Below are 1,095,295 nucleotides of genomic sequence, written 5' to 3'. Positions count from 1 at the left end.
TCTCCCAGCTGTGGCTCTGAGACCCCCGGGCACGGCCCCTCCTGGCAGGGAGCAGGCTCTTGGCAGCGACAGCCGTTCCCTGGCAGCCCCCCGCAGCCCCGTGCCAGCCCGAGACAAAGCGCGGAGCTGCAGCTGGCGGGGGCTGCAGGGGCTGCCAGAGGAACGGCAAAGCTGCCTGGGGGCTGCCTCCCCCCCGGGAGCTCCTCGGGGCCGTGCTTGGGTCCCTTACCTCGGCCACTGCCTGGTGTGTGGGGAGAGACGGAGCCTGGAGCTGCAGGGAGGGCAGGGGAGGCTGCCCCAAGGCTTGTCAGCTGGCACGAGCCTTGCCGTGCCCGTGGCTTTGTCTCCATTCAGCTTTCCCAACTCAGAGTCCTGTTTGTGAAGGCTTCGTGCTCCTGCTCCCTCCCTGCGCCTGACTGCAAGCCCAGATCGGCAGCAGCACTTCCAGAATGACCCCTCCCTGCTCCCCTTTTCCCATCACAAGTGTAAAATGATCAGGGTTCGTGTAAGGCAATCGATATCAGCTATTTTAATCTGGGAAGGAAATCAAAAGTATCTATTTCTATTGCGCTTCCTTGTGTACAGAAAACAAAGGCAACTCTGGCTGTTTACAACCACACTCGCTTTCTGGCCGTTTCCCATGGAAAATCTCTGCTCATTTCTGCATCTCTTCCCTCTTGGCATCTCCCAGCCCTGCCGTGCTCCCGCTGTTTGTATTTTTGATGTGCTCTTTGTTAAGCTGCTCTCCATGTGGCTGCCTCTGCCTCCTGCTATTCAGGGGAACCAGGCCTGTGACAACGAGCTGCACTTGGGCAATGGGCTTGTTCAGCATGGAGAGGAGGAGGCTCAGGGGCGACCTTATTGTGCTCCACGGGTACCTTAAAGGAGGCTGCAGCGAGGTGGGGCTGGTCTGTTGTCCTGTGTACCTGGTGAGGGTGTGCATTAGGTGGTGAGGGTGGATGTTGGGTGGTGAGGGTGGACATTAGGTGGTCAGGGTGGACATTAAATGATGAGGTTGGACTGTTAGGTTAGGTGGTGAGGGTGGATGTTGGGTGGTCAGGGTGGATGTTGGGTGGTGAGGGTGGTCAGGTTGGACATTAAATGGTGAGGTTGAACTGTTAGGTGGTGAGGGTGGATGTTGGATGGTGAAGGTGGATGTGAGGTGGTGAGGTTGGACGTTAGGTGGTGAGGTTGGGCATTAGGTGGTCAGGTTGGACATTAAATGGTGAGGTTGAACTGTTAGGTGGTGAGGGTGGATGTTGGATGGTGAAGGTGGATGTTAGGTGGTGAGGGTGGGCATTAGGTGGTCAGGTTGGACATTAGGTGGTGAGGTTGGACGTTAGGTGGTGAGTTTGGACATTAGAGGTCAGGTTGGATGTTGGGTGTTCAGGTTGGACATCAGGAGGAACATTTTTATGGAAAGGCTCGTTGGGCATTGGGATGGGCTGTGCAGTGCAGTGGAGGTCTTTACACCTGGAAGTCTTTAAAAGACCTTTAGCTGTAGGGCTCAGTGACAGGGTTCAGTGTCAGACTGGTTGGTGCTGGGCCAGAGGCTGGCCTGGGGGCTCCTGAGGCGCCCTGCAGCCTATCTAACCGTGACTCCATCCCTGTGTCTCCGTGAGGCGCCCCCCGCGCAGGCCGTGCCCGCGGCCGCGCCGTCTCCTAGCAACCGCCATCCCCCCCGTTCCCCCCCCGCTCGGTGACGCGGCGCGGGCGGGCGGGCACCATTGGCGGCGGGCGGCGGTGACGCGGGGGGCGGGGCGCGGGGGTGACACGTCGGACGGCGGCGCCGGCAGCGCCCGCGGGAGCCGCCCCCGGTCCCGGTCCCCGTCCCCCGTCCCTGTCCCCGTCCCGGTCCCGTCCCCGCCATGCGCCTGTCCCTGCTGCTGTCGCTGCTGCGCCCCGCGGGCCCGGTGGCCATCGGCGTGTCGCTGGGCTTCACGCTCAGCCTGCTCAGCGGCACCTGGGTGGAGGAGCCCTGCGGGGCCCCGCCGCGCACCGACGCCCGCCCGCGCTCCGCCGCCTCCGCCTCAGCCTCAGCGTCCTCCTCAGCCGCCGCCGGCTCGCCGCTGGGCCCCGTGGGCGGCCCGCAGGACGGCGGGAGGCACAACGGCAACGCGGCCCGCAGGCCCAACGCCGTGCCCGCGGGGCTGGGCGCAGAGAGCTGGGAGCCGCGCGTCGTGCCATACAGGCCGCCCAGCCCCGGCAGGGCCGCCAAGAAGGCCGTCAGGTGCGGGGAGCGAGGGGAAATGGGAATGGGAATGGGAATAGGGGGTGCTGGGGGGGAGCTGCAGCTGCCGGGGGGCTGCTGCCCTCGGGTCGTCCCCCTGTGGGCTGCTGGGGGGCTCCCCAGGGGACCTGAGCTACAGCAGTGCCCCGGGACCCCTCCCTGTGGCCCCTTCCCTGTGGCCCCCTCCCCATGACCCTTCCTTGTGACCCTTTCCCCGTGGCCCTTTTCCCTATGACCTTTCCCCATGAACCTTTTCCATAACCCTTCCCCATGGCCACTTCCCCCCAGCCTTTCTGCATGACCCTTCCCTGTGTCCCCCTCCCTATGACCCTTCCTTGTGACCCTTCCCTGTAGCTCCTTCCCCATAACCTTTCTTTGTGGCCCCTTCCCCATGACACCTTTCCCCGTGACCCTTCTCCATAACCCTTCCCCATGGCCCCTTTCCTATGACCCTTCCTCATTACCTCTCCCTGTGTCCCTTTCCCCATGCCCCCTTCCCCATAACCCTTTCCCCGTGACCCTTCCCCATAACTTCTCCCCATACCCTCCTCCTCATGCCCCCTTGCCCATAACCCTTTCCTATGACCCTTGCCCGTAACCCTTTCCTCACAACCTCTCCTCTTCTCCCCCCCCCCCGTGACCCCTTCCCCGTGACCCCTTCCCCGTGACCCCTTCCCCGTGACCCCTTCCCCGTGACCCCTTCCCCGTGACCCCTTCCCCGTGACCGCCTCCCGCTGCCTCCCCCTGCCCACCACCGCTGGAGAACTTCATCCCCACAGTGCAAAGGTTGTGGGGCCGGGCACAGCACGCTCTGCACGACGCCCAGCCCTTGTAGGGCCGCGTCCCTGCGGTGGCGTGTCCCCAGCCCTCACCCTGCCGATGGCACGGCGCGGGCGGTGAAAGGGCCTCCTTGTCCCTGCCGGGGGGTGGGCGGACGGGGGGGGGGAGCCGTGGGGCTGAATGGGGCCAGTGTGTGAGCCGAGGCAGCGTGGGAGCCGGGGGGGGGGTCGCTTCCTGCCTCGGGGCCGGCTGGAAGAATTAAACCTGGAAGTCATTGTGAGCGCGGCAGCTGGGGGCGGCTGCGCCCTCCCGGTGCCAGCAGCTGGGCTGCGGCCACGCTCCCCCGTCGGAGCCTCACGCCCGGCGCCGCGGGGGCTCAGGGGTGCTGTCCCTCCCGCAGGACCCGGTACATCAGCACGGAGCTGGGGATGCGGCAGCGGCTGTTGGTGGGCGTGCTGACCTCCAAGAGCACGCTGGGCACGCTGGCGGTGGCCGTGAACCGCACGCTGGCCCACCGCCTGGAGCGCCTGGTGTACTTCACGGGCACGCGGGGCCGCAAGGTGCCCCACGGCATGACGGTGGTGACCCACGGCGACGAGCGGCCCATCTGGAACATGTACCAGACCGTCAGGTACCTGCTGGAGCACTACGTCAACGACTTCGACTGGTTCTTCCTGGTGCAGGACGACACCTACACCGAGGCGCACCGCATCAACCGCCTGGTCGCACACCTCAGCATCGACACCCTCCTCTACCTGGGCCGCCCCGAGGAGTTCATCGGTGGGGACACCGACGGGCGCTACTGCTACGGGGGCTTTGGGTTCCTGCTGTCCCGCAGCCTCCTCCTGCGCCTGCAGCCCCACCTGGAGTCCTGCCGCAACGACATCCTCAGCTCCCGGCCCGACGAGTGGCTGGGGCGCTGCATCATCGACCACACGGCCGTCAGCTGCACCGAGGAGCACGAGGTGGGTCCTGTGACAGAGCTGGGCTCCGAGAGCCTGATCGCTGCCTGCTCAGCCTGGCACGGGCTGCCGCTCTCCCTTTCCTTGCTGTCACGGAGCAGAGCCCCTTGGCAGCGTCTCCCTGGTGCTGCCTGCTCCCCATGGGCTCCCAGGGCCATGGGACCAGCCTTCGTGTGCTGCTTTATTTGGGGCTTGCCATGCTTGCTTGTGGCGGGGTGGGGTTGTGGGTCTGGGTCGGCCGTAACCTCTCTCCCCATGCTGACACAGGGCCTGCTTTACCAATACTTTGAGCTGGGGAAGAACGTGAACCCCGAGCACGAGACCGACCTCCGTTTCCAGAGCGCCTTCACCGTCCACCCTGTGCTGGATCCTGTCCAGATGTACCGGCTGCACAAGTACTTTGCCCAGGTGGAGCTGGAGAGGACATACCTGGAGATTGAGCAGCTCCAGGTGAGATGGGGCTTGGCTGCGAGGATCTGGGCTCTTCCTGCTATCACTTTCTAGCATCACCCAGCTTTCTGCTCTAGTGTGAGGGTTTTCTGACCTGCAGCTGCTCTGGGGTGCGATCAGCTCAGCTTCTGTGGCTGCAGTGGTGTCAGGAGAGCAGCTTTGGGTCCGGATGGGTCCTGGGGCTGGGGTGACTGAGGGTGCTGGAGCTGGCAGGGTGCTGTCTGCCAGCAGAGGTGGCACGGGCTGGGACAAGGTGCAGATCCTGCTGCTGAAGGTGGTGTGCTGTGTGCTAACTCTCTGCACAATTCACTCTTAACTCCTCCACATCTCTCCTTGCAGCTGGAAATCCAGAACGCCAGCAGCCTGTCTGCTGACGGGGACCACAGCGCCACGTGGCCCGTGGGCATCCCTCCCCCGTTCCAGCCCAAAACCCGCTTCGAGGTCCTGCGCTGGGACTACTTCACGGAGGATCAGGTCTACGCCTGTGTGGACGGCTCCCCCAAGTGTGAGCTGCAGGGCGTGGACCTGGCGGACGTGGCCGACGTGGTGGCCACGGCCATGGAGGAGCTGAACCGCAAGTACCAGCCGGTGCTGCACGTCCGCAAGCAGCAGCTGGTGAACGGGTACCGGCGCTTCGACCCCACGCGCGGCATGGAGTACACGCTGGACCTGCAGGTGGAGGTGGTCACACAGAAGGGGCACAGCCGCTCCGTCACCAAGCGCGTGCACCTGGTGCGGCCCCTCAGCGAGGTGGAGATCATCCCCATGCCCTACGTGACGGAGGCCAGCCGCATCAACGTCATCCTGCCGCTCACGGCGCACGACCGCGATCACGCCGCGCGCTTCCTGGAGACCTACGCCGCAGCCGCCTTCGAGAGCAACGAGAACGCCGTGCTCACCTTCCTCTTCATCTACGACCCCTTCGAGGCCCAGCAGGTGACCCAGAATGACATCTTTGCCCCCGTGAAGGCGCAGATCACCGAGTACGAGCGCAAGTACGCCGGGGTGAAGATCCCCTGGATCAGCGTGAAGACGGACGCCCCCTCCCAGATCAAGGTGATGGACATCATCTCCAAGAAGCACCCCGTGGACACGCTGTTCTTCGTGGCGGGTGTGGGCACGGAGGTCACCGTCGACTTCCTGAACCGCTGCCGGATGAACACCATCAACAACTGGCAGGTCTTCTTCCCCATCCACTTCCAGGGCTACAACCCCGCCGTCGCCTACCACAACCAGGCGCCTCCCCCCACGCTGGACCTGCTGCGGGACGCGGGGCGCTTCGACCGCGACGTCTTCCACGAGGCCTGCTTCTACAACGCCGACTACATGGCGGCGCGCACCCGCATGGCCGGCGACGTGCAGGAGAACGAGGACATCCTGGAGACCCTGGACATCTACGACATGTTCATCAAGTACTCCAACCTGCACGTCTTCCGCGCCGTGGAGCCTGCCCTGCTGCAGCGCTACCGGCACCAGGCCTGCAACCCGCGGCTCAGCGAGGAGATCTACCACCGCTGCGTGCAGAGCAGCCTGGAGGGCGTTGGGTCCCGCTCCCAGCTCGCCATGGTGCTCTTCGAGCAGGAGCAGGGGAACAGCACCTGAGCCTGGGGCACGGAGGGGCTGGTCCTGCCCAGCCTGCCTGCCCGCCCCGCCTGACCTGCTGCCCAAAATCTGTCTTCCTTCTTCCGCTGCGGCTGTGGAGAGCGGTCTCGATGCTGCCCGGGCAGGGCTGGGGTTTGCCAGCATGGGGTGAGCCGAGCTGAGCTCTGGGACCCCCGCGTCCTCACCCCAAGCAGTGCCGGCCGCTGCCTCGCTCGCTGCTGGCCCGGCGGGGAGGAGCGGAGCCGCGCTGCCCCTTGCTTTGCCCTGCAAACTGCTCCACCTCCGGCTGCTGCAGGACACTGAGACCCCACAGCGGGGCTGTGGCTGCCACCGGGGACCAGCCGGGGCTGGGGCAGATCCCACACACGTCTCCCCTTTCCCCCCCCAGTGCAGGGCTGTTCCTGGTGCTCATTTGGCTCTCCTGGCACCCTCTGGAAGAAGGGACTGGAGCGTCGGCCCTGTGCTGCGGGGAGGGCTGCCTCCCTGTGCCCGTGCAGCCCTGAACAGTGGGACCGGCCCCCAAAAAAAGCAATAACGAGGTTGGTTTTAGCGTATGCCACTTGGCAGGGAGACAGCTGCCTGAGCGCCCCTGGCTGCTGGGGCTGGGAGGAGCTGCAGCCCCCGGGGGCGCAGGGAGTGCTCCTGCCGTGTTCGTGTACCGTGAGCTGCTCCCCATGGGAACCCTGACCCGGGCCGCCTCGGCCTTCGCAGTATCTGTAGGACAAAGGAGGTCGCAGCCCTCCGACAGGAGCCGTCCCTGCCCGTGGGACGTGCCCCCAGGCCGTGCTGCCCCCCTGCCGCCCCTCGGGCCCCCGCTGTGCTCCCCGGGCTGAGGGGCTCCAGGGGCGGTTCGGCTGCGCATCTCCTAAGGAGAAAGCGACTGAGGAGCTGCTCTGTGCTCCTGGTTTGTATTTAATAGTGGGGAGAGGGGGGGGGGGTGTTTACACTAATAAAATGGAGAGATGAACACATGCCTCCGCCTGGTTCTTCTCTGGGGCGCTGTTGCTGAGTGTGTGAGGGGCTCGGGCACACCCTGCGGGGTGAGGGGTTGTTTCGTTCTGGGGCTGTACCCAGGGGTGCAGAGCTCAGGCTGTGCTGTGCCATTCCTGGTGCCCTAAATTCCCGCAGGACTGGCTTGCAGGCCTTCATGAAACAGCATTATAAAGGAGTTTAATTGTTCCTGTGTGCTCTGTTCCCGCGGGAGGGCTGGCTGCTTAGCGCAGGACCCGCAGCCCACCTTGTGGCAGCAGCCAGGCGTGCGGAGATGTGCAGGGGGTGCACAGCGTGGTGCAGCCCTGCTCTGCCCTCCCGGGACCAGCTTTGACAGAGCTCCTGGGCCAAAATCCCCGTCTGAGAGCTGTTGTGAATCAGCGCTGCTGGGTCTGCCCTCTCCACCCCTTTTTGCTCCCCAACATCTCATGGGGTGGGGAGTGGGGTTGCTCATTGTCCCCAGCATGGGCACGCTCACTGCAGCAAATGCACCTTATGGGGCAGCTGCTTTCAGCACTTGGTCACGAAATTCCCATATCAAAGAGAAATCCCCCAGAAAATTAACTAAACCTGCTTACTTTTAGCTAACAAGTGCTCAGCAACCCCTCTGGAAATCCCCAGGGCTGTGTGGCAGTCCTTGCCCGAGGAAAGATCTCTCAGCTCTGCAGGTGTCCCTGCTCCCTTCCCCGTAACCAGGCGTAGGAACGCATGTGTTTAATGCACGGTTGTTACGGCTCGGATGCTAACCGTTAGCTCGCCCCAAATATTTCTATTTCTGATCTTCCCCGAGCACATCCTTAATTCCCTTTAAATGCGAATCTGGGACAGAAGGGACGAGGCGGATGCAGGTGCGTTACAGATACATTTATTCTCCCGAGAGCAGACCCAGGAGCCTCGTTTGATCACACGCTGGAGGAGTATCTGATGCTAATGTAAAGCAAACTAGCGTCAGAGGAAGTTGGCTGCGAAAAGAAACCCTGGGCTGTCATTTAGTCGTGGCAAGGCGGTCTGCATGGAGCTGCTGTCTCCTCGCTGTTTACCCACACCAAGGTAGAGCTGTTGGCATACTTAGAGCCATGCACTACCCAAGCCCCGAACCACCCCCTGCTCGGGTGAGCTAAGAGCAAATTATACCTCTTGTGGCACTTCTGGAAGGGTTTTTTGGCAGCCTGGCCCGTGGATGGGGCTGCTGGGACCACGGCACCGGGTTTGGGGCCGGCCGTGGGAGCAGGATAGGGGCAGGTGAGAACAGCTCGCGCTGGGCTCCGTGCTGGGTCACACACCACACTCTCAGAGGGCTCCTGGGGCGCATCCCATTGCCTCGCTGGCAGCCTTCCCAGAGCAGCCAGGCGTGAGGCTCGGCCTTTCCTTGCGCCCGGCCTCACTCCTGCTCCTCCAGAATGAGGTTTATTTTCTGGCAGAACTCGTCGATGACGCCGAAGTCCCTCTCCAGCACGCCTGCCGCCGCGCGGATGCTCCCCGCCAGCTCTGCCCGCGCGCCGCGGGACAGGTGAGCCGAGTCCTTGGTGACAAAAAAGATGTCCAGGGCCAAGGAGAGGCCGAGGAGGAGCTGCGCGGCCGTCCCAGCGAGGCTCACGGCACGGCTGGCCCCAGCCAGCGCCGCGCTGGCCCTGGCCACACTGCTGCCGTTGAGGACGCTGCGCCCCAGCCCCGTCACCACCCTGAACACCCCCAGGATGACGTCCAGGCTCTCGTCCTTCCCCAGCACCTCCAGCAGCCTCCGCGCCCTCTCCACGTGCTCCCGGCTGCCCGTGAACACCTCCTCCTGCGCCCCGAACTCCTCCAGCAGCGCCTCCGCCCCGTCCTTCCTCGCCAGGCACCCCAGGCTGTCGCTGACGGTGGCGGTGGCACCGACGAGGCTCCCGAGCAGCGAGACGCCGAAGCCCACGGCCGACAGCAGCAGCGCCGTGCCCAGCGCCGTGGGGGCCAGCAGCAGCCCCGCGATGGCCGTGGCCCCCCCCGTCACCCCCAGCACCCCGCCGGTGACATTGGCCACCGCCGCCGCCCGGTGGCACCGCTCCGTGGCCTCCGCCGCGCGCCGCATGTCCTGCAGGCAGCTCCGCATGGCGTCCCGGGCGGGCAGCAGGGACAGCCGCACCGTGTCCCCGATGGTGCTCCGGCTGGCTGCGGGGCTGGGGCGACAGCGGGGGGGTGAGTATGGGGTGGCATCAGCAGGACCTGCCCAGGGTGTGAGGTCCCAGGGGAGCAAAACCCACAGGATATAGGGACCCAGCCCCTGGTTGGGGTGGGATGTGGGGCTGGGGGTGCCCAGGATGCATTTCCCACCCCGCCACCCCGTTGTCCCCCCCCGCCGCTGGCAGCGCCCACCCCTAGGGCCGTGCTCACCTCTCGGGGGCCCCGCAGGAGAGCCCCCCGTGGGGCAGGGCGTTCTCGCAGACGGAGTTCCTGGCCGTCTCCCCGCAGCAGGCGTAGCGCCCGGCCCGGTAGGGCTGCCGGTGCCTCAGCACGATCTCGAACTCGTACTCGATGCTGTTGGCGTTGAGCAGCGCCTTCCGCAGGGCCTCGAAGAGGGGCACGCGCCGCTCGGTCCAGATGGCCGCGCCGCCGCCCCCAGCCCGAAAGCTGGCCGTGGCGTAGGTGATGTCGTGCAAGCCCAGGAAGTGCGATGCCTCGTGGATGAGCGTCCCGGGCTGCGAGTCCTTCTCCAGCTCGCTGGGGGCCTGCCAGAAGAGGGGGCAGAGGTAGATGGTGCGGTCGCAGGCGTTCTTCTTGACGTAGGCGTAGGAGCCGGCGCGGCGGGGGTTCTTGCGGAAAGCCGCCTGCTGCAGCTGCGAGACGAGGCTGCGCAGCAGCTTCTTGGTGAGCATGGCGTAGCGCTCCACCCAGCCCTCGCCCCCCTGGCCCTCCCCGGCCAGCACCACCACGTCCTTCAGGTTCCTCATCAGCACCCGCTCCTTCCTCAGCGCGTCCTCCAGCACCTCCAGCGCCGCGCGCTGGGCTCTCTGCGCGATGCCGCTCTCCTCCTCGCTCAGCTCCTCCGACACGTCCTCGCTGCAGGGCAGGGCGCAGCACGAGCTGCCCGTCACCGCCTTGGTGTGGATGAGGGTGGCCATCCGGGGGGACATCCTGCAGGGGCAGCTGGCTCAGGGCACGGTGGCGGAGGGACCCAAAGCCCCCGAGGGGACCTCTACCGGTGCTGGCAGCCTCCGCCACGGGGGGACAGAGCAGGGCCTGGAGGAGGCAGGAGGGCCCCGTTCCCTGCAGCACCAGGGCTGTTCCTGCTTTGCCCCCTTTTCCAGCCCAGACCCCATCCTCCTCCTCCCACCTCTGGGCTCCACCAGCACCCCCAGGGCCCCACCGTGGTGCCCCCGACCTCACCTGCGCCGTGCCCCCAGCCGGGGGATGGGTGACGGAGGATCAGGCAGCCGTCAGCCCCGTGAGAGTGCAGTGCCGGGGAAAGCAGCGGCCTCTCATTGATAGGGGCCGTGCCTGGAGCTGATAACACGCCCAGGAGCCGAGGGGCAGCCAGCACCACTGCTGGGGGCACCCCAATGCCCAGCACCTTCCAGCAGAGCCCTGGCAACGGGCAGGGCTGCAGGATTGCAGCCCCGCTGTGGGGAGCACCCACCGCAGCCCCTCTGCCCTCCCCAGCTCCCCAGGGAGCTTTTGGCAGCCCCCGGGGTGGGCAGAGCCTGATTCCCCTCCCCAGCACTGCCTGCATGGGGCTGATAGAGCCCAGCAGGGTGCTGCCGGGGCGCCCGCCCTGCCACGGCACACCCCTTGCGCTCCGGCCCGTGGAGACGACGTGAGAGCTCCTGGTGCTGGTGTGCAGCCAGAGCACAGCTTTTTTGGGGAAGGCGTGAGGATCCCCACCCCTCTGTGTCCCCCCAGCCACGCAGGCAGCTCTGGACCTACTTGTGCCTCTTTATTAGGGAGCTTTTGTACATCTATAAAACAGTGGCGCACGCCTCCGACGGCCACCTCCCGCCGCCCTGCCCGTGCCCACCCTGCCCAGGGCTCGCTCCCGCTGCCAGGGAGGGGGCCACATCCTGCACCCCGTGCCCAGGCACCCTCCTTCCCCCTGTGGTGCTGGTGAGGGGCCTGGCATCGCTGCGGGGATGCTTCTGCTTGCACCCAGCTGCTGGTGCAGGAGCACGGGGTGGGCACAGGGTGGCCGTTCCCTGGGGCTGGGGTCCCACGCCACGCGTGCCACCGCCCCACGGGGACCTGGGCACCCTCCCGGGCACACGCGGTGGTGGAGGGGCTCCTCCTGCAGCTATGGCTTTGGCCACGGCATGGCTGTGCCCTTTTGGGTCTTGGGGCACTGGGAGTGTAGCCAGGCTAGGTCCCATCCCATCTCTCCCCCGATGTCACCAATTCCTGCCGCGGGTCCCCCTCTCTGCCGTGTGTGCGTGTCGAGGGGGGCTTTGCCAGCCGGCCCCCCCCTCCTGAGATATTTTGGGGCTGTTTGCCCTGCGCTGGTGTCTGCTACAGTGGAGGGGGAGGAGGAGATGTCCTACGGGAAGGGGTCACCAGGGGGGGTCCTGATGGGGTCCTGCCACCCCCCCGGGGCTGTGCTGGGCACGGGGCACCCTCCTGACCCCATCCAGGCTGGGGGAGGCACAGCGGGCGCTCAGCACCCGGGGGAGGGGGGACATGGCAGGGGTGGGGACGTGCACGGTGCGGAAGAGCTGTGACAGCCAGGGGAGCGAGGACGGGTGCCCCCGTGCTGTGCCGGGTGGCTGTGCCTGAGGACAGCCTGCTCAGGGTGACGCACGGGAGCGGGGAGGCTGGAGGGGGCTGTGGGGCACTGGGAGGAGAGGGTTTGGGGCAGGAGAGCGGGGAGAAGTCCACGGGGCTGGGGGCTAACACTGGAGTGTGGGGGGGTCACAGTGCAGGGGTCTGGCTGGGGGTGGCTACGGGGCGGGGGGCTGCAGCCCCGGGGGGCTGCGTGGGGCTGGGGAAGGAGGGGAGGTGTCCGGGGGTGTCACAGTGGTGGTGGTGCTGGGGGCCGGAGGGGTGGCAGGGAGGTGCCATGCAGGTGTGACTGCAGGTGGGAGCCCCCCACCCTGCCACATGCCCTGGGAGGGGGCCAGGGGGCTGGGCACGGCCCTCCCCTGGGGGATGGGGCAGGGCAGAGACCCCCCAGGAGGGGCCAGCAGGGAAGGGCCTGGGGGGGCTCGCGGGAAACCCAGACCCCCCCTCGCATGCTCTGCATCGCGGGGACCCCTCCGCTGCCCCGAAGCCCCCCTGGCATGCAGTTTTGGGCCCAGGGCTGCTCTTGCTGCCGGACGGGGGGCGGCCCCCCCATCCCGTGTGCTTGAGACAGGGCTGACCCCGCACGCTGGGGGCAAGCGGAGGGGCTGGGCGGGGGGGCTGGGGGCCGCGGCGGTGCCGGTGGCACGGCCGGGGGCGAGCGGCGCGGCTGTTCCCTGTGCCGCGGTGCCTCTCCGTGAGGACGGCGGGGAGGGGACAGCGCGGGGTGGGGGCTGGCCGCCCCCTGTCCCCAGCTGGCCTAGCAGGCGAAGTCCTCGAAGACGCCCTGGTGCGGGTAGTGGTGGCGGTGGTGGTGGTTGGGCAGGATGCCCGCGTTGTAGGCGCCCTCCACGTGCCGGCCCAGCGTCTCGCAGGGGCTCTGCGGGGACGGCAGCGTCAGGGGGGCGCCCTCCTGCCCCCCGGCCCTTCCCCTATATCCATCCCACAGCTTGCCAGCCTGGCCCTGGGGAGCCACGTCCCGTCCCCATGGGGCTGGGGAGACCCTGCCCAGGTCCCTGCCCTCGCAGCCCACCCCGTGGGGTACCTGGTCCTTGAGCTCCTCCAGCCCCAGCGTGGCGATGCTGCCCGAGGGCTTCTTCAGGGGCGGCTTGGAGCGGCGCAGGACGCGGCTCACCCTGTCGCGGATCACCTGGGGGCAGAGGGGTCAGCCCCAGAGCCCCACACACGCACACAGCACCCCATGGGAGCACCCCGCTCCGCACTGCCACCCCCTCCCCGGGGAGCCCGGCCCCTGCTCAGCTCCCAGCGCACCTCGTAGATGTAGTCCAGGATCTCCAGGATGGTGAGGATGCTGGCGCCGATGAACAGGCCCATCTGTCCCCCGATGTCCCCTGGGGAGGAGAGGGGAGAGAGGGTCACCGGGAGCTGCTGCACAGCCCCTTTGGGCTAGGGAGGGACGGCAGTGCCAGGGCTAAAGGATGGGGGGGGACAGCGAGGTGACAGGGACAAAGGATGGAGGGGAACGAGGTGGTAATGGGGTTTGGGGCTGCAGGACAGGGGGAGCTGGGGGTCCTGCGGGAAGGCTGGGGAGTCACCGAGCAGCCCGGCAAGGTCGTAGGCTTTCTTCTGCTCAATGGCCTCGTAGTTGAGCGCCTCGAAGAAGATGTCCAGCACCAGGAAGTTCTCCCTGCGGGGACACCGTGGGGCCGGTCACCACCCACATTGCCCCCAGCCTCCCCCAGCTCCCATCCACCCCGCCCCAGGGTGCTCCCGGCGCCCTTGTGAGTTACACAGGCTGGGTTCACGGGGCCCTGGGTGTGGAGGGGACACAGAAGGGACACGTCATGGCCCCGGTGGGACTGCGGGGTGGGGACGTGCAGGCTGGGAGGACACCAAGGAGACGGTGCCCCCCCTCTAAACACAGTCCCCCCAGGGAGAGGATGCTGCAGGGACCGTGTGTGCCAGGACCCGGTCTCCACACACTGCCAGCAGCAGGGGGGGACCCCCAGATTCCCAGTGTCCCCCCCCAGCCCCCTGCCAGCCCCAGCCCCTTGGGGCTCACCGAATGTAGGTCTCGTTCTTGTTGTACTTGCGGGCCAGGTAGCGCGCTGAGCCCTTGTTGGGGATGCGCACCATGGAGATCTCCTTGCCGTAGCGGGTCAGGTTGCACGGTGTGGGGCAGCTGCAGCGCTCCTGGCTGTCCTCCACCGCCGCGTCTGGGGGCACGCACCGCTGGGCACGGCTGCACACACCCCCCCGCCCCCAAAATCCCTCCCTCCCGGCCCCGCACCTACCCAGCGTGTGGTCAGCACACTCGATGTAGACGTTGGGAGAGCAGATGGACTCGTTGCCTGCGGGGAAGCTGCAGGTCAGGGGGTGGGAGCCTCACACACCCCACCCCGCGCTCGCTCCCCTCTAGGGGGTGGCAGGGGCCGAGCGATGGGGTGGGGGTGACCCCTGGGTGCAGGGACGGACAGGACCCTCACCTGGCATGTGGACCATGCGGCAGTGGCAGCTGCGCACCACGGCCTCCTTCTCGCACTGCAGGCGGCAGGCGGCGATGCTGTAGGTGTCGTAGCCGGGCAGGGTCTGCTCCCCCTGCACGCTGGCCCGGCAGTTGCCCCAGGGCTGCGGCAGGTAGGTGAGCTGCCGGGGAGGGAGGGCATCGCTGCAGGGACGCACGGGGCTGGGACATCCCCGGGGCTGTGGGGTATCACCACCGCCCGGCAGAGGTTGGGGCCGCGTGGGGCGAAGCGGCACCCCTGGGAACGGCACCACCCCGCTGTCCCCACGGCTTGGCCCCATATGGCCAGCCCCTGAGCCGGCCTTACCCGCTGCTCCTGGCAGGACACAAAGGTCTGGAAGCCAGGCGAGACGCCGAAGCCCAGCTGATGGATGTAGGGCGGCTCGTCCTGGCTGTGGATCTGGACTCGGATGCCAGCTTCGAACGATGTCTCGTCTGCAGGGGATGGAAGGGGGTGTGGGCAGCTGGTCCCACGGGACAGCCCTCAGCCCCTGTACCCCGTGCCCTGCCCGCAGCCCCACTCACTGGTCTCCCTCCAGATGGGCAGGTATTCCTCCTGCTGGATGTCCAGCATGATCTCCAGCCCGTTGCCCATGCCGCCCTGGCGGGTGACCCGCGGGTTCCTCCGGTCCCCGTTGAAGGTGTAGCATTTGCCGTAGCGCGTATAGACCTGGGGATGGAGAGAGGGAGGGGGAGGATGGGGAAGGGCTCAGGCAGGGCGCTCTGCAAGCAGGATAAGGTCCGGGCCCCCCTTTACAGTCCCGCAGGGCCCCTGGGGCTGGCGCTGGGCACCCGAGGCGGGGACTCACGGGGACGAAGTGCTGGGGGCCGCAGCGCTCGCCCTGGAAGCGGCACTCCACCAGCATGTCCTCAATCTGGTGGCCCAGGCGGTGGAAGAAGCTCTGCATGGTGCGCTCGGAGCGGCGGGGCGGCAGGAAGCGCGAGTAGTTGGCCAGGCGCTCGAGCCAGCGGCGCCGCTCGTCCCCCAGCACGGCCAGCAGCTCGGGCACCAGCGAGCGGTCCTCCCGCGCCAGCCCCAGCCACTGCCCCACCGAGTAGAGGTCGGGCTTGGTGAGCTGCAGGAAGCGCGCCCGGTTGGGGTTGCAGAGGGTGACGGCCGGGAAGCGCAGCTGGGGCGCCCGGGCCAGGCGTGCCCGCGTGTGCACGGGGCGCGAGAGCAGGTGGCGCAGGCGGTCGGTGGCCCCGGTGGCCAGCAGCCCGGCGGAGGCCAGGAAGGCCAGGCTCCAGAGCAGGCGGCGCAGGCGGGACTGGGGCCGGGTGCCCATGTAGTGCAGCCCGGGGATGCGGGTGGCGCGCAGGAAGCCGCCCTGTGCCGCGGCCAGGGCCTCTCCGTCGGGGCAGCAGGAGAGGGGCAGCGGCATCGCTGCACTGGGGGTGGGCTCCTGCCTGCTCCCTGCTCCCCGTCTCCTTCCCGGGAGGTTTTTTTGGTTCCGCACCTTCCCGGAGCTGGATGTGGCAGGCGCCTTCCCGAGCTGTGACGGGCGAGGGGAGGGAGAGGAGGGGGCTGGTGCAAGCGCACGCCTTCCCCCAACCTCGATTCGGGAATGGAAAATTCCTCCCCGAGCCGGGCCGGGGGTGTGTAGAGGGGTGCTGTGCTACCCCAGGCAGGGGGTCCCCGCAGCCCCGGCACAGGGATGCCCTGACCCAGCAGTGCCCTGTGAGCCCCTCACCCAGGGGTGCCACACCCCGGAGCATCCCTGCCCATTGCTCTGGCCCCACAGCCCCCCCAGAGCCCTGCGTGCCCCCCAAAACCTCACCCAACGTGGGGCAAAGCATCTGTGGGGCTGGGGGCCCTGCCCCACACGGTGCCAAGCCTGGAGGGGGGGCGGTCACCTCCCACGTCCCCCACTCCCCGGTGCCGTACCCCAAATCCCCGCAGCCTGGGGGCCCCCACCCCGTCCCCGGGGGCTGCTGCTGCGTGGGAGCCCGGCGGGCGCTTTGAAGTGACGGCTGCGGCTCTGATCACAGCGGGGACGTGAGGGGGGGGGACAGCGACGACGGCGCCGAGGACGGCATCTGCGCACCCCCAGCGGCTCCTCAAAGGCTCGGGGCTGGCGGCGGGGGCCCGGCTGCCCGTCAGGGGCGCTTCAAAGCGCAGGGAAAGGGAGCGGGGGGGGCCCCGCGGGGCCGGGATCCGGCAGGGGGCAGCAGGGCCCCGCTTTTGGGCAGCCGGCCCCGCCGCGCTCCGGCCGGCCCCGAACCCCCCGAGCCCCCCGCCGGGCTCCCGGTGCCCGGTGCCCCCTGGGGAGCGCAGCCCCAGCTCCCCGGGCTGCGGGAGGTTGCGGGGGGGCTGCTGGAGCCGCTGGCCGGGGATTTATTGCGGCTCGGAGAGCCCGAGCCCGCCGGCCTGATAGCATCAGCGCCTGGCGCGCCGGGGCGGCTTTGATATTAGTTTTTCTGCAAAGGGAGGATGAGCTCCCCCGGCCGCAGGAAATGTCAGCGCGCTGCTCGCTGCCAGCTCCCGGCGGCTCGCACAGCGCCGGGTGGCAGCGGGAGAGGGATGGGGACAGGGCGCACAGGAGAGGGCACCTGGGGACACGGGCAGGGGCTGGCAGCGAGGGAGAGGTCCCAGGGCGGTGGTGGTGGCAGCGGTGGCCTCGTCCCTGTCCCCATCGCCGTCCCCTGCGGCCCCAGGCGGGCAGCAGGGCGCAGGGGGCGTGGGGGGCATGGGGAGGGCAGGGGTGCCCGCGGCGCCCCGCTGAGTTACTGACTCGTGGGCTGCCAGGGTGCCGAGGACAGCTGTGAGAGCTCGCCGGAGAGAGCACGGCACAGGCCTGAAGGGCTTCGGCTTTCCAGTATGCCAAACCCAATTAGATAACGGGGAGCGCGGGAGCAGAGCGAGGAGGAGGAGGAGGAAGGGCAGAGCAGGGGCTGCCTGCTCTGGGAGATGGTTCCTTCCCCACAGATGACCCAAAAAAGTGCCTCGCGGGGGGGAACGGAGAACACGTGTCCTGCCGGGCACGGCTGGGGGCACGGCCCCTGGGCACCCTGCTCCCCTCGCGGGGCACCCAAGGGTGCTGTGTGCCTCAGGGCTGGGCGGCAGCGCTCCCGCACCGCCTGCAGGCCTCCCCACTCAGCTGCCACACACCGGCATCCCCGCGCAGGGGAGACCCCATTAGGGAGGTAATTTCTCGACACGATTCCTCATTTCCCTGCTCTGTGCCGTGGAGACACTTTGACCTTGACAGAAATAGCTGCCGGCGCCTCGCCAGGCGGATCCCAGCCGGGGATCGCTGCCACTGGGGGGCTGAAGGATCCCCCTTCCCGCCCCATACAGCCCCATGACCCAGCTGCCCCCACCCCACGGGGCTCCCCCTCTTGCCCCCTATGTGTGGGCACCCCACGGGTGCTGGTTCCCGGCATCCTGACCACATCCCATCCACCAGCACCGAGGTTTCCCATGGCAGGGGTCCCCGGGGCCGGCCCCACACATGCCCGAGCCCCCCCATGCTCGTCGCTACAAGCCCATTGTGCCTGCCTGCGGCTGATCCCGGCTCACGCAGGTATTTCCGCGGCTTACACGGCTCCCCACGGTATTTAGCCTCTGGAAGACGACGTTAAACAGCGCAAGCAGCGACAAATCCTGATTGCTCTGCAGAGACAAGAGGCCGCGCTAAGCTGCCAGCCGCATGCCTGCATGCAAAGGAGACGGAGCTGCAGCACGCGTGGGGGCCCTGCACGCCGGGGACGTGTGCTCCTGCCCCGTGTCCCCCCCGGGACATGCAGCCAGCAGGGCATGGGCACAACACGCAGGAGCGGGCACCCCCCGGTGACAAATGTCCCTGGGCACAGCAACCCAGCAGCAGCCGGGCCACGGGCTGCAGCCCCCGGATTGCAAAGGGTGCTCCCCGAGCGGGCACACGGAGCTGGGGGCACGGGGTGCTGCTTGTCCCGGGGTGACACGGGCACAGCCAGGTAATGCCATGCCCACAGACGCTGCCCCTGCTGCAGCCAGCACAGCCCAGGCTCTGCTGGAGCCCCCCCAAATCCCCGGCCGTGTCCCCGGTGTCCCGCTCCCCCCCAGTGGTGCTGACAGCCCCCGCCTGGGTGCCCATGGAGGGAAGCCGCAGCGCTGACGCCAGCACTGCAACTGCCCGGGATATGAGATCCGCTTGGATTCAGCAATTTCAACTCATTTCAAGCCCGATTCTGCAGCAATTTTCTGAGCCAGTGGGATGTTTTCGCCTCTGCAAACGTCCCTCTCATGCACGGTCGCACCATTTCCCTTCCCCGCTCCCCGGAGGGGCGAGCACCGGAGCCAGTTTGGCTTCACCCCAGCTCCAGCACCGGTGCCATCGCCCCCCCAAACCCACAGCCCCCCCTGTACCCTGTCCTTGCCCCACACAGGGCTGCTGCTGGCACCGGGCACAGCTCCTGCACCGGGGCTGCCACCCCCATGAGGTCCCCAGGACGCCTTTGTCCCCAGGCAGGGCCCTCCAGCACCGCGGTGGGCTCCGCTATGGGATGTTCCTCATCCCCCCCCCAGCATCCCAGCCCACCTCCCAAATCCCTAAGCCTTGGGCACGCCCTGGGGGGCTGCGCCCCTCCTGCCACCTCCCCGCGCAGATGTGCTGGGCCAGCCCGTGCCAGCTGAGCCCCGCGGACGTGTCCCCAGAGCCAGCAGGGAGACGTGGGAGCCCCGGCGGTGCCAAGCGGGCTCGCGGCTGGAATACCAAGTGCTCAGCTGTGCTGCGGGCTGTGCTGCCAGCGGGGCAGAGCTGGGGCACCCGCACTCGTGCGGACCCCCAGGGCCAGCACACGGCCGCCCCCGGCAGCACGGCGAGCTCAGCGCTGTGCCTTCCCCTCCTGGGGGGCGGCCGGCCCGGGACCTCGCTGGTCTCCTGCTTTCCAAGCCCAATTTCTGCAGGGCCGCTTTGTACCATTTGTTCTCGCGCCAGCATTGTCCCCGAGCTGAAATAGCTCTCTTCCCTCCGTTGTGTTTACTCCCTTGATGTATTTATAAACAGCAATCCCAGCCCCTCGCAGCGTTCCTCCTGCCAGCCCGCACGTGCCAATTGCTCCCATTTCCTCTCCCAATTTGGGCTCAGCCCTCCTGCCCTGCGCAGCAGCTGCTCCAGCGCCGTGCCGCGCTCAGCCCCGGCTGCCCAGGGCTCGCACGCTGCCCCTGCCAGCTCCCCGGCCACACAGACCCGGGGACGTGCCCTCTCCGTCCCACAACATCCCACCTGGGGCCCGGAGGGAGCATTGAGGATGCCCAGGGGGGCACCGGGGTCTGTGGGGCCTGACGCAGACCAGCCCCGCTCTCTGGCTGCTGTCACCCTGCGTGCCCCATGACATTGCTCCCCCGGCCACCCCAAAAGCTGGGGGCTTTTGGCTGAGAGGCAGCACCAGAGCCGAGCGCCACCAGCCCCTTTGTGTGCAGCCCCACGGGGACCACGGGGCCAGCACCGGGCAGCGGGACACTGGGATGGGGACGGAGCAGGGAGGTCCCATGGCCCCACTGCTCTGCCCACCCCGCTCTGCAGCCAGCAGCATCCCCGGGGAAGGCTCCTCTTTGAAAGCAGCCGTGCAGGCAGCCCCGCGCCCGTCCCCAACGGGTTAACAAGCAATTTCCTTTGCTGACAGCTCCGAGACCGTTCACTATCGACTGCGGGAGAATAAGAGGGGAGAAGCAGCGAGATAAAAAGGCAGCAGAGCTGGCACCGCCTGCTTAATCCCAGCGTTTAATCTGCTGGGGCAGCGCAGGCAGCCTTATCTCGCCGTCCTTCTGCTGCTCCATCTCATTACGGCTCCCACGGCTGCGCGGCCGCACCGCCAGCCAACGCGGGAGCCCAGGCGGGGCGGCCAGCCCGGGGCAGCAGCTCCTGCCAGCACACCTCGCCGCCCCCCCGGCAGCATCCGCGCCGCCTGGCACCGCCACGCTGCTGGCACCCGCGGCTGGCACCGGCCCCACGCCTGGCCCAAGCGGGGCGAGGGCACGGGGGATGCGCTGCCGGCATCACGCGTGGCTTTGTCCCCACGCACACGCTCTGGTGGCAGGGGTGGCCGCGGGGTGCCCCCGGGCAGGTGCCGGCACAGGCCCGGTCCCTCCAGCTTTGTTGTTATTTATCTGTAAATCCGCAGCGTGGCTGAGGCTGGGTTGTCACAGGGGTTATCCCGCTGCCTGCGGATGGGTTTACGCTGATAAGATTTATCATCACCCCGGCTGAGCGAGGGCAAGGCTGTGCCACCGCCCGGGGACGCTGTCAGAGCCACCGGAGGCACCGAGCCCCAGCCCAAACCTCTCCCTGCGCTGGTCCTCCTGAGCATCCCGCCGTGCAGAGGGGTGCTGCGGGGTGGATGCTGCCCCCCCGAGCTGGAGCAGGCACATGGGGGCTGGAAGTGCTGTGCTGGCACCGGGCAGTGGTGCGTGCCTCTCCGCCAGGGTCCCGGGTGCGCAGTGCCCCGGCGCTGGCAGCCCATCTGTGCTGCCCGAGATCTGCTGACGGTGCTGGCAGCTCAGCTCCTGTCACAGCTCGACGGCTTCATGGCTTCCAGCGTGCTGGGGCTGTGCTGGGAGCCCCCATCCTGCAGCTGGCCTCAGCACTGCGCAGGAGCCGGGCAGGAATACCCCAGAAAGGGGAACACGGCCCCAGGGGCCCTGCCCAAGCACTGCGCCTGCCCCCACTCCACATCCCCAGCGCTGATTTCCCTGGGGCCCACAGGGATTGACCTGAGCCACCTGGTGCAGCCACACCAGGGCTAAATCCGTGAGCAGAGGGAAGGAAACCACCCGGCAGCACCTCCCCCTGCGCCCAAAGTCTCCGCGCGAACCCTGTACGGCCCTCACCACCCCAGCCCCTGCCCCTTTCCCTTCTTGCCCCCTCTGCCCGCTGACCAGCGGCTCCCCGGGGCTTTGCTCTCTGCACCAGCACAAATCTGACAGCAGCACGTCAGAGCCGCAGGCAGCAAGGCACAAACAAACAGCCCGGGTCCCCTCTGTGCCTTCATCCCCAGGGTCAGCGCGGGGGCCAGGGGCACGGCACAACGCGCCCCGCATCGGGACAGGAGTGAAGTGGGGTGATCACAGCCCAGCGGGAAAGGGCTCGTTAATAGCTGAGCCCTTTTAGTAGAGATTAGGGAGCTGCACGGCTTTGATCTTTGATTGCCAATTTGCATCTTGAAGGCGCTGGGACCTCATCCAGCCTCAGCGCAACCCTTTGTGGTTATCTCGTGGCTAATGGATTTGTTCTTAATGCTGGAGCGTGCAGGCTAAAGGCTGATTAAACCCTCTCCACGGCACTAAATCAATGGAACAAACATGATAGGGGCTGGCTTTCCCCAGCCCGCGCGCTCCTGGGTGCGGGGGCCGATGGATGGAGGCTCCTGGCTGGGTGCTGGGGGTGGGGGACACCCCTCTTGGGGCTGTAGGGTGCCCCCAAAGAGCCCAGGTGGCCACCAGGGCCCACACGGAGAAGCTGCCCAAGCAGGGGAGCTGGGTGCAGGCTCCAGGACGAGAAGAGATGCTCCAGGTGGTGCCCACACCTGGGGAAGCTCAGCCCCACCATGCCGGGGGCTGCGTGGGGCTGAGCAGGGTCCTGGCACGGTGCGCACGTGTATGCCGGTGCTGTGGGGTGGGATGGGAGCTGCAGGGAAGCTGGGACCAGTGCCTTGCTGGGTACCAGCACAGGGGAAAGCCCCCAGGATGCTGCCCAGGGCCCTGTCCTGTCCCCATGGAGCTCAGGCCCATGGAGCTGAGGCTGTTCCGGAGCAGGCGAGCTGCGGCACGGAGCCTGTGGGATCACACGCCGTGATTCCCATCTGCAAACTTTGCTATTGAATAATCTCCCCTCCGCCAATATTTGCCCAGCTTGGGAGATAACGTGGCTACAGAAGTTGTCGGTGCCAGCATTTCAATCCACCAGTGCTGCCTGCCCTGCGCAGCCCTCTGTGCCCTGCTCCCGCTGCCTGTGCCGAGGTCCTGCAGCGGGTGAGGCAGGGCACGGTGCTGAGATCCAGCTCCTGGAGGAGAAGCCCGGAGCGCCGTCAGCCTGGGGAGTAAATTAAGGTCATGTCAGGTGATAAGGAAACAGGATGTCAGAGCAGCAGCAGCGCCGGGGGGGCAGAGCCTGAAAAACTCCCTCTGCAAGGCAGCTCCACCACGATAAGATCAGGCAGGCACCTGGGGACGGAGCGGCTGTCACTGCTGCGTGCTCCGGGGCTCCAGGGGTGGCACTGTGCACACTGCTGGGAGGGGAGGGGATGGATGGGATGGGATGGGATGGGATGGGATGGGATGGGATGGGATGGGATGGGATGGGATGGGGACGGACAGGGGGCCATGGAGAGGCAGGGCAGGGACAGCCTGCGAACCTCTGCCCCTAACTAGCACATAGATGTGCAGATGCTCTCTGATGAGTGGGATCTCAGAGCCACGCTGCTCAACAGTGCTCACACCGCTCCTGCCTCCTGCTCCTCCTGCCATTCACCTCCTGGGGCCGGGCAGAGCAGGGCTGGCCGGCACGGCACGGCACAGCGTGGGGCGCAGTGGGGTGACAGCCAGCACATGCCACCGGTGTAACCGGTGCACGAGCAGCCACGGCGGTGGCCGAGCAGCCGGGACATAATTAATGCTTGCATCCACCTTGGATTTGCAGTGTCCTCAGTCCCCAGGGAGGTGGCTGCTCCCTGCCCTGCCCCGAGCAGCCGCAGATGCCGTGCCAGCCCTGCCTCCTGCGCAGAGGTGGCCTGGGGACAGCCCCACTCGGGGACCACCTTGGCCTCTCCAGCCGCTGAGCGCTGCAGACAGATGGAGACGCTTCCCTGCTCCCACCGGGGCCCCGGCTCTGCGCGGCCCCCTCCCTCCTCCAGCTGGGCAGAAACAGCACAGATTGCAGCTCCAGAGCCAGGGCAGGGTTTGGGCTGCTCCCATCAAAACCCCTCCTGGCAGCTGGGCCGCGAGGCCGTGCCCACCCCTGTGCGCCCAGGGCTGCCCTGCTGGGGCACCCGGCTCCTGCCTGCCCCTGCCCGCTCTGCTGGCCCTGGTGGGCAGCCCCAGCCCGTCCCAGCGGCTCAATCAGGGCCGTGCGGCCCTCCAGCGCGATGGGCACCAGGAATTAAACCACTAATGAGCTGCAGGCTGGAGGGCTGGCAGCTAGTGATTAATCAGGGCTCTGGCTGATGAGGCTGGTGCCAGCTCTCTCCTCCCACCCTGGGCCCCGGCCCCGCACACCCCATGGGCTCGCGGCCGGCAGTGTCTCCGAGCTCCCTGACACAGACAGGGCACCCGCAGCTCTCCCGGCCTCTGGCTTTCCTGCCCTCGCTTTTCACCTCTGCCTGTGCTCCCGGCTCTGCAATCAAGCAGGTAACCTTTTGTTCCGCTGGAGGAAAACCTGTTGACTCCATCAAAGCTCAGCCGGCGCTTAATGGCTGTTCAGCACCCAGCTGCTCCCAGGGAGGGAGCGGAGAGCTCGGGGTGCCCAGGACCCTCCCCACCCGTGTGTGCTGCCCGGGGGGGACCGGCCGTGCGGGCACAGAGCCCAGGTGTGCCCCAGCTTGGCCCCGTGACCCCGCTCCTCCTCTCCCTGCTGCAAGCAGGCAGCACGCAGAGGGGGCAGGCAGTGCCGTGCCCGCAGCCACGCTGGCGCAGCACACCGAGGGCACGGCTCAGTGCACAGAGGGAAGGTTTTGCAGCGTAAGCAAGGGACAGCCTCGGACATCAGCCCGCAGCAATGTGCAGGGAGCTGCGAGAAGGCAGCTCAAGCACCAGCCTGACTGCTCTCCTGCTGTGAAGCCCTGCCTGCCTTCCCTCCCCTCGCAGGGTCAGGAGGGCAGCGAGGGCTGTTCCAGCACCTCCTGCCCTCGCCGCGCACCACCAAGCTCGCCGCTCGCTGCCCGGGCAGCCCCAGGGTTGTGCAGCACAGCGTGCCCTGGGGAAGAGCTCGCCCCCTTCTCCCCAGCTGCGCTTGCAGCGAGGAAGAAAAGGGCAGCGATCAGCAAGGAGCAGGTTAGAGAGCTGCGTGTTCTCCCCTGTTGCGCAATTAATCATGAGAAGTTTTTCCTCCTTTCGTGCATGAAACGAAATTTGGCAGGGCGCTCTGACCACAGGGATGTGCTGCTCGCTCGCCAGCAAGAACCCGGCCACATCTGGCCAAGAAATAACCTCAGCACATCCCCCTGCGTGCGGGCGGGGAGGTGCTGGCAGGGAAACCCAGCCAGCAGGGCTTTGTCTGCAGCCACCGCGCACAGAGCATCCTCAGCCCCACGCCGTGCCTGCCTGCGCCCTGGGGACAGTGAGCACGGGGCAGGGAGGGGACACGGTGCCCTGGGGAGATGTCCGGCTCTGCCGGAGCCCCACGGCCCCAGCGTGCCCCCCCCTTCTCCAGTGCCCCCCTCCTGGCCGTGCCGCAGCCTCAGCCGGCTCTGTGCAGGCGCTGAGCGAGCCCAAGCCTCCCCAGCAGCGCTTCAGCTATTTGTTATTGGAAAAAGGGGGAAATACGGTTTTCGACAATTATTGTTTTTTCCACCTGACTGGCTGCAAACTTGTTAATTTTTTTCTTTAATGTGTGAACAGTGTCGACGGCAGCTGCATGTGAAATGACTCGACGCCCTATCCGCGGGTCCCTGGCTGGCGTTCAGCCCTCGCACCGCAAACATTGCCTTCTATAAATAAAGGCCTATATCTCATCAATGGCAGAACAGCAGAGCTTTATATAGTCGTCTTACATAAAACCGTCTCTCTTTATGGGCTTCAAACCATTTGCGTCACTTAGTGCAGCCCCGTAAACCTCCCCGTTCCAGCGCGGGGAGACCCGGCCCCGCGCCCCGGGGCTGCCCGCGGGGTGCCCGGGAACCCCTCTCCTGGGGACTGCCGCCCCAGGCAGGGCCAGGTGGCAGCTGCGTCCCCCCCACGTCACCGCCTTGGCACGCGGCTCCCCGCAGCCCGCCCGGCCTTGGCACCGTGCTCTGGCACGGCAGCCGGCACCGCCAGGCAGCACGGGGATGGCCAGCTGCGCGCCAGCGCTGCGCCCTCGCCCTCCGCACCCTGCCGGTCCCCGTCCTGGCTGTGGGGAGCCGTGTGGGGCAGGGCTGGGGGGGTGCTGGGAGCCCGGCTGGTGGCTTTGTCACCCCTGCTGTGGTTGTGGGGTGCTGTGAGCCCCCTCGGACCCACAGGTCCCTCACCTTGCCCCTATCCAGCCCCATGGCACCGTGCCCCCCAGCCCCATGGTCCCCCAGCCCCTGCGCCAAGCCCCCAGGGGTGCCCTGTCCCCAGGGGACAGCGGTGTCCCCCGATCCACCCAGCCCTCCACGTGGGGCCAGCTGCACGGCACGTCCCGCGTCCCCAGGGAGCCACACCAGGCGCGGGCGTCGCGGCCGCTGGCTCCCCCCCGTATCGGAGACAGGCTTATTAAGTGTGTGATATTAAATTACCCAGATAAGAGTGTAAGAGCTTTTAAAGTCAATTCATTAAATATAATTATGAAGAGAGCTTTTTTATGCTCGCGGTGATCCGATCTCAATCAGGGATGCGGTGGGAAAGCCGCCGGCTCCTCCAGCATCTCCGCTCCCCCGCCGCGCCGCCCCCGCGCCCCTGCTCCCCCCCCCGGGCTCCCGCAGCTCTCGCAGCCCACCCGCTGCCCTGGGGACCCGTCCCCACGCTGCCACCAGGGCTGGTGCCACCCCATGTGGATGGGCATCAGAATGGGCTTGTCCTCTCTGCTGCTTCCCAGCAGGATCCCTCCCTCTCCCCGTCCCCTGCGTGCTCAGGGAGGTAGGGCTGCATCCAGGCAGCCCAGGCAGATGGGGTATGGGCTTCCCCACGCTCCCACAGAAATGAAAGGTGCCTTACAACGTATCCACGTCTACCAGCCATGCAGGGGCTGTCCTGACCCGTGGCCGGACCCAGCACACACGGCTCGGGTGTCCCCGTGCCAGCCCCTGGCACCGGGCACCTCTTTGGCACCAGGGCGCTGGCCTTGAGTGCTGTTGGCTGCAGCTGCACACCGGGCCAGGCTGCCCTCCCTGGGGAAAGCCCCGGGAACTGGGCCTCAAAGACAGCTCGGGGGCCCTGCACGCCTCCCACCTCCCAGTCCATCCCAAAAGGCAGCCAAAGCACCGTGACACCCCGCATCTCCTTGCCACGGAGCCCCGAGACCCGCTGCAATGAGGGGCTCTGCGGTGACACCCATGGGACCAGCCAGCCCCTCGCTGCCCTGCCGTGGCACCCCATAACCCCATCACCCCACAGCTGCCGGCCCCGGGGCTGCACCCCAAGGCCTGGGCACCGCGGGGGTGCGCCCCGGGCTGGGGTCCCCCACACGAGGCTCCAACGGGGGCTCGGGGGAGCAGCTACCCACTGCTGGGAGCTGCTGGACTGACATTTATTTTTAGACGTGAATTGTATAAATTAGCATTTCTCAGCGGATTAAGCAGCAGGAATTGTGTAAAATTAAATGGCAACGAATTGCATTAAAGTCCCCCGGTTTCTGGCACAAGCAGCGCCTCGAGCCGTGCCCGGGCGGCTCATGTGTAACCGTGCCAGAGCTGCCACCGCTCCGGACAGGAGCACGAGGAACCAGAGCCCATCTGCGCCACCAGAGACACAGATCTGGGGACGTGCCAGCACGGCACGGCACGGTGACACATCCTGCCCGGTCCTCAGCTCTACCCGGGGGCTGCAGAGAGCAGGAAGCTCGCAGGGCCTTGCAGGGCCAGCGTGGAAGGGAAATGTGTGCCCCCAGCCCCCTGCTCCCCGTGGTGAACAGACCACAAAGAGGCAAAATGGGGTGGCTGAACGCCTCGGTGGGTGAGCAGCAGCACCAGGTGGGGCAGGGGCAGGGGGAGAGGAACGAGCCCAGCTTTTTCCAGGTGTACAAACAGGTTGAAAATGCGACATGTATTAAATATGGTTCTGGCAGAAAGGTCAGAGAGAGTCCCTGCGTCGGGAGCGGCGCTGATTGCAGGGGGGAAGGAGGCAGCTGGGTACGTGCCCTCCCTGCTGGGGGGCTGCAGGGCTCGGCCCCACACGGCGCTTTGCAGCCCCCCACCAGCCGGCAGCACGCAGCCAACGCTGCCCACCCGTGTGGGGTTTTCTCCTGGGGGTCAGCACGAGGCGCAGAGAGCCCCGCACAGCCCACGGCCCGGGGGGGCCCTGCCAGGAGAGCCAGGGCCGCTGCCAGCTCCGAGGCCGCTGCCAGCTCTGCGCTCCCCCAGCCCCAGCCCTCGCAGGAGCGGCCTCGGCAGCAGCAGCGGCTCACAAACAAAAGGCTTTTGATGGGGGAACGTGGTTTTGAGAGAGGCTCCAGCACAACCACCAGCACAGCCTGCGAGGAGCCAGGGCGAGCTGGCCTGGCCACCACCTGCCCTGCCCTGCCCAAAGCCACCTCCACCGTCCCCAGCGCCGCCGTGCACCCAGGGGTGGCCAGCATGGCCCCGGGGCTGGGTGCCAGCGGGCTACCGTGCGGCCACGGGCCACCAGCCGCAGCTGAGCCCCGGCCCCGCGGGGACGCCTCCCGCTTAATGGCGCGGAAAGCGAGCTATTGATTCCCTGCAGCACCGCCGCACGCCTCGCCTCGCACCCTCGGTGCCGCAGCTGCGCCCACCCGGCCAGGCTCGGCACCCAGCGCCCTGCCCTGGGCAGCGGGCAGCGTGCCCGTGGCACGGGGCTGTGCGCCCCAGGGGACGGGGCTGCCCCCCAGTAAGGGGTGCAGAGGGGTAGGAAAAGGCTCAGCCCGGGGTTCCCGGCAGCCTGCGCACGGGGCACATTTGTCAGCAGGCTGCAGGGGAGCCTCGCTGCGGCTCGGTGCTGTCCCTGCCGCCTGGGGAGATTTACAGCCCAGCCGGGCTTTATTACACGGAAGATGCTTACGCTGGGGATTTTTCTCCCCATAGTTTCTTAATTTGCTATCCCATAAAGAATGAGGATTTGTGACGTTAAATAGGGGAAGATCATTTACCACTCGCGGCGCCTACTTAAAGGACCCGCGCGAGCTGTTTATCGTGTGCTCACCGGCTGCGAGCTCCGTGCTCCGGCTCGGCAGCGCTGCTGGCCCGGCGGGCAGGCTGCCCACGGCCACCCAGGGGCCGTCACGCTTCTGGCCTCTGGGTGAAGCCCCCCGTGCGCACAGAGCAGAGGATCGACGCCAGCACCCCTGCAAGCGCAGCCCCGGGGAACTGCAAGGGAAAACTTCCCTTCCCTGCCTCCCCTGGGGACACAGCCTCTGCTCCGGGTGCTGCGAGCCCTGCGAGCCCTCCTTCCCTGCAGGGACACCCGCAGAGCACCCGCTGTGGTGGGCTCACAGGAGCCCTGTGAGCAGAAAGGCACGCGGGGCACCCAGGGCCGGGAGCTCGGTGTGACAGCGGGGTGCGGCGCAGCACAGGGTGCTCCTGCACCGGGGCCACAGCTGGCAGGCACGGCGGCTCCCAAGCCCACACGTGGCGGCTGGGACTCACCCGTGCCTGCCAAGCTGCTCGCACCGTGCTTCAATCATCCCCAGGAGGAGGCACAGGGGACAGATTCGGCTCAGGGAACAGGAGCAGCAGGCTCCAGCTGCAAATGGTGCGCTGCCTCGGCAGGTCCCGCCGCTGCCTGGCACAGCTCTGGGACGTGCTGCGTGGCACAGAGAGGCTGCCGAATCCCTCCCCTCTGCTCCTGCCTTCCCCTCCCCTTCCCAAGCCTGTGCCTTGCACCTTCTTCTGCCCCAAGATCGCCCCTTGGCTCCAGGTGCATCGGGAAAGTGGCCAGCGAGAGATGGCAGAGACAGCCCTGCCTGCTGACCACTCCGGGTGCCTCCGGCTCTGGGCTCCCCGTCCTGACCCCGCTGCCTGGAGCCTGCTCCAGCGCACGGAGACGGCACACCGGACAGTCCCGGTGGCTGTCCCTATGTCTGTCTGTGCTCTAGGAAGCTGGTACCCAGCCCAAATCCCACTGCCATGCCGTGCTGCTACCCGGCACGATGCTGGGCTCCCCACCTTCCCACCAGCCAGCGTGGCTGAGCCCCACATGCCACGTGCAGGATTGCCCAGCACCAGGGCTCCCTGCGCTCTCCCCGCAGGATCTCACTTCTCCCCGGCACCCAAACTCGGGCAGCTCGGCTACAGCAGGCACAGAGCCCAGCAAAACCCCAGGAGGAGGAGGGTCCCCCCCTGCTGCCCCCCGCTCCTCCCCACCCCACTGCAGGCAAACGCTCCCCACGGCAGCCCCCCTGTAACACCCCCCAAACGGCGCTTTGCCTAGGACGGCAGCACCCCGCACTAGAAAGGCTTCGCAGCGATGGGCACGAAGTGAAGCAGGACGTGCTGCATCAGCCATTTCCAGCCCCATGGAGCCTCCTCTCCCCTCAGCAGGCTGCGCAGCCCCCGGTATCGCACCCCCCTCCCCAGCACGGAGCGGGCTCCGGCTGGCAGCGCTGCTCCGGGGAGCGCAGCGAGCAAGCAGAGCAGCAGCCCCTGGCAGCCGGAGCAGAGAGGCGGCTCATTTCCAGAGTCATTACGGGCTGAAAGGGGTCCCATCAGGTATTCCGCCCGTTCAGCACATTTATTTCCCCAAACCACAGCGGGGATTTGTGATTCCAGGCTCAACATTAGCGAGAGCCGCACAGTCGCGGTGCCCGGCTGGGAGCTCGCTGCCTGGGTGGGCACGGTGCTGCTGGGGTCCGGGGACCCCCAGCTGTGGGGGTGGCCCCCAGGGCACCCGGATGTGGCCATGCCCCGAAGCAGACCCTCTGGGGGTGCTGGGCACGTGCATTTGCACACACACACACACACACACACACACACGAGTGTGCAATGCTGACAGCCTCCCGCATTCACACACATCCCAGTGCCCACCCCCGAAGGCAGGGGGGCTCTCCTACGTGCAAAGGGGTCCCGGCCCCCCCATTGCACTCTTGCTGTGCAAAATGCCCTGCGATGGAGCAGCTCAACCCGTGGTGAGGAGAGGCTGGAGCAGGGCTCCGTGCCACCGCTTTCCCCTTCCTGCTGCTCGCCCACCCCGGGGACGGCTGCGCCCCGCTCCCCCATCCGCCCCCGCTCCTGCCCACGACCCCCTCCTGCAGCCCCGGAGCTGCCGGCAGCGCGGTCCTGCAGCAGAGAGCTCCCACGGAGGATCCTCTCTCTCTCTCCATGTGAAACTTGGAGGGAAACTCGAACACGGAGAGATGCAAAACTTCAGCAGCCGGAGCGAGCCGGGGAGCCCCGCTGCGGCGAGGACACGGCGGGGTCAGAGCCCCCCCAGCGCCGGCGGCGTCCCCGGGGCTGCGCACTCACCACAGTGAAATCCCGGGAGGAGCAGTTCTCGCCGCTGAAGTTGCAGCTCTTGAGCATGTCGTCGAGCTGGTGGCCGGTGCGGTTGACGATGTCGGCCATGTCGGGGTCGGGGTAGAGCAGGTCCGTGGCCTTGTGGCCGTCGCGGTCCTTGGGGGGCAGCCCGGTCATGTTGGCCAGGTGGAAGATGTCGGCGTCGGTGAGCGCCGAGTGGCGGTAGCGGTTGATGTTGCAGATGGTGATGGCGGGGAAGACCATCTCGCGGATGGCCTCCTCGTCCAGGGCCATGACGTGGGGGTGCTCCAGGTAGAGCAGCGCCGACTTGGCCGCCTGGTAGAGGAAGAAGGCGAGCGAGGCCAGGAAGGCGAGCGCCCAGAGGGTCTGGCGCACGCCCAGCCGCCCCGAGCGGCAGATGTGCCCCAGGCCGTGCAGCGTGCTGGCGCTGGCGAAGGCGGCCAGGTCCCGGGAGCGGGGCCGCGCGGGCTCCTCGATCAGGCTCTCCTTGTCCCCTTCTTCTTTCTCCTTCTGCTTCTCATCCTCCTCGGCAAATTTGATTTTACACACGATCTCAATCGGCATCTGCCCCGCGCGGCCGGCGTGCCCAGCCAGCGGGCTGCCCCCCGGCACGGGCAGCGGCCGAGAGCCCGGCCAGGCGCTGGGAGGGGGCTCGGGTCCCCCCCAAGCCCCAGCACGGCGCCGGGAGGGCCGAGCCGTCTCGGGAGGGAAGCGCAGCCCCTCTCAGCAGCTCCGAGCCGCCGCTTCCCTCTTGTCTCACTAGTCGATCGTCTCCTTGTGCCTTCGCTTATCAGCACAAATACAGCTGTCAAAAACCCCTCTCTCTCCTCTCCCTCGCTCTGTGTCTCTGCCTCTCTCCTTCGCTCCTCTCTGGTTAAGACCCCGGCAGATACAGGCAGCATTTAGGCATCATGTGCTAATAAAATCCAGGGAATACTTAATAATTCAAGACATGTCAACATTATTTCATCGTCAAATAAAGAGCGAGCGCCAGAGAAGGAGGCAGTGTGAAGGGCCCCGCGCCTCCGGGGCAGGGGGAGCCGCTCCGCGCCCTCTCTCCAGCCCCGGCTCCCAAGTGCTGCGGGAGCCACTTGTTTGAATGGCTCGGGACCTGCCGGAGCCGAGCCGAGCCGTGCCGAGCCGTGCCGAGCCGCGCCGAGCCGAGCGGAACCGATGCGCGCCGAGCGGTGCCGAGCCGTGCCGCGCCGCGCCGAGCCAAGCCGTGCGATGCCGCGCTGAGCCGAGCCGTGCCGAGCCGTGCCCTGTGATGCTGTGGCCGTGCCGAGCCGTGCCGAGCCGTGCCGTGCCGTGCCGTGCCGTGCCGAGCCGTGCCGAGGCGGGCGGGGCACGGTGCCTGCCCCCCGCCGCCGCCGCCGCCGCCGCCGCCGCGCTGTGCGCCTCGCCCCGGCCCGTGCGCCCCGGGGCAGCGCGGCTCGGCACGGCACGGCGCGGCTCGGGGCGGCTCGGCACGGCTCGGGGCGGCTCGGCGGGGGCGGGCAGCCTGCGGGCAGCTCGCCCGGCGGCCCCCTCCTGCTCGCCCGCCCGCGGACTCCTCCTGCCTCGGCGGCTCCCTGGCCGTTAACCGCCTCCCTGCCGCGGCACGCTGCGCCCCGACCCGGCGGGCGCCGAGCCCCGGGACGGGGAGAGCCGCGGGGCTTCCCCGCAGCACCCCCGGCACCCCCTCCTGCTGCCCCGTCCTGCCCGCAGCTGGGGGGGCTCTGCCTGCTCTGCTCGCTGGGCTGGGGGCCGGGGTGAGGGTGGGGGGCACCGGCACCCGGGGCCAGCCGCTCCCCTGCGCGGCACCGTGGTGTCCCTGCCTCAGTTTCCCCACCGCTTCCCTGCCTCCACCAAGCAGCCCCCAGGAGATGCGGCTCTCCCTGGGGGTTCCGTGCCCCATGGGGAGGCCGGGGTCCGGCAGCACAGGGCGTGAGACCCCCCACACACACCCCCAGCAGCTCGGCAGCGGCCTCGCCTCTCCCCGGGGAGCGCGCCGCAGGTCAGCGTGACCTTCACTGCGCTGCCGGTGCCAACGGCAAAGCTTCCCCCAGCCGTCCGGCAAGCGCACACGCATCTTCAATCTTCCCATCGATCCGTGCATGGCACACATGTTCCTGCCTCCAGTGCGGGTCAATACGGCATGATAGGCTGCCTCCGGCGGGGAGCACGCACGGCCCCGGCCGCCTGCTTCCCCCTGCCCCAGGGATGCGGCGTGCACGTGCCAACCCCGTGCCCCCGGCCCACCGAAGCGTGGCAGGGAGCGCTGCCACTGTGAGAGGCCCCAGCCACGCAGCGACAAGCCCCAGGCTGCAGGGACCCCTGCCTGTGTCTCCCAGGGGCACGGTGGAAGGGGTGTGAGGACAACGAGGGGCTGCCAGGCGGTTCCATGCTGGCAGCCAGCCCCTGCTGTGTCCGTGGTGTAGGGGCAGGGTCCGTGCCCCAGATCCTTTGGGCAAACCACGCTGTGTGACTACAGGACATCCTCATAAACCCTCCACTCTGCTCAGGGACATGTCCTCTCCCCGCGCCTCTCATCCCTCTCCTACCCTGCTGTGCCCTGTTCCTGCCTGGCCACCAGGCCCACTGGACCCCAGAAATAGTCTGAAGTGTGGCTGGGCTGAGATTGGGATCAAGCTGTACCCAAACAAGCAGCACCCAGGACACAAGCCCCATCCTGTGGCTGTGGGCAGCGCTCTGCAGGGCAGGGCAATGAGCAGGACCATGGGCTGTGCACCACGGGTGGAGCTGGCAGGGAGGCTGGGAGCTGCTGGAGATGCCCGCTGCCCAAATGGGGACAAACCCAGCCGGGAAACCCAATTCCCAGTGCAGCACAGGCAGCTAACGCTGGGGTGGGAGGGCCAGGGAGAGGGGTGGCAGCAAGGCTCAGGGGCTGCTTTTCCTTGGGAGCAGACAAGGCAGCGAGGAAAGCACCAGCTGGGAACAGCCCTCGCTGCCACTTGGCAGCATCTCGCGTCTCGCTGTTCTGCACCGGAGCCCCCCACCTGCGGCTGAGCACGGCACGCGTGCACGGGGGGAGAGAGGCAGCGAGGGAGGATGCTGCAGGGCTGCCACCCTGCAAGTGAGCAGGCAGGTTGGGGAACTGGGGTCCCCCTCACTTGCCCTGCACCCCCAGGCTCGGGTGGGTGAGCGGCGAGGTCCTGGTGTGCCGTGCTTGGATGGCGGGGGGGGGAGCCGTGAGGGCTGGAGAAAACAGGGCTGGAATCTGAAATGATGTTGACAAATCGGAGAAATGGCCTGAAAACAATCAGATCCGATTCGAAAGGACAAGCGCAAAGATCTGGGCTGGGTCGGGGAGCACAGCAGCCCCGGCAGCGGGCAGCGGTGGTGTCAGCTACTCCGAATGTGACACCCAGCACGGCTCCAGCTGGGTGCGCACCGCGTGCGGGGGGCTGAACCCCCAGGCAGGAGGAGCCGTGCAGGTGCGGGTGTCTGCGCAGGCAGAAGCCAGGTTCCCAGCTGCCCAGCTGTTTGGAGAAGCAGCCAGGAGCTAGGGAAGGAGGGAAGAAGCCTTGCTTTTTGGGGGGGGATGTGCCCCTGTCACAGGGGATGAGCGGCTGCCCTGCAGCTGTGGGAAGGAGGACGGCGCTGGGGGCTGCATGAGGAGGGGCAGCATGCACCAGGCAGCTGAAGCTCTTGCTGCTGGCGAGGCCTCGGCGGGCGCCCTGTGCCTGGTCCAGGACCAGACGTCAAGAAAAATCCAGACTAATTGGAAAGAGTGCAGAGGATGGCAATAACAGATAGCAGTGACGGAGACCGGCTGGAGGCACTGGGGGTTTGGGCGAGAGCAGAGGCTGCAACCTCAGACAAAATAACTGCTGTGAGCACAGAAGAAGGGGGGGGGGGGGGGAGCTCTGGTGTATCAGGGCTCCTCCATGCTGCAAGAGGCAGCAGGGGTTAGGTGGAGGCCCCACACAGGGGAAGGTGCCCCCCATTTGGAGGGGTGCACATGGGACTGATCCTGCCCCGGTGCCCTGCAGCACGCTCACAATGATTCATCCCCTCCGAGACACAGCCACTGCTCTCCTCTATTCTCAGGCCAGTCTGGAAGAGGATTTGTTTGTGGTTTCTTGCCTTGCCACCGAGAGGAGAGATCGATTATTTGCTGTGCGCCCTCCCCTGGAGGGGCCACGCACACACAGACCCCAGTGAGGGTCCCCCTGCCCCCTTCCCAGCCACCAGCACCAGCCCTGGGCACAGGAGGCAGCAGGACGGGGGACAGGGGGACCTGCTGGAGGGACGAGCCCCAGCAGCATCCCCATCACCCCCCTGGTCCCAGCTGGCCCCCGACCTGCCTGCTCGGTGCCACCACCCCAAGCCCACAGAGCTGGGCTGTGCAGAGGGACCCGACTGCTGCGCCCCCCTCGCCAGCCCCGTGTGCTGCGGATCCGGATGCAGCCCCGTGCCTGCCGGGGAGCGGATCTGGGGCAATCATTAATTTTGATCTAATTGGAGGAAACGTGGCTGCGGAGCCCAGCTGGCCGCAGCACTCCTATCTACTCGGAAGCTCCCAGAGCCCTGCGAAGGCAGCAGCTTTACCAAGCTGGGCGGCGTGCTCGCGGCTCGTGTGCGTGCCGCGGCTCCGGGGAGATGCGGGGTGACAGGGTGTCCGCTCCCATTAGGGGAGAGCGGGGCTGCTGCGGGGGGCACGGCTGTGCCACGGTGCTGGGGAGACATCCGAGGGGCACCAGGGGCAGTGGTGCTGCCAGCAGGATGCACCCAGGGGGGCACCCAGGGGGGCACCCAGGGGGGCTGGGTGGTGCAGGCAGGGCTGCAGGCTGGGATGGGGAGCGCAGCAGCAGTTCCTCTGCAGCCCTGCCCTGCTCCCATCCCTTGGGACGTGGCAGGGCTGTGCTGGACCCCTCAAGTGGGGACCTGTCCCCTGGTTGGCACCACAGCCACAGGTGAGAGCTGAGGGCCAGCAGACACACCTGCGGTGCCACACCCCCGTTAACACGCCCCGCTCACATCAATACCTGATTAAATGCAGTTCCTTATTAAACGCCTTACCCCAACGAAGTGCAATACCTTAATTAATGCAACACCCCAATTAAGGACAACACTCCCATTCAATTTATTCCTTCATTAAGCGCAAAACCTCAATTACGAAGTCCCTATTGTGAGCTATGTGCACGAGCTCTCGCAAGGTGCCCTGCGCACCTTCTGCTGTTGCCTGAAATACATCGCCGGGTGCCTGTGGCTTTGGGGCTGTTCCTGCGGGAATTTAGGGGGTGGTTTTCAGTAGGGTCTGGGTGTCAGGCTGCCCGTCACGGCTGGGAGGAAGATGTCAGCCCTGTGTGTGGCTTGCTGCGGGGTGCTGCTGGTTTGCAGTGCCCGTGAAAGCACCACCATGGGGGCAAACCAAACCCTGCACCCCGCTGGGGCAGCCCCCAGCACCATCCCCGCACAGCCCCCTGCCCGCTGCTTGGGTCCCCCCTGCCACTTGTCACCTGCCTGGTGGTTTATAAAACTTTAAAGCTAATGGTGTAATAAACGCCAATAATGATATTGCAGCTGCACCGGGGCACCCTGGGATGAATACATTATGGGAGCTGCAGCGCTTGTGTGGGGAGGGCAGCGCTGGGGCCGGGGGTGCTCCAGCCACACCGCTGCGCATGGGGATGCCATCCTTCCCCTGGCCCCACAGCCAGCAGGACATCCCCTAGCTTGGCTCCCTCGTGGGTGACCAGCGAGCAAAGGCAACCAGAGGGCAGCCCAGTTGGCCCAAAGCCCTGCCTGATGGTGAGCCAGGGCAGGAGGCTTCCAGATAAAAGGAGCTGGGGGAGCGTGAGCCCCTAACGCAGCCTGCTGGGGCTCTGAGCCACGGGCAGGGGGTGCTCTGCTGGGGGACCAGCATGCCCCCAGCACTGGGAGGCAGCCACGGCACTGGGTGTTCCCCAGCAGGGCTGGTACCCGCAGGATGCGTCTCCTCGGACTGACCCCCTGCCCCGGGGACGTGAGGAGCTGGGAGGGAGCGTGCCCAGCCAGCAGAGCGTGAGGATCGGCTCTTCATGCTCCGCGAGACATTGCTCAGCTGCTCCCTCGCGCTCGGCTGCACCCGCGGGCCCCGTCCTGTCCCCTGCAGCCACCAGGACTGTGTCATTGCCGTGGGGATGGTGCATGGGGCAGTGCCTGCCTGCTCCTCCTGCCCTCGGCCCCGGGATGCCGACCCCAAGCCCTCCTGCCCGGACCGCTCCTCCTGCCTCACCGGCAGGGCTCAGCCCGGGCAGCTCCTGCCTCCCGTTTGCCTTCCCTAAAACAACAGAGCCATAAAGTGCCAGCAGAGCTGCCTCGGCACGGCATTAAGGCTGAGGTTTTAAATGCACCCAAGTCAGGAAATTCAAAGTTATGGGTCCCCGAGCAGCCGTAGCTCAGCCACATGGTGCCCATTACGGCCCCGCGCGCACACAGCCGCCGCGCCACGGGCAAGGGGCAGAGTTAGCGTTACCATGGGAACCATCGCTCCTGATTTCCTGACATCTGTGTGATTAAAACCTCAACCTTCATGCCACGTCCCCACCAACGGCGTGAGCACCCCGTCTGCCCTCTGGGCTGCTGGGCAGAGTGGCCGGGAGCAGTGTGCTCTTATCTCTCCTCACCCAGAGCAGTGCCTGCGGGAGCAGTGCCCTGAGGACACACGGCCCTCTCCCTGTCCCTCTGTCCCCCCCATGGCAGGGACCCAGGGCTGGGGCCACATGCTGCCACCCTGCACCCCGATCCTCTGCTGTGAGCAAGCTGTAGGGCTGCACGTCCCCGCAGCACCTGCTGGTGGCTGGGCAGGGTCTGCAGGGGGGGCGCAGGGATTCGGAGGAGCCCCCGGCACGTCCCGGGGCTGCGCACGCTGCCGGCACGGCGCCCAGCTGGGCACCGAGCACGCGGCATCAATCAGCCCCAGCATGGGCTGCGAGCGCTGCCGGCACGGATCCTGCCTGCTGCTGAGCACGTGGCACGCAGCAAACAGCGCGCGTGCCAGGCTGGGTGCTGCGGAGATGGGCACCCTCAGGGACCCTGCTGCAAAGCCTGGGCACCGAGCACCGAGCACGGTGCAGACACCCTGCTGGGCTTCGTCCTGAGCCTGCTGTGAGTGGAGAAAGCCTCCAGGTGCCCAGCATCCTGGAAGGGGCAGCCACAAATGTGTGCTGGGATATCACAAATGTAGAGCTTCAGGCATCGGCTCCCTGAAAGCACACGGCTGATGCTGAGCACTGAGGGCACTGTCCGTGCCATGTGTGCCACGGGCACTGAAATCCGAGCTGTGAGTGCAGGATGCACCAGAAATGGTGTGCAGCAAGCTTTGTAAGTAGCAAAACATCGGGAAGCTGGGAAAAGCCTCACTGTGGGCAGCAGTTGCAAAGCACACAGCGAGAGGGCCGTGCACCGCAGGTCCAGAGGGCTGAGGGCACAGCAAGCAGCCAGCACGCCCCAGGGAGCAAGCAGGGAGTGCACGGTCAGCGGGATCACACCGAGGGCTCCACAGGCTGAGCCCACTGCAAACATCAGCGGTGGCCTTGGCACCGAGAGCCGGACACGGCGCCAGCAGCCTGCTGCGAGCACTGATCACACCACGGGGAGCACAGCGCCAGGCAGCGAGCACGGCGCAGACAGCAGGCCAGTGCAAGCGCCGGCTGCGCTGCAAATGCCAAATATAACAGGCGCTGGGCACACCTGGAAAATACAAAACCCTGCCTGCGGAGATCACCGAGCGCTTGGCAAATAGGAAACCACAGCTGACACCGAGCGCTGAAGGCGCTGAAGCATCAGACACCGCGGGTCCCGCTCTCTGAGCACACTGCATGCGCTGAGCACTTTAGACACAGGGTGAGCGCTGTGCAAATAACAAACATGCCACAGGTATTAAGTGCTGAGCACTCTGCAATTACCAAGCAAACCCTGGGCATCAAGCGCTGCGCACACCATGAGCGCAAACACGCTGCAGGCACCAATTTGACAAATACACGCCTGATAACAAGTGTGCTGCGGGTGCTGAGCGCCGAGCGCGCTGAAAGCAGCCGTGCGGCTGTGGGTACCGAGTGCCACGGGCTACTGCAAACACCAAACGTGGCGTGGGCTCTGGGGATGCTGCATACATCAAACCCAGCTCAGGCACCGTGTGTGTGCTCCAAAGCCCCAGCGCGGCACGGGCACTGTGAATACCAAGCAAACCCTCGCTCCTCGCTGTGTGCCTTGCTGTCAGCAGGACCCACGGCCGGGCACCGAGCTCTGAGTGTGTTGCAGACACCAAAGAGGGGCAGAGCCCCCACGCTGACCACCCAGAGCCGTGCAGGCTGCGGTACCAGCCCTCTTCCGACACCCGCCTCAATGCCTGCTGCAGGCACTGTGTGCTCTGCAAACCCCAAACCCCAGGCACTGGGCACGCTGCATGCAGCAAACACACCACAGGTGCCCAGCAGTGACCTGGGGCTCAGGGGGCAGCCCCAGGGCTCCCCCACCCATGGGTGCTCGGGGCCCTGCCCGTCTCTGCGGGAGCGAGAGCCGTGCAGCAGGGCTGCTGCTGCGGCGCGTGCCGGTGTGCTCAGGGCCTGTTATTTCATTTTCACTTGTCCCATCCCATTAGCACAGCTGTCTGCCACCAGAGAAGGGAAAATTGATGCTAAACGGGATATCAATTTATCATGGAGTGTGTCACCCGCCGCACGGCTCTGCCAGCCGAGCAGCAGAGACGCGCTGCAGCAGCCAAGCAGCACCTGTAATTAACAGCTCGTCAGCCTCCCCCGCGCACGCAGCCCGGGCACCCTCCGGCGGGCGCAGCGAGGGGAATCCCGGCTGCGGTGACACCCCCGGGGGCAGCGTCACCCTTGGGTGCCACCTGTGCTCACCGCGCTGCCAGGGATGGGGGTGTCGGGCACGCTGGGGTGCCTGTGATGCCCGCAGGGATGGGTTTGTCCCCGTCCCAATGCCACGTCCCCTCGCCCCGACCCCCTGCGGGTGACGTGTCCCCGGCTGTGCCCGCTGTAACTCACGGGGTGTCGGTGCCCGGTGAGTAACGAGCTGGGAGCCCGGCTCCCGGGCGTGAGTTATGGCCTCTGCCTGCGTGCAGTGAGACATCAATCCTGCCAGGCGGCTGGGATAAAAACGTAGCATGGGGACAGGCCATCAGTCCTGGGCAGCGGGGTGGCACGCTGGCACGGCACGGAGCGGGCACGGCTGGGGGGCACCGCTGGGGACAGCCCCATGTGTCAGCCTCCTCTCAGCCCCCACACACCCTGAGAGCAGCAGGACCAAAAGCCAGGAGCCCGCAGAGCCGCGGCTGGTTGCTGCTTTGATGTTAAACACCCCGAGATGAAATGAGTGCCCCGGGGCTGGGTCCCTCGCAGCCAGCCGGCCGGCCAGCCTCTGGCTGCGGAGCCGTGCCAGCGCTGGGGCCGATAATTGGATGCATGTTTCTTCCAATGAGTTTGTATCATTTTTATGTAAATTTGACATTTTCCTGATGTTCTGTAATGTGCACAAAGCAAGTGCCGCTCCTGCCGTCGGCAAAGCCTATTTCCTTCCTGTCTGAAGTGCTGTGTTGATTTAAGGGCCTGCTAATACGCGCAGCCGGGCCCCCCCCGTGCACATGCACGCGGCCGCACGTGTCTCTCCAGCGCCGATCCCTCTCCATCAGCCTGCTGGGCAGCCCCGCCGCCCGCTGCCCTGACCGACAGCCCGTTGGGGTTGGCAATAGGGCCCCCGGGTGGCGGGGCACCTTCTCCATCCCCGTACCTCCTGCCGGCCTCGCCAAGACAAGCCCAGGGATCCCTCCTGTGCTCCTCTGAATAAGGTTTGAGGGCAGGAGCAGGGGGTGCTCATCCTTGTGCCCCCCTGTGTGTGTCCTGCAGCCCCTCAAAGCGCTCCCAGCCCCATCCTGAGAGCCTTGCACCAGGGGCTGCCCTGGTACCCTGCCCGTGCCAGTGCTCAGCCCCGGCAGCTCCGCACACCCCTCGGGGAGGCACCAGCACCACACCAGTGCTTCCAAACCCGCTTCTGGGGCCCTGTCCCCCATCCGGCCTGGGGCACGATGCTCCAGACATGAGGCACATTTATCCTGGGCTCAAAAGACGAGATCAGGGCCTGGAAAATGAGAGGCGGGTGCTGCCCTGCCATTCAGCTCATCCTCGCAGAGGTGCCCCCGCCACCCCGCGCGGGGGGGGCTGGCGAGCCGGCGGCTCTTTCATCTCCTGGATAAAGGCAGGAGGAGATCAGAGCCCTGCGGCCAGAGTGAGAGAAAACGAGACGGGACCAAGGGGCACCTTCCTGGCAGCGCAAGGAATTGCTGCTAATTAACCGCGTGCCCAGGGCTGCGGGGATTGTGCGGCGGGGAGCTTTGAACTCGGCTGCTCCGGGAGCTGCCGGGGTGCAGCCCTCTGCAGCGGGACATCCTGGTGGCCTCCGCGTGTCCTGGCCCGGCACCGCCTGCCACGCCGTGCCACCCCGCAGATTCCGGGCATGGGGACACTCCCTGGGGCCGGCGTGTCCCCCTCCCGCATCCTTCTGCTCCTCCTTGCGCCGTGGAATTTTCCCGGGCTCCATCTCTGGCGCAGGCGAGCGGGTTTCAAAGGCAGCGCTGCTATTTAAAGCCCTTATTGTTCGCGTCCTTGACACCGGCAGCTACATCCTGCCGTCGCCTGATGCGAGCGCATCCTGGCCCGGCCAGCCAGAGGAAGGCAGCTAATGAAGAGCAAGCGCGAAGCCGCCTCTTCTTTGTCCTGATCACAAAGCGGCTTCCAAGCAGTCCCAGCGCCCCGCTCCGGGCGGTTATTTATAGCTGCCTTCCCCGGGGCACGCCGGGACTTTCCTCCAGACAGCGGCACCCCTGGCACCCCGCTGGGGGCCGGCAGGGATGGAGGCTGGCCGGGCTGCAGCCAGACGGGCGCTTTGCTCCGGGTGAGACAGGGAGAGGGACGGCATCTCCGCGGGGCTGCATGGCACGGGGATGGCTTCTCCAAGCCTGAGGGAGCTTCTCCATCTGGGCAGCCTCGCTGCCTCCCTCCTCTTCCTCCCCACTGTGTGGGCCTGCATCTGGTGCCAAACCTCCCGTGGTGCAGCTGCAGTCTGGGTCACCTCCCCGCAGCGACCCGGCTGGCCACCATGGTAGCGCCCGGCACACCAAGCAAGTAGCAGGACACCTGCAGGGCTTCACCCCTCACCCCCAGAGGGGAGCACACTCAGCCTAGCTCTGACAGCCACTGGGTCAGGGTGGCAGTGTCCCCACACCCTTCTGTCCCCACGCCCTTCTGTCCCCAAGGATGTGCCCGTTCTTCCACCGCATGCCCTGCGCTCGCACCCGCTGCGACCACAGGTCTCTCCTCCGCTTCCACGGGAGCACCCCTGGGTGTGCGGGGCCATGGTTTTGTGAAATATGGCCCCTATAAATCCCGCCGGGTGTGAGCTGTAATTCTCAATATATTTTCAAATATAGTTCAATTATTTTTCCCATATATCACGGGGAAATTGCATTGGCGAGTGGCGGCGCTAAGCAGGGAGCGCGTGGCGGGGCGGCGTTAATAGGATTGTGCATGGTATTATGCATGAGGTCGTTCAGGACACAGTGGGGAACCTCGCGTGCTCCGGAGAGACGGGAAGGAATAAATCAGGCTATTAGCCCAACACCTTGGTCAGGTTTGCAGGGGATTAATCTTCACAGCATGCGGGGATCCGTGGGGGAGCACAGCGGGGACCCCAGCACCTGAGAGCGCCAGGGTCACCAAAGCAGTCCCCAAAACGTCCTGAGCACCACGGCATGGCACCGCAGGGACCCAGCATTTTGGGACCTCCCCTGGAGAAGCCTCACCTTTGGCGTGGGCTGTGGAGGGGCTGAGGACCAGCGCTGTCCCCAGCCCGGAGCCCGGATCCTGCTGTGTGCGGGGTGCCACGGCTGTGCCGGGGCAGGCTGGTGCTGCGGGGAGCCCTCGCTGTGGTTTGCCACATGGTGAGAGCTCGGCCAGCAGCACCCGGGGAGCAGCCGCAGCCTTCAGGACGGGTGCGTGTAATCAGCCGGGACAGGCACATTTCTCTGTGTTCACCATGAATATTTATGCAATTTGTGCAGAGCTGCTGCGCCTGGTGCAGGGATGGAGCCCAGCATGCAGGGAGCAGGAGGACCCGGTAGCGCCTCCCCATGATATCACTAATTTTGAAGCACCTGGAATTGCTCCAGGACCCACCAGCACGTGCCCACGTGTGCTTGCAGCCTGCTCTGGGCACGGGCAGGGGAGGAGGGACAGCTCTGGGACAGCACTGCCCAGAGACGTGCCCCTGCACGGCCTGGAGGACAAGTCCTGGAGGAGATGCTCTGAGCAGAGCTGGAGTGAGTGGCTGGGGAAGGGGACAGCAGGCTTGCAGTGGGGAGGTTGGTGAAGATGGACAGAGAAATCCTAGCAGAATGGTGTGGAGGCTGAACCCACGGGGTGCCTGTGGGCTGCAGCCCCCTCTGGGATGGTGGCCACAAGGTGCTGGGGCTGCTTTGCAGAGCCTGGGCAGATGGTTGCTCAGTGTTTGGTCCCAGCCCACTCAGAGCAACAAACAGGCTCCCTGGTGCTTGGCAGGGTGTGATACGGCCACGATTTGGTGGCAAACCACTGCACGCCCAGTGAGCAGCAGGAATCCCTGATCCACATCTGCCTGCCCACCCTTCCTCTCCCAGCTCCCAGCCCCATGCCCACCACAAGCTGGGGCAGGCGGGGCCGTGCATTTACCCCGGGGTACATGGGCTGGGTCCCGAGCTGGAGGGGAGCTGCTCTGCACCCCTGCCCCTGGCACCGCTGTCCCCACACCCCGGCTGTGCCCTGGGGGTGTCCCAGGGCTGGGGCGGAGGTGACGGACCCGCTGGTGGGGACGTGGGTGCTCCCAGCAGCAGCGGGGCTGGAGCAAGCAGCGAGTGCAGGTGAGGTTTACAGTAACGGGAAAAACAAATTATTAATCATGAGAGCAGCCCCAGCCGGGCTGTCAGGGCCGCATGGGCTCATGAATATTCAGCGTCGGGCTGAGCACTAAATCTCATTTAAATGTCAGGGACCATTAGGCAGACAGGGAGGGGGCTGGGACAGCAGCTCCCCACTGGTGCTGAGCCCCGCGCCAGCCGGCTGGACGGTCCTGCTGGGGCACGGCCGCCTGGGGACCTGGTGGCACCCCAGGGCGCAGCTGGGTAGGGGCTCTGCTGGCATTTGGGGTGCCCTGAGCCCAGCGCCCGGATGCCCTTGGGGTGTCTGAGACCCCATGGAGCACCTCCAGGCACCCAAAACCTCTTCTGATTGCTGACGGCCACCAAGAAGTGCCCAGGAGATGCTGACGCCACCAGCCGTGCCTCCGTCACCGTGGGGCCTGCCTCGTGTGGTGGCAGCGGGGGGGCTGGTGCTGCCTCCCCGCGCTGGCACTTGTGCACTCTCCAGCTCAGCAGGGGCCTGGCAATTACACGGATACGTTTAAGCTCTTAATCCTACTGAAGATTATTCCAAGGTCGGGGTGCGAGGCAGGTCCCCCCGCGCTGCCGGGCTGCGACGCGTCCCTGCTGCCATCTGCCGGGACAGGGTGGCCGAGGGGACATGGGCACCATCGTGCACAGCGGCTGTCCCCACGCCTGGGCCACCAGCACCCCTCTGCTCATGGCACAGCCACGGCCACGAGCCCACCAGCACCTCCTGAAGGGGCTCGTGGTGTGGGAGGCCAGGTAAGGGCCAGCCCGACCCCACCAGCTCCCCGCAGGTTGTCCCACATCGCTCCATGGGGAGCACGAGGGTGGCCTGAGCCCTGCTGCGAGGGTGGCACAGAAGGACAAGGTGACTTTGAGGAGGACACTGTCTCACGCAGTGGGGACATCATGGACTTGTCGTGGATGTGGCTGGGGTCCAGGGCTGCTGTGAGCACGTCCTGGAGGATGCTGAAGCTTGAGGTGCAGTCGAGTGTCTGAGCCAGGTCTGAGGGACGCTGGGGATGCTTGCCCAAAGGAGCCGACGTGCCCAGGGGATGGAGGAGGAGGCACCAGCCTGGCTGGGGCACCCAGGATTCCCCTTCCCTGCCCTCGTCAGAAGCTGGCACCTGCTCCCGGCATGGCCATGGTCCCCTTGTCCCCACACTGCCCAGCCACCACACCAGGGGGCCCAGACAAAGGCACACCACCGGCACCCCTCCGCACCCCCCGCAAGCCCCGCGGCGCTGCCTGCGCCCCAAAGCGCTGCACCCCCTCCTGCGACTGGTTGGGAAGGTAGAAAAAAAAATATTAATGATTATTACAAAGAGCTAAAGCGGAATTGCAAATGTTATTTCTCCTGTAGATGGATGATAGCGGGGTGGATGATAGATAGCTGGATGGATGGATCGCTCTCCCTCCAAGCTGTAACCCCCTTCCAATCGCTCCCTCCGGAGCGCTGCTGTCACCTTGTCTCTGCTCAGAAGGGCTTTTACTGGCTCACTGGGGGATGCACGAGAACAGGTTATTAATACACGGAGAGGGGGATGGAATCCATTTGACTTGAAAATAGCTGAGAAACTGAGCTGCACTTTTAAAATCTGCTTTTAATCAGAAGGAAAAGAAGAGAAGTTTGAACAATTAGGGAGTAATGAAGAGCTTCGGAAAAAAAAAAAAAAAAAAAGCTCTCTGAAGATTAGCTAAGATTTTTACAGCACTTTGAGAATTTAAAGAGCTATGCCGGCATCAAGCAAAATGATACAAATATTCCCTGTGAAAAGCGCACGCGGTGGTGCCGGCAGCGAGTGCCGGAGCCTGGATGTCCACGCGGAGAGGAGAGCGAGCCCTGGCTGGCACCACTGGAGCCCCCCTGGAGGCTTGCAGCAGGGAGAACACACAGCCACCACCACGGGCAGGAGGCCAGGCTGGCGGATTTGGGTGTAGGGTGGAGCAGAAAGGTGCTGCAGATGGCACATCCTTGGAGAAAGGAACATAGAAAAGCATCCCTGCTGCTCGGGTGCGCCATGGGAACGGCAGCCTGGATGCTGGCACCTCCATCCCTGAGCTTGTCGGCACAGCCCCATCCTGCTGCCAGCCCCCAAAAAATCCCCGGCACGGCACGGCACAGCCCAGCCTGCACCCGGTGCAGTGGCAGGGCACGGGAAAGCCCTGGGCTGGCACGGCCGCCCGCAGCGTGCCGGCGGCTGCGCCCCACGGGTGGATGCCAGGGCCCCGTCACGGGAGCGGAGCGCGGGGGCTGCACAGCCGCTCGCAGCAGCAGCTGGGTAATTTTCATGCTAAGTGAAAAGTAAAGTGCACAGACTCTTTATTAGAGTGAGCACGGTGCGGGGAACAATGAAGGCAGTGATGATCGTTAACTTTCTAATCGGAGGAGAAAAGTCCTCAATGCAATTTTTATGGTAATAACATCGACACTAAAGATAATTGCTCCCCGCGTTGCGCTTAGCGCCGGGAAACTGTTTGGGAAAAAAACATTAATTTGCAGGAACTGAGCCAAAGTTTCCTTAAGGCAGCTGTTCCTGGTGCCACCCTGCCCCCAGCCTGCGCCGGCCATGCCCGCCGGCCGACCTCGTGCCCGTGCCCAGGCTGGGTCTGCGCTGCGCTGCCATCGGGAGGTGCTGGGAGCTCAGCACCCACCACTGCGGTGGTGGAAATGGGCCAGGAACCATTTGGGTGACGTGCAGGCGCTGCGGCAAGGGGACGGTTGGGGCTGCCCCGCGCGCCGGCACCGCTGCGGGCAGAGAGGGATGGGAGCTCGCGCTCCCCAGGGAATAATAAGCGCAGGAGGAATTACAGCCAGGTGACATTTTAACGAGCTGGCGTCCTGCGTGGCATTAATATTCCAGGGGCTGCAATTCCCCGGCGGGCGTTTGAGAGATGAGAAAAAAAAAAAAAATCCCCGAGCCCAGTAAAATCAAATAAATAAATCTCTGCCTGAGCGCGGCGTCTCCCCCGCCCCCTGCGCGGGCGCGCGGTGTGATTTCCCCTGTGATCCCGTGCCGCCGAGCAAGCAATCGGCTCTGCTCCGAGCGCGGCGGCAGGATGATTTATCCCGGCTCCGGGCACCCCGGCCGGGGCGAGCGCGGGGGCTCGGGGATGATGCATGGGGCAGGAGCAGAGGTGGCGGCGGGGGGGAGGCGGGGGAGCGCGGCGCGCGCACAGGCCACCGCTCAATCCTAAATTAATTTTAATATTTGACAAATCAAATCTACTTAGGTGAGCCATGGGCCATGCGAGGGAGATTTATGAGGGTTTGGGGCTGTCAGCTGCTCGTGCAGCCCGTGTTCTCCACTGCCCGGCGTGGCTCCGGCATCGCAGCCTCGCTGCTCCCCCCTCCCCAGGCACAGTTGTCCGTGCGGCTGGTCGGAGTGACAGCAGCAAGAAAAATGCCCCTGCTTGTATGTCCTGGCTCGTTGGGCTGGCAGGAGTGGTGACACTTTGCCTGCCCTCGCTCTGCCGGGGGAGCCCCTCATCCCTCACACCATGGGTTTGGCAGTGCCGGGGTCCCCCCTCTCCATGTCCCCTTCATGGGGCGGTGGCAGTGGTGCTGCCCTGGTGGTGGCACCCGGTGGCCAGGTTGTCCCCACGGCCGAGGCAGTGAGGAGCAGCATCTTCACTGCGCACACAGCTCTCTGGGGGCTGCCGGAGCCGTTCCCGTGGTGCCAGGACAACGATAAATCCGCAGGCTGACAAGTCGTGCTGGGAGATGGAGGTGCTCCCTCTTCGGGGTGCGCAGAGCCATTCCCCTGCAGGGTCATTTCGGTAACGGCTCTGCCAGCCAGCACCGAGATTCATGGGCCCCGGGAGGTGACAGGAAACCTGATAGGTTTTAAGACAGCAACATGCCCTGAATCTGCAAGGTGGCTGAGCAGGCAGAGCAGGGAATCCAAAGCGTTTACAGCCTCAGGGGATGCGGCGGCCGCAGCGCTGGGCCACCAGGGATGGAGGAACCACCAGCATCCCTGACGTGCCTTTGGGATGCCCTCCTGCATGCTGTGCATCTCTGCGGGACCAGCGGGACAGGCTCTGGGATGCCACGAGCCCCCACACCGAGCCTGTCCCTGCATCAAGGCTCTGATTTGGGGGCAGCCCTGGGCTGCGGGGACACCCCTGGGGTGCCAGCGAGGGGTCTTCAAGCCATGTGCCTTCAAAGCCCATCAGCAGGCTGACATTCACACCTACACCCAGCTCTTCCCGCGGTGTAAAACAGGGGTCTCAAAGGTCTCAGGGGGTTTTAAGAGATGTCTACAAGTTGTCTGGGCCAGCGGGGACTGGCTGTGAGAGGTGATGGATGTGAGCAGAGGGCAGTTTGCAGCCCTCGCACCTTGTCCGCCCTGCCCCTGGTGCTTGGCCGGACCCCGCCGGGTGCTGGTGCCAGCCCTGCTGTCCCACGGGCACTCAGCCCATGGCAGCACCCTGTCCCCGAGAGCCCCCCTCAGCTCCTAGCGGCTCTCTGCAGCCCAGCTCCAGCTCCCCAGGTGCATTTCTCCTTCCCCACCCCCAGCAGAGCCACCCCGTGCCAGCAGTGACAAACGGTACGGGGGAGGTGGGGAGGCCGGGCGGTGGGTGCTGTGCTCCAGCTCCAGCTTTGGGCAGGAGCGTATGCCGTAGTAAAACAGCTCCATTTGGATGAGGAGATTTCCAGGGATCTGAGAACGCTGTGCTGATAATTAAACATCTGCTCTGCATTTGTCTGCCTTCCTGCCGCTGCCGTGCTCCAGCTCCAGCTGTGGGCACGCAGCCTCGCTCCCCCTGCCCGTCCCCAGGTGCCGTCCCCTGCTCACCACCCCCCGGCCCCCAAAATGCACAGCTTGGCCATGGGTGCTGGAGGAGGGCAGCGGGGCAGCTCCGGGCAGCCTTTGCTGGTGCACGTGGGGTCAGAAGCTGTGCAGTGATGGTGACAGAGTGCCCTGCACAGCCATGAGGCTGGATGGGGCCAGCACGCTGCCCAGCCTCAGCCCCAGGGCTTGTCCTCACCCTGCCCATCACGCCTGGAGGCAGGTGCCCACCGGGGCATCCCCCAGCCCCGCAGCCTTGGCAGGGCTGCAGAGCCAAGAGCCTGCCCTGTGGCTCCTGTAATCCCCGGGCAGCTTCTCCAGGGCTCTCCATGCATGGCTGGCCAGCGCTCGTCCGTGCACGGTCCCTTGGGCAGAGCCAGCAGCTGCCACGGCCAACCTGCAGCCAGGAGAGCATCAAAACAACCTCCAAATTGATCCCGGAGACTCCTCTGCAAGCCCCAGTCACGTCCTGCTAGGAGCGAGCGTCCGCTCTAGTTACTGTCTCCTAGGAGAGCACCGAGGACTTCAGCCTGTCACAGGAGGAGCGGACCCAAGCATGACATCTCCATGGAGCCCAGGGGATGGCAGGCAGGGACACGGTGCCACCGAGCAGATGGCACCCGGCCCGGATCGATGGGAGCCGTGCCGCTGCCTGGGGGAGCCATCCCGGCCCTGTGGGGCTCCAATAAACCACGGGGAGGTCACGAGCCGGGGATGGGGACCGGCCACCTGCCCTCCTGCAGCCCCCCTGCCCACAGCCCGGCGGGTGGGAGCCCCGAGGTGCCCCGTGTCAGCGGGACAGCCCCGTGCCTCGTCCCCCTCCTGCTCGCTGGCCTGGCGTCGGGGTGTTTGTCACACCTGTCACCGTGACAAGGGAGAGATTAGACCGTCCTCTCCCGCCCGGAGCCGCTGATTCATATTCATGAGACTTCAAAGCATCTCGCCCAGCTCTCCCTGCACCAAACCTAATCCTCCGCCGCAGCACCCTGCCAGCAGCCCCGGCTGCCAGCGGGGCCTGGCGGGTTGGGAGCGCTGCTGCTGGCAGCCACACAGCTCCCGGAGGGGCGAGCTGCGTCCCCGTGCTGTGCCACGGGGGTGGGAGGTGGGCTGGGTGTCCTCCTGTGCACCCACCCACCCACCCACCCACCCACCCACCCATCCGAAGGATCTGTGAAGCCACCAACATCCCTTTGGGGGGCTCACGGTCCCCCCATCCCCTTGCCACGACCAAAAGCAGCAGGTTTCAGGCAGGAGCTGTGCAGGGATGTGCAAAACGTGGGCAGCCCGCCTGCTCCTGCCAGGGACGGATCCTCAAAGCAGGGAGCATGCCAGAGGTGCGGGCAGCACCAGCGCGAAAACCCAGCCCTGTGCAGAGGATCCCCATGTGTCAGGGGCACCCATGGGTGCAGGGTGCCCCAGGGGGTGCCAGAGCAGGCACAGGACCCGTGGCTGTGCTGGCCGGGAGCACGGGTCCTGGCGGAGGGCGGGCGGCGGGGCCCCCACGGAGCCGTCTCCTCCAGATGGCGAAGGCCATTAGAGCCGCTCTCGCGCGCACGGAGCCATAAAGTTTATGGGCCTCATCATTTAGCTGTAATGGAAATAGTTAAATCTGTCTCTGTTTAAGCAAACTGTGCCCTCGCGGGAGCGCTTGGTGCCACGCAGCCCGGGGCCGTGCGCGGGAGGGAGGCTGCGGGCTGCAGCCAGGGGGTACCTCCGCTGCCAACACGGGAGGGTGCCCCTCGCCTTCATCCTGCCCCTCGCCTTCATCCTGCCCCTCATCATCCTCCTGCCCCTCTCCATCCTCCTGCCCCTCATCATCCTCCTGCCCCCTCCTTCATTCTGCCCCTCTCCTTCCTCCTGCCCCACGCCACGCACCCACAGCTGCGCAGGGACAAGGCATTCCCATCCCGGAGCCTGCCTGAGCGCACGGCACAGGGCAGAAGAGGATGCGATGCCTTGCAAGCCCCTTTTCACCCCCTTGCAGGCTCCCCAGCTGCAGGGCATGGGGTGGGGGCACTGACCCAGGCTGCCCCCAGCCCCCAGCCCAGCCCCGTGGGGTCAGCACCCTGCAGTGCCTCGCAGCATCCCCGAGCGCAGCCCTGGTGATGCCCACCTCACCTTCTCCAGCTCCTGGGGAGGGAATTTTCAGCATTTACAGAGGGTCAGCGAGTTCCTCCCCGTCATCACAGTGGGGTGCTGACCCCATGCAGCCCCCTCAGGCCCCACATCTCACCCAGGGTGGGGAGAGCCCCCCCGTCCCAGTGGCCTCCCCACCCACCATGCTCCGTCACGGTGTCGGTGGGAGCTGCCCCCTCCCCAGCAAGCAAAGCGTGATTAATTACAGAGTAAGTCATTAATATTCACAGCTAATTAAAGATCCTTATCATGAATAATGAAGCTCAGGCTCCAAATTATGGGACACGGATGGGGGGGGGGGGGGGAATGTGGGGAGAGGGGGTTGCAGAGGTGGAAAGCGGTGGGGCAGGGGCACAAGGGGTGCAGAGGTAACCTCATTTTGGGGTTTGGGGAGTGGTGGGGGGCAGGGGGTGTAGGGGGGCACCTGGATCTGGCTGTGCCCTGCCAGGGGATGCAGGGGCTGGGCAGTGGGTATGGGGCACATCGGGACCCCATCAGGGGCTGGGCTGGGGCTGCGTGGCCCCTGCAGAGCATCCGGAGGGGAGGGCAGCGGCACTTTGCCTGGGCTCCTGTTATACAAATGAAAGGTTTTTAGTGGGAAAGACTCTGGGAGAGTAATACATCTCCCATATTGATCGCAGGCCAGGGACCAAGGCACGGCTTAAACAGTAATTGATTTCTAGCCGCCGAGATGTGTTGGGGAGCATTGATTTAACAGCACTGCAGACACACTGCTACTAATCTGATTAAAGTATTTAGCAGAAATGTTATTCTTTAAAAAAAAAACACAGGGAGGTGATGGCGCTGCCTGGGGGCAGGGGGGCTTGCGCCGGGGTGGTGCAGCCGGGGCACAGGGTCCTGGTGCATCCCCGCACCCCGCCGGGGGTGGCTGTGCGCCCGTGCCCCCCGTGCTGGTGGCGGTGCCTGTGGCACACATCTGGAGCCAGCTGTGCTCCCAGCCACCGCCGTGGGAGCTGTCAAGGCCGCGTGCAGACGGAGCAGGCAGCACGTGTGCGAGCGCTCAGCCAGCTGCCACGGGGCCTGGACGTGCCCGGCAGGGCCACCCGCTGCCCTGGGGACAGCGCGGATCCCACGAGGAGCCGGGCACGAGGAGGGGACCCCCAGCACGGGGACCACGGCGCTGCTCCTGGCCACCCGGTGTCCCCGTGCACGGCCTCAGGTGGTCGGTGTGTTGTGGGAGCTCTCACACCATGCCCAGCCCGGCCCCTGGCACGGTGAGGGTGGGGATGGGCGCTGCCCAGGTGGGGACAGGGCTCTGCAACACCGCTCCCAGCCCCGATGAGAGGTGCTGGCTGAGCATGGAGGGGCCGCTCTCCCCCGTGCCATTCCCATCACACACATCAGCCCAGTTAATTAACACGCGATATCAAACAAATAAATTATTCCTGCTTCCTATTGATTCTAATTTACTGGCCCCTGGAGAGCCCGGGCTCGTTTATCCCACCTGTCACCCCTGCTTAGCAGCTGCGCTAACATCTGCCCGCTCCCCTCACCTCTCCCGCTCCTCCGCCTCGGGGCAGAGCCCTGCACGGCCCTGGGGCTGCCCCAAATCCCTGCCCCTCCTGGGGACCCATCCCGTGCTGTGTGGCCTCCCAGGCTGGGACGCAGCCCCGGGGCATCCCTGCCTCCCTGGTAGGACGGCAGCCGGATTTCCCCTCCGTGTCCTGGGGAGATCCATCACTGCCTCGCACCGGCCTCTGATGGCTGATGTCTGCCTCTTCTGTGCCAGCCTGATCAAAGCCAGGGCTCCTCCCAGCTCCCTCCCCGTATTGATGCCGGATCGATGCATTGATCCTGCCCAGCTGCTGACTGCACAGCTCTCTGCTCCCAGCCGGGCTTGTCTGGGGGATCCCGCAAGGCACAGGACCCCAGCACACCGAGCACTGCGGGGCTCGGCTCACGGCTGGTGCTGGGCTCCTGGGCACGATGGGTCCAGCTGCCAGCCCCCTGTGGCCAGAACCACCTCCTGCCCGGGTCTGGGCACTGCCCAGCCATGGCTCCTGGTCCTGCAGGGCTCCCCTGCTCGGCACTGCTCGCACAGTTTGCCCTTTGGCTGGCAGCACCCGGGCTTGCACACAGCAGGGCAGGGCGCAGGGTGCACGTAGCCTGTCCGTGGGATGCTCTGGGAAGCAGCTTGCAAGCAGGGGATGGATGTGCCCAGCCCAGCTCGGGATTGCTCCCAGACATGCCGTGACAGGAGGAGCTGGAGGCTGGCCAGGGACACAGGACAGGGTCACCAGCCCAGCGTGCGTGCCTGCTGCTCTGCGCTCCGGCGCTCTCCAGCACTGGCTCTCCTCTGGTTGGAAGCTTAAATCAGCCAGGCCAGCAGCCAGCGGCAGGCTGCTTGCTGGCCTCAGCTGAGCCTGCCCAAAGCATCTAAAGCTGGGGCAGGCACAGCCAGCACCTGGCTGGGGGACCCCACGGCCGCTCCCCGGCCCCATTTTGAGCTGCCAGCCTCCCCCTGAGGATGCTGCAGGGCGCTCACCATGGGGAGCGCATCGCAGGGTGCGCATCGCAGGGTGCCCATCACAGGGTGCTCATTGCAGGGTGCCCATCATGGGGTGCCCATCGCGGGGTGCCCATGGTGGGGTGCCGATGATGGGGTGCCCATGGTGGGGTGCCCGTGGTGGGGTGCCCATGGCAGGGTGCCGTCCTGGCACGGTCCCGCTGGCAGCAGAAGCGGGTGCGCGTGGGAGGAGCGGCTGGCAGCGCGGCAGCCAGGAGATAAGCTCCCCTCTCATCCTCATTGTGTGTGACGGGAGGGAGATTTATGGCTCCAAGCTGCGATTTGTGCGCGGCTCAAGCACACGGTATTGATCACTCCTGGTTGCTCCCGCTGCTCCCTCGCCTCGCAGCCCCTCCTGCCTCAGCCCTGCCTGTTAACTCTTCCTGACCTGGGGGCTGGGGACGGGCTCCCCTCTGCTCTGCTGCAGCCAGGGCACCCGGACACAGCCTGATTCTCCCTCCCCAAGCTCCCTCACAGCTCTCTGCTGAGAAAGCCCCATGGAAAAGGGGTGCCAGGGCCCTTCTCCCAGGAGAAGAACAGGGTTCCGGGCGGTGAAGGCAGGGGCAATTTGGTGGCGCTGGCCAAGGGGACGTCCCTTGGCAAGGGGCGAGGCTGGAGGAGCAGGGCTGGTGCCAAAGGGTTGGGGAGCCAAAGGGCTGAGGATGGTGGGCAGCGATAAGGGCACAGCACGCAGGGGATGGTCATGGTGCCAGGGAGCGGTGCTGAGCACACAGGGGTGGCAGGTGGTGACAAAGGGACAGCACCCGGGGACGGGGCGCGATGGCCAGCAGTGGCCAAGGGTGCACGGACAGCAGGGAGCACGGAGCAGCCCCTGGGGGGCAGGCGCTGAGGGGATGGGGCTGGGGGCAGCCGGGGGGGCTGGGAGGGGTGGGGATGGGGACTGCGGGTGCCTCTGCAGCAGCAGCAGCAGGAAACGATGTGTGAAATGAAGAGTTCCTGCCCAGTGCCCAGAGGGAGCGAGCAGCATACTGAGCAGGGGCTGGGGAGGGGGGAGCCGCAGCGGGGTGCACCGTGAGGGGGTCCCCAGCACGGCACGGGGACCCTGCCTGGAGGGGGGGTGCTCCACGAGACGAGGCCGTGCCCCTGCTGGAAGGGAGGCAGGACGGGGGCTCCTGGCAGTGGGCGGCTGCTGTGGGGGCCCCCAGGATGGAGGTCTGGGGGGGCAGAGCCCTGCTAAATAAAGCCCTCGCCCCCCCCTCCTCTGCGTGATGCCCCAGCGCCGACCGCCCGCACCCCCTCCCCGCTTGCTGGTTTCCTGCTGCTCCGCGGAGATAATTAAATCCGCTATTTCGGCAGGTTCCGCATCCCCTGCCAGGCGGATCCGCAATCAGCGCCGAGTGCCCGGGGCTCCCCCCCACCTGCGTCCCCCCCCAACCTCCTCACTCCCCCCCCAACCAGCCCCCGCTCCGGGCACCTTGTCCATTCTCCCTCCTGCCTCAGCCCCCGGCCCTCTCCTTGCCTGGCAGCACCCTTGGGGACACCCATGGGTGCCCACAGGGGGACAACAGGCTCCTCTCCAGCTCCATCCACATCCCCCCCAGCTCTGGGTGCCCTGGGGGCCACAGCCCCCGCTGGCTCCTCTGCAGGGCTTGGCACCGGGGCCGGAGGGATCAGCCCCTGCTCCCCATCCATCCCCCTGTCCGAATTTATCATCTCCCCGCAGCACAGGGGGAAGCTTTAAGAGGCTGCCACAGGGCGCACGGAGCCAGGCGGTGCCTGGGTGGCAGAGATAGCGGTGCCAGCCCCCCCAGCACCCTGCCTTGTGCCAACCCCAGTGCTGCCCCGAGCCTGCTGGCACCTCCGTCTGGGAAGGAAAGGGGTCGGTGTTCACAGAGCATCAGCCCAGCAGAGGTGGGAGGTGAGCAGGGTGCCTGGGGACCCCTCACCCAGCCCCATGCCGTGCCCTCGCCCTGCTGCTTTCCCCCCAGCCTCCTGCACAGGATCCGGCCCAGGATTGATTCCTGAGGAGGCCCGTTGTTAAGCTGGCAGCCCTGGCTGTAAATTCAGATCAATAATTTAAGGGGGCAAAACTATTCATAGAGCATTCAAATACCCACTGCTGTCTGAGGCAGGGAGGTTGGAGTGACCCTCACCGACCCGATGCCCCAAAGCCCTCCTGCAGCCCTCGCCATCCTCCGCACCCTGCTTCTGCTGCCTGGATCTCAGCTCTGTGCAGGACCGGGCTCCCCCCGTGCCGTGCCGTGGGGCTCGCAGGAGCCATCGCGCTGCCACAGGGAGAGCTGCTGCAGCCTGGCTCATTTCGGAAGGATTAGTGCCCATCCCATGCTGCCCAGCCCCGGGAGGGCCCCCCCAGGACGCAGGGAAGGGTAATTTTGGGGAGATTAACCCTGTGCCACAGCAGGATGGGAAACAGAGGGAACACTGCTCAGCCAGATGGAAGGAACAACAGCCCCAGGAGGGGAAGGGATAAAAATAGGCTGACATTTACCTGCCAGCCCCGAGCGGGGCGGGCACGGTGGCCGGGCCATACCTGCAGAGGGCTGCAGGGGTCCTGCCTGGGCTGTGGGGGACACCATGTGCCCTGCCCAGGGCGCAGGGTTGGCTGCCCCAGCTCCCTGTCTGCCCCTGGGCAGAGCTGAGCATCCTCCTGCCATGGCACGGGCACCTCCTGCATCCATCCCACCACCCATCGCTGCCGGCCTCGCTGCTGGCCCTCGCCACCCAAAAACCAGACGGCGGTTGGGAAGGGTTAACGGCTCTGAAAGTGGAGCCTCCCCATCCTCCCCCTCCGCTGTGTTTTACAGGCCGGAGCTATTAACAGGAAATGTTCCTATCAGCACCATTGATCCCCTTGTTTACAGCCCCGTAATCCTCACTCTGTTGACTCAGGAGCCGGGAGGAGAAGGGGAGGAGGTGGCTGGCTCCGGGCATCGCCTCTGCCCTGCCTGCCCCCCAGGACATGTGCCCAAGCCCTGCAGCTCCCGTCTGGGCACCGGTGACCCTGGTGGGGAGGCAGAGCGGGGTGAACGATGGTGGCACCATGGTGTGAGCCCGGCCGTGTCCCCGCGGTGGCCTCCTGGCCCCCTCCAGCTGCGTGACACCTGGCCGTGGGCCCCGCGCGGCAGCAGCGCTTTGTTCTCATTAGCGCGGTGAGCGGAGCCGTCACGGTTAATTAGGGACCCCCCCGCCACGCAGCGCTGCAGCTGCCAGCCCGGGGAGCGCAGCACGGCGGTAGCAGGCACCCCAGTGGAGGAAGCACAGGATGGAGAGGTCCCGTCCCATCCCGTCCCTGCTGGGGTCTGACCCCGGGGGAGCCATCCCGGGGCTGTGCTCCCCGACCCAGCCTCTCCCCGCAGCTCCCAGCCCTGCCCGAGCATCCCCAGCCCGGCTCTGCACAGCCCCACCAAGCCACACACCAGGGCTGTGCCTGCAAAACCCACCCCTTGCCTTCCATCTCCATCCCCAAATCCAGCCCACCACCACCCGGGGTGCCCCGTGCCCACCCCTCCCTGTCCCCCCAAGCCCCCCGCCACCACTCACGGTCTGGAAGTCGCTGCTGGTGCACTCCTTGCCCCCGAAGGTGCAGCACACCAGCATCTCGCCCAGCTCCAGCTGGTGGCCCACGCGCCCGTAAAACTCCTCCAGGTGGAAGGGGCGGCTCTGCTCCTCCTCGCTCAGGTCCAGCTTCCCCTGCAGGGCCGCCAGCGTGCTCCTCTCCGTGCCCTCGGGGGCCAGGGGCCGGCCGGCCCCGTCCAGGAGCCCCAGCAGCTCCCCGGCCCAGTACAGGTCGTGGCCGGAGAGGCGCGAGAAGCGGGCAGGGTTGAGGTTGCAGAAGGTGACGGCGGGGAAGGTCTTGTTGCACGCCGTCTCCTCCTCCAGCTGGGTGCTGTGGGGGTACTGGAAGTACAAGCCCACGCACTTGGCGTAGACGTGCAGGAGGAGGCCGAGCGAGCCCAGGAAGGCCAGCAGCCAGAGCAGGTTGCGGGCGGTGTAGCGCCGGTGCCGCAGGACGTGCTGGATGCCGTGCAGCGTGCAGCGCCGGGCGAACTCCTCCAGGCTGCACGGACGCTGCCGCGGGGCCGCGGGCTCGGCCGCCGGCTCGGCGAGGTGGGCACGGCACACGGGGCGCCCCGCGGGCACCCAAGGGTGCGGGGAGAGCCCGCGGGGTTCCTCCGGCCACATGCTGCGTGTGAGCGCGGGGTGGTGGTGGGGGAGGTCTGAGCGCCGTGCGGGCGGCGTGGTGCTGCGCCCTGCCCGAGTGGGGAGAGCAGGAAGCTGGCTAAGTGCTGAGACCACAGCCGTATTTAGCCAGCCGGAGCCAGAGAATGAAGCATCCCTGGAAAGCTCGGGGCACTCTCAGCCCGCATCCCCCAGGGGCCTGGGCAATTAGCTGCAGGCCTGCTTGCTGCCTCCATCTCCGGGCACTTAGTGTGGGATCCCCGGGGGGAGAAGTGGGCAAATGCCACGAGTGTCCCTGCCAGGACGTGGAGAAGGTGCCCAGGCAGGGCTGCACTGGGGTTGGGAGAGGTGTGTGGGTGTGCATGGGGGTAACACCCCCGTGGGGAGGTGGCCGTGGGCACACGGGGTCCCCAGGAGCCCCAGCTCTGCGGGAGCACAGTGCCATGACACTGGGCTGACACCGAGGAGCTGCAGTGCCTGGTGTCACCCGTGTCACATCTGCGCCTTTGGGCTCACCCACAACCTCCCCAAAACCTGCAGTGGGGTCACGCTACCGTGAGCCCAGGGCTGCGAGGGTGGCACCACCGCCGTGTCGCTGGGTGCAGGAAGGGCAGACAGGGAAAGGAGAGAGTGAGGATGCCCTGGGCTCTCTCCCGTGGGTGCTCAGCCCTGGCCGGGCACCGAGCCGTGTCCCGGAGCAGAGCACAGAGCTCTGCGAGCGCCGGGGTTCATGGACCTGCACTGCTGGTCCTGCCCAGCTGTGTTCCCGTGGCCTGTGCTCCCCAGCACAGCTCTAAATCCATTAGCTTTGCATAATTAGATTTTTCTCAATTACCAGATTATGATAATTAACAGCTCATTTGTAGGAGGCAGTGCCTAATCCCAGCATCACGCCTGGCTCGGCGCCAGCCTGGCTCGCGAGGCTGTGGGCGCTGGGGGCAGGCAGCCTGGGGGATGCTCCAGCACCCTGCGTGCCCGGGACCCCCCGAAAACTCCCCAGCAGCACGGACCGGCCTGCCCACACCGCCCCTGCGCTGCCCGGCCAGCACAGCTTGGACGGAGGGGTCAGAGCTGCGGGGATGGACCCAAAATTGGGGCTGTGACAGCCCTTGCAGGGCCAGCGTCCATCAGCAAGGGCATCGGCGGGGACTCAGAAGTGGCTCAGCACCCACGTGGCCCCAGAGATGCAGAAAGCATCCTGCAGCATCTCCTGCTGCCAGCCACCGAGGGAAACCACAGGAGAGGTTCGCTTCATGGGCTGGGCCGGAGTGGCCGCAGTCATTAAGGGGGTTGCTAATGAACTTTCCCAGTCAATAACGCTGCCGAGGAAGGACAGGAGAGCAGGGGAGGGGGAGGCGGCAGGCAGTAAGGTACCAATCTTCATCACGGGGAGGCAGGGCAGTCCAGGCAATTACTGCCCATCAACAGAGCTTCATCCCTAGTGAAATAATAGAACAAATATTAAGAGAAAAATGCTTCTGAGGACCTGGAGGGCAGGGGAATGGGGAGCAATAAAGATGTGCGCGGAGATCACAAAGAATAAATCTGCCCAGTCCAACTTGATTGCCTTTTTTGGGTAAAATTGCTAAATGAATCGATGGAGAGGAGACAAGAGGTGTGATATATCTGGCTTTTATTAAAGCGTTTGATGTAGTATCTGGTGGAATTAGTTCCCGTTGGCGGGGACAGGCAGCCCTCGCAGGGGGACGGGGCCGCCCTGGCGCACACGGGGAGCGCGGTGGCATTGCGCCGCTGCTGTCACCTGGGGACCCGGCCCCATGGCCCCCAGCAGGGGGCTGGTGGCCAGAGCCACTGCAGCCCCCTGGGGGCCACCACCACCTCCACGTGCCCAGTGCCACCCTGTGGCTCCGGGGCTGTGTCCTTGGAGCATCAGCAGCTTCCCCCAGTGCCCCTCATTTTGGGGCTGCAGATGAAGCTGTGCAGCGAGGCACATCCGCAGCAGTGCCAGGAGCAGCATCTCCCCATCCTGCTGTCTCCTCTCCCCCCGCAGCCTGGCTTCTCCCCGCACCAGCCTCCCTCCACCTCCTGCTGCCCGTGCTAATCCCCTAATCTGCACGCAGCAACGATTTCCTGCGTGGCACGGTGGCTGCTCCTCGCAGGCCCAGACAGCTGCAATCTGCATTCCTCCTCTTCCAAATCCCGGCTCCCTTATCAGCAGCAGGTATCAGGTGAGCCAGGCACCACCTACCTCCGATAAACCCATGTTTCGTTTCGTCCTATTTCCATTTTATCTCCGAGCCTGCAATTATCGCTCATCTCACCGCACGCCGGGCTGCCTCGCGCGTGCGGCAGCGGAGCGGGCGCCTGCCTGGCGGGCAGCCCCGGAGCACAGCACCTTGCCAGAGGCACCGGGGCGGCCGGGGGCAGCGGGGGATGCCCCGGGGTGAAGCCTGCCCTGCGCTCGCTGCCATCCCATCCCCAGCTGCCTCCCCTCCAACCTCGCGCAGCGGCGGCGATGGGTTCCCTCCCTGCGAGCCAGATGTGTTGCGCGGAGCATAAACACCCGCGACAGTTGTTGTGCTTCTCGGCGTGAAGGCATCAGATGTCTGCGTTAAAACAAAGCTCTCCACTTAATTACTCAGGCTGATAATTCAGCGCGTGGAGGCGGCTCTGGCTGAGAGCAGAGGGCTGGATCACAGCTGGGACTGGAGAGCCTTGGAGTGCACATTAATCCCGGCTCTCACAGCCCTGATTAACGGTGCTGGAAACCTGCCCACCCCGCTCGCTCCTGGAGGAAGGGTCCAGCCATAGCACCCCCCGGAGGGGCCTCTGTGCCCCCTCGGGCTGGCATCTGCTGGGCCAAAGCATCTCAGCACCTTCAAGGTGAGGTGGCCCAGGGCCTGGGGGACCTTGGCTGCCTGGGCGCACCCATCCGTGGCACCGGGAGGCGCGGATTGGGGTCAGCCTGGGCAGGGAGCTGGAGCAGGCAGAGCACCCATGGGTGCAGGCCCTGCGGTCTGAGCTTCCAGCTCTTGGTGCCTGCATTTCTGGCTCCCCAGCACCATCCCCGCGGGGCCCCAAGGGTTAAGCTGTCATGTATTCAGGGCCACGCGCTGGCCAGGAATTACACTTTTATCGGCACGCGGTGCTGCCGCCGCTTGAATTGGGACTGGGAACTCTATTTCCGAGCTCACCCAAATTATTCTCGAAGAGATAAAGCGCGGTGCAGAGCAGCGCCGGCGCTTCATTAACATTCCCCAGCCCATTCAGCTTTAAACGAAGATTGCCTGCCTCGGAAAATGATAAAATTGAACATGTGAAGCAGGGCATTATGTTCCATCAGCCGATATTATTTCCCACGCAGGGGCCGAGCGGAGACACAAACAGCTATTTATGCAGCGCCTGGCCGAGCCGGGAAGCAGGCAGGCGGGTGCAGGGGGTGGGGGGTGCCCCCTGCCCGTCCGTGGGCATGTGAAGGGCTCCCCACAGTGTCCCTTGTCCCCAGAGCTGGGTGTCCCCAGGGCCACGACCCTGCCCTGTGCGTTGAGGTGGGGAAGGGGCTGGTTGGTGTGTGGGGTCCCAGCAACCCAGCGTGCGAGGCTGGGGGCTTCCCAGCTCCCTGCCCCGTGTGGTGGCCACAGCAAAGCCCCCCAGGGGAACAAACACCCCCGTGTCCCCTGCTAGGGATGAGTGTGAAGGGTGCTGGGGTGCCTGGATGGATGCTGGGGTGCACGGGATGGGTACCATGCGGGGCCGGGCATGGGGAGGTAGGTGTCGGGGAGCCAGGCAGCAGAGGGCTGAGCAGGAAGGCTCCTGGGGCTGGGATTGGATTTTGCTTGGCCGTGCCAAGCCTATCGATCCAGCGGTAATTAAAGTCGCTCCAAAACCTGACTCATATTCAACCTTGGGAGGAAGGAGCTTCTCGGAGAAACGGCCTCCGCTCCCCGTGCGCCTCCCCAGCACAGGGTGGCCATCCTGGGGCTGCCCTGGGACAGCTCTGTCCCCACGCTGCCTGCTCCCAGGGCAGCAGCACCCCGTCGAGCAATGCCCTGGCTGGTGTCCCCAGCACCGTGCAGCCCCAGAGTGACCCTGACAAGCGTCAGCCCTTGGAGAGGGGGGGTCTGTTTTAAGCCCTGGATTTTCCAGCCTAGGATTAGCCCAAGCTAGTGGTTTTGGGGACATCCCTGGGACGGGGGGGTGCTCCCTGCCCTCTCCCCACTGTCTTTTTCAGTTCCTGGGTCCCGGGGTGCTGGGGCTGCACATAAGGGAATCTGAGTGTGTGTGAGTGTGTGTGTGCATGTTTGTGTGTGTGTGCAGGGCTCCCTGCACGCCCAGCCCTGCCGCCAGCCCCGCTGCTATTCCCGGTATTTCAGCAGGTTGGGACAGGCGCTGAGGAGGGGCGGCTGCCATTCAGCGGGGCCCCACCAACCCACCCGGAGCCCCGCGGGGGCTCAGGGCCGGGGGGGACCCGGGGGCTGTGCCAGGGAGGGTGTGGGGACCCTCTTGGCTGGGGTCCTGGGGGGCACAGCTTCCCTTCAGGGCCTGGAAGGGCAGCAGCCTGGCTTTGCAGCAGGGAGGTGGCTCCATCTGCAGGACATGGCCCTGGCCAGGAGCCCCGCAGGCTGGGGGCTCCGGGTGCCCCTCGCCAGCACAGCGGGAGGTGACGGCAGGCCCAGCCGTGCCCAGAGGTCCGGTGGGCTTCTCTGCTCATGGGGGGGGCTCAGACACCCCCCAACCAAGACGTGGAGAGGTGGCACGGTGGCAGGAGGATGTACTGGGTGCTGGGTGCCGGGGTGACCCCGATGTCCCCAGCAGCCACTTAGCATGTGTGGGGACAGCGGGCTGGGGACGCGCCATGTGCCAGCACGCAGCGGCACCGCGAGGCAGCCAAGGACACCCGCTCCTGCGCCCCCACCAAGGGCATCGCCTGCGCTCTCCCCGCAGCACCCACACCGCCAGCAGCACCCACCCTGGCAAACGTGGGGCCGCCCCCCCGGGACACCCCACACCTCTTTTCTCCAACCTCCATCTCGCCCGGCACCCCCAGCCCGCACCCAGCGCGCACCCCCCTGCTCCCCGCTCCCGGGGGGCCCGGGGCACCCCCAGCCCCGCTGCTCCGGGAGCCGTCGGAGCCGGGGGAGGCGGAGCCGGGCCGGGCTCCACCCCGACCCCCGGCCCACATAGGCCGGCCGGGAGGGGCCCCCGGCCCCCTACAGCCCGCGCCAGCCCGGGGGCGCACGGCGGAGCGCGGCGGCCGCTGCTCGGAGCCTGCGACCCGCGGGGCTGGGGACCCCCCCGGTGCGCCCCGTCCCGTGCCGCGGTGCGGGGATGCTGCGGCAGCGCTGCGGGCGGCTGCTGGCCCAGCTGGAGCGGGCGCTGCAGCTGCTGGAGCTGGGTGGCAGCCTGGAGGAAGGTGGGAGCGCGCGGCCCCCGGGTGTGGGCTCCCCATGGCACGCGGGGTGTGGGTGTGGGGTCGCTCAGCGTGCCGCGCGGTGTTGCCCCCAGACTACATCCGCATCGTGCGCTGCTTCGAGGCGACGCGCCAGAAATGCCGCCGGCTGGAGCAGGACGGGCGGCGAGCCCGCGAGCAGCTGGCCCGCGCCGAGGCCGAGCGGGCGGCGCTGGAGGTGAAGCTGAAGCACGCCCGCAACCAGGTGGAGGTGGAGATGAAGAAGCGGCACCGAGCCGAGGCTGAGCTGGAGAAGCAGGTCGGTGGGGCTGGCAGCTGGTGAACTGGGGTACCGGGGGGTGCCGGCCTCACCGCTGCCCCATTTCGGCTCGCAGGAGCGCAAACTCCAGCTGGTCTTCGAGTCGCTGATGCAGGAGCCATGGGGAAACGGGGAGCAGTGCTCCGTCCTCAGAGCCCTGGCTGGCCGGCGCCTCGGGGCGGCCCTGGCACCGGGCAGGAGGTGAGCGAAGCTGGTGGCCCTGCGTCCCCTGACCCTCTCCTCTGAGAGCATGCTCAGGCTCTGTGGAGGTGCCCCAGGTGCTGGCTGGGGTCTGGGGGTACCCCGGCTGTGCTGAGCCCCAGCTCTTCCTGCAGGTCATCTGCGGTGGACGACTCGTGCCAGTCTCTCCTGTCCCACTCGGACATCAGCTACGACCGCACTGAGGACGACGTGGTAAGGAGCAACCCCACTCCCTGTCCTGCTTGTGGCAGAGCACAAATACGGGGGTGCTGCTTGCCCCACATGGCCCAGCCAGCCCCCAGCACCCCCTCTGCCTTCCAGGACGTCGAGGTGACGGTGGCACGGGCCCTGAAGCGCAAAGCCCAGGAGAGGCAGGTAGGAGGGGAGCGCGGGGCTGGCAGGGGGGGTAATTTATTGGCGCTGGGCTGGGAGCGTCATCTCGCAGCAAACCTCCTGGATCAATAGAAACTCCATTACCCTGCGCCGCGGCCCAGCTGGGCTCCTCAATAATTCATCCCCACGTGCGGGCATCCTGCGCGCAGCTCCGCTTGCACCTCTGCATTGCAGGCCTGGCCTGCACGGCCCCCACGGTACCTGCTGTGGGGCAGGTGCTGCAAGGGCACGGGATGCGCCCTGTGGTGCTGAGAGCACTCGTTTGGGGCTCTTGGTGTGTGGATGTTGGGGGCCTCAAGGGTCAGAGTCAGGCTCCCTGCCCACCCTTCACCCTCTCCCTCTCTCTGTCCCCAGCGTGTGTCCCTGGCCCCGCAGATCGGCCCCGTGGTGGTGGCAAAGCGGCACCGCTCCTCTGTGGCACCCCCGAGCAGTGTGAGTAGGGACCCCAGCACCCTGGGCAGGGCTGGGGGGCGGTGGGGGTGCAGGGCCCGGTGCCAGAAGGACAGGAGGACGCATCCTTTGGTCCTGCAGGGCTGCGAGGGCTTGGGGTGCACCTCGGTCCCCGCAGCCCCTGTCCCCCTGTCCTGGGTGACAGCACCCCTGGCTGTGCGGGACCACAGAGCTCATGGGGAGCGCTGTGGGGCTGCAGCCAGGCATGTCCTCACTGCCCCCCTAAATCAGCAGGTGACCGTGCCCCCTGCACCCCCTCCTGCTGAGGTCCCGGAGCCTGCTGGCAGCCTCCCGCCTGCTGTGCTGGTGCCACCCCGCCGCTCTCGCCAGGGACACCGCGTCTCCACGCGTGCAGGTCGTGGATGGGGGGCATGGGCGGGGGGGTGAGATGCTTATGGGGGTGTGGGACCAGCCTGGGGGTGCTGCCATCACGGGGGAGGGAAGATATCTGCTGGGGAATGCTTGCTCCCACTGTGGTGGGACTGTGGCCCCCTGCCTATGGGGTCCCCTCCACTGCCTCCTCTCTCTGCAGAGCCGGCCACAGCGTGGGGTACCAGTGAGGATTCGGGAGGCCGTGCCCCAGGGCAGGACAGCCACACCGAGGGTGGCTCTGTGGGGCAGCCAGCACCAGCCCCCTTCACCTCCCCTCCACCCAGCCTCCTGCAGCCCCAGCACCAGTTCACCTCCAAAACGGTGCGTGCCTCCTCCCCACCTCTGACCCCGGGGCACGCAGGAGGGATGCAGGGGGGTGCTGACCAAATTCCCCCCCACCAGGTCATCCGCCCCGAGCCCTGCGGTGCCTGCGGCTCCCGCCTCCGTTTTGGGAAGGCTGCCCTGAAGTGCCGGCGCTGCCAGCTGCTGCTGCACGCCAAGTGCCGCCTGTGCTGCCCCGGGCCCTGCGGACCCCGGGCTCGCCAGCACGCCTGGCCCCGCGAGGTGAGGGCGGCACGGGGTCCCCGTGGGCTGGGGCATGATGTAGGGCTGGGGAACTGGGGCTGTGTGGGTTCAGCACTGCCCTCCCCTCTCCTTGTCATCCCCAGGGTGTCCTGGCTGACTTTGCGCCCCTGACACCCCCGCTGGTGCCGGCGCTGGTGGTGCACTGTGTGACCGAGGTGGAGACGCGCGGCTTGGCCGAGGTAGGGGACGGGGTGGTGACAACAGGGGGGCACGGTGAGGCCGTGCTCCCCACGGGGCTGAGCCCCTCTGCGCCCCCAGGCAGGGCTGTACCGGGTGCCGGGCGCCGAGCCGCTGGTGCGGGAGTGGAAGCAGCGGCTGCTGCGTGCCGGCGGCGCACTGCCCAGCCTGGGTGACGTGTCCGACATCCACGTGGTGTGCGGGGTGCTCAAGGACTTCCTGCGGGGCCTCAAGGAGCCGCTGGTCACCTTCAGCCTGCACCCGGCCTTCCTGCGGGCTGCCGGTGAGCGGGGGGACGAGCAGGGGCTCGGGGTGGGGTTTGGGGCCGATCCTCGGCTAAAACCCCGCTGCCACCGCAGACATCCCCGACGAGACCGCCTGCAGCACGGCGCTGCGGCACGTGGTCGGCAAGCTGCCCCCGGCCAACAGGGACACGCTGGCCTTCCTCATGCTACACCTGCTCAGGTGAGGGGCTCCGGGGGCTCTGCGCCCACCCCCCTGTGCCCTGGGGCGATGGGATCCCCTGGGGATGGGCTTGCTGGGCTGGGCGGCACGCTCCCCCCGTCCCCTCTTGCAGGGTGTCGCGCAGCTCCGACTGCAAGATGGACATCCTCAACCTGTCCCGTGTCTTCGGCCCCACGCTGGTGGGGCACAGCTCGGCCACCCCCACGCCGCTGGCCATCATGGAGGACACGCCGCGGCAGAGCAAGGTGAGGGGGGCCCCGGGTGCCGGCGGTGCCCCCGGTGCCACCAGCAGCCCCGGGCTCTATCCCTCTGTGCCCAGGTGGTGGCTCGGCTCCTCGCCCTGCCGCCCGACTTCTGGAGAGGCTTCGTGGGGACGGAGCAGGAGAACCTGGTGCCAACGCCTGCCAGCGCCCCGGACCCAGGGGGTGAACGTGGTGAGCCCCCAGGACCCCCACCCTTTTGCTCACAGCAGGGTTGGGGTGTGACACCCTAACCCCAAATCTGCATTCTGTCCCACAGAGCCCCTCTGCCACCCCATCACCTCCCCGGAGCCCCACGGGGGGCAGCTGAGCCCCCCCGGGACCTGCTGCCTCCCCGGCGCCCTGCGGAGCTGCGTGGGCACGGCTCCACGGCCCCCGTGAGTGCTGCTGGAGAGGGCTGGGGGGAACCAAGGGGGCAGGACTGGTGCTCCTGACTCATCTCCTCTCCCCCAGGAAGGTGGGGCGGTTCTTCCCCTCCCCGGTGTAGCTGTGCTCCCCAGGGATGGAGCTGGCAGCGAGGAGGAGGAGGAGGAGGAGGGAAGCCTGTGGCACGGAGCAGCGTGGGACTGCGGCGCTGAGCTCAGGGCTCAGGGGCTGGTTCGTGTTAAGTGTTGGTATGAAATGCTTCAATTAAACGTTTTGCAGCAAAACCAGCCGGGCTGGGACTGGTGTGCATCCCTCCCTGGCAGGGTTGCGCCGGGGTTTTTGGGGAGGTGAGCGGCCCTCCCTGCCTGCCCGGCACCACCACGCGCCTGGGTGGGCAGGGGGAGGACAGGCAGGGTCCCCCTGCAGCGAGGGGCCCCTGTCAGCCCAGATGTTGGCCTCCAAGTAATCAGAGCTGCTGGGGCAGGACGACCCTAAGCGCTTCCAGACTTCCTGGCACCTCGGCTGGGGCCCCCTTAACTCCTTCCTCCCCTCCGGCACGGAGCTGGAGCGCAGCGGAGGTGTGCGGGGGGGAGCTGGATGGAGCAAGGGCTTGTCTGCCCCGCAGCAGGGCTGGAAACTAACCCGAAAACTGTACCGAAAAAAAAACCAGGGCAGCTGTGGGAGCCGGAGGAGAGAGAATTCAAGTATGGTCCTGACAGCGAGCAGCGCTGCTGGCCCAGTTTCCCTCCGCGCAGGGGTGCGCACCAGAGGGCACGGAAATTAGCACATCCAAGGCAGAGGCAAAACTGAGGGAGTTTTAATGTGCTTAAAGTCAGGGAACAGCTAATCCCCGCCCAGGACCACAGCAGAGCTGGCACGGGAATGCACAGGGCTGGGAGCGAGGATTTGCTGCAAATCCGCCGAGCTGGGGGGGTGCGGGATGGATGGAGAATCCCTAATGCTGTGCCTGCTGCAGAGCGGGGGCCCTGAGGGGCTCGGGGCAGGAGCACAGAGCACAGGGAAGGGATGGGGGGGGGGGAAAAGGAAAGGGAAAGGTCTTGCCTGCCCCGTGCCCTGGGAGCAGCCTGGCGCTGCTGTCCCTGCCCCAGGAGGCAGGAGCCCAGCTCAGGCTGTTGCAATCCCGCTGCTGACAGCGGGACTCTCGCAATGGGCTGGTGCTGGGGGGGTGCGGAGGCACAGCAGGCACAGAGCTCCCCTGCCTCTTAGAGAGGTCAAAACTCCTACTTAGGAGTCGGACTCGATGATCCTTATGGGTCCCTTCCAGCTGGGGCGATCCCATGACTCTAAGACCTTCCCAAAAACTGGAGACACGGGCTGGGGGGCAGCCTGGCACGGGGTGCCAAGCCCCTGTGGGTAGTGCCCCTCGGTACAGAGGCACCCAAAAAAAGCTCAGGGCCAGAGACCCTGCAGGCAGCAGGAGCTCCCCTGGCAGCAGCTGGCCTGGCGCCTGAGCCACGTGCTGCCCCCACATTTCCCCCAAATCCCTGTGCTCCCAGAGAAGCAGCAAGCGAGGCCGATGCTCACCAGCTTTAATGTCTGTCCGGAGCAGGAGCCAGGCACTGGCAGGGGGCTCCTCACCCGCCCCCAGGGCGCTGGGACCCCCCAGGAGGTGACAGAGGTGGCCGAGGCCACCCCAGCCCAGCAGGCAGCGACCTCAGAGGATGATCTGGTTCTTGCAGCTGCGGCTCAGCTCCTTGTGGGGGAGCACGATGGAGTTGAGGATAACCACCTCGGCGGGGATGGTGACGCTGCAGCCTGCGGGGACAGCGCCGGGGGGGCGATAAGAGGGGAGCAGAGCCTGCCCCGTCCTCCAGAAATGGGGCTGCAGCCGGGACTCACCCAGGATGGTGATGGACGGCGTGAGGCGGCCGTCCCTGAAGAGGCTCTCGCTGTCGATTTTGGCATAGGGGTCGTTGGGGTTGGGGTCGCTGGGCGTCCCTTCCACGCGCGCCCAGCGCCCGATGGTGCTGTCCCAGCCCACGATGGTGTTGAGGACGCAGGTGTGGTCCTGGGGGGGGGCAGCAGGGAGCAGTGATGGGGTGAGAGAGGGGCAGCGAGGTGCCGGGGGGGACACCCTGACCCTCCCCGGGGTGAGCCCTACTTACATGCAGCGCGGCCCCATGCAGCACGATGGAATCGCGCACACGCACGCCGGCTCCCACCGTCACCCCCTCCCCGATGGAGACGTTGGGGCCCAGCTGCGGGGGCAGAGGGAGGCGATGAGCTCAGGAAAGGGGGTCCTCGGCCCCGTGGGGCCCCCTGGCACTCACCACTGCCGTGCTGTCGATGGAGGCCGTGGGGTGGATGTAGACGTTCCCTGCAACACGGGGAGGGGTCGGGGCTGGGTGAGCGGGGCAGGACGCGCCCCTTGGTCCCCTTCCTGCATGGGGCAGCTCCCAGGGCCCCTGGGGGGGGGGGATGTCAGGGGGGTACCTCGGATGATGGGGCCTCCAGGTTTGTTCTGGGCCAGCCTCTCGGGGTGGGTTTTGCTGTACTGGTTGAGGTAGAGGCGGCTGGCGTAGATAGCAGAGCTGGGGGACAGAGAGCGAGGCTGTTGGTGTGGCTGCGGGGGCTGAGGGGGGTCCAAACGCAGCCCCCGCCCGTACCCGGCCGATTTGATCTGGCTCCAGAAGCCCTCGGTTTGGTAGACGTAGAGCTTGCCCCTGCCGGCCAGCGCGGTGAAGACGTCCTGCTCCAGCCGGATCACCTCGGCGCGCTGCCAGCCGTTGGAGCTCTCCTCTCTGCGGGCGAGAGCACCGTCAGCCCCCCGCCCCAGCCAGGGACCCCAAACACCCCAAACCGAGGGGCTCCTTCCTGGCCGTGCACTTTGTCCCAAAGGCAGGGCTGGAGTTGCTCTGCCAGCCAAAACAAGCTTGGGGCCAGAAGCGGGTGGTGCAAGAGCTGCACCTGGCCCGGGTAGGAGGAAACGTGCGGGGTCCTGCCCTCGCTGCACAGCCGGCTGTGTGCGGGGTGAGGGGGATGGAGGGGAGGCAGGACGCTCCCTGCTGAACGGCCCCCTCGGCCCCCTGTACAGCGCTGCATGAGGATGGGGTGGGAGGACAGGGAGGGAGAGGGGAAGCCTCAGGCTGGCCGGGAGGACACACAGAGGGGGCAGCCTGGCAGGGCTGCAGCGGGAGCAGGAGGAAAGCAGGGCGCAGGGCAGCACAGCCAGCAGCCAGCGCAGGCACAGAGGGACAGGACGGCACAGGACGGACTTACCCAAGGTAAGGACAGCTGGTGCAGGACCAGGAAACAAGTGAGTGATGGCAGAGAGGAGAGAAGATAGAGAAAGAATGGAGGATGAGCGTGCCGCTGCAGCCCCGGGGAGCGGGGGGGTGGGAGGGACGCGGGGCAGGGGCAGGGGCAGGGGTGGGGGGGCTCTCACAGCGCGAGCTCCTGCTGCTGCCGCTGGAAAACCTCGCCGATGTGCTGGAAGATGGCAGGCGTGAACAGGTAGATGCCGCAGTTAATCACCTCGCTGACGAATGTGCTGGGCTTCTCCACGTAGTGCTGCACCTGGCAATGGGGAGAGGTGAGGGCTGGGGCGCAGCACCGCGTGGCCCCCCCCGCCCACCCCCTGCCCCTCGCCCACCTCCTGCGTGTCAGCGTTGGCCACGATGCAGCCGTAGTTCAGCGCCTGCGTCCTGTTGGCCTGCGGGGCGAGGCTGGCTGAGCGCTGGAGTTTGCACCCAGGGCAGAGCCGTGCGGCCCCAGCCCCGCTCCCGGCTCACCGTGGTGCCCAGGATGACGAAGCCGTGCGCGGCCCCGTGCCGCTGCCCGAAGCCCAGCATCTCCTGCAAGGGGAACTCGGAGCACACGTCCGCGTTCAGCACGAAGAAAGCCTCGGTGCCCCCCGACAGGATCTGGTCTCGGAAGTGGTAGATGCCCCCCGCCGTGCCCAGCGCCGCGTACTCCTGGAGGTACCTGCGGGCAGGGGGGCGAGGGGAAGGGGCTGAGAGGGGGAAGGTGGCGGGGGGGTGGCAGGGAGCAGGGCAGGCGGGCACCCACCTGATGGGGATCTTGAACTCCTGCTGCGCCGCCACCAGGAAGCGGCTGAGGGCCTCGTGGGGCTGGTAGAAGCCCAGCAGCAGGATCTCCTTCATGCCCGGCACCTGGGCACAGCGGGGACGGCAGCGCTGGGACCCGACACCCCCTTACCCCCCGGGTCCCCAATTTCCCCCGACACCCCCATTTTCTCCCCAGCGTCCTCATTTCTCCCTGACACCCTGTTACCCCCCAGGTCCCCCATTTCCACCAACACCCCCAATTTGCCCCCAGCCTCCCCTTTCCCCCCGATCCTCCCTTACCCCCCAGGTCCCCCATTTTCCCTGACACCACCCTTTTCCCCCAACCCCACTCCTTTCCCCCTGACACCCCCTTACCCCCCAGCTCCCCCCTTTCCCCCTGAACCCCCCATTTCCTCCTGAGCCTCCCCCCTTCCCTTTCACCCCCCGTACCCTGGCGCACGCCTCGATGTGGTGCTGCACCATGGGCACCCCGGCCACGGGGAACAGCGGCTTGGGCACCTCGAACGACAGCGGCCGGAACCGGGTGCCTGCGGGCAGGGCCGGGCAGGGCGCTCAGCGGGGCCGGGCCGGGCCCCTACCCCCCCCCCACCCCCCCCCCGCAGCCCCCCGGCACTCACCCTTCTGCGGGCCCCCGATGAGGATCACGGCCTTGAGCGGCATCGCGGCCCGGCACTGCCCGGCCCGGCCCCCCCGCTGCCGCCCGGGGCTTCCGCACACGTGTCCGGGCCGCGTCACCCGGAGCCCGCCGGCGCGCCGCGGGGGGCGGGGCTTAGGGGGGTGGGCGGGGCTTGGGGCGCGCCACGCCTGCAGGGCGCGCCCGGCTTGGCGGGAACGCGCGCGCGTGTGCGTGTGGGTGTGGGTGTGCAAACACACGTCTGGGGATGGGATGGTGCTGAGGGCATGGGGTGGTGCCCGGGCACAAGCCCTTGTTTGCACACACACCCAGGTACGCAGCTGCGCGTGCACATTTGCACGAGCATCTCTTTATCTGTGCCCTTGCACACGCGTGTGTGTTACGGTGCACGCCTCAGGGCTGTGGGTGCAGCCAGGTGCATGGGGCCACCCCCCTCACCACTGATTCTACCCCTGTCCTCAGCCCAGCCCACCCCATCCCCACCTCCCACACTCCTCTCACCCTGCACACCTCGCACACCCACGCCTCGCCCCCCCAGTAACACCACGGAGCCAGGATCCGGCTGCTCAGGGCCTTTATTGCTGCTCTGGCACCTCGCTTGCTCCAGGCCACGGGGACGGTGGCGACACCGGAGCCCGGCGGAGAGGCGGGGGCAGGCGCGGGGACGGGGGCAGAGCCGGGGCAGCAGCCTTCTCCCCCAGGTCAATAAATAAAGCCCGAGCGCTACAGCAGCAGCTGGAAGGCGGTGCCCAAACGCTGCCCCCGACCCGCAGCGGGGCACCCAGGGGAGGCGAAGGGGGGCCGGGCAGGGAGGGGCGCGGAGCACGGAGCACCCCGCACGGCCCCGGTGCGGGTGGCGCGTGTGCATGTGCAAGGGCACGCGTGTGCAAGGGGGTGCGTGGCTCAGCAAGGCACGTGTGGGGCCGTGCGTGAGCGCACTGCGGGGCGGGAGGTGCTGCAGGGGGTGCCGGGGGGGCTTTGCAGGAGCAGGCGCGTGGGTGAGCATCTCCACCCGCTCGGGGTGCCCCCAAGGAGCACGAGCAGCGTGGGCCTGAGCAGGCGCAGGAGTGTGCGTGGCACGGGGCTGCCGGGGGTGGCACGCAGCCCCGGGGAAGGCACCGGCGTGGGTCCCGGGCTGCAGCCCCACAGGGCCGTGCTGGTGGCTGGCCCCTCTCCGCACAGCCCCCCTCCTCGGGCACTGCCGGGCACCCTCAGTCTGTGCCGGGGGGCTTGTGCCCCTCGCCCCCTGTGCTTGTGGCCGGTGGGAGCCGCGGGTTGTGGTGTAAGGCACACGGCTGAGCTGCGGCAGGACCCGTGTTGTGGGGCCAGACCCCACCGACTGCATGGCCCAGGCTGGCCGGCGTGCTGGCGGCTCTCCGAGCTCCTCATCCGCATCCCGTCCCCATGTGTCCTCCCCCAACCCTCTGACACATTCTCCATCCATCCATCCATCCCGGCATCGCTGCCCGGCCCCTGCTGGGGCTCCGTTTTCCCTCTCCATCGTCTCCACATAAAGAGTCGCCGCCTGTCCCCGTCCCCTTCCCCGTCCTGCCCCGCCAGCGTCCCCGGCACGTGGGGTCCGTGGGCTCCTCCCGGCTCCTCGGCCGCCCCGTCCCGCGGCCCCTGGAATGTTCCTCTGGCTCCTCGCCCCTCGCGGCTACTGCGGCCCTGGCGGCTGGCCGCCCTGGTAGGAGCGGAGTAAGACCTTGTGCTTGGTGACGGCCTCGCCGCGGCGCCGCTGGTGCTCCACCAGGAACTCCTTCAGGCGGTTGGTGGTGAAGGTGAGGGTCTGGCGGCGCAGCTTCATCAGGTAGGCGTCCTGGAGCCAGGCGTTGGCGAAGCAGTCCTTCACCGTGGGGCGGCTCCTGGAGCAGGGGTGGTGCACGGTCAAGAGCCACGGGGTGCCCACCACCACCTCGGTGCCCCACAGCATCCCAAAACCGAATGCCAGCGCTCCATCCCTGGCCCCAGGGGGTCCCAGCCCTCTCCAGCAGCAGGCACTCACCAGGGGTGGACGGTGAGGACCTTGCGGATGAAGAGGGCAGCGCTCTGCGAGACGTTGGGGTACAGCTTGAAGGCGTCAAAGCGCCCCGCCAGGATGCGGTTCTCCGTCTCGATGGGGTCCAGCTCGAAGAACGGTGACCGCCCGCTCAGCCTGCGAGGGAGGGAGGGAGGGAGGAGGTGGCACGGGACGGGGTGCAGCTGAGAGAGGGCACCCCGCACCCACACACCCCCATAGGGGGTCCGGCTGGGGTGGGTCTGCAGGGCTGCAGCGTCCCCCCAGCCCGGTGTCCCCTGTGGCACCGAGCCCTGCTCGGCACACCCCAGGTGCAGCCCTTCTCTTACATGATGTAGGTGAGGACGCCGACACCCCAGACATCCGCAGCAGAGCCCACCGGGTCGCCCTTCACCACCTCTGGTGCTGCAAGGGAGCAAACCTGGCACGTATATGGGGTGGCCAGCCCAGCACCCCCTACCCACAGCACCCCCAGCACCCCCCCCTTCTGCCTTCCAGCACCCCCATACCCCAACAGAGCCCAGAAACCCTAAAAATAAAAAAAAAAAACAGGCACCCCCAGCTCCCCAAAGACCCCCCAGCCTCCCCAAAGCCCCCTGGGCTGCGCCCCGTCCCCCTGCCCCACTCACACATGTACTCCAGCGTGCCCACGCGCCGGCCCAGCTGCCGCAGCACCAGGGGGTTGTAGGTCTGGGCGCTGCCAAAATCGATGATCTTGAGGGCGTTCATGCCCGAGACGACGACGTTGTCGGGCTTGATGTCGAGGTGCACGATGCGGCGGCCGTGCAGGTACTCGAGGCCCTGCAGCAGCTGCAGCACGTAGCTCACCACGTCGTCCTCCGAGTAGCGAAACCTGCGGGTTTCGGGGACGTGAGCGGGGTCCCCACGCCGGTCCCCAGACCCCGGTGCCCCCCCTGCCCGCCCGCCAGGACCTGTCCACGATGCTGTAGAGGATTTCCTTGCCGGCGCAGTTCTCGCAGATGAGCACCAGGTAGCGGGGGGTGATGTACGCCTCGTGCAGGGCCATGATGCGCTCGTGGTGCAGCGCCTTCAGGATCTCGTACTCCTGCAGCACGCTCTGCTTCCTCTCCGCCTCGTAGGGCACGATCTTGGCTATGAAGTGCTTCCCCGTGGCGTTCTCCTTGCACAGCCGGATCACCCCGAAGCGGCCCCTGCAGCACCGGGCAATGCTCAGCCCCCCGGCTGGGATGTTTTGGGGTCACCCCGTCCCAGCACCCCGTCCCACCCATCCTCACCTCGCCTTCTCGTCCAGGAAGGTGTACGGCTTCTGGGGGACGCCCTGCCGCAGCGCCGTGCCGTCGGGGGCCCCGCTGTCAGCTGGGGGCTCCTTGGAGGATGGGGCAGAGGCGGGGGCCTCCTGGGCAGGGGGCGAGGTGGGGGGCATGGAGACGAAGGAGGTGACCATGTAGGGGGGCATCTTCCTGGGGGGAGCAGCGTTGGAGGTGGTCGACGCCGGGGGAGCCGGGGAGGATTTGGATGGGGAGGGTGCCCGGGGCTGGGGGGAGCCCTGGGTGGGCGAGGCGGGGGTGGACGTGTCCGTGGGGGAGCCCCGGGCTGGGGAGCTGGCCTGGGGCACGGCGGCAGTCCGAGGGGGGGTGAACACCAGCTCTGGGGGCTCGCAGACGGTGATGTTGGGCGGCAGCTCGGGGTCTGGCCGCGGCCCCCCGGGGACGCCAGCCTGCGGTGGGCGCTCGGGCTGCTGCAGAGCTGCCTTGTGCTTGCGGGGCGGCGTGGTGGGGGGCAGCCCCGTGGCAGGGGGCTCCAGCTGTGCCTGGGGGGTTTGGGTCGAGCGGCTGGAGGCCACCTTGTCGGGGACGGGGACGGCGACGTCCTTGGCCGGGGCAGCTCGGGAATCTGCGGGGAGGAAGGGGAGCCGTGAGCCAGGAGCGGGGTGCAGGCAGCAGGGGCTGCAGCCCCACAGCCAGCCCCACATCCCTGAGCTCGCTGTGGGTGCTGCCCCATGGAAGGGCTTCTGCTCACCTACTGCCTCCAGGTGCACCTTGCCCGACGGGGTGCTGAAGGGCCCCTGCCCGGCCTTGTTGACACAGGCCACCCGAAATTTGGGGGTGCTGCCGGGGGGCAGCTCCGTCACGTTGAAGTAGCAGTCGGTGATGCCGGTGCTGACCAGCTTCCACTCGTGCTCCCCTGCCGGCACAGAGGCACGGTGAGGCTCAGGGAGCTGGTGAGGCAGGGCGCAGCCTCCTGTCCCCACCCCCAAGGACACTTCCCCAGGCCCCCAGCACCCATCCATGCAAGGGCAAGGCTTGTAGCCCAGCCAGGGGGTGTCCCCAAGCAGCGTGTGGCCACTTTTACTGGCCACGTACCCTCCAGCCGGCGCTCCAGCGTGTAGGTGCAGGGGGCTTTGCTCTCTGCGGGCTTCCACAGCACCAGCACCGTGTTCTTGTACTTCTGGGCGATCTCCGGGGTGCCCGGCCGCCCGGGGAGCCCTGCCGGGGGACAGACAGGGCAGGCTGGGACCCACGGGGAGACGCCTGTGCAACAGCAGCGTGGCCCCCTCGAAAACCCCGGGTGGAGAGCAGAGACCGAGTGCCCTGCCCTGGTGCGTCCCCAGCCCCGGGGCTGTGCCACTAGGCGAGCAGCAGTGCCCAAGCGTGTTCCTCCTGCCAGAGCCAGCCCCCAGCAGGCGATCCCCAGTGCCTGGTGCATGCCCTGTCCCCCAAGGTCTCCCCCCACATCCTTACGTGCCACCGCCAGCGTGCAGGAGCTGATGGCTGTGCCCAGGGTGTTGGCAGCTGCGCACTCATACAGCCCCGCATCCTTCCTGGAGACCTTGGCGATGGTGAGCATCTGGCGGCCATCCTTGCAGGAGACGATGTTCAGCGCGCTGTCCGGCTGCAGCGAGCGCTTGTCTGCCGGGGGAGCAGAGGAGAGCGATGCCACCGCGGCCCCCCCGGCACCCAGCGGCCCGGCAGCCCCGGCAGCAGCCCCCCACCTTTCATCCAGATGATCCTGGGGGTCGGGCTGCCGGCGGGCAGGCAGCAGAGGGTGAGCGCATCGCCCTCCAGCAGCACCTGGTCCTTCAGCTTGATGTGGAAAACAGGGGGGAAGTCTGCGGGGCGGGGGGACAGGGTAAGGACCGTGGGGTGCCAGCAGGGAGCCCCCCACACCCTGCGCCCCGGCCGTGCCTACCCGACTCGCTGGGTGCGTGCTGCCGGCCGGCCGCCGAGCCCTCCTCCCGCAGCAGGCTGGAGGGGATGCTGGGCTGCGAGGACATCTTCTCCTTCTTAGCCCGGGACAGCCCCCAGCGCTCCCAGCGCGACCGCTTCTGCCCCTCGCCTGCGGGGACGAGGACAGGGGGCGGCTCAGACAGGGGCTTGGGGACAGCCCCGGCCACCCCGGCGGTGCCGTTGTCCCCCAGCTCACCTTTGTTGGAGGCGGAGGAGCGGGTGCTGCCCTCCGAGCGCAGGGACTCGGAGGAGGGTGCCGGTGCCGGGGGGGGACCCACCTGGTCCTGCGCCGCGACGCCCACCCTCCGCAGGCTGTCGCCCTCGGAAATGGAGCGGCGCAGCAGGGAGGGCCGCCGCTGCCCGGGCTCCCCCGGCTCCTCGTCCTCCGGCCGCTCGTCCGACAGGCTGCGGAGCCGCGAGGACACACGCTCCATGGTGGCGCTGATCTTCCTGCGCACCGCCACCACTGGCGACTCGCTCTCCCCGCCACCCCCCGGCTCCGAGCGGAGGCTCTCTGAGTCCCTGCGCTCCTTGGAGCTGCCCAGGCCCAGGCTCCAGGAGAAGCGGCGCCCGCGGGTCGGGGTCTCGCCGCCCCCTTCCTCCCCTTTGCTCTTCCTCCTCTCAGCAGGTGGCGTGCGCTTGAGGAGCACGGACATCCTGCGGAGGAAGCCGCTGTCCTTCTGCACCTCATGCAGGTCCTGCACCGACTTGGACTTCGCCGCCAAGCCGCCGGGCTGGGACTTCTCCGCCAAGCCATCGGGCTGGCTCCTGCGCAGCTCCAGGGGCACGCCAGCTGGGGTGGGCCGGTAGATGCCCTCGTCGTGCGCCGCGGGGCTGGCCAAGTGCCGGTCCTCGGAGCGCGAGCGGGTGAGGAGCTTCAGCCCGCGGCTGAGCGACGACTCGCGGCTCCGCTTGAACTTGGCCTCGAACACCTCCTCCGAGTCAATGTCCTCGATGAGCAGGGAGCTGGAGGAGCCGCTGGCCTTCGGCTCCTTCTTCTCCGCTGGTGCTGGCGCGGGGGGCTCATCAGGGGCAGGGGCAGGGGCAGGGGCAGGGGCAGCAGCTGGGGGCTGCGGGGTCTCCTCGGTGGCCGCCTCCCTACCCCGTGTGGCTCCCATGGCTTGCATGACCTCGGCGTAGGAGGATGCCTTGGGGGCCCGGGTGCCAGGGCCTGCGGGCTGCTTTGGGGTGGCTGCTCTCACCCTGGCAGCCCCCTCCCCACTGGCTCTGGTGGCTTCAGCCTTGGTGGTTGCCTTCTCCTCCTGCCTTGCAGCTGCTGGCTTCTTCCCTGCAGCGGTGGTGGATGCTTTGGCAGGGGGCTGGCCCTGCTCCTCAGGGACTCGCCTCTTCTCTTGGGCAGCCTTGGCTGCAGGGGGCCGGGGTAAGGTGGCCTCTGGTGCCTGGGGCCGGGCGTCAGAGAGCGCCGAGAGCGACGGGGACTCCTTGAGCCGCTGGGCCTCCGCGTGGGCCACCGGGATCTCCAGGGGCGCGCCGGAGCGGCGGTGCCGGACGACGGGCTCGGCATCACCCTGGCTGAAGGAGCTGCTCTTCTGCAGGACGCGCTCCGCAGGCAGATGCTGCGACGAGGCGGCCTCGCTGGAGGCTGCCCTCACCAGCCGCGGCCCCGCTGGCGCCAGCTGCTCCATGCGGGGTGGCCGCAGCCCCTTCTTGTCGGGGCTGACCCCCAGCGTCTCCAGGAGGGGACCCCGCAAGCCGCTGACCTTGCCGTCGGTGGGGCCGCCCCGCAGCAGGCGCTGGCGCATCAGCTCCAGGCGCTGGGCGTGCTCCTCCTCGCCCCCCCGGCGCCGCGGCAGCTCCATGGAGGCCGCCTTGGCCAGGGCTCGGCGGGGCTCCCGGCCCACCTCGGCCCCCTCCTCGGCCCCTGGGGGCTGCCCCAGCAGCAGGGCGCTGTCGGCCGAGCTGCCCCGCTTCAGCTCGCCCCTGCGGGCGCTCTCCGGGGACTCCAGGCTGGAGCCCTTCCTCATGGCCTTGCGGGGGTACTCTGTCCGCTTCTGGGCCTCGGGGGCTTCCTCGTCGGAGGAGCCGGGTGCCTCTGCCTCCGCGCACGGCCGCCGTGGCCCTGCGGCCCTCGGCCTCTTCCCCAGGGCCACCCCGGGCTTCCCCGCGCCCTCGCTCTGCCACTCCATGGCGGAGCCGTCCCCTGGCACGGCCACCTCCTGCCTCGGGCCCTCGGGCGGCCCCGGTGCCTCGTCGTCCGTGGGGATCTCGTTGAGGGACATGCGGGAGCCAGAGAACTCCACCTGGTGCGGCATGGGGATGAAAGGCAGCTCATCCAGGTCGTCCGAGTCCGAGGAGGACGACAGCGCCGGGGACTCCTTGAGGTGCCGCGGCACGGCGATGGAGAGGTGGTTGGAGGTGTCCTCCAGCAGCTCCGGGATGGGACGCAGCACCATGTTGCACTTGTAGCTGATCTGCGAGCGCTGCAGCACGGGGACAGGGCTGGATCAGGCCCCGCTGGGCGGCACGGCACCCTACAGCCTGGCGCACAGCCCCCCGCCCCAGCCCCTGCCTTCACCTGCCATTTCCGACGGGAGAGGAAGAGCTTCAGGTGGTCGGTGCTGATGACCTTCCCCTTGGCCAGCGTCTGCGGGGAGAGGGGACAGCAGCATCACACGGACCCCTCACCGAGCCCTGAGGGACCCCGCTGCCCCCCGGTGCTGCTCCGTGCCCAGACTCACCTTGAACCAGGGGTGCTCCAGGGTCTGCTCCGCGTTGGGTCTCCTGTGAAGCAGCACCACCAAATGAGGGCCGCCCTGCCCAGGGTGTTTTGGCGTCCCCTGCTGCCCCCTCACCCCAGCACCTTGGGGTGCAGAGCCGTGCGCCCAGCCTGCCTGTATCCAGCTGTGCACCCACCCTCCCTGGAGCACCAGGCTCATGCCATGGGGCAGCAGGATGGAGAGGGAGGGCATCACCCTTAGTGGGGACACAGGGACTTTGTCCAGCCCCAGCAGGACCCATCTGGGGTGTCCTGAAGCCCCAAGCACCCGTCACCACCCAGGAACACGGGTAGGGGGCACACAGCCGGTGCCGGGCCCCCAGGAGGACCCCGTGGCACTCACAGCCTGTCGTTGACCAGCACTTTGATGACAAAGCCCTTGGCCTCCCGGGTGAGCCCCTGGAACATCCTCTCCTCGAAGGCCACGTTGTAGTTGCGGATGTTCATCAGCGTTGTCTTGTCGTTCTCGCCCACGAAGGGGGAGATCCCCGTGAGGCTGCGAGGAGGGGACACGGTCACCGGGACACGGGGGAGCCACACGGCCAGCCCTGGGGACTGAGGGACAGACCCCAGCCCCAGTGCCACGGGGCAGGAGCAGCTGGGGAGGAGGCAAGCGTGGCCCCAGCTGGAAACGGGGCAGAAATGGGGTCCCTTACGTGGGGCCACAGCTGGGTACTTACCACAGGTAGGCGATGACCCCCACAGGCCTGCGGAGAGGAGAGGGGGGTCACTGCACAGCACGAGCCCCCCAGCACAGTGGGGATGCCGGGGTGCAGCCCGGCAGGGGGCTGCCCTTACCAGATGTCGGTGACACTGGAGACAGGGCTCTGGTTGACGATCTCGGGGCCCACGAACTCGGGGGTGCCGTACTTGCAGTACTGCGGCTCGTCGGGCGTCAGCTCCTGCGCGTTGCCGAAGTCGCAGATGCGCACCTGCTCGCTGCTCGAATCCGCCATCAGGAGGTTTTCTGGCTACAGGACACGTGGGGCGGCTGGGAGCTTGGCGGGAGGCTCCCGGGGCGGGGAGGGGCAGGGCAGGACACGGGGGCTGCCCCCCGAGCTGGGGGCCGTGGGGAGAGCACTCACTTTGATGTCCAGGTGCAGCACGTGGTGCTGGTGCAGGTAGCAGATCCCCTCCAGGATCTGCCGCATGTAGGAGCGGACCTGCCAGAGCAGAGGCGGGGTGGGGATGGCACCCAGGGGACCATCACGGTCCCCTCAGCCCCTCGTGGGACCAGGCAGGGGATGGAGAGGCCTGTCACCTCCCTTTGGGCATGGCGCAATGTCCCTGGGCGGGGACAGCCCCCCATGTCCCCAGCCGCCCTCTCCACCCCATGGCTTTGCCCTGCCAGGGCTCACCCACCTCGGACTCGCACACCGAGGGCTTCCTCGCCATCCTGTCCAGCAGCTCGTCCTCGGCACAGCTGGGAGCTGGTCAAGGAGCACAGGAACGCCGTGCCCCCCTCGGCACCCCGCTGCCACGCACCCACCCTGCCCACCCGTGTTCCCCCAGCCACGCAGTCCCGGAGGATACAGCTCCATCACCATGATGACGGCGTTCTTCTTCTCGAAGGCATCGTGGAAGAAGACGATGCGCTCGTGGTCCAGCTGCGAGAGGATGTGCAGCTCCCGGCGCGCCGACTGCTTGGCCTTGGTCCTGCCGGGGACAAACTTGGCGGCGAAGTCCAGCCGGCTGCTCTTCTCCGTCACCCTCCGCAGGTAGGAGAAAGCCCCCCTGCGATGTGGGGAGGGATGGGAAGGGGCTGGCAGGGCAGCTGGAGGCACCCCCGTCCCTGCAGGCACTGGGGTCTGCAGGGAGCTGCCCCAGGAGGACCAGGACCGCCCTTAGGGGACCTGGTGGCCCCGTACCTCCCGATCTCCTCGTGCACGTCGTAGTAGTCGGTCAGGCGCCGCGCCTTGTGCAGTGCATCCTCCTCCATGCTGGCATCGGCCGCGGGCTGGGCTGGGGGAAGGAGAGGGGCTGGGGGGCGGCGATCAGGGGGCTGGGGGCTGCCCCGTGGGGCCGGGCAGGGTGGGAGCCAGGTGGCCGTACCTGAGCGCACCACCAGCTCCGCCTTGCAGGACACCTCCCCGGCCAGGTTCCTGGCTGTGCAGGTGTAGACCCCGCTGTCGGGCTCTGCGGCGCCCAGCACCACCAGGGAGCACTCGTTGTCCTCGTAGACGAAGCTCAGGTGGCTGCTCTCCTCCAGCAGCTCCCCGTCCTGGGGGCACAGCGGGCATCAGGGGGTCCCCTGTTGCCCCCCACCAGCTCCCCACACCGGCACGGATGCAGCACCCTGCACCAGTTGGGGTGGCACAAAGCCAAAGCCCCCACCCAGGGACCCCAAGGCAGCGGAGGGGAGCAGGGAGCGTGGGTCTGGGGGTCGGGGGGAGGTGGTGGGCCCCACCCCACCTTGTACCACATGATGTCCGGCAGCGGCTTCCCCTCCACCACCACGGCGAAGCGTGGCGTCTCCCCTTCCTGAGCATCGATGTCCTCCATGATGGACTCAAAGCGCGGTGCCTCTGCCGAGAAATGGGGCGTGGGGCACCATGGGGCAGTGCCAGCCCCCTGCCGCGGGCACGGGGAGCTGGGGGGCACTGAGAGCAAGTGCCAGCCCGTGGCACGGGGACGTGGAGTGCCGCAGGGCTGGGACAATGCGGTGGGAACAGGGCACCGTGGGGCAGTGCCACTCACCAGATGTGGGCATGGGGCAGAGTGGGGCTGCATCTCCCCGTTACACATGGGTGTGGGGTACCGGGGGCAGCGCCACCTCATTACACGTGGTTATGGGGCACCCTGCAGCAGTGCCACCCATGGCACGTGGCCAAGGGGCGCGATAGCGCAGTGCACACACGGCACAGTGCCACCCACGGCGCAGTGCCACCCCCCGCACACACTCATGGGGCACACAGGACACCTCTGCCCAAGTCAGACAGAGGAGCAGGACACCAGGCAGCACTACCAGGCAGTACCAAAGGTAGGTGCCACGGTTTGAGGGCCTTCAGCCCTACAGGGTGACATACACGCAGGGCGCACGGATGAGCAACGCCGCGCTGTGGGGCAGTGCCCCCATGGCACACGGCCACAGCTCACCGTGGGGGCAGTGCCACCCCGTGGGGCCATGCCACCCCCACGGCACACGGCCTCGGGGCACCATAGGGCGATGCCCCCCATGGCAGAGGGGCACGGCCCCCCGGCGCGGGGGCACCTACCTGCGAGGCGGAGGCGGAGGGTGCAGCGGGCAGAGCCGTGGCGGTTGCTCACCTCGCAGGCCAGCGGCCCCGCGGCCCCCCGGCCCACGCGCAGCAGCCGCAGGCAGTGCTGGTCGTCATCCGGCATCGTCACCTCGCACGTGCCGTCCTGCTCCCCCAGCACCTGCCCGCCCCTGTGGGCACACGCCGTCAGCCTGTGGCCACCCCACAAGCTCTGCACGTCGCCCTCGGGTGCGTGCCCGGCCCCAGGGGTGGGCACCACGCCACGCCGCGTCCCACCTACCTCCTCCAGGTGACGGTGGCCTCCACGTGGTTGATGGTGATGGTGACGGAGGCCGGCTGGCCCTCCACCACGTACACCACGTCTGGCTTGTCCAGGATGACCGGGGCCTCCTCCAGGTAGGGACCTGCCACGCACATTGTCACCACCACCTCTGCGCCGTGCGTCGCCCAGCCCCGGGCAGCTCGCCACGCCGCCGGGCACGCAGACCCCCCACGTCCCACCCCAGCACCCCTCCCTCGCCCCGCTGCCCCTCTCACCCCGATCCAGGAGCTGCACGGGCCCCACGAGCGGGGAGGGCTTGCTGTTGGTCTTGGGGGTGGCGGTGATGACGCGGAAGAGGTACTGGGCCCCCTTGGTGAGCCCGTGCACCGTGTAGGTGGTGTCCCGCACGCCGCTCACCAGCACCACCCACTGCGTCGTGCCCAGCACTTGCATTTGCACCACGTAGGTCACCGAGCTGGGGTCTGCGTGGGGACAGGGTCAGCACGGAGCCCCCGGCACCCCACCAGGCTGCTGCCCACCCCCAGCCCCCTCACCTATGGCAGTGTCCAGCCACTTGGGCTTGTTCCACGTCAGCGTGATGGCCCGGCCGGTCACCAAGGCCACCGTGGGGGGCCCGTCAGGTGGTGTGGGCACCACGTCTGCATGGGAGAGGTGGGCAGAGGTGTGAGCCCCCCACTGAACTTCCCTGTGGTGCCGTCCCCTGCCACCCCAGCACCGTGCTGCGGGGACGCCGAGCCCCACCTGTCACCTACCCGTGACGTAGAGGTGCGCGTAGCATGTGGCCTTCCCCACTTTGTTGGCAATGACGCTTTTGTAGACGCCAGCGTGCGCGTGGCTGACGGCCGTGAACACCAGGCGATGGATGTCCTTGTCTGGGGGGACAGAGGAAAGAGCCCGTCAGCAGCACGGTGCCGAGCTCCCCTCCCGGAGCCCCCGGTGCCGCGGGGAGGGCGGGGGGCCCTACACTGCATCATCTTGCGGTCGTCCGTGCTGTCGATGCGGGTGCCGTTGTGGAACCAGGTGATGGAGGGGTAGGGCAGCCCAGCCACCTGGCACTCCAGCACCGCCTCCTTCGACTCCACCACCTCCAGGTTGTGCAGAGGCTTCAGGAAGTCGGGCATGGTGAAGCACTCCGCCTCCGTCTCCGCCTGCTCCGGTTCCTCCGGGATGGACGGCATCTTCTCCAGCTTGGAGCTGCGACCACCCACACGTGCTCACCACGGGAGCCCGGCCCCAGGGGAGGGACCCCCCCAAAAATCCCAGGGGGCAGCAAGCAGGGGGACACCCGTCTTACATCTGGGAGGCAGCAGATGGCCGTGGCTCCTCCACGTAGAGCTCGGCAGAGCACTCCACGTGGCCGTGGGCGTTCCTGGCGGTCACCACGTAGTGCCCCTCGTCCTCACTGCCCACGTGCACGATGACCAGGGAGTGCAGCCCCCCGTCCCGCTGGATCCGCACGTTCTCCCCTTCCTGCACTGGCTGGCCTGCGCGGAGAGATGGCCCTCAGCATCCCCAGCCATGTGCCATGGGGTCTCCAAGGGGCCGTGGGCGTGGGGGTTACCGAAGTGGGTCCAGGTGACGGCCGGCGGGGGCGTCCCGCTGACCATGCAGTCGAAGCGCGCCGTCCGCCCTTCCACCACGTCCACGTCCTCCAGCTTGCGGGTGAAGAGCGGCTGCACCGAGGGCTTCACCGTCAGCCGGGCGCTGCACGTCAGCTCGTCTGCAAGGACAGCGGGCAGGGCTGGGCCCCGGGTGGGCAGGGGGAGGGACAGCCACGCACCGGGGGTGTCACCCCAGGGTGCCCATGCACAGGGATGGTGCTCTGCTGGCAGGGGGTGCCTCTTCCCTCCCCTCGAACAAGAGAGATGCTGGGGATGCAGGGGGGTGGGAGGGTGCCCTGTCCTCTCCTGGGCAGGGGGGCGCAGCCCTGGGGACAGGGCGGTGACGCTGAAGCAGGCAGTGCCAGCACGGTGCCACGGGGCTTGGTGCAGGTGCAGTGCTCCAGGTTGTTGCAGGGATCGCTTTGCACTGACCTTCAGCCACCCCAGGAGGGGAACGGGACAGGGATGTCCCTGCCCGATGAAGGGCACACAGGGCTGTTGGAGGCACAGGTCAGCATGCAGCAGGCTGGATCCTGCTGCCCCTCCGCAGCTGCCAGCTTGTGGGGAGAGGGCAGCTGCCCTGCTCCCTGCCCATTGCCCCTGCCAGGCCAGCAGGGACACGCTGGTAACCAGAGCTGGGCGCACGGGGGCTCTGGAGCCAGCTGGGCTGAGAACAGCTGGGCTGAAGGCAGGCAGCTCGGGGTGCGTGGCACAGCCGCGGTGCAAACACAGCTCCCTGGGTACCAGAGCTCCCACAGGGAGCGGCACACACCAGCTACAGGGAGCAGACATCCTTCTCTTATCCCCACACCCCCTCCGGCACTCACAGCCACGCTGGGGGGACCCTGAAGCCCCAAACCCCGGGGGTTACAGCCTCATCGACCACCACGCCGGGGCCGTCCCCCAGGTGAGACCCCCGGTGCCCGCCGCTTACCTTTGGCCGTGCTGAGCTTGCAGGTGTAGACGCCGCTGTCGTCCTCGTGCACGGAGGTGAGCAGCAGCTTGCACTTGCGCCCGTCAAAGTGCATCTTGCATTTGAGCAGGGCGGGCTGGAGCAGCCGGCCCCGCGACAACCAGTCCACGTCCATGTCTGGCGGGCCAGCCACCAGGCACTCAAAGAGCGCCAGCTCCCCCGCCCCGACCACCACGTCCTGCAGGGGAACCACCACGGCCAGGGACTGGCACTCGGGGCGAGCTGCCCGGGAAGGGGGGAGAAAGAGAGAGAAAGAGAGAGAGAGAGAGAGAGACGCGTCTCAGCAACTGAAAAGCAACCATGGGAGGTGGCGGGGAGGGGGCCGTGCGGGGCAGGGGCATGCGGGGAGGGGGCCCGGCGCCAAGGGCGAGGGCGCAGGGCGCAGGCAGGGGGTGCAGCGGGGAGGAGGTGGGGGCGAGATGTGGAAAGCGGAGCTGAGCCGGGGCGGGGGGCCGGGGGTGTGGGGGTGAGGGGAGGTGTCCGTGCCAGGAACACACCACACAGCGCTTTACCAAACAGATTTTATTAGAGCTACAAAAAGGGTCACGGCCTCGCAGCCCACCCCCCACCGAGCCCCCCCCCCCGGGGAGAAGAGACCCAAGCTGGGGCTGCCTCTGTGGCCAGGAGCCGGGTGGACCCTGGGGACGCGGCCGGGCTGCGAGGGACTTCTGTGCCACCAGCCCCCGCCCCGGCACGGGGGTCCCCGTGTCCCTCGTCCCCCACGCTCCCAGGTGACCTCTGCGGAGCCGCCACCACGCCGCGTCCCCTTCCCTATGGAAGCTGAGCCAACGGCGGGGCCGGGCTCCCCGCTCCCCGTCCCCTGGGCGGCGAGGAGAGGAGCAGCAGGACACACAGACACGGACAGACGGACGGAGCGAGAGACAAGACAGCACCGTGCGGCCGCCCTGGCCCGGCTGAGGGGGTGCCTGGCGCCACCCCACCGCCGTCCTCCCCCCGCTCCCCCCGGCCTCGGTGCCGCCTCCCCCGGCCACCCGACGCGCCCGCGCCCGCCGTCGAGGCCCCGCGCGTCCCCGCGGTGCGTCCAGGACGAGGCGGCGGATGGAGCAGAAGGTAATAACACAAGGTGAGGTCCACTGCCTAAGAGGTGTCCAACTAAGAGCCCCGCGGCCGCGGCTCTGAGAGATGCACCCCCTTATCGTACTCCCCCTGCGTACAGACAAAAACCGCAGTCAGCAAGCGGAAGGGTTAGTGCGGCGGGGACGGGGACGGCGCGCACACAAGGGGCGTGCACACGCGGGGGGTGTGAGCGCACGCCGGCACGCAGCACCACGTGCCCCGGGGCACGGAGGTGGGCCACGCTGAGCCCGGTGCCCGTCCATCCATCGGGCACGTGCCCGGCTCCCGCGGCCGCCCCCGCGCCGCTGCGCTGTGCCGGAGGCTGGAGCGGGGTCTGGCAGGACGCAAGCGGTGCAGCGAAGGCTGGGGCGGGGGGGGACAGCCCGGGGGGCTCAGGCAGCTGTCAGCAGGGAGGGCTGGGGGGAGCAGGGCACACAAAGCAAAGGGCAAGAGAAAGGAGGCAGCATCGCTCGTCCCCGCGGGCTCCTTCCTTCCTGGCACGTGGTCCCCAGCCACCCGTCCCGTTTGCGCGCGCGTTTCGGGGGACCTAGGGGGATGCTGAGCCCACAGCAGGGCTGGGGAGGCACAGCCCAGCCCCGGGCACCTGGGCTAATGTGGGAACTGCTCTGAGCAGGGAAGAAGCAGGGAGGAGACCTCTCCAAGCTGCCCGCTGGCTGGGCACAGCTTGCAGGCAGGGAGGGAGGGAGCTGTGGGTGTGCTGGGGGGAGATGTCCCCTGCAGGACCACCGAGGGCATAAGCCCTCCCTGCGCAGCCAGAGCCAGCACCCGGCCCCAGCACGGGTGCCTGTGGGGTCAGGGGGATATAGGGTGAAGCTGGGCTGGGGGAGCAGCAGGCTCTGGGTCAGGCCGGGGACCCCTGGCACAGCTGGGCAGCGGGACCCATGCTGTGGGGCCGCACATCTGGCTGGGGCAGGAGGACAGCCTGCCTCCTGCTGCGGGGACGGCCAAGCCATGGCTGCTCCGTGTCCCCTCCCTGCCACCTTCTGCAGGGCCAGGCATGCAGGTCCACGGCCCTGCTGGGCCCTTCCTGCTCTGGGGCAGGAAGGGGTGAGAAGCAGCGCCGCCGAGAAGGGGTCTGCAGCGGCCCCTTCCCTGCCCAGCTCATGCAGGGTGCCGGAGCCGGCCAGTCCCATGGGGGCGCGCTCAGGGAGCTTTACCTCTGACCTCCAGCTTGGCCTCGCACTGCTTGGTGCCGTACTCGTTGACAGCCTTGCAGGTGTAGAAGCCGGTGTCGGTGCGCTCGGCCGCCAGGATGTGCAGCGTGAAGAGCCCCCGCGCCCCCTCTGCCTCCTCCGCGTGGTGCCGCCGGCCGTACTTCACTGGCTGCCGGTTCCGCAGCCTGCCCGGGGACACGAGGGGAGCAGCACGGTCACGCCCGGCCCCACAGCAAGACCCCTCTCCTCTACCCCAACCCCCTCAGAAGCAGAGCTCCGCGCCTTGGTGCCGCTCCGAGCCGGCAGACCCCAAATGGGGAGGTCCCTCCCCATGCCCATCCCCTCCTTCCCTACCCTGCTGCGACCCAGCGAGCTCCGGACTCACCAGTAAATGATGGGCTTGGGCTCCCCGCGGACACGGACGCTCATGCTGACATCCTGCCCCTCCAGCACCGACTGGTCCGACAGGGCCACCTGGGGGAGCAGGGGTCAGGGGGCAGCCGGCACCCGCCACCCCAGGGCCACGCGGCCCCCAAAACCAGGGCAGCCCCTCAGGGCTGCGGCCACGGGTCACGGCTCCCCCTCTGCCAGCTCACCTCAAAGGTGGGCGCAGCCTTGAAGCTGCTCTCCGGGGAGCCGTGGGCAGCCCCGTGCTCCGCTCGAGGCTGCAGCTTCATGGCCGGTCGGTGCTGGGGCGTCCCGGCCTCGGGGAACTCCTCCAGCGGGCTCAGGTACTCCTCGTCCGACGTGATGGGGCTGGCCTGGCCCAGGGGGGGGGCCAGGTTCCCATGCCGCTCCACAGCAGGGGCTAGCGCAGGAGAGGCCGGGTAAGGAGCTGGCAGCAGCCAGAGCCGAGCAGGGGGCTCGGAGCCCCCTCCCCACCACCCTGCGCCCCCGGGGTGCCCGGGGACACCCACCCCACTGCGCATCCCACAAGGCAGAGGCACAGCGGCCGGCAGCGAAGGGGTGCCAGGCTGTGCAGGGGGAGGGGGTGCGAAGCACGCCACGGGGCCGATAAGGGGACGCGATATCCCGCAAGGCGACAGCAGGGCTCAAGTGGCTCTTACGCAGCAGGCCACGCTCCCATCCTTAAGCCGCCCGGATTCCCGGAATGGCTGCCCCTGCCCCGAGCCGGCGGAGGGCTGAAGGTGACATTGCAGCTGCGCTCCCCTCCCAGCCCGGCCTGGGGGGCCCGCACCTGGCACCGCAGCGAGCCCCCGCGGGTGGCAGGGGGACCCTGGGGCCACGGCGAGGGGAGGAAAAGCGGGGAGGGGGGCGAGATGCGCGCGGAGCCGGGTGCGAGCGGCTGGGGGTGCGCGTGCGGAGCCCTGCCCGAGGTGGGGGGGCTGCCCCCCCTCCAGCCCGGGTGCTCCATTCCTCCCCGTGCCCCCCCCAGCCAGCAGCGGATCCCCTTACGGCGCTGCCCAAGCGGGGAGGCGGGCGGGCTGCCCGGCGCACGGGGAGGTCTCGCCCCCCCCCGGCCCCCGCGGTGCCCCCGGGCAGCAGCAGGGCGGACAGCTGGGGGATGAGGGGGGGGCACCCCCCGGATCCCTCCCCGTGCCCCCCCCAGGCGGCGCCGGGCGCCCCGCCGCCCCTCCGCCCGCAGCCCCCCGGTGCCCCCCGCACTCACCGGGGGATGGGGACGGAGGGGGGGCGACCCCGGCGACCCCCGCCCCGAGCCGGAGCGAAGCGCACCGCGGAACGGCCGCCGCCGTTGCCGGGACCGGGGCCGCTGCGGCGCCGGGCGCGCGTCCAGCCCGGAGCCGCTGCGCCCTCCCCGGCCGAGCGCCGCCCCGGGCCCGCTGCCGCCACCGCCCGGCCCCCGGGGCTGGGCCAGCAGCGCGGGGGAGGGCTCAGAGCCGGGCCGGGGGCTGCCGGCCCCTTCCCTCCCGGGGGCAGGGGCGCGAAGCCCCGGCGGCGGGCAGGGGGCTCCGGGGCGCAGGGCGCGGCACCGGGGCGCACGGGGCTCCGCCGGCCCCCGGGGCAGCTGGGGGGGCTCTGCGCGCTCCCCCCGGGGGATATGGGGCGGGGAGAGCCCTGGGGATGCGTGGGAAGCGTGTCCGCGGGTGGAGGGGTGCGGGGTGCACCGGGCGTCCCCTGGGGTGGGAGGAAAGGGTGACCCCACAAATGGCAAGCTGGGGTGTCCCCGCAGCCGGGGCAGGCTTGTTGGGGTGGGCTGGGGGTTGGGGGGCGTCCAGCCGCCGGGCTGCTTGCTGGGCGCCCAGGGATGCTCAGAGCCTGACCCCGCTCCCCCCACGGCAGGATCCCGGCAGCGCGTCAGCTGCTTTGGTTCAGACCGAGCCTTGTAGGGTAAGGAAGCCGGTTTCTTCCCAGCGACAGCAGCGGCCGAGCTGGCAGCCAGCCTGCCTGCCTGCCCGCCTGCCTGCCCGCCTGCCTGCCCTCCCACCGCCCCCCGCTGCCTCCGGGCCGGCCGCCGGCACTCACCGGGCCGCACGCTGAGGATGGCACTGCAGCACGTGGCGCCCACCTCGTTGGCTGCCGTCACCGTGTAGAGCCCGGCGTCGGCCACCCGCGCGCTGCGCACCAGCAAGGTGTGCCGCTCGCCCTCCGCCTTGATGGGCCGCGCCGTGCTGCTCCGCAGCGGCACCCCGTCCTTCCTCCAGGACACTGCGGGCACACGCGGGGTCACTCCGGACTGTCCCGGGGCACGAGAGCCCCCCGCTGACCCCCTCATCCCTGCCCGGCCTGGGAACCCCTTTGCCCCACATCCCCAAGGCCCCTGGTGAGAGCAGGGCTGGCGCCTCTCTGGTTCCTGGCATCCTCCTGCCCTCCAGTGGAGGATGGAGGAGGGAACCAGAGCCACTTAGCTCGTTCCCTCTCTCTGCTGGCTGTGCCGTGCCTGCTGCCTTCTCCCTCTCTCCCCACAGCCCAGCCCCATGCAGGGGGATCGCCCTCACCCTGCCCTCCACACCCCACCCTGGCATGTGGTGCCACCTTGGGTTGCTCCCAAGGTGGGCACAGCATCCCCCTGAAGAGCACAGCCACAGCCCTGCCAGCCCCAAGCCACCCAGCTCGGGTGGCCCCAAGGGACAAGGACACGCCGGGGGGTGGTAGTGCCAGAGCCCATCATGCTCCCGAGCCGCGGGGTCGCTCACCTTCTGGCTGGGGGTTGGCCGTGACGATGCACTTGAGCAGCACCTCCGCCCCCACGGCCACCGCCGTGTCCTGGATGGGGATCTCAAAGACGGGTGCTTCCAGGGGGTCCTCGCCCGCCGAGACGTAGGAGTCGTCAGAGGACTCTGCACAGGGAGAGACGGCCCCGTGGCTGTGAGGGGGCGCAGTAGGCACGGCCCGTGCCACACAGCCCTCTGCCCGTCCCCGGGGTGTGGGAGCAGGAGGGTTACAGAGCCCCCCCCCGGGCACCTTCCCCTGCTGGGTAGGAGGGACAGAGGCGTCAGCAAGCATCGCGACCCCAAGGCTCATTTTGTTGCCAAAACCCCCAGCCCCCAGATCACGCTGCATCCCCTCATCCCATCTCGGTGCTCCCCAGGGGCAGGCTGGGGTCCCGCACCCCGCTCAGGGACATCGCTGTGCCCGCAGGAGGTGGCAAGCCATGCAAGCCATGCCCTACCTAGCTCCGGAGAGGTGGGCCGGGCTCGGCGCCCCTTCCCCTTGCTCCTCGTGCTCCTGCCCTCCTGAGCCGCTGTCCGAACGCTTTCTTTCTTCTCCATCACTTTCGTCTGCCTTCTCTCCGCCTCCCTGCCTGTGCCGTGCTGTCCTGCCCAGCTCCTCTCCAGCCGGGCCTCCTGCTCCATCCCCGGCTTTGCCCAGGGCAGGAACCGCACCTCCGTGGGTGCCTCCGGCCTCCGGTACAGCCCGTGGGGCACGGCCAGCCTGGCGGCCAGGCCCTCGCTCACCGCCCCGGGGGCCCTGGCTGCACCGGGAGGGCCCCCATCCGGGCACGGGGTCCCTTCAGCAGCCCCCCCTTGGGGCAGGGCTGTCCGCCCCTGCGGGGTGGCTTGTGCCAACGGCCACTGCTCCTTCTTCCTCACTTCCCCAACGCTTTCTTGCTGCGCACTCTTCCTCACCTCCTCCACCGCCGTGCCGCCCCGCACCGGGGCTTTGCGCCCCCGCTGCCCTCCCGGCTCCGGCTCCCCGTTGGGCCCCACCAGCGCCACGCTGGAGAGGGCCAGGTGCTGGATGACGTGCGTGCTCTCCGCCGGCGCAGAAACCTTGGGCGGCTGCACCTTGCGCCCGCCGGTGCTCGGCAAGGAGGGGGTGCGGGGGGCGCGGGGGGCGGGGGGCTCGCTGGCCGGCTGGGGCGAGGGCGCCCGGGCTTTGCCCAGCTCCTGGGAGCGCCGCAGCTGCTGCTTGGACACCGTCCTCTTGATGCGGGTCAGCTCCTCCGAGAACTTGTGCTCGATGTCCTGCACGCGCCCGGCGAATTTGCCCCGCTCATCAAAGGAGGCGGCTTTCTGCCGGAAGGCCAGGCGCCGGCTCGCCGCGCTGCTGCCCCCCGCCTCGTCCCGCCAGCCCCCCGGCGTGCCCGGCCGCCGCGCCTCCGAGCCGGGCTGGTCGAAGGAGCGTGTCTTGCGCAGGGGCAGCCAGGGCCGTGCGGGGAAGGGGCTGTCCGCCTGCTCCAGGCTCCTGCGGCGCTCCTCGAAGTACTGCAGCCGCTCGAAGATCCTGGAGCCCGCGCGCACCAGCTTGGGCGATGCCCGCACGGAGACGCGGCCGGACGCGTCGCTCATGGGCGTGGGGGGCCGGGAGTCCTGTGTGCTGCCCTGTGAGTACCCCGAGGATTTGGGCTTCTTGATCTTCTCCTCGTACTCCTCGGGGACGGTGTCCTGGTACTCGGTCGGCACCGAGGATTTCTTGCGGGGGGTGACGGGCGTGCAGGAGGGGACGCCGGGGCTGCGGGCGGCCGGCTGGGGGGCGGCTCCGGAGGGAGGCAGCGGGCACGCGCCGGGCCGAGGCGATGGTGAGCGGATGATGGGCGGCTTGGTGGTCAGCGGCAGGGCAGCGGGGGACCGCGGGGGCTCGGCGCCGGGCTTCGGAGACACGGGGCCGCTGTGGGGGTCATCCCTCCGGTAGCCCCCCTGGGGGATGCTGCTGCAAGGGGAGAGGACAGGGGAGAGCGGGTCAGAGCCCGTCCTCGTCTCCGTGCTGCATCAGGGCTCCCAGCCCAGTCCACGGCACCCTGTGGGCCAGGGCAGCCCCAAAACCCCTGAGGGGCCATGGTAGGGGGATCCAGCCACCCTAAGACCCCCGGGAGCTGGCTGGCTGATGTAACCCAGCCGTGCCTTCATTGCTGGGGATTCCCTTCCCCTGGGACACCCAAGTGGGACAGCGACACTTGGGGCTGTGACGCCAGGACACCCAGCCAGCCCCCTTCCCAGGGCTGCCACGCAGACAGGACTGGGGCACAGGGCAGGGGGGTACGCCCCAGTTTGCCTGTGGTGTCCCAGCATGCTGGAACCACGCAGTGCACTCCCACTCTTCTGCAAGGCAGAGAGGTCCCCGAGGCCACGAGCCATCCCCCCGTGCACATGCTGCTGCGAGCAAGTCCCCCCGACCCCCCCGAGACCCCCACCCGCCCCCACGGGCAGCGCAGCCGAGTGGCACCGCCCCGCTCAGTGTGCACGGTGCAGAAATCAGAGGGTGGAGATGAGGGTCTGGTGGAACAAGCAGCCTCGAACACAAAGGGGAAGATGGAGGTCGAAGGAGAAGGCCTGCAGGGGTGGGGACCAAAGGCGGTGGGGAGGGACGGGGGCTCTGAGCATGTCAGCGGGCCCTGGGGAGGGAGCACGTCCCTCGTCCCTGCTGCCACCCGTGGGTGGTGGGGACGGGTTGCTGCAGGTGCCCCAGGCTCCTGTGCACCCCTGTATCCATGTGTAGAGCCCCCCGGACAGGCAGGAGGAGGGTCCAGGTTGGAGGTGCATTGCCCCCAAACCCATACTGGCCACGGCACAAGGTGTCCGTGCTCCCACCCCACAGAAAGCGTGCCCTGTATCCAGTCCCAGGGCCTGTCCCCACCTCACCGGGGCCGGGCTGCCGACCGCTCAGAGCCTCCGTTCCTCATCCGGCCGTGGAGAAGGCAAAGGGAGCCCGGGCGGAGGGGAGGAGATGGCAGCGGGGAGGAGATGGCCCCAGCGCGATGTCCCCTCCGCGCACTTCCCCGGGCTACTTACACGTGGAGCGAGAGCGCCCGTCCTCGGTACAGGCTGAAGGCGCTGCCGTACGGGTCGCTGGCCACCGAGAGGCTATCCTCCGACCCCCAGCTTGTGCCCACCAGATTAGCCCGTGATGCCCGCACCAGCGGCTCCACGCCCAGGTGCCGGACCTCGGCGCCGCGCGGGGCCGGCGCGTTTGCTTGCCTTGGGGTTCCCTGCGGCTGCCAGGCACTGGGGCGCAGGTAGGGTCCCCGTGCGGGGAGGCTGGCATCCGGCTCCTTCTCCACCACGGTCTGCTGGCTGCCCGACCAGCTGGAGCGCTCCTCCGCCTGCGACAGGGCCAGCACCGAGGTCGGCGTCGTGTTCATGGAGGCATCCACCAGGGTGTCGGAGCCACCTGGAAGGAGAGGGGTGAGCCGCCAATGGGTGCCCCTGGGGGTCCCCAGCAGCACCCCGCTGACCCTCACCGCACGGGGACCCCCAGGGCTGGGCTGGAAGAGCTCTCAGTGCCACCTGTGGTGTCCAAGCCCCCGGTGCCACCCATGTCTGAGCCCCTGGTGCCACCCGTGTCCCCACGGCTCACCCGTGGGGGTGCTGAAGGCCGTCTCATCCTGCAGCTCGCTGCGCTGCGTCACCTGGGGGTCACTGGGCTCATCCTCGCCGGTCTCCGAGTCTGGGGAGGGAGAGCAGGGGGTGAGGGGACACGGGGATGGCAGGGCAGGCTGGCACTGCTCCTCGCAGAGCCACCAGCTCAGGCGGCAGACGAGCAGTGCCCGGGCAGCTCCAGGCAGCAGAAGGCTGAGGCGGTGGGAGAGGCATGACTGTGACACTGGGGACAAGGAAGGGACAAGATGCCAGCGGGGAAAGGCAGAACCAAGGCTGGAAAGTCCGGCGGGGCCAAGGGCAGGAGCAGCAGTAAATGGTCAGCTGTGGGGTGGAGGCAGGAGGGGAGGTGGTGCTGGGGTTGCAATGCGGGGGAAGGCGGCTGAAATTGGGGTGGCGGAGACGAGGAGGCAGCACAGGGGGACAGAGGGGGCATCGCGACAGGGAGGGGGCCCAGGGCCCGTTCTGGGAGCAGGGCTGGCAGGAGGCGGGCGTCTTCCTACCGTAGCTTTGTTTCCTGCAGGAGCGGAAAACTTCGCTTCCATAGGGGCAGCAAGAGAGAGAGAGACATCAACACCCGGTTATCGGCCCGGCCTGCGGAGACGCGTGGGGCGCTGGGGGGGGCCTTGTCCCCAGCACGTCCCCGCGCTGCCGCGGGGCACTGACCTGCCAGGGCAGCAGTCGGGTGGCCGTACGGCTCGGGGAGCCTGGCACCGTGTGCTGGCCTCGGGGGCCAGGGCTGGGGCTGGGGCTGGGGCTGGGGCTGGGGCTGGGCGTTTTCCCCACCCAGGACCCACGCTGGGCACCCCACGCCCTGCCCTTCGCTATGGCAGGGGGCAGGCACCCACGGGGCATGGAGACAGGTCTGGCACCCCCAGCCTTCCCCACCACGCCTGCTGTATGCCCACGGCCACCACACACCTCTCCAGCACTGAACGGTGCCTTCCCCCCCCCCCTCCATGCAGCATCCCCCCTGCGGAGCACATGGCATCACCCCTCCCCTCCCCTCCCCTCGGTCACATCCTGCCCGCACTGCAGCCAGCTCCTGCCCCTGCTGCTCCTCCTGCTGCCCCGGGCTGGCTTTGTGCTGCAGCACCTGCACCTCCCGTGCTCTGCAGGGCACCGCAGCCCAGGGCTCTGCTGGGCACTCCTGGAGGTGCCAGTGCACAGGGACGTGTGTGTCCAGGGGTGCACGCACTGCGTCAGGAGCTGGTGTGCAAACACACGTGCACATCCATCCCCGAGGCAGAAAGTGCTGCGAGGCGTTGCCATGCCCTGCAGCGTGGCTCTGGCATCATCGCTGCTCTCAGGTTCAGGCTGTGTGCTGCTGTGTGCCCCTGGGCATCAGTGGCAGCCCCCAGAGGCAGGATGAGGCCGTGCCAGCTCAGAGCCACCGCCATGTCCCAGCCCAGGAGCGCAGGGTTGGTGTTTCCTCCACGCCACCACCTGAGCCCCCACAAGCTGCCAAACAGAGCCCTCTGGCAAGGGACACGTCCCCTGCCCTGCCACAGCTCTCAGCGTGGGGGCCCACGCTGCTCCCCCCGCCTGCACCCAGCACACCCCCAGCTGCCCTGGCACTGCCTCTGCAGCAGGCTGCCTGCCACCGGCTCGCATCCCCAGCATGTGTCCGGACACCAGCAGGCTGACAGAGGGGACACCAGGAGCCCCCAGCCCCATTTTGGGGGCCATGCCCAGCCCCGCACAGCCTCTGCTTGCCGCCCCCTCCCCGGCAGGGCGGCGGGGCCAGCTCCTGGTAACTCAACGCACCATGCGTGAAGCGCCCGAAGCGCCGCGAGTGGCCGGTCTTCTGCAAAGGAAAAGAGAAGAGAGCGTTACCCACGGCGCAGCCCCCCGCGCACGCCCGCGGGCACACGCGGCACCGCTCGCACGCCGCACGCCCCCGGGCTACCTGCAGCGCACGCCCCCGGGCGCACGCCCCCCGCACGCAGCCCTGCACGGGTGTAGGTGGGCACGTGCGGCGCATGCCCGGCTGTGCACGCAGCCACACAACCCCCCCACGGTGCTGCTCCCCTCCTGGCACACACCTGGGCACCCTCAGGGCACACACACAGCCCCTGACACGGCCCTGCTGCCCACCCGAAGCCCACCCTATAGCCTGTCCTGTGCCCCAGGGGTGCCCGGCAGCCCCCACACGCTGCCCATGCCCAGGGGTGACAGCGTGCCCCGGGTGCCCAAACGCCCCGCAGCCCCTTCGAAGCCACTGCCTGCGCCAGCGCGGGGCCCAAGCCAGCCAAGCACCTTCCAGGCGCTGGCCCAGACTCAGCCCCGGGCATGGGCCCAGCACGGGGACAGCGTCCCCAGCCTGGCGGTGGCCGTGCCAGCCGTGAGAGGCCGCCTGGCACAAGTGGCACGGGACGGCCAGCCCGCGAGGGGCGGAGGCGTGGGAGCCACGCTCGCCTGCGCTGTCTGGGCAGGAGGGATGGGAGCACGGGGCTGAGGTGCCAGCAGCTCCCTGCCAGCTCCCTGCCAGCTCCCTGCCCTCCTCTGCACCACGGCTCGGGGCTGGCCACACGCTGCCAAGGAGAGACCAGCCCCGGCCACCCTCTGCCGTGCCCGGCGAGCTCGCGGCAGGCAGGGCAGGGGATGTGCAGACAGGCAGGGCTGCCAGCAGCAGTCTGGGCAGCGGGGTCCCCCTGGGACACTAACACCCCGTGCCCTTGTTTCCCTGCCTGGAGCTCTGCGAGGCTCTCCTGCCTCTCCACAGCTCGCAAGCAAGCTCACAAACAGCCAGCCCCAGGGACAGACAGATATCCCCAGGGACAGGCGCCCCCGGGGACAGGCAGCCAGGCACGGCCAGCACTCAGTTGTCCTTGCAAGGGCAGCAGGCTCGTTTTGCAAGCCCCCGGGCTGCCACCACTGCAGCGGCAGCCCCTGGTGGTGGGCAGCCCAAGGGGTCTCCCCCGGCCCCCTCCCTGCCTGCGGCGCTGGCCGGAGGGCAGCAGCTGCACGAGACACATTTGTATTCAGGCTGAGCCAGGCTTCACCTCCCCTCCTCGGCTGACTGTGCCGGTGCTGGCTGGCAGCCCGTCCTCCAGGCCAGGGAAAGACAGATGAGTGATTAACTGCACCATCGGCGGATAATTCCCCCATTAAAAAATGAAAATGCAATTGAGTGCCATTATCGGGTGCTCTCCTGGCTTCCCCGGGGACTGGCGCCACCGGCTCCCCAGCGGGTCTGGTGGCTGCACCCAGCGGGGCCGGGCTGGGCTCCCCACCCCAGGGCTGTGGGGTGCCCCCCTCCGCCCTGCAACAGGTCCCCCCCGCCCGGAGCCCCCCTGGGTGCAGCAGCCCCGCGTGGCTCGGCAGGGAGCAGCACCCAGCCCCGCTCCGGGTGACGCAGGGTCACCTCCCTGCTGCTTTCGAGGAGGGGAGCAGCCCCGGGAAGGAGGTGGAAAGGGGGCAGGAGCAGCTCGGGACAAACCCCACGGGGCCAGGATCTGGGCGAATGGGCCAGCGGTGAGCGGGGGCTGTGCGCCCTGACGGGGATTTTCGTTTGCAGCCCGCACAAAGGGGTGGGGGAGCCCCCCCGGAGCCCGCTCTGTGCCCACAGAGAGGGGGAAAGGAGCCAGCAGGATCAGCACCCGGCTGCAGCCCTGCCCTGCTGCGCGGGGGGGTGAGACCTGGCCCTGCCTCACTTCTCCCCACATCCTGCACAGACCCCCCCTGCCCACACGGGGGGCCTGGAGGGGGGCTTCTCCATCCCTAGCTATGGCCATGGGGTTATGAGGAATGGAGGGGGAGAAGGGGCACTTGGGGCCATGGAGCACGGCCCTCGGAGCCTGCCAGAGCTGGGCACGTGGAGCCCAGCACCGTGCGGTGCCGGTGCCACGGTTGTGGGACAGACGGGGCAGGGGCCGAGGTGAGGCATTGGGTGGCCCTCCTGGTGTCCCCAGCGCACAGCCAGGACCCTGCCCTGCCACGCAGGTGGCCCTGGGCTCGCTGCCCTCTAGGGCAGACGGGGCAGCCAGGCGGTGCCCCAGGGGGAAGGATGCCCCCTTTGGGGCAGGGCTACCACATCCCTGCCGCAGCACGAGGCATCCACGTCCCCAAACACATCCTGCGCCCCTCGGAGGGGGCTGCGGTGACATCCCCTCCCCAGCCCCTGCGGGGACACCGGGCGGGCTGACAGCAGGGTGGCTGCGTGCCCCACACCGGGCGGATGAGCGGGGTGGTCCGGCGTGCCCCACGGGGGGCTCCCTGGAAGGATGCCCCCCATCCTCTCCCCCCGCCGAGGCCGAGTGACGTCCTTGCTCCTTGCTCAGCGGCGGAGCGTGCGGCGAGGCCGCGGAGGAGCTCTGCCTGTGCCAGGCATGCTCCTGACGCGGAGGGGATGACGCATGCAAAGCCTCGGCTCCAGCTCCGTGACCACCGGCGGCGGGGCCGGGGGGGGCACCGAGCCGCCCCCGTTGGCTCCGGAGGGCGCGGAGGGGAGCGGCCGGCCGGGGGGGACCCCACCTCGGGGGGGCACGGCCGTGCTGCCGGGCCCGGGGCCGTGCCCAGCGCGGTGCCGAGCACCTGCCCTGCGCTCCTCCGGGCCACCGCCGGCGTGGCCCCGTTCCCCGGCGGCTCTGCAGGCGGGGCGGGGGCCGGCGATGCCCCGGGGGCCGGGGACCCCCCGTGCGCCGGGCGCGCTCCCTCTCCCCGCCGGCGCCGCCTCCTGCTGCGGGCGCCCGGCGGCGCGGCAGCCCGGAGCCCTTACCTGGAAGCGCTTCTTCACCCAGATCTTCTTCATGCTTCTGCAGAGCCCCGGCGGCCCGGCCCCGGCGGCTCAGGCCCGGCAGGACGCCCGCCCGCTGCCGGCGGGGGGCCGGGGCTCAGCGCGGCGCGGGGCCGGGGCCCCTCCGAGCATCCTCCCCGGCGGCAGCCGGGCACGGCCGAGGGAGAGGAAGGGGCTCGCCGGGTCGGGCTCTCGGGAGGGCTGGGGCTGTGAGCATGAAGCATCACTCGAGCGCTCCTCCCTCCATCCTTCCCCCGCCTGCCTCCGCCTCCGCCTCCCCGCCAGCCCTGGCACGCAGCGGCGGCGGCGGGGGCCGGGCGGGGCGCAGGTGGCGGGGGGCGAGGGGCTCCCGGCCCCCGCTCAGCCCCCTGCCCTGCTCCGTGCCCTGCCGTGCCCTGCGCCCTGCCCCACCGCCCGGGGCACGGGCTCCCCTCCTGCCCCCCTGCGCCCAGCACCCTGGGGCGCAGCCCACGCCGGGGCTCCCACGCGCACCCCAACGCAGATAATGTCCCCAGTGTGCCCACAGACAGGCCAGCTCTGGTGCCCAGTCCAGACCCGCTCAGCACCCCCCAAGCCCTCCACCCACGGGTGACAGCACCAGGCCCCTCTCCGCGCTGTGGGTTTGGGTCCCGGCACTGCTGAGCGTCCCCAGGGTGCCCACACCACCCCTGCCCTGCCCGCCAGGTTCCCGCAGAGGCTGCCAAATTCCCAGCCCAGCAGCCAGCCACACTGCTTCCTCCCACCGCGGGACCCCCGTGGGGACACAGCTGGAGCCTCCCTGTCCCCGTGCTGCTCACCTGTCCCCCGGGGAGGAGCCCCCCCGTGCCGCGCTGCAGGCGGGCATCACGCACACCGGGGCGCACGGCAGCTCTCCTCCCAGCCCCTGCCTCCCAACGTGAAGCTTTTCATGGCTTCATAATAACTTGCAAATTAGCCAGCACAAAGGGAGCTGTTTATACAACATTTCTGACAGCCCCAGGATCCCAGTGATGCTGCGGGGTTTCCACGGAGACCCCGCACGTCAGGCGAGTCACGCGAACGCCAGAGCTGGCACAAAGGGAACCTCCTGCCAGAGCTGGGGGACGCTGCTGTCCCCCGCAGCCTGGCACCCCTGAGCTGAAGCCCCCAGGTACGGGGGCTGGCCGCACATCTGGGTGTCACCCTGCTGCCGCACAGCCCCCCAGCACCTGCTGCCCCATCGGTTCCCTGGGCACGGAGCCCTTCCTGCTGCTGACGATCTGCTGCCCGGCCATCCCCAAGGAATGGAGCCCCTGGGAGAAGCTGGGTCCCCAAAATCCCCTTTCCAGAGGCAGCAGCACCCTGCAAACCCCTCTCCTTGCTGGGTCTCCCCTGCGCTCCCCAGCACGGATCCTGTCCCCACCACACGCTGCATCACCAACCGGCCACCGGCTGTGGCCACCAGCACCATGGGCTCGGTGGCACTGGGTGCTTGAGTAATTGGTGGCTGTGGGTGCACGCAGCTGGCTGGGATGCGAGGAGGGGGTGAGATTTATTTTTTTCCCAGGGGGAAATAGTCACAGCAGGCTCCTGCACGGGGCTGCTCATGGCCTGTGAGAGGGGAATCCTGCAGGCTGGGGCCAGCACGGGATGTGAAGGCGTTGTGCAGGTAAGATCTGCATGGGGACAGACCTTTGGGAACGGGTGTCACCACGCCTGGTACGAGCAGTGCCCATGTTCCCAGCAGCAGGGAGCAGGTCCTGAGTGTGCCACATACTCCCCCAGTCTACAACCTGTCACCATCGTCCCCCTGCCCTTGTCACTGCTCTGCTGGCTGTCCCCTCGCCATGGAGCACAGCATGGCACAGCCTGGCTGCGGGGACACCCCAACTCCCCAGCATCCCCTCCCCTCGCTGCCACTAGAAGGATGCCGAGCGCACGGTGCCCGCTGCAGGCAGAGGACACGGGGACGCAGGACAACAATGTGACCTTGGCTGCGGGTGCTGGGAATGGGGTGGGATGGGAGGGGACATCTCCTCCCCGCCCTGCCGGCACCCAGTGGCCGGGGGACAGGGCGCAGAGGGCACAGGGGGCAGCGGACACGGTGCCGGAGGGGCACGGGCTGTGGGGCAGGAGGAGCAAAGCCCTTCCCAGTGCCACCAGCGCAGGGAGCAGTGGGAGCCGGGGGGCAGCCCCGGGAGGAGGAAGGGGCCGCGGTCCCACACGCAGCCCCGAGCGGCGGTGCTATATTTACTGCATGCGGGCCTGGGTCTCGGCCTCTCGTGTGTAACACAAGCCCTGCAGCCCGCGAGAATCCGAGGGGACGGCACATTCCTCAGCAAAAATAACCCCCCGGCAGCGGGAGAGAGGGCAGGGGTGGAGGTGACTGACTGGACAGCTGCACACGCTGCTCCCCTGCCCGGTCCCCACAGCCCCAGGAGGGGACCCGGCCCCGGGGGGCACCGTGCGAGCCCCATGCCCAGGTGGCTGCAGGCAGAGCCACCTCGGGGAGGTCCCCAAGGCCCCGTCCCCCCTGCACGGCCCAGCCTGGGGACCTGTCCCTGAAACCAAGGTGGCACCAGCTGTGCCAGGCTCAGGTGGGACGTGGCAGCCCCCACAAACACGGTGCACACCCCACGGTGGGGCCAGGGTGGGCACAGTGGGGAGATGGGGCAGAGCTCCGAGGGGAAACTGAGGCAGCCCCGGAGAGAGCCACGGGAAGGAGCTGAAGGCAGAGGGAGGCGTGGGGCTGCGTGCGGCCCCAAAACGCTCTGCAGGGCTGGCAGGGGCTCCAGAGGGAAGGGGCACCTGGCACGAGGCGCAGACACAGCTCTGCGAAGTAAGGGCCTAAAATTAGGCACTGAGATAAACGGCCAGAGGTGCCGAGCCACCGGGGACACTGTCAGCATGGCCGTCCCCACCAGGCTACCACCACCGCACAGCACCAGCCGCAGAGGCCCCACTGCTGGGGAAAAAAACAGGGGGCTAGGGGGGCACTGTGCCAAAACGCACGGAGCCCCCAGAGCGTCCCCCACGCTGCAGGAAGGCTTCACCCCCAGCACCGACAGAGGGATGAGGCCGTGCGGGGCCACCGCACACGGACAGCCCCGTGTGCCTCCGCTGCCCCTGCGCCCAGCCTCTCTGCTCCCCGAGGAGGAAAGGTTACAGGGCGCCGTGATTGCTGAGTGCAGGTGGAGGCGAGCGGAGAGACCCTGCGCTGGGGCCGGGACGGGCAAAGCCAACCTTGAAATAAGATGCAGACCCAGAGCTGGCACGGCGAGGGAGGGCTCGGCTCTTTAAAAGGAGATTAGCTGGAGTTTTTGAGAGGTGATTTAATCCGGCTTACGGGGAAAAATTCAGGAAATGCAGCCGAGAAGTGATACAGGCATTAGCGGGCCTGGAAATGATGGAATTACAGTGGGGACCTGGGAAGGATCTGGGGTCTGCAGACCCCTGAGACCCCAGAGCAGCCTGGTGTTGGTGGCAGTGGGAGAGGGGACACCCCACCCCACCCCACCCCACCTGCACCCACAGGGCCAGGAAATGAGGGAGAACCTGCACTGGTGGTGCAGGGGCAAAAAGGTGGGGCACAGGGGGGGCAGCCCACCCCGGGGACCCCTCCTGGCCAGCCCCACGCGTGTGCTCCCCGATCCCCACGCCAGGCACTGACACACGCAGGGAGAAGAGCAGGAGAAAATCATTAGTGGGGTGGAGCGACAGATTCAGGGCAAGGGATTAGAAGAGCTAAATCGGGCTCGTGCGAGCAAGGGGGAATGCAGAGCCACTGCAGGAGGACCTGCCGGGGCTGAGCGCGGAGCCGGGCAGCACAGAGCCCCCCCACCCCTCCAGCCGTGACCTGAGCCACCTTGGGAGAGCCGGCGTCAGCCCCACGGAGAGCTGCAGCTCAGGGGGAGGAGGAGGAGGCGGAGGACAGGGCTCTGCACCCACCGGAGACCTCTGCACCCCCCAGACACCGGGGACAGGGCCCCTGAGCCCAGAGCAGCACCCTGTCCTGCTGGGGCACCTTGCGCCCATCTGGCCATAGCCTGACCCACAGAGCACCCAGGGAACAAGGACAGGGTGTCCCTGCCCGGCCCTGCCACCAGTGGGACACCCACGGCCCCTGGAGAGCCAGGGGAGCCCCCCGAGCAGCCGGAGCCTCGGTGCTGGGTGCCGGCGAGCCCATGCGCCGGGGCCTGGCAGGGTGTCAGGGCAGGGCTGCAGGGCCATGGCACGGCTCCTCCATTTCACATGACGCCCCGTCTCACCGCACAGCTCCCGGCACGGACAAAATGGACTCAGGGGAACAGCACGCCGAGCCCCACGGCCTGGCCTGCTGCCTCCTGGGGGTGCTGCGCCTGCAAACCCCCACCAAACCCCTCAGCACGGCCTCCCCAGCCTCTCCAGCACGGGTCCCTCTGCACCTGGGCATTAAGCTCCGTCCCACTCCCTCCTGAAGCCTCCCCAGCAAAGGGCTGGGGATGTGGCACTCACGGCACAGAGAGTGCAGTGCCCTGGGGCAGGGCTCAGCCACCTCTCTGCCCCCAGGGTGGCTTTTTGGAGGCTGTTTGCTCCAGGCACAGCATGCCCGCAGCCCCAGCGCTGGCTCGGAGGAGCGCCCGGGGCAGGGTGACATTAACCCAGCTCGCAGCCCCGGCTGCTCCAGAAACGTGGCCGCCAGGGCCGGAGGCTGGGAATCGGGAGCAGGGAGACGTGCGTCAGCACAACGGGAACGGGCACCGGGGGAATCAGGCGGTGCCCAAGGCAGAGGCAGGGCTCGGGCTGGTGGCACCAGGCAGAGACACGCTGCTTGTCAGAGCACCAGAGCAGGGTGAAGCCCACGGTGCAGAGAGCCTCGGGCACCCCACACACACAGCACCATGCTCCGTGTCCCCCCAGCAGCACCATCCCCAAAGTGGTGCAGCGTGCAGTGACCCCACAGCTCCCTGTGCACCTCTGTCCCCACAGCACGCTCCATGGCAGCAGGAGCACCTTCCTCTGCCCTGCAGGGATGCTCCCCACGGCAAAACCCCTGCACCCTCCTCGCCCACAGCCCCAAGGCTCACACGGCCGCCCTCTCACAGCAGGGGACAGTGGCATGTGGGGACAGTGCCATCGCAGTCCCCACACCAACACATCTCAGGGCAGCACCACCACGTGCTCCCCAACAGCGCTGCCTCCCCACACCCCAGGGATTCGGCATCTGTCCCCAGGCAGCAGGGGCTGCATCTACGAGCACAAGGTAGCCATGGGGCTCTGAAAACTCATCAATGACTGGCTCCTCCCACTGCTAATTAACCACCAGGCCCTGCCCACTGCACTGCACAGGCTCCTCCCTCCTTCATCAGCCCCCTCCCCCAGCTCCCCACACCTCGTGTCCCAGTCCCCCCAGTTCCCCCAGTGACACCACGGCCACCTGTGCCCACGGGGGTGGCTCGGGTGGGTGACAGGGGCCACGGGAGGTGGCACTGCCGGTGCCGTGCACCCATGCCGGGGGGTCTCTGTCTCTCTGTCTCTCTCTCCTGCTGCCCCACGCAGGCCCACCACCACGTGCCCCTGCCACCCGCATGCCCGGCGCTGGCACCCTGCCTGTCCTGGCAGTGGGTGCTGCAGCCACATGCTCGCTCCCAGCCCGCTGAGCTGCCCTGCTGCCACCGGCACCACCACACCAGCCTGCGGCGGGGTGGGCACAGCGGAGCCCAGCCCCGGCTGGCTCCCGGGCATGCAGTACGGGGGAACTGCAAAGCACAGCCACCACACTCGGCACAGGGCTGCCGGTGTCCGCAGGGAAGCCGGAGCAGCGATGCCGGGACAGCGCAGCCCTTACCTTCCATGTCAATGATGGCCAGCACGGCGCTGGTCATGGCCTCTCCGCGCTCGTTCTCGGCGATGCACGTGTAGACGCCGGCGTCCTCCTTCTTGCTGTCGCGGATCCACAGCGTGCCGTACTCCTCCTCGCGCGGGGCGAGCTGCTCCTCGTTCCTGTACCAGCGCAGGCTGGGCCGGGGGTTCCCCACCGCCACCACCCGCAGCCGGATGTCACAGCCCGTGCCGATGGCCGCGTTCTTCAGCTTCCGCACGAAGGCCGGCGCCGCCAGGCGAGCGGGGCCCCCCTCGGCCGCCCCCTGCTCCGCCGTGACCTTGGCTCTCTTCGGGGGGATGCCGGGGCTCGGCGGGGCCGCCCCTGCTCTCCCCATCGGCCGCCCGGGCTCCCCGCCGGCCCCGCTCGTGCCGCCGCGTGCCCGCGCTCGGTGCATGGCGCACGGCTCCCCGGTGCGCTCTGGCAGCCCTGCAGCCCCGACCCCACAGCCCCGCGCCCCTCTTCTCTTCTCGGGCCGCTGGGTGCCTGCCAAGGGGTGCCGGCGGTGAGGCGGCTCCCCGCTCCAGGTGCCGTCCGCTTCGGTGCCTCCCCCCGGCCGGCCACAGCCCCGAAGGTCGCAGTGCCGTGGGCAAGCTGGGGGCTATTTTTAGGCCGGGGGCTCAGGTTGCTGCTCGCTGCGTCGCCGGTCACCGAGCACCCTGGGTGGTGCCGCACCCCCGCCCCATGCTCTGCCGCGACCCCGGCCCTCCCCGCGCCTCGGCACCTGCTCCGCCGCCTGCCCCGGTGCGGGTCCCGCGGGTGCCGGCGCTGCCCCGGTGCTGGGGCCGTGGTGTCCCCCCCTCGCCCGTCCCGCGCGGCCCCCGCAGAGCTGCGCTCCCTCTGCCCCCTCTCCTCAAGTGGCAGCTGCCTCTGATATGTCACATTCCTTGGCCGGGCTCCCCCTCTCCGCGCCCGCCACGCCGGCCCTGCCGCACAGCTCCGCTTGCAAAGATAGAAAGGGGCCAGCGCCTTGCCATATTAGCAGCGAGGCCGGGGGGGAGGGAAGCAGCCTTCCCCATCGCCGGCTGTGTCACCGGATCAGGACAGAGAGACCCTGGTGGCATGCGGAGGGAAAGGACACCCTAATGCTTCCTGCAACGCGAGACCCCGCGCAGGAGCCGGGGGCCGGCTGGCGGTGAGGCCGGGCAGGATCCGGCCCCGCAGGGCTCTCGAGGGGGCCGTGGGCACGGGGAGCAAAGGGATGATGGCTGGGGGTCCCCATGTCCCTTTTGGCCCCAAACCAGCCCTGTGCATGCAGCAAAACCCCTTCTCTCTGCGCCCTGCCTCTCTGCCCCAGCTCGCAGCAGGCAGGGCGTGCCAGGAGCAGCAGCACCCCGCTGTCGGGATTTTGGGGTGCCCCCGGGGATCCCAAAAGCTGGGTTCCCTACAGCCAGCAGCCACGCGTGGCACCTCGCCACCCCCTGGCAAGGCAGGGCTTCCCCGGCTGGTGGATTTATGGCACCCGCCTCGTCACCTGGCCCCAGCCACCCTCGCCAGGGGCTGTAAATCTGGGCGAGAGGACGGGAGCAGCGCGGCACAGCGCTTCCCCTGGCTGGCTGCGCCACAGCCCGCGGCCACCAGCCCAAGGGCACCGTCATTAGTGGCACAGCCCCAGGGCTGGCGTGCCGACTGCCAGGGGGGCTGGCGGGCAGCCGGGATGCCCCGGGACGTGCCGGGGTGGGGGTCCCTGCTACCCACACCCAGGCCTCCATGGGGCTGGGGGCTGGAGGAAAAGCCAGGAGCCTTGGGGCACCTCTTGGAGAGCCTTGGGGCACTGCTGGCCGGGCAGGGACAGGGCTGCCCGGTGTCATCCCTCCCCGGGACAGTGCCCGATGCCACAGGGCCACCTGCTGGACGCAGCCCTTGAGGTCTGACCCCCTCCAGCCCTCGCTGGCTGGCCCCATGGCCAAATCTGGGGATCCCCACGCTGGCACCAGGCTGGGGGCTGCGCTGCCTCTCTGGTGGCAGCCCCACCCTCGCTGCTGGTGGCAGCACCCCGCAGCTGGCTGGTCCCCACGGGGACCCCAGAGCCCCTGAGAACCTGCGCAGGGCTCAGCACCCTTGGGACACCCCCAGGAGTGGGGCTGGGGACCCCACAACCACAGGCGGTGAGATGTTTTGGGGTGCCTGCAGTGTGAGCGACCCACTTTTTGGGGAGATCCTGGATGATGACGCAGGGGGATGTGCGAGGCCGGCCCTCGTCCCTTCTGCTTCAGCAAGGGGGGACCCAGTGATGCCCCCCGGGTGCCGCCACCCCCCCACCCCCCCGTCCAACCCCCCAGAGCAGCACTCGGAGGCCGGGCAATGCTCCGCTGTTTATTTCAGCCGCCTGAAGAGTCACGTACACGCGGTGGGGTGGGGGTGCAGTGGGGCGAGGGGTGGGGGCGCCTGCCCTGGCCCCCGGGCCTCTCTCCGGCTCCTCTCTTCCTCTCCCCCCTCTCTCCCACTCACTCACTCCTCCTCTCTCCCGTGTCCACCTACGGGTTTCCTCTCGGCTCACCCAGCCCGGCCGTCCCTGCGCAGCCTCCTGCTGCCGGGGACCCCCTGCATGGGGTGGGGGCCGGGCGCTGCCCTCAGCCCCTCGGGGCTGCCTCTGGGGCAGGGGGGCGGCAACATGGGCTGGGTGCACCCCAGCCTCTCCCCATCCCCGGCACCGCTGCGGCCCCCCCAGGAGAAACGCCAGCTCCGGGGCGGGCGGCGGTGCCGGCACGGGGAGACGGGTCCTGCTCCTGCGGGACCGACCCCGAGCCTGTGCCCGGTTTGGGAGGGGGCTGCGGGGCGCGGGGGGATCCAGAACCCGCTGCTGGGACCCTCCGGCTCTCCGGCGAGCTGGCCGAGGCCACCACCTGCTCCCCCCACCCCGTCCTGCCTGTCCCCTCCGTCCCTTGCTGCCGCCCCCCGGCCCGGCCCTGATCCTGACGCTGGCTGCCAAGCTGCAAAGCGCTGCGAAGCCGAAGGAGAGAGCCCGGGGGTGTAGGGGGGAGCCCGGGCCGTGCCCGGGGGGCTGGGGAGGGGGGGGGATAGGACTGGGGAGATGGGGGTCAGGACAGGGGCTGGGCGCCGGGGCGGCGGGACGGAGGAAGGGACAGAAGGTGCCGCTGGGCAGCGTCGTCTACAGCACCTCGTGCTGCTGCTGGGTCGCCTCGCTCACCACCTGCGGGGAGAGGCGGCGTCAGGAGCTGCGGTGGCCCCCCCGGCGCCAGCCCCCAGCCCCACGAGGGGGCCAGGCACCGAGCGCGGCCCCCGCCTCGCCTCCGGCCCCGTGCTCACCTCCCCATCCCGGGTCTCGATGGTCTTGATCATCACGGTCTTCTTGGTGTGCACTTCGGAGCCGCGCTGCTCCGGGCTGGTCTCTGCGGGCAGGGGACAAGGGGGTGGCACCAGGGTGGTGGCGGCCACCGTGGGGAATGTGTGGCACGGGGGGGGTGGTTGGGTTGGGGGCAGTGGGGCCGTTCTCCACGTGCCCTGCTACCGACAGGGTCTCCAGGAGCCCAGGGTCACCCCCGGCTCATGGCAAGCACCCACGGGACCCCCGAGGACCTGCCCAAAGCCACCCGAGTGCGTCCCCAAGGGGGGGCCGAGCCCCCTCCCCAACTCACCTCTGAAATTGAGCGCGGAGGCGAAGGCCTGGTGCATGGGGATGCTGATCCTGCAGGGACACAGACCCAGGGACAGCTCAGCGCCAGCCCTCGCAGCGGGGTGGCAGCCCCCCAGGCACCACAACCCCACCGCTGCCCCCCTCATCCTGCCCCCCTGCACCCCTCACCGGTTTTCCTCTCCCTCCAGCAGCTTGCGGTACGTGGCGATCTCCACGTCCAGGGCCATCTTGACGTTGAGCAGGTCCTGGTACTCGCGCAGGTGCCGGGCCATCTCGTCCTTCAGGTGCCGGATCTCCTCCTCCAGCCGCGCGATGGTGTCCTGGTAGCCGCCCGCCTCCCCTGCAAAGCGCTCCTCCATCTCCCGCATCTGGCGCATCAGCGAGTCGTTCTGGGGGGACAGCGGGGTCAGCGGGCTGCTGGGGGGCTGGGGGGCACCTGGGGTAGGAGCTGGGCTGGGTGCCAGGGCTATGGGCATTGAATCTTTGGGGTTTTTGGGGTACCCCAAGCAGTGGGGACCCCGGGTCAAGCTGATGTGGGGTTATCACCCTCAGCAGGCTGGGCAGGGGGCGGGTGAGAGTCCCACCCAGCATGTCCCAGGGTGCCAAAATAACCCCTCGCAGGGCTCCAAGGAGGGAGGAGAGCCCAGCGCCCCGGCAAGGCCACCCTTGGTGGGTGGGGAGCGGTGCAGGAGCACAGGACAGCTGCCGGGGGGGGGGCACTGCCACCCTGGTGGCTCCTGGCCGGCTCCTGTGCCCGTGCCCGTGCCAGACCGGGACCGCTGCGCCCTGTTTGTTTGTAATTCCCACCCTGCAACCAGACACCCCGTGCCCTGCTCCGGTCTGCCTGGAGCCTCCCGGGCTGGGGCACCTTCTGCAGTGCGCACAGACACCAGGGCTGTGCCAAAACCCGTTGCAGAGCCAGGTGAGGCGCTGCTGCCCCAAATTTCGGGAATGTCCCCCCACAGCAGCAGCCCTGAGGGCTGTGAGGAGCCCCGAGGTCCCCGGGCACCCTGGAGCCACGTTCCCCTCCCGGGAGGCAGGCTTCGCTCCGCGCTGCCCGCGGCTCACCGTGCCCTTCAGGGCGTCGATCTCGCAGGTGTAGGACTGGATCTGGTGCCGGTACTCCAGCATCTCCTGCTTGGCCTGCCGCAGCGCGTCGTTGTTCTTGTTGGCCGCCTGCGTCAGGTCGTTCACCTGGGGAGATTCGGGGCTCAGCGGGTGCGCTCAGCGGGCAGGATGCCACCCGCCACCCGCGGCCACCCACGCGCGCACCTTGGACTTGTACCACTCCTCAGCCTCGGCGATGTTCTTGGCGGCGATGCTCTCGTACTGTGCGCGGATGTCCCGCAGCGCAGCCGTCAGGTCGGGCTTGGAGATGTCCATCTCCACCTGGATGTGCTGCTCCTGCAGCTGGGCCTGCAGCTCCCGGATTTCCTGGGGGCACACGGGGAGAGGCGTCAGGGCACCTGCTCCGTGTCCCCAGCCCCGGGGGTGCCCGCGGGAAGCGGGGCTGTGCGGGACCTACCTCTTCGTGCACCTTCTTGAGGAAGGCGATCTCCTCCTGCAGGGACTCGATGCGTCTCTCCAGGTCGATGCGTGCCAGCGTGGCCGCGTCCACGTCCTGGGGGGCACGGAGAGGTTGTGGTGACAAGTGCCAGCGGGGGGACGGGGAGGGCGGGGGTCCCAGCCGTGCCGAGTGGCCGGGCATTTAGGGGTGCAGGTACTCACAGCTCTGAAAGCGGCCAGGTTGTTCTCAGCCTCCTCCTTCAGCTGGATCTCCTCTTGCAGCCTGGGGGCAGAGAGGGGGGCATTAGGGGGATCCGGATGGAACCCCGTCACCCCCGTGCCACTGTCCCCGCTTGCTGTCCCCGAGCTCAGCGAGGCCTGGTGGGAACAGGGCGAATTGTCCTGCGCTCCCGGCAGGCAGAGGGAGGGCTGGCGGGGGGCCAGGGGCTCTTCCTCCCATTCCCTATTATAGTCATCGGCAGCGGGAGCACAAAGGCATGAGGTCAGCTCGGTGCCACGCTCACTGCCCCGGCCCTTATAGGGACGAGTGGCCGGCAGCCGGGGGCACGGGGGGCCTGAGGGACGGCCACCAGCTGAGCCCGTCGTGGGGACGGCAGCAGAGTGAGCTGGGCACGCAGCTCGGGGTACGGGGCAGCGGGGGGAGGCACAGCGGGTCACTGGGTTTGGGGATCTCCTCAGTGCTGTGGGGGCAGCTCTGGGATGTGCCCGGGGAGGGGTGCAGGTGCCCCAGGACGTGGCTCTCGGAGCCTCAGGGGGATGGCGATGCCCAACCATGCTGGCACAGAGGGCAGCAGGAACCTGACACCCGTTTGCCCTGCGCCCTGCTCCTCCCCTGAGATTTGGGGTCGTCCTTCCAGGAGCTGGGACAGCAGGGTGGCAGGAGAGCCCCGCGGCCCCCAGCCTCACCGCAACAGGGGTCCCAGCTCCCACTGCTGCTCCTGCCTGTCTGGGGCAGGGGCTGCTGCTCTGGGTGGGGGGCAGCAGGCTGGGTCACCCAGGAGATGGGTACACCAGCCCCCTCGCCCATGTCCCCCCAGAGACACAGCAGCCAGGGGGAAGCTGCACCCAGCATCAGGGGTGCTGCCTGGTGCCATGGGGACCCATGGGGGTCCCTCAGCACAGCCGTCCCTCTGGCTGTCCCCCCCAGCCCCAGCAGGGCCTGCAACATCCCCGGGGAGGCCGGGGGGTCCCTGCAGCTCCCCTGGCACCACGGGCACCCACGGCAGACCTGGCACCCCTGGCCTGCGGAAGCACGGCTGCTTCCTCCGCTCCCTCCTTCGCATCCGGAGCCGGTGGAGCACCCCCACACCCATCTTGCTTCCGCCTGCCCGGCTGCCCCTGTCCGTCTGTCCATCTCTCTCTCTATCTGTCCATCCCCCAGAGCTCAGCACACTCACGGGCTGGCTGCCCCTTCCTGGTGGGAGCAGGGCAGGGCTCCCTGATCCCACAGCTCTGGGGGTCCCGTGCCATCGCAGCGCGGTTCCCTGGGAAGGGAGGGCGCAGGGGACACCCCCAGCTGCTGGGGACGTCCTCCCCGCTGGGTGCTCCCTGGGCACCTCACAAGGGTTGGTCAGCACCGGCACAGGGGGTGCTGGTGCCCTCCTCCCTCCCAGGACTCGCAGGACCATGGTGCAGACCCAGCAGGTGGCCAGCCAGCGAGGGCCGTGGCCAGGGAGATGGGGCAAGGACACGGGGATGGAGAAGGGGCCACGACGGCAGCGAGCACCCAAGGGGGTGCCGGGGAGCCGTACCCAGGGCTGGAGCCGTCCCCAGGGACGGAGCCACGGGGCGGAGAGGCAAGGGCCCCCCTCACCTCTGCTTGAGCTTCTGCAGGTCATCCAGCAGGTTGTCGCGCTCCACCTCCACGCGTGCCCGCTGGCCGGTCAGCGCGTCCACCTGGCGCCGGAGCTCCCGCAGCTCCTCCTCGTACATCTCGGCCACGCGGGTGGGCTCCTTGCCCCGCAGGCGGTTCACCTCGGCCACCATCAGGGCGTTCTGCTGCTCCAGGAAGCGCACCTTCTCGATGTAGTTGGCGAAGCGGTCATTGAGCTCCTGCAGCTCCACCTTCTCGTTGGTGCGGGTCTGGAGGAACTCCTGGTTCATGGCATCGGCCAGGCTGAAGTCCAGCAGCTCGCCGGCACCTTGGTAGGCGCTCTGGTAGGTGCGCAGGGGCGTCACGCGGGTGGTGCGGAAGGTGGAGTAGCTGGGCACGGCCGAGGTGCGCGACACCTGGTAGACGCGGGAGGTGACGGAGCTGCCGCTGCCCTTGCTCCCGAAGGAGGCGCGGGGGAAGACCGGGGAGGTGCCGCCGAAGGTGCGGCGGTAGGAAGAGACCCGCTGGCTGGAGGAGTAGGACTGGCTCATGGTGGCGGCGGTGGAGGCGGCAGTGGAGGCGGCGAGGCTGGAGCAGGGAGCAGGGAGCAGGAGCAGGAGCAGGGCTGGCGAGCGGCCGGAGCTCGGCGAGGCGTCGGGAAGGGACCCGCGCCGCCGCTATTTGTATCCTGCTGACATCACCGGCCCCTCCTGCTCCGGGACAGCTGGGGGATGCTGGGGGGGACGGCCGACAGCCCCCGCCCCCCAGTGCTCACCTGCGGGCACCGCTGGGCCACGGCCCCCCCATGGCCCCCTCGTGGCTCACAGCCCCTCCTGGGCACCCCCAGGCACCCCAAAACCTCCCGCTGGTGTGACTGCCCCCCGTGTCCCCCTCTGCTCTGCCCCACCCTGGGCAATGTCCCCAGGGGAACAAGGAGAGGATCGGGGGGCAGCGGATGGTGACCCCCCCAGATCCCCCATGGGGTGCAGTGCCCCCCCACAGGGGTGCCCATGCAGACAGATGATGTGGGGGGGAAGGAAGGGGGCTCAGCCATTCGCACCATCACTTGCCCCTCCTGGAGCCCAGACCCCATGTCCCGGTGGGCACACTCCCCAAATTGGCCTTGGGCACCCCAAAATGTCCCCGGCACCCCAAAATGTCCCCATTAGCACCCTGACCTGCCCCATGGCAAGAGGCCCAGGCTCGGCTCCCTGCTTGGGGCCGGATAACAGTGTCCCCCCTCGAGGACCTGCCCCACAGAGAGGGGGACACAGGGGTCCCTTTGGAGGGGGCAACGTGGGGGGCCCTGCCCTGAGTGTGCTTGGGCCGACCCCCCCGGGCAGACCCCCCCTTTCTGACACAGAGGGGTCCGGGGTGGGGCCGGGCACCCGCGGGGAGGTGCTGAGTGACCCCGAGCAGGTGCCGGGGTGCGGAGCGCTCGGTGGCGGTGACATCAGCGGGTCCCGGCCCCGGCACATTCCCGAAGCAGCAGGCACCCAACCAAAATAGCCTCCCTGCTCATCCGCGTGGGACATGCGTGGTATTTATAGCCGGGGGAGGCACCCTCTTAACCCTGCTTGTGCCGGGAGCATGGACGGGGACCCTGCCCGGGGCAGCCCCAACACCCTGGTCCCCGTCACCCCACGAGCAGGGCGAGGTCCCCGGGAGCAGCAGGCTCTGCCCTGTCTCCTCAGCCTTCCCCTTGACCCTGCAGTGCTTTGGGGAGCAGAACGCCCAGCCTAACTCCCCAAAACGTCCCAGGGTGGGGCTGTGCTGGGGGCACCCCCTCCTCTCCAAGCCCTGCTGACCCCCTGCCCTGCCCACCCCAGGCTGCTTTGTCCAGCAGCAGCTGGCACGGCCCCAGTGCCACCGTCCCCAGGGTGTCCTGGGGGTGGACACGGCGGTGCCACCGGGCGCGTGGTGACTCAGCAGCAGGAGCAGCGCTCAGCCTCGCACGCCGCGCACCTCCTGGCCCTCTGCGCCAGCTGCAGCGCGGGCACCGAGCCGTGCCAGGGCCTGGAGGCTGCATCCTGCACTGCCCCGGCTCCCTGCCAGCCTGGGGGGCAGCGAGGGTCTGGGTGCCATGGCTGTAAGGTGGGCAGAAGCTGGAGGCCCCAAATCTAGGCTGTGCCCCCCCTTCAAGCCCTCCCAAGCTCTGGAGCCCCTCCAGGCTGCTTAGACACAGCGTAATGCCGTGGCTTCCCGGACGGTGCACGCTGCCTGGCGGAGCCTGCCTTTAAAAGGGAAGGTATTTCCAGATGGGGCTGTTTCATCCCAGCACGGGGTGAGTGGGGGGGGGTGGGGGAAGATGGAAAAACATACAGCATCCTTCCTCCTCCTGGCCCTGCTCCCGGAGTGCCCGGCGCATCCCTGACCCCGCACGTGCGCCCTGCCCGCCCCACGGCGCCTCGGGCAGGCAGGGTGGGACGCCAGCCCCTGGCTCGGGCGCAGAGGGGCACAGGGGACCCCACGCTGGCACGGGGAGCCTGCCCCACTGCTCTGCTGCCCCTTCCCCTCACCCCATCTGCAGGGTTGGGGTGCTCCTGGGTGCTGCTGGGCGCAGGGGAAGCAGCTCCAAGGGGTTAAGGAGCTGCGTGGCGCTGATCCTGCTGTGGGAGAAGCTTTCTGAAGTGGCCTTTCCTCAGCCGCCCCGACAGCCTTCCGGGACATCTCCGCGAGGGCAGAGGCCCCGCAGCTGGCGTGGACAGGCGGACGCCTCTTAGGAAATCCCCTTCCCCGAGGAGCAGGCACAGGAAAGGGGCGGGGAGGAGCAGGAAGGAGGGGTAGGGGTGCACTGGCACCCCCAGAGAGGGACCCTCCGCCGCACCGGGGGGCTAACTCCTCTCTGCACCCCAGGGGCATGGCAGGGGCTTGTGGGGTCCCTCCTGTTGGGGAGGATGCCCAGCATCACCCAGCGGCCGTGCAGCTCCAGCCCGGGCCAGGCTGACCCAGCCCGAGCCTGGGAACGGGGCCCCAAGCCCCACTGCTGGCTTGGCCCCAGCTCCCTTAGGGCCCTGGGATGGGGCCGTAGCGGGAAGACGTCGGGAGCTGGAACGTCAAACAAGGCCCGTGAGCCAAGCCAGCTGCATCCCGCAGCCGCCCCTCCTCCCCGGCCCTCCTCCCCGCTGCTCCCCCAGGATTTAAGGAGCGCGGGGAGCCGGGCACAGCCTCCCCGGGGCTGCGGGCACCGGGGGCCTGGAGCCGGGCAGGGTGCGGGGTCGGGGCGCCGGCTCCATCCCGGTGCCCGAGCACAGCTCCGCGTGCCACCGGGGCCACCCGGCTGCGCGTGCCCCTGGCGAGCAGGGGTGACCGGGTGGATGGGAATGAAGCACCAGGGCGGCGTCCACCCCCTCCTTGCTGGCCCCCGGCCCTCTCCCTGCGTCCCGCTCCTTTTACAGCCACGAGCCTCCCCGGCGCCTTTACCCTAAGAGGGAAGGACCGTGCGCCCATTCCCCGGCGCTGACAGGCCCGGGGCGCGTGCTATTGTCTAAATAGGAGATCGCGCTCCTTCCCCGCCTGGACCACGGCCCAGGCAGCGTGCCGGGGTCCCCGGAGGTTGTGGGGGCACCGCAGGCTGCAGCCCACCGCCCGCTGCTCCCCTCGGCTGCCCCCGGGGTTGGGGATGCTGGGGGTCACTGCCGGTACCCAAGCACCATGGGGATGCTGGGGGTACCTGGCTGACCCCACAGCACGTGTGGATGCTGGGGATGGCCAGCTATCCCCCATAATTTACAGGGATGCTGGGGCATGTTTACTTGCCCCCTGTGGTCCACGTAGATACCTGAGGCCAGTTGTTGCCTCTGTGGCCCATGAGGATGCTGGGGGAGGCCCTGTTGCCCCCAGGGCCCGTGCGGATGCCTGCACTGATCCCGGCCACCCTCATGATCCGCACGGGTACTGGTGATGCTCACTCGACCCTCATCCCGTGGGGATACCCCACTGTCCCCACAGCCCTCGGGGGTGGTCCCCTCCCCTCGTGGCCATGGGGACGCAGCCCAGCTGCCCTCAGTCCGCACAGCCCCACGATAACTGGCCGCCCTGGTGCTCCAGGAGGATGCTGGGGGTGCCTGCACAGCCCCGCTGGCACCAGCCGTGCCAGTGAGATGAGGTAGTGCCTGCAGCCCGGCACGCCACGTGGCTGGAGGCTCACGTAAGGCAGAGGCCGTGCGCTCAGCCCGCAGCAATGCCGGGCGGTGACAACACTTCCCCATGCTCGGGCACGTGGCCGGGGCTGCGTGGGTGCCGTCCCTGCCCCAGTCCTGGCAGAGCAGGGGTCCGGGCTGCAGAAGCAGGGGCAGCCCTTCCCCTTCCCCTTCCCCTTCCCAGGGCTCCCGCTGTGTTTACACACCCCTCCCGGGCCATCTCTCCCTTAACTCTTTCCTGTGGGCTCAGCTCTGCCTGCCCGATCCCAGAGCCACCAGCCAGCCCAGGGAAGGCTTCCCAGTGCCCAGCCCACACCCTGCTGGTCCCTGCACTGCTCAGCACCCTGCTCGCCGCCAGCCACCCCTGGGGATGTGCATGAGCCCTGCAAGCACCCCAAGGAGGAGCTGGAGCTGGCTCCGTGGGGCTGGTGGGGCTGCCTGGGGCTCCTGCAGCACCGGGGGGGCTGTGGGACACGGCTGTTCAGGAGCAGGAGCAGATCCTCCTGATGGGGTGGGGGGTGGCTGCGGCAGGTGCGGCACAGACCCCAGCACCCAGCCAGGGGTGAGTCAGAGAGTGCCCAGAAATAGACTCCCAGAGCTTTTTCGGGAAGCCCCCGTGGCTCCGGGAATAGCTGCCGCATGCCAAGGCGCTGCCCTTTGCTCGCCGCTCCTGGGGCTGGGCAGGGGCCACACCCGGCCCTGCCACTCACCCACGCCCCCATCCTGGGCACCCCCACCCCCGGGACCCCCACTCTGGGGACCCTAACCCCAAGGCACCCCCCGATCCCACACCCAGCCACTGGGTGGGGACACATCCATCCGGGGCACCCGCACCCTACAGGCACCCCCATCCCGGGATCCCCATGGGTTCCGGGGTCACACCTGATCCGGGCACCCTCTTCGGAAATGTCCCCAGAGCTGGGCCCCAAGCAGCCGGGTGCCCGTAGCAGTGGGGGTGATGGTGGCAGGAGGAGCAGGGGGTGGTGGCACAGGGTGCCCTCGGCAGGAGGGTGAAGGGCAAGGTGCCGGGCGCCCAGCCCTGCCCTGGGGCAGCGTTGGGCCCCGTGTTTTGCTGTGGTGGCTGCGGTTGACATGGAGACCCCCCAGCTGTCTGCTCGCGGGGTGCCAGGAGGTGGGGGCACTTGTTCCCCTCCGGGGGGGGGAGAGGCAGGTGCTGGGGGCTGGGAGCATAAATCCGGAGCTGTCGTGAGCTGCCGGCACGGCAGGTCCTGGGGTCAGGGGCAGCAGCACCGCCAGTTTCCAGTCCCCCAGACACGGACGACGTCTCAGGCTAACGGTGCCCGTGCTGGTGACTCAGGAGCTGGGAATCCGGCTGGCACCCAGCTCCTAGCCCCTGCGTGCCACTCGCAGGCTGCCATGTGTGTCCCACCCTGGGCCACGCAGCTTTCAGGGAAAACAGAGCCCTGCTGGGAACTGAGGGCTGTGCTGGGGGGAGCCCTCATGCTGCTGACCCCGACCCGTGCCGGGGGATGAGGTGAGGGCAGGAGCCACCCTGACTGGTCCCATTCCGGGCTGCCCCAGCTGGCACAGCACGGCGGGCAGCACCGCCACGGTCCCCTGCTGGATGTGGCACCGAGGGGCAGCGCTGAAGCAGCGCCACGGGGAGCAGTGCCCCCAGTCACCGACCCCAGAGCAACGCAGCGTGCACAGGATGGGCACAGGGGTGTCAGCGAGGGCATCCCCTGCTCGCACGCTGCCGGGAGCTGCAGCACCCTTGGGTATCACATCCCGAGGGGGGGCCCCACCCCACCCCTGCCCCGTGGCTCCCACCGCAGGGCGCAGGGCGCAGGGCGCAGGGCGCAGGGCGCACGGTGCAAGGTGCACGGGGAGGGTGCCCGGCGCCCGGTGCCCGGTGCAAGGTGCAGGGAGCAGGGTGCAGGAGGCACGGCGCTGCCCGGGAGCTGGGGGGGGGCCGGGGGAGGGCTGCCCGCTGTCTCCGCTCCTCCGCGGCACCGGGGGGCGCACGGGCGCGGGGCGGAACGAGCCGGGTGGCGGCGGCCATGCAGGTACCGGGCGGGAGGGAGCTGCGGGGACGGGGTCCCCCCCCCCGGGAGGGGGGCTGGAGGGCTCCAGCCGCCGTCGGGGCGCGGCTGGGGGGGGTCTGGGGGTGTCCGAGCCCCGGGGTGACCCCGCTGCCGCTCCCCGCAGGCGGCGACCCAAGCCCCGAAGCAGGCCGTGCAGGCGGCGGCGCAGGAGCTGGTGAGGTTCGTGAACCGGAGCCCCTCGCCCTACCATGGTAAGGAACCCTAAACCCCCCCCTCTTCCCGCATCCCCCTCCCCAAAACCCCCCCGGTAACGGCGCCTTTTCCCCCCGCAGCCGTGGCCGAGTGCCGCAGCCGGCTGCTGCAGGCTGGCTTCCAGGAGCTGAAGGAGACGGAGCACTGGGACATCCGCCCCGCCAGCAAGGTGGGCTGGGGGCTCGCAGCCCCCGGGGGAGCCGTGGAGGTGGCGGCGAGGTGGGGAGCCCCCCCGCCTGCCTCTGCCCGCAGTACTTTGTCACCAGGAACCACTCGACGCTCATCGCCTTCGCCGTGGGGGGACGCTTCCAGCCGGGGAACGGCTTCAGCCTGCTCGGGGCGCACACCGACAGCCCCTGCCTCAGGGTGAGTGAGCACCGGCAGTGCCCGGACACGTTTGGTGGGCGAAAGGGGAGCTCTCCCCGAGGTCCCCGGGGTGTCGCGGTGCCGCTGATATCTCTGCCCTCGCCCAGGTGAAGCGGCGCTCCAAGCGGGGCCAGGTGGGCACGGTGCAGGTCGGGGTGGAGACCTATGGAGGGGGCATCTGGAACACTTGGTTCGACCGCGACCTCACGGTGGCAGGCAGGGTGATCGTGAAGGTGAGCCCTGGCGCAGGGGTGGTGGCTGGGGTGCGTGCCCTCGCCCCCAGCGGGCTCTGCTGCCGCCCCCGTGGCCCCGCAGGGCGGCCCAGCAGCGCTCAGTGTGTTCCAGGAGCCGAGCACGGGGCGCCTGGAGCAGCGCCTGGTGCACGTGGAGCGCCCCGTCCTGCGCATCCCCCACCTGGCCATCCACCTGCAGCGCAGCGTCAATGAGAGCTTCGGGCCCAACACCGAGCACCACCTGTAAGTCCTGGGCTCAGCACCCTCCTCTCTGCCCTCGGTGAGGCAGCGACTCCCTGGGAGCAGGGCAGGCACACCGGGAGGGCACACTCGTGTGTGACCTGGGCAGGGGGGCCGAGCAAAGCCCCGTTTGCTGATGGCACCATCTCCCCGCAGGGTCCCCATTCTGGCCACTGCTGTGCAGGAGGAGCTGGAAAAGGAGGTGCTGATGGAGGGCACGCCGTGCAGCGCTGCCGCCCAGGTGAGCCAGGCATCCAGGACAGGAGGAGGCTCGTGCCAGCACCTCCATGTGCCACCTTTTGGTCACCAGCCCTCAAGTTCCCCTTCTCCCCATTCCCTGCTGGTTACCCCGAGCTTCACCACGTACACTGCACACCTGCTCCACTCCGTTCCCAGCCATCAAAAAAAAAGGGGGGCGGCCCCCAAAAAGCTCTCACGGGTGGCTTCCCTGTGCTCCCTGGGGAGATGGCACGGTGGGGAGGCTTCCCGGCAGCCTGCCCACAGCCCTGCTTCCTCCCCAGACAGAGCGGCACAGCCCTGTGCTGCTTTCCCTGCTCTGCTCCCAGCTGGGGGTGAAACCGGAGCAGATCGTGGAGCTGGAGCTGTGCCTGGCGGACACGCAGCCAGCGGTGAGTCGGGGCAGGAGCCTCCCTGCCCGCACGCAGCGTGCCTGCACAGGCTGTGCTGGGAGCAGAGCCCGCTGCGAGGAGGTGGCTCGCGAGGGGCCGGGTTTGGGACGCATCCAGCGTTCTCCTGGTGACCCCAAGCTCCTGCCTTGCCTCATGTCCTGCTCCTCGCTCTCTGCCGGCAGACTCTCGGTGGTGCCTTTGACGAGTTCATCTTCTCCCCGCGCCTGGACAATCTGCACAGCTGCTTCTGTGCCCTGCAGGTGAGCGGAGCAGGAAGGGAGCCTTGGGACTGCAACGTGGCCCCCGTGGGACTCGGTTTGGCTTCACAGGGCCATGAGCTGGTTCCCAGAGGGGTTTTGCACATCAGAGGACCCAGGGCTGGATGGGAGCTGCGCTGTGTGCGAGGTGTTCCCAGCAGCTCCCGAGCGTGCCAGCTTCCCAGCCCCTCTCCCTGCTGCTTTGTGCTCTCCTGGGGAAATCCCCACCAGCTCCGTGTTGAGTTTCCCAGGATGGGGCAGCACTCAGGCTGGTGCCCTTTCTCCTCCTCCATCCCTCCAGGCCTTGATCGACTCGTGCACAGCTCCCTCCTCCCTCTCCCAGGAGCCCAACGTGCGTCTCATTGCGCTCTACGACAACGAGGAGGTGAGGGCACGGCCGGGGGGGCTGGCACACAGAGGGACTCCGTCCTCTTTGCTCTCCCTTACCAGGGTCTGAGGGACAAGACGGGCTTTGCTCACCCCACCACAACGCCCTGTCCCCTGGGTGCATTGTGCTGACGCTGTCCTGGCAGGTGGGCTCGGAGAGCGCGCAGGGCGCGGAGTCCCTGCTGACCGAGCTGGTGCTGCGCCGGATCTCGGCGACGCCGCAAAACCTCACGGCCTTCGAGGAGGCTGTGGCCAAGTCCTACATGATCAGCGCGGACATGGCCCACGCCGTGCACCCCAACTACGTGTGAGTATGCGGGAGCCCTGCCCCTCGCCGGGGGGCACCTCTCTCCCCGCGGCAGGAGGGAGGGCTGCAGCGTGAAGCTCTTTTGCAGAGACAAGCACGAGGAGAATCACCGGCCAGCCTTCCACAAGGTGAGCACAGCCTCTGCTTCGTGCCAGCCCCGCTGCTGTCCTGCAGCAGCGCGAGGCACCCGGCCGCTCCCCAGAGTGCAGCCCTGGGGTCCAATTCCGGTGTTTGTACTTTGTCCTGCCGCACAGCCCGGCTGTGCCATTTATCCTGAGTTATCCTGAGCTGCCTGGAAATGCAGCCCTCGCCCTGGAGCCCTTCCTGGCTCAGAGCTGGGGCTGTCCTGGGGAGGAGTGAACAGTGTAGTGGCATGGGTTTGGGCATCTCTCCGGGGCACTCCTAAGCCTGGATGCATGGCATATTCCTGGTTGGAGCCCAGACCTCACCGTGCCTTCCCTTGCTCAGGGCCCCGTGATCAAAGTGAACAGCAACCAGCGCTACGCCTCCACGGCCGTCACCGAGGCGATCATCCGGGACATCGCCGCCCGCGTGGGCGTCCCCCTGCAGGTGAGTGGCCCTGCCGAGCCCCCCGAGGGAGGCTGCGGGGCGCCGGGGGCAGCTGCCGAGGCCGTGTCCCCCCGCAGGAGTTCATGGTGCGCAACGACACGCCCTGCGGCACCACCATCGGCCCCATCCTGGCGTCCCGCCTGGGGCTGCGCGTGCTGGACATGGGCTGCCCGCAGCTGGCCATGCACTCCATCCGCGAGATGTGCTGCACCTCGGGGGTGCTGCAGAGCATCACCCTCTTCAAGGTGAGCCCGGTGCCCCCCACACACACCCCTTACCCCCACAAAGCCCTATCCCCGCTGCTCCACGTCCCCGTGTTCCTGCATCCCCATCTACCCCCCACCTCGGGTCCCACCTTGCCGTGCTCCCCCCTTCCAGCGGTGCCCCCTCTCCCCCCCCTCCATCCCAGCCTCCCCGCTGCCTGCCATCCCCAAATGGTTCCTATGGCAACCGGCGCTGCCTTGACTCAGCGCTGGGTTTCCATGGCGACGCGGTCCTGCTCCGTGCGTGGCGGGGGCTGCGCTGCCACCGTGCCCCCCCCGTGGCAGGGGGGCTCCCCCTGATGGGCTGCCTCCTTCCAGGCCTTCTTCGAGCTCCTGCCATCGGTCGGCGGCAGCCTGCTGGGGGACTGAGGGCAGCGCGGGGGCTGCCCGGGGGGGCTCAGCCCCGATTAAAGCTCCTCTGGTCTCAGCAGCGTGTCCCTGCCTGTGGCTGCGGTGCGAAAGGAGGGCTGGGGGGGTACGGGGGGGGGTCAGCAGTGGGGGTGCAGGGTGGGAGGTGACAGGGGGAGGGGACGGGGGGAGGGGACGGGGGGAGGGGGCAGGGGGGGCACAGGGCAGGGGGTTCCCGCCCCCCCCGTGCCGCGTTCCCGCGCTGCGGCCCCGGGCGCGCCACGCCGGCTTTCCCGCGGGACCGGGGTGTGAGGGCGTGGCCCGGCGCTCGCCGCCCATTGGCCCGGCCCAGGGGGGCGTGTCCCGGAGGGAGCCAATCGCGGCGCGGCGCGCGGACACACCCCCGGGGAGGGGGCGTGGCTCGCCCCGGGGGCCGCAGCGATTGGCAGCGGCGCGGGGCGGGACGGATTTGGCGCCGCTCCGCCGGGCGGGAGGGGAAGGGAGGGGAGGGGGGGAGAGAAATAAGTCGCGGGCTCCCATTGGCCGAGGCGCGGCGGCGGGCCGGCCGTGATTGGCTGGGCGGCGCTGGGGGGCGTGTCCGGCGGCGCGGCGCGGCGGGGCGCGGGTTGGCGGCGGGGGCGCGTGCTGGCGGCGGGCGCGCCATGGTGCGGCCGTGAGCGGAGCATGGGGCGGCGGCGGCTGCTCCCCGCGCTGCTCTGCGCCCTGCTGCTGGCCGCGCCGAGCCTCCTGCGGGCACGCGGCGCCACCGCCACCGCCGCGCACGGTGAGGACGGGGCACACCGGGACGGGACGGGACGGGACGGGATGCACCGGGACGGGGGGAGCCCGCCCGCCGGGGGTGCCCCTGCGCGGCGGGACCGGCACCGGGACAGCCCCGCGGCTGCGGCCGGTCGGGCCCCGGGGTGCCGCCGGGATGGGGCCCGGGCAGCGGTACCGAGCGGCGGTTCCCCGGTTCCCCCCCCCTCCCCTCCTTACCGGGACCCCGGTGCCCCCCCCGGTCCCCCTGCACGCCCCCCCCCCCGCCCGGGGCTCCGTGGCACCGGGTGCCGTTACCGGCAGCGCGGCAGCCGCTGACTCACCGCCGGTGCCGGGCCCCGGGGCCGCCCCGCGGGGTCCCGCCAGCCCCGGGAGCAACCGGGGACGGCTCCGGAGCGGCCTCGGCCGAGCCCTGCCGTGCCCGGGGCGGCCTCCCGGGGCCGGTGCCTCCCCCGGCGGGACGCGGCGCCGCCGCTTCAGCACCGCGGACAGCGCCCGGCCGGCCCCGCAGCCCCGGCACCGCCACCCCCGGGGACCCCCCCCCGGGAACCCCCCCCAGACACCCCCCTCACAGCCCCCCCCACCCCTCCGGGACCACAGCCCCTCGCCCCCCGCCGCCCCCTCCCCGCTCCTTGCCCCGTCCCCCCGTTTGTGTCCCCCCCCCCCCCCCCGGGGAGCTGGCGCGGTGCAGCCGGCGGGTGCCGGGGTTTGGGGTATTTTTGGGGTCCCCCCTTACACCTGCACCCCCCCTCGCCCCCGTCCCCCCCGCGGCGGGCTCGGCGGGCCCCTCCCTCCCCTCCCCCCGGTTGTTTTCTCGTTCCTTCCTCGCCATCCGGGGCTGAGTCATCGCCTGCTGCCGTCTCGCTGCTGACGGTCTTGGACCGAGATGCGGGGGGGAGGAAGGGGGAAGCCGCCCCCCGCCCCAGCGCTGCCCCCCGAAACCAGCGTGGACCCCCCCCCGCCCCATATGCGTGTGCCTGGGGTCCCCCCGCGCAGGCAGAGCGGGTCCCCGCCTCGTAGTGCCACGTGTGGGTGGGCGACAGACGGGGTCTCGCAGCTCCCAGCCGTCCCTTCCCAACCGTTGTGGGCACCCCAAAGCCTTCCAGGCTTCCCCCAATCCCCAGAGCCAGACCCAGAGCTCCCCTCGTGGCTTTGGGGACGGGGAAGCCATGCGCTGAGGCCCGGTGCCACCAGGCTTTGCCCCCCCCCCAGACACCCCTGTGGCGCTTAGGCGGCGAGCAGGGGTCCCCAGGCAGGTGTCCGTCCCGCTGCTGCTGAGCAAACCCCATTGGGACCCCCCCTCCTGACTGCCCTGCCCCTGTCTGTCTGTCTGTCCGCCCAGGCTGCCTGTTTGACCGGAGGCTCTGCGCCCCCCAGGAGGTGTGTGTGCAGGGTAAGTGCCTGGAGGTGCCGGGGGGGGGCCGTGTCCCTGCCCTTTCCAAGGCGCTGGGGAGGATGCAGGGCGACTCGGGGGGGCACGGCAGGAGAAAGGAGCCCCCTTTCTCCGCCCCGGGGTGTTTGTTTGCCCCCCCGTGCCCCATTGCCCCCGCTGTGTTGCAGATGGGCTGTTTGGGCAGTGCCAGGCGGGCTCGGCGCAGGACAGGCCCTACTTCCAGGTCACCTCCCCGGTGCTGCAGCGCCTGCAGGATGTCCTGCGGCACCTCATGGCACAAGGTGAGGGGGCAGCGCCGCGGGGACGGGGCATCGGGCCACGTTTGCAGTGGCACTGTGGGGTGTGGGAGCGTTTGGGGTCCTGCCGGCCTGACCTTGGGGGGAACGGGGCCGAAGGCAGGGCCGGCTGGATCCCAGGGCAGCCTCGTGGTGCCTCACGGCCCCCTCCGTGCTCAGGGCTGTCGTGGCAGGACGGCGTCACCCAGTACGTGATCTCGCAGGAGATGGAGCGCATCCCCCGCCTCCGCCCGCCGCCCTCGCTGGAGCCCGCGGCCAGGGACAGGTAGGGCAGGGCCAGCCTCCAGCCTCCCCCCCGCTGGTGCTGGGGGCGCCCCATAACTGAATGGACCACCGGTGCCGTTCCCTCCCAGGTTCCTGCCCCTGCGCGGCTCCCCCCGCCGAGCCCTGCTGCCCCCGGAGCCCGGCGTGCCCGCGGGGCTGCCCGCCGCCCTGCTGCAGCGCTACCTGGAGCACCTCCTGCTGCCCCCCCCGCCCCAGCTGGGCTACGAGGAGGCCGTGCTGCACCCCTACTCCTACCACAAGGTGTGCGGCCCCTCTGCTGTCCCCCTGCTGTGCCCCCGGTGCTGGGGACGGGGTGGTGGGAGCGCAGCGGGCTCTGACCCTTGGGCACGGCTCTGGTTGCAGTTTGGCTACCAGGACGGCGCGCACCAGCTCCCCGGCAGCACGGCCAGGCAGAGCCCCGAAACCGCCTCGCTGCTGGGCCGGGTGCCTGCCCAGGCCCTTTTTGGGGCCGGCCCCGTGCCCTCCTATGGCGGGCAGCCGGGGGCAGATGGGGGGCATCTCTTCCAGGACCTGGCCGTGCTCTCCCTGCCCCGGGAGAAGAACGGCCGCACGGACCCCGCCGGCACCCGGCTCCCGCACGGCTTGCGGCTCCCTGGAGACCTCAGGGACGTGGAGGAGCGGGAGCAGCCGGCACCCCTGGCTGCCCAGCCACCCCCTGCGCAGACAGGTACGGCTCCATCCCGTTTGCCTTCACGCCTGGTGCAGCATATCCCACCCCAAACCCCTGCCTCCTGCTTCCCAAGCCCTTGGGTGCTGCAGGGCTCTGACCCGACGCTGTGCCCTCTTGCAGACGCCTCCCTGAAGAGGCTGGCCTCCCTCCTGGCCAGCTACGGGCTGGGGCTGCCCGAGCTGAGCCCCCAGCAGCTGAGCAGCCTCTCCGCCCTGCTCCAGCTGCTCCAGAGCTCTGGTGAGTAGGGCGTGGGGTCTCTGGGCGTGGGGTGCTGCCTCTCCTCTCAGGATCTCCATTTCTCTCCTTCCCAGGTGCTGCCAGCCCCGAAGCGCCCACAGCGAAACGTGTCAGCCTGCAGCAGGGTGCTGCCGTGCCCCAGGTGGGGTGTGCGTGCGTGGGGAGGGGGCGCAGCCCCCCCAGAGCCCTCCTCAGGGGTCCCAGCGCCTCCCTTCCCCCCCTGCAGGTGACAGAAGGGGACATGCAGCACGGAGAGGAGCTGGTGCCCCCTTCCTCCACCCCACCGCCCCTCAAAACCACCAGCAGCTCCCCCGTGGAGGTGCCCAGGGGCCGGGGAGGCTACTCGCCAGCCCCCCCAGCAGAGCCACAGCGGGGGCACGGGGGGGATACGCTCGGCCCTGGGATGCTGGTGGCGGTGGAGAAGAAGAGCTACACGGAGGCGAAGGGCAGCGGTGGGGCGCAGCGTGGCACACGGCCACCAGATGAGTACGGCTACATCGTCACAGACCAGAAGTGAGAGCCACAGCAGGGCTCCCCGAGCCTGTGCGGACCCCAACCCTGGTGTAGGGGCCGTGTACCCCCCCGCAGCCCCCTCCTCACCCTGCCTCTGCTCCCCGCAGGCCACTGGGGCTGGCCGCTGGTGTGCGGCTGCTGGAGCTCCTCGCCAAGCGCGTGCACCTCTCCACCGCCAGCTTCATCAACATCAGGTGAGGGAGCGGGGCGTTGTGTGGCCACCCGGGGAGGAGAGGGGATGGGGATGGGGTCTGCACGCCCCGGTCTCACCCTGTGTCCCCTGGCAGCGTCGTGGGTCCTGCGCTCACCTTCCGTGTCCGGCAGAACGCCCAGAACCTCTCGCTGGCCGACGTGGCCAGCAGGGCGGGTGAGTGGGATCGGGGATGGGGTTCCCCTGCTCCTGACCCCCCTCCCCTTTTTTCTCTTTCCCCTCTATCTGAGCATCTTCCATCCACAGAGCAAATGAAGGCAGAGCTGGAGGCAGAGCTGGGCCTGAAGATCGTGCAGACGGGAGTGGGAGAGGTAGGGGCACGGCGCGGGCGTCCCTCGGGGCCGGGGTGGGCAACGGGGAGCGTGGGGCTCTGGGGGTCCCCGGGGAGCAGGGGGCAGCATCCTCTAAGGTCAGGGGGGCTACAGGCTGTGCCCCCAGGGCTGATCTCATACCCTCATTTCCCTACAGCCTGCACACCCTACTCCAGCAAGGGCTGGGCATCCTAGCCCTGTGCTGTGCCCCGAGCACCCTGGGGACCAGGCAGGGAAAATGCCATCCCCCAGGGAACAGCGGGGGGCAGGCACGGAGCAGCAGCCATCTGCTGGGAGGGGGGCACCCCCTCCCCGTGCTCCTCTGGGGCCTCGGGAGCCATCTCCTGGGACAGGGGAGTGGGGCCAGAGGTGGGGGACAGCCAGCCCCGGGTCCCCATTTCCCACCCTCCTGCCCCATGGGTAGGGTGGGGGGGATTTGGGGACCATGGAGGGGGGCCCTGGGCACCGAGGCAGCATCTCCATCAGCATCGCTATGGCAACGCCACTGGATGTGACAATGATGAGGGAGATGAGGCAGCGGCGCTCGCAGGAGGCTGGAGCAGCTTTTGCTGCGGGGACCCCCCCCGTTCCGGGCGAGCTCGGGCCCCATCTCAGTCCCCTGCCCCGCTGTGGGCTTGGGGAGGGGGCAGGATGAGAGGTGGGGGCCTCCCTTGGGGCTGCAGGCACCGTGCTCGCCACAGCCTTGGGGAGGGGGTGGCAAAAAGCTGGGCCCCCCCGGGGCCTCCCCTGGTGTGGGGGCATCCCCGGCAGCGTGCGGGATGCCATGGGGATGGTGAGGATGAGGGTGGTGGTGGCGGTGACGCCGCATCCCCCTGCTAACCCGGCGGTACGTGGCCAATGGCAGCCTGAGGCAGTGAGGTAATGCCGGGCTGCAGCGCCGCATTGGGTGTCCGGGGTTTGTTTTTTGGGGGGGGACACGGCAGGAGGGGGGCTTGGCCTTGGGGGGCTCACCCAGCCAGGGCTCGGCACCCTGCTGGCACAGCATGTGGGATGAGGAGGGGCAGCCTCATGGGGTGGGTGGGCAGGAGCTGGGGGAGAAGGGCCAGGAATGGGGCAGCCTGGGCTGGGGGTGCCCGGGGAGCAGCCCCCAGGGGCTGGGAGCAGTAGGAAGCAGGCTGCACCCCCCGGGACACGAGTGTGAGGTGGGCGCACAGTGCCACACGCATCCCCATGGGGCCACCGGCTCTGCCCTAGCCGTGTGCTGGGAGCAGCAGCGCAGCCCCAGCCACCTTCGCTCCGTTTTTAGCCCCCAAAATGTTGCAGGACGGGGTCTGCCCCCGTGCTGATGCCCCCTCCGCTAACCCCTGCTCGGCTCTGCCCCCAGCGAAACGAGGCGGCCGCCTACCCGCACCCCTCCCGCTTCGGGGACGGCTTCCACTCGGTGCTGCTCACCTTCATCGCCCTGGCCTGCGTGGCCGGCGTCTCCATCGCGGCCGCCGCCGCCTTCTGCCTGCGGCAGCACGCCAGGCAGCGCGAGAAGGAGCGCCTGGCCGCCCTGGGGCCCGAGGGGGCCGCCGACAGCACCCTCGAGTACCAGGTAGGGGAGCTGGGCGCATCGGGAGGCGGCCGAACCGCAGCGGGGGCACCCCGGGTTGGGGTGTGGGGGTGCCCCGCAGCTGAGGGCCGTGGTCCTGGCCGGTGTCCCCAGGAGCTGTGCCGCCAGCACATGGCCACCAAGTCGCTGTTTGGCCGTGCCGAGGCCCCCGCGGCGGCGGCGGAGACGTCGCGGGTGAGCAGCGTCTCGTCGCAGTTCAGCGACGCCCCGCAGCACAGCCCCAGCTCGCACAGCAGCACGCCCTCCTGGTGCGAGGAGCCCGTGCAGTCCAACATGGACATCTCCACCGGGCACATGATCCTGGTGAGACCCCCGACACCCCTCCAGCGGGGACGTGACCCCTCGGGGACCCCCCTGGCACCGCGCTGACCCTCGCCCCCCCCCCTCCCTGTGCCAGGCGTACATGGAGGACCACCTGCGCAACCGGGACCGGCTGGCCAAGGAGTGGCAGGCTCTGTGCGCGTACCAGGCTGAGCCCAGCGTCTGCTCCATCGCCCAGAGCGAAGCCAACCTGAAGAAGAACCGCAACCCGGACTACGTGCCCTGTGAGCAGCCCGGGGATGTGCTGCCGGGGGGGGCAGTGGGATGCTGGGGGGCCGAGGCAGGCTGTGCTGCGCCCCGCGGAGCTGGCGGGTGCTGCCCCGCGTGCTGACGGCCTCCCCGGCTCCTTCTCCGCAGATGACCACGTGCGGATCAAGCTGAAAGCCGAGAGCAACCCCTCCCGCAGTGACTTCATCAACGCCAGCCCCATCGTGAGTGAGATGGGGGGTCCCGGGGGGGCTATCCCACAACACAGCCATCCCGGCACCTGGGATGCAGAGCGTGACCCCGCTGTCCCCTGCAGATCGAGCACGACCCGCGGATGCCGGCGTACATCGCCACGCAGGGCCCCCTGTCCCACACCATCGCCGACTTCTGGCAGGTGAGCGTCCCCCAGCAGCCTGGGGGCTGCCCAAAACACGGCCGGGGCTCCTCCATCCTGCTCCCGGTGCTGCTCGCCGTGGTCCAGCTGTGTCCCAGGACCTTGGCCACGGTGCCTGGGCTGTCCCCGCGCGGTGACGGGCACGGTGCCGTGCACACAGATGGTGTGGGAGCACGGCTGCACCGTCATCGTCATGCTGAGCCCCCTGGCCGAGGACAGCGTGAAGCAGTGTGACCGCTACTGGCCGGACGAAGGCTCCTCCCTGTACCACATCTACGAGGCAAGCGGGGGCCAGGGGCTCCCGGGGGCACCGCTTTTTACCCACGCTTTTTACCCAGCGCGGGGCCGTGCGGTGCGAGGAACCCCCTCCACATCCCCTGTCCCCCCTCCCCGTGTCCCCCCCACCCCGGGCAGGTGAACCTGGTGTCGGAGCACATCTGGTGCGAGGACTTCTTGGTGCGCAGCTTCTACCTGAAGAACGTGCAGTCACAGGAGACCCGCACCCTCACCCAGTTCCACTTCCTCAGCTGGCCGGCCGACGGCATCCCCGCCACCACCCGGCCCCTGCTCGACTTCCGCAGGTGAGCTGAGAGCCCCCGGGGTGCGGGGGGGACACACGGCACCGCTCAGGGTGCCCGGGGGGGGGTGTCCTGTCTGTCTGTCTGTGTGTCCGTGTGTCTGTGTGTCCGTCCCTCTCTCGCAGCTGCCGGCGTCATTTTTGTGATTTGCAGCTAGTAATCTGGCTCCAGTTGCATAGTCACAAAAGTGATCGTTGGCAGCCGTGCCTGCCGCAGGGAGCGTGCCGGGAGCGCAGCGGGGACGGAGCCGCCCCCCCACCCCATTGCCACCACCGCCGGCTCCATCCCATACTGGGGGGGATGGAGGGCACCGAGGGCAGGACCCCCCACCCCGTGCCGTGCCGCTGCCCCCCGGCAGGGCAGGGCAGGGCGCTGACGTGCTGCCGCCTCTTGTCCTTGCAGGAAGGTGAACAAGTGCTACCGGGGCCGCTCCTGCCCCATCATCGTGCACTGCAGGTACCCCAGGGATGGGGACGGGGATGGGGGGGTTGAGGTGGGGGTGGGCACCCCCCCGGAGCTGCCCACCCCGTAACGAGCACCTGCCTCTTGCAGTGACGGCGCGGGCAGGACCGGGACCTACATCCTGGTGGACATGGTCCTGAACCGCATGGCCAAAGGTAGGGCGGTGCCACGGGGGGGCTGGGGGTGCTGGGGGGCTCAGCCCTGACCCCCCCCCCCCTCCTCCTGCCTCTCCCCCAGGCGTGAAGGAGATCGACATCGCCGCCACGCTGGAGCACATCCGCGACCAGCGGCCCGGCATGGTGCAAACCAAGGTACCCCAAAACCCTCCCTGGTTTCCCTGAGAGGGGGGGGCCACCCTCAGGCTCACCCCCCTCCCCTGCTCACCCCCTCCCCTGCTCCCCCAGGACCAGTTTGAGTTCGCGCTGACGGCGGTGGCCGAGGAGGTGAACGCCATCCTGAAGGCACTGCCGCAGTGACGGCCACCAGACCCCCCCTTCCCTCTCGTCTCCTCTGCCCCCCCCACCCCGTGCCCCCTGCCCACGGCTTCCAGCGCTCTCCCTGCCCTGTAGGATGCTGTCTGTGCTGCTCGCTGTCCCCCCACCCCGCTGCCTGCCCCACAGCCCCCAGCCCCACAGCACAGGGGACATGGGGACGATGCTGGGATGGTGCCATGGGGACCTATGTGTGTCCCCCCTACAGCCAAAGGGGGGGTGTCCCGGTCCTGCCCCCCCCACCCCGCTCCCCTCCGTGTGGTTCCCCCCTCGTCACTCGAGCAGAAAGAGAAATTTCTAGAGAAATATAATTTTGTATCTGGCTGTGAATAAAGTTCTCGTGTCGCGTTGGTGCAGCTGCAGCCCGGCCTGGCCTCCCTCTGTGTGGGCACTGGGGGGGGGTACGGGCCCCAAAGCACCCCCAGCAGCACAGCCGGTACCACAGAGCCCAGAGCTGCCCCCAGCAGGGCCGGGGGGGTACCATGCACCCCTTTTTTGGGGCTGCCCCCATGCCAGAGACACCCCACAGGCGGCTCCTGCAAACAGCTTTATTGACTGCTGCGGGCAGATGGGGGCTGGGGGGGCCACGGGGGCACAGCCCAGTGCTGCTGCCTTGCTGCCCATCACTGCCTGCCCCCCCCCAGCCTCCCATAACCCCCCCATAACCCCTTTGGGTGCACCCCACCAGCAGCCAGCTGGGGCTAAGCTACAGCCCCCCCTGCTCCAGCCCCCCCCGGCAGCCCCCTCGCTGCCTCCCCAGGGCACCCTCGAGGTCCCCCCCAAAAAAAATGCCGCAGGTATTGCTTGGCCATAGCCCCCCCAAACCCTGCGGGGGCAGGGGGTGCCGGGGAAGGGGGTGGCAGGGGGTGGCCGTGCAGGGGCAAAGCGGAGTCCTGGCTCGGGGAGCCTCCTGGCTGGGTGTGCGCGGGTCCCCCGGGCGCAGCAGCCTCAGAACACACCTGGGGAGACAAGCGGAGGGGGGGGGACACAACACGACCCGTGAAACCCAGTGCTGGGGGCGTGGGGGACACGGGGACGGAGGGAGGAAGGTCTGAGGATGAGGAGGATGAGGAGAGCCAAGGCACAGAACAGCCGAGCTGGCACCCACCTCCCCGTGGGTGCACGGCCGGGGGGGGTGCAGCTTTGGGGTGCCCCCCCCCACAAAAGGCCAAGGCAGGGGGGTGGCAGTGCCCCGTGGGGGTGGGAGGAGGGGGGTGCGTGGTGGGGAGGCAGCGGGGGGCAGGCAGGGGCAGCAGCAGGAGGAGGTGCAGGGGGGGGAGCGGTGGCATCCAGCCGGACACAAGGCACCAAGCAGAGTCCACGCACGCACACACCCTTCCCTGGGAGACCCCCGAAGCCCCCTCCCCAGCCCCCCCCCCCCAAGGCCAGGCCGGGGGGGCGGCAGCAGGGGGGCACTGTCCCAGCCCCTGCCCGGCTGCAGGCAGCAGGAGGCACTCACCTCACCCGTCCTACTGCGACCCCGCCGAGGACCCAGCAGCCAGGCCAACCCTGGCGGCCCCCCCAGCCCCCTCCCCGCCCCAAAAAAAGAGTGAGGAGGCAGGGCGCAGCCCCCCAGCCCTTGCTGGGGGAGGCAAGAGCTGAGCCACGGGTAACCCCACTGTAACGGGGCCGCGCTGGACCCCGGCACCCCTTTCCCCTCCGTGCCCTACAGAGGGCCCTGCTCCTGAACGGGGGGGCGCAGCCCCCAGCCCCACGCTCACAGGAGGCGGCAGTGCCACTGCTTCGCTTTGGGGACGGGCTCGTGCCCCACTGCCGAGGGGCTGCCAGCCCCGGGGGGCTCCCGCGCGGGTCCCCCCCGGTTCCTGCGGGCCGTGCCGGCGGCAGGGGGGCCGGGGCTGCCCCCCGGGGCCGGGGGGGCGCTGGGGCCGTGCCCACCTGCTGGGTGGTGCCCCGCGGCCTCCATCTCGGACAGGCTGTAGGCCATGGCCAGCTGCAAGTCCTCGTCCTCGTCCTCGCTGTCCGTGTAGAGGCAGACGGGCGAGGAGCTGTGGGGCCGCTGCGGGGCGGGCGGCGGGGGCGAGGGGGGGCGCGGGCTGGGGAAGGCTCGCTGCTCCCGCCGGCTCAGCTCCAGCCCCAGCGCCATGTCGTCCGGGACACCTGCGGGGCGGGAGGGAAGGGGGGTTACTGGCAGCGGGTCCCAACCTCCCCAAATCCCGGTGTCCCCCCCCTGCTGGATGTGCCCCAGCGTGGAGCTGCATCGCGTCCACGCCTGCCCCAAAAATCCCAAACCTGCCCGAATCCAAGCCCTGAGGCAGCACCCCGCAGCCCCCCCCCAAAAGGAGGAGGGGGTCCCCAAAAAGGAGAGGGTGCAGGCGGCACGGCCAGCCCCGAGGCGGCCTCTCACCGTCAATGTGGATCGACTTCAGCTCCCCGTCCTCCTCCACTTCCACGCGCTCCCGCCCGTTCTCGATGATCCTGCAGCCAGACGGACGGACAGACAGATGGACAGATGGACAGACAGACAGTCAGCCGGCAGCCCCGGCACCCCGGCAGCCAGCCGCAGGGTGCGAGCAGCACCCAGCACCTCACCGCTTGGTGGTGATGCGCCGGCCGTTGACGAAGGTGGTGGAGGTGGAGACGGAGCGGAAACCCAGCCCCGCGTCGGCGCCGGAGCTGAAGGACGAGGCGAAGAAATCTGCCAAAAGGAGCCACGGCGTCAGCGCCCGGGGGGGCTCGGGGCACACGGGGACAAACCGGGCGCTGCCCAGGCGTGAGCAGCACCAGGAGCCGGTGATTCCCCTACCTGAGGAGCCAGGGAACGCGGAGAAGAAGTGGCCCCCTCCGTGGTGCCGGTGGCCGGCTCCTCGCAGCTCGGAGAAGGGCAGCATCTCATCTGCAAGGCAGGGAGCCCCCCGTCAGCAGCAGCCCCCTGACCCCACAGCATCCAACCGTCCCCGAGCTCCACAGCCGCCCCAGGACCCCAGCCCCGGCCCCTGTTCCCCTCCCACCCCACACGCACCAAAGAAGTCAGCGAAGGGGTCTCGCCCGCCGAAAAACTCCCGGAAAACGTCGTGGGCACTGCGGAAGGTGAAGGTGAACTCGGGGGCCCCGGCGTCGGCCCTGGAGCCCCCCGGTCCTGCTGCAGGGAAGAGGCACAGGGTTAAGTGGGGACCCCCAGGAGGGTGGGAGCTCCAGGGGGTGCAGTAGCCCCCTGTAGCCCTCATTGCCCCCACTCACCTGCCCCCATGAGGCCCTCTTTGCCATAGCGGTCGTAGATATCGCGCTTCTGCTCTGGAAGGAGAAGAGAGGGAGGCTGGGGGGGAGCCGGGAGCCAGGCATGGCCCCAAAAGCAGCAGCACGGGCACAGAGCGGTGATGCTCCCACAGCCAAAGGGGGTGCAGAGCAGTGGGGAGCGAGGGAATGGGGGTGGCACCAGCCCCCGCTGCTCCCCCTGAGCCACCAGCACCACTCAAGGCTGCGCCAGCCCCAGCGGGGAGACCTCCCCCTGGGCACCATCGCTCACGAGAGCCTTTTTTTGAGCAGGCAGCCCAGCCCCGCAGGCTGCAGGAGAGCCCTGCTGCCTCCTGGGGACGGGGGCATTCACACAGCCCGGGGGTGCCCACCAGGTGAGCCCAGCAGGGCACACGGGGTGTCGGGGTAAGCAGCCCCAAGGGCAGGGGGGGACATGCGGCACAGCATCGTGGCCTCTTACTGTCCGACAGCACTTCGTAGGCCTCGGCGATTTCTTTGAACTTCTGCTCGGCGTATTCCTTGTTGTCTGGGTTTTTATCCGGGTGCCATTTCAGCGCTGCCTTCCTGTACCTGCACAGGGGACAGTCAGCAGTGGGCACGCCACAGCCTCTGGGCCAGCCCAGCCCCTCTGAGCATCCCCGAGGTTTACACCAGCCCCTGGTGCCCTTCTGACTCACAGCCTCTCCCTTCAGCCCTTTGCCCCAGCTCTGTCCCAGGCCCCGTGCACACAGGGATGGCCTCGCTGCTCCTGCCTTCCCTGCAATGTCACCCGCACTGCCACAAACCCTCCCGCAGCTGTTTCCTATCCCCACCCCCTCATTTGGCCCCGGGCATCCCGCTCCCCCCCCCCCCCACTGGCAGGGCAGGACAAGCGGGTCGATGGCGCACGCCAGCTCGGGCATCGGTCCCCACGCTGTCCCTTCCTGGGGGCTAATGGGTCCCCGGAGCCGTGCTGGGCTCTGCTCCCTGCAGGGCGCCTGGGCACGCAGCCATGGCAGTGCCGGGGGCACGGCTGGGCTCTGCAAGCTCTCCCAGCACCCAGCCACACGGCTTCACATCGACTTTTCTCCCTCTCCCCCTTTCAGCTGGCTCGGGGCTCTGGGACAAGGAGACCCTCATGAACACCAGCAGGACCCCGCGCCCACCCTGAGCCCCGTGCCGAGAGCGGGCACAGCGGCACCAGCCCCCAACAAGGACAGCCTTTGTGCTGCACGGCCGGGCAGCGCCAACCCGCGCCGGGACACGGATGGAGACTGAGGCCAGGGGCCGTGCCGGGGTTCGGCACACGCCTGGCACAGGCTTACGCCTTCTTGATGTCGTCGGCGGTGGCGGTGCGGCTCACGCCCAGCGCCTCGTAGTAGTCCACCATGGTGCGCGGCCGTCCCGCGGGGACGCTGGGGAGGAACGGCAGCGTCAGGCAGCACACAGCACTGAGAGCACTGCCCGCCCCAGGTCCCATACGGACCCTCCCCACCGCCCCTGTCACCCCCTAACCCAGCAGCATCCCTATTAGCTCCGGTGGCACGCCGCTCCCAGCAGCTGCGTCACCTCTGTCCCCAGCTGTGCCCTCCCCAAACCCTCCTGCCCCCCACCGGGTGCCCCCCCCAGCCCCGCAGCTCACCCAGGCAAGGGATGCCGGTGCACTGCACCCCGACTGGGGGTGGTATGGAGGCTGCCCTCTTCCCCCCCCCCGCTATAAGGCGCTTAGTGCCTATTAGGCCTTAGCGGATCAGGGGCTCAGCAGGGCGGCAAGATCGGCACGGCAGTAGCCGGTGCCCCCCCGCCCCGGCACAGCCACAACCGGGGCCGGCGGCTCCGTCTCGCCCTGCCCGGCGCTGGCCCCGGCACCGGGCTGTAAACACGGCGCCCTGCCCGCTAGCCGCGGGGGGAGCGGCCCGGCCCGGTGCGACGGGCGCTGCGCAGCTGCTGGAAGTTTCCGTCTCTCCCCCCGCCACCGGCGGGCAGCCCTGGGCTGCGGCCAGCGGATCTAGGCCACCGGCAGGGGAAGGACCGCCGCACCGGCTGCACGGGAAGGGCCCGGACCCGTGCGTCCCCGCTCCCCACCGTGCGCCCCGGTGCCCGCCGTGCGCCCCGCTCCCCGTGCGCCCTGGTGCCCGTGCGCCCCGCTCCCCGTGCGCCCCTGTTCCAAGTGCGTCCCCGCTTCCCGTGCGCCCCGGTGCCCCCGTGCGCCCCCGGCCCCCCGTTTCCCTGCCGCACCCCGATCCCCCCGTCCCCGTGCCCACCTCGCTGCCGCAGCCGAGCCCTCCCCGCCCGTACCGGGCCGCCCGCGCCCCGCGTCCCGCGTCCCCCGGCCCGGGCCGCAGCGGGGGCTGGAGGCGGGTCCTGCTGCTTGACGAGCAGCGGCCGCAGCCAACCCAAGCGCCGCCGCCCTGTGGCGTCATGGGGCCGCCTTTCACGTCGGTGAGGTCATGGGGAAGAATTGGTGCGGGAGAGGGTTCGGGGTGTTACGTCGTACCGTCCCCGTCCCCATGTCCCCACGTCCCCATGTCCCCGCGCCCCCGGGGCGGCACCGGGCACGGCTCCGGCTCCGGCCCCGTCTCTCCCCGCTGTACGGGAGGACCGGAGGATGGAGGATGGAGGACGGGGCTCCTCGGTGCTGCTGTCCCAGCCTTGTCCCGCAGCAGGGTCGCGGCCGCCCCGCCGGGGCGCACACCCCCCGTGGTACCCCCGCGGCCCGTAGTGCCGAGCCACCGCCCGGCGCAGCCCCTGCTGGCACCGGCAGGAGGTGACAGCGTTGGGGACAGCTGCGGTGACTCAGCGCCGGCACCGGGCCGGCCTGGGCACCAGGGGGAGCCGCAGGATGGGAGCCCGGGGTGCCGGGACCCGGCCGCCGCCGTGCGCCCCGCTGCGGCCGCAGCACCCTGCCTGCCCTCGCGAAAAGGAGAGGGGAGGGAGGGCTGGGGGGCAGTGGGGCCTGACCCCAACGGAACTTTTTTGTGTAGTCCCGGGCGCCCCTTATCTCAGGAAGTCAGCTGAATTGCATCAGAGAGTTTGCTATAATAATTGTGCAAGCCACACGGTAAGAGACTTTTTTTTTTTCAGCGCTGCACAACGTTTCAGCTTTTGATTGCCTCAGAACACAACCCTTTCCACAGCCTCCTCAAAACTGGCAGTTATGTGCTACATCACAGTGTTATTGCAGGCTGCAAAGCAGCATTCGTAGTCGGGGGTTTGAACTGCACAGGGAGCTGCATGCCCAGGGTCCCACATCGCATCCAGCCATCTCCCTTCCCTTCTGCCAGCTCCACATGCAATGCACTGGGAAGCACAGCCACAGCAGTTTAGTGGGCTCCAGGAGAGGAGAAAAGCCATCTCAGGAGGCAGTGCCACCCATCCTGATGGCAGCACCCTAAGCCAGCTGTGTCCATGCTTCCCAGCGCCCTGATCTCCCCAGCAGCCTGCCCAAACCTAGGAGGGAAAAGTCATCCTGGTGCTTTCAGCAGGAGCAAGTGCAGAAGGATGGAGAAGCAAGAAACAGCCGCGGCAGGGCAACTTTTGTTCAAGCAGGGCCCTGCTTTGGGCTGGCTTCAGCACCCCGACAGACCCAGGCTGTGTACGCGAGGCACCACCCCGCGGGGCTGCTCGTGCGCGCTGACGCCAGGGCTGCTGCCCAAGCCAAGCCCAGGCAAAACTGAGGTGTTTGCAGATTTTAAATCAGCAGAGTCTGCGGCAGGCGGAGGTGGCAGGAGCGCGTGATTAAGTAGGTTATCTGCCATGAGCGCACACATGTGCCCAGGCAGCACCGCAGCTGATTTCATGCACACACCAACATGCTCGTGCCCACATGCTCCCAAGCCCCTTCAAATCCTTAAATCCCTAAAGGGCCAGGAGAGGTGAGGGGGATTTTCAGCATTCTGCTGTTTTCCGTAGCCATTGGTGCCTAAACAGCAGTGCAATGCTGTGGGTGCGATGGAGAAGGCTGTAGTTCTGATAGCACCCATCACAAAACGGCAAGTGAAGCATCACCTGCCAAAATTAATGTTTCCAATTCATCAGCACCACACTGGGATTATTAATGGACCTGACTGAGGATCTTGGAGAGCTGTTAGTAAATCAGAAAGTAAATCTGACATCACTGCAAGAGTTAGGAAAATAAGCCAGTCAAACCAGAAAACTCTAGATTACTGATAAAGCCAGAGGGGAAAAAATAGCAGAAGAATTAGTTTGGATTGTGTCAGCAAAGAATTAAAGACTGAAGAAATGTGTTTAATACTGAGCAGTCTTGTCCCGGGGAGGGCAGGTATTGCGATGCAGATGTGTTGTCTTTTTCCAGCACGATTACACGTCTGGCTGATGCAGATCTGCACTGCTGGCACAACACCCTTACTTGGGAGCTGGCAGGAGGTGATGGTGACAGAGTTCAAATAAATCCCAACGTTGCTGCAAAGAGGACTAGAATAATCTGTTTTCCTGTCCCACAGAAGAAGCAAAGGACAACGTTGCAGCGGGAGAGGCTCCTCAAGGAGATGCTTTCGGACGGTGCAGGTAGCAGAGGAGCACAGCAGCTTGCTGGAGGCATCATCCTCGCCTTCCAGAGCAGGTTTCTGTGTTTTACCAGAGGATTTACTGGACATGCCAAGCCAGCCTGTTTATTATCCTGCACTGCTAAGGAGGCACCAGGTGCATCAATAGCAAATCTGTGCTTGTCAGGCAGAAGATGTACTGCTGGGGCCTTTGTAGTGGGCAGTCCCCAGGGTTCACAGCCCACAGTGAAAGGAAGTGGCTGCTAAGAAAATCACGGGATAGCACAGCTTGGTGAGGTGGTGGCAGCATATCCCGAGCTGGGAGGAACCACAAGGATCACGGGGTCCAGCCCCTGGCTCCACACAGACCCAGTCGGACACCCCGGGCTGGAGCCGTGCTGGAGAGGGGAGCGCCCCGGGAGCCATTGCCTGCCCCGGTTATTAAATGCATCTTTTATCTCCTTAACTGTTTCCCTCTGAAATCCTCTGGTGTCTGGCCAGCCGCCAGCACCATCCTTCCGCTTTTAACGACTCTGCAGCAATCCCCGGGACTCCAGGCTGCTTTCGCAGCGTGCCCGCTGGCTGACAAGCTGCTTGCATTGCACACAGCGTGGAAAACCCCTTACACACGGCTGTCCAAACCCCTTTCAGTGAGCCCCTCCAGGGGTTCTAGCATCACCTGGCCATGCAGGATTCATTGCCCTCCTATTCCCAGTGGTGAGAGGGCAGGGGAAAGCAGCGCTGACTCCTCCTTGCCGCCCGTACCCATGAGCGCAGGGCACCTGGGCGGGCTCAGCCCCTCCATCACCTGCCTGGGGGCAGCCGGTTCACGCCAGGCATGCTCAGAGCCCCAACATGAAGTCACTGCAATTAGCCAGCCTGGGTTTTGTTTCACTCCCGTGGGTGTGTAGCCGCTTTTCCCAGGAGGTGAGGCAAGGCGGTGACACGCAGCCAGCCTCTGAGCGAGGGAGGCTGCTCACGCAGGGCTGGGGCACCCCGGGGACGGCCAGTCCCGACTCGTCCGCCCGGCCCTCGTAGCCTTGCAGGCTGGGGACAAGCACGGGTGAGAGGCTGCGGCCCTGGGAGCGCCTCCCTGCCCTGGCTGCCGCCCGGTGAGTCAGGGCTTAGGACTGCGGCGAGATCTGGAATTAGCTTTATTGTTCCTGTAACGCGGCGCGCGCTGCGGGCCATGCAGCAGGCATTTCACAACTGGCTTCATTTGATCTGAACCAGCAATTACGCTGCTCCAGCTCAGCCCCAGCAGAGATAGCTCCTGCCGGATCAGTTCGGTGCTCTGCAGCCCATCCGCTCCTCTGCAGCAGAAGCCACCCCTGGTTATTGAGGACACCCACAAAGGAAGGCTCCTTGGCCCCGGGGGTGACAGTGCTTTGATACCCTTACAGCCAGCAGGTCTTAGACATCTGTCTTCTCACCTGAGCAGATCCCTTCCTATCTGCATCTGCCTTAAAGATACTTTAAGGCCTTTGCTGAGTCTCAGCTTGGTCCACTTGGACCAGCTAACAGGGTTCTGGAAGAGGTTTGGTGCTGGGGCCGGCCAGCCCTGCTGGCAGCAGTTCCTCTACTGCAGCAGCACTTCTCCTCTGGTGAGAAGGGTGTTTTCACACCAAGAGACAACCTTTCACAATAACTCGCAACAAAGGGCTGTTTGGCATAAATCAGGAACTAAGAAATACGTCCACTCTCTAAATGTAGTGCCATAAACAACGGGGGGCTGTTGCAAGGACTGGAGGCACTTGTGAGTGGCAAGTCCCTGGCAGTGTCTGCCCTTGTTGGAGGCATTGCAGACCTGCAAAATGTTACGTGTGTGCTGCCTCCCCTTCTCCTCCTCCTCCTCCTCCTCCTCCTGCTCCTCACATAGCTGTGTCCAGGCTCTGCGGGCAGCAGCAAGCAGGGGCTCTGCCACCTGCGCTACCTCCAACCTGGTTTTCTCATTCTTCCATCAAGGGCTTGCTGAATTCTGACTCACTGATGAAAGAAAAAAATTTCCACTGCTGGATCTCGCTCCTTGAAAATACATCCTTGGGATAAATACACGTTAGCCTTTTGTTGGGCTTGTCATTACACCTTCTGCTTGTTTCCCAGTCAAACACGACGTCAGTTGGGTGACTTTCCACAGCCCCGATGATCCGGCTGATCGCTGCTGCCCGGCTTTATCCAGCTGCTCTGCAGCGTTTCCAAAAGGCTCAGACATCTGTTCGGTGCTCTCAGATGGGAGGTGCGTGGCTCGGAATCGCTCATGGCTCCCTCGTCACTCGCTGCCAGCCTGCTCCTAGCAGAACAGCAGCTGAATGATATTTTTTCACCACGAGCACGCATTCACAGCGATGATGAATCAGTGCAGTCTCACCCCTAGCTCCCTACCAGCAGCAGATCCCGGCACCTCTCGGAGACGTATCGCATCATTTAGCACCCCGAGGTGCCAGGGGATTATCAAACAAATCTTCCGAGGCTGGGTGAACTGCCCAAGCCCTGTTGCTCTCCTGAAAGGCCGCTCGCTGCCTAGCTCTGCTGCCTGTGTCCCAACCTGTGCCGCGAAGACTCACGCTATGAACGCCCCAGATTTAATTGGCAAAAGTCGGGACGGTGCCAGGAGACACCCAGCCAGCACCGACGCACTGGCACAGCCTGCACAGCCGCACCGCTGCCGTCAGCCACTCGGCACCTCTCCAGCAGCGAAGGTGACACCGTGCAGGTGACTCAGGCACACAGAAGGACCCTTGTGAGCGGGGGATTTACGTCCAGCTTTCGGCTTTCCGCCTGAGCTGCGAGATGACAGCGCCTTTCAGTGACAACTCATTAAGGCAGAGGCGGGGCTGGCTCTGCAGCACGGTGGATGCTGCAAATATTTGGCAGGGGGTAGGATGGAGCAGACATCACTGAGTCCCAGCAAAGAAAATACCCAGTAAATAACCCCCCCGTGAGGTTCCTGGAAGCCCCCCTGCCAGGAGCAGCCCGGATGGGTGCAGGGGCAGCCTCGCAGCCCTCCCGTGTCCCCTCCGCAGGGGGGGAGCTGGGGATGCTGCCCCTCGGCGGCCCTGCCTCTGCGCCCAGCCTCACCTATGCAAACCGAGGAGAAATACGGGCGATGCACACGAATTTATGCAAAGGCTGCGGGCGGGGCCGCCCGCCCCGAGCCCAGGGTGCCGCCCCCGGTATAAGGCGGCGGCGCGGCCGGGCCGGGCGTGCGGAGCTGCGGCAGCCCCGGGAGAGGCGGTGCGGAGCGGTGCGGAGCAGAGCGGCAGCATGGTGAGTGCTGGGGCGCCCCGAGGAGCCGGGCAGCCCGGGCAGGGCTCCCCCGGGGTGTCCGGGCAGTGGCCGGGGGGGTCCCGCACCCGGCGCGCCCCCCCTGCCCTTGCCGGGGTTCATCCTGTCCCCAGCTCCTGCGCGCACCCAGGCGCGCCCCAGCTCCTCCGAGCACCCCCTGCAGCCCTGGGAGCTGCTGGGCAAGGTGCGGGGAGCCCCGAGTTTTGGCTGAACCCCTCACCGCGCCTCCTCCTCCATCCTCTGACAGCCCCTGGTCCCACGGCGTGCTGGCTTTGCGCCCGGGCTGCCGGGCTCAGGCTGCAACCCCACAGCTGAGCTCTGGGATCCAGCCCCGGCTTCACCCCCTGCCCTGCCGCTGTGGTGCCAGCGTAGGGCGTGCGGAGTGCCCCGGTGCCCTGCCTGCTGCCCCAGGCTTTTTGGGGAGGGAAGGCAGAGCAAGGAGCCTTGTCCTGTGTCTTCTTTCTCGTGGCCACCCCAGGGTGCTTACAGCAGTGTTGGTGTTGGCTGCACGCTTCTGTTGGGGTCCTGGAGTTTCCTCCCCGTTGGCTCGTTGTGATACCAAACCTTTATGGACCTGCTGGGGGGAGGACAGGGGAACTCCTCGTTCCTCTCAGCTTTGGGAAGGAAGGAGAGATGGATTCTGGTCCTCACCAAGGGTACCAACGCTTATCCCTGCCACTGCAGCCTCGGGAGAGCAGCTCCGACAGCTCCCCAGATGCTCAGAGCCAGGGTGTGCGTGCCGTGACCCACACTGCCTCCCGGGGCGGCCGTCGGTGCCGTACCCCTGTGCACAAAATGGCTCCAGCGCCTTCCTGCCAGCTGACTCACAGCGGGGCACTGGCTGCTCTGGAAATCCGGTCTGGTTTGGATGCTCCTCTGCCTCGGCTGTGCCTGATGACGCATCCAACCCTTGGCAACAACAGGACCGAGGCACCGAGTGTTTTGGTGCGCATCGAGAGGGCTGCAGCCTCCGCGGTGCCTCACCTGGAGGGAAGGAGGGGAGGAAGGAGGCTGTAGGACTGACCTCGGCTGCACTTTCCCCAAGGCACCGAGCTGTAGGGGACCCTCCCACATCAGCCCTTCAGCTCAGCTGCAAAGTGAGCTAACGCCTCCCACTCCAGAGCTAATTTAGGGAAGCGGAGCCTCCAAGCATGGCAACCATTCATTGCTGCAAATTCCCCCTGTGCCGGGCTCCTTTCCCAACGCTGCCACCCCCCAGCTCTGGGGTTCAGGCAGTGCTGTGCCACCTCGGCCCGCAGCCCTGCTGTAGGAGCAGCAGATGGCTGGGGGCATGCCAGCTGCTGCGGGACCCCAGCCTCAGCTGCATGAGCGCTCGTGCAGTGGAGAAGGTGCTCCCTGGGTGCTTCCAGGGCTTTGGGAAATGGGTCTCCATCCCCTTGAGGTGGGCAGTGCAGTGATGGGAGACAGAGCACGGGGTTTTGGTCAGGTCAGCAGGCAGGGATGAAGGCACCGTGCTGTAGGGTGGTGTGATATGAACAGGCTTGTGGGGCTCGGGCACCTCAACGCCTGCATTCATGGTCCCTGCTGACCTCTGTCCCATGCTTCCCCCTCCCCAGCGCGAGTGCATCTCCGTCCACGTCGGCCAGGCCGGCGTCCAGATGGGCAACACGTGCTGGGAGCTGTACTGCCTGGAGCACGGCATCCAGCCCGACGGGCAGATGCCCAGCGACAAGACCATCGGCGGGGGGGACGACTCCTTCACCACCTTCTTCTGCGAGACCGGCGCCGGGAAGCACGTCCCGCGGGCCATCTTCGTGGACCTGGAGCCCACCGTGATCGGTGCGTGCCGGGGCTGGGCTGTGTGGCACGGGGGGGCCCCCACTGCCTGCTCTCCTGCTCCATTCTGCGCACCCCAGGTGGGCAGTGATGGTGGTCACTAGTGCTAGGAGCACCCCAGCGTGTCTCCTGCCACCTTCCCCCATGGTGTCTGATATTGTGCTAACCTCTCCTAGATGAGATTCGGGGAGGAGTGTACCGGCAGCTCTTCCACCCCGAGCAGATGATCACCGGCAAGGAGGATGCTGCCAACAACTACGCCCGCGGGCACTACACCATCGGCAAGGAGATCATCGACCAAGTGCTGGACAGGATCCGGAAGCTGGTGGGTAACTGCTGCTGGCGGGGACGTGTCCCCGGGGCTGGGATCCTTCACTGTGATGGAGGTGGGAGCATGCAGCAAGCCCTGCTGTGTGCTGGGAGGGGTCAGCATTAGCCCAAGCAAAACTATGAAACTTCCCTCTAGCAATAGCAGTGCGTGGAAGACTCTCCCTTGTCTCTCCCTGCAGGCTGACCAGTGCACAGGCCTCCAGGGCTTCCTCGTGTTTCGCAGTTTCGGAGGTGGCACCGGCTCCGGATTCACCTCGCTGCTGATGGAGCGACTCTCCGTTGACTACGGCAAGAAGTCCAAGCTCGAGTTCTCCATCTACCCTGCCCCTCAAGTCTCCACTGCTGTGGTGGAGCCCTACAACTCCATCCTCACCACGCACAGTACTTTAGAGCACTCGGACTGTGCCTTCATGGTGGATAATGAAGCCATCTACGACATCTGCCGCAGGAACCTGGACATCGAGCGCCCCACCTACACCAACCTCAACCGCCTCATCAGCCAGGTTGTTTCGTCCATCACCGCCTCCTTGAGGTTTGATGGAGCCCTGAATGTCGACCTGACCGAGTTCCAGACCAATCTGGTGCCCTATCCTCGCATCCACTTCCCCCTGGCCACCTACGCCCCGGTTGTTTCGGCCGAGAGGGCGTATCACGAGCAGCTGTCGGTGGCCGAGATCACCAACTCGTGCTTCGAGCCGGCCAACCAGATGGTGAAGTGCGACCCCCGGCACGGCAAGTACATGGCGTGCTGCCTGCTGTACCGCGGGGACGTGGTGCCCAAGGACGTCAACGCCGCCATCGCCACCATCAAGACCAAGCGCAGCATCCAGTTCGTGGACTGGTGCCCCACGGGCTTCAAGGTGGGCATCAACTACCAGCCGCCCACCGTGGTGCCGGGGGGGGACCTGGCCAAGGTGCAGCGCGCCGTCTGCATGCTGAGCAACACCACGGCCATCGCCGAGGCCTGGGCTCGCCTCGACCACAAGTTCGACCTGATGTACGCCAAGCGCGCCTTCGTGCACTGGTACGTGGGCGAGGGTATGGAGGAGGGCGAGTTCTCCGAGGCGCGCGAGGACATGGCTGCCCTGGAGAAGGACTACGAGGAGGTGGGCCTGGACTCCTACGAGGACGAAGAGGAGGGCGAGGAGTAGAGGCGCCGCAGCCCGACAGGACCTTGCTCCTTTCCGCGGGCCTCCCTTTGCGGGAGCCCTTTGCAATAAACCGTTTGAGAGCCTCCGTGTCTGCCAGTAACCCCCCGGCTGCAGTGGTTTCTTGCCAGGTCAGGCGTGTGCTGAGCGCTGCTGCTGCTGCTGCTGCTGCTGCTATGCTTGCTCCCCATGCTCTGCTCCTGCTCCAGCTCGCTCCCCACGCAGCTCAGAGCCCCGTAGCTGGGGGATGAGGATAGGACACTCAGCATGTTCTGGTTAAAAAACCCAGCCATGTCCAGCAAAGGGATCAGGAGGAAACCTGATGCTCTGATGGGAAAGAAACCTAGCTCTGGTCCTGCATCCAAAGGGCGAGGAAGAAGAGGGAAATGTCTCCCCTTGGAGCAGCCTGCAATAGTTTTGAGTCTTCTCAGTGCGCTCTTGGTCTCTGTGAGCAGGGATTTGGGAAGGCACCCCAGGAGGCTGAACTCAGCTGGAAAGAAGGATTAAAGTAGGAACAGCCTGGCCTTGTTCTTGTGCTGGAGCTGATGCCAGAGGGTTTCAAAGGAGCCCCCCTGACTTTCGGTTCCATTTTATGCCTCTCCTATGGTAGTTTCTGGGGGTGCCATAGGCACATCCTGATGGAGCAGCTCCCTTCTTCCCTCCTTGTCAGCACAGGGCAGTGCTGCTGCCAGCCTTTTCCTCGCACCCACGGGCTCTGGCTCTCCATCACGCAGTGCCTCTGCCTGCCCCCAGCCTGGCTCTGCCACTGCCCTCACGCTGAGACCTCTCCCTGTGCTGCCTGGTGCCCAAACATCCAAGCGTCGTCTCCTTCCTCCAGCTGCAAACGGGAGATTTGTGTTACCCATTATCCAGCACGCTGGGATTAATTTTCCCTGCTTATCGCTTACGCTCCAGCTACGCTGACCCCCGGGGGCTGTCCTCCGCTGCTCTCCTCCTCCCGGCATGCACCCGTGTCCGCTGGAGGGGAAAGTGTGAGCCAGCAGCGGGCCGCACCGATTCCTGGAGCGGGGCCAGGCGCACGTCCCAATGCGCAGGACAGCCCCGTGGCTCCTGGCGCTGTGCCCCCTGTCCGGAGCGCCAGGCTCAGACCGAGGGGTGCCAGCCGCTGCGCCAGGGCAGGAGCTGCTGCCCCTCGTGCTGGGCTCTGCTCCCCACGGCTCCTTGCCAAGGTCTGGGTGTGGGGCGAGGAAGGACCCTGCTTCCCCAGGAGTGATCCCACTGCATCGGTAACTTCTCCCCGTGCCTTCAGAGAGACCTGACTGCTGCCAGAAGCGCAAAAGACACAACCACAGCTCCTCTTCCTTTTATTTTTATTTCCTTTTTCTGAAGGCCAGCCTGCACCTCTGCCTTAGACCCCGCTGCAGGGGGTACCCAGCAGTTTCTCCTGGCACATTCCCAGGTAGCAGAGCCCCTGTCCCCAAGGGCAGGGAGTGCTGTGTGAGACCGTGTCCTGGCGGCAAGGACAGAGCCCTCTCCCTGCCCTGCTCAGTGCACAAGGCTGCAGTGCTGGGCTCTGCTTTTCCCCAGCCAGCCGGGCTGGCAGTGGCTCACCCATCCCCAGCAGCAGCACCAGCCCTGGCCCCGGGGGGGCTGCACTCCCCCCGAGGGGTTTCTCTGTGTGCGGGCACAAGGAGTCACTCTGATAACCCTCAGGGAAGGGCAGCCCCTGGCCAGAGGACCCCCAAGTGCTGAGATGGCCACGGGCTGTTTTGGGGCACCCCGGTCTCCAAACCCAGTCCTCATCTCTCACTTGTTTCTCTTCTTTTCTCCTGCTCTGGGGACCCAGGTGCCACAGCCCTGGAGTTCTGGGGGTGGGGGGTGAGCTCCCAGCAGAGCTTGGGGTGAGGGGGGCTGGTGGCCGAGCAGTTATGGGGCTGCTGCACCTGCCCCGTGGCCGAGCCCTGCCTGCTGATGCCCACAGCCCCGGCACCCTGAGATCCCCCCCATGGGTGCGCAGGGACCCAGGCGGGCTCCCGCTGCCCCGGGGGAGCTCCCTCCCTCCCTCCCTCCCCACACGCAAATGTACCCAAATGAGGGGGGCGTGGCGGCACCAGACCCCTCCCCGCTATAAGAAGTTCCCTGCGGCGGGGATTGCAGCAGCCGCAGCTCCGCACCGAGCCCCGCCGCACCGAGCCGCCGGGACAGCCCGGGTCCCCCCCCAGCAGCATGGTGAGTGCGCACCGGGCACCGGGCACGACAGGAGGGGCGCCCCGGGAGCGGCGGGGGCGCACGGCGGAGCCCCCGCCACGCGTCCCCTCCTTCCCTACCGTGACCTTGGGCAGCCCCACCGGGACCTGCCCGGGGGCAGCCGCCCCCCGCCGCTCCGGGGTTCCCCCCGGGGTCCCCCCGGTGTCCCCCAGGTCCCGTCCCCGCTGCCCTCGCGGAGGGGGCTCCTGTTTGGAGGGGGCGGCCGCGACCCCTCCGGTGGCGCCCGGTGCGCGGTGGCGGCGGACGGACGGGGACAGGTGCCGGGGGGAGGCGACAGCCGGGCACCGGGGCGGGGGGCAAGGCTCGGTCCCCCCCGCTGCCCCGGGGGGTTCCCGTCGGGGCTGGGAGCGGGGGGCTCGCCCCGTCCCGTCCCGTCCCGTCCCGTCCCGTCCCAGGGGGCTGTGGCGGTGGCGGTGCGGGCAGGGGCCGCTGGCCAAAGCGGGCGACCGCCTGCGCCCTGTCCCGGGGGCCCGGGGCTATATTTAGAGTCCCGGCGGGGGCCGGGGCCGTGCCAGCAGCCGCAGCGCCCTGCCCCGGGCCGGCCCCGCTGCCCTTTGGCCCCGGCCCCCCCCGGCACCGTGCCCCAGGGCTGGAGCCCTTCGCCCTCCCCAGGGTGCCCGCGGCGGTGCCGCACCGTCCCCGGCCCCAAAACTGTGCCAGAGCCGGGGCAGGGGTGCCAGGGAGCCACCAGCATGGCCCCTGCCCGCTGCCCACCCCAGGGCTTTGCAGCTTGGGGACAGGGCTGTGTGACCCCAGGGGAGTCCCCTTGCTGCCCCAATACCCCAAAGCCCCCTGCCCAGCCCCAGAGCAGAGATATTTTGGGGTTGCCCTGTGCTGGCTGTGTCTCTGGGACAGGAATGTGCCCACGTCAGCTCGTCGGGCTGCCACGGTGTGGGGAAGGGACTGGGGCTGCCGGGGCAGCGTGAGCGTGGCTGGCGGCACGCAGCGGTGCTGGGGCCACCGGGAGGAACGCCAGGTCCCAACCCGAGGGCAGAGTGGGGCCACTCGGCGGCACGTAGCTTGTGCAAGAGGAAGAGGTGCTCCCCGGCGGGTGGCCGTGGGGCTCCGGCACCGTGCAGGGCCCCCCGTGGGGTGGGTTGGAGGGCGCCGTGCCAGGCTCTGACCCTGCCTCCCCTCCCCAGCGCGAGTGCATCTCCGTCCACGTCGGCCAGGCCGGCGTCCAGATGGGCAACACGTGCTGGGAGCTGTACTGCCTGGAGCACGGCATCCAGCCCGACGGGCAGATGCCCAGCGACAAGACCATCGGCGGGGGGGACGACTCCTTCACCACCTTCTTCTGCGAGACAGGCGCCGGGAAGCACGTCCCGCGGGCCATCTTCGTGGACCTGGAGCCCACCGTGATCGGTGCGTGCCGGGGCTGGGCTGTGTGGCACGGGGCTGGGGGAGCAACCAGAGGCAACCCCGCAACCCCAGGAGAAGCCCCAAAGCTCCACGCAGGCTTTATTACCGAAATGTCCTGCAGGCAGTGGTGCTGGGAGCCTCTGCTCTGCACGTGCGTGCGGAGAGAAACCAGCCCAACCGGCACTGCAGCTCCCATGGGTGGGAGAAGCCGAGCTCCTGCTCGGGGAGGTGGCAGCCACCTCCATCTGGAGCACAAACCCGCTGCCTGCGGTGGCCCCGGGTCCTGGGCTGTGCCCCAGGCAGGTGGAGCAGGGAGGAGGATGAGGGAGCAGCAGCCTGCACCAGGCTCAGCTCTCCCCAATCTCTCCTAGACGAGGTGCGGGCTGGGATCTACCGGCAGCTCTTCCACCCCGAGCAGCTCATCACTGGCAAGGAGGACGCTGCCAACAACTATGCCCGTGGGCACTACACCATCGGCAAGGAGATCATCGACCAAGTGCTGGACAGGATCCGGAAGCTGGTGGGTAACTGCTGCTGGTGGGGACGTGTCCCCAGGGCTGGGCTGTGCCGTCCTGCTGGGGGTCAGAGCCCCCTGTGCCCTGGGAGGGGTCTGCAGCTGCTCGTGGCAGGGGTGGAGCAGGGCCTGAAGGACTTCTGGGCAGTCAGGTGTTGACAGGGAGATCAGTGCCAGAGCGATCTCATGCTTCTCTCTCTCCCTGCAGGCTGACCAGTGCACGGGCCTCCAGGGCTTCCTGGTTTTTCATAGCTTTGGAGGCGGCACTGGCTCCGGATTCACCTCGCTGCTGATGGAGCGGCTCTCTGTTGACTACGGCAAGAAGTCCAAGCTTGAGTTCTCCATCTACCCTGCCCCACAGGTCTCCACCGCCGTGGTGGAGCCCTACAACTCCATCCTCACCACCCACACCACCCTGGAGCACTCGGACTGTGCCTTCATGGTGGACAACGAGGCCATCTACGACATCTGCCGCAGGAACCTGGACATCGAGCGCCCCACCTACACCAACCTCAACCGCCTCATCAGCCAGATTGTCTCCTCCATCACCGCCTCGTTGAGGTTTGACGGGGCCCTGAATGTTGACCTGACCGAGTTCCAGACCAACCTGGTGCCCTATCCTCGCATCCACTTCCCCCTGGCCACCTACGCCCCCGTCATCTCCGCGGAGAAGGCCTACCACGAGCAGCTGTCGGTGGCCGAGATCACCAACTCGTGCTTCGAGCCGGCCAACCAGATGGTGAAGTGCGACCCTCGGCACGGCAAGTACATGGCGTGCTGCCTGCTGTACCGCGGGGACGTGGTGCCCAAGGACGTCAACGCCGCCATCGCCACCATCAAGACCAAGCGCAGCATCCAGTTCGTGGACTGGTGCCCCACGGGCTTCAAGGTGGGCATCAACTACCAGCCGCCCACCGTGGTGCCGGGGGGGGACCTGGCCAAGGTGCAGCGCGCCGTCTGCATGCTGAGCAACACCACGGCCATCGCCGAGGCCTGGGCTCGCCTCGACCACAAGTTCGACCTGATGTACGCCAAGCGCGCCTTCGTGCACTGGTACGTGGGCGAGGGCATGGAGGAGGGCGAGTTCTCCGAGGCGCGCGAGGACATGGCTGCCCTGGAGAAGGACTACGAGGAGGTGGGCCTGGACTCCTACGAGGACGAGGAGGAGGGCGAGGAGTAGAGGCGCCGCGGCCCGACAGGACCTTGCTCCTTTCCGCGGGCCTCCCTTTGCGGGAGCCCTTTGCAATAAACCCTTTGAGAGCCTCCGTGTCTGCCAGTAACCCCCCGGCTGCAGTGGTTTCTTGCCAGGTCAGCTGTGTGCTGAGCGCTGCTGCTGCTGCTGCTGCTGCTATGCTTGCTCCCCATGCTCTGCTCCTGCTCCAGCTCGCTCCCCACGCAGGTAAGTGTCCCCAGGGCTGCACTGCACATCCCGTACCGCTCCCTGGTCCGGGCAGGGTGGGTACCGCTTCCCCCTGTGGATGGCCCTGCATCGTACCTCGAGCCCAGAGGAGCAGATTCAGCCTGAGAGGACAACATCTGCGGCTGCTGGGACATCCCCCACGTGCAGCCAGAGGGGTGGGTGGGCTGGGCTGGAAGGAGGGAGCAGCCCTGTGCCCCTGCAGCCACAGCAGAGGGCGAGGGCCGTGCCCAAGCTCTGCGGTGCATCAGGCGCACACTGTGAGGGCATCCAGCCTGTCAGTCCCTGTGGCTGTGTTACTGCCGTGTTGTGGTGGAGGATTAAAGGAGGGGAATGCTCCCTGTGAAACCACTTGGCTGCACTGTTTATTTTTTTTTCCCCCCTGCCTGTGGGCATTGCACCTGCCATGTGTCCCGGTGAGCCCTCCCAGCTGCTCGGCTGCGGGTGCTCGTAGCGCTGGGGTGTTTGCAGAGCAGGCCCTGCTGTCCCAGGGCTGTCCTTGCCCCATAAAGCTGGGCTGCTGCTCCTTCTGCCCATTCCCTGCCCCCTTCCCCTGCTGGTGCTGCCTCGGAGGGCCTGCACAGCAGTGCCCAGCCCCAGCTGTGGACGGGAGCTTTGTGTTAACTCTCATCCAGCAGGCACGCTGCGGCTGGAGATTAATTTTCCCTGCTTAATGCTAATGCTGTGGCTGCGCCGACCTGCCAGGGCTGTCCTCACGTGCCCTTCCCCTCCAGCAGCGCCTGCGGGCTCTGGCTGCCTGCTCAACCCAGAACTCACATCCCAATCACCCCATGCCCCGGCAGGAACAGGGACACCATCCACACCTCTGCAATAAAGAACATCCTTTACTCAAAACACAAGGCAACGTAGGCGCTGAGGGCGGCGGTGGAGCAGGCGCCGTGTCTCGCCTGCCCCCTGCCTCGCTCCAGCACCAGGCTGGGCCCCGACCACGGCTCTGCCCTGGGCAGGAGTGCCCCCTCGGGGTGCCATGCTGAACACCCTGCTCCTCCGGAAGCGCCTGTGTTTAGCAGCAGGTCGTGTGTACCAGTCCTGGGGCTCGGCCCTGGGCTGTGTGAGCCCCCAGCAGCAGCGTTTGGGGCGCACACCCCCAGCACACCGCCAAAGGCCACGCTTCAAGTCCAACACACCTCCAGCACGGAGCAGCTCTCCCCTGGGTGCAGAAATCCCTCTGAAACAAGCCCTGCAGGGAAGCAGGGCTGAGGGCAGCTGCTCCTCTCCTGGCTCGGCCTGTGCCGCCGCGGGGTGGGCTGTGCTCAGATGCACGTGGTGACCTGGCCGGCCGGCACGGGCTGCAGCTCCTCCAGCTGCTGCAGGACCTCGTCGATGCTGGGCCGCTCCTGGGGGTTCACTGCCATCATGGAGCACAGCAGGCGGTGCAGGGCGGCCGAGTACCTGCGGGGAGAGAGGGAGAGGGCTCAGCATGGCCCTGCCGTGGGGAGCGGGACCTGCCCCCCCCCACCCCGCTGCCTCACCTGGAAGATGGGGGCACGGCGATGGGGTTCTGCACCGCCAGAGCCACGCTGTCGCCCTTCTGGAAGACCATGTCGTAGGGGCCCTCCCCGAACATCATGCAGTACAGCACACAGCCTAGGGACTGCAGCGTGTCGGGGTCAGGGCAGCCCCACACCGCACGGCATGGGGATGGGGCTGGGGGCCAGACCCTTACCCAAATATCCGTGCGCTCGTCTATGACGCACTGGCTGGGCACTGTGAAGAGCTCCGGGGCTCGGTAGGAGATGGTGCAGCGCTGGGCAGCCCAGTCCTGCGGAGAGGCAGAGGGGAGTGAAGGGATGAAGGGCTCGGGGCAGGGCTGCTCCCCCCATATGGGGCACCCACCTGCACGGCCATGGCCTCCCGAGAGCTGTTGACTTCGATGCGGGCCCGGTTCATGGAACCAAGGTCCATCAGCACGGGCCGGTCGTCCTCATCCAGCAGCACGTTGGTGGGCTTGAGGTCCCTGCGGGGAGGGGGGGGAAAGTCACCGGGTGCCCTCCAGCCCCCCAGCTGTTGGCAGGGCAGGGCTGTGGGCCCCTACCTGTGCGCGTAGCCCTTGCTGTGGATGGCCTGCAGCCCGCAGCAGATGCCGTGGAGGATGTGGAGGACGCGCTGCTCCGGCATGGAGACCCCTTTCTCTCGCAGCGCCTCCACCTCACCCCAGAGGGTCCCCCCCTGCCAAAAGCAAGCAGCCGCTCGCCCCCACCGCCCCGCCGTGCGCCCAGGGGCCGGGGGCGGCGGCAGCACCCTGCTCACCTGCACGTAGGGCAGCAGCAGCCAGGCCTCGTGCTTGGCACCCTTCTCCAGCAGGCAGTGCGCCTCCAGCCGCAGGACGTTGGGGTGCCGCAGCAGCCCGTGCATCTCCGCCTCGCGCAGGGCGGCCTGCCGGTCCTCGGCGTCGTGGCAGGCGATGCGCTTCAGGGCGTACAGCCGCCCGTCGCGCAGCCCCTCCACCAGGTCCACGCAGCTGAAGCCCCTGCGGGGGGGAACCGAGCACCGTTTGGGGTGGGCAACCCCCAGGGCAGGGGAGCAGGGGGTGCCCTTTTTGGGGTGCCCTTCATGGGATGCCCTTTATAGGGTGCCTTTTATGGGGTGCCCTTTATGGGGTACCCCCCTCCCCGCAGCCCTCCCCGGCCCCCTGCGGGCTCGGGACCCCCCCAAACGCAGCCCCCCCCCCCCCCCGGTGCGCACCCCTCGGCCAGGCGGTGCAGCAGCAGGTAGCGCGCGCCCCCGATGCTGACGGTGCCGCGCGCGCACACGCACAGCGCCTGCCCCATCGTCCGTGCGCGTCATCGCCGCGGGCCGCGCGTCACCGGCGCGCCACCGCCTGCGGGGGGCGGGGCCAGTTGGGAAAGGGGGCGGGGTTTGGGGAAATGGGCGGGGTTTGGGGGGAAAGGGGGCGGGGTTTGGGAGGAGGGGGCGGGGCCAAGGGGGTGGGCGCGCCATTGTGAGCCCCCCGCGGGGAACGGGGAGAGCGGGGCCCGGCTCCGCACCGCGCCCTGCCCGGTGCTATGGGGCTGCCGGGCATCGTCCTGCTGCTGCTGGCTGCGGGGCTGCTGCGTGCCCAGGTCGGTGCAGGACCCCAAAACCCCCAGACCCCAAAGCCCCTCGATCCCCACACTCCTGCACCTAAATCCCATAGACCCCCAACCCCTACACCCTAATCCCATAGACCCCCAACCCCCTGCACCCTAATCCCGTAGACCCCAATCCCCCTGCACCCCAACTCCCTGCACCCCAACCCCTTTAGATTCCCAGTCCCATAGACCCCCAACCCCCTGCACCACAAACCCCTGCACCACAAACCCCCTAGACTCCCAATCCCATAGACCCCCAACCCCTGCACCCTAATCCCATAGACCCCCAACCCCTACACCCTAATCCCATAGACCCCAATCCCCCTACACCCCAAACCCTTTAGACTCCCAGTCCCCTAGACCCCCACCCCCTGCACCCTAATCCCATAGACCCCCAACCCCCTGCACCCTAATCCCGTAGACCCCAATCCCCCTGCACCCCAACTCCCTGCACCCCAACCCCTTTAGATTCCCAGTCCCCTAGACCCCCAACCCCTGCACCCTAATCCCATAGACCCCAATCCCTCTGCACACCAACTCCCTGCACCCCAACCCCTTTAGATTCCCAGTCCCCTAGACCCCCAACCCCTGCACCCTAATCCTATAGACCCCCAACCCCCTGCACCCCAACCCCCTGCACCCCAACCCCTTTAGACTCCCAGTCCCCTAGATCCCCAGCCCCTGCACCCTAATCCCATAGACTCCCAACCCCTGCACCCTAATACCATAGACCCCTGACCCCCTGCACCCCACCCCCCTGCACCCCAACCCCTAACCATCTCCTCCCATATGGCCCTGCCACTCACCCCGTGTTGAGGAAGGGTCCTCGGGGTCCGTGCAGGGGGTTTTGGGGTTGCCCAGCCCTGCCTCTCCTCGCAGCCCACCGCCCCGGCGCGCTCCTTCCAGCTGGACTACGAGCACGACTGCTTCCTTAGGGACGGCGTCCCTTTCCGCTACGTCTCGGGCAGCATCCACTATGCCCGCGTCCCGCGCCCCGCCTGGCGCGACCGGCTGCTCAAGATGTACATGAGCGGGCTCAACGCCCTGCAGGTGTAAGTGCCGGGGCGACTCCTCACCCCAAAACCGGGTTACCCGGTCACCAGGAGGGGGATCAGCCCGTACGCTGAGCTCTGGGACCCCTGGGATTCCCCTGCCTGGCCCCGTCTCCCCCAGCTACGTGCCCTGGAACTACCACGAGCCGCTGCCGGGGGTGTATGACTTCGCTGGGGACCGGGACGTGGAAGCCTTCCTGGACCTGACGGCGGAGCTGGGGCTCCTGGTGATCCTGCGCCCGGGGCCCTACATCTGTGCCGAGTGGGAGATGGTGAGCCCTGGCCCCATGGCCCCGTGCTGGGGGTGAGGGGTGGTCGGGGGGGTTCAGCGGGGGTCGCCCACTTTTGGGGCTCTCCGAGCAGTTTGTCTGTCTCTCCTTCTGTCATGCGTGTTCCCCTAGGGCGGCCTGCCTGCATGGCTGCTGTGGCAATCAGACATCGTCCTGCGCTCCTCCGACCCCGGTGAGCCTCAGTGTGGGGCTGGAGCAGCAGTGCTGCCCCCCCCTCCCAGTGCCCCCCCCCGATTATTTCCATCTGCTGGGCCAGGGGGGCTGCAGTTGGGCTGAGCTGCGCCCTGTCCCCCCAGCCTTCCTGGCAGCCGTCGACTCCTGGCTCCACGTCCTGCTCCCCAAAATCAAGCCTCGGCTCTACCAGAACGGAGGGAACATCATCAGCGTGCAGGTGGGGTGCTGCGGGGCTGCCCCCAGGATGGGGGGGAGCTGGGTGCCCATCGGGGCCTGGCTGCATGGTGCCTGGCTCACAGGTGGAGAACGAATACGGGAGCTACTACGCCTGCGACTACAACTACCTGCGGCACCTGCTGGGCTCCTTCCGAGCGCTGCTGGGCAGCGAGGTGCTGCTCTTCACCACCGACGGTGCGCAGGCGGAGGAGCTGCGCTGCGGCACCCTGCAGGGGCTCTACGCCACCGTCGACTTCGGGCCAGGTGCCTCCGGGGTGGAGGAGAGGGGGCAGCGGGGTCCCGTACCCCTCCTGCTCCAACCTCCCTTCTTCTTCCCCGTGCAGGCTCCAATTTGACGGAGGCGTTCGGTGCGCAGCGCGGCGTCGAGCCGAGGGGCCCCTTGGTGAGGCACCACGGGAGGGGGCGAGCTGGGGGACTGGGCTGCCTGGGGAGGGGGTCCCCAGGCCTGGTGACAGCCCCGTGCCCCCCAGGTGAACTCCGAGTACTACACGGGCTGGCTGGACTACTGGGGGGGCACGCACGCCAGCACCAGCGCCACGCAGGTGGCCCGGGGACTCGCCGACATGCTGCGGCTGGGGGCCAACGTCAACATGTAAGTAGCCAGCTGGGGTGGGGGGCACAGCATGGGCCCCGGGGGGCTGTGGGGGGGGTCTGGGTCAGTGTGTGTGCTGAGCACACTCGTTTGGTGTCCCGCAGGTACATGTTCCACGGGGGCACCAACTTCGCCTACTGGAGCGGTGAGTGGGGGCACAGTGGTACTGGGGTGGGGGGCTTTCCTTGGCAGGTGACCCCTGTGGGGTTGGCTGGCCCCCAGCCCCAGCTTGTCCCCCTGGGGACTCCTTTTGTCCCTGGGCAGGGACCCTGAGCCCCCCAGTGCTGGGTCGTGCCCCCACTGTGTTGCAGCCAGCCCGGGGCTGGGGGCCAGGCTGTGCTGGAGAGCCCCTTCCTGCAGCGCCCATCGCTTCCCTGGCCAGGTGCTGACTTAAAGGCCCAGTACAAACCAGTGACCACCAGTTACGACTATGATGCGCCGCTCTCGGAGGCCGGCGACCCCACAGAGAAGCTGTTTGCCATCCGCACGGTCATCAGCCAGGTGCTGAGCAGGGCAGAAGGGGGAAGCAGCGGGCACGGGAGGACCTGGCGGGGCAGGGACATCTCCCTGCTGGTCCCAGGGCCACCTCAGCCCCACGGGCCCCCTGACAGCCCGCCCTTCAGTTCCAGCCCCTGCCCGCGGGCCCCATGCCCCCCGCCACCCCCAAGTATGCCTACGGCCAGGTGGATCTGCGCAAGGTGAGTGTGGGCTCTGGGGGCTGTGTGGCCCCTGCCCGGCGCTGCCCGGCTGCCCAGCTGCCCTCCCTCCCTGCAGTACGCTGATCTCCTGGATGTCCTGGATGTCCTGTCCCCCTCTGGGCCCATCCGCAGCCAGTTCCCCCTCACCTTCGAGGCCATAAAGCAGGTGAGGGGCTGGGTGCGCTGGGGCGCATCGAGGGAGACCCTGGGGTGGGGGAAAGGGGCTCACAGCAGCCCCCTTCCCCTGTCTGTGCTGCCCTGCAGACCCACGGCTTCGTGCTGTACCACACGCAGCTGCCCCACAACGTCCCGGCCCCAACCCCACTGAGCGCTCCTCCCCACGGTGTCTGCGACCGCGGCTACGTGATGCTGCAGAAGGTGGGGTGCCTTGGGGAGGGACGTGCTGGGCCAGGACCTCGGGGACAGGCAGGGTGCTGAGAGCCCCACTGAGCCCCCGAGGGGCACCCCAATGTCCCATTTATGTCCCCTTGGGGGCAGCCTTGTGCTGGCTCTGGGGGGAGAAGGCAGCGGGACGGTGTGCTGGCAGCGTGTGGGGTGGTGGGGCTGGGGTGCAGCGCTGACCCTGTGCCTGCAGGAGTACCAGGGGACGCTGGAGCGGGACGGGCAGAGCACGCTGCCTGTGACCGGCAGGGCAGGGGACGCGCTGGACGTGCTCCTGGAGAACATGGGCAGGCTCAGCTTCGGGGCCAACTTCAGCGACTTCAAGGTGAGGGGGAACAGCCAAACCCCACACAGACCCCATCCGGGCACCCTGAGCCCTGCTCCCTGCTTAACCTTGCACTATCTCCCCCTTCCTCCGCACCCACCCCATGGTGCCAGGATCGTGCAGCCCCTCCCATGGGATCCTATCCCATTCCCAGGGCAAACCCCACTGCCTCATTTTCCCTCCTCCACCTCAGGGCTTGCTGGGGAACCTCTCCTTGGACTCCAGCCCGCTCAGCAACTGGCTCATCTACCCCCTGGCCATAGACGCTGCCATCCAGCAGGGCTGGCCCCACGCTGCCCTGCCACAACCAAGCAATAGGGGCAGATCGGGGCCAGCCTTCTACACCGGCACCTTTGAGACCCCTGGCATTGCCTGGGACACCTTTGTGAAGTTCCCAGGTTGGAGCAAGGTAAGGTCGAGGAGGGCGGATGAGGGGGTGGAGAGGGGCAGGGCTCAGCCCCGTCTCCCTCTTGCAGGGCCAGCTGTGGATAAACGGCTTCAACCTGGGCCGCTACTGGCCCCGCCGCGGGCCCCAGCAGACCCTCTTTGTGCCTGGCTCAGTCCTGTGTGTCGGCTGCCCCAACAACATCACGGTGCTGGAGCTGGAGGGAGCTCCTCCCAGCCCCTTCCTGCTCTTCCTCGACCAGCCCCTTCTCAACAGCACCCTCAGCCCCAGCACCTGGACTGCGGGATAAATGCGGGGCTGCCGGGCGCTGTCACGTTCCTGGTGTGTGTCTCGTGCACACCATGGTGCGTGGGCGAGGGACGCGAGGACATGGCTGCCCTGGAGAAGGACTACGAGGAGGTGGGCCTGGACTCCTATGAGGACGAAGAGGAGGGCGAGGAGTAGAGGCGCCGCGGCCCGACAGGACCTTGCTCCTTTCCGCGGGCCTCCCTTTGCGGGAGCCCTTTGCAATAAACCCTTTGAGAGCCTCCGTGTCTGCCAGTAACCCCCCGGCTGCAGTGGTTTCTTGCCAGGTCAGGCGTGTGCTGAGCGCTGCTGCTGCTGCTGCAATGCTTCCTCCCTGCTTCCTCAATGCCATGCAGGTGTAAGTGTCAGGACGATTCCTCACCCCAAAACTGGGTAGCCCGGTCACCAGGAGGGGGATCAGCCCATACGCTGAGCTCCCTCATCAGGAGCAACGCTCTACCTGCAACTTTCCTCTGCCCTGAGGGAGAAAATACATGTTTACTGCATGTAGTAAACATGCAGTAGAGCGGTAGTAGAGCAACCCGCTACCATATCCTCTGTGTGACCGAGGGAAAAATGGTGAATTTGTGTTCTTGCCTCAGAAGAGGCATTTATTTGTAGACCACGTTCAGCTGGTGAACAGCAAACCCAGTGAATGGAGAGTAAGGATGAAAAAGTACGTGGTCTGAAAGCCTGCAAAACAAGGCAAATAGGAAAGAGTCTGGTGTGAAGGTCCACTCAGAAGACATGTGCCCGTTCAGGAACATCGACTGCCAGAGCAATGACAACCTGGAAGCAGAAACACCTTGCTCCTTTGGTTGGCTGGTTTTAAAAGAAGTACTCTGGGGTGACAAAAGCCAGCAGGCACTAGTGATAAGCTTTTCATAGGGGGTTGTGGCAGAGCGTGTTTCTCTTTAGGCAGGGGATTTGAGTAACTGATTGTGTTTCTCCTGAAGATCAAGAAGCCACAGTGCTCCCTGAAATGTGGGAGGCTATGCAAACCCAGCAACTCCAGGTGGTGGAACTAAAACCAGAAACAAAGGACTACAGAGAGGCGGCAGAAAGGTTTCTGATGACCACTCGGCTTCTAAAACATGAAAAGGTAAAAGTATAGTATCGTTTCTAAGCATAAATACTTTGATAACAACTCATGAATAACGACTAGTAAATAGTGGAAAAATAAATCCTGTTAGGACTTGTGGGACAAGACTATGAGAAAAGAAGCAGTTTTATCTGCTTTCCTAATTAACTTATGATATGTTTATAATTAATTGTCTGAAGAGGATGCACAAAACTTTCAATACCTGCACAGGTATTTCATGTGATGCTTATGACCTTCAAACCTGTTGCAAAATATCTCCACTCTCAAGAAGAAGCTGCTTGCTTCTGACACCAAGACTTAGGATGCTGAAAACATGCCAGGTAAGGTGATTTTAATGGAAGTGCCTGCGTGTATGGTCTCTGTTCAGGTAGCTACTATGCATTTTTCTCTTCTGCTTATTCCAGTGTCAAAACTCAGCAAGCAGTGGGGATTCCCTATCCAGAAACAAGGGAAAAGCAATTTGCTAATGAAGGCTGCTATTGCTTAGGTCTACACAAATACTCTTTCTAAAAAACTTTCTGTTTGAGCACTACTGACTGTTTGCTTCTGGTAGCGTAGAAGCATGTGCCAGACTGCTTGCCAGTGTGTTAATCCTCAAGAGGGTACCCCTGATTTGAGATGGCTTGATGATGTGAAGCCAGTTTTGACATTATGTTGGTATCCACTAATTTTTTTGCAGTCAAGCTATTAGCTTCAAGCATTAACTACTCCTGAAGTGACAAGGCTACGTACCTCTGCATGTAAGTGTCACTTTTGCATAGGCATCAACTACTGAGCAGTCAAGTTACATGAGAGGTTATTCGGGACGTTTCCCCAAAGAATAAGAGATCAGAGGCAGTAATGCCATCTGTTTTACCAATTTTAATCAGCATCAATTTGATTCTGCATCAAGTTCAGGTATCTGGAGCAAGTCTTAAGCAATTGCTTCTAAAGTTTCATTAGATCACTTTTGCTACAGTAGAGCAGAGCATCTGCTGCCTTAACCCATATGTGCTTGGCAGGTGGGTGTTTTGCAGGTTGCTGGGTCATACACAAAACTATCCCACATCATTTCCCTGTTGCATTTTGGGTTGGGTAATGCTGTCTGTCGTGCTGAAGTCTGGAGTGATGTGCCTAACTTATTTTATAAGGTAGCCTACACGTGCTGTAGCTAGGAGTAGAATCTTGGAACATTGAATTGTTGATACACTGATGCTTTTTATGACAACAAGCTAAAAAAAAAAAAGTCAAAAAAAAAGTCAAAAAAATTTCAAACTCTGCAGATTGAAAGGGTACAGAACCCATTTTTGTGGAAGACCTAAAAAAAAAAAAAAAAAAAAAAGGCATCAAATGGCTGAGAAAAATGTCAGTGGAGATAATGAGAAGCTTTTGTGTCATGGGACAAGTCATTAACCTTAATTAACAACTCTGGATTTAATCAGAGCTATGCTGGAATGCATAATAATGTGAATTTCAACACTGCTCGTTTCGTTGAATAGGGCTAGGAATAACTCATGTCCTTTGTGTAGTCTTGCCTTGTATGCAAAATGTTCTATTTTGTTAAATCTCTCTATTGCCATCATTAGAGCCTGTGAAGCTCTTGGCAGATAAGTGATTGTTATTAATGAAATACACTTTTTTCTTTTTTTTTTTTTTTTCTGACTATAGCTGCAAACTTTGGAAATGGAATGAACTTTGCTGTTAATGCCAGCTATTCTGCCCACTACGTCCATTATAAACCAGATGTGGATGGAAAGAAATACATGCACATGGCTCGAGTACTTGTTGGAGAATGTTCTCAAGAGACAAGAGGATCAGTTACTCCAGCAGCAAAAAGTGCTAGCAATTCCATGGATCTGTTTGATAGCTCAACTGATAACGTAAACAATCCATCCATGTTTATCATATTTAATGATATTCAAGCTTACCCAGAATACCTTATCACTTCTACTAGATGAGCATTTTGATTGCAGCCAAGTTTGCATGTCTCTTCATTTTATAAATCTGTCCTGCACATTAATACATATATAAATATATACACATAATGTGTATGTGTGTGTATATATATATATATAAAATCAGTGAAAACAAATAGTTTTATCAAATTAATTTTTTAAAGCTTCTTTATATTTAAGCAACCTTTGGCAATTTTTGATAGCACTGCCATAGACTACTTTTTTCCACTTGGAGCAGTCGAACCTATCTAACAGGAGTTCAATTTGACATGTAACCTAACTGTAGTTTTCAGTAGAAATTCTACACCTGTCCACCCCCTTTATAATATCTTGGCCTTTCCATGCAGCATCCCGGCCATCCTAGTTGCAACAAAGAGTGGGTAGTGCTGTTGGGGGATTGAAAGACATTCTCTCAACCACTGACTGCATGGTGTTGCATTTCTGATGAGTATGAGAAGCTATCATAAATTATAATGCTGACTGTCATTTACTGTGGGTTTCAATAAATGAACTAATTGTAGTTAATGGCTTGTGTTTATCTAAAACAATCTCTCGAGATATTTAGCATTGGTTTTCAAAAGTTTACTTACAGGCAGCTACCTGGGGAATGAATTCTCTAATAGGGTGTTGCTTAATTTTGATACGATGGCCCTCCCGGGCACGTCAGTAAGAGGATTTGTAAACCTCACCCAACCTTCTGCAATTAGTTAATACCCAAATTAATAAGGTATAGCCTAAGAGAGACATGAAAATAAGTGTAAGGAAGGTGTTCCTGCTCTTGTACGCTGTAGTGCCCTTCCTGTGATCTTAAGGAGAAAAGAACAGGGCAAAGAAAGGCAAGGGGTGCGTGTGTTGGAAAAGGGGGGGGGAAGTTTGTTTGTGTGTTTGTTTGGTTGGGCTAAGGACTTTTTGACAAGGCTTGAGGAAATAGTTTATTTCAAAGAGGTAATCATTAACCAAGCCAAAGTTCAGAGTTTCATTGGAACTGGGGGGAGAATCAGAGCAATATAATTTCTGTAGCATATTGACAATAAAAGAAATACTTTGAACAGCATCAGGTATCATGAGGTCGACTGAGAAAGCAGAGTGCTGCAGCACCTCCAACTTTTTAGCAGTTCTTGGCTCTGCTGAATTTATCAGGTTTGTCTTGTTATTCGTTTGGATGATTAGGAGACAATTATCAATTACTTCTTTTTAATAGGTTGCTACTAGTTGAAAGTTTTTGCTAATATATTTTTCATATGTCCCCAGCAGTCATTCAAAAATGAAGCTTCATGTGGGGTTCTGAAAGCGACTAGCTTTCCTCCAGTGTTATTAAGGGCTTATTAAGATTTTATTAAGAATTAATACTGTTTTGCAGGTTGAAAGGATATGTATTTATCTCTGGTTAAAAAGAGTAATGCAGTTAACTAAACAGTGCTCAAAAAACCCTCAAGTGAGTGCAGCTTACAACACCAGCACTCGCAGCCTGTCTTGGCTATGATATAAACTCTTTTCACGTTGTAATTTTTCTTCAGCCTTTCAAACTTGCACATTTTATACTCGCAGAGGTGGGGACACTTACTGCACTTCAGAAGACTGGAAAAACTTTGCCCATTACTGGATGTGCAATGACTCAGCAGCTCTTAACTGGAAAACACTCCTTTTCAAGGCCCAAGTGCGGGACCTTGAAGAAGATAACTCCAGCTGTAGCTATGCGAGGGAGGTTATGGCATTAGTGAAGAAAAATAAGTCCGGGTGAAGGAAAAGCCTTGCAAGCGTAGCAGCGAGGAGCAGTGTGCCCCTTTCTCAGGGGGAAGCTGTGGAGGGTTGTACAGGTGCAGGCTCAGGAGCTCCCTGTGAGCAGTCACCAAGGGCAAAGTGCCAGGGGCCCAAATGCCTGAAGTTTCCCTTTCAGTGCGAAGAGACTTAAAGAAAGATCTCTCAGAAATGCAGGCAGTCGCTGTCTCAGCAGCGTGACAGGTGCCAGGGTTAGCAGCCCTGGAGCAACTCGTTTATGGTGGAGAAACACAAGTTTTGTGATTCTGACCACGCCTGAGGCGCGCTGTGGGTGAAGGCGCAGGGTCGCTGAGGGGCTGAGCTCCATGGTGGTCCCTGCCCAGCTGCTGCCCACCTCAGGCCTCGCCCGGATGGACAACAGCGGCGGCTCCGCTGCGTGCCGGGAAATGTTTGGGGCCCGCCCTGAGGAGAAACGAAAGTGAAAGGCAGGGGGCCGGGGCCGGGGCCGGGGCCGTGAGGTGGCCATGGCGGGGCCGCAGGTGGCCACCTTTCCGCTGCTGGTGCGTGGCGACTGGGGCGAGGGCGAGCCGCCAGCTGCCCTGCGCAAGAAGCTGCTCCTCTACTTCCAGAGCCACAAGCGCTCGGGTGGCGGCGAGTGCGAGCTGCAGGGGGGGCCCGGCCACCTCCTCGTCTGCTTCGCTCACCCCGACGGTGAGGGTTTGCTCTGAGGGGGCCCGGGGGCGAGCGAGGGGACTGGGAGGTGAGGGGTAGTTCAGGAGCGGTGGCTTTCTGCAGGGTTTTTAGGGACGTGCACGCTCCGAGCTGTGCTGTAGGTTGTACTGTAAGCTGTGGGGCACTGCCCAGAGAGGCTGGGAGTGCCCCGTCCCTGGGGGTGCCTGAGGCCAGGCAGAATGGGGTTTGGGCAGCCTGGGCTGCTGGGGGGCTAAGGGGGCTTTAAGGTCCCTGCCAACCGAGCCACTCCGTGATTCACCATCTCATATGTACTACAGAGATATATATTGTATAATGCATAATATGGACCCTATAATGTAATATAGAATATACAATATATGGATTTACATAAATCCATACGTCTAAATTCAGTGCTTAGTACTATCCTCTAGGTGGCTTCTTGGTTAATGCTTAGTAGCCTGCAAATTAATAAATCCAAGGAATTACAGGCCTGTCAGTTGAACCTTGATGCCAGGGAAAGTCGTGGATCAGATCACCTTGAGTGCTGTTACTTGGCACGTACGGGACAACCAGGCGATCAAACACAGTCAGCACAGCTTTACAAAAGGCAGGTCCTGCCTGACCAACCTGGTCTCCTGCTATGATAAGATGACCCGCTTAGTGGATGACAGAAAGGCTGGGGGTGTCATGGTCTTGGACTTAGCATTTGTACAGTTTCCCACAGCCTTCTGGAGAAACCGGCCACTTGTGGCTTGGATGGATGTAGTGTTTGCTGGTAAAAAAGTGGCCAGGCCCAAAGAGTTGTTGTGGATGGAGTTAAATCCGTTGGTGGTGTTCCGCAGGGCTTGGTATTGGGGCTGTTTTTGCGTAACGTTTTTATCAATAATCTGTATGAGGGGATTGAGTGCCCCCTGGGTAAGGTTGCAGATGACACCAGGCTGGGCAGGAGCGTTGACCTGCTTGAGGGGAGGGAGGCTCTGCAGAGGCACCTGCGTAGGCTGGACTGATGGGCCACGTCCAGCTGCACGGCCTTCAACAAGGCTGGGGGCTGGGTGCACTTGGGGCTCATCACCCCATGCAGCGACACAGGCTCGGGAAAGAGTGGCTGGGAAGCTGCCCAGCAGAAAAGGACCTGGGGAAGCTGCTCGGCCGCAGGCTGGACATGGGCCAGCCATGTGCCAGGTGGCCTACAAGGCCGATGCCATGCGGGCCTGCATCAGAAACAACATGGCCAGCAGGACCAGGGAAAGGATTGTCCCTCTTTACTTGGCCCCGGTGAGGCAACTTTGCCTGGAGGCTCAAGTTGCCTCAGGCAAAGTTTAGGTTGGATGTCAGGAGGAATTTCGTCACAGAGTGGTTAGGCATTGGCACAAGCTGGGAAGTGGTGGTATCACCATTCCTGGAGGTACTTAACAGACACGTGGAGCTTTGGACCATAGTTTAGTGATAGACTTGGTAGCACTAGGTGATGGTTGGACTTGATGATCTTGAGGGTCTTTTCCAACTGCAATGATTCTGTGGTTCTGTGAATCTTCTATATAGATCCATAGATACACGTTTATTAAATTTGATGCACAGTAATATTCCCTGAATTGTAGTTGGAATAAAAAAAATTATTAATAGAAGTTAACATATGATTACAGATATATATTAGAAATATGAAATATAAAACATAAACATGCAGCAGTGTGCCACATTATTTAAAGTGTAAAATTGTATTTTTATTCACATTGTCACTGTTTTATTTGATTTTCCTTAGTGAAGCAACGTGTTCTTGAGAGACAGACTCATGAGCTGGATTTGGGAACACAAGGAAAATTGAAGTTGATAGTCACGGAGCTTGAAACAGCAGTAGCTACCAAAGAGGAAGCATACGAAGAAAAAATAGTTCACAAAAAGGTGAATAAAAATTGTTATCCTAACTAGAGTTTTGAAACAATGATGAGAGTGCCAAATCAGTCATTCATAATTTGCTTTAATTTTATTTTAGGCTCCGGATGCCATGAGCAACCTTCAAAGAAAAGGTAAAATGTTATCCATCACTTTGTGTGATGATTCTTTGTAAAACAAAAACAATGCTTTTCTTCACACAGATCTCCCGTTCTGTGGGGAGTTGTGCTGAAATGTTCTCTCTGAGTTTGGCAACCTGGCCCAGGCCCTGTGTGTTGTGGTTTAACCTGGCAGGCAGCTGAGCACCACACAGCACTCAAGTCACTCCTCCCCAGTGGCAGGGGGGGGAGAATCAGAAATGTAAAAGTGAGGACTTGTGGGTTTTTATACAGTTTAATAAGAAAGGGAACAAAGAAAAGAGGAATAGAAAGAAAAAAGCAACTGTTAAACAACATTATTGTTCCCCACCAGCTGACCAATGCCCAGCCAGTCCTTGAGCAATGCTAGCCCCCCTGCCCAACTCCCTTAGTTTTATTGCTGAGCACAGCATCATGTAGTATGGAATATCCCTTTGGTGCATTTTGGTCAGCTCTCCTGGCTGTGTCCCCCCCAACTTCTCACACACCCCGAGCCTCCTCGCTGAGAAGCAAAAAAGCCCTTGACTCAGTGTAAGCACTGCACAGTAACAACTAAAACATTGATGTGTTATCAACATTATTCTCATCCTAAATCCAAAACACAGCACCATACCAGCTACTGGGAAGAAAATTAACTCTATTACAGCCAGAACTGGGGCAGGAATTGTGCTGATATTTATTTCTGAGTTTGGCAACCTGGCTTATGTGATACAAGGAAGCATAACTAGCCAGGCATGTTCACCAAGGATGGAGTTCACCTTGCCAGGCTTAGCCATTTTCACCAGAGGAGCATCTTCAGAGAGGTATTTAGTCCTCATATCCTGTACACCTGCTCTAAAATGAGACATGCATGTAAGCACCTATATGGAAGGTCTTAATCCCAGACCTGGTGTCTTTGCACTCCCTGCAGTTAGGAGGCTTTGTAAAATGGAGTATCTCACCAGTACCTCAGTGAGCTTGGCTAGATCCTCTTTCAGCAATATCCGAGCAAGTTTTATGACTCAAGAAGCAGTCGTGCTTCTAGAAAACAGTACTGCACATCAAAATACACCTGCACTGGTGAAAAGTAAGTGCTCGGCCACCAAGAAAGACGAGTTCATCAGAAAGTTTTTCAGTGCTTATGCTCGTACATTTTGCTTCCTGTTCAAAGCTGCTTTGTATGTTTCTCCTCTTTTCAATGTCAAAGTTGACATCTGCTATTTTTTTTTAAGGTTATACCATAAAGGACCTTTAAAGTCGGTATGAGTGTTACAAAAACACTCCAGATGCTGCATTTAATTCTTTGGTTGCATCAGCCTAATTTTCGTTTTCGACTTTTTTCGCACTTCCTCGCACTGGTCCTGGTGGCACGGTTGGTTCCTGTCAGTGACCAAATCACAGTAGCATGCACAGAGCTGTGGCTTCTGCAGCTGTGCCTTTTGTTTTCCTCTTGTCAGAGTTATGCTGGTAAGCCTTTGAAGGAGACTATCTTCTGTAAATGTTATGGCTGTGCTATCAGTTGTTGTTGTACGTCAGGGTCACGAATAAAACCGCCCAGCCAGCAGGGCGCAGCCTCTTGGCGCGTCCGCCAGCTGCAGTCCCATCACGCTGGATTTCTCCCTCTTGCCTGGGGCCTGCTGCCACTGCCAGCACCAAGGACCCCCGAGGGGACCGCGGGGTGAAGATGTCTGCCCCCACAGCGGGTGCAGGGGCAGAAGACTCTGAGGGGCCGGGACTTGTGCTGGGTGAGGCGAGGGAGAAGCTGTAGGGGTGGCTCTGAGGGGTGGGGGTGCTGGGGGCCTGGGTGGGCCTGCGGCAGTGGTGGTGCGGGGCTCTGGTCAGCCCCTGGAGCCATCTGTCAGGCACTGCCCCGGGGTTTAGGATGGTTTTTGGATGCTTTTGAGCATAAGCAAAGCAGCTCTTGTTTGTCGGGACGGTGAGAGGAAAGCTGCCTCCATTTTCATGGGTGGTGGCCCCAGGGGTGCTTGCTGGGTGGAAGCATCTTCTGGTGGGTCCTGTTGAGCCCTCTTTGGTTCTTTAGGGCCGACTGCTGGAATTGGGAGTGTGTCAGCAACCTGAAAAGCCCCTCTGCCCCCTGTAGGCTCGTGGGGCAACTTTTCTCCCTCAGTTCCTGTTTGCTGTTGCTGATAGCCCTGGCAAACAGAACGGTGGGGTGCATGCCCCATAACATCAAGCAGCCCCAGAAAGAGCTGCTGAGGCGAATCTGCCCCCCCCCGTCATTTCTTCTCTGCAAAATTTTGTTGTGGCTGCACCAGCTGATGCTTTTTTTTTTTAATTTCTGTGTGTCGGGTGATGGTTGGTGATCCTTTGACTGTGCAGGCTGGGGCGGGGAATACTTCGGAGGACCTGCAGGAAAAGGATGTTTGGGTGTGCTGCGATGAGCAGCTGTACGTCCCTGCTAAATGCTGTGCCCACAGGTCCTTCAGTGCTGTTGTGCTGTGCTGACAGCGGGGCATGGTGCTCACCGGGAGGCTTTGCATCCAGTCACACAGAGCTGCCTGTAGTGCACGCGCACACACTGAGCTATGTTGGGGCTTGTTATGTCTGCACCTGGGCCAAGAGAGCGATGCAGAACCTGCAGGGTCTCTTACAGCCCTCACCAATGCTTGAGGGGCTGTGGCAAATTATTGCATTAGATTTTAGACTTGCGTCCATCCTGGGGGCACACAGCAGTGCTTGTGTCAGTGGACTCATTTACTCGTGGATCTTTTTGCTCCACTAAGGAGGTTGCCTGCAGCCCCTCAGATGGTGCAGTGTCTCCGTTGGTATTTCAGTTACCACCACAATGACTGGGTACCCCTGCTACGGTTGGTGAAATTTGCCCGTACTAGCAGTGTTCCCTCTTCCCCACAGTGGTCCCTTTTTTATGTGCAGTGTGGTTTTCTTCTCTGTGATCACCCACCTACTGTGGTGACTCTCCAGGGTTTTCCTGAGGACTCCTGTGAGCAGCTGCAGTGTAGACTTTTTTTTTTTCCCCCTTTGGGAGCAGATGGAAAAAGCAAAGGCTGCTCACAAGCACTCCACAGCTAGATGTCAGCAGATGCTGAGGACTCTGTTTGCTTGTCTGGTGTACGCGTTCATTTGATGCAACCTTCTTCTAAGCTGAACTGCTATTACCTGACCCATATAAAATTGTGACCCATATAAAAATGTAGGTGGGTGATCTGGTTATGTTAACCAGACTAAATCGTTAGTCTGGTTATGTTTCATTTACAGCTTCTGTGTACTTTCCAGATCCACTCTGTTTTTCGTGTATCCCTGTTAAAATCTGTTCACTCAGATCCCTTTCAGCAGCAACCTTGACCTCCATTTATGACTGGGGCTAGAGAGAACGTCACCTCTAGGCTATTTTAGATCCCAAAACGTCCCAGGGTGCCCTGCAGTATATGTTTGGTTAGACAATATCTCTTCATGGGAAGGAGAGAAAGTAACATATATTTATTCCTGGAAATGTGTACTGATATGTAATATGGCTTATTTCTCTTTCTGTTAAAAAAGATGTAGAAGTCTTGCAGAAGACGGAGAGTTCTCTTCCAGACAGGGACCTTCAGGAGAGACCTCACTCTGTGGAGCACACTGCAGAAAAGTCTGCAGAGATGTCGTCTTTGGTGGTACTTGAAAATGTGCAAGAATGCACTGAAAAATACATAAATATGCTGTTGGAGAACATCAGTGGCTTAGCTGTAGATGATGAGTTCATTGTGGAAATGATACCTGAATTAAATGTTGCTGTAACTACTTTTCTAAAAAATATTGGTAAGTCACTGTGAATTCTGTTAATTATTTCCATGTATATGTATGGATAGTAGATTTAAGAGCCTAATTCCTATCCTGTTAGAGATTCAAACAGTTTCAAAAACAAATGTGGGCTGTAGTCTCTCAAGGAAGATGGAAGTTTTATATACAGCTCCATGAAAATGTCTGTGCTCCAAATGTTACAAAGAAAAGACTACGACAATTTCATAAACTGAATCTGGAAGAGAATGTTTCACTGTTTTTGTCTTACTTTTCAGTCCTTGTCTCAGTTCCAGTGGACAATGAAACAGTGAGAAGTACTTTGTATAGGCAAGAGACGAGTAAGAGTAGACCAGAGACATAGCAGTAATTGATAGCAGAAAGTAATGTGACTGTGTCCATTTCCCCTTTTTTATTGCAACACAGAGTTATTTGGCACCAAAGGCAGTTCTGTTTCACATACCAGGAGAAGTAGACTCAGCTCATTCCCATGCCAGAAGTGATAGCTGGGACTGATATGGTTCAGGAAAACACGTTCAGTTAATACTGCTTTTTCTGGCTACAGACACTCAAGAATTTGTCAACAAGTGTGAAAAGAACAAAAGATTCAAAAAATTAAACATGACTGCCAGGCTTCTTGAAGTGACCTGCAGCATCAAGGCTGAAAACATACCAGATAACATTTCCACGGACTATATCACAGTTTATTTCGAGAGTGCACGAAGCGGAGGTGGGCCTGTGTCAGACATCCAGCTCCTCCCCGAGGAGAACGCAGCTATCATTACTTTCTGTGATCACAAAGGTAATGGCTGTCTCTGTCTCTTAACTAAGCTGAGGAAGCTGACTCCTGATTTAGTAAATTCCTTTAGCATTAACTAAATGCCAGGCGATTGCTTTTCTTCTGACATTCTGTATTTGTATATGAATATTTTGTACATTAAGTTAATATGTAATTAGCTTGTGGTAATGTGGTTTTAATTCCCTGTCAACCTTATAATTCCTTTTCTTTATCTGTTCCAACTGGGGAAAAAAAAAAAAAAAGAAGTACTGGGACAATGAGTTTTATTTTTGACTGAAAGTAAGGTACGTTTCGTAGTAATAACTTTAGTTGCCCTGCTCTGTTCTGGGATTTCCTTAGAAAATGAATGCCAGGCACAGCTATACAGGAAAATAAAGGCATAACCATATTTACTACATTACTTGGAGCCACACTTACAGAGTGGTTGGGAATTAGAAAGACATAAAAACAGCTTTTTCTAATGCAAAGAACCCATGAGTTATTTTATTTAACTTTTAGATGTCAAGACTGTTTTGGAAAAGCAGCATTTACTTGAACAGATGCCAGTTTCTGTGCATCCATATTACCACTCCCTGGGAACAGCTCTGTATGGAGAAGAAAGACCAGTTATCAAGATGCCAGACCCTGTCGTGGTACCACTAGATGCCTACGTCTGGCAATTTTTACAACGGCAAGATAGACTGATACAAGACATAAACCAGGAAATGGCAATTTGCCATTGTTGTATAAAATGGCCCCAGCCAGACTGCGTGAACCCGGAAATTATGTTGTGTCCATCATCATCTATGTCTGAGCAGAAGAAGCTAATGGTTAAATTGATTAAGACATGGAAGCAAGATGCTACCACTGAATTCTCACGTATCATGTCACATTACACAGCTATAAAGTGTAAAGTAAATTCAGCGGACTGGAAAGAATTGAAAAACAAATTGGTGGAAGGCAGTGTTTTGATCAAAACTGATATTTCTGATGAGATGGTGGTGATAGCAGGCACCAGAGCAGCAGTGGACAGTGCAGAGAAAGAAGTGAGAAAATGCATGGAAAAAGCAATGAAGGAAAGTGAAAGGAAAAAACAAAGTATAGAAATTTCTGTGTCAGTGATCCCAGGGAAATACGCACTTTTGCGCAATGCTGGGCTAGAAAAGAATATTCACAAAGAATATCCGCACTTAAAGATCTTCTATGACAACACAAAAAAAACTGTTCAGTTGTGTGGATTACCTGCAGAAGTATATAAAATCAAAGCTGACTTACTGGAAAGGGTGTTGAATATGCCATGCACATCAATTAACATCGACCGCTATGTCTTCCTGTATCTACAGCGTGAAAATAATAAAGCAATGTCAGAGACATTATTTACTGTGAAAAATATTAATGCTTTTTATGAGCTTGAGGATAATGCTGTGGTGCTATATGGGGACTCTCCTAAAGATCTTTTAGAAGCAGAAAAGCAAATAAAGACAGGCTTAGCATATAAAAGCATTGACATGGAAGACCCTGCAGTCATGAAAAAGAAGGAGTGGAGTAGTCTTCTTGCCTCCTTGCGTAAGAAGTACAATTCTTCCCAGGAAACTGTAGTCATTGATGAACCTGTTGGAAAAGAAAATAAAGTGATTATTATTGGCTTTTCTAAGACCGTAGAAAAAGTCTATCAGAATCTTTATGATTTTATAGATAGAAACACACACGTGGAAAAAGTAATCCCAACTAAGTCACTGGCAGTACTGCGGTTTGTAGAGAAGGAAAAATCTGGTGTTTATCAAGAACTGGGAAAAAAAGGTGTGACAGTGCACTTTCACGGCGAGACACTGTGTATTTCCCTGAGTGGACCAAAAGGAGAAGTGCCAAAAGCAGCCACCCTATTTGAAAAAATTCTCTCATCCCTCTACTGGAAAGATGTGCCGATTGATAAACCAGGAGCCAAAGAGTTCTTCACTGAGAGGGAAGATTCATTCATTTTAGAGGCAAAGCAGAAATTTAACTGTTTGATTACTCTGAAAGAAAAAGAACATCAACAAGAGAGTGAAAAAGTTGATGATAATAAAGAGGAGAGAAAGCTCCACTACAAGCAAACCCTGCCAGATGGAGTTGAAGTAGCAGTGTATAAAGGTAACTTGTGCAATTATCCAGTTGATGTTGTGGTGAATGCATCAAACGAAGACTTGAAACACATCAGTGGCCTTGCTGAGGCACTGCTACAAGCGGCTGGTCCAGAGCTGCAAATGGAGTATGACGAGCTGGTGAGGAAGAATAAGGGATTGCAGCCTGGGCGTGCGGTTATCACAGGTGCTGGGAAACTCCCCTGCAAAAACATCATTCATGCTGTTGTGTGCAGGTGGAGGACGGATGAAGCAGGAAAGTGCATGCATGTGTTGAAAGAAGCGGTTAAAAAGAGCCTAGAACTAGCTGAAACATATAATCATCGTTCTATAGCTTTCCCTTCTGTAAGTGGAGGGATCCTTGGCTTCCCGCTGCAGATGTCTGCAAATTCAATTGTGTCATCCATCAAGGAAACCTTGGAAGAAGCCAGGGGGAAAAGCAGCTTGAAGGAGATTCATCTTGTGGATATCACAGAGGATAAGGTACAGGTTCTGAGTATGATTGTAAGAAAAATATTTACAACTAAGTCATCCTCCGTGTTCCTGCTGCCAACACAGTCTACAAGTCCTAGACTGCCGGAAGGCCAGAAGGAGAAGGGAAAAGAGGCTCTTCAGGAGGCTAGAGACAATGAGCAGGTGGTTACAACAAACGAAGGACTGCTCATTAGAGTGGAGAAGAAAAACATTAAGGATGCCACGGTAGGTCTTTAATTTTCCACTTCTCTAACTTCATGTGAAGATTTTCTTGAAATGTTAGTAGAAGAGGAAGTACATTAGGTTATATTGTTTTACACAATAATTGCTATGTAGAGAAACAGAGACCACGTGCCTGCCAAATGAGGAATCAAGATTGCAGAATTGACAGGTTTCAGACTCTGAAGACATTTCTAGAGGGCAGCCATGAATTTCAGAATGTTAAGTTTCTAGCCAGGTGTTATTTGTTCTCCAGATATAGGATCAACATGTAAAACAGATGATTGATTTTTTCCTAAAAGGGAAATACTATAATACTTTCTTGGAGTATTTATGTGACCTGTAGCTAGCTAGGCTAGATATTAAGGGAAATCAGAAAAGCAGTCCCATAGAAGGGTCCACGCTTAGCTTGTTTGCCAAAGTCTAGACTTTTTTTTCTTTCCAATATTGGTTGCTTCTCCTGTCATTTTGGTGTCTGTAAAAGCCTGTTCCAACAGAAGAGCAATACTAGATGTAAAAAAAAAATCTCAATGTGACATAAATTTTAAATAACTTGTAAATAAAACACCTCCAGTGGAACTGCAAAGCAAACAACAGACTTTGGAGATCTGTCTATTTTTCTTCACGAAGGCACAGCAACCTTCTTTCACCTTTTTTTGGTGTGTGAGATGCTGCTTTTCTGACCAGGACTATGCAATCCCACTTCAGTGAAAGGGAGGAAAGATGCATTAAAGTTTATATGCTACATGTGCTTTATACGATACGTACATCTTGTGGTGATGCTGCAGAAGGAGCAGTGCAGCCGCAGTTCATCAACAAGGAAATGTCAGAAAGACTTGGCTCTGGGGAGAGGGGATAAGGCAGAGTGCAGGGGTTGTGTTTGTTTCACCTGCCCTGACACAGGCACCTGCTCGAGATGAGGTGAGTCACAGCCTAACCTCTGCTCAGCGTTTGATGGCTCGGCATATACTGGCAATGGACGACCTGATCTCTCCTGGTTATAGATATTTTTGTTGTGATTTTGTTGCAGACGGATGTTATCGTCAACAGCGTTGGCACAGATTTGCAGTTTGGTGTAGGGCCTCTTTGCAAAGCCTTGCTGGAAAAGGCTGGACCAAAACTCCATGCACAGTTTGACAAGGAAATACAAGGAAATACATCTGGGCAAGTGAATGTGCTCTGCACCAGTGGATATGCTCTGGCTTGCAAGTTTGTGCTTCATGCTGTACTTCCTGGGTGGGACAGAGGAAAAGGAAAGTCTCTGAAGGTACAGTTTAATTATTTTTACAATATTTGATTTAGAAAACAGATTCACTTGGCACCCCATCCTGAAGTTTCAGTATTTAAAAGTTATTTTAGGCAAACTGACTCCATTTACTTCCTTTTCAGTGAACCTAAAGATGCCCTAATGGACTAAAAACATTTTCTTACACCAGCATAGTTTCTAAAGATCTAATAACACATTAAACAAGTTTGTTTGTTTCCTAAAAAATAAAAAAAAATGATCTTTGCTGTGTTTTACAGATCCTAGAAGACACAATCAATTACTGCTTGAGGAAAACTGAAGAACTTGGACTGAATTCAGTTGCTTTCCCAGCTATTGGAACTGGAGGATTTGGATTTCCTAAAACGATTGTTTCTAAGTTAATGTTTAATGAGGTATTCAAGTTCAGTAGCAGTCACACTCTAAAGACACTGCAGGAAGTTCATTTTGTCTTGCACCCAGATGATACGGATAACGTTCAGGTAGGTCTTCTCAGGGCAAAGCCATCTGTGTTACACACTGTTCTAGTCCAACCTTAACAAGGTATTTTAGTTATATATTGCTTTCTTAAGGTAATAACTTAGCACTTTCTTACTACTCGGGGCCAATGAAAAGGGGATGGCACTCCAGTGTCTCATTCTGCATCTCTGAACTGTAAACTCTCAGCAAGCACAAGCTGCAGATAAAATTTGCCTCACTGTTGGCGCTTTAAATACCTGAAGATGCTCACTAATCTCTTCATAGAGCAATTGCCAGTTCTGGCAATGCAAAGACCGTATCTGTTATCACGCTGTCCACACTGAAGCTTCCACTATTGCTAATGATACCTAACGATTAATAATAAGAGTAGTGTTTACTACTGTAAAATGCAACAAGAGCTACGTACTGTTAATGTTAATTTTAGAAATATTTGGTATATAAACCCTGAAATACTATCTTTAGTAACTTTTTTTCTCTTCCTAGGCTTTTACCAGAGAACTAGAACATAGGGCAACTGAGAACTGCAGTAATGCAGCACCACAGCCAAGTAAGTTTTGTAGGGACAGGAGGTGGGACACAGGGGAGAATGTAAATACTGCAAAGTGCTTTTATTCTTAGTAGGAAACAGACAAAATGTCATCAAAAGTAGAGCATTTTTTTCCTCCTAATGGACCATCATTCTTAAATTCTAATTGTTAAAATATTGAAGAGGAATTTCTTTTGTTGAGGGCATGCTCATCCCTTAGTGAGACCAGTCTTATTACATGGAAGAGTATATCCTGGTAGGAGAACAAATAATACTCCAATTCAAAGGGTAAGAGAACTTGGCATCACATTGCCAAGTAAGACATAAATAACATGTATTTCTGTACCTTTTCTCTCCTGTATAGGGATAATACAGAATGGATAATTTCCTTTCCATTCATTAATTGACAGTAGCATGACACAGTAGCAAAATCATAGGAGTGAACTGCATCAACACCAGACAATTATTCTTAAGAATATATAACTCTTTTTTCCTTGCTTACTGGGAATATCAGAGAGATAATGTTAAGAGTGTGCAGATAAAATATGAATTGGATAAGTTCAGACTAGAAATAAGGAATGGTATTCTTTCTGTAAGGGTAAAGATGAAATAATGTAGAAAAGTGGTGTGGTAGGATCTCCACTGCTGGTAATGCTTAAGTTGGATGCTCTGTGTCATTTAGGAGTTCATGCAGGGAAGTCTCTTACAGAGCTGGTCTGATCAGATAACCCCAACAGTCCTTTCTGAATTGATATTGCATGAACTTACAGGAATCAAACTGGTTTTGCTTTCACAGTATTTAAGTGGGAAGCATACTGCACCTTCCTGCTTTCAGAAACTGAATAAAGAGAAGTAGGCAGTAAACTCCTCAAAAGGATAAGTTAAAGTTTCCATAAATGAATGAGAATAATGCCCCAAACTAGAATTGAAATGTTTTAAGATATTCTTCTTTTCCTTGCAGGTTTCATTAAGTCTGTTTCAACTGAAGAATTGGGAGTTTATGAAATGCAGATTGGTCCCATTATGCTCCAAGTAAATAGTGGAGATATTACAAAGGAAAACACAGAGGTTATTGTAAATATATCAAATCCAACATTTGATGCCACATCAGGTATTGCACTGAATATGTATTTATTTAGTGGTTAAATTTGTGGTAGCTTTTAGGAGGGGGAAAGGGAAAGAATTGTCCATATGTGAAACATTTATGAAGTATTTTTCAGATGTGAAATAGAAAGTGGTGATTTGTCAGGAAATAGATACTAAAATGTTTTATCATATTCTGAATATTCCATGTAAGTTCCAAACTACACAGAAGAGGTCTGTGGAGATTTTTCTCGTTAAAACTAAAAATGGTTAAAAAAAAAAAAAAAAAAGAGAGAGATTCTTGAGATCAGATATAATTCTGCAAAAATGCTCTTGTTCTAATATGTTTCATTATAAGCCAAAGCTCTGCTTTAGTAAATCCACTTGTAAAAAGCAGAAAATTCTTTGGTGACATTGTGAATTGTGAGAATGAAGGACACCAAATGATACAATTCAAAGCAATTGGAGGGCTTGGTGAAGGGCATACTGTTGTCTGGTAGAACAGTGAAATGAGTCATTTTTAATGATTTCTTATTAATAATGAAGGCAGTGTTCTCTTTGCATTCAGTACAGTGTGTCATAGAGGAAACTCAGAGGAACTGACAAGCTTTTACACTTTGGTAGATCTTGAACCATGAGAATTTGGGAGTTCATAGAATACAGAATTTGGCTAGAGTTTGAGTAGAATTAGCTCAGTTAATGAATGTATATGTTTTTTTTCTGGTATAATTTAAGGGGTTTTCAAAGCAGTTATGGATGCTGCTGGTTCCCAGGTGAAAGAAGAATGTGCTCAGTATGGTATGTTAAATGTGTTTTTATTTAATTAAATTTGTATATTCTCTCCAAAGACTAAATGTTGTTGCTATAACTCTGTACTGATAGCATAATTATTTTGTCTTAAAAAGATAAGTTTGCACTTCTAGGAATTTTCAAAAGTCCTGTTGCCCTTACACATACTTTGAGAATTTCTGTTTTCACAACTAAACAGAAGTTCAATACAGTTTTCTGATGCTAATAAATGCTTGGAAAAGAACACAATGTAAGTTTTTGTCCTCTTAAATTACTTGGGCATGTTCCTAACTTAAGAACAGAAAGAGTCCCCTTGACAATCAGGTGCCGGACTTGCTCTTTAAGAGTTAATAGCAAATCTGGTTTTATATTCACAAATACACAGTTACTTTTAATTGAAATAATGATCGCGAAACTGTGTTCTGCTTGCAAAAACAAAATGTTCCTGTTGTGAGTCTAGAAGATAACTTTCAGGATGGAGTTTCTTGGATATTTTTCCCCACTTTTGACTCTGCAGACTCTCCCTGTTCGTCAGTCTGATCTCAGTACATGCAGAGCATCTTACAATCAGTCATTACCTTTGTGACCAGTGAAGTGGTACGTAACTCGGTGATCATGGGTCCATTCAACCTCATAATATGATGCCATTTGTAGGTGTTCATAACCAAATTTATCGCTCTCAAAAACACAAAAGTCTTTTAAAGATTCCGTACCATGACTCTTAAGTCAGTTGGTCATTATTTTAATGACAGTATTTAAACATTCAGCTCTTCTGCAGAATAACAGTTTGAGCTTTCAAGGAATAAGTGACACAAGAAAAAGTTCCACCTATAAATGAACTGTGAACATTTCCATTGGTATGCTTTTAAATAAAAGTAAGCTGTATTTAAATTGAACGTGAATTGTTAAGTCATACTTAATAGAAAACTACTCTGTAGGAAAGAACCCAGGATATTGCAGTCAAACAGAAAACACACAATCACTTGAATTACTGTCTGAAGAAAATCTGAAAACAGAATATTTACAGAGAAAACTTGAAGCAACTAAAACCAGGATAATAAAGCACACAGTGGATTTCTTTCTACTCTTTCCACTCCTAGTATTTATTACTCCACTGTACACTAGCATCAGCATAAACAGTTGTCTTATCAGAAAATAGCCTTTGAAAATGTTGTGTCTCCTTCTTTATCTTCTCTCATCCAGCTGGACAGGTTCAAAATGGTTTTATTACTACAAATTCTGGCAAACTGTCGTGCAGTAAAATCATCCACTTGATTCACAATAACAATGTGAAGAATCAGGTCTCCAAAGTGCTTAATGAGTGTGAGCTAAGGATGTACACATCTGTTGCCTTCCCAGCAATTGGAACAGGTTTGTATTTTCTTGAGAAACTGATCAGGGCTGTGTTGGGGGGTATTTCAGAAATGGGATGAAATTAACACCTCTGATAGAGGTGTTATGTAGACTTTTGCAAGACTTTTACAACTGTGTAAACTGTTATTTTGTGAAAGTTCGTTGTGGTCAGTTCAAACTTCACCAGCACATTTAAAAACTGCTGCTTTTTTAAAAAAATGAACACGCAAAGAAAAGATGCTGCTTCAGAAAAGACATTCTGCCCCCTAAAGAGACTGTGTGCCTCAGCTGGCTACCTTCCTCAAACTTCCCATAGAGATTTGGGATTTCAGCCCCACAGAATGTCTGGGGCTGGTGGTTGTATATGAAGAGAGATGGAGTTCTGAGACCAGAACCCTCCCTGACTGACTACAGAAACAGTGGGTTGGGTACAGAATACCTGCAGGCTCTGTTTCAGCCTACCTACTCCACCAGAGGGCTAAAGGCAGGCTAGCTTATTGGCCTTATGCTTGTGGTTAGTTTAGGAAGCAGGCCTTGAAGAAAGTAGGGTGTCTTTCTCAGCCCAAAGTTCCTCTTGACTGGAAAAAGAAATTTTGACTTGTTCCTTGCTCAGTGTTCTAGTGTAGGGTAGGAGCTTGGTCTGTGGGTCAGTGTTTGGACTCCACAGTAATGGTTACAGCAGGTCTGCTGGCCTCCCAACATCATTTGTGTGCTGGTGCCACAGCAGCTCTCCAAGGAATGTTGTGGCTGAAATTTGCAAGGATCCCAGCAATGTTTCAGGGTAAGCTTTAGGTTGCATTTCAGGTTTGGTGTATGGGAGTGAGAGGGAAAGTTGCGATCTTAATGTTCCCATTTCTACGTTGAAATAGGCTGCAGGCTTGTGCCAAAATCCTCCACTGAATTTAATATGGCTTGGCTTTGGTACCCAGTTTAAAGATGCAGACAGAGATAGTGATGAAGGAGATGAAGGTGGGGCTTAGAAATCTAGGGGATGCTAGGGCTGAAGTGCTCATTGAAGCTTCAGAGCAAACTGAGGGAGAGTCCCAGAATGTCTTCCCAAGTGTGCGATGGGTGTCAGCTCTTGGAGCTCCCAGACTTAGATGTAATGCTGAGGTCAGGCACTGGGCTTTAGTCAGAAAGCATAGTGGGAGAGCAGTGACAGCGATCTGTGTGAGCTGGGGACGTGATCTGTTTTCCAAGTGCTGCCGTGATTTAAATATCGCTCACTGTCTGACATGTGTCTTTTATTTTTGTTTAGGTCAGGCAGGACAGAGTCCAGCCAAGGTAGCTGATGAGATGTTGGATGCTATAGTGGAATTTGCAAGCAGAGGAACAGTACAGCACTTGAAAGAAATTAAAATAGTCATCTTCCAGACAAATATGCTCAAGGACTTTTATGAAAGCATGAAGAAAAGAGAAGATTCAAATTCATCCACACCAGAATCACTGATCTCTTTGTTAAAATGTAAGTAGGTGGGTTTTCCATGTGCCTGGGCTCACAAAACTAAAGATCTTTTAAATGAAACTAATAATTAACATGTATTTCATTGCAGCATTTTTCTGGGGCAGAAAAACATCAGTTGAGAAGAAAAAGCCCTTGGTTTTGGAGAATAAAGTTGATATTGTTACATTTCAAATTTGTGGAGAAAGCCAAGAAGATGTGAATGCAACTGAGTCTTGGATAATAAAATTAATTTTAAAGGAGCAATTTGAAAACTGTATTTCAGATGAGCTAATCGAAAGTTTTAATGATCAACAAGTTGAGGCTTTGACAGATCTCCAGAGAAGAAAACATGTTACCATTCATCTTGAGAAGAATTGTTCTCCCCCTTGCATTAAAATTTCTGGTCTTAGCAGGGATGTCTTTGCTGTTTCTGTGGAAATTCAGAAAATGATCAAAAAAATAAAGGATACTCAAGAAGAACAGTCCAAGTCAGAACTTGTTTATAATCTAGTAGAATGGAAGTATCAAAGAAACAATGATAAATTTGTTGCTTTTGATAAACTGACAAATATGCAGCTGGAGGATGCCAAAATAGCTAAAAAAACACATCTTACTGTCAGAATTATCAAGAAGAACTACGTGGTGGATCTGAATACTCTACAGGCTAGTGATGACCAAGGAAATACTATAAACATTCAACGTGTGCCAAAGAATGAAGGTAACTTACAGCTTTGTTGATCAGGAAAACCTTTAATAGAGATTATTGAATGATAATTCTGATAATTACAAATGTAGGTATTCCAAAGAAGTAGGCTACTCCCTATTTATTTATTTATTCAGCTATTATTTATTTATTTTGCTGGGCATGCCATAGCCAGCAGTTCTACTTTCGTAATTCGTAGGGGTACGTATGATCCAAATCAGAACTTTTATTTTAAATACAAAAATCATCCACATGTATGTGACTGGTGAGCATAGTTTTCATGCTAAGTTTGACGAAGGAGGTAGAGTGTGAAGAATTAGTCTAATTCTTCTATGGTTCTCAAACTTGTTCTAGTTATGTATTGGTATGGAGATAATTAGACTAGAAAAATGTAATCTTAATGGTACCAATGATATACTGAAGAGAGAAAACATTTTCGGAACGAAGTATTGCATAATGTACTGCCCTCTCAGCTCCTTGCAAGCAATCGAGTTTGTAAAACACCTACTAAACCAAGCTAGGTATTTCTGATAATAATTCAAGTCCTGTTTTGCAGATGCGCAGGCAATAGAGCTCCCTTCAAAGTGGGAAGACATGCAAGATGAACGGGTCAAACTCGTTACCCTGAAGCCATCATGTCAGGAATATATGGATGTTCAGACCAGGTTTCAGAGAACCTGTCACAACCTTGTCATAGAGAAGGTGAAATCCTTTGGGGGAAAAAAAAAGTGAACTTTGGGGCTAAAAACATCTATATGCTTTCTAAATGTCTGTTTGTAAAGCGTCTGCAACCTAAACCACCTTTCATGTCAGTCTCCTCGACACTGTACAGTGTGGATATAAATCAAATGAAATTTCCTAAGAGTTGCACAGCCATTTCTGCCTTCCTAGTAATGCAAAACGAGTGACCCTCAGTCTTCAAGCTGACTCTCAGACTAATGTGGTGTTTGCTAGTTAATGTGGTACGTCCACTTAGGTGCATCCAAATGGAAGCATGAACAAATATTTTGTCCTTTTAATTCTGAAAGTTCCATTATAGATAAGAAATACAATTTAAGAGATAAAAAGCTTTATGTCTTTCAGCTATGCATTGGATTAAATTTTGCCTCCTCTTCTGCAGTTCATGTCATTGCCAGAAGTTGACAAGATTTAATCACCAAATGCAGAACATATGTCTGTCAATCTGTAGGGTGGGAATCTGTCCTGTGGGAGATCTGGGAAACATTTGGGGCTGCAGAGAGGTCATTCTTCAGGTCTTCTTCCTAATGGGAGAGTCTGCTGCCCAGTTAGCTCTCTGCAGCACTGTCCTTGCAGGCTGGTCATAAAGTTTTTCACTATTTTACTGCTGGAGGAATGGACTTCTTCCCTGTCGGTCCCAGACAGAGCCTTTCAAGCTAGGGTGCTGGTTTAAACTGAAGTGTTTTTCATCAGTACAGATGACTAGGATGTATAGGATGCATCTCACATCAAAGCCCTGTTTCCTCTCGTGGAGGTAAAGCATCCTATTCTAAAAATACCAGTGCACAGCTACCATACATAACAAATGTATGCCAAAAATTACCAAGCTCAAAGCCATTCTGTAAGCTACTTCCCTTTCTTCTTTCCTGGCTCATATATTCAGTCCCCTAACCCAAATGGCACTAAGGGGGTATAGTGAAAATTACTGTTGTTCTTTCAGTTTGGTTTGCTTTTACTGTTTTGCTGTCATGATAAATATTGATACCTACTAGCATAAATATAGCTCCTTTTTTTTTTTTTTTGAACTTTGCAGATTGAAAGAATACAAAATCCCTTCCTCTGGCAGAGCTACCAAATCAAAAAAAAATCTCTGTGTTCAAAGAACAAAAAGGAAGATAATGAGAAGTTGCTGTTCCATGGGACAGCTGTATCCTCATTGAGCACAATCAACTACAATGGATTTAATCGTGGTTTTGCTGGATTGAATGGTGAGTCATTATCCAAAGCAGTTAATTTCCTAAATTTGTATGCAGTGCTAGTTATAGTGCTGTCAGCATGACATGAAAACCAAATAAAGTTGGAGAGCAAAATAAACAACACCAGAGCACAGTCTGCATGGACAGAGGAAATAACCTGTTCAATTAACCCCTTGTTTGTGAATTTAATTGTTTACAGGGTATCAGAGAAGGCTTTCCCATGCTGAAATCAACCCTAGGCAGCTTTTGAGATATCTTTTGTATTATCTACCTGCAGAGAGGAATGGGGACTGTTGTCTTGCATCCTTGGATAAGATACCAACTAGCTGCTGGTACCTCCTTTCATCTTAGACAAATCCAGCTAGCAAAGCAGAGATGCAGATACTTCTGTTGCTTCCAAAGATGACAGCACAAGCAGACGGAAGATCATATTCCCCTACCTTTTCTATGCAAATTAAATCAATCGAAATTAATGAATTAATTAGTCCCCTTTAATAGTTGCTGGGGGCAACTGTTAAACCTTTAGCTGAAAGACTGTCTGCATCAGTTTAAAGATTGTCTTGTCCAGTTCCTCTAGTACAGTCATGTAATGTTTCTAATCTGGTGGCATTCAAAGATGAAGGATGGGACCCAAGGAAGTGGAACTTGGCCTGCAAGGTGCCAGTTGCTCTTAAAGGTTCTGCAACCTTACTTCCAAAGTCCTTACTTTTTGTCTGTAATGCTTTCTGCCTTAAGACATAGGGAGAAACTAGTTAGAAAGCCTTAAGACTAGACTTTCAGCCTAAGAGATACCTAGGGCTGACTTGATCTTGAGAGACCTGGACAGCTTAACTCAGATCTGATGGACTCAGACCAGGCTGAAGTGTTAAAAAGTAGCTAATTCTCTTTCTGGATCCTTTAGGCTGAAATTTTCTTGAGAAAATGAAGCCTGATATGCACACAATGAGTAACAAAAATAGCTGCCACCATTTCTTTTCAAAACACAACCAGAGGAAACACAGTTTTGTTTTCCTGCTTTTTAGTGCCAGGAACTTAGATTAACTCAGGATGTGAGACCTAGATTCATGTCCTCCCTCTGCCTGCAAGTATTGACATCTACCTCTCCATCTCAGCCATGACCTGCAATAGGAAAGGCATGCTTTCCTTCTTCTGTCAGACTGGGTAGCCATCTAAAATTACCAAAGATTAGAGCACCCAGATAGGACGGACCTACCTAGCTTAAACAGCTTTCTATCAATGTCAGAAAAAATGAAATCCAGATCAGACAAAGCAACATGATTCCTCTCTCTTCCTGCTGTGAAGTGTAACTAGAAAACCGTAATTACAATTATATAGTCACTTTAAGTTGAAAAGACTCTGAAGAATTGTAATTTGGTTGGCTTGTACTAGGCTAAACAAACAGAAGAACTCTTCAACCTTTAGGAAAAGACAGTGAAAACCTGGTTATTGATAGCTCTGTTGATATTTACCTGATATCTAAGGGGCTTCATGTTTGATTCTGATAAAAAGGATTATTACTAGACCTGTATTGGTAAACTGTAGCCAATGCATAACTTCTACAGAATAAAAAAGAAAATAGGGGAGAGATTCTTATAGGAATAAGAATACTAACTGTGTTTGAAAATGTCTTTTCAAACAGCTGCAAGCATTGGGAAGGGAACCTACTTTGCTGTTGATGCAAGTTACTCTGCTCAGGATACTTATTCAAGACCAGATACGAATGGCAAAAAATACATGTACCAGGCTCGGGTCCTCACTGGAGAATATTGTCTTGGGAGTGGAGGACTAATCATTCCACCGCCAAAAAGTACAGCAGATCCTACCAACCTCTATGACAGCGTGGTTGATAACATCAATTCACCAAAGATGTTTGTCATATTTAATGACATTCAGGCATATCCAGAATACCTTATTACTTTCAGGAGATAGAATATTCTTAATAGTCTGGAATATTGTGGTGCCTTTTATGTGTAGAAAGTAACAGGGCCATTCTCGATTGTTCTTTACATTTATTTTTTTTGAAATGTTTGTTTATCTATCCATGTGTTTAATTAAGTCTTCAAATGATCAGTGCAACGAGGCCAGGGCAAGCAAATATTTTAGAATGCATTATTTCAGTACTCACATTTGAAATTCAGTTCTGCAGAGGTGTAGGCAAGAGCAGTGACACCAGCCCAGACTTCTTCCGAGGCAAGGCAGATGGGAACTGGTGGGAAGGGCAGCTGCTCTGCCTCACCTATGGCCTGAAGTAGGTGATGCATCTACGCACACCCTCACTTCTGCTATTCACCAGAAAGCACCAAGTGGCTGCCTGTGAAGATTTATTGAAAACTCTTGGTGTCGGTGGGAATAACCTTGTCCTCCAGCAGAATTTTCAGTCATTCTTGGGGATGCACTGACCGTGGGTGCTAAAAGTCATGAAAACAAAAATCCAAGGTGGAACTCTGAATTTGCACTCATTGTTTCACTGCTGCCTTATCTTGTCATGGCATACTTTGTGATTCCCTAGGTAGAACTTCCTGAATTCATACCTGTTTCTTAGCGGCATTATGGACATTACGTATTCTCTGCATTACGTACAACCACTTACAAAGTCATTGCTCCTGGAATCTTCGAGGTAGTAAAGAGAGACTCTAATTTGTTTGGGACAGTATTGCAACGTTAACCCCACTGTAGAACCACTCTGCACTTTCACCTGTAGGGATGTACTACTTAGTTGCCCCGCTCAAACTGTAGGGAAATTTTTAAAGCTCTGTAAAGCAAGTAAGTAGGGATCTTTGCACACCTGAACTCTTCGCAACCTGCACTTTTCCAGCTCTAACCTTACAGCTGCCAACCACCCCCCTTGCATACGCGGTTTTAATAAAGGTAGATACAAATAGCTGATGTGGCGGGTCGTGCTTTACATGAGGGGACGCGCTTCGGGTAGAAGTGCTGCGTTACTTTGGAATATGTTGATGGTGTATATATATAGCGGTGCTATACTTAGTAAGAAGCTTAAGACAGAAATTTTCAGCAATTTGCGTGGCAGCCCCGAGCACAGCCCCCCCGTCCCAACCCCTCCACCACAGCCCTGAGGCGGCCGCCGCCGCCCAATCACAGCCCGCCTCCCGCCTCCGCCCCGCCCTCCCGGCCGCTCGGCGCTCTCCGATTGGCGGCCGGCGCCGCCTCCATGGCGACGCGGCGGAGGGGCAGCCAACATGGCGGCCGGCGGGCGCTGCGGGGCCGCGGGCAGGGCGCTGCCGGCCGCCCTCCTCCTCCTGCTGTTGCTGCTGGGCGCCGCCGCCTCGCCCCGCTCCTCGTCCTGCCACCACCGGCCGCCCGGCCGCGGGGAGGTGAGGCCAGGCCGGGAGGGGGCAGCTGGGGGGCTGGGGCTGGGAGGAGGAGGACGGGCGGGGAGGGAAGGAGGGTGAGGCGGCGCCCACAGGCTGTGCTCCCCGCGGCAGGTGGTGTACGGCGTGCCCCTGGCCGAGGATCGCCTCGTCAGGAGGGACGTGGGGCAGCGGCTGCGGATTAAGATCGTGTACGACAGGAGCGTGGAGGAGTGAGTATGGTGTGCTGTGCTGTGGCGGTGACCCCTTTTTGTCCTCATCCCGCAATGCAAACCCTAGTGGCTAACGCTCTTTCTTTTCTTTCTTTCTTTTTAAACAGTTTGCTGCCAGAGAAAAGGCACCTTATAAAGGTATGGGTTCATTCTCTTTATTATTTCTATGTATGTGGGTGAAGTCAAGGCTTTACTGATGTGTTTAAGGCGCTTCCATATCCTCTGGTCAGGGAAGCGAGGCTTTGGGTACAGACTGTTTCTCCCAAATCCTCCCACTGCTACGTTAAATATTATTTAACAGGTGCTTGCTATATCCCAGCACACAAAGCTGTCGATGAGCAGGACCTACATACCTTCTAACAGTACCAAAAAATGATGAAAATTCTTTAGGAGTACTTTAAATATGCCTACTGGCGTCTTTTGATTTATTGTGCAAGTAGGCAGTAAAAGAGAGGGCAGCAGCCAGGCTTGGAGGTCGCAGAGACAAGCTGCAGGGAATCTGTGATGGACAGTTCCCAGTGACCTGTAAGATCGGGGCTGAAATGAAGTCAGCCTCTTTGAAGCTGTATGTTCAAATTAATACTGACTTCCATCTTGCTTTGTCATTCCAATAACAAAATATGGAAATATTGGAACTAAATATTTCGAAACTTGGAAGTCTGGATCTCTGCTATTCTGCTATGCCACAGCATTAGCAAGTTTCATGTACCTAGGCAGTTAGTGGTTGTAAGTTATGTCTGCACTACCACTGGGTGACTTTTATTTTTGTTCTGTTTAGAACAAACTTTTTCCACAAGCTATATCTTACTTGGAGAAGACTTTCCAAGTGCGCAAATCAGCAGGTACTATATTGCTAAGCAGGTATGTGAAAGTTTGTTGAAAATCACTTACTGCGTTCAATATTTAACATTGCATTGTGTAGACATTAAAGTAAGAATAGAATAAGAGCATAAGAAATGCTCTCCTGGGTCAGACCAGCAATCCATCTGGCCCAGTGGTGGGAGATGACCATGGAAGGTCAGCAAACTTGTGCTTTCTCCTTCAATAGCAACACCTATTTTTGTGGTATCAGAGATGTTAAAGAGTGTCACACTGCTTATTTCCTTTTGTGTGTACGCCCCTTTATGAACCTGTTCCAAATCTTTTTTTTTTTTTGCACCTGTAGATACTCTGTTAACAACTGAAGTATTGTATTCCAGAGTAGTGTAACATTTTTCAGCATGGAAGTTACAACATTGCTATATTAAAAGCATATTACAGTGTTGCTGGGTGCTGTAAGATTATGCTAATTTCATTTTAATTCTAAAACAATGCTAACTGTCTTTCATGTTTGATTGAAGGCAGTGTGCAACAAACCAATATCTAAGGAGGAAAGCTGATCCTCACAGATACTGCCGAGTGGCCTGTGCAAACCATACGAGGTGTGGACCAGTTATAGTTCCTGAAAAACACCTCCAGGTAAGCTGAACCATCCAGGTGCTTCCTAACCTTTGGAGGAGTGCAGTTTGTGGAAACTACTTAAAATGTTAGTACTGCTAGTACACTCACAAGTGATTCAGCCCGGAGAAGAGAAGGCTCTGGGGAGACCTTATGACAACCTTCTGCTACCTAAAGGTATACTAAAGGTATACTCTGTTGAGGAGTATAGTGAGAGGACAAGGAGTAGTGGTTTTAAACTGAAAGAGGATAGGTTTAGATTAGATATAAGGAAGAAATTCTTCACTGTGAGGGTGGTGAGACACTGAACAGGCTGCCCCGAGAAGCTGTGGCTGTACCGTCACTGCAAGTGCTCAAGGTCAGGTTGAATGGGGCTTTAAGCAGCCTGGTGTGGTGGGAGGTGTCTCTGCTCATGGCAGGGGGTTGGAATTAGATGAGCTTTAAGGTCACTTCCAACCCAAACTGTTCTGTGATTCTACAATTCATTTTGCAGGAGATAGCTTAAGTTGTTCTATTCTGTCACTCAAATTTAGTTAGTGTCTTTAGTTTATGATGTTCATAGAATCATAGAATCATAGAATATCCTGAGTTGGAAGGGACCCTTAAGGATCATCAAGTCCAACTCTTGACAGCGCACAGGTCTACCCAAGTTCAGACCATGTGACTAAGTGCACAGTCCAATCTCTTCTTAAATTCAGTCAGGCTCGGTGCAGTGACCACTTCCCTGGGGAGCCTGTTCCAGTGTGCAACCACTCTCTCTGTGAAGAACCCCTTCCTGATGTCCAGCCTAAACTTCCCCTGCCTCAGCTTAACTCCATTCCCGCGGGTCCTGTCGCTGGTGTTAATGGAGAAAAGGTCTCCTGCCTCTCGACACCCCCTTACGAGGAAGTTGTAGACTGCGATGAGGTCTCCCCTCAGCCTCCTCTTCTCCAGGCTGAACTAAAGTTGAACTAAAAGTCATGGAAAACTGGAATGTTTACTGTTCTTTAAGTCTGTGATATAGAAAACTATACACATAATGAGATTCAAAGCGTATGAAATGGCATCTGGTTGCTTCATTATTCTCCTCGGTCAGTGAGTCAGATTTTCACAGAATTAATCATAAATTTTGAATCAAAACAGTGGTTTTCGATGAACAAGGAGCACGGTGCAGAAAGTGCTTGTAACTTGTTTTCTTGCGTGAATTTTTGAATCGACTACAGTATGTGATCACCAGATTTCTTTTAGCTTGACATTTCAACTGCAGCATTAAAAATATATTGCATTAAATGTGAAATGCAATGTCTGCTTATGTATATACTATTTCTGTGAGCCAAAACTTTTCAATTAATCTAGCTTGGCAAGCACCTTTTTTTCAACAGCTGCCACCTTCCTAGCTTTTAAACAAAATGGCTAGTCTTTTAAAAGTTGTTCCCTGGCTCTGGGTTTGTTTACTCTTGTCACAGGGAATTTTCTCATCTTCCACTGTCATAGGCTGGGGTTTATTCTTGGCTTCCAGCTAGTTGTGTTTTGTTCTACAAAACTTCTATCATAGCTGATGTATTTTAACTGTTTCCTTTGAACATTGTCAAAGCAATGCAGGGTGTACAATCAGAACGAACGGCACTTTGGCTTACCTGATCAAGAAGGGGTTCGAGATGCTGACTTTGTGCTTTATGTCAGTGCTCTCACTACTGAAAGGTGTGGCCATGAAAACATCATTGCATATGCAGCCTACTGCCAACTGGAAGCTGAAATGGACAGGCAAGTATTCTGTCTGGTACAAACTTTCTTTAGTTAAACTTTCAATTGTATATGTGGAGTTAAACTGTCTGCCTGTGTTGTGTATAGGCTAACACAGAAATCATTGAAATAATGCCAAATACTGTATTCGCGTAAAAGCACAGAACAATGGAATAACGCTTAACCCATAAAACAGACATCTAAGTCAAAAATAATCTTCTGCTGTCACTGCCTGAATTTTATCTCACAATCCTGCTTCTGTTGAAGGAAAGGTCATACTTTCAAAAACTTAAAGAAAAAGGCAAATAGCCCCTGCTTACGTGGCTTTTGTTTCTCATTTGGCTGTAGTCACTTCAACAGACATGTTGTACCTTTGTAATGACTACACCTGAAATTCAGATCTCCTGTACTGTTGTCAGTAACATCTGTGCTGCATGTTGGTATACAGACTGATCCCATCCCTCTTCCCCTTTTGTAGCAATAAAGTCACAGGATTGTTAACAAACTAGTTATAATTAGTTAAGGGAAGTTATCTAGAAGCTCTTACATTTACATTAGTCTTTAGTTTCCAGTGTTGCTTTCTGCCTCTTCAAGTGAATACGAATTGAATTTACTAGTATTTTACTGAAAACAATATAATTTTAAAACTGTCTTCCAGGCCAATAGCAGGATATGCTAACTTGTGTCCAAACATGATCTCAACGCAGGCTCAGGAATTTGTTGGCATGTTGTCTACAGTGAAACACGAGATTATCCATGCACTGGTAAGGGTTGGTATTATAGAACACATTTCCCTGCCCTGAAATTTGTGCCTTCCCCCTCACATCTCTCCTGCTTGTTGCAAGAGAAGCGTGTCTGGTGAGGGTAAAGCTCTTGCATTGCCTCTCAACTCGTGTGTTAATAGTCTACCTGCTGCGTACGAGAACTTTTCATGGCATTTGACTTGGTGTGTAAATGTCTTACTGAAGGTTTCTGTTTGATTTTGAACTTGCAGGGTTTCTCTGCTGGACTGTTTGCATTTTATCGTGATGATGATGGAAAACCTTTAACAACAAGATATGCAGATGGACTCCCTCCTTTTAATGAAAGGTATTTCATATTTTTGGACCTCTCAGTACTCTCAGTGCTGAAGGGATGTCTTCAGGTTGCCTTTTTAGATATATTCTTGCTGTTAGCCTGTTGAAAATCCAACTTGATAGCTTTATTAGAATTCTTTGTATTTGTTATGTTCAAACGCTGTTCTATTTTTATTGTAGTCTTCCTTTACATTGGCATTAAACATTTACCTTGTAATGCATGGGGATGATTTAAGAAACAATTTTAGTCAGGAAGCCTGAAGTTAAGCATTGCAACAACCGTTGCTTAAATTTAGAGGTTTTCTGAGCACCGCACTCAACTGGCACTTATATTTTCTGTAGTCTGTCTAATATCAGCGGAGGTAGGTTTTTTTCAGGCACATATCATTTGAGGTCTATAATTGTGCAGAAATGGCAATGCCTGTAGTCTGCTGCTTGATTTTTCTCCCTTGTTACTGAATAAACAATTTGCAGTACATTTTTGATAACTGTAGAAAATATGTCTTGAGTCTACAGACATCTTTTTAGTAATCTTACTTTAGCATGTTAGATCAGAGCTGGCTATGTAATAAATCTTACAAAGATTATAATGTATCTTACAAAGGAGAAGTGTTGCACAATTTAAAAGAAAGAGAAATGGAAATTCTTAATTCTAGTTTTTAATGGAAATAAAGCTTTGTACAGTAGCGTGTGTTTATCAAAACATCCATAACTAACACATTCTTCTTACAGTCTAGGTTTGTATCAGTGGAGCGATAAGGTTGTTCATAAAGCAGTGAGGTTATGGGATGTACGTGGTGGCCAAATGCTTCGCCATACTGTTCACCTTCTGGTAACACCTCGTGTAGTTGTAAGTGTTGATTAACTTAGCTGTGCACTATGTATGTCATAACATTCTTGAGTCACAATTATTTCTCACTCTTTTTAAGCAGTAATAAGTTAACTTTAAATAGTGTTGTGTTATTATTTTTTTTTTTTTTAATGTATGGCCCATAGACTATATAATTATGATGATCTAATTAGTTGAGAAGGGGCTATCCAAGGTGAAAAAGAAGTGAAGGAAAATGTCTGGCAGTATGAAATAAATAACTCAATAAAAGAGACAATGAAGGGATTGGGAAGTAAATTGTAAACGGTTGAGCAAAATTGATATTGTTGCCTTAATCTTACTCTTCAGAGGCTTTCCTGCAGACTTAGGCACCTCGTATTCCAGTTGCCTTAACAGATAGTGCTGTTACTGTTTTTCTAGTTTAATTTCATCCAATTTAATATTTTTCTTTTAAAACTTTTCTTTTTTTTCCTTTGTAGTTTTATGCATTACCAAATAATGCATTGAACATTTTGTAATGTTTAAAAAGGGAGTACTTTAAATATTTTTGGAAAACCTTCTCTTCAAATCCTTCCCACACCTCTTTTTTTTTTTTTTTTTTACCCCAACTAAACATATACTAAGTGTAATATATTTGGTATTGAAAATAACTTCTAATCATATTTGTCCATGAATACTTATGAGTTGTGTTGAAATGTTTTCTTTCTAGGAAGAAGCTCGTAAACATTTTAATTGTCCAATCCTAGAGGGAATGGAGCTTGAAAATCAAGGTGGCATGGGTACTGAGCTCAATCATTGGGAGAAGAGGTTGTTGGAGGTTGGTGCTAATATTAGGAATGGAGGGGGATTTGGAAAAGCCTGCTCCCCCTGTCTTTATTTTTAGGTTTATAGCGGTATTCACCAGAGCCTTGAAAACATAGGTATGAGAAATACCTCACTGAAATATATCACATACAGTGCTAAACTGGAAACACTTAAATGTCCAATTGCTAGATAAATTTTATTTTACTTCCTTGCTAAATCTCAGAATATGAGTTTCGGATAAGATGACTGCTGGAAAATGAAATCTCTTGATTTTTGAAAAAAATGAAAAGTCAATTAAGTTTTGTCATGCTTCTTGATTGTTCTGTCTGTTCACTATCTGGATTTCATCTTTTGACATGTCTCCTTAGGGTTAGGTTTTGCCATCCCTATTCCAGAACCTCATCTGATCAAGGAAACACTTATTTTCCTCCTGATGCTTAAGCTTATTTTTATTTATAACATTATGTGATATTTTGGGCAGAAGTATAGTTTATAATTATTGTATGAAGTGAGGTAAACCATAAGGTAAATGCATCAGGACAGACCTTTTCATGGAAGTAAACGTGAAAAAATACATATTTCAGGAGACCAAAACAGCTGATTTTTCCTGCTTTTTGGTAATGTTTCTTGTAGAAACATTTGGTAATGTTTCTTGTTCAAGGTCAGCTAGAAGGGCTGCCATTAAAGTAAGGATAATCTAAAGGATTTAATAAGATCAGCCCAAGGGACACTATTAGCAGTCTTGTTTCCAGAGAAAGTTTGTATCTGGAAAGTAACCCATATGGTTTGATTTTGGTCTTGATCCTTCTCTCATTAAATATTCTAGTGATAGTACCAAATTTGCTGTCTGCAGATGGTAACTATTCCCAGCCATGCTAGTGGAGAGGGAAGGCTGGAAGACTACACTCTGAAGAAATAGTAAGTGAGAAAAGTTTGGTAATAGGAATCCCAGAGCTGTGTAATTAAGGGTGAGCAACTTTTGTTGTAAGCCAGAAGCTTATTAGCTGGAAATGACTGAGCTGAAAGAAGACACATGGGTGTTAAAACTGTCAGTTGATGATTAGGAAACTCAGAAGTGTCCAGAGTTACTCTTTGAGGATGTTGTGAGCTTTTAAAGTAAGATGGAAAATATCACTACTGGACTACTAAAGCTTCATGTAGAGTTCTGTGTTCCTTTAGTCCTGTGTTCTTCTCTCCTGAAAAGGACCTCTAGAAATACTGGGAAAATTGAAAGTCAGTCTTACCCCCCAAAAAAACACACCACTACATGAGCTTGACTTTCAACTTACCCAAAAAAGGACAGAAAAGGGGGCATGATTGCTATAAATAAATATGCAAGGAGGAGTTTAATTTACCTAAAGAAAAAATAAGTACAGATTGGCCATGAATAAGGTTCAGCTGGAATTTGGCATAAGGTTTCTGACTCATGAGACTTTGTAGGGCAGACTGGGAAGGGCGTTATACCTTTTGATCCGTGTTATGAAAGAGGTTGGAAATGGAATGTCTATAATAAGAAGGGACTGGAACTTCTATGCCCTTGAATGCGTGGCTCTAAAATAAAATGCTTTTCCAAAGCAGGCGTTTTCTTACAATACTGATTTTTCAGGAGCTTACTAATAGTAACTTGTAACTTTCAGAATGAAGCTATGACTGGATCCCATACGCAGAACCGAGTCTTTTCCAGGATTACCTTAGCATTAATGGAAGACACGGGGTAAGTGTTAATAGGAATAATAATGGTGTGGTGTTTTTTTTTTGTTTGTTCAAGTGTGTTTGTTGCACTTGATGTTATTTGGAATTGATGCACTTGTGTTTATTCATCTGCCACACAGTAAATAATTGGCATAACCAGCATGACATTAAACAAGTAATTATACCTTGTATGTTAATTTTTCTTCACGTATATTAAAAAATCCACTCTTAATATAGCCATAAAAGCATGCGCGGCAATGCATAGTTCTGTTTGCAGAGTCTGTTTTCTATTTTCTCTTAATGTAAGTCTTTTGTCAGTTCCACGTAGCACTTTTTTTTGTCTTTTTTATAGACAGGAAGCATATATGGAAGAAAAGCAAAATTGCCTAAAATTTTATCTTTCTGTATGCATTAGTCCTTCGTAGACCAACATGCATTGCTGTCAAACAAATAGACAATGAAGTTTTCATTTAGCTCATTGTGAGTTGAAAAATAGTGAAATTATCATACTTTATTATTAGGTAGCAAGGAGTTATTTCCCTGTTTTATCATTTGAAAACCTTTAGGCATCGTATAAACTATTTTGAACTGCTCTTTTATTAATTATAACTCTAATTTTTAAATTGTATTCTCATTTTAAAATACCTTTGCAGTTGGTATAAAGCAAATTATAGCATGGCGGAGAAATTAGACTGGGGACGTAATAAAGGCTGTGACTTTGTAATGAAGAGCTGTAAGTTCTGGATTGACCAAAAGAAACAAAAGTAAGCCATTGTTTTATTTAAGAAGGTGGAAGACTGATGCTTGTTTACACTTGTCCTTTTTTCAAATGCAACTCAGTAAAAAGTAATACACAAGGAATGCTCTCGTAAGAATCTTCAGAGTGCACCCAAGAAGGAGCACACCGAATGTATTGAGAACAGTACTATTTTACCCAATAAATACAAAGACAAGCATCTTAGGAATGTATTTGCTCTTTAAGAGAATTGTGTTTTGGAGTTGGGTGGAAGGACTTTGTCTAAGTGTTGCTTTCTTATTTTGTCCTTTTTAATTGTAAAACGTTATTGGCTGCATTTACATTACTGGATTTTACCCAAAGCTCCAGAAATAGGCTTTGTTTTGGCTATCATACTTCTTGTTCATTTCAGTACTTGTAAACTTGCTCCATTGCAGCCCTGTTTTGTTTGTAATTTTTTCTTTAAAGTTTACAAAACAATGTTATTGAAACTATATAACTAAGCACGTTGTTACTTTGTTTGCTGATCTGATATTCTTTAAACTAGGAAGTTTATAACCAAATAACAATAATTAGTCTACAGACAAGATATTGCTGCTTCTTTATGTGCTTCAAGTATTAGGAAGAGCAGGGATAGTCAGAAAAACTGCATAGTTTAGATTAACTGCTTTTTGTAAACTTATGTTACTTTTTTTTTTTTTTTGAGGAGGCAATTAATCAGTCCATACTGTGACACTTTGAGAAGTAATCCTTTGCAGTTAACCTGCAGACAGGACCAAAGAGCAGTAGCAGTGTGCAACTTACAGAAGTTTCCAAAGCAGTTACCTCAGGAATATCAGGTATAATGAGTCGTAATTTACTAAATAACTAAGTATTTGCATTACTGTGTTTTGCAGCCAGGATGTGTGTTTGTTTTTTTTCTTCTGAACTAGTTGATGAGAGTAGATATTGTGAAAAATGTCTGCTTACTCTATTATAAGAAGCCTGGAGGCTTAAAAAAAAAAAAAAGCCTTGTGATTGTTAATAAAACAATAGGGATGTTGCTTGACTGTCTAAGCACGTTTCAGTTGAAAATGTTGCTGTGTAACAGAAGTCCCCCATAATGTTTTGTCTGAGGTATTTCTTCAGCTAATCTGTGCCCTCGTGTCACTGCACACTGAAACATTCTTCCCAGAGATGACTGTGATTGCAAGAGGAGACAGGGGGCAGTGCAGGGCTAGGGAGTGATACATGCAAATATGGATCTCTGTGCATTACTTGTGTATTCTTAAATAGTCTATGCTCATCTGTTCAGGGTATTCTGAGTTGCTGTTAAAAGCGCTCCTGAGAAGTAATGGATGTTCTTACAGCTTTAGTGATTGTTTCTATTAAAAATTTAAATAAATAAAAGCAATAAAAGCAACAACGACAAAGTGACAGCTGTACGCTTTTCTCTGCACCAGCTGTCTCACTGCCTATTTTGTTTTTGCAGTATTTTGACAATCTTAACGGAGTACCAGCAGAAGACTTGCCTTATTATGGTGGCTCAGTAGAAATTGCTGACTATTGTCCCTTCAGTCAAGAATTCAGTTGGCATTTAAGTGGTGAATTTCAACGCAGCTCAGACTGCAGAATAATTGAAAACCAACCAGGTAAGCTTCCAGAATTTAGTGTTGTATTTAAGGGCCTGTATTTGTTTATCTGGATTACCTTGTGAGCGTTTGCTTCCTAGGTGTAAATGAAATACAAAATTGCATAAGAGTTGAACAGAAATTATCCTCAAATGATCCAAATACAAGACAGAGGTTACAGGGGGAGTGTTGTTCAGTTGCTTTTGAGTCTCTCTGGAAACAACTCTACTTTTCACCTTTGTAGTCTTCTATCCAAAGCAGGGAGCCTGACAAATTACCAGAGCATGGCCCTGCCTCCTGGAATAGCACATGAACTCTCAATATAGCAGAGCTCCAGGACACTGCAGGATATTACCTGTGTGTGCAATTCTCTCAAAGCCAAATGAACAAACACGCTCTCCCCTGAAGCCAGCAACCACAGCTGGCACTCCCTGGGAGCAAACATTTCTGTAGAAGCGTGTGGATAGTGTATTTTTAAAACCTTGGTTTTCTTCATGCTTTACTCTGTCTGAGAATTATTGTCTTGAATATAATGATTAATGGTGTGAAACATCCCAAAAGTAAACCTGGAATTGCCTGTAGAGACTGACTAATTATGGCAAATTAATTTAAATTTAATTAAAATTTAATTTTAAACTTCCTTTTCGCCTGGTAAACTGAGGTTCAGTATATTCTTTCCACCTTAGATCCTACAAAAAACTATGGTGCAGAAGAATATGGACCAAACTCTGTATGTCTTATTCAGAAGTCAGCTTTTGTCATGGAACAATGCAGGAGGAAACTCAGTTACCCCGACTGGGGTAGTGGGTGTTACCAAGTAAGTACATGTGCTGTGTGGGTTCTTTGCTTGCTTCACTTTTGTAGTAACACCAAAGAGAGAAATCTGATATAAAATGCAGGCTATGGCTGTTAAAACTATGCACCTGGACACCGTACATGATATTATCTTCCTGAAAGTCACTAGATTATGACATGCTTTGGAAATAAGTATTTTCCAACTGTGAATCTGTAGTTCAGATCATGTGTGCATCAAGTCAAGCACATGGCCACTGGGCAGACTTGTGTGTTACTTCCAGTCTTGCTAGGACTTACCTGTCTTACCTGAGGACTAAGTGTCACAGGGATAAGTGAGAATACTTTGGAATCTTCTGTTGAAGTTTTACATTAGTTAAATGACTCTGATTTTCCTGCTGTAGAAAGCACTGTGCACGTGTCACTTTTCATTATCCTTCCTCTCAGGGCTATCTCACTTACAGCTGTTTCTTTCAAAGGCAGCACAACTCTAAAAGCATGCTCATTAGCAGAAACAGAATTTTACTCAGTCTCAGTTGATTATCTATATAATCGCATGAAAAGGGTACAGTCAGTGCTTTAAAGCATTTTTAAACGAATAGCTGCTCTTAGTGCATTAAAATAGCTGCACTTAATCTATGCTGTATGCAGGCTGTTTACTGAATATTTTATTTCCTTATTGAAAGAACTTCCAACTCCCCAAGCATATTTCCAATAAATCATAATACAGACCTTACGTTTATTCCTTTCTTTTAAGGTTTCTTGTTCTCCACAAGGACTGCACGTTTGGGTCAAGGACACTGTGTACTTGTGCAGCCGCTCAGGTCAAGTATTAACAGTGAGCATTCAGATGAATGGCTGGATCCACGTTGGAAATCTGGTTTGTCCAGCCTGTTGGGACTTCTGTGACTCCTGTCCCCCAGAGCGGGATCCTCCAGCTTCTAACTTATCAAGAGTTGCACCAATTGGTAGGTTGGCTCCTGATTTCCTGTTCTGGAAAACATATCATTTTAATAACCTTCAGAATCATCACCTTGGTGCAAAATGAGTACTCGCTTATATAAGTTCCTATTGGCAATATTAACACAGTAATCCAGGACACAAATGACAGGTGTCACTTTGCTTTTTGAAGGAAGAAAAGAACCTTAAGTTGCTGACTACCAGTTACTGTTTTGTCTAGAGTTGACTGTGTAAAAAGCCACTTAGTGAAAGAGAACAGTCCTTACAGTATTTTTCTCTAGAGGCTAATTTCTAAGCCTTTAATCAATTTTGTAATTGTTGATGTGCTGTCTCTACTGCAGGTTTTGAGGAAAAAATAAACCTGTATAGGTAACCTGTACATTTAATTCTTTTTTCAACATGTTCTGGGGTTTGTGTGTACCATTTCAAGTCTTTGAAATGGGAACGTTTCAGGGGTTGGTGGAATGACTCCTACAGATCAGATTTTAGCATGAGAAAGCTGTAATATAGGAGACTGACATCTCCCTCTCCCAGAGAGACAGCAAGTGTGAATTCAAACAGATTCACATCCTAGGAGATGGGGGGTATTTTTAAAATATATTAATATATATGCTTATATATGTGCATACATATAATACACTTATATAACATAACATATAAAATGCTTATGTATCTAGTCTTTTGAGTCTGTGATTTTGAAATGCTGCTTATCCCCAGTCATGCATTAGTAAACTTCCTGTCCTTTTCTTGCCATACTGATACATTCAGCTCATTTGTTCTCCTAACTATTATTAGTTATTGCAGAAATTAATTTAATTTTAAAGGGAATAAATCATGTTATTCAGCTTTTATGAATTGCTGTCCTTGAAAACTAAAAGTAAATCAGTTCAGATTACTACAAATATGTTTTTGCTCTCTGGTTATTTTCTCTTAAATATGAAATATAAGCTTCATGCTGTCTTGTTTTTTATTTTAGATTTGTGCTCCTGCTCATCTAACCTGGTTGTAACCCTTTGGCTGTTGATGGCTAACTTAATTCCCCTGCTAACGGGATTATTTCTCTGCGCATAGTTTCAGCAGGGAGCAAGAAGATGTTCCAAGATGGTATACCACAGTGTTGTACTTCTTACTGTGGAGCACTGAGTTTTTTTTGTCTCTGCAGGCAGCTGTCTTCTCCTGAACCTCATCTCTCCCGGCAAGTATCAGTGCAGACAGTAGTCGGGGAGTTACTGACAAAAGCAGCCAGAGTTTGAGAGGAGGAAAATTTACCTTGTCATCTCAATAAGTGCCAGTATTTTCCTGAATTGCAACCTTTGGTTTTGTCACAGTAATGAGATCCACTGTGCCAGCTCTGTTAGACTACCTGGCAACTTGATCAAGATTTGAAATGAGAACTCTTCTGTAGTAGAACTTGGGTTGTTTTTTTGTTATGTTCTCTGTGTGACCGGTAGCAAAGCATCCTCAAACTGGAAATATACCTCAGTGGTTTAGTCAAAAGCCATGTGAAAATCAGTTACTGTTACTGCGAATAACTCAGACCCAAACAGGTGTGGGAGGTTTTTGTTTGGGTTTTGTCCATTCTTACAATGTATACAATGTATATTACATTGTATATGAGTAAATTACAAATCTTACAATTATTATTATTATTATTTAACATATTACAATGTATATGAGTAAAATTAATTTAATGGAATAGACTGGTTGTTGGGAGTTGTTTCCACAACTGGATTCTGTAGCTTTGAGACTTCTCAGAATTCATGTTAGTTTGCAGTAAGTTATTTACTTCTTGAGGTTCATGTAAACCTTAGTGAATGCACAAAGTAGACTTTCAGACTGATAACCATGACAACTGTCTAGAAATCACATTTTCATTTAGCATGTGCCAGTTCTACTGTACAGTGTAATAACATTACTCTGAGGATATTCAGAAATTCAATTTGCTAGGCAAATGCATTTTATTACTGATGCCAGTCTGTAAAATTGGGGTAGGTTTTATTTTATTTTTCTTAATAATGGCATTATTTCTTTAATAATATGATCATAAATACATTTGTTTCACTTTTTGCTGAAGGCCAAGCCAGTAGCTATGGCAGCTATAATGTTATAGAACTATACTGACTCCTCTAGGCCAAAAATGAGTACGTAAAGAAATGTCTAATCTGTCTTTTTTTCCCCTTTTCTTGGACATACAGTTGATTATTTCAAATAATTCATAGTATTTGGATTATGTTAGAGAATCAGACACTTTGAACCACACAAGGGCACACCTTGGTACAAAATTCATCTTTTGGAGGATAAAATCTACCTGAGGTAGGAAATGAGCAAAATCTGTCTTGCGGAGGACAGCTGCTCTCTACAACACTTGTGAAGGTGTTTTTCTTTGTTTCTGACCCTAGATGACATGTTACAAATAATCCTGCTTAGCATAAAAGAAAGTTATGTGGTCCAATCCATTGTCTGTCCTGTTTGTCCAATTTCATTCTTGAGAAGGTACTAAACCTGAGGGAGCAGATGGGCCACGTGCACTGAAAATACAAAGGTGAGGAGAAGGATGATGATACACAACTTGTTTAAGGCTTGATCCCCTTCTAATACGGAAGGGGCAGGGAGTAAAATTTCTTTAGCTACAATTAAGCTTGTTTAATAAGAACTTCCATTGTAATCATAAGGACACTGAAGAAAATCTTTGTGCCTACCAGATTTTTTTTAAAGATGCTTTTATGACACTGCTGAGGTGAATAAGCTGCAACCTAAAACTGTCTGAGGGCATCATGGTTGAGAGAGTACCTTGCACTGGGCTAGTTCCCCTTCTTAACTGCAGGTTATGCACAGTTTGCTTTGCATTAAACAAGGCCTAGCTTAGCCTTAAATAGGTGTTTCTGAGAAGCAATACAAATTAGGGATCAAATGCTTTAAACGTGTACAAGTTTGAATTAAGAAACACTCAGATTAGTAGGTGAACACTGATAATTTTAATATATGCACAATCAACAGTCAGTATAAATGGATTCATTGAAAGCGTAAAGGTTTGAGAATATATATTAGGTCCCAGAGGTTGTGATTGTCTCTTGTCTGGTGTGCAATAATACAGGTTAAATGGTATCACTCAACAACAACACTTTTTATACTTGAAAAGAAATTACTGGTTATTTTTTCTTACTGTGGAATATTTGCACTGTCTGAATTTTCTGGTTAAATTTATAACTGTTAAACGTTTTTAAATGGTGTTTATTTATTGCGCTTGGTATTTGATATGCTAGTCTGTGTAAGTGAAGTGTTATATTTAAGTGAATTTTTTTTTATCTTCTACGCAGTTGTTTATCTTGAGGGCTTTTCTTCTCTCTTCCTGAGAATTAACTGAAAACTGAAAGATGGCTTGAAACATTGATGCTTACCTACTTCTGAATTGTATACATTCAATTAAAGAAAGAGGCTGTAATGCGTTGTACCTACAGGGAAAATCTGTCTGGCTGTCAGTGTCCGTGTAGTCAGCTTCACCGGTACCTACCTGCTGAATAGCTGCATTAGTGAGTCCAGCGAAGTAAAACTACTAAAGCCTTAATAATCTGAGATTTCAGTTGTAATTTCTTTGACATGCAGTCCTTAAACTGGCTGTGAACTACAGAATTGGAAGTGACTTTAGGGGACTGGGGAGGGAAGGTTAAGGTTTGCAAAAGCCAGCGGGTTACCTTCTGTCAGTAAGCTAGCAGCTGTAGCCTTGTGGGAACTGCCAAGAAATGTGTCACGTTCACTTTCAGGTACGAATGAATTCGTGACTGTCAAACGAGTTCGAGTAAAGCTGCCTACCTCAGTTCTGTTTGTCTTTCACTTAAGCTTCTAACCCGCTGTTGTGAACTTCCAAGTCTTAAGATGAATTAAGGAAAAACATGTCTCAGGTTTTTAAGAGCAAAACAGTAGGGAGCATAAGCCATTTTTTGAGTGTAGAGCACAGCTAAAATTGTAGCTTAAAGCAACCATTTGTATAGCCTTAAGCACGGTTTCCCCAGTAAAAGTGAATACCAGTTTTAAATAAAAACAAAGTTTGCAGGCAGCTACTTTCAGTTTCCTGAACATATAGGGGTAAGTCCATCATATTGAACCTCTTACATGTGAAATCTTTTAAATAAAGCCCAAATAGTCTTTTGTGTGTTCACCAGACTAGCTAGCATTATTCCCAGGACTTTTGCTGCCCTAAGAAATAAACAAATCGTTTATCTGCAGCCAAACCATGCCCACTGCTTTAATGTGAAAACACGTTCCATGTTTCTCTATGGTAGTAAATTAGTCTTGCAGCCTTTTTTTGTCCCCCCCCCCAGCAGTTCACGTTTCTAATATTTCAATTAGAAGTCAAGGCTATTAACACTTCAGGAAAAAGTTTTCTAGTGCTTCAAACAATTACAAAGAGGAAGGATTGCTTTCGGCTGGAGTATGCAGTGAGTAAATAACACAGAAAAGCAGGCAATTCATTTCTTTTTGAAATGAGGTCTTGGGAGACTGTTAAGGCCTCAGATATAGGTGAACTACCAAAACGGAACTTTGACTCCTCCCATTAATTAACTGCTGGTGCAACACAACTCGTTATTTTTGTTGTGCTCTAGTAAATTAGGAAGGTTGATGTCACCTGAGAGCAGACACACCAACAATCCCTTGCTTGCAAGGGCCAGTTGTTTTTAAATCTTCCTGTCCTGCGAATCTTTCTGCTTTCAGTAGAGAGGAATGCGTGTGTCCTTTCTTCCCCACGCTTCCTGTGAATGACTTTCAGCCGAGCAGGTCAACATCTTTCCCATGCAAGATCTAACAACCAGCTTTTGCTTGGCTGAGTGCTTGGGTGAACACTTGCACATATCGCTCTCTGGGACTGGGGTCTATTTTGTATATTAAATGATGTGATCTTACGCCACCAGGGTTCCAAGTGCAAATGTTACCCTTTTAATGTGAAGCTTACCTTGGAGATAAAACAACTGTTTTGAGAGAACTGGCTGACTTTGAATATGCTTCCTATTTTGGTACAGAATGTAAATATAGAACAAACTATTTTACTTAGATTTTGACTGGATTGAGATATAAGGGCTAATTTTGTTATTTATGAAGTAAAAGTTGTCTTATTTTACTGTGTAAAAGTATGTCATACAAAAGAAAAAAATATGTCAATCAATAAAAATGTCTGTAGAAAACTGACTCTTCTTGTCCTTTTCTTTGAGAGCTGTATGAATGAGCACAATAACGGACCACTATTAGAACAGTAATTTATTTTGGGAGAACTTTGAAAATGAAATTACATCAAACCTGCATTTGTTGACCACTTTATTAAACTGTTTGATACCTTTAATGTAAAATGTTCTGTATTAATAGCTCTTGAATCACTTTTGAGAATTTCAGCCTGCCTGGGAAGCAAGGGGGTTTCTGAATTCTCTATCCCATCCGGATATATTTGATATGTAATTCTTAAATATCAGGCTTTCTTACTTGAAATGAAAGGTCATGACTTTTGTTTTCTTTTTTTCCCCTAATTCTGCATAAAGGATTTGGCCATGTGATTCCCATTTCAGCTGAAGGAATGTTTCCGTTGCGCTGCAGAGCCCTGAGCTGTTAGCCACGAACAGGCAGTTCTCTTCCTCCAGCCGAGTCTTCACGTGCGCTCCCTTCCTGATCTCCGCTGAAGAGCAGTGGATGCTACAGCCACTGTTTCTGGTACCAGAGCTAGACTTGCTAGCTTGAAAACTGAGATTTTAAAAATTATTTATTTTTATAAGTAATATTTTTATACATATATATATGTATATATAACTGATAAATGTGAAAGACAACAACGTTCCTCTTAACATATAGAGTGGAGAGGATTTTATAATGTAGGTGTTTCTTTTTTCTAAACAATGTCAGTGAATACAGAGAGGTTAAAAAAAACACTTGCTGTTTTGGAAAATCAGATGAAACAAAAGTAGCTTACTCTTCCTGTTTGCTTGCCTTCTCTCTAAATATGAGTATTTTCAATAGGGTATTAAAGCTTAGAAAATGTGACGCTGTTTATTTCATAGATGGCTTTCACTCTGAAAAACATTAGGTATGTAAAATTACCCAATATAGTTAGCTTAAAAACTTTTATGTTTCTAAAATTAATGCCATTGGTAGCAAAATTAAACTGGTCTAGGAACCAGTTTGTGTGTAAAATTCAGACGTAGTTAGAGGTATCTCCCTTCAGGAGTGCAGCGTGTAAGATAAATTGCTTAAGCGACAGCAGGATCAGGGAATTAGTCTGTTTGTTGTGGTCTGTGGAAAGATGCTTGGAGTTGCACTGATGTCAGTCCAGTGGAGCTTCCTGGTAGCGCTGAAATGTAGCCAGGTTTCAAATACAATTTTATAGGAATTCTGTGCGTCTGTAGCGGTCATTTTCATGTACGTATAAAAAGTCAAGTAATGCAGAGGGTGTTTCACTGCTGCTTCTCACATCCTTAAGTGTGATACAAGATGCAAGCTGAGCTGTGTGTGCATACTAGTCATCAATTTCTTCTTCAGTTTTCCCCTAAGCTAGTATAAATACTAGTGGGTTATGTTTGCTCAGAAATCCTAACGCTCACAAAAATGTATTTGGTTATTCCATTTTTTTCTGTGTATTTCAACAGAATACAGTAAGTACAATGAAAGTCAGATCACTACTGAAAATCCCTAGTGTCCTGAATAATAATAATTTAAAAAGCCCTTCTTTCCTTTCCCACCATAACCCCTTAAACTGCTTTATTTATACATCTGCTAAACGTTCACATATGTCTGAGCACAGTAACAATACCTATTTTTCCAAAGTGGCTTACACTTTGGAACAAAAACAAGGAAGGACTAAATGTCACCAAATACAAAATGTTATGCTATTTGTGTTTGAGGGGAATTATGAAAACCCATATTTGCCTATGTGACTGCATCTTACTGCTATAAGAACTTTATCTGTAATTCTTTTGATCTTCAACTTTTCAGCGTCTTGTGCTGTTCTGTAACTAGCATCGGTAGGCACAATGCTGAGGTTCATGTGCGTTAATTAACTCCTGGTACGAAAATTACGATGGGCACTGTTTGAAATCAACATGAAAGTAACTGTAGGCAAATGCTTAAATTGCTAACTCAAATCAAAGTCTGTTACACTTTTACATTCAATTCCTGTTCTCGGATATGATGCTGAAAGGCAGATTTTCACCCCCAGAAAGAGGATACTGAAATACATTCTGTGTTGCTTTTACAGCAAGCATTGCCACACAACCTATTTGTCTACTTTATTTGCTGTGGAGTGGATAGAAGTCCTGAAAAGATGAGAGCACAACCAGATGAGGAGAGCAAACTTCTAAATGTGTTCTGGGTGTTCTTGCAGACATGAGATGAAATCCTGGATCGATCTACCCTCGTAGCAGATCTTGTAGATGGTTGTAAATAATGGAAACCTAAAAGAAGCACGTAAAAATAGTTTTTCAAGTTTACATAAACGTCCATTTTGTTTATAGTGGGGGGAAAAATAGTTCTTTTTTGTTGTTTGCATTGACTGAAAGACTGTAAATTGTAGATGGAAAAAAAAACAAAGCAGTAGGAATGAAGTTAGGACAATGAAGAAGAGCTTAAGGGCAATCTGGGGGGGAGGGGCGTGGAGAGGGTGACAACAGAAAATCTGTTTTGGAGACAAAATTGTTATCTAGTGTTTTCATTCACTGAAAAAATCTCGAGGTGGATATCACCCTTTCCCTTCTGTGTGCAAAATGCATGCATTATTTGCATTCATAACTGATATCTAAAAGGCTAAAAAGGACTTGAAACAATGGAAATGTCTTAATGATTTTCCTTTTCCTGGCTTGAAGGTGTTTTTTTTTTTAAAAAAAAAAAAAAAGCACACTTGTAAGCTGTCATACCATTATTATGTGGTATAAATGATACCACTGAATGACGTGGAGCTGAGTCTGTAATTGGCAGTAATTACAGGGATACTCATTAGATTAAGTTTTGACATAGGTGTACATCCTGTCAAAATAAGCTTTTTTTTTCTTTTTATCTTCTGCTTTATTTATTAATATTCTAACATTTTTTAAAGTATTTGTTTAGCAGTGTTTGACCTCTGTATATTACTAACATAGATCAGGCTACAAGATGGAAGGAAAGTTTAATCTTTCCTTTGTATAACTTGAGACAAAGGCTTCAAATTATGAATAATCTTATTACCTCTCTCCCCAAACAATTAGTTTATTTCAGCTTCTTTTGTGGAACCAGAGCAGTGAATATATAATATGTGCTGACATCAATTTGTATACAGTTTTTTTGATTGTAAGCATACTCCTGAATTTTATACTGAGATGATCTAGTTCGTATTTGCACTGAGAGCAGTATTGCTGCAAGCTGCAGTGCTGACATACTGAGAATGAGAAACCCTTTGATCATGTTCCTAAACTTACTCTGTAAGCGTGCATCAATCTTGTTCAGGGTGGACCAGTGATATCTAGGTAGCTCCCTTGGACTTTTTTGGTGTCTTATGTCTGTGGCTTGTTTCTTTTAACACTGTTCTGCCTTCATCCCATTCTACTGATCACAGTAATGAGGAGTCTTGCTAAGTTTAATGGTGGCCCAGGATGTAGCAACCAGTTGTTGTGGAAATGATGGGGTAGTTAACCTCAATGGGACTCGTGTTTATGAATCACTCGTAATTCTTGGTGATGCCTGTTGAGTCAGGTGTTTCCCTTGTTTGTCTTTTTAAATCGAAACACTTACTTATCGAGCAGACTTTTCTGTTTCAGAATCTTGTAGACTTCAGCCGAAGTCTGAGGACCTTGTAGTTTTTGTCCGTTCAGCATCTCATTCTCCAATTGCTCTATGGACTAAAAGAGAGGAGACTTATTACTTGCATCAGAGGAAATCCTGCTGCAATACCAGCAGTTACTGAGAAGGTAAAAAGCTAATGATGCCTTTGTATCGTTACACAGGATTTTTCTTTTTTTTTTCTTTTTTTTTTTTAGTTTAAAACACAGGAATTCATTTTTTTTTAGTTTAAAATATTTAAAAATCCTCCTTACTTTTCCTGTGCGTGCAAAGGCTTCCGCTACTTTTCTGTTGCGTCCTCCGTAGCAGGTAGTGATTAGGTCAGCAACTCCACAGCTTTCCAGAAAAGTGGCTATTGATACTGGTCCCCTGCAGAACATCTTGGCAAAGGCCACCATTTCCATGAGGCCTAAACGTATAACTGCTGCCTTTGTGTTATCACCATAACTCAGTCCATCGCAGAACCCAGCTCCTACTGCTACAATGTTCTAAAAACAGTTTAGAGCATAGAGAACGAAAGGAAATCGTCAGATAAGACATGCAATTCATCATTGTACATCAAACTTTAAGAAAATTCCACCAATCTGTCTGCACTTGGTTCACTGGCATAAGGTTCAATTCGCAGAGGCTATGAGTTTGTTATGAAGAAGGTAGATGTCTCATTACAGTTGAAGAAAAATTGCTAGACTATAAAAGACTTTATAAAGTATCCACTTTACAAAGTTATTCCAGTGGGCAAAAGGCAAAGCAGCTTGTTTAATATTGTAACATTGCAATCATGTAGCAATTAATGTTTTGTTTTTCTGCTAGTTCCAACTTGGAGCTTGCTGACCTTTCTGTTTTAACTGTTTAAACCATTCTCAGTGAGGACATGCCTCTATCTTTTTTCTGTTGGCCTGTAGCTTAAACAGTTATTGGTTCCACATACTGATGCTGTAATAGGTCAAACCTTGTTTTTGCCTGCAAGAGTGGTCAGTAGAATTGACGTTTTCTACAGATCTAAACAACTGTCTTCAGATCCTAAACATCCTCGTGTTGCCCTGCATACGTCCCTCCTCATCCCTCAGCTTGCAGTCCCTTGAAGAAGCATAGCTCATTTCATTTGAGTTATAGGTTGGTAGTACTGCCATTGAAATATTTACTCCCAGACATGCATGTGCCCCAGTGCAGGTTTGTTTTGTTTGTTTGTTTTAGCAAAAGGAATGATTTCAGGAAGAACAAACGTTTTCCACAAAACAAAACCAACTTCTCGCCTCTCTATGCCCTCCACTACTCCCAGTTCCAGTCTGTAGATGAAAGCAAAGTCTTTGGTTATTTCTATGTAAATAATCTGTTCATATCTGGGTTAAACGGGACCCATTCTTTACTAGCTTGTAATCCCTCCTCCAAAGAAAGGTGAATCATTAAAGTATAAATGGCTGAATTTATGCAAACTACAAAGATTGTAGCCTGGAGACACTTTTGACACATTTAAGAAAAGCAACCCCTAAATCTTAAAGTGCCCCTGCCATGGAAACTTGATGATTTTGGTATTTCTTTTGACCTAGTCTGGGATCTGTATGTGGACGTGGCTAAACACTGTACAGGTGTGCTTCCAACACTGAATGGTGCTTCTGACGCAAACTTGCTAGTGGGTTGCTACTTGAACCGTGAAAATAAGTTATTAGCTGGAATTACTGTACATAGTAAAAGACTTTGTTCCATGCATGTACGACATAAGAAAATATAGGGGACTAAATTATGCTGTCAGAAGCAGGGGTGACCAATAAGTTAAAATATGGCTATTTTGAAATGTTTTGCCAGCAATTGTATTTTTTTTTTTTCCAGATTGGAAAGCTGGCCTGTGAACTACGTGTCTTGTCCGTGCTCACTCAATCCTACAATGGTAGGACTAACATTAGACCAGATGGCTTACAGAAGACTCAGGTAAGGGTAGAATTTAGCCCTAATAAAAACAAAATAGTTTGAAATTACTGACTTTTAAGGCTCCACAGATCTCCACTGTATCAACGTCAGGCACCACGGTAATCCTGAAATTGGGGGTCTGCATTAATTCTTTAAAGATCTGCCCTTGGTTTTCATTTTTGCACCCTGCAGGAAGGAAAGATGAAAGTTAGAGCATTTGTAAAGTTTAAGTGACATTAGTATGCACAACTAACTGAAACCCGAAGTAAGGTCCCAGGGACCACTTATGTTTTGTGGTGCCAGTAACTGGAAATAACACTGCTGCTGGAAGCCAGGGTGAATATATACAAGTCCTAGTACATGGACTGAGTATTGCTTACTAATATTTTGAAGAGCTTAAAAGTAGACAGCCCCTAGCGCAGATGTCTGCCTGAGGGAGCTTGTATAACCACAAACCTTGCAAGTGATTAAACTGAGGCGGACCTAATTAAAAATGAGACTCCTCAGGGTTTTTGCTGCAACCAGTGTTCAACTCGCCCTGCCCTGCCCTGGAGCCACAGGGGCTACTGCGACTCGCACTTTGAGCATGAGCTGGTCACCACAATCGTTGCACCACCCTACTGCAGGTTTAACAGGATAATATTTACAGACTGCTCTGTACAGCACCCCAGTATAATTGTTCCTTTGAAAATGTAAAAAGCTGTAATTGCTAAGTACTGTCGTGGGGTGAAAATGATTAATGCCAAATTAATTCCCAGTTACAAGGAGATCCACTGATAATGAAGTTGAACGTTTGCTCTGCTGGAGCAATTTTGTTACCAATTCTACCAGGGTCATGTATCATGTCATCACAGCGCTAGCCCTAGGTAGTGAGAGGAAGGGTAGAAAGCCCTGACTGATGAAGTGGTTAAGGTTGACTTTATCCAGAGAGCCCTTGGCCAACAGGCAAAGATTTTTGAATGGAGTTTCGCTTGCTTGTATGCAAGGCAGTCTAGTTTCTTTCAGAGAAAGCTCAGCAGCGAGGCTCTGTAGCTTTTTCCAGTTGTTGCTCCTGGAGGGGTTCTGGGGTAACACCACTGTGATGGCTCTGGGGTTTCTGCCCCACCTCATGAGAAACTTTGTGTTTGTTTCTCATCTTTTAAAAATAACTAATGGTAGGGTTTTCTTTGAGGTGACTGTTTCTGGGCTATGTTGCTTTCCAAATGCAGAAATGCTTTGAGGCCCCACAAGCCAAGGGGCAAGCATGCCTCTTTCCAAAGTCATCATCATGGCATGGGTTAAAACTGGGCCAGCAGAAACTGAACCATCCCCAAGAAAATGAATATTGCTCAACTCCCCTAACCATGTCTAGTCCTATCTGTGTCTAGTTTCTCTGCCAGCAGCAAATGGTGTGTTTTTCCCTATAACCTCTGGACGGCAATGGAGCAGTATTGCAATAACAACCTTTATCTTTGCTGGCTATTGAAGAATGTAACTTTAATATCTGCCGACTTCAAAAAGCAAGTCAAAAATCAAGTGGATTTTAAAAGCTGCTGGCCGAACTTTCCAAGTCAGGTCAGACCCAGTTCCGGGAGCATCTGAGGCTGTGCCTTGGCAAGCAGCCCGAATGAGAGGGAAGAACAGAATGTTACTGCTGCTTTTTGAAACAAGGAAATTTGAAGATGGAGAAATACACCTCAGGGGGTGTGAGCACATAGGAGCTTCTGATTATGCATTTCTAGCTAAACTACATAGTGTATCACTGCCTAGTTACTCAGCGTTGGGCTGTGCAGACAGGTGGCTTTTGATAACTCCTAAAGGAATAGGAGTAAGCTGCAATTTTTTAATGGATGAAATTAGTGAACGGTTCTCAGTACTGAAACCTGCTCTGTTTTGCAATCTGACCCTGCCAGCACCAAACTCCCTGGAAGTTGTGCTGCCTCCCTGAATGAGTCCAGCATGCAGTGTGGTCCCTTGGCTACCTCTAGGCCCTATTGTGTTTCCCAGCCCCAGGTGAAGCCAAACTGAAGATAGCGGCTATAATTTGCCCTTTGCAATACTTACCAATGGTGGTTTCACAGAACTTTTCATCAGCCACTTCTTTGGCTATGTTGGCCCCCATAAGCACGCTAATTTCTATTTTCAGTTTCTCTCGAATGTGGTCAGATATGAGCTTCAAGCCTTCAGGACCCTCATCAATCCCCTGAATAAAAGACGATAGTCAAAGTTATTAGAACAGGAAAATAACAGCAGCAAAGGACTGATAAAGCAGAAGGTGTCCTATTGCCTGCAGGTCTCCCTGGTTTTAATTGGAAGAATTCAGGTCTTGTATTCACTAGCGTTAGCCATTAGTACAAATGTTCTGCAAACTCAAAGTTCAGGGAGAAGGTGCAGTTGAGTTAACCCTGCCACAGGCCTCACACCCAACACTACTGCCCTGAGGGTTTTTTTTAAGCTGCATTTTTCCTTTGTGTTAAGCACCAGTGGTACAGAACCATACTTTTAAATTAAGCTTACAAGCAGTGGCTTTTTAGCAAGATCTTAAGTATTAATCTGAGTTCTTCATTGGTGTTAAAAGGTATACTGAACTGTCACTTTTTTTTGGAGCTTAAGAAAGAAGTAAATTTCCATGAATTTCTTTCCTTTCCCCTCCCCCCCTCTGCATACTGCTGCATGCAAGATAATTTCTGTGGGGGGGAAAAAAAAAAAAGAGGAGCCAATATTCCAATCTGAAAACTTGAATTAAATTTATTTCATTCCTATTTTAAATAGGATGCTTCCTGTAACACAATCAACAGAAGAAGCAGTAGACTATATTGCTACACTTTGCCTCCAGCTTTTAGTTTGAGATTCTCTTAAAATATTAATTCCTTTTAAGGTTATGATAACCTGACATCTCTAACCTTCAAAAACAGATTGCTCATTTCATTACAAATTGAAATTGCTTCAGTTCTGCAAAACTGTTGATGATACGGTGCAGTTTTATTGTTGCCATGAACAGCTTTGCATGTACTCAGGCTGGTTGCTCAGACCCAGTGCTCTGCCCAGGTAAGAGTTAACTGAGGCTGTAGTTGGAATATTTTTTTCTGGCAGCTGCGCCAGTTTATGCAGCCCTCTCTCTGTGCATTTTCACCCCTGTGCTGGTCCAAGTGGGAACTGATCCAGGCTAAAGATGGGTGACAAGAATGGTTACTCTTAACCCAGTGGGGTTGCCCAATCCTCTCCCCTCCAGTCACATGAATGGCAGAAGGACTGTTGGAGGCTTGGAGGCTTTAACTCTTGCAGATAAAAATGCTCATACTCACACAGAGCATGCAGTGAGGGCTGGAGTTCCTATCCTTAAACTGAACATATTTATTTACCCTACACATTGATTCTTGTGGAGAAGACAACTTACCTTAATCAGTGAAATCCCAAATGTTCCAGGTTTTATCTGGTCTGCAATCTGTTCACAGACCCGTCCGATGAATTGATGAGGTAGAACAAATACTAAGATGTCTGCCCCCTTTGCTGCTTCAGCCACGTCTGGTACCGCCACCTGGGACAAGTGGAACAATGGAAATGAGCCCCTCACACCAGGCAACAACTCTCACACCTTGCAGGATTACACCATTCCTGCGACATCCTTAATAACCAGCAAGCTGTAGCTTCCTCTCAATGCTAGTGTGACTCAGAACAATTAAAGCCAGGTTACAAAGGAAACGGCAGGTGAATTTAAGTTTGCTATTAAAATCAGATAAAATATTGCCCTTAGTCTCAGCCTTAGAGCAAGTGTGATTCCTTACAGAAGAATCAGTGCTGCTACCAGCAAGGCTGCTTCTAAAGGCAAATAGCAAAGCAAGGCCAGGACCGCGCCCATAGCACTGTACAGACAGCCTTTCTGTCTCTCCAAAATGTAGAAAAACAATACGAGGAAAAATATTTTTTTTCCTCGGAGCTGAAGATGTGAGGGGCCCTCCCTCCAGGCTTACTGCAACCAGCTGATTTCTGCTGGTAAAGTCTCAGAGGCTTTGTTATAGGTAGGATGAGGCTGCTCTCAAGTGAGGAAAACAAGCTTGTTGATCTGTTACAGGACTGTGAAAATAACAACGGCAATTCAGTTTGAACCCAGGAGAGCTGCATGCCAAGTTCAAGCCATGGGAGTGCAAAACTGCAATCCCAGCACTAAATGTGGTTCTAAATATAACCACTCTCCAAGCAAGGAGACCCACCACGTGCGGCATCTGAACTTCCTTTTACAACTACGGCTATTCTAGAAATGCAGTGCTACTTTCTTTAATTCACAGAGCGCTGTCGTTTGGCAAAGTCTTGAACAGCCCAAAAGCCTCACTTTGCTTGCTTCAGTAGCTCTAAATGATCTAAGCTGATTAAATAGTGAGGTATAATTTGGTATTTCAAATGTAAATGAAAATTAAATACCCTATATTTTGATGGAACTTGCAGCATTATTATTTAGTAACGTGTTGCTATCCTGACATCACCCAAAAACCGATAGCTCACTGTTCATCTCCTTGTTAGCCATGCTGTTGATTCCCTTTTTTAGAAGAAGGGAGAGCAGTAGCCTCCCCTCTTTATCCAGAGGATGCTGTGGGTTTAAAAATCTCTCTGCTCTGTGTATACACAGCCCTGGAAATAGCAAACAGAGAGATGCTGATTTATGCTGGGGAGGAGGATGGCATATTATGTATCAGTATTTGACACAGTTGGCTGTTTGAAATTGCATGACAAGAGATGAGCTGAAGTCCCAGAAGTAAGTTATATTTAATACTTAAAATACTGGAGTGAGTTAGGTGGCAAACTACAACAAGGCGGTGAATTACTTCCTAGTTTAAAGATTGCCAGTTGTTGCCTTCCTTGTCAAAAATTAAAATAAATAAAATCAGTGATTTTTTTCCAACTTACCACATTTTTAGGTATCTTGTATCCAGGAAGATACTTAACATTTTCATGTTCCTGGTTGATTATTTCTGAGAGTTTTCTTCCATTGATCATCTCTTCAAATACCCACATCTTGACAGTAGGATCAAATCTGTTGGACATCTGGACATTTTGGCCAACGATTCTTGCTATGGCTGAACCCCTTTTTAAAAAGAAAGAAAGAAAGAACTGATAGGACACAAACTTTCCTTGCCAATTGGAAACACAAGTTACTTTCAACATAATAACTCATAAAAGGCCTGTGCTACAAAGCTTCATCTGCCTACTAAATTTATCAGAAAGCTTTATCCACTACCCTCCATCAAAAACAAACATCAACAAAAAAAAGCCTTGGCTTAATATCACAAAAAGTAGAACCAGATAAAACATTACAGTTATAAGGAATCTGAAGTCATACGAAAGATTACAGAGTGGAAGTGTGATACGCCCTCAACAGCACTAAAAATATACTCTGAGGCTAATTGAATATCTCTTGATCCTGAGATTTTCTTTTTCTGAAAACCAACTCCAAAATAATCCAGGCAGTGAAGTACTCCTGAATGATCTCGCTGTGCCAGTCTTTGTGCATGTCATCTAAAACAAATGGATGCCAATTTCCTACCAATAACCAAACGGTTGCAGTAAGGATTTTATGTAGTATATAAAAACTAAGAAATTATCTTTAGGAAAAAAAAATCAACCTGGTGGTTTCTCTTTGGATGTGGTTCTAATTATCAGTGTAACAAGATCCAGAATATCTGAAGATATTTGAACCATCCCGTTTACTCTTGGTCATGCTGAGCATTTTTTATCTCAGTTTAGGCAATAACTTTATTATACCATCCAGCACTGCAGCCTTGTGAACTTTCACTTATTCTCTTAACAAGAGGAAAATTAAAAATCTGGAAAAAATACTGAGAATATCGCTTGATGCCCTTTAAATTATTTTGGGGGTAGAAAAGCGTGATTTTTATTTTCTCTCTTCTTTCTTTTTGCTTTAATACTACCTTAAAGTACTGGCTGTTTTGCTAACATAACTGAAAGAGGGGTTCCAGTTATGACGTTCTTGTTCTCTGACTCACTTGTGATATACCTGCAATTAGGAGCGTGAACAGGATTTAGTTGTTTTCTGTAACTGATAAAAGTCTTAAGTGCATCCAAGACGAAGTCCAGTGAGGTCTGTGCTGTGAATGGTTCAAAGGGAAGCCATGTTGTAACTGGCTTTCCTTGGCTCAACTCGATTTTTGATGCAACAGGTTTGCACAAGGCTAATTGCTCAATAGATAATTAAAGAATAAGGGTTTCATCTTAATCTTTAACTACAAAGAAATCCTACTGAGATCAATTTTCACTTTCCCAGCGTTGACTGCTTGCTATATCCTGAGCTGTTGTAATGCTTTCTTTCAAATTGAAAAAGGCAAAAAAAAAGGGGGGGGGGGGGAATAATTTGTTCTGGTCCTTTTTAAGTGTAAAATATGTAAGTATCTCCAGGGTAAACCTTTATTATTATTTTTTGAAAGGTATACAATTGCATCATATGTTTGTATTATCTGTAAAATTTCTTATGTTCTGGTTCTCTTCCCCTGTTCTCCAACAGTGAGCACAATCAAGGCCTGAGCTGAGGAAGAATTATGGCTTGCTATCATAAATATAATAAGAAAAGTTTTTTTACACATAAACGCTAAGACTTGAGATCTAAATACATTTTCCAGATTGTGCTGTAGTCTTCTTTTGTGAGAGGTGAGTTTTACCTGCTTATTATCTACAAAATGGTAACAACTTTCCCTGCTTACACCCAGCATCACCTATCCATTTTTCTTTCTTTCCTTAGACTAGAACTTCTTGAAAGCAGAGACTTTTTTTTTGCTATTTATTTACAGGGCACTTAGGAGAGTAAAAAGCGGCTTCAGTCTCAGTGGAGCCCCAACATTCTCTTTCACTCTGAAAAGCTGAAGACAAACCTAAAAAGACTGCAATGTAGAAATGTTTAGAAGGTGTATAGAATGTGAATCAAGGTGACTTTTTGGGGGTGGTGGTTTATAGCTTGTGACTGTACCAAATCTTTGTGGTCTTCTGTTGAAAGATGCAGGTTCCAGCTCTAACTTCTGAAATCCTGACTGGGACTTGCAACTTTCAGTAGGTAAAGCTTGTCTTCCTGCAGAGCTGTCATTACCAATGCGCTTGGATGTTTCTGTCCAAGCATCCTCCCATTGACAAGATACCCATGAAGGTATCTCAGGCATAAAGATAGCTTCATAAATCACCTTGTTTTTTGATCGTTTTCCTTTGGAATCTTGGGGAGACAAGGTGTAATGTTTAAAAGGCGTTCACTGGTCATTAATTGTTTCATTCTCTCTATGAAACAATTAAGCAGTTCAAAAGTTGACATACTGTCTCATTTGGTCCATTTAAAATTTGCAGTCACCGCTAATCAGCCTTGGAAAGAAGAATTGCTTTGTCTGTGAAGCCAGTGCTCAGCAGACTACACAGGCTTGGCAGAGAAGCTCTGCTTATGCAAACAAAACCAAGGACACACATGAAGACTTCGCCATTCTATTTTATTTCTCCGAAACTCTCTTTAGTGAAGATTAATAGATGGCCGAGAACTCCACTTGGATCATTTTTAAACGTAAGTGCAAACTGCCAATCATTCTTCTTCTCCAATTACATTGAATCAGGGTGGAAGTGATTTACATATTACTAAGAAAAAAAGCTCTCTTATGTGGAGGTTTCCTATTGGTACAATGGGATTTTTTTTTTAGGGGGTGAAGGTGTGAAGAGTAATTTAAATAAGACCCATTGTTTTATATATGCAAATATGAAAGTATTTGTGGCATACATTGGAATTGGTGAAAGACAGCTGAAAGCCTCCATGAAACCAGCTAATCCCTGTCAACTGCCCCTTGCATAGGAAATGTACTTATGCCATTCCTAACAGGAGCTGTTCCAAGGAGGCCTTACAGAGCTCAGGTACTGCTGATACTTTCCCTTCCCTCAAAAGCCTCCTAGGGCTTTGCTGTCCTTCTCCTTGGCATTAGAAAGACTGTCCTTACATCTAACCTAAATCTTACCGCAGTTTAAGAATTTCTGTTCTAAGAGGGAGGGATATTGTTTCTCTCCTTTAGATACTTGAAGAGGATCATATCTTTCTTCAGTCTCTCTTAGCCAGCCACCTCTTTTTTTTTTTTTTTTTTTTTTTTAAATTGTAGTATCGCTTAGGTTGGAATGGATCCCAAGAGGTCTCGAAAGTGGGAACAACACTGAATTCAGATCAGTTTGCTCAGGGCTTTGTTCACTTGAGTCTTAAAAACTCCCCAAGGACCAGCTCCTCTCTAGGTAACCTGTCCCACTGCTTTATCATCCTCATAGATTTCCACCCCCCTCTGTATATCCATTTGGAACCTCCCCAGTTCAATTTATGACCATTGACTCATTTTCCTTCCATGCACCTCAGTAAAAAGCCTGGCCATCTGTGCAGGGTAAGGACATATGCCTAGTTCAAGCTGAATCTTCACTGAGGAGAGTCCAAATGAATCTAATTAGATTAGAAGAGCTTTTCGGTTCTGAAGAGTCAGGCAGTGAAATAAACCCGTATTTTTAAAACCAGATAACTGAACCGTGATTAACAAACGCAAAGCCTCCTGTACCTGGCTGACAACTACAAGATGCAATGTGGCACTTGCTTTACTTAACCACATCAGTCATGAGTTTCCTGACAGTGTTGACTTAGTAAGCCAGTGTGACCTGCTGAACTTCTGCAGCTGACATTAGCTATTGCAAAATGTTGTGTCACATGTTGGCCACGTTTCTGAGCTGCAGGAAAGCCTCACGTGCAGTTATCTGAGCTGTCGCACAAATATTCGGGAGGAATATAAGGAGACAATGTTTGCCAAAGAAAAACATATTTCTGTGTTGTGCTAAGATTACCTGTACTGCCATAGAGGCTATGAATAGATGTAATTTAAACACTAGAGAACAACATTTATCTACTTCACAAAGATTTTACAGTCTGTCCATATGGTAGGAAGTAAGAGATGAACCCAGGCAGACAGGTAGTACAAGTAAGCAGATAGTACTAAGCGATCTGCTGGGCTGGAGTCTCGGTATCTCCAGGGCATAGTTCTTTTCAGTTTTGTAGATACACATTGTGAAAAAAAGAAGAAAAAAAAAAAAGAAAAAAGAAACAACTAACTGGCTTTTGAGAATGTTGTATGGAAAGGGAACAGCTTGGGAAAAGGCAGGAGATGCTTGCTTGAGGATGAGAGCAAGAGAGTAACTGAGTCTTTAATTGTTGGCGGATCAAAGGTAAAAGCTGACTCCCAGATGTTCAGCTGTGGCTCTTGAGGGGCTTGGAAGCAATAACGAGCAGCTTGTGCAGGCTGTGTTTAAGGCGAGGAAGAGGAGCGTGGCAAGGGAGGGAAGCAGGCGCTGGAATGACTCGGGAACAGCGGCAGTCAGGGGAGCAGGGTGCAGGAGCGATGGGTCCATTAGGGCCAAGGAAAGGGATGCTGCAGTGAGCCAGCTGTGTGATGGTGGCTTCCCAGGAAGGCCTGGCTGTAGGGTTGTTTGTGAAAGACCATATGTTAGAGACGTGCACGGGGAACCCATGCTTTGGAAGCATGTCACACGTGCGGGGACTCAAAAAGCTGTGGGCTGGTTTTGCAAGGCAGGAGGGTGCAGAGCCGCACCGTAACTACGCTGTGTTCTCAGCAGCTCGCAACCAACCACTCCCTCACCTATTGACTTTTTTGGTATTTGCTTCCACATAGCTGTCAGGTATTTAAAAAATCTTAAAGAACTTGCCCTCCTTGTAGAAAAACAATCAAAGAACTACCCAGAGGCTGGGTTTGCCAATCACAAGCACATGCATATACATGTTGTTCGGTTTGGTTGGGCTTAGGTTATATAAACTGTAAGATGCGAAGTCCATTCAGCCAGGGTTACTGACTTCACTGAAGTCTGCCAGAGCCAAGGAGCTTCTGCAAGCAGTGCTTTTGTCCAGGCTAGAAAGAACCGAGCAGTAGCAGGTATATTCTTATAAAGGGGGGCAGGGATAAGCCGGGGACTTGATGCTTTTATAATGCTGCAGAAGGATGCAAAACTACATACTGAAGATGACAGAAGTGAAGGGTAGGTTTAAGTCACGGTTTTTAATGAAACCCGTGTCCTGGTTCTTTCAAAGGAGTGCGAGCAGCATCACCGCTCTGCTCCATGCCTGTCTGAGAGGTGCCTGGGCTCTGCCACAAACACAACCACAGAGGCACAGCTCGGGTCCTCTCTGGGCTCTCGCTGTCCTGGTGCCAGGCTGGGCATGCTTGCTACACTTAAATCAAGCTGTGATACACTTAAATCAAGCTGTGATACACTTAAATCAAGCTGTGATACACTTAAATCGAACTGTAGCCTCGTGCTTGTGCAGCTCCCATTGGCTCAGGCAGCTCTTTGTTACTGGCATTTACTGGATGCGAGCATCCCGACCATTCCCGTTTAGCTTACAAAACAAAGAGCCCCCCGGTCCCAAAAGCAAGAGGAGCTTTTGCCCTGGCTCCCAATCTTCTCTTCCCGCAGGGTTATGGCTTTTAACGGAGCGGGGGAGGGCCGAGGTGCAGGCGGGACCCCAGCGGGCAGGGCCGGGTTTCAGGACCATGGAGACCCCCGGGCACCTGTTGCGGAGCCCCCCGGGCACCGAGGGGACACCCTGCCGGGCTCAAGCGGGGAGCAGGGCACGGAAGGAAGGGGAAAAAGGGAAGAAAAAAGGCGATAGATAAAGGGAGGGAGGGAGGAAGGAAGGGAGGGGGGTCCCGCGCTGCGGCACTCACCAGTTCCCCGAGCCCACGATGCAGACGCGGAGCGGCGACATGCTGCTGTGCCCGCGGCTCGGCTCGGCTCGGCACAGCCCGGCACGGCTCGGCACGGCTCGGCAGGGCTGCCAGCACCGCCCCCGGCCCGGCCCCTGCGGGAGAAGACGGGCGTCAGGCAGCTGCCAGGGCCCGGCCCGGCGCTGCGCCCCGCCGGCTCCGGGGGCTGGGCTGCGGCACCCCCGGGTGGGCACCCGGAGAGCCCTGGGCGCCGTGAGGAGCTCACGGGTCCCTCACTGGGTCCCTCACGCCAGGGGCTGGCTCTCAAAGCCCTGGAGCGCCTTCCCAGAGCCAAACCCAGCCGACAGCACGGCTCTCAGGGTGGCCCAGCAAATCCAAGTCCTCAGGACGAAGCAGAGCGTTGTTTTTTTCCCTACATGGTCTAACCATCCATCACTCCCTGCTGATTGTCTCCTCTCTGCCCTCCAAAGCAGCCCTCTCTCCCATTTTCAAGCCCAAGAGCACTCCCACCCTGCCAAGCCTCTGTGCCCTGCGCCCACCGGGCCCGACTTGGCGGCACCTGGCTCCACGACGAGGGGTTTGGAGAGGCAGGCGGGCTGCCAAAGCCTGAGAAGAGCCTGTGGGTGGTTTATGGAGGGAGGCATCGGCTCAGCCCGCCTGCTGCTCTCAGCTGCAGCAGCTCAGCTGCTCGCCTGGTGCATCCTGCTGGTGGGCAGAGTGCCTGGGGGCTCACAGAAAATACCCCAAATTGATGCACTGGGGGTACAACCTCCTGAAGGTGAAGGTAAAGCCCACCCTGGGCACGTGTGGGGCCTGCAGGGGGTTCTGTGAGGTTCTAGGTGCACCTTCCTTCACTCTCCTGCCTGCTCACCACGGTTAGCTCTTTCCCTGGCTGGATAGCTCCTCTGTGCCTCGTGGCTTTCTTCTCCCTTTAGGTTATCCCCTCCCTGTGAAGATCTCATGTGGAGGCGAGGAGGAGCCACCAACCCTCCTGACACTTCTCTGTCATAACCTCTTCAGTCCTAGTGAGTCCTCAAGGCCTGGGGTATGGGCACAATCAGCAGAGTGCTGTCTTCTGGATCTAATCCATGTAACTGAAGGTCACAGAATTATAAAGTGGTTTGGGTTGGAAGGGGCCTTAAAGACCATCTAATTCCACCCCCCTGCCATGGGCAGGGACACCTCCCACCACACCAGGTTGCCCAAAGCCCCATCCAGCCTGGCCTTGGACACCTCCAGGGATGGGGCATCCACAGCTTCTCTGGCAGCCTGTGCCAGGGCCTCACCACCCTCACAATAATATATTCTGGATATCTAATCTAAATCTACCCAACCGTTACTCTGTGTCTTATCACTACTCCCTGATAAAGAGTCACTCCCTGTAAGATGTCCCTGGTCTATGGAGTATTTGAGTACTGCAAACTGTAATGTTTTCATCTAAATTAAGATTTGTAATTACAAAATGCTGCCGTATCAGTTCAGTAGCCTCTCAATCAATTGATTTGTGAGGCCTTCACGTGGGGTTTGCACTGACCAGGGGTGAGATTGACAGCGGGCAAGCAGTTTTAACCAGGGACACAGAACTGCCATGAGAAATGGGGCCTTTCTCAGATTCGAGCCCTGGAGCCATGGAGCACCGGTGGATGTTGATGACTTGTTTCCTCAGGCGAGATGAAGGATCTGTGCTTGCCAACATAGGCACAGTGTTTGTTTTCCACATAAGCCCAGGAGAGCCCTGGAGTGTGAGTCATTAGTACATAGCAGACATAAAAGCTTGGGCCGCTTAGCAGGGAGGACGGAGACAACCCTCCCGAAGGCACCCCCTCCCACGCTCACCTGGTCTGGTTCAGCACCTAACAGGCTGTGCACATGTCAACACTGAGAGTTTACAAAGCCAGAGGGTTTTCATCAGCCGAACAGCTGCTGCAAACAAAAAAGAAAAAAACAGACTTACTGTCAGTGGTGCACTCTTTCCGTGGGGATGACGTGGTCTTTGAACATCCCTAGAGATGTGACTGAGAAATGCCAAACGTGGCAGGCACCAGGCAGGAGGTGGGGAGGGAGGAGATGTGGGGCTGGCTGCTCTGTGGGGAGCGAACCGAGGGCAGGGTAAAGTGCAGAACCCACCGGTGCTTTTCCTCCGTCTCTGCCCACCCCAAACATGTTTACAGGGAGGAATCATATCCCTTCCCAGCACTCGTTCTGCTAAGCTCATGCCCTCTCATCACCTCTTTGCTGTTTCTCTGTTTATTCAGGTGATGCTTCTCTGTACCTGTTCCAGCACGAACCCTGGCTTGCTGAGCACTGGTAGCCTGGATGATGCCCTAAAATCTCAGTGGAATTTCACCCAGTGCCTTGTATGTATTTACTTATTGTTCCTGGAAATACTTGCTTTGCTACATGTAAGACTGCATTTATTATTTTAATAACTACATCGGGCATGTGGCTTTTCCTCTTCTGTTCACAGCTGATGAATTTTAATTTTTACAGAAAGGTTATTAGTCTCTCAGTGCGTGTGCTTGCATTTTATATGGTTACATTTCGTCCCATGTCTGTTCCCAGGGCATAGCAACCATATAGTTCTCCCTGTAAGACTTCTCCATTGAAAACATCTCCCAACTTCGTTATTACCAAACTTCGTTACCCCACTTGTCATTTTTTGCACCAAGCTGACTTAATGCCATTATTCAGTAAGACAGATTCCTCCAGACCCGTAACTTTGCTATCAGCACCATCAGCAGTTTTCACCCCTGTACTAGATTCCTTCAGCATTTTATAGTGTTTATGTTACTCCTCATCTTCTTGAGTTTAACTAATAAGTTTCCCAGTAATACTAAATCAAATGTTTTACCAAAGTCCACACTGATAAGATTTTACCAGTTTTCCTTTGGCCACAAAAGCAATTATCTTATCAAAGACAGATATTGGGTTGGTCTGCACATAACATGCCTATCTTGCACTTTAACCCATTTTCTCCTGCCCTCCATGACTTTTGTTACTCATTTGCCCTGCAGCCCTTGTGCTAAAAAGCCTATAGACTTTGTGCTAAGCAGCCTATAGATTTTGCTGATGGCGATTATTCAGCCTTCAGAACTGAAGGGTGAGGGAGGAGCTTTGAGTTCTGTGGCTGTGTTACACGTGGCAATTTCCATGCCCATGCCCTCGAGCCTGTTGACAGTGCTGCCTCTGCCTTCCAGGGTTGCATTATCTTCTGTATGGAACTGAAGCAGCACATCCCTTTAGCTTCTAGCTATCCAGCTCTCTACCCTGCTGTCATTGCTGGTGATCCTTTCCTTTGCTTTGTAGTGATGTAGCTAAAAACCTTTTCCTCTTGATCTTCCTTTTGATTTGCTTCGATTTTGAGCAGTTCTAAGTTTGTGCCTTTAACTGTTGATGTTTGAAGGATAGGTTTCTCTGTATATCATTCCCTTCTTCTCTCTCTCTTTTTATTTTTATTTTTTGAAACTAGACTTCCTGTATTTTTCTGAGATGTCCAGCTCTGTCTGCACTGCAGTTCGTATCCTAGCTGGGTATATGGAGCTCGAGCTAATACTCTGCCTCTACCCTAACTGCAAGCACCACACCTGCCCCACGCCTTGAATCAGACAGCCTGCTGGCTGGCATTAGCATCAAAATTACAAATATAACACGGGCCTCTTTGTTTTCCAGTGGAAAAATTGTGGGCACAGGTTTTCCCTGAATTATATTTTAAATGGAAGGTTTGCAGAATTTAAAATGTATGTATAAACACTAGATTATTGTACACATAACTGCTATTAATTGTGGGCATTATGTAGTAGCCATTTATACTGAGGCAGCCTGTAGCTCGGTGTAGCTCCTCCAGGGTGTTGGATACAAACAAACACTGCCAGTTCATGTCCTTAAGAACTCACAGTCCAAGTCACTTCCAGCTTCCACATGGATTTCTTGCAGTCTGGCTTTACCAGCTCACGGGATACAGAAAATAAATCAACAGTGAAGTTTTTACTCCGCTCATTTTATTCAGTTGAGTTCTCTGCTGCACCTCCTGGTTAGATTAGATAGCAAGAATGTTTGTTTGTTTGTTTGTTTTTCCACACTTCAATAAGTTCTCCAAAAAGGTACTTAGCAGAAAATTAGACTGAATTTTAGCCGTATAGAAATCTTAAGTCAACTCCAAGCAATTTTCATAATCCAAGCAGAATGGACCAAGAAGCCAGCTGTAAACAGTCCGTATTGTTTAGGGCTTTCTGCAATCCAATGGATGAGGTTTTCAGGAGAAGTAAAATGTTACAGGACTGTAACAGAAGTGAAAAATGCTTCTGCTGCAAGGAAAACCGTACTGGTAACTTATTGTTAGTTGTCTTCAAAACAGACATCAAACCCCAGACAGCAGACCTACAGAGACTTTCCAGAATCCAAATATACCTCCTCTGTAGGCAGCAGAGGCTGCAATCAGAAGGGAGGATGTCATCTGGAAATTATGAAGTGGATGCAGAATTGATTAGAGGAGCATGCAGGTACAAGTAGGACAACTGGTAGCAAGAAGAGCTCAGTACCAGTCTCCCATCTGCAGATCTTATATATAGTGATGGAGCAGTCAGATTACAAAGGACGGTTTTGCGTACCAAAATTACTGAGTGCTTTGGCTTGGTTTCCAAACTGATCTTGTTATCATGATGCACCTGGAAATAGCATTTGACTGAGATAACAAGAAGCAAACCATGATAATGGAGACCTACAGCAGATGGAGAGAGACACAGGTTGCCATAGAAACCATGCAGAAAAAGCGTGTAGGAGTGGAGCAAGGCACAGAAAGAGAAGGGGTTAGAGACTGAAGAACTGAACTCGCTCAGCTTTTCGAGACATTAACAAAAACATATTAGTTTTACAGGGGACTGAGAGCCATGGAGGGCAGGAATCCTAACGGTGAGCTGCAGAAGGCAGCGATGCCATGTTGTGCCATAGGGGAGGGCAGAAAAAGCCTCTGGAAAAAGGCCAGAGGTGAATGAGGTGGCTGAAATGGGTGGGAAGCCCTGGAGCACAGCCACAGCCCTTGCTCCCTTGTGCCTGGTGAGCACGCTGGTGAGAAGGGGATGTGCTTGGCCTCCTCCCTCCCCACACGGAGGCTGTAGGTGTGCAAGAGGTCACCCTGCTTCCAGCAGTGCCTGCTTCCAGAGTCAGAATCAGGGCCCCTCAGTCCTGTCCTCCCTGAGCTCCCAGGGCACAATCCTTTCCTCAGAGGGTGCCCTGCTGGGATTACACAATATTCCAGCCCGGGTTCCCGGCTTCCAGCCAGCCTGAGCCCCAGTTTGCGTTTCCAAGTCTGGGCTGTGCTGCATGATGTAACGCGGGAGGCTGGAGCATGACTCAATGCAAAGTCACACTGCATGGAACTGGAAATGGTGCCAAATGTGACTGTGGGGGATGCAGGCGGCGAGGGAAACTTTGTGGGCAGCCTGAGCTGCTGCCGTCTGTGACTCTGGTCCTTTCAGCTGGACATCTGAGATTCAGTGGAGCTGTGGTACAGCAGAATACGACGCACAGTGACGGATGGAGAAGGGGAAGGAAATTATGAGATGATTGATGGTGACTGAAAAGCCCAAACAAATAAAGGTTTTGACTCATTAAGTCTACAGGAGTGATGAATAGCTATTAAAAGCAAGCACCAGTGATTCTGCACATCAAACAGTTCAGCATTTCACATGCATGCTCACTTACAGCAAAGCCACGGATCCAGTAACACAGCGATATCTGTAAAGCTCCAGAATCGAGACTCTCTCAAAACGTCTCAACAGTATAAAACACTCCAGAGGCTGACGTAAATTGTATTACCTTTACCTAACCTCCCTGGCCGTGGTCAGAAAATTAGAGCTGTGAACCCAGTCTGCTATAGGAGAAAGGCTGGTCTTGGAACTGTGTTCCTTTCCATGGTCTCGCGTCATGTTAGCTACTGCTGTAGTGGGTTTTTTATTCTTTTATTCTTGATAAAAGTAGGTTTTCTTTTCTTTTCTTTCCTTTTTTTTTTTTTTTTTTTTTTTTTTTTTTTTAATGTTCACTATCTAGAAGAGTCTGGAAAAACACAAGATGTTTCTCAGACTATTAACAAACTCAAGTATCAGCTGCCTTGAGCAAGAATCTAACCCTAAGAAGCATTGACTGTACAATTAACGAGATGCGAAGCACTATTAGAAACAGTATCTTTGGGGGCTTTTTCTCAATAGTCTGAAGCTTTTCCAGTTCAGCAATGATTATGAGAAATAGCACTCCTCGAGCAAGAAAGGCAGGCAGTACTCTCCAGGATTTCTGTTATTTCTCTATGTGCCTGTAGGGGATGTAGTTCCCCTAGCAGATAGAAGCAGTGATTGCTTATCTTCAGTGCACCGCCTACCGGCTAAGATACAGGTTTAAAATTATGTTAAGCTTATGTTAAACTATCCAAATATAGTTTTTAGGACAGGATAAAGTCCTAACCAACTAATGAGGGAGTGATAGAAAGCTCTTTTCATTTCTATTTGGAAAATAAATATATATACACACATATATTTAGGAATACAAGTGATGAGAAAATATGTTGGGTTTTAGAGCTTTAGTCTTTGAACATGGATAGATTTTGCTACTCTGAAGAAATGATTCTGATGTGAAGAGAGGTGGAGCACATATAGCCAGACTATAAGCTTTGGAAGAAATCTGCAGGAGCGGTACATGGTTTTCATCAGATCCTGGACAATTTTCTAAGAGTATCAGAATGATAAAGTATGGAAAATATGGCAAATTTTCTTAACATGAATTACGATAAAATACTATTCACTTCAGTTTGTAGCCATCATCAGGCCTACAAAGGCAAATACTGCTAAACACGTATTATCCTTTTCATGCTTTCCTCCCCCAGAGCTGCAACTCTTTCTGAGTTCTTCCAGGAAAGAAACTGGCAGCACCAGAAATCACAGTGATGGGTAAGGGCCAGGCATCCTCGTGACAGGGTGCTCGGCAGTGATTTTGGTCATTTTGAGCCACTACATTACAAGTGCGGAAGGAGACTAAGAGCAGTGAACCTGACCACAGGTTATAACTAGTAACAAACGTAAACTGAAGGTAAAGGACACCTTTAACAGTGCCTTCTTAGCAAAACTGGTTATGCAGTTGTTAAGCATTTTGTCAATGCCACCTTACGATAATCTCTGGTATTGCAAGTGCAGCACTTTTTTTTAAAAGAAAAATGCAAATGCATGGGGTTTGCCATCAGAGTTTACTCTCTGTACTCTCGGGTTAGATCCTGAGAGACTGCAGAAACACACAGTAAAAACATGAACCTGTCTGCTGTGTTGGGGAGGTTGTAGGTGGTGTAATATCCTGCTGCCTGTCTGACAGCAACAGAAGGTCTGGCACAGGTAAAGTATATTTCTGCTGGGACCAGTAGTCATCAAGCAAGGGGAAATAAAAGACACACATGGGACTCTTGCCTGAGTTGCTTTTGCTTCACATTTTCCCAGGAACATTTCAGTGGCGTTGGCATGCATTATGATACAATACAATGGTATTATATTTCCAGTTATGGTTGCAAGTGATCAGCAGGAGAGGAACTAACATGTTTAGAGGGCAAGAGGAATGCAGTTCTGGCCCAAATGTTCTTCAATGGACAATCTGACTCTGTTGATCTGTTCTCTTTTGGTTCCACGGGAGAAACATGCAGCTGAAAAAGCCTTTATTTTCCTGCAGTGATGAGTGTGCTTGTAAAAAGGCAGAAGTGGGGGATTTTATGCCTGTGCAGTGGTAATATATTATGTCTCTGTAAGACATATTATAGCTGTAGGTGCAACAGGCAGTCCTCACTGCCTCACTGTGGTCTGTTAGTCAGATTTTGTGTGCGTGCTTGGCAAGGAGGAACAATATGGGCTAACTTAAAGCTGGCTTGGTATTTATAAATACATTTTAAAGACATGATACTTGTCAAATCCTATCCTCATCTGATGGCCAAAGGCAAAAATGTTTTGAATGTTGCTGGGAAATCTGGAATGTGCTGATGGGAGAGACCAAGAGAGCCTCTAGGGTTATGAAGCTGCTGTCAGGGAAGGATGTTCTCTGTGTTGAAGGGATGCAACTGGCCAAATGAACTGTTTGAAATAACTTTGCATTTTTGTTTCTGTTTGACCTACATGTATTCTCATATAGGGAGGGCACTTTTAGCATCTTTTGTGTAACAGTTGTTTACTGTAATATAGCAGTGCTGAAAGTGAGACCACAAAAAGGTAGGTGGCTGTGTGTCCAAGCACCCTGCCTGTGAGCTGGAGAGGATGAAGAAGTGATGGGGTGAAATGGGATGTGGAGCAGCTAACCAAGGGAAGTATCCTTCAACCCTGATTTTAAGAAGTAGTACAGCCACAATCAACTGTATTTTGCTTTTGCAAAAGTGATGCCTGACCTGAAAGACTACACAAACCGAAAACTATTTTTCCCAGTTAGCTTTGTGTCATTCTGTGAAGGAAAAAAAATGCTTAACTGTTGCCCACATGCAGTATCTAGTGGCAAAATAGAAAGAAGTGTGTATTTCCTCTCAAGGTCAGGCTTTGCTTGGTGAATAAAGCTCTGGGAACTTCTGAGTTTGGCCCTGTTGTATGGGTCTCTGCAGAAATTGAACTGGAGGACAGATGTGGGTTTCTCTGAATATTTGGTATCAAACTTGGCATCAAGTCTGGTGCTTGATTTGAAATGAAATATTTTTCCACGAGGACTGCCGAAATCTTTCACTAGAGGGCATCAGCCGGCCGGGAGAACCGCTCCCACTGGCAGAAAACCTTTTCCTGAAAAGAAATGCTGGTGCCTGAGCGGTGTCTGAGCCTGCTCACCGGCTCTTTGACAGAAGCTTGTTTGGCAGGCTACCTAAAACGTCCTTTAAACCGAGATATCCTGAACAGCCCTAAACTCTTTGTGCCAGTAATGACCAAATAGGTCGGCTTTGCCCAGTTGGGAGGGATTCCCTCTCTTCTGTTTGCAGTGGATGCCCACAGAGGAGGGCTGCATTCCTCCTGGGTAACCCGCCTGGAGGAGCAGTATGGGGGCTGTCTGTCACGGTGCTGCCTGTAACAACCCTCCCACATCCCCGGGGGCGGGCGGGCGCACTTCGGTGTTTGTTTAAACTCCTTTATTTTCGTCCAGGCGTGCTCGCCCTCTCCTGAGGGACGCCAGGTCTACCCAGCGCCCGTGAGGGAGCTGGGAGATGGCGGCCACCGCCCCCGCCGGGCGCTGCCCGCACCAAAGATGGCGGCGGCGCTGAGGCGGAAGGGGCGGCCGGGCGGAGCGGGGCGGAGCGGGGCGGTCCGGAGCAGAGCGGAGCGCTCCGGCCTTCCCCGGCCGTGCGGGGAGCCGAGCCGGGCCGAGCGGGGCTCCGGGGGGGCGCGGGCAGCCGCCGCCGCTGCCATCTCCCAGCTCAGCCCGCATGGGGCCGGCTTGAGCGGGGCCGGGAGGCGCGGCGCCATGCAGTGCGCCGACCCCGCGGCCGCCATGAAGGGGCCGGAGGGCGAGGGCAAGGCGGAGCCGCCGGCGGCGGCGGGGCAGAGCGGCGGCAAGAGCGGCGGGGGCCGCGGAGCCAAGGGCTGGCACTACAGGTGGGCACGGCGGGGCCGGGGAGGTGGGGGGGGGCTGCGGGAGCCGCCGGTGCTCGGAGAGCCCGGGGCGGGTGGCGGTGCCCTCCGCCGGGACAGCTCGGGCAGCGCCCCGGGGGTGGCTGCTGGCTGCCAGCTGCAAGCCGCCGCGTGGTTTAGTTCTTAATTTGTATTATTTTTAGTTATTTTTTTGGTTAGATTGCTTCGGGGGGGTGTGCGCCGTCGCTTGGAGGCGGCTGTCGTGTGGCCGGGGGTGCTGGGGGGACGCGCCCTGCTGGCTGCTGCTGCCCCCTGCCAGGCTACGGGCACACGCTCCGAGTTGTCGGGGATGTGCCTCCCTCCCTCCGGCACTTATAAAATAATAAACTTTGTGCTGAACTCTAGCGTGGCCTGCCTGCGTTGGGACCGTAACCTCGATGTTTGGTGTGTTTCGGTGCCTGCCAGAAGCTCCCCGAGCTTTGCCTGGTGTGCTGTGGTGGCCGCTCACCGCCAGCCTGCCTAGGGTGAGGGGAGCGTGGGGAAAGCTGGCCCCACAGGGTTCATTAGAAACAGATTCAAATTAAAACGCTTCCTGTGAGTGAGCGTTTTCTGGTTCAAGGAGTTGCTGCTCCCATCCAGATCAAGGACGTCTAAGGTTCGAGGGGCTTGTGACTGCTTTAGGGCTTTCATCCTCCACTGGAGTTGAGCTGTGTTGCCATTGAAATTAGCACAATTCTGTGAAGTTTGCGCATTTTTCCTGCTAATGGAGACCCTCCCGAGCAGTCAGTGGACACTGCTGTGTCCTGCTCCTGGGGGCAGAAGGGGCGCCTTGTGCTTCTGCACGGGATGTTGGGGGGTCACCCACTTGCCTTGTAGAAACAAACACCTAGGCCCAGCTGGCAAGGGTGCTTCGTGCCTAATGATTTTAACAGGGAGTGGGCAGTGCAGGCGTCTCTGAGCACCTAGGTCGTAAGTAACTTCCTTCTGAAAGCCCCCTTTTCAGGATCACCCACCCGGCTCTTCTGTTGCTCATGCTCACTGTTGTGGCTCGCAGGGCAGAGGCTGTGCTGAGCCCACCAACCTCACTGCAGCCAGCGAGATACGCCTTGCGACTACCACTACGTGGCTGAAATTGCTCTAGTGGAAACTTGTTATTTTGTAGGTCTTTGGGACGAGTTTAATATATTAATTGTGTTATGATGGACACTGAGGTACCTTGCTGTTAATCTCCGCTCTGTTGGGAATCTATTTACAGCTCTGTTTGACTTTTTATGTTTAATCAGGGACAAAACATCACGTTTTCCCCCTGCCTCCCTACGATGGTTTCCTGTCAGGATGCTGCAGTTTAGTTTTTGCATGCTTACTTTTATTACGGAACGTTGTCGAGTAAAGAAAGATCTCTCTAGTAATAAATGGGTCAGTACCTAAAATAGTGGGTTTAGAAACATTTCTGGTGGTGGAAGTTCTCTCTTTTTAACTTTCCTGGCACAGGGCGTGGGCAGTGCGTGGTCGTGCAGTGTAGCAGAAGTAAGGTCCTGAAGCACTGTGTCAGCACAGACTGTGTGGTGCAGAAGCGTAACTCTGTACTTGGTGAAGTGTCTTTTCAAAGCATGGTTGTAAGACAAATGGGGCCAGTACTTCATACTTCACTGCTATGAATGGGGAATCACGATGGTGTGTGTGTGGGGGGGGAAGGGGACAGAAATCTTTAGCATTACTGGAACCTGAAATAATGACAACTGAATCTCAGAGAGTTGGAAAGTCACGCTTCCTTGTTGTACGGTGCGTGTCCAGAGAATATTAAAAAATGGAGCAGAAAGTCTAACTTTACGGTTTTGTAGGGAAGTAGTAGGGAGGTTTTTTAAAGAGCTGTAGTAAAGGGTTAGGCCTAATGTTTTTCAGTGGAGAAGAAACCACCAGAGGCAGCTGAATGCTTCAGGTTATGTAGAAGTACAGATAAATCTCTTTGCAGACATGCTCTACTCAGAGCCTGTGTGTGATGAGTTTGGGCAGCCCACACAGCGGTGCCTCCTGCGGCTTGTATAGCTCAGTTTCTTTGGAGTGAAGGAAGGTACTCTTTTATTTTTATTTTTTTGACTTAGTTGTTGAGTATGGGAGTCTGGAGAAACTGCGCTTCTAGACATCTGACAGGAAATTATCTTGCTTACTTATGGATGTGTGATGAGTCTCAGAGTGTGTCTGAGAGCAGCCAATGCTGAGCTGCCTTTTCTTGACTGATAGCAGTAACAGCGTGAACATTACGTTACAGTGAAGTAGATAAGAAAGAGCCTGAGAGGCTGTGCTTCATGCACAGTTATCAAGTTAGGAAGTGGCATTGCCCATTTGCATTCAGCTATTCTACTTTTAGTCTTGATCATCTTCATTAATTTTTGCACTGCTCTAGATTGAGTGAACAGAGTAGCTTGGAAGCAGTGAGAGAAAGGCGACAGCCTTGGCAGGTACTCGTATGATGTGTGAATCATAGTCATTCAAATAACAAAAATTTCACAAGCAGAATCTGTATCTGTGAGCTAAATAGAAAGCTGGTCAGAGTACTTGCCAAGGAAATATAACAAATCCTCTCAGCCTGCCTTGAGGGAATTTCAGATAATTTTGAGAGAAATGACTTGCAATAACTGGTTCTCGTTTATCTCCGAAGATAAAAGTTCAAGGCACTGCAGTTGACTAGAGAAATGAGATTGTCTTTCCCCGTTGGAGATGTGCTAATGTGCTGTCCTCTCACATTTTTCTTCATGGTTCTGTTCTCAAATGCATAAATCAAATCAGTTTCTTTTAAAAGGGCTCACAGCACTTCTTCCCTTGCTGGTAGAAATATATGTACATGCTCATTAATTTCCTAGTGATAGCTGATTTTAAGATTACAAGTTATATTTCAAAACTTATTTGCTTTTTAGTTCCTCATGTCTTCTTTTTGGTAACTATCTTTGTTCCTTATTTCTTAAACAGCTTAAGCATCTGTTCACTATGGATGTTGCCACAGATGTCTGTGAAGTGTTACAGGTCAGATGTCTTTTGCTGTTTTTCAAGGAAGCAAGTTAACTTTATCTGTTCTTGAAAGTTTACTAAATGCTGCCGGGCTGTGAATTAATATATCAGAACGTTTCAGTGGAGGCAGTTTCTAAGGCAGGGAGTCAGTTTCCTAGACTTTTTCCTCTAGGGGTGGCAACGACAGGAAAGCGAGTTCCTCATGCTGGATGCATTCTGTGCACTTAGTTTATCAGCTTAAGATGGTTTCTCTTGTTACATTACTCCACAGGCCTTTGGGCCAGAGTAAAAAAGGCTGAGAGTGAGTAAACAGCAATGCAAACAAACAGCGGAGAGGGCTTTGGCAAAAAGAGCAGCGTTATAGCATCATAACTCTTTTAAAAGTCAAATTCAAAAATCTAAGAAATTGAATGCTGGGTGACAGTTGTCTTTGAAAGGCTTTGTTTTGCAGTTGACACTGACTGCTCTTCATAAATGAACACACACCAAAAAAAAAACAACACACCAACAACAAAGGCTCTCCCCTGAAAACAATCAACCAAAACAATGTGAAGAGTTACTGACCTTAAATCAGTCTTCTATTGGAGCAGATGAGCATGCAGTAGTGCAGCAGAACAGGCAGCTGAAACACATGGGTATATTTTTAATTCTGTGTTTCAAGATGATTGTGGACCCTTCCCATAAAATAATACCATGGGAAACGTGTTTTAAAGGGGGGGGGTGGTTGCACTTGTGAGTTTGATCTCAGTTGACTTGGGGTGACAATCTGCTGCACTTCAGATGAGTGGAAGCAAAGTGTGTGAGACTGAGCTAGGCTGTGGAAGTGCTTAATTACTATTATTTTTTTCATGCTGTCTTGTGAAATGAATTAATTAGCTCCAACAAAGGGAAGTGTCTTGAAACTGATACCATCGTCTTGAGCAGATGTTGATAAGAGCCCTTTTTATTGAGGGTGGAGTTAATGTCGGTCTTAGTTGTGAGGATAATATGTAGAGTTTTTCTAGTTTCTGTGTTTTTCTGTTCAAGATTAAGCATTCTTGGAATGTGGAGGATAAATTTCATGCATTTCGCCCTTTAAAGCTGAAAGCAGCTTGGCAGAAGCAGATAAACTGGGTAACGGCAACGCGATATCTAACAGCGCTTCCTACAGTGAGCCTCTCCCTTGCTGATCCTTCACTCCTGTCTCTGACCAGCATTTCTCATTATAGCATTAATGTAAGCATCTAATTCTTGCTTAGGCTGCCATACGGTGTATTAGCTGGCCTAATTAACTTTGGACTCCTGAGAACAGGCTGGAATTTAAGTCCCTATCACTTGAAAAGTATAAAAAAAGAAACGTTATGCAAATGTCATGCTGGGACAGCTCCCAGTAAGGAAGTACCGGGAGCTCAAGCACTTTTATTTCCCATCTCCCACGTCCTGGGGTTCCTCCCTGTGCTGTCTGGAGCTAATTATTTGGGGTCACGCGTGGGGTTTTGGTGCTGGGTGTCCCCAAGCCCCCTCCAGGCCATAACATGGTGTTACCTCAGCTTCCTCAGCTGGTGCGGCGTTACCTCAGGTTCCCGCAGCCGCCCGGCTCTGTGACATCAGGGCAACGCCCACCGCTTCCATTTATTACTTATTACGTTTCTATGGAGGGTTTTGCTGATTGTATGATGGCTCTGATGTCACGCTTGTGTCACGGTGACCTCAGCCTGTTTCTGGAGGCCTGTGATGGCGCCCAGGCCATCTGGTGGTGGAAGGCCCCGGCTGCCGGGGATCTCACGGTGCCGGTGGTTGTGCGAGTTGCCCTCTGTTCTGGTACCAGCAGTCAGACGCGGATGGATGTCACGTTCATTCACCATGATGGTGGGAAGTGGCTGAAAAGCCCCATGCCTGGATTTATTTATCCTCATCTGAGTCCTTCCTTAATGAGTATACCGTACTCGTAGCACTGACTGAGAAACACTGCGCTCGATGTAGTTGTCTCTTCACAACACAAGAAGGCCGTGTTTAAAATGCTCAGCTGCTTATATCACCCCCCCAATCTGTTCATTGTTAATAAAATGTTAAGATCATTATTTATCGCACTTATTTTTGTCCTTGATAAAGCTCCAAGCACTTCTCAAAAGGCAGGTGAGCGTTGGTGCTCACAGACTGAAAGAAAGGAGATGGAGCAGATGACAGCCCAGATTCATTGTGAATTGAGAGAAGTGTGTAATAAGTGGGTAGAGTTGGAGAAACAGGTTTGGGCAACTTAAATAGGTCGTGGTGATGGCTGGTGTTCTAGCAGAGACCTGAACTGGGGCGGCAAGCTCTGAGTTTGTCTCCAGCCCTGTGGCTGCTCCATGAGCAGCTCTCAAGAGCCGTATCCCTCTCCTGCTTCCCAGAGCAGGCTGTAAAAGCTGCTGGGGCAGGAGCAACAAACATGGGAGTTGGTTCTGACATGCAGGATACTTTTCTTAATACTGGAATATTCGTTCAGAGTTAAAAATTAAGCTGAACTGAAGAAGCAGAAACTTCTAAATAGCTTTTAACCATCCAACAATTTGTGCTTTCCCTAGAACAGATCTCTCCAGGAGCTAATGGCCATTACAAGCGCCAATCCTGGAAGTGCGAAGGGTACTTTCTCAACTTGCCTTTTCTAACATAATCGTGTAGCAGCATGTTAATTAAAATTGCCTACAATATTAACATCCTCCTCTGCCACACACGCTCTCTCCCTAGAGAGAAGATGAAAAACAAACTGCGTGTGACCTAATCACACTGCTTAATGTACAAGCAGAAAGTGCCAGCTGCTGCTGGTAGATTGTCCTAGGTTGGTTCTTATGCTGTACTCACAGTACCATGAAAACCACAGCACCCTGTTTACTTAGGGATGTTGCCTTGACACACATGCCCATCATCAGCTGGTGTGATGTGTTTTTATTGTAGGGATCACTGCTTGCTGATAACGCTGTCTGACAACTTTCATTTTAGGGTGCTTGCAAAGCTGATGTGGTTTCAGGTTTTCTGTGTGGCACATCTAATGATGAAATGCAACAGGCTGAAATGGGGGGGGAGAAGTGCTGGTATTTTGTGTGTTAAGCTGGCAACATCATGTTTGATAACCTGGGATGCCTCTCTGCTTTGGAGCAGGAACGTCAGTGTCACGGGGAAGGCTTTTTGCCTCGGATGTGCCTTTTTGTCTTTCATGTGTAAATTTCTAAGTTTTTGAGTCTGAAAATCTTTAAAAATGTGCTTAGTGTTTAGGCACCGATGTTAATTTCCAACAGAGCTCAGTTTGCCGAAGTTGACTTCATTTGCAGTGGAGCTGCGATGCCCGAGTGGTCTGCAACTGAAAGCCAAAAGTCTTCGAGGTAGAGCTGCAGGACGCTGTGTTCATGTGCTCGTTTCTCACCCTGGCTCTGACCTCCTCTGTGCTAACAGTCACGCTCTTTAAACTGTTCTTCCTCTGTAATCACTAATTGTATGTTCCTCTTTCTCAGAGGCCTAGTTTGGAACAGTTGGCTTTGATTTTGCAGAACTGTTGCAGGGTCACAGCTGCAGCTGAAATCACCAGAAGCTGTGATTTGAAAATATCAACTGCAAAAATATGGTAGGGAAAAAAATGGGCCGCAGCAAGCTCATAGCTAGAAAGGCTGAAAATTCACTGTACATCCGTTCAGTAAAATGGGATGACAGTATCCTCTTTCTTTATTGTTTGGTGCATCACTCCTTCATAAACATCGCTAACAAGCACAGGAGAAGAAACTCATAGGAAAGCTTTTTGTGGGAGTATGAATATCAAATGAATAACGCCTGATGTTCACTGTGCGATGAACAGGAAAGGTTTTGAGTAATTTCTTGTGTGGGGATTAGCGTCCACTTAAAGCACTGACCAAGAAAGTAGTCCTGATATTTTTGTTTGTTGTGATGACCATGAGTGGTTAAACTAACACAGATGCTTTCTTAATTAGCGCTTAAACCTGCTGAGTACCTCATGCCTCAAGTTTAATGTAGGAATATTTTGGGTTCATTTCTGTATATCTAAAAGCTATAGGATAGTTTGGGTTGGGATATCTCTAGTCCAGCCTCATGCACAGAGCAGGGCCAGCTTCACAGTTATAACAGGTCATTTAGGGCCTTCTCCAATTGAGTTTTGAGCATATCCAAGGATGGATATATTTTTGCTTGTTTGGAAATAGTAATTTTTATCCTGTTTAACCTGAAATGTCTCAAAGATTGTTCAAAAAATAAATGTCTCTACTTTTTATCTGGATAACTAATCAGTGTCCATACCTATGTTTTAAGAGCTCCTAGGTTAGAAGAGGTTAGAAGCAGACCAAAATGCCTGAGGGAAAAATATGCATAGCAGTTAATGAGCTAAAACACGCTGGAGGGTGCTTAGAGTAACTAACTGGTTTTAGCACCAGTGTCTGTGACTAGTACTTGCCAGTGTCTGCCACTTTCTGAAGGGCTGTAGACAGCAGATATTGCAGCATTTCAGAGGTGCTCATCCATCAGTGTGTTTGCCCAGCTTGCGTTACGTTGTTATGTTACGTTGCTGCTGTTTGCTGAGCAGAGCAGCTTTAACTGTCAGCTGCCTGAGCTTGATGAAACTGGACTGGAAGGGAAAGGTTTGGTTTCTGGTAACAATAATACGTGAAGCTGCGCGTTATGGTGTGCAGCCATAAACTGGCAACGTGAATGCTGTTAGTTACAGGAAGCAATAGCTGTGCTCCAAGGGCGTAAGGTGGAGAGTTCATACCTCCTGAGCTGCCTGGTTTTTGTACCTTTCACCTCTAAGATATTGCTGTGAGTTAAATCCGCAGTTACTTGTTCAGCAGTAGCTTGAGTACTGGTTATCCTTGCAGAATAATCTGCAGGGCTGGCTGCTGACTCTCAGGTCCAGCTTCTTTTGTGTTATGCTGATGCAAACCCACAAATAAATTGTGTGTGGGTAGAGTTCATGCTGACTCGAGCTCTTTACATACATGCAAGAGAAATTGCTTAGCTGAAACTCACTGCAGTTTTTTTTTACAGGCAGATGAGAGCTAAAGAGCTCCTTAAATGATAACGTAGTTAAATATTACCAGCTTTACAGTAGTCCAGTGAGAGCAGTATTTTGCTTCTCATTCATTAAATGGTCTCTCTCCTTTTCTTTTTCCCATTGCTACCCTGCAGAAGTGTTACAGTATTGTTTCATTTGTGTATAATTGATCCGTGGCCTTTAACGCAGAAAAAAAATTGAAAGTCTAATTAGTATGCCTTAAAAGAACAAAACAACAACAGCAGAAAATGTTGTAAGCTAGATTTGTCATGTTCCCCTGGAGAACTTAGTGCCAGGAGAAAATTTAGGTGCAAATGCAACTGCCTCGTCGATAACTTGGGCTTGCAGGGCTTGGGCTCATTTTGGGTCCTCTTTAGTGCTTCTCTTCCAGTTCATGTGCACTCCTAAAGGTTTACAGGAACATGCAGAGAAGTTCTTACATTTAACAAACATGTGTGTTGCTAGCATGTTTTCATGCTTGCAGCCAGCAGTTCTGTTCACAGGGTTTACAGTCAGTGTTGTCATGTTGTTGGACATTTCTTCTTTGCACTTGTTGTTTGGTTTCTAACTCACAGTCGAACACAGTGGAAACAGATGAGCTGACGAACAGGAGCTCTTGCGGCTACTTTACAGCTGACTGCATGGTCTTGGTGGTGAGTTGCATGGCCAGGCCAGCTTTTTATTTCTTCCAAAATCATTTGGAAAAGCAGAACTAATGTGTTGCTGCTAGCTGGATGAAGGCTTCTGCCTTGCCCTGCTGGGTGTGCCGGCAAGATCTCTGCAGTCACAGAAGATAATTTGCACAGTTTCCACTGCTGACATAGCTTTTTCCTCCCCCCCTTTATCTTCTCTTCCTTCTCCCCACCTCCTTTTAACGAAAAGGGGAATTAATACCTTGTAGACAAGCACATTGCAGTGGTGTATGAGGAATAAGCAAGCTGTTACAGACCAAGTTCAGTAAAAATGGTTCCTGCTGTTTTTTCAAACTGTGTAGTCAGAGCCATTCATTGGTTTGTATTGTTCTGACTGTGCTTTCTTCAGATCCACGTGCAGCCAGCAGCTGCTTGGAGCTTACGGAAATCCGCAGGGAAGCCTTTGGCTGCTGCTCTGCTCCTCAAGCAGCTGCAGGACCTGCAGAAGCCTGGCTGCTTTTAGTCTCCTCCATGGTGCTGCCTGGGCCCCATCAAAGTTAAAATTGGCAGAGGGACAGCCTCGAAGTGTGCTGCGAGCTCTGTCCTGGTGGGTAGGTGAATTTTTGTGCTGCTGTTGGCAATGCCCTGCTTGAGAAGAGGTGGGGAGGTGCCTGCGCAGAGCCTGCCTCTTGGTGAAGATGTTGGCCCTGTGCCCATCAGGTGCAGGTTGGCTTGGCTGGAGCTCCTGCAGGACGTCACCATGGGGCTGCTGTGCCTCAGCATCTGTGTTCGAGACTTGGGTGCTGCATGTAAACAGGATACAGGAGGAATTTGGCCCTGCCATCACCCGCTCTCCTTTTTCCTCCGAGGAGGAAACCAGCCTGCAAGGCACTGACAGCTGCTGCAGCTGAAGGGGCGTAGCAGAAAAGGACAAGTAAGGGGAGAAAGGATACATAAACCAACAGTAATCCTTGGTGAATATTTTATTCCTCTCGTCTTTGAGTGGTGCTTGGGTATCTAAAAATATGGCTTGTGGGAGACATCACTGGAGATGGGGCGGGCTTGTCCTCTGAGAAGAGTACAGACCATTCTGTAATTTCTCATCAACTTTAATCACTCACAGGGACAATTTTACTTTATAAATGTTGTTGAGTGGGCTGAAAAAAGTGAGATAGGTGGGCAGCAAAGTTCAGTAGTGCTCAGCCTTCAGGGAAAAAACACAACAACCAAAAACATTTATCTATTGAGGGGTAGATGTGCTGGGCTGAGGTTCAGGTGCTATACCACAAGTTCCTGCATAACTTTTTCTTGGATTATGATTTGCAAGGAGTCATTACTTAAAGCAGTACAGTAAGTGTCAACTTTATTTTTTTTTAACATGCCTAACTGGTGCAACACTTGCACTCATTTTTTGCCTCCACTTCAAAGAAGGACACAAATTTTTATGAAGCTGTTGACTCATTGTGGCTGAACTGTTCCTGTTCCTCTGACAATCTGAAACTGTTGGGAGCATTTTGAGTAGCAGCAGCAGCAAGTTGGCTACTGAAAGATACACTACCCATAGGTACATGTGCATGCACATAGCTAGCAGCAGGTTTTGCTAAAAGGGAGGAAAATCCCAGCGCAGCCAGGCCTTGCTGTGAGCGTTGTGCAACACTGCTCAGTGGTTTTGGTCACTTCCAAAACCTGTTTTCTAAAAGTCAGAAACCCCAAAGTGGGGTATGATAGGGGCTTCCGAAGTTCTGCAGACAACTTTAAAACAAGTTTCACTATTGTTTCCTTGGAATAAATGCTGGCAAGTAACTTCTAAGGAAGTTACTAATTTTAGCACTGCTGGTGCTGTGGTTATCTGAGCAGAGCCAGCACCCAGACCACTTGCTCTCAAAATCTGCCATCTCAGAAGCTTTCCGTAGCTCCCAGAAGAGCCCTACTTATTCCATTCTTGTGTAATATTCTTTTTTTTTTTTTTTTTTTAAACAGGGTTTTATCTGCCTTATGACACTGCTTTAGCTAATGCTACAACATTTAATTTTGCTCTGGAGGCGCTTACCTTAACATTACTGAAGGGAATGCCCTGGTTACAATTCTGTGGCTTTGCTATTAATAACGTTGAGCATGTTTTGCTGTATTCACAGGGAAGTACTCGTGTTTACACAAAAGGAGATTAGGAGGTTAGCTCTGCTCCTGGAAGAGGGGTGGACGCTTACAAGATAGTAACCATCTCTCTTTTGTGAATTATGATTTGCAGTCTGGATTTGAAGTTTTGTTTTTTTTTTCTTTTTCTCCAGTGTATAAAAATGTTACTGATTTTGAAATAAGCCTTACTTCAAGTGTTGAAAACTCCGAGGCCCATGGTGTGTGAATTTGTGCTGGGAGAGTGTGATGGATGCCTACAAGGGCTGTGTTCTTGCTCTTCTGCTAGTTTGTTTGCTTCCAGGCTCTTACACTGTCAAGGAAATGTTTTAAATACCGGCCGAGTTTCTCATGCCCTTTGGGCAGGTTAATCTGTGGCATGCGTGGCTGCTCAAAGTTTGCTCGGCCTTTGGCGGGGTGAAACCTCAGCATAGGGCCAATAATTTTCACAGCTCTGTTGGAGGGACACAGTTAAGGTGGAAAACAACGTGACCAATATTGCCTAGTCTGACAGAAAATCAGCTTTGCATTGAGTTAAGCACTTACTGCTGAGCGTGCCACTGCTTGGGGTCCCTCAGCGGGACGGGGCAGCAGCTCTTCCTCTTCCCTGAGCTCTGCGGGCTGTGATTGCAGAGCATGGGTGAAGCTTGGACGGCTAGGCAAAATGGAAAGCAATTAGCTGTGACTAGAGATGATTTTCAGAACATTAAAGACAAGTTCGTGCACTTTTATGACTGCAATCTCACAGTTCTCGGCATAATTGTGACGATGAATAAGTCTAAACTGCGCTTCACTTGTGCGCAGTAACAACCGATGGGGATGTGTTTGGTCATGTCTCCTTAGCATTTTTATGAGTTTAAGATGCTGTCTGCTCTCCTGGGGTTTGTTTTTGTCTGCATAGTACTGCTTAATGAGCTATTCCTAATTAAATTCCTAGCTAGTCCCACTGGCTGCTTCCCATTGCAGGGCAGTACTGTCATACTGACAGCTAGTGGATGCGTTTTGCTGTTTTTAAATGTAATGTGAAAAATCAGCTACTTGGTTTTTCTTCAAAAACCTGACAACTCAGTAAGTGTACTCTGGAGAAACTGCCTCTGTTTCGAAATGAAGCATGGGCAGCAGCTTCAGCTGTTCTGTAACACATCCACCGATACTTAGTCCAACTGTGTTGGGACCAAAATCCATGAATGGAGGTGTTCCCCTGGCTCTAGCAGTCCCGTGTGTCCCCACATTTCCACCCTTGCTGATAGGGGGGCACTTTGACCACCTAATGACTGGCACAGGCTGCTGCTCCTATGGACTCGGAATAATTTTCCCTTAATCTTCAATATACTGCAAGCTACAGAACATTTAAAATCTAATAAGATAGCTTAAATGTAAGATTCTTTTAAAAAACAAATGGTTAGAGTCTGATGTTTGGGTTGTTGTTTCAGTTCTTTGTTGGGATAAAATAGGAACTTCTCACATTGTACCTGTCTCAGAGTGCTCATTTTGCTATAGGACTGTGCTCCGCTGTACCAGTTGGGTTCATTACAGCAGCATTTCTACAGTTACGGGAATGTGCTCTATAAAGTTGAGTTTCAAGCTGTGGTTTTAAGGAGATTAGTTTGTTGCCGTAAGACTTGTAAACCTTTCTTTGGACAATGGATTTTAAGAAGCACTAATGTATGTTGTCTGTAGCGATGTTAAGTCTCCACACTACATGCCCCTTGTGGGTTCTTAGTTCTGGTGGGTGTTGCAAGTTCAGGCTTCGAAACAACTGGATTTTCCTGCCAGGCCAGAGAAGGAGACATTTCAGGCTTGCTTTATATTTCAGAATATCTTGATATGGCCTGTACATGCATGTTGTCTTCTGCACAGCACCTGTACGGTCTGTAAGGATTCTGGAAATTAAGGACGAGCAGAACCATGCATAGGAGTACCCAGCAGCAGGTTTTGGCTAGTGACCATGATTGAGGTTCTCTTAATAAGCTAAAGAAAATTAATTTTGTTTACAAAGCTTACTTAAATGGGGGAACACAAAACAAGTATGTGTCTATAGTTACCTGAAACTACGCCAGAGTGACTGTTGAATGAATCTTAAGTGTTGATGAAACTAATTATGCCTGGAAATTGTTTGGAGTTCAGTAAGTCCATTTAAACTGTCTTATGAAATAATCTCAGAAATGAGATTCAAATCTGTTAAGTATTGGTAGTTGTTTTTTTGTTTTTTTGTTTTTTTGTTTTTTTTTTTTCTTTTAAAGATAGCGCCGCTCTAAAAAATGAAGGTGAAAATTAGTTTTCAGGGAATAGATAATGATGCTTAGAAACTGACGCTTTACTACTTGATATCATCTGATTGCTTTTCTTTTTCTTTTTGTGATAGTGATCACATGGAAAATATTTATGGCTACTTAATGAAATACACCAATCTTGTCACTGGTTGGCAATATCGGTAAGTTTTCTGTTTTTTTTTTTCCTGGTGGTTTTTAGTAACAAAGACTCTTGGCAGTGCCTAAATGAGTGTATTTCAGTCTTTTTAAGTAGAAAATGGGAAAATCCAATGTTATTAGGCAAACTTGATGAAAGTGTCTTAATCCTTTTCTCTATATAGGTTGAGCTGTCATGCAGATGAATAATATTTGTATTAAAGTATGATTAAGAAGTTAAAAAATGATTTAAAAAATGCTCTTTTAAGTCTCAAAATCTTGCAGTAGTATTCTTCTGCGAGCACAGTTGTTCTCTTGTTCTATAGAAATCCATCCCAATCTTTGAGAAAAATTTAGTACAAACTTAATTTGTCTGCAGACATGTTGGGAAAATATTTCATGTGTTTGGGGTTGTACTGACACAAGTCTTTTAAGTCTCAGTCCAGTCTCTTGTGAACTTGTGAGAAATCAAGACTTTCATTATATCTGTTCTCACCTTCCCTTCTTAAAAGAAGAGGAAAATGCTGACTTTGTTTTGTGTGTTTGCTTTATCACCATTGCAGATTTTTTGTTTTAAACAATGATGCTGGCCTACTGGAGTACTTTGTGAATGAGCAGTCAAGACATCTGAAGCCCAGGGGTACCTTGCAGCTGGCAGGAGCTGTAATTTCGCCCAGTGATGAAGACTCTCACACCTTTACGGTCAATGCTGCCAGTGGGGAGCAGTATAAACTAAGAGGTAGGACCTCTGTTCTTGGCTAGGGGACTCTTCCACTAGAGGCACTCCTGGCTCTCACCTGTGGTTGCCGCTCTGGGCTTGGCTGCCTGTCCAAAAGCAAAAGAATTTGTTTGACTGACTGCTGTAATGAGTGTTGTGTGTGAAACTTTCAGCCTGCTCTTCAGTTAGTTAAGAGCTGTCCTTCTGTACGGATGGTTCCATACTCTTTGGGCTTGATGATGCCCAGAAGACCACAAATTTGAGATGTGTAGGGTGGGGGGGGTTTAATCTTCGTGTATAGTGTCCTTTAAATTGTACTGATGCAGAGTTTTCTAATTCATTGCAGGTAACATTACTGAGTTTAAACTTGTAAAGGATTATGTTATTCCTAATGTTCTGTATGTTAGTTTTCTTGTGGCAGTTGGTGAAGCCCGTTCTCTGATTTTGTAGGCTGTTGAAATCCGGGCTAATATCTTTTAGTACTTCTTTCTTTGAAGATACGCTGTCTTTTTTTAAATTCAGGGCACCTTATTCTGCTTCCAGGAAAATATGGCACGTTGTTAAATTAAAATGTGTGTAGGGAGTAATTGTTGAAGTTATTTTAGTTTTATATACAGAAGTTATTTCTGTGTTACAGTTTTTTCTGTGTTACAAAAATAAAAAAAAAAGTACCTGCTAATTCTGTTGAATGTGATTTAATGTCATAGCTAATTACAGATCAGCTGGGCAAATTTTAGAACAAAAAAAGTTTTGTACTGTTAATGTCTGTGTCTATTTTGAAGTATCGAGCAGTTTTTTGCACATACTTTAAAATGTCTTCATGTAGGTAATTTTTTTTGGTTTGCTTTTTTCAGCTACTGATGCTAAAGAACGGCAACACTGGGTTAGCAGGCTACAAATATGCACACAGCATCACACAGAAGCTATTGGAAAGGTATTGTATGATTGATATTTTCTTGGGCAAAAATAATTTAGGGTGGTGGTAGAGGTAGTTGCAAACGAACTGTTCTGTTATCTAAGACAAATACTAGAAAAAGGGTGTGTGGTTTTGCTTGAAACTCATGACAAGAAAAAATCCTCTGAGTAATAGCTAACTTGTAATAGAAGTATGCTTTAGGAATGAGACAAAGTGAAGTCACTTTGCACTGAAGCGCTGACTAACCCTCCCTGACCAGGTACTGGTCAGCTGGTGTTTGATAAAGAAGCGGAGCTTAAAGGTCAGAGGACTAGACTAGACTTTGAAACTCTTGGTAACCACAAAACCTATATTGTAGCTGTATAAAATCATGCTTTTAAGATAGAACAAGCTACAAGAGGTTGACCCTGAGTTGATGTTTACTTCAATTAATAGTTGTGAATGAAATTCCGTTCTCTCAAATGTGAACTCTATCCTTGCAGAATCCATTAGCTGTCAGTTTCTAGAACTGTTGCAGATCAAGGGCTAATTTTCCAGTCAGAAGTGAAAAGTATCGATCCATCTCATTTCACTGATTGTTTATAATTAGACTGTAAAACAGGGCAACTGTCAACAGATGATTCAAAATACTCTACTTAGAGATTGCTGCCAGTACATTACTATGACTTTGTCATCTGTCCTTGCTCTATACAAATTTAGAATTAAATGTTCTGCTGTACAGCTCAAATCAGAATATTTGCTGATTATTAGGAAGTAACTCTTTCTTCATATGCTTATTTATTCACTAGAACAACCCTCCTCTGAAATCTCGCAGCTTCTCTCTTGCATCTCAAGGAAGTGGCAGCTCTCCTGGTGTGCAAAGAAGACCCAGTCAAAATGCAGTTTCTTTTTTCAATGTTGGACATCACAGATTGTCAACTGGAAAAAGAGTTCCTATTCTGCAGCCAGATCACCTTGTAGATGTTCGAGAGGTTTGTCTTCTAAATTACCTAATGATCTTTTGAAGGAATTATCATCTTATATTTAGGATTGTGGAGAAGCCTGCTATTCTTATTTGGACATTTACATTGTCAGTTGTATGTCCCAAACTATTACTGCATAGCTGTGTGAGGTTAACTTGCCGTGGCTTGTAGTGGTATGTGGTGTATGGTCTGTGACTTTCACGCTCTGCAATAGTATCCTTGTGCTCAAAATGGACTTGTGTATTCTGATTTTTGCAAGTCCTAGCAGGGTAGGTAATGAGGGTTTAACTGTTACGTCACTTACTGAGCTCTTCCTTGGAGTTACAGAAGAATTGGCTATGCTGTTCTTGTGCTTTGTATGGCTAAAGAGAAATTGGTCATGACTGGTGCTTAAGAATACTAGTACTGCTATCTGGTATGCTAATTCATGTCCAGGGATGGATGTGATTTGAAAAAGAGCAAAAGAAAATGAGCAATTTAGAAATACACATTTTTCCACACTTCACATTCAGATGTAATATCTCTTGGGGATTATTACCTGATTATTATCATTCCTCCTGGAATGGAGGTTACCTGTCTATCTTGTCTGACAGAATGGACTGACTGTTGGTTGATTTAACTCATGAGTATTGATAGTGTACAAATATAAAGCTCCTTCTAAAACAGTTAGTTGCTGAATTGTGGACCTGTGTGATTTTGTAGCAGTTTTGCTATTAATGCATATTTTAATGTTAGCAGAGTAATTAGCATAGCATGATGCATTCCTTGGTAAAACAAAAAGTCTCTAATGGCAGGCTTTTTAATTTAGCGAGGAAGTGTCTGGCAAGCATGGATAATTAGAAGGGTGAGGACTTGCTTCAGAAATACATTTTTCACTTTTCAGATGGCAATACAGCTTTCTAAATTCGAGGGAGGAGAGTGTGTGAGTTGGAGCACTGAAGCAGTGCCTTGTGTCCTGTAATTGGGATTCTCACCATGGAGGTTTTCTCAGAGTAAAGTGGAGTGAATTTTCTTAACATTGAAGAGTGCGGAACACTTTGTTACTGAGTTTAGTGACACAATATCATTATGTATCAGTTTTAATTTCTGACCTGTACAGACAAGGCTCAGTAATGATACCCCTTGTAAATGTCAGTTAGTTTGCTTACCATTTTGAAGATAAAATGCTTGGATACAACACCCACGATTTTTTTTTAGATGCAGTTAAAATACTTGAAATTACAAAGGGCAGGTGCGTGCCTGTTACACTTGAGCATCATACAGCACAAATACTGCAAGTGCAGTTTGAGAAGCTATGGGAAGAACCCTTCTCTTTCAAGTTACCTGCTGCGGGGTGATTCTTTAATTTGCCCATGAGTTGCACTGTAGCTGGTTCTTCTGTCAGTTCCTTTCCCTTGTTCTTGACTGAGTACATGTCATGCTGCTGACTTGAAAAGAACACCTTGCAAAACAGGAGTTTTGAGAGGATCTTTGTGCTGACTTTGAGTAAATACAGGTGCATGCATTTGCAAAATGAGAGCTATAGCTTGCATGCTTCTGACATCCAGTTTTCAATAGCCGTGCTTCTCTCTCCCACTCCCAGCACCATTTCTTTTTTTATACAGATCTGATCGAATAAGCAGGAAGGATTTGGGATTGCTTGAAGTATGCTCTGTGAAAGGGGAGATGTGTCTGTTTGGATGTTAGTGCTGAATATGGCATGGGTTGTCCTGTTGTGTGACCTGAACCTAGAATGAGGCACTTGGGCAATACTGCATGGTGAATGACTTAAGAGCAAAGGTCACCAAAAGGGCTGTGGTTGTTTGTCAATCAATTTTGTGTCCTTTTCTTAACCCAGCAGAAGTTTTTAAAACATTAGAAAAAAAGACAAAGACTTGAATTGCATTTATGACTGGAAAAAAAGGCAAGTATTGTGCTAGTTACACAGCCTTGTCCATGCAAAACATCACTGTTTTGCTAGCTTTCTGCACTGTGACAGTTGGGACAGGCTCAGTCTGAATGTGCACAGTGAACTCCACTTCCTAAGAGCCAAGTGATATGCAAATTCACGCCATAGCGTGCTCTGTAGCCAAGCCCATAAATTTTCCAAATACCACATACCGTGAAGTTGGATGAATACCTATTGCTTGAGTAGTGTAAAACCTTAAAAGCATAAAAGCAGTTCCTGGAGGAGATTGCAGGCAATAGTACAGCAAAAATAGTGAAATACTGCCAGAATTGCTAAATTAAAAACCTAAATAGTACCGTAGCAGTTAAATGCATGAATGCATCTTGGAATCTTTCAAGAAATCCTTCTTCTGCTCTGCTTAATCAAATCTGTTTTTATGTTTAACTTGCCTGCCAGAATGCATAATGGTCACAGGGGTAGCGGTATCCAGTTGCATTAATGCTGTTTGTTGTTCCTCCTCAGAAGAGTGACTAGCAGGTAGAGGAGTCTGCTTTCATCCCTATGATTCAAAGTCAGGCAATCTTCTGCTTCTGTAAGCTCAAAGAGGAATTCAAATAATATATTTTCTTCTGAAGACTAATGTTTGGTAGCTGGTGTGCGTTACAGATCTACCTCTTGCAGGCAAATGTGCTGTTGCAGGTTCTGTGATGTTCCAGAGGAAGCAGGAAAGGGACTGAAGGGAGAACAAGGGCAAAAATGACAACAGGAAAGTTGTAATTTCAACATGTAATTAAGGTGACAATTCTGCCACTCTTTTTACTCCCTCTGCAGAGTAAACAGTGAGATAGTGGTCCTATAAGCATAATGGCAGTGCTGCTGATAAAGGAGAATCCTGTGCAGTTTGAACTGAACTGAGTGGTAGAGCTCTTTTTCTTTAGAAGGCTGGATCCATTCTTGTAGGGAAGGAAAAGATCTGGGTACCCATGGAAAGGATCTAAGGTTCTCTTGCAGGCTGAGCAGGTCACAGAGCTTAATTATTCTTCACATGGTGTGTGTGAAGTGTTGTTTTTTTTCACGTGTGTGTCCCTACCAGCCAAGCCTGACAGTATTTGCTGTTTACTGTAGCAAGTACTGTGTTCCGATTCCGCTTCACTTACATATGTTACCAAAGAATCTGTAATACTCTTTTGCTCGTTAACAAGGTGCCACGTATTTTAGTGCTTATTTTATCATGTATTTAATGATGTTTTAGTGGCTTCAAGAAGAAACAAAATATGGTTAAATTTATATACACCTATTACCTGGTAGTTTTATCATTTTAAAATCATTTGGGTTCCTCTGTGTGCATCTGCCACATCACACAGCACGCTTCCAGCACCTTCTGATAAATACCTGCTTTGTTTGGTAGATGATGTCTCAGGCTGAGGGCCAACAGAGAGACTTGATCAGGAGCATAGAATGCCTTCCTGTCTCCGGTCACCTTACGTCCTTGGATCAAGACCTATTAATGCTCAAAGCAACTTCCATGGCAACCATGAACTGCTTAAATGACTGCTTCCATATTCTCCAGTTACAACATGCTTCACAACAAAAGGGATCCTTACCAGCAGGTGGGTATAGATGTTCACGGAGAGCTGGACCCTATCACAGACAAGAAGCCGTTCCTTCTTCAGTTGTGAAAAATGCTTGCTCCACTAAATCCAGTTTCCTATGGGCAGATAAAACTGCTGCCTGCCTCATTTCTTCTGAGCTTTTGTAGAGTTTGACTTACTGGTATTGTTTAGAACTCTTGTGAATATTTTCCTTTTTTTTTTCTCTGGATTTCTTTAGTTCTAATTGCTGTGGATCATCTCACAACAGAAAGAAGTACATAAGGCACAACAAAAAGGTGGCTGCCTTTGGGATGTAACTGGCAGCTTGGGAACAGTAATAGTGGAGGGGGAACTTCATGGGATTGCAGACTCCAAGGATATGTGTTGTCCAGCAGAGCTCTGCTGAATCTCATGCTCTTCTGACTTTTTTTGCATACTTAGTGCCTATTTTAAGCATTTACATGTGTGTAGCTTTCATTTCTAGTTAGGCATTCAAATACAAAGCTCTGAATTTGCATGGGATATTACTAATACTGTTTAGGTATCAATATTCATATTTTGGCTTAACATACTTGTCTAAGACGCGAACTAAAATATTGAATTCCTTTCTGAGGCGTGGACAGCCCTGTAGGCAAATGCAAATTGGCTAAAGTTTAAAACAACAACAAAAAAAACTACCACCTACAAAAGGAACACACTACAACTAACAAATGACAAAAAACAAAACAAACAAACAAAAAAACCAAACAACACCACAAAACCCAAAGCCTAGTATGTTGCTATGCCTGCACGGTCAATTAGCTTAAAGCGAATAGGTGCTTACTAGAATTGTGCCACCAAATTTCTGTGCAGCATACAGAACTGAGCGTCTGCTTTTCTATTTGAAAAATCGCAATAAGATGCAAAGAATTTACAAGAGCTTACTCAGTGCCTTTTTGTAAACAAGAAGCTTTGTGGATACTCATGCTTGTATTATACAACAGATATGTCAGACATGGTAAGTATGCCAAAAAGTACACTCATGATTAGTCTCTTACCTTTCCCATATTCTTACCATATTTGTAGTACTTGCTTTGCCAATGCATATTCGTTCAAAGGTGTAATTAATTTAGCTTTTATCATGAAATAAAGGATTTATATTGTTAAATAGTCAAAGCTAAAGTTATAGCTAAATCCTAGAGATGGGTGGAGTGGGGAGGACCAGCAAATAGGATGATGCATAATTGAGGCTGGAGTTAAAAAGTGAACATAAAAGCATGTGTACTGTTTTTCTGCAGAATTCCACTCTGTCACTGGTGTGGCGTTTCTAGAGATACACCATAATGCATTTTGTCCCCTTTAACAATTGCAAAACAACTTAATTTTTTTTCTCCACTCTTGTTGTTGTCCATTTTAGCTTAGATTTACCCTTCCTCCTTCCCCTTCCTACCCCCCAAAAGTCAGAAGAGGTACTTATCCTTCTGGTTTGAGAAGTGGAGTCCTCAGAAGTTCATATAGAAAGGAAAAGAACTGTGGCTTAATTCAAATGCTCATTTATGTTAATTCAAAGCACTTTTATATTAATGTGTAGGAAAAAATATTGAATGTAGACTGTACTATCTAATAAAATATATACATGCACTATTTAATCTTCCTAGGATCAGAAAGCATGCTGCACTAGATGTGAGTGCGATGCAGCAAGGAGCGATGATGAAGAGGGAACTTGTGTAACAGAGCATACTTTTTTCCACTTCAAGTTTAAATTTATTTCCAGGTCTGATAAAATGGTACTTGACTGCTAGGAATGTGTTGGGCAAGTGCTTGTTAAGCTTAAAACACAAGGATTAGAAGTTATGTAAGAGTGTTGGTTTGCAGAAATTTTAGAAGGAAAAAAAAATTAAAACCAGCATTAGCCCAACTGCATCAAGGTGTACCAAAAATCAGACATAAAGAAGAATGGCAAGGCTGACTTGAATGTAGAAGTTAAATGATCGAAATGTATAGGATTTTAAAAAAAAAAATTATCATAAATGTGAATGGCAATAACAATTTGCAACTCAAATAAAAATATTGAAAGAGAAGACTGCTATAAGCTTCATAATGTCCATCTTGTAGCAGAGGGGACATGCTGAGAAATGCTTAAAAAAAAGGGGGGGGGGAGGGTGGAGAGTTGTAGGGAATGAGGAAATCACAAGAAAAGAGAAGAGCTTGTGCTACCTGCAGTAGTTGAGAACAGATTTGAATATGGTCTTCCAGTGGCAGAGTTGTTAGTGTGATATCTTGTCTGTTTACATCACTGAAGCACAATTAGTATCTCAAGTCACTTTTAAATTCTGTGAGTTTTTTTTTTTTTTACAGTGAAATTAAACAAAACTTAATAACAAAGAAGGTCGTTTTAGAAGAAGCTGATAGGGAGCATAAAAGGAGGAACACTTGTTAAATTCAAGCTAATATATAGTCACTGAGTGTGCATTAAATGCAGGTTAGAACATGCATTTAGAGATTCTTACATTGAAAGTGATGGTTCTGAGCAGGGGTTCTTCATGAAGGGATTTTAAAATGAATAAAGCCTTTTCAAAAAGGTGTCAGTGTCATTCTGAACATCTCTTTCCTTGACTTCTTTGAAACTTGTGTTCAGGCTAAAACTTAAACCGAGGGTTTCTCACTTCTGATAGTGAATTCATTGGTGGAAATAAGCTCCCTTGCTGAGGAGAAGTCTGCTGGTACCATTAGCAAAGCTGTACTTTTTCTGTCCCAGTACTTTCCTGGTGGAACTGCTGCTGTTTATCTGGTTTTACTCAGTGGTGGTTGAGGATCTGACCTAGTTGCAGGCAACAGAGTTCTGGAAAGGACGGACTGTGGATAACATAGGAAGGGACAGCAGCCTTCCTGGTGGTGGTTCCTAAGCCCAGGGAGCTGCTCTATTGGTGCTACAAGTTCTGGCTTCCTAATAACTTCTGTGTTTGCAACCTAACCGAGATGGCTTGTCACAGTTTGTTTTTCTTCATCAAACCCTACTGGAGTCACCTGGACACTTATTAGCCTTTGAAAAAGAATGGAACATTTGCATTATTGATGAGGAACTTGATCCATTGTGATAAATTAGCTGGGAGTAACTAGAGACGTTGGAATCATTGAGTGGGTAATAGCTTTCCAAGCCCTGCAGCTTTTTTTAAGCACCTATTATTTATTCAACAGCGTGTTCCTGCCTCCTTTGCAGCCAAGAAAAGGCGACTGCCCTCTCCAGAGAAAACATTGGCAGTGAAACTTTTCCTGCTCCAGCTTTTTTTAGTCTAGAATCGAGCTGGGTTTGAGAAGGTACAAAAAAGTGCACCGCTTACTTCCAGTTCAAGAAAACTGTCAGGGTTACGTTCGGGTGATATTGGGTTCTTCCTGAAGTGTCTGATTACACCTTGCCTGACACCAACTAGTTCCTCCAGTACAAGTTGCACATATTACAGCTCGCCAATCGCAGGGTTTGTGCTAATGATCACTGGAGGTGGTGTCTCATTGCACCACCTTTGTTCGGTGGCTGCTGAAGGGATTGGCTGCAGAAGGAACGATCTGCTTTCAGCTTTTTCTTCAAAAAGCTGTTTTGTGAAAACTGCTGTTTGTTGACCTTCCGGAGGATGAACAAGTTTCAGCGCAAACTTTCTTTTGCTTCAGGAACAACGATCAATTGGCTGGAACCAAAGATACCTCTTTCAAACCACTTCAAAAATGGAGCAGCTCAGAATTTCCCAGCAGAGATAAACAAGCCAGCATCTGTCAGAGAAGAGCAGTGCATCGCAGAGCCCTGCCAGCTAACAAGGGTAAGGTAATGTGAAAATCCTCTTTCTGTGGGGAATTATTTTGAGGAATATCTGTAAATGTTTTGATCATATTATGTGAATATGATTTAAATACAGTTCTTCTTATGCTTTTCAATTAGTTGGTTTAGAGGACGAGTGAGTGGAGTTGCAGTAAATTAAAGTTGCATACCTTGCTTTTTCAATACATTTTGCTGCTTTCTGGAACAAGCTGTCAAAAAGAGGGAGCCAATTGGGAGGGTAATGTAAGGGGTTGAAATAGGCACTATTCCTTCGCATTTTGATCTAAAACAACTGGAAATTGAAGTGCAAAAAAAACTAATTGGAATTCATGATGCTCTCAAAATAAACCCAAGAAGAGCTGCCTAAGTAGATGAGAGACAAAATTGCCAGTCTCCAGCTATTAAATCTCCCTGTCCTTCTTTTCCAGTTCTTACTGCATCTGTTTTTTTTAATCTGAGCAACTCTCATCACTTGACTTCAGGATGGCTTACTGTTTTGAAATACAGCTATAGCCTATATCATTATAACTGTCAAAAAGAATATGAAGTGCAAAATACTAAAGTAAAAGAACAGGATTATTTAAAAAGAACATGATTTCCCAACTGAGGTAGAAAATCACAATTACGTTATTTCTATACCAGTTGTTTTCACACAGTTCTTTGCATAAGACTGTATCATTATGAAAAGGCAATGCGCTGTTGTATGCCCCTGCAGCAGCATGTTTCACTTTGCTATCTTTTAGCAATATAAAACCTGAAGATTTTTCAGTTGCCATAGTTTATATGTTTTTAAATAATTCAGACCAGTTGTCATGAAATATAAAAAAAAACAAACAAAAAAAAACAAAAAACAACACCCACAAACAAAAAGCAAACAAACGAAGAGCTTTCAAATTTATCACTTTGATTCCTTCCTTCTTATAATAATGAAGGGAGTTCATACCAGGCTGGATGGGGCCTTGGCCAACCTGATCTAGTGGATGGCATCCCTTCCTATGGCAGAGGGGTTGGAGTTAGATGATTCTTAAGGTCCCTTCCAACCCGAACCGTTCTATAAGGCCAAGTGCTGAATGTGTGCTCCTGTCTGTAGTTGGGATATGCCTAGTATTATCACACTCCATATTTTCAGCTCTGTTATTTATGATAGCAGAATGGTGTTGTATCCTTGAAAAGGACTCACCTGTGTGATACTGCGTCTTCCATCAGGTTATGGGCTCTGCACGATGTTGTGGACCCTGGTGTTTTCTGTCATGGTTGGGTGTGACAACAAATTGCCTTGAGCTGATGGCAGCTGACCAAGGGAGGCCTGCCTTTAGGCAGATGCATATCACTGCCCTCTGGTGGCATTCAGTGCATCTCCCCTCTGCATCTGCCTTCTTCCAGCTGTTTGTCCTAAGACCTACTCTGTAGGTCTTTGCAGGGATTTGGTTAGTCTCTTTTATCATGCAGGGATAATTACAATATGGAATCCTTTTTCAGATACTGTGTGGACAGCCCCATCTCTGAGCTGATGTTTATGGCTCTTATTGCAGGAACCTGAAGAAATAAATCCAGATGAGGAGCTGGAGGATATCGGTGATGATAAAGAAGATAACGTGGGAGCAGTGGAGGAGCAGCGCAGTGTTATCTTGCATCTCTTGTCTCAGCTGAAACTTGGCATGGACTTAACAAGAGTAAGTAACTGAAGTGTGAAGACACCTCTTTGAATGAAGCTGATTTAAATGGACTGTTGGATCTCATGGTTGAGACACCCTGTCTTGCTCGTTACAACAGAGTAAATGACATGAGGTTAGTTGCCACTACGGGGAAGGAAAAGACTGATATAGCCTCTTTCTTTAAAATATTTTCATGGCCCAGCAAGAGATATCACTTCTTTTTTGTCGTGGTGGATAAATTTGAGGAAGTTATAAGATCCTCTGCTCAAAGGTAAAGGATTAATTTAAAGTTAATTTCTGATTGATGGTTGTCCTATTTTCTATGGTGAGAGACTCTGCAGGCTGTCAAGCATATTGGCATAGCTTGCATGCTTTTCTCTCCATTAGGCAAAACCTTTCATAACTTCTATTCTGAACCTTCCTTGGTATAGTTTGAGCTCCTTCCTGCTTGTTTTCTCCTCTGCAGACATGTGGAACACATTATCTCTTTCTTTGCAGTTGATTTATTTATGCTAGGGGTGCTCAGTCCCTTTCAAACACTTCTGTCCTAATTGTACCTATTATGTTCTTTTTTCCTTGTAAATTAATTTAGAGACCTCAGATCAGCTCTGTTTCCCTCATACCTTTGAAGAGGGACAATAAGGTTCAGTCTGAAAGTGCAGTGTCCAAAGCAAGACGGAATGAAAACTGACACCTGAAAACTTCCCTTATAAAAATGCCTGCCTCTTCATTTCACTTACGAGGTGTTCTGGGGTTTTGTTTTATTTCAGGTGGTTCTTCCTACTTTTATTTTAGAGAAGCGATCGTTGTTGGAGATGTATGCGGACTTCATGTCCCACCCGGATCTCTTCATTGCAATCACAAACGGCACCACCCCCGAGGAGAGGATGATCCGCTTTGTTGAGTATTATCTAACTTCGTTTCACGAAGGTCGCAAAGGAGCTATCGCCAAGAAACCGTACAATCCCATCATCGGGGAAACGTTTCACTGCTCTTGGAGGATGCCGAAGAGTGAAGTAGCTGCTGACACTGGCAGTAACTTACCTGCTCACTCCCCCTCAGAGCAAGTAACTCTGTCTAAAGATCTGGAAGGCCAAACAGAGTCGGACTACTATACAGTAAAATTTGTGGCTGAGCAAGTGTCCCACCATCCTCCCGTCTCAGGGTTTTATGCTGAGTGTGTGGAGAGGAAGATGTGTGTCAATGCTCACGTCTGGACAAAAAGTAAATTCTTAGGAATGTCAATAGGAGTGACAATGGTTGGTGAGGGTAAGCGTAATGTTTTTCCTTTTCACTTTAGAATGTTGTTAAAAATGCTAATTTGAGAGAAAAACTTGATGTACTTTTGCCAGAGGCACAAAACAAGTGAATGCTGCTTGGTAGTTTTGTTTCAAAGACTTTTCAGAAAAATCTGTTTGCGGAGGTGTCAGTTGCTGTTGTGGGTATTCATTTTTTCTTGTACTTCTGGTTCTCCTTTAATCTCAGATCTGAGAGCCTTAATGTACAGCCGTTTGGTGATTTAGTACTTTACAAAGCACAGAAGATGCCACAAGCTCTCATTATAAGCAGCAGGTTTTCATACTGTGGGAGAGGGGGGATGACACACTACGTAAGTTTACTCTTTGCCAAAAATCAGGATTGTATATGGAAATAAAATTTTGAATTTTGAACCAAAGGGCAGTTACTGCAAATCGGTGTTTGTGAATGTTCCCAAGCATTGGATGAATTAACTTCCATCAGATATTTATTAAATAGGAGTGTTATTCATTTGCAAGTATTGCTCTTATGTATCTTACTATTTAAGTTTTAATTGGATCTGTTAGGGACAGAGGAGGGTAACTCTAATTTCCATTTAGTGGTAGTAATTCCTGCAAGAGATGAGACATCACTGCCCACTCTGTGCTCCTCGTGTATATTGCCCAGCCACTGGGGGGGAGTTGGGGGTGAGGAGGCAGGCACTTAATTGCAAACTGCCTACCTGACAAGAGAGTGAGCACGGCAGGAGATGTGGAAAGCACATCTCGATGCTTTACCTGTAGCAGGTAACTTCACAAGCTCATGTCTCCTCTAGGGTATTTCTCAAATCATGTCACGAATATGAAAAACAAGAGAAACTCAGAAAAGTAATGTCAGAGATGCACAGAGATGGCATGCTGCAGAGGCATGGTCGATGCAGACAGCAGTCAGTTGTTATGCTATGAGTTTGTAATGCTGAGAGGTAGATTTTGTATGGTGTCTTTTTTTTTTTTTTTTTTTTTTGGTAGGACTCAAACAAAACCATGTATCTTAAAGCCCAAAGAAAAATTCTAGTTTTTATGAGATTCTTGACATTTATTGCAAAAGCTACTGTCAGGAAAGAGTTGAGTTTATCTTGGCAGGTAAGTGTAGCAGGGAAGATTCTCTGCTACCTGCCTTCAGATAGGGTAGGATCTATTAAGTAGAGAGGAAATGGAACAGGAATATTACCCTCCCTCAAGAACTGCAGCTCAGGGTACTCACTCATTATTTCCTTTTGGCAGCGTAAATCTTGTGTTGCTGTGTTCTGGAACTGCTCTTAAGACAGCAACAGCCCTTTCACATATGACTGAAGAGTATGTTGTACAGCACAGTATTGTACTTTATAGATCAATATTGTTAGGATGAATGCATTTTTCTTTTTTGAAATGCTGTAGTACTCAGGTTAGTACTTTCTATCTACATGTATAAACATTTTCCTGAATCTGTAATAAATGTCATTTGTGTGAGGGGTCTGTGAGGAAATGTAGTCAGATGCAGTATTGGATATATTTCAATCATTAACTCGATCATTTCTAAAATGGTGCTAATTTAAGGTGTCCTAAATTTCTTCACACAGGTCTCTTAAGTCTCTTGGAACATGAGGAGGAATATACTTTCTCTCTGCCCTGTGCATACGCTCGATCAATTTTAACCGTTCCCTGGGTAGAACTGGGAGGAAAAGTCAACATCAACTGTGCAAAGACTGGCTATTCTGCAAGTATCAACTTCCACACCAAGCCCTTGTATGGTGGCAAATTGCATCGGTGAGGACGCTTCTTTTTTTTTTTTTTCCCTATTTTTCTACATAGTTTTGTGCTCTAGAACTCTGGTAGCTATGCAACTGCCCTGTTCTGGGTGCTGAGTAACAGTGTTTTGATAGTCTGAGAGTTAGCTGGTTTTGCTGCTCATGAATACTTTGAGGTATCACTGTGGTCTTAAATAATATCCCTGCTTCTTGTGGTCCTCAAGGAAAAGTTAGGTTGTATGTAGAGGCAGTAAGGGAATTCCATGTTTGTCTGACTCTTGGGAAAACAGGGCTCCTGGCTTTTCTTCCTGGCTGCTGCAGATTTCTTAATACTGACATACGTTGCTTAGTATTTCTTGGTTTTCCATTTGCATGTTGTTTGAAATGAGGTTGATCCTAGTATCATAAAGGGTTATGTGTTTGTGATGTGCTTTGTAGTTGTATTGCCTTGTATTTCCTCACTGAATACCTCAGCAGTGTTACTTGTCATATGGAACGAGTCTCCAGGTGGCATTTAATGAAAAGGTAAAAATACCACAGAAAATGTTAGTAAATAGTCTTCTGTTAGTTAATGGTCTTTCTCTTATGCTTCTTACGCTTAAATCCTATCAAATTTAAGCAACATAAGGAGAACTTCTAGGTAGAAATACCTGTTGTTTTTTTTCTGTTTTGTTTTCAAAGACCAGAATGATAGCTCTTGTAACAGGAATTCTTCATTCTTCATGTATGGCCATGTTTAAAGACTAACTGGTGAAAGAAGGATTTGACTTGAATTGCTTTGCCCTTTAGACTCCGATACATGTTTTGAATTCAGCTTGCAGCCATAGCTCCCTATCCCAGTGGCATCTGGAGAACTGAAGCTTGTGTGATGAAAAAGCATCATGTTTGAAACAGAGTAAAAATGTATCATTTGGGATCCTTATTTCCACTGTTTAGCCTATGCCTTCCACCTTTCAATAGCTTCTGTTATGCCATAAAAGTGAGCCATGAATTTTACTTCAATGACTTGGCTTTGGAAAATGTTTTGTTATTTGTGTTGATGAAATGATTCGTGGATATAGAGGCTTTCTTGGCCAGATCTGTTCAAGGTGCTGTAACTACTGGAAATGTGACATGGCTATGAGTGGACATTTCCAAAAGGAACCTCTTGATGGGGAGGCAGCAGCGTTGTCATGGTTATGCAGAACGTGAGTGAGTTGCCATGGCAATGTTACAGATTTTTGTAGTGACCCTTGTTAGAGCTCAGCTAGGTATCGGCTCCTTGGTCCTGCACCCCTTTAGCTTGCTGAAACTGAAGATTTAGTAATAACTAGGCATATAGCAATCATGCCAAGTTATCCAATAAACGCTACCAGGTTTTTAATCACCATTAGTTCAGGCAGATAATCATGATCTGCAATGCTGGGAATGGCTGTATGCCATAGAGTAACACAACGGGAGGAAATAGAGGTCACAATAAGTTTCATTTAGCTGCTCAGCGCTGCACCTTGTAATGCTGCACGAGTGATAAAACCTTATTTGCTTTAAGCTAAGTAGAGGCAGCAATTTTATGACTGCTAATAAAGTACTGGGTTGTCAGTGTCACCACACAGCACTTGGAAAGATGAAAAGCTCAGTCCTGGGGAGATATAAGTGCAAAGCCTGGACGTGCAGGTCTCTGCCGTGCTGTGGATGCAGCCTATTTGCAGATCTTCAGGAAGGAGGACAAGGGGCTTCAGTGAGGGGTGAGAGCCCCAGGGTGAGAAAGCAAGACAAAATGAAGGCTGCTGGCTTGTGGCCTGCTCCTTCAGTTATTTTCAGAAACTGTTACCATTTGTTAACTTCAGGAAAAAAAAAAACAGCTGAATGTAAACGTGCTCTTATTGCCCATGCTCCGTCCTCTTTTCATGAATGAATCTTAAATTTTTGTAATAGGAAACTGTGCTTGAGCACTAGGGGATGGGTAGATACAGATGGAGGTGACCAGTGCATATGAAAGATGGAACGTGGCACAGCTGTGTGCTGCTCTCCTCCTTCCTCGGAGCTTCTGGTGCTGTTGTGCGGGCAAGGTGGGAGCACAGAGGAGCTGCTTTCCGCTCCTCTACGTGCGGCTGCTCAGGGTAAGTGAGAGCAGACCAGTGCTGTGGAGTTAGGTATGATTATAGAAGCTGTGAAAAGGTAATTGGAGTTTAGCTGAAGCTGAAGATAGTGTCCTTTGAAACTTGCAGCACCTGACAAGTGAGAGCATGTCTAAAGCATTGTTTGCACAGTTTGCAAACACCATAGTTTGCTCTTTCTGGGAGGAAGAATCACAACTTCTGCTTGAACGTGGCAATTTGCAATATGCTCTGTAAGTTTCTGCTCTTCAGTTCATGATGAAATGGGTGTCAGGTGGCCTTTGGACAGGTCTTGATGTTGAAAAGAAAAATGTGTGTGTGTGCTTATGGCAATACTTGAACTTCATCTGAGCGAGACTTTGGATGAGATGTTGGATATTAGAAAGACATTTTTAATACCTTGTTACCCTGGTTCATCTGGTAGTGTGGAATTTCCTACCTTGCCTTCTGCCTTTGTGTGTGTGATGCTTATATGAGCAACATAGATATGAGACCACTTACATATGGAGAACAGTGGCATAAAATAAAGTGCCAGCAGGTAGTACGATAGACCCGGTAGAAAGCTGCATTTTTATTTGTACTTTTAAAATTTGAACTATATACCTGATGTGGTATTTCAAGTGGAAATGATCAATTCCTTGTTACATGTGATATACTTTGTGTTAGTTCCTTTTTCACTTCAAATCCCATTAAAAGGTTTGAAACAAGTCTAAGCTGAAGCCAAAAACTGAGTTTCCTGAGTAACATGAAGAGAACTGGAGCAATGAGTGAAAGTCACTTTGTTCTTTGAGCTTCTCCATGCAAATGCAATTCAAGTAACTGACATTTGTAAAGGCAGTGTGACAAGTGTACAAACTCATTCAGAATGGAGCTGTGATTAATGCAATGAATAGTCTTAAGGTGGCTTTAGCCATGGCGTTTTAAGAATAAAAACTAACGTTCCCTAGAGTCACGGGTGAAGTGAAGCAGAACACGACAAACACAGTGGTGTGCAGAGTGCAAGGAGAGTGGAACAGCATGCTCGAGTTCACCTACAGCAACGGGGAGACAAAACACGTGGACTTGACAAAACTGTTGGTGACAAGAAAACGAGTCCGGCCCATTGAGAAGCAAGGACCATTTGAATCTAGGTAAAATATCTGGTTATTGCCATCTGACCCTTTTTGTCCTGAGCAGTCTGGTGAATACCCTGGGAAGACCTACAAATGGAGATATTATTTGTGAATAATGCTTAGCAGCACTGATCTTTATTTGCTTTTAAAAAACAAAACAACAATGAAGCCCCCCAAATTAAGCGCATAATGGTGGTGAGAAATCAGTGCGCGCAGGCATGTGGTTGTTTACCTTGTCCCTTTTGTTCATGGACAGAGTCCTATGAGTTGAAGTGCTGCTAGAGCAAAGCCTCATTATCTGCTTTGTTTTTAACCATCAGCTATGCATCTGAGCAGTTCCTGCCAAGGGAGGTCCTCCCAAGAAACTGCCTGTTGAATTCCACTTCCACATCAGCTTCTAAAGGCAAACAGATGTTAGACTGGCACAGCCAAAGCCTCAGAGCCATTCTATCTGTTCCAAACTGCTGCTGCAGATGTAAGGCTTGGCCACAAGCCCTTCCATCTGTGCTGCACCATTACATTTTGTCCTGCGTCAGTTTGTCCTGTATAAGTGGAGGGGAGTGTGCAGTGATCTTGCTCTGCAGTGTGAGGCTGCAGACTGAGAAAACTTCTGAAAACTAAAGTTACAAACTTCGTTTGTAGGAGGCTGTGGCAACACGTAACAGAGTCTCTGCGGGATGGAGACATCGATAAAGCTACAGAGCACAAGCGAGCCCTTGAAGAGCGACAGAGGAACGAAGAGAGGCTTCGTGCTGAAACAGAAACACCTTGGTGTACTAAATACTTTCTCAAAGAAGTAAGTCCCGAAGTAGATAGCTGTTGATGAAGGTAAAGGCAAAGCAAGTGAATGTGTGGGTATGTGTCCTGTCAGAGCAGAGTATTTGGCCTTGAGTCCCACAGACTAGCTCCGTGGGATCCAGAGGAGTAAGGTGACATACCAGCTGCCAAGTGTGACTTTACCTTTCATTTCCCAAATGCTCTTGTTTTGTAATACTGTGCAATGAGATACTTGCCTGTTCTGTGATTCCCCCTTTTACTGAGCTCTTCCCCATGGCATGTGGAAAATGGCTTTACATATATGCGCTGTACAAGCAGACTGCCACAGTAAATACCTGAGGAAAAGAATCAGCCGTACTAATTGTGCTTATGTCGCATCCATGTAAATGCAAAATACTATTTTTAGGAAGGAGGAGGAATTTATTCTGTATTTTGAACTTCCTGTTCCTGCACGTTATGTTTTGGATGGAGCTTATTCGTTCAGTGGCTTATCCTGCATTGCAGTAATGGTAGTAATAATAATATAGTAGGACTTAAGCTATGTTAGCACGATCAGCTCAGATTTAGATGTTTATGTTGTTAGTATCTAGATTTAGATGAGGTCGACTTCTGTCACTAATATGACAGAGATTTAGCCAGAAAACTTTACATGTAGTCCAGAGCCACTTATTTCCCAGAAAACGGGCTGTATTAGAGTTAATAATCACTGGATAGCTGCCCCTCTGCTGGTGCCTTATTTTGCCTTTTTAAAGAAATCTGGATCGTGGAGTTGAGAAGAATGGCTTTCTATCTGGGTTAATTGCGAGTGCAGCCAGTTCCCAGAGTGCGCTGTAGCTCAGTGGGAGTCGTGCATGTTCTGAAGCAGTCTCAGAAGCCTGCAGAGTTGATCTGTCTTAGTCTGTAGGAGTTAAAGTTAGAAGCTATGTCCCTTTAGTTTTCACAGCTATCAGTCTACCAGTTCTGTGAAGAGACTTCTACCGAGGCAGTGTCTGTATTATGACTGTGTTTTCTCTTTAAATTGCAGGGAGATGGCTGGGTTTATCATAAACCCCTTTGGAAAGCAGTCTCTGCTGTGCAAGCTCAGCAAACGGACACTAACTAGAAAAGCTGCTTACAGATGAGTTTCCTGTTTCTGATATTCTCTCTTTCCCTGTCTCTCGAAACACAGTAATCACACTGAGTGTCCCCTTTTTATGTAATAGTGAAAGCTTAAATGAGCATAAAGAAATAAACTAGGGCACTTTAAAGCTATTCAAAACGAGGTGGTAGAGACAAACTTGCCAGATGCATCCAACCAACTTGTTTTTTGTATGATCCAGAAGATTTTATCCGACTTCTATAAGATTCTTCTAAATAGGTGTGATTGCAAAAGCTGCCTAAGAGAAGGAACTGTTTGGTTTTTGGAGTGACGTGGGAACTCTTTTCTACATCAAGCTCTAATAACTGAAACATGCTCAGTACCCGTGTAGACAACAGCAACAACAAATTGCTGCTTTTATGCCCGGCGTTAAACCTTTTTTGGCAAAAACTGGAGAGGTGTTTGGAAGACACGCCTGAAATCAGTGTTAAACAACTGGATTGTGACAACTTTTTTCTTCAGAGAGAATGCGTGCATGCTTTGGAGGAATATGGAATATACGTAGAGACTACCTTTCTTTTTTATGGATTTATAAAAGCAATTAGAATTGTAACCATGGAGAAATTTTTCCTCTGAAACATTTTAATATACTTGAAATAATTGACTTGAATTGGAAAAGTAATTTGAACACTTTTCAACTCCTAATTTTATTAAATCTTTGAGTGACTTTGATTTTTTTTCTCATGTTGTAATGTACTGAGGTTTGGCCTTTTCTCCTCCACCTTCCCCTTCTAAGGACTAAGGCTTTCAAACAGAACAGAAACTACACAATTTTGTATTTAAACTTCTCTACCCATCAAATCATCGCAAAGGTGAAGTATCAGTGTTACAAACTATCCTTTGGATTGTTTTGGTTTTTCTCCTGTGGTGTTATTCAGAACAAAGCAGTGAAATGTGACCTGTGAATACATGGACTGTAGGCTTTGGTTTTTCATCTTACCATAAAAAAAAAAAAAAGCAAAAAGCTGATTATGCTGAAGACTGGGTATTGATTTGAAACACAATCAGATATCAGGAAACTGTATTCAGGTACAAACATCCTTTGTTTTTTATAACTATTTTATTGAGGTCTAAAAATTGCTGGCAATTAAGAATAGTACCTATTATGGCTTTCGTTATTGTTGTAACTACAAGCTACCTTAATTTTTCCAACAGTGGTGCCTTACTCTGTTTTTTCTTCTGATGTAGTCTTCCAGTCAGTGTATATAACATTATCTGCCACTTCCCAGCCATGGCAATGGCTGCACCTGATCCATCCTCATGAGAACTCACATCTTTGTGATCTGGTAAGATGTTTTCTGCGGAGAAGATACAAGTGTAAGAATGCATCAGAAGGTTTAAATAACCATGTTAACTTTCAACACAAACTGTAAATTGTGCAAAAGAAAAAGTTGGATTTATGCACAACTATTTTGATTTTTCTTTTTTTTTTTTTTTTTGCTGTGAAATGCACTGAGATCTCCATGCGAGTCATCATCCCTTTGTGAGAGGTGGGGGTGGGGGTAATAAAACGACAAAATAAATAATTTGTTCTGTTTGCTTTCCTAGAGATCAGGTGGCCAGGAAGAATTGATTGGTGTCTTTTATGCTGGAGATCTGTCTGTTGGGGCTTTCACTGGCCCTTAAAGCGAGATATTTTGGCACTGTGCACTTCAGTAGTAACTCTATTCTCCAGCAGAAGAATGTGTTTGAGACCCTGCTGTCTTGTTTGTGATATTCTATACAACTACCCTGTCTTCTTAGTTTTGGTTATCTATTGGGCATTTTCATGTTCAACCAGGAATAAAAATAAAAATGAAAACAATGGGATTAGTTCCTCCTTGTTTCTGGTTCTGCAGCACGTCTGGGACATGCTTCTCAGGCAAGTCAAGGATTTGGGGTAGGAATCATGGTGGCAGCATGTGGGCTTCCTCTGCCTAGGAGTTCCTCAGTACCTGTACCAAACTGGGGGTGGGCAGAGGGGAAGAACATAGATTGACAATGCTTTGTATGTTTCCTAGGTGTTTTATCTCTGTCACACAGTGGATGCTCTTTAAATAAACAGCAAGGGCTCTGGTGCAAGGTCCAAACCTATTCCCCTGGTGTATGCTCAGCTGATAAACTTGTGCTTATTAAAATATAGATCCATGACTCAGTTGCTGAGCTCTGGTTGAAACTTTGATTTGTGAGTGCGTCAAGGTGATAGCTGTGAGGCAGACTGAAAAGCTCACGTATTGACCCTAAACCCATTTGCATTCCTTATATAATGTAAGTCAAGTTGTTTCTCTTCTACCCTTGTCTGGGGTTTCACATTGAGAAAGCTGTTACTAATTTTGTTATGTAAAAAAACACACCAATGCTGAAGTAGTAATCTTAAAACATGAGGTGAATCCTTTTAATGTGTGAGTGCTGCTAGGGGGGGAAAAGGAAAAATCTTCCTTTGTTCAGATGATCACAAGAACTGGAATGGCTTCATGGTGTGAATTTAGTAATGATGCAGATTTCTTGTTATTTCTGGAAACAGTTTAGCTGAAAACAGTTTTTTTTGTTTTTTTTTTTTAATGTAGACACCTAATATCCAGCATAAATTATGTGACATTCATTTGATTCTTCTAAGAGTTGCACGTACTCAGCAGACTGCCATGTATTTTCACACTGCCCAGATTTGATTCTCTTGCATAACTACTGTTGTTCCCATCTTGCGATTTCTGGAGTGAAGGGAAGGGATTGCTGCTGCTTGCTGTATAGGAATTGTGTAGAACCACAGCGTGTTAAATGGGGAGCATGGCAAAATTTAGGATTTTGGCTTTTTCCCCTCCCCCCCCTTTTTTTTGGCTACTGAATTTAAGAGCAAGATTCTTACTGATCTTAGTGGTTTTGGGCTCCTGGAGATGTAAGTAGATCCTGGAGGTTAACTGGCCCTCTTCAGAGGTGCTGGGTGTCCTGCTGCTCATGGAGAGCTGAGTGTGGTGTGTCACTGTTCAATGTGGGAATGCGAGTGTATGACCCTGAAAGCTTGGTTATTGGATTGTTTTTCATTGGGGGGTGGAGGAATGAATGTGTAAATGGAAGAATTTGTTTTCAGGCGTGGGGAGGGGAATAGATTAGGAGACATTTCTTAAAATACTCTTTTGAGTGGAGTATCTACAGTGTAAGCTATCAAGCCTAGGGCAAATTCTGTCTCCCTGGGAGAATTTCCAGCCCTCACTCAGAATGGGAGCTGCAGCCTTCAGCTTTCAGTTCACACAGGCTGATCCCCTCTGGGTCCTGGTCACCTCTGGAGGAAGACCAGGTCAGAGTGCATTTTAAAGCCTCTTGAACTGAACTTGGAAGAAAAAGTGAATATATTTACCAGTGTTATATCCAAACAGCTTGATGAAAACATCAGTGGGAAACTTTGCACTGAATATTGCAGGAAGGAAGGATTTGACAGCGTAGAGGGAGTTTGGTGTGTTCTCAGTTTCTGTCACTATTAGAAAAGCTGCATCATGCCCTCTGTTCCTCCTGGGCATACAGACAGAGCAGTGATTAATGCATTAAATAAATCAGACTGAAGTTGGGTGGGCGGAAAGGGTGGTGTTTGTGGTGAACCAGAAAAGATCTGCTTCAAGAGAAAGGATTGACTTGGAGATTGTAAGGTGACAGAGGCAGCAACCAGGTGGGTGACTGCTGAGAATGACAGGGAGCGTAACAGTTGCGGGTGGAAACTTGTACATCACAGCTGATACAGCTTTTTGTTATTTATGTTTGATGCAACCTAATTCATTCCCCTTCTGAGGGAATTAGAGACCTTTTTGTGCTACCTTTAATTCAGGGGCTGTGGAAATGGCCCAAAAAGGCGGAACAACAGTGAGATGAGAAGAGCTTTTTGTATGGGCTGGTGCTGTCATAGCTGTGTGTTTTGAGAAACCAAAGCAGCCCTGCAGATCTGCTTTGCTGCTCCACATCAGGGAGCCTCAGCTGGAGGCTGCTCATGGCCTTTACATGCTTTAGTCCCTTCCCCCTGCGTCTGGAGGCTGATCCATGCCGTGCTGGCAAGCAAACTGCTCCTCTTTCCTGCTCTCCTGGGAGAACCTCTGTGTAGGTGTGCGTCAGGTATGGGCTTGCAGGGCTTCTTGGTAGCAGCTGAGGTTTTTATTGCCTTTTGCTTGCAAGGATTAAGATTTGCAATGCCAGGGTTCATTGGGGAGTGACTTACCTTTCGCGTTGGGTTAATTGCCGTTCCACGGCAGAGTCCGTCTGGCTTGGTCCGGTGGTTACGGGAAGGAAAGGTCCCAGCTCTGCCTGATCATGTTTCTTCAGGTTGAGTAACGCGGTGGGGCGTGTGTGAAAGAGCTGCAAGAATTGGCCAAGGTGCCCGTGTTGGCAGGATTGCTGTAGTACCAACCTGCTGCTTGGAGGTGGCTGGAAACCGGACTGGGTACCGGCGGGTGGGAGGGGTGGTGGTGGTGCACAGAACCCTCCTGACATCCTGCATGGAGGCTTCTGAGGCTGGAGCATGCACATTTTTCTTCTATTGAAGAAACTTCACGTGGCCACCTGAATCATTAAGGACACCCAGGAATTCCCCATTTGAAAAGACAAAAAAGTGTGTGGGAGTTGCAGCAAATCAGGCTTTGATGAACTGGATTATCGGGTACCCTCACAATGTGTTAAGGACTGCCCCAATAACTGAACTACTTCTTGGGTGCTGGCTTTTGTTCCACTGAGAATCATTTCAAGTCACTACCTCATCTTTTTACTGCTTCTACAACAGTTTTGTTTTGGTTTGGTTTGTTTTTTTTTGGGGGGAAGGGGCATTAAAAGCAGTCAAAATGTTTTGACTTCTGTGGAATAAACAGTTAGAGGAGAAACTCTGATGACTGCACAAAAGGACTTCAAAAGATGAACCTGGAGTTCAGGTGCTTATTAATAAAAGATTATTATTTTAAAAAATAATAAAAGAAATGCTTTGCATCATTATACATTTAAAGTAAGTACAAAATCAGTTCATATACACTGTTGCACTTTAACCACAGTATTGATTCCACAGTTCACTGTATCTGTGGGAGGAAACAGATCTTATAAATAAGTTATGTACTAGATCTTAGTTCCGTTTGGAAAAACAAAGGGAGGCTTTTTCCCGGTGAGCTAAACGCTCCTGGCGCATCCTCCTGTTTCCAGAGGCTTCTTGCCTGCTGGGTCACTGCACGTTTCTGCTCCCGTCGCTGTCCTGGTGCTCCCCGCCCGGGGAGGCCGTTTTGTCGGCCTCGCTGTCCGTGTTGTTGTTGAGGATGTCGTCGCAATCCATTTGTGCCATCAGGTTGAAGCGCTCGGCCACGCAGTGGGCGGTGAGGCGAGCCTCGGGGTCGTGGTCCCAGCACTCGGTGATGGTGTCGCACAGAAAACGCATCCCCTGCGGGTGGAAGGGCTGAAATTAAGGGCTGAAGGCAGGAGGGAGAGAAGCTAAAAGCTCAGTAAAGCAGTGTTTTAATGGGCTTTTGACAGCTTCCTGCGGAAATACTTTTTTTTTTTTTTCTGCTAAGCTTAAGCACAGGAGGAAAAAGCGTTGGAAATCTGTGGCAAGTGCCAATATTTGTACTGGTACTGGCACTGCTTGGGTCGCAGGAGCATCCTCTGCTGACATGGGGTCTGGTCCCAAGCATTTTTCACCCTGCCAGGAAATCCTCCCTGAAAGCTGGAGTGCAATCACTGCGGGGCTTAACCAGGGCCCCAAGGGACTTACGCCCTCCATCTGCTCTCAGTGTTGGCCAAGCACCCGAAAACCAGGAGGGCGAGGGGAGGTGCAGGTGGTGACCCGCAAAGCTGGGCGGAGGGGATGGGCAGGGGCAGCTTGAAGGCAAGTTTGGAATTAAAAGTTCAGAATTAAACTTCCTCAAACTGACTTCTTGTTTCGGCGGCTTCCTCAGAGGGCCAGCCATGCCAAATACTCCTCGTAGCGTGCAGCTGAACTTTTTTCTCACCACAAAACAGCGTCTTACGTGGGGCTGGGGGCTTTTCTGCGTGCTTCAGAACACGTTCAGTTCCTTTTGGCTGCAGTGGTTACAACCCCTGGTAATGTGTGTTTTTTTTTTTGTTTTTTTTTTTTTACCTCCATTGGTGTAGTGATGTGAAGAGTCCCACTATTTTTAATTAAACAGCAGTGTTCTGCTGGTATTTCCCCTTTTTTAGCCAGTAGTGCAGCTGCACCAGGAGCTGTGCTGCACCTCCCTTTGACTGTGTGACTCCTATCATGTGCTGTTGCTTTTCTCATTATTGTCAACCGAGGCTGCACCACAGTGGAAAAATCATTATTCTAAATAAAGCGTCATGTTTTTCAGTGGCTTTGTGCATTTCTTAATTTGCAATTAAGAGAACAACGAAGAAAATCACATGAAGATGAAAGAAAAACCGCGGGTCTCCCAGCAGTGTGCCGCAAGTGGCATCTGTCCTGCACCTTCCTCTGAACCCGCTGCTCTGTGCCAAGGTTTGTTGTACTAAATGTTGTACTAAATCTTCCCTAATGGACCCAGATTAGAGGGAGCGGGCTCGTGCACTAAAACTGACAGATGGTGCATTTCAGTGCACCTGACATCATTCATTTGCTAGCCTAATTGGGAGGATTTGAAGATAATTGATTAACATGCGAAAATGAGCTAGTTTAGCTGAAGCTTAAAAACAAGCCTTTCCTCAGCTAGAAGATGGCACTGTTAGATTGCTCAGTCACCAGCTCTCCCTGTGCTTGCTTTACCCTGGAATCAGGACATTTATTTGCAGCTTGCCTCATAATGTGGTGATGCTCTTTTGACTGCTGCATTTTGTACTGCTCGCAAAGCGGGCTTAGTTTGGGTTTGGTGCTTGATACCCTGGGTTTCTGAGGGATGCTGCTTGCTCTGTCTGGCTATAGTTAGTTTTACAAGCGTATTTTTAGCAGCAATATTGACTTAAGCTCCCAGTGCTCCTTCCTGCCCTGCACCAGCCCTTCAGCAGTGACAGTACAGCAGGCTGTTCAGCTGCCTCGTGACCCAGCCCTGGGAATTTACCTGGCCTAAATAATCACTCTTTTTAATGGCAAAATGAAGTAGAAGCATGGGTGTTTACAAATTGTCTGGGATACTTCAGGGATAACTTTCTTTAATGGGCTTTGTTGTGCAGCCTTGCAAGCTGTTGTGCGGCATGCTGGGCGAGTCAGCTCTCGGGGAAATTAGTGCTGTGACCCCAATGTCAGCTGAAAATCCTAACCCATGGCTGGCAGTCACTTGAGGGAGCCCTATGCTGACATGCAGAAGCAGCCTTTGGAGCAATGTAACAAACTGGTTTTCTTTGATGGGACGATCTGCGGGTGCCTCCCCTGCAGATGAGCTCCTCGTCTCCCCAGTGTTGGTGTCACCTTGGAGGCAGCAGCGGGGGCTGGAGGCACGGAGCGGCATGAACTGGTGGAACTGGTGGACTTCTGCTGTTTCCCAGCAGATGGTGCTGCCCTGTGCTGCATCCTGGGGAGGCTGGTTGGGAAAGGCTGGGAGTCTTTCTTAAAGCCGGGCTTGTAGGGAGATGTTTATTAGACCAGTTAATATTAGTCAGAGGCAAACTTTCAGGAACACAACGTGGCTTTTCTGTTCCTCTTCCCCAGTGGCTATTAGGTGGTCTAATAAAAGTCACTGACTTATAAACCTCGCTCTGTTTACGTGCTAGACCGACCCAACTACAGCGGCATTATTTCTCGGAGGTAATTGCAGTCAGCCCTTCTCCAGCTCCGCAAACAGCACAGTTATGGTTAGGCTCTATCAGAGTGTGATTTTTGACAACCCAAGCCTCTGTATGTTTTTCTTGTGGTTTCAGAGTTTATCAGAGACCCTGGGAGGTGAATGTTTGAGATGAATACTCAAAGGCTTCAAACATGCAGCACTGCTGATTTAAGGTCGCGTATTTTTACTACTTCAAGGGGAAAGGCTGGGTGAACTTCAGCTGTGAACTTGCTGACTGATAAACTCACCGATGGTCCAACAGAAACCACGGATTCATTTGATGCTGGCTGCAGCTTTGGTCAGCCAGGGACCTTGGGGCTTTGGACAAACACCTTTTTGAGAGAGATGTAGGGAACACGCGGCCTTATAAAATCATGAAACTGTATCTTTCCTCTCAAAAATCTGGCTTTGTGTGCTGTGCAGCCAGTGGAAGCAGTGTGCTTTAGGGGTAGATGGTGCAAAACGATCTGCAATGATCAATGACCGAGCGCTGTGGGGCTTTGTGAGCCAGCAGTCCCAACGCTTCAGCTTGTTTTGCAGATGAGCCGAAATGTTGATGAGTTTATGGTGTTTTTCTATAAGACGTGAAATTTAGGAAGTGCTGATTTGGCCAAGATTTGAAAATGGTGCTCAGCGTGCCTGTTACCCCTCGTGTCCTCAACGCAGGGAAAGAGAGTACCGGGTGTGGGGAAGAGGACACCGTGTCAGGGCCAGGAGGGGGCCGTGTGGGAGCAATATTTCTGGAGCTGCTTGTTCTGGGTGTGTTTGTGGATGGCTTTAACAGCTTATCTCGTTATTGCTGAAGTGTGTGTTTTCCTGTGCTAAAATGCTGTGCTCTCAGACCCTCTGAGGGCAGAGGCCTGGATGCACCTTCCTCCCCGCCCTGCCTGCTGTGGGAAGGCTTGATGAGAGGGATGGCATGTTCCCTGAGCCACGGGTTTCTGGATGCAGTGGCAATGGCAGAACTGGAGCAGACTCACAGGAGTGACTGTTTCAGGAGACTTGTGCTGAAGTGCTCTGTTTTGCTGCACTACAGCATCCACGGGATAGCTGAATGCCATCACTTGGTGTTCCTAGTTCCTGATTGTGGCCATTTATTCACCAATTAATGTTTCTCTACCCCTTGTTGATGGTTTGAAGTGGGTCTAGGGGGCTTATCTGAGCTCAGGCAGCCGTGCTGATTTGACTGCAGCTTTACTGATTTTCAGGCTGGGTCAGTGAGGTGGGGCAAGGTGGGTTGCTCCTGCCTTACCTGATGTACCAGCCAGCTGCTAGGGATCTCAGGCCGCCCTCTGCCGTGCAGCACGATGTCTCTCATGGTGTCCACGCAGGGCTGCTCCTGGACTTTTGACCCAAAAGGCAGCTCGTAATTCTTTACCTCTGCAAGGAAGTGACAGCAGTGTAATAGCACGGTTTTTGCACACTGACTGCCTTACTTTGGTGTGGCCTACTGGATGGGAATAAATGTGTTTTTATCAGTCTGCAGAAACCTATCTGGAAACAATCTAGGATTTGAACACACAGGTATAGTGCCAGGCTTTAAAGGTGGTTTTCAGACAGGTTGGTCGATCTGCCTGGCCACTTTTCTGAACGTAGGAGTACTGCAAAGGACTTGGTCTTCCTTTGGGTAAAGCGTGTTTTCAGCAGGTAAGATGTGTCATGGGGGTGAAAGACAGGAGAGGCAACCCCTGTTGGGCTCCTGTTGGGCTGTGGGCAGAGGTTGGGCAAGAGGAGAAATGGCCCCTGCAGAAGAGCAGCCCCAGGTCATGGCAGACCACTGAGGAGCCCTGCACTGCAGAGGTGAGAGGCCACCCTTTGTCTTTTTCCAACCCCAATAGCTTTAATTAGCTTTAATTTTCTGGCCACTCACCAGCACCATGTGGGCCAAGCAAAGATGCTCAGTTGCTTACATTGCTGCAGCTGCACAATGCAGCTGCACAGGGGGTGTGTTTATACTCTAAAGACAGCAGCTGTAGCCTGATTTGGGGGCTTTCTGATCCCCCAAGTGAAATTTTGGGTTCTGGATTTGCATTTGCTGAATTTACCCCCCTTGTTCCCATTCTCTTTGCTTTGTAACACTTCATTACCAGGAGATGCTGGGCCCTGGGACAACCACCCCCTCGTCCTGAAGACCTGAGTTGGAGACCTCCCTGAGCCGTCCACCCCTGCTAAGCCTTTCTGCAGCTGCAGCCGGAGGTGTTGGGGTCCCCTCTGCTGCTCTTTGACCACGGTGCCATCCCCTTTGAGCCACAACACATGCAGTGAGTGCCTGGGCAAATGCCAGCCCTTGGTGGTCATCAAAGCTGGTGGCAGATCCCACCTGAAACCACATCCTGTGCCTACAGCCCTGCGTCAAGGTGGAGCAGTGTCACCAGCAGGGTCATGGGGGCTAGGATGGTCGCTGTATGTGTGGGAAGGGGGCTACGATGTACAAGACAAGCCTACCTCCCACCACTTCACATCTGGAGGCCATCTCCCACAGAACGAGGGCCATGGAGTAGACGTCCATCTGCTTGAAGGACTCCAGGTCTTCCAGGTTCACCCTGGACTCCAGCACCTCAGGAGCCATGTACCTGGCGGTGCCCACCTGCCCGCAAAGAAGAGAAGGGTTAGCAGGGGCAGGGGAGCACGCGGGTGAGGTCTCCTGGTGTGGATGGACTGGTGTAGAGACCCCTGCTCTGCCTCCACCTGCCTGCTGTGGCTGTGGGGCTGCCCTCGCTGTGGGCTCTGGAGGTGAGGGCTCCCTTAATGGACCCGAAAGCAGCACCTGGCAGAGCTGCCCTGTGCAATGGGGCTCATCCCATAGGTTTAAGCTTTGACGACCCCCGTCTGTAAAGGCCACATCTCCCACCCGGTGCTATGTGTCTGATGGCATGTGTGGCTTGCAACGGGGGTGCCGAGGGGTCGTACTCGCCTGCCCGCTGTTGGCAAAGTCATCTACTGTCAGGGAAGGGTCGAGGCGTATGGCGATGCCGAAGTCGCAGAGCACGCACTCCTGCTCGTTCTTCACGAGGACGTTGGTGCTTTTGATGTCCCGGTGGGCGATGGGGATTTTCGGCCGGCCGCAGGCGGTGTAGTCGCTGTGGAGGTGGGCCACCCCGTTGACCAGCGACCCCGCCATCTTCTGCAGGTCCATCCAGCTGAGGACGTGGCTGGACAGGTAGTCCTTGAGGTTGCCCCGGCTGTGGTAGGCCGTGATGAGCCAGTACTCCCTGCGGGGCCCCGAGCCCCGGTCCTCGGCTGTGAGGAACTGCAGGACGCTGTCATGCTTGAGGCTGGCGTCTGTGAAGATCTGGCTCTCGTTCTTCCAGGAGGAGTACTCCTCACAGGGGAAGATCTTCACCGCCACCGTCTCGTACTGCCCCGAGCTGCTGTGGTTCAGCTTGGCCCTCCACACCTCGGCGAACTGCCCTTTGCCCACCATCTCGTCCAGCTCGATGGGCAGCAGCTCGGTGTTGTGGTTCAGGCTGTTGGCGCAGGTTGGGCTCAAGCCGGCAGGGCCATCGTCCATCATCACGGACAGCTTCTCGTCCCGCTCCGCCGCCCTGCCCGGCTCCGGCAGCGCCGGGGGCTGCCCCTGCTTCCCACCCCACGCCTTGGCCCTCTTGCGGCGCTTCTGCGTGCGGCAGAGGTAGAAGATGACGGTGATCATCACCGCCACCAGCAGCGGCGGCAGGAGGCTGATGGCGGCCACCGGGATGACCTCCTTGCTCTGCAGCATGGAGTAGCCTGCGGGGAGGGAAGCGGAGAGGAAGGCGCTGCCGTGAGGGGCCCGCGACATCTTGTTTTGATCGCGGGTAGGAGGAAAATATGTGGAGCGGTTAATAAGGCGCAGCCGTTCGCGGGGCGGTAATGCAGGCTGCACACAAATCCCATCTGAGCAAAGGGTAAGAACCCAGATGTATGCAATTATTGCGAGGGCTGTTCATTTTAGGTCTCGAATTCAGGGCTGTTTGTCAAGCAAGGGCCCGGGAGGCCGGCCTGCGCTCAATGGGCTGGGGGCGCCGGACCCCGCTGCAGCCACGGCCTCTCTGTGCCGGGGCAGAAATAATGGTGGTAAAGCTGAAGCAAGGCTTGAACATACCAAATATCTGAAATTGTTAGGTTTTTAGGTTTTTTTTCTGGAGCCCTTCTGTGCACGGAGGGTGAGGAGGGATGCCAGAGGGGAGGACAGGATGGCATGGAGGACCACGAGCGATGCTGCCGTGAATGAGCATTGCTTAAGTGCTGTCTGTGTGGTGTTTATCATCACGTTGCAGCACTGGCACCCATCGACCGACCCTGGGCACGCTCGCTTTTGTTTTATGTCTTCTAAGCCCCTGTCTGCCTTCAGCTCATTGGAGTGTGGGGGGAAAAACCCTAACCCTCGCGCAACGTGTAATTGTCTGATGCTTTGATGTTCGCAATTCCTGGAATAAACATGCTGACTTCAGTAGAGATATTCAAGTAAAATCTTACTCAGAGGTTTTTCTGCCAAGTATAATAACCCAGGGGAAGAGGGATAAGAATCATTCCATAAGCAAAACTCTTGCTGCTTGACCTCAGTGTGTGCAGATCATAATTCAGGTTCTGGAAAAACAGAGCGTTTCGCTATTTTACTTGGCAAATTTCAAAAAACGTGCTGCAGCTAATTTCTGCAAGGCTGTGAAAGCGTTTCTAAAATAGGCATCAGGTTCAAACCACAAGATCAACCTAAACTGATATAAATCAATAACTAACTGAGGAATATGTTTATTTTGGAAAGCGCGAGGCCTGGATATCACCTACTGCTTTAATGGCTTTTCCCGATGCTTAAGATCCCATCTCTGAAACGCTGAAGAAAGAGGAGATATTTTTAAGGGCGTCGCGTGCATGAGTCCCAAAAGCAGTGAGTTACCACAGCTTCAGCAAATTCCTTCGTGAGGATGCCCCTTCCCAACACAAACCCCTTGTGATGAGGGGGCTGCAGCACGGCTCCCACCCCTGCCACCAAGAGCAGAGGCAGCGGCTCTGCTTTCTCTGCAAAATACCCTGGGTCTCAGCCCACGCATTGCCCAGCTCTGGGTTTCAGCGTTTTACGTGCTGGTTGGCAAAAGGAGGCTGTTTGTGAAAGTCCTGGCTGGGGGCGGCATTTCCAATGAGCCAGTTGTCATTTTGGTGTGAAATTATATATCCCAGCATCAGCTCTGGGATTTGACTATCTCTCTTTAGAAGTGTGTGTACCTGTTATGTTTGGCTCAGCGAGCAGCAAAGGACTGCCAAATTTAGCATCATTTACTTTCATTAAAAGTGGCTTGTTTGTTCTGAGAATTTGCATTTTATATGCTTTTTTTTCCCCCCTCTAGCATTGTGGGAGAAGCTGTGCTGCTGGATCGTAGGTTATACTTAGTATCATTTTCAGCATCTCATGAATTATGGAAAATTAGAGGGGATTTGCTTTGCCTCTATTATGGGTCAGATGCCTGATGGGCGCTTGGATAGACCTGGTCCAGTTGGAGATCTGGAGGTCTGGACAAGGCTCCAGAGGCTGACGATCTAGCTGGTAGCTTTTCCAAAGCACACCTCCCTCCAGAGGAACAGACACGAGCTGCCTCTTTGTTTTCCCTAGCGTGGATTTAAAGCTGCTTTAGGGCCTGCAGCTGTGTGCAGGGAGAATGCTGCTGCAGAAGCCCCAGGAGAGGTGGGGAAGGTGATGCCCAGCACCACCGCCTGCTGAGCCCCATCTCCCCGGCACCACCACGCTGCTGGGCAGCAGTCTGGTGCAGGATCTGAGCTGGTGTGATTTTCTCAAAGCTTTTAGACTGACTCACTCCGAGTTACATCAGCTCTTGGGTTCCCTGGCTGATTTGCCTCATGTCAAAGGGCGCAGCCTACTGAAGGACACGGTGCATTTTCCATCTGGTGTTCTCAGGAGGAATTTCTTGGAGGGATGGCTGAGCCACTGGCAAACTGCTGGGCTCAGTGAGGGGGTACAAACTTTACCTACCTCACATAGAAGTTCAAAGAAGACATTGCATCTGCTACCCCATTTCTTGGAAATGCAAAGGCCCAACACATGGCTTATTTATCGTTAGCTTTGAGTGCTCCTACCCACTTTACATAACACTAGCAAAGCTACTCACCGTTGGTGTGGTTTTCAAATATAAGCTTGTCATTGCACTCCTGCTCGTCCACGCAGCCACAGATGTAGATGATCCCCTCCTCGCTGGGCTGGTGGGTCATGATGCAGCGCGAGGTGTTGTAGTTCGGGACCATGAGGTTTTCTATGGGACGGTGTGGGTTGTGGCAGAGCGTGCTGATCCTGATGCTGTCGTTGTCCTGTCTCCTGCGGGTGCCAAATGAACCGACAAAGCGTTAGCCTAGTGGTGCAGCCTTCAGAGAGCAGGCAGCACAGGGTTTCCAGCCCAACATCACCCGAGCATCAGTTTTAAATTGTGTATTGAATGACCTGTTTGTGGTGACTCTGGTATAATTCTTATTATATGTGCCTGTGGGGGGCTTTGTTAAATCTCTTTATCTCTTCCAAATGGTGGAAGAGAAATTTGTAATGCATGCCAAGAGTAGGATCTGAGCCAGGGACTCTGTTGTTTCCTGTAGATAATTCACAAGTTAATAGGTGTTGGATCAGGTAGTGCCAGCCCTAAGGCTCAGTGCCCTGCGTGGGATCTGGGGCAAAATCCCTCCTTTCCCAGCGCCAGCAGCCAGGCCAGGTGCGGGTGGAATTATTCCCTCCACGTTGCTGCTGCACGGTCCAAAGGAAACCTCCAAAGCAAGGACAGCCTTTTCCCAACTAGCGCATTATTCTGCTGCAATCCCTGCCTCGGCAGGGCTCCAAACCCCCACCACCTGTGCAGGAGAGGCAGGGGACACAGTGACTGTGATGCCTGCCCTTGAGCAATGGCTTGGCTGTGTGCTCCCCTCAGCGAACATGTGTTGGCGGAGCTGGTTGGCCCCATATCATCGATGAATTCCTGGGCTAAATGCTGGTTTTCAAGCACTGTCCTTAGGTGACCACTTATGCCCACCTGCAGTAGTAGGGCCATCGGGTAGCTGGTGGGGACTATAATTTAGCAGCTCCAAAGGTCAGAACTTTTATAGAAATAACGTGATGATGATACGGCTCCTGGGCACGTAGGAACTGTAGGGCTGTGTCTGTTTCTAAGCTGTGGAAAGCTGCCACATGTATAGGGAAATGTATAACATGTATATTCCTGCTCATTTGCTGCAGATCCCCCATTCTCCCTGTCACTGCATTGGCTTAATGAGAGGGTCCAACCCAACTGTGTCCTGGCGCACGGGAGCCCCTTATTTCAGAGCACGGTGAAGCCATCCTTGCTGGTTAGCAGCCCAGAAAAGCCATCAGGGAAGTGCTTTGCTGTGAGGTCTCCTACGCTCCCCATGCCCCGAGTGGGTTTTGGCAGTGGGGCAGCACACGGGGCAGGCAGCTCGCTTCGGGTGTGAGGGTCGTGGGGATGCGTGCCTCTGACGGCCAAGATGGGGTAAGGTACAGAGCACATGTTATTTTTAATAATGTTGTATTGGGCCTGTGGTATTTGGCCTCTGCATTAGTTTATGGGGAGATAAGCCCAAGCTAGAATCACACTTGTGAAACTCCCACCACAGATCCAGAAAAATGCAGATCACCATCCAAACCCCAGGCGTGAGCTCATCTCCACCCCTCGGTTAAGGTCATGGAGACCACCAGCAGCCATCACCATGGGCAGCACAGACAACGGGGTGACGGAGAGAAGAGCCAGCTGGGCAGGGAAGGAGCATGTTCAAACTGCACGGCTCTTTGGGCACCTTGAGGCCAGTCCTGTTGGCAGCCTGGGGGACAATTTTCCCCCAACAGCCGAGTATATTCCCTCCAGAGCTTTTGGTGGCAGCCGTGAGGAGCTGGAGCCAGGAGGTGGGATGAGCTGCCATGGAGAGCTGGAGCAGAGCTAACCCAGGTGGTCTGCATGGTGAGCAAGGGGTGGCAGCTGCACTGCGCCCAGCAGACCTTCACCTAAGGAGGATCATTGGGTACTCCTCTAGAGCCAGTGTGTAATTAAGGGCTAATGAGGAGCTAAAAGCAGCTGCCAAGGCAGAACACCAGGGTGTGACCCTTGTTTCTGGAGAAAAATGGAGGAACGGAGAGATTTCACAATGCCTTGCAGGTCAGCTGGGAAACTGGAAATAAAACTGAAGAACCCAGATTTGTCATCCTTGTCCCACTGAAGTGAGTGAAACAACATTTGCCTTAGTGCTTCTGGCATTTTCTTGGGAAGCCCAGGTAATTTGAAAGACATTAGCTCATCTATGCAGGGTTTAAGGTCTGCTCCCCATCTGTGTGCAGGGGTAGTTGGGGCAGAGTGTCAGATTTTTCTAGTTTTGGGGGTGGGGGTGGTAAGGGGCACATTTTGTTTGTTTGTTTGGGTTTCTCGCTGGTCTTGTGTTTTTGTTATTTTTTTTCAGTCCATAATGCAACAATTACGTTGAGGCAAAACCCTGTTGAAAGTGGGGCAGTCCAGTGATCACACTAATTAGCAGGTTGAGATAAAGCCCAGTGATATGTGCTTAGCTGGCTCTCACTCTGGCAGCCAAATTAAAAGGGACAGAGAAGAAAATCACTTTGGGTAGACCCAAAATGGACTTTTGTTTTAGTTTTGCTCATGGGGACCAAAAAGCTGTGGGAGGCGCTCATCCGGGTGTACGTTTGACCCAAATGCTGGATCGTGTTTCCTTTCCAGGCATTTCCAGGAAAAGCAAAAAAGGGTTTTCCCTGGGGATGATACCAGCAGCTTGGTACCAGCTCCAATTCCCAATTCGCTGGATGGGGACAGATCTTCGGATGCAGATGAGGATTTGCAGCCCCAAACCGGGCTTTTCCCAGCCTGATGCAGGAGGACATCACGGCTTCTGGGGTCAGGTCTGCCCAACAGGCTCAGCCTGCAAAGCTCAATTCAGGTTTGCGTGTGTGCAGAGGTCCTGACTGCAGCAGCACTGCATCAGGCATTTATACGCGTAATTTATTTAGAAAATAAACTAGTACTAATTATAGGAAACACCAAATCACATTGCAGTTGTGATTACAACAGAGTCAACGGGGGAGAAATAGAAAGCCCTGAATGATTTTGATGCCCAACAGCTCAAGCATGAGCATCCCCATGAGCACATTCCCACAACCCCTTTTTCCCCACATCCCCCTGTTCCCTGGGGCTGCAGCTCACCATATGGCCACGCAGATCTCGTAGGGGTCCTCGCAGTAGGAGTTGAGGTTGCAGTTGCTGTAGCACACCTCCTGCTCGCAGGCCGGCGGCGTGGAGTCGCACCACTTGCACAGGTTGGTCTTCAGGCTGCGGCGGGCACCGGCACACCAGGCTGCGGGGCACAGAGGACAGCATCCAGCTGGTTTCAGCAATTCACACGTTGTTGGGGAAGCTGCCCAAAATGACTATTTCTACGTGGATTTGTAGCTTTTGTTTTGCCCAGCTGCTCAGTCCAACGTGCTCTAGCTGGTGGCAAAGCTCACAGCGAGCAGATGCTGCTCTGTTGGCCCCGCGGTGGCAGCTCCCACCGGACGGGAGCAAGTTATCTCTATTTTTATAGGAACTATTCTCAGTTAAGGAATAAATCCCAGCTAAATTTAAACTTCCTGTTAAGGCTGCTAAATGTCTTTTTTTTTTTTTTTCCCACTAAAAAAAGAAAAATGAAGCCACTAAATGGCTTATGTAGAAGTACACACTAATAAACATTTAGTCTAAGAAATACACGCAGGAGCGCACAGGTGGGAACCTGAACTACAGCAGCTCTTTTTCAGAGGTGTGGGCTACCTGTACTCCTCATGGAGAATTTTTATTGCATGCAGAGAAGGATTGCATGGGAAGTTTTAACCACAAACAGGGCTTAAAAATAGTCATTTCTATAGAAAGTCTGCCCAGCTTTAGGTTGCTGCTTCATAAATCTTGTTGGTCCAGGGGAAAAAAGTATTTTCCATCTGGATTTGTCCAGAAAGACAACTTCTGGTGCCCAGTCATTGTATGCAGAGATGGAGCCCAGCACCTCTGCTCTCTGCAGGGCTTCCTTCATGCAGTGCCCCAGGAAAAATGGGCTGCTCCCCACTGGCCTTGCTGCTGGGGTTTATTTTGGACTACCAAGGCGTGAAGGTTTGGTGGCATAATTGGGGATGGCTGTGGCTAAATCCATGCCCGCTGGTGAGTCCCTTCCTCCTCTGCCTGCAATGCCCTTATTGCTTGATGCCCATTCAGGTTTTGCTATTCATTTATTCACACCCATGGGGCTGTCATTTACCCGTTAACACCCCATGTGAGGCTTTGTTGGAGGGCTCAGGGTGTGAGCACAATGCCTGGCATGCGGTGAGGATCCGGGTTTGCGATCACCTGCACTGCAAGGAGCAAGGGCTGATGAAAGAGTTAAATGTGGAAACGAGAGCCAGAAATACAGCAGTAACTGGACAAAATTCTTCGGAGACAAATTGTTCTAAACGAGCTCAGCCTGCGATGCTGTTATCTGCTCTGCAAGAAAGGTCAGAGCAGGAATATCTTTTCTTTTTTTTTTTTTTTTTTCCCCCTCCTTATTCTCCTCAACAGAAGTGCACAAAGCCCACTGTGAGTTTCCTCAGAACTTCGTGTCCTTGAACCACGAGCTCGTAGGTACAATTTAGCTGCCACATCACTCGTCTTGGCCCTGATTAGACCCAGATGAACACTTTCAATATTAATACGTGGATGATTTAATAAAGCTGCACGAGCAGTAAAAGTAACAATACGCTTCCATAAAGGGGTTCCAGATGTTGCCAAGGCAAATGCTAAACATCAAAATATAAACTTCAAAAAAAAAAAAAAAAAGAGCTGGATAAGCAAAACTTGGAACAAACTATAAACTAATTAAATGTGGGTTGAGTTTTCCAAAAATAAATTGAAGCCATAAGGATGTGATGTGAGCCAATAAATAGTACAGTTAGTCAAAGTTATTGTGGAACAACGGTTGGAAAGACGGTTTGAAGTCACCGATGAGGTGGGCTCACAGTGAGTTTGGCTTCTTATCAATAGGAAGGCTTGTTCTCCTGTGCACGAGAACGGCATCAAATCTCCTGCTATCTATAACCAGGACCCTGGAGAGGCGACGGGGGGAATACAAGACAATTTTCAAGCAGGCATAAGAAGGGAAAAACTACACCAAAAGTGCCCGCGAGAGCTGCAGGGCTGATACCACCATCCAAGCATGTCAGGACGTCTTTCCTCCTGCCTGCTGCTGCCCACAGGGCATCCACGCGCTCCTGGAGGGCCAGTTGAAGCATGGATGCTGGGATGTGAGTGGTATTGGCGAGGAGCAAGCCTGAGTGTGAGGAGGTGGAAGCACGGCGTGTTCGTTACGGGGAAGGAGATGGCACTTTGTAGCCAAAGTGATGGCATGCTCAGGCAATTCGCTTCACAGCAGAGTGGAATGAGTGGTTTTCATTCTCAAATTGTGTCTGCTGAGCTGTTTTGTGGCAACCCAACAGCAGAGGGGTGTAAGCCAAGGCACTCGGTGCGAGATGCTGAGGCACACACTGTCCATCTTCTTCCTGAGGTAGAAGAGACCAAGGCTTCTGCCAGGCAGGACCTGCTCAGGTCTCCTCCTTATGCCCATTACGCTCCATCTTTCAGTACTAAATTGCACTTAAATTGCACTTAATATTCAAGGACAAAGAACAACTGATGGTTTTGGGTCATAAGCGCTTCACAGTGAGGTTGGCCTCCTCCTTTCTGCGTGTCTGCGTGCATCGGGGCACAGCTGGTGCTCAGCCAGCAGTTGCACAAGGTTTCCTAGTTGCACAAGGCTTTCTCACTGCTCCAGGAGCTCTCTGCATCCTCTTTCCCCAGCAGGTCAGCCCCGAGTCCCAGACTTTGTGCCGGGGGGAGACAAATCCCACTCTAACCAGTGGGATTTTGGAGCTCTGGCATCTCAGCTGGCACCACAGCTGGAGGGCTGGGCACAGAGGGTGCACCCAGTGGGAATGCCCACTGTTTTGGGGGTTCATATCAGGGCTGGGGTGGGGCAGGGACCCCTGGGCAGGTCGGCGGGTGCAGTTGGAGGTGTGGGTGCAGCACGGGATACCGGGCTCAGCCACGAGTCCTCCATCCACTCCCAGCTCAGGACGAGGCTTTTTGCCGGGCCGTCGTCCACAGCTAATGACATGACTGCATAATAACAGAGCCGCTCATAAAATTATTATGAGAACAAACAAATTCCTTCCCTATTATATACAGTACTTGTTTTCAAGATTAGAACAGCAGCGGGGCTGATGTGCTGTGGTTGCTCGCTGACCCACACGTGAGACCTCCAGGATCTGCCCCCATTACTTCCGAGCTGCCACGAGCAGGATGCAGCAGGGCAGTTCCTACATCCCTGATTTCCAGGGGATCCCTACAGGGCCAGATGTCCCTGTTGCAATTGTCTGGTGTGATCTGCCTAGCAGGGACCCTGGGTTTCCTCGTTTGGGGAGCCCAAATTGAGCGGAGAGAACTCAACACCCCTCTCTCTGCACATGAGGCTCTGCGGGGACAGCGGCAGCGCACACACTGGGCTCGGGGGAGCAGCTCTGCCCTCAGGTCTGTGGTCCTGCACAGTCCCACAGAACAAATACTGTACTTGGCAGCGGACGTGTGGAGCGAGGAGCGAGCCAGTAACGTTTCCTGGTGAATAAAAAGGGGCTGATTTTGATTGCATTAGACATCAGTGCTTCCCCGTGCCAAAAAGACACACAGTATACATTTCTGGTTTATTTGGACCTTCTTCAAACAGGCTGGTAACTGACTTATTCTACCACTTATTTTTTTCTTTGTAAAAATAACCCCTTAAATTAAGTGTTTAGCAAATAATGCTTAGTCCTATTACAAAGTAAATTGGGTATGGACTGTACCAGCTGACCTCTCAAATCTCTTTCAGATGCTTGAATTACATCATGATCAAACTTCTCCCCAGGGACAGACGAGCTCTGCCGATTATTGTCTGTCCTTCTGCTGGGGCAGTCTCTGGTGTTGCTGGGGTACCTTTTGTGAACCAGCTATGTGTTGGCACAGCGACCTCGTATTGTTTTGGGATGCTGGGTCACTTCATGGCGAGGTACCTGGAGCCAGTGAGGAGAGGTTTCTCTTCAATTTTGGTCAGCCAGTGTCTTGCCTGTGGGTGAGGACAGGGCGAGCGGTTCTCCATCTGCTCGTGGAGTTGCTCATCTCCTCTGGCCACCTCCACATCCATCTTGTTCCTGCCCAAGGCACCGAGCTGGGCAGGGCACGTTCCCTGCGGGGGACCTCGAGCTCCCTGCCCCAGACCCCGTTCTCCACCCCTGGGGCTGCTGGAGCTGGGTTTGGGGCCGGCCAGGAGGGCTGCGCGGGCGATCGTCGCCCATATTGTGCTCTCGCTCGTGTTTAAAAACAACAACAGCTCAACTGACTCATAGATCCTACGGCCTCTGAGTCATTTCTTATTTCTGGATTTCACTGCTCTGCCCTTTGCAATGAGGGGAGTTGCATGCACACTCACACACACACACATCAAGTTCACATTTGTTTTTCCCCTATAAAAACAAAACGATTTCCATACCATTAATGAAACAGAAATGACTTGCCTTCGCATACCCTGGCTTTTATTTTCCATTGTATAAACTGTGCAGATGAAATAACGATGGCTGTAAAGTAAACCTTCTCTCTCTCTTTTTTCTTTCTTTTTTTTTTTTTTTTTTCCTTTCCCTTTCCAGGCAGCCTCTTTTCGAAATAGCAAAGGGAGTCACTTACAGACTTGGCCCCAGCGCTGCGCCTGCTGGGATTAACCCCTGCGTCCCCAGCTCTGCTCTCTTTGCTGCGAAACCACCGCAGGGCAGAGGCAACGCCAGCCCCGGCACCTTGCAGGGTGATGTCCAGGGTGCAAAGGTGGCAGCAGGCAGGAGGCAGAGCAGGGCACAGAACGGGCAGGGAAGCTCGGGGAAGGCAGAGGAGACCAGTGCTGACACCTTGGCCAAATGTCCCCTCTTCTCCACACCACCCTGCGGCCACAGCCTGCACTATCCAACCACCAAATCCCACTCTTGCTGCTTACAGGGCTGTTACACCCTTTACAAAGCACCCTGAGGACAATCAGTGGGGGCAGTGCTGCTGCTTACAGGGGCAGCAGATGCAGCTGGAGCTGGGCATGCAAGCACGTGCTTGGAAGAGCAGGACGGGTGAGCAGCACGGGGATGCCTCCTGAGCATTGCCTGCAGTCTGTGCGTCCCCAAGGCTCCCAAGCCCAGCACAGCCCCTTTTCCTGCTCGTACAGCTCGTGGCCCCCAGCACCAGGTCAGGCCTTTTGCCAAAAGCCAGCAGCCGGGCGGGCTGGTGACACAGCTGAGATACCGTTACTCTTCCCGGACTGGGCGATGTGTTTTATATTATTTCTCTTGGATTTATTAAGCATTATGTAACCAGCTAACCGATCCCGCATGCTACAAAATCGCTGCTGATTTCATGTCAGTGGAAAGTAAACAAAAAGCGTTCTGAAGTGGCGGGGCTGAAATTCATTTCCACGTTCAAAGCAACCCGTGGAGGATTTTCCCCATCTCCTCACCACCAGTTTGCATCCTGGCTCTGCTGCAACCCATCAGAAAAGAGTTATGGAAGGTTTGCATGTTGCACACAACAGGGTGTTATAAACAAATCCTCTCTGGTCACTCTCTGCACGAAGTGATTAAGATAAAGGTTATTTCAGTTAATTATTTTTAAGCATCTTTGTGGATTTTCTGATACTCCTTGAAATGGGTTGTGCTGGCGTGTTGTTTGTCTTTCAGCTGGGCGATTCCTTTGAATATGAAAATCACTCACCAAAGAAGGTTTAGCATTAAAGTTTTAAAAAGAAACAAACAAATGAAGTCCTCAGGTCCTGGAGCTCAGCAGGACCCCATCCAAAGTGGCAGGGAGGACACTCTGCATCGCTCAGCTTTGGAAGGATTAGAAGCAGCAGGTGAGGCAATAACGATGCCTCCAAAAGCATCAGGTGAGGCAAAAACATTGCTGGTACTGGCAAGTATCTGCATGGAGCTCTTCCAGGGGCTCTTCTTGCTGCTGTTAGAGACCACAGACATCGTCCCTGCCACTAAAGCCAGTTTGCATGCAGAGAAGTGGAATGGGTAAAATGGGTCTGTGCTTTTTTTTTTCTCCTCTGTGTTTTTGAAACATTAAACAATGCCCAAAAATATATATATTTTTTGTATTTCTGCACTTAACCATCAGTAAGTCGATGGCTGGGGGATGGCCCCATTGCTTGCTATTTGCACCATTTGTCAGTAACCTCACACACCACCTGCTTCACCCAGCCCCACGTGGCCACCACGACTGCGTGCAGCCTTGCACGGTCCCACAAGGAGGACAAAGCTGTCCTAAAACCAGGAGGCAGCCCCAAGCTGGGGCTTGTTCCCTGTCCTGGGGCTCACTTATATGGGACCCAGGGGAGGGCTGAGGAGCCGCACAGGATGATAACTACGCTGTTTTGCTTGCCCCCTAAATGCTGAGTGAGTGCTGGCTGTTGCTGTGTAATTACAGTCACTACCTCCAGAGCTGCTACCATGCCAAGCAGCCCTGCCTTGGCAGACAAAAACAACTGTGAGCAGGTCCAGCAATAACGGTACTTATCCCATTAAGCACTTGGTTAATTGCCAGGCTGAGAAAGGGAATGGTGAGGAGATGGGGGAACCCAGCTTTCGGACAAGCAGCAAGGCCCTCCTGTGCCTGAGGGTGCCACTGGCACCTCACTGGGCACTGAAGCCCCTTCTCACCCACCAGAGGCAGGTCAGGACAAGAAGGTGCCTCTCCGGGGCAGGTGGAAGCAGATTTTTCAGGACAAGAAGGTGCCTCCCGGCACAGCCTGGCCACGCAGGGCTGGTTTGGGCTCATCATGTTGCCAGACACTGCAGAGGCCACTGAGGACACAAGAGCATTTGCTTGGGAGCCGGGTGGCGGAAGGTAAGAGCCAACCAACTGCATGACGTTGTTGTCATCACTTTTGTTGTTCTTGTTTCTCCCGGGCCATCAACAGCATAGCTTGCCTGCTTTATTTAACTGCAGCTTCTGCACCCCTCCCTCAGGAAGATGGAGCAAAGAGTCCCTGCTCTACACAGAAAAAGCAGCAGCGACAAAGCCGACAGCAAAATAAATCTGTGAGTCTGTTGCAGACATTGCTTGGCCTTTGACTATGGCTATCCAAGAAAAAGCACAGCTTTTTTTTTTTTTTTCTTTTTTTTTTTCTTTTTTTTTTACAATTATCATCATATTATGCCTTAAAATTTAGTTCTGTGTATGTTTTACAGGCTCTGCAGGAACCTGGATCTCCATGAGCAGATCAAAGCCCAATTTAAAGATATCATCCAAATAGGTAAATGTGTCAGAAACATTATCTGGGTCACATTTGGGCGACAGGGTTCACTCTGTTTTAAGTGCAAATGGTTTGCTGATGGTTTAGCTGAACTTCCTGAGGAGTGTTTGAAATTCCTGGCACACGTTCGATTTGCCATCTGTTAGGAGGACTTTGATGAGCCCACAAAGAGACATTTGACCAGAGCTGCACTTCATATCTCGTGTGGGCTCCTGTGACTGACCAGTTTGCATTTTTTGTGTTTGCATTATTCTGATTCCCCGAGTGCTTGGAGGGAGCGGGGCGTGCAGGGGGCTGGGTGCTGAGCAGAGATGTGCTGCTCGTTCTCCGCCAGTGTGCTGTCATCATCTTGTTCCAGCACTGCCTGTTCTTTATGTCTGCTAATATTATAATGTATAGTCAAGTTGTGCCCTCATTTAGACCGGATCTGACAGTAATTAAGTAATTTGTACTGTCAGAGGGAACTTGAACTTGAGGGTAGCCTGGATACAGATGCTAAAATCTTCCTCGCTTTTCTGAAGGCATCTCCTCTTTAGCATGTAGGTACGTAAATTGGTCTGGTCTCCTCTTTCATCTCTTTCCTGAAGACTTAAAATAATCTCTTTTATGACAACAGTATTATAATCTCTTGAAAAACACTGTCCAATAAGGTTGATTGTAACCTGAATATTTTTCCGAAATAGAAGAGACCACTCACAACCTGGTCAGAGGGCAGGGGATGCGGTTTGGGCTGAACGCAAACTATTGAGGATTTTTGCAGGAGTGGGACCAGGGCTTTGCAGGAGAGCTGTTGATGAGGCCTGAGGTGCATTTTTCCTGCACGTGAAAGCAGTGGGAGCTCATGCATATATGCAGTGCCTCAGGAGAGAGCCAAGAGCAGTCAGAAAATGTATCAAACCAGGGTGACTGTGTGCTGTGGGGTGAGCCCAGCCCCCCCAAAATTCTCTGTGCCTCTGGTGGGAATGTCTGCCACCATTTTCTACCAGCACCACCAAGTGCCTTTTGACATATTAAAGACACGACAGGAACTGGGCTCCCGAGGGATCCATTGGTCTGATTTCTGTGGATGCCCATACCCTGGGTATATGTGGAGCAGAATGATTCATTCGGCTGCTCGTTGCTTAGGGCTCTGTGTCACTTCCCACTGTAGGGCGAGGGGTCTTGTCTGCTATCGTGGACTGGCTGGGGCTAATTTTGGGATAGATCTAGCATGGAAAAAAATAGTTTATGCAGCAAGGCAGCAGCTGATTAAGCCTCTTCCACTTTGGATGCTCCCAGGCAGTGAGAGTTACCCAGTGACATCAGGCAGATGTCCCACGTCGTGTCCCAGCTGCTCCAAGCAGCGATCCATTGCATCAGACCCTTGTCAAAGGGGACACGGGGGTTGGCTCTGCATGGGCACAGGAAAGCCATCTGGTTTGGGATGGCTGAAGCTGAGGGGACCAATGCTCAGTGTTTGCATTTTTACTTGTAGGAAAAAGCCCCACAGGACTGTAATAACCAGCAGGCCAGGAACTTCAGCAAATACCTCTGGGCTTCCCAGAAGAAGAGGTGTAAGAAAAGATTCTTGTTCCCAAAAGGAGTTTTGGAACCGTGGAGTTAAAGGGACCACCTCCATCCCCACCGTGGCAAGGTGAAAGGCACAGCAGCAGGGCCAGCATGTCCAGCATGACGCTGCTCCAACCACTTTGGGGGTCCTGGCCAAGGTGTGGGTCAAGCTGGGGCTCTGCAGAGTGGCTCCCACAGCTCTCCTCTGCAGCTCCTTTCTGCTGATAGCTGCAAATTGCACACCGGAAATGTCAAAAAGGTTGGTGTGTTTTTTTTCTTTTTCCTTTTAAATCTTGAATCCAGCTGTAAATAATCCCATCTAATGAAGGGTAAGACTTGGGTTAAGATATATTCCCAGAGCTTCTCGAGCCCGTGTGGGCAGTAGCCCTGTGTTCAGTGCAGATGGAAGGTTGCAGGGCACAGCTGGATGAATTAATTGCCCCACAGATGAGATGCATTTGCTGTGGTATAAATCAGCTGTCGCTTGTCAGGCATGTTCCCGGCTTATCAATGGGAAGCAAAACATTGCGGCGTAGCAGCTCCATGAAAGGCCATGTCCTGGAGCGGCACAATTGGTGGGAGCACGGGCTGCAGAGGGGATTACAAGATAAGCAGGCTCTCCCACTTCTCCTAAAAGCTTGACAGCTACCAGCAGCTGGCAGGAGAATTCCAGCCCTACATGGGCTGTAATAAGAAGACGAACCAACTGGAGAACAAGAAATACGACTCTGATGGACCTTACAGAGCCCTTCTGGAAGCAGGATCGCAGTGGTCTTCTCCGAATCCAGGGATGTGCATGTGGGACGAGGCAGCTTGCAGCCACCCCTTCGTTTCCCCTGAAGGTCCCTAAGGAAATGCTATCCCACAGCTGGGGGCCAGCATTGAGGAGATGTCGCTCCACCCTCCAGGGCTGATAAGGTAGGCAGCTGGCCATGGTGTTACCTTGTGTGCCAACAGAGCCTCTTCCCACCTGAGGCTTCCACTTGGCATAGAGCATTAAGTGCGAGATGTGGAAAGAGCAAAGTGTGGGGGAGCTGCTGGTTTCATCGCTTTGGTGGGGCTCTTGGTGGTTCTTTTGTTTTTTTTTCATAGTGAGATCAGATGTGGCACTTCCCTAAAAACATGGCAATCCACGGGAGAGTTCATTAGTTTGTGGCAAGTTGCAGCACTGAGGAAGCTGGCGGAAAGCAAATGTTATTGCAAAGAGTTATCACTAAGGGGAGAGGAAAACATGTCCCAAGGAAATAAACTCGATGGAGCAAAAAGTGGAACAATATAAAGCTATGGAGGACAGGCAACAGAGTTGAATACTTCCTCAGAGTGAAAGCCCCCAGTCATCTGTTTTTAATGCCAATGATTGCTCTCTGCCTATTCAGTGAATACGTGGGACACATCTGTTCAGGACTCCGCCTCTAATAGGACAGCAAATATCATGACTGCAGCTGGCTGAACTTTTTTTTTACCACCATTATACAAAAATGTCTTTGTGCTCATCATCCAATATTGATAACAGCACCAAGAGCAAAAATCAGTTTTGCATTTTTTTTAAAGAGTGTGTTTTAATTCCAAGTGCCATGGGATTATATCTCAGAAAGGACTTTCCCCTGAAAACAAATAAACAGACAAGCAAAAAAAAAAATAATACACACTAAAATGTAGATTTGAGCAGCTCTAATGACGACCAGCCTGCCTCAAGTCTGAGAAAAGTTTAAGAAGCAAGGAGAAAGGAGATGCCCACTTTCCTAAGTTTGATACAGCTGTACACTGCCAACTTTCTTGGCCTTGAGTCTCCATCCAACTTGTACCAGCAACCGAAAAAGCAGCATCAGGCTTGGAGAAGTGTTAAAGTGGATGAATCACGTTCTTGCTGAGTCTCATGCCAGTTAAAACATTGCAGAGGACTTTGGTTTGGGATTGTCAGGGTTTTCCTTGTGCTTTCCCCTTTATTTACTGGAAAATATATTGCTAGCAAGTCAAAGCAGAACACAGTGCTTCTTGAGAAGGACTGGTGTAGCCAGACCTGCCACTGAGGTGGGCAGCGCCCATGTTTACACACTGCATGGCCTGGGAGAAGAGCCTTGGGCCACAAAGACCCTCTCTGCATATGAATGAATCTGCTTGTGAGGCAGCAGGTGACTTCTTCTCCTTTCCCTTATCTTCTCACCCAGGTTTCTGCCTCTGAGTTATTGTGTGTTGCTGTTGGGGTGTAATCCTGGTAGGTCTCCTGCCTGAGGACCAGGCTGGTCTTTTGGTGGCAGTGCAGCCCCTAGTTTTAGCACTGGTGATCTTAGAAATAAGAGACCAACTTCTTCAACAAGCTGCTTGAGGAGCATGGGATAGGTCAGAGAATTCTCGGGCAGATCAAAAGGCAGAGATGTTTTTCTGACAGCCCTGGGGCTCCCTGTCATGATTTATGAATTATATATGCTCCATGTCTTTAACCAAAGAGACTCAGAGGGAGAACATGGGTTGTTTATTCAAGCAGGAATGAGTGTGTGGCTTCAGAGAGCCACCATCCACCAAGAAGTACCATCTCCACATCTGCAGAGCCATTGCAGTGCAGAAGTGTTCATCCAGAAGTGTTCATCCATCACTGTGCTCCTCACCACAGATCTGAGGTACGACCGCAGGTCCTGAGCGAACGTACTTGCTGAAATTCCTGGGCAGATGTTCTCCTCGGAGCTCTAGCATATCCCACGAGGCACAGCTCTCCTTTGGCGAGTGCTACGTGCCTTGGCAGGCTTTGAGTTTCATGTCCTCCTTTGGAGGCTGGATGCCCAAAGGCGAGCTGCTGGGTTCCTTGAGCTGTCGTCACAGTGGTGACGAGGGAGGCTTTCCAGATTCTGATGCAAAACAGGACAGGAAAACTCCTAATTATGAGGCCAGAGTGTTTCTGTGTGCTCAGTACAGTAATCTCCGTATCCAGTCTGTGACTTCTGGATGGGTCGTAGTCCATCTAGCAGATAGTCTTGCAGTCACTGAAGGCTTTGAGCAACAAAACCCCACCACATCCTGAGTCTGAGTAATTACCTGCTGGAACAACTTTGCTGTTTTGTGATCTAACACAAAAGCACCCGGTTTCAGCTTCCAGCATGTAAATCTTGCTTTTCCTTTGTCCGACAGAAGAGGAAACCCTCTGCCAGAAAGCATCTCTCTGGGAATTTTTTGTGAGCGATGACTACCTCACCTCTGAGCTCCCTCCTGCAACAACTAAAGGCACTGAAAGCTTTCAGTCCCTACTGTAGGACAGGTTTTCCCATCCTGAACGATCTTTGTATTATTTTGTTGCAGGTCCCTCTGCTAGGTAAATCCAGAGCCACTTGCTGGAGGTGACTGGGGGAGTCAGGGAAATCCAGCAGCTGAAATTTCAGTGGTCAGGCTATAGCCCTTTTTTCCACCACGTATGGACCAAAGCGGTTGGAGACGCTGCTTGATGACCGCTCAACCCTGCTGGTGATTGAAAGGATAGAGACAGGCAGCACAGAGCCCACCTTGTCTCAGCCATCCTGGTGTGACCCCTTAGAGAGAACAACAAGGTCCCTGAGGACACCCAGCTGGTGCTGAGGGAGCAATTCTGGGGTAGCTAGGACACCATCACAGCCATTTTCTCTGCAGTAATTCCTAAATCTGTGCTAGGACGAGTGACTTTGCTGCTGTCACCAACCCACCGCTGCCACCAACCCACCGCTGCCACTCTTTGCGGAGAGGCTGAATGACTGGTGGGATTTGTTGCGTGAAGAACAACCAAATGTGCATTTTCTGCCATTTTGGGAAACTTGCTGTTTCCTCTTCTCTTAATGCCAATGCAAAGTGGGCCCCCCAGGCACTTCTATTGTCTCAGAGTCACTGTAGGGTTGATACTAACACTATATGTGATGGATGGGAGGTAACCCCAGTAAACATTTATCACGGTTGAGCTGAATCAGAGAGCGAGAGAGTGCGCCTTGGCTTATTTTTTTTCCCCGTACTGAGACAAATGTTGTCATCGTATCATTCACGTAACCTTTCAGATGAACTTAGTAATCATGATATGTTTTGGTTTGGCTTCTTTCAGATTAAAACCCTGCCTTTCAGAAAAAGGAAACCATAAGTTAAATAACTCCAAAATTAGGTATTTCTGAAGGATAATTAGTGGTCTTCTTTCTTACCAAAAACAACCCAAGACTGTGCTTTAAATAATGCGTTGTAGTAATTCCTTCAGTGCTGTTCCAAATGTGATTAATTTAGCAGGATGTTATCAGTACAGCATCCTACATTTCAACCCATACTTTAGGGTATTATCTACAGTAATGACTACTACATATTTCTGCAACTCTTTGGAAAGTCAGCCTCAGCTTATGTTGTAAATCCCCCCATCTGGGTCTCCCTGCTTCTGCAGGCTCACCAAGGATCGTATTTAATACATGCAAATTACTGACTGACCCTATTCCTTGATTCCCTATTTCAGTAGATAGGGGGACCCGTGGAAAGTGGATGTAGATACAGATCCCTGCCCCCAGTTATTTCAATTGCATGCAAATATACGGGCACTATAATCCTAGCACTTCATTGCTTTGACCAAAAAGCTATTTTATTTGCATCAAAAGTTCTGTAGTGAGGAGAACGGGTCTGTGTTCGTAAAAGAGCTCACTGCAAAAAGTGCCATTGTCCGTGCAAATACATAAATACATACTATATAGGGATATATGTGTGTATACACATACATCGGCATTGTATATACAGAAAGACACACACACATACTTAGGAGATGTGTATATAACACTCACTTATATACAAATCTATTCCCTGTTATGAAACAATCATCGAGATATAAACAAGAGAATTTAAGCCATGGATGGGCACATTTTCAAGTGCTGCTGGAGGGTTTTATCTACAGTCCTGAAGAAGTGCTATCAAAACCTAAACAGGGCACTTATTACAAAGAAGTCTTTACGTAAGTGCTGGAAAGGTTTGCCGAATAGCCAGATGTTGTTGCAGAGACAGTTCTCCTCCCCCTCTCCCCGCTTCTTTCTGACTTTAACAGTTCGATTAACTTTGCACATAAACTGGGGCTGATAAAGCTGCAAACTCCACTGCATCTGGACACCGTTGAAGCCAGATCATTCAACGGTGCACGTTAATCGCCTTTAATGTCCCTTGAGAAAGTAAAAACTTCCACCAAGTCGTGCTGACCTACGCATATACTCCTGCGCTGTAAACACTGACATCTGGGAGCTGCTCTCGGCGAGCACGCAGCGATCTCCACCAAGCCAAGCGCTCGCCCTTCGCTGTACGACAAACCCGCAGCTGATGCCATCGGAGCAGGGCTATGACCAGCTCGCTACAAAATTCCCCTTTATTTCCAACCCTCCAGCTAACTGGCGTCAGGGGACAAATCAAAGGTTTGCTATTTTTCTGGGGGAAGGAAAAATAAACGACTTCTTTGCGTACGCTGGTTAACGACGCCTAAGCAGAAACATTTCTCTACTCACAGAAGGACAGCAGCAGCAAGGAAAGCAGACCCGGTCTCCTCCAGCAACCCATTTTCTGGATCCCGCCAGCGACCAGGAGCCCGGCTTCACGGTGTTGACCCGTTCATCTTCCCGTGCTCTCCTGCCTCGCTGCTGTCAACTCGGCAGCCCCGAATTTGCGAGGCTGCTGGCTGGGCTGGCTGGGAAGGCGGACCCAGGCGCAGCAAACCCAGCTGTGCGTGGGGTCCGCCCAGGAACTGCAGCTCATGAAGAAACTCAGCCCCGTTCTCCTCATGAAATATATACAGATATGGGAGGGGGGGAGCTGGGGGGAAGAGCTCCGGCTCCGGGAAAAGGGTTTGATTTCTCCAACGACGGCACTGAGCTGCTCCGAGCAGCCCAGGGAGCTTCGGAGGGGACCTGATGCCTACTGCCCGCATCTAATCAGAGCAGCATGGGCACAGCTGCACACCTCTTTCATCTGAATAAAACACGGAGGGGAATGCTTCTGTATCTTGACCTGTCATTAATTTGCTGATTTTTCCCCTTTTAGACATAAACTCTGTCTTTTAAGTAAGCTTCAACGGGCTCTGCTTTTCATAGGGATAACTGGAAGGTTTAGGGCAACTTCTTCAGAAAGACCACATCACTACGAGCTTAGCCTAAAGTAGGTGCTTTCAACCCATTAAAGCAGCAGGATTTAAACATATCCTTATATGTTTTCCTGAATCAGGGCCTAAAATAATAACTTGGAGCCTTTAAATAGCTGCTTTCTCCCCAAGATCTCAAACTGCTGTACAAAAACTTGTGAGAAATATTATCCCCACTTACAAAAGGGAAACTGTGAAACATGGCAGAAATCTGACTGGCCTTGGTTGTTAACACAATCAATCAGCAGCAAAAGTAAGAGTAAAATCCTCAAACTCTTGCCCTATGATCTATCCCCATCCTTCAGAGCATGTTAAGATAATGATCAATGTAATCGAGTGGGGCAGAGAGAGAGATGATGTTACTAAGATTTTTTGCAGCCGAAAGCCTGCCCTAGGATAAGGCTAATTTTTTACAGCTATTGATAAATACAGCTATCGTTCAGCATTCTGTGTCAGTGAGTCTCCGGCTTTCTATTTGTCCATTTCACATTTCATTTTTTAGTTCATTAATCAGTGTGTGGTGTATACGTGATGTGGATACACATACGCTTGCGTGTATGTGGATGCGTGACCCGTGAGCATTTTGCTCAGTTGGAATTGGAGTGCCGGGATTTGTATGGTCCTTTCTTTGTATGAATCGTTCCAATAAACTGTTTTGTGTATTATTTAAGTAAATTGTGCTCTTAGGGAGTTAAGTTACAGTATCTTTTCCCTTCATCTGTACTTATAACAAAAGGGGAGGTGTTAGATGGGGTATAGATATGGCCAATAAATACATGGCTATGCCATGGCCACAGAAGCACATCTCTGCAGAGAACAGCTTAGCCTGTCCTTCATGCATGCCTTCTGCCCTTACCGTCGGCTCATGTCCCGGGAAAAGTCCAAAATTGTTCTCCATCACTTGGTTGTCTTTAAATCAAGCTGGACATCTTTGTATGCACTAAGTAGTATTAATGTAGAAGGGATGGGTTGGCCTGAGTTACGACAGCTGAGGTAGGGTTGTTTAGGAAGAAAGGACAAGCAAATGTTTAGTCAACTTTCAGAAAGACATTATTTTCCAATCAGCGTATTGAAATTGCAGTTTGCACGGTGGTTTTATTTGGGTGACCTGCCAGCTCTCTTTCTGGCTTACAGCGTTTCAGCATGCCCAGAGCTCACTCGGGCTGCCAGCTGGATTTTTCAAATGGGAGCCCTTCTGCGCGTTATGAGGAAGCTGGACGAGGCCTTTGCTGGGAACACCACAGATTATTCATGATCAATGGGAGCCTCTTTAAAACCAGGAAGGATCCCCTGCTGCACCGGGAAACTTGGAGAGAAATAATGTCCTCAGCAGGAGCCCAGAGGGGTTTAAACAATGGTGGACATTGAGAAAACACGCTGTACAGCTTGGAAGTGTGAGTGCAGGAAGGCTGAAGTGCTGGATATTATTTGTCGAGCCGCAGGACCTGGGAAGCCAGCAGGAAGCCTGAGCAGCATCCCTGCAGCCAGGTGCCTGAGCCACGGGCAGCAGGGAGATTTCCAGGCGACCAGTGCATCCCAGACAGCTTCTGGGCCAACCCAAATGCTCTGTGATGCTTCTCCATTTACGCAAAATAATCTTAGGGAAAGATCTGTGGCCTGAGCCCACTGAAATGAGAGGAAAGGCAACAGCTGCCCCACGTGGTGGTATCTTTACAATTTACAGTTGGGTTTCTATGGGAAGCTCTGCGGGGGAAGCTCTTGATGATGATGTTTGTCCTGCTCTTCCTAAACAGCTATACCCACTCTCCAATAAGGTTCATTTTCAATCTGCTTAGCTGAGGTTATTGTAAGCAAACCTCAACTGCAAAATAGGAAGAAGATGGGGCTGGGAGCTTGTTTCTTTCCTAACGCTGTGGTGTCACCCAGGGTTGGGTGGGAGCCCCCCCAGCATGTGCCCCACCAAACAGGGCCTTTCTCTGGCCAACAGCTCCTCTCCAGAGCACCTGCCTATTTCTCAGACCTTACCCAAGGAAAGACTGCAAACTAAAAATCCACCAGAATTACTTGGAGCAAAGTTAGCAAAAACCCTGGGATTTAGCCTGAAGTGTCTAAACTCACGTTATAGAGCTTTGCTTCAACGAGAGAACACAGTGACCTTTGGAATAAGGCACTGGGGAGGAAGAAGAGATAAATGGTTATTTTTATTGTTGACTTGTTTATGCCTTTTGGTGTAAATTCCCCTGCTCCTCTATTAGTGATCTGGACAACCTCATAACTCAAGACGTACTGAACGCTGGATTTAAGCTGAGCAATGTAAGGTTTCTGCAGGGTGGTTTTTAAGTTGCATTGTGGGAGCAGTTTTCCCTAAGTTCTCGTTTAGGAGCTGGAAGATATTTACTGGAGAAGTAAAATAAAACTGTGGCCACCTGAAACAATACAGCATATATTTAAACAAAGGTTTCAAACTGCCTGGGTTTCCACTGCAGGAGGCAAGGGTCTGCAATCCATCAATGGGTTGGAAGCTCTCAACGTGGACACTGAACTCCCCTGTGCAGGGCACCATCATGGGGGACTTTGCCAGACCCCCAAAAAGATGCTGGGTTTACTTCTGCATCAGAAGGTGTTCCTTCAGCCCTTTTGGTTGTTTGCATGTTGTGTGACCGGACTAATATCTGTTGAATTTTCTCCTATATATATATATTTTTTTTTTTAATCTGTTGATATCAGTAGAAATCAGTGGTGATGCTGAGTCCCAAGGCTTTGGATAAGGTCCATGAGTATTTTTGGTTTGAGAGGTTTGTTCTATACTTCAAAAATTTTAAAGGCAGGCCTAAGCACAATGGCAACCTGACTGGATCAGGGACTTTGTTTCTATTAGTGAGCACAAATCCATGCACATACTCTTAATTTATGTGCACATATTGTGTGGTTGTATTGAAACATCACAACTACTCAGTTGTGTTACAGATAATGAAACCCGGGAATTTCAGTGTCATCACTCCTCAATCTTATAAGCATGGCATTAGTTTTACCATGCCACCAGCAGCAGCCACCTGAGGAGGATGTGCACCCTGAAATGCAGATCTGATTCAGCAGGCATCCCCATCCTGTGTTTGTAAGGACACTGGCTCCAACTCTCAAGGGTTTAATAAATTGAGATGCCATTGCCTGGTGGGAGCTGAAGGTATTTATCATAGAATCGTTGGATCATAGAATCACAGAACCATAGAATGGTTTGGGTTGGAAGGGACCTTCTAGATCATCCAATCCAACCCCCTGCCATAGGCAGCGACACCTCCAGAGGTGACCTAACTTCTCCTAGGCTGCATACAACAGGCTTCTTGACCAAAGGAGCATCAAGATTAAGTAAATGCCTAATTTACTTATCTCTACTGTTTACAACATTAGTACCTTGTTGTTGTTGTTACTCTTGTTCAGTTCTGAACCAAATTGTGTATTTGTTCCTGTGAAGTTTCAGGTTTTTCTCCCTGCTTTCTTTTTGCTGTTTTTGGAGCTACATTCGGTAATTTTTGATTTATACTGCTGATGTTCTTGTCCAGGTTCCTTCAAAAATGTGGATTAGTTTTGGCTTTTTATCTTGTATGCATGGATGCAGTTCTGCCATTGGTAAAGTTAATGGAAAACACTGCTACCAATTTCAATTGCTTCATGATGATACTTTCTCCATTTCCCCTCTGTGTTTTCTTGGGAAACCTACACAAACACTTTTTTCTGCTCCATCCATACCAGTGACACCACTTGCAGACAGACATCAGCGTCTTCAGTGAGAATCAGGCTTTGGAGACCAAAAGAACAAGCTGTCATCGTATCAGCTGGAGGCCTCTGGTTAGCAAGCACCTTCAGCTCTGAGGGAATAACTAGCAGAGGGAGGCATGAACAGTTTGATAGCCTGAATCATGATCTTTGTACTGTGAAATTGTCATAGGATCCAGGAGCCTGAAGCACAGATCAGAAATGTGCCTCTGAAGGCAAACTCCTGACCATCCTGCTTTGGCTCAGGGCAGGCACGGACTGGGGTTATTTCAGCGGCAGCTGAACTGGGAGGTGCAAAGGGTGCCCAGTCCCAGGGACCAGGCTGGGGGAACCCTAAAAAACATCCCCTAAAATAGATATGGAATTGGTGCCAGGTCTAAAGAGAGCCTGACTGCAAGAGTGGTTGTGTCTAGCTTTGAGGGAAATAGTAAAGCTTATTTTGACCAAATAGAAGTCTTGGAAGTACTCTTAAAAGCACTACTGTGCTGAAACCAGAGCTGGCTAAGGTTTGGGTGCCCTGCCATGACACTGCACTGAAAAAATACCTTCCCAACCTGAACACTGGTGATAAATTCTGACCAACTCTCAGCCTTTCAGGTCCTTCAGGAAAAGTTGTGCGATCAGCTTGTTAGACCTAGAGACATTCTTAACCGTTGAGTTTTATTCACAGGTCTGATGATCACCCGGATGGAGAGACCTATCACTTTGTCCCAGTTTATCTGTAAGAAAAGACTGTTAGCCCACTTTGCAGGCTGTGTGTGGGGGAAACGTGGCTCAGGAGGAGCACCCTGTACAGCTGTGGGGCCTTTGATGCTTACCAAAGAGCTCTTTGTTGCATGCTAGTTTGTCATAAGGACATCTCACACTTCCCTCTAATGCTCCCCAGGATATAATGTACATGAGGGTTTCCCAGGCAGTAGGTCAGCTTGATTTGGTTACTCTTTCTTGTACCCTTTTCCAACTTATGTAGTGTATTCATTCTTGTCCAAATCTGTACTATGCCACGTCTCTACTTTTTAGGAGTAATAAGAAAAATCAAAGCCGAAAATAGTTTTTGAAATGACTGGATGTTATAACTGCAAAATATTACTGTACGTTATTGATAATGTTGTTTCCATAATAAAAATATTTAATGCAAAGTATGATATCCTGTATGAGCTTCACATAAATATTTCCATTACGTTGCTGATATGGATCTGAAAAATTTCAGTATGCACATCCTGCAAATGCGAGTGTAATTGATACAAGGTATGTATCTTAATGTACATCTTGAGTAAACATAAGAAGACCATACCCTAATGGAAAACAGACTTTGTCTTACAATGTGCAATCATGCTTTTACATCTAAACTGGACTTTGGGTCTAGAAAACAAATCTTAAATCAATCCTATTCAAAGGACAAACCAGAGTTCACATATTTGTAAAAAACTTTTGTTCTAGGCAAGCCTTTTGTGAAAAAGCTTGGGAAACTCCATCCAGCTACAGTGGTGGAGGGGTGGGAAAGGAGGTATCAGTTCAAACAATCTGAGGAAAAAGTTGAATAAACACTGAAGACAACAGAATAGAAACCAGACGCCAAATATTCATTCATGGGATCTTCAAAGGGGATTTTGTGATTTATTTTAATTGTTGTTGAAAGAGAAAGATTAATTTTTGGATGAAAAATGTATGCAGATTCAGCCCTGGTCAATACTTAAAAAAAAAATGGTTCCTGCTCAAAGCACAAGAAAGCAAAATAAAGAAACTCATAGTATCAGTTCTTCAGTCCCCTGAAGTGGCCTTTAACCTGGGTTTGAAAAGGGCAGGTAGGGAAAAAAAAAAAAAAAGCTAAATAAGTATATAAAAAATGTGCCTGAATCAAGGCACAAATCCGGTGCAAAAATGGAAAACCTTAGGGGAATGACGAGGCATCTCCTGAGAGTCTGAAATGAAGTTTGAAGTACAAGGGACAGATGGGAAGAACCTCTCTGTCCAGCTGGACAAGGACTGTGTGGGCACCATGGGGTTCTGAGGGAGTAAACCCAAAGGCTGCGATAATGGTATGGATCTGTCAAACCCAAAGGCTGAGATAATGGTGTGGTATGTTCAGGAGGAGCTGCTGAGCATCCCTCTGAAAAGATGGAATCACATGAAAGCACAGTGAGGGCTTGTTCCTGACCAATGAGAAGAAAGGAGATAGCTGAAACTTTTATTAAATAACAGCAGAGACTTCCCAAAAGGTGAACTCAGGGAATTTTAACTACTCAGGTAACTCTCGGGCAACTGTGGTGGCAGCCTGTCCATGACGGGACAGGCTTCAGGCACAATGGGAAGGGAAAATAATGCCTGGCTGGATTTCACTGCACCGCCTGGAAGGAGCCCATGGAGAACATAGGGCAGAAGAAGTAAAAGCTAACAGAGCATGGAGGAGTCCTTTGGTGCCTGTTAAGGGGTGATGTAAAGGAGTAAGAGCAGAAAAATAACCGGCTGGTGGGTTTTACAAAAACGAAAATAGAATCGAGCTGCCAACTGGTAACAAACATCTCATGGGAAAGTTGACAGCTAGTGAAAGTCTGTAAAGCAAAGAGGCGAGTTGTCTTGCTACAGGGGTCAGCTAGGATGGATGCTGCGTGGGTAACCCGTGTACGTGCATCAGAAACTCCTCGATGACCTGAGCACCAGGAGAGGCAGGCAAGCAGCCCCTCCGTGGTACCAACATGTAACTGGATGAGGACGAGCGCAGACACGACCACCCCAGGGGACAGCTCCAGGCTTGTCCCCGCGGAGGGGAGGCACCAAGCAGCTTCAGGGCGAAGCGGCTGAAGCCTCTCGGTGCCCGGCCGGGCCCTCCACGAGGGGACTTGAGCAGGCGGCCGCGAAGCCGGGGCAGGGACCCCGAGGCCGCACCGAGCCCGGCGCTGGAGCCCCGAGCTCCGGCACCCGGGGCGGGCCGGGGCAGCGGCGCCACCTTCCCCCGGTGCCACCGTGAGCCCGCCCCGGCCGCTCTCTCTAGGACCTGCGATGAGTTTGCCCGCCGGAGCCGGCCTCAGCGCCTGCGCGGAGGGAGGCGGCCGAGCCCCTTATCCCCATGGAGAGCTCCGAGGCCGAGCCGAGCGAGAGCCGCCCGGAGGAGGACGGCGCCGCGCCCGGCAGCGAGCCCCAGCCCCCGGACACGGTGAGGGTGCGGGGGTGGCGGCCTCAGCCCGGCTGCCCCCCGCCGCGGGGCCTCCGGCCTCGGCGCGGCCTAGCCCGGGGGGCCGAGCACCGGCCTTTCCTGAGCGCGCTGCCCGGCCGCCTGCGCCGCCGGCCCGGGGAGGGGGCGCGGGGCTCGGGCGGAGCGGGGAGGCCGGGCCCGGGGGGGAGGTGAGGCCCGGGGGCTGTGCGTTGCTCGCCGCGGGGCTACAGGTGGGAAGAGCCCTGCTCGGCTGCTGCTCCGAGCAAGGGGTGCCAGTTTTCCGTGGTGTTAATTGTAATTATTATTTTTGGCTTCTCGGCCTGCGCCCCCACGCCACGGATTGCACAAAGGGATCCGTCTCCTGGCTGGGTTCCCCTAGAGGTTCTTGGAGCTCTCTGCTTGCCCGGGGGGCATGCGGTCCAAACCGACTCCTGCCTGGTTGTGTGGGAGATAACCATCGTCCTCGCTGAGATTTAAAAAATAACAGGAAAAAAAACAGGGAAATCTCATGCAGGATGTCCTCTCCTCCCCGTGGAAGGGGAGTAGTAGCTGTGTGCATCTCAGGTGTCCGGAGGAGGAATTCACTGGTGGTAGGGAAGTGACTGAGTAGGAAGTACTGAGAACTATTTGCATTAAAAAACTAAAAAAAAAAAATAAAAATAATAAAAAAAAAGAAGTTACTTTGTTACTTGTAGGAAAAATATTTATTCATTCTCTGCCTTCCCAGCTCCTGATGACTGAAGGTGTTCAAAGCTGTTTGTTGACTTAGTTTCATCCCCAAAGTGGGTTTTCTGTGTTCATTTGCACATGTGGCACAAAACATAGGTATAAAACAAAACACTGCCGGAGCCTTTATTCTACAGAAACCTGCCACTTAATGATAGGGGTGTGGGGGAAGGGGAGGTAGGGTTGGTAGCTTTTGTTTTGTGTGGCTAATGTTACATGAATCTGTATTTTCCTCCCCTAAAAAGATGGAAGACTGTTTAGCAAAAAAAATGGAAATCACTGTTTCGGAAGCAGAAAAGCGGACTGGGAGAAATGCCATGAACATGCAAGAAACATACACTGCTTACCTCATTGAGACAAGGTGGGTGATGAGAACTTGCTGGCAATTGACCTGGATGTGCCATTCCAAACCAGTTCTCCCTCCTTACCCCATGAAAACATTCAGGTACAGCTGATGAGGGGGTTTAGTTGGTTTATGATTTGTTATGTGATAACAATGTTCTCTGGAGGAGTTTTTCCTGCAGAAACTTGGCATCTGGTCTGCAGTTCAGTACTAACACTGGTTTTGCCTAACTCTGCACTGTAACTCTACATCTGAAGCTAGGCGGAAAAATGTGTGCTGGGAAGGTATTGCTTTAACACAGTGTCAACAACTGGGTCGGATAAATTTATATCTGTATATATAAGGTTGTATATGCAGCTTGCGTGTGAGAGAGGTTGTGCTTTGTGGTCTAAAGTAATGGTTAGACTTGTTTGGGATCACAAGGAAATAAAGAAGTCTCTTGACTTAGGTCATGTGGTCAGAATTTACTGCTCCACTAGTGTTTGAAGTGTATGTGGTGATCAGATCAAGCAGAACTCCTTGTAAATGTTCTAGGGTAAGGGTTAATTATTTCCTTCCTTCATACTAGTTTGAACTTTCACTGGAGAATTTACTGCTTTCAGTCCTCTTCTGTTAGTAAGATTAATAATACCAAGTATGGTTAACACACCCAGTACCCAAATACAACTCACAATTTTAAGTATTGAGTAGTGAACAAAGCTTAAAAATCTTTCTTATAGATCCTTACCAAACAGTCACAGATGATCCTGCACAACAGGAGTCATGTTATTCAGCTGAAGCAAGGATTTCAAATTTGACTTTATTAGGAGTTTTGTATCTGTCTTCCTTACGTTAACAGTTTTAACTGTTGGGCCTTGCCTCAGGACTGATGGGCTGTATGGATAATACTCTCTGAAATAAAAAAGTTTGAACTCTTCACAGCCTTAGCAAAATGCAGCCTGAGTTTTCTAGTTGCTAGCTCAAGGGCTTCTCAATTTGTTTAGCTGATGAAGTGTCATAGCAGCCGTACCGACCGTGGTGCAGACCTGCAGGGATACACTTACTGTATTTTGCTGAACTTCATACTGTACTTCTGCTTTGGATTTTAGTCGTGTTTTTAGAATACTGTAGCTCTTTGATGCTCGTTGAGATGTTTTTAAAATACTTTTACAGTGTATTGATATCAAAGACCGAATCTTCTCACGTAGCTAATGCTATTTTTCCTTTACTGGTATTTGTAAGTGAGAAGGGAAGGAAATTGGAATCACTGGTATCTAACTGTGATATGGAGTATACTCTGGGGGCATCTTTATGCAGCCCTAGAACATGCTGACTGCATCTCCTTTCTCAATCATCCTTACATTACTTTAAACTCTCTCCTGCTGGTCTTTCCCAGTGGTTCCTTCCTAGTGGCAAAACTGTGTTTTGCTGCCCAGGTTGCCTTCTTTCATTACGATTTATTTTGTTCTGTGGTCAGCAAATACCAAGACCAATTACGTGTTTGTCACAGCACTATTGAAAATGTGGGTTTGTCACATCTCTAATAAAATAGGTACTCTATTCCTTTTGCTGAGAAGGCAAAATTTCTTGCATAAATATAATTGCTGGCTATTAAATGTGCTTCCTGCTGAGCCTGTAGCTGTAGGTGGGCTTCACAGCAATTTGTCTGTGGGTAATAGGATATTTTGGAGCTGAAGAATAAAACTCAGTTTATAGGAATATAAAAGGACGACCGCTTAATAGTTGTGTTACACTCGTGTGAACTGGGGTTCCGCTGTTACTGCTATCTAGGATTTAACTCTGATTTGAATCGAAGAGTTGTGTGCGTCTTGGTGAATGAGGCACAAGACGGGTGCAATTAAAGCCACCATATATTTGTTACAGAACAGGAGCTGACTACTTCAACTTTTAACACGTTAGTTTTGCTAGCTCAGACAAAGCTGTTTTCAGAATATAATTGATGATGTTGCTTCCTTTTTCTTTTCAAAATGAGAAGATTTATTACTACTCTCACATTTTCATGTGATTTGTTGATTTTTTTTTTTTGGTAAGTGATAGTGCACCTCGATGTAGGTTTTTTTTTTCTTATGAGACAAAACAAACTTCACTGCTGTAGACCACCAGAGTCTCGGCAAATTCCAAGGGTCATGCTTCCTGAAAGCATCTCCTTCAGTCTTGGTTTACACCTTTCTGCATTAGCTTAGTGGATTTTTGTGGTGAGCTATTTCCGTTCAATTAGTCTTGAAGTCAGTTTGTTTCCCAGCTTCCGTTAAACTATACAGTTATTTAAAAATAACTCAGCTCTTACATTCTCCCTGTGAGAACAGATGAACACTTCCACCTCTTTGTGTGAAATGGCATTAAGGGAAATACAAATTCTTATAATTAAGATGTGTAACTAAATATTCCTTCTTGCAATGCAGGTGCTCAGTGTATCATTCCATTCCTATAAGGGAAGATGCAAATATCCAGGCCCTCTAAATTCACAATTGTTTGCTTATTAGAAATTTAGGCATCTGTGTCTCATACCAGAATCTTCTTCAGGCTGCAAGAACTGAGGTGGTATAAAACTGAGCATTTGTCTCCCTGGCTTGTACATTCTTGTTCTTTGTGACGGGGCTGAAAATTAACCAGGATATAAAGGACCTCTAAATGCTCTGTGTTGATAAACTGCAATTTGTTTTATTTAATTATAGTCCACACAGGGATGCCTTTCTTTCCCCATACTCCATAAACAGCTTCTCCTGTAGTAGTAGGGCACTTCATCACGCTAACTCTGCTTCCGTCCTTGCTGGCTTTCAGATCTCTAGCCTTGTCCTTGGGGTGAAGATAGTGAATGTAATTGTTTTTTCTTTTGTATGTGTGGCTTTAGGAAAAAGTAACACAACTTTGTGCAGCCTGGTAGCTGACTACATGAAGACTACTCTGAGAGAAATGGGCTTGGAAACCAGTAGCCAGCTAGGTCAGAGTTCAATGGCACTGATGTAGCACCATGGGACTTCAAGAATTTATCCCTTGCTATGCTTTCTTGGAGTTCCTTTCCCAAAGTCTCCTGTTGCACGTTGCCCAGCGTGTGTTTCCTGGGGGTAGCACAGAACAAATGCCCAAAGGGGCATGCTGTCTTCTAGTATAACTGCAAAAATGCAGCTTTCTGCTCACTGAGAGCCGGGAAGATTGTTTGCTCCATCCAAAGGAAGTGTTGGGGGGGGGAAAAAAAGTCTGAATTCAGTATGAGGCTTAAACAGGGGAGAGTCGGGAAGCTGAAAAAAGATGGAAGAGTTGAAAACTCAGTTTACTGCTGGTTTTTAACCAATTGATGTTATGAATCATTAGCCTGCCTAGAAGATGTGTATTTTAATTAAAAACAGCACTCTTTAGCTGATGATATTCATGATGAGGTAACTTGTTTTTTGGTCACCTTCTGACAGGAGAACTGCCTCTTTGCCTTACAGCTTGCCAGGTACCTTTGGGTGACTCACAAAGTACAGAGTCGACCTGTAACGATCCTTTTTCTGTTTGTTGAGAGGTTGAAATGCATAGACCGTTTTTAGATATCGAATGGAAAAGGCGTCCTTGGATGGTATTCGTCTTCACAGAGCGTGAACGTTGTCCACTGCAGGGGAGTGGAAGTAGCTGGAAGGTCAAAGGCTGAAAGCTCAGGTGTTGCCTCCCCAACTGAAGCAGTGATTAGCTTTACAGGGAAATAAACTAATGTATTTCCTTCTCTTCTGATTCAATATTTTGCAGCCATTCCTCCTTTTATTGCATTAGGAATTGTTTAATGGCTCATTTAAGATAATTAGTTTTAAATGGCAAATGGGAAGAGGTTAATTAGATGGACTGAAGTTTTCACATTGGCACGTCAAATTAAGGCAAATGAACAGGGCTTTTGGAGTAATGTAATTTTCTAATCGCTTACGATAACATCAGTTATGAATGTAAAAGCTGGAGGTTTCAATTTTGTCTTTTAATTTTTTTTTCAGGCAGGTTGGTTCATTCAATGAATAACGTGCATTGTTAAAACTGTACTTAGAGGGGAAACATATGGTTTTCCTGCCTGAAGACTGTACAAGTATTATATTGTGTTTTTAAAACCAAAACAAATTGAGAAGTTTGACTGAACGTCAACAAGTGATTATAATCTTAATTGAAACTGGTCTGCAGTACTTGTATTTAATGGTAGAGTTCATAATGTGGTCTAAAAAATTAGATGGTAATGAAGGTATTAAGTGTAACGAGTACTTTTGTGGATTTCCACTTCCTTTCTGGAGCGGTGTTCCTGGGGAGAAACACTCTTGTAATTGGTGATATTTTATGGTCTCATAACGTAGCCAGGTGGGGACATTTTTTGGTGCAATTAAAAAAAAAAGGGGGATTTCTCTTATTGTGCTTGCCTGTCCCAAATCCATCCTTGCAGTTTCAAACTCCTTTTTTTTATTTAAACCTTGTTTAAAAGGCAGTTGTGTGGATGTAGGCTTATAATTGAGGGCTGTCCAGTACTTTCCTGCTGCAGCTTTCCAAAGAACTGCTGCTCCTGTCCTTTACTCAGCTCTGCAGTCTTGTGCAAAATCTGGTTGCTTTTACTTTGTCAAAGCTTGGGTGGAAGGGGGACTTTGAGCTAGTATTAATAACTTTAAAATGCATCTTAAATGTATTCAGATGGGTGAATTGGAGAAGCATAGCTGCTTTTTTTGGATGTTGCACAGCTGTCCTGTTGTCTTCCCACTGCAGCTGCTACCAGGGAAGTTTCACTGCCTCTTGGAGAACAACTGGGGTGGGTGCTGCCAGGGCGGAGGCAGCAGCAATCCCCATCGTGCAGAGAAGGCAAGGAGTGTAGTATGTGCATGGAAGACTTGCTGAGGTGTACTTTTTACTGAGATGTTGCTTTTTGCAATGGGAATTCAGGCAAAGAAGTACTGCAAAAGAACTGCAAAAAAGAGCAAACTACCCAGGCAAGTTTGGCCTTCAAGATTCTCTAGTAGTCATCTAAACTGCAATTTAATCTATTTCTGCAGGGTGCAAAATGAGGCTTGTGTACCCCTAATAAAAGCTGTAAAGCTTGACTAACTTCAGTTTAGGGTAGCCTAGCCTCCTGTACACGGATCCATTTCCTCAAAACAAACTGGGGCTGGGCTTTTAACTGACCAGACTTCAGTGTGGACAGGGAAGATGTGGTGAGCAGCGTGATCTGTGTGGCATCATCAGTCTGCTTCCTTCCTCCTCGAGTTCTCAAGGCCTCTCTTGAATAAGAAACTCAAGTAGCAGGGTCCCTGTGTCACTGCTGCAGTGGTACGAGTTGGCTGTGACTTAGGGCTAGGTATCTACAGAGCTGTGGTCTTTCCCTGCTGAAGCCCTGCACTTCTGGACAGCTTTTCAGAAGAAAATTAATTCCTATTTAATCTCTTGATTCTTTTTTCTTTTGGTGGGTAGGCTGAGATGTTACTACTGATTACTGTGTTATTTTTTTTCCTTTTTAGATAACAAATGTGTTGTTAATTCTGACAGGTAGAAAGCTGGTGTAACAGGCTGCTTGAAAAAGCAAAAAGCATGTTTAAGACTCCAAATGGTTTGTCTCTGTGGCTTCTAGTGTATAGTTAACTCTGCAAAGCAGCCATGAAGCATTAAGGGCATAATTTACACCGGAGCATTCTCCTGTCAGAAGGCTGCTCTCTCTTGCAGTGACAGCTTACTGATGGTGTGTTGACCTGAGCCATTGCAAGTGATAAATGAAGTGCTATGCTATTAAAATATGCGATGATCCTATTGATGTGTTTGCCTTCCTTCAGTATTTGTAGGAATGGATGGGAACCTGGAATATAAGTGCGTTCTCTTCTGACCTGCAGTCTGTGTCACAGATGTAGAGGACACGCTCTTCATCAAGTAGACCCGAGTCTATGAAGGAACTTTAAATTTTATAAATAGATTATTCGTGATTTCATTTCTCTTTCTTCTGTTTGTAGCAGAGTGCTTTTTTTAGTTCTTTTTCTAGACTTGTGGTGCTAGAATTAATGACAAGAAATGATGATATGACTCTTAAGTGTGGAAATTGAGAGTTTTAAGGAAAACACAGGTCAAATTCTTCATGATAAAGCTGACTTGGCAAAGATGGCTCTGGGGAGGAATGGCAAGCCTGAGCTGGGTAAGTGAAGGCAGATCAGGTACGGAAAACAAGTGACTTATTTATGTTATTATATTGGTATGAGAGTGCTATATTGAGACCGCTTCCAAATGCATGCTACCAGAATTCTGGATAGGTCTTTTCTAACATCTTGTGAAGCTGTACTTCTAAAGAAGTGCACTTGAAAATGGAGTAGGAATGTCTGGACCAGAAACTTCAGGCAAGTCTCTGCTGGACGCTGCTGCCCTAGCAGTAGGATGCATCTGCAACGTGGATGAACCCTTCTGCAACACAGTTGTGTTCTCAGAGCTGGCCTGGCCTGCATTTTTATTCTCTTCCTATTCCTGTTTGCTTGTGCAGTGTGTTCTCAGGCAGGGTCTACGTAATCCTGTGGTGTATTGATGGTGGCAGTCTTGCTTAAGTGTCAGCAATGACCCATACAGAAGTGGTGCTCTTGAAGCCTCTGTTGCAAGTCTGTGCAACTGAGTCACAGCTGCTGAAGTTGGAGATTTGAAGGTTCCCTAATTCTGAAATACTTCAGTGTGAGTGTCTCCAATGGTCAAATTATTTACCAAATCCTGCTGGGAGTTTCTCTTCTAGGAAAGGCAGGTTTGCATCTTCAGCCTTCAGCCAAGCAACTAATCTACTGGGGCCTGATAGCTTAATTCCTTATCTGCATAAATTAACCTCCAGCCCAGCACTAGTACAATCAGCAAATAGGTGCTTTTCAAGAATTGGCTAACTGAAATGTTTGAATAATGCAATGTTTGTGTAGCGAGGAATGCCGTGCAGCCTGTCAGCCCAGTGCTGAGCTAAGTGTATTCTCCCCAAAATATCATGGTTGTAGTAACGATTTTGAGTCAAAATACTCAGTAATAAGGAAATTCTTCCTACAAACATGCAGTAGGCTGTTTGCAGTGTGACTTAGTGGCTGTCAGCAGTGTGCTGGCCTTTTTTCCTAAGTCAATCTGAAACTGTTTGAATCTGCAGCAGTTTAGCTGAGCTGTTTTTTTATGAGTACAGCCTTGTTCTTTATTCTTTCTCCCAGCGAATTTTCTTCCTACAACTTCAGTTACCTTACTCATGACCCTACTCATTTTTAAAAACTCCTGTTGCGTAATTCTGTATTATATTACTTCGATCTCAAAGTGGAACCATAATTTATTTTTCAAAGCAAGAGGATATAGAAGTGCTGTTCCTCTCTAATAAGAGTTCAGAAGGATGACAAAGATTACCTCTATTTTTTTAGGTGTATCAAATACATGGGGCTGCTCTGGGGCAGGGTTGTTTGTTTTTCAGTAAGGTCACTAGAAAACCAACCTTGTAGATTTAAGAATAGCTTTAAGATACCAAATGATACGTGATCTCTTTAGATATCTTTAAAACTTTAGTCCATAAAATTTGTAAGAATTCAAGAGCTGCATAGTGCGAAAGAGAAGCTGTGGCCACAAATCCAAATACAGGAAATCCCATTTAAATGAGAACTTTACTATGCAGGTCTTCATAGCAAAGAAGTCCATGGGGAATGGGTTGCCCAGAATGGTCGCAGAGTCTCTGCGCTTGAAGATATTCAAAACCCAAATGGAAATGGCTTTGAGCAACCTGCTTTGAGCAGGGGAGTTAGACTACATACCTGCAGATTCCCTTTCAACTTCAATTACTCTGTGATAAGCTCATAACACAGTTAATATTCTTCCATACAGGGTTTTGCCAGGGCTTCATACATTAAGGAGTCATTTAATGTAAGAACTAAGGTAGGTATAGGCATTGCTGGTTTCTGTGAAGTGCCGTGTCTGAAGGCTCTCTGTCTATTCTAGCATATGCTAACTGCCAAGAGGTGATCCATCTGATGCTTATTTTAGGATATTGCAAAGAATTTTGGTTGCTTTATCTGTCTTGTATGAAGAATTATTTTTTTCAGGTTTTTAGTTACTCTTCAATCCTATAAGATTCCACAATTTCTTCTTTTATAGTAACACACAATTCTTTAATCCCTTGCTGGATGATGTTGGTTTTGTGTTCAACGAAATGTTCAGATGCGTCAATTTTGTACCCACATACTGTATCTTGAGCTAGGTTATTAGACTACACATCCTTCCTTAATCCTTACATGTGAAAAGAACAAAAGATTGGAAGTGCTTTGAAATTTGCTACTTTTTCTTGAAAACAAACAAGCCAACAAAACTTTAAAATTTCACGCTATTTCTCTTTTGATTTATTCTGGCTGTTACAGATGATCTAACTTTTGTCTTACGTGGAGACTCTCCCAATGAATAGTAAATTTCTTCTTGCAATGCACTGTATCCTTCAGCGACTCATGAAGTCATGCTGGCTCGGAGCCTAACACTGTTCCAAGACAAATATATCTAATTCTATAGTGCTGTGAACTAAGTCACTTGTATAACTGGACTGTGACCTACCTGTTTGTGGTGTGATGAAAATGCATCGACTTTTCCTGTGCTCCTGGCATGTGCAGATGTTTTGAGTGCTATCAGGCAGATATCAAAATGATTTTTCTTTTAAATTGAGTTTGTAGACACAAAATTAAGATTAGATTATGAGCAAGTTATGTGGTAATCGTCACTGTGAAACTATTTTTAGGTTCATTGCTGATGGTGTGAGGAAGAAGGCGGTAGCTTACTAATGTTCAAACATGCTGTTTTATTTTTCAGGGCTGTTGAGTCCCAGAATGAGGGACAGTGCTCCCCAGTGGACTCCCTGTGGCGACGTTACAGTGAATTTGAGTTGCTGAGGAATTATTTGTTAGTTACCTATCCACATATTGTCGTTCCACCTTTGCCAGAGAAAAGGGTAAGGAAGCTGTGACTGCAGCCTGCTCTGTATTGTTTCTTATTTATTTGCCATTAACACTCTTCTTTTCAAATAGGCTGACTTTGTTTGGCACAAACTCTCAGCAGATAATATGGATCCAGATTTTGTGGAAAGAAGAAGAATCGGTTTGGAAAACTTTTTGTTACGTGTGGCTTCTCATCCTGTTCTTTGCCAAGACAAAATCTTTTACTCGTTCTTAACACAGGTACTGGAAAATGATGTACTTTCTAAATATATATTTGTAGCGATCATTTATTTAAGATAATGCCATTTTCCTCTTCCCTCCCACTGTCCAGTGGCTTGTTCTGTGTCTAGGATAGACAACATTAATACACTTAAGATGCTTTTAGCCAGATGACCCTTTTCCACCGTAATAGCCTGTTGCAGTTGTACAGTTGGCCTTCTAATGTACCTTACGGCTTTATTCTAGTCCAATTTTAAGGCTTCTAAGAGAGAATTTTCACCTCTTTTGAACAGCATATTGAGAAGCTAACGTGTTGGCTGAGAACTACTTCAGGGTTAGTCCTAGGAAAGCTAGCTTGCTATACTGCTGGCTGCAGAGGGTGTACTGGCATCTGATTTGCCTTTTGGTTGTGTGTGGTTTCTTCTGCATTGCGTTTTAAATTGTGATCCTCTCATAAATTATCCCAAAAGTTGTGATCTGATTGTTAGCCAAAGCACTTAATTCTGTGATTTTCAACTTTGGGCATTTTTGGTCTGTGCTCTGTGAGCAGAGGTTCCCAAATAGTGGGCTGAACAGAGATGCTTACAGTAGCACAATACAGTATGCAGATGAAGTAGTACAGGTAGCAGTATGGAAGCAGTGGAGGAACAGCCATTACACATGAGCAAGATGACTGCATGCACAGTAAACAGGTGACTTCAGTTGCTGCCCACACGTTTTCTCTGTGCTGTGTCTCAAGCTGCAAAGGTCCTTGGTGCAACTGATGGTCTAATAGCCAGCAGATAACTACCCTTCTTTCTAAAGAGTTGAATTTTAAGTCTCTAGACAAAGCTGGGTAGGCTTCTCCCTCACCCCCAGTTGATAGAACGTGGTAATGGAACACCCTTACATGATGAGGGGGGAGGTTAGTGTGTAAGCAAAACATAAGGACATGTTAACCTGGGTTCTTGAATTGAGATGGGGAGGGTGCCCAAGGCAGGCCCCAAATCCACTGGGAGACTCTTCTTTCAGCTCTGATATGGGCTTGATACAGGGAGTTGGGAAAGCTGTGGCACACCTAAGTCACTTTAACAGTACCTTCTTTTCTTGTGTATTATTTTCTTTTAGGAAGGTGGATGGAAGGAAATGGTGAATGAGACTGGATTTCAGTTAAAGGTAATTACTGTAGACATTTCTTTTGTGATATGTGACACACAAATAAATGCTTCAGCAAACATTGTAGGCTATCTACAAAAGGCTATTTGCTGTTAGAATTAGTTAAAGGCATTGCTTTAAGTATATTTTTCACTACAAAAAGTGGTGTTCTTGGCATGTAGTAGGTTAAGGCTAAAATTGTCAAGTTCTGTAGGAAGTTTGTTAAAACATGCCTGTATTTGATGCCCAGCCTTGTAATTCTGCTAGTAATGTGAATTATGCTACTCAGAAGCTTTAAAACTAAGGACCATGAGATCGTAGCAGTGCTTTTGTATGTTGTCAATTTAGCTTAGTATCAATTTAAAGGTTGGTGTCAGATTTTACCTGGTAAGAGATGCAAGTTGTCTTTGCTTAAAAAAAAATAAAAGCAAGCAAGAGGAGTGTGAATTTTAAGTTTCTGTTAAGACGGACTAAGACGGATGAGGTGCCCCTTAACTGTTTAAGAGGAGCACATCTTGAAGTAGTACTATCCACGTTGACATCAGTGAGTTCATGACTTGGTAATCTGGTGGAGGACTAGCAGGAATAAATGATCAAAGATCTCCTGGCTGGACAGGATACGAATCAGTGAGAAGCTAGCAGATTGCAGGGCTGTGCATGGAAATGTTACTGTATGGGTACAAATACTAAGCTTTTGTTTCGCTGTAACGTGATCAGCTCTTAGGAAATCACAACTGGGAACTAGTTGGAGAAAGCCCATTTTTTCTGAATAGTGAGAACTGAAGAAAATCACTGGTGCTTATCCTCGGTGTCCAAACAACTTTGTTACTGACACTTAATGTTGATAACTTCACTTGACAGTAACTCCCTCCTGTCATGGCAGGGCATGCATTTTGCTAGTCTTTGTAACGCAACAATGTCAAGCTATTTTGCTAGTCCACACGCTTTTATTTCAGCTGTACTCAAACTTCAGAAAGTTTGGATTGGCAGTGTGTGTTCAGGAGCCCATGTGGTGGAAAAGAAAACTCGTAGAGGAGTGCTGAGAATATTTGAGTACCAGAAACCATATTGCAGATCTAACAAAAGATGAGTGGTCTCATTTTCCTGTTGGATTGGATTGTGGATATAGTTTTCTTTTTCCAGTTCTTGTTTCCTTAAAGAAAAGTAAATTTGCAAAATTCTGGGGAGAATCTTCTTTCCTTTATTCATGTGCAAAGTGTAAACCCCTCAGATTGCCTGGTTATTTAGCATTACACTGGAGGACAGAAATCTACAAATGATTCACTGCATGTCTAGGACTAGAGTCAGACCACTAGCTTAAGCACTGCTGCTGTCTCTGCTGCTGCTGCATTAAAGCAGGATATGTGTTTGGTCCCAAAAGGTTTGAACCAGGCTAACTTGACTTTAAATTAGGCATTAATGCAGTGTCGTTGGGCATGTTACAGTTGAATGTCAGTGTTGGAGGCTTTGTTTACTCTGCTAGCCATATCATTAAATCATGCCTTGCCTCCCTTCCCCCCACACCGAATTTTGTTCTTTAGGAGATTTGTCACTTGGACCCTTCCTGTAGGAATGAAAAAATAGTGGCAACTATTCTTCCCTCCCTCTTTAGTTTACTTAAACGATTATGGCATCACAGTAGGAATTAACTGTCTGAAACCTCCTTGCTTGTACTTCATTTGGTGGGGTATTACCTCTAAAATGCTTGTGCATATTGATCTTAAATCAAATTTAAGACTGGACAGATGTTTTTCTAACTGCATAACTGCGTGGTGCAAATGCTCCAAAGTGGTGTGTGGGAGTTACCGTGCTGTTAATGGCAAGAAGGAAATAATCCAGCATAGTGTTGTGCACTGGCAAGGTCTTGGTTCCTGCCTGACAGTGCTTTTATACTTGCTGAACTCTTCCTTCAGAGCATTGCATGTCTGTAACAAAAGGCAGCAACCTGCCCTGTAATTGTCATGTAGGTAGTGATTCTCTTCAGGTATAAGTCTGTTGAATGTGTACTCTGTCCTTACAAATATGAATGGCTTTGGTGCCTGCCATTTGAACATAAATACAGCATTTTGTGAAAGCTACCTACAGGAAAGGGCTCTGATTAATGACAGCATAACGAGGTAGTGTTTGTACTGCAAGAGATCATGTAAAGAGGACATATAGGCGCATCTGCACTGTCTGAAATCTAGCTGGCATGTATATTGTCTTGTGGGAGCAGAGCAGTGAAGGCATAAGGCTGTACAGGCATGTGGAGCACTCTGAATAAATACAAAGCCTGGGCTGGAGCTGGAGATACTGCAGGGCTTTGTGTTCCTTGTGCAGTCTTCGTTGTGCTTCTCAGCGCTGCCTTTCTCTTCACTTTGCAAGGTATTTTTAGAGGAGTGCTGCATTCAGCAGTGATAACGAGCCTGTTTTTTTCCAATATCAGTCAGTCGCAGTCTTACAGATTTCATTTATTTACTGTTCAGTTTGTGGATTTTTTATTTTCTGATTGCTTGCTGGGAGAAGCAATCTGCCATCCTGATACAGGACTGTGGTGTAGAAGACTTCCTTCAGTAGCTGTCAGCCCAGTTGCTTCTCCCGCAGCTTAGATGCTGTCCTAAGTGCCTCTGAATATGGAGGTGGTTCCAGGTGGAAAGAACTTGCAGTGATACTCAAATACAGGTATTTTCTGCTCAGGCTCCATGCAGTGGGAGGTGGAACAGTCTCAAGCAGTACTTGCCTCCTCAGGAGAAGTTGCTGAGAGAGCCCTAAAGGAAGGACTTCCCCTAGTTTGAGAGGACGCTGTGTTCTGTATGCTGTAAAATTCACAACAGCTCTCCAAGATCTGAGTTGGCTAAACCAGTGCACAAAATATTCCCATGCCGTATACTGGCACTAACAAGTACTGTTGGAGTAGCTCACTGCTAGCAGTTGTGACACAGTGCACTATAGGAGATCTTGAACACCTCATAAGGTATATTCTTTTTGTCCTTGCACTGGAAGGAAGGTTGTTTTGATCAACAGTAAACTTCAGCCATTTTACATGCACTGTGGTTTTTATGTGGTATAACTGAGCCTTGGTGAAGCTGTATGTGAAGTGCCAGAAATGTTGTAATGTGGGACCTCAGTGGATGAGGCTGAGATGTGTCATCTGGATTTATATATATTTTTAAGAGGAAATAACCATTGCACGCTTATTAATGCTCAATTAAACTTAAAAAGCCAACAACCAAACAAACAAAAACCTACCTTCTTAGAGATATTTCCTACTGCTGTTGCAGTCACTAGTAAAATGACATCTCAAAAAGTAGCCAATTAACATTATAATTAGGTATGTACTTTCTTCTGTAGATACCTATATATGCTATATTATAGAAAAGAATGTTGCATTAAAACAGTTCTATACAGATATACAAATCACATTTTCTCTAAAACGACTCATAAAAATAAGAGAGCACCATATATAAGGTTTTGATTTCACCGGGGAACTGTTCCTAGTAATAAAGAACATACAGAGGTCACTCTACCACTGGTTTTATTTGGTTTGAAAAATATAAAATAGTTTGTCCATATGGTCTTATGTTACCTAATTGCTTCATCTAAGAAGAATGTAAGGTTGTGTATCTTAACTCCATGATTTGTGTAGCATTTTTAAGAAGGGACTGTTTTTGTGGGATTTAGGATTATACCGGCTTAATATTAGTGGATACTGTTTACATCCTACTTCACAAAAATATCTTAGTTTTCTACTTTTTATTAAAAAAAAAATCTGACATGCAGGGCAGCTAGTGTCAACTTGTTCAATGTCTGAAGATTAAAATATGCCAGGAAGGCAGGACTTTTTTCTAATGGTGCTGCCAGAAGGCTGAGATTTTTGTCACTGGAATTTAATTGCATTAAATTAACAAAGCTTTTTTTTCCCCTTTTTTCAGGCAGATTCCAGATTAAAAGCTCTTAATGCAACATTCAGAGTGAAAAACCCAGACAAGTAAGATTCCACATCCTTCCTCCCTCCCTTTCCCCTTTTCAGTTACAACTGTAACTTCAAATGACAGAATATTCTATCTCCTTAGAATAAATTCAGAAAAGAAAAATGATCTTTCTGCATTTTAATTCTTAACAGAAGCCCAATAAGGAGGCAGTGTGAAAAGACTTGATAAATCCTATTTCTAGAAGCAGGAAACTTTCAGAAAAATGCCATTACTTCATGTAAAATGAGTCTTTCCTTTTAGCTAGAATAAAAGGAAGGGTTAAAAAAGACCCAGAAAAATAACCTCTTAATATTTGTTTGCAATGAAACCTTTCCAAACATGAACAGAGTACAGATTGATAGTAGGTCTTTCCAAAAGTGTACAATAGCGTACAATTCTGGATGCACGCACACTGGTGTTGTAGTTCATAGCTGTCTTCAAGCTGCCAAATTTCACAGATGCTCTTGGAAGTCTTGAGGTCAGTTGGGCTCTGCTGCAGTTTAGGAAGCTCAGAGACAGGCGTTAGAGGTATCTGCTGGATCAAAACCTGGAAGTACAAGGGGAGGATCATCCAACCCTAGGTGATGTGAGGGGTGTAAAACGTGAGTTTCTATGCCTGCAGGTGTTGGAAACATCAGGATGCAGCAATAGGATCAGGAGATCTTGCTGTTAGCCCTCTATATACATAAGACATGCATGCAGCGCCCTTTTGGGTTCATCTGCTGTCCAGTAGTGGCAGTAGGACACGCTGTTTAGGGAGAGGATGTGCCTGACTGCTCTCTGCTGTTCTGTTCCTTTTGTACTTCCCCGGTGCCCATGGGTGTGATATGAGGGATGTCAGAGGGCACACACCTAGATGTCAGTTAGTAGACTTGTCTGTGAACTGGTCCAGTCCCTCTCTTTTGGAATTTGTTGATAGTGTTTGTTTCTGCAGCCTTCTGTGGCAGCAAGGAAGCTTTTAGCAAGCATTTAATATGTATGAATGCTCATGAATGAGATAAAAGACGGTAATTCTCTTGGTATTTGCAGGTGAAATTGCCCCCTTTTTGAATGTTTCACCCAATATCTTTGTTTGTGACCAGCGGGAGTTTGCTTTTCCTGCTTTCGTGGCAGGGAACCTGCCAGTAGTCTGCTCATAGATAGGAAGGGCTGGTTAATGCCGAGATGAGAAACTTGCTGTTATCTTTCAAGGTAACTTAATGTTGCAGAAAGCAAAGCTCTTGTGAGAAGCGGCTTGGTAAAAAGCAGGAAAAGAATTAATACAAGGAAAATAGGAGGAAGGGCTTGTAACAAAAGCAGTCTCTGAGTATCTAACTCAACAGGGACTTCACAGTACTTGAGGGATATGGCGTGTGCTTTCTGTTGTATTCTGCCAGCTACAAAACTTCCAAACTGAACTTTCGGTTACAACAGCAAACAGTTTTAAGAGTTGCTGAATAACTGATGAGCATAACTTGTATTTGTTTATTCAGGGAGAGCCTGTTAATACAGCCTGTGTGGCTGTGACAGGAGGCGCAGTGCCTTGCTCTGCCTAGCATAGCTGTGCTCGAGCTGCCTGCAGCCTGACTCCTTACCCTTCTCCATTACCTTTGGTTATATGAGTGTGTGGTAAAGTGGGTTCAACAACCTCACCTAGCCCAAACAGAAGACGTCCCTGCTGTGTGGAGTGGAGGCTTTCTGGGTACAATCAGATTCCTGAGCCGGGAAGGGTCCCGGTGAAAAATTGCTGCAACTCCCAGTCCAGATTGTCTTGCGGTGCCGTGGAGCTGTGCTCCTTAGCTTAAAGCGATGTAAGGAACTTTAAACAGCTGAAACGATGCTGCTCCAGGTGATCAAATGCAAACCTCCTCCTGTGGGAAGCAATTAAGATCTTTTCTGATGGAATTGTATGGTGATAAAAACGTGATATTCTGGTACTTGGAGGTAAATTTGTAGTTTCTCTCCTACAGACCGCTTAATTCGGTCTCATGGCACCCATCCTCTTGTTCTCCTTCTGTGCTTTGAATCAAAACAATAGCTCTCTTCTTGGTGAAAGATTTCTTTAGAAAACACTAAATCCTTTCCTAAGGCAGAATTAAGAAGGCAAACAAAAAACCCTGCTGAGTAAAATGCCTTCTACTGTAAGTGAAAGATTCTTCTTTCTCTTTACCATAAAATACTTTTGAGATGAAACTCACAGAAACACAACATGATTTGTTCATCATTTTTATCTGAAGTTCTACTTAATTACTCAAACTTCTTTAACATTTAGGCTGTTGGTAATCTTGCAGAACTAGGAAAACCAAGGGAAGAGGGTCAGGCTTGCTAGGCAGGTTCTGAGTGCCAAAACCAGGTCTTGGTTCACAATGCAAAAACTGGTATTTGTAACACTTGGCCTTCAGGGAACACTGGGCAAAAAATAGCATCACTTTGGTTTATGTTGTTATGAGACAACAAAAAGAAGACAGCTTGATTCTAAGGTGACTTTTTTTAATGTACTGGCATTAGAGACAATGTACGGCTGCTAGAGCCCAGGATACTGAGAGTCCTCTCGGGTTCCTGACCCTTGCCTTCAAGGGAGTACAGCATTCCTGAAAGCTTTCTTGCCACAAAACAGGATAAATAACACTTTTCGTTATACATTTCTGGAGTGGAAAAGGGAGTCTTCCTGAGCTGAAGGCATGCTTTTTAATCTTTTGTTCTTAGTTCAATTATTTCAAATATCTTCACTGTTTGTGTCTGCAGCTGTCTGACATGCTGCCCTGGTGCATATTTTATAAAGTGTAAACTGAAAAGATTGCTCTCTAAACCCCACTGTGCAGATCAATGACTATATTTATTTTTCCCATACAGCTTCTCTGCTGGCTTTTAAATCTTTTTATGTACTTTAACCCTGTATGTGTCATAATCCTATAAAAGATGCTCCTTGGAGATCAGAAATACTAGAAATGGCAATAAAGCTTCTACTTCCTGAATGTAGGGAGGAGAATATTTTAGGGGAAGACTTCCTGGCAGGGGAAGAAGAGGTGTTAAATGAAAAACCCTGGAATTTCATACTTGGTCACCCAAAGCAAGTGACCTGACTCATTTCAGTAAGACCTCTTGGGTACAAACTATTCTGAAATACAAAGCCTGGCTGTGTGCGTGCAGTGGGTGGAGGAGTTCAGGTGTGTTTTTTATGGTTGAACATCAGCTTTAGAAGGTTAATTTTAGTATCTTATTCTTTCATTCTAGTTACATTCTTCATTGTTTGTTTATTTTCAGATCATTGTGTAGTAACTTAGGAAGCCAGAAACAACCTTACCTATCTAAAAGAAGCATGTTCTTGTGTACCATGTGCTTTCAGAGTGAGTTGTGAGTTAGACTTCAGTGTAACAGGGAGGGTTTATGCATGAGTGGTGGCTGCTGTGGCTTAACTGGTCACCTGTGACTAGCAAAGATGTGGTGACTGACTCAGCTTTCTAATTAGGATGAGCCAAATTGTATCAACTGAAACTACCACCAAGGCTTGATTGGGGTGGCTGATAAATGCCTGTTGCTTTCAGCAATGTGCACGTGAGCACTCCCAACGAGCTGCTGGACTGGTACCTTGTAAGGCTGTGGTAGCCTGCTTGCTTTTAGCTACAAGCAGCTTCAGTTCTCAGTAGGGTTTCGTGCACAGCTAGTTACTGTACACCTTAGCCTTAGAGGCATTGTGATAACTATAAAAGCTTCCTTGAATTTCTCAGAGGCTGTACTGAAAACTGGCTAGATGGCAGCTTGAAAGCAAATACCTTTGTCAGGTCAGAAATACTGAACCATATTACTTCATAAAAACACGTTCACAAATTTCGGCTTTGTACTTACTTTAAGCTTTCCTATTCACTAACACTTGCTCTTATAAACCCCATAAAAAATAAATTAGTAATTTCAGTTCACTACCTATTTCATAAAATGTCTCTTAAATTGATCTGAACCTTCAGCATTTGCATTTCAAAAACAGTAGTCAGCCAAGTGTTGGGATTGTTTGTTTTAGGGAAACTAAACTCTGCAGTCACTTCAGGAGTCTTCAGCGTAACCTGGGCTCTGTCTCGCTGGCTGTAGCGTTGTGGCTCTATCTTGCATTCTGTGAAAGCTTGCTTTCATGATGGCTAATGATGTACTATCTGTTTCCTGCTCCCAGGAGATTTACTGAGCTAAAACACTATAGCGATGAACTGCAGTCTGTCATATCACACCTTCTGCGAGTCAGAGCTGTAAGTATTTCCCATGTGTGTCGTGACAAACAGGGTAATTTATTTATAAGGCAGCATTTCTTGTTTAGTCAAGAGAACTGGTATACGTGTTGTAGAAGAAGGGCAGTTCTGCCTCAGAGAGCCCAACTCTCAAGTGTGGGGCAGGAGATGGGAAGGGGAGTACTGGCTTCGTGCAGATTTTGGGGAGCTGGGGTAGAGGTGTGTGGGGGAGAGTTCCACATAGGACAGTTTAGGTTGATTTTTACTGCTAATCTGCCCACCCTCCCGCTGGTCACATATCAGGAAGAGGTGTTTTAAAGGGGACCAAGATGTCCACTCAGCTGGCAAGTGGCTTTTGCTGGATGTCTGCATTAGGAAGGGACCCAAAACACAATTTTCTGGTCAGAAATATAAAACTTTGTTTTCCAGAACTTGTAGTATGAATTATGCATGCTTCCCGGCACAGTTTTTTTGGCTTGTTCTTCAGTCTCTGAAGAATAATGTTCTTTTTAATGATGAGAACAACTATGTCATGCATAATATACTGTGGGTTGACAATGGAAGATTTAAAATTAAAAAAAAAAAAATACACAAAAAGTAAACAGGAAATAACAATTCCAATAAAGAGGAGCATGATACTGCCTTTTTAGTATGCTTCACGGAGATTTAATTTTTGATGGAAACTGTGCTGTGGGGAAGGTTGGTAATTGATTGTCCTGTTGAACTGAGGTACATGAGAGGATTAATCACTGGTATTGTACTAACAGTGCCTTTTTCTCAGGACTCTGTGTGTGAGATCTATTAGGTGACTTGCTTACATTTCCTTTGTACTGCTTTAACAAGTTCTGTAATTCTTACAGAACTTCAGTCTCATTCCTTGGTGCATCACAATTACAAGGGCATTATCTGGATTACAAGTCACAGCTCAAATTGTACATGTGGTCTCTTTCTGATGTTGTCGCCAGCATTGTAGTACTGGCTGCAGTAGGTACTAACTCTCCAAACAGCTGAAATGACATATCTAGCTCTAGCAATAAGCTCTGCAATGGATAGCTCATTTCCTTTCCTTGGTTTCACTGAGCTAGATGGAAAAATCAAGTCACTTGTTAGAGTGCTAGCGAAGCTTTCCCTGCGGTCTTGATGTCAGGATAGATTTTTGTCTTGCCATATTTATGTTAAATAAGCAAGTGTGCATATAAATTTAGCATTATGCAGGCAAAGGAGGATATGTCTTACATCCTTCTATCAAAAACTGAATTAACTGATTATTTGTGGACTCCATTGATATACCCTGTACACAAGTGCTTCCAAAGAAATACTTCAAATGTTACTCTTCATTACAGCCTTGACTGTGACTTCAGTCTTCAAAGATTTTATGCTGTTGATCTTCTCCTTCAGTAGTAGCTTAGACTAGACTTAGGGCCTATCTTATTTACCTGTGTAAAAATATTAAGACTTGGATTTTGTACGTCGATTTTCACAATGCAAGTTCTCTGATGTCGATGACCAAAAAATAACTTTTAAATGTTTTAGAGGGTGGCAGACCGGCTATATGGTGTCTATAAAGTCCACGGCAACTATGGAAGAGTATTCAGGTAAGATTTTTAGTTTTTAAATGTGCTTACAGGTATATGTAGAGAGAGCAGTGAATTTGTTTTGGTTCCGCTTTGCAAACATATAACAGCGTCTGCAATATTCAAATGTCTGGCTTGAAAAATTTTGTCTTGCAGAACTAATGAGATTTGTATGTTGGATACAGTGATCTCTCTCCGGATTTGCTGTGCTTAGTTTTAAGTACTTTTGTTTTTTTTTGTTTTGTATTCCAGAACTTTGGGACTTGTGTTGTGTCATTTGCATTCTGTTTCTTCAGGATGTAACTTACTGCCTGGTTTCATGGTGTTGTCTGAAAAACCTCGAGGTCTTTTAAATAGTTAAAGCCCAACAACTGTATCTATCCAATTTTAGTACCTTTTTTAAAGTGAATTTGCCTATCGTTTTTGATTTATATAAGTGAATTGCATGCTCAAGTTTTCCATCTCACTGGAGAATTGAAGAATCTAAACTTCTGGTTAAGGGAAACCTCCTGCTTCTACACACTGTTCAAGTGCTAAATTTAATTCTCAGGGTTAATGGATAGCAGATGTCTTTCTCATTGGGGGTTTTAAAGTGAAATTAGGTGTAGTTCTGTAATAACACAAAGACAAACAAATGTCAACATTAACGGAGTGGAATGTTTATGAAAAAGTGAAGGACAAAATAGACACATTAGGCACAAATTATGTGAAATAGAAGGGACTGCCCCTCTGCTTTTTTCTTGCATGAAGAATTGTCGACGTAATTCTTATAACTAATAAGTCTCATAAAGTTTCACAAAGCTGAGAACACAATTAAATTTGCGGTGTACATGGGTGTCCTGAACAAGTATCTTACTTTCTTTACTGTTGCTCTGTTTCCTACTTTATCCAAATGGTCTCCCCAGTGTGAACAGGGAGTTGCGGTAATGAGGCGGGAGGCAGTTATGAGTTGATATTTTTTTTAATGAATGGAACTAAACAGCCACCTACCATAAAAATAGAAAACAACATACAGCAAACCATTTCGGAAGAGGTAAAAGGCTTGCAAATGTCCAATCCCACCTTCTGTTTTTTTTGTAATGAGAGGCTTCTACCTGACGTGTTGCAAGTGTGGAGGGCTCAGTTTCTCCTCGGCAAATGAGGTGGACCAAATTCTGTTTTAGAAAGTTCACTCTCTCTCCTTTAAGTTCTAGTCTCTCTCTGATTTAGTTTTAGCTATTTAAACAAGACCCTCTTGGCTGAAAACCAACTTAAGCTCTGCATGTTTGTGAGGATGAGTTTAGGCAGCAGGGACAGTTGTTTAACAGAGCCTTAAATAGCCTTGCAGTTACACTGTCAGTTACGCTGCCTGCTTAGAGGAGGAAAACAGTTTGGCCAAGTCCAACTTGAAGGCAGTTTCCATTCAGGTGTCACCTGGAAAGAAACTATATACAGGATGCAGCTTATTAACTTCCCTTACCCTTCACGTGTGATGTTGTTTCTCGTTTGTTTTTCGTACAGTGAGTGGAGTGCAATTGAAAAGGAGATGGGGGATGGGTTGCAGAGTGCTGGCCACCACATGGATGTGTAAGTACTGACTGAATATCTGATAGCTTGATGGAAGCCAGATGTAGAACTCTCCCTCTTTCCTCTCTTTTCCCTCAACCCCAAAGAGCATACAAGTAGTGCACCGAGAAAGTTGGGGGCGCGTTGTTTTTAGGTGCGCAGCGTTTCTGTGACTTGGATGCAGGCACAATTTTAGCATCCATGTACTGTATTAAGTAGCTCAAAAGGTCTCAGGAGAACCAGAGGGGTTTCTTTTTTATTATTATTTTGAAATTGTAGAAGTGCTTGGAATTCTTCCAGCTTTTCTTTTAAGCTACTATGCCAGAAACTGGTGGAATACAACTTTAATGTACTGCAGACCTGATGAGTTCCATTTGTTTTTGATAGTGGTATTTTGTACCATGCAGTAGATGGTACATAGATTTGGACTTAATTACACAAAGCTAAGAAATTTAATTATTCAGCACCAAAACGTTAATGGATTCTTGAAACAAATGCTGTCTGGATGTAATAAAGTAGAGAATCCTCCCTTTTTTGCATCTCTAGAGTCAGTTGGCAGAGTACGTGAAACACTGCCTTCAAAATAAGAGTCTAACACTTCAGAGTGCTCACAGAAGTACTATTCTAGGTTCATGCTTCTTGCTTTCCAGGTAGTTGTGTCCTGTTACTGTGTTTCAGTTATGGTATAACTTCTTGTGACTCCGATTCCTCTTTTGTAATCAGGTGCTACTGTAAAGTAACAACTTCAACAACAGAGGAAAGCTGTTTGATACTTATACTCTATAAGTTATATATATACATATAATTTGGGTAGAAGTAAAGCTATCAGTTTACAGTGCAGATCTACGAATGTGGTGCTACTGCTTGGTTGTGTTTGATATTATGCCTCGTCAAATGGAAGGGTTTGAAGAGCCATACCAAACTGCTCTTGGTTTCTTCAGAAGAACCCTGTTTTAATTAGATCTTCAAGAATTTGGGCTCTTCTGAATGTGTTCATGCTTCTGTGTTTTGTTCATGTGATGGTTTACATCCAAAAAAATCTATTATGTCTTTCTAAATGGAAAGCTCTGGTGAGAACAAATAAATGGAAAATGTGTTTTGCTTTCAGAAGAAAATAATTGTACTCTACTTCAATGTTCAGCACCTACTGCAATATGCAAAAATTGAAGACATTATGAAAACATGCTGTAATGCAGAGAAGCTGGGTAGGCACAAGTAGGTTCTCAGTGGTTGAGATGCATCACACTAAGTGTCAACACCTAGAAAAAGCTTGATCAACTAAAGTGGGTCTGACCTCTCAGTCAGGAGGCTGAACCTTCTCCGCACATCAGAGAGGTTTTTCTGAGACATGGTTAGGATTAAAGATCCGGAGTAACGGTGTGGTGGTGACTCTGGCTAACTCTTTTTGCACGATGTCTGAGGTAGCTTTCATTGTCTGTCATCTCTTCTGCTCAGACGTTCTTGTACAACGGTAATCTTTTTTTTTTTTAGTGGCAGTCAAGAAATGGCAGCAGTAAGATTCGTGTAGTCTCCTACCAGCAAGGACCACATTGATGATCTCTTGAAAGTGTAACTTACCAATGCAGCTACTCTTCCCATAACATTAGACCGAGCAGTTTTGTTGCAACAGAAAGCTACTGCAGGAAGGTTGCCTGATAGACAGTAATTAAATTTGTTTTGGAAGTATATCTACCCCATGTGCTGTAGTCTTTAGTATTTATTTATTTAAACTTTTGAGATGTTATTGTTTAGGATGATACAAAACTGCTTAATATATGGAGAAGACATCCCAAAGTACCTCTGGGTGCATGTTGTATAACAGGATGAGGCTTGCTGAAGTGATTAATAAAAACAACTGAATATGCTGAGAAAGCTCAAATGACTGACTGTAATCCTGGCATTTAAAATATGAAAGATGTCTGACCTTTGACTTCTGTCCTTTATATGATTAATGAATGACCCTTTATCTCTTTATCAACTGGACTGTCAATACAGGTGGAATCAGTCTAAATTAAAACAGGGTTTTAGTTGAAGATTCCCATGAAGAGTGGGAACATGTTGGGTACCTTTAGTACTTACTACAGTGTTTCTCCATAATTCTTTTTCCCTGGACAAACCAGTGTCTAAATTTCAGCTTAGGCAGTCAGGAATATAGTTTGTCTTACTACTACTTTGAAAGCAAACTTAAGTGTCTTGAAAGTCTGGTCTAGGTAAGGTGTTTTTTTTTGCATGTTTATTTATTTTGGGAGAGTTGTTCTGCCGCATACAAGCTCTAACAGTTCTACAAACTTAGAATTTAGTTGAAACTGACATGTGGTCCATCTGCTGCCCTGGGAAATCTAACCACTGTACTAAAATTATTGCACTTCAGAACTTAAGAATAGAGAGGGTGAGACACATATGACCTGTGTGGCTGTAGGATTTTTCAGAATGTGCATGTTTTTCAACAATTTGGACTTCTTCCTTGCTTTGATTCACAATGTAAATTCTTGTTCTCTCTGTTCTTTTACTCCTTCTACTTGAACTGTTCCACTGTTGCTGATCACCTTGGGTATTGTGCTTATTTATCCCAAGTAGACTTGGTAGGGCTTGTCCTGGGTATGCCATGTCTTTGATTTCACAGAGCATCAGAGGAACCTACCTTGCTTGTAAACTTCAAAATTAAATAAAAATAAATAAAATCATACTTACACAGATGAGCACGTCTACCACTTTTCCTCAAGCTCCTCGTTCTTCCAGTTCTTCGGCAAGTACATGAAGAACCTATGCAGTTCTTCTGAGCAGGGCAGTGGGTCTGATGATGGTAAATTCACTACTTATGTCTCCATCATATACCTCCCTTAGATTCCTGGTATCTAAGTGACGTTACTGTTTCTTCTAGAACTTGCAGGAAGAATGTTCTGTTCTCTACCGAGTCATATTAACAGTTACCTTTCAGCTTGATTCTGCCACTTCTTTCTTGGAGATAATTAGTAGAGAGGCACCAGAAGAAACTGAGGGACTCAAAGACTTTGCACAAACTTTAAAGGCAAGAGGTGCAGTAACTAACGTTTGGTTGCATTGTGCTGGTCACTGGACAGACATGGACACATGCTTATTTCAGGGAGCCCGTAGATGTGGAAATACTTCTTCTGTGCCAGGGATCGCCATGGACTCAAGAACCCAAACTGAATTGGTAGTGTTTGTGATAAGCTCTCATTCATTCTGTTTATCGGTAATGGTACGCACTCTGTATTGCTGACTAAAGCAGCATCCTATTTTTGTCACTGTGCCAGGTGGGATGTGCACATCTCTTAGCTGTGAGCCTGTTCCTGCAGATGTGTCTGAGCACAGTCATGTTGGTTAGTGAGAACCTATTAAATACTGTTCAGTCAGCAATATAAATTAGAAAAACGAAGTGCTTTTTGCCATTTCTAGTAGACGTCAGCCTAAATGATGAAACTTACTGAGTTTAAGAGCTGTGGAGTTAATTAAAACCCTTATGCTTCTGAGGATTTTTCCCTAAAAGGCAGGTTTAAACTTCTTGTTGCTCTGAACTGATATGCCTGACTTTCACAGCAGGCAAAGCAATACATTTTCAAGGAGCCGAAGGACTTTGTGTTTTGGCGTTCAGAGCAGCCACTATGAGTTTTGCTCTCAGGCTTATGGGTTGGCTGAATAACAAACAATAAAAGAAGCCTTTTAAGTAGTGCCCCTTTGCTTTTCAGAAGGTATGATGTTCACGTTTCTAAGCTGTAGTGCTTTCAGCCTTGCAGGATTTCTTCTGCATCATATCTTTCCTTTTTGCCTTGGTGCTGCCTGTTGACAATCCACTGAAGACAAGGAATAAATTGTGTTCCTTTCCTGTAATAAAAACTGCCTCATCTTCAGCAGGAAACTTATGATAAATCTTGTACTCATCAAAAGATTTATTGTAGTAACAACCAAAGAAACAGGCCTGCAGGAATGTTTATATTAGCTGACTCAGAGTTTAATTAAAAACAAAGGACAAAGGAAAACCCCTTTCAGAAGCGTGTTTCACTGTTTTACTTTGTGACTGGCCTTTCTGTCAAACAGGTGTCCTCCTGTGTTACTGTATGTGCAGTCCATAAAGGTTAAATTAATGAATTCCTATTTGACTGTGCCCATTTTTTCACCAGATATGCAGCTTCTATTGATGACATCCTGGAAGAAGAGGAACATTATGCAGATCAGCTGAAAGAGTATCTCTTCTATGCAGAAGCACTACGGTAAGAAACGGAAATATAGAGATCAAGTAAAAATTGTGATTTCCTCTAATATTGTGTTGGTGTTGAATTTTGGTATCTTCTGATCTCTAAGAAGTAGAAATTTCAGTGTTAAGGAATCTTCACATTCTTACCTCCTGTTTTGCTTACTTGTATTTGATTGCCATATGGGTGGTAATAAAAATTTAAAACTGAGCTAGCTGGTCAGTAAGTGAAATGATGGAAATATTAAGATCTGGATACTGTGGAAGATAATGCTGTTTCCTTGGCTAGTTGTGCCCCAATGTGCTGAAAGCTTTGTCTTTTAAAAGACAGGCCAAATAGAGCTGCTACAGCTGTTATAAGTCCCAGCAGATTTCAAAGTGCCCCATGTAACTTTTATCCTGTACGTTACTGTGCAGCTAAACACAGATTTTTTTTATTTTTTAAAATTGTTTTAGACTAGACTTCACAGGGCTGTCTCCCTTACAAGCGTGGATGTGAAAGCAAATTTCTTCACTCTGTAAGATTGCACCTAGTGCTATTATGCTCTCTCTGGGTTGGCTCTGAACTTTTCAGAGAGGTCCAGTAATACTGTAGAGAATCAAGTTGGCGAGTGTGATGGCTGCTGTCAGGGAACCCAGAGCACAAGTAGCCTCTCCTGGGAGATGAACATGCATCCGGCAGTGGAGTACGGATGTAGCCTCATCAGCCCACACAGGACTGGGACTTGCTGCAGGTGGTCAGAGGAAACTTGCCTCTTTTCCAGATGAAAGGCACTATGCGAGTCTAGGAGCACTGTTTCTTGTTTTGTTTAAAAACTAAAACATGAAGAATTTTGTGATTGACTGATGCATTGCTGCTGTGACATGTTCTGTCTCCGTTTACCTTTTGTCATAGTTGTGATTTTTCTCTGATGTATTTTGAATAAAATTATTTTACAGTGGTATACTTAAGTGGGTGGCAGGGCTCACATTGCTGAGTATGTCTTGAAATGAGTCTAAAAAGAAGAGCAGAATGCTGCTGGAATAAGAACTTTCTTTATACCTTGATCCAAGCTACAGTAATTGCAGAGTTAAGCATTCTGTGATAGGGCTGTTGAATTCGAGCTAGATAAATAACTGAATATGTTGCCTGCCAAACAAAGCATTTTGCCATTTGTAAAGTTTAAATGGAGGGAAACGTAGCAAAACAAAGTAGTACGTGACAGATCTTTCATTACTTACTTTTCAGGGCAGTTTGCAGGAAACATGAATTAATGCAATATGACTTGGAAATGGCGGCACAGGACCTAACATCTAAGAAACAGCAGTGTGAGGAGCTGGCAACAGGAGTGAGTCTTTTTCCACTTTCTTCTCCAAGATGCCTTTTTTTTTTGTGTGTGTGTGTGAGCCAAGTTACTTAGAATGACATTTAAATGGCACTAACATGCTGGCCCCTGGTTATGAGGAGCAGTATCCTATGAGCTGTAGGCCTCTGAGGTTTAAAAGTAACTTGGTTCTTGGTGACGTAAGCTGTTAGTGTTCAATAAGAGAATTTGATAGAGAGCAAGTACAAGGTTACAGGAAATAGGAACTGGGCAGAATAATAACAATAACTACCCTAGAGGTCAAAATGGTAGGATTTCTGGAAGGCTTCCTCTGCCTTTTGGAACATGGACGCTACTGATACATGGCGTTAGTTCCTCTTATATGGAAGACAATGGCTAAGAAACTACTACTAGTAACATGTATTTAAATTTTTTAATATTGCTGTTGAATCTATTGACATCCTGTGGAGAAATAATTCATAGTTTTTCTTTACCATACAAAGTGCAAGGCTTTAAGTTCTTTCCTACCTCAGTCTGAGGAAAAACTTGTCTGGAAGCTTACCCATGCCAGTGGAATGACTTGCTTATGGTCTAATCCACAGACAAGCTGTAAGAGTTTGAACATCAAATTACTTAAAGGTGTCTGAAGGGTCCGGAGTTCCTGGGAATAAAAGTTGAGATACAAGTTTCTGTTTCTTTCTCCATCCTCACTTGTCTCTCTATAATGTGAGCTGCCATACTTTCAATTGCTACCTATATATGGGACGTTCAAGAAATTAAATATGCCACTTTCTGGTAGTTAAAGGCAAAAATGAACTGAATAATAAGCCCTAATGCTGGTAAAAGTCATGTGATGTATCATGGCTCTGCTCAAGAATTTCGAAATCTAGAATGTCTTTTGTTTTTCATAGACTATGAGAACATTCTCCCTGAAAGGGATGACCAGCAAGCTGTTCGGACAGGAAACCCCTGAGCAGAGGGAAGCCAAGATAAAGGTTCTAGAAGAGCAGATACAGGAAGGAGAAGAACAACTAAAATCTAAAAATCTGGAAGGCAGGTAAACAGGCTTGATTTGTTCAAAGGAGATGGGGCTTGTCTTAGCATAAGTCATCGACTGGATGCTCTTGAAGGTGTTTGCATTTTATAAGTGTTTTTAATATATTCTTGGTGTTTATGAGCTGTCTATAAAAGCTCCTGTCAGCTGCAAGTTGTGAAATAAAGTACAGTACATGCAGTTAGCTTCTGGTCTGAGTGTATGGCTTATGTAAAACCTGATGACTTTCCCAGTTACTGAGCCCACTCTAATGGCTGACTTGCTTGCTTTTATGTTCAGCTAGTAATATGTTTAGCAGGTGGGCTTGTAGGTCTGCAGCTGAATAGCCTAAGACTCAAAAGCTGATTTGCTTCAAATACAGTATTTAGTTTGGTTTATATGCATGGGTCCTAAGTTAATATTCTACAGCTCCTCATATGGGGGATAACTGACTCCTGTGTGAAAGAGATTAGAAGTTCTGGCAAGCTGTGTTTGAGTAACTGCTTCTCAATGCTGTAATGAAATTTTCTTCAGGAATGCAAATATGAAAAATAGGAACTAACATTCCTGAAGCAATGTGTTTGTGTCAAAACATGTTCATCGTATAATAGAAGGGGTAAATGTGGTATCTCCTGGTATGTTAGGATTAAAGCTGAGAAGATAAGACTAGTTCATGAGCAGTTCAAAACAACACGACATTCAGTAAACCCAATTTCTTAATCATTTTGACAGAAGTACTGGAGATCTGCTTTTGTAGCTCTGGAAGCAATTTTCAAGTGAATACTTGCCTTGTGTGTACAGTCCAGCACAAATGAAAAGCCATGAATTAAAGAAATCTTCTTCCATTTTGGTTAAAGAGACCTGAAGACAAATCCCCAAACCAACAAAATTAATTCCTGAAGTGAATTGTCCAAGTCAAATTTGCATTGTAAATGTTGTTACACTTTACTGTCTCAAATCCTGTTGACAACTGAGTTTTCACATTGGAAAGACCAAGATTCAGACTTGACAATTGAAACAGAAACATGGAATGTTGTGTGCTGAGTGTTAGCATAAAGATATTTTGTCACTGAGAAAATCTGAAGAGAAAAGTGTATTCTGAATTATGCTGGTTCTACAGCAGTGATGCTTACTATATTTTAAAAAAATAAAATAAAATCCTGTGAAACTGGTTCTGGTTTAAAAATCTTAAGAAGTAGATGGAGAATTAAGCAGTAGTGCCAATTACAAAATGAGAACACTGCGGGATGCATAATAAATACAGAACTTGGTTTGCTGACTGAAACAAAGTGCTTTATCGTACATAAAACTTCCTTGTTGTGGGGTTCAGAAGAAGGAAGATGAGCTGAGGTTGTAACTTGTAAAACACTAACAGAAATATTGCTTTTAATTCCAGAGACTTTGTGAAAAGTGCCTGGGCTGATATTGAACGGTTTAAAGAGCAAAAGAATCGCGATTTGAAGGAGGCTCTTATAAGCTATGCTGTTATGCAGATTAGCATGTGCAAAAAGGTATGTGTAGCTTGTGAAAGGCTAGGGTAGTGTATATATCATGTCAGCAGGGGATCAGATGCAAACTTTCAGCATCTAGGAGCGTTGCAGTCACAGAAGGTTGGAAGTCACTAGCGTAAAACCTCCCACATGTTCCATCCTACTCTAACTCTGTGACATGTTAATGTTGATATATATATAATAGGCAGTGTGGTCCAATCCCAGTGTGGTCTCTGCCTTGTTCTTGTGTGGAGTTTTGTGGGGTTTTCTATAGAGTCTTCCATGGAAAAAAAAGTCTGAGGTTTGCAAGCAAATTATATTTCCGTCTATTTTTTGCCTTTTTAATTTATTATTATTATTTTTAAAGGGAATTCAAGTTTGGACAAATGCAAAGGAATGCTTCAGCAAGATGTGATTATCTGGAAATGAATTCCTCCTCCAAGTGCCAGAGAATGGAAGCACAAACGTTTAACACCAATGTTAAGTTGTTACATGACCTACATATAAATCATGAAATAAATGAGTTGAGTGAATAGTTTTTCTTTCTGCTGATTGTAATTGTTAATAAAGGACAAAAAGGTTATGTTATTAAATGTTTAGCTCTGACTGCCACTACTGTGGCATGTTTTATATGTGGTAGCAAATAATTCAGGGGTAAGAGTTACTGAAAACTACAACTCTGTACTTGGGCAAAGGTGTAGGGAAAGTTATCCCAGAAAGTATGAACCGAGCTGTTCTCTCTGAGACTTGTGAAACACCATGCTCCGTAATGTATAGATCACTTCCAGATGCCCTTTTTTTTCAGCTCTTGCTGTTTAGAATTTGTAATGCTCAAGGGTGCTTTGGTTTTATAATAGGACACACAGTTGTGTTCTTGAGGTTTACACCACAGGAGGGACAAAAAAATGAAATTGTAATGCCAAGGGTTCATATTTAAATGCCTTTGCATGTCCATAAAGAAATGTGCTTTTCCAAAGGTCAGGTTAAGCAGCTCCTGAGATGTTTGAAACTCTCTACAGTAGAGGTGTTGTACAATGGTTTGATACAATATTCTGCATTTACTGGTTCCCACCTGAGTTTTGATATGGGCATTGATTTCTTATCAAACTTCTTCCTGCAAGTTAAGGAAACTGGTGATCCAGCTGAGCAGCAAAACCAAAAACAAGGCTGGTTAAGAAGCAGATGCAACTTCTGCAACTTCTGTTTGGTTGTTTGGAACCTGTTTACATTAGATGTGAATCTGGTTTGTGGTACCTCTTCTTGTAACTGAAGTGGTTTGGCTCGTAAACGAGTAGTCCTTAGTGGAGATGCTGAAATATAAAGTCTGGTGTGATTTTTGTAGTAATGAAGAGCAGTGATGTACAGAATCCGCAATGAACTAAGGTATCTGTCTAGCTCTTTTAAGGATGTTTCTGTGTTTAACGTTTATAACATGATATCACCAGTATAACATGATTTGCAGTTACAGGTACTTGCATTAAATGTTGCCAGTTATGAAAAACATTTACCACTGTCTAATATGGGGCTTTTTCTACGTATTTAAAGTTCCTGAAGTCTTGTGGAATTCATCAGACTTGATTGCTAATCCTACAGGAAGCTTCGTAACATTCTCTTGGAGAGTGTATTTAATTTTTCCAGATTATAACACTACTCAGATCCTTTTTTTTTTTCTTTTGAGATATTCCAGGAAGTCTTTAGAAGTTGTTTTGGTAATTTATCAGTAATATCATTACTTGACATGTCCCATGTCACTTTTGTCTCTGTGGCATTTTTTCTATAAAATCATTGTGAAGAATTCATAGACCTGGTGTACACTACAACTCAAACTGGAAGTAATGTACTGGTCGCTTTGATAGCGTATGTTAGCTTTCTCAAAGCATTTGACAATGACACTTCTGAGAAATGATATGGACAGAAGGAGGTCTCCATTTAATATTTGCAAGGAGAAGTGTTCTCTTCAGAGGATTGCAGTATCCAATTCCGATACAGGTGGAAGGACTTTTACATTCCAAACCAAGAAGTTGCACACTTGACATATTCAGTAAGCCTTCTAAAGGAGTGGTGCCTTAATACAATACCATGAGGCGCTCAGAGTAGGTATTTTTCATGCACTTTGATTTTTGGTAGATCTTTCTGGTGCCTCTTTCCATAATTCACTTGCTGTACAGCTTACTATAAATGTATTAGTATGCCTTTTTTCCCTTGCTAGTTGTACTAAGTTTAAGAAGGGAACAACACAGTTCTTGTAAGTTTTGTGCCAATAAGCTAAATAAAATTGCTCTTTGATATTTTTGTTATGCTGTTTTTGTAAAAATGCTATATTTTCCCAATGCTGACAAATGTTGCTCGCTGTATTGAGTTCAGTTCTTGGCCATCTCAAACAATCTCCGAAATTTGGTTTTAAAATTTAAGAGGTAAGTTGTGCACAACTAGTTGATTCACCTTTTAGGTGAAGAATATAGCATCTAAATCCAAAACAAGATCCTTGTTATAATCCAGTTTTGATCCCTTTATAATCCAGTTTTGATCCCTGCTTTGTTTTTGCCCAAACAGAACTAGCTGTCTGAATTGCATGGATGTCATCTGGATAAGAGAAGATGCAGTTCAAAAGGGTTTGTGATGTTTGGCAGAACTTGGGTGAAAGCTTAGTTAAGGGTAATTTGAAATAGCTTAATTCCCTTTACTTTTGCTGTTTCCAGATTTGCATTGCATGCAGTCTTGCATGCATTTACTTGTGGATCTTAGCAAACGCTAAGGGTTCCTCCCCCTCTTTTCATTTTTTGTCTTTTGAAGAGGAAATCATCTAGTTAATGTCTGTTTCCATTTGGTTAATAGAGTCCACATGACAGTGCACGCTCACAAAGTGTGCATTTTTCCAGCACAGATTTAGCTTCTGTAACTCAAGCCCCTCTGCCTTGGCTTGCTTCCTTCTCTGATCCAGTAAACATCAAAAACTGGTGGAGGGCCTTGAAAATAACAGCGCCCAGGTAGACCACTTCAACTTCATGTCACCCAAATGCTCATATGTACAACACCTTACCTATGTGGACTATCTGACTTACTGACAGAGCTGTCACTTCTGCCACAGGCAGGGATTATCAGTGGTGGTGCTGCCTCGACCTTCGCTGCTATTAGCAGGACCTTGATTTGTCAGTGCATTTTACTGGCTACTGTTGCTTGTGAAATGCAGCTAGGGTGAGGGAACCAGGTGAAACTGAAAGGTAAGATGTTTTTTCTGAAGGGTCTTATCTCTTTTAAAATGTTCTACTTAAATACCTGACTTCTTCACAAAGCAGAATTAATTTAGCAGCTCCTGGAGTGAGGCTGGGCTGGGCTGCGAGTGCTGCCTCCTAGGAGAGACTTTGTTGTCCTGTGTGCTTCTCCCTGCTACTGAAATTCCCGTGTATTTGTTGAAGAAACAAGAAACATACTTGAATGTTCCCTAAAGGATTACAGAGAAGGCATTTGCCTTATTTTCTCTCCCTTTGCCCCCAACTTGTCTTGCAATGGCAGGGCAATGGTCTAATTCATGTTTTTGTTCTCATGGTCTGTGCATTCCTGGAGCTTCTCTTGTGTTTGCTCCTAGTGCCTCCCCATGGAGCTTTATCTGTTCAATGAAAATCCTACTACGGGGCTGCCATAGAAATAAGGCAAACAAAGGAAACAACTGGAATGAGGGCTGCTAAATGGGAGTAGCAGCTGCAGTGCCAAAATCAAGTACAGCATGCTTGTGTACCACCAGCAAATGCAGCCTCCCCACCCCACACACACACTAACACACTTCTCCCTTGATTCTTCCTCTGCTGTTTTCTGACACTTACTGGTAAAACACAGCGTCACTGAAAGGATTTTGCCATAATGACTTACACTGCAGTGTCAGGTGCAGAGGCAAAACATTGCTGACTTTTGGTTGCTATTGAATGGCTTCTGTAGGCTGATAATGTGTTTTCTTTCCAGAAGTTTTTTGTTTTTTTTTTTTTTTGACTGATTGATACCTTCTACAATCTCCTATTTATTTATTTTAGCCAAATTAGAAATTCTCGGATGTGGAGGAGAAGGATTCCAGGTAGTGGTGGTGCAGCGTTTAAAGATGAGGTGAGATGGCACCATGCTGGGAGAGGAAGGGAGGTTAAACTGTATAAAAGCAAAGAAAGGTTTTGGGACGAGATGCACAGAGAGGGTAAGGAGGAGACTGAAAGTGAAGAGGTAAGATGCAGGGCAGACATGGGGATGGTGGAAGAGCTGGGGAGGAGAACAGAAGGAAAGCATCCGTAGCTGGGATGTGCCTTGTGCGGGGGGGGAAGCAGCACTGCATCGCCCTTGTTTGGGAGAGAGGGCAAAATGAGGACAGGAGATAAGGACATTTTGAGAGCTGTCAAAGACATGAATGGACTGCCTGTAATACTGATGATGGCCAGCCCAGGTCTGAATTACACTTGTGTTCTCAAAGCTGAGTTGAACACCAGTAACGGTGTAACATCTATTATAACATCTCTTCCACTTGGAAGGAGAGATTTAATTTTCAGCCTGATGCTATATTTAATTTTAATATCTCTTTGGTTTTTAGTATTATTATTATTTTTGAACGTATAAGATAGGAGAAGATGCTTCTGCCTTTGAAAGCCTAACATAAACTCGGTGGAGACCCGGTCCTGCAACCACCAGCACAATCACGCACACCGATGCGACCCAAGCAGGCTGCCCCATGGAAATCCCAGGACCAGCGGGCATTAAACAGCTCGCCCATCGTCAGCAAGCGCTGTCTGTGCTCGGGCCATCTCGTGGCATGCGAGGAGCCCAGCTCTGGCTGTGCACCCACAGACCCCTTAAGCGGGCCGGGAGCGGCTCTGCGCGCTGAGCGCCTCGCCGGGAGCCGGGGGAAGGATGCTGCGGAGAGGAAAACGCAACCCCGACCGCCCTCTTGTGGGTCTCAGGCGCCGCTTCGCAGGGGCCGGGGGTGTAGCCGGAGAGGTTTCGGTGCAGGATTGCACGAGGAGTGCGCTCGTTCCCGCAGGGTGCCGCTACCCAGGCGCGGTGACTTGCAGGAGCTTCACAAGCTCGTGGCCAGGTTCCTCGGTCGCCGTCGCACCGGGGGCAAACGCTGCCGTGATTTGGGCTTAAAGGTGGGTTTCTGGGCTAGCGGCACGCTTCTGATCCTCGGAACTGCTTGGAAGGGGTGCTGGCGGCACGGTCAGCAGGAGCAAGCTGTGATCGTTCATGCAATTTGCTCTGCAAACGCTGGGAAGGTTGCCCTCGCCCAACGCTGGTTTAAATTAGGGTTTTCTTGAAGCGTGTGCTCTCTGATCCCAGCCTTGAAACTCTCCGGTGACACTGGCCAAATCTTACGCTGGTTGTTCCAGAGGCTAAAAGCATACGCTTTCTTTCCAGGCTCATTTGTCTGTTTTAACTTCCAGGCTGTGTTGGGAGGCTTTCGTCTGCTCCCCTCCCAGGGTGTTTCTGCCTGCAGGAGGCAGTCGGGAAGAGCTCCTCGTGCGTGGCTGCTACATCCATGCTATTGCTCTGTCAAGGAAACTATGAGCTGTTAACACCAGAATCAACCCGACACGGTCTGTTTTCCATGAACATCACGATTGGCATTGATCCCTTTTAATTCAGCATCAACTATTGTTTTCCCAGGGATTGCTTTCAGACTGACAGGCCTATAATAATCCAATCTCTCTAATGATATATTTTTATAAATAGGCAAAATATTAGTCGTCTTCCAATTTTGTGGGATTTCTCCTCAAATTCAAACCTTGCTGAAAATCAGTACCAGTGGTTCAGAGATCTCTCACGTCAGGACTTCTGTAAGGCTTGAGAAGAAACTGTAGAGACCTGAGAGGCATTAATGCAAGAAGCTGATCCCTAGTGCTGCACCCTGGATGCGACTAGGGAGAAATGACCTCCTTGTGGTACAGATAACGCACAGATATGGTTGAGCAAGGCTGCGCACACAGCATGATTTATTTTAAGCATCCCCGTAGAATGAAATTAAAAGAATATCCTTAGATGTTGCATATCTAAACTGAATTATTAGGGGTGAGGAATTCTCCTTTCTAAAATCCTTCTCAGTGTTAAATCTTCCCTGAGCACATCTTGTGATGACTGCCAAATAACAGGGCAAGTTGGTCTGGAGGGCTGCTAGGAGAGAGCCTTCTCCAGACGCCCTGGCTGCTCCCCGGGAGCTCCTGCTGGGGGAGAGCTGCAGAGAAGCTCCGGGTGTGACTCTGCTGTGCTGCCGCCTTCGTACGTCCTCGAGTTCCTCCTGCCGGCATGCCGAGTCCTGCGGCTGTAAGCAGTGTTTGTCCAAATGTTTTCCCAAACCTTCAGCGTTTATTGGGCAGGTGACAGCTAAAGGAACTGACTGTTAACGGGGTCGATGGCTGTGTCTCACCTGCTTTTTGGTCCAGTTTTTGGAATTGAAATGTTTTTTAATACTCTGTATTTGATTTCTCTGCATTGTTGTTAACAACTCTTTTGTTTCTGGGGTGTGCTGGGCCTGTGCTGGGAACGCTTTTGTTCTTTTTTTGTTCTTTTTACTACTTAAGAAGCTTATTCTCACTGCTAGTTCTGCTGGCCATTGGTTTCTCTTTGCTGCCTTATAGATAACTGATCGTTCCTAGCCTCTAATTCCTACCTGTGGCTGGATTTACTATTCCTTCCCCCTCCATAATACTTTACCTGTTTCTATTTCTCCTCAGAGACACGATGGGGATTTGAATGGGTGTTGCCTTTTCCAATTTCAGGGCACTCTAAAATACTCTCAGATAATTTCTGGTGATAGTTTCCGTTCTGCTCAAATTCCTTCTTCCAGCTGATTTGGTCACTGCTATTTTTAGCTTCAAAATGCTAAATATGTGGTGCTTAGCTGGGCCTTTTTCTGTTTCCTTCTAACAAATACAATGATTGTGATTACAAGGCAACTCACTGGCTGCTCAGTTTCATGTTACTTTTAAATTTGAAAACATTTCCTTTTGCCATCCAGCATAGAACTTCCCGCACTGGAGATAAATAAAAATGCATCTCTGCAGCTTTTGAAAGTGTAAAGCGTTTGCTCAGGAGGTGTCTCCGGGATCGGCATCAGACACGGTATCACTTTCCCATGCCACATGGATAGGGGGTTAACTCGCCTCACGTCCCATTTCCTGAGCTCCTGGAGGTGCCAGCCAGCCTCCCTTTGCGTAGCTGTCCTTCGCTCTCCTGTCTCCAGCCAGTGGTACTTTGCCCTTTTGTCTCATGTTTAGAAAACTACAGAAACTCTTGCTTAGGTTTGATATGAACCATATTGCTCACAGACACTTTTCTTTTTCCCCACATTCCTTAAAGATGGAGTGACAAGCCTCCTCCAGCTCAGTGGTCCAAGAATTCCTCAATTGCTTGCCAGCATTTGTCTTCCACTCCACTGATGTCTTGGTGGCACGGTGACCAGTGTTGGCTTCTCACAGAGGAAAATCCTTCTGCCTCAGGTAGGAGACGTGGCACGCGGCAGCAGGTAGGAGGTGCATTTCCATGACTGTCCATATCAGTGCAATATAATGCGCTTCTCTCAGAAGCTGTTCTGGATCCAATGAGCGGAAAAGCAAATGGTTGTGTGGCTGTATCTGAACTTTAAATCTAGATAGTAGACTGCCTTAATCTGGGAAAGAAGGGAGAAAATAAAGTGCTGGTAAAATGAAGCCGATGGTCTCTGAGGTCAGCGTGCACCAAGGACATTCCTTTACCTCAAAGTGTCTGAAGGGGCTGATGCTCAGAAGCATAACCTCTTCTTACCTTCTGCCAAGGGGCAATCTGACCCCCATGTCACCAAAGAGGGGATCTGGAGTCATTTCTGTGCAGTTTTCCTGTCTGTCCAAGGGCGCTGGTTGCGAGACGGATTCAGTCACGTCCCAAGGTAAGGGCTTCAGGTGGGCTCAACGGCTGGCTCCCTGCGGACCCCTCTGTCTGCATCGACTGCTCAGGGAGTTGCAGAGAGATAATTAGATCTTGGATGTAGTCTGCCCTAAATGAGGAACAAAAGCTGTGGTAGATTGTTTTGGTTCTGCTTTTGAAGATTTTTGACCCTCTTGTGTCTGTGAAAATCAGAAACTGGGACTTTTAAAGATCCGTTTTGGAAGTGGTCTGGAAATATCCACTTAGGGCTTCCTTTTGCTAAAGAAGAGCAGTCTTGAAGATATTTTTTCCTTTGTAAAAGAGAAAGAAGCGCAGGTCCATGTGCAGCTGTTCTCTGTGCTTGAGGCACGCAGATCCCAGAGATGCAAGGCTCCAGCTGGAGAGCTCGGTGCTGCGTGCTGGGGTAGGTATCGTCTGCATCTTGCCTAATGGCAGCGGTGCAGGCTTGCAGAGCCCTCTGGCAAAGAAGGGTTAACTCACGTCTGTTTGCACCGGGCAGCCGCTAATCCACAAAAGAACGTGTTCCAACAGCAGAAATAAATCTTGTCTGTACCTGTGCTTGCTGGCTCCTACTGGAGCCAAATCGCAGCAGTCGCGGTTCTTACCTGGCTCCTGCTCAGCGCTGCTGCTGGGTTTGCAGCATTGCATGCAAGCGGACTGGGGCTCAGAGCACCCACGCCAAGCACGGGGAAGGCTCTGGTGGAAGGTGACAGCCTGTGTGTGGTCTTGCAACATGATCTCCCCCTGCTTGTGCCTTCGTGGGAGCTGACTCGCCTGCCCTGTGCACTGTGTGCCAGTCGCTGCTCTCCAGATGTCGTCGCAAACGTGAGTGTGTGGTTCCTGGTGACTCACAGCCCTGCGGTGGTTTGTTTGTCTCTGGGCACTGGCAGGAGCACCTGTGAAGCCTCAGATTTCAGGGTTTCATCACAAAAGCTCATGGGTGCAGCATGCCCAGGCAACAGGTGGCACAATGGCAGCGGCCGCACACAGCGAGCCCACGCCACGCAGTGTTAAAAGTGGTGTGGTTTGGTTCAGAAGCCTGCAGCAGAGAAAATCAAAACTAGACTTAAAAATGAAGAAAATAGAAAGGATTTAGGGCGTGATCTTTAAAAGCTGAACAGTTGCTGCAGGGTTTCTTCTTCATTAGCTTTCCATATTAGCCCTTAGCTTTGCTCTGAAAATCAGATCATTCATCATGAATTTTGAGAAGATACTCTGGAAACCTTCACCTGCTGTGCAGTAGCCATCACCGCAGTATCTGCGGTTGCCAGTAGTTTGTATGAGTTCTTCAGAATATTCCCTGTGTTAGGGAAATGAAGGCAAGTTTCCACCTGAGATGCCATGGTGGGAAAAGTGCTTGTGGTGGCTGCATCACAGCCAGGTGTGATGGGGAGGGTGGTGGAGGAGAAGCTGCCTCTGACACTGACAGCACTCACAGTAAAGGGACAACGTGCCAGGCAAGCTGGGTTTTGAAAGAAATGCAAAGCAACATCAAAAGTCATTTAATGCATGCTTTTTGTAAGCCCTGACGTGTTGTCTCTGCTATAACCATGAAAGCAAAACCCTTCAGTTCAAGATTTTCCTACTGCACAATGTCTCTGAGAGAGAAACTCATTTTGATTGTGGGCCCAGGGAATTAAAACAATAGAAATTACTTTTTTTTCTTTTTCTTACCTGTCAGAGGAGGGAGAAATCTTGGCCATCGCACTTACATCTTAATCCAAACTTCCTCAATGCTTGGAGCAGACAGATTGGAGCTGTTCTGGCTTACACAGCTCCAGATGCAAAGCTTTGTTCCAGCTGCTTCGAGAGGTTTCTTTGGATTTCACGCTTGGCTGGGGACCATCCCTGACAGGAACTTTATGAGCAGAGCCTGAACTTGTATCTTCTGCTTAGAAAAATACAAAGTACCCTGGGGCAGAGAACCAACCATCAGGGTGCTTCTCTGTGCAGCTTCATCCAGGCTGGTTGGAGATGCTGCTTCCCTCCTCTTCATCAGCAAAAGCCAGGTCCTTGTTTTCTTCGCTTTGGTATTTTTTTTTCTATTACTTGATAATCTAAAACTCTTTTTTCCTTGTGGCATGCTTTTGGCCTTGTTCCTATTATTTCTGCCATGCTTCAGAGCAGCTGGCGGTGAGTTCCTGCCATCCTGGCCATAGCACTGACATCGTGCGTGCCACCATAGAACCCAAAATTCCGATGGAGCCAGTCTGATGACAGGGAGTCCAAAGGAAGAGGTTCCTTTTGGGGACCATGGGAAGGGTGGCAGCAGCTGCCGGAGATGTGGGACACCCTGGTTCGTCCTGACCTCTCCTCCTCCCTGGCATTGGCTCAGCCTTTCCAAAGACCCTGGAGTTGTCTGCCCACCCTTGCCTTGGTCCCCCCACCCTGTGCAAACCTGCCTGAAGCTGCTGGGTGGCTTCAGAAGTGGAGGAGGAAGGGGAAATGGAAAGATGAACCGCCTGGTGGCAGGGCCCTTTCAGCTTCCCCACAGTAGGAAATAAGCTGAAGGCAAGTTCCTTCTTTGGGCCACAGTCCCCTATGCTTGTGTTTCAAGCTTGTGCCTGATGCTGTGAATTAGGGGAAAAACTGCCATGGGATGCTACTTTGAGTAGTGCAGCTAAGCATGCCGCCAGCATACCGCTAATGTGGCGGTGGGTAGGGATCCTCTGGACTGAGACCCATCTGTATTTAGCTGTCTGTGTTGATTGCCCTGCTTGCAGCTTTTTATGAATAGCTGCTGCCTGCAGCACAGCAAAGCCCTCCTCACAGAGACCCCCCCAGCAGTCAGCCAGTGCTCTGAAGTAGCAGATAGGGCTACTCCCAGTTTATTACATCTTTTCCCCTGAAAAACCACTGTCTCCACAGCACGTGCCTTGCTCCTGCAGGTAGAGCTGCTGGCTGAAGCTGCCTCTTAATGCTCTGCTCCAGAAATCTTTTGTTTCACACAACAAAGAGGGTGTTGCAGCTGGTGTGGCCCCATGCCCCGGTGCCATGTTTGCAGTGTCCTTGCTATTTGTACTCTTCACTAATTGGGAAGCCAGGGAATCTTACAACCCAGCCACAAGTTCTGCTCGAGCAGGGGGGGCTGCAGCAGGTGATCACCAGGGGTCCCTTCCAACCTCACCCTCTGTTAGCACCAGCCAGCATCTTGTCCCAGGATGGAAGATCTCCCTGGGGAATAACACTTTTATTTTTGTGCTAAACCTGGGCTGCTGGTAGCTTCTGGTAGGCTGAGATGTGCCCTCAGCCCTCCATGTGCAAGGGGGCATTTTAAGGAGCAGAGTTTTAATGCGTTAAGGTGCTTAGAAGGGGCTGAGGCCTGGCTGAACCTGCAGCCCTCTGCGTGAGGGGACGTGGCCACAGGGGAGCAAAGCACTCGATGGGATGGGGTCCCAGCTAATGGTGGGGGGCACAGGGGCACGGTATGGGGGGCTCTTCCCCAGGGAAGGCATGGTCTGGGAGCAGAAGGCAGTGTGCTGGGGAGACCCGGCCTGCTCAGGGCGTGCCACTGCGCAGCCAGGCTGTGTAAGTGCCTTCTGGGCCCCAGCTGCTGCTCCAGTGTTACTGTGGTTAAATGGGCGCATGTTGTGTGTTTTGAGTGTTTTGTGAACAATTAAACTGCAATTTGTGCCAGCGTGACGGCTCTTCCTCGCAACGTGATAACAATTAAGTGAAGTGCAGTATTTAATGACCAGGATCTCATTTTCTAGAGGGTGATTGAGATTTCTTTTCCCACACTACAATGCTTTTTTTATTTTTTTATTTTTTTATATATAACCTGAAGAACCACCAAGAGGAAAAGGGAACGGTTTGTCTAAGAGAAAGCACAAAAGCTTTCACTTAGACATATGTGTGCTGCGTTCCTGCTATCTCTTTTGCTGCTACAGGCTTTGCTGTGGGCCTGAAAAACTTCCACCTTTCTTCTGAGACATCTGAAGCGATGACCCTCACTGGAAGCTATGCAGCTACGGAGGAGTGCCTGCTGCTGCAAGGTGCTGCTTTCAGGCAAGCTGGTGAGCAGGGTCAGGTATGTCACTCGAGAACATCACTGCAGCTCACTTCTCTTCTGCCCAAGTTCCCTTTCTGCAGTGGATGATTTAAGGTTAGCGTTCCTTTATTCGTGAGTTTAGTCGTAGCTATAAATAATACACAACTTACAGGGACTGCTAAGAGGATGTGCAAATTCAGCAACGAGAGACTGAGAACGCTGTACTCGTGTTGGTGGCTGTGCCTTTGCATGTTGTAACAGACGGAAGGACTAGCAGACATCTCTGTCTTCTGAGGACAAACGTCCAGCACAAGCAGCTCTTTGGTTCCAGCAGGACCCCTCAAGTGATATACCACAATACCAACTAGGAATGATCTGATATATATTAAAAGATTTCCTAAGTTTAGATGATTAAACATTTCCAATAATAAAAAGCATCCGTTGGGTTTTGTTTTGTGTTGTAAAGGGCTGTGCCTGTCCTTACCACCTGCAAGAACATCAGTCTGACAGAACAGAGAGGGGCTGGTGCTCCCCATCAGCTTCAGTTCGCTGGTCTTTGCAAAATCAGGTGAAATTGCTGTGTTTGTCTGTTCTATTTCAAGTTCAGAGGACTCCTTTTTATTGTTCAAGTTACTATGAAAAACATCTTTTGGTAGCCTTAACTTTGAGACTGCAATATTTCACATGTCTACGATCAGCCTTTCTGTGGTAAAGATGCAGCAACATCCTCTTTCTGTTTTGGCCCAGCCCACCTGCTGGTTTTGCATTCACTATTTTTGGTATTTTTGTCGTGTCATACTATACTACTCCCTACTCTTCTGTTTCTTTTCCTTACTTGTGACTCAGGTAACGTTTGTATCATCAAGATAATTTACTCTGAAAACACATTCAGTTTAAGAGAAAAATGCCGTTTTGAGCTTGCTTTGTGTTTCTTTCCAACCTCCCTCTCTCCCCCCTGCCTCCAATGATATTATTTCTCTGTGACTCTTTGGCACTAAATCAGACCTGTTTTTATTTCTTTTTACTGATGTACTGATCCCTACATGAAAAAATCACCAGCATTAACATTACTCATTGGTATGCATAGTTATAGCACAGGATGTTTTATTTTTTGACAGCTTCAGCTTTGTAAACTTCTCTGTAAACTGTGGGGAAAAAGCAGCCATTTTAGTACATAAGTGGGCTGAACTACAAACAGATACATTTCCCAGGCAGGAACTGATCTCTAAAATATTGCCGCTTTGCATGCAGTCGGGAATAAGATTGACTATTACATCTTTAATTAAATATGCCAAGTGAGTTGATCAAAAATGGCCAAGCTGAAAAAATGAAAGAATCCTTGATCTACATCTAAATATTCATTTTTCAAAGGAAGTAGCTTTTTGTGGTGCCTTCCAATAGCTGACATTGATTTCAGCCTGTCAGCTTGCATCTACTGGTGATAATAAGGAGTCTCTGATAACATGTTGGTTTTTAATAAAGCTGTTTTTCCTCCAGAGATGCATGGATTTGGGGTCACCTTCTTGGGTTTTCCCTTTTGTACTCAATGAATGATTCAGAATCTCCACCATTTATTTATTTATGCCAACTGGTGAAGTTAATGGCTAGATACTTCAACACAGTATTTTACCAGGGTATATTCTCACCATGTCACTGGCTTCTGAAAACAGAATCAGCTTTGTGTCACAGGTAGGGACAGCAACACAGCCACCAGAAACTCTGCAATGCTCAGCTCACTGGAGGGGAAGAGCCTTCTCTCTTGGGATAAGGCTTTACCCACAGCTTTGACCCAGGCTAGAAAAAAATCAGTGTGTTACCTCAGTCTGCTGAGAACATTTGTCCTCTCCGACTATGAGTTGTTACACTCTGCTCTCACCCTCTCACCACCTCCTTTTCCACCTGACCTTTGAAGCACTGATGGGATGTTTTCTTCCACCCTTTGCTGCAGCTCCTCACAGGCTGGGCAAGACTCTTTGCTTCCACCCAGGGAGTGTTTTTACTTCATCTGCTTGTCTGGTTTGGTGTGGGCACGTACAGCCAGCAAACAAGGCCAGTTCGCTTTACAAAGAAACATGGTTTTATTTATTACATGTAATTTTTAATCATACATTTGACTTTTAAATTATCCTCGGCAGTGAACCCTCATCTGTTTTGCAGATGGAAGGCAGCACTTACTAACCAGCCTTTGTTGTCTGGGATATCCCCAGCCCCCAGTCAAACCATTCTGATGTTCTTCTGACCGCTTTCATCTTAACACTGTCCCTAAGGCTCAGGCTCCCTGGATTTCCCAAGCAGGTGGTAACTCGTATTCTGGATGCTTTCTGAGCTAGCACCCTTTGGGCTATCTGACCAACCTCCGAGGCAGGCTTTCTGAATCTGCCTGGGCATGAAATGCAAGGGTATTTTCATCTCCAGAGGCTCTCCTGCCTTGTTCCCAGCTTGTTCCCAGCTGAGGCCTTCTGGAGGGTTACAACAGCATGGAAGGGGCTTCATGGAGGCTGTGCTGGGTGTGATGCTCCAGAGGCTGCAGGCTGACATGCACAGCGCTAGCAGAGGGTCTTGCTGTTCTGCCAGCTGTGATGAGCAGAGGTGGTGCTCTTCTCTCAGGCCAGCTGGAAGTCCGGTGTAGTTTGAAAACTGCATCAATGCTGTTAGCCGAAAATAATATGTAGTTGCAACATCTCTAGCTTCAATGGTAAAAAAAAAAAAAAAAAAAAAAAAAAAAAACTAACAACAAACCGAAAGACCAACAAAAAAAAAAAAAACAACTGCTACTACTGAGATCACCTACAGAGAGACCACGCCATGTGCAGCATCCCTTCCTTACCCAGGTAGAGCCACAGAGAGAAGCTGAGGAGGGCTCTGTTTCCAGGTATAAAATGTGATGTATTTAGCATTTCAAAGGTCAAGTTTTTCTTAACGTGCACATGCAGCACCACATTCCTTCCAGAAATTGCTGGCCTCTTGACATTTGTGTTTTAAACAAATTTCTGGCTAAACTGCTGGCATGTCTCTGATGTGTCCTTGAACTGTTGGCTCTTGTTCTGGGATCCCCCTTCAAGTTCAGTTCTTCATAGGCGCTAGCTGAAATGTATAACATTGGAAGCTAGTGGTTGGAGTTACTCAGTAATAAGTAGATTTGTTTGTTAAGTTAACTTTGGATAAGACTTTGCAGTGAAGACCTTTGCCCCTCTGTTTATAGATACTGTCAGTGCTGTCATCCGGGTTGGAGATCGTTTGTCACTGCTCATTATTGGCTAAACAAGACACACAACCAGCTAGATACACCTCCTTGATACACACACATTCTGTTTTCTTAGGATGATAACAAGGCCATGATTTTGCAAAGGCTGTTCAAGTTACTGCTTTGGGACAGAGCACTTTTTTGGGCTCAGGACACGTACAGCTTAGGGCTTGGGTCAGAGCTGTCTCTGTTCTTTCAACCATGGCCAGTCCTCAGCCTACTGGGGTGGATGGTGTCCTCTTAAAAACAAGCATTCCCTCTGGTTTGGGGGGTGGGTGGCAGCTGGGCTGGGTTTGGTGGCTCCTGACCCAGTCCTTCTGCTCTTGGGAGCACAATGGATGGTTTCTCCTGGACTGAGGTTGGTAACACATTTTCTTTCTGAACCCTTTTGTTTTCAGCATTGATGCTTTGGATGTACCACAGCAGTGAAGCTCCGTATTTTAATCCCTTTTTGTGCATTTTATTTTTATTTTTATTGTTCTTTTTTATTATTATTTTATTTTTTAGTTTGGACTAACCCACCTTCAGTTTGATAGTTTGGAGAACGTCCCTTTATTTGGTAGTATGAGAGAAGAAGAACAGAAGTCACTGATCAGTCTGTACCAGACATTACTTCATGTACTTTTATTCTGTCTCCATTGTTTTTTCTCTGAAGATAATAATCCCAATCTTCTCCATCTTTCATGAATTGCCATGCCCTTGCTCCTGCTTGCTGTTCTTTGAATCTTCTGAAGTTTCCAGTCTCTTTGAGATGGCTGGTCCACAGCAGTCTGCCTGAGATTGTACCACGTTTTTTCATTGCTCTTCATCCTATTTTATCTGCTTATAATCTGCTCACTTATTTTACCTGCACACTGAAGGGATGAAGTTATAAAGGTTTCTGTTGCACAGTGGAAAACAAAGCTAGGTGGCACTTCAGGGTAAAGGTGATGAACTAGGTTACTTCGTAAAGCATTCCCTGTATGTTTATCCAATCTGTTCCTAAAGACCATTCACAGCCCTCTAGGCTCTCCCAGTGTTTTGTGACCTTTGCTATTAGAAAGACAGAAAAATACCTGACCTAAAGAAAGCTTCCTTGCTACGATTTACCTGTACAGCTCCCATGGGCAGGGAAAACAGCTTTTTCCACTTGTCTGTGCAATGGCCTCTTACATATTTGAAGACTCCTATCATGTTTCCCCTCTAGCATTCTGCTTGGGAACAAGTGCAGTTCATTTATTTTTTTTTTAGTCATGTTTTCTTCATCTCTTTTCATTTTCACTGTCCCCTCTCTGACTGGGACTTGTATTTCCTTAGCTTCATGCCCCAAACCAGCCACAATACTTACAGCTGACATTTCAACAGCACAGTGTAGACTGAATGGGAACAAATTCTTTGAGTCTTGCACACTTGCCAGTTTGTATGTAACAGCATAAGGTGAACTTTTTTGGTGACTGCATAACATCAGTTCATGTCCAGCTTGTAAGCGACCATACTGCCCATCTTCTGAAACATCGCTGTCCTTCAGCTCCTCAGCTGATCCAGGCCTTTCCTTCCATCCTTACTGAGTGGAGCTCCAGCTTCTCCAGCTCACTCCTAGCTTATCCGAGGAGGTTGAAGTTGAACCTGGACACCAGTCGTTGTCATGGCCATCTCCAGCTTGGTGCAATCTGAAAATTTAGCAGTGTTCATTCTCTAGTTGAAACATTGAATAATCTGGTCCAAACCTTGAGCAGTTTCATTCAATGCACCCTTATCCTTTGAAAGAAAATCAGTAGTAACTACTTTCAAGAAAGGTTTGCTAATTAGAGAAAATTCATCTAGTCCATTTCCCATATTTTATGAGAAGGGCACATGACAAAATTGCTTACTGACAGTAACAATTTACCTTCTAGCTTTTACCTGCCAAAAAGAAACCCCACCGGAAGCCATAGCTCAACTATTTTTTATTTGTAAGGTGTGTTAGCAGGTTGCCTGTTCTCCCAAATGTGCAGCTTCATACAGATGCCATGAACTTTTTTGATTGTTGTATTGATCGTTCACCCAGCTTTTTTGAAACTCCCTCAAGTCTCCTTCACTCCCCTCGGGCCTGGTTAACTTGGTAACTTCAAATCTCTGTTTTCTGTTTATATCTATCAAATCCCAGTTTACAATGCATCACTTCCCAATCTGTATTATAACAAACAACATGAGATGGATTTAGGATGGAAGACTGATACCCTGATCAAAAATGACCGTCTAACCCTACTTTCCACTTTCTGTCTCCTGGACAAATTCTGGCATCAAAAAATGTCAAATGTCTTTTGAAAGACAAAGTAAACTTTTTATTTTCCTTTTTTCTTACCCTTTTCCTTACTTTTCTGATACAATTGATAATTCTAAGAGCTTCATTCATAAAACTTTTACTTGTCATAACATGATCTTCCAAATATTTTGAAAGATAATTCTGACTGGTTTGTCAGATAGGGATGTGTGGCTGCGTATTTTTGCTGGCAGACCAGCTATTTCAGCTTCTGACAGCCACTAGGTATGCTGTGATTTGAAGAATTGCTAATAGACTCTTTTGTTAAAATATTTCTATATTATTAAGATGCAATTTTGAGAGCATTACCAGAAAAGACCAATAAAAGGAGGGCAACTCTGATGTTTTTGATTATGAAACTGCAAAACCCTAAGGTTTTCAAAGCCCTTTCATGCCTTTCTCATTTTCCTCCTCTTCACTGCCAACTGAAGTTTGAAATTTTCCTTTCTACTGGCTTTTGTAGATTCAGATTTCCATACTCTGTTGGCTTTCCTATTGGCTCAAATAACATGGAAACTTCCCATTTAGCATAATGGCTTGATCCTTGTCCCTGGTGGGAATGTACATCATCTTGGACTTCATGGCTTTCAGCAGTATCCATGTCATCTCCACATGGTGATTTTTTTTTTTTTTTTGGTAAGTTTTAACTTTGAATGTCTGGTTAATAAATATCAGTATCTCCCAGCATTATCCCAGTGCAATGAAGTAGTAATGCAAATGTCCCCCACCTGCTCTTTCAATCTTTGAGTTTTGCTTTAAATTGGGTTAGACTCTGAATTTTAAAGTATAGTAGTTCCTTGTGTGAGCTCTCAGTGCATGTTAGTTGGTTTGATGCAACCTACAAGACCTTGTATCAGTGAGTATACATTAAAGTAGATATGAAGTAGCTGCTGTATCTTGTCTCACATCTACACCAAATAACCTTCCCTTACGGACAAGCCTTTAGCTAATGCTATCTTTTGAATTAGATTCACTGTAATAGTTCAAACTAAAGAACTCAGCTGCAGTGGGACACTTGGGAAAGATTAAGATGAATTAAGTAAAGGTGTGACATTAAATTGCATTAGTTAAAGCCCACCAAATCCCTGTGTGGATGCTCTCCCTTTAACACATAAAATACACGTAGTTTCCTTTGCATTTAATTCTGAAAGGCTTAATCCTAAAATGTTCACACAGGGGTTTAAGGCCCTTTTCCTTTTCCAACTTCAGTTAATTCAACTTAAATGTCCTAAGTAGACAGGGGATTTCAGTTAAGAGCAGGTGGGTTTCTGCTCTGCTTATGATTTGTGTTTTAAGGCAGAGAAATTGGTTCTCTAAATTCTGCCACGTTGTGTCATTTGGACAATTTATGTTAGGCAGAGTACTACATTATCATCATTTTTGTTGCTTTTTCTGTCTGTTAGGCATCTCGGCATGGGACATTAAACATCCTCTCTTCTTTTAATCTGGAGATTTATAATGTTAATTTTATAGGAATGCCATGTGGGACCAAGTCAAATATATTACAGATATGTGAATGTCTTATGTCTACATAAAACTGTCTTGACTGACGCTGACTTGCTATCTTTCTTTGTTTCAGACAGGTACATCTCATATCAAACTATTACTTTTCATTTTATTTGGGATTTTTATGATATCTTTGGATCAAGTTTTAAAGCACTTCAAGATACTGCATTTCTGTAAAATAAATGAATAAGTTGAGTCAGGCATGTTTGTGGCATTAGAAACTAATCCGATATTAAGATTTCTTCAGGGCTTTAGTACCAGTGTTCCCCTCTAAAGAGATTTAGGAGCAGAGAAGACTTTGGAAATGAGGAAAAGGGCTAAGTCACTTTCCTTCTGACCAATATTTTCTGTAATGCATTTTTTGTTTGCAGGCATCAGATGCACAGGTATTTTCAGACATACCATAACACATTTATTCATGTCAGGACAACCATGTGACTGATAGCAATGTGATTGATTCCAGATCTGCTAGGAATATAGTGTAATGTAGCTTCAATTGAGTCAGGCTTCTGTAGGATCACGAGCTGAAAGCCTGCTCTTAAAAAATGATTAAAACGCAAATTCAATCAGGGCTGTTGAAATAAATAGGAGCAATTTACAGACAATGTGAGTGGATACTCAGACAATAGACACATTTAATTTTCTGCATTGAGTATTTGTGCTAGTTAAATTCCCAGTGAAATGACTGAATTGAAAAAATGGATGGAAGATTTTCTACCTTTAAATAGCAATTGTTCCCTGATTACATCTACTGCTGAAATGTCAGGTGTTCATCTAGGCATTTCTGAAGCACTGTTCCTTGTATCAGTTGCACAAACTAGTATTAACTATGTCTACAGCACTTATAATGGTCCAAGGAAGAAGGAGAGAAATTGAAGAAGGCATTTAGTTTTATTTCTGATTCAATCTCTGGTACCTCCACTTAATTAAATGGGATATTTGCATTTTTGAAGCTAGACATGCTTGGCTCTTTTGCTGAATGGGGAACAAGGCATAAAATCAAGGACCAAACTGTGTTCATCTTCACTGTTGCGGTGACAACCCAGTCGCAATAAATGTGTTTATACTTGCTTCGCTGTCCATTCTGTATTTACTACTAATTATGATTACCATTTCTTTATTACAGTCACTGTCTGATCCGGTGCTCATTTTTGTCAAAGGGGTTCCAGGCAAAATTGTAGGTCATAGCTAGCATGAAGACTGGTGAGACCGAAGTAGACCATGAACATCTTTCAGCTAGTGTTTGCCATCTACAAGTTATGGGTATGAACATTGATAACCTCAAAAGTTTTCTTCTTTTGAGATTTCACATGGTTACAAAATACCCAGGAAGATATTGATACTTGATATGAAGACTGCTTTTCAGATTTCCTTTGACCCTATCCTGTAGCCATGTAGAGACATGAATAGTTGGACAGAATTTTTTCCACTCAAGGAAAGGCAGTTGTTTGTGTTTGAAGGAATGGGACTATAGCTGAATAGCATCATCTGCATGGGGAAGGGAAGAAGACAGATGTGTTTTATCCTTGTTTTACACCAAGAAGGACAGAAATGAAGCAAGGAGCTTTCATCCCAGCCAGAGTCAGTAGGACAAACCACATCACTAGGTTTTGTACACCACGCCAAAGCCACAGATAAGCTATGTGGACATTTACATCAGGCACAAAGAAAACCAACACCCTACCCTTGACGTTAGTTGATTCACCTCTCTCTGTGTGCTACACCATCAGAGCAGAAGGCCCACACTAATGACATTTTCAAGCAAACAAAAATATTTTTTGAAAAACTGTATTTTAAAAAAGAGTTACAATGGTAAAGCAAGACTTGGAAAACATAATTAAGAATTCTGATAGTTTTAGATACTGGATTTTTCAGACTGTCTAACGATTAGAAGCTCAGGCTTGATGAAGTCAGACAAATATAAAGGCGTAACTTTGTTAGGCTAAGCAGTCATCTCAATAGCATACCTAACTCGTAGACTTCTCACTCCAATTCAGAGTGGACCTGTCCAGGTTAGCTTTTGCTTCACTAGAAGTTCCTATCCTGATGCAGAAATTCTCGAGTGCAATCCTTCAGTTCATCAATAAATGAGGTTAAACGAGGTGGTTCTTCTTGCTCTGCACAGTTATTTCTGAAGTCCCTTCCTGTTTAAGACCTTTCAAAACACACACTCTCCAAAGATTCCTGGTAGCCATTCTTTTTAATATGTAATTTACGTGTGGTTCTTATTCCTCTTGGTTTCTGGGTTTATACAGAAAAGGGAAATGTTATTCTTTTTATTATATCCATTATTTTGCACCCCTAAATAAAATAAAAGAAACTGAAATGCACCCTACTCAATGAGGTATGCACGCTGCCTTTTGGAGGGCTTTTCATGGGTGGGCAACTTCTGGATTTCAGAAAGGAGAGGGAAGACTACGAAATTTTTCCCTAGGAAAAAGTAGTCTGTTATTTCTGGAGTCACAAGAAAAAAAAAAAAAGTCAAAGTGCCCCTTTAAACTTGTCAAGCTCCAGACTTTTACATCTTTGTTATGTCTGAACATCAATATTAATAAACACTACAATATTAAATGTGCATCAAAACACTAGTACAAACAACTTCAGTGTAACAGCTGTGTGACTTGGTGAGAAATTACCATCATTTGAAAATATGGGTGGCAGGCAAGGGTAAAGGCCCAAGGTCTGCAATGCCCTGTAACCATACCTGCCTCGGCATGGGGGACTTTCAGGTGAAGAAATCACCGTCAGATTCTCCCAGATGTAGGTGCTCAGTTCCTCTTAAAACAACAACAGAAAACTCCACCCTAACCCAAACCGACATTTGAAAATTGGAGCATGTCTTGATTAAAGTCGGAGAAGATTGGTAATGAACAGAAACTAAATATGCTGAGTCTTACTTCTTTGCTTTAAATACAAGACAGTCTTCTTATTATATTGTTAATTGCCAAACAAAATTTTTGAAAAGCAGGCTCCAGTTGATGTGTCCTTGGAGAAAGACTTGTGCTCACCCTGCAGAAAGCTTTAATTCCTCAGTGTATTTTAAAACAAGGTTTTAGTGCTGAGCTTCCTGACTCAGACCTAATGAAATTCAAAAGATTTTTTGACAGGTAAAAATGAATAGTTACTAAATTAATTGTCTTTGAAGGAAAAAAAAAATATATCAAAGCTGCATAAATGTACAGTTTCTAAACTCTATTTCTGGAGATTAAAAAGTTTCCCATTTTATTCAGCAAGCAAGTTAACAACGCTTCTTGTGTGTATGTAAAGCTGTAAACGGCTGCGTGAGATGTAGGCACGTTTTATTAACTCCTTCCTCTGTTCATAGAGTGAGTAGTCGGCGCAATTATTTTGAAATATAGCTATTGCATAAAGGCAGGGCAGACCTTCAAACTGGGTCTTCATGTCATTAATACTTTCTTAACGCAATTTATTACAGGGCAACGAAGTGGCACAATCTCTGACCGGCGTGAGGGTGCAGAACCTTATGAAGGCGTCTCGTTAAAGGGAGGTGGGAGCCCTACGTGGGGTCTTTTGGTGCTGTTGGCTCCCCAAAAAAGATGCACCTTCATCCTAACAGGGCCTGCATGAGGGCTGCGAGCCTCGTGGCGGGGACAGGGCGATCCTGGAGGGCAACCTGGGCACAGCCAAAGTGTGGCAAAAAGCTTTGTGCTGCAGTTGGGTGGCTGCCTCACTGAGCCCTGCAGAGCTGTTGAGCGTCACCCAACAGCACCATTAGGGTTGGGAGCGACCTCCAAGAGGCCAACCGTGCCCTTAGGGCCAGCGTCACCCACTCAGTGCGTCCCCAAGGAGCAGCTCCAGCCTCCCCTTGGCCACCCCCAGGGACGGTGACCCTGCCACCTCCACGGACAACCCCTGCACGAAGGGGTCCCGCACAGCGCGGCGCCCCCCTCTCAGCGCCCAGAAGCGACACCCGGCGATGCAGCGGGGCTGGGGGCTTCGCCTGGAGGACGCTGCGAGCGCCCAGCTCCGGCTGAGGAGGCAGCGAGGCGGCTGAGGCCGTGCACCCCCCCCCCCCCCCCTCCTCCCTCTCCCCTCAGGCGCTGCAGGGCCGCCATGTCACCCCGCCGCCCGGCACCGCCCGGCACCGCCCCGGGCTCGGCGGCTCGGGGCCGGCCCCCGCGGGCAGGCGGCCTCCGCCCGGGCCCCGCTGCTGCTGGCGGTGGCGGCGGCGGTCCTCCGGGCGCCTTTCCCATGCTGCACCGCGGCGCGGCGGCGCTCTGTCGCTGTCACCGCCAGCAGGAGGCTGAGGGGAAGGCGCCGATCGCGCCGCCGGAGCCGGAGCGGGAGCAGGAAGGGGCCGGAGCCGCCGCCGCCGCCAACTTCCCCTCGGCCTCCCCGCGCCCCGCCATGCCCGGGGCCTCCGCGCGGCCGCTCTGAGCCGCCCCCTGCAGCCGCCGCCGCTGCCGCCGCCTCGGCCCCGGCCCCGGCTCCGGCCCCGGCCCCGGCCCCGGCCCCGGCCCCGGCCCCGGCCCCGGCCCCGGCCCCGGCCCGCCTTCTCCTCGCAGCCCCGCGGCCGGTAAGTGCCGGGCAGGGGGGAGCCGGGCCCGGCCGGCGGGGAGGGACGGGAGGAAGGGAGGCAGGGGCCGCGGGGAAGGCAGGGGCAGCGCCGCGTCCCGCCCGCCCGCATGGGCCGCGCTTGGCCCCGCCGGCGGCTGAGGAGCGGGGGGGAGGCGGCGGGAGCCCCCGGGACCCCCCCCCGCGGCTCGCTCGGGGTGCGGGGGGCTCCCCGCGGGCCCTCCGGCTCCCCCCGCGTCTCTCCCGGTTCCCCCCCCTTCGCCGCTCCCCCCCGGCCCAGCCGGCCCCCAGCGCGCCGGGCCCCGCTGCAGGCCGCGGTGGGGCCGGCTGACAGGCAGACAGACCGACCGACAGACAAAGAGCCGGGGCAGCCGCCGACAGACCGACGGACAGCGTGTGTGTGTGTGTGTGTGTGTGTGTGTGTGGCCCCGCAGCCCGGCCCCATCCCCGTGCCCCCACACCCCTCGTGGCCCTATCCCCCCCCCCTCCTGCCCGCCCCCATTGTTCCCGGTGTAAGGCAGGTGAAGCGCGCGGAGTTGTGGAGGGTGATTTATTTTTTATTTATTTATTTATCTCCCCCCCCCACCTTCTTAAATAACCTTTCCCGAGTCGCTGCTCGGAGGGAGCTTTTGGAAGTGGCCTTTCTGCGGTGCTGGGAGCCTCTAACAAGTGCCAGGCGGGAAGGGCAGGGAGCACGGGGAGTCCAGCAGGAACGAGCCGGGCTCCGAAAGCTTGCACTCAGCTCCCCTGCCCTGGTCCCTGCCAAATCTCCGCTGGGATGAGCACAGCAAAGGCTTGATTAAGCTGGCTCGTAAAAAGGGAAGGCATTTGTGTCGCGGCCGTAAATCACCTCTCTGATGGCTTCATCTTCGCAAAGTGTGCGGAGCAGCTCGGAGATGCTTTGCGCAGTGGTCGGAGACAAGTGTGTGGATCCCAGCAGTCGTGGCTTTGGTTTTGCTTTGAAAGTCTGCCGGCAGCGTGACCTGTGCACATGTGACAGTCCGGCCCAGGAAGTTTTAGGTGGGAGAGATGTTGTGCTGCTACTCAGCAGCATCTTTGCCTTTGGTATCAGGAAGAAAAATTACAGAGAGCTGTTGTTTTGTCTCCACTGGGATCTTGGTTGCCTTGTTTATTTGCTGTACTTACAGATTTCAGCGAGGCTTTTCAGGCTTGCTGGCAGTATGTACCTGTGCCTGTCACGCTTACATATTTTGGAGTGCCCATATCAGATTTCTTTGTAAGCGAGACAGCTTTTGCGCTCGTTCTCCGTGCATTTGGTGATGCGTGCCTTGTGAAGAAAAGAGGTGGAGAGGTAGTGCTAACCTACATCATTTTTTACAGGCGTTCTTAAGCTGTAATCAGAATTAGAGCAGGCAGTGGTCGAACCCAGACTTGAAGTCTCTCCTGCCGCAAGGAAAGTTGCACACCTGCAGACAGGGTTGGTTTCCCAGTGCCCCGCTGGGGATTGGGGCGCTGCTGCTGACAGCTGTCATCTGCAGGAGCTGGGGCTGGGCTGGGCAGCTCCGGAGCTCCTGAGGCCTGATCACACGTGGATCCAGTGGGATCTGCAGGCTCCCGATGCGGGGTGCAGTCAGGTTGATAGCGGGGGCAGGCAGCCTTGCTCTTGTTGCAGTGACAAAGGGGAATTCCACAAAAGTTAGTTCTTCAGTTGTACTGTTTCCCTGAAAGCAATTCTTACGGCCTTTCCTCCTGAATATTCAGCTGAATGTATGCGCGTATTCAGTTTCCAGAAGTGTTTTCTTTCTCGTTTCTGTATGTCTGCATGCTCTTCTTCCCCAAACGTGTGTAGGCAGTGAGCTCATAGAGCTGAATTAAGCTCAAAAGGACGAGGCTGACCTCTTGCATGCAGCTGGTACGTTTTCTGTCTTTGCTCCTCAGGCTAGGGCCTGAGATAACAGATGCACTTATAACCGATGTTTCTGTTATTGTTTTCCTTGCCCACGTGCGTTTAATTGCTGCTGTACTGCAAACATATTCTACTTATGGAAAATCCCTAATATAATGGATTATGAAAGGAAATCTTAAGTGGGTAAGTAGCTGCGTGAACACCACAGTGGTTAAAAAAGTACTGTCTGGAAGAAAAACTGCTCAGACATTAAAGGTTACGTTGCAGGCTAAATTGTTCACCTGACAGAACCTCCTGTAATGCTATTGTGTAGTTTCTTAAAGGACAATTTTCACTCTTCAGTTCAGTGTATTTAAGTTTATTGGTATTAGGATTTAAAGCTTTGTAGAGCAGGCGTTTATTCTAGAGAGAGTTGGTGTGGTAAAGCCACTGGGGGTGGAAATTTGTACTTCCAGTCGAGAACTTCTGTGTACCAGTAGTGGTAGAGTTGAATTACCAGAATATTAAGAATATATTACTCGAGTGAAATATAATAACAGTACATCTAAAAGAGCTTAGCTCGCTTCTAGCTGGGTTCTTTGCACTACAGGTTTGATGATGTAAAACTGGAAATGGTGAAGATCAGCATATTAGGTGTTAGGCTGTTGATTTAGGTAAAATATTTTAAATTTACCAACGGGGAGGAAAGGTTTAGCTGCTTTCTAGTATCGTGGGGAAAAGCAGAGTGGGATTGTCTTTTCTATCTGCTGGTAGAATTAGCAATGTTTTTTTGTGACTAGGATCTCTGTGGAGTCTTCCTCCTGTGAGGACTGTTATGTGCTGCTGTCCCACTGTAAATACTACAAGGGGAGACCTGTCTGTGGCGAGCAGCTTGATGGAGTGAGTGGGCCTTAATCTATCTAAAAAGGCTTTAATTGTTTAGCATAGTTTGGGATTAAGCTTGATTTAATTTTGGCTCTAATATGAAATAGATTTTTGTGTGAAGTAACTAAAGTTAAATACAAAACAGCGACATATAAATCTTTGACAAATAAACTTACTGGTATTGTTCTGGAGTTCTTGAACATGAATCCAAAGTGTCTGATTTTGTTTTCCGAACTTAAAAATCTTTTCCACTGAGTGAATGTGAGAAGGAATGAAAAGTAAATGCCACTGGAAATATTTTAAAGACTCCTCTAAGTGGATCCAGCAGAGAATAGCATCACAGAATCATAGGTATGTTTTATTTAAAATAAGCACTCTTTCTGCCTCTGTCTGGCATTTCAATGATATCTACCTTTCAAATCAACATAATTTACGATGAAATAGATTCAAGCCTTTAGCTCTCAGTCTGATCTGCAGAGCTGAGTGCCTAAAGACAAATGAAGTCCCACAAAGCCTCCACGGATGTAAGTAGACGTGTGTGTCTGCTTCTAACAAGTTACAAGGCTCATATGAAGCATCACTACAGTGATTAACTCATATTTTAATTTAATTTGATTTTTGGGGACAGAAATATGTTTTTGAAAAATTAAATTTCCTGGAATACTGAGATTCATGAGAATATTTTTTTGCTCTTCTGTGTATTGGAATCTGCAGAAACCCTTGAACTAACAGTGAAGTTTAACTTAACTTTAACACACACGCAACTTACTAGCTTTTGGGAGCTGAGACAGCGCTTGACAGGACGTGTCAGAAAGCAGCAGCCATTGGCTGTAACATATGTAGGTGTATGCCAAGCACAAACTTCCCCCTAACAAAAGAAAACCCATTCAGACTTTCATGAGGTTTATTTTCAGTTGCACAAATGCTTTTAGTTACTTCATTCCAGTTACTGTTCAGTGCAGTTAAAAGCACAGTTCCATCTGTTTAGTTCATTAGTGCACTATATGTTTTTCAATATACATTTTTTATCATCTCATTAGAATATTTTATACACCAGCAATAATATCATAAACTACACAAGTGACATAGGTTAAACCTATTTAACTTACAAATTATCACACAAATTAAAAAACTAACATATGTGAGTGTTCCAGTGTTATTTCTGATTAAAATGCCTGCCCCTGCCCGCATATAGGGATTTTTTTCATATGTTATTCTGATATTCAGCATTTTGGATAAAATATCAGGAAAAATCCATAATAAGTTCTCACAGGACTTGATTATAAGTGTGTCCTAAAGGGGAAATTCAGCATCTTTTAGAAAGATGGCAGAAAGTTCAACATGCAGAAAGGTTGAACCTCTTGATAACTTCTTCCACGCCGTCAGAATTTTACACTGGGAGGTGATACAGAGACTGTTATCACAGTTGCTCAGAAATAATTATTAGTGTACTTTTATGATATTGTCAGTGTGTTAATGTATTAACTGCCTGATACTGCGAGGCAGCTTTTTCACAAATAAGGCGATACAGTTAATGTATTACTAATTTGTGTTACTTCATGATTTCATTCCCTTTTGTGGAACCAGCAAGGCACAGCTCTTCAGCTGGCTCTGCACGCTGGCCTTAGCCTGCCACTGATGCGCTCTGTGGGCATATTAGTAGTGGAGTACCTGCGTCTCGTCACAGTCTGTGCAGAAAACTCTAAGGCAGTACTGTCTGATTCTCTCCTTATGACTAGGCTGACGTTTTTGTAAGTGCAGAATTAAACAGTCTGATGATAAAACGAAATCTGTGTGGGAAGACGTTCCAACCTGCAAACAGCACCAGGGTATAATTTATGAGCAGCCTATTGAACATAAACTGTCTAGGTCTCTAGCATGGCAAAAAAAATACCACAAGGTGCCTGTGAAGTAGCTGTGAAGCAAAATCGTTTCTTGATGCAACACGTGATACTACCATTGCATAAAGCCATTGTGGTATCTGTGTAAATAAACTCAGATATGGGAGTGATAAACAATTTTACAAAAGACTTCAAACGGCAGTCGTGTCCGTAAGCTAAAAAGATGCCCATTCATAAGCATTTCAACAAGTATCATAGTGGTGTTGTAATCATTTCCCATAAAGTCCATGCAAACTTTTACTACATATGTAGCCCAGCACGGATGTAAAAACCGCTGTTAGCAGTGTTTACAGTGCCAGTAACATCGTGACCAGGTCATGCCACCTCAGTGCAAGAGGTGCAGTGACAAATAGTGATGCTGGGCAGGTTTGACACAGCCATATGTTCGCTGGCAGTGGTTAAGACAGAAAGGGGAGACAAATGTGTTGTACACTCCCTGAATTTTAACTTCTACGTGATTGCCTGGAAAATGAGTCAAATTTATTTCTTTTTTTTGCTTTCATTGGGATTAGGTTTGAATGAAGGAGTTAGCGTTTTATTCCTAAAAAGTATGGGTGAACGTATAAAACACTTCTGGCATCTGTTTGTGATGATCTCTGGCCTAAGGCTTTAGTCAACTGAGCTTGAGAAATGCTCAGCGTAAACTGGCGAGAGTTTTGCCAACCCCAGCAGCACGCTGCCTGCCTGGCATGCAGCTGGAAGCCGTAGCTGTTTCCTGGGAAGGGGCAGAGCACATGGGCAATTTCTGCCTTCGCCAGCTTTCTGCAGGCTTCCTTTGGTGATGCAAGCTATTTAGCTGGGCTTTCACCAAGCAAATCTGAAATATTACATCGCTGACATTCTTCAGTTTCGTAAAGGGGAGGAAGAGGGAGCAGAATGGATGTGAAAGCCAAGAAATGAGTGCATTGCACTGGGCTTGATGTCTGTGGATGATGTTTTAGTCTGTAAGCATTATAACAGCATTTCCAGATGCAGCCGATGATTTCAGAGTTTTTCAAATGAAAGCGCTCGGAAGCAAATTACCATCTCTGCTGCTGACCTCCTGAAATGCAATTCTCCCCTGGTTTTGACCACATACACACTGAGTCCCGACACAGGTCACTGCTATGCGAGTCTGTCAGATGAAATATGCCTGAGGTGGATGACAACTGTCAGGCTTTTACGTTGGGTCATCTGTAGTGCTGCGCAGTTCTGGACACAACAGGAGCTATAAATAAATTTAAAAAGTCTTCGCATGTTGTGTCCTAAGTTTCTTTTATCAAAGGGGTTCTAGGCTAAAGATTGCTAAGCTCAAGCAGCCCCTTTTTTTGCTGAAATAATCTTAACATGTCAGGGGAATTTTTGTGATGAGCAGTGCAGACAGGGTAGGTCAATCCTGAGGACACCACAGTGTGGTGTAACTGATGTTAGAGATGATGTCTTCAAGAAGAGGCTGTAGAATATGGGTTTTCAGCTTCTCCTGTGACCTTATAACCACTTTATTTTTTGGGGGGTAAAATCTAGAGGAAAGGTGCTGTGTTGGAATACAACAATAGCAAACAAAAATGAGTAAGTTGTATGGGAGGAAGCCTGCTGTCATCCCTCAAGGAGAGCTTTATCAGGCTGCTGTCCTCAGGACCTCCCTCTGGCTCTGGTGAACTCGACAGGTAGACGCTGCTGAGTTTTCGTGTGGGCCAGCAAGAAGATGTGGAAAGTTGTATGGTTGTCTGCTGGGGACCTGGGGAGTTTGGATTGTTTGGGGATATAAGGGAGTCATGGAAAGCTGCTTGGCTTTAGTTTTGCTTTTTCCTTTTAGAGATTATGAAGTTTGCCAGTAATATCTTTTAAAATGACTCATAGCAAATAATTTTGATGTATTTAAAATATTTATTTTTGTGAGCACAGGTTATTTATACTTGACATGAAATTAAGGGATTGGGAGGGAATAAACCAGTTTGTAGGAAAGGAGCATGCAGAGGATGATCATCCAGTTGTCATAATACATCACTTGAATACGTAGACTAGGCGGCAATTTGTAGACAAACCCAGGGAGCTTGTGTTCTTAATCCGACAGGTAAAAGCAGATCAGGCCAACCAGACATGCTCGGGCTTTTCTGGTGCCTGGTAGGAGCCCCTGCTCAGCGCTGTATCCTCCGTATCGGGTCAAATATAAGGAAGCTTCAAGCAGGAGTTGACTGCGCTGTAGGAGGGGAAATTGGCACGAAACCTAATCTCTCAATCCTTTGCGTGACCCTGCAGTTTGCTGCCTAGGGAGCCTTTGTGTTGTCCCCAGCTCGCATTCCTTCTGGGCCACGGGGCAGTGTGGAGCTTCCCACAGCTGTGGTGATCCTGTGCGTATGGCCGCGTGTCCAGAAAGCGCGGGACCGCTTGCACTTACACATGCCAGGTGCCTGGAATTTGCCCCTAAGTCAGGCAGCTCTTCTGTTTCCATCTGTGGTTAGGCACGAGTTGGCTTGGGCTTCTCCTGGTGCTGTCACCCAGTGGGAGCCAGTGGGTGCAGGACTGGAGCCTCTTAGCAGGGTTGGACAATAAAAGTGTCTGGAAAGCAGTCTGTAAACGCAGGGCATGCTGGATTTCTCTTTTCCCCAAGTCTTGTAGGAATATTTTCCTTCTTTACAGGTTGGTTTCCTGCTTGTGCAGTAATACGGGATTGTATTGCATGTATCCTACTAAGACTTGGCTTCCCCGTGGAATTGCTCGACCAGGGCTTCTTGGAAGTTTCAGACCTGCTGGGGATGGCAGCTCTGAATTGTTGGCCTGGGAATTAATGGCATCAAGGACCTTCAAGATTTTTGTTCCTAATAGTCATAGGAGTATGATAGAAATCAGTGGGGTTCCCTGTGCATGCAATTTTGGGGGCACTGAAGTGGCGTTACCTGGAAGTTTTCTTTGGGGTTGTGGCTGGTCTTGAGAAGCAGACGTGCTGCAGAAGCACAGCACATTTAGGAGTTACCTGATTTGACTTTTTTTTTTTCCTTTGGAGTGAGGATCAGCCAGACTGAAAAAAGGCTGACTTACAGCTCTGGTATTTGGTGTAAGCGGGGTGGGAATAGTTCTTAGTTGATTCAGTCTGACCACAAATGTTGGTTATCAGGAGGGAGGTGATGGATTTGTTGCAGCAACATGGAAAAAAAAGCCCAGACTGTACAGAAGCATGCTCTTCCAAAACTTCTTTGTTGTCCTGGCAACTTTACGTGGTCTGTCACTTGCTATTGTACCAGCTGTGGGTTTTAGGAAAGTGCCCTAGTTGCTGCTCACTTTCCTTAATTATGAATTTGTTTCTATGGCTTCCCCTCTGGCCGATTTGCTCTGTCTTTAAACACAGACATGTGTTGGTTTGTGTACTGACTGCTCCCCTTCCCCTTGCTGAAGATGCTTGGTACTCTGCGTACACTGTTGTAGCAGGGTGTGGGTTAGGCCACGGTCCCCAATTCCTGGGACAGAAATTGCTCCTTGGTGATGGTACCGAGACCGTTGCCCCTTTGCTATTTTCATATCCTGATCCCGCTGACACCTCGGAGGGGTCTGACCACCTTATGGAAACGTCTCCTGTGTTAGGATGAGCAGCTGCCACCTGTGGTTCTCTCCTGCTTTTTGCGGGGATTATTATGTGGGTTTATTTTTTATACCAGGTTGTGTGTGTTGCCTTGTGCTCACATTAACAGAAATGAGGTAGGTTAGCTCCTTGAGCTTGAACTATTTTTTCTATGTTTTATGTTTTGTTTAGTACCTTGCAGTTGCTGAATCTTGTGGAATGGGTCCCTGAAAGAACCTGAATTTCTTGGGGGGAGTGGGGCTGTCAACCCAGGTGTGTCTCTGAGCTTTCGGGAGGCCTCTGTCCGATATTCTGGCCCGCAGTGATGGCCTTGAGATATGCCCACTGAAGGTAGCACAATGGTGTCTGAAAAACAATAAAAGAGAGCAGAGGATTCGCCTGGTCTGCCCGCAGTGCCTCTTTCTGTAAAGGAGGGATTCACCCTCTCATGCTCTTGGCTAATTGGATTTCTGAGGTTACTGTTCCGTGTGCGGGTGAAAGGTATGGTTAAAAAGCAGCCCAAATGCAATAAATATACATTAAAAACAGTTACACTGGCATATTGCACAGCCTCCTCAGCAGGCTTAAATGAGAAAATGCTCCTTGCTGGTGCCGCTGTGTGAAAAGCCAGGCTGCAGAGAGTGCAGCATCCCTCACGAGTCCTTCCGAGACCTTACACAGAATGCAGCCTTCCCCTGAATAAGTCTACTGTAATGAAGTTAAGGAAAAAATGTGTACTTAGCTCCTGCCAATATCCTAGAACTGAAATTGCAGCTTAGGAGAATGATTCCTGTATTCCAAAACATTTTCCTTGCCCTCACAGTCTGAAAGCCAGTGTTTAAATCATGCCTTCAACCACTCAAGTAAGATGTAGAAATAAATATTGTCTGAGCTCCATGAGATGCTTTGTGTCTGTTATTTGTGTCCTTCTCACCTGTGGTTTAGGTTACTGTTGGTATTTTCCTAAAAGTTTTCCTTATGCTGTTGTGTATGTACATGAGGGATGTCCTCCAGGTTCTCTTGAGACAGCTTTCCCTGGTAACTTCAAGGTTTTGGGACCAAATCCTTCCTGATTATACTTCCATTAGCATATTGCCCAATGTTATTTAGTCTATGTGGACTTAGCAGGGAACTGGCTTGATTTTTTTCTGTAATTATAATTTTTCTTGAATGCCTGTGGATGACCTTTTAGAAGGGAATGAGAAGATGAAGTAAAATCATTTCAGGCACGAAAATGGTGCACTTAGAACGTTTCTAGCTATAAGTCAAGCACACAAATGTTAAAATTGCAGTGTTCACCTATGCCACCGTAAGTTTATCATCTGAAGTGTAGGTACACTGACCCAGGACTAATATTATCTGGTGGTCTTTAGTGGTACATGAGCACAGCGTTTCCCCCGCAGCCCCCTACCTTTCTGAATGTACAGGATCCATAGCTCATTGGCTAAGCAGCTGCTCGCTAATTTGTGTTCTGCTCATTGCATAATGCCTCCTCTTACTGTGCTCCGCTTAATCCTGCTCGGAAGGCAGACTGAATATATTTCTTTGTGAAGGAGAGGTTTGTGAGGCCCTCAGAAATAGCTCCTACTGCTCTCTTCGCACCCAGATCCTAGGTAGGTCAGTGCCCCCGCTGCAGCGCTGAGGAAGTGGCAGTGCGGGAGGGGAAGGTGATGTGCCAAGACGACAGATTTGCCCAACAGCAGCGGCACGGCTGAGAAACGGAGCCAAGCTCTGTTACAACATCGTGCTTGTAACCCGTCGTGCCGTTGTGCTCACCTTTTCTTGATGGTCCTGTGTCTGTGCTCCCAAATTCCTCAGCTTATTCTCCACCGAAGCGGCTTGTCTGGATGAGCTGGAAACACGCTGGCTGTGCCCTCCGAGCAGTGCCTCGGTCCCAGGGGAGGCCAAACCCCTGCGGTCTGCCTTCTCGCAGTAGTTACCTAAGCCACTAAGGCGTGGGCTCAGCTGTCCCTCTTGCATATGCCACCTTCTTCCGCCAGGAGCTGTGTTGGCTGCAGGAATGAGAGCACCACGAAGTGATCAGTTCACCCTGCTGACCTATATTGAACGCTGCTTATTCTTACAAGTATTTCAGCATGCCTCAGGGAAATGAAACGGGTACCTCCATTCTTATTTTATGGTTGGGGAATTGATGCCGGGGAGTTAGATTGAGATTTGCGTGTGGTGTGGCTCCCCCTGGGCTCTGGGAGCTGTAGAATTGCAGAAGGAGCAAGGATAGGACCCTGTTTTGCAAGGCAGTGTTGAGTGGTCATGACTTTCTTTTCCTGCTATCCATGCCTTGTTTGCACACGTTTCAGCCATCGCAGCAAATGGAGCAAGAGTATTATAAACATTCTCACTACTTCACCTGCTTATATGGAGCAGATTCATCCAGTGTGCTGAACAAAATGATGCTTTATAGGAAAATAAAAACGATCTTTAATTAAAAAGAAGAAAAGATGTGGAAATCTATCATATTTTCATATGATAGATATGAAAATAAGCTAGAGAGGCAAATGATGATGAACCTAATGATGAAAAGTACCTGAAGTGTGGCTGTCCCTGGCTTATGTAAGTTTGCATGCAACTTCTTGTATTCTCCCAGGGCTTGTTGTGTAAAATGTTTGAAGGATTTTTAAAAATCAATCTGGAAAGAAACAGCAGAAGTGCTGTTGTACATACATACATATGCAGAGACCTCTGCCATTTGAGCCAGGAGGGTAACTGATAGCAACAGCAGGTTGTCATCTTCTGTAAAATAACACTAGCATGGTGCTAGTGACAAGAAGAGATGCTTCACAGATACTTGCAGATAGTAGAGGGGTGGTGAAACCCAGGAATTTCTCCAAGGAACTCAAGGGCTTGTCAAAAAAAAAAAAATCACAGTTTTTAAAAAGCAACATATTTTCCTTTTCCGTTTGTTTTCAAGGTGAAATTATACGGGAAGGGCTGAGCCAGTTAGCCTCTGAATGCTGTATGGGGAAGGACCCACTCCTACGCTATTTCGAGCTGCTTCTGACAGATTCTGTACAGTACACCAACTCAGTGAGTTAACCTGGCAGAAAATTAGTAACTTTTTTTTTCTTGCCAGCCTGAAGGGCTTTTAAACGACCATGTATTTGTAGGAGCATTGGGGTAGGCACAAAAGATAGGGTGGAGTGTTCCGGGAGGAGGGAGCAGAGCTGTCCCTTTCAGTGACAGCTAGCTGCTAGGTTGGCTCAGCTATGTCATACAACTGCACTGTAAAAAAAAAAACAAAAAACAAAAAACAACGAAAACAAGGCACGATACATTATCTGAAATAATTCTACAAAAATTCAGCTTTAGAGGTATGCTTGCAATATATCAAATTTTACAAAATTCTAACAAGTTGGTGTGAAGTTATAAATCAGCACAAGTACTTACAAGGTGCTGGCTAGCCTTTGTTTTGTGTAGGGCTTTCTTTCCCGTCTACAAATTCATCTGAGGATTGAGTTTCATAACGTAAGGGCAGAAATTCTGCTCTTTTGGGTTAGCTGTGCAGTGGTAGAGATTCAAATATACATTCTCAAAACTACCTGTTTTCTAGCAGGTTGGGATTAAGTGCCACCAAATCAGTGGCAAACCAGCTTTTTCTCTAGATAAAAAGCAACACTGCCTGTGACTTCTGTAATAGGGAAAGTGTGTTTGCTCCACTGGTAACATCCCTGTGGGTGTTGCAGTGCAACTGGGCTTTGCTGACACGGTCTGGAGAGCTTCTGATGTGCCTGCTTGATGTTAAACCGTGCTTGTGCTGGGCGTGATCAAATACTGCATTTAGAGTAAGCAAGGTGGCAAGGATTTTCATGCACGGATAATTTTATGCACAATAAGTAGATTTTCGGTGAGTAATCCTGTTGATTGTAAGAGGACTATTCACAGCTCAGCGCGAGCGTAAGTCTGGGTGGGATCAGGCCCTGCGCTGGCACGTGTTCAGCAACATGGGGCGTTTGGAAATAGCTGTGCAACAAGTCTTAGGAGTGTTTGTATCGTATGTTGCATTTCAGGATGCATTATTTTTATGATCTGTGAACCCGTGCACAATGATTTATGTTTGATCACTTTTTCTGTTCTACAAGCCATCGTTTTAATTCATCCTTTCAAATGCTTGCGTGTTGATTTCAAAATGTGTTTTGAAAAACTGTGTTTCCCTTTCCATTTGACTGCATCCGTACCTTAATAATGCCGCTAAGTATCTTTTCTGAGGTGGGAATCCTCAACATGTTTCGTGAGCTGATAAGGTTTTGAAATTGCTAGTAGGAACCTGTGGAATTGCGATTTTTTCCTTCTTTTGGAGAGCGTTGCATTGAGGGCAGTTTTATTAATAGGAATGCGTCACCATAAAACGTGACCTAGGCACGTGTAGTTTTTAATGTGCTATTAAGCCATGTTGCTATTTCTTTCTTCTTTTGCATTAGGAATTGCAGAATTATGTGGGTTTTTTGCACTGCCTTGAGGATATAGATACACATTGCACCTCTAAATTTAGCATAGCCTGTAGGTACGTCTGCGTGGCAGCTGTACCTCCTTCATTTGCATGTGTACATCACACTCGGGCTGCAGGTTCCCCATACACCCATCTCTAATCTATGCACTGCCTGCAGCAGAAAGAAGCAGCCCCTTTCCCTTCTCCCTGCCTCTTCCCTTGCCCATCTCCTGTGCTCGCTTCCTGCCTGCCCCTGTGACCCGGAGGACAGCCGGTGGCTTTGCTGGTGGCCTTTTGTCCAGCTCCACTCGTGGTGGCACGGTGACAGTCGCGCTGCTCAACCTCTGCATTCGGGTTGCTGAAGCCAGAAAAACATGGTCAGAGGGAGTCGGTGTCGGTATGTGGTGTTGGGATTTCTCTCTCGAGTCTTTGTTAGGAGCCTTCAGAAGGAGCTACAGTTCAATCCAGAAAAATAATTGAATTTTACCGATTTCTTGTCTCCTTCAATCTTTCATTCTAGTTTGCTTTGGAAGTATGGGAAGAAGTTAATAAAGGAAAGAAGCAGAGAGGGATATATACCAAATCTTGCTTTGTAGTGCTTGAAGATATACAAGTCTTAAAACAGCAGAGATTTTCATGGGAAATTGTTTACAAATAGAAAAAATCCATCTTAATGCTTTTGCATTTTTTTTAAGTAGCTCCTATAGCTCTATACAAATAGACATTTAAATGCACACTATTTTCTCTATCTTGTCTCTCAGTTTTTAATTGTCCAGTGTACTTTTTTTTCTCTCTCAATCTTTTAAATCCTACCCATAGAAACTTCATCCAGTACTGCACATAAAGATGCATTTCAGAGGTGAACCGCAGCAGTATCTCGAGGTGCTTGCTATCATTAAGTAATCCTTTGCTGCCTGCTTCAGAAAAGAAGGGAAAAAGGCGGAGTGGAAAGAAGTGGAGAAAAAGAAGTGGAAAGAGCAGGAGAGTGCATGGCACTCCGGTGGCTAACAAGTTGGAGCACTTGCCTTCAGGGGTGCTGCTCAACCTTAGTGCAGAGCAGCCACCATCCCACCAGCCTTTTTATTTTTGTTTTTTACCTATTAATGTTTTCTTTTGACAGTATTGCAACTTTTGATTCTGAATTGGAAAGGTTGTCACGCTTCTCATTTGCCCTGATGTGGTTTAGGTGACTGTTTCTATGATAGGAATGTTGTCTTTCCCACTCAGCTCTCCAACTTGCTGCACCAGGGATCACTGGAAAAACTGATGTCAGGGGTACTGAAACGAACAGTTCTGAAGGACTGCCGTAGGCTTTGGCACGGCAGCACCTTTTGAAAAGGAGCACGTTCACTGGCTGTAGATGTTCTGCGAGCAGCTGCTGAGCACTGTGTGAAGAGAGAAGATGCTGAGATGATCTGATGAGACCTTTTCTATGCAGTCCCTCCCCAGCCTCTTTTTTTCTTTTTTCCTCAAAATGGGAGCTATATATTCAAAGAAAATGCTAAAATTATGCGATTATTTGGTGGAGCTTAATAAAAGTTCTGCAATTTCATTGAAAATGTCTCTGCAATAAGGATAACAATGTTTGATGCCAAGGGAAGTACTTGTGTATGTTCATGTATGCTTTGTGTTATTGTAACTTTGCTCAAGATAATCTCAAAATGAGTTGATCTTTATCTCACAGATGCATCTTGCACTTGAAATATTTATTTAATCTTTGCAGGCTTGGTAAAGTGAGCTGCTTTGAATGCTTTTAACTTAAATTTTCTTTATCCCACTGTCATTCTTCCAAGAACACTTCTCCTCATCTTCAATGTAAATGATAGGATTCCTTTTATGTGAGCCAAAAGGTGTCAGATGACAAATTACCCTTGTTTCACTGAGATGGTGGCAATTGGGATACTTCTCATTTGAATTAGTAGCTTATTTGTGTTTGTAGTTCTTCTTTTTCAAGCAGTACCTGATGTCATATGACTTACACCGTGCTTCATCGCTTAGAGTACGCAGCCTAAGAATACGCTACGAGTTCTCGTTATTTCTCTCTGAAAAGCCAGATGTTTGAAAGCCTGATTCAATAAGCAGCACGCTCACTGTACCAGCAGCTGATATGACTCAAGATCATGATTGGAAAACAACCGAGTGCTTGCAGTTGCATGACTCTGCTAAGTCTACTTGGCAGGGTGAGAACGAAATAGTTTCCCTTCCCCTGGCAATTCAGAGCTCTAGTGAGACCAGGACATGCCATCTAGTGCCCGACTGTCTTCTGGGCAGCTGCTCTGTCTTGCCAGCTCCCCTATGAATCTGCCCGTCTCTGTTGGCGAGAGCAGCAGCTCTTCTGCAGCCTGAAATGCTCAGGTCTCTCTATTTTCATTTGTCTGCCTATCTTCCTGCCAGGAAATAGCTTTGTATCCAGGATTTCCTCAATTCATACCTAACTTCGGGGTGAGATGGCAGTATGCTCCATGTGGAGCAACCGTTTCCGTGAGTGGCTTGAGCAGAGTGATCAGGGCCACTGTGTTCTCAGACTTGATGCTGTTTTTTTTTCCTTAAATCAACTTGAGTTCTTGTATCCCAGTACCTGCACATACCATTCCTCTAAAGACTGTTCTGAGCTTACACTGTTGCATTTCTGTAGCATGGAACAAAAGTGCAGCAGATGATGATCTATGTAAGATGTATGCTGAGAGTGGATAATCTTGGGATAAAGGCTGAAATGAATAAATATATCTGCTCATTTTCCTTGGAGTCTATCTTTCATTCTACATATTTAACATGCCCTACCAAGAAACCTTAGCTCCTTTGCACCATCCTTTATCAAATAGTGACTCCATGGGAGACAGATTCTCAAGACCTTGAGTTCCTTCTCACATTTCTTACTTGACACAGGATCCTCTGCACTGATAAAATGATAAATTCACCCTTATGTTCTTTTAGGATCACTAAGGTCTGTTGCGCGATCTCTCTGGGAGACCTGCACTGGTAGAAAAAATGCAGCCTTTGTGCTATGCCAGGGTTTTTTTTTTGCTTCTATTACTGCTGAGAAACTATCAGTATGATTTCCCAGTTACCTCCCCAAAATACTTTATGGATTATATAATGTCTCTAGGTGGCTGTGTGGCATGCCAGACATCCGTTTTCTCTTGAAGATGTGAAATCCCATTCTCTTCCTATAAAGTGGATTAACTGGGAGTAAGCTTGTCACCTAGCACTACCTGAGCTCGCTTACGACATTAAGGAGTTGTCAGTACTTGAAGACAGATGCTTTGAAAATCAAGAGAAAGACTCCAAACTTCCTTGTGTTAAAATTGCAGAAGAACAGAAAAAGGACAGATAACAAGCAAAAATGCTCTTAACAGAATTTTTCCTCTTCTGCTTCCATCACAGGCTTTTTTGGGTCTCTAAAATGTTTTTGTTTTTTGCATAGGAAGGGAGATTATTAAAATTGTTGATGACATTGTCATATATAAACAGATTTAGCTTGGTGACTGCGTCCTTCTGACTTGTGGCAGCAGAAGGCTTATTAAAAAGACCTGTAATTGTCTGAAAAGCTTCTTTCTTTGGTGTGCCACTTAAATAGCTGAAACTCGGAGAAGTCAGCCCGTGCTGGCTATCAGCTTTTCAGTGATACAGTCAGAAATTTGGAACATCTCCTGGTAGGGCATGGGAACAAATGTTATTCCAGTTCTGTGCTATATGACATGAGCTGTAACTAGAAGGTGTTAATGTGGAATTTCTAAATTTTGTTTTTTAGAAAAAATGAGTGAATTTTACTTTAGGAAGAAGATTAAGAGCTAATAGTAGTATTGGAAGCAAAGTATAATGTAGCAGAACTTCCAGATCATTTTCAGCTGGTTCTCTGGTAGCTTGTGTTCCTACCCAGTACGCTAGGATCTCACCTGCAGAAAGGCTGCTCCGTGCTTTGTAAGCTCCCTGTAGTTCGGCACAAACAAAGCTTCGCAAAGGTTTCAGGTGCATCAAGAATTTTCAGAAGATATTCCTGGTGAAGAAAGTGCTTTGGAAAGCGATCAAACAAGGCTGGTAATTTAAATAGTTGATGTACACTCGTTTGATCCAATCGTTTGGCGAGCTGGCAGTGGGTTTGCAAGGAGCTGGCAGTGGGTTTGCAGGGGGCTGCACTGCCATCCCGTTCATATTGTGATTCTGAATGCGACAAAATCCAAGGGGCTGGTGTAGCTGTCCCCAAGATACGCTCCTGTTTGTGCTTCACCCCACGCTTCCCGGCCCCACTGTGCCTCTGCTCCCACCCCGTGCTGTTGTGTAGCCATTGCCGCCAGCTGTGGGACGAGGCAGGGGTGCAGGAGGGATGTCTGTCTGTCTGTGGGTCTGTCTGGAGCAGTGCACTGTGCAGCAGGTAGGAGTTCAGGGCCTGGGGACTAGCACGGAGGAGGATGGCTCCTGGGACCCATGCAGGACACCCAGAAGTTTTAGCCCTGCCATGCCGCACATCCCGCGGTGTGTAGGGAGGTCCAGAGGGCTGTGTCCTGTCCTAGCAAAGTCACATCACCTGAGAAACAAGGAGGGGACAAGCTGATGCTGCCACCGCCAGCCACAAAAGCCTGCTGCCCTGTGTTAGACAACAGAGGAGAAAGCCATGCCACTTGTTGGAATATTCCACTTGGTATCTGTGCATCACGAATCAGTGTAACTACCGGTATTGCTCTTCACGACTGGAATTAATGTTTCCTGACTAATGCGCCAGCTTAGCGGGTGTGAAAATGACTGCCCTTTTCATAAACAAATTGTACCTCGCTGTAGTCCTTCCTTGACGTGCACGCTTAGCCAGAAAGTTCTCTTTTCTCTCACTCGGGGATATTAAAGGTGTTCCTGCAGCTATAGCATGCCCCGGGGTAGCTGTAACAAAAAAGCATGTAAAGAACAAGGAAATAGAGGGAGCTGGACCAGTAAAACATTGGCATTTCTCAGACAATCAAAGCAGAAAAAGAGAAAAAGGGGAAGAAAAAAACAACATTTTTTGAAAAAATAAGGAGTTAGGTCTCATTTAATCTTAGGCTTTTGCCAGCAATCGGAGGGCACCTTGTTATAAACCTTTTGTCTGAAAGTCTTCGTTGGTGTGCACATGCATGTGTGTGAAAGGAGAATCGTTCCGTGTTGAAGCAAGGTATCCAACTCCCCGCTTCTGGTCGGGTATCGGTGTTAGGAGGGGAGTGCATGTTCGTATGCTGAGTACTGACTGGGGCCTTATAAATGTTTTTAAGTGAAAACTTGAAGCAAGAGCACGGATTGTAGATGTTTACTATTAAAACTTTCTTTGTAGGTTATTGCACTTAAGAATGAACATTGAAGACAAGCTGGGAGGATTATTTCTTAAATGTGGTGGCATAGACCAAATGCAGTCATCCAGGGCTATGGTAGGGATGGGTGCAGTATCTGACCAGTCCGGAGTATCGGGAGACCGGCAAGAGGCAGTGCTTCAAGATCGGACTATGGCGCACCAAGAAATTCTTGCGGCAGACGAAGTGTTACAGGAAAGTGAACTTCGACAGCAAGAGATGATTTCACATGATGAACTCATGGTCCATGAGGAGACGGTAAAAAATGATGATGACATGGATGCGCAAGATAGACTTCCTCAAGGGCTGCAGTATGCTGTTAATGTCCCTGTAAGCAATTTCTTTGTGAAATATTGGAGAAATTACTAGGGAGCTTGATCCGATAGTCTTATCCTACTCTGGCAAGAATCTATTAATTGCTTGTTTGGATTTTGATTATCAAAATATTTATGAATAGATGCTGTTTATGAAAATGTCGTTTGCCTCTGGCTGTGGACAAATTTTTCCAATTAAGTATAATCTTTAAGTATCTGTTTTATAAATATTTTATAATCAGGCTGTTGCCATAAAATTAACGAGTTAAATTGTGCTCTTTTAAATACATTTAATGTTCGAGGGTAACTACAAACCAGAATAAATAGCGTTATGAAAAGTTGCATACTGTTTATGCTGTTGATAGTGCTGTTTAGTTTCTTTTGACGCAGGAAGCATCTTCTTATATGTTTTCAAGCTATGTGGACGCTTAGCAATTGCATTCACGCTGCAGGTTGGACTGTGACACTTCATACATGACCATAAATATGCCCCTCCTTGAGATCTAATAGAAAGTTTTCCTCATCTTGCCCAGAGAGAATACAGATGACTTCCTTTTGAAAGCAGAACGTCTGTCTGTAAAGCAGCACACCATCACTGATAGCTGTCAAACATAAAGGATAATTACAAGGATCTTAAAAGCAGCTAGCCTTATATATAAAGAATAATCCTCGGAAAGGTAGCGTTGTGAAAACACTACTCTGTTAGCTGTAGATCAGGCAGTTCAGCTGTTAGAAAAATGTAAGAGTATCTTGCTCTTCATTGAAGTGCACAATAGGTGAAGAAATATTTTTGGAAAAAAAAATCCCATCATTAGCAATATTTTTGTTTTCTTTAAAAGTACTTCTGTCTTAAATATATACTAAACTATTCCGTTAAATCTTGCATTGACAATACACGGACTAAAGTAAAGTAGGTGTGAAAAGCTGAATGGTTTTACAGATGGAAGTGATTTTAATATAAGAACTGATCTCAAAATCACCACAGATCAGAAGGAAGAAAGACTTTGGGAGATGAATGAAAGGATACATCAAAATGTCACTGTAAAAATTAACTATGCCCTTTTTACTTAAGATTCTTATTATTCCTTTCACTTAAATTTCTGAAAGAATGAAGCCACACGATAATTCCCTTAGAAAAAGGTTTTTTGTTTCAGCAGTTTGTCATCTTCTAAAATTGAAAAATTGCTTTTCTGTAGTGAGAACCTTACCTGAAACTGGCACTTGGTATCTTAACAGATCAGTGTAAAGCAAGAAATTACCTTTACTGATGCATCTGAACAACAGAAACGAGACAAAAAACAAATACGAGAGCCAGTAGATTTGCAGAAAAAGAAGAAAAGAAAACAGCGTTCACCAGCAAAAGTAAGACATTGATTTGGCAAAACCAAGATTAAAAGAACCTGAAGATTGGGTTGACTATGACTAATTTCATTAGCATTTGAAGTAGTTAGGCTGGAAATTGTTTGTTTGCTCAGTGAAGATGCAGTTCTGAAGTTTACCAGAGACCCAAATCAAAACCTGATATAACAGTGTTTTTCTTTGAACTCTTTTTAGCAACATGAACCCTTGACATATTTTAACATCTGTCTCTCCAGGGAGTTCTCTCCAAATATTTTTTTTAAATTATGAGTCAGTAGCTTTGTAGACAACCTATAAATCATTACTCTGTATCAGTCTAATAATAGTTGTGCTTTTCTGTGAGCCTGACAATTTTATATGCTTTATGCATAGTGAAAAGTTTTTAAAAAGAAATCTAAAACGGTAGTTTGGAAAAGTCTAAAAAGTTACTAATATATATAAAATAATCTACCAGTAGGGAATATTCCTGTGGTCATAATCATCTTCATATATGTATTTATTGATATCAAAAGATTCTTATGATAGCTGCTGGTTTGTTACTTCAAAAATTGTTTTGTAGATCCATTCATGAAGAGTATGTATCCCTATATGTCTGAAAATTTAGATTTTCTTCTGTTGAGAGCCACTTCAGATAAAAACAGAATCATTTCACCTCATGAGGTAGCAGTGTTATACCTTCTAGCAACTCTCCAAATCCATCTTCAGATTTAAAATAGAACATATGCTGGAAGCTCTGATAGGTAAAAACCAGTTATATATCATCACACAGAAGCCCTAAAATAAGCCTACTCTGAAACCAACCTAGACTGTGTATGCATTGAAGGAAAACTCAGCCTAACACCACGAAGAATTCCAAAAACTCCTGCTTGTTGTCCTGGGATTGGGACCCTTCAACCCTCCTCAAAGCACTGTCGTATTCTTGGAAAGTTGACAAATTATATCAAATTGGGTGTGGAAGCAAGTTCCAAATCCTTTGCATCAAGGTATTTGTCCTTTTGATAGAGAAAGGCGATGTAGGTCGAGTACCCTCCACAGATCACTTCCATGGAAACATTGCAAGGTAGGAGAGGCATGTGTCCCTCTTTCTACAGACATATACTTGCATGCTTCCTTTTTATCTTCCAGTCTGTCAGTGCCATTCTTTTGAGATAACAAAAGATTGAAAAATGATCAGGAGAATTGTTAAACAGGTTCTTTTTCAGTCTCTCTTCCCCTTTTTTCAAGCTTGTCAGAGTAGAATGGCAGGATGAAGCTGAAGGGCTGACATAGGTGAGAGCCTTCTGCAGTTTGAGTTAGTGTTCCCAGAGCAACAGGGTTGATTTTTCCATCCAAACAGCAGCTGGGACTTTTACAAATGGAAGTCAATTAATATACTGAAACGTCTGAAATTTGTTCTATTAATCTAGTCCTCATATACATAAAAAGTCAGTAGCTCTTATGAATCCTATCTACTTTTCCCCTTCCATGCACACACACATGCACAAGAACACAAATGCATGCATGTACACACACACACACGCTTTTGTTACTTTTATTATGAAAACTGCCAAAGTTTTCTTGATTTAAGACATGGTGCAATGAATGGATGCAGTGGAAGAGCTCAGGGTTAGTTTGCACAATTATTTAAAAAAATCAATATATGAAAAAAATCATAGCAGGTATTTAAATTTATTTTAAATAACCATTTTCATTAGCTGAATGCTGTTACAGTACCTAATTATTATAGTTGTCTGTATCAGAGACTTACTGGAGCTGTAACATACCAACCCTACAAACGTATGAATGTGCTTGTCCTTCAGAGTGAATGCGCAAGAATTTGCTAGCTGAGATTTTTCACTCTTGCTGATTTTTTGATGCAGCAAAATTAAAAATTGTTAAGTAGATCCTATAGTTTTTGCTACTGTGCAGAGATACTTCATTTATTCTGACTCCCTTTCTCATCGCTATCATTATCATAAAACTTTAAACATCATAGCTAATCAAAATGCAGATGTGTTTCCCTAGCAGATTTTTATTTTATATTTTTTAATAACAAGGGACTAAATGTTTTATGTAAGGTTATTTAAGCGCTTCTTTATAGCTCTGTTTTCAGTTAAGTAAGACTTCTGGAAATGTAATTTATTCACTGGTTTTCTTACGCTCTTGCCAGAGATGATAGCGAGTTTGGGTGTGGGTTTTTTCTTTCTTTTTTTTTTGCCAAATTAGAGCAAACCTGTAATGAGCTTTATTGAATAAGATATGGTGTATTTTTTTTTCAGTTAATTTTTTCAGCTTTATATTAAAACAGCTGCTTTGACATCAAAGCAGTTGAGTGTAGAACGTTGAATTGGTCAAGGAGATGCTCTAACATGTAAATTGAGTGAGCAATATTTTATTGAGTGAAAACCTTGGGAGAATAATGATACTATTTTCTTAGTTGTTTGGCTCTGGGGTTTTAGTTTTTAAAATATAATGTTGTCTCCAAGATTGCTGGTATTACGTAGATGTAGGTAATTTGTATGACTATCCTGGATAATTTGTTACTTTGAAAATTGCAATAATGATTTGAAAAAAAGAACATAACTTTTCACTTTTACTTTAAAATGTGATTATCCATGGTTCAGTGCCCAGAGGTGGTTTGGTTACTTCGCGTCCTTTCCAACAGACGGACAAAGTAAACAGTAGCATATAAAATGACTCAGCTGTGAGTAGGGAAGCTCTAAGTTGATTTTCTGAGATGCTTTTGCCTCCGTCCTGTTGAAATACTTCTTAACGTACAATGAGACCCAAGTTGGATTGGACTGCAATTGGAAATGTAAGCTAAAAGCCTAAGAAGTAGCTTTATAGAAATTAGCATTGTTTTACCTGAAATATTTAAATTTTCTGCATCGAAAAAATGTTTTTTTGTTTTTTTTTTGTAGTTAATAAGACATCTTTAGAGGGTAGTGTGAGAACAAATTTTACTCTTTTTAAAATAGATCCTTACAATAAATGAGGATGGATCACTTGGTCTGAAAACCCACAAATCTCATGTTTGTGAGCATTGCAATGCTGCCTTTAGAACCAACTACCATTTACAGAGACATGTCTTCATTCATACAGGTACTGCTTGACTTCAAATTTGTCTTTTCTGCTATATAAAGGGTTGTTTACTTATGTTAAAATGTTTTCAGCTATATGCGGATTTCAGTTTTAAGACTGTAGCAAACTTGGCATCTAAGCTTAGAGATTCCATGCACCAAAGTGTCAAAAGAATACCAGGAAAAAAAAAATCAACGTATGTTTAATCAACTTAAGACCTAACTGTTTACAAGGTTTCTTTTCTTTCTTTATCAGAAAGTAATGGGTTGACTTGTAGCCTAAGTGCCAAAATTGACCCCTTTGTAAAATGTGCTCCGGCTGCTTATTTGCCTGATGAGGTATCTCTCTGGTTCGGAGAAGTGAAAAAGGTACTTACCATTATAATAGCTTGCCAGTATCCTGAATGCAGTCTTATGCCAGCATCATGATTGATCTTGTTCATGAGGATGTTACAGCCATTTCAGATCACTCTTCCATGCTAGTCTCAATGTGATTCTTAGGATCATGGAAACAATTCTGGAGTTCATATACTTAGTAAGGCTAATGTTTTTTGGTACTACAGTATTTTTGGAATTTGCTCAGATGCTGGTTTCTTATAAAGATTTTAATAATCCTCAAAAGTAGTTATCAGAAACAACACTGTGTAGTTATTAACTTATGGATGTGGAATTATATTGTTCAAGGTGAAAAACCATTTCAGTGCAGTCAGTGCGACATGCGTTTCATACAGAAGTACCTGCTACAGAGGCATGAGAAGATTCATACTGGTGAGTATAGTGCCTTGAGTATCTTTACTAGCGTGCTTAAAAACTGTTTCCCCACTCAGGCAAGGTTTTGGATAAGAAGTATGCAGCCTAAGACCCTGTTGTAGTTTGTTTTGACTTAACAAATGTTGTAAGACTTTAAGAAACAAATTACCTTTGTGCTTTCAATGTGTTCCACTTTTCTGTGGCTGTAAAGTGAGTATAAACTGTAATAAGCGAGTTTGAAAGTAGTCTCTGTAAATAATCCCAGAGTGACAAATTTTGAAGTTTGTGCGTTCCTTAAAAACAAGGTTTATTAAGCAGTTCTATCTTTTGTAGTATCAATGTAATGTAGACAACAGGGATTTCCAAATCATATTTTGGTAGATTTTTCTTTTTTTATTAATTTCTTTTGGAATTTGATGGATAAGTGCCAGGACTAAAATGGCCAAAATGCCGAACCCCAAAGGTATTAGTATCAGCTTTACTTCTCGCCTTTTTTTTTTTTTTTGAAAGGTTTAATTCAGAACTGTTCTAAAAATAAGAGTTTTAGTTTAAAAATATCATAGGTCAAGTAAGGCCTGAATTTTTAAGCCAAAGAGAGTTAAAGTTTACACATGTTTATTTTTTATCTTGTTGCACCGCACAAAACCACATTCTTTAACAGGTTTGGCTTCATTGGGTTTTTGGCATTTTGGTGCATGGCCTTTCAATCCCTCTTTAAATATTTTGTAATATGGTCCCTTTGGACTAGATGCCAACTTCTCAGCCTCTTTTACAGAAAAGCAGAGCTGGTGAATGCGCACAGTGTTTCTTGGCTCTAGCATTTAAGTGGATATGAAAGCTACTAACACGCAGTGCAGTGTGTGCATGTGTAAGAGTCGAGAGGGAGAAAAATCTTTGCAAAATTAATTTTCAGAGCAGTGTACAGGGAGTTGCATGCACAAGTGCCCTGTTGTTTATGGGATTTTTGTATCCGAGGTTGCCATGAGTCCAGACTAAGTAGGTTTCCTTCAGCCAGTCAGCCACAGAAGAGTCCTCCATTCTTCTGTCCCAAGTCTTTGTTCTGTTCATAGTCTTTCCTCTGGCCCTGAATTGGTGAACCATGCAGCCTTCACTTTGTGAAGATATTATTCTTGAAAAGAACGCTCATTTACTCTCGTTTGTCTGTATATCTGCCCCTGACTCCCAAAAGAAAAGGCAATTTTTTTCCACATTTTTCAGAAGTGTTTTTTTTTTTTTGTTTTGTTTTGTTTTTTGTTTTTTCCATGATGATTATTCCCTGTACGTGGCTTTGAAAATGAGAGTCTGGGCAATGTAGTTAATTAACACTTGACTGAAAATATTTTTTTAACTGCATTTGATTATCTTTTAAAATTCAGTTTCTAGCTCAAATGACAATTCTGCTGCATTGATTGTAAGCTTTGGAGGCAGGGTTGGGTCTGGTGTTGGTGGGACTTTTATTTTTCAGCTCTTATATACTTAAGTCTTTGTCTAGCAGAGAAAGATCTGCCATTTAACAATTTAACTGTATTGTTATCTGAATTTTTAGATAGCTATGTTTTCCTCCTTTCCTTAGCACCCTGAGGCATAGACTGGTTGTTTCCCAAAAAATTAAAATCAGTGATTGTGATTAAATTGCTGAATTGTGTATGTTTCCCTAGATGACAGCTAGTAAATGTTTAGGAGGAATCATTTAAGACCCAGCTTCCAGGAGAGTAATTCCTACTTTATTTAGCTAGTTTCCAGTAGACAAACATCTTTCATCTTTAGTGAGATTGTAGTTACTGTCTGTAACTAAATACGACTTATTCTGAAAAAAAAAAGAAAAACATGGATTTTATTTGTTTAACTCCCCAAACAGACCAAAACAAATCAAAACAAAACAAAAAGCAACAACAAAGCCACAACAAACAAAACAAACAAAAAACACAAACAAACAAAACCAACCAAACAAAAAACAACAAACAAACAATCAAAAGAAAAAAAAAAACACTTTTTTTGAAGTTCACTTGGTTAGTAAGTATTTGACTAGAGCTCTGTTTTAGGGCCTGGCCCCGTATAGCTAATTGTCATTCTGTGTGCCCATCTGTGCTTTCACTTCGATGTGACAATATACTCACTCCTGGGCCATAGCTGTTTGCTTAGTGGTATTCTGTTCTGCAGAACTGCATGTTTGAACCCACCCAGAAAAGGGGAATTTTCAGTTTGCTTCTCTGACATGGATGTGAACACTGGGTCCATGGTTTTTGCTTTGATGGAAGTAAAGGAAAGCTCTCTTTGTATTACTCATACTCTAAGAAATATTCCTTATAAATTCTGCTGTATTTTTTGTTTTTATTTTGCATTTTTAATCTCTGCCTGGTTTTAGCAACAGTTTTTGTACATTGTTCAAAATACCAATGAATAACATATGCTTCTTATTTTTTAAAGATGTTTATCAAATTTTCAAGTTCATTATTTTAAGAGAATCAAAGATGGCAGTTATACATAGAAGCCCTATTTTATGCCTCTCACAAGCCCTAAATTTAGAGGTGCTCCAGCTAGTTCCAGTCTGATTTGAATTCGGTTCTTTGAACCACTCTGTCGAATGAAGTGTACGATGGAGGTAGGAAGCAATCAATGAACAGCCTTATTCTGTGTAAATAATTAAATAGTTGCATCTAAAAGCAGACATTACATTAATACAAAATTCACTTTCTAGAAACAATTGTATATAGAGGAGGGCAGCAGCGCTTAGATCCTTGCTGCCGAACTTGTCACTAATGATACGGAAAATTGCCATTTCAGTTGTGAGAAAATGAACAGTCATTGGCACACAAATAATTTCATATGTTGAGTTTACTAGGCTCATGAAGATAGCAGATTTTTTTTCATGTATATCTGCTTTATTATTGCTTATAAATTTATCCATAGATGTTACCCACTCATGCATTCATGTGTCCTAATTCTGTAAGCCACCCTACTTTCCATTTTAAACACACACAAAAAAAAGAGATTCCATTTTAAAAAGACAAACAAGAAAACAGCATTAGTGGCTAAACATTCAAGTGCCTTAATATTCTGTCATGCTGCTTTTTATTGTCTTATTTTATATTTTATCGTTTGTATTTTGTCTGTTTAGATTTTAAACTGCCTTGGAGATTTGCTGCTATAATTGTTAAAGACTTCATACACACAGTAGTTGCAGCCATGCTTTATAAATAGTTCTACTGCTCACTTGTAACATATTTCCAGTCTAGACGCAAAACATAGGCTGCTTTTGTAAATAATGTATATAATTATTTTATTATATTTTAAATTTTTTATGTTTTTTTTTCCCTGCAACTGATTTTTTCCTATGTCACCAATGCATTTCAGAAAAATATATTTTGGATTCTCCCTGTGTTACCAGAAGGTTTTCAATAATGAGCTCTATTTGCAATATATCCTGTTCTAAAAGTACAACAAAATTTCAGAATGCACCTGAAGTTTCAGGCTTCTGCTAGGAAGAAAGTATTACAGGATGCATATCTTCATATTAATTTTTAATCTTTTTCTAACACTATCTTCCTTATGAAGATTAAAACAAGAATTAAGCATGGTATCAGTTTCACAAAATATGTCTTAATTTTACTTCCAGTGTTCTGGAATTCTCCTGGAAAGTATGATTTGCTGTCTGGTACTAGTTAGTAGAGGGGAGTGTTCCCAAACTTTTCTTCCTATTGAGGCATGGCCAGCAACGTCCTGATAATGTCCCCATAAGGTCTCCAAAACAGCAGTCGCAGCCTGCTCCTGTCCCACCCCCGGGGTTTGGAAGCTGTTTAGCAGTGGTGCAGGGTTTGGCACAGACGCTGCTGCAGCCAGAGGTACGCCTCTGCCATCTCGCCATCACTGGTGGGAATACGCTGCAGGGAAAAAAATGTTTAAGCCCAGTTAAGCCTAGGAAAGGGAATAGATAGCAGTTAGGCTTTTGCCAGTAAATAGCCAGCTTGTTAAGGACTCTGGGACCGTTGGCTTACAGAGATGGGTGTGAGGCTGAAGGTAAGTGTACCCCCAAAGCAGAATGCATTCGGGCCTCCCTGGGATACAGGAGAGCTCCATGGAAGGCTGCTCTGCACTGCAGCAGGACTGAGCTGTCTCGCTTCTCTGGCTTGGTTCAGCTTCTGTGGAGGCTCAGGACAGTCTGCATCCCAACCAGCATTGTGCTGCTCTGAGAAGAGTTTAAGAGACTGAAAACAGACTTCCAGACAAAATAACAAGAGTTGTTCCAAGGGGGTGATTGAATGAAGCACCAAGTGGAATAGTGGAGAAAAGGAAAATAAAACAAAAAGTAAAAAGGATTTAGGAATAGTCTGTGGGAATGGAAGGGATTGGTGTAGAACAGCAAGACCTAAAACTCTTGCCTCATCTTTCTTAAAAGTGCAAACAGGGAATTGAATTTGACTGACAAAGTGTGAAGAGGCTTGGTGCAAGTAAAACACCATAGTAGTAGGTATGCCTAACTAATAAAGAGAACATGGCAAGACTGAAACTGGAATTTGAAAGTAAAGGATTAGGCCAGAGAGAAGGATTTACTTGTAGACAGTATGAGCAAGGATTAAATGGTAGGTGCTACAATTTATAGAGGGTGCTGAAAAGATCAAAATTTTATCGTGGTTATTAGTAAGTAAGATATGGTAAAGTTGGTCTTGGACCAAAAGTGAAAGAAGAGAGAGGATGCTGAGGTTGTGAGACTGCAGAAAAACAATGGATGGTAGCTGTGAAAGATTTTAGGAGGGGAGATAATTTGATCTAGGAGAGAATAAATTGGAATTATTTTATCCAAGAAAAGGTTTGGTTGACAAGCCACACGGAGAGGCAAGAACTAATAACTGAAAATTGGGCATAGGCTTACAGAAAGAGAGGTTTAGAAGTTGCTTGGAATTAAGAATTGAAACTCTGGGCATTAATGAACTGACAAGGAGCAAACGTGTGGGTGAGGCATCTCTTTTCCATTCTAGTTTCTATAAGTACTGACATCTTATTTTAAGGTGTAGTCATATCAATAGTATTTCCATTTATAAAAGGATTTGGCTAAACTTATCCACTCTAAACAGAAAATAATAATGAAATAAAATTAATATTTTATTTATCATTAATAATTTGGCAATGCTATTTAGTAAATTATTTTTTAAGGAAAAAAAAAAAACTACCTTAGAAAAAATAAGTCTGCATACTCCTGGAAACAAAAGATAGATATTTTATATCCCAAAAATCTGCAGTACAACATCCAGAACAAAGGATGTTGACTGATTTTGCCAAGATATTTCCTTATGACTGCATCAATTCAGAAGACTTTTTAGTAAATATTAAGGGGAAAGATGACTGTTTTTCAGGATGAGTTCTGATAAATAATAGCGAACTTTTGTAAAATCAAAACTGACTTTTCAACACATTTGGAATTGCTCAGTTTTGTTGGAGAAACCTAGAAAGTAAATGAATCATAAGGAAAATGTAAGGCAAAAGTTAAAGGAAGTAAAACCAGTTACTGCATGTTCTGAAAGGATCAAAACCCTATTTGCCTGTGTTAGTTCAGCTACAGAGGTTTTCCTTTTTCTTTCTTTTTTTTTTTTTATTAATTGCAATTTTAAAATGAATTTTGGTTCCAACCAAAATAGTTAATTGGTTTCAGAGCAGTTATTTCAATTTCACAAACAGATAAGGGGAAAGAAACAACTGAAAATACAGAGTATCCTACAAAAATCTAAATCAACAGCTTGAAAACACACAATTATCTTCTAGATGGGATAGGATTGAGTTAAATGAGTTGGTGAGAGAATTAAGGTATTTTTTAGATAGTCCTCTGCCCTGAAAATTATTTAGGAAGGTTATTTTTGTGGTTCTTCATTTGTTAGGTTTAAGGCAGATATTTGCACCTGCATTAGAAAGAAGGGAGAAATCATTTTAAAGGTGGATTTTTAAATTTTTTTAGTGTAAAGATTTACAGTAATTTGGAAGCATCAGTTCCTGAGTGCTGGGAGAACTGTGATATGAGCAAGCCATAATTTGTTTTTCAGTAGCAACAATCTAAATCTTCTTTATTACTTCTATTAGAGAATGTAATATTTGACCTGGTAATTGTGTGGAAGAACATTGATGGTTTTTTAGATTAATATTGCTACGTGTTTTTTATCAGGTGAGAAGCCATTTCGTTGTGATGAATGTGGTATGAGGTTTATTCAGAAGTATCACATGGAAAGGCACAAAAGAACTCACAGTGGAGAGAAGCCTTACCAGTGTGAATATTGTTTGCAGGTAAGATGTTGTAGTGAAGTCTTTCACAATTAGAAAGCAAAATACCAGTCAGTTCCCAAGCAGTACACAGGGAAATTTCTCCAGATATAGTAGCTTTGCATATACAAATAAACATATAAAAGAATCGTGTTTGTTTTTTTTTCAGTTACAGTGAGCTGTCTGTATGCACAGGAGTCGCAGCTGTCTGCAGTTGATTTTATTGATATACGCTATCATTAGGAGTCAGTAAAGTGGACAGACTGTCAAGTAAATTTGCTAGAATTAGTTTCCTTTCTTAGTGTTAATGTTTTTTTTTTCTCTAATTAAATATATATGTGTATTCTGCAGTATTTCTCCAGAACTGATCGTGTGCTGAAACATAAACGTATGTGCCATGAGAACCGTGACAAGAAACCGAACAGAAGTGCCACCAAAGTTGGCTTTTTGCCATCGGAGGAAGATTCTGGTTTCTCTACGCCTATGAAAGACAGCTCCTTGCCAAAGAAGAAAAGGCAGAAAACAGAGAAAACAAAATCTGGAGATAAGGACGGTATAGATAAATCCGAACAGAAGAAGGACAAAAATGACTACTTGCCTTTGTACTCTGCTAGTACAAAAGTAAAAGATGAATATATGGTAGCGGAATATGCTGTTGAGATGCCCCATTCTTCTGTCAGCGGGACGCACTTAGAAGAAGCAAATTCTGGAGAAATACACCCACCCAAGCTTGTTCTCAAAAAAGTTAACAGCAAAAGGAGTCTGAAACAGCCACTTGAGCAAAGTCAAACCATTTCACCTTTATCTACATATGAAGACAGCAAGGTTTCAAAGTATGCCTTTGATCTTGTGGACAAACAGAGTTTACTGGACTCTGAAGGTAATGCTGACATTGATCAAGTTGACACATTACAAGAAGGGCCCAGTAAACCTGTACACAGCAGCACTAACTACGATGATGCAATGCAGTTTTTAAAGAAAAAAAGGTATCTACATGCAGCTAGTAACAACAGTAGAGAATATGCCTTGAATGTAAGTACCATAGCATCTCAGCCTTCGGTTACGCAGGCGGCTGTGGCAAGCGTCATTGATGAAACTGCTACAGCCTCCATATTAGACACACAGGCACTGAATGTTGAAATTAAAGGTAGCCATGACAAAAATGTCATTCCAGACGAGGTACTGCAAACTCTGTTAGATCATTATTCACACAAGGCTAACGGACAGCATGAGATATCCTTCAGTGTGGCTGACACTGAGGTGACCTCCAGTATATCAATCAATTCGTCTGAAGTGTCTGAGGTCACCCAATCTGAGACAGTTGGAACAAGCTCTCAGGCTTCCTCATCAGATAAAGCTAGTATGTTACAGGAATATTCAAAGTTTTTACAACAAGCTTTGGACAGAACTAGCCAAAATGATGCCTATTTGAACAACCCGAGCCTTAATTTTGTGACTGATAACCAGACTCTTACAACCCAGCCAGCATTTCCTTCCATAGAGAAGCAGGTCTACACGTCTATCCCCGTCAATAGCTTTCGATCGGGAATGAACTCTCCATTAAGAACAACTCCAGACAAGTCTCATTTTGGACTAATGGTTGGTGATTCGCAGCACCCTTTTCCCTTTTCAGGTGATGAGGCAAATCATTCTTCTTCCTCCTCTACCCAGGACTTCTTGGATCAAGTAACTTCTCAGAAGAAAGCAGAGGCACAGCCTGTTCATCAAGCATATCAAATTAGCTCCTTTGAGCAGCCCTTCAGAGCTCAGTACCATGGGGCAAGAGCTGGAATATCATCTCAGTTTAGCACTGCCAATGGACAGGTGAACCTTCGGGGACCAGGGACAAGTGCTGATTTCCCAGAATTTCCCTTGGTGAATGTAAATGATACCAGAGCTGGGATGACTTCTTCACCTGATGCCACAACAGGCCAGACTTTTGGCTAAGAAATCTTTGTAAATAATACTGGCACTTTAGAACACATTTGTCAAAAGGGGGTTGCTCTGTATAAGATGGAGTTCTGTACAGCTTTTAAGAGCGCTATGTTAAAACAAAAGTAAGCTGATATTAGCAAGACCAATAACTGCTTTCTTTTTCTTTTCTTTCCTTTTTTTTTTTTTTTTTTAAATGGTTAGTCACCAGTCATTGGTCTGCCTGATGTTGTTGCCCCTATCAAAGGCAGGTTATTATTCACTTGTTTGAATCCAGTAATTATTTTACCTTCTATGAAAATTAAAATAAACAAAATCTCCAGGTAAGACTTTCCCCCATGATTGCTTCCTTACTGGTTTCCTTGTATGCTTTGGGAGGACAGTTTATTGTCTGATACTATTCATATTGTCATTTTTAAGCTTGTCAGTGTAGTCATTGCTCTTCAGCAGGGAATCAACATGTATTAAACACACAGAATAAACTATAAGTTTCAAAGTCAAGTAAATAAGGCTTTAAAAGATGGCATTTTCTAGGAAAATAATCTTTCTTCCAACTCTCTTAAAAAATAATTTTAGACCATATGCCCTATGTTTCTGCTTTGCATTACCCAAGTTGTTTGGAGGAAAAAAAAAAAACAACAAAAATTCTGGTAGACTAACTCTACTATTTAAAAGTCTAATTAATTTAAAATTGTTTAAACACTTTTTTAAGCAAAATACATAACTGCTAATGCCTTTACTTCATTCCTGAAGTAATGTGTATTTCTTTGTACAGCTGAATCTAGATGTAACTTTTTAATGACTTTTTCATATGCAGATACCAAGATTTTGAAGTTTTAGTTAAAATACTCTGTAGATGACATTCCCAATTACGTAATGCTTACACGAACGGTGTGTTCCAAGATTTCAAAGTTTAATTGTACCTTACCCTACATGTTCACAATGATTAACATAGAGCACTTAGTTTATTTGATAGATTTGATTTCTCAAAAAATAAAACCATTCTAGATTTTTAGGTTTGATATGGTTGCATCATTTTCATCTCATACAACTCCAACGATTACTTTCAGCATACATTGAAATCAATTATTCTGAGCTTCTGTAAAAACTGTTTTAATTCTTTGTCTAGAATTTTGACAATTCAGCTCATTAAATTTATCAAAGTATCCCCAAAAGCTGAAGAAGTGGGCATTCAGATTCCATATGTCTTTTTCGAGTTTGCTTGGTGAAAGTCATTACAATTTTGCCAACCAAAACCATTGGATAATGTTAGTGGAAAGGATTTCTTTTCAGCATAGATGAGTGATCAGAAGTTTTCATTGCATTTCACAATATAAATAAACTACAAAGTTTATCCCTGTACCATGAATATGTTTTTTTGAATAGTACTTTGTCTTGATGTATGCAGTATGGTACGATAAGTAGTTCTGTGTGCATTTTAAGGTGGTAAGATTTGAGTAGCATAACTATTGTGTAGTTTAAGTTAACAATTTACAGATTTTTGAACTGTATGTTCATTATATTGCACCTTCCCTAAAGGGACACTGTCTGGTAGTTTAAGGCAGTTTAAGCCTAATGTAGGCTGATTAACCAGGGAAAAACGCACTCACACACAACACACGTGTGTGTGTGTGTGTATATATATATGTATGTATGTATATGTATTTTTTATAGGATTGCATACATTCTTTTACAGCACTATTGCTAGCTGATATTTCTCAGATGAAGCCATCAGCTGCGAGAAAAGGCTGCACCTCAAGGGGCTAAGATATACGCTGTCTTTTAAAGGGACTTGAGCAGGACACACGAGAGTCCCCACCTCTTCCCAAAACAGTAGCAACATTTTTCTTGACTTTTATTACTAGGAAGCCGATTTCCCTCTCTCTCGTTTCCCTTATGGTCTCGCTCTTAAAGCACTAACTTTGCTTGGTACAGTTCAGGGAGAAGGCCTGTTTGTAACCCACAGCTTGCTTCATATGTGGACAGGAAATACAATTTATGTAAACTTCTCACTTAGTACTTTTGTATAAGGAAACAGATTATGTTGTGATTCATTGACCCTGTGGATATGATATAAGGAAGGTGTTTCTGCATGTTACCACTTACCAGTAATTTGGTCTGAATATCTGGCCCAGAGTTAAGAATTGAGCATCAAGGGAGAATAGTTAATTCCTTCTGGATTATTAATGATACATGTAAAGAAATTTATTTGAAAGAATATTTTCAATTTGTTCCATGTCTCTGTTTTTCTTCCTTTATGATCAGTTTGGGTTTTTTGACTTTCCGTTCTACTTTGCATAGACACAATAAATATGGCCCCTATTCCCCAGGAAGCCACCTCTTGTTACGCATGTTTCGTTTTCATTGTTTCATTTCCATGACATCTTAGCTTGTGCTGCCTGAATAATAATACTGTGTCGACATCTTTGTTCTAGTGCCCTGTTGTTGCAAGTAGGTGACCATTAATAGTACTATTTGTTAAATATAACAAGCAGCAAATGCCAAAAGAAGAAAAAGAAAAAAAAAAAGCAGGATTATTACTGTACTAGTCTGTTCCAACAGAGAGGTAAAAGGAATATAAAGCCTGCTTCTCCCTAAGCAGATCGATTCAGCTTTATTTAAAGAAAAAAAATAGTTATTGCATTGATCCTCTGCTGTGAAAAAGTGATTGAGGAGTAGGAGGGAGTAATTCTCGCTCCATGCCATCTTCACACTTATGGATTGCTGCTTGGGTACATGAGTAAGCTCTTGTATGGAGGGAAGGAACTTGCTCTTCCCTGGAATCGTTGGAGAAAAGATTACTCCTTATGTCGCAGTTCATTCTCTAGTCTGCTGCTGAGCCATTACAGCTATCCTCTGTGCCTTAGGACAGATTGTGAAGTCCCAGCCTAGCCCACAGGGACTATCTTGTAGGATTCTCGCACATGCACAATTAAAGAGGTGGTGTGAATACTTGATCCGCTGATGCTTGAAGCTTTCTGTGATGGAGGAGCTAACCAAAAATACTGCTATAATTTCCTGAGTACATGGCCTTTTATTCTGGAAAAACTCTATATGTAGTTCTGGAAGGTTTCTCTGTGTGAAAAGCTCTTGCTTTTTTAATAATTACATTATTTAATAACATTTTCTACTGCTCTTATTTTGCTGCTTCTAATCTGCTACAGATGCACATTCTCTGTTTTGACCTGGTCAGTGTTTGTTTTTGTTAGTTTTCCATGTATGTCCAAAAGAGCCGGGGAAAAAAAAAAATAATTCTTTGGTTTTCTGTTCTGTTCTTGTACTGATATTGTTCAGTCGGTCAGCATGAGTTTGGGGTTAGCATTTATATTGCACAGAGCTAACAATACAGGTTCTTTCTTAAAGGTCATGCAGGCACCGTGTGTGTGTGCACAATGGAATTTTTTGTGGCTATCTCCTAGTGATAGAGCGATGATGATTTCAAAAAAGGAAAAAAAAAAAAAAAGAGGAAATTCATAATGTTTACTATCAAACTATATATATACATATATGTCTATATATATAGACACATACTAATAGGCCATATTTTGGACCTAAATTACTTGACAGTGTCCCTTTTAGCATGAGTCCTTTGGTATGTTTTACCATTAATGTAACAGACAATGAAGGAATCAGCTTGTGATGGTATACTAATAACCAGTTACGTTTTCTGCTTTTGATTTGAGAATGAATTAACCATAAACGACAAGGTCTAGGGAGAAGGATTAACAATGTGTATCCCTGTATGTTGGTTTACAAATAACAGCATAATTTAAATTGGATGATAAAGGAATTATGTTTTATGATCTTGTGTCTCCTAGTATGTCTTTAGGAAAAAGGTGTTTGAGGACGAAAATAGGACAACAAACTCTTCACATGAATTAACACTTGCATTATTTTTATATCGTACTTGTCAGTTTTTTTGCGTGAAGGGAGCTTTTCATTGTTGATTGAGAAGTACAGTAAAATCTTGCTAATTCGCTGACTGCTAATCCGATCAGTTTATACATCCCCCATGGTCTGTCCCCACCTCTCTGCAACGTTCCAAAAAGTACTGGAGCGAGGTCTCGTCTCAGTAGCACTGTACTGCTTCACCCGAGTATACTGTACATATCAGTATACTGGGAGGTACAATGAACACTGAAAACTAAATTACAGTTGTCAAAATAAATGAACAAAGTACCTTTTGTGACGTGACATCCTTGCTTTCATTGCCTGCTTCTTCGCTCTTCTCAAAATTGTCATTTGTGAAGGGTTTCTAAGTCACTGCTGCGAATTATTGGGGTTCTACTGTAACTTTTGGAGTTTATTCTAAAGTATTCATGTTCTCCTATGGAAACTTTCCACCTGGACATATACATTATATTCCATGCTTGTTCAGACTATTTTTATGGTGTTTGTATCATATGTAGTAACTATTTGAAATGAACCAGAATATTTGGATGAATTCGCTCTGCATTTTGCAGCATTGGATTACTTTATGTATGCATATTTGCTAACTAAATTTTCTTGGTTTTTGAGAGCTTTGAATTTTATTCTTCTTTGTTTGTTTGTTTTAATACCATTACAAATTGCAGGGAAAATCCTAATACTCCTGGGAATACGTTTGGAAGTTTTATTAGGCAGAAATACGCCATCGGTACCAGTATACATGTGAACTTTCAAATTACATGGTTGGTACCGAAGCAAGCTAATGATGTTACACGTCCCTAGTTTTAAATGTTCTCCTGAGATGAAGCCTTGTAACTTTGAAAGTTCATGCAACTTGCAGTAATGCATGTTTATGTTAGGCATGTGATGCATTTAGCTAAAACTCACTTTGCAAAGGGCAAGTACTAAAAAGTATTACTTCTAATGAAAGGAAATGTCGTTAAGTTAAAATTTAAACCTTTGTTCAATTTTAAATTGCTTTGTGTCAGGGAAATACATTTATAGTCGCTTTTGCTCTACTCTGCTAAAGAACCTTATGTTTCCTTTTTAAAATTGTACCTTTTGGTAGGAAACACAAACTGAGGCAAGCAACATTTCTAAGAGCTGTTTCTTGCTTTCCTTAATCCAATGGATGGAAAGGTAATATTGTGTAAACAACATTATTTTATTTTTTTATGCAATATCATGCTGTAAATATGATTTATCAAATAAGGATGTACCTATGATTGAATCTTTGATTCTGCACAGTTAGAGTTTATATATAAATATAAATGTGTCTTGACAATCAAGGACTTATGTCAGTCTTCCTTTATGATGTTTATTATTGTTATGCATTCCATTTGTTTGAATTGAGTACCAATGTGGAAATTTGTATTGTCTGTAAAGTATGTAATGTTTTTTATAGCTTGTTTAAAGAAGAAAGAAAAAACCCTGTTGTAAATACAAACGAACTGAACACAGTACCGCTCTGTTAGAAGGCATACGATGTTGTACTGTTTGTAAGCAATAATACATGACAGTGCTAACTTTACAAGTAGCATAAGGATAAGTTCCAAAAATACCTTTGGGAGTTATTAGCCTTGAGTTAATGAATATTCTTAATCATTTTTTATAAATAAATTCAAATGTCCTCCTGCTGGAGTATATAACATTGTTTACACAGCACAATTTCAGACACAGAGGGGACAGTCTTTAGATCTATGGCTTCATCCGTGCACACTTTGAGTAAGAAATGAATGGCTTGGCTGCACTTCTGCAAGAGGAGGAAGACTGCAAAAGTTGAATAGCTGTGTCTCTAAAGGATGAGAGATACTATTCTGCTTCTGTGCTGATTCCTGACAAGTCCTCTACTTAAATTTGGAGTCTTTAAGTCCTGATATTGAACTGATGAGACTTGGGCCTCCAGTAGAAAGGAGTAGCTCTCTTTGTATTTCATATGCAGATAAGCAGTGAACTTACAAGTCACACGTTCATTTGAGTTGCATATTTTTCAAATTATGAGCTACAAGATGAGTTTATTCTGATAAATCAACATCAAACTTATAGTTTGAATTGAATAGGTATTAGACTGTACAGAGCAGCGAAACTATTTGAACACAGTCATCACTGCTTTAGAACCCCCCCATCCCCAATTTATAAATGTATATGACCTACATTTTATAGAAAAAAAAAATGTTTTTAAATGCTAGTCATTTATATAATATGTGCTTTGAAGGATTTGCTAGTCCACTTCTGTCACTTTTAGTACACTGGTATCTTTTATATGTAATGTATGCTTTTTATTATTATTGTAGTAAAGCATTTCAGTAGGAGGAATTTTGCAACAGTATGAGGGGTTGAAATTTTCATTGTCAGAAATGAATTATACTGGACTTTGTCTGTGTAGTCTTGTCTTTCTTTTAATGCTGTCTGGAAGGCAACTTGGAATATTCAATAAAGCAAGTGACCTCCTTTTCTTTTGAAGGCATACTATGTAGTGCTGAATTGGATCTGGAAACACGATGAATTTGAAGACAGAAATTAATACAAAATCTAGTGTACAGAAGAAATTGTGTTATGAAAAACCTGATGATATATATAGTGGAACACTGTTACAGTGCATTTTCTGATATAGTGTTATTTTGCTGAAGTCCATATGCCTTCTTTGTATTTCAACTATTAAAAAAAAATCCGTATGGATAAATTTAGGATAATAGGTTTATATTAATAACTATACAATATTTCTTTATCCTACAACATCTATTCCGTCCCTTTATTATTAGGCAAAAGATCGTAACCTGAGTTCCGTCAGTAAAAGTATGTACATAAATAAGAGATGGTTTTGTAGGAACCTGAAGAGTGTGAAAGTTGTATATTCCTTATGTTTCTGACAGAAATCAGTACAGGAGTCTGTCTTTATACCTGTGAAATGAGGAATTCCCTGATAAAATGTGTGTGTGTCTGCGTGTGTGTGTGTGTACGTACGTGAAAGATGCTTGGGTCTCATGGCAAAAATGATACAAGGTATAAAAGGATTTAATGTAGCTCAACATCTGACATTTAATATGTAAAAGAAACATATAAATTTCATAATTCAGAAAGACAATAGTTTTGCAGGAAACAAAACTATTTGGATAGCAGGCTTGACCAAATGAATTTTTTGGTTAAACTTGATATATTTTAAATGATTCTATTTCTGCCTTTATTTCTGCCCTAAAAGCAACTTAAAAATATTTTGGGAGTTATTCTATCTGTTCCTTTGACTGTGAGTGTAATTTATATCATGGTTTACAAAACGTGGCATGAAGGATTGGATTGTTTTATCTGTATAATACAATGAAAGATTGCTTTTTTACATAATCATGGTGAATGGTATTGTATTATTAGGATTGATTTATTCATTCAGTGACTTAATGAGTTCCATCACTTTTGACATTACTGTTTTCTTATGATTAACTTAGTCATTTGGGGTTCATAATACCCTCCTATGTATTGTGATACTAAGGGAAGTTATGTTTTTGCTTTATTTTTAATTAAACTAATAGTTTGATAATTTATATTTGCAAATGATGCATTTTAAATGTGGTCACTTGCTGTTTGAAAAATAAAAATATAGAATACTGTTTTATGAATAGACTTAGCAGTATTTTTCATGTTAGATGATTTCAGATCTTTCTTAACGAGACCGATGAAGGCATGTGAGGATACATGTCGCTGTGTAAGCACTGAAGTGGATGCTTTCAACGATTAAATATTTAAGTACTCGATTTGAGATGTACCAAATTTATTTGGGTTTCCTTCCTCTGTGGATCTCCATCTTGCCACATTTGGTTAAACCTCATATCTGACCTTAATTTTAATCCCGGACTTTGCATGATGGTAGCAGTGGAGTCACTTGCACAGAACCACGTAGCGTTAGGCTAGCTTGCCTCTTGTGCTTCTTTTGTCCCCAGAGAGGCATTACTACACAGTGCCAGCAACTCCTCGTGTAAATGAGGATCAGGACTTTGTCTGTCTTAATCTCAGTTGTAAGAAAGGTGAATTTTATTTAACTTTATTGCCTACTGGATACAAATACGCCATGTGTGCGCTACATCATTTTGTAGTCTGTGTAGTATACAACCTATTTAACATGCAGTGTATTTTTGTACCATTGAAGCAAATATGTGAGAAATACTGATGATAGCATTTATGCACTTACAAAACCAGAAATGTGCCCCTTAGCATTAATTACTGGTCATTTAGTTTTCCTTACCTCTATTTATTCAAGTGTTAAAGGTATCATTTGAACCTTTGGGTAAGGTCATTTCTGATAAAGATTTGATTTTTGTGAAATACATGGCTGTCTGGATTTTACTTTGTGTAAGAACAAGTTTTATGTTGGACAATGTTAAAACTTGCACATCACCTTTTAAAGAGAAAAAAAAAAAAGAGTTAAATTGTGTTCAAACTTGAGCCATGATCAGATGATCACTGCAGAAACAGCTGTGTTGGTTTAGATCCCCTCCGGTCTGTTACAGCACTGGTCCTGGAGCCCGCAGAGGGGTGACTTTCAGCAGGAACCTCAGGGAACCTCCTCTGGGCAGCACAGATTGCGGGTGAGGAGTTTTTTGTCTGGCCTAAGCCACTTCTGAGGCCGTTTAAGCCAAGGTGACTGAATTCGCATCGCAGCAGAGAAAGAGCGCTCCTGAGATTTGCTTTAATGCCTCAGCCAGCAGGGTGGTAACTCTAACAGATGAAGGAGCACACAGCCAGAAATACATGAAATCAGCACAGACATTTCTGCAGGAACTATCTGAAATTGGCCTTAGTAGGGCTGCCCTTAGTCCAGCCCCTGTTAGTTGTGTCAGGCTATAATCCTTGCTGCCTTGTAGTCCCTTTGCATATGTCTGAGACATGGAATGAGTACAGCAGTATTATTTTATATGACTTTGTTTCAGTATTATTCCAGTATGCGTGTTCTGGTATTGTTTTCAAAATAACCTATAAAGAACTTAATGTTGTATGTTGACATCCATCTAGTATAGTTATTAGTTTTGTTTTATGTTCAATAGTCTTAAATTGTGGGTGAATTATGCAATATACCTTAGTAAGTAGCGTCTGCTTACTCAGCCACCCTGCTTGTCTTTGTTTTTGTTAGTTTTGCTTACATTAGTCACAATGATTTTTATTTGTTTCAATTATGTGGTGAGAATAAGGAATCAGAACTGATAGTTTCTGCTTTTTGACTGTCATAATTAGATTTTAAAATGTTTTGATGCTGGAAAGAATTGCCAGGACCTACGTTTTGTGTTGAATGAGAAAAATAACCCATGTAGCTTTATTTTTCCTTGTACCGCACAGGATAATCTGTTTTGTAGCTCCAAGTAGGACAGCAGGCAGTTCACAACAGCAGAGATTTGGAGGTGGTTGGTTTAGGGAGACGGGGTGGAAGTGTCCAGTTTGTTGGTTATCCTGTGCGTTGCACCTGCCACATCAACAGAGGGCAGTTTCATCTAGAATATTGTATGCTCTTTTGTCTGCTTTAGCTGTCAAGATATGAAGTGCAAAGAAACAAGCTTTCTACTGGAGCCGTACTCGGTCACAGGGGGTTAAAACGGAGCCCATATGTGTTGTCCTCCCTGAAGTCCTGCAAGCAGTCCTGCAGCGGTCACTCAGGTAAGCTGCCTCCTCCTCAGCGCCCTTCCACGTCAGGCTGAGCTTCGGGTCCACAACGTCCCTACTGCAGCATCTGCTCTAGCTTTTGAATTTCAAAGGCAGTCTCGTGGACACGAGTCGCTGGCAGAAATTAAAACATGACAATTAGGTGAGGTGTCTGCCATCTTTTGAGGTGCCACTGTGGGGTGGTGGTGGCGATCTGCAGCCTGGCCAGCTAAGTTGCTGTTAGCTGTGTCAGCAGCCCTGCGTGTCATGCAAAAGAGCACGGGATCCGGTTCCTTCCTCCATTATTTGTACTTCTGGATGTTCGCTGGGTGCACAAGAAGCTGTGTTTTTGTGCTTGGAGTCACTTCGGGCAGTTCCGCCTGCCTGACACGGGAGAGCCGAAGGTTTCTGCGTGGTGACTGAACACTGCTGCCTTCTGGTAGCACGGAGGCTTTTGTCTGCCCAGCAGCTGCACCTTGCAAGCCTCCCTCCTGGAAATCCGGCTGCCTAGTCCCAAATCAAACATTGTGCTGGCACCTTCTGGCTTAGGTCGGCGTGCTGGCAGCGCACAGATTGGACGTAGCTGCCTGTGTTTGGAGGAGGCAGTACTTTCTCCACGGCATTGCCCCAGAGAGGTATGCTGGCACAGCAAGCTGGGCCACTGAACACGGTGGTTTTCACTTCTATTTCTGTATATATCTGTATTTTTTTCCTGGCTGGATGCAATAATTAGTGCCATTTCAGAGAGGCAGCCGTTCTGTTAGACCAAAGCAGGAGTCTGGCCTAAGTGGAACCAAGAGGAATCGCTATTTTTGCACTGCAATTAAAAATATTTCCGTGCTTTGATACAAATAACAACTGTTCAAAACGTATTATTTTAATACTAGGGAGGCTCTTTGGTAGCAGCACTTCCTTGTTCTTATCAAAGAGATACCCGTCTTGTCAAAAGATAAACTAGGTGGTGGGAGATGATAAAATAACAGCCGCTGGGGATACGTCCACGTGGTTGCAAGGTAATCTTTGCCATGGAGTAGTGTGTGAGAACAACGCAGAGGATGCCATCAGAAGCTGAAAGGATGACCTGTGAGTTTGCTCTCAAGACATGCATTTGCTTTGCTAGTTCCTGAAAGCTTCTTTATGATAAGGCTAATTACGGACAGCCTAAGAACACTACAGCTCCAAAAGAAGGAAAAGCAAGTGCAAAGTAAGCAATGTGCCAAAGTGATCTGTCTCCAAACCTCTAGTTGGAAGGGAGGATTTTCAGGGATTTTCATTTCTTCAAGGCTGTATTTGTTAGCTTACAGAGCAGTCGGTCAGCTAGTCGAACCCGCAAGTGGACTTTTGGATGCGGCAGCTTCTGGAAGGGAGCCGCGACGGGAGCAGGAGTCCCTCTGATGTCAGCCGTGGCAAAATGCTCTGGCAGTGTGAGCCCTCTGTCAGCCGTCCTGTGCTGCCCGAAGTTCTGTTTTAAGGAGCTGAAACAAGAACGTCGTTTGTGGTGGTGCCTGGATACTGTGCCAATAACTGCTGTATGTGCGCTCTGAATGACATTAGGTAAAATGCAATTTAAAAGCAAGGTTTGCACTCCAACAGAAAAACCCTGGCTCTTCGTGTACAGAGCTCTGTTTAACTGTTGGTCTAGGGCTGGTATGTAGAGCGACTGGTTAAATCATGCGACTAGTTAAATCGTGAAGTTTATTCACAGCTCTGTCCTCATGAAAGGAGCGGGCTGTGTGTGTACCTGGAACTCAGCTTGCACACCGCTGCGGCAGGCCATGCAGGTGGGTCGAGCAGCTGAAGCAGGCGGTGCTGAGGTACGTGCTGGTTAACATCCATTCCACTAAGAATCAGCCTTTTCTACAATTCATGTCATCTCTCAGACCTGTGGACAAAAATACACATTTTGTCTTGCCGACTGACCTAAGCCCTGCTGCTTTCCCACTCCCTGAGGGCTGCTTGTGTGTAGTTTTCCCTTCCCTGTTTTCTCTCATAGCATTTGCCACCTCCTGTCATTTAAGGAAAAAACACTTTGCACATGACTGCAACTCAGTTACGCTCGGAGAAGCGATGTCAGTCCATGTTTCTGCTAATGTGCTAGGCATGGAAAAGCAGCGTGCTCAGCAGGAACGCACGCAGACCCATCGAAGGCGTGCTGTGGGTTGGATTTGCTTGCCCAGAAGGAAAATGTTGTAATCTGCCATGACTTAAATACAAGCAGACAGAGAGCGACACCAAGCACTCCTGGAAGTGTTTTTAGCATCGGTGCTTCGTGATTTTAGCTTGGAGGGAAGCAGGATGTCTTTAAGGACTGTTCAGCAGTGGGAGATGGCAGCAGTAACTGCCCCAAGGAGTTTTTAATCTGCACATGTGAATGTAGAGGCAGAGGTGCCTGCAGGCAAGCCACAGGGCTCAGCTGGTTACTGAATTAGCAAGTCTTCAGCAAGTTTGCAACAAATCACATACTTCAGATTTTGCCCTGGCCCGCAAGGTGAGGGAATCTGGCTGAGCCTGTTCCCTGGCAGGGGTAAAACTGGCCTCTGAAGGCAAACGGGGAGAGTTTCGGAAACATCCCAGGAATGGGAGATCTCTGAGGGAGGAACCTGCTGCTTTCCCCCATCAGGCTTCGTCCTCCTGCGAGAAGTCTCCTCTCCTCTTTGGACTCCTGCTTTCCTGTTCTGCCACTCCATCCCTGCTGTTTCTGTCCAAGAATACGGCTGGTTCATGCTTTATCTCTGTGGAAAATCAGAGCGGGCCAGCTGCATTGAACAGGTGTCCTGTACGGATACTTCAGTGAATGGTAGAAGGGCCCTGGCTTACTCTAGCTTATTTCATTTTGGAAGCAAATTAAGTCAATGACAAGTGTTCAAATGCTGAGGAAGGGCACCTAGCTTTAAAATTAATCCCATTTCCAGAAAGACCACCCCAGATCATGCCTTTAATCCATCCAGAGCATCGTCCCCACAGGACACGGCATTTTTGGCAGCCCCGAATGAGGAAGCTGGGAGGTAAGTGAGGGCTGCGAGCAGGTGGCGGCTGCTCCAGGGTGGAACAGGAACCCCATTCCCTTCGGGGGGCACCGAGGAGCCCCATTTCCCTTTGGGGGGGGCACCGAGCCCCTTGGCATTTATCAATCTCTTTAACTATCCCTTTGCTTCCTCAGCCTCCTGACGATTCGGGGTTCGGGAGAAGCCTGCAAAAAAAACCCTGCACGGCTCTGCCCCGCTGCCTGCCGTCGTCTGAGGGGCCGGATTGTGGCAGTCCCTCGCTGCCGAAGCGGTAGGGGAGCGCTCCCCGACCTGCCCGGCCGCGCAGGAGGGCCCCGGGCACACGTGGCAGCGCCGGGACGGCCCCCAGCGGGGAGGCGCCGCCGGGCAGCGCCGGGCCGGGGGCAGCGGAGCGGCACCGCCAGTGAGTGGGGGACGGGGAAAAAAAGGGGGGGGGGACAGAAAGGGTAAAAAAGTCCTCGTAAAGGGTCCCCTAAGAGCTAGAGAAGGCAGAAAAGGCAAAAGAAGGCAGGAAGGGAGAAGGAAAAAAAGAGGGCAAAGGAAGGCAAGAGGGAAAAAAAAAAAGGGGGGGGGAGCAAAAGAAGGCAAAATGGAGTTAAAACGGGCAAAAGGGAATAAAAGAGCTAAAAAGCAAAAAAAAAAGCAAGAAAAGGGCAAAAGAAGAAGAAGGAAAAAAGCTAAAGCAGGAAAAAAAGCAAAAAAGAGGGGCAAAATAAAAGGGCAAAAGAAGGAAAAAAAAGAGCTAAAACCAAAAAAAAGGCAAAAAAGAGGGCAAAATAAAAGGGCAAAAAAGAGGGGCAAAGAGGAAAAGAAGGGCACTGAGGAAAAGGGAGGGAGGAAGAAGAAAAAGTGAGAGGGGGAGGAAGGCAGAGCCGGCCAGGTGAGAGGTTCTGGCTGGGCTGGTGGCTTCAGGTGGCTCAGTGCCACCCCGGCACCACCACTGCGGGGTTGTGGCAGGGACATGCTGGCACCCCTGGCACTGCTGGCACCCGAGGCACTTCTGGCACTGCCGTCACCGCTGGCACTGCCACCGCCTCGGTGCAACCCCAGTGTGCTGACCGTGCCACAGAGGTAGCACTGCTCTGGTGAGCCCAGGCTTGCTTTTTGCCTCTCACGTTCCACATGTTATTTGTGCTGAATATATGTGGAAAAAATAAAAGAGCTGGGTAATTGTTGTGGCTGTTACGGTAAATGAGTAACAGGGAGGGCGAGGGCAGGGCGAGCACTGCTATGTGTGCTGTTACATTCGTGGTGCTGGCAGCTGCTTCATTTCCCTTTAATCCATCCCTTCCTCAGGGTCCTCTAAATCAGGTGTTTTTAAGAACTTGACCAGGAGAGGAGTGGAGGGGATTTAAGAAACCCGAAGTGCTGCCCGGTCCTTTGGTGGAGCGAGGCCTTGGAAATGCCTCCTCTGGCAGCAGCAGAGCAGGACCACACGCAGTCATGTTTGTAAAACCAGCCCTCTGTTGGAGAGCTCGCAGCTCTGAGACGCCTTTAATGGGACTATTAATAAAACATCGCTGCTTTGATAAGGTGTGAAGGCCACAGAAAATTCATCTGCAGGAATATGCTTTTGTAATTAAGCAGGGAAGTGTCTCGGTAAAAGGAGACGAGGCTTTTCACCACCCCGCAAGGGGGTTTCTAATGTGCTAGCTTGAAATGTGTTGGAAAGATTAAAACAAGCATTCTCCCTTAATTTATAGACTGGTTAGTGTCTTTGGCAGAAACCTGAGGAAAAGTAGTATCAATTAACTTTGGGATTAGATGCTCGCTTATATGAGAGGAAAATGACGGCCGTTTGGTGGTTTTGGCAGACTCGCCTGTATAGCTCAACACTGAGCTTCCGCCCAGTCAGCGACGCAGATAGATAATACTGCCACAAAATACGTGTGTTTTGCAGTCACTTAGAAACCATAGTGTGCTCATGGTGAGAGGAAGGCTCCTGCCTGGAGGATTCCCATTTCCAAAGCCTGAGTTTCCACGGACGTGTGCCCGGCATCGCGTGCCGGGTCCTGGCGCGCTCCTTCAGCGATGTTTGCTTCGGTTACCTTTAGTCTAAATGGATGTGTACATCTGTGCGTGTAAACAGTTGCCGAATTAAATAATAGGCGAGGGGAAGGTATTAGGAGGCTTGAAACGCTACTGAGGAGCAATGCTGGAGAGGCAATTTCCTGTAATTGCGGAGGAGAAAGTGCTTGTGGCAACGCCTCTGGGAGCGCGTCGAAGCGGAAAGAGCACCGGGAGCCGTGCGCGGGGCGAGGGAGCGGAATAGGAGAGAGCTTGTAACACTGAGGAAAAGGAAGGAAACCCTCAGATGTGGGGCTTTAAATATCTAAGAGGGTAATGTTTCCTACAAGGTCAGCTCCAGGGATGAAACCCATGGATCTCCTCTCTGCGTCGCTCAAATTTTGGCCCCGTAATACCGGTGCATCCAACTTCCCTGTGCTGTCGTACACAGGATGTGCTTCCAGCTGTCCCTACCTGCTGCAAAGGGCTGGGGCCAGCCACTTGTGGGCTCCCTTAGGGGAATGTATCAAGAGACCAAGATCAAGAGAAGGCTGCCTGTAGCCTTCCTCACCTCCATGCATACAGCTGGAACTGCTGCAAAAGACAGGAGCTTGTGTGACCACAGGGAATCCTTTACTGAATAAAATTGCTGGCTTGGAAGGGCTGCACTGGGGAATCTTAGGAGAATGTGTCTATTCAGTTGTAATTGTGGTTTATGTTGCGTGTTTTTTTCCTCAGAAAAAAAACAGAAACACCTCCCATGCAGCCCATTGTGCCCGGTTCTGCAGGAGACTTGCGGCCACCTGAAGGAGCAGTGGTGGTTATTGATTTCACAGGGTCATGGAGGCAGGGTGGTGAAAGCTCTGATAAAAGCTGGGATTCACACCCTGCTGCCAAAATCCTGACGGACCTAAAGTGATTTTCACTCTGATTCTCTGTGTCTCTGTCCCTGTGAAACAGGAGCAGCACATTTCTGTCGTTTGCCTTGTCTCGTTAGCTCGTGAGTGTGACAAGTCAGAGATTTCTGCACTGTGCCTGTGGTAAAGCGGGTAAATTGGTGTGGGTGATCATGTTTGGTTCTTGTAAACCTGTGAACTCAGCTGGCCAGGAGCTGAATCAGCCCTGGGAGAGTGGAGGAGGCAGGTGGGCTATGCTCCCCAGGTGCTGTGTAGCTGTGCTGAGAAGTGGCAACTGGGGGGATGTGGCCACTGCAGGGCCACGTGGGGAAGGTTAAGGCTTGTGGCCAGCTGGAGGGAGGGGTATAAAAGCAGCTCTCTGTACTTAGGAGCATAGAAAACAGACTGACAAAGAGAGGAATGTCAAGGTAGAGAAGTGCTTATGCTAGCTTTTCCCCTTCTGTTAAGCAGTGTTAAGTTATCCTTGAGAGGAAACCTGCTGCTACCCTTTTGGGAACACAGAAGGTGTTGAATTAAGGCTGGCCCTCTGGTGGAGCCTGCCTCTGGCAGTTATTGAAGCCAGGCCACTGCAGACAAGAAGAGTGTACCTGCAGGGGTGGGTGTGACCACGGTTAAGGCAGTGTAATCATTAGTGGTGCTGGGAAGTAAATACTTCATGTGTCTTGTGCCATAAGAGTGCAGGAGCGTGGAATAAAATTATCAGGTGCCAGAATTAAAAGCAGTGAAAGGAAATACTTTTCCCAGGCAGTGCATAATGAAGCTCTGGAGCTTGTGCTGCAGGATGCTGAGGGTGCCAGGAGTATGAGCAGGCTCAGCAAAGCCCGTCAAGGGCCATTAAGTGTCAGGCTGCTGATACTGCCCCTGCCATGGGTGGGAGTGTCGCTGAGGGAGCGCTGCTCTCTGCTGTGCTGTTCAGTGTCGGCTGCCAGCCTCTGTTGGCTCTGGCCTTGTGCCTCTGCAGGCTCAGAAAGCAGCACTGGTGTCTTCTGTCTTTCTTTCTTCCAAAGCAAGTGCAACAAAACCATGATTCTCCCACCACGGGGGACCCAGCGCTGCAGGGGTCTGAGGGAGGAGAAGAGCTGACCTGCTCGGGTCGGCCCTGCCCGCCGTGAGGGCCGCAGCCGCGCCTGGGGCAGGCAGAGGAGACACGAGGGGTGCCATGTCCGGCCTGCGAGCTGCCAGAAGCGAGGGCTACGTGCAGGAGCTGTTCCACGAGGAGGCACAGCAGGTATGTCGGAGAGCCGTCTCCCTGCACAGCCCGGGTTTCTGTCTCTGGTGGTCTGCTCCTGTTGCCCTCTGTGGCAGGTTAACAGGACTGAACAGAGCTGCCCCCCATTCTGCTACCTAAACCTGAGGTGCTCCCTTTAGGAAGTCCAGCTTTTCACAAGCAAAGAGCAGCAGCAGGTTTTGGTCCGTAGAAAGGGTGTGAAATAATGTCCTGCCCAGGCAGCAGGGGCAGGATGAGGGCAGCTGCAATGGGAAAAGCTGCAGTTCCCTAGAGCTTTAGCTCTTGGCTCCAGCAGCTCTTAAATGTACAGGTGCCCTGAGTACCAGAGTCCTGTGTCTCCTCTCAAAATGCAGTGTCCTCATCCCCAGCTCTTTTGGAGATGTCTCTGTGTGATGGGGAAGTCATCTTAACCTACTCTTCCAGTCCCACTCTGTCCAGCCTGCTTTGTCATCTCCTCTGAGAGACTTCTCCAGTGCAGAGAGGACCCTGCTCATCTTGGTGGGGACAGAAAGAGAGGCATGACGTAAGACATGGCAATAAATAGCTGCAGTCTCTGTAAAGAACCCCTCAAGTGACATTTTTCGTTCATGTAACATCATGGACCAGGTTAATTTGCTGAGGCTGAGTAGGATTCTGTTGCTGCTTTTCCTAGAATAATATACATTCAGTGTTGCAGGGAGCCCTCTCTTCTATGGATCCCAACAACTGCAGCCCCTTAATTTTGGACAACTCACAGCAAAGTCATGTCTTGGCACCTGTTGGTGGCCACCCCTGTTTCAGTAATGCTGGTCGGCTGTTGCACCACTTCTGCAGCCTGCCCATAGAGCATGAGAGGTAAAACTGAAGGCTTTGCTTTCCTCTAGGTGTCTCAAACGCAGACCAGGCCCTGGTGGAAGATTCAGCTGTTTGTGTGGGAGCCGGTGCTTTTTGGAACATGGGACGGCGTCTTCACCTCCTGCATGATCAACATTTTTGGAGTGGTTCTTTTCCTGAGGACGGGATGGCTTGTGGTGAGTGCTGATTTGCTTGAATGTGTGACTAGGTAACCTCCTCCTCGCCACTTGTCTCCATCACCACCCTTTCTAGTTCTGTAATGCTTGTAGGCACTTTCTTGGTTCAGTCCTCTGGTTATTGCTTAGCTTTTCAGGAGGTTCTACTAAAATCGGAAGCTTAAGTGGTTTCTTCAGGCATTCCTATTTTAGCTTTCAGAAAAGAAAAAACAGCACATCAACCAACCTGGAAAATAAACAGGAACAGCCTTGTCTTGCACTGTTGAGGCAAAATAACCACTTTACCTGAAAAATGTAGTTAGAGCTACTCTGCTGTCTTCCCAGTGCCACCAAAGGAGGTTTCTTCCAAACACATCTGTATTGTTTGGAGTCCCCATTGTGTCTGAAATGGAGAGTCCTCAGTCAGGTGAAATTGTCATCCCTGCCAAAGGGACTTGCACTTGGGGATCCAGAGCAGTATCTCACTCAGGGTCAGTGCCCGTCTCTGCTCTCTTGCAGTGCGATGCAGGACTCTTCCTGATACAATATGTTGTACTGTCCCTTAAAACTTCCCCTCAATAAAAGGCAAGTATCTCTAGGGAATGGTGGAATCTGAGCTTCAGGCAGAATTTGCGTCACAGGGACAAGTTCATGTCACAGGCACGGTGGCCATCTTCCAAAAGGAGCAGGAAGCAACTTGCACTCTATATTGGAAATTGCTTCACTGAGGGCCAGAAAACCAGAGGGAATATCGGGATCCACACTGAAGGAAGAGCCGTAGAAACTCTGTAGGACAACTGAGATGAAATAGGGCTGCTCCCTCGTTGATGGCAGGGTGCAAATTGCATCCCACGAGTCCCCCACGAGTGGGTACAGATCAGTGTGTGGAGTGCTACCACGATTTGTGCTTGCTTTGCCTTTGCTAGCAGAAGCATGGCTTGCAAGTTTTGAGGAGAACCGCGGTCTGTTCTGGTGAAGAAGTCAGGATGATTTTCCTAGCTCCCTCTTCCTCTTGATCTGATTTCCTCCATGTCTCCTCTGAAAGCGAGTTAACTGCTGGAACAAGCACAAATAAAAATAAAGTAAGTAAATAAAAGAAAAAATGTAACAGCTGGAAGCTAGCATGACGGGGAAGGGAGGAGAAGTCAGGGCTGGCAGAGTTCACGTGGCAGAGCACGGTCAGATGTTGATCCATGCGCAGTCAGGCTTTTGCTATGAATTTCCAGAGGTAAAGGTTGCTATTGCAGGGGACTCTAACCTTACAGGCATGTTCAGCACTCACTGCCTTGCTACACTACCCTATCATGCTCCATCTTAACACCTTCCAGCGTGCATGCATAAATAAGTGTTGCTGTTTAATTTGGACTTTTTTTCCCCTACTTTCTCGGCTTGCTATTGTTGCCACAAGACAACTCCGTCCTTCCTCCCTGCTGGTGATCTGCAAGGAAGAGTTACAGCACTCCTGGTCCTGGTGTTAACCCATTCTTCTGCAGCAACCACTAGCATTAACTAGCTGCCACGTAGCCTGGTGCCTCCAGCAGGGTTCTGGGAAAGCCCAAGGCCACGTGTATGTTTGCATGAGTGCTTTTTTTTTTTTTTTTAACTGAAGCGTGTCTTATTTATTAACCATTTTAACCTGAGGGTAAGCGGGCAAGCTGCGGAAGAAAAAGAACAATTGTTCTTTTAAAAAGGAGTGTCAGATCCTAGTGGACTGTGGTGCTGACCCAGCCAGCAGCTGCATTTATGACAAACCTTGGCTCCGTTCCCTACTGACCAGATAAAGCCCTGTCAAAGGCAGCGGGACACTGAACCAAAATAGGATTTTATGATGATAGCAACATCCTGGATATGTTTCTGTTGTTTCACAAAAAGCAGAAAAGAGGAAAGGAAGGGAAAAAAAAAAAAAGGATCTGGGATTTCAACCAACCCCAAAGCTGAGAAGCAGCCTTTTAGTGCTGGTAATAAACAAACCCGTATCAAGGCTAGCGTGACCTCAGAAACTGCTGGAGTGGGAGGAGAGGGAGCGAGGTTGGAAAGGAGCGATGGGGACACGGCCTGTAATACGAGTCAAGGCAGAGGAGAGGAAGCCAGACGTTAACGAAGCGCTGGGCACTGGAAGAGATTTCTGACAATGAGTTGGAGTCAACCGTGCACTGGACTAAGCGATTTGCCAGGAGGGAAGGTGGGCTGGAGGACGAAGAAAAACTTTTGACCCTGGAAAATAAATTACAGCCATGTGAGAGAGAGGAGCGGAGGGTCCTGAGCGCAGAAGAGGCGCTTGAATGCTTTTGGAGGCACCCAGCACCTTCTCTTTGGTCCTGCAGAAGGCAGCCTTCCCCTCTACTTGGAAAATCCATAGATAGCAAACTGAGTGCCCCGAAGCAGGGGTTTGTGCTGGCCTCTGTGAGACCCACACCTGGCATTGCTCAGAGGCTTTTGCTCCTCGTCCTGCAGCAGCTCCTCCCTGGCGCTTCCTCTGCCTGGAGCAGGAAGGAAATTTTTGTCAGCAGGGCGAAATCCTCCACACAAAACTACGTGCGAGTAAATTGAGAGCGAGAACCACCTGCTACTTTGCATATATTGTGCAGATAAGGCCCAGCATGAGGCAGTTTATGACTGTATTATTTATCTTCCACGCAGTGTTTCCTTTGGGGTTTTGTTCTTTGTTATCTCATCGTTTGGGAGGATTAGAGCTTTCAAAGGTAAATGTTCTGATAAATTAAAATGCTGGCTTGATGCTTTTAATAAATCAGTTGTCACAGATCCCAAATGTTCAGTTTTGAAACTGTTTTTTTTTTTTTTTTTCTGAAAGCTTTTTTTAAAAAAACGAAACAAAACATTTCATTCTAAAACATGATGAAACATGGCAATAGGCAGTGACCTCCCTGTGGTCATTGAGTCATTGTTTGACATCATTCTCTCTGAACCAGAGGACAAAATCAGTGATTCATGCAGGAGCCCAGTGATGGAGCAGGACCTTATCATGCAAAGGTCTGTCTGGCCACACAGCGAGGCAAGTCTTCTGCAAAAGGGTATTAATGGGAACTTCAGGTTTGGCAATCAGTTACGTTAATTAGATAATTAGAGTGGCAATGTGTTGTTTTTGTTTTTTAACCTGTAGTGACTCCATAGTCATTGATCACAAGGAACTAGAAGCAGATGGGTCTTTTTCTTTTTTTGTCTCAATTGATCTGTGTTGTGTGACTTGGGATTTTTTAATTGTTGTTTTGTGTCTTTTTGTTTCATTGCAGGGAAACACTGGAGTTGTGATGGGCATGTTTCTGGTGTCCTTTGTGGTCCTGGTTGCCCTGGTGACAGTCTTATCTGGAATTGGGGTTTGTGAGAGGTGCAGCATTGGAAGTGGAGGTGTCTACTCCATGATTTCTACTGTCCTCGGAGGTCAAGTTGGGGGGACCGTTGGCTTCCTTTATATTTTTGGCCAGGTAAATAAGAAAAAAATAAATAAAAACTTTGCAATGTTTCTAAATATGCCCATAAGAGCAGGTCTGTGCATGGCAATCCACCACCTGGCACGGTCAAAATGGAGGAGCTGGGTGTCTGAGCAGGTGAACTGTGCAGGACATCCCTTCCGATCCCAAATTACTCCAGGTGCCAAGACAACCCCTTGCTGGCTTAATGAAACTGAAGAGGGAGAGGCCAGGGTGGCCACCTAAAGCAGAATGAGCAGTCTGGGCTACCAGGTTGGCCTCAGCACACTCACCGTGTGCTTGGGGGGAGCACTTGGACCAGGCGAGCCTTGGCTGCTTCCCCACGGGAGCCAAAGAGAGCAGAAATAAAGCTGGTATGGGAGGGGAGCTGGGCAGAGGTGAGGACCACAGCTAAGTGACTTCTTGAGATCAGGAGTCACAACTTTCTCTATTCTCTGAAGGGCCCCAAGCAGCCAGCGGTGAAGCGCTGAAATGCAAGTGCAGTAAACATAAGGAATGGAAAGTAATCTCTTAAATCTGTAGTAACTTAACCCCCTCCCCCCCATAAAGATGTTATGAACCGTCTAAAATGTGGAGAGCCAGGAAGAATTTTTATTGAGGTTTGTTTTTAAACGACTGGCTTGCAGCAATCTCTGAAAACCCTTAAAAAACACAACCCAAAAATAATCCCCTCTTCTCCTTTCACTCCAGATTAAAAGCAAGTGTCCATAAAATACAAATTGAATGCAGTTACAAGCCAAGATATGGAAATGGGCCACACATGAGAATCCTTCCTGTAATATTTTCCACTCTCGCTCTCCGAGCGGACCCTGTCTGGGAAAGCAATCAGGTTGCAGCCTGTCCCCAGGGTCGTAAAAGCTGGGCTCTGGCAGCCCCAGCCCATAGCGAGGCATCCAGCATGCATGGGGGGCTGTGGGGTGGGAATTGGCAGCTCGCAGAGAAACTCTTTGCGTGCTCCCGAAAGCTGATGTGTTTCCCTTCTCTCTGGCTGTACTCAGCAGACTTTCTGCCCGATGTGCTTTGCACCAGCTCTGAGCTGCATCCCCACTGCAAGCTGTGTAGGGAGTGCTGTGACCGGTCAGAAATGGGGCAGTAACTGGCCATGTACTGCTGATGCCCTCAGTGATGAGGAATTGCTCAGCATCCTGCTGTAATTCTGCCTGCTGGGGCTGCCTCAGCCAAGCCGAGCTGGGACGCAGCTTGGGGTCCTCCTGCGGTGCTCCAGAGGAGAGGTTTAGTTGGATCCAGCACACCTATACCAGGTCCTACAGAAACCAACATGTGCTTGGTCACAGTGGCCCTGACTGCAGGGTTGGGGTTTGGTGCTTTTCTCTGCAGTCTCCTTGTCTGGAGTGGCTCACAGTGAGAACTGTTTGTGCAAGGAAACATTTTCTAGCCCTAAGATCGCTTCGTGCTAAAAGCTAAGATGAGGCAGCACTTGTCTGGGTGTGGAAAACCCACTATGTTCTTCACCCAGCAAAATGTGTGGCTTGCAAACGCAAGCTGACTGCTTCAAGCATTCAGTGTAGTTCACTTCTGATTTCAAGATGGGTAGTTCAAACCCTGAGAAAGAAGCCTTTCTTGCAGTGCTGCTGCGGTGATGGCCACTGCTGTGCAAGGTGCAGGGGGGGGCTTTGCAGCACCCGACCACCTGGTCTGCTGGTGATGCTCGTGTTTTATCGAGGGGAAGGTTTCAAGAACATTTGTCATGTTGAGGCTATCACAAGTTCTCTCCTGGCCTACTTCCTTCCAAGTGTCCTCCTAACACGGAGAAGTGGCACATTGCAGTTGGTGTTAGGGAAGTAAAGCAATCTTATTTAACTCCTTCAAAAAATGGTGTTGGTCAGAACTGGGAGTGCAACCATCCTGCTTGCTGCCTGTGGTGCTTTTCTTCGTGTGAGACACAGCCACCACACCTTGTTTTAATACATTTATTGGAGTTAGAATCTGGTGGTTTTTTTTTGTTTTTTTTTTTTTATGGTTTTGTCTTTACTTCAAATCTGAAGTGCAGTGTTTGTGTGCCCCCTTGGAGCTGTGTGGGCTCAGGGTTCAACCTCAGCCAGCTCAGCAGAGAGCCTGTTTTGAGAAGAGTGTGTGTGGGCAGTACATGTGTTGTCCTCTTAGTGGTGGCACATAGGCTGTGCCAAACACAAGAAGAGAAAATCCACTTATTTGGGGATATAGAATGAGCCTAAACAAACAGATTTTTATGTATTGGTGCTAAAGCAAGGCATTCACTTTGCAGGGCCTGAGATGTCTTTGGTGGAGATGTTTATGGTGGGGCTATCAGCAAGAAAAAGACTATTTCAGGGTGTAGTTCACCTGACTTGTGCGAGGTCTGTTCTGCTAGAACTGTCGCATAAATCTGGTTTCTCCAAGAAGTACAGCTATTGCAGGCATTGAAATCATGAGGCTTAAATGTATTCTGTGGAGACTAGCTCATTTTCACACTCGAAAAACCAGCGTATATAGGCCGATCTAATCACTTTCCTGGACAATTAACTTTCTTGTCTAGACTATCTGGATAATGACATTTATGAGAAGAAAAATAATAATGTTATGTCTTAACCGCTTGCAAGCATTTAAGCTGACATCAGAGTAAATGATAGGAACATAGTTTAGGACGTGTGTGCCCCCTGTTTTTTTTTTTAATGAGATGTCTGCCTGTGGTGGAAATGAATCCTTCTGCAGCTTGGTGGTCCTGGAGGTGTCTGAGCCCAAACAGGTGAATCCCATGTATGTTGTTTGCCTAAAACAGTGCACGAGCATGCACTGATCAGAAACTTTTTCCAGGTGCATGATGAAGCTCATCTCTTCCCTGTCACCTGGCTGCTGTCACCTAAGCAAAAGAGCAGGCTGGTGGGTCAGGAGGCTCAGATCCCCGAAGGCATGATGCTCTCCCAAGAGAGGAATTACCCTGCCCTGCAGGGTGATCTGAGGCCTGAACCTGCAGTGGTTTTCCTGCACTGCAGCTGTCCTGTCCTGCAGCCTGCCAGCCACCCTGGGAAGGGTGCTCATCCTGCTCTGCAGCAAGAAAAACAAACGGCTTTCCCAAGTGCTCAGGGGGCATGGGCTGCACAGTGTGCTCTCCTCAAGTGTGCAGGCTGCCTTCCAGTAGCAAGATGGGGAGCCGGTGAAACATCAGGCTTTGCATCCAAACGAAATACTGAGTTAAAAATAAACCTTAGGAGGCAGTGAAGGGGGAGGCATGCAGCCATTCTTCAGGCAGGTGTTTGACCAAGAGCCTTTCTTTGAGAGAAATAGGAGAAGGGAAGAAGCTTACAGAGCTTGACCCATCCTTTTCTTCCTTGGATATGTCAGGGGGGTTTCTCTTGGGAAGTTAATTGAGGGTAAATTTTAAAGCCAGTGGGAAGTTGCTGGTTGCTGCTGTGTTTACCCAAGCAGAACATGTGCTGCCTTCCCCATACTGCCCTGACAGCGGGCTCTGTTGTAGTAATAAGGTTCAGTCCCTGTGGGTCAGAGTTGCCTTAAATATTGTCGTGTGATAACAAATGCCTGCCTGCTGTGGGTACTAAACCCACGGGATGCTCACAGACTGCTGTCCTTCAGTGTGTTGCAGGTGCCATGTACATCACGGGCTTTGCGGAGTCCATCGCGGATGTGCTGAGCCTCAGCAACATCTGGGCAGTGCGGGGCATTTCCCTGGCCGTCCTGCTGGGGCTGCTCGGCATCAACCTGGCAGGAGTGAAGTGGATCATCCGCCTCCAGCTCCTGCTGCTCTTGCTGCTGGCTGTCTCGACGCTGGACTTTGTCATCGGGTCCTTTTCGCACCTTGATCCAGGTAAAGCCGGGGGTCCTGAGCTTTGGGATCAGTGCACCTTGGTTGTATGTTTGTGTTTTTTTTTTTCTATAGGGGTCTTTGTGAAGGTGTACATCCAGACAGAGGTAGAGCTCAGGGCTGCCAGATGTGGCTTTCCTGTGCTTTGGTACCAAGTCTGTAAGAGATGACCCCTAATTTTGCAAGGAATAAGTTTTTCCAGAGCATTACCTGAAGATAAGTCATTAATTTGGCAATTAACCTGAGGAATCCAGCTTTTAACATGTGCTTTTGTTATACTTGTATTGCCCTTGAAGGTTTTCTAGCAACTGAGAGCTGCTGTGCTTGTGATTGAGGTTTGTAACCTGCTTGCTGTTTGACTTTGCATTAAGTATTGTGCTGGGGAAAACGTAAGATTACAGAATCACAGAACGGCTGAGGTTGGAAGGGGCCACTGGAGGTCATCTCTTCCAACCCCCTGCTCATACAGGGCCACCCAGAGCAGGTTGCCCAGCACCGTGACTATTGCAGCTCCAACTTGGCATGGAGATTTTCTCACAGGAGGTGTGTGGCATCCCTTAAGCCCTGGCATTGCGGTGTGTGGTCAGTGCTGGCCCCAGGCTTCCCAGCTGAGGAAGCATCATCTATGTGCTGCTCAGGACAGGGACAGGTGAGGTGGGGAAGAGAGTTGCTGGGGTTCCGAAGAGTTTCCCCCATTAACCTTCCCCTGCCTGTTTGCAGCCTGCAGTGGGGTCTTCAGCATGGGGCAGCTGGGCATTGGCAAGGCAGAGGGATGGGGCTCCCCAAATCCTCTTTCCCTTCCTTGCATCCTCATCCTGAGAGAGGTGTTATGGGGAAACCTGCTGCAGGCTGCGGGGAGTTGAGGAGCACTGCAGCCAGCACTCCAGCAATCACCGAGTGCAATTAGCTGAGTAAACAGAAGGTGTCACCTTTTTCTTGGGTTCCCCTGCATCCGAAAGGATCTTAGGCAGGGGTTCAGGAAACCTGCTGAAATAGCTTGAGGGGGAAGATCTCCAGTTGTGACAAGCTTCTTACAGCTAGAATTCAGCTGGAGGGGCTTAGATTCCAGCTGTGCACCGAGGAGACCTTTCATGTAGCCCCAGAGACCTTTCTGATAAGGGGCAGAAGGGGAATGCTCAGGGTGGGGGATGACGATAGGGAAGCAAAGGTGGGACCAGGAGGAGAGAGAGGAGTACATGCGTCAGCAGGAGGCACGGCCGAGCTGAGGTCAGCGTTAGCTGTCTTTGATTTCATCCACTGGTGATGGCTGAGCCATTTTCTTCTGACAGAAAATAGAGAAAGGAGCAGGAATGAGGTGGCTGAGCCGTGGCGGGTGGCAGAGGAGGGTGTGGGACCCGAGGAAGGGCCAGATTCTGCCCAGCTGCTCTGTGCCTACATGGCCGGGTCTGTGGCCTGGCTGGGAAGAGCTGCGCTGTCTTGTCTTATTTTTAGACAGCTTCTGTTTGAGGGAATGATCCCGAGCTCAGGCTGGATGCCCGGCACGGCGCTGCATTTCCCCAGCAGGCCTCTGAGTGGTGTGTCAGCACCGATGGTGAGCCCCAGCCTCCACCAGCCTCATCCTCCCCAGCTGGCCAGGTCAGGGTCAGCCTCCTGCCTCTGTTGCACCCCTTGGCAAAACGCCTCTCCTGCCAGCACCCCACAAATGGCTGGGATGTACTGGGGTCGGTACCCATCACACCATCCCTTGTCCGCAGGTAGCGGGGTGCAGCGTGTCTGAGTGCCACCCTGGGGGAGGCACTGGGAACCATACGGCTCAGGGGACAGAAATTATTACCTTTGGCCTTCAGTGACAGCAAGAAGTCCTTTTGTTTGTGGGCAGCAGTTAGCTGCAGCCTTTCCCTCCTTGAGCACCTGTGATCAGCTGTCTGCAGGCTTCACACGTGTACGGTTGTTTCAGGTCTGGTTAATTGGCTACAGCAGCATCCATAAATGCAAGGGAAAGCATTACACACACACTGAAGGGGTAATTTTGGAGGAAGGACCTGTGAGCTGCAAAGGTTTGGGTTGCTTCCTTGTTTATGGCAGGTTTCCACAGTTCTGCTGGCAGCTTTGGGTCTCAGTTTCCCCAGCTGTGCACTGGGCACACAGCAGCCCTCCCACCGCTGTGCTGGGAGCATTTCCCCTTGCTCCAAGTGCTCGGTGAACACTGAAGACCCGTGCCTCTGCCAAGCAGTGATTGTTTGGATTGCAGTGATCTGCAGGAATGCCTGTCCATGCTGAAGGCCTGAAGCCCGTGCCTGTGTGTGGTTGCACTGGATGGGGGCCCCTCACTTGTCTCCCCCGTTCCCCAATCTCACACCCAGGCGCACACAACGTGGGATGTGGGCCAAGCACTCACTCCCTTCCTGTGGTTTGCCTTTATTTTTAGTCGGAGGACAGGCAGTATTTACACAAAAGGGGCTTCTCAGCAGGGCTTCCCGCTGCTATTTCTCCTTTCTCTCTCTCTCTCGCTGTGGCTTGTCCTGCAGCCAGCCCGGGCAGTGCCGGTCCCTTCTCCAGATGCTCCTGTCCCATGCGGAGACTGCAGGGCTCGGCCTCCGAGGGGAGCCAGGAACCTCGAAAAGCTGCAGTGGCACATGGAGGAGAAGCTGTAAAGAGCGAGGGCAGGAAAAACGAGTGTTTGTGTATTTTAAACACAAGGGGGAAAACTAACAAAAGGGAAGAAGAAAGGTGAGGATCGCTGTTGTTTTTAAGCAAACCTACCTGAGCACTGTGACCACCAGCTGCAGTGTCCCTGCTCCTGGCCCCAAGGACTTTGGCTCCTCTCTGCATGCTGGTGTGGTCCCAAGCCCAGGATCCTCCTTTAGGTGCTGAACCCCAGGCAGGGACTTTGGCCTGAAGCACCATGGAGCGTGATGCTGGGTGCCTGGTGGGCACAGGAGGTGTCCTCCTGACCCATCTCCAGGGCAGGAGGTGGATGCTGGGGGGTTGGATATGACCCAAGGGTGTGCTGGGGTGCTGCAGGTCAGGCTGCAGGAAGAGTGAGGTTGGACTGTCTGGTTTTGGAGTTGATCCTAAATCCCCACCTTGGACCCAGCCAGTGCTTCCCCCAGTGATGGGTCATAGTCCCACACTGGGATCCCTGCGAAGGGCAGTGTTGAGGAGAGGGGCTCTTGTGCTAGCTAAAATCCAGGCTCTGAGCTGTCTCCAGCCTCTCACCTTAAAACTCAGTCTTACCTCCAGAAATGGAGTCCCCGTGTTACCTTCCTGCCTTGCTTTCTTGCCAAACCTAATGCAGGTGAATTAAGATCAGTGTTCAGCTTGTTGGCCCACAGCTGGGACCTTGTGCTTGCTACACTGCCGAATAACAGGTTCCAGGCAGAGCAGCAGTGCTGGGGTTTCTTGGCCTGTTTGTTTTAATTCTGTAGGTGCAGACCTCAGAATCAGCCCGAGTCATTTTGGGGGAAGCAGTGAACATAAAAGAGAGGACACTGTCCGTGAGCAGCTCCTCAGAACAGCATGTGAAGCTTTTTGGCCTCTTCACGTACTGAACATTAGAGTCATGGAAAAAGAAGATAAGACTGCTGTTAATGCCCACACTTTTATTTTCCTAGCATATCTCTGCTAATTTTTGTGTAGGGTGACTCCCAAATACTCCCTTCAATTAGGCGCCTGCTTTCCTGTTTTGGCAGTTGCTCGCAGGTACCCCGCTAAAGCAAATCGGCCGTGGGATTAAATTGGGTGGGGTGGGGTTATTTTGGGGGAGATCTGGTGTTAATTTGGTCCTGCTTTGTTTTGTTGGTGAGATGAAAGGAGTCGCAATACAAGGAAAAGTGCCCCAGCTACAGCCTCTTAAATGCCTGGAATGTTCCTGGGGAAAAAAAAAAATAAGGATTTTGTTGTGGCAGGGAGTTAAATAATGGGAAGGCGAGGGTCTGGCTGAGGAACTGAGGCCTGGGCACTGCTTGGGCTGGGACCCCCATTCTGCAGCTCACTTAGGGTGAGCACAGAGCTGTCCAAGTGGGGCTGAGCCCCTCTCCTTGCAGGAACCCGGGCAGTTCATCTCCCAGGGATGTGGGGAGGCTTTGAAGCCTGCCGAGGCCCCCAGCACAGCCCCTGCCTGCATCCAGCCCGCTGCAGCCCCTAGGCTGTTGCTGCTGGAGCGCTTCTGGTTGGGATCATTCCCCCGCACAAACCACATCCTCCGTGTCACCCGCTTCTGTTTTAGCTTTCTGACGCTGTTCTCACAGAGCCTAGGAAAGAAACGTTTGTCCTCACGTCTTCCTCCGACGGCGAGGCCTGTGAAGGATTTCTTCCCTTGGCTGTCCTGTGACTGGGATAGCCGGTGCTCTCCTGGGGGTACTGCTGGTGAGGAGCCGTGGGGAGGAGACGGGGGATGTCTGCATGGGGCTGCTCCAGCAGAAAGGGGACCTGCAGTTGTTCAGATGATGTGTACATATAAACGCTCCGGAGCTGTAAAGATCCTTAAAATGATGCCTCAGGGGCTTTGGTGGATTGAATTAATGAAATGCATTCACATCTTCTATTTAACGTGAAACTGATCAAAGCGTCCTAATCAGAGGCCTCTGCTTGGCCTGGGCTGTTCTATTGTATTTTTGGGCACGAGGGGTGTGCCCCAGTTCTCTAAGAGAGGGTGCAGGAAGGATGTGTGTGTCAGAAGATGATCTGCAGTTAATCCCAGAGGCTTTATCCAGGCTGATTGCTGACTTCCTGGCTTGAAACACATCTGGAAACTGGCATCGAATTCCAAGTAGAAATCACTGAGCGAGCGGCAGCAGAAAATCCCACTTTGCTACTGAACAAGGTAGACCCGGTGGTGAATAAAAGCAGGAGGCTGCTAATGCGATCTTTATTTATTAAAAAACACGCAATCGCTTTCCCCAGGTTTTTCCAATTATAGCACATTGAATTGGCGTGACATCACCTTTGAGCCGGGGCCAGCCTATTCAACAGTCTGGCGAAGAAATTTATTAACTGGTTACCTGCCAATTGTCTGGGCTAGGAGCTGCAGCACAGATGTGTTTTGAAAAGTGATAACATTGTTAGGGGCCTTGTTTAGATACAGACAGGAAAGCTACACCAGTCTCTCTGAAGTAGGTATTTTAAGGCAGTTGGTTTTCTAAAAGACGTAAAAATTCAGCCCACCAGCCTGAGGCATCTCCCCGGGGGTGGTGAGGAAGGGATGAGAGCTCGGGGTCCTGTGGGTCCCTGCCCTCCTGCACCCACTGGGTCACGCTGGGGATGCTGCAAAACATCATGCTTCATCGATGCTGGCAGCATCCCTGGGAAGGGAGCAAGTTTTTAGCATCTCCCCATGGACGCCCTCATTTTTCCCATGCTGGCTGCTCAAGCTTGGGGAAAATGTCCCATCAGAGCTCCCAGGCTGCTGCTCTTTCCTCTTGTTTGGCTTTTCTTCAAAACCTGTGACCACCTTGCCCACCATCCTCCCTGCAGTCCTCTGGCCTCAAGCAGCCTGGCTGGAAAGAGGGTTATGAGGGGATTTGAGAGCTGGCTTGCTCTGTCCCCACCCTGTTACTGCTCCTGGGATGTGCATGTCTCTAACAGGCTCTTAAAAATTGCCAGTGATGGATTCTCCACTGCATTCCCAGGGACACAGCTCTGGTCACAGCTGTCCCAGGCTGTCTCCCTTCCTGCAGCCACAGCCCATTGCTTTGGGTCTCCCGAGGGCTTGGGGATCAGCTTTTATCCTCCTATTCTGCATTAAGTCCTCCTGCTCCCCTTCAGTCTTCTCTGCTCTGGGCTATGCTGTGTGAACGGCTGTGCGGGAGCAAGCATCATCCTTGGAGCTTGCAGTGGTGGGGATGTCATCAGTCAATGCCCTGAAACGTGCTGCTGCCCTCAGGAGAGGGCCAGGAGGCAGGGCTGGGGCAGCAGAGGGTTTGCTTTTATCTTGTGGGTGTTAGTTTTTAACTCATTTAATAGGTGTATAGTAGGAATTAGGCTTTCAATTCAGCTTGTGATAGTATTAGCATGGAAAAAAAACACTTCCTAGCCCCATAGTGAAGGGGAGATGATATCCCTCCCAATTAATAAAGGAGATTTCATTTGTGGTTGGTTTAACCTTTAAATTCTTCACTGTTTCCCTGCGAGATGCTGCTAAGCTTATCTTCCTAGAGCTTGTAAGTAAATCCTGAAACACCTCTGTGGCTCAGGTGGTGGTCAGCCCGTGCTGCCCCCCAGCAGGATGCTGTTCAGGGTGCAGAAGCAGAAAGCTGATCCATGCCCCCATGTGTTTGGGACAGGTCAGCTGCTGCATGGTACCCTGGGCTTTGTCCCCTGCTAGATATTGCCTTCACATGGGCTTTCCCCGATAAAACCTCCTGCTCTCAGGTCTAGCAGCCACTTGTTTAATGCTAGGGGCCTCACAAAACGGGCTGGCTCGGGAATGATGTATATCAGCCCGTAATCCCTCCATCTCTCCCTGTTGCTGTGTTTTAACTGGACAGTTTTATTGAATTGCATTGATTTTTGTGTGTGTGTGCCGCTACACGATTGTTTTCAAACGATGGAGATTTGATACCGTCTCTTATTTCATCCCCCCAGAGTTTAATTCCAGTCACAGTTCGGCTGTGCCCTGAATCAGCTTTCCTTATTAAGGGATTTGACTCTAGGAAGGTAATTTCTGGGTATTGGAGTCTTTCTGCAGCCACTTCACTTCTAATTTGCATTCGTGTCCTAGGCTAAAGAGGAAACTGTGCAGGATATGGGTTCTTATCTACTGCTCATCATCTTCCCTGCTGGCTTGTCTGAACAGTTTTTGGCCTTTTTTGGTTGTAGGTGAAAGATTTCGGCTTGGTTGTATCTGCACTGCCCTGGAGGATGGCCTGGTGGTGGTTCTTGGTTTTCTTTTATACTCAAAGAAGAAATGTATTCATTGAAAAACGTGGTTTTAGCAGGGGAAATGTGTTCTCTGATTTAAACTGAATTCAGTGAATGGTTTCAAACAAAACAAAACAAAAAGATCCTTTTATGTGGCAATGTCTTGTTCAGCTTTTCCAAAATCAAACGCTGCTTGATTCCCAGTTCTGAAGCTAGGCTTCAAGCTGTAGCTGCGTGTGCTGAGCAAAGGGTAATGAAAACCTCCCCAAAATAAAATCAAACTATTGTTTTGGACACAAAGAATCAACAAATGGACTGGCTTTCTTTTTAAATATTGTTACCATCCAGATAACATATCCATAGCTTGAAGGTATGGGATGCTCTAGCCATGAGTATGGCAGAGGAGCATGTAGAGCACTGAGGCTGCTGCTGCCTCTCGGAAGCTGGGGAGCCGATCCCCATGGGTTGGGCTTTGTCCCAAGCAATACACAGAGCAGCTCTCGGAGCGAGCTAGCCCAAAGGATGTGTGTCACCGCTGCTGCAGCTCCAGTGCTGCTCATTTTCCTCCAATTGTTGTGCCTTGACTCAGCCTAAATTCTGGGTTCTTAAGGCTGGGAGTTTTCATCTGAGAAGCTCTGCGGAGCCTCCCGCAACAGGGACTTTGGGCATGGCTTCCAAGAAATACCACTCTAATTAATAAAAATATCCCATTTATGCAAAATGTTTTCCTAGAAAAAGGGCGAAGCAAGGGATGTTTTATTTCTCATGTGACTTGTAATGAGTAAAACCATTTCTGCTGGCAGGTTTGAATAGTGCTGAACAGCCAGGTAGTGGATACCACATCAAGAAATAAAATAGTAAAGGAAGTATTTTATATATTATGGCAAGACTATACTTAGTATTAAGTAATATAAAGCATAAGTGGACTTTATAAAGTTGAAATACCTGTGTTAAAACCTTTTCCTTTTTTTTTTTCCTCCTAACCAAAATTCCAGATTTTCTACCTGTAGAAAATGCTCTTTCATTATTTTATTTTTCGTGGCTTTTTTTTTTTTTTTTTTTTTTGCCGGAAAATAGTTAGAAAACACCAGCCTGCATGGCCAGTATAGAGGCCAAACAGCTCTGAGTTACTTCCATAAGGCTTACATTGTTGTTTTTCCAGGTCTCCATCCCCCAGAAGCTGGGGTGGGGATGGAGCAGGGAGTGCTTGTCCCTGGGCCACCAAGCCCTGCATCATGCAGAGCTGAGCTCTCCCTCCTGGTGGCTGCCCAGGGCTGGGGGGAGCACAGGCTCCTGCGTTGGCTGCGAGGGTGTCCCAAGGATGAAATGTGCTCGATCAGCTAAATCCAACCACTGGGGCCTGATTTAAGCAGCTCCTTTTGTTTATTACGGCTTTTGTGCTATTTTTAGCTGCTGGCCAGCACTCATTGTTGCAGGTCTGTTGGATTTAGGGGAAGGAGGATGCCTGCGACCTGCTGGCTGTTGTGGCCAGGATGCCCCAAGGTCCCTGCACCACGAGGAGATCAGGGGTGGTACCCATGGAGTGAGTGACAGGGAGCGAGTGCATCTACTGGGGGTCACCCACACCTGGGCCTCTGTCCCCCTTCTTGGGGTCTCTGGGCAGAAGAGAAGGATGCAAATATTTGGGTTTGCCATGCATGCAAAGGTAACTGATAATCCCTGTGTGTTTTTGTTTGTATTTGCTTTTCTCCAAAACCACCCCACAGCACTTCTGCTCTAGGCTTTCCTTCTTGCTCACAGTTTTCAGCACACAAACCCTGTCCTCCCCCATGCCCGTCATAACAGAGCACAATATTGTAGCGTTGCAAGTCCAGCCTTTTTCAGAGCATCCTGGAACGGGCAGCAGGATGCTCTGCCGAAGCCCTGAGCAACCCGAGAAGAGGCCACCTTGGAGAAGAGCAAGCCGTTTGGTGAGACAGAAAGCAGGCAAGGAGTGCTTCCCCGTGCAAATGTTGTCACACCGCATGCTGGTTTGTTTGTCTGCTCGACACAGCAATATTTATGCAATGGGGCTGATTCATCGCCCTGCAGCAGCCGTGCTGGCAGCCGCCGGCGTGATGCCTGTCCCTGTGCTGGGTGCACAGCAGCTGGAGCCGGACCCAAATATCCTGTGATGCTCCCCAGCAGGTGCAGCCGAGGGCGGTTTTGGGGAGAGGGTTAAGGCTGGGATCGCTCGGGGCCCGCCGCCGCAGGAAGCCGCATTGTGTGCTGGCTTTAAACAGGAGGTTTGGGAGATCAGTGCTGGATCAGAAAACAGGGACTTGGGAGGAACAAACACTCGCTGCTTCAGAAGGGCGGTGATTTCCTTTTGGGTAAACACGTCATTAATCTAAGGGAGCACATTCTTTTCCATCAAAAGATAAGGGATTCGGATTGCATTTCTCAGGGCTTGGTCTTTTCAGATTGTTTTAACTGTGGCTTTCACTCCTTCAATTACAGACTTTATATAATCTCTCATTTTGGGTTTGCCGGCCTTATTATGGGTGCAGAGAAGGTCTCGGACAAGGGAACTCCTTTCCTCCTTCCTTTAAAAATACTCTGATCCTTCTCCCCATCTACTTCTTGCCAATTTTTTTATTTTTTTTTGAAGTAAAACCTTTCTGCTTCTTGTTCCTTGCAACTCTGACGCATTTGAAGTGCGTTTTTGTTACTTATCCTAATTTCCTAATTTATGAAGCTGGCTTTCCAAGAAGCCGGGGATAAAAGGAGCTGATTTGTGCACCAGGAGCAGCAAACCTGCTATGGCCCCGCTGCTCGCATTGCTGAGCTGCTCGTGCTCTGGGGATGCCCCTTGCCATGGCCTGGGGAGATGCCAACTGTGGCATCCAGCTTAATTTTCAGCTGATGCCATCCCAAAGTGTGGTGGGACCCCTCTTTTTTCACTCACACTGTCCCTAGGGCTGTGTGGTTGCTTCGAGCTGGGATTTTTGTTCATAGAGCCCAGTTTCACAGGAGCAGCAGGGTGAAAGAAACTCTTCTGATGGCAGGTGTGTCAAACAGGAACTTAGAGATGGAATTACAGTGTTAAGGCCTTAATAGCCATGCTTTTATCTCAATATAATCATTGACCTGCAAGCATCCAAAGCTGCCTGCCCCAAATCCCCCAAGTTTGGGGAGAGGCAGAGTTGGGGCTAAGAGACTGGGGGCTCTGGGACAGACAGACATGACTGCCATCGTCCCACCAGGCCAGGTGGGACCCGTGGGAGATGCGGAAAAGGGGTACCCAAATTTGGTGCATTTGGGCCCGTGGGTACATCAGTCTACTGGTACCAGTCAGGAGGTAGGGCCACTGATCTCTTTCCCATCTACCTCCAGCTCACCCCACTGCAGCTCTTCTCTTCTGTTTCTTCTGGTCTTTCAGCTGAAACTTGTATATCCAAAAGTGAAGCAGGAGATGTCCTGAAAAAATGTTGCAGCGTTTTTGTATCTCAGTGTGAGTTCGGAGAAGTTCTGTTCATTCTCTGAATCTGCCAGCACAGTTCTGCCTCTTACAGTGCTCTGCTTTCCTGACTCGCCAGCTCCACATCTCCTAGAGGGCTGGGGATAATCTGGTGAAAATCTGTTCCTGCATCTCACCAGCTTGAGTTTCAGCCCACAGCAAGTTGTTGAAGTGAACTGTTAGCATGGAAAAAACTACTGTTTCTGTCCTCTGTCCACCTGCAGTGCTGCTTCCCTGTCGCTGTTTTCCTTCCCAACCTTTCCGCATTTCCCCCATGCCTCTTTGCCTCCATCTGTCCTGCGCCAGGCTGGCAGCAGCAGGGCAGTGCCTGGGGGTACAGATGGTGGCGTTGGACTTACTGGGGAAAAAAGATGGTGTGGTTTCTGCTTACTTGGCAGGTTGCTTGGTGTCGGCATGCGGTGGACCTCAGGAGCTGGAAATGGAGCTCAGTGGCTGCAAAGGCTTTGGAAGGGAGTCTGGGATCTGATTGTTAATGCAGTTGTTAAAAAAGCCCAAACACAGGAAGCCAAATGTGTGCACAGAGGGATGCGGAGAGGTGGGGCTTGGTGCTGCGCCGCTTTGATTTTTATTATTTCTTCATTCTGTTGGGAAAGGTAATTAAAGCATTACTCATCACCCCTGTGCCCTCTTCATGCCTTGTCGATGATATGGCAAAAACATTCAGAGCTGGTGCCACTGAGGATCCTGAGCTGCTTGTTGCCTCAGGCAAATTACATTTTTGTGTACTCATAGCACAGGACTTGGGTGAGGTTTATGGGTTTGCATTCATCTCTTCACATCTGCCATTTCTAGGTGTGTGGCTGATCCTGTGTGTCTTGCAACTGCGCTTGGAGGTGCTGAAAATCCTGGTGGTGGTGGTTTGATGCCCAAGTGTTAAAGGACATGCCTGAGTTACCCTTGGTTCTTGTGTGACTGGCAGTGGGTAGTGAGTGTGGTTTGGTGACCACCAGACCACGCAGGGACAAACTTCTTCTACAGGCAGGGAAGAATTAGTGCTGCAAAGGAGAGAATTTCAGTCCTCTGAAGGTCTGTGTTCAGCTGCAAGGCTGGGCTGTGGGGTCAGCCCCTGCCTCCTCCATGCTGACATGCCCAGGTATCTCCAGCAGCCACACCAGGACCTCGCTCTGGGAGGATGCTTGGGCTGGGGCCACCTCAGTGTTGACCCAAGGGAATGGCTGGACTTTGGAGCTTGTGCCTAAAGGTTTTAGAGATGGAAGGAGAAGACACTCCCTGTGGCTTTTCAGGTGGGAACGCGTGGGCCTACTTATTTAGGAAAAGAAAAAATACCCCAGCACTTCAAGCCTTCAGCATCCACCTTCATAATTAAACCCCTAATCACAAGCAGAGCGCAGTATGTGACTCTTCTTGGAGCTGTTTCTTAAGGTAGCTTTCCATTTTGCATTATTTCGCTCCATGCTCAGGCCTGCCTACGTGCCAGGGTTTACTTAACCTTAAGCTGGTGAACAGGCTTATTGAATTTGGCCAGGACTTGACTAATCCGTAACGAGCTGCAGGTTGCCTGAGGCTTGATGTCAAGGCAGTCCTGTGTGTATTTGTGTAAGGGGCTGGCCCAGTATTGTCACCCCTGCACCATCAGCATCCTTGTGCCCTGCTCCTTCTCCAGCCTCTTGACATCCTGCTCTGAAGCCTGGGGCTTTGTGGAGAGAGTAGTGGGGAGAGAGGCAGTGGGGAGGGAAAATGCAGCAAGAAAAGCCCAAAACCCAGCTGGGGTGGAGGGAGGATGCAGCTGTCTCCATGCAGGACTCCCTGATGGCTTCATGGAGCTTGGGGGGTGGAGGACATTCATCCTGGAAAATCTCCCATCTGGAATGTCCTGGGTGTGTTTTTTTCTCTTGTTTCCTTTTTTTTTTTTTTTCCTCCTCTGGTTTACTATCTCATTTTAATAAGGGCAACGGGAAGGACTCTAGGTGAGGTCCTTACTACAAAGCGTGCCAGAAATGGATAACTTAGCAAATATAGTATATTGTAAGGAGATCCAAAGAATGTGCTTAAATTTGGATTGTGTTGGCTGGAAAGGGTTGTGTCTGTGAAGGTTTTTGTCTAAAGATATGAAAAAAGAAATCAAAAAATGATGGAACTTCTTACATTGACCTTGCAATGAAGCATTGTGCCTTGGAAATGCTGAAATGTTTCATCTAGATTCAAAATCTGACTACTTTTTTTTTCTTTACCGTGCAGTGATATTTTTCATTTAAAATAGACCTGAGATATCATCATTTTTTTTTTCTTTTAGAAAAAAAAGAAAAGAGGAAGATAAAAATCAAAGAAAAATTAGAATTCCAGAATGAAAACAAATGTTTTGGGATTGAGCAAAGTAATTTGACTTGAACCGAAACAAAGCTTTTTAGTGTCTTAATTTGTCAAAGGTCGCAGAAATAATTCAGATGTTGGTTTAAGTCAATTTTTTCCCCTTTGTTTATTTACTTCAGCTCAGCCACTTGAGAAATCCATTATTTGCCTGCTTCTTATTGAGTATCTAATGATGAAAATAAATTGTTACCACTCTTTACTACTCTTTTCCCATAAGGCTGACACAGCACAGAAGAGGAACCAGATTCTTTTCCTTCTAGCATGACACTGGGAAGATTGTTTATAGCACTTCAGCTCCATCCCTCCACAAACCAGCAGGGATCAGGCTCATTAAGGGCAGGATTTAGAGTCTGTGGGGTCGCATAAATTAACTGAGAGCAAAACTTGTTAGACACAAATTTTGTCCTGAGTGATGCAGGAGGAATCTGGCTCGGATCTCGCATACCCAGCAGCTAGGTGGAGGGAAAAGATCCCCTTGCAGGAATTAAAAAACGCTCGTGCCTTGTTCGAGATCAGAGAGCCAAATATAGACCCTATCGCGCTTCCTTCCCTCCTCCTTCCGAAGCGCGGCCTTTTGAAGTGCACTTTAAATGGGATGTGGATAATTGACTCCATGAACACCCGAGTGAGTGCTCTGTTGGTTTAACCGATTGGTCTCAGTTGCTGATTCCTGCTTTGTTTTGGATGATTTTCAGCCCAATTGCCCCGTCAGCTACAATTAGGACCATTGATGGGACAGCCGAAAGGTCACCCATGGCTCACAGCAGCAGCCAGGAGCTATTCCCCCTGTGGTGTTCTCAGCTCCGAGGTCGTGTGTGTCGACGGTCGGCTCAAATTGATGGTCATTGCCAGCCGGGGCATAAAACTGATCAAAAGGGACATAGGGGGACTGTTTTACAGGAGGATAATTGACTGAGAAATGAGGTCGTTGTGAGATGTAACATTTGGATGAACTTTTCTTTAATGAGATGAGAAAGCTCCTGATTCTGTATAAAGGGGAAATTTTGAACTGCTGGGCTTCCTCCATCCCGCCAAAGCCACGAGAAAAGGAAATAGAAGTGGGACAGAGCAGTGTGTGTATCCTGTGACTTCTGCAATAAATCTCTTGCTGTCATGGTCGAGTAACATCTGCCATTGTTTGGGGCTTTGTGCATATAAACAGACAGTCTCTGCCATCCAAGACTTACACTTGGAGGAATAAAATATATATGGAATTATATAGACCCCAAAACCACTTGGAAGACCCCAGTCGGAGACGGTCCACTTGCAAAGGAGGAGGTTGTGTGTGGTGAGGTGGTGCAAGGTTTTGGTTTGGTGGTGTTTGGTATTCTCCTTAACTGCTTGGATGAGGGAAAAGAGAATATACTGATGAAATGGGCAGGTGACTGCAAGCTGGGAAGGGCTTGCAAGCAGCCGGGCTGATAGGATCAGACTTCCAGGTGACCTCGCACAAATTGTGGGAGTGGTGTGAAAAGAAACATTTGTGGTTTGGTCAAGGCAAACAAGGCTTTGCAGCCTGGCAGAAACGATGGAGCGTGCCAGCGTGGGATGGGGACTGTTCCAAGTAGGTGAAAGGGCACTACAAAGAAAATGCAGGTAACTTGTGGGCCAGGCAAGAAACAGAGCATGAACTTCAAACAGGGTGATTTTGGCTAGACTCTCTGGTTAGAGTCCGGACTCCTGTCTTCACAGGGGATTTTTAAGACTGTTGGGCAAATTTTTATGAAGAGGGACATGGTGACAGTCAGTGCTGCTCTGAAGCATGGGTTGGAGGTCTGCCTATATCCCTGATTCCTCAGGGTGAGATGAATATTTTCCCTACCCCTTTTATTCTAATAACAAAACGTTACCGTTGCTGTGAGGATTGCGTGAAGAATTGTTTGATCGAAGACCAACATTTTCCTCAAGCAGCTTGATGGAAGTTCTGCAGCTGTGGACACAGATTCCAGGGAAGTCTGTAGGAACATCATCTGAAAAAGGGAGTTTGGGTCTGGTCTTGCAGGAATGTACAACATGCACAAATTCCCCCTTTATTTCTACAGAAGCTGCACTTTATGCAGACTTCCACAAGGCCCAGAGGTCAGGGTGATGCACCGAGTGTATTCCTTTTAAATCTTGTCTGTGGCTTGTTCTTGTGAAGATTGCTGGTGCTGTTAAAAAGCTGAGCAGCAGGAGACCTTTTCTATCAGTGTGTTTCCATCCATGTTTGGGTAACACAATGAATGCAGATGTAGGAAACTTTTGATTATCTATAGGATTTTTCTGTGGCAACTTCAAAGCTCTGCGGTTAGTTATATTCTGAGGCTTTAAATGGATATGTAGTGTGTTCAGAAATCTTATTTAATTTTCCGGTTTAATCTATTGTCCAAACATCGTTAATGTTGTCTTTGAGGCATGGGACAGCTTTGATGGAGTCATTTTTTTAATTTCTGGCTGTCACCCCGCACAGCCATAAACAACATCCTGCCTGCTAATGAGAAAATTCAAGTTAATGCAGTCACATGTCTTGTGGAAATAGATTGGGGTGGCTGGAATTAAAAAGAAACCAGCTCTGCTCACCTCCCCCTGCAGCTAGCACTAGCATTTGGAGCTCTGACAGGGAGGAGAAATTTCCACAAATGAAGATACGCCATTGCAAAGCAGCATTACCAGCTGAAAATGAAAGCATTTCATAGATGTATCTTTAATTCTTCAATCTCCTCTTGTGAGTTATCTTTTCTACTTATAAACATCTAAAACCTTTCCCATTAAATACTGTGTTGGGCTCAAGTGTTCCTGGCAAATTCAGGCTTCTGGAAGCACTTAACTCGTTAAAGCAAGGGAGCGGGGTACGCCATTAAATACATGTGAAGCAGTTCCACGACGTTGCTGTCCTCTCTGTTGCTTCCCCCGCCCTCCCATCTCCTGAAAACGTTTCTGTTTAGGAAGTAAAACCTGCGTGTGTGTGTATGACCTTGGAAAAACTTGGTGGAAGTTTGGCGGGGGGCACAGCCAAAGGCAGGCTGGCTTGGTGTTTGCTCTGTGTTGGGCCACATCCCCATGTGCCATGCTAAACATCCATTTGGAAGTGAAGGATTAAAGCGGCATGGGCAAATGAAAATAGATGTTAGCTGATCTCTACAGCAAGTTTTCCTCCGTGGAGACGTTTCACAGGCAGGTGTCCTGCTAGCTTGCAGGCAGGGCTCGATATGGGGCAGCAGTGCCCACATTGAGTAGCACCAACCACTGTGCTCACCATCAGCTATGGCCTTCCCTGGCACTTGCACCCATTTAACCACGTTTACCTCTTCCCCCCAGTAAAAAAAAAGTTGACATTTGCCATTTCAAACTACCACTGAAAGCAGGTAGTGTGGCCACGCAGGGGCAGGCCTGGTGGCTCTGCCACATCCATGTCATGTCTGAGGCTTTCCTCTCTCCCTCCCTGTGTCTGCAGAGCACGGCTTCGTTGGCTACTCTGAAGAGCTTTTGTTCAACAACACGCTGCCGGACTACAGCCAGGGGGAGTCCTTCTTCACTGTTTTTGGAGTGTTCTTCCCAGCTGCCACAGGTACTGTGAGCTTTATCCTCCCCTTTTCCTCCACAGGCACATCTCCAGATGAGCAGAAACCAGGGGGGTTTCTGCAGCCCCTTTCAGTGAGCACTCAGCCAGAGCAGACTCATGCAGCCGATTCAAAATGTACAGCCTTTCCTGCAAAGCCTCAAATTTTGCACAGTCCTGTCTGGTTTGCTTGAATGTGCTCTGCTTTCTCTCTGTGGCCAGAAACTGTTTCTCAGTTCTGTGGGTCGATCTGATGGTATCACTCCTTCGTTGCCAAGGATTAGGCACTGATCTTGACCGTGCTTCCAGGCCACAGGATACCAAGCCTTTTTAGTAGTGTCAATCATGATTTATCTTGTTCAATAAGCCTTGTGATTAGATTGTGCTGGACAGGTGGGAAGGGGACAGGAGGGCTTTTCCTCCAGCCTCGCAGCTTGGTTGGTGCTATCACTCAGGATGCTGACTCTCTGCACTGCCTGCTCAGCAGAGCTCACGTTCATTAAGTTTAATTGGATGCTTTTGTGTTATTCCTTCCTTTAAATTAAGAGGAAGATCGATGTCCCCTCTCCACAGCTGGCACTGTGAAGTGGGAATGAAATAGCTATCAGTTGGAGTTACAATACCTTTTGTTGATGCTGGTTTTTAAGCTATAAAAAGTACTGATTATAAGCAGTTTCCATAGTGATGAATCCTTGGATTATAGGATGAATTTGCAGAGGATTAGCTCTAAGCAACTAGCTAAAAGTTGTTAGCAGAATTGCTGCAGTACAGAGAGACAAACTAAAAGGTTTTGTGAAACAGATGAGCTGGAGGAACAATCTGCTACCAGACAAAGTCAGGTATACCTAGAGCAGGATCTCAGATTTTCCTTTGAAATCCTCTCTCTCGATTTACCTGGCTGGCTGTTGCCTCCAGGTAGGCTTTCTCCTGGAAAAAGAGCCTGCATGAACTGTTGGCACCGTGGAGAAGTTGGTTGCTGCCCTCTTCCTCATCGTTTTGTCTGGCCCACACGAGTCCCCCAGCCACAGAAAGAAACCTTCCTCGTGAGCCCTACCACTGATGCAGGAAAATGTTTTTTTCCAGTTCTCTGATTACAGAAGAAGGAATAGTTATGACAAAGCAGAAAATTGTGATGGTTAACCATATTAAATGGTTCTCCGTCACTGCTAATGCTTGGCTGCTAGGAAGAAGGCCAAAGCTAATGGATATAATTTATTTAAAGTCCTGACAGCCTGTTAATTTGTTAGTTAGTGGTAGTAACACCAGTAATACTGTTAAATATTCTCCCAAAATACAGTTTGGGCTGATGTGTAATTACTTTGGTTGCTGCAGAGCTTTTTCTTGTGTTCTTTTTAATTGCTTGGTTATTTAGAGGATTTAAATTGTTCTTTGGAGCAGTGGTGCCATATAACACCACCATTGTTTCTGGCGTTGCTGTTCATAGCGCTGCAGTGTTCAGGAGCCTCGTGAAAGAAAACACAGTGCTGTGTTAGGTGCTCTACGTGGGAGAACTTGTGATCTGATTAAGAAAGATTAAAAAGGCAGGAGATGGGAGTCGTGACTTCTCTGCTCCAGATCACAGCTGGGATCCTAGTGCAACTTCAGAGGTACTGAGAGTAAAGCTCACATCTCCAAGAGCTGGTGCAATGCCTTATCTTGCATCCTTACCTACGCTGGGGCTGCAGAGGGGACAGCAGCTTTCTCAGTGTCCCATGTGCTGCAGCACAGCTGCTTCCCACGACATTGTTGGCGAGAGGATGATGCTCCCTGCCTGGAGGCAGCCTCAGCCCCCCAGCAGGACAGGCTGTCTGCAGGGCTCCGGGTGACGTGTCAGGGAGGGTTTGGGCAGTGGCATTAAGAGCAGGCTAGATAGATGCAATGCAATCTCCAGGCCTCTCCTGCAGGGCAGAAAGAAAAGGAGTGGCAGGGATATGTGAGCATTGCTGCCTGGCTACACCTCTGGTTTGTGCTCCTGCACCATCCCAAAGTGGTTTCCACATCTGTTGGGACTCCCTTGGTGATGGGGATGCAGCAGCAGCAAAATCGTATGCACTAAGCAAGGTGCAACCAAAATTCAGGGAGAGTTTCAGCAGAACAATATGCTGTTTGGGGGTTTCCTTTGAATGTTTGCTTTGGGTCAAAGTGATTTTTCAATGTTGTGTTTACCTTTTATTATTAAATGTTTTGTTTGCTTTTTTTTTTTTTTAATTTCTAGCATATGCTAGTTTGCAATCTAAGATGCTGTTTTGTTTTGTTTTTAAAGAATGTAGGAAATTGTGAAACAAGATGTTTAGGTCTTTCTGTGATGAAATGCTTCTCTTTGAAGTGAAACTATTTTGATGTCTTCAGGATAAGCTCTTTAGTCTTCCCTGGAAATTGTTATCTGAATTCAGCTGGTTTAAGTTTGGTCTCTGGGACACACTGAAAAGTGTTTTATAGTTGTCTATTTCCACCCAAAATAGCTCAAGAAACTATTGAAGAAGATGGCTCGGATTTGCTGGCTTAAATTGGAGACTAACACACTTGCTATGGAGGATGTGAATATATGTTATGGAGATGCTGTGTGTTAACCAGATGTTTTTTTTGAGTGTTTGTAAACACCTTAACGTGCATGTTTTGCTGCTGTGTTGTGAAAGGCAGCTCAGCTACCTGTCTAAGCAGGGGTTTTTGTGGGGAAGGAGGCTCAGGAGCTGCCTGCCCACACCACGCATGCGGTTGCTCAGCAGCCACGCAGCTGTCAGTGCAGCAACAAAATGAAGTTAAACATTGCTGTGGTGCAGCGAATCGTTTTCTTTTCTACTAAACCCCCAAGGTGTACCATTTAATGAAAGAAGTGTGTTGTCATGAGATGCGAGAAAGTAAGATGATGTTTGAAGTGGCGTTAGTGGAAAATGTAGTTGTACTGACACCAGTTCTGAAAAATCCCATACTTGGCACTCACAAAATGACAGCATTTAGAAGATTTAGATTTAGAAGTTTTGGGCTAAGTTATCAGATGATGTAAACTGGCGCAACTCCACTGGAGCCTATGGAGGGGTGCCAGCTTACATCAGTGGAGAATTTGGCCCTTTAAAAAAAAAAAACTAGCTGCAATTCCTATCTCAGATTTTCCATTCTTCATCTCTTGGTGAAGGAAAAAAAACAGAACACAACGCTTTTACGCTTTATAGTGAGTTTGCTGAAAAATGCCATGGGTGTTTGCAGGCAGTTGTATCTGCAGTTGTGAGCCATAGCTGGTAGAGCTGTGTGCCAGAGCTGGTGGAGCTGACGACTGCATCTAACCTACAACGTAGGTGGTCCCCTCGTGCACGTATCCACTGCCTGGATGACTCCCAGGACAGGATTATGCTGGGAATAGCAGCAATGTACAGACTGTCTCGGCCATAATTTCCTGGCTGAGCTGACCGTGTTTTCATGCTCCCTTGTCCAGAAGCTTTGTCGTTATCTGCTGCTCTCCGAGATAATAGCCAGTGTGGAAAATCCAGCCTGCTATCTCATTGGAACAGAGAGGTGGGTAATTTTCTCCATGGACAATCCACAGATAGGATTGCTTGAGTTCAGACAGGATTGGCCGTTTCCTTGGGGGTAGGTCTGTGTCTGGAGAATGAAATGTCCCAGCTTCTTCACTTCATTGAATTTGTAGGGTTTTTGCTTCTCTTGAGTAGCTGAAGTCTCTGGAAACCCTGTTTTTGGCTACTTGCAAGGCAGGACTGGTTTGCTGTTTGGCAGGGGTGACCAAAGCTAGTGCAAGTGGAATTTGTTCGGTTCCTTTTGTCTTTTCACTGAAGAGTGTGGTCATTAGTCTGCTGCTCACAACGATCTTCTCAGCACTGCTCCTTGGCAGCTGACACCCTGTCTGGAAAGTTACTTTTTGGGTGGTGGTGGCGGTGGAAAGGTGGCTTTCCACCAGGGCAGGGGTCAATCACCAATCTCAAGATCCCACTTATGTGGGTTCTGGAGGTCATCTCCTGGCTGCTCCTCAGTATGTGTGGGTCTGTGGGAGGGAGGCAACGAGGTGAACGGGGCTGTGCAGTCATCACTGTACGGGTGACTCACGTGGCTTCAACTTTTTTCGTACTTGGTCCAGAAAACGCCATTTTGGTGTTTCCCCAGTGCTTTGCTGAGCTAAGAGCTTGGATGAGGAAGAGGTGAGTCAAGCTCAAGCTGGAAGATAGAGAAGCGGTGCCAGATGTTTGGGAAACTTGGCCAAGAGGTACATTAGATAAACAGCTGTCCTTCTGACCACAGCTTGCTCCCTTTGGAAGAAAAATTCAGGGCATTCTGCGTTCTCTGCTTTGCCCTTGAAATGCAAAGTAGCTTGTCACCAAACAGTGCTTTATAGATGCTCCATGTAGCCTGATGTTTTTGACTGTTTCCATGGACTTCTGCCTTCCTAACTTGTCTCACCTCCAGCTAAGCTCATTGTATAACTCTCAGAAAAGGAGCAGTGCTTGAGCAGCGCTTGGAAGCTTTATCCGGGGAAAAGCTCACCAGCTGATGGGCTTTTAGCAGCACTACTCAGATCTATGTCCATGGAGTAGTCTTCCAGGAGAAAATTAACAACTCGTTTTGATTTTTAAAGCCTTCAGTATGGTCCCAGGGATTCAAATCTGGTCTAAATCTGGAAGACAGCTCCTCTGGGAGCAGAGAAGTGCCAGGGGCCCGCAGGGGCTGAGAGCGGCTGCTGGGGCTCTGGCCCTGGGGTGGAGAGGATGACAGAAAGGAATGGCTGCTGGGTGGGCCTGGGATGATCAAGGGGAAGAGAAAAAAAAAATAAAAGAAACAAAGCTCTGGATCTTTAGCTTGATGTGTTTGGCAACATGTGAGTGCCTTGTGCTCATTAGTGTGCTGTCCTCACAGCAGCACAGCGAGCAGAGGAAGTGTTATGATTCCCATTTAGCACAGATGGGGACATGGGGCTGTGAAAATGCACAGGAAAGCCTGGGATGGAGCAGGCAGTTGAGCCTCTGGTCCCTGATTAGCAACCAAATGTTTGCTCCCCGGTGGCCATCAATCCGTGGCTGTGCAAGGTCTTTAGAGAAGACGCCCATCGGCTGAGCTGGGTTTGTCCCCTCTGCTGTGGGATGTGTTCCACGGCTCCTGTCCACCCTTTGCTGAGAAAATCCTCCCAAGCAGCAGTCAGTGTTTGAGCTTTAATATGCAATTGTTAAATTGACCAGTTGTCCTGGTTTGGAGCTGCAGCCGCTTGCATTTGCAGCCTCAGAGGCTGACTTGATCGCTCCTGTGCCCGGTGAATGGCTGCTGGCGTTGGCAGCCGAGTGACAGCCCTACGTGCTCCCTGCTTTCTGCCTGCGAGTGCCATGCTGTTGGCATCCTCATCCTCATTGCTCTTTGTTACTGGTCTCACCTGAGCTCCCAGCAGGGTCCCATGGGTGCTGTGGACTGGCACCTGGCCCACGCAGCCTAGTGATGTTCATCCAACATCCGAGGGATGGGACAGAGGTGGGCAGGAATTAATATGTCAAGGAGGCTCTTAGCCTGCCTTCAGATTGTCCATATTTTCATCAGGAATCCAAATCACAGATTCTCTTTATTTATAGCAGGTATCTGAAATATTCTAACAAATTTTGTGGGATAATTTGATGAGGAAAGGTGTGCTTTCTTGCCAAGTCTGTCGTGACTCCCTCTTCAAATGTGGGTAAAGTCTCTTAACCCTTTTGTAGCTTGGGTTCCCAGCCTGAATGCAGAGGTTTTAATCCTTTGCTTCATCCTGTTTCCTTTTCCTTTGTTGTTGGTTGCTAATTTGTTAGGCTGAGGTCTGTCCCTTGTCATACAGTACTGTCTACTCTGGCCTAAAATAACATCTCAGCACTTTATTCTTAGCTCTACCGTGTGCTTTCTGTGACGCTGGGACAATCACTTACCCGCTCAGAGCTCCTATTCTCCTATCTGCAAAGCAGAGATAATGCCAGCCTCCCGGAGCCGTGAGCGATGCCTGCGACACACAGCCCTTGGATGGAAGGTGCCACCTACGTGCAGAGCCTCTCATTCTGCCCTCTAAATGTGCCTGTGAAAGCCATTAACAAGCACAAGCTGCTCTGCAATCGCGGCTGTCCCTTGTGAATGTGGGCACCTGTAATAGATCTGGTCAAAGCGGCAGGGTCTGGGCAGGGTAGGACAACCTGCTGAATGTCCTGCAGTGATGAACGGTGGCGTTTTTCTTTTCAACACTCAGATGGCACTGTTCTCTGCTATGGTTGCATTAAGATAAGATGGGTTTTGTTTGGATTTCTGCTTTTTCACTCCCCATTCTCCCCCAGCATTGTTCAAACTGGACAAAGGGTTCTTTGTAGACATGTTAGCGGTAGCTCCTTTCTGTTAAAGACAAGAGCAGTTACTTACCAAGCAGTTGATGGGAGCCAGTAACCCTGTCCATGGCAGTGCAATGAAATGATATAGTTACTGTTCTGAAGTAATCGATTAAGTGACTGATTAAATTATATTGCGTATTATAATGTATGTCATGTATGCTATAACTTAAATTAACTCTAAATTGTATTTATGTCTACAAAACATAGGTGTGATGGCTGGGTTCAATATGAGTGGAGATCTCCAGAAGCCTGCTACCAACATCCCCCTAGGGTCTCTGGCTGCTATTGGCACCTCGTAAGTAATAGATTGGGGAGAATTTACTGTCTAGAGTCTGCCCTGGATGTGACCAACCCATTTCGTACTCCCATCAACCTTTTATTACTCAGCCATCTGGAAAATTAAAGTCTGGCTCTCATTCAAATCCTCATCCATTACCACCACCTACTCTGGCTGGGTTGGAGAGGAGATTCGTTAATGTGGATACAATCAGTCCTTCCTCATGCTTCAGCCTTCCTCTGCCGGATGGGATGTGTGTTGGTGCTAGAGCAGTTGTGCTGCTGCAGCCAGGCTGTTCCCAAGCAGCATGCAAAGTGCTGGAAGGCTTGGAACATGTGGTTTTGTCACTTCTCGCAGCTGGTCTCAAAGTGTTCTCGTTGCAAAAGAGGAAAATGCAGTTGTTATTATTGGAGAAAATGGTACGGGAGGTAAAATGACCTGCCTGCCTGCAAGGCCAGGGCAGCACAGGTGCCCTGCATCCCTGGGCAGAGCAGTCCCCCTGGGAAAAGCTGTTTTCCAGGAGTAATAGGATGTTGTGTGTTCAAAAGAACTTCGGTAGGTTCCTGCCTGCTTTCATAGCCAGCTAAACTACTTATGAAAATATTACATATATTTGCATACCCAGGTTCAGATGGAAAAGAGGGACCTTCTGAATTTAGTGGGATTCTTGCTGAAAACTGGTGCTCATTTTCTTTTGAGTCAGGGGATTCACATCTCTGCTATCCAGACTTTGCAGACAGCTTAGCTTATCCCTCCAACTGAGTGCTGGAAAAGCCAGAGATACCAAGGAGGATCATGGCTGAGGCAGTAAATTTGGCACATTCAACGCTGCCACCAGATGAGGGGACCTGCATACGGGCAGGATGGGGTTATTCCCCCTGTGTGCACATCAAGAGTGAGGGTTTCCTCACCTCAGGGTACCATGCCATCACTCTTTGTCTCTCCCCACTGCACTGCAGTGGGCAAAGTGATATGTGTGGGTGTTACACCAAGCCTCGAGGCTGCCGTGCAGGAGCAGCCAGGACAGAGCGGCTGAAGACCCAGTTTACAGCTTCTTGGCCTTCTTCTGGCTCTGCTGGTGGGCACCGTTCTCAGTGGTCATGTCTGGTTGGTGAAAATAGTTTGTTTTTGTTGCTTGCAGGTGGTTTCTGTACATGGTCTTTGTCTTCTTGCTGGGAGCCATTTGCACCCGCCAGTCCCTTCGCTACGACTTCATGATAGCAGAGAAGGTAACTTGTTCAACAGACTCAGTGTAGTGTTATATAACGGGGCTTTCAGATTTCCTTCAGCATTGTTGAACGCTTGAACTTTTCCCAAATCCTGAGCAATTTGGGTGCCCATCTCTCATTGATATTCAGTGGATTTTCCCATTGCAAATCCCAGCGTACAATTGATTTGAATAGCTTTGCATTCACCAGCATATCCAATAATGCTGAATCTTGGCATAATCACCCGGCAATAGCTTGAAGAGCTAAAATATGCTAATGTTGTCCGGTGATAAATGCTGTATCTTATTCAAAGTATCCTGTCTCATTGGTGAAAGCTCAGACCAAATTGAAATCTCTAAAGAGCCGCACCACTTATCTTTACTAAGTCAAGCGAAGCTTACGTTTTCATATCGAGTGGACTGTAATTTCAGTGTGAGCAGTAAGATTATCGAACTCGAGATGTTCCACGTTGGTGTATATAAATGAAGGAGGGTTGTAGTGTTACAGACAAGGAACGTTACCATTACAGGCCTTTCAAAAGAGAGTAAAGATTTTGTTGTGTTGCTGTCTTTAAATTGGATACGTAAGAGCTAATTTTACAATATTCAGCATTACATAAAAGCATGGCCTTACAATATATAACTATTTTATAACTATTTTCCCAATTAATTGGAGATGTTTTCCATTGATTTAATTTATAATATGATTTTAATTTAAAATGTCAGTTTGAGACTCAGACTTCGTTTTCTCTCAAAGTAATTGTAGCCCTACACTTCCTCCAGTCCCCAAAATAAGCTACAGGTTATTGGTGGGCTCCTATGACTTCCTGCTAAGGTAAAAAAAATAAATAAATCTGTTTCAGGGAACAAAAAGAATGAGTCTACGTTCTTTAAGGCAACGCCTTTGTTATGCAAATGAGACAGTTAATGGATGGAAAGTACAGTAATGAAATGGTACTTATAACTGAACCAGCTGAAGAGAGATTATTGAAGCTATGTTTTAATTTAAAAACCCTCTGTAGGGAAAAAAAAAAAAAAAAAAAAGAAAAATCTCCCAGTAAATGAATCCGGAGATATTTAGTTATGTTAAACAGCAAACAAACAACAAAAAAGCAAAATCAGTTTTCTCTTCCCTTTTTATGGTACAATCCGTATACTCATGTGGTTTCTTTATATTTTATACAAGTTGCTTTATATTTTAATGACTGTGTGGACAGAGAGAAGGAGAGAGGGGTCATTATACATTGAGCATGCAAACTCCCCGTTTTCATCAGTCACAGGTGAACGAGTGTTTAGTTGCTTTTCTGCCTCACAATACTTGTTTGGCTTTTTAAACACAGAAATGAGATTCAGTAATTTCCCTTCTTAATGAGCCAGAAGTGCCAATTTCTTACGAAGTATTCATACTCTCTGTGCTTAAAACCAACAGCAAAACCTTTCATCAGCCTCAGTGAAAGGGACTCTTCCCCTCTAACCCTGATTTGAATGTCAAGTAGAACATTTAAATGCAAGCATTTTTGGCAGCTAAACTAATATATGATGTCTGGCACAATTGATTGTTTCGGTCAAGTATTTTTCAAATCAGGCCTGTACTGTAGGAGAGGGAAGGGAAGTTCTGCTCATAAGACTGCTGCGTCCAAGGTCTGTCCATTTGTCTGATGGAAGCTGATAGCTGCTAATCTTTCCCTCAAGTTTCTTCTGTCCCACAAGATAAAACTCCCAAGGCAAGTGGATTTTTATGGTGAAAGAAGTGTATATTTGAGTGGCAGGAGGTTGGTACGGTTCTGAAACACCACATTAATTTTACGTGCCTTCCCTGAGCAGCAAGTGTTTTTTTGTCTCTACCCAGTCTCCTTTTTGCCACATGCTGATTTCATAGATAAGAAAAACGCAGATGTATCTTCAATCATCTTAAGACATGTAAATTTGTCTAATTGCTACTAATAAAGCATATGCCATCAGACTTCAACAGCAGCAGATGCTCGGAGGATGCAGAAAATGGCAGCAGGTCCGTTTAGATGTCATTTTCCATGAGGAGAAGGGCAGGAGTGGAGGTCATGAAGTGAGTGAAGGTTGAAGGACCTGCACCGGGTGCTGTCCTCTGGCACCATGTTGTGTGCACCTCCACCTCTGCTTGCAGCAGTCGACACTGGGGACCCATGCAGGGATACACCAGTCCTCACTCCTGCTTGACAGACCCTGAGAGCATTTTGTGTCCCCAGGGGGAGAGGAGGGATGCTTTCAACTCCATCTGTACTTGGCATTTCCCCTCCAGCTTGCCTCTCCCTGCAGCCTGATGAAGGCTGATGTCAGCTCAGGGCTCCCCCAGGAGATGGCTGCTCCCCCTCCCATCTCTCTGCTTGTGTGACATTTGTAAGAACTTCCTGCACTCAGACCTGTGTCAGACTGAGCTGAGATCAAGGAGTGTGTTCAAAAATCGTCTGGAAACATCTGGCAAACATGGTGAAAACACATCTTCCCGTGGAAAAATGAGCTAAAAACCTGTTATTAGCAAACCAAGAGAACAACCCTGAAGTCTCTGTATAGACAACTTTTGTTTTGGCCTGTCGAAGTTGCCCATAACTACAGGGTTCATGAGGACCTCCCTTTGCTCTCCTTGAGAAAGGTCAGAGCTATCAGGCTTCAGCTGAACTTTGCAGTCTGTAGGTGCTGGTGGCCATGCCCAGCTCACAGCTTGCTGCTGCAGCACCGCCAGGTTTCCACGCCTGCACGAGGTGCTACGCAGTCACACTGGCAGCTCGAGGTGATGCTCAATACAAACTGGTAATAAAACCAGCCTTGGAGCACTGTGGCTTTAAAGAGTTTGAAGTTTCACATTGGCTGAAGGAAATTCTTTACTCATTGAAGACAGGAAAATAAGGTCATTGTATTATATCCCTTGGAGCATATTTTTTTAAGATGCCATTTGTTTAAGTGGCAAGTTTGGTTTGGTTTTACTGCAGATTTTCTTTCAGGATTGGTTTTCCCCTCTGGGACACAGGGGTTTGTCTTCCTGTTTTTGATGGTTGGAAGCCTGGGTAGCTTTTCCTGTACGATGTGCTCTGTATATAAGCGATCTCTCCTGAAATAAACTCACTTCCAGTTACTTAAGTGGAATCTAATAGCTGCTGCTTTGCTGCAGTTGCTCCGAGTGACAAAGAATTTCTTGGATATGAGCTTGTCAAATGGCTCTGTTGGTACAGGATGTTTGGTATTAATTTACTTCTATGGGGTAATTTTCCCGTATTAATTGCTTGTACATTATACCACAGACCAGTTAAATTGCTGCTTTCCCAGAGCTCGCTCAGTTCATTATGCAATGTTACAAAATGCAGGGGGTTTCTGAATATATGCGTGTTTAAAATCACTCACAGGTCTTCGAAGAATGAAGTAATCAACTTTGCATCCTCTCTGCTTCCTCCAGGTATCCTTGGTGGGTTTCTTGTTTTTATTAGGGCTGTACATCTCGTCCCTGGCCTCCTGCATGGGAGGGCTCTACGGAGCGCCCAGAATCCTGCAGTGCATCGCCCAGGAGAACGTGGTCCCCATGCTCGCCTTTCTTGGACGCGGGGTTAGTGATCCTTTCTCTGAAACTACTGACAAAACCCAACCTGAGGGAAGACTGCTGATATAAGGAAGCAGTATTTCTGTGTGTCTGTGAGGCAGGATGGGATCTGTGCACCCCATCTCAGCCATGCCCTGCCCCAGAGCTGTCAGTCCTGTCGCTGTACCAGGACAGCCCTTCCTGGGCTGTGGGACCTCCTCCTTTTGGTCCCTTTCTTTTGAGATGTCTCCAGGAAAACAGCCACTTATGATACAACTTTGCCTGTGATTTGTTTTTTGCAAACACCTGATCTAAGCCCGTGCCAGTCGTAATCGTGACCAAGGTACTTAGCTCTTCTGTGCCCACCCTTTCAGGGCAGAGGCCTGAAGCTTTTGTCTAACCACTCTGGTCAGATGGATGCTAGCTGCCTCTTTATCTTTTTGTTCTTTTCTTCTTCTTTCCTTCACTTTCTCTTTTGAAATCTTCCTACCTTCTTTGGTGACCTCAGAGCTGAGTACAGCGCTAGTCCCAGTGCAGTGGATTCAGTTTGTGCATACTGGAGAAGAGGACACTTCTTTATAGGGTGAGGTGCCTTTTGGGCTCAATAAAAATAATAAGAGAGTAGATTTGAAAGGTTAATTTAGGGGGCTGCTAAGCTTTAGATATACTTCGAAACAAAGCCTTGCTTTGAATATGACAAGAGGCTTTTTCCTTGTCCTAGTCACTAATCCTCATTCACATGAGTTGTTCCCCTCAGAACAGTCAAAGTCCCAGTCACTAAGGATTGTGTAGTCTTGGGCTATACATTTAGAACAAAGTATTTCTTATGGATTTCCCTTTTTTTAACAGGGAGGAAAAAAATTCCATTGCTCTAAATAACCTGCAGCATCTAACTGTCTGTACTGAGCAGCTGGGAAAATCTTAAGACGTTTTACTCCTTCAGAGTAGCTTATAAATACAGAAAAATATTTCACAATAGTAATATTTAAGATTGTTTTATAAGCATGATTATCTCCTCTGTCATTTTATATTTCTCAAAGCAATTCTTGAAACTGAAAGTCAAGATAATAGTCATAAATATAGGAGAATCAGGAATGGTAAGAACAACAAAAACTTCCAGCTACTGAGGATAGTTGTCAGGCAATCCCGGAACAGACTGTTCTCCATGTGGTGACGCTTGCCAAATTGTCAGTGATTTAGCCCTAGGACTGCAAAATTGATTCCCTTTCTTCTCTGATGGTTTTCTGTCTTTCTGTAATATTTTCTGCTCTGAACTCTGTCTAGGCAGAGTGCCACAGTGGAAGTGCTGAGAAAGAGGTGAGACGTTAAAGGCAGATCACTTTACCCGTTCCTTCTCTCTGCCACCTTGAAAAATGTCTAGATTTGGTTCATGGAGAGTTAATAAACGTAGTTTGCCCTTAACAATCTGTTCCACATCAGTTCGTCTTTTCCATGGTTTAGGAAAGTGTTGTAGTCAACATAACCCCAGCTAATGTGAAGGACACTATTGTTTTCTGTAGTGCTAAACCTAAGCCAGAGGCATCCTGAGATCGTACCATCTGTTCCCTATCTCACTAAGTCTTTCTAATACCTAAGATGTTTTCTGAGAACCATGCTCACTTATCCCTGAGACATATTTCTCATTTCATTGTGAAAAGGCGTAAGGTCCAGAACCGGTCCCCTTTTCTATTAATAAGTTGGAGGAAACAGAAATAGTTTCCATTTGAGCTGTGTGTTTATTGAAGAAGCACATGCAGTAAATGAAAATGTAGAATGGAAAATGTTCCCCGTCTTGTGCTGGTGTTGGTGTGAGGGGGCTGTAAGAGCACCTTCCCAGCCCATTGCTGAAGTGCATCCCTCAGCTGCTGTGCTGCTGGCAGAACTCCGTGTTGTGCCAAGATAACTTAAAGCATTTCCTTTTGATCCTTTTCAGAACTGAAGCTTGTCCTTAAGGGACATTGCCATGGTTTCAATTTCTACCTGTCTTTAGAAAGTCCTTGGAGGTGAGGAGTACAGGACAAACCCTGATCCCAAAAGGGCCTTGGCAGGGGCTCTGATGGACACTTAGCATCATTTCATCTGACTCTAGCAATGACTGAGAAAGGGCATTTTAGACCTAGGGTTAAAATTTGTGAGCAGATGGCTGTCTCCCCACTTCCTGATGTGCTTTGCTTTGTCTCTCTCTCATAGTCTCCCTAGCCTAACCCTGCCCCAAAGGAGAAGAACAAGCTGTGTTTCTCCTGGTTGCCTGCCTTCCTGACTGATGCCTGGCATTGCTGGTGCCCCCAGTGTCCTTTAGCTGCTAAACCTTTCTGCTGCTTTCCTCCTGGTGCTGGGCTGATGCAGCTTTCGCAGAAGGAAGGGGAAAATGCCAAGTACAGAGTCCCAGCAGATCATGGATTTAGCTCAGCCTTGAGTCAGGGCAGGGCCTGAAGCTACTGATACAAAAATGGCACAAAAATACAGAAATTAGAAATGAATAGTTAACTCTAATTAACACGTTTTGTTGCCAGAACACAGCCCAGACTTCCCATAGGCCCCACGTGTCTCTCTGAAAGTTTATTGCTGTTGTAATGCCATACTCTGAGATACAGAGGAGAGTTGATGAGTTTTTCCAAGACAAAGATTGAGTGAGGATCAGAGGTGAGGTGGGAACTCATCAGCTTTTGGCTTCCAGTCTGTTCTTTAATTTATTAAGCCAATGGGCCTCTGCTTGTGCGCATGGAGGTGTGTACATGTATTTCATGACTATGCATGTACCTGCAGACTGCTGGGGTAACCATTCCTTACAGCTGAGCCACCAGAGACCCTCACGGCAAAGCTCACGAGTATTAATTTAAATATGTTTCTTTTATTTATGTAATAGAAAGGACCCAACAGGACTCCAGTGGCTGCGATTTGCTTAACAAGTCTTATCACCATGGCTTTTGTCTTCATTGGGCAAGTGAACGTTCTTGCTCCGATAGTGACCATCAACTTCATGTTGACATACATTGCTGTTGACTATTCCTATTTCTCGATCTCCTTGTGCTATGATGATCAGCAAAAAGCTGGCAGGACACAGGTGGAAAACACTAAGCCTCCAACCTCTTCCCAGCCTTTGATTTTCAACAAGCCCTCCAGCCATGCATCAGATGGAGTAATTCAAAGCAGATCGAATGGCACCTTGCTGGAATTCACAAAAGACATGGACCAGCTTTTTAAACCATTTCGTAACGAGCCAAGTGCTAGCAAAAAAGGAGCTGAGAGTGTAACCCAAAAGGTCAAACAGAAAAAGGTGAAGAAGCCAGCCAAGCAAACGTTACAAGACAGCTTCCTTCTGGATCTTGATCACGATGCTCCTCCAGCTCAGTGTGGCTGGGATGAGACTGCAGAGTCCCACCACGAAAGCTGGCAGGACCTCACTGAGCAGGGCCACCAGCTGGAGGTGGGTCCGTGCTGGTCGCCTGCTGCGGACACCCAGGGGACACCTGAGCTGCTGGGGCAGGGGGAGCAGCTCTGCAGTCAGGTGCCAGCACTCTGCAGCCAGAAGGTGGAAGGTGAGTGTGTAGGAGATGTGCATCTCCATGCTTGCAGGGAATTATCTACAGTCTTAGTCCTCCTGGTGCTTTGCTGGAGGCAGGCGAGAAACTAGCTTTATACAGGGCTGTCATTCAGTGATTCATAGTAATAATATCTTTTATTACAGGTGAGGGTAGAGTTCATCGTAATGAATCACAGGAGAAGTTCCAATGTAATTTCCCATGGAAGATTAATCACAGGAAGGCAGGCAGGTCTCTATGTAGTGTAGGGCTGTTTACTGCATACTCATTATTCTACAAATGGGATCTTAACACCATACATTAAAAACATTTTGAGTGTTATCTTGGGCCTTATTTCACCATGATGTGGAGTAGGAGGGATGGAGCCTTGAGAGACTAAAACTCTGGCTGTGGAAATGAGATGATCCCCGTGCTGCAGGTGGAGGCTGTAATTTGTCATCCACAGCTAGGAATCTGAATTTATTTCGTTGGCAATATGGGTGTTTTGCCACAGAGGTTGTTGTCTCAGATCTATCAGCATTAGTCAATTAAGCTTCATAAACCCATGTGAGGGAGAAAAGAATTTTTGTTTCTTTTACAAACATGGGAACTGTGCCTCAGTTTCCATCGCAGGCAATGACATCTGTGAGTCCTAAAGATAGACTTAGTACCGTAGTTGTAATTTTTTTTTTCTTGATCATCTTTCATGCTTTCATTTTAGAAATTTTGGTTAAACTGTGCCACACTCAACTGTCACCTAGAATTTCTGGTTTGGCTTTTGGCAAAGTAGAAAGAGACCAACTCTTCAGCTCATTTTTAACATTTCTTTTTTTTTTTTTTTTTTTCCTTTGCTCCTCTAGAATCATCGGTAAGGCAACAAAATCTAGAACTGGGAATTCAGCAAATTCCAGAATCATTCTACTCCAGATTCTGCAATCACTGGGTGTCCTTTGCTGGTGTAAGTAATTTTCTTTTATTTTGAGCACTGGTTTATCATATGGAAAGAAATTCATCACTTAGTGTAAATACACTCCAGTACTTTCAAATGGCTTTTGTTTCTGGTATCCCAGGAGGTCACCTGAACTAAATACTTAAGAGACCATAGACCCAGCGGTTCAAATTAAGAGAAAGGTAGATGGTGTTATTTAAAACAACAACAGCAATAAATAAACAAACTCCAACATCTTAGGACTTTTCTAGAGTTAAACATACATGGCTTGCTGGGAAAAAAATCACCATGTCCCTCTTTTCACTATGAACCAAAGAGCCTGCTTTTGCTTGCTGTGGAATGGATTGAGACATCAGATTCAAAGCTGTGTTATTTTTATTTATGAAACAGATTCTGCAAGCTTGGGGTGGGGTTTCAGCAGCACTGAACTCCTGATCAGAGCTGCCTGGCTGTGAAATTCCACATTTTGAGGGAGGAAAGCGGAGCATTCCTCTAGCATGTTACTTTAAAGAATAAATGACTTTTAAATTGCTTGTTCCTGAAGCCACGGAAGAGTTTAGGACATTTAAATTCTTCTTGGGAAGACGGATTAATGGGCAGATAACAGGAAAAGGGTCAGATATGGATAATGAGTGAACCATCTGGCTTTGCTGTATGGATGGGGATTTTTAATAGCTGTACGTAAAACATAACAAACACCCTTGAACAACATACTGAACCCTTCTAATTTAATCCTCAGAGTTTGACACCTACTTTTCAGATTTGCTGCTCTGGCTGCTAGCAGCCAACTACTGGAGAAAGGTCTTGCCAGACCCTGGCGCAGTGGGTGGGATGGATGCTGGAGGCTCCTCTCTAGCGATGACATCTCTAGGAGGTTGCACGCTAATGCTCTCTCTGGGCTCAGTAACTAACGGGGCCCCCAAGTGTTTGTTATCGTGGGGTTCAGAGTGGTCAGCTCTGCCTTCGTGGGGGAATTGGCTTAAAGAGATGACTGATGTGCTCATTAAAGCAGATTTGGTTTCCTGTCAATAGTCAGACTTGAGAGGAGTTTGCAACAGAGCTAAGAGATCAACACAAAATAAAATCACTGAAATAAAATCAGATGCACTTATTCATCCAAGCTCCTTTCCCCTCTGCCTCATCTTCAGGCTTCACCAGCCATGTCAGCCGTGACTGCTTTAGCTCTTACGTGCTGTCCCTTGCTTTGCCTAGCCTGATCTGTGAAGATGCTGCGATGCTGCTTCTGCCCCACTCATATACCCCTTGAGCCACTTCTACCCTGCGAGCTGGTGAGGCTCCAGATACAGCTTCATGCTCCTAAATAGTGACCTGTTGGCTGCTGCAGCTTGGAGCTCCCTGTGGGCTAGCCAACACTTCCATGACCTACAGCTGGTGTATGTTTGAGTAGCCCAAGCAAAAACTCTGCCTCTAGGACCCGAGGTAGCTCACTAAAAGCTACCTGCATGCTGCTAAAGGTGACAGTGCAAGCCTGTGCTGTCCCTCATTATGAGTGAGACCAAATGAAGCTCTGTATAGCATGGGGAACTCCTTGCTGAGAAACCTCAGCCATACCATACCCAAATCTTTTCTGATAATACTGGATAGAAATGCTTTATGTGTGGCCAAAAGCCACTCGCCATGGAGTGCTCTGGAAGCAGGAGATGACGTGGTTCCTCCAGGGACCTGCACCACAGCCCTCAGCTGCTGATGCCCGTAAGGTCCATCCACCCACGGTTGTGGCTGCTGTCATTCCTCCCATGGGCAGGGTGCGGGCTGTGCAGTAGATCTCGTGCAAGGAGAACCTTGGCTCTGTCCCCATCACAGGGTGTTATTAAGAGGCAGACACCTCAACAGAAACACTCATCAGGGTAAAGCTGAATGTCTGAATCCTAAGTTTAGATGGTGCACATCTCTCACGCAGTATTCCTGAGAGGGCCTGAGAAAGACAGATGCAGAGGTGCCATCAAAGCACTGTTTTTACATGAATTTGAAACACAAGGTTCAGCATTTCTAGCAATAAATAAATAAAAATGCAGTTACTGATGCTTTCATAACAGCTTGAGAACCCCAGCACTGCCTCACTTATTAACAAGGTTTTATTGGAGTTGTAAACCATGCTCAGATTGCAAGATTAAAGAATAAATTTCTGAAACCATGTGAAGCTGTGTGTGAAGGTGGGTAGTCCTCCTCGGGCACGTGCTGCCAGCTCTCCCATGGGCCAGAGCAAGAGATGGTCAGAGCTTCCCTGGACTTTGCAGAACAGCTGTCAGATTGACAGCAGTATGCTACCTCGCTCTGGAGCAACCCTAAATCTTGTCTTTCCAACAGGCAATCGTGTCCCTCATCATAATGTTTGTCATTCAGTGGATCTACACCCTTGTCAGCCTGGGAGCAGCAGTTATTCTGTACTTCTACATTGGCCAAGTGAGTCCAGGACTCCCCCTGGGTGAGTAATTTTTTTCTGTATTATTAAATCTGCTTAAAAATTCATTAAGCTTTAATTTAACTTAATTAGGAATTGAGATGCTTGTGTTTAATATGCAGGTGGCACAGTGAGTGATGAGATTTAATTTCTTTGGTAGTTTCAATGCAGTTTATGTCTGGCTCTTTAATATTTGATTCCAACTGTAACTAGCATTAGCCTGATAGTTTGCACATTGCGCTTGCTTTTCGACTGTACTGTACTTTAAATGGCAAAAGCAGATTCTGAGACTTAACAGGGATGGCAGATTGCAAACGTATCGTGGCAATGAGAAAAATCTGTTTTAAAAAATCTGTTGTAAATACATTTTAATAAATTTAATTAATCGGTCTAAAACCACCTGAGAAAACTTTAATGAAAACGGGAATTATGACAAGTATCTCATTAAATCTCAGCATTCGTAACTGCAAAACAAGAGAGCCTTTTGATTCCAGATCTAAACAGGTTGAATATGTTAGGAACGTAATCTGGGAAAATACTCTTAGGCAAAGGGCTTTAAAAAGGTCTGTGCATGTGATGGGCTTAAACAAGTTCAAAATTAAATATTGAAGCACGTTGAAAAAGCAGCTCATAATTGCATAGTCCTTGGCACGGAGGCAGGAGAGGTTTGCGTTGGTCTGCTTCTGAAGGGAGAGGGTGATACACACACAGTCGGTGCTTGCTCACGTCCATATGCATACATATATATGTAGGGGTATAATGCGTACGTACCTGCATGCATGGATGTGCAATGTTTTGTTTGGCACCTGGCTGAGAGAAGTCAAAAAACCTGAGTTTGTGTCTTTTAAACAATGCAGAGGTAGCCACCTGTGTTTATTTAGATAAAAGGTTATTTGGCATTCGGTGAGTAGACACCAGATTTCAGAAACCCGTGCTGTGAGAAAGCAAAAATGAGTAGTCGTTCAGGAACTATCAATATATCACTCACCAATCTTTCTACTACAGCTGATTTCTTTTTTATTTATCTGTATGGGGTGGAAAAGAGTTGCTGTGAGCAATCTGAGCTAGCACAAGCTACCCCTGCTCTCGGCAGGGAAGTTGGACCAGATGATCTTTACAAGTCCCTTCCAACCCACACAGTTCTGTGACTCTGTGAATTAGTTCTTCCTACTTGCAGCTTTGTATCTTTGGAAATACATAAATTTTACTTTAACAAACTTTTTGTACTGCCCCCAAATACTGAACAAAACACAAGTAGTGTCTTCAGGCCTTAGGGTTTTCTTTGCCTTTGTTTACTCACTGTTACATCTTTGTTATTTTCTTTTTAAATATTTCCAAAAATGACTCTAAAAAGAATTTCTCAGTGTGTAGAGGATTATGGAAAGTGATTTGAGAAATGACAGCATAATTAAACATTTTTGTCCTGGTTTGTTTTGCACTTGTGTTCCCATGCATGCTGTAAAAAAGCACATGGCAAAGAAGTTAAAAATGAACACACAAAGTTCAGCCTGATTTTTATTTGGTTGTGAGTGAAAATTATTTTTGCAGTTGCACCACATCAAATGACCCATTTTGTTCTTCAAAAGACTGCATGACCATTCTATACAGAGAAGTTGTGGCACACTGTCTTGAGAGATGCTCTGAAGTAAGGACTAGATGAAAACCTCAGGAGCAGTGGCTCTGCCACAAGAATGCTCCATGATTTTGATGGGTCCCTCCTCCTCTCTCTTTCCCTCCAACAGCCTAAAAAAAAAAATCCAGCAGTTGTTGCTGGGTCTCTGCTCTCCTCCCTATCCCTCACCACAGACTTCGGGGGCTGCTTTTGCTGCCAGCTCCAGAACTTATCTGCCCCTGCAGTTAGCCAGTGCAGGAAATTAGTTCTACAGAAAAAATCCCAAAATAAACCTTGGTGTTGATCAAATAAGTTAAACCAGCTCTCTGTGGGGACAGCCAAGAGGGAGCAGTGAGACCACGGCCACCGTGGCTTAGCAGCTCTTTCAGTCTCCCCATCCCTGCAGTGGGAATGGTCTTTGCAGCCTAAGGAGGAGAAGGTGCTGCAGCTGGTATCTTTGCTTTGGCCACCGCTTTGCTGGTATTTTAACAAGCTGTCAGTCTGGGAAGGAATAGCTGTTCTCCATATGAACTTTGGGTTAGATTCTCAGCAATCGTTTAAAAGCCACAGCGAGTGGGAAGACTTCAGAATTGTTCTCACAGTTGCTAAATCTTTGTGTACTGAAAGCTAGTAACAAACATGTCAGTTTGGGATTTTATGCAAAAAAAATTAAATGGTGAAATGCTATTATGAGGGAATTAGCAACATACTGACTTTTCATGTCTTTTCTCTGTAGGAGCAGCAGCGAATTTCAGTTTGTTCAGCTGGATTAAGTCAGCTTTGATCACCTCATGCAGGTTGGTACCAGTCACTTGGCAGAGATCGAGGCGGTGCTTCTTGTTCCCACTAATGTGCATGGGAAGAGTTGACCTGCTTCTTACCTCAAGCAGTCTGCCTGGCCCTTCCTGGGGACTTGAAGTTCTTAGTTAAAGGCAAACAGGGCTGTTGGCTTCAGTTAGTCCAGTGCTGATGTATCCCAGTGGCTGAAGCTTTCTTGGTCTTACTCTCCAAACCCCAAAGGTCTGTGCTCAACCTTGGAGGAACAGCTTGAACCCAAAAACACAGTAGTAAATGAGGAGTGGGAGACTCCAGCTCTTCCACCCATGGCAGGTGGTGAACTGCTGTGGTGGTGGAACAGGTACACAGGTGCCAGCTGGGCTCAAGTGACAGAGGGGAGATTTAGGGGGAAACAGCAATAGCTGCAGAAGCAAATACAATAAACAAGGTCTTCAGTGAAGGAACCATTCAGTATCAAGTTTGTATGGGATTGCAGCAGAAAATATCTTGGTGTTTTTCTTCTCAGAAGGCCTCAGAGCTTTTATTTGGTTGGATAGTAACTGGTTTTGTTAATTTATTTTGATCCTATTAATTATTAATTCTGTCATGTTTGGGTTTCCCATGGGGGTAATGACCATCTCTGCTGCTGTACAGAGCAGTGGGATTTGGGGTTCCTAATCTGTTTGGCTGTTCTACTATTGCAGTGGGGGAGCACTGTAATAAAGACCATATAACATGAGCTGCCAGGCATTAGGTGTGCAAATTTGGTGGCTTGTTTAAAATAAATGAAGGTCCAGGCACTTAGGCATGTTGGCACGTGTGTATGCCTGTCTTGCCAGCTCCTGTCTCTGCCCACTGTCCCTATAACATGGCTACATGCCTTTGGTGGCAGAGGTGGCTCAGGAGAGTGGCCAGAGGTGATGGGACCTCTCTTAGATCCCCATGAAAGGTCTATGGCATGGCTGAGAACAGACACGTCGGGTCTCCTGCATCACCATCCATAGCTGCCTCTACCAGACCAGTGGATCTCCCCAGGTGTGGGGCTGCCCTGAAGACCCAGCTGTCCTGCAAACCTCTTTTGCTGTGAATAGCTTCATTTATGCAGCTGCAGCTGCCTCTCATGGCAGTTGCATAAAGCCACACACTTCCCTGTTAGCGGGATGGGAGCCCAAGTCAGACAAGCTACAGGAGGAGCGAGGGGGTGTCAAGGGTGTGCACTGTGCTTTGTGCGTGTCTCATTTGGAACAAGGGGTTGCCCCCTCCTTTCTCCCTCTCACTCACCATGTCTGCTGCACTCCTAACACGAGCCAAAGCCAGGGGTGAAGAGGTGAGGAGGAGAACAGGGCGCACGGGGCTGTGCTGGAAGCGCTGCCAGAATTACTCATTGCAGGGTGAGTCAGACCCCGCTGCTTTGTGTCCCAGGCATTTAACTGTCCTGTTCCGCCTCGGTGTACAGCCGCATCCACTGCCTGTAATTTTGCCGTGCTGCAGCTATGATGATGGAGCAGTTTTTCCTCCTGCTTGTCCCTCGGCACTTCTCAACCCTGCCTGTTGTCAGATGCTCCCTGTGGGAGGCTGGTTAACTTCACGGACAGCTGCCGTATGTGGCTGGGAGTAGGAAAGATGAAGCTAGCCCTTCCGGAGAGGCAGCCCTCGTGCTCCTTGTGGGCAGAGGTGTCACTGGTGCCGGGTGTTTTGCCCTGCAGGTTATCTGGCTGGCACAGGCCTCAGCGCTTTGATCAGTGCAATCGATGAGGAGAGGCTCTGTCAGGGAAGATGGAGTGAGGAACTGGCAGCAGCCCAAGACAGAGACTGATCTTTCTTCTCTCCCCCCTAAGACTGCAATCTCTGAGCCAGCCAGCTTGGTAACCTCATCCTAATGCCAGGGATCCTGCTCGAGCTGGTATGGACACAGTTTTAGCTCTGCTTGGGGGCCGGGTAGGTTGTTTTGAAGCCCACCTTTGCTACGCTGCAAGAAATTGCATTGAAATCACTTGCACATTTTTCCTCAGCCACAATTTCTTGAAATCCAAGCAAGACACATTAAAAAAATTGAGGTAAAGAAGTCACTGCATTAGAGTGCAAGAGCACTGAAAGCAACCAAGGATCCTTGGCACCTCAAAGAGGGCTGAGTCAGTGTTATAAGGTCCCCCAGTTTTGATTTGCAGGTGTGCAGTAAGGTTTTCTTAAAGTTGGCCTCTGGGAAAAAGAAACTGCAGGAAGGTCTCCTCTTATATTTAAAAGAGGAAAAGAGTTTCCAGCCTACATGGTCTCAAAAGTAATTGAAATGTACACGAAAGCTTAGGAAACTATAAGAAGGATATTTTTCATTAGCAATAGTTCGTGCTCCTTCTTTTCCTGCACCGTCTGGAAACTGGCAGAGCCAACGTTTGGAGCAATTCCAAAGAGGAAATGTATTTGCTAAGAAAATGTATATTTTCCAGTGTTTATGAGGGAGGAGGTTGAAGTATAGTTTTTGCATGTCTTCTAGGAAACTGTTTGCAGATTAACTCTCTGCCTTCCGAGGGCAATGCAGCCCCTTCTCCAAGTGCCCTGCCATGGCACAGCCGGGTGCGTGGCTGCTAACGGGTCGTGCCTCTGCTTCTGTGTTTGCAGGAGAAGGCCATCTCCAAAGGAGCAGATCGTTGTGACACCGGCCTTTGCGACAGTTGGCATGGAGACCACGCAGCTCACCGAGGAGAACGCAGACTTTGCCTCTCGAGACCGCTATCACCAGTCCTCCCTTATCAGCAGAGAAGAGTTTGTGAATCAGTTTCAGTAAAGGGGGAGGACAGAAAAAATACCGAGCTGTTGCTTCTGAAAGGGCTGATAAGTGCTAGTCCCTGCCACGGGGCCTTGTGAAATACTTGAATGTATATGGAAAGGATGTGAATAGTTATTTACATATTCAAGACTTGTTTGTTTATGCAAACTACAGCAAGCCCAGGTTTCAAACCGTATCCAAAAGGGAGGAGGATAAAACCAACACGCAAATGAAAGGGCCGATCCAGTGAAGTGATGAGTTACTGAGAATGATATAATCCTTTAAAAAAAAAATCAATTATAAGCACTACTGAGCTCTGAATACTGCCGCTGCTGTAAGAGCTAACAACACCCGATTTCAGATGTCCTCTGGGGGAGCAGGGCAGCAGTGTGCATTGTATTTGCGAGTGGTGACCTCAGATGCAGGAGCCGAGTGCCCGGTCCCAGCTGTGCCACCGATGGATGCGACCTTCCAGGTCAATTCACTTCTCCTCCCGGCGTGAATTTGCCTGCTTGTGATACAGCAATTTTCTACCTCAGTGTTTCAATTACCAAGGTCTTAGAAAGTACTTTGAGGCATTAGACAATAGGCCAGAACCAGTGGCAAGTGCAAGAGGATTATGAAATATATTCGTAACTGGAATCGAACCTGCGCGTTTCTATGCAGTAATGCAGTATAATGAACTCTTCTCTACTGTGAAACCACGAACTGATGCCTTAGCATCTTTTCATAGTGGCTTCCCACATCCTTTCTGAAACAAGAACCAAGACGTAAAATCAAAGCTATCTCCAAATACAGCATCTCTTGGATAAAAGGAGAGATGATTCAGAAGTGCCTTAACAAAATGCATTTTGCTAATTCTGCTTCAAGCTCATCCTGTGCTGAGCTTTATAGATGTATGCACCTAAGTAAGAGGGGGAAATCGCTGCCTCTCGCTTCCTGTAATCTCTGATCATTTCAGCCATTAAATTATTTATTTCTTCTGTGCAATAAAAAAACTTCAGACAGCAGAAATGCCTCTCTGTGCTAGCTGTGGGCGGGTTCAGTGCCTCTGAACACTGGAGCTGTTCAGGGCTGTGCCCCAATGTTGGGGACCCTCTGTCCCACCACGTGGTCTGATCTGCTGTGGCTTTGGCTCTCCAGGTTTCTTAGAAAGGGGACCAAGGGAGACTTTCAGCTGAGATGAAGAAGAGAACAATCCTGCAACGCTGCAGAAAGCATTCATTTTTCTAGGTTGCAGGTATTTCATTAAATATCTGTAACCTTGTCTTTACTATGTCAATAGAAGCAAGCGAAAAACGGTGGCCAATGCTGAACTACCTCACGTCATTCTCTGTTGGGAGCTGTCCTGTCAGGATTTCTTGCTTTTTGTGTTGGATTTCCAAACGGTGTGGATCTGCTGTTTGGATGTGTTGAAGCTTCCTCCAGGTCCTCTGGGGCCACCTGCGTGCTCAGGAGACCCCTTCCTGTGCTCACAGCATCAGGACACATCTCGCAGTGCTGAATTAAGAGAAAAAATGAATAGCAAAGGCACAGGGCTGAGTTTGGGGATGTCTGTGCTGGTACACGGTAGGCAGAATTACACGGATTCTTCTCTGAAGACAACTCTGAGAAACTTTGCTGGTGCTTTGCTCTTATCAGTTCAAAGCGTGGCAAGATAACAGTCAATTTTTATTGTCAGCTATTAAGATCAAATTAACTTATCTTTGAGCTTGGCAGTTGCTGCTGTTGTGCAAGCTTTCAGACTCTGCTTGGAGCTGATCCACCTCGCTGACAAGCCGCATGGTGCTGTGCTGTCTCCTGCTAGAGTTTGATACGCGACCGCAGCACCGGGGCTCTGAGCCCTCGGGTTTCAAAGAGAGCCCCTGTGTGAGCACTGCGGGGTGCCTGCCCTCCCCAGCATGAGCTTGCCCAGCCCTGCAGCCTCAGGAGCACAGCTTAAACTCAAGGAAACCCCAGAGCCCAGCATGAAGTGATTAATGAGTGGAAATCCCTGTGTTAACCTTGTTAGCTCCCACACAATTTAGTTCCCTTCTTAAAGCCAGGCAGCACTCAGGGGATCCTGGGGAGGGAAGAGAGCAGGTACTGTGCTCACCAGACCCCACAGGGGAGCCGTGCTTCCTGCTCTTCCCCAAAACCAGCAATACAAACAGCTCCTCCCTTTGGCTACCAGGATTTCGGCCAGCTCTCTCAGGACAGTGCTCACAGCTTTGCTTGTGGCCACAGCCCTGTGAGTGCTCCAGGTGCAGCAAAACACCTTTTGCCTGGGTTTTCTGCGCTTTGGGCTCTACGTGCTGCTTCTGGAGAAGCTTTCCCCAAAGCATCCACCCCTCCTGGCATCACCAGCACTGCAGGTACCAGGTCCTGCACCACGATGTAAGGCTGGCATTTGGTCTTTTCCTCCCATCAGGCCTGCAAGAGGAGTGCATCATGTGGGGCTGGTTTCCTCACCACCACTGTGTTGTAAGTAGAGCAACTTTCCTTTTCAGTGCTCAAGAAGGGGTGTGCTCATCTTTCTCAGGGCATTAGCTTTGATGTAGTTAACAGTGACGGTGGAGGGAAGGCTTGTTTCAGGAGCCACCACCTCCGAAGGGATGGGGACAGTGGTGTTAGGAGCAGTCTGACCTGCTTCCTCATGCATCCTGTGCTTTTGAAAAGCCAATGCCAGTCGAAAATCAAGCCTGTGCTTTATTTTCTTCCCAACCACTGACTTAATCCTGACAAGGCCTGTGGTTTGGGGTACCCTGATCAACCTCAGAGCAACCATATTTGGGGTTTCTGGCTGGTCTCCCCTCCTGTAACCCCACAGACTCGTCCACTTGTGAGGCTGGATGAGTTCTGACCCCACTGGCATGCAGGCCTTTGTGTATCAAGGAAGCTTCTTTAGGAAGAGAGGAAGGCTAATAGCATTGCAGATCATCGGGGTGCATTGTCAAAAGCGTCTGTAGCTTTTGTAGCACTCTAAAAATGCATGAAATTAGGGATAGCAATTTGTCAGCTTAACATTTAGTGGTTGAAGGGAAGTAATGTGGGTGGCAATTCCTGCTGTGAGTGGGAAGTGTTCCTTCTGCCCACCTGGGAGCCAAACTGTGGCTCTGGCTGCTGCAGCTTTAGTGAACACTCAGCATCCCTGAAGATCAGCTTGGGGCCCAGCTTTAAGCCTTATCTGTCCACTGCAAGTTGCTTTTTGGTTAACGTCCTTCTGAAAAGACCCTTCTATCTTTTTAGCCATGTGAGCTTTGTCATCTACAATCTGCTTTCCTTGGAGTTCATGGAATTGTTTTTAAGAAATTAGGACATTTAGCAATGGTGCAGGGAGGGAGAAGATTTGTGTTTGAGAGATATGTGGATGTAAAAGGGCTTTTTTTTTTTTTTTTTAAGGCTTCAACTGTAGGCTGCTAGATCGAGTTTTGACAGGTTCATTTGCAGAAGATATAAGCACAGACGGTAGGATAAATATTTTATTATTTGCCTTGCAGTCTCGCCGAGAAGCTCATGCTGTGTTTGTGATGCCACAACATTAACAAGTGTCCAGAAATCAGAATCTTCTGCCTCAAAACACTTGCAACACAAATAAGGTTGAGAACGGGCAGGAGGAAAGCCAAGTTTCATTATGATATCGGCGTTAAACGACAGCTCCTTGGTATAAGTTGCCATCACCCCCTCGGGTCTGTCTGTGTTCCCCCATCAGGAGTCTGCTCAGGGAGAGCCAAACCCCTTAAATCCAGAGCTTAACCCATATCCATATTTCTTTTTTCTCCCCTCGTGGCTCTCTCTTGTCAGATTTGGGTATCCTTGGATGTTTTTTGTTGTGTATGTTGGCCAAAAAGTCTCACAGCTAGGGTGGTCGCTTTTCCTAGCAGGTAACAGCGATCACAGAAGCAGCATGACAAAACGTGCTGAATAAAGGACGATTCTGTGCGTGGGCTAATGCAGGAACAGGCTCCCTGCAAGAGTGAGGCAGTGTGTTCTCACTCCTGCCTCTCTGGTTCACTTTCTGGTTCAGGCAGGCACTGTTTCGTGTGGCATCATGCCCCCACCTGCAAGGCTGGACGAGATGTGCTGAATCACAGCAGCCAGCCTAGGGTTGTCATTTAAATCAGCGGGAAAATGAGGTTATTTGAATTATTGCCTTTGTCTGGTGAATTCTAGAAAGGGCAATTACTGCAATAAACGAGAGAAAATTAAAAGATTATAGTCAACCTATAAATCTGGTAACTCCATATAAAACAGGAACGCAGTGAACTTACATTCCTGATTTCACAGTGCTGAGACCCAGATCTGGTGTAACGGCATTTAAACCCGAGACAAGGCGAGACCTCTGGGTAAAACAGCCCAAAAAGCTGTGGATGAGAGGCTCTGGCAGCCAACTGCGGGCTGGAAACACAGAGCCCTAAAGCTGTGGGGTGCAACAGAGGCTCCTTCCCCCTCTGCCCCTCGTGGCTTTGGGATTTGCCCGGATTTGGGAGGTTCGTGAGCAGAAGCCTTGGGGCTGCTCGGCAGAGCCCGGTGGTACAGGGGTGCACCTGTAGCTTTATGGGATCCAAATGCTGCTCGTGAACCTTGGCAGCAGCAGCAGCAGCTTCTTGGATCGCGGCGGTGCTGCTGTGCAGGGCTGTTGGGAGGGCTGGGTTGTTCTTGATGCGCTCCAAACCAGAGCTGGCTGAAAAGGGTCCTGAAAGAAATAAATCAGAGGTTTAGAGTTGCTTCTTACCAGATAGATTGAAATGGCTGGGGTTTTTTTTTCTTCTTTTCCAGAAAATGTTGGGTTTATTTCCAACAACGGGATTCAAAAGGCAACATTTTGTATCCAGTGGCTTTATTTTGTTGTGCATTTTTCTGTGAGGGATGAAAAGAGAGCACAAGACCCGTATCCATCCTGACCTCCAAATGTCAAGGATCTGGAATGAGCTGCTTCCAAGGGAGGTACGAGGCAGGCATTTCTTGTAAAAATAAATCAATCAAGCACCACTATCCCCAGAATTTCAAGAAAAATGTTTAGGTGCTAAGTGCTTTTTGGATGATTGGGATCCATTAATGGATGGCTTACAGCATCGAGAGGAGACGGCGAAGGTAATTAATTGCTTGGTTAGGAACTATCTGTCCACTTCGGAAACTCAGGACTTTTAATAACAAATTCCAGGAGTAGAAAATATTCACTTTGTACCTTAATTCATCATCAGCTTAAAACTTGTCTGAGGTTTATGAGCCTGATCCAAGTTTTAGACAGATCTGGGCTGCGTTTCAAGCGAGCTGCAGGAGTTTCATGATGTTGGCTGGGGCTGTGAAGGGTTCCTATAGAACTGACGAGAAGTGACCAGTGAGTGTAATCCTTACGAGGTGTTACGGAGATGCCTCTTCTGTAGAAACTCCTGGTTTTTTTAGTGATTTCAGGCTGAAACAATGCAGAAACTGGTAAATTGGGCTGTGTGCCTCCAGCCCCTCAGACTGGAACGTGGAAATCAAGGTGAAACAAAAACAAACTGTTTTTCCTCCCCCAGAGCAGGGTGATGGGTGGGATTCAATTAATCAGCATTTACTATCAATCATGTTTTATATAGTAATGTTGGAGGCTTCCTGTGTTGCTGTTATTCTTTTTAAACTCTTTTTTGAGTTGAATGTGCTGCTTTTGGATGGAAGCATTGAGTGTATTTATACGTAATTTGGGGAGACTTTTAGGTCGCAGCCTCTTTCAGGAGGCATTGTTTGACATCAAGGTTTGCTTGGTCCTTCTTGGGAAATTAATTCCATGCATTTAAATCTCCCATTACTGGGGAGCCACGAGTGCTGGTGCCATGTACAATGCCACGGGGATGCACAGCTCAGGGCCACGCGGGGAGAAGTGAACTGGAGCTCACTTGGTGAGCTGGACCTCAAAAATAGCAGAATTTGTTGTGAGTTGACTTCTTCAGTGTTAGGATGTTCCTCATTGAAGCAACAAAGGTAGGACTGAAGTGACGTGGCAGGAAAAGGCGGTAGCCTGGCATTTACAGCCACGAGGCCTTGGCAAATTGGGCAGCTGGTGGGGGAAGGGATCATGTTTGGGAAATACGAAACAGCCTGGACATCGGCGCTTCCTTTCCAGGTGCCTGTGAATAACACACTGTGACTGGAGCTGTGACGGAGCGGGGATAGCTTTTTCTGTATGGTAAATACTGGGTTGATGGTACCAGCTCCCATCACGGTGCTTTTTTCACAGCCTTGGGTGTTGTAGGAGAGGCAGGGCATGGCGGGGGCCCTGCTGTGCACCACTGGGACACCAGGAGGTGGGGACACTCGATACCAACCCCGTCTTCCTCAAGGTTGTTCTTTCAGTGACGGTTATTTTGCATTTATGCGCGGCTGATTTTGTTCTCAACGTGCCTGTTGAGTAAAACAGTAGGAAGAATTTACGGAGACTTGTTGGAAGAGCAGTGGATCCCGCGCTTCCTGCTTGCTGGATTTACAGCTTCGGAGGATGCGGAGTGCTTGTTGTCGTAGGAGTTGGTGGCGGGGAGTCATGCACTTGGTGCGAAAGGATATCCCCCAGCTATTTGAGCTGCTGCTCTGCATTCCCTGGGCCTTCTCCCAAAGTAGCAAGCTACAGCTCCTCATACCCGCTTTAACTCTTGATGGCACATCGCTTCGCTGAACGTGGGTATCTCCATCATGTTGAGGAGGAAGCCTTTTTTTTAGGCGACCTGTTCTGTAAGGTGTGGGTGAATCCCTTGGCGTAGGCTGGAGGACCGCAAGGATGTCCTGTGCAGACCACGCAGCTTGGTGGCCGCTGCCTGCAGCTTCTGGGTCGCTCAGGTGGCCCCAGCTGCCAGGGCTGGGGTGTTGCCTCGTGTAATGAGAAGCGGGGTTGCAATGTGCTGGTTCGTTTCAGGGAAAACCATAATAACGGGATGCCAAATCCCTGTGTCCGGGACTAACTGGACAAGCCGCTGTCATTCCCGTACTTGTGTGGGCTCATCAGTGCCACCTTTTGGGTGGAAAGAGGCCTTCAGGAGAGTTTGTGTTTGGTAGCAGGCTACTTGCTTCTCTTTTGGTGAAGGGAGAAAGAGGGAGCAGGGGGTGCAGCCCACATTGGTGTTTGGTACTGGATTCGGTGGGTTGTCGCTTGCCAGCTGTGTCCAAAACACCATTTTCTGCTTGGCTGGGGGAAATTCAGCCTGAACCTGAAATAAACAGCTCAGGGAGGGAAAGCAAAGGGCGTGCAAGCATCCCAGGGGGGAGAGGCTGCCAAGAACGGGGTGCTGCTGGTGTGTGGGGCTGGAGGGCTCGCTGGGGACACTGCGCCCAGGCTCCTTGGGGCTGCCAGCAGCCAGGGCCGAGCCCCAGCCCCAGCTCGGCGCTGTGTGCTCTCGCTGAACCAGGAGCGCGGGGCGAGGAAGGGGAATTTCAGAACAATAAAGGGAAATCCTCTGCCTCCCGTGCAGCCCAGCCTGGGAACTCACCCCCGCAAGAAGCTGCAGCCGCAAAAAGCCGCTGCTGGCACGGCGAAGCCGGCAGCGGGTTCGCTTTATAACCAATAAAAGCTTTCAAAGTTACTCGGCAGGGGCTCGAAGGCGCAGCCGGGAGGGGGCTGGAGCCTGGGGTCTGCCCGACGCCCCCCGTGCTCTGCCCGGAGCCGCTGCGGCGGTGCCCCCCGGGGGACTCGGGCATCGCCCCCCCGGCCGCTGCCGGGTGCCCGGGGGAGGCCAGGCCGGGGTCAAAGCAGCGCAGGAGCGGGGCCGGCCCGGGGGAGGGATGCGGGGGGGGCCGTGCCGAGCCGTGCCGAGCCGTGCGGGGCCGCGCCGGGTGATGTCAGGCTCGAGGAGGAGCCTCGGCCGCCTGCCCTTTTACTTTCGGCCGCCGGCACTTGGCCGCAAGCTGCCGCCGCCGCTGGCCGACCCCCCCCTTACCCCCCCACCCCCGGCGCTATGGGCACCCCCACACCGGCCTGGCCTCGTCCCCCGGCGGGCATGTGAGCCCCCCTTCGTCCTCCTCCTCCTCCTCCTCTTCCTCCCCGTCCCGTCCCCAGCGCCATGCCGGCAGCCTGCACCCTGCTGGTGCTGCTGGGGCTGGGGCTGGCCCCGCCGGCCGGGTCGCTGCCCCTCGCACCCCCTCCTCCCCGGCGCCTTCCTCCTCCTCCTCCTCCTCCTCCACCTCCTCTTCCATCGCCCCGCAGCCGCCTCGGCCGCCCCTGCTCGCCGCCCGCCGCGGGACACGCCGGCCGCCCCGGTGAGTGGGGTCGGGATGGGGACGGGGGGACACGCTGGTGGCTTCATCCAGGGGGCTTTATCCGAGCCCCCTGCCCTGGTCCCTGGGGCTTCCCGGAGCCCCCCGGGTGCTGGGATCCTTCCAGAGGTGAAGGGAGCCTGGGGGGGAAGGAGCGAACAGGACGTGGGTGCACGGGTGGGCAGCGAGCCCACGCCACGCATGGGACAGGTGCGTCGGGGTGTCTCCGTGTCACCCCAACCCAGCACATCAGTCACCTGCAAAGTCACGGCTTTCCTCGCCTGCCACATCTGTGAGCGGGAGCGGGGGCTGGCGTGGTGCTTTGCCGGTGATGCCGGGGCTGGTTTCAGCACAGGGAGTGGGTGGGCTGGGTTTTTGGTAGGAAACGCAGAGCTCGCTTCATCCCCTTGTGATGGGGTTTACCCAGGTGCCAAGAAGAGACAGGGCTCGCAGGATGAGTAAGTCCTGATGCGCTGGGGGAGCTGGTGCTGGGCGGCTGCAAGTGGGCTAAGGAGCTCCAGCACGTCAACACAGACCTGTGTGGGTTTTGGGTCCGGACGGCTCATCACCTGCCTGGGATGGAGCGCCGAGTTTTGGCTTAGTTCCTGATGTGAGAAGAGTACCACGCTGTGCCATGTAGGGGTCAGTTTATAAAACCCAAGTTGTGAAACTTCAGGAAATGTGGCGGAACTGCATTTGTAACGTTTCGGTTGTCTTTGGGTACCCAAAGCGTGCCTTTGTAGGATGTGCCCACGCTATACGAGGTGTTTGGCTGGGGATCCTGGCTGGGATGTGCCCTGCAGTGCATGAAAGCTGCTAACAGTGTTGGTGAGAGCAGCCTGGTGACCAGGATACCGCGCTGAAATTAGGGAGGTTTGGGTCCCTTCCCGGCCCAGCCACAGAGCTCTCGGTGCCACTTCAAGTCAGTTCTCCCTCCAGAAGGGGTGAAAATAACACTGCCTTTCCTGCTGTGTGCCTCGCGGAGATAAAATCTGCAACTGCCTGCAAAGTTCTCAGCTGTTATTTGACGAGAGCCTTTGCAGATCCCTTGCCGGATAGCAAAAAAAAATAATATTCAATTTCACCTCAGATTCCTATCTGGCATCTTTTCCTGTGACCTTGATGGCTCCTGAGAGTCGGCGGAGGAATGCGTTTCCTTTGTTCGAGCCTGAAAAGCCCGAGCTGGCTGTCCTCGTGCTGCAAAACCCTGGGTCTGGCCAGGGGCGCGGGGCTCTGCAGTTAGCTCCGTGCTGCCGGCAGCTACAGGTGCTCGTGAATCACGTCAGCCCCGAGCCAGGAGCGGTGATAAATAGCACGGTAGTAGCTCGATCTAGAGCAAATGGCATAATAAATTACGGGGTGTCCCGACAGCTGCAATTCACTCGCTGTTAGCTACAGCTCTAGGCTTGTGTCAGTCAAGGGAAGCGGTGCGGTGGGACGGGATCTCCTGAACTGCTTTCAGACCGACCTGCATAAAGCCCCATCGTCTGTCTCGTGGGCGCTTGCACCGCTCTGAGGAGTTCTTTGAAAATGTTTGTTTGAAGTGGGGAGCGTTTCTTGTGAACCCATCGCCCCGTCGCTACGTGGAAACGCAGATTACATCTCGGGCAGCTTTGAGACAGCTCTGAGGTTAGGAGGCAGCGGCCCCTTCATCAGCGAGCTGGTAGCAGCGTGGGTACAAGTGGGCTTGGGCAGCCCGGCTGCCCTCCCTGGCCTGCTTGTGCCTCCGTACCTGGGGAGCAGGAAGGATGGGGAAAGGAGGTGTTGGTGTCAAAGCCTGTGGTGGGATTCTCCCTGGCAGCTGCTTTGCATCAGAGACGGGCAACCCGATGGGCGCTGCCAAGCTGGGGCGTATGAGGGCTCAGTCACGAGCTCTGCCTCCAGCTGGTCTCGTTATTGCAGGTTTCCCACCTGTAAAATGGGAATAACACACCTCTGTTTTCCGTTGCTCCATGGGATGCACGGCACGTGGCCACCTCTTTGGCAAACGCTGCTGCTCCTGCTGCGCCCTGCAGAGGCCGTCACAGTGGTGCCGTGGGGAGGGCAGAGGTGGCACTGAGCCCCTGATGAGGTCCCTGTGGACGAGGTCTCTGGCTCTGCGAATCCTCCCCCTGCTCCTACAACGTCCCTTTTCTCACCACACCTCCCCGCAGCCCTCTGTCAGCACTGGTGCCCCGTGGGGACGCCAGCCGTGCGGCTGCCCTGATAACTCAATCTGCTGTTCTGCCATCTGTGCCTGCCCTCCTGTCCTTTCTCCCTCCTTCCTCTGCCAGCTGCCGCCTTTCCTTGCAGCTTCCCCGGTGTGAGGCCGGGAAATGAGGTAGGAGATCACCCAAGAAGGAACCAGCATTGCCTGCAGCCCAGGAGAGCCGGGCTGGCTGTCAGGAGCCTCCTGCCCTGGCAGAGGGGCACTCGCTCATCTATTCATTAACTCTCCTCCTCTGAAACTGTCTGTGGGTGGAAGAAGCAGATTTAGGAGCAAAGGAAGAGGTTCACGAGAATGCTTGTTCGCACAAAAGTGCTGTGTTGCCTCCAAATCTGCCTCAGACTTTCCGGTACGTATCGGGTGGCTCTGCGGGGGCAGAAGCCCAGCTGTCCGTGCGGTCGTGCTGGTGCAGGATGCTGCCGGCAAGCTTCGGCACGACGTCAGGGGACAGCTGGTGGCACAGAAGGGATGCTGGATTTGTTTTGTGGGCCAAGAGGTCCCTGGGGTTGCGTAGGTTCAGCTCTGCTCCTTTGGGGTACAGAACGAAGAGCGTAAAAGGAAAGAGGAAAAAAAAGCAGCAGTTTCAGAAAAGGAGGGGGAAAGGCACGGTTGTGCTTGGCTCACCTGAAGTTTTCGTTTCCCCGTAGCAAACTGCCAGAGCTGGTCTGTGCGTCTCACGAGCGCAGCGCTTCAGCAGCCATTCGCACATCTCTCTTCCCAAGCCGCGATCGCCACTTCAGACGGATAATTTAATTTGCTGTAATTATTTTGTGTGGCTGGGAAGCCAAGGGAGGCAGGCGGCTGCTGCAGCACCTCCGCTGGCTATGGCCAGCCCTGCTGGGCAGTTGGTTCCCCCCCCCAGGGGATGAGATTTTCAGTGTCAAAAGTCTCTGCTGCTTTGTTTCAAGCAGCAGAGTTCCTAAAATCCTGGAAGTCCTCTGGAGCTTCTTTCCCCCGTTACAGGTCCCAGTTTTAGGGCTGGTGGTCAGAAATGTTCCCTGGTAGGAAATGGAAATAAAAAAAGAGAAGCAGTGGTGGGTTGGCTGTGCTGGCCGTGGGTCGCTCTGCCCCGCCAGCTGCCCACCCTGGCACCAAGCTGTCCTCCAGGCGAAAACAGAGACTGATCCCAGGCAAAATAAAGAATTATTTCCATGGAAAGGTCAAAAATCTGCCTTCTTGCAACATGAAAATGCCATCCTGAAGCACAGCCAAATCCCGGCACCTGCTCTAGCATCTCTCTGCTGTCAGAGTGGTGCAAGGAAGCTTTAAGGGCAGTTTGGCTGTCCAGAGGGTCAGCAGGTGCTCCGAGCAAATGAAAGGTTGCTTGTTCAGTATATTCCCCTGGTAACACCCGATAGATAATCCATAGTCTGCAGCTGGGGAGCAAGCTTGTCACGAGCCTCTAATACCCCAAACCCAGGCCCTGTTATTTACATTCGATTGAAGATGTAGGTCATACAATGTGTTTTTTTCTTTCCCGATCGGCTGAGCATAAAAGGCAGAATCCAATTTTCAGTGGAAATAGGCCTGATTACAAATTCAAATTTTTATTTCTCTGAGCACTTTTGCAACATTTGCATTGTAATTTGCTGTTTCCATAAATACCAGAGCTTCAATTGCTGAGATATTCAGCCAGAGCACATGCAAGTGGGCTGCGAGCACAGGCTCGGTGAAAGAATGAAGGCTGTAGGTGCACAGCAGTAGAAAGTGGCTTTGTCACATCTGGGCACCCGTCCCTCTCACTCTCTTCTGTATATGTGCAGCTGGGGTGTGCACACGACTGGCCCTACATTTTTAATACCCGTGTGTTGTGCCACAGCATCCTGCTGCAGCCAGGGGCACGGTTCCCTGACAGCTCTTCGATTATGCACTGAGTTTGCAGTCATCCTTTCAGGCTGAAATCATTCGAGTCAGAGGACAAGGAGAGAACTTTCCCACCCAAAAGGGAAATGATGTTGCATTGCTGAGCGACCAGCCCAAGTAATAATATAATCTTAGAAAAATGCAGTTCCCTCGAGGAAAGGAAGCTCTGTAAACTTCAGCTCCTCCAAGCTGCCCGCGTTGCTGTTGCCTGTGTTAGAGCAGTGTCAAAGCTTGTCTGCCGGGGTGCTCGGGAGATCACACAGCAAAGTGGGAACGAGAACCAGCTCCTGCTTGAAATGAGGACCTCTTAGGGTCAGGACGCTGTGAGGTTTCCACTGCAGATTTCAGGATGCTGGGTCCTGTCCCTTCTTTGCTGTTAATCGCCTCTTTGTGCCAGCAGGGTGCTGTATGTGGTGGCAGCAACCCTGGTCCTGAAGAAGGAACAGGGCTGGGACCAGCTGCAGGAAGGTGCAACACCTGCAGGGTTTCACTGATGGGGACGATGGGGTCAAAAGTGTGCTTGTGTGGAGCTGGGGAGGGGGGGGAATGTGGTTTGTTCTTAGAGCTGTCTGTGTTTGGGCAAAGCCACGCAAGGGAAAGGTGTGATAAGTTGCTCAGATGAAGCTGTCTCATGAGCTCTGTCTTTTCAGAAGCCAGGATAAAATGCACGAGGAATAAGAAAGCCTTTTATTAAGTGTTTGAAGTGCAGTAGCCAACCTGTCTCCCCCAAGCAAGGCTCGCTGTGGTGTCCCCAGTCCCACGAGGAATTCTCCATCGCCTGTCCCCTGGGCAGGTGGGGCTCCTCGGGAGGTGTAGAACTGTACGTAAATCTGCGTCCCAGCACCAAGTTGTTCGCTAACTGGTTTTGCAGGCAACCGGTTACTGGAGCATCGCCCCAGCTGCACTCAGCATCTCGGCTGTGGATGATGGGCTGCTGCTGCCAAAAGTCCTGATCTGTGCTGAGTGCCTCGGAAGGTTTGGCTTTCTCTCCTGAAAGCTCCGACTCCTGGAGCTGTCGTTACAGGAGAATCGCTTAGAGGGGGAGAAAGGGAGCTGCTGGCTGTGGAGGTGGTAGAAAAAAAACATGAAAACATGAGCTGTGAATCCAGGAGACAGACTAGAAGTGCAGGCTGGTTGTATTTAAAAGCAGCACAAGTGCAAAGCTGGTCTCTGGGGCATTTGAGGGGCAATTTTAGCCACTCCTGTTGGTCATGCTGTGTGTGTGCACGAGCAGGTGGGCCGCTGTGATGGTCTCACTCCGCTGGGAGAAGGGAAGGCCAGCAAAGAGTGTGCTGGTGCTGGAAGCACAGGGCCATGCCGCAGGAAAACTGGGAGTAAGCACAGCTGTTTTCTGCCCAGTGTTGTGGGCACCCTGTGGTGGCCTTGGCACTTTGACGTGAAGCTGAAAGGGCTTTTAAAGCTGCTTTTGTGAGGACAGCCACCTTGTTCACAATAGGACTGAGCCTGCCCTGCTGCCCTTCACCCTGCTGCGGGTCTCGGGCTCCTGGGTCAGCGCTTGGATCCAGCTGGTAACTGTGGAGATGTTTGAGGAAAGCAAAAACCTAAACCCAAAAGCTAATCACTGTTTGCACAGTGATTAGAATGGCAGCGAGCTTCTCACGGGTGAACTTTGGGAAAAATGCCCATTTCTTTTCAACTTGAAGCTAATTTAGCTCAGGTGTGAAGTTGTGCTGCTGCGTTTTTGGTGGGATTCACTCGGGAGTTTCCATGTACACCTATACTTCTTATTCCTAAAGCACCCTGCGTGCTTGAACCCAAAACATCAAAGTAAAACCTTTTCAGGCTGAACTTGCTCATCACAAGTAAAGGGACCCCCAGGTGCTGGGCAGGGCTGTAAGGTCGCCCTGCAGTGGCTGTGCAGACAGGGGCCTGCAAAGTGCAGGATTTGCTCTCCAGGAGATTTTGGGATTTGCTGCCACACGTGCAGGCAGCTCCCTGGCACCCTGCTTGCTTAAAAGGCACCGGCTGGGGCAGCAGGAGGAATCCGGGCCTGCAGGGCACAATTACCCACGTCACCGCCTGCCGGGACGCTGCTGTTAACACCCTTCCTCTGGTGGAAAATCTCTTAAGCCCTGAGGACCAGTGTGAAACGTCACACTGTGGTGAGCATCGCCGCGCTGGGGATGTGGCCGCAGAACCGATGGCAGCCTCGTGGCAGGGTGCTGCAGCCCAGCAGGGGAGGACAGCACTTTTTGGAGTATGGGTACATTGAGGGGAGGAGGTTGGGACGGGTTGGAGCTTGGGTGTTTGAGAGGTTTGGGGTTTGGTTTCGGTTTTGAGCTCTCTGTAAAAGCACAAGGCAGGGCTGAAAAGGAGCTGAAGGCATCTCCCCTTGCAGGATTGCCCCAAAAGATGTTTATCTAACATGTTTTCAAGGGGAAGGGTTTCACAGCATCTCAGAATAGTGGTTCCGCTGCACCTGTGCCATCCCAGGTAAGAAAACACTTCCTTATCAGGGAAACTGTAGCAGCCAGAAGTTAAACCTTCTGGGAGGAACGGTACCAGGTACAAGTGCTGGCCAGGTTTGTCCCTGCACAACTTGTGAGATCTCTCAAGCTGACAAGCAGAGGTAGCTGAGCAGTGTCGGGAGGGAGCACAAAAGGGAGGAATGCAACCTTGTGTGCTGGGCTAAGTCCTAGCACAGTGCTGCGAGTGTCTTTCCAGGAGGGGAAGCCTCAGCAAACAAACTGCTCATGATTTGCTTTCCTTGTGCGCCGGAATCAAGGGCCCCGATTGTGGAGCACAATCCTGCCCTTGTAACTCATCCTTTATCTCTGGGCTGGAGCTGGGCACAATTGTGTCTGTGTCTGCAGGACACGGAGCAGGGTTTCAGTAGCTGTGGCTCACAAAGACATCCTTAGAGAGCTCCTCACCCCTGGTACGGGCTTGGAAGAGCTCAAAGGAAAATACCCCTGAGGAGCTTTAGGCATTGAACATTCATCATTGCCAGCTTGGGATTCGGTTACAGGACTAAGATCGAAATGTTAATTCTTTTCGGGACGTTATCAGCTCTTTCAACAGATGCAGAATGGGGCTGCGGTATGAAAGCAGCAGCCAACCCTGCAGATAAAAGCCCTTTGAAGGGATGTTTCTTAGGGGGGAAACTTGATCAGAGTGCAGAGTAACCGCGAAGGTTTTATTCTGAGGGACTCCAGGTGGCTAAACCTAAGCCCATGACAGTCCCTGCTCTGCAGGCACATACCAAGGCTGTGGGTACAGCGCTGCTCCCCGACCCTGCCCTTCTCCATCACCTCCAGCATCCAACTGCACGGAGCCAAAACTGGGAGAATCTCATCCCCATGGGAGGAACCGGTGGTGTCAGTGCAGAGTGGGAGCAGGGCCGGTGTCCATGTGCCATGGGGAGGGACCTGGCCAGCGGCCGCTCGGCGCAGTGTCATCGAGGAAATGTGATCTAGATCATTGTCCTTTCATGGCGGGTGGGAGAAGGGAGGCAGGGGCCCTTATCTCATCAGGGGATCCATTTCTCTTTAAGCTTTTAAATTTATTTATTTTTTCTTATTCACCCTCGGGGTGGTTCTGAGTTTTGCTAGCCCAGATGGAAGGGGAAGCCAGCGAGCCTTGTATCTGAGTGTCTCCAACACGCATCCACCCTTGGTGGCCTTGGGATCTTCATCCCTCTTGTCCCTGCTACATCCTTTGGTTACTGAGCTCCCAGGTTGGCCATCTGCTCCCAAACCCATTCCTAGCCAGTGACTGTAGAACTTGTCCATCCCCTCCCAGTGAGATGCTGCTTAGAAAACCCCTTTAAAAGAATATAATTAGGTACATCTTTGAAAGCACAATCCTTTTTAAACCCCAACGTGGGACCAAACCTTCGACCCCGGCTCAGTGGTACCCACTCCCCTTTCCTGGCAAAGCTGCGCTGGTGCAGTTGGCACCCGCGGGAAGGGTTTCCTTGGCAGGGTGGTGGCTTTCCTGCTTGTTGTCCCTCCCGGCTGCGGGAAGCAGCTCTCAGAGCTCCCGCTTGTTTTGCTTCCAGGGTTTGACGTGGAAATACCGTGCTGTCTTTTTATTTTTTTTTTAGATTGCCAGGCGATGCCTGTGGTCCCCAGGCTGCCACTGCCGTGCTCGGCTGCGGATGCTCCTCGTGGCTCTGTGCAGCGCTTGCTGGAGGGCGCTGGGCTTTTCTGAGGAACTTCTGCCAGTGGCTTTGGTTCTTTTAGGTGGCATTTGTGCCACTTCTCCTATGGCTCTGTGTCAAACTGAGCTGCTTTTTTCTCCCCTGTGGGCCACAGCCCGTGTCCCAGCTAAAGGTTTTACCCTCCTGCCCCCACAGGGGAAAACACAGCGTCCCAAACCAAGCAGTCCTCTTGGTATCCACGCCAGTCCACAAATACCCGTAGCTTATTTTTTTCCCCTGCAAGCTCTGTTTAAGCCTAAACCAAGGCACTGTGCTTATGTTGGGAATAAATAAGCTCCGTTCAGTGACTTCTGCTACACATGAGGTCAGGCAGAATGAGCTAATGCTCCCTCCTGGCCCTGAAATAAATTAAACGCTCAGAAAGCAAAATTTGGTCCTGCAACTTCTGAGCTGCTCTCGCCTCTCCTTTCGGAGGAGCAGGAGCCCCAGGACCACCTCGTGCCCACTTAAATGCACGGGGGCAGCTGCTGGGGGCTGGAGTGCTGCAGGAGGCTGCACAATGCGGGGTGATGCCCTCGGCAGCATTCAGAGGGTAATTAATCTCGCCGTACCAGCAGTGGGCTGGCTTCCCCTGAAATATTGTTCTGGTGAGCCCCATGTGAGATTTTTAACAATTGCAAAGCTTGCGGACAAACCCCTTGTTTCTATTATTTCCTTATTTGTGTGAGAAAGGGCCGGTTATAAATGAACTCGTGTGCTTATAAAAGCCAGCAGTGGCATTGTCCTGCTCTCCCAGGCCTCATTTTGTCCCCCCTTTGCCAGCACTGTGCACGCTGGTGGAGCTGCCATAGCATTTTTTTTCATTTTTTTCCCCCCCCTTTTTTTTTTCCTTTCTTTTTTGCAGCCAGGATGTTTTTTCTTGCCTTTTTATTGTTCCAGTGACCTAGCAACTCGGCTGCGGTGGAGCCCTGCCAGCAGACTTCCTCCCTGCGCCGTCTGACAGTCTCCAGCAGCACTGCCCTCGGATGGGAGCAGGAGTTACACCGACAACAGCCTGGGTCCAGCACGGCTTGGCTCTGCCCTCGCCTGCGCTGGTGGCCCTGCTGCTGCCTTCCCGCTCGGGAAAGCTTCGAGTGGACCTTAAATCCCTGGAAAGAGGAGCGAGGAGTAGTGCGTGGGTGATTTTTCCTCTTGCACCGCTGCAGCAGAAAAGCCTGGAGGATTTTAAGAGGGAATTAGGTGTCTGCAAGCTGCCCGGTTCTTGCTCGGGGAGCTTTTAGTGGAGTTTCTGCATGGATATGGGGTCTTTTGGGGAGTGCGGATAGTCACGAGACGGCTTATCACTATTCGAAGTGGGCTCGTATTTGAAAGTGTTTTCCAAAGTATAACAGGACTTTTTTTTTTTTTTTTTGTCAATTCAGTTGCCAAAAACTGTACAAAAGGCAGACCTTGTGACCAGAGGCTTAAGTCACTGCTCTGAGCCCCAGGGTGGTGGGTTTCCAGAAATAGGGGTCTATGGGATCCCAGGGACCTGGGCATTAAACCCAAATTGTCCAAGCAAGTTGAGCACAAAATGCAGGTTTCCTAGGCTTGAGCTGAGGCCTGGGAGGCTGTGCCTCCACAGAGCGGTGCTTCGGACACCAAAACTGAAAGGCTGGAAAGCACTGGGTAAGCAGGACGGCATCCTGTCCCTCTGCAGCACACGCTTTGTCCTTGGCCTTTGGAAGCGACCCCGGCTGGTGTGTGCTCTTCATTTCGGAGTACCTGCTCTTTGCTGCTTCAGGGTGCTGCTCTGAGAGAAATTACGGATTTTTTTCTTCTCTTACGTTATCTCAGATTCCCTAGGCTTTGGGATCATGGACGTGGAGCAACTAAAAAGGATAGGAAGTAAAAGCAGCCCTCGTCATCCTGTTGTGGTTCCACATAGCCCCACAAGAACCACACCGCTGTCCCCAGCCCCGGGGCAGCACGGGCAGACGGACACAGACAGACAGCCACTGAAATCCCAGCTGCTGCCACCCACACCAGGGACCTCGAAACTCGCAGCCTGCAGGGCTGTGGCTGCTGTTAAGCCCCATCCCGAGCTGCTGTATTAAAGCCTGGGTCACCTCTGGTGGCTGGATAAATCCTCCTCGTCGTGGAGTGGAGAGGGAGCCGCGATGCCAGAGAAAAAAATAGAAAGAATTAGTAAAAAGGGTTAAGTGCATGTGGTTAAAAACCTCTTGCATTCTTCCCGTGCTTAGTGCACACGAGGGACCTGCTTGAAGCAATATTATCGGCGTGTTTACACTGAGCTGACCAGTCTCGAGCATGAACGTTTTATTTTTTTTTTTTTAAGCTCCAGTTTTCCTCCTCCTCCTCCCCCCCCCGCCTCGGGCTGCTCCTTTCAGGGCAAGAACAAGGAAGGAAATTGAAAATCCCAGCGCGCCCTGGACAGTCCAGATTTAGGGCTGCGGCTTTTGTTCACACAACCTCGCTTGGCTCCCAACCGGCCTCCGCCCTTCATCCCGACATCCGCAGCCGCGCTTCCCAACGCAGCGCCCGGGGGCCAGCAGCCACCGTGCCCCCCGCTGCCCTGCCTGCGGCTCTGCCCCTGCTCCTCCTCCTCCTCCTCCCTCGAGCCCACAGCTTCGCCTCCGGCCAGCCAGGAGTTTTCTAAGTTTAGCTGACTTTTTCCCCACCCCGAGCCTGGGGTGATGCTGAGATGATGCAACCCCGCAGATGTGGGCTCCGCAGTTGTGGCTGCGCTGCCTCTTGGGGAGGCTGCTGGGTGCTCACGTCGCCCTCGGATGGTCCTGGGGTGGCCTGAGGATGCCTGTGAGGTGGCACAGCTGCTGCTGAACGCTGGCAGTGTTGTGGTTTTTGGTATCGTGCTGTCCCACGGCTGAGGATGTGGCCAGGGCTGAGCGGTCACCTCCTGGCCAGGGCAGTGCCTTGGTCACTCACGGTGTGGCTGGACACCCAAAATCACCGGTCCCCAGCAGGTCGCTGCACGTTTCCAGCAGTTTCACAAGGTCCAGCCAAGCCAGGGCCTTGGGAAATCTGCTGGAACCTGATCTGTTTGTGCTGGCCACGCCGTAGCTCGGCTCCCCCAACCCAGCTGCCTTGTTATTGCTTGCAGAGAAAAAGGAGCTCCCAGCCCCGCTCCGCCTGGGGAGCAGCACTGCTGCTTTTAACGGGAAGCGCAAACACTGGGCCCGCAGGTGGCGCGACGGCTTTGGGCTGGAAGTAAAATATTTCTCTTGACAGCCGTGGTCGTGGGGAGGTAAGAGGCAGCACCCAGGTGGCAGCATAGCCTGCGACAAAAGGAGTGGTGACGGGTCTGTGCCCGAGCTACCGGGCTGCCCTGCTGTCAGCCTTCAGTGAGAGGAGGAGGCCAGGTGGTCCCGGGTGTGGTTTGTTGGGGGAACCTTGCATCTGGCCCATGCTCTCCAGGGAGGGTCATCTCGCTCCTTGACTCTCCTGCAGAGAGGTTGTGGTGGTTGGGGGTCTCCAGAGGTCTGCCCGGTCCCAAAGGGTTCCTTCACCGTTCTTTTTTAAAGCTTTTACTCCAGCACACCCAGAGTTTTTGGCAGCAGGTGGACTCGTGGGCTATGGTTACAGGCCAGGTATTGACTTGTAAGGGAGGGCAGCAAGCATCCCACCACGACGTGCAGGCTGAGCTACCAAAACGTCTCTCTGTTCTTGGTGAGCTCCCACCGAAGCTATGGCAGATGGAGGGAGGAGAGCGCTCCCCAAACTGCCGCTGGCTACTGAGCCACATCCTCAGCCCCTGTCCGGAGGCTGGTGGGGAGATGTGTTTGTGTTCTGGAGGTTCTTGTGGCTTTTTGGAAATCCTGTAGAGCACATAATGCCTGTTGCCTTCCCTGGGAGAAGGCAATTCTGCATCCCCAGGATCCTGCAGGCCCTTGTGCAAGGAGGGGGAGCTTGCTGCTGGTGGCACATGAGCACAGCTGGCAGCAAGCAATTTGGGGGAAGAGCAAGCTGAGCTAAAGGGCAGTGCTGGCCTGGGAACCAGCATTTATTCTGCAAACTTGTTTGTTCATTTTCTAACGAACTGAGGAAACACTTCTGGGTGAGGGCAGAGGTGGGAGCTTGGAGCAGCCTTTTCACAGGAGCTACAACCTAAATCTTTTGGGATGGAGCAGGGGCTCTGGCCACCTTAGCTCACAGAAAAGACTTGAAGATCAAACCTCTTCCCTATCTTGTTTGTGAAGTTCTGATAGACACTGACACCAAAATGCCTCTTACCTTAGGGTGCGGCAGTGCCTGTATGGCCGGTGTAATCCTCTCCATAAGTTTCTCCCTTTTGTCCTATGATGGGCACATGGTGCCTGGCAGTACCTCTGGCTGGCCACAGCACGTGAATCTCAAGTGTTGTTTTTTTTTTCATGTTTTTTTTTTTTTTTTCTTTTTTTTCCTCCTTTAAAGATTTATTCCTCCTATCACACACACAAAAAGCATGAGGGTGTTGAGTGGCACTGCTCCTGCACCTAGAGGTGGGTTTCGGTGTTTGGCACCGCTGACTGGTCTGATTTACACTAGTGTGAATCCAAAAATAAATTTCATGGCTGTGTTTTGATTATGCAACTTTTTCTCTAGTGCAAATGAGCTCAGAGCTTGGCCTCGCTGTTACTGCAGTGAGCCGAGCCTGCACATCCAGCACTGATGGGATTTTAATTTTTCCTCCTTATTCCTTTCAGTCATTGACAGCCATCAGGCAAGGAGAAGTTCGGACACGGCAATGAGGACTTCCAGCTCTCTCGTGGGTGACATGGAGCTTGTGACGATGCTGGCCAGCAGCCGGGAGCCAGGGGCAGACCGTTTCAGGACCCCCACCAGTACTGGAGCTTTCCCCCCGCCAGGAGCAGGGGGCACAGCGAGCAGCCCCCCTCCCGGTGAGTTCCCACACCAGCAGGACAGGGCTGTGCTGATTGCCTGGTACCCATTTCCACTTTTTTCTTAACACCTCTTTGTGAAATAAGTGTTGCTGGGATATAGGAACGTAGAGGTTGTCCTAAATTTTTTTCATTCCTCGTTTTTCCCCATTTGAGGACTTCAACAGGAGCTGTCACATCCCAGGCAGCTTCCCTAGCTGCCAGCTACTGTTTGTCCTGGTGGGAGCACTCCACGCCTCACACATTTGTAGTAGTTTTTAAAAAAGTCTGTGTTTCTCTTGCCACATAGACAAATGCAGACAAATTTTGAAATCCTGACATCCCATTTTGGATGGCAGAAATCCCTTTTTTGATGACAGAAGCCCTCTGTTCCCAGCAGTCCCTCTAGCTGCATGCGCTGTGAGAAATGTGGGCAGTGCTGCTGTGACCCTACTTACTGCATGTCGTAGTGCTGGGTACCACTGTGGGTGATGCTGCTGCAACCCCATCTGAGACACCTTAACCTGGCCAGCAGGAATATTCTTTTCTCTTCTTTCTTGCTCTTTGCAGCTGCTGGAAGCCTGGTGAGAGGCAAGAGGGCGCTGGCTTCTCCTGGAGACCCTGCAGACACAGAGACGATGCTGACAGCGGGGCCAGCCTGGTCCTCATCCCCAGCTTTGTGGGCCCACAGGGTGCTCCCCAGCACCCCCATGCCTGGCTCCCCGGCACAGCCCTCATCCTCCCACCCATCACTCAGCACCCAGCCTGGTGTGAGCAGTGCCACGCTGCACTCTGAGGATGCCACAGGAAACTCTGCAAGCCCTGCACTTACAGCATTGCCAGCCTCTGAAAACACTTCCAGAGGTGAGCTCTGCTGGCCTACGGTTCTGCGTTGTATCTCCAAAATATCTCTGGAAGCCAGGGACCTCCTCCCACCACGTTCCTTGCCCAGGTGCTACCTTTCCTCTTCTGGTTATGTGCCTGAGAAGCTTTCAGATGCACAAGCCATGCCCATGTTCACAAACATTTGCTTGCTACAGGAGTAGGGGTGTACATGGTTCCTACTGCCTACTAAGGCCAGTTATGGGCTACTTTATGGAAAATCTGAGCTTTCCACAGAAATGCTGATTTACTTATTTATTTCAATGCTTGTTATTATTCTGATGGTTAGCTGAAATTCCTGGCAGAGACCAGAAAAAAGCATCTGGCCAAAAACCCCAACATTTTCCATTGCCAAAAAAAAAAAAAAAAAAAAAGGCAGGTAGAACCTTGGGGCCTTATCAATGCCTTTTCTTCAGGGTGGGGGCCCGTAGCAGCACAATTTCCCTGCTGGCCCACTGCTGCCTGCAGAGCAAAGCCCAACTTCCCACTCAAGCCACACCGCAGCAGGGCCCTGTGCTTCAGACCCGGTAACAGTTTCCCCACAGGGGCTCTGTGGGGAGCACAGATCAGCCCCCACCTCTGCAGCCTCCTTGGTTGACCTTCCTTGGGCCTTCCACATCTCACCTGGCTTTGGGAAGCCCGGAGCAGGCGAGCTGGTTTCTCCACCATTTGTAGACTTTTCCATGGGGGCTTCAGCGCGGTGCTTTCCAAGCCACGGTTCTTGCACATGCAGTAACTCGGGTCTTCCTGAATGGAGGGGATTCATGCCTTTCCAAAAGAGCATTTCATCCAGATTGAAAACTTCCTTTGCTTAATATCCATACGTGCAGTGTAAGCATCTGGGAAGAAAATGGATCCATCTGTTTATAATTTCATGTATATAAATCCAGCTCTTTTATTGTGCCGTAGCCGCTGGAAGCAGCTACCAGCCGTCCAACAGCTCAGCAGCAGAGAAGAGAATTTGGGGGTTTCACACCACCAGCACCTCCATGTCCACGACAGCCACCAGAGGTGCCGGGAGGACGTTACGGTCTCTGCCAGCCAGCACCAGACTGGCCCATGCAGCAGAGATTTCCACCTCTGGTACAGAAACCATCTCCTCTCCAGACCAGACCCGGTCCCCTGGGCCATCTGTGGGAGCAGAAGCTGGTGGTGGCACGGATGCCATCGTACCCTCCACAGCCCCGCAGCTCGCCCGCTCATCATCTGCCTCGGACAGTGCTGCCACGTGTGAGTTTTGATAGCTAGCTGTATAACTCAGAACATTATTTAAAGAGTCTTTATAAACAAAATACATCCTTTCTATTTTAAAGAAAGGAGGAATAATATTGTACTTGGCACATTCTGTACGTTTAAAAACATTTCACAGAAGTGAAAGTATGGATAAATATTATTCTTGTTGGAAGAGGAGGATAGATTTTTTGTTGAAAACTTACAGTTGAATTTTGCAAGCAATTACTTCAGGAGTTCCTATGTTGAAACCATTTTTTCCTTGTCCTAATGATTTCCCAGTAGTAAATATTTCCTTATTGCATATTCACACATACATTGTCTGCACCTAGAGATGTTGGGCAAAACCTACCCGGCTGTTTTAGCTTTCTATTTCCTCTCTCCTTTTTCAGCTTTTCACAGCAGTCATGGACCCAAGAGCATCCCAGTCACAGGAGAGGCAATGCTGCACTCAGAAGTGTCCCCTGCACTCACCAGTGTGGTTGTGGGGACACCAGGGTCCCCCTCAAGCTCTGCCACCAGCACTGACCCCACCAGCAGTTTGGGACAAACCTTGTCCTCCTCGGTGACCAAGGCACACCAAACTGATGGCTGGCAGGGAGACACAGACCTCACTGAGCATCCCCAGGAGCTCAGCAGCTTGCTGTCTGCCTCTGCACATGTTTTTACAGGTAATGTGGTTAGTCTGAAAGATGCCTGCTTTGTGCCTGGAGTGGGTTTTGCATCCCTGATCTTCATTTTTTTCCCATAGGGTATCACCATCAGTCACTGTTGGACGTATGTGTATTTTTATTACCAGCTGCACTGGGACTAGGGGAGGGGTGGAAGTTGTTTTCAGCTTATGAAAAACTGCAAAGTAGCAGTGTCCTAGCTGCTATTGAAATTCCCATACTGAGAAAAGCAGCCATTGTTTATAAATACGTATGAAAAAAAGATCACTCATCATATGAGTAACTCTGTCTGCATAAGTCAAATCTATTTTTGTCTTATCTTAGGTATCAGAAGCAGCCGCCAACCAACTGACACATCGACGGCAGAGAAAGAAACCTCAGCTTCCTCTACCACCAGTGCTTACGTTTCAGCCACCGCCACTGGCAGCGGAGGGAGGCCACCAAGGTCTGTCACAAACAGCAGCCACTGGGCAACAGAAGTCTCTGCTCCCAGCAGTGATGTATCCAGGACCTCGGGCACCATCAGATCCTCACCTGCCTCTTCTGTAAGAGCGACCTATGGAGTGCATGGGGCCAGAGAGACCACAGGTTTCAGCCAGCCTGTGGAAGACCCTTTGCTGCTACGCTCTCACTCTCCTGCAGAAGGTCCTACAGGTGAGCTCGAGTCAGAGGTGAAGTCCATTTTTATGGGGAGTAAAAGGAGGGTAGTTATTTTATCCTGCACTACCCATGTATCACAAAACATTACAACTATGTTGAATATACTGTTAAGAAAGGTGTAGCATGATTTCTGGGTCTGAAGGAATTCGGCTCTTTTTGAGGAAAAAATTTGGTTTAGTGTTTTTACCTAAAAGGCACACGTGAAAAGTTTCCTTAGGCCAAGAAAAATAATTTACTTTCGAATCATGGTAATTTTTTACCATCTCCAGTTGTTATTTCTGTTTCATAAGCAAGGGAACTAAGCACGTGGGGATTCAATCTTGTCCCTGCAGTTCCAGGGAGTAGGCTTCAGTTCCTGCCTTGTACACAATGGACCACACTGCTTCTCAGAAATGGAACCAGCTCAACAGATTCAGGGCAGCTTTGGATGTGGTCTCTGAGGTCCATCAGGCTGTGCTTTGCTCCTTGACCCTGCTGTGGTGCTGAAGGAATCTGAGCCCACTTCTTCAGCCATGACCTTCACACACTGCTCAGCGTTGTGCCTGGTCTGAACTAAATTCCTGCCTTTTCTGGGTCGTTAGGATACGTGTTTGTTCTAGCAGCAAGGAGTGCCCTCAGGCACTTAGTGGTGAAATCAAGTGCAAGGCATAGTTGTTCAGCAGTTTTTACATAACAGCAATTTTCCTGGCATCAAAACACATTTTTTTTATGAGATAGATTTCTATGGGAAGGATGCACATCTTTGGAAATTTCCTATTTTCCCTGGATTTATGTCTTCTTGTATTTTCTACCTGTGCGTGTACTCACTGCCTCTGGGTGCTATTGGAAGAAAGCTCATCTGTTTATTTATAGTTTTACATATGAAATTTTTTCTTGGTCGTATCTTAGCTACTGGAAGCAGCCTTCCATCATTCAGCATCCTGACAACGGAGGAGAGAACTGATTTTGATGCCACCAGCTCCTCCATGTCCACAACAGCCACCAGAGGTGCCGGGAGGACGTTACGGTCTCTGCCAGCCAGCACCAGACTGGCCCATGCAGCAGAGATTTCCACCTCTGGTACAGAAACCATCTCCTCTCCAGACCAGACCCGGTCTCCTGGCCCATCTGTGGGAGCAGAAGCTGGTGGTGGCACGGATGCCATCGTACCCTCCACAGCCCCGCAGCTCGCCCGCTCATCATCTGCCTCAGGCAGTGCTGCCACAGGTGAGCTCCGACCCCGTAGGTCTCAAATACCCGCTGTGTGGAGCAGTGAGGGCATGTTAGGAGGTGCTGGACAACGCTATCAGGTGTAATGGAGGAATGTTTCAGTGAATGTTATTTTTTGCATTTAGTCACCAGAATAGCCCAGCCTTATTGCAGTGAGCAGCCTGGCACCCAGCTTTGTTGTGGTTTCTGAGGCAGCACCATTTCAAGGCAGGCCTGCTGGCTGTATGGGAGGCAAGGCCCGTTGGCCCTGACTCCACCCTAGCAAACAAATGCATTATTTACTGATAAAAGCACAGTCATGCTTTGTTTCAAGTACCAGGGAGTTACAGGGTGCTGTAGCCCCATCTCACTTTGCCACGGGCATCGTGGGGCACACAGGACAGACTGGAGCAGGTTGGTGAGCACACCAGTGCTCCCACCTCTTGTTTTTGGTGCCCTCTTCAGGGTGCCGTCCTGTGAGCAGCCTTTCCCCAGACCCTCAGGTTGGCAAGGCTTGTCTTTGCAATTGGCATCTACTGCAGGTTTAAAGCTTCTCCCACCTTGTATCTTCCTGAGGGCGGTGAGGGAAGAGGGTGTGCCTATCTGCTTATACTTTAATATGTATAAACCCATTTTGCTTTGTCGTTTCCCAGCTGAAGGAGCTATAACATCATCCAGGGGACGAAGCCTGCCTGATACTCCTCTGACCAGCACGCCCAGCTCGGTGACAGCCACCAGCGATGGGGAGAGGACTGTGGAGCCCGTGGTGGACACCAGCACAGGCAACTCTGCTCCTGCTTCAGCCAGCACCAGCTCCCTGGATATTGTCCTTCTGCTGTCTTCAGTGACAGAGCCCAGGAGGCAGAGAGATATTTCACAGACCAATGCTGGCCTCGTTGAGCTTCCAACAAAGCCACTGCCTGTGTTTCCTCCTGGTGTTTCGGTGCCTTCATCTTCACCAAGTGCTTCAGGTGGGTTGTGTGGGTTCCTCATTTGCCATGAAGGGCCCCTCATCCAAGTTCCTACCTTTGCTTTCTGGTTTTAAGCTAGATTTTCCATATTAATAACCCCAGTTTGTAGCGAAGGAAGCCTGAGCATTGCAGGGCTGGTGAGTTATTCACCTCTGCATTGTGGCAGCACTTCTCTTGCCAGGATGTAGATGGCCAGGCATCTTCCCAGGGCCACATGTACATGGAGCAAGTGTTTAAACTCAAGCATGAACTCAGCTGGGTTCCTACCTCACAGCTCTTAATATTCCAGCATGAAGTTTTCAAGCATATATATATTTTTATTTTATTTTTATTTTTTTTTCTCCCTACATTTAAAATTCTGCCTTTTTCCCAGAGCCTGCACATCCTGCACTCCCTGGCCAGGGATAATAATATAATAAATATATGTATGTCTGTCTGTCTTTGCTTTGCAGTTCCAGAGAGAGGGCAGTGGGTTTCTGGTGTTCCTACTGAGACCACGTATGTCTTGACCGTGCTCTCCACCCGTGGGGAGGGGACATCTCGGGACGAAGCTAACCGCAGCACATGGAGCATGGAAATGGAAAGTCCCACATCCCATCCGGGCACAGCTGGGGAGCCCCACTCAGGCCCCCTCCCATCCTTCCCAGCATGGTCTGGAGGGGAACACGTCTCCTCTGACTATGCAGGGTACACAGAGCCCAAGGTCACCCTTTCATCCAGAGTCTCCACCTATTTCTCAGCCTCCGGTGAACCTTCCAGTGAGTCTTTCTGAACTTCACAGTCGTGGCTGAATTAAAACAAAGCTCCCTTCCCTCTTCTCCCAGCTCTTCCATGGGCTGGTGTTTCCACCAACACCATTCAGAACTGCTGTGGGTGTCGTGGGTGTTATTTACAAGCTATGGTGCTTCAGCTCATTAGTATTGTGTATCTGCAGCTGTTGGTGTTTAACAGGAACAGTCTCAGGAATGTGACCCGTATCTTCTTGCTACAGGAAACATCTAATACCTGCCTGGGTTGGGGTGACAATTATAAGTAGCCTAAATATGCCATTGTGATGCTAAGGGTGTACTGATTGTGCCTGTATATTTAAACACTCCTCTTCCCTTGGAGTAGGCTTTGTTTGTTAAATCCATATTTAAGGTAACAGATACGTGAGGACTACCTAATCTGTGTTTAATCTGTATTGATAAATGCAATTTTATTAATCTGCATTTCAAACTAGAATTACTATAGAGCTCAAGAGTGCTGTCTGATCTGTGGTGGTAAAATCAAACGCCTGATTTTCAATCCTATTTCAGCTGTGGGAAGCAGCCATCGTTCCCCCAGCAGCTTGAGTACAGAGGAAGAGATTTCCAGCTCCTACACCGATGCCTCGCACCGTTCAGCCACGTTAGCTGGTGGAGAGGGGACACGGGTGACAAGCAGTGATATGGCCCATAGCACAGAGAGCTCCGCTTCCTACACAGAGACCGCCAGCTTGTCAGAGCCGATTTGGCCAGCATCAGCAGACCAGAGCAGGACAGTCAATGCCTCAGCTGGCAGCACAGGCTTCGCAACAGAGACTCTCTTCACACATTCTTCTGAGATAGCCACTGATCCATCTTTCCAAAATGATCTCACAAGTAAGTTAGTGTGTCCAAATGTGTGCTTTTTGAGGGTAAGAGGGTTCCCATTGTCTTGCATTTATCTGTTATGTTCAAAGCTCTCGTTCATTGGTGCATGCAATGCCACCCGTGGGTGTACTCGGAGATATTCTCATGTCTCCAAATGCTGACACAAACAGAGGCCTCAAACCCAGGTCCCATAGCAGGATGTTCATTCCAAAAGTGAAGCCCCGAACCTGAGCAGTAGCAGGAAAACTCTCCTGTTTTGATGGTCATGGTATTTTTTTTGTATCCTAACTGGTTTGTTGTGGGTAATGCTTTCAGCAGTGTGTCGTGCTGTAGGTCAGCATGAATTAAAGAGTCAGTAATAGAGTTACACCAAATTCTGAAATTTTAATATCCTATTTTTTGATTTTTAGTGATTGCTGAAATTATATGTACATCCTGAAATTCATATTATAAGATTGACTGCTCCTTTAATGCTAAATAATTTGAATTTTTGCATGCTGTTGTGCTACTCATTTAGGATTTCCTGACTGCAAAGTTTTCAGTCAATGAGTTCATGATAAGCTGCAAATTAACATAATGTAATAATTTCATCCTACAGAGACATGGAGTTCACTGTGTCTGAAAACAAACTGACTTAAGAAGATGGATATATTTTAGTTTGGAAAAGTGGATAAGAGGGAGACAGTTTTATATGAGTTTTATAAATAATGAAAGATAGAAAGTGCTGATGGGTTTTCCTGCTTAGCTTGCCACAAAGTATCACAGAACGATAAGTGCTCAATCACATTAAAAAAGCAATATTGGCAGAAGAGATTTTTTTTAGAAACCTGCACTTTTCATGGGAGTTTTATGTCTGTTAGAGTTCATCATTTTAAAATGAGCTAAGGAGTACAGAAGACTCCTAATTCAATACCCACACTTGGATTATGCTTTGAACTTTTAGATGAGTATGGGCTTATTTATAGACAAGAACATTTTATGTATTTATCACATAGCTGTAATATCAAAATAGTTTAATTTTATTCTGTCATTCTGGTGTATTTTGTCCTTTCCTCCAGGTTTTTCAAGTAGCCATCAGCCAGTCAGTAGCCTTGATGCTGAGAAAAGGACCTCAGTTTCTCATACGGATGGCACGTACATTTCAACCACGTACACCAGAGGAGGAGAAAGGACCCTCCTGTCTATCTCAAATAGCAGCACCTCTGCTGACTCCTCCGAAAGTTCCACCTTTTTTTCAGAAATTTCCAACCCTGCTGACTCATCAAAATCTTCCGTGGCACAGGACAGGAGGAGCAATGCATCCAGCAATGGCAGTTTTGTTGAACCATCTACGGAGCCGTTGTTGGTGCACTCTTCCCAGCCATTGACTTCTGCTTCTGTAGGCAACACACAAAATACGACTCTCTTCGACACTGACTCCGAGGTGTTGCCCACTGGCAGATCATCTCTGTCTTCATCAGCATTTCCACCCTCTTCCTCAGCATCACCACTGCATCACTCGCTCACATCAACACCACCACCAACTTACCTGTTGGCAACATCAGAGCCATCCGAGATGCTCTCGTCCTCTGTGATGGCATCTTCAGCCCCTCTGCAGGCTTTGTCGTCCTCTTTGTCCACTTCCTCGCTGCTTTCGTCATCGTATTCATTACCATCGTTACTGCCTCTGTTTTCATCACCATCATCCGTCTCACAGTCCGATGACAGCAGTCGAATAAGCACCCCCTTAGCTACGACTGCGGTCAGGCGGGTGCCCTCCACGGCCGCCGTGGCTGGCAGCTCACCCAGGGAGACCAGCAAGCACGGTGGTACTCGCCAGCCCCCAAACACCACCACCTTCACCCCCACCACGTCTCCCCCACTCCCCACGACGCCCATGGAGCTGCTCGGTGGCCGCATTGCATCCACGCCTGCTCCCACGGTGGTAACGGAGAACACCTCACCGAGAGCCGCCACCTCCCAGGGGGGCACCGCTGGGAAGGCGCCGCCGCTGCTCACCACGGCCAGCGAAGCCCCACGGGCAGTGCTGACGGATGCTCCCCTCAGCACCTCACCAAGTGCAACAAGCCACGGCGCCGTCGTCCCTGCAGTACCATTAACCACGGTGAAACCCCTTGTGCTGACAACCCCGGCCAGCCGCCGGCCAACCCCGACTGATGCTAGCACCACAAAACCTCACAGAACTCAAACACCCGCTGCCACTAAACACGTTTATACCCCTGGTGAAAGGACAGAAGCTACAGATCTCACCACTTCAATACCTAGTAAAGTCACCAAGGAAAACATCCCTGCTACAAGTCCTCCTGAAATCCCTCCAACCATTAAGACCACTGTAAGCGTAAGAACTACTTTGGCTGCTACCAAACGCACAACCATCCCTCCACCAAGTAGCACAGCTGGCGTGAGGACATCTCCAGCAACAGGTAAGGTGTCTAAAAGTGCTCTTCAGCGGTGGGGCCAGCAGTAGCTGGGTCCCACTTGAAGGGTCTTTGAAGGGTTACTTATGTGTATATGACAAGTCTGTTGTCAGCAGCATTTGGGAATAAGAATTCTGTCTCTGTTCTGGTATTTTTAAGATAAGGATTTAGCAATCATGCTGAGCTGCTGGGGAAAAAAAACAAACATTTTTCTGAATGTTTCCGATGGAAATGTTAAGCTGAAATATGGGAATTTAAAAAAAATAAAGCTGATTGGCTTTCCAGGTAAGCTTAGGATGCACTGAATATTTGTCGTGAAGAATTGAAGAATAGACCAAGCTCTCTCTTATTCGGGTGAAAAGGCACTCAGTTGGCCAGCACTCAGTATTTTTGTTGGAAGTTTTTCTGTTATCACGACCTATGGCTGGTCTCTCCCCATCCTACTAACTAACCACCCCCTCAGGGGCCTGTCACTTCTCCTGGCATATCACATACCATGGTCTTGCTGAGCACATTGTGGCAACCGAAATTGTCAAAGGGAAGCTGAGAAACACCTTATTCAACCATTTCAGATTTGCTTTTTAATTACCTTGTGGCCCAGGAGCGTTCTGTGAATCCATAGTGGTATTAGAGGTGGGAAGGGTTGTGCTTGGGCACAGTGTTCACCCTGGAGAACCCAGGCTTGGCACGGGCAGACGTCTCCCCGCGTGGCTGAAGGGATGCTCCCTGAGCAGGAGTGGGGGTTCTCGGGATGTGGGAGTCTACAGGCGGTGGCAGTGGCAAACTGCAGCACATTCTGAGGAGTCTAGTGTCAAAAAGCACTGGGGAAGAACAAAGGTTTTCATTTATCGCTGCTGCCAGGCTCCTTATCTTCTCAAGTATATGTATTGAGCTTTTTTATATGAACGGAAATCGATTCTGCATTTAAAGTTCAGACGTCTGACCCTAGTGCCACTGTAGGGTATTGTGTGTACTAATTGCATTAATCTCAGCGCAATACTGGCAGTAGTGTATATTCTACAAGTAATTAAGCATTTAAAGGTTATTTCTTGGGCTGATTGGTTTTAATTATCGCTATGGATTCATACCAAAAAAAAAAAACAAACTGTGGGGGACTTTTTTTTTAAATCAAAAACTAATGTAAAGGATCCATTCTACAGAATGATTCACATGCTTTCCAAGTTACTCTTTCCTCTAAATACTGAGTTTTGCCATTTGCCAGAATGAAAAATATCCTCCTTGTGGGATGCTTCGTACGTGGGCATCTGCTGCTGCGAGAGAAGGAACTGCTGCCGGCCCCACCACGCAAAGTGCGTGCCGAAGCACGGGGAAACAACAGCAGAGGTTTTAAAATAAACCCACTTGTTTCTGACTGCTCAGGTCAGAGACAGCAAGTCTCCCTCTTGCTGATGCTGAGATGGCCCTGCCAGACAGCCCAGGACACGGGGATTATCCCCTGTTGCTGTCCTGAGGCGGGGGTCAGCTCAGGACTGTCTGGGCTGTGGGGGCTGCGTGGTGTCATGGGCATTGTGGGGGTGTCACAAATAGTGCATGTAAGCTTGTGGCCCCTGTGCTTTGTGCTTTAACCACAAAGCCCATCCTTCCTGCCTCTGTGAGAGTGCTCAGCAGGAACTGCAAAGCACGCCTGTGACGTGTGCTTGTGCTCCTGTGGGCAGCACGCACAGCGAGAGGAGCCATTTTCACAAAACATTTTTGAATTATTTTTTTTTTCAAAGGGAAATATTGTGTATCTTCAGAATTTGCGGTCTGAGTTGTCTTGTTTAAAAGCTTCTGAGGCTACCACCATTAATTCCCTGAAGAACTGTGTTTCCAGATGGCGTCTGCTCCCCAGACCCTTGCACACCCAGCAGGCAGTGGCTTACCAGGGCTTTGGGAAGGAGCCCTTGCCCATGTGTCTAGCTCTGCCTGCCGGTCCCTTGTTTGATGTCCTTGTCCAGAGCTGTAGCGTTGGTTGTCTTTGAAAAGCGTTCTGAGCTCTGCAGAGGAGCAGTGCTGCTGGGTGTTAATATTAACATGGATCAACACTGGTTCCCAAGGGCTTTTGGATGAATATTCAAGAGAAAGTGTTTTGCATTTATTCTTTCAGCTCCAGCAGAATAATTAAAAACAGGATAAACAGTAAGTGCAAATGATGCAATGAACCATCTGATAATGCTCAGGGGGTCACAGGAGAGAAGCCAAGTTGATCTTTTTTAGCATAGTTGTTGATTTGGGGGATTCTGTAACTATAGGCTGATCTTTTATTTTTTTTTTCCTTCCCCTGTTTTTGTAGATGTGGATAAATGTCTTTCCAACCCTTGTCCCGCACTGGCTACCTGCAACAACACCCAAGGTTCCTATGTCTGTCAGTGCCCTCTTGGATATGAGCTGGAAAAAGGAAAGTGCAATTTGGGTAAGCAAACGAAAGTGAAAAAACAAGGGAGAAAAAGATGGAAATAATTACCTGTAATCTTCTAAAATCAATGAGCCTAGGCTCAGACAAGTTCAGAGCTCAATGTACCCCCCAACTACCACTTTTACAAGAGCCTTTAGTGTTTACACAAGTGCAGTGACCAACGCGTGACCAGACACAGCGATAGGTAAGAGTTTCTCAGCCTGCCCCAAAAACACACCAGCAGAGCGGTGAGCTCAGGCTCGTTAGTAAGGACAGATGTGCCACTTCTGTTTCTAATGTGTTTTACTACCCCAAAGCAGATCAGTGAGCAGGGCTGTTGTACAACCTGACCTCAGTGGGCTCAGCCAGGTGCATAAGATTAGGAGCCGTGAAAGCCTTTGTAAGATCAAGGTTTTGTTTCTTACCTTTCATGTTTTCTGTGCAGCACAGTTATTGTTTGGGCTCAGGTTCTGGCTCCCTCCTTTCTAATAAAGGTCTTGAAGCCCAAGGACTTGCAGAGATCTGTTGCAAAGGGGAATTTGTTTTCCCGCAGTTTCTTCTGGCCCTTAATCAGCGAGGTTTAAAGGCATGGACATTTTGCTAAGCAGCATGACTGAGGTGTCCCTGAAGGGTGTTTTGAAACCTTTCTTCATGTAGGAATGTGTCAGCTTCTAATTTAGAGAGATGTTTTAGTTGTGCCTTGGACCGGTATATGGGCAGATTATGCAAATACTGTGAAGGTGATTCTAGTCTCATTTTTACCAGGAGTTGTTACATTAGAGCTGTCTGATATAAAATTTGTGGTGAAGATAGACTCCGTGGATGGGAAAAAAAATGGAAAAGAATTGGAAGCTTTATAATGTTATCTGCAACTGTATTTGTTTTTCTGGTGGAACATAAAACTTGAGCTCTGAGTTCTCATTTCCACTGAGTATCTCATGGCACTTAATACAAGATTTAGGGATATTATCTCTCTGAGGCTGAACAACTTGGATTATTGCATTCTGTTGCCATGAATCAACTCTGAATCTAAGCATGGAAAAATGCATCTTTTGGGCCTCCTTTCAAACGTCATTGCTCATTCTGTCCAACAATTTAAAAAGAGAAAATATCCTTTTTACAGTGCTTCATTTTGACTTCTCGGTTTGCTTTCCTTCCACTGGAGGGAGGGATAAAAGATTTGATGCATCTGACCTGAATTATTATAAATTAGCTTTGACACCTGAAACCACCTTGCCACAAAATTTCCCCCCCTCTCTCTGTGTTCAGAGGTCCTTTTAAATGAGCCTGTGTTGCTTAAACAGCTTCGATTTATAGAAAGGATGAACATGTTCCAACTCACCTTGTTCTCCTTTTTAGTAAGAATATTCATTGGCCAGGTCCCCCTGAAACCTAACGTGACCCACGGGAAATATGCAGATCTCAAGCAACTGGAGGGTGAAATCCTGGCGATGGTGAGTGTCCGTGCCGGGGTGGTGGTGGTTCTCCTCGTACAGTTAGGACAGGCAGCCACAAGGCTCTCTGGGCTGGGCTGAGCCCTTTTAATTGCTGAACATCCTGGTGTGGTGGGAGCTTCTAAAGCTTCCCAGGCTTCTAAAGGGTGTTAATGCTTCTCTGAGGTCAGACATTGGAATGGTGACTTTGGGGCTCACAACACCCACTGTAAATCTCCCGTGTGCCTGCTGGCTGTGGTGGCTTGGACTGCAGCTGGTGGCAGCTCGCTCGTAGCCAAATCCCATGGGATAAAGGGCAGCAGCAGAGCCCAGCCGAGCATACGGTGCTCTCAGCAGCATTTCCCAGCCGTGCTTTTGCAATCACAGTCGGTTCACAGCAAGATCTGGGTGGGAGGGTGGGTTCCCCATATGCTGTGCCTTCACCTGTTCCAGAAAGACCCCTGGGATTGGGATATATATACATCTCTGTGCATTATTTAGGCAGATTGTTGCATGCAAGAGTTCATCCAGCCATTCCTGGCTGCAGTTCATCCCAGCTCTTTTAGGAGCAGGTGGTTTGGAGATGCAACAAAAGCAGTGGGGTGCTGGGGTGAACCACCTGGGTGCTGCCAGCACTGCTTCTGCTGCAAAGGGAACACAAATGCCCGTGTTTGGGGGCTGTCCTGGAGTGAGGGGGGCTGCTTGGAGCCGTGCTGCTCTCTCCTCACAGCTACTCTCTCCTTCCTTTCAGCTGGATGCCTCGCTGTCAGGCTTGCCTGGGTACCACCACTCCACAGTCAAAGCCACCAGGTAAGGGGCCATGAGGAAGAGCGACAAACAGCATCAGTTGCCTGTGTATTCAGGGTGGCCAGCTTGAGGTCCTCATTTTGAGTCAGCCCCAGCGGTGCTGTGCTAAATGAATCAAGCCCAGCAATAACGCAGGGCATGGGCAATGCCTTTGCACCCTGGCCATCTCTCCTGGTACCCCTGTTCGGACAGCTTGCCAAGCAACAGCCTGAAAAAGCCTGTTGCCCAGGGTGGGTTTGTGGCTGGATTCACAGTGAACAACCAGCACCCCATCCAGCCCCAAATCTGCCTTTCTATGTGCAAGTTTGTCCTGCCTTTAAAGTACGACAGTGGTCTGCTGCAATGCACAGCTTTCTCAGTCTGTATGTGGTGTTGTGTCTGTGTTAAACATTGCTTGCATTAATAATTAGCAGGTTGTTAATGTACTAACAATGGACTCAGACTGACCCGTGGTACTCAGGGCTGTTTTGTTTTGTTTTCTGTTAGGGAGACAAATTTTGTGCATGTTTCAGTGCAATCCACGTTCTCTTTAGCATCCAACGTGACTTTCTATGACATTGTCGGCAGCGTGCAAAGCTACATTCGGGCTTGCAAATCCCCCACTGATTCCTGCCAGTTCATCTCCAGCTTGAAACCACTCCACAGAGGTAAACAGCATCAGAGAGACTGCGATGGGAGGGTCGGTGAACACGTTTTGGTTGGCTCCTTTTATAAAAGGGGGAGGAAGATTTTGGCATTTAGCAAAACCCCTCTGAAATTTTTAGTCTCATTTCAATGGGAATCATCTTAACATGATGTTTTAAACAGCTCACATGGCTGTGAGTTACAGAGTCAATGGGGTATAAAAGTTGTTCACAATTTAGAGTTCTTGGGCCAAGAATCATTTCTGTGCCAAGTCCCCCACCTGCTGAATGAGCAGAAGGAGAAGCCCACCAGTGCTGGGCAGAACCTTCTCCAGGCTTGGCCTCAGTGGTGCTGCTGCCCCCATGCCCTGCACCTCCTGATCCTGCCTTCCTGAGGCAGCGAGAGGGGGGATGTAGCAGTGAGTGATCCTGGTGGGATGCCAGGAGTGAGGATGGTCGGTGGCAGCAGCTACTTTGGGTGAGGTGGGAAGCCTCGGCTGGTCGTTCTGGCAAAGTAAACGTGGAGATGAGAAATCCAATGTGGGATTTCATTTTAACATGGTGTATTTTAAAGCCACACTCTACTGTTGTGGACTGAATCAATTTAAATGACTTCAGTGAAGCAGCTCAAATTATACCCAGTGGTTACCTCAGTTACAGTGCTTCTGGTAAAGTCTACTTCCTCGCTTAAAATAACTAAGAAACAAATTCAGTTCTTGTGTAAGTACTTAAAGTAAAGATGTGAGGTCAAACAATACAATGGTGTGCCCAGCAGGGAGGGGTTTGCAAAAGGGGAGCTTGAGGTGAGTGGCACATACGCCATACGAGTTCCTGCTTCTCATGAAAACGTTTTCATTTGTTGGTTCCATCTATTTTACCTCCCAGTAAAATAGGTCAATTGGTGGCACAATTTCCATTGTTTACCCCCAGTTTTGCTGTATGCTCATTTCAACAAACCTGACTTTTTAGAGTAAAACATCACTTCAAAGTAATGTAAATGAAAGGACAAAATTCATGGTTTAAAAGTGGAAAGAATATGGGGCTTGATACTGAAGTGGAAAAATCTCTTTTGGGCTGAGCAAAATGTTTTGCTAGATATAAACCTAAAAAATGATTTGTTGAACTGTCTCGGGGGGAGGATGTGTTTCAGCTTGAGCCAAAACAAATTCTTCTTTTTAATTTCCCCTCCTGCCTCCAAGCTGAAATATTTATTATTCACCCACTCTCCTTTCCTGTACAAATGACAGTAGATATGCAAGAAATTGTGACGTGTTGTAATGTTGACTGTCTCATAGTGGAACAAATATTGTTTAAAAAAAAAAAAAAAGAGAGGTGAAAGCAGTGCATCAGCTGAATGCAGTGCCTGGGGAAAGCAAATGTGCATGGTGGTGTGTTCAGAGAGAAACGTGCTGTTCTTGGCTGTGTCCTCCCAACAGTTGGCAGCTTGTGCAAGCAGAAGGACCCCGAATGTGACAAGGAGACTTCTGAGTGCACCGACTTCGATGGGGTTGCGCTCTGCCAGTGCAAAAGCGGGTACTTCAAATACAACAAGATGGACCATTCCTGCAGAGGTATTGCCCTTTATGCAGCATTCTTGTTTTGGCTTGAATTCTGCTTAACTTTTTTTTTTCCCCCAGCTAAAAAAGTTGTGCAGGTGTGTCTGTGCCTTATGCATCACTGTGTGTGCAAGAAGCATGATATTATGAATAAATATTAGCAGCTCAAGTTTCTTTTTGTTAGTTAGGGGACTTTTCAGCAGACATTGGAGATACAGACTCTCTCTAGTAGGAATAATATTATCTCTTTCTGGAGCATGCTGTGAGTCACAACGATGGAGAAGAGGGAGAAGGGGGCCCGATTGCTTTGGGCTTCAGTTCAGTGGCACAGAGCAGAGATGTAGTGCAGCTCTGCCTGTTTTGATTTTGTCTGAACTCTCGGCGAACTTGAGATAATTGCTTTAAACTCACAAGCTTATATCAATACATCATCACTATTTTTTAAATAAGCAACTATCTGAAAATGATTATGAATTTATTTTTCAACGGGGTTCTTAATAGAAATTTTAAGCTTCAGGGTTATATTATTTTTTAGCTACTCCTCAGATCATGAAATTTCTTTTGCTACATCTTAAACAAGGTCTTTGTCCTTGTGCCAGCAGTCAGAGTGACTTTTGTAGGATCAGGACGTCCACTCCCTCCTTGCAGCGATTTTCATAGGTCCTAAAAAGAATTCAGTTTTCTGATTCAGTTTCAGAGTTTTCAGAAATTCAGTTTTCTGATGTTATATCAATAATAATTTCAATAATGGTTATATGTTGTTTCTGGCAGTGTCAGCAGGGTTACTGTTGAAGTAGGAGATGCTTTGTCAGTTCCAAATCTGATCAGTGAGAGAAATGTGTCTGGAAATAATGCATGTGCTGCAGGCTCTGGGCTGGGCCACTCTGAGATGGGCATCCCTGGCTGCTGGGTTGTGGTCCTGCCTCTCCTTTGCGCTGTGGCTCCAGGCAAAACCTTTCTCCTTTGTATTTCTCTCCCATCAACTTGTATTTTGGGGAGGATTTTTATTAGGAAATACTGACTGCCTCCACCTTGACAGGCAGAGAGGGGCTCATGCAGTGAGTGGGGAGCTGAGGTGACTCCTGGGAGGATATTGCCCAACTCTTTCCCCACCACCTGTGGAGGGAGCCATCCATTTGTTTTGGACGTGACCCGTGCCAAATAGTTGTGTAAAGATAAATACCTAAAAGGCTGCAAGGCACTTGGATGTGATGGTTATGGAGTGCTATGTGATGGAACGTCTTGTAGGGAGGGAGATGTGATCAGTCCCTACCCACTTGTCTTATTTGCTGTGCAAAATATGAAAGACCAAGCCCCACACTGTGAGGTTTCGATTTCCCATCTTCAGCTCTCTGCTGGCACTAGGAAACATCTTACTGACCAGCTTGGGAGTGCCTGGGGGACAGGGATGGTGAGGGGTTGAGGCCAGGTGATCCTGGGGATGGTGGTGAGGGGTTGCTGCCAAGCTCACGGTGCGGTGCTCCAGCGATGTACCAGGCTGTCGGCATCACTGTCCCCACTGAGTAAGCCAGACCATCACATTTTTTAAAGTCTTTTTCAAATACCATGCTATGGCCCTTATTTGAAATTTAGGGCTATTCTCTCCCATTAATACAGCAAGTGATATGCCAGGCGCTTTTAAAATCCTTGCCCTCTTAGTGACTAAACAGGAATTGCGGTCTCCCGAGCATCTGAACCCCATTGTGGATCGTGCAGACGTGGAGTGCTAACTCCCATTATGTCCTTGCAAAGAGGGAAACAGCCATTGTGCTGCCCCATCTGGCCTCCCCGTGGGAGGTTTGGGTTTGTTCTTCTCTGCCTGGCTCTGTCTGTCACCTGGGGCACACCTGGAAAGTGTCCCCTGGAGCTGGGAAGGGTCCCTCTGAGCCAGGACATTTGATGTTTGGGCTGAGGTACCATGCGGTGTGCATTCAGTCATCTCGGGGTTCTTGCTGGTTTCAACCTTCCTGGTGTCTTCAGAGCTGCTGTAGAAAGAGGTCAACAGCCCCACTGTGCCAGCTTTTCTGAGGCATGCAACTTGGGAGAAAAAGGGAGAGTGAGGAGAGGCAAGGACATAAACTCTGAGCATTGAAGCTCTGCATTGCTCTAAGTAAAGTAAGACACCAAGACACACCTTCAGGACCTTGCTTTTCCTCTTTCCAGCCCACGTGGAGCTCCCGGGCTGGCAGCTGTGTGCCAGTGGGTCCCCAGGGCTGCCCCTGCCCAAGGGGGGCTGCGGTGCTGAGGCTGCTCGGGATGCATATGCCTGCATGGCTGGGTACAGCTTCTGCACCTCTTGGATGTAGCAAACAGCATTTCCACATGACCACAAGCATCTGAGACAAGAGTGCCAGGCATGCTGCAGGTCACACCTCCTGAAAAGCCGGGACTGGGACAGAGCTGCAGAGGGGGCCTGGCAAGCAAAGAGGAGTCCCAAGCTCTGGCTCAGGATAATGCCATTCCTGGTGCATTTAGGGGCATGGGCAGGCAGAAGAAGGGAGGTTTTGTTATCCCTGTGCTTGCAACATCCAATTCTGGGAACCAGAACTCAAAAGGGTCAGAGAGAAAATGGGAGTGTTCAGAGCAAAGCTGCAAGAGCCAGGGAAGCTCAAAAATCTCGGAGCACTTGGCTTTACAAGAGGCAAAGGAGTGATCTGATGGCGAGGGGAAGAAATGGGATAATATAACCTTTTCCAGCCTACCGAGAAAACATCCAAAGACTGGAATTTGACACAGGGATAATGCAGAACAGAAAGAAGGTGAATGTTTTTTGTGGCTGGGGAAATTAACTTTATGAGCATCTGACCCAGGGTTGTGGTTGATTGTCCGTTGCTGGAAATATTAAAATCAGGCTTGGATGGTTCTGTAAAATGTAGTTCCAGTTCAACTATTTGATTTGAAACTGGAACTGAATTTAGGGAAGTTCTGTGACCTGCATTATGAGAGAGAGGTCATGGTCACATTGCTCCCAGCTGGCACTGACACCCCTTGTTATTGGTGCTGTGAGAGCCATAAATAAACTTTTGGTCCAGCTAGAAAACTAGGGGTCCCTCTTGGTGTATTATGGTATTGCCAGCCCATCATAATAAGCTGCACATTTGCCCTTCTTTCCTCCTCCCTCCCCTCCTGTGCTAGGTGCTTCTGAAAACATGTGGGCTCCAGCTGTGCGGGGGGAATGGCATCTCCCGTGCTGTGCTGGGGAGGAGGCGAGCACTTGGCCACACTCCTGCAGCTCTGCGGGGCAGCCCCCTGCACCCCGAGGGATTTCCCTGAGCTTGGTGGGGTTTAGTGAGCTTCCATGCTTGCAGCCGCACCTTATCCCTGCGGCTAGAGGTCAAGGCAGAGGGAGGAGGGCTCGAGAGCTGCTGCATTGCTGTTTTTAAGCATATGGTGTCAGGAAAACAATCCATGAGCAATGCCTACTGAGGGACTAGTGCATGAAAAAGTGCTGGTCTAGGCAGTAACCCAAAACTTGTAGTTGTGTGCCCAGTGGGTCACCACCTTTGCTGTTCATCAGAAGCATAATACAATTTTCTCAGGTCATTCAGATGCTGAGAGAGCTGTCCATTAAGCACAGCAATATGGCTTCAGGGTTGTTTTTTAACCAACATTTTATACGTAGCAGTTTCTGGGTTATGTATACCTACTCCAAAATTTAGTTTATATTCAATACAACTATACTATCGTAAAATATGACATTTCAAACTTTGATTTAGCTCCAGCTTTAAGAGAAAAAAAAAGTGGCATTTTTAATGAGGTAAAACATAACTTCTCACTTTGGGTTAACCGCAGCTCTGTTTGGATAACATTTTCTGGCAGTATTAACATTTAAAAACAATGAATAACGTGCATCATTGCTAAAGTAGCACAACTTAAGTGAGGTTTCAAAATGAAAGCTGGTGACACTTGCAGATTTTGTACTCTGATATTTTGTGGGAACAATACAAGCGTGCGGTGAGTTTCCATTTGGCCAAGGAGGGATTGCGTCAGGAATTGTTTTACCAGCTGCCCACCCTGTGGCAGGTTCCAGGTTAGCTCTTGGGAAACTGAAACGGCCCTGTCAAAGCCAGTGGGAGGTGAGTTTAAGTTCACAGCCTTTTGCTTAGAACAGAGGAGACGGAGCGGGAGGTGGTCCTGCTGCTGTTGGTCCCGAGGCTGGCTGGGGAGCAGCTGCTGAGGGAGGCGGCGATGCTGAATGCCTCCTGTGCACCACTGTGGGGTGCTCATGGCCCTTCTCTCTTGTCTGCTTGTAGCCTGTGAAGATGGATATAAGCTGGAAAACGAGACCTGTGTGAGGTATGGTGACTGCTCTGCCCTCTCCTACCCCACCATCCTTCTTAATCCTGCTTTCGTGACCTGTTGGCATAGCCAAGCTACTGAAACTCCCTCTTGTTTTCTGTTATCAGCTGCCCCTTTGGCTTAGGCGGGTTCAACTGTGGAAACCGTAAGTACAGAGTTTCGTTTCGTTTCATTCGTTTTGTTTCGTTTCATTTCATTTCACTTCATTTCATTCCCACTGTGTCAGAAGTGGGAAATTTTCAAGAAGTAATTGCAAATAACTGTGTCTAAAACTCAGTAGGTGTAGACTACTCTCATCAGGGTTTTCTGTTTCCTCAATGTCTGTCAAAAATTTATTTTGTCTACCAAAATATTTCTTTGACAGAAATTATTTCTGTGACAGAGTTGAGTTAATATTATCTGCTAACAAGATCAGTATTTTCCTTGGAGATCTTTCTCTGGATACTCTGTCATGACAGCACAGATAGCATGCACTCTTGGAGCAAGATATTTGGAGGTGAATCAATGAAAGATCAATTGAGTTACTGAGATTTATCAGTAAGGGGAATCATTCCCCTCAGCACACAGGAGCTTCTCTTTTCCTCAGCTAGAGATCCCCAGCTCCATCTATTTCACTTGAAAAAATGCAGTAATATTGTTTATAGAAGGAGGGAAGGCAGGAAGCAAACAGTTAATCCCCTTGTGTGAGGACTGTGGAGATGTTTACATGAATACTTATGACCGCATTGCTGTCTCTAAGTGAGAATATGTCTTTCTTGTCCCTAGCATACCAGCTCATCACTGTGGTGATTGCGGCTGCAGGAGGGGGACTTCTGCTTATCATGGGCATAGCGCTGATTGTCACCTGCTGTCGGTAGGTACCACTGCCAGCCCCACTTACACCGTACCTAGCACTCCGTGTAGGAGCCCTGAAGGATACAAAAAACACAGCTAAGCAAGCAGAGGTATTTAAGTATTACCTTGTGCTTTCATTTGGGACATGCCTCTTTTTTTTTTTTTTCCAGCAGTCAGGTTAATAAATTCAACTCAGTGTCTCTTAATTGCCTGGCAATTGTGTCCTGTATGGATGGAGAGGCAAAGGAGTCCTTCCCCCTCAGAGCCACAGGGCACCAGGCAGTAGCCTCCAAAAATGCAAGCTAAGTAGAAGAGAAAAGTTTAGGCAACAGGAAGGGCTTCTGGGACACCAAGAGGTGTGGGAATGCGTTCTACGCCCTTTTCCTCCAAGCACAAGCCCTGCACGTGCTCTCACTGTGTCTTTCCCTCTCAGACACACATATGTGCACATGTAGTTCCCATACCAGCAGATAGCTTCGGAGTAGAGGCAAGATGTGCTGCTGAGGTAGCTGTGCTTCATGATTTACATACCATGAGACAGGGCTGCCTTGCAGTAACACCCTCTGCCCCCCATTCCAGCCCCCAAATCTGGGATTTCAAAGCTCTCTGACAAAAGTCAGCAGCTGGATTTCTCAGTAGCAGCAAGGTCCAGCTGGGAGGTGAGATGGTCGCTCCAGGTCCCTGTCTGCGGGGACAGACCAGTCTTCTCATCAGTCCTGGCCTTTTGCAGGCTACGTGCTTTCCTGGAGGGTATTCTGCTCTGGACTGGGACTGTCACCAAAATCCGCTCCTACAACATGGCAGTGATGTAGGGGTATTTGGTGGTGTTCAGACTGGCAGCTTGCCAGCCTTTCTTCTCAGGAATTAAGGTGGTGCCTGGAAGTGCTACAGTTAAGCATTTGGAGACTTGAATAGCGTGGGGGCTTCCATGCATTTTTCATTCTTCCTAGGCTTTTTCACTGACTCTAGTGAACATGCACATTTTCAAGAGACAAGGGGCATACATTGAAACAGGAGAGGTTTGAACTGAATATAAGGAAAAACTCTTTCACCAAGAGGACAGCAAGGCAGTGGAACAAGCTGCTCAGAGATGTTATGCCATCTCTGTCCTCAGAGATTTCAAATCCCACCAGACAGTGCTCTGTATGGCACGATCATATGGCTCCTATCTGTGCCTTGGAGCAGGAGGTGGACTGTAGCCCTTCTGGGGTCTCACCTGGTTATCTTCGTTCCCGGTGAAAGTTTGCAACATGTGGTAAGTCTCCTGAGATCATGTCAGAAATGCACATAATATATGAGGATAAGTTACATCTTTTTCGCTTTCCTTCATTCTTTTCTAAACAGAAAGAATAAAAATGACATAAGTAAACTCATTTTCAAGAGTGGGGATTTCCAGATGTCACCATATGCTGAATATCCAAAGAACCCCCGAGCACAAGAGTGGGGCAGAGAGACCATCGAGATGCAGGAGAACGGAAGCACCAAGAACCTATTGCAGATGACAGATGTGTATTACTCGGTATCTATCCATAGCTTAACTATTAACCCTTTGTACCTGATACAGCAAAGATGCATTCCTTTATTTTGGGAATCACAGATCCCTTTCCTGCAAAACAAAAAAGCTAAGCAAATGGCTTCCATAGACAGCAAGGCACTGGCAGTTCGGTGGACTCCAGCTATTACTTGTGTGTTGAATACCACAAGGAGCTGTCATTAGGAAGAGTGCTAGGGAAACGTCTAGGAACATTTTGGTAGATGCCTAAAAAGCCCTATCGTAGAGTAGAGAAGGAGAGTTGAAGGTTTGGGGCAGTCTTGTAGGAATCTCTGTGGGCAGTTTTCTCCCTTTCACTCTCACTGATGATGCTGGAAGGTTGAGACCTCTCCCTGGGGGTTCTTCACCTCCAAATGGGATGATGATGGTCACTGAGGACCCCTCTTTTCTTCCACTCCTCCCCTCTCCAAGGTATAGGCCCCTTTCTGAAGCCAGAAGGATGCATAAGAAGCATCCCTCCAGCTCTGTGAGAACAAGCATCAGGAAGGAGGTGGTGAAGGAGTAATGGACTGTGTAGGGCAGAGGAAGGGTCACAATATCTGTCGTAATGGACACTGTAATATCTGCATGGTTGGTACCAGCTGCTAATGTCTATATCCAGAGCTGTTGTGTTGGTATATCATTTTTCACTATCCCACATCAATATACTGGATGCACTCAAGATCTGTGTGGGGTTACTCACGTTGGTGAAGGTTGCAGGATTTCATCCAAATCACACTTTGTAGACTCCTGCTTTCCAGAGAAGAGAGCGGTGGGCAATACTTTTTTCTTTTTTTTTTTTTTTTCTGGCTTGTATTTTACGTTTTCCCAAAGCAATTTTACTGGGTTACACAGCATCACAGCATGAAGGGAAATGAGAAAAAAAAGTCCTTTCAGATAATACTGAGAAGGAAACAAACTTGGCTTTTCTACAAACGTTTCCTTTAAAGGTGACTCTGGGACAATATCCTGAATTCAGGAGTGTTATTTCAGTGCCCAAGATCATCAGCACAATTCACTTGGATTAAAAATTAACTGTGTACTTAGACTGCACTTGGAGTCGGGTAAACTTCAGCCAGGTAAACTTCAAGTCTTCTAATTGGCAAGACATCAAAACTCAGTTGCGTGAGAATACTGCCCTCCAGAAAATGCATAACTCTCACAGTGAAAATCATTCTAACTTATAGAGATAACTAGTGATCATATTATTATTCCTTGTAGCTACTGAAATAACTGCTGGGAAAGGTGGTAAGGATGTGTTGGAAAGAGGATTTGACTATAAGAATAAGACCCTTTTAAAATGTTATTTTTTTATTTTTGCTAATACAGCCAACTGGACTGAGAAATCCTGAACTGGAAAGGAATGGACTTTATCCTCCCTACACTGGTTTGCCTGGATCTCGACATTCATGCATCTATCCTGGACAATACAATCCATCCTTCATTAGTGATGAAACCAGAAGAAGAGACTATTTTTAGCAGGACAGAGAGGGAGTGGAAGACTGACGCAAATTGGCCCTTGATCCCCAGGTACAACGTGTCTCCTGGCAGTTCAGCCCACACCAATCTTACTCTTCCCATATAACAGGATGATCTTTGAACTCCATGCCAAGCATTGCTGCCCTGAGGAATGGTTACACTTGCTGAGCAGCAGCGAGGAAGAGGAGGAGGAGGGAATGGCTCAATGTGCACATCAGTAAAAGACCCAAGTGGAAGCTCACGCGTGTACTCCGGTTTTGTTCTGTGCTGTTTCTTCACCCTTCACGCTACACGGCAAGCATCGATAAGTACAGGCAGATGAACTGTTCCCAGCACCCAGTGAATACCACTAGGGAGTGTTTTGTTTACAGATCTTGTTCACTGTTGACTGTGCTTGTCTTCTTGGCTAACCTTCATGCAAAGATTCACCATGTGACTGGTTTTGGTAGGGCAAGTTTGTCCACCCCCATTTTCCCTTGCTGCATTGCTTTTTGCATCGTATGTGACAGAAAATTGACTTGTCCTCTGGCCTTGATCTCCATACTGGTAGAAGTTCTCCAAATGGCTGGGCCCTTACTGAAGGCTGGTGCTTGGCAGTGTTGGCTGAATTCGTGGGTTGATTGTCTCCAAGGAGTAGTAGGGGAAAGTTAGTCATACCACTGCAGTTCAAACTGAAAACAGGCACAGTTGATTGTGTAGCTCTGAAAACTTACATATATAGGGAAGAGTTGGTGTATGTTGTCGTTCTGTCAGCCAGCGTGGTTCAGAAGTGGTGACACTACACATCATCACAGTGCTTCTGTGTAGGACCTTTTGAGGCTGTTTATTTGCAGGGATTTAAAGGCTTATAAAAACAGCTATGAAATGTAAAATTTTATCACTTCGTTGCTCATAAGGAAGAAAAACATGATCTGGGAATTCACCGTGCCTCTTATGTGGAACTCAAGGAAGGAGCAGTAAGGCTGTGTCTCTGGCTGGGTAGGCGACACGTGAGTTCTGGGCACTGTGGGTGGGACGTAGTTTTCAGCCCTCCACAGCCACCTTGACTTCAGGAGGAGCTATATCAAAATAGGTCGATTTCTTCTGTCCTAGTTTCGAGTGATTCAAACCAGGCAGGTTTCCCCATCTGGGCGTAAATTCATATCAAGCACCTTGGCAAAAGCAGAAGAATGTAAGTTATTACATTCCTCACCAAAGATCAGATCAAAAGTTTATTGACTTTTTTTTCTTTACAGAGCAGGGTGTCAGAAGAGATCTTATTACTGATGTATATTTCCCACTTATCTTTACCACAGAGATCTAAACCTAAATCATCGCAACCGCAGTGCCTCTGTATGCCTCACCCCTTACCCACTACCAATAACAGCCGTGTGATCTTGCAGAAAAACAGATCTTTCGGATGCCTGGGGCAGCATGCTGTGCACTGACGTCATTTTATGGTGACAATGCATGTGACTTAATCCACAATCAAACTTGCAGGTGGTAGTACACTGCTTATCTCACATGTAGGCAGGGAATGGATGCTTATGCTGCCAAAGGAACTACATTTAAGGAACACTCCAGTTGCAGTATCCAAAATAATGTAACAAGTAAAACAAAAATTAACCGTTCCCAGTGGTTTTGGTCTGCGAATGACGCTCTTCTCCTTGTCACTAGCAGCCAACATCTTAATTTCACAGGGTCCACTGGATGATGTGAAGCAAGGGCTTGGCCCTGCTGTGCTCTGAGGTCCTTCAGAGGGTGTTGGTAGGGTTGTTCTTGCAGGGGTGAGTAACGCCAACTCTAGTTTTGAGCATGCCTAGGATGGATGGGACTGCCTCTCCCATGGTATGGAGGAGGGTTTTGTCCCTATTACGGATGAAAATGGGGAAGCTGGGACTTTGTGCTGGATCTAAATCCAAAGTGTATAGATGAGCACTGGAATCTGTCTCTGTCTACTAAAGAAGCTTATCAAAAACTAAGCAGCATGTCTCAGCAGTGATGGTAGGATTTAACTGCATGCCAGCATTTCCTCAGACAGGAAAGGGTTTAGGTATTTACTTATACAAGGTATGTTTAATCACTTGTTTAGTTTGAAGGCTGTGAAATGTTCCTTTGTGTGACAGGTGCCAAGACAAAGTATGAAATACCAGCTCACAAATGCAGATTAATCCTTCTGTATAAAGTGTAACATATGGGTTATATGAGCAAAACTCCTGGTCTGTATCATCTCGCAGCAATTTGCAAATTGTCAGTGTCTCGGTAAACCCAGCAGGGTTTTCTAGGTGAGGACTGCAAAACCTGGCTCTTTTCCAAAAGAACAAACTTTGTTGCAGTGGAGTTTTGTCTCTGCCAGAACAGGTAAATGTTGGGGAAATTATTATGAAATTAACCCGTTGCAGCTTCCTTTTAGTTTTGGTGAGAAAAAAGTCAGTGCTTATCCCACAGGAAAATGAAAGGGGTCTCTGCTGACCTGCCCCTGCCAAGACCTTTATTGGTGTTCCAGGAGGGGAAGGAAGAGGAGAGGATCTGGGGAGGTGACAGCCCCGAGGTCAGTGCAGGTGCTTACCCGCGTGGGGACCCAGGAAGTGTCAGCCAGCGCTGCCGCTCCCTGCGCTCCCCTCTGTCTGCACCCAAACCCCACCGGCTCCACAAAGGCAGAGAGGATGGGTGGAGTGCAGCGTGTTTTGCCATGGTTTGACAGTAGCTTTACTGCAATTAATTGGCAATAAATTACTACTGCGTCCCAGTAGCAATGGGATCTCCCAGCTGCGGCAAGGATGTGACTTGTTTCCGTGCAGTGTGCCTCTGCTGAAACTGCCACCGGGATCCTCTCCATCTGCTTGTCTAGTTGCCATCAACTAAGCACCCTTGGTAGTGGTTTTAGGTTTTGTTGATCCTGCTGGATATAAGTCAGGTCTCCATGCGCCCTATCAGTCCCTCAAGTCCACCTTTGAATATGGATAACTCTCCTAGGGTGCCTAAGTAAGTGCAGCTTGTTTCTCAGGCTATTTAGATTGCTTTTAGCTACCCCAAATTGCAAATTTGGAGCACACTGGATGCTTTTGCCAAGGATAATTGCTTTCAACTATCCAAAAGGATAAGATGGAAATGGCACGTTTCTTGTAAGAAGACTGCAAGTGGCTCAGACAGATGTGGGGAAAGGAAGTAAAGCCACACCAATACTGCATGGAAATCTGCTCGTACTCCTGGCTGATGTGTCCAGCTGAGCTGTCAGCAAGGGGCCACGGGCAGGTGTGTGGGAGTAGTTTTGATCAGCTTTGGGGGGAAAAAAAGCTAATTCTGTTGCTTGAAAGAGAAGGATGTAGGAGGCATATGTTTGCTGCTATAGTGCTCTGACAACTGTGTTGACAAAAGCCCCTTGCCTAGAGAAATACCCCTGGCAGTCAGCCTAGGAGAGGCAGTCAGAATGAACAGAGCAGTGAGAGGCAGGCTGGAGGGGTCATTGGAAAGGGATGCAGCAGCCTCCCTGTGTCCCTGTCCTGCACTGCTGCTCATCCTGGCTGACCCTCCCATGCTGCACTGGGAAAGCAGAGGGCTTTTGCACACTGTTGAAACCTTGAAGCACTGAATTTAACTGGCATAAGGAGTACAGGGAACAGGGATAGTTTGATGCCTTTTGCCCTCCACATATTTATATCCTTTATAGTTTAAGCAAAAGACTGGCAATTAATCTCATTGCTTTTTCAGCATGTCCCATAAAGTTCCTCTGTCACAGTCATATACAGAGACACTGCCTGTGACCTGCCTTCTAAAAATGATTTGTTTCCACAACGAGCAATAGGGAAAAAAAAAATCTAAAAATAGCAATAAATTGTATTTACTGAGAGGTGTTTGTGACTGCAAAATTGTGCCAACACTTGTAAAGGTTGTTCAGCAGGGCCTGAGAGAGCAGCAGAGTGGTTTTGGACACTGCTGCAGCCATGTGAAGTGCTTCCCTGGGACATGTTCCTAATGCTGGTCAATGGCTATATCCGTTCCAAATCCATCTGGACTTCTCATTCCCTCATAGTGATGTTTAATCTTTAATTTTCTTCCTTAAATTAACAAGAACGGATGCATTTTACTTAAATGTTCTTCCTATGCTGACTATTGTTTTTTTCCTCTTTACACACAAAGGATCCAAGCCAGCATCCACTCTAGTGGGCTGGGATAACTCTCTCACGGATTTTAATGAAGTTTTTTTAGGCCTGAATCATTCCACTGTCAGGGTCACTTGTGTGTACAAAATGCATTCCTTCAGCTCTGTTTTCTGCCCATTTCTGTGACATTGTTGCTGCCTTTTCATGTCGTATTTATTTTTTGGATATATCCTTATTACTGTAGCAGAACCTGTATTATGTGAGATTGAACAGGTTGTTCAAGATTTGTAACACCTTTCTGAGAAGAGGATGAATGTGAATTTTGTAAAGTGTTTTTGTTTTTTGTTTTTTAACTGATCAGCCAACCTGTTTCCCATTGTGTGAGATTGTCTAGGGATGTAGAGATGCTTCATGCATTCACAGATAAGAACTACCCATCAGTTCACGTACTTGTGCCTTCAGAAATGAAACAAGATCTCCCAGTTTTGAAAGGGGTAAGCACTGTGTTCTTGTAAGTTCTGGGAGCCTTTTAATGTGTATTTAATTCTTCGTTCCTTTGAACTGTTGGAATTGAAAAGCAGGACAGAAATCCGTAAAGAGGTAAAAAAAAAAAAAAAAAAGGAAAAAAAAAGGAAATTTAGGAAAAAAAGAGAAAGAAATGAAGAAAAGAAACATACTTCCTTGTTTTGCAGAAGTAAACATCGAAATTAAGTGTAACACTGTGGCTTCTGTACTGTAAGGTTATGTTTGGGATGACACGTTTCTTCTGTGTGTGGTTTGTGTTGTGTATGAGTAATATGGAAAACCTAAAGCAGGTGCCTAATGTTCCTCAAAAGTCACATGTAAATGCTAAGTCCCCTGGTCTTCATTCTGGTAAGATGCTCAAAGGGATGGGAGTCTTGCTTGGGTAATTGCTGGAGCAGGTGGCCCACAAGTCTGTAAAATCCGATATGGAAGAGTCCTGGGGAATCCAGTAAGAAGTGATCAGTTCTCTTGAGCAGTGCCACAGAATTTGCCTGACATAAAACGTCTGTTATAAAAGCCATTAGGGTGGTTAACTTTAAAGAAAAAAAAAGACATTAAATATTTAATTCTTTCATTAAAAAAGAAAAAGGAAATTCTGTTAAACTGAGTCATTTGTTTTGAGCCCTCTTAAATTCTGCAAGACTTTCTCCTAGCAGAAGGCAAAATCTTATATGTAAAGTCATGATAGTTTCTTTGAGCAGCTTTCAGAACTGCAGTTGCAATACCTTTAGTGAAGTCTGTTTCAAAAGGTAAATTTTAAGCATTTGTTTGTGCTTCCTCTACCAACCTGAATGTAAACCTGTGTTATGTTCTTCACATTGTCCTGCTTCCCTCCCTGTAGCTCTGATTGTTCGCTTCCAAGTTGCTGGGGTTCTAAAGACGTTTTCCAAACCAGTATTATTTAAAGTTGTATCATATTTTCAGCCTTCACTAATTATACAGTACTGTAGTAGCAAAATATAATTTTTAAGGATTGGACTATTTTTATACCTGCATCCAATATTGTTAAATCTGGCGTTCTAGTCAGTATTATAAAAGGATACAATAAAACTATGAATATTAGTTTGTCTCAGCTTTTTTTATTGTCTAAAGCTTTCCCTGTAAAGAGATGCATATCTGACTTTTAAATTGTTTTAACAATAATTAGAAGACATTTTATAGTACTTCTGTTCTTCTAGTGTTGTTTAGTGATTGAATAACTTAAGTGTAAAGCAAAGAAGAAAGGAGTATGTTCTGTTATGCTAAACAAGCTTTTGCTCAGCCTAAATGCAAGTTCTTTATCTTTATTTCAGTAATATTAATCAACTCAAAGTTTAATTTAAAAATTTTCCTCAATTTAATTTTTCATCCATCTGGAAATACTAGAATTGGTGAAACTGTGTATGTGCATGCTGGAGGGAAGGAAAATGTTGGCAGAGGTAGGTGCACAAGGGCTCTTTGCAAGGGCAGGAGACTTGACCACAGTGAGGTCAGTCCCACATCTCTAATTGCCACTACAGACTATGAAGACTCTGCAGCTGAGCCTCTCTCAGAGGAGGAAGGCTGATCCCTTGAATCCAGATGAACACAGTGTCCAGGGGAGAGGCATGATGTGGACAAAAATTTTTTAGGCTTCATTCTGCTCCCTGTCTCTGCCTTCCAGCTCAGCAGGCTGGTTATTCCAAGAACAATTAGTCTTACTAATTAAGACTAAGGCAAATAAGTCATTAAGTACTTCAGCCTTTTCCTCATCTCTCATCACCGTGTTTTCTCCCTCCATCCAGTAAAGGATGGAGATTCTCCTTTGTCCTCCTTTTATTGTTTATGTATTTATAAAAACATTTGTATTGTCTTTTACTGTAATGCCTGGGTTAAATTCCACCTGGTCTTTGGCCCTTCTAATTTTCTCCATGAATCATCTCACAACATCTCTGTAGTCCTCCTGAATTTCCTGCCCCTTCTTCTGAAGATCACAAACTCTATTTTCTTTCCTAAGGTCCAGAAGAAGCTCTCTGTTCATCCCTGATGTCTCATCTTTTGAGACATAGGTATGGCCTGCTCCTGTGCCTTCAAGATTTCATTCTTTTAAAATGTCCAGACTTTGCTGGACTCTTGCCTTTTAGAACTGCCTCTCAAAGAATTTTGTCAACCAGGTTCCCATCTTGGAAACTACCCAAGAAAAGATGGTGAGCTGCATATACTTTCCCTGATCATGGGTGAATCTGTATGTATATCATTTTGATTTAGACTTCCTGCAGGTTTGTTTGAACCTTTAGGTAATTGCAACATATATTCTACATGTGTGTAATACATAGTGGAAGAACTAAATTTACATGAGATAGCAAAATATATAGGAATTTAGTGAGGAATAGAACTGAAAATTGCACAGGATAAAAGTACCCAGCTGACGCATGTGAAGAGCTATAAAAGACACTTTAATGTACATCTTACAGCATGATTGCCCCTTGCTTACATTCAATTTATGGTTATGTAACTGGGCCATGCGTGACTATACAGTTTATAATAGGTACAGAAGACCTTTTACCTTTGATAACATTTTTTTTCTGATGTAAGCAAGGATAAAGACAATGAACAACTAATGTTTGTTGCTAACTATAGCACACTTTTTATAACAATCATTGGTCAATGTTCTTGCCTGCCATAACTGAACTTCAATGCATATCAGCTTGGTCTTACACCTTCTGGTAAGTAATTCAGAAATCACTGCAAAGAAAGACTTGTCTGTGAGTCTTTTCAGGATATCATAACTGCTGTGGCTGTGCAAGCCTGTCTGCACTAACAGTCAACTACTTATTATCTAAATGTGTGCTTAATAATTTCATTAATAATACCATTAGAGGTACTGATGTTTCACTGATACTGGTTTTCCTCTTTTGATAATTCTCTGTGTCTGGGCTCCTAAACTATCAAATCTCTTAAGTCCCTCCAGAGATTTGCAAGCAAGGAGGTTCGTAGAGCCTCATTGCCCCATCTCTCACTGAGAGAGTCTGTTGTGACCACTGGTTTGTCACAAGCAGAGACAAGAGGATCTGATATGTCTACATGTGTTTGCTCAGTGTTTGCTTCCTGGAGGAACTGGTGCCTTTTGCACAGTGAATGTGTCACACTTCCCAGAGGTGACAGCAGCAACCAAGTAAGAACGGAAGTTAACTCTAATGACATGGATTAGGGTATGCCAGCTTCTGTTGTGTACTTGTTGTAGAAAACAGTCTTAATGAACAGGACAATACATTCAGCCAGCTGAACGTGGTGTAGCCAGCTCTCAGCCACTATGATCTACACCTGCTGAAGGCTCAACCCACATTTTTAATAGCACTCTGGGAAGGTCCCTTTTTCCTACACCTTCAATTCACAACTAACAATAAGATTTTAAAACATGGATTGGTCCAATTACCCCTTAAAGTGGCATTGGGAAACGGGGATGTGTCACGATGACTCAGGAATCCAGATGGGAATGGAAAACAGTCAGAAGACTGGTGGCATTCAGCTCTCCTGAATACCCATCACAACCAGGTTTGTCTCTCTTTGCATAGAGATTCCCAGCTGAAATATGGGCTGCAACTCCCCAAACAAGTGTTTTTTAGAGGCATTGAGCTTCCCTGGGGGCTCACAGCAGTCAGGGATGATGGAAATGCTCCGCCCTGACAAGAGTCTGGGGTTAGTGTAGGCGTCCCCTGCCATCTGCAAAGCAGAGCTTTAAGATGGGTGGTAACCTTATGTTTGTACAAAATACTTCTCATGCATGTCTTCCTCTTTCTCTGTCAGCTTTGTAGGAAGAGGGGATTTAAGAAGGGGTCTGGAGGACACGGACAGGTTGGGAAGTGGGCATCAGAGTGAGTGGCAGAGGGGCAGCAGGGTGGCAGGACAGCCGTGCTGAGCATGAGGTGAGGGGTGTTGTGAGGGCCCTGAGCAGGGCTGGGCCTGCTCCTCAGGGGCACCCTGAGCCCTGGCCATTCCACACATCCCTGGGACTTGGGCAACAAAGGGTTCCTGGTAGTGCCGAGCCCTGCAGCCAGGGCCTGTCCCACCACCTCAGGAGCACTGGGGGCAGCCCCCACGACTGGGTTCCGAGCCCTGTCGTGGCCCCTCTGACAGGGCACAGAGGAACAAGATCGGTCACTCCCTGCAGAATCAGAGAGGCACTCAACCAAATTTGCTATCTGCAAGCCACTGATATTTCCTGGTTCAGCAAAAGTTAAAAGTTGAAGACATCTCCATGCTTGCAAACAACTTGAGTAATACTTCTGATGCTGTCTGCCCTCTTGCATACAAAGAGAGCCACCCTCTGAATATATTAGATTAGTACACGAGACTGCATGTCTTGTTAGCACAGCAGATCAAACAAAAGCAGGTGAAGGACGGGGAGAAGCCTTCCACATGCAAAGCTATCATTTTGCATTTGGAAATTGTTCACAACCTGCTAATGTTGCTGGCTGGGGTGCTTACCAGAGGAGAGCAACTCCACAGATTCCTGAGGTGGCTTTGCAGGGGGAAACACCAACGGGTTGCTCACCCTTTTTGTCTATGGCTGAGAATGACAGGATAGCCTGTGCTTATTTCTCAGAAGGGCTTTACTGGTAGCTGTGGCAGGATCCGGGGTCAGCCGTACCTTCAAAGCAAGAGAAATGGCACCTTTGCTTGAAAAGGAGGAACTGGAAACCATCATGGGATGTCTGCTGATCTGAAAAAGTGCATTTTACTAGCGCATAAACTAGAATAAATGCACTATTCAGCTAGAGAGCTTGGGTAGGTGAGGCAGGTGAGAAAAAGAGGGTTTGGGAGAAACAGATCCTGTGCAGAGGCCTTTTTTCCCATCTTGGTCTCTACGTAGAAATTTTCAGAGGCTTCCTGAGATGCAGTTTCAAAAAGTCTCTCTATCCCACAAGTTTTCCTTGTGGCATGGCTGTGTTACTTACTCCATGGCACTCTGCACTATTTCCCATTTCCGGATCTGCTGCAGGTTCCCACGTAGGCAAACAGAACAGCAATAATCATTGCCACAATGACCAAGGAGAATTTGGTTTCTTTAGCATCCAAGATGCAGGTATTTTCTGTTACTTTTTACCCTGCTGAGCAATAAGAAGTGCTTTGGTGTAAACTTTTGCTTTTAAGGACAGAGAAGTTGGGGGTCTGAGGCATAGAGCTCATCTATTCTGGTAATTTATTGCAAAGGGTGTGTGTGTATGTCCCAAGTACTCTAACTGCATCCTTATCATGCTTTGGTATAAGATAGCTTCTTCCACTTTAAGAACAGACGATACTGCAACCTCCACTTAACTTGCACTGAAAGCGTCTGTACATAGAGCTGGCAGGGGCGAGCTAGTGTCCTGTCAGTTCACAGGTCAAATTATTTAGCGATAACTTCCTTGTGTCAACAGGTCTCAAGTGTTTATGGCTTACAGGAAGAATATTGCAGATCCAGAAACCTCCTCCCAGACAGAGGAGGAAGAGAAAAAACAGCTTGGATCTGTCATTTGCCACTTGCCACCATGACGTCAGCTCAGGGCTGAACTCTACCTGTGGCTGAGACCTTAAATGAGCTGCCGCTAGAAGAGAAAAGCACTTTCTCTCAAGTTTAACGGCGAGTAGCAGCGGCAACAGAAGCAGCAATGAGATTCTGTGTATTCTTCACTGTGTTGCTGCTCAGACCGGCGCTGAGCCTTTCAAACGGTAAGAAACACTATCTTCTGCTTTGGGATTTGTTGGGGAAGCTATTCTGTTACAGTGAATGGATTGCTTAGTGCTTTTAGCAGCTGTTGAGAGACTGAAGGTCGGTGGCCAAACACAATTCAGGACGTCTAGATTTTGATTAATTAGTGATGAAAAATGTTACTGCGGGAAAACAGTTTTCGTTGTTCACAGAACAATGAAAAAGCGCTGGTGCTTGTGATTAACCTAATTTAGCCTGTTCCAAGAGCAGTTTTCAGAACCTGTAGACTAAACCCAGGTAATTCAACCTCTGTTACAGTCATAACAAAAGATGAGTGTTCTACCCCAGCACCCAGGGAAAAGGAGTGCTGCCGCTGGCCTTCCGAATGGAATCTCCTTAAACAAGCAGTCTGGAAAGCAGTACTGCCTGAGCTGGCTCACTGAGCATTTGTTCCCCTTCGATTAAAACTAATTAATTGGAACTTCACCAACTCAGATCGCAGAGGGCTGCACTATAGTCTATTCAAATGCAAGGGTGTGTGTCATTCCTTAAATCTCTTAATAGTTTTTCTAGCATTGTGACAATTTTGGTGGTTGTAGGTCAGAGCATCAGCCTGAACTTGCCTGTCCCTGGTATTCAGTGACAGTTCCAGGGCAGCAGAGGAGTTAGAATTAGTTAAGGTTAGTTAGGTTAATTAGTTAAGGTTAATTAGTTAAGTTAGTTATATGAAGAGTTTTGTGGCAATTTGAACCTGTGAGAGGAAAGCCCAGGTACTTTAAAGCGATATGAGCTAAACTAAGACCTTCACTGATGCTATCAAGCTTGTTTCAGACGGTGACAGATGGTAGTGAGTCTCCACTGAGTACTGTGAGTGAACATAAGTATTTACAGCAACATCTACAACATGCTACAGACTGATTTTTAACCATAAATTATAAGTGTAGAAATCTTCATGACTGTCAGTTGTCTGGTTTTCTGTTTCTGGATAACAGCAAGATGTGAAAAATCTTGACCCAAGAAGTACTGGAAGCGAGAGGAGGCTTTCACTGACTTGAGCAGATTTTGCATTAGGTCAGCCCTGACCAGAAACCTTTTTCATTCTGAGCAAACATTGTAAAAGCTTTGTATGATGTGTCCATTTGCAGAGTACTTACAAACTCCCTGCTCTGCTCAGCAGTCAGATGTCTGTTGTTCCATAGCCTGCATCTTAAGATCCATTACTTTATCTCCATGGTAAACATCTATTATACATCCTGTTTCCTTGCGTGGAAGGTTGGGTCTGGGCAAATATGGCCATAAAAGAGCCACCTTTGCTCAGTTTACCTTCAACAAGCCCAATGGTAGCTCATGCGCACTGCAGTCACCACAGATGTGATTCTTCCTGAGTCCAAAGGTACTCCTGGAGAGCTGTTAGCCAGAGTCTGTATAGGGCTAACAGATGTTGTAGGCCAAGGACTAGCTCTGCATGACATTAAGGCTGTAACATTGAGTTTGAGAAGGCAATCTAGAACAAGGCACCAAACCCACAGCTTGTGGCCAGCAGACTCATAGATACTATCACGATTACAGCCAAAATGTGCATTTCTTCATGTTGACCAGGGAGCTGATTGCAGCCTACGGGACTCAGGGACAAGTGAAGGCAGAAGGCTTGGCAGAGAACTGGCACAGTTTCTGGCGTTTCCTCTCCACCCTGAGGAGACTAATGGATTACCTTAGGCCTTGTCTTTTTGACATGCATTTCCAAATCAGCTTTATTGATCAGAAGAACAAAGTCTATTAAATTTTCTTCTGTTTGGGATTTTTGAAGGCCTGTAAAAGTTCTTGAAGGGAGGTGCCTTATTTATTTATTTATTTATTTATTTATTTATTTGGGGGGGGGGGAGATTTTAGAGTCATTTGCAGTATTTTATTTAATATACCAGCTGTAAGAGTATGCTAGTGCCAAGGGTGTTAGCCACAACGTTAGCCTTCCATCTGTGTTGTTTATAGTTTAGATTAGATTATGATTGCATCTGTGTTGTTTATAGTTTAGATTAGATTATGATTGCATCAGCATTAACTGAGATTAAATACATTTATTCCTAACTCATAATAATTAAATACCTCAGATTGAAGTTATATCATGTGATCCAAACTGGCTGTTTATCAGTATAATGAATTTAACAGCAAGCCTGTGTTATTAGTTGCTTTCTTTACTTCGCACACAAATGAAACACGCAAACCCCGAACACCCAAAAAACTTTTACATCTTTATAACAAAAGTTAAGAATGGTACTTTTTAAATAAAAAAAAAGCAAACAAACAAATCAAAAAAGCACAATAAAGACAATATTCTAAATATAATTAGACAAAAGAGTTGAGAGTTAACACAGTAACAGGTAATGCTGAAACCAAACTGGAGGAAACTTCTTTTTCTTCAACTGTTCCTAGAATCAGCCAGATTTCTTCTCATTCAGAAAGAACTATAATGAGGAAGAAAAAGAATAATGAAAAATCAGAGGCAGAGGGAACTTTCCCACTGGGAGACACATGTCTGCTGGCAACAGAACTGTCTGTGGCTGGGAAGTACAGCTGAGCGGGGGGGGGGGGGGAGATGTACTTCCCTTGTGGAAAATGTGCTCAAGAAAGGTTTTTAAAGAGAAGCCAAAAACACATCACCCTACAGAGTCATCAGGGCCTGGACAGCCCAGAGGCAGGGCAAAGCTGCCCTGTGGTGGCCCAGTGGACACCACTCAGCTCCCCTCCTAAACTGCCCAGAGGTTGTTCCACACACACAAGAGTTCCCTAAGACCTCTCCTCCACACACCATGAAGTAGCACTACAGCGTCTTTTGTTTTTCCTTCATCAGGAACCACAGATACAACTGTGTCATCTGCAAGTACAACTCCAACAACTCCAACAGAAGGTAAGGATGAAAAATCCCTCAGGGTGCCCCTAGGAGGACACAGTGGGGTTACTCACTGCATGGAGCCCCTGAGCCCTGATAGGCAGTGGTGTATTCCCCTGCCTGGTCTACCCTTAGTTTATCTGGGGGAGGAGTCACAGAGCCCCAGGACAAGGCTGAATCTCCTCTCCTGACTTCCTTCTTCTTCCTGGCTGGCCTTTGCTGTGCAGGAGGAGTGCTGGGGAGGAGTTCACAACCTGGTCCTCTCCTGGTGAGGCTCTCTGCCTCCTGGATCAGACGTGAGGATCCCCATCTATTTCATATATTCTTGCCATGCAGAAACAGTTGCTGCTTCACCGTTTCCCCAAAAGACTGCCACAGAGCAGGCGACGATGGGTGGTGTGTTCAGGGTATGTTGGGTGCCCTTGATCTGGCAGTGGGAGTCACCTGTGCAGAGCTGCTTTAGCCAGGTGGAGGGAAGGCTGCCACAGGTTCACCCACTGGACACCCCATATCTCCCCTCCTTACATATGCAGAGGTAATTCTGCACAAACTGCTTCCCTGGAACTCTCCTCCACACACCATGAAGTAGCACTACAATGTCTTTTGTTTTTCCTTCATCAGAAAACACAACTACAGCAACTGTGACACCTACTGCTAGCTATGCAACAGAAACAACAGTAGGTTGTTTCTCAGCCTCCCCCTTATGAGGACACGTTGGGGCTATTCAGTCGATGGATCTCCAGAGCCCCCCTCTACTCCAGGGAGTGGTGTATTCCCCTGCCTGGGTTTCTGTGCTGGTGGGGGTGTAGCAGAGCCTCAAGACAAAGACTGACTCTCCTCTCCTGCTTCCCTTCTCTTCCCTTTCCCGCCATTGCTGCAAGGGGAAGTGTTGGGCACAATTTGAAGAGGCTGATCTTTTCCTGCTTGTTGCCTTTTCCTCCCAGACCTGTCCTGGATGCAAGAGGATCCCTCTAGACCTGGTAGCTAGGGCAAGTTCTGATCAGACTCTGCAGGGAGTTGCTGCTGTAGCTCTTTAGAGCATGATCAGGGATGGAAATGGGGGCTTGGCCTCCCTGATTATGCTCCAAGGCCCACATCTATTTCAGACATCCTTGCCATATGGACAGAGATGCAGCTCCACAGTTTCCCCAAAAGGGTGGCTGCAGAGCAGGCCATGATGGTGGGTGCCTTTATTGGCTGGTGGCTGCTTTCATCCTTTTCTGGTAGCTGGCACCGATGGAGCTGAACTGGGGCAAAGGCACTGCTCTTGTGGTGAATGTGCTCAAGACCAGGGATTGTGGGGAGAGGATACAAGGACATCTCATGCTATGGAGTCATCAGGGTCTGGGAGAGCCCAGAGGCAGGGCATGGCTGCCCTGGGATGGCCCTCTGTGCCCCATGCAGCTCTCCTCCTTAGCTGCCCAGAGGTTGTTCTGCACACACAGTTGTTCCACCACAAACTATGAAATAGCACTACAATGCCTTTTGTTTTCCCTTCATCAGGAACCACAGATACAAATGTGTCATCTCCTGCTACAACTCCAACAGAAGGTAAGGATGAAATATCCCTCAGGGTGCCCCTTAGGAGGACACATTAGGGTTACTTGCTGCATGGAGCCCCAGAGCCCTGATAGGCAGTGGTGTATTCCCCTGCCTAGTTTACCCTTAGTTTCTCTTGGAGGAGGAGTTGCTCCTCCAAGAGCTGCCTGTGTCCCATAAGTGCAGCTAAGCTGGGGCAAATGCACTCTCCTTGTGGGAAATGTGCTCAAGACCAGGAACTGCAGAGAGAGAAGTCACGGACACGTCACAGGGTCATCAGGGCCTGGGACAGCCCACAGGCAGCACTGTCCGTGAGGGGGGGTGGGATGGCCCGCTGTACCCCACACAGCTCTCCTCCTAATCTGCCCAGAGGTTGTTCTGCACATGCAGCAGTTCCCCAAGACCTCTCCTCCACACACCGTGAAGTAGCACTACAATATCTTTTGTTTTCCCTTCAACAGAGACAAGCGTGACACCTACTGCTAGCTCTACAACAAATGAAACAGAAGGTAAGGATGAAAAATCCCTCAGGCTGCCTCTTAGGAAGACACTTGGGAGTTACTCCGTCCATGGAGCTCCAGAGCCCTGACAGTCAGTGGTGTATTCCCCTGCCTGCTCTACCCTTAGTTTATCTGGGGGAGGAGTCACAGAGCCCCAGGACAAAGCTGAGTCTCCTCTCCTGACTTCGTTCTCCTTCCTGGCTGGCCTTTGCTGTGCAGGAGGAGTGCTGGGGAGGAGTTCACAACCTGGTCCTCTCCTGGTGAGGCTCTCAGCCTCCTGGATCAGACGTGAGGATCCCCATCTATTTCACACATCCTTGCCATGCAGAAACAGTTGCTGCTTCACCGTTTCCCCAAAAGACTGCCACAGAGCAGGCCACAATGGGTAGTGTGCTAAGGAATTGTTGTGTGCCCTTGATCTACCCTGGCAGCGGGAGTCACCTGTGCAGAGCTGCCTGGGTAAGGCAGATGGAACTTTTCTGTTCCCACTGAGAGACACATGTCTGCTGGAAAAAGAGCTGCCTGTGTCCCATAAGTGCAGCTAAGCTGGGGCAAATGCACTCTCCTTGTGGGAAATGTGCTCAAGACCAGGAACTGCAGAGAGAGAAGTCACGGACACATCACAGGGTCATCAGGGCCTGGGACAGCTCACAGGCAGCACTGTCCATGAGGGTGGGTGGGATGGCCCACTGTACCCTACACAGCTCTCCTCCTAATCTGCCCAGAGGTTGTTCTGCACATGCAGCAGTTCCCCAAGACCTCTCCTCCACACACCGTGAAGTAGCACTACAATATCTTTTGTTTTCCCTTCAACAGAGACAAGCGTGACACCTACTGCTAGCTCTACAACAAATGAAACAGAAGGTAAGGATGAAAAATCCCTCAGGCTGCCTCTTAGGAAGACACTTGGGAGTTACTCCGTCCATGGAGCTCCAGAGCCCTGACAGTCAGTGGTGTATTCCCCTGCCTGCTCTACCCTTAGTTTATCTGGGGGAGGAGTCACAGAGCCCCAGGACAAAGCTGAGTCTCCTCTCCTGACTTCCTTCTCCTTCCTGGCTGGCCTTTGCTGTGCAGGAGGAGTGCTGGGGAGGAGTTCACAACCTGGTCCTCTCCTGGTGAGGCTCTCAGCCTCCTGGATCAGACGTGAGGACCCCCATCTATTTCATACATCCTTGCCATGCAGAAACAGTTGCTGCTTCACAGTTTCCCCAAAAGGCTGCCACAGAGCAGGCCACAATGGGTAGTGTGCTAAGGAATTGTTGTGTGCCCTTGATCTACCCTGGCAGCGGAAGTCACCTGTGCAGAGCTGCCTGGGTAAGGCAGATGGAACTTTTCTGTTCCCACTGAGAGACACATGTCTGCTGGAAGAAGAGCTGCCTGTGTCCCATAAGTGCAGCTAAGCTGGGGCAAATGCACTCTCCTTGTGGGAAATGTGCTCAAGACCAGGAACTGTAGAGAGAGAAGTCACGGACACGTCACAGGGTCATCAGGGCCTGGGACAGCCCACAGGCAGCACTGTCCGTGAGGGGGGGTGGGATGGCCCGCTGTACCCCACACAGCTCTCCTCCTAATCTGCCCAGAGGTTGTTCTGCACATGCAGCAGTTCCCCAAGACCTCTCCTCCACACACCGTGAAGTAGCACTACAATATCTTTTGTTTTCCCTTCAACAGAGACAACAAGCGTGACACCTACTGCTAACTCTACAACAAATGAAACAGAAGGTAAGGATGAAAAATCCCTCAGGCTGCCTCTTAGGAAGACACTTGGGAGTTACTCCGTCCATGGAGCTCCAGAGCCCTGACAGTCAGTGGTGTATTCCCCTGCCTGCTCTACCCTTAGTTTATCTGGGGGAGGAGTCACAGAGCCCCAGGACAAAGCTGAATCTCCTCTCCTGACTTCCTTCTCTTTCCTGGCTGGCCTTTGCTGTGAGGGAAGAGTTCTGGGGAGGAGTTCACAACCTGGTCCTCTCCTGGTGAGGCTCTCTGCCTCCTGGATCAGACGTGAGGACCCCCATCTATTTCACACATCCTTGCCATGCAGAAACAGTTGCTGCTTCACAGTTTCCCCAAAGTGCTGCCAAGGAGGCTATTGTGGGTAATGAGTTCAGGGACTGCTGGGTGCCCTTGACCTGCTCTGGCAGTCAGAGTCATCTGTGCAGAGCCGCCTTAGCGAGGTGGATTTAATGCTGCCACACATCCCCCCACTGAACCCCACACACCTCTCCTTCTTATCTGCTCAGAGGTTCTTCTGCACACACAAGAGTTCCCTAAGACCTTTCCTCCACACACCATGAAGTAGCACTACAATGTCTTTTGGTTTTCCTTCATCAGGAAACATAACTACAACAACTGTGACACCTGCTGCTACAACTCCAACAAAACCATCATCAGGTAAGGATGAAAAATCCCTCAAATCAGCCCTCATACGGACACTCTGGGGTTACTCATTCCCATTGGGGATGGCCTTTTCTTTTGCCCAGCCTTGCCCGAGTTTCTGTAGAGGAGGTGTCACAGAACCCAAGGACAAGGCTGAATCTCCTCTCCTGACACCTTCTCCTTCCTGGCTGATCTTTGCTGCAAGGGAGAAGTGCTGGGGAGGAGTTCACAAAACTGGTCCCTTTCCGAGTAGGGACTCAGACCTCATAATTAGACTCAAAGACCCCCATCTATTTCACACATCCTTCCCATGTATTAATAGTTGCTGCTTCACAGTTTCACCAAAGGACTGCCACAGAGCAGACTGTCATGAATAGTGCATCCAGAAGCTGGTGGGTGTCCTCAACATCACCTCTTTCCAACAGTTGGAATCACCTCTGCAGATCTTCCTTGCTCAAGTGGAGGTAGCATTCCTGCAGGGAGTCTAGGTTGTGTGCATAACTGGACCAGCTGTGTCCAGTCTGTGTTCCTGAGCTCGGGGGAATATGCTCTTCTCATGGGAATGTAATGAAGCTTGACTATTGCAATTTCATAGAAATCTTGACATCAACATCTTTCATCTTTGTATCAGCAGATCCATGCAAACCAAATCCTTGCGGAACAAATTCGGCTAAATGTATTTCTCTGCATTCCGACTATGTCTGCGAGTGCCCCTATGGATTCTACTACGACAGCAGTACTTGTTATCCAGGTGAGTTGCAGGACAGCAATCTATATTTAAGATAACTGCAATCTATATTTTAGGTGCTTCATAGATAACTGCTCAAGTGGAGTTTTCTTCCCACATGCCTGGTTCTCATGTTATAATTGAAAACATAATCAGTCTGGGAAAATAGCTGGTGAATAATGCCTTGTTTTGCAGACAGCCACTTCTACAATGACCTAGATTGTTATCTCACAAAACAGTAACAGTAATGTGATAAGAAAAGAAGGTGAATTCCCTGAGTGTCAGGCATGCTGGAGATCAAAATGTGTGAAAACCAGGAAAGTAATGCAAGTGTAAGCTTGACATTATATTTATGGCCAAGATTTATAAAAGCCCAAGCCTATAAAGACAGAATATTTGCCTTGATTTTCCCTCTTGCTAATCTTTCATCAAAGTCCTGTTGAAATGCACCTCTGAGATGCTGTTGAAGGACAAGCATGGGAGCAAATGGGGCTTGTTATTTAAGTGCCAGCAGGTAGGACTACCAAATTTATGTGTGAGTCGAAGCAAACAGGTAGACACCAAATTTTTTTTTAGATATGGTGAACCATGTTAGCTGCTTAGTGGCTGTGACTGCAGATTTAGTCTTTGATGTATATCACTAAATTCTGTAACACCTCAGATGGAGTCTTTTGTTAGCTTTGGATCATGCTTATAGTTAATGTCATTCAATTTCACAGTCTGGCCAGTTTAATTGAGACCAGGATCCTGCCTGCTTCTCAGGTAGCCAGAGTATGCACCCCATTGCTGCTGAACTGATTGAGCAGACATTTGCTCCATACCAAATCCTCCATGGATATATGAAAAATAGTAAAGATTGTTTTTTTGTGCTGTATTTCCTCATCTCTGAAGGCTGGAGAACCCTAAGGTAAAACCCAAATTTCTTGAATGGTTTCTAATAAATTAATAACCTCTGTTTTCATTGCAGGGAAAATATTCCCAGGGACCATTACACTGGCAGGAACTTACCCTAAGGATATTGAAACTGTAAATTCCTCACTGTATCAACAGATGTCCGAAAATTTAACAGCTTTTGTGAGTGACTTTATTTTTAAACTTTCCTGCATATTTAATGCTTTACTGAATGTGATGCAGACAGAGGGGATACGTGCTGCCTTTAAGGTATAGCCTAAGATAGTTTCAGTTAGGAAATCCACTTTCAGAGAATACTTCACACTCACTTAGATCTATTCATTAAAGAATTGAATTTTGCCCTCAGATGACTACATGTATGGCTCTTGCTGAAGGAAGGGTTGCACCTGAGATAAAGCAATATTGGCAATTCCCAGTGTTCTGGGAAGTCCTCAGATTGCTCTGTATGTGAAAGCACCATTCTCTCTCCATAAACCATTGGGTGAAGCAAAGTTTTCCAAAACATTTAGTTTCTGATCTCTACTGTTTTCTGAGGACTCAGTAATACTCAGCAGTTGAATAAAAACAAAAAAAAAAACTTCTATCCTTTCCCTATCTTTTCCCTATCCTTTCCCTATCCTTTCCACAAAGCACAAACTTTTCAAAATGACTGTCTAGCTGTGTCTAAATACCTAAATAACGTCTCTTCCATAAGCATACCAGTATCCATATTTTAATTATATCAATGAAATGGATATTACACATGTTGAGCATTCTGTGATTATGGATAAAGTCTTGTAATGGACTTCATGTAGAAGTAAGATAAAATGTTTAATTCACACTGCTCTGTAAGCAAACCAGGGGATTCGCTTAGGTCATTTTTCTGGAAGTAAGGAATCAGAGAACTGTAGAATATCTGAGTTGGAAGGGACCCACAAGGTTCCAAGGGTTCCAAAGGACCACTTAGCCCCAAAAAAAGGAAGGAAGAAGAGGTCTGCACCTCTGCCAGAGACCCAATCAGATAATATGAAATATTAATGAAATATTAATCAGAAGTCATCACACATGGCTTACAAATTCTTTGTGTTATTATATTGCTTCCTGTGAAATTCTTAGCAGGGAGTAACCAAAAGTTGTCCCTTCAGAATGTTAAAAAAAAAAAAAAACAGTCTGCTCATTTTTTTGGTCCGACATTTTTTCATGTCATGGCTACATGACATGAAGCACTAGAATAGATATGTAATACTATAAAAAGTGAAAATAACATAAAACAATTTTCATTTTATTATAAAGAAGGATAGTTGATCTTTCATTTCAGCTGTCTTAGGCACTTTTTCCTTTTCTTATGGTGCCTCCTGTGTATGTGGCAGTTGGCTGCCTCCACTAGTTGTTCCCTGCTTCACACAGTGTGAGGGAGAGCAGTGACTTTTCTACTGACCCCATCCATCCCCTTGTACTTTTATCAGTGCTGTGTTTCTCCCCACAAGATCAGCCCCTGATGATCCCACTTGATTGCATGTTAGTGACATGCGCCATCTGTAAGGATGTCTATTTCTCCCTTTTCTCTCTGCATCTATGTAGGTTGATACTGCAGACTTCCTTCTAAGTGGTAAGTCTGCAAGGCAGTGTCTGTAGCTGTCCATCCAGCCTGCCCAAATGCACTGCTTGCCATTCATGCAACTCATGTCTCTCCATTCATCCACTGCTCTCCTCTACTTCCTGTTTTGCAGCATCACCCCACAGCTCCTCTTCTGCAGTATCTTGCATGGCTGATGTGACTGATTGGTTTATTTGTGCCCATGGTAATGTGTTCAGGGTCAAAAATTCACAGCTGAAGAATCGGTGCTTCATGGGATTATGGTCTATGTTTCTGCTTGGCTTTAACTCCAATTCATTTATCTTTTACAGTTTAAGGCAGCATTTAACTTAACAGACTACAAACAGACTGTCATCGTGAAAGTTCAGTAAGTTTGCCAGTTTGTTTTTTCCACTGTGTGTGAAGCTTGCTTTGTGTGCTTCCCACAGACCTCTTTTTAATCTGTTTCCTGTGGAGTCTTCAGTTCAAGAAAGAATATGGGATGAATTCAGTTCAGTATTACTGTTGTTAAATCAGGCCATTCATTTGCTATTTTAAAAATCCCTGCTCCATTTTTGCTCTGTATCTATAGATTTCCGATAGGTCTGTGAAGTGGGCAGGCTGTGACAGCTCTACAGTGGATCTCCCACTTTTATCACCATGTAGGATACAGCACCGTGCCAATGACTAGGCAGTTTGTTCCTGTGATGGCTGATATGCCTCTGAAAATGTAACAGTTAACACTGAAGTTCCAATGAATATGTCCAACTTGGAGTCCCAATTTAATTTCAGAAATGGCCTCACTACAGAAGCCCACTGCATTTCTTTCCGTATTTGCCAGTCTTCCCTGATGGCAGGCTGAACAAAAAGGTTATTGAATGGGCTGTGGGCATAGGTCCTTTGCTGGTGTAGGTGGACACTGCAACATGTCCTTCTCTTCCCATCCCCATCTGTTACAGATTACTGTTCGAGAGCTTTGCCATCTTCTCTGCACACACTCCCTAACCACATCAAGCAAAATCTGGCTTGATAGCACATGGAGCAGTGTAAACCCTTTCAGCTAATCCTGTGGCTTGATCAGTTAAGCAGACTGTTGTTCTAGAAGAGTTGTGAGGGCAGTAACTTCCATCAGAGGGGTTGTGACAAACACATGGGGCACAGTAACTTTTTAAGGCACTACAGCAATCTGCCATTTAAAGGTATTTGTGTGCATGTCCAAGCACTATGAAGTTCAAGCTGAAGAATAGGGCAGTAGTCACTGCTGCGCTGCACCTCATGCCAAGGAGATCGCTATCCAGCTGAACCCAATCCAGCTAATGTGAAGTTATCATAAATATAGTGTGAACAGACCCTTCTGACTTCATTGTGGCCATACCCCGAATTGTCCTCACCGTGCTTCAGGGTGGGCTCTCCAAGTCAGTCTTCAATGACAGCCCAGGCTGATAAGACTATGAAAAATTGGGATCTGGTGGATTAGATCTTCCACACTGCAACAGGTTTGAAGCTAGCCCAGTAAAAAAAAAAAAAACAAAAACAAAAAAAAACAATAGTTTCATAGCACTTTCATGCCAATACGTTTGTATGTAAAAGACGATGGCTATTACTGGATTCGTGAGTAAGCCTTGAACTCATTTTCAGGTGCCTTAGCAACTACCTACGTTGTGGGATGAAAGAAGTTAGGGGGGAGGGGGAAGTTTGGAAGAAATCTTCTGCTGTCTTTGCATCTAGCTTTTTACCTATATGGGTTATTTGAGATGTTAAAATGATGCTATCATCTGTATTTCTCAGAGTTACTACAGGAAACACCAGAAGTGAAAATTCTGGAGTGAGCATAACAGTGATGAACATATTTGACGAAAACACAAATGAAACCACCGAAACAGTTACTAATCTAATAATGGCAGAAGCAAAAAGGTCCAACTCCACGTATCTCTACAGCAGTACGTAATCACTTACTGTTGAAGTAAATAATCAATAGAAGCAGAGGTTCCTATCTTCAAAGTTGATTAGAACACTTCTGTATGCAGCAAAGCCCATTAGAGCATAAACCTTGTTGATTTTAAGGAGCTGAGTGTTCGATCAAACATGAGTTTGAGGAATCAAACATTCAGTGCTGGGCTTTTTTGTCTTACTAAAGCTTTCTACCTCCTGTGTGTGCAAGTGATGGAAAATAATTATTCCCAAATAAGCAATGGCATGTTGATTTTAATCTGATGAGCGTTAAGTGTCTGGAGAAAACAGGACAAAACAGTTGCAGACATAGATTTTGCTTCTCAGAATAAACCAGTGTTTTACTGGAAAAAGAGGATGAAACTTTCTTTAGATGTTTTCTTCCATAATTGACCATATTTATTGATAAGAACCCTCACTGATTAGATGCTCAGCTAGGCGATGCTAAACCTGTAAAATCCTGAATTACTAAAAGTGTAATTCTTGGAGAGCATTTTTGTAATAAAGTAAGGATTTTTTTTTTTTAAGGTGCTCATATTTTGAAATTAGCTTTTGCTAAAGGTGTAGCTAATAATTAAAAGAATCCAGTTCATAGCTTATAGCCTGAGTTTGGTCTCCAAGATGACTGTATCCACCTCAGCCTTGACATTTCCTATGTGCTAGTCCTAAATATGAGAAGAAAACAGAAAACCTGACAGCTCACAAAGTATTGGTGCAATCACATCCCTCCATTCCTCCACTGTATGCCACCCACTGAGCTCTGTTAACTGTTGCCAGCATTGGAACATGGATCTGAAGAACAACCTGCTTGGCAAACATCATACTGATATTTGTCATGCAGTGAGCTGCATGCCCATAAACATTGAAATCTGTGCAGAACTCCATGAGATCTGGCCCTCACAGTTCAGTTGTACAAAATACTAAAGAAATAGTGCTGGAATTTTTAAAATATATATATTTTTATATATTTCTTCTTATTTTTTTTTTAGGGTGAGCTAGAAAATCAGTGTTCAGAATATGAACTTATGGGTAGAATTTCCATCTTTCTGTACTGGTTTGGGGCGGGGGTGGTGGGGAGGAAGGAAGATATGGAGGCAGTTGCGGGAGGCTGAGAAACAGAATGTCAGAAGATGCAATGGAAACAGGGTCTTAAATGGTGATGGGCAAGAGAAAAGAAAGGACTGGTCCAAATGCCTGCAGTAGGTGATGTCCCCTCAAAAAAAAGACATAATTTTTTATTCAGAACTGCTTAAATAAAATGGTTTATGGCTTACTCAGCAATTGTACTACTTTCTATGAAAGGATACTATTGGTACTCAGGTTTGCTTACTGACCATTTCTCTTTTAAAGAGACAAGCCATTGTGCTGTTTTTGATTGTGATAGTGCAACCACAGAATGTCAAGAAAGTGAGTATCCAGAATGCAAGTGCAAAAACGGTTTATCAAAGACAGAGTGGGATGATCGTTCTTGTTCAGGTAAGAACCTTGCTACTTTATTTATCCCTGAAAGGCTGACCTGGTCATCCTGTCTCAGTCTTTTTGAATTCTCAAATGCTCTGAGCTCTAAAAGTCAGGAAACACATGTCATATTAAGCAATCAATAGAGACACATTCTTACCTTTCACTTTGAACACGTCCATAATTCTATTCCAGTAAAATAAATCACTAAAGCCTGAGAAAAGTATCACTGAAATCAGTGATTGGGCAACTATTTAAATTCATTGTTAAACTCTTGGTAAGAACTGAAACCTATACCGATAAAGAGTGGAACAAAATTAATCTTATATCACAGCCTTCTCTGCTAGGATATATTTTGGGAATAAACTCCACATGCTACCTGAAGGCAGCTATGGAAATGCAAACAGAACTGGAAGTCTAAGTATTCACCACAATGATCTGCTAAAACTATGTCCCTTGTTGGTAGTTCCAGGATTGCATTACCCATGTTTAAACAAATATTTGTGTAATTAATGAATTTTTGGACCTGTTAATTGTTTAATTGTTGAGGTTTTATTTGATTGCTTGCTTTGAATTTTCACAGTACTCTTCTTGTATTTTAACAATTCTCCAGAGACCTGAGATGTACGCTATTTTCTTGCTATGAAAACTAAATTTTTTTACACTATAGAAAAGATGCGACATTTTAAGAAAAACGACAAATATTACAAACTCTCGTGATAAAATCATGAAAGCTGGCTACAATAAAGACCAATGAGTTGCTGTCTGGTGTAGGCCTTTATAGCTCCTACCCTGTCTAAATACGATCCAGTTTTAGATCATTTGCAGTATAGATCATCTGTTGTGAGATCAAACTGTAGGATAATTGGATTGCCTATGCAAGATGAAGCCGAGGTGATCCCAGTTCTGAACTGTGAACGCAGATGTTTTAAACAAGGGCCTCTTATTTCTCATTTTGTGCTTTTGTATTTCAGGTTCTGTTTGACATACATACAACCCTAAAAAAAAAACTATTCTGCTGTTTTGAAGCACAACAAAGTTGTGTGTGTTTGCATTTCAATTAAAAAAAAAAAAAAAAAGTGTGTGTGTGGAAATTATCCCAGGTTTTATAGTATCATTAGAATATAGAAGTGTTTCCAGGATGGTGTTCTACAAAGTTTTTGTGTTGTTGTTTTTTTTTATATTTTTTTATTTTTTTGGTGCTATCTTCAATTCACTGTATTTTTCCCTCTGAAAATAGATTGCAGTAGTGACTGTTCTGCAAATAACAACAAGTACTGTGCCAAAGCAAATGGGGTTCCACAATGCTATTGCATGACTAACTTTAAGGAGGAGGGCGAAAAATGTGTAAGGTGAGTGCTCAGCTTTTTTCTGCATTCCTATGTTGTAGGTAGTTAGGGAAGAAAAACAGTGTCAAAAAAATATATAAAATAAATCTAAAACAGGGTCACCCTCAGTCTAAAAGAACAGCCTGCAGCTATGTGAATCAGGGAGGTGCCTGAGGTGGTTAGCAGGTAGACAAATTCACACATTGTCACAAGTTACAATGGTTTAGCTGCTTGGCATTAGCTGTTGGTATGCACTCATAATACCCCAGAGGAAAGTCATGGAGGCCCAAGGTCACCTGTGATCCAGTGAAGAAGATAAACTACCTCACACTTATTTTGTGGGATACTCCCATAGACATAAACTATTCTTCCAGAGTAACTAACCTGCAGGAATTTGTATGCTGAAGTGTTCAGTAAGCAACCTGCAGTAGTGCAAGAGTTGCCTCAAATCCCTGGAAAATTTCCTCTGGTATTAGGAGGGACTTTGTTCCCTGATAAGTTTCAGACCTATGTTATTTTGTCTTGGTTTTCCCGCTGCGGGTATTGCTGTCAGCTCACATTCAGAACAGAGCAGAGTTGTTTGCTGGTAAAGCTGAGAAGGTTGTTGTGCTCTGTTCTTGTGGATAAGAAGTAGGACCTTACTTCCCCAAACTGCTAATTCACCACTTTTTATTGTTACTGCTGCTCTGCACAGAATGGAATCACTTCTTACCATGATGTCAATATATTTTAAATTTAAGAAACTAGTATGGGAGGAAGACAAAGAGTAACCAGTCCTTACAGACCTTATATTGAAACTTTTGATGAAGAATATTTTTCAGCAGCAGGTTGCAATTACAAGTGTTTTAGGGATCCACAGGTTAGTTCTTTGAAGAAATTAGTCCTTTTTAGCATTTTTGCAGGCTGAGAACCTGAAACTTTGAGTTCCCAGCTTACCAATCATCCTGAAAATCTCAGATTGTTTTCCTCTAACAATGAAACTAAATTTAATATTTAGATAGAATCAAAAAGGAAACCTGTAATGAGCGAATCTTGCAGAACTGTATGATAAAGTGTGGTAATGTACTATTATTTTGTGATCATCCGCTGAATGACATTGTCTTTCTTTTTCACCTTTTTTTCTTTCTTGTCTCATGTAGCTGTCCAGTGGGCTACTCTGGACAGAACTGTGAGAACAGTAAGTACAAGAATTTCTGATTTTGAATTATAGCATGGAAAAATACCCATTAATGTTTAACCTGCTTGAGATAACAAAAATAACAAGTAGTAGCCTTTAGAGGTGTGATCATTCTATAGTGATAGCAGGAAGATGTTAGAAAAGAATGAGTGAAATTCCACTGTTGCCTGAAAGACCGAATTCTTGAATCTCACATTCAGACAGATGGTAGCATTTCTTCTAATGACCTCTGCATTAAGCCTGATAGCTTTTAGTCAAACACAGGTTATTTGGCGGAAAAGCTTTTAGTCCTCATCTGAAGATATGCAATGCTGAATTTAGCACCACCGATAGATTAGTTTCGCCTGTAATTAATCACTCCCTGTAATTATTCACTCTCATAAAACATCAGTGAATTGCTTTCATTTGAAATGTTCCTGCTGTAATATCCAACTACTAGCTCTTGTTTGTGCTTTACCTTGCAAGCACTGTTTAATATCTAGTATCCTGTACTGGTGAAGAGATGATGGGTCCAACTGTGTTGTCCCATAATTGTAATTGTTGGGACAAACTAATCAGACTGGCTTTCCAAAGCTTTTTCCATCTTCTGAGTCTGTTTTGCAGCTGTTCTGTGCACCCTCTCCAAATTCCACTGTCATATAAATTAGGAGGGGACATCCTTCATCTCTGCTAGCATTTGCACATGCTTAAATTCAGAACATTTTCTGTTGTCTATGCCTAAAATTTTGTAGATTGGCTAATGGTGGTTGTAGTGCAGCACAAAGTAGCTTTCCAGGTATAAATATCTGGCAGGAAGGATATTTTTCATCCTATGGAACATGCATTTTGGGGGAAAGCTTTGGAAATCTTAATGCCTTTTTCTTAAAGCAAATGAAAACACTAAATATGTACAAAACCAACACAGACATTGGGAATTTAAGCACAAATTTGAGACCCTTTAATAATAAACTCCATTAATAACCCCATCTTCTCTACATGGCACTTAGTGTGTAATAATGTAAACAGTTGCTGAGCAGTAATCAAGGATACTTTACACGTTTGATGTAACATTCTTCTGAGAAATCATACTCCCTGGTGTCTTGATATATGCCCCCAATATGATTAAGATTTTGCTTGATTGCTCTGCTGGTTGATGGTTTCATGTTGTGCATGTCTACAGTAGGCATTCAGTAAATGGTAAATGTTTTTTAAATGTAAATAATTCAGTAAATTATTAAATTATTAAATATTAAATATATAAATTATTAAATTACCATTTAATAATTCAGTAAATTATTAAATGGTAAACTTAAAAATTCAGACTGGGATCCCCAAGCAGTAAGGTTGGGCAGCGCAAGAGACTGTCTTACTCATCCTGCCCTTTTCTTGAAATGATGCCCTACAGGACACCATTCTTAGTCTTTTCTTTACTATGGCTATGGAGAGCTATACGTCGGTTGTAGTAGCAATTCCATTCATATTTGAAGGGAGATATGCAGAATCCAGGTCTTCCTTCCCTTAGTTATCCTGTTTCTACAGCAAGGTCAGTGAAATTGAATTTTCCTTGCCAGACATTTGTTCAGATATCAAATATTTATTCAGTGTTCACAGGGCCACATAATAGACACCCTAAATCAGTCTGTCCTAAGTATCTAGTGTGCCTGTGGGAGTCAAATAACTACACGTTAGCAGCAATTTTAGCTTAAGCAACCCCTATATCCTCCTGGTCCTTCCTGCTCCCCAGTTGTAATGGAACAACCATATGTGAAGCCATTCAGCGCATGGGTTTAGAAACCTGTGCTAGAATCAAAATAGCCATCCAGAAGAGTCTTTAATGCAAATTAGTGCATTAATTTACAGCTTTCAGTGTCCACACAGACAGTTGGACTAAAGCAGCATCAGGAGCCTAGGAATGAATAACGTTTTTTTTATTATTATTTTTATTTATTTTTTATTTTAACAGCAAGAGCTTCAATATTTGCCATGAGTTTTGAATTGCTGTATCTTTGTTTTTTCCAGATTTTGAACTCATCCTTATAATAGTGGGCACAGTTCTTGGAGCCATTATCCTGTGTTTAGTGGTAGCAGTCTCAGTTGTTTCAGTAAGGTAAGAGTATTTCTGACAATTGAATAGAAAGTGCATTGCTGTGTGTTACTAGAGAACTGAGCAGAAATTTAGAGAGGGACAGGGCTGTAAAAGTAGTTGCACTTTTGCAACTGTGGTTGCAAAAATGAACCTGGGCCATCAAGTTCATTTAAGTTCTGTAGCCATCAGTAGCCAGGCATCTCTTTAATTCTTACTATTCCTAGTCTACTGGTGAATTCCTGTTTACAGATGAACCTCCTCCCCTCTGTCCATACAATAAATAAACATTCAAGCACCTTCTCTGCCTTTGCTTTAAGTGCTGCCCAAGTAAAGACTATCATAAGACCTGCCATAATGAACATACTTCACCTTCAGTGCACAAGCCAGTGCTGAGTGTGTGAGAAATGTGGACTTGTGATCACAGGCAATTCAAACACATCATTTGACTGTGAAGCTTTTGCTGCCAGCAAGAAGGCAACTTTTCTAAACTGGACCTAATGGATGTCTCGTTTCCTCCTCTGAATAGTCAGTCAGAGCTAGTGGTGGTCAAGGAAACTCCTTCAGTTCAGGATCTAGCTGCGAGGTCAAAGTTGCCCTCTGTCTTTCCTAGCAGCTTATCCCCATCTGTGATAAGAGATGCCAAGTTTGCACTCTGCCACTGATTACAAGGGATTTTGCAAGATGTATGCTAGAAAAATCCATTGCATGTTTCAGAACAGGACTGAGCATTCAAAATAAGGTGGAGGGACATCTGAATAGGTAAGGTACTTTTAAAGATCTTTTAAAAACTCTTTTTTTTGTTTGTTTTTGTTTTGTTTCCTCTGAAGAGCCAAACACAGTAAAGATCCAGAGAAAAAGAGCTTGATAAAGCCAGGACATTCCAATCCTGATACCTCTAGTGAGACCAGGATCTTCCCCAGAGTCCAGACCACTTCTGGCCATGGAAATCCAGGGTATCAGCCAAACCCGTATGAGGCTCGTTCCTCAAACAGGAATCGTTTTTTGGACGGGGATTATGATGATGTGGTAAGTGTTTCATACAGGCCTATGGGAACTGTGTTCCTGGACTGTGGTGTTGTGGGCTACTGACATTGTTGGAACCTAAACTCCACTCTGTCTCCCTCCCTTGATCTAAAGGGATGGAGTGTCACAAAGACAGCCAAAGGACTGTAGCTGCAGCTGAAAAAAGTTCCCTAACACAAAGATCAGCAGACATCTCATGAAGACCTTTTTTAAGCCCTATTGGTCATTCCTGAGTCACAAGTGTCATAGGTGAAAAGCAAAGGTCTATGCAACAGTCTGGCTGCCCAGAGGTCTGCTGTATGATAGGACCTTTTTCTACATCAACTGCAGACATCCTTCAGCACAGGGGCATGTGGAAGCATCACAAGCCATTGCAACGTGTGCTTCTTTTAAGATAGTTGTAGTATCCACTAAAATTTGATACAAGTGCTGCAGTGGTGCTCCCCAGTTGCAGCTTCGTGAAAGATTCACAGTCAGTTTAAGCTGGCACAGCTGCACAGACAGACAGCATCCTCCCCCGTCTCTCTGAGCTGTGTATGTGTAGTTCACAGCAATAAACCTCTGCAATTCCTACAGCACTGAAAAGGGGTGAAGTGCAAAGTGCCATGAAAAAAATAGCACAGCTTTTGCATTCATGTAGCATGGGGGAGCCTGTTCAGCAAAAAAGTGTCATGAGCTGCATGTGTGTTCTGAAAAACTGACTGTTTTATCCTTGTATACTGCAAGGGAGCTGTGAAGGAAGCAGGGACTTGAGAAGTGATATGAGTGATTTGTTGGGTTCTGCACATATCCAGTAAATAGGGAGTGCTTTGTCCATTCAGAACTCTTTAAATAACATCTTAGACCTTTGCAGTCTGAGAAACTACCCCTGTTTACTGAAGACAATTTGTTTAATTGCAATACACTTACATGTCTTGCAGAATTGAGGCCTATGCCATGATAAAAGCAACACAGAAGCCTGATGTTTAAAAAAAGAACTTTTAAAAAGCTGCCAACTGAAAGAAGAAAAACATCCATATAGTTAGTTAACTGATCATATTCACGTGGATTTTGGCTTTTCTAACTTTCCAAAGATGTCAACTTTTTGTTGATGAAAACCTGTTGAAAATCTGTCTGTGAAATACATTTGGTTTTCCATGAGGGCTGATGTGTTGCTTATTGGGCTACCATGTGCAGTGTGTTACATGCTGAGCTATTCTGAGAAAAAAGCTTTCTGACCATGAGAAACTCTTTTTTCCTTTTCTTGTCCAAATTCTCTCTAGTATGACATGTCACGGGAGCCCGAGGGCTTTAGGATGCAACGCAGATAACTAAGTGGCCAGAGTGGCAGAAGGATGGATGACCACCGCAACAGTGGGTCAGACCAAAGAGTTTCACAGCCTCTTACCAGTGCAGTTATTTCAGCAGCAGAGACAAAGTCCTTAACACCAGATTCTCTGAAGATTTTCTAAATGAAGGCTTCTACTTGAAGGAGAACAGTGGGCAATAGCTCTCTGAAATAAAGGAAAATAAAAATTAAGCAGAAGGTAGGGAGAAGATGATGATTTCGAAATCTAAAAGCGTCCTGTAAACATTAAACTCCCTTCAGAAGGCCAGTGCATTGATGAGAAAGTGAGTGTAGACAAGATACCAGGATTTTAATCCTGCTGTTATTCTGTTCTTGTGAAAGATGGTCACTGCAACACGTGTGATATTGATAAATGTCAGCTCCCAGAGCTTTGCCTATATCACTCCATTGCAGCTAAACGCTACCTGTGTAGCTGTGGGCAGATCAAAGCAATATCAAAACTGTTCTTCATGAGAACCTATCACTCTCTGTACTATATAAGATACAGTCTTTTTTCCCCTACTCAACCCCATAGTATTTCCCATCTGAAAGTATTCGGTTCAAATCTCTGCTGACACTTGTGTGAGACAATTGTACTGTCTGACCGCTTATGCAGCCTTCCTTCCAAATACAACAACAAAACCCTGTAACTTCAAACACTTTTTTTCTCCATTTTGCATAAGTACATTGGTTGTTTGTGGAAAGCATTACCATTATATTTTTCCCTCTTGCACTCTGTAAGTTTTGATGGAATCATCTTGAGTCTTTATTTTTCATTACTTATGTACACTCAATAGATACTGTAAAAAATCCATATTTTACCATATTTTTCTGAGTGTGCATATCATTATCTGTTGACTAGTCATTGGCATTTCTTTATATATATAATATACATATTGCCCAGAAATGTACATATATTTATAGGTTATGTTCATTTAAAACATCATTAAATTCTGTATTATGTTTTGTGTTTTGCTTTTGTTGTATTAGATTAACTTTTCCTATTAAACATTGTTGTTTCTCAGTACCAAGCCTTTCTTATGTTACTGTGAAGTGGTGTTTCTTTGTTTTTAATAAATCCAAAGACTATTTGATGTTAAAACTTGTGCAGAGTTTAAATGCAAGTGTGCACAGACTTGCACAGACAAACATCTTTCACTCAGAGGTTCTGATAAGAAATGTTACTAAATCTTAATGAACCTAAAATGTGTACTGTCGTAGGGCTAGCACCAAATTTCTGTAAACACTTTCAGTGGGAACTGTGTCAATAAGGCAGGTAGGTCTCCTATAAAAAAGTTGTCCACACTGCTCTCTGAATGGCAGGGGAGACCCCTTCCTTCCTCCAGCTGGGAACCCTGCTGGGGGAACCAGAGGGTGGGAAGCAGCCCCCTCAGGTATGATGAGCACCAGCCTCATGACAAAAGGACTCGTTCCCTTCCCCAACAGCTTCACTACTGCATGCCCCCCATGCCTACTGCCCCTCTCCTGTCCTCTGGGCCCTGTGTCCTTGCCATTCCCTGGGTGAGGAAGAGGCTCCCTCTCCTACTCCCCTGCTAAGCCTTTGGGAGAGGAGGACTCCTTTCCTTTTCCCCTACTTTTCACCAGCAGGATTAGGTTATGCTGCTAGAAGAACACGCCAGCAGGTGCAAGGAGGTGAGGCACTGATAAACAGATGGGATACAGAGAGAGCAAATAGCAAAAAGTCATTAAGTTCAGTGTAAACTTCGACTTTGTTCAGCTGATTTCTGCTTGGAAACCCTCTCCTCACCTTCTTTATAAGGCAGACTGAAACTTACGTCAAGCCTAATAAAAAGATTTATCTACATCAAGAGTAATAGCCCGTGGTCTTTCACTGAAGTAAATTTCCCGTTTCATCCACTGAGTGCTGAGGATCCCTTAAAGGATCCTGTGTGCCAGTAGCCTGTTACAGATGTACAAGAAAAGCTTTTTAAGAGTTCTCTCTCACCTTTTTGCAAAGCAATACAGGCTTGAAATACAGCTGGAAGCTCAACAAACAACACAGAAAACTATAATGCAGTAAAACTTTATTGAGGGTGTAGCATGTAGAAATGCAGTGTAATTGATAATAAAAGCCTTGAAATAGGCAGATGTTTGCGTCATTTAATGGGAAGGGAATTTTCATTGCTCTGGTGCAAAGGTGCTTTCTGCTGCTGCAACCAGGTGCAATTCAGCTCCTGTTGGGGAGGGGCCGCCAGATACTACTGGAAACCTGGGTTGCTCTTTAGCATTTCAAAGGCAGCTGCAGCTATTTTATCTGGATTGAAATTCTGTACCAGAAGGGCAAACTCTCAGATGTTTCGTTTCTCTGTGGCTATCACTGACGTGTAATTCTGCTGGGAAAAGTGATCGTGGAAGAGAGCCAAACCCAGCCAGGCACTGGAAACAGGGCAGAGTGCAACGAGAGATGTGCTGCAGGCAGGGGAAAGCCTCCCGGGGGCTGCCACAGCAGCGTTTGGGGTCCTGGGCTCTGCCATCCTCCTGCTCCCCCGAGACACAGGGTGTCCCACTGGCACTGGAGCCACAGGGGAGGAGGGAAAATGGTGCCACTGGAGTCTGCCACCTGCTTTTGTCCTAGACCCAGAATAACAGAAGGGAGATTTCTTGGTATGTCTGCATAGGGTGTGCTAAATAGTGCTAAAAAGGCCAGGCACAGGTGTTTGCGTGGTTACAGCCCATGCTTGTATGGAGATACTGGGGTCACTTTAGCCATGCGCCATTCTTAATTTATTTGAAGACATTTGGGCATGTTAAGTGATGCAGGATGCTCAAGGAGGGGTATGGTGCTGTGGGTGGCAGCTCTGTTCGGTCCTGAAAGCAGAAAGATTTTTGTGTTTTTCTAGTTATCTGCTGGTGAAAAAACCAACCAAACAAACAAAAAACACTGTTTCATTTATGAGGTTGGTTTTAGGTGGATCCTGCACGTGAAGATCCAGGCTGCAGTCATCAGCCAGTGAGAGCGAGCAATGAAGGTAAGAAGGTATCCCAAACCCAAGGGCCTGACTTTTCATTTCTTGTCTGCTTCCTCTGACTTTGATGGTTTGTTGTTTAATGAAGGAGCTCTAGCACCCCTTCAAACAGTAGGAGCAGCAGATCTCTTTGTTCTTTTTAGCCATTATTTCCTGTTATCTGTGACCTGCTATGCTTTATGGGCTTCCCTGTTCCTAGGCCAATCAGGACTGATGGGGCTTTTTTAAGGCTTGGTTTGGAGATTATTATTATTTTTTTGACTAATTTCTGCAAAAATGTGTAGGTTCAGCTCACACCTTCTAAACCTGGGAGAAGTCAATTAATTCCTCCTGAAAACTCTTACTAGGCAAAACTGCTCCACTTGCAAACACCAGACAGAAGGCTAAAAAAAGAATCCACAAAGTGCTATACTGCTGGTAAAAGGCTCTATAAATACATCAAAACCAGGTAGGAAATCAGTGGGACTGCTGACGAGGCTGTAAAAGGGGCAGGTGGGAATGAGGAAGCTGTAGCAGAGGAGCTTCGGGACGTCTTTGGGAATGTTTTTGCTGCTGAAGCTGTTGGGGGGCTTCCTGTACCCCTCCCAGTCTGTGCAGCGGGATGAACCAGAGGAGCCAGATCAGCCTGAATTAAATAAGTAATGGAGTAAAGAGATGGTAGGAGCAAAAGAAAGTACCTGAAGTAAATGGGTAACAGGAGGGATCAGGTCAAATAGATACAGGGGTGGTTAATAAATGGCCTGGACCCGATGGCTCTGACAGAAGGACCCAAAGGAGCGGTGCAGCAGCAGCACGGGGACCACTGCACTGTGCTGGGAGGACAGCCTAGGACAGGGCCGTGTTTCTCACCATCAGCCCCCCCGCTCTGCCTTTTCCACCGGCAGCACCAGCTGAAGAGGTTGGCTGGGGTCGATGGATGTGAGCAGCGTGCTCCATGTACCCTAATGACACTAATTATTGGGGGTGTTGGTAAACCGCAGAGAGGCCGGGTGACGTGCTGTATGGCTGGTGGTTTATTGTATATGTAAAAACAGCCCCGTAACAGAAACCAGGGGTGTTTTTTCCAGCAGATAACTAGGCAAATGCAGAACGCTTCCTGCTCACCAGCCCCAGAGGTGCTGCCTTTCACACGTAGGCTCCAGCTGCCCAGCTGCTGGCTCCTGCCTTGGGGACACAGAGCTGGGCCTTGCTTCTCCTCCGAAAGCAAGCCAAGGCCAGCAGCAGCACCAGGCCGGCACCTCCTGCTGCAGCCCAAGAGGTTGGCCAAGGGGCTGTGCCTCGCCTGCTCCCCGCTGTCCCCAGGCCCTGGGCACTGACCCCCTGGCACCACCTTTCTGTCTGGGCTGAAAGGCTGCTGTCCCTGGTAGCACCCTGAGGGACATCTGTCCCAAAAGGTTCCTCAGCTGGGCCACTGCTTTGTCGCCTGCTGTCCGCTGTCAGCTTCCTAAAAGTGACCTTCAAGTCTGCCTGGAGCAATGCTTGTGGAGTGGAGAGGGGGAGAAGAGCTCTCTGCCTCCCTGAGGTGCCCCCTTTGCCCCCAAGGCCCTCGCTGCCACCTGCCCTGTGCCCTCTGAAATGACCCGATTAAACATTAGAGGATTTCCACCTCTGGTTTAGTCACGGACAACCAGGCGCAGCTGGGAGAGGAAAGTCTGCTGCGCCTATTTTTTTGGAAAAAAAGTCTTTCTCTGAAATCTTTTATCTGCAGAGATCCTTTTATAGGGCCAGTTAGCCAAAATAGGGAGCTGCCCATGACAGAAGCCACAGCAGGAAACCCTGGTGTCTTAGAATCACATTTTCTTTTTAAAGAATTTGATTTTTCATATTTAAAAATATATATACTCCATATCTGGGGCATCCAACAAACTGAAGGCACTGTTGTAGTGCTAAGGGGCTTAATTCACTCTTGAGTAGAGGAATGTTGGTGGGAATCAGGGGTCACATCCAGGTGGGTATTTTGGTGCCTAACTTGCACTGAAATTAATAGGAACTGGGGTCCCTGAAGAGGAACTGTGGATCTGGCCCTACATATTGTTCCTGTAAATGAGGCAGGGCTAGTGCTTCACACACATAACTGTGTTGTTACTCTTCTCATGGCAAGGTCTTTCCTTGTACAATTTCCATCACATTCTGCAGCAAGCTAATGCTGGGTGGCAACAGCTTGCCAGAAAAATAAGCAAAAAGCAGGCTTCCAGCGGGCACAGCCCCAGGGTGAATTTCCTCGGCAAGCTGTTTGTGCCCCCCAAGCGCTCCACTCGCCTGGGTGCTTGGGACCTGGGCTTTTACTGACCTCGGTGGGAATTTTGCCAGAGATTTCAGCGGAGCCAAGGCTAACGGGATCTACCTGCTGACATAGGAAATCATACTTAATGATGATTGCCCCACATACACACACATACAGGAAATCTCTTTCTTTCTTTTTTTTTCCAATAGCACTTTATGAGAAGCCCTCTGCTAAATGGATGCAGTAGATGCCCCTCGCTTTTGTGGCTCTCCCGTAGCATTAATCTGCTCCAGTTTGCGTGGCATGAGATGCACAGCAAGAGAGAATATTTGCTTTTAACATAGCAGGCAGGGCGGTAGGGATGGGCGAGCCTTCAGGCTATCAGACTTTGTCCCCTCTCCGCGAGTTGGCAAAGTCCCTGCCACAAGATGGTGCTGGCTCTTCGCAGTTGCAGGAAGGACCGCAAGGAATGCAAAACCTTTGAATGAGCAAATTTCAGTCAGGGCTAAGCATTAACAGGGACCACAGGCAGATTTCCAGTATTCTGCTGACTTTTAACCCTCTCCTGTGTCACAGCCTCGTGCACCCTCACGCCCGTCCCTTTTCAGGCTTCTTAGCTTCACACAGCACACACAGCCCCTTGGGTTGCTGGCCGAAGGCACAGAGATTTATTCTGAACCTATTTTTTATTTTATTTTATTTTATTTTATTTTATTTTATTTTATTTTATTTTATTTTATTTTATTTTATTTTATTTTATTTTATTTTATTTTATTTTATTTTATTTTATTTTATTTTATTTTATTTTATTTTATTTATCCTTTTCATTTCCTTTTTATCCTTTTATCCTTTTTCATGCAGGAGAAGGACAAAACTTAGCAAGAGGTTTTCAGGTTCCCTCCTCTGCCTCCCAGCACAGCGGCAATGTTTCCTCCCGACAGCAGAGAGTGCTGGTGTTGCTTTTGGGAGGCTGAGAACAGAGGCTGGTCCTCAGACGGTAAAAATAGCTATTTTTTTAAAAAATAGGAAGCAGCAACGTGAGCTGCATCATCACCCGGAGGAGAATATACTGTTTAATAATGAAACTCATGGTTGCAGTGTTTTGGCATGTTGCCTGTTACTGCCATCTGACATGGGTTTTGTAGGAGTTGGAATTATTATTATTATTGTTTTGTAGCTTCCATGCAAAAAGCAGGAGATGAGCTTTTTCCAGTGCTGTGAAAAGGCCATCAGCAAAGCTCCACGGAGCCCACAGGACTGCCCTGGCATGTAAGGAAAAGGAGAGGAAGTGTTTTCTCAATCCCCAAGGCTTAGACGAGTTTGCCTTTTATTTCACAGCTGATCCTACCACCCAGCTTGTCCCTAGCTCCTCCCCAGACTCTGAAAAGCAAAACAACACTTTTATTTATTTATTTTTTTAACCAGGCATCAGCCCAGCTTGGTCATCACCTAGTTTCCAGTTTTGCCCATCTATGGGAAGCTGCTTGGACCAAGGGTTGTGGGATGCTCAGGACCAGCTGCCTGTGTGCCAGGCCAGGCTGAATCCTCCTTCCAGCAGCTACCAGCTGCCCTGTGACTCCTGGAAATGGAAATGTTTGCTGTCTTAGCTGGTCTTTCTGGCACAGCAGACAGCTGTGCTCAAGGTCCTATGGCTTCTGAACTTACTGCAGGTATGGTGGTTTAATGAGTTACATCCAAAAATGTTGGAGTTATAAAGCATTATATCCAGTTATAAGGAGTTGTATCCAGTTGGGAAATGTCTCAGGACATCTGGCACTGGAGCTGCTAGCAAGCAACAACCCTCAATCTATGTCACACAGCCTCGAACCACGAGCCCAGGCTCAAGTCCACGCTTTGTGAGATGTGTGGGCAGAGGGGCAGTGTCACCCCTGAAGCAGGCTGGGGCTGTGGGACCAGTGTTTGGCCAGACTGATGCAGGAAGGGGAGTCAGCCCTGGGAACCTAGAATGGCTTCAGCAACACGGCAGATTATCTAGCTGTGACTCAGATGCTTTTATCCACACCTTCTGCCACAAGGGAGATCTGACAATGAAAACATGTCTTTGATACACTCAAAGTATCTCTGATAAAGCATTTTGTTTGTTTTGACTGATAACCGAAGAATCAAAGAACAAATTTTAAATTGCATCACTTGCAAATGCATGCCTAGGTCAGAAACACCGGGGTTATGTCCTGCTTGCACCATGGCTTCAAAATGCAGCTGATAAGGGAGCGAGCACAAAGATCAGAGATCAGGGCTTTTCAGCCCAGGGTTTTCACATCTCCTTTCCAGCAGAATCATGCAGTTATAGCAAAAGAAAAAAAAAAAAAAAAAAAAAAAGTTCATGTGGCTCCTAAATTCTTGAGAGAAACTGAGAGGTCTCAATCCCCTGGATTAAGTTATCCTCAAGAATGGCGTTTTGTAGGCAGGAGGTGTGATGTCAAGAGTGAAAAGACACGGGAAGCAATGAGGGATGCTTTGGGAGAACAAGGCTGACTTTTTGCAGCCCCTCTTTGGGTTCCCATCCCCAAATTGCTGTGCTGTGCAAAACGTGTGCATTATGCTTATGGAAAGCCTAAGGGTTGGCTTCTGTCCAGGAATGGAGGAAAGTCCAGGAAAAGGAACATCCGGGCTGGTTTTCACATATGCAAGGCTGGGGGCTCCTCACCAGGTTGTGTCTCAGGGTGCTCAGGCACAGTCCGAGTACTAGGTCCACACATGGGCATTGTGCCTCAGGCCGGGTATTTTCAGTCCTGCAAACACAGGAGCTGCCTTTCACTTTCCGTCTCATCACAGAATTCCTGTGAGCACACCGCAGTGCCCTCACCTTTCCAGGTCAGTGTGGGGTGGGTAGCATTACTGGGGGGGCACAGGGTGCAGCAGGGGGGTGTTCGAGGCAGCAGCAGAAGACACAGGGCAGCTCCTGGTGCTGCGGCATGGCCTGGAGAAACCCCGGTCTGTGTGCAGGCAGGAGCTCCAGGATGCACCTGCAGTCACACCAGGCGTTAATGCCGCTTAGCAGCCCCAGCACGCTTGAAACATTGAAAGTGTGGCCCAAGGGGCTGGAGACACCGGAGAAAACAGCGGCGTGTCCGAAAGCAGCGCTGGGAATCAGTGGGAAGAAGGGGAAATTTTCCCAAGTGGAGTTAGAGTTAACAAACCCTGCCGGAGAGCAGCGACGCGCGGGGCGGGGATGGAGGGCGGGCGTTTCGAGCAAACCCAAGGCGCTACCTTGTAGGGTTTGTGTCAGATTGGCACAAAGGTCTGCAGGCCGCCGGCAGGTAACGCGTGCTATAAATTGCCTTTTAAACCAGCCATCGGCCACGGAGCTGATTTGTGATTTCTTTCTAAAGCAGAAGGAAAAAAAAAAAAAAAAAAAAGAGAGAGCTTGTCGGGATAATGGGGTCATAAATCCGCCGTTCCCTTTAGACCTGCGCTGCAGATGTCCCGCGGTGCTGGGGACCAGGCAGGACAGGTCCCCTCCCGGCCGCCTGGGACCTGCTGGCAGGGCACCAAAACCTGGGAGCCGCGGGGAAATCGGTGCGGGGCGAGCCCTGCGGCTCCCACCCGTGTCCGCGCGTGTGCCCGTGGGCGTGCAGCCCCACGAGGAGCTCCTCGAGCCCCCGGGGGCTCGCAGCGGAGCCGCGGGGTTCCGCCACCCGCCGCCGCGGGGAGCCCCCGGGCTGCGGCCGCCGAGCGGAGCGCGGCGCCCCCCCGGCACCGCCTCCTCCTCCTCCTCCTCCTCCTCCTCCTCTTCCTCCTCCTCCTCCTCCTCCTCCTCGCACAAAAGGCGGCGGGAGGAGGGCCCGGGCTGCCCCGGCCGGCCGCACCATGCCCCGCCGAGGGGGGCTGCCGGCCCCCGCCGCCGCCCGCCGGCCCCCCCCGCGCTCCTTCCTCCTCCTCCTCCTCCTCCTCGTCCTGGCCGCCCTGCTGCAGCCCGGCAGAGGTAAGGCTCGCCGCGCTCCCCCCGCTCCTTTCCCGGCCCTAGAAAAGCCCCCGGGGAAGGCGGGTTGCCCCCAACCTCCTCGGCGCGTTTTTTGTCGAGGTTTTCCATTTTTTTTTAACTTATTTTCCTTTTCCTTTGCTTCCCCCCCTTCCGGCTGGCTGTAGCCCTGTTTCCATCCCCATCCCGGCTCCTGCCTCCCCCCCATCACCACCCCGCTCCGGAGGTCCCGGGGGGTCCCTGCGGGGCCGATGCGCTTTAACGGGGTGGCTTGGGACACCGCGCTGCGGCACACGGCTGCGAATAAAGCTCCGAGGAGGTTTTCTTAGCTTTTTTAATTATTATTATTACTATTTTTAATTTATTTTGTGCTTCCGATGCTTGGAGCTGATGATGAAAGTGCAGCAAACCGTTTCGGGGAAGAGCCCTTACTGCAAGGGTAAATAAAATGATCTTTTCACACTGAGCTGGATAAAGCATAAAATATAAAATAACTTTTTTTTTTCCTCCCTCACCAACCCACTACATTCATCTCTCACTTTGGGGAGCTGCCCAAACTAGGATTTCTTGCAGAACAGGTTTAAAATGAGCTCTGATTGCCCGGAGCATCTTCGGGAATAAATCTGTTGCACACCTCTCATGAGAGGCTCCTGCCTTGCCTTGCATCGGTAATTTTACATAGTCAAGTCCTGGCTGTCTGCTGGGTGCAGTTGTCCTCTGAGTGTTCGAGCTCTCCAGGGGCTCAGCCTGAGGGCAGGACGTAGTTTGGAGATGCCTTTGTGCCTGCTGGACGCTGCTCTGCAAAATGAAATTGGGTTTGGGAGCCGGCGGCATCAGCATGAGTGTGTACGTGGGGTGGGGAGCTCGGCAGTCCAAGGGGGTGGATTATCAACCTCCAGAGTAATCCCAGTAAATCCTGGATGGAATTTTTCCCATTGTGGGAAGTTTAGTTGAGAGGAGTGGTCCTGTTAGGTGCATGGGAAGGACTCAGTTTCTTTCAACCTTACCTGGCGTCTCGCCCCTGGATCTGCACTAGCACAGGCATCTTCATATCCCTCCTTTGCCCAATTCATTTTGATCCAGCACAAAAAACCTGCACGGAACTGAGTGCAGCTAAGACTGTCATTGGGAAAATCCTGTGTGTTTTAACTCAAAAAGCTCAGCTTTCACTCCAAATTCAGCTTTTCAAAGCTCCATTTTCACAACAATCTTGGAAGTGTTTTGGTTTTGCTCTGAAGTGGAAAGAAAAGCATACTTTGCATCTCCAAAAGCTGCCCCTGGGAGCAATGGCCCCCAGGAGTGTGGCCGCCGCCAGGCTTTGCCCATGGCACCCGCTGGAAGGGAGGAGACCTTGGTTTCTGTTCAGATATTACCACCACTAAATAAACTTTCAGAAATCCACTAGTTGGGAACAGAGGCAAATACCGTCCTGTTTCCAGACAGACGGGTGAGAGAAGCCTGCTGGCTAGCCAGGGCTGGATAGTGTGGGCATGACTGCAGCTATGTGCTTTATAAAGCCAGTCACATTGTACTTTCTATTATTTTTCTATATTTTGAGCTCTTGCAGTGCCCAGGAGCTGAAGGCTGACTTGTGGATGTGAACAAGGAACGGGCATGTGCTAACGCTCAGTGAGAGGGCATTAATGAGCCTCTTGTTCGGCGTGGGGGAAGCCAGCAGCCTGCCTGAATGAAAGCCATAGATGCAGCCCGGGGTGAGGGTTAACCACCTTGGAGGGCACGGAAAGCGTCAGCGCAGGGCTGGGGCACAGTCACACTGCTGGGGTGGCTTAGGAGCAGTGACAGGACCACTTGTCCTCCCTCTCTGCCTAGCCTCGGGCATGGTGTGATTTTGTGCAGCTGTCCGGCTTGGTGCACCACTCCTCAGGCAGCTTTAGGTTTGCAGTAAATTATTCTTAAGGAATACAGCAGCAAGCTCCTGTCCAGGGCTCCTGCTGCCGAAGGTCCTTGCCACAGGCCCAAGCTTGGTGAGGTTTTTCTGCAGCCATCAGCATGTCCCCAAGGTCTGCAGGTGACATCCAGCAGCAGCGCCGGGCAGGGCGAGCTGCGGCTACAAGCCCTCCAAAAACAGAGGCTGGACAAAGCCCTTATTGACATCTGGGAGGGAAAAGTAAAGCAGGCTTGGAGTTCACGCCCAAAGCATTCCGCTTGGAGGCTGCAACCTCTGTGCCGAGTCCTCGGCTGAAAATTTGTTTAATTACTTATTGACCGTGGACGTTAATAGCTGCACCCGGGGGAGAGCTGGGGCATCGGTGCCACTGAAGGGCACATTCATAGCCACAGGCTCGGTTAAACAAGCCGCCGCATTCAGAGCCCATACCAGTGACATTTGGTTTAATCTGTGCAATTCCACTTTATTTTAAAATCCTCTCGAAGCTCAAAGCCTGGATTTTGCCTGGAAGCAGGCAGCCCCGGAGCAGGCAGTGTCTCTGGGACGGCATTGGGCCAGCCTTGGATGCACCCCAAGGTGAAGAGGCTGGCCGGCGTAACCTGGATGTCCTGTGGAAGTGACTCCTGTCATAAATCAAAGCAATTACTGCAACGGGAGTCAGCTGTGGACGTCATCTGTGTGGAGGGGGAATATCTTGTAGGACTGCTTTAAGGTGAAAGTTTTGGGGAGGGACATCCTGTATATTCAGTTGGAAACATCCAGAAGATGTGCCTCGTGTGGCTTTTAAAGTCAGCATCTGGGGGATCCGGGGACAGCCTCCTTCAGGGCAGTGGGACAGCTATTGCCTTGTCAGCAGCGATGGGAGGGTTTCATTAGAAAGATGGACAGGTTCCTTCTTTCATTAACCAGAAACCACTGGAAAAGAGTGGTTCCTAGAATCATATTGTAGGTGTTCTAAGCCCCCGGTGCCCGTTTCTGCCCTTCTGATTTTTTTGTGAAAGGAGAAGTCAGGACTTCCTTGCAGGAGAGGAGGAGAGGTTTGTTCCTCCTCCAGCCTTTTCAGCTCCTGGGAGATTCCCTGCTCATGACACTGAACTTGCAGCGTGTTTAGCGTTAAAACCACATCAGGACCCCCCCAATCCCTATTTTCAGGCTGTAACTGCTCAGCCCAGCCCACTCTCTGTCCTTCTCTCTTGCTGAAGGTCTCAACATGTGCACAAGCGGGAGCGCCTCGTCCTGTGAAGAGTGTCTCCTCATCCACCCAAAGTGCGCCTGGTGCTCCAAAGAGGTACGTGGGCAGGCTCTGTTTTTTGCTTTAAATGCTGCAGTTGGTTCTCAAGTGCTTTTTGTAACGCAGAGAGGAGGCTGCAGCCCCCCCTTTGCCTATCCTGGTGCCAGAGGGTGCTGGTGAGGGCAGCAGGGGCTCCCACGCCAAGTGTGGCTCATGCGACTTGTAGGAAATGTCCTCCACCCTGCTCAGGGAGCAGCGCTGGTGCTTCAGGTCTCCTGTTCCTTCAGTTCCCTTCCTGTTTTCTCCCTGGGAGCCCCAGGAATCCTGGTATGTGCCCCGTGCTGCAACAAAGGTCATTCCCCCTCGACTGTGTCCTTTTGGGAGGCAACCAGCACTTCTGGCATCTGCACTGTCATCAAGGTGATGAGCTGCGCAGCTTAACTGCATGCTTCGTGGCCAAAATGCATCCTGTGTTGGTGCTGAAGCTTCTCTCCGGTTATTTACCCTGGTCCTCCTTGGTTTGCAAGAAGTTGCAAATACCTTTCCCTAAGTATAGCTTATGGGTTTTCATATATACCTCTTATCGAATGTGCGTCTTACCAAGCAGACTTACAATTTTTAGAGATTAAGGTGTTTGAAAGACATGATGATACATGATGCGTAGATGGTGTTTGCCTGCTTAGCGCCTGTATCTGCCCTCGGTGTTGACGAGAGAAGTAAGGAATAGAATAGAACAAAAAATAAGAGTAAAATGGAAGAGAATGGTTCATTTGGAAGGGACCTGCAAAGATCCTCGCGTCCAGCTGCCTGACCACTGCACGGCTGCAGCTCTCCAAGGAAAACCTCTTAACGCTGCTAACGCCATGTTACCTGACAGCGGAGTAGTTCTCCTGTTTTATTTTTTCCCCCCGAGCAGGATGACTGATGTGTAGAAGGGAAAGGGTAAAGCAATAGATCCTGCTTTTGAGACATCTTGTAAACAGCTGTAAGAGCTCCTCTTCCAGCCAGCTCATCTGCGGCATGATATTGGATCCAGGAGCACTGGCTGGTCAGCTACGGGTACCCAATAGCTTGCCTTTTTTATTTTATTTTATTTTTTTAAATTCTTGGCATCAAAAGACAATTTTGGCAAACGCTGCCAGTGGAAATGTTTGTCTGGTGGTCGCTGTGACCACTAATTGTATGTCAGCCCTTGGCACTGGCTGCTTGACTCTTATCTTGCAAACAGAAGAGTTACTAAAAAAAAAAAAATCCTGAATGGAGCAGAGGGGCCAAGTGAAGGAAAAGGTGTGTTTACAAGGAAGTCCTGGAATACGTCCTGACCTTTAGCCTGGCGCAGCTATTTAAAAATACACTTCGATGTATTTCTTGCCAAGAGTGATGTGTTAAAAAGCTGCTGTCCCTGCTATACGCTACATGCTAAGACTTAGGAAGCTCTTATCCTAACTCTCTCTCTATTTTTTTAAATATCATGTTTGAAACTGAATTGTTTCTAACTATGAAATCATCAGATGAGGTAATGGGATTGTGAAAGATATCTAGGGGTTTTCAACTTCAGAAGTTTATAATGTTATAAACTCTTCACGATTGGCTCTCTTTGCATGTCATGTCACCACCTTATTTTCCCTTCCCTCTGCTGCAGCCTCGTCAGTCATGCCTATAAAATTGCTGGCTTTCGCTCTGTTTTGCTTTCCTGCTTCCATTAGCTGCCATTCACAGCAGCGTGTGCCCGGGAGCGTTATATGCTGCTCAAATTCTGTAGCTCTGCTGACGTTCAAATATCAAGGCTCAGATACCGGAGCGGTTTCCACAGGCGCTAATTATGTTGTGGTAGAAACACAATCAGCCCATTAGCATGTATTTACTGCTCGCCTTGCATTTGCTTAACGCATTTGGGACTAAATTGGGCTGACTGTTGTCATCTTTACAGGCAAGAATTATGTTTTTTTTTGGTATCTGCACACCCACATGTGCATGCACACCTTGCTCAGTGGCACCAGCATGGTGAAGCCCACAGGACGTCCCAAAGCCATCCCTGTGCTGATGCTTCAGAGGATGCCCTGGCTGCGGGAGGGGAGGGCTGTGCTGTTTCCCACTCCCAACTCACCACCTCCTGCCCCACAAGTGTGGGGCACATTGCCGCTTCCATCGGCCTCTGCTCATCCCTGCTGCCATCCGGGAGGATGATGATGGATGAGCTGATGAGAGCAGCTGCTGGTGTCCGTGCAGCCTGGAGCTCCCAGGGGCTAGTGAGCTAACCACAAGGCTTTGGGCTGCTGGAAATTTGGAAGCAAAAGCTGACTCTGTTGGCTCTCGGACGAATACCTTGAAAGGCAGGGCTTAAATGGGGCGATGCATTTAAATTACTCTCTAAAGAGGAGGCATGACAGTATGTGTGTGCATGCAAAACAGAGATGCACATTAATTCTTTTAAATTAAAATGAAATTTGCTTTATGATGAATTCAACTGAAATTTCCCCTGTGGCACCCAGTTTTCCAGCGGGTTGCACGTATCCCGTGCTCTCTGAACGCATTTGTGCCTGGAGGATGAGGAAGGAAAATCAAGGGATTTCCTACAGGGAACATGTCAGGTTATTTTAATGAAGAAAGAAGGCATCATTCAGGCTGACTTAATGCAGAATTGAACTGATTAAAACAAAAATTGTAGGCAATAGCCTAGAACATGTAAAGTTAGGAGTTGGATACGGTCAACGCTGTTTGCGCGTGAGCCAAGCAATTTGTCTTAAAACCCTCAAACTGAAGAGCGTGTAATTGTCACATTATTGGCCTTGTCTCCCTGAACTCCCCCATCTGCTCGCGTGCATTGCCTTTTGCCTGTTGGTTGGTGCACCGTGCCCGCGAGCAGCGCCAGTTGATCCTGAGAGCCACGGGGCACAATCCCCGAAGGGATGCTGTTGTGCAGCACGAAGTAACGAGGACTTTTTTTGCTTTGGTTGCTTGTGGAGTATTTGGACCTGTGAAATTCCCTGTACCCTGCAGAGCTTCCCGTCCTTTTCCCCTTTCATTTAGTCTCTGGGATTTTCCTTGTTGCAGACAACGTCGTGGTTTGGTTTGATGGAAAAGGGTGGCCAAAGCTGCAAGGGGCAGCTTAGGCTTTGCCTGGTTTTGTAATGCAACACCATGGTCCTGCTCACTGCCTTCCTTGCCCCAACACGAGACCCCCCTTGCCTCCCCCATTGTGTCCCCACCTCTAGGTGGGCTTTCTTTTCCCCCACCCTGAGTAACGCAGCATTGCACCGAACAGGTGAGGGCTTGGATTTGCTCAGAGCTGCAGCTCCGCAGTTGCCATCCTGTAGCAATTCCCCTGGGCCCATTTTAGAAGAAATTTAAACAGAAACCTGCTAAGTCAGGAGCGGTGGGGACTGGGAACTGAGGAGGTGCAGAGGTGCTGCTGAGGTGAGAGCTTTCGCAGTTACCATTTGATGGTATTTTGCATCCCCACAGGGATGATTGGAAGTGCTTGATAAAGCCTGGCTTTTCACTGACTTAAGGTCGAATCGTGTCCGAGACAAACTGTTCCTTGAGGCTGCCTTAACCTGCTGTTCTGAAACGCCAGGCGTTGTTCTCAGTTGGGAGGGACCCTGGTTTCTGTTTTGTCATGCTGGAGATGATTTACGTAGTCCCAGTCCTCCTCTCTGGAAGTCCAGCTGTTTACACGAGGCGATCCAAGAAATTCATGTTCACATCCATCCAGCGTGCCGTCGCCTTGGCTGGACACCGCTGCTCAACGCAGGAATGCAAACCTCTCATTTTTCCAATAGCATTTGGACCTCGTAGTGAGGAAATGCAGCAGAGATGCTCTGTCTGCGTCCCAGGCTGTCCTCGGGGATCCTCCAGAGCTGCATGTGACATCAGTCAGACGATCTTGACATCTCCCCTGTCCTCTGCTGTACCTCAGCAGCAGCAAGTGGGGTTTATTCAGCCCTGCTCTGGTTTTTGGGTGTGTGGCTGAAGGAGGGGCTGGTGTGGCTGTGAGCATCTTTTCTGCATTATTTCCTGTATTTTCAGTAGCTCAGCCCCAGAGCAGGAGATGGCTGCGTCTCTTGTTAGAGCGCAGAAACAAGTAGAAATCAGCTGTTGAGAATGCAGTAAGCTTTGGGCAACTCACTCCTTTTGGTCCTTTTAGGAAAGCGAACTGGCATGCTGACAAACGGGACATGCTGGCTGCAAAAGGCCGCGTTGTGTGGCCGGGTTGTTTCCCAGCAGTGTGCTGCCACTGGGGCTGGCATGGGGGGTATGAGACATCTGGGTATGGGGGGAGATGCTCAATGGGGAGTGCTGAGCCCCATATCGGCCGTAGGGATGTTGTGCCCCAAACCACTGCTGTCTGTTCCCTGTCTGTGCCAGCCTGGAGGATGCTCACTGTGGTGGTATTTCTCCTGCAGGATAGAGCTGGGGCAGTGCTGGCTGTGCAGGGGTTTGAGGAAAGGGGGACGTGATGGGATGTGGGGGCTCACAGGGGAGCAGGGTCTCCAGCTTCACACCTGGACTTGGCTGCCTTCCCTCGGTGACACCTCCCTGTCCTCTCTTCCTTTTGCAAAGCTCCCCCGAGGTGATGCTGCTGGGGGTGCAGAACAGTACGTGTCTTTATGCTGCTGTGGTCTGAGAGCAAATTCCATTTGCAGACCTACGGGCCAGGCGCTGAAATGCTGAGGGCTTGGGAACACAGCGCACAAAACCTTGCTATGTTTCTTTCTTGGTAGATCCCTTTGAAAGGCTCGGGGCTCGATGCAAGCTGCTTTTGAGGCACAGCCAGCTCAAATGCCACTGGGGGGGCTCCTTGTCATTTGCTACAGACCCCAGCACATCCACACAGTCGCAGGGCTGATATTTCTCCCTCCTCTTTCCCTTTTGCCCACCTTTCACCTCGCAGGAGTTTGGCAGCACCAGGTCCGTCCCGTCGCGGTGCGACCTCCTGCAGAACCTCATCGCGAACGGCTGCACGGGCGCCATCGAAAACCCTCGCAGCAGCAGCAGCGTGGTGAAGGACGTCCCTCTGAGCAGCAAGGGCTCCGGCCAGACCCACCTGGACGTCACGCAGATCACGCCGCAGAAGGTCGCCCTGAGCCTGCGTCCCGGTGAGTCCCAGCAGCTCTGAGACCCACGGGGGGGCTGCGGGCACGTGGCAGGGCAAGGAAAGGTGCTGGGACTCTAAACTCTCTAAACTTTCATCTGACTCTAAACTGAGACAGCTCCTCATATAAATTTATGAAAAAGAAAAAGGAAAAAAAAATCTTTTGGTATGCAAAAGAGCCATGGGATCAAGGCCCGAGATGAAGATTTGAACTTGTGACTCAGAGCTTGGACTGTATCCATGTCCCTGTTTCATTCCCCATAGCCATCGATTTTCATAAATCTTTTCATTTTAATTAAAAATTAAAAGCGAAAGGCTAGAGCAAGCCACGCGAGTGTACTTGTTATCTAAAGCTCTTGCATGGTGGGGGCAGACTGTAGTGTGGGTTCAGAGCTCTTGCAAAAATTTGGCAGCTGCTGTTTTTGAAGGGGGGAAAAAAAGCTCTTTATTACAAAGTGAAGGAGCAAATATAAAAGCTCGATTCATTATAAGCGATCGGTGTGGGTTTTGAGGGCTTACACTTCTGTGACAGCTCTCATGAGCAAACAGAGAGATGAAATATGACATTTTGCCCAAGAAAAACAGCAGCTTGAGCCGGTGTTCACGCTACCAGCGCTCTTCCAGAGCCGACCAGTTCCTGCAGGCCTTGTTGTTTTAGTTCCGTAGGATGAATAGTAACGATGTCTCTTAATTACATCTTCCTGAGTAGCGGGACTGCTGTCATCGGTCAGACCCCTAAACCTAAGGAATTGTTGCTTTGAAGCAGGTGCCTGAGGTCAGTCACCGTGGCGTGCCTGACCGAGGAACCTACTGGTGGCTCTGCTGCAGCGGCACTTCTGCAGTTCAGTTTGTTTCTGAAACAGGTCTGCTCCTGTCGGAAGGGAGTTATTATTCCTCCTGTTCCTCGAGGCAATCGCTGGGGGAAAGGGCTGGCTCAGCTTCTCCATCTCGCCTCCACAGCACATTCCTTTCCCAGCCCCTGGCTGTTCGGCACAGCCGGAGGCGTGGGCGCCCACGGCTCCGGTGGCTTGGGAGAGGTGGGACGTGGGGTCCGGCTCCCTGAGGCTTTCCTGGGGCTGCTTTGCTGGATGATGGAGCTGCTGTGCCTGCCAGACCTCGTTTCTGCAGATTTCCAGGTGCTTGAGAGCAGCACAGTGGTGTGCCAGGCAGCCTTTGGTTCTGGTGGGATGCCAGAGAAGCCCCTGCAGGTCTGGTGTGAGGTGGAAACCCTAATGTGCTGACAAGTTCCTATACGGGATGAGCTGCAGCACTGCTCTTGCTTCACCTGGATGCTGGGGGTTGCAGTAGGCTGTGGTTTGCTTGGCAGGTCAGCAGAAGCTGAGGCAGTACAGCATCCCCAGGGTACCCAACAGCTGCAGGAGCAAGGAAGTGTTAGGAGATGTGCCAGCAGCTTTCTGCTGTCCCGCCCCGGGCTCAGTGGCCAGGCAGCTGCTCCTGCGGCTCCACGACTTGCTCTGGGGTGAGCAGCTCTGCCAGAGCAGCTTGGAAGTGCTTTTGAAAGTGCCCAGAGCAGCAGGAATTGCTCCGAGGGCTTGTGCAGTGCTCTGAGTGGGGCTGAGCCCAGGAGCTCCCCTCCATGTGCTCCTGTTGTAGAGCATCAGAGGCATTATGGGAGGACAAACATTTCTGCATGTTTTTCATAATATCTGCCATTTTTGCTGTCTTTTTGATGTTGAGATGCATGCCATCTTACTCAGGGCTGATGACTTCCCACACCCTTGGATTAGCATCCCCAGTTTAAATTATCCATTAACTCTTGAGCTTGAGAACAGGTCCTGAGTGTTGCAGCCTGTGGACCCAAGACAAAAAGGAGACAATGTTGATTTAATTTTGTGCACAATGCCAATTTTGTGTTCCATCAGGAATCTTTTTTTTTTGCTTGCAGAGTGTAGAATTTCAAGGCTGAGCTCCCACAGCAGTCGTGGTGATTGTGCTCTTCTATTCTCAGACTGCTAAGCAGAAGCAGAAGAGGGCAAATTGTCAATTGTTTGCTGGTCCCACCCAGGCAGTTTGATCTAAGCATCCTGTGGCTGAGGACATATCCCCAAATCTCTGTGCTCAGAGATAATTCCCAAAGGCCTTAAACTGATGTCTTTCTGGGGCAGCTTTCAGATCAAGCATTTAGTTTTTATAGCATTGCTTTTTAACCTTGGGTCCAGCTATAAGGCAGAGCGTCCTGGTTATGAAAAACATGAATAGTGTAAAAGGAATTTAAAACAATGAATAGGTTCATGTTGTGCTGTCCATTAAGCCTGGAGCCTCAGCAAGCAGAAGCAAGAGGTTTTCGTGGGTAATCATGATTGTCGAGTTTGCATTCTTAAATTAGCTGAAAGCAGCTTTTCCATTTGTTTTTACTGCCTCTGTGTGACTGTATCCAAGAAGCATTTCTGTATTCGGTTTTGACTTAAAAACTTCTCAGTAAAAGCTCTAAGGAGAGGATGGTGGTGATGGTATGCGGGGAGCGAGAGGGCTGGATTATCCCTAAACTATGAGAGTAATACCGTGCACAGAGAATAATAAATGCTTTTGTACTGACATCTGCATACATTAGCAATATTTTCTGTGAGATAATCGATTTGTACAGTTAGGAATGAAAAGAGAACCAGGCCTGGAATCCTGTTATTTTTGGTGCCTTTTCATGGACTAATAAATTCATAACTGTTAAGAGAAGGTTCATTAGAGCATCCCAAGTGCTCTTTCCAGCACAGCAATTCCCATCTTAGGGCCTGCTCTGGAAGAAGGGTAGTTTGGAAACCATAGTGTCTGGGGCGGCATGTGCAAAGGACACGTCCTCTTTTTCTCAAAGGGCTGAGTATTACAGTGGTGAAAAATATGTAGGAAGGAAAAAGAAATAGGCATAGGAGTGGATTTTCCTGGAGTTAAAGACTGCCTTGCAGCACTGAATTGAAGGAGAGAGATAAAGAGAAGAGAGAGAGAGAAGAGCTGAGATAGCTGGGTGGGAGTAAGAGGGGCTGCGAAGAAGATCCTGGAGTTGGGGGTGGCATGGGGCTTGCAGGACTGGGATATTCCAGCTCTGCACGGGGCTGCAGAGCCCCTCCTGCCTCGTTTCTCCGGCGCGGTGGTTTGGGGATGCTGCTGCTGCCTGCTCGTGGGCTGGGAGTAAGTGGGAGCAGCTGTGCTGCTGCGAACAATGAGGAGAACAATAAAACTTTTAGGGAAATGTTTTCACGATAATAAAAAATGTGCATTTGATTTCTGGGGAAGAGGGAGGGAGAAAAGAGATTTTTGCAGAACCTGCCGGTGCCCAAAGTTCAGCCGTGGCCAGGAAGGGCTGGGAGAGGTGGGAAGGAGAGGGAGCTTTGGTCTGGAGGTGGTCTGAGTCCCGGAGGAGCCATCGAGCTGGAGAAGAGGCTGAGGTGGCAGCTGGAGGTGTGGGATTTCCCATGGCTCGAGTGCTTGCATCTGGGGGTCTCATTTTGGCCCCTCTCTCAGCTATTGGCAAAGTGTAAGGCAAACATTTGCCATGTCCCTTCTGGCTCCACTGAGGTCTGCCTGGCTTGAACATGAGTTTATTTTGATGCCAGTTCACCCGTTTTCAACATGTGGCTTTCTGCCAGCATGGCCTCTGCTCCTGGACACCCTTCTGGAGAGCATTTCAGCTGAGGGCAGCTTTGCAAAAGGGAAGCAGTTGGAGAAGGTCAGGGGAAAAGCTTTCCTCAGCTCTTTTTCACATGTCCACAGCCTGACTCCGTCCTGTCAGCTCCTTCCCTTGTGTTCATCACTTCAGAAAGCTTCATCTCTGTTTTGGTACTTCCCCATGTGATTGCAACAACCTTCTTTTTCCAGTTCACTTCCCTTTTGCCCTACTTTCTCTGGGGTGATGGTGGCAAGACTTTTTTTCTGGAGAAATTTCCTTCTGAAAGGTGTTTCTTCTGTGTCTGCTTTGACTTGACTTCTCTGCACAGCTCGGAGAACATCTTGCATTCATCTCACACCGGCTGTTTTCTCCTGACCCACTTCATTCTCCTGCTCCACCTCCTTTCTCTCTTGTGCAGGGCTTATGTGACTGGTCTGGTTTCATTCAAGGATGTACCCAAACAAGAGCGTGAAGGATCCCTCTTCCATGACGCATCCCACTTGAGGTTCACTCTGCTTACTTTTCTTTCCAGTTTTCTAGGAAAATGCCCATGGGTTCTGACCAGTTTGGGACAGCAACATTTTCATGTGTGTTTCTCTAGATATTCTCTAAGCTGAGATGGAAAGACCCTTTCTCATATCTCCAAAGCTAAATGGAGACATGCACTTGATAGCTAAATGTTTTTATCTTGCCAGCTGGTACAATACATAGCTTAAAACCCCAAAGCATGTCCTGCTTTTCTGTTAGTCTCCTAAGGATCGGATTTGAACAGGCTTGTTCCCCTTGCCCTCTTCTTTTCCAAGAGATCTGTCTGCTCTGCATGGGAAAAAAACAAAAGGCAGCAGTCTGGATTTTGTGTGTGCTAGGGGTTCTCTGGCAGCGCTTTTCACCGCTCTCAACTCTTGTATGTGTGCAGGTGACCAGACCTCCTTCCGAGTTCAGGTCCGGCAAGTGGAGGACTATCCTGTGGACCTCTACTACCTGATGGACCTCTCCCTGTCCATGAACGACGACCTAGACAATATTCGCAATCTGGGGACCAAGCTGGCTGAAGAGATGCGAAAGCTCACTAGCAATTTCCGCCTGGGGTTTGGCTCTTTCGTGGACAAAAACATTTCTCCTTTCTCCTACACGGCACCAAGATACCAAAACAATCCCTGCATTGGGTAAGTGGTAGGTGTTCTCCAGAGTCTGCACAGATGGTGGTTGCAGGGTCTTTTCTTGCAGTTCTGGCTTTAGATAGTGAACCCCATTTATGCCTCAGCTTTTGGGAATGCACGATGCTCCAGGGCCATTCAAAATAAGGCAGTTGCCAATTTTGCAGTGGCTGTTGAAGGATCCCTACATCTAGACACATGAAACTATTGTACCAGGAGCCTAATGCTATTTTTAAGTACCTGAAGAGGATGCAGACATTGCAAGCATTTTTACAGGCTCTAAGGAAAAGAAGCAAGAGCCAGAAATTCCTGCTTTCTGATCCTAGCTCTGAGTCATAGTTTGGCCTTGGGTAGATCAATTAAGCTCTTCTCCATTTTACAGATAAGGAAACCAAGGCAGTGTGAGTCTTTCCCAACAGAAGTGTTTGAGGGAAGTGAGATCTGGAAGGGCCTGTGGGACTGATTAATGAGTACTTGTAAAGTGTTGTAAAAATTTCAGGCACTTTTCTTCATCTTTATTGCTGTGGGAGGAAAGCAAACTGGCAGTTGCAAAAGACACAAATGATGCGATTTGCTGTGCAATGTTATCAGAGCCTTCCTCTTTTTCTTTTTTTTTTTTTTCTTATTAGTGTCTTTGCTAGTATCTTTTTGTTTGCCTTTTAACAGACGGAATTTGGGATCAAGTCCATTGTATTAGGGATTGTGTCAGAATCAAATGGGCTGAAGTGGAGGGTGTCCAGGCTCAGATGGGCTGGGATGTTGGCAAAAGAGGGTGGATACAGCAATAAATGACTCTTACCTTTGTGTTCCCTGTCCTGCCCCTTCACCTCATCCCTCTCATCCCTCTTTGGGCTTCTGGTTAGTTGGGTAAGGGCAGTGTGGTTAGCCCTTTTGTTGGAGCCATTCATGGATACTTAAATTGTAAAGTCACATCACAGACAGTTGCCAAGCTCTGTGAGCAGGCATGCTCTAAGTTTGCCATATGAGAGGCAGATTAAAGAGGGCTGTCATCAGCTATGAAGTTTCTTGCCATCTTTTGGCATTGACCAAACATTTGGCATCTCATCACACGTTGACCAGTGACCAGACAAAATTACCCGTATTCTTTTTCATCAGTTCTTCCCAAAGAGGAAAGTCAAATGGATGGTGACTTTAGTGCTAAAAGCTTGTGCTTTGGCCACGAAGCCTAGCCACAAAACTGGAACTCCTTTCCCTTTGGTGGCCTTGCATGTGTTTATAGTGTGATGAAGTTAGGTAAGACAGAGGGAAATACAGAGCTCGTTCTGCTGGAATAGATTCAGCTTCCGAGTGTGGAGCACATAAAGTTTTTCAGTGCCCAGATGAAAGCCCTGGCCGGTGGAGGAATACTTACGTCTGTCCCTTTTTCTTCAAACACTTCTTGCTCCGAGCATTCACGTTACACAGTATTTTCCATTCTCTGTCCCCTGTGTGCCTAACTTTGGGATGCTGCTGTAATGGAAACCACCTGGCTGAAAAGCACGGCTGGGCACGGAGGAGTGGCTCTGCGTGAGCTGTTCCCACCCCATGGACATGCTCTTGCTTCCCACAAAAGCATGTGGCTGCTCTTGTTCTCTGCCACCACAGCACCATGTCTGTGCTCTTCACAGGTCTTCTCCCTCTGAAATTTGGCCTCAAGGATGCACTCAGTCATCTCCATCATCCTCATCTCCATCAGCCACTCGTGTTGGGGGGACGGGGTTTTGCTTCAGGCTACAAAATCTTCTCAGGAACTTTGGCTTATGTGTGATTTAATTGAAGTGACAGGCTTTTTGTGGAGTGGGATGGGGTGAGGTGTGCAGGAGGGGGAGGCAGTGCTGGCAGAGGAGAGGATGGGGCTGTTGGTGATGTTCACAAGCTGTGGATGCCCCATCCCTGGAAGTGTTCAAGGCCAGGCTGGATGGGGCTTTGGGCACCCTGGTGTGGTGGTGGGATGTGTCCATGCTCATGGCAAGGGGCTCGGAACAGGATGGGCTTTAATGTCGCTGCCAACCCAAACCATTCTGCGATTCTGTGAATCACCTGGAGCTGCTTTCACCATGGCAGTCCAGAGCTGTCACCTCACCTTCTGCCCTTGTGATCAGGCTGTCCTTATGGCCTTTCGGTTTTACCCAGCTGATTGCTTTTCTGTCTATGGGTTACATTAAGCAAGGATGTTCTTGGGAAGCCACTTAGGTGTGATTGCCAAAGGCAGCCCTCCTGGCGGGTGCTCCCTTCCTGTCACCATCTGCCTCCCCCTCGCAGCGCTGCATGCGGGCTGTCACTGCTGCCAGGTGGCTTGCTGATTTGGCTGTGAGATGGGTTGAGAGGTTTTGTTTTGTTTTCGGATACTTCTAGTGTCAAAGCAGTCCTTGTCCAGTGACCTGTTTGCATCTGGAAAAAGCTGCAATGGGTGTTTTTTGCCTCTGGTCCAGGCATCCCCATCCTCCTCCCTGCGCCTTTGGGCCCAGGCAGCCAGGTCCAGTGTCCAGTGCTGGTGTCTCTGCTCAAACCTTCTGTGGAGAGAAACTTTTGGTCTGGATGAGGTATCTGGAAACTTCAGCTGCTCAAAGCACCTTCTGGGTGGGGTGGGACAGAAAGGCAGACTCTACTGTTTGTAGATAACTGGCCAGAAATCAAAGCATCCAGAACACAAAACCTCATGAAAGCATTTCAACCCTCTGGACAAAGGTTTGGATACCAACCTGTTCGAGCTGCTGCCTCCTGCAGCTCCTGGCTCCTGCTAGGGTTCGTGCTAACTAACCGCTCCCCTCTGCTCCTCTTGCAGCTACAAGCTATTCCCAAGCTGCGTCCCGTCCTTTGGCTTCCGCCACCTCTTGTCTCTGACAGATAAAGTCGACCGTTTTAACGAAGAAGTTCAGAAGCAGAAGGTGTCCCGGAACAGGGATGCTCCGGAGGGCGGCTTCGATGCGATTTTGCAAGCTGCAGTGTGCAAGGTGAGTCATGCTGGTTGCTGGGGTTTTAACACAAAGCAGAACAGGAGGAGCTCTTCAGCTGTGTTTTTGAACTCTGGTGAGACTGGTGTATGGTTTCTTGGAAGGAACCACTAATTTCTTTTTGCAGAAACCAACAAGAATGCCTTGAAAAGAAGCTATTGTTTTTATGTGCTTTTGTGTGTGAACAGGCAAAGAAACCATTTAATACCTTCTCCAGTCTGAAGGTGTAAAATGAACCTTTTGCAAACGGAGATTCAGGTGGCAGCACCTCCAGGTGCTGAGGGCTTGTGCAGTGGGGGGTTGCTCTCCAGCTTAGGGTCCTCTTTGTGCTCTTTCTCCCACCACAGCAAGGAGGAATGCATTTCCTCCCCTGTCACCCTCCCACAAGGGACAAGCCCTCTCCCTGCAGTGGCTGTCTGGGTTTGCTGTGCCGTCGCTCTCCTCACCATGAGGTTTGGGAGAGAATTGCTCAGAACTGTCATGGAGCAAGTAGGTGGGTTGCTCCATGTCCCTTTGTGAGCTGGGGATGAAAATGCAATGCTGCTCCCCTGCACAGTGTGGCTGGGCTGCCCTGCTCTCCAGTGCCAGCTTTTTACCTTTGACATACGCTTTGGTTTCTGTGTGCTCCAGCCTTGTGCAGTCCTGTTGGTAGGTCTTGTTTAATCATAGGTCTAGATTTTGGGAGCCAGGAGATAAGCATCACCTGCAGGAGCGGTTGATGCAGGTTTGCGCAACCAGGTTAAGTGGTAAAGCAGAATTTCCTTCTTGCGGGCTGGCTTCATGCACACTTCGTGCTCCCGGCAGGACTGAGCCTGCCCTGCTGGATCTGGCGCCTCCGAGCAGCCGTCTTTCTGCTCCCAGCCTGGCACAGATGCTGTTGCTGGCACCACGACAGCGCTGCTCCCAGGGCTCCTCCAGGCACAGAGCTCTTCGTGTCCCTGTCAGGTGGCACTGATGGACACAGCAGAGACATCTCAGGGCGGTGACTCTGCTGTGCTGCCCATCGTGTGGTTCTTCACGGTTCTCTCCAGCACATTTTTCTTATTGCAGAAATGGGATAGCATTTTCTTATGGTGTAGAAACACCCTCTAAGCCTTGCAGCCCAAGTAGGAGCTTCCTTTCCCTTGCAGCAGCCGAGAGATGCCCCAGCTCCACCTGTGGCCACAAGTTGGCAGTGAAATATGTTGTGGTCAGCAGCACTTTGTGGTGTCACGGGGGATGTCCCAGGAGAGCTGATGGAGGAACCTGGCTGTTTCCAAGCCACGGTGTCCAAATGCCTATTCTCCTCCCCTTCACGCGGAGAGGTAGGAGAAACCATACCTCATCTGCTGACTAGGTGGTTTTGTGCTGCATTTCATATCAGGCGTTTCTTCTGCATGAGCTGTCCTAAGAGCTCTGTAAGGCTCAAGTCATTTTTTTGGCCTGTGTTTTAAACCCAGGAGTGGGGAGAGTTTGTACAGCTAATACAGGCTAATAACCAGGCCCAGCGCTTGGCTCCTCTCTGAAAGATGAAGATATGGTAAGTGTTATTCTGGAGGCAATGAGAGAGCCAGAGACAATAAGCCTTTATACTGATGCGAAAATGGTTAGCCAGGAATATTAATCAACTTTCTGTAATTATATTTTCCATTTGCAGTATTCTGGTCTTCTGCCATTCTGTAAGTGCAAACATTGTATGGCTTGGTGGTGTGTTTAAGTTTTGGGTCACACACACTAAACTGCAGCGAGGAGATAAGTCTGTTTTATAAAACTGTGCCTTTCGAAATACTTTTGGTGAGTGTTTGCTAGACACTGGTGCATGGAGATGGCCAAGACATCTGGGAGACACTGAGGTGCCTTTCAGAGATGTGCAGGGCTAAGGAGGCTTTGGAGAATGGATGCTTTGGCTTTTAACCTCCAAGGCTTTCTTGTCATGCACGTGTCAGTTTCTTTCTTCCAAGAAGGCCCGCACCTAAGAAACGAGTGGAGTTTTATGCATACGGATGAGTCCAGGGGGATCTCCTGGCAGTCAGTGCCTTGGCAATTGAGCTCTTTTTATTCAGAGGCCAAAGCATAAATTTAGATACTTACTTCAGGCTTGGAAATGCTGATAGGAATTTTTGCAGCCTTTTTGATAGGATTTGAAGGGTGAGCCAGCTGTGGTGGTTTTAACCCTGGTGGCAGGCTGTTGGGAGCAAAGAGGTGGTTGTTTGGAGAAAGGGGGCAGCTCCATTTGGTCGTGGGATTGGGGGCAGGATCCGTCCATGCCAGCCCTGTGGAGACACGTCTTTCCCCTTCACTCTGCCTTAGGTCAGGTCCTACCTTGGTTTAAAATGCTTTCTATCCCACGGGGATCAAAAATGAGGCCGGTGTCAATGCAGATGTCTGTTCAAAACTCTGTCCAGTAAAAATAAATTAAAACCCCTTTGGTTATTTGTTTTAGGCAGAGCAGAGTGCTGTGTGATCGGTGGTGGAAGCTGCTGGCAGAGGCGGTGTGAAGTGCTGTGGCTGCTCGGTGTGTGGCGTTGCACATTGCCCTCTTGGGGTGATTTTTCCCCAAGAAAAATGAGGGATTTTTCCCTGGTGGTCTCTAGCAGCCATGCCATTGTTGCAGCACTTTGGTGTTCACTGTGTTGGCTCAAAGTGCAGTGCCCAGCCTGCCAGGCAGCTTTGGCACTGGGTCGGGTGCCCCAGTTGAGGTGTCCTGCCCTGATTTTTTTCAGCGTTTCTGTGTGTTTGGCTTAAGTACAAGAATAGGGGAGAGTTTGCCTGAAAGGATGCTCAGCCCTTGATGTGAAGGTGGTGCTAGCAGGCAGATAAGCAGAAGCGTCATTCCCTAAGTGACCTCTTAACTGTTGAGCTTGTTTTCTTTGTGCATAGTACATTTCTAAGCGAGTCGAACTCAAGTTATCATCTCAATCCTTAATAGAAACCAACTTTGGATACCCAAAGAAAAGTGAGTTGGATGGACCGCTGGGTAGGCAACTATCTGGTGGCTGGGTAGACCAAGAGCTGCTTTTTGCATTGTCAGTCATAATCACTTTTGGGTTCAGTTTGTAAGAAACCACATTTTGGCACTAAGAGCCTTGCCCTTTATCCAGTGGGGTCACTTCAGTTGAATGGCTCCTGCTTCCCAGACCACAACAGTCCTCGTAGTGTAATGACCCGGGCGGTAAAGTGCTGGTGCAGGACAGATGTGTTTTGCCAAAGATTTCTTCCTGTGGCCATACTTGAATTGCATGGCTCTTTAAAATGCCATTAACAAGAAAATACTTTTTGCATTAGGGAAGAAAAAGAAATAAAGTCTGGAATAGTTGTACCGGAGTACGAGTTGTATTTATTGGAAAGATCAGCAGACTTTGGGCTCTGACTCACATCTGCAAGCGAAAATTGTGGTGGCAATCATGATTACCATCCTTCTGCATGCTCTGCCTGCTTGCCATGACCCCACCAGTGGTGTCCATAGGAAGTGCCTGCAAACAGACTGCAGTAGTTTGTTGGCTGACATATTAATTAATGTAGAACAAGGTAGCTTTCAGATTTTGCTAAGTAAGCTGAGCAGTGAAATATGGAGGAGTTGGGTATATTGATGTGTGGGTTGCTTCTGGATGCTGCTGGCTCTGTTCCCTGAGTATCTGCGGGTAATTATCCTCTAACTCTTACATCTCTCCTCACAAAAGCCCTGCAGATCTGTCCATGCAAAGGTGGTAGCGGCGTCTGTTGCACAGGCAGGGACCTTGCTTCAAGTGTTGCAGCTCAGGAATCCTTTTCTGAGCGGGCTGTAAGGAAAGCACTCACCAAGGATGCAGCAGCTCTCACTGCTGCCTCGTGCTGCGCGCAGCAGCATGGCCATACCACAAAGCTGGGGAAACAAGGTCAGATTAAATGCGCATGGAGGAATTTGGCAGGTCTCCTTTGGCCGTAAAAGCAGCTGAAATTCTTATTCTTGGATCGGGGCAGAGAAGGTCTGGTGGACAGTCGCTGTACCTCCTCATGCCTTTTTAAGTAAGTGCGTTGGAAGGCGATGCTGGGGAGTGCCAAAAGGGCCCCAGCAGCTTGTTTCCTCGCCAGGGATGGGTGCACAGACGTGTGGTGCTCTTCTAGTTGGTGGTAACAGGGGCTCTGATGGATGGATGGGTGCACAGCCTGCTGGGGGGCTGTCTATCTGATGGGTTTTGTTCCCCCCCAGGAGAAGATCGGCTGGCGGAAGGAAGCATCTCACCTGCTGGTCTTCACGACAGATGATGTGCCCCACATTGCCCTGGATGGGAAGCTGGGGGGACTGGTGCAGCCACACGATGGTCAGTGCCACCTGAACGAGGCCAACGAGTACAGCGCCTCCAGCCAGCTGGTGAGAAGGGACGGGGGCTGCAGGGGGCAGTTTCTGGAGACCTCGGGGTGTCAGCAGGCCCCTTGCTGCTCTGGGCACCAGCCACCCTGCTTTTTTTTTTTTTTAATTCTTTTTAATGCTTAGTGCAGTTCTAGATAATGGTCTCATCTTGCATTCCCGGAGGTTGCAGCCAGGTTATTACACATATACACTGGCTGATGGCAAAATAGAAAGAGAAGAGAAAACAATTCACGGTTTCAGGTGTTGCTGTAGGTCATGATGTTTTGTAGTGATAGGTGCAGCAGAAATATTTAAGGGGAGACAGAATTGCTGGAATGTTTCTGCTGTTTCAGTTGTAGTGGTACATCAGGGACTTTGTGCTGCAGTGAAACACTACATTTCTGTAACAAATCTTGCTGTTGGGAGGAGAACAGTGAAATGAACCTTTGTTTCTGGGCTACCCATCAGTTTGGATTTTTATTTATTTCTTTTGCCCCTAGGATTATCCTTCCCTGGCACTTCTTGGGGAGAAACTGGCTGAAAACAACATCCACCTGATTTTCGCTGTTACAAAAAGTCATTACGTCCTGTACAAGGTAAGTGCTGCCTGGGCTGGGCAGGGCTTTCGATGCCCCTTGAGAGCATCTCCCCTCCAGCAGGGCCGTGATGGGGGCAGCCCTTCAGGGCACAGCGGCTCAGTGCAGCCATCCCCTCTCCCTGTGAGCACCCTGAGCACGGTCATTCAGAGAAAAGCACTAAAGCTGCTTAGAGCAAACAGACCTATATGTCAGTGAGCGTGTGCGTACCTAAAATAGACCCTAGCCTAATCTTGACTTTAGGAGGGCTGCCAGCCGTGCAGCAGACGAGGGAGCAGAAACCTGTTCAACCCATTCTGCTGTGACTCAATCCCATTACCTAATGCAGCGCAGGGCTGCTGCCCAGCTGTGTTTTTCCATCACGGAGCCCAGCACAACGGCCCCGGTTTGAGCTCCCTTGCCATCCCCAGTGGCAGGGGGGGCTTCCCTGGGGCTGCCCCACAGGGGTCACCCCTCTTCAGGAGTGTGGAAGAAACCCGTGAGGATGAAGGGGTTCAGGGAGGGGATCAGGCTTTCGGGAAGCTCTGGATGCTTCTGAGCTGAGCCAGCAAAGCCAAGCGAGCAGCGAGGCGGTGGCAGTTCTGCTGCTGCCCCGCGGGGCTGGGGGCTGAGCTCATCCTCCCCGCCCGCTCCTGGGGAAGCTTGGCTTTTGTGGCATGTCGCAGCACGTTTTTTTTCCTGCTCCTTGTCTTTTCAAGAACTTCACCGCCTTGATTCCTGGGACCACGGTGGAGATTTTGCACAAGGACTCCAAGAATATCATCGAGCTGATAGTCAAGGCCTACAACGTAAGTGCCTTTTAACATCACAGCTGCTGGGGTGGGAAGCGCCAAGAGCTGAGCTAGCTCAGCTCTGCCTCGGGTGCTCCACCCAGGCTTGGCTGTCTCCCTGCCTGGGTCCCCTCCGCAGTGGGTCACTGCCGGCGTGGTTGCACCCACCCTGGGGAGGGAGGGGAACAGCTCGCCCTGCTTGGGATGACGCCGGTGCTTGGGCTGATGGCTGCTCGAGGCCCTGCTGGTGTGGCTGTGGAGCACTTTGTGGGTCCTCCCTGCGTGAGCTGCTTGAGGTGGAGTGGGAGCACGGCAGAGGTTTGGCCCCACGTCTCTCATGCAGGGTAGCACTATAAGTTCAACCTGGTTTGAAGCAGTTCTCACAGACCACCCTGCCACTAGATAAAATTGATTATTTCTTTGCGATTTGATGCCCAGTGGCCTCCCAGGGATATGATGCAGCTCCAGCTCAGGTTGCATCCTTGGGTTGGTCCTCGTGCCTCATGTTGCTCCTGAGATCCCTCTCCCCCATCTCTTAATTTCCTGCCTCACTTTTTCCTCCCTGCCAGGTGTGACAACCCTGCTGCAGTGTACCTGCTGTCAGTGCTCTCCTGTCCTGGGGGCATGAAACAAAAGAGAACAGGATGGCTTTTCTGTCCGCCCTGACAAAAACCCTTCCTGCTTCCCCAGAATCTCAGCACACCTGCAAGGTGGAGATGCTCCGGGGAACCGTGCAGGCCGTGCCGCTGCCCGGCTGGCGTGGTGCCGGCAGGGTTTTGGCACAGACTCCCAGCTGGATTTGGCCCGAAGGGAGTGAACAGGATGCTTCTTTTACAACGGCTTTCCTAAAGCCAGCCCCAGCAGGTCTCAGGCATGTTTCTCGTTACAACACAACGGGTTTCCCATGGCGGGTGGCCTTCACATAAGCCGTCCCTGGAGCAGCTGTGGGTCCAGGATCCCTTTGTTTTTACTCTGAAGAGCTCCATCCTTTGAATTTTCCCTGTACTATGACAGCTTTATTTCAGATGGAGGAGTTGCTCTATCTCAGGGCCAAGTCTTTCCCCTAGGTCTCCCCAGGGTCCTCTGCTCATCCCTGAAGGTGTAGCAGGCTTGAGGCCACCAAACAGCACAGCAGCAAAATCCCTCTGGTAGTGACAGCAGTGCTGTGAGGAGGTACTGCTGCGTGACGGTGCAAAGTGGCTAATAATAATGGCATTACAATTAGGCTAATGGCATTACCCTCTCAGGCTAATAAGAAATCTTGGTGCCTGTGTGAGAACATAAGAATGACCCAGGTGAGGTCAGGCCTGGTGTCCTGCCTGCTCTGGAAAACTGTGAGCAGTGTGGTCAGTGAAATGTGTTACCGCCTTGTGCACCTCTGTAGCTTCCACGGTCCTTCTAACAGACTTGGGCTTGACGAAGGGATAAGCCAGCATCTTTCCATCATGGTAATTAATCGCCCTTTTAGGCTGCAGGAGGCTGGTGAGTTTGGCTCAGGGCAGGAAGAAGAGAGCACGTCTGTGTGACGGTGTGTTGTGCCGTGATAATTTGGGGCAGAGCAGCAGATGCACATGCACTATGTTCAGTGTTATGACACACTGGTCAAAAGTTATGTATTTCCTGTCCTTTTCCAAAAGCGGTAACTCTTGGCTAGCACATGGACCCCGGCTTTGCTAACACACTGACTGGTGAGAGGTTTAAATTAGCACTTCCCCTTTATCTGGCCACTTCAGTGAGGGGAGAGACAAGGGGCAGAGGGATGGAGTCACGAGCTAGCTTTGGAAAATGAATGTGGTTATACAAAAATCTCCATTTTGAAAGCCTCTGTCTTTTTTGGACACCACTCACAAAAAAAGCAGTTCCAGCCATTGGAAGAATTAAACAAAACAACCTCATTTCACATTAATACTTATAAACAGACTTTTCCCTTTGTTTTGTTTTGACTTTAAAAGTCTGGGTTGTGTAGCAGGATGGAGAGATGAGAAGCAGAACAAAAGGGAATAGGAGGATACCAAAACCTCAGTGATGAAAACCGCTTTTTACTTTGAAATGTTTCACAGAGATTTTTTCATTTATTCTTTTTTCCTGTGGAAAACCTGGTGTTTGTTACTGACATATCCGAAAGGGTACTTTTTGTCTGGTATTTTATCTTAAGAGGGAAAATACATTTTTCCGACAAGTCATGTCAAATCAAGAAAGTAGGACAGAGTTGCAGGTTCAGTCTCAGAGAAATTTTATGCTGCCTTTATGCAGTACGAAAAGCATCACAGGATGGATGCCAGCGGAGAACTGGGCTTTGTATTCATCCAGCAGTCTTTGATACGGATGAGGTGCAGATGTGCACATCAGCTTCTGACCTTCAGCTCTGAGACGAAGCATATGGTCCACCTGTGATCGAGAATATTTCCTTCTTTTTTTTTTTCTTGTGTATGTATATCTTTCCGATATGGTGGTCATCATGACCCTCCTAGGCTGCCTAAACCATTGCCAGATTCTTCAGTCCAATTCCAGGTATTTTTTATATCAGTGCACAGGTGTCCTAGCTCTGAAAACAACAGGAGAAGAGACTAAAGCAGAATATTCTGCAAAAGAAAAAGTTCCACCTGTGGTAACCTGACAGCTTTCTTTTCCATTGTGTTTCCAGAGTATTCGGTCGAAAGTAGAACTGACTGTGTGGGACAGCCCCGAGGACATTGCCTTGAGCTTCACTGCCACATGCCAGGATGGTTTGTCCTACCCTGGGCTCAGGAAGTGCGGGGATCTCAAGATAGGAGATACGGTGAGTCTGCCTCTCTGCACATCCCTTGGACAGGCTGTTGTAACGCTCCGCAGCGTCCATCTTCCTCTGCTAGCCTAAAAGCCATGTCACGTTTATACAGAAACCCACTGAAAGCAGCTCTGCCAGAAGTGGCTCTGCATGGCACAGATCAATCCAAGGTCCCCTGGTGGTCCAGAAGGAGGAAATGCAGGTGTCTTGCTTTCAGCACCTTCAGTCAAAAAGTCTTCATCACGCAGCAGAGTGCAATGGTCAAGAAAGGGCTTGTCTTTAATCACAGATATTCATGTTATGCTCTCTCAGCATTTCTTTTTTTAGGTGGTTTAGAGAGATGTTGCAATATGGTTGATGTGGGAGTGAGAAGGGAGGGAAGTTCTCAGTGGTGGTGACGAATGGCACAGGAGGACATGCCAGAGGGCACGGTCCCCACTGCCGGTGGGTGCTGAGCCTCTGGGACAGCACAGCCCCTTCCCACCAGCAAGGGCCGCGTTCTTCTCCTCTCCTGCTTTAATCTAAATTAAAAAACAGCCTCTTGCAGATCTAGCTGGACTGTTGGGCAAGGCAGGAGGGCACATTGTCTTCTGGTGTCACTCAGCCTGGCTGGGAATCCCATCCCCTTTTCCTGGCCTTTGCTTTTTGCGAGGATACACGTGTGCTCATTAGCAAGACAATTTCCTTATTTGAGAATAAAGTCTTTAAAAACATACCAGAGTGCTAAGCACTCAGAGGCATATAAAAATAGTTTGAAAGAATAAACAGTAGCTGAATTTTTATCCCTCCTAATAAGGGCCATGGAAAGTGTTAAAAAGGAAGGTGACCTCAGCAATTTTAGCTGACTTGACTGGATTTCAGGTCAGTGGATTGCAGTCCTTGGAGCTGTGCCACCATAGGCACGTGCCCTCCTGGTGTCCCCAGCAAAGCCAGGGCTCCCGAGGCAGCAGAGTTAATCTGGGCTTTGGCATGAGCACGGAGCTCACTGAGCTGCTGCAGTGTGTCCCTGTGTCCCCTCCTGCTCAGCTGCTTCAGGCCCCATTGTATCCATGGGGTCAAGAACTGTCTGCTGCAAACTGCTGAGAAATCTTTCCCAAAACTGGCACCGGGCCATGACCTGCTGTGGTTTGGTCCTGGTGGCACAGGTACCAGGAAGGAAGCAGGGTTGCGCCAGTCCCTGGGCTTGCCTTCTGATCTCCTCTGCAATTTGAGCGTGTTCCCTAATTGGGGCTTTGTGAGTGAGGCAGGTCAGGATTCCCACAAAATGCACTAAATCCTTGACTTTGTGGGCATCTTGGGTCCTTGTGCTATACTGGCTCTGTGCTAGTACTTGGTTTCAGGAACATGTTTTCTTTTTGATGTCATGAAAACCTGGCTATTTGCTAGACATTCGCCCTAGTTATTTCATGGGATAAACAGGCTCCTTCCTGCCTCACAGAAACCAGTGGCCCATGATGGAGAAAATTACCACTAATAGGTGACTGTAATAAGTATTAAAACTTCACTGTGCTGCTTGTGGTGTCTTTTAAAATGAGCCATCCAGAGAATAACAAGCATTTTGATTAGGGCTGGGGTTGCCCGCATGAGCTGTGGGTTTGGCAGGAAAAGGCTACGGGGCCAAGGCTCTCCTCAGACAGCACCAGCACTTCCCTGTTGGTGCTTTTTTCCCCCCATTGTGGAGTTTGTGGGTATGAAACACCTGCTTTGTGCCTCTTTTTGTCCCATTTGGGTCACCGGGTTGCCTGTGGGAAACCAAAGGGACCTGAAGGATGCCAAAACCCCCGGTGCGGGCTGTCCGGGTGCTGAGCTACAGGTGCCCACATGAAACGTGGATTTGGGGTGGTTCTTCAACATGGGGGAGCGAAGGTCGGCCGTCCCTCAGGAGGCAGTTTCGGGCCATGCTCTAACTCCCCCCTCACCCTTCCTCCCCAGGTCTCCTTTGAGGTGTCTGTGGAGGCCCGCAGCTGCCCGGCCGAGGACACCTCCCATGTCTTCACCATCAAACCGGCCGGCTTCAGAGACACGCTGGAGGTGGCCGTGACCTACAACTGCCTCTGCGGGTGCACAGGCCGTGCCGAGCCGGCCAGCGGCAAGTGCAGTGGCAATGGGACCTATGCCTGTGGGCTCTGCGAGTGCGACGCCGGCTACCTGGGGGCCCGCTGCGAGTGTGAGGAGGGGGCTGGCGGGGAGACGCACCAAGGGCTGTGCCGTGAGGTGGAGGGCAAGCCCCTGTGCAGCGGGCGTGGGGAGTGCAGCTGCAACCAGTGCGTCTGCTATGAGAGCGAGTTCGGGAACATCTATGGGCCCTTCTGCGAGTGCGATGACTTCTCCTGCGCCAGGTACAAGGGAGTCCTCTGCTCAGGTAGGTGCTGTCCCACCCCGTGCCCTCTGTGTTGCTTGAGTCAGAAAGCCACCTGTGGTTCTTGCAGGTTGAAGTGCAGCCCTAGGAATGAGTAAAGCATCACAGGCTTGAATTCTCCCAAGTTTCATGGTGACTTCTTAGGTTGGATTTCTCCACATGAACCATCCTTGCTTGCATAGAAATAAACCATCTTTTTTTTAAAGCAATCTGATGGTACAGTGCAAGTGAAAGGAAAGGTTGTGTTTCAGTCTGTTACTCATTAGAGAAAATCTTTGCTGGAGATTCCAAAAGATACCTTACATACAGATTTATTTATTTTTTCTACTGGGAAAACAGTCATTCATCACTCAAGATGCAGCCGGTCCGTTCTGCTTAAGCAAAGGCAGAGGAGTTATTTAGTGGTGTTTGCTAAAATGGCTTTAATTCCTTGTCAGCCTGAGGTCACATAATTTACCTTGCACATATTGCCTGGATTAGCCCTTGGATGCAATTCCTTCACTTGGAGCTCGGCAAAATGTTACTCTTCAAAACTTGCCTGTTTTCAAGCAAGTGAAATACTTCCCCAGCTGAAAATCTCAGACCAAATATCCAGAACACCATGCAGGTTTGTGTTGGCTTTATGGTTGTTAAAGGAAGCTTGGAAAAACAGTTATTTTTCACTGTTCTCTGGGGAAGTTGAAGATTTTTTTCCCCATGGTGTCTTCCTCTAAAGGTTTCTGAGATGGACAGTAAATAGTGGGCCACCCTTGGGTTGGGCTGTGCATTTCTGGCTGTTTGAGACTGTCAAGTTGATAGGTAGGTAGGGACAATTGGAAGCAGCACCTTAACTGAGAACTGTATTACCTGGGGTTTTTCCATATGACCATCCTGCTCTGGTAGCATCATCCCACCAAGAGGAATATATTTACTAGCAAGCAGGGCAGCAGAGCTAAGGAGAGGTTGGAAGATCCTGGTGTAGCAGTTGGTACAGTGAGGCAAGGACACCCCTTTGCCCCAATTTCCATGCCGTCAGGAGAGCCAGAGCTCTGCTGGTACACAGGAAAACAAGTTACGTGTCCTCTACTGCATCTGCTTTCTTCTGCGGTGGGAAGAACAGCATAGCTGGTTTGGGATGTGCAAGATTTTTAAAGTCATTTAAAAGTCCTTTTTATAGCTGTGAAAGAAAACAAGGAGTAGGCTGAGGCCAAGCACCCTCCTCGTTGCTCCAAGGGTGGAATGGTGTCCAGCAAGGCTGCATGGACTGGTGGGGTTGTTCTTGGTATGCCTCCTGGTATTTCTATTGTTTTTTGTTGGCTTTTTGTCTTTTAAATTCCAGCCATTACAATGCTATATCTGAGCAGTAGCAAGCACTGCCAATGACATGACATTCAGATGTGTTTTATTCAGCCCAAGGGGCTTGGGGCTTCTGTAGCCCACCAAAAGTGCCAGAGCTTGCATAGTAGGGCTGCCCAAAGCAGTGGGGGATGTGCCTAAAGCTGCCCCTATCTATCAGCTGTCTCTGTAAGTCCCCCAGGTGTCCTCTCAAAACAGCTTGCTTTCTCCTCCCTGCCAGTGTGGTCTTACTGGAAAAGACTATTTCAGTCCACCCGCACATGGGGACGCTTGACAGCCAGAAAGCTTGAGTAGTGTGGTGGCTGCAGGAGCTTCCCCCAGGGTGGTGGCACGGGGACAATTTTCTGTTTGCTGCTTTTGTTCCTACCGGGGGGGAGCAACGACACCATGCCCCCTTCTGTCTCCTTCTGGGCACAGCTCCTGCAGGCTGGTCGCACAGCAAGGGCAGACCCACTGGGTTTTAGGAAATAGCTTTCTCCTGAGGCTCCAGTGGCACAGGGCAGGTTGATCTCCCAGCAGCAGTGGAGCTGGGAGCAGTGGAGGAGCAGACCCTGCCTGCCCTGCTGCCAGGATTCCCTACTGCTGGTAGGCTTCACACTAGCCAGGCGAGCAGGCCTGTGCTCTGCCTTCCCAAAACACTTGTTGCCTCAGAAAAGCCCAAGTGTCCCTATGCTCTGAGATGCTTTCCTCTTTTTGGAGGGTTGGGTCTTCCCCTGCTCCTCTGCGTTATGCTGTTAATATGGTTGCTCCTATTAAAGCAAGCGGCTGAAGGCACGGAGGGTTTGAAATAGTCGGAACAGTCTGAAATGAACTCCAAGCTTCTCGTCTGTCAGTGCTCAGCCCTTTGGCCAGCAAAAGTGTTTTCATTCCTGGGTCTGTTTATGAATACTGGCACCTCATTTTGTCAGTGCTGGAGAGATGAGAGGACTGCGGACGAGGCTGAGTACAGATCCTGTCCTTTTGTGGCCTGCGTGAAGTAGAGAAGCAGATTTTGGGCAGAAGATAACCTCAAGGAGAGGCAAAAACAGTTTTGAAGTGGGTTAGAAGGGGATGTGGAGGAACTTCAGCTCTCCTGCAGGGATGGCTGTGTCCATAGGGGGGCTGTGCTCTGTTAATGCGAGGTATAAGATGCCTTCTGTACCTTAAGGTGAGATGGGGTGGGGAGAGAAGTGGTTTATAGGATGTTGTAAATGTTGATTGAAGTTGTATCCAACTGTTAGTAAGTGCCACTTCTCAGTAAGGATGTGATGTGTGTGCTGTTGCTCCCCAGGCAGTTAGCAGCCCCAGAATAGCTGTTTCAAACCATCATTCAGCTTCAGGGAGGGCTGCACGGGACGGCTCGCAGGCGTGCTCTGTTCCCCAGCCCCTCCACACTTCTTCCCTTGAGAACTGAATGGGTTACTCATTGCAGCAGGCATTTTTACGAAATAGGGAGTCCCTTTGCAAACCCCTGAATGCTTCACCTCAAGCTTGTCTCTGGAAGAAGTTGCCTGGGTGGATTCAGCCTTTCTGAAGGAGAGGACAGAAGAGTTTCTGAACACTGCACGTAGCTGTACGTCACGCTGGGAGCTTCAGCGCGGTGCTCCGGCCTCTGCTCGATGGTTTGGATGGCTGCCATGGAGAGGCAGAGTCCTGCTTTCAGCCTGCCTCCCTGCCTGGAGCCCAGGCTCAGGAATTTGTGGATCGCTGCACGTCCCAGTGACTTTTGGACCCCTTGGCTGCCTTCCAGAATATTTGACAAAGGAGGAAACATCTCGGTGCTAATTGCATTCCTAAAGGTTCCATAAAATGAGGTAGTAAGAAGGAGGGGAGGCCCTGGTGAGAGCATCACACGTTTGCCTCTAATGAAGAGAGACTGGTTTGCTGGAGGCCACGCTTCATTAGCTTCAGTGCTCAGACCCCTCTGTTGCTGGGGGAGGGTAGTACAGCATCTTCTTTGCTTTGGTGTCTCTAGAGAAATGTCCTCTCAAGCACCACTGCTGGTACCCTGGCTTCCCATGTGGGTACCATTTGTGAGCTCTTCAGTCCCAGCTTGGTTACTCGTGTTGTAACTGGGCAGTAGGATCGCAGCCTCGAAGTGCTACTGTGGAGTAAATTACCATGGGGTAAATAAACAGCGTGTACCACGTTGTGAAGGCAGCTGAAGGTTGTGAGCAGCTGGCTGAAGCGCAAAGACAGCCCCACACACCAGAGGAGACAGGATCCAGCCTCGCCTGCCTGTGCAGCGCTCCCTGCGGCACAACAGCTAGCGTCAGCATCAGGTGTCAGATTTGCAAACACATGCAAGTGCCAAAAACACTTTTGAAATGGGATTTAGGAAAGGGCAACTCATTGAAAACCCGTGGTTTATTTCACAAAGACTCTGTCTACACAGACAAGCCAGCGTGCAGTGCAACTCCAGCTGCCCTATGGAAACCACTTCAAAACTGCTGAGGATGTGCAAGTCCTTCGTGGACTCGGTAGTTATTTCTGAATGCTTCCCTTTCTTGGTTTCTGTGAGGTTTTAGCCCTTACTGGTACCCAGTGACATAAGAGTTTTGTTTAACACAACCACAATTAGAAATCACACTCCTGCTTCTGCAATTTGTTTCTGGAGTTCCTGGTCCCAGGCACTGTATCAGGGTTCAGCAGGTCTCATGGCAAGGGGCCTCCTGGTGCTGGCACTGCAGTTTCTGGGGGTGCAAGAGAGACCCAAAGCACAATAGCCCTGTGTTTTGAGGGCAGTGCTCAGGTTTGATGGTACTGCCAGTGTCTCCACCCTGTGAGTCCTACTGCAGCCTGTTACTGCACAGATGACGATGGACTGGGACACTTCTTATGGAAACAGACTTTTTTCCTCACTTTCCTTTGAAGGCATCATCTGTCTGCCCTGTGGTAGTGCCTAGACCTGGGCTCTGGTGTGCCAGGGAGGGCTCAGATGGAGGTGCAAAGAAGCTGCTGTGTTTTTTTAAGGAAGATGTGGGCAGTATTGGGTAATGTCAGAGGTAGAGGTGATGGTCAAGTGTGGTTTGGGAGGGAAAGGGAACTGGCGTGTGCCTGCATCTTCAGACATCCTGCAGTGGCACTGGGGGTGTCCCTACAAAGCGGATGTTGTACAGACCAGAAGGGAAGAGGGTGGCCTGTGGAAGAAAGAGGCATCCATACAGGGAACAGAGCCTAAACCACATTTGCAATGTTTTCTATTCTGTCATGTCAACTTTTGCTATTCTGGGGATTTTGATTTGGGGGATTTAAAAAAATTTTTTGTTTGTGTAAAAAAAAATGAAGAATCTGAGTGCAGATGCACGTCACTGCCAGGAAAAGCAGGACACGAAGGGGAGAGACAAAACAGCCCTACAAGAAGTGGAAGTTAAAAATAGTGTTTGCACGGGGGCTGCTGCAGCAGCAATGCACGCTGCTGCCTCAGCATCGTTTCTGCTCCCGCCCCAGGCTGGGGTGAGCTGTGGGGAGTACACACTCCAACAAATGTTTTTGGGGCCTATTTTGGTGATGGAGGAGGTGGTCTCAGCTCGGGACACTGTGGTGCGGCCTCACAGTGCCAGGCAGCTTCTGCTTGTGCCAATGGGGCTGCAGCTTGGAGTGAGCTGAACCCAGTAAAATCCTACGAACCGAAAACTCCTTTTATAATTAGTGTCATAGGACTGTGTCTCTCTTCCTTCTCTCTTTGAATCCTCCCCACAATGGCAAAGATGAGCACTGTGTGCCCATCGCTCCTTACCAGCCAGCAGACCTGGCTTCAGGCAGCTTGAGGTCTTCTGCCTGGAGAGGACAGGGGATGTTGTGGCTAGAGCAAGGAGATGGCACTGCCGTAGCATCCATTTCTCTTTGAAGATGTGGTCAAGAGTTACTGAGGCTGCACAATTTCCTCGAGCTCCCTAAAAGCCAGTTTCTCCTTGCTGCATTTCCATTCACCTTGGCTTTTATTGCCTACAGAAAGTGCAGGAAGTGGCTGTGGAGGAGTCGCTGCCACCACCCGGGGTCAGCCCCAGCTGCATCCCACAGTGTCATCCCAAAAGGTCATGTCTGGCCATGCTTGGCCCTGGGGAAGCGGCTCCAGATGCTTGAGGTCTGAGAGCAGCTCTCCAAACCTCTCAGCCTGTAGTGGGGAATGTCACCGAGATGCTCCCTGCTCCTTACACAGCCTGGAGAGGATGAGGAGCCGCAGGGATGCACAGGGGCCCTGCTTAGTCACTATAGATAGCCCACAGTGCACATCCTGCTCATGGACATCCTGCCCTCGGGCATCTTCTGCAGTGACAGCAGGGATGCCCAGCCCTGTACTGCCAGGTAATTGGAAAGGGATAAAGTCCTTCCCAAATGGACTGAGTGCTGCTTTGCCGGAGGTCCCTTTCCTTGCACAGGAGGGAGGTGCCATCTTTTCTTACCCTTCCTTTCCCCCTGTCCTGGCCCGCAGTGCTGTGAAAGACTCGTGCAGCCCTCCCAAAATCTGGCAGTGATTCCCTCAAGGACCTGACCGCACAGAGCGCTGCTTTTCCGGCTGCTTTTCACTGCTGTTTCTCCTTGCCCTTTGAGCGGGCATTTTGCAACCATTAATGCATGCTAATGAGGCGTTCAATGCCATGGCAGAATTAAAGAATAAAGTGGTGACGCTTGTACATCTTTGCAGGAGCCAGAGCTCTGGCTGGGGGTCTGCTCTTAAAGCAGCAGCGAGAGGTGACATCTGATGGCACACGCACCTACCCAAAACCTGTGTGCAGGCACAGCTGCCCCCATGGCCCATAACCTCATGTCTTGGGGTTAGGAAGCTCCAAAATAAAAAAAACAATACAGACTCTGAACACAAACTGTGTCACGCATTTGCTCCCCAGAGAGAGACAACGTGCTGGGATGGTCTCGCTTCAGTGCTCTGCTTTTATGGCCAGCTCGTTTGATGTTTGCATTTGGCCTTTCTGATTACAGTAATTAACAGAAATAAACTTTGGGAGATGAATGCTGTATTTTGGGTTTAGAGGCAAATGAAGGCCTAAAACAAGCAGGTGAGTGAAATTCTGGGTCTCTGCATTTCTTGTTGGCATGCATGGACAGCCCCTGAATTTTGCTCTGTTTGGTTTAGAAAATCAAATATAAGACCTGAAAGTGCAGTGCAGTGTAAGCTGCAGGTTCCTTTTCTTTGTCTTTCTCTCTCTCTCTCTCTTTCTCTCTTTCTCTTTCTCTCTTTCTTTCTCTCTCTCTCTTTGTCTTATTTTGAATGAAATTCTGACTTCTTCCAGCTTCTTTGGGAAGGGAGAAATCCATTCCAAAACCATGGACCTTCAGTGAACTTGCACCAGATTATGTGTTTGCATCCAAACGCAGAACTGGGCAAGGCTCCCGCAGCACTGGATTTTGTAGAGAAAGAATGTCTCTTTGCTCTGGAGACCACTCCTCATAATGAGGTCCAGCTGAAAGGACATTCAGCCCATTCGTGCCACGGTAGGTTGGGAATTAGCCTGCTTTTCATTTTAAGGATGACTTGAACCATTTGGCCCCAAAGTTCAAGCATTTGGGATCCTGCAGCTTTGTTTTGGAGCTAAGTTATATTTTAGGAATGAATCTGAGGGGTTGGGTATTGTTGTTTTGTTTTTTTTTTTTTTTGTGTGCATGCTTGAGATAAGTCCATCCCTGCTGGCCTGCCATGCTGTGCCTGCGAAGGGTTGGGCCAAGGAGCACATAAGTGGGAAGAAGCTCCTGATCACGGACCTCATGGCATCTGCAGTGAGGGGACCTGCACACTGTAGGAGTGGATCTCATCAACTGTGTGGTAGCAGATGAAGTTCCCTAAATGCTCCCATGGTGCTGGAGAGTTGGCTTTTGTCAGCCTTTGGGGGCAAGTGCAGGGACATTGTGGTGGGAGAGAGAACGCATCCCATGGGAGAGCCTGTGGAGACCTGCAGCAAAGGGGAGCGGAGGTCTCTGGAAGCAGGCAGTGGCACCAGACCTTTTAGAGCTAGAGGGTTGGAGGGAAACACGGGAGGGGGAAAAAAACAGGGCTCCCCTCCCCACTTCCCATCTGCCTTTAGGAATAATATTTCTGCAGTGCCTTCCATTTCAATCCTTAAGGACCTAGGAGGTCCTTAAGGGGTGATGTACCCGATTTGAGTGGGTGTTATTTCAACACACAGCTCTAAGGGAACCAGCACACCCATCCCAGTTCCCTTCTCTTCTTTCTGGGAGGGTCTGGCAGCCCCATATCGCTCCCTGCAGCGGTAGCAGAGTCGGCAGCAGGACCCGAAAGCTCCAATTCCCAGCTCGGGGTCTCCGTCCAAAAGGCCACGTGTGGCAGGCTCAGCCGAGGCACTTGTGTAAGCAAAAGCTGAGAGGTTTGCGGCGTGCTGAGATTGCTTAAACAAAAAATAAATAAGTTAAAAAAAAAAAAGCGGTGGTTTTATTTTAAGAAACTCAACTTTAGATCTCTGTCAGGAGCTGTATCTCATGATTGCATTTCAGTTCCACTTCTGTGGTGGAGAGAAGGAAAATGAGGAAAGGCTGGCCAGGGCTGCCGCAGGAAATCCGCTCTGCCCCGGATCACTTTCAGCTGCCCGTCGTGAGACAGCAGTTTCCAAAGCCCTGTTTTCCCTGCCCCGTTCTCGATTAACCCAGAAGTTCCCAAATGAGGGAGAAAGCGGGAGGATGGCAGGGAGGAGTTTTTTTGTAATGTAGCACAGCGATGTGTGGGATACTGACAGTAATGGGATGTGGCTTGTGGTACTCAAGGGTGAATTAGCAGCTCAGATGTATTTATTCCTTTGTCTTTGCTTTCATTAGTCTGCATCTCTGATGCTATTTTCAGTGACAGAACTGGTGAGCCCAGCCAGCGCTAGGATTGAAATTAAGGATTATTTAAAGCCTTGTCGATTCTTGGCCAAACCCATATGCTTCAAGATATAAATATCCTTTAAAATGAATGCACTGGCAGGATGCACAGGTCCACGGTGTCTTGTGTAATTAACGTATAGAAAAAGCACTTTTCCTATTATTATTTTGCCTTTTAGTGCTTGTTTCGGTACAGCGCTGTGGATACACGAGCGTGGGCGAGTTCTGGCGTAAACGGAGCCCGTCAGTGGCTGTATTTCAGTTACACAGAGACCTTGTGCCCTCGCCGTCTGTGTTTAGATAGTAACCTTTTAGGACAGGGACAGAGGCTGGGATGCCCCTGCCAGCCCTTGTTTTCCCTGCCAGCCCTGCAGGACGGGCGGATGGGATCCCAGTCCCATCCCCACGCAGTGCCGTGGTTTTGTGCAGGGCAGGCGCTGCAGCCTGTGGCTTCTTTGAGTCATGGAAAGAGATGAGTGGGAAGCCAGATGATTTATTTGCCTAAGCAGGCACTGCGTCTTACCAGGGCCCTTTCCCAAGCGGAAAGTTTTCCAAGCACTCCGAGCTTCTTCCGCTGCCCTTCTCCCTCCCACGCACACCATGCGGTGCCAGCGGCTCCGCTCCTGTGCCCGCCGTGGGCACCAAAGGGTTGGCTGGGCAGACACCGAAACTGCTCAAGTACTGCCCCGCATCAGTGGGTTTTGAGCGCTCCCTCTTCTGTAGGCAGCTATTTTTGGTGCCTTCACCCCGAGGGAATGCAAACAACATGTGGCTGCTGCGTCACGGCTGGCTGGACATCGAGCATGGAGGGCAGGGCTCAGCACGCTGGTGGGAGGCATGGCATGGCGAGGCTGTAAGCTGCTTGCCATCACTTATTTGTCTTAGTAGGTTCAGTACCCAGCTTTTTTTTTTTGTTTGTTTTTTAACTAGTCATTCAGGTAACCAAAAATGACAAAAGCAAGTCACAGAATTTGGAAGGTCCTGATCCAAAGGTTCATCCAAGACCACAGAGGCACAGAATTTATTATTGTGTCTGATTTAATGGGAAATAAATGCAGTAACCTCTTCTGTCCCGAGAGCCTCAGAAACTAAGAAACTAGTTTAAAAATCATGAGGATTTTTTTTCTTTTATCATATTGATTTTATTTTCCTAGAGAATTGCTAAAAGGTGGGGAAAAGGGGCTTGTTTCCAGACCTTCTCACCTTCTCTATGAAAGCTGGGGTCACATTTTATTTCTCTCAAAATAAAGACAATATTTTTGTGTAATATCATGTGGTCCCCAACAGCTGGGGGCTTTAGGAGAAACATTCCCAACCATAAGAGCCAGTGACAGGGCTTTTAGTACACTGGGTTTCTGACCTCTTGGTGCACCAGTGCTTGGTGCAGTTCCTAAAAGGCAAACACAGCCACGGCCACAGGCTGGAGCAAAGCGAGGGCAGCTGGACGTCCTGCCAAAAGTCAGGCAAACGACTACCAGTGTGACAGTGACAGTCAGTGCTTGGCAGTGTCATGCCCTGCAGCTCCCACCCAGAACCCAGGCAAGCCCACATCTGTTTTGGGGGCTGCTCTCCGCCCCCAGGAGCTTGGTGTGGCTCTGCTACACCCTCCCAGTGGGTCTCTGCAGCCTCCCACACATGTGTTTTGTGTTACCCCCAACAATTAAAGAGTTGGCTGGCTAACTTATGTTATCAACTTCAGAGGGAGCTTTCAATTTCCCAATTAGATCTCGATCTTCTAAACATCTAAGATCCTCACATTTCAAGGATGGGAACAGAAGAAAACATACCTTGTTATGTTTGGAGAACATAATAAGTGTCTTTTGGCTTCATGAACCAGCTGTAATAGAAAACACACAAGCCCAAATGGTTCGAGGTGGGGTTAAAGTCCAGGCTAATATCCTGCACCCTGAGCCTGCTGCTGGTGCACAGTCCTGGAGCACAGTCCCTGGTGTCCCTGAGGTTGCATTTTTGTCTTGAAAATGACACTGGGACTAGGTTCGGCATGGATGTAGTGGTGGAAGGGCTCCCACTGGCATGATCTTAGGTGCCATATAGAGTCCTTCACCTCGTCAGCCTTGTCTGTGACTGTGGCATAGCTCAGAGTGGGAACCTGCAGCACATTTTGCTGTGAAACACAAGCACCATGGAGCACTCTCCGTGCTGCAAACCTCAAGTCTGGGTCACAGTCATCTAAAGACTCCCAGCGACTGGCACGACGAATTGCCTCAGCCTCCTGTGTCCTGAGCAGAAGGACACGAAGTGTGTCAAGTCACAAGCATGAATTCCCATCCTGGGACCCCGGGTGGACCTTCAGAAGTGGGTCAGCTCTTGTCAAGCCCATACGAGAAATAAATGTATCCCACCCACCCATGGTTCTCCAGTCTTCATGCTGTATGGGAGGTGGATGTGGGATGGAGGGCACCACAAATGGAGCTCGTGGTGGGGAAGGAGTGGCTGCTCTTTCAAGCTGGTTCAGGCCCAAAAATATTAACATCTTTGCTGCTAAAAGTCAACATGGAAATTTTCACTTCTTGGCACGCTCCCTGTGAGGAGCTTCAGCCAGTGGCTTCTTGCATGTTGAGCCAGTGTGGCCAAGGCAGAAAGCACATTTCAACGTGTTCTTGTATTTCCTGCTCACACCCCACAGTTAGTCACCTTCATATATAAGGGCTTTTTCTTGATCCTCTTCAGTAACCAAAACCATTTACTTCAAGAGGCTGTTTCTTACATTTTGCAGTTGCAGTGCTGGACTAGGATGCGTTATTTGGAAGCGGTTGTTTCCCTTCCCTGGGGCAGTTGTTCCAGGCTCCATCCCCAGCGTGCCAGGGCTGGAAGGGACGTGCAGGCTCTCTAGCTTCCTAGGCTGGCCTGGCACCAACTGCTTGAAAAACTGAACCATTTCATGAGCAATTCAACTTCCAGAGACGGATTTCCAGTGGATTTGCATCCTGTGCTGGGCTCTGTGGTGTCCAAAGGGGTCTGAGCTAAGGCTGATGGTACAGGGGCTCTGAGATGGGCTCTGCCCCTCTCCTAGGGCAGGGGGGTGGCTCACACTCCAGTTGGGACCGTGGGTGGTGTGAAGGGAGGTCACCTTCAGGGATATGGTGAACGTGGCCTCCTCTGTCCAGTAGTGTTTGAGTTCTCAGGCTGGATCCAAAGCAAACGGTGGGAATACAAAAGAGGCTGTAGGAGGGCATCTGGCATTTGGCAAGGGGTACAGCCCCTATGGCAATCTCAGAGACAGGGCTATCAGCAGTTTTGTGCTGATGAAAAGAGCACGTATATAATTTATCTTGTCTGAGGAACTTGAGGCTGTTTCCAGTGGGAAAGCTGAGCTGTAATTAGGTTGCTGATGAGCCTTGTGTACAAACCATTCAGCTCTATAAACCGTGCGTTCAGAAGCATCCCTTCTCCTAGGGACCGACCACGGAGGAATTCGAGCAGTGTTTCCAGCGAGCTGATGGATGCCTCTCTGAAACCAGATGCTCGGCAGCCAGCCACTCCACTTACTGTAATTGAAAGCCTTGAAGTCTGTTGACTTTCTCAGGCTGTCGCTTAACACCATAGCTGCAAGAGGATGCTTTGGTTAGGGAAGAATCCTCACTGAGGCGGTTGCTTCATTCATCTCTGCTGTGAGCTGCCCTGAGCTGCTCCCCGGAGGAGGTTCAGCTGGTCCTGGCAGCCTTTGTGGGGCTGGCTGGGGTGCCGAGGTCTCATTTGAACACAGGAGGTGGTGCTGGTTTAATTCTTTTAATACACTGCCTTGGGATAAAGCTGTTAGGAAAACACAGGAAAGACCTTAGGAAATGGTCAGACTGGTAGGCTTTTTGCTTTCTGACCCATCAGCATCATGCCAGCGCTGGCTCCGGCCGCTGCTGACGCCCTTGTTACCTCTCTGTCCCCTAGGCCACGGCGAGTGTCACTGCGGGGAGTGCAAGTGCCATGCAGGCTACATTGGGGACAACTGCAACTGCTCCACCGAGACCGGCGGCTGCGTGTCCAGCGACGGGCAGATGTGCAGCGGCCGCGGCACCTGCGTCTGCGGGAAGTGTCAGTGCACCGAGCCCGGGGCTTTTGGAGAGACTTGTGAGAAGTGTCCCACCTGCCCGGGTGTATGCAGCACTAAAAGGTACGCACGGGGGCTTTGGGAGGGGCTTCTCGCTGGTGGAAAAGGGAGATGGCTGATCCTGATGTTCCTCTTTCCTTGTAGCGCAGCTTCTAGACCTACACCTCCCTTTCCATGGGGGTGCAGGTGGCAGGCTGCAGTGTTCATGTGCTCAATCTTTCCCTCCGTGTGTCTTTCTGCAGGGACTGCATTGAATGCAAGCTGTTTAACTCAGGAAGACTGGATAACCAAACCTGCCAAAAGCACTGCAAGGACGAGATCATCACCACTGTGGATGTTCTCAGTAAGTATGCAGCTGAAAGCAGTGCCCAGTGACTGCAGCATCCAAATCCTCTTAACCCATCCAAGACCTATCTGTGAAGAAAGCCTCAGGGAAAACGCAGTATTTAGAAAGCATAATGTATGACCCTCTGTCTGGGCTGTAATCTGCATTGCTTTGAGTGTTCATGTTAGCAGCTTAATTGCTCTTCTGTTATTATTTCCATATTAGTTACATAAAACACCATTATTTGATGCTAAGTAAAAAACCCTTGATTTTAAATAACGTCTTAAAACCTGGATCCAAGCAGCAGTACATAACACTAACATAACCACCTCATTTCCTTTTGGAAGGAAATGCATCAGTTTTATTTAATGAAGTCATTTAGAAGAAATTATGAGTTTTATGAATTGGACATGTTGGCGTGCTAGAGACGTGAGATAAGTGTTCCCCCATCCTAAGGTTAGGCATTACGTACGTCTTTCTGGGCACGCGTTTGCTGTGAGCAGCTGTGGCGCTGCAGTGCTGAGCTAACAGCCATGTAACCCTCTGCACAGGGATGGTTTGGAGGGGGTCCAAAACAACCCTCCCTTCGCTCTGTCTGGTGTACGAGGACCACAATTCCCAGCACGAGGAGCGAAGAGAGTAGGATAAGATCAGATGACAGGAGAGATTAGATGAGCTGCGAGAGAGTGCAGAAGGACAAAGTATCACCCAAAAAAGGCGTTCTCTAATCTTCCTGAGATTTCCTCTTGGAAGAAGTGGGCCTGTAAGAGAAATCAAAGCTGTTTTGAGGATGATGAGTTCTGCTGTGGTTGAACTGACTTCTAAAAGTCCTGCCCATTGTGTCTTCTTCTCGAGGTCACCCCACACCTTGCCCCTCAGCAGATGACTTTTTCACCCTTCTTTTCAAGCTTCAGTCTGGCAATCTTTGGTTGCTGTTTGAGACAGTAGAGGAGACCCAAACTGTGACAGCTTTAGTCCCAGTCCTTACCCTGGCCTTGGCTATACCCCTTGGAGAAGGGTTAGAGAGGCTGGGATAAATTCCCACCCACATCTGACAACTGCTCATTATCTTTCATAGGTCATATATTACAAGTGCTCTACCTTGCTCGTCCTTTTTCTCCCTTCCTCCTGAGCTGCCTGCAGATGATGCTTCTCCTGTTGACTCCTCTCATACACAGAGCCCAGCTTTTAAATTACCACCAACAGGGTTTCAAACCTTCTCCCTTTGAGGCTTGCTCTAGTTCTCCCCATCCTCACTGCAGTTTACCAGGGAAGTGAACCTACATCAGTGCACTGTGAGAGGTTACAAGTCCCTTTTAAATGCTTCCAAACCACATGAAGCTCCTTTCTGATGCCTGGCTGGCCCATGGTTCTTAGGAGCCAGCACATACTGGGGGTTAAAGCTCAGCTCTCCTGCCTGTGTGTTGCACAACGCCAAAGCCAGCCTTTGTGCTGACTGCACCCTGGGAGGTGAGGCTGGGCTGTGGTTGGCCAACCCCCCATTGCTTTCTGAGGAAAACGGCCAAATTTCTGTTTTAAGACATTCTGGGGAATTATGCTTATTCTTCTGCTGCACTGCCGCAGTCCGATCCTGGGCGGTGCAGAGCTCTGGGACCTCAGAGCACTGAGCAGCTTGGAGAGCTGGGCTGCATAATATTCCTAGAGAAAGTGAGCAGGGACTGCAGGCTACCTCACAGGCAGACTCCGCCAAATCCTCGCCTTCAAGTATTTTTGTGTTATGTAGCACATGTTCACAATCCCTGCTGAAAGGCTGAAGTCTGGTATTTGTCACTGGCAGCTGGAAGACTCGGGTGTGTGTTGTCCCAGCAGTGGAGGCTAGGACCTTAAATACCAAGCGGTGCCGAGCATCCCCTGGGAGATCCCAAGCGCCTTCTGGCTCTGCGTATGAACCATGGAATTGTTTAGGTTGAAAGATCCCTTAGAGCATCAAGTCCAACCATCATCTAACACTATGAAGTCTGCTGCTAAACCATGCTGATACCATAAAAACTGGCCAAAGAAACTCTCAGTTTGGAGTTTAAGAAAGCAGGCATTCTTGAGCACCAGACACACAGGGGATCGCTCCTCCTAGTGTGCTTACCCAATCGTTCAAGCTACAGGGGTTACATACAATCAAAACATACATATTCACTGGATTTTCAAGAAATAATTAACACTCAAACAATCGAATGCCCATTAAAGCATTTAAATATCCCTGATGCATGCACATTTGTTTCTACTGGTGGTCTTTTGGGGTCTTCTGGTGGTCATCAATAGTCTTCCTCGCTGTGTTTGCTGGTTGAGCCCAGTTCTGTGCATGCTCAGGCCACCTCCTTCTTTCTTATCTTATTGTTTCAACTCAGGCATGCATGCTAAGTGAAGTCATTTATGTATCCAAGGACATAGGTGCACCATGAGTTCCTCACTTAATCTGTTCAGACACATCCTCCAGGCCTGGGTCAGCTTAACCCCCTCATTCTGAGATACAATTCTGTATGGTCTTACTGATAAAGCTGACTAATTAGTATGGTAGCAACAGAGATACAGAGTTTCTAAGCTTCCTTCTGTCTAACTAAACACAGTAAAGGTTTGGCCTATCTGTTCATAAAACATTTCAGATTTGTTTCTATTTTTCTGTCAGGGAAAGATCCTATGTCCCTCTGACTTGGTGTTAATGCCCCTAAGAGCCTCATCCACACATCTCTTAAATACCTCCAGGGACGGCGACTCCAGCATGTCCCTGGGCAGCCTGTTCCCATGCATGACCACCCTTTCCATGCAGAAGTTCGTCCTGATACCCAACTAAACATCCCCTGATGCAAACCGAGGCTGTTCCCTGTTTCTTTGCAGCATCCTGTCTTTCAAAGCTTTATAAAGCAGAGCCATCTAATGTTGGACTTATGAACCAGAATGATGCTTTTTGGGAGGCTTCTATGAGCTGTGTTGTGTACTGCAGGATCCCCTTTATTTCTGTAATACCAAGTTTCCATTCTTGATGGTCCCGGAGAGGAGCTTTCAGCATGAGGGGCTGTGACAGATCCGGTGCTGAGCTGCCCCTGCCAAGAGCATGTGGTGGTGGACCTGAAAGCTCAAGGGGGGCGTCACTGCTCTCTGGGGGTGTGTAAGCTCCAAACCAAGTTTTATCTCTATTAGTCTAACTAGTACCTTGCTAGGTACAGGTGTGCCCTGCCTTCAGTACCATGGGTGAAGGTGGAGCAGGTTTTGATGTCCTGAGGCAGGAGCAGCTGAGGTTTGTGTGCACCAGGACCCTGCTGGGGCTCACCAGAGGTGCAGCTGTGGCTGGGCTCGGAGCTGTTGAAGTGGAAGGAATTAATCTTCCCCCTGAAGGCAGGTCGAAGGCATTGAAAGGAAAGACAAACAGAAGGGCAGGAGATAAGGGTCTGGAATAGCTGTGGTCATTAAACCAGGCCATTTCTGTGTGACAGATGGGCACAGATGCTAGTGACAAGCTGCAGGAAGCATTTTCCAGGTGCCTAAACCAAAGCTGTGTCTTGCCAGCAAAAAGGACTGAGTGCCCAAATCCCTTTCTTGAAAACACCATCCCACAAAGACAAGAGGGGCTCTTGCAGGGCTTGGCATGACTGGAGGTGTTTTCCAGCCTTTCCTGAGCCAGAGCAGCTCAGCACAGCTGAAGCACCAGCTAAACATGAGCTGCTGCTGGGTGTCAGCAGGGCTGAATGTGTCCCCATTACTTTTCCTCCAGCTTTCACACCTTAGGAAGCTGAAAAAATCAAGAAGAAAAGGGGCATTTATTATTTCCCTGCATGAAGGAAGAGTGTGCATGAGCGAGCTTGCTCCTGTTTGCTGTGCGCTGTTTGTTGAGCAATGAGTGTGACACTTGCTGACTCCAGCACCCTGGGGTGCTCCGGGCTGCAGGGACATGGCAGCTCCCAACTGTGTGTTGCCACAGTCCCAGTTAACAACCGTATTTTCACGTGAATCAAGATCAGTGTGCTGATCATTTCCAGATGCTGCTTTTCTTCCCTGTTTTCCTCCCTTCCCAGGCCCTGGGGGTGCCCACCTTGCCTCCTCATTTTTCCCATGCCATTTCCCAGCTCTGTCAGACTTTTTCTCAGCCAGGTGTGCCTTGCAGCAGGACCAGAGGTAGCTGCAAAGCAAAGGCACTGTAGTGGAGGCTTTTAAGCTTTTCTTAATGCTTTCTCCCTCCCCCCACACGATGCTGAGTTCGGCTGGAGCCGGGCTGTAATGTGCACCATATGTAGGACAGGAAGCCCCTCGGATGGGAAGGAATGCAAGGTCCCCGGCGTGACACTGCTCCAGAAGAGCAGGGGCCAGTTCTGACTCTGGGCTTTGGGTGGAAACGAGCACTGGGCTGGGTGTGCCATCATGTGCAGAGCTGCCTCAGTGTGCGGGGTGACAGTGGCACATGGTCTCCTGGCCAAGTAACTGGCGGGGACTCAGAGCTGCTCTTCATTTCGTTCCAGAAACGGACGACCCGAATGCCATCCTGTGTGCCTACCCAGTGAACAACTGTGTCATGAAGTTCACCTACTCAGAGCTCGCCAGTGGGAAGTCCAACCTCACCGTCCTCAAGGAGCCAGGTCTGCCCTCCTTTGCCCTCCTTGTGTCAGCACAGCCTGCCCTGCGGGAGGTGCTGGGCTGCTGCTGGCTGGCAAAAAGCTGGTTTCACGGGCTGCATGCATGAGCAAATAACCGGGTTGAAACCCAGAGCCAAATGCTCCCAACTTAGTAAAAAAAAGGCTTCTGACTGAGAGTGTAATATGCAGGAAGCCCCCACAGGAGCTGTGGATTTCTGCATTTCCAAGCAGTAGCTCTGGACCCAGCTGCACAGTGTGTGCGCCCCACCTCCCCTCCCCTGGGGCAGCTGCAGTTCGCAGCATGGGCCCTGTGTGTTGCTTCAATCACAGGCAACGCGGCTTCTCAAAGGAAATGCCTTGTGGCACTGCAAAAAGAGCTGGTGAGCACCCAGTGGTAGCTTCTTGTGCTCTGATTTGGTCCTCCGAGACACAGGGCAGGGTGGGAAGTTTTGGAGGAAGCACATTTTATTTCATTTAGGCTGCAGCCTGCACTTAATTGAAAGGCCAGCTGATTAGCTGGCAGGCAATGTGCCTAGTTAAAGCAACCCGTAATCACCTGTCTCCAGGTCAGAGTGGGCCAGGAGCTGGGTTGGGTTTTGCCAGAGGTGCCTTTGCCCTCTGTGTCCCACGGGGACCGCCCAGCTCGTCCCCCAAAGCTGTGTGACATCCCAGCCCTGGTGACGTCCTTGTGAACTGTGCTGCTGCCCTGCCCCCAGCCAGGAATAAATGCTCTTGAATGTAAAAATAAAAGATCCCTTCCGTTACAGCGAGGACTGTTGCTTTTTTTAACTCAGTCCCTGCTGCTCGCACTGCCCTGAGGCCACTTGCTCAGTGGCTGCGCTCCAGGTCATGACGTCCCGGTATCCTGGTCTGGATACACCTGCTCCAGAGCTGATTTTCTTCTCCCCCTCCTTTCCAGCATGTAGCTCAGCCCCCAGCGCTGTGACCATCGTGCTGGCAGTCATCGGCAGCGTGGTGCTGATCGGCACCATCCTGCTGGGGCTCTGGAAGCTGCTTGTCACCATTCACGACAGGAGGGAGTTCGACCGCTTCCAGAGCGAACGCTCCCGGGCGAGATACGAAATGGTGAGCCCTGGGGTGCTGCTGGGGCTCTGGGGGGGATCTCTCAGCATAGCTGGCAGCAAACAGCTCTGCAGTGATGGAGAAAAGAGATGGATGTGTGTACTGTGCTGTCTGGAAATTCAGGTGGCCAGGTCTACAAGGAAGCATTGTGGGGAGGCTTCCTGCCCATGGGGCTGGTCAGCATTAGAGGGCGTCACTTTGTGCACACAGATGGGACAGAAGGTGGGTCAAAGCCAAATGCAGTTATCATCTCTGAAGTAAATAGAGCAGGAAGGGGAGGATGGAAGTGAAATTGTGGCTGTTCCATCCCTGGAAGCGTTTAAGGCCAGGTTGGATGGGGCTTTGAGCAACATGGCCTAGTGTGAAGGGTCCCAGCCCACGGTCTGTATAGGTCCCTTCCAACCTAAACCATTCTGTAATCCTGTGCGATTACACACATCTTTGCCATGCCACAGGTTCTGCTCCTTACCTTTTCCCTTCGTTTACTTCTCCACAGGCATCCAACCCCCTCTACCGAAAGCCCATTTCTACGCATAACGTGGAGTTTACGTTCAACAAGCTCAACAAGTCCTACAATGGTACGGTTGACTGATCAGGCCTCAGCACGTGGGACTGCTGTGGACAATTGCCTGACTGTATTTGCTGCTCCCGACTTGAAGACGGGACCGATCCTCTTCAGGGGAGGGAATACCTTACAACAGGACTGGTCGATGACGGAAGCCTGTTATTTGCACAGTGAGGAGAAGAGTAGCGTGCTGTCTGGGGACACGCCGACGCCAAGGCAGGCTCACCGCCTGTGCTCGTGGACTCCGAGCCACGTGAGGCTCCACAGCCCAGCTTTCCGGATATATTAAACCTGCCAACTAAGTGAACCAAGTGCCATATTGCAGCTTTAGACATATCCCATCCCACTAGAAAGGGGGACTAGGCCAAAATCAGGGGAACCCCACGCCATTGCAAGTTGTTAGGGGGGGAATTAGCTTAAAGAAAAGAGAAGGGTTTTGGAAGCATTTGTATAAGAAATTAGGATACAAGAATTCTGCAGTCTTTAGGATTTTTTTTTATATAAAAACAAAATAAAACTATTGTGCATACATGATGCTGTGAGCGGAGTTTGTCATCTCCTTGCTGAGCCCCGCAGGGACAGACTGAGACGGGGCGTGCTCCTGCAAGGAAAACGGGTGCTGTCTTATTTATTTATCAGTAGCACCTTATCAGTCCCAGCATGAGGACACAAACAGGAACCGGAGCCGCGGTGACGGCTGCAGAAGGTATGTTGGTTTAACGCCGCGCTGTTGACCAAGGGTGGGGACTGCCAGACATCGCTCAGCGCTCACACTCAGTGTAGCTGCTCTGTGGAGCAGCAGGAAGGCTGGGGGAAGCCCGAGGGAAATGGGAGTTTAGGCTGAGGAAATGTTCAGCACTGACTCCTTGGGCTTTGCAAGTAGGCATCCAGCCTGGGCGGCTGCTAGCTCAGCTTGCTGGCCACACATCTCCCTCTGAGCATTTCATATCCGAGGTTTTAACACAGAATTGAGCTGGGGGGTCTAGCCTCAGCTTCTGGCCGGGCAGGGAGCTGGTTAAGGCCCAGCGTTTTTATTTCAGAACTTTTGTTTTGTTTTTGTTTTTTTCCCCTGAAACTGTTCCTCTTGCCCCATCTGTTTTCCTCTGAAGCTGGGGTTTGCATTACCCCAGATGACAGCTGCAGCTTTAAACCCCCACGAGCTCTGCACTGGGACTTCAGCAGAAGGCAGGAGAGAGAAGCCAGAGCAATTGCTACTGCTTTTTATTTTTTTTGGCTTTTTTTTTTTTCCCTCTTCACCCTGAACAGATCATGCAATAGTCAGCTGAAGGAAGCTTGCCAGGGAAAAGCAAAAACAAATGGCGTTCATTGTTTTGACTTGCTTTTCTCATTGGAAGACAGCCACGGGCCCATCCTTCCGGATTTTTTTTTTTATATATTTGTTTTTGCCTCTATAAACAGGAGCCCTTATTTGCTCAGTATAAACAGCTTTCCTTCAAGAAGTTTATGGTCCCCCTCCTCCTACCAGCAGCACTGAAGAAGCGCAACAAACCATGTTAAAAATAGCCAGGGACAGGGATTAAGAACGCAGGAAGTTACACGCTGTCAGCATCAGAATTGATCAGGTGGCCTTAAAAATCAAAACAAAACAGCACTCTGTCCTCACACTTCATTTTTTAATCCAGGATGGTTACTGAATCCGACCTAGCAAGGGTGGTTTGATATAGCAGAAATGCAGAGGGTAGGGAACGAGGCTGGCACAAGAGCAGAGCTGCCTGGGGCACACCAAGGCTGTGCACCACTGGCCACGTCGTGCCCAGAGCCAGGACACAGCAGGTGCAGGGGTTTCTCCCTGCGCTTTCACAAGAAATAGGAAAGGTCTGAGCACAGCAAAGGGGCAGCAGCAGCTGCTGTCGCAGTGGCAAGCTGATTTCAGCAGCCAGCAATGGCACAGAAGTGCTCTTCAGGGGAAGCTAACGCTAACTGCACATTTCCTACACGGTGCTTTAATGAAAGGCAATGAGGGCAGCTTAAGGTGATTTGCCCTGTTGCATATTGAATCCCTGGGAATAGTGCGGCCACCTGGGAAGGGCTATCCAGGAAAAAGTCTGGTTTTACCACCATCGGGCTGCCTAGCACTGCTTTGAGAAATTTCATTGCTAACACAAGGTTAAAAAAAATACTGCATCCAAGAAAAAAATAAATCCATCCTAAGTAGGCCAGATTGTTTGTTACAGATCAAGTTTTAGCTTGGGTCACTTGCAAGGTTCACAGGCACGGAAAGGGAGAGCAGGAAGGAAAGTGCTGGGAAAGGTAGGGCAGGAACTTTGTGCCAGCTTTGCCACCCAGAGCAGCAAACTTTGAACACAGCTCCACTGCCTTTAGTTTGTGAGGGACCAAGCATTTTAAAAACAAAAGAAAACCATTTGCTTTCTTCCTTTACATTTGGAAAGGAAAGGCGCAGGCAGTGCTCCCCTTTCCAGCATTTCTTTTGCATATTACCTTTAAGCTGTGGCATTTCCTAGCACATTAGTTTGGTGCTTAGAGAACAGTCAATGGTGGCAGCTCCAGCAATGTGAAGTTTGATCCTGCTAGGAGGTTACTCGGGTAGGGAGGGTGGAAAGAAGGAAAGGAAGGGACCTGGAGATGCGACGAAAAGCTTTGCTTCTTCCCCTGCTCATGGGGTTGGGGGGAAAATCAGCTGTGAAACAAACTGCTCCGAAGAGTTGCCAGGGTATATAACATGGAGAACAAGTGAAAGATGGGAGTCTGTCCTGTGGCACCCTTCTGAGAAAGTGCAGAGTAATTCCAGCAAGAAGGAAATAGGGCCAGTTGCTGTCAGGGACAAGCGAGCAGCTGCCTGCTCCCTGGCTGGCAGCACTGGGGCACTGAAGGCAGAGCAGCACCACGGGCAAGCCACTGTGTCCTACAGGGATGTCTGCTACCACATCTGGGTGGGGGAAGGATTGAGCCTGTAGGTCAGGCTTGTCTTTTAACAAAAGAATATGAGAAGGTACCAGAGAAACTTTATACAAATGAATAATCAATTGCATGTTTTTAATTTTTATGGTCTCTCCCTCCAAGTTTAGCTTCTACTTAAGGTTGCATCTAGAAATAAAATAAACAAAAAAGAAGTGATGCTGTGAGTGAGAAGCATTACTTTCCTGTGTAAGCAGATCTGCCTGTACCCTTGGCAAGGTTAGGGCCAAGCTCTGTCATAGGAATGGTGTATTTCAATCAGCAGCCATTTATTTGTGTCCCTAAACACACGCAGCCTGACCACAGCTAGCATTCCTGAATGAAAGCTAAAGCAGAAGGCATCAGCAGGTCACATAGTGATGGAAAATGTCAGCTCTTGTCTGGCCAACTTGGAACCCAGATGCCATTGCAACATCAGCTCCATGTTTCCACAGCCACAGCTGGAGGCTGCTGCTGCACAGCCCTGGGACCAGGGGCTCGCTTGGTGTCTCATCAATGTGTTTTCCCATTTCTGGAAGTGCTATTTTGTCACACCTTGGGAAAAGTCAAGGTCAAGCACAGCCTTTGTTGCCTTGTTAGCATGGAGATTCTCTGCAGCCTGTGATGTACAGAAGCCAGGTGTGATACATGCCCTCCTGGCAGCCTTCTTGCCCCCTACAATGATGCAGTAAGAAGGTGTTCAACAGCTGGAGGCTAAGCCCAAGCTTTAGAACACAAATGCTTCATGCTTCTGCACGCATTTAACCTTGCATTTCTCCAGTTGCATGGAAAGCAAATGAGCTAGCGTATCGAGGAGTGTCACTAAGATGTCTGGCAGGAAATACCAAGGCGAGGTAACTAACTACATGTGCAACCCAGCATCTCCTGTGGGTTCCAGCATGGTTTCCTGATCTGAACATACTTTACATTGGAATTAAGCTCACTGTCATTCCTCCTCCTCTTCATTGCCCATCTGCAAAAAAAGAAAAGAAAAAAAAACACAAATACAAGGGAGATTTTGATTTCATCCTGCCCCTTTCTCTATTCCCATTAGCAGTGATGTCGTCCTCTGGTCCCAGCACAACAGAAACTTCTCCATTCAGCTCTACAATGACACCTCTCAGCAGAGCAGAAATAATCAGCTGCAGAGAACACAGCAGAATTTCCCCAGCTAAACAATCCTATTTGTTAAAGTGTCTGTTGTATAGCTACTATTATTTCTACAGGGAGAGATCAAAAGTGACCGCACTGCTCATCTGCTCCTGCATTATCTATTTGACCTAAGCACAGCCTATGGCCATACAATTACACGTGGTCTGAGGCTTTATTTTTCATCACTGCTCAGGAAGCTGTGCTCTAAGCAAGAACTTCACAGCTACATCCATGTTCGGGCTTCCTCCTCTCCTCTGTATTGGCCAGCCTCCACACGTAACCCTGCATTTTCACAGCCTGACCGTGGACAGCACGAGCTTATGAGTTCAGAGCATGACACGGGTCATGCAGAAATGGAGAATCAAGAGCGAGGACAAAGTCGACCCAGACAAGCAGGCAGGGTCACTGCTTTCAGCCTGCAGGAACCTGTCAAAAGACAGAGGAAAACCCAAAGCCTGAGCAGGCAGCAAACTGACTTTTAATTTGTTACAGAGTTCGAACACGAAGCTCTACTTGTCACTGTGATACAGACCAACCAAGACCTAACAGTGATTACAAACAAACAAGATGTCCAGCCCTGTCTAGTCTGCAGTTCAATTAAAAGTCTTCCAAAACAGACCATTTCCCTGAGTCACTGACCTCCAAAACTCAGAAATGGAAACAAACTTCCTCTGGGTATTTCACATTCCTTCGGTTCTAACTGTTTCCTAAATGTAATGTTTGTGTCACTTGCTAAGAACCCACAGCAACAGGCTTTCCAAGTACATTTAAGGGGAAGTGATGCAGTCATTTTTTTCTGGATTTAGGTCTCCAATAACTTTTTATGGAAGTTTATGGAAACAATAACACGACCTGTCAACTATTGGCTACTAAAGCATGTTGACACTGTTATGTACAAGTACATTTAAGGACAAAAATTTAAAGTGTTTTAGTTTGATGCTGGGTTTATCAAGACTTTTGCAAGAATTTTAAGTCTGAGTAGAACACTGTACTTAATCAGCTATCCTGATTAAAGTACCCATGCTGCTTCTCCTTGTTCTAGGCAGAAATGCCTACAACAAAAAAGATACAGTGAAAATTACATACAAATGTGTGTGCTACGTAACAATTCCTTAATGATTCCAGATTGGGCTGATCTCTCATGCAGTCCCCGGTGACTTGCTCAGAAATACCAGCAAGGTAGCTGTCGTCCTGGTGCAAGCACTGACATCACTTGACCGCAGCCTTACCCATTATGAAAAGGACAATATCTTTTCATTCTGCTATGAACGATCCTCCAGAGTGAATTAAGGACAGCAAGTTCGTATAAACGCTTACTTGACAGATAACATAGATCATGTGACAATCAACAAAGTCAAATACAGCCTTAAGCCTCCGTACGAGGCTCTGATCAGAGCACAGAATGAACTGCACTTCCAGATTCATATATTATAATGCAAATTAGTTTTGTAAATTGTGACCTAGTTCCCATGTTAGAAACAGTTGGGACCAACAGCAGGAACTATGCTACGAATGTGAGCAGCAGAGGCAAGCAAGGAAATTAACATTTGTTCTTAATTTGAAATGGATTTTTAATCATTTTCAGGTGCCTCAAAAAAAGGCACACATGCCTGTATACTATAATCATCCGGACACAAGAATGCATGTAGGAGGTAACATGTTTTTGTTTTGCTAATTGAAATGTTTGTGACGCTGGTGTCAAATGAAGCACTGGAATACAACTTTTTCCGTGACTTACTCAGTGCACAACACAGGACTGAGAAATAGTTTTCCGATCTGTTGCTCAGAACTTGTTTCATAAAGTTGAGTTGCAAATACCTTCCCAAAGTAACAAGATATTAGATCACATCGATATCTCCAAATTCAGTGGCTATTTTTTTTCCACCAGAGGCCTGATAAAGTAGCTCTCGGATCTTCCTCATGGTTTTAGCTGCATAGATTTCAGATGCATACTTCATGATTAGTGGAAAACACTGAACTCACCAAGTTCTGCTTGTGCTCTAACAGTGACCCTACTAAAACACGCAGTGCTAAACCCAAATCTGAAGCAGCTGTCTAGTAAACTCTAAGTTATGGCATCACAAGGGAGCAAGTTGTTGAAAACCAGGTAAGTTTCATCTTAAGCATATCTCAAGTTGGCATCAACAGTGGAAACTATCGGCTACAGAAGGGCTAGGGCATCAACCATCTTGAAAAATAGAGCCTCGGCTCCACCTGGTGGACAAAGCAGTTTTCTGCAAAGCAGTTTAAGCGAGAAAGCCTTGCTTCTGCTACATGCCTCAAGGATATTAGGGAATTAATGAGAAACAGCAAACAAATCCCTGAACCCACATTCACTTTAAAGGATTGAAACTTCTTAGAAGTTGATGCAAAGTATCCTGACTCGCAGACCATTGCAGGGCAGCTCACAGGAGACAACACACTCATCAAGTTCCAGTGGTGAAAGGTGGTCACAAGAACCTTCACGTTTCCTATACGTGGAAAACTCCATCTAAACATGGTACATAAGAATCTTTAACCAAACAAAAGCCCCAAGGAAAAAACAAAACATACACAGAGAAAATTCTAATACTCTTTCCACAGTAACAGATTTATAAGCCCCGTAAGAAACCTTCAAGCACAGGAGACACACTTCCAAAGAACATGAAATGCAAAAGGATAAGGTCATTATCCTCAACCTACACAGGCAGCTAGAAAGTTTTTCAACTGCTAGTTAAATCCAAGCCCATTTCCCTTCTTAGACACTGCATATATTAATCCAACTGACAACAAGCACAAAATCTCCATTTGAACTTCAGCATAACCCTAATCTCCTGAAAGGCTGGGAAAAATGTCAAATACTAAAGCCCCCAAAAAATCTCACCAGACATAATTGCTCCTAGCCTACAGGCAGATGTGTTTAAAAAAGGATCCAGCTTTCTTAGCGTACTTTGCAGCAGCAAAGAAACAGCAATGGTCTAGAACCATACCACCAAGCATCTGTATTCTTCACGTTTTCATGTTGGCAATGAAAATGCAAGCTGATTTCCACCTGGAAAATACTGGATCTATTTAAGGTGATTCCATCCTATCATACGTGGTATTTCAACTTAACCTTTCTTCACAATGCCAAAGCATGGAAAGTAATTCCTGGAAAGATTCCACAAACATTTTCATAAATCAAGCAACAGAGAGTATGTATTTGTTTCTCATTAGAGCAATCAGCAATTCCACCATAATTAAACGCACAACAGCTGGGAGCTATAAAGACTCTTGCCAGAGCAGACTATAAGCACCATCAGCAGTAACTCCTGCAGTCACAAAAAACAGAACGACATTTTTGTAATGCCCTGGCTCTGAAAATAAACAGGGTTTCGCACTGACACAGAAAAAAGACTTACAGATCCAGTTACATGAAAATAGTAGCAAATTTATTTGAGAACATATTATTCAATTTCACAGCATAGGATCAAGACTTGATACTTTTGCTTAGAAATTGTGGAGTTGAGCAATCCTGTGAGAGTAAGACAGGTCGGTGCTGCAGGTGAAGTTAATAGTGAAATACTGACCCAATTTAAGGGTGAGGAGGATAAACAGGAGCAACAACAGCAAGGCAAATATCCTTGGAGTGTTCTCATTCAACATTTTTCAGCATAGAAAATTATTAAGAACAAAAACTGAACATCAAATTTTGGTTTCATATATCCAACAACTAAAAATACTGAAAAATAACCACCGCAGGTACAACTTTGTCTGTATGTATGCAATTAAAAAGTAATTTAGCCAGCAACATTTTTTTTTCCAAAAGGGCCCAGTATTCTACTGGCTGTCAATGTATTTACGTAGAAGTCTCACGATGATTACAGCTCCATCAGCTCTGCTCACTGAGTCGGGAAGTGACCTGCATCCCATCTCACACATGACCACCAAGCCTGCTTATGTAGCTCTCCCAAGCTGCCTTCCTGTACTTCTCTGCTTCTTGAAGGCGGTCTGAAGCTGACAAGATGCCTCGTCCCACGATAATGATGTCTGAACCTCTTTCACTAATAACTTCCTTGGGGCTTAGGTACCTCTGTCCAAGATTATCACCTGAAACAGACACACCATTTTTTTTAGCTTGTACAAAATTATACATTCTAAAAACTTTCAAAGAAATGGAACAGAAAACAGGTACGTTGTTTCAGTTCTCACCCTAACAATCCATCAGGTACCTCCAACTAATGAACACCTACCAATTACTGTGGCAGGCATGCTCTGCTCCTGTACTTGACATAAGTCTTGCTCAGGTTTATGAGCCACAGCAGGCCTCACCGTGATCGCTCCTCGAACCAGACAGCTCGTTAGCCACAGAGCCTCAGGAAGACCTCTATACCATGAAATCTCTCACGGAAAATAATGAAGGAATCTCAGCTTGACTACAAATCAATCACTTTATTAGACAATTGTGGTACTTCATCTCTCTCCTCTGTTTAATCAAAGGAGAAGTCATCTTGACACCATTCCTGTTATTTATAGAGGGTGGTAAAGCTTGATGTTCTCTCCCCTTCATACCTGTTGTTTATGCCATATAGGCACCGGACAATCAGCCCTCCCCTCCAGCTGTATCCAGCCCCTGTGGTGTAACTAATTGACAAGGACAGGATTAAATGCGAAGGGGACTGTCCAACCTGAATCATAAAAAATTGGCAAGAGCCTTGTATCCTGGAAAATTACTGAAAAAAAGACAACAGCCTTGCAATCCTATAAATAGTAATCCCAAGCAAGAACTTGGATACTGATTAACTGCTGTTAAAAAAATACAACATTGCTGTTAAAATCATTATATTCTATACTATAAAAAATATAAACCTTGTTATTTACTATAAAGGTATATAATAAATCCTTAACTGCTTCTATATGAGTTTTGTAAAATCTAATTCCATGACAATGACACAGATCAAATTTGACATAGAGAGCCCTCATTTTTCATGATTTACCAATTCCAACAGATGGAACTGATGCTCAAAAAAGCACTGATCTTGCACCTACTTCATTTACAAACACACTCTAAGTATTTCAGGACACATTACCTCCAGCTTGCAGCTGTACCCCTGGAGTTAAGTGAAGAAATTCTGGTTTCTTACTAACTCTAGATCCAGATATGAATCCAAAAACAAAATCAGAGTTTTCTTCAGCCATCTGTACCTGAAAAAGACCAGTAAACAGTTTCAAGCGATATACCTAAAATCAAGCTTGCCCCCTAACCTATTTCTGATGCATGCATTGACACATTAAGGTGTGCAGAGCAGGGGAATGAAACACTGGAGTGTTCTAGCAAGTTTTTGCTTTATCAATATAAAGTCACCCAGAATTGACTGATCCCTCATTGATTTTGGCTTTGCTTGCAGACAGGAATGCAGAAGTTACTCTTGTTTCTAAGTTGTAAATGATACACTCAATGAACTTACACTGATTAGAATTCTATTGCTAATTAAAAAAAAGGTGGTGAGTGGCAAACCTATCACATTCACTAGAGCTCACAATGTGAATGACAACCACCTGACACCAGCAGCCTGCAGATATAAACTTTAAGTGCTACACTGTCAGATTCCTGAGTCTGCACAGAAAGAGAGCCTATAATAAATAGTGCTGGAGAGACTTTTGGAAGCATAGATGTTGGCAGCACACAAAACCTCCCTCATTGGAACACTTTACAAGCTGAAACAGAAGTGCCTACTTACTGCAGCTTCTGTGTATTTGCCCGTTGCAAGTGACCCTTGGGAACTCATCTCAGCAATGAGAAGGCAGCCCCGCTGCAGAGGAAGGCCGACTTCCTTCAGACCCTTCACAACTCCAGAACCTGGCACCACATGAGCATTAACTATGTCTGACCAGGATGCTATTTTGAATGTACCACCTGAGAAGAGAGAAAGACACACGCAAAGTGAAATTAGTCATCAGAAATGTATTAAACAAGAATCATGACTTAAACAAAACAAGCAGCACACTAACTCATTCATGTTAGAAGACTTTTTACTACTGAAGCTTAACAGTTACAAGTGCAGTTTTACCAGACATTCCTGACAGCTGCACAACCACAAAGCATCGTCTCCCAGTTTTATATTACAGAAGCACTTAGTAACTTGCCTTTACTATTCATTAAGTCATTAGCAGTGAGCTAAAATTCTACCGTCACAGGTGCAACAGTATTCTGATCATTTACAGCTGCAGTAACAAATGAAAGCCATAACAAGCACACAAGCATATCAGGCTGCTTTATAAGCCCCACTGCATTTCTCGTGGCAAACAGCTATTCAGAAGTACTTACTGAGGACAAGCATAGATTCGTTAAAAGATTTAGGTTTTGGAAGGGACCTCTGGAGGTCGTGCCCTCTCAGCAGGGCTAACTTCAAAGCTAGATCATGTTGCTCATGAGTTTTTTCCAAGGTCAGAGATCCCACAGTCTCTCCTGACAGCCTGTTCCAGTGCTGCAGTTACACAGACTGGCAGCAAAGTTATTGTAAACCTAGGCCGATGATAATCACCTTCATACTGATGTTTCACTGTGTTTCCAATGTCTGCAAATTTCCTATCTTCAAAAATCAAGAACTCGTGTCGATCTGCGAGTGCTCTCAACTCCTTTACTACTTCCTGGGTGAAATCATTCAGGATATCTATGTGAGTCTTTAGGATACAAATGCTGGGGCCAAGGCTGGCAGCTAACTGCAGCAGCTCTTTGGATCCTGTGACATCAGCGGAAAGGCACAAGTTGGTTTGTTTCTTTTCCATGATCGCGAGAAGCCTGGCTGCAACAGGATGCACCCCAGGCAGCTCAGCACGAGCCCTGAAGCTCAGCTCTTTACAAATCCTTTTCACGGGAGCAGGACCATTCTGAGCCACTGGCTCAAATACATTTCCCCGAATGAAGTCCTTCACCTTCTCAACCATCTCAGCATCCACTTCTCCCTGCTGCTGGAGAATATCTAACAGCCCAGACAACGTGCATACAGAGTGCAGACGAATCCCACGTTCTTCTAACCTGGCCTTCCCACCCTGCTCCCTGTCCAACAGCACTACAGCATCTGTGACTTTCAATCCTTCTTTCTGAAGAACTTCTGCAGTTTCCAGTACACTAGATCCACTTGTTACCACATCTTCAATGATTAAACATGTTTCTCCTGGTTTAATGGTGCCTTCTACCAGTCGCTTGGTACCTTTAAAACAAAAGACACACTTAACTAAATGAACAAGGTTTAAAAGACCACATCAGAATGCATCAGAAATATCAAGATTTTAACCTATGTTAAAGATGGTATCTATTTTACATACAAGCATAAGTTGCAGTAAAAAATCAAATCAGACTTCAAGAAAATAGCAATTCCATACTGTATGTAGAGAGAATTTCTTTAGTTAATACCTGATACCAGGTATCACAGTTCTTACCACAGCTCAGTAACTGACTTGTAATCCAATTCACAAAGACTTACTTCTCCAAGGGGATAAACAGATTTTGTATGTTCCATTAACAGAAGTGACATATTATCAGCTGCACATATTTAAATAATCATTGTGTAAGTTGACTACAGAAATTCTGGTTTAGTATTACTATGAATTGAACCTTCAAAAACACCAACAATATCTTCTCCTGTAACTTAAAAGTCTTTAAACTAAAAGTTACTTTAAATGTCTTTGAAGTAGCAAAGCCATTGATACTCTTCAACATATTTTCTATTTTTCACAGGCATTATTCTGTGCTTAACATCTCTGTTGTTAGAACAATTAGGAGGAGTAAACCCCCCAAATGCCTTTGCCATAACGAATAATAGGCACAAATCCATGAAAGGCATCCCGGGGGGCAACAACAAAGGCTGCCTCGCTTTACACAGACCGCGGTGCTTCAACCATGACGGTCTCGCCAGTGTAAGTACAGCTCTGCAATCTGTGTGACACCGGAACCCTTGTACCAGGCAGTTAATTGCTGTCACAATCAACTTGTCCTTCACAAGAAGGAATAGCAACAGCTCTCCTGCCTAGCACATTGGCTAACATTTAGTTTTGAAAAACATCCTCTCTGACTGAACGCTGTTGGAAAAGGATAGCGTTTATCACACAAAGAAATCCCTTTGACAGAGTATGTTAATGCTTCAGTTTCCCTCTCCTACACACACCCCTCACCTCCTTTCCACCAAACTAAAATAAAATTGATCACTGTGTGGAGAACTGACTGCTTCTCACCTGGTACACCTTGCCCACTGATTAAAGAGTTACAGGATATGAAAGAAAAAGGGCTTTGAGAGACAAAACAAGAACAGACTACAAAAGATTCCTCTTGGAATCAATATACAATAAGTTCTGTTTGGGGTTGAGACATGGCACTGGTCTCAGCATGTCAGAAACTGCAGCAACTGATTTTGTAGAGGGCGGTAACCCACAATAACTGTGCCAGAGGAAAAAAAAGACACTGTGGAAGCGAAGAAGCAGCTCATGAGCTTCCAAACCTACTACAGCAGGATTTGAGCTGCAGGCTAATAAAAGACTAGCTGGGAGAGCCTGATGCTGTGGGAGGTATATTTCAGGGCAAAAGGTGTAGCTATCCGCATTGAAGTGGTAGTCTTAAACTGAAAGAGGGAGGTGTATTAGAGAAGAACCTTAAAAATATAGTTATTTCACAAACCAGCCAACAAGTAAAGACAAATTCATCACGTGAAGAAGGTTTTACCGTAGTCTTTTGCTTCCTTCCTCCGTATAAGCATGGGAACCTGCTTTTCTGAGCAGATAATTGTGGCCAGTGGCAATGCCGTGTAGGGAACGCCACACACACAGTCATACTCGAGGCCAGCATCTTTTGCTGTTTGAAACAGAAGATCTGCAACCTGAAAAATACGTGTATGTGAGGCATCAGACAGGAGCAACCACCACCAAGGGAAGGGAAGGCACAAAAAGCTCTCTCCTTCGCATTATTTGGTAGCTGCAAGCCGCTTAACACCTATAAAGAAACTCCAGCAGTTTCTCCGCAGGAAAGCATCACTGCTGTGAACGATGCTGCTGTGAATGCTGCTCGGGGCTCTCCGCACCCTCTTTTTTTTGGTTACTTACCACAAATTTCCCTGCCTTGAAGCAGGCAGAGTGGGGAAGCGATGCCACAAACACCCCCGGTGCCACCACAGGGCAGGACCCCCAGGCCCCTGATACGGCAGCATCCCCCCTCCTCCTTCATCCTCCTCCTCCTCACAGGATCACGGAATATTAAGGACTGGAAGGGACCCTGAAGGATCATCGAGCCCAATCTCATCTCTTCTCCTCTTCCCTTTTCCCTCCTCTTCCTCTTTCTCCTCCTCTTCCTCCCTTATATTCCTCCTCCTCCTCCTCCTTCTTCCTCCCTCCCTCCCTCCTCCTCTTTCTCCTTCCTCCTCCTCCTCCTCCCAGCACACCAGGGGTTCCCCCCCCGGGGCCAGCACCTGCCGGAGGAGCCCTGGGTGCGAGACGAGGCCTCGCAGGTCCACGTAGACGGGCGAGGCGATGCCGCTCTTCAGCACGAAGCTGCCGAAGCGCAGCGCGCCCGCCGCCAGCAGCGCCGCCGCCACGCCGCCCGCCGCCATCTGCCCGGCCTCCCGAGATGGCGGGCGCGGCGTCAGGCGGGGCGGCTGCGCATGCGCAGCGCTGTGTTTTCCCCACCCGCCCCCCAGTCCCTGGGGTCGGGCACGAACGGTCCGGGTGCGATTGGTTCCGCCCGTTTAAAAACAAAGGGAAAAAAAAGAAAAAAGCCGCGTTGGGAAATGAGACGGAGCCGCTTGTTCTCCCAACAACCGAGTTTTAATCCAAAATAGAGAACAGCCCAGAAAACGCGTCGCTAGCACAGTCCGTTTATAGAAAGGGTGCACAGTCCAAGCACACGGGCATGGCAGCCACGGCGGCAGTGCCAGCCCATACCAAGAGGCCGACTTTACAAATGGCAAGCGGGCAGCCGTGTGCCTCAGAGCCACACGGTGCTTCGGGCAGGCCAGCGGCGTGCCAAAATTGTTAAGGCTGTGGACGTACTTCGCACCTTGAAAGCGCTGTGTCGCTGGCCATGCCGCTCCCCTCTAGCTCCAGTTGGTGGTCGCGGTGGTGGACAGGCATTGAGTTTTGCCCTTAGCGAACAAGGCTGACACATTTTATTTTATTTATATATATATATTCCCTTTCTGTCACATTTGCCTTCCAAAAGTCACCAGCCAACAGGTCTCAGTGACAGAGCAATGCCGATGGGTTTAGTAGAAGGAGAGCACCAGGAGGTGGATGTGGCGGTGCCATATGGCTTCCACTGAGGCCAGCTCGTCTGTCCCAGCCGCCACGGTCATGGCCAACATGTGGCAGTGACACTCGGCGTGACACGTCCCAGCACCAGGCCCAGCACTTGGTGGCACCGTGCGACCAGCCTGGCGGCATGGGGCCAGGCCCCGTGTCCCTGGAAAGCACCATTTTCTGATGGAGCGAGGACAAACAAGCAGGGAAATAGACCCAGGCCCTGTGTTAGGGGGGGATCTGCTGCTGCATGGAAAGGAACAGGAACAAAACCGGCTTGTTAGCCCCTGTGCACGTTAATTATCTGTCAGACTTGTATATACAGGCTAGCCTTGACATTTCTCTCCAGAGTTTACATTATCCCAGGTCACCTGACGTAGCCCTCTCATTGCAAGGGTATTAAAATACGGTTGTATATAGCCAAGTCACACTGTGCTGTTCTGCGTTCAGCCTTCGTCTGTGGCATTTGTAACGAGGGCCTGATGGCATCTTTGGAAATGCTGGGCAACAAAACCTGGGAAGGTCAGCTGAGGGCACAGGCTTTCTCTCAGCATTATCGTAGGTTGAAAGTAAAAATGATTTTAAAGGTAGATGTTAATGAAAAAAAAATAAAGTCATTTAAAATAAAAAGACAATGGGACTAAGCAAGACTTGTTGGTACAATTAGGACCAGAGAAGCATTGCAAATGCATACTCTGGATTGCTTTAGGGTTTTCAAGCCTAAGACCCCGGTGCTCTGTGTCAACCTGGCCCACCTTAGCTGCACGGCATGCTGCTCCTTAGCTCACCTAAGACACAAATTTGGATTCCAGTGGCAGTGCAGCAGCCTGCAGGCAGTGGCTTCCTGCCTGGAGGGCTGCTCTGCACCAAGCCTGTGCAGCCAAAGCGCTGATATTGCTGCTGGTTGTAATGGCTGGGGTGGCTACCAGCACTGCACATGATGCTGCCCTCTGGGAAGGCCCTGAGTTTACCGAGGGCTCAGCTACTCCCTGCAGAAGGTGGCAAAGGCTGAATAAGACCTTGGGAGAGCAGTATTTGAATACTTCCTCTGTATTTATCAGATGGCAGCATTTCATATCAACCGGACATAAATGACGATTCAGGCAAAAACATAAAATGTTTGCACTAAAATGTAAGGTTTATAATCAGACACATCTGGAGGTACAGACGGGTTTGAGTTTTCCTGAATGTGCTGTAAGAAAAGCAGTGCCCAGGAAGAGGAGCTACCTAACATGAACATGGCAAAGCAGGGCCATAAAGCAAAGCAACTCCAAACGCTCAAAAATCTTCAGAGCTCAGCAGCTCCAGCTCTCCCTTCAAGAGGAATCTCTTTTTTGAATATGAGCACCAGAACCATATGAGCACCATGTATCCTCTTTCAGCCTTTTTTTTTTTTCCCTGCTATTTGATAGCAATTGGAGACTTCAGTTTTCCTTTAATCAATCCAGCTTTTACCCCTATATGCCCAAAGTGCCTATTTTCACAGTTTGAGATGTGAATGCAAGACACAGCAAAATAAAATGATAAATAACTCCAGATTTCCTGCGATACATGAGAATTTGTTTGTATTAATGCCAAGCAGAAAGACTGCGGCTTAAACAGTACCCACGGGCCTAATAAAAGCTGTGGGTTTTATAAACCGCACTTCCATAAACATTTTCTTAAGGGCAGCACAATCACAGCACAAAGAGCCAGCTTTGACAAATAGGAAGAAGCGCAAACAGTCCTGCAGTGAGAAGTACCTGCGGCTGGTGCTAATTAAAGACACCCCTTGATGACTGCTGCCTGAAGTTTTGGTTGCTAAGAAATCACATACTTCACACTCTTGCTCAGGAAGAGAGCCTGTTCTTTGTCTATGTGGTGCTGCTGAGTTGCTCAGAAAATTATCTGCTGCACCACAGAGGGAAACCAAAGCTTTAGCCCTCTGTGAACACTCAAGCCTTTCCACAACTTCCCCCAGTATTAGACCTCTCCATTACTCACACAGTCCCGTACGCTGCCTCTGACTCTGCTCGGGCACCTGGGCTCACCTCTCTGACTGCAGCTCCCAGATCTCAAGGTCTGCTCTCGTGTTGCGTGCATGCAGCACTGACATCGTGATTTGCTGTGCCTGGTAGAGCAAGCACAAAGAGAAGGCCTCCTACCTGCCATGAAACTGAGCTTGGAGTTGAATCAGAAGAAGGACTAGCAGAGCCCTGAGAGTACGCACTTGCAGAGAATCTCCATCACCTGCTGGCAGAGCCAGCTTTTGCTCCTGCAGAGATGTTGCAGGCTCACAGTGCAGTTACTTAGATGGCAAGTTGAATTTGGCTCTTGCCCTTATGAGATATCTCAAGAGAGCCTCTGCTGAGTACACATGGCCAGAGCAAGCCCTTTTTCATTAGGAAAACCTTTGGTAACAACTGACATTTCCTATTGCAGGCACAGCAGTGGCACTCAGCACCAAGGCAATGTACTCACGTGCTAGGGTTAAAAAAATTCTCTGATCATCAGCCTGGAAGGCTGTAGGGTTTTATGGTGCTGCAGCAGGATGGGGAAGCATCAGCCTGTGAGGTGTTTCCCCTTCAAGTCCTGCTGCCAGAGAGAGGAAGACTTGGCCAGCCTACGAACTGCTGATCTGTCACTGCAGACTCTGCGTTGCTTGTACTAAGGCTGGCTCTGTCACTGTAACATCAATGTGATGATGTTGCAACTTGGCTTGCAAGAGAGAAATGTTTTAATTGCAGATTTTTTTTATTTTATTACAAATTAGGCTTTGGACATAAAAATATCCTCACGAATGCTTTGGTGATGAGGTGCTAACGGCAGCTGAGAGATATTTACAAGTTTGGAAATGAAACAAATGACATACTTTAAACACTGAAAACTATTTTTGAGCTGTAAGCACAGGGATGGACTCATCACTTACCAACTACACTTCGAAAGGCTTTAGATGGACTTTGGGCCAAGCAATTCTGAAGCTAGAAATGGAACAGGATCCTTTATATATATACTCTCTCTATATATGATACAATATATGTATACTGAAAACCCGTGATAGAAAAAATTGTCTTCGTCAATCATCATTTAGTTTACAGATACTGCAAAAATTGGACATCCTTTTCTCAATGCACAGGTTTCGCAAAAGATTTCTGTACAGTGTATATAAAATGCTTTAAAAAAAAACACCATTGTAGTCCCATTGTGCTTCATCAGAAACAGCTGTATGCTCCAATGAATTCATTGCCTTAATCATAGCTCCAAAAGGTACTGCATGTTGACTTGACAAAGCAGAAAGCCCAAGGGTTAACACAGAATTTTATTCTGAGCACTACCATGTAACGAGAGTGTACCTAAGCCACGCCACCACAGAAGCTGATCCAACAAGACCTGATCTTGCATGTCCCATGCAGGCAAAGTCCCCACTGAAATCACGGGAGACCTGGGTGTACAGGGTGTGCAAAATCCACCTGTTAACCTGGAGCAGGCTTGCAGTGACCTCAGCAAGAGCTGAATTCAGTGCAGTCCTGCAGCACACGCTAAGGTCGGCCTAGACTTACTCCTCCACATGCTATCCTACTCCTAATCTCTCAGATGCTTTGAAATCAGTTCAGCAAGATCAAGAGGATTTCTTGTAAGGCTGCCTCCCAAAGATTAAGGCAACTGCAGTTTTGGCTCTTGTTTCCAGTTGGTGTTTGCTGCCCGCAGCCCTGTGGAGATGCTTCCAGGAGGAGCCTGCCGAGGGAGGGGAGCAGGTACCTGTCGCTGTTACCCTGTTTGCTTTGGTTCTGAGTAACTGGGCAAGGACTGTGGCCTCCAGACAGATTTGTACCCCTCAAATGCCAACGCCAAATACAGAAGTATGTACAGAAGATCTTTGTGCCTGCTCGCTCCCTGTGCCGTGCCTCAGCACCAGCAGTGTCTTGTCCCAGGGAGCCAGGCATTACGTTCCTGGGTTCAGCCTGCTCATCAGGAAACTCTTGACGCTGGGGACAGGGTGCACGTCGTACTGGTGTCTGCGGCGCTCGATGAAGGAAGCCAAGCGGGAGGTATCCAGAGGGATTTTGGAATAGCTGCCGTTGTGCGGTTGCAGCCATGGATGCTGTAAACACGTGGCTGCTGTTGGCCTTCTTCTGAAGTCTTCCTGGAGGATAACGTTGATGAAATCCCTGGCGGCATGGCTCACATCAGAGAAGTACTCGGGTGGGAAGCTGAAATCTACTCTGCACACATTGATACAAGTCTCCTCTTTGCTTTCATCCAGGAAGGGAGAGACACCACTCAGCATGACGTAGGTGAGGACCCCGATGCTCCAGATGTCTGTGCTCAGGGAGACGGGAAGGCCTTGGATAACTTCAGGAGCTGCAAACTCTGGGTTTCCAAGGAGGTGGTGGACGTGATAATGACCTGTGATTTGAACGGCATCTTCCAAATCGATGATCTTGACACGAGGTACCGGGATTCTTAAATCAATGAGCAGATTTTCTGGCTGCGGAAAACAGAATAACAAAAACTTAATTATGCTCTTGTTCTGCAAACAAAAGGTGTAGCCTTTATTCTGGACACACCTATCCAAATATTTAGCTTTGTGTTTTAGGTTGAAGAACTGGTCAAAAATCACATTTTATCAGGTATGTGTGACATACAGAGCAGGAGAGTTACTGACAAGGAACCAGGGCAGCTCCTGTGTACTCTGTTGTCAATTTGGATCAACACTGAAGCTGCAATGACAGCATCCCCGTTTTACACCGTTTTTAACACAGTGCAATTTTGTACTTAGTCCCAAATACTTGCAATTTATTTTTCTCAAAATAATCTCTACAGATTAAGAGCACTGACAGTTGTAATTTTGAGACAAGCTACAACACCTCTGATCAATTTATTCAGATTCCACTTGTTTGCGTGACACCTGGATGACATAAATGTTCTCTGTAAAACAAATACTAAACTTTTTGCCCACTACCTCTCTAGAGTCACTTTTCCATGCATTTGTCCTATAGCTCCTCATGCTCATGCACATACATATACAACTCAGAGTCTACTACACTACTGTTCAAACCTCTCCACTTGCTCTTCTGTTGTGGAAAGAAGAAATTAGCACGATCTTGAGAGGATCTTGGGACAATACAGTCCATGGCTAGGTCTATTGTCCCTAGCAATGCATCTCCCTCTTTCCACTCAGCAACAGAAGGTACTTTATTTAGCATGCCTCATTCAGGAGAACTGTAAATAGGTCACAGAAAATTGGCTTCCCACCTTGTTTTTGGGAGGTATCTTATGATCAAATAAAGAATTCAGTGCAGTTTCTTACCTACAAGTGATGTCTATTTTTTGACAAGTCCTATAAATACAGCAGAAAATACAAGCAGAAAGACTGAAAGAAAGCAGGATAATATAGCCTTTTGGGACTAATGCTCACATAAGATATTGCACAAAAGGTTTTTTTTTTTTTTGTAGTAGCAGCAGTGAGAAGCAGAAGAATGAAAACACCATTTCATCTGACGTGCCTGGGGGCTGCAGGGCTGAGACGAGACCTCCATGGAGTTGGATTGTCCACGATACAAGACAGTCAAATCCATCTCTCATTCTCCATTTTTAAATTCCATTTAAGTCTTCAAATAAATTATAGATTATCTGATACCCCTGGCAACCTGAATCAAAGCTGCGGACCACAAAGCCCAGAGCACTTGATTATAACTTCAATCACCAGTTCCCCGCCATCCCAGATCACTGGGATGTTGGTGAGGACGGCAGCACAATGCCGAATCCAGGACAACACAGTGCCTCCTGCCACGTGTGCTATCACGGGGAGGAATGAGCTGTGCTAGTCTCACATTAGAGACTGCAGCTTGTTCTTCCTCGCTCAGCAGCTACTGACATCTCACTCCTGCCCTTTTTCATTAAATCCCTTTTTCAGAAAGCCCTTGAGAACAAACCAATGAATCAAGGACAAAGTACATCTCTGAGCTGAAGGAAGATATAGACCTCATGCTGCAGGTCCTAAGCCCTTTCTCTGGCCAATAGGTCTGAAAAGTAGCACTTGTCCATTCAGTGATCATCACTCAGGGCACAGACTGCACCTCCTCGCTGTTAGTGAAGCTGGGAACTGTCTGTACCAGGGCACTGAGTAACAGCATCATTTTCTTCTTTTCTTACCTTTATGTCTAAATGAGCCACTCGGCAATTGTGAAGATACTGCAAGGCTTCCATTGTGTCTCTTATGTAGAAAGCTACCTTTTCCTCCATGAGTTCATCATGGTTCATTAGGTAATCTAAGAGACGACCGTCATCCATCCTGCAAACAAACCAAACCCCACATGTGAAAGATCACACAGCATCTCCAGGAACAGCTAATATTTGAAAACAAAAATGCAATGGAAACTTTGTGACCTAAAAATAGAGGAAACCAAAAGGAGAGATCTGATATTTAACGATATCTCAACATACTGCAGGCTGTGGAAATGGTAGAATGATTAATCCTCAATTGCTAAACCCAGTCCTAAAAAATTTAGCAACAGTCTCAAAGTAAAGTAATATGCTTAAGGATGCATTCAATAGACAGAGGAGGTTCCTTTGAAAACAGATCCACTTAATTATTTGGCTTTGTCTATTTATTTACAGAGAGGATTGCATAATGCAGAAAGTATTACTGGCATTTTCAGCTGGTAATATGTTCTGTGGGAAAACTAACCCCATAAAAGTTTTCCACCTAGTTTTATTTATGTGTATACATAAATAAGCAAAAAGCCTAAATGTATTTCATTGGATACTCTGTAACAAAGAAGCATTTTGGATTTTGGTTGCTATTTCTCCTTAGAGGGACAAGCATAGTCCCTGTGCAGCTTTTTTTTCGCCAAAAACTATTAGAGCAATGTAGGCTGCAATCCAGCTGAAGGACGTTTACTCACATATAAACAGTGGACAAAACTGCCCAAATAAATTTCATCCTATTCAGTGTGACAGACTAACTGCTGATACAATTACCCAGGCCTCACAAGAGTAGAAAGCAGTTTTATTTGTACCCCTGAATCTTATTTACTGTAAAGAAAAGGCAGCAGAAAGTCCGCAGAAAATGGCTATATCATTTGATGTCACAATCAATAAAAAACAGATGACAAAGTCTTTGCCCTGCTGAAGTGAGGGTGGATTTTATCCTTGGCTTTAAATAGTGCTGTGATTCCTACCCAGACACTTGAATTGAAGCTCCGTGTACTTACAGCTCCAAAACTAGGATGTAAGAAGTCGGAGACTCGTAGGTATCATGGATAGTGATGTACTGAGGATGCTGTAAGTGCTGTAACAGGGCTGCTTCATGTGCCGCTTGCTCTTTCTTTTTCATTTTTTTACTAATGAATTTTACAGCAACGTCTTTCCTGGTAGCTTTGTGAACACATTTCTTTACTATGGAGAATCGTCCCCTGGAAAAAAAAAAAAATCACATTAATGAATGGGACGAATAAATAAATCATGTTCGTTTTCTAGTGCAATAGCAGGCTGATTTTCAAAGTGTTATTTGATTTAGTACATTAACATTTCACAGAGAATCACACTTAACTAGTCGTTCATAACCTTTTTCCAGCAAGAACCCCTGTCTCTTACCCTGGCTGTTTTGATTCTTTGGGGATTAGCAAGCACCGACAGCAAACAGCCACTTTGTTTCGTGCAGCCCTACTGATGTCCTCTAACAATCTCCCCTGGGTTCAATTTGCTGCTGCTTTTACAGGTTCTGCCTCCTTGTTCCTGAACTTGGCTCTCCCCTCTCCAGTTGCTTAAATAATGAGCCCAAACTTACTCAGACAACAAAAAGAAAACCCTTGTTAAATAATCGCTAAGCAATCATTTTGTCTTGCAGTTTTAGGCATACGGCGAGAAATTAGGGGCAAACAGCTGGCATGAGGGCATTTAGGAAAGTCACACGGACCGGTGCCCAGCACCGTTCTTGGAAGCAAGAGTACTTGATGAAGCCATGTGCTGCACTTGGCCTGTAGGTAACACATACACTCTCCTTTCCCCAGAACCAGGCAGGCTGCTACCTCTCAGCCCCAGAAGCACTCGTCGCTGACCTCTGGGATAAGACATGCCCACATGAACATCAACCTGAATTGTTTGTGTGCCCTTATCGGCTGTCTGCACAAGGTCCTGCTCACTGACCACCCCGCTCAGCAGGGCCCTTCAGCACCTGATTTAAGTCAGTCACATGCCTAAGTGCTTTGCAAACAGTCTCTGAGGTTAAGCACAGCCAGAACCAGCAAGTCATCCTGACTTCAAAAGCCCACATCAAACCCGAGATGTCAGAGGAGATACCAGCAAGTGTTGGCGGTGGCTGCCAGAGATTTGGCTGTCTAATTGTTGAGAGGTTTGCATTTGGTTACCCATGTCCCAGTTGCAATCCTCAAATCACAACTCATCTTGAAAGACGAGATTTAGCCAGCATTTTAGCCGGTCTGTATTGTAATCAGTACTTAACGTGCAATGCTCTCTGAAAGGAGCAGTTTTCAAGCTAACTACAAAAAGCAGCCTAAGCTCTCTTCCAAGGCCACATCTTCAAGCCATTGTTTCAGTGTTTCATTGCAGCGATAAGCATGGTTAATATTACCTCCCAATCTCATGCAGCTCTGCATAAGCAAGGTCAAAGTTTTCCTTCCATGAAATAGTGGCACCATCAGCAGCAGAATCTTTGGGAAAACAAAGCACATGCAAGAGAGTGTAAATACAAGACAGGTTAGTGTGGATTATAAACTGCATGTTTCTGAATTAGGTGAGATTATATTACTTAAGAACAGCAAAAATTACTACTGAGTCCAATTTCACGCTGCTCTATCAAATCCAGTGTATTAGACCACCAAAAGCCATAGCTTCCCAGAGCGAGGTGTGGATAAGATGAATTCAAATCTGTCCTTGCTATTTTGGGCTGGAAAGGAACCACACAGACAGTCTCAGGGCTTATCTGTGTGCAAATGGAAGGGAGATCTATGCCATGTGAGATCTCATTTCATCCAGCACAGGCTATTGAAGCCACTCACACAGCTGGTTATGTGCTGGAGCTACTGAAACCTGGGGAAATGCATGTACACTGAGCAGCAGCTGTGAGCCCAGAGGTGCAGGAACAGGCATGGAAAGCCTTTCCAGTGGCAGGAGCTGGCTCTGAGCATCTCCCAGGCTTAGGAGACCCCTCAAGTCCTGCTCACTGTGGATGTCTGGCAAGCATCACCCCCTCCTCACCGTACCCACTCACCGTACTCTGGGAGCCTCACAAATTCAGATGGGTCACTGGGCAAGCTGATCCCCCAGGGGTTGCTGGCGCTCACTCGAAACTGGTACTGGCAGCCTGGGGACAGGTCTTCAATGACAAGATAGGTGTCCAGAGTTGAGGCCACTGACTGCTGCCAGACCTGCGAGCCTATGTTGTAGGGAGGGAGAGAAGGAGAGGTGATGGAGACAGCCCCAATGTGTGAACTCAGAGCAGGGGACTTGTTCTTGCTGCCCAGAGGTTATATGGCCAAATACTGGAGGGCATTTCATAAACTGCTATAAACTGCTCAGCTAGTGACCAGAGCTCAAACCACTTACCTTCTTCTCTGTACTCCACAGTGTAGCCTGAAATGGTGCAATTGCCTGTACTGGAGGGGGGCAGCCAGCGAAGGATCACAGAGGTGCAGCTTCTCTCCTGAGCAATGGGGCGATTTGGGGCAGCCGGGACACCTTGGGGAGAGAAAACAGGCACCCAGTCTAGCATCACGTCAGCAAGCCCTAGTGCTTTAACTGAGGGAAACAAGTGTTCCCGTGGACTTCACTGAGCAGCAGTGAGATGGGGAGGTGGTTACCCTCAAAGTGTCCGAAAATGACAGAAGGAAGCCATTTGGAGCGCGTTTGTGTGTGTGGTGCTTGGTGTGGTGGCAGTAGGTTGACAAACGACCAGCCAGGCTGCTGTGTTTTGCCCAGGGCTCCCTTCAGCACCGTAGCAGTTAATGCAGCCACTAACTTGTTTGGATAAATTGGGGAAATGATAACTCTAGGGCCAAAGGGGAGAAGAAACAAATCGACTTCACAATGCTGGTGACACTCCTGGTCCGTAATTCACCGGCCAGACATTAGGCTCTGCGCCGTGCCCTTGGACGCAGCAGGCATCCACATCTCTCATGTTAACACATCCCTCCCAGAGCTGGAGGTCAGGAGCAATCAGCTCACCATTTTTTATTTATGACAATTAGCTGGGTCACTAATCACAGCGCTGAGGACTCAGGCTGGGTTTGAATCCCAGCAGAAGGGTTCACCCTGGCCCAAGCTCCCTGAGCCCTGGGAAGCAGCACTGCAAGCAGGACGCAGGAGCTGAGCCCCTGCCAATGCGTTTCCATTGCCCAGATGTGATGCTTACATTTGGACAACTTCAGCAATGCAAAGAGCCTGCGATGCCTTCAGCCAGCAGTGGGAGGCTTGGCTGAGGACAGGTTATATTTGTCTCAGTTTGCCCGGCACAACTCCATGCCTGGCTACGTTTGCACCAGGCATTTCAGCATGTTCCTGGTCTCATAGAGGAAAAAGGCTGGCTATGAGGGTCAGGCACGTTACCTTGGACTTTGACTGTGGCTGAGGTTGATGCTGTCCCGTGCTCATTAGCCGCCACACAGGTGTAAATGCCGCTGTCCTGGGGCATCACGTTACAGATTTTCAGTGTCAGCTCCCCGGATTCGCTGTGGGTGCAGAAGCCTGGATTACAAAGCGCTGCTTTGCCCACTAATGCTTTTTATCCCCACTTCTGTCCTGCCTCGTTACAAACACACATGTATGCAAGTCCTGTTAACCCATTTCAAGGAGCATCTCCCCAAAGATGCTCCCAAATGCAACCCCTCCATCTCTTAGGATTAGGTTGACATAAAACCTTTGAGTAGAATGCTCCCAATGGGGCCCTGTGGGGCAAATCTGCCGCTCTGCTGTGGTCTCAAAGGAGATTCAGACCCCTGGAGAATGTCATGGTGACCTATGTGGCTGGAAGAGTGGACATTTCACAGCAGCTGGGGGTAACAAATGTCAGCGCTGAGTTCTTGGGAGACGTTCCCAATCTGAGCAAATAAACAGCTCTACTCAACCTAATGAATTTATAGCAGGTCTGCAGATAGTCAGCTCTTTGAGATGCACTGTGGAGTTGGCCTGGATGAAAGGATTCTGCTTGTGTAACTGAGCTAGCTGTGCTGGACACCCCACTTAGAGCCAACAATAAATTTCCTTGATGACAGAACTTGAACATGCAAGCCATCGGAAACTGCACAGGGACCCGGCTGCCAGTGTAACCTCATGGACACTGCGGCTTCGGCTGGCCCAACTGTGCTGGTTGAGGAACGGGATAGAAACATCCCCTTCCCCTGCAATCTAGACACCGATGCCAGCAGGATTTGTAAGACAGACGCTGATCTGCTGGGCCTCTCTTTGGCAGGCAGCACCTGCACGGAAAAACAAGCAGGAGGAACGAGACAACACGAGTGCTGATAGCACACAGCGAGGGACGGCAGAGGCGAAAGGCTGATGTAAAACAGAGCCCCACATGGAAATACCCCCCCATCCCAGCCAGCAGCCTGAAGATAAGGCTCTATCAATCTAATGGCTAAAAAGGCAATTTGGGGTACCCTGGGGCAGCTTCACAAGGCAACGGTCTCTGAAGGAAGCTCTTGATCGGATGTCTTTTCAATCTTTTTTTTTGAACATGTAAAATCCCTCCTCTCTTAGTGTTCATTTGTCACTTCCATGGACTTCGTACTCCCTGGGTTTGTCTCAGCCTGAGCCAGCAGTGCTCACAAGTTCACATGAAAGATTGCCTCCTGGAGATTTCCACTTCAGTTTGGCCCAAATAGCTTATGTAAGCCGCAGATGAGCATCCAGCAGCGGGCTGTTACCTGACCTGAATTCAACTCCAGATCATCCCACTGCTTGTTGTAAAGATGGGCCAGGAACATCACGACAAGCATCTTTCTGTCCAAGCACAGCTGGATGTAGCCTTCCCAGGAGCACATGTAGGCTCTTTGAGGAACAGCTGAGGAAAGGCTCAGGAAAACTGCGTGAGTTACCACCTCTGCCGTGAGATGAGAACATTCCCAATGGTGTGGATAAGTAAATGAAGATTATTGCAAGCTGATGAGGGCTTTCTCTGCTCTACTGCTGTCCCTACCAAAGGTGAGCATTGTATCAAACCCAAACAGATAAGCACTAGCAAAGCGGAGGCAATATTACCCAAAATAATATGGTGGAAACACTAATTGTGTCTGGATTGCAGCTGGCTCAGAGGGCTTGGCATTCTGGGGCACAGCACAACCAAAGCTCACAACTGCCCACAACACACTTGGTGAAGATAGGCTACATCAACTTGAGAAACTAAAGAGTTACCCAAAACCCAGAGTTCAACCCTTTCTAGCTGAAGTGTAGCTCAGTGATGTGCCAATTCACCATGCTGGCCTTGATTAACTGCATTTCTAATGAGTCTTGTAGCCCAGTTGGTGCCATATTTGAGGGGGACATGACCAGATGTGTTGGGATCCAGAGGTGGGACCTTACCAGGATGACACCGTGTAGGTGGCTGTGCTGTTGTCATTGTCAAGAATGTTTTGATCTGGTCCTTTCCAGGTTATAGTTGGTTTGGGACGTCCACAGACTTTGCACTGCAGCATCACTGTGTCGCCGAGCAGGCAGGTGATATCCACTAAAGGCACAAGAAACTCTGGAGCCACTGGAGAAGAACATAGGGAGAACACCTTTTAATGCACAGGAGAGGATGTTCCCCGTGCAAGTCTGGAGAACGCATTATAGGATCAGTTGTGGTTTGGTTTTGTAGAGGGGCGATGTGTCAGGCTTAAGCACTGAAGATCTGGGTCCCAAATGGATTATCCCAGAGTTGTTAGCGAAACTCCACCTTCACTAAGAGCCAGCTGCCAGCAGCCCAGGGAAGGAGGTAGCAGGGACTGGCTGTGCCTGGGTCTGAGCTCTGGCAGCAAGGTGAGGCATGGTGAAGGTGTGTTTGGTGAGGGGTGGGTTAGGGGCACTCAGTGCTTGGTCTCAGGCTCTGTGAGCCCACCAGCAGATTGTTGAAAAGTTGCCTCTGCTGTGAGCACTGCTGTGTGGGACTAAATCCCAGCTGCTGGCTCACCCCTCAATGCAAGTCAGTGCACAGCTGTCTTTAACTCACCTTCTTGAATGAAATTGGGGTTGATTATCTGAAAAATACAAAGAAATAATACATATAAAGCAATTATTTAGTTGTCTGGACAGTTACAGAGAGACATCTGGTTTCACAAGGCGAGGTGGTGAGGCTGACCCGAACTGCAGAAACACTGACCAGTGGGCTCAAGCAGTCTCAACAACTGGCAAACACAGCAAGCTCTGGTGACAACTGAACAAGCCAGTGCACTGTTGAAACAGTAAATGACAGCTACAGTTTCTGGAAGGCTGATAAAGCAGGCTGTGTGAACTGCATCGCAGGTAGCAGGCACAACACCAAGGCTGAGGAAGGTGACTGTGCTTTCTCTTTGCTCAGGTGATGCTCAAGCCATTAATCGCTTTCCACCTGGATGTGGTTTGTGCCCCCCTGTGCCCAGCTCCAGACCCACATCACACAGCACCTGCAGCCACCATGCACCTGGGGCACCTCACCTGTGCTCTGGCCACTAACCAGCTGTGGGGAGCTTCTGCTCAGCTTCAGGGGAAAAAAAGGTAAAGTGCTAAAACAGAAATACTGGCCTCTTTTCACCTACTGACACATATCAGTGCTGCAACAGCTCATGGCCTATCATGAGTAAAATATCACTTGTTTCATGGGGCTGATGGAAACTTTATAACTTGAACCTGGAATTGTATAACTGAGTTATTTTGTCTAACTTGTTAACTGGTGAGTTAACAAAGACTTGGAAAGCTACTGTCTCACCATAGCATGGATATACGTGCTAGTTACATCATGCTAGTCCTAGAAGAAAAGCTGGGGGATAGCAAAGACAACAGCAGTAAGTTCTCACACACAGCATCAACTCTAATTATGTAATGGTGTACCACAGTATAAATGTTTTAGCCTCATGAACTGGTTTAATAATCCAATAAAGTCTTGTTATCCAAAGTCACACTAATAAATATCAAGCACCATAAACACCAGTGTGGTTATCTCACCTTGTTTCTTTGCTACTGTCTATTTCAGAGCTATTTTGGAAGGTGTCAGTGAAGCAGTGACCTAATTCATGGTCTGCCAAAGCTGATGGGAGTTATTGCAGTGATCAGAAACCAGGCCACGAGACAGAAGCAACAGGCCTTCAAACTCATAGATGCATCCTTGAGATTCATATTTATTTTGGGGAGTTATAAATAGCTTTCCAAGGTGCATGGCTCAAGGTGCCATTCAAGGAGGCACTGGAGTGCACTTAGATTAATTTTGGCTGCATAGCCCTAGGCTAAGCTCTGGTATCAGCACTCAGCCCCCAGGCTCTGCTTCCCCCATCACCACCAGAAAGCATGAATGTATGAGTCCAACATGGGCTCATTGCTCTCATGGGCATTTTTTCCCCATGGAAACACACCTTCCATAAATTCCTCATTGTCTGAGACTATCCTTTGGCATAGCAGCAGGCAGAATTTGGTCCTCCAGGAGTGTATATAGAGAACCTAATTCACCATACAGGCTGAAGCAACCCATCAATGCCAGTGCTTTATGCTGTGCTCCAGGGAGGGGTGAGGGCTGATGCTGGTGGGCACAGCGGTTACGGTCCCTACCACGTGGCCAGCCCATCCTTCAGGTCTGGACCTGGCAGGCGAGATGGTTTGGGCTCTTGGGTTCTCCCAAGAGCACTGAGAGTTCAAACATTTCATCCCCAGCAGCCTGGAAGCAGCCAACCTCTCTACACCCCTGGAGAGGCCCCTTTGAGGACTATTTCTATAGTCCTCGTACAGCCACACTGGGGGCACCTCCATGGGGAGGTGACAGCAGAGTGTGACCCCACTGCGGTGCGATGGCACAGCTTGGCCTGGTTGCACCCACAGGGCCCCAGAACCCTGATGGCCTTCTGTGTCTCATCCATCATCCCTGTTGTCACCCACCCTCCTGCAACTGCTACCTATGGGGCCCAGGACCCACATATAGCCTCCAGCCCCCATGGGCAGGAAGTAATCAGGGTGTAAGAGGGCACTGGGTGAAGAAAAACATCTCCCCGCCTGTGGGGAGGGAAAGGGGAGATGGCATTTGTGATTAACTTGTAGCATTCACGTGGCACCACAAAGGAAGAAAAAGCTGTTGTAGGGAGGGAGATTTCCAGCTAGATAACCACCACTTGCCACTTCTCACTAAATGAGACCATCTATTTATCAGATTAGTAACCTGAGGCAGTGGTTCATTTGCACATACATCTTCATTTTTGTAGTTTGTGGCTTAACTGGAGCACATGTACATCCTCAGTAGCGCTCTCCTTTCTTCCCTGCAGCGTGCATTAAATTCCCTTATTATTCACTGATTTCTGTCCTGGTAAGATTAGAGATCCCAAGAAAGAAATGCTCCTAACACTTTGTATTAATTTTATAGCGCTAAAGGATGCATTAGAAGATACAGCTACAGTGATATATGTTATAGATACATCTATAAATAAATAATGCTACAATTTCAATATTTTCTGAGGCATAATCAGTTATATTAATTGACTTACCAATGTTTTCTTTCCATTGCCTTACCGATGGAATATCATAAAAGAAAATTACCGCTGCTAGATAACATTGGAAGAGTCTAGGGGTAAAATTTACATTTCCTTTGATAAAACTTCAGCTGCTAATTAATAAAATGCTGCCTAACGACACCCCCCAGCCATGTCTCAGCTTTCACCTGCTGTAAGCTTAGAGAAAAATGAAAGCCTTTTCGCAAGAGAATGCTAAATGCTACCAAAGTGATTTAATACATCACTTGATTAGGGAACAGGATTTGCTTAAATCACAGGGTGAGAAGTGCAGAAATAGCAAATGAAAGATTCACAGCCAGAAGCCAGCTTTCCTGACCCACACATCAGCCCCATGGGGGTTTAATGCCTCTTTCTGCAGACCATTCAGGTTTCTGGGCAATGGGTGCATGGAAGGAGAGGGCAGACTCCATGAAGTCCTTCTCAACTACGTGAAAGACCTGTGGAGGTGATTTCTTCATGCGCAAAACTGACTTTTAATTGGAGAAGAGAGCTCTGGAGCGTGGCCCCCTCACCCTCTGAGAATTTTGCACAGCCTCCTGCAGGTGAGGGAGCTGAAGGGAGATGAAGATTTCTTTTTTTTGTCAGACAAGATACCTGCAACTGGATCCAGAGTGGACGAAATCTTCTAACTGCATGGCTGGTAGAGTTTGTTTCCCAAACAATGATGGCTAAAAAATGGAAACCCTGTGCAAAGTGACAAAGGCAGCTCACAAAGTGGTCTCTGCTTGCACCATGTGGGGTCCAGCACTGACAAGGCAAAGAATGGGAGCTGGAGAGAGGGGGCTGAGACACACAAATGGGACAACAGGTCAGCATTATTCCATAGAAAAGACCGAAATAGACCTTACTTCTCCCTTCTCCAGCCTGTGTTGTTTCAGGGCTCAGACCAAGAAAAGTCCACATGCCTTTGTGGGTCTAAGTGACTTTTTTGTTGCAAAACAGGGTTTGGAGATGATTGCCAAATTCACCCGTAACACCTAAGCCCACTTACAAAGTGCTCACCAGGCTTCCAGATGTGTCATGCTGAATTTTATGTGAGTTTGCTTAAACGGGACAAAAGAAGCAATTTAGTGTTGCAGTCAGAGTTCGGAAAAGCAGCACAGATGCTGCATACAGCAACTCAGCACTTTGCAGCACTGGATCACATTTTTCCTGGTTTGCCAAGCTCACGTTATGAGCACAGAAAGGCATTTGCATTCGTCACAGCAAAGCTGTCCGCTTGCAAAGTGACTCCAACCTCTGACTCCTTAGCAGAGCTTATATGTTATGCGTATGCACACCCTGCAAAAGTGCATCACAAACAGGACAGACAGTGTTTTTCCCCACTTTTGCCGAGTCTTGAGGCTGGACTACCAACCAAGCCCTCCATAAAAAGAGCCATGCTTTAGCTAAACAGCAGAGGGCATGTTTACTCCAAGGCAAGCAGCTCGGCATTTGGTAAACACCTCATAGCACTTCTTGCTCATCAAGTTAAAATAAAATATTGACTCATTCGCACATGCTGGTAGCAGAGCCAGCAGCAAGCTACTTGCTCCTTCATTTAAAAAAGAAAAAAAAAGAAAAAAGTAGTGGTTCTCAGAAAAAATAAATAAGTAAGAAGAACTGAAGAAGAATTAAACCAACTGCAGTTTGCAGGAAAATATATATCAGTCCTTCTCTGATCAGGTCAACTTCTAACGTGAAAGTTTTATGGGGAACAAGCCTCCTCCTCCCCCCCCCCCAAAAAAAATAAAAAAATTCACAAGAGAAATCCCTTGATAAGTGGAGTGAATGTGGGTAGGTGCCACCAATGGGAGAAATTATTTAAAATGAAAGAATGGTACCTGATGAAACATCCCCCAGCACCAGGCCTTTGGTGGGGAAGGGGGATGCCTTCTGGCACCCAGCATGGATGGGCTTGGCTGCCGTTGAGAGGAGCCACAGGAGCTGCTGGCTGTGTCCCATGGGTCTGTGCATGGCAGGAGTCCTTTTCCCTGCATCAGGCTCCAGCTGAGGTGCTTCAATGGCTGTAGCTGCGGGGCATCCCTGCTTTTGAAGGCTACCACTCTGTGTTGTGGCACCCTATTGTCTTCTTGCAGATTAGCAGATCACTTGTTCCTCTTCTGAAAGCTAAACTATGGCACCTGCGTTGCCAACTGGCTTGACACCTGATAAGCTGCCTGCCCACTCCATCTCAGCATCCCTGTCCAGCCAGGGCAGCAGGACTCTGGTATTGCCTGTGGAGACCACCCCAGGGACATTGGAAGCTCTCAGGATTGCGTTTTTTCATGTTGTATCTGTGATAAGAGTCTCTTCCCAGAGTAAGGCTGTTCTGTACTATGCACACAGACATGGGAAAACAATCTGTACCTGGATAGGCTTTCTTACCAGTGTTGTCTGAGAACAGAGAGAGTATGTTAGACATGCTCTGGAGATGGAAAACTCAAGGCAGAGAGATGAAGGCATTTGCCAAAGCACTTGGGAATTCCTGGCCTGAGCTGAGAGTTGATGCGAAGCCAATGCTGTATCCACTGAGCTATTGCTTACTCAATTGCTTGGGCCATGAGGGTGCTAACACGATGTTCTTGCCTGCAGCGTGCTCCCAGTGCTGATCTCCCTTGGTCTCTGGGTAGTCTTGAATGTGCCTAAGTGTCATAACTGGAAAAAAATGATGGTGAAGCCCAACCTACGTATCTTGGCAATATCCCAGCTCACTAACCTCCTGATGGCACTTCCACCAACTCAGGGTGGGCCTGGACTTCATCGCACCTTTGCAGGGCTGAGAAGCAGGAACAAACACACTGGGTGTTGGCTGCCTGTTGGTCAGGATTACCTGCAATGCACCGCAGCTGGCATCGCCCTGTGCAAAACAAGATGTCAGGTCCCTGCAGGAGAGGTCTGCTCCGAAGCCTGGAAGCTGAATTTTGTGAGCCTCAGCTCCATCAGGTCTTCTGACTGCTGGGAGGACATCTGCTCAGAGGAGAGACATGTGGCCTGGTAGGATCTGTACAGGTGACTTCTGACCTCCTCAGCAATATTGAAACCCCAGCAGGTGTTATGACACCAAATTGTACGACAATTAGTTGTGTCATTGTCCAGGACCCCAGACATGGGTGTGGACGATATTCACTGATTCACAAGGACATACACCTTCTTCCCAGAAGGAGAACTGCCTGTCCCTGTGCAATTAGCTACAGACACGTGGAAAGGGACTCTCTGATCTTTCTTAAACATAGGTTACTCCTATCCTTCACGTGGCTACAACTGCTCCTCACATTCCTGTTCCTACACTCCACATGCCTGACAGGTGACTTTACACCTTCTGTTTTGTGTAACAATTGCACAAAATAGAAACTAGGAAAAAAACCCACAACCCAACAAAACAAAACACCACCATATTTCGTTTCCATTCTTGTCCGCTTTCATTACATATTGATAAACTACAAGAAAAGAAACAGCCACCAAGAGATACAATTTCTATTCCAAGTTACAAAGAATGGAAAGTTCTCCAGGGCTAGCCTGTCCCTATGCAGATAAAAATACAGTAATAGCATTTTAGCTCTTTGAAAAGTCACTCACAATTCCAGGTTTTTGCTCTCATTATATGTTCTTCACATTTCTTTCCTTCTTTCTATTTCCCCTTGAAACAAAACAAAGCCAAAGTGCTTCAGTAATCTGGACTCTACTGAACAGATCCGTGGTACTTTATAAATAGCAACCAAAGCTGGACCTGAAAGACTGCAGCAGCCGTGGGACTTCATGGATCTATCACAACCAGCTTACTGACTTCTCGCACAGGAAACAGGCTGGAGGTAAAATGCACCAACACTTCCAACTAATTAATATGGCTTCTTTGCATTTAGAGCCTGCTCTCTCTTCTAGCACTGGGAGCATGTTCTCACGTATGACGGGACGAGGGATGCCAGTGTGTTAGGGGTGACAGCCCTGTAGGAGAAGCTGGGTGACTCGCCCAGGGCTCTAAGTACAGAGGCCTCCTCCTTAATGACACGGGTAGGCTGCGTGGGCCTCTAAATGGTGGTGTTTGGGCCAGGACACAGCTCTCCTGCCAGCACTCCAACAGACTGTGAGATTGTCACACGCTGAGCCTATGAAACTGTCACAAGCTGAGCCAGGTGTCAGAGCCAGGTCTGCCCCCACCACGGGCATCCGGTGATGCTCCTGGCCTAGGAGCTCACCACCTCGCCATGCACCCCTGGAAGAGAGAAGGGGGAGCCTGGTGAGAGGCTGGTTTTCACTATGTGCATGGGACACAAAGCCAGACAAGTCAGCTTTTTTTTTTTTTCCTGCAAAATATGGTTAAGGACGTACACCAGCTGCCCCACTCCCTCTGTATCAGGTACAGCCCCCAGGGGAGACTGAAAACACACTGGCTGACGGAGGATTTGACAGTCCTGTTCTGATACTATGTGCAGGCACAAGCACAATCATGGGACACAAGAACCTGAAAAAGCAAGGGACTAATGTTTCCCCCATGGACTGGGTCAGGTTCAAAGTCTTCATGGTGAGCCTGCCACAGGAAAGGAGCTGGAGGTTGTGATAAATGATGTTGAAAGGGCTTGCCAATGTTGCTTTCCCCTCACTGACAAGCCTTAAAACTGAAACCATCACCAGAGGAGAGGAATGCAGACTAGAAAGAGCCTGGAGAGCCCACCAGCCCTGGGAGCTGCCAGAGATCCAGCTGCAGTTCCTCTGAGAAGAGATTTCGCAGCCCATGCTGAGACCTGTGCTGTGAGGTGTGCTAGCCAGCTGCTCTGCAGCTTAGACATCTCTGCATAGACCTCCTGATGCTCTGCCATCACTGTCTGACTTCCTCCACAGATCTCCTGCCCAATGGTCAGAATATCCTGCATCAGGCTCTAGGCGTGGAAAAAGCTTGCCTTGCTTCTGTTTTAATGGGAAAAGGCTTTAGCTCCTGGAGGCCTTAATCCAAGGCCAAATGTTAATACATTTCTCACAACACATTTGAAAAGGAGCATCACAACATTCATAATAAAGGGACAAGGAGAACAACTGTGTGGCCAGCAGCGAAAACCCCAGACACTGCAGACTGTGCTGCAACAATACCACTTCTAGGGCTGTTTCCCTCATGCATGTTTTGGAGCCTGCCCTTGGTCTGCTCCCTCTGGATGGCAATCCTCACCCAGCTCTGTACATCAGGCCTGTGTCTCAGCTGTTTTTCATTCCACAGAGCAATTTCCAATGATCTAAAGCTTACATAGATTTATGTGCAGTAACTGGGCACTGCCTTGTACCAAATACATATATTTCTATTTGTTACCTGTGATTGGCAAAATGCTTTTTGAAAATGCAAAGACACTCCTAAGAATAATGGAGCTTTAGTGGCAAATATCATTCAATCTCCAGCATGTCAGCTGGGTCAAAAGCTTTCCTTTAACACACGTCCTTTTCTCAAAGATGTATTTACTGATGCCAACACAATTACAACAGAAGAGAACCTGCAGGTTAGTAGCTGAGGTGGTACATCCCAATACACTTCTGCTGTTTTTTAACCCCAGGAGGAAGGTCAGCTTTCTTTTGTGTGACGTTTGTAGTGCAATCTGGCTAACAGCTTCCTGGAGGTGCAATATCCCTCTTCTCCAATGACCTGCTCTACTATCTCTGCAAAATCATGGAGGTCTTGCTGAACCTTTTCCTCGCCTGTTTCAGTAAGAAGCCTCAGCCGTGGTACAATGTACACAGGTGTTTAGTGTGGTCACCATACACAGAAAAATGGGCTCTGCAAGATATTAATTGAGAAGAGCCAGACATGCAGCTCTCATGATTTTAAGCTCTTTCTGACTCTCTCAGCAAGGCATGTCTTGGTCACTCCACTAAAATCGGTGGCTTCACACTGGAAATAAAGAGTCATGTAATGCATCACAGGTTGGGTCCACTTATCTACAGTCTTACCTATGATACAGGTACATAAAAGCAACTAATTTTACCAAGATCTTTCAGTACCTTTCAGAAATGCAATTTCCCATTTTTTAAGTGACAGCAACTTCTAGGGAAAAAAAAAAAACAAACACACTTTTATTTTCTGATCTAGATTTAAAGCACCAGCTTGGTGCAACAACGTTTGCTCCAGTAATTCACAACACAAGCCTGACTAGCAGCCCAGCATGTGTTGCCAGGACAGTGGGTGTTTTTAAAATAGAGAGCTGCTGCATTTACTGGTAGCTGACAGGCATGCACGATCATTTCATTGAGCGAGGTCCCAGGTGGGAAGCAGCGACTGAGGGCGGCTTTGTAAGCCTCCAGCTCAGCAAGAACTTGTTCCTCAGCTTCCTCCACTGCTGCTATCACAAAGGTAGCCTGAACTCCAGTTGACTGGTTGGCAAAAACAGAATTGGTGCTTTGTGTGACTCATGTTTAATTGGCACATATGTCCATGAGCGATGCAGACCCACCAGCTCCCCTTCCAGCACAGGCATTTCAAAACAGGCACATGTTCTTGGACAAAAATAATGACAAGGATGATTGTCTCTACCTCCATGCTAGTATTGGGGTCAAGGTCATCACACTCTGACTCCTCTGAGCTGTTTGTCTCCTTGTTTGGCAGCATGAAGAGGAAGAAAGAGAACAAGAGATTAGAGGAGAGATTGGTTAGACAGGGCAGAGCAGCAAGGAGTTGTGAGCAGCATGGGGATGAATAACAGGACAGAATATGTTCCAAAAAAAACCAAACAAAACAAAACCCAAACCCAAACCAAACCAACAACAAAACAAGAGAAGTAAAGGCGAAGACATGCTTTTGCCAGAGGAAAGGCAGTGATTCTGCAAGTCGTTCGGGCAGTACAACAGCAAGGAAGCAGGAGAAGGAAGCCCCGTGACCACCATGCTGCAGCAGCTGCTGCCCTTAGCTCTGGGTGCAAGGGGCAGCCGGGTGGCAGTGGCAGGGCTTCTCTTTGCACATGCCATCTGTTTCAAGAGGCATACATGAGGGAAAGCCTCCAGAAAGGAAAACACTTAATCATGGGCCCTCCTGGAGAGGGGTGGATCCATAGTACATGCTCAAGTGCTTTCCTGCATCAAGGCTGGGCTTTGGTTGTGAGTATTTGTTTGCTTGCCTCTGCTGGGAGGGATAGCCCCAGATTAGTCCTGAGCAGGCCTCATGGCTGGTTTATAGAGATGGATCCTCTCAATTGGAGCAGAGAAGTCAGGCACTCAATGCAGAAGATGGAGCTTAACCCCACCGTTCTCAACCTTTTCCACACTGGGAGATCTCAGAGAGAGAGAGACAGACACGGACACACACACACACACGGACACACACAAAACCCTCTCCTGGCAAGACCAAGTCAGCATCTCTTCCCTGTCTGGTGATATGGAAATAAAGAGGTCATTCAGACCATCTCCCCACAGTGAACTTCTTTAGCATCTCAAGGTAGAGAGCCCCTTATCATAATATGTGGGGAAATATTGGCCTGAGGAAAACTTGTCAACATTAAAAAGGCAGTCATTTCACCCGGCGGCTTTCTCACCGCTGCAGTTGCTCTGATGGAGCTGCAGATTGGGCTAGATCAGAGGAAAGTCACTCACTGTTTTCAGTTATTTACAGAACAGTTATTTAACCTCATACATAGTCTTTTAATGAAGATTACTTACTTGTGTATGGGATGCCAGGAAAAAGAAAATGAAAAACAAAGGCTGCATTTTATCTTGCATGCAAAAATCCTGCTAAAATGGATACTACAAAAAAAAAAAAAAAAAAAAAAAAAAAAGATAACTGAAGTGGAAAAAAAACAAAAACACAACCCAAAATTGCCGCCCCCTCCCTCTCTCAGGAGAGGATGCTGTAGGGGGTGAAAAGGATGGGAAGCAGGAGAGTGGCACACAGCTTTCCGTTGGCCTTACTCACTTTAACAGAGACTTTGTTCCCCAGAATATCCTTGGATTTACGTGGCCCATTGGCTTCATTTTTGCCACTGCTCTCCTTTTCCGCCCGCTTTCTCATGCGCAGGGTATGCCATGAACATGACTTCCTGTTGTACCAAAAAACGCAGCAATCAAATGGCAAATCATAGCAGGAAGGAAGGATTGGGAAAGGAGAACCAGCATCCACATTTGCGATTACTGCAATTCCCTAGAAGGTGGAAGCCACCGGCAATACGCCTATCTCTACTTGAGCAATGAGAGTTGAAGTTAAAAAACAAACCAAAGTGTTCTGCAAAGCAGATGTTGTGCCACACTTGCTGTTTAAATGCATGGAGCAGGAAAAAATATCCCATGATGGAAGCAGGCAACTAGAACTCGGTCAGCTGGTTTCAGGGACTTTGTCTTGCATTGCCACAAACAGAGACTTATTTTATTTTTGCTATAGTTAACAGGTCAATTCAGTCCTCAGTCTTGTTGGTTAAAAGCAACAAATGTAATAAATGAGAACCATCTTAATAGATTACTTTGTTGAGCAAATAAAAAGATTTAAGAAATTGAAGGTGTTGCTCCCTACATGTTACTCAGAACATGAATAGCTCAGAAAATGGGAGCTACATCACTAACTTTCCAAGAGATAAGTACTTTCCTAGAATGACAAGCTCTGCTCTGCTTCTCAAGACCAATAATTTCCCATTAGTGTAATATTTGATTTTGCCAATCGGGATAGAGAGGACATCAATCAGTCCATGCTTTTTGACTAGAATCACAGCAGGCATGATTTCCAGAATATTTTTCACCCCTCATTACTGTGCCTGTGACCTTACTCTTGGAAAAAAGAAAAAAAAAAGATCATGTCACCCTTTGTAAGAGCAATGCTGTGTCAACAACAGAAATTGCATATCAAAGCAGACGTAAAAAAATCAAGAAAGAAAAAAAACAAAACAAAACACTTCTCAATATGGAATTCATTTGGTTTAAATAGTGGGCAGGTGGGGGAGGATTTGGGAAGTGGTATGTTGTCCAAAGCTGAAAGCTCTCAAAACAGCAGTGTGATGAGCTGGGATCCAGGTTCAAAGCATCTGCCCACCTTTAAGTCATGCAAATTTTATTTGCATGTTTTAAGCCCAATGTTTGGCACATGTCATGTCACGTCTACAGTACCTTGATACATTTTACAAAGCAAGTTGCATGTAATCCAACGATCACCTGCGATGCCAATAAAATGCAGTATGTTAGCAAGGTAGGACTTGAAGGACACCCCGCACAGCCGATGCTCCCCCATGATCACTGACGATGATTCATAAGCATCTTTTTGTATTTCAGCGCCTGGCTGGAGCTGTACAATAGCTTATTTTTTAAGAAGTAAACCCAAGGGCCTCCCAGGAACTGGCTGCACTGATGTAAGACCAAAATGGTTCATGGGGACTGTTTTTGGTGTGGCAGCACCGTGGGCCAGGTGCCTACCAGTGGCATGGAGCTGGTGGCTGGCAGGGGCAGTTGTATTTTGGCACAAGGAGCACCAACACTCCCTGCACACCCTGGCTGGGCAGGAAGGATGGCTTGGTATTTGGGCATTTTTGGGGGGAGGTCTGCATTAGGTGTGCAGACCAGGGGGCATTATCCAGCACTTCGGGACTGTTTTATTTTCCTTTATGACATGATAAAGAGTCAAGGACATGGCTGATGGACTCCCTGACCCTCACCTATCATGATGCTAACACTACTGGATTGAACACCTATTTTGTGTATAATATTTGTCAACAGAAGAAACAGTTTTATTACTTTTAACTCCACGTGATCTGGCAGACTAGACAGGGCTGAAAACAGCTGCATTTTTAACCCATTGGATTTATATTAGAAAGACATTCAGGCTTCTTTTTAAGTTGCAGGGTTGGTTTAGCTCTGAGTCCGAAAACATGATTTAAGACTGAGAGAGAAGTGCAATACATGTGTCTTTCAATTCTGGTATTCCTTCCTGGCCCCAATTCATATGACTGTATTGCAGAATTTGACTGCACAGCTGCCATGAAATCAACGTCTTCCACCAGGAGCCCAGTGCTGGGGTGAATGTAAAGGCACATGTTTGCAGATTGTGGTTAGAGGGGAACCCAGGAATAGCTGTGGCACACGAGCAAGAGATGTGCTGAGCAATTTTTTTTGGCTTAATATTTCATTTGCAATAGCATTCAATAGTATTCCTGAGATCACCAACTGATGGGTCAAGTCACCGTATTTCTTAACTGTGTCTTTAGCAGATACCAAATTACTACTTTTAGGGAATCTCTCACAAAATCTTTCCTCACATTCAGTTCTTCACCTCAAGGCACTCACATAAGATAACAGAATGTGTAGCATACACCACGCATTACCAAGTAGTCTTTTTAGATGTTAAAAGAAATCAATCGGTATTACTGAAAAGAGGGTTGTACCTTCTGTATTTAATACCAAAAAAACACTTTCTTGCATTAGTCATTTCAGACTGACAAATTTCTAAAAATCAAAAAAGAAAAATATATATCCACACATTTGTTAAATAAACAACAAAACGTTATAAACAAAACAAAACTAAACAAAAAAGGGTCAAACTAGTTCTTTTACCTCTTTAAAACATGCTCATGGTGAAAATTTATTTTACATATTTAAAATAGTACATTTAAAATTAGTTACATTACAGGTACAATGATGAACATTGCGACTATCCATTATATTGCACAACCTGACTTCATCAATATGAGTTTGTTTCTTTTCTTTTTTTAAATAGTGCAAAATACTTTATACAGGAATGTACTTGGATGGGGGTCTTGCAAACCAAAAATATTTTACAAAAGTTACTGCGAACAGAAAAAAAAGAACAAACCAAAACAAAATAAAAATAAAAAAAAGATACAAGCTGTACAAGGAAATTGCCATAGACAACAAAATCTCTCCTCTTAGAGAAGCGAACCTCAGTCCAACACAGGGCCTGATTATTTTTTTGCTAGATGCTGTTATAACCAATATATAGATTAGTAACTTAATACAACATAAATATAAGTCCAGTCCAAGCAGGTCCATGTTGGTGTAAAATGGTGTAATGTAAAATACGTCTTTAACCATTTATGGATTTATTTCTCTCCAAAGTATAAACAAAACCCCACAAAACAAAAATAAGCCAAACCCAAGCTATCCACCATGGCTGCCCGATGCTGGGGACTGACCACTCAACTTGTTCCAATGGCACTGTAGATAAAAATCAGCAGGAATTCCCTACCATTTGGGTTTGTTTATTTTTATTTATTTTTTTTTCCTCAAAAAATCCACATAGTGCTCCCAGCGAAGCCAACATGGCACTTACTTGATGCTTCCGTCGCTACTATCTGTGGTGGATTTAGTGAGGGGAGCCAAGATATTGCCAGGGATCCATCCTTCAGCAGCCGGAGAGTGGTCGTTTGCAGGCTGGTACACCAGGAACATGTTCTGCTGGTTGATAGCGAGGATCTGAACCACCTCTCCTTGATTCACACAGATCTCATCCTCCTTCAGTGCATAGTAATCTTTAATCACAACCATGGAAGAGGTCCCATTGCACCCTCCCAAATCCGTCTGTGGAAGTGGACACAAGAGAAACCTGGTGAGCAGGTGGTGCTGAGGAACCTGCCTTTTCTGGCAGCAGTCACAGAAAGCACTTCATTCCCAGCCTAACTGCAACAGGGAAAAAGATACAAAACGCATGCAAGTTCACATAGATAGAGGAGGATTTTAAGCATCAGCAGGAACCTGATACAAACCAACCTTCTGCTTCAGATTAGATTTCACAGTTGTTCTGAAGGTGACGGTGCCCTAGCAGTGTACTCATTTGTGTGGTATTGCAGATGAACTACCTGTGCTGAACCAAATGCAGGGAAAGACCAATGAAGGCTCACATTAGAAGCCAAATGAATACTCACACATTTCATTGATCTTAAATATAGGTCGTATTGGAAAGTGGCTTTGGCCAACCGCAGCCAGCAGCTGGGTCCAACCACCACTGACAGTTACTGCTTCCTTGGTGGTTTGTGTGAATTGGGTCGGGGTAGTGCACACGCACCTGGATTACAGCCTTCAGCTGGCATCCTTGGAGCTGTTACGTGAGAAAAGGTCTAAACTATTTAAACCATCAGGGTAGACCTCTTCAGGAATGGGTGGTTGATGGATATTAAAGAGGTCTGAATATTGCTGTTGGCGATACTGCAAATGGAAATTCATTTCACCAAGTCTGCAAACGTAGTGCCCTGAAGAACACTGGGGTCAGGGCTCCGGGCAGGTTCTGTTCCAGATTTCCAGCTGAAGAGCCACCTGCCTGAATGCCAGAGCTTTCACAGTCTCCATTTAACTTCAAATCACATTTCACACCACTGCTTCAGTATGTTGATTCCCATTGACCTGGTTAGCTGATAATTAAAGCTAACGTCACCGATAGTCTATGGTACAAGAAATGGACTATGAGATCATGTTTTACCAGATGAGTTCAGTACCTTGCTTTGTTCGTACTTGTCTCCGGGCTGTGAATGTTCATACCCTGTGCTGCCATTGGAGGTAGATATCTTCAGGGGTGGGAGAGAGGGATTACGGCTTGTAGCCTTCAAAGGCTTCTCAGACCCTACTGGAACAGAAGAATAGGGTCTGCTGTTGGGCTGAGAGACCCTACCGGTCTGGGGCCTCAGCACTGCTGAGCTACTTTCTTTGCGTTGGTACTCTATGGGAGACTGTAGCGCTGCAAAAGAGGACAAGAATTAGTGATATGCTTTCAATGACATTGAAAAGGGATGTAGGGAGTGTATGGGGTGACTCAACTGGAGCAGATACATAAATTGCAAAACAAACAGGCACAGAAAAGGCCACCCATGGAAGCACATGGCATGTTCACAGCTAGGCAGGATGCAAGCGTGTCACGCTGTACTGTGCATGAACTGAACGCAGCAGTCCATGCTACTGGGAGGAACAGCTTCTCTAACGAGCACAGTGGGCTAACTCATTTGCCATTCACAGTACACGTAATTGCACTCAGTTTCTTTGAAATTGCACAAATGAAGTATCAGAAAAATAATCCTGAAAAAAAAAGTCTGAATAAGAGATGTACAGCTTTTTTATACTGAATTTTGCTTATCATCAGGAAACACAGACTAAGACCCATAAATCTCGTATGTGTATTCCCATGAGAGCTCGACTACTAAATTATCTTCAAATATGCTGCACTGAAACTTTTCTCCTTATGTACTTTCTGTATTAATTACTTTGGCTCAAAGAAACCACTGGAGATGACCAGCAAGTTAGGAAGTATAGATGGTACAACGATATTAATCCCAGCAGCCCTGACCTCTCCAGAAAACACCCAAAAAGCAATATTAAACAGTTTCACAAGCCTTTAAAAAAGGCTGCTTGTGAAAGAGTACATTTTGTAGTCATGGATAGAGCTTACACTCCGGGAAAAGGAAGGACAAAAATACCAGATGGTGAAGAATTTGATATGTTTGGAGGAGAAGGGACAAGGGCTGGGACTCACATGGGATGGGAAAGAGACAGATTTACTAGGCTCAGACTCCCATCCCCAGACCTATGGGTTTGTTTTCTGCATGTCATGTGGCTTTAATGGCTGATTTATAGGCAGTTAATGCTGTGTACATGCACCAGACTAAACCTACTGGAATGCGGAGAGACTAGTCTAGCAGGAGGCAGACAGGAGGACATAATGTCACAGCATCGCCCAGCCAGGGAACCACAACAGAAGGAATGTCTTTCCCAACAAGAGGAAAAGGAAAGACAAACAGAAAGGCTCAGCACCACACAACATACTCTCTAATGTTCCCCTTCCAGAGAAAGGCAGGGCTGGTCCAACAAGAAACCACTTGATACTAGAGAACAAGAGACTGAAAAAATCAACACGGCCAGACCACTGTTTTCTTCAAAAGCACATGTTTTAACATAGACCTGTAGCAATCTGGAAGATGAATTGGCTCAAAAGCCTATGCAGTGACCTTTGCCACAGAAGTGACTCGTGTTTCTGCCACAGGGACTACCCATTTCACTTGCTTACCTCAACAGCCGCTGAAAATGCTTTGGTCCTGCTGCAGATAGCCATTGAGGAGGAGGAGGGTTGGGGACATCTTTGACAGTGATTTTGACAGTGACATTTTTCTAGTATATACAGCAGATTAAGCTGCAAGATCTTTAGCAATAAGGCCTGAATTAGTACTTCTCTATCTTGAAACAATACATCCTAATCTGTGCCTTTAAAGGGTGCTCAGCTTGGAGCCCACTGGTGGCTACTAATTCCACAGTTAACTATGACAATGATGCCTGGCTTCCAGTCTCCTATTCAACATCTGTTAGTATTCTTTCAGGCTTCTGGCAAAAATCAATGTTCGTGTACTTCCTCTCTCAAAAAAAACCAAAAAACAACAAACAAACAGCCCTCATAAAACATGATAAAAAAAAGTTACAGATTAATGGCATTTTTCCTAAGAAATACATCAATTGGTGACATATTTTCTTTATCCATTGGTGACATATTTTCTTTACACCTTGCTTCTTAAAAGCAGAAGTAGAGAGCAGTCACTACAGGCAATCATTTGCTGCACAGTCTGTTTCTCAAGCTTAGCAGCATTTGTTATTCCAAGGGAAAATATGAAAAGCTTGAATATCACAGTGCAATTGCACCAAGTTTTACGTTTACAAACTGACTACGCAAATGCTATGGTTTGTGCATGGTGCCTTACTCTCTAGGGCTTCCCAGTTAAAGACAGAAAATCAGAGACAGCTTGGGTAAGAACTCACAGGGAATATCTTGTTATTAAGTTTACATAGCATTGGCTCAGCGTGGATTTAATATGATTTTAAGGACAGAAAACATCCGCTTTAATGAAATGCAAAGCTAAAGAACGTATTTAAAGATTAGTCAGCCTCAATGAGATTACCTCCTAAAAGCCACTTAAATTGTTCTAAACTGGACAAGCTCTACTGGATACAATATCACTTTCTTGGATCTTATTTATAGGTTTAAGGTAAATCCTTAAGCTTGTGTTTTAATATAAATCTATTTTTACTTCTAGCTTTACAGATACTGAATATTTTTCCTAACCCATCACGTTCCTTGCTGGCCTCACAGAACAGAGGCTAAACAGGGGCTATGAAGATGCTTCAGTAGCAAAAAGGGACTCACAGGGAAGTAAGTCCTGGTAGGACGGGGGGAGGGATAAAAAGACAGACATGGAAGGGATACAAAACCACTGCAGTAGTGTCTATGGAGTCCTCACTAGGTTTACAGAAAAATTTCTGTAGCTGAGCATTACTGAACTTACTTTTATTCCAATAAGCCCTCAATCAAAGTCAACTGTACTGACACAAAACCTGCAAGTTTTGGTATCAGCTAGTCAAACAGGAGAATTCAAGCTGCTCATCTTCCCAATCTCTTCAAGGAAACATTTTACGGTGACTATATGAGGTTCTTTCAATTCCGAGTCATGAAAATCAAACATCAAGCTTTGGAATCACATGAAACACTCTCTTCTCAGCTCAGCCATAGTTTTCAAACTTCCACAAACATCCTTTGTAACCCTTTCCTATTTAACTTTTAAGAAGTAAAACTATGCTAAATTCAAATTAACACACACATATATATATATATATATATATATATATATACACATACACACACACACACACACACACACACACAACTCCACAATGAAGAAAAGAGAAGTTTTGTTTGGATGTGAATTGAAAGAGACTCTTCAGATTTTGCAACAAAAAATCCACAAACAGAACACCCCAGATCTAACAACTTGTGCCAAGCCAAAATATTTTGATTCAAGCTAGTAAATTTCTTTATAGACCATGTATTGAGTTTTTAAATATCGAATGCTTTTTAATTTAATTTTATTTTTTTAAAATAAGCTGTTTTGAAATGAATAGTACAAAACAATTTTGAAATGAATAGTACAAAACAATTCTGGAAGCTTCCAAAGAAATAATTCCCACTTTCTTGCTTCCAAACAAACAAAAAGAGATACTATTTTTAATTTTTGACTCTAGTCCTGGTTGCTTCTCTTTCCTTTACCCAATTGTGAGCATGAACAAACTGAAATTGTTAACTGAATGGTTCCTTTTTATTTTCAAAATCTACGCTTTTGTTGATCATGGATGTATTATTATTTTTTAAGTAGAAAGACTATTTTAATTTGAAATAGTATTTCAAACAACCCTGCATCTATTCTTAAAGCAGAGCTGACATTTTGAAAAGAGCTCCCGTAGTTACCAGGAGAAACAAGCCCAGATGTTTCCTTGCCCTCTCTTTTTGTTGTTGTTGTTATTGTAAGCAGTTGCTGCCCCATGGAGTTTAGTATGGGGGTGGATGGATGGTGAGGCAGCCTTCATCCCACCTCATATCCTCAGTTTGTAGCACATGGTGACATTAAATAAGAGGCTCCTGGGGATATGACTTGCTCTGACTAAGTTGCAGATACTGTGTTGATACAATGGCATCCTGGTTTTGACGTGGTCTTGGGAAGGGGTGAGATTTAAAGCCTCTTTACAGAATGGAAAGCAGCAGGTGATACAGCCTTGCATTTTTAAAGGATCTTGAACGGAAGTACCACCACAGCATGTAAATGGGGTCTTGAGATCTGAACACAAACCTGACTGATGCAGCAGGTCAACCACACAGCAACCTACCACCAAGATGCCAAAATCAGCCCACAAGACACCACTAATCGAGGCAAGCCAGAACGACCTGCAGTCTTTAATGCAGGAGGGAGCTCCAGCAGCCTCTGGCGTGGGCTCCAGGGCAACCCAGCAGTTTATCACAGGCTTGCCCCATCCTCTTTCACCATCCCACTCAGCTGATCTGGCATGCAGGACTGAGACCTCTGCACAGGGTTACTGAGGTGGTCTCTTTGAACACCAGCTGTCCCTTATGACAACTTCTTGCATGTACCGGGCTCTCATTTTCTCCATGGGATTTTCCTTATGAAAAATAAGTTGCTGAATGTTTTCCTTACAGAGGGACCAAAGTTGCAAAGATTTAGAGTCCCATTAGCATCACAGTTTGGGAAACATCACAAAGACCATGTACATACCATTTAGGAAATCTCTTTGTGTGTCCAGAACCTGGTTGATGTCCTGTACCCAAGCTTGCTGAATTTCTGGATTAGCTGCCTGTAAAATAACTCTCTCTGATGTTTCCCGGCTCATCAGAGCAAACTTGCAAGGATCATTGTCCACATTTTCTTCAATGATAAGGTAGTTCATCTGAAATAAGCCAAGGTAAGCTTGTGTTACACGGAGCATGATTTAGCATTACTCAAGAATCAGAATAAAATTGTTGTGAGAAGTTCCTGACAATAATTGAGTCCAATAACAGACTGTAAGATTATAATCAGAACTTGTCTCATAGATTTAGGCAGATATATCTTAAGCTGAAATATGATGCTTAATAGAGCTGTTACAGATGTACCAGACATCCATCTGCCTTGTCTTCAATTACAATTTCTATTTTAAGGTGACACAGACTTGACTGATGTGCTAAAAAGTTATTGTGACACAAAAACATAATTAAACTGTTCCTATTACGATGTTAATAAGGTCTATCATTCCCCCAATTTAAATGAGTTTACATTTCTTATCCTCCATGGGAAGAAAGTCTCAGTCTTTAGACTATTTTAAGACTGGAATGGACACTGTACAGGGATATACCAAAAAAAAAGAGCAATTCTCCACAGATGCTGCAACAGATCTTATTTCTAGAGGATTACACCATCATCTACATGCAATCACTTCTCTTGACTGTAGACACAGATACTCTTCCTGGAAATCTCATGGATGGCAATTTCAGCTGCTGTCCTGTAGGATACCTCGTCCTTGTGAGGTATCTGAGTAAGCCTACTCTTAACTTTGAATTCTCCTGAGTTATTCACATCTGTGATAGTAAACAAGAAAAGGCTGGCATATCCTTTCTGCTTTAGAGGGCAATTTGGGGTTACTATAATGGAATCATGATAAGTTAATTTACAAGATAGTGACTGAAACACCCATCCATGCGACTTCACAAGTTAGTCCCATGCAGGCAAAAAAAAAAATCACAAAAAAATACCAACCCACAAACCAAAAAAGGTGGGTCCTCACTGTTAAAGAGAGACAGCTCTGAAGACTAAGATCATCACATCCCTCTAGGTCTCTCTCCTGTTGCTCCGAACGTCATTCAAGGTATGGAGAAATTTACCCCACATCTGAATGCTGTCCAGCACACAAACTGCAAGACAGAAGGAGCCTCTTCCCTCTCTTCTGAGGGTCCCTGTGGAGTTAGTGGGACAGGCAGAAACTCTTCTGACATGAAGGCAAGGAAAGGGGTGGACAGTGAGCCTGGCCAGTGCCTCCTCTGAGCTCTTGCTCTTCTGGCTGACAGCCAAAGCAAGCAAGTCAATCCTGGTATGACTCTAAGAAAAGGACTTGCAGGTCAGAGTCCCACACCTACTGTTTGTGTCTCGGGGAGACGCATTTACCAAGGCTACCCACGTAGGTATTTTGAAACCTTGAAAGGTATCCAACTGAGAAATGTCCAAGAAAGGATGTGCTATTTCTGAATGCCAACTTAAAAAAGGGCTCTTTGCTAATGTAGGACATCACGATGAAGCTTCTGTCATGGCCTGAGCGTGACAGACCTTGGAGAAAAGTATTTGGGAACCTAATCTCCCTGGCAGACCTGAATGGCTCCATCTGAAGTCATATGCACTTCTTACTCTAACAGAGAGGCCTCAGTGCTCAGCAGTGGCTGTGACACAGAGGAATGAAATGAGACCTCTGGTGCTGGCGAGGTTCTTCTGCTGTGTGGGAGGATGTGCTCAGCAGAGAAACAGCCCACATCTCTCAGGGAGTGTCTCCCAGGAAGCTGGACAAGCGTGACCGAGGACAGTACCGAAGCATTGCAATGGCCTGCGTGCCATAAGATGGCTAGGCAGCCTGATAATTGCTGCAAAGATAGCAAGGTAGCAAAGAAAGAGGTAAGAGCCAATACAGGGAATGGTCCTATCCCTGTAGGAAGGCACGAGAGCAAAGCAGAGGCAGCCAGAAGCTGAAGCAGGGGCTGTGAGCAGGCTGTGAGTGCTTTTGGTGCACAGACTCCCTGCTGCAGTGGGGGAGATGCACATGGAGCCACGGGGGATCCCACATTTGCTGCAGGCACAGAAGAACGAGCTGTTTGCCAAATGGAAGAAAACAGGGAGTGGAAAATTGTCACACAGAAATTTTAAAGCAACTCAGGCACTGGGAACAGCATTATGTTCATAAGCTGTTTAACTAGAAAAGCAACCCATACCCTTGAGGCAAGCTAATTTTATTGACATTAGAAGAGATTTATTTTTCTCTCTTTATCTACAATATACAATTCAGGAATTGTTTCCTGCAGATAAAAGCTTCATTGTTATACATACAATAAACTGAAGCAAAAATGATTTACATTATTTCTATCTCCAACTTTAATCATGATTTAAATCAGCAGCAGGATAAAACCAAAGCTGATCATCTAAATTAAGATTAATATTTATTTGTACACTTCAGTTTTTTCCGTTATAACTTATTACTTGGTTGGAAACTATGAAATACAGCGACTTGCAAAGGATATGCTTTTCAGTAAATGCTGCAGTTTCTGTCAGCCAAGAAGATGCCTATTATCTATTGTTTATTATCATAGATCATATGGTTAATATGCATTATTTTCCCTGGCATTGTTCTCTTCTGTTTCATATTAATGCACCATTTAAATTTTAGTGCAAACACATTCATTCTCCCACTCCTTATTTTAACTATATCTTTGGAAAGGAAATCAATCCCAGACTGGTTTATCACCTTTGAATAATCAAGACATTCAGATAAACCAGTGACTGCTGTTTCTGTAGCCACAGCAAAGGCTGTTCTACTGAAAAAGGTGTTGCACACATTCACCCTCAGCTACCATTTCAGAAGGGAATTCTGCACTTATTAAACAAACATAAAAACCCCTGAAAAAACAAACAAACAAAAACAAACATGTTATCCCTGGTTACTTTCAGTTTTTACTTTTAATCCCAATCCCATACTCTAGAAAGATTTTTTTTTAAATAAAATTAAATTTCTTAAAACTTTCTTGATAGTTCAGCTAGTTTTGTAATTCCTCTTCACTACATTTTTATTACTGTGTGTATTTTTGTTTGCTTTTGACATAGTTCTGTCTCGTGCAACACTCACATTTGCACTAAGAGCCCTGTCCCCATTAGGAAGGGTATTTCCAGTAATGTCACATCCAGGCTTAATATTGACTTACAGTTAGACGAGTGTTTTGTTTACCCCACCTTTTATAATCATGCTTAAAAGCAACTATTATACACTTACTTTGACTACTGCAGTCTTTGTAGCACTATTTGCTAGCTTAGAGCTATGAATGTCAGAGGCCCTGCCCTGGCTGTGCTTCCTCTAAAAATCACCCAGTAAATTTAGACAACCTGTGGTTTATTTAGCGTTGTTGATCTTAAATGGCTTCTGATGTACTGAAAATAAATGCAAGTTTTCTGCAAATTGTTGTCCAGCTATGGCAGGACAGACCTGACTCGCAGTACAGAAAATTGATAAGATTTCCCCATGTGACAATCAAATAGGATAAACATCTCCCACTCCGTTTCTTACCTTTATGCTTTTCTTGAACATGTAGCCTGGTGTTAAAGATCCTTTCCTAAGCAGTTCACTGAAGATAACTATTTGCTCAAAGAGAAACACCCTACGTTCCTTTGGTCGGGACTGAACTCCAGAATCCTGCTCGGTCACATAGAAGGTGTCCTGCTGCAGCAGCTTGCCTTGAGCTGTCAGCTTGCCCTGAGAAGCAGACAAGGCACCAGTGTTACAGATCCCAACCCAGTACGGTCCCTTGAGATGATCTGCTCTATTTCATGCAGTCCACATTTTTCAAGCAGAGCTGAATTCATTTGAGACATATCCCCTCTAATTTATTAGAGCAGCAATCTTTTAAATCAAGAACTCAGTTTAAGGAAAATAATACAAGTTTTCTTTACTGTCATCACCATCATATGTACATATAAAACCAAAAGCAAGTAGACTGTTTTTGTACTTAATTTCAAACACTGCTCCCATTAAGTAATTTGCTACTGTAGTGCCTTGGATTCCCTCTGGTGATGTGTTCATCTCCCCCAAACCAGAAGTGAAAGACGCAATCTCTGAAGGTGCAAAACAGGACCTACCTGTTTGCAGGAATGCCGTGATGTATAACAAGGTATGAGAAACTTAAACTTCATTTTGGAGATAAGACATCTCACTGGGTCTGCCAAAGACTACACTGGCTTAGTTACAAATCTCAAGCTGTAACCTGTGGGGTTATAACTCATGAGTCCCCTCCTGGATGTTGCCAAACTTGGAGGAAGCTGTTGATGTTAATGTTAGGTGACCTTACTAACAGGCAGAGCGGTCTGGTTCAATGTTTATTTTGCTCTGACAACAGAGATAAGAAGTCTAATTCGGGCTTGCAGAAGCTTTCACAGACCTCACATTTTGAAGAAACAATAGCTTGATTGTTACAAGTTTAGAATGACACTTTCAAAACCTCACCAAAGCATGCTCACCACCACAGAGAGAGCACTAGATAAACAGCCTGGGATGGGGCTGATTGTAGAGACAATCACAGAAAGATAAAACACCTTTCCTAGCCTGGTCGTTATTAAAGCAGAACATACCTCAAAGCCCTGGAGGCGACCCAGGTTCATCATATCATTGCAACGTTTCGGTACAAGGCACATTAATTCAACTGCTTTCTGTTAAGGAAAACAAAGGTTGTATTGGTACAAGGAAGTCAGAGGGTCCCTAAAAGAGAAGTGTCAGACAATGGACTCCAACAGCATAATCACTGCTAAAAATTATTCACGTTGAGGCCCTCGTGTACTGAACATTTACAGTAATATCTAAAAGAGGACCGTGCCTTCATCTTTTCTTCTGACTGAAGCTAAAGAGAAACATCACATTTGGAATATCAGCGGGATCTTCAATCATTGTCAAAGGACTACTGGGGTTTGCATTTCTGCATATAAAGTGCCATTAGACAATGCAGTATCACTGTCCAGGCCATGAAAACATACCTCTATATCCGAGCACTCCAGCCCAGCTTTTTCACTGTACCGCAGGAAGTCCTAGGGAAAGCACAAAGGTTTGCATTAAGGCACTTCAGAAAGAGAAGAGAGAAGATGTCAGTTTTAAAAAAGAAAAAGTGTATTTAGCATGCGAGTTTCTGAGAAGGAACTTGCTAATATTAATGAATACATGTTCAGAAGTTGCTGAATGTTATGACCACTTTGTAGATATGGAAAAGGGGTGTGGATGGTTGCTGAAAATACCACAAGAAAAAGACAAAGCTGGGATTAGCCCTCGGGAATGCTGACTTGGTCCTTGTCTTAAGCCACAGGACCACACACGCTTGAGGAATTTTCTTTTCCTTTTGGCATTTCAGGGAACATGTTGCTGTCTCTTCACAAGTGTGCAGTTACCAAACTGTGGGCTGATGGCAGCCTGCTTGAGACTAGTTCAAAAGAGAGAAGAAACCACCTCAGAGCCCCGGTACTGCTGGAAATTACAGTGTATGGTCCAGACATGCCTAATTTTGGATGTTACCTTGAGACCCCTAAGGATGAATATTCAGAAATGCTGAGTAATTGGCATAGTGAATAAAGTCAGCAGAAGCCACAGTGGTCGGACTCCTTAGGGAAAAAATTGCCATCAACTCTCCAGACCAGAATATTGTGGAAATATGTTTTGCATGCTAATTTGAAGAGAGATATTCAGCAATGAGATATTCTGAGACATTCAGAATAAATAGCGACATACCATTCAGCACCAAAAAATGGGTTTATTAACAGTCTCGTGTGCATTTACTGCAATTTAAAAAACTTGAATGTAAGTTTGCTTTGAAATTTTAGAGGATGAAAAATTCTATTTGAAATTTATTTTCCTATAAAAATATTCCAACAAAATTATTTTAAAGAAATCTGATTATCATCAATTACAAACTACTCCCATAGAGATGGGACCCTCCTGCTTTCTGGACATTTTTCACAGGATGCTACCATTGTATGCCCACATATAAACATTCTTTCTTCCTAATCTGATGAAGTTATTCTTCAATTAAAACTAAGGCTGATTTAAAGTAACAGTGTCTAGTACAAGATCCAAACTGCATCTTTCCACTCACCTTGAGAAGAAGCTGATATTTAGTTATTCTTTGAATGGGTTTGATCAGAAAATCACTGATGGTTAGTCGTTGGTTTATTTCCTGTTGAACCTCCTAAAAATTGAGGATTAAAAAACAATTGCAAACAAGCACAGAATAAGGCAAAGATAAAATGTCTCCACAGAGACTTATTTCTACAGAAAGCTGATCTGTTCTTAATCTTTTGTTTGCAAAAGGGTACTTTAGAGGATTTAAAAATCTGGCATAGCCTATTTAAGCAGGGACTGGGTAAAAGTCATGACCGAGCTGGAAGACATTTGAAAGCACAAGATTCCTTCCCACTTTGAGCTGACCAAGCAGGGCTGCAAGGTCTGGAGACTGCTCTCTCCAGTGCGGCAGGGTTTTTCCCACAAACAAGTCCTACAGAACACGCCTTGTGCCCTTGGGTGAAACAAAATATCTTCCCATTGTTAAACAAGCTTCTTTCACATTAATATCTAAATGTGTCTAGTCCCACGGATTTCTTGAAACAACATTATTGGAAATTTATGAGAGGCACCACCCAGCTCCAACAACTTTCACCTCCTCCCTTGTTTGTAGGCTACAGATTAAAAAGTCTGTTTTATTTTGGACAGAATTCAGTTGTGGCACTCTGAAGACGACAGACAGTGCGCACTGGATCAAGTATGTATTAGAAATTAACATTAGAAATTGAGACAAAATGAACTTTTCTTCCCTGTAGCAGAGAATTTAGCAGCATGCATAATACCAACATGGTCAGGAGTTTGTTTTAGACAAACCTCACGAGTTACAGAATGGTCTATTTTACTAGGACTCACAGCTGTAAGTAGCAATAATGGATAATGAGCCACGCTTACCTCAAAATATGCCTCATACTCAGCTACTATGTATTCAGACCGTGGCTTATTTTGGCAATACACCACATACATGTGTAATCGACGCTCCTGTGAAAACAAGATGCAGAGCAGCCTGGTGAGATACTGGCTACCATTCTGTTCCGCTATTAAAAGCCGGCAGAAAATTGCTAAAATGTTCTGATAGGTCATCTTTCTTTTTAGTTTAATCAAAGATTTAGTTTCCTGAAGTGGGGAAAAAAAATGATAACGGGTTCTGTTTCCCCTTAGGCAAAGGAAGTTTCCATGGGGGAAGCCGGTTAATCGAGAGAACAATTTTTCCCCAAAAATAAGAAGTCTGCAAGAAGATGGTGACTAATGTTTCAGGGAAACCCATCTGCTCACTGAAGATGAATAATGATGTTTAAATTAAGTTTAGACACGTAAAAATATCAAGACAATACAAGCAGATGCTTCTGGAAAGGAGTTACTACACTTTAAATGACGATTAGACTAGAGATAGGTAACAAAATAAAACTTACATGTTTAATAAAAAGCTGTGCTAAACGGTCATGCTCTTGAAGACATTTTTCCAGTTCAGCCAGGAAAAAGCTGAAAGAAAGGATATCAACATTTCAGAAGACTTTTTTTAAGGTCATTCCAGGGCAAATCGGTCATCCTTCAGTAATATATCAATGCAATTTTAGCTAGTGTTCAATAATAAATGAAAAGACAAGCCTGGCTTCAGCCCTTAATGGTGGCATTTCTAAAACAGTAGATGAGAGCTGTGAAATATGGAGATCTTGTCTTGCAAACTCTCTGGTACTCTTTACTGTTATACTTACAGAGGTTTCAGGTTTTTAAAACTGTCAATGCCTAACTGCGAGAGTTACATTCCTTCACTGAGAACTTCTAAAATAAAACTTGTCTGTGTATCAAAACACTTGTGAAAACTCAACTGAAGCTTTACCAGGAATTCTCAGTTGCATGAGCAGATTTGGAATATTGGTCAACGTGAAAGAAGTGCAGAAGTTTTCCCTTGAGTAAACAAATCAACACCTTTTTGGTCACAGACTAGTGGCATGTTCTATTTTACACCGTTTCTCATGATATTACCATTAGTTTTATTCATAAACTCAGCCTCTGCCTTGACCTGCACCTTTTGTAGGTGCCTGCTTGAATGCCCTTTCCAAGAATACACTGAGATGCCTGGAAGTGAGGTATTATCATCTCAACTAAAGTTTAGAAATGCTGATAGGTTTTTCTAACTGGTGGGTAAATTCTGACAATCTCAGTTTCCATGATGTTCCTCTTTTTCACTGCAGGATTTCTGTCTCAAATGCCTCCATGGATTTGCTACAGAAACCAGTTGCAGAGCATATGCCAGCAATGGTCTGGCCCCAAGAAATCCCGGAACCTCCAGAAGATGCATGTTGAACAGCTGTCCCAGCTAAACAACCCTATCACTACTATCAACTACAGCTACTTTCGCAACTCAGTCCTGAAAAAAAGTTAAATTCATCTGCATTTAAACAGACTTCTTGACCCAGATATGCAGAACTAAAAATAGAGACTCCCTCCCCGTGTGTTACCGAAAACTTATCATCACATTTAAACAATGAATGGCACTGGTAAAAATGCTCCATTGCTGATATAAACTTCACATTTTTCTGACATTTTTATGTTTTGTGCTTCCAAGAGCTGTTGTCAGAACCTAAGGACAGGACCTGCTTGGCACCCAAGAGATGTATGATGGCAATGACACTGTGACTCCTTGATGAGGAAAATGTCCAGAGCCAAAGGAATACCTAGCCTGGTGTCCATTGCTCAGATATTCACACTGCCTGTGCTCAAATTCTAGTTAGCCAAAGGCATGGGGTTTTTCTGAGTAGCAGAGTTGAAATGGTGACCATATTACCGAAAAGCATGACCCTGCTGTTCATAAAGTTACAGTAGAAATGGCTCTGGGTTTGAAATAACCCTTGTATTTCCAGCAACTTTTCAAAAGCAGCTTGAATGGGGACAGAATAAGATTTTCAAGGAAAAAAGTTCCTAACTCAGAGTCAAAAGCATCAGACAGGCCAAAGCCCGACAGAGCTTTAATGCGAGAAGTATCTTATCACCCTCCTAGCCTAATATTGCTTCCGTGGTCAGCATTCTTAATCCTATCAGCTGAATGTGCAGATGCTAGTGTTGCTGAGAACCACCAGATCCATGCCCACAAACCCCAGAGAGACAAGAAGAGGGTATGTAGTAGTAGTTCATACAGAGGAAGGAAACTAATTTTCCAGCATTGCTACCGCTTAGTGGCGGGATGAATTCAGCCTACAGCTGTGACCCAGGCAACAGAGTTACAGCAGCCTCAGCAGCTTTTCTGAGGATCCAGCAAGCACCCCACAAGCAATACCCCTCTTGGAGCTATGCTGGGACAGCTGAGGAGCCCTGCACTGACCACAGTGATGTCTCCCATGGAACCTCTTGTTGTGGCTCCTCAGCAGGGAATGGCAGAGCCATTGGCAGCACAGCACTGACACAGACCCTCTTGTGATCCACAACATCTCTGTCACCCTGACCAGCACTCCTGGCATGGGGTGTGAGCCAGCATAATGTTGCATCTGTAATCAGAGATGGTACCACAAAAACCCTCCCATGAAGCCAGCCAGTGCAAAGCTGTAGCCCATTGCATTTGTTAACACTGGGAAAAAGGATTTTATGTAGGATTGATGCTTTGCATCATGCAGCTCTGCCATTTTTGGTTGGGTAGACAGAGCCTTATATCAGGATTTAGTACACTGTTGAACTGAGGCTAAAAGCACATGAACTGTAACATAGTCTCGGGAGTCACTGCAGCCATGATTTGTGAAGTTAGGAAGCAGCACTTACAAACCAACAGAGGACATTTAAAGTGAAGCAACATCCTTTGGAAGCTTGGCCCTGAATGACCTGCTGATGTTCAAGTAAAAACAGCTTAGATGTGCAGATACTACATACTCCAATCCTTCATAAACGAGTGGTTACAAGGGTGCTGAAAAGCAAACTAAACCAATGACTTACTCTTTGTGCCAGTCATAGATCTGGTGAATATTGCCAAATACTATCTTGTCTTTCCCTTTCATATCTTCGGAAACTCCTTTTTCTTCTATTCTCTTCATGAAGCCCTTTAGGATTAATGATCAGTGATTAGCAAAGGGTTTACTTAAAGAGGGAGTATAATTACACTCACTTTAAAAAAAAAGTAAAAGTTTAATGTCAGACTTTTTGCTTTGAAAACACTTAAAATACCTTTTTATTTTTTTTTTTAAATACAACTTAAAATCAGAAACCCATCTAGATATTCTAAATTACATAGTCTGCTTAAAAGAAAACTTTAAAGGATTTATTCTGAATAACTGCAGTTGTTTTAGGAACCCCTTTGTTAGATGTCATTGAAGTGACAAGTGCAATTAGAAGATAAAAGTTAAACAAAAGTAGCTTATCATGCTCTTGGCTTCACTGGTAAGAGGGAGAAGCCAGAGTCTGCACAGACAAAATTCTTCTGTTCATCACCATGAATGTTTTGTGGGAGCACAAAGCCATGCAGAAAGTTTAAAGAGTCACATGAACGGGATTTCTCACACCTCCTGAGAGTTTCTTTATAAGTCTTTGGAGCACTGCAGCCCTGTTAGCTTTGCCAGTGGAGCGTGATGTAAACAGAAGATAACACAAAAGTCTTCAAGTTTGGAAGCTCTTGAAAATCACTGCTAGACGGGCTGATAATTCTCCCTGGACTAGTGAACGCCAGAAGCATTCCCAAAAGCCCACTTCAACCGAGTGCCTCCAGTTCTCAGTCCTTGCTGGGAATCGAACCAGACCGTGCATGTGAGTTGTCTCTGACAGGTGATCCCTAGGGATCAGCCAGGTCTTTACAAGTTGAAACTTACAAAACAATGACTGCTTTTGAAAAAAATAGGAAAACAAAACAAAAATAAATCCTCCCTCTATGTTATCTCAAGGTGTGTGGGTGGTGGTTTTTTTTTCAAAACATGGGTCCATCGGCCACACACACACCTCAGCACAGACCCAAAGCCAGGCTTTGGAAAGCTACTCAAACACAGCACTGTAGCCCCGGTGCAAACTCAAGGGAAGTATGTGCTACCGCTGTTCAGTATTGATTTGAAGTGGTATCACTGCATGACGGCAAGAATGGAATGAAATAAATGGAAGGGGCGTAAATTATTCTCTCCCACTGCCCTCAAGGCTGCATTACAGCAGAGTTTGTTAGAAGCAGGGTAGCCAAGAAAAACCTTTGCATGCTGGAGTTGAAACCTAAAATACAACATTTGTTAGATGGAAACAGAAATAGTTTCCGAAGGCATTTCTTCTTGTTTCTGTCAACATGAGGAGGGGACCATGGAAGCAGTGTGCGAAATAAACCAGTTTGTTTCTCATGCTGTATTTTTTGTTGTTGCCACTTTGCAGAATGGTGTTTGTTAGTGAGAAAACATTTTGCATAGCAGGGCTTGCTTCAGCTCACCTCCACAACAGTTCCCAAGTCTTTGACGTAGTCTTTTTCGGTCTGCACCAGCTCATTTAAGACAAACCTAAATTAAAACAGAACACACGCATTTGACCACGTTCCTTGATGTTACTGTTTGGTCCTCTTACCACATATTACCTCCTGAAAAAAAAACACCACCATCCCAGGAAACACAACCTGACTCACTCTTTGCTCATAGCTCAGTGGGACGAAAACGACAAAAACTTTACATTTCAGGCCAGCATAGTTTCAGTGCTCTTAACTCATCTCTCCTTCCCCTCTTCTGCACCAGGTCCCAGGGCAGTGCTAGAGCAGCAGCACAACGAGGTGCCTCTGCTTTCAACTACCTCTCCCTGCCCTGCACTCATCTGTCCCCCCCATGCAGCCCTCCTGATAGCAATGGGGACATTTCCCAACCCATTTTGCAGCATGTAGGAGAGGGTTTCTTGTCCCAGTTAAGATGTAATTTGGAAGTTTTAAACACTGGAAAACAAATTCCCCTTCTTGCCTTAATGCAGAGCTTAATCTCTCAGCCTAGGTAATCCTTGTGGGGGTGGCCAGTGATTCCCACTTATCTCAGAACTAATAATCCCAGGGAGGAGAGTCAGCTAATGAAGGCTTGATGCATGCAAACAACACCAAGCTAAAAAAAAAAGCACAAAACAACCCTCCTTTGTATGTCAAACTGACTAATCACATAATGTTCTTTCGAGGACAATTTCAAGAAGTTACAGCTTGCTGCAGACAGTTTTCCTCTCAATTACGCCAATACACGGATTTGGCACATGACAAATAAACTCCATCTGTGCTCCAGCTCGCTCCGGCGGTAACAAGGCTAACAAGATAGAGGAGCGCTTTCATGTCTAATATCGCTCCGTTCATGTCAATCAGCAGCCTGACCCACTTGAAGTGATAGGTCTGAGGGCAAACAGTGCTAAGATAAAAGCCTGCTTGAGAATATCTAGGGAAAAAAAAAAAAAACACAAGCTGGCTTTTGGCTCCAATACAATGGCTGTGCTCCCGAGGTGTCCCTTGCTCAGATGGAGTGGAGGAGCTGCTTGGACGCAGGGAGGAGATGCTTGGACACGAGGCAGGGAGAGGTCAGACAGCTTCACATTCATTTGAGAGTAAAATCCAGCCCCCTTGGCAGAGGCCTGGGCTGGCAGTGGTGGTGCTGGATGCTTGTGCTCTCGGCAGTGCCCTGCCAAGCTGCGTGCCTGGGTAGTAAACACGAGCGGGGCAGAAGGCTGCTCCCTCACACAGCGGCCACGTGCATCCCGTGCGGTGCCCTCTCGCTGGCTGACCTGGTGCCCTTGGGACAGGCTGGCTGCATCTCGTCCAAATGGGCTCACATCCCTTCTGGCTGCACTGCTCCTGGTGGAGCAGAGGGCTGCCCAGAGGCTGGGGAATCTCTGCCACCACCCGCCCCCAGCTCCTGGTTTCACCTGCTGTGAGGGTACAGCTGGACAAAGGCTGCTCTGAAAATGAGGCAGCAGATTAAACCTGCCAATCTGTACCTGTGTTAGGAATCAGGGTCTCCATCACCATTACTTAAGTTAAACTTGGCACTAGGGTTCCCCAGCTCCCCTCTCCCTGAAAAGCAAAAAAATCATCCTTCGTCCTCTGCTAGTTCCCTGAAGCCTATCTGACACAGGACCCTAAAGGTAGTCACAATTTGAGATTCCTAAGAAGCATGTTGCAAAAATTCATGTTCATTCATCTCCTCATCAGATAACACAGAGCAAGGACAGACCGTTGCTTAGAAAGTGACTGCCCCAGCCACCAGCAGGTATTGTCTACACAGCTGTAGTTAAAATGGCATTAAATGTACCAGGGGTAGAGCCTCACCTCTGAGTCAGTCTGAATATCTGGGTATCTCAGTAACTCCACACTAAGGCTATACTGACACTGCTCAGTAAGACTGCTGCCTGGCTGCTCACAGGGTCTGATGGAACAGGGGTTTCCCAGTGCCAAGGCTAACTGCTGACAGGCACATGTTGCCTGAGACAAAGGAAATAACCACCCATGCCTGAGCAAGGATTCAGTTGCTGTTTTATGGGAAATGGGGGGTCACAGCTCGAGTTTGGAGCCCAGCTGCCTAATATGGCTATGGAATTACGCACAGCCAGAGGCACAGACACAGAGCACAGACACCAGGGAGCTGGAGAGGAGACAGATGTCTTGTGCTGAAAGCCACTAGCAGGTGCTCCTAAACATCCTGGCGTTTCAGAAATCTGGACGGAGGCAGCAGCTAATTACGTGTAACACGCTGCCAGTCTGCCTGCCAGAAGCGTCACAAGTTAGAAAGCCTTACTGTACGGGGGCTTACACCAGCACTAACCTGAAGTTATCTAATGAATGAACTGCTACCAGAAACCCCCCCAAATTGAAATATCAAGGAGCTTTAAGGAGACAGACAGGGGCAGAGAGGTTTCCTGCAGAAAGGCTGACAGCTGTTTAGCAGAAAACTTCTTCCAGTCAGAAGCACGCCCAGGAGTGCTGTGCCCCTGCCCGCTGCTGGCAGCCCATCCCGTCCCTCGCTATAGTGCTTCTCCAGCTTCCTACAACAAGCTGCAGGAGACAACGATGGCTTTCATGGACCTGCAACAACCTCCTGCTTCCTCTCCCATTACCATGGATATGAAGGTTTCCCAAATTAAACTTTCTCTTCTGTGGCATTTGCCCACCATAAATACTTCTGAATTCTGCCCCTTCCTTTGCTAGGGTGCAAAATCATCATCTCATTAAAAAAAAATAAATCTCTTTTCCTTGGAAGTAGCTAACAAGGTCAACAATATATTCGCCTTTGCAAGCTGATTTCACCTCTGGCACAGTAATTTCCAAAGCAAACACCTCAGTAACTCTGTGTGTAACTGCCCAGAGGCCTCTACAGTAATAGATACATGCTATCTGGGGTAAAAGCTGCACATTTTTAAGAGTGAAGATGAACTTCCTGGGTGTGAAAGCGCTTCTAAGAAGTATTTTTGCAGGTTAAGAAGAAACAGATGCAGCAGGACACAGTTTTACTCCCAGTTCTGTGCTCGATCAATGACTACAAAGTATTCTTTCAGAGCAGCTACGTGCCCTCCCTGGATGCCTATTTCAGAAATACGAACAAGCGAGACAACTTACATCCTGCCTCTCATTGCTTTGGCTTTTTGTTCCTCTTCAAGGTTTCTTGGGGGAGTTGAAGGCGTCATTCCTTCATTTAAGCAGCCAGTGGCATCTTTTAAGGTTCCTCGGTAAGATCCTCCTTCAAGGGTCTACGAAAACCCCAAAGAACAACAGAAAAAACATTACCCTTGAACTCCAGCATTAGTGTTACCTCCTGCTTCAAGTCAATTCTGCAATCATCAGTGCAGTCTAAAACCAAGAGGAATATTTAGCTTTCCCCCAGACCTTAGTGAGACAAAACCAAACTAGTTTTAAATTGATTCAAGCCCCCTCCTCCAAAAAGGATTAAAAATAGAGAAAATGTCCTTTTGCCAGAAGGTGAAAAAAACATTCCAGTAGCCCCAGGATGAGGAAACTCTTCCAAATTCTTTCAAAACAACCTGAAAGCATCCTAGTGTCACAATCAGACCCAAGGTTAGGCTATACATGGACAGTGTTTCTCTGCCAAAGACTGAGCAAGAATTCCTAGTAGCAAAGTAGAACATAAGCTGAAACAAATGGATGGATACAGAGCAACATTCCACAATAATTAAAGTTTCCCCCAAATCCCTGGAAAGTAATCGCAGTTGATCTAACAGTGTACACGCTGGGGAGAGAAAATAAAATATCCTCTGAAAATACATGTAACTGGGTTAATGAAATACTCGAAATTTTTTAGTCCCTCAATGGAATAAAACTATTTTGAGTAAATTTTCTGGGAATGTCCTTTGCAGTTTCCCATGTCCCAGAGAGATCCTTCTCCACTTGCTCCAACTGAGCACCCTATTAACAGACCTCTTCATAACAACATCTCAAACTGAGAATATGCCAAAACTTTCTGATATTATTCACTAGACAGAGCTGCTTTCACAGTTACAATAATTCAATGATTTTGTATGTGCGTTGTTTTCACACACATAAGGAAATAAACCTTTGTAAGCTCATTGTAACTGCTTCAATCCTGGTTTATTAATCAGTAAAATTTGCTCAAAGCAAGTGTTTTCCTAATTTTAGAGGTTCTGGGACATGTAGAAAAAAAGGTTTATCTTTTACATTAACATTTTGTACTTTTGGGGGCAAAACTTAAAAGAAGCCAATATATGAAACACTATTTACTCCTTGTCCAGGACATGGACAATGGGATCACACACGTCATGTATGACAGTGCATGAGTGCACGATATTGAAATTTTCGAAGAAATTAAACCCAGAGCATTTGTATTGCTTATTCCAGTCCCTGTCAGGTAGAGTTGACAAGACAGATTAATATCAACATATGAATCTTTTTAAAATTAAAGCACAGCTGCGGTACTTCAAGCAGTTTTACTCTTCACATTTGTTTTTCACAGAAGCCAGAATACCAAACAAATTCATGTGTTGGGTATCAAAATTCCTCTGCCACAGAACAATTTTGTTTGTTTTTTAAATCACTGCAGGGAAAGAACAGTCCCCAGGAAGAGGACAGTACAGTAGCTCATACCCTGCAAAGCTCTCTCCAAAAGTGCCTTTTGACTTTGCAGTGCAGAGCCTACATGTATGGGCTTTGTCTCACATGTGGAGCAAAAATATTTGATACTCTACTGAGAAGCAGAGCACACAGGGTTAATAGAAGCATAGCAGATGAAGGTGGAAAGCAAGGAAACCAGAAACAGAAGTAGACTTTAAATCCCTTCCTTAGAGCTGTATCAGGCCTGTTGTATACACAGTTTTCACAGCACTAAACTTACCAGCTTACTTTTGACCAACTTTTCTATTGCACTGACAAGATCCGCAGCAGTCGGGACATCGGAGGAGCTCTGTCGAGCAGCTAGCAAAGAAGAGGACTGCAAGACACCAGGTTGCAAAGGAAAAGCAAGTTAGGAGGATGAGAAGGGAACAGGAAACCAGTGGTCAGTGAAGCAGCTTCTGAGACAGGAGAAGAATAAACGCAGAAGGGGAGCAGGAGGATTAGAGGAACACGTGCACAGTAAAGTGAGTGAGTGTTGCTTTATCAGACAAGCACAGAATTGCCATCAAAGTCTGGCTGCACATTCCTCTGCAGCAGTTCCAAGGCTGGGAAACAGGGAGCGGCATCAGAAACCAAGTTCATTTGCAACCGTGCTAAAATATTCTTAATGTCTCCTGGTTCCTCCTTCCAAGGACATCTATGGTTTTACAGGCTCCAGAAAATTGATCTTCTTGCTGCAGATGTAAGAAATTACCTTCTCCCCCATACATGCATATTTAATAGATGCAATAAGTGAAGGTACACGTGGAGTTACAGGCAATAGGGGAGGGAGGCAGGGGCAAAGAAATCCTTCCTCCTTCCTTCCCCAAAGATCAATCACAACGCCAAATGAACTCAGATGATATCACACATTCATTCAACTTCAGCCATCTAAAATTTGCATCTTTTCTCTCCCCTCTCTGCAATCAGTGGAGAGAAAATTCCCTTATGTATACCATCTATCCTAGGTACTTGGCATAGGAGGGACAGAAACACTCTCTAGAGATGCTCACTTTTCCCTACTGGCATTAGTTAAAATATTTTCAGACTCAACTGAAAATTTGAAGACCTCATCACTGTGCTGCCTGAACATCCCCACAGCAGTGTGAAGGCTGGGCTCTCTGTGAAATGCTCAGCTCTAGCTGAAGGTTTTTGCTCTGCGTGGACACCCTTTGGTCTTTGTCCTAAGAAATCTCAGTTTGAAAACCAAAGCTCAGATGATACCTACGGGAATTAACATTTATTAGGTCACCTGTATGCAGATTTCTTCTGAATTAAATACTGACCAAACCCTTTGATAACCAGCTTTCAGCAGACTGACACAGACTAAACATGGCTAATTAAAAAAAAAAAAAAAACTGCAGTAGAATTATTAAAAAGCTTATTCATCTCTCAGCTACTTGATATAGGTCTTCTGGAGAGTGCCTATTTCAGCGAAGTCATCAGGCAGGTGCCAACACACGCATCTGAGATTAAATAGTGCTGGGGAACAAGACGTGGAAAGGTGATGGCAGGAATTAGGCAGCTGGCCATCTCTTTTAGCAGCCCTTTGGGGATGCTGCTCATGGTGAGTGACACAGCCCCAGGGAAAAAAAAGGAAAGGAGAAAGACAAAGCAGGAATGTGAGCAGCCTGCCACTTTTAGTCTCCTCTTTCACTCAAATAATACATCTAATCAACAGTTCTAATTACAACAACAACAAAAATTATAGGTAATCAGGCTGGTAATTGAGGAATTAGGCTGGAAATGCAGGAATCTCATACAAATGTAAAAGTTCAGGCAGATAGATTCACCTGCAATGCGACAGGCATGTCTTGGATGAAAAAGACTGAAAACAGGGACTCTAAGAGATACCGGACAAATACAGAGATGATAACTGTCAAACATATCCCTTCTAGTGGGAGGAATCCAAATTTCGGAGGCACTGAACAGCTGTTGCTCTCACTTCTTTTACCCAAAATTGCTCAATATCTCTAAAAAGTAAATAAGCACAAGATTTTCAAGGGAGCACGGAAACATTTGCTGCCTACAAGTCTTTCAGTGTAAAACAACTCTTCGGTGATTGCCAAAAGAGCCCGGCTTGTGTGAGGCAAATCAAAAAATGGTGTTTCGATTTCCCAGTAAGTAAATTATGAATTTCTGATCTGAAGATATCTGGTGATTTGTGGTTATAAGTGCCACCAGGAGTGGAGAGGCACTGTTACTGCTAGGGCAGAGTGTCACCTCCCACCACTTCTGCTTCCCCACGCTGCTGCTCTTCCAACCTAGGGCTGTACCTGTAAGCAGTCACAGGACATGAGCAAGGAGCCATGGCCAAATTAACACAGTTAAAGAGCTTTTGGCTCCCGAATGGCTCAGACACCGCTTGCTTAGTGTTTCTGTGCCAGGGAGTTCAGGAGCCACGTTTGTGGGCTGAAGTTTTGTATCCTCGTGACATAGGAGGAAAAGTGACCAGAGCTAGAGCAGCTTTGTTTTTCTTTCTCTTTAAACAAACAAACAAACTAACTAACCCCAAACCATTTAGCTAAATGACCCGGAGAACAAGCCAGGAGCAACTGCTCTTGTGCTGGGCAGGGATCCACCAGAGCTCTGCTTTGCAGACCTTTCGCCCCTGCCTCTCGCAGGCAGCCAGCAGCACACGCAGCACTCAGACAGCACCAGTCCGGGGCTCCAGCTACTTCCTCCTGGCCCTGCTGCCACCGCAATGTCACAGTGCTTCCTGGCAGATTAGCAGCGAGCCCCGAATCCTTTCCTCCATCGCTTCGCATCCTAGAAACATTTGCTCCCTTTCCTCTCGCTCTTCTTCCAAACTGCTGCCTGAACCTTTCCCAGGAACATTCTAGGTTATCACTTTTTTTTTTTTTTTAATTTTATTAATTTCCCCTATCCTTGCTTCTTTGCATGCGGTAATTACAATCAGAGGATAGAGATACAAAAGTGGCAGTGCTAAAAACAGATGCCAGCAGGAAAGCAGGAAACAGCCAGACAGGAGGATGGATTTCTGCAAGAGAGATGCCAGCACCAGGAAAGGGTGGGGGAGGACACATGGAGACACGGCCCACGCTAACTGAGAAAGCAAACCACTTCCATAGCCAAATCCACAGATCCTCACCTCAAGTCCAAAACAGTAATTGAAGGACGCTGCAAACAACTGCACCATCTACCACAACAAATTCCTGATTTAACATTCAGCAGACCCTAGCTAACGGCAGAGAACTAGAACCAGAAATACTACATGCTAGGAATGGGATTTTTTCCACGTGCAAGTTTTAAGGCACTTCAGAATAGCGGGTGTACGGTGGGACACAGACTGACAAAGTTCCTGGAGCCCAACCACATAGAAAGCCTGGTGGAAAACACAAGTTATCCAACTCTTGGTAAAGGTGGTATTTCAGGATTCAAGCAGACTCCAGCACCTATCCCAGTCCTCAGGCCCAGGCTGCCACCAAATATCTTTTCTGCTGCTACTGCCAGACACCAACAGCACTTTTGAAACCCGTGTGGAGAACACACGTCATCAACCTGAGTGGAGTTTCTGACCACACACAGCACAAGCACACCACACCTGGCATGAAATGCAATCCCAAGGCTAAACTGCGTATCAGGCACTGTTTGTAAATCCAGTTGGTGAGAGGTATTAGGTTATGATTCGCACGTAGGTGCCTAGTGTAACCACACGTCTAGAAGACCACTGGGAAACCACTATAAGACAGCTCTGTGAGAAAAGCACTTAGAGAGCAAATTGATACAGTAGAGGAAGTCTTACCATCTCATCTTGGGTTGGATCATTGTCAAAAATCTTCATGGGAGGAGGAAGAGGTGTATGAGATTCTTCGTCTGGCTCATCTTCTCCCCAACCCTTCTTGCTCTTCTGAAGGAAAGTGAAATATGATTAGAGGCAGGGAGGGATTTCTTTTTATCTTGTCAGATATCTGAGCCCTGCCACCAGGCTTTGAGTCTGTTAGTGATACTAATAGTGTCTCACTATGGCACTGGGTGGAGAGAGCTGCAGGTAATACTAAGCATCATAGAAGAGAAGCAATAAAGATGCAAGGCCTGTTAATCCTATTAAATTCTAAGAGTTACAGGAACACAAGTACTGGGACACCAAAGCAGCTACAGCTGTCTGTGTGCTGGCGGAAAAGTATTTTCTAATTTAAATGAAAACAGCTCAACATACAGTTTTCAGAATGCATTGCTCTATTTGTGTTCAGTTAATATCTTCTCCATTTTCCTCCTGTAACTCCTTATTCGCTTTGTCAGGAAAGAGCCATTCTAGCAAAGAACATGCCTGCAGAGAAACTGCAGCTACAAACACGCAGCCGATTTAACAGAGACATGGCTATTTCTCTGAGCGTTCCCTTTCAATACGGAATTACACTGCCATGGCACGATGAAGGTGATATGAACCTCAGCAAAAACTGGTAACAACTGCTCAGAAATGGCTTCTTTTCTATCCTTGGCAGACTCCCAATAGGCTATTAAAAAATCTAGTTAAAGGATGACAATGTATGCAGACTCTGAAAAGCTGTTCCCTACACATTCCGCTGCTCTTTAGATGACAATACTTCTTGCAAGACAGCTTTAATCAATTTAGTTTTTCATATGATTCGCTGCTCCCTCTAGACCCTCAGGGAGCTGCATTTGCTCAAATGTGAATCACACACCCCAGACTACTAGAAACATCAGGCTTCCCTGCAACAAACCCCAGCACACACCTCATCGGCGCTGTCTCCTTGCGGAGTGGTTTCATCTCCGGTCTTTGGTGAGCCAAGGTCAAAGCTCTTCCTGCCATCTCGCACCTTCTTTTGCTTCTTGATGTTGCTCTCAGTCTTGCCGCTGTTCAGCCGGCGCACAGGGCTGGTCAGCCATTTCTTCAGCGTGTTGGTCGAGCGCTTGGGGCCCGGAGAGCTCTGGATGGAGTTGAGGGATGGCTGAGGCTGCAGGTTGGCCACCGAATCTGACTTGCCCCCGTTGTCATTGGAGGAAACTGAATATGCCTCTGCAAGAAAACAGTGCACGCGGGAGATTATACCAGCCCCTGCCCGATTTCCTAGTGTACATCAAGTGCTTGACATTTCTAAACATGAAAATACAAAATGCCTCAATGGAAAATGTTGTGACCTGTGAGCATTGTGTAATCCTTCTTGCACACCAGAGAGGACAGAGAGGAATATGCCATGCAGAGGGCATTTTCCACTATCTTACACGCTTCGCCCATCTGCTACCGCACTGTCTGTCCTTAAGAAAGATCACAGGCAGCAAAGTTACCTAGTTACTTATGAAAGCCTGAATTTCATGTTAAGTGCTGAATTTCTCAGCTTCTTCTCACAGATTTCATTGTGAATTGCCAGGAAGAAATCAAGCACAAAAAGCAGATTACTACAAGAGATCTGACAGCCACCAACACTTTGTCAGTTTCTGGTGCCATAAACGTTTCTCAGCCGTTGCCAGACCTCAATAACATTACTGATAGTTTGACTACATATTAACTTCTGAAGGTTATTTGAAACACCTTAAAATAATCTCCTTTGCCCCTGAAAGCAATTTGTCAAAAGACTTTACACCTTCCCTAGAACTAAGAAATTGGAATGAACAATTACAAGAGATGACAAATTGTTCAAACCAAAGGAAACACCCAAGAAGGAGATATAGGCTTAAAATTAAGAAGATTTCCTTTATATCCTAGCAGGAAATTCTGCTGAACCATATCCAACTGCAATTATCAATACACATGTTCAGACTTGCACCTTAGAAATGGGCACAACCTCCCTTACCCTCCCAAAGCAACAGAGCAAAGATGTGCCAATATCAGTAAGTCTTTAAAAACAAAGCAAACAAGTTGCTGGAACATTTCTCAATTGCCCTTTAGGAACAAGTGCCCTGCTCTCACCTTTCTGAAACTATGGCAAAGGCAACTCCCTCCCCAGAAGGGATCAGGGACTGTGGTGTTTTATCCCACACAGTTTAAGAAGATATATTTTTTAAAGAATTCAGAAATTCTGTCGTGCTCTTGTAAGGCTGATCTCACACTGTGCATCAGAAAGCAGTCACCTGACATTATTACACATTTTTAGATGTTTATCTCTGAATCTCCTATCCACCCCAGCAGAAAACAAAAACATAAGTTACAACACACAAACACAGCCTGGTGCATGCAGATATTCGCAGTTCCACAATAAATACCGTGACAGATATTGGGTAATGCATGTGCTGAGGGAGAGCTGCTCTCCCAGTCCCCTGTACTGGTTTAGGAGCCAGTTTCTGCCACCTGCACACAGAGCTCCTGCCCTGGTGGGCAGAGCTGCTGCTCAGAGCCAGCTGCACACCCAGCAGAGATCGCAGCCCACATCGTCTGTCAGCTTGTCACCTGCAGACCAGGGGAGTAGTGACAAGGCTTCACGACCAGAGATGGCGTCAATCAGAAGTTACACCAGTAATTTGTTACGTACCTGGGATCAAAAGTCAGGTTTTTAGAACATATGGAAATAATTGTAAGCAGCTAGGAGAAGTCAAAGTTCATTTCCCAGAGAGCAGAAAATCTAACTCGTCTGTCTTCTGACAACAGGAGGCGTGGGGGCGAGGGTGGCTGGGAGGAGGGCAGGTCCCAGGTGGAGCTGCTTGGGTCTGCCTGCAGCTGATCTGCCAATTTCAGGCATTCCTCCATCAGGGCAAAGTAGGAGTCTTATCTCAAAAAAGCCTGGTTTCAGCCAGCTCCTGTTGATGTTCCGTGAATGTGAAGTCGTGTTAAATCAACGAGTGCAAGATAATATTTGTCCATGACCAGCTTATCTTCCATTCAATAGGCTTTAGATAGCCTGCCCCAGCGGGCTCCACGTGATGCTCTGGCAGTTTATCAGCACACCTTGCGTCAGCACAATTCAGGGTTTCAGGATGAGGTGATTCTGAGCACTTAGGCAGCTCGCAGGGTGCAAGGACCTTCTCCCTTCCATCCCCCCAGCCAGGGAGGTCCTGGTGCACAAGGAGCTGGGCTGCGGTCACGGGGGAAAATTGCTGGAAGAACTCACTCACTGCAGGCTACCGCTTCGGGGGGTGAGATTTGGGGAAAGCAGGAATATTACAGACTTTGCAGGGGACTGGGCTTAGGGGATAGTTGGACCTAAAATGAGGATAAGCCATCTCCTACATCTTGGTTGATTAATGTACAGAGAGGCTTTTACTACAGCTTGGAAGTAGCATAGCCCAAACTCCTGCCTCAAGATGAAGGCACCTTGCCAATTTACCTCTCAGTGCTGGAGGGGAGCTGATAGGAGGCAAAATGGAGCATGGGACAGCCACCAGCATCCCAAGGACTTGTTATTGAGCTGTGGGATCCCACTTCAGGCTGATGGGCTCGAGGCAGGGCCAAACCCAGGAGCCCCAAAGCCTGGGATGGCAGATGCAGGGACCTCCCTTCCCACCAGGGAACACCCCTGCTCTTACGAGCAGACAGCACAGCCACAGCCTGGGCACGGACAGACACACAGCTTCTCCCACACCATCGCAATCCAATTGAGGTGGTCCCCAGGAAGCAATAGCCAGCCTTTGTCCCCTGCTACCCAGAAAAAGGCAGCACTTCAGCACAAATGCTCCAAGTCCCAGAGCTGGCCCTCCGACCACCATACCCACTTGCAGGGTTTTTGTCTGAAGTTTAACCTACAGCCATGAGAGCTCTCCAGGCTGAACATCAGGACTCCAGAACATCAAGCTGAGATGAAAGCCAACCCAAAGGCTTCCAGAGGGAAAGCTTTGAATAGTCGGGAGTGCTACACAGCAAAACGATCCCACTTGAAGGAGTTCCTGCTCAAGGACACAGCTTTGGTGATGCAAAAGGCTATTTAACAGCAATGGTGTGTTTTCCGTACCCCTGTGAACAGCCAGAGGTTACTGAATCTCAGTTGTGCCATGTCGTACGTGTCCCTAGCAGATATGAATTCTCCTTCTTTCTCCTTATCTGCTGGAGTGCCCAACTGACTGCCGTAAGGCACCTGGGAGAGAGCCCTGGGCCTGGCTTGGCCACGCAGCAGCTCGAGGCTGGAAGTGCAGCCTGCCCCAGCCTTATCTCGCGGTTAGATGTCAGTGTGCTCTCTGCTTGGAACAAAGGCAGGGAAAGGGGCTGGAAAGGATGGTGTAAATCTCCCTGCCTTGCAGCCACCGTGAGAGCCTCCAGCATTGGGTGAATTTGTTCTATTCAGTACCTAATGGTTATACAAAGTACTCTCGCCTCATTTACCTCATTGTCTTATTTCTCACCATCTCCAAATATGAACTGTCTGAAACGCAAATGAGTCCATACACAATATTGATAACTTTTTTTTTTTTTTCCTTTTCAAGGAACCGCAAACGTTACTGTGTTTTGTACCAAAACAAGCCACACTTGCTGTTTGCCATCCCTGTGGAGAATGATTTGCTTTACACACAACACAGGTCACCCCTGACACGGCCATGGAGGCAGGAGTGGAACTCAAGAAAGAGCAGAGCTCCCACAACAGACATAGACATGTTATGCACAAAATCTGCTATGAAAGACTTTTGGGACAAGCTCCAAAGCCCTGCTGGTGTGAGCTGCACTGCTTCTGTGGCACATACAGCTACAAACACATTTATCAAACACGTGGCAGGAGGTTGAGATCCAGACACAGAGTGGATCAAGTGGAACATGTTACCGTGTTCTTCCAATGCACCAGCATGTATGTGCTCTGCAAACTGCATCGTTAGAGCTGTCTGGAGACAGATTTTGCTCAAGAAGAGCCAGAGGCCCATTGTGTGGCAGTTCAGGGAGCTGCTGCCCACCAGGAGCCACTAAGCAGCAGTACCAGAGGGGTCTGCAGGAACTGCGGGGCTGGCAGCGAGCTGCAGCGCGTGGTCATCCTGTTACCGCCATCCTGGGATGCAGAAATCTAAAAAAAGGTATCTGGCAAAGTGGAGTGTGTGCAGGGAGGTCAGCAGACTAGTGTGGCTAGATGGATTTCCTGGCCAACCCATTCATTCAGACAGAAGAAATGACAGTTTCCAAAACACGCCTAAGCAAACCTCCGAGAAACTTCTGGCAATATGACTGTGGCAGATACACAGCCAGACCAGAGAGCTTTAACTTTCAGAGCTTTTGCACTGCCACAATCATGAAATCTTTGCTGTTGCTGCTGAAATGAACAGACGTCTAGAAAAGCACAGCTCTTTTACTTGGAAAATGGAAGGTTCCAGTTCTGTGCAACCTTGAGTGAAAGGAAAAACAAAAATCTCACAGACACATTTTAGAGGCACGGCTGTATTCCCACTTGAGCCAGTAGGAATTGCTGCTGGAACTTAACTACAAGATGTTTTATTTTTACCTCGCCATTCCCCAGAGCATGCAGGGGAGAGGAGGTCTGACCAGGCTCATGCAGCAGAGGATTCATCTGCAGGAACCCAAGCCTTTAACGGGAAATGGGAAAGGCTTCTCAGAGTGATTCCGAAGAAAACATAAGGCTTGTCTTTTTGATCCACACTAACCACAGACCGTATATGACAGAAGGGAAATATGCCTTGATACCCAGAAGTTAATACAGACTAGAGCTATGAAGACGTGACTACGGCAGGACACACTCTTGCTTGAGGTGAGAAGAGTTGAATAATTACATGGGACCAGCAAATTTATGTATGGCTCCATTTCTCACCCCAGAAAAACAGCCTTAGAGAAAAGGATTTTTCCACAGAAGTTAGAGAAAATGAGCCAGAATGGGAACTCTGTAATCCTATTAGCATGTGCATTTAAATCAACATTTTTTTTCACAGAAATAATTCCACTCATGAATGAAAGCCAATAACGAAAATCTGACCGATGAGCACATAAATTAACTCTGCTCTGCTCAGCAGAGCCCATTTTCCATATTTAGTGATTGCCGTAAAATAACATTTTTGACAAAGACAGAATTGAATCAGATGTGGGTGAAAGAGTAACTCAGTCTGTCCTCAAGCTATTATTTCCTGAAGGACAGGAATCTCTGTAGCAGAAAATCTTGGAAAGCAGGAGTCATCCAGACTCACCCTGTGCACAAAAAAAGCCCCTGTGTTAGTATTTCCCACTAAACAAACAAGGATCATCCAAACCATCAAAACGCTGCCTCTCCTGCCCTTTCCAAGCGTTTTCCTTCACCACGCAGGCTGTGGGCTCCAATTCACAACTCTGGGCCCCTCGAGGCTTTATGCGCTCCCCAGGGGAAGCCATGTGGTGGGAGCCACCTCCTGTCTGCGCCAGCACTTCAGGGCCAACGCTCTACTCGGCGAGCTCAAAGATGGCAGAAGGAGCTACAAACACTGACTCCTTGGTCTTTTCTGTGCTTTTGTATTAAATGTTCAAAACACACTCAGAGAAACATTTTTATTGGCACGAGTCAGGGTTACAAAACTTTGTGGCTTAGGCAGATGACAGTACAGATCCCAGTTTTAGTGTTAGAGCCTATTCTGCATGTAAAACCTGGCATGGATTTGCAAAAATTTGGGAGGTAGTGACATCTGGATAATTCAAAGTCACTTTACAGCTATTCTTCAAGTGAAAACACTGCTTCATAACATGTAAATAATGAACCCGACGTGTTTTAACGTCAACAGATAAACTGCCTCCTCAGGCACTGCCTCCACATAAGGTCCCAGCAAAGAACGCAAATGGACATGAGGAAATTTTCAGTGCCCGTGTCGGATGAAGATAAAGGACAACTGGCTTGAAAAGCCCTTTAGATTAGAAGTACACTAAACTTTTGCAATGGAATTGCAAAACTTGTCTGGAGTCCTCCCCAGCTCCCAACCCGCACCCAGACCCGGTCGCATCCAGCTGCGTGTGGAGATGCCGGCGAGGGAGAAGAGAGAGGACACAACGTAGGACACACCTCACACGTGAGCGTAAGGACACCCTCAAACACTGCCATTGAAATTTAGATGCAAATTCTGCTCCGAGTTCCAATGTTCTCCTGAACTTCACAGTCTCCTGGAAATGGGCAGCCTTGGGAAGTTTCAATGGAATTTTCTGTTTGTATCTGGGAGTGTCACTTGAAGCTTCAGTTTGGAAGCCATGTCAAAAAGGCACAAATCAATCTGGCAGGATTGTCACAATTCCATTCACATGGACAAAATTGCTTCTGTCCGAACTCAAAGAGTGGTATGGAGTTAAATATTTTACGCAATTTTTTCTAATCCAACAGAGAAAGAAACCTATGTTGCTAAAAGCAAACATACTTGACAAACTGTCCAATCACTGCAACATAAAAACTCAAAATTTGGCTGTTGGGTTCACTGCCAAACTTGAAAACAAACTAACTTCCAAAATTAAACAGAAAAAATGTGACTAAAAAATAAATAAATCACACGACATTCAGAATGCAACTGTTCCTTTATTGAAGAGCTGAAATTTCTTGGAACTGGGCAAGAAGAGCTGTTGGAGAAAGAGGATGTTCTGCCGAGATCCCTGTAGTTATGCTGTAATGAAGGAAGGATGCTGCTGCGGGAATTGTGTTTGACTTACAGTTTTGAGGAAAGAACCACTGATCTGTAACTTTTAATATTCAAATTCTGATTGTTATTTTCAGGTAGGAAACGAAGTGGAGGACACCAAGCACTCGCCTAGCTGGGGTGGCAAAGCAGCTGCACTTGGGTTTGTTGATTTTTGTGTCAGGGAGCAGCTCACCCCAGGCCCTCGCAGTCAAGGAGCTGTGCTCACTTCTGCCTGAGGGGGATGCAGAGAGGGACTTGCCCCCTGTAGCACCCTTTCTCTTTCCATTAACAACAGAGGGAGTCCAAGGAAATTACACCCTTAGCTAAATTTAGTTATTGTGAATCCCCTTCCCACATTTGAGGATGTTTCATACCAGGCCGATCTCGCAGCAGGAAATGATTAGCTGAAGTTAAGCATCTGACAATTCGCTTTAATGAGCAATAACTCATGGCAACCCGCCATTAGCTCCAGTTGAATAGCTTTTATTTTTAGCTGGTGTTGCTCAGATGAGGCTTTCATCCAGCATGCTCTGGGAAAGCTGACATCCCAAAGTAGTCTCCAGGTCTTGGTTGTGCCAGTCAGAGTGTCAGGGCTCAAGAGCGCCGGTTCCTGGGGGTCAGAGAAAAGTCACTGCAGTTCTGGGAAAGTTTCGAAGGGTGAGATAAAACCAAGAGCCTGGAGAAACAGCACAGAGGCTCACGGTCTCAAGAGACCTTGCAAGAAAAGTTACTGAAATCCAGAGAGCGTGCTGAATGAGTGAGCCTGGCCTCCGGGGAGAGGAACAGCACAAGGGTGAGGCACAGTGACAGAGCCTGCTGCATGAAAACATGACTTCGTTACTGTCCAAGAGTGCCTGGTAAGAGGAACAGCCACAGCAGTCATCACCACATCTGCTGTTTCACATGAGCCTAAAGCTATTGCCAGAGGCGACTTTAGGGAAGGCGCAGGGAGAAGAAGAAAGGGAGTCCTCAGATTGCTACAAGACAAGATCTTGCTTCCTAGAGATGAGCATTTAACTGAGGGGCTGCTGCGCATGATGGCAGAGCACATCCTTGGGGCTCTGAAGGGGCTCTCAGGATGGTGTGCAACTCAACCTGGCAGCACCAAGCACTTCAATGTCAGCTGACGTAGCTGTGGTCCTCTCTTCAAATGTCCCAGTCAGAAACGTGTTTCTGTGTAACTGCTTAAAACCATGATGGGTATCCGTGTCATGTCCAGTGGGAGGTTTCTGTACCCCTCTCAGTCTTCTTGACAAAATCATCTTTCTTCAGAGTCCCATACGACCCCTCATATAAACTGCTGTGAGTTCAGGACGAGACTAGTAAGAGGACAACACCCCCAGAGTGAATCCACTAATCTGCTGGGGTGATGCCAGCTCCTACCCCACAACACCGTGAGATAGGTACATTGTTGGCCTACCTTGTGTCCTTCAGTGACACCTCACTTATCTCCCCAGACACAGCAACTCCTTTCCAGAATATGTTTTTACTGAATGAAAGGATGTGGAAAAGCTCAAAGAGCAACTGCTCCACGCAGCAGAGTTTGAGGACAAACACAGTATGTCTACGCACTCGATTTCATGTACCCATGCTCTTGCCTGGGGTTTGCGCCCAGCGCACAGCCAGAGCAAGCGCACCACGTCTGCAGGGAAGGCGTGTAGGAATAGTCTGCTGGTAATGCCTCACAGCTGGGTGAGCGGATTTCTGAAGGCTAGAGGCACGCATCTTGCTTTAGCAAAGAAAGGAAATAAAAAGTCAAGACTAACAAGATCCAGAAAGGGCATGATTTTTTTTTTTTGAACAAATCAACATTTATTTCAATTTAGTCAAACAACTTGTTGAAGCACTTCTCTAAGTTCTTCTACTTTACATTTTGTATTTACACTGTCCTCTTTCTGTGACAAAAATAGTGTAATCCCAAACCCTGAAGTTTCCAGAGTAAGTGTCACTAGCAGCGAAAAGAACAGAACTCCAAACACAAAGCAAAAACCTCCTTGATATATTTTGACAGGAGACTTATGCACGTTCTTTAAAAAAGTAAGTTTTAACCCTGAACCTTTACAGAAACCTATACGGGATGATAAGGGGAAAAATGTCGTGATTGAAGCTGAACAAGAAGAGCAGCATTTGCTGGCCTTTGCAAGTACACTGTTACTTTTAGCATAAGGAACTGTGAAATGCGTAGACACCCACATAGAAGCAGACTTTTAAACTTTGATCTAAGCAGTGTCACTCTGCTGAGAGTATTAAGGGTACCAGAGTCGGCGAATGCCATCTTTTATCCTAGTGGTGGGCACAAAAACAAAATTTATTACACATGGTTTCCAAGCAGCTGTTAATACAACACAAGCCTTATTCTTTTGCAAAGTGTCAGGGGTCAGCTTCATTCAGCAGCTTTCAAATTGAGCTACTGTAAGAACTTTTCCACATTTAACGAAGTAATTTCTCAGTCAAATGACATCATTGCTAAGGTCAGCTCTGCCTTACGCTGGAAGCCAGCAGCCTGTATGACAAGGTGGATCACTGCTGGATTTCTGGGGAGAGAGGAGGACATTTGAATGTCCTATTTATATCTCCCTACCTCAAAGGAAATTGTGTGTTCCCAAACAATTCCTAATGGAAACAACAGAGGAGTATCAGTGACAAAATAAATTGGAATTGGGGGGAGCGGGGAAAGCAAGAACAGAACCCAAAGCTTTTTGGGCTAGGAAGAAAAACTGCATGTTGATAAAGAAGGCATTGGTCATTAAACTTTCCAGGCACACACAGGGCTCAGAAAGCACAGAAAACAAGCAGAACAAACAAACACAACTGTGTGCATCTTAGCGTCAGCTTCTTTTGCCAAATGCAGTAGCTTCCAACATTCAGCAGCTGTCTCTTGCTTTCTAGTGGTGTGGAGTTCTCTTTGGTACTTGGAGGCTGTCAGGAGCTCCGGGCAAAGAGAAAGTCTTTGTCCATTTACCAACCAATTCCAAAGGCGCTGATCTTGAATAACTTTACTAAGCAAGAGTGACACAGATGTCTAGGAAAGGGGGCTTTTCTCTTAGTAAAGTTGTGGTAGGTGCAGTGGAAACCCAAGGCAATCTACATGCTTGTCAAATTGTGCCTAGGTAAGAACTGAGTCCTCCATGAACGTCTCTCATTTGTTCACTCTTAAATTATTCAGGCTCTGACAGCCCCTGAAAAGAAAAGAACGGAATAAGAATAAGTTGTAAGTGGTGCAGGCGAGGGCGGACACCACGAAACCACCAAGAACAACGAGGTTGGGGTGCTGGACAACAGACACACAGCAGCCTGAGCCTCCAGGGCTGGTGCCCAAAGCAGCTTCCTCCACACCCTTCTCCTCCAGAAATACTAGCGGAAAATACAAGCTCACAGCAAAGGTACTGGTTGTGATGAGTTAAAAGAAGTAATGGATGAAGTAAATGCAAACAGCGGTTGGGAAATAAAACACACAGATAAGAACTGCTGGTGCTTGCGATGCTTGGTTCTTTGAACACGGCACAGGGAAATGGCTAAGCAGCTCAGAGACTTTTAACTGCACACTCACGACTCTCAGACTTGTGGGAAGCTTTGGCTCACTCAGCTCAAGCAGGAAATGCAGAACATCACTTGCCGCCCCATATAACAGCCTCACGCGATCTGTGTCTCGGTTGGCATTTGACAGCTCTCCAGGGCAGGGAGCAGTTCTGTAAGGAGCCTTCCCCGTGGCACCAGTCAACACGCTTGTCATAGAGCAGGTGATGAAATCACTACTACACTCTATCTGCGTCAGCAAGAAAGATGGGATGGGAACTTGAAGTCTTGGAGAGCATCTGCTGCTCGGGGAACAGGAGAGCTCTCTGCAGCACCCTGCCAAGCTCTCAGCTCTCTGAAGCCGTGCGAGTGCCTTGACCCAGCTACCAGCCTTCCCCACAAGGCTGGTCCTGAGGAACTGGGTGATTTTGGTTTCTGGAGGGCCCCATGGAGCCTCCCGTGGCTTTTGCAGTGCCTACACCATTTCTTCTTACCAGCAAGTTCCTCTTGGGAAAAAATTCAAAGTCCAGTTTAGCAGAGACATGGAGAGGTGCACTACATAAACCGCACTTGCTTAGTTCCCCACTGCATCAGTGGCTAACTGCAAGTAGCTGCAAAAATGCTCTACCAGGCAACATGTTTAACAGGAGATACTATCATTGTAAACCCCCTCTTCACAGTTACATCACTGGTGCTGAGCAGTTACTTCCTTTAGCCACATCTTTCAAAATAGCTAGGAAAAATAAATTTTTATTTGAAAACAACAGCAAGGGTAGACTGGCCTAGCAGCAGAGGCTCTTTGACTCTGGAAAGACTTTGCTGAGTATGGTAATCATTTACTGCAACGTACAATGCCCCACCACCACCCACCCGGTGGTTGTTATCTCCGGGACAAGAGACTGCAGCAAATATTCAGCAAGCGATAGCCTTTACATGTTTGGAGCCTGCCTTGCTCACAGCTTTTCTCAGACACGCTGTCAGATCAAATTTTACAGCAGCACTGCTTTCAGCAGCTACAGCCCTCCCCAGTCAGCCCGGGATGCTCAGGCCTGAGTAAGCTCTTGGATGCTCCCTGACACGGAGCCAAGGAAGATGATGCTGTCTGCTCAGCACCTGCACCATGGCAGGAGCTGTGCTCTGCCCTCACCAGCTTGAAATCACTCCTGGAACACTCCAAATGCTCGCCTCCTTTTTGCCCGAAGCTATGATTTTCCTTCTGCTGCCCTCATAAGGATCCCCGTTGATTAATACTTATTCTATTTCCTAAAGAAATCTATTCAGCCTCCACATACTTCAGCTGAGAGATGTGTTTGAGTATCGTGTTGATCCTCAGGGTTCAAACTACAGAAGGTGTAATGAATACCAGACTCGAGGCACTTCAATGGCATTAGCTGTGAATCATCTTTTTACATTGTACTGCTCAGATACATTTGGATCTAAAATACATTTGCATTTATAATTAAAACAGATTACCATTGGTAATGAAAGAATGTCTTAAATCAGAATCCTTAGGCCATAAAAGCTAATTGCATGATGCTAAAACTGGATTTCAAAAATATACATATTATACCCCCTGCAGGATTAATTAGGCAACATCTCTTCAAAAGAGTTCTCAAAAGTGTATTTATTCAGCATGTGGTTAAATTATACGGGGTTGTGCAACACTCCCCATAGCCTGCCTGGGCGCACGCAGCCGCAGCGGCTGGGGCCTTGGTCTGCAGGGGAGCTCAGCACGGGCAGGGGGGCTCAGGGCTGCTGCAAAGCCTGGCTGATGTGAAGGGACACACGTACCTGAATGCTGCCTGCACCCCTAACGTGGTTTTAGCCACAGTTAATTCTGGTGCTGCTGAGCAGCATCACCTTGGGTATGTGCGTGGTCTGTTTACTAAAAAACGCGGGCCTACGGAAAGGTCAAAATCAACGGGTAGATAGAAATCTGGAAGCTTGAACTGGTGATTATTTGATGCCCATTTTGTCACCTGTTCCTTCATGTGATCCCAAGAAAGTTTTACAGCACTCACTGAAGTGCAGCATGTTGTCAGATAGGTCAGGACTGTACTGCACGCCTGGGGATGTATGAAGTGTCTGTTCACTAAAGCTGCTTGTGTTTTTTGAAGGAAAGAGGGAAAAAAAAAACCCACACAGCACACCAGGGCACATCCTCAGCTGCTATACTTTGTACCTGTAATTGTCAGCAAGCCTAAACTGCAAGAAAAAGTGTCCTCAGAGGATTTAGCCATAACTTGGGATGTGTCACTCTGCTCTCCTTGCTCAGAGCTACCTGCTCCGTGTAAAATTTCAACATGGAAAAATGTCCAGGTACATAACAGTAGAGACACCTCCTGGGCCACTAAACCCAGTCCCTTCTGATTCCAGGCAGGGAGTCCATCTCTTTCATAAATGTTTAATTCAGAGTTGCCTTGTGGAAGTGAACAAAGAATTTTTGCTCAAAACTGACATACAGAACCTACTTGTGCTTTCCAGAGCACAGGGATGAAACATTTTCATGTTTGTTTTGCAGACTCCCAGTACAGAACATAAAACCTCCACCAGTAACCATCTTCTGGTTCCTTGGGACCACATTTGCTAATGGGTTACCAGCAGGTCTGGCTCCCAGGCTTCACCCTTTATAGACTTGCCTAGCCTGACAAATAATTTCGCAGGGAGCCAAGATTTCACAACTGTTGAGCTGTACCAGGACAAACACTGGCTGTAGCACACTGAGCAACCAAGTGCATCGGGGTGCAACAGGGACAGCTGGACTGAAACTACCAACTCCTCATGTGACGAGAGATGTATTTGTTCTATTTTCCAAAAGTACTGAGCAACCGGAGCTGCGTGGGGCTTTCTGCAATGCAATACTCTGGATGTTACCTTAGAGAAAAGCCAATGACAAATACATAAGCTGAGCCATATTTAATGGCTCTCTCCCCATCAAAGAGAAGAAATACCCATAGATGTTCTATTATTAACTGCTGTAATTTAGTTTGCAGGTTCCATTTTGTGTCATTAGGACTTCACTGGTTACATTTTCATAATTTATCTTAATTATCTGTAAGGAGCCCAGGTGACGTGTGTAACTTCCACGTTCTCAGTCTGATGAGGACAGCCCAGGACAGAGGCTGATGGATGGCGTGGCACGTCAAACTCAACAGGAGAGCTAATGGGATGCACTAGCCACCTTTAATTTGAGGAATGGTTTGTATTTCAGCATCATCAGCCACATCAAACGTGAACTAAAAGCAAACAGGTTGATTTTTGGTTTGTGGTTTTCTAGTGGCAAAGAACATTAGCCAAGGGAGACATTTTTGAGCATATCTCCTCAGGTATTTTCTGATAATTCACACGTGCTCAGGTCCTACCTATAATCTACAGAATTTTATTTATTTATTTTTCAGAAAACAGCCTGATGTGCTTCTATAGTTATTTTAAAAATATTTTTTACATCACGCTGAATTGTGTGATTCAATATTTGCAGTTGAACTGTTCTGCAATAGCAACTGATATGCAGTGGCTGAACTGGCAGAGAACTGGATTTTCATACAAATTGGAAACCACTTCTATAGATTCCCCCTGCATTCACTAACTACCCAACCAATTCTTCTCTTTTGAAAAGAAATTGCAACTTTTGCCAAAAAAATCAAAATATTTTCATAGAGCCTGTTAACAGAAAAGAATTACACTGAAAAGTAACAGTGCTCGGTTGTGTTTGAGTAGTACAATATTGATGATATTTTTAGACTCAAATGTTTTTTCTTTTTTAACTTCAAAATGATAAATTAGATTTCTTAATACATACAAAAGTTTTAACAAGGTGTATGCTGAAACATAACGGTTTGGAAAAGCAACAAAATCTTTCTTGGGTCATGTGAAATTGCTGCCCTTTTTCTTTCACTTCAAAATGGATAGATTTTATTTCAGCATCCGTGCATTGAATTCCTAAACAATACATCTGTCTGGCACTTATTTTAAAGGAAAGCAGCATGCTTAGTTACCCCGTGTTCCTTGAATTGAGCAGGGAGTTACCCAAGCTATATTTTTCACAATTATCTGTTCTTTTTCCCCTTAGAATAAAGTCTCCCTTCTTCAGGCTTTTGACAGGATGAATAAAGCCTTGTGAATTCTTATATGTTTCTTGGTGTGAATGGAAAGTTTAGGAGCTTTGACTGAATAAAAGCAAACCCCATGTTTCTTTAATGCTGGATGAATTTATGAAAGTTGAAAACAATGCAGCAATCTGAATAATAAGTATCCCCCCCACGCATTCAGCCCCAGACTAGTACTGAAAACTGATCTTTATAGGAGCCCTTGCTGTCTATTTTACTCATATGAGTTAAGATCTGAACGTTTATTTTCTGTACAACTGCTGTTACATCCTGTATATGGCTGCATCTCAAAAGATAAGGCTGCAAGATCCGTCTCGAAAGGGAGACACAAAGCCGGGGGAAGAGGTGCTAGTTCACGGCAAGAGAGCTAGAGATATCTAGTGGTGTGTGTAATTTGCAAAAAAAATAGAAAAAAGAAAAATAATGCTTGTACTACTGGCATCTTGGAAACTGACAGAAAGTTGGTGAAGCATCCTGAACTTCGGCACTGATGCAGCGAACATCAGGTTTATAGAAAGTGGCTGGCAGCTGGTAAGTGTGGCGAGCAAAGGAGCCCTGGGCAGCCACCGGCCCTGTGAAATACCCCACACCTCCTGCGTTTGTACAGCAGCAACACAGAGCCACTGAAAGGCTGTATCCGTGAGCCGTGTCTCTAGCCCCGAAAAATACTCTCACAAAGAGGTAAGATTTAGCACACTTGTACCTAATTAATCCTAAGCAGAGCTTGCTGCTCCCCAGCCTGCCACAACACCGGATCAGACGGCAGCGGCCGTGCTTTCCGTTCCACTGCTCATGTTCAGCTTATCAGCCTCGTGACTTCCCCTGCCAAAATCTCTGTAGGTCTCATTGCCACGTTCAAGGAAGGACACACAAATGCTAAGAGGTTCAGACCCATGAGTCTTCATTTACCCCAAAGACTGGTATGGGGCCTGCCAGGCACACCTTCTGGACGTGCTTAGCTCAGGACACTGTCCAAAGCGTGCAAAGCAGGCACGAGAAAGCACAGCTCTGCACCAACAGAAAGCACAGGTGCTTTGCTAACAGTGTTCACCTTGTCATGCTAATCCTGCTTGCTCAGCCGAGCACCGTTCTCATCAGCTCTTCCATCCCTACAGTAACTTTCTGCCACGACCTGCTCCAACTCCTGACTCAGCCTGCGGAGGTGGGAAAATGCAGGACTTGGAAGGGATGTTCCTGTCATGGGCTTACTGGTTTTCTCTTAATAGAACTGGAAGGAGACATTAACAGCGCTCCCAAACCTCACCACAGGTTTCTTGTGAACCTGCCAGGAGAAAGAGCTGAGCCCAATGCCGGCGCCCTCACAAAACCTGCACACTTGATCCTCTTGCCTTTACGGAGGTGCAGCTAATGAGCACCAGACTGACTTTACCCACCAAGTAGATTTCGAGAAGGTAACAGTTTCCTCATATTTCTTATTCAGGAAGGACCAGGAAACAAAGCAAACTTTGGTTGACACCCTTCATTTTACTATTGTTTTCTCCTCTGCCTCAATTTTGACAGAACTGCCTTGGCCACGCATTCCATTGCGCTTTACACAGTGTAACCATGGCTCGGCCTGAAACACTAAATAAAATATGTTCAAATTAGGAAATGTTATGGGCTCAAACATATTACTGCAGATCACTGTCTTGCTACCACACAGCACTAAGGTACCAGTTCCCTTAGCAAAGCCCTGCAGCTCGCTCTAACACGATGTCAGCACCTTCTATAAAAAGCACCATCGGATCTCACTTTTTACCTAATGAAGAAAAAACTTTTATTAACATGCTGTTGACAGCCCTTGTAATTATGCCAGTTTGCCCAACTTCCAGTTAAGGCTCTGTTTCTGACCAGCTCGCAAAGATGTACAAGGTGGCTGGCTGAGCTCCCTTCCCTGCACATTAGTCACCACCACGCTTGTCAGGAGAAACGAACTTTGTTAATCCTACGGCGAAGAGGTTCATCAGACCGAGCCAATAACAAATCAAAGACTCAAAGAAGGATAGCAAGAAGAGGAAAAGAAAGGAAAGAAAGAAGCAGAGGACAGTAACACCAAGAATGCAGAAGGAAGAGAAAAGCTGTGGATAGGAGATGAGAAGCCAGAGGGACCAGGAATTGAAGAGCCTTGTCAGGAGCTTAGCACAGACACTAAGCCACCCCATCTTTCATCTTTAATGCACTGAGATTAAAGGCCTGACATTCAGATTAGCTTTATTTTGCTCTGGAAAGAAAAGTAGGGATATGACTGGCAGCCTGCTTGGAAGAGCAACTGCTCAAGGAGGCAGAGGGACATGCTCTGCACTGAAACCAACAAGCACATCCATCTAAATCAATCTTTCCTGTCTCTGGCTACCCTCAAGTAAAATATGTTTTATGCCCTCCCCTAAAGCCACCCTGTAGACACACGATATTACCTAGAAAGGGGTGTGAGATGTTGCACTGCAAAATTACGCTGACAACGGATTATTTTTAACCACAGACCCTTTCCTTTGGGATGCGCATGGTGCACTCTTAGCCAAATTCTCAGGTCCAGTAGCTGGGAACATCTTCCTTGTACTCAAAGAGAAGCAATTCGTGCACCCTGCTAGTGCTTCCCGTGCTCCTAGTGCCCTGCAGGGCACTGAGAGCCCAGCGCGCTGCAGGCAGGGCTAGACCTGAACGAGCTGGACTACTGCAAAGAGATGGCCTTTAAATATGGGTATAATTCAGCACCCAGAATTTAACATCTAGGTTAAATCTGAGTCATAAATTCTTTACAACCCTCATGTGTTAATTACAACTTGGAAGCCAGCTTCCACCTGACGCCAGCCCCGTGCGCCCACAGCCAGGCTGCAGAGAGCTGCGCTGGAGGGAGTACAGGGTAACGGCACCGAACCCCGGCCTCTGCTCCCTGATTACAGGGAATGAAGCTTTGACCTTGTGACAGTCGAGGCACGCGGCTGATCCTCCTTTGCTTCAGTAAAGACATTTCGCAAAGTACAAGTCCCTCCAGTTTCCCTGCTTTCCCACATCGTGATCCTTTTAACGGAGCCTCAAACCTGAACCATGTAGGGAAACAAGGAGGTGGACTCAGTGTTAGAAGAAAGTAAGTTGTTTTCAGTCGCAAATCTTGGGCTGTTTTTTAAGGAGAGTTCAGTGACTGTCTAGTTATCAGAACACCAGCAGAACTTGAACCCTCTTATCAGTCTGCTTTCAAAGCCAGTTCTGCAGTGCTGAGAAGCATCCCATTACTCCAGGTCACTTTACATTTGTGTATTTAAGAAACACTGCAAAAAGCCTTGCTTATCCACTCTTGGCTGATTAAGGCCTTTGGCCTGAAGGCTGTACAAGCCTACTGCTCTTAGCTACCCCTTTTTATGGCTGAGAGCAAGTGACAGACTCTTGCTATGAGGCACTCCTATATTAGGATTCATGTCTCCCCATACTGAAAGACAGAGAAGTAGTCCTTATTTAGTTCATGTAGAGGACTATCTGGGTCAGAACAAAACTGGGAACAGTACTAAGTGTCAGTCACTTTCCCTGTATGGATCCCAATAGCTTTGTACACGGGCAATCAGAAACTCACCAAGAGAAACAAACAAAAAAGCAGGATCAAGGTTGCTACTGCTGCAAATAACAGGATAAGATTTATGCAATAGAGTAGATCGAGTTATCTGTCAAAATCTTTCAGAGAAATGACCAATTACACAAGATTTATGTATTTCATGATATATTGGAGACCTAGTTTTTGTATGTTTGTTTTTGTGTTTTGTTTCTTCTACAGCTCTGCGTTAATATTGCTGTTTAGGAGCTCAAACATCCACATCACTTCCAAGCCTCACAGCACAAAATGCACTGACACAGTTTGTACCAACATAATCCCTGTTTGAGGGTGGGCTGCCCACTCAGCTGCTCCATTTTGCTCACCAGAAAGTTCTTATTGGCACAGCAAAACCTACTCAGTTGTTACAAAGATCAAGACAGGTCTGGCATTTGTCACCAGGAAAAAGGAGAGGTGCTTTCCCATGGGCGAAGGGAAGGTGGTTTATGGGGCAGTAGCAAGAACGACCCCAAGGTGCTTCACAATCATCTTAAACACAAAGTCACCTCTCTCCCTACTGCAAGTCTGAGATCCGGGAGCCCTGGGGAAGAAGTATCTCCCCAAAAGCAAAGACTATCACTGGCAATGCACAATACACGAAGCTTCAAGAGTCAGGTTGTCACTTTAAAAGCATCTCCACGCTTAACAGCAGAAGCTGCCAACAATAGCACGCTGATGCTGTAGTCTGGGGCACCCAAATCCCTCATCAAATGTCAGGTTTGGTATCTGCTTATGCTTACGAAGTACTTCCACCATCCGACTGCCTCTGGTTTTCTTTAATAAACGCAGCGTAACAGATAGCTTTTTACAACTTTCTGCCTGTTCAAAGTTGACGTCCAAGGACACGAAAGAAATAAAGCGACCAGTATCACAAAACAGCTTTTGTTACTAGCCGGGTAAACCAGAACTGCAAACACAGTTAACATTTCAAGAGGAGAGAGAAGAGCCAGCTGCTTCCCTTTTCCCCTTCTGGAGAGGTCTGCAGGCAGGAGAGGCGGCGGGGAGATGTTAATCTGTTAGAATCAACGTTTTAAAGACCAGAGCCATGTCAGAGAGCTTGAAGCCTGCTCCAAACCTGCTACGTGGGCCAACACATTAAAGCACAGTCTGTCCTAGAGACTTGGCTTTTCACAGTGATTTAATTTTACAACCTTTCTGTTGATTTAATTCTACAACCCTACCCCGACCACCAGGTTACGTGTCTTTTTTTACAGCCCTTGAAGTCCCCTACTTGGCGTGAAGTAGCATGTTCTCCCCAGCCTGGAAAAGATCATCTTATGAGCCCATGGCAGACTGAACACCAGCTAGCTCTGGTTTGCTGCTCTCACCATGTAAGTAAGCGTGACTCTAGGTCAATAACTGGGGAAACAGGGCTTCTGCACTGCAAATGTGTGCCTCGTGAAATAAGCAAGTCACCCGTCCTCAAGCCATCTTCCTCTGCAGATGAACTACCAAAAAACTGCATTGGAAAGCTTTGATCTTTAAACAACAGCAACAGCTCAAAACAAAAGAGAAAAACAAGTTTTGTTTGGGACATTTATGCTTGGCCACTCAGAGAGCAGGAAACACTGAAATACCACGGCGACTCCTCCTCAGCAAGCTCACACTATCCAGACCGAGTTCAAGAGCCAGTATCACAGCGTAAAGGCTGCAGGCTGGGAAACCTTCACTCGGTGCATCTCAGCTGCGGCGTGCCTTGCAAAAGCCAGGTTTTATTTTATTTTCACAAGGCACTCCCGCTGCTGTGGCTTTCCCACATCTCCGCGAGCAGCAATCAGTCTCAGCCCGCGGCCCCAGACCTTCCCACATCACCATTCAGAGATTTGCGAACTGCGAGAAACAGATGTTCTCAGCGCATGGCGCTCTACCCGAGCCCAAGAAAGACTAGCGGCGGGGGGAGGGAGGGAGGGAAGGAGAGAAATCTCATTTAAGCAAATATTTCTCCCTGCCCCGCTGACCTTGCAGTCCCGGGGTGTTTCCTACCAGCCACGCCAACACACAGCCCGGCAACTCCAGCCCGCAGCCTGTCCGCCTGTCCACCCACCCCTCCGGCTGCCTCCCAGCCGAGGGGGCTCCGGTAGCTCCGGAGGGGTCCCGGCCACCCCCTTGCAGCCCAGCGGGGCTGCGGGGCACCGCTCCCGGCTACCGCCCGCCCCTTCCCTCCGCTCTCCCTACCCGGGGCAGCCCGGCGGGGATGCTGCCGGGGGGTACCGCCGAGCCCCGTCCCGCGGGGGGTTGGCTGGGGGCCCCTCTCCCTCCCCTATCTATCCCCTTTTTGCCCACCGACCTTTGCAGGAGCAGCAGCAGCAACACTTCGCCAAGAGCCATCCTACACCGGAGCGGGCGGGATAGCCGCGCCTGCCCGCTTTCATGCTGCCTTCGGGCTGCTCATGGCAAGGAGCCGCCGGCCCGCTTGGAGAAAAAAAAAAAAAAAAAAGAAAAAAAAAGAAAAAGAAAAAAAAAAAAAAGACCAGGGACGAGCGGCCGAGCAGCCGCTGTCCCCGCGGAGCCCTACGCGCACCTCCAGGGGCGGAGCGGGGCCGCCTTATGCAACGGGGCGGCGGCGGGCGGAGCGCGGCCGCGCAGCTCCCGCACCCGCGGGCGGCCGGGGAGGGAGCGAGGGGGGTCCGCGGCCGGCCGGGCTGCGGCCTCCCCCCCGCCAGGAAAAGCCCCTGGAGCTGGGCAAGGGGGCTGGGAAAAGCTCCGGCAGCGCGCAGCGGGCGGGAGGCAACCGAAGGTTGTTGGGAATAAAGAGCTGCCTGGGAGGAAGTTTGCCGGAGCTCTGATATGTTGCGGAGAGGGTTTCCTCCGAGGTTTTCAAAAGGCAAAACTTGTGTCGCTGCTGTCTTTTTTTTTTTTTTTTTTTTAAATGAACAACTTTTAAAATTTTTTTCCGCCTCCAAGAACCATTCCTCATCTTTAAGCAACTGACAGCTAAAACCTTTTACGACTAGTTGGAAGCACCACCCTGCCCAACTGCTCTGCCAGCCTGCTTTCTGCAGGACACCTGCCTCAAGCACCACAGCCCTTTTGCTCAGGGTAAGCTAGGTGCTTACCCTTCCAAAGCACGGATCAGCCTGCGTGAGATCCGAAAGCACTGCTTGCTTTGGAAGGTGTCAGCCTGTCACATTAGGGTTTTCCACCTAAAGCACGGAAAACTGGAGGTGCCAAAAATGGCCCAAACCTCGCTGGAGGCAGCTGGTAGGAGAGGTCGGGCAGGATTCCAGAGTGGCAGCATCATAGCTTTTGCACACTTGTATCGAAAGCTGAACAAACCCAACAAACTGCTTCTCCCAGGCATAAATACACGTAGGGAGGGAATAGCTGAGAGCAAAGATGTTGCTGTGCTTTGTGCCGCTGTGTGCCAGGACTTCAGCCTGAGCCGTCTGGCTGTATCGATGCCATACACCGGGCGTCTGGACTAAGGTTTTGGTTTGCTGCCTAACTGCTTTGGAGGAAGCAGCACTTCTGTGGGGCCAAGGGGTGGTTTTGGACAGGAGGCTTGGGCTGTGGCTTCACCACTGCTTTCACAAACCCTCACGAGGTTGCACCTACACAGTGGGTGACTGCATGTTGCTGCCAGGCAGGATCCTTCAGACCCTCGAGCTGCCCTGGAGAGTCACCTTGCACAGCCCCAGGCCAGCAGAGTGGCCGAGACCCTCCCCAAGAGGCTGCCTCCACCGCAACTGCAATAGAAAACCTCCCTGCCTCACTTCTGCCTGCAGTGTGCAAGCTGCTCTTTGACTGCAGCCTCACTAGAAGCACTGGCAACCTCACAACAAGCCTGCAGCATGCAAAATTTTCCTGCCCTTGAGCACCACAACGCTGTTCAGTACATAAGGATGAAGTGAAGCTTCATTCTGTCTCCCCTTCACTGTGTTGTGTCTTTCTCTGGCTTGGGGCTTTGCCTATCTGGGAGATGCACGGGAATGTCTCGGGGCACAGGCAGGGCTTCCGAGCCTGCAGCAGGCAGATAATGCATCTCACTGGGAACAGCGGCCTCAGCAGCAGCTGGAGAAGGAAGATGGGGATGGGGAACCAGCAGGGGCACCCCAGCCCTTCTGCCCCTCTCCCTTTCCCCACAGCCTGGGCCAGGTGTGGTCTCTGGGGCAGGGGCAGTCCCTCACTGAGGGTGCACACAGCACCTAGTACACTGGAACCTTGCTCTTGGTGTGTTTTAAAAGCCATCCCAAGACAAACTTTAAGACTTGTTGTTTAAGAAACTAGAAAACATTCTAAAAGAAGCATTTCACTATTTAATTCCAATGCCTCTTGGCAGAGCTGACCACTGCCAGGATAAGCTCTGCAGGAGCTCAGGCTGAGCAGTACATGGGCACAGCATCCCACGAGGGCACAGCACCCCAAGTGTGCAGGATCCCATGAGGGCACAGCATCCCACAAAGGCACAGCATCCCATGAGGATGCAGCATCCCACGGCAGCGCTCAGATTTCCTCAGCTGGCTCCTGCAAAACCCCACGGACCTGGGAGGTTTGAGGGATTCACAGGGACATCTAGTGGTAAACCCTAGCGGCACGGAGAACAAATCCCAGCGTTGCTTGAGGGAGCCAAAAAGTTCATTTCTGATTTCCCTCAAGGAACGCTTGAGCCATCAGGCCAAGAAAGAGCATCTTAGAGATACAGTGCACGTTCCACCAACGGCACATGGCAATAAAACAGTGCTTAGAGGTGAAGTTTCAGTAAAGCAGTGCTTACAGGTGAAGTTTGAGAGTCTCAAGAGGGCTTTAAAACAAGTTTGTAGCTCTTGTAATTGCAACTGAACTTTAAAACCTAATTAAGATGCAATCTCTGCTCTGAAAAACTGTTTGCTTAATTAAGACAGAATTGAAGTCATTATTCGGGAGGTGGGGAGGAAGCAAGCTTTTTTTTTTTTTTCCCCCTTTCTCCCCAAATGTACAATGCTGGGAATATTGTGAAGGCTATATCTGAAAAGTTACTCTTCTAAGAAAGATACACCTATGTATATTCAATGATGAATTACACATGCAATAAATATTTAATAAAGCAAGATATGAACGGAAGACATTTTTAATAATCACACCATTTCAATTAGCTCCCACAGTGCAGAAGAAGAGACATGCTGTGGGCACAGTCTAGCTCAGCTTCAGCACCAGATGAGGACAAATTCTGCCCTGAACATGAGTGGGAACTGTGTTGTCACCTGCATTGGGCCTGCAGCTTCAGACTGGGAGCTCAGCCGTCGGGAGGTAGCAGCCTGGCAGAGATCACATTGGGAAAAATAATTCTGCACAGCTCACTTGCCCTAGACGAGGGCTGAGGAGGCTTTTGCCTGGGATTAGAAAGGGTCCTTAACCTCACTTCCTATGTTCACATTATATTCTTTATGTTATTTTTGGACAGGATGCAATAATGTGTGGCTCTGCGGTCCCCGAATGGCCTCCATGTCCCCTGTCACGGAAAACATTCCCAGCCTTGCTCTAAACCAGCCCAGCTCTCAGGATTTTGAGGAAACACCTCCCAGCACCACGCTCTAAACCCAGCTGCTGTTATCTGCAGAGCAGTGACCGAGGAAACGTTGGGGTCCTGCCTCGCCCCAGCTGAAGCTGAGGCTATTAGCAGTGTGTCTGCACCGCAGGCCAAATGTGCTGCCCTGTGCAACACCGATGATGGAAGGGAAGTCATTTGAGTCAGGATGATGAGGAAATTAGTTCTGTCTGCTCTTAAATACAGCTTCAGAAAATTCCCCAGGCATGAGTTGCTTCTGTATGAAATCCGAGAGAGTCTGCAGAACTGACTTTTGCTGTAGAATGGAAATAAGTTCTCCCAATTTTTTACACAGTCCTCTCATGGAAAATTTGGGGTGAAAGTTGGAACATATCAAACCTTACACTGTATCCAGTGCTCTGTCGTACCTGAAGAGGCTGCTTAATTGTCTTAGGTTATAAAGTGAGGGACAAATCTGAGGGAAACACAGGGCAAAATACCTGGTGGATACAACAGCTTCATCTGGGTCAACAGCAACGTGGAGAAATACGCCTGGCCTACGTTGCCTCAGATGTCTGTCATGCAGGCCAGCAGTGACAACGTTTGTCACTGTAACAGGTGCTGCTTCCTTCCCCCATCACATAAAGATAGAGATAAATAACATAATGGCCATCAGGAGCATCTGTTCGTTACTTATGCGAGTCAATCCTACATCGTGCTTTGGGGTGTAAAGCGATCTCTGCTGAAAATCCATCCCCACGGGCACCACCATCAGGGAGCGAGGTGCATTATGGCTGGTTTATTTTTTTAGTCCAATGAAGCTTAAGTATTAGCCACTCATTTCTTATGAAGGAACAGGGAAACAACTGTCTTACAGAAATAACTCACAGATGGCAAAAGGGAGATGGATTTGCCCAGTTTTAAATACATCATTGAATTATGTGATAAAACTTGCAGAAACAAACAGTGCTAGAACGTGCATGAAATTTAAGCTTAGTTAATAAGGAGAGCTAGGTACCTCCGCAGAGCAACTCAGATGCTGTGGGCAGGACAGTAAACATGGATGTGCGGAGAACCAGAACGTGAGAAACACCAGGAGCAAGGATTCAGCAGCATTTCTTTTCTGACTACAGCCTAGTTTCAGCTCATGGAGAAATCAAGAGTTACACAGTAGCTCACAGAGCCCAGGAGACGCTGGGTGACTTGATTCATTACCAACTCTCCCACTTACTTTTGGGGTGATTTTGGGGAAAAAATGTGTGCAATAAAAGGATACTACCATTTCTTGTTCCCCTCAAAGTGGTCAGAAACAGAGGTTAGACGTTCTGCACTGAACAACAAGAAGAGTTTTTATTGTTTGATGTGTCTTGATATGAGGGTGGCAAAATACATGGCTCTGATGTTATCAACTGTTAGATATAGTATTAAAAAAGCTCTTTGATCAATATGCCTTGCCTGCTAATGCTACTCACAAAACCAGGTAAATCTGAACAACTGGAAGGAAGGCAGATTGGCAGAGTGAAGCAGTCCTTGCTCAACCAGTACATTGCAGTACATTATTCTTGGCTCTGGCTCCAGCTATTTTCAACAGCACTAAACATTCATTAGATTAAATCAAATGAACCACGTTCTTTAAAAATAGCCAGAGCCCTGTCATGCCAGTTGGAAAAAACAACAACTTTATTGGGTATTAAAACAGATCAAATAAATTAAAAATAAATAAATAAATTGAGTCACATTCCCTCCTGGCGCAAGAGAGCACAACTCCAAGGAGAGGTTTTTGGCTTCTCAATTCGGCACAGTGGTAGGTAAAAAAAAGAACATTCTCAACTAGCTAAAACAAACAAATTAAAAAGAAATATAGACAGCCCAGCACAAACTCCACGCTGAACTGCAGTGTAGGCATATGTTCAGCAAATGTTAGGGTATATCATTCCTTATGCCTCTGCTCTAGACAACAGCATGAGATTGGCTGACGACAATTTAGAAGAGTTGCATGGCCAAAGAGCATCCTGGCCAACCAACTCTTCTGTAAAGCCTTGAAGGCCACATCCAGACCTGTCTCCCCTGCCAAATGCTCCAACGTGAGATGGGCCTCACCTTTCTGTGCTACGTCACCCATTTCTCTCGAGAATCACAAGCCCCCCACTGACAACATAACTTCTCTTTCCTAATTTACAACTCATCCTTTTTCTTTTTCTGCACTTTGTAAGAAGGAAGAGCCCAAGACAAGAAGTCCTGTCCTGCTGCCTTCCTCTGACACCTCAGCAGAGGCTCTAGTGCTTTGGCAAGGTAGGGACAGCTTCTGGCAAGGCCTGCCCTTGGGCCAGCAGAGTGGTTTCCCCAAACCCATGAGTCATACCACCAGAGGAGTCAGCAAAGAGCCTCCCCTCACCAACCACTTTAATGTAAGAGGCCCACTGGAGCCACGTACTGCTTTATCATAGATTCATGAAGGTTGGAAAATACCTCCAAGATCATCTGGTCCAACCGCCCCCCTACTACCAATGTCACCCACTAAACAATGTCCCTAAGCACCAGGTCCAACATTTCCTTGAACAACCACAGGGATGGTGATGTTAGTAATGGGTTACTTGGGTTCTGGAAAACTACACTAGATGGTGGACACATCCTGAACAAGCTCCTGGACAAAATAAAAAAAAATAAAATAATAAAACCTTCAGAAAAAAAAAAAAAGAGTGAAATAAAAATTTAAAGTAGCTTTTGTATTCATTTCCTGAAGCACTTATCTCCATTAAAGCAGAGACATATCTTTGGGAGTTACAGCAATAAGCAATGATGGAAGACGCAAGCATTAAAGCGCTGCCTTTTGGACATGTTTTGGCTCCTCTCTTACTGTGTTGGGCCTCAGTGGGGAAATCATGAGCCTATCTCAGCCCATCATAGTCTGATTTCCAAGACAAACAGGAGCCTCACCCACTTGTGCATGACAAAGGTGAGTTGTTTTAGCAACTATAGCCTAATAGTGTACCAGAAGTAGTCCTGATGTGCCTGTCTCAACTTGCCTGAGGTTGTTCTATTTGGATGCTAGAAACCACAGCTAATTTTCTCTTTAAATGGGATTTCTCCTTCCTTAGAGAAAGTCTTCTTGCTTGTTTTGTTTTGTTTCTGATAGAAGAGAAGTAGACATCTTGGTCTACTTGCCTGAGATGTCTTGCAGTAAACAGCAAGCTGTGTTCATCAGCTGTCCCCCCATCCAGCATCCAACACAATTATAATTCAAGGCAAACTGAAAGAAACATCAAAAAACTGGCAAACACCATTTGCTAGAGAGGAAACTTTCTCTGTTTGGCCAGTCTGGAAGAATTGGATTGGAATTAAAATAAAATTCAATGTCAATATTGTCAAAGCCCTTATTTATTTGGGCCAAATTATTGGAGTAAGTTTATTTTCCACTTTCCTTTTTCTTAGTGTAAAAAAGAGAACATAGAGGAATTCTTACCAGGCAATGTTTAGGATGGCAAAGCTTTCTGGTTTACAGTACCAGATCTAAGACAAGCATAAAAGAATCTGCAAAGCTGTTATTAAAACTTAAGCAGGATAAAAATAACAAGGACACACGTAACAGGCAGCCTGTTGTGGGGAGAATTAAAAATATATATATAGTTTTTAAACTATTTTATATCAGTTTGTGGAATGACTATCTAGAAAACAACTTTATGTTGGAACAATGTGGAGTACCTCTGCCCACTTCTGTTCTTTACTGTCCACAGACCAGCAATAACTGCATTTCTCAGATCCTAGCTCTCTGGCAGGTAGGATCTCCTGAACAGAAATGCTGCTCCAAAGGATGTCTGTGAGTGATTGCTGGTTCAGCACCAAACACTCAAGAAATCCTTCTTCTGCTTGGTACCATCAGACATTACCAAAATCTGAACTGCAGCACATTGGCATTTCTAGTCACTACAAGACAGAAAAACCTGTTGCATTTCTGCAAGAGGAACAAGTACATGATGTCTTGGAATAATTTTTCATTCCTATGTTTAGCCAATCTCTTGGTACGTAACAGCTCTGCCTTATATGATAGTTCCATGAGCACTTCACGTTGTCAAGAGCCAACCGCCCTGCCAAAACTCATTGTTGCCTTTTCTGTCTCTCCCAGGTGCCTGTGCCTTCCTGCCTCTTCCCTGTGCCAACAGAAATGTTTGTGCAGCCTCGCAGTGAATCTGATCCACACATGGATCCAGGTTAAAATTAACCTAAGATGGGGGGAAAAAAAAAAAAAAAGAAAAAAAAAGTTTCTTTTAGTCCAGATCAGTTCCTTGATCTGCCTTGTTTCTCCTGCCATTATTGGCAATAATTTAGTGGAAGAGCCTCAGGGTACATGACAGATGCATCACCTGCATTATTTCTTAGTCTCAGTGATCCCACTCGCTGTGGTAGATCCTGACTGCTTGGGGAGGCACGGTGTGCAGGTTTGATGGTTCAGATTCAGTCTCTCTGTGTCAGACAAAATGGGTACTTCCATCTGGCTGGCTATCTTTTGCTCAGCAGAGAGAAGTACCAGTCCCCAGTGCTGCTAAGATCAGGCCCATCTCTGGCATTCCTGCATGTCCCCTAGCACGTTTTTTTGATGGATGGTGATGGAGAGCAGAATGTGCATCTTTATGGGCAGAAAGACACATTTTTGAATATAAGGAAAGACTGTACACTGCAGAAGGTGTACAACTTTCAGGTGAAGGCTCTGTCCAAAGCAGTTGTCCCATGGAGCAGCAGCATGTCTGTGTAGCACACATGAGGCAGATTTATTTGAGCAGATGTGAAACACCCATGAAGATTCCTGTAGTGAAAAGCCTGAACTGCACTTCCCTGCCATCCATGCACAAACTTTTTTTTTTTTTTTTTACTAAGCTTTTTCACAGGTTAGAAAGGCCTTTCTTTGCAGCAAGAGCACCTTGATTCCTTCATACCGCATGAAACTTGTTTTTTGCAGTCTGGGGAAGTAAAAACGTACTTATTTCACTGAGTCCTGCAGAGTTAATGAATTCCTCAGTGCTTTTCTGAAGAATGACATTTGGCTCTTAAGGCTGCATTCTGTTCTCTGATACCTAAATGTAATTCCCATAGATTTCCAAGGAAACTGGGTATATGTTCCTTGGCAAAATGCAACCATTAGCTTAAAAATCTGAAGATATGTGAAATCTGCAGAAAAAAATAACGAGCTGGGCACAGTCTGCAAGGAATAAAACTGAAATGTATGAGGACCTAAGAACACTTCTAAAAAATGATCTATGGGAAAGAAAAAGCTTGAGCTAAAAGATTTCAGCGGTCCTCCCTACTCTAGAAAATAGAACAATGCCCTTGAAATGGAAACACTGGGTACTACTATCTAACTTTTAATTTCTTTGGTTTACAAAAGCAAAGGGCAACAAAAACTTAATTTGGCATCGGGCAGTTAAATGTTATTGGTGAGAAACGTGGAACACTGGGTCCTCTTCATTAAAACAGGAGTCAACAGCATATATGAGTTGCAAATTGCATTGGTGAGGAGATGAAATCAGAGCTGCTTTGTTATGGGAAGTCTTGGATAGAGTATCACTGCTGCTTCTGTTTGACCGCACACCTTTAGAGAGACTGGAGGCCATCCCAACCCTCACTGCAATCTGCAAGCAATTATCCCTCTACTGTTTGAGACTGCATGGAATTTAATTTGTATTTTTTAAAATCCAGAAAGGAAAGGAAATGCTTATTTCACTCCATTACAATTCTGCAGAGTCAATAATTCTTCAGTGCTCTTATGAAGAATTTGTGATACATATGTAAAATAGAGCCTCTTAAGAAATGCTGAGGACAACCAGAGACAAGAATGGTTTAATCTCTTATAATAAAAGAGGGAACCATTCTTTAGGTGTTCTGAACTGCAAGAGACTTATTTAAACAGATTTAGGGAAAATATAGTCAAACATGGGCTCTGCCTTGAAGAAACGATAAATGCAGTTCTGGAGTTAAAGCAAGGCAGTATTTGTGAGAAGAAGTAATGCCTTTTATTGGGCCAGTTAATATGAATGGGAAACAAAACAAAAAACACTGGCACTTATGTAAATAACATCCTGCCCTAAGACTTCTAGATCATCACAGCAACAACAACATTAACTATACTTTCTTGAATTTGGGATTAATCTGAACTAAGTGAAGCTGACATGGGTTCAGGCTCTTCTTGCAAAATGTGTAACCTGGGAATAACTGCTCTGTCAAAATGCTTGCGTAAATGACAGGAAAATCAGGCTTCTTGTGTCAGGATCAATATATCAAATCCGTGCAGTGTGCTGAAGCACATATACAGAAACATAATTTCAATTACTTAAAATACATTATTTAATACACATGTGCTTTGCATTTCAGTTTGCCTAGCTCTAGTTCAGACTGGTCAGGGAAATGGGATTTTTAGCCTAGCTAGTTCACTTCAAAACACACTCATAAAATATTTGTTTAAGATTAGCAACGGAAGGACCAGCCCAGCAGTGTACAGACCTTGCAGGGTGTAAATACTGCATTTAGGATTAATCCCTTTAACTGTCTGGAAGCTGGGAAGCCTTAAATGAGATTTGCCCTCATCGTTAATATCTGCATTACTACAAATCTCACAGGTACGATCTATAGGCTCAGCCCTTGTGTTGATGCTATAGAAAGTATATCCACAGTCTGACTTTGAGTTAGTACAAACACAGAACCAGCAGTCTTTATTTTTCCTTCATGCTTAAACAGTTCAGGGCAAGCAACCAGGGAGGAAGTTGCAGCGCATTCAGCAAGGCAGAAGAGGGACATAATAATGAATGGTGGCTCGCTGGGGCTGGTTACGCAGCAAAAAGCCTAGGCAAACAACCCAGATCCCACTCTTCTCCCCACAGTCCCAGATGGATTACGGTCCAATGTCCATCTGCGAATCTGCTAAATTTAGTCTGGCCTCAGAGGAAACACAAGACACAAGCCGTCCACATGCTCCCGCCGCTCTTTCAGCGAAGGCGGCCGGTGACCTTCCTGTTAGCTCAACGGGCCAAGCGCTGCACAGCAACTCCCCCCTTCCCACCACGCTACACGTATCTCAAGACACACGACTAAATAGAGAGGAAATAGATTTTACTCAAAGAGCTATTTTTATACCTCCAGGCTGCTTGTTTTTCACTAGTGGGGCAGAGGCGTGGAGATATTATGGCTGTTGGCTTCAGGTCAGAGCCAGCACAAAAACTCATGCTGCAAACTCTGCTCTGCCTGCTTGCTCTGGTGTCTACAATACACTCAGCTCAAAGGAGAAGAAGAAAGTCCCTAGGCAGTTATTAAAAAGAAACTGGCCCCAAATTCAGACCATTCTCAATAGGTGCCTCCTCTCCTGGATAACTGCATGGGGAGTCCTGGAAAATACCTGGTTTCCCCAGCACCACAGCAGGAGCCTGGCTCCTTCCTCAGTAGAGCAACTGCTGCTCAGACTCGATCACTGCTTTTCACGGAGTCCCTTCAAAGGCCCCTCTGTCTGCTCTGACCCTGTTACAGGAAAGGAAGTTCAGAGCTCAGCTGTTTTATGAAAGGACACATGCTGGGATGAGCACCAGGAGAACTGGGGACTGGGCAGGACAGGCCATTCCTGGCTCAGACTCCTTTTGATGGGAGATGCCTCTGGTCTTCCCCAGGCAATATGAGACGCTGCACAGCCCAGATTTCTCCAGAAAGCAGTCTCACTTAATGAAATAGAAGTATAGTGTTTACTTAGTAGTTCTATCTTACTGACCTTGTCCTTTGTGATGTCCCAACAATTAGGAAATCAATACGTTAGTAATACAAATTAAATATTTCTTTTGCAGCATGCCTTTGAAGACAAGGTGGGAAAACAGAACCAGAGCAGTCTTCCTTGTCTAGGTGTACACAGCTGAACTACTCCCAGTCTGTCACAGATGGCTCACAAGGCCAGGAGAAGGCTGTGGCCACCCCCCAAAACCCACCAAAGCAGCTAGGTTCTCCCCTTCATCTGTGAGCATGCAGCCAAGGAAGGAGGTTCCTGCTTCTCTGCAGAAAATGGATAGAGACACGGGTGCTCTGGGGCTTCTCAACACCTGCAGTGAGGAGCACAATCATATCCCATTGCATAGAGCCCTAAATATGTGAGTTGGTTTAACTTGCCCCTGGAAAGCAAGGGGTGGCCCTCTGGGAAATTTGGCAGGAGAGCATGGAGAATTTCTGACCCTGGTCTTCCACACAGGCTGCAGGAGAAAAACATGTGCTGAGCTTGAGGGGGACTCACAAGAGCTGCTTTCCCTCTCCCGAGCTCCAGCTCTCGATGGGGAGACCCAGCCTGCCCAGACCACTGCACGCTGGGCTCCACCACCCAAGCCTGGACCTGCCAAGCCACACTCTGCATGCAACAGAAGTGCTGCAATAAGTAACTGTACCCTTTTCTAAAACCTGCCTCTCCAACAAGCCCACAAGCATATCTACAGGAAACAAATGACTCTTTATCTTGAGAGAAGATTTTTCGTTTTGGAAACAGCCAACTCATGTGCACCACTGGGCGCAGTGCTGACAGGCGCTGCGTGGCAGCGATACACCATGGTCCTCGTTTCCTTCTGCAAAGACCAGCACTTAACCCTCCAAAGTGCGAATGCTTCTGTCCTCCTACAGGTCCACGCAGTTTGGAAACATCCCGCACTACATTTTTGCTGATGCTTTCCCATTTGACCACTAGTAGCGTTTCTCTGCCAGTTTTTGTTGGGTTTTAGTTGGCTGACTAATGCGATGCTAAAAGCAGAAAGATTTATTATCTCAATCGGCAGAAATTCTATATTCCATATTCAGCCACAGCCTAAGATGCTGGTGCCAGTATGTTAATGAAGAGGTATGAGCAATCGATATTATACCTGCTACCAGGAAAGCCTGTTCCCTGACAGCCTCCCAGCCAAATTAAGCAAAAATCCCAAAGGCGCAGTAAACGACGCATTAGAAAACCGAGCATGAGTTGCACAATAATAAAGCTGTCAGAGACTGTAATGCCAGAATAAACCTTCAGCTCAGGTGCCTGACCTTTGTGCAATATCAGCTACTGGATTTTGTCCAGTTTTATGTTGTACCCTCCAAGCTGCTCCTGGTACATGAACCATGAGGGTGACCTGTCAAAGGGTCCCACATTAATACAGAGAATCAGGCCCAACACATGCTATGTCCAAGCGTCTAATCCTTCTGATCGGATTATTTGTGATCACAGCAGGTGTGGATTACAGCTCGGTGTGTACCACGGCTGAATTTCCACCCAGACCAGGTGCTGAATCCTCTGGCATCCTTGATGAGCACAGCTGACTGCAGCATTTTAAATCCCAGTCCCCCTTCCCCCTTTTTCTTCTTTCCCAGTGAAAAAAAAAATAAAAATCAGCATGGCCACTGTACAGTGAAACTTGGGGTTAAGCTGACAGGGGATTAGGTGGATGAAGTTTTACCCCCTGTCAGAAGGGGAAGCAAAGGCAAAGTAAACAAGAAAATTTGCAGGCCTTCTCTCTTTTAAACAAAGACTCCTGTGTTTAAAATAATAAAAATCCACTGAACAAAAGCAAAGCAACTTCCCCCAAAATAGCCTTTCCTGTTTTATCAAAGCATTCATCTAAATTGTACTTCTCCACAAAAATAAAGTTCCAGGTAGAGCACTGGAGGCCTTGGGCTTTGATTAGATAACAGAACAGCTGAAGCAATAAGTATAATTGACTTCAGTGGTACCTGATACGTCTTAAACAAACCCACGTGGCTGAATCTAGCTTTAAATATCTAGTGATGACATACTGAAAAAAAAAAAAGGAAGAAAGAAATAGAAACACCATGTCAGAGAAGTAGTGGCGTTCATGAGCTATCAGAACAGGACTCCAACAGCCTGCACACAATCGGCCCCATGCCTTGTATCTGCTGAGACTCACCGTGGAGGCCAAGTACTTGCAAGGCTTGGTCAGGCTGTGCCTATCTTATCTACTTGCTCTGGGGGTGCTTGGACCGACACAGCCTCTAGGGCTTGGCTGCACAAGGATTTATCAGTATAGTTATGTCTTCTGGATGTACTAATGTATCTGCCATTAGTGGCAGAGCTTCAGCTGTAGTGATAGGAATATTCCTATTCAGCTTTAGCTCATCTTGGTCCACCTCTTAAAAAGAACAAAAATCACATCTCATCACCCATATTGCCACTTGTTGCTAAATATTTGTTCATTTTTGATTATTTTGGTGATGATGCAGTCCAGGAGAAGGTGTAAGCATTGACAACACCAAGAGTGGACACTTTATGATTATCTGAGTTCTCCCACAGGTTACTATGAGGTAGGAGAAAGTACAGGATCCAAGACCAAAAGGTAACAGCTGATAAGGGAGTGAGGCATCATCAATCATTCCAGCACCCAAGCAGGTGTTGCCTTCTAAGGGAGAAAGAAGTGATGTGGGGAGAAGCTGTGAAGGTCCATGAAAGTGAAGCCAAAAACCACCAACCATTTCAAGAGCAAGAGGAAGAAGACACAGCAGTGAAAAACCAAAGGAAAGGATGACCTGACTGAAATAGCAAAGCAGTTTTGAGTTCTCTAGTCTTTCTATTCCCATTCCTTAGCATTATTCATTTTTTCCCCTGGTATATTGAGGTGGAACACTGGTCCCAAGCTGGGCCCGGAAGCCCTTGGTGTCAGCCTACAGAGAACTGCCATGTTACAAAATGCTTGTTAGCCGACTTGTTTCCAGCTGCTCTATCATAATTGAAACAGAGTGAAAATGCAGTAAAAGCTTTCCTGATGGGATTTTTCAACATATGTCATGTCCTGAACTTGTAACAAGGATGCCACGAGGCACTAAGCATTAGTAGGAGGGGTTTGTGTGACCTCTTTTGAAATGCTGTACAATGAAATTCTGACTTTGAACACCCCTGTTGGACCGGTATTAGGAACAGAGAAAAGGGGTTTTTGTTTGTTTGCTTGTTTTAATACTGCATGTTTATATTGACAATGGGAGCCTGAACACTGTTCATTTAATAAAAACCCCATGACCTGTTTATGTGCCAGATAAATCAACTGTTACCTAATAAAATGTTTCTTTTAGTTCAGAGCCATACAAACATTTTAATTGACTGCTCTTAATTAAGACTTTCAAAAACAAAAACAATTTCTCTGCCTCTACAAAGACAACTGAAGGTTTAATGCAGTGCACTAAAACTTCTGAATCGTCCTCACACAGCTCCCCCGAGAAATCAGGAATCATTACCATCGAATATGTTTTGCAACAGAGATTGTTTAAAACAACAGAGAAAGTGCGCAAGCCAATGTAGATCACAATTTAATACTCAACAGGAACAGGGACACAACAAAAGCAACCTAGACTCTTTTCCCCTACTAAAATCCAAGATGTTCTTAAAAACAGAGACGTGGGAAGAAACGATCATGCTTTTCCCTACATAGATTGCTCTTCTGAGATCAGGGGCTGGAGGGAAGAGACTTCCAACCCCAACAAGAGCCACATTATAGCCTCACTGGTTTTGCACACTAATCCATATAATGATCCATATAATGTTTCCCACGAGGAGTGGTCACAAAAATGCAGGTTTCAGGGTAGCCTCTTTTTCATTGTTACTATTCTTTTTTTCACCAGATTTTATTCATCTTTCCTCTGCTTTCTTCCTCTGCAGCTCAGCTTGCAGTCACAGGATCCCACAGGCCGTAAGATCAGGCAGGTGGGACTCTCTAAATGGAGAAGCTTTCACCTGAGCAGCACTGAAACCCCTGGCCCTCCTGCCTGAAGTCTGACGGTGTCCCAGCTGATGCACCCAAGCCAGCATGAGCAGGCTGGGAAAGGCAGACAGGATGCTCACCCTGCCAACACACACCTTGCGAGGCCTACGTTCCCTCTGCAGCTGGAAGACACCCAACTATTGCTCAGTTTGCTCTGTTACGAGGACCCACCGCTGCCACCAAAGCCCTGCTGTTAAGTGGCCATCTGCCTGCGCAGCAAGATGTTTGCATAGCATCTTAAAACAATGTACTTCTCATCTCCTCCAGGGATTTGGACCAGAAACAAGCATCCTGCAGGCTGAATCTGGTTTGGGGCCCTGAATGGGATCCCTTTGCATATCATCAGCCTAAACCAAATGCTATAAACCCTATTGTTTTAACGCTTTCTGTTGTGATGATTGACATTGTTTAAAATTACTACAAGAACTAGCCTTTGAATTACACTGTGACTATGATATCACAACAAAAACGTTGAGTGAGCAGTCATAAAACAAGATTTGTAAGATCAAGATTTCTTCTAAAGGTTTGATAGGCCAAATTCAAATTTGGAATCACTCAGATGAAACTAACAGGCTGACACCAGGAACATGCTTGTCCCAGTGTGCTTAATGAATATTGACTAGGTCATTAGGTCGCTTTCCGTCCATGCAGATTTCTCCCTTAATGTGAAATTTATAGTTTAATACCTTAGAGCTCAATTACAGAATAAAAGAGACAGGAATAAAAGTCACAGTTTTCTGTAATTAGCCCCGTGAGACAATTCAAACAGAGCTTCATTCCTAGTGTCACAAGCCTTTCTTTTTCCTTCTGAAGGAATGCCAGTCAGGAAAAAAATAATAACACAAATTCTCGATTACAGTAACAAGACTGCAGACCAGTTCCTCGTATTCAGTCATCAGTAAATTATTTGCAAAAAGGTGAATCTCAGAAACCTGTTTGACTTTTTACAGGGGGTAATTGCAAACTCCGTCAGCTTACTGGAAAACACAGACAGGCAGGACTGTACTTGGGCTCTGAGCTGTAGTAAAGTCATGAAAAAACCAAGTGTGTATCCTTCAAAGGAACACAGCCAGGAGTCAGACGGAAGGCTGGGAGACTAGTCCTTGACGTCTCTGTGCTTTCACTGATCAACAAGAGAAATCTGCAAAGATATTCCATTATGAAACGTAGGGAATGTTCTTTTTTTTTCTTTTATTTTTTTTCTCTTATATTTCCACCAACTTTTCCCTTTTGTAATATTTTATGTTAACTCAATAACTATTTAGAATGGAATAGTGTTAAAACAGGGGTGGGAGGGGGGAAAGAGAGCCAGAGCACATGTTCAGTTGTGATGTTTGATTTTGTTTCCAGTGGCTTTCACAGGTGTTCTGTTCAGATGTGGATGTTTCAGGTGCATCTTTTGTCTTTCATTTTAAGGATGGTAGGTACTTTCTGTGAGCCTCATGATTTATATTTACAGTCCACCGTAATTGATATAGGACAAAACACGGTTATTTACCATTTTCATTAAGCAGATGCAACTATTCTACATTTGTCAAAAACTGCGTGTTTATATCACAGATGGCAAATTTTACTATTAGAAATTTTATGTACAGATACTTTCTATTCTTGAAATTACCGTGCTTGTAAAGGCAAAGAATGGTGTGCCTTGTTAACTGCAAGCAAAATTCAGCTATTCTGCAGCTGTGTATCTTTATGTATTTGAAACAGATGGGGGGAGACCACTTGATGCTGACATAAGACGTGCCAGCCTTTGCCCTACATAAAGCAAGGATTGTAGAGAAGGGCCAGACATTTTGGAATCTTGGACCAAGGGATTCCTAATCCAAACCATGCCCGAAGATACTGGAAATAGAGAAGAACACAAATCTGAACAGCTAGAAGCCGTTTATGATGTTAATCCTTGCACGATCTCATGAGACTGGCAAGCTCTTCCAGTGGATAGTTCATTTTCCACTTTAAACTTACTCCCCTCTCTTTATTTCAAGCATCTGTACATTCAGTTTAAACGATTTCCTGTTTTCCTAGTGGAAGGAGAACTGATTAGACACAGAAGAACCTATTTGCTGTACTCTGGCCAAAACTGTGGACTGGGTGGCTATTTTTATTATTTCTAGAAGCACTTCTGGAGATCCCATTAATGCTGAGTCTCCCTGTTACAGGTCTGGTGTGTGCAGGAAGAAAACAGAGGCTGAGGGGGAGAGAGATGCAAGGAGCTAAAGGCAACGAATGCATGGATGGAGCCGGCTGGCCCCAGACTGACTGCACCTGCCTGGAGAAGGGGGGGTGAGAGCCAGCTCAGTGAGTTCCCTGGGATCATCCATCTCATGGCCTGGCAAGGTGCTGGCACAGGCTGGGTGCTGTGTTCAGGCAGCCTGGAGCCCACTGGACATCGGTTGGCTCCTGTCTGCCAGCCACAGCCCCACACTATGCCCATCACACTGTGCGGCGTTGGCCTGGTGCTCAGCCCTCATCCCCACACCACCTGGCCTCCATACTCCTCAGGGCTTCCTGCCTCCCTGCCCATGGCCTACACTCGCAATTTTTTGGTGTAGTTTCATTTGAGGAGAAACTTTTCAAGCCGAGGTCTGAGCGGCATTTCGCAGCATCCCTCAGCAGAGGAGCCGAGCCCAGTGCGCTCCCAGTGGGCACGTCTCTGTCTTCCTGTGAGTCACCTCATGTCAGGTGCTGGCTGCTCTTACGCAGGCCAGGCTGATTTTCGGCTTCACCTCTTTACTCACATATTTAATCTGCAGGGAGGTGTGGCAGCGCTTCTCAGAAGACAGCCCTGTAGGGCTGAAGGGAGAAACTGAGGACCAGGACAGGCTCCTGGGGCAGCAGCAGCAGCCAGAAGAGCCGGCAGGGCACGGACATGCAGGGAGGAGAGGTGTGGCAGGTCTACGTGACATGGGACAAGTTGGAGTTTGCACCTCAGGCAGCGGGGACAGTCAGCAGCAGCTTCACCTCCTGCCTCCTGGGCTTTAAGGTAAACTCTGACTCCGGACCCCTTACAGTGCCCTGTGCACCTCTCCCCACTGCAGCCACAGGGCTGCAGGCAGGGAGCAAAGGCAGACGAGAGCTTGATTTCAATGCTTTTTCTCAAAACAAACATAACCACCAAGCTTAACTTGTTCAAACAAGAAAGGACCAAGTTCTATTTCCCCTAACTCAGGGAGAGAAACAAACAAATTTTAAAAGCCAGTTGAGGCTGTGGGTTTGAAGCCAGGAGTGGGACCTGTGGAGCTATTCCCCTGCACCCTACAGAACACAGCCAGAAGGGGACTTGCTCCAGCCACACTGAACCAAGCAGGTCCTGGTCTAGCAGTCCGGGGCATCTCCTGTGCCTGGCTGCACTGATGTGATGCGTGGGACACAGAGCTCAGAACACAAGATCAACGGAATAGGCCACAGACACCACAGAGACGAACAATATTTCACCTTTCAGTGCAGGTGTTTGTAGGAAAGGGTAGGACGTTTCCCTGAAAACTGATGTAAACACCCAAGCTCTCAGGGTAATACAGGTGACGTGTTTTGTCATGCACTGATTGTAAAGGACTCTTCACCCCTTGTACTGTGGCATTACGCACAAAGTCTCCATTTCACCAGTCAGTCAGTACTGGTACACCAGTACTCACTGGTGTTTCTAGCCATAGACAGTCAGCTGGGATACACTAAAAGACCACACACCAGTGGCATTCCTAAAGTAACACATCCATAACTTGGGGCATCTTGGGCGTATATACAGCTTGACTTTCCCTCCTTCTAGGCTTTTAGACTCTGAAAGTGGTCCCTTTGTTGTTTAAAAGCTCTTACTATTATCCCGCGTCTCAAGACAATAACAATTGCCACACAGCAAAAGACACACAGGTACAACATTGATTCATGGAATGGAGCTAGGCTAGCGCTGTGCTGATTCACAGAGATCCAGTAACAAAACTCACTCATGATACACAGTCCTTTACCCACGTTGACTGCAACAGCAGCCCAAGCAGCTTTGCACTTACATGATACAAAAGGGGAACTCCGAAACAGTCTTAACACCTGTCAGGGTGTTGCCTACCTTTTCCTGAAGGGAAGAAGCAATCCATCTCCACGCTGCTGCGGGAATGGGAAATGCAGAGAGCGCTGCTGGGGACCAGACCCTCCTGCGGTGGGCTCCGCTCCGTGGTCCGGACCAAACACCAGCCTGGCCTTTCGCTCGGCCTCTCCAGCAGCTCCACTGTCTGCCCCACCTGAATGCTCAGCTCGCTGCTGTGGCCTGCTATGAAGTCCTGGAGCACCACGGTTAGTTCACACCCTCCAGACAACTGCCCAGGTTCAAGAGGAAAGAAAAAAATGGAGTAAGAGTTAGAGAGGGCAGGATTAAAGCAATCATCTGTTCATCATATTTACACTGGCAAAGACAGGCTCTGTATTCCTTAGAAGCCAAGTTAATCATTTCTTTTGTCAAAGTTCAACGTGTTGTGACCCTGGTTTCCTTTACTTCTCACTGATTCTGTTGGGCTTAAGCGAGAAATCAAAGCTACCCACCCAGTAACCTTTTGAATGCCATCACTTTCTAGCTGTGGGTGTCCATCAGAAACCTTGCTTTTTTTCTTGCTTTAGCTTCTGGGGTGACTTTCTAGCCTGGCAATAGCCCAGGCTGCCTTGGCGCTGTGCCTCATGGCAGAACAAATTCCAGCTCCCCCTCCACAGCATAAGCTAGACACATTTCCACATGCCACCAGTGCAGTGAGGACACAGATACAACTTTTTGCAAGACAAGAAATGTGCCCTCGTCTTCCCAAACTTGCTCTCAGGACCCCTTGGGAGATTAGGGAATCCTGACAGGGCAGATCAGAAAAGCTCCTCCCATGCTCTCTGACGGAAAACAGAGGTGTAAATATATAAACGCAGAGTGACTGATTATATGCTGACTTCCAGGATTTGTATCTAAGAATAAATGTATCGTCTTACTTCCGTACTGAGTGCTGGCAACCTGCTGCTTTCCTTCAGTCTCACACCCTGCAATGCTCAATGAACAATACTGGTCTCTGCTTAACCACAGTCTCTATACAACCAGAGACCAGATATATAAGCATTTGTGTATAGAGCAGAACAAAAGAGAAAAAGTGACTGCACAAGCAGCATAGCTAGCAAAGCTTGTTTTCTTAAAGATTTAGATCTCAGGGTTGGATTTGCAGGTGTCTAAAAGGGTGTGAGTACAAATCTATACGTTTTTTTTTTTTTTTTTTTTTTTTTTTTTTTTTTTTTGTGGTATAAGGAAGCTCTATGAATGCTCCTCTCCAATCTGGATTTCTTGCTGTCTGCCTGTCATTAGGGGCCTTCATCAGGGCTCTTCTGTATGTCCTGCCTGCTTCCTGGAACATGCAGGAATCTTTGAGGTCCTTATTCCAATGTAAAATTTGATTGAATTAGTCCCTGATTCAAAAGTTGTTAAGACGAGAAGTAAACAAGCTGATTCAAAACAGTTTAATACCACATACCTCACTTTCTTTGGATATCAAGCTAAAAACAGGCACTTTATAAAATGTTTTTAAATAATCTGCTTGTAAATCCAACTGAACTGGGAGAAATCTTGTAAGGTGTCACAGTACCTTTGTGAAATCAGTGAGAACTGGAACCTGCTTATTGGCTTGACAGGGTGAGCCCCTGAAGAGAGCACACCCACCTCTACAGGCTCTACTTTCAAGTTGGTACAACCTCAAATCCCTTACTGCAGCCCACTCGGGCCGAATGCACGCCCCCATGGGAACAGCCTGTTTCCCCACCCAGTGGCATAGTGGTTTGTGTGTCTAATGCAGGCAAGAAAGAAATCCCATTCACAGTTGTGATATTTACAATTACAGAAAGGGGTCAGTGGACAAGGACTGGTTCTCACCTGTCCTGTGTCTCTGCCGTAGACGAAATGCTAGATTTGGGGAAGAAGAAGGAAATATTTCTCTGAAAGATTATTTGTAAATAAATAGGAAAAAAACAAACAAAACAAACCATGGTGGCTGTTTGAGGCCATTCAGACAGAGTGGTAGCATTAATCCTGGCAGAAAGAGCTCAGTGGGTTGATGGAAGCGCACCAGATCAGCTTGGCACCTAGCTACACAATTGACCAACAAACCCACCACTCATCACACTGACATACTCTCCCCGTAACTTGAATACAAACATTCACAGGCATGGTAAGAATAAGATATTGCTGTGATACCTACTGAGGTTTCTTTGCTATGGGCTAATTTGAGAACTAGTTTATTTTTTTATTTTTTTTCTTTTTTTCTGATCCAGTATGGGACCTGGTCTGGTATGGTATGAGATATTTAAGACACAAGTAAAATCCTGACTACTTTGTGGCAAATACACTGACGAGTTTTATCAAATTAATTTTGTGATGAATATCACTTTCAGTACTCCTTGCCAAACATTTTTTCTTTCCTCCACATTATGTTATTTGTGATATTTTCTCTGAACACAATCAAATCTCGTTTCCTTCTAGGGGATAACACGAACAAATACTGTGTTGCACTTCTCTTCCAGAGACAAATTTCAAACATTTACATGCCCTGCACTGAAGTACCACTAGGTGTCCGTGTTTGCCATCACACAGGAAACATCTGCTATAAAGAATTAACTCTCACTTGCCTTCAGACAAAGGGCCTAAGTGCCGTGTGTGGTATCTGGGCATGAAGAAGCTGGTCAAAACAGTAGCCCAGGATCCATCGTTTCCAACAATATGGGCAAAGGATATTCCAGAGTAGTCAAAAACTGTCTTCACATGGTTGGGTTCATTTTTGACAGTTAAGTCATTTTTATTGCTTGAGAGGTGAAACAGTCCAGAAATATCCCAGGAAACAAGGTCTGGGGAAGTTAGCAGTTCAGAAAGTTTGGAACTAATGAGGCACTTGCTAGGGAGCTTCAGCTCGGGAAGGGATGCCCTAAGCAGCTCCCAGCCTGCCATGCTGCCCTGGGCACAGCAGGCTAAGGGGCAGCTATCCTAAAATCAGCCTTTCCTGGGCTTTTGCCAATCCCTTCTCAAACAACTAAACACCTGATACAAGCAGATGCTTCCATTAGGACAACACCCGTAACCATTATCCCAGAGGAGGCAGGTGCACTTCATGACTCCATCTAGCCCCAAACTCCTGTTTTCCCTGTCTCATTAAAATAGCTATTTAATATAATGAGAACCAGAAGAAATCAGACCCTCTAGTTGCTGCTGGGCACCTGGTGTGATCAAGCTCTTCCTCAGCATTCACAGCCTCTAGCTTTAGAAACCCACCTCTGATGTGAGGATGTAAGGGAGGGAGCTGCCCTTCCCCAGCTGCCTGCCATGAATTTCTATCACCTGCTCCTCCAGCATCCTCTGGATTAAAACATGGACCAGGGCTTCCCTCCATGCTCACCACTCTACCTCACCACTGGAATAGCCAGCGCTAACGTTTGCAAGGAAAGACCCAATCTTTGGCAGGAGGAATTAAACAGGGTCCCTTTACAGGTGCAGTTAACACAGGTAGAGACCCACAAGTCATTTTTAGAGGCTGTCCACAAAGAATGGAACAGAAATCTCTCCCTTTTGCAAAGGACTTCCAGGTTTCTACCATGCCTGTTCTTGTGTCTTACCTACCACCACACCACAAAGGATATGTACTGACCAGATTAACCCAGGGCAAAGTAATCTCTCTGGAAGGACTATATTACACTAATACGTGTACAATTTGTCAGCCACTTACGAATAATGCAAATACATCTGATTCCTGATGACAGAAATCCTTTCACCTCTGAAGTGTTCCCTCAAGCTATTAATTACTTAATTTATTTTTGGAGAGTAACTTTGCAATCTCAGAGAAGGATATCATGCCTCTCTCTACCTCTGAGCATACAAATTGGAGTACAGACAGGCTGCTGCTTTCTCACATGTATTGCATTTCGTTTGGAAGAAGAAAATAAAGGATGTCCTTAAGGTTGCACTTCACAGGTAAATGGCTTCATAATTTAACATATAATATTCACTTTTATTATTCCTGTGATAAAAACCACCATTAAAGCCATTGGCTGGTACATTTAAAACCCAGACAGCAGTCTAATCTGTGTGCTGTACAACAAGATCAGTGAGAGACATTAAAATAAAAATAACGATGCAATATGCCTTTGCAGAGCATAAGGCATAACCGAAAGATCTGACACAGGGATGAATGTAGTGAATTACACAGAAAGCAATGGCTTGAAAATCAAGAAGAAAAGGGAATGCAGAGGCAAATAGTGAAATGTTGCGAAGATGCAGGAGGGCCCCGAGGAGCCCAGAGCGAATGTGCCGTGTCCTGAGTGCAGCCGGCAGGAGCCCCAGCCTGTCCCCACGTTGCTCAACAAAGGCAGCCCCGCAGAGATGGCTGCTGCCTGCCACCAGCAAACCAACTCCCATCCTCTGTGATCGCTTGTGCCTAGGAAGCTAGGGCTAGGAAGCGTCATCATGCATTCAGTGTGTAAATGTTTTCATCAGGATGTGCTAAAATAGATGAAATCTGTGCTAGAAAAGAGCCCTGCCCTATACCACAGGTGCAGGCAGGGATCCAGCCACACAGCTCCCCTCCCTGCTGCAGGACACTGCTCACAAAACTCCGAGCACTGATGGGAGCCATCTACGGCAGACACTGACCCTGGTAAAGGAGTTTTCTTCTGACTTACATGAGCCTTTTTGATTTTGGGAACACCCATCTGAGTGCTCATCAGTCTCAGGAGGGTGAAGTGCAAGCCACCAAAAAGATCCCAGACAAGGACATGTCCTGCTATGGGGACATCCCAGCTGCTCCAAGCATGGGAGCCAACTCAGCTCCAGGGATCAGGAGGTACTGGTGTACCACGACAGGATTACCATTTGATGGCCTTTCCTGAGCCATAGTATGTGTGCACAGCCACTGCTGCATCTGTAAAATTTCCAGCCATGAAGCAGCAGTCAGAGGAAGCAAGGCTGAACACCAGAGGAACATTTATCATTACAGTACAGATGGAAAGACCTATCAGGTCACTGGCTGTCTTCCTTCCCGCTAAAACAGAGCTTAACTAGTACTAAATCCACTTCAGTTTAAAGTCTAGTGGGAATTAATAGCTCTCCAACAGGGCAAGCAGGGGGTTGGAAGATGGTCTCTGGAAAAGGACACCTCAGACACTTCTTAAAAACAGGCAGCTGACAGGTTTATCCTGCAAACTGCAATTGATCTCACACTGGTTCTAAATACAAACCCATTTCAGAGAGGCTGAGAACTGGTAATAGAGATACTGCAGTGGCTTTAACAGCGTGGGTGAATAAACACCTCTCACCCCAGCAAATGTGGTGGCATTTCAATTGGCTGCTTCTACACGGGTGCAAAATACTGGTGTACTTGGTCTTCCCTCCTGTGACACAGTGCCATAATTAAGGTTTTAGTCCTTCTGTAAATAAGGTATTAAATTTGCTGCAGAACCTCACAAAGCACATTGTGGTCTGTGACCTGTGGGTGCACATAACAGAGAGGACCTGGCTACTTGAGGTGTCAGGGAACTACATCTGATGCTCATGGCAATCCTTGTGAGCAGCATCACAGCCAGGGGTTCTGTGCTGCTGTGTCCTCCCTGACAGCCCTGGGGCAGATGCTGCTCATACCTCATACCTGATGCTCAGTGTGGTATTTGGATGCCTGAGCTGAATGCTGAGCAATGATTACAGCTCCAGTAATCACATTGCCGGTCACTGACACTCACTGCCAAGGGAGGCAAACAGATCAGTTATATTTGGGGTTCTCCATTTCCAAATATGCCTGTATTTTGGTCAGCTCCCTCTCATAACAGAGTAGTAACAGAAGGCAGGAGGATAAACATCAGCGCATTACACTTATCTCTCACCTTTGCCTTGACTCCTTTGGAGAATCACACCGCAAAAACACAGCAAGCTGAAGCTGCCACACCTTTGGCAAAGCCCAAATTCAAACCGTTGCTACATGTGTTGTATTAGACCATCATTTGTCTGGTCTAAGTGCTTGTGATTGCTAAAGATGCTCTGTCAGTACGCAACATGCACAACATCCTCTCACGTAACACTAAGCTATTAAAAAATACATTATAATGTAAAGAACTATGCCCAGCCCAACTCACTATGCTAGATTATCCAATCTGTTATTAAAATTGCTGTATCATTTTGGTCATATTTATCTCCTTTTTTCTGCTCCTAGAATGTTTTGGTTATGCCTTCAGTATATTTTTTTAATCACAAATCCAGAATATTCAGAAGCAGAATCAGCAGTGCACAGCATCTACAGACGGAGGTAAAAAACAATATATTTCAGGTAGGTGAGAATTCATTTACTCTGTAGTACAAATCTCAAGCCACCATCTGATTTTCACTCAAAGAACCAGCAACAGAGAATGAATCTGTCAGGGTCAGAAGAGCTGCTCAGAGTATTTAAGTATTTTAAAATATGCCAGCATCATTGTAGAAACCCACACTAGCCGGTTATTTACATATATTCAATAGCACACAGAGCTCTGCTAGTTTAAACAAAGCATTCTGTGTGGTGCTGCTCTGTGTCCTAATATAAATTGCTAGTTTTCTGTTGCTTTTAGGCTTTCTGCCCATCTGGATTTGGATGGCAGCCAGTTTTGGATAGAAGCATTTAGTCACCATAAACAGCCTATTTCAAGAGGGTGAGAGCGGCAGCGGGAGAAAGAATGGGATTTGCATTCTTATCAAGAGGGTAAAAAAAAAAAAGTGAGTAAGACCACTTAGACGCCGATTCTGTCTGCACTGAAATAAATCCAGGAGCTGTCACTCGAGCTGAGGGATAGGCACTAGAAATCTTATCCCCCACAGAATTCTTTGTGAAAATTTCTGAAATTCCATAGGGATTTTCTTTTTACTGGGAAGTTGGAGAGAGAAAGATCAAATCCAGAAAAAGCCTTTGAGGAATTTCAGTCCTGGAGAATTGGTTTAGTTTTACTGTGGTGTAACAGGCTCTGTTTGGGGTGCGAACACTGAGTCACCCATGTTCCTCCCTCTAAAAGCTCTGCACCTCTGAGGGATGCTGAGCTGAGAGCTCTGGCAAGTTTGGTGATTGCTTCATTGCAGCAGCATGGAGGTGTTTCTGTGGGGTAGATTATATTTCAGGAGCTAGGAACTGAACCAGGAATAACCTATCATGGTTAGCAAAATTGCTCCAGACTGAGCTCACTTCAGAAAGTCCTTGGAGAATACCTGGCTCACCTCTGAGTCCTTCTTGATCCTCAGGCCCCTATACTCATCTGCCCTTAAAATGGAGATGGTGCTTCCCACTCTTTGCTTTGTCTGACCAAATGAAGATGATCCCTGCTTGAGCTTCACAGGAAGGTCTCTTTATATTTAAGCTATTTGTCAAACACATGGTGAGGGTGATGGTGACAGTCTGTAGCCCAAATGTACCAGCTTTGCTCCTCTCAGCGAGGAGATAACAAGAGGCATCTGGATGCTCAGCATTTCATAAATCAAGACACAGTACGCTATTCCGCAGCAGGAAGAAGAAACAGAGATGGCACACGGGACATATAAATATGCTAATGGAAAGGAAATCTGGTGTTATGGTCTCAAATAGCACAAATCTTTCCTGTCCAGCATATCTTGCTGGAGTCCCTTACTATACGACCATATCCTGGCTGTGCTGGATTTTGGACTCCAGCATATGCTGACATCTGCAGAACAGCTTGAATGGAGCTGCCTGAATTATTTCTGGAGTCTTTTTTTCCCAGAAAGTAAGGCTAGAGTCAGCCCAAATTAAACAGTGCATGCAACTGTAAAAAAAGCTTTTGAAGATAAAGACGACCAGACTCTGTTTCACCCTACAAACTGAACCAGAGCATCAGTCTGTGTTTGGCCTTTTAAGACTGGAGGTTTTCTGATGGTATTTGGCTTAGAGAGCTGGTACCAAAATCCCATTCCCTTCCCTGGAGAAGCACAAAATAAAGCATATATCGTCGGTATTTCCTCAGTGCCACAGAGCCAGCACAACTTGCTCCAAACCCATTTGCTACCAGTGTAGCAGAGGGCGAGACAGGCAGATGGCTGGAACATCCCAAGGTAAAGCTCCAGCTGTCACCTCTTGCAGCCACAAGATGTTCTGAACACGCCTAGGGTTAAGAAAAGCACAAGAGTAGACTGAAATTAGGCAGTAATGACTAGTTGCCATTTTTTTTTTTTGTATGTTCAGCACACTGAGCAAAACAGACAGTCTTGACCCAGGAGGTCAAGGGTTTCAGTCAACGTATCATTTACCAGGCATCGACTCCCAAGACACTGCTAGCAAGTACACGAAATCTGGTCATGTAAACTGGCCAGGAGCTTTGTGAAACATTTCCAGGTACAAACAGCAAAGTGTACATGGTAAAAGGTCTTTACTGATGAGTTTAAACCCAGAACTCAGTTGTCTGCATCACATACTTGATACCACTGGAGAAGGGGAGTTCAAATCCAGTGGAAGCTTCTGAAAAACAAGCACAGAATGGGACAAGAACACAAGCCCTTGCAAAAGGCAGGCACTGTGCACATCTGTCTTTATCTAACTGAGGAGTTCTGTTTTGGCCAGAGTTTTGAGAAGAGAGGAATCAAATCATCTTCCAGCAGCCCTGTTCTCTTCTCAGACTGTGTTCCCAGCTGAGTATGTACCCTGCCACTTGCTTGTCAGCAGAGAACCCACAGCCTACAGCATCCCTGATATTACCAACAAGGAATGTTTAGGATCTACAGGTCCCTGATTACCCACCTCTGCTTTTACATTACGCTGAAATAAAAACAGTTACCTGAAGAACCAGGAACAATGGCTTGCCACAGCCAGAGGAGAGACATCAGACTGATGTCCTCCTGAGAAGGATGCAAATGATATTCAGAGGAAAAGGACAGTAAGATCACCCTAGGGAACAAAGCAAATCTCAGTTTGTGCACTGGATCAAATTTGCTTGATATACATATCCCCAGCTTATATTTCCTTTACAATCTGGATAATTATTTTTGACAGGTATGTTGCCATCTGCACAGCTAGATTTCCAATGGAGTTATGAAAAGTGGTATCATTTCTAATAATACCTGCAACAGATCTCCCTCCCCTTATCAAATAAAAAGCAGACATTTCCAAGGCAAGCAGTTATAGATTGTTTCAAAGCTGTTTTTTCTGTTATGGTCCTGTAGCGAAACGTGAATGCATGCAGGCAGAAAAGGGATAATCTTGTACTCTCTTTACCTCTGCTAGGATCAGGATTTAGTGGCTAACTCTTTTAGATACATGTAAGCCTGATGACATTAGACAGATACCCTGCCAGCGGAGTATCATGCCCAGCTGCCAGCAGCGTTATGGGGGCAGTGCCTAAGGCTGAAGGCAGAATCTGTCTTCTTGCATCTGCCCAGACTCATTGCTGATCTTCACTGACCTGCCTCGGGTATACTGGGCTCTCTTGAAACAGCCAACCCTTTGCAAGGATGGCTGGCTATCCACAGGCTCTGTGGTTGGGGAGTGGGTGAAAACGAGAATGTCCAGCAAAGAAAAATGCAAAAGCCTGCACTGATACTTGCTAGTATCACAGGAAACAACAAACACTCCTCCTTCAGCCTCAAAAGGGCTAAGGATCTGAACAGAGAAACAAAAACACGATGAAAGATTTATTTATTTTTGACCAAATTGTTGAATTTAGAGAACAGATGTTTTATATAAAACTGGCTTTATTTTTAATTGGAAGGGATTATTCAAACTATGCCTAGGCCATATGGTCCTTTAAGTCTGACTCCCCTCTGCCATTGCTGGAGAGGCTAGCTTGGCATCCCTCGCCTTTTCCAAGTTGTTTCCTTTTTACAGATTTAATAGCTGCTATTTTTCATTTTTATTGTGGGTCCCTAGGTCCCGTCACTGTAAGTCAGAGCCTTAGGCTCAAAATTAACTCAAAGGTAGATTTAGATAAGTTGCTCTTAATGATTTTCAGTAGGTTGGTCGAACAGACTGTAGAGGCAAAAGTAGATTTGAGATTACAGAACCTGGAGGATTGATGCCAGTGACCAGTGTTCACCTCAGAGTGCCTCACCTCACTGCCCAAGGAAGACCTGGCCCTGATGTACACATATTCCTGCTCCTTTTCCCCTTGTGGGTGTCACAGTGAGAGAAACAACGATTCTGGTAAAATTTAAATGACATTTTAAGAGGCTTGGCCCCTGTTTGGGTGAGGTGCCTGCAGTTGCCTGGTAGTGGCTGGAGGCAGCCAGGTAACCACACAGACCCTTCACCCTCCTGCATTCCCAAGGTGTTTCCTCTAATGCCTGTATTTATGGCTGGTACATTAATGCCTCATTCCAACAATATGCTCCAGCTCAGTGTTCCCATTAATCATCATGTAAAACCACGCAGCTGCTGCTGCAAATAGGCTGCAGGGGTGAACTGCATATGAAGCATGCCCATGCCCACAGTCAGTGCTTGGCACAGTGGAAAGAGGATCTTGAGGGACCTGATTACTTGTGTTTGAGTCCCCCCTGTTGCTTGCCTCTTCCACTGCACCCGCTGAGCCTTTTCAGCATTGCTGCATCATTGTCAGGCATCATGGCGGGTTGCAGCTTGAGCCCTAGCAGTTAAATCCTGGGGCTTTCATTCTCCTCGCCATAATACTGCTATTTACTTGAGGTGACCTCATTTGCCAAGTGATGTAACAGGGTGCTTGATCGAGCCTGGCACGTCTAAGCAGATGTTTCCAGTGGACACAGAAACAGCATTATGAAACGAAAATATCGCCTAAAACTTGAGCAGCGCAAGAGATTACAATGGCTTTTATGCAGATCAGCTTACCTAAAACTGCGTTGAAAGGACTTTGGCTGCAGTCATATGCTTCCCTTTTTAAAAAGAAAGACTGTTGCTTGTACTACTGTAATGTGACTCCCAAAGGAACCGGCAGCTGCAGGTTTTGAATTTTATCATTCTTGGCCTCTTTGATAGAGTTGACTGGAGCAAGCCCAGAGGACACTCCTCCCATAACATTGTTCTTCTTTAACTACAATAACAAAAAATGGTTGCACCCTTTTTGTTTTGTTTTATTTTCTAACAAGGTAATAAATTCTGCTGCAAACAAGAATATAAATCCAAAGAGTTTGATAGTCAGTCTGACTTGCTTTGTTTCAGCTGAAAGGAAATACTCATTGACTTTGCCGTTTACATTTGCTGTCTTGTCACATTATCAGGCCTGGCTAAATATGGATCAATGAAGTCCAGTACAAACAAGTAAAAGATTGAGGGGAGCCTAAAAGAACTTGCTATGTTAATTTATCAAAGGATGAGCAGAATAACAAGGTCTATTGATAAGCACATTCCCACTCCCGCTTCATTTCTTTCACTGAAAACACTTCAGATAAAATACTCTGTCCTATTGCTGTTATATGTAAATAGACCCCACTTGAATTTCTTTCTTTCTGTTCTTGCTAGACTCAGTGTGATCAATACAGAAGCCTCAATATTCAAAGACAGGTGTCTGTGTTTACCCACAACACTCATGCACATGATTCTTTTGTTCCCCAAAACCACATTTCTCTTTTGCACTCAACATTCATAAAGGAAGGCTGCAAGAACTGAGCTTAAAATATACTCAGGCTATTTGACAACATAAAATACAACAGTGCCTAGGATAAACAAAAGGTTCTGGTAGCCGAATGTGATATTTTCAGTGTGAGATCCAAGTGCACTTAATATTTGACATTACCATATCCAGTGTGTCTCTAAAGCTATGTGGAGGACGTGTTCAGGGTAGCTCAATCAGAGAGCCACTGCTGAGGCTAAAGTCAGTGAAATTTAGCATGAACTGAACATTTACTTCTTTTGGATTCCTTTGGAAAATCCTACACTAAATCTCTATCTTATCCTTAACTGACAGATAGGAAGATATGCGCTCTGGGGAGCTACATTTTTCTTTTTTCACTAAGTAATTGGGAGATAAACTGTGTAAGATATCTATTGCAGAAAGACAGAGAACCTAAAGAATTGGACAGTGGATCTGACTTGCTATTTCCCTTGGGATAGCAAGGGATTTTGTGGCATCCCAGCTGCAGATGAGAGTGACACAGGAGCCTGAGCAGGAATGGGTGGAGGCTTGGGAAAAGAATAGGACTGTGGCAGAACTGGGGCTGGAGAGATGAGGGGCAGATGACAAACTGGGACTCCGGGAGCAGATAAAAGAAATAACCAACTAGGATGACAAAGGACCCTCGGTGCTGATCAGTACTGTAATGAAACCAAGCAATTCCAATATGAAACCTTGACTCACTCTGAGATGTTTCCCAAACTGCATATTGGAGAACTCTAAAATGAAGAAAGAAATGATTAACCTTTGCTGCACCTTTCTTAAATGCCATTCACGTCTACTCTTAACACCCACAGCCTGTCTTCCATATGTGTGCGTATAGTATTAACATTATATTAATTGCACTTACTTAAACCACATACCCAACACGACGTTTCCTTGGCTGAGTATCTCCTTTTCCACTCATAAAATTGTGTTCTCTTAATAAATCCCGTTTCACTAATTCATTATTCCTTCATCTCTGCCGTAAGATTTTTGGCATAAGCATCTGTTTCCTTTCATAAAACGCAAGCACATTTTGGACAAGAATGATAATGATAAATAATAAGTAAGCAATTTCCTCAATCGAAGGCAATACAGTAGCAGAACTGTCTGCCCAAACCTCATTAACCCCTATCCAACCTAAAGAAACAACTGCTGAAATGCTCTGGTCACCAGAATGAGTTCTAAATGGAAGGAAAACATGCTTAAACTAAAAGAGAATGAACCTAGTCTTTACTGCATGAAAAATGATTTTACTGTGGCACCACCACACAAAACACCGTAATTATGGGCTGGTGGCTCTTTCAAAGATAAATTTCCACAAGAAAATGATGAAAACACAGTGTAAAACATCTTTCTTTCATTCTCAGGGTTTGCACGCAAGGCCTTAGCGAGTAGTGACCCTATTAAGAGCATGTACATAATTTATCACAGACTGCACAGTTTCCTTTCTGATTCCCCTATTTATCCCTCCAGCAAAAAAAAAGAAAAAAAAAACGGACTCTTTATCACACTGCTCCATATTGTACTGTAACTAATGCCTGGATTGATCCACAGTGCCGATAAATGAATTTGCCTCTCTCCTATATCAAAGGTATTTTCCTCACTAAGATGCACCATTGAGGCATGGGGGAAAAAAAAAAAAAAAGGCAAAGGGAATCTGAAAAGTCCCTGTAGAAACCAGAGAAATTCTGGGGAAATAGCATTTAGAGGCAGGCCCACTCTTGGCCACAGCCCAGATGCTGCAGCAAGCCATCTCCTCCCCTGTCCTTGTGCCCAAGGATGCTGGGGTTGATCCCCATGGATGCAGGCAGTAGGGACAACCCCTGGTGCCCCTACTCCAGAGGGATGGGGAGCTCTTGGGGATGGGGAGCAGGACCTGTGGCAGCCCTCTGAGACTCCCCTCTTCCCTGGGCTCTCAAGTGACCTGCTCTTGGTGCCTAATGGGGGATAGGGTAAATATCAATCAAAAAGGCCAAATCCTGAATGTTTTCAGAAACTCCTACAGTTTGCTGGTCTCAAAAAGTGAAGAGCGATCAGGCAGTTTGAGCAGTCAAGTCTTTCTATTCACTTTTCTGCTAAGTAGAGTTTAAAAAAAGGGAATGATTGAGGAAAAAAGGATTGGGATAGAATTTGAATAGAGTTTAGCACAGAAAGCTTGAAATAAAAGTAGAGGGGGAAAAGGACATTTAATACCCTTATGAATGCTTATTTTATGTTCCACCTGCAATCTGCAGAATTTGATGCAAGAGGCACAAACTGTAGGTCTAATTTACTATGTGGCAACTTCGTTATAGAGACCCCAGCCACATCTCACTGCTATCGGTGATGAAGGCAAAAGGGGCACCTGTAAAACTAGACCATACATTTTGCCATGCCTTGGTTCCCCTATCAGTGTTAGTAAGAGCTCCGAGTCTTATTTCAAGAACATCTACAAAGCCTTCTTCTCATCTTCCAGCCACAAAGTGCCCAAATAAAATTAAATGATACTACAGTGCCTTTAGATCACACAAAATAATCATTTCTGTCAGGCTGTTACATTTGAAATTGCCAGAAAGGAGTAGGAAAAAATTGTAGAGGAGCGTGCGGCATTTCCTGAACTGAAGCCAAAGAGATTTACAGTTCTTTGTATACATTGTTGGAATATTTACACATTCTCACCACAACAGCAATAGTACTAATATAGGTAAACCTTATTTCTTTCCTATGAAGGACAATTTCATCTTCTATGGAAAGCAAAAAGTTTATCACTGAGCTTTATTCTACTCCCTAAAAACTTGGCAGTCCTTTTATATCATCCATCTCTATTACGACGCCGTGGATCATCAATTGAACACTTATCTTAATTGCTTGGCTATTTGGAAAATTACAATCCCAGACTGGTCTGTCTTACAAACATTTCTACAGCTCTCTGGCTCCACTACATACATTTGGTTTCTATCCATACAGTAACCGTCATTTACTTTGACTGACTCCATTTTTCTTTTCTGATCACCCTATGTCATTTTACGACATTTTCTCAGCCTCAGTTCCATTCTGCAACCCCATATAATTCAAATCATCATTCATATCACTGGCTTTTCTTCTCCTCTCACTAACAGTGTGATATGAAAAATATCCATTCAATGGCTATTGTTTAGCAATAACAAGGCAACACTTTAATTTTATCAAAATTACTGTGAATACTGCTAAGAAATGCAACTGCTGTAAATTCATGTTTTAGCCACAGCAACAAAAACTGCGTCAGCTACTGACATAGTGCAATTATTTAACTGACTGAAGGCCTGCTGCAATCACATCATCCAGGTACATGATTTTGGTAGTTCACATCAACAGTTCAGCACAAATGGACTATTTTCTCTGCTAAAACATTTTCTTGAGAAAAGAAATCACCTTGTTTTTAAGAAATTCTTACAGCTTTTTTTTTTATTTATTTTAATTACTAAAAATAGGAAGGTAGTCACCAATGCAACACTGAATGAAGAGAAAAAGTAGCCTAATCTCACTTTGCAAAATAGAAAATGTAGCCAGACAACAACACTAAGCACAAAAGCATCATGGTAAAAAAAAAAAAAAAAAAAAAAAAAAGGAGGAAAACAGTAATTCCAAAAATAGGTTACAGCTTATAGTTACACATCTACAGAGCTACAGATGTGGTGTGATAAATATAGGTTTGGTTTTCCCTTTTTATAGAAGTCTTTCTAGAAAGTTGCTTGGGTAAATGCTAGCAAACCCTTTACTCCCAAGCAAAGCAAATACAATGAAGGAGGTCAGTGCTCTTCTTTAGAGGTACAAGTCTGCAGCCTCCACCCTCCAGAAGGATACCCAGACCAGGAGGGTTTGTAGAACAGCACCGACTGAGCAAATGCTTCTTAACTGGGTTTCTCCCTGACCGCAAGCTCCAGCACCACCTGCTTACAGCCTGAATTTGCCAGAGCTCAGGAAAACTGCCCCAGGACTTGGGTAACACTTTGTAGGCGTTCACCCACAGTTGTTTAGAATCACGGATGGAAAATATAAAAGCCGACATACCTTCCTTCCCCTCTGGCAGTTCAACAGGTGTGTGCTCTGTTAACTAACCCCGTCTCCGTGCCACTGCCACCTTGACGTCATTGTTACTGGGCTGACAAAAGGTTTCCATGACAAACCAGAAAGCTGATCTGTTATCTCCCCTTTGGAGGAAACCGAAATGCCCTCTCTCCCATGTTGTGCTAGAACCACCCATCTTTTATTTGGCACGTAGCACACCGGGTGCATTTTCATGAGTGCGTTTGATTTCTCTCTGCTCTGGGAAAGAGCAGCTGGGTCCTTTGTTGCTTCTCCCCTAAACGAGAGCAGAGGGTGTCACCCCCGTACCCCACCACTGAAAGGAGAACAGATAACACTGAAAGAAGATGAACTTTGAAGCAATGAACAAAATCACTATTAAGTCACTTGATTCTTGGCTGTAATTTATTACCTCCTCTAGCAGGCATGGCTCGTAATAGTTAGCAGATGTCTGAAACATCTCGTTTTGAACTTTGACTAAGATTAAAAAGAGATTTCGTACTGTTTAAATAGCAGCTGCAGAATGAAATAAGGTTTCCTTCCTAATGTGACAGAAATGTTCATCCTGGCCTTAAACAAGGAGGATTGTTTTATATTCTGTAAATATTGAGGGAACTATATTTCTGTGCACAGGCACCCACACATTATAAATTTTATATGCCTCTAATTTGCAGCAATTGACATGAAATAACCCCACTGGAAAAGGCTGGCCCAGCAGCCTGAATGCTGCCTAGGTTTTTGTTACAGTTTGCCCCAGGCCTACGGCTCTCCACAGGCAGAAGACCAGCGCAGTTCGGCTGCGCATGCCAGGTTAGCAAAGTCACTGGGCCAAATTTCACGATTATTGTCATTGTCATGGCATCGAGGGAGAACATAGAAGTCCTCAGAGAGGACCACAGCCTGGGTGTGGGAACAGAACCAAAACCCACCAAGGAGCAATGAAGTATGCTTAATTACGCCCATGATCCCCCCCAAACTTACTGCCATGCTGGACCCGCAGGGGTTTAACCATGCCCAGCAATACAAATTCTCCCCTGTATTTGAGCCTGGGGACTTGATGCTGGTTTGATTGCATGGCACAGGCCCTGTGACCCCTCCAGGTCTACCGATTCCCCTTCCTCATGTTCCGACACTGCTTTAGTTTCAGCCAAAGGCTAACCAATTAACTGAAACAGATGGCTAAGACTCTGATTGAGGAAGTTAACATACAAACTGCTTATTTAAAAACAAGTTTAGATTCCAAAATGAATTATTTTTCCCTTTCAGCCTGTGTGTATTTCTTATGTGCTGGCTAGAGGGGATACTTTCAGAGTTTTTCATGAATTCCTTGTGCTTGCAGGTTTCTCGATGGGCACAAGTATGTGGCAGACAGCACCAGTATGAAAGAGGTTTCAAAAGGTCTGCTGTGGTGAACAAAGATGGCACTAACCTGTACACATCTGGTTTGAGTTAATATTTTTATCCCCTTAGAATACACGAGATTTTTTCCTAAGCTAGTTTTTTCCTGGTACACATGTTTCTCCCGATTTTAGTAACATAAGGTTGTAATATAGTGTTCTTGACCAGATGTGATTTTGGAGCCAGTCCTGAGGAGCGCTGCTCACCTTCAGCGAAGGCAAACGCTAAACCGTGTACTGTTGTCTTTGGGGATGACAAAACACCTTTCCTTTGGCTCCTGTTAAGACCATTTTAAATCCTGCTGCAGGACAGCTGGTTACAATGTGGCATGTAATACTAAAGATGTTATTACCGAATATGAAAATACCTAACGCTTTTGAAAATACAATCAACATATTTTATTCATTGTCCCAGTGAGGTTCACAACTCTAAGACCTTCAAACCATAGCAGGACTTAAAAACATACGCTTAACCTCAAGCCAGTGCTAACCCTGTTCCTATGAAGCGAAGCAGAGCATATGCTTAACATTAGGGGCATGTGCTTAATGGGCTTATGAAACAAGCCTTGTTTTATGATTCAGCGCAAGCAATTTGCAGCTCTGTATTCATCTTCCTTACAACTGGTAACGTGCCTGGGAAATCACGACCGGCTGGTGCAGGGATGGGAGCACCAATGGGGCTGTTACACTGCATGAACACAGTGCCCAGCACCAGCCCAGGACCATCCAACCCACCCCACTCAGGTCTCTGTCGATATGTTCAATATTCCCAGCCATGGAACAGGCGAGTGAAAACCAGCCCAGCTAATTAAACACCCTAGCTGTTTAGCATAAAGAAACTATATGCAGGAATAATACCCACAGATGTTTTTATCCAGATTTACAGTAACTCCGCCACTCCCAGCAGGTGCCAGCACTTCTGACTTGGAGAACATGACGCCTGCACATATTTCTATTTAATTACCAACATTTTCAGAAATTTGCTCTGCGGTGCTCAGAGCGGAGTCATTAATCTTCCGTAATTTCTTTGAACAACAATTTTAACTTTTATGAGGCTGGAACCCCTCTCTGCAGCAGCGGCTGCATTGCCGGAGAGCTGGGTTTTATGCAAGGCAGTTGTCATGGAAACTTGCTGGGGAGGGGAGAACCCAAACAATAATCGAGCATCAAAGAATTGTACGTGCAGGGAAAATTCAGCGCTAGGCTCCACATTAGAGCCATAGGGTCTCCAAACTGCAGATTTTAAAGCTTAGGAGGACTGGATATTATTATAAGCTCTCTTGGGGATGGCTGTATTCCAGTAATGCATTATCACTGATCTGTTCCCATTATAATCCATCCATTTCACTGGAAATGGCATGTTTGTGGGGCAGTGGAAAAGCAATCTGAATAGGAACAATTGCACATCTCTGCTTTTGGGAGAGAAAAGAGAAGGAGAGAGGAGGGAAAAAAAGGTTATAATCAAAACTATATTTCAACAGCAAGCCTAGCTGTTGCAAAAATAATAATGGTCTTGGCTAGCCTCTTGTTGTGAAATAATGAACCTTCTGCACCTTTATAATATTATTGCAGGCATTCTATAGAGCACCCTAATAAAAATGGATGGCTAACTAAATGACAAAAGGCTGCTGCGTTGTTTTATGAGGCAATAATCCAGTTCCAGAACACATAAATTGTAAACCCCAAATCAAAGAGTTTATCCTAGGGACCCAGCACAACTTTATTGTTATTGTTACCCTGTTGCTCTTGTATATGCCATTACAGATGTGTTTTCAAAATAATTAAAATCTTAAAGTTAGCAAAGGTGCATAAATGTGCACCAAGAGTGCTGAGTGCCACAAACTATTATGAACTTGCATATAAGGGTGCCTTTTTTATATTCAGAGGGATTGGCTTACTGCTTAAAGATGGGAACATACAGATAGGGAAGCTAAAATAACCTAGCTGAAGGCCACTGCCTGGGATACAGATGATCTTGGTTTTAACTCCAACTCTGCCTCTTCTCTAGTGTTTACTTGGGCCATCTTATTCTCCTGTAACACTTCTGTGTCTTGGAAGCAGGGATAGTGCCAGTCATCTTTTCATGAGACTAAGCACAAGCTTGTATTTGAACCCGTGTATTTGTAGCAAGAAACACTCCATTTGTTTCACAAACACATTTCCAGCAATGCCAAACTTCCACAAATCTGCTGAAATCATCAGTCTCCTCAAGCCCATTTCGAATCTTTGTGCCTATACCTGGGGCTGGCAGTCTTCCCTCCATGACAATCAGATCTGCATGTATTAGGGCTCATCCTGTTTATACCTCTGCCAAGCTTACCAAGCTATTTGGATCAGTAGGCTGTTCTCTTTGCTCCTGTCAGATCACCCAGCTGCAGGCATTAGCAGTGTGCTTTTAATCTTTCTGTTTCCCATGGATAACTAGCAGTCCCTGTGGAGCAGAACCAGCACAGCCCAACTCCCCACAGATCTGGACTGTGTGGTCAGTCTCCAGCTGTGGTGGAAGTTGTTTTTTTTTTGGCTCAAGCATCTACGAGGTTTCTCATCCCTGTCAATTCTCTAGCAATGCACATGCTCACACCACTGCATTTCTCTAATTAGAGCAGTTTCTTTGTCTCTCTCCCAACCCTTATGCTGACTTCCAGGAACCCCACAGAAATCATCTTTGAGATTGGCTTTCTGCCAATTTACTTGAAAATTTCCATGAGCAGATGTGGAAAATACAAAAGAAAACCTTGTTTTCTTTGAAAACTAAGTTAACAACTTTCTTCTATCACAAGAGTAAGGACAGATCTCTTCAGGATATTCTACAAACTTGCCTGCCCTATAATAATTCTATTTATATCTACGTCTCTCAATTAGCCATGTTTCAATCCATTTAATACATGCTGTGTTTATTTTCTATTGTTCTGCTTTGTTTGTAAAAATATCACGTGGCCCAAATCAAATGCCCACAAAAGCCTATCACTGAGACACTGTTTCCTCTATTAGCTGAATTAAAACCTCATCAAAAAATACCAACCTAGTTTAATTTTATTTTCTATAAACAGATGCTAGCATTACTGGCTTTACTTACTGATTTAATCAATTGAAAACTCACCCTCTTTGTTTGTAGTTTCTTTGTTACTCCTGGAGTCAATATACCAGGTATACAGTTCAGTTGTATTAACTAAAAACGAGAGGTAGCAGATTTTGAGAACTGCAATCTCTTTACCAAGTCACAGGTGAAGTGGGACAATTGGACACTTATGGATCCTCTTACTGTTTTCATTTTTAGGTCAAGTAAGATTTCTGAAGGTTTCTCAAAATCTTTTGTATAATTTGTATTTCACACAGGAAACACAGATACCATTGCTAAATCATTAGGAACAATATCATTTTTAATTACTCTAAATCAGACAATTCTTCTAGGATAAGAGAATCCTATGGAAACTTGAATAGAAATTGGAAAGCAACTCCCTAATGGATGTGTTAATATAGCCTGTTTGTGGCACAGATCCCTTGTCCCATTCCTTCTGGCTAGGGCCAAATGGTTCCATTATACTAACACCTATCACAGGTGTCTTGGAAGAGAGGCCAAGGACTACCTGTACCTGACTGTTGAACTACACTCTAATTTTAGCCTTGAATCCCAGAGACTGGAAATGACTCACAGTGGGTGTAATCTGAAGTTGCTCAATACAAATACCACGTGTAAGCATAGGCGTGGGTCTGTTTGCTTGCATGCTGCAGTCATGTTTTGCTAATGCATCATTTTTCTGAGACATGCTAGAAACAACCTCCACAGCCTATGGGATGGATCAGTACTATCAGCAATTGCTCAGCACAAATCACCCAGAGCTCTTTTTATACCTTTAGGATAAGCAACTTCCACATGTACAGTAATATAGCTCTTCCTGTGCTTACACACAAACGATGACAGCATGTTTTATTGTATCAGCTTCTGATACATAATTCTTTGGCTTTATGGTGACCAACTGCATACGCATTTAGAAATTTAAAGATGCTTCTTTCCCAAGCTACTCTCAGCTGCCTCTGCAGTAATAACAAAGAATGATCTTGGACAGTTTCGCATGTGATTAATAGCTGTTCAGATTGCTTTGGCAGTTTTAGCATATGCTAATTGGGTTAACAAGGTACTAAGTGCTCCAAGGTGTTATGAATGTGTCGTAAAATCAGAAGCTCTGCTGTCAAATACATTCTTGTGGTTGGTAATTTACTTGCAATGCGCCTACTCCAACACACAGTGTTCCACAATCTCTCCTACTCTCCCATGAAAGGCACTAGTACAACAGCACAAAGTGCATTTTTACGTGATGCCGTCTAATTTCTGGGATGCCTGGACAATCGAGCCTAGCCTTTGCTACGGGTCCCTGACACCAGGCTCCTCTCAGGCAAGCCAGCCACATGGCCACAGGGGCACAGCTAGGCTGCCAGGGCCTGGCGGGGCTCATGAGGGTCTCTGTCCACTGCTCCTCCTGCTGTGCCCCCAGTCCCTGCTCTGCTCCATCTCAGTCTCCAGGTTTATTGCTGTTTCTGTTCTGCTGCTCCCCACCTTTTGCCCTTTAGGCATGATTCCTCGTGCCCACCACTTGCTACCCAGTGACACTGCCTGGGAGAGGTTTCTAAAACTAGTAAGGTCTGCATGGAGAACAGGCACACAGGCCTTTGCATGTCCTATATTCTTTGCAAACATGAGCCAATGAGCTGTCACAAATACCCTGCGTGCTCTGTTTTACAGATAATCTCAGAAAAAACAGTCACATTGCTGTTTACAGGACAGAGCAGGAAAAAAACACAGCATCACCTGTTCCTATTTGCTCATTTTGCCAGAACATGACCAACTTACTCACTAACATAAGAGACAGGTACACCTGATACCTTCTCCTTCTTCTGCTAGTTCTCTCTTATCAAAATTCACATCTCTGATTATTATTTCGGTGGAAATGAGCTACTCACTATTTATTGCCCTCCCTCTCCCTCTTCCTTTTCCTTTCCCACTAACTTTTTAATATTCTTATTCAACAATAAAATTTAAGTTGACGTTGATTTGGAGTCAATAAAATAAACCATATATTTTTGCCTGATTACACTTTACAACAAAAAACATTCCTGCCTAAAGGTACCACCAGATCACACCAACCTGAGTAACTGCATCAGTCATTTTACACAGCCAAATCACTGGATGAAATTATAACTAGGTAATGGATTTAAAGCTCTTCATTGACTAATCAGCCTCAATGAACACAGCTCCTGGCAACAAAGAAGTTGAACCTTACATTCTATATGCATCAGGAAATTACGGATAAGAAATTTCATTTATTTTCCAACTGAAGATTCCCACTGGTTCCAACTGAACCAGTGCACGATATGCAGCAGACAGGAGAATAACAAGTGTATGAGACATCAGGCAAGGAAATGATCAATCAGTCAAGGGTTTGTTTGCCTAAGACCTAATCACCCAAGAACACATTTTACCAGGAGCTGGAGAGGAGTCGACAGAAGACAACTTGTTCCAAGGCACAGATCTGACTGTAAATGTAGAGACTCTTCATGCAATTAACACTCTTTAGTGGAAACAGGGGTGACAGCAGGAAGGAAATGTTTAATCTTTGGATCTAAAAACATGATTCCTCCTTGCTTGACTAAAAGATTAGTCTTGGCCCAAAGCCAGTATCAGGCTCATAAAACTCTGCTTTCCAGGGTAAAGGTTCATAGCAATAATCTGCTTGAGAGGGGAGCCAAAATCAGGTCCCAAGAATGTCAACCCCTGTGTACAGGCTTTGTCCTGGACACATAACTGGTTTTCAAAGGAGAAGGTAGGAAGACAGATGCAATGGGCTGCTGGAATCCATACAGCTCATATCATAGAATCACAGAATGGTTTGAGTTGGAATGAACCTTAAAGATCATCCAGTTCCAAACCCACCTGCCATGGGCTGGGACACTTAACGGTCCTAGACACGTAAGTATACTTCCACACAACACTTTCACATGACTGAGTTGGGTATTTGCTACATTGCAATTGACTAAAAGAGAAAACATCCATCTTTCTGCACCAGAAGAGATAACTGATCAGTCACATAATAGAAACGTGCTACCCCTCAAACAGCTCCTGGAATAATCACTTCCCTTAGGACACTGCACCAGTTCAAATTGCTGGCTTTAACCTGGCAATGCCAAATAAATAAATAAAATAACTTGGCATAGAGCCCCCAACTTAGCAAGCAAAGCACATCAGGTTTAAATCCCACTTACCTCAAAGGACAATAAATATATGCCCAACAGTGAGCTTACATTGAGAGGAATCGAGGCTACCGTTCCCTCTCTCTGCCTGCTGCTCTTGAATTATGTACAAGGCTGAACAGTTTGGCCACCTACCCTACATGGTGAGTAGAAGATGTGTGATTCAAGCTGCACATGCAGTTGCTGCTTCCAGCGGCTGCTTCGCTCCTGCTCACCCACTACAGCCCCTGTAACATGCAACTGGGCTATGCAGGGGGAATGGCTGCAGCTGGATAAGCTAACACTCCTAACCCTCTTGGCTCAAGCAGTTTAAAGGAATGCACACAATTTATTTAATCCCCAAATCCATCTTATTGTAGGAGTTAATAGTCAGATAATGCTATGTATAACATTCCAAACATGCCCCTATAAATAAGAAAGCACTGAAATAGAGGAGTTTGCAGTAAATGATCAAATCCAGTTCCAAGTTTCTCTTCATTAAAAAACAAACCAATGTATTAATCTTCACTGCTGTAAATTTTAACGATGTGAAAAACAGATTCTAACAGCTTCTGAGCACTACAAGCTGCTTCCACATTTTGAAAAGAAAGGAGAAATAACATTAAATCCACTTTTTAAAGGCTTGTCCTTCCTTTGCATGTTCCCATTCTTACAGCACATTTCATTTGTAACCTGGCATTCAGCCCTGGAGAGCATTTTTTCCCAACTCAAAAATGCTTCCAGGAACAAAACAAGGTCCTCACTACACTTACAGACTTCTGGTTAAAACTACAGAGTGTCAAACCAAGCCTTGCTTAATGCTTTCTTATGAACATAAACCACCAATAAAAAAAAAAGTAGGAGGACGTGGCAAATGATCCTCTCTCAGCCCTCCTGATGAGCAATGGCTGGCACTCCTTTACAAACCTGACAGCAGAGGGGACTTGGTCCTCATGCAGATGAATGCAGGTAACAGCTTGACTTGAGCTGTGTCTCAAGAAAGAAGGCAAGAAATTTCATAAGATATTCTGTTTTGATGAAAAACTTCAACATGGACTTTTAAAAAAGTCTCACAGCTCACTGTCTATGGATGATGTTAAACACAGTCTGATTGGGATGCCAAGCTCCCATCAGATTCAGCAGAAACACTCTCTTCTCTTGGCAGTTAACCTTGTTCATAGTTGCTTCACTGTACTTTTTCCATAGCTGCTCGGACCCAGTTACAGAAAGTTAAATTCCTCCTTAATAAAATTAGGCTTTAAAGTAAATTCACCTTATTTGCCACTAAAACAAGATGCTTAACAAAATTGTTGAATTGAAACCCAAGCCTGGAATGACTATGATCTTCGGAAAATATGCATTTGGATCCAGAAATTATTTTGTGGCTCTTTAGCTTTTTAATGGATCCTGAAAATGTGGACCATAACATTCCTTGAGCAGATAAGTTTAATCTGTTTCCCTATGGAACAGTCAACTTGAATTCAGGCATCCTTCCTGAAATGGGCTGAATTTCTCTCTCAGGATAAAAATGCAGACCCTATCTGTAAAGATTTGGCACATCTCAGCTTTGAATAATGAAAAGAGGTAAATATGTATCACTAATTAAGACAAAACTGAAGGCAGGGATGACAAGATACACACAAATAACATTTTGAGTTGTACCAACACAAAGATGTCAGGAAAACCTCTGAACAAGTACTATCCATTGATCTATAAAAAAGGATGCCCAATGGTCTCAGCACGAAGTGGAACTAAACCAGAACTTCTCCTGACGCGATCACTGGGGCAGCAGGGTGAACTCTGGCAAATCACATCACTTCTCTGTGACCTGGTTTTCTCAACTGTAAAATGACTCTGGCTGTTTTCCAGCGGGCTTTGAGGTCTCTGAATACAGAATATGAAATAGACATGACATGCAACTGAAATCACTTGCTTTTTTGCAGATTATCTGCATATTTGTTAAATCAAGATTTACCATCAAAATAGAAGGAACAGTGAGATCTCTCCTTTTAGTGATGATAAAGTGATAAAGATAAAAACTCTACCTAATTCTGCCATCATTCAGGACTCACTTAATACTCACTCACTGCTAATGGCTGCCATGATTTGGTTTCATTTTCCTCATCCATATAGATGGTGCCTTGGGACATTCAGAATTGCTCTTTTATTGTGCCCCATCAAGAGTTTATCTTAAGGTTTTAAAAATCACTTTTCTTTGTTACATTTACCTCCTCTACAGCACAAAGAAATTTAGCAAAAGAGACACAATCTGCTGTGATTAAAGAGAAAAACTAGAAAAGTGTTCTAGCCCTTATGATGGTACTTTACATTGTTTTCCATGAGGGGAATTATATCCATTAATGGTGATTACAAATCCCTCTGTCTGGGACATTAGCATCCCTTATGCTTCCTACTGACATGAAAATAGACAACTAAAATATTACAGAGCTGCTTTATCAAGCACTTATCCTATTGAGTCATTTAACTTTAGCCTTTACACAGGGATGGGATGCCCAGAAGAATTGTTTGAGGAATTTATTGGATATAAAATTTAAGAAATGCAAAGGAAACCCCTCAACCATTAGGATCAATATTAGCAGTTCCTGTATTATTCCTATCAAAAATTATTCCAACAAAAATGCCAGGTTCATGGATGGACTGTGCAAGTGCCTTGTTTCAGGTCTGCACCCTGGGATGTACACCCTGGTTCTCCTGAAATACAGCAATGCTTCTCTGTCTCACAGCAACCATGGACTGGGAACCAGCAGATGCAAAATGAGTTGCATATTTGTTTAGAAGACATCTGCTTTGGCCCAGCTTTTACTGGACTATTTTTAATCATTTATCTTTCCCCTGAAAAGGAAAGTGTTTTGTTCAAAGGCTGGAGGCCAATCCTGCTAACACTGAACCAAAACCCCAACTTGATGACGGGTTCCTGAAGGGCTGGACATGGTGTGGAATGATGGGATGCTCAGGATCGTGCTCAGATATTCACCCGGTGTAGAGTGAGGTGCTTTCCTTGACCCAGTGAAAAAAAAAAACTTACATTTTTCCTTTTTTTTTTTCTCCATTTCTTCCAATGACTTATATTTTCTGCCTTGCATCTCTGACCTTAGCAGCTGCCTAACCCAGTGCAACAGCTCTTGTCTTCTTCCTGCCTCTCTGCAGCACCACATAGATAATTGCATTTCAATTTCAACAGTGTTTAAATTTCTGTGGCGAAGGGTGGCCAAGTGCTCATAAATAACACATAGGCATCACATAACGACAGGGTCATAAAGCAGCATTCTGATGAGCTTGAGAAAGGGTAGATTTTTAACGTTATTTATCAGTCCTGAAATTTTAAGGGCAGACGTTTCATAAAGTTAGAAGGTATTGAAGGTTCACAGTTGCTGTAGGGGGACAGCACAACTTCAGGGCTGGAAGAGAGGTTTTGCAAAATAACTGCAAGTAGTATTGAGACCAGCACCCCTGGAAGAGTAGGAAACCCCAGAGATTTTAAATGACAACCCACAAAACCAACAAAAACTGCGAGGGCCTGTTTCATACACTATTACTTTCAACCACTGAGGGAGTGAGGATGCAGTGGTAGTCTGTTCAGCCACTGCAACAACACCCAGAAAGTGACCGATGAAGCACAGCCCTCAGCCCCTGGCCCATAGGCTGCAGTCAGCAGCACCTAAGCAAGCACAAAGCTGGGGACCAGCACCCACAGGCTGGGTTTCTCAGTGTGTTTTAATTTACTTTCTTCTCTTCCTATAGCTGCTACACTTCTAACTGATGGTTTAACAAGTCCTGTTTTAAAGGAACATCACATGCTTGGGTTAATAAAAGTGTTCATCCCTGTGGGTAGACCCCCTGCTGCCCTTCTCTATCGACTCCTCAAGATCACACAGCAAATATCAACACTGGAAAACGTTTAGAAGCAATAAGGCCAACCGAGGCCCGAGACCTGTGGGACACAGCTGGTTCCCATCCTCAATTCCTCCTGCAGCCTCTCTGCAAGCTGAGAAGGCTCAGCACCTCAAGAGATTGTGCCCTGAAGACACGACAACAAACCCAACCGCCTCTTGTGAAAATAAATAACAACCAGCCAACACACAGCTTTTCTCCACAAGAGTGGAAAATACACATGTGTGGTCCAGCCATGTTCTTTCAGTAATTGTTTATTTGCAAGTACGGCCAGGAAGTGATGCTGTAGTGTCAGGAAAAATGAACCCAGGGAGGAAAGGGGCTGTGGAGTTGCGCCACACGCTTCACACCCCTCTGTTTCTCGCCCACACGCACATTTGAGGAGGGTGAGTTTGGTTTTGATTGTTGGTGGCTTTTAAATTAATGCAAGATCCAAACAGAAAAATAAAGTTGGTCTGGACAGCAGCAGCACTGTGATTCTTGAAACCAAGGCTTGGGGGAAGCTTTGGATGTCTCTCTAGTCTGTAGGTTGGCAGTAGCAAGGCATGCATGTGGTTTATAAGGTGGGGAAAATGCTGACTCCAAGACAGGGAATTGCCTCCTAAAGAATCCTGCAGCAGAGAGACTTGGCCCCAGAATAAATACTGCCTCAGATGACTAAAAGGACTGGGAGTTTGTGGACTAGCAGAGATGAACATCATGAACCTCCCTGTAACTCAGAGACTTTTCTTCCCTTCTTGGTCTTGGGTGAGAGGAGGCAAAACCTTACTGGGAACGAAAGGGAAAGAAAAAACAACAATATATTGGGTGGTGTGATCTCTTCCTCCACTCCCCTCATATTTAACTTCCCCATTTCTGCTGTAAGCTGTCACCTCCCTAAGCTGCCTGCTCAGTTCTGTGTTTCCCTGTATCACCTCCCAGCCCAGCCAGTACCTATGTTCTGGTGATCCTTCAAGGTCCTGGACATGATCATCACTGCTGCGCTTGGCCAGGCAACATATAAAGACCGAGCTACATGTGGCCCTGATCGAAGAGTTAAAATCAATTCACTCATCATCTGTCTGCTCCTTTTTGCCCACACTCAGGCATTGGAAAGCATGAAAACGTGTAAATGAGTCTTATATAGGTTTTATGTATAGTTTGGATGGAGAAACAGTTACCAGCAGACAGAAACCTAAAGAGAGGAAAAGTTCGTGCCAAGATGGTAAATTGTGAACTTTTCCAGGAACCGATCAGCTCTGGAGACAAGCAGTCTTTCCTGAATCCCCAGGAACGGATAGATTCAGTGCACCAAGAGTCAGCTGAATCTGGACAAGACCAGCTCACACTAGCATCACATACTGGTGGTATAATTCAGGCTGCATCCAAAAAGTAGTGGCTGCAGTAAGCAAATATAAACACACACTTGATGAAATAAAGGATTTTCCAGCAATCTTTGTGAACAGCTTCCTAAGAGCTACTGCACACCAGTATGACTCTCCACTCCTGAATTAAAAGTGCTCTAACAAATATTGGTTGTGATCTATGTTTTCCCTGTTTTGATCTCTTATGAAGAAAAAGAGAATTTGCAACTCTTTCACTCTTTCCCTTTCTTCTCCTCCTTCACACTGTTTTGCTTCCAATATCAAAGCTCTTGCTAATATTAACTTTGAACTTGGATGATCTCCAATGCCCCCTAATGTCCTTGATCAAGGAAGTCTAACAGTGTTGCTCAAAAATCTGTTCTTAACACTAATTTTTGATCACACACAGTCTTTTCTTCCCTTTCAAACAGTTATTCTGTTATCTCTTTATAGCTGGAACTATACCCTTTCCAAAACGAAGTTCCTTGAACAAACCCAGCTCTTCACAGCTAATAAGCGTTAACTACACAAAAATGATAAATTCTAAAAGGAAAAAAATAATCTATGCCAACAACAAAAAAAAGCATACTGTTCCTCTAGAGAGATATATTTAATGTTGTACAGCCAAATCAAACAAACATGCTGTAATCACCAGAATGAAACCTCAGAAACAACTCAAAACAACAGCAGAGGACAAATAAATATGAACTCAAGTTCTTGGAAGAACAGGAGGAGAATGATCAGGTTTAGATGAGGAAAAGCTTCTTGCTTAATGACAACATTGAAGGTAGAACTTGAGAAGAAGTAAAAACAAATAAAAAACCTCTCATTTAAAATAAGTTCTGAATCCTGTTTGCTCCTTTCTTTCTAAGCCACTTTATATTATCTAGGAGCTGACTCAAGAATGGTTAGAGACAACCCTGAAATCTCTAATGGATGCTTTGTATTCCATGTAAGACCTCATTTTGGGGGACGACTGTATAATCTATCCATTTTTAATCAGTCCTTTTGTCCCTTCTATCCATGCAAAAATAGCATGATGCTGAACCTGGAGGACTCATTTCACCTCTTGAGGAGATTTGTTTACAAAGTGGTGTGCAGACCTTATAGGCAGTAAGTCTCAGGAAATGCCAGTGCAATCCCATTTGATGTGACAATGCAAGCGAGTCTCGGGGCAGACTATGGGATCATCTCACCTGCCTTCTGCCCAATGCTGGTATTCTGTGCTGTGTGAGAACAAAATTGAAAAGTAGCTTTTCATGAGGGAAAGGGAAATGAGTTAGTAAATAATTTACAGGTCACTTAATTTTGATAAGCAGTAATAAAGAAATGCCCTTTAATAATTTACAGTTCAGTTTACACTCTCATTAACATATATTTAGAAGAAAAAGCAACTCAGACAGTTGATCTCAGAACATGTATGTATTTTTGTCTCCCCACTACAGACAGAATCTTGCTGGCAAAGAATACTATTTATGATTATCATGATGCAATTTTAATCACTCCCCACTACGTCAAAGATCAGTTCAGATCTTCAAACTCCTCTGCCGTTCGAAGTCCAACTCAGTTTTTTAATGTAACATAAACGACAACAAATCTTTGACATCTCGTTTCTTTGAAAATCACGGCGTATTTATAAAAGTCAGACAACTGCTGGTCTGGCTTTAGAGGTGAAAAATAGAGTATCCTTTAATTCTTCTGTGCAAATCATTTTTTTTTTTATTTAAAAGTGTACAAAACTCGGGTTGGTGATCTTTGAAAGAAAGATTGGGATTTTACAGCATTTCCCTCCTTCTTATTTTGTTTTGTTTGAATCAAACTGATTCACTTAAACATCCTCATGACTTAACCATTCTCTTTCTTCCCAGCAGGCATCAAAACATTTTTTTATGTTCAGTTTGGTAATAAAGATTTGTTCATATGGAGTATGATTTATTTCCTGTCATTTAACTCCACAGTCTACACCACAGTTAAGCCTTTCAACCACCTTTACAAGGGCAGCTTTCTGCACCTTATGCCTGTGCGCTTTAAAATTACAGCCGTCCTAGCTAAGCAGGATCACATGTTCTTCAGAAATGCCTTGTGATTGTGAGATACCACATTTGCAGTAAATTTGGAACACTCCGTATATCCACTAGGATGACCTTTAGCTGTGTGCCTTGTGCCTGTGAGCGGAATGTGTTCATCAGCACGTTAGTGTGGAATCTGATTTTCATGCTGCTTGAAGGAATGGAACGGAGATATCAAGTGGGCAGCCACGGAAATTACACTTAATACCCTTGCATGTATGTGTTGACCCTTGGCATTCATACCTGCATTGTTCTCAGGAGAGATTCAGCCTGAAGGAGTCCCATACACTTGTTTTATCTGAGTGACTTGGGTTTCATTTTGCAATGTGATTAACTTATTATCTACCAGAAGATGCATTAGATTGAAATGATTTAAGGAAAAGACAGAAAGCAGACTAAATGCTGATTCTTACTTCCTAAAAAGAAAAAAAAATCTATAAAAATCAATAACAAACTTTCTTTATGAAAAGGACAGCAACTAGATGAAAATTTACTAAAGAACATACTTTATAAAAGAAATAGAACGCACTTAATTTGTCCTGGGCACAACTGCCAGTTATGCATAGAAGAAAACGCTGTTAAAAAATCTTTGAAAAATCTCTTTCCATAGGACTGTGCTTTCAGGGACTTTCAGTTGGATCTCTTCTCATCATCTAATCATCCAACTGAATCTGGATTTATATCTGCTACTATTTACAGTTGCAAAATAAAGAAAAAAAAAAAAGAGAGAGAGGTGTAAAAAAATATCTGCTGCTTCTGCACTGAAGGAAAGAAACTTTTGAGTGCAGAGCAGTTACTGTTCATACACCAGCATAGGAATAGCCTTCCCCTGGGGACACTGCATTTTTAGAGCAGAAATCCCATGAAAATTCAACAACAATTTCAGAAATCCCAGCTAAGATATTTAAAATGCGCGGAAAATGTCATGCATGCCTTTTATGACATTATTCCCTGGGAATATCAGCCACTGAGCACTACCTTTTCTATTCCTGTATTCTATACACTACAGGTGTTCCAAGTTTCCTGATATTCATTCATTTGAATCCATGAAGTGAAACTACAGGCTGCTCCTGAGTCAGCAAGCTCTCCATAGGCAGCATTTTTTTTGTCTTTCAGAGTGCATTAGAAACAACTGCATTGGGATTTAAACTTCTAAAATATAATATAATTAAACATCTGATGCTATTCATTTCACATGAAATGTCTTTTGAGGGGAGAAAGAAGGAATCCTTTGCAAAGCTTGTGCCTTATTCTTTGTTTTGGCTTTGCTATATTTGTCTGTGATGAAGCAAACCTTGGTGAAACACTAAAATCTCTGAGAAATTTCTTTGCTAAAATTCTACTACTGGATTAAAAAAACAAGGTCTTTGCTGAAATTCATCTACTGTCATCATCTCTTTTTTGGCTGTGGGGGAAGTTGTACAGCCCCTCAGTACAAAAAGAAATAGATGTGGCTCAACTGCATGGTATGGACTTTAGATAAGGTTCCCTGAACAATTACTATGAAGTTTCCACAAGCTTGCAACAAGTGTCATGTTTTAAAAGGAGCTGTTCATGTATTGCTTTGCTTTTCAAAAGAATATGTACATCTTTTCTAAGAAAACTCTTTGAAACCAGACAGCCTGCCTTTAGTGCTCTCTCCACCCACAGCTCCAAAAATACTTGCTGGCAACAACAGAAAGCAAATGTCCCTACCCTCAGCAACACTTGGACAGGTCACTTCTCTTGATCACCCACTTGTTACATTTAGAAATGGGTGATGGAAAAAACAGATAACACATAATTCATGCCAGGATTAAACCTGGATGAAAACCAAGGTTGGTAAGAATTACTTTTTCCCTTGTTTTGAGATGTTTTCAAAGTTCTCAGGGAAACCTAAAGGCCAGGGCCCCCAAATCTGCCCTGGGAGGTTTGTGCTGAAGGCATTGCCAGTAGTGATACCAGTACTGAGGGAGCTGCAGACTGTGTGCTACATACATTACACATCTGAATAAAGAGCTGTCGACTGACTCCACTTGTAGATGACAGACAGGTAAATTCCTACAAAGCTGCAAGTCACAGTGATGAGCATACAGACAAAAAGGTAATGTGACATCTGCCATTTAAGTCTCCAAAACAGAGATTAAGTTATACCAAAGCAGAGTTTAGGCCTGGTCCTGTAAAGCATGAACTCAGATGCAGCCTTCCAAAGCCTAAAGAAATCTGAAGAAACAACCATTGGGGAGATGTCAGCTCCTGGCTGAACAATTTATTTCCTTGATAAGATAAACATTTTGCTACCACATGACAGTATCTTGAAAAGAGTTAACAACCTATAGCTAGTGAGCACTCAGTAAGGCTAATTAAAGTGCCAAAATATTTTATCTCAGGATTGCCTTTGATAGCTATCATGTTCTCCCTGTTCCACAGGTGAGGGCAGTAAGAATTCAGTGTGATAACGGCAGCAATGCTGGGCAGTGTCAAAGCAATAGAAATCTGTCCTCTGGGGTTATAATTCACTCATTTTTTCCATCATATCTTTACGGGAAAAAATCACTAAACAGTCAGAGGTCATTCTCTATTACATAAATTTAATTTTACTTGTGGCACCACAATTCATCAGCCACTGTAAGGGAGCAGCACTCCAGACAATACACTGCTGCATTTGGGAATGTCACTTGCCTGGACAGGATCAGTGCAGAATAACCACAACAACACTTAGCTAAATGAGACCAAATCAATCACTTCCCTTCCCTGTTAGAAACTCTCTGCTGCTAAATCTAACCTAATTTACTGTGAGTAAGATATATAGGTTACAGGAAGAAATCTCTCCAAGCCAATGCCCAGCCCCACCTGTCAGACAGCTCTGTATGTAACATCTTTCACTGGGCTCTGGAAAACTGGAAGATTTCTAAAGAAATGCTCCAAGTGCTGTACTTAAGCAGCAACCTGCTTTACCACCCCACTCCCTGTTCCCATGATCATGCCTTCCCTTAGCTCTGTTGTAGCCAGAATTTCCATCACGCCTTCCGACTCCCTTCCCATCAGCTGTAGCCTGCAGCAGCCATTAATGACTGACAGAGTGGCTGGCCACTGAAAGGTGATTTGTATTCACTTCAGTCCCACTGCTCTAGGTCTGTAAAGACTCCAGCCTGTAGTGACACCTTTAATACAAGCACGACTGAGGGTCAGCAGTTCTTGTCCCTTGGGGTTCCTCCCGTGCTGCCATAGAAAGGTGCCTCATGCCCACAAACCTGCTCTGACTCAGTACAGAACTGAGAAGGCAGAGAAGGAAAAAGCTGAATTTGGATCATGGGATGCACATACTGTGCCACAACAATGCCGGAGGGATAGAGGACTTGGATTGCTAGCTGTGTACCTGTTTTGTAAGAGCTTAGAGATGATTTAAAAAACCCTAGTACCAGCGGATTCAAAGGAAAAAAAATGCTTCAGGACAGTAAACTCAATAACTGAAAGCTGCAGAAAACTTTAATACCGTTGAAGAAAAAACAGAGATCTGCTATGTAGTTTTTATATCTGCTTGTTATATAGGTTCCCTTGCTAAGGAACTAAGCAAAAATTAAATTGTCAGCTCAGTCCTAATTTCCCTGTTAAATTCCCTCTCTGAAAATGTGAATGTCTCTCATTTTTATTCCACATCTAGACTTTCTCTACTTGAAAAAATAATGTTATATATGGGCATCGGTGCTTTAAAATTTTTTTATTTTTTCTTCCCCTTACGTTCATGTTCTTATTTCAAGGGGATTTTTATAAAATGATTACTGTTGTTTCAGCATTTTGTAGCAAGTGCTTTATTTGTTTGAGATTAAATTGCATAATTTAATCTGTTAATTTAAGTATTGATAAGTATTCCTGATCACCTTACCATACTTCACTTCTTTACAAGATCCCTGGATAGAGTGGGATCTTTGGTTTTTCAGTTTGGTTTCAGGCACTTTCAATACTTAATTTCCAGATTAATTTATGCTGGGAAACAATTATCAACCACTTTTTACTGCATATGTTGAAGGTGGCATCTAATAAACATAGTGATTTCCCTTATATTCTCCTTGTGAGTACATTACAGAAGAGGTTTCCTTTACTATTGAATGTCTGGACATTTCTGTTTGTCATTTTTTTTAATTTGCTTTTTAATAAGGATGCATTAACACTAGGCTACAGTCCCAGGACATATACCTATCTAGGAAAGCTTGCAGCACGTTGGTGTTCTACAGAGCTCAAGCTACAGTACAGTAGCATCAAGGGGATCAAGGCTCCCCTCATTCCTGTATTACTTGGAAAGGAAACTTCCAAGGAACTGAGAATTATACCTGAGTAATTACCTCTACTCCTGGCAAGCACTGAGATCCTTAGAAATGATCATTTAAGGACAGAAGGGAGGCCAAATACTTGGTATCCCAGTTTCCTTTGTAACAAAGAATCTGAAGTAATACTTCCTGCATCAAATCCTATTTTTTTCTTGAGTCACAATATTGCAGAGAGAAAGCTATTTTGCTTTGACTTGAAGCCTTTAAAGAAAAGAGAATCCACTCCTGTGTCACTTCTTCCAAAAAGCCTTAGTTCTAAGAGCTCCCCTCTTACACTAATTACCTCTACCAACAAGGCAGAAGAGGTCAAGATCTCAGTCTCATGACTTCTGATGATGAATCTAAGATGAGCTAAGTCCAGTGTCTAATGGAAGAGACAAAAGTATATCATGTATATTTATTTTTAAAGAGCAAAACGTTTTCAGTTCACATTTCAGAGCTTTTTTCCCTATCCAAAAACAACAGGAGGAAACCAGAGCTGTTCTCCTCAGCACTCTGCAAAAGCCAACAAAAAGAGGCTATTAGAAGATGGAGCAGTATCACCAGAAACAGCTGGTTTACAAGCCAATAGATCAATGGGCTTAACAAATGAGAATGCCCTGCACGCTGGCATTTTTAATGCAATTCCCCACTGCTTTGAATCCAAATATAAAGACTGAAATCCTGTCTGCTGTGAACTGAATAGGGCAAGGATTTCTCACGAAGAAATGGTTTTCAGATAACGTGTTGAAGAGGGCTTACTGTACAGAATAAAAGCCGTCTATTCTGCCTTTTGGAGGAAGATGAAGAAATTTTGCATAGTAGGCTACCTAGGACCCGACATGGATGCCCAATGGGAATAACACTTAGTGTAATAGTGTTCGTTATCTATTGATTCCGTGAGACCAGTTCATGAAGCCACTTTTTCCCTCTACATAATACTTTCCCAAATGACAATCCTAATCATTCTTTTTTTGGTCTATTAAATATTTTAGGTTACATATTGCATATAGAAAAAAATAGTAATATTTTATATGTTCTCTCTTTTTTTTTTTCTTTTTTAAAAGGTGCAGACCTACAGATCTGACTTGAAGTCTGAGGTTCCGCTACACAGTATTTAATGAAAATGAAGTGTCTGAGCCCAGGGATAATAGCTTTATATACTTTTGTGAGATAAAAATCCAAGAAAATTAAAGATATTAAGGACTAAGATCCAGATTTAAGAAGCTACTTAAACATGCATTTCATTTAAAAGAAAGGAGTAATCTCTCTCTCTCTCTCTTTTTTTTTTTTTTTTAAAGAGACTTGGATTTTATTTATTTATTTATTTTTAATCTGAAGACTCTCATATAATCACCTGACCCCTGCCTGCAGCCAGGAAAACCTGAATATTTAAAGACTCGGTAACGATTTTGGAGCTAGGCATATAACTAAGAATAATTTCAAAGAGGAGCCTGCTACCATAAATACTGCTGTGAATTATCTTCAACATAAAACACTGGTCTGCATTCTGGTCTGTATCCTGTGTTGGGTGTTGTACAAACATAATGTTTGGAAGAATTCCCACCCGCATTTGGATTAAATTCTTAATCCAAACAGAAAAAAAAAAAGAAAAAAAGGTAAGTGCAGTGCACCGTGAGATGTAATTTCTGATGGCATCCACCATATGCATGACAGATTTTGCTCTGTAGAAATAGGACTCAGCACTTCTGGCCCCCAGTCAAGTATACTCTGTACACCAAATGATCCCCCTGGTAAATGTTGCAGCTAGGTTCAGCTGTCTTCAGAGAAAGCAAAATCCTTGCTGAATTTACAGCAATGTTATCTCAGGCCCACTTAACAACAAAAAAACCTTCTGCCTTTCTTGAGTTTGAAATGCAAAGGTAAAGCTTTGCTCTAGGGCTGCGCCTTGAAGAGACACGAGACAGAAAGCACTACTCACAACCCAGGAGGAGTTGACTTACAAATAATTTGAAAGAAATACATGTGACTTGAGGCACAAGGAGTATTATTAAGCCAAAACGCTACTTGAACTTGGGAGTCTTTGAGATTTATTTTTTTTTTCTGTCTAAATTGTTGTTTGGCATTCTCTTCTCTGAAAATTCAGTTCATGCTTTAGGTAATCCTTGGGCATAAAAGCAAAATTTAGGAAAGGGATAAACCATGTCATCTAAAGCTTTGCATTCTTTTGCCTTCAGATGCAATATCAATTCAGGTAATGTTGATTCTTAAATGCTGCTTCAGAGTTGTTTCTGGCACTCAGTTAACACATAAATGTTCCCAGCACATGATTAATCTGTTCCCAACCTGGCACACTACTAGCACTGCAAAGCTCTTGCATGTGCTTGTAAATGAGCCTGCTCTGAACAGCCAAAGTGTTTTGTTTTTCTTAAAGGTAGGACCTTTCTTCTGGCTCTTCTGGTTGGGGATATCACTGGAGCACAGAGGGAGGTCACTCAGAGCCTGACTTTGAACTCCTGGGAATAACTCTGGTGACTGTGCTGGAGTTTAATAGCCAGGGAAACTGCTATCTGCTGAACACTTTACCTATTGGTGCAGTTATCAGCACCACACAGGTTAATTACAATACGTTACAGCATTTATCATGTCAACTCTGTCAAGAAACCTGTGCTAGCAAGCACAAAATGACACAGTCTTCCAGCACTGGTATCTCAGTACCAGTCTATGCGAGAAGGTAAATCTTCCCAAGATTGTCAGACCACCCTACAAGATAAACTCAACTACACAGTGGAGGAAGAAATCCCTTTTCAAAGTTGGAGAGTAAAATAACCTGGAATGACAGCAAATCGTTCCAGTCCCGTGAAATGTCATCACTAGGAGTTCTGTGCTCCTTGCACAGCTTCGGGATCTGCTAACACAGAGTTCCCTCTTAGCAGATGCCAGCCTGTGCTCAGGGCCTTGCACAGCAAGCAGTGGAAAAGCCTGCACCTGTGCTGAGACTGAGCACAGGTGGGCCTGCAAGGGGAAGTAAGACAACTCAGCTCCAGCTGTCATTAACTGGGGTAACATTGTGTAGAAAAAAAAAGAGAACCATAAAACTATGTGGGGAGTTCACTTTCCTTGCAGCAAAGACATGGAAATGGAGCACTTTGGGGGCTAAATTCTCCACAGTTCACTGGCACTAGCATCAGTGACAAAAAGTGCTTTAGCAGGAATTGCCTCTCTATCTCAGGATGGATGCTACACCAGTTGCTCAAACTCAACAAAGCATATACGTGTATATTTAAGCTGTAACAGTAAACTGGAATTTGTTTCTATTCAGTAAATGTATATATACAGTTGCATGACCACAAATAGCTTTAAATCAGCAAGTGAACCTATCCACCTTTAAAAAGTAACATGGCCCAACCCTAGAACTGATTTAGGCTGTCATCAGTGGTAACAAATTTTTGCCTGTGTGATTTGGTGCTCAGTTTATCCCACATGCATTTACCTTTCAGTTCAGACAAGATCCGTAGGCAGAAATTCCTACAACTCTTTCCAGCCTTGTATCCTTAAACCAGCTGTTGCAATGATGCGCTGTCTTTCAAGGCACAGCCCAACATCTCTGGCGCTGCTGGCACTATAGATCTTATATGCAGCTACAGCAGTGTGGGGTGTCTTACCCAGAGCTTGCCTGTCTGCCCTAATTCATGCAACTGAGTCAATGGGTGCAGGGCAAAACAGCAAAGCTTATGTGAATGACTAAAATTAAGCATGAGCTCAAGTATTCTACTGAGCTAGGGCCTTTGTCAGGAATGATAAATGCGAAAAACATGGAAAAGCAGGGTGATTCCACATGGATTAAAGACATAAGAAAGTAATTCTTCCACATCATGCGAAGTATTTGCATATATTACAGTGGCCTTTGGAGTAATACTTTTCTAAGGCACGTTCTTAGTTAAATTAAAAAAAATAATAATAAAAACAACAACACGGGAACATGCTTTTAAGATAAATATAACAGGTGTTCTTCCAAAGGTAATTTGCAATTAACTCAATTAATTCCTATTTCTGAGTCCAGCTTTCAAAAGCTTTCAAAAAATACCCTCTGCACTACACTGCATTTGTGAACCTTACGACCATAAACATGAATTCTGTGTTTATGAAGACACCTTTCTACTCTGTGCAAAAAGCAACATAATTAGAGCACTGACACAGGGATAAATTCAGAATGATTCTGCAGAATTCATCCCTTTGCAAGCTAAACAGTTTCAAAACAACACATGAAGAGAATATGGATATTCTCGTGTTGGATATGACAAACCTCATCAGCTTAGCTGAAGTAAATTCTCACTAACAGCCCATTTACTCCTACCACCAACTGCTGAAGACAGCAGTTGGAGGTATCAGGGTGACAAATTCAAGTCAGGCATCCTCGTGGAGCTGAGAATCTGGACTCAGATTATCTGACAAACAAACCGTCGAGTACATACGTGCCGACAGCATGCAGCAATCCAACAGAACGTAGCGCGTCTTGGGGCCATCCATATGCTCCACCATATGTCCATGAGGCGTAGGGTCCAGAATCACAGTCTCTGGAAAGGGTAGGTCTCCCAGGCTCTCAAGATACCAGCCAGGATCCCAGTTTTGCTCTATTAATTGGTGTGTAAGCACCTGTATTCCCTCCAACAAACTAGTGATTTTAGCTCAAAGGGTAAATGTGGAACGCAACCAACTGTTCGCTGATTCAGAAGCTGGCTCCCAAAAGGCAGGTTTTACTAGGGAAAGAAAAGGTTGCTCTGGGCTGCTTCTTCAGAGCCAATTCAAACTCTGTGTACTAACTACAAAGAAGCTGCAGCAAAAGATGTTACCATGTAAAACAGTGGTACTGGTGGGCATCCAGAAACAGGCTGGATTTAACAGTCTAGCAAAAGGGAATACAAGTTTTGACTCAGTAGAATACAGGTTGCTGTGTTATGTCTTTTCTATTCTACTTTTCACTTACATTTTTTCTGGGGCCAACTAGCTGCAGTGTATTTTCACATTTCAGTCCTACCTTATCACTGTCCACTGTATTCTGTGACGTCCTGGATGCAATGGAAATGGTGTCTGGTTGACTGCTGCCGTCTCCTTGGCTGTCTGCATCATCTACTCCATCTCTGCAAAAGACATAAGAGGAAAACAACCATGCTTACTTAATGCACCACCTTGGAATGTGCACAACTTTATAGGTGGATTTGAGAAGTGCCGAATCACCGTGCCAGGGCTGGCTTTACACTAAAATTACCTCACTGATACAGCCTATGTTGTTGTGTAGCTTGCAATTTAAAATGATGTAACCCTCAGCCATCGGGTTGGGATTAGCACATAATCACCACGTTTGTTGCTGGAAACAGGATGGCTGTTGCCTGCGTATTTACAGCACAGAAAGCTCTGGTGTTCAGAAATAGCTCTGTAATGAGGGTGTCAGGCAGAAATTTCCCTTAAATTAGATTTCTGCCTTAACCAAAACCATTCAGCCCTGGCTACATGTGGCACAGAAGAAAAGGACATTTCTCTTGTCTCACAGGAACCACACTTTCAGGAATTTAATATTAAGCAATAAAATGATATCCAAACAAATATGAATAATGACAGTGTAGAGCTCTCTGAGACTACCTCTATGAATCTGCCAGCAGAGGGTATTTTCTCCCTTTTGCAGTTCTCCTAAATTTTTATTGGTCTTTCAAAATATTTTAATAATACAAAATACAATAAAATATAACATAAACAACAACACTGCGCTAGAAAACTCTTAGACTGGCACATGTCCCCAGGAAGAAAGCTCTGGATCTCTGCCTTGCTCCTAGATGACTAGCTTACTCACTCTTCGGATACGTCTATAAAACAGCCTGTATTATGAGACTGGATACATGATAATATTTGATGAGGAAGGGGAGATGCTCAAACTGCAAGTGGCTTTTGGGAATGTTAGCCTGGCAACGAAAGAATAATCAGTTTTATATAATTTCTATTTAATCCAGAATTGAAAGAGGTTGAATAAGAAAATTAATATTATTTTCTAGGATGAAATGAATTTGAATTTGATGATGAAACACAGATTCTTCATCCTAGTAATATACTGTAATGACCAGCTATGACTTTCATTGTCAAACAATTCAAAATGCCAAACAGGAAAAAAAAATAAAAATCTGTTAATACTCAATTAAATAGGTAATTTCTCCTTTGGGAAAGAAACATAACCTTGGACTCTGAAGAATTTTTACTGTTCATTTTTCTCCAATACTTCAGAGTAGCAAAATTAAAGACCTTTGCATGAATATAATAGAAAAGTTACTTTTGCCAAAACAACATGCAAGATGATGAAAACTGCTTTCAACTACAGTAAGAAAAGCAAGTGAATCCAGTAAAGAGTCCACAGACACTACACTGCTGGCGGCTGATAAACCTCTAATGATTTCATGTTGTATGCAATGACTGAGGTTACCTTCTACTGTTGTTTCGCTGCTTTGCTGGTGTCTTGGGGAGCTGAATTGGCTCTTTCAGAGCTCCTTTCAGATGGATAATCCTTTCTTGAATGACTTCCCGGATGTTTTTGATCCATTCTTGTTTTGTTTCAATACTGGACGCCTGAAGTTCCACAAGGCAGAAAGACAGACACTCTATCACATTCTCAGCGTATCACCTTCTATATAGAAGAATCGTGGTTGGCTGATAAAAATGCATGATTAACCGCTTCTCCTCTCTGATGTATTGTTCTAGCTGCTGGATACCTGGTAACCCCAACTGAGGGTATTTTACCAGACCTCCTTGGCAAGCAACAGCAAAGCAGCTAAGCTCTGGATAAATATAGTTAATGCTAGCAATACAGTGTGCTCTGTGGAGAGGAAATAGGTTATCAGTGCACAGTGGGATTTCCTCAGACTAAATAACTACCAAAAAATTCTTCATTTGAAAATCACTTGACAGAAATGGCTTTCAGCTCTGGAGGGCTGAGGAAAATGTTGACTGTCAACAAACCCAGTGGCATAGGACTAAGGGAATTGCACCTCCCAGAAAACACCCCAAGATGTGTCCTGTGTTAGTGTGCAGCTGCTCAGTTGAGATTGCAAGAGATGCAATTTCAGCAAGGCTTGACTCAGACTGTGGCCTTGGATCCGAATTGCTCCTGACGCAGGCATGACCCCACTGACAGATATGGAAGCCATGTGAGTATGAGAGTGGAAGAAACTGACCTTCCATTTAGGGCTCTCGAGGTCTCAACTAGCAGCTCTAAAGGCAAAGGAAACAAACAAAAAAAGACTTACTTTCAGCACTGTTTTATTGTCTGAGGATGGTGTTCGTCCAGACCACAAAGCAAATTTACAGGGGTCTCCTTCCACATGTTCAGTCACTCCCAGTTCTGAGGTCTAGTGTGGAGGAAAGATGGTAAGAGATTTCATATAAATGAAGCCTCATGAATTCTGACAACTTTACAGTTTTAGGGAGAATCAGGGGAGACAGGGATGGATATGGGAATGAGATCTTGTCTTTGCTTTGCTACACACAGATAAAAGACAGAAAACCATCAGGGTATGGCAAGAAAGAGTGAATAGTTTAAGTGATCCTCCTTGCACTTCCCACCCACCCATCACATCTCACTCTCTTAAACCTCCCCAGACTCACTGTGAGTTTGGCTTCCCACAGGGCCCAGAGCCAGCCTCTCCAGGTGGCATGAGCATCTCCAACCCAAGACAGGGAAGTACAAGCCATCCCCCAAACTCTACTTCTACCTACAAGAAATGCATCACCCAGAATATTTCTTTGCAGCCACACCTACCAGTAGCTTGTTCTTGTAAACATATTTTGTATGTCCTGAAGAATCTTTGATCTCTTTGCTAAACACCAAAGAGATTTCAAAGAGAAACAAATGCCTCTCACGGCCTTTCCGAATTAAAGACTTGGGATCCCACACTTGGAAGGAATCCTGAAGGATCAGCTCTCCCTGGACGTCCAGGTTCTCATCAAACCCTAAAAAGAGCACACAAAACACATCGGCTAGTACTTGTTCTTGGGGGCAGAAATGCCCAGAAGCAACACAGCTAGGAGGATTTGGAATAAAAGGGTCTTTCTGTTTTTTATGCACATTCTGAAAGGACATTAATGGCCATTTATTGTCCTGGTGAAAATATTTTTTTTTGTCTACTGCCAAATCATAATTATTTCATCAGAGCCAAATGTCTTATGTGCTAAATGAGACTTCAGTTAAGAACAGTAGTAATTACTTAAAGATAAATTATAATATTTATCTTTAAAGCTTTCGGTGGTGGTTACTGTACACAGAATTGCAATGCAAGGATCTTATGTGTGTCACCACAACTTCAGAGGAATCTAAGATGCTGTGGCTAGAAGTACTCTGTCATACCATGATGCCCTCAAGCATGATAACCCAACCTCCAAGAGCCCGTCTGAGCCCAAAGCAGTGTGCTGGGGGAGCTACATGTATAAGAGCAAATCAGTAGGCTGTCTGAAACATGCCCTCCAGAAGTAGTTCCTCATCTTCCAAGCTGCATGTTAAAAACCTTCATATCTAAGGATTGCAGGATACCCTCCACATAACTTGGAGGCCTGATGGAAAAGGGAGTCCTGGGGACAGTTCACAGGTGTGGGCTGGGTACAAGGTGTCCTTCCCTCTACTATCTCAGCAGCCCATGGGTCACACTTCTCTCCAGTGAAAACATTTTCTATAAATTTAAAATATATATTTTTGTATTTTTTTTGTAATTCTTTTTTTTTTTTCTTTCCCTTTAGGCTGATTATACATGTACTAATATTTTGAAACACAAACTGTTTTGACTCAGAAAGCCAGAACTTTTTCTTTTGAAATGTTGAGACGTTTAGATGTTAGAAATATTTTCATCCAATAATTATTACACCTGTGAGCAGCTAAACTGATACTGTTTCAGAAGGTATTTTTGTTTCAGTACGTAGGAAAATCTTCAGCATATATATATATTGCATATGTTTACATATACATGCAGATGTATATATACATATATAAATATATGTATACATAACATACACATATACTACATATGTAAATATTTTATACATAAATATAAACAAAACTTCAAAACTTCCTAGCCAGTCTCCAAGACTTTTGAAGAAATTTCAAAAGGAGCTGGGAATGTCCTGAAAGTGATGGCCAGCCAACAGTACCGCTACAGCCAACCTGTGTTAACCTTCTAAACAAGCTGCAAGAAGGCTCAATTCACACCCAAGTCCTTTCCTTTCCCCATCCACCCATACCTTCCAGCATGCTGACGTGCATTGCGTCGTTGGCCTTCTTGGGGACACTGAGCATCACTTCCAGACCATCTTTGAGCTCCCCTTTGCCTTCCTCACAGCAGGTTAGCAGTTCCTAAGAAGCAATGCAGAACACCTGTAAGCAAACTCTGACCATGCTGTCTCTATCTCATGTTGTGTTTCTTGGTACGTAGAGTGCAAAGTTGGGACCATGTCACTAACAGTGATAGGAAAAAGCTGAACTTCATCAAAACTCACTGTGGATGCTCACAAATAGTGGGTATCATATGGGAAGGACTATAAACCAAGACAAGTTAAGGTGCTATTGAACGAGACTGCACTCAGAGGGTTTCTGAGGTTTTATGCCCATGTTTCAGCTACCATGTTTCCCCAGCTGGGGAGCAGGACCCCAGCCTGCTCCAGCAGCATGTCTGTGGCATAATGTGGGCAGGTCTGGCAGGGCGCTGTGCCCAGGGCAGGCAGGTCCCTTCTTGAAAGAGTCATCCGAGAAGGAACCCAAAGGGTGACAACTGAAGGATTGTTTTAGCCATCCCAGTAGCTTTGGTTTGCGCAGTGCAGACTTGCTGTCCCACAGCACTCACAAGACTGTAAGCACGTTGTTTCAGTAAACTGGAACAAAGCACAAATTTGTTGAAACACTGATTGTATCCAGTAAGTACCTTGGTAGTACAGCACACCACTCCATTTGCACGCAGGAAACATGCATCGAAAGAGATGCAAATATCATCTATGGTCCTAGCTTGTCAAGGTCAGAACCTGTCTCTTCCATTATCCCTAAGATATTTTTTTCTTTGATTTTCTAGTTTAGAACTGAACAACAGCTGGTTAAGTTAGATCTAAAATTCACCTATTGACAAGATTTGGCAAAAAACTATAACCAATTTACAAGAAACCAATCAAAGGTTTTTGTTGTTATTTTTAAATGGAAAATGTTAGTGCTTCATTTTTAAGTCTGTTTTGTATATGAAGGTTTTCCCTGTTTTTCAAACACAAAAGTGTCCATCCCCAAATAGAATCTAACAGGACTCTCGGTAAAGAATTATTTTCCAAAGTTTACGACTGCTGTCATTGAAGCCTTTAATCAAAATACTACGTCACAAATGCTATAGCAAGAAGAAAAGGAAAGTAAAACCATTCTGCCATCCTTTCAATTTCCCTTTCCCAGTTCTTGCTCTTCAGGATTAAATCCAGGTTGTACACCCACAACCAGCTGGAGCAAGCCATCACTTGTTTGCTGTTTGCTTTTTTTTTTTTTTCTCCTTTCTGTGAGTATTTTCCTTTAAAATATGCAACCTGATTTCACACTTTGTTGTCATGCTCAGGCCCAGGTAGTAGGAACAGCAGCTCAGCAGTAGCTGCTTACAGATCACAGACAGCTTGATGAAGCAGCTCCTTTTAGAATAAAAGTTAACTCATTACAACTGTGAACTGCTCTGCGTGAGCTGATTTGGGCAGCTCACTAAGGTACCTTCAGTAGGAGTTGGTATTTTGTGATCCTCTGGACAGGCTTGATTAAATAAGAAGAGATAGAATTCGCCAGACCATGCCTTTGCTGAATTTCCTAGAAGAGATAAAAACAGCAGTCAGTCATGGAAAAGTGTAAACCCCCTGCCAGACGGAACCACCCATAACAAATGTCAGCTCTGTATCTCTGCATTTCTTTGTTTAGCATTTTGACTCTCTTCAAGTTCACATACACATAGTGTGGTTTCAGAGAGGCTGGCAATAAACTGCAGTGTCCCCCTAAGGCCACTCAGACTGCAGGAGCACTGTGCAAGTTGAGCTAAGGCTACACTGAGTAAACTACACAGGCTTTGATTTAAATGTGACTTATCTGTCATGTCAACTGGTTTCTCTTAGCTACGAAGGCTGAAAGCAGAGTTTTAACGTTCAATTAAAATGGAGTGACATTAAATTAAATTGCACAAGTAGGGTGCAATTTAGCTGTCTAAACATAAGCAGCTAGTACCATCTGAGAGCCCTGAGGTAGCTGAAATATCCACATGGGAGCAACGCAGCTGACAGTGCTGACAGACCTGTGCTGTTCTGAGGCGGCAGCTGGGGGCCGGGAGAGAGGCCCTTATGATACCTCTTACAGCACTGAGTGCTTCTGAATGGCAGCCAAATGTCTGGGCTGATCACCGTGACGTGCTCATGAACTTCTGGAGTCATCGCAGATAGGTACTGGGTGAGGTCTGCAAAGGACTCCGGTGGGAGCTCCTGAGAATCCCTCAATACCCTACCGCACATATTTACTCATCTAAAAGATTTGTAATATTTGATCCCTGCTATCCTTCAGGGACAGGTTCCGTACTGAAGTAGGACAGGCTGGGATTCCTCTGCCTCCACCAGGCTCTGGGCATGCCTGCCCCCCTCCTGGCCGGGGAATACTCCAGTATGATGGGAAGAGATAGGAAGGGGGAATGGGATTTATCTGAGGCTGGAGGGTAACTTTTCGGCTACAAAGTGAAGGAGTTGCACAAGATGAAGGGGGAAGAGCTGCCAAGAACAGAGATTTTCTTTCTGTATACAGTTTGATTTTCTGCTGAATACTACTTATTTATTTATTTTAGCTCTAGTGTTTATGCTGAGATGCAAAAATAGCCATTTTTTTCACAAAAGGTGCCAACAGACGGTGTTGGTTTTTGTACTAGGCATTTTTTTCTTTTTCTTTCTGAAATAAATGTCTGTGCCATGAACAAGACCCAAAAGGAAAGTGACTCTGTGTGGGGTTTAGGAGAGTTTGCATGAAGCTGAGTCACGGCTGGCTCCGTGTTTGGTGGTGTCTGCAGAGCAGACAGCTGGGCTTCAATTAGTAACAGTGTGAGACAGCATGGCTTTGGCCACACCTGTGAACTTCCCAAAACTGGCTAAGGATACTAATTTTTGTAGGATCTAAGTGATTGATTCAGCACTACTCCTTCCTTCCAGCTCTCTGAGCAGCATGACATGCTCCCAGCAAGATGTGTCCCCCATGGACACCTCCTTCTCTGCCAGGATGCTCCCTGGTCAGGCTGCATGAAGGCAGAGGAGGTTGGTGGAGTAACAGATATCCCTGCTGTGTAGGAGCCTGCAGCTGGAAAGCAGTAGCACTGCTCCATGCAATCAGATACATGCACTGCTGGAGAGGGACGTTTTCCCTGCAGCTCTTCCCTTTGGTCTCTGAAGTCTCAGAATAAGACAGCAACCTGCTTGACTGTGACTGCCAGGCACAGAGATACCTGAACTAGATTTGAAGCAGCCTAGCCACAGAGCTCTGTACTCTCATCTTTGCTCTGGTTCTTGTTTGAAGCAAGCTTAGTTCATGTTATAGCATACAATGGCTCACCATTAGACAGAGCTTAAGTTACTACTTGGGTTGAAAAGCGTCCTAAGGGCTTGGGAGAACTTGGGAAGGTGTGTGAGGCACTGAGCTAGCAGTTGTCTTGCACCCAGCTGAGCTGCAAACAGGATCACCATGTAGTCTTATATGCAATGACAGCAGCCCAGGCAAACATAAATAATATCCTCTACATAGGGCTGCAGAGGACCTTACAGGGGCCCTGGGATAGACAACATGGAGAACCAGTGCACACCATTCAACAGGCTCAAGCGCCACCTCCTGGAAAATCCATTTCGGTTCAATTCTACTTCCACCATTAGGCAAAAAAAAAAAAAAAAGAAAAAAAAAAAAAAGCGTTCATTACTTTTCTTCTGGCTCAGTGTTGAGTTTAACTGATCAGTGGCACAGACAAAACCCAGAGGAACTGATTCATGTCAAGTGCCAACCACATCATAGGTTGGATACTGCTGAGTCTTAAGGATTTGTAAAAGGGTTTCTCTTTGGAAAAGAGACATAAAGGGGTATTTATTTATTTATTTATTGGGGGTTGGAGGGGGGGGGGTGCTTTTGATTTGTGTTTCCTCAGAAAGACAATTACTTAAAGCTATAAGCCAGCAGACAGGCATGGAAAACTGCGTGAGGTTCCAAAAATCAGAGGGAGTGCTTAGTATAAAAGTACTGAGAAACTTCAATGATTTTTTTCTCAGTCCACAAAACTGTGATGGGAGCCTGCAAATGTTTATAACCGGGTGTATTGCTTGTAAGAGAAACAGTCTAATTGCAGGCAATGGAGTCCCTTACTAGCATGATGAGGCGAATGTTTACTAGGGTGGGTTAGATTTGCAGAACAGGAGGACAGGATCTTGTTTTGGACTTAAGGATTTCAGGTCATAAAATATATTGGGATTTGCTTTTCATTTTACCGCTAAACCCGGAAGCAGAGAGTATATCTAAACCAGACCTTCAGAAAGGATTGGGTCTGAAAAATGCACAAAGGTTCCCATGAGAGTGCCTGCCTCCATTAAAAATGACTTGCCACACTGATGAAGATCACACATCACACTACAGCCTATCAGTTTTCACAGCATGTGGTATCTGCAGTGGAATGGAAAACTCAAATGTTAAGGCACGAAAATGAATCTGTTGCTCAGATGTAAAGAGGAGGTGTTTCGGATGCAGCATGTGTGCTGAAGGAAAATGGCAGTGGCTGCTTACATCAAAGAAAGTCCCTGCGTGTTCCAGGATGAGCTGGCTGGAGTCGGGCTTGTTTTTGCAGTAGGTGACATACATCTGAAATTTATCTGCCTGTGAAAACAAACATCAAGGGAAAAGCAAGATAAGCTATTTCTCTGCTCGCACAGTCCCTCATTAAGGCTCACCAGGACAAATACAAGTGACAAACCCCCACCTCTCGAAGCAACGTGAGAAATATGAATTAAGAATGGAAGACTTAGAGGCAGTTCACACCTTACCTGAGCAGTTCTGAGGGGAATGAGGTGCACCATGTAACAGCTATGGGAGGCTTTCTTTAACAAATGTGACAGAGGGAAGGCCTAAAACTTTAATCCAGCTGAAAAACGATTTCTAAGAGCTCTGATGAGGTTACACAGATTGCATCCAAATCCCAATCATGAAGTGTTGGCTCTATCACCTACTTGCAGATAAAGCCAGCATGAGAACTCCTGGCAAGACACTCACCTAGCTGAAAGTGGCTTGAGCCAGCACTTTCGTCTTAAGACTGGCTCCGATTTGTGATGTCTGGCTCAAACTTGCTTTTCCTACCTTGGTTCAGACTTTAATGGCTCAAACTTTATGTTGTGCTAAGAGTGTTTTGCATTTCATTTCCTAATTTATTTAAGAGGAAATTAAAAGCATCTGTGCAGTCCTGTCTTAGAGCAGTTTCATATCACTCAACACTGGTCTCAGGGAGAGAGAGGCAGGCAGAAGAGGATGGCCTCCTTTGATTATTGTTGCTTTTTTGATACCATGAATCTAAATAACAGGACCTTGAAATTGGGCAGGCAATTCTGCATATACATCTATAAGCACAGCTCTTGGCAAGTACTGTTGCTGAGGTGATGTGGTAAAAATCTTAAAAGCACCATGAATATCTTGCACAGAATGATACGTAAATGCATTCATCTTTCATAAATATGTAACCTCTTCCTTGTAAACTAAATTTCTGAATCCATTCCATCAGTATTTGTGCCATGTTTTCAAATTAAAAGCCTATTCAAAATCATCCAAACATGCTCATTTTTTTGGTAAGTGAAAAGGTTCCGTAATGACTTCAAAAATACTAATTCACAGTTTTAAAATATCAATAAAACCAGCAGGAAAAACAAAACAAAAAACAAACAAACAAAAACCAAACAAACAAACATGAAGAAGGTTGAACTGTCTGGTAAATATTTTGAAAAAAGAACATTTTTCATATAGATAAATTACCATAGCCAATTCCTGGAGCCTCCTATGCCCATGAAGACTCTTAGCATCAAGATTTCAAAGTCCTGCTGGAAATTTTCATGGCAGTGGGTAATGGAATGAGAGAGTACAGTGGCTCAGCAATTTGACACTCATTTCTGAAGCAAAATGTTGATAAAAGAAGATGCTGCTCATGCCTTTTTAAAGGCCTCATGCATGACTAAAATTCTCTAAGGAGGGTAGATTATGATTTTAAGTGTTTAATCCTTGCAGGGTCCTTTGCAAAGGAATAAATGTCACCTTAAATACAGATTTGGTTTGACAAATTCCTTTTGAACAGGTTCTTGAACCAGCAGAGGTAAGTACTGTGTTGGTCAGTGCAGAACAAGGAGTGGTACTTCAGAAGGTTTCATACCACTCCAGAGAAGAGTTAAAGAAGGGAGCTTCCATCCCGAGAGGGTGATGGTGGAAACAGTCCTCATTACAGATTAACTCTTGATTTCACTTTTCTCCGGGGATGTAACCCCTGCACCAATTCTCAGCTTGTTTCTGTCTGTACTGCAGGAATTAATTTGAATAAATAAAAAGAAGGCTCATTACCCAGGTGACGAAGCAATGGCCCACATCCTCAGGCAGTTGTTCATATTTCTCGAGTTCTTTCAGGAAAATGCTAAAAAAAAGAAGACACCGATGTAATTAGTTACAGTCAAATACCCAGGAGAAGCAGAATGACCAATGAGCTGATCGGTGTTAATGATCAATAGTTGTAACTTGACTGTGAGGCTAATCAAGTGTGCTGCCAGTGAAGAAAGCGTGTCCTTGCAAAGGCATGCTTTGCTATTTGAGTATAAATGTGCTCCACTTAACTACAATGAAACAGGTAAGGGTCCAGTGTGTCCGAGAAGACAAAGTGATATTCAAGAACCAGACTAAATCTTTAAAAAGTTCTTGTGAAGTGATTCAAAAACAGGAGCCCAAACGTTTCAGCTTCCCATTGTGAATCTCAGCACTCTGAGCAAAGAACAATTTAAACAAGCATGACACTTTGTGGGTAAGTAGTAAATTCCCCACATACAGATTTGATAATGAACTTGCTCCCATCACCTTGTACTGTGAGTGATATCTCTGATTTCAGACAGAGCCTTATACAGTACCAAGGTGGAAAGAGCAACATGAAACAGAAGTTGCAGAAGGAGAAGCAACTGTGTGTGCTGTTTCCTTTGCCCTGAATCAGGTTGGGGGATGCATTAACATCCCTGTCCAAAGCAGAAGATTGTGGAGAATGCAGGTATGAAGGGGACAATTTATTTTAGTGTTGCTAGAAGCTCTGGTGGGAAAAGGATGATGCACATGCAGTGAGCTGTAAAGGATAGGTCAGAGAAAGGAGAAACAGCAGCAACAGGGAGCTGTGGGGCATGGCTGAGGGCTGAAGGGGGTGGCAGCTGAGAGTGAGGGAAAGTCAAAAAGAGTAATCGGATGTCATTGGTCAGAGTCGCTGAAAAGAAAACAGCATCACAGAGAGGAGAGGGGAAGTGGGAAGGCAACTGGGTGATCCCAGCATAGTTAAATGGGGAAGAATATTTATTGGTATGACTGCACAATTCATGTGGGCTGTAAGTCAATTCATCCATTAATTAAAGGCCTTTTTAATCTAATATGTAGTTTGACTCTACTATTTTGTAATGCTTTGAAGCTGCTTGCACAGAAGCAAGCAAACAGTAGCCTCTCCTGGACCATATTCATGTGCATACAATGGCACATTTACCTGTCTGAAGCACTGAAAGTCTCCCAGAACTTCTACAGAGAACAGTCTTCTGAGCTGTTTTTCAAACTGCCTTGCTTTTGATGTACAACTTGAAGACAGACTTTGAAATTCAGGCTGAACTTGTGGGATTCAGCATCCCTAAGTGTTGTAGCTCCCATTGCATTCATATTATATCAGGGAAACAATGCTCTCTAAGCACATCTGATACAGTGTCATCTTGATAAAAGGGAGCACTGTTACTTACAGATTAAACACAGTGAGTCTCTAAGTGGTAAGAAAGCTGCTTTTTAATCCAGCTCATGTCAGCCATTCCTTTTTCCTCCCCTTGTGTTTTCCAAGAGATTGTATTTTTGACAGACAAGCTTCCAGAGCTGATCTATTTTCTATTTCACAATTTCCACTTAAAATATTCACTTTACTTATCAGCTCTCACCCCAGCATGATTTAGAGAGAGTCACAGCTGTGGTACCATGATGTTACTAAATTTTGCCATGATCAATCCTTTGAATGTGATAGTACTTTTTTTTACCAACAGATACCAATGACAAAGTCCTACCATTGATAACTTTGATATCCATCTGATTAATATAAACACTACCAATTCACACAAAAGCATCACCTATCAGCCTCTCCCTAGGCAACAAGTAACCTCAGAGCATAGAGTTCCTCGGTTATTAAGTAACTCACAAGCATCAGAAACAATAAAAGTTAATTCCAAAGTTTCTACTCCTTTAATTTTGCTGAACATTACTATGAATTCACATCCACCAGTCGGAGACATGCAGCTATAATGAAGCCAAAGGCTGCAGTTCTCACATTTTGATAAGGATACGGTTGTGATGCTATATATATGAAACATAATATGCATCCATCAAGAAGACCTCATTTCCTAAACTGTAAAGCTGAAGGAGTATGGCTGCTACCTCAGTGCCCCATTCTTCCTCAAATGGAAGATATGCAAAGCACAAATACAGTGCTGTGAGATGGAAAACATGTGTAAGACTACAAACTGTTGATATAATAAGGCTTCAACATTGTTAATCAGCTGTAGGCACAGTTTAAACAAAAATGCAATTCTTTTTTTTTTTTTTTTTCAAAGAAAAGAAAACAAAATGAAATCAAACATTATTTTATAAATCTAGATCAATTACTTTACACTCTGGTGTACATTCTACTGTAGGCATTCAGAGCAGACACCACATAGATGTGTAGGTATATGTATGCTTTTGGTTTCCTTAGTCAGTAAACATCAACATAAATGTTAGGAAAACCTACTTGTTATGAAAGTCATATATCTCCTGAATATTGCCAAAGATGATGTGTTCTTTATTAAGGATCCCAGCGGGTATTTCTTCCACTCCACTTGTCATTTCCCAAAGGTAAGTCTGGAAGACAGCAAAAACTCTTAGCTTTGAGAGAATAAATGCAGTGAAAAAGAATAGATCTCCTTGCTTTCTTGCCGAAGGCACGGGCTGACAAGGGAACTACACACTTTGTGATTAAACAAACAGAGTAAAAAAACAGATGTTCCAGTGTCACAAAAAGCTCCCCAGAGAAATTCAAAGTGCTGACACTCAGAAGTTGTTTGAGGAAAAAGCAGAAATGTGGCAATAGCACCTGTCTTTGCTGTCCAACTGATGGTGACCAAGAACTTCAGGCAGAAACAGTTGAAGGATAAGCTGCATTTGCCACTTCAGTAACATTAGATATAGAAATCCATTTCAAACTACAGGAATGTGAAATCTGACAGATTTCACTGAAAAACACTCTGCTTTTTGCCCTGAGTATCACAGTCTCCTTCAGAACTACCCTGCTGTAGAGCTAGGTAAGCTATTTAACAGTGCAAATCCAGCTCTTTGTCTAGCTTGAGGTGATCTCTAGCTTGAGAACATCCAAACAAAGTGAACTAAATTCTTAAGAAAATGCTTCATGACTGAAAAGAAGACTGGAATCCAGCAAATTTCAGCTCGACTCATGAACGTACAGCTATTTACTGAGTCCCAAGACATTACTTAATCTCTTACTATCTGTTTTGATATTAAATGCACATTGAGGTGTCCCCAGAGGTGCAGACGTTTACAGATATAAGTGAGAAGCACAGGGCACTGTTCTGCCACTGGCAGACAGGCTCCCTCCACGCTCACCAGGCTCCCACCACCAGACGTGGCTCTGCTGTCAATCGCCAATGGTGGGTAACCTCACACCACCACCACAAAGGACACCGTGTCCTTCCTAAAAACATCGGAGACTCCCCAGGCTGTAACTTACCTCTAAACATTCATGTAAATCCCTGACATAAGCTTTTTCTGTCTGAAGCAGCTCAGCCATAATGAATCTAGAAAAAAAACAACAAACACATTTAATGTGCTTTGGGCACTATTGGCAATGTAATGAAGAGAAAACACATTCTTCTGTCTTCACAAATCAACGTACTTCCACTCTGAACCTCCAGCTGCCTCATCTTGCACATTTCAGCTTCATATATGAAATATCACTTGATATTCTAGTATCTTGTAGCATTATTTTTAAACAACTTTTCTGCATAAAATTCTGTTAAGTTGTATTTCTGCAGTGCTGAGGCATGATTTACTATCTACATACCAAGCTGTAGCAGTCAACCAATTGTCAGATATTTTTTTTTTTCCATAAGAAAAGACTTGAGATTCCCTGAAAACATTTGCAACTCCACTAACATGCAATTAAAAGTCACCCTGCAATTTGAATTTCAGTGGGAATACTAATGGATTTGGGAGACACCGCTAATTTGAAGAGGATACAACAACTTGGTACCTGACTGGAGACAATGCAAACTGCTGGGAAGCCCAGCAACCTCATTTGTAGTGCTCAAGCTCAAAAATCAAATGCTCAATGCTTTGAAAATGTGCTACAGGAGGACCAAGTGTACCCACTGTCCCCTAAAGAAGAAATGGTTTCTTATTAAGGTTGTCCAGAGTAATGACTATTTCAGATGGATGAGAAGGATCATACATACAAATGCTTTCCAGAATATTCTCACACAAAATTTATGGCAAAGTATTGTAAAAGTGAAGCATTTCTAGATTTAAGTGCAACAACTACTCTCACAATATTTCAACTAGTATGAAAAATTTCCATCCCTCTCAGTTATACACCCACTGAAATTTGAACCTAAACGTCAAGTGACTGAAACCCAGATAACTCCTCTGGACGTCAGTGGAGTTTAAATAATACCTAGTCTTACGAGGATGTTTTTTTTTTCTTTTTTTTTTTTTTTTTTTTCTTCCCCTGTTTATTTTACTTGTCGCATACAGCCAGAAAGAAATCATGACAATAAGTATCTTCATGACGTCAGGGTCTACTCAAAGTGCTCAACTAACTCTTTTCCCTTTCTAAAAGTAACTTCTGATTAAAAACAAAAGAAATTCAAACTGTATGTTCTGATATTCTCCTGCCTACACATCACAACTTTAGCTCTACACCTTTGAACATATCTCAATAGCTCCACTGCTAGGAGTTATAGGGATGTTAGTCCATTCTGGTCATGTAAATATCATAGAATCACTTGTAGATATTATATCATGGCTCATTGTGAGAGTTTTGGGACATACTCTTTCTTTCTGGCCGATTTTCTTTTTTCTTCATTGACTTCATGATTTGCATCTCGCAGCTTTACCTCCCGATCTGAAAGACTTGCTGGAATAATATCTAGTTCTAGGTCCTTGTTATCCTAGAAAAAGTAACAGTACAGATTTTAAATTCATGTAAGATTACTGTTGTGTAAATTGCAGCATGTCCATGAGAATAAAATGAAGGGACAAAAGTAAGATAAAGATACTAGTGTAAGAAAGAAGAAAATTCAAAGAGATTTAGAAAAACAACAGTGAGGGGGAAGAAGATGAGAAGGTGAGAAAGAAATCTTTGTAAAACAAACCAAAAAAACCCACACTGCTACCCACCCACCCAAGCCCACTATGAAATTGATTACAATCTCTGCTGTTACTTCTATCTGTCTAGGAATATGCATTGATGACAAATGTCTAAATATTACCTTACTCCTTTCACATCTCAATTTATTGCCTAGCATCAGACCTCACAAATAGTCTGAAAAAGTGGGGCACTATCCAACAAGAGCCCAGAGACAATTCCAACTTCTAAAGGCCTTCTGCTATGGAAACGCCCTTCCAGAAAGTAGTCAGTAAGTCTATGTAAACTAGAGACCCTGCAAGGAACAGGACATTTAAGTTATCTTGAGGATGTGACGGAATTTTTTCATCTTTCTTTGATACTTTTAAAGGATGGTTGACCAAAAGGTTTTTAAGTGTTTCTGCTTCTGACACGCCCCTGATAATGTGGCTTGAGAATACAGGGAGGTTCTAATTTTTGTTGCTTTTGCATTGCTTTATTTCACCTAAAAGAGCTCAGAGATGAGGCTGGTGATCATTTTTTTCATTTAGTTAAAGAATGAGAGAATAACAACATCCAATCCAAGCCTGGGTTTGATTCAAAATAATGGTGTAGCATTAATATTTATGGCTTATGATAAAATTAATACAGACTTTTGTTCAAATAATATGTTTCTCCCTCCTTCACAGTAGCTGTATAGTCTCCTGGAGAATACTGCAAACATTTGTTTAGGAAGTCCTTCTGATCTTCATATGATTCCTCCTCATATCATTGATATGACACAAAACCAAAAACAAACAAACAAACAAAAAAACACAACACTTTTTCTCTTCAGAAAGAACAGTTCTGGTATTGACTAGTTTTAAGTGGTTATAATAGACGTGTGATAACCTGCAGCATTCATTCTGTAGCCTACACTTCCCTCTGTGACTTTCAGCTTTGGTATAAAACCTCAGCAGGAGACAGACTTAAAGTACCTCTGTATTGATTCCAAGGGCTTTTTCCAGGGAGTAGCGGTATTTCCCCATTCTGAGAGAGAAGTCACGGTAGCGTTTGTCAACAGTGGTGACCCACTTCCTGATTTCAGTGGCGTGCATATGTCCTTTTTCTACAAAGCTGTCAGCCAGCTGGATGAGGAGCTTCACTTTCTCCTTTGTTTGCTGCCCAAAACATGGTGCTCAGTTATGTTACACTATTATTTCTTTTGATTTTAATTTACACTGCATTCAGAAACAGCTCACAATTTTACATAGATCATTTAACTTCGTCTTATGCAGAATAAAATGCTTCAAACTTTTTATCAGTAAAACATGAAAGAAATTATATTTTTATAATGAAACTTACGAAGCTGCAGGAGATACAAAAAGTCAAGTATTTGAAACCACACACACAAACACATAAGGAAAACGTGTTGGAAGTTAGAGACATCACCTTCCCATAATCAAAAAATTATTTTTGTGAGCCTTGGAGTAGAAGACAGGATTTCAGAATCATACGTCGTAGACCACACCTAGTTACTCTGAATTTGTATGTACGTGGTTCTGCAGACCTGTGTAGACAGGTCATCAGTGCATCACAGACCAATCCAGGAAGTGAATTTGAATTGCTACTTTCTGCTTCAGAAACAAACAGAATTTAAATCCAAATTCCTTGTCCATTATAAAATCCCCATTCAGTATTGTAGCTCCAGTTGGAGCATTACAAAGCAAAAGATGCATGAACTCCAAAACATACAATAAGCCCTCAAATCTTCCAGAGGTCTTATCTATACCTTTAGGGCTCAGATTGCCCTTCAGTCAGCATGGTTTTCCATACTGAGGAACTTTGTACAAATCTGGTACAAAGGGGCTAGTCACAAATTTTAGCTTAGATTCCAAATCTGTCCCAGCAATTGAAGGTGCCTGAACCCTATGTTTAAGCCAACTCAAGTGCAAAACGCTTCTAAAAAAAAAGTTATCAACTGTATGGATTGAACTCCAGCTGTAATGCACATGTTAATCCTCAAAAGCAGAGGAGAATCAGTTGTATCCCTAGACATGCTGGTGAGCTGCTTTTCAGAGAAAGGGAGAACTCTCCCCTCTGCCAGAAGTGGTTCGTGCTGTCAAGTACTTGACATTAGCAGCAATCTGGCCAAAAAAGGACAAGCACTTGTCAACCCACTATTTTCTTGAGTTTAGTTTTATGTTTAAAACCTGCTAGAAATTTTACCAGCAAAATAAACTATCTTAAACTAAACTTAAACTATCTAAAATAAACAGCGGAATCAGAGGCCATCTTCATACTTTGAGTACTTAAGCAAGGCTAGGTATGGAGGAGTAAAAATCTGACTTTGTCATATTTAAAGGGTTTTTCATTCCCAAAAGCTACTGGTGTTTTTGCTGTCCAAACATTTGGTTTGGACAGAAAGGAATTGGGATCAGGAAAGCTTTCAATTACAGCTTAATTTGAGAATAACATCATCTGGGAGTGACTTGCATTTACCAGATTGCACATGGCCCTGGAAATATTCTAGGTCAGCAGCAGGATAGTGATTTAGTAGAGCCCCAGAGAGCAGGACTGGATGTGTCAGTGTAAGGAATGACCAGTAATGATCAGAAAACAACAAGGTATAAAACTTAATTCTAGGCTACATCATGAACAGAAATAGTTTGGAAACTTTGGGATGAATTGGGATTATTCTGCTTACAAATTAATGATATTGGAACAACAGCAGGCATGCTGATGATTTAGAGGACAGAAGTTCTGTTAAAGGAATGTTGCATGTGTCCTGTTTGATTAATTTAGCTCCCATCCACTCTTCTTATCTCCTATTTTCACAAATGTGCAAAATCAGTAAAAAGGAAGGGGACATGAAGAACACAAAGCCTGTGAATCAAACCCATGCAAGCATGGACAACCCAATAAGGAATTTAAGGATTACAGAAGATCAATTTCAAGACACAGTGAAATGAAGCTACATCATACCATATCCATGGTCATGCTGCAGTCTGACTTTGCAGTTTAGATCCTTATCAATGACTGTTAATACCATTGTAGATTCATGGTCTGTGAATTACCTATGGTTTGAATTAATTTGTCTGAAGCAGATCCAATCACTATTCCATTGTAAACCCGACCAGACTTCTCAGAATTGCTCCATATAAATTAATAGATTCTTGGTAATGCAGCTTTGTATCGAAAAATGCTCACTCCAGAGTTTACAAACCCATTTATTTAAAGTATTTCGTTGGGATCAGTGGAACATTTCTAGTAAGATAAATTACCGCCTGTGATCAGTCCAGCTGCAATGAATCAAACAAACTGTGGTTGTAATCACAGAACCGCAGAATAGCTGAGGTTGGAAGGGACCTCTGGAGGCCATCTGGTCCAACCCTGCTGCTCAAGCAGCGCCACCTAGAGCAACTTGCCCTGGACCATATCCAAGTGGCTTTTGAAGGTCTCCAAGGAGGAGACTCCACAACCTCTCTGGGCAGCACGAAGTGCTCCCTGATGTTCAGAGGGAACCTCCTGTGCTCCAGTTTGTGCCCATTGACTCTTTTCCTATCCCTGAGCATCACTGGAGAGAGCCTGGCTCTGTCTTTATTGCATCCTCCCTTCAGGTATTTATACACACTGATGAGATCTGCCCCCCAAGCCTCTTCTTCTCCAGGCTCAGAAGAAAAGAAAGGAAATCCAAGATGATCATGGGTATATTTAGAAGCTGCAGATCAATTAAGAACTTTGTATCATTCTTGTGTGATTTCTGAGGATGGAATTTAGGTATGTCTCGTTAGGCTGCTGTGTTGTGTACGCAAATAAACTTTCTCTTCATTCTGATGAAAGCAAAAATGCTCCATAATCAGTACAAGCCAAGGGGAAGGAAAACACATTTTTGTGCTTATGTCTTGCTAAAAATGAAAGGTCACAATTCTCAAAGGACATTTATATATTGGGCTAGGAACGTCAGGAGGAAAATACAAAATCAAGAGAATGTGATTACAGAGATTTAAGACATTTATAGGACCATAAATAATCAGACTACGGTAGATGCCATAATTAGACTAATGTCATTTTTTACCTTTGCAGGTACTCTGAATTCCCCATATTCCTTCAGGAGTTCCTGAGTTTCCTCAGCCGATTCCCCTGTGGAGTTGTGAGTAGAGAGGTAATATTCGCCTGTTTCTTGGATCCAGTCTAAGGCCTGTGAATGTCAGAAACAGCCAAAGGAAAAACAAAACAAATAGTCTTTGTATTTCAAGAACTAATCCACTAACAAAAAAATCTGCCAAATAAAGGATATCAGGGCAAACTGCGACATAATACTGTGTGTATTAATACACTTTCTAGGAACACATAAAAAGAACACAATAATTAAAGCAGATGGGGAAGGATACAAAAGGTGCTGTCTGTTTCCTAGGAGAAAAAGGAGTGTAGGGAATTCAACCTACATACAGCAAAATACGGACAGAAGGAAATCAGTTTTTCTCATTCAATAAAAGCTCAATAAAACAAGTTTGCTCTTATATTTATTTTCTAACAGAAGAACAAATCCTGAAATGAATATGACCTGGCAAAAATACTGAGTTTTGTTGTTGGACTTGGGAATTCTTTTAAATTGTTTTTAAAATGTATATTTGCCATGTGTTCAAAAGTTACAATTTTAAAATATAACTTAGGATTGCAATAGGAACCCCACAAAGATACATGAGGTGGATACAAGGGTTATTTACACACTGCCAGGACAGAAAGACAAACAGGGGTTGGTACACTACCTGCTTGGCACTACGCTCGAAGACAACGTACTGTTGGCACTGGTCTAATCGTCGCTTTTTCAGGGTCCAGAAGTGAAGGACCCGGTTCTCCCTCTGCAGCAACTCACTCAAAATGGCTGTAGGGCAAAGGAACTGCAGGATTAGTTGTTATAGGAATGCATAAAGAAATAAGCCATAAAAATCTGAATTTAATCACTCTGACTGGACCCAAGGACAGCCCCTGAGATTGTGCTTCCTAAAAAAAAACAAAAACAAAACTGATTCAAAAGGACTGCTTTAAATAATAATAACAACAGTAATAAGATGCAGTTGCAGAGTTATCTGGTAAAGGAAGAGGTGCTAGAACAGAGCTGGGAATTTACCCCAGCAAATACATTGGGGTACCTGATTTCTAGTCCTTTTGTTCTCTTCTGTTGGTTATTTTAGGAGTCTGGTGCTAGTTGACACAGAAGAGTTGTCTTTTTACTGCCTTGTTCTGGCCACAGGCTACCCAGCAGTTGGCACCAAAGCATGCTGTCTTGAGCAGAACTCATCATGATTAGATGTAATCAGACCTAAGCCTCCAGTCTGACATATTGGTAAGGTTTTTGTACAGCTGTGCTTCCTGGGGACCTGCAATAACTGCTGAGTTAGGACTTTGGGTTAGGGTCTGGTATTGATCCTCTAAACTCTTTTTCTGTGTGAAGGGGATGTGGCAGACATTGAGGCTCAAGAACAGACTTGAAAGAGACTGGCCTCACTTTTGGGTTTAGTACACATGTTCTCTGAAACCTGAGGTTGCTCAGCCAGACTGTATCAACTTGAAAAAAAAAAAAAAGCACCACGGATTTAACCGAAAGATTGCAGGTACAGAGACTGCAAGATACTTACACCCTGTCACTGACACAGACATCAGTAAAAGCTGTGTTTTCTAATCAAACCATGCTAAGTCCCGTGTGGCTGGCAGCCCTGCAGCTCCTGTCAAGCACTTCTGGGTGAGGAGCTCAGGTTGGCACCGCAGCCCCTTGCCATAGCATCAAATGTGGCATCCACTAGAGGGGGCTTAGGCACACGCAGTCTGAGCAGCAGCCACACTATTTTGTATTAAAGCATTAAATCCAGTTTGTCAATCCCCTACAGAGAGTTATGATCAGTTACTTCACCCGGTAAAAAAATCTCTCTTACCTAAAGCCCTTTCTGAGCCTTGATTCATCCATTGCTTATGTATCCACTCCACTAGTAGAAAGCAGATTTGGATACATCCCTTCCCATTTACAAGTCCGACACTTATTATGGTCAAAAATTCATAATTCTTAATGAAATTGTAAAATGTAGCCCAGTCCCTGCTGGAGGTAGCAGGAATTTTGTCTGAATGACAAAATTAACGGGAAGCTTGTCATGGGTGTTCCAGATCAGGTCTCTGAGTAACTAGTTTATGCCAAATAAAACTAATTTTGTTCTAAATAAACAACTTTGTTTTAGACATTTGACTTACAAAAAGACTAACAAATGAGCTGATTTCTAAACATGTGAGTAATTTCAAAGAAACCCAGCGAGGAAAACTCACAAGCTTATATCAGGTGCGTATTTAGGGACTCACTGAATGAGAGTTTAAGCAATTTTCCCAAGATTTTCAACTGTAGGGAACAAATGTCCACAACACACACACAAAAATATTTGACACAGTAGCAGGGAAAATGGACCAAAGCCAGATTAATACTGCAGAACTGGTATCAACAGAAAGGAATAAAAATAATCTTTTCAGACGCACCATTTTCACCTTCTGTCTATAAGCAAGGCTCTTATCCCTCCCACAGACATAAAGGCTGCACTGCTACGGCTGTCTCTTTCTGTAGTTTTCAAGCCAGCCAATAATAATTAAAAAACGCTTTAGTTCTGTAGATTCACTTTGATTATTGTTATCAGTACCTTGCAGCATTGCTAGCCACAGGTTGACAAATGATTAATTAAGCAGAGAAGTGAAAACATTTCAAACATCTCAGATGTATCACATGATTGCAAACTGCTCTTCTGGCCAAAGGAAAATTACAAACAGGTATTTTTACTGGTGATTGTTTGATGTGGTAGGGTGATTCCAGAGACAAAAAAAAAAAAAAAAAAAAAAGCAGATCCATCCTAGGACCAAACAAGCTTGGAGTTTTTTTTTTGGTTTTGTTTTTGTTTCAGTTCTCAGCAGAAATGGGATGCACCTAGATATGTGCTTTTTTATTTATGCTTTTTTAGATATTAAGACAAAACAGCATCTGATCATCACAGCTGACTACTTGTGTAGTGGACAATGGCACAATGTCACTCCCATGGACTACCCTGACAAGGGAAACCAGAGAGAGCCCAAGTTTCAAAGCCCTTTCCTTTATTCCCCACTACCACTTGCAATAGCAGAGCTATGCATGAGAGCTTAGCAGAGGAGGGATCACCTTCTGAGAGGTCTCACTACCACTGCTGACAGTGTCAGGCATGTACGTCATTTCAGTGAAAGCAGATGGCGAAACTTAAGGTGCCTTCTCAGCAAGCACAAACTTCAGGATGACAACAACTCAGAACTTGGCAAGGGAGGAGGAAGGATGCAAGGAAAACCTGTGACGCTGTCATTGCATCGGTGCACCAACCTTTCACTTGCTGCTCAGGCCCCCTGGTATGGCTTGCTACTCCAGGCATGCTAACATTGTTCCTGTGGATGTACTTGAGGAATACCTCGGCATTTCTTCGTGCCAGAGTGCAGGCCTAAGAAAAACAGCCCCCACCAAGAAGGGTTAGTAAAGATAAACAAAGAAAGCAAAAGGGATTCAAGGGAACTCTCTGGTTATTTTGCAAGAAGTTCTCTTTCATATGGAAACACAGGGGCTTCAGTTAAGAGTCAACAAACCCAGCTAATAAACTAACAGCCTCATGAATGTATTAAAATATATGAGTCATTTTGAATTCAGTGCCTGATTTTACATCTTAAGGCAAATTAATGACAATAATCAAGCAACTGGTTGCAAAGAGCTAGTACCTCACATACATTTTCAATCTAATCAATCCTAACCCTCCCTCAAGAATAGTACTTGTTGCTTCCAAAAGCATGCAATCTACAGGCATCGGTTCTTAAGCCATGCCTGTCAGACTAGTTTCACGTTGTACACCAGTTTTAGTGGAAGTGGGAAGCTGGCTGTCAGCTGACTTCTCAGCCTGTCAGCTCTGCAATTCTTAGCAAGCAACACCTGGAAGTCAGGAGGAAATCAGTCTCCATCCCAGTGCTGTGCTAGAGAGACACGGTGGCTTCAGTTGTTAGCAGTTTTTCAGGTATTGGCTTAGAAGACAAGAGTATGAAATTCTGTACAGTTTGTATAAGCCAGCACCAAAATACCATATAACATTTGTCATTTATAATGCTCCTTGTATGAAATTTTGAGAATAAATACTTTGAACCACCATAACAACTAGCATCCTCAACGTGCAATGCAAACATCACCTAATTAGTCCTGATGACATCTCCTGGAGATACACACTGATGATAATGCTTATCACTCCTATTATATCAGTGTGAAATTAGCCTAGGGCTTATACAGACAGCCAGTATCTGAACTGGAATTACACCTCAGAGCCTTCTCTCAAACTTACCAACAGTGCCCTAAATTGACTACCTAATGGGGCGTTTTTTTCTGATTTATTACAGAACTAAAATGAGACCTTGAGAAAAGCCTCCTTCTGCTCCAGATGTTTGCTGATCAGCGGGATGACGTGGTCTATCTCAGCTGCTGGTCCAAGTTTATCTCGACCTCCACACCAATCTTCATCCCGTCTGTATTCTTGCTCCAGGCTCTCTAATACACTGCATACCTGAAGCATGCCCAGAGCACAACAACTTAGTTATCCACAATCATAACAAGGAGGAACACATTCAGAAAAAGTCTAAAAACCAAAAACATGTCAAACCCAAATATTTTAGACTGTAGGCTATGGCATGGAGGATAACTAGGTATGAAACAGGCCCTGGACAGAATGATCTATTAGTTATTCTTGCCCACAGGGATCTCTACTGTTTGGGATGCAATTCATCTGGTTTAAGGGTGATAAATCCTTCTTCTCTTCCAGTGCATAGCAGGGGGGAAGCTCAAAAGGTATAACCAAGGCAGGGGTCAGTCTGGTCCCTGTGGATCATTCAGGAAACAATCCCTATTCCAGAAGGGTGCTTTAGATGTGTTTAAATCCCACTGAAGTCAAGGGAATTAGCACATACTTAAAGAAAAACACATGCTTAAATACTTTCCTGAAACAAGTTCTGAAGCTGGAACTAATTCTCTTCAGCTGCATGATAGCTGCTCCCTATACAGCTTTTGTAAAGACTTATGGATACCAATAGACATTAAATCAGTGTCGCAAGGTAGGTGGATGCAGGTGTTCCACTGTACAGGGCTTACAGAAGGATCTTCTATCTTGGTTGAATAATGGGAATAAGGCAAATAAACCAGCACAGTCTGAAAGTTGTGTGTGCGGCAGCCTTGGACAAGGTTGAGTCTTTTGCATTGCAGATCCTGAAAACGACTCTCAGTGCTCTGTGCAGACACTGAAATATCTGTAAGTTTTCCTGACCGTTGGGGACTTTCTTCTTCTTTCCTAGAGGACTGTTCCTACACACTCCACTACTGAGATTACTGAAGATCCAGGCAGTTATTGCTGGGGTTTCAGCTAACCATGGTCACCCGTTTCTTGCTCACTCCTGCAATCTTTATATGAACAAAGATATAATTCAGAGGACCCCACATGCTTAAGAACATAGTTTAGAAGAGACTCTGGAACCACTCAGTCCTCCCCACCATTACAGGTTATTTTCATAAAACTCCATTCATGAACACATCAAAATCCATTTTAAGACTGGTGAACTGAGGTTAACTGATTGACTTATCCTGCTGCCGGGCATTTGACAATCTGAAATCAGTTCCTTGCTTGGATGCAAACCAGCCCTCACCCTCAAACACTTGCTGGAGAGCAAATGTCCCATGTGTTATTTAGGCACAGAAAAGCATTTCTGTTTTACTTGTTGGATCTTGAGAATTTTGGTACTCTGCTGGGGTTTGGTGACTTAAAAGCAATGAAAGTAGATGGACTGCCTTGGGTCCACATCTTTGCAGAAAGACTGTTCCTGCACATGCAGGTATCACCTCATTGTTAAGAGGATGAAAGAAATCATCAGGAAGCAGGCTGTAGATGAAGTCAGTGAGAAACTGGACTATTTGAAAGCCAGGGCTGTACCACTTATACCATGAGTGAATTGGAGAAGACAGGCGTGAAGAAGTTTGGCTGCTTGTGACAGTCTCTCTGGCCACCCTTTTAGCTGCTTTTTGTAGATACTCAAGAGAACTCAGGATCCAATAAATTACTCAATCCACTGCCATGCAGCCAGGGACCAGACTGCTAAGGTCTGTAGATCAGTTCTGCAGCCTGAGAGAATGACAGACTGCTTGCAGCAGCAAGTTCATTGAGCATTAAAGACAGAATGATCTTTGTCCAAACATTTGCTGAAGAGATACCACTCATGAATGAACTGGTGGGCACTGCAGTACGCTTGTCTATCACTTGGAGAAAGGAAGAGAGACTGAATTGATAAATGACTGGCTATGCATATTTTGGCCAGCACATTTGACTGTCTAAAGCACTAATGAATCCCTTAATGGCTTCCATTTCTCACAGTCCTCCACCAGCAGTAATTCTTTCCAATCCTGAGTGCATCAGGGACTGTAAATCTGTAAACCCTTCACAGGGAAGGACATTCATTATAAGGAATTAATTTATTTTAAACAGTCTTATAAATGCATTACACAATGACAACAAAAAGTGGCCCAAGGATCATCTACAGCCTCGATGTTAAGGAAAAATTATCTTGGTCCATAATGACATACTTAGCTGTGCTAAAAAACTTTCCAAGCCTGTTCTCTAATAGAGGAACTAACTGTGTGGTGGTAACAATAGAAATTTTAACGGAAAACATTGCTGCTTTTCACAAAACCACAGGTTCCTACTGCTAACACAAGCTGCCTGGCTGCAGTAAATTACATCACACGAGGCCATTCAAGTATCCATAGCATTACACTAATTCTCACCCCCAGCTACAGTGAAGTTGCACCTGTTTATGCAAGAGATGAATGATCCTATTGTACCTGCAGCCAACTGGATGTGGTTTACAATTCATGGATTCCTGGAACGAGGCACAGTTGTGTCAACATACGATGGTTACTGCCATAATTACCTGTGCTGCAGATGGGTTTCAGAGAAATCGCTTTGTATCTTGGCATCTTTTTTGGCATGGTGGTGTTTTACTACTGTTGAAAACACTGGCTAGTGCTGCTCACAAAATATTAAGTAATTAACGGTAAGCAGTTCTTAAAGAAATGCAGATTTATATTCCTCAGAATGAACTCTGGTATAATGAGGACTTGAAAATAAGATGATAGGATTTCAGAAATTTTTCCCTTTGGGAAGGAGACAATTAAAAAAAGCTCAAAAATTATATTGTTTCAACACAGTTTCAATAAAAACTTTAAGATGAAAGCTACTACATAATTCAAACTGCCTGTCTGAAATACAGTTTTGGCCAATTCAACCTTTAGTTTCCCTGTGTGGCTGAGTATTGCTATAGCACTGGATAAAACATCTTTTTGGTTAATTTTGTTAATGCTGTACAATCCCTTGCTGGTAAAAGACCCTCTGCACTTGGGGTCAGAGTAAAAAACCCACATAAACCACTGCTGTCATGGGGTCAAGTGCAATCACATTGGTGTTTGTTAGCTGGGGGGCACCTGAGGACACACATGGTTGGGTCCTATTCTGGTGACAGAAAGCTTTGTTTCCACTTTGTATGTGGACGATGTCAAAAGGCAAAAAAGCAGCTTTTTGGGGCAAGCCGGGCTGACCAAAGCCCCACACTTCCTGTTTCTGGGATTGCTCAAGGAAAAGGGACCAGATATTTGGAACAGTTCATCATCCTAAAGGAGTAGAGAGACTACTGCCTCAGAGATCTTACTGAGACCTTCGCACTACACACTGGGAACTAAATGCAAGCCCATAAGCAATTGCCATGAAATGGACACAGCACTGTTCAGCTCACCTGCTCAGAGGTTTTATAGAAGGCCACTGAAGCATTGACCAGTTTGAGCCTGTCCTCCATCTTCAGCATCAGCTGTTGCCAGTGCAGGGCCACCTTTTCAGCACATTCTCTGATGGCATCAGCATCATAATGCCCTGCCTGCAGCAGGACTTCGGCTTTCTGCTGGACCTGCAGGGCACTCTGGTGTGTCTTCTGTAAGGAAGTGGCATGAAACAGGGACTGTGTATGAGGGGAGGAAAGAGAGGTTGTACAGATGCGCCAGATTTATGGTAGAAAGGTGGAGTGAGGCGTGAACATGGAGATGTGAGAGAGTGAAACATTTTCAGAGTTATCTCCAGTTAACAGTTACTTTCCGCAAAGCATTTTAGTTTCAGTTATTCACACACATTTACAACATTATTAAAGCCTAGGACAAGCAAGCACTGGCCACAGTGGGTTAGCTCCACTGCACAGCTACTGCCCCATGGGCAACAACCTGAGGCAAGGGGGAGAGTCCTTGTAGATCCCTTGTGGCAACCCCAGTGCAGGGAGCTACCGTGATGAGCTCCCACCCTGCCTCTACTCAGTGCTGACTGCATCCCACACAGTCTGCAGGCACAAAGAGTTGCCAAACTACAGGCCTAATCACCCTGATTTGACTCTTGCCAGGCAGTTTGCTGGCATCAGCAGCTTTCCTCATGTATGCAATTGTCCTGTCTGCAGCATACAAAACGTCAAGCCAGGAAACATGAGGATGCCTTACAGGGAACACTGCTGCACCACGTAAATTAAAGATATTAGGAATGGCTTTCATTAACAAATGTTAAAAATACTATTTGGGCCAAAATGACAAAAAAAAACTTTCCCCATTATGATAATGTTTCTTTAGTCACACACACATATATATATATATTTAACAGCATGAACTATGTCACAGATACCAGTTCAAATAAGATAGGTTTCAGACAGTTCACTCACATTGGACTTTATTGTGCTACCTTTAAGGGCAGAACTCAGAGGGGAGTCAAGCTGTTTTCCACACCTTTGCCCAGTTGGCTCAGTTGCAGGCAGGACTGATACATCTGCCCCATTCCCCAGCCTGCATCAGTGCCTCTCAGTTAAGCAAATGGTGGTTACACCTTCCTTTGTAGGTTATTGAGGGGAAAACAGCCCCTGGCCCTTCCCAGCTCCTAAGTAATTGTGTTCAGGTTTAGCCCAATATTTGATTTTAATCTTCTGAACAGAAGCCCTAAAATCTCCCCCAAACTCCTCTGTTCTGCATCCCATTTGTAACTGCTGCTGACAAATTCTCATGTGATACATTTATGATCTAATCCTTGAGCCTGGAAAGAAGCTTGAAATCATCTGGTAATACATTGATGAATAATGCAATATAGAGAAAACTATTAGCAAAAAAAAAAAAAAAAAAAGGATTAATACTTGGCAGAAACAGTTAGGAAGATGTTCAAGAACAACTGGTTAAATTTAATATCCAGCTGCTTTACTGATGTTAGAGTCATAATACTTGTTTTAAATAGACTTTAAAGGACTTTAACTGAAAATCAATACCACATCTAGCGTGCCTTTAGAGGACTGTCTGCCCTGCATGCTTTGCTGATCTCTTCCCCATATTGAGCTTTAAACACTTGAAATATTTAATCTAGTGTTTTCTGCCTTTGAAAACTTATTTTCCCCATACTGTGGTGTAACCCTTTTCTCCCTCTGTGATTTGCATTTACCACCAAATACAAGCACTTGCTCAATGGCAGCAAGCTATAATAACACAGCTGGTGAGTGTCTTGTCCCCCACCGCTGCCTGGTGATGGCTGCCAAGACGTGGTCAGCAAGGCTCGGTACCAGCCAGCTCATACAGAATTGATAGAAAACTTCTTTCCATTCCCTTAGGAGCTACAGCAGCTGCTCCTTCCTTACTGTGAATGGAGCTGGATCAAAACAGGTCATTTACAAAGATTTAAACTGTATACTTACTAGCCACACTATAATGTATACTGACTGCTTTGAAGTTTATCAGAAGACCAAATGACATTTTTGTCCCCCATAATCTGGGCATCTTTTAAAATCTCCATTATGGGAATATTATTCTCATTGTTTATTTTTTATTTTTCCCCAGACATATATAAACCACAGAAAGTGATTTGCCAACCTGTTTTTTTGCTTTGTAAAGAGGTAACAATTAACACGGAAAACTGGGGAAGCATATGCACCTTGATAAGCAGGAACAGGAGAAAGCAATGTACCTCCTTACACATAATTGGAGTGAGCACACCCTGTGAGTGTAGGATGTGTTCATAATAGCAAGGGTACATGAAGAACTGAGCCAAACTATGAGTTCTGAAGTCCTCTGCTCAGGGGAGCTGGTAACTTTCCACTTCTTATCCAAAGCACAGCAGCTCAGAGGATGTGCTATTACTCCTGCCGTGTCCTGACACCATGATGGAGGCAAATGCACTGGCTCACTATTGGTTTTCAAGGGCCACGTCAAAGATATGCTCCTCCAGGGCAAGCAGGGGCATGAGCTCATTTCAGCAGGCAATTCTTAAGAATCACCCCTGTTGCTTAAAGCAAAGGTGTTTGAGAATGTGGGTTTGAATGAATATCTCCTCTGCCACCAACAACAGAGCCTCTGAATCAAACAAAGATTACAAGTGAGAGCATTATCCAGAATCAAAGATATTCATATGTGAATGCTCTGAAATGATCTGACTTCATGAACTTCTACCATTTTCAGATCACTTTGTGAATTTTAATCTTACTGTTTTTTACCAAAGAAATTATCAGACGTGTGAGTGTCATTTTCATGAATGGAAAGGCTGATATTTGACAGCAGAAGAATTAGCTGCAGATGATAAATAATTTATCTCATTATTAAACTCCATCTATTTTATGAGTTTAACGGTAGGATGACTTTCTAAAATTTTTACTCCTTTCCCTCCTTCAAGCAAGCAACGACTGATGCCCAAGAGATAACCTTTTGCATGCTGTACAGCTGGGATGAAGAAACAAAGTTTATTTATTTGTATTACCTCTATGGCCAGCTGAAATTGTTCATGCTCTCGCTGGAGCTGCTCAGCTTCAGAAAGGGAGCTTGCATTGACAAGGCTTGCATTCAGCATTGATTCACCATTCCGGATCCAGCCAAGCACCTGCAAAGAAAGGATGTGCTTAAAGGATGCTTCCATACAAAGGTTTCTGTAGTCAGCTATCAAGCAATGGCTCAGCCTAACAGAAAGGTACTTTGCCCAGTGTGGTCTCAGGCTGAATCATTGAGGAGAAAAAAATCCTAGGATAAGGACTCAGTGACAGAATTTGTCAGAGGGAAAGATCTTACTGCAGAAGCTACTGATTAAGGAACCAAATACCAAAATATTTACATGGATATTCAGATGGAAAAGAGCTTTCATTTCAAAGGTCTGATCACAAAAATGAATATTCTCCTGTGCAAATACCCCAGGGCAAAACCACAAAGTACACTAAGGGGTATTTGAAATAAAACATAAAGACCTCTCTCCTTTTTGAATTTCCACCTGGAATTATGGACCTTGCTGGGTCATGCTGCAGCTTCCTTCATTCCTGTATTTCTTTCATGCAAAAGTCAGAGCTTGGGGGTAAGGAGAAGATGCAGTTGGTTTCATCTGACACATAGTTAAGATGCAGTTGGAGTTTTTTTGCACATGCAGAGCTAGGAAGAAACTCCATGTCTTGCATTTTATATTTAGTCAAGAGGCTGTACTTCAGGGATGTTCAGATTATTTGTAGACATGCAATGCATGCTGTTATGACTACAGATTCAAACACTAAATGTAGGTAATTAATCTATCAAGCTCTTATTTATTTATTTAAACAGTGACACTTTCTACTATTTTAAGGCATGTTTTTTGAAAATTAGCAACCCACACGCATGTACAAGTTCTCTGCTGTGTTGGCTCAAAGCCTATTTTCTACCTGTGTGGGTGTCAAATTATTCCAATAAAGCCAGCAAGTTGCTGAATTCAATTCACAGATGCACAGGAAATCCTGACTGCCCAGGCACTGCCCTAAATTTAGCTTTTGATTTACAAAGCTCCCAAATTGACTTTGCTGCAATATTCTACACAGCAATTTCCCTTTTGTGCCATCATTTTCACCAAGTGATCCATTAAATTGTCTGAAAGAAACAGGGAGTTTCTGTTGTTTTGGTTTTTTATCCCTGCATCAAGTATCACCCTACTTGTAGCCATTCAATTCCCTGTGGGGTAGGAAAATGAGTTTTCCCTAGGACAAAGAAAGAGGAAACATTTACACGTGTATCTGACCCTAATTTGTAGGAAATTACATCTGCTCAGTATAACAGTGTGGAAGATTTCATTTGTCAGCTTTCTGTCTTTCATCAGCAGGTATTATTGATCCTGTGGGAAATGCAACAAAGATTTAAAGGAAAAGAAATCGGATTATCATATGGCAATCTTTTTGGCTGGCATTTTGTATAATCCATCAGAGAAGAAAGCTACATTATTACCCACTCACTACATGGTACCAAAAGCTGAAGTTAACCAAAAGATGGCTGTATCTGAAAAAGGGTTGAGGTGAGTATATCATAAAGCAATGCATCATTTTACACTTGATATGTTGCGATATATCCTGGCTTAGGCCATTGAGAGTGTAAAAAACACTGAGTCTGTATGCTAAAAATGCAGCAACTGAATTGATTTTTTTTTTTCCCCAAGCAGTATAATCAGTGCACGACAGGGTCCTCTGGGCAACAGCTTTCATTTGATCTGAAATTTTCAAAACTTGTCAAAGAGATTTTGGTACAGATTTTATATAAACATCCATGTTTCCAAAAAGTCAAAAAACAAAACAAAACAAAACAAACAAACAAAAAACATTGGAAGCCTCAGTCTTAAAAAAAAAAATAAAAAGAACTAAACTAGTAAAAAGCAAATAGACAAGTTTGAGTAAGGAGGAAGAGGAACTATGCAACTGAAAGCAGCAAGGTTTCCTCCAGTGTTAATGGATGTGCAGATCACTCTTTACAACTGTCTCGTTAACTCAGTAATTTGCAGAATGAAGTACTCTGGGTCAGGCCTGAGGTTCTCCATCCTGAAAGCCTCTCAGAGCTCTTCTTGACCAAGGCTGCTGCCACCTCCGTTGTGTCCCCCACATCCTCCCCAAAGAAAGTGGGCTCAGACACTCACTGTGGGACCCCTGCACTCCCTCTTCCAGGCCCAGTGAGCACCCAAACCCCAGCAGATTTTGTTTGAAAGAACTTAAACAACCCCGTTCTACCTCCAAATGTGCAACACTTAAATGTCAGTACCTCATCTGGGATTGTATCAGCTTTTTCCAAAATAATGTTTTCCTGTTATTTTTTTCCTCTTTTTGTGTGCATGTGGTTTACACACAAAGAAAACATTTTGTGGCATATCTAAAGCTTCCCTAAGTCTAAGTGCAAAATCCAGTCACCTGCAGAGCTTTTTATTGTGCCTCTATTTTGGAAGTAAACTGTAAAATGACTGGGAGATAGAATTTACACATTTGTATCTGGTTAACAAGAACTTATATGGTGCTCAACACCTTTTCATTAAAATACATACAGAAGCTGCTAATACAGCACCAAAACACGTCTCTGGTCGTTGCATGTATTAATAGATTCACCACTATCTGGGAATGCACAGGCAAGCCAATGATTTAAGGATGCTTTTAAACAGACACATCCTACAAATCACAGATTTTATCAACTTTGTAGAAGCAGTGATTAAATAATCCTGGAATTAAATAAATCTCCAAAGACTCTTAAAAAAAAGCCTAACCATTTTCTTTACAATGGAGAAACAGAAATGCATTAACAAGGACTTACATAAAAGCCACGTCTTCCTGGAGAACAACTTCAAGGCATGGGTTCTCTAACACAGCAGCCACCACAGTTCTGAAACAATTCCCACCTGTGTCTCTAATTTTCTTAAAACAGACTGCTTTTGGATAAGGCTCCACCGTAATTAAATAATAGTTCCAAATTCTTATAAGATTCATACCCTGAAACTCTGACATCTTCACTGAGCACAGCATCAGAACTTACAGGAAAAAAAAAAAAAGTGAGGCACCTCATGTGCAACCTTTCTTAAGAAACAAGAGCTCTGCATCCTGTAGTGAGTCTCTCTGCCGGTCTACTTTAGTCAGAACTCTTCTCTTGATGTTCCTAAAAAAGGCTTTGAGGCCTTGATAATGATACAAGTCAAATTAGGTTGGAACAGACTTTTAAGTTTAAAAGGCAAAATAATGTAAGAGAACCTTTTACATCTCTGGTCCCTTTGAAGATTCTTTGAGAGGCTTTTACCAGGAAAGACACCACCACCAGCAGAGACGCCTTCTGGTAAATTTCAGTCATGTTCAAAACTGTACTCCAGTTTTCAGGAACTTTGTGACATATTTGCATGGGGAAAAAACAACAAGAAGAAACCCAACCCCACAACAAAAAAATAAGTGCATTCGATATCCCTTGAATGATTAGTTTCCATCATCCTTTGAGCATATCTACCTGGAAGCAAATCTAATGCTAAAATAGCAAAAGTGGATGAATAATGGCAATTTGAAAAAAATATCCAAAATTCATTTAGAAACAACCTGGTAAGTAATTGTAGTGGGACACTGTGACAATATCCGGGGCTCTATTACAGGAAGTTCAACACTTATCAAAAAAGAAATAAAACCCACAGACAAGAAGCAAGGGGTTTTGGAAGCCAAATATCTGCAAGCACAGCACTGGAGAGTTTGTTTTTTAAATTGATCTCCACAACTCTATTCTACCATTACTTTTATATAAGCAATCCAAGCTCTGTAGTTTCTGTCAGAAATGAGTGGGGAAAGTGAGGGGAAATCAGTCTTGGGAAGGGTATTTCTAAATAACAAGGAGTTTGTGAATCACTGGTCTATACTATTTCCAGTCTAAAGCAGTTCACAGAACATCTCACTTTGAATTGTTCTGCTTTAATGGCCTCAAACTTTGATTCATTGTCTTGGCATTCGAACCCTTGGTGCATATGATTTAAAGCAGAAACCCCTCCTAAACGAGACTTAAATAGATAGAGACAGTTAAAAGACTTTGCATTTCCATGAGCCATTACATCAAAATGCAAACACATGTACACGTAGCAGTCTTGACCGATTTTCCTATGTCAGCAGAAGTTAACCACCGCTACAGTAGGTGTCTTGTGGCAACCAAATCTCAACTGATTTGCAAGAGTGAGTGCAATTTGGTAATGAGATCATCCATCGTCTCAGATGCATTAAAATGAAAGTGAAGGAAATTTGGACCAGACTGGAGATGAACTACAAGCCAAAATCAATATATTTCCCAATTTCACTAAATGGTTGGGAATATGACTCATCTACAGGAAACCAAATAGATAGGGCACAGATATATTTTAACTTGGCTCTTTTCAAGAGAAACTGTAGCTGTGGTAATTTATAGGTTAATAAGAAAAGGAGTCCGTAGCATTCAGCTGAACAAATAAAATGATTCTTCACTATTGGTTTGGTGAAAGGTCACAGTAATAAAGATTCTGATAGTCCCAAGCTATGTTAAGAAAATACTAATTCAAGGCAGCTGTATGTTCTCTAACAGTAAGTATTAGATAGTTCAGTCCTAAAACCACTTCCTTTGGTTAGATTTTGATTTGTAGAATAGTAAAGCCCAACAGATACTTGACAGTGAGGCAAGTAACATAAAGTACCTGCAGAGAGTGCTGCACTGCCACTGCATGACTCCAGGAACAGCCGCCGGGCTGGCTGACCCAAGCAGCATCCTGGGTCAATAGGGTTACAGGGATTTGGTCAGCTAGCAATAACCTGTATTTTTTGTACTTTTTAAAATTTTATTATTTATTATTTTATTTTATTTTTTAGTATTTATTCTTTTAGTACTTAGCTATTAAGTAGTGTATAACAAATGTTAGGAACCTATGGAAAAAAAGGATTCTCTGCACATTAACATGGTGACTATGAATATCACAGTGTCTCTTCTTAAGAAGATATCAAAGTACGCTGTAGAGCTCTGGAACTTTGTAAGGAGGGTCCCTTCAATTTATCACAAACACAAATCAACTGCATTTTCAAAATCAAAATTCAGGACAGTTCCATGTTAGTTTCAGTTATGGTTGCAAAATATTCAAATCAAAGTGGGCTTTGAAAGCACAAGAAAACAAAGAAATGCAAGGCAACCAAATGAAATATTAGGGGGGAAAACAAGGGAGGCAGAACATGATTGCCTAAGCTAGAATGAAATCTGGAGGAAAAGCAATATAACAATACCAAGATGGTTAAGCAAATCCTAGGATAGAGACCACAAATTGAAGTTTTTATCTGACCCAGAAGATTTTAAAGGATCCTACAGGTCAACAGATGTGTAGCAATAACTTAAAATGTGAAACTACTGTAAGGCCATGCTTAGACATCACTGTTCAGTTATCCTTTGCTTTGGGCCAATTCTCCATAATAACTTCAGTCTGGATCCCAAATGAAACCATTGTACTCACAGAACGCAGGATTTGAGGCACATTCCAGTTGAGAAGGTAGGGTGTCCGTTCTGCACGGAGTTCCCATAACTATTCATGAAGCCTCACATACACGCAGTACAAGGAACAGAGCCCTTCATTATTTGTAAAAGGTCATAATGCAATCTGTCAGCAAATTAAGTACTGCTAAGGAAAAGGGATTAAATTGTCCACCTAAAGGTGAGTGACTTGGCAGATAATGGTTTAGCATGTGCTATAATGGTTGAAAACCCATTTAAGACCCTGCAGCATGGTTAAAAACTCTCACCTGCTTGACCTCAGCCTGTAGGTGCCGAAGCTGTAGGCACTGCTCTAACCTCTTGTGAGTTTGGTCAGCATTAAGCTCCAGCTCATGCTGTTTCTCATGAAGGAATTCCAGCAGCTCTTGAACTTGTGTTGCAAGATCAATGTCCTTTTCACAGATCAGCTCAATGCCTACAACAGAACAACATGCAGACAGATCATTACACTTACCTGCAATTCTAGTTGCACAAACATTTTTTGCCACCTAACACATTGATTTGTAACTTGTTTAGTAATTCCTTCTCACTGAACTCTCTCATCGTAAGTATTTGGCCTGTCCAGTTTCCTATTCTGCACTACTACATCTTTTCTACAAAGTAGTGTTTCTCTGGTAATCATTGCTCATCTCACCCATCAGCATTTGACTAAGAGAACATCATTTAACCATAGCTTTGCTCAAAAACTTGTGTGAACGTCAAATTAAAAAAAAAAAAAAGGCAGAAAATCTCCCTTCATTACAGTAAATCATTAACCTATACTTTACAAACGCATGTTGAAAAGAACTTAGAAGAGGAAGAAAGAAGTGGAAGAAATTAGAAAAGTGAAATAAAGTAAATTCTAGTCACTAGATTTACAATAGTGCCCACGAGTACTTGGAACTCCACAGGGCAAACAACTTTTCCATCTGAGGACTTTAGGGGATCATTAACAACAACTTAGTTTAAACCAGCCTGTAGTTCATTCAGAATTATTCCACAGAGTGACTTTCATCCATTCCTCACATACCAGATAAAAAAGACTGCCTTGTACCACATTTTCTGTTCCTTGCATCTTGCATGAAAAGGATAAACTCTTGAATGACCTGGCCTGATCTCACAGCTGACTCTAATTTGATCAGAGGCTGAAATAGAGACCTCCTGAGGACCCTTTCCACCTCCTGAATTTTCTTGTGACCCTATGGGCCTTGTGAGTGGTAGTTATATGAAATACAAACACAGAGTGTCACATCTTCCTTCTTGGTATGATAGCATTGGTGAGTACATTACAAGTGTAATTGGGAAAGTTTGGCCTGGAAGAGTTATGATGTCATCCTACGTTACTGTAATCCCTTATAAACTAATAAAGACCCGACTCTTCCCTTATTGAGGTCTACTGGAATTTTGCCACTGGCCTCAGTACAGGGAGGATCAGGAACCTAATAAGAAAATAATCAAATTGCTGTAATGCTGAGAAAACACTACACTTTTCTCCAAAGCCATTTGACTCCATGGAATATTAGGACATTAAAAAAGAAATGTGTTAATTAGAAGCTTCTGTACAAAGGCTGGAGATAATTTTTAAAATCCATTTATAAAGATTTATTTTCTTTCCCCTTTATCCTCCTCAGAGACTCGTGACTTTCATTTTCTCTCACAGTGGTATCCACAGAGGACAGTACACAAAATAAATATGACCTTATGATTGACTCTATCCTCTTTTTCCTGCTTTCTGGTTTTATCAGGAAAAAAGCACATGGGAATGCAAGGGATTGGCTTATTCCCTTTCCCGGCCAAAACAAAACACTTTCTTCATTACATAATAAAGCAGAATGGCCCCTGGCTTCTCATTTAAGACCTGGAAATTTAATATATGCTTCTATTCTTAGGAGTGAAGTTCCTTTCAAATGCCAGACATGAGGCATCGTTGTTACAATTAGCCTGCGTATGGCTCTGTATCCTTAGGACATGACGGGCTTTTCATACGCTTGACTTCACCATACCTATAAGATATTAAATGCACGGTTTTCCTTCGTGCACACTCAGCTGGTATGGTTTTGATTGTGCTAACTCATCAGCGGCAACCAGTGAACTGACTGGGATGCTATCCAAGGGCAGCCAGCACTCCCCATGATGAATGATCTGCCCTTTCTTGCTTGTCATATGTCACACAGATTTATTCTGCAACGCCAGTGCACGCAGCGAGAACACTTATTCTTCTCAAAGATTGGTTTGCAAATTGGAAAGCTTTGCTTTCAGAATAATTTCATACATAAAATCTTTACATTGTGTTTTGATAGACAGAAAAGCACAGATGATTTTCTGATAAAACTGAACTCAGTTGCCATTTTTTTCTCATGTCTCAACCATTGCAGCAGATATGACGTGAAGGATAATGAATTTAATATGTTTTTTTTAAAAGATATTTACAAAAAAAAGTACCCACATTGGTCAGCATCCTACAAGACGTACATGAGTTACAGCTGAGCTATTTGCAGTGTGACATACTATTCAGTGTAAGGAAGGGGTATTGCTTTTTGACCTGTACAAAGCTCTTCTGAAGTTCTTCTGAACCTGCTTCTTAGACCAAACTGTTACAAGCCTGTAACTGAGCAGCACACTGTCCTCTTTATTGCAGTATGTATTTTTTATCCCAGAAATGACATCACAGCCAAAAAGAAACAGATTTGCATTTCCCTTTTAAGTGATGCAATGCTGGGAAAAGACATGAATTATGTTAGTTTGACACCCAGGACACAAAAGGGCTTTGAATTTTCCACATAACAGGCAGGGATTGTGTAAATTACCCTGACATCAGTTTTTCAGTGTATTTCAGGCTAGGCTTAGAGAAATTGCTTCTAACACATAAAAAGCTAGCTCTGTAAACCTTGAGTGACACCTGACCGTGGTGCTTGTAGATATTAACAATGCAAATGGACATTAATAACAAAATAAATGTGTGTAGTCAATTAATCAGCTATCAGAGTGTAGCTGCTTTTAGTACCTAGAAGCAGATTGACTGAGGGACATATGATAATGAATATGACATGAACGTGCCATCACTGCCACTTGGGCTGAGGTTTTAAACCACCTATGAACTGTGATTCTAAACTCTCAGAAATCTCCAAGCTGCCTCTTTTGGAAACACCAGGCCTTTTAATTTATCAAGATAGACACCCAAAAATCAATATCCATTTTTGAGAATTTTTGCACACAGATCCTCTTTAATCAGGGGATACTTTGATGTATAGAGCTGCAATCAAACTGGAAAAACAGAATATAGACTCATTGAAATAAGAACTGATGGGTCATTAAGAAGTCCAGTCTTTCTGAGAATACTGTTACAATATTCTCTAATGCAAACCTCTTTCCTGAAGGACACTGGTATTAGTCAGACAGGAAGACAATTTGAAAGTACTGCAAAATTTCAGAAAACACGACTTGACTTCCAGATCTTACATATTCCCTAACAAAAACAAACATTTATTTGAGTTTCAAAAGAGTTTTTTAACATTCAAAGAGTTATAATTCTCATTGTGAAAAACAGGCTAATCTAAAGCAGGCTCATCCACAAGTGCTGGACTAGTGGAAGAAAACATGGGACATCACTCTGTGCTGTATGGCATTTTGGAAATAGTGAACTTGCACATATGTGGCACATACACGGATGCCCTGTATATCTGCATGGATTCTGACATGGTCCATTGCAGGATAGCTGGATTTACTGTACCCACACCACAGTGTTCATAGAGAATTCCAGGTACTCCACAGCCTGAGAATCACTGCTCCAAATCTGCATGAGATGTGCAAAAAATCATGGGCACATGTCTAAAACCTTTGTGTACCTGCACAAGGTTTCTAAGTGAAAAAGGCGTCATGCACGCATGGAAAAAAACCTGGATGTAATTTTATCTGACAGACTTACTAGCTTAAGGACCTCCAAGACAAACTCCAGAATGATCAAAATTGAATCTGGTTCCTGTGTGACATGTTAAAATGAATAAAGCTGAAAGAGAACTACATGGAAGGGAAGAAACCTCAGGCAATTAAGAGTGCCTGATTAGGTGGAATGTCCCTGAAAAATCACCATTTTTTTTTTTTTTGTTTTAACTTCTATGGCTATAGCTGAGTTTTGATTGTAGCAGTGGTGACACTGTACAATGGGAAGCAGCAATAGAAGTTGATTTCCCAGAACCCCCACAAGTTCACAGCTCTGACAGTAAGAACAATCATCCCTTAACTTCTGCACTGAGTGACTGTGATATAGGATTTAGCAAGACGGAGTAAAATTAAATGAATTTTTTATGGACTATAGCTTTCCTTTATTAAAATAAGAAACAGTAGGGTCCCAGGAGCAATCTCTCTCCCTTATTTTGCCATTCTCCCATCATTTAGCATTCTGCACAAGGCAGACATGACCATTACCTTTGATTAACTACAGTTACTGTGCATCCCCATGAGGCTTCCATTTCCTTGCCTTTGGGAGCAATGGATTTTTATCAGGTAGGCTTTATAGAAAGAGATCTTAGATAATCTTATAAAAACATTTTAAAAGTCACTTCATTTAGCTGTTGATCTTTTGTCTGCAATCAAAAAAAAAAAAAAAAAAAAAAAGCAGTCCCTGAGACTCCTGACTGTTCTCTGTTCTGGATCATATTCTGTACCTCCCACAGATTCCTACTCGTATTTAGATGCTTCCAAGATGTAAAAAAAAAAAAAAAAGCATACTAATTGATGTATTAGGACTAATTTGCTACCCCAGAAAGCAAGGGTGCTGAAGCACAGGGCCAGACACAGTGTGGGCAGATCTCCTACAAGCTTACACACATGGTTCACACAATGCACCGGCTTGTCTAGTTCACAACATACTCTTGTAGCAATCTTTAAGCCTCTGTTGAGTGCAGCCTGCCAAATCAGGCTGAATACTGCCAGATTTATTTTTTTTTTTAAAGGTGGGTGCCTAAGGGTAAAGTGTTTGCCAAAGAATAAAATCATAAAAATCTTTTTTTATGTTGAAAGTGCATATGGGGAGGGAAAGAACAGGAATCACTCTTGCTTTGCACTCTTTCCAGACATTCAAGAAGGTTAAAACACTTTGCAAGTAACATTCACTTCTGGGCTTTATGCAGTGATTAATTTGAATGACAACACTCTTTTTTCCAAATGCAGAATGCAAGGACACAAAAATCCTGATTCATAGGATGTCTTGGAAACAGGATCTTACTGCTGAGAAGCAGAGTATAAGTACCAGACAGACTCCCAATCAACATGAATCAAGTCTGTCACTTAAAAGCACATGCCAAAGGTTTTTTGCATCCAACTAGTTATCTTTAACTTTCAAGTGCACATTGAAAAGGAAAATTCCAGTACCGTTTATCATATTGCCTTTTTATACACAAAATAATTCCAATTGGAGCTGGCTGGAAACAAGAATTCAATTCCATGGTACATTTCAAGGCTCTCATATTTGGATTATTTTCCAGAGGGCTTCTGGATAACTAGCTCCTCTCTCCCCCCACCTCTCTCTGTCCCTCGGGCATGTCTGCACCCAGAAACATGGCACAGGGAAGGGATACTCAAGCGTGAGGAGAACGGAGTTAGCACATCTGGTCAGCTTGCCTCCGGATAAAATCTAGTTGCAGAAAGGTTTACAAGCTTAGGAGTCTAGAGCAGCTAGAATTTATCCAGACCTGAGGTCAGACTGGCCAGCTCAAGTATTCATAACTCATGACTACCTGCAGTGCTTGTTCTGGAGCTGGTACAAGGACAAGTGTCCTTACCTGTGTAATGTGTCTTGCCCTCTCCTCTCCCTCCATGTTGGAACTGACAACAAACTCCATCCTGCAGTTGTAAAAGTTTCCAAATGGAACTTGAAAGTCAGCTTTACTTTCACACCGAGTTTTGGTTTCAAAGAAACAGCAATTTCTGACATATAATCCTGAATTCAAAAATTCCCCAAACTTATGGAACAGTTCTGGGTGTGGAGAGACAGCTATAGGCCAGAGTGGCTCATGTTAAAAGTTGATGTATTTTGCATGTAGTGGGGTACTTTTGTCTGATATACAGGATTTTTTTTTTTTTTTTGTGTGTGTGTGTGTTTGGGGTGGTTCTTTTGTTTCTTCTCATATAAAACAATTTTTTCTGCTGACCTGAAGCCTGGACCTCCATGATGTATTGGTGTAAATCTTGCCCTTGTTGGATGACTTCAAAGGTCATGTTGTTCATGGCCAATTTCCGCTCAGTGTGACGCTGCAGACGTTGTTCAGCCAGAGTGAGGTCTTCAGTATTGAAATCATTCATTTGTCTCAGCAGATCTTCATTCCAGGCATCTAACTCTGCTGTAACCTTCATGGGCAGAAGATAAGACGCTGTAAGCACTCAAGATCAATGAAAAATCTTACTTTCAAACTGTGTATGGATCACTGAAATACTTCACATTTTGACTGTGATCCAGAAACCCCCCAAACCATTGCCTCAATACACTCTAGATTCTGTCCATTTAATGGTCACAGTGAACATTTTACTTAGGTAAGGATCCATGGAAAGATGATCAGTCCAGCAAGAAATCTGACAACTTCTTTTTCCCTTCCACATTCTGCTGTAAGAAAAGGCTCACTGTATTCACATGGGTGGTAGAGATAGTGCTTATGACTAAATTCAAATTTAAATTAAGAAATAATGCTGTCAGAATTGCAAAAAAATATTTGACACCTGTGATTACATAATCCCCAAATTGCCTGAATATTTCTAAAAACTTCTTGTAGCACACTATGTGTTACATACTACAGATGGGAATATTTTTTATTATTATTGTTTATTCTTTTTCTTCATAGAATTTAAATTATAGGATGCTTCCATTAAGCTCTAAAACAGGGATAAATAATACATTTGCAGAATATATTATAATATTATGTTGTTATAAATTATATAAGTTACATATTAATATAATGCATTGATGCATTGTGAACAGTATCTATGTGTTGTTCACAGAAAATGCATCATGACACCTAACATTTTATTATGAAATTGGTGAGTTAGCCCCCACAGCATTGACTGCAGTTGTCTCAGTCTGTGCTTTCAGGGACTTTGTCTTTTTAAGGGTCTTTCTGCTAGCTGGAGTGGGAACAGGCCCTGTATAAACTTCCTTCTGTGAATCTCAAAGATTTCATACTGGGGAATGAATATAAATAATAATCCCAGGGCAGTAGTCACAGACTGATAGAGTTCAAGAAGCATTTGGACAATGCTTTCAGACATTGGGTCTGATTTTTGGGTGGTCCTGTGCAGACCCAGGAGTCGGAACTTGATGATCCTTGTCAGTCCCTTCCAACTCGGGATCTTCTATAGTTCTATGAACACATTTTTACAGATGGTGAAAGCACAGCGCAGACACATCACACTCGAGGGCTGGGTGAATCACCAGTAGCATCACAGGCAGGACCCAGTTCTTGCCAAAGACCAATGTTACCTGCCAATAGCTCATGGGAACAGTCAAAATCTTCTGTTGCTCTCTCTGCTTCCTAATTGAAACAGGCAGACTGATGATTCTAGCAGTCCATTTACTATATCTTCTGTGTTTTACATTTTAGCTCACAAGTAGCCAACCAATATCAAAGTCCTGCTCTGGTTTTGCCTGTACAACGAATGCAAGCTTTAACTCCACTCAAACAGCCCAGCCTCCCTTCAAACTCGACTCTGCTACATTGTGCTAGCGACAATGAACTAGGGAAGTGGGACAAGGGGAATGGGAATTAAATCACACACATAGGCTAGTACTGTGCAGCATATAATTGTTTAAAGTATTTCAGAACTATTAAATATATGCCTGAATTCACATTCATTGGTCAGCTCTTCATAGCTAGAGCCAAGAGAGCTAAAAATAGGTATCTAAATTCACACTTGAGCATGTTATCATGTAGTGAGAGTTTCTCTGTTTCTCACTAAAAGCACTCTTCAGTGCCTGTGTGCAGTGAGATGTTTAGCTTCCCAAGTAGCCAGGATTCAAAATTTTCCACTTGGTTTTCCTTTCCAGAAAGCATAACATTAAATCCAACACAGGCACTAGAAGGGAACCCAAAAGGACCGGCTTTCAGCCCCTCTCACATTAGTATAGATGGGAGCTTTGCATTAGATGGGAAAACAGAAGCACAATTTCTAGGCTCTTGTTTGAGAGAAGCAAAAAAACAGATTTACTCAACCGAGAACCTGGGATCTCAGCTGCAGGGTGGAAGGCAGAGTGTGAACATTCCGAGGAGCTTCTATTTTTCTTCAGCTTTTTCCAGCACCCATTTCACTCAATTACCTTTAAATAACAACTATCTCTACAGTCTCTTTGGCCCCATTCCTGATTCCAGCAGCCTCTGATTCATTTATATGTTTTAGCTGGGGTCCCTGGACTGTGGAGGCTTCTTGGCAGATTTAACAGCTATGGAGGAATGGTTGGAGTAGATGCTGGAGAAGGGTTTTACTAGATACATTTACTTTAGAGAAAGATCCTTGGCTAACAGCAATCAGAACTGAGGTAGCCTTGACCTTGTTTTAAAGTAAAAAATGGAACGAATTTAGAGTAAGCACAGGTTCCTACAGTCATGACAATAACACAGTTCAATGCAAAGCTCCTTCTGCTTGTAGGATTTAGTAGTGATATAAACAAACCAAAGGATTTTTTATTTTATTTTAATGAGGTATTAAAAATATTGTCTGTTCAAATTCATTGCACTGAGCGTAAGGCTGCTAAAACAATCACTTGAAATTTTGCAGGGGCTTGCAAAGTACTTCCCAATTCCCTGCAAGCATTCCCATGTATATGCACTCAGGAAGATGTCTAAAAGCATTTGTAAGTGACTGCAATACAAAACATTAAAACAGTCAAGGAACATGTTACAATAGTTTGCTCTTGCAGCCATGCTACAATATGGGGATTCTGATCAATCTCCTTCCATCCTGCTTATGTCTCTGGACATCATCTCCAGAACAGGAAAATACAAATCTTTTGGAGGGTTGGACTGCCAGGGAAGTCAAGGATGGACTTATGAGTGAATCAACAGATAGTCCCACATCTTCAAGTAGGCTGGGATCCAGCACTACTACACGAGTGCCTGGCTAAGCCTCTCCACTGTGATGCCATTTCTCTTAGCAACTTTTCCATTTGCAGGAGAAGGGACCCTGAGCACCACTGATTTTATCATTAAATCCACAACAATTTCCACTCATGCACAGGAAAAGGGCTGTTCCTGACTGCACCGGCTTTTGTCCCTGAGCATCCAAGACAGGTGAACGGCAGAGAGGCATCTATAGGCACTCAGGAGAGGGATTGCCTCCTGGGCAACCCGTGCTCCTGATGCTCACATCAGCAGCCATCTTTCACCAGGCTCCTAGCACAGAAGGAGCTCCACGTGGATATCTACATGTCCTGCTATCCACTGCAAGGCACTGAGGGATTCATGCTCCGTTATCCACATTCCCTGTTTCAAATCACTGGTTGCAGGTGGAGGAAAGGAGGCAGGGCAGGCAGGACACAAGCTGGTAAACTCCTCAGGCTGCAAGGGCAGACCGGGGGCTCCATGTCATATTGTCAGGGCCATGAGCTGGAGCTGTGTCTGTGCCTGTGAGGCTCTGGATGGTCAGTCAGGTCCAGCAAGGCTCCTTAGTTCAGCCACAGGCAGTGGGGAAGAGGAACAAAGGAGGGGAGCTGTCTCCGAGTGGGAGCTGAGGAAGCAGTGCTAATTATCCCATGTGCTGGGTTAGGGGAGGAGAGGAAGGAGTCAGACACAGCGAGAGGTGGAACATCACCAAGCTCCTCCAGCGACGTGTGTGCACAGGAAGGTTGGGTACGTTGCTCTGAGTAACTGAGACAAGCAGATGGCTAGAAGGGAATCTAAAGCGCACGGAGGCAAAGAAGCAATAGCAGAGCTGTGATAACAACCCAGGTTTCCTGAGTCCCAATCTGGTGCCCTATCCCAGAGACTGTGCTGCTTGGCATATCTCGTTAAGACACTTCCTTTTCTGTCTGTACAGCCAATGCCTCAAAATCCCAGCAGTTTCTGTATTTCAAACTGGACCGTTTGGAAATGGTCCCAGAGTCTGAGTGCCTAGCTAGATTGACTTGGGTATAGGGAAAATTTATTTTTCTTTAGAAAGAGGCTGTAATTAGGCAGCTCTGTTAACTACAGATGTATATTTTTCAAGCCTAAAAAAGGACCTTGGATGCTTTCACAGAATAGGTCAGACATTGACATCTATGGTGAAACTTGGGACTACACAAGATGAAACTACTTGAACTGTGTGTGGCAAGAGCCAATTACACTGAGCCTATGTCAGGGACTGTCTCATAACAGGGACTGCCTCATAACTTCTCTTGAACTGTGGTAAGAGCCAATTACACTGAGCCTATGTCAGGGACTGTCTCATAAATGAGGCTCACTTGGCCATGAACTTGTTTAATTCCCTTTTGACCGAGAAGAATGGCTGATTAGAGTTTGTTCTGTTCATCTATTGGATTTTCGGTGGGAAGAACTGATAGCACTTCTTATGTTTATTCATTTTCCTTCACAGTGTTTGTGATTCTAAATAGACCTTAGCATCCTTCACATGCCCTGAAAGAAGAAGAGTGCTGCCACAAGAGAAGCCCTGAGCTCTGCTTTGTTCTGCTGTGGCATGAGAGAGAAATTGTACCAAAGCAGGAGGGTCATGAGAGCAGCAACAGTGGCAGCGCACAGGCCTGCAATAGCAAAAGTGGCAGGCACCCCAAAGTACTCACACTGCTCAGAGGAAAGCTAGATGCATACCTCACTGTCAGCCACTCTCCAGCTGACTCTGGAAGGAGCCACACTCCTTTTCCTTGCAGGTCATATAAGGTTGGTGGCCAAGAAACAGGTCCAAAGCAATAAAAGGAGGTCAAATGACCCCAGAGTGTAAACGAGAGAGAAAGACACAACAAAGCTAGAAACAGATTCTCCTGCTGTCATGATAATGGGAGAAGAAATGATGCAGGTAGAGAACCCAAGCTAGCATTAAATGAGCTACCTGAGATATCCACATGACAGCAGCAGGGACAGCCCAGAAGTTCACTTCAGCACGTGACCAAACACTGGGTTTGTGCTGAACTCCACTATCACAAGACCATAACAGATATACAGAGTACATCAGCCAGGTCTGTGTTTTGTGCAGACACAGCAACCACAGTCTAGACCACATAGTTTTTAGGCAGGCATCCTACTAAAGCAGCAACTTAATATACCCAAATTCCTATTGCTGCAAAACTGCTGCTTTTGCTGCTTCCTGGATTTACCATGTTGCAACGCCAGCAGATAACAAGACTGTGGGGAGAGAAACATGTTCATCTTCAACCCTGGAGAGAGAGAGGAGAGGCACAGAGAGGTAGTGGGCAGGTCAAAAGTAACAGCACTAATAACAACAGAAACAGTCCTGCCATCTCACTCCTGTAGTGCAGTTGTTTGCGGATTAGGCCAAAGAGCCTATTCAAGCTAAAGCAGCTGCTGCACAGGCAATTGTATATCTGCAATGGTTTCATATCTAAATCCTATCTGTTTTTTGATGCCACTGCTGAAATTTTCTATAAAATGGTGCTGCTGATCCTTGAACGCTGCTTGGTTGGCCCAAATTCAGTGTTTGACACCTAGAGTCTTCTTGTTTAACGCCAGCCAGAAAAAAATGTATGTTTGCCAATTGAAGAAGGTGGAAAGGAAAATGAAGAATCAAGCAAGAGAAAATAAATGTTATATGGTGAATGAATCATATAGGAGCTGATATTTTGAAGTATGGGCTAGGGAATGGGCATATGAGGAGGAGGAAAAAGAAAGTTCTACCCTGGGAGCAGCCACTATCAACAAAAAGAGAGTGGGCTTGTGAGAGGGATCTGGAAAAGAGTAAAGACAATTGGGAAGAACAAGCAAATGTAGGAGGTAGGTTGCAAGAGAAAGGATGGTGGAGGTAGGAGGAGGAGCAAAGGTGAGGAGTGTGGGTAGAGTACAGGGATGAGGCAGGATGGGAAGAATAGTCATGCAGGCACAGGGCAGAGCTCAGAATCAAGGAAAGGGAGTATCTACCTCTCTTCAAGAATATGAAGAGAGAGGGGGTGGATGAGATGGGAGGTCAGATGTGATCTAGGGACGAATAAAAAAAAAAAAGGAGATCATTCTGACTCCTGGATGCTAAGGGAATGTCTATGAGTGAAGAAATAAAGGGATTATAACAGGGTAGGGGAAACCGGATCTCCAGGGTACATACTTTTATTATTATTTGTATTTTTTAACCAGATGTGCCAGGGGCAGCAGCACTCAGCTCTGGTTTGGAATTCAGAGGACGCTGGAAGAGCAGAAGACTGGACGTGACCCTATAAGCGGATCTATGAGCAGGCTAAAACTGCAGGTATATGGTCGGAGATGTAGGTAGGAAAGGGTGAATGAAACTGTCACTTCTACAAACCACGCATGCAGAAAGTTTGCCGTTCCTTCTTCTCAGGTCTTGGTTTGGACTGATGTTGTGCAGTGTGACAATGCTGTCACCCATTCCTTTTGACATGTGGCAGAGAAACAATACTGGCTTAGTAGGGACCTGAGCTATTGAAATGTGAAAAGGCTGTCACAGTGATGATTCCGCTCCAGTGCCTCTGGCTCCTGAGTCCCAAAAATATCAAGAGAAACAATAGAATTGAACTCTAAAGACAAGGTACCCAAGAGAGACTCATGCCTTGCTTTCCTTAAAATGAAGCGATGTGCAGTTTGAAACCCATGCATGTGAAAAAGAAAAAAAAACAAAACACAACCAAACAACAAAACAAACAACAACAACAAACACCTACGTATGGGGCATTATAAGATTCCAGCAACTCTTATTTCTTATAAAGAAGCTCACATCTGAGTGTCAGCTATAAGTCAGTGAGGGGCTATAAAGCATCTTGTAAGTCCAAGCAGGCAGCTATTTCACTTGAAAGATCCTGCTAATGTTATAAACCTGGAATGGGAAACTCAAGTAAGCTGTAAATAACAGTGAATCAAACTACTGTCTGCAAGCTGGCTTCTGCTCCCTTCTACAGGAATGGGTGGGAAGAGCCAAAAGAATCAGCAAATGAAATCAAGGCTGAACGATTTAATTAGCAAGTGAAATGGAAAATTGGATAACCAGCAGGTGAAGATTTTAGTGATTGTGGTACTTTTTGAAAGATAACAGTATACAAGATGCAATTTATATTGTACAGCAGGGACCCCATAATCCCTTCCAGGACTATGTCTTTGCATAGAAAGCACCCTGCTCTAAGACTACAGTGGACTGGCTTTGCCTAGCACTGCACAGAACCACGTGTATTGCAGGAAACAACAACACACACACTGTACAAAAGACATAAAGAAAACATATGCAGAAAGATGCGGTCTATGCTCTGGGTGGTATTCATTGTGGTAGGGGTTGCAATTCAGAGCATTTTACCATTCATTTCTTATGCAATTACCCTGCATTTTACTAAATATTAACATCCACCCAAATAATGGTTAATAAGCCTTTAAGTGACTATTTTTGAAGCACAAGTCAAAGAATACTTGACAGATTTTAGTGAAGCTATATCTCTGGGATACTACTATGTTTCATATATATAATGTGCTCAGTGTGGTGCCAGCACTGCCGCTGATGCCTGCCAGCTATTGTCCCCAGGGTCTTATACCCTACTTCCTCATAGTGGATCAACTACTCCATTCGCATTGCATGAAATCTCCTGAGTTACTTGGTTGGCTGCATGAACTCAGTCATAGCATGCATCACACAGAAAGCCCCACCATATAATCCTAATGATCCCATCTTGTCTTGGAATGTGCAACGACTTGGTAAAGGTATAAAACATATCAGGCATCAAAGTTAGACACGTTTCCTAAATAAAGAATGGGTTGTCACTTTATGGTTTTAAAACCTAAGGCAGAAAAATCTCCCACTGGGATAGCTAGGCTCTCTCATATTTCTGTTATGCTGGTTTCCAGGTGTCGTCATCGCTTGGATTTCATACTTTACCCCAAGAACCTACAGTGTAAATATCAGTCAATATAATGAGATTAAGGCAAAAAAATAAAAGGCAGCACATGCTATGTGCCTCTGGGTTCACATCCAAATTCATATCTGCCAAACCTGCCTTGACTCAAATACAACACAAAAGCTGCCTAGGCAACTCACAAGTCCTTAGAAGTCCTAAACGAAGACAGCTGCTCTGCCCTACCGACAAAAAAGGCAGGTGGCTTCTCTTTACATAAAATACTCTTCCTGAAGACAAAATGAGACAATAGTTGGCAGATTCCACTGAAGCACAGAGAAGGTTAATGATGCCTAAATAGATGGAAGTGAGTGTTGCTCATGAAGTACCATTAATTCTGAAGTTTGTCTGGACTCCAAACCTCTGTCGGGAGGAAAAGATCATAGAAAAGTCCAAAAACCACAACAGCTATGAAGTGGATGGGTACAGTGCAAGTCCAGAAAGAAGTGCCAGAGGAAAGGGTTACGTGGTCCATGGCATGGACTTCAATATCTGGGAAGAACAGTAAAACATGAAAGTTTCCAAAAAACAAATTGCAGTCAGACACTTTCTAAATATATATATAAAAAAAAAAAAGGTCAAATAGTCCATGACCATTTGTGAGCTTGAAAAGTTCCCTAATACGTTCAGTTTGCAGTATCAATTAGAAAAGGGAGAGAGAGGTTAGTAGGGAAAGGCAATGAAAGAAAACATGTTTGGTACCAAAACTGGATGGAAAGAGACTACACAGGATGCAACTATTCTCTGAGATTGAGTTCTAATATGAAACCTTCCCCAAAACTTTTGGGAGGAGATGGGCTCCCACAGTTGCATATCTGGCTTTCATTAAAGAGAGGCAAGTTTTTCTTCTGAGCAGTTCCCAGGGAAGGATCCTCATCACATGGGCTTCCTAGGAACTCAAGAACCTGGCAACTAAGGCTGAGAGCACAGACACCCATAGGAAAAGTGGGAAGCACAACGCTTAACAAGACAGAAGCAGCAAAGAGAACGAGAGCATTCAGATTTGGGAGATGGAGACAAAAAAATGAGATGGCTGGAACAGAAAAACCAGGCCACTGTTTTGCTATCAGACCAAGATCTGCTGGCTAATTTTTGGAAATCCAGTAAAACTTCCATTTGGAAACCCATGTCAATCAAGTGCTTTTGTTGTGAAAGCACAGGTGCCTTACAACCCATGTACCAAATTGCTCTGCACAGAGCAGCTTCAGGGTTCTCAAGGAAACTTCTGCCTGTGCAACCTGGTCCCCTTGCAGCAAACCCGCCCTAGCAGCACTGCCCTTGCACGCTGCCAGCCAGCTCTTCTTGCTCGCTTCCTTCTCTGGGGAGGTAATGTGCATGATGTTCTTAGACAAGGAGGCTGGAAGATCCTGTGTCAACCTCTAACTTCCTCAGCTGCTCTACTTAAAACAGGATGCTGATGACTGAGATTTCCAGCATGCTGAGAAGAGCTTCTGCTACAACAGCACTGTGCCTTGGGCACACTTTTGTAGGTGATTTGCAGGAAGGAGAGAGATTTAACATGGATGCAGCAGGTAGAGGGGTTGTGTTAGGGATATGTTCAACATGGAACCGCTCTTTGGACAGATGGAAGGGGGCTTATCTAGGCGAGAGGAGGAGAAATTCATTTGAGAATCATACTAGTACACATTGGTTCCCTGTTCTTAATCTACGCTGGATCTGGGCTATTATGGAAAATTACAACCTAAATACATTACCAGCCATAGCCCAAGCTACTCATCTTTAGTTAAAAAAAAAAAGAAAAGATATTTAATTTCTCAGTTTAAATTTCATCATCTTTTTCCCTTACAAGCTTAGAATAGCTAACCATCAGAAATACTACATGCTTTTCAATTATGGGGATGAAAACATCTTTTTCCTTCTTAAAATGGTGTGAGATAATTGTGTTAATGTTGATAAGTTTCCTACTGACTTGTAATCTTTATTATACGGCTGAGGCAACTGACTGCAATCTAGTTTCTAAAGATCATTATTGTGTCACTTTGAGCTAATTCAGCTGTTGTTTGAAATGCACAGCATAAATTTGTCATTTAATATAGTGTTTCAAATTACTTTTCTTTTTATTAATCAGACTTTTTTTCTTGTTTGAGCGCTAAATGTACTTATAAAATTTAAGATACTGACATGGATATGATAACTTTTACTCTGTGTTCAGTTATAAATTAAATGTAGTAATTATTTTAAAATAAAAATATTTTCCCCTGAAAGAGAGAGCTTTCTAAATAAAAATCATCTGCCCATAAACTCCCTATGAAATGTGTTCTCATATTTCCTTGTAATGTTAATCCTGCAGAGGGAATTCAGATGTTCTGATGATAAAAAAGTAGCAAATCTATACTGACAACTAAGTGATGATTTTCTTTAAAGTCCTTTCTAGCTAATCTGATTTGAGAAGACTGAAGTACATTTCCAATTTTAAATATCTTAATGTATCACAGACAGTCTAAATGTTATCTCTGAATACACCGAAGTAGGATTCATGCTGAAACAAAACAGAGGGATCCACACAGCATTCCCATCTCGGGCACAACATACAGAGTGGGCCAGGACAAGCCACATCATTTGATGCCTCAGTTGCCCCATCAATAAAGCAATCTATAATGGTAAAGGTCTTTGTGATCTTTGGTTGGGTGACAATGTAAAAAGGAAAAGAATTTGAAAACAGAGGTTTGGTTTTTAACCTGCCTGGAATTTGCAGTGAAATACAGACAGGCTGAGATCTTAATGAATGACCCAAACAGGTTCAAAATATACTGCCAACAGATATATTTGGGTGTCCAGAAGCACATACTATTATTCATGTTTTGCTTCATTTTTGAAAACACAGGTGCCATTTATAGGTAGGTACACGTATATTTATTCACCTATAATTCCTATCTTTAGAGTCCAAGCCTTAATTACTCACCGTTCACCACACCATGGTATCAAAACATCTTCCATTTAAGTACAGCAGATAGTACAGTTGCAGGCTCCTGAGCTGGGAATGTAGCAGTCTTAGGGCAGCACTGCTCACACAGCAATGCTATCCAATGTGAAGTGTACATATTTATACATATACGCACATACTCACAGGGAATACTGCCTCCCAGTATCAGGAAGCCTGTATGTAACTGGTGAGTAAAACAATGTTAATTAATCTAATTTACATTAATAACAAGCATAGTAGAACAGCCTTCAGTACAATACCTAACTTACCAGTCACAACAAGAAAGCTCAGATACTCCTCACTGATTTCTATCTCTTGCATCCAATTGAAAAACATATACAAACCCCTGTTCCTAGCCTTTCATTCCACTGTAATTCATCATGCCATGTTTCAAAACACACACAAACTGTAACCCAGCATACTAAAGCTCCCAATTAATTACCAGTACCCACCTTGAGATTGCTGATAGATTTTCAAATGATATCAGGAATATCTCATCATAAAACACTTAAAGTGCTGCATGACCTGAACAAGGACCAGTGGGATATAGTAGGAGGAACACATCCCAGGAAGGACATGTGTGCTGACACTTGGCTTTCATGGATTTTGCGTGCAAGTTAATTTACATGTTGTTCTTTTTGCACCATGTCCTATCAGAATTACAGCAAGCAGTTAATGAGATTGCCTAGTCTCTTTAAAGTTACTCTGTCCAAGAATACCTCAATTATTAATGCTTTGATGAGTTTTCCTTCCAGTGCTTTTGATTTCAAAATAGCAGTAAAAAAAGGCAAACTGAAAGACCTTTTTAAACAGGCACATAAAAATTACTTAAAAGCTTCTTCTACTATTCCCCCCTTCCCCCAGTAAATAAATAATAATAATAAAAAATTCCACTGTGATGCTCAAAGCCCAGCTTTTAATTATCCTCTCCCTTCATAGATTTTTTTTTTTCTCAGAGGTTTAAAGATGATCACACATCTGTTTGCATGCATCGATGTTTGTATTGGAAGAGGCAAACCTCACTGCCAAGTGATGGAGAACTTGCAAACCCTGACTAGTGCCAATAAAGCACTGTAACAGTGCTTTACACCTTACACAGCTTCTCCCTGGAGCAGGCAGATTCTCAGCATACAGCCAGCTGAGCAAACATGAAGCTATTTCACTGCATTTAAGCAGTACATCCTAAAGCATATTTTTACCTTCAAGATGCCAAATTTAAAATGTGGTTTTATCACTCTTTCCCGCTGGACAGCTGAGCGCAGTCAAGCAGCTGGGAGTGTTTCCTAACACAGTACCTTTACACACACCCCTTTCCCCCTGCTCTACCTTCCTCAGGTCGTGCAGCCAGCTCTTACCTCGATGGTGTACTGTTCAAAAATCCGGAGCTGAAGAAAAATATCTAGCTTAATCTTCCTCTCATGGAAGAGCTCTTCCATCTGTACCTGGGCCTCGTCAAGCTGCTGAAGTACAGATTCGATGTGGCTGATGGAGCTATTGTGTGGAGTCTTATTGTTGGAAACAGCGGAGTCCCTGTGGCAAGGCAGAGAGCATGGTTAAAGCTGAGCTTCAAGGCAGGCAAAAGAGCAAGAACTACACGTTTGTGATTCTGCGTGCTGCTGAGAAGCAAGCCCAAGCACAAAGGGCTGAGGGAAGGTGTGTGCAGCACTCATCGCTGCTACTCGCTGAAATCCTGCGGCTCCTGAGCTCGGCACCAAGTTTGAACAAGGGGATCATCCTTTCTTGTGCCGTGACACTGTGACCTTACATGCTTGTGAGGGGTTAGAGGGGCAGAGAGGGGAGAGAATGGCACATCAATCTCAATAGCTCTCTTAAGGAGTCTGGCTGGCAATCCTGGCCAGTCCTGCACAGTGACCTGCTCCAGCCTCTGCTCACACTGCCCAGGGGCACCAAGCTCAGAGCTGCTATTTAGCCACCTTATTATTTAGCCACCTGGGCCTTTACAAGTTAATTTTGAGCATTTGCTCTAGTATAGATTAACTGAATCAGAATTACCAGCATTTTTGACTAGGGACAGGGATGCTTTGATTTCCTCTGCATTTCTTAGTAACGCAACAGTCTCAGAACACAGTGCAAAACCTCCACTGAATGAAAACACCTTTCAAACATTGTAAGATGGTGTCATCCACTTGTCCTTTCACCAGAGTAAGTGAAATGAGATGTTCCTGGGAGGGGTCAGGCACTGCTCCATCTGTGCTCCCCATATACAGGGAACAGAAGGGAGCAAACCCTTTAACTGGTCTGGGTACCAAGGGGAAGTTTGCTGTACCTGAAATAGATCTTAGCACAGACATAGGAGAGTCCTGACAGTTTCTTTGCTATTTGTGCTCTTTCATATATTAATGAGCAGTCTGTTATGTCTTCAGTAAATTTAAGTGTACGTTTTATAGATAAAGGGCCTTTTCAGGCACAATGAGCTGAAACTTACTCTTGAATGTACCATGGAACGTCCCCTGACATTAACAAGCACCAGAAAGTAAAGTCTGAAGCCATAATTAAATGCTTGGCTTTGGTACTTCAGCAAAAACAAGATTTAGATGCAGTGATTTTCTCTGTCCAACCTGCTTAAAGTCATGTGTTAGCAGCTGCATTGTTTGGGTATTTAAAGCAAAACAACTGAAAGCCCTATCAGACACCCTGCGCAGTGTAACCAGATGGCATGGGTAAACCAGCAGGTTTTACCATCAGTATTTCCTATCAACCTCTAGTTCTGCTTTGGAGAAGGTGGTGGTGGTGGCAGCACAATCACAAATTCAATGGCATACACTGGACTACTGGTTTATCGAACTCCCACGTGTGCAGGGAACTGGCTGACAAAATCGGAGGACAAGAACAATGTCAGGTAACACTGCCAGGTCACCACATTGTCCCACAGGGACCAAACGCAGCTGGGAGCCCTTCTTCTGACCAGCTAACCTGGGCTGCCAAGTAAATGTGTCCATGGAGTCTTCCCACTGAGGAACAGTGCTAGTGTTTCCAATTTTTTAGGTTTCTATTTCCTTTTTCTGTGTTGAATTTTCCTTCCATAAACATCTAGCAAAGTATAGGTAGTTTTCTGTGGAATTTGTCTGAAATGTTTGTACTTTGCTCTTTGCACATTATCATCACGTAGGGTCAGATCAAAACAACACACAGTCAACTTAAATGTTAATTGAACACTGTCAGCAAGTGTAATTGAGGTAAAAAGTACAACCTTTTACAGACGTTTTAAATTGAAACTAGGCACTGACACAGTCATTTTAGGCAAGTTTAAAACACACCTTTGAGGTTCCAAGGCAACAAAAACCATGTTACTCTGATTTCATTATATGTCTTGAAAGAAAAAAACCACATTTTCCTGAACATATGAAGACTAAGAATACAGTTAAAAATACAGAATACTATTAAGTGCTTAGTAACTTGCTCTGTGAATGTGTTTCTCTGCTTTTCCCTCAAATATTTTCTGTTTGACACAATGAAGAGATGATTCTGTTCAACAATCATCTGAATCCTGATGAATGCTGGAATGAGATGATCCACCATTATTCTGAGCATATACTACCAACTTCCTTTGCCAATAAGAAAATATTACACCAATATTACTCTCTTCAGCTGGCAGTTTCTGCCCCATTCTGTAAATCTTGCGTTTTTCACCTTCTTGGTGACTACAGGGTCTCTCTTTGCCTAGACATTAGCTGTACAGAGAAAGGATGAACGAAGATATAACAAGGTGAGATTTGAAACCACAGCTTAATGTGACGCCACATTCAGCCAAGTTCTGCTTCCTTCAGTCAGCACCTGTCTTCTATAAAAGGACAAGAAATAAGTCTTCATTCAAATGCAGGATTATTACTATTCATATATTATCTAAATGACTGAATGAATTATTCAAGAGTGGTAGATCTCACATGGGATCTAAAGGCACATTTGGTTTTAGAAATTCCTTTTCATTAAATATTTCACTCTTCAAATCAAGCCACACTTGCATTTCAGTGGCTGATGCAATCTAAACATTTAGCTGTAGTAATGTTATTTTTTCATAGTCTCCTCAGATGAGGCCTTCAGATCACTATATAGGCTGTTTTGGGAAAGATCTCTATCTGGAAAAAGAAATTTCTGAGACTGGATGCTTCTACCACTAGATTTCTTGTTTGTCAGATGATGAGAAATTCTGGGTAAAAATTCATAAAAGATTCCTAGTATTCTTTGAAAGGACATGAATCAGAGTTTACAATGCAGGGAAATTACTGAAAAAAATACAAAATAGACTTTGGGGAACGTATAATAAGGCTTTGTTCACTGCTGTTGAGCTTGCTTAGAATGAACGTTGTACTCCTGAAATCACTTTAAGCACCTGAACTGGTTGAATGCTTAGTGAAACTTACTGATTATCAAAAGCTCATATGTTGAACTACTGCAAAAAAAAAAAAAAGAAAAAAGCAAGATTCATGACTCTAACTGCCTTATTTTTGGCCCTAACATTCCTGCTCTTTCACATCGGAGCAAGTCATTGTTTTGACTTCCACAGATGTGCAAAAATATTGCCCCCAGTAGTGCTCCTGGAAACGCAGTTCAAAAGATCTCCTTTGTGTTGATTGCAGGGAACAATGCTCACCTCAGGACAATACTGATAACAAAGACTGAAAAAGAAGTGGTTTCAGTGCTAGCCATGATATGTACAATGTTTTAAGCCAGGCCTGTTGTGTTCCTGATGGGCATGGTCTCCTGATTCAAAGCGTCACTAAAGGCTCCGATGATCTTCTGTGAAGTGTGTTCCCAGGCATGGTACTTCACTGGTTTGGACAGCTGAGATTTTCCTGTGCTAGCTGAAGGAGACAGTGTGCTATTACACAAACGGTCTTCTCTAAATGAATATCTGTGCTCTCAGAGATAAGGACAAGAAACGGAAACTTTTTCAAGGCCCCATTAGTTTTATTCATTTTAACATGTTTGGTAAGAGCAGTGTATTTCATTTTCTTCAGCGTTGTAGCACTTACAGTCTTCAGCCATTCTTCACAGCAGGTACTAGGTGACCCACACTGTGAAATGCAATGCTGTGTTAAGGAAAGATTGCAGCAATTCCATTTTTTCCTCCATTCCTTTATCTCTGTATTCTTTACTTTTGTCAGCAGCCACAAAAGATGTTCAAGTGTGCACACACACACAGGTGGTTTCACGGTTTTCTTATGCAGTTCTTCACTTTTTGAAAGAGTCCAGGATCACATTACAGGCTTTGCAGTTGGCCATAGCTCAAAACTGATACTGGAATCAGAGGTCATCGTGACAGTTCAGCTCTGCAAATCACTGTGTGTGCTCAGGGTTGCTTTATTTCAGACAACAGTTGTGTGCTTCTCTCTGTGTTTGGCCTTAACTTCACCAGAAGTAGGGGATTACTTCACATAAAGATGCTCACCCTATACCACCTTGCTCACTGCCCAGAACACAAGCCAGATCCCCAAACATGATTTCTTGGTTAAATACAACTGTCTCAAAACCTGTCTTGGCATTTCACAAATGTTTAAGTGTGACACCAGTCCTAAAAAAAGTCTCAAACCTGAGGCCACCATTTAAAAACTGACAAAGCTTACATTAAAAAAAGCTGAACTCCCACATTTCCAGTTCACTTCTTTGCCAGCATGACCTTGTAGCCACTCCAAGAAACTTTCTCCAATAACTGCTATTCATACTGATGCTCTGCTGACTTCTCTGCTCCAAATATTGCCCTGGCCTCTGTACAACTCCACATTCTGCCTTCCTGCTGACTCAGGTGTAGGCAAAAACCTTTAGGCCAATCCCACAGCCTGCACCAGCACTACTTCTAGTAGTCCACCTGGTGGCCTTATACAAGGCCCCTTCCAGGGTCTTCTCTCTCTTTGGGTGTTCCTGATGGTATACCAACAGGTGGGGTAGCAAGAAAAAAATGTTTTAGTAAAAAATTTCACCATCTTTCTCATGGTCTCATAGATATCCCCCTAAACTTAGCAAAATGTTTCTTTGCACAAAGGGAAACTGCCATGCAGACCTTTGGCTGACCTGGTAGGGGCAGCCATATGCATGTTCTCACCTATAGCCCCCTCCATCTGGCAGCACACTAACCAAGCAAAGCATGTTTCCTTCCTAATTATCAGCAAAAATGCATGGATGGATGGAGCCTAGCTGTGATCCCTTCTTCCCAACTCTGGTCTTAGCAAACAATACCACTTGGGTTCCATGTTCTCCATGATGCAGGTAAGCCTCATTCACCAAGAAGAGGCATTTATACAGTCTGTCTCTCCTTGTGGCTGCCTAAAACTGAATGACAATCAAAACGTAGAAAAGACTTTCAAATCTATTTTTCTTTTTTTTTTTTTTCCCCCCCCCATACCAGTGGAGAAGACTCCACATCCAGGGTGATAAGAGAAAGTATAGAGGAAAGCTCAGCATGTGGCTGTAGTAGAAGACCTAGAACCCTGCAGGGTTCTACCAGGGTGCTTCACTACTACCTTGCAATAGGCACCTTTGGCTCTTCCTATGCAAGAACTGAAGGCATCAGACTCAAAAATCTCAGGTTGGGGAGGAAAACATAAGACCTGTACCACTTGGATATTACACATGTAGAAAGAATATTAACACTATATACAGGCAGATGAGGGGAATATGTAACAATATAAATAAAAATAAATAAAGAAATATCTCAAGAACAAGGGACTCAATGGTCTTGGTTTTGAACTCAGTAACATCTCTAGAAGGCAGGAAAAATCCACTGCTGTCAATGACATTAAAGGTATAGAAAATTGCTGTAAGTAAAAACAAGTGAGAAAGCTCTCAGAACTAAAACTCTGGGGTAAGCTTACTGTGTGCTCTGCAGATATTAGTTGTTACACTTACAGACTGAGGAAGAAAAAAAATAAAAATCCAAACACCCAACTTCTCTGAGCCAGTCACTTTGTGTATTTCAAATCAGATAAAATGAATTTTAATTCATAATGCAAATAGAGTTGGCAGCACAGAACCCTTCTTGACAGTAAGAATAAACCCCTCGTGGACAAAGATAAATAGAAGGGTGCTGCATGCAAAATAAAAGAGCAAAGATTGTTAGACATGCATGTTTTACTATGAGGAATACACTTCTTTTACACCAGGAGTAACCACATAAATCACAAGGCCTCAGCTCACAACCGTTTAACAATCTTCTATAAATACCAACTAAAAATATTCACCTGAAACGCATTTGTTTCAATTCACTTCACTGTGCCTATAAATAATCTCCCTGTCAAACAGCAACCCATGCTGATCCACAGACTACTCTAATCAGTCCACATAAATCACTCATTGCAATTTCAATATATTACTCAAAGAAACTGAAGAATAATAAATAAGCAAGGAATGAATAAACTCTCCCCATTAATCCTAAACTTACACTTCCCCATTTATGCACACCCAAACCACAGCAAAGACCAGATTTCTCAACACCTGTCCTCCAGGTGGATGCTTACCTGAGCTGTTGGATTAGATCTTCCCCTTCTTTAATAACATTGAGGGTTGCATCCAAGGTGGCTGTTTGCTGCTGCTGAAACTGCTTGATGAGCTCCTGAACCGCATCCACGGAGTCAGCACAGACATCCTCTAAGAGCTCCTTCTGCAGATCTTCCATCCATGTCCACAGCTGGGAAGGAGGGGAGGGAAATATAAATCAGAGAGGGATTGAGATTTAACCCTTTTGCTCTCTAATTCCAGATCAGAAAGCATTAACTAGGGCTGCATATTTCACAGGAAAACTGACCTGAAGTTTTTAAAGACAAAAAGACACTGGTTATTCAATACTGGTTGATGCAATCCCATTTTAAGCTACAAAGTAAAATAAATATAGTATCAGATAATATTTTTTTCCAAAACTAATGTGTGTTTCAGTCTAATATATGACAACAACTAGCCTAATGATATTCTTCCTATTAATTCTTTAACACAAGTAATGAATTACAATGTCTTATAGCTGTGATAACCTAGCCCTTTCAGGAGCCGTGTGCCATCAGCTCCTATTAATTTCACATGCTGCTGAAGCCTGTTGCAGGACTGAGACCTAAAATATTTGTTATGTGTGTATAGTACTGACTGAAGTATAGCTGTAGTTGCTCAGCTATGCCTTCCCAGGCAGAAGGTTTTGTGTTCTGCTTTCTCTCTCTCTCCCTTTTTTTTTTTTTTTTTCTCCCCTAAATGTACCTCAGCCTTTTGGAAATCCCAGAAATAGGAAACAGCAATCTCACCAATCTATCTCACACAGATCCATTCATTCTAAACAGTCCTGACTACCAATTTCAAAACAACAACAACAACAAAATCATTTGAGTAAGTGCTCAGATGAGAATTTCCAGCCAGCTGTTCAGCAGATATCTGGACAGTGGCAGCAAGCCCCAGCCTCTCCTGGCTGTAAAGCCTCAGAGCGAACAGAGGTTTCCCCTTTAAGCTTTCTCTGAAAAGTGAGTGTAAAATTGCACCAACCGAGCAGGCAATCTGCCAGCAAATCCTAATGACTCCGCCAGAGAGACTATTTTCTGTGCCATGCCTGCCCCATTAACCCACATTCTGCTGGTCTATCCCACGAGGTAGCAGGATGCACCACGCCGCACCACTGCCCTGGGGAATGTCAAAGGATGCTGCGCTGCCAGCCCAGGGAGCTGCAAAGCAATTTGTCTCACAGGGAGCTGGAGGTACACGTGAAGCAGATGACAGACGCTGTGTGGGGGCGGCAAGAGAGCTGGTAAAAACGTCTCTGTTCAGAACGAGACGCACTGGATCCCCATCCTACAGGATTTCTTCTGCAATTGTGAATTCTGCCTGTCCTTGTACAGCGAGAGGAACAGAGAGATGCTCCAAGTGCCAGCTGATAGAGCTTTTCACAGTTAGGGTCCAAACCTAAGGCTGCCACCCTAACCTAAAACAAAACAATACAAACCAGAACCTGTCCCAGCATGTATGGTGATATCAGAGAAGAAAAAGCCCAGTTCCCTATGCCCTATCCTCACCTCTGCTACTGACTCCTTGCTTGATAGGCTACAAGCCACTCATACATTTTAAAATCTCTGCTTAATTTGAAGGCTTTTCATTAAGCTTTTCAGAGTCAGCTTTGAATATTTAGGGTGAACCCTTCTGTTTATTCATAAGTAGCATAATCATAATTCCTACTCTACTACTGGCCTAAAATGGAATGTGTCTGCTCCATTTATTTATATATTTTCACTTTCACAGAGGAAAGACATGATATAAAAAGGCAAATATTAATACAAGAAAAATATAATTAAGTAGTTAGCCTCATAATATAGAAGAAATAATGAGAACATATTTAAAGAAGCAAGCAGAGAGCTTTTCCATTTGTGGCCTGAGTTCCGGGTGCTGAACTCTGAGAAGTCGCTGTAAAGGAAAATGTGTTTGTGCCTTTATCTATGAGTCACATTCAGAATCATCCTGGTTTTGAGCTGATCCCTGCTCCCGCTGAAACAGCAGGGACAGCTGGACTATAACAGGCAAGGACCATTTGGGGGGAAATATTATTTTCTCTGCTTATCAGATCTTCAAGTCACAGAGCACTTTGTAAATATAGAAGAGAAAAATGGCCATGCATTCTTCTGTTTTGAATTGGGAAAGACAGTATATTTTTAATTTCTTGCTGCTTTTTGTCTTTTATTTTTTTTTCCACTTAAGATAACAAAAAAAAGCTCAGGGAATTTCGTTTACTAAAATGAAAGTGAAATAAATAACTTGCTTTGTTGGTAGCAATCTTCCATTTTCCTGAAATTATCACATTAGAAAGGGCAGGGAATAAAATTTCCAACCCCCCCACTGGAACTTCAGAGGAAACTCCATTTTCAAAAGTGTCTCCAGAACCAATCTGTCAGCAGCAGCCAAAAGGATTTGGACTTTTAACATCCTACATCATGTTCTACCTCAAAGCATTTTTGAAATACTTAATAAACTGCACTGTACTCACCTAGAACAGAAACACTTGTGAATTTCAGAGAACACTCAGATATATGAACTCACATTAACTTCAGATGTTCCCATAAATGACCTCTGATTGTAAGGATTTGCATAATAAAAGCTATCAGAATCTAGGTCATCCTTGACTCAGAGGCCTCTAATCCTTTAGACTCCACCAATCCCTGGGAAATCCTAATACAAAGAATCAGTCAATATTAATAAGATTAGGAAGATCTTTCAGGAACAATTTACAATAGGAACCAGGTTCAAAAACCTCCTACGTTATGTGCTACAACTGATGGCACCTGAAATAAATTACCACCAAGCCCCATTTGTGAATGCCACAGAAATGAGAAGACGAACTCCATGTCACCACAGCACCAAAGTCAGAGTTAATCGTGAAACAGAAATCACATCCTGGCTTGTTTGTGTTTGTCACAACTCAGAAAATCAGTCCCTATTAAGGCTTGATGTTTAATTCTAATGCAACTATTCAACTACTTTTAAAAATCCTCACTATTAAAACGCGAAATCATCAGACACTTTGTGCATTTCCTAATTCAAGCTGTGACACTCTCTTAAACAGCTAGCTAGCTCAGACTGAATGCACACTTTCAATTTTTTGTTGAAATTTGATATATCACACAGGCCAGCTTTTATGTCATATTTGCAGAATCCAACTCTTTTTTATTCTTTACATGAACAGCATTTGTGAGCACCTGTCCCATTCCCATACATGTTCCAAACTACTGCTAATCTATCACTGATCCGTAAAGGAGGTGTGTGTGTGTGGGGGTAGCTGCAGACATTACAAATACCAGCACAGTATCTACACATCCAGCTGCAGTGACTCTGACTGTTTACCAGTGATGCACATGTTTAGAATACATTCTCTCTACATGGTATTGCTTAAAACATTCTAATCCAAATATATAAAATCCTGCAAAATAATGAAGAAAAACACAAAAATATTGTTTTTCAAATTGATCTGTGCTTTGGTACAGTTAACTGGATGTGGAAAGACTGATGCATTAGTGGCAAAACCTGAATTAATTCTATCAGAAAGAGCCAGCCGCAAATCAAACTCAAGGAAACTAAGTCTACAAGCTTTATAAGTGTTGATTGCGCTGAAGTCTAAAGCAAATATCTAGCCCTAAAATGATCATGCTGCTCCATAGAGGCTCCAGAATTGAGACTTTATTTACCAAGGTAACCATGGCTTTCAACAAGAAAAACACTTCTCTTCTTATTACTAGGCCAGTGGAAAAGAAGAATGAAAGCCACCTCTTCTGGGGGAGCATCTGGCACCTCTCTAATGCACTGTAACAACTTCTCTGTCTTTCTTGGCTATAAAACACAGGCAGTTTCTCTCCATCCAGGAGACAATACTGCTCTCTATTCTCAGCTATTTTATCTGATGCAATACTCTTCATTTTACTCAAGTACTTAATGAGACCACTTACTGGAGGTTTGAAGGACATCTGTGCCTGTCACCTAGAAATTAATGCTTCTGACTTAGAGCAAGGGACCACTTTAAAAAAAATAATCTGAAACCTAGAGAGATTGCTGAGAAAATCTTGCCTTCATGTTTGGAATAAATATTAAACATCCAGTGTTTGTACACTGCGATGTGCAAATGTCACTGATGAGTTTTAACCCCCGCCTCCAAAATATTTTAAAAACACTGAGTAATGAGACCAGGGAAAAGCAAAGAAACAGTCAGTTCAATCCATGAGAACAACCACTGTACATTTTTTCATTCAAAACAAGGGTGTTAATGGAAACAAGCAACTTTCCAGGGTATATCATCTACTCCTTTACAGCGTCAGCAAAGTGCCATGTGTTGCAGTGAATGCCACAAGAGGATTTTCGTTCCAACTCAATAAAGTGAATGTCCATCATAGAAACCAAGGCTAAAGCAGAACTGAGAAGAATTCAGTGAAATATGGAGGTCCTCTTTTCCCACCTGACTTGCATTGCACACAGAAGTGTGCCGAGAACCAAGAGCATGCTGAGAAAAATAAAACAGATTTGTTCCAAAGAGAGATGTCCATCCATGCAATTTCCCCCTCCTAAACCAGGCTTATACAAACCCGTTCTGAGCAGTAAAACATCTAGCTATTTTACCATCCACAGAAGGAGGTCCCATAAAGCCTAGGAGGTGAGATAGATTTGGGAAACAGATTCTGTTTCAGGTTAATTTATGGCAGGACTTCAGCATGTGCATATGTTCATGTACCTGTTGTGAATCTGTTTTCACTGTGTGGCCTTTATAATTTTTTTTTTCTTCCTTGATTTCTCTCCACCAACATGGTGAAGAAAACAAAACTTCTCAGCATAACTAATTTCCAACAGCCATTGTTCGTTCGCACTTAGAATGCATCCAGGGCTGTTTAAATTGAAGGAAGTGATGGTTATAAATTAAGAGCATACTTCAACAACACTTTCTAAAGTCACAAAGGCATATTCAAGGTCTGATGGAAATGTCAATGGAAACACATCAAACAATGTATGTAATGATGGGCTGTAATGTGACCGCATGCCACCAGTGAAGTGTCACATGATGACAGCATACCTAATAAAATGTGACAAGATAGGATATGACCAGACACTACATGTGACGAAATGCCACAATATGCGACTTCCATGGTAAGATGCAGCTGGTGAGACACCCTGCTGCAAGATGTAATGTCAAATATTACCAAACTGGTTGGGAAGAAATGGTGAGTGGAAAAAAAGGGAACGTTCTGTGATAAAAAAAATAAAAATCTGATCTCTTCCTAACCTCTTTCTTGCTTTTTCCCTTTTCCTTGCCAATTTCTTGACATTCATCCTTGGTTAGGTTGCATCTGGTGCTTCTGTATGCTAACACGTTTTAATTAGTAACCTTGCCTATGGCAAAAGGATTTGCAATGCCTAAACATCTGATGCTTTTTCCAAGTCCTGCATGGACCAGATTGATACAGCACAAAATAATCCCCTCTCAAGGGAAACGTGATTTGGGTAGTTACACTTTCATCAGGGAGTGTGAGATCCCCAGCCCAAGGTCATGTAAATGTAATTCAGGGCCTATTTGCTCTAGGAGAAGAGTTGGCTTATTACTGAAGAATCAGTTGTAAATGTTCTATGCTTCTGCTACCATCATGAATTGCAAAAACATGTTCACCTTCTAGTATAATTTTAATATGTTACTTGTAATTACAAATCTGGATGTAATTAGCTGCAGTAATTGTACTAAGCAAATCAAATTTCGCACATCTCCATACTGATATATGCTTGGAGAAGTTCTTCCTACATCAAAAGATTTACTCAGATTTACACCAGTGTAATACAGTACAATTTGTTGCAGGAGGAGCTTTCCATAGCTGCAAAATATGCTCTACAAATTCAGCAGTAAATCCAGGTACCATTAAGTTTTCTTCTAAATTGTTCCCTGACTCTAAACATTTTGTTACTTCTTATATGGGGAGTTGCACTACCTCTTCCCTCTGTGCTTTTTCAATAGATTTGCTGTCTGACTTGCAGTCTTACCCTGATCTGCTGCTTTGAGACCTTTGTGCAACTTTGAGCTCTACAAAGGAATCTAGGAAGCTCAGAAATAAATCACTTTTGACACTTCTGAATCATTCTGAGACTTGCTAAGGATTAAACAAACTTGCGACCTTTCTCTTACCAAACAGTCCTATGGAATCCATCAACTGGAACCACTATGCTGACATTAACCATTTTAAACTAGTTTTATAGGCTCTCTTGCACATGTACACTTAAGAGGCAATAGAACATGTCTTTTGAGTGATGAGTGAATTATAGGGGTGCTCCTGTGATGCTTTGATGAGGAGTACTCCCTACACAAATTGTCACAGGCACTGGCTGCCCACTCTGTTGCCTTTGTATGCAACAACAAAAGCTGCAAGCCCACACACTGGGAATGGGAGAAGCCCACCTTCCTCATTATAAGCCCTTTCTTCCTTATTGTAAGACTAATAAAAGGGTACTTTAAGAGAGCTGGCGCCCCTTATTTAAAAGTGCTTATAAAGCACCCTTCTAGTTGCAGTATGAACCGCTGTTACTTGGAGAGCACGACATACAGGCTGAAGTCCCATCTCCATAACACACAAAACACATGCAAGGGTTTTCTGAAGCTGGTAATATTTGATTCATAGGAAACAATCAGTCAAAATACCAGCAATAGGCCTGAAAAATGTGGCTGTCAATGTACAAATTGAACTGAAGTCTGTAGGAATCCTTTGGTAAGGACATGGGAGAAAGATGGAAAGAACTTATCTTCCATGCATCTGCCTCAATTCTGCTGAAGGTTGGACATTTAATTTTATTAGCTTGATTCTGTCTTACAATTTTTTTATTTTTTTATTTTTTTTTTAAGGAAGATCACAGATGGTAGAATTTTATTCACTAGAGGTCTGGCCACACTTCAAACTCCTCTGCTCAAGATCTGGATGTGCTATACCAGGATATCACAGCTCTCTCCACTCCCAGCTTCTTAATCCTTCACGAAAAAAATCTTGCTTCTAGACAACAAATCGACAGGGAAGGGTGGCACACTGCACCACCCCAGCTGTCCTCATTCCTCAGCCCTCAGCCTCAGAGCTTTGCTAGCATTACAGAAAAGATTTAAACTTGCAAAGAAACCACCAACAAAGCAATGACTGGTGAATGCTTACCTTTGGGTCAAAGCCACAGGCTGTGCTCTGGAGATGGAAGAGGGTTTTGTTCCTATTTTTTTTTGCTTCATGGTAATTGATTAGTAGTAACTCAGAGTCAACTTTCACATAGCTCACACAAAAATAATGCTTGTTTTACTAGCAGAGCTATCTCTATAGCCCCAGTTACCAGAATCATAATGGTAAGCTAGCAGGTAAAGAAAAGCATCTGTCTTCTTCAAGGCATCTGCCTTCCAGGCAAAGGGCAGCATACACATACATTTATGTTACTGATGCATGCAGTGCTGTCTGTTCCCTTCATCCACATCTCCTGCTGTCTGCCAGCAAATCCACCTCTGATGGGAACATCAGAACATTTAAAAACCTAGTACTTACTTGTTTTAAAAAAAAACAACAGCATTTACTTAATCTCTTGTAAAAGCATTTGCTTCTTCCCCTGACCTTATCTTGCAAGTTCTCTGTTTACAGTACTCCCTCTGATCAAACTACACTGATTCAGCTCCCAAGAAGAACCATGCTCTTACTTGTAAAAAGCATAAATTTAAAGTCTGATGTTTCACAGTCATGCAGTGAGAGAAGGAGCAGGTATTTTCACAGTCCGCTTTTGTTTGCTGTTTTAGAAATCTCAGCTGGAAATTTTAGCCCATTGAAGGAACAAAATTTTAATCTTTTTAACCAGACACGTGGTCTTCATTCACACCCTGAAAAATGCTGGCATATGAGATGCCCAGTCAGAGCACATTTTAAGCATAGGGAGCCAATTTGAGTCATTTTAGTGTTTTATGCTTTCACTGTTTTAGATCTGGCCATATTATGAGAAAAGCAACAAAAGCACTGACCAGGATGGCAGTTCAGGAAAGAAGTGCTTTTGTGGGAACCATGTCCCCAGAATGAGACCTTTTCAGAGCTTCCAGAAGTTGCCAGAAAGTGGAATTGCTGAACTGATTATCCCCTTCATCATAAATCTGTATAATCTGATGGGTGGTTGCTCTGAAATGTCAATATTAACAGTTAAAGTAAAACAACCAATTATTAAGTTCAGTAAGATTAACTGTGAATCCTGGGTCAATTTACCACAAATGATAGGATATATCCCTGAACCACTGCCATGTTTGCTCCATGATTAACTTTGATTCATTCTGTCAACTCTTCTGACTCGAGTCAATAGCAGCAACCCTTAGCCAGTGAGCTTTTTGCTCCCTGCTTCCCAGAAACTTCCTCAACACGAGATCCAAACCCTGTCAAAATTAGTGACCTACATTAAAATAATTTCCTAATCATGATACTCAATCGAAGCAGAGAGAATTTAATTTCACAGCCCTTGGTTATCAAGCAAAATTAAGTTAGCAGTGCCTGCAGTAAAACACTTCCTAAACGATGGGGTAAACCCACTTCCATTACTCACTTGAGTAGCCCCACTGATGTCTGTGGGGTGACCGAGGTGACCTGCTGAACACAAATAATGTAAGTCTTTCTAGGAAGCTGCCTGACACTTAATGGTCTAGGACTTTGTTCTCAGTCTCACATGGCCTTATCAGACAAGCTGTTCCGAGTAAAACTTTCCATACCAGGTATCTGCCTAAGGCTGAACTTGATGAATTTTGAGGTAAAAGGTCCTGAATGATAGGAAGGGGTAAAAAGAGTTATTCTGCCTGTGTTAGAAAAGGAGTCTTATTTCTGCTTGCATGAGATGCTCCAGACACTCCATGCTTTTAAGCAGGGGTTTGAAATTTTGCAGGGATACCCTTGATGTAAAGAACATATATTATGTCATCCCTGTGAAAATCTGCCCAAATTTGGTCACTCAGAAGACCTCTGTCAAATTCCAGTTTGCACACGTTCAGTAAGAACCTGCTAAGAGTTTGGCAGTTCTTTTTTTTTTTTTTTTTTTCAATATTAAATACTTCCTGAGCTTGCTCATCATCAATTCTATGGGTCAGGTAGGTCTGGCAGGCTCCTCATGGCACTGCAAGCACTGAGCGCCTCCTTGTACTGCTCTGACCCACCAAAAGCCAACAAAGCCTGGACCTGCCTCTCCTACTTTTCCTGGTTTTCACTGTTCTGTTGCAGGGCTTGGTGCAACACAAAGGTGGAAACCTGAAACCCACTGAAAAATGGGAAATTTATAGGTGGTAAGACATGCTTTCCATATCCCGAAGAGCTATGAGGCATTTGCAGAACTGTTTTGGTGTTCAGGTTAAGACCCATGTGCTGTAAATGGATCCAAATAAAAAGAAGTTTGTCCTTGTATTTTAAGTTAGTGACTTCATGATCAGCCAACACAAGTAATGCAACAAACCTTTACTACAGCTACATACAGAATACAGGTATACTTTCTCTTAAACATCTACGCAAATCCTAAAGTCCTGCAGATGAAGACAAGACTTTATTTGCATGCAGGTATCACACATATGTAAGTGTAGCCTAACCTTGACACTTGCTTGACAAAAGCAATTTCTGGGACTTTCTATGCTGTTGTTTAAACCTGTGACTGAAGCTGAATCAGAAATTGCTGGTAGCACTACGTCCTGCTTCTCTAAGCAAGAGAAAACAAAACTGTGAGTACTAAACAGAAAATCTGTAGGGAAAGTGAGGACGTCTACAATATATTAAGTCATTATTTATTTATGCAAAAAGATTTTAAAGGTTTGTAATGATATAGAAATGTTGATAGTGCCCTTTTGTGTCTACATTTTTATACTTGGAATGATAAAGTCCACTTCAGAACCATAAATATAAAACTGTGAAATGTTAAGATTCAGACAAATAATTATTTGCACTGAGGTTTTTCAGTCTGCAGGGTGAGATCTTATCACATCTGCGAACTCTTCTCCAGGAGGCTCAAAAACTATTCTCATTTAAACAAAATGAAATGGCAGCCAAGAATCTTGTATTATTATTTGATCCTAGAAGCTGAGAGCTCACAAAAGAACATCAACCATCATGAGATTTGTGATAGAATTGCAAGATCTGGCAATTCTGCCACTAATTGATTTAGATCTGAAATAAGATCCTGAATTCAATCACACTTAATCCTGAGAGAAATGATTCAGGTACAAGTCTGTTGGAAGCATTTCTCCCTCTGACAATAATTTATAACTTTATCCTGCCATACAGATAATTGGATTTGATTCCCAAGGTAGCACGTTTCTGCTCACACCATCAGGAATGCCTTGCCTAAAAGAGTATAAAAATATTGATTAAACACTGAGAGCATCATGAATACTGTAGGACAGTGAGACACAACATCTCTTTTATAGGAAAGGCAATAGGACAACTACGTCACTCATGAGTTATGATACTAACAGTCACTTAGGGGACTGCTCTAAATTTGTGCTTCTAAAATGTTTCTCCCATTTCAGAAAGTCATAATTTCAGCCTATTGCATGTATTCATACAGTAAGACTGCTTAAAAAAAATCCGAATTATTGTTATGTTTAATTGTTAGTCTTTCATATTCCCTCAGTTGTATAGGTCAATGTTTAGCATAAAGAATCCTATCATGATTATTTGACATGAAGTGAGCAGTGATTCAGGTCTACTGTGGTATTAAGAAAAAATTGCTCCTAGCTTTCATTGCTCATGGGATATCTAGATTTAAATTTAATTCAGTACTATGTATTGTCCTGAAGAAATTCTAGCAAGGAAGATTTTTAAAAGAAACATTTATTTGACAAGATGGCTTTTTAAAAATGGGAGCTGTTGAAAGTTTCTCAGATGCTGGAAATCTTAGTAGTCACACATGGAGACGAAGAGGTGAGCAGAGTACAGGTGAAGCAGTGAGAAGTTCACTGTCGATGCACTCTGGGAATTACTGCATCAGAAATGCAATTCATCTGCTCTAGGAAGATTGTCAAAAGCAACGTGTTTGCTGCAGGAAGATATTTCGGATATTTCCATAAAAAACATGTCAGTAAGACTGATTCTTTCTACTTAACTCTCCCTTTCACCAGTTCTGTCTCAGTAGATTAATATATCAAGAAATAATGAGAATTTGGGAAAGTTAGATGAAAAATACATCTAGGCCATAGTTTCCTGCATTATTGCCAAGAAAACACTAAGCCAACTGTTTATTCATTTCCAAGGACATAAGAGAAATACTCTTTAATAGTTTAAGAAATGGTTTCTTTAAGAATTACAAAGGCTGAAATTAAAAATGACAGTTAGTATTAAGTAATTAATAATGTCGTTTAGAATAATGCAAAACATGCCAGGTGTTAAACACCCTAACATGCCAGCCAAACGGCTTTCTCCTTGCCCCAAGACACTCCCAGGTGAAGTGTTTAAATGGGCACAGTACAGCACAGTACCAAGCACAAGGCTGCAGGTAGGAGAGCAGGGTTAATCAGGGAGGCATGTGTTGGCACTGTAGCTGGAATGCCTCCTGGTAAAACAGCAGCAATGGATCTCAGATGTTCCTGTATTTCACTGCTGTAGCAAAAGGATTTTTGCCTTGCCATCTGCTAGAATTTAAATCTGACTCCACACTCTTTCTTTAGCTCAGCTAAAACTGCCATTGACTCAAACAGAATTTTGCTTGATAAACCCTACCTTTAAAATTGGAATCTAATGTTATCTTTGTTGGACTGAAATGCCAGCTAATACGGTGGATTTACTTTTAAGCAATTTTGGGAAACTAGCATGGATGGTGCAGGTCTGGCCTGGGCAGGTGGCTAGAGCAAGAACTTGCATTGGGTCCAGCCCAACCCTGTAGGCTGGGAGTTCTCACCACAGCGGTGTGCATCTCCTGGTCAGAATCTGAGAAGAAATCAGTTGAGTTCAGATATGAAACAGAGAAAGGACATAATATTATCAGAGGCAATGTGGAAGAGGAAAGATGTTTGTATTTCTTCATTTTTGACAAATTCCACTATCTGTTTTTCATGTTGAAAAACAAAAAATACATTGGTTAACACGTCAGTTTAGAATACATGTATATGTGCAGAAACGCACCACTGAAGGAGGCACACAAATAAATTCAGTGAACTTACTGAATGACCCGAGTGTTCAGCCTCCCCAGGAGTGGAGATAACACAGGGGTGAAGATGTGAAAACTTTTCTTGCAAAAAGCTACTGTGCATCCTCCAGATATTGGGGGGAAGGTGCTGCAGGAGACTGCATTAACTTTTGCAGCCTCTTTCCATCCAATCTAATAGCTATCATTTGCCCTGATGAATGTGGATCTCTGGATCCATCCTGACTTTGCTATATTCCACTTTTATGCCACAGCTCCCTCATCTGTCCCTCTGGAGTGTGAGAGCTTAGGCACCCAGAAGAGTCTGTCCACTCCGAATCTCCCTAAAACTGACTGCAAGTACTTAGGGGGCATCACAGCACCCATCTGTCCCAAGGGTAAATGACAATAAGACTGAGATTAAGGGTTCACTCTGAATACCTAGTAAACAGCACTGATGCTGTTACAAAAGATTCTCTTTTTAATAGTTTCAGAAAAGATTGGTGTTTTAATACATCTGCATTTTTATACCCCCAAAACATGGCTCATTGAAACCAGGTGAGTGCAGCTGGCTAGCTCCCTTCTTGTTGGAGAAGGTTAGAGGTGAGCATTCTGCACTGCAACCCAAAACCTTCACACAGGGAAGCTTTAGTTCCCAAACCCAAATTAGGCCACTCAGTACCAGGAATCATCAGAAGAAATTTAGATGATAGAAAACATTATACTGATAGCTTCCTGGCATGACTAGTCACCACCTGCATAGGTGAGGCAAGGTTAATCACAGTAAGAAACTGTTATGAAATAATTTGAGTGAGGAAATAACCAATTAAGTTTCCCCTGTGGCAAACCAGAATAGCTGCAATCATTTGAGATACACTGGAAACAATAATACTATTCACAAGCTTAAAGTACCTAGTTGTTTTTTTTTTTTTTTTTTCTTCATATATTTCTGAAGCAGGACATAAAAGGAAAACCCTCATGTATCAACAGCTATAACAGACATGCTGAATCTCCAACATCTTCCACGTACACATATGTACGAATGTGTGCATACACCCTCTATTTAAGGAGGCTCCCCAGCACATTAAGACCTGCTGCATACAACTTGTTTGTAACACGTAAATCAACAAACACAAGGTAAAGCTTCAGTTTCTAACATCTTTCTGATTAAGCGTGCTATTGCAAACAGACGCTACAGACCATGAAAACAACCATTCTGACTAATTCCATCTCTCTCAGCAGAAAGCCTATCTTTAAAAGTCACTCATCACTGAATGGCCTTTGGTCTGCAGAAAAATGTGAAGTATGCTTTAATTACATCCCCAGTGGCCTCCCATTTGATGGCCTGTCCACTGTATCTCTGGCGAGACAGCCTTATCTCTGGATATTTTTCAATTATGCTAAATTGCATTTATTCAGGTCCTCACTGATTCACTGTATCAGTATGTGGCTGTTTGCTCTTTACCCATAATTTTGAAAAGTGAAGTCTGCCTCATTAAAAAATGTAAGATTTCCAGTAACACTTAATGGTTACATTAATTAACATTTCATTCAAATAGAATTCCTCTAATGATATGTATCATCCTGCAAGCATGTTTATATCTAGTGTGTTAATATCAACTGATGTTCTTACAAGAAAATTCTTGCTTTATGACATAAATTCTAGTTGTGAATTAAGCACCATTTGATCTGTTATGTAATTCCTTTATTTTACTGTGCTATTTTGCTCATGTGTTTCATTCACATTTTGTTTTCTCTTTACAACAGCTATTCTTATGTATCAAGCAAACTAGATTTCAGTCTAGCACAACGATGATGCCTCTTCAATGTTATCTGGATTTTCAGTTTGTACCCAGAGTCAGCCTCTTGCAGCACTGTGCAGTACACAGAAAAAAAAACCCTCATGCACATCTTACCTCTTTGGTGTGGGTATGGAAGGAGACTGACATGTCCAAGAGAAGTTTCCTCTGTTCCACCCTCCGGACAAAGTCCTGAATCCGTACTTCCAGATGCCGGGCTGCTTTATAGATCTCTTCAGGGTCACATTCCCCAGTCTGAGCCAGCTGCTCTGCAGCCTCTAAAAGCTTGTCTGCATTGGTGTACGTATTCTACCAGCAAACAAAGCAAGAAACAGAGTATGAGTAATACAACTGTGGCAAGCATACCCCTGAAACAGGCTGTTTATACTTTCAAAGGCATGAAAGCAAGTGATTACTAGTATTTTAAACAATAGTAATAATTCCTATGGGTGCTGCCATCTGTGGAAAGAGAATGTATAAAGCCACACAGACTAAGCCTTGAGTAGGCATGAAACAATTTCTTATTTGAAACACACCACCCCAGCCCTGTCCAGGCACAGCAACAGGACTGTGCACTTGTTTATTTCCAAGTCCCCTGGAATTTCTCAAAGATAATGTAATGAAGCAAGGGGTCTCACCACCTCAGAAGCCAACAGTGCTTCATGTGACACTGGGCTACAAGCTCACTGCAAAGGCCTCCCAATGGCTATCGCATTACAGCGTGTAACCAAGTCACCCAGAGATGTCTCAGCCTCAGGAAACATTTCCCTTTCAATGGTCTTTGTGAGATAAATTGAAAGACTGCGTCTTGAAGTTCCTTCTGTATTTTTCCCTCTTGTCTGCTGTTCTGCACTGTATTTCTAAGCAGAGTAGGTCCACTTGATTAACTGGCAGCTGCCAGTATGCAACGCTTAGATTGGTTTGGAGGGGTATAATTTCCAGACTGCCTGAGCCATGTACCTGCCCTCCATTATAAAAGGATTGGAACACTTCACTGTCCTGATTTACCCCATAGCCATGGTCTTTGCGATATGAGACCCCTTACCCCAGCCTCACAGAGGGAACTGAAGAATGCGGAAGCTCCATGAAGTACCCACGACATGCTAAGCTGAAGGAAGAGAGGTGAATCCTACTCCACCAAACTTAATTCAGTGTTCAGAGTACCTGCTCATCCTTTCTCTCCCTCTTTCATGTTTGCAGAAAACACCACCGAACCAATACACCTGAGATTCCCATAAATAGCAGCAGAAAGGTAATGGGAGTGCAAACCATCTTCTCCATAGCCAGGAATTAAAGATAGTCAGCCCTTGCTGTCACAGAAAAGCTTTCTTATCTCAAGTTGAGGGCTATAGCTCTGTGGTGTTAAACACTTAATACAGAGAGACAAAGATATCAGCTTGACGTAGGGAGTTTCCAGTACTGGGTGGGATCTTCAGAAATGCTCAGCCTTGGCCTACGACTGCTCCCACTGGGAATTTTAACTTCCCCATCAATAGAAGCAGAATTGTAGCACTTTCCTTTTCAAAATCCTACTGAGAATCCTCCTCAATTTAAAAATGCATTAACTTGAAACATATACTTAAAAGACATTTCAAAACTGTGGACACACATACTTCAGAGCATTAAAGGAACACTGTCAAACATATAAGCCATAAATCAAGTCCTGTTGTTCTTACTGGGATAATACCTTGCTACAATCAATAGCTGTTACTAAAGAAAATATTGAACACAAAGATGGAACGCTGGCTTCCAAGTGTTTAATGGGGAAAAATATTTCCAGTTATAAAAAGCAAAAAGAAAACAGCTCATTCACTGTTCATTTTCCCAGTTTCTGAGGGCTGACTATAAATACACGGTATTTGCATTTCTCCTTTTGGACTGTGAAGAACACATTCTAGACAGTTTTGTTACCAACAGTAAATTTTTATTCCCTCACTTTCAGGTCACTGCTGTAATGGCTAGGTTGTTAACAGTGGCAAAACTTTATGTTTTAATAACCATTTTTTGGAAACCTCTTTAGCTGAGAATTTGTAAAAATTTTCCATTTAATATGATCTGTATTAGGGTCCAGTTTCACTTAACAGCATCCTTTCTGAATAATCCTCTTCCAACAGTATTTGGAGCACATGCCAAAGCTAGCACTGTTTTTCAAAGTCTACTTTACTCTTGGCTTTTTTCACATATTACCACTACAACAGCACAAACACCAGTGCAGCTCCCTAGGGAGAAGATTGTCCCTTGCTTTTGTGTAATATTTAGTACTCTTTTAAACACATTCACACTCTGCTTATAGAACAATTCTAAGAGAACACCTTGTTGAGACACAGTATGAATACAACTCTCGTACTTTTATCCTAGCACCTACACACTTGCGTCCAACTCAGCTGAAAACCATCATGAGTTTACTGATCCCAAGATGTGAGTTGGAGTGAGGTGAGTTCACTGATGTGATGATCAGACACAAGTGGCCTGGATGGCATGTCCTGGATGGTGAAAAGAGTGTAGGCAGAGCCCTAGGCTTTGAGGAAGAAAAAGAATGAAGATTGTCCCCAAAAGAGACTTTGGCCATTGTGTACAGACACTAAAGGATGCAGTGGTCCTTCAGTAATCCCTCTGCATTACACAACATTCTCCAAAGGCAAATGGAATTTTCTACAAGGAAGCTGGCTGGGTGTAGATGGAGATGTATATTGTGTTTGCCCAGGGCTCTCCCAGGCACTGTCAACATATGACAAAAGTTTGCATCTGCAAAGTATTCATACCTAAATTTGGCCAAGACTGCTATGGCTGTGAACACTTAGTGTGGACAACAAGTCTGAACACAGCACATTTTGAGCTTGGTGAAATCTTTGTCCCCCTGCTTTTTATCTGTTCCTACAAAGCTCCCAGCTAATTATCTGGGTTTTAAAAACAGGTGCAGTTTATGATAGGAAAAACACTAATGTCTTCATCCCTGCCATTCCAGAAGGAAGGCTTGGTGCTGAGAGATTTCCAGCTCAGTGATGCAGATTCAAGAGGTTTAGATACACTTCAGATAAGCAACCACAGCTGGGAGTTAACCGCACTTGCCTTGAACTCCAGGGCTTGATGTATTTGTGAAAGGATTGTCATCTTCTGTCAGATGAGATACAAATACAGCATATGCCAAATAAGCTAGAGGTTAGTTCTTTAGTGAGAGCCTGCACTATTTTTGTTTGTTCTGCTCATTTGCTTCAAGTGCAAATAAATCATATTGAGTTGTTACAAATATCAAATATTTTCATGTACATCTATTTCTCTACAAGTGCCGTATTAAAGCTATGTTCAACCTGAGAGCTTCAACCTGGTTAGTACTATAATGCTCCACTACTTGCCTGCTTCGCACTTTCACATTTTCATCCCAAGCTCCCTCTCTTGCTAGCAAGATCTTCAGAGCACAGGTCCTTTTTTCATCTGTTCAAAGCACTTTGTACTTTTATGGTGTGACATAACAAGTACTAGATCAGGACACAGGGGGAATCCAAGAGAGAATTAGGTCTCATGATGAAGAAAAGCATATAATAAATAAGTCTTCCTTTACAAATACCTTCTTGTCCCCCTGCCACAAGAGTGCTTCAGATTCCCAGCCCTCCCAAGACCTGGAAGGATGTACCCAGAGCACCAGATCTAGGTACATGTCCACAGTGGCACCAAGATACAAAACCTTGGAAGACATCATCATCTAATGCAACCACTAGAAAAAAAAATGTTGCTAGAAGGATATTCATAGCTATCCCCTTTTCTGCAAGTGCCAGCCCCACAGAATATTTTCTATGGCATCCTGAGGAAGAAGATGCCAAAAATGGCTAATCCCTCTGGAAGGCAAGACCCTACACAGAATCTCAATTCTACATAGGGATTTGTGGAAAGTAGTTCCTGTTAAATAATGATAGCACTAATTACACACAAAAAAATCTTGGAGCTGTAACGTGATATGCTCTCTGAAAGTTTAGTGGTGCATGGTATTTTTTCCTAAAGTTGCTTTAACGCCTGAGAAAACTCAGAATCCTTGAATTTCTGTCTCAGTGATCTACTAACTTGCATTACGTACTTCTGAAACATTTCAAGAGCAAAACCAATTTCCATCTCAAATCTCTTAGTATCTTCCTCTACTATCTTTCCATGATCACCTACTCATCTTGCGAAGTCTGCAATTACACACAAAAAAAATAGTAAATGCATGCCTCAGGCTTCAGAATAGGAACAGCTGTAGTATATGATTTTGGAATTCATTTTTTCATCCGTCTTCTGTTTGTTGCAAATAAAAAAAGAAACACAGGAAAAGAAACAGACTAGCAAAACCCATACAGTAATCCCTACCACAATTCAGAATGAGAGGTGCTTGCAGTTTGATCACATAGCAATATTTGCTAATAAGATTCTCATAATTTTGGTTCTTAATTTTTAAGAGTTTGACATTCTGCAGCAAGGTAAAAAAAAAAAGGACTGCTTATGAGAAAAGCTGATGTGAATTTTCCCCGTTATACTTACTACTCTATCCTTTTTACTTCATATCAACAAATGCTAAAATGCCATGATCAATTTCTGTCTCTGAGCAGATCTCATCTGATTCCACCATGTCTCCAGGTTAACATGTGTGAAGCTGTAGCAGCATCAGAAGTGTACTATCCCAACACAGCTCCTTCAGCTAACTGCCTATGAGATTTCCTTCAAGTTGAAACCAACATTACTGTGTCCATAATCCTTGTATTATAGATGTATTTTGTCAACCATTCTCTCCAAATCTATCTAACCCAGAGTAGGAGTTGCACTGATTCTCAACATCAGAGAGTACTGGCTGCATGCAGCCAGTGCTGGCCTCACCAGCTACGGAGAGAGAAATTTGCATTACAATGCTTAGTAAAACAATTCTGCTTTGAAAGACTTTGGCATATTTTTCTAAAAACAAACAAACAATAACAAAACAAAGAAAAAAAAAAAGAAAAAAAATATATACCTGAATAATGCATCAGTTAATTCTTGTCCCAATGTAAAGGTTAGAGGTATGAGAACAGAAATATTTTGCCATTCTTGTTTATGATATCTATTGCAGCGTAAAGTCTAACAGTTTAGTCACTTAGAGACAAATTATTTTGAAAACATTTGAAAGACATCAGATTAGTGCAGCATTTTGTTTTTGACCTAAGGGTATTTTTACAAAATGATTCCACATAAAGTTTTTCCTTCAGTTCTAGCAATTAAACTTGTAAATAGTTTATTGCTGCATGTTTCTATGCAGATTACATTGAAAATGGCTGTCTAATAGTTGTCCAGGGACCAATTTATGGCTAAAAGTTGGGCTTGTTCCCCCTTCCAAATAATCTCCCCTTTCACGATATTTTACAGCTCTTTATTATATCTGAGAAATTTTCATGGCACCTGTCTCCAAGATGGAGATCCTGGTCTCCAAGATCTCCACGGTGATGTGAACTATGCTGATCAGCCAGAGAAAGACATTTAGTTGCATGAATCAGAAGCACGAGGCAGGAGAATGAGGCAGGTGATCAGATACATCGTTGTGTCAAACCCAGACTACATACCTCAGACACCTCACTTCCTAAGAACATGTTTAGATACGCTGAAGGGGAATGAGGCAGCACTGGTCTGCCTTATTCCATATTGATCAAGTTCTGGTGCTGTGGAAGGAAGTTCCAGGCAAAGGTTTCTCATATTCTTTCAGAGTTGTGTCACCTGGGTTTTACCACATAAATAATGCAGAAAAGATGCCACCTCCAGACACCAGTAAATACCGACAAGAGAGAGAACTTAGATGACTAGCTTAGACCTGATCTTCTTGACTAAAGACAAGTGATGGGAATCCCATTTTATGCTTGCAAGCTGAAATTTAGCAAAATTATTAGATTTTCTCTGATGTGATACCTTCTCTGCGAGCTGTAACTTGCTCAACACCAAAGATGAAATTCCAGTATTATTACTCCTGCAGTGAGGATGGGATGTTGAGACAAAGGTCAAAGCCTGATCCATCTCTCACTGAAAACAGCAAAAAGGATCCTACTGACTATAGTGAGAAATGGGTCAGCCTCTGAGTCATTGACTCAAGAAGGAGAAGGAGACAAAAAATGGTGAAGTGCTGCAGGCAGACCTCTGGAGGCCATGCACCTCTGTTCAGTGCATATAGGAGAGCAGGCAGCACTCCTCCTCACAGAAACTACAGCATGATTCACGTTCACGAAATGATTATGGAGCTGATTCTGCATTTCTTCTCAATCCTTATAATCTATTGTTGTCCTTTATTACCAAGTTCAGTTACTGTTAACAGATATTTGCTCAGGCCACTTTGTTAAAAGTAGCTCTGTTTTTTTGTTTGGGTTAAATGATGTCACAGAGAGGCTTTTGTTGGAGCATTATATCTTTAGTAATTTGATATTCTAAAGGTAAAATGAGTGACCACGATGAAGGATTCCTTTGATAAATAAATCTGGGGTTTAGAGAAGCATCCATCTTTGTCAAAATTCCTCCTCCCTTAAGGGCAAAGGCTAAGTGTATATGATGATCTAATGTAAAATGTGATTTTATTCAGTTTCAATTTCACATAATCAAATCAAGACCTATGTTCTTACTTGTGTTCTATTGCTCTAATTCAAAACAGACTTACAAGGAACTATGGCTACACAACTTAAAGGCAGAACGTCTCTCTGAGGTCATGTAGCCACTTGCTCTATCGATACAGGATCACTCCCTACTGTACACTAGGAATGGATACAGTAGACCTTTCTTAAAAACATCCAGATTAATGAAGTTTCCATTATAATCTTTAGCAGACTGATCTTTCCTTAAATCTGACAATTCATCTAAGGCTTTTCTTGTCATAATTCTGCACCAGTTCTCTTTACTCTGTCCTTCCTGAAGTCTGAGATCTTCAAATCCTAGAGCCTGTTATATTTTCTTTCGATGAACACTTAAGACCATGCCTACCCTTAAAGGAGTGAATAATAATCGCATCTGTTTAAGTAGTTTACCAAATGAGGGTCTCAGGTAAGCTTATGAGTGCAAGCATGTACAAGTTTGTGTCCAAATTTCAACCTCTTGACAATTTCAATAAAATAACTACTGTTCTCAGGACTGCATCCTATTTGCCAATGTACTTGAAGAACCAGAGTGCCTGGAAAGTCATTTCAGCATGCAAGCACTGCATAGAAGACCTCTCCCAGCTCCTCAAAAAGTTATCTCGGAGCTGATAGATACATGGGGTTGCAATGTCCTGCCTCTCATGTCCTACTGAGGGATTGTGGGTAATTCATGCTGTTTTAAATTATTTTTCTTTCAGACAGTTTCTGGCTGAGCACCCGTATTTACTGATCTATTGTCACTATCCTCACCAGAATTTGAAACTTAGCTCAGTTCAGAAACATCCACAAATTTCAGGAATGAAAAGTTTACTCCCATTTCAAATGGTGAGGAGGCCATGTATAAATAATACCATGCTGATGTTAATTACTACTTTAATCCTCAAGTAGTATCATGGTTTCAGTGGGTTATTTAAGCATAAGGGATTTTTAAGGATGAATGAGAAACAAACTGTTCCCAAGAACAAACAAGGTAGATGCAACACAGCATCTTCACTAAACATGAAGAACCACGTATTTTTCCATGTATTGTTATTTTTCATTTATGCTTTTCCCTCAGGGTTCACCTACAAGCTGAGATGAATTTATTATTTGACATTACACATTACATTAAAAGCTCAAACCCATAAAAATGGCTTAAAAGTTAACTCAGTCCTTTAAACAAACAAGTAAGATTAGAATTATATATTATATAACAATATAATATAATATAAATATTATTATATACATAGGAAATATAACAGCTAAAAGAATTCTTTATCCTACTTCATATTGAGGGCTTACTTTAGATTAAAACAATGTCACTTATGTTGTATTTTAATCACATCAACTATTCATCTTAAATCAGGAGTGCAATCACAGTATAGAAAAATACTCTATTAGCACAATCACACTAATTAACTTTGCTGCGATCACAACTATTATTCAATGAAATGCAAGTGATACACATAGTGAACTAATGTTTTAAATTCCATCTAATATCACACATCACATCCAATATTAATAAGTATGCAAAGACGTAGATATGCCCAAATACCACACACACACAAATCACAAACTATTAACCCAGTACTTCTCAGGCCAGCTTAATCATCACTGAATTTTACTGTCACTACTGAAATATACCATCCATGCAAGGACTTTAATCGGAATGCCTCGAAAGGTATTTTCTTCTCTGATACCCAAATGCTCAAATGCATTTTTGGCTGAGATCTAGACTTTTCAAACCTCTGCTGGGATTTTTTTTTTTTAGTATTGCAAGATTCATTTTAGGTTTTGCTCCAAGGGGGAAGATGGGATTTCATTCTTTCTTTAGCTAGAAAGGCTACACTCACCAAAGGTTTCACCCACATCCTGCCAAACCTCCTCTTTCCTCTCCATTTTATTTTGAGTTTATAGGAGTAAGTTCCTCTGTTAAATAAACATCTAAGCACAAACTTAATATGAGACATGTAAATAAACCTACTCTTTCCAGAGAAGCAATCTGGACACTTCATGTGGTGTGTGTATCCACTTCATGTGGAGTGTGTATCATTGCAGGATTACTCTGGAGTCCAATACACATTTTTAAAAAGTTGCAGTTTGAAGCATGAGGAATACATACTACTTTACACTTTGTGAGCTGTGATTCAAGAAGTTCTGATTTGCAAGGCTCCACACACAGGAGCTGGAAGAACACTCCTTTGGCACAAGAATGGTGTTTTAATCACACAAAGCCAGTTTTTGGTGTCTTTCCTGAGACCTAAAGAGGTTGCCAGCTGAGAAAGCAGTGTTGCCCCAGGAAGGCTTATACGCTGGGTCTAATGCACAAACAGCTGTGTTTACAAACCAAAGAAATTTCTGAGAAAACAATTTTCAGAGACTGTATTGAAAAAAAATTAACAGTTTTAATTGAGGAGGTCTCATAGCCCTTCAAAGCCAGCAGTTATACCTTACTTTGGCACCCTACAGCACCTTAAACAGAAAGATTGCCTACTTACTATGTAGGCTCATTCTGTGCTTATAGGGGAAGGAATATGAAATACAATAGAGAGCTAGGTAAAGATCAATTAATACTCTTAGGAATACTTTTCTCTTTTTCTGTCAACCTATTGCTGTTCTAGGAAAAGAATATTTAAACAGTGCATTAAAATGAGATGATGAAATACTCCCGTTGCTGTTTCAGTATTTTATGGATGGAGGGATGTACAAGAATTGTGGAAGATATCTGAAATGGACAATTATTGGCCAAATTTTATCCTAGCATGAAAACAGCTTGATACTTTCCTCTTTGAGAACATCTTTGCACAGTAACAGGCACGTGGAAGTATGGAAGCATGGAAGTGACAACAAGGACAGCAGAACAATGTTCTGGGGTCAGACGTGAAACCAAACTGGCCTTGCAGCCAAAAATTAACATCTGATATTGGTTAGCTTTATGCAGAATGGTGAGGGTACCAGGAAATATTGTCACTGCAAAATGACTTGTTAATCAAGTGATTAGCAGAGTGTATGAATGAGAGCTGCTGAAGTGACTGCGAGGTAACTGAGCCTTTGAAGAAAGCTCAACAGAGGTGAGAAAAGCATTTTGTTTTGCACAGATGACAAGGGAGCACAACAAGGCGAACTGTCAGGAGCAAACCAGAGTGTTCTGAAAGCTTCTCAAATGATAAATATTATCAACAAGCCCAGACAGTACATAGCAAAGCCTCCCAAGTTCTGTATGATAGGAAGGAAAAGGGAAGGAGAGTAGAGGAAGACAGCTGTGTGGCAGCTCAGAGGTGAGCAATCTGGGAGGACACGGTATTGTTTTCTGTCCCAAAGGCTCAGCTTGTGTCTTTTCTGAGCCCTGCAGACATGAGTGCAATCATGACAGCTTTATCAAGTCCTGCCGGCCTTCTCAATTGAAATAACTTCGGGCATTCTGGATTTAATATCATGCTCACAATTTGGCGGTTTCAAAGAAACAGTGATGACAGTATTAAAAGGCTTTAGACTGTCAGCAGCACTGGGAAAAGTCAGTACCAAAACTAACTGGCAGCACTACTGCCATGAAAACAGAGGCGGAAATAAAGCTATGACATGAATTCTGCAAACTGTCTGGCTTTGTTTCTAGTGTCTTGGTTTTTATGAAACCTGTTTTAAATAAGACAGCAAAACACTTCTTTCCCCACAGCCACTTCCTCAGCTGTGCCTCTCTTTCCATCACTGTAGAGATAGGTTGTACATTTTTCCTGCAGCACATCTTGAACGAGGTGGGGCTGCTTATAGAACGAGATAATGTTTAACACAAGAAAATTCAGCAGAACTCTCTCCTGAATTCCCCAAAGCTTCCAGCTTACAAAATCCTATATAGACAAATACGGAGACCAGGCAGGCTGGACCACAACACAGTATTGTATATACGTCAAGTAACAATTGTATTTTTTATGCATGCAACGTAAGCTTCTGCAAAAAAGCAGGTCTAACAAGAATTCATCACAGGACCTCAAGATTCGCAGCCAACTCTATTTTTCCATAAGTTAAAGGCCACCTCTGACAAACAAATGGATATTTGTGAACAACACGGACAGAAAAAACGTGCCGAAAGATGTGCCACAGCCTTTCAGCAGGGTCAGCGCGCTGCTGCTGCCTCTGGAGGGATGCAGAGATTTAATGAAATTTTTGCTGCTGCTCCTTTGTAACACAGATTACCTCCCTGACATGCTACACTGCATCAGCTCCTGTGCTCGCACCCAGGTGGGAGTGGTGTGGGAGATTTTCTCAGCGAGGGCACCGCATCTCCTGGTGCAGCTGAGCTGCTGTGACATGCGAGTGCTGTCTACATTCCCCCTAGACCCAGAGGGAAGCAGGGAGTCTTTTGGTACTCTCATGGGTCCCTTGTATTCACCCAGGCAAATCTGACTTGTAGCAAAGATGCACTTAAAAATTGGCATTTCCATCCAGAGGAAACCTCACACTTGGGTACACTGCCTGCCAGAGACAAAACATGATGAGAAGAAAATGTCAACACCTCTGTTTTGCTGACAATTTGGACATTTCAATTTGGCAGAAGGGGAAGGTTTCTCAACACACCCTTTGAGCAGGACTGGTAACACACCACCTGCCCATCTCTCAGATAACCTTAGTCCCCATCCCCCTGCTCTCTGGCCTTCAGATAATTTGATGGCAAGTTTCTCTATTCTCTATCTACAAGAATAAGCCAGCCTCCCCAGTTTCAATTACAACTGAGGTAACTTTTGACTTCACCTCCTTGTTCCAGCTCAGCATCCTTAGGTGCAGGTCAGTGAGATCCAAAGGGATTCAGAATCTCTTCACTGTCAGCATTAATTCAGCTCTCCATCACGGTTTACACATAGGAATTTGTTTCAAATGAGTAGAAACTATTCTCTGAATCTTATTAGATTTATAAACCCATTTTTCACCACTGTTATTTCAGTGACGTGAAATGTCCATACAGCTTACCCATCAAATTAGTTCTTCAGAGGTGCTGTGAAAGCAAAAATGGACTAAGGGCATTGTCTTCCCTACAGCTTATAAGGGTTAAGATCTTCTCTAACAGCCAGTGAGATGTACTGCATATTGGTAATGTGGAAAAGAAAATGAGTTTTCACTACCCTGGAAGAAATAAACTTTTTTTTTTTTTTTTTTTTTTTTTTTTTTTTTTTAAACACCCAACATTCATATACTTTAGAAAAGTTTCAGACAGGGACTTACATTTTTCATGTTGGTCAGAATGCATTCGTATGGGGAACATTTTAACAATGTGTTCTACTGTGTGAAATTCAATTCAGGCTACCTATAATCACAACAAAGATTTAGAAATATAACATTTTAAATTTCTGATTCTTATTAGAAGGCCACACATGATTTGAGCTAAACATATCCTAATAATGACTTACAATGAGAGATCTGGTACAGAACTGTGCTATAAAAATGTATTGATTTTTGGCATGTAGTAGATCTCCAAGAACACCGCAGCCATATGAGATACTGCCTCTGTAGTCAACTTCTGCCAATTTATTTTATTTTATTTTTTACTATAAAGATTTGCCCAAATTCTGAGCTTTCTAGCGTATTCTTTACTTAATGTTGCCAAACCATTCCTTCTCCCTGCCCAACCCCCTTTCCTCTAAAAATCCCAACCAGGCCCCAAAATGATAAGACAGGACATGATATTAGACAAAATTCTCCTTGAGCTGTCTTTGATCTCTCTTTGCCTGCTCTCCTGGAGCCCCAGCATCATGCCAGCCCCTAAGGGGCAGGATTTGGGCACCTGCTCCTGCTCCTGGAGGCATACCCTGCAGGGACAAGCAGCAATTCACACTCCCCTTGCCATTTCCATCCCCACATAATCTCCTTATTTTTGTGACTGTCCTAGCTCACAAATCCGATTCTGCTCTGCGCTGTGCCATCTTTCTTCCTTGTCCCACATTCACATGCCATTACAAAAAAAAACTAATTTTACAACGGTTACACGACCCAGTGACCCAATTACCAGTCCCAGAGGGGAGCGCACACTCTGGTGAGTTGGCTGATATTCCAGCAGCTGACGTGGCTGCAGCCCTGGCTCTGCTGTGGGGCTGCCTCCTCTCTCACATAGCTTTTGGGGCACAACGGTGCAGAGGGAAGTGAGACCACCCCTTGGTGTGCACCCTGCAGGGACAAAACCTCAAATCCTTTTGGAAAGGGCCTGGAGCTGGGAGGGACAGCTTGCCACTCCATGACAGGAGGCAGCAATGGTGTGAATGCATTCCTGGCTGGGCGGTATTTCTTTGAGCCACTTGTGTGGTGGGAGCAAACACCTACCCCTGATTTTAAAAAGGATTTGGTTACTATTTGGTCTATTTGGAGCCTAAAATATACCCCAGAGCCAACAGAAAGTGACACTGAAATCATATAAGACTTCTCCCCCCTCCAAGAGCATCTATTTCAAAGTCAAACCAGGGAGCACTGCAAATCCTTCCTGCACCCCCCTTTGATGTGTGGGCATTGCCAAATCCAAATTCTGGTTGTCAATACAGATCCTGGCCACAGGCAAAGCAGCCAGGCACCAGATGCCAAAAACTAGCACATGCAGCCCACCTCCATGCCCTACCATACTTCATTTCCCCCTGCATCCAGTGCGTTCACCTCAGCTCTCAAGTTGACACATTTAACACGAAGGCTGTGCTGTTAATTCCCTGATGGGAATGAGTCACGACCACCCTTTTGTGCTGTGCACTTTTGCAGTGAGAACTAATATCACACCGGGGGAGGCAGAAGCAGGCTCTGTTCTCCTTTCACTGCCTAGCTCCACATCTCACTAATGTCACGAGGAGTTACCTACGCTGCGTGGAAAAAACAAGCCTTATGCATTGAACAAAGCACTCTAATAACGAGGGTTGCTCGCTAATAGGGCACGCACACTGTCATTGTTTTGCAGCACATGCTGGCTTCTATTGTATTAGCTGCATGCTAATATAGGCAACCGTGCCAGACAAACACGTGCACACGCTCACTGACAGGTCAGAAACACCTCCTGTCTCCCTTCCTGGCTTTTCACAAATTCTGCAATTCCTTCCTCCCAAACAAGCTTCATTTCAAATGCAGTGACATGACAAGTCCAATTCGGCTTGCTTTTCTCATGTCAGTCTTCAGAGCTTCCCTCCCTCCCTCCGCAAAGGCTGAGGCAGGAGAGGAACCTGTGTTTCTGCATGTGGTGGTGCTCTCAAGCAGACACTAAACAAAGATGCCTAAATGCTTCAAACCATATGCCATTTCCATAGTGACACAAACCAGTGCTTTCCTGGGGCTCGGTTATGCAAAGCCAGACCTCACAGACAGCAGCTATGGAGGGCAATATTAATGGCTCTATTACATGCACTGAATCAACAAGTTATTTATACACACAGTAGGATTTTGCCCCTGTTCACACGCATGTTATTCTAAAAGACTTCTATAAATCCACTGATATCCCCCTATTCCTACGCAGGAGAAGCTGAGATCTTAACTCTATTGCAGGGCAACAAATTAAAAAAATAGGATTATATGCAATAAAATTTTGGTAGAATACTGACATAAAACATTTGTAATGGTCACATAATGCAACTGTTCTCAGACACCTCAAATGCCTGACATGAGAAATAAGAGGACATCCCTCATCTGGACCTATGATAGGTAAAGAGAAGAGCAACCAGACTGCAGAGCAACTTTCCCACAGAATAGATCAGCCACTGAATGAGATTCTCTGCTCTTTAGCACAAGTTATTACAAGCAGTTTCTCTGAAACTGGAAATGTAACACTGTTCTAAATCTTGTGCAGCAGATCTATTGGACCCCCTTAGTCTATTCCCAGAATATTTGAACAATGATAATAAATACCTAAAACCTGCCCTTGAAAATTATTTTGCTTTATTACTGAATATACACCTCTTTGATATTGGCTTAACCTAAATAAAATCACCAAATACCTGCAAAGCAGTATATCTGTGATTAGCCACATCTGCTGTGCTAATGCTGTACCATTCTCCCACAAGCACTACAGGCTGGCCTGGAGGCAGCAGCAAGTAAAAACTCAGATGGATTCATAGTGTCACCTTCTTCCCCTTGAATTCCCCCTGCTATTGATAGCTACAAGAAATTGAACTGAAGAGTACTAGTCCACCATCATTACAAATGAGATTCGGACACTGCTGCAATTAATCTTCCTGAGTCAATAGGCACGGTTTGGTAACCCAATAAGAAAAGCACATGGGAGAATGATCAGAGGGGGTCCAAATCCTTTGGATGACAATGATTTTCACCAGCATACACAATGCTGTCAAAACAGCAGTGGTTCATTAGCGGTTCCAATAGTAAACAGCTTTTATTTCAGCTGTACGTTCATTCAGTGAAGACATCAGCACAACATTGAACATATCTTTAGCATGCATGTTATATGATACAACAGTGTTACATTTTTCCAATGTTATCATTAAAAAACATATACGGGCCTGAAAAAAAAACAATTTCCAGAATTTTTCTTCTGTAGGCAATTCTTTTTGTCTCTGTTTTCTTATTCTGAATGAAATGAGTTCAAAAACTAAGATATCCCCACACAATAGAAATTCAAATTTCTAGAGCTTCTAGAATTAAAAATACATGTTTCTTAAATAGCTTCATTGTTCTGCCAGTCTGTCAAGGGAGCAGTATTTTGCATTTATAGGCAAACTAAAGGAACACATTTTAAAGAACCAAAAATAAACCTACCCAAATAAACCAGCTATAGGAAGCTAGCTCCTGGCAACTGTCAAAAGCGTATTGTGTTACCAATCCTTAAGATTTTACAGGGAATATTTGGATTCTGAATCAAGCTCCAGGCAGTTTAAGGAAAAGATCCATCTGTCATGTGATTTTGGAAGAAATAGGAAAGAAAATCACCTCTAGCTTGATGAGTAATATACTGAAATGTGACTCGGAGACATGGCATACTAAGTACAGCTCTTCAGGCAATTGCCAGGAAGATTTCTCTGCTCTTACAGAGCCCCTCTAAAAACAGTTCCCATTACTTGGGAACTTGTGAAGTACCGGTGGCTACCAATTCAATTACTCTGCTATCCAAACTCTCAGAAGATTAGCCAAGAAGCTCTTTCAGCAACCTCTGCTAATGAGTTCTCCATGGGCATGTCTAGACCACTCAACGGAGCATGGTACTGACACATCCACAGCCTACTCTGATAGCCTACTCTATCACACTTCCTCGGGGAGCACATGTGTTACACGGCCTTCTTCTGGCTCATGTCTGGCAGCAGAGTCCCCCTGCTTGCACAGGAGTGCATCCAGCACAGCTATACGGCTCTGTCCTTCCCAGCTTTTCTGTGCAGAACAGCTCCAGCATCTTTGCACTTGCAGCTCAAGTATGTCCTGAGTCACCAGCAGCTGCTAGACTTCACACAGAGTTACACTATTGCTTCCATGATAAACTACCTGGCTCTTTAACTGTGTTCTTAGAAGTTTTTAGATCCACAAGTCCCCAGATAACCTTCCTATACAACCTATATATGGGCACTGTTTCATTTTTCTCTGCTGTCTATGACTGCCAGATGCTGCCTGCTGCCAGCCAGAAGAAACCAAGAGTTCTGGAGCGCAGAGCTCTGCACCACAGCACACATGCCTGTGTAATCTGCTGCCAGTGGGCATTTTTTCCTCTTTGTGTAGAAATGAATACATTTGCATAAATGAAGTGAACAGGAAACTGCATTATAGCTTCAGAGCTTGCTCATGACCATGCATAGGGTGATGAAGAAGATATAAACGGAGCTGAGTTTCTCTTGCCTATCTCATTATTATTTTATTTTATTTTATAAAATCATTTGGCATTATTGAAACTACAGTTATACTGCTAACTTTGAGCATAGTTCTTACCAGGTTTAATTGCCTGCTTTCTCCCTGTTTTGGACTAATATATTTCATCCTACACTGTATTTTAGTCACCCAACACAAAGGGAGAAATCCAGTATGCCTGGTGAGCTATTCCATTCAACAACCAGGTAGGTCACAAAATTAAAAAAAAATAATAATAATAAAAAAAATCACCCTGGGACAATGCTCTCTAAGTGCTCATTATCAACCTGGGCTCCTCATTTATGCCTAGCTGTTTTACATCAGCACTGAACTTCATGCCAAACTTTAGAACAATGACATCCAGCAGAGCTGGAATCTGTATAGGAAAGCGCTAGGTTTTTATCCTGAAGGCCAAACAAGTAGCTGTTTGCAATTCAGTTTGGCCTGACTATTCCATTACCTCACTTAGTTTTAAAGCAGTTCAAGTAAAACTACATGGGACTGAAAGATCACAGAAACAATTTTTTATTTTATTTTATTTTTTTTTTTTTACCCACAGTGGGTATTCTTACTGAAACCACTGGATACTTCACAGGACAAACACTATAATCATATTATTCAACATATTTACACTTACAGATCTTTTTATCTCCAAGAGCCATTTGAAAACTCTGAACTGACGGCATCTGGGGAATAAAACTATGGAGGAAGGGGAGACTCAAGACAGGACCACCAGAGTACAAATTGCATCTCAGATGAAGAACATCACCTAATTTTTGATTTCCAATAGAAGATATAGGCCACTGGCATTTTAGGTCTCATATGAAACTCTTTTCTTGCAGGAAATACCTTTATCTCCCTCAGAAAAAATAGAAGAAAGGGATTCTTAAAGGAACTATACACATTTACATACATGTAAGTTTAGCTTTGATGGTTCAAAACCTGTGTTCAGTGTTTAATCATCTCCCAAAAGTTCTTTTGGAGGAAAGAGAGCATAGACACCCAAGAACCGGAACACCAAATAGCTTCCCAAATAGCATACTGCAAAGCTTGGCACTTTTGCTTCCAAGTTTGCCCACGTTTTACCTAGCTCTCCACTTCCATAATTCAAGAACAGCCCACTGCACCTTGGCAAAATGGAGCCTGTAGATCTTTCAGGGACTAAATGCAAAACTCAGCTGTAGCTGTGAGTACAGTGCAGTTCGAGAGGCTTGAAAGCATCTCCATAGACGTGAGAGCAGCTTATCCTCCAAATGCAGATGACAAGCACCACCTTGCATGGGAGCACAGACCGCCCAGCTCTGCATTTACAGAATCCAGGCGGGTTGTTTGTCTGGGTGACCCCAAACAACGCGGGGTTTGGCAGGAGAGGGAGAACACCAAGGGGACAGCGTGTGAGCCAGCTTCTGCTTCTGCTTCATTTCACTTTGGTACAGCGTTTGGTTAGTTTGGATTAGAAACACCCGCTGTTTACCGTTAGTTGAACCGAAAGCTTTTAAAATGCACAGCGAGTGCCATCTGCAGGCTGAAGTACATACTGGTGGGCCTCCTCCTGCTAAAAATGCAGATAAACCTGCCTGATAGAAAAGCAGAGAAACGCAGAAGGACTACAGGCACATTTATTGCAGATCATTCGAATCACAAACCACTCGGTCCTGCAGCAGCAAAGTGCCGCATAGCCAGAGGTGTTTTCCCACCATCTTTCCAAATTCCCTGCCAGCACAAATGCAGCGATGCTCTTTGTGAGCAGAGAAGGGTGACAAAGCCACCTTATCATCCAATTGCCAGGAATAACAGAAGGGAGAATGGTCTGTGGCCCCTCTCTCATGTACAGCAGCCCCTCTCATATACAGAGAAGAGGAAAAGGGTTTCCAACACGTAGAGCTCAACTCAATAGTGCTCAAGTGCTGGGAGACTTGGGGAGCACAAACGAGTTAACACAATTTTTCCACTGGTTTTCAGGTAAAAGCTCTGAATAAGGAAAAGCTAGAGAGTCTAAAATGAAATTGTCTCTGGATTTACAATCCTAATTGGCTGAATGAGGGTTATTTGATTCACACAAAGTAATCTGAGACAAACTGTCATTGCACAAAGGGCTACATCTACAGCGTGGTGTTTATTTGTTGATGGTTACCTTGATACCTATCTTGCCATTAATGCCCAGCTGCTCAGTTTCTCTGTGCAGGAGGCACAGTGCCTAAAGCTGGCATTATCAAGGTGCAGCCAGAGACCAGCATCAGCACTGGCAGAGAAACAGTCCCAGGTATACTCAAGATAAAAACCTCCCTCCCAGGAACTCTGGCTTTCTCATCCAAATTCAAACATTTCCCATCTGTGCATCCTGTGTAGAATAAATACGACGAGAAAAAAATGCTAGAGCATTGTCTAAACAGCAGTTATGAGAGAAAGGGACCCCAAATTGTATTTCCTATTGCCCATAATGCACCACTCGAAAATCACTGACATTTTCCAAGCGCAGCTGTATGCAGGAAGGTGATCTATTTGGGCCATGCCTGATTGGATCATTACATCCAGATTTATAAATCTGTGAGGTTTCTAATCAGACATAGAGGGAATACATTCCACCTCTCAATCTAGTGCCTTGGCAGGTCAGTCAATCAGAGCATTTCTCAGCACAGCAATCCCAGATATAATTCTCTTCTTTACTTGCAGCTAGGCAGCATTCAAAAACATGAACTTTTTGTCCACTGTTGCAAATACCACAAAAACTCATGAAAATTGCTTTTAGCTTGACCTTTGCAAATACCTTCCTCAAACAGTAGGAGATAAGAACAAATACATCAGAGCCAAAAGAAAGTAGATGTTGAAGAATAAATTTATACTGTATGGCAGACTATGTGTTATTTTCAGAGAACTGCCAGAAGCAAGAAGACTTGTACTGTCAGTCTCACCAGGTATGTCAGTATTACAGTTAAATATATATATATATATGTATAAAATCATTAGCAGACAATAATTGACATCCTGATGAGGGGAGTGAGCATACTATTCAGTCTTTTGTTTCAGGATCTTAGTATGTGTGCTTTGTTATGTGGCTATATCAGGAATAAGCAATACCAGTTATCCATCTTAGCCACGACAAAGTTATTTACTATCATTAGGAAAAAAAATAAATTAAATAAGTTAAAATTAATTAATTGTGGACCAACTGTAAAGATTTAAGCATCAGGAGGAAGGGAATCAGGAAAAGTAAAAACTGGTCATAGTCAGAGTGGAGAGGAGATTTATTCCTCAACACAAAATTGACCTCATGAAAAGCTTCTGCAGGAGAACTCCAGGTGTGATAAATTTATGGCCCTTCCTCTTACCCTTGCTATTACTCTTTTGAAAGCAAACAGTATTATATTCTCAAGTCCTTGACCTGGGTTAAAGCCTGAGATTCCTTTCACTTCCCCCAGCACATGTCCCCATGTCCATTTGCCAGCCTCGCATTCCAGTGTCACGCTGCAGACAGGAAGATTCAGAGAATATTAATGCCACAAAAGACACCAGATCACCTAGTTTCAGTTTCTGTGTATTACTAGACCTTCATTTTCATTCAGTTACCACTAGTATTGCATCCAATAATGGCTATCTGACTTAAACACATCTTTGGGAAGGCACCTTATGTTGACTTCAGGATGAAACCTCCCACTAACTGCTGCTTTTGGATGGGCCCTGTAAGACTGTGGTTTGCAGCCTCCAGCCTAAGACCTATTTTAATCCATTTGTGTAAGTTAACTCTAGAATTTCAAATCTATTGTCATAAATTTTAAATCCACAGGAGGTCCTATAAAATTTTAGAGATCCAGCAGTCTAGAACTGCTGCTTTCAGACTGCGTGATTTGTCAGTGGCATGCAAAGATACCTCATCACAGCCGAAAGGTAACACTGAAATTCACTATCAAGCCAAGGAATATGAGTATTACATTGATAGCTGAATGTCTAATTAAAAGAAGGATGTCGGCAAACTGAATGGATTCAAGGAAATAGTTAACAAAAGAGCATTTAATAAGAACATGTTAGTGGATTTAAATATGCTTAACGTAGATAAGAGGCACTTAGGAGAAGACATGATAACATTCAACAGATATTGCAGGGCTGTTATTTTATCTCCTTCCTTGGCATTTACCTCCTTAAGTGAGATAACCAAGACTAAAGGGATATAAACAACAGTTTATATATATATATATCCTGAATATCAGGGAGAGAAAAAATAATAATAATCCTGCCAGTAGCTGCTGTCAGGCAGTGAAATAATTTCCCTTGGAGCACAGTGAAAGAGTTACGTCCCTGTTGCTGGAACCATCTAAAACTAAAGTAGGCCAACACATGGGAAAGTTACCATAGAAAAATGAAACCAAAGTCTAAAACATTGTTGTCTTATGCCGCAGTGAAATATTTGAGCAATAACCAGCCAGTGTTCATCAGGAAATCAAAGCATTTCATCTACATAAAGCAGAATGTATCAATCAGGATTTTATCTAAAATACCCAGTGCAGGAGTACCTTCATAGGAGACCAATTTCTGACAGATGATGCTTCAATCTAAAACAAAAAGTGTAACATGATCTAGCAGGAAGAACTGAGACTGTATAATTTCTGGCCATAAGATATTTTTTTTTTATTAAAAGAATAAATATAAAAAATTGGTCCCTAGAAGAACTTATCAGATTTCCTTCTTCATTTTAATTCTGTAAGTAAAGGCTAGTTGTATGTTTAAACATCTGCTATGAGCATGCTTCAAGGAAAAGTTACGGGCTTTCAGGCTGGAATTTTGGCTTCATACCAAAATTCCTCGTCATGCTTTGCTTGCCCTGTGCTATGAGGAAGATCCTGTAACAACAATAACAGCTATCCTCTAATTCTGGAAAAAAAAATAAACAAAAATCTTTCTAGGCAACAGGCTGTACTTGCACAGACCCACCCACTGCGGTGATTTTCTAATTGTAATTGCTGCTGCTACTACACGTAACATATAAACTGCACAAGGATCTTGTTCAGCTCCCAGTGTTTGAAGAGAGCAGTGTGAATTTACCAGGCCCCTAACACTCCAGTAGATTTTTTCTTATTGTATGAGAGAAGTAACAAAAATCAAGCCAGAAAGCAGAAGTCTTTGATTCAGACTCTTACCTGTGCTACCTCTTCAAAATCATCGTGTCTTTTCTGCAGTGCACGTGCTCTATGTAGAGACTTCCCAACTCCTGTGTGTTTACTCAGAAAGGCTTCCCCGTGATTTTCAATCCAGTCCAGTACCTGTCAAAAAAGAAGAGTATCCAATTACCTCTCCTGTCTCAGCAGCACAGAGCAATTGTTGGGGTGAGGATAAAACAGCTGCAGAGGTATAGCTTTATGTTTGCAGTAGCTAAACACACGGAGATCTGTCAAGATCTGTTCCAACAAGATAGAAGATAAATGTTTATAGATCTTACTGGTAAATTAGGATTATTGTATTTTTACTATTCAATTTGTTTTGAAGTGTAGCTTAGTTACTTGAGCCTGACAGATATTAAGTATTTACTTTCCCATAAATGAATTTTGGGGAATGGGAGTCAGAAATCTGGAATCTTTTGCAGTAAGCATCCTCCCCTTAAAGCTCCCTGTGTAAACCAAAAAACAGAGACAGCAGATTTCACATAAAGAGCAGATTCCAATAGGACGCATCTTAAATGAGTCCAAAAGCATGATGGAGGGATCAATTCAAATTGATTTTGAAATGGGGAGAAAAAATCAGAGTAAGTAGAATGAAAAGGTTAAGAATCCTTCACTGCAGGCCACAGAACATTGACTGAATGCACCTTTCAACTCTTATCAGGTTTCCAGTTCCAAATGTAACTGAACCCTATGGAAAAGTAAAGTGGCAAATCTGATATACTGAGAGCTAAAGAAGATTTTCTTTTAAAAATAGATCAACTGTATGACTGCCATCCATTTGGAGCTCCTTCACACAATAACACTGGCACAATTCTGCTATTAAGCCACTGAAACTTGGATTAAATCTGTTCAGGGTCCACTACAAGCTGCAATACCTCAAAAATGGTGTTTGATGCTGTCATCTTGGGAAATTTCAGGATGTGATCTCCACCCTTCCTCAATACACAGAGGCTAAGAGGATGACAGTAATAGATCAGTACTGGTTTCAGCCACGGGTCCCAGCAATGGTGGCCAGGGGCTGCAGGAGCCGTGCCAGCTTGGCCTGAGAGGGGCTCTGCTACTGGGGCACAGAACTGGACAGGAGAAAGCTGCTGTGTGAGGAGCCGTGTGTTGTACGCGGGGCTGATAAAGGAGCAGATATTATTGACGAAGCCTAGAAACCTAAGAGTGGAAAAATTAAAGACGTGTTTTTTTTTCCTCTTTTAGGCAAGCAGAGCTATTTGATGGCTTGGTTGTAGAGAATACAACTGGGCTTTCAGCCTGTACTTTAGAACCCAAGTATATTTTAATAAATAAATAAACAAGTTCCAAGTACAAACAAAACTTTATATGCATATACTTGTTTTTCACTCCCATTTCTTTGCTGGTAAAAACACTCTTTTAATCAATATTTTGTGCTTACAAGGTATTTTTCATTCACAGTACAAAACACTTCACAAAGTGGGATATCAAAACACTTCAGGTCCTGCTAGAACAACATGGATTTCGCACAAGCATCACTGTGGGGATGAGGAAGCAGAACCAGGTGTGTTGGCAGCTCAGTCACCACTTCCTGCTTCCCTTTCTCTGATCAATTCAGCTCCCGGTTGCTCTCAATATAGAGTCCCAAATACACATGCTGGCCGGTCTGCTAAGGCTACAATATATTCTTGACCAGGAATGTGTATGTTATTTGTAATAACATTAGTTATTGGAGAGTGGCCTTCTAGCATCTGTGTCATTAACAGTCTGCAAATAATTCTGTTTCCTCCTCCTTCCTTTCATCCTCCTTCTTCTTGTTAGGAGTTTTCAACTTATCTGTTAAAAATGGAAGCAGAGAAATACTAAATTCTGGAAAAAAAAAAAATCTGATGAGGGCTAATTTTAAAATATGATTTTTAAAATTGCAAATAGCTTTAATTTAAACAATGCTTCGTATGAAGTATGTATGCTTTCTATCCATTAATCTTTGACAGCCATGCACTGTAATTCCACAAAAAATTGTTCTGAAGACTTTTTCATGTTTATAGCATAAAAGTAGTGCCCACATAATAGTTAAATTTTCAACCCAATCAATGTTAGCTTCGGTTGCTTTAGTCACTGTTCGATGACTGTTGACAGAGATCTCTGCTTTTATTTTATAAAGGGATGTTTCAGTACATGCTGCAATTCAAAACAAGTAATACAACATGTGATGCTTACTTTAAACAAAGATGACAACAGAAACAATGAATCTAGATCAGAGTACTGGTCCAAATATGGATGCTTTCTCTCAACAAAAACAAACAAAAGTGCCAGCACATTAATCCATAGGGAATCAACCTTTGTTCCAGGTCTCACCCAGAAACCGACAACTCCTGCCACAAAGTCTCATGTTGCATTTGGGCAGTTATTCCATGGTGCTGATGCAGAAGGTGATTCACCAAATCCTTCCTGTAACATGAAAGCTTCCCACTGAAGTCTTCTATTCAAATATTGATTAGGTTTGCAAATCCTTTAGTTTATGAGATTAGGTATAATATACCTCCCTGAGGTGATAAAATCGTACAGCCACTTAACAAATCAGTGCTAGGTGGGAAGACAAGATAAAAATCTATACACCATCCCCTAATGACACCGAGTGTAACAACCTGTTTGACTACCTCTTTCCTATGCCATTTCTCTGCTGATGGTGCCACATTTCAGATTTCCCAGACCCTACCTGCTCTTTAGAGTTCTAATTGCTCCACAGATTCTAGTTCTCCCATGATTCCCGCAAGAAAAAAAATCACGACTTTAAAGAGTAACTTGTTTAACAATGTTTTCTGTGGCTCTGAAACTCACAATAGTGTATTTAGCAACTCCAGGCATCAATGTATGTTTTCGCAGCCATTGTCAGATATGTGAATACTATTATTCTTTTGCTTAGAGTGAAAAAAGAAAAAAAAAAAAAAAGAGAGAGAGAAAGATTAAGAGACAAAATGAATTGCTGAGATGTCCCAGGAAGTTGGCATAAGACAGGATCTTAGTTCAAGGCTCTGTTAATCTGTCAGCCCTAACTGTTAAAACAATCCTCAGCATTAAAGCGTTTGCCCTCTAATAAGCTCACAATAATTGGCAAGCAGGGAGAAATATCACATCTTTGCTTCCATCCTATGAGGCACGGAAAGTTTGCACTAAATGAGGAGCTGTGATATGGAATAACAGAGCAAAGCTACAACAAGAACATAAATCAGATACAAGAATAAGACAGGTACAGCAGCACTTACTTCCAGAGAAAACAATGAGAAATGTTGAGCAATTATCTACAGCAAACACAGGAACAGCTCCGAAAGGTCATAAACCTGAAATCACCAGCTCTTTTAAACATTTACCTGTCAGTGGGTTTGGAGACTTTCTCCCTTATGCGGAAAAAAGGAAACATTTTTAGAAGCCGCATAACTGTGTAATAATTCAAGATAAACATTAACATTTTAATTGAAAGCATGGACTTTTTAACTTACTCTACTGCTGAAAATTTATATCCTGAGATACAGTTAGCCATTGAATTTATGGTGGCTTAGTTCAAATAATTTAATTACTCCTTAAAAACTTAAACAGCTTGAAGATGCTGTTAAGAAGGCAGTTAAGAGTGTTTTCCAAATTACATCTTCAAATTTCATAACTATCATTTATTCCCAAGCTATTCTTTTCTTAAAAAAGCTAGAAAAAGGCTGTAGGTCATGAATTGGCTGGCATTACAATCCTGCACTCCAGACAGGTCCATCATCTGGGTGTTTCTTGAAACAAAAAATACTCTGCAACTCCAGCATATGTCAATGCTCTTTCCATTATGCATTTACTACTACTCTGAAAGCTGCCTGAAGCAGGGGCCAGGACCTCCCTCCTGCTTTGTAGCTTCTAGCAGAGTAAAGCCGAATCCTGCATGACTGCAATGTACATTCAGGCTAACCACTATGGGGACACTTCCTGGTTGGAGGGTGTTTTCCAGTCCAGGCCGCTGACCATCAGAAAACAATACTATGTTAATGAAAACATGCTGAGTTCCAAGCCTAAGACATCTCCAAGCATGCCACCAGAATCACCTAGGAAACTTTATAACTCACAGACATCTTAGAAGATTGCAGAATACTACGGTACTTTACCTCCTGCCATGGCAGATGCCCATCCCAGACCTTACTGACCCCATTGCTCTTGGTGAGTGGATTGGGGTAGCTTTGTTTCTGTTTTTAATCCACCCAATTCAAAAGATGCCAACAGGGAATAATAGAGTCACTCTGTTTACTCTTATGTGCCTTGGTAGCTTCCAAAGGACTCCAGAAAGAGTGCATGTGAGGCTGGGAGATGAGAAAGGGACCCCATTTCTTTTCTGGATGGGGATTCGTAACTGTGCTTAACTCCAAGCTAGTAAAAGTTTATACAGCATTAGGCTCAAAATCATGATTTGTTTCCTAATAGCCTGTCTAACAGAAGGAGAACACAAACCAAATGTTCAAGAAGCACATCTGACGTCAGCAACATCTATTGGTGGGAATGCTGCTGGATACACATGTATGTTAAAAACACGATGCTAATCTCTCTTTCTATATGTCACCTAATTTAAGATCAAAAGTGGTAGGAGCATTATTTTCTTTCTATCATGATGTGAATGTCCTGTCTCTCTTTTGTCCTCAGGGGCAAAATTACACACCCAACAAAATAAGCAGCAAACTCAGGTCACCAAGAAAATTAAATAAAATTCCAGCACAATTACAGCAGGCTGACTGTGCTAGCTATTACAGTCATTATATGGCTGGATAATCACAAGATTCAAAATGCTACCTGGAGGAAGAATAGCTGTAACTGTCCCTTTATGAATGATCTGTGTAACTTCAGAAAGAACAAGAGTGACAATTCGTACAGGTTTTATCTGAGCACAGCATCAGGAAGCCCATGTTCTGAAGAGAAACTCTTCCAGAGGCCTCTCGATAGTGCATTTTGCTGATGCAAAACTCTTGCCTATGGGAAGTCCTGTGGCATACTGACAAAATAAATAACGCACAGGTGAGGTTGTGGAAAAATGTACTGGACACTCCATTTGCAGGGAATAGTGATAGTTTCTACAAGACAAAGTAGGAAGACAGAGTAGGATGACAAGAAAGAAGTGGAAGAATGATTTTAAAGGAAGAAGGTTGAAGAAGCAATCAGGGAATAATTAAGGAAAGTTCTAGGATGATAATTGTTCTTCCTCTAGGCTAATTTGTATGATGGGAATATGGTGAGATGATTGCATTAGTGAAGCTAAGGTCAATTCTTTTAATAGCTTAAAAAGCTAAATTTGATTTTTAAATTTAAAAAAAAAAAAAAAAAAAAAAGAATTTGGCACTATTTTTAAAGAGCAGACAGCTCAATGCAGCTCTTAGAAAATGCAAACTCTATCCATAGGTATCTATCCTAATTCATAAGACTAAAAACTAAGAAGCACCTCATAACTTTATTTGACTTTAAGTTGAAAACTCATTGGAATCCAGTCTCTTTTCTCAGGTGATGAGTGGTGGGACTCAAGGTTTCAGGTTGCACCAGGGGAAGTTTAGATTAGATATTAGGAAGAATTTTTTCACTGAGCATGATCAAGCATTGGAACAAGTGGCCCAGGGAAGCAACTGAGTCTCCATCCCCGGAAGCATTTAAGAGACACGTGGACATGGCACTAAGGGACATGATTTAGTGATGGGATGCAGTAGGTCAAATTTATGGTTGGACTTGATCTTGGATGTCTTTTCCAACGCAGATGATTCTATGACTCATTCTTAGCAAACCCTCATGCTCTGATCCTATTTTACAGTGATACAAACTGTGAAAGGAGTAGTGAATCTGTTACTTTCAGGAACAATTTCTGTTGGTGAATTAGTTGAAAAATTGTGTTTTTGCATTCTTTTAAACTGTATTTCTTTTAGCAGCAAGGAATGAAGATTAAATGAGAGACACTTAGAGAAGAAAAAAGAGGCTTGCTCAAAAAAAAAAACAAACCAAAACAAACAAACAAAAATAAAACACACATGGAAAACAGGTGAGGTGGAATTAGACGATATTTAAGGCCCCTTCCAACCCAAAGCATTCTGTGATTCTATGAAATAACTAATGGCAGAACCCTATCCTGCTCCTACACAGGAAGGAGATGAGGAGCATAAGCTGCTGATTAAACACACATGAATAAGCCGCAGTGTGCTGTGGTAGCAGTGGTGGGGCACCCTGACTTCTGCATTTGACCCAGACCTGTTCTGAACGGTTTTATTGCTCCTGAACAAGATGACCTGTTGAAGAAGTGCCTTGGCCGAGTGAATGATTACTCTTTGTTACTCTATGTCCCACTGTTGTTACTGTAGTGAGTCAAACTGGGTTACTCTGAAAGCTGAAAATAAATGATACCATTTTCCATTTTAAGGTTAAGACTCAGATCTCGATCTCAGCTAAAATGGTACCAATCTAGCATAACTTTAAGGGCTTAGATTAACTCTTTGGTAACTTTAGCAGGGTTGTAATAAATTCCAAAGCAATTCCAATGAAGTGCACCCAATTTATCCTGCTTTAAATGAGGCCCCATTTCAAACAGATGCATAAGCATTGCCTAACTTTAAACACATGGATGAAGCCTCCAAAATCTACTAGGCTCATACCTTAAACGTGCCAGTGAGAAACAGCCAAACTGTATCAAGTTGCCACTACGTACACTTTATTGCTTGCTTTTGAGATACTTTGGGATAATTAGAGTTTTGGTGGGATACCAGAAATTTATATGGCACTTCAAAACTTGTGTTTTTATAGTATTTTTGCCATCTCCACTCAGGAATCAAAACTCATCTTTACTTATTCTGTAGGTGCTATGACGAACAGGAACTCAAAGGCCTTGTTTGTCTGAAATCCTCATTTCAAAACCCTGCCCTTGCCAACCATGCGTTTTGTAACCAGGAAGTGTAGTTAAAAGGTTCATGTTTCAAATCGCGCTTTCATAGAGACTTTACATCCAAAGATTATTGTAAATGTTTTGTTCTACTGCACAGCAACAAAATCTGATCTTTTCTGTCAAAGCCCTTCAAAATCATACAAGCCTATTTAACAACACTTACTGGCTGAGCTGGAATTTGCTGATACGACAAAGAATGTTGTGGCAGAAGATAACTCATTTTCTTACAGTAGAAGTACTAGAAACTGCACAGCATATGTGGATTTATGAGCAATACAATTCAAAGTAAATGTGTTCTCAGGATACCCACAAACCACTCCTTCCTTGGGAGGTAAAAGGAAAAGGCCTCCGAGGATAAAATATACACATTTGCCAGGGGGAGCGCTGCATCTCTGTGAAGGCGGTAGCCACTGTGTGACTGTCAACTTCTATCCACTGCAATTATATCTGCTCCTGGATAACATTGTTCCGTGCAGGCTGGCATGGGCAGCCCAACCCCTGGCCTGCTACCAGGCCCTCCAGGAGAATTTTGTGTCAGCACCAGCAAAGAAAGAACAAACACCAAGAATCAGAAGAAAATTTAAAAAAAAAAAAAAAAAAAAGTTCCCCCAAACCCACAACGACTCAAGGAGACTTAATATATCCTAATCCTCTTTAATGACTAAAATGCACACCAAGTCTGATTTCAATTAAAACACAGTTTCTTTGTTGCATTCCAAATCATAGCTGAAAATAGATTTCTTTTCTCTCCTATCCCTGGCCCTGTCACAGCAGGGTAATGTCAAGTAAAGGTCTAGCTGAGAAAATATACCAAAATACAAAGGAACTTATCCTCTGGCTTTTCCTGCCATTATTAATGGTTTATAATAAAACCCTAAACAAAAGTCAGCCATTGCACTTGTGGTTTCTCCATCCCAATTAAAACAGAGCTCCTTTTTTCCACCTCTTTCATTATAATTTTACATTAGTGATACAGTATCTTTAAAAACATTTTTTTTAAGAACAGAAATAAAGTTTGATCATGCCTCATTTTTAAAAGTGGAATCATCATTTTGGCTCTCATTCCATTATTTTTAAATTCAGAAATATCTAAATCTGACACTAAAACTTAGATCTTGCTCCCACCAAAATCCTCAGCAAAATTTCAACTGACTTCAGTAAATATTGATAAAGATACCATGTTTGTAAAAGATAGGCAGGGGCTAATTACTCATCCAGCAGAATCCAAGCCTCCAAACACACACTTCAACCCCACATTCTATGTCCCATTTAGCAACTTCTGAACAAATTTGGTTCCTCTGACAGCATGTTACAAGCTGCATATAGGCTAATGTGGATAAGTGCACTCCTAATGTACAGATACAGCTCTGCTAATGGAGTTTTGTCGTGGAGGAAGGGAACAGTGCCTTACTCTGCTCACTCTGTTTGGCTAATCATGTCAAATCATTTGAGAGCTTTAAGAAATAAGCAAAAAGCAACAAGGATTTCATATCAAAAGTAGACTGGAATTTAAGCAATTTGGTTCAATGCCCAGCACTGCAGTTCAGCAAATGACTCAACTTCCCTGCCTCCATTCTCATTTGTAAAATGACATTAACCACACTTACAGTCAAAACAAGTGAGGCTGACAGAGAAAGTGTTTGGAGTGAAAGCTGCCTTTATTTTAAGTTTTTGCAGCCTCTAGCAATATGTGGCTCTAAATCTGGTTGGGATTCTAGAAACCTTTTCCAATACTTGAACATACTAAAATATCATAAATAGCAAACAACATCATGGCTGCTATACACAAATGAGCAGACAATCAATTTGAAAGCAGGGCTATAAAATCAGCTGAAAATTGCTCCAAATTCACTGCAGTATAAATACCTAATTGCTGAACATATATCTAGAAAATCTGAAACACCGTAGCTTGAACTATTTATATGTCCATAACTAATTCATCTTCAGAAAATAATGTGCCAGCCAACCAGCTTTGTCTTTATTTGATTCATCTTAGGTGGTCATACATGTTACTTTCAAATTGGCTTGAGACCTAATTGGTGCATTCTGCTATCACACAAATGAAGCAACCTGAGGTCTGGGGGTTCTCTTCTTTTGTTGTTGATTTTTTTTTTTTTTTTTAACTTTTTGTAGAGAAGGTGTAATCAGAGCTACACTGATTAACATACTCTTAGGACTGGATGTTAGCACTGGACGACAAATACGAATTTTGATACTTCCTCAGTCTTTTGTCAATGAAGGTCACTCTCAAAATGATACAACAGACAACCTTTCCTGAAGTCACTCAGAAGTTTGTCATCTCCATTTTGCCCTTCCTTTTCATCACAACAGCATCTGGTAAATATGCATTGAGCCATGCCTGCATCTCTTTCAAAAGCCAGAGAACTAATGCAGCTGCTATTAAGTATGATTTTTTAATCACTCCCTGCTTTTCTCCTCTAATTGTAGTTATTCCAAATACCACCACATAATTAAAGAGGTCTTTTCAAAAAGAAAAGCCATGCAGTCCCTTTTACCCTTGGAAGGAAAAGCAACCTTACAGACCTATCAGTATTATTCTGCTGCATAGAGCAACTAAATTAACAAGGAGGATTAAATGCAGAGCCAATTACAACATTAAAAAAACTTCTTTTATTCCCTTGTCTACATTCAACCAGAAAAACAAGTCCCCATGAAATCAGATCGTAGGTGTTTTTATGAGTTTCCTGGACACTATGTGAAAGGTTCACCTCTGCACAGTTTCTCATTTTAACAACAAAATCTAACCTCAGTGGTTAAAAAAATAAAATACTGTTTTGCCAAAAGCAGGACATCCATGTTCTGCTCTTTATAGTAGTGACAGCCCTACGTAGCACAGCTGATACTAATGAATGTACTTCAGTAAATTATACAACTACTGAGATGTGGGACAACAAATATAAAAGAGACAAATAGGTACCAGAATGTCCTCAATAAGCGAAAATACACTCAGTGACTCCAGACTCCTCACTGCTTCCAACACCCATAGCTACCCTATGTTTACAAACCCATCTGGAAGCAGGACCGTAAGAGTTTGGCCAGCCATGTCTGTCCCTGCAGCACGATCCCTTGTTAATCAACAGCTCCTGCACTGGAAAGCACTCCAGAAAAACTCTCCCTGGCTGTCTTCTTCTTATCAGCTTCTAATGCACAAGTGTGCAAAAAGAATTAGTTGTGAAAGGGTTCAAAAGTTAACAGCATGACTAAGTGAAGACATCCTAAATATCTCCTGCGGTGCTGTGGCCTGAGCACCAAGACTTATATTTTCTAGCAGTCTCATTCCTTGCTGTGTCAGGCCTTGCAAGGGTGTTGTTCTTCCATTTCCACCCCTATCTCACTCCAAGAGAATTGAGATGAGCGTAGAACTGTACAAGAGTCAAAAATATTCTTGCCTGCTCCACGCATGCTGCCCTCCCATGGAGGAAGAGGGCTGCTCACTTCAGGAGGGGAAGCAGCTCCAACTTAACTCCTTACCTTTTCACAGACTTACATGGCAAAAATAACTGTCACTGCTTTCTACAGATTGCCATTTTGTACTTGTACAGTTCTTCACCCAAGCCTTTCACATCTATAACCATATTCTGATGGTTTAAAACTGACAAGTGTTTGGATAAGTGAGAATGTGATGTGTTCTGGCACCATCCACCTTCACTTCACGTAAAGGAGAGAGCTGATCCCAGCCCTAGTAATTAGGGAGATGCAGCATTTAGTCATGTGTCTCTTGGGAACAGCACATTTAATTCAGGGCTTTGGCAGAGTTGGTTGGGTGTAGGCTGGGCATTTTGAGTACAGTACTTGCCCATTTCCTCTGAGCAGTGACGGAGGTCATGCAGCCTCAACTTGCTCTTTCACTGAATGTGGTCATCTAGGCTGCAAGCTCTCCATAAGGGAGTGTGAACACATGCTTCTCTTACCCTGAGGAAGGACTTCCTTCAACTTAATGCTGCTTTCCTTTGGTAAGGCTCCCATTCATCAAATGCATCCCACTTATCTTTCATTTTCTTGATCAAATGTTTTACTTGATAAAATTTGGAAACTGCCTCTCTAAAAACATTCCAAGTAAGGGAACAATAGACAGACAAATGAAGAACTAATGTTTCTTCCTTGATGCCTGGCTTGTTTCTATTGTTCCCAGAATATTGTTTTTAAGGAAATCAAAAAAGGAAAAAAAAATCATCAGGTTAAAAAAACCCCTCTGTTGTATTCTTTAAATGCTAACTTCTTTTACAGCAAGTTTTCAAAGCTGTGTGTGGGTGGAGAAGCTATAAATAACGACATTTGTGCATGTTCCTTCTGTGCAAGACACAGAAAATGTGCTCTGCATCAGCACAGAAAGATGCTGCTGTGCTCTGCATGAGGCTTCTCAAGGCTTGTGGGTAGATTTTTTTCTTTTGCAATTACTCTGCTGGTGTTGCTGTTGGTGAGCCTTTTCTGCAACACTTAGGAAACATACCTGGCACTTAACTGTAGCACGATGAATTAGCAATACAACTAATTGATGTCAATCTCCTATCAAGGGTAATATGCAGAAATACAGAAATATTTTCTTACCTAGAGCAGCTAGAAGATTTTGGTTGTTGCTGTTTGTAGCACTAGTTTGAACAGATTTCACTCCTCCTAAGGCTTAGTGGCTACTTCACTTTCCCCAGGTCCCTATTTCCCGTCCCACATTTGCCCTCTCAGACCAGTTTTTCAGGGCACAACCACCAGGTCAGCCAAGGTTGGGCCCAGCTACACTCTTAGGTCTGGCTCCCTCAGACCTCAGGCTGTTTGCTTAGACATAGTCAGAGTTTCCTGAAAGAACACCCTGGGCCCCTCTCAGCTCAAGAGGATGGGAAGAAAAATGTGCCATGCAGAGCAGACATTGAAGCAAAGGCAACCTGAAAAGCTGTTATTTTTTTACTCAAGCAATCTCTTATCTTCCATTGCCGTTGTTTCCACAATTTTAGAATGCTCTTTGGAGCTCTCTCAAGAAGAGAAACACCTGAACACCAAGTCTGGCCCAAACCCAGGGTCCTCCTCACATGCTCTGAAGTAGGATTAGGACATCCCAGAAGCAAAAGGACTGAGCTGTTATTGCTGAAAGTGCAGATTCCTGGAGCCTAAATAAGAACCAGCAACACAGACAGAGAAATCATAGATCTCATGATGATCACAAACCCTAATGGTATAGACACAGTGCCAAAAACTCAAGTCCTCCTGCACATCATCCCCCAAAGAGCCAGAGAGCCAGCTGATCCACAGAGGAGAAAGCTCTGAAGAAACAGTTAACAGTGCTCAGACTATGCTACAACCAAACATACTAGGGCTTTTTTCAGTTCCTCTATAATCCCCCCCAGTAACTCTGTATTTGACCTCTCTGGCATCAGAGCAGAACAGAAAATCAGCACTTGCAGTCCTGATAGTAAATAGAGACACCTGCAGGACCCAGCTGATTTGGATTTTTGATAGGAAGTTATGATTTAGACCTCCAAGGTGTTGACAGAAGTTATTATTAACTGCTAACATCACAGCTAATTGCCCAGTGCTGATTTTCATGTTTGTGAGGGAAAGCATCTGATCCTGAAGAGATTATTAATTTTATTATTATTGTCATTTTTAAGAGTAGCCCACTATGGCTTGCAAAGTAGATTCCTTGCATAAATTCACTTAATTTGTTTTTTCTCAGTAGGACTGTCCAAAATGTACAATGTCCCTAAAGAAATACAGCACGTACACAGGAGGGACCAAAGGAGTGTCATGAACTCTTTAGAAAAGTACATTAACCTCGAGTATGTAAATAGAGCAGTTGATTTTAACTCTGTCAGTGACAGATGTGCCTAAAGGCTTCAAGAGAGGAAACAAAACAAAACTACTGGAGGACATATTTACTACGTTTTTTAGCTCCAGCTGTAACCAGAGCATAACTGTTAGCGTAGGCAGAAGTGGAATAGTGTAATGGTAAGCAGGGTTAGGCACCTACCTTGGGTAACAACTCCTCATTTACTCTGTAGGAAAGGAAACAACCTACATGACTGGCTTCTAATTTCGGTGCTCTGGGACACTGTCTGGACCTGCTACTAACCTGGACTGCACTGTGAATTTAGACATGGATTAAGATGGTACCATCGACAGCTTGATAGTATCAACCCACCTGAACTGTTAGTAAATAAGATGTTTAAAGCCAATGAACAAATAGAAAGGACTGATAAAGCAAAGATGAGCTTTACAACAGAGCAGTCTTTAATGCAAGCACTATGCTCCAGGCCTAATGTTGACAACCCTCACTGTGCTGAGTTGTCTGCTTCGCCGTAGAAAAAACTGCTGATCGACCAGAATATTAAATAAAGCTCTGCTTAGGTTACTGTTGGGAGCAGACTATTTAATCATCTTCATTTAACCAGGCTTATAATCCCAGCACAGACAAGTTTAGTATGAGAACAACCTCCAACTGGGATAAATGGGTCTTGGTACATAGTGTCATCTCAGTAACAGAAAAACTATGCAAGATGGTATAGCACTGCAGCAGCCTCAAACACCCTTGCTAGGGTCAGAGCCCCTTGGGGCTGGGTTTTGTGCCACCACATTGGAAAACACCTTTCCTCCACGGGGCTCTGACCTGATTTGAAACTTGAGGCAAAACCTGAGTACAAACAAGAAGTGCCCTGAATGCCAGGAGTGGCTCTTCTCCATCCTGGCAGTTCCCGACTATCAGAGACTTTTCTAACATCACTTGTTTGTCTTTTAAACAATTAACCTAACTCCTCAAATGTTTTCTCTCCCAGTTTGAGATATTCTGTGTGTCATGCTGTGCCCAGGGTAGAAAGGATGGCAGCATAAGGCTGTCTTTGGGGGTTGGCCTCCCAGCAGGGCTTTTCTACCACAGGGTCCCACTCAGGGACTCACACTGGCACCACGGCATCCCTTCTGCTCACACCGCCTGTCGGTCAGTCACTGCTCAGGCCAACCAGCTGCATACGACACATGGTCTCCCTGAACAGAGAAGTCACAGCTCGGTGCTGCAAATAAGCGGGGAAAGGGCTGAGTTGCTGAGATGTGTGAGAAGTTTGGCATGTGGCATACAGGCTCCATGCTGAGCCAAACACTCAGTGTGAAAGACACAACAGAACTGAAAATAAAAAGCTCAGGACATTTGCATTGCTGTGTAACCTACCCATAACCATATGGCTGATTTCTTCCAAAGGTCATGGAAGAAACGGATCTTACGAGGGTTTTGAAGGGTGAAGGGCCAACGACCTTACAGACTGATCAAAGGAGGCTGCGGATAACGGCAATGAGGAGCTGTTTGTGGGGAGGCAAACAAATGGATGCTGAGCCCTAAGTCCCCTGGCAGACTGGTTGAGATGATGCAAAAATAAACTAAGATTTATGTGCAAGCAGGATGAGACTTATGAAAAGCTCTTTCAGCAAGGAACAACCTTGAACTGTTCAGGAGAGAAAAGACACTTGAAGGACTCCAGATGTGTGAGTCATGGGCAGAGCAAGGACCAGAAGTGGTTGGGGACTTCCCATAAGCATCTCTTTTAATGAAAAAATCACTTTCCTCACACGTGAAGTTTTCTGTGAAAAAAACTCATTCCTTCCTTTCTTTTCTTTTTTTTTTTTTGGGTGGGGGTGAGGGGTGGGTTGTGGCTCCCAGCATATAGCATCCCCTCTCCCCTCATCCTGAACTTACTGCTCTTCTTGTTTCCTGACACCACATAACACTTTAAAAAACCTGAGGAGGCAAGCAAGCAAGCAAAAGCAACACCCCAAATACATTCTGATTTTTTAAAAGTTACCTTTTGTTCTAGAGGAAAAAAAAAAAAAAAAAAAGAAAAGAAAAGAAAAATAAGTGATTATTGCTTTGTTTTTGTTTTGTGATTTTTTTTTTTCCCCTAACTTTTCACGCTGGTTTGGGAAGGAAATTATCTCAAGCTCAAAATGCTTTTTGTGGCTGAAGCCAAAAATAAAAGTAATTTTCTCCATCCCTCGACACATGTCCCCCATCCAAAAAACTCCAAAAGGCAGGAAGAAGGAACAAGTAAAGAACTGTCAGACCAACAGGAGGAGAAATATAAAAGACCAGTGGACAGGCATGAAATATGTTTGTTTTACATGGTTTTTATGTTTGAAGGACATTTTTGTTAAAAAGGGAATCATAGCATAAAAGAAAGTTTATAGTTGTAATAGTATACAGGAGTATACTTTTAGAGCCTACCAGCTCTAAAATGTGCCTGGGGGTCACCCCAGCCTAGGCAATGGCTTCCAGAACTGCAATCCAAAGATTACAACTTTACAAAACAAACAAGAGGCTTTGTTGTAAGAGCTCCCTGTGAGGAATATGAAACAAAAGTAGTTGCTTAAAAGTCTCCTGTGAGCTAAAGCATTGTGTTCAGACTTAGACGGTGCACAAACTAACTTCCAAGGACAGAAAAACCAGAACCTTTCAATCAAGTTGGCTGGGTAGGGATGCTACTGAAGGTACAGCCAACAGGAGCACAGTTATATGGAGCAGAGCTAGTTTGTGACACGGGTTGAGGTAAAGCTGCTAGAAGTAGTGAGAGGTAGTGGGAATGACTGGCCTGGAGAGGAACAGCTAGCATAAACAGGTCATGGTGCCAGATCAGCTCAACCTAAATTGGGCCTCGCTACACAGTAAGACATAATAATCTCAAATTGTGAGCGCAGGTCATTGCCAGAGGCAGAAAGTAACCAGCTGGCTGAGCAGCTGCCCCATGCAGGAAAACACCGTGAAATCATTATAGTTATACTTCAGCAACTAGCTAACATTATCCTCTTTGTTGTCTGGCTAGTTGTTTTCTCACTTTAATGAAAATACCTTTTGTTGGCCATCAGTCAAAAGCAATATGAAAGAGGATTGATCACTGAGTGACAGGAAGAATCATGAAAAGGCTGGGAGATCATGTGAGGAGGTAATTGGAAGGAAAGATCACGGGAAACAAATGGAGTAGAAAAGAAAGACTATTTTAGACTCCTAAACCAATGCCCAAAATAGCATATTTATTTCTTAGCATAACAGACCCATATTTCATTTCTACATAGTCCAAATAAATCCCGTAAGACATTCTCTTCAGGGGTAAAACTGGACTAGCAATGGCTTTGAAGGTTTAGAGCAAGGATTTGTGAATCAGACATCCTGACATGAGGAGTTCTGGCAATGAAGGTTTCAGTGACCTTTGGCAAGTTGCTTAACATCAACCTTTCAGAAGACCCATAATCCTGAGATGAAAGAAACCATAACAAGCAAGAAGTACTACTGTTATTGTTACTTCTTAAAGTTGCAGGAGGAAAAGCCTTCTAGCATTCCAGCTCATGTTTATTCAGAGACCTTATTTTTTCTCTGTACCCTTAGTGACAATTACTCATTCTAGCAATTGCTTTCAAAAATATATATATATTTCTGGAGAAAATTATTTTTCTTCCTTCACCACTGCGGCCCTACTATTTTTGTAGGCCTAATCAGAAACAGACGAGCCTGATTCTTTCCCCCCTTTTGCCATGACAATGGGAGCCAATGATGCCTTTCAAAAACAATAAACTAAACATCGTATTTTCAGGGATGCTGACATGCAAACAATCTGGGTATAGAACTAAACAACGAGGATATGCTATATAAGGCGGATGATTCTGCTTGAGCATAACAACAGCAAATTTTAGCACTTTCCCTAGGACTGACTTCTCAAGTTTGCTGCACAGTGAACCCTGGATCAGACAGGCACTGAATGGCCTGGCATAGTGGCTAGAAGTGCTCAGCACCACGCAGGATTGGTCTCCTGCATCCTAATTCATCTCACCCAACACCAGGTAATATCAAACTGAAGGACCTCCCTGGAGAGCCTCCTTTCTCATTATTTCCCCTGACAGAAAGAGTATCCACAGTACAATTCAGATCTTAGACAGACTGAGTCATTCCCTGAAGATGCCAGTGTCTCTCCACTGACTATAAAAGGAGACTATGCATTAGGCTCCTGACTTGGATGATTCAGTTACGTTCTTAAAGACAGGCAGGATAAATCCAGACCACGGAGAGCTGCCTCTACCTCCTGAGAGGTAACTGTATTATTATATCATCTTTTCCATTTGTTCATACAACATGTTGCATCCTCTCCATTCACTATGAGGTAGATTCAAAGCCTGGAGGAGTCAGCAGGATTTTCAAGAGTTTTTGGAAGGCCTTCTTAGAGATTCCTAAACTCTTAGTAAGAATCCAAACTTTTCCAGTTCAGAAAGCAGCAAAATGGACCATATGTAAAGACTGTGTCTTAAAGGACAGACAGTATCCTAAACAAAAAAACAGTTTCGGGGGCACAAAGGATTATTTTTTTCTGTTCCTCTTCTCACTTAAGTAGGTTCAGAGATCAAGCTGGCTGGTTCAAATTTCTTCAGATCCTATTTCCCAAGACAGCTGTGGAGCTCATCAAAGTGTTCTTGCACTGCTCTTACATCAATACTAAGTAAACTTCAGTTAGTAACTGAAGCTGGCCCCTGAAGTTTGATATCCCTAGTGCTTCTGCTCTGTGTGGAAATTAAAAAGTGATCATTATTATTTTTTAATCAGTGACTCCTCAAAAGCACAAAGAACAATTGTCTACTTGGCTTAATAACTATATAGAGTAAGAAAGATAAAAGGTTGATTCCAGATAATTTCAAGTTACACTTTAAATCAAATTTTGCAGAGGATACAGTACTGTTAATCAACAAGCCTTAAGGAATTTCCTGAAAAAATATCATTAAATGAAAATGTAATTGCTTAAACCCATATTTCTTTGTAAAAACTTTTGGCACAAAAAGTATAACACTGATATATACGATTACTGATATAAATGTTGTCAGAAGTTCAGAACACAGCTTGCTCTCTCATGTGAGTTTGAAGAATTTAAAGCAATTAACTTCTTGGGCTGCTTTCTTAAGACATCTGAGTTGTTCTTACATGAGACACTGATCACTGGTTAGAGGGTACAAGTGTGACTACCAGGACAGAAACACAAAGCTTTGTGTTATTTAAATGGCCATGTTATTATTAGTTCATTTCATAGGATCTGCAGGATACTAATCAGCACCACTTCACTTTCAAGTCAGTGACAGTGTTGGTTACTTGTCAGCCCTCTTCAGAAGATGAGTGGGGCCACAAACCTCTTCATTGCCTGGACTTGCACTCACACAGCCTGAAAAGGTGCCAGTTCCTTTGGCAGGAACAAAAGAATGGAATGAAAATTGCTCTAGGGAAGCAGTTGCCAAGATATTTTATTGCATGGTCTGTGACAAAAAGGGGATGGAAACAAACAAACAAAAATCATTTTACTACAGACTTACTGTCGTTTATGGCATAAATTATACACCAGACAAGCACCAAGAAAGAGGCCATTAAGGATATAACGTGGGTTTGTAAGCATGTGCACATCTTATTAAGTTAGCCCTTTAGAGATAGGTAGGTAAAAGTTTTACTGTGATCTACCAAATTCTGTGGTGAGATATTTATATTAGATAATAAACTAGGTGTGGACACTTTGGCCTCAACAATGATCTGGAAGGGCAAGGTTTGTAAAAGCAGTGTTATTTATTTATCTCTTGGTCTCGGATGACAAAAGATTATTTTCTTCTGTCACTTCCCACTGGGACAAGGTTGCCAGCTAGTTTTTACCAGTATTGACTCCTGAGTTCCTTTTTTCATTAATTCTTTGGTACAGTACAACCAGAGTTCAAACTTTACTCACCATCAGGTACCACTGCAACCATATGGATGGTAAGATCACAAATACCTTGTAAGCTCAGAGAAAGTACAGCAGTAATGCTTTGACAATTCAAACATTTGAGTGACAAACTAAGTGCATTTCATTAGTTGATAAATTTACCAAAGGGGCTGTGAAAATTCTCTAGGATGCTTCTAATGTTTTAATTATTTATCTGTCAGTGGTAGTAATTTACAAGCTAAATCTGCTCAGATGGCGCAGAGAGCGGTGACGTGTTTTTGCAGGGTGCTGTAGCTGAAGTCATATGGCAGTAAATATAATCTTGACTTGACTCTAATGTTCTTTTTACTTTGCTCTTGTTTACAAATAAATCTATTGTTTTACAAGGCTCAGTGAAGGTACTTATTGTAAACAAAGCAAAAAAGGAGACATATAGTCTGATTTCTTCCTTCTTTGAAACAAACTGTGACAAACTGTGATAGAAAACTACAGAATTTTGGAGAAGTCATTGCCTTGAAGTGATCAAAACAACTGATTGTCCACATGCATATGTGGGGGATGTACAGACCTAATCCTCTAAAGTCTTGTGTGAAAGCTAAATGAATCATGAACTGCACCACAAACATCCCAGCATTCTTCTGCAAATGGACTATGTAGATCACACACATCACATGAAGTATTCAGTGTTTTTGGACAGTGTATGGAGGCAGATAGATGTTGGCAGGACATTTTTCTCCATACAAGTGGAGCAGGGCGGGAACAGGGAATGATCTGTTTTCTCGGCCAGTAAAAGCCAGACATGTTACAAGTTAAAGTGCTTGGTTATGAAGAGAGACAGCCTTTCCTCTGCAATACTTTGCGGTCTCCCACAACAATGGCAGCTGGTAAATGTAATGATATCAGTGTGGCCACATGGCCTTTTTATCCATCACCAGAGGCAGATAACCACACAAGGAAACCAAAGCTATGCTCATTAATGTCTCTGGGCATGAAGCCAACAGGACACAGATCTACAAATTTAGAGAAACCCAGATGAACCTGATTCTGGTCTAGCTTGACCTTCTTTAATAACAAAAGGGCTTTGACACATCACTACAACTGGTATGGCAACAGTCCTAGCTTTCTTAGTATACTGGTATCCACTTGCTAATAAGGGTTTATTAGTGATGGACATCCTGTGGCTTACTGTGAGTCTTCACCTGGCATGAGGTGCATGTCTCCTTTTTCCATGCAGAACCACCCCAGCTAAATCAAGACATTGTACAAAGCCAAACAACACCAGTACAGACAGGACCTCTACGTCCACCTATTTTCCAGCTCCTCCTTTACAGTCAATCATCACAACCAAAGTGAAGCAAGAAGGAAGCAGCATGTGAGAAACATGTGAGTCTGTAGAATGTGAATCTGTAGAGAATAAGGTTGGCTGTGTCAGGCAGGGTGTTGGTGTCTGTGCATACACAGATGGGTGGAAAGACCAAGAACTTCCACAAGAAGGAACGACGCCTGCAGAATAAGAGCAGCAGTTTGATTATTCCACCATCAAAGTGCCTTAAAATACCAACTTCAAGGCATGCACAGACCATTTCAATAATGCATCTGATAGGTCTCCATTTTTCTTCTACTTTAATAGGTATGCTTTGGGCTTTACAGCTTCATTTGAATGAGTTTATGAAGTGAGAGAATTCAGACAAAATTCTTGCGTATATTAAACCAAGGGGATAGGGGAAGGCAATGGAGTGAAAAACAATGCTATAAACTTACTACAGTTATTTCTAAGGCTGTTCAATAACATCTGCTTATGGTACAACACTCGTTGTGCCTTGCTATTTTACACTGTTGGTGTTCAAGAGTGCAAAGGGAACATATTAAAGTGGAGAGACACATGCCAAGGCAGACAGGGTAAATCAAGATGTAACAGGGCAAAGCAGGCAAAATTGGAAACAACATTAGAACAATTTCAATTTTCAACAGAAATTGAAATGGTGTAAATTTGCTGGTAAGTAGTCTGGAAAAGCAGAAGACCCAGAGCAGAGGGGGACAAAAAGAAAAAGCTACCATAAATGGGCTAAAGCATCTGCAGCAATTACAGAATAACAGTATGAATGTCAAAGGGATTTTTTTCCTCCCTTGTAAGACAGAATCTCAGCACCTCCTCCCACAGCTGTGTTAAGGGATCAAACAGCACAGCTCTTCCCTATCTGAAATGATAGAGAACTTCTGAAAAACAAGAGAAGCAATGAAGTCTTTTACACAGTTGGCAATCCAACATTTTTTTTATAATGATCCTAAATACTTCTGGTGTTAAAAGAGTTCCTTGTCAGTTTATGCCTGTGTAGAGCCTCATAACAGCTCACAAATTGTCTTATCTGCTATTTCTATTGTGTGAATGGTGCTCCATTTCCTGTGAAGGCTGCAAATGCAGTTTCACTCCATTTATTTTCTTCCCTTCTTTAAAATGCTATATGTTCATAACTCATAGTTCTTAGTACACCAGTATTTACCTCTGTTCACATGTGCAAACTGATATCGTTGTATTTACATATAGATTTAACAGCAAATAATCTTGGAAAATGTCTGATGGTGTGAGGTAGAGATTATTTTAATGACATTTTATAGCATAACATTTCTTATACTTGTAACTTGGCAATCCGCAGTGTTTGTTTAAACTTTTTTTCTATAGCACAACTTCTATTTTGGTTACAACTTGACTGTACAGATACATTCTTTCTCAGAATAGGAGTTACTTTTGTTTCTTTTAATTTATCATTTTCAATGTTTTCAGTGCAGTTCAAACCGAAACGAAATTACAGTCAAAAGGATTTCCTTGTCGGTGGGAGATTATCTCAGAACACTGCCATGACCTGCTAGCAATGCATGCAGTGTGTACTCTGGCCTTGCAAATGGTGTAGAAGATATCAAAAATGAAGTGAACAAGCCCTGTCTAACACAGAATAACCCTTTAATCCAGTCCAAAGGACACACCTGGACTACATAAAACTTTCATCCAGCTACCCAGCTTTGCAAGACTTAAGGAAACTTGACATTGCATGACTAAGTATTTGAACCTTCTGTCAAGTCTAATTAGAGTAGTTAAATGAAAAATAATTGATCTCTTGGGATCCAAAAGGATCCGTTCTCAGAGATCTGTCTTTACTAAAAACTATTAATGCAGTTAAGCATAGAGCAAGAGCATGCAAAATAATCCTGGAATCTGTAGTAGAAACACGAAACATAACAAAACCAGTCCCTGTTCACATCTGCTTTTAGGACAAGATTGATGCAGAACAGCTGACATGAAGAGAAAGGTAGAGATGAAGAAGTTGAGTGAGTGTAAGGTCTGCCAGATCATCTCTTCCAACCTAGAAATTCTGTGATTCTGTGATCTTCCACCTGAATTTTTCACTGCATTGGCCAACCCTGGAGAGGGTGAGCCATGGGACATGCACAGTGGTAAGCTTAAATTTGAAGCTGGGCAGAAAGGGAAGAACTCTTCCTTTGAGAAACTACGCTGTATCATTGCCAGTCTAGAAGACAGCAATTTCTAGTAAATTCAGGCCTCTCCTGTCAGGATTTGTTCTCCCACATACCTTTTTTTGATTTGAACCAGGAAGAAGCTAGTTAAAAGTTATTCAATATTGATAAGGCAGATGTTACTTTGGCTAGCAGACAACTTACTAGTAGACAGTTTCACCTGCCAGCTGATAGCTATTTAAAAAAGCAAGCATAATAGGAACTGCACGACAGATACATAGGAGGTGATTACTTTCAAAACAAAATCAAATCAACAACCAAAAAAAAAAAAACACAAACCAAAAAGCATGCTCAGAGATCTTCCTCCTCCTCATGGAATCTACACTTCATATTTCTGTTTAGCTGCTAATTTCACTTATGAGTTACAAAGCATTCATTTTGAATAGTACAGATGTTTAGTGAACAGAATGATTCATCTCTTCCTCTCTACTTTCTAAGTAGGACAAAGGGATGGAAGTGTGTGCTGGGACAGAAACACGTCTGTCATTAAGCTGTTGTTTCCCAGATAATAACTACCCATTAAGAGAAAAATTTGGAAAGATTGCTGCCAACAGAACTCACACAGAGTGATGCTTTCTAAATTGATTGGAATCCAGCAACTCTTACTGCTTGTTTCCCCCCCCTCACCAAAAGTCAGATTACACACAAAAGACCTGTACTTTTTGAAAACCAGTGACAGAGTCTCGTTGCCCTGCATTAAGCAGGAAGTAAAAGTCTGAATGTGTTTCTCGAATGCACCTCTTAAGCACTGCTACTGATTTCAAAAAGATGGAAAAGAAAGCTTTGGAGTGGAGGTATTGAACGAAAGTGTAAGTAACCCTAAGGGATAAAGAATACATAGCTAATATGGATACCTATTGATGTTATATACCGCAGTTGGATAAAATGTAAAAATACCAGAATTTACAATGCCTTGGTTTTTAAGATTTTAACCCCAAAATTGTATTAAGATAATATATCAAAGTTGAGAAAGTTTGCAGAGCATTCTAGCTGAATTCCAAGTATGTGCTCTATTTAATATATGGCTTATGAATTTCATTACCATGCAGTACGTTTGCTGGTACATAATGAAAGTGAAGTTGCTTAAATTAAGCATCTGTTACATTAAATCTCAGTTTTAATTATATATATGGCATGAATACTTGTGCGGTTTCATGGGAAAAAATGAGCAGGTATAAATTCTAGCAAACTTCTCAAGTCTGCCAAAGAAATGGTCACACGTATTTGTGAAGGATATCTACAGCCACAGTTCTGTCTGTGCTGGTGCACTTCAACTATGGCACTAACAGGACCACAAATGTACACATGTTGCATACAAGTGGCCTGTCCCCCTTCCATGCTGGTTCACGTCTATTTTGCCTGTGACAGCTTTGTTGTTCCATCTCCACCTCACGTTTCACTGGGAGGAAGGCAGTGACATAAAGAACCCCAGGGACATTAGAATGCTCCATAAACACGATTAGAGCGTTCAGCCTCTTCATTTAAAGCAAGTACCATATTGCCACCAACATCTGTTTCAGGCTGTACAGGGGCCCATAAACAAACCACACCCTAAGGAACGAGCAGAGTCCTGTAACATCTGTTGATTGTGTTTGCATATTTAGCAGCTATGAAAATGGCATCTCATTCTTACTGTCAGTTACACTGTTGTGATTGTACTCAAAAGGATTTCTTTTTGACAGAAATGTTATTTCCCTGGAGCCTGAATTCTAAGAGGCAAGCCTGTACGGTATGAACTCTATTTCTGTGAGGTGGGCTATGTACATTGGGGTGTGCAGTTCATTTGAGCCAGCAAACTCATAGCACAGGTACCTGCCCTACACAAATGGTAATAATGTAAAGATCACCTAAGCATCGCCACTGAAAGGTCTGTATCTGTATTGCCTCCACACAAGAAGATGAAATATACCATGGTTCGATTGCTTTTTACACTTGAAATCCTTCTTTTTCTAGTAAACGCTGTTTTCTCAAAAACAGCAGAGTACCTACAGCTAATTGCTCACTTGTGACAAATTAACCACTGAAAAGAGTGTCACATTCCCTTAGGGAATGGATTGATCAATAATCAGTGGACTGACTGATGACTTCAATGTGAAACTGAGAGATACTGAAAGGTGCATTAGTATTTCAGCATGGTTCCAGCACAGGCAGAGCTGTGCACAAAATCTTGGTTGTGGCAATATTCTCCAGATAAGGCACCAAACATATCTTTATGTCTGCAAATAAAAGACCATTTTTTACCTCCTTTAGTAATGGTATTACCTGTTGAACATCCTGCTGGAAAACGCAGAGTTGCAGCCTCTGATGTAGCCGGACTTTTCGGTGTTGCCAGATGCTCTCTAGACGCCGCTGGTGATGTAGGACTTCATGTACCACATCCAACACCTGGTGAACAGCCTTGGAGTAATTTGCAGTAGCAGTGAGGGATTCAGAGTTCCCAGGGCTCAAGGGACGCTGTAAGACATCCAGCAAGGCTTTCCCATCCTGGCTCACCTGGGTGAAGAAACACATCTACTTCACTGCTCTGGTTCTCAAACATCCAAGAGCTGAGAGAGAACAGTCTAGCTGGTTCTTCTTCCCCCATGTCTTTTCCTTTAGTCAAAAAGGAAGAAAGACCTTATAACATCTCTTTTTGACTTGTACTTGCACATGCAGTGCCTGCCTTTGCTTCCTGGTGGGCCTCCAGTACCACTCAGCAGGAGCACAGATACCGTGCTGCTGGAGCTGCATGGAACCAGAGATCCCAAGGCTGCGTTATGTTCTGACACTCGGGCACCACACACTCTTGACGTGCACTAGCTGATGACAGGTGGCATTTGCAATAGCAGGCCTATTTTTTGTGAGGAGGTGGCATTTTAAGAAAATCACAGATGGTAGAGTCAGTCATATTCTGTACGGTATGGGAGAGTCCTTTCTTCGTAGGATTACTAAGTATGAATATACATTCAGAAGTGTGACATTCTGATTCTATACTTCATTCAGTGACAGTGAAAAATAAATTAGTATATGGTAGCGATTCTTCTCTTTCCCAGGATAGCTCAGATGCATCTACAGCCTCCATTTTCAATGGCCTACAAAGTTTGTTGGCAGACAGAAAGCCTTCTGCATGTATGTAACTTTTTTCGTGCATATTAAAACACATTTTCAGATTCAAAGGCTTTGGGGAATTAAAAAATAGAATGCCAGCTATTTTTTTCTGGAACGTTTCTGGAGCATTTTCATATTGCAGGGGCAAGATGAAAAGTGGAACCACAAAAAAATCCTAACAAACGTTATTAATAAGTGCATGCAAATATTAATTCTCTAAAAATGTTTTTGAAATATTTTTCAGCTGCAGAGTACAACATTAGAATATTTTGATCAACAGGAACACTAAATAAGGACATTATTGGAATCTGTTATTTTCCCAGTCCACTTTCCTCCTTTCCCTCTGAAACAAACTACAGTGACATGACAAGATTTTCTGAAAAGTGTTTTCATTTCTATGCAATCGTAATCACCAACCTTGCTAGAGAATGGTTTAAAGAGCATTTTTTATCCAGGTTGAATTTTGACCATTATCAGTCTAAGTTAAAACATTTCTCTAGGATTTTTCAAGTCTCACTTATATCTGTATTATAAATTGCTTGTTCAAATGTAGCAAATACCCATTAATCCCAAACTGAGTCTTTTGGCAAGCCATGCTACATTGCAGTCTGTTACAGCAGCATATGTCTGGCGCAATTGCAGAGAAATGAAGAGAGCCTTTGTGATTTATACTGGCAAAACTGGGAGTCAAATCTCATCATACTAGGTGGCTACTAGGTGGGCTTTGGCAAATCCTTGGGGATTTTTTTAAATATTCAGGGTAACTTGGAATTAGATCAGGAAGTAAACGGAGAGTCCACAGGGAGAGGCTTTCCATACTCAAATTCAGTTGCTGCTGAGGACCAGCTGGAACAATTTGCACATGCTGAAGCCTGCTGGGGCCACAGAAGGAACAGTTGCACTTGCCAGCAGCAGTGCACAGTGGAGATGCTGGGGATTTTAGCAGGGCACACCGAGGCACAGGTGTTACCTTAGCAACTTTATGGAGGTGGCAATTGCTGCTAGGCAGGAAGAAGCAGCATTCATAAAGGGAAGAAAAGGCATACAATATGCTATTGTATCTGGGAGAAGATAATCAGTAACAATCTAATCACCATGAGCAGGAAACCACGGCCACGCACAAGACTGGGAGCAGCTTCTTAGACTTGGAACTCACTCTTTTCACTGGCTAAATCCACCATGTGAGTTCACTACTGTCCTGGTACTGGCTTTGGGGTTTACAGTTGGTCCACATCTGTCCCTGGCTGGTGTTACAGCAATTTTTGTATATGCACCTGCTTCATCCAAAGCTGAGACAGGATGTTCTCCTAGACTCACACTGTGAGGAGGAGGAGGAAGAGAGACAAGTGCACTTCTGCATTCTCTCTGACTCCTTGCTTCTTCTATAGGATTTAGGCTTTTATCTATTCCATGAGTTATTTGTTCCTGTTGTCTACCTAAAAAACCTCAGAGATTACAAGTTACGGTTCTTCCCTGATGGGCATAGCCTTCCAGTCATTTTCTGCACAGCTAGAGATAAATGCCAGGCACCAGGTGCTTCAGTTGTCCTGCTAATAATCATTAACACAAATTAGAGGCTATTAGAAATGTTCTCCTGCTCTCCAACTTACAGGCTTGTCCTGTCATGCTGGATGAAACGTACAAAAAATACATGGTAAGCAGCACAGTGACAATCAGATAACCAGTGGTGCTCTATATTTGCAAAAATACATATATATTCCAGGACTTCATGTCTCCTGCAGCTCTGCACTTCTTTGGTTTAAAAAGTCTCTTTCCTGGAAGTATTTTTGTTGCAAATATTACTGCATTCTCAATCAAGGGGCACAGAAGATTTGTGCTTTCAGAGCTCAGCAATGCACAATTTACAGAAAGGAAGGGAACAGCTTCACAAATGGAGGAGCTACATGCTGTGCTCTTCCAGTCATTTCCATGTCCTTAGAATTGCAAAAAAATAAAACAATCTCTTTTCATGTGATTCTTCTGAGTTTTTCAGGGACTGTGCAAGGTCACAAGCATCACTTATGATACATTTTTAAAAAGTGCTGCAAAAGTCTTAAGATTAATGGATCTACACCCAGCATAACTTGCAGCCCCTAGGATGTCTAAGTGCCAGTGCTGTGTTTGTCAAAGCAAATTTGACCATTTCTCACTTATTTTGAAAAGTACAAAATTGCCTGGAGTTTCTGGAAATGTTTAACTCATCATGTGATATGTACATACTCCTGCCATTTGGTGATATTCCTGCATTTTGACTTCATGATGGGAAAAGGGATAGGGTGGGCTGTATGTAAATGCTTCTGTAAGACATTGTGTGTCCTTGAGTTAACCAAAAAAGCTAGATTTTATTGTGCTAATGCAATAATCTCCATGGAAGTTGTATGCATAAGTAGTGAATAAGCTATAATCTGTAAACATCTTATATATATATATTGGGTCAGCAATACCTCCAAAACATTGTCAGTGACTAGAGTAATGGTGCCATCTGTGAAACAGCTACAATTTGCACTAGGAAAAAAATGGGTCTTTAGAGCAAATGTATCATGCCTCTGGGAACAGACGGTAAAATTCAGTTAATCAAGTCACACTGAACGAAAGTTACCATCAACATAGCTCAAGCTTGACTAAAGAGAACCTTTTTGGTGTTACCAGTGGGGTAGAAGAGGATTGCATATCAGACCCATGGTCCCTGCCTTCACTATTTTTGAGCTTCACTCATGGTCAATAAAGAAAAAAGGCAAACAATTAGGGCTATAACCACAGTAAGGTGGATTTTTTTTTTTTTTTTCTAAAATTCCTTGGGCATTTCTTCTTGGGTTCCTGCAGAGTATGTGAAACGCTTCATTTTTCTCTGTAATAGAACAGAAGAGGCCCCTATATCCAGATTTAGATGTTTATTCCACGGAACGTGCATTCCATTTCAAATATCTTACAATTACAGAAGTGAAAACAGATTTTCAATGACTCTGCAGGAAAATAAAAGAAAGAGAAAGCTATCATTTTCATCCCATCATAGAGAGCTCTGAGGGAAGACATTAAATTCTACAGGCAAGAGGCATTGTCTGCATTGGAGATATGGGCATGTGGATAGGAGGCAGGACTCTTAGGTCTAATCTAGGCTTTTCAGCTCACCATGTAGCTGTAGTCAAAGGAATGAACATTTCAGAAATAACAGACTGTAACCTCTCTGGCAGTTCTACAGACTGTTTAAAAATGTGCTTATTAGTGAAATAATACGGAAATGTTTTAAACAGCTGTGTCTGTGACAATTTGAAGCTTTCTGAGGAAGCATCAGTAAAAGCAATGTGCATTTTAAAAATTGCTTTTGTGTTTTAAATCAATTTTCTTTTCACAAAAAATAAGACTGGGGCTCCTAAACAAAATCCCAGTTTTAAACATTATTTTTATTTAACCCCAATTTGAGTTACTTTTTAGAAGTATTTTTAAGTGCCAACAGAATACCTTAGTTTCTGACTAGACACATGTATAAAACTCATGGTTGTAATTGGAGGTCAACTGGGCTGTTCTGTGTTTGCTTACACAAGCCGCTGCTCCTGAGAAGCCTGAGTCCTGAATTAGGAACTAATCTTCATGATTACAATCCAGAATTCCTCTAATAATTAACGCTCAAGTTATTCCAGTCATTCAGAAAATAGGAGATTAGTATTTAACATCACTTAGGTTCACGTTATCTGAACAACTTCACCGTATATGTGTACCACCAACCCTCAAATAGCAAATAATTTTCTCCTGCATTTTATTCTATATGTTCTCCCAAGAATATGATGAACAGAGCAAGAGCTGAGCAGTGTGACTTCGTATTTTGAAACAAGAAGCTTTGTCATCCTCAGTTCCCATTCACGTACCTGTGTCATGACTCATTCACAACAGGAAATCAACAGGAGTAAAGGTACTGCCATCTAAAATGGGTTTCCATTTCAGCAAAGGCAGTGAAACTGTTCTTCTTTGGGGTGCCAACACTAGTTCCAGATTCCATTTGTGTTTGGGTTTGTCCCCTAGATTGTCCTGGTGCACCCTTGCAACAAGATTACTGTGACTCCCCTGAATCCTACAGCCTGGGAGAAGGTAGATTTGACTCCTTTGAAAAAGTTGCAACAATGGAATATAAACCTATCTTATTTGGAAAAGCCAACCTCCCAAACATAGTTAAGTATCTTATCACTTAGATACTCACATTATCCTCTGAGAAACACATACCTCTGTGTATGCCTGTGTTACTTGTTCATATAGGGTCTGATGGTGATGGATGGCCAGTTCCAGATCTTGCATCTCAGATGGGAGCCCTCCTTCACTGCACATTTTACACCAGGCATCCACACCTGAAAGGAACTGAAACAATTCCAGAAACAATGAGCAACAGCGACACAGAACATCTCATCACTGTCAGCTTTAGAAAACTTTGCAGAGTGCCACAGATGACTGCAGATTGGACCATGGAGAAAATAGCAGTTATAAGGGGTTTGTATGAAAACCCTGGAACAGCATATTCCCATCACCCCTTTAAGTGCCTGAAAAACACCTATATCCAAATGTAATGCTTTTTGTTTCTTCTTGATTAAAAACTAATGCCTCTTTAACCAGGTTTAGAAAACATCCATTCTAAGACACTTTGCATACTAAGGCAGGGAGGCTGCAACATTTTGAAAAAAAACATCAGCGTGAGGCACAGGAGGACACAGTTGCATATCCAGCTGTATTTGTCATCATCTCAGCTGCCAACTTCCCTCGGTCACTTACCTGTACTTAACACTGCTAATTTGGGCAATACAAACTCCCACTAAAAATCAATGTTGACATGCATTTTAGTGATAGACAGACAGTTTGTATTCAAGTAGCTCCCACCTCAGCACCAGCTCAGTGGGATTGCTAACAGAATACCAAGGCTTTAACCCCTGGGTCACACGTTTGATTCTGGCCCAGGTCAGCAGTGATCAGATACCATTACCATCTGATGGCTGTCAGGCAGCCAATGCAAAATGAGCTGCTGGTCTCAGTCCAGTTCCTGGTGGGCAGACATCCACAAAAAGGGAGAAAAAAAGTCATTGCCATTGCAATAGATATGGGTTAGCACCTTGGTTGGAAGCCTTAACAGAGAGCCAGAAATGGAACAGGCTTGGGGAGCAGAGGGATGGAAATTTTTTTTCCACTCTTAAAGGCCTCCCGAGCAGTGCCGATGCACTCTGGCAGAACATATTGGGGAAGCTCTCCCGGGGGCTGCCTGTTCTGTAAAAGAAAAGTGGAATTTAGTCTGTAAGGTTCCCATCCTCCTTTTCTTTTAAGCAGAGCCTACTTCAATAACACAGTACCTAACGTGCTCATATTTTGTCCGTACTGACTGCCTAATGCCACCTCATTACTACTCATTAATATTTTCTCTTCCTCCATCTTGCTGTTAAGACAGCCTGCCATACTTCAGGGCTATTTTATAAAAATAAAAAAGAACAGCTAATTATACAACAGATGCAGTGCCCTGTAGGGTGAATGTATAATGCTGCAAAACCACCCCCAGGACCACAGTTTTATCCACTCCTGAAGCGTTCACCTGTGGCTTGTTAGTAAAGCACTAACTCACAGCATGAAAGGCTGTGGGATTCAAAGTAAAGAATTTCAATTCAACTCTGGTTCTGGCATCAGCATCCTTTTTTATTAGCAGTGTAAAGCTATTCACCATGCTGCTGTGTAATCAGGGCTATAAAGTGTTTGCACTGTAAATACTTTTCAGTGTACAAAGATTCAATAACAAAGATAAACTCCTAAACATTCATATCTACAAAGTAAAAATCTACCAGTGAAAACTGTGCTTTGTAGAAGACTGGACTCAAGGATGGCAGGTTCTCTTGTATTGATTCGACCACTGATTTGTTGAATCTCTTAAGATGAAATTCCCAAACACTCCTGCATGAAGCTGAGGTCATCATCTTTTTTTGCTAAGCTTGTGGGATTCACATAATGTCCTATGCAATTTTAAGAGTACGGAGTTGAGACCAATACTTTCTAGAGTTGTTACATAAACCTCTTGGTGAACAGAGGGAACAAAAGACCTTTACACCTTATAGACCAGTGTTCCTGCTGCTGAAATCACACAGTTATGGCTCTTATCTAAATGGCCAAATTCTACCAATTTTTGTACAAGCACTTATAGACCTGTTTCTCATATACGGCCATGTCTCCAGAACATGATTTGCAGTGTAGGTGGAAGACACTTCAAGAAGATGAATGTAAGTACATTCACACCTGGTTGTCTCACATCTATCTTTCCTCTATATATCAATTGTATACAGAGAACATCACATCAGCAATTACATCAGCAATTTCACTACTACCACCACCACCAGAAACAGTTGATAACCTCTCTTTTGAGAAGTTTTAAGAAATATAGCTTGTCAGTGTTTTACTCTGATACCCTGAAGTAGTGGTCTACATGGAGATCCACACCACAGAGAGCAAGTTGTTTTTTAAGGATTTTTGCAAAGTATCACAACATTGGAATTTGTGTATCTTGAAAAAAGCAGCTATATTATTTTTTATTACTTCTCACTTATTGTAGTGGACCTGATCAACTTTATTTTATGTAACCCTTCACACTAGAAGCACATTCATATAACAAAGTCGCCGTTTGAGTTAAAAAATAAATTTAAAATTGTAAATTTCTAACTGTGAGATCAGAACAGGAGCTGTTACTGTCTAGTGGATACTCAATACCATTTAAATTAATTGCTTAAGTTTCTACTTAGCCCTTAGACAGGAATAGCTCCTACTGGGAACATAAAAGCTGCCTAAATATGATTTGAAATGACAGGCTCCAATAATTCTACATGTTTTTCAAGACTTGAGGAAAGATTAAGAAAAATCTCTCTTAAAATTAAAATTTTCCCTAAGGTATCTTTGTGCCTCTGATGTAATCCAAAAGTAACTTTGAAGTAATGACCCACACTTACTCCTAACACACAACTTACTCCTAACTCACAACCTATTCACCAAAGTCACAAATTCTGTATTAGGTCGGGTACTAATGGATTCTTAGGCAACTTATTTCTAGTTCTCCTTTCTACCTCCTATTCTGGATCACATGGCTGCTCCAAAACACAGCTCTGCCATTTTGTAGTCCATATCCTTCAACTTTTTTGCACAGTCCTTGCTTGCTGTTTACTAGGCCTCCACCTTGGAACTGTGGCATAACCAGGGTAGTTCTCCCAGGCCCAGAAAAATTAAAAACAGACTCTAGTCCACCTTTGTCATCCTGAGCATCCTGAGAGGGATCCAGAAAGTCTGTGGGGAAAGATGGAAAGGCAGAAATGAAATTGTTTTTTCAGTGGCCTAAAATATCTATTGATGCCCTGATTTTATATTTATATATATATTATATATATATATATATATATATATATATATATATATATATATATATATATATTTTTTTTTTTTATGAGGTTAACTCTATGCTTCCTGATGTTGTTTTTGGAATTTCCTTTCCCTACCTAATGCAGAAGTTATTTTGTTTTTATCCCTGCATCTCACAGATATCAATTGATTTTTCCTTTCTTCCCTTTCCTCAAATTCTTCCTCCCTTTTTTGTTTTCTTCTCTTTTTCATTTCCTTTCCTCAAACAGAGAACTCCAGGACGTGCTGAGAGGGATCCAGATAGAGATGAGAACAGTAATATTCCTGTCTGGGGAGTAAGGCAACATGAAATGAATAGTCAGGGGTCAGTTTTCAGAGAATCAGCATGACTGTCTAGTGTACACAACCAACACCAACTAGTTTATCTAGTAAGTCTGCTTGTGTCCTTCTGAGGGTAGACTCTGGCCCAGAAGTAATTGATTTGGATCTCTCAGATGATTGAAGACATTAATTTGTTCATTCTGACAAAATCTGAGATATGAGCATCTTATTAATACTTCAGCACACTTTCAGAGATTGCAACCAAGAAAGGGGAGGACACATAGTACGTCTGCTTCTGCCATCTGGCACTCAGTGGGTCAGAATCTCCTCTGGCGTAACTCAGCACAGCTCTCTCAAAATCACAGTGAGATAAGACACGTTCTCTTGCAACCTTGAATAGCCTCAGATATACCCAAAGATATAGAAGTGGATTCTCTTTTGCTCTAGAAGATCTTTCCATGATAACATGAGAAAAAAAAAAAAAAAAAAAAAAAAAAAGAAAGATTTGTAGCAGGCAGAATTAAGGGAAATTTGGGAAACACCTCCATTGAGTATCCTGAGTTGTGCCTTCACCTGGACACAGCAGGTATTTGGAGTTTAGTTTACTAGTTTTGATCAAACACACGTGCTGAAGAAAGCTTGGCTAGAGGTTGAGTTGGCAACATTTGTCTTTTCTTTCCTTCCTTTTTTTTTCCCCCCTTTTCTTTGTATGCGTTTTTGGGCACATGTGTGTCTTCCTTATTTTTTTAAACATAATTTATACATACCAAACCATCATCAAGAAAATGCCAAAAAAAAAGGAAAGAAGGAAAAGAAGGAGACAAAGCAAAAACCCAGCTTTGATCCAGGAACTCATTCAGCCAAGTTCAATTCAATGTGCCACATGTATCTGCTGTGAGAGCCAGGCTAGCAACGCGATTCTGAAGCACGTGAAGACAGATGTGAGGTTCAATTCCCAGCAGGGTTGACTCAGCCTTTCATCCTTCCAAACCAGACAAATTGCATTCTGTACAGTGTGCTGTGTGGGGTCTTTAGGAAGAGACCTTGAAAAACAAGTTGTTTCCTGCTCAGCTTGCATATTATAAGATATAGAGCTTTTCATAAATCTCTGTCCCAAGCCAACAACTTCCTTGCAGGCTGTGGTGTGCCAATGGCTGGAAGATTATGATCTTACTAGGATTTACAATCAGTAGGAAGGATGGAATAAAGAGATGGTAGTGGCTTATCGCACTGGAGAGGGAAGGCAATCTGCATATCAGACTGGTATGGGGAGGCAGGGGCATACTGTGGGAAAAACTGGTTGGATCTGCATCAGTACTACCATTACCAACACAACAGAGGGAGCAAAAACAAGATTTTATCTAGGGCAGAGGAAGTAGTGGGTTTATCTACATCTTTGTTTCAGAGATATAAGCCTTTTTTTTTTTGTAAAATGAGGAAGCTCTGATCTGAGTTTAAAAAGTAAAACAGTAACAAAAAAAAAACACAAAACAACAGACACAGAACACCACCACAACCCTGGGTGCTGCCACATAATAAAGGACCACATTTGGAATGAAGGCTTGATAGACCGCAGATTTGGTCTGAGTTAGAGAACAGATGCCAAACACCTCACTTTTTATACTATACAGAGGTCAAATGACTAAATTATTAGCCTACAAGTCACTGCTTTATTCTATCAGAGTTACTGAAGCAGGACCAACACTTCAGCCTTGGCTAATGGACACGCTGACTCCCACACTCCCCTTCTTCCAGGGGTCTGAGCCTACAGGCTTGAGATCAGCACTTACCTCCCACTGAATTGTTGCTTATTGCAAGTGAGGAGCAACTGCTGTTCAGAATTAGCAAACTCTCCTGTCTGCCTAATAATGAGAGACTGTCTTCTGTCAGGCAGAACAAAATTCAGTTCCTTTTATAGAGGTGCTAAGGGAGGACTGAGTTTTTCAGACCCATCCATTCAATTGTAAAATAAAAAAGAGCCAAAGCTGAAAGTGACATTAGTGGAGCTTTTTTTCAAGTTCAGGCTGAAGCAAAATATCCACTTTGACAGTGTTCAAAGGGTAGAGTGACAAAAAAAATTCACCTTTAGCTGACAGACAGCTTAGTACAGCTTTCTGTTTTATTGCCTTTTGTGCTATAAAATACCTTGGCAACTCCTCATAAATTGCAAACAATACTGACACTTCAGAAAAATAGGGGATTGCTTGTGAACAAGCAAAACAAACCCCAAAACAAACACACATCAAACCAAAGCAAACTAAAAGGAACTAATTCATTACTAAACCTTGTATTATTCTCATTAAGACTATAGACTGGGTAAATTCTTTTTTGATTCTTCTGTATGACAGATAATTATCAGTATGAAGTCTACAACTATGCTTTACAGTGTCCATTGTACTGAGATGAATGGACTTGTACTGGTCATCTTGTTAGTGTATCAGTCTCAAAGCCAATGAGCATGCTTACATGAGTAAGTGCCCAGTAGGGTGAGTAATTGCTCTGTGCTATGGTCTGCTGACGGTAGGAAACAGAAAATAAAGAAAAAAACATGATAATTCCATGCTCAGAAACAAACAAAGAAAATCTTTACTTTTTCAGCTAAACATTTCCATGCATACATTCTGATTTACAAGGCGCAGTTTCTGGCATATCAGTAATAATTTCTTCTCTAGCCACTTGAAGTATGGGTTATTATAGAAATATCAACCACAGCCACTTAGTAGCTTTAAGTAAACTACTTGGAAAAAACAAGTGCACAACAGCACTCAAGAGAGCCTCAAAGCACCATATGTCAATGGAAAATGAATGTAATCAACATATAACCAAAGTTGAACCATCATTATTAAGTGAAGCTGGTTTAGGTGTAAAAAAGCAGGTTTCTTCACTGACACATTTTAAGTCTGCTTTTAGCTGTGAAATTATGGAACAATTCTGGTAGTTGTTAAAGATGCAAACCAAAGTTCAGGGACAGAAAGTTCTTTGGGATGCTACTAGCTGTCTCTTAATGAGGCTTAACAAAGCTTGGGGCAATGGAGAATGCTGTGGGAGTGGAGGTGGACTGAATTTTGTAAGCTTCATTAACAGTAATATGCCTTGGCTTCTGGAAATTGTCTGCTGGTGTAGATCTATGTTATACGTATGAATATTTCTGTGCACATACCATGTATACATATGAATGTAGATACATACTTTTTTCTTGGCCATAATAATCCTGACTTTATCCACAGCACTTATGAAATACCAGGCAACAGAAACAAGGCAGCACGTTACTGCACCAGAGTACTTCAGTTATCACCAGATCTCAACACTAAGGCCTAAACATATTTTCTTATCCACTCAGAAGCAGGGAGGGGTCGACATCACTGTTTGTGTTTGAGACACTGCTCCACTAGGAACAAGAATTTTAACCTCACCATATATAATCCAAAAGCCATAGGGAAATAACTGCAGCATCACAGTTATCAAAGCAGCAGTGTGCCACTTTGCCAGTCACAAAAGCAGCTCACCTGTTCAGCTTTCTGGTGAAAGACAGCGGACATGGCTAAAATGGTGCTACGTTCATCCAGGGCTGCAGCAAAACTCTTCCACTCTTGATCCAGCTGGGTAGAAATTTGTTTAATTTGCTGGGACGCATAATGGCCTGCCTCAGAAAGCCTGGATGCAACAGACATGATCCGATTGATGTTGACATAGGCATTCTGAAAATTAAAAAGCACACATAAATAATGAGCAAGAAGAACCATGACCACCCCCTGCCTTCATTACGTATTCCAAACACCATCAGCTGGAGAAAAGCCGAGCAGTTCAGAGAGAGCAATCAACCACCCATTTAAATATGCATGAATGGCAGGCATACTACCTTCCACTCTAAAAATACATCCCCCAGGAATCTTTTTGCACATCTATGCCATTATCTACCACTGTTATCTCGCCTTGCTTCTTTTTCAGTTTATTTTTTTCTGTATTTATTTAGGTAAAACCATTTGTCGCACATTAGCTATTTACTCACCTGTTGGGGTTTACTCATTGCTTCTATCTTATTCTTGATATTTCTGTTGAATTACTTAATCTTTCTGTGTGTTAAGTCCACATATTTACAAATGAAATGTTTGCTTTCTATCCTTTGAGACCTCTCTGACAATCCTTTACAGACACGCAGTGTCAACAAATGTAAAAATGTTATAGAATTTAAAAGAGCTCATAAGGATATTCTATAGAAAAATAAGTTTCCATAGAACTAACTATTATATTGCGTTCTTCAGTTAAAATGTTATTTTTTTCTGTAGGTTATTTTAAGCTGTTCTCTAGCAGAGAGATCATTTAACTACATTGTGAATTCAGAAGGATTCAAAAAGCCTACTAAAAGGATATTTTCTATTCTTTCACAAGACTTCCCCATGGTGATTCTTACCAAACCTCAAAGCAGTGGAAGAACAGGTCTTTCTCAAATAGGACAGTGGACAGCAGTAACTACATTATGATACCCCAAGCATTGGAACATAAACCTAAATATAAAGGGCCACCATGACAATATCATACACAGATGCACTGTCAAGAGGAAAATGACAGCTGTCTTGCAGATTTCTGGACTGTCACTTGATGTAAATGCTTCTCCTTCCTCTGCTCTCACTGGAAGGAAGGAACGTCCCAGCAGTTGAGATGTTTTGCTAGTACTGACTCACTGCTTTTCATCTCACTGAGACACTTCAAAAGGGCTTTAGAAATTTCAGAGTGGAATCTGTATGACCCCTACACACAAGAGCAGACAGAGCCCTGATGATTTTTACAGTACTACTCATGGACAAATAATAAATTGGAGGTTGAAAAGTTTTCTGGAGCAGGATCTCATCATAGTGAGTAGAAGCACTATGTGGCAAGGTATCTGCCAATCCAAATATGAAACACAACAGAGCACTGCTAAGGTAGGCACAGCTCCAAACTAAGTTGTGAAGCAGGGCAACGTATGTCTGCAAAGCCTGTTGGATAACTACAAAGTATGCTAACCACACCTGTAGGTGCTAAAGTAATGAGGGATGTGACCACAGTCCTCACAACCAGTCTGCTCTCCTAGTAAAACCATGACTGGGAAAGCTGTGACATGAATTACACAGACAAAGCAGTACCCAGCCTCCAATTTTAGTTTTTCCCTTACCTCATAGCCTCTCTTAAAAATTTCATTTAAATAGAAGTTGTCAGATTAATTTTAAAGAAACAAAAATTTTCCTGTATGGTTAGAAGAACACTGATTTTTTTTTTTTTTTCCTTGGAGTTTAACGTATTTTTAAAAAATTGTTATGATTTGACTGTGGCTGGTGATCTAAAATTCAAACACCTCTAAACGTAATTTAGAATAATAAATATTTAAAGTTTTTCTCCCAGAAAGTCTTCATGACTAAACCTCAGCCAAGATGACTTTTTAACATTTCAGGTCAGCAATTCTGATGGAAAGCAGTATAGCATCGCAACAGTTGCTAAAAACTGGATGAGGTACACCAACTGAAGAAATGAACCTTTGCTGTGTTTCAAGAAACAAAAAAAATGTTGCTGAAGAATTTTTAATTTCATGTCAAAAATAGTAGGCTTCCTTTTTTTTTTGCTGTTGTTGTTTTTCCCCTACAGAATTGTCTCAGCCATTGCAATAGAGTAGGCATGATTCCATAGGAATTCCTTAGATCTCTGTAGCTACAGTATACGGACTTACTAACTAGTAGAAGGATAAAATGTACAATTAGTTGAAATGTAACAGATAGAGTCCTAGTCTTAGTCAGTTTTTTTTTTTTTTTTTTTTGGTAGATTTATATATTGTTATGTCTGTTTTTTACATGTTTATACAGAGAAGAGGATTTTTATAGACGGAATTTCACTTTACTAGATGAAGCTTTCTCATGGAGGAGTACCAAGCTGTCCTGTAGCCAACCCACTAACTCCACAGCTCCTCCAGCAAGGAGCCCTCCAGCAATGAGCAGGTAACTACCAAACTGCTTCCCCTATGTTCTTCCTGGTGCTTCCTGAGTGATAAATGGATTCGTGGATTCAAGAGCAGACTGTCATACATGGTGTGCTCTTCTGTACAGCTCCTAGTGGTAGTATAATGCAGGTATCTTCTACTCCACAATACTGGTGTCCTTTCCTTCTGCTTTATCTGTCACACCTCAGTGAGGCAGTGACATTGAAGTGGGGCTTGGAGACCCAATGCTCATCCAAGGTCTCAGAGATACCCAAGAAACAGGGAAGACTTAAAACTGAAATTTAGAATAGCACATCCTATCAGACATTGCTGTTATGGGATCAGGATTGTGAGGGAGATTTGGATGCCTGTTGTGAGTTGAAAAATTCAATACAGCTTCAAAGCACTCTAGAATTTAGTTTTAGGAGGAAATATTTAATTGACCACAATCCGCAAAAAGACTCAAGACATTTCCATCGTGAAGTAGAATAAAGTTGTAAACTGGCTGCTTTCATCTTTATCTGCCAATGTGTAATGTTCCGAGTAAAATGGAACAAAAGTCTGTGCTGCCAACTGTCAACATTTCACAGAGCTAAACCTTCCTTTCCCTCTGGTTTGTTCATCTCTAAAAACTGACTGAATTGAGAGCTTCTGTATTATTACTACACTGATCTTTTTATCCTAACAGGATGTAAATTAAATTGAGCAACTAATGTCTGTGACTTTATTTTTCCTTTAGGCTGGAAACTAGCAGGTTCATAGAGAGTTTCACTTTAAATATAACCAAAGTCTTCTCCTTCCCTCCTCCTTTTTGTCTTTTTCTTCAAAACAGAGAGGTGTCCCCAAAGAGCACTGCAAGGGATCGCTGATTTATGGCTACACAGGAATACAATAGGTCAAACAATGAGAAAACATATATTAATGTCTAGAAGTAATGACAAAAACACTTCCGTTGACATTCTGTTGCAGTGATACCAGGGTACAGCCAAGTTTTGACTAACATATTCCCTATATCATTGATAAAACTTTATTCTACATGTAGGGACGGCTTTTTGAAAGTCTGCAAATACAACAGGAGGGAATTTTTCATCCACTTACTTCACCTTCAAAATTCTGGACAAGAAAGGGGATTTTTTACTCCTAAAGAACACACGGTGGACAAACAAAACAAAAGAAAAAATTATCTGTATGTGCATCAGCATCATGATATGCAAGTTTCTTTGACAGTTTAGGGAGGCCACCTGCAATGCCTTTCAAATTCAGAATACCTTTTTGTGTGTGTGTCTCCACCATCTCTTAGTCCATTCCTGTAGTGTAAGTGAGGCCTTGATTTTTATAACTAATGTCTATAACACAGACATTCCTTCCAGTGCACGTGTTCAATGCAAAAGTCCCTAACACTTGTTAGGATAACAGCCATCAGCAGTAAGCACTGACAGTAGTGGTGGTTCAGCTGGGGAATGATCTCCCACAGGGAAATACAACACAAATTCAGGACTGATCATCTAATAATCATGCTGGGAGACCTTCCCTCTTAATTAAACCCTCCAACTCTAGCTGGAACATTACTTTCTTCTATTACAGATATATAGAGAATACCTTACACTCTTGAAAGAAAAATGAGCAGTGAGAAGCACTAAATCTGCAAGAAACTTGGCTGTGTTCATCTCATTTCCTAGAGAACTAGCTGAGATATTGTGGTGGCAGTGGATGTGGGCTGCAAAAGAAGGGTTTTGCAGATTAACTGAAGGTGAAATATGATTGCTGAAGATTTTGTTTAAAAAAAGCAAAAAAAAAAAAAGCAAGAAAAGCTTTCACTGTGTTACTGTAAGTTTAGAAACCATCTGCAAAATGAACCTAACACATAAACCCAAAGCAGAATGTTTCAGTGACAAAATAATCTCATGAGATATCTTTAAGACCTTTAAGTTTCTATAACAAGGCCAATTACATCTAGAATGTTGCAGAATAATATTGGATGGCATTTTAGCTCAGCCTACATACAGAAAAATACTGTTCATTTAAGACAAATGTTGGGAATTTTCAAAATACATTATTAGCCTTTACAGGAAAATTGTAACATGTATGAAATATATTGCGACTTCCTCAGGACAATATGCATCTCCATCTAGTGTCAGACAACTGCCTCCCTGACAGCAGGACGGGCAGCAGTGAGCTCTGCCATATTTACATATGCTCCATGGAAAGTGATAACTCACTCTTCCAGGAGGTTAACAGATCCAGGCACGGAATAGTTCCAGCAAAGGAAGTACAAGTACCTTCAGTCCAGAACAAGTGATACACATACCATATATCCAAGTGCAGAGCGATGATCAATATGCTTTGCATCATATTGAAACACCAAGGCTTTCCTCTATCAAATTGACTAGAGGAATGAGATTACTCACACAATGGTAGAGCTAAATATTAATCTTTGTGAGAAGTAGCATTGCTTCAGTATAAATATTATACAGCTGTGATAAAGACCAACAATTTATTTTGAAACTGAAATAAAAGCAAGCACTGTCTTGAATCACAGGAAAAAATATCTATGGCATTTATTTGAAAAAAAAAAAAACCTACTATGCTACAGTTTATTACCTCAGATATGACTTTTCCACATTCCATATGCCATATTGTTCATTTAAAAAGAATTATTATTGTTAAAAAGGTAACACTGTTGATTCAAGAAGGAGCTTTGTTCACAGAACACCTAGGAAGAGCATGCAACAAAAGGAATGACCTAAAAACACATCCAGAGAGTGCATCTTCTCGAGGAACTAGGAAAAAATGTTGTAAATATTGATAATTACGCCAGGCCTATGGTGCACTGAGCATAATATAAGGAAAACGGAAGACCTTTAGAAGATCCCAGATCTGATCCAACTGCTGCTGAAATCTGTATGGTTTCTCCCTGTAAAACACACAGCCACCCTTATCTACATCTTCTCTAAATACTATTTTTAATGTATTGAGAAAAAAAGCAAAACATGCAAAAAACCACAAAACTATCAACCCAATGCCTCACACCCAATGAGAGCGCTTCAAGATTGCATTTTTTTTCATTACTCAGATTCACGATGGCTGACCTGTTCTCAATCTATCTATCTGCTGTGACTAACATGCTGCTTAAAAATGATCTAGTTAAATTAAAAAGCAAATTTCTATCAAAAATAAAGTTATATAGCAAATGTCTAGAGAAAAAGTGGATAGTATGATCTAGTTCACCCCGGAGACTCAGAAACAAAAAAAAAAAATTGCATTAAAAAAAAGCTGCACCATTTACCTGGGTTTGTAATGTCATTATTCTTGAACCAATCTCCACATCTTGAGCATGAAGAGGTAGCTAAATATTTAAGTTTTGTAATTAGCATAAAAAAGCTTGAAGGTTCATCAGATATGAATGTGTATGTTAATTAAAACTCATCAAAATCTTAAATTTTCATACCAAGGTGGATAAATCTACTATATTTGGGATGACAAACAGGTCTGAAGGACCCCTCCCTCTCATTTTTGGTAAAGGAACAGTAAAGTACTCCTGTGATCTTCTCTTAGCAGCCAAGGGTATTACAGGAGAGATTGAAAAGAACTGAATTATAATTCCAAATGAGTACTTAAATATCAGTCACTAGAGCTATATTTTTCTCTCACCTTCCGTGTTATGTTACTTAATGCTAATCCTTAAGTTTACAAATATTTATCAGTGGGAATTTAATAACGGAGGCTTCCCAATGTACAAAAGTAATTCATGTACATGAAAACTGCAGAAGCAGAGCCTTTGGCAATAGATGCTGCAAGGCAAGGAACAGTGTACCTAGCACAGCAACCTAGACCTCTTACTGCACCATGAATATTATCAAATAATAGGCACACATGCACTAGCCATTTTCAGACAGTCTTCTTTCTGCAGAAATCAAACAGTAGCTTGAATAAGTATTTTAAGATATTATTATAAAAACAAGACAGCTGTATAAAGGCAGTTGTGTGGTAGCGATAGCATGACTACTTATTTCTGATATCCCTGACTACAATTTTCTTATGGAAAACCTGCATATGGTAAAAAACCTCCAGTCAGACCAGGCATCAGAAAAACCTAACAAAATACACAGACCAGATTGCTGTGTAGGCCGTTGTGTGTCCCAAGCCTACCACTAAGCTCACAATCAACACCCACCTTCCTCTGTATTTGCTTTGTTCAAGTAAGGCTATCTGTCCCAAGTCTGTTGCTGACTACCACTGGCTCTTGCCTTAAAGAAGTGCAGAGGCTTCCTCCTTACTACCTATTGTCTTCCCACACGCTCACACAGAGCTCCCATGTGTGCCAAGAGGCAACTATCATCTATCACAGGAGCTGGGCCATAGCCAGGAAAGGGTTGCTTTAATTTTAATCTCCTTTTGCTCTTCCTGCATGTTTTGCCTCAGTCAAAGTGACTAGTATGCAGCCCAACACCCTCATGCAGCAAGCTGATGCCTCCTGCATGCTAACACCCTCATCTTCACAACGTCAACTTTTGGGGACAGCAGGAGTCACTCCCTGTTTTTCTAACAAAGAATTTACTCCATCTAAAAACCAGCATCGCTGCTGACAGCCGCATTATACTGACATGGGAACAGCAGCGCCAGGTTAGTGCAAGGAGGCTGCAGCTTAAGGTTATTACCCTTTTCCACCAATTTTCAAATGTACTTTCAGCTTGATATAGTCACCCTCATGCCAGCTGCTCCAAAAATAGGATGACTGGCCCTCCGCAAGACAGCAGCCCTGTTTAATTCCGCAAGACAGTGTCACCAGGCTGGAAAACTCATCTCGATTGCCAGCCTGTGCAACCCAGGAATTGAAACCCCCCAAAAAGGCCACTGTGCAGACACATAACAGGAATACAGGCCTTTCAGCAAGGGGTTCTGCCACATGCTCATACATTTCAGCCCAGTTAATTAGTGCAGAGCAGAATGCCATTTCTCACTGTACTTAGAGGTTGAAAGCTAAAGGTGCCCAGTATGGACGCCCTTCCACACAGATCTTGTGTGCGTAAGAGATGAAGATGACAATCTTCTTTGCAGCATCACTCATGCTGACCATATGGGCCTCCATATGACTATACATGTGTGGTTTACACCAGAGACAGCAAAATGGGAGGCACATCATCTGCCCCAAAACACAAAAGGTTTCTCTCCTGGGCAGCACTATCAGACAAGAGCTTGGCAGTGGTGAGACGGCACAGCCAGAAGCCATGGCCACCCTCAGAAGGGACCCCACGATCCTTACAAATGCCTCACTTCCTTGCATTCTTCATCCCAAAAGTTCACTTGGAGACAGATGGAAGAATAATGGAGGAAATTAGGTTTTTCTTTCATTAGACAGCACCCTTGCCTTCACCCATTAATTTTCAATTAACAGTCATCCCTTTCCAAGCTCAGTTCCTGGATATTTTTAGAAAAATAATGCCAGGCAGTACCACAAAAGTGATAAAGGGAGGTCTTCCAACTTGACTCTTCTCACAATGCTTTGTGAAGGATTATGACTGGGTTTACATCTATCATAATCCAAATGAGTTTTAACGCATTAACCTCCAGGACACATTTATTCGTTAGGATTCTGTGAACAGCAGCACTACACAGAGGCTGCTCTACCCTGCATTTTGCTAGTTGGCTTTGTGATTGCAAGCTTAGCAATCAGTTGCCTAGAGCCTATTTTTCAGTGCTCATTTCAATTATAATCACAATAAATACATAACAGCCATTATAAACATTTCTCATCCTCTGCTTTTATGCATTGCCCTAGTGAGACATGATGATTTAGTGAGGAATAGGTAGACAGGTGGAAATGGTGGGTGGAATTTAATTACCTGAGCCGAAATTTGGCCCGAGTAACAGGGTTAACGTAATCTTATGAAAGTGGTGGGCAGTCTTTAACATTTCAGACAGCACCTTGCCCTCTGGCACCACAGGGTGGTGTGGCTTTCTAGTGACTGAAATATCAACCAACACCTTTGAAGTCTCAGCCCCAATGCAAATGCAGTCTGACCATGCACAGTGTGTACAGGTACATCTGCAGGCATTGGCTGACTTGGGCAAGCTTTTGTGTAACTGACAGCCTTCAGAGAGACTTGTATCTGTGTTGTGCGACTGCAGCAGGGGGTATGCATCCATTTCTCTAACCCACTGCAACAATCAAAACATCAATACAGTCAGTCCTTACTCCTGTGCTGAAAGCAGGGCAGCTTCCAGAACAAGTATCTTATACAAGGAAAGAATAAGAAAAAATAAGCAAAGCTCTTAAAAATGGATAATGACACTTCTTCCTTTTTTTTTTCCCCTTTCTTTTATTAAAAAAAGAAAAAAGAAAATAAAAGAAAAACAAACTCTAACATGAGGTGAGTTGCATTAAAAAGGACTAACCAATTAACTACTGAAAAAGCCAAAATCCCACCATGGCCATAACTGACAGCTTGATTAGTCTCTTTTTCAAGGTTTTGAAAAGTACCTTAGCAGGGTATAGGGGAAGAAGCATAAATTATTAAAGGACTACATAGAGCTCTCATTAATTCCCAAAGAAATGTCAAAAAAGTAAAAAATATTGTATTCACTCTCCAAAATGTAAACAAACTCCACAGGACTGCGCTGATTTTAAGTCAAGGAAATAATCATATCAGCATCTGGGCAGATAGAGCATCAATTTTCTTCCCAGAAAGAGGGCTGCTACCATAGCCCAGCCTGACCTTCCCTGCTTCACCTCTCATGGGTCCTCAGCACTCCCTGATCTGGAGGTGGCCTCATGTGCCTTGTCCTTCCTTGCTCACACTCCCAGACCTGCTCTTCACAGTGTGCTCCCAACTCACCATTGAATTCATGGCAAAATGATTGTGCTGTGTCTGTAGGTCAAGGGCATGTTGATAGCTCACGCCAATCTCTGTGTGGCTCTGCAGGAACAATTCTTTGTTGTGGCTGATCCAGTCAAACATCTAGAAGGAGGAAAAAGAAAGCGTTAGGGAGGAATGAAGAAAATTGAGACAGCACAAAATAAATGTCTTTGAACTGTGGAATTTTATGTGACCACCACCCCACACCCAACTACGTTGCCTTACAAATAAATGTTCCTTATTGAAATAAGCTGCTCAAGCAATAACAGCATTTAAGTTATCTGCACGTGAGCGGAGTGATAGGCTAAGAAACATAATTCATAAAGCATATTCGTCAGTAAACTGATACTACAATCTTTTCCTACATGCAGTAACAACTTCATATATAGAAAGATGGCAGCAGAGGGACCTAAATCAGGGGTTGCTCCATTTACCAAAGATCTAACAGTTCATAAAGTACCCTTAATCCAGAAATGGACCAAGAATTCCATAATTATTGATGGGATTTTCTCGTCCCCTTTCTTTATAGTCTATACATAAAGTTTCCAAATGTTGTATCCAAATAGCCAGTTGACTTCCTACACCTATTTCCTAGATATTTCCAATTCCAATGCCAAAACCTAGTCTATCTTCCGCTTATTATTTTTGGGATGAAGGAAAAAAAGTATTTTATTAATATCTATAAAGAGCATGCATTCCAACTTCTCCCTCTTCCAAATTTGTTTCCAAGTAAAATGTATAGTTCTTCAGGCACAGATAGAAATATGTTGAATAAAGCTGATGAAACTCATTCCTTACTTCATAGCATATTAATGTGATGCTCCAATCTGCAGCATGTTCATTCGTTATAACTGTCACAGGACAGATAGGAGATAGTACGTTTACAATTTGGCTTGTTCTGTGTTGTGTTGGAGACTAAATGCTTTCAAAGTGGGAACCTTTCATTCCTTATGCCTGTCTGCAGCTGTGCAGACATTACAGTCCTGGATTTCTTTATTCCTGCAAACATTCTCATTAGAGAACCCCTTCAATCCTCATTCCCTCATGCTGTCTCCATCTTCATCCCAGTGAGCCAAGGACCTCCCTGTTAATAAGAGCTCTATAGCAAGAATAACAACAAAAAAAAACCTCATCAACTCATTATAAGGGAAAGAAAAGCCAATTTTAGACGCAGCAGAGGTCAGGCAGGTCAGTATAGTCATAGGTGTTAAAGCAAGCATTTTAGGGTGAAAAGGGGGAAGTGAGGCAGCTTCTAAGCAGCCACCTTACAGTCAAGGGATCAGTCCAGATCTTTGTTACGCCACTGATGTGTCCTCCAGCCAGCAGACATTTTGTTCCATAGCACTGAATAACAATTTTCAGGCTGACACCTGAAAAGCACTATGTGTTGCTTGAGTTTCTCAGAATCCATTATCTGTTCCCTGCAGAGATGGTGCTCCCAAGAGCAAAGAAAAGGCCCTGTTTGGGTAACTTCAAATTCCTGAGATAAACCCAGCATTTTGTGCTGAGTGCTCAATTCAGCACAGGGATGAATTGCTTTGTGCCGGGGATTTGCAGCAAAAATATTGTGTATCCCTTTCATTAGAAGGAAAATAAACACTGCAAGTGCTCCAATGCCACCAGACACACGGCACTGACCCAGTCCCCAAAACCTGTCACTTACACCAGATTTCTTAATCATTTATTTATAAGAATACACTTGCAACTACAGAGTCTCCACTATTTCATATTGATGAATAGTCTTCAAGGGTAAATTTGATTCAAGTTACAATGATGCAAGTTCAAAGTAATATCCTCAAGTTGGCTGCTTTCCGATTTGTACCAATGGAGCTGATCCAATTCAGGCCGACCGCTATTTTTTTTTTTCCAGACAGCACAAATAAGATTTAATGCAACCATGAGATCAGGGCTTTTAAATATTACTGCCAATTAAACAGAATAAGAAAGCTTTAGGTGGCTCTTCAGGTAGAAGATAGTAGGTTTTCTCATTGGATTCCTTTTTCCCACTCTATTAAAATTTAACAAGAAAAATAAGCATAAAATCATTTGCCACATTTGTGGACTTCAAAAACAAAAAAGCCACAAAGATTCCATAGCAGTGAAGTTCATGTCCCAACAAGATTTTACATCTCTGCTTAGAAATGAACACAGACTACTTATAAGTAGATAAACGTTCAACGTGAACATTTTTTTAGTGTTTTAAACAATCTAAAGACATTCAAGAAGAAAACTGGCAGCAATCCACTGAAAATAAACAGTAAATCTAATAGTTTATGGTCAGCAAGGCCAAATGAGGATCTTTGTAAGACGAGTAATTTAAACTACTCATCTATTATTCTGTGGATAGAGAGCATTTCCTTCATCTAATCTATACACACATTATTGGACAAGAACGTAGGTTAAGTTAAATCATGCTTCTGCCTTCTAAAACACAATAATAGACTATCAAGGAAAAAAAAGATTTAAAAGATGAATCATCTTTTTGTTTAATCAACTGAAATACACAAAGCAGGATGACCTTCAGGAATTTTGAGTGACACATGATGAGGTCTATCACCTTTCAGAACAGTATGCTTTTTCAACTTCTATTCATGGACAGCAGCAGATGTTGGAAGAGACTCAACTTCAAATTAGACTTTGAATCTTTCTATTATATTCTTCATAAAAAAGGTAACTTTGGTTTCAGCTAGCGTATGTCTGTAGCAAATTATCCCCCACAGTGCTGTCTGGAGTCTCTCCCGTTAGCTGCTGCAAGTTTCTCTGACTTGAAACTCAAAAGTCTTTCTTCTCTGAGTTTTCATGTGGTTTGAAGCAGGAAGAAGATGAAGCAAGATGCCCAGAGAAAAGGAGATACAGATTCACTGTGGTCTAAAGTAGGGTTAATGACATACTTTGTTTGGTAAAAGCATTCATTGCACTTCTGTTTTAATGACTAATAAGGCAGAAGTGATTGTATATACTTACTCAACAGCCAGGGCTTTGCAAGACTGTAGGCACATCTACCTTACACAATGCATCACTAAAGCCAAGGTACCCAAATGAGTTCCTGGTGAACCGGTACCTCTGCATGGTTTAGACCAGTGCTGTGTCGAAATACTAGTCTGATGCCCAAAACCAGAACAGTCTGGGCACAGTAATTGTTTGATTTGTCTGTATTGCTTTTGTTTCCAGGGCTCGTTCATTCAGAGACTTTAAGCATTTCTGCTTCACACTCATTGAGCTGTAGTCATTTTCTAAATACTATGAAGAAGGGATCAGGTTTTCTTTATCACACATCTCTGGCAACATGGGAAAAATTGTACTTTCACCCTCCTAATCAAGGATGCACAGGAATGATAAGTATCACCACCCTACAGACCACAAGATTTGTGTAACAATCATGGGATTTAAATAAATAAATGAAGTCTAGGTTGCTTGTGACATCCAATGGGTTGTGTTTCTCTTCAACCACAAAGTTCATAAATGGACTTAAAATTATTTTCTCATAATATGACTGGAAGCTGAGACTCTGTGAATATACCAGATGTTGGGTGACTTGTGATGATGCTGTGAGAGATGCTAATGTGTGGCCAGTGGCTTCAATACAAAGGCCTGTCTGCATTGTCTACCCTGCCTGCCCACATTACAAGCAGTCTTTCCTGAAAGCTTTTAGTTAAACTTGTTTTCCACACGAGAAACACTGATGCTTCCTGTGTTCCTGAAGTGAGTGTGTTGCTTTCTCTGCTTAATTAAATCACACCATTAAGGATGTGAGCATGGCAATGACCCAATAATTGCTGTTTTACTCCATCCTGCAAAGACTGCTCTAGTATCAAGGGCCTAGCTTTGGCTCCTGGAAAAACATTCAATATCCTTTGATAAGTTAGTTTCCCTGTCAAAGAAATGAGTTTTTAATGCAGTAAACAGCAGAATCCAGAAAACATGCCCTGTGAGATCAGCTTAGACTAGACGGTGTCTCAGCTGAGAATTTCCATGTCATTATCATGTTGCTAGACAGCACTGTATCAATGGATCTCATCCCATTCATTAAAAGGGCCCTTACAAACCTAGCCTAGTGATCACTATAAAATTAAATGGATCTTGAATTATTCCTTTGACTTGCTTCTTAGTTGGAGTGGTGCTGACTGACTGTGAGCTAATTCTCTTAAGTCTGTTAATCATTCCTGCAGTCATGAATTCACACTAAACAGGAACACAGAATAGCTGAGATCAGACACTATCACTTAAAACATGCAAACCAGCTGTCCTCAATGTCTCCCTGACTGGCACCTTGCTGCACTGCTGTGCCTAATCTGGAGACCAAGGCTGGAGTTTTCCAGTTACTGAATAGCTGGGAGGAGGGGTTAAGTACATGTAAAACAGAAGATAACTTTCAGTATTATTATCTTTTGTAGTCCCTGACTCTAACAATACGTAAAGAAAATAAACACACACACACAAAAAAAGAAAATACACCCTACATTTAATTAAGAGAATTAGTCCCTAATAAGAAAGTCAAGAGAGCCAAAACCAGTCCAAAGGGTCTCCTCAGAAAACTTTGCTAAAACATCTACCTCAACCCTCATTAATGATTATGCATGCACCTGTAATTATTACACATGCGGTCTCCAGGCCACTTCACTTAAGAGTTAAGGTATCAGATTGTATCTCCATCATCACTTGTGCTGGCAACAACGAGTTCTTAACCTCATGTTTTGTCATCAAAGTTGATGAGTTACTAGAAAAATCCAGGTTAAGTGTTAGACCAAACAGCAGGTCTCCAGCTGGTCATGAATAAGTCCGATGGAGGGAGAAGGGGACCCCACACTTTCCTTGGATTTGTAACATCTGGCAGGCTAGTGAGAACAGTGTGAGAGCAGCTGTTTGGGAACAGAGAAGAAACACACGGTTGTGGAACAGCATGTCTGCAGATTGTATGCTGTCCTGCCCTCCGATAAAATGGGATTTGTAATATTTCAAGTAGCAACCTCTGTGCTCTGGCTTTTGTCAGAGCTCACTGAGCGTTGGTGCTGGATTCTGGAAGGGTGGGACAGAGCACCACAGGATGATGCTTCCATCACGTGGCCAGCAGCACGCCCTGTACCAAGTGGTACTGCTGGGAGGATTACTGTCCTCATGGTCAAATCTTTTCGCAGCAAGGGAACCAAATGTAATTGTTAATGAAGTTGGTCATACGCGTTAAAAAAAAACAACAACAAAAAACACAAAATAAACCACAACCAAATCTACCTAACACTGTAATACAACTGGATTTAATTGTGACCCTGTTTGTAGCAAGTCATGTTGTCTGTAGTTCTGAGCCATAAATATCAAATTCACACAGGTAAGTAAAAGCAGAATGATAACTACTATAACCACACCATCTTGAACAATATAGGATACACATCAAGAATACATCCAGGTATTCTCAGGGATATTCAGTATGAAGCTTTCAGAGTCTCCCAGGTCTAAATCAAACTCATGGGTAGTTTATACACATTTGCTCTTACGTCAAGATTTTCTTCAAGTTAAAACACATCCTCCTCCAAGGTGTGAGATCTTTTCCAGTGTGAACAAGTCCAGGTCTTTTAGTCTTTCCTCATAAGAGGCAGCCTCCCTCTGTACATGTTCTGGTTGATGGTCATCTTACTATCCAAGTTAAGGTCCTAACAGGACTCTGGGGAGTGTCATTTTTTATCTCCCTGGAAATACTCTAGCTGATGATCTAGATTAATCTGTGCTTCTGGACTCATAGAAAGAAGGTGCGCAAAAAGGAGAGCAACAGCTACTGAATCAACATCTGTACTTACTGCATTACCTGGCTTTTTTTTTCTTGGTCACCTCCAGCATAAATATCGACAAATAACAGTAGCAGTTACTAGATTTGTTCTCACAAACACAGCTCAAATTATGTTCCAAATAAGAAAAAAAATTTAAAAGCACTCAGAAAAAGCAAACAAGGTGGATTTTTTTAATAAACTACAGTCTCACATATAATACACCAGGCATAAACATATTCTCACACTATGCCTCCATATGCTGCTAACAAAGAGGAAAAACATTGTTAATCTAAAAAGAAAAAAAAAAAAAGCCTGTAGTTGAGTAGAGGACAGGCGACTAATTATATGCCAGATGAAAACCAAATAATATGCCCTACTGTAACAGCATTTGTTGTACTTTTTCCAGTTTGGGGACCCCATAAAGTTTTTCAAGGTAAGCGTTACAGCAAGTCAAAAGCTTCAAATAATAAGTCAGCTTTAACGAATACCAACTACTAAGAAACCATGGTCCATAGGTGGGAAACCATTAGAAATAAGCCTGTGTTGCTTATTAAGAAAACATCCATATAAGAATCCATGCGTATTTTGGAATTTCAAAACTACCCAGCCAGTGTTAAATTGACTAATCTACAACAGAAAGTGGAAAGTTCCACTGCAAGCCCATTTAAGGCTCAGCAAGTTCATTTTCATATGCCTCCAAAATATAAACAAAATAACACACGTAGAGCAGAAACTACCAGAGCCTCTCTCCTGAGGTTCACAAGAAGTTTCCAACTACAAGGTCTATGCCTATCACATTAAGTGAATTAAAGCATTCAGAGCAATTCGGTTAAAGATAAATCAAGCCATATTCTTTGTATCTCCTGCAATTGAACTTCACCAGTACTTTAACAAGAGGAAGGCCGCAGAACATTTTTGTGGTATATACACAACCTATACTGACACAGGAGGACTCAGTCTTGGAAAGCACTGTATCAGCTACCTTTATAAAAAGAAATTAACCAAATAATAACAGTATTAAATCTCCAGTGCCTCCAAACAAGAAGCATAGCTACAGTTTAATCAGAATAGGCTATACAGAGGTCTCCTAAAAATCTACAAAGAAAGTTTGCAACACCTTCACAAAGGCCGTGAAGAAAAGAGCCAAAAGTGTTCCACTGCAAAAGAGCCAGCAGTCCAACAAATAAGCCCATTTACCTGGAATAGAGGAAACCTCCCTGCTCCAACCTCAAGGCTAAATTCAGCCAAACAGAGAGCTGACGGTGGGTGTCCAGGCCAGCCCCTCCCTAAGGGATGAGGATCTGGGAACCATAACCCAGCAGCAGGCATGGGACTCCTCAACCAGAGAGGAGTCCCATGGCCCTACGGCCCCCAAGACCTGAGAGCAGTGAAGTTGAATCAAGAAATTCATCACAGGGATAGTCCACATGAGCAATACAGGTCACAAATCACACTAGAAAGTCAGACCATGCATCCATATGCTGTTCAGCAGAACCTATGGCATAGGCTATAGGCTAATATACCACAGCTGAGCTGAAATGAAGCTCCGGGCCCATGAGTTGGGGAGGACCAGATGAGGCTGGTTAGGGTCAACGACACTAATTAGTGCCCATAGGGCCTGACATGGGGCAGGTTACATAGAGGGTCACTAGGAGAATGGCTGTTCTTCTGGTGAGACTGTGCTGGCCGAGAATAATTTTTGGACCCAAGGAGAACTTCTGATGAAAATTTTGATGACAACTGCTTCAACGCATGAGAATTCCCAATTGACTGAGATCCCCATCTCCACTCTGTCACATACATCCTTAATTAAATCAAAATACTTATAGGTTTAAAATAGAGCTCAGTGTACATTTCAGTGCTTTGCTAAACCAGGGCCTAAACACAAATTTGTGCTTGTTTCTGTGTTTGTTTCTTGTTCACAGACAATGACGGACAAGCTGATACTTCAGCCAGATCTTTCCCTTTCACATGTGTTCGGCACAGTCCTCAGCCAGGGCAAATTGGTGTTGTGCCAATGAAGCCAATTTACACCAGCTGAAGATTCAGACCTACAGCTGTATTTGTGTAACCTCAACACTGCATGAACACAGTTTTTCCATTATAAATATCTGTGTATATGATTCATAGAGTAAAGTAAGTTTAAGCTACAGCACATTAAATTATTCCAGACAATGGGCCCAACTGTCAACCCACTAGAAAATTAACTAGATATGTGACGTGACAAATAGCTTTGTATTAATGTCAGAGCACCCCTTCTAACATACTCATGCTGAATTTTCCTACTAAATACCAGAGTAAGAGATATGTGTTTTTTTCCTGACAGATATGAAGGCACAGTCATGCACAGAGTAAGGCATGAGATTCCTGTAATGCTGAATAGAGAAGCAATAATTTTATTGTTGAAGGTGGGAGAAAATTACAGATACTGAATACATAAATATGTCTAATGATATCTGGGCGTATTTTATGCATCCTCATGTTTGCTTCATTTTTTGAAATATCGTGCCTTTCCACTGCAGTTGGAGACACCAAACACTCAGGCATTCTTGGAAAGAATTTTCTGTTCCTTAGAATGGAAACTGCCTTTCCCAAGTATAACTCATTTGCAGAAAACTGTGTGCTACCTAAGTGTAAATCAATGCACTGGCTACATAACGAATGTAATACTAAAAGAAACAAATAAACAGCATTTGGGTGAACAGAAAAAACAAACAAACAAAAAAACAACAAACAGTATAAATTATGAAGAGATCAGAGTGGTTCTCCCAGATGAGGAAATGTTCCTCTTAATGTTCAGAATCTGGGAAATATATAGTAAACTTCATTCACTTGAAAATGCTGTATGAGTTTGGTGACTTTATAGGCTCTGGTTCCATGCCCAGCATGTGTGACATTCCTGCAACTCCAGATAGCTGCCACTACAAACGAAACAGCCAGACAGATGTTTACTGTTTCGTATCAGAAGCGTGGCATTTCCCCTACCAAAATTACCCATGTCTAAAGCCCAGAGATACAGCTGTAGGGTAATCACAGGTTTTAACTCCAGACAAGTCATGAAACGTTGGGTCTGGAGCCAGCATCTCTGTGCAGAAAGACAGCTGAAGGCACCAGCTTCCTGCTGGAATTCGGGGTGTTTCCAGCCGGCCCCACTGCAGCAGGCAGGGCTGTACCCTGGCTATTTCCACATCCCTTAAACCAGACAGCTCCATCTTCCCCCTCTACACCAGCAAATCTGGCAAGCTGTGAGGGTGGATGTGTTCCCCACCTCAGCACACAAGCTCAGGTGGCACCAGGCCTTGCTGCCGCTGCTCCAGCTCCCCAGTTTTCAGAGGACTGCCGTAGGGCCTACCTCAGTGAAGAGGTTTGCTGCTGAAAAGATTTAAATCCAGCTCAGTCCAAATCACAAGGATTGTGAAAGCTAATTTGGTGAGGAGCGGGGGTTTCTAACGATGGTGCTTGCCTATGCTGCCGAACAACAGGCACCAACAAGGGTCTGCACAGTGGGACAGCAGGAGGAGGCCATGAGCCACCCCAGTGGGGAAAACCACCACATGCCAGAACCCAACCATCACACCAAAATGCCCGTCAGCCAGAGGGGCACCCAGATACAGCATTTGGGGAAGAAAAAGGAAGTAGCTGAGGACTGAAGACATTCTCAGTGGTGGGGTGGGGTGGGGTGGGGTGGAGGGGCTCCATGGCAGAGACACTGCTGAGGGACCAGAGGTGACCCACACTGGGACAGGGACACTAAGGAACACAGCATCAGGAAAATGTTAAGAATTGGAGAGTAGCTGTAACATTGGCAGAAAAAAACTCATGCAAACATTATCCCTGACTTCCTCCACTGCCTGTCTCCCCGCCAGAAGTATTTTGATGGACTGACTATAAACCATGACAAAAATAGGGGAAATTGAGACTGTTTCATTGTGTCCTATTTTTGCTTTTCATCACCATTACCAAGATCAGACATGTGTGTTGATTAGCAATGAACTAAGCAAAAATTCTCAACTTGAGACTGTTTTGCTTGCAACACCTTTTCAGTGCCTGTGTTAGAAGTAAGACATTGAAGATTTTGGCAATACATGAAGGCTCAAGAAAACATTTCTTTTTTTTTTTTTTTCCATAATGCATATGGTATGCAAGAAGAAAAGCCAGAGCATCTTAGTCTATAGTGACACTGATACTGGAAATCAACCACCGACTGTGCTCCTGGCTTCACCTCTTCAGCCACCACCAGTTCCTGAGGAGGCAACCTCTTGACTGCATACCCACCATCGTGTGTCCCTATAAATAGTTATGAAGTCTAATTTAAGATATACTTTTAAGAACCTAAACTTTGCCAAGTATGGGCCATTTAAAGCATTTCATCCAGGCAAGGAAGATGTTCGTTTAGGAATAATCACATAGATACCTCTGAAAGATGCTGCAGAATAGGTCTGTTAACCTCATGCACAGTATAATTGCATTATTTCCTGACACCTAGGCTTTTAGCACCTAACCTTCTTGAGGATCAAAGCAATTAAAAAAAACAAAACAAAAAAAACCTGCTTTCTTCTCTTTCTATATGTGTAGGCTTCCTTGCCCTTTAGAGCATTTGGGTCTCCTTGCCTTCATTAGTTAAAGCAGAACTTCTTGGTTATAATATCCTATATTTGTACCTAAAAATGAGTTTTAGGTCTGTATTCAGATGCCAAAACACTTTATCTTGCCATACTGATCAGGGGAGCATTCCTGTGCCTCCCAGTGGTGCCAAGTTGGAGAAGCTGAAACAGCTTCAAAATGCTCTATATCAAAATTGGCAACAGAAATAAAGAGGAAATTTGTGCAAATGCAAAAATATTCTATCAGAACATACTGCCTTCAATTATTTTTGGATCCATTCTAATGTTCATGGAGGAAGCAAGAGGAATAGTAACTGCATATCCAATGTCGGCAGCAGGAAACTACAAATAGTACAGCACACCATGTTCCAGTTCCAATAACGGCAGGCTTCAGAGCTGTTTCCTTACAGTTAGGCGCGGACGGACTGCAAGGTGATTGCTGCCAGAGTTAGGAAACAAAGCAGGAACTACGCCATCACTCAGCTAATGTTCTGCCCTCTTACTCTGAAAGGTCACAGCCGTGTTGGATGATCCAGTGCAAGCTGGATAGTAAGTGCTGTAGAGCGCTAAACTATGTTATAGGGCACACTTAGCATGAAGGAAATGCGCAGGTCTTCCTCATCCCTAGCTATAGCAATGGGGCAAGGAGTTGTTATTGTTTTTACACACCCATCAAAAAGATCAGGTTCATTTCTAAGTGCTGTGGAGGCAACATATTTAGCTGCCTGAAAAAAAAATAAAAAATATGCAGATTTGGCAGCACAGGGCAGGATGAATCGATACAGAAAGATGGAAAGCACTGAGATATCTATTTTGCACATCAGATCAGGACTCCTACTTCAGGACAGACTTCCCTTGTGACAGGAGGAAAGGCAATTAACCCCTGTGGTTTTTAATTCCCCATTTTTTGCTTTGAACCTTCCATTCTTTGTACTTTTATTTTGCTGCTCCAAAGCTGATCCAGCTCAACAGCAATCAGTCTCTGGCAGATGATTGCTCCTCTTGATGGACAGCTGTCCATATCTACAAAATCAGCACTGCAGATGGAATTCAGAAAATTCTAATGTGCTTTGCTTATGGAGTCTGAACGCAGGTCCAGTTGTGGAAGTGTTATGGAAGGAAGTTTGTATCCTCTGATCTGTCAAACCAACTATAGACTCACTGCAGCAGAAACAGAAATATCAACAGTGGACTCCAAAAGGAGTCCTGTCACTTCCTCCAAAGAGAAACAAATGATGGTTGTAACATGGTAGGTGACATTCACCACTAGAAAAACATCCACTGGAAAGATTTTTGACGCGTATTTATCCAATTACCTCGACTGCTCTGCTCAGCAGGCAAGGCAATCCCACACTTCCTCAAACCAGATGGCAAAAATGGGTTTGTAGAAGCTTTCTGTTGTAGGAGCTACACAAAGCAATTGGCACGTACTTGTGGATTTATCCTGTTATTAGCTTTGTCCCTAAACCTTCTACTGGTGGATGGAAGGGTAGAAAAGCAAATGTTCATAGTGCAATTGGTACGCAGAGGAAGACCCCCTGTGGCCTTGCCTGATAAAAAAGAAAATAGCAGGATAGAAGCTTGACACTGAAAAATCCAGAAGCTCCTTTGGTACATCACTAATAAAGAAGATATTTTGATTTTACAATCTAATTAGCAGAAATGAGCTCTGTTTGTGCTTTGAGGGAAGTTAAAATCTCCTATAATGATCTCTTGATCTTGCAAAATCTGTTCTTTCCTACAAATACCAAGAACAGGATCTTATTAAGTGTGACCAGCAGTGGTCAAAGTAATGAACAGTTCCCACAGAGCCCCCCATGATTACTTCCCGCTCCAACAACTCTTCACTTTAGATTGTCGGCAACAAATTGAGGGTGGCATTAGCAACCTGCTAGAATCCTACTTCATATTAAACAGAGCAGGCGCCAGCTAGCTGCATCTTTAATTCAGAGCTATAGCCTGCAATGAGTGGAAGTCCCAGCATGCAGGTTTCTAACTACAAGATATAGGCTACACAGGATTCATCTTTCTGTTAAAGATTTTTGAAGATACCTTGTCTTTATAGATGCTGAAGTGTTTTTACCCCTCAGTTCACCAACAGTTCTTTCATGTCCATGACTTGGAGAGGGGCATTGCAGATTATACACAGTTTAGCAGCATCCTTAGAGCCCACTAAAATTGAAGGTGTTGATCCCACTCTGATATCTCTTCAGCACATGACATCTATGCTCACAGCAACACAAGAGGCTGTCAATGCACATTCTGTGCAATCATCCCTCATTATTTTTCTGTTTCTAGGCAAACTCTGTTTCTTTAAAAAAAAAAAAGAAAAAAATTGAGGTCATGCAAACCTAGTAATTTGGGGTATCTATGAGCCTAAACCCTTTTCTGCTGCCACTGAGCTTCAGAAAAAAAATAATCAGAAAAGATGGATTCAGAATATAATACTGTTTATTCAGCTGCATCAGACCATCTAATAGTGGCTTGTCCAAAACAGAAAGCACTGACTACTTGCCTCAAGACAGAGCAAAAGCAGTACTCAGTAGCAAGAATTCTATTATCTTAAAATGGGGAAAAAAAAAAGAAAAAAAAAGAACACGATACAGGACACATTTGAATAAACACACTGAAAATTAATGAAAAACTGCTGTCACAATAGAGTTATTGTTGCATGCTTTCAATTCTCACCTGTTTTATTAAAGCCTCCTTTATTCTAAGATGTGTGATGTAATTAAATAAAAGCGATTAGAGCTGGCATAGGTTCATTTAGGGAAACACAAAGATTTTTAAGAATGGATGTAGAGGTTCTCTCTTTGATATGAATTTTCTGTGTTGGTCCTTTGTCCTTGATGCTATTAGAAATGTTTTACACAAAACATCTGAAGTGAAGCTGAATATTCTCGGTACTATACTAAAGCAACTTAAATCATGTGTGGATATGTATCTGTATTCACAAGGAATGTTTCCATGCCATTACATCTGCAAGGGCATTTTTTCAACTGCAAAGCTGCATTTCTTTGTTGGAAACAGCCAATGCCCCAGCCCAATTCACTCCATTACTGTGCTAGGTGCTACATAACTGTGCACTTAACTGTTGTTTGTGCACCCAGCTCAGTCTCAAGTTGAACCTTCCTTACAAGTCATCTATATAATTATCCTTCCAGTGTTTTAGGATCTGATATTTTTAGATGGTGTCTGCCAGTTCAGCAATTTAGGAACCTAACTGTGCTCATTTTCTGTGTTCTGCCTCATATTAGCAATTCTGTGTCAGTGCAAACACTATGCTCAACATGGGGCTCATCCCCTCTGTTGTCACCTTTGTTTCAGAGTGGGCTTAAACACCAAGAATGGCACAAGGATAACAGGAGTAATGGTAAGTCCTCGATGATCTTCTACTTACATGGCAGCTTATTTGGACTGATAGCTGACTTCCCTTTCCCACACTGGCATCCCAAGCCTGATTTTATGAACGAGGAAGAACAGCCACCTAGTGAGAATTTCTATACCAAAAAAGGCACCATATGCCAGGGGAAACTTCAGATTATAAAAGAAAGAATTTTCACTTGCAGTATGAGAGAGTAGACACCAGACATGGAAACACAATTTCAGAAGAGAACAGACACTGTGCTCTGTGCATGAGTCCATATGTATGAGAAAAGGCAGAGAAAGAGAAGGTAAAGCAACTTTAAAATACTTTGAATAGATGTTGCAATTAAGCAATCTTTGGTCACAAAGACCTCTCTATTCCTTTTAAGATCCATAAATAGAGACCTCTGCATTTTTTCTGTAGTTAAAAATAAAACCAATTGTGTCAGGTACATTTTCAAAGCCAATTTTTGTTACATTAGGACTAATATAAGCCCTGGCAAATCAAGGTGCCCACAGCATTGCAAATGTGCACTTGCATAACTGGAATATCATATAGTGCATCACTATAATAAAGAATAATAATAAAGAAACAATAATAATAAAGAAACAATAATAATAAAGAAACTGAGTGGCTTCACCTGATGAAGAGAGAAGTAGCTGCTTTGGAATGAGAGGGCTAGGTATCAACAACAAATCAAACCCTTGTGATCTCTGAGAACTCTGTTTCTGGGGTTATGGGCAGGGGATTTCATTTGTACTTAGTCAAATTCTTGGTCACTCTTCTTACAAAGCCCTCTGCAAACACATGCCTCTTCACAAGCATAGACCCCAGTATTGTGCCTCTCCCAGTCAGTATCTGTACCTCAGGGCCACTACCCTTTGTCTGCACAGGCATTTGGGATGGGCTAAGAACGAAAGAAACATGCTCAAATGAGCCTCATGTAGATCCTCAGTCAAATGTCTCTGCAGAAGACACTAAGCTTATTGACTCCTTTTAGTGAGGAAGTCTTATGGAGCTTACCTCAGGTCTAACAACACCCCCTGTGTTCAAAATCTCCAGGAAAGCTCCTTACTGTGATGCTCACTTACTGTGCTGTTGTGATATCAGTGGTGTAAGTGCTTAGGTGGAAAATCCAGGGCACGCTGAGTTCTGTACGCCAATGGGGTACTCATGGAGCTTCAATGAAATCTAAATCCTACGCAAAAATCCATGTCTAATCCATGCTTATTATGCCAGCATGATTATTACTGTTAACAGTTAAATATGCTCATTCAATAACAAATCCTTTCCCAGTGAAACAGCACAGGGGGCATATATATGTCTCTTTGGTGCAAGACACTAAGGACATGCTCTTGTTATTATCCCAGTTCTGGTTCTTTCCCCTCCTAACATGCCTCCTCCCCAGCCCTAATTAACCATGTCCCAGAACTCACTGACTTTGCATTCATTTCACACGACAGCTCCATCAGCTTCTGAGTGCTTCCCTCACCACTTTCCCATTCTTGCTCCCTGGGACACATCCCCTTTCCATTAATTTCTAAGCCAATGTTTCACACAAAATTGTGGAGGCAATTGCGTATATGGCATGTAGAACAGACCAAAGAAAGCAAGTGCTTCCAGAAGTGAAATAAGAGTGGTGAAATGTTCTTTCACTGAGTAGATTTTATCTCAGTCAGAGGAGTCTGTCCCAGGTGCTGTGCCTTTTGGTGTTAGACAAATCCTTAAGGGTTAATAATGACATAGTATAAATAATAAAATTATATCATCTAGTTATATGTATCAATTCCAAAGTGTTTTGACACTGCTGCAAGAAGGAAACGTAGAGATGAAGGGAAATGAGGAAGGAGGTAAAGATATTGCTGATCTTTTTAATCTTTCTAATGCTGCTCTTCCAGAAAGTCAGCTAAGATCCATTTCTTAGAAATGCTTCTTGAAACAGCATCACTTGACTAAAGGAGCAGTTACAATTCCCCTGCCTAATGGACTGTAATAAAATAAACTGGCTCCTATTAGCAAGAAGGATCATATCATCAGATTTGTAATGCATTTTATTACAGAACATACAGCATCAGAATTTTAAAGTGCAGTATAAAGGGAAGTAATGTATGAAATGGTTAATGTGGACATGTATCACACAGTCACAAATACACTGATAGCCTCCCTTCACTCAACAGCAAGATTTCAGTAGTTCTTTCTTCCTACCACCTTTTTTTCCTAAACCAAAAGGTAAATTTCTACATTTTTCTTTTTTTTTCTTTTTTTTTTTCTTTTTTTCCAATAAAACTTATCCTGCATCTTTTTAGACAACAAATAGCTTGCACAGCATTCCTTCTTTCTGAGGAACATAAACCCTTGACACATGTAATACTCCAATAATAGTGTGAGCATGGCTCAAATACTAAGATTATACGCTTACTGGATAATCTTCTCTTGCTTTAACTTCGTTGTGAAACTAGAGGTTCTTTGTACTCTTCTAGACTAACTCTGCATGGTGTTAAATTAGGTTCCAAACCAGGAACTCCTGCATTTCATCTGGTACTTCAAAATAATTGTAAACGGTAGACGGTGTGTCTGTGATTTTCCTCTTTCAGAAACCAAATGCCTCATAATTATTTGACTAAATGGAGGCCGAGTCTAATAGAGCCTATCTGGTAAAACAGCTCTCATTAGTTCCCTTATTTAAGGAGCCCAGGCAGAGGAAAAGGCCTGAAGCAGCACTGCATGTGAGGAGAGGGATGCAGAATCTGCTCCTTGGTCCTGTGCTCTCACTGTCCCTCATGGCAGTGGGATGCAGGGGAATTAGTGCCACTATTATCCCACCTTATTCCCCTCCTGACCCTTTTGTTTAGTCCTCCCCCTCTCTAAAAGTGTCTTTTACCATAAGGACTTCACATTTTATCACATTCTGATCACTCTTACGCTTACTGAAATCTTCCCATCATCCCAGACCAGTCCCATCATCCGGGAAATGGGAGCGATGACTGCGGTGGGGTAGGAGCCGCAGGGAGCCCTCTGCTCCTTCTCTGCAGCCACCCGCAGAGCAGCAGTACCACAGCAGCCCCTCGCAGCCAGCACAGCTTCCCAGAGCTGCTCCACAGAGAAAAGCACAGGCCGAGCTATCCTTTTCAAAGGGAAGCTTTAGTATGGATGAGCAGAAGGTTTTGACTGCAAGCCTGCTGCTTCGCTGCCCCCTGAATACTTGATGTGGCCAGTGGTTTGCCACTAGACTTTCCACAAAGCTGGCCCTATCCAAACAAAATATTTCTTCCACCACAAGCTTCCAGTGAAATTCACTCATTGCATTTTCCACCAACCATTGCCATTTTTTTTAGAGTTTGTGTTGTGGACTCTGTGGAAAGGCAGAAAGCAGAAGGAGAGAGAGCGACCAAACAACCATGCAAGTCTCCTCTGGCTCTCGATAGAGGCTGACTCCAGTGATTTTACAGCAGCCTGCTCTGTCTTTGCTCTGGTGTTACAGGTTTGTAACAGAGACCCTAGGTTCAGTCCAGCTGATGACTATATCATCTATTTTAATGTGGACAACACTGATTACATCATGATAACTGTTTTTCATTCACTTACATGAGGGTAGTAAAATTGATATGGAACAAATCCAAAATGGGGAAATTCCTACAAAAGTCAATTTGGGTGCCAGTTACAAATGATTTCCAGAAGGACTGGAAAGTGCAGAGTGTATGGATAATTTTTTGTCTTTTTTGGTATTTATTCAGTGCAAAACATGTGGACTCTTGCCTGAATTCTTTGCCCTGTCCAGATTTCAACCAACCAATTAACATTTCTCAGATAGTTCTAATAGTTGGATCTATGTTCATTGTGTTTTTTTTTTTTTTGTTTGTTTGTTTATTTTAAACAATATTCAGTTTGGACTGGACCACATTTTTTTTCATGTAACTGATCACTAAAGTATTTTCCTTGTTACCGAGTAAAAACACAGCGAAGACTCAGCTCTCGTTTCAGACTTGTGTACATCTATATGTATGTACGTATATTGGCTGGTGAGGAATTAATTTGTCGAGCAGTGAGAGCTGGGGCTACACTTGCAGCTGAAATGTGTTATTTATCAGCAGATCATTACAGTCGGCACTGCACAGCATGTGAACTTCCTCGCAGCGCTCTGCCAAAGCTCCCCGCGTGGCTGCCCTGCCTGCTGACTTGAGCTTCAGGGAGCTTCCAGCCTCCATCTGGTGATCCCATCTCACTGTGCTGTGCCGATGGCAGAGCCCAACTTTTCCGCTCCCTCTGCCCCAGCACAGGAAAATAAAACACCAAAGGTCTGACTCGGAGACAAAGTTTCTCCACAGGCGACTGGGCTCTCACCCACTGGTTTGTGACTGCCATCCTCTCCTTTTATTTGCCAGTGATATGAGATGCTTAGCAGAGAAGCATGCAGACCTTCTTTAAGTTGTGATACCTGTAGTTTGAATAATTCACGTGTCCAGCCAGCGACTGTCATTTATAAATGTTCCAATAGAGAGGCTCTATAGGGAAAAAAGTGAACTGATTTGCTTTGAACAAATGTAGTATTTTAATACCAAGTGGTTCAAAAATAAACCTGTCTGAAAATACTGTGTGTTTTTCCATCTTGTGTCCCCCTTTTTTTTCTATCTTATCTTTAACAATTTTTCAGGCAATGAGGACAGCTGAAATTTTTAAAATCAGAGGTGTCCAGAAAATGGAAAGTCCTTGTCCATTTTCACCTTTTGGAACTTTTTTCCTAAAATACCACCCAATGACAACACAGATATTTTTCAAGGCCCTAACGTCTTACTCATATTCAGAATTTTGTGTTGGAGTTTGAGCTTTTATCAGGTATTAAAGTTGTCATTTGATTAGCACTAAATGACATATCCAGGCTATAGGGTAAGAGCTGTGCCTCTCCCCAGGAGATGAAGACCATGGCTCTGCTACCATACCTAATAGTAGAGGGTAGAGTTCAAGTGAGCAAACAGAGGTACCCGGAAACTTTAAAATTCAAAACACAGACACATTGTGCTGGATATATATACAGCGGAGACAGCTCTCAGTCTGGGTTTTGCTCTGAACTTTTTATGAGACAAGTACATTCCAGTCTCAGATGATCAGACTACTTCAAAGAGATCTGCAAAAGGAGAATAAGCACATCAATATTTTACATCAGTCTACCTATGTGAAATGTGAAGTAAAAGGCTTTGCAACCTTCACTGGAAGAATTTTAGGGAGAATTTCATAAACCGAAAAGATTACAAACTCTGACTTGTGAGAATAATGCAACAAAATATTTTTTATTCTTTGGGATAATACAGTACTCATCAAAGTAAGGCAAGGAGAGCTACTCAGAAAAGCCAAAGCAAGACTGTGTGCTTAGTTTATGTTTATTGATTATGAGAGGTAAATGAATAAGAGATACCTAGAAGATCAAAACACCTGTTTTGTCAGTCAGGAATTGCTCAAGACAGCCAGTGTGAAAAAGGGAAGATTCATGTTCTCACTGCTTCTGTCTTCACCTCAAAGTTTCATGTACCTGCTGACTTGCCCAAACCTTGCACTTAACCTCAGAATAACACATGCAAAGAGCCCAGCTGTCACAGTGCTCAGGCTTGTATCACACCATCCATTTGTGCTTGTTCAGGAGAAAGAAAGGGAAAAGTGTTTCAGAAACTTCCTTCAACACTACAGAAAAGTGCTGGGCAACAACAGCTTCACAGACACTGACTTGATCTGAGAGCTTTCAGCTGATAAGGTTAATAGCATAGCAAGTAATCATTAGTAAAAATAAGAACTTATGTTAGCAAGCACTTGTCATCTGAAAAATCCCAAAGAAATGGAAAATCCAAGCTGACTGAAATGCAGCCACCACTGAGAAGGACAGCAGCAAGTGCTCTGCTTATAGCATGGCATACACAAGGAAAAGGGAGAGGAAGAAAATACTGTAGCATTTTGAAGAAAATCTCTGCTCTTATGCATTCTTCAGTGATTCTGCAGTGATTCTCATTTTATGCAGACTCATCTGAATTCAAGGTTTTCCCAAGAGGAGGATTGATTATACAACAATGGTGCCTTTTTTGTCCTAGCATCCCTTAGAGATATTTAGTACATGCACAGAAAACCAATGTCCTGTGCTTTTCCCTGCAGTACTGACGGCTGTATTTGCTTCAGCAATGTGCTTCTCCCTGACATTTAAAAAGAAAATTAATTTGCAATTAAAATTAATATAAATTGATTTAAAAGATCATATTCAATGGGACGCCCCTTCGGATGATGTCCGCGTTTCTTTTGCAAACCCTCCTGGGCCCAGCAGACATGGTAGTGAAACAACCGGCTCATACATTAAGGGGAGAAGATCTGGAGATTGGGACTTTTGATGGATATACAGACTAGATAAACAAGAGTCTAAGAGCTCAGTACTTTCCCCTGAGAATATCCTACTTCTGTGGCCTAGAATTTCAAATGTGCAGCAAGGACTTCTTACAAAAACACCTAATGAGATGCCAAGCACATCTGTATTAAGAAAGTGAGGCTGCCAAGACTCCATAATGACATGGTTTTATAAAACAAATTCACCAAAATTGGTACCTGCTTCCAGTGACAAACAGCAGACAAATAGTAATAGCGAGAAGCCTACTTTATTGTGGATTGCTGAAGTTTGAAGGGTTGTTGTGTCTGAAAGCTGGTTAGGGAACTCTGTTTTTTAGCCAGTGTTTTCAACAAACGTGACAAACTGCTGTGATTTGCTTATATGGGACTTCCCTATCTAGTACAGGTTCCCAAATGAATATCTTCTGAAGAGGGAGGTGGTGAGGATGTAACTCTGCAGTGGTACTACACGCTACAGCTTCCTAAAGCCATGTTACTCACCACTTCTGCTGCTCTACATTCTTTTGTGTACTGTGTTTCATTTCGAGACACTCTATGTCCTTTTCAGGCTGATACGCCACATTACAAATGTCTAAGAACTATGAAGTCGCCATGCAATCTCTATGGAATAATTTAATGTTAAATATTTCTCAAATAATAAGGTCTTGCACTGGTGAACAGGAATCTTGGCCACTGACTCAACATCAGGTATGAACTCAAATGCCATCCTTATGTGTTATTTAATGTAAAACAGCCACAGTGAGGTTTGCTTGCTGTCATCATTTCAGAATGCTTTCTCTAGGTCTGTTTATATGTTTAACTTAAACACATTCTCAGATCTCATGCTGTGGGAACTAAACGGCCATGTCATTGGTACGCACTTCCATTACTAAAGGATTTACCAGTTGCAAAACCTGTTATGATTTCCTAGGATAGGGAAAATGAAAATGTTTGGGATAACAATTAGGATGATTTAAACTACAAATTTCCCACAGCCTCACAAGAAGTACAAACAATAATCATAGTGGATCAAACCCTAAAATCATTCTTCTTTAGGTGCTGCGACATGTAGATAAATATATTCATAAGCTTAGTAAAAGAAACTTGAAAAAAGGACCAATTTATGTGCTGACATCAACCAAATGTACCCATTGTGACACAAAAAAAGCAAATTAACTTTCATCAAAAGTGAAACAAGCAGGTTATTCTTGGATGTCATTATGTCTGCTACATCCAACAATTAGTTCAGTCAATTTGGTTTCCCAGTCACATAAAGTACATCAGCTGGCAACATGAGATTTACACCTGTGATGAATACCTCATGTGTCTAATTACAGGAGAAAATGATCACATTTTTTTTCTATAATTAGCCCTTGTGATAGTCCGGGTAAAAGTAAGAAGAAAATAGGTTTTCCCTTACCTTCTCAGCATCTTGCTCAAAAAGCCGGAGTTGAAAGCACTGGTCCAGTTTTAGCTTGCGGACATGCCACATCTGATGCAAATGTTGTCGGGTAGAATGCAGCTTGTCTAAAAGGCTGGTGATCTTTGGCACAAGACTTTGAAAGTCTGCACTTCCAGGAATGCAGTTCCTACCAGAAAAACCATCACTGCATCTTATACATTGTAATAACCTCTGACCCTCACGATCCAGTTCTTCCACAGGAGCTTTAATCACTTTTTTCTTAAGCTGTGTGTGCTCATCAATCAGCCTCCTTGAGCCCTCGACATCAACCGGGAACTCCTTCCTAGCCAACATTTCCTGAAGGTCCTCCAGTCTTGATAATAGATGAATGGCACTGTTGAAAAATTCTTCTAAGGAGACACGCAACTCTATCCATTCATCGTGGTTGTAATCCAATGATCCTTCAAACTCATCTGTCAGTTGGGAAGGATCTACGAGTTTTGCCAGGCCTTCAACAGATACCATACTTGTCTAAGGAAGAGAAAATGACAGCATTAGAATTTGTGACTAAGAAGAAATAACAGCACAATCCATAAATAGCATGAAATGATTATTTTCCTCATCAATACATAATTGCAACAACATTGTTAAAGATGCTGAGAATGATGTTTAATGTTGAAGAATTAATTGGATTGAAAAGCTTTCTATTAATAGCACTGATTCTATTTATTTATTTAAAGACATGGTATTTACTGTAATAATGTCTGTCTTTTCAAACCAGACTCTCCTTCAAAAACTTATCATGGGAATGCTTCTGCCATAGATTATTTTAATCCAGTCAGACAGTGAAGACTTCTTCCTACATCTGTTAAATATCTGGACATGATTATTCATTAAACATGTATATGGTATTACAGGGATTCTGTGATTTACATTACATTCAGGTTAGTGCCTGTACAGCAGCAAAAGTTTTAAGCACTTGAACTTAAGCAGGTATTGTGACCTGCCAAAACCTACAATATGCACTTTTTTTTTTTCTTCTTCCAGATTATGCAGTTGGGTTTTGCCACAGGCAGAGCTCTTTCATATTAGTAATTTCAAATGCAATTAAACCAAAATCAATGTAAAAGCGGAATGTCACTGGAGTATTAACAATTAGAATTTATTGCTAATAGAAAGAACTGATCATGAATCATACAGAATGAGAAATGGTTTTAATTCATTTAGGCTCAGTAATCAGTGATAGAGAAATGCACTGGGTGCCTAGAAAGCAGATTACAGTTTAAGGACCCAGCAACTGATGGCTTTTCCCATTTTTATTTTTTATTTAGACAAAGTATTTTTTTCTGAAACATAAGCATGGGGTGTCAAATGTTATACTAGAGATTTTTGGTGTTGTCATGTTAACACTCAAGTTGGTAACCCTTCAAGGCTTGCAATGTTCACCAACAGCTGCATGTCTACCCCCTAAAAGTCATGCCTCTACAGAAAGTTGGATTTTCTGCTCTTCAGAAGTGGAGACACCCAATAATCACAGCAATCTCGCAAAAGTCATCTATAAAGAAAAGTACTTAAGTTCTGTCCATTATCCTGAACTATGTCCAAAATAGCAGGCTGCCCACTGGTTTTAAGTTAATAGTAGGCTTTTCTTCCAATTTGTATCCAGCTAAAGACATCAGGCATTCTGAAATGTAAAAAATGGGGTTTCTATTGAACATATGCTCAGCAGAAAGATTATTTTAAAGCCCTTTTGCAATGTTCCTTGGTCTGGGGAAGGGGAAAGAGCCGACAAACAATGGGAAGGTAAGCATGCAGCTTGAGAGGGATTTCAAATTTCTAAATCTCTGAACACTAACCCTTTCAAGATAATTAAATTTAGAATTTAGCTGTCAAGAAAAGACTTCCTTTAATACCTGGGCACTCCCCCTGCAGTACTTCTCACTAAGGCAACATTGCCCTTATCATACTGAGAATTTGACATGAGAATATATCAGAAAGGCTTTTCATTAGATGACTTCTGTAGCAAACATCTTTATTCAGATTTGTTTCTCTATGGACTTCTTCAGACTCTCATGAAAACAACCTTAGTTTGACAGGTATGTGGTAAGACAAAGTAACTGCATATATCAGGCTTCACCCATCTTTCTTTTAAAAATCACTTTAAAAAGCACTGCCCACTATTTAAACCTTTTTGGCAGGAGAAAGAAAATAATTTGAATGCACCTCTGAGTTAATACTGTAAACTGCCTGGTCTATTCCTTAAAATGACAGAAAGTTTTGGAGTCTGCATACATCAACCAAACTTTTTTTTTTTTTTTTCCTCATTTTTTTCTGGGTGTGACAAACTGCAGGGCATGCTTCACTCTCCAGACTGTAACAGAAGCTTTCTGCCAGCAGCTCACAACACAAAATCATAGAATCATAGAATCATAGAATATCCTAAGTTGGAAGGGACCCTTAAGGATCATCAAGTCCAACTCTTGACACCGCACAGGTCTACCCAAGTTCAGACCATGTGACTAAGTGCACAGTCCAATCTCTTCTTAAATTCAGTCAGGCTCGGTGCAGTGACCACTTCCCTGGGGAGCCTGTTCCAGTGATTAGCCTCCACCAAGGGCCATGCTCTGCCCTGGCACATGCATAATGCTTCCTTTAAGCCCAGAAGGAGAATCTGGCCTTAAAACTGACACTGGTAACTAAAGTTTGTGCATAGGGTAATTCAACAGAGACTTTCATTGCCTTCCACTGCAGTGTGTTCCTGCTGAGTACCTAGTGTTTGATCTGAGTTGTGGGAAATCACCAGGGTGGTTCAGTGCAAAGAGGGTGCATGTGTGCTGCCTCGCATAAATCAAATAAATGTGACTCATAGTGGCCTGGGATGCTTATTTAATAATCACAGCTCTTATGTAAAGCACGAGCTGCCCCAGAGTCAGAGGCTACTGTTAAGCAAGAGCAACCACAAAACCCCCTTAAAACAGATGCTCCTGGACTGTGGAGGCTGTATTGCAGTGGATCTACTGTACTGTGGGCCATGGCTTAAAATATCTCTTTAAAATCATAAAACCGTCCAACAGAGATCTGACTTTCTCTTCCTCTGGTCCCCAAAAGTTGTGCACCATCACAAGCATGTGAACAGCTCAGCAGACAGACCAAGGCTAAAATGCACACACATAAAATTAAAAATATCCTTATTGCATGCCAGAATATACAGCAAATGACTCCACAGCTTTTAACACAATACAGACTTGGAGCTGTAACTATGAAGAACAGCTTGACCACAGTTTACTCTTCATCATCACACCAACTCCACACAGTAAATAATATAAGTCAAGCCTTCAGAGAGAATTAAATCATTTTAAAAACAAACAAATGATCTAAAAATATGCATTTGAACTCTGCTACTTTACCTCTAGGTTTTGGTTATTAAGGCACTGAAGGATTGAAATTCAGTGTTGGGTATACATGCAAAGAAAGTTGTCTTTCTTTGGGCTGCTGTGGGACTGACCCTTGGTGTCCCCATATATGTGAAACAGAAGCCTCCCCACACCCAGCAGCTCTTCTGTTATGAGTCTCTGCATGAGCTCCCTCCTGTTCCATGGTCCTTTGTAGCCCCTGCATCTCCCCTCTCCTTCTCATTGCCCTGATCCCTGTCACTCCCCACAGGTAGCATTGCCAGTCTCATTGCACCGAAATGGCAGGCACTTCTGCCAGGAGCAGTGATTTCAGTAAGCATGAGCAATCTCTGGAGGTGCTACATACCTCTGCTGAAGGCAGCCTTGCTTTCAAAGGCTCATAGGGGATAGCAAGTGGAAGTCCTTTCCCTGTCTGATTCCTCATAGGAAGCCAACAAAGATAAACTTAAACTTAGCGAAATTTGAGTTGAATCATTTTCATTAAGATTTCATGAATTGGGGGTAAAATCTACAAATACTTGAATTGTGGTAATACTGTAAAAGCCTGTTAATGTTTCATGATAATCTAGTTGCCCAGTGTAGTTAAACAGTGCTCTTAGGCAAAGGCTGAAAATACCACATTACCTTCAGTAGATCTTAAGTATGTACTTAAATATACTCTTCCATTGCAATCAAGATTAAGAACTACATCCAAATTCTATTCTGAGTTACGGAGCTTCAAATTCAGAGTCTATATCTGAAATTAATATACTGGTAAGACAGTCAACTGTACATTTGTTTCTCAGTGAATTAAAAAATAAATAAATAAATAAATACACAACGTGACTTATCCATGGCTGGGCATTATTGATATATGAGCACTTCACACACCTGAGCTTTGCTTCTCTTTGAGTGAGAAGCTGAAATTCCCAGAAAGCTAAGAAGCACTAAGAGAACATAAGAGATTTGTCTTCACTGATGACGAAGTCAGTAAAATTCCCTTTAATTATGCAGTTTCATATACTGGTTACCTCTCAGAGAACCTGCTTGAGGCACCTTATCATTAACATGAATTGTTATTGTTAGCCCTGAATTGTAAATTGCAATTAAATTAAAGTGGTGACAATATATAGATGAATATATAGAATAAATGTCTTTTAATAAAAGAGCCGTTATCTGAAGTTGGATAGAGGTCAGCTAACAAACCAGTACATTAGCAGCTAGAGAACTTTGTCTTTAGCGTTTTGACTAATTTGATGGTTGGTTTTTGTTTGCTTGTTTGTTCTAAAAGAAACAAAGGAATGTTGAATGCTACCACCAAAAATAAAACCCACAGTAAAACTCTCACCAATGTGAACCACACGTGTACCTCTGAGATGAAATGTGTGTCCCATTCCACAGTTGTGCTCAGAAGGCCACCTGATGCCAGGCATAAACCCCTCTGGGAAGCAGATCTAAATGTCATATTTTTCTTTCCAGGTTTGAGATTTTTTTCCCCTGAAGAACATTTCTTATCAGGGATAATGCTTTGCCATACATCCCTCATGTGGCTCTCACCTCAAAGATGAACTTGGAACTGCCGAAGTTCGTTTTCTGCTTCTGCCAGAAATTATCAGGTTTTATAATCAGGGCAACGTGAATCTCGGCAGGAAAGGCTTCTTGAAGGGTCTTTAGGAGAGGTTTGATCAAATCCCATTTTGATCCCCGCATATCGATGATAACAGTGAATCCTCGTTTACAGACATCTTCACTGTAGGAATAAAAGCATGTCAAGATAATTAATATTGTGTGCAGTCACACTGAGACTTAACTTTTGTTGATAGCATTCAGTGCTGGAGAGCAAAGCAAGAAATGATACACTGAAAATTAAAGGCTAAAGAGTAAAGCATAAAGGCTATATGAATTTTAAGAGTTTTGCAATAATCTAATTTACATGAAGTCAGGTATATATATTACAGTTTAATCTTTTATTTCCCAAATATGCACAGTCCAAATTTTCACTGAAAACATACACACTTACCATCAAAGCCAGAACAAAATGTATCTATATGGTAGCTGTAAATGTACACAACAGATTCTGCTTCCAACCTATGGAATTCAGTCCACAACCAAAGCCAATAAGCAGGTTCCTGTGTCTTAACATTGCTGACCATCTGTAAATTTGTGTGTCTTAATGTTTAAACGCCTCTTTAAGAACTTAAAAAAAAATTGCAATTTCCATAAAAGCACCTAGCAGTCGTTCCATGAAAGGAAGGTCTGTGTGATTTTGCATGTGCACTGTTAAAACTGCATCTCTTTTCTGTCCTGATTGATCTTCCAAATGTTGCAGGTCTTTTAAGGTCTGAAGTCATACCTTTCCTCCAGCCTTCTCTTTTCCCTTCTCAAATGTTAAAGATGGTTATCTGGCCTGCTCCTGAGTGATGCATGTGGACCAAGAGTACCACAGCATTAGCTTGCAAATGTGCCTTTCATTTTTACTCACAGGAGAGGAGAAAGGATGAAAGGACATGTTGATTCAACTCAAATATGGATAGCTTTCAGAATAGCTTTTCCAGTGTCATAGTACTGCTTTCTTAGGAAAATGGATATGGTTCAAAAGTGTCATCCTCCATCTGCAGTGTCCAAACCATGGATTAGAATTGGGAAGCGCCTGCTTCTCTGACTGCCGTGCACAGCATTGAACTTGGAGAGCTTTGGTGTCTCGTGTGGGTCTCAAGCACTTGCATAAAATGTGAATTCCCCACCCCCAGTAATATTATTGGCATGGTAATTACTAAAATTCATTGCCAAGGCACTAAAAATGGCAGAATGGCCTAATTGTCAATGTAATTTTTTTTTTTTAAGATGGAATAGAGGTCACAGCCAGAAGGAGAAGCTGCTAGAAGAAAGGGAGTGTAGAAAAAAGAAAGGAAGATATTAACTGAAAGAACAGTGGTGTAAGAAGAGATATGTGAAATAACATGAACATAATTTGTGCAACAGTGAGGTACAGAATAAGAAATCCTCTCTAATATATGAATATAGCACCCGTGGCCTTTCTGCAAACTGGCCATCATTATAAACAGCATCAATACTGTAGACATAAAGGCATATGTAAGATATTTCAAAATAGCAAGTGTTGATATTGTTAGAATGAATTAAAAATACGCTTGACACATATTATTAAGCATGGTTATGATGCAGAAACTGCAAGATTGTTTAGCCTCCACATGAACACTCTCAGTGCACACCCAGAGGATGATTTTCACTATATTCTACCTCTCTGCATCCTTAAAGCACTCTCTGCTGGTAAGATCCAAGTCCCACATGTCTCACTGAAAAAAACTCTGTAAAGCTCTATAAATCGAAGATGGGATATTTTTTCATAGGAAACACACTGGATTAACACACCTAACTTAAAAATGAAAGTCCTTGGTGACCTTACCAAGATCTAAAAAAGTTTGTGCACAGACAGACTGCTCCATGGCAAAGGGTACAATGCCACGTTAAAGGAGGTCCCTAACTTGAACAGTCTCCACTTAGTGCCAGGAAGAAGCAGTCAAAGCCAATGAGCTTGGTCCTCTGCCTTAATGTTATTGGCACACTCAGAGCATGCTGCTTACAACAGTCTGTATAAAGAAAAACTAGGCAGACCAGGCACTTCCTAGCACCATCAGGAATATAGATCTTTTTATTCTCCTTTTACCTAGTGCTGAAAGGTCAGACATCTGATCCTTCTATAACCAATGCCAAAAAAAGACTGTCAAAGAAGCTTTGTTGGTGTTGCTACTGCCTCTTGCCCTTTGGAACTAGAGCTGAGACAAAGAATCAAATCAGAAAGGGCTGAATAGGGGGTTTGTGTTGTTTTTTCTTGCAAAGCTTTATGGGGTCTTCCGTAACTTCTGCCAAGTTACCGATCCCTGTTATACTGAACTGATTTTTTGAAGGACTGATTTTTCTTAAGACTCTCAGCACAGAGAGTAGCCAGACAAAGAGGAGAGAGATAAGAAAAATATTTATTTAGATTGTAAGCTCTTCAGGGCAGAAACCATCTACTATGCTGTGTTTGTGTAAGGACCTTGCCTTGGTGGATATCTCCAGGTACCTACACAGTCTTCAGCTGTCTAGAATCAATTCAAAAAAAAAAAATTACTTTTCAGGAAACTATATATGCAAATCTAAATAATTTTATGAAATATGTCCGTAAAAACACAACTGAATGTGTATGCAAAAGTGCTTACATAAATGCAAAAAATGCTTATATAAATGTGGGGAAACACCATAGGCAATGCAGTTTAAAAAATAATTGAAAAGACCAAAATTTAAGTTGCAATATCCAAATACAGCCATTGATAAGGTCCTAAAAGAAGTGGCCTCATTTGTAGACGTAATGAAGTACACAAAAATTCTGGCGACTCAGAGCAATCTGTGAACATTTGTCATCCTTGACAGTCAGTCATTTTTCATCAGTTACCTCAATATGTAGAGGAAATGACCCTAGGTTCCTTTTGAATAGTCTAGCCATGCTTATTAAATTTATTGTTTAAAAGCAACAACTCAAACCCTCCCCAGTTTAGCAATTGATCGGAAAAAGCATCAGTAGCAATCAAGCTTCCTTCACACTGTCTGAGCAAGACATGCCTTATCCCTGACTCTCAGGAGGCTACAGCAATCTATTATGCACAAGTAATCATTTTAGGATAGCAATTAATGTTGATTGTAGTGCTTAATTTTTTCCGGTATTGATATTTGACCAGAAACTGGAGAAAACACTCAGATCAAGGTATTTGGACAATCCATCAGCCTTTTGACTGTGCTCATCTGGACTAGATTTGCAATGGTGAGCACAAAATATTTGGTAGTTGATATGTCATTTCAGTTGCTATACGGTTTTTAGCAAAGATAGAGACCAGCTTAGAAATTTAATAAAAACATCCTAGAATATTTGTGAAAACAATACTTAGGATATGTTTGTTTGTTTGTTTTAAAGAATAAAATAGAAACTCAAAAGCAGATATGCTAATTTTGTCAAAATAACTCCCTTATTTTGGTTTCTAGGTTACTTTCACAAGGTTATTTTCTCAGATTTCCTCTTTAATTCAGGCACATTCTAAATTATATTTTCTTTGGCAAGAGGTTGCTTGCTGGGTACGAAGCAAGTTTAAGCACTTCATGCTTTCTGATTAATTTTTGAAATACCTATCATTGATTATATATATTTTTCATCTTACAATTTGGCCAAAGCTTCTGGCATTTAGAAGCTTCAGCACTTGATTAGCTGAAATAATGTAATATCTCCATGCCCATTTTGCAGTCACGAGTTAATGACAAAGCAGCACATTTAGCACGCCTGTTGGACCACTAAAAGCACAGATCTGACATATATGGCATCTCATTCAACATATGATTTGTTAACAGTGAGAGAAAGATCTCCTTCAAGGAAGGTCAATGTAACCTTGTCAGGAGACGCTCTCGGCATAACAAGTAGCTCTACAGGCATCAATTTGTGAGCACAAAATCTGCAGGAACTTAATTATTTTTGCGATCGCCATTCCTTTGACAAATGTGGTTGTAATCAGCCAATTGAACAACAAGCTGAGGGTGGAAAAGGGAGAGGAAGAGGAGAAAAATGAGTATGTGAAAGCCTCCAAGCACAGACCATTATCCCAAAGGCCTCATTTCATACTGAGACCAAACTAACTCTCCTGCCTAGTTTCCATATCAAAATGTGCCAAGGATCACTTGAGTAATTTAAGTGTTAACATTTCTTATTTACTGTAACTCTATTCATCTTGTCTGTGGTTTGTTAATGCAGCTTGAAAATGAAGCTAGATCGGGAGGTTTATAATCAGTGTCACTTACTGGCTTTAATAGTTTGGTTCTTCATTACCAGATTGAGCCTGAAGATCATCTTGTCAACAGAAACAGCTATCTGTAGTGATAATATGCTTTCCAATGCATTTATCTGAGTGATAATACGCTTTCCAATACATTTGGAGGACAAGATAAAATCCTTTCTAATAAACCTGTTTATCAAGAACTCTCAAACCAGCATTATTTATTAAAATACTTGTCATTTAAAACTTCTCAGCAAATTGTACCTTGCTCATTATTTCAATTACCAGGTGTGATTCTGAACTCACACCGTCAAGAGTTGCCACCCACGTCCCCCAGTGCACATGGCTGCTTGGCTTTGGGGCAGTCTGTCTTCTCAGAGATCTCAGGACACCTCTGCCTGCTGATCCTCACATCTCCCTTACGTGCTGGTGTACCAGTGACCAGTGGGGGAAGGTAAATGATGCACATCCCGAGAATGCCATTACTCTGGAAAAACAATTCATGGAATTCTCCCAGCAGAGAATTTCAGCTACCTAAAAGACCATAGACAGACAGGATTCAGCCTAAATTTTCCCTCTTTTTTTTTTTTTTGCTTCATTTCACTTTTTTTTTTTTTTTTTTTTTGTAATTAGAGGAGAAACAGTCATCCAACCTCCATTTCCAATTAATCCTTTGTTCCTTACTGTGACCTAATTTTGTTTCTTCTCTTGCAGCACTGAAAAGGAAATATTCATTCTCACTTTCCTTTTTTAGAAAGAGAAAGAAAGAAACCCAAGTCAGTTTCACACTGGCTGGAGCTGGACATAAAGCAGCAATGTAGAGAAATTTCAATGACATCTTGTAAAAAGACTTGGAGCCAGTGAGGTCTGGTCAGAGACAAACCTCCTGTCTCTGCTTTCCAGCCACTGCTCTTAGGGGACAGAGGTGTGATTGCAAATGGCATAAGAATGCAGATGTGTGGGCTGCACAATGTCCACATTCAACCCCCGGTTTTGGCCACATGTCAACAGGAGGGAACAGAAAGGCAGGAAAAAAAAAAATTGGCAGAAGCTAACTGGTGCCAGAATGGGTGCTCCTGCAATTCTCAAGCAAGTAACTCATTTTGGTATTCAAATTTTCCTTCTAAGAGAATAGCTCTGGAGTCAAAGTGATTCTGCTATAAAATTATATAAGCTGGGAAAGACTTAGACACCAGCTTGATCTAAGAAAACCTTTTCCTAACATGTAAGCATGACAGTGTGAGATCCTGAGTGTCACTATGAGAGGTGCTGGTCACAGTTAGTATCTCAGGAGAATCTGCCAGGATCCAGCAGCGTTGTACTGTGTTGTCTTCTACCCAGGTAAAAATCCTGATCTACACCATTATAACACAGATTAGATCTCTGCAGGCATTCATCCTCTTATTTAATTGAGCAAATAAACACTATTTGAGAAGCTTTCCGTCTTTATTTAAATAGCAAATATATAAAACACAGCTGTGTCCAAGAATACATGATTGCAGCTGTTAAAGCCAAAGCCGGAGGATGAATATTATAGTTTTTTACATTCCTATTAAGTTTCTGCTGGTAAATGATGCCTTCACACAAACTCATTTACCCTCTTCCCCTTTTGTTGCTTCATGTCTACTATATTTGGATCAATATCTGGCAGGTCTTCCTTGAAACAGCTGCTGAGATAAATATGAAATTAATCAAGGCTTTGTTTTTGTTGAAGCTGGGCTACATTTAAAGATTTGTTACTACAACAAAGAAATATTTGAACAGTAAGTACCATTCAACTCTCTCTTGAGCATTTAAACTCTTGTATTTGGGATGATTTAGCAGAAACAAAACAAAAATGATTTACTAAATGAAAATGATATGTTATTGACATTTGCTGGAAAAAATAAATATTAGAGTTGTGTTGAAATGTAAACACACCATTCTTGAAAAAGTTTGGCTGAACACATGCTATTTGAGAATATGTTCGGAGATTCAAATTTACTGGATTCTAGGTGAGACGTAAATAAGTGATTGTGTTTAGCACAGCCAAACTAGTGAGATTTATTTAAAAAACAACAACAACAAAACACGTTATGCCTGTATTTTAAGTACTTAGTTCATGCAAGGAGACCATGAAGTCCATTTCATGTGCAGTCACTATAATATTTAGTCTACAGTCAACACTGCCAGATTTTAATATAAGGAAAAGGATACTTCATCTGGGCAATGACTGCTCAGGGATCTTAGACCTAAGATCCTGATTTATCAGTTCAAGACATCAGCAACTTAAAAAGTGAGTGAATGGAGAGTGGCAAACAGCTCCAGGAATTCTAGTCATTGTAGTAAAACACTGTTACCCCAGAGTGGAAAATCTCCAGATTGCAAATACACACATTCCATTGAAACACATTGTGGGAGGCAGAGTTACCCACAGTGGAAAGACCTTTTATAGCATAAATATAAGCCTGCAAACATGTTTAGCTCATGCTTTACTTTTTTTTTTTTTTTTTTAAAAAAAAAAGGAATGATTAATGTAGGTTTAGGCAATAATAACACACTTGATCCAGGGCTCAATTGGGCTCACAGGTGAGAATAAGAAAAAAAAATCTTCAAAGATGCTAAAATTACTGTTTCTAAGTAGTATTGACATTTCTTGCAGTACACACTCATCAGTTATCACATACTGCTTCTGGCAGCACAGGAGAGCAATGTACATCCACATACGGAAGAGCTGCAATTGAAAAAAGATCTAGGGAACTAAGGAGAACTAGGGAGAACTGAAAAAATACACTTTGGTCCAAAATAAGATGTTTCATGAAGGGTGCATGTTCTCATGAAAGTGTATACTGAAATAAAAAATGAAAAAAGTGTTTTATAACAGCAAAATATTTTGTCTGAGCCTCTTCAGGTGAAATATCTTTATTTTTCATTTTGTTCTGTGGCTTTAAAACAGACATCAAATAAAGAGAAAAAATAGCACCAACTTTGAATTTTATCAAAACAAACCATGTTGATCAACAAAATATTTTAGAGGTATTTTTTGGTAAGGAGTTTCTGAAGTTTTTGGATTTTTTCTCTTTTAAAATCTGCACTTCAAAAGAGCAGATTCTCCCACTAATAAGTAACCTAGCTTCTGCCCATTTGCAGTGCATAGTTCAGCATGGAAGTTGCCTAGCAGAATTGATGAGCTACTTGTTTGAGAGTTACTGGATTTTGGCTTGAATCCACACGTTCATTTTGTTTAAGGGTACATGTTGAATTCAGGTGCATCCCTTAGGAGGAGGGGTGGAGTGCTATAGCCCAGAAACAGTCTGCAGGCCCCGCAATGACTCTGTTTTGCTAGGACACTTAGTGAGAATTTGAGTTCTTTGGGGAAATAAATAGTTTAAAAGTTGATGTCTCCATTTTCCCCAGGTTGGACAATGGGGAGTTTCCATGACTAATAAATCTAGTGGTACATTTTTTTGAGCTCCACCCATATAGAAACAAAACAAGTCTTTGTAGTCACAATGATTTATCCCCAAATAGTTCACTTATCAGATAGATACTTCCTGCTGTGCCAGACTGGGTGAAGATTGGGTGCCTGGGGTATTATGTGCAGAAGGGTTTGCTCTGAAGCTGCAGAATCAACCTATGTGTTAAAGACACACTTGTAAAATCATATCTTGTGTATTTCTTTACACAGCAGACTTCACTCATTCTTTCAAATAACTACCATGATGACATTTAGAGGAGAAAAAGTCCATTTTACTGAGTCCTCAAGAGACAGTGGATACTGATGTGTTATTTACAATCCACTTTCAAACCATCTAGCTCTGATTTTTTCTGAATCTGTCTCGTAGTAAGGCCAGGCTCTCTCACTCCTCTTAGCAAGGGGGGCTAAGGCTTGACATTGAAGCTACTTGACATAAGGTGTCACTTATTATTCGCATGGTGACATAAGTGTGTGGTAGACCAAAATGATGCAAACTGAACACAAATGAGTCGATAGTTCAGTATTTCAAAAGGAGTGGAGGAACGAGAAGGCTGGATCCAAAAAGCTTCTGGAAAGGACAGAAGAACCAAACAACTGAATAACAGAGCCAAAAATTGGCATTATGGCTCTGATAGCTTTGCAAAACTCAGCTGAATCTCTGAGCTAACATTCTGCCTGTCTTGCCAAGCGCACATGACGTATTTCTTTCATTTCTGCAGCCTCACATACTCTCACCTGTAGGATGTTGAGCTCCTCAGATGCCTATATTTTTTCCCCCCAATTTTACAGTCCATCATGATAGAGCACTTTCTCACCCTGATGGGAACTTGCAGATTGGCATCACAGCAACACAGTTTTAAGGCTACTCCATGCAGTCCTCCAAGAAAATGCACCTTATTATCCCAAGTTTCCTCCACAACCGCTAACCATTTCTGTTCTCCACCAGTACCTCTTCCCATCAGTCACCACTAATTGGAAAAACCTGGAATAACTGTTTCATCAACTAAAGCAGGTTCAGATAAATGCTCTGACAAGTAATTGCTTGATTTCAGCTGCCTGCTCCTTTTCCACTATTAGCTGTGTCACTTCTCTATCAAAAGCACAATAAAACGTCACAAGCAAATCCATCTACAAATGCCACATGTGAATGTGCAGCATCCTATTCATATAATGAAATGCATACCCCATATAGTGCCTTCCCTGCTGCCAGACCTGAGAATTGTATTGACAAATTAATGTATGTCAGGGTGGGAATGACAGGAGTCTGGTAGTCAAAAAACTCATAAAATTTATTGCAGATATCAGCCAGGCCATGGTAATAAAAATCATAGAGTAGATTCATGGAGCACTGCACCTGCTGACATTTGTCCTAATACTGAGTGGCTCATTTGATCTGAAAGAGACACATCAAAGATATGCTACCAGCCACATCTCCTCCACTAGACTAATGAGTTTCCTACCTGTGAGTTAAACTAATGTAACATAATGCCTTGTGTAGGAATGAGCATAAATGGGGAAGGTTTCTGTAGAAAGAAATACTACCACCATCACAAATTCTGGGCAAACAATTGGCAAGAAACAACAGAAAACATTTCACAACGGCACCACAAACCTGTAGCTAATGCTCACACTGGACAAGCCACCCATTACAAGAAAAGCCTACCTAGTACAGCTCCCTGACACTAAGAAAACACAAATAACTGCAAGCAGCTTCCTTTCAATTATCACTTCACAATTGATTCATTTTTAAGCCTTGCTGAAGCACCACAGTCCAGGATAGGTGACTGGGAGTCAGAGGATCCTAGCTTTGGGTTAATTGGCCCCTGCTTGTGTTGGTGCTATAGCTCAACTCTACCCCATTTTATTTTTTTTTTCCTGTAAAATGGGTGTAACGGTATTTTTCTTTATTGAGGCATATGAATTATCCAATGAATGCATTATATTTACCACATTTTCAGGCACAGGTGTGATAAATAATTGTGGGAGAATTACAAATTGCAGATAGTCATGTCTGCTTCATGGTTAATTCACAGAAGCTTAAGATAGAGCATTAATAATCTAAGCATGTGCTTATTTATCCATGCTGGGCAATATTCTCTGTTACACGTGTGCTGATTTTATATAGGGAGCATTTATTGCTCTATACATATGCTTATCTAATTGCACTGAATACACATGCTTTATTAAACTCATAAATGAGCACGCTTATGGGTCTATGTGAAATTAGAGCCCTTCATATTTTATTTATAAAGTGGGACAATAGAACTACATTGGCATAGAACATCCATTTAATTCAGAGGATTTAGGGTCGTCCCACAGATTTTGCTATTTTTGACAGAATCAAAGCTTTTGGATTTTTTTAATTAGATTTCCAGCCCATCTGCTTGCAAAGATAGCCTTGACAATATAAACTAATGCACATTTGTCTTGCTGAGTCTGCAGCCAGTGGAAAGAAACAATGAGCCTAGAAGAATGGTGAACTTGTACTCTCCATCTTATTGGGGTGTTAAGTAAAAAGCCAGTTCTGACTGCCTTATATCAGGATTCTTAACTATTTCCCTATTTTCTTTCTCTTAATTTTGCCACCTAACCTAAAAAATAAAAAAAATAAAAAAAATAAAAAGCTAGTCAAAGCCCTGATTTATTCACATAACCTTTTACCCATTTTGATGTCTGTGCTGGAAAATCAGGCTGTCTGTTAGGACCATGCAAGTGTCTGGCCAATTATAGAATATTACAATTATAATCAAGTATTTTGCATCTTTTTTAACATGTGGAGTAACAGCATTGATCACAACATAATCAGACAACTCTTATTAGAAGCCTAAGTGGAAAAGATTGCAAACCCACAATTATTTTGGATTTGTTATAGAACCCACAGGAGCACTAGCTTAATATATGGTTTAAAAAGCTTTATGATATAAAACTAAGGAAAACAGATTAAAAGATGTCTGTTGCTATGGCATGCTTTAAAAACAGCATACAAAACAAAGCTCAAATAGACTCAGACTTTTTCCTACCACTTGAAAATAGTAAGAATACTGCATTGGTGACTTTAAAAAGTGACACTCTACCAATTCAGAGCACTTCAATATAATTTTTAAAATCACCCACAAAACTAATGACTTTAAAAAGAATGGACTATTCCTGCATTTTCTGTAATATTAAAATTGTGATTCTTAATAACTGTTACACAACACTTCTTGATGTCATCTCTCTTAAAATCACTGACAATGTGTGCTTACGTCGGTCGAACAAGCTTACACAGGCTATAGATATCAGAAAACAAGGAGCTAAGATTGACTCTGAGTTTAAGACAGTGAGTGCTGTCTGAATTACCATGTTGTGGGGACACTGTATGGATGCAACCATATCCTGATACTGTGTTTTTAAAGGACAGCAATGTTCAATGACCATGCTTCTTTAATCCTATGGACTGTCTGATAAAAATATCTTCCATCTGGTTCCTGCTTGTATCCTTGTTCCTCACAATATAAAGAGCTTGATTAAGCAATTAAGACGATGCGTAAAGCACATGTTTACACTTGCTGGATACAGATGGACTTACGCACACACTTGACTGCTTTGCTGGAGGAGCATCACAATCCTTAAATAAGAACTAGGAAAGGACATGTGAAGTAGAAGCCTGTAGGCCAGGCAGACCTTTTCCTGCTTCGGTTGACCTCTTGAATCGATTTCCAAGTTTATTTTACTGAATTAATGTGTTAGCCTAACAAAGTATTGATATCCACCAGTTATTTGTGATTAACAGTAAATATGGCGAATGCACGTTTCCACCTTGATGACTTCCCTCCTATGTCCCTGATAATTTACATCACACAAATGCCTTTGTTTTGTAATTAGATGTTCTTTGAAGTAAGAGAGTTATAGAAGTCTTATGCATGGTGAATGGCTGCATAGACAGATCTGCTACAGTCTATTGTTTTGAGATACATTTCTTGACTGAGTCTGTTTGCAGAACAGATGTGCATTTGTTACATTCAGACTCTGTTGAAGTCATCTGTAGCCCGAAGAACCAACAGATGAAATCCTACCATTTTCACAGAAGGCATCTATCAAAGGTTGGAAGAATTAATGGCTTGATAAATAAATCCAGATCCACTATTAAAATGACCTGATATATTTTTATAACTACAAGATCCACCAAAAATGTCCTATTGCTTCATCTGGTGATAATGAACCTTAGCTCTTTATTCTACCCCATCTAACTAACATAGTTTATCAATGGCTGTGATAGAACATGGCCAACATTTGAATCTATCTGATGCGAAACAGAAGGTGCTCCATACATTACTTTTAGCATTGGAAGAACGAACAGCACTGTCATAAACTGTTGTATCATCTTTCATTCTGAGGGATCTTGAAGAGCATTACTATGAGTTTTTGAGTATGAGTTATTTCTATAATTAGGTGTTAAAAAAACAGGATCTAATATTATGCTTTAGAACATTTCACTCAACAACAAAAGCAGAGGAAACTGCATTTTTATATTGGATTTAGACAAAGAACAAAATACACCCCAGAAGATCTTTGACAATTTTCTTTGAAAAGGAACTTAATTCTTGGCCAAGAACAAGAGAAACAGGAGAAGAAAAGCAAGGAGTATTGTGCCAAAAAAATGTTCACAGGTGCAGGAATTAGACATTTAACAGAATCCCTAATTACACATCTGATATTTGGCATCTTTTCAAAGCAGCGTGAACACAGTTAAAGTTCTTTTGTACATGTGTGTCCTCCTAAAAAAAGACAAAAAATGCGTTTTCCTTTGTAAATACAATTATAAGTCAATTGCCTGTAAGTGGGAAAAGCAAGCACAGTATTAGCAAGATGGACTTCAGCTTCTGGAAACACTGACTTGTCACTAATTTTAAAAGTTCAAAAATGAAAATCAAGGCAACTTTGTACTGGTAGTGTATCTGATGCATTTATATGATTTATACAACTCCATTTTCTGTACCTTACTTAAGTATCTCTGCTTAAATTTTGCTGGTGCCAGTGGGAATGTAGAAAATATTTAACACGAGAACAATTAGCATCATCTTCACTAACAAAATATTTCTAAACCTGGTGTCAAAATTTGAGCAAGTAGATCCACAAGTAGCCTGTTTCTCAAAGGTGTTGAGTTGATCTTACCTAATGAAAATGTGTGCCTTATTTTTATAACTGGTAGTACCCAACAAGTCTTTAGAAAAGTGCTACCAATGCTAATATACCACAGATGCAATTTAACAGTCCATAAAACCACACAGATTAAGTTTCCTACAGTATTTATTCCTAAATGAAAATCCCAGGAAAAGTTTTTATCTGATCCTATCTGATCCTATTTTCTTGTCACCTACCATATTACAGCATCTGACACTGCAAAATTGCTGGGGAGGCTGTTCTGGAACTTAAGGGGAAACTGAGTTTTCCAGTAAGCCTGGTAAATGTGACATGATGTAGTGGATGGGCTCTGCTGTGAGAAGACGGCAACCCTACAGAAACAGCACATACTGCCTGTGTATTTTATTCCTAGTTTGAAAGTTCATTAACAAAGCAGAGCTTCCGGACGCTCTTCCTATGGGTAAGATTGTCTGCTACTTTCCTATGTAGCTGCTTTTTAATTAGATGTTAGAACTGCAGCTCCTTCCCACAAATCTCCAATGGGAAGCAAAATTTAAACTAATCTGTTATCCTAGAGATGTTTGCTTCTCCAGATGCAGTTTCTGAACTGAATTACAAATGTTGTAAAAATGGGAGAACAGAGAAGTAAGAGGACATAACCACAAAACTGGATGTGATTAATCACAGTTGGAAGAGGTCAATTCTATCTTGACAATGGAGTTAAAAAGAGGTTTTCAAGAAAAAGTACATATTGCCTATTTGATCACTACTTAGACTGACAGATTATTAGCAGGCAGCATTTCCAGCCGTTCTTCCTATGCTTAAGATCTGTTAGTTTATCAGGTACTTGTTTTTCATTTAGATTTTGTTTTGGAATTAGTTCTTTCTTGTTCTCTGTACTTGCTGAATGGCAAAATGGTACATTTATAATGAAGACCTCTTACCATGTGTGTTTTCTAAGGTCAGGAGATGACACAGCATATGGACAATTTCTTACACAGTGCTCCCAAGGCAGTAATGGGAATTGCAACTTTAAAGAGCCTGCTTCCCAGAAATAAGAGGTCTATTCAGTGTGCACTATTAAATGAACCTGTATTTTTGCCTCATGCAGCATAACTTTGATAAAATGCTTAGGATTTTCTATCCTCAAAATATAAAAATATCAGCTAATTTAATTTCCTGAAAGTTTGTGAGGTACCTACTGCATAGACTACTAAATTCAAGTTTTGCAGTTAAGCTAAGGGTGAAGATAACTCAACGTTGAAAAACAGAACTAAAATTCAGGAAACTGCATATTTTCCCCGGTGTTCCAGGATGGCACATACATTAGTACAAATATGACCTAAATGGGAGACCTAAATTACACCTGAGATTCCCATTTGGTTTCCATCTACAAAGAGCACAAATAACATAAGCAGAACTACTAATAAACACCATTACTAGGTGGTGGTCTAAGCAGAGCTGCTAAAGTGGATACAATTTTGGTCTCAAGTTAGGACTGACACAGTAGAAAAACAATGGAAGGGAAAATTGACATTGCTACATTAGCAGAGGACTTTGGTCTCTAAGGCTGTCACATGCCAAATCACAGAAGATTGAGATAGAAGAGACCTATTTAATCATCCTAGGTAGGGATGTAGTTGGTACTTTGCCAAGAAAGAATACTAATCGATACCATAAGCCTACTTTTCTTGAAACTAATCTTTCACTGGCATTAAATTCACATGCAAATAAAGAAAAAATGGTAGGGAATCAATTTAGATTTATACCTCATGTTAATATAGTTTAATGAACATTTGAAAATATGGAATACAAAAGTCTCCATCTACTACTACTGATGGTAAGATACTAGATACCTTTTCCACATGACGTACAAAGTGTAAGTGCACAGTAGATGAAACACAGTGAGCCCACTTGGAGTTCTCTAAGGAAAAAATCTTTTGTTCCTAGTGGAAAGTGATGTTTCCTGCTGAGCTGCTTAATCATGAAATAGTTTGGACTGGAAGAGACCTTTAAAGGTCACCTCATTCCAACCCCCTGCTGTGGGCAGGGATGTCTTCCACTAGATTTGGTTCCTCCATCCAACCTGACCTTGAACACTTAATTAATATCATGCAACAGCACTTCAGAATATAGCGTTCACTGTTGAGCTGAGACAAAGTATTTCAAAACTGTTTCGCTCATCATCCCTCAGGACCACAAAAGCCATTACCTTGTTTAGCAGAATGGTAACCTGGGCAGATAATTTGAAATCACCAACTGGAGTTCCAAAGTATGACAGCCCTATGTGTTATCCCAGATTGAGGTTGTTGATGGATCTTGCCTATGAATTGTTCATCCAAACACAGACATGCATTACAATGTCACTGTAGGGATTGCTGCTGATTGGTTGAATTTAATGCATTGAAATCAGTGGCATTGCTCCAGGATTAGTTTAGTCCAATGTGTATTTCTGAAATGCCATAAAGTTTCTACGAAGGATCCCACCCGTCTTCATACTAATGCTATGCTGACATTTTTTTTTTATTTTTACCCCTCAAATGGGCATGTTTAATAACTGCTTGGGTCTTCAACCCTGACTTAGGGTGGGGGGCAGGGGAGTGCAGAAAGGTTGAATTTTAGCAGCCAAGTATTTTAATGAGTAGATCTTTCAAACTGAGCTTCAAAGTAATATTTATCCGATCCTCAATGACAACATCAATAGCAGAAGCATCTGGCCAGCCAGATGCTCAAATAAATGAATTAAAAATCAAGCTTAACTCAACATTTTATTAAAAGACTAAGTGGTAGTATCACTGCATAGATATTCGAGATTGTCAGTTCTCCTCCTATTCCCACGGGAAACAGGGTGATAGATGAGAGCTGCATCACATCAACATCACATACACACTTGAGTAGTGCACAGAAAATATGTATAAAAACAGCCTAAATCTGGCTCATGATGAACTGCTGCTGCTGTTGCAGAGAGATGCACTTATTCTACAAAGCCAATGCTTCGCTTCGATCTCTATTCAATGACTTTAACCAGAAGGATCATTCAGCAAAGACATCTCTTTTAAATATTACACAGAGCCTATAGAAGGATCCTATTTTCTCTTGCTTGCATTGCAGCAGGGGTAGGTGGGTACAGGGAAGAGCAAGGAAATGGAAGAGGCTTCTCTGAATGCAGCTGCAGAACAAAGGAAAGCTGTTCTGGAGGTTTGACTTTTTGGCAGAAAGTACTACAAAGGAACCTGCTAAAATATTACATCACTGGAAAATTCTCCAGAGACTACGGATTTTCTTTAAAGTTAAACATAAAATAAAGCTCTGTGTACACAGGCAGGGAAACCAGTACTCCCTTCTTCATAATAGAAAAGTGCACCATGGCAAATATTGCAGACCAGAAAATATCTGCTGAGCCAAAAGCAGGTTTGAATTACACTTTTCCACCTTCTTGGGGTGCAGGGGGCAGCACTTTTTAGAATTATTTTTCTTATTTATAGTTTTATTCTGAGTTAAGGTATTTCCCTTTCTCTCTCTCTCCGCCCCTCCCCCCCCCCCCCCCTTTTTTTTAAAAAAAAAAATCAAAGTAGCCTGGCAGCCTCACACCACATAGTTACAATTACATTTTGCTGCACACAGCATTACAGGATCTAAAGGGAACTCCAGAGCAGTGCCAGGATCCACAAGGAAAACATTAAAGAAGCACCTTGTGGAAAACGAGAGGAAACCATTGATGAGATTTACAACTGCCTACCAAACTCTTGGATACCAATTCCCTTTGGAAACAGCAGGGAACTGAGCATCCCAACCTCTGAGACGAAGTCCCAACCCGTACTTTCCATGCTGTAAGAGCATCAGCCTGCTCAATACCACATGTTACCATGAATTGGTCGTTGTTCTATTTTAGTATGATCCAATTTTCTAAGACCATAAACTAGCATGCACTTTCAGGAGCACTAGAACTGCCGAATCCTCAGTGGTGGTTTGTGCACAGAATCTCTAATGTCTAATAATGCATTTGCCTCTTCTGGAGCTCTTGTGCTCCAAGATATCCCCTCTGCCTTCAGTTTCTAGGAAGGGGTGAGGTACCAATTAGTGCCCACCTTTCCCTCTCTGTGGACACTAATTAGGTCTCCTCTCCTTGACAGAGCTGTCTAATTTCATTAGACTTGTAGGAGTTTAGTATTCTTGAGACTCTTCTCTGACAGATTTGGTTTAAACACTGACTGACAGACAGCATGTTTGCATAAGCTTTGTATCGTTTGGAGACAAGGCTAAAAATACATTCCTGAAAGTGCATCTCCAGTCCTCCTCAAGTTGTGCATTGGGGAATCCAGGCTTTGAAGCAGCATCCCAAACACCTCTGTCCATCCCATGAGGCCAAGGACCAAGCAGTCTTTACTGATCTGACTCTGCTTCTCCATCTCCCATTATTTGCTCCATACTGGGATGCAGTAAAGGTCTCATTCCTTCCCCATGGGACTTTACAAGAGCTTTCCATTTATATTAAAACACCTTTGACAATATTCCTGTTACAAAGCAAACTACAAAGCACTGCAGCAGTTTTCCTGCTCCTAGAGACATCCATGAAGAGGGTGGCATAAAACGCTTCCAAACTATAATAGTTTCTGAGAGCGAAAAGGAAGTAGCACGTACTGAAGTTACTGATGAGGAACACAAGCACCCATGCAGGAATGAGACAAAACCATTTTAGTCTCTGTAAAAGCTGTAGGAAAGAGATCACCAACAAGAAAAGTTAGGATTGGCTGAACTGCTGCATATTCTGCTGATGGCTGCTGACAGCTTCACCAGGGAACCGCAGGGAAGCAAACCAGTACCGGCTCTGCTGCCAGCATGTAGCTCCCACAAAAGGTCTCTGTCTGCTAATTTTAGCTCCTCTGAATTACTGCTCACATTAGTGCAAAGCTGCCCTCTTCTTGGAAGTCTCCAGGTCGCTGCTGCCCGCACCTCTCTGAGTACTGTGGAACCACAGGTCTGGTGGCTAAAAAGCCCATGAGGAGCAGGCACCAGCCTTAAATCAGCACTAGCATGGAAAAGGCCAGAGAGAGCATCACAGTGAAGCGTGCTGCAGAGACTTACAAACCACTTCTCTGCCACTGAAGAAGATGGAGAAAATGATGCTTTACATAGAATTAACATCAGGTTATAGTGCCCACTGGCTTCCTCAGCAGTGAGTGGCCACGGGTTATATCCTAGTTTACCAGGGGGGTTTCTCACTTGTCTCCATCACCTCAGCTCTTTCTTCCAGGCAGCTAATGCTGGTATAATCAACATGCAAAAACCATTTAGCAAGGAGGAACAATGCTGATCTAATCCCCAGGTTGAGGGCTTGGACAGAGCCCAAAAAGCAGAGTAAGGCAGCACAGCTCTACGTGAGGCAGCTCAGGAGATGGGATTGAGCCCAACCCTCGAAGGTGGCTCCTGCATCGCATAGCTGGAAGCACACCTGGGGCCACCCCTTGGCAGAGATAGGGCAGTGCCTGCCACAGACAGAGCAGTGAAAGGCTTTGTCTACACCTGTTTTGGGTGCAGGAAATTCAAAGGAAATGCACATCTTCAAATCTGCTCTCACTTGCCCTTTACAAATGCAGGTTGGTTTGCTGTTTACCCCAGACTCGGAGAAACCCAAGCAGAATGCTTCCTAGCCCTGAAAGCCCTGTTAGAAATGCAGTCACTACAATCAATGTCAACATGAGAAGGCAGCTGGGGTTTTCCCAGTGCCTTGACAAAGCTCTGTGCCATTGACCCCTTGTGATGCCTTGAGGAGGCTCAGCAGATGCTGCTGCGTGGAGTCACCATCCTTACAGGAGGTCACTGTTTCTAGGTCAGCTCCCCTTTAGCCATGCCTTTCATGTGAATTGCCACCACAGGTATCTCTACCCCTGCTCAAGGCTGCATTGATGGTTTTTAGGAACCCTCCAGACCCTTCTTTCTCACTGAGAAATGACCTTTTTTTCTGAGGAACAGTGAAGCCAGGTGTGCTGATGTTGTGGAGCTATGGCTTAGCAGTAGCAGCCTGTGGGCTTTCTGTTTCTTGCCCAGTGGACACGGGAAGACTGGGGCTGTGAGGAAGCACTCCACTCACTGCTACTTTTCTGGTGGCTCTCAACTCCCAGGTTGAACGCACTACCTGCAGTGAGGAGAAGCAGGGGCAGGGTAGGGTAGGGCTCTGAGCAGAGAGGGCCAGACCAGTAACACCAAAAGGCAAAATGGACCTGAATGGGTAGAGACACTTGCTTTGCTGCTGGGGAGAGCACAAAGTAATCCAGTGACCTTTAATTTAATCAAATTTGTTCCCCTTTGAGCCTTATCCACTGACTCTGCTGAAGAAGGCATGACTGAGCTCCCACTGGGCTGGAACAGCAGTGCAGCTCCAAGAAAAGGAACTTCTCTTCCAGACCTGTGCTCTTTCTTTGTATATTAAACTTGGCCAGCAGGACTACCTCTGCAATGTGAAATCTTCAAATCAGCAACCCACTGGAGAAGCTTTACATTGGAGACATTAGATGAACCAGAAAGAACCCAACATGCATTTGAAATCTCAGCATGAGTCTGCATGGTTGGCAGTAAGAGAAGACTGGACACACACACCCCACTGTAAAAAAGAACAATTGCCTTGGAAATAATTCAGACACAATAAATGAAGGATTTCTTGATATTAACTGTTTTCAATTGCAGATTTAGAGCCTAGAATTAAGCAGATGTCGAGTGCTGAATAGAATGCTTAAAAACACAATGGCAATTTGAAAACCTAGTTTTTCTGCTTGTAGCAATCAGTAATTTCAATTATTTATTGAAATACAATTAATATCAAACAAAAATGGAGCAAGCTACTATTTAAAAGATACAGAAATATTGGAGAAGTGTGAAAATCCAGTAATAGACTTTCAGATCTTCCAGAATAGCGCAAATATTTTTGGATAAAATCTAGACAGTTTACAAAGGGATCTGCAAAGTATTTTCCATATCCTTTAAGGAATTAATTTCAAATAAAGATTCAGTCTTGAAATAGCAAAGACTTTTTTTAAAATAAAAAAAGTCTCCGAACTTGTGTTTTGACACAAGACAATCAAATCTCCATGCATTTGTTTCAATATTAACATTATATTACTCTCATTTGTCTCTATTTCACAAACTATTTCCATCAGAAGGATAAGGGATGCTTCTGCTAGATGAAACAGAATGTATTGGATGATCTCTGGTACGAGTGATAAGCAGAGCTCAGCTTGCCCTGCCTTTTATCAGTCTTTAGAAGAAAAAGGCTATGTGAGCTGTGCAATTCACAGTACATTACCTACGAAGCTCTGTATCATGCTATTTGTGTTGTTCACCACAAAACCAGGCTGAAAACACTTGCACAGTTATCCAGCTGGAAGACAGAGCGGGTCTCAGCAGCAAACAGAGCTAGTACCAGCCTGAGAGTGCTCCTGGCTCCCACAAAGTGCAGAATAATAGAGGACATTTGCTTTAGATCCAGAGTTTTGTAAGATTAATCCCTGCAATATCCAGAACACAGCAGCAGGCAATGAAAGCAGGAAGTTATTTGGAACCTGGTATGGAAAGCCCCCATTTACTTTAAGTTTGGGCTGGTTGTCAAAAAAAAAAAAAAAAAAAAAAAAAAACAAACTCTGGGGATTACAAATAAACATAAGAAATGAAAATTTTGTATCTATTTGGAAAAAAAAACAAAACACCACAGTTTTATATAAAACACTGTCAGAAGAGATATTGAGAAGATACCACTTTAATCCTTCTGCTGCAAAACAGGAGCACCAACAATACATGGGTCACTCCCGATAAACTTTCCAACAGGCTTTCCAAACTTGCAGATGCTACAGCAACCTGCTGCGTGCTCCATTTCTTTTACCTGTGTTTTAACCCCTTTCTTTTTGCCCTATTTGCCATGTACACCTGGATTATTGTTTCCGTTAGCTCAGTTTTGCATACTGGATTGCCATAATACATCTTTACTTTCCCTCTTGTTAAACTAAGCTATGCCAACACCTGTAATTTTTCTCATAACTCTTACTTCACAGGCTTTGACTGCTGTTGTTGCTCTCTGCATTTCTAGGAAGCCCATGTTTTCTAGTAGCTTTTGGTCACAGGGGAGCAGGCCATTCTGGAGCTGTAATGACTTATTGCAGAATTTGGCATCAATTATAGAAACTGTCCAGCTATCTATAAAATCTGTAAAATGTCACAGCCCAATTCACAGCAGGTCATTAACACAGCTGGCAGAAGACCAGAAATTCTCTTTTGGAGAGCTGACTTCCAACAAAAGGTGAACGTGCAACTTGAATGTGCAACCTGGTCCTTACGTGGTCTGTAAGTAGACAGATACAGAACAGGGATATAGTCAGAAGCCCCCTGAAAGGTCACAAGATGAGACCCCCAGCCATTTCCACAGAGGCTCTCTTGTCACTTAGGGATGGTGATGAGTTGCAGCATTGTGTACCAATGCCACATACAATAGAGGCTGGATGTGAACTGGCTATCAAGTGGTGAAAGGAAAGGCTCTTAACTCTACTGGCATTCATGTCAGTTATATACTCCTAATGAACTTCTTTCTCCAAAGCACTTACCTTTTTTTCTTTCTTTCTTTTTTTTTTTTTTAAATCAAATTACGTCTGAAGCAAATATTAAACCTCCATTAGCCTCATTAGCTTCAGTTCACTTGTTAATGTGGTATTTTGATGCAAGTGGATGAAGGAATAATTATCTCACACGTGGCACCATATATTTAGTTACTAAAATTATTATGAAGTCCCTGGTGTTATTTTTAAAATACATGGATATTTTTGTAGATCTACAACAGCCTCAAGCAAAAACCATCCTCAGAAGCTTCTTTTATGCTGGGATCGTGTCACAGAAAGTAGAGCTCCAGGGTTTAATACCTATCAATCAACAAAACGAGTTTCACACTACTCCTGGCCAGAGGAGCTAATATACGCAGTACCACAGGTCATGAGAGAAGAGCTTAAAATAAATCCAACAGAGGTGAGTATTGCTACATTTTGCCAACCCCTGTGCTGTTCTCTTAATTTTAAGAAGCCCCAATCATTGAACTAATTTTTAGGGGCACTTGTGTTGTTTTACTGATCCTAGCACCTTTAATCCAGCTCAGGCAGCTCTGACAAGCTGTTCAAACACACAGGGCTGTCCCTTGGAAACACTTTGCTACTGTTATGAGCCCTGGATGTCCCCCAGAACTGGGAAATACTTGAGCAAGTTTTTAAACAGAGGACAAATAAAAGTAGATGCCTTTAAAAATACAGGCCTCTGAGGCATCTCGGGTTTCCCCCTCTGCAGAGAGCATACAGGACTGCTTATCTTGGCTCCAAAACAGACTGATGTGTTCATCCGGAAGATTCACTATAGCTGACAGAGAACATTTCCTTCATCATATTGCTTTGCCATGTGGGGAGATAACTCAAGCTAATAATATTCTGTCTCCTTGTTATCTTCCTATAGCCTATGCATAACTTAATTCTTAATTCCAAAGGGCTCACAGCTGAGATTGGCCTGGTGCTAGTTTCATTTACACACACATAAATCAAAACTCACTCTACTGGAATAAATGGCTCTACGCTAGTGTTAAAAAAAATCCTCAGCGAGGTCAGAAAATTCCCCCTTATTGAACTAGCTCAGCTCCCCTGATCATAAACACAATGCTATCCCAGATTCAGTCACGCCTTCCAAATTTCTAAACACCTCATCCCATTTAAATTTGCATGTAAATAGGAGCTATCCTGATTCACAAGAAATACAGCCTGCCTATCCAGAAAGCATTAGTGCAGATGTGAATCAAGCAGAAAATGGCAGAGCAGTAGGGACCTGGCATCCGTGGCAATTATCTTTACTTCTAATGAAGAGCATCTTAGTTTCTTGCTAATTAGACAGGAGCACTTTAGAGAAAAGGACCTCTCGGTATGCCTACAAGTCAGCATACAGCACCAAACCAAGACTGCATTCATCTGCAATGTCAGATAGCTGCTTGCCTCCTCCTCCTAGTTCCCAAGACTGCAGGATCAGGACATGAGGCTCGTAGATCTGAAGTCTCACCCCCACACAGCAGTCCTCAGCTGTGTAAGAAACCCCACTGACTTCGGGCACCCGCCTGGCCGTCACTGCTAGCTGTATGAAAGCACTCACTATTCTGCTCTAACTCAAGCAGACATTGCTGCTTTCAGAAAACCCACATTATTATTCTGTTTCTGAAGAAGGAATTACAGAAAGCTGAATCAGAAACTTTGAAAGCTGCTAGGCAGGCCATGGTTTCACTTACCCTAATCTATCATCATATTTCATCACCAACCTTATACCTGCTCCCAGCTCCAACAACGTGCCACCTCTGCCCCTCCATTAAGATACAAAACCAGGGTTAAGTGACAGATAGTATCAATGTAGATAGCAATCTGTCTCACTCAGAAACCACTGCAGTAGGAATAAAGAAAGAATTATTATACTGGTGTCAATAAGATAAATTACAGCTTTTTTTTTTCCACCAAGAAATTCCAGTTTTTCAACCAGCAGAGAATCTCTCCCCCTTTCAGCACTCCAAGCATCAGACTAGTTTCTCCTGACATTGCGCCCAGAGTCTCAGCTAATGAAACTGTTTATTTTGTAGATGGCTGATGCAGTTATTCATTACAGCAGTCATCTTGGAATAGATAGAAACTGGAGCCAGTGGTATGAATTCAAATTCACTGCTGTTCCTCACATTTATTTGTTTCCAAAAAGTAAATAAGTTTGAAAGCTCTGCTGGTTGACCTAGTTAAAGCAAACTAAATGTTTAGGGAAAGATGAGTTTTCAGTGTTTTCTCACACTGCATAGCTTACACAGTCCCACGTGCCAAACTCTCAAAGTCTGTGATCACTTTTTCCTCCCACCACAGTGAGTTCACAACCACAGCACCAGAAAAAACAGGACTGGGAAGAACCTAAAAGTCACCTGCTAGTTCATTTCTTCTCCCTAACATTTCTACCCATGCTAGAGGTTTTCGTACAGAGCTGTGGAGGTTTTTAAGAAGAGATAAGATAATTTATTCTAGTGTTTACCATTCCTATTTATAAATCTTTTCCTCTTGTCCAGCTTAAACTGTTCTGTTAATTTTCTCCTTAAAACTACCTCTGCCGTTTTAATCCTCCATGACAGATTGCTTTCGCTACACCTCCGATCACTTTCTGCTCCCCATCTCTCAGTGTGTGATATCCCAAACAGGAGGCAGTACTCTGGTTAACGGCTCCAAAGTACCAATCTGCAAGTATCCTTGGAAAACTGGTGAAAGGCCTTCATTAACAAGTAATCCTTTACTGATTGTCACGATGGGAGGCTGTACTGCAGAGGAAGAAACGTTGTCTGGCATAACTAGAGATGTGTCCTTCAAAGGTGTCAAACATCAGGGCAGAACAAGGCTCTGAAGTGGGGGTCACAAAGGGGAATTTTTTATTTTTTTAAATATTTTTTTCATGTTCCTGAGTTTTGTATTAGCTCCTTCAGCATGTACCTCTGCTCCCCAACTTCACCATCACTAGAGAAAAATCATTGCTGGACTGATTCACAGTGAGGCAACCAAAAGCAGCATCAAAGACTAAGCTAATCTTTTCAGTTGTGTGAGAGTGGAGAACACAATGAGTGGATCTTGTTATTACAGCCATGCAAGAAGAGGAATTAATAGAAAAGTTTGACATATTAGAAGGTCATTTTAACTGTGCAATTGCTTGCAACCCCTATCTCCGAGGGAAAAGAGGCAATGTCATATCTTTGTACTTGCAACCATGCAAAGGATAATAAAATACAAAGGAGCAGTTTCATTACTGGAGCAGCTGGAGGGGAATTGCCAAGCCCTGGGACACGAACTCCCAGGGAGTGACCTACTGCTCTCCCAACTCCAAAGCATGTCCATAATCTCCCTCACGATGTTGTTGAAAATAGAATTGGCTAGAGGAAAAGAGAGGGAAAAAGAGCAAAAGGAAAAGCAAACCAATTCAACTTATAAATAAAAGCTTGATGAGCAAAAGTCTAGTGCAGCAAAAAAATGCATCACCTGAGACCGTGTGAAATCCTGTCAATATGAAATGAACACTGGCAGATCTGGTACATGTGGTTTCTTTTTCCCTTAACTCTGCAATCTCCCAACAGCCTTCACTTTCTTTCCGTAGCAAAAGCGGGAACTTTGATTTCTGTACATCATACGTTTAAGGAACTGAGAGTACTCCTGAGACACTTACCTTCTTATATCCAGCTACAACCAGCCCTCCATTTTGAGATGTTAACTTTTCACTTTACAATAATATAAGCACTGTTGAAAGGGTTTTATCCCTGGTTTTAAAAAATAAGGAATTCCTGGGGGTGGCACAGGGTCCATCACTGAAACCCTGAGCAACCCCTCTCAGCCCCTCACTCACCCAGGGGTATCCACACCTCAACGCCCGGTATGGTGGTTATCAGGTAAGGACAGTGGACAGGCTTGAAAACAGGAAAGGAAGCTGGATGAGGGTGTGCATAGCCTAGTACTCTCTGAGGCATTAAACACTGGCCTAGAAATACCTACCTGGGCACTAAGCCCGACAAACCGTCTCCTGAATCTTGCTAAGATAAATATGCATTGGCAATAGAGATACATATGCACTGGCAATAGATCCATCTTCCAGCATCCCCGGGAAAGGAATGGGGACCTGCACATTGAAGGAGGGACATGAGGACTAATGCTTGGAAAGACACCTTCTAACAGAGCTGGCTTGCATGTAGAGCCATTTAAAGCGCCTCTCTTTGCAAACAGCCCCTTTCGTCCACCCACTTTCCTTCCTGAGCCTGGATAAAGCTCAGGGAAGTGCCAGCACCTCCAGCTACTCTCCTTTTCCACGCCTCTAGGAGAGCTGCACAGAAACATCGGAAATGAGAGCAGCTCCTTGCTGCTGTCACGAGCTGGGTTTGCAAGCCTGAGGCTCAGGTTTGCGAACACTGCCTCTGCTCTTGGGGACTTCTGCATTGCTGCTTGTATGATAAAAACCATCAGAACATACGCAGGAGGAGGAAGGGAACACTTTTGTTTCTCTGTCCCAAGAACTGAAGGTACTAAAGGTTAATACTTGGAAATCAGCAACTGCCAAGAACAAGTTCCCCACCCATCCATCCACACTGAGCTTTGAAGTGTTTTCTTTCTAGCTTTACCTTGGCACGCTGGCCAAATAAGTCACAAGTTTCCGAAGGTCTTCCTGCCTTATTCTGTCATGATTGCTGCGGGCTGGGAAGGTCAAGACAGGACCACCTCGTTTATCACGGCCACCTGCGGAAAATAGAGGATTGTTAGAAAATCAGGCAGGAAGCACACGTCAAAAAAACTATGTGCACTGAATTGATAAACATAAATTAAGGCACATTCAAGAGCCTGCGCACTCTTTGTAGCTTTCAGGCTTGCTTAATTGAGGAAGACGTGCTTGCATTTGTTAGAGCGCCAAGGAAGAAAAAGGAAGAAAAAATCAACACACCAACCACAAGGAAATTTGCTACTAGCTTTTCTTCTGGCTTTCACGTAATCCCATAAAATCCAGTATGACTGGTCAACAGCAAGAAAGTGAAAATATTTCTGTTACTCAATGAACTGCATCCTTCATTACCAGGCAGTTTATAAAGTCCTACCAGTTGGATGCAGCGCACCCCTGCCACATTTATGCAGTCAGACATACTAATCTATCTGGCAACTCATTAGAGACTGAAGTTCTGATTAGAAGTTTGTGCCTGTGTTTTCTATTTAGAGAGTGTTGTCAGCATTTGGAGTTTTTTTTTTCTCCTGCAGCTTTCCTGTCTTAAAATCCACTCCTTTTAAACTGCCAGTGTCTGGCACTTAATGCTTTACAGCAATTTTCAAAAGAGCCACAAAGGAGTGGTTCTACCCTGAATTATACAATCACAAACATAGGGGTGAATACAACCTATTCTACTGCACCTCATTTGTTTCTCTGCTGTGAATAAAGTTTAATAAGCTTGTAACAGAAATCTAGTTCCTCATGCAATGTTTAGTCCTTCCTTCATGTATTATCACTGGATTTTTTCAGGAACTGTGTGTTGTCAGATACATGTTGGCATTGTTATCTAGGAAAAAAATCATATCAAAAATACAGTCCAAAAAGCTAGCACAGAACTGCACCTTGCCAATAAGTTGTAAAAAAAAGCAGATCGATATTCACTTTTTAGTGGAACATATAATCCCTTTAAGAGAAATATCACTTCTGACAAAGGGAAATCACGTGCTTCCTCTGAATTATATTATCTGGCCAAAAAGAAGGAAAAGCTATGCAAAGACACGTGCATCTCCAGCACTCACACACACTGTGTTCTCTGTTACAGTGCACAGGACACCTGCACTCCGTGGAGCCGTGACTTCTGCAGGGGTCCCAATCACTGCAGTTTGGTAGGAAGAGCCCTGGGAGGCTCTGCTGTAAGAGCAGGACTGGCACAAGAGCTTGGATAAACAGAATCCTAGCTCACCACAGGACAAAGAATTGCTCTGAAGAGAATTTAGATCAGGACTCAAGGAGGTGTCTCATACAGCAGGAGTTCCAGCAGGTGCATATCAATCCAGTGATGTATATGAACATATCCCTGAGGCACAGGTTTTCCACCTGACCCTGACTACAAGACAGAGGTTTCTTGTAGATGCAGCTGCCAGCTGACAACACAGTCCCTGTTCATTGTAGTCTGAAAGTGTCCATTGAGTTGATGCCATGATAGGTACAAGCTCACTTTCTGGCACAAAGTGTCTCCGCATAACTCAAGTCACGTAGAAGCAGCTAAAAATAGAAATGTTGTTTTTTTTATGTATATATATAAATTCTATTTCTTTTACAAAATATCCAGGGCTATGAGTTTTCTACAGCCCTGCAGACTGTGCAGCTCAAAGCCTGTCACATTATAGATAAACTTCACCTACAGAGATATAGATGCCAATGTAACCCAGTGTTACATTCTGTCTGCATTGAAATTCCTGTAGCTTTCAGTGGATGCTTGACACCTGAAGGGCAACACCTTCCAATTTTTCAGTCACATCCAAAGGTACAGAGAGGCAAAGACAAGGTGACATCTTCATTCTGAGCCTTTGTGCAGCCAGGGGAACATGTAGAGTACAAAAAACTGCCCTGCCTCAGCTCCACCTAAAGCTGGGTGCCTGATGCTTGCCTTTGGCTAATGGTGTGCAGTGTGCTGCCCAGCACTGCAGGAAATCCTCTGGGTGATTTCTCAGAGGCACCTTGCTGCTTCCAGTTAAACTGCTTACATGGGTCTCTCTGCAGCAGCCTTCAAACAGCAGAGCCTCTGCTGCAACAAGCACGCCACAAACACTAGGAGGATCCAAGGGAATTTGGTCTCACCTTGGCTGATCCATCCCTCTGCCACGTGGCACGAGAATGGGGGTGTAATGTAAAAAGGATTCAATTTACAAGGAAATAAGCTCATTTTTATTTTCAGGCCTACATTTAAACATAAAAAGATCCTCATTTCAAGCACATTCTCCCATTGTTGGGATTATTTCACACACCATAACAAAGCCAAAACCATTATATCATGCGTGATGTGTCCAACAGGAAAGCAAGCCAGCCTACAGAATGGCAAACCAATATTGAAACTAAAGCTGGTGGGAAAGATTTCCTTTTTTTTTTTTTTTTGACACAGGAAGCTTTTCAAGGTTTTGAAACATTTCCCATCATATCAAGATGTAACCAAGGCTTTCAAAAGTTTCCAGATATTCACTAAAGCAGAGACATGAACTTGAATTACATCCCAGAAGAATATGCTACCCACTACTTAGTCAGGCTCCCCCTCCTTCCCCAGTCCCAACTATTTTAATACTTCTACAAATGAAAAAAAGTGTTAAGAGATGAGATCAAGAGACATCCAAGCACACATTTATAATCCTCTCCCAGGATATGAAACGCCCAGAAAGGGCCATGATCTTCGCACAGCCCAGCAGCCCCAACCACTCCAATGCTGCCTGTTCACCTCAGCTTGGTCATGACCAGAAGTTGTGTTTGGGTTCAGGGACTCCTTTCACAACTACATTTCCAAAGTGAGATCTGAAAACAAAACAAAAACAAACAAACAAACAAAGAAACACCACACCCCAAATTCTGGGAGACTGAGAAAGTGCAATGGAAAATTCTTGACCATTTTGCTGACAGTAATGGAAGTTGCAGAAAGGGAAACAGAGGTCAGAACATTTCTGTCCTGTCTTTTTTTTTCAGGACAAAACTTCTCCTACATCAGTTCATCTGAACTGTCCTCAGGAGAACAGGATAAATAAGGCTTGCACAGAGTCAGAAGTTACCAGGACAGACCAGAGAAAATGGGTTAATTCTCTTTGGAGGAAGATTACAAGATGACCCAGATGGAGTTTTCTGGAGGATGGAAGGATAAATAAGTGCCTGGAATGATTCCTTCTATTTCTATAGCACAGCAAAACAAGAAATACGAGGTTTAGAAACAAATGTGATAAAAATCACTGCTCTATGCTTTGAGGGTGAAAATATTATTACAAGTGCATCATACATATTAAAATCTTTCACTTGTTTCCAATAGCTTATGAGCAATCCCTAATTTTTATGAATGCATGCATTACTTACAATTTTATGAAAAGCCTGCGTGGTGAAATGTCAGGTTTCTTCCAGAAGCAACCACAGTGTGTTTAATTCACCATAGGTCCTGCACAGTCCAGTAACTCTGGTTACTCTCTTAAATACTAATAAAACGTAGCTTCTCTGTTGAGCTTCATAACTGCAAATGTCAGCTTTATCAGGCAGACTAAACAGGATGGTTACACCACCTAACTTTAGACATCTGCCATGCCAATGTTAGGACCCTCATCTCCTCTAAAGGAGCCTCCAAACAAGGAGTAAGAACCACTAAAAGAAGAAATTATTTTTTGCATTTGCTCTGCAGGAAGTCTAATGTCTCATGCATATCTTTCCTCTTCTCTATTATTATTATTTTTACTGAGGGAAATAGTAAAGTACAGAGAGGGGACAAAATTGGAGGAAATTCACCCCAGATCTCACTTGAAGAACAAGAAGTAGAAATGAGGATTTCTGATCCCTAGTACACTGTATTAGGGCTTTATAGCACTTAGGCTAAACATCAGCAACTAGAAACCTTACAGAAGCTCTGCCTGTGCTTACAAGGAACCCACCCACAGAGGCTAATCTTGCTTCAAGTCAGCCCTGATTTGCACACTGATTTTACATGCACAGCTTCATCAGAGAACTACCCAGCATATTGTTTTAAAAGAAAACAAAAAATGGAGGGGAGCAAAGAAGCTCAATTGCTCTAATCAATATGTCCCATCTTCTGCCTCCCACTGGGCTCACAGACATGGGATGCAATAATCAAACATATCATTATGTTTGCTAATTACAGTTATTAAATGCTAAAACAAACAGCTGATAATTTCTAATTGGTTTTCAAGGTGGGCTTTCATGGGGTTTGTTCTGATTTAGAGAGGCAAACAGATGGTCTAGTTATTAGTGCTCTGGAATAAAGGAGTCAGAAAAACACATGTTCCTCAGGGCACAAAGAACACTGAAAACAAATATTTAGCCATATATGTCTTGTCTCCCTCCTACAAAATCCTTTGTTGATTGTCTTGCCTGTGACTGGCATGCTTGCCCATTCTTCCTATCTCTCCTTCTTCTACCTGTATAGAAACCACCACCTGGCAAACCAATCAGCACCTGGTCCCAAAAGTAGGATCACAACATTTTTCCTCCACAAATAATACAGGAGATACTGCAGCAATAGCTTGAGGCGTGATGATGGGCACCACTTCTACATATTAAAAGAAAACACTGAAGAAAATGAAAAAAAATAATTAAAGAAACCTCAAAAAACCTGCAAACAGGGGCAATGGAAGCAGGCAGCAGACAACTTGGGCAGGTCTCAGTGACCTACTGATAGGCACTTTTCTGGTTGTGGTCAGGCTTTTGACTGATACAAAAGGGACTCCAGCCATAAGATGCTTTCCCTAGCAGCTGCCTGAACTGAGATTTTAATCACCTCAGTGGTCTGGGGTGGCTCCAGCTGCCCACAGGTAAGGGAAGATGTTGGCCAGCCCAGAGTTATTAATGTGTATCGTGGGTATGGGTTCCATATTTCAAGTCCTGAGAAACAACTATCCCCAATAATACCCAGAAGGGTGAAATTCCAACTCTGGAATCCTGTTTAGGAAAGGAACTAAGACATTTCCTGTAATACAGACTTCTTGTATACAACAGATAATGACTAAGGAGAGCTCTGTTTTCAAGCCATGTCACTCCGGTCCTATCAACTTCTCTACCACAATGCTTTCCTGCTTGCATTCATCTATATTTAAGAATATTCCAGTTCTTTTCTTCCTTCTGGATGCTTTTTGTAAGCCAGAATTCACAAGGATTAACCACAGAAGCAGACAAATGCCCCCCCACATAAAGGCTCCTGAGTACCTTTTCTAAGGTCCTGCAACACCCATCAGCAGTGGGGACAGAAGTAGCACACAGCACCTCTGGCCTCTGTTCCGGCGTCCACTGTAGCTCAAATGGATGTGCTGCTCCGTCTAACCCCTGCAGACCATAAGCTGATCAATCTTGATGCTGCAGACTGTGCTGGGACCATAAGTGACTTTCCAGAAGAGCTGAAACACTCCTCAAAAGATATTTCAGTCCAAAATATGGTGAAAAAATGAATGATAATGAAGAGAACTAGGAGACAGAATGAGCTCAGCTGATGTCAGGCGCCTCTATAAAATGACAAACAATATGGTCTGGATTTCTAAATCTAATTGACAGACTTCCTAGGAAAGAAAAGTATCAAGGAATTGATATCCAGAGCCTCAAAATAATATTTATTTTCCTTTAGTCTGCCATAACTGAGCTCTGTGAGAGTCTGCTTGCTACCAGACCTCCTGCAAACAGACCTCCACACTAAAACTCTTCCAGCTTCAAGAAGCACTAGTTTCTTGCAAGGGTTCTATATAGGATTATCTGTATGAACACACACAAGCTCAGTTGATTCCAAAGCAGGTGATTCTAGTGTAATAGTTAAGGAAATTTAACCTCCCACAACAAATCCCCCCTGCAAATTAACACAGCTGCAATGCAGTCAGCAGAGAATGATCCTCCAGTGTGTTCCTCTTTGCAGAATGCCATAAACAAGTGTCAAGTGCCTGAAACAAACCCTAGTGGTATTAGGGTTAATGACCCCCCAAAACAAGGCTGTGCGTTCCCACCAGGAGATCCCTTCACAGAACAGATCAGAGAAATGGCTGTAGATGGGATGTTCAGCACAGCTGCTGGATGAGCCCATTTCCCACCTGATGGATTTGTTCCATGACCACACAGAGCATGGGTGGTTTATTTCTGATTTATTACAAGTATTTTGGGATAATTCTTTGATTTTTAATGCTTTCTTGAAAACAAGTCACTGAGAAAATTGTCTCATTTCCCACTGAGAAAATTACTGTCCCAGCAAAGCAAAATTAAGAACAGGTGAAACTTGTTACAATAAAGGAAGAGCTTCTTTGTGTGGAAGGCAGAACTTGCAGATTCCAGAGGAGTTTGTTTTTTCCTCTGGAAGATACAGATTTGCTTTGAAGTATCAAGGCAGCCCAGAAGCATCCTCTTCAACACTGCCCCTCACTCATGCACATACAAACCTTGCTTCCTTTTGCTCTTCTATCTCAGATGTATGGGAATACCTGCTTCTATTAAAAAATAAATAAAAATAAAAAAATGCAGAAACAAACAAAATAGACCCCGAATTTTCTAAAACAAAATACTCTGCTGCAAACCCTCTTGAACCTGATGGAGAGGGGAAAGGAACAGAACAGCCCACGGCCGTGTTGATCACGCTGCTGATGGCAGTGCCAATAGGCACTCCAGACTCGTGTCTCTGAGCATCATATTAGAAGCTATATAGACTAAAGGGAAACAAAAAAAAACAAAAAGAAACTGCATTCACCCTGACCACACACTGTTTGTCTTCCTAATTTGAGGTGAGCACACCAGAAAAAGAAAGTTTCTGATGTCACTTCAGCAAAGTGAAACATGTAATGAATGGATTCAACACCAGGGCTGCTCAGGCTTGCCATGTCTCAGCAGGGAAGTCCTTGACAGCTACAGCCAAGTAGAGGCTCCTTCAAATTTATGGAAGTTCAGGGGAAAGTTCAAGCTATCAGACTTACACAATTGCTATTAGGAAGTCTTTTTCTCCTTTGGCTCTGAGAAGAAATTTGGCCTAGAGCTGGAAAACACCATCAGATAAAAATGTTTCTAAAATTGCACATTCCAGCAAAGTATTTCCATTTCATCAAGCCTATATTTTCCTACTAAAAAAAAAAAAAGTATGAAAAAAAAACCAAACTACAAAACCCACAACCATTTTCTAATACAGAGATGTCCAGTTGTGAACTTCAGAGCTTCTTGTATGTTAAAATAGATTCCTTAGGAAAACCAAATAAAACCAAATAAACAAGCAAAACAAACGTAAGCCTACGAAGCAAAGTGCTTTTGCAGAAATAAGGAAGTTTTCAGAGGTGATGTGTTTTGTCAGTGGGATGCAAGTGCACACCCTACTACAAAATGACCTTATATTGATTTATAAGGTCCCAGGTTACATATCTGTACAAGGACAACTCTTATCTGCCTGCATAAATGAAGTAGAGACCTTTGCCGAGATATGTATGGAGCTCACTGTGTCTTTAAGGACTAGAAAGCCTTGTGAGCTGGAACAGGATGGGATGTATACAGAACGTCTTGCTTCACAGGCTCAGTTCCTTCCTCATATTGTTATTTTGAAAGTCTCTATCATTAATTTAAAAGCTAAACCCGTGTGACTGGATGCAGAGACCCACTGACCCGTGGGCTCTGAAGGCTTTTCCAGGAGGCAGTCAGGAACTCAACGCGCTTGGAGGGCACCCACAGTTTCATTTACATCCCACAAGTTCTTCTGAGTCCTTTCAGACAAAAATGTTTATTGGGTTGTTTTTTTGGGGTTGCTTTTTTCTGTCTCCACAAGGCAGCACAGGTAGCATCCCTGCTCTCACACCTGCTAATTAAGGAAGCACACAAAGGAGAAGTCTCCTTGCTGGAGGGAGATGGTGGTGGATCTTGGCAAGCTGCTGGTGTCCGAGAGCCAGGACGGTAAGTGTTGGCAGTCACTAGGCACTCTCCACAGAAATTCTTTAATTTAGTCCATGGCTATAGTTAAAACATATGGAAAGAAATACGGCAACTGATTCGGCACCATAGCGATGCCTTAGCTGAGTATCATCACTACCTGTAAGTGAAACTGGATATCCCAGAGAATGTTTTGATTTCTGCTCTGACCTTAGAGTCCTGATGAGGATATCTAAACAGGTAAAGGTTCTTCAGTATCCTCACAAATGATCAAGGCAAAAGAAACAAAACAAGACCAAACAAAACAAAAAAGCAGGCTCAGACCTCATCAAAAGACCTGGAAACTTTGCAGTCTAAACTTCCTTTTTCTTCTTCAAAGAAAAACGTGCATCGATGCAGGAGTAAATTCCAGATGAAAGGATGATGGACCAAAACCACTATGAAAATTCAATAGTTAAGCAATGTTATATTTTTCTAATAGCATATTTCTTCTTTTTTGGAATTTCCATAGATTTCAAACTACATCAGGGAATGGTATAAACAAGAAGCCACTTTTCTCTAACAAAATGTATAAGAATTGTTGATGTTTCACTTGAAATTTCCATTACAGAGGAAGAGAATAGAAACTTTTAAAATTGGAATCAAAACTTTTTGTGCAAATACAAAATGTTTACATCATTCAAAAATTAAATATTTTGGTTAGTTCTCTTCCCAATCCAATCCAAATTCCAGTGTCCACAAATCTGTGTTGCAGACCTCCTGAAATCCAGACCTGAACTCTTCCAGCATGTGGAGGGCCTTGGGAATCTCATTTCAGTCCCTTCTCCGAAGAGTGAAGCACATCCATCACACAGAAAGCAAAACATGCTCCTGTACACGTGGTCCCACATATCTCTGGTACATAGTGACCTGGGGTGACTTCAGACCCATAGTTTTTGGGAAGGTCAGTCTCTTCCCCCTAACAGTCCTTGGAGCAATTTTTTCCCAGCTTCCAGTCTCAGAAGCCAAACAACCTGTAAGCCTTCCCCTTGGATTCATCTTGCCAGCCTAAATTTAGTGAGACCTAATTGCAAAGTTTCATCTGGTCTATTTACACTGAGCTTCTTCCTCTGAAAGACCTTTTGGGAAATCTCTGTGCTTTCCCTTCAGGCTCTCAGTCAGGCTCAGACATCACTGTGCTCCTGTCACCAAATTGTGACACCATTCTACCTTTTGCTGTTGACTCCCTCTTGCTCGAATAGCCTCTCAGCAACCTGGCCACCTCCTCCTCTGTGCTCCTGCCTCAGCAGAGGAGCAGAAGACACCTGGGTGGCTGGCAGGAGCCTACACACCACAGGTTTTAAGAGTCCCATAGGAATGGGAAGTGTTGGGAGGGATCCTGTGAAACTCTTCTGGGTGGGACATGGGGAAAGGGCAAATGGTTTCAGCAACACCCACTATGCTAGTCAGCTAAAAAGCTTTTCATAGCCACGTGTATGAAAAGCTGCATGTGCAGGAAGGCAACGTGGCAACATGCTCCACTCCCTCTCCCGAGAGCCCCATCCACTTCTTTCTGTACTGCCCTGATCAATAGAAAATCTCCTATGACTATAATCAAGCAGCTGAATGACATCTCAAGTTAAACCACCCTTCCAAAGCAGCATCTGCATTTCCCAGGAAAGGCTATTAGCCACGGCTTCCAAAATATCACTTTCACCACCTCTCATGAAAAAAAATATTGAAATAATCTACAACCTGCTTTATTTCCTTTCCTCTGTGCTCATCTCCTCCTCAGAATATAAAAATCAGCCTTTGGCTTGAAGCTTGCTCCCTAATGGTTCCCAAAGCCTTTCCATTGCTGGAAACAACACCGTGAACCACCCAGGCAAAGCCAAGATTTTATCAAGGTTTAGGCAACAAGCAGGCGGCCAAAGCCTCCCACCCAGCCCTGGCTGAATCTGCCTCAGCGAGGTCAGTGATGGGAGCAGTCAGGCTGCGATGGCTGGGATGCACTGCCACTGCTCAGGCTATCTCCATGCTTATGAGAGATGGCATGGGGTTTTCAGATCCTGTTTAGATACACACATATATGAACCTTGCTTGGGTTCAGTCCAGCTTAGAAACAAGGTCACTGGAAGAAATCAAGAAGCAGTTCCAGGAATAAAACCACAGGAAGTGCCAGGCACAAAGCCCCAGGCGGCGTTCAGGCTGGGTGAATCTGTGCCCAGCTAGCTACAGCTGTGTTGCAACTCTGAAATTAAGTGCACTTCTGAAAGCCTGAGTGTGCCTCTGAGATTACACAGCAGTGTGGGCAGGCAGTAGCTGGTGTCCAGCCCGTTCTCCCCACTGCTCTGTGTGGTCGAGGTGTGGAGCATCCACGGCACTGAAACACAGAACGGCACAGCCCTTGCCACAAGGAGCTTATTTGTTCTTGAAGCCGTCCTGTCAAAGACTGGTTGAAAAGACAAGGTGGTGTAGCTGGAGCAGATGAGAAAAGGAAAAAGTGTGTAACTGAGATGTTCAACAGATTTTTTTTATGTGCTGATAAATTCTGCCAGTGTAAGGACAAGATGAACCCACTCGACATCCCTACTGTACTGTTACCGTTAAAATTAACTGTAGTATAAACTCCAACAAGACTCAATAAAGCTCTCCTTTTCCTCAAGGAAGCCTGATTGCAAATGCAATGTGCTCACAGACTCAGTGTTAACTGCATCTCGAACTCGAATATATATATATATATATATACACTCACAAAGTTCAGCAATTTGTTTTTTCTTTTTTGGCAAACACTTTCTTTTCTGTGCTCAGAGCACACTCTAGGAAGTTACTCCATTTTAATTAAAAAGAACCTAGCCATCAGTTGAAGCTGTCAAATCCTTTTCTTCAACTGCTTTATTACATCAACCCAGGGAAAGTCGGAGCAGTTCCTAAACTCTGGGCTGGAGGGGGATGCTGGGGCTATTTTAATAAGGCACCAGAGCCTCAGCACATTTTATCTACAAAGGCTCAGACACTTGGTCCCATAGCCACTGCATTTGGAGACTATGGAAAGAAGGTGGAAATCCTGGGATCACTGCTACCTAGTGAGCTGAGTTAGGAATAGGAACATTTTGAGCAGAGATGAGTCTGGTGGGTGGTGGGTCTAAAAGTAACAAGCCATCCCCTGCCCGCAGCAGACTGTGGTGAGAAACCCCTGGGGGTGAGCTGGCACCTCTCACTTGTTCAACCCCCCCAAGGCAAGCTTGGCCTGGGACAGCATCAACAGGAGCTGATGATTTGGTGTGAGACCCTCTGGCTGCAAGCTGAACCCAGGTACAGTAAGGAAAGGGGCTATATAAACATCCCAGACAAGTTGTTGTTATTAAATATTCTATGCATTACCAAACGATCCCGTGGTCATTTCCATGTGAAGCAGCAGCAGGAGCCAAGAACTAAATTCCCGTACAGTCCCTGCATAAATTCCTGCCTTTTGCTTCCCCAGAGCACCCGGTTCAGCTTCATGTCACCAACAAGTCTGCAAGTACCATGCCTTTTTATGACTATGTTCCCCTCTTCAGAGCAGTGAAAGACAATAAGGACATAAAATATTTCGTGACACTCAGAATGAGACACCAGTGTGAGGCAAATAGTGGTGCAAGGGAGAATTGCTGGGAGAGTCGGGTGGGTCATGAGGTGCATTTGGTGTCTCACAAACTTCCCGAGTCCTGGATTTTCATATCATCAGTAAAAAAGTTGAGAGCTTATAGAGCCACATATTGTCTGCTCAAGCCCTTGCTGGTTCCTGTGTCATTTCAGTGATGCTAAGTGGGAGGGCAGCCCACAGCAGCTGCTAGTCCAAGGGAAGGGTTCTCCTCCTGGCCAGGCATCCCCCGGCCCCACTCAGCAGCCAGCAGGGAGCGGAGGAGGAAGGCCCAGGCACCTCATGGCCTCACTGCTGCTTTCCTGCCCTCTGCACTCAGCAGCACTGTGGAGATGAAGGAAATAAAGAGCTAAGACTGCAGGCGAGGGGCAGAGCAGGCTGGCTGCTTGATAGTGGTCTTCTTGTTGCATCAGGCAAGGTCACCAAAAGCAGCAAGCAGCTCAAATGGCTTACAGTCATCAGAAACACCAACAGTGGAAGTACCCTCTTTTTGTACTGCCGATCTGTATGACTTCATGCAAGATTATGATCACTTCAGACATTCTCTCCCCACCCATCCCCCTGCCTGACAAGTTGTAATTCACCCCAGAAACAATATAACCTAAGCCATTCTCAAAGCATTTTCCATAGTCTAGCCCTCATTCATCCCCATGTCCTCGACATTCATCCCCTGAATGAAGGCTGTAAATTTTTGCACGGGATGACAGGAGATCTTTGAGCATTGAAGTTATGAAAATGTAGCAGTGGCACTTTTAAGTGCGGATTGATTGGGATTGCAAACCAAACACCAGTGATTTACAGGACCAAGTGCTGCCTACAGACAGGACTGAGTGATATTCACTGACCTGAACCATCCTGGATCCTGACACAGCCCAGGTCTGACCTGGAGCTGACATTCCTTCCCACCTGTGCTGCCCATTTACCCATTTCTCAAAATAGGAAGAAAATCACCATGGGCCAGTTTCCAACTCTCTGAGTATTACTGGGTGGTTCTGGTCTACATATGGCCCTTTTCTTGGCAGAAGAGCCAGTGTAAGTACACTAAGTACCACCAAGTCCAAACATGAAACTGGTCTCTTGTGCCTGCACAGCACTGTAAGGACCAGCGGGTGACAGGCAGCGCTCATGCTGGGCTACAGGAACCAGGAGGGATGTGCTTACCTGACACAAAGGCCACTTTCTCCTTTAGTATAGGAAGGACATCAGCAGCTTTTAAGCCATCATTTCGGAATGAACCTGCAAAAGAGATGAAGACAGGAAAGCCACATTAGAAGAGACCATGTCCTGGCTCCAGACTTCACCAACAATCCATGTTTCTCACAATCAGACCGGAGGAAGTCTATAAATTACATAAAGGCACCAAGAGCCAGGCCCTTATGGCTGATAAATGAATATCATTAGCGTCAACAGAGACATGCTTGTGAAAAGAAAAGAGAGTATCAACTCATCCCACTTCATCCTTCAGAAGTTCTGAAAGGTTAATAAATTGGAGGGAGATAGAAAAAGGAGCAGAAACCAGTGTAACTGCAATTTCAGCAGGCACTGGAGGACAGTACTGAGAGATCCCTAAAGAGCCCTTTGTGTCAGAAAAGCACTGAGGAATTTAGTTCTGGTTGCCGAATTCTTTCTGTGTTCAAGTAAGAAGGGCTTCATGCACTCTGAATTAAAGACATGAGTCTTTGCTATTAACTTGTCCTTTTTATGAGAATAACCCCACAGATCCTGGGCTTTGGCTAGCTCTCACATCAAAGACAGGAACCGTTCAGCCAAAGGTAATATTTTGGAATTTAAGCAGATTTGTATGTATGCATCTCATCCAACCGTGAAGCAAACCAGAACAGCCAATGTGCTAGACATATCATGATGGCTCAAAGACACTGAACCAGAGTACTGGGCCAAATTCCCCCAGCTGCAAGATCAGCAAGTGTCAATGCAAGCTGAGTTTTGGCCAATGCATGTTAAATTCATTGGGGAAACAGCGAACTCAATTCTTAGGCACTTAACTATGCAGTAGACATTACATAAGTCATAGTGAACACATTACAAAAAAAAATAAAAAAATCAGTGGCTATGTGAAATATATAATAAAGACTTCTCAGCAAGAAGCCTTTGTAGACTGCTACACCGAGAGGGCTCAAGGACAACTTGAAACACTCTCCTACCTCTGTGCATCTCTTGGAGGCAATGCACCTGGAGCCCAGGGGAAAGATATCTGACTTTTAAAGATGGTCACCTCCTGAGCTGCAGCAGGGCAGGCTAAAGGCAGGGGGGCCTGCTGCTAACAGCCCCAATGTCCTGGCTGTGTGCAGGAGAGGCAAGGAAGGACATGAACGGGGACAGTGCTGCCAGAAGGTGTTTTCAACATTCTCAGTATTCCCCAGGACAGATCGGTCACACTCCAACATAATGAAAGAACTGGAAAGCTGTGACCCTGTCCTCCAGCCAGAAAATCCACAAAAGCTCCCCAAAACTGCAAAACTTCCCTCAGGATGAGGGATGAAACTCCTAAAGGCAGAGTAGTGCTTAAAGCAAGGTCCCTGCTCTAGGTGAGGTGCATGCTCACCTGAGCAGCAGCTCATGACCTGCAGACCAGGCCATGGCCGCTGCCTGCAGAGCTCACTGCATCTCATGCCAAATGCCACACACCAGCAGCTCCATCTAGGAGCACGCTGGCAGGTTTTCCAGCAAGGGCTGGGGGAAAGGATGCCTGAACAGGAAAAACAATGGCTGTAATAAGGGCTCCAAAAGCAACGGCAAATCTGTCTCCAGGAGGGCCCTGAGCAGCAATGATGCATTCCCCAGTTCATGAGTTATTATAAGCATACTCCTAATAATGCTCATTTTCATCCTAACCCCCAGCTGTTTCTAATACATTTGTTTTGTTTATTTGCGTGCTGGATCTGAAGCCATGTCTGCATAGCACCATCTCATTTTGCCGCAGAGCCCCGGTTATACAACTGTGTAGGCAGTGCCTTCCTAGTCGATGATGAAGGCCACACTTTGTACTCTGCCCCACACTCCCCCCTACCCTTGTATGACTCGAGCCCCTCTGCAGCAGATGAACAGAGAAGGACAGATGGATGAGGGAATGGCAGGCTGAACTCTGAGCATTTGGGCACTGGTTTGCTGGTTCACCATCGCCATAAGCCATCATAAGCCATGGACACAGCAGTGCCCCTCTTGCTCTTCTACCTGCAAGTCTCACCATGCTTTGCAAAGAAGTGTCAGCGTTGCAAGTGCCTCTTTACCAAAAGAGAATCAGAGGTGCAGAGAGCGTGGTGCCGCATCCCAGTCACCCTGCAGCACCTCTCTCCTTTGCCACACCTTGGTTTAGCATGCTATCCACATGGTGGGGATGCTCTGGTTATCCACAAGCCTTTGTTACTCCAGGCACACAAGAAGAAAACATACCACGCCTGCAGGAGCAGCAGACCGAATAATGTATTCTTGGAAACTTGGAAACACTGAAAATTTTAAAAACTGGATGCTCAGCATGGCTGAGTCACTTTTCAGGGCAGATCAATGCTGTAAATGCACAGCCCGTCTCCTAGCAGGGATTCCCTGTGCAGCAGAAGCAGCTCACAGTTTTAGGTGAGATGCTGTAATGAGAAGCCAGCTGGGTGAGATGGGAAACTTAAAGCACATTTCCACATTAAAGGCAGCAAACTTGAAACTGATAAGAGGAAATTTGTTTTGGTTTGGGTTTGGGTTGGGTTGGTTTTTTTTCCCCACACTAATGCCCCGTTTGGCCTGGGGAACTTGCTGCTATAGGACGTGGAGGTCAGCAGCACAAGAGGCTTTCCCAAAGGCCTGGAGATCTGCAAGCTGCAAACATCTCCAGGGAACTGTAAAGATTAATAAAATAAACAAGAGTTTTGGAAAGAATATAAGCCTTCAGACTTTGGAGTGAAAGCCAGACTCTAGCTATTGGAGTGAAATATAAATTATGCCTGGAGGGAGCCCTGCAGGCTTTAGGATTTCGTTCTCTAAGAAGAGGTCAGTGGCCTCTGTTGGAGACGCTGTCTTGGGCTAGATGGACCAACCCGTGGTCTGCTCCAGAGTGGCTTTTCCTAGAAAAGCTCTAGCTCCAATCTGAAAAAAGCAGTGTGCTCTTGGCTTCAAATAAAGATCAGCTGCTGGAAATATGGAAATACTTTCTATACTGAAAAAAGTATGCGTAGGCAAGAAGAAGGCCTCCTGTCAGAGCACTGCATGGGGCTTAATCACTTGGCTCCTGATGTCTTCAGCGGGAGTAGTTCATCCCAAGTCCCATGCAATGTTTCATGAAATTCAGCCCACATTCTCATAGTTCTCAGAACAGATTTGACTATTTAAAAACTTTGGCATGAAGTTTCTTTAACCAAACAAAACTGAACTCCTTCAGCTGAACCCACCCCTTGAGGAACTCCACTGGAGTCCAGGAGGCAACAGTAGGATTAATCTGGTCCATATTGTTCATTTCTTCTTGCCTGAGTAAAGGCCTCTTCCATATTTCTTACTTTTTTTCCCCCCAGTTTTTCAGAGCAGTTATCTCCTAAGTTTATCATGGCCTATTTACCTCCTCCCTCCCAAAGCCTCGGTGGATTTTATTTGTGTTTACAGTACAGTAGCATCTTGCCTTTCTACAATGTGCAAACAGAAGGGATGTCTGATGTGAGCAGAGAGAGGGAGAACAAAGGAGACATTATTATTCCCATTGTAGCCTTTGCAAACTGAGACAGAGAAAATTGACTTGTCCAGTGTCAGACAGAAAGTTTGTGCAGAGCTGAGCCCTCATTTCCCCAGTGCTTCCCCAGTGCTTTCCTCACACAACCATCCCTTTGTTTTCTGGAAGAATATCATCCTCCTTTCTCTCGTCTTAATACTTTTTGCTTCCTCCTCCTGCCTTTCTCTCTCCGCTATTCTTTCTTTCTGCTTTTCTCCCTCAAATATTTACTTTTCTTGTCTGGAATAAGCTCTCTTTAACCCCTTCCTTCACTTCTTGCATGCTATTGTCCATCTCCACGGGGCTGCGAGCCTTCCTGGCTGGATTTCTCCGAGCTCCACAGGACACACAGAGGGGCTTAGCCGAGGGCTGGCGGGGGCTTTGCCACTGGGATTTCCCTGGTAGGGGCTCATTGGTTTGCAGGCAGAAAGGCCACAGCATGGCACGAGCATTTTGTTGAATAGAAGCAACATGTGCTCCGGACTTGCATTTTAGCACCATCTGGCAGAGATAAATGGGCCCGGACACTCTGCATCTGCCGGTCGGTCCTCTGAGGATGACAGGCTGATCCCTGATGCAAAGAAAGGGCGTTTTGGTGCCCTGAGCTCCCCAGGGGCCTGCGAGGCTCTCCTGCCGGTCTTCCCCGCTGCAGGCCACAGTTATAAACCAAGTCATAAACTTCACCAACAAAGGTTATTATTCTCATTATTAACTGATAGACAGTGATAAAATGACCTCACAGGAAGCAGGTAAAGTGCTGGGCCTGCAGGTCAGAGTGTGGCAGGGCCAGGGTGAGTGAGGCAGGTTGGGCTGCCAGGCACCATAGGCAGGGGGCGAGGATGGTGCCCCCTGAGCTGGGGATGGCCTCAGCAAGCACTGACGGGGATGTTGCGGGTATTTTCCGAGGAAGCACAGCTGGTGTTGGCTGTGTTCCTCACCCCATGCAGAGCAAGGGCTGGAGCCGGCTTTCAGCTCTGCGATGGAAATGCAAATAATCCCCGGGACCTTCATAGACACGATGGCTCTCCCGCTATACAACTGGAGACCCACGCAGCATCGAAGCTTATGCTGAAATAAGTCTATTTATTTCTGCATGTGTGAGTGTATATAAACACAGGATTATAGACAAATATGCATGGAAAGTGCCTAACAGCTACCTGACAGAGGATCCAACCATAAATCTGCTTTGAATCTGATCTCCAGGACTCCTGTTAGCCTTGTACAGGGTAAATGTCTTTATGCCATCAGATGTAGTGTGCAGACGGACACACAGACCTATGCCTTAGCCTCACTTTCCAGGTGACCTCCTGAAAAGTTGCAAGAACCATGGAAACCAAACAGACAGGCTGCACAGAAGACTCACACCACTGCACCACATGCCAAAGACGTTATCCCAGCTGAGACAAAAGTTATATTCACTACATTGTTGCATTTATTCTAAAATGAAAAGATGAATGCTCTTTTTATACGTAATGCTTAGCCTCGGTCCAAGACCAACACTATTTTCTCCACACTTCCTTATTTCGTCCTCCCGTCTATTAATTATACACCATCACTGCTCGCTGGAACACCCTTCTGGTCGCGGCTATTGGGCAGTGATGCTAAGAGCTTCCTTCCTCCGCTGCCAAGTTTTGCCAGTGCTTGTCAGAGGTCCAGCAGCTTTTCTGTCCCCTCTACATGGGGCAGTCGGTCCCTCTGATTTCCCACTGCTCGAATGCTCCCAAAGGGACAGCCTCTGTGAACGCAGCCCCCTTCCCTCCCTTGCCTACAACGCTACAAAAAGCAGGGCTGGGGTTCAGGGAGCTCGCTAATTGCTGAGATTGTTATTCCTTCCACGAGGTACTTGGCAGCACCGAGCCTCCCAGCACAGCCTTTGAATGTCCACACATTTAAACAGTAGCCTCAGCTTGAAAGCAGGCCAAAGAATAGGCAAGGCTTCAACAAAGGTACAGCCCCTTGCAGCAAACATGCAAATTCATTAGCCTCTGTGCACATGTGGTCTCTAATAAGCTGAATTTAGTATCTGAAATCTAAAACACTGCACCCTGTGCATCCCACTTAAGCCAACACTCAGGCTTTGCCTTCTCATACACCGCACAAAACTAGTCAAAGCATCAGAAGGATACCAAATTAACACACAATCTGTGGCAAAGGCTGAGCTTCATCTCCATCCAGGGGGTATTTTATTCATTTCATTTGAAGCAAACATTAACAGGGATGCTAAGAGAACGCAATGAGTGTGAGTCAATCTTTTACGCATTTCCTTTTTATTTTCATCAGGACTTGGAACCAGGCTGAGATCTTTCAGTTCCTACCCTTAGAAAAATAATTAGACATTATAGGTAGCCCTGTGGATAGCACATCTGACTGCTAGTCAAAAGACTTGGCTCTGTTTGTGGTTCTGTTCCTGAACTGCTTTGTGATCCTGAACAGGCTGTTTTAACTGTGCTAGATCTTGGTTTTCCTGGCTGTGGAAGGGGGATAATGACTGCCCACATTAGTAAAGTACAGTCAGGTCCACAGACCTCAAACGTACCTTAAAAATGTGAATTAATTTTGTCTCAAAAAACCTTTCTGAGACAGGGAACTGCTGCAATCTGCTTTTATAAATAGGCGAAATGTGGCAGTGACAGTAGGAAATACTTGCCCCGGTGAACACAACTTTCTGGGGAGGAAAGGGAGATGTTAAGAGAACTGGAAAAGATTATGTCACAAAACTCTGTGTTTTATTTCTTAAGTGTGCAAGGGACAGATCTGCTACCCAAGAGGGAAATAATCACATTTAGCACCTTGAGCTTCAAGACATTGAGTATCTTCCTGTAGGTTGCGGTATGCTTCAGTAACCACCCACATGCAACAGCCTTTTATGGCGTTAATAAAGAGCTATGGGCCATTTGTAACCTGAAGTAGAATTTCAAGCATGGACATGGTTTCTACCCAGGCTAGTGTGCATGAATATTTTCTTTTCATTTCACTTCCCTCTCGATTACAATCAGATTCCTTATGGAAACATTCCTCAGAATTTTATAATCCTATAAAAAGTTTAAACCTGCTGATGGATTCCTGCAGGAAGGATGCAAGTCCTCTGTGAAATCTGAGAGGCTGGGTACACAGGGGCTCATCCTCTATTAAATTCTGGTAGGCAGAATAATTTCCTTTAGCCAGCACTTGTTTAGTTTACTGGCTTTTTCCAAAAAGCAGCAGCAGGGCATCAGCCAGCACCTGTAACGTGTAATCTGTCTCTGCAAAAGCCCTGCTCAGGTTCTGGAGGTCCCCAGCCACCAGGAATTTATCTGGGACAAAAAATAAAATAAAATATCTAATTATATACAACATTCAGGAGGCACTTTGCTGAAACGCCAGCCATACAAAGGGACCATATGCCAGTGCCTCAAGTGTGCTTTGCAAACATCTGCCTCTCAGGGGGATTTCATGCCAGACAGTAAGAAAGCAACTTTAATTAGAAGCCAATTGAGATCCTTGTCCCAAGGCCTGTGACTCCCCTAAAAAATAAAAAACAAACAACCACCACCAACAAAAACACAACAAATGATCTAACCAAATACATTTGCCCATGTGTTTAAAAACAATCTGTACATCTTCTCTCTGAATGCAGAGCACTCTCTGAAGTTTTTCTGGCAGGGTTCAGTGTACCCTGTCCTAATGCATGCACAGGCTGACATCCCGTTGCCTTCAGCAGGATCCCTGCCCTGGAGAGACAGTTGGGTCTTGTGCGAGTGTCAGGGGGGATTTTAAACTGGTCATATGTGATTGTGGCTCATCCAGCATTCACAAACTAACACCTCACTATTAATTAGGATTTCTTTTCCCTCCGTCTCACCTCACTTCACTTCAAATCCCATGTGATCAGATATGTGTCTTCCTTTGCTCGTCCCCTTTGGTATTTATTTCTTTCTGCTAGAGCTTAGGATTTCAGCATGCAGCTACAGTATTATTCTGCAAAGTCGATTTAAATAAAATAAAATAAAACATAATAATAATAATAATAATAATAATAATAATAATAATAATAATAATAATAATAATAATAATAATAATAATTAATAATAAAAAGCAGAGACCTGCAGGGGAATTTTCCTTAGGGATAAATCAAGATGCTGCCTCTGGCTGTGCATCTCCAGGTGTGCTGGCACAGAGGGGATAAATGAACCTGCCAGCCAGCAGCCAATGCAGCAGATCCCACAGTGGCACAGGGGATGCTCATGGGCTCTGCTCTCCTGCTGGGCTGCTCCAAAAGCAGCAACCTGGGGAGCAGGGGCTCCCCTGGCACCCTGCTTTTTTGTCACCATTTCAGTTTCCCAGGACCTACTGTTCCTCAAGCTAACCTCTAAATGATGACAGTACGTATCCCCCTCACAGGCTGCCTGACTCTAACAAAGCACCAAAGTGCAGGGTGGCCACAGCAGTTCCTCTGAGGGACCCACGAGGTATAACAGCCATTGGCTTAACTTCCCCAGCCGCATCCAAAACCTAAACAAAACCAGGACAAATGCTTTACATAGACCAGCAGGAAGGAGAGGGCAAGGCACTCACGGGGCTAAATAATTCATCTGCCTCTCTTAGGTACGCTGGCATGTTTGACACACATTAAGCATTAATGGAAATCATTTTACGGATGGCTGAGTCACGCTGTCGGCGCACCGTCTTCTGCCTCTCCACCTGCCCTTTTCCCCCTCATTCAGCCCCAACGGTGGAGCATGGCCACTTGTAACGCTGCCCTCGGATGGGACCAGGAGCCCGCAGATGCTGGGGGACAGAGGGGGCTCAGCATCCCCTGGGAATGCAGGGATGAGAGCGGAGCCCACTGAACCCCAGCCCCGCTGCTGCTAAATTCACCAGCCCGCTGTTGTGTTAATTGCTGAACGCAAGGGGCTGGGAATTATTTTGCAAAGCAAATTACCTCCCTGATTTCTAAAAGCTTCCTAGCCGTGTTTTTTTTTTTTTTTTTTTTTTAATCTTCCTATTTTTAGTTTCAATATATAAATGCCAATTATATTATTGCCTGCCTCTGTTTAATCTAATGTTAGCCTACTCATTTTTTCAGTCATTTCACTCTAAGGCCAGTATGGCCCCTTCTGCCCGAATCTCCTTGGCATGCTACCATAAATGTTTATAGCCCTACGACTTACTGTTGTAAAAAGCTTGACGTTTTTGTGGTAAAAACCTGCAATGTTATTGTAATGTTGAATCAAAAAGGATCACCAGCAGGTTGAAAATGCAGCTTTCTTTTGGTTTTATTCCAGCTAAAGACACGTATAAAGAGACGACTGGGATTAAAGCCTCATTAACTGCCTGGATGTCTTCTTGGGCAAGCACTCCTCTTAAATTTACTGCAGTGGTACTCAACAGAAGGTAAAGGTACACAATGCCACCAGACAGCCTTCAAAGACAGAGGATACACGTTTAACCTCAACTCACATATCCTATTAGACTGTGAGACTGGATGACATAATTACCAAAATATGTTCTTCATCCCAAACATCCTTTTTTTTTTTTTTTTTTTAGTTGAAAGGGCTAAAATCTTTCTAACACGATTATCACCCAGACTTGATAAATTGGCTACTTTTCACTAAGGGGGATCTAAGAGTGGCACAAATACCTAGCTACAGGTTAATGAGATCTGACTGATCTCCAGAGGGTGCAAGCTGCTGCTCTATAGATGCCCGACAACTGGAGTCAAACGACCATCCCACTAACTCATCCCTAAAACACAGGGAAAAAAATTAGGACCCCTCTTTCCAACCCACTGACAGGTTGTAAAAGAAAAAGTCACATACCTGACAATGTTTACTTTTTTTTTTTTTCGACACAGCTGACTAAAGATTTATTATTTCAGGAATGATTCTTTAACTTCACAGAATGCAATATAAAATCTTTTTCCTACACATATATTCTCTTCTTATAAAAGGATTTTATTGGTTGGTGTCTCCCCCCGTTCCAGTTTCACCAACCAGCACGCTCTGCAAAGACTCGCAATTTCAGGCAGGAGGAAACTGCCCCATGCAAAGAGCTGGTAATAGTCCACAAAGCTCGTCTGAGAGGTCTCCTAAAGGCAGTGAAATTATGCGTCAATTACAGACTTGATCTATCGCAGCTTGAGGTTTCCTATTAGGATCTTGAGCACAGTACTGAGCAGCAGACCCCAATCCAAACCCAGCCAAGCCAACAAAAAGACATTGATTACCTTCAGTAAGTTGAAGATGAGAGGGAAGGAGAGTTCCTCCTTTCACCCACATCTCCTACTGCAGGTGAGATTTCACTTCTTTGGCTGCAGCAGTTTTCATAACCCATTTAAAATCCATTTTTCTATTTTTCCCCATCCAGTAATACAACCTGCATGCACATCTTATGCTCAGTGTCCCTGCTATCCAGCACAAACATGTACCCACCAGCACCTTCTCTTACTTTCATTCTAAGTTTGCTGATAAAAGGACAGACCTAGTCAACGTTTTCAGCCTATAAGTAAACCCAGGCTTTCCATGACCTTTTCCTGCAAAATCTAGCTCTACAGTTGGAATGACTTATCCATTATATTGGTTGTTCAATAACACTTAGGCTCTACCATGCTAATACAGCTTTGAACACATGACAAGACACAGTCAGAAGTCAATAAAACATTAGGAACGATCACAAAACAAAAAAGGCAAATTAACTGCATAAAGGGAAAGAAAGAAACATATTTTTCTACCTGCTTCCAAAGCAAAAGCAGAATGAAAGATGGGCTGGAGAGAACAGATTCATCATGCTTTGACTTCATTATTATAATAATTAATTTATATTAGCAAGTGTACATTAAGAAGATGTGTTTCCACCCCTTTGCCACCACCAGCTGGTACAACATGTGTGTGTCAGTCATTGGAAACAGTAGCTGTGCTGATGGCCCTCTCCATCCATCTTATATCTGCATCCTTTCCTGACTGCAGCTGTCTTTTGGGGTCAAGTCAGCAGTAGAACTGCACCAACACATCATGGAGAACAGTTCCTGCCCAAAAGTATCTAAAATGGCCCAAAAGTATCTAAAATGGCTACAACCAACTACAGTTGTAGACAACTGAACATGTAATGACTTCTCCCTTTTTCATAGCAGCTGACCGATGGCAGAGAGCAGGTGTCATGGACAGGGATTTTAAACAAGACATTCATAATAACCTTTTCGAAACCTGATATTTACAAACCTGTGCTGGAAAAGGAGCTAGGTTATGGCTTTTCAGCCAGAGCTCTTGTTCCTTGAATATGCTGAGAAAATACTCAATTTTGCTCCACAAATCAATTTTATATCTCCTCCAGTGGATCCCTCTGCAGTATTTGGACCTGTCCTCACCAGCAGGTTTTGGGAATATTGCCTGGGACTGGGAGGGCTAGGAAAATATCCTCTTGGCAATGTCTGCTTAAATTTGGTGATCTGATGAAAATTCAGCCTATGCAAACACATCTACCCTGTCTGCCACTTTCCTGAGAAGCCCTATCAAACATGACAATAATCATTTATAACAAGGAGAGTACAGAACTACAGAAAGTCAAGATACATGAGACTGACTACTAATAAAAGCTGCAGGATAAAGCATTAACTTGTGAATAAAAAAGGCATACTGAAATATTATGGAAAGAAATTTACCATGCAGGAGAAAAGGTACAAAATCCAGTTTTCCACGTGGTATACTGGCTTTAGTGATACAGACAAACAACCTTCTCATAGTCATGAAATGCATCTTTGGAAATGTTTTGTGAACTCATACACAGAGAACAAAACAGAGATAAATAGACTCTTCTTCCCCTTTACTGAAGAGCCACAGTACTGAGCACACTGCCTGCTATAAGGCTACTGACAATTAAGGATGTGTCACCCTGAGCAGTATCTCTGTCTGCACGTATCTAACCCAACCATTACTACCATCCTCAGCCGCCACCACACAACCATGCACAGAAACCCTACATTATGGGAATAAATATCCATTGAAGCCAAAATGGCAAGTCAGCTGAGCACATAAATTGCCCAGATTCTACCCGAGGACAAGAATAATTATCTTGCTAAATCCACTTTAAAACCCTCACTTAAGAATACTTTCCGAAGAGGTCAAGCCCTGATGGGAGCTAATACTTTTAAATGAACCTTTGTTATTGCCCAAATACAAAGAGCCGTTTTAACGCGCTGCGTCAGAAGAATGCCTTCTCCAGGAGCAAGGCTGCCTCCATTTGTATAGATCACCACTTAAGTGTTCGGTAAGTCATATGGCTTTGTGGTTTTGAAAGATTGCACTTTGATGTTCAACAGACAGATGTCAGCATAAAAAAAAAACGGGGAAAAAAAAGTCCAAGCTCTGCACAGCCAGCATTAATTTACAAAACAGCAGTGAGCTCGTGTGCAGACACCAAATAAGTAACAGCAACCAAGCTACCTCCTCTCTGCTTTGCTTCCAAAATATTTTTAGCAATTGTGTATCTACAGAAGTGCCAGTAAAATAAGGTGCCCTAACACACAGCAACCTGCTCAGCAACAGGGGTGTGCAACCACTTGAATTACGCTAGCTCAGGAGCACCGTACCCAGTAAAGCAGTGCACTTGGAGCTGTAACGTCAGCTAGTCCCTCCGTGTCAATTGCTTGAGGAGCAGTGTGTTGGAGCTCACACTGCCACTGTCACTGCTGCTCCACGGATAAACAGAAGGCTTCTGTCATCAGTGTTTTCAATCCAGCACTTTTCACGAGCACTGCTATTCAATTATAATGATTGTTTTGTTAAGTGTGGTTCTACTCTGAAAACTGACTCCATGAAAATAGGATCATGGAGTTCATGTTTATTGCAGCTCAATGATTTCCAGATCAAATGCAGTCAGTTTACAAGTAAAAAGATGTTTGGTTTGTTTTTCCAACTACCAGGTCTACAAGCCCATGCTGGGATCTAGAAATTAAGTTGTCATCTTTTTGGCAAAAGGAACGGAGAAGAATTCTGCTCGCCCACTCCCGGAGCTGCTGCATATCTCCAGCTTCAACAGAGATTACAAGGAATAAAATGAAGACAATATTTTCAAACCCACTTATCTCATTCCGCGCCTTAGGGCCCCAGCAAGGTAATCTGATTTTAAAAGCTACATCGAGGGCAACTTGAAGTGACAAGACTTAAGTACCACTTAAAATCTCCCTGCATATTTAGGTAGCTATAGTATGTACCTAACTTTAGGCACCCATTTTTCAAAACTGTTCCCCTTAATTTAGTCAGCAAATTAATCAGATCTGCATATGATTACACAGAGATAGCAGATCATTTCAGTAGGAAGGTGCTATTTTTATATAGACACTTGTCAGAGCAGAATTGCATGTTAAACTAAAATTTATGAGTCCGCAAGCCGAGTCTCCATTAACTATTTGACAGCTGCAAATTATTGCATTAGAGGCATAGCCAACTTGCTTACACAGATACACGTGTGCATGTGACTTAACCATTCCACAGCTGTCTGTCTGTCTGTCTGTCTGCCTGCAAAACCTCAGCACTGCAAGGGTTAGCAACTTTCTGTCACAGCAGCTCCCACAGATCATAACTGGGTTTTTGATCCCCACTGTTATGCACATGAGAGAAGCAAGGTATTCGAGGGGCGGAAGAACTCTTAAAACCTGCTTTGCGATGGATTAGGCTCTTACACCATTCTTACAGCGCTCTTTATCAGGTCCCCTGTGATTCCCCTACAGAAAAACCTCCACTTTTCAGCCATGTCTTTTTGTCTCCACATTTCCTCCCCCCATACACCCAGCTCTTTCCTTCTGGGCTCCTGTGCTGACTGCTGCTGGGTGCCACTGGTCAAATGAACACCCCCAGTAGGATGGCTGCCTTGAGCTTTGCAGAGGATTTGAAGGAGCATTAACTAATAGCTGTATACGAAACCTGGACTTATTGAGAGTAAACTGAGGCAATGTTTGCCCCCGCTGAAGATCTGCCATGAAAGGTTCCCACAGTACAGCATCAGCACTGCCCACCCCGTCTGGATCTGGCCTTTGCCTCCTTCTGCCTTGCACCTTTGGGAGTTAATGGTTACATCTGATGGCAACCCAAGAGATAATGCAGAAGAGCTTGCAGGAAAAGAGAGCTGAAAATAAAGGCTGGGAACACGGCCAGCGTTTACAGATGTACTGAGTTAACGAGTTTGGGGGAACTTTCCAAAACATTATCCGGTTTTACCCACCCGGCCTCTCATGCTGGTGTCACAAGCTGGAGATGACTCCTTGCAGGGGCAGTTCTGCCAGGCCATCCTGGCAGGATTACTCTGGCTCTCCCCCTTCTCCCACCCCCTCCAACAAGGACAAACAAGGGTGTTTAATTAAATCCCAATGTTATCATTTCTAGCTAAGTGTAAAATCGTTGATTTGGAAAGCACGGCGCCTGGCTTTCATCATTAAAGAGCGCTGTGATCAATGGAACATCAGGCCAATTACGGCTGTTATGGTACCCAGAGATGTGTTTCTGTTCTCTGGCTCTCTTTATGTATTCAGGTGCAAAATGAAAGAAAGTACAGCAGCAAACACAAAGTGCACTGCTGAGGACACATTTGCTCCCGAGGAGCTCCTTCCAGGGCCCCTTCCATCACAGGGCTGGTTAGTGCTGGGCAATTGCCCTCCCTTTCCCACTCCAGCCACAGTCAAGGTCTCACCCACAATGATAAAATCTGCCTGGAGATTTTAGAAAGCTATATTCGTGCAAGACAGGGTTGTTGCTCCAGCAAACAAGCCACTGCTGACATGTCTTTACAAACAGTCATGGGAACTCTGAAATGAGTACAGCTAAGAGGTACGGGGGTACTTGTGGCTCATCCCATCCTCCGGATGATATTTTCCCAGCACGCAGTCACAGCTCGTGCTATTTGACTCATCCTCATCTGAGAATGCAAGTAGTTCCCAACTGGTAATGCAGCGTTTCTGTTTGCAGGCTTAGAGCTCAGTTTCTCTCGTGATGCTTCAAGCCGAGCTGGGTCCAGGACAGCCAGTGGATGTTCGATGCTGGGAAGAAGGGTCTAGGTACATCATTCATGTGCTTTGCAGAGAGAGAGCCCACAGGACAAATCTGGACCTCAGCAGCAGACCCTGATATGGTGGTTGAAGGAGCTGAGTGCAGCTGCCCGTGAATCAGTTTTGTCTGATGTTTAAGCAGAATAAACTTTTGCCCTGCCAAAGCTAATCCTTCTGCCTTGCTGCAGGAAGGGTGTTGTTCCAAGCCCCAGCCTCGTAGCAATGAGATAGGCCTTGAACAACCCTAATTTTCTTCCAGATTGTGCTCACTATAGGCAATGCTGTGTTGTAAAAGCCAAACTGTGCTGCTGCCCAAGAAGGGATGGTAGGTAAGGAAATGCTTTGGGCTGGAGGAAAAATGGAGCTCTCCCAAATACTACTGGCAATAGACTTTGGATTAAACCCTATCCTTAGTCATGCCAGTGCAGAGCTGCTCCTCTCTGCACAGCTTTCAGAGAACTGTAGATTTATCCCTGTTAAATCATGCTTCAGTTCCACGCTTCTGTATCACTTTCCTCACGGTTTCTCTCTGAATTATTTTAATTCCTTATTAGAATAAATCAGTCTGCCTTGCCAGTTAGAGCACAAGACGTTGCAGATAGTTACTGACTCAGAACTGAACGCTTACTACTGGATTCCCAAGAAAAATAACATTACATTGGACTTTGAGAAAATTCAGATATCTGAAAGCAAAAGTAGCATTTTGTGGGAAGCTGTAATTATTCCAGACAACCAACAGAAATCCAAAAAACTCAGAGATGAGTTAAATGTAAAAGCAAACCAAGATGGCCAAGGTACAAAAATCAGTGCTGAGGCATAGCAAGTTGCAGGCAGCCTTCAGGGATACCAGGAAATCAGTGGACATGTATGGCTGGCATGCAGCGCTATTGATGGCTGCAGATTAAATTGATATTGAAAGCCCATTTCATTTTTTATCTTTCTCTTATTAAATTATTTTAGGATGAGAAAAAGGAGACCACAAATCTGTCTGCTAAGAGCAACATGGAGGTATACCACATTAAAGTGGCAATAAAGACATCATGGACAATCCCTTGGCTCAGAGCCTCAAGATGTATATCTTACACAAACCTTGCTCATAAATTAATTTAGGCCAGAATACAGTCACTGCCTCATAAGCACAGGATGTTCCTAACCTTTCAATTACCTGTTATTCTGCAAAAATAAAAGATGGTAGAGATCCCCAGACACTGGTGCAGATCCCAACCCCTTTTTGTAGCTCATATGAGACAGATCTCCAGAAATTAACACTGATCCTGTGCTTGCACTTTATCCCTTGGAAGGAAACAGCCTTGTCTTTCTTGGTGTACCCTCTCTGGATGCCTGTGAATGAAGTAACCCATGTCATAGCGAAGCTAATAAAAGCAGCGGGTGGCCCAACATGTGAAACCTTCCCCCAGCTCTGTGCAGCTCTGCTCGCTGGGTCTTGCTGTGCCAGCTCTGGTCTCCAGGAAGCTCTGACATTTTCCTTGATGGTCCCAAGATAAGGAAAGAGAACGGTTACTTGGGTTAGCATGAAACATTTAGTTTTGAATCCTGGCCACAGATGTACCCTGTGATCAAACACAGATCATCTGCTCTTCCTGCATCTTGATTCACCCATATGCTGGGGACAGCAGCATTTCCTTACCTCCCAGAGCAGCCTCAGAGCTTGGAAACAGCATCTTGTTTTTTCGCTGGCCAAGAAAATTTCTTACCATCAGTGCTAAGTGGGTGTTTTCTCTGTACGGTTTGCTCAAAGGGAAATAAAAAGGCAGAAAGAAAAGATGTAAAGCTGTTCTTAAAAGAAGACATGTTCATCTTTAGAAAACTGAGAAAATATTCAAGTGCCACTCATTTAGCACTTCTGACAAATCAAGCCTGGAGCAATTAGCTTGCTGACTGCTTGAACATTGCTGGATGTCATCTAACTTACCATCAGGACAACTGATGGGACATCTCCAGCACATCCTGGGTACAGAGAGCTATTCCCATCTGCCCTGCTGGCCTGGTTTGAGGACCTTCAGGTGCACCCACCAACCACTTCCAATTCTTAAATGAGAAACAAGAATGGAGAATATTGGGTTCAGGAAGAAACCAGCTTGTCTGGTCATCCCTGAGCTTTCACCACACACATCCTTGGACAGGAACATTCATTTCTCAGAGCAGCCACTCACAGAGAATGATGCGCTTTGTCACAAAGTCTGTGGGTGAAGGAAGAGCAGCATGGGAAAGCCATGTACCTCTCTAAGGTCACGCATCAGCTTATCACAGGCTCAGGATAAGCCCCTTATCCTTTGCAGAGACCCCTGTGCCATGTACCACACTGTTTCCCCTGACAAAAACCAGGACTGAATCAGTCATTTGCTTATCCTCCGTGCTGCAGATGTTTACAGGCATTCTTACCAACACTTCAACAAGGCGCTTGTCCCAGGAGACTGTTTACACATTCTTCATCTTCTGAGCTTTCAAACACTCCATTAAATCCAAAATTCCCACCACAAGCAGTGAGCATGCGTCAGAAGGTGAGGAGTGAGCCCACACATAGTCTGGGTGGCACAAGGAGCACACATTCAAACACAGAGTGGGTGTTAGCCCAATCTCTTCCCCCTCAAGCTTTTCCCTACATCAGACAATGACTGCACCAAATTTCCGAGCAGTAATAGCTCTGAAAGTTGGCAGACTTGAAAATAAAACATGAAACCACATACTTAATCACCTGGGTACTGGAGCATGTAATTTCTCTACCCACAAGCCTGAAAGCTGCCAACGCAGTTGCAAAAAGGAGCTGCAGTGTGGGGCAGCAAGCACAGGTCTTTTGTAAAATGTTTTTTGCCTGAGAAGCAAGAACACTTGGTTACCAAAACGATCATCTTCAGTTTTTAAGACACGTGCCCCAACTCTTTGTGTGATTTTCAGTGAAATGAAGTTGAAGATACTGTCCTCAATAGGAAAACCTGCACATTGAGATATGGAATAATCAGTTGCTGGTCTCTGCTCAGACGAGATGCAAGAGTGAAGCAGAACTGACACCGAATTACCCCTCACATTTAAGGTGCTTGTCCTATGGCTGTGTGTGAGGTGTTAAGCAGGGCATGGCGAGGAAGTTGGCAACCAGCAGTGTTTGATGTGTAGCTAAAAAACAAAGGCTGCTTCGGGAAAGAAAGACTCCCACTGCTGACAGTCTTTCACAGTCAAAGAGTCATGTCTAGACCAAATCCAATATTCCTAAAGAGGAGACACATTACACGGGCTGTAGCTTCCAGCTCTGGAAATATTGGGTTTGTTGGAGTCTGTGATTTTAAATTAGGTTAGCTAACCAATAATGTGTCCAAGGAAATCCATGCTGAAAATGGAAAAAAATGGCAATGGGCAGCAGAGAAATGTTACATGAAGATATTAATGACTAGATGATGTTTGTCCTTCATCCTACTTTCCTGTGAGAGAAACCAGGTCTCACGCAGGACTTGTGCTAGCTGTTTGTCAAATCTTTTCCTCCAGACAGGACAACTGGCCAAGATTTCAAAAGCATCTGCACCACAACGGGTCTTGGACATGCTCTTCTGGCACAGACAGCTGAATTTCAAGGCCTTTTTTATGCCAAGACCTAGATTTATTGTGAGGGGACTTGTGCTGAAAACAAGTCAGTAAGTCATAAAGAGACATGCTCATCTCTGAACTCTCCAGGCTGGAGACATATCTGTTTATTGGAGATTTCCTTTAGAGAACTCGAGTCATCTGGGCAACAATGCTTATCAATTATTCAGGCTGCATACTTTTTTATCCAAGCTACAGATACACAAGGTTTGTTGAAAACATGGTAATCCAGCTATCCCATGTTCTACCTTTAACCCACCTGGAATTTATAGGAATTAAATAGAATATATAGGACTTTCCTAAAGGAACGAAACTGCATGAGAGCTCTGAACTCACAGGCCTTTCCACCTAAAACTGTGATGGGGTGAAAGCAGACAGTTAATCAATGAAACTGAAGACAAGGAGTCAAAAAAGAGATGTCAGAAAGGAAGACTCACAGGCAATTTAATGAAAATATTATCAACCTAAATTGCATGCTTAAAAATCGAGAAAATAAAATTTTAATGTGGCACGAGTAAAAAGAATTACATTTGAATACACTTTTCTTAAAAAAAGAAAAAAATAATAAAAAATCCCGTCTTCTAAATAGTCAACAATCCGTTGCAGATAAAAACATAGGATGGTAATTGGAAACGAGTCTAGTCCCATGACAGGAAATGAACTCTTATCAATGGCTTTTGCAGATCTCAGTCAAACAGTTGGGAAATCAGTAGTCATGGAAATTCATGAACCTAATGTTTTGATCCTAAAGAAGTATATAGCAAATACATTCCCATGTAATGAGTCCACACAGATTTATTCTGTTTGTATGTTTGTTTGTTTTGCCATAAAGATAACCCTGGATAAGAAATCCAGCACTTCCTGGTTTGGACTGTGTCAGGATTCCTGGTAACAGTATTGAGGAGAAAACCCACGTAATTCGCTTGGCAAACTGAGACAGACTCCAGCTTCCAAGAGAGCTACAAGAGATTTTCTAGCATCTCCCAAGCTGGGCTAAAGACAATAACAGAACATTATATAACGTGACAGAAAGCCATTTTCACCACAGTCCATTAGTGCAGCTGAATCACTCAATTCCGCAAACTGCGCTGATCATTCAACATTAATTGGAGCAAATTATGTTATAATTTATGACCTTTTTCCTTCATAATTACTTATAGAAGGAAATGGTGAGGAACTAGTAATTAGGATGATGGGAAAAAGCTTCAGAATAACTTCTGAACAAGAGTGTCCTGTCTTTTTCTTCCCCTTCCTCTCGGCTTAACAACAGACAAGTAAATTACCTGGCACTTACTTGGGTCATCGTTTACAGCCATGCCCCAGTCTCAAATGGAAAATTCACAGCATAGTTTCTCTAGATGCATGGGGAGGACCTTTGTCCTTTCCTGTATTAGAGACACAGGGCCTGTGCCACTCTTTTTCCAGAAGGATGATTTGAAACGTTAATGAAATCCAGATATCTTTTCAAACAAGACCAATAACCACTGCTTATCTTACACGCACAGAAGAGAAAATGTTACTTAGGCTCAAAGGCAAATTACAGTGAAAAAGAAAACCTCTAGCAATGTAACTTCATAAGCAATTATTCCTTTCACAGCCCTTTATTCCTTGCATATTGTCAGCCTTCTTCAGTTAAATGCCCTGCACTATTTGATTGCCTATAAGTCAGTGCTAGTTGAAATGGACACTGCAAATTCATGCAAATGAGGAAGACATATATCCAAGCCATAATTCTTTACTTCAGGCTAACTTGCTCAAGTTATATACTGCTTTTTTGGATACAAAACAGGCCTGACTGATCCATTTTTCCATGGTGATCAGAAGACAGGGTGAGGGGTTGGTAAAAATGTACTGATATTTTGGCAGTAAAAACTCTTCAAACCTTTCCAGACAAGATAATATTCAAATCCAGAATCTGGAATAAAAGCAGCATGCAATTTCTAGCTCAAGCTGAAAATTCAGGATCACATTGTACCCGTTTTACTCCTGTCACGCATTGTTTTCTTAAGCAGAAGGTGTTCGTTGAAGGGAAAACAATAAAGGAGTTGATGTGAATAACAAGGCTTTGGTTTCTACTCTACCTTCCTGTTTACCAAGAAACAAATCTCATCTGAATTTCTGTGCAGTACACAAAGATAACTAGCATCTAAATAAGATACTGCAAGCAAACTTATTGTTACAAGGCCAAGTCAATACATGCAATCCATGCAAGTAATGCCCTCTGAAAGAGATGGGAAACCTTGACATGAAGTGATTACAGACTCAGGATGAGGTGGTAGTGTGGCATGCATAAACCAGGGATAAATCTGGCTCTACATTTATATTTTTGAAGATAATGCGTTTTTAAACAAAAATGAAGGAAGCTAGAGACTAGCAAAAGGCTCAAATTATGGCTGTTTTTTCAGAGGAGAACACAAAGCCACATTGGTGCAAAGAGGAAAGATGCCTCTCCACTTCTGTGGGTGCAGTGAGGAGGCAGAAAAGGGTTCTGGGGACAGCTCACATGAGGATGTCTCCACTGCAAGCAGCAGTGAAGCGTACAAATAATGAAGCAGCTGCAGGGGCACTTGAGAGGCTACAGCCGTAAAAAGCTGAACAGAGGCACCGACGAGCTTCTAGACAAGCAAAATGCCCCAGTCTGCCATGTCACTGGTGCCCAAGTAAGCCTCATGTGAGACAACCTCTCAGCTACAATGCCACTGGCAGCTTAGGTATATGTACAAGGACAACTCCACTATCTGGAAAGGACTCCTTGAGATACTCAGATTGGTGAAAAAGCAGAGCCTGACCAGGAACAGCTCAAAACAGTCCATAATACTGCCACATAACTTCAGGATGGAGATGCTCCTCGCTCTGTCCCCTCAGTTCTTCTTCACTGGCATTAACCATGCAGGCTTAGAAAAGGACCTGTCGTCCCTTTTCCAAAAAAAGCATAGGTGTTTTTCTCAGTGCTGCAAGTAGGCCTTGTTTCCATTAAAATCAATCTTTCAGCGGGCTTTGGAAGTTCAAACAAGCACTTGGCTGTAAATCTGAAAGTTTTATCCAGACAGTGATGTTAGCTGTTTCTGTCTGTAGGAAATGCTGCAGTTTGACCTAACAGTTCTTCTAAACAGGAGCTTTACTACATCTCCAGTGTCAGTCTCAAAAGTGATGGGTGGAAAAAATGTCCATTGTTATTAAAAAGGAAAGTCAGTTCCCAAAATAAGATATATCACACTCCATCGTTTCCCTGCCAAACATTCCCGTGCACTTAACGACTCCACTAGGAAAAGAGTTTAAAGAGAACAGTATAGATCGGATTATCGAATGACAAACTCTTTCAACCTTTAATTCAGAAAGCGCAGCGCTCTGGCATCCCACCCCATGTTTTAGCAACTGGAATATCAGATACAACCAGGGCGTGCTGAATCTACCATTAAGGAGAAACGCGCTGTACAGTGTGATGGGAGTCTTTTACTGTTGAGCAGACTGGAGGGGAGTTTTTCTGTTAGTCCCACACAGAAAGCAGTGCAGCTGAGCAGAACACAGGGCAGTTTTGTCCTTTTCACTTGCCCTGCTGAATGGACTGTCAGCGGTTCAGTCTGTGCATCATGAATGCTAAAGTACTGGTTCACACTGGAGTCCTCAATAGACCTGCTGTGGTACCAAGCAGCCTCATAATTCCCACCACTGCAGGAGGAGCACGGCATTACCAAAAAACAAAAATAAAAAAATCTCCCCAGGCCTCAATCAGCCCCCGTAGCCTTACATTTAATGATGTTTCTGCTCTCCATTTCTGCCTCCTCTTTCTGAACTGTTGAGTACACATCTGGGACCTGCTCAGTAACATGGCATTCATTGCTGCCCACTTTATCCCAGTACTGTACTGGAAACAGGAATCACTTTAAGTGCATCTTCAAGCAAATTTCTTCAGTGGCTTCTTGTTCTGCACCCCCTCACTGACTTTCCAGATCTCTGAATAATTTGTTCACACAGTATTGCTTCCTTACCATTAGAAGCCATAAATCAAAACAGAAGCACTGCAAGATCTCACATTCTTGGAATCAATTACTTTTTTTTTTTTTTTTTTTTTTTAATGAAAAAGAATATACGCAAGAAGTACCAGGGAGTCACAACTGCTCTTTTAACAAAGGTTGATACAAACTGAGTTTAACCCAAATTTGTGCCAAAAAAGAGAACATTTTTTCCCTATTACTTTAAAAACAGAAGAGTTCCCCCAACTTTGGCTCGCTTCCTGCCTGCAGCCCTTGGGTTTGCAGATCTGTACCGGTACCACATGCCTGCCTGCCAGGCTCCTTCCCTGCGTGCTCCATCCCAGCCTCTGGCATCCTGCGGCTCCAAGCCAGCAATTTGAGGAGGGCTTGCAGCTGGCCAGCACATCCCCCTGGGTCCAGGCATCTCCTGTCTGCTTTGCTATTTGTCCCCACAGAGCAGCACAGAGGAATGATGCCATGGACGGGGAAATCACCATTACAAGGCTGGCTGTGGGGGGTTCACAGTCAGGCTCAATATATCAGGGCAATATAACCATGGTGTAGGGAAGCAGTGAAAGAGGCAGCAGAGAGGAGCTGCTCAGCAAGAGAGATGTGTGCTGTCTCCTAAGCTGTTTTTCCTACTCTTCTGGACCAAATCCCCTTTTGCCACTCAATACTCTCATGAGATCTTCATACCAACAGGCCCAGAGTAACAGCATGGCCTATGGAGCTGCAGATTAGAAAATACCTTATCAGCTTTACTGAAGAAATAGGAGAGCTGGCCGCTGGCACACTGTTATCTGTTAATGGCTACACCATCATGGATCATCTCTACGACCTTCCTATGCAGAAATCCTGCCCATAATTCAAGGACAAACGCCCACACTTCATCACTGTACCTCACAAACCTTTCAATCTGCTTTCGGACCCTACCTACCCAAAACCTGCAGCAGTATGTTCATAGAAGTGACATGAACATGCAGAATGTTGTTTAATTACCGCCAGCCTTCAGAAGCTGTATGATAATAGCGCATGCCCTGCAGAGGGATCGACACTTCTTATGTAAGTCCCTAAAGCATGTAATTCCACCCCCCAAAAAAGCATCGGGAAGCTAACAGCAATGGTCTGAGCCTTGCAGATGACCTAAGTGAAAACAAACACGCACATCCAATAGCACCCAACGATTACAGCCATTTAGTGAGGCCACCACAGCCAGCCAATGCCAGAGACAGAGGCTCAGAGCCATGCTGAAACAGCTTTTTCATCATGGCTCTCATCTGGAATTGAAAATACGCATTTTGCAGAGTCAGATCAGCAGCAAGTTATCTTGGCTTTCTGCATCCCATATCCCTGAGAAAAAAATGGCAAAGAGCTGCGAGTAACCAGAAATTTGTAAGTCACATTAGGTTGATGTTGGCTGTTTTTCTGGGTTGCTATACAGCTGTTAGAATTAATTACTACTGATTTTCCTTTCATTAAGAAAATAATTTTTATAGCTTGATTTCACCAGCTGCAAGTAAGTGAGACAACATTTAAAGCACTGAGCTGGCTTGTAAGGACTTTCACCACTTCAGACCATCAGTTTTTGTAACCATTTCTACAAATCTGCAGAATTTATAGCTGAAGTGTGTTTGTATAATTGCGATCCCAGAAACAGGATCCTAAATAATTCAAAGATAAACAAGGACTCACACATATGCTAGACTCTGAGGTCTTTTTTTTTTTTTTTTTTTTTTTTTTTTTACAGGAGCTTCTGAGCATAACAGTACGATCAGAGTCAAGTTATGATCTGGCTCTCTACTCCCAAGAACTAGCGCAGTTGTAGTAACCATTAAGGCCTATAGTCCCTGTTAGAGGATTTGAGCACAGTTGAATGCTTTAGTAATGATCTATATGCCATTAACAAAGATTATACACATGCATACAAACTTCCAAAGGCCAACAGTTATGTTAACAAATGGTTTTAGCTAATCTGTGAAAACTGGGCAATTAGTGCAACTTCTCCTGTTAAGAGCTGGTGTCCTTGGTTAACAGCTCACGACAGATCACTGAAAACAATTAGGGTTGTTAACATGCGAGGCACTAATGACATTTACAGTGTGAAGTCATGTGGTGTTCCTGCACGATGTGGGAATTTTAAACTAGAAAATACGTATGCTTGTGTGTGTCATAAACCTGCTCATTAGGGACTACCAGAGATGTCATTGTAGAATCCCAATTCCTTTGAATACAAATGTAAAAGGAGTCATGCTTTTTCTTCTGGCGATGCATAATACGACAGTTCACTGGAGTTGTCCATTTAAAACAAGAGAAAGACAAAGAGACAGAAAGGAAAAAGACAAAACCTTGTACCCCAGGACCTCTGCTGTCCTCCAGCAAGGTGCTTGTAGCGCCTGCTGGTGCCCTGCTCAGTCCTCCTGTTCTGCAGCTCAGTACAACATTGCAATAGCAAAAATGGGCACACACCAGAGATGGATTTAAAATTCAGATATCCCATGCAACTCTCCTCTTGCAACTCTCCTCCGTTGTCTTTTAGAAAGTAGGGGATTCCTTCTGTGCTGCCAGTAGATGGGATCCAATTCCCACAGCTCTTTTCAGCCCTCTGCCAGGTTTACATGTGGTGGAAGGAGAGGCATTTCTCCTCTAGCTTTGCAAATTCTATTCCAAAGGGAAATTTTAACAAGGACATTTGTATTCAAATTTTGAAAGACTAATTCTGTAATGTCAAATTTTCTGTAAAACTGGACTTCCAAGTATTGACCAACTGTCATCCTGATGCTTTAATTGGCATCAAAAATAACAAATTTGAAACAGCTTATATACCTGGAAAAATTAAATAGCAACTCTTGATTTAGGAAAAATATAAACTGATGGAGTAACCTGCATTAGATGCAGAATTAAAATGCACATGGGAAATAAACTGGAATACCTCGCTCAATTTTTGTTCTTCGCAGGTCATCAAACTAAAATGAGAAAAGCAAACTTACAGTGTATTGCTAACCTGGGTTATGGAATAGAAAGTGGTCTAGGTGCTCCCATAGCAGTTTAGGAAAATACGTATTTTGAAAAGGACTGATTATTTTGCCTAATTCAGAATGAGTATGGTAAAGTACAGACCACACACATGCTTTCCGGACAAAGGATTGGACACAAGTCTTTCTCCTGACTTCATGATACAAACTGGTTGGTTATCAGTATGTACCTACTTGCAAATAAAGGTCATTATTCAGTAATGCTTCTCTGCTCAGAGAGGTTGGTTAAGCCTGTGCATAAACAATATGGAACGCAATGGAATATAAGAGCATGATCATGACCTTTCCTCAGTCGGGAAAAGTCCCTTGTCATATATTGAAATAGAAAATCCCAATGCAGAGGAGATGCAACACTCTTTAGTATTTCACACAGTTTTTTTGTTTTTTTTTTTTTTTTTTTTTTTTGTTTGTTTGTTTTTGTGTTTTTTTTTTTTTTGAAAAAGAGTGTAAAATACTAAACTGCAGCTTGAACAAGAAACACAAAGAGTTTGTTGTCAAGGCTTGAAAAATACATTTTCTCCATTTTCTAAGGGTGACTGGGTGGCTTTGGCTGGTACCTACCCATCACAAAGCCATCACACACTTCTACACTTTTTGCAGTCCACCTTTGAAATAACCTTCAAAATTACCAGGAGCCAATAGCAGAAGTTTTAAAACTGACAAGAGTTTTTTCCTCCATTTTACTTTTTGAAATTATTTATCTTATATTACTTATATGTTATTTTGATATTATTTATGATTTGATAACAGGTCCTGAGGCACCTCCACTGACCTGCATAGTCTGGCTTTGTCAGAAGCTTTACTGTATAACCACAAAATCTCCTTACTAGAAATTTTAGATAACTCAGACAACTTTTTGTTCAAATTTACTAACTTATGGCATAATATTGGCTTGTGAAAAACCTGCCAGTTTTACAGCTGCTCTCTCCAGATCTGAAATGGAGGGAGCATCAGTCATTTACCACATACACCAGGCCACTGCCACCCAAAGGAGCCTGTTTACCCACAGACAGTATGTATGTCAGCTTGGGAATCCTTGTCTTCAACACTAATTGGGTAAGAAAACCACTTTCATTTACAGTGTGAGTAATAATAAAAGAGCAGAGGAGCAAGAATTTTTTTTTTCCAGTAAGCAGTCCCACCTCTTGTATCTCCTCACTTTTGGCTTTGTCCACCCGATATTTTGGGCATCAACCTGCATGCTTGAGCAGTCACAGGCACTTGTCCATTGCCACTCACATGCATCCCAATAACATTTCTAGTGCTACAATCCACCTTAATCTTCCTGTTAATGACAATCAACAGAGAGACGTCCCCCACAAAAGCTTCCAGCTGCCCCATCAACAAAAATGGTGTTTTTGGGAGACATTTCTACCCAGTTTTTCAGACAGAAGGATGGATCAGATCAAACCAAGCTGTTTCAGCCCAGAGGAGGGAGCGGGCAGGAGGCGAATGTGAAGGCATACGGGGAAAACACATGCACGACCAGTATTTGACTGCAGGGACCTACAATCTGGCAGTAGGAGACATCCAGCTTCTTTTTTTTTAACCTTTTGTTCATTGTTTTAGTAATTTTATCTCTTGATGACAGATGAGGCGGATATTGCTAGGAAACTAAATGATTTCTTTGACTCAGTGTTCTGTGGGGAGGATGAAGGAAACATGCCAGAAATGGAGAGAAATTTCCCGGGGGCAGAAAATGAAAAATTAATGAAATGCTAAGCAACACCAGAGCATGTCAAGTGAAAGGAAAAAAAAAAAAAAGGAGGGGGGATAAGAACAATTAAAATCAGACAGTGCTCTAAAGGGGTTGGGATGATCAGCAAGGCAGGAGTGATAACCTGAAGAACTTGTGTGGTGAAATCCCTTTAACTCCCTGGGGTGAGCACAAGACAGACTGGGAGCGTTCAGGCTCAGGACAGAAAGCAGGGAAGATCAGGCTCTCTAAGCCTGGCCTTAACACCAGCAAAAGTTACTTGAGCAACTTGAATAAAGAGTGACACAGATTTACAGGAGGAACGTCAGGGTGGACAGCCCAATTTTCTCTTCCTGCAGGGCAGTGATACCAAAGACAGAGCCAGGATGAATAAGCCAATCTCATCGACTTGTTTTTCATCAGGCAAGTACAATCTCTGCAGCATGAGAGCAAATGGAGATGGCAGCATGGACGCTTATTAGGAAAGGGAAAAAAGTAGCAAATGTGAGCTAATGTTCCTTATCGTACACATGGCTTTGCTGACATCTACCCATGACATCTGGCTATCGATAAACTGAGCATCAGCACCGAGCCCAGATTTGCTGCTCCCGTCTTCTGGCCACTCAGCTGCCCACGAGGAGTTTAGTGGAGAAGGTGACAGCTCCAGAGCTCAGTCTCTACCTAATCACAGCTCGGGGATGCCAAACCACACTGCATACTGATTCTGCAGCGGCTCTCAGATGCCTCGGGTTCACGACGTGAGTCCTAGTTTGGAAACAGCTCGGTCTCGGCAGGGGACAGCAGGAGAAGGACATGGATTTAGGTCTAAACTCGAGCAGGCACTGAGGCATATGGCTGTGCCTCTCTGGGACAAGGCTGTTTTCCTAGATTAGTGAGTGATGCTTCAGCTTGCTAATAATAACGCAGGGGAAGACTAGATGCAGAGACATGAAGAAACAAGAAAATAGGTCACTCTCTTCTGAGAATAGGAGAGAGAGGGGATAATGCTGGAAAACAAATAACTGAAGGACTAAAGCCCCACTTTGATGGGGCAGGATGTTAACCAAGGAAGCGTCACTGGTGCAAAGGAAAAAAAAAATAAAGAAGAAAGGAAAAAAAGGGCAACAACGGAGGACAGACAGCATGTAGTTTACAAAATGTACAAACAGACTTTCTGTGGGCCATATCCCTGAGACCAATGTTTTTCAAGGAACAGTGTGGTAGCCTCTGCTCTCCCCTTTAAAAAGGCTTAATCTGCTAATGCAGTGCTTGCCAGCAGGTCCCATGCTGAGCCCTGCGTGTCTGTTGGTACCAGCTAGGTTGTGCCCCAACCAGAGCAGCCAGATTTTGTTTTATAGAGACAGGGCGAGGGGAACTGTCAGATGGAGAGTGTGGTGCCAAAACTTCTTTGATGGAAGGCGATAGACAGGTCTCACACTTCTATACCAACTGTCTCAAAGCCTGATTTTTCAATCACTTTTAATAATTTCTTCTGGACTCAAAATAAATGTGGACAGATGACATGATACCCAGACAAAACTTGATTCTCCCAGTGGGAAAAGGAATATTCCTGAGGTTAGTAGGAACTCAGCTCTTAAAGCCAAAGAAAGTAACTTTTTTTCTATATGCAGCCATTACATTTCCTTTCTGTGCATCTCCTCCTTCCTGTAAAAGAAAAACACTCATGACTAAGTGAGATCCAATGTATATATTTATGTATATATATGAAGTGTGATGCTGGAAGAATCCTGCTGCCAGAAACCCTGGATGCTTTGGGACTGGAGCCATCCTGAAATCAACTGGAGCCCTTTGTTCACGACTCAGTGAGCATCTTCCCAAACTTCATGGAGATGTACCACTGAGCCTCTCCTGCTGCTGTCAGAGGGCTTGTGGATGTTATGTCAGAGTGGCACAATGTGAGAAATAGTCGCATTCCTCCTGCCAAATCAATCAGCGGGCTTTTACCTTGACTGAGCACTTCACCAGTTCAACAATGCCATACACGCCATAACTGGCTGCCCACCTACAGCACGGAGGTAAAGTTTTGCTCACTAAAACCCAACCAGTCAAAAAGCCTTTGCTTTTTGCCAGCTGGTGCCTTTCTAAGGAAGCCAGTGGTAGGCTGCAAATTTTGGCTTCAGGTACATCTGCTCAGGCTTGCGGAGCCCTCAGTCTGGGAGAAGATTTGTGCAGGTGTAGCCAGCACTTTTACTGCATTTATCACGACGCCAGATTTTAAACTGCTGGTACAATGGTACAATGGTGAGCAATGAAATCACAGCCTGGATTTAATCTTGAATCCACAACTGTTTATCTGAGTTTTTGGCAGCCATCTCCATGAGCTACATGTAAGATTTTCATTGGGCTCTTTGTTTGGTACCGGCTGGATCCTCAGCAGCTGGAGTCAGCAGCTGTAATTTCACATAGCTTCAGTGAGCCCCAGGTTCTGATTTATCCCAGCTGAGGATCTGGCCCACGGTACGAAGGAGATCACACTGTATGGAAAGCAGCTTCACTGGAGAGCAAGGCTGCAGGGCCACCGAGTCTGCCATCTGGCTCAGCAGCATGAGGGGCTGATGCTTTAAGAGAGGCAAGGAAGGAAAGACTCCACCAGGCTGCTACCTGGCTGTGCAACACTGCACCGCATTTGGCTGGGGAGATAAAGCCCTGCATGCAATCCTTTTGTACTCTGAAGCACCATTCTGCCCACTGGATAATGCTATGTGCTTTTCTACATTACAGTATCCAGTGCATATAAGCCAGTGGCAACACCAAGACCCTGTAATATATTCACTGACACAAGCGAGGCCTAAATAAAACTCAGTACTTTGCAGATTAGAATCCCCTTCACAGAAAAAGGAAAAAAAAACAGCTTTTTTGCTCTTCTGTAAAATCCAGCACAAGGTAATGATTGGAGAAGGCTGTGAGCTGCTTGTGAAGTACCATTACAATAAACCTGCACGACACGCAAGGATGAACCTCAAGATACTTTGTGCAAGAGTAGCTTAGGCACATATCACAACACCTCTCATGTATATTTTCACAGACCAGGCCCTCAGCTTCTCCCTTTGTCTCCTTCTCTTGTTGTTCCAAGCATTCGGACACCTTGTGGGGAGTCCTTTATCTCTGTTTATGTCAGGGGATGTGCTGAAGCAGGGCAGAGGGCATTTGCAGGATGCTCAGGGCAAGCTCCTGTCCCAGGGACACAGCAGCTGTGGAGCTGAAATGGCCATGTGGGGAGAGGAAGGGTTGTGCAGGGCATGGCTGCCAGGCTCTTAGGAGAGAAACATTTCCAAAATCTGTGGATTATCCTGGCCCTTGGTGTAAGAGAGGGTGAAGAGCTCCCACTACACAGGGCTCACTGTCAGGGCGAGGAGGGCATGCATCCCACAGTGATATGCCCCCAGGCCCTTTTTCTCCACTTGCAGGTTGGGTCTCACGTCACTCCGTGATGCATCCCAGCCTCTGCACCATCCTGATTTCCCTCACAGAGCAATGCTAGAAAACAGCGTCTGAAAAACCTCAACAAGAGGCTGGCTCAGCAGCAGGCCCCAAGCAAGCCCTGACCCTTGCTGTGTGGCTCGTGGGCCTGCAGGTCCCATCACACAATTACAGAGAAAGCTGAAAGCATTTAGGTTTGATAAGCAGGTGTGTGTGTGGCAGGCGCTCACTGAAATAATATTTCAACTTGTCAGAGCATCTCCTCGTGACAAGATCTTGATATTATGAGGTTAAGAAAATCTGGACGTGAAGCTGAGGCACAACATAAAAGCCATGCTATCTGTCAAAGTCATCAACAACCTCATCGGTGGGATTTAGCAGTAAAACTCTCAGCCCAGAGCCTGTCAGCTCCATCTCGTGCAGCCGATAACGCATTTAGCAGCAAAACCCTTTCACATGAGACAAAAAAATATTATGTGACCACAGAAGTGAACTTTGGATTTTAGCTTCTCCTTTTTTAATTGGTGATGAACATGTAATCAAGAAGAAGAAGAAGAAAAAAAAAAAAAAGAAGCTGTGAAAAAATGCAAAAAAGATTAACCTCTGTAAGTTTTTCTGAGTTAGACAGGGAGCTTTTGCTGCCGGGGGACTACACACACCTGATCTGCAGGACTTGCAGGATTGCATGCCTGAAATATTTCCTAACATAGCAAGTAAGCTGGAGATTTTCTGCAGAGTAATAGCCGACTGTGACAGCTACTGATCAGAAAGCACTGTAGTATGGAGCAATCCTCTCACAGGCTGTGTATAAATGTGTTTACAGTGCTCCCACCATCACTACAAACGTATGGTTATAAATAAAAGGTGCTTCTGTTTAGCCTCCGTGCGCCCCTTGAGAAAACAGCAGCAGGGAATAAAATCAAAATCATTTTAGAGGAGCACGTCAATTCAAACTGGGGAATGCAAAATATGCAAAACTAGTACAGAACTCCATGCTGAGCAGTCGTGTTTGTTCTGTGCTACAGCAGGGAGAAAATAAGCCCTGTCCTGAGCTGAGTTTGCTCTAAAGTGGGGTCCCAGGGACAGGACAGTGCCAGTGGTGCCCAGACTGTGTTGTGACCTCCACGCTTAACAGAGGACATACGGCCACCTCCAGCTACAGAGAGTTGAGCCTGAAGTCCCCCTCCCCTCTCTGAAATCCTTATAAATTCTTTGTCATTCCCTGAAGATATGAAGCTGCATCAGGCATCATTTCACAGAGATGCACCCTGGTCCAACCAGGATGCTGCTCCCAGTGCTTCTGCCCTCTCTGAGGACCCCTTGGTATGAACAAAGGAGTATTTGACCTTTCTGTCTGAAGGAGCTAGCTTAAAGATTAGCCCTCTAAACCTGCCTCGGTTGGACTGGGTTAAAAGTAGGAGCCTTCACTCTCTGCAGTAAATCTGTAATTCAGAGCTGTGTGGCAGTGCAGTGGAAGAACTGAGCAGCAGGGATAAGGAGGGCAGCTGACACCTAACAGATGTCAGTTTTTATCTTTTTTCTTTTTTTCTTCTCTCTTCCAAGTCTAGACAGTGGCTCTCACGTGCTCCCACTTGGGGACACAGCCACTTGAAGGGGTGGTGGAAAAGAGCCGTGCTGCAGCTCGTCTGGATCACCTCGTGGGATGTAGACCCCAGGGGAAAGCCCATGTCCCTGCCAGTGGTGACGGCAGGTTGGAGGCAGGACACCAAGGGGAGAGCCAGGCTGCTGCACTGTTTAAAACAAACTTCAGCGAAAACAGTGGCAAAGGAGAGTTTGCCCTGATGTCATGACACTGGGAGCAGAGCACCTCCTGCACCAGCTGCCCAAAGCAGCAGTCTGTGGATGAGAACAGAGAGAGAAGCAGTGAGTCTCCCTCACCACTCAGTCTTTGAGCAATTTGTCCTAAAAGCTGTCCTAAAATTCTTTGTTCTGCAGCATTTGCAGGTCACCTCTTTGATAAACTAGTTTGCAGCTGAACTTTTAAGGACGAACAGGGTGCCTGCAGGTTCCTGGATTGGGTGCCCAAAATCTCTGCCAGTACCCCCTGCCCAGCATGCTGAGAGCTCAAACCTTGCACCCTACAGCCAAACAGCAGCTAAGAGATGTAAGATGTTCAAGACAAGTGGGTCAACTACACAAGGCTGCGACTGGTGTTTCCAGAAGCATGTTATTTATACAGCACCACGGGGGACTTTGGAGATTCAAAGGCAAATAAATCATGACAGATTCCCTTCCCCAGGGGCTCTGTAATGTTCAACTCAAACCCTCTGGGACGTTAAATGCCTCCTGTGAGGTGCTAAGTGCTATCAAGTCCCATTGACTTTAATGGACATAAGGATGCTCAACACCTCGAAAGACAGCACTTTCAAATTACTTTGTTCTCCAGCAGTGTGACCATTTACCCAGTTTTAACATAATGAAGGTGCAAACAATAAATATGCCACAGAACAACTTAGTCCCCAAGGGACAGATGAAGGACATGACAGATTTTCATCTTGAGCTTCTACAGTACAGAGATTGTCTTGGAGGAGATGGGCATCTCGGAGAGGATGAACAAAAAAGTGACCTTATATGAGCATGCAACAAGAAGTGAAAGCTTCACAACCAAAGGTGACCTTCATCAAACTCTGGGGCATGGCACCCTACTACCCTAAGCTGGCTTTTTCTTTATGTTTTTTGTTTTTAGCATTTTCACTACCATTGCTTAATAAATGTTAGCTGTGTCCTTAGCGAAATAAGCCATCTAGAGAACAGAGACTCTTTTCCAAACAGGCAAGTGATCCAGGCGTGATGCAGGGGTGCCCTGGATCTTCAAACTGTATAACTAATTCAGCTGCTACCTCCAAGCCCAATCTCTAATTATTTTGTCTCTCTTTATAAAGGTTCTCCCTCCTCTCCCCCCAAGTCTTTCTGCAATGGGTTTGGCTTTCCCTTGTCTTGTCTTGTCATTTTATTTTATTTTATTTTATTTTATTTTATTTTATTTTATTTTATTTTATTTTATTTTATTTTATTTTATTTTATTTTATTTTATTTTATTTTATTTTATTTTATTTTTTAAATCTTTAAATCTCCAGGTAATTTAAGCTGCATTTCCCATGTAATCCTTGCTCAGGGCATTGCTACAGCTCCATAAAATTTCAGCCGACAGAGAGACAGGTCAAGCTTTACAATGAAGCTGATCTTGAAGGCGTTGTAACATTTTTATTTGTTGGTCCACTCACAAGTAAATTTGATGGCTAATAGTGAAGGTTATTTGTGTTTTGTGATTTTTTGTTTGTTTTTATTTTAACTGAAATTACCTATATTTCCATAAAGACAGGAACAGATTTTGATGCTCTTCAACCAAATGATACAGAACCAACTGTTCAAATCATTAAGCAGAAAAACAGGATCACTCTAGTGTATGTAGAAGGTACTATTCACCTTCTCAGCACTTTTCATTTGAAGATGTCAAAGTGTTTTGAAAATATGAAGGGGTGTGTGTGTGTGTGAAGAGCCAGTGTTCATGAAAATCAAAGAAGTTAAGCTAAAATTTCCAAGCGATCTGTGTCCCTGCCTCATTCTTACCAGCAGAGAGATAGAGTAGCACTCCCACCAGGCTTAACACCAACAGGAGGAGATGAAGAGAAGAACCTAACCAGGAGTGTGACACCCAGGTGGAACAGCAGATGAGGCCACCAGGGGCTCTGCACCTGCCGGGCAGGACCCACCTTCCTGTACAACGCCCCCAGCACGCCCCACGCCCACCCGCCGCACACACTGCTCTGCTCTGCTCTGTCAGCAGCTCGAGGTGTGAAATGCGCTGGGACTTTCACGCCCAAGTAGCTCTAAAAAGGGACAGGACAACTCTAATTTATGTCAGCAGTTTCAAAGATAAATCCCAAAGTGCAACTACTTCTAGTTCCAGAGACAGTAATATAAATATAGGTAGTGTCCTAAAAATAAATCTCTTCCCAGATGGATAGAGACACGAAGAGTCAGAAGAGAGATGTAAGCTTATTTACAGACCAGTGTGAAACAGCAGAAGGCTTTCCAGCCGCGTCATCCTCTGCTTCCCAAAGGACTCCTTAACCGTGTTATTGTTTTCACTGGGATTTCATTCCAATGGGGGAAAGCAATCCATCAAAGACATGCACTTATTCTGCTCTAAAATGCTGCTTGGCTTTATGAGGTAATAATAAACATATTCATATTAAATTTTATTCCCGTGAAAGACAAATAGCAGCAGCACATATAAGAACAATTGCTCTGACTTAAGCTCCACATTTTCTCAATTCGCTGACAAAATCAGACTTCCTTTCCATCTTGCATTTCATACAGTGCTAAATTTCAAATGAGGACTGCCTTTTGCAGGTGTATTTTTGCTCCCACATAATTAAGGTACTCCTATTTGTGTGCCAGCTGTTGAGAAGAAAGAGCTGGGCTGAATACTTGCATTTCTTACTGCTGCTTTGTGGTTGCAAATCAAAGATATAGAAAATATTCTGACTTGCACCTCAAATTCATTTAGATGTACAAAAAAACACAAGAAAGGCTCAGGGTTTCAAAAGCTGTACCCCAGCAAGTGCCGCATTAACCATCACCTCTTCCAAGAAATAATTTCAAATTGCTTTGTCTACTCAGCATAGACCAAATTCAAGTTTGTTTGTGGCTTGTTAAAGAAAGCTCCTACTTACTAGCACAGTTCAGAGAAAGCAGTGAGAAATGCATGAAAAATATCAGACCAACAACAACAAACTCAAAGCACATTACCTGCTTTATAACTTCAGTGTATAGGTAACTTACAAAAGTCAAGAGAGTTGTGAAGGACAGGCAGAGAAAGCTGAGCACGTGTTTATAGCTATATGTGTATATATATGCATGTGTTCAGTACGTATATATATATTTATATATATATACACATATTTATGTACACTCCCCCTATGTTTACATACACGTGTATGGGCATGCATGGTATGAACATGTCAGATTACCGGTCTGCATAAAGACATTGCAACACCTCTGGGAGTTATCAGAGACAATTTGTGGAGATGCTGTTGCATGGTAGGGGCTTGAGGAATGAGTTCCTCAAGGAACCAGTCCTGGTTCAGCTGATGTCACCCATATCTGTGAGACAGCTGGCTTTCTTCAGGTTGTGGACTCACTGTGTGCTGTTCTGGCTCCCTGGCTGGTGCATGCTGCATGGCCAGCTGCAGGTTGTGCTGCACCAACAGCACGGCTCTTTCCATCTGCCAGATGGTTTGGCTGCTGTGAGTGACTGAGCTGGCAATGCCCTTTCCACTATAACCCCCAATAACTACAAAGTCCCTAATGCACTTTCACTTGACATCACTGGTCTGCAGAGAATGGAAATATCATCCCAATTTTACAATAGATTTGCTCCTTCTATGTACTCAAATACACGACCTTACTCTAGACCTGTTCCTCAGTATGCAACAAGCAACTGAGCAGCAAACAGCTTTCGGTCACCTAAATGCCTTTGTACGCCTGCAGAGTGGCTCCAGCACTGTTTAGCACCACCTGATCTGGGCAAAATGGCCACTGGTCTTCAAAGAACTGAGATCATAATGTTTCTATCTAATAGCACTTGATTTCTTCCTGTTACATAGAGTAATAATATTCCATAATGCAGGCAGTTGTCCACATGCTGTGACCCTCTAAATAACCCAGTTTAAATTTCTATGAACAGGCATAATATATCTCATCTCCCCCTCCACAGAATTCTTCCTTTGTCCCTAATATGCTTTCTAGCAATTTTTATTTGGAAATAAAAATGCTTGTGAAGCATCATCTCATTTAATTAGGCCCTGAGGACGGCAGATATGGCTCGAGCACTGGCAGATAGTCATATGTCTTCCAAATAAAAACGGCTTGCAGATATAGGAAAGCTGTTTAAGTGGCTTTGGCAACACACACGAGGTAATGTTTACACTTCTTTGTACACAGATCTGTCCTTAGATGTATTCAGGATTTTTTTTTTGAACCTACGAGTTCTGCTATTGATTCAGCCCCCTTGGCTATTGAGTAGCTTTGGAAAACACCCTAAAATGATTCAGAGCAAAGAATAAGACTGGGGAAGACGGGAGTACAGGGAGATTTAGAGCTGCGTTCCCACCTTATTGACTCAACTTATCCAGCACCCTTCTGGATGATGCCATTTGAGTTTGTGCAGATGGGATGAAATTCAGAGCAGAGTTTGCCCAAGCCCTTGTTCAGCACCTACTGGGAGTTTCCAAACCAGAGACTGGGACCTCGTGCAGCTGCTTAAAAGCCTATGCATTTGTCAGCAATGAGCAGCAAAGATTTTCCTCAAGCACATAAGGACATGCACACAAGCAAATACATTGTCCTGTTTACTGGAGAGGATTGCCTGAAAGCAGTGGCATGGGTTCACCAGCATCTGAATATCACTGTCAGCATCTGCAATCATTTGTCAGATGCTCTATTTTCAGGTGGAAAAAGAAGGAAATACTTGCAGGGCATCCATCTGCAGAGAGCAAAGTGGAGTCCCCTTTCAGGTAAAACCAATGCCGAGAGTTGAAAGAGATCAAACATTAGTTCATCCTGATCCCAGATCCCTGCACCCAGGGAGAAAATGCTGAAGAACAAGCTTTTTCCTATTTTCCAATCTTGCTGGTTGAATATGGCAATAGGAGATGCTTTCAAGCCTCCAGCTAGCAGCTATGCTCATTTCTGAAACCATATAGTTCTGCTATGGATTATCCCAGCCAAGATTTTCTGAAAAAGAAACAAATCAGAAAATATATAAAGACACAAAGGTCATTAAAACCTCTTTTGGAGTATCCATCAAGTCATGTTTACTGTCATCAAAAAGTTGTATTTCTCTAAAAACATTACAAACTGAAGCATTTTGTGCTGTGATGTATGAGAAGCAACAAGGATGTTGCAAACAAGCCATAGACTGGAGAACAGTATTCCACCTCGGGCCATCCAGGGTGGGAGGACAATAAATCCTCCTTCAATCCCATTCACAAGTCTTTGCACATCAGACTAAAGCTGAATGATGAGATTGCTGGGAGCAATATCTTATAAATCTCAGCTGCTGTCCAGCTTTTCAACACCTTCAGCAGGAGAGTCTGTATGTCCACCTGGGCATCAGCCAGGGACTCCATCCTAAATGATCATTTAAATTTTGGTAGCTGAACCACAAGACAGGAAAAGGCATAAACCTCATTAATTAAATGGTATAACTCTGAATGGTCGTTTCATTTCTAAGACATCCCTACACGATTCAAAGAACAGGACCTCAGGACATCATCTGGTCTATGTCACCCCCACAAGCAGGTCTTCAAATAAACCTAACAATAACTGTTTTCATTTAAAAGTCCACATGAAAAGAGCTCTAGTTTTAGAATGAGGTTGTCAAAATTTAGCTGTACCATCCTTTGCCTTTTCTCTTCCAGAAGAAAGAATTCCCTCAAATTCCACACAGAAAAGCCACATGAACATCATATGCGTGTAAGTGCTGAAGTCAGCATTTGAGTACTACTCTGTATCTGGCTAAACAATGAGAAATAATTGTGAAAAACCATCTCCAACCACAGTGTATGAAAACTATAGTAAATAGGTCCATTGTGTCTGTTTACTGAGAGAAGCAGCTTTCAATGAGGTGTACGACTGTCCTTCCACCCCAAACTTGCCTTGCTACTGACTCTTGACTTCCATAAGTTTGTATCTGGGTTTGACCTGTTCTGCTCAGGAATGGAATTTGAAAGAAAAACTAAGATGACATTTAGGATCCTCATTGATACCAACATTCAAGACTCCTTGTATTGAATTAAATACCCTTATTTTTACTTGACTTCTGTATTGAATACAGGCATTCAGAATGCTACAGGAAATGCTTTTTACAAGATATTATTATCACCTTGAAATCATAACTCTTCAAAAGCCTAGAGCAGAACTGCATCCATGGATGCAGTTTGTCATAGATGATATACCAAAGAGATAGAAGAAGACAGCATCTTGGCCCCATTGAAGGCCTACCAAACTCAAATCTGGTTGTATGTCACATAGCATGATGTCCAGCCACCTCCCATGTAGTGGCAGAAGAAAGGAGAGCATGCAGAAGAGAAGCAGGACAGAGTATGGGAGTGTACCTGATTCTACCCCTATGACGAAGAGAGGAAGAATGAGTCTCTGGGATGCATGCCATGCCTGGATTGGTGCAGCTGCATGAATCCTCTTACAAGGTCAGACGGAAAACAGAGTCTAACCAAAATAAACACAATTTCCAGAACCTCTGACATCTGACCCCAAGGCATGGGAGGAAAATCCCTGCATTTAAATTAGGTATGAAAATGCAAAAATACAAGTCTATTCTGCTATAATGCATAGAATTACAATATATCTAGATATCTAAGCATCAATTAAAATCAGACACTTCTGAGTAGGTCAACCACGTCAAAAACACGCCTGGCTTGTTTGTGCTTTTCGGAAAAGAACACCCTGTCCACCCTTAGCAAGACTCATTTTTTTATTTAAAGCAATATAATCTTAAAAAACTTGCTCTAGCCTTTGATCTCTAGTCATCAGTACAAAAGCCATTTGGAATACTGCTCAGAGTTAATTAGCTTACTCCTTTTTTATATGTGACCTCAGTCACGGTCTAATTAATCCATTTATAGTTAAAAATCTATCAGCCAAATCCCATACTTCATTCTTAAGACAACTTCAGAAATGGATCCACTCCTCCTCCTAATTTGTTTCACTACTGGCAACACCCACCCCTCCTTTGGACAGTCCTCCCTTTCCCGTCAAAGGGAAAAAAACACCTCGAAGGAGTAACTGAACTCAGACCACCCGGAAACGGGGCTCCTCGGTACACAGAATAAAAAGGAAAATATGAGCCTTATTTTGGAAGAAAAGGGGAACTATGAAAAGCTGAACCCCACCTCCAGTACTGCACAGAGCCACTGCTGCAGCAATGCAGAGAGCTGTCAAGAGATTTAATTAGGGTACAAAATCCAATGATTTAAGAATTCTCTCTCCTTAGAACATTCTTAGGGATTTGCTCAGAATTAGAGGGTGGTTTAAACATTAAAGGTTTTTTTTTCCTCCCTTTAATGAGATCAGCTGCACAGTGGAAAATGAGACTTTATTTATCTAAATATCACATGAAGAACTGAATAATTTAATAACCTCTCTCAACTAAATCCAACCTAATATATTTACATGTTTGTTTTCTTTTTCTTATGCATATAAAATCCTTATTTTGTACTTGAATTCCAGTGTATAAACAATCCTTAGCTTTACAAACCTTAAGATAAGTAATTGAAATTCTGCATTTAAAATTGACTGTTATTCTTGCTAACAATAAAAAACTCTTTCAGCTTATACTTATATTTACTTCTGAAATCTTATGCAGGTTATTCACTTGGGCTAGATCTCTCAGTGAGTATTTCTAGGCATTAAAAGTGTGGGGATGTTTCTCCCTTCTTAAAAACAAAACAAAACAAAACAGCAACTTTCATGTAAAATGTTATGCACCATTCTAAAATTCTTGTCCATTTTTGGTCAAAAATAACACTGGGAATGATATCCAAAACCACACAATTGATCATTAGGTGCCTAGGAACACCTGAGTTATATATTCGGTTGTATAGAAAACTTAAAGATTTCAGCTTTTGGAAAGACAATTAACAGATATTGAATAGCTTAAAATATAAACACATCCTCATCTTTTAATACTACTTTATCTATCACAAGGGTTGGATTCTGACACGACTGAAACTCTCATTGTCTCAGTGGAATGATCCAGTTAGCTTAGTTTAATTTGGTTCAATAAAGACAGTGTAATCGGTTCACCTAGGATTAAGAAAAGCACTGAGTGTGCAAATAATAATAATAATAATAATAATAATAATAATAATAATAATAATAATAATAATAATAAAATTGTTTCCCCCTTCTGATACATGAAGAAGAAACATTTGTGGAAAGCTGGGATCTACCATTCAGAAGGACAGGTTGACCAAAAATCATAGAATCACTGAACAGCTTGGGTTGTTCTTAAACCAAAGATCATCTTAAAGATCATCTAGTTCCAGCCTCCCTGCCTCCCTTCCAAAATAATCAGTCTAGTTTATTGCCTAGAAGTAATATTCAGAATATTTCTAAATATCAACATGCTTGGTTTAGTTTAAAAATAATAATAAAAAAAATCTCTTGCATCCAGCACAAGTAAAGTAGCTTTACTTAGCTAATACCAAAACAATTTTACACTGCAGGTTTTCTGCATTTTAACGGAATTTCAATTTATATCTGTACCAAGCCTGCTATAAATCATGAATAAAAAGTAGGTCTGTAAGTAAGTAAGTAAATAAATAAACAAATAAAGTTCTAACTATTTTCTAAGTGGTAAAAAATGAAAAGTTTAAAATATGAAAATATGAAAAATAAATTTGAATTACATACATAATTACTTTCATATGTGTATAGTATATCCTACTGATGGCAAAAAATGCCAGATTTGGTGAAAATTATATACTTTGGCAAATCATCATGTCCTAATGTTTACTAAATAATACCAAGTCAATCCTCATTACTAATGAGGTCAAAAAGTAAAGATTACAAACAAAGACACTTCTCATGTTAATTGTACAGACTAGATGTGCTCATTGGTGTGACGGCGTTAGGGATGCATCTGCCCTCTTTGGTACATCTCCCCTCCCTGTGTAATTCTGTAGCCACGCCTGATCTTAACAAATGGAAAACCTTAATTAGTGCACAGCTGCCAGCCTGAACTCTGCTCACCAGTACCTCTTTCTTAGCAGGAAAGCACATGCTCATAGTCACATTTATTAAAACCCTCTAATGGTGCCGACTTATTTGTGCACTTCCATTTCAGTCCGTTGTTGCCTCACAAGAGCATGGCGTGAAATAAATCAACTCCCCATTTGCAATATCTGTTTCCCTGACTGCAATATATGGCTGTGTGTTGTGGGAAAATGCAAGCTAGGTTTCCACCTCAAGTAGCTTTCCCCTTTCAGCTCCAAATAGCACAGAGTGGAAGAGTGCTGGTCACTGTGGTCTCTCACCATTTCCTTCCAAGTCAGAGGTGCTCCTTGATCAAGTAAAGCAGGAGGAGAGAAAACGAGCAAGTGAAATCTTGTAGGTTGTGAAGATGCACTGCACAGATAGCAGTAAAACCCTAAAGCACTCTGTGGGTCTGGGAATACATTCAATTGTGGCTTTCAATCACTGTTTTTTCCAGCCACCACTGACACTTTGGAGCATTCTCAACTCCTCGGTTCCCACCAAGCCGTCACTTTGGTGGTGCTCCAATTGCAGCAGGGCACTGGAAGACATCTTGGAGACAGCTGTAGAGGGCAATGTTCAATGATTTTCCCTCCTTAGATACAAATGGTTCACCACAGAATCAAAGAAACAAACAAAGAAATAGGGTGATGTAGAGGGCAACTCTTACTTGAAGAAGACATCTAAAACCATGGGATACATCTAGTTTCTCTTAATTAACAACAAAGGGATCCCCAGTTAGCCCAGATGTAGGTGTAAATGGTGTAAACTTCTGAAGTGGGACCCATCAATCCCACCCATGGCACTTTCAGAGAGCTGAGCTGCTTGGTTTCTTTGAGTTTCCTCCCCCTGGAGTTTTACCATTAGCAGCTAAACACCATGTTTATGTCCAGTAGCACAGCACATGCTGATTTATAGACTGAACACTTCAGAAAACAGCACAGGTCTCTAACTACGACACAAAGGAAGATTTTCAACAGTCTAGGCAAAATCAAATGGTGTAGAAACCATTTGAAACCATCTGAGAGGTTTAAAACCTTTCAGCTGGCTAACATAAGCCACTAAACATTGGGTGTCAAACACGGTAAACATCCCAGTGTTCCGTGCACTGCTTGACAGTGTGGTCACCAGCCCAGCAAGGAGCTTTCCACAGACCTCAAATTTACAGGTCTGGGCTCCAAACCCAGGTGCTTGGTGTGCCTGGGAGCGAGCAATGTCAGACTGCACATGGGGTGAGGGTCCAGGTACGGACAGGGGGACAAGCCATCCTTCCTGGGGCAGCCTCTGCTTGTGCCAGCTGGGAACCTGAGGAGTTAGCACTTCTCAAGGGCAAGGCAATCTCTAACAACACACAGAGTAGGAGAAGGGAAGGAGCACGATCCTATTTGTACAAAGAGCAAACTGCAGAACCAGAGAGATGAAGAGCTGGAAATTAATTCACCTCAAACCAGCATAATCAAGGGTTCAGGTAAAGAACTCTCCTTCCTTTCCAAAAGAAAATGAAAGAAAAAGGAAAATTCTATTTTATTATTATTATTATTATTATTATTATTTATTTATTTATTTTCAGAAAGGAAATGCTTGTGTGTAAGAGTACAAGGAGTGAGAACATGGGCATCTGTAGCAATCAGCACAGTATTGGCTTACAGATCTTTAAAGATGGATGTTCCTGGGATACAATTAAGGAACTGACTCTTTCCCAGCAGTAGCACAGCACAGACTCAGGATGAACTGAAAATGAGACCATGTTATCAGTAGTTCACCACTGATGCCAGGTTCTCCTAGTCTGCTTTTCATTTTCATTTTCATCAAGCCTACTTCATTACCCTGGTCTTGATGCAAATTAAAATAAAGTCATCAGTCTCTAGACAGACACACACAATTTTTGTTAGAAAGGCGATGAACTCAGTTCCTGTTCCTGCAAACAATTATGCAAGTAAGCAGTCTAATTTTCTACAGATGGCTTAATGAGGCTGCATGTGTGTAAAAAGTTACCCACAGGCGGATTTGCAGGAGAAAGGCCATGGTTATCTCTTAGCTGCAGGGTCTTCCAGAGACCCAAGCAGTTACCATTGTTGAGAGCAACAAAAGCAAGGCTGCAAATTCATTGTTGGATCAAATATTTCATAACTGTGTTTTAGTAGTTATGCCTGGTGATAATATGCTTGCTGCTGGGGCAGGACTCAGGAGGACAGCTTCCAGCACTGCATGGTGGTGGACTGCGTCCAGGCAAGGGTGGCATCGGTGCGATGGGGACACCAGGCACGTCTGTGTCGTGGGAGCAGGAGCAGTGCTCAGGGGGGAAGGAGCAGGATCCCAGTAATATCCCCAAATGCATGACACACACAGAAATGTGCCAGGAGCCAGTCAGGGCAATATCCTGATAAGCACTGCAGTCTGCCTGTGACTGGGATGTTTCCAGAGGCAGCTCCAGCATTACCATTCCTGCCTTTCCTCACTGGCTGCTCTCAGCATACATCTTTAGGCTTTTTGAAGGCTGAGCTGTAGCCCTTCATTCTTTATGACAGGCCAGCTGTGATACCTTCCAACTCTCCTATATAATTTTTAAATGAAATTCTTACTGCAGCTTGAATGGAAATGCGTTCTCTCACTGTCAGTAAATGTCCTGCCTTGCCACACTTTAGCATGAAGGCGCATCTCCCAGGGCATGAGGAACAGGGACTTTTACCAATGACTGACTTGCATATATTATTTGCTTCCACCACTGTGGGAGCAGGATGACAGAGTTGTTACAAACTGAAGACAAGACAGCCCCAGGTAGCCTTGGGTGAGGCTGAGAGAGTGGAAACTGTTCCCTTGCAGCCTGCACGGAGCACGGGCCCTGCAGGTACCCGGGAGCAGAGCATGTGGCCCAGAGAGCTTCAAAGAGATTTGGAAAGGAAACAGCTGGTGATTCCAGCTCCCCTGCGTGATTGTGAAAAGCTGTGTGAAGCATGTAAAAGGAAAGGAAGCATTTGTCTTTTTAAAAAACAAACCAAAAAAGTAGTTAACATCACGGAAGATGTGGCAATGTACAGGAAACAGGGGAGAAGTAGTTCTTAGAAAATATAGTACTTAATTTAGGTGCCTGATATTCCTAGGGCTCTCGCATTAGACCAGGAGTCAGGAAGGCTGCCTGCTTTGATCAGGCACCAACCAAAGACCCCATAAGGACTCAGGGAGTGGAGCAGTGACTGTGAGCTTGCACATACCTGTACAGCAAAGGATAATAAAAGCTACTCCAAACCTGGGGGAAACCCTTGGAGGAGACACTAGAGGTGTGAGGAATGCTGTCACATCTGTATCTGCAGCACAGTTGTACTATAAATACCTTCAGAAATTGGAACTGGAAGGGACTAATTGGATAAGCCCTGAATTAACTAAAATAGCAATAGAAAACACATACCTAAATTGAAAAGTTGTTCTGTTATGTGGAACAAATAGATATTCTGGCTCAGGACCCAGCATTGTTGTCAAAATAATTATCAGTGAGTGAAGCACAATCTATGGTCCCTTACAGACACCAGAAAGATCCTCTCAGGGACCATTACCAGCCCAGGGTTAGACCTCGTTAACCCTAGCTAAAACAAGGGGGATTATAAACTGCAAACCAGATCTGAATTTGGCTTCCCATCTACCATGTGTTTACACAGCGGATTACACAGAACCCGTTTCTGCTTCCAGATACCCTCGGTGGCCACTCCGTGCTGCCATGGGAAAATTCTAATAAAACAACCTTGCTCTTCTGCATCGGTGCTGCATTTTTGGATCCCAGGCAGGCTGGTCAAAGCCCAGGTGTGGCTTGGTATCAGTAGCTCTTTGCTAAACAATTTTCCACCAGCACAGCACAGACCATGGACCATTCCCCACGAGCAATGTGCATACAGCCACCCTGCTTTGGAGGCTAAGTCAAGGGCATCATCACAGACGTGGGCTGCCCACCCCAGATGCCCTCACTACTAGAGCCCCATCACCCCTCTGGACCAGCTGGGATGAGGCAGAGGTGAATAGGAGACAGGGAGAACAAGACCAGGAGAACTTACAGGTACAGACCAGATCTGTGCTTAAGCATCTCCCCATCTCTATTGCTAGGGAACTCCAGCTCACTGTATTTCTTTGCTTTTTGTTTGGGAAACAAAGCAAACGGCACGTCTGTACGCACCGACACAGGCAGAGCACCACGATCGAGCCAAGCGAATGAGGACTGCTTGACCTGGAGGATTTAATTAGCACCCCAAACTGTCTGAAGGGTTTCGAGTTTTATTCCTACTAACTTGCAAATTTACTGCTTTTATTCGAAAGGAAAATTCACGATCTCAAATGTCAAGAAGTTGTGTTCAATTTCCTCCTGGCATTTTGACCTTCTCAACATGAGGGAAGTAACCCTTGAAGAGCCAGTGCAGCGAGGCAGCAGAGAATCCGTATGTTAAAGGGTTTCTGTACATCAGCTAGGACAAATCCCCATGCTGGGGACCTCTCATTTGCCTGAGATTCAGGAAATACCTCCTCACCTCTGTGGACTAGTGTAGAACAAATACTGTCATTTTTCCAAAGAATTTACAAAAAACAGTGAACCATCTAACACGTTCAGTTTAGATTCCAATATGAAAACTCAAACACATTTCTAATTCAGCTAGGTTTTAACACAAGTCAGTAGGGAACATTCTGACATTGCAGGGTGAATTTTGGGCAGTTAGTGATTTCTAGCTAAAATTTCCAGAAGCAAATCAATCACTGGGTTTCATTTTGGACATCGATGAAAATGTCACCTATCAAGCTGGAAGAGAGTTTGTATTCATTAAAGATTACTTCAATTCCTGACAAGAAAGGAGGAGATGGGAGGATTTCACCACATGGGGATTTCACTCTACTATTTTTAGAAATAGAGCTAATAACAAAAATATAGAAAATGTGAAAAACTCATCTGTCACATCAATTGTAAGTATACCTTAAAAATGAGGAGAATTCATTGCAATTTCATTTAAAAGTCCACTGGCTCAGCAGCAACTAGGAGAGCATTCACTCTGTGGTGGTCTGGTGTAAACCCAGACTGTGAATGTCACTGTCTACATGCAGTGCTTGGCTTCAAGTACTACAACCTCCATCCATCCAAAGGTTGTGGAAGGGACAGGTGCCCACATGCTAAAAGCCACTCTCACAACCAGCATTTTTGCTGGCAGTCCCAGTAGCTAGAGGGAGGAAGCAAATGTGCACAGAAATGGAGATTCTCCTGCTCCCTTTGCTCACAACAGGCTCACTTGGGGCAACTGCTGTGTCTCAAAATAGTGGCAATGCTGGAAAATGTGCCCATGTACCTCGAGGAGGAATGTGAAACTGTTAGATGCCAACAACTTCCAGCAAGTCACTTCCACACCATTTGGAGATTTCCCCAGAGAAAGCATGGGTTTCTTTATCCAGTGTTGTGCAAAGACTTTTTTTTTTCATCTGTTGGCACCATCTTTTCATGCTCAGCCACATGACCTATTCAGGCGTCCTTGCTGGTGCCGACACGCAGGGCATGTTATGTGGCCACAGGACCTTAATGCTAAGGAAAGCCACTTCTCTCTGTTACAGCAGCATTGCTGCTGATGCTGCAGTATGGAGAAAGGGAGGTGAAAAGACTCCTACAGAAGATCTGCAGAATTGATTTGTGTTGTTTTTCGGCCATTGCAAGAGATCAATGAGGCATAGGAGTGAAAGAAAGATGGCCTTCACTGCCATGAAGGTTTACAAGCATCCTCCCACTGCTTCAGCCAGTTTGCACATTTCATGGCATTACAAAGTTTAAATGCCATCAAATAGATCTGTCTGGCAATAAATTCAGCCAAAGGCAATCTTTTAAAAAGTCATCATTATGTAAGGGTATGCTTGCTCATTATAATGAAGGATGGAAAATACAGTATGCGTCACATAGTGTAATTCAGAATTGATTTCCTATCGCGGAACATTTTACAGAGACTATTCTGCACAGTGGCTTTGCCATGCTCTAAACCAGGACAGTTTTCTCACTTTCCTTCCCTTTCATCCTCTCCTTTTTGCCCAGTTCAGGAGACTATTTCAAGGCAACGCCTTCATCTTCACCACACATCAAAAGCAAATCGAGCGAGGAGTGCAGCTCCTAGCCTGGCAGCTCTCCATCACATTTTAAAACTCTTCCTTGAACCAAAAAAGCACATCACTCATTTTATTTTGCTTCTCATCAAAGAAGAACTGGTTGCTAACAGCAAAAAGAGCCACTTGTGAAACATGCCAGCTCCTGGTCTGATCCTGCCAGGAGCTCTGTCATCTCTGTTCCCACCAACGCTCTGCTTCCTACAGGAATCAGGACCGTGCAGGATTGGCCTCTCCTAGAGACTCAGGTGGTGCTGAGTTGTGTGTCTACTCTGAAGCATGTATATTAAATGCCCTGTCATAGTGCCCTCTGTTTTTCAGTTGAGCTTTCAGTTTATTTAGTTCTTACCTCTTCAGCCACTTCAGATCTGTCATCTTTATGTGCAGATGCCACTAAGTGGGTTTTTATAGCCCCCAAACTGCTTTATTGCCAGCACTGCTTGAAAACTCAACAGAGGTGCCAAGGGCTATGGATGAAAACTGCACTTACTACCTTTGATCTGCTGTTGGATGGTGCCCTTGACACCACTGGTACATACCTGTATCCCTTCACAGGCTTGTCAAGTTGGTGTTACATGCACATACAGCCATGTTCACACCTACAGGAGGTTAGTTTCAGCCGGTGTCAGAAAGGAAAAAACAGAAGACTGCAGTCCCTGGGGAAATAAAATGCAATTTGCTGCCTACACAGAGCCACTGCAATAAGGTGACCCGCTATAATACCATGCTATGACCTGCAGCGTAAAGCAAATGGCTGATGGGGCAGAGGAGCCTTGGGTGGCTCAGAGCCCTCTCTGCTCACTCCAAATCCTGACATCCCGGGGCTGGAAAGGCCTCGAGCATAATTCAGTGTCAATCTCTCCAACATCACAGCCCTTTCTCTAGCCTGCCCTGTGGGCTACAGTTACACTGCAGCGTGTCAAGTACACAGTTAAGCTCTCCTTACTAAATCCGTACCTATTACATGCTCTTGCGTGCTACCCAACACGCTTCGTGCCCTTCTGTGCAACCCAGGGGAGGAAGACGGGTTCTTCGGCTGCTGCCCCAGAGGGGCTCTGGTTGCCCCTCTGCTTGCACCAGGAGTGGAGCTGCCAGGACTGGAGAAAGGAGCTCAGGCAGGCACTTACGTGTGCTCCATGTGCTATAAAGAAGCTGCAATTCCCTATCTTCAGAACTTCCAGAAATCATTATAAGATTAATAAGTAAATGCCTGGGGTCCAATAAAAATTGGACTTTCCACTTTTATTTTTTTTTTTAGAAGTCATAACAGAATTATTATTATTTCTGCTCTGCAAGATGGAAAGCTCAAAAACCTCAGCATTTGGACCAGAGCAGGGTAGGAAAACAAAGCAGCCTGACAGCCGTACAAAGCCTATCGGCCTTCAGCTCTTGAAATCTTGCCCTACGCTTGAGCTACAGCACCATACTTGGTTCCTTTTGTCTTCCCAAAATAGCAACTAGCAGGGCTAGGGGAGAATCAATTCCCAAGGAAATCTCATGCAAATTGGAGCCACACAAAGGAGGCTGTTAAACCAGAATGGACAACGTCAGTGCCGCTCTCGGACCTGCACAACATTTCAAAAAGAGACTTATAGTAATTAAAAATGTGTCTCTATTTATTTATGTTTCTTTCCACCATGTTTTGTTATATTGATCACTGAAATAATGACGTCCATGACCTATTCAATGGTACAGTTTTATTCGTAATTAATACATGCGCATAATCATTATTAAATTACATAAAAAAACAATAAGGGACTTTTACCACCACTATAAAACAACAAATTAGGTTTTGTCTGGAGTTTCAATGTGTCCAATAATGATATTTAAACATATTTGAAATTAAGCAGCACAGAAGTTAATCAGATAGTAGGTCTGCCGTACCTTTGCATGAGTAATGCTGCATGAAATAATTAAAATTTCACATTTATGTAACACTTTCCATCTCCAAGGGATCCCAGAACCTATTCATAAGTACAGCCTAACAGACATAATTTGTAATATTTTGCCTTCATCTGACAGCCTCCTTCCATAGATTTCAAATCACTTCCCAAACACTAATCAAGCCTTCACCACCCTACGAAGCTGCCGCGGGTGTGCAGCCCCCAGGCTGGGTGAATTGCCACACACCGGAGTTCAGGGCGACTGGCACAGACCACCCCAATTCAGCAAAGATTTCTGTTTAATAAACCACTTAATCATATGGTTAGGTGCTCTTTCATAGATGTACGCACAGCCTCAAGCATCTTGTTGAATGTGAGCATGTGATGATCTAGGACCCAGGTAAAATAGCGTGGAGCGGAGGAGAGCGTGGTCACTACTGCTCTCCCATCTATCTGCCATAATTACTTCAGGTTAGGTGTGAAATAACCTAATAAGTTATTTTATTCACCTTTCATGTGTGGCAATATTAACTAAATACCCTCAGATTAAGTGCCATTTTTTGTTTCACAAATCACCATGTCTTTAACATGCCGTGTAACTCAGCTTTCCCTCCCTGTATGCTTTCCAGTATTCTGACTGACAAATTCTTCAGGTGACATTTTCTAGAAGAGAGTACATGTCAAATCAAGGATAGCTCTCCCAAATTTTCTGTGCCCAAGAAGCACTTGGTGCAACAGGGTGGCACCATAAAGTGAGGCAATGGGTGAAGCTCTCTACCTGCCACAAGGAGTGCTCCCAGCCCTGCTTTCACTGCTCCCAGCTGGGTCCAGGGTACACGAGCACAGCTTTGGCAGCTTGCTGTGGCAACCTTCCTCTTAGGCATAAGGAAGAACGGGTGAAATGCAATTCACTTGAATGTATGAAAACCTCCTGTGTCCGTGATAATGATTTTGTTTAGAACAATGTGATGGAAAAACATGTATATACACAAAAAGAGTTTCACATAAGCTGCTCATTACAACACCAGAATGTTTCCAAGCTCTCTTCGGCAGCCTAAAAATCATATTGATTTGCAGATAACATAGTAGCCATTGAATTTCTCTTTCTGGGTCATTAACATAACAACTGGACTTAATTCACCATCATGGTGCAAAGGACACAGAGGATTCTGCCTAGGGCTTTAGCTGGATTTTTATTTTATATTTTTCCCCCCTGTATTAGCACTAAAGGATCATTTTAAGAGCTCTAGGAGATTGTAGCAGACTGAAAAAATGATTATCCTCGTCTTTTAAGAAAATGAGAGCAGGGACTTGGAAGAAATAACTGATAAATTCCATAAACGTCCATCAAGCTCCAAGCCGAGAGCCATACCACCCCCTTCATCTTGCTAAGGTCCGTATGGACAGCAAGCCATGTTATGAAGTATAAGGATTATTTCAGCCCAAGTTTTTTGTTTGTTTGTTTTTATTCCCCCCCCCCCCCTTTTCTAAACAAAAGATGGAAGTTTGTGGTTAGTCCTTTACCCACAACCAGCCTTAACTGCATTCAGAAGAAGAGGAACAATGATATTCTGTATTTATGCTGCCTATTATTAAGTGCTAGTTTCCAGTTTTGTTTAAATGCCAGTTATCAGGATTCAATTTACCCCCTCCGATGGGACGTCTGGTATCATTCTGAGAGTAATAACTGCAATATATTATGCTAATTGAGCACTAATAAGCTGCACAGCGCTTTTGCTTCCAAACAGGAATGGAAATGTCATTTTTTAAATAGAATCCAGTAATCACCTGTCTATACCTGCACCATCTCCTTTCTGAATCCAGGAATATGAGGAGGCAGCGGAGATTTGCTGGGGATTACAGAGAACACAAGGAAAACCCCAAATATCTAACTTCTATTAACATGCTTTTCCTTAAACCCTAACCCCCTTTTGGGAAACTAGGAAATGCCCCATGAAGAGTGCATTTCATCGAGACGTCCTCCCCTGTCAGCAGCCTCCGATGTAATGAACTTTAAGGCTGTTGTCCCACGTATCATCAATCTTAAAGATGAGGAGTCTCCAGCAGTGAATTTCTCTTCTGTTTAACTCTCAATAGGACTGTATTTCATGCAATTAATGTCAGATGCTGCTTGTGCATTTTGATCATTTCATTTATTTACAGCACGAGAAATGATCATGATCACAAATCCAAGGCATTTTTGCACTCACTTAAATTGTGGCAGTAAGCCTGCAAGATTTTATTGGCTTGAGAAGACTCTCAGAGATGAAAGATGATTATACTAGTTACCCTAATTAATATTTTGTTATTAGTTATACTAGGGAAAATGACCTTTACAGATGAACAAGAATTCCCTCCTGTGTCTGAAAGAGAAGACTAAATGCAGTTACATACATTTGTAGTGGCATAGATTTTGAAGGGAAGATGTCAAAGCCATCTTGCATTTCTTAGTTTGGCATGACAAAAATAAATATGAAATTTTTGATGCTGCTTCAGTCTGAACTTTTGCAATGGAACCAAAACAAATAAATAACCTTTATTATTGCACAAAGTCCACCTACACTGACTTGTTTTGAAGCCAGTTCAGATGCATATTAGGAGGAAGGTCTAGAAGCAGACCTGACATATTCACTTATCACACTGACACCTTTTACAAAACACTGTCAGATCTACAGGCAAGGTGCCCTGTCAAAGGGTTGGATACTTTACAGTGATATTTCTAACGTTTGTTAAGGGCTAGAAGGCCTTTGGTGAGTTGCCTTTCTCAGCTGCCTGATGACTAACACCATTGTTTATGACTCTGATTAAAACTGTACCAGTCCTTGATGCAAATTTAACATGTTCACTGCTGGTAACAGGCATGCTGCCAGCTCACACCTAGCATCTGGCGATCAGACCAGTGCCTCCTTTTTCCATCGCTGACATAAATATTACAAAGAGCCTACCAGCAGGAAGATCTAGGAAGCCACACTGCTTACTCCTCTCTTACAAGACCTACTGCCATTCACCCAGAGATCAGAAACTTCATCAGGTGAGTTTTTATGCATCTAACACTCCGGAATGGGACTTCCAGGACACTACCAGGAGGTGTTCTGGATGTGCCAAGTTCACTGCTCACGCACAGCACAACTGGTAGAAATGCCAAGCAGGTCCACCCCACAGCACCTAGAAGTGTCAGACCCATCACGTGCAGCCCCTCAGACTCATAACTGCTGCCTTGGATGCTTCCTGGAAGCATCAGGCTTTGTGGGCACAGATGAGCAAGTAGGGGAACTCTGTGTAAGATGGGTAACTTTTAGGGCTACCTGACACCTGGAGGTCAGCAGTAAAGGCACAATTGAAATTTCCAGGCATAAAAAAAAGCACAGGTAGACCAACACATCTGAAGTATGGTAGCTCTAGCCCTGCTTCAGCAACAGTTTTATCTTGCTTCCACATAGAGTGGCAGGTAGGACAGCGATTAGCCCCCAGTCATCAAAGCACTCTCATTAACTTCACACTGAAGTTAATAACATGCTTAAAAGCTTTGCTGAACTAAGTCTGTAATGATCAGCCCAATCTAAATACAGAAACCACACAGCTCATGCGAGGGGGAAGCTGGTGTTAACTGGGAAGAGAAGCATATATAAAATTTCCCCCAAATCCGCCCTTGCTTTAGTAAAGCTACGCACACGCAATGTTCTAGCAAAGCCAGGGTGTTTCCTGCTGAGCTGCGACTGCTTGCTAGCATCTATCATTTGCAGGAATTTCTTCCCCAGTGCACGAAGGTAACTGCTCATTCGTGCTCAAAGGTGTACAGATGTGGGCATGATGCATCCTCATTCACTGCTCATGCCCAGCAGTGAATACCTTTTATCTTGTAGCCAGATATCAAAGACACAAGCTGCCAGGAAAATAACCTGATTTATTACATACCACACTCATTTAGAAATCACCATTGATTTGAAAAACCACAGGGGGAAGTAATTAGATTTAGTAGGTAACAAAGCTTCTAACTGATGATGTAAAGTCATTTTGTTCAACACTCCCAATATAGAAAGTGGCAGAAAAATTAAATAACAAAACTGGTCCCTCTCACCAGGCACAAAAATAAATAAAACAAAATCAACATTTCACCAAATGCATGAAATTAAATACGTGCTTGCTGGCATGTGCTATGAGGGCGTCACTCAGGAGAGCATTTCGATGCATGTGCTTGTATTTAGTGAGTTATATAAGGCTTAGGAGCAGGTTTAACATCAAGCATGTGCATCTGTGTTTTACTGCACAGGGGAGGTGTGGAAAGCTGAGGTCTCGGGTGCTGAAGCACCCTGGGGGCACAGGGCCTGGCAGTGAGGAAAGCCAAGTGTGCCTTGCCCCTGCAGGGCTGCTCAGCGTTTTTCATGGCCGATCCCCTGTGTGTTTCATAGCAAATGCACATTACTGCGCTTTGGTCATTCTTGCCAAATACGGTTTACTGCAGCCATGTGGTGGTTCTCCTGCTAGGAGGAAGAACAGCTGACACCTTCTTGTATCACAGTGACTCTTACTCTTTAAATCAAGTTGACTATTACATGTAAATCCCCCTTCTTGTTCATGCCTGTGGCCAGGTGAACAGGTGTTTTTGACATCCAGGCTGAAAACATAAATGATGAGACAGACTAAACTAGGACCTCTGAAGGCTCATGTGAGGCTGGAAGCAGGAGAGAGGCTGCCCTTGTCCACACCTGTACTGCTCCCCGAGGTGGGCAGATGAGCCGCCCGCCAGGGTCACAGGGAGGGAGAGGAGGAGGAGGATGCCTGAAGCCCAGAGGGTGATGAGCCACAAAGGACACCCCTGGATTCCCTCGTTCCCATTCCTGACATCTGAGCTATCTCCTTGGACTGTGATTACAGAGTGAAAAGAAAAGAAGAAGAAAAAAAAAAAAAGACCTCAGTTTCAGCTTTGAAATTAACTGAAAAACAGTATATAATGGATAATAAAGGATAATGCACATAAGTAAGAAGACTAAATGCCTGAGTGATTATTTCAGTCTTCTGTCTCATTAGCTTCTACTGCACAATCAAATTCCCAGCATAAAGTAAAAGCTTCACACCAAATGGATCCCTCTAAGGGAACCTCTGGTTACAGGTGATGCTTTTTGATCAGGTATACGGAATAGAAGAAGGGTGCACGGGGTAAGCTCAGTGCTTCTCTAGCTCTGGCAGAGCTGGAAGAAAGGTGGAGGGATTTGGCTGAAGTAGGTCCAGGCCAGTTGTACCTGGAGGCCCAGACTGAAATCAGGAGCCAGCATGCACATTACTATGCAAATGCACAGTAAATGATGAACTTACAACTCTGGACACACACAGCTAGAGCAATGTCCAGCTGGAGGGTGGCATCAGCAGTGCTGCCACCTGTCTGCCTTACAGCGGGGATGGGGATCCAGGACTGCGTCCACCTCCTGCCTCCAGTGGAAACATGTCCCTCATCCCTCTTGATTTTGTCACATCAGTTGTCCTTGCAAATGATTTTTGTGCTACCAAAGGCTGTTCAATGCAGACCCAGAGAGCTGGGCTACACGTTCTGCCTCACCACCAGGAGGAGCGCCTTTAAGGGAGCAATTAGTCATGGAGTGCTGATGAAGTGGGGGGACTTTTCCGCTCATTAAGAGGCAAAGGGAGGGGGCCCACCGCTGTCCTTCCACGCACAGAGCTGGGCAGCCCCCAAATGAGACCATGCTCCCTCATTAGAGAGTGGGGCAATGAGCACGTCTGTCAGCCTTCTGTTACTATATCCAAATGAACTCAATTAAGTTAATGAATTTTTCAGTGCAACAAAAATGGCAAGGAAGAGGCTGGAACACTAAATGAGAATAAAAATAAAACATTGCTCCTCCTTCTCCAACCCAGATTTCAAGATTGTTTGCTTTCAAATTAAAATATTTTTCCAAACATTAGCTTAGTTGAGGAAAATCTCTAAGTGTTTTTCTCTGTGGCTGTTTCATTTGAACAGTCACACCCACTCTGCTCACTGCAACCAAGTATGATTAATGCCAAGCAACACACTTTCCTAAAAGAGGAATTGCTGTCACACTTCATAATTTCCATCAATTACGGACACTTCAAAAAACACAATGAGTCTGCATTTAATTGCTATAAAAGTTTAAAGGAAAACTACTTAAATGCTTTGGATATAACAGGATTTGGGCACATCATTTTCATTTGAGCTAAATCTTTTGGAGGAAATGTGACAGGTAATTTACATGTAAAGACACAATTTCATAAATTTTTGTTTGTCTCCTGATGGCTTCTTTAAAATCAAACCGAGTACAAACTCATTAGCAGCCCTGTGCATGTGCCTGTGTGTTCTGCCGACCATACTCATTTCTAGAAGGGGGAGAAAGCAGAAAAGCTTTCCACTTTTTTTCTTTTTTAATCACCAGTAGATGAGAGTTAAAAAAAAAAAATACAGCCATAAACAGTAGTAGAGCAGATATATGATAAATCTCAAAAATATTTCCTTTCTATATTATTTCCATTTCAATGCTGCTTTATCCTTTTTGTTAATGATTTTCTGATTGCATCCAGCAAAACCAAACAAACTGTTTTGTTTTTTTTTTTTCCTTTAGAGTAATGACGGTATGAGTGAAATTTAGTGCATGAAAGACATGTTTGGAGAATAATTTCTAAAATTTCTATTATCTTTTATTGGTGCATTAAAAAGAATGATAGCAATAGGAAAGGATGCCTTCTGTCTGGAAACTGGTTTTAGTTTTCTTTCTAGTGAAAACACAGACTTTTACATGAAGTTCAACCAAATACAAATCCAAGAAGTTTTAGCCAAGAAACACTGCATATTACGTGCACAGTGATAACAGAAGATCCCTTCCCAGATGACAGCTGCATTGTGCTATGCCCTGTGTGAAAGCCAGGCTAAAAAAGTTATTGAATGCTTCAATGAACATTGCAAGCTAGTCAAAAGTTGGATAAAGCTTCATCTCAATGCAGAAACTGAGCAACCTCAACTAGAGAGTAAGATACACTTCCACTTTCTAAGTGAGTTTTATGTAATTATTAGAAAAAAAATCATCATCTCTACTCTGTAGCACACGTTCAAAGTCAACATCCTCACCATCACTGACACTAATTTCACCCTGTGCTCTGCTTCCTCTAGCATCAAACCACTTAAGAGCCTAATACTCTTCTTGTTGAAACACAGTTAACTGGAATTATCTTCCATCTGGGTGCAATATGGTCAGTGGCAGAAGGAGTGAAAACGTTTTTTATCTTTTTGTCCCAGCTCTCTAATAATGGTCATTGAACGAGTTCACAGAAAATTCCTACAGTAGTGCTGTTAAACGACATTACTGCATTTAGAAAAAAATAAAAAAAAAAGTGTAAAAAACCCTACCTATTAAAAGTGCCTTGTATTTGATGCTTAGAGACTCTGGACTGCCTCTGGAGATTCCACTGAGTTTGTACAGACATTGCTGATTTAGATACTCAGATCAAATTAGCAAAAGTGAGATGGGAATATTTCCTATTGGAGAGTGAGTTTCAAAGGTGCTGCCTCACATCCCAGAAGTTTACCCAGGTGACACCGTCAAATAAATCAGGCAAAGCAGACAGTGTTTACATGGGCACATCTAAACTACGGTGTCTGGGAAATTTTCCCAGCTCCCAGTCTGGATGTATGTTCTGGCCACATCCCAAATTAATGTCAGGGCAAGTGCTAAGTCCCACTGTCTGCCCTCCTGGTCCTGGTTTTAACTGGAGGAAAACCTTTGTTACTCAGGAAACCCTGAGTTATGGTGTGCTCTGACTCATTGCATGACAAGGGCTGTGGGGCACAGCTGACGTGCTTTGGCACCAACCACAGCTTTTGGGACTTCAGCCTCATAGGAAGTTGAAAAAACTCAGCACCCAGGAAGCTCATAAAGGTTTCTGATGATGCAACCACTTCTTCTCTCTCATTTTGTAACTTTAGCATGCACACCAATGGTGTTGTTATTAATAATATTGGTCACCCTTATTGAAGGATCAGACTTTTCAGGTCTGGCCAAGGCTGCAGCTCCTTCCCTCTGCACACACCAGCTCCCAGGCAGTGGGGACAAGTGACCCAGGCCAGCCCTGGTTTCAAACCCTTTTGTTTCTGTGTCTGTGGGGGATGCCTCTGGTGCCAAAGTGCCTGACTTGTGGAGGAAATGGTCCATAACAAGTCCCTAACGCTGCCCATTAGAAGGTCACCCATTTGTCTCCCTGTTCAATACCTTCCTGGCAATTGATGCCCCCTTCCATAGTGTGTCTGGTAATAAGCAAAGCATCCTGCTAGCAGCTCTTTCGTGCTGCCTTCCTACTGCCCCTTACTCATTCACAAAAGCTTTCCTGTACATCAGCTTAATGGATAAAGCAATCAATACAAATAATATCAGGCACTGTCCAACTTTCTTCCTTCACTAAGTAGGGCCTGAATCTTAGGGTTTTGTCTGAACTGCTCCCTGTGGCCGGAATAACTAAGGATAATCTGGATATTATGTTCTTCCATAGAAATTCTGGCAATTGCGAGTTTTGGCTGATTTCTTCAGTCCATTTTACTGACAGGCAAAAGGAATCTCACTGGTGAAAACTGACATGGTGCTGCACTGCTGCAGATCATGGGACAGCTTTTGAAACCAGTATTTGTTGTCAGTTCTCGCTTGATACCAAATCAGTGAAGTGCAGATCAAGAATTCAAAGGTCCAGCAACATCGATTGGGGTGAAGGTCCAGCAACATTGATTTGACAGGGATGAAGTCAAACAGCTACACGTGTTTGCTTTCTATCAAGGTACTCTTCAGGTTTTCATGCCACCAGTAAAAATAGAAAAGGAGCCAAACAAAAGGCTTCTGTTGTTGGAGGTTCTGGGTTGTTTGGTTGTTTGTGTTTGGTTGGATATCGGGTTCTTGAATACCTGTAAGATCACCAGCACAAGACTGTGTGAGCAGGAGCTGCCATTTATTTATTTATTTATTTATTTTCACATTGCTCTGTAAGCACCCAGGTTATCATCTGGGAAAAACGCTAATAAACCACTCCAAAGATTCTTACTCCAGAGCTTTCAGCTTGCTTCACCCTGCAATGTACACCAACATTGTAGTCACCAGGAGACACTGAGCAGCTCAATTTTCTGTCTCCTGCAAACTCAGAACATTTTCAGGATTGTGCATTGTTTAGGAGCCAGGGGAACCAAGAGCTCTGCATCCCTCTGTTCCCAGCTATGTTGCTGACCCCGGATGCTATTTCACCCTTGCGTGTCTTGATTGGCCCTAAAAGCTTTTGTTTATCACTTCTGTTTAGGCTGGAATTATTTCAAGACAGAAACTGCTTCTGACAGAAGGGTGCTTTAGTCTCAAGCACAACCACAATACCAAAATAACCAAGAGATGCTTGCCAGTTATGATGGATGCTTCTCTGTAGTTTAAAGCTTTTCCTCACTAGGACTCAGACACTGATTACAAATTGTATGCAGTACAAATCTGAAAAACTTAGCAGCCAATCTGCTGTTCTGGGGGGAGATTTCCTTCTCAGCAAGGTGATCCCTAGCCCAAACCTGCCAGCACAGCAAGGCAACCAAAGTAAGGAGCTGTGTTTTGTGGGGAGGGCGAGAGTTATAATCTCCCTGATTTACAGGACACTAACTGCCTCGCAAGGCAGTAATGACTTCCCACCGAGGTCATCGCAGACACTGTTTATCAGTCTGCTTGGAGCAAACCCCATTAATAAATAGGCGGCTGCGATGTTTATTAAGAAAACCACGAGGCACGTGACAGAGCTGTAATATTACCGTCTCGGTTCCACTGCACGGCACACATAATAACGGGGACTCAACGAAGGAGGTATTCCCGAGAGAGGAATATTAACTACAAATAATAGAGAGAGGGCTATGAGGACAGATCGGCACAGCCTGCGTTCTCCGCACTGCTTGGATTGCTTACCCTGTGAGCACACTTTATACTTATCTTTCCCTACATTGATCTTTGAGCTCAGATTTTTACCTCCTTATCCTCTCTTTGTCCATCCAGCGCATCAGAAGGGTTTATAGCACGTTACACAGGGTGAACCTGTGAAAAAGCAGTTACCATGGCAACCCGGTATTTCTTTTCTGTATAAACTTGAAGTACCAGAGCAGAGGAAGGCCAGAACACCACACCAACATCAAAGTTGCTTTTTGTTCTCATTATGATGTTTTAAAATAATTAAAATATTTTACCACCATCAATCGAATATATTAAATATTTCTTATAAAACCCTTTCAGAAAACACATCCCTCAGGGCCGGTCATTGCCAAGTACCTGAGAGATGCTCTGCAGAGGCCGCCCACTATGCATTAAACTCGCCCTTGCAGAAGAAGCATCTCAAGAGACGCCCCAAGCATGCACACCTGTGAAGAAGCGTGTGAAGGTGCAGTGGGTCACCGCACACCACCACAGGAGCTCAGAATTTCAGGTCGATATGGCAATATTAAGATACTTCACAGCCACTTGCCTACGTATTCTTCCACTGGCTCCCTTGACCCACAAAGCCAAGTCACAGCTGTATTTTCTAAATGTATAGAAACAGAAGGGCCTTTCCAGGAAACCAGCACTATGCCTTTGCCCTGCCATTTATCAAAAAATGCTTTATCTTCTCACAGGTAGCCCCCACTGCCCCTCCAGGCTGCTGTGCTGTGTACTATTCCCCAGCAAACTGCCCCTTAATTGAGGGTGCCCTCCTGTTCGTGTTGGCATCAGGCAGCTTCACTGCAGAAGATGTCAGCACACACCTTGGGGTCAGGTTGTTTCCTGGAAACCCTTGAGCCCCTTCATGCCTCTGTAATTAGCCCTGGGCTCCACAGAGGGAAAAAGGGATCTGAACTGGGAGAAAGAGAAACTGCCTGTTCTCTGCATGCAAAACATTGCTGCCCACGGTGTGCAGGATCTGGGGCCCACACACTGTACAGAGCCCAATGGGTCCAACACAAATAAACAGCTGTGCACCAAGGTGGCCTAAACATCTGCTAGGGCCATTTGTTCAGACCTTTTGATGTAGAGCATTTCTTAAAAGAAAAAAAAAGGCCAGGAGGAAAAAGCATATTTCCAGGGAAAATCAGATAAACAGTAGACCTAAAAATAGTGACACGGCAACCTCGAGTCTTTCTCTCTTTTTCCTATGGACAACGCTGGCATAAATGGTTTTCTCTAGAAGGTACATTACTCACCTTGGAACAAAATTAATAATTTTGGCTGGGGAACTGAGCAGCTCAGTGGCCTTCAGCAACATGTCCCTTGCACCTCCATTCATCCAGGAAGCATCAACAACACTGTGCCAATGCAGAAGGTGAGCAGAGCACCTTAGACAGGCCCAGGCAGACATCCTGGCTGTTTCATATCCCGCTGTGGCTTTTCCTGTTACCTCCTGCGGTGTATTTTCCACACAGCCAAAGCCCTTACTGCTGGCCATTGCTGCCCAGCTCCCATGTCCTTGGGACACCGGATCAGCTCCTGAATGCACTGCACTTGTCCTGAACTCCCTTCCAAGTGAAATCACTAAGTCCTTTTTTTATTATTAGCAAGGGCTGAATTTCCTGTGGTGCTGGTAGTGTGGAAACGCAAGCTCCGTTTCACAATATTAGAAACACATTTTCCAAGCAGAGTGGAGTGAAAACAGAGGGAGAGAGGCAGTGGGATACACGCGTGCCCCATTGAAGACAGCTGAGCCTCAGAAAGTCACCAGATAGATACGGGAGCACTACCACATGACAGAAATGAAACAAAAACAAAACAAAAAAAGTGTTTTTGTTTTGTTTTGATGCTTCTATAAAAATTGCACAGATATAGCAAATACATGGCTTGCTATGTAAACTGTAAGGTGACTGTTTTTTCACCTGCTAAACTGCTGCTGATACGATGCACTAGATCATTTTGTGTACAGATGGGAACCAAAGCTCGAGTGCTTTCTTCTCCAGCTATACGATGGGTCCCAGAGAACCTGCAGTAATGCAGCGTTATTAAGTGGAGGCCCACTGCTGATCTCACTAAGACTGGTATCAGAGCAGAGCTATTCCTTTTTATTGCGGAACTCCATTTTAATTTTATTTAGGGAGGCAGTATGATCTCATAGGCAAGGCATCAGGAGCTCTGGGTTGTGTTCTCAGCCATGCCATGTGATCACAGGCAAATCTTGCAAGTATTCTCTGTTGTTTTTTTTTAAATCATATGCCACATGCTGGAAATAATATTTATTAACTGCCACAGAGTACTCTGAGATCAATGAATGATAAACCATAAAGAAATGCTAAGTGTTACCAATGAAGTGAATGATTTTTATATGATTAGAATGACATGAATCAAGACTAACCCCACTGTCACCATCGTAATGCAAAATCAAGTCTCAAGGTAATCTGAATTGGTAGCAAAGTTCCCAGGAACTCATGACCCTGCGAAAGCACAGTTTACTACTCTGCACACAAATGATGTAATGGTATAATAGGCTTTGACATAGAAAACAAAGTGCCATAGCACAAAAAAGTGAGTTCATAATATTTTGTTCATATTGTGTCAATTTTCCTTTCCTTTTATGAATGCATTCTCTTGCCGACATATTCTACCTCTTTCTGTTCTGGCTGCCTTTGTCTTGGCCTTATGGCCTCCTCCCTTCTTCCCCTTTCTAACTTCATGCTGTGCATGAAATTGTTGGTCTACAAGTTCACTCATTTACAGTAAGATTTACTCTTTTTGGCCTGATGCTGAGCTCCATTGTAGGCTGCTGGTTCTAAAGCAGGGAGATTTAGCATGTGTTTCATAAAATATTTCAACCTTTAGTTCACTTTTTTATTCTTTTCAATTTCTGTTATTTTTCCTTTTAATAGAACTTCATCAACACCACAGGATTGGTACCTAGGCGATAAAAACAGCTGGTTCAACAGCGTGCTACCCCCATCACTCTCAGCTTAGTACATACAAATGATAACCCTCTATCGCTTTTGTTCCTCATTAAGCTGAATCATATGAGAAAGCCAGAAACTGAATGAACACTGCTGGCTGTACCTTGATTCTAATTTCATCTTCAGAGTGGCATCACCGTATCTATTATTTGTATCAAAACTTCTGGCATTGTAATGCATTTGTACTCTGAGCACATGAAATATGAAAATGTGAAAGAGAACAGGTAGAAACGTTTCTCTATTGACATTTACTAATCTTGGACAGTCAAGCCAAGTCTATCAAACAAAATGCCTACTGCAATGCATAAATCTCATAACTCTAAAAACAATCAGTTTTAAAAATAAAAGAGAGGTCACTATTAAGAACCAATACAGTGCGTAAGGCAGGCAAGAAGATAATGAGATGCATCTCTGAGCCTCTAGTGACTGGCAGGTACCCAGTGTCTCCCTACAAGATGAGGAGAGAACACTGTGTAAATGAGATTGCAGCACTACTGACTAGTTACGATTTGTAAATACCTAAAGCCAAGCTAACTGTTGCAAGCATGCTGGAAGTTGTTATTAGTAGAATTACAAATACGACAGGGGACTCCAGATCCAGTTCTTTACTTCTGTCAAATGCAAGCATTTTTTGAAAGCCACAGTTTTCTGTTAAAACTACTGCAACACCTGTAAATTAGCTCAGTTCTATTCTGTGTTTCCCTTTAAAAACTGTAGAGCTTTGTGGGATAAAAGACAGCTCTTCCCATCTTTCTGGAGAGGGAAAAGATAATTGAGAGCTACAGAACAGCCATGTCTTCCATCAGCAGTAACCTCAAACAGGTCAGTGGGATGTGATCTCTGCAAGAGAACTGCCAGGTCCACAGCAGGATTCAGCACAAGCTCTACAAGCCAGAGCAGTGTGAAATGCATTAATAGAGTCAGCTTAGAGAAAAAACAGGTCTTTAACTCTTGGGTGTGTATCTCATTGACTGCCAGCCTAAACACAGGAGAGACTGAAATACCCTTTTAGTGAAAAGGGGTTTAAAATCTCCCTGGTTTTCTATTTTGAGTAGCAAGTTTATTCGTGCAGATGGAAGAAATGAGCCTCTAGAAGGCTTTGCTTATGTAGCCAGGTAGCACCAGGGACAACGAATATAAAATACTTTAAAATATTGCAAGTGAAGTTGCTCTGCTTGATTCTGAAAAAGAATCAAAAGTATTTCCAGCTTGTCATTGCCAAGTCAAATTTGGCCTATAACAAAAAATCAAACTCTTAATAAAACCAGAAAGTGTAGGTATGTTCCCATAACTAAAAATGATTGAGCTGTTACAGCTCAGCAATTTAGTGCCCATCCACTGAGTTGCAATAACTATGTGTGCACTTTAAGCTCACTTCAATACTGAAATAAAATACATTTGCTGGAAATGTGCTTCAGGGGATATCTGCAGCTGCTTCACGGAGGTTTAAACCCACCACGCTAGTGACTGGGGTAAGCCAAGAGCACACTAACAGTAGATTAGCATGTTCTGCCTGATAAATCAGGATTAGTTAAGCTGCAGCTATTTGACCACTTCCAACCATGCAAATTCACCATTAGACCATTTGCTGAAAGACTCGGTGCTCACAGTGACACCAGCTCAAATAATTAAAACTGCTGCTGGTTCAAAATGAAACAGTCAAGAATGACAGTCACAGACAGACCAAAAGGTTTTGAGATAAATGATTTTGAGCTTTTGATCCCTTTTTGGGATAGGTAGCATAATCAGACATTGAAGCTGGTAGAATTATAAGACCGTGTCGATCACAGTTCTTCAGGTTGCTTTTAAACGCATATATCTGAAAATTTGAAAACAAAACGTGTTTCTGCATATGTTTTCAGAAATGAACGGTCCACTTTGTGGGGGTTCTTAATGCTCCTGTATGCAAATCTCGATGTTAATCATTTCCAAATCACTCCCTGGAATACTATACATATGATAAATATTTAATTCCTTGCACTGACATTACAGGTTGAACGCTTTTCTTTTCCTATGACATTATTAAAGGCATGAATGGTAGGGAACAGACTGAAATAATTAATTTTATTTCATCATTCTCGGACACAGATACTGCAAGAATAAATTTGCCAAAGGAAAAGAAAATGTGACAATGCAAGGAGGTGACAAAGAGCTTAAGGAACTTGTTCATTTGGCATTATGTGGCAGGGACAACATATCACTCCTTCTAGCCTAGCCACTAGAAGAGGCATCCAGTTTTTCAACACCAATAACTGTAAGGAAAATAAATACCCCATGCAATATATATAACTGGGTGTTTGAACCACAATCAAGACCTTTTCCGGTGAAAATCCAAAGACTAAATCAGGAGCATGTGAGAGAAGCCCACCCCACTGGCAGGGCTGAGAGACCCGGGGCAGGTGGGTTTCTACCCCTGTGAGCACCCAGGAGGTCTGACAGCAAAGTTCTGCCTTTCCTGCCGTGCAGGGAGAAAGAGGGAAGTGTTTGGAGTAACGTGCTCCTGCAGGAGCTTTGCACGAAACCCTCCTTCCCAGCTCTGCCATCAAGACCTGGGCCTGACCAAAAAGCCCCAAACAATTCCTGTCTAGACCTCTTGTTCCCATGGTGTTCCAGCCTCCCACCACCCTCCTGCTGCCACCGCCTCCTATGACCACAGCAGCAAACTGTTGATCCCTCTTCCAGCTCTTTTCAACCTGGTGAGCCAGAGATGTGCTCACAGTGATTTTTCCGTCACTGTTAATTTGCAGATTATCCAACTGCATTTGGTCAAGACAGAGTGAAGAAACTAATAATATAGCACAGCACTTAGGAACACTAATTGCAAATTACTCTTAAATAATAGATCATCCCTCTCTTAATTATGGCATCTTTCACTCTCCCCATAAAAGTGCAACATCTGCTAATGTATTTTTCTAATTATTAGTATGAAGTTGCAGGGAAAAGGTAGCCTAGTGGCTTCTATCTTGACCTGCTCAGCCTAAGTTTCCCTGAATGTCCATAATGCATTTTTCCCCTTTCTTAAAAATTCATTCTTAAGATATATTTCTTGAACCAAGGCTTCCACTGTGTGAACGGTTCACCCATTAACACCCTTTTCGGCAGGAAAGCATGCACCAGGAAACAAACTTGTATGAATATGTGACTGAATCTTGTATTTCGCATTCATTTCCAAAGGTTTTCAAGACAGGAACACCTTCAAGTTTGCAAATTTCATCTTTCCATTTGCTTTACTCTATGAAAATCCTTGCTGACATTTTATCCATTTAACGTGCCATTTTTCTCAGTACTGACTGAAAGACGTTGAAGGATAACTCATCCATATGCAATCCCATCACCAGAGTTTTCAAAATGGACCTGTGACTCTGAGCTCTTTCATTTCCTTACGTCAAATACGAAGGTGGTCATGACAAAATGATCTGGATGACGGCACTGAGTGCACCCTCAGTAAGTTTGCAGATGACACCAAGCTAGGTGCGTGTGTCGATCTGCTCGAGGGTAGGAAGGCTCTGCAGGAGGATCTGGATAGGCTGCACCGATGGGCTGAGGTCAACTGTATGAAATTCAACAAGGCCAAGTGCCGGGTCCTGCACCTGGGGCGCAATAACCCCAAGCAGAACTACAGGCTGGGAGAGGAATGGTTGGAGAGCTGCCAGGCAGAGAAGGACCTGGGAGTGATGGTGGACAGTCGGCTGAATATGAGCCAGCAGTGTGCTCAGGTGGCCAAGAAGGCCAACGGCATCCTGGCTTGTATCAGAAACAGTGTGACCAGCAGGGCTAGGGAGGTGATCGTCCCCCTGTACTCGGCTCTGGTGAGGCCGCACCTCGAGTACTGTGTTCAGTTTTGGGCCCCTCGCTACAAGAAGGACATCGAGGTGCTTGAGCGGGCCCAAAGAAGGGCGACGAAGCTGGTGAGGGGCCTGGAGAGCAAGTCCTATGAGGAGCGGCTGAAGGAGCTGGGCTTGTTCAGCCTAGAGAAGAGGAGGCTCAGGGGTGACCTTATTGCTCTGTATAAGTACATTAAAGGAGGCTGTAGCGAGGTGGGGGTTGGCTTGTTCTCCCATGTGCCTGGTGACAGGATGAGGGGGAATGGGCTAAAGTTACGCCAGGGGAGTTTTAGGTTAGATGTTAGGAAGAATTTCTTTACTGAAAGGGTTGTTAGGCACTGGAACGGGCTGCCCAGGGAGGTGGTGGAGTCACCATCCCTGGAAGTCTTCAAAAGACGTTTAGATGTAGAGCTTAGGGATATGGTTTAGTGGGGACTGTTAGTGTTAAGTTAGAGGTTGGACTCGATGATCTTGAGGTCTCTTCCAACCTAGAAATTCTGTGAAATTCTCAGCAGTGGCACTGAAAACTAGGCACATGGCAAATTTGATTCTATACCCAAAGCAAATGGCCACCTTTGAAAAATGTTGTGGAAAATGATTTTCTGAGTGCTTTCCATGATGCCAGCAGTAGAGCAGGAACCTGAGCTCAGCTCTTCTGAATTAACCCCTTGTCACTGCTTCTTGGGGCACTGCACTCTAAGACCTCTGACTTGAATTTTTAAATAACTTGGGAAATTGTCAACTGTTCATGCTATTCTGATGTCTAATGTTTCCATCAGATTCCAAATAAATAATGCTTAGTGGATAGACCTGACATGCAAATAAAAGAGTAATGCAGCTTCCAGACCCATTGCTGCCTTTAAGCAACAAAGTCCTGCTCCAGGGTCTTTCTGCAGCTGTAATTAGCTGGTCAGCTCTCTCACCTGCAGCCCCATGACAGTATCACCAAACTAATAATGTAAATGAGACACCCTTCTTGCTCCTGTTAATCACCTCTCCTTATCTGACAGGCACAGGCTTGAGATTATTGCTTGGAGCGACCAGCATTCCTTACCTGGGAGGAAACCAACAATTGATAATCAACAGAAAAGATGAGAAAAGGAAAAAACAACCTCAACCACAATGAAAATCAATGTGGGTCTGTAAAGAGATTTTTTCAGCCTGTACGTCACAGGATATGCATCCTCTGACTGACAAAAACAAAAGTGAGCTTTTAGGTTTTCAGGTGTTTCTAGGTGTAACCTAGAGCTGAACAAAGGATACTTTCAATTTGCACAGAATATTAGGTTCTTTTCTTTGAGTTCTTCATTCTAAAAACCTTTTCAGTTTTACTGGAAAACCAGTAGTGTTAAAATGCCTATTTCAAGGTAGAAAAGATGAGGGGCATGATCTTGCTCCTCCTTTTCAGAAGCAAGGGTCTACAACACTTCCCAAATTATTCCTTTAGAAAACATCCCTGAGACCCATGTGTTACCACAAAACATTTCAGTTTCAATGCACAGCATGTTTGCTGAAAATGGACTCCACCACAATTTTTCTGATGAGCTGTAACAGAATTGCAGCCCCAGCAAAGCCACTCTTCCTTACTATCCCCAGATTTTCCTGTCACTAGCAGAGGAAGCCCGACTGTGTGTTTCCTCAGAGAATGCAAAATAGGAAACAGCCGTAATGGTGCAAACGTCATAGATAATTAAACAGAAAATCTGGCAGATTTTCAGACACGCTGCTACCTGACTGTGAATATAAAGCAGTTTTGCTTGACAGTCAGCTAAAGCACTGGGACCCCTGCCTGGCTTTAGGTTAGTCACCTGGAAGACTTTGAGCAAATATTTATCATAGATCAGCACTGCACAGCTCAGATGGTCTCGTCCAAAATACATGACACCCACATCAGTCTCTGATGACTCAAATAAAAATTCCCCAGCCTCTTGGAGCAAAATGCATGATCCTACTCGGTTTTTCATCTCAGCAGTGCCCAGCCCACTTCTGGGTATTTTCACTGGCAGTGCTGTAGATCCAGGTATTAACTAGCAGTCCATGAGCTGGTGCTGCTCAATTGCACTCATAGCTGTTTCCATAGGATTTCCAGTTGTTCCAGACAACGATTTTAACACTGACAGACTCAGTGTGGGGTCTATTAACCCCACAGTATCCAGGCAGGTAAAAATGAACTAGTTTCCTCTCTTCCCAGCAGCCGTAACAGCTGAAGTGTTAAGAGCGTACTGAGGGCAATGCTCTTTTTAACAGCACTTGGCACAATTACATTTTATTAATTCAGGGCTGTTATTTTACAGCTTCATTTGTTTCTGCCAATTTTATGTTTGGAAGGGAAAAGAAAGCATGAAGGAAGACCAAGTGAAGTGGAGCTCGGCAGATGGAGAAAAAGTACCTCTTACTCTCTCCATCACCACTGAAGCCAGAAGTGTTCCACCTCGCAGGGGTCCCTTGCCAAAAAGAGGGAAAAAAGGAACATCTCAGCAGTTACTGGAGCACTTGAACCATCACTGATAAGCAGGTTTCTTTGCACTGAGTTGTAACTGGGATGAACAGGGACCTCAGCAGCACCACAAATGATGGGTAGTTGGTGCCGTGAACTGCATCTTCTGAAGACCCAGGTGTGAAGCCAAACCAGCAATTTTCAGCCTCTCCTTTATCCTAACATTCTGGACATAATGGGGAAAGCTGCAGGAAAACACAACCCTAACATGCCAGGTTGCTTCCAAGAGTGTGATCTGATTGTGTTTCTACTTTTCTGTGCATGGCTTTTCTCCACTGTCTGGCAGCAATTCACCCCTGCACCAAGAGACAGGACAAAACCAGCTCTCCTCTGGGTATTAAGCATGCAAAGCAAACACACAAGTAGGCCTTATGACTAAACCCTGGCATTGGTAGACAGTTCTGCAAGTAAAGGATCATGCAAGCTCATGAGAGTAAAAAGGTAGAGCTGTTTGTATGGGATTTGTCACAGGAAGCTATGGGTATATCAAGAAGCAGGGTGAATCAGCAGCTCCACACACATGAAACACGAGAGACTTCAAAACAAACTTTCTTTTGAAATGGTCCAAAGGAGGAAATGTGCTCCTGCTGACGTGGCATGGCTTTGGTCCGTAACTCCAGGGTCCCATTTTGTCCAAGCTGAAGTAGCCCTGTCACAATCAACATCACTACAGCATGATGGACATATAGGTCCCGGTGGAAAACCCCATATCCAAAATCCTCCCCGCACACGGTCGAAACACAATGACTGGAAACACAATGAGTAGTAACTACACTGGGGCCACCCCCTTCCTAATGTTCAGAAAGGGGATGGCAAACTCAACAGCCCCCCACCAGCCACCTCCCTAAAACCGAGGAGCAGCAAGTGGAACATGGTGCAGGATCCTGCCCTGGGGAATTTTGTTTTTCAATCTGCTCTTCAGCTCAGTGCACAAAGTGCTCTCATACCACAGTAATGAGCACGGGATAGAAATGCCTCCAGAGGTAGATTAGATTAGAGACAGTCAAACAAAAATGCCGCGGCTGAAGGGATAATCAGAGCTCCCCTCCGAAAGGGAAAGGGCAGGTCTCAGCACTCGCTCTGTCAAATCGCTTCTAAAAATAAAACTCGGGAGCCAGATTCAGGCCTGATGGCATGACAAGCGTTAAATTACGGCACTGGGGGTCTGTCATGTCTAGTACAGCTACAGAACTGATCTGTTCAGAGGACAGGTATGCTCATAAGTATTTCTCTGGAGTCCTTCACCATGGGCAGCGCACAGGTCCTGGCCAGGATGCCGGGTCAGCTCACACTCCTACCCTTCATTTCAGAGCCCAACTTTTACTTTTTCCTCCGGAAAGACAACTTCTCTTTTCTGCCACAGTTTCCAGTAGCACAAGGCAGCACAGGCTCAGAAAGTTTCACTCAGAGCTCCAATGCCATGATATAAAAACCTACCCCTTCCTACGCCACCACCGAACAAGGCAAGACCCAAACTGTCCTTTCAGCTGGGGCTAGGGGAGTGCAAAAAAACCTTGTTTTATCTCCCTTCAAATGAATTGTAGCAAACACATTTTTTCCTATCTATGTAAGAGCACAAGAAAATCAATGTTACAGCTAATACACCCTTTCATGGGACTGGAGTAATCAGTTGTAGATGTCTGCACTGCAAAATAATACTTGGCAAACTCTCAGTGCTTTAGGGTCAGCAGAGAGATGTCATTCCTTCCTACATAAAATCATTAACACTGACGCCATGGCTATGCTGCTCATAATGCTGGGTAAATATCCCAGAAAGATTAATAATATTTTCATTGAGCTCTCTATTTAAAAGAATATAGAAGCACCATTTCATCCCTAAGCTGATAATAGGGTCCACGTGTGAAAACAATAAAATAATAAAAGCGACATGAATAAGCTTTCAACAGAAAAAGCTCTACCCGAGGAAAAGTTTCTACATCAAAGCAGGCAGATAATCTGACAATATTTTCTTCTACAAGACTGTATAAAGTTACTTAATGATTTAAACAAGATGCACTATTATAATTTTTATTAGTCCCTAGGGAGCTACAACTAAGCTGCAGGGGAAAATTGCCTGCCTTATACTGGTAGGAAAATTAGAGGTAATTGTTATTTTTTCCGTTTTGCATGATCAGGACCAAAAATTTAAACAAATACTTGATTTTCAAAAATTATAACTGCAAACATTTGGGGATTAGGTATGAAAGTCGCCAGGAGTTAAAGTATGCAAGGATCAGAAGTTTTCCAAATAAATGGGAGAAGAAGGCCCCATCCTCTCTTATGCTGCTCACATTGCTCTTGTGTTCCTATGAGCAAGCAATACTCCCAGTATGAGATGCTAAGAGGTGCAGGACATTAGGTAGGGCACAATGCTTCACAGGAAGGATGGATCTCGTCTTGTGAAGTCAAGATGCACTTTCCTGATGAAAAGAGTTTCAAGCTGGCCACCTCTCCTAAAAATAGCTAAGTGCAACTGAATTCCACTATTCCACACAGCAGCAGAGAAAATTAATGGGCTTTCACTGCCTACTTAAAGAAGTGATATATATTGCTGTTAAGGGATAAGTATCAGTAATAATATGTGCAATATGCAGCTCAACTCCTAAAAAGTGAGAGGCATTCCCTGTATCTCTTGGGCATCAGAGCTTCTCCGCAACCTCTAACACTTTGCCAACAGTGGAGAAGTGAGAGTAGTACGAGTGTTGCCATTTTAATAACAGTCAAGTACACAGTAATTTACTCACATGTGAAGAAATCAACTACAAAACTAACTGTAAATCCATTACTATTTTGATCAAGTTCTCAGCAAGTTTTCTTCTTTCACTTTTTTCACTCTGCCAGCCCTCGCCATGGTCAATGTTGTATTCAGCAGGGTACCTGTATACATGGCTGCTGACGAATACCTTGAAGTTTAGCCCTTCATCTATCTCCTGAGTTTTCCAGGTCCCCCAGACAATACAACTGAATATCTCCAGGTAAAACATATGTCGAGAAGAGAGATAGGATAATAGTAAGTGAACAAGACCAGAAATTGGCCGATCAGGACTTTAACCATATTTGCAAAATGAATTAGTGTGTACTACATGCTCTCACATAATCCCTTCAGAACTAAGAAGATCTTAGTGGTTTTCTAAGCATAGATGTTACAGCTTTCCCTTGGTTCTCTGTATAAATGTAATCCTGGTCATAATTACATGCATATGTTAGATATTATTTATAATTCAATGAGAAAAGATTTCTTTTTTGTTTAGTCACTGCTGCTCTGTATGTTTGTGCTGCATAAAGCACAGATGTACTTTGCTAATCAAAATCTAATATCTGAGATCCCTATGGTGAAATAGACTTTTCTTTTTTTTTAATCCTTCAAAAGCTTTTTCTTTTTCCACAGTGCTCAAAATTCTTTCTTCTGTTTCTTTTTCTTTACTGACTGTCTAATCTCTTGATCCTCATGCTTATACTATGCTTATCACCAAAGTATTTGAGTAGCAAGGGAGCTGGGGCAACTTACTGAAAAGCCAAACAGCTCCACTTCAGAGCTCAGATGCACCCACCAGATCACACAGGGGCCCGCTGCACAGCACTTGCCTTCTCACACCACAAAGCAGGTTTCACCCTTTCCCCTGTAGCAGTAGGGTGACAGTACTGAACGGGAAGTACAAGGAGGTTTCAGGAATTAGTTTGGAAGCAGCATAAAATGTTTATTTGTGAGCAGCACATCAAGAGAGCAGGTCTGTATCCTCGTAGTGTTTGGGCCATCTGCCTCGTGTGAGGGGCCAAGGATCAGAACACCTCCTCTGCAAGAAACCAATTACATGCAATGGCCTCATGATATAGATATTAATAGATATTAATAGTAGTTAAAAAAAAAAAAAAAAAAAAAAAAGATGACTGAACTCTATGCATCTGAAGAGAGAGCTAAAGAACCAGCAATGGTGACATCCTCAGAGAGTTGGGAGGAAGAAGAGGTAACTGCCTTTAGATATATGAAACCAAAAAGGCTTTCAGTGTTCACTGTGTAAACACGCATCAGATCCTCAGGCTATGCTACCTTCTCTAAGAGACATCTCAGGGACAGCCCAGTCTTCTGAAATATTCATTTTGAGAGTATCTTTGGTCTAATAACAATACAGGTATGCAGTGGTTTATACCACTAAAGCTGTTCATGGTGCAACCAACCTGTAAGACCAGAACCAGACTGCTGAAGAGATACATGAGGAAAAAAACACCACCAACAACAAACAAAACAACAACAATGAATTACATCTTTTTGTTTGTTTGTTTCTGAGCAACCTATTGACACTGTCTCTATTAGTTTTACTCACTCCCAAGTTCATAATTCAGAGGAAACTGGAGGATTTATTTATTACATTTGTTCCTGAAGTAAACACAGTGAAAAAGGTATGCCCATAGGTGGACTACTGGGTAAATGACCAGCCGAGTGCATGTTTCTCTGTAAATCACCTCAAAAATCCAGCCACACTAGCCAAAATGACTTACTTGATCTTAATAAATATTGCATCCAAATTCAGAACAAGAAATAGAAAGTTTGTACGTGAGATTTATGTTTCACTCTCTGATTCACACTATAAGCGGTTTGATTAAATATTTATTCTAATATCCACTTGGGTTAAGAATTACACCAATCTGTCTGTAGGTATCCATGCAGAAGCTCTTAGAAAAACTTATTAATTTACCAGAAATGCATTATCAACCTTCCAGTTCTAAAGCTGTATTTTTTTTTTCTTTCTTGCTAAAAAAAACCTGCCAATACAATTTATTCCTTGCCACCAATGGGATATTGATCTTCACAACTCTTGCTCATGGGCTAAATCAAGAAAGGTTTCCATAGAGAGGGAAAGTCATCCTCTTCTCAGGCTTTTCAAATGCCTTCTGAAGCAGGAGTTCAGTAGAGTGAACATTAAAGGAGAACTTTTAGAAGGTTGCAGGTAAGCTCTGCTGCTTCACGATGTTCTTTGACACATTTCAAGGTTGAAATTTAATTATTCAACAAATGAAAATTCATCCCTCTGATACTTCAGTTAACAACACATTCTTTCTGCTAGAGGAAATGATTATAACAGCTTGGCTTTTCTCATATTGAATCAGCCCAAAAGTACAAGTTATTTTCCTGGGAAGACAAAGAGATCAACAACATTTACATGAAAACAGGCCTGAATATTTTAAAATGGCAGGTGATTTTGAGAGACATTTAAGAAATCTTGTTCTTAAAAATGTTTATGCCTGGGACTCAGCAAATACGCTCAAGTTATGTGTTCCACTATCATTAGTCATATCATAAAACAGAAGCCACAAGTCATGATTGAATGCCTTGATTATTGGGAGCTGACAGCTACACGTAAGCAGAGCTGAGCTTGAGGAGCTCTGTTGTCAGCTCTGGCACTGCTTGATTCTCTGGGTTATGTTGTTCCCATCTGTGTTTTTCTCCCTCTTCGTGAATGAAGAAGGTGTATCTACCTCAGTTAAGTGCTGTGAAGTTGAAAGACAAAAGTTACTATATATGTTCCCAATGCATGCTGTTTATTAATTAATGTAGTAAAAAGACAGGAGCGTATATATTTTTGTTCAGTAACACAATGGAATGATGTGAAAAAAGCTTCAAATTTCACTCCTGCTTATTTGATAGAGGAAATATCATACTATTAGATACAAAAATGACAAGCATGTCATGATTCTGTTTGTCTGTCTTTGCCAGAAGCCCTCAGTAGACATGCATACATGTTGAGAGTGTAACAAAAAAGTTATATGTAGTAAAAAATATTCATCAATCTCTCATCTGTTTTTACTACAATTTCTGTCACTGAGCTAGCTAAGAACATCACCTAACAGATTTAAATGTCAGCTCAGAAACCAGACGCAAAATGAATGAGATTTGCCTTGCCTTTTCCCCTTTATTTCTTAGCAGTGGGGAATGGATTCTAACTCTCCAGATCAGGTGTGGGTATCACCAAGTTCATCTACCTGGAGAGAGCACATCAGTACAGATGCTATGGACCCTCCTCAGTGCTGGAAGAAACAAGATGGGTTTCCAGTCTCAGTCACATTGCAGCCCTCCTGTGCGACCCTAAACAAGGTATCTTACCTCAGCTACTTTTCCTCAGTAAGACACATATAATACAGATGTCTGAGTTAAAAAGTGCTTTGAAACTCATCCTGAGAATTTTTTAGGTCTAAATGTATGAAGTTCAGGAACTGGTGTCAATCAATTGCTTTATCAACCCTTTACTGTTGTTACTTAGGAATCAAAGTAACATAGGTACATATGTTTTGAAGCAAAAAGACATCATCACAAGCACAGAAATTTAGACCTTCCACTTCAGACAAGTTGTAAAAACTTCCTATCTCTTCTTGAGAAATGGAGCTACAGACTGTGGTCACTTTAAATCATTTACTTCAGAAAGATATTTAATCTTTATTGTAATATTCAAGGTAATTAAAAACTTCCCACATCCCCTGGTAAGCTACTGCAATTGCTATAATGATTGTAAAAGTGTTATCCATCTTTCTTGTTTCAACATATCTCACTTCAGCTCCAGATAAGGGATCTCAATATGCTTGTTCCTCCTAATTAAACAATTCTTTAACAGAGTATACCTTCCTCTAGGTGTTTACAGGTCATTTTTGAGACATGTTTTCACTTCACTGTGACTGTAGTCACAGTGTAAGACACTGTAGTGACTTAAAGGTTACTAAAACTGTGGTCTCAACAGTGGTGTTGTCTAGAAGCACTTGAAGCTCCTTCTTGCATGTTTGTAGATGTGACTCTATGATTATTTTTGTCTGTTAAGCCAGAGTATTGCCAGTGGAATGCATCCTGGCATAATTCCATTGCATCACTGATAGGGCAAAATGGCCCTAACCTGCTTGCCAGTACTTGATGGCTTTGGTGTCCTTGCCTAAGCAAGCTTTTCTGCAAGCCAACCCAGGTGATACGGTCTAACCCCCTGTTCTCAACCAGAGAGAGGTCATTATCAGAGAAGCCTAGGTGGCTCTCCAGCCTGTTTCAGGTCATCCATCAAATTCCACTCTTTAGAAGATGCCAATCTGGCTATGTAATCCAGACATCCTTTCTTCCCTACTTCTCTGGTTCAGTGTTTGATCAAGAAAAGAAGCTATGAAAGTAACAGATTATTTTACAGAAAATATACTCCAATACCTCTCTCTTTTAATTCATTGTGTCAAATGAATCTTAAACTTGGCTGATCCCAAAAGCTGGCAAAACCATAATTATTCAGCTGTTAAGATCAACATTGTTATTCACAATGTACCATTTATTTACTCTACGTTGATTAAAGGGGAGATTGAGTGGAGAATGGCATACAGAGAAAATATTGTCCCCAGATTGCTTCTCCTCAGGCAAGGTCAGACCCAAAAGGACACCCCTCCTGTCGTCAGCTGTGAGCAGGACAGCCAGAATACTAAATGTGTCCAGGTGAGCATTATCACCCACAGTAGGTGCAATCAAACCAGCTATTTTTCCTTTTCAGCTCTCTTTGATCAACTATTCAAGTGCTGCCACATCAGCATTTCCCCCTCAACAAGGAACGGACACAACAATCTGTCCCAGAGAACTAGGACTGTGCAGAATTTGCCAGTTTTGCCTTGATTGCCTTTCTGAACTGTGAATCACTCAAGAGCCTGTGCAGGGTACTAAGGTTTCCACATTGCTATGGGAACACAGTACTTGGCAGCTACTGAAATATTCAGCCCACCTCCATACAACACCAGAATTCACAGGTGCCAGCCGAATACCTGAGCAAAGAAAGGTTTTCAAATGCCACTCTGATATTAGCATATAATAAGGAGAAAGGAAGGTTATTCTCTTTGAACAGCTTGAGAATACTCCAAACATTGAAATTGCTCTGATGTCCTGCACTCAACAACTCTGCCTCCCCCTCGCTAGAGAAGTTCATGAAAGGGCAAGACCCCAATGGTGGGAAAAGACAAAAAGAAACACCTACCTCCAGAATAACACAAACAGTGGTCATCCAAATGCGGTTGAATGCTTGTGGTCAGTATCCAGCTAACTAAAGGCCAACATTTGGATCATTTCTGCCCTGAAATTACCCTCCCCCAGACCTCCAGGATAGGCACACAGACAACATCCAGATGGCTGTCTTCTACCTCAGGGCTGAGGTTAGATGGAATTCCTGTTCAAAGAGCTGGGTATTTTCTCTTTTCTTTTAGCCACAAACTAAAATATCAGAAGCAAAATAAGAGTTTATTTCCCATAAATCGCTGGCACAAATTTTATGTGATCTGGAACAATAAACAAAGACACTTGCATGGGATTTGGCTTTTGTTAGGCAAGGATATTAGTGGGATTCAATGAGTTTACTTCTGGTTTATTGGGCTATCCCATTTTAATAAGCCAGTTCTTACGCAAACATATTTGTCTGTCAAGTGGTAAGACAAGGCACGAAAACTAAGTTGCAACAGAGTTGAATTCAGCAGGAGGGGAATTAATTACTTCTCTTTGAACAAAGCAAAACAAAAGAAAAAAAAGTCTTCCAAGCATATTTCCAGGATCATCCTGAATCTATCAAATTACCACTCAGCCAGAAAACACCGAAGGGGAAGAAAGATGATCGACTGGATGACAGTTAAAAACACTGTAAAGCTGCTCTCACTGAAACTTTTGTGCTTGGCTTTGCTGTGTTCCCAGCGGTGGTAAGAGCTGCAAGGATGTAGGGAGTGCAGGAAGACAGCCATAACTGTGGCTTTTATACCAACACCAACCATGCTCCCTGGAGACCAAGCTCCTGGGCCACAAGGGTCAGCCTGGTAGGAAGGGGAGGGCCAGTCCATGATGACTGGCCACAGCCCAAGATTTGCTTCTCAGTTAAGTAATGATCACCCATGGTTCCCATAGCCTCCCAACTTCTGTACAGACTGACTGAAGCAAAAGTCACATCTGTGCACCGTTTATATATTTCTAGTGTTTGGTAGGTCACAAGACCCTCAATCTTCTTATTTTATCTGTTATTAAAAGTATTTACAGGATGCTTGCAAGTCATAGGAAACCAGTTATCCCAAGATGAGTCATCAAGCCCACCAGACACTGCCCATGATTTGAGAGGACCTATCTGGAAGTTCTTTAAAGAACTTCATATTGTTCTCACAAACTGTGACCAAATTCAAGCTTTCTGTTTCTTAGAAAACTCACAAAAAAGTTCAAAAAATAGCTGCTAAGCCATCTAACTTCACCTGATATACTGGGACAATATGGACTTTCTTTTGTTTTGCTTTGTTCAACCTCTGTTAGTGGTGGAGTAATGGATTATCTCCTTCTGAGGAAGGAAATAGGGAAGACACCATTCACCTCTCCCTGGACTGCAGCTACCCATAGGACATCACTCTTTTATCTGACAGAGACAGTTCAGAGGAATAGAAATGCACTCAAAAGCAGATAAAAGCACAGTGTCAAGACTGTTTTCTCCTCAGCTACTGAAGGACTGTTCCAAAATCTCACTCTGTTACTGATGAGAAAATATGGCCAAATACATTGAGTATAATGAAAAGCACTGGCACAACACCATTTTACAGTTTATGTAGTTCTTTGTATCCCTCAGTAATTCTTCCTTGTGTATTTGTAGAAAAACAATTCTTATCTCCCCTCAGTCTTCTGGATAAATAAACAAGTCTTCTCTTTCAGTATCAATGAGATCCCCATACATATCTTTTCCAATTTTCTAATGATCCTAGCAACCCTTCTTGGTACCTTTCCTACACACAGATGTCTGGGCTTCTCTATGTGTTTTATTGTCTTACTTTGAGGTTGGAAGTACTGTCTTTCACTTTGTAGTACTCAGTTACTCATTACATCATAGTGTTTCCTTAAGCTCTGGTAATGTAGTCATGAGTTTCAGCTCTTCTTTGGATTGCCTAATGCACCACTGGAAGACAGTCAACTCTGGATATCATGAGCGCAGGACACTAATGTTGGATAGGAGAGGACAGAAGGAAGCAGAATTACTAGCCATGCTGCTACAGATCACAGTAACATTAAAGACTGAATGTTCAAAAAACAAAAATAAATACATAAATATAAACAAAAACAATAACAATAACAACAACAACCCACAAATACAACAAAACAAGCCACAATAATACAGCTCTTTTTAATGAACAGGCAGATAGCTTCAGTCTATACCATGCACAAGTACATGAAATGATAGTGATTTATGTTTTTTAAACAAAGAGAATAAGTATTTCAATTAGGCTTGTGGGGGAGGGAGTGTGTGGCTTTATATTCAAAGCCTCATTTTAACCAGGGAAAATTACTGACTGCTGCACGAGGCAGCATTTAGCTGCTTTCCTTTCCTTGAGCAGGGCGCCTGGCTTGCCTTGGGAATCCAGCCCCGGCAGGATGCCTTTCTGACATCTACCTCCTGACCAGCTGTAGGTGTAGCTACTGACATTAAGCAGCATGAGATCTTCTCAAGGAAGCAAAGCCCTACATGAAAAGGTTGCACTGCAAAAAGAAGAAAAGTCTTCAAAGGAAAAACTACCCAGCACGCTGCTCCAGAAACCATGCTGAACTTTCATTTAAGACATGAGCACTCTAAAAACAGAGTGCTCATCTACTTTGTACAGTACATTTTTCTTCCTCAGCTGTATTTCTCTACAGTTTAAATTTTGATATGAACTTCTACAGAAAAAGAAATCCTAGCAATTATAATCCCAGCAATTATGTAGGCCCTTTGCTAGACTGCAGAAATGAATTGTTAGCAGTGACAAAAGCACTCTGCCCTGAAAGAAAGAGGAGAATGAATTCCCATCAAGCAAAGATGATGAACCCTTTCCAGGTAATGGAAATCTGAAAACAATGTCAGGCAGCATCTGTGGGAAAGAAAAAAATAAAAGAAAAAAAAAGGAAAAAAGAAAGAAGGAAAGAAGGAAAGAAAGCGGCAAGATGCAAAGGTCTTACAGCCTAGACATGATTGCCTTGCAAATTACACCAGGGAAAAATCTTTCACAGAGAACTAATGAACTAATGCTGTGTCAACACTGAAAAAGAAGCAGCAGCCACTTACAAAAACTATAAACTATGAAGTCTGACATCAATTGCAGGCAGATGAATGCAAAAGTTAATACAGAATGTGGTTGATAAAGATGAATGTGGTCAATACCTGAGCATACTTCAAGGCTAAAACACCTTGTCAAGCAAACCGGACTTCATTACATAAAGAGCTTGCAAATTTTGTTGTTGAAGTCTGGTTTTATTGATATGCACTTCTCTTTTTATAAAGTATTTGATTTAAAGTGGTATGAGAGTGATTAAAAATTAGCATGATAGAATACCAATAAAGCATGCATTAAATGAATTCAGAACTGGCTAACTGACAGATCTCCAAAATATTTTTTCAGTGGGGAATCACCCATGAGTGATGGGGTGTTTGCAGCAGGTTCTTTGGAAATTTTTATTGTTTTTTCTCTGAAAATATTCATCAGTGTACAGAAGGTAAAGGCAACATTGTTGCGAATATAATGCCTGACTGATACAGAATCTGGTGAAATAATAGGCAGTGATGAAGGCTGTCTTATGCAGCAGCAACCTGACTTGCTGGGGAATCCATTTGGATACAGAGGACAGTAAAAGGAGAACTGGAAGAACTGGTAGATTACTTCAGATTATAATCATTACTGCTAAAGTGAGGTTGAAATTTTGGAAGTGATGCAGAAAAAGGCCATCAAAATTTTTTTCAGGTTTAAAAAAATCTTGCAATGAGATTTCAAAACCTTAATTTACAGAATTTACTAGAAAGAAGACATCTGAGTGCTTTCCAGAGTATATTTCCATCTATATGCATGTATAGATATATAGAAAAAACACACTTCATATGGGAAAGACTAAAGAAAGAGCATGACTGGCCATGGTATTGACAACAGGAAGACATAGGTCCTATATCAATTCTATATGAATTCCCCAGTTCTCGCTACATTTTATCAAATGGGATTTTGTTCTAGAATAAAAAGCAGCCTAGTGAATCGACCTGCTGCGGCTCTGACCTTTAAAGACACTAGCTAAATAAAATATATTCCTTAAAAATGTTGTATCATCATTGAGAAAGTCACCAGGTATGTCCTGACTCACAGTCTCAAACAATCCACACAGCAGCAAAGCGCAGTGGTGTGATCCTCTGCGTGGTCACGGAAAAGACTTGTTGGGAACTTGGTGCATCAAGAACTCAGTTCCAAAGCCCTTATCTGGGCAGCACTGTCCTGGCCTGTGGATGGTGTAAGCTCAACAGATTTAAACTATTCCATTTGAGAGACAGGAGAAAAAAAAAAAAGGGATTGGGGAAGGGGGAGAGAAGAGATTTGCAGAGAGAGATACTTGTAGTGAAAGGCTGAAACAGATGAAAAACGCTTTCAAATTAACACTTTCCATCTGGATAAAGTGTTCGTGGTCTTTGGATGAGTAGAATTAGTATCTCCACATTCCAAATGGGACAGGTGAGTCACCGAGGAGGTAGGACACACTTTTCCTTACCCCTCTGTCAGGTGCCTTTGTAATTTATCACAACTAAAGTGGGTTGCAAGCACTAGAAATACATCTTTTTGCATGGAAACTAGACCATGGCATCTCAGACAGACTATGGAGACAGTTTGTGGGTCTGTTCCATATTATCTTCAATTAATTTTCTGTGTAGCTTAATAACATTTTTGTGCTGTTATTGCACAACAATAACAGAGGGCAACCCAGCTGTGTGCTCTGCATCATTCAAACAATGTCTCGGGTCTCACGAAGCCTGCAGCCCAAACTCAAGACAGAAGACCAAAGCTTCACCAAGACCTGTCCCAGGGAAGGCAGAGCCTCACCTGTGGCCTCTGGCCCCCAGCACGCCTCTGTTTGCACAGCCCAGTGCAACCACCGCCGGACAGCAAGGCTGTAAAATCCAGACCTCCTGGCTGCTCTCCTGAGCTTCTCGCACCCAGCCCCAAATGACACTTTGTATATATACATAGCTGAAAAATCTGCACGCATTTAAGCTGCTAAGTACTATATATGTTGTTACACCAAATATTCAGTGACCTCTTTCTGAATGCATTTTAATTGAAGTAATTACTCATTCAACTCCAGCTGTTAAAACTCCATCCTGATATGTCTGAAAGCAAATGGCTTTTCAGATTCATCACTCCAGAGGCTGGAAAGTATCTAAAGATCAATATGCAGCTGGGAAGAGAGTCTTCCCAGTCCTGTATGATTTTCATTATTTCTCTTAACAATTTATCTTTTTTTTTTTTTTTTTTTTCTTTCTTAATGTTCTTATCAGTTAGTTCCTGTTAGGTTAGCAGCTCATGGTATTGACGAAAGGCATAGTCAGGGAGAGGGTTATGTTTTGCTGATTTCCAGTGTTTCCAAACTTTTCAACATTCTCTTGTTTTCATCAGTGTAAACTGTCTTTAAACTTCCAAAGTTATCTGTGTTTCTTGAGTTTCTGTGTGAAGATTTTCTCTCATTAATTAGTGAATATGTTAGAAGCTTGGGATTACCAAAGCAATTGGGAAAGCTTCCACTGACTTGACATGGAAAGATTTCATCCTAACCTTAATACTGGCTTAGTTTTCATGCTTTCCCTAGAAAGGATATGATGTTACAAAAGAACGTTCTTGCCCTTCCAGCTTCTGAAAAGGCCTTTTTTGAATGTTAGCTAAAACTTCCTGTAGGGTAAAATACGTTTTAAGTACCCAAGTTCAGTTACATTGCCCTTCTCATTTTGCTGAAGAAGACAGTCTCTGGTAACAGCCCAGATGAATGAGAATATCATAGTCCCACTACTGATGAGTGGGTCTGGATGACACAAAAGCTAAATGCCTCTCCTCTAGATAAAACATAATGTTATTGCCATGAATAGGATGAACAGCAAAACTTTTTCCTCTTTTTCAAGTTTGTCCAAGAGGGTAAAAAAATAATATAAAATAAAATAAAAATTGTCCAAACCATTGAAACAAGTCAAGGTCAGAGTTAGGAAAAAAAATACAGATTTAATGTTTCCCAGTCTTATGCTCTAATTAAATAAAATCAACACTAGAATTAACAATGTCCCATTTCTTATGGGTTTCTGTCTTGTGGAAGAGTTCCCTGGGGAGTAAGACATTTTGATCCAATGCTTTCTCTACAGCTTGGGCTTTCAGAACCACCCTTTACAATAGGGCTTCTCTGTGGTCTAATAATGATATAACTCGATTCATGCTCAGCCTTTCCCCACAGGGTTCAAAAATTATTATCCACAGAGCTGCCAGTATCTCTCTACCACCACAATGACATGAATCCTCAGAAACCAGACTAAGAAACAGACTGGATTTGTTCAGTTGTGCTCCAATACATTTTTCAAAACTTTTTCTAAATCTTCTCCTGCTCTATATAGAGATGTCACAGTTAGCACATCCCAGGTATTTCTAAACATGCCAAAGGTTTTTCTGAACTTATTATGCTCTTTGTGAATAGCTAAGTGGTACTACATAAACAACTGAAAATTCAGGCTTTAAGAAGTTTTTGTGTAGCAATTTATATCAGATCCATCACTAGGGATGATGGTGTTAAAATTCTTGACAGTGTTTGGTAGTCTAGTAACAACAGAAGAATTAAAAGATCTGTTTAGTTATTCAGTCAGGACTCCTAGTGTTGTTTACAACACAAAGGGGCTTATGTATACATTAATTACATTCAATTTAAAAAATTTAAACCCTTGGCATTGTAGGAAAGATTTATAATGCAAATGACCAAGGCAAAAAGACTGTTAAAGAGAAAGCAGAAAATTAATTACAAAGGCTTACCCAGTTAATAATGGCTTTGCATATAATACTATCGTGGTTATTTTCAAAAGTTAAAGCTGGAAAGTGATTGTAATTATTAGGGAGGCCTCAGCTCTGCTGATTTTGTTAGACCTCTGGCAGTTGCATTTTACAGGTTAATGAAAGGAGCAAATTACTCAGTTTCACATTATAAATAAAAATCTGACATTTTTTAATGCATGGTGAGCTCCTCTAGCAGAGCCTTTGTCATGAAGCAATCCCCTCTGCTAAGAGGACACCCTAAAATTGCTCTGCATGCAGAGCGTCCCTGTTAAATCCTCCTTGGTTGGGCAATCACTTGTCAGACTCTAGAATGGTCTGTTAAAGACAGCAACTCCCAAAAGATCACTACAAGTATCAGGAACGATTCTGAAGATTGCTTCCCCTTTGGAGTCAAAGATTAGGAATGGCTCGTGAAAGAAAGTGGAGACTTGAAGTGAGCTCTAAGTGGGGTAGAATATATAAGTTTGTTAAAGTAAATATAACTAGAGACACTTGGATGATGCAGATTGCAGGAGACGGTACAACAGAGGAGAGAGGGAAGATGATTTACTTATCAATAGTGTAAGCAACAGTTAGAAAAGCATCATCAAAAGAAACCACTTTTTGCTTTGAGACCTCTCCAATACAACTTTTCTTCGTTCAGTAGACAAGGTCACTTGCCAAAAGGTACAGGGCTACAAATCCCCTTAGAGAGCATTTCAGGTAAACAAGGCAGCTAAAATGCTACCCAAAACAGACATTCAGTGCCAAGCATGGCCAGCCCAACCTTGTGCTAGGCCATGGCCTCCCCACTGCCTACCATCTCATGAGTCATCAGCTTTCAAGAGGGTCCCCCACCAGACCATTTACAGTTGGGTGCCCACCTATCAGCCTTGCTTTCACTTCATGTGTTTGAGGAAGTGCCCAGGTCCCACTTCTCCCAGCTCAGTCTGCATCCCTGCCTCATCTTCTGCAGCTACTACCAAAAAAAAATAATATATAAATAAATAAAGAGTTCTCTCCTCACCCAAACACTGGCAAGGGAATCGAGGTTTTGCATTTATTCTGACCTTTCTAAAAGGCTTGGTTCTTTTCCAAAATCAGAATATACATTTCATGCACATACATAAATTTTCTACAGGGCTGCTCCATCCATTTGTGTTAGGTTGTACTGCCTTGGATGCATAGTTCATTTTTCCTTTTTCTAGGCTGCAAATTCCCTGAGGAAGGGATCCTTTTGATATTTGCAACACATACGGCATTGTGAGAATTACAAACACTTAACAAATACATGGCAATATCCATATACATTAGACAACCCAAACAGAAAAAAAAAAAAAAAAAGCAAGATGAGAATGTTACATCTAAGAAGCAACTGAGAAAGAGTAGAGCAGAGCACTGAATTTCTCATGTTCTATCCCCAGTGTATCTCCAAGCTTACTTTGGCAGAGAAAGGCCACTTTTTAGGGGTACTTCACTGGCACTAGCAGGTTTTAAATGAATATAAAATGAGTGAAAAACATTCCACAATGAAATAGCATGTGGCACTGTACTGAGACATTAAATTTTAAGAGCCATTTTACCATTGGAATTAGACATTAATCTAAAGGTATCTCATGTCAGATACTGTATGGTACTTCCACAGGGCAGGAATTAAAACATATATAAATCTATCCTAAACATGCAGTTCACCCCTTTGATTTCAAGAGTCCAGATTTCCCAAAACAAAGAAATTTTGCAAGATCTGTTTTGTGTGTACACCAATGGAAGCAAGACATCTGTTAATGCCAAGAGGTTTAGTTAAGCACATTCAGAACAGATTTGCTGCACAATGTTAGTGGTGCTGAACCTGAAAGCAATCGTTGGAGAAGGAATTTATTCTTGTGCTAACCCCAAGCAAGAGTCACCATCCAGCCAATTTAATATCAACAGCAGTAATTTCAACAAGATGATATTTAACCACAATCCAAAATGGCTCGGTCTGGAAGCAACACAGTATCAACGTTTGAAAGAATGTGTACCCAGCAGCATACGAAGAGGGAGAAAAGATTCAAGGCCACAGTGGCTTTTTCATGGGATTGCATGCACAGCTTTTGCTTGAACTTTCTTAATTGAGGTTGCAAAAGAGTATGCTGAAGAATGAACTCAAATATCATTCCGTTGGCAGCAAATTCCTTCTCCAGAGGCCAGTAATGAAGGAAAAGCTCTCTGCTTTGAGGAGCATACAGATGCAATGCTACACCACAACCTATTTGCACCAACAGACACTTGTGTACCCGTCAGCACTTTGCAGTTTTTACAGTGTGGTGAACCCCTGCATACATCATGAATGGAGAACACAAGGCCCACAGATAAATCCTTTTTCTCCTGTTATCCTCCATTTGCTCTTCTCTTCTCCAGTAAATTCCCTTTCCCCAAAGACAAATTTCCTTTGGCTTCTGCTCCCTTGGAAGTGTCCAAAACCAGAGCATATTTTCTTCTGTGCTTTAGAGGGCCTCTGCTGTGGCTCCTAAACAGCCCCAGCTCAGGAAAGCCTGATTATAGCCCCAGGGACAAATAAAGTTCTTCATGAGAGACCATTTGGCCTAGAAGGCTTTCTTGTGGCCCTTGGGAAGGAGGATGACAGTTCAAAACTGTTCAAAATGTTTAATTTTTGACCCTCTCCAATTTTTGAAATCCCGTTTCCATTAAAATTAAGTTAGTTAAATGAATTTCAATTTCAATGGCAGAAGATTGCAATCATTAAGGAAAATAAATAGACATGCAAGCTGATGTCAAGAAACCTCTGTTTCTTGACAGCCACTTGCCAACAAAGAATGATGTTAAAGTCTTCCACTGAATAGACAGATAATAATATCATAAATGTAAATCCCTGAAATAAAATAGCAACACTGCTTTTGAAATTTGTTTTATAGCCACTCAATAAGCAGGGATGAAATAAATAAAAAAGATATGGGGGGAAAAAAAAGTTAGAAGCAAGGGAAAACACCCAGAAATATGCACTAAAGAGATTATTGGTTTGACCTGGTGTTGCAGGCCCCATGCTCTTACAAACCCAAATATTCTCCTCGCCATAACACTGAAGAAACTGTGTATTTTGTATCTGGAATTTCCTTGTTCTTTCCCTCTCAAAGTTTATTGTACTTTAGGAAGAGATATTCTCAAGATGCCACAGACAAATGAAACACAAGAATTCCAGCTGATAGCTCCTTGGCTAATTGCCATGAACACATCCAACATACCAGCGGGGTTTTCTCTAAGTATCAGCATCTACTTCTCCTCCAGGCATCAGTAAAATATGAAAATTTTGCTGCTGAAGGAGACATATCACCTTTTTAACTGTTGCTTTGTACTACCTGTGGATAACTTGAATGGTTTAAAGTATTCCATTAAATTAAACACAAGTTGTTACGAAGGATCAGATGAACTTTAAGGCGCTAATAATACCTAATCAATGCTTCTGTAGAGTGTCTCTTGTTCCCTTATCATTTGTAAGAAAACAAATGTTCTTGTACTGATAGATCATAGACTTACAGCCTCCAGGAGCACCTGGTTGTGACTTTAAACATTCCCATCTGTCAGTACAGTCACTTTGATTTAGCATTATCTAACCTGTGATTACACAAATTAAATATCCTAACTTCCCATTCAAACAACGAGCAAAGTTGTTATCAGACAACTCACTCTAAGCAAACCAATTTAGGGAAATGCATGGTGATGAACAAAGAAGTTACCCACTTGCTGGATGTTTTGAATAACTTCAGTCTCTTTTTCCTTAGTCAACTACCCTTTATCAGTCTCTGCCACTTATGTCTGAAGCAAAAGGGTTACTGTACTGTAGCCAAGCACAGCTCCTAGCACTCCATTCATTAAGTCCTTCTTTTAAATTTTCCTTTTTCTTTCACTGTCACACATGTACACATGCATCGTTCAAGTTTACCATAATTGATCCCATGTCAAGAAAACACTCTTCATTTTATCACAGATTACAGTTAAAAAAGCACCAAGTAAGCTTGCTCTTCTGATAGTTAGCTTGAGTAAAGCAAACAAACAAGATGATAAACTCATAACTAAGCATTAATTTGAACTGTCACAAAGGCGTATTTTAACTTCTATCTGTTCTTGTCTTCATTTCTTTGCAGTTGCCAGTAAAAGAAGCATATTTGGACACTGAAAAATGAATAACTGTAAATAAATTTGATTGTAGGAGAATTTCAATACCATGAACTGTAGATTGGATGGAGCACATTTCAACACAACAGTGAATAGTTTAGATTAGTTGAGTCATGACTCATACACTCCCCAAACAGAAAATGATGAAATTGATAATATACCAAAGCAAACCTAGATGATTATTTACCTGCACACTAGCTATGCCTCATCAGGTTTACATTTGCTTCTGTGTATAATTATCATGAATTTGTATCCAGCCTAAAGAAGTCACATGGTATTTCCACAGTGCAATCAGACAGTCTGAGCACCAAAATTACTAAAGCTGGGACTGCTCAGGATTCAGAGTTAGCTACACTTTTCTGAGAAACAAGCCTGCTGGGAACCCCAGCTTTTCAGACATGAACACCCTTGGAGTAAGTACATCTTGGGAAGCACTCGTCCTCTGATTAGCCCACGCAGAACTGAGCCCTGACTATGTGTGCCACAAGTTGTCTGGTGAAAAGGATGTATGCAAGCCGAGCTGAGCTTAGTTTACCTTATGCCAATATAGAGTCTTAATTTTTTAATTACTTTTGCAGAAGGTGCAAATGCAAAGGAGTGGATCTAAAATAATGTCTGTATCTGGGCCATTGTACCCAAATGTCCTGTGAACTCAACTTTTACATGTTTCTTCGAGTTCTGGAAAGAAAATTGATGGATATATTGCCCGGTTTGGACAGAATTCTAAGATCACTTTTGACAGACACCTGGGAGGCCTCCGTGCAACATATGCAAATAAAAGACTGGAAAGAAGCTTTGTCATTAAAACTTTGTAGCTCTCCCACACATCTATAAATGGAATGGAAAGAATGAAGACAACAGTTGCAAATTTTGTCTCAGAAGTCCCATCAAAATTGAATTATGGTCCCAAGAAGATGCATGCTTCTTACTTAAGCATTTTAAACTCTTCTTATCTTTGCAGAAGGTAAAAACAAATCATTTCTAAAATAGAACTTCTGGTGATCTTGTTGTGGGATTTGATTTCTCCAGCATTGGCAGGCCCAAAATACCTTGACTTTCTTTGGATAAAGACAGAAGATGTCAATGAGCCAAACTGAAATCCTTTCCTACCTTGCCAGGTAAACGTTTCTAATTGAGCCTTTACTGTTGCTAGTGAGAAAGTCTTGGTTATTTATGTGAACTCCCTTTTCCAAAGAGCTATTCAACATACCTTTGGTGAGATAGAGGTTGCAGTAGATGGAGGCTCCTGTTTCTAAGGAATTAAATTTTGTATTAAGATCATGATTATAATAAACTGTGGAATGCAAATATCAAGGGCTGAAGAACCAAAATATCTTCACCACGTTAGCAAAGTTAAATCTATTTTAGTAAGAGCTTTCTGATTTTCTTGAAGATCCCTGGGCTGGGAGGTTGCACATACAAAAGCTCTGAGTGCCTCCAAGGAACCAATCATTGACAATGATCTGGAAATTGCAGAGGGGGGGAAAATGGGATCTGATGCAATGGAATAGGTCTTGTGTAGTCAATATCATGGTCATATTGCCAGAGATCACTGGATCGGTCAGAAATTTACTGGACAGCAGAAAGAGTTTTTCACTGACATGGAAGACAGCATGATAGACATGAGAGGGTTGTATCTCAAAAGACAGTTTTTATCTGCACATCAGACCTAAAGTTTACATGCAGTTGTCAGTGCTCCTCATACCAGATCAGATGTTTGTCCTGGAAACTAAGGAGGGAATGATTTGTCATTTGAGAATGATACCCAAAGATGATGAGAATGAATATATCCAGGCATGGTTTGCTTGGTAAATATAAGATTGTCAACTAGCTTCGAATATGCTGCTCAAGAGTCTGACATGCTGAGCTACATGGATGCAAGGTGCTGTGGATCCCAGCCAACCTTGGCAGGATCTGGCTACTAAGACCGTGTGAATTTGTGAAGTGTTTCACAGATTTCAGAGGGGCTAAAATTCTTCTTGAGAAGCCAGCTGGCCAGTGATACAGAGTCAGCACAGACTCTGCGAGCAGTGTTTCACATGGTAGTACCAACTTTTCGTTGTTTTACCACATACCTTACTAAGAAAGGGGGAACTGGTCCTGAGAGATTTTGAAGGAACAGATGCACTTGTATATTGAGAGCAATGAAGCAAGAGGAAACTTGGTGCAGCCTCATGCTTTACAGCATTGAAAGGAGGGATAAGGAGGACAGGACAAGGAGCAGTCACTGGATGCAAACACATATATCTAGCAATTCCTTTTCTGATAGCTCCAAGTGGCTCAGCACTCGGAGCTCTGTTTTTTCCCTTGACAGGGCCAACCCTGAGCACAGCTCCTCTCCTCTCACAGAGGCAGAAAAGCACAGAAGCTGATCAGCCATTAACAGCCCTGTGCTCTCCCCTGTGTAGACCAGTTTTGGATGCATGGAGTTGTGCTCTGTCATGTCAACATTTGCTCTTAGGTTCAAGATGCATTTATATTCAGACAGGCACAGAGGTATGGCATTTTCACATTTCATTTGCCATTTATTCTCATTAATGTGAGCTTTGAAGTGTTACCCACTTTGTGTCCTCTCCTGCCACCTGTGCCTTCACTTGTTTCCCTTTTGCACACCAACATTTGCCTTCAGCTCTTTCATTGGACACTGTAGGTTTGGCCTGAGGACTGTGCAGCCAGCTTGTCCCAAGTTTTCTTTTCCCACAGGCAAACTAGAATGTGCCCACAACAGCTTCCCCAATCACTATCTCCAATTTATGTTGGGAGGACAAAGCAGACAAAGCCTTGATTTGCACCACAGACAAGAAAAATAAGGATCCCCTTTTTCCTTTGAGACACTTCTGTGTTTCCTCTCTAAGCAAAGGGTAATGGGACTCTGAGTAAGGGGAAAGCACAGTCATGGCAAAACACATTTTTGGCTCGAGGTGAGCGTGCCCTAGGCCCAAGGAGAATAACCCACAGGTATTGGATGCACTGCTCACAGTGGGGGATTTTAACAAAAACTTCAGCTTCAGACTTAAAAAGAAATAGGGTAGACTTTACACTTGCAAAGCAAATAACCAAGAAGGATACATTGCCACAGGCATTTCTGGGGAGCTTTTGCATCCACTGGTACTTACAGATCTTCACAGTTAAAACTGAAATTGCAATGCAGATAGGTGGCTTACCGTAAACTATGTCAGAGTCCAGTCCTACCTGCCTTTCACGTGCAATTTCTTCCGCTCCCCTGAATGTTCAGAGGCAGGCTGTGTCAGACCCTGAGGACCAAACACCCTTGCTGATGTCCCCCCGAGCTATCACTGACAACGCTGTTCTCAGCACAAAAAATAGCTCCATCCCTGCCCTCATGGCGAGCAGGCTCCCAGTTCAAACGTTCAAGCTCTGGTGGGCTGGCTGAGGCAATGTTTATAGTTCAGTGGTACGGATGAAAACTTACACAACACTTTATGCTGTCAAAGCAAAATGTGATCGTTCCAAACTGTGCACTGACATTAGTAAAAATATCAATTAAGGCCAAAAATGCACTTTTACACTGAGCTGCTTGGATTAGATTGTAACCAGCTAAAGGATAAGAAACACTGCTTGTTTATCTTAATCACATTTAAAAATCCAGGCCTTTGTATTATTCTCCCCCACAACAGCCATTTCAAGTGACAGCAGGAATTCCCCAGTGGCTTCAAATGGATTTTTCTGCCAACATATTCACTTCTTCAGATTTACTTTTTTCTTTCTCCTGTTTTTATTACTTTTAGGTAAATATTACCAACTCATGATTCCCCCCAAAACAAAGAAACAAAGCAAAAAGAATAAAAAGCTCAATGCACAATGACAAGAAACAAGCAGGACAATTTGCAATGCAGTGCCAAATAAACACTCATTTGTCTTCATTGGAGGTCAGTGGGGCAAGTTGGTGGGAACTATTTGTAATTACAGGTTGGTGAGATACCATTGTGGCAGTTGTGCAGCCTTTTAATGATTCATTTTGCTCTAATTTAGCCCTGGAGATCACACAAGAAATGGAAAACAGAGCTCTGCATGTTCCCAGAATGTCTGTTTGAATGTGTTCAAATAAGCCCAAGATGAATTTGTTTCCAAACTCCTAAATTTTATCTCAATAAAATCTGTGAAATATTACTGCATGCAATTAAATTATGATCAGTGCATTGTGTTGGATGAATATCAAGAAGTCCCATTTGTGTCTCATCTGGAAGTACATATATTATGCATAAGAGAAAATGTTATAAAACTTCGCTCCTCTATTACTTTGCATTCTGGACTTAACAGACGATACAACAGAGATTGTAGTGCTACTGATTTTACCACAAGTGTCCCCAAACTTTCCTTGAAACGTGCTTATCAATGTAAACTTTCAAAAGGACAGATCATAGAGGTTTAAAGTCCAGAACACAACTACAAAAATCAAGCAAATGTATACTGTTTGCAAATATAATTTGTAATTCATTGGTGAACCCAACCAACAATTTTTGTAAGCCCGAGGTTCACAATGTTGCATAAGGCTTCCAGCTAACTACATGTATTAAATAATCCCTATCATATGCCAGGAAGGAGGGTGAAACCTTGTAGAGATAAACAATCTTGTGTCTGGTGATATCATTTTACAGATGTGAAGATTCTAACCAGAGGTTCAGTTAAGTTTAAGTTATGTTTACAATAATAAGCACAGAACACTTACGATATCTTTAACGTTTTCCATTTTTGGACATTTTATTCTGTTACTATTACTGGTTTTATCCTGCTTCCAAGATACCATTCATGCTTATCAGGTTTATGATTAACCAAATTTACTGCCTGAAGCCCACTTGCAACACCTCTCTAGGAAGAAGCTGCACCACCGCAGAACCCAAAACGCAAAATTAAAGTATAGATTTTGAATTCTGTCAGAGTTCAGTTTTTCTCTTGCTCTCTGCCACACATACTATATGTGTGTCAAAACACTCACCTCTATATTTCCCAAATATCAAGCTGAGGATTTTTGTTCATGTTTCCTCTTACGCACCAATGACCCAAAGCATTGTGCTACTTTCTTGTTTCTGAAAGATGATGTTTTTGGCCTGTTTAGGACTTTTGATGATAACGAGTAATGAAAGTAGGACAGGAGAACAACAGCAGAACTACACTTCAAGAATACCTGCAGCACTGACAGCAGAAATGTGGACTTCTCCATGCTTTCAGGTCACATATTTCATTTAAAAATTACCTCCTAACATTGAGAAAAAAACACTATCATGCTGCAATCAAATGCCAGCCCCAGGCAGAGCATTTCCTTACAGAAAAGAAAATGCAAACCATTTCCTCTCTGCGCCTTTGACTTCTCACATCAACCAACTCCCTACAGTGGGCACCAGGAGGGTGATTTCAGGGTGGGACAGGGAAACACAAAGCACAATTTCTATGCCTTTTTAAAAACAGTTCTGTGGCCACAGCAACAGTCTCTATGTACATATAGACTGCAGAATAGTTGAGCTCTTGGCAGAGGTAATCTGGTCGAGCGGCTGTGCATGTGGCTGTTACCAGCAAGAACAGCTCTGCCGTTGTAACTCCACCAAGATCTAATGTTATTTTTACCACACACTGACTGTTTAATATTAGTAATTATGCGCATTTATGAGGTTTCATTTTTGTATGCAGAAAAAAAGGAAAAACACAACAAAACAAGGCAAGCACTCAAGCATCCCACAGCTTTAAATCCCACGACATGGACCATGAGGGCTTTTACAGCATCCTGGGTGAGGTCTGCTGTGTAACACTGAGGTGCTGTTTGAAAACAAAGGACGCTCTTCTGCAGGCCTAGTGAGATTGACGGGCTGGGGGATGCAAAACGGAAGGGGCACACACAAAAAAATAGTTTACATCCTCTAATTCCTTCTCACATTTTGCACATACTCTGGCGCTTCATGAATGCAGATGTTTCTTGGCTCTACAGCTTCATTTAATCCAGAAGAGGTTAGCTACTGAGCCTGTGATTTAACTTTTAATGAGCAAAATAGGGAAAGATTTCCCATATATATCCATATTATCCATTCATTAGTTTGAATCTGTGCATCTGAACTCACTTACACCCAGGCCATGCTGGTAGAATTTCCTCCTTAAACCAAGGTTTCAACTTATAGGCTGTTGGCCTAAAATATATGCCAAAAACATCGTTGATTAAAGACATAATAGAAGAAAAATTAATTCAAGAAAAATCTTGTACAGCTTAAAAAAGCAAACATCATCTAATTTTGTAATCAACAGCTTTAAAAACAGGACTCCAGCATCACAGGGAGGAGAAGAGAACCACACGAGAAACGACGAGCTTCTCCACACCACAGTGCAGTCCTGGTGCCTCCCAAAAGCTTTTTCTTAAAGGCTTGATTTTGTCTTGTAGCAACTGACTCTATTTGTCCTAAAAATCCAGCTGAAAATATGGTCTACATTACAGTATTGCAAAGAGAGTCTTTTAAAAGGCTCGTGATCGTTAAAGTTAAAAGTCTGATGAGTAATGCTGTTCTGCCTAAAGTATATGTCATTCCCTTTGCCTCCTTCTTGCTTTATTTTGAGACAGATATACTTAAAATAGTTTTTTAAAATATGGAGATTATTATCCAATCTAAGAGATTTAATTTAGCGTTTATATGGGTTTTAAATGCATGCCAACACTTTCCTTCATTTCAGTGTTTTGGCAAGTGTTCACTATTCACAATTCCAAAGGCTGCAGACGCATGTCTGATCATTTTAGGATATTTACAGTTGTAGGCAATAAAGACAGTGCTGACTTTAATTAAACTTTTTAATTGCTTTCTGAGACAACAAGAAGCCACGATTGCGTTAAATTGTGACTGGCTCCTTTAAATAACAGTGGGTGCGGACTGCCAGAAGCATCGCTGTCCATCACTTCTTAATGGGTGGGTATAAATAAATGCTAAATCATCACTCCTGATAACATCAGTGACAGTTCGGTAATCCAGCTCAACTGTAAACATCTTTGTTTCCAGTGAGAAGCAGAATATGGACTGGACAAATAATAATAATAATAATAATTAAAAATTAAAATACAACTTAAAAAAAACAAACACATTATTTAACTGTTCTGCCAGCCCTCCCTTAGGAGGGAGACTGTTTTCCAGCCCTACAGCTACAAGGAATAGCACTATATATTTATAGCAATTCTTCAGGCAGAGCAGGACATTTCTGGGCACTGGGAGCAGTGCACTCTCACTTCTACCACAGGCTCCAGTATATCTCAGGTCTCCTGGGAGTGAAGGGCCTTTGCTGCCTGAAAGCTGTACTGTAGCACTCACGTTTTCCAGACTTTCCCCAATCACCGTCCCTTTTGCTCATGCTTTGGAGGCACCTCCCATGCTATCCATGCGTGTGTCCACTGCTTACATAGAAAACTCCAGTGTTTCTGCAGCCACCCTACAAGGCACTTGAGCAGCTGCAAGCAGAGTGGTGGCTTGGGGCTGCGTGAGTCACCCATCCCAAAAGACCACCAGCAAACATCCTCCAAGCTCGGCTGAGAGCCGTGGGTGGGTGGGAGAAGCATCAGTGGCCTTGGTCCAGTTCCTCCGGGCGCACACCCGTGTCATAAAGTCACCAGTCCGTTCTGGGCCAGTGGGTCCCTCACACATAGCCCTGGGGGCTTTCCCATACAGGGCCAGACACTACACTGCTGTGTGCAGGACGGCTCCATGCATAAATAAATGACTTCAGCCCTCAGGGCTCTCACGAGCAATAAACGGCCATTGAACAACATAAATCACTCAGCCAGCCTGTGGGTGATGGAGAGACTGCCGAGCAGGCAGCTGGCATGGTCTGTGCCTCCATGCAACCTTCTAAGTGATGGAGAAGGAAGCACCCCATACCCAGCTGGGGGTGTCCCCTGTGAGCACTGGTGACCATCCTGCAGCACCCCCGACAGACAGAAACACTGAGCAGAGACTTCCCTGCACAAGGCTAGCAAGGGTGACATCCAATTTCTTTTTATAGACCTCCTTCAAATCATCCGCAGTTTACATATTGAAACAAATTATGTCATTCTGCAAGATTCTGGGAAGATTTGGTTCCCTGTTAGTTAGTCCTGCTGTCTTTTGGAAGACAACAGCAACTTGGATCCATCATTAGTATTTTGTGACAATTAGACAAAACATTGCAAGATCTCTTTGTACAAAACTTTTTCAGGTTCATCAAACACAACTGTGTGGGCCATGTCAAGAAACGGCCTTTTTATGTGGTTCTTTATGGCATGGGAGCTGTTAGCCTATCTATAAATGCTTACCAAAGCATCCCAGTGTAATTTGCCTCTGTGTTGAAATGTAAATATATTCAGTCTCATCTGTAGACAGGCAACACATAAGACAGGCAAGATATAAGCTTCTAACCATCAGCTAGTAACAATGTTTAGTTATCGGGAGCTTTCTTTCTCCAAGATGCTTACATAGTTATGGCCAAAGCTGCTTTGTGAAATGACCTGCCAGACATTAACGCTGTCGGGGCACGTTAGGTGTGACTACACAGCTATTCCAGGCCAGGAAAGCCCTGCCTGAGGGCTGCAGGAACGGGCTCTTATGGTCAGTGGTGGCTGGCGATGACAGTCCCACCAACATTTCTGAATGATTAAAACTTCTCAACTCCTTCCATTGCTGAAAACCCCTTCATTCCCCTAAAGCACCTTAAAGCTATTTGGCCACATATCCCACAGTCTCGCTTGTTATTCAACACTGAGTGCCTGCTCAAGCCCCTCCTGCACCTTGTTTCTTGTAAATCATGCAAAATCTCCCCCTAAGCTTGTTGACTTGTTATAATCTACTTTGAGCGCTCATATGCAGAGACTGACAGGTTCTCAAACCACTTCTTCGTTAATGAAAATAGTGAAAATCCCGCTATAAAGACAGAAACAGCTCACAATGCAACACGAGAAGACCCTTGCTAAGAACAATGCTTCCTCAGGAACTGGAGGTTTCCCACAAAGTAAAAACAAAGTACAAATGATTATTATACGCTCTCACAGAGAAGTCCTTTGCTATCCGGTCCATTTACTACAGTCAACATTTATCATCCCAGTCCCTTGAGTGTTAGTGTTAGATTGTTATCTGCAGTTACATCTCCTTACCGGTACTATACAGGGTTAATTCAGAAGCAGGACCTGTAAATACCCTATTAATTATTATTATTATTATTTTTAATGGTTTGAGCCACTTTTGTACAACAGAGAAATATTTTACACCTGTGCAACTGCACTAGTGTCTGAACATCATCTACACCAGGGCCCATCCACGCTACACACAGACCTGGAAAGCACTGGCCAAAACTTATTCTGGGAGCTGAGTGTATTTGGAAGCCCAAATAAAGAGGCAGATCTACAAACAGTCTCTGTGCTGGGCTTCAGTTTTTAAGATGTCAGGTACGTACCAGCGAGCAGCCTCGCAAAGAGCACTGCAGTACTACGCTATCTCCTTCCCCTTCCGGGAACCACTGCAAAATTTTATTTTATTTTATTTTAAGAAAAAGAACCAGGTGAGAGAAGAAATCTTGAAGGAAAGAAAAAAAAAGTCATCATAATCAATCTATAGAAGTGGCAAAAAAGGGACTGACAAAGGAAAAAGGTCCACTTAATGCTTGCAAAGACTAAACAAATATTCCCAAGCTCAAAACTTATTACATTCCATATGATTTTCCAATTTTTGCCAAGTTCTGCCTGCAGTTAAATTCCCCGTGCAGTTAAATCCCCTTTAGCCTGAGTGATGTCAATGAATTTACACAAGTTTAACGAAGAACAGGATTTTTTTCCCCACTGGCAAAGTCTTTACTGAAAGGGCAGGACAGAGTGCTTGTCTTCTCAAAACCGGGGAGACCCCTGGGAAGCAGCACCATGTACCCAACACTTGGTCTGCCCGCCTGGCTCATTTCAATGATTGCCTCATGGGTGGAACATACTGTACATTGGCCGCAGGAATCCAGGGAAAAGACTGCGGAGACAAATGTCTCTCCATCTTCAAATCAAATAGGATATACATCAAATTAGTATTGTACTGCTACGGTCCTGAGCATTTAAATTAGTATTTGTCAAAAGCTGGTCATTTGCACAAGGGCACGTAATAAAATAAAGGCTAAGCGATCAATAATCTACCATGCAGACCTCAAACTTTGAAGTAGTAAATTGAAAACTCCTTTAATTGTACCTCACCTACTGTTATCTTCAAACTCTCAGCACTGTAACACAAAGAGAAGCTGTGGAAGATTCCCTTAATCAATTTGTTCATCAGCTTTTTAGACTATTTGCTGTGGTTTTTGTATGCTGCTTTGACAATTACATGTATTTTACACTTCTAAAATATTGGCATACACTTGCACTCAGACGCAAGTCCTAGATAATTCAATGAGAATCCCTCTGTTACCTTCAATGGACTTTCAGAAAAACCTCAAAGACCTTCCATTTCAAGCTGCATTAGCTAGCTGTCTGTTTAATTACTGTATTTTCATGGAATATAGCTAAGTACCTTTCTACACCTGCAACTTTTTCTGAAGAGTTCACTTTATTGTTTTTGCATCTGAATGAACTTACAAATGAGATGTCTCAGATTAATACATGGCATTACTTTTTTTGTGTGTGAATTACCTGGGAGAAATGTATGACCATGACCCAGTAGCACTGTAATCAGGCTGGCTAGGTAAGATTCAGAGCTCTCTGCTGGACAAGCTTCCCTACAGAAATCATTGCTGAGACTTGGAATCATTAAGAAGAGAGGCTGAGGCAGGCTCACTATGAGGATGGTTGAAAATTCTTTCTCTTAGAAGTGCTTAACGTGACAGCTTGAAAAGCCGTACAATATTTGCAGTGCATTTTGATACCTGTTGCCATAACGAGATTTCTTGAATAGTGTGGGACAGTTCCAGGACTGTTTTGCAATCATGTCCATCTACTACCTTTTCTGACTGTCAGTGATGAGTGGCTGTTATTTTACTTATATTAAAAGCATTTTACTCACTGCCTAAAATATATTTTTTTTATTTAGTTCCATGAGGTTGCCTTGACTTAACCTTAGTAATGCCATGTAACTGTGTCAAAAATGCAAACAACTTTGGCAGATCATAAAATGTCATCTAACTCCACCATAGAGAACTACTGGCAACAAACAGATTAAAATCATCCACACAGACTTCTATTGCATTTCAAATTAATAGACATATTTTACCCAGTGAGTAAATTTTTCCATGCTTCCTAATTGATTTGGAAGCTATATCACATGGAAATTGAAACCCTATGTGATAAAGATGAATTTTTAAATACATCCTCATGTTTTCAGAACTAATGCACAACAGCACTATGTCAGCACTAATGCCAAGCAAACAGATATATTTTACTGTTATATCAAAAATATTAAAACGATGACAAGATGGCATTAATTCTTTCACCGTTTCATCTGAAATTACTATGTGATACTTCTAAGGCATAATTTGGATTACTTAGTTTCATAGGCTACACCTCCTTCAAGAAGCCAATTTGAAAGAAATATAGAGGAGTAATTTTACAAACCACAAAATGCCATATTTTTCTTGCCATTTCAAGGCAAGACCAAACACTGGTAAACTGATTTAATCCCATTATGTGGGGATCAGGAAAATGTGCAATTGAAACAGAAGTATTACAGAAATTTGGTGTCATTGTTTCTTTGAGCTGAACATTTTGCTGAGGCTGCAAAAGTTTCCTCACTATTTCTGGTACTCCCATATACCAAGATCTAAATGTATATTTTCTGTCTAAATTTATATTTTATCTTATATTTTGTATATAAAGAACCACAGACAACCCTTAGTTCTGAGAATAAAGATATTTCCTAAAGTAGAGATCTCAGAAAAGTATAGTTGCTGTTCAGTGTATACACAGCAGACAAATCACCTGCTCCAAATCACAGCTCCACCCAAGACAATAATTGCTACCACCATATAATATACACCTTAAATATCAATGGCACTTAATGTTTAAAAGCACGTCAAAGATGACCGAATGCCATATCGTTCACACCAAATACTGTAAAAGAAAACAAGCATTTTGGACTGGGATCCAGGTTAGGCTCATGGTTAGTTAAAACACTGGAGCACCAAAGCTTGGATAACTGCCCTAGATAACACCGGTTGTCTTAGCAGTTATGAGAAGGCGCTAGAGAACAGCAGTACCTCACCTGGGGAAACAACAAGGCTTCTTGTACAAGGATGTTGGCCCAAAAGAAATGAGGCCAGAACAGTAATTTATTTATTTATTTATTTATCCCAAAATAAAAATGACAGAATATTATATCTTGCATTGTTTTATGGTTTAAGTACTGTAATTTTCATGCTATTGTTTGTAATTTGGAAACACCTACGTGCACTAATCAGATGCAGGGTGTATCGAGCTGAAATCGCATACAACTTCTGTGCTGCAAAGCCTGAATGCTGAATATTCAACCAAAGGATAAAAGAAATGTGAAGCAGAAGACAGAGAATTGAGGCTCACAGAGTTTAAGAGACTTGTCCACTGTCCAATGGGACATTTATAGTAAGGACAATAACTAAACGCAGATTTTCTGTCACATAGTATAAACACATTACCACTCTTCCTCCATAATCCTACTCTACTCCTTCAGCTGACAAATTAACCTAAAGTTTGCGCCAAGTTACAACAGCTGGAGAAACACACTGGGCCCTAGCTACTACAGAAATTTGTGTCACAAATCTAACAAATAAGTGGTTTATTCTTCAATATGTCAACATCTTTCTTGTTTATCCCCTCTTCTTCCTGATCTTTTACATATCCTGAATTGTACACATGGGCTGTGTCAGTTCTTTAACATTATTTGCATTCAGTAGTGCTTATTCAAACAGTATTTTTAGGGAACATGCAATTTGGATAAGACTAGCATTCCAAATGTAGCATTTATCTTGATTATTTTAAGCTAACTGTACCCACAGGCTCTAAAATACCAGTTTGGAAAGTGCTCTGGGCACAAGATAATATGAGATCGCTAATTAACTAGGAAGTTTTACAAGAAGATCTGATTTAGGCCTTGATTCAGCAAACAAATGACATTATGTATGAGTAACCCTGTGGAAAACATGTGAAGTCATTACATAAATCACACAACATTAAGTGCACGCTGAAAGCACCTTGCTGAAATTGGGTCTAATTTAAAAGTCTCGTGTTCTCTTTAATGGCATGTACTTCAAGTGCCTGGTGTGTTGTGGTTTCCTCTTCTCCGTTAGGGTAAACGGTCTGAGCTCAGGGCCAAGAGCCAGGAATTCCCGCTTCCTTAATCTCGTTTTGAAACCATCTGCGTTTTGGACGAGTCAACTGACATGACTGCATCCCAAAATTATCACTTGAAAAATGTGTAAGAAGTTTCTACTCAGCATCTTCCTCTACAAAACCATGGTTAGGAGAAGAAATTATTGTTTGAAAAGTTGGGGTGATTCACTAGTGAAAAGTCTCCTAATATAGTTTTAACAGATTTTCTGCTGTTCATAATTAACTTTCCAAAGTCATGCACACTGCATTTACATCCTTTTGTTGCTTTTCTGGTTTTGTGGTTTCTTTTCTTTAAAAAAAGAAAAAAAAAAGTTAATATAAGTTATTTAAGGATCTTAAGGACCTCTGGCATCTAGAGGAACAATAATTGAGAAGATTCTTTCAATTCTTTCCCACTGCAAACATCCTGCACAAGAGATTGATGAGACCCCACCACGTGAGGCAGTACCACAAGGATGGCTTGTGGCTGGTGGCACTTTCAGGCACACCTTGGTGCATACCTTGAAGTAGCTCCATTGCATCCCTTCCATGTTCTGCTGTCAGACTTCACAAATCCAGCACTGGGGCTTGCTTGCAAGCGTTATCTCCTTACCTCACCTCCGTCAAGTCACCACCATTTGCTAGCCTTACAAAATTAAGAAAATAAGAATAAAAGGCACTGGGACCCTAAGGAGATCTAACTTGCAATTTCAGTGCAATGTTGTAGTTCTTCCTCAGCTGAGTAGTTCTGGACCTAGAGGACACATGGCACAGCAGGATATATCAAGAAAAGGAGAATGGAGACCAACTAAAGATCATGGCATGCATTTCTCTCTTTTTACATATCCTGGCTCTCCCTTTGATGCAGTCCATCTGTAAGTAAGGTGTTTACTTTAACAGGAGGTAGCAGAGTCAGAAAAAAGGGAGGCAGCAAAAACAGATGAGAAAGAGAGCTTTCTGAAGAAGGATCTGATGTAAAGGAAGGGAACTTCAGGCAAAGTGAGTGCCAACATGGAAAAAACAAGTGTGGCTCCTACACTGAGACATCTCCTTCTGAAGTTCTTTCCATGTCTCATATTCTACAGACAAGGACATACATAAAGCATGTAACAAGTCCCCTAACAGTAGATACCATTCCTTATGTAACCCTCTCCAGTGGGTCTGAAAATAAGCATGTTAAGAAAATGGGAGAATATAATCACAGGCTTTGAGACAAACATTGTTTTTTTCTTAACCACGACAGACATTCTTAAACAGTATTTCTCATACAAATAGAGTTCAGATGTTGCAATTTTTTAATGCATTCTTCCCTGGAAAATAATTTCTGAACAATGTAAAGAATGATAACTGCTGGTACTTAAATTACCAGGAAATACATTCCTACCATTACAGGTGGAGGAAAGATTTTTAATTAATTTCCTGGGAGAATATTTTTCAAAATATTCACACAAATATAACCTGCATATTATAGTTAGGAGCTTTATGGGGACCTAACACTCACACAAGGGAAGGACAGGGGAGCGGCAAACTTCCCTCCCATCCCTGCCTTTGAGCCTGACTTGAATTTATTTTGAATTCAGAAATCTGCCAGCTCACTGTCTCACCCTGAGCCACTGGGAGCTCTGGTGTATGAGCTCCTCTATGTGAAGGCAGCCGGGTGAAAATATTTTGCCTGATCACCATATTTAGGGGTCTGTTGTATTCCCCGAACAAGCTACAATTTCATTCATGACTGAAGAAAGCAGGTAGAGCCACGCAAATGTAAGCAGCTACATAATGGCTGCATCTGTTTTAATTTTTTCGTGGCTTGTCAAATAATGATTGTTATTAAAACAAAGTATATTTTGTCACAGATGCTTGCAACAAAGACTAATTGGCTGCGCAATTACCAGGCTGCGGCTGAGCGGGCGCCAGTGCAGAAAGCACCGCGGCGGAGCTGGGTCTGCACAGGCAGCGGGGTCAGCACCCCACAGACCGCTCGTGGTGGGGAAAGACCAAGGGCTATAAGAGGGGCTCCCGGCTTAACCAACAATAAATAGATAAATAAATAAATAAATAAATGAAATAGAGTTGGAAAACCATCCTACATAACCAGGCCTTGGCACCACCAGGGGGAAAAATGCTTTGATTTGTCTCATTCCTGGTTTAGATCTTAAGCTTTAGGAGTGTGGTAGAAGACACTCTCCAAGTTCAGAAAGTTTTGGGAACAAGTGTGATGGCAGAGGAGGCTTGCCTTGTGAATACACACTGTCCACAGCCCCATAAAGCATCACAAATCAGGAGCTGCCACAGCTTGCTTTGTCTTGATCCTAAGGGGAAGGAAGGGCAAAGATGTGACCCGCTGAGCCACCCTTCAGTCCCAGAACAACCCTGCCCAGAGTTTGGGATGAAAACATCTATTCAAACAAAGGTTTCTTTGCTTGTCTGGCCTTTAAGAAATGATACTAAGACCTGTTCTGTAAAAGGTTTCATCCACCCAGGTTGCAAGCAGTCTACAGAACTGGAAGCCAATATTTTTAGACAAACATTGATTGCTCTGAAAATCTCTCATTACTTCAGCAAATCAGACACAAACCCAACATTTTTCAGAAACATGTTTAAAAAGAAATTTTGCACGTTTTTAATCCAGCATGATGTGTCCTCCTTTAAAAGCAATTTTAATTATGTTTAGATTTTGAATTTATTTCTGCAAGATGCATACGATATTATTCTTCATTTAGACTGTGTCACTGGAAGCTTTTCATTAGATGATAAAAATCCCCACAAGCCTGTCTGGCCTCAGGGTAGAAGTGACTGGAATGACATCTCTGTAGTTTTAGTTGGAGAATTAAATCTGTATGGGCTGCAGCTCCAGAGGGAAGGGAAGGGAAGGGAAGGGAAGGGAAGGGAAGGGAAGGGAAGGGAAGGGAAGGGAAGGGAAGGGAAGGGAAGGGAAGGGAAGGGAAGGGAAGGGAAGGGAAGGGAAGGGAAGGGAAGGGAAGGGAAGGGAAGGGAAGGGAAGGGAAGGGAAGGGAAGGGAAGGGAAGGGAAGGGAAGGGAAGGGAAGGGAAGGGAAGGGAAGGGAAGGGAAGGGAAGGGAAGGGAAGGGAAGGGAAGGGAAGGGAAGTTGGTAATGGGAGGCAGGTAAGAGACTAAAAACAGCCAAATTTGCATTTCTTAGAGGCATGGAAAAGCCCATAGTAAAACCGCATTGAGCCTAAAAAGGAAAGGAGGAGTGACCATCTGGTACACCTGATAGAAGGGCATAAGGGAGTCAATAATTTATAGGAATATATAGCATCAGATAAATTGCCAAGCATTTTGCAACATAAGCTGCTTCAGGAAAAATGGGTGAGGCAATTGCAGTAAAACATCTAGGCTCTGCCTGTGGGTGCACAATACTAACAAGGCTTAGCTACTGGATCCGCTGGGCTGTATTCTCTGCTTTAAGATATACATATTCAAGCATGCAAAAACAACTCCTTCTCTCTGCACTGATACTGCATTTGAGTGGGATTATTCAGCATCCAAATTATACGCTCAGCAAGATCACCTCCATTTTGATAATTGCCTTATGAATGCATAACATGGCAGCGTGGGGATTTGTATTCCCAGGAACGTCTGCTATCAGGCATCAATCGTTAGTCTGCCGAGGACGTGGCGCACCAGTTGATAAAGAAGAGCACACGGCACGCTCACAAGATTATCAGTGAGAATCTGATCTTCCCAGATCAGATGGTTTTCCAGAGCTCTTGCTCCATACTTCCTCACCCAGAGGTAAATTCCAGGCGTGCCCTTGTGATATATGTGAGACAAAGCTTCCCTTTCTCAGAGCAAGAGCAGGGAAGGTCAGGTCTCAGGACAATTTTTGCAGGTCTGGTAGAGAGCACAGCCCTGCACTATTTCCCATGGAGGATGCAGGGTGCAGCCCTCTCTGCCCTAACACCTCTGATCGATACAAAGGGATTCTTTAGAGACACCATTAGTCTCAAATAAATAAATAAATAAGGAGGGAAAAAAAAAAAAAAAGCTATTATAAATTCCTCACTTAAGGCTTGCAAATTGCTTCTCTCCATAGGGTGCACAAGAAGCTGGGATTTGGCATCCTTAAAATGAGAGACCTCAATTACTCATCACTCCCTTAACCTCAGATACCCCAGTAATTGCTGTGACTCAGTCAGGCACTTCCAGTAAGTGCTCTGCACAGGGGCTGGTATCCTCTCTGCTCTCTTCCAAAATAGCAACCACTTGACTGGGAGCGGTACTGATGTGCACATGGATGTCCCTGGGAGAGATGGAGGTGGAGGGGCTGGAGGGAAGCTGAGTGCCAGAGGCAAATGGTTACGCTGGGGAAGGGAAACGTGAGAGGAGGATGTTTTAGAGGAGTGTTCACCCTTCAGAGTCAGGATAACAGTTATGGCTGGTCCGAGGAACACAAGTGGTAAACTGGGCATGCAGGTACGCTTGCTAGGGTGAAGGTAGGTGCAAATACTTCAGCACAGGCCAGGAATGCATTTTTGAAGGCATCTTCCAGTTGGCCCTGCTTACTGCACTTTGATTCATGCTGCAGAGTGGGCTTGGGGCACCCAAAGTGCATAGTTTTGGATGATACTCAAATGCCTGATCCACCCCACCACAAATGCTTGATCTGAGCATCCGTGGGGTCAGCCCAAAGTGCACCAGCCAAAACATGCAGCGTGCAAACATCCTCCCCGTCACGCCAAGTGGCTCTCAGTGCAGATCCACCCCTCCTTGAGCAGCTCTGCTTGCTACCACACACATAGCAGCACGTACCGGCTGGGGATTCCTCACCATTCCTCAGCGCCCTGCCTCCAGAAACAGAAACAGCATTTTCCCTTCCACCAGCCTCATTTTTCCGAGGCTGAAAGTCTGATCTTAACTATTCTCCAGCACTTAGTCAGCTGTGGATTGGAAAGTGCTGAGCAAAATGACTGGTCAGATGGATGGTTTTCTTCAGCTATAGGAAGAGGAAATTCAGATCTTATCTGGTATTCTAGGCATGGAAAGTATTCTACTCTAAGAATTACAGGCTCAGCCAGGAAATGCCTGTTGTCACCACATTGCACGCTGTGGCTACTAAACGTGCAGAAGTGGGAACAGTCAGGCACAGGTCTCCATCATCCCAAAACACTGCTCTGAGCTTTGGGAAAGTTCAGCGCTTTCTTCTTCTTTCTTTTGTTGCTGTTGGTGTTTGTTTGCTCTGCCATACAGATATTACAGACTTTTACTCTATTAGATTAAGTGGAATTTCTCCCACATCTTGCTACAAAACCAAGAATACCCCAAGAAGCCATGCAGCCATCACATTTGTTCTTGCTTTTGCAGGCTTACGCAGCCTCAAGGGAATTTGGGTTGCTGTGCATTTTGCTGCCTCTCTCTCACAGAAGGCTGTGTGATTTGAGATGTTTTTCTTGTGGTCTTCTTACCAGGTTAAGAAAGAGCTGTTCCTCCAAGTCACCTCAGCCTTGCTGCAACCGGGGCATTTTCACTGCAGAACCCAATCTTTTGGCATCTGTGAGCCCCAGCCTGTTCAGCACATCCCCCCCGACAGAAATGCGCCTTCGAGCCATACTCCTGCAAACCAGAAGTCTCTACATGTGGGCCTGATTTTCAGCTTTTCTGCAACTCCACTTCTGAATCCAGTCCATTTATTCAGTGGAAAAGAAAAGATTATTACCGCAGGTAACCACAGCTCAGAGCTGCAAATCAGCACAGAAACGATAAGCTAGTAGAAGCAATAACAGTCAAGAACCCAGATACAGATCCCATAAAACCAGCACTATGCCAAACTGTTTAGGCCAAAAATCCTTCAGCAGATGCCTTATGAGTAACTTTTTAGAAATCGTAATTTGAAAACCATTGGACAGATCAGCAACCAAAAGATAACATCACTAAAAGCCCAAACCATGTGGGTTTTCTTTTTCTTTTTTTTTTCTTCTTTTTTTTCTATAAACAAGCAGGACCATATTTCTGTTCTCATTTATAGCCATAAAGGATCGCTGCTCTCAGCAAACATCCATCCAAGATTTACATTCACAAAACACAGAAAAACTGAGTTCATGATATTTCCGTGGCTGAAACTTTTGTTCTTGGACACAGACGGAGTTTTGATACAGCTTCAGCTGTCTTACGATAGCAAGGAAACACAAGAAGAGTTTTCTGATGTCCCAGACTGCTGCCACAATAGGAAGGAGGGTTGAATCGGAGTTAGAAAGTAGAGGGCAGCTGGTTTGCAGATGAAGATAGAGATAAATCACCCTGCAGATGGGATGGAACACAGCAGCCAGTAAATTTCCATTTTCTTGTGCTGTATCTCTTCGTTCCATCCTTGGTTACTCAAAAATCCCATCTGAAACCTAGCAGCAAGTAAATACTATAGGTTGGAGCAGGAGAGAATAAAGAGAGAATAAAGGAATTGCAACTTTCAGGAAATGAAGGCATCCCAATCACTTGCATCAGAACGACAAGAAATTCATTAAATTGGCACTTGGCCACCTGGAACAAGCCAAATTTGCTGACTAACCAAAAGTTAATTCTTCAGTTTTGCCTTTTATTTTGCTCAATCAGCTGTTTGCAAGCACTAACTAACCAACGTTAACTAAATGATAATAGCAATAATAAAAAAGATATGGACATATTGGAGAAAGGCCAGAAGAGTGCAAATATGCAGAGCTCCAGAGCACGAGTTCTTGAGAAAGACCGAGGGAACTACAGTTATCATAAGAAAGGACTATGAAAAGACATGTTAAGAGTATTCAAACAAAAACTTCAAAGGACAGCTTCAAAACTGCAGATTCCTACAGAATTTGAAGAATTCCTTCAAAACTGCAGAAGCCACACCAGTGTCCCCTGCCTGGGGGACTGGCCTTTCCTATACCTCTCATGGCATAAAATGTTAAGTGTCCCCCTGTGCAACACGCGGTTGGGAAACCTCAGACACTCGACAGCTTCACTATTGTGACAAATCTGAACCACAGCTGAAGAATCTCAGGAGACTTTTAATTAATACACATTTCCTTTAAAATATCATTGTAATTCATTTTGCAGTGGTGGTAGAAAATGATTTAAACATGGAAAGGGTCATTTTAGGTAACTCTCCAAAGGGCAGCCTCTATTACCTACAAGCCTGAGAAATATCCATTACAGATATCCCATAAACTTGGTAATGAGCCATATTTAATAGGTTGTTGGTGTTTGTTTTTTTTTTTTTGTTGGTTTGCACTGTGTTTTTTCTTATAAGTAAATTTGAAACAGATTCTCCAAGTAATGAAACAAAGTTGGCGAGCTAGAATTTCACCATGTGGCTGAGCGCCGGCATCACAAGTATGTGGGGGTGCTCAGGTCCCTGCGTCTGTCCCAGGCATTTAGCAAAAAGCCGCTATTCTGTTCCTGCTGCCACATGATGCTTTTATGTTCATAGGATTTAAACGTTTCCTGTTCCTGCCCATCCATTTATCATTTTCTGAATGAAAACCTGACACGAAGATTTTAACAAGCAAATATCTACTTTAGGCACCAGCTAGTGACCACAGATACAAGAACCTGAATGATAGGTTGCCCATTCTAGCACATGAATCTCAAGTTAAATGTGTCTAAACAAAGGTTAAATTTAACTACAGATGAATAAAAACATTGGGGATAATTCTGGACAGAATTCCGAACTGTATCCTATGGTCTCTGCTATGGCATATCTATAATCTGCTTTTCCTCTAGGTATCTTTTGGGCACAGTAAAGACCTAACAATATTATATTTAATTTTGTAGCTCTGATTGCCCTGTGCTTAATCAACCTATGCTCTTTTGGATTTCCCAGTTTGCAAAACTAATTATAATGAATTGGCCAGCCTGTAGATGCACTGCTGCCCTTCGCTGTATTGAAAAGGACTGTCCAAATACACACCACAGGTCAGCTATCTGCTAACAACCAAAGATAAATTTGAGTCAATGTTGGTAGCAAAGAGTTCGGGCTTTAAGAACTGGAGGACAATGCTGCATCCTTGCTGCCCCTTTGAGATTCGACCTACCTTCTATTGCACCCTTGGAAATGATCACCATTTCTTTATTTTTGGTTTTGTTTTGTTTTTATTATCATTATCACCGGTCACAGATGATCTGCAGTATTTATGCACATTATTGTTGCAGGAATATAATAGACACCCTCAAGTAGGTAAAAAATGCATGCCTCCCACCATCCCATCAGTAAGAAAGAACAGACTACAGCTAGTTTTAAAATAGCTGTGCACAGACTTTATAAACAGAACCTAACAGGCAAAATCTGTGGTGAAAAATTACACCGCTACATGAATGAATACAGTAAAGCTCGAGAGTGAAAAAGACTTGCAGTCAGCCTTGCAGCAACGCTTAACATTTTTTCTCTACAGAGCCAGAACATCTTTCCTCAAGTATTTTTGTCTCCCTCATCTAGATTATAAATCCTGCAGAATATAACAGTTGCCATCAACATAAAAGATCCCTTGACTGCTGACCTGCTTTTTTTGTCCCTTTGAAACAACCGATTAAATAGGGTGCACAGGAACCTACTTGCTTTTCCCCAGCGGTGACAAAAATAGCTTCTCTGAGCAAGCACATCAAGAGTAAACACAAGCTGCTTCAATAAAAGAGAAAGTTTGATTTCATAATTCTTCCTTGTGCAAGGAAGCCTTTTAAAGAGAATATTAGGTTAGGCAGGACTGCAGACAAAGCAGGGGAAGTCCCCTGGCAGCCACACAATAAATGGCAGCACTATTACCATTAGGTCATAACCCTCGTGTCGCTGAGCCTTTGTGTGCTCTGAGCCTGGTGCGCTCAGAGCTGCCGACAGCTGTTCCAGGGCAACACATGGCGAAAGAGAAATGCAGCAGCCAGTGAGGGGTTAAAAACATTGATTTAATTTTTTTTGGTTTTGTTTTCCTTCAAGCAGCACCCTCTGAACTTGTTATTAACTTGTTATTATCTTCCTACCATCTCCTCCAGACCTGCCCCAAAACACAGCAGGGCGATGGAGGTCTCTGAAACCAACATAGACATGCCAGGTGCTTTCCGTATGAAATAGCCATCCCTTTCCTGCATTTCTTTTTAAATGGTCATTTGTTTCTAGCACTTGTGTGAGAAATCCATCATCGAGACTTATTCAAGGACACTGTCAGCTCAGCATCCACATTATCTGCTCCTGTATTCTCCTGACTTCTTGGGATTCTGTTGAAATTTATTTTATTTTATTATTTTTTTAAGCATTTGCTATACCCCAGGACTTTGAATTCTTCCATTCAAAATAGCTAGCAAACCGGCACACTACTTCACACCCCAATAACAAGTTTATCTCAAACATCAGATGTGTCATAAACATTATCCTTACAATCTTCTTTTAAGCAACAAAAACAAACATTCTTCAGTCTCATGGCTTTTCTCAAGGCACAGACAATATATTATTTCCCAATATAAACTATTCTCAAAGTCCAAACATCACATGTAATATAAGATGTAACTTTTAGGAGCATCTGTTGGCTTACTGCCAAAAAGCATATAACTATCTTCCTATCAGGAGCTCCTATTTATTCCTGAGGAGCACTAGATGGAGTTGATAAATAATTCAAAGAGCAAAATACTCCTTTACTACAAATGGGAAAGTCCTCACTCGACGTGGAAAGAACAGGAAAGCTAGGGGGAAAGAGAGAAGTTGTGCTGGAAACTAATTCTTTGGGATGTTACAATGACATTGCATAGGGTAAAACAGCTTCCTTCATAGCACACCTCTGCGTCTTCATTGACCACGTGAAGCTTATGCCAAGGGGCTCGGTGAAGAGGAGTTACATAAAATGGAAAGTGAAGCTGCATGGATTTCTCTAATTACTAAATCCAGGTCTGCACCCAGTTTCCCCAAGGTCAGGGATGTGATTTTGTACGTACACAGTTATAAATACACTGTGCCACTGTAAGGCCTGCTGCAGACATCGCTGCGGGATAATCATGGCCCACATAGGTAGACCAGGTCCTGGGGAAGAGCTGCTCTGTGCAAAGCACCTTTACCTGTGCACACTGTGGTTATGTCAGAGAGTGCAGTACAGCGTCAGTGATACTGCTCGTGTGACTGGTAACACAACTCGCCAGGAGGCAAGGTCTTAGGAAACTGCTGTGGGTGTCTGGCAAACCCAGGAGATGATGCGTGCCGCAGCATGAAAGAGCCTGTAATCGCTGTTCCTTGCTGAAACTCTACAGACTGAGGTCCCCGTGCGCTGCAGAGCATAACGTCAACAGCAAACACAGCCAGCAAAGAGATTTCTGGGGGCTTGAGACAAAGCAGAAACTTAAAAAAAAAAAAAAAAAAAAAAAAAAAAGGAAGCAAGCAAGCAAAAAACAACCTCCTATCACCCTTGTGTTCAACAGACACACAAACTGTTTTGTTTCCTATTAAGATCTTGTCTTAGTCTGGTAAAATCAGACCCTCTGCTTTATAACTAGGCCTGGCACCAGCCCCCCTCCCTCTCCCATGCATGGGACAAGATGAGGTTCAAGACCTCAGAGCTCCTCCGTCATTCACAGCTTTCCAAATAGGCCTGCCATTAATTCCCCCTTTCTCTCCCTTGAGTCACACATAAAAGCTGCACACCCATTAGTAACTATTAACCAAGCCTAATCAAATACTCTAGGCGAGTTTGAATGTTGCTATTCAGTTTGGGATGTTTAAATGTAATTACAGGCAGCAAGACTTTTTGACATGACAAATATTTTTTAATAACATTACCAGAATTGTTAGTTCTGTTTTCACTGTGAAAGCAAACAGAGCAATTCCAGCTGGAAAGTTAACATTTATCCTTGCAGTAGGCTAAAAAGACAGACTCTGGCAGCCATGCAGCCAAGGAAACTGCTTCCTCTAACCAAGGAGCAATGGTGCTTCCAGGGAGACTCTCCTACAGCCAACTTTGCTGCAGCTTAGAGCAGGGAATCATTGCAAAACTTCATGTACTAATCATGCCCTTCTTTCACCATTTTTTTTCCCTGATTCCTTCGTAACATCTCTCTGCTCACACACTTCTTTTCACTTGCACCAGGTTGATTCCTGATGAAAATTATTTTCTTTAGAAAGGGAAACATCGAGGTAGTCGTTGAGGGAAATCTTCCAACAATAAGATGATAGCCCAATGCTGAGCATGAAGGGGTCAGCAGGGGGAAGGTGCATGCTAAAACCTTTGCGATCAGAGCTGACAACAATAGATTTTTGTTCACTTATGCTCATTGTTTAAATTGTGTTCTACTGCAAGGAGTCTGGGCGCCTTTCAAATGTAAATATTTTACAAGAGAATACCATATGGGAGACACAGCTGTTTGTTTTTATTAGGAAAAAAAAAAAAAAAAAAAAGAATCCTTTCATTTTGCAAAGATCTTTTTTTTTTTAAAAAAAAAAAAGCCCGACTCGTGGTTATATGCCAACACTTGAATTATCTTAATTCAAATTAATCCCTAAGTAGTTGCAGGAAGTGTTTGAAGTTGGGCTTTTGCAGTTGTTAAGCGCTTAAATAAGTTGTAAAGGAAATCGAATTGCAAGATGTTTATACATCAGTATTTTCCCATGCTTGATAAAAAAAAAAAAAAAAAAAAAAAAAAAAAAAAAAAAAAACTGTTTTCTTACTCATTACTACAGGTGACATTCAGAGTTCAATAAGGCATGTTTACTTTTAAACAGGTACATAAGCGATATCAACTATCAAATTAACGCTACCTGCCCTAAAATCAAAGGCCAGTAAAAGCTTTAAAGTAATTAATTCATTTGCCAAATTAAGCTGGTAATATTGTTTATGGATTACTCAAACAAAACCTTGCAGATTTTCTCAAACGTGTTGCTGCTTAAAACTATTTGCCAAATAATACCCTGACAGTGAGTTACTGCAGAAACAATGCTTCCATAGTGTCTCAAAAGCCCAATTTGCCCGGTACACAAAGAGCCATGAGCAGGAACAGAGCACCCACATCCACAAGATGAACATGCACGTAGGTCCCAGGAATTCGCTTCTGTTTTTTTGGGAGAAACCTCACTGTGCTAGTCCCATTAAGCAAGGAAAAATGCACATGCACATGCCCCTCCTTTAGTTATTCCACTAATTATTTTCTTCTTATCCTCACAGTTTACATAGCAACAAAAATATTTTTGTACATCACCAAGAAAGAGGCAGCACAGTGCGCGCCGTCAGTGCTGCAGTGCTCCACCTGCTCAGCCCTAAGCCCGACCCAAAGAAGGGCTGATGTGGTGAGAGGAACCTTACCCAGAGGCTACCAGACCAGAAACACAAGGAGTGACTCTTCTCCAGGATACTCTTCCAGCAAGCAGTGGTTTCAGAGTTTCTTCAGAAAGAGATTCAAATTGATTTTTTAATTATTTTTTTTTTCCTGGACTTCTCTTTCATTAATTTACATAATCCCTTTCTGAATCCATTTGTAATTTCGATCCCTACAACCTCCTGTGACTAGGAATTTCCTATTTTAATTACATGCTGGGTAGAAAAAACATTTCCTTCACTTTAATACTTCCCTGTTGTGCAAAACTCCCTCAGACTTGTAAAATGCACTGCGCCGACGCAGCTAGCCAAGAGTAACACTAGGTCCAAAAGCACAGGAGCTGAAAAGCATCGTGAGCTCCATCTCTACTGCCCCATCACTCAACTGCTGCCAGGGACTGGGCACCAAACTGATCTAGGGGAAGAAAGGGCAAGGAAGCATGCTTTAGTTAAAAATTACACCTGAGAATGTATTAATCAAATGTATTAGCTAGAGCAGCCAGGTGAGCAGTTCTGAATATCAGAAACCAGCCACTGCATTATAACTGAACCCGCCAGCTTGCCAGCACCCAAACCACTCTGCTTTGCAGTGCTTGCTCCACTACAACTCTCCTCGCATGTGCTTCTGAGGGTGATGCAAACCCTCTGCTTTTCTTGTGCATCAGCTGAAGACATCCTGCCCCTCCTCACACTCCCACTTCTGCTTCTAAACCCATCCCAGAAGACAAAGGCCAGTGCTGTGGTGCTGGGTGAGGAAGGCTCCACTCCTCTCCTCTGTGGGGCAAAGGGACACCCCACAGGGGCAGCTGCTCCCCTGGGCTGCCCAGATGGAGGAGCCCACATCACTGCTTCCAAAGGGACAACAGATGGTACTGCAAGTTTCAAGATCTATCATTTAGGAGTTACTTACAAATGCAGCTGCTTGATCTACACTTCAGCTCTTATCCCACTGAAACATTTTTCCCCCACTGTGCAGAGTCTGGGCTTTTCTGGCCCAGGATCTCCAGCATCTACTACGAGCCACCATGCATACAGTAAAGACAGCATCCACTCCAAAGAGCTCAAATCATGGAATAAGAAGACAAATGAGGACTAACAGAATTTGGGTCAGCACCCCCATTTCCCAAGCAGGGAGTAGTATTGGGCAACACAAGCTGCTGCAGGTGGATGGCCCCCGTATTATCTCTACAGGTTACAGCCACTTCACACTCCCTGCGGGAGGCTGGATGTCAGAATAACACCTCTGCACTAGGCTGAAGGTAACACATGGCATGGACTGGTTTAAAATTAATTATATCCTTCAATATAGATGGCACTCCTCAGTCAAGACTGGAAGCCCTTCTACCAGTTTAAAGGGGTTTTGGTGCAGCCCCTGAGGGACAGCACAAAATACAGGGCTCAGACAGTTTGCCTACTGTACGTCTGCACGAGGTAAATTTCACTGCTGCTTACATGCTTTACCCTCCACAAGGTCTCTGGGATTCTGTTTTCTACCTGCTCTGAGCAAATCATTCTGCAGTACCAACACTGCATGCACTTTTTGGAAGTAAAGCCCTTCTGGGGGAAGGCTGAAACCCAAGGTCGCTCATGCAGCATCCTTGCAGCTCCCCATACTCCTTGCACCTTACCCAAAGCAAACAAAACACACTGCTCCCTAACACAGCACGCCTAAAAAGCACCTGCAGGCTTTTCCTGAACCATGGGACAGTGGCTAAGCCTTTCTGTCACACCCTGGTAAGAGCTGGTCACACTGCAAACATCAATGCCCAATTTTAATTTACACTAGCAAGAAGTAATCGACATATGCTACAGCCTGTTCAATAACGATGCTGAAAAGACATTCTACATGAGGGCATTCCCTTTTTAGGTGGGTTTGTGTACGAAATGCAGTGGTGGGATATAGAACAGAGAGATAAAATGTTTAAATTAAAAAAAAAAAAAAAGTAAATTAAAAAAGTAAGGGAACAGGATTTCTCTGGACAATTGGCAACAGAGGGGTTACTGATGTTTAAATGCATGCTCCAGGCAAGAGCTGACTTTCTGACACTGTGCCCCAAACCATGTTGTTCTTATAATAAAATCATTCAGGCATCAGTCGTGAGGTGGAAGATTACACTGAAATAGTACTCCCCACACAGTATCTTTTTCGTTTGCATCATTTACTGCTGGGCATCCGAAAAGAAAGGATGGCTTATGTAAGGGCCTTACCCGGGTCTGGGAATGTTTTTCCTTTCTACTTTGACACAAAATCCTTTTTCTATAAAGGGAAAAGCAATGTTTTTTCAAAGCTGGACTATACAAATTCAGACATTTCCTCTTGCTGGTCCAAGAGTTTTGTAAGAGCAGTTATCACTTTGGCCCCTTGCTCAGGCTGAGAAGCACAAATACCCTTATTGATATTGATATCTGTGTGTTTCGAGGCTGTTTTTGAAGGGGCAACCCCAACCACCCACCACTGGTTTGGGCATCACTGAATTGCTGCAATGCCATCAAAACTAGCGCTAGGCTTTGAGAGACACCTGGCAACACAGGAGCCTAACTGAGAGCTAACACAGATGACTTTCCACCTCAGAGCACCAGAGACATTCAGTATCTAATGACACAGCCCTTTTTTTTTTACCACCGAACCAGCTGCAGCTGGGCATTAGCCTGCCTTTAGTTTCCTACATTTAGCTATTATTTCCTTTTAAAGGTGTAACCCTGTATTCTAGCTCCATCTCATTGCATTCCTCCAGCAGTCAGAGATCATATTAAAAGTGTTTATTAGGATTGAAAACCAACGGTGGAGATTTGCTCAGGTTTCTTATCTCATCTTGCTCCTCACCCCTCCTTGTCAATATGAAGTAGCAGTTTTGTGTGCAGGATTTAGAGGGTCAGCACAGCTCCTGTGTCCTTCACGTTTTCTTCCTCCCCTCCAAAAGTTAGCTGGTAACCGAAATCTCCTAATCCTGCCCTGGTCTCACCATCAGTCTTCAAATGCTTCAGAACAAGACACAGGCAGCAGGAGCATCACCTGCCAGCTTTTACAGCTTCATAATACAATCTCTCTTGCCCACAATTTGTATGCCCGGTGTAGGTAGAGGTGAAGATCCTCCTATTTGCTGAAGGTTACCTTAGCTCAGGAGTGAAAGCAGCCGCTCATCTAGCAGGACCCTGAACCTACCATAACAGCAGCAACAACTGTGTGCGACACCATCTCTACCTCACCACTGCCCGGGGTTGGTGGATGGGACCCCTCCCTGTTGAATCCAGGTAGTCGTTACAGTACCTGGGAGAAACATCTGGTGAGTAGCTGGAAGTTACAGTTCAGATTTACATTAATAACAATGACAAAATGAACCCAATAATTTTCCAGTGTAAATTCTTCAAAGTCAGCAGAGAAATTGTTACCGTGAATCCAAATTTGACATATATCCATCAGTATGCAACAAGCAATCAAAGAAGGTAGTCCAAAGATATTTATTTTTTTTTTTTGCATTAGCAATAAATTTGCCACAAAAGATTTTCAGTACGTCATTAATAACAGCATATTCCCCACTCAGGACTCAAGTGCCATCAAATAAAAATAAGCTGCTGCTGCCAATTGGAAAACTAGCTCCATATGTGTCTGTAGCAGCAATAACAGCACTAGTGTCCAGGTGTAGAGGTTGCAGTTTTGGCAAGGAAAGACCTCTCATTTCTGGAGGTATCTAACCAACAGGAGCCCAGCCTGGTGCACCGTCCCCATTCTTGCCAGGCCCCATCGAGAGGATGTGTGCATCAGCAGCAGCAGTTAATGTAACAAAGCACAGATTTCAAACGTCATTTTGGCATGCGACCCATTTAGAGTTTACATAAAATTGTTACCAAAATACAAGTGAGGATACAGGACTCCCTCCATAACCTGAACCCACAAAACCCACTTCACTTTCACACACTGACTTGTTAAGTTTGGACACAAGAGCCACCAAAAACAGTGGAAAATAAAAGCCAAAATACTCCGATGAATCTAGACCCTGAATTCTTTTTCATTTCAGTAGGGACCTAGGAGCCTAAAGTAAAAGTTAGGAGCTTAAATACATCTTAAACTTAGATGGCAGGAAGTAGGCACCTGTGCATGTACACAACCTGGGAAAGACTTCAGACTCTTCTCAATGTTTTTGCGTCACCAAAAAGATACATAAAATAATCAGAATTGTAACTTTTCTTGCCGTCACTGGCTCAAATGGGGTCGATCTGAAATGCCAGGAATGCAACAGCATTGAAACCATCAAGGAGAGGGGAAAGAAAGATGAAGTCAATGCTTCAAAATACAGTAAGAACATGGGGAGTATATTATGCTAACATATGACACATTTTTGTCAGAGGCACAGCATAATTCATACAAATGACAGAAAGAAGTGAGGCTGGAAAGAGCGGCTCCCCAGTGTACAATACTTTCTGGGTTAGTTCAAACTGCAGCTGAGCTAGCTAAGAGGGAAAGAGAGGCCCTGAGGCCAGTCTCTCACTTGGTGTAGTACCAAGTCTTCCCCTACTGATAACCAAAGAGATCATAAAGACGTACACCCTTTCTTCCAAATCCTCAATGACTCAAAACACTTAAATCACAGGTTTACAGATCCTCTATCTATTTAATCACTGTAAATTTCACTGAAATCACAGACAAGATACCCACACAAGAAGGTGGAATCAATTAAGCTTTTTTCTCCAGACTGTTTGGTTTTCAGTTTCATGTGTTGCACTGGCATCAACTCTCTCCTGCTCAGGCATCAGTATGAATAAATGCTCTGTGATACTCGCTGCCCTCATGATGTAAAACCACCTCTCCTTCCCATCCAACATCTCGAGGACAGGGCTGGCAACAGGGCAGGATGTGCAGCTGATCCTGGGAGCCCAGCAAGGGTGCAAGCCGCGTGCTGCTCCTGCCGTGCAACAACACGGGTACACGTCACCTCCCAAAATATCTTCTTGATCAGAGCCCATTTGTAATGGTAATCACCAGGATGCAGTCTGGTTCAGCATTAATAAATCCATCATTATGCTGCGAATATGTTCTGCTCATTTAGATCTAACAGGAGTGGGAGCATGATTTGGGCATATTTAGATCTAACATGGGCAGGAGCATGATTTGGGTGCTGCAGCGATAATGATGCCAATTTATAATCGTTCCCTGAGACTCCCAGTTGATCATTAACGTTTTTGGGGGGAAGAAAAAGAAAAAAGAAGAAAGAAATCCTTAGTATGCAACACAAGATCTGTACAGAAATATTCTTTGCTTTTAGTAATATGCCCTTTGACAGTTTTGGTTTACTAGCAAAAGCTTCAAATTCAACATTTTGATTGATGCTTTGTCATGTTTTCATCCTCACAAGGTGTAAGAAGACATAATTCAGCCTTGGCAGCTACAGGTAATCATTTAGCAAGTCACACCACTAGCCAAGAACAAATAGGAACATTATGCCAGTGAATCTAATCCATTATGAGAAGCAAGCAAGGATCTGTTATACTGAACAGTTTTTGCAATAAATTTGGAGCAATGGAAATAGGGACTTTGACTCCCATGATAAAGAACTGAAACTTCCAAGAGATCACCACATCTTATACACACAGCTCCACCAAAATAATACATTGCCTTACCTAGGCATGCAAATTTGGAAAGCAGATCAAAAAGGCCATGCTGCGAGAGATGCCACAAACTGTTACTCATTAAATGAACAAATACTGGACTTGTTCATTCCTAAAAGAGATGAAAGGGACCTCATCTTCCAATGAACCTCTTCATCCCCAATTTAACAAACAGGACAAAGCTCTGAGCATTGCAGCACTTGGTATAACGAACCCATCAGATAGCATTAAGTTAAAGCAATGGCTCAGATATCAATAAGCCTCTTACAAGAATTTGGTCAAATCCAGACATTTGGATTACATGGCAGTTTGGGAAATCCAGTGGTAGAGGATCATTTTCCTTCCAATCGAGCTCAAAGAATCTGAATTTTTTTCTTCTCTTGCAAGAAAAAAAAAATACATTGGCCTTGTATAAAATTGCTCAACTGTACCAACTTGAAGCCAGCCCAGAAGCTTAGTGACTGCATCTCTGTGCCAAGTCAAGTCTGAATAATGATCCCTGTCTGCAGCTCCTGAGGCCAAGAGCACTCAAGAGGCAACAGAAGCAGCTTATTTCAGAAAAGGGTACATCTCACATTGTTCAGTAATAGCCCACTTTGGCCCTGGTCCTGTAGATCAGGAGTTAGAAAAGCACTGATAAGATTTGAAGAAAGCCTTATTTCAGCTCTCCTGGCAAACTGAGCCTCACTTCCCCTTCTCTGGGTCTAGCGAGGGAAGACATCGCATGGCTGCACCTTCTGGAAACCAACCAAACCTACTGCATGCCAAGACCTGAATACCTCTGAAAGCAAACTTTGGGAGACGCGCTTTCAGCTGGTGTAAATCAGCAAAGCTCTGCTGACTGCAGTGGATCTGCACTTAGTTTGGGGAGCTGAGCATCTGGCTCAAACGCCTGGGTGCTCCAGTAGTGGGCACACACATGTGTGAAGCAGACCCAAAGCCTTACATGAGCATAAGCAGCAAGCATCTCCATTTCCATTTCTGTCAACGGGGGCTACAGAGACTCGGTATGTCTGAAAGCAGGCATGTATTAACCATGTGTCCTTATATGGGCTTAAATGTCTGTCTTTTTAGGATGCTGCATGGAAATATTGGCCTTTTCTACTCATAACTGTTAGCACCCAATAGCTCTTTAGATTGAAGGAAAAGATTTCTCTTACTTCATTCTTATGACAGTGTAGCATCGCTGGCTTCAAAATGAATTATAACAGAGTAAAACTGAGCATTTACAAGTGAAAATTCAGGCCCTAAAAATTACATTTGATAACTAAACTAAGTTGAAGTAAATAAGTGAGCAGACTTGTCTGAGAATAACTCAACCAGAACTCTCCGTGCTTTTGCTGGTCTATAAAGGAGAACTTGTGGATGTTGTGACAAAACTCAGCTTGAAGTTATTAATTTTCCAAACAATGACATACCCCGATGTTGATCTGAAAGTTGTAAATTAGGAGATGGAAAGAATTCCTGACTTTCAGATTCCATCACATTTTCATGGTCAAGAAGAAAGCTTTGTTTTCCTCATCAGAGGACTGTTGCATCTTTAGAAACAGCTTTCCTTTTGTTCAGTGGTGCTGTCTTCCCATGCGGCGTTGTTCAGCCCTGCGCTGTGGCTCTGCATGACAGGCCTATGTGGCTCAAATAGCTCTTAAGAACCACTATGGCAAGATGCTGAGATTAAAAGTAAAACAACACTGCTGTAAACTTCACCTTCGGCTGGAAATTCATTTTAATTTTATTTTTTCTGGTTCATACATCATCAGCAATAATACAAAGCCTTTCAGGTCCAGCACTATGGAAATCCATTACTCATGAATTATGTCTCCTGTGTCATCTGGCCAACCCTATTTCCTTCTTTGGGGTTGTACATGTGCCACTGGGAGCATTAGTGGAAGACAATGAGTTTTTACAGATAGCTTTGCAAGAAAAATACAGATAAGATACAGATAAAATACAGAGTTACAAGCTAGGAAAGGTTTCTATTTTTTTTATTTTTATTTTTTGTCAGAGTTGTGGTGGGTCTGCAGAGTAAAGTAACAGACTTCAAGACCTGACTTTCACAGTGTGTAGCAAGCAGCTCTCTGGAACAAGACTTGCTTTATATAATTTCTTGACCAAGAACTGTATTTTAATCACTGGGGCTGTCATAGTTTCAAGAAAAGGAAATAGGAAAGCAAAGGCTAAACCCAGCACAAAGCAGGTGTTTTTAAGTGCCCAAGTATTTTTGCCTGTGCACTGTCAGTCAGGGATGCGCTGAGGTCTTCGCTCCAGCTGACAGAGTGGTGCTACTGCAAGGGTTTCATGTCAATGCAATTAAACCAGGACAACTGTGCTGATGGGGCTGTGGATGCAGCATGTGTAAGAAAAAGGATAAAACTGCTTGTCAGATTTATTCAAGTCTTTTCCAGGGCAGCATGAGCACAGCTGTGTTGGTAGAGGTGCATCTGTGCAAAGGCCTTTGGCCAGAAGAGCCGTGTTGATACAGGAGCTCAGCAGTGACAATCACACGGCATAGAGGCTACAAGTGGCCTGTGAAGTGACTGAAAACAGCATATCAAAAAACACACATCAATCCACACTGGTTTTCTGAGCCATGAACTGTCACCTTCAAGACCAGTTCGTCCTCGGGCTCCGGTAAGTGAGAGCCTCAAGTACACGTGAGTGGCCTGATGCTGCTCCTAAGGGAGTCGGTGCCAAAGCTCCCAGCAGTCTTGACAGAAACAGGATCTGGCACAAAATGCTGCAAGTCATTGCATGATCTTATTATGACAGTACTCTGAGCAAATCAATACTTGGGCTGAATTTCATTTTGTATATTAAATCGAGGATTCAATTCCTTTGTCTTGCAAGAAATCTCTGCCTCAAAAGACACTAAAAGGAGGAGGAAAAGGAGACTACAAGGAGAAAACTCAAATGCACCCTATAATCAGTTGCACCTATTCTAGGACCACAACCACTAAAATACCTTAAGCACATATTTGGCATTATTGTAGGGTATTAATATAAAGTAGATTATTTAACTAACTTAATTGTGCATTTCATATTATATAAGAGTGATTTATTTTGAATGTTTCTGTAACTGCAAATTCCCTGTGCTTGCAGTGCTTAGACTTGGGGAAATTACGATGAAGCTGCCAATACGATACTCTCCACCCTCCCCCAGCCTCCAGGGGGAGGAGGACCTGTCTGGGATTGTATAAACTCAAATGATACTTTGGCTGTTTACATCCACAGACAATCTGGCCCAAAGTATGTTGCAAAGCTCAGGATGGGAGAAAGGAACAGCATGTTCCAGCCTAGAAAGCAGGCAAGAAGGACATCAGACCCCTCCTTAGTTGTACTTAGATTAAAACAGCTGATATTGGGAGTGTCCTAAACACTCAAATTCACTCTGCTGCTGCTAGAAAATCATATGATGTGTCGGGGTGGAATGCTAATTTTAAATTGTCATTTGAGGAAACATTTTTAGAAAGAGGTTGTGCCTACAGGGTTGGATACAGGGCTGCTGAAAGCCATGAACTTGTGGGTAGAGGTGCCACCCCAGCACTGTGCCCCTTCACACTTTTGGGAAGGCAGTAACCCACTCTCATCCCTCATGTTCAAAAGGGCAATGGGATTTACTCAGCTTGGTAGTAAAGATGAATTAATTACTCACCTGTTCCTTCCCTCAGTTACATTGCAAGTCTGATTTCACTATCAGTCAAAGCTAAAAACAACATTTGTTTCATTGTTCAATCAATCAGACCTCAGGAAATCAGAACAGTTCGTCCACCATTAGAAGAACCACTGGCATAACGTTAAAAATAACCTGGACCATACTTAAAACTGTCTGATTTAGAGCTAGCTCTGCCCATCTGCTTCCTTCCTGTTCCCCCCCTCCAATAAAACTAATTTCATTCATCTTTGTTTCTATGAGCTCCCCATACACCATTGGTTGTGCTCCTTGTTTTCTTGGTTCGATTTCTAAGATTACCTATCAGCTACATTTTCAGATGGTTCAGTGAACTTCATTGTTCTGACTTATTAGAAATTGATGAGGGTTAAAATAACTTCTGCTATTAAAAGCACAGCCAAGAGAGGAAAAAAAAATTACTTTGGAGGAAATCCATTTGGATGCACTCACTCCTAGAAGCCCTAGACAGCTTGATCCAGGACCTGCTAAAAAGAAGCGTAATTTCTACTTATAGCAGGCTGAAGCAACTTTTCCCTTGAAGATTACATCACTTTGATTGGATGCTATGGTTTCCACCCTGATCTCTTTAGTAGAGTTAAAATGTAGGAGAAGTATATTGCTCATTGAAAAGCTCATAAAGAAATATGGCGAAACTGGGAGAATAATACCAAAGGAATAGAAATCACTTTAGCCAAACTCTTTCCTGCCACCATTTACCTCTGTACAACCAGGCTTGACTGAAAAGTGTGGTCTTCAGCATGGGAAGGACAAAATTGATAATACTTTCCTTTAACTATTAACTGTTAAAAATGTTCAGAAACAAACCTGAAAGACAAAACAACTCCGCATGAAACAAAGAACAAATAACTAGCTGAAACCCAACACTAACATTACAAAACATTTATTTTAGTTTATACCGTGTGCATATAAATAGAACACAGTGCAAGCAAGCACCACTCTGAGGCAACGAGAAGGTTGCACAAAATAGCATTCAAAAATCAGGAAATGCCACAATTAAGGTTGCCTGGGCAACCTTAATTTTACCCCCTGTGCATATGCATTTTACAACACAGTCTTTAAATACACCATAGCATTCCATTTCTCAAATAGTATCACATACAGAAGAAAGCTCCCAGCAGCAATACCACCTTGTCATGTTGTACATGTTGGTTACTTTCGCTACAGGGAAGACGTGGACGGGTTTGCAATATATCTCATTTCAATAGTGAATTAATTTCACTAAAAGTTTAGGACGGAAGTGTCCCCCAACACAGACTTGGGCAGTGAGCTTTCAACCGTTTTAAAATCTTGCAAAGCAGAAAGTGATTTCAATCCTGGTTTAATGTCTATCACCAACACATTTAAAATAAATCTACCTGTGTGGGCATTGTAGTCTTTGCTCACAGTGGTAGCTTCCTTTTCTGGTGTGTATAACAGATACCGTGTTTGCCCTATAGTTAGAAAAAGTCTGGACTATTGCCCTGAAGAGACTAGATGAATTAGTTAAAGCAAACCCAGAGCTTGTAAGCTTTACTGAATCCTTTTCTCCCATGGGTGAGAACTGGTCCAGGAAATAAACCAGCCTCTGCGAAACAACAGAAAAGAAATCCCCCCTCCAGAAGGAGCTGTGGATGTGTAAAGCCACAGAACTGCAGACAAATGAAGTCAACAAGTTCAGGAATAAGAGTAAAATACTTCACAGTAGCTTTATGAAGTTAAGGATCCCTTATTAATAATGAACCAGATGAAAACATACACTGCTTCCTCTCCAACATAGTATAATGAATAAAGAAACCCAAACAGTCACCACCTTGAAAACATAAGATACTGAATATAATGATGCATTTTGTTGCCAGAAGCCTTGCTTCCCTCCTGTTTTAACAAGGATCTTTGGCATTTTTAAAAAGTCAGTAAGGGAAACTTCAATTTGTGCTTATCTTATTGAAACTCCACCGCACAGCGCAATGAACCACTGAATATCCGAACAACTTTCCTGAGAACGCAAATGGTTACTCACAGGACCAGATGGCCTAAGTGGCTTCTATTCACCTCCATAACAGGCACCGTAATTCCCCATTAGGAAAGAGCCTGGCCCTTCTCCTGCTGCCCTCGGACAGCAATGGACAAAGAGCACTCCAGCTGCAATCAGTTTTGAAAACTCCCTCAGGTCTGTAGGAATAGCTCCAAAATTAGTCCAGCACAAACCAGAGATGTGTGTTGCAGAGTGCTGAACCTGGACAGAAGAGCCTTGGCTTCACCCCTCAGCCTCGACGGCCACTCCAAGCTGGCTGTGTCCTGTCTGGGAACCCCTGCTCCCCTGCCAGCTTTTCCCCATCTCCCTGTTTACCCTACAAGCAATTTGGGGCAGGCTTCAGTGGCAAGTACCCATTGGTGCAGTGCATGGCCTGATGAAGCCCTGATCATAGCTGGAGTCTCCGGGTATGCTTGGAGGACAAATCACAATGAGAAAACTTGCAATAAGAAAAAATAGCAATTAAGACAAAGACCTTGATTTGTATAAAATAATCCGTGGCTTGGATATCACAACTCGTGACAGATTCTTTCCTACTCTCATTAAGTTGATGGCAAAGCTCCCATTAGCCTCTATGGGATAAGGATCAGACAAGCCCGTGTACATCAAACACTTTGAAAAGGCCAACAATGTCTACTTTGAATGACACAGAGTATTTCAGTTCCTATGGAAACTTCAAAGTCTCATTAAGCGTGTGATGCAGTCAGTCCTGAGCCACAAGTTACATCCATTTCCGAGCACAGAGGATCCTCAGGGACACAGGCACCTCAGACGCACTGGATGCTTTATGAGAAACTTCAGTGACCCAGCCAATAATACTTACAACAAAAATAATATTTTCCATTCTCACATATTGCTAAGTTGTAAACTGTTCCTTAGATACCTGGACACAGAGTTTATGAGAAACATATGTAAAATCCTGACAAGCAAACCGTGTTTATACCTTTACACAGAATAACTACTGAAAGGACCAATTTTCAGAAGATGTCTGTCGGGACCTGACAAGCATGCAGCATGCTGAAGGTGTCTTCAAGCAATGCATTTCAGACTCCGTCTGCTTTTCCTGTGATTCATGCCACCCCCTGAAACTCCCCTTGCTTTTTTCCCAGGACAGACATCACCCTGATGGCTGCCATCAGGCGTCACCAGTAACTCGATAAGAGCTTGCTGAGCTTCTGCAGTAAAGGGAGGAAAAAACCTCATGTTCCAAAGAATTTCTCATAACATTACATTGTCTGGTTTAAATCATTAGTGGATGAACACCGCATCTTTGAGATGTTTCACTAGGATGTGATAAAGACCTTCCTACTCAGCTTAGAAGATGTGAGACCCAATAAGCTGTTCTACATTTTCGAAAGAGCCAGAGGACTGATTGTGTCCTCCCTGTGGGATTCATAATATTTCTATTTTCACTCATGTCCCCAAAATAAGGATAAACCAACACTGTAAGGACTTTCTGTTCCTAAATTTGTAATTCCCAAACACTTGGTACAATTGAGTCTGTTTTAACCAGCTGCAGGGCTGGTGTTTTTTTTGGTGCTGTTGTTTGGGGTTTTATCCAGCGTGTTTCAACATGACAGTGTATGGAAGGATCTCAGTCACAGCACTGGTGTGTACCGATAACATGACTTCATCTCTCTTACCACCTATAAAGAGAGGACAGGGACAAGTAATTGGTTAATTGCTTTCAACTACTTTCTCCTTCTGTCCTTACTCTGTCATCTCATGACGCCCTTTAGTTAGCTTGACTTTCATACTTTCCAACAGAGTAATTGAAGCAGTGCATTCAAGATTGTATTTGTACTCCTTGCAGCAATGCCTCAATGTAATTAAGCTGTTTTATCTGAATTCTAAGATGACAGAAAACTGGTTTCCATGTTTAGATACCCATATGCCTTGAAAGTACACCAGAAAAATACTCCTTTCAGCTTTGCACTGTTATGCAGTTTTAATCCCCTGAGCAATAAATTTGGCTCTAATATATCACTCAGTACCTTGACTGATAAAAATGGATTCACTGTAGATGAGTAGTGCTGTAACAGAATAAAATCTGGTGCTACAGAGCTTGGGTTTACTCAGCAAATAATCTGCATCTTCCAAAGTTCACCAAAATGTATCCCTTTATCTAAAATTAGACCAAAATGTAAAAGATTTATTTCCAGTCCTTATCTCTCTTTTACTTTCAGCTACAGCTTCCTAAAATTGTGCCACAGACAAAGGCAATCATTTAAGAAGTGCTATAAAAGTTTACATTCTGCACAACCCAGTCACTCTAAAATTCTGATCAGAAGCAGTAGCATTGGTTTATGCCATTTTAGAGGACCTAATACATCATCATTTCGTCCTCTACACTACCTGGTATTACCGTCTAGTGGGCTTGGCATTCCTTGCGTTTCTAGAGAAGCTATTCCTCATTTTACAGGCTGCGTTTATTTATTTACTAGTGCACAGGTAAAAAATATCCTGAGAAAACAACTGTGTTCTGCAAGAAGTGATAGATGTGCAAATTGGACATCTCTCTTTTTCTGAATACAACTAATATTTTTAGCATGAAACCAGCAGCATAATGTCCCTACTGAATTTAGGATACAATTAGAAGAACTTTGTTGTCTTGGACCTTTTGTAAATACTCTTTGAAGATTTCAGAGGCCCCTCACAAGCTCAATCTGACTAAATCAGCAGTTGCAAATCAGTAAGTGCAAATACTTAATGAGGGTGCTGAACAAACTGTTCTTTGAATATCTCCAAATTACAAAATTGAAGATGGGAACTGACATCAAACTGGGGATTAACTTTATCACGGCCAGAAAAAGAGTGAAGTGGTTACCTCCCTCAGCATGTTTTTAGAAGTACGCACCAGCACAAGGGTGAACGAGAAATCTCAGTTAACACTGTTGGTCCAAAGGAGAAATCTGAAACCAGAACTCAGAGAATTGCAGCCCCATTAAAAGATTTAGAAGAACCCTTAATCCACCTGTTCTTTAGACATCAGATGCCCTTCAACTGTTAAAAACCACCCTCCAAACCCACCACTGACAGAAAGGACAGATGTGTCCAGGATAAATTTACCTACAAGACAACAGAGAAAAGAGAGAGAAATCTCAGTTGTCCCACTGATAACATCTTAAGCACCTAAGAGGACAGGATATTCTTTTCCCATCATTGAGGTATTGATGAAGACTAAGGCAATAAATGGAATCTCAGAACTTCAGTCATACGTGCCAAATGCTCCAGTTTGGCAGGCTCATAGAGACATCCAACATGTTACTCCCTAAAAGCTCAGTTAATATTTTGTAAGACCAGCACGTAGCTCTCTAGAGATCACTGCCTCTTATTTATGCCATGACTGCCTAGTACCACATGTTGCTAATGCCAGCACTCAGGAAACACAGATACCACCCAAAAAGCTTGAGTTTTATAAAAAAGACACAACCATGGAGAGCAGCTTATCATAGTACAGCCAGGCAGTCAAACCAGCTCATGGAGCAATTCCCAAACAGAGGTGGTGAGATTTTAAAATTACTTTTATAAGCTGTCATTCATTTAGACAACCACTGAGTACATCATTTGATGGAGCAACTGTTGTTATCTATGATTTCTTCTGTGCCACCTGAACTGTTCACCTTCACCCATTCCATCCCGTCTATTTAGTGAGCTAAATGCTTGCTGGTGGAGATGGTCATCTGCCGCCCAAATGCCCAATATAGCTAGATCTGACAGGCCTCAAGTTATTTACGATAAATACATCAATCAACCTCTTCTTGCCATCAAACCATTAGGATAACTATTTCACCATAGGTCAGGGGCTCTTCTGGCTATTTTGGAGGAGAAAGAGGCAAGTAAGCTCATTGAGGAGTCCAGGCACTTACATTAACGGGGCAGCACAAAGGCTTAGTGCTGAAAGTCTGGTTTTCCTGATTGCCTGGCAGACACTCATAAGGGCAGCCATGATTTCCATGGTGTTTCTGTTCTTTTCCTGGAAATCCAACCAAGTAGGCTAAGGCTGTTATGATCTGCACCAATATATCACATATGAAAAAGCATCTTGCTGTTGGAAACGTGTGTGTAGGCTGCCAAAACAGACAGATACATTCCCTTTAAATCTCACTTCCATCAATGCAGACAGCTTTTCTGACCATCGCTCTCCCAGGGCTTGTCTGAGGTTACTACGTGGGTGACAGAGCAGTTATTTCACCTAAGACAGCCTGCTTCCTTGGGGCAACAGGAGGAGGAAGCTTAAGTGGCCCTGGTCTGCCAGCTTCTCGCTGCTTTCTTGGATGTAATCCAACCTATTAACTGGCTAGAAATCCCTCTGAGGCTCCAGCTGGAGCTCCATGGAAGATTTTCCCTGTCCTTCTTTACTGCCTACTCAAACAGTATCATACAAAATGCTCGAGCAAAACTTGGACTTTGTCAGAGCCAGGCCCTACTTTCTATTACAAGAGGCTGCAGTGGGAGAAAGGAGGTCCTGCAGTTAAACCTCAGAAAATTGGAGCCATTTCTGTTCCCTCAGCACTGTCAGATCCTAGCATTTCATCCACCTCTCCATGCCTCAGTGCCATCTGTAAACCAGAGATGCTAATAATCCCCCACGTCTCGCAGCTGTTCTAGGAATTGACTCACCAGGGTTTAGCAGCATTTCAGTTCTGGTGATGGGAGCTAACAGGACATACACAATGTCAACTCTTTTCTTTGTCAGGTTATTAATTACTGCACATATTCTCCAGGTCTCTGCAACTCAGGGTGTTTTAATGGCTGGAATAAATAAGAGTAAATAACCTTTCCCTGCCTATAAATCATCCATCTGTCACATTCTTGGATATGACAAAACTTCTAATCAATATATAATTTTCACCCTCTCTTAATGAGTGTTGCTGTGTTACAGGCTACCTACTGCTGATTGTGGCTATGTCTCCTGTTGGACTGGGATTAAACAGTGCTGTAACGTGAGATGATGCCAGCCCAAACCCTTCATCCTTCAGTTGTACCGGATAAGCCTGCATACGCTGAGTGCATGTTTATATTACATATTTCACTCAGCTTCTTGAACAGGAGACAGCAACAGTTTTATAACCATAGCAGATCTTGAAAATTAAAGCAGTCATGGTAGGTTTTGCAGAACTTTTTCATGGAATAACCAATGAAGTTTTCATACATTTTCTTTTAGACTAAACGGAGTTCTCTCTCGCTGTCTGGGCTGTATCTCCTTCTGTTGGGATTTAAGGAGCACGTTAAACAAATACCTAGATGGGAAACATCCAAGGAATAGTTAACGGCTGAGAGAATGGGATTTGGGATGGTCCTCTTCCTCCAGGGTCAGGAATAACTGGAGCTGGGAAGAGAAAGGCTGTTGCCTAATGCAGGATTTCAGTGTTTAAAACTCTGGTTTTCTTCCAAAAGAAAAAATGGGGCCCTAGTGACTTGGCAGCCTGCTCCTCAGCCACAGATCCCGCGATGCCAGGATCCTCAGCCCCACGGCAGTCTGCACGCCTGGCTGCCCCAGTGCCACGTACCCTGCCGGGAGGGGATCACCAGCCCCACAGCGGCTCGCACAGCTGGCTGGCTCCACAGCAGGGACTCTGGAAAGGGTCCAGCTTCTGTCACAATTTCAGCAAAATCAGAGCATGTCAGCGAAATATACAGCTCCTTTCACAGCAGGAAATCCAAAGAAATAAATTTATCTTATCAGCTTTAATGTAAATCTGACAGCCCAGTATGGTGTGGGGTAAAGTGAGATTTCATGTGAACGCAAGCAAGATCAGGTTTGTGACCACATTTGGGTTCTTTGCAACTCTTGCAATAAAAACCTTTGCAGTCCAGCTTGGGTCATACTCTGCTTCATAGAAATAGTGACAGGAGATTGAAGAAATTTGAAATAGTAAAATTGCAATTAAAAAATAAATAAATAAAATTGTAGCAAGGCCTTTGTTAACACGTGATGAAATAACTATTAGGAGTTTGCTATTCCTAATTGTATCACCGTGTAGGAATACAACTTAAAGCTTAAATTTTAACTTTGATACATCAGCCACCCAACCCAGAAATGGGTAGCAGAGAGAAACACATAGCACAAGCAAACGTTTTCCATCACAGCACTTGGAAAGATGGGTAGCACTGCAAATACCATGAGGGGGACACATGGGCAGCCCCTTGTTTCTCACAACAGAGACTGACCTCTTGTAACACTCAGTTCATTATTTAAAATATATAAAAAGCACTGTGTATGTGAGATGCTTCAACAGTATGAGGGCAGAATTACAGATGGTAGCAGACCTTCTGCTTGTATAAACTGCCATAGCTCTATCAAGCTAATTTCTAGAGGAACAACACAAATTGAAATAGATGGAGCTGGAGGAAATAGCAGATCTAGGCTCACCTAAACACAAAATACCAGATAAAACCTCCAACATGCCATCTGCCCTCCTACAACCCCTCAGGATGTTCATATTGCTTCCTCAAAATGTGGATCTGGAGGGCAAGTCAGTGATGGCAGAGGCTGGTGCTGGTCCTGGAGGGAGCTGAACCCTACCAGGATGCACCTTTGCTTTCCTGGCAAAAGCTGCAGTGCCTAAAGGCCATGGCTCACAGTACCCAGTTTACTGTGTGTGTGAGTTACCTGAGTTCACATTCACTAGGACAATGCGGAGAAAAGGGATGCTGAGCCTTGAGCCTTAGTTTTCATCCCAAGTCGTATCCTGACTCACTGCACCACCAAGGATGGGGTCCTTCTTCCCCAGTAGGCACTGCGCCCTCAGTCACAGGCAATGGAAAGTCAGGGGAAATAAAATAATCAAGATCATGAGCTTTACTGCCTCCATCACAGGATGCAGAAGCCACTTCTTTCACCAGGCTACCCACGAGGATGCCACATTAAACCCCCCACAACACACACAGATAAACAAAGCCCAGATGGCACTGGGGAGAGACAGAGAAAACCTCGCTGTATGTGCACACTTTATAATTTGGGGAAAACTTTTGGATACCAGGGTGCAGAGCTTTGATACATCAGACAGATGTGCATTTGAACAAGTCTCCAAAATTGCTGGTACACTACTGCTTTTAATCTCTGCTAGAATAGCAGTGAAAAAAGGATCAGGTGACTACAGGAAAGGGAATTTTTGGTGGTTAGAACAGACCTGGCTGGCGCAATAAATCACTGCTGTTTCTATTCCTTTCTGCTGCAGAATGATCTAACCTAACTAAAAGCAATGGCAAAACTCCCGTTGACTTCACTGGAAGGAGGATTACTGAAAACTGCTGCACTGGAGGTGTCAGGAACCCTGATTCTAACCAACATTTTAATAACCTACCAAAGCCCTGCTTTGTGCTTCTTTAAAGGCTATTAACCCTTTACAACACTGATATTTTTTCCAGTTACAAATTCATATCGTGAAGTACAAACTGGGACAGAAAAGGGTCTGGGACGCACCATTTAATACTTGCCAGAGCTCTGTTTGTCTATCTATGCTCCCAATTACACTGTTTAGAGAAAACATATTTTCCCTTCTTAAAACTTCTCTGCACTAGGCTCTAGGCTGCATGTCTGAGATGTTGAGCGAACTGCTCTATCACAGCACCTGATCACCAAGCTAAGCAATAACAGCAACCATGGATGGCAAAAGTCACAGAAAATTGACCTTTTGTTGCTACCACAACCTTATTTGGTGTGGAAGCTCAAACATGCCATTATTAATGAATCAGACCAGAAGTATTTCTGTCTCTCGACTTGTTCAGAACAGACAAAGCTACTGCACCATTTATGCTGCTCGAGCACTGAGCACAGCACCACAGGCTGCTGCTCACAAGTCCTGGAAGTCCTGCCCATGGTGGGTTTAGGGATTCTCCAGCTGCCCACCAGTGCAAGCAATCTATCGCCTCATTCACCCTAAAGCCACAGCCAGCATCTTGTCTACCCATGCTAAATATCTAACTCACATTCTTGAACAAGTGACTGCATTTGCAGAAGCCAGAGAGAGCCGCATTATCACTCTTTTCCAAAATGCAGTCTTGATTCATAAACGAGTCCAAAGTACACTTATAACTCTATTATTAGCAACTGTGATCTGAGTCTTTTAACCTAAGCATCCAGAAATCTTCTGGTAACAAAACCCTTTTTCACCATGATGGAGTAGAAGGTTTTGTACGTTGTTTACACATCTCAGTGTCTGGTGCTTGTAACAGTTGGGTTACTTCAAGTGCTCAACAGGGCTGTTGCGGTGGGTTGTTCAGCAAGTTGTTAGCATACGTACACTTCAGCAGAATGAAGCAATGGGGTTTGATATTTTAACCAAAGGTGCCCAAATGTCAATAATTCTTGTTGGTCTGAAGGAAAAAAGATAGATAACCATGAAGGGTTCTGATAGCTAAGGGAATACTGCACCCAAAGCAGAAATTGAATAAAACGCCTCACCTGGGGCACAATGATGCTGATTTGTAACCAAGGGCACCAGCTGTACAACATATTTCAGCATCAGCTTTTAAACAATAGAGCTTGACAACTTTGAGCAGGGGAAAAAAATCTCAGGCCTTCCCCCCCCCCAAAAAAAAAAATATATATATATATATATACATATATATATACACACACATACTGTTAAAAAAATAAATACTGCACACATTCAGTTTCTGGTTGCTCTATGGGCAAAGGCATCCGCTAAGGAATCCCTTCACAAAAATATGGCAGCACATGTCAAGATTTTCAAAGCGATCATGACGCTTATATTGTTTCCTTTCTGGACCTTCTATCTTGAACTAAAGTAGTGGGGTCATGTTTCTGAAGGGCTGAATATCTGAATGAGGAAAACCACTTCTCTTTAAGATCTATGCGCGGGCAGAGCAGCTTTCCTGTTGCTCTGCTGGGATACACAGGGATGTAAAAGAAAGCAAAAACCGCATTTGGCAGAAGTCCTACAGAACAAAGCTAAGCGTTACAAAACCAGCTCAGAGCAACACATTGTGCCACGCTGGCAAGGTGGCAAATGCAGAACCCAACAAATGCCAAAGCACTCCAGTGCATGCATGGAAGTCGTGGCAGTGGAGCTGGAGCTGCAGCAATTACCAGCTCTTCTGAGCAACCCCAAGGAAACCATCCAAGGCTGTAGGATGGAGCACATTTTCTTGATGTTTTAAGCCGTGACCAGTTCAATGTTCTCCCTACAGCTCTGATCACACCAACGTGACAAGTCAAAAAGAAAAAGTGCATGTCTGATTTAATTTATTTTTTAAATTTGAAATTAAAATGCCTGGAATAAACATGACCTATAGGCAGCATCCTCTACAAGCCACACAAACAAGCATATTACTGCTCTCCTGCTCCACACTGCTGTTTTCCCAGAGCACAGTGTCCAGTATTTGTTCACCCTGCATAAGGAGCACCCTCAGAGGGCAAGGCCAGTGGCTGCTGATGCTGCTACGCTGTGCTATCCAGCCCAACCTCGGCTGAATGGCTTTGTGAATACGGAAACACACAAAAAAGCACCGAGGAGCGTAACACAATCTGCCTCGTGGAAACAAAGAGGACGTAAAGGCAAGTCAAAAAGCTGGAACTATCCAAACAGGAGTGAGACTGAATGAAACCCCTTCAAGTAGCAGAGTAAATAAACCCAGCTTTCCTAGATTCATTTATTTTTCTAGAGCTGGACAGTAAATTCAACAAGGAAGTGCGACCATGATGTAAGGGGGAAAAGCATTCATCAGGTCCCTAGAAACTGATTTTCCGCTAAGGAAGTAATAAATATTTGGAATCACCTGCAAGATTTTCTTAACACAAATTCACTGCAACATCCAAGCATCACACAGATTACATTTTTCAAAGGAAATACAATAAATGGGAGAGGAAATTACATAATGAATGGATTTTTTTCCTTTTAATTCTTCATGTTTAACTTCAGAGACAAAATTTCCCTCAGATTTACAGGAAAACATTGTTTTCCTTTTAAACATCCTAAATCACATTCAGCAGACAGAATATGGGCATACGGACCTACTGTGCAAGGTACAGAAGAGGAGAAAAAGTCTGACCTTCATTTACTACCTGGTTTGCTTAAGGCAAGAGCTTCTGATGCAAGCATTCACACCTACAGCCTCAGAATGAAAACGCCAACCAAAAATAACAACAAAAGATGTTGCAGCATGGACTAGCCCCAGTTTCTAAACACCAGGCCTCCATTTGGAAACCACCAGTGGGCTTCAAAAAATGCTATTTTCTGGCAACTATTCAAAATCTCAGCTTAAAACCTGGCTTCCAGGTTTTTCTCCAGTTGCTTCATTTTCATGCAGCGCAGTGCATCGTCCTGCGTGGCCGGCCGCACGCAACAAACTCTCAGGGGGACCGCGCTCGGGTGGCCTCGTGCAGCAGGAGCAGACCACTGAGAGACGTTATCCAAGACAGGATTTTGACAGCTGCTGGAGGGAAGACAGCAAAATCGCACGTGAAAACAATTTCAATAAGGTTGCAATAACCCCACTGCGGATGAGTGCTGCTCATGTTGTCCCACGGGAGAGGTGGGACGCCATCCCCAGCGTGCTGGAGATTGTGCTCATCACTGCCATGTACCTTGTCTCCTTCCTCGAAGTCATTTAGATAAGCTATAAATTTTTATTTTTTTTAAATCATCTTTAATCACTGGAAAAAATCTAAATGCAGACCAATAGAAACATTAGTCTCTGTTTACTTGTTAAATTTTATTTCTGCTCAAGTTTTGCACTCCATAATAAATAAAAACAACTTTATCTCACCTAAACTACTATGAAACATGACAGCAAATCTGTCAGTCTCATAACCCAATGCCTCACATATCTGTCTTTCCCTGCCATAAACTTCTGCTCGAGCAGCAGGAATATGACAGCTGTACCATGCACTGGCAGATTTGCAAAACTAAACCTACTCTCTGGAGTAGGTACAATGATGATGGTACAAAAACTCCATATCAGTGAAAAAAAACAAGGGACATAAATCCCAAATTGCCTCGATGGCTAATGGCACTTTGTGCAGTTTTGTGCATAAACAGTGCAGGAGTCTGCAAACTGCAACCTCTGTTGTCCTTCTGGAACCATAATACTTTATGATTTCCAGATCATTAGAAAATGGACTGCAGCACTGTGGCAAGTTGTTGTTCTTCCCCCCATTCACAGTATATGTTCCACTGAAATATACTGCAGAAGGATATATATGTATATATATATATATATATATATATATATATATATATATTAATCTCAAGATTTCTTGCCTTTAAAACAAACAAGAGAGATAGGGGTGGATCACCATCTTGCAAGAATTACTTATCCTTAAGCCAAGTATCCTACACAGACACACAGACAGTGAGCCCAGGATCTCTTTGACCCACTAGACTCATATATATTAAAAAAAAAAAAAAAAAAAAAAAAAAAAAAAAAAAAGCAGGGAATTAACTATGTTTTGTTAGAAATACTCTTGCTTTCCCTTCTACTTCTGATGTACACTACTCCTACATTGCAATCAGAATCAGATAGGCAGCAGTTGATCCAAATATCTCAGAGTCTTTTTATGGTTCCTGAACCTATCCTATATTCACTGGTGGCATATGTCCCTGAAGCCCCCTTCCTCCCACGCTGTTCAATCTTTACTCTTCACATATTCTATTTAGGGTAGAAGCTCCCCGGTTGACTTTGCTGCTTAAATTGCTGCATCTAACCTGGGATCTCTAAATTGCCCTTGCCTTTTAAAATATTTATTCTTACTAATGATATAACCACGGGCTTGTAAGTTTAATAATGTGCTGAGCTGGTCCTACCATAAAATAACTGATAGAGATGATACCAAGTAGGACAAACAGAAGGCTTGCTGCATCAGAGAGACTAATCTGCCTGTACGCTACATACCAGTGAATAAATAGTGATCTGGAGCATCTTTATGACAAGGAAAAGCTTTGGGCTGTTTTGAAGGCATTATGAACATATTTCCATAAGGAATTGCAGCCACAGAGAAAAACTGTTTCACAAGGTTTAAGTGAGCTTTGGATGTCTGTACGTGAAGCGTAAAAGCCAAGGGCATCCATCACACAGGTACAGCTCAACAAAGAGTCAGAGATGGACTCTTCCATGCCCAGTGCCAAATCTTGAGATTCACTGAAATTCAACGTGCCACGTGCCACCCATCACTGGGTGGTACTCCTATAAGCAGGAACGTGCTTGTCTCCAGGTCAAATTCTTCCTGCTGAATTACTCCAAGTGACCAGAAGCACACTTCAGAGAAACACAGACACGTGTTCTGAGGCCTGCCAGCACTCAGAAACAAAAATAAGACAAATCTGTATTAAAGTGCATCATTATTCAACAAGTGGAGGCATTAACATGTAGACAAGACAGAGCGAGGGGGAAGAAGCAACTCCATCAGAGCACACATCAATCACTGCAGCACGAGGAGAGCCGACAGCTCCATTAACTCTGGGACGTGCGGGTCGCAGGCTTGCTTGTTTGTTTTTTAATATATATCAGACTTATTTGGAACTTAAATATTACTGTCATGGTAAATTTACTGGGGATGGAAGATGAATGGTTTTATAGGAGACACTTAACAACTAGTTGGAGGAGCAGGGCTGAACAAGAAGTTTCCAACAAAACTTTCTTCCTACAAAGAAACATGGCTTTGACTCAGTAAAATAATCCAATGAGAGTACCACTTGTCTTCCAAATAAAATAAAACACTTTTTTTTTTTTTTTGGTTTTTGAAAATGTAAACCACTCCTCCACTAGATTTCTATTCTTACTTTCTGTAAAGTTTTCAAAAAAAAAAATCAGTTTAGTGTTTTTGTCCAAACCTCATCAAAACATACTTTTTTTTTTTTTTTCTCTCTCAACAAAATGCTGAGGAAGTTTTTCCAGAAATCACCATGACCACAGACATTTTTATTGTCACTACCAAAATGTTCAGGATGAGATGATGTGGAGACCATCTCACTACTGGGATGCAGAGATAGCATGAAAAAAAGCGTAAGAATTGGTAAGTGAAACAGCCTGAATACCATGAAATTGGACTGAAATTCTACAAATAAAAGACAGTTGTTGCAGAAAAGCAATGTTTAAGGTTGAAGGTAGCCAGTTCCAGCTCACGCCGTGAGCTCACGGAGTCCTGGCCTCCGGGCAGTTATACGATTTGAAGGAGACCAGGCAACGTTACGAATGCCAAGTATTCCAAGAAAACACAATCAAATCATAGGGAAAAGCATCTGGGATGCAGCTTTTCCTGTGTTTTTCTGTCTACCAAGCTTGTTTTCAGAAATGCAAATAAATCATTCATGCACAGAGGTTTTCAAAATGCTGAAGACAGGCTGTGTATAGTTTTGTCTCTGCAAACACACACCAAGCAGGAGGACATGGTCTGTGAGCACACATTGGTAATGCAGGAGGAATTGTAGATTTGCCGAATGCAGCTGGCTGAGGCCAGACTGCCCAGGCACTGCTCAGCCCCACAAGCATCTGAGCTCAGCCACAGGATCTCTCATGCCATGTCCATGAGTATTTGTGGCCCCACAGGCTGTGCTGCAGCAGGGTCAGTTCCTTTGGGCTGGATGGGCTGTTGCATTGTGCTACAGCCCTGCCCGGGTCTGTGTATGTGAGGGACCACGCTTCGAGTATCAATCAATTTATTTCTCCCCACGTGAATCATGCTTATTGACAAAATCATGGGGTTTAAACGGCTACAACAAAATTAAAAGCAACAAAACCAGGTTGATGGGCTGAGATGAAAGACATTGTATTTCTTCAGTGAAGGACAAGCATATAATGCAGTTGATGACCCAGAAAAACATACTGCAACATCTAGGTCTGCTCGTTACAACTACAAGTCAAGTGAAGTGAAAGAAGAAAAGAGAGGTCGAGCCTTTGCCTCAGCCAGCCGGAGCTGGGGAAGCACCGAGTCGTGCTGCGACTGCATTTGGAAATAAACACCGACATGGGAAAGTCACTTCTCGGGCTGTCATCAGCTTCAGGGCTAGACAACATGAAGCTGTCACACACCATCAGCAGCACAGCTGCAGCAGGCACCAGATGGGAGAATTCATGGCAGAGATGGGCACTGACATTTGGGGTACCCTGCCTGAGGCTCATTCCTCACCACCACGCACCTCACTGCGGCATCCCATTTATTCATATGGGTGCTGAGTGAACCCACACACCAAAATAGGATTCCTGTCACCTCCACCAGCAACTGAAAGATGTTGGCCAGAACATATCCTCCTGGTGAGGAGCTGGATCACAGCATCCAATGCATCCTCTGTGGGAGCAAGGAGATCGTGTCTCCTGAGGAGTGGAGACCAGGTAAGAAAATACCTTTTTATAGCAGAGGGTATTTTGGAAACGCCTGTTGGCAAATGATGCAGAGTTGTGGCTTGTCACACAGACAGGCTGCAGAGTGTGGGCATGACCTGTGTGTCTACCACCTAGTAGTTCCTGAGGGGGAAGAAAAAGTCTCCATCCTTTCGGGGGCCTCATTCTGCTCTCATGCACACAGTGATGTTAAATCAGAGTAATTGAGTCTCAGCACAGCAGAAATCAATGAGATCACTGCCAAGGCCAATGTCAGACACACACATTTACAAACTTGCCCAAGGTAGAATTACAGGGATTTTTAGACTGAAAGCTGTGAACTAATATCCTGAATGCTTTCAATCAGTTTCTGCAGAAAGCCTCACTATATCTGCCCCTTATCAGCATGTTTGGAAGGCTGTGAAAGCACGCAGGACATCTCTCATGTCTAGACCACATGTGTCACTCATGTGCATAAACACCTGGAAATCACTGTTTTTATCCAGAAAACGTTGCCTAGGTAACAAGCTTCCTTATGGCCATTGCAAGCAGTTTGGGAGAACCTTGAAGTCACTCTAAATCAGCTGTAGGGTAAAAAATAGCCCCTGCCAGGCCCTTGGACAGGAATGCATCTATGAGTCCATCTACTGTGTACAGCATCAGACTGCAAGCTCTGACAGACACCATGCCTGGGAAAAATCAGTTGCTTTTCTAGCCCCTAGAGTATTACATTATTTCCCATGAAAAAAAAAGATGACTGAATGAGACAAATTTCTGGGCAGTTCACTGAACTCACCTTCAAGTCAAGTTGCTCAGCCTGTGGTCAAAGGCAGGGTGCAGCTGCAGCAGAGCTGGGTTACAGCTCCCTCCAACCTGCTGCTTTATCCGCATGCAGTCACTCCCTAACCCGGTTGTGTCAAAATGATCCAGGTTGGCTTACTATTTAAAAGTATGGAGGGCTTTCTTTAACCCAGATCACTTTGACTGATTTGGGTTAGAGGACTGCATGCGCAGCTACGTCTGCAGACACCAACCCCACAGCAGCGGGGACACGGCCCAGCCACTTTGAGCCTGGCTGGGGTTCAAAGCCTTTGAACCTGGCTCAGCTGCAAGCCAAGCAGCACATCTGGCCACAGCTGTAGATACTGTTCGGGGAAAAAAAAAGGCATACGAGGTTGAATTCAGTGTCACAGATGAACTATGTACTGTAAGAAGTATGATTCATGGGAAATACCACTCAGCTTCAGATTCCATTAGTACAAGAAGAAAAGATGCTAGTACTAATGGCCCTCATTTTCAAACTAAATTATTCATTTTAGGGCAACTAGGTATGGCTTGTTAATACTGCATAGCCATACACAAATAGCATCTCACAATAAGGGGCACAGCTTAAGTCACCTCCTGAACTGGAGCTGAATGTGCATGTTTCAGTCAATCCATCTCCAGAAAGATCAACTTTAAAATGGAAGCACACTGAAAGAGCTGGAAAGCTGCTCTCCCCTAAGCAAAATGCCATCTGTTGTCTGTACGGTACCAGGGGAGTCCAGCTCTCTCTCCCTGCACTGGCTGCTGTCTTGTACAACAGAACCCCTTCCTGGCTTCCAAGGCACAGGCAGAGTTCACCAAGAAACCCACTAAAATATAATCTCTAAGTCAAAGTAGGAGAGAAACAGCTTTGCACACTTCTGTTGTTGCCCTGCAAGAGGCAGTCAGTCACGTGTCCAGGATCACATTCAAGTCAAACAAAAATAGCGGGACTCCAACAACCTTTTCCCCAAGTTTCTTACGTAGGCACACCATCCTCTATCATGGTGCAGAACTCTTTGCTACCAGCCTGACATGTGGTCCAGACTATGTCTTCCTGCTGGCTAACGTGGCTGTAAAATGGGTAATGCCATTTTCTCGTTTCACAGAAGTGTGGTTAGAGTGAGTTCATTTGATTTTGTACAATCCATCCCAATCCAGAAACGAAAGATGCTCCTAAGGTGCAAAATGTAAATGATTTCCTTATTTTAAGAATAAAGGATCTGTTAATCCAGAATTTGTTCAGAGATGTTTTGAAAGATTAGACTCTTCAGATTCATTTTAAAAAATGTTCTACATATGCTTCAGAATAAAAGTATTTATCTGACAACCAGCCAAAACCATTTTATCTCTGTAAGCAATCCTCAAACACTGCAGAATGCATTCACTGCTTTCATTACCAAATTACTTTTTAAGAGTTCAGCAGGTAATTGAAGTTCCAAATGTCTTAAACGGGTTTGGCAACACTGAGATTTCTTAATGGACTTGCTATCCAAGAATTTTAGAGACAAAAAAAAATATGGTTGGATTCTAAATATACACCCTAACATAAGATGGATTCAAATTACACAAAGAAGCTTGCTTTTAAAGAGGGAGAACATTTTAAATGAAGAGCAAAGCTCTGCCCAGAAGAGGTTCCATGATGCCAGAGCTTCAGCTCATATTCAAAACCAGACAGCAAAAAGTCCTGAGAATATTTCAATGACACTGTGTCGGCCTAAATGTATTCCTCTTGAACTCAAGGACTGCTAATTTCAACAGAAAACTAATTAGGACAATGCTGTCCCATATATTGTGTACTATTAATGTATTCTCGTTAAAAACGGAGGGCTCAAAACCTTTTTTTCCTAGATAAAAAACATTTTGTTTATTACTTCTCCAATTCACTCAGTGGGACCACTGAAAGGAACGAGCCTGAACCTGCTCTGCATGCCCGCGTCCCCGCATAGACCAGCGCTGTGGTGTGCAGGGGCAGGAGGCTGAGGAGCAGCACGAAGCCTGCAGGCTGGCCCAGCAGCCGCCAGCTCCAGAGGTCTAATGAGGACTCTTGCCCTGCCTGCATCAATAGCTTTTGGCAAACCATTTTCTGCCTCAGTTCCTCACATTTATAAAGCAGAGATGATGACAGCGCTCCGTGTTAATAACCGTTATGTGCACGGCTTTAAGTGTTATTATTGTACAGGGCTTTTCATCCACAGCCAATTACCCAATTCTCAGAGGGAAACTGAGGCATGGAGGGATGCTAATTGCTTAATGTCATCCAGCAGGCCACAGCAGAAGTAGGACCTTCGTCTCCTGAATTTTGCATTATCCACTAAACTTCTCTACAACCTTGGCATTACAAGGTGAAAATGAGCTAGCTGATTGTCCAGCACTAACAGACAACAGGATACTTGCTTACTTCTGCTAACATTGCTATTTGCAGCCTATCTTCTTGTTGCTGTTGTTCCTGCAGGGAAAGCACAGTGTTAGATTTGTAAAATCACATTATAGGGGAAGACACTGCGATGGCAATCACAGGATTATGGTCTCACTGCAGGCTCCAGCAGCAGGAAAAGCTGGTGATGATATGGGTTGCTTGAGGTCTAACACGGAAAGCTTTAATGACGACAAGAGGAACACAGAACAACGGGACCATGGGCTTTGCTTTGTACAGAAGCAATCTTTTCTTTTAGGATTACTCCAATGCAAAAATCCTCTTTCTGCAATGCCTCAGTTATCACAGCAAGGGAATAACTGATATTTAAAATGAACATGAAAAACTGAAGAATCTGCATTTCTGACATGCGCCAGCAAAGATGAGATGCACAGAATAGAAAACCTAGTAAAAGATCCTGGTCTTTAACATAAGACTCCTTTACTCAAATTATGGCTCCTACCCATGAAGGCACAAACCTTTCACCTTCCAGGCATGCAACATTCCTTCCTTTATCAAAGGCTACTGCTGAGGCATTTCCATTGCAATAACACTGACCCTTGTACCTCCATCACACCTACGACGTTAGGATGAAAGTTGCTGACTGCACGTGGATGCACAGACACCACCAGAGTAAGCCATTAGAAATACCAACTGAGTTGTCCAAGATAAAGCAGGCCAGGCTATATGTAAGGGAGCCTCAGAGAAGTTATGGATGCAGAAGCTCAGGAGTTGCTGTCAAAAAAGCTGCATTCCAGCTGCTGCACCACAATTTACCCTGTGTGAGAACTAAACATTGAAAAGCAGAAGAGAGCTGAGATATGGGGAAGATTGATTTGCTAAAAACTTAGCAACCAGCACCAGAAGCATCCATTGCTCTGGGACACAGCAGCTCTGTTTAGAGCCTGTGTTTCCCCTTCTTTGCCCACAACAGGTGCTCACTTATGAGCCTGTTATCAAGCAGTGGAAATGGGAAAACTCTGCTTGGCCAACGCATGGTGTTTAACAGCTTATAAACTTCTTTAACAACAATAACATCCTTTTACGGCCCCCTTCACACTGCTGGACCACAACACACTTTGCCATCTTAAACAATGAGCTGTGACTTGCTGGACCCATGTGCAGATGGACAGGAAAAGCGGAAGATACAGGGAAGTTTCCTCCAGACATACAGGCTGGGGCGTGACGGGAAGCCCACATATTCCCGGACTGCTTTGGCAGCAGCTGGGAAGGACAGGGTGCCTGGATGTGGTACTCGCATGTGCTGATCCTGACACAGAGCTGCCAGAGGCTGTGCTCATTTTACCTAGCCTAAAGCAAGAGAGGTGATGCAAAGACACAGGAGGTGTTAAGAACAGAGTCTTTACCTGGAAGTCCTATGGAAGAGTCACAGATATGAATTACCTCTCAATGTAAAAATGCAGCAATTTGTACAGTCAAATTCAGCAAATACCTGTTCACAGACATCACCATTAGAAAGCTTAATTTTCGAATAGGAAATGCACAAAAGCAAGAAAGGAATATAATAATCATAAAGAACACGGTTAGAGGAATATAATTATTCCACATAATATAGATATCCAGCCAGAATATTAGGAATCCAGCTTTCCTTCCCAACAATTGCTGTGGTGGGGTTTACTTGCTCCAACAGCTTCAAAACTGTGAACCTCAAGTTTTGACTTCAAAGAAAGTGCAATTTCAAACCTAGGTGTCTCTTTTGTCTCTAATGGATGTGTGCAAACAAGAGATCCATCAGCAGCTATACATCCATGCAGGCTTCCCATCTAAAGACCCCGTCAATCTGCAGAGTTCCTGCAGGAGTCCTGTGTGATAAATATCTCCGTGACAAGTCTTCAACTTCTAAATTAACATATTCATTTACTTATCTGCATGTAAAAGTACAATGCAAACAGACAGTTTTCTCGACCATCAACACCACCTAATCCAAAGCAATGCAGTACAGCTTTCCCATTTGTTTCTAGAAGGAGAATAAACTCAAGTTACTCCAGCACAGTGGAAATATTGTGTAGAATTACACAATAGAAATATTGAGACAGTTTCAAGAGACTGAATACAAGGTTTATATTCACTCCTACATGCTGAATGCCTCATATAAAATGAGGTACAAACCCAGGCCAGTGCCCACCAGAGTCCTGCTGTACAACTCTTGTACCACTGATGTTAAGAGGAACTTAGCAAGCATGTGCCCAGGCTAGATATAAGGGACAAATGATGCAAAAGCCAGTGGCTTTCCAGATCGAGGCTGTTCAAGCTTTGTTTGATGTAGCTGAGGAACATGGGTGTTTGTAACTCATGATTTAAGGTTTTACACAATACCTACATCTGTACGTTAATGGCAAAATTAGGGATGAAGCTTACATAAAGTAACTATGCAGTCATGGAGGGTTTTTAAATCACTTTCTGCAGATAGCCAAAATCAAGAACATAATGGTATTTCGTAAAAGAGAACAGCCACAACTCCAGCCTCCCACCACTTGAAGGCAAGCAGGACAGCCAAGAAACAGGAAGACTGTTACAAACAGTTTTGCTTTCCCCAGCAAAAACTTTGCAACTCCCTCCATCAACAAGCCACGGGATAAACAGCACTGAGAAGGAAGAGAATAATTTCCTGCTGCCTGAGAAGTGGCTGGCATGTTACCCCTGCCAGGCCAGGCTAAGAGCAAGCCTCAGAACTGGGTATGATCAGAAAGCAGCTGGGATTGCAATGGGGAGATGGGCAGCAGCGAGGCTCCTGTGGGCTAAGGCTGAGGTGACACAACACGCGTGTGCCCAAGACCAGTTCAAATCAGGTCACAAAATCCAATTCATGAAAATAACCTTTTAAAAATAGATCGCTACAGTTGGCTACTTCGGAAACCTAAGGGCTTCAGGCTGCTGTCTGAGCCACTGGTTGCAAGGTGCCCATACACCAAAAGGAAAAATAACAATTAGGGAAGCTTAAATTCCAGTCCTGGAACAGTTCTCCTCCCAGGGAAAATACATACATAGACGGTAAAAGCAAAAAAGGGAGCCAGAAGAGGAGATCCCTTTAGAAGTCATTAGCTGCAGCTGTTAACATGTTTGCATGGTAGATAAAAAGAACTTAGTCCTGCTTTTTTTTCATGTGTGTACTTCACCAAGTCTGCCCTCTGTGTTATCCTATTAGTTTCAGGACTTTCAGCTTAATCTGTATAAAGTTTCTGTCCTTTCCATTCAAAATCCAGGTATTCTGTGTACAAATAGGGCCACTGTGCACCCCAGAAGTGGGAAAAGAGGGAAAGGAATGACAAATTGCCTCCCCTAGCACTCCTGCTCAATTCAACAAGAGAAGCTCGTTTGGATTTGGGGCACCCAGGAAGCAAAGCCAGAGATCACATCCCATGCACCTTCCCAAAGGGAAACCTTGCCAGGGAACTTCAGACTTTATTTCTTGTTAGCATGAAAATGACTCTTTGGAGGAGTCATTTCACATCTCTTCCTAATTCTCTCCTTCACACCACACATGGGGAATGTAGCAGTTACACACAGGTGGTAAGTGGTCCAGCTCTCCTCAGAAGGCCGCAGGTATTTATTCTACCCTGGACGACGCCACATGAAACGAAAGGCCCCATTTGGAGGAGCGACATGCAGCTTTCACATTCACTAGATATGTACACCAAGAGGAAAAAGTATGAGGAAAAATGAGACCAAGGGAAGGAAATCATATACTATGTTTATAGCTCTGTTAAACTATGCTGTGTGGAACCGGAGAGGAGGTACCTCCCCGTGCCCCCAAGTAACTCATGTACCCACGGGAGACATCCATGGCATAAACCTCGTGGCAGAGCAGTTGGATCTGTAGCAAAAGGGAATCTGGCACTTGTAAAAGACCAAAAAAAGAGCAGGATCAGAGTTTTAAATGGCTCCTGACAGCATTCTCCTCATGAAGAGATCTCTGTAAAATATGGAATATATTACCAAACCTGGGCTGGAAAAGCAAAGCATTTTTAGGTAGGTGGAACTTTTTAATAGCATGTCATTAAATCTCTCTTACATTTAGCATTTAATAGATGTAACTTTCACAGCAGCATGCTCATTACAAAAAAGGCACAGGGGACCATACCAAACAGTGAGCAGAATGGACCCAGAGCCCAAGTGCCTCATTTTTTTTGAGCATTTGGATACCATGGTGATGAGAAAAATCATCTGGATGTCTTAACACATTAAATTAGAAATATCCTTACTCTGCTACCAGTCCTCTTTGGCCCCATCCCCACAAGAGTCTGTCAGCTGAACACGGGCCAGAATTTCCGCCTGTGTAAATTACTAGAGCTCCTCTGCTGCCACTGGCTCTGGGCCATTTCTTGAGCCAGATGTGGATATGACCTACGTATATTTAAAAATAGGGTCAGCGTAATGAAAATCTTAAGACCATTTGACTGGCTAGTGTGGATGCAGGAAAGGTGCGTTAATCCCATTTCCAGGAGTAAGGCCAAACCGTACAACCTGTCTGAAGTAGGTCACCAGCATCCATATATAGGTGTCTGTACCGAGTGGTTTAAGAGGAACTGAGTGTTTGCACATCAATCTGATTTCACCTGTCACTTTAGCCGTGACTTTTGACAATCCCGAGGTACAAAGGGATTGGTGTGCTTTTCCTGGTCCGTGCCCTGGCAATGTAAGTTAAAGCCACACAGCATTTTGGCAGGGTGTGCTCCATGACCAGAATGTGGGTTTTAAAGAGGAAAAAAAAATTGTGCAAAGCACATATAACCTCAAGAAAACAATTTACTACAGCTTTATGTCTGATTATTCCCATTTCATAGGTGGGTTTGGTAAGACTTCCCTATCCTACACAAAGACTGTAACTTTTCACATGTTTTGAAATGCCTCACAAAATTTGTATGCTATTTCTAATTACCATTGTCACTCCACACCAAGGAGCGCTGAGCCAAGCAATGCAATTTCTGTTCATCCTGCACGTCTTGAGCACAGCTTGACTTCTGAGGTGGAAGCTGCAGAAAGCTGCCATTTGACCACCTGTGTGAGAGCCCACCAGCTGCCGGTTCTGAACTACTGCACGTGACCACCATAAGCCTCAAGTGAAAAAAAAAAATAAATAAATAAAAATGCAGTGGAGCTGAAGCTAGACTGAGTGCTGAGATCTACCCCAGGCACAGCAACCAGGTCTGAGCTGCCTAACTCAATGATGTAGGCAAGCAACATTTTTTTTCTGTTGTTGTTGTTTAAATCTTTTCCCATGATAAGGACTCACATCCTGAGAAACATCATTTTTACAAATTCTCATTACCACACAAAACTATTTTAATCAATCTGAGCTCATCTAAGCAAACAGCTTTTCCCTCTGCTCAGATTTAGCACCAGAGGTGTTTAAAACCAAGCCAGTGTTAGCAACTTTCTCCTGGTCCCTAATAATTAAAGACTATCTCATTAGGAAATTGATGAATCACCTGAAGAAGCAGAGATAACAGGCCATCAGGAACCTGTAACAGATAGCTGACCCATTTAACACCCTGGCTAACTTTCCAGCAGGATTGAGTTGAATTGGAGCAAGCTGCTAACCAGAGAACCACACACCGTAGATCTCAGTCCTGGAAGCTCACAAGATCATTACTATTTACCCGGCAGGCCTGACTGGCTCCTTCGGACTAAATTTATCTGAATGCTTCAGACTGACTCTATTAGCATCACTCCTGAACTCCCTGCTTCAGCACGGAAAAGCAGAACAGGAAAGTTAAATTGCTGCGAACACAGCGGCAGCCGGATCCAAGGAGGCTGCCTCATCAGGCCATGTTTCTATGAACACGAGACATTAAATGTGAAGGAGAACACCCAAGGATTTTGGCTCTCTGTCTTTGCTTCAGAGGCAAATGTCTTATTTCTCCAGCATCAAAGCAAGACAGGCATTTGGTACAGTCACCATTAAAAGACTGCAGTGTGATAATAATGGTCATAGATGGTGACAGGCATCTCCTGGTGGAGAAAATCCTACTGTTTTTCCTGTGCTTTGCATGGCCACCTTCCTCTTTCTGAGTATGACACATGCATAGGCATGCCCTGTTCCCTCTTTTAACTATGTACCCAGCCAAAGCCTGCTGATATTTTCATCTTACACGTGAGAAAACCTAGAGCTGTAGTTTTCAGGATGGAGAGCCAAAGGTAATCAAACCTCTTATTGTCTCATTTCTGCTGTTTCCTTTGGCTTCTGACCTTCCCCACACTGACATCACTCACTTTCCTTCCACGAAGGATGCAGGCTGCGATCGCTTTCCCAGCAAAGGGCCTTCCAGCTCTGAAGTACTCTGATTGATATGACTGATACCTTTGTTGCTTTCTCCCACATTTTCAGGTTTCCCTACAGTTTTCTCATTTCTCCCCCAGTTATTTTTGCATAGTTCTCAGCCATTCCCTCTGCTCCACACCCAGCATCAGCCCCCTATAACACCACTGGCTCATCCTCTGCTCAAAAGCAGAGCAAAGCGAAAGACGAGTCTTTGGTTAAATGAATTCACAATCCACTTAAGCGCTTTTATCGTAAACACGTTGTGGCAGGGACCATCTTTTTGTTCAGCGTTCGTGCAACATTTACTTCAGAAGGAACTAATCAGTGACAGAGACAATTAGAGAAATAAACTCCTGTAGAGAGCCATCATAACATAACAGCAATGCAGCCGGGCCTGTAAGAGATCAGCCCTACATCCACTCACTTCAACTGGCCTCCTGCACCTATAGCTTCAAGGCCTGTGCAGACTGACAGGTAGAGCACTGGGACCTGCCGAAACCAGCAGCAACCCATGAAACTTCTCATCTGGCATTTCCACTAAACCTGTCCTGTGGGAAAAGACAGTAGTAAACAGTGCACGAGAAACACAGTCCAGACATCTCCACAGAAAGTAAATCTGCTACCAGAGTACCGCATATTTCTTGTTAGCTATTATTTTTAACCTCTTGCAGATTTATTTTTACTGCAATTTGAATGTATCTGTTATATGCCATAACATTAGTATTACGAGACGCACTAAAATAGTAAAATATCCTAGGCACTTGATACCATTTTACAAATCTGGGTGTTAAAGCCAGCGAGGACCGTGGGTTGCTGCAGCAGCCACCAGTGCAATGACCCCACTACAGCTTTACTTCTTAAACCATCTTCATGAACAGCAGAAAAAATTAACGAATGTCAGCAGGGGTGTGCTTTTCATCTCACCATTAAACGAGGGGTGAGCAAAACCAGAATTATAATACGTCCAAAGGGATGGACTGCTGCTACCAGTCTGTGGGCGTGAGCCTTGAGCTCACAGCCTGCAGCCCAGAGCCCCTACAGACCTCATACCAAAAGGACATTTAACTTGAAAACTACATGGGATTGACACATACCTCAAAGTCTTCATTCCATTTTTTATAAAGCTGTTTTAAATAAGCAAAAGTTTGTCTAAATAAAGGCCTCAGAACCTGGCTTTATAGTATATTCTCTGTAAAGCCTAATAAAAGACAGTTAAATACATAAATTATGCTCTCATTAATCATCTTAACTTTTCAGTGATGCAAAACCGATGGTTGTCTATTGGCACCCAGGCAAACTAGAGGAGAGTTGAACTTTCCACTCCCAAAAAGCACTGCCACGAAGCTCTTTGTTTTCAGCTTGGATGCTGTTTGGCACAACAGTTTGACGTTCACTTAGAAGACCGGTGAAAAATACGCACTGCTAATTTTCCTAAGTGCCATGCCAGCGTCTCTGGGGGCCATGTGTTTGCCCACCTTCCCATCCAGTAATGTGATTTGCTCCCAGCTAATAAAGCATGCCTCACATTAGCTAGGAAAAGGAGTTTAGTTAGTGGGTTTCGAATGATATATTCATAGAAAAAAAAAAAAAAAGCTGATGAAAAGCATATTTAAAATACTCTTCTTTGTTTATATATTTTAAACATGGGAGACACAAGCCGATAATCCCTGCAGATCTCCTTTTTCTTCCCCATTGCCCCCGTGGTTTATCATGTCCAATTAGCCATCTGCCATGCCTGCACTGCCATACAAAGGGGGCCGGCTCTCCTCCACCGCAGCCCATCAGCGGGGCTATTGTCCCAGCTGACAAACAAGAATCAGCCACTATTGTTTCCAGCTGACAATGCTGCTCCAGCCTAGGCTGCCAGTTGCGATTACAACAGCAGGAGCACCAGGGTACACCCCGGGAGTCGTGAACCACGCAGCAGTGTCGGCATTAGCGGGGAACCTTCACAAAGCCCTCTTTGCAGCATCTATTCTAATTTCAGGTAATAAACCAGCCTGGACCAGCCTCCATCCTTCATATCCTGGCTGCACCGGGACACACCACCTCTGCTGCTTTTCCCTGCGCTCCCCTTGCCAAGGCAGGCTCACCATCCCCAGAGGAGAGCAACTTCTGAGAGGGAAATCTTTCCTTTTATCAATTTTTATTTTCAAGATATGCTTTACCTTCTGCCTCTTCATTACAGCTTATTGCACACACGTACAAAAGGGTTTAAAAAACCTGAAAACTCCACTAAGTCTCTGCATGGGTACCAATTACGCCATGAGGTTAATTTAATTTCTCTCACAAACAGCACTCACTCACCCTTTTTCCCAAGGCCACTTCACTAACAGAAATGACCAGAGCAGCTGGTCTGCCAGTCACCGCGATGTTAAATTGAAGATCATTTCCTCTTATTATTCTCAGCAAAGCATGATGTGACCTTACGCTAAAAACTAAAGTCTGCCTAATTATGGTAGTTTTGTTCCATCAGTGAGACTGAAATGCTGGTTCAGATAATTAAGGTTACAAAAAGGGAATTTCATTTTTAGTTTTAAAGGCAATTTGTTGCCTTGAAGTGGGAGTGTGACAAATTAGGCCTATGTACTTATATGTTCCCAGCCATTATGCAGTGTAATTTTTGAAGAAACAGAAGGCAGCCCTAGGTTTAGTAGCAAAGCCACACATGTCGTTTAGGGAGAAAGAACCCCAATAAGACACAATTTATTCTAGGCACTGGTTAATGAAAGCAAGCAAATACAAATCAATTTTTATAGTTCTGTTTCCACTTTTAAATATTTCCTAAGCCCCTGAGTAGGGAACAGGAATTATTTAAACTTCAATCCTTTTTTTACCTGCTATTTCCGACTTTAGCACTGAATGTATGTAATTTGAATATACCATTTCCAACCTTAACTGAATTGTGCTAAACAAAATAAATGAAAAGTGACTGAAAAAGATGTTATTCCAGCAGTCACATACGTAACTTTTGCAATGACTTAAAACAGAGGAAAGTCCTTGTCCTGAATTTCAAACACCAGGCTTTCTGAAACAGACATGAAACAAAACACAAAAAAAAGAAAAAAAAAAAGAAAACCAAATATTTTGCTGAAATATCACTCCATCCTTAGCCTGCAAAACATGAAACCTTACTTCAACATGCTGCAATCCACATCTTGCACAGGTGACTGACTTGAACCTAGATTTATGGCTGCTGTTGCAGTGCCAGGACCAAGTGCTGGTTTTGGTTACATCAGTGAAAATTCCCAAACAATTCCTCAGAAGTCTTCTGAATAAGTGTGACGGTAACAACACAGTCTTTCCCAGAACTGAGTGGGGAAAAAAAAAAATCACAATATTATGGCTTCTTTCTTACAGCCCTCTACATCCTAGGGCTCTCTATTCAGACAATCATATTTGACTTATCTGTTTGCCTTCTCTTTTTGTATCCTGCTTTCTTTTGCAACACATATATCATAATATTCGCTGTTATTCTCTGAGTGGTGTGGCAAAATTCCCCAAATGGCAGAGTCCCTTTAGTTAAACACAAGGCATGTGTGCCATAAAAGCCTGTAAAACGGGAGTTGTTTATCTAAAGAAATATTAAAAGCAGGACACCAATCCAAATCAAACAAAAGCATAAATACCTCTAACTTGTTTCATGACTTACTTTAAGTTCCAGCCATAAAACGCACAGCGCTGTGGGTTTATAAGGTCTAATACTCTATAAGTATTTTCTTTGATGCAACTACGAAGTACTTACAAATACCACTGGGTACTGTATGGTACAGGTCGCCACGGAGCTATAAAGCTGCTTTACGTCCATAATCAAACTTCCTAGGGACCATAAGGTCACAGCAGCTGAAACAACAAAATACTTCATCCCAAATCTTCAAGGGGTCCAGAACACCTGCCCAGCCAGAGGATTCCTCAAGGGGCTCTAAACACAGAGGGGGGTGTGCTTGAAGTGGGCGGGAACCTGCAAAAAAACAAAATTGCTCCCATTTCTAAGCCCCCCTGTTTCTCTAGCACATTATTATGGGACTTGACACAATATAGGGGTTTTGGGGGAAGAGCAGTAGTTATATTTTCATGGCCCAGTGGGATGCTTGCTTGTATCCATGGAGCCCTTCACCCCAAAACATAAGTGGCCACCTATGCTGGATGCAAAACGGTCTCCATGAGCACTAGGAGAGTTGTGTGGAGCTCCTCTTTGATGGAAGGATTTTGGGGTAGCACTTTCCTTCTTTGTGATCTTTGCCCCCAAACCCAGTGAAGGCAGTGAAGGCCCCAGAGGGGCTTTCCCCACCCCTTCAGTAACATCACAGGTGATGTATGAAACCTCATCACATCACCTGTGAACTTCACTGGTGTCTGCACTATGATCTTACTTGCCCTACTTCACCCTGTTATGGAAAGCAAGGATTGTGACTTCAGTACCTAGCAGCTCTGACCAGAAGCTAGATGCAACAAGCCTTTGTCTCTGGAAGTAACTCTGTTCCTCTTAATTTGATTAATATCAGACAGAACAAATACCTTCCTACTGGCCTGTAACACAATGAAAGCTCATCCAGCAGAAGCACATTGTTAACAACCAACAGGTGTCACCCCTGTTGCCCTGTTCATACTTCTGAGTGATGAAAAAGGAAGGAGTTGGGAAAGAAATGTTCCTTCAAATACCTTTTCTGAACTAAATCACTAATTTAAATTACTCCTTTCTAGGACCAGACAGCAGAGATCCTTCCCCTTCTGTCACAAGACCTCACAAATCAGTAGGTTCTGCCTCATTTCTGAGCAGCACCTGCAGGGCCAGAGGGGGAAGATGACGGTTACTCCTGCCAAAATCTCTGGATCCACCGGCATGTCCTTTGTCATATGTCCATGCCAGTTCCCAGTCCAGCAGAAATCCCTCTGAGGGTCCCAGGGAAGAGCAGGGCAGATCCATATGGCCCACCCCATGCACTGGACTGCGTGGTGACAGAGACTTGGGAGCATCTGGGTCCTCACATGGAGTGACATAACCAGCTTTCTCTCCCACATCAGTCACATGAAACAATGCCTACATTAGATAATAAGGAAAGAAAGGAACAAACCTCATATTCCTGACAGGGTCAGAGGTCAAAGCCCCCAGAGAGCAGTATGGATTTTAATTAACAGCATCACCATCAAGAGCATGGGCGCTTTCCACGTGGTCCATACAACCTGACAGCCTTTCCTACGGCAGAGCCTCCTTTATCAGCATGCATTACTGGACCGGACCTTATAAATTATGAAGTCTCAAGGTGAGGAAGTCATGCGTCATGCAAACACCTCACTCCCTGTGACAACTAGATTGAATCAATTTATCCGCTCTACGAGGAGACACTTGATTCCATCAACCTCGAGGAGCACTTCTCCGTAGACATCATTTCAAGCACATCTATTGATCAAACAACCTGGCCACTGCCAATCATTTTAAAGTTATTTAGTAGCGGAGCTGCCAGTCACTTGTGCACAAATGAACAATGCTGGAAGTCTGAGGGGCTGGTGGAGAGCCGAAAGCAAACAGAATAATTCATCGTAGTCAAAGGAGATGGAACAATATCAATTTTCAACTCACCCACAGGAATTATCTCTGACAAATTCGGCATCTTCATATCAGATATAATCAATGTTAAGTGCCAGAAAAATAATTTAGAAAACCGTTCCACTAGTGGATAAGAAGTATTGATGATTAACCTTCCCAGTAATCAGTAGTTTGCTAAACCGTTCTGTCAATGACCTCTATAAATATTTAATATTTTGGTAAAGGATTTTCTCATTTGTTTTACCTCTGCTTCCAAAACACGCTGCAGAAATTCCTGCAACTTAGGCACAAAGACAAAGCTTTCCCTCTGTGCCTGTATCTGAGGGAGATCTGTCATTTGTACACTTTACAAAGAGACTCATTTTATGTTTCAAACAACAGGTATTTGGCTTCGGTTCCATGCAATGTAAAAGTCTCAGTATGCTTTTAATATAGACTGCTAAGAGCTCTACAGAACTTGCTTGTATTTTATTATCTGTCACTGAAATAGACATGAGGAACTTAATAAGGTATACCTAGGCACAAATTTGGTTTCTCACTCAAACATAAGCTCAAACAGCAGTGATAGACTCTGCAGAAATTACTGCCTTGATTCAGCAGCCTGTTATCTCACAAATCAGAGCTGGAGATTGCAATGGTCATTTCTGCCCTTGAAGTCCCTTCCCTCTGCATGGTGATTTTTATCCCAATTACATGGAAATGATTCTCTAAAAGACAGAATTACTCTGCACGCATCTGATGGTGAAAACTAGAATAGTCCCTGTCCTGCGTGCCTCCAGGGATGAATTCCAGCACCAACCACACAGGTGTTAAATCCACTCTTTTCTGAAAAGTCCTTCCTAGTTCTCATCCGTGTACTCTCCAGAACAGGCCCTCCTTTACCACCTCGTGTTAATTCCCTTGGTTTTACTTCCCAGCTCCAGCTCAGAGACCTGCTGTCTCAATGGTTCTCGCTGAAAAGGGACCGCTATGTCCAGTGTTTGGGTGCTGCCGGCAGAGCTGCTCCGTGCACGGCGCCATTCCCAGCATCAGCCTCCTCTGCTGGTACCAGGGAGCAGCCTATCGATCCTCCCGGCTCAGTGCAGAGCCCGTCTGCTTGCTAAAAGCCTCCGAGTGAGATATTAGTTGTTTGGACTCCATCTTTTCACTGAGAATAATGAATTCGTGCTTTTCCATGCAGTAGCTGTGAATTCAGGATGGGTTTAGGCAGCCTGGTGTATGCTCATGCTATTGGAGCAACTAATCTTTAAGCCACACGGATTCTTTTTTTTTTTTTTTTTTTTTTGTGTGACCATTCAAGAGCATGAAAGCCACAATGGTTATGGCTTTATGGCTTTACAAATCCGGAATACAAGCCAGGACAGGAGAAATAAAAGCAAAAAGCTAATACCAAGAGAAAAGAAATGCTAAGCCTATGCAGGTCTCCACAGCTACTACAAACCAGACCCCATCTCACAGCCCTCACTCAGGCAAGACTGGGACTGATGGGGGTGAAGAGGAGCCCCAGAGCCCCACATGTGCTGGTCTCTCTGCCATCCAGTGAGACTAGCAACAGCTTCAGGCAGTCACAGCCCCAAGAAGCAAGCAGCACGCAAACATCGCAGAAAACCAACATTGCAATTTCACGTGAGTCATGCCTGCTATCGTTTGCTTTCTCCCCATTCCTCAGCGATGTCCCCCAGTCATTATAACAGCTGGCAATCAACATGAATTACTAATATTTTTCCATGTCATATTTTTGGACACAAAATGCTACATTAACAGTGCAGAAACAAGAATTTTCTGATCTCCTTCGATGAAGCTTTTCGAGGCAGATGAGCCACCCACTAGGGATGGCCTGCATGCATACACATGCTTCAGCACACGGCTGTGGCCTGAGCATCCCTTCCAAGCCTACATTTCTGTGATTTTGTTTCCTTGGGGAACAGAAGCATTGAGAGGCTGAAACAGGCAGTAGTGTATTTCTGGTTCTACAGGTGAAATAGCCAGGGAAGAAGACAGAGTGGAAGAAGAACATAGTGCTTCTCTATGCTTTTTCCTCATTTAAGATTTTTTTATTATTTTTTCATAAAAGCTCGACAGACTTGACTCTCTCCAGATTCAATTCTGCTAATGTGCTTACGCTCAGAAGGCAGTGCCACAGGGAAATGATTTAGTTTTGGAGGAAGGAGGGGAGAGGAGAAAAGGTGGGGAGAACCTTTAGTGATGTGTTTCTGAAAGGAAAATTGTCATGATTTTTGTTTCGTGTGCGTGTTTTTTTCTTTTCTTTAAGGAAATCTTCATTTGCCTACAAATGCTAATATTGAGGCAGTTGGGAAATGAGCTTATAACCTGGTAAGCTATCAACAGGCAAGTATCCTATGCCTTAATGGCTTGTGGATCACAAGATACACACAGCCAGACCTTATTATAGTTATCCTCTAGATCAAAGGGTTTTCACATAAATGGGGTGCAGTCTACCATGGCAGGGAACCGCTGCAGCCTTCAGGATTTAACTACTTAAAGTTTTGGTGATTACATAGTTGTTTTTTTGTAACTGGAGCTCAAAGCACTCTGTATAGCTAATGAGCAGGTAGAAGGAGGAAGACAGCTGAAAAGCAAAGTCTTGACAAACAGCTGTGGCAATAAGTGGCAACCCCAGCCCAAAAGGGTCAATCCCCTTATGAAACAAGCATTTAATCCTTTACAATTTTTAATTAAATATCTACCAAGAAGCCCGTAATACTTTCTTGAGACTCTGATTCCGTCGGGGGGGGAGGGACCGCAAGTAGTTTCAGCTGCGATGCTGAGCCTGTGCAAAGCCGAGGGCCCCCAGGGAACAGCACCTCCCGGGCGGGTGGCGCAGGGGGAGCCCCAGCACATCCCCGTTGCCCGCAGAATTTAATTAACGAAGGAGCGATTAATGAAGCCCCCACTCCGCCGGAGCCCGACGACCCTCGAAGCCCAGGCAGGGCATAGGGCGGGCAGCCGACTCCGCGACCCGCAGGGTCCCCCGGGGAGGGGATTAGTGGGGGACACGCCGAGCATCCCTGTAGGGTTTTTGGGGCTGCCGGGGGCGGGGGCCCGGCCGGTCCCCTCCCGACGTGGCCGGCGGTAGGAGGGCAGCCCCGTGCGGCGGATCCGCGGCAGCATCTTCCCGGGGACACGGAGGGGAGGGGAGCCGGGGAAGCGAGCCCAGGGGGCTGCGGGGGACAAAGCCAGGAGGCAGGCGGGGACCCCCGGCTCTCTCCCCGCTTCTCCTCTCCCTTCCCTCGGCTCCGCTGCCGGCGGTGCCCGCGCTGCCGCCGCCAGCCCCGCATCCCAGGCAGGGCCCGGCGGTGCCCCAGCCCCTTCCCCTTCCCCTGGGCTCCCCTTACCTGTTCGGAAGAAAGCATCCACCTCGGAGTCGGGGACAGCGCCTTCCTCCGCCGCCCCTTCGCTGGGATTCATGGCTGGGGGAGACGAGGCGGCGAGCCCGGCGGCTGGTAATATCCAGTGAGTTAGGGAGGAGGAGGAGAGCCGGGAGAGAGAGAGAGAGGAAAAAAAAAAAAAAAAAAAAAAAGAGGGAGGGAGGAGAGGAGGGAGGAGAAGAGGGATGGAGGCGCGTTTAGCAGCGAGCCCAGCCGAGCGCCGCCCGGCTCATCCCAGCCGCGGTGCCTGCGGGGCGGCTGCCCCGGGGCTGGGCTGGGCTGGGCTGCCCGGGGCGGGGTGCTGAGTCCCCGCCGAGTGAGTCCCCGCCGCCGCCGCCCCCCTCTCTCCCTCCGTCCCCTCCCTCCGCCCGCTATTGTTCCGACCTGCCCCTCTCGGCGCTGATAACCCGGCACGGCTCGGCACGGCACCCACCGCTCCCCTGCCGGCACCTCCCGAGCCTGCGGCTCCCCCCGGGCAGCCCAAGCCGGGGGCTGGTGCTGGGTTTCCTCCCCCAGCCCTACTGCTGCGCATCGCCAGCTTGCGCCGCTGCCATTCCGCCCCCCGGGCGAGCAGCCGCGGTGCCGGGGCTGTCAGCTGGGCAGGTGGTCGGGGATCGAGAGCAATAGCTCCTGTGGTTGAAAGGAAACACACCCCCACACCCTTTTTTTTTTTTTCCTCCCTCCTTCCCTGGTTGCTGTTCAGGGGTTTTGGAAAGGCTCGGTGCAGCTGCGTGTTGCTGCAGGTACGCCTTCGTGGCTTACCCCTTGCGGTCCCAGGGGTGGAGAGGCCAAAAGGAGTTGGAAAAGCCGAGGTCCTGCTCCCAGCTCAGCTGCTGATGCAGCTATTCAAATGATTTTATTTCTCTGCTCTATAGCTGCAGTATTTGTGATTTGGGACAATAATTGTTGTCCCCAAAGGAACACCGTGAGGAATGCTTGTTTGTACTCCAGCAGCTGTGTTAAACATTATTCCCTAAGCCCAGCTATCAAGATTTCAAGCACAGACAGGCAGAGATAGACAGAAAGGCAGATATTTGCCATTTGGGCACTTTCCTTTCTTCTCCTGTTCACCTATTTGAAGCCTCACCAGCTCCTCATTCCTCTGCAATCACGTAACAGCCCTAGGACTAGCAGCCTGCTTAAGGAAAAACATTGTTTAAGGAGCAATGTTCCACCTAGGCAGAGCCCCACTGTAAAACAGGACTGCTCTCACACCTTGGTTGCTCATTTTTTGTTACCTCTGCCCTGGGAAAGGGGAAGCAACCGCTGGAGCAGCCACCCCTCTGTCTGGATCACCCTTGGATAACCCAGCCCTGCTGCAGAAAAGCACCTTCCACTCTCAAGACCAAGGGTCTCAGCCAGCAGGTCCCCATGCCCCCACAATACCCATAGCCCTGTAAGGATGATGCCCACTCACCGCTCCTTTGCCACTGAAGAACTCAGACATTTGAGGGACTCTCGAGGTGCACACAGGAGGAAGCGTGCTGGAGAAGACAGAAAAATGTCTTCAGGTCACCACAGAGGGATTCGCAGGGGCACTTCCAAAGAGCTCAGCACCAGTCTAGTGCCTCTCAGGAAATAAAATATTCCAGGTAGTAGAAATCTCAGAACCAACTGGTTGTAAGCAGCACTGTCTGGATCAGATCTCAATCTGTTGGGCAGGTTAGCAGCTGAGGCCAGCAGAGCCTTTTCTATTTTACTGCTGAGTATTTCACACAACACAGGAAAATGGATTTCCTCCATCAGCTCTCTTCCCAACAGAGGATAGGGGAAGGCTGGATTTGGACACACACCCACAGACTAGGTATATTGTACTTGATAAGAGGCTGAATCTTTCCCTGAAGAAGCTGAAATATCAGAACAGCATTGAGCAGGCAGGCTGAGCAGGGGCATCTCAGTCATGTCTTCTCCAACCTTACTGTTTACTGCTGGAACTGAAACAGAATTGAGAAACAAACCATACATCAGGCCTGGGTATGGCAGAATTATAAGCAAGCATCCTATAGAGATCTAGCATTTAGTTTCCCTCTGGTTGCTTTATTCTCTCCTGATCTACTGCCCATTTCCCAAGCCTCACCCCAGCTGTGTTTAAGTACAGCCATTTACCTTTTTATGCCTAGGGATAAAAAGGGTCATTTCACAACTATCTGCAGAAAACAAGGCTTGGTGCAGACCTCTGTGCTGCCTCCTTAGGGCCATCAGCACACCAGGGCTAGCTCAAACTCCAGCAGCAGGGCATTAACACACCACAAACACCTGAGCACAATCAGTCTTCTAAGCACTAACCTTCTTTAGTGACCACTCATCCCTTTTTCACACCACAAGGCAGAAAAGCCTTCTCTCTTCAAGGCCTAAGCAAGCTGCACCATTTCAAATCCTGCCGCAAGATTTCATCTCTGAATATTCACTACACGCAGCCATGCTTCACTCCTTAGCCCTTTCTGCCCCCCAGACTCTCACACGCAGACTGATGTGCAAGTGTGAGCTAAAGCTGTGGTAGCTGGGAAGATCAGGACTTCCCATTGAAGCACTTAGAGTCCACTTGGGATCTTGTACAGCCTGGTGGGTTTCTGAGTCAAAGCGTTCCTCCTCCAGGAGCATCCTTAGAAGCTCAACAGGAGTTACCCATAGCAAGGAAGGTTTTGCATCATTCAGCAAGGAGAATTAATGATGTCAGTGACAGAAATTTATATGAATCCTGCAGGTGTGGCCTATACCATTGATTGTAGAAGTCAGATAGGCAACAGAAAATGTCCTTGTCTGCATAACCTGCAACCACTTTAGAAAATGCTGAGATGGAGAGCAGTTCATTTAACTCACCTGCCATGCTGATAACTATACTGATTTCTGTTAATGATTAAACCAGTTAAGGCACTTAGAGTTAACCATATAAAATACAGATAGTTTCTGAAAACAACTATTTTTTTTCTTCACAGGGCAACTTCATTAGAACAGAAATGGCCCTAGGTCTTTCTCATGCTTTAAAACAAATGGGAATTCCCACTTTGTAAAGAATATTTTTTTTTTTAATTCAGTTCCTTTAAAGTACAACAAGACCTAGCTGCACATTTCTGTTGCTACCTCTGTTGGGCTAGGCACAGCACTCCTGAGCTTGCAGCTCCACTTGCCAGGAAAGCCCTGCACAACATTTTCACTGTTTTCATGGCATTATCATTGAAGCACCAGCGCTGTTGCCATGTTTTGCACGCAGCATGGCCATGCAGGATGGGGAGAACACACATCAGGGAGTAGCAATGCAGCCCCAGACATTGTGAGCTGCTATTTTCATTACCATCGTGATACAAGCAGGGCAGTCACTGTAAAGTATCTTCAACAACTTGGAGCCACCACAATTTCAGTTCAAGTCTCAGCAACAAGTTCACAATTTGCGTTGTTCAAAGAAGAGCTGTTAAATATGGAATAAAATACTTTCTGCAATCTATGTCACCTTTTTTTGTTGTTGTTGTTATAATGCTGAAGGTACTTCCAATTTCTTTGCGATACAAAACACCAAATAAACCAAACAAACAAAACCACCTAGAGAATTACATAAGCCAAAGTACACCAGTCTCATTGAAAGACACTGTTTTAAACTTTTGCATGGCTCTACTTGGCAAATATTCCAATTCATAACAAAAAACTACTTTAGCTGGGTGCCATTGTTCTTATTTGTGTGACTCTTGAAGCTGCTTAAGTAGCAGAAACTGTCACACAGGCTTTTGATTTAAGGCCCCTACTACAGTCAAGTTTTCCAACAGGACAGCAATAGAT

At 46.9% G+C, this 1,095,295-nt stretch overlaps 28 protein-coding genes and 3 long non-coding RNA genes across 88 annotated transcripts; 19 read left to right on the top strand and 12 right to left on the bottom strand.

The window, feature by feature from the left end:
• The first annotated feature begins 1,734 nt into the window (after window positions 1-1,734).
• On the top strand, window positions 1,735-6,989 carry CHPF (chondroitin polymerizing factor). The gene is made up of 4 exons (XM_038182311.2): window positions 1,735-2,230; window positions 3,411-3,975; window positions 4,240-4,422; window positions 4,762-6,989. Exons 1-4 carry the CDS (start codon window positions 1,869-1,871, stop codon window positions 6,022-6,024), a joined length of 2,373 nt encoding a protein of 790 aa, XP_038038239.2. The 5' UTR covers window positions 1,735-1,868; the 3' UTR covers window positions 6,025-6,989.
• A 1,255-nt stretch (window positions 6,990-8,244) lies between these two features.
• LOC119717510 (uncharacterized) lies at window positions 8,245-10,772 on the bottom strand. The gene is made up of 3 exons (XM_038182382.2): window positions 10,375-10,772; window positions 9,382-10,122; window positions 8,245-9,167 (listed from the first exon to the last, which is right to left on the bottom strand). The coding sequence occupies exons 2-3, from the start codon at window positions 10,119-10,121 to the stop codon at window positions 8,396-8,398; spliced, it is 1,512 nt and encodes a 503-aa protein (XP_038038310.2). The 5' UTR covers window position 10,122; window positions 10,375-10,772; the 3' UTR covers window positions 8,245-8,395.
• A 128-nt stretch (window positions 10,773-10,900) lies between these two features.
• ASIC4 (acid sensing ion channel subunit family member 4) lies at window positions 10,901-31,741 on the bottom strand. Its single transcript, XM_038182385.2, has 10 exons — window positions 30,464-31,741; window positions 14,762-14,906; window positions 14,544-14,671; window positions 14,199-14,358; window positions 14,007-14,063; window positions 13,775-13,928; window positions 13,308-13,399; window positions 13,024-13,103; window positions 12,797-12,901; window positions 10,901-12,631 (listed from the first exon to the last, which is right to left on the bottom strand). The coding sequence occupies exons 1-10, from the start codon at window positions 31,037-31,039 to the stop codon at window positions 12,512-12,514; spliced, it is 1,617 nt and encodes a 538-aa protein (XP_038038313.1). The 5' UTR covers window positions 31,040-31,741; the 3' UTR covers window positions 10,901-12,511.
• LOC140002873 (acid-sensing ion channel 1C-like) lies at window positions 14,914-19,095 on the bottom strand (the record flags this gene model as incomplete). Its single annotated transcript, XM_072040416.1, has 1 exon — window positions 14,914-19,095. A coding segment is annotated over exon 1 (705 nt), but the record flags the coding sequence as incomplete, so codon positions are not given.
• Window positions 31,742-62,165: 30,424 nt separating the features above from the next.
• Window positions 62,166-66,309, top strand: LOC119717440 (rac GTPase-activating protein 1-like). 2 transcript variants are annotated; one of them, XM_072040839.1, is made up of 16 exons: window positions 62,166-62,391; window positions 62,484-62,686; window positions 62,763-62,887; window positions 63,022-63,100; window positions 63,209-63,262; window positions 63,635-63,712; window positions 63,965-64,085; window positions 64,263-64,423; window positions 64,505-64,666; window positions 64,771-64,866; window positions 64,946-65,147; window positions 65,224-65,329; window positions 65,442-65,574; window positions 65,649-65,763; window positions 65,849-65,966; window positions 66,043-66,309. In XM_072040839.1, the coding sequence occupies exons 1-16, from the start codon at window positions 62,307-62,309 to the stop codon at window positions 66,074-66,076; spliced, it is 1,872 nt and encodes a 623-aa protein (XP_071896940.1). In that variant the 5' UTR covers window positions 62,166-62,306; the 3' UTR covers window positions 66,077-66,309. The 2 variants fall into 2 exon arrangements, with proteins under 2 accessions (XP_071896940.1, XP_071896938.1); XM_072040837.1 differs by having other exon boundaries at window positions 63,962-64,085; window positions 66,043-66,306.
• Window positions 66,310-66,756: 447 nt separating this feature from the next.
• Window positions 66,757-70,781, bottom strand: GMPPA (GDP-mannose pyrophosphorylase A). Its single transcript, XM_072040840.1, has 12 exons — window positions 70,622-70,781; window positions 70,434-70,531; window positions 69,985-70,088; window positions 69,708-69,900; window positions 69,569-69,628; window positions 69,362-69,492; window positions 68,583-68,717; window positions 68,410-68,507; window positions 68,247-68,293; window positions 68,082-68,174; window positions 67,816-67,984; window positions 66,757-67,731 (listed from the first exon to the last, which is right to left on the bottom strand). The coding sequence occupies exons 1-12, from the start codon at window positions 70,662-70,664 to the stop codon at window positions 67,631-67,633; spliced, it is 1,272 nt and encodes a 423-aa protein (XP_071896941.1). The 5' UTR covers window positions 70,665-70,781; the 3' UTR covers window positions 66,757-67,630.
• A 414-nt stretch (window positions 70,782-71,195) lies between these two features.
• SPEG (striated muscle enriched protein kinase) lies at window positions 71,196-105,086 on the bottom strand. 8 transcript variants are annotated; one of them, XM_072040831.1, is made up of 43 exons: window positions 104,189-105,086; window positions 95,433-95,472; window positions 94,169-94,203; window positions 93,646-93,735; window positions 93,267-93,459; window positions 90,521-91,998; window positions 90,045-90,188; window positions 89,374-89,556; window positions 87,525-87,736; window positions 87,314-87,402; window positions 86,932-87,113; window positions 84,638-84,898; window positions 83,664-83,822; window positions 83,397-83,586; window positions 83,067-83,296; window positions 82,855-82,974; window positions 82,636-82,740; window positions 82,357-82,563; window positions 82,100-82,223; window positions 81,817-81,989; window positions 81,014-81,126; window positions 80,654-80,822; window positions 80,470-80,563; window positions 80,135-80,335; window positions 79,964-80,024; window positions 79,687-79,764; window positions 79,400-79,572; window positions 79,282-79,308; window positions 78,945-79,097; window positions 78,564-78,606; window positions 78,401-78,469; window positions 76,061-78,305; window positions 75,827-75,973; window positions 75,630-75,746; window positions 75,379-75,546; window positions 75,001-75,123; window positions 74,657-74,821; window positions 73,912-74,530; window positions 73,588-73,827; window positions 73,285-73,508; window positions 72,985-73,060; window positions 72,644-72,793; window positions 71,196-72,503 (listed from the first exon to the last, which is right to left on the bottom strand). In XM_072040831.1, the coding sequence occupies exons 1-43, from the start codon at window positions 104,616-104,618 to the stop codon at window positions 72,296-72,298; spliced, it is 10,308 nt and encodes a 3,435-aa protein (XP_071896932.1). In that variant the 5' UTR covers window positions 104,619-105,086; the 3' UTR covers window positions 71,196-72,295. The 8 variants fall into 8 exon arrangements, with proteins under 8 accessions (XP_071896932.1, XP_071896931.1, XP_071896937.1 ...); XM_072040830.1 differs by having other exon boundaries at window positions 90,521-92,001; window positions 104,189-105,085; XM_072040836.1 differs by lacking the exon at window positions 104,189-105,086 and adding an exon at window positions 98,386-98,792 and having other exon boundaries at window positions 90,521-92,001.
• Window positions 105,087-106,524: 1,438 nt separating this feature from the next.
• On the bottom strand, window positions 106,525-111,842 carry DES (desmin). Its single transcript, XM_038181897.2, has 9 exons — window positions 111,160-111,842; window positions 109,548-109,608; window positions 109,345-109,440; window positions 109,092-109,253; window positions 108,888-109,013; window positions 107,988-108,208; window positions 107,821-107,870; window positions 107,492-107,574; window positions 106,525-107,375 (listed from the first exon to the last, which is right to left on the bottom strand). The coding sequence occupies exons 1-9, from the start codon at window positions 111,708-111,710 to the stop codon at window positions 107,334-107,336; spliced, it is 1,392 nt and encodes a 463-aa protein (XP_038037825.1). The 5' UTR covers window positions 111,711-111,842; the 3' UTR covers window positions 106,525-107,333.
• Window positions 109,800-121,238, top strand: DNPEP (aspartyl aminopeptidase). Of its 2 annotated transcripts, none has more exons than XM_038181895.2 (15): window positions 109,800-109,969; window positions 117,471-117,558; window positions 117,640-117,728; window positions 117,812-117,925; window positions 118,033-118,158; window positions 118,271-118,401; window positions 118,555-118,639; window positions 118,920-119,027; window positions 119,210-119,287; window positions 119,586-119,669; window positions 119,818-119,978; window positions 120,067-120,106; window positions 120,447-120,548; window positions 120,626-120,793; window positions 121,130-121,238. In XM_038181895.2, exons 1-15 carry the CDS (start codon window positions 109,823-109,825, stop codon window positions 121,178-121,180), a joined length of 1,572 nt encoding a protein of 523 aa, XP_038037823.1. In that variant the 5' UTR covers window positions 109,800-109,822; the 3' UTR covers window positions 121,181-121,238. The 2 variants fall into 2 exon arrangements, with proteins under 2 accessions (XP_038037823.1, XP_038037824.1); XM_038181896.2 differs by lacking the exon at window positions 109,800-109,969 and adding an exon at window positions 117,178-117,328.
• A 548-nt stretch (window positions 121,239-121,786) lies between these two features.
• Window positions 121,787-130,243, top strand: PTPRN (protein tyrosine phosphatase receptor type N). The gene is made up of 23 exons (XM_072040819.1): window positions 121,787-121,943; window positions 123,279-123,329; window positions 123,497-123,610; window positions 123,785-123,890; window positions 123,979-124,150; window positions 124,253-124,577; window positions 124,701-124,817; window positions 124,892-124,959; window positions 125,044-125,330; window positions 125,438-125,524; window positions 125,618-125,697; window positions 125,788-125,852; window positions 127,198-127,410; window positions 127,522-127,731; window positions 127,826-127,973; window positions 128,107-128,180; window positions 128,273-128,350; window positions 128,511-128,630; window positions 128,765-128,931; window positions 129,331-129,384; window positions 129,481-129,545; window positions 129,628-129,701; window positions 129,795-130,243. The coding sequence occupies exons 1-23, from the start codon at window positions 121,844-121,846 to the stop codon at window positions 129,864-129,866; spliced, it is 2,847 nt and encodes a 948-aa protein (XP_071896920.1). The 5' UTR covers window positions 121,787-121,843; the 3' UTR covers window positions 129,867-130,243.
• DNAJB2 (DnaJ heat shock protein family (Hsp40) member B2) lies at window positions 130,172-135,518 on the bottom strand. 3 transcript variants are annotated; one of them, XM_038181898.2, is made up of 10 exons: window positions 135,372-135,506; window positions 134,399-134,488; window positions 133,555-133,664; window positions 133,080-133,133; window positions 132,862-132,981; window positions 132,646-132,735; window positions 132,432-132,537; window positions 132,247-132,317; window positions 131,778-131,999; window positions 130,172-130,840 (listed from the first exon to the last, which is right to left on the bottom strand). In XM_038181898.2, the coding sequence occupies exons 1-10, from the start codon at window positions 135,494-135,496 to the stop codon at window positions 130,830-130,832; spliced, it is 999 nt and encodes a 332-aa protein (XP_038037826.2). In that variant the 5' UTR covers window positions 135,497-135,506; the 3' UTR covers window positions 130,172-130,829. The 3 variants fall into 3 exon arrangements, with proteins under 3 accessions (XP_038037826.2, XP_071896926.1, XP_071896927.1); XM_072040825.1 differs by lacking the exon at window positions 130,172-130,840 and having other exon boundaries at window positions 130,852-131,999; window positions 132,862-132,978; window positions 135,372-135,518; XM_072040826.1 differs by lacking the exon at window positions 130,172-130,840 and having other exon boundaries at window positions 130,853-131,999; window positions 132,862-132,978; window positions 135,338-135,497.
• Window positions 135,519-140,683: 5,165 nt separating this feature from the next.
• LOC101805041 (tubulin alpha-4A chain) lies at window positions 140,684-144,241 on the top strand. The gene is made up of 4 exons (XM_027462331.3): window positions 140,684-140,845; window positions 142,441-142,663; window positions 142,837-142,985; window positions 143,170-144,241. Exons 1-4 carry the CDS (start codon window positions 140,699-140,701, stop codon window positions 144,139-144,141), a joined length of 1,491 nt encoding a protein of 496 aa, XP_027318132.2. The 5' UTR covers window positions 140,684-140,698; the 3' UTR covers window positions 144,142-144,241.
• Window positions 144,242-146,175: 1,934 nt separating this feature from the next.
• On the top strand, window positions 146,176-150,011 carry LOC101802038 (tubulin alpha-5 chain). Its single transcript, XM_027462332.3, has 4 exons — window positions 146,176-146,328; window positions 147,510-147,732; window positions 148,101-148,249; window positions 148,452-150,011. The coding sequence occupies exons 1-4, from the start codon at window positions 146,326-146,328 to the stop codon at window positions 149,421-149,423; spliced, it is 1,347 nt and encodes a 448-aa protein (XP_027318133.3). The 5' UTR covers window positions 146,176-146,325; the 3' UTR covers window positions 149,424-150,011.
• Window positions 150,012-150,487: 476 nt separating this feature from the next.
• On the bottom strand, window positions 150,488-152,515 carry STK16 (serine/threonine kinase 16). The gene is made up of 7 exons (XM_027462336.3): window positions 152,367-152,515; window positions 151,932-152,151; window positions 151,717-151,850; window positions 151,518-151,638; window positions 151,348-151,443; window positions 151,154-151,275; window positions 150,488-151,073 (listed from the first exon to the last, which is right to left on the bottom strand). Exons 1-7 carry the CDS (start codon window positions 152,450-152,452, stop codon window positions 150,935-150,937), a joined length of 918 nt encoding a protein of 305 aa, XP_027318137.3. The 5' UTR covers window positions 152,453-152,515; the 3' UTR covers window positions 150,488-150,934.
• A 68-nt stretch (window positions 152,516-152,583) lies between these two features.
• Window positions 152,584-157,472, top strand: GLB1L (galactosidase beta 1 like). Of its 4 annotated transcripts, none has more exons than XM_027462326.3 (16): window positions 152,584-152,743; window positions 153,632-153,804; window positions 153,926-154,076; window positions 154,206-154,266; window positions 154,391-154,485; window positions 154,568-154,748; window positions 154,829-154,887; window positions 154,976-155,097; window positions 155,202-155,242; window positions 155,480-155,598; window positions 155,721-155,795; window positions 155,872-155,961; window positions 156,060-156,173; window positions 156,391-156,522; window positions 156,716-156,931; window positions 156,999-157,472. In XM_027462326.3, the coding sequence occupies exons 1-16, from the start codon at window positions 152,687-152,689 to the stop codon at window positions 157,215-157,217; spliced, it is 1,905 nt and encodes a 634-aa protein (XP_027318127.3). In that variant the 5' UTR covers window positions 152,584-152,686; the 3' UTR covers window positions 157,218-157,472. The 4 variants fall into 4 exon arrangements, 3 of the variants coding, with proteins under 3 accessions (XP_027318127.3, XP_071896924.1, XP_071896923.1); XM_072040823.1 differs by having other exon boundaries at window positions 152,589-152,743; window positions 153,659-153,804; XM_072040822.1 differs by having other exon boundaries at window positions 152,595-152,743; window positions 153,614-153,804.
• A 3,764-nt stretch (window positions 157,473-161,236) lies between these two features.
• On the top strand, window positions 161,237-184,471 carry LOC101798744 (protein mono-ADP-ribosyltransferase PARP14). Of its 3 annotated transcripts, none has more exons than XM_038181893.2 (17): window positions 161,237-161,389; window positions 164,421-164,560; window positions 164,652-164,685; window positions 168,187-168,444; window positions 168,989-169,225; window positions 169,721-172,020; window positions 173,045-173,281; window positions 173,539-173,760; window positions 174,242-174,305; window positions 175,246-175,395; window positions 176,103-176,165; window positions 177,360-177,527; window positions 178,768-178,974; window positions 179,063-179,671; window positions 180,213-180,358; window positions 181,428-181,602; window positions 183,230-184,471. In XM_038181893.2, the coding sequence occupies exons 3-17, from the start codon at window positions 164,664-164,666 to the stop codon at window positions 183,517-183,519; spliced, it is 5,148 nt and encodes a 1,715-aa protein (XP_038037821.2). In that variant the 5' UTR covers window positions 161,237-161,389; window positions 164,421-164,560; window positions 164,652-164,663; the 3' UTR covers window positions 183,520-184,471. The 3 variants fall into 3 exon arrangements, with proteins under 3 accessions (XP_038037821.2, XP_005017619.5, XP_027318118.3); XM_005017562.6 differs by lacking the exon at window positions 161,237-161,389 and adding an exon at window positions 162,408-162,679; XM_027462317.3 differs by lacking the exons at window positions 161,237-161,389; window positions 164,421-164,560; window positions 164,652-164,685 and adding an exon at window positions 166,227-166,412.
• A 283-nt stretch (window positions 184,472-184,754) lies between these two features.
• On the top strand, window positions 184,755-201,973 carry LMLN (leishmanolysin like peptidase). 3 transcript variants are annotated; one of them, XM_072040820.1, is made up of 17 exons: window positions 184,755-184,925; window positions 185,037-185,134; window positions 185,242-185,272; window positions 185,913-185,995; window positions 186,475-186,592; window positions 188,145-188,314; window positions 188,952-189,057; window positions 189,288-189,382; window positions 190,102-190,219; window positions 190,908-191,015; window positions 192,640-192,716; window positions 193,348-193,458; window positions 194,140-194,269; window positions 194,902-195,061; window positions 195,727-195,857; window positions 196,590-196,800; window positions 197,769-201,973. In XM_072040820.1, exons 1-17 carry the CDS (start codon window positions 184,791-184,793, stop codon window positions 197,861-197,863), a joined length of 1,977 nt encoding a protein of 658 aa, XP_071896921.1. In that variant the 5' UTR covers window positions 184,755-184,790; the 3' UTR covers window positions 197,864-201,973. The 3 variants fall into 3 exon arrangements, with proteins under 3 accessions (XP_071896921.1, XP_071896922.1, XP_027318123.3); XM_072040821.1 differs by having other exon boundaries at window positions 194,137-194,269; window positions 197,955-201,973; XM_027462322.3 differs by having other exon boundaries at window positions 194,137-194,269.
• Window positions 201,974-202,027: 54 nt separating this feature from the next.
• LOC101798440 (glycerol-3-phosphate dehydrogenase [NAD(+)], cytoplasmic) lies at window positions 202,028-232,304 on the bottom strand. Of its 2 annotated transcripts, XM_072040828.1 has the most exons (11): window positions 232,287-232,304; window positions 231,327-231,384; window positions 220,033-220,119; window positions 218,197-218,330; window positions 212,363-212,540; window positions 210,858-210,998; window positions 209,525-209,663; window positions 207,555-207,667; window positions 205,831-206,064; window positions 205,529-205,635; window positions 202,028-204,219 (listed from the first exon to the last, which is right to left on the bottom strand). In XM_072040828.1, the coding sequence occupies exons 4-11, from the start codon at window positions 218,235-218,237 to the stop codon at window positions 204,123-204,125; spliced, it is 1,050 nt and encodes a 349-aa protein (XP_071896929.1). In that variant the 5' UTR covers window positions 218,238-218,330; window positions 220,033-220,119; window positions 231,327-231,384; window positions 232,287-232,304; the 3' UTR covers window positions 202,028-204,122. The 2 variants fall into 2 exon arrangements, with proteins under 2 accessions (XP_071896929.1, XP_027318136.1); XM_027462335.3 differs by lacking the exon at window positions 232,287-232,304 and having other exon boundaries at window positions 220,033-220,116; window positions 231,327-231,342.
• Window positions 205,566-224,070, top strand: LOC106016429 (uncharacterized). Of its 2 annotated transcripts, XR_011810596.1 has the most exons (6): window positions 205,566-205,704; window positions 207,404-207,502; window positions 213,975-214,117; window positions 214,799-215,006; window positions 219,132-219,221; window positions 220,452-224,070. It is a non-coding gene; the product is annotated as an uncharacterized lncRNA (long non-coding RNA). The 2 variants fall into 2 exon arrangements; XR_011810595.1 differs by lacking the exon at window positions 219,132-219,221.
• Window positions 227,419-262,416, top strand: OSBPL11 (oxysterol binding protein like 11). 2 transcript variants are annotated; one of them, XM_027462320.3, is made up of 14 exons: window positions 227,419-227,780; window positions 230,724-230,777; window positions 240,904-240,972; window positions 241,510-241,685; window positions 242,519-242,598; window positions 243,369-243,551; window positions 246,839-247,040; window positions 250,668-250,813; window positions 252,345-252,485; window positions 253,238-253,736; window positions 255,322-255,508; window positions 258,533-258,715; window positions 259,340-259,493; window positions 260,499-262,416. In XM_027462320.3, exons 1-14 carry the CDS (start codon window positions 227,434-227,436, stop codon window positions 260,574-260,576), a joined length of 2,499 nt encoding a protein of 832 aa, XP_027318121.2. In that variant the 5' UTR covers window positions 227,419-227,433; the 3' UTR covers window positions 260,577-262,416. The 2 variants fall into 2 exon arrangements, with proteins under 2 accessions (XP_027318121.2, XP_027318122.2); XM_027462321.3 differs by lacking the exon at window positions 230,724-230,777.
• Window positions 262,417-264,335: 1,919 nt separating this feature from the next.
• Window positions 264,336-291,982, bottom strand: LOC101801641 (TGF-beta receptor type-2-like). The gene is made up of 7 exons (XM_027462337.3): window positions 291,703-291,982; window positions 277,507-277,657; window positions 274,417-274,619; window positions 271,230-272,044; window positions 270,761-270,902; window positions 269,568-269,695; window positions 264,336-265,986 (listed from the first exon to the last, which is right to left on the bottom strand). The coding sequence occupies exons 1-7, from the start codon at window positions 291,752-291,754 to the stop codon at window positions 265,774-265,776; spliced, it is 1,704 nt and encodes a 567-aa protein (XP_027318138.3). The 5' UTR covers window positions 291,755-291,982; the 3' UTR covers window positions 264,336-265,773.
• Window positions 283,641-291,570, top strand: LOC110352321 (uncharacterized). Its single transcript, XR_005267001.2, has 3 exons — window positions 283,641-284,468; window positions 284,619-284,683; window positions 286,158-291,570. It is a non-coding gene; the product is annotated as an uncharacterized lncRNA (long non-coding RNA).
• Window positions 291,983-298,839: 6,857 nt separating the features above from the next.
• Window positions 298,840-332,121, top strand: SNX4 (sorting nexin 4). Its single transcript, XM_027462338.3, is given in 15 exon segments — window positions 298,840-299,114; window positions 299,116-299,220; window positions 300,192-300,307; window positions 309,059-309,197; window positions 309,274-309,423; window positions 310,510-310,557; window positions 314,448-314,503; window positions 318,628-318,700; window positions 320,213-320,274; window positions 321,754-321,819; window positions 325,938-326,027; window positions 327,237-327,336; window positions 328,224-328,369; window positions 329,742-329,856; window positions 330,203-332,121. Coding segments are annotated over 15 exon segments (1,362 nt in total). The 5' UTR covers window positions 298,840-299,066; the 3' UTR covers window positions 330,251-332,121.
• Window positions 332,122-334,469: 2,348 nt separating this feature from the next.
• On the top strand, window positions 334,470-343,095 carry LOC119717539 (uncharacterized). 2 transcript variants are annotated; one of them, XR_011810593.1, is made up of 4 exons: window positions 334,470-334,958; window positions 335,250-337,301; window positions 341,616-341,755; window positions 341,889-343,095. It is a non-coding gene; the product is annotated as an uncharacterized lncRNA (long non-coding RNA). The 2 variants fall into 2 exon arrangements; XR_011810592.1 differs by having other exon boundaries at window positions 335,250-341,755.
• A 9,776-nt stretch (window positions 343,096-352,871) lies between these two features.
• On the top strand, window positions 352,872-391,260 carry ZNF148 (zinc finger protein 148). Of its 2 annotated transcripts, XM_027461041.3 has the most exons (7): window positions 352,873-353,284; window positions 371,191-371,536; window positions 372,757-372,882; window positions 375,837-375,960; window positions 376,623-376,706; window positions 382,840-382,958; window positions 383,286-391,260. In XM_027461041.3, exons 2-7 carry the CDS (start codon window positions 371,207-371,209, stop codon window positions 384,879-384,881), a joined length of 2,379 nt encoding a protein of 792 aa, XP_027316842.2. In that variant the 5' UTR covers window positions 352,873-353,284; window positions 371,191-371,206; the 3' UTR covers window positions 384,882-391,260. The 2 variants fall into 2 exon arrangements, with proteins under 2 accessions (XP_027316843.2, XP_027316842.2); XM_027461042.3 differs by lacking the exon at window positions 372,757-372,882 and having other exon boundaries at window positions 352,872-353,284.
• A 6,302-nt stretch (window positions 391,261-397,562) lies between these two features.
• SLC12A8 (solute carrier family 12 member 8) lies at window positions 397,563-450,407 on the top strand. 8 transcript variants are annotated; one of them, XM_027461051.3, is made up of 14 exons: window positions 397,570-397,823; window positions 401,352-401,572; window positions 402,436-402,582; window positions 405,813-406,004; window positions 409,581-409,812; window positions 425,877-425,990; window positions 432,521-432,608; window positions 433,732-433,819; window positions 437,222-437,368; window positions 440,208-440,880; window positions 441,723-441,820; window positions 444,140-444,257; window positions 446,582-446,642; window positions 449,239-450,406. In XM_027461051.3, the coding sequence occupies exons 2-14, from the start codon at window positions 401,504-401,506 to the stop codon at window positions 449,402-449,404; spliced, it is 2,193 nt and encodes a 730-aa protein (XP_027316852.3). In that variant the 5' UTR covers window positions 397,570-397,823; window positions 401,352-401,503; the 3' UTR covers window positions 449,405-450,406. The 8 variants fall into 8 exon arrangements, with proteins under 8 accessions (XP_071896918.1, XP_071896913.1, XP_071896916.1 ...); XM_072040811.1 differs by lacking the exon at window positions 397,570-397,823 and adding an exon at window positions 398,810-400,751; XM_072040810.1 differs by lacking the exon at window positions 397,570-397,823 and adding an exon at window positions 400,758-400,939.
• Window positions 450,408-457,246: 6,839 nt separating this feature from the next.
• On the top strand, window positions 457,247-500,915 carry HEG1 (heart development protein with EGF like domains 1). Of its 3 annotated transcripts, none has more exons than XM_027460957.3 (21): window positions 457,249-457,591; window positions 470,484-470,678; window positions 471,228-471,521; window positions 472,449-472,769; window positions 473,162-473,440; window positions 473,765-474,094; window positions 474,989-475,306; window positions 475,942-476,259; window positions 476,712-477,017; window positions 477,558-477,881; window positions 478,931-480,295; window positions 482,583-482,702; window positions 484,044-484,138; window positions 484,869-484,927; window positions 485,411-485,571; window positions 486,984-487,118; window positions 491,357-491,399; window positions 491,510-491,547; window positions 492,168-492,255; window positions 493,581-493,755; window positions 495,097-500,915. In XM_027460957.3, the coding sequence occupies exons 1-21, from the start codon at window positions 457,396-457,398 to the stop codon at window positions 495,244-495,246; spliced, it is 5,310 nt and encodes a 1,769-aa protein (XP_027316758.3). In that variant the 5' UTR covers window positions 457,249-457,395; the 3' UTR covers window positions 495,247-500,915. The 3 variants fall into 3 exon arrangements, with proteins under 3 accessions (XP_027316760.3, XP_027316758.3, XP_027316759.3); XM_027460958.3 differs by lacking the exon at window positions 457,249-457,591 and adding an exon at window positions 460,074-460,143; XM_027460959.3 differs by lacking the exon at window positions 493,581-493,755 and having other exon boundaries at window positions 457,247-457,591; window positions 495,097-495,249.
• A 4,532-nt stretch (window positions 500,916-505,447) lies between these two features.
• Window positions 505,448-527,354, top strand: MUC13 (mucin 13, cell surface associated). 3 transcript variants are annotated; one of them, XM_038182356.2, is made up of 17 exons: window positions 505,448-505,523; window positions 508,352-508,408; window positions 509,894-509,941; window positions 510,391-510,438; window positions 511,246-511,293; window positions 512,101-512,151; window positions 512,761-512,820; window positions 513,440-513,556; window positions 514,500-514,606; window positions 516,332-516,387; window positions 517,788-517,939; window positions 519,300-519,425; window positions 520,648-520,759; window positions 521,875-521,912; window positions 523,911-523,998; window positions 524,805-525,003; window positions 526,263-527,354. In XM_038182356.2, the coding sequence occupies exons 1-17, from the start codon at window positions 505,463-505,465 to the stop codon at window positions 526,308-526,310; spliced, it is 1,416 nt and encodes a 471-aa protein (XP_038038284.2). In that variant the 5' UTR covers window positions 505,448-505,462; the 3' UTR covers window positions 526,311-527,354. The 3 variants fall into 3 exon arrangements, with proteins under 3 accessions (XP_038038284.2, XP_038038283.2, XP_038038286.2); XM_038182355.2 differs by having other exon boundaries at window positions 513,437-513,556; XM_038182358.2 differs by lacking the exon at window positions 510,391-510,438 and having other exon boundaries at window positions 513,437-513,556.
• A 7,971-nt stretch (window positions 527,355-535,325) lies between these two features.
• ITGB5 (integrin subunit beta 5) lies at window positions 535,326-581,548 on the top strand. The gene is made up of 15 exons (XM_038182240.2): window positions 535,326-535,484; window positions 538,593-538,678; window positions 543,516-543,720; window positions 548,252-548,501; window positions 551,278-551,446; window positions 555,615-555,776; window positions 556,256-556,351; window positions 557,050-557,139; window positions 559,766-559,900; window positions 561,821-562,250; window positions 574,302-574,524; window positions 574,704-574,804; window positions 579,253-579,369; window positions 580,286-580,452; window positions 580,946-581,548. Exons 1-15 carry the CDS (start codon window positions 535,370-535,372, stop codon window positions 581,039-581,041), a joined length of 2,442 nt encoding a protein of 813 aa, XP_038038168.2. The 5' UTR covers window positions 535,326-535,369; the 3' UTR covers window positions 581,042-581,548.
• Window positions 581,549-588,470: 6,922 nt separating this feature from the next.
• Window positions 588,471-594,696, bottom strand: UMPS (uridine monophosphate synthetase). The gene is made up of 6 exons (XM_027461546.3): window positions 594,499-594,696; window positions 593,760-593,913; window positions 591,586-592,254; window positions 590,782-590,957; window positions 590,131-590,245; window positions 588,471-589,150 (listed from the first exon to the last, which is right to left on the bottom strand). The coding sequence occupies exons 1-6, from the start codon at window positions 594,637-594,639 to the stop codon at window positions 588,975-588,977; spliced, it is 1,431 nt and encodes a 476-aa protein (XP_027317347.2). The 5' UTR covers window positions 594,640-594,696; the 3' UTR covers window positions 588,471-588,974.
• Window positions 594,697-598,034: 3,338 nt separating this feature from the next.
• On the bottom strand, window positions 598,035-1,094,180 carry KALRN (kalirin RhoGEF kinase). 24 transcript variants are annotated; one of them, XM_072040795.1, is made up of 64 exons: window positions 1,093,811-1,094,180; window positions 1,093,318-1,093,458; window positions 1,092,942-1,093,008; window positions 1,091,492-1,091,596; window positions 934,653-934,727; window positions 921,906-922,020; window positions 895,886-896,078; window positions 890,955-891,467; window positions 869,427-869,549; window positions 860,150-860,341; window positions 853,179-853,310; window positions 848,139-848,369; window positions 823,713-823,835; window positions 802,310-802,501; window positions 788,279-788,448; window positions 782,162-782,336; window positions 769,977-770,172; window positions 764,097-764,263; window positions 758,324-758,443; window positions 755,301-755,519; window positions 751,886-752,035; window positions 750,823-750,937; window positions 748,214-748,329; window positions 747,520-747,642; window positions 744,440-744,622; window positions 743,168-743,286; window positions 741,849-741,915; window positions 740,856-740,965; window positions 738,416-738,485; window positions 736,607-736,696; window positions 733,538-733,630; window positions 732,052-732,163; window positions 730,583-730,773; window positions 730,071-730,172; window positions 729,251-729,393; window positions 727,820-727,922; window positions 689,853-689,882; window positions 688,032-688,278; window positions 648,808-649,091; window positions 647,856-647,960; window positions 644,331-644,426; window positions 642,584-642,714; window positions 639,449-639,515; window positions 637,990-638,093; window positions 635,478-635,547; window positions 634,960-635,046; window positions 634,103-634,195; window positions 632,997-633,047; window positions 632,598-632,675; window positions 631,540-631,725; window positions 627,963-628,134; window positions 623,364-623,602; window positions 622,205-622,452; window positions 618,854-618,977; window positions 617,483-617,542; window positions 608,475-608,502; window positions 607,847-608,018; window positions 605,873-605,994; window positions 604,874-605,005; window positions 604,539-604,703; window positions 603,900-603,978; window positions 602,521-602,721; window positions 601,460-601,598; window positions 598,035-599,792 (listed from the first exon to the last, which is right to left on the bottom strand). In XM_072040795.1, the coding sequence occupies exons 4-64, from the start codon at window positions 1,091,562-1,091,564 to the stop codon at window positions 599,247-599,249; spliced, it is 8,952 nt and encodes a 2,983-aa protein (XP_071896896.1). In that variant the 5' UTR covers window positions 1,091,565-1,091,596; window positions 1,092,942-1,093,008; window positions 1,093,318-1,093,458; window positions 1,093,811-1,094,180; the 3' UTR covers window positions 598,035-599,246. The 24 variants fall into 24 exon arrangements, with proteins under 24 accessions (XP_071896896.1, XP_071896894.1, XP_071896895.1 ...); XM_072040793.1 differs by having other exon boundaries at window positions 1,092,942-1,093,458; XM_072040794.1 differs by lacking the exon at window positions 1,093,811-1,094,180 and having other exon boundaries at window positions 1,092,942-1,093,501.
• Window positions 1,094,181-1,095,295: the final 1,115 nt, after the last annotated feature.

This window comes from Anas platyrhynchos, chromosome 7 (assembly GCF_047663525.1).
Source record: "Anas platyrhynchos isolate ZD024472 breed Pekin duck chromosome 7, IASCAAS_PekinDuck_T2T, whole genome shotgun sequence".
Classification (NCBI taxonomy): Eukaryota; Metazoa; Chordata; class Aves; order Anseriformes; family Anatidae; genus Anas; species Anas platyrhynchos.
The sequence above is the reverse complement of the archived record's forward strand: the minus strand, read 5'-3'. Positions and strand labels throughout refer to the sequence as shown.

Excerpts from the sequence above, each read along its gene's own strand:
- GLB1L (XM_072040822.1), top strand. The coding sequence starts at position 152,687 with ATGGGGCTGCCGGGCATCGTCCTGCTGCTGCTGGCTGCGGGGCTGCTG. Across the intron at positions 154,888-154,975 it reads TCGAGCCGAGGGGCCCCTTG|GTGAACTCCGAGTACTACAC; the intron begins GTGAGGCACCAC and ends CGTGCCCCCCAG. Across the intron at positions 155,243-155,479 it reads CAACTTCGCCTACTGGAGCG|GTGCTGACTTAAAGGCCCAG; the intron begins GTGAGTGGGGGC and ends TTCCCTGGCCAG.
- GMPPA (XM_072040840.1), bottom strand. The coding sequence starts at position 70,664 with ATGCCGCTCAAGGCCGTGATCCTCATCGGGGGCCCGCAGAAGG. Across the intron at positions 69,493-69,568 it reads CCAACGCTGACACGCAGGAG|GTGCAGCACTACGTGGAGAA; the intron begins GTGGGCGAGGGG and ends CCCCATTGCCAG. Across the intron at positions 67,732-67,815 it reads GCCGTCCATCACCATCCTGG|GCTGCAGCGTCACCATCCCC; the intron begins GTGAGTCCCGGC and ends CTGTCCCCGCAG.
- DNPEP (XM_038181895.2), top strand. The coding sequence starts at position 109,823 with ATGAGGTCAGCTCGGTGCCACGCTCACTGCCCCGGCCCTTATAGGGAC. Across the intron at positions 109,970-117,470 it reads AGCTGGGCACGCAGCTCGGG|GCGGCGACCCAAGCCCCGAA; the intron begins GTACGGGGCAGC and ends CGCTCCCCGCAG. Across the intron at positions 119,028-119,209 it reads TGGCGGACACGCAGCCAGCG|ACTCTCGGTGGTGCCTTTGA; the intron begins GTGAGTCGGGGC and ends CTCTGCCGGCAG.
- UMPS (XM_027461546.3), bottom strand. The coding sequence starts at position 594,639 with ATGGCGGCGGGCGGCGTGGCGGCGGCGCTGCTGGCGGCGGGCGCGCTG. Across the intron at positions 590,958-591,585 it reads AGTGAAACATCAGTATGAAG|GTGGTACATTCAAAATAGCA; the intron begins GTGATTATCATC and ends CTCTCTTCTCAG. Across the intron at positions 590,246-590,781 it reads GCAAATACACAGAAGCTGCA|GTACAGATGGCTGAAGAAAA; the intron begins GTAAGTAGGCAC and ends GGTCTTTTTCAG.
- MUC13 (XM_038182355.2), top strand. The coding sequence starts at position 505,463 with ATGAGATTCTGTGTATTCTTCACTGTGTTGCTGCTCAGACCGGCGCTG. Across the intron at positions 521,913-523,910 it reads TGGACAGAACTGTGAGAACA|ATTTTGAACTCATCCTTATA; the intron begins GTAAGTACAAGA and ends TGTTTTTTCCAG. Across the intron at positions 525,004-526,262 it reads ACGGGGATTATGATGATGTG|TATGACATGTCACGGGAGCC; the intron begins GTAAGTGTTTCA and ends AATTCTCTCTAG.
- STK16 (XM_027462336.3), bottom strand. The coding sequence starts at position 152,452 with ATGGGGCAGGCGCTGTGCGTGTGCGCGCGCGGCACCGTCAGCATCGGG. Across the intron at positions 151,444-151,517 it reads GGGAGGCCATGGCCGTGCAG|GACTGGGCTGCCCAGCGCTG; the intron begins GTGGGTGCCCCA and ends GCCTCTCCGCAG. Across the intron at positions 151,074-151,153 it reads GCCGTGCCCCCATCTTCCAG|GTACTCGGCCGCCCTGCACC; the intron begins GTGAGGCAGCGG and ends CTCTCCCCGCAG.
- DNAJB2 (XM_072040825.1), bottom strand. The coding sequence starts at position 135,496 with ATGACGCCACAGGGCGGCGGCGCTTGGGTTGGCTGCGGCCGCTGCTCG. Across the intron at positions 132,979-133,079 it reads AGAGGGCCTCATGGGGGCAG|GACCGGGGGGCTCCAGGGCC; the intron begins GTGAGTGGGGGC and ends TCCCTGCAGCAG. Across the intron at positions 132,736-132,861 it reads CCCCTTCGCTGACTTCTTTG|ATGAGATGCTGCCCTTCTCC; the intron begins GTGCGTGTGGGG and ends CCTGCCTTGCAG.
- SLC12A8 (XM_027461051.3), top strand. The coding sequence starts at position 401,504 with ATGTCCGGCCTGCGAGCTGCCAGAAGCGAGGGCTACGTGCAGGAGCTG. Across the intron at positions 402,583-405,812 it reads TGAGGACGGGATGGCTTGTG|GGAAACACTGGAGTTGTGAT; the intron begins GTGAGTGCTGAT and ends GTTTCATTGCAG. Across the intron at positions 406,005-409,580 it reads TCCTTTATATTTTTGGCCAG|TGTGTTGCAGGTGCCATGTA; the intron begins GTAAATAAGAAA and ends GCTGTCCTTCAG.
- LOC119717510 (XM_038182382.2), bottom strand. The coding sequence starts at position 10,121 with ATGTCCCCCCGGATGGCCACCCTCATCCACACCAAGGCGGTGACGGGC. Across the intron at positions 9,168-9,381 it reads TCCTGCGGGGCCCCCGAGAG|CCCCGCAGCCAGCCGGAGCA; the intron begins GTGAGCACGGCC and ends CTGTCGCCCCAG.
- LOC119717440 (XM_072040837.1), top strand. The coding sequence starts at position 62,307 with ATGCTGCGGCAGCGCTGCGGGCGGCTGCTGGCCCAGCTGGAGCGGGCG. Across the intron at positions 62,392-62,483 it reads GGGTGGCAGCCTGGAGGAAG|ACTACATCCGCATCGTGCGC; the intron begins GTGGGAGCGCGC and ends TGTTGCCCCCAG. Across the intron at positions 62,687-62,762 it reads AGGCTGAGCTGGAGAAGCAG|GAGCGCAAACTCCAGCTGGT; the intron begins GTCGGTGGGGCT and ends TTCGGCTCGCAG.
- CHPF (XM_038182311.2), top strand. The coding sequence starts at position 1,869 with ATGCGCCTGTCCCTGCTGCTGTCGCTGCTGCGCCCCGCGGGCCCGGTG. Across the intron at positions 3,976-4,239 it reads GCTGCACCGAGGAGCACGAG|GGCCTGCTTTACCAATACTT; the intron begins GTGGGTCCTGTG and ends ATGCTGACACAG. Across the intron at positions 4,423-4,761 it reads TGGAGATTGAGCAGCTCCAG|CTGGAAATCCAGAACGCCAG; the intron begins GTGAGATGGGGC and ends CTCTCCTTGCAG.
- SPEG (XM_038181892.2), bottom strand. The coding sequence starts at position 104,618 with ATGCACCGAGCGCGGGCACGCGGCGGCACGAGCGGGGCCGGCGGGGAG. Across the intron at positions 84,899-86,931 it reads GGCCAAGCTGGAGGTCAGAG|CTCGCCCCGAGTGCCAGTCC; the intron begins GTAAAGCTCCCT and ends CTTCCCGGGCAG. Across the intron at positions 80,336-80,469 it reads GTGCACGAGGAGATCGGGAG|GGGGGCTTTCTCCTACCTGC; the intron begins GTACGGGGCCAC and ends CCCACATCGCAG.
- ITGB5 (XM_038182240.2), top strand. The coding sequence starts at position 535,370 with ATGCCCCGCCGAGGGGGGCTGCCGGCCCCCGCCGCCGCCCGCCGGCCC. Across the intron at positions 543,721-548,251 it reads CGCCCTGAGCCTGCGTCCCG|GTGACCAGACCTCCTTCCGA; the intron begins GTGAGTCCCAGC and ends GTATGTGTGCAG. Across the intron at positions 574,805-579,252 it reads CACCACTGTGGATGTTCTCA|AAACGGACGACCCGAATGCC; the intron begins GTAAGTATGCAG and ends ATTTCGTTCCAG.
- HEG1 (XM_027460957.3), top strand. The coding sequence starts at position 457,396 with ATGCCGGCAGCCTGCACCCTGCTGGTGCTGCTGGGGCTGGGGCTGGCC. Across the intron at positions 471,522-472,448 it reads CTCTGAAAACACTTCCAGAG|CCGCTGGAAGCAGCTACCAG; the intron begins GTGAGCTCTGCT and ends ATTGTGCCGTAG. Across the intron at positions 477,882-478,930 it reads TTTCCAAAATGATCTCACAA|GTTTTTCAAGTAGCCATCAG; the intron begins GTAAGTTAGTGT and ends CCTTTCCTCCAG.
- LOC101801641 (XM_027462337.3), bottom strand. The coding sequence starts at position 291,754 with ATGGGTTGCTGGAGGAGACCGGGTCTGCTTTCCTTGCTGCTGCTGTCC. Across the intron at positions 274,620-277,506 it reads GAGATCTGCGTGGCCATATG|GAGACAGGACAACGACAGCA; the intron begins GTGAGCTGCAGC and ends TGGCACCCGCAG. Across the intron at positions 269,696-270,760 it reads CAGATGTGAAGTGGTGGGAG|AGGTAAAGAATTACGAGCTG; the intron begins GTAGGCTTGTCT and ends ACTTCCTTGCAG.
- LOC101802038 (XM_027462332.3), top strand. Across the intron at positions 147,733-148,100 it reads CCTGGAGCCCACCGTGATCG|ACGAGGTGCGGGCTGGGATC; the intron begins GTGCGTGCCGGG and ends AATCTCTCCTAG. Across the intron at positions 148,250-148,451 it reads TGGACAGGATCCGGAAGCTG|GCTGACCAGTGCACGGGCCT; the intron begins GTGGGTAACTGC and ends CTCTCCCTGCAG.
- ZNF148 (XM_027461041.3), top strand. The coding sequence starts at position 371,207 with ATGAACATTGAAGACAAGCTGGGAGGATTATTTCTTAAATGTGGTGGC. Across the intron at positions 376,707-382,839 it reads GCATGAGAAGATTCATACTG|GTGAGAAGCCATTTCGTTGT; the intron begins GTGAGTATAGTG and ends GTTTTTTATCAG. Across the intron at positions 382,959-383,285 it reads AGTGTGAATATTGTTTGCAG|TATTTCTCCAGAACTGATCG; the intron begins GTAAGATGTTGT and ends TGTATTCTGCAG.
- PTPRN (XM_072040819.1), top strand. The coding sequence starts at position 121,844 with ATGGGGCGGCGGCGGCTGCTCCCCGCGCTGCTCTGCGCCCTGCTGCTG. Across the intron at positions 125,853-127,197 it reads TGCAGACGGGAGTGGGAGAG|CGAAACGAGGCGGCCGCCTA; the intron begins GTAGGGGCACGG and ends CTCTGCCCCCAG. Across the intron at positions 128,351-128,510 it reads CCATCGCCGACTTCTGGCAG|ATGGTGTGGGAGCACGGCTG; the intron begins GTGAGCGTCCCC and ends CCGTGCACACAG.
- DES (XM_038181897.2), bottom strand. The coding sequence starts at position 111,710 with ATGAGCCAGTCCTACTCCTCCAGCCAGCGGGTCTCTTCCTACCGCCGC. Across the intron at positions 108,209-108,887 it reads TCGACGCCCTGAAGGGCACG|AACGACTCGCTGATGCGCCA; the intron begins GTGAGCCGCGGG and ends CTGTCCCCCCAG. Across the intron at positions 107,575-107,820 it reads CTCCGCGCTCAATTTCAGAG|AGACCAGCCCGGAGCAGCGC; the intron begins GTGAGTTGGGGA and ends CCCTGCCCGCAG.
- ASIC4 (XM_038182385.2), bottom strand. The coding sequence starts at position 31,039 with ATGCCGATTGAGATCGTGTGTAAAATCAAATTTGCCGAGGAGGATGAG. Across the intron at positions 14,907-30,463 it reads CCTCCCGGGATTTCACTGTG|GTCTATACGCGCTACGGCAA; the intron begins GTGAGTGCGCAG and ends CTCCATCCCCAG. Across the intron at positions 14,064-14,198 it reads CCGCATGGTCCACATGCCAG|GCAACGAGTCCATCTGCTCT; the intron begins GTGAGGGTCCTG and ends GCTTCCCCGCAG.
- OSBPL11 (XM_027462320.3), top strand. The coding sequence starts at position 227,434 with ATGGCGGCGGCGCTGAGGCGGAAGGGGCGGCCGGGCGGAGCGGGGCGG. Across the intron at positions 240,973-241,509 it reads GTCACTGGTTGGCAATATCG|ATTTTTTGTTTTAAACAATG; the intron begins GTAAGTTTTCTG and ends TCACCATTGCAG. Across the intron at positions 247,041-250,667 it reads AAAGGGATCCTTACCAGCAG|GAACAACGATCAATTGGCTG; the intron begins GTGGGTATAGAT and ends CTTTTGCTTCAG.
- LOC101798744 (XM_005017562.6), top strand. The coding sequence starts at position 162,493 with ATGGCGGGGCCGCAGGTGGCCACCTTTCCGCTGCTGGTGCGTGGCGAC. Across the intron at positions 173,761-174,241 it reads ATGATACGGATAACGTTCAG|GCTTTTACCAGAGAACTAGA; the intron begins GTAGGTCTTCTC and ends TTCTCTTCCTAG. Across the intron at positions 180,359-181,427 it reads ACAACCTTGTCATAGAGAAG|ATTGAAAGAATACAAAATCC; the intron begins GTGAAATCCTTT and ends TGAACTTTGCAG.
- LMLN (XM_027462322.3), top strand. The coding sequence starts at position 184,791 with ATGGCGGCCGGCGGGCGCTGCGGGGCCGCGGGCAGGGCGCTGCCGGCC. Across the intron at positions 185,273-185,912 it reads AGAAAAGGCACCTTATAAAG|AACAAACTTTTTCCACAAGC; the intron begins GTATGGGTTCAT and ends TGTTCTGTTTAG. Across the intron at positions 195,062-195,726 it reads AATAATTGAAAACCAACCAG|ATCCTACAAAAAACTATGGT; the intron begins GTAAGCTTCCAG and ends TTTCCACCTTAG.
- LOC101805041 (XM_027462331.3), top strand. The coding sequence starts at position 140,699 with ATGCAAAGGCTGCGGGCGGGGCCGCCCGCCCCGAGCCCAGGGTGCCGC. Across the intron at positions 142,664-142,836 it reads CCTGGAGCCCACCGTGATCG|ATGAGATTCGGGGAGGAGTG; the intron begins GTGCGTGCCGGG and ends AACCTCTCCTAG. Across the intron at positions 142,986-143,169 it reads TGGACAGGATCCGGAAGCTG|GCTGACCAGTGCACAGGCCT; the intron begins GTGGGTAACTGC and ends CTCTCCCTGCAG.
- KALRN (XM_072040793.1), bottom strand. The coding sequence starts at position 1,091,564 with ATGAATCCCAGCGAAGGGGCGGCGGAGGAAGGCGCTGTCCCCGACTCC. Across the intron at positions 618,978-622,204 it reads AGTAGCGACGGAAGCATCAA|GAAGTCATGTTCATGGCATA; the intron begins GTAAGTGCCATG and ends TTGGTACAACAG. Across the intron at positions 605,006-605,872 it reads AGCCACAGTCAAAGTCCAAG|GTGTCCCGGCTGCCCCAAAT; the intron begins GTAACGTGCCTG and ends TCTCTCCCCAAG.
- LOC101798440 (XM_072040828.1), bottom strand. The coding sequence starts at position 218,237 with ATGTCGCCGCTCCGCGTCTGCATCGTGGGCTCGGGGAACTG. Across the intron at positions 210,999-212,362 it reads ACAAGATACCTAAAAATGTG|GTGGCGGTACCAGACGTGGC; the intron begins GTAAGTTGGAAA and ends CACTTGTCCCAG. Across the intron at positions 206,065-207,554 it reads AGATCTGTGGAGCCTTAAAA|AACATTGTAGCAGTAGGAGC; the intron begins GTCAGTAATTTC and ends AACTGTTTTTAG.